The 1,122,911-nt window shown below is 42.6% G+C and overlaps 15 protein-coding genes, 6 long non-coding RNA genes and 1 pseudogene across 97 annotated transcripts; 14 read left to right on the forward strand and 8 right to left on the reverse strand.

The window, feature by feature from the left end:
- The first annotated feature begins 141,942 nt into the window (after positions 1-141,942).
- SYT10 (synaptotagmin 10) lies at positions 141,943-181,543 on the forward strand. Of its 3 annotated transcripts, XM_083572363.1 has the most exons (8): positions 141,943-142,887; positions 143,502-144,700; positions 154,152-154,512; positions 168,393-168,957; positions 171,680-171,800; positions 173,821-173,992; positions 175,900-176,029; positions 177,945-181,543. In XM_083572363.1, exons 2-8 carry the CDS (start codon positions 144,550-144,552, stop codon positions 178,014-178,016), a joined length of 1,572 nt encoding a protein of 523 aa, XP_083428489.1. In that variant the 5' UTR covers positions 141,943-142,887; positions 143,502-144,549; the 3' UTR covers positions 178,017-181,543. The 3 variants fall into 3 exon arrangements, with proteins under 3 accessions (XP_083428489.1, XP_083428488.1, XP_083428490.1); XM_083572362.1 differs by lacking the exon at positions 141,943-142,887 and having other exon boundaries at positions 143,436-144,700; XM_083572364.1 differs by lacking the exon at positions 141,943-142,887 and having other exon boundaries at positions 143,436-144,685.
- A 76,217-nt stretch (positions 181,544-257,760) lies between these two features.
- PKP2 (plakophilin 2) lies at positions 257,761-311,945 on the forward strand. 2 transcript variants are annotated; one of them, XM_083572326.1, is made up of 13 exons: positions 257,761-263,530; positions 276,047-276,153; positions 280,570-281,258; positions 283,321-283,456; positions 291,788-291,995; positions 297,550-297,727; positions 304,527-304,644; positions 305,301-305,462; positions 306,025-306,198; positions 307,606-307,759; positions 308,572-308,761; positions 310,425-310,500; positions 311,108-311,945. In XM_083572326.1, the coding sequence occupies exons 1-13, from the start codon at positions 263,326-263,328 to the stop codon at positions 311,174-311,176; spliced, it is 2,466 nt and encodes an 821-aa protein (XP_083428452.1). In that variant the 5' UTR covers positions 257,761-263,325; the 3' UTR covers positions 311,177-311,945. The 2 variants fall into 2 exon arrangements, with proteins under 2 accessions (XP_083428452.1, XP_083428453.1); XM_083572327.1 differs by having other exon boundaries at positions 263,191-263,530; positions 306,028-306,198.
- Positions 311,946-325,927: 13,982 nt separating this feature from the next.
- Positions 325,928-336,454, forward strand: YARS2 (tyrosyl-tRNA synthetase 2). Of its 2 annotated transcripts, XM_083572371.1 has the most exons (7): positions 325,928-326,747; positions 329,434-329,601; positions 330,995-331,150; positions 331,355-331,525; positions 331,935-332,343; positions 334,449-334,590; positions 335,867-336,454. In XM_083572371.1, exons 1-5 carry the CDS (start codon positions 325,951-325,953, stop codon positions 332,113-332,115), a joined length of 1,473 nt encoding a protein of 490 aa, XP_083428497.1. In that variant the 5' UTR covers positions 325,928-325,950; the 3' UTR covers positions 332,116-332,343; positions 334,449-334,590; positions 335,867-336,454. The 2 variants fall into 2 exon arrangements, with proteins under 2 accessions (XP_083428497.1, XP_083428496.1); XM_083572370.1 differs by having other exon boundaries at positions 334,449-336,454.
- On the reverse strand, positions 333,206-370,563 carry DNM1L (dynamin 1 like). Of its 4 annotated transcripts, XM_083572333.1 has the most exons (20): positions 370,279-370,538; positions 361,428-361,575; positions 354,814-354,852; positions 352,098-352,144; positions 351,612-351,683; positions 350,842-350,928; positions 350,203-350,365; positions 349,268-349,388; positions 348,198-348,329; positions 347,634-347,840; positions 347,333-347,453; positions 346,978-347,133; positions 346,253-346,342; positions 345,262-345,354; positions 344,209-344,265; positions 343,873-343,950; positions 341,595-341,762; positions 339,001-339,110; positions 337,697-337,856; positions 333,206-336,914 (listed from the first exon to the last, which is right to left on the reverse strand). In XM_083572333.1, exons 1-20 carry the CDS (start codon positions 370,378-370,380, stop codon positions 336,858-336,860), a joined length of 2,208 nt encoding a protein of 735 aa, XP_083428459.1. In that variant the 5' UTR covers positions 370,381-370,538; the 3' UTR covers positions 333,206-336,857. The 4 variants fall into 4 exon arrangements, with proteins under 4 accessions (XP_083428459.1, XP_083428456.1, XP_083428457.1 ...); XM_083572330.1 differs by lacking the exon at positions 354,814-354,852 and having other exon boundaries at positions 370,279-370,563; XM_083572331.1 differs by lacking the exon at positions 343,873-343,950.
- On the forward strand, positions 357,704-395,391 carry DHX58 (DExH-box helicase 58). Of its 4 annotated transcripts, none has more exons than XM_083572339.1 (14): positions 357,704-357,833; positions 373,260-373,395; positions 374,300-374,502; positions 374,615-374,816; positions 376,103-376,293; positions 377,233-377,349; positions 377,507-377,633; positions 378,563-378,754; positions 382,278-382,534; positions 383,915-384,064; positions 384,696-384,869; positions 386,922-387,112; positions 388,282-388,378; positions 389,899-395,391. In XM_083572339.1, the coding sequence occupies exons 3-14, from the start codon at positions 374,335-374,337 to the stop codon at positions 390,076-390,078; spliced, it is 2,046 nt and encodes a 681-aa protein (XP_083428465.1). In that variant the 5' UTR covers positions 357,704-357,833; positions 373,260-373,395; positions 374,300-374,334; the 3' UTR covers positions 390,079-395,391. The 4 variants fall into 4 exon arrangements, 3 of the variants coding, with proteins under 3 accessions (XP_083428465.1, XP_083428464.1, XP_083428463.1); XM_083572338.1 differs by lacking the exon at positions 357,704-357,833 and adding an exon at positions 371,646-371,797; XR_014538683.1 differs by lacking the exon at positions 357,704-357,833 and having other exon boundaries at positions 372,019-373,395; positions 386,922-387,122; positions 389,899-389,914.
- LOC310742790 (general transcription factor IIF subunit 1-like) lies at positions 379,169-381,822 on the forward strand (annotated as a pseudogene). Its single transcript has one exon. The product of its transcript is annotated as a general transcription factor IIF subunit 1-like (transcript).
- Positions 390,815-497,051, reverse strand: FGD4 (FYVE, RhoGEF and PH domain containing 4). 9 transcript variants are annotated; one of them, XM_083572315.1, is made up of 18 exons: positions 496,696-497,051; positions 430,889-431,050; positions 424,581-424,761; positions 420,875-421,352; positions 417,751-417,840; positions 415,879-416,024; positions 414,596-414,752; positions 412,935-413,073; positions 411,440-411,498; positions 409,975-410,121; positions 407,110-407,282; positions 404,167-404,197; positions 403,794-403,889; positions 402,907-403,032; positions 401,433-401,573; positions 400,177-400,317; positions 399,324-399,598; positions 390,815-393,670 (listed from the first exon to the last, which is right to left on the reverse strand). In XM_083572315.1, the coding sequence occupies exons 1-17, from the start codon at positions 496,865-496,867 to the stop codon at positions 399,335-399,337; spliced, it is 2,703 nt and encodes a 900-aa protein (XP_083428441.1). In that variant the 5' UTR covers positions 496,868-497,051; the 3' UTR covers positions 390,815-393,670; positions 399,324-399,334. The 9 variants fall into 9 exon arrangements, with proteins under 9 accessions (XP_083428441.1, XP_083428446.1, XP_083428443.1 ...); XM_083572320.1 differs by lacking the exon at positions 496,696-497,051 and adding an exon at positions 484,424-484,522; XM_083572317.1 differs by lacking the exon at positions 496,696-497,051 and adding an exon at positions 453,688-453,892.
- Positions 497,052-497,216: 165 nt separating this feature from the next.
- LOC310742826 lies at positions 497,217-500,744 on the forward strand. Its single transcript, XR_014538701.1, has 2 exons — positions 497,217-497,324; positions 498,987-500,744. It is a non-coding gene; the product is annotated as an uncharacterized lncRNA (long non-coding RNA).
- BICD1 (BICD cargo adaptor 1) lies at positions 500,419-642,158 on the reverse strand. 19 transcript variants are annotated; one of them, XR_014538676.1, is made up of 13 exons: positions 641,702-642,151; positions 640,837-641,590; positions 578,042-578,254; positions 552,487-552,639; positions 549,363-549,800; positions 545,258-546,349; positions 540,825-540,976; positions 538,450-538,657; positions 536,929-537,128; positions 534,125-534,235; positions 527,109-527,463; positions 509,458-509,533; positions 500,419-506,360 (listed from the first exon to the last, which is right to left on the reverse strand). XR_014538676.1 is itself a non-coding variant. In XM_083572286.1 (12 exons), exons 2-12 carry the CDS (start codon positions 641,047-641,049, stop codon positions 506,276-506,278), a joined length of 3,051 nt encoding a protein of 1,016 aa, XP_083428412.1. In that variant the 5' UTR covers positions 641,050-641,590; positions 641,702-642,158; the 3' UTR covers positions 500,419-506,275. The 19 variants fall into 19 exon arrangements, 13 of the variants coding, with proteins under 13 accessions (XP_083428412.1, XP_083428420.1, XP_083428422.1 ...); XR_014538673.1 differs by lacking the exon at positions 509,458-509,533 and having other exon boundaries at positions 538,340-538,657; positions 641,702-642,158; XR_014538675.1 differs by lacking the exon at positions 534,125-534,235 and having other exon boundaries at positions 536,929-537,100; positions 538,340-538,657; positions 641,702-642,153.
- Positions 517,750-693,608, forward strand: LOC310742848. Its single transcript, XR_014538730.1, has 3 exons — positions 517,750-517,805; positions 691,721-692,153; positions 693,349-693,608. It is a non-coding gene; the product is annotated as an uncharacterized lncRNA (long non-coding RNA).
- On the reverse strand, positions 553,553-572,450 carry LOC310742849. The gene is made up of 2 exons (XR_014538731.1): positions 571,778-572,450; positions 553,553-553,892 (listed from the first exon to the last, which is right to left on the reverse strand). It is a non-coding gene; the product is annotated as an uncharacterized lncRNA (long non-coding RNA).
- On the forward strand, positions 600,756-688,596 carry LOC310742836. Its single transcript, XR_014538718.1, has 3 exons — positions 600,756-600,837; positions 606,239-606,318; positions 688,020-688,596. It is a non-coding gene; the product is annotated as an uncharacterized lncRNA (long non-coding RNA).
- RESF1 (retroelement silencing factor 1) lies at positions 661,417-682,569 on the reverse strand. 5 transcript variants are annotated; one of them, XM_083572203.1, is made up of 6 exons: positions 680,612-682,569; positions 679,739-679,922; positions 672,893-672,960; positions 666,066-671,397; positions 663,852-663,929; positions 661,417-663,072 (listed from the first exon to the last, which is right to left on the reverse strand). In XM_083572203.1, exons 4-6 carry the CDS (start codon positions 671,365-671,367, stop codon positions 662,930-662,932), a joined length of 5,523 nt encoding a protein of 1,840 aa, XP_083428329.1. In that variant the 5' UTR covers positions 671,368-671,397; positions 672,893-672,960; positions 679,739-679,922; positions 680,612-682,569; the 3' UTR covers positions 661,417-662,929. The 5 variants fall into 5 exon arrangements, with proteins under 5 accessions (XP_083428329.1, XP_083428326.1, XP_083428330.1 ...); XM_083572200.1 differs by having other exon boundaries at positions 680,297-682,569; XM_083572204.1 differs by having other exon boundaries at positions 679,591-679,922; positions 680,297-682,569.
- On the reverse strand, positions 690,479-692,524 carry LOC310742850. The gene is made up of 2 exons (XR_014538732.1): positions 692,159-692,524; positions 690,479-691,002 (listed from the first exon to the last, which is right to left on the reverse strand). It is a non-coding gene; the product is annotated as an uncharacterized lncRNA (long non-coding RNA).
- Positions 693,609-697,403: 3,795 nt separating the features above from the next.
- Positions 697,404-715,658, forward strand: AMN1 (antagonist of mitotic exit network 1 homolog). The gene is made up of 7 exons (XM_083572422.1): positions 697,404-697,852; positions 702,354-702,486; positions 704,520-704,664; positions 706,202-706,419; positions 710,129-710,185; positions 710,803-710,914; positions 715,094-715,658. The coding sequence occupies exons 1-7, from the start codon at positions 697,803-697,805 to the stop codon at positions 715,165-715,167; spliced, it is 789 nt and encodes a 262-aa protein (XP_083428548.1). The 5' UTR covers positions 697,404-697,802; the 3' UTR covers positions 715,168-715,658.
- A 4,929-nt stretch (positions 715,659-720,587) lies between these two features.
- Positions 720,588-734,069, reverse strand: ETFBKMT (electron transfer flavoprotein subunit beta lysine methyltransferase). Of its 5 annotated transcripts, none has more exons than XM_083572419.1 (4): positions 733,951-734,069; positions 725,957-726,300; positions 724,813-724,943; positions 720,588-721,337 (listed from the first exon to the last, which is right to left on the reverse strand). In XM_083572419.1, exons 2-4 carry the CDS (start codon positions 726,163-726,165, stop codon positions 720,994-720,996), a joined length of 684 nt encoding a protein of 227 aa, XP_083428545.1. In that variant the 5' UTR covers positions 726,166-726,300; positions 733,951-734,069; the 3' UTR covers positions 720,588-720,993. The 5 variants fall into 5 exon arrangements, with proteins under 5 accessions (XP_083428545.1, XP_083428541.1, XP_083428544.1 ...); XM_083572415.1 differs by having other exon boundaries at positions 725,846-726,300; positions 733,951-734,068; XM_083572418.1 differs by lacking the exon at positions 733,951-734,069 and adding an exon at positions 731,132-731,155 and having other exon boundaries at positions 725,846-726,300.
- An 8,351-nt stretch (positions 734,070-742,420) lies between these two features.
- Positions 742,421-840,690, forward strand: DENND5B (DENN domain containing 5B). Of its 8 annotated transcripts, XM_083572205.1 has the most exons (24): positions 742,431-742,845; positions 788,476-788,541; positions 795,912-796,021; positions 800,484-801,150; positions 805,101-805,288; positions 807,473-808,009; positions 809,726-809,957; positions 810,604-810,675; positions 811,213-811,363; positions 814,178-814,271; positions 816,190-816,300; positions 817,808-817,939; positions 818,603-818,755; positions 820,119-820,197; positions 821,462-821,543; positions 824,300-824,428; positions 826,051-826,172; positions 828,073-828,218; positions 829,839-829,957; positions 830,362-830,549; positions 830,690-830,772; positions 832,663-832,789; positions 833,872-834,046; positions 835,861-840,690. In XM_083572205.1, the coding sequence occupies exons 1-24, from the start codon at positions 742,725-742,727 to the stop codon at positions 836,042-836,044; spliced, it is 4,068 nt and encodes a 1,355-aa protein (XP_083428331.1). In that variant the 5' UTR covers positions 742,431-742,724; the 3' UTR covers positions 836,045-840,690. The 8 variants fall into 8 exon arrangements, 7 of the variants coding, with proteins under 7 accessions (XP_083428332.1, XP_083428335.1, XP_083428337.1 ...); XM_083572206.1 differs by lacking the exon at positions 788,476-788,541 and having other exon boundaries at positions 742,428-742,845; XM_083572207.1 differs by lacking the exon at positions 810,604-810,675 and having other exon boundaries at positions 742,432-742,845.
- A 2,705-nt stretch (positions 840,691-843,395) lies between these two features.
- On the forward strand, positions 843,396-870,658 carry SINHCAF (SIN3-HDAC complex associated factor). Of its 4 annotated transcripts, XR_014538686.1 has the most exons (7): positions 843,485-843,661; positions 856,698-856,845; positions 857,015-857,114; positions 857,932-858,058; positions 860,133-860,283; positions 861,443-863,629; positions 870,057-870,658. XR_014538686.1 is itself a non-coding variant. In XM_083572427.1 (6 exons), the coding sequence occupies exons 2-6, from the start codon at positions 856,718-856,720 to the stop codon at positions 861,603-861,605; spliced, it is 669 nt and encodes a 222-aa protein (XP_083428553.1). In that variant the 5' UTR covers positions 843,396-843,661; positions 856,698-856,717; the 3' UTR covers positions 861,606-864,352. The 4 variants fall into 4 exon arrangements, 3 of the variants coding, with proteins under 3 accessions (XP_083428553.1, XP_083428551.1, XP_083428552.1); XM_083572427.1 differs by lacking the exon at positions 870,057-870,658 and having other exon boundaries at positions 843,396-843,661; positions 861,443-864,352; XM_083572425.1 differs by lacking the exons at positions 843,485-843,661; positions 870,057-870,658 and adding an exon at positions 844,523-844,635 and having other exon boundaries at positions 861,443-864,352.
- Positions 870,659-875,101: 4,443 nt separating this feature from the next.
- CAPRIN2 (caprin family member 2) lies at positions 875,102-904,795 on the forward strand. Of its 18 annotated transcripts, none has more exons than XM_083572215.1 (23): positions 875,102-875,262; positions 876,863-877,128; positions 878,405-878,467; positions 879,597-879,653; positions 880,495-880,581; positions 881,051-881,289; positions 882,522-882,604; positions 883,637-883,825; positions 884,290-884,333; positions 885,045-885,704; positions 886,643-886,738; positions 889,935-890,063; positions 890,320-890,395; positions 891,564-891,616; positions 894,149-894,244; positions 895,662-895,775; positions 896,278-896,427; positions 896,984-897,167; positions 898,167-898,289; positions 899,512-899,615; positions 901,712-901,775; positions 902,814-903,013; positions 903,897-904,795. In XM_083572215.1, exons 2-22 carry the CDS (start codon positions 876,877-876,879, stop codon positions 902,984-902,986), a joined length of 3,036 nt encoding a protein of 1,011 aa, XP_083428341.1. In that variant the 5' UTR covers positions 875,102-875,262; positions 876,863-876,876; the 3' UTR covers positions 902,987-903,013; positions 903,897-904,795. The 18 variants fall into 18 exon arrangements, with proteins under 18 accessions (XP_083428341.1, XP_083428349.1, XP_083428352.1 ...); XM_083572223.1 differs by having other exon boundaries at positions 902,814-902,981; XM_083572212.1 differs by lacking the exon at positions 875,102-875,262 and adding an exon at positions 876,106-876,127 and having other exon boundaries at positions 902,814-902,981.
- LOC310742835 lies at positions 899,560-911,534 on the reverse strand. 2 transcript variants are annotated; one of them, XR_014538716.1, is made up of 3 exons: positions 911,448-911,534; positions 900,957-901,113; positions 899,560-899,683 (listed from the first exon to the last, which is right to left on the reverse strand). It is a non-coding gene; the product is annotated as an uncharacterized lncRNA (long non-coding RNA). The 2 variants fall into 2 exon arrangements; XR_014538717.1 differs by lacking the exon at positions 911,448-911,534 and adding an exon at positions 903,872-903,947.
- On the forward strand, positions 911,268-952,333 carry IPO8 (importin 8). Of its 4 annotated transcripts, none has more exons than XM_083572278.1 (25): positions 911,268-912,041; positions 916,918-916,999; positions 917,331-917,487; positions 918,963-919,121; positions 919,694-919,850; positions 921,016-921,105; positions 922,607-922,701; positions 923,762-923,846; positions 924,719-924,853; positions 925,363-925,462; positions 925,981-926,057; positions 926,574-926,690; positions 927,695-927,784; positions 928,360-928,525; positions 929,447-929,607; positions 931,732-931,857; positions 932,053-932,119; positions 932,779-932,904; positions 933,442-933,539; positions 934,783-934,878; positions 937,003-937,223; positions 943,220-943,425; positions 943,874-944,092; positions 945,403-945,519; positions 946,902-952,333. In XM_083572278.1, exons 1-25 carry the CDS (start codon positions 911,958-911,960, stop codon positions 946,994-946,996), a joined length of 3,126 nt encoding a protein of 1,041 aa, XP_083428404.1. In that variant the 5' UTR covers positions 911,268-911,957; the 3' UTR covers positions 946,997-952,333. The 4 variants fall into 4 exon arrangements, with proteins under 4 accessions (XP_083428404.1, XP_083428403.1, XP_083428402.1 ...); XM_083572277.1 differs by having other exon boundaries at positions 911,703-912,041; positions 925,363-925,471; XM_083572276.1 differs by having other exon boundaries at positions 911,716-912,041; positions 932,746-932,904.
- A 29,261-nt stretch (positions 952,334-981,594) lies between these two features.
- TMTC1 (transmembrane O-mannosyltransferase targeting cadherins 1) lies at positions 981,595-1,116,209 on the forward strand. The gene is made up of 20 exons (XM_083572308.1): positions 981,595-982,120; positions 993,753-993,930; positions 999,460-999,533; positions 1,004,699-1,004,875; positions 1,006,307-1,006,513; positions 1,035,700-1,035,781; positions 1,036,280-1,036,383; positions 1,045,847-1,046,036; positions 1,056,066-1,056,187; positions 1,068,798-1,068,962; positions 1,070,681-1,070,794; positions 1,086,811-1,086,954; positions 1,094,291-1,094,399; positions 1,099,354-1,099,456; positions 1,105,970-1,106,105; positions 1,106,547-1,106,691; positions 1,108,084-1,108,221; positions 1,109,173-1,109,295; positions 1,109,994-1,110,071; positions 1,111,169-1,116,209. The coding sequence occupies exons 1-20, from the start codon at positions 981,792-981,794 to the stop codon at positions 1,111,301-1,111,303; spliced, it is 2,853 nt and encodes a 950-aa protein (XP_083428434.1). The 5' UTR covers positions 981,595-981,791; the 3' UTR covers positions 1,111,304-1,116,209.
- Positions 1,116,210-1,122,911: the final 6,702 nt, after the last annotated feature.

Genomic DNA, 1,122,911 nt, shown 5'->3' on the forward strand with positions numbered 1-1,122,911 from the left:
ACTAAAAAGAATCCCATCAGGCATTGAGGAAGGAATTGGGGGGGAGAGGGAAGCATCCATGCAAAAAATGAAATACACGATTCTCTTCTCTTCTAAGAATGAGAAATAAAAACCTCCTCCTTCCACTTCCCTCTTGCCTTCCTTTGTAGTGATCTGGAATCCAATAAGCAGCGGAGGTCTCCTACTTCAAACTGCAGCAGTTTGGTGGGAACGTCTAATGGCAACCAGGAAATTAAGCTGCAAACACACCTCAGCCTTACAATTTCTCATCTGAAAATTTTCTGTAAAGGGCGGGGGGTGGAGGGGGACTGAAGGACCTGGCTGTAGCGCCAAGTGTTACAGCTAAAAGAATCGTGCATGATAAATCAAGAGAAGTTGTTCCAGATGACTAATTCATACAGATACCTGATAGCAGTGAAATGAAGTTTCCGTATGAATTCCTGCTTCCCCAGGGACAACAACTTGATTTGTGCTGGAGATCATCACCTGCCGCCTGAAATAGGTTTTGGATGGCAAAACATTGCTTCTGCCATCCTCGGTTTTCAGTAAACAAAGAGGCAATCAGCCCCACATCTGTCTTGTGATGAGAGTTGGCAATGATTGTGTCTCTGGACGACATGACCGTTTTGATATACTACTGTGTCATGGCAAGTGGAGTTGAATGTTTTCGTCTGGTAATCTAAATGGTGTGATACAGACACCGGCATATCTCCAGTACAGTGGTACCTCTGGTTACGATCTTCATTTGTTCTGGAGGTCCATTCTTAACCTGAAACCATTCTTAACCTGAGATACCACTTTAGCTAATGGGGCCTCCTGCTGCCGCCATGCCACCAGCACACTATTTCTGTTCTCATCCTTAGGTAAAGTTCATAACCTGAGGTACTACTTCCGGGTTAGCGGAGTCTGTAACCCAAAGTGTTTGTAACCCGAGGTGTTTGTAACCCAAGGTACCACTGTATGTGCAATGGGTGCATCTCAGGACGTCTTGCTCCTTGCACATTGCGAAGGGGCCAAAACCCCATGTAGTACAGAATTCTTGGGTCCAAGCTATTTGAGAGACTCTATTCCTTCATAAGAACCTGCCCAGGTTATTCCTCCATTGCAGAGGGTTGGACCCTTGAGGTCCCTTCCAACTCTAAAATTCTATGATTCTATGAGATCTTCAGAGGAGGCCCTTCTCTGGGCCCTGCCACCATCATAGGCATGCTTGGTAGGGACACGGGAGAAAATATGATGGAACACAACATACAAAAACAAAACCAGCAACGATATCCATAAGAACATAGTTTAAAAAACATTGTTGAATTATGACTGGGTTAAAAAGAAAATTCATGGTCCAAAGGCCTGTCCAGACAAGAGACATCCGAAAGAAAGTAGGGATGGTTCTCATTGAACCTCTACAGCTAGGGAGTTCCACAGGGCAGGACCTGTCACACGAAAAGCTTGACCCTAGTGATGATCAGCTGGACTTTGGGGTTACGGGGAACAACCAGAAGTGTCCCATTGGAGGATCTCAGTGATCAAGATGGAGCATAAGGAACCAGCTGGTCCTCAAAGTAATTTGGACCCAAGTTGTCTTGGGCTTTGAACCTGGCTTGGTAGCAAATTGGCAGCCAGTGCAGCTCTCTCAGCTTGTGATGAGCTGATGAATTTTGAAATGTTGGTACTCTTTCCTCCATTAGAGGGCTGTAGCGCTCAAGAACATCTTCTTTGTGTCTTGGTGCTTTTTTACATGCTTTGATTGCTTTTGCCAAGGACTTTTTAATTAGTGTTATGAATGTGATCAGGTCATGTCCAATTGTGTTGCCATCTCACCAAGTGGAAGCAACTGTACTATTCATCGCCAAGACTGGGGCTGCCTATAAACAGGGATTGAACGGGAAACATTGGAGATAGTCTACACTGCTGAACTGTTAGGCTAGGGTTTGGTTGGTTGTTTTTGTTTGTTTTTTAAGATTCTGCTTAGAGATTTCCCCTTGAAGCAAGAATGAGTTTCTCAAATACATGGGTCAACGCTGGCAAACATTGGGGTCCTTCCTCAGGTATGAGGAATTCCAAGTGAAAAGAGTTTTGATATGACTGTGCAAATGCACATTGCACGTATGTGTATTTGTTTCATTTGTAAAAGTTGCATTCATATTTGTTAGAGATTGGGAAGAGAGATTTTTGTGGAAGGGCCTAGGTCAGCTGCAGAGCACATGCATTGCATTCAGAAGTCCTAGATTCAGCACTTGGTGTCTCCAGGTAGAGCTGAGCAAAGACACCGGCCTGAAACCCTGGAGAGCTGCTGTCAGTCAGTGTTGACAATACTGAGCTAGATAGACCACAGATCTGACTCTGTGCAAAGCACCTTATATAGATGTTGGAGAATTGCTTTATCTCTCAGAAGAATGTGTTGCAGTCCTAGGTTGCCACGGTAGGAAGAGCAAAAACTTGCTGTTTGTCCCTGGCACGGCACTATTCTTTGAGTCTTTCCCAGTTGTTGTATTTACTCTGACTCAAGACAAAACGAAAGCAAATGTTTTGCCTTAGCCTTCTTTGTTCATTTTAGTTGGTACTCCAGGGACCTACAGCCCTTCTGAATGAAATGTTTATTGTTTCTGCAAGGGCTACAATGAAAAAAGAACCAAAAACAACACAGTGCCCGGCATGTTCTGTCATTGCTTGTTTTTCTTTCCTGCTTCTTTTATGTCAATTTGCAGAATTCTATTTTTGCTAGTCAACAAGCATAGGGAGTTTTTATTCCTGCTTTTGCTTGCTTGCTTGCTTGCTTGTTTTGTTGCATATTTCTTCCAGCTGACCACAGAATCTTTTTCTTTGTATCAAAGCATAAGCACTGGGCCACGTTTGATGCAATTAGTTCACGCCATTGCAACCCGGGCTCCAAATTCAGTCTACTGTTAGTGATGCATAAGTCTTTGTAGACTGCTTTCCCTCACCATTGAAGTTTGGTCAGTTTTATCATCCCCAAAAGCAGCCAGCAAAGTGGCTTGCTAGTATGAACCACTGGCCAACACTGCAGGGCGTTTGAGGAAGGGGAAATGAATTCCCATCTTTAAAAGAAACCAGGAGGTGGCAGAGTGCTGTCTCAATCAGCTCCATGCAAGTGCACCTTTTCTGGGTAGTGAGGTGCCCCTTGTCGTAGACTGATGACATCAGCAAGAGCAGCTAGACAATTAGTTGCACAGTGCTCCCTGATTGGCCTCCTGCACCAATTGCAATCTCTCTCTCTTTAAAAAATGCCTCTTCCCTCTTTGACCCCTAGACCTCTCTGGCTCTCCAACCTCGACAGGTTCAGAGGAAAGGAGTAGACGTCATTGCAGATTATCCCGGGGAGTGGGGAACATGTAGGCATGTGTATAGCAGCACATGGCATCTACCAATGTGGGATGAGGGTGAGGCAATTACGTTGGGTGAGGCAATTAGTGTTGCGGGGGGGGGGGTCCATTGTAAATAGGAATATTAGAGTGGTCCCAAAAGCAGGGCTACTGCAGGAAAGTTTTAAGGAACATTGTAGGGACTAGGAGGAAGCAAGGACATGGAGAAGCCACCTGTTCCATTGGGGCTTCTGATGCACAAGGGATAAGGCTACATAAGGTAAAGTCTCTTCTGGAATGGTCATGCCAGGTAAAGGTCACATCTACACTACACATGGAAAGCATATGGCTTCCCCCAAAGAGCCCTGGGACCGGTAGTTTGTTGAGGGTCCTGGAAGTTGTAGCACTGTGGGAGGTAAAATACTGCCCTCACGATTCTTTGGGGAAGCCCTGTGCTTTAAATGTCTGGCATGGATGGTGTGGACGTCTCAGCAAGGTCATGTCAGACAATGTCAGATTCTGGAGAGTGTGCCCTGACTTGTAATGCACATTCAGATTCAGCACCATGGAAAGTTCCCAATAAGCACTGCTGGGTGTGTTTTCTCTAGTGCTGCTGTGCCACAAATGTATCCCTCTTCCCCCCTACAACCATCCTCCATCAGTGAATGAGAAAAGCAACTACATTCAAAAACTATCAAAAGGGTAGATAAAATTCCAGTGAAATTCCCACAAGTGTGCTTAGGAGAATCTTTTCAGTTGTTCCTTCTACAACGTCCCATCTACATCTCTCTGTCTCGTTGGCGGTTTGCACTCTGCTGCCTTCCCAGGTGTCCACTCTTCAATGAGACAGTTCCTTCCATGTGGTATTTTCACATCAATAAGCACAGGCAGTTGGGGAGGCTGCAAAGTGCTGGCAGAAACGCTTACTGGGAAGAGAAAAAGAGAGACGATGAAATATTGGTCTTCCTGTTGACAGTTCAGACCCATTGGATTACATCCGATCTAGCCAGCTTCCTAGTTGCAGTCGTGTGTATTAAAGTGTAATGGGCTGAATTCCATATGGTTGACCAGCAATAATAATAATAATAATAATAATAATAATAATAAATTTTATTTATACCCTGTCCTCCCTGGCCAGAGCTGGGCTCAGGGCGGCTAACACCAGAAAAATTACAGTAAAAACATAATAGGGGGGAAAAACCAATTTAAAATACAGGTTAAAATGCAAATTAAAATGCAGCCTCAATTTAAAAGTAGCCCATAGATCAAAACCATAAGGGGAGGGAAACACAAGGTTCAGACTGAGTCCAAACCAAAGACTGGCGGAACAGCTCTGTCTTGCAGGCCCAGCGGAAAGATGTCAAGTCCCGCAGGGCCCTAGTCTCTTGTGACAGAACATTCCACCAAGTCGGGGCCAGTACTGAAAAGGCCCTGGCCCTAGTTGAGACCAATCTAACCACCTTGCAAAATGTCCTCCACGGGGCATGCCAGGAGATGCAATCTGGAGCAATGAAAGCAGGGAGGAAAGGAAAGAGACAGTTGGTTGCCAATTCTGAGTTAAAAGTACTGAGTCAAATTACAAATATGTTTTCTTAGGGCAGGGCAGGGGAGTAGGGTTAGGAGAAACATTACCCTAAAACCCTGGAGAGCCACTGCCAACCAGTGTGATCAATCCTGAGCAAGGTGGATCAATGGTCTGACTCAGTATAAGGCAGGTTCCTATGCACCTTTCTGTAGGAAGTTGTTTTTTTTTTTTGAAAACAGCTGGTCATTATCATTCAAATCACTTTACTCACTGGCTCTCTTTCCTGCAAAAGAAAAAGCATTTGAGAGATGGAATGTCCTGTACTCTTGTTTGATCCACCCAGTTCCTGTGGAGTCTATTAAACCTGGTAGCCTGAACTTATAAAAGGTGTAATTTCCTACTTATCTGTGTGCAGTAAATGCTGGGTGGGTGACCAAGCTTGTTCTTCAAAATCCCTGCTTACTTTCAGATAAAGCAGAGGGGAGGTGTGCATCAGGGAAGATGGATGCCAACTCATGTCTTATAAATGGGAGATCACAACTTTTTTCCAAGAAATGTAAAAGGTCAGCTGTGGAAGGATTTTATTAGATGATGATGATGGGGGACAATTCGAATTTCATTAAAGTGATGGCTTATTGCTTATATTCCTTTTGGGGGAGAATTGGTTGGGATGATGTGAACATCTAGCATACTAAGTTTGCATTGCTGTCCTGCCTTCCTCTAGCAGCAACTTCAGTCTACAGATATTGCGCTTATCGCTCACTATCCTTTGCTGTTTCTGCAATCTAGTCTCGAGTCATGTAAAAGCTTGGGGCGGTACTCACCAAATTGGTATCGAGGCCCTTGCAGAGAATTACACAATCCTTTCATTTGTCAGTGACCTTTGCAGCAAAAGTGGAGCCTGCTGCTTATTTGCCAATAAACTTTTGTTAGCATCAGCTCATGTACTAATGTACAATGTCTTGACAAGAGGTCTCAATTGTTTAGCTACAGTTTTCTCATTACTGGTTTCTTATTTAAACATGCCAAAAGAACTAGCTTGCATTAGTTGACTCAGTCACAATGGTGTAAATTGCCTTTTAGTTCACTGAACTTGTTTTTTTCAGGCATCACATTTTCCATCCTTGAATGGAACTGCTCCAGCAAAAATATAATTCTACAAGTATCTCAGCTAGCACTATTAGCTTGAAAATGATCTGCATTTTATTCCACTGTGGAGTAAGGGACCCAGACATCTTTCTTTATCAAAACAGGGATATCAAAGCATTACGGTGCCATACCCTCCAACATTCCTGTGATGAAAATCGGGACACATGTCGCACTTGCAGGAACCAGATAACTCTCGTGAGAGCGCAACACCACTGCAAATGCCAGCACCAGATACAAGCGCCACCTCATGCTCTTCCCCAAGGTCTTCTTCGAGCTCAGCAGTGGTGGTACTGGAGGGGGAAAACAGGAACATTCCTGGACCAAATCAGAAGCCGGTGTGGCTTCTGTAATTCCATGATGTCCCAGGAAAATCAGGACACTTGAAGGATATGCAGTGCTTCCTGAAAAGAGGTTGAGCCTTTGCGATTGTCATTGGGAACATGCGGTTGTAACTGTGTAGCATGTGATTGTAATCAGGAACATGTGATTGTAACTGCGTACCAAGTGATTGTAATTGGATAGCATATTCAAGAGTCTCTAGGCCACATGTCACCAGTGTGGCACTCACAGGCACTAGCATGCCCTGGTACCTCCTATGGTGCCCATGAAAGCTCTCAATAAATAGCCCTCAAAATCCCCACGGAACAAAAAACTGTTTACTCTTCTTTGCACTGGCTCAGCCTCTCCAACCAGACATGCCCATGTCTCATTGGATGCCAGAATTGGACTCCCAGCCTCCAATTTGTTCTGAATGGAGGAGAGATGCCCATAGCTTCTCTCTGTGAGTGGCTAACATAGGTGCATTTTCCCCCATTGATGGAACAATGGGGTGGTGAGGAGCCATTTCTGAACCATTCTGAGCTCCTGTCTCTTTTTCTGCTCTTTTAGTTGTGGCAGCCATTTTGTTGTTGTTACATCACACCCCATGGCACCTGTTTTCAGCTAGGCCATGCCCCCATGGCTGCCATCCTGTGACCAGTGCCCACAGCACTTTATGAAAATTCCAGACATACCCATTGGCCACAAAGGTTGTCAACCCTGTTCTAGACGCCTCATGTAGAAGGGAGTGTCTTGAAGAGGAGAGTCTGGAGTGCTCTTTGGAACCGAACTCAGTAGACCCCCATGTTAAAGGAGTGGTGCCAGGCTTTTGCCCAGTCCTTGGGCTGAGTGCAACCTCTGCAGGAAGATGTCATACAATTTCCATTGGGGATACGAAAATACTGGGTCTAGTTTAGGGCCGGATATAGGTTTGATGAGGCCCTTTATAGGTAATGGGGCCCTTTATATGTCCAGCTGTCCTTTGTCAACAACAAATTGTCACTGTTTTTTGTGTTGATTATATGCTAAATGGTAATTTATGGACCTAATAGGTATCTAAAGCCATTTGCACATAACAAAATATGTATTTTATCAAAGTAATTGTTTAAATGAAATACAATTAGGAAGAAGTATATTAATAGTGAAATAATTATTAAGCTCTAACTTAAAATGATTGGGGGCCCATTATTTACATCATAGGAGCCTACACAACACAAACCACTATTGCTGTATGTAGGTGTTATTTTATTTGGTTTTTTATCTTATATTTTGGAAATGTACATCCAGTTTTTTTTTCCTTTAAATTTTTTTGGGTCCCCCAAGAGAGTTGGGCCCTAAGCTATAGCTTGTTTAGCTTATAAGTAAATCCGGCACTGGTCCAGTTCATGGCTGCTTCCTGAGGTGTTACAGCTTGAGGGAGAGTGTAACAACAAACAAAAGTTGAGAAGCAGCTGTACCTGGTGAAGGTCTGCCTTGCCAGGCTGTTGCCCTACCCTGGAGTTCCTTCAGAGGTGTTATGGGACAGGACAAGCTGAGTGGCACTCACAGCTTGTTCTGCTCTGTGACCTCAGCACCTGCCACCGGAGGCAGCTGCCTCACTCTGCCTAATGATAAGGCTGGTTCTCAGCTGTGATAGTGGGATCTTCTGAAACTTGTCAAGGTGATCCGTAAACCCACTTCTGTCCACTGGCTTATCTGACTTGTGCCAGCAGTGAAATGTTTGTGCTTTATGCTGCTATTTAATCTGTCCAGGGAGTCAGATGTGTAGCTGTGAATCAACTGGCTTCCACAGCTTCGTGTTGGCAGGCAATAATCACCTTTGCTCATACTTGTGGCCTCCTCCTTTGGTTGCTTTTCGCCAGGGTCAAAAGTGACAGCCTTCGACAATGAAATCAGCAGGTAGTTTAAAGGTATCACTTAAAGAGGAAATAGAGGGCTGGATTAAGCATTGGCACTCAAAATGTGTGCTCCAAATGGAGTAAAAGCACATCAGTAGCATCTTAAAAAGGACAGACATCACCTTGCCAACAAAGGTCCATATAGTTAAAGCTATGGTTTTCCCAGTAGTGATGTATGGAAGTGAGAGCTGGGCCATAAAGAAGGCTGATCGCCGAAGAATTGATGCTTTTGAATTATGGTGCTGGAGGACTCTTGAGAGTCCCATGGACTGCAAGAAGATCAAACCTCTCCATTCTTAAGGAAATCAGCCCTGAGTGCTCACTGGAAGGACAGATCCTGAAGCTGAGGCTCCAATACTTTGGCTACCTCATGAGAAGAGAAGACTCCCTGGGAAAGACCCTGATGCTGGGAGGGCACAAGGAGAAGGGGATGATGGAGGACGAGATGGCTGGACAGTGTTCTTGAAGCTACCAGCATGAGTTTGACCAAACTGCAGGAGGCAGTGGAAGACAGGAGTACCTGGCGTGCTCTGGTCCATGGGGTCATGAAGAGTCGGACACGACTAAACGACTAAACAACAATAATCAGAAACTGCTTAACGTTTCCACAATAAAGCTATTGTGATGCAGGTTATGGAAGACCATATGATAACAGAAAACAACTTGTACAACATAGACCATTCTCGTGGCAACAACAACAGAATAACATTTATAGAAGCCTGAGGTTGTTGGGGAGGGAGGATTTTCCACCAAAGCTCCCATTAGCAGTAAGAAAACAACCCCTTTGGCCAATTGTTCAGAGAAGGGGGCTGAAAACAGCAATTCATTACCCTTTCTCTTGCTTAGCTTTATAACACTGGATGAACGCATGATGTCGCATTCAAAACAAGAGGTAGAAGCAGTGCCTTCACTCTAAATTGGCTTTGTCTGATGGTCACTAAATATGGAGATTTCTCCTGTTCCTTTTTTGTAATGCTTCTACATTATATTCTGTATTGCCTGTCCTCCAAAAATGGAAGGCAAATTTCTATAATTAATTTCTGAAATTAATTGCTCTTGCATCAGCTCACTGTTCCTGAAGCAATTAAAATGATTTTTTCCCCCATGTAGAAGAGCCGCTTACAGTTCTAGCCATACGACTTGGTAATATTTTTAGTCAGTAGAATGGTCCCATCTGAGCATGGATTTGAAAGCATAATATTTACTTCTGTTAAAAATACCAAAAGGGCTGTGTTTTACTTTATTTTTTAACGATATTTTGCTTATGATTAAGCAAACTTATCTCAAAAGGATACATTCAAACCAGCCTAGTGAGTTTATGAGAAAATTGATGTTGTATTTCTTTTAATATATTTTGAAACAAAAAGTTCAACGATAATGTCCAACATTATGCTGCTCTCAAACTCCTGTAATGGTATTTCTTTATGCTCTTTATATTTGGTTTATTAATAAACTGTTTTTTAAAAAAAAATGACAAAGAAACAGATATGCATAAATGATTCCACTTTTTGAAAAAAAAAGGGGCTGTTTGGGAGAGAAGCTACAGAACGGGACCTATAATTGTATTTGAATCTTGACTGGAGTGCACTTTCCATTGCCCATTTAACATCCTCTATGATCTATTTTGGAAACACGCTGCCACCAACCCGTTTCTCACGGGGACACACGGAGATCAGACAGTTGTTAACATTAACAAATAATCAAGTTTATTTTATAGGCATGAACAAGCTTATGGTTTCAGTTAATTTTTCTTGGCAGTTTCTTAATCTTAGTTCCTTAACTGTCCTATTCGTTCCTAACAACTTCAAACTGATTATCCCAACTTTCTATCTATCTGACTCCACCTAACAGTTCCTCTCACTCTCTCACCACACAACTCGACCAACCCACAGACTTATATCCTCCCTCTTCCTTCTTCAACTCCCAACCCTCGACTGACTTTCACACAACCCCCCACTCTCACTCTAACTCCTCCTATCAGTTTCCACTGGCCAATCACATCACACTCATTTTAACCCTTTCCTTATGACCCACCTAGGAGGCAAACACCACAGGGAGAAATGAGGAAGCATCTCTAGATGCCAAGGTCCCATCATATCAGTTATTGTTGGTTGTTGTTGTTTATTGAATTTATATACTGCCCTATACCTGGGGGGTCTCAGGGCGGTTCACAGAATAAAATCATATAAAACGGCAAGATACTCAATGACAATAAAACAACAGATCAATAGCCCCCTCTCCCCCCCCCAAAAAATCACATTTTAAAAGGGCATAGGATGTAAATCAGATCAGCCAAAGGCCTGGTTTAAAAGGAACATTTTTGTCTGGTGCCTAAAGGTGTATAATGAAGGCGCCAGGTGAACTTCCCTGGGGAGAGCATTCCACAGATGGGGAGCCACTGCAGAGAAGGCCCGTTCTTGTGTTGCCACCCTCTGGACCTCTGGAGAAGGGGGCGTATGAAGGAGGGGCTCAGAAGATGATCTCAGGGTCCAGGTAGATTCATATGGAAAAAGGCTGCCCTTGAGGTTAAGAGATTTCTTACTATTTGGGATCACCTGAGAATGAGTTCCAAAGCAGAAACACAGCCTAGGTTGGGGGAAAGGTGTGAAGAAGAGCATAAAAAGTTATGGTTGAGGCTATCTCAGGCCCTCCTTATCCTGAAAATCTTTGCAGGAAAATATTCCACGAAGCACTGTCTAAAAAATGCTATTTGCAGTCCAACTTCAAACCTACTTGAAGCTCAGTTGGAACAAGGAATGCTCAACATAATTATATCACTGACCCAAAGCTTTGGACTTGATGTGTATATTGCCTTCAAGCTGGGTAAACAAGAGCAAATGTACCAATTATCAGACTTCTGTACATTTCGTTTATTTCCCGGAAGGAGCAGAGGCCAGCCATAAACGCGTTGCTGTTTTCTCATAAGACTCTGAATTCACTCCTCTAATTTATTCATGGAGTAAGCTATTGAAGAACTTATAAATAAGTCAGGGTTTGGCACAAAAGGCTAAAAGATTAATGAACTGAAGGAATAAAAATTCTCGAGCTGATAAAATTAACCTCAAAGCAGTGGAAACTGTTGGTGAATAGTACAGTGCTCAACTGTTTAAAAATGCATATTTGATCCTGTATCTGACCTTTGATTTATTAAATGTAAGTGCAATGTGCAAAACCTCAATTTGGGTGCCTCTCTCTCTCTCTCTCTCTCTCGGGGGGAATGCTGAAAAAAGGCTGTTGCGTTAGGAGACCAGAAATAACGAGACGAGATACTGAATATGGTGTAAAACTCAGGCCACTTTATTCTGTGGGTTAAACCACAGAGCCTAGGACTTGCCGATCAGAAGGTCAGCGGTTCGAATCCCCGCGGCAGGGTGAGCTCCTGTTGCTCGGTCCCTGCTCCTGCCAACCTAGCAGTTTGAAAGCACGTCAAAGTGCAAGTAGATAAATAGGTACCGCTCCAGCGGGAAGGTAAACGACGTTTCCGTGTGCTGCTCTGGTTCACCAGAAGCAGCTTAGTCATGCTGGCCACATGACTCAGAAGCTGTACGCCAGCTCCCTCGGCCAATAAAGCGAGATGAGCACCGCAACCCCAGAGTCGGTCACGACTGGACTAATGGTCAGGGGTCCCTTTACCTTTTTTAAAGAACATAATGAATTTATGCAACTGCATGGCGGGGGGGCTGAAACTATGGGGGGGGGGGAATCCCCAAGCTCTGTCAGGCTCCTAAGCATGTTGACTGGCTGAGCCTAGCTTGCAGGGAGTAACGTTTGCCTTGAATTCCAACCCTTTCCCCCTGCTACACCCTTAAGGTGAAGAAGGAGGTCCTCCTGATGCATGCCTCTTTGATGCCACAAAACCCCATGCAAATGGTACAGGTTAACATCAGAAGTGATCCATACCCTGCCCCATGGACCACAGAGCCTGATGTGCAAGTCTCTGATACAACTGTTCAACTTAACCGTGCCTTCAGATACTCAGCCTCTGTTTCAAGGAACACGGGAAACTGCCTTACATTGAGCCAGAATCAACTAGCTCAGTACTGGCAGCAGTCGGTGTTCAGGATTTGGGGCAGGAGTCTCTCCCAACCCTACCTAGAGATGTCAGGGATGGGCAGGGTGTTGTGGATAGAATGAAAGTGAAGGAGGGAGTGAGAGAAGTGGCTTCATGCCGATCTTCTGGTCCCCATGCAAATATACTCCTACCCAGATTGCTTCTGGAGCAAGACACAGGAGCTGTATTGTGGAGCTAATTGGCAGTGCAATATGCTATCACTTGTTGTTAGAAGAAAGATTAACATTGCTCCTGATGCTGGAGGTACCATCTAGCCAACGGTGGCCAGGACCAGTGGCAAACCTGGTTGGAGCAAGGAATGTAGGCTTTATCCAGTAGGCTTGCTTCTCCCTACTCTCACATGCCCCTCTCAATCCTCCAGACAAACAAGAGAGGCATTCACAGAGTTCAAGGAAACATTGCAGCCAGGGAAAACACTCAGGGAGGGTGAAAAAGGAGGGCTGGGGAGGGGTGTGTCACCTGAAGAAAGTCCTGACTTAGAAGGCCTTGTTTGGCCTCAAGGTCTGAGGTTCTCCAACCCTGCTCCCATCTGTCTCTGCATCCCATTCTATCTGGATTTTTCTGTGGCCTATCAGAAACTGCTTAACGTTTCCACAATAAAGCTGTTGTGATGCAGGTTATGGAAGACCATATGATAACAGAAAACAACTTGTACAACGTAGACGATTCTCGTGGCAGTCTTACGGTAACAGGATATACATTCAGCTCTGTGTAGCTGTTTCAGCCTTCAGCCTTTACTCTGTTGAGAACCTTCACAAAGGTACAGCTGCAGAAGAGAATGTTCTGAAAGAGCTATGGAGCACTAAGTGCCTCTGATGAAGATTTTGCGACAATACTGATTTGCTTTGAATGCACACAGCTTTTTTTCCTGATGTGCTCAAAGTGCTTCACTTATTTTAAAAGCAACAATGTGTCTTATAGCACCAGAAAAACAAACCATTATATTGTGGCATAAGCTTTCATGGACTAGAGTCCACTTAATCTGAAGTGTCATCTTCAGTTCGTAGGTATGTATACATGTCAGTGTAGAAATGAGGGTGTTGTAAGCAATATGATCAGAGGGAAATAAAAAGCAGGAAGTATGGAATGTGACAATGACATTTAACATACATTTTAATCACAATTAGGTTAAAGCAGTACTGCTCACATAGTGGTGTCGATGACAAAATAGACTCGCATTAGTAAGCCAGAGGTCGTCACTGACCAAAAGATTTGGTTTGGAACCCAATTTGGCATTGTGGGAAAAAGCAGGATTCAGCCCAAAGCACATCAGAGACAGCCCAATTCAGCTCAGGGTCTAAATTTGCAAAAAGTTAAGATTTGTGCATCCTTGATTCACTGTTAGGGGGGATTTTTTTAAAAAAAGCTGTTGGAAATTTGCAGTGGATTTTGCAATGAAAATGAATTTCTTTGTCTCTCTGTTGATGTTTTTCTCAATGGTTTTATTATGAAAACGCCATACATTGTGGAGGTGCACCTAGGAAAGTAACACGCTGAATTTTAGAAGGGTGGGCACTGAAGTCAAGATCATCAAAACACACACACACACACACACACACACACCAGATTTGGGGTTGTGTTCTCAGTTGAATCATCTTACCCTAATGTGAATACTTGCCTCCTTCAGCCCAGAGCTGGAACTTTTACAAGGGCCATTTAATGTCCATTTCTCACTTGCAAGAAATTAATCTTTCCATGTGACAGCACCTACTTTGCCTATTTATATCAGGCAGGCCCCTTCTCTGTTTTGATTCTGGCAGGCTCTATTGTTTAGCCAAGCCTACCCAGTCATGTAATTTTATTATGTATATTTGTTTTAAAACTGCAAATCACTTCACATATTTCAGGATACTGTTGCATTGGTGGAGTGGGAGTGGGGGTGGGGTGGGGGAGGGAGCTAACCTACAAAACCCTGGAGCTCTTCAGACTACCTATTTTTCGCTTGTGACAGATAACAGTGGTTGCTTTCTGTCAAACAAGTTTTTAACCTTGAACAATCCAGCAGCAATCTATTAGACTACAGTATGTGGAACATGCCTGGCACTCATGGATGTTTGCTGCTGTTCAATTAGCCACAGGACAGCTATTTTATTTACAATTTAAATGATATTAGAATTAAATGATATTCTGCACTGCAATAATTACTGAAGGGGGAGAAAAGCCATGCAGACAGCAGACCTATCACGAGGGTTACTTGGGGACTTTGACTTCAATAGCCATTGTTCACTCTAAAATAATAATAAATGCAAACTGCTAGGTGGCCTGAGGCAAACTGGTCTCTCCATCACATCCTAGATGACTTTTTTTGGGCTTGCATTTTGGGAAATTAGCTGTAATTGCATGAGGGTAGGGAAATCACTTTTTTCTGGCGATTTTTCATGTTGTTGCTCTCAGTCGTGTTCAACAGGGCCGGCCCAAGACATTTTGCTGCCTGAGGCAAAGGAAAGGATGACACCTCTGCCTCCCACCCCATTCCACATGCAAGTGTCAATCAGACTGGCAAATCTCTCTTACTTCAGCACTGTAAAAGGGGACAGCACCTTCCATTGCACCTGAAGGGCAGCAAGCTCGCTCTGAAGGCAGGCAGCATGGCCCCACAAGGCTCTGTCTTCCAAACTGCCTACTCTCATCTGCTGTCTGAGGAGGCTGCCTCATTTGGCCTATTGGTAGAGCCGGCTCTTGTGTTAAGCAGGTTAGGCTATTTTTAAAAACATGTTTAATTTTAAATGTTTTATTGTGAGCCATTTTTTTTCATCTCTGGATAAGCTGCATGTATCAGTACCTATACATGTCTCATCCCTATACAGAAAGATTGTCTCACCCCTTATATACCCAAGTGATAACAGTACAGTGGTACCTCGGGTTAAGTACTTAATTGGTTCCGGAGGTCCGTTCTTAACCTGAAACTGTTCTTAACCTGAAGCACAACTTTAGCTAATGGGGCCTCCTGCTGCCGCCATGCCACCGGAGCACGATTTCTGTTCTTATCCTGAAGCAAAGTTCTTAACCTGAAGCACTATTTCTGGGTTAGCGGAGTCTGTAACCTGAAGCGTATGTAACCTGAAACATATGTAACCCGAGGTACCACTGTACTCTGCTGGAAAGGGAATCCTAAAGCTAAACCTATGACTCTTCACCAGCCTGACTCATCTCTGCTTCTTGGCCTCCTTCCTCCCTCTCTCCTGCTTTGTGTACCTTTGCTTTTCCATACCATAAATATGCATGCCATCCAAATCTATTATCATGACCTTCTAAATCTAAAATATCTGCATTTTTCAATATTATCCATTCCTGGATCCAGCAAATGCAGGACACTTCATAATATAGTTTTAAGTCTGGCAGGGCGAAGCCTCCTCTCTCTTTAACATCTGTTGACAGTTTATATTTTATCCTTAGTTTCTCCCCTGCCAGATAAATCCAGAAATATATATTTGCCATTCCTTGAAGTGTCCTGCACTGCCAGTCACCGGTATCAACTGAAATAAAAACAACATTCTTGGCAATACGTTCATTTTTATCACTGACATTCTTCCCCAAAAAGATAGATTCATTCTATCCCAAATCTCTAAATTTCTCTTTATCTCTTTCCAAATATTTACATAGTTATGTTTGAATATGTTTATATTCTTAGTTGTCAACCAAACCCCCAGGTATTTAACTTTTTATGTATAAATAAGTCTGTAACTGAAGAAGTGTGCATGCACACAAAAGTTCATACCAATAACTAACTTAGTTGTTCTCTAAGGTGCTACTGGAAGGAATTTTTTTATTTTGTTTCGACTATGGCAGACCAGCACGACTACCTACCTGTATCTGTAACTTGTTGTAAGTCCTTTTTATATTGTTCTATTGATTCTGAGCTTCTCTCTGCCACAGGGTCCCCTTACTCACTAATCCCTGTTACCAATTTAGCCTCTGACACCTTCTCCCCCTAGTTTTCTCCCACTTCTCCCTCTGACCACTCATTGTCATCCCACCACCACTTCCTGGGCTCTGAGCCTTTTCCCCCAGCTGGTTCTTCCCACCATTCCTCTGCATCCAACCAGCCAATCACATCAATGGATTTGGTTGATTCAATAATATATGATATCATTCCTCTTTAAGATTCATCCCACGCATGAAAGCAATGAGTTTTGTTTTATTCTGTATTTAAAAGTATACTCGGCCTATTTTTATTGTACCAGCTGTAATATTTGCTGCCATTGTTGTTACCCCAGTAAAGAACAACACAAACCCAGACTTTTAAGTGGATATTTTTTATCACAGTCTGTGCCTGTTTTGGGTTTAAAGTTGTTGTTTCGTTGGGTTTAAAGGAGTTGTTGGAATGGTTTTATATGTGCTTTTATTGTTAAATCTCTTGGAGATGTTAATAGGGAGCAGTTCATAGTTGGCAACAAATAAATGCCTTATATAAACAAGCAGAGAGATACAGCTTCACTCCTTATCTGTACTTTGAGTGTATTTAAGCTACCTCACAAGGTTGTTGTAAGGATTATCGAGATCATGGCATGTGGAGTGCTTTGAAATGTTACATACGAGTTAAAACCAACAGGCATCACTTTCCTAACTGCAAGATAGCTCCTTCCTGCAGGCACTGCTGCTTTTGAGCTGCATCATGGTAGCTTGCACTGTTTGTGATTTTCAAACCATAAGAGGTTACGCAATCAGGCTGGCATCTCTAATCTTACATATGTGGCAGTGCATTATATACCTACCAATAAGAAAGAAATGAAGAGAAATTGCTTGCTTTTCATCTCTTCCTTTCATGAGGTTATGTTTTGCTTCCCGTACTGTCGCCTAGCAACCTTGTGTGCACTTTCCAAAAGGATGGTGTAAACAAATGCTGACCTCCAGAAGGATTTGCATTTTGGAGGGCTATTACATAAACACACTGTTGTTATCAAGGATCTGTCCTTACTTGGGCCCAGTGCTTTTGGCGGGGAGAGGAATGTCGGTACTCACCATGAAGTTGCAGCAGTAAGTGCCACACTTTTAACAGTTTGGGGGGGGGAGGCGGTGCCAGTACTGTGTACATTTGAGTACCCCCAGAAAAAAGTGCTGCTTGGGCCTGGTTTCGGCTCAAAAAGTGAAAATTTGGTAAACTCTCATTAAAATAAAAACCAAATGGTTTGCCTGCTCCAATCCCTATTTCTATCTGCACTCCCTAAACTAAACAAAAAGTCTCACTTCTGGCCTGATAACAGGTGAACACAGACAAGGTTGCAGCATGTAAAACTCAAAAGCATCTGCAAGTTAAGGCATCTCCCATAACTTTATATTTTCAGTCATTTATGACTCAAGCAGGGAACAAGACTTTAATAGCTAATCCACTCGTCTTCTTCTGAACTCCTTATCTGTACCATATATTATTCCTGTAACAGGCCTCAGAAACATAGGCAAAGGCCACATTTGAACAATACGTTGAAAGCGTTATCATACCACTTTAATCAGTCAGTGTCCCTATTCCCCCCCACAGAACTACAATTCTTAGCAATCCTTGTAAAGGGGAATTGATATTTAAACCACATTGGAGTACTTTGTCAAAAGCTTTTTGAAAGTGCATAACGCACAACCGCCAACATTTCTCCTACAAAAATAGGGACGTCTTAAGGGAAAGCGGGACATTCTAGGATCAAATTAGAAACTGGGACGTCTTCTGTAAATCTGGAACTGCCCTGGAAAATTGAGACACTTGGAAAGTCTGCATAATGCCAACTGGATCATTTCTATCTGTAGGGTTGTTGACACTCTCAAAGAGCTCTAATAGGTTTGTGAGTTCTGCTTCAGTAAGGCTTGATCTTCTATATGCTTGGTTATTTTATCTTTAACAATGCTTTCCACCACTTTTCCCGGGACATGTTTTAACCTAACCAGCCTGTAATTTCCAGGGTCCCATTTCTTAATACTGGTGTTGCTGCTACTCACCTAGACAGGGTGACGGTGGGGGTGGCTCCAGAGTTGGGGTTGCATGGGTGCGCCAGCAAGACCACCACCCTAGAAGTTCTGGCAGTGTGCCTGCATGGCCTCAGCCTTTCCACATCTGCTCCAAAGCCCCACCCAGGTAAAGCAGGGGCAGTGCTGGTGTCAGGAGGAAGGTGGATCTGCATCTCTGCATGTGCCATTACTAGCAAGAGCACAAAGGGGGCAAAAATGAGTGCTAATCCATTACGCAGTCAAAATGGCACCACCCATGCACAGGGGAATGCTGAGTTTTTGTGGAAGTACAGAAAAAAACCAAAATTGGGCACAGGCTGCCTCCACCAAGGAGCTGTCGGCCAAAAGAAGAAATTACTGGTCATTTCACCCTGGAGTTTGAAACCTCAATCGTGGCTTTTGCCACCACTTTGCTTTTCTAGTTCTTCATGCACTGTCCCTAAACCTGAGTGTCTGTCTAAAGGCAAAAAAAATAAAATAAAAATGTACTTGGGAAGCACTGAGGAAGCAGCTTTTCTCGTCCCATCAATAATCAATAAATCATTAAATATTATACTGACTTGCCTTCAAGAGATACTGCAAGGTGGGATTCCCAGCAAAAGTTGAGAGACACTCTACCAGTGAAATGTGCTGTAGGAGTAGAAAGGAGGAAAACTCCCGGTCATTTATGTTCATAAAGTTTTCTGCCTGATGTTGCCCGCCCCCCCTCTGCCAAGCTCTTTGACGCTTCAGCGATGGAGGTTGTCATGACAACTTAAGGCATGTTTACAGCTATGACAACGTACCTCCTTGTGAAATCTGTGGCGATAGGCACACCCGTTCCTTGTGGGGAGAGCATTTCACAAAGCGGATGATAATAAACTGGGCTTGCACAGTTTCCATCTGCTTTTGGTTTCGTGAATATACCATGGGAAAGAGATCCTTTCTAAAGCCATGATTATCAGGGTTGGGTTTTTTTTAACGAAATAACCACCAGTCTCTACTCTGCTGTGCCTGTCATCTGTGCAAAGATCTGCTTTGCACTCTGAGCATGCCCCTCAGCTGATAACGCCTCTTGTCTGCCTGGAAGAACAACAAAGAGGGGTCTGTGACATTGTCTAGAAATGGGCCTGCTGCAGAAAAACAGCATTTGCTGCTCTGTCCCCTTTTGCCTCCAACTCTGCTCATGCCTGGCATGTGGCCCCTAGAAAGTTTCCCAGGAAGGAATATGGCCCTTGAGTTGAACAGGGGCATCTCCCTTGCCTGGAGTAGAGGATGTAAGGCATTTCCCAGTGTGGTGTAGTGGTTAAGAGCGATAGACTTGTAATCTGGGGAACCAGGTTCGCGTCTCCACTCCTCCACATGCAGCTGCTTGGTGACCTTAGGCTAGTCACACTTCTCTGAAGTCTCTCAGCCCCACTCACCTCACAGAGTGTTTGTTGTGGGGGAGGAAGGGAAAGGAGAATGCTAGCCGCTTTGAGACTCCCTAGGGTAGTGATAAAGCCGGATATCAAATCCAAACTACTACTACTACTACTCCTCTTCTTCTTCTTCTTCTTCTTCTTCTTCTTCTTCTTCTTCTTCTTCTTCTTCTTCTTCTCCTACCGCCCTGCTCTAAGATGTTGCCATGAATTCGCCTTCAGATCAAAATTTGAAATAGAAGTATTGAATAATGATTGTAAAATATTGTCTAAAATGTATAAATTGCTGCTGGAATGGCATTTGAAAGATGAAGAGGTAAAGTCGGTTATGATACACTGGGCCAAAGATTTTGGGTATAATATACAGTTAAAAGATTGGGAAAAACTTTGGAAAGAAGGATTAAAATTTACAACATGTAATGCTTTGAAAGAAAATGTGGTGGAAATGATGTATAGATGGTATATTACACCAATGAAATTAGCCAAAATGTATAAAATAAGTAACAAATGTTGGAAATGTAAAGAAAAAGAAGGATCTTTTTATGATATGTGGTGGGAATGTAAGAAAGTAAAAAACTTCTGGGGGACGATATATAATGAGATGAAAAAGATGTTGAAATATACATTTATTAAAAAAACTAGAAGCATTTTTACTTGGCATTGTAGGAGATGATATTAATAGACAAGATTGTAAATTGTTTTTATATGCAACAACGGCAGCAAGAATATTATTGGCACAAAACTGGAAACAAGAAGAATTACCAACAAAAGAAGAATGGCAAATGAAATTAATGGACTATGCAGAATTAGACAAATTGACAGGAAGGATTTGAGATGGTTCACCTTCTAAGGCTCATGGCTCCAGGTGTTCACCCAACCAGGCTGCGCCACATCAGGAGATGCTGCACAGCCCGGAGTGACTTACTGTCAGGCCTCCTTGGCCCCGTCAAGATTTGGGGGAGCTGAGCCCCATCCCAGTGGACATTAGGGGGCTGCAGAGGTCTCGGCTCTATGGAGTTGGTGCCCCTGATCTGACTTGGAACTTCCCTGGTGTTGTGTACTAAGCTTGGATCCTAGATCAATAGGCAGGTAGGCTCCTGGAATGCAACAACCTGATTGGCTTTCAGGAGCAGCCCAATCAGACCCCAGGAGGAAGTTCATCAGTGTTATGTACTGAGCTGAATCCTAGAACAATAGGATCCAGAATGCAGCAGTCTGATTGGTCTGCAGGAGCCACCCAATCCAGCTCCAGGTGGAAGTGAATCAGCAACCTGATTGGCCTGCCAGAGCAGCCAATCAGGCTCCTGGATGAAGTGAATCAGCAACCTGATTGGCCTGCCAGAGCAGCCAATCAGGCTTCAGGAGGAAATAAATCCACAACCTGATTGGCCTACAGGAACAGCCCGGAATTAGCCAATCACACGGGGCCCATTGTGTAAATAATGTATATATAGCTTGTCGTTTTGGGGAAAGCTTCATTCATTGCTACTATGAGCTGAATAAAGAGCATGAAATTCACACTCGACTCCGAGTATATTTCAATCAGCCTATTAAGCCGGTAGGATCCTAGAATGCAACAACTGATTGGACTGCATGAGCAGCCCAATCAGGCTCCAGGAGGGAAGCAGAATCAGCCACTCAAATGGAACTCATTGTGTAAATAATGTATATAAAGCTTGAGTTTTTGGGGGGTTCTGTTTTACGAGCTGCAATAAAGAGCATGAAATCACTACGCAACTCCGAATATGTTTCACTGGCGACGTAGGTGGGATTCACACCCATGCATGCAAAGCACCATGCAGACATTTCAGCAGACTTTTGTTCCAGTGAACATTTTCTTTTTTAGCCAGAGCCGGTCACAATCTCTTTCTTAGTCTCCTATCTCAAGCAGGCCCGGCTCTACCATTAGGCAGAGCTAGGAAGCTGGTTGTGGGAGCAGTAGCTGGGGGCAGGGCAGGATGATGCCCTGTGCCTCCTAAGCTAGCCTGTTGCCCTCAGGTACATTGAAGCTTGATGTTGAAGAAAGAGTTAACTTCTGGTATACATGGCGTAATTATGTGGAGCTTAAGGGGAGCATCTGGTTCAATCAGTACTTTGTATATATATCCTGCTAATCATTTTTGGTTTGCACCTTAAAATAACTGCTCCCAGACAGCTGTTCTCAGGAAGCCTTATACTGCTTTAATCATTTTCAGGTTTCTTCCATAGCACTACATAAGTATTATTTCACTGTCAATGTGCCATATCTCTCAGTGGTTCGTCTGATTCACTAGCAGTCAAGCTATGAAATCACAGCAGAGTTCAGTTGTGTGAACAGACTGATGTGTTATGACAGTGGGGCCCTTTTTAAAAGTGAACATAGTTTGATCTCTGCCTTCCTCCTCATCTCTTGCTAAGCATACGGTCTGGGCTGGCTGACTTTACATCTCAATACAGCTCAGTCACATACCCGGAACAGAGCTTATTTTTAACTTCCTCCAAATGCAATAGAGCAGCTTATGGTCGCCCTTCACTTACGAGGTTCATTAGCTGCAATTTTGAGATTGACAGGACAGAGAAATAAGAAAAGCAATTGATTGATTGATTGATTGATTGATTGTCTGTCAATGAGCACATTCCTGCCTCTGTTAGCTCCTCGATACACTAGGCAGGAGACTGTATGAAATTTCACTGATGCTTTATTCGTCACAGAATGAAAGAAAAGCAAAGTTAGATTGTGCAAAGACTGGGATCCCAAAGGAGACTTGTGAATGAGAGAGACACATAGCTGCTTAAGCTTAGCCTTCTGTATTTGCTTCGGCAGTTCCCATTCTTTCTTTAAAAATGGCTTGTCTCTTTGGCAGTGGGACACAAACACATGCATGCATATCAGACTCCAGCAACCTACGTGCATTTGTGCTTTCCCCATGCAAATATGGTGCCTATGTCCAGGGAAGAAATTCATTCAGTTAGGATTTTAATGTGAACCAGCCTAAATCCTGACTCAATATGCTACCCAAAATGCTGTTTCTCCTCCAAATTTGCACTTCTCTGAATTTTTAAAATTCAATTCTCTAACCAAAAAAGGCCTACAAAAATACATTTAAAAAAAAAAAACAGGAGTGTGCTCTATATATATATATGTGTGTGTGTGTGTGTGTGTGTGTGTGTGTGTGTGAAAATAATGCAGAAAAATGCATTGCATTTGGGAACGTTGCTCACAAAAAGTATATATTGGTCAAAATGGAATAAAATGCATATAATAGGAGAAATGTGTGTGAAAATGCACATGAATGTTGATTTGTGTGGGGGGTTTGTTTGTTTTTTAAAGTAAACTGGTGTGGAAATGGGATGAAATGAACTGAACACTGGAAAAATGAGAGAAATCAAAGCTGGCACTTTTGTCCCTCTCCTACTCGTACCATATCTTCCCATCAACCCCTCATAAAGGAATTCCACCCTGTTAGCTATTGAAAACATATTGGACAACAGTAAAGTTGCACCGCAAATGTTAACCAACATAACTGTCATGACTTCCACTAAAGAGATTCAGGAACTGTAGGCTGCCATGGGCGCTGAGCATTTTCTGTTATAATAATAATAATAATAATAATAATAATAATAATAATAATAATAAATTTATTTATACCCCTCCCATCTGGCTGGGTTTCCCCAGCCACTCTGGGCGGCTTCCAACAAAACACTAAAATACAATAGCCTATTAAACATTAAAAGCTTCCCTAAACAGGCCTGCTTTCATATGTCTTCTAAAAGTTTGGTAGTTATTTTGGAAACCAGGAAGGGCCTAGGAGTGAGGGATTCAGTCCTGCCTTTTATCCATTGGGGTTTTTATTTCTCTAGGTCTTTAGCATAATGCCAGGAAAAATCTCCAGGACCATTTTTAAGAGCTAGTCTTTCTAATGAATAACCATATTTACATGCTCATGTAAATATATTGCAGTTTTCCGGAAGATAATTAGAATTCTGTTTTAAAATAAAGGAAAAGAAAAGCAATAACTCTTTTTTTTTTCTCTGACAAAGTTAAAACGGCTCATTAGTGGCATGCAAATAAGAGGGGAATGAGTAAGCTCCATGGAAAGAACCCTCTCAGCTATGAAAGTCAGTATCCCTGTTGCTGATGATGAGTTTGCATGTGTCAGAATTAAAAAGACAGCTGAAGGTTGAAAGCTGTTTGTCAGAAGACTCTCCTGGAAAAGTGTTGATTTTTTGTTTCTTTCGTTACTCAGTTATTTTTTGCTATTAAAAGCCTCATTCATATAATATGAACTTTGCTCCAAAATGCTTCAAAACTTTGAAAATCTTCTTGAAAACTAGGCTGGAGGAAGTTAGAAAAAGGCCAAATCTTCAGTTGGGTTAGGAAATAACAAGCCTCTCATTTAAATTACTCTGATCTTAATTCTTACTATTTTCTAAGTACTGGATTACATTTTCTTTATGTTGCTAACCTTTTTCTTCAACGATCACAATATAATCTTCAGTATGAATATAATACAGTGTGAATTAAGCATTGTTCTCTGAATTAAGCATTGTGTATGAATACTAGTTCATTTTTTATTACAGTGAGTCAGTGGTCGTTACTGCAGGTGATGCTTTAACCTGCTGATCCCGCTGTGTTGCTAAACTGCAAATATGAACCCAGATTAGATTATCAAATTTTAAAAAATTATCCATTCACTAAACTTACACTCATTTTCATTCTCCTTTTTCCCCAGTGAGAGACTTAGTAGCTCTAATGTCTGTGTTTTCCACCCCCTTGGCATGCACTGTTAAGGCATCCATATACCTCTCCAAAGAATAAGACCTGTCAAATTTGAGGCAAGAAAGGGGACTCGTGCAACCATCACATCACATAATGACTTGGTGCTATGGGGCAACCTAAATGATGGTGTGCTCTCCCTCCTTGTCCCTCACCCCCCCTCATCTGCTCCATTTGAACTGCACAAACTATGGTTTGTGCAAATCTATAATGAAAAATTGTATAGTTACATCTGAAATTGCCGGTCTAAAATTTCTGCTATGTTTTTTGGGGTGGTTTTAGTTATGCAAATTCCAGTGGCAATGAGAACCATAGATCAATCATGAAGAAGTACTTCTATTTCTTTAAAACCTGCTACCCAGCTCTTTACATCTTCCTGACATACTGTCTTTCACTCAGGTCCTGTTATGTCCCCAAACTTCAGATAAAACCAAGAATTTGTTTTCATTGTACCAATTAAAAAAGCAATGGGGAAATGACTGCTGTTTCTTCTTTTGCAGCTATATTATTAACACTGGAATTACATTTTCGGGAGTGGAACTCCAGCAGCAGCACAACAGAAAATGATCTCCTACTTGGGTGCTCTATTTGAAGCCCAGCGTGTTCTCGTGACTCTCAAGAATGCCAAATTGCACATAAACACAGAGTTGAAAAGTCCAAGCCTTTCAAAACAACCACTGCAACTGGGCAATTTTTAAATAGCATTGCCATTATGGAAATCAACGAAGGAGTGCAGCAACTGTGAAAAGTCACCATGGCTTGACACCCAACGCTAAGCTTCCATCAAGTGCAAGAAACATACAGTCCTCCAAATATTTGCTAGATTTCAGTTCCCATTATCCCTGCTCATTGGCCACATGGGCTGCAGTTGATGGGAGTTGGTGTCCATGTCAGGGACTGGGCAGAGGAGGAATGGTGGTGACTGCCTCCCCAGCCTGACCCTTCCAGAGAAGAAGACAGTTCAGAATTACAACAGGGGTCTGAGGGAGAGCACAGCTCAGAGGAGGGGGGGGAATGGGAAATAATGGGAGAGGAGGAGGAAGAAGCACCAGAGAGCGGACAACTGATGAACACAGTGTCTTTAGGAAGCATTCCAGACCCCCTCTCTCCCAGAACCCAGCGAGCATTGAAAGTAGGAGAGCAGAGAGGTCAGAGGCAGAAGGCACTTCTCAGAACCCATAATAAGGATGCATGAAGGGAGAGAGGGAGGGGGTGGAGAGTCATTCAGGGCAACGTCATTCTTTCAAGAGGCAGAAGTCCAAGCCTCTCTCTGTGAACACTGAACAAAAAGAAGTTGGTAAGAACTTTTCCTTGTCTTATCTGTTCCTTGCAACCTGCCATGGGGGTTGGATCCACTGCTGCTGTTAGGGATTTATGACTCTCCTCTCACACCAAGACACAGCCAGTCGACAGGTTTATAGTTTCTTGGATTTATTGGGTAATTACACAGTAGCTCAATTGGAGCCCCTCCTTAATCATTCCTCCTCAGATGAGTCAGATAGCCCAAGTGCCACGCCCCCTTCCAACAAAGTAACTTCCGACCCAGACCCCCCTTCCTGCAGAACTAACGTCTATCCTGGAGTTTGCTTCTTCACCTACTGTGAGGAGATCCTGGGAAGACTGGCTCCCCCTCTTCCCCTTCCACGTACCTACAGGACTGCCTCTCCTGGTATGCCCCACAGAGGACCTAAGGTCCACAAATGACAACATTTTGGAGGCCCCAAGTCACAAGGTGGTTAGATTGGTCTCAACTAGGGCAAGGGCCTTTTCAGTACTGGCCCCAACTTGGTGGGACACTCTGTCACAAGAGACTAGGGCCCTGTGAGACTTGATATCTTTCTGCAGGGCCTGCAAGACAGATCTGTTCCGCCTGGCCTTTGGTTTGGACTCAGTCTGACCCTTATGTTTCCCTCCCCTTAAGGTTTTGATCTATGGGCTACTTTTAAAATGAGGCTGCATTTTAAATTGCATTTTAACCTGCATTTTAAATTGGGTCTTATTTTCCTATTATGTTTTTACTGTAATTTTACTGGTGTTAGCCGCCCTGAGCCTGGCTCTGGCCGGGGAGGGTGGGGTATAAATAAAATTTATTATTATTTATTATTATTTCCCCTCTTCGGCCGATCCCAAATCAGACTCAGTCAGCCTCATGCTATACTTAGAATCTGCAGCCAGCATTCCTGAGAGGGGAGGGCTATTGTCACTCTCCCTGTGTAAAGAAGCTCGCCCCCTTTCTCCCTCTGAGGTCTTGCTGGCACTTGAAGGATGCATGCTGGCAGAGGGAGAAGGCATGTTCCTGACAGCCGCCTGACAGTCCAACAACATTGGGAGGATGCCAATTTCTGAACCCCCTTTTCTGAACCCCTGGTTGGGGCTGGGACAGTAGAGCCAGAACTGATACATCTGGGCTCGGTGATATTTATTTCATTTTCAACCACCCTTCATCAAACAAGCTGCCCCAGAGCACAGACCATAATACCACTGTGAGAACAGGATGCTGGACAAGATGGGCTACAGATATGATCCACCAGGCTCTTCTTATAGATCTTTCCACTTTATTCAAAATGAGCAGGTTTTTCTCCAGTTGCCCAGTTACAGCTGCCACTTTTATTATCATCTTATTGAAACGCAAGTTAAAATAAAAACACATACAATTCTCCAGTTTCTCTCCTGTTCAGCAGAAGGCCAAGGCAAGCCCTACATATCACTCTAGCCTTCAAAATACGGGATAAGTGGATTTTGAAGTAGCACTTAGTTCTTGGCTCGGTACAGAAATTACTTTTTAGTTATTTCTATGAATTATCCCCTCGATGCATCTCTGTTGCTGGGGTGCAGGCCTGCAAAATGGTAACAGCTTGTGTGCTCTCTCTCTCTCTCTCTCATCAAAACTCTTACATTAGAAAATGGTGCTTTCAGATAAATTCTCCTCTAGCTTCTTTTATATGTTGTATTGTAACAGTAGGTGAAAGCAGAATCTACCAAGCCTGTGGAGGAAAAGAGACCGATGAAATATAGGGAAATTAACAGAACCTAATTATTAAAATTAAAAAAGCTTTCATAGCCTTCCCTAGAAAACATATCTGATCGGTGTAAGAAGAAAATGCAGCCAAAGCTCCAAAAGGTGAGACCAGCAGAATATTCTCCTCTCTCTGAAGCTGACTATTGTCATATCAGCAACTTTCATCAAGTTTGATGCAAATGGACAGACACTTTGTGTCAAATGTGATTAAAAGGTCTCAAACAACAGGCCTTTGTAATGCTGGACTACTGGCATAGGAACATTAGAAGTTGCCATATGGTTCTTAATTGTAAACTATATGCTGATCTCCATCAGCAATTTCTAGATCAACTCTGTATCCCCAAATGGAAACCAGAGGTCATACATTTTCTGTTAGTGGGGAATGATCAGGAGCTCATCAAGTTAGTGGCTAAATATCTCTATTTGGTTTTTTTGTCGTTGAAATACACTGCAGACATCTGATCTCCCTGGAGACCTAGAGATGTGACGATAGACTGCTCTGCCTCCTTTCTTTTAGCAAATGTTTTGTACCACTGGGGAAGTGGTAATTCTGTATTGATTTGTTTTGGATGTTTGTATGTGATACCAATAAAAGGTTTGATGATGATGATGATGATGATTAGAAGTTGCCTTTAAAGGATACTTGCAAAACCATATTGGAAAATCCTATTAGAATAAACAAGTTCCGTTTTAAATACTGAAATACTAAATAAGATGGATAACAATGTGTAATAGAAAAAGAAGCATGAAATTAGGTTAAAGGTGTGTGAAAGAAAGTAATAGAAGTGGAAAAAAGTTGCAATTGGAAGTCTAACACAAAGGTGGGGTGAGGGGTGGTGGATTGTGATGGGAAAAGGAATTATCTGTGGGACTGAATGTAGGTATGTTTGAATATTTTAAAGGATTGTATGAAATGTATGTTTGTATGCTTGTATAAACAAAAAGATAAAAAGATAAAAAGAAAAGAAGTTGTCTTTTATCAAGGTGGATCACCTTGTTCATTATTTACAATTACTGGCAGTGTCTCTCCAGGATATCAGGCAGGGGACACTCCCAGCCCTATGTAGATATGCTTAGGATTGAACCTGGGACCTTCTCCATGCAAAGCAGATGACCTACCCCTGAGCTGTCATGCAGCCGGTTTAGTTATGAAACACACTCTTAGCTGCTTCTCTGGGGCTACGTGACTGTCACGATTCCTGGCTCAGCAGACGTGAGGTGGTTGCATATGTACCAGTATATTAACCTCAGACGTGGGACTTGTCTACCACTGGTCTTCAGAAGTGCCCAACTTCTTCTGCTTCCCAGTTTCCAGTCATTGGCCTAAGACACGTTTACTTAAGGAAGATCACAGAGGGCAAGTTTTCTGTCCCCTCCTGCTGCCTTCAATCGCAGAAAACTGGTCAAGAGGGATGCAGCCCTCCTGAAGGATGTGAGATGAGACACAGGTTGCTTCTGATGAGATGAAGGTACAGAGATGTCAGGGGCCGGACTGAGGAGGAATGGTGGGAGCCGCCCCCCCCTCACCTGAACCTTCCAAGGGCAGGAGGACAGTATTGATTTAGAACAGTGTTTTGCAGAGGGGCATAGACCAGAGGGGGAAAGCTGGGAAATACTGGGTGAGGAACAGCTAGAAGAGGAAACACCAGGAGAGAGACAGCTGGCAGATTCAGTTTCCTTCTGACCCCCCTTCACCTAAGACTGGATGGACTTTGAGAGTGATAGATCAGAGAGCTCAGCAACAACAAGCTCAGATTACCCAACATAGGAGTGATGTAGATTAATGGGAACGGAGGGGGTAAACCTTTACTGGAAGTAACGCCATTTCTAGAGAGATATGCATTCCTTTGTCTCTCACTGTGATTATTAAAGAACACTCCTTTCATTTGATCTGCTCATTTACTGCCACTGGGGGAGGGATCTGATTCCCCAAAGCCTGACAAAAGGAGACTTTCTTTCCACAAACTTCCTCGGATTGTCTTAGAATCATAGAATCATAGAGTTGGAAGAGACCACAAGGGCCATCGAGTCCAACCCCCTGCCAAGCAGGAAACACCATCAGAGCACTCCTGACATATGGTTGTCAAGCCTCTGCTTAAAGACCTCCAAAGAAGGAGACTCCACCACACTCCTTGGCAGCAAATTCCACTGTCAAACAGCTCTTACTGTCAGGAAGTTCTTCCTAATGTTTAGGTGGAATCTTCTTTCTTGTAGTTTGGATCCATTGCTCCGTGTCCGCTTCTCTGGAGCAGCAGAAAACAACCTTTCTCCCTCCTCTATGTGACATCCTTTTATATATTTGAACATGGCTATCATATCACCCCTTAACCTCCTCTTCTCCAGGCTAAACATGCCCAGCTCCCTTAGCCGTTCCTCATAAGGCATCGTTTCCAGGCCTTTGACCATTTTGGTTGCCCTTCTCTGGACACGTTCCAGTTTGTCAGTGTCCTTCTTGAACTGTGGTGCCCAGAACTGGACACAGTACTCCAGGTGAGGTCTGACCAGAGCAGAATACAGTGGCACTATTACTTCCCTTGATCTAGATGCTATACTCCTATTGATGCAGCCCAGAATTGCATTGGCTTTTTTAGCTGCTGCGTCACACTGTTGGCTCATGTCAAGTTTGTGGTCAACCAAGACTCCTAGATCCTTTTCACATGTAGTGCTCTCAAGCCAGGTGTCACCCATCTTGTATTTGTGCCTCTCATTTTTTTTGCCCAAGTGCAATACTTTACATTTCTCCCTGTTAAAATTCATCTTGTTTGTTTTGGCCCAGTTCTCTAATCTGTCAAGGTTGTTTTGAAGTGTGATCCTGTCCTCTGTCTTAGAATCCAAGCACCTTCCAAACTGGGCAAAATTTCTATATTAGACAGCAGGTTTGAACTCTAGCACTGCTCCTTTATATATTATTAGGCTTTGTTCATACAGAGGTGTGCCAAGATAATTGCACCATGCAATATAGCATGCTTAGGATATGGGTTCATCCAGACCCAATACAGCTCCTTTACATCAGGGATGGGAACTTGTGGCCCTCCAGATGTTGCTGCACTACTACAGCTCCCATCATCCCTGGCCATTAACCAGGCTGGACAGGGGAGATGGGAGTTGTGTCTAACACCACTGTCACTTTAGAACCTGCTCAACAGTACATTGCAGTTCCCTCATCATTCCATCTTCACTGCTGGCTGACTGTTTCCATCAATACCAGGGGTGTAACAGCAGGTGAGACCTGATTATAACTGGAATCCTGCTGTTAAGTTAATCCGTTTTTTCCAGCTGAGATTTCAAGCAACCAATTTAATTTATTTATTTATTTAAAACCCAAGTTAATGTGAGATGTGTGTGTTGCTTACCATTTATTCATTTAAAGCTGTTACCTTTCTATATAGCTTTTTAATATACTCTCAAAAGACTGCCACCAAGGTTTCTGTTCTTACATTCATTCATGTGTGTGTGCGCGTGCTTGGATTTCATTTACTCATCATCTTATTCATGGAATTGTTTCCGAATGATGCTGAGATCCAGAATTTGGTAAATCCATGATCCCTTGATTACAGAAAAGGTGAAAACAGGACATTTGTACTTCATACTTGTGCATTCAAACATAGGGTCTCAAAGTGTTTGCAAAATATTGAAGGTATCTCTGGGCCCAAAAGCTAAGCAAACAGACAAACAAAACCTTATTCAGGCACAGGAGCTCTGAAAGAACAAGTAGATAAAAGTACAGTGGTACCTCGGGTTAAGAACTTAATTCATTCTAGAGGTCCTTTCTTAACCTGAAACTGTTCTTAACCTGAAGCACCACTTTAGCTAATGGGGCCTCCTGCTGCCGCCGCGCCGCCAGAACACAATTTCTGTTCTCATCCTGAAGCAAAGTTCTTAACCCGAGGTACTATTTCTGGGTTAGCGGAATCTGTAACCTGAAGCGTATGTAACCCAAGGTACCACTGTACTGGGACCACCTGGTCACAGCTCAGGATTATAGCTTCTGTATTGTGTGCAGAAGGTCACAGCTTCAATCCCTGGCATCTCCTGGTAGGGCTAGGAATGTCCCCCATCTGAAATTCTGGGCAGCCACTTCCAATAAATGTACTGAGCTAGAGAGAGCAATGATCTGACTGTGCATAAGGCACCTTCTTATGTTCCCCTCCTTATTATCATGCAGGTCCTTCCAGGTCCACCATTTTCGAGTGTAGCCTGCATTTCTAGACTCCCTAATCATAATAGGAGACTTCACAAGTGGAAAAGGTTCCCAAGGTTTGAGGAGGACAGCTGTGTATGTGAGGGGCTTTCTCCATTGGGGCAGGAACCCACGTTGATTCTCAAATCAGGGCTCAATCTGCACTATACACCATGCCAGTTTAAACAGTTGTGGTTTTTTCCCAAAGAACCCCCTACAGGAGCTGTTGTTTGTTAAGAGTGGTGAAAGTTGTCAAGAGACCCCTATTCTCCTCACAATGCTATAATTCCAGAGCATCCGGGTGAAAGCAGCTGATGATTAAACCACTCTGGGTATTGTCGCTTCTACCAGGATTCTTTGGTGGATAACATGACTGCTTTGTGAGGGGTTCTCCTCACAGCCCTCAACCGTCTTAGCAAACTACAGTTCCCAGCATTCTGTTGGGCAGCCCCTCAACATATTACACCATTTGCTGGGCCCACAAGCCTCTTTCTGTCCATAGCTGCAGCATTTCCGCAAAGATTTCTGGAAGCTGTTTCAGATCATGCAGTAGCTGGAACCATTGTTCTTGGCACCTGCAGACTGCCTTAAAAAAGAATAACAACTCTGACCTTGTGCAATGCATTTTTCTTATTGTCCTCTTTCCTCCTGCTGTTCTGGCTGCAGTTTGAGATTTTGACTGCAGTCCTGCACACAAGTGGGCTGCTAATTCCTATTCAAGTTAAAAGGATTTAGGTAGCCTAACTGTGAGCAGGTTTTCCATTATTATCCTCTACCTGCCTCCTAATCTCACAAGGAGTAGCTTGTCCATTGATTCCTCCTTTTCATTGGCTTTGGAGTCCTACATATCACAGTATAATGTTGGCCAAAAGCCAACAGTGCCTCGAACTATTATGAGTTGGGCCCAAATGCTACTACCTGGCTGCTTTATGTAATAATAACATTTAAGGTCTTATATATATAATAAATGTTCATAAATGTACCAACCAAGCACGTACATAGATCAGCAGAGGAAGACCGACCTGAAACCTTTTTGACTCCCAAACTGACCAAATGTTTTCTCTGCAAAGAGGGAGGGGGTCAGGGAGCATTCCCATTGTTACAGGAATTTAGTAATCACCATTTCAAAGGGTGACTGACTATCAGGAAAGGCAATCAGATAAGGCATCATCAGATAACCTGGCAGACAGGAAAAACAACAACATTCAAATTTCTGTTGTAGACCACCTTTTCTGTGATGTAGGTATGATGTTTGTGGGGGGTGGTCTTGGGTATGTATGTATGATGTATGTTTGATGTATGTAGGGGTGGTCTTGAGCTCCCGGGCAGGGAATTTAAAATGTCTGTATAAGGGCAGGCACACCTTTGTTCGGGGTCTTCCTCCTTTCCTCCGTGTGAGGGGAGCACCCTGTTGCAACAGATCAATAAAGATCAGGCTTACTACCTGCTTTGCTTCTCAATATTCTCTGCTTGGCCTCTGTTATTTTCTCCTACCAATAGGGAACCCACGTAAGGACTCTATACGGGCTCTTGGATACCCCATAAGGGAAAAGGGGCAGATTTTGTTTACAACATTTACAAAAGAAACCTGACCAGCTTGAGCAAACCACCTGAGGCTGTTTCCTCCCCCCCCCCCCCCCGCAAAAAAAATATTTTTAACAATAATAAATAATAAAAACACAACAGTAGCTTCAAAGCAAAGCAATGGGGTTTTTTTTTGCTTTTTAAAAAGAAACACTCCCAAATTAATATATACAACTTTAGCATTGATTTTCTTAGTGTGTTGCACCTGGGGTTTCTGGTAAAAAAATAATGGGGCCTTTCATTGATGTGAAAAACTCATTTAAATCAGGATCTGTTCAGTTGCCTTCATTCAATATATTGTAACAATATTGAATATTTCATTGGCACTGTTCATCGTTTCTAAAGAATGTGACTTTCAGTGGAAACAAATTGACACACACAATCCCATAGGACTGTGATGTGCTACAAACCCCGTATGTTTGAGAGCATGTATGCACATTTCTTTCCTTTCTTTTTTAAAAAAACACCTTTCTCTGTATTCAAAGCCAATGAGATTAGGAGCATCTTCAAACACCAACCACTGGGCCAAACCCCTTTGAAGTGAAGTCTGAGGCTTTGATTTCAGGTCACTCCCCATGTGGCTATCTTTAAAGTTCATCAGAATTAACATTTGGTGGTATTTTTTCACCTCCCAACTCTGACAGTTGGCACAATCATTAAGAATGGATCATAATGCAACTAAACCTCAAAGTTCCATTAAATCATTTAATGCCACATTGTTCTGTAATGAGCGTGGCATTTTAGTCCTTCTATAACATCGAATGCTTTCTTTTCAGTGGGTGTTGGGAGGGGGGAATTTTGATTGTGATTGCACCAAAGTGGACAGAGGTGGTCTGATAGCTCTCGACTCAGACTCAGAATTGAGGATTCCTATTTAAATTAAAGATAACAGGTGGGATTAGAGAAGGAACAGTGTTAAAGAAACAACAAAAAGGGAATTTCTAGCTTGGGGTTTATGGAACTTGGTGTTCCAATAGTTGTCATTCATTGCTCATGAATGAATATCAGAATCTCATCTGACCATCTTGAGAAGACAGATGTTTTCAAAGTCATGCAATGGATAATTCCACCTCATTCTGCGGGGAGGGGAAGGACAGGGGCAGTTAGGTATCTAAAAATTATTCTATTCTATTTGTTTTATTTTATTTCGGTTAGAATTATTTATCACATTACCTTGAAAACATTTGTCCTATTCTGTGTATCTCTTTGAAAAATGTCCCCTACTGTGTTCCGTCCAGCAGGTGGTTTTAAATATTAAAACTGAAAGACTTAAAAAGAGATTCTGAAACCCAGAAGGCATAATTTGAGATGGAGCAACATTTATCAGAAGGATATGCAGGGAGTTATTATTGTTACTTCTAAATCCAAGTGGATTCAGTGAATCATCCCCACTCTCTGTGAGCTATTTGCCTCCTCCCCACCACATCTCCCCCTATAACAACTTTAATTCAAACATTTGTATAACATTTTACCTCTTAATCCACTGTGGGTGTTAAACCTGCTATGAATATTATTATTACCGTTAATCGAGATTTGTAATCTCCTGCTAGCTTCAAAGTAGAAAAAAAAGATTTGCTTCTCTGCTTTGTCATCAAAACAACTTATGTGATGTAGACCACTATTATTTTCACAGGACATCTGAGGAACTTCAATTAAGTAGGGCAGAGTGGAAGGCCCCAAACTACACATTACATTAGACCAAAATGCTAGATCTGTGTGTGAACCCTCATACTAAAGAGTAAAGGACTTTGCCCTTTACTCCCCACTGTGATCCTGACCTAGATCCCTCTATCACCACCCCATTGGTAATTTGCATTGGTGGAGAATTTCCATTCTCTTCAATTATCCCCTACAGTGGTACCTTGAGTTAAGAACTTAATTCGTTCTGGAGGTCCGTTCTTAACCTGAAACTGTCCTTAACCTGAGGTACCACTTTAGTTAATGGGTCCTCCCGCTGCTGCACGATTTCTGTTCTCATCCTGAAGCAAAGTTCTTAACCCGAGGTACTATTTCTGGGTTAGCAGAGTCTGTAACCTGAAACGTCTGTAACCTGAGATACCACTGTATTCAAATTTATGGAATAGAAAAGCCTGGCATTGATACATAGGTAAAGTAACACACAGCTTGATTATAGTACAGTATTTGAATGCCATCACACCACACCAAATCCTACCCTCACTCTTACCTGCAAAGCTAGACATTATTTGGGATAAAGGGTGAGCTGCAAGAGAAAAAGATAGAGTTGAAATAACCTAAAAATATACCTACTGGGTCAAGCCAAAGGCCTATCTATTCCACTATCTTGTTCTAATTGTGGCTAACCACAGTGGCTAGCTAACCTAGGGAAAACCCACAAGCAGACCCCAGCTGCAACAGTCAGTGGCATAGCTTGGGTTGCCAGTGCCCGGGCCTCATGGTGAACTGGGGGGAGAGAGGAAAATGGACAGATTACACACGTGCATTCAACTGCCTAAGGCTGGCCATGTCACCCAGGAGACCACAGCTACAGAGATAAGAAAAGAAGAGTTGTTCCGTTGTCTGGAGAGGTCACTTTCAGGTTCCAATGGAGAAACCATTTTTAATGGATCCCAGCAATGGAAGCACACAGCCTTATTGAGGCAGCACCAAGTGTTGAAATTCTGCACCTGGGGAAACCACCCCTGTGGCCCCCACACGACACCACTGGCAACTGTACTCTCCCCATTTGTGTTTTCCGGGAAGGCTGTACAGTAGTACCTCTGGTTACGAACTTAATTCGTTCTGGAGGTCCATTCTTAACCTGAAACCGTTTTTAACCTGAGGTACCACTTTAGCTAATGGGGCCTCATGCTGCTGCCACTCTATTCTCATCCTGAGGTAAAGTTCTTAACCCGAGGTACTACTTCCGGGTTAGTGGAATCTGTAATCCGAGGTACCACTGTAGAACTCTTGAGCAGATGCTTGGAAACTGTTTTGGAATTCTTAAGGGTTAACTAACTGGAACCTGATTTGGACAAGATGGAAGCACTGTGGGTCAGAATATTGTCTGTTCAGGATGGAGTTGCATTCTCTCTCAAAAATTAAGTAGTACAAAAAGTACCTGTAGAATCACAGGTGGTGGTGGTGACTAGGAGCAGCATATATCAGTTTCTGATGGACTGATTCTCCAGCTGTAACCCTATCTAGTCTCCAGAGATTTTATTGCAGCAATCCATGCCTGGAAAATATATCCAGACTGGTCTACTACAATGTACTCTACATGGGACTGCCTTTGAAGATGGTTTGATAGCTTAATTTGGTGCAGTGGCTAAGGGGCCAAACTCTTTGACTATATTACACTTATTTGCACTGGTCCTAAAATCATAGAGTTAGAGGGGAGCTATCAACACCCTCTCCGTATCTATTATTGTAGGACTGTGAAGACATAACTTTCAATGCGACTGCATATCTAGAGCAGTTCTTGAGCACTCCTGAAATCATCTCTAGCTCCAGGTATTTTAGTCCCTTGTGCCAGTGTAAGCAAACATCAACAAGGCCTCTCAAATCTTTGCCAAACAGCAGAGTGTCACAGCAGCTTAATCAAAGAGAGAATGTCCTCTCTGCAATGGAATTTACAAAAGGGCAATGTTACAAAATGCAAAGTGACCTCGGAAATATCAAATTCGCTTGGCTCCAGAGCCTCATGCCACAGAGATATCATTCGAACTGACAGTTTTTAAATGTTTGACCTGATCTGTCACATTGCTACATGTAGCATCAGTTTGCAGAGATGTGACTTTATCCCTTCAGACATTGGAGGATGTGGTAGCGGCAAGCTCTGTAATACATCTGTAGGTGTTTAGCTCATGGTATTTAAAGAGCGTCTCTGAGCAGGGATGCCATTACTTTATGCAGGATGAGAATCAAATTTGGCATTCCTTTGCTGTGGATAAAGAGATGAGATCCAGAGCTCAGCTTCCAGGAACTAACTCCATTAGAGAGGATAAACAAACCCAGCTTGCTGTCCCTGCCCCCCCCCATTCATCTCTTCCACTTTTAGCCTGGAAATTGACTAGATTGTTAAGACTTCTCACCCTAACCGATCATTTCATTCTAAAGCTCTGCACTTTAGAATGCAAGTGCAGAGCTTTTTGTTTATGTTTTAAATGCAAATAGCTGCTGCCAGGTGATTGAAATTGATTGAAATACTTTATTGTCACTTGTACAACTTGTATACAGTGAGATTACACGAGCACCCCCCACTCAGCACTCTTAGTCTTAATTCCCCTCATTTACTGACACTCACCCACCAAACCCGAAAGTCAGTTGCCCTGTTGTTATCTTTTCATTCAGTAGCCTAACAGCCCACGGATAGAAGCTGTTCTTTACCCTGTTAGTGTGACTAATCATGATTCTATATCTTCTGCCTGAGGGCAGGAGATCAAGAAAGTGCCGGCCAGGGTGTGAATCATCCCTGAGAATTTTCCTCACTCTCCTGAGGCAAAGTTCTTCCGCTATTTCGTCCAGCAGATTCATGGGACAGCATATAATATCTTGTGCTGTATTCACCACGCTCTGTAGGTACTTCCTATCAGTTGATGTCAAACCAGTGTACCACACGATGATGCAGTATAAAAGGACAATTTCTATTGTTGACCGTAGAAGGAGATCATCAAATGTTGATTGACATGCTCTGAGGTGGGGAGGCTAAGGAACAGTGGGACCATGGAGAGGAGGAAAGGGGCAGGATGTTTAACTATTTCCTGCTCTGCAGAGTCCTGAAGAAAAAAATAATCTGCCTTCCTGAAGCTGGATATTGTCTCCCCCATGCAGAACATGGGTTGTTGTTGTTTTTTGGAGAGAGCAGTTTTTCAACAGGATGAAGGGCAGGGGGAAATCTCCACATTAATTGCAGAATTATTATTATCAATTACTTTAATTTATATACCGTGCTCTATCCAAGGATCATAGGGCAGCTTACAATAGAAAAACACAATAATACATAACATAGCAACAAACAAAAACACACCCCACCCAATTTAAAAGGCCATAAATTGTTTAATACGCCCAAGGCTTGAGAGAAGAGGAATGTGTTTGCCTGGTGCCTAAAAATATGTAATGAAGGCGTCGGGGGAGCCTCCTTGGGGAGAGCATTTCACAACTGGGGAGCCACTGCAGAAAAGGCCTGTTCTCGTGGTGCTACTCTCCAAACCTCACATGAAGAAGGGGCTCAGATGATGGGCACAGGGTCCAGGTTAGTTCATATGGCGAGAGGCATACACAGACCCTCCAAGTGTCCCTATTTTCCAGGGTTGTCCCTGATTTAGAGAAGCTGTCCCAGTTTTAGAATGTCCCACTTTCCCTTAGGATGTCCCTATTTTCATTGGAGAAATGTTGGAGGGTATGGAGTTTTCCGAACTCCCAAGCCATCTGAAGGTAATCCTGTATAGGAATTTTTAAAAAATAAATTACTGGTTTATTATGTTTTATATATATGTTGGAAGCTGCCCAGAGTGGCTGGGGCAACCCAGTAAGATGTGTGGGGTATAAATAGTAAAGGTATCATTATGGAAAGGGATGTCCCTATTTTCATCGGAGAAATATTGGAGGGTATGCATACATGCAATCAACATCACGCTTAACTCTTTCATTATCAGTGTATACATGCTTAATTTTGTATGGTAGAAATAGTGATGGGTGGAGAAATGAGTTTCAGCTCACATTTCAAAGCAAAGCTGCCAAATTTGCACTTTCTGCATGCGTTTTGGGGGAGGGCACCATCTTTTTTTTCACCTCAGGCAGCAAAATATAACGAGCCAGCCCTGTTTGTATCATGTAAGCCAGACAAATCAGGCTGCACACAGTAACAGTCAAGAATCCAAGGCACCAAAGCAAACATCTCTCTCAAATTAAGATCTAATTACAATAACAACAGCAGTTCAATTAGCCATTCAATTAAGTAAAAATGGGAGGGGGGATCATATTAGTACATTTCACAGAATGTATCCTTTGGCTCCATTCTTAATGAGGGGACGGATTGTTCTCCCTGCCAGAAAACAAAAGCAGGAAAAGAACATAAATGGCATCCGTATTTCTCTGAACATAAAATGTGCACCTGTGTGAGGAAGGTTTATAATGCTGACAAAATACTCAATGGGGAAATAAATGCAATCCGCTTGCAGCACCCAGCATTTTTCTTGCTTATATGGGCACAAGAGAGATCTCTCAAAAACCTTGATAATCAGATTAGCTAACCTTTCTGTATTTGGCAACCTTCCAGAAAACAAAATGAGCACATTTGTAATGCGGTCTTGGCTCACCACCCTGGCAGCAAGATATGGACTAGCAAATGGGTGTCTATATGTTGGCTTGGAAAAAGCTCAGCTGCTTTGCTCTGCAATGAGTGAGGCCTAGGAAAGATGTCTGCTTGGTAAACTCAAATGGAAAACATGCACCTTTTCTTTCAACATTGACTAGGCTTCAGCCAAAGTGCTGGGTTTTCATCTATAAGGTCCTGTGCAGCTCAGGACCCAAATACCTTTTGGAGTGCCTCTTCTGGTAGTAGCCTCCAATTATAGCTAGTCAAATGCTCTTGGGAAGCCCCAAAAGGAGAGCAAGAGAGCTGTCAGGGTTAGCTCCAGATCTAAAGGTGCCCTGGGCCCTGGCAGCAGCAGTAGCCATCAGCCTTGTCTTAGGACCACCTTCCCACAACTAGCGGCAATGTAAAATAACAGGTTGAGCTGCCTGGTGCTGCTCACAGCGTGGAAAATGGGCGAGGGCAGGGATTAGTCTTGACAGAGTTCTGGATCCTGGTAGCAGCCACCAAAAGATGTCAGATGTGGACACCACTCCTGAGTGCCATCACTTTGCACAACCACAGGTGAAGCAGTCCCTCAGCTGTAGCAAAATTAATGTTTGAGGCCGAAGGAAATCTCCACGCAGCGGTGAGAAAACAAAGGGTGTTTATTGCTAGCAATAATGGCTCAGTGGGATCACTCTCCAAAAGCTGAGCCAACCCAAAAAGGGTGGGGTCTTCTTAATATACATAACTGTTATCTATTAAAGCAATACATATGCATAAACTTCCTCCAATCTAAAGTTACAACACAATACATTCCTTTCTACCTGAGGGGGTTAGGACATTTGAGCAGAGCACGTCTCATTGTCAAATGTAGACACTTAGGAATGTTGTTTACAACCTTGGGACTAAAGCTGCTCCTAGCACAAGATAAGGCACTACACTATAAACGCAAGGCCTCTAGCCTGGCTAGTTAGCTGAGCTTATAGGTCTCTATGTTCATCACAACCTTGGAGTGAATCTCTCATACACGCAACCCAAAATGCCCACAACTTGCTCTCTGTGAGTAGGATGGCAAATGGATCAGGACATTTTATTTAGCCCCATCACAAAGACAGCCCCAGGTTTATGATTTGCTTGAGAGATTCCAAGTCTGATCATGTTGTAGGCTGAGGGTTTCTAGGGTACAAACTAGAAGATCTCCCACGAGAGAGTTCAGCATGTGCTTAATTCATTCCCTCCAGAATCGATGGGACCTAAAAGTCTTGAACTTTGACTGGACTATGTCCAAAGTATTTGCCTCTCTTTCTGAGCCCGGGCCTTCAAGGCTTCCCTACTTAGATCTCAAAACTACTTGAAGCTGCAGCTTTGAACTCAGCTATCCAGGAATGCTCTTAGAATCATAGAGTTGGAAGAGACCACAAGGGCCATCGAGTCCAACCCCCTGCCAAGCAGGAAACACCATCAGAGCATTCCTGACATATGGTTGTCAAGCCTCTGCTTAAAGACCTCCAAAGAAGGAGACTCCACCACACTCCTTGGCAGCAAATTCCACTGTCAAACAGCTCTTACTGTCAGGAAGTTCTTCCTAATGTTTAGGTGGAATCTTCTTTCTTGTAGTTTGGATCCATTGCTCCGTGTCCGCTTCTCTGGAGCAGCAGAAAACAACCTTTCTCCCTCCTCTATGTGACATCCTTTTATATATTTGAACATGGCTATCATATCACCCCTTAACTTCCTCTTCTCCAAGCTAAACATGCCCAGCTCCCTTAGCCGTTCCTCATAAGGCATCGTTTCCAGGCCTTTGACCATTTTGGTTGCCCTCCTCTGGACACGTTCCAGCTTGTCAGTGTCCTTCTTGAACTGTGGTGCCCAGAACTGGACAGAGTACTCCAGGTGAGGTCTGACCAGAGCAGAATACAGTGGCACTATTACTTCCCTTGATCTAGATGCTATACTCCTATTGATGCAGCCCAGAATTGCATTGGCTTTTTTAGCTGCTGCGTCACACTGTTGGCTCATGTCAAGTTTGTGGTCAGCCAAGACTCCTAGATCCTTTTCACATGTAGTGCTCTCAAGCCAGGTGTCACCCATCTTGTATTTGTGCCTCTCATTTTTTTTGCCCAAGTGCAATACTTTACATTTCTCCCTGTTAAAATTCATCTTGTTTGTTTTGGCCCAGTTCTCTAATCTGTCAAGGTTGTTTTGAAGTGTGATCCTGTCCTCTGGGGTGTTAGCCACCCCTCCCAGTTTGGTGTCATCTGCAAATTTGATCAGGATGCCCTTGAGTCCATCATCCAAGTCGTTGATAAAGATGTTGAATAAGACCGGCCCCAAGACAGAACCCTGTGGCACCCCACTAGTCACTCTTCTCCAGGATGAAGATGAACCATTGATGAGCACCCTTTGGGTTCGGTCAGTCAGCCAGTTACAAATCCACTGAGTGGTAGCATAGTCAAGACCGCATTTTACCAGCTTCTTTACAAGAATATCATGGGGCACCTTGTCAAATGCCTTGCTGAAATCAAGGTAGGCTACATCCACTGCGTTCCCTTCATCTACCAGGCTTGTAATTCTGTCAAAAAATGAGATCAGGTTAGTCTGACATGACTTATTTTTCAGAAATCCATGCTGACTATTGGTGATCACAGGATTCCTTTCTAGGTGCTCACAGACTGTTTGCTTAATGATCTGCTCCAGAATCTTCCCTGGTATTGATGTCAGACTGACTGGGCGGTAATTATTTGGGTCCTCTCTTTTCCCCTTTTTGAAAATAGGGACAACATTTGCCCTCCTCCAGTCTGCCGGGACTTCGCCTGTTCTCCAGGAATTCTCAAAGATGACTGCCAGTGGTTCTGAGATCACATCTGCCAGTTCTTTTAATACTCTTGGATGCAGTTCATCTGGCCCTGGAGACTTGAATACATCTAGACTAGCCAAGTATTCTTGTACTATCTCCTTAGTTATTCTGGGCTGTGTTTCCTCTGCTGAATCATTTGCTCCAAATTCTTCAGGTCGGGCATTGTTTTCTTTATCGGAGAAGACTGAGGCAAAGAAGGCATTGAGGAGTTCAGCCCTTTCTGTGTCCCCTGTTTGCATTTCACCATCTTCTCCTCTGAGTGACCCCACTGTTTCTTTGTTCTTCCTTTTGCTACGAACATACCCATAAAAGCCTTTTTTGTTGCTTTTAACCTCTCTAGCAAGCCTGAGTTCATTCTGCGCTTTAGCTTTTCTGACTTTGTGTCTACTCTTCTTAACCCAATTGAAATCCAGCATTTTCAGAAGCACCCTTTAATTCCTTGCTCCCACACTTGTTTATTGAAAGCAGGGGGTGGTGTGTGATGGACTGCACACAGAGAGAACACTTGAAAGGAATATGAAAACATTTCAGCGTTTTGCTTTAAGTGCAAATTATTTCCACCCCAATTCAATTTATGCTGCAGAATGAGGTAGAGAAAGAAATTTCAACCATTCCCCTCCACCTTATCAGATGAAAGTCGGTATCTGAATGATGGTTTCCTTAGTTCTTTATTGCAGAATATGTCTTCTGGTTTCTGATTTCTACAGTGTTATTCAAAGGCCCTGGCTGGGTCAGTAGTTGACACAGTGAAACTGCCTCGATTTGAGTCCAGGACTTTCAGTTCTTAACAGCAAAATCTTATGCCTCTGAACTGGGTGGGGGGAGAGAGAGAGAGAGAACTGCTGAGTGATATTCAAGCCTGGGGAAATTAATAGAATTAAGAAAATTGCTAAATAATAATGGCACCATTATAAGTTATAATCAAATTAAAAATATTATGATTAAGAGATGTTTACCAGTATCAGAATACCTGCAGATTAATCACATTACAACCCAGATATTAAGAAAATCTGTTTACTTTGAGATCTTACACCATGCAAGGCATTGCTAACAAATGCAAATCTCAAGGGCTGTTTGACAACATGGCAAACCAACCTCCCCAGGAGAAACATGGAATTGGTGATGGGAAAGGATCTGCATTGTACCTGAAATATGAATCAGAAATATTTTTTAGCATAAATTATTAGCAATGATATCTCATTCCTAAAGGATTAAGTAAAATATAACCATTTTCTTGCAATAATTGTTGGCAATGTCAGTATGCTGATGCAGACATTTACTCCCATCAGATGTCAAAGAGATAAACAACTACCTGACATCTTAAGGCAGCCCTGTTCAGGGAAGTTTTTAATATGTAACGCTGTACGGTTTTTAACACCTGATTGGGAGCCGCCCAGAGTGGCTGGGGAAACTCAGCCAGATGGGCAGAGTATAAATAAATTATTATTATTATTATTATTATTATTATTATTATTATTATTATTACCACATTTAAAAAAAACCTGATCCTAAAATTAAACAACATTGGCAACAAATATTCAAAGAAAATAAAAATATGATAGAATAAGAACTATCAAATGACCCATTAATGGTATTATTTGTATGTATTAAAGTAAAGCCACCCAAGAGGATCAAGAACTTGCTTCCAGCTTGTATTACCATAGTGCAAGCATGGAGAAATTCTGAAACACTTAGATTGGAAGACTGGTTATATAAAATCGGGGATATTGCATCAGTGGTCAAATTAACAAATATTATCAGGGTCAAGACAGGCTAGAAAAAGTGATAATAATTTTATTGAGAAACTGAGTGCATTCATTGCTTACTGCAATGAAAGAATGCAGAATGACATTATGCATATACACTTGAGACTGAAATTTAATATTAAATACATTCTTGGGTGAATTCTAATAACAATAACCTAATAAGAAGAAAAATCAGATGAGTGAAAGAACAATGATTAGTTAAATAAGCAAACAACAATAACTGAATGCACACTTATGTTGCAATTGTATTCCCTTTAGTTGCTAACTGGATTGTTGTTTATTGTCTGAAATATTGTCCAAATAGATTTTCTTGCATTAAATATGCACATAGATATATTTATACTACTTTAAGTTTTAGAAATATGTGTTTATTCTCTTTATACAGTTGAAACACATAAACTGAGAGAGAGAGAGAGAGAGAGAGAGAGAGAGAGAGAGAGAGAGAGAGAGAGTTAGTTATAGTCCTCTCCTCTTGTTGCTCTCCAGCAACTTGACAGAAGTGGTTTCATTCACCTGTGGTGTTGGAGATTCTCTATAACCGTCATGGAAAATAGGAATTGAATCAGTGCCTAGGATCCTGTGTGTGCAGAAATAGAGGGTGTTTGGCACTCTCAAAATACCTGAAGGACTGTCACAAAGGTAAAAGAGGTAAAAGACTTTGCAACCCTAGAGAGCAGAACTGGAGTGAATGGGCTGAAACAGGGATGCCAATTTGAATAAAATATTGGGGGGTCCAAGTAAGCCCCCCCCCCGTGCATAATCGATCACAGGACACAGTGCATGCACACCATTTGAATGACAATGCCCATTAACTTTGCAGGGCGTGGCCCCCTCAAAAAAATAATAATGCTGGGGTTGAAGGGACCTCAGCCCCTAGGACTGAAATTACAGGAGGGTAGATTTTGGTTGAACATTGGGTGGAGCTTCTTAATGCTAGGAGCAGTTCATACCATTTAACTGGAGCTGGAGTGACCTCTCCATCACTGAAGGACCTCAAGCAGATGCTGGGCAGCAACCTGTTGGGCATGTTCTAGTTATGGGTGTCCTGCAATGAGCCATAGGTTGGGCTAACTGGCCCCCAATGTGCCTTCCAGCTACATCATTCCATAAAGAAACACAGGGCTGTTGTTCATATTATAAGTCACTCTCTCTATAAGCCCCAACAATGAATCCCTCAGGAAGCGTGCATTTGAATTAGAGCTGCCAAATGTCCAGATTTTCACTGGCAACCCTAATTTGAATAGATTGCAGAAGTCTCTGAAATGCGCAGGGTTCCATGGTGGAAAAGTTAGGAACATAGCAAGATGCCTAACACAGAGTCAGACTAACAGCCCATCTACTTCAGTATTGTCTACACGGACTGGCAGTGGCTCTCCAGGGTATCAGGCAGAGGTTTATTCCAGCTTTACCTGGAGATGATGAGCTTAGAACCTTCTGCATGCAAAGCAGAGGCTCTAACATTGAGCTGCAGTCTCCCATGTTCCTGCAGAAAAAGTGCTCTCCAAAAGCGAAAGCTATCCCAAGACCAAATCCTTCAGCCACGGTGACTCAGGATCCTTTGGGTTCAGAAGTCCTAATTTGAGGGCTATTTTGAATCCGTGCATAACCTAATAGGTCACACATGCAATATGCAGAGCTCATTCTGGCATTTTGCAGGAAACTGCAATACATAGTTTGAGAACAATCCAGTTGTCATTTAACCGCCGCTCACTCCGGTAATGGTCCTCCAGGAAATCGCAGGTTTAGAAGCATGTTGCTAAATAATTAAATGACCCAGCTGCCACAAATCCAAATAACGGGGGAGGTGGGGGGGTTTCCCCCAAACAAAAACCTTTGCATTTGATTAACTGGCTTTCGTCACAACATTATCTGAAAGCCTGGAAGAAAGTGAGATGGAGGAGAGCTAATTAAAAAGATTGGACGTGACAACACTGATATTTTTGAGGAACAGAGATATCAGAATTAACGCAAACAGCGCTGTGTTTCCAGCATTTGTCACGTGAGGGTTTTAGATTGATAATTAACTTTTTAAAGGAACATCTCTGTGTTGCTTTTCTCACTCATTTGCCCTCATGGTACTCATTACAGATGACATCATACAAGACGGATGCCATATTTCATGTATGCGCACGCCACTCCACACCTGGCCCCTTCATTCTCAGAATTTTAACAAGAACCCAGGGATTGAAATAAAGAGCTTTTTTGAGGATATGCATTGCTTACTAATGATGGAAGCAGCATCCTAATTGGAGCTTTGGAAATGTTAATGCAAAATGCCATAAATCACATGTTAATGTGTTTGGTTCTTCTAATAGCATATAGCTTAATGAAGCCATTTCCCTCCTCTCCTTGATGTGGGTGGTCCTGTGAAACTCTGTTGCACATGATGTTGGATGCATGGCCACATTAGATTCAGCTGGTTGTTACTGTTCCCTTCTTGGGGAAGGTTCTTGAGCAGGTAAGCACTGGCGAGATCCAGGCTTTCTTGGATGAGACCAATTTTCTAGATCCATTTTAGTCAGGTTATAGACTTTGCTTTGGCACAGAAGCTGCCTTTGTTGTATGATTGCCTTTGCCAGAAGAGAAAAACTGAAGTGTGCCCTGTTGATTCTTCTTAATCTCCCAACAGCCTATGTGATACTATTTTGTGGTGGTTGCTCCCCTACATGGATGGCTATTCTCAGAAGATGTTGCTTGTGGTGGTCCTGTAAGAGTCAGTTTTATCCCCCGTGCAATTTAACATCTCCATGAAACCACTGAGTGGAGTCATCTGAAGTTCTGGAGTGCAATGGCAGCAATATGCTCGTGATACACAACACTATTCCTCCGTTACATCTGCAGGTGTGGCAGAGGATGTGCTAGGTCAATGCCAGGCCTTGGTAACAACAGCCAATAAAATGAAGCTTAATCCAGACAGAGTGAGGCACTGTTATTGGGTGGTTCCCTGGAGGTGATGGGCGGAGCTTGACCTTCTCTGAATGGGGTTATACCCCCTCTGAAAGCATAGCTCAATTAAAGGAAATGGCAAAAGAGCAGGAGATCTGAAAGAGAGTAAAACTTTGTCAAAGTCAGTACACTAACACCATTGCATGTTTCACTTCCCATAGGTTCTGTTTTCAAACAGAACTGGCAAGAATATTAATTCTTCATGCATACAAGTACCTGGAGGTGAAATAGAGGAAGGAGGGTCTTCAGCTCTAAGGCTCATTTCAAGGCAAGTTTTTGCTCTATAACCAACCCTCAGTATTTGTTTTTATCCCTCTCCTCCATTTTACTTTTTAACTTTTTTAGTTCTTCCTCTAGTGCTGAGTCCTGTTGTTTTAGCATTGTTTTATCTCGTTATTTTACTGCTCTAACTCTCTCATATTGCGAGGCTGCATGAAGCTGCGCTGGGCTGGGTTGAGCACCTTGCCAGGCACTGCCGAACGAAAGGTCGTGTCAAACTTTATTAGATACAAGCTATAAATTAAGGAAGAGAAACACCCTAATCGTTAGAGTTGCCGGTGAGCCCAAGTGGCAGCTACAGTGAACCCCCAAAGTGTGTGGTTTTTTTCTGCTGGATGGCACTGACTCTGGCCCTGTAAATTCAAGGCCAATGTATTTTGATAATAATTGACTTCAGCAAACCATCGATAACCAACTATATTTACTATGGTACTTACTAGAAAGAACTGCAAAGATCTGGGAATCATGCCAGTCCCGTTAATGAGTTCCCCAGAATCCCAAAAGAGACCAAGTTATTATTTTCTCCAAAAGGAAGAGAGAAAGAGGGACCTGAATGGGTTAATCTTAGATGAGGTTATTGCTCCACCTTCCACTGTGCTGGATTGGTCAACTCAGTTTAAAGACCTCCGACAAGATCCCGAGAATATAAACAACTCAATAAGCCCGGCCCAAGGATTGGCCTTAGCTGAGAATACCTACAAGGCAAATACAACTGATATAACAACACAAATGCTGCCTTCTGAGCTTGGAAATAACCTTCAAAGTCAGCAGGTTACTTCCAAAGGTACCCAAACAGAGGAGAGAGGCGGCTATCTGCAGGACCAGGTCTACTTAATATGCACGGACCTATCCAATGTGAAAAAATTCTTAACGATAACAAATGGGTTACTTCTGACCCTAGTGGGAAATTCTGCACCTCAAGAAAGAGACGCAGAGCCAAAAATGAACAACCTCCCCGAACCAGCTGCTATAAATCATCCAGTACTCAGTAAGAAATCACAAAGACAAAAACCTGAAGCAAAGAAGAAGAAAAGCAAAAATATCATATTTCATGTATGCGCATGCCACTCCACACCTGGGCCCTTCATTCTCAGGATTTTAACAAGAACCCGGGGATACTTCTGGATCTATTACTGTCACCTTGGTGGTTTGGAATGCCTCGAGTGGTTTAACTATCAATCCCCCCTCACTGGGAACTTTGGGAATTGTAGCTTTATGAGATCAGGGGGCTCCTAACATTCTCAGCCCCCTTAACAAACTACAGCTCCCATAATTCTTTGGGAGAAGCTATGCCTGTTTAAAGTGGTATCTTAGTGATGTAAGTTGATGCTTTTGAATTATCTTGGTGATGTAAGTTGATGCTTTTGAATTATGGTGCTGGAGGAGACTCTTGAGAGTCCCATGGACTGCAAGAAGATCAAACGTATTCATTCTTAAGGAAATCAGCCCTGAGTGCTCACTGGAAGGACAGATCGTGAAGCTGAGGCTCCAATACTTTGGCCACCTCATGAGAAGAGAAGACTCCCTGGAAAAGACCCTGATGCTGGGAAAGATGGAGGGCACAAGGAGAAGAGGATGACAGAGGACGAGATGGTTGGACAGTGTTCTCGAAGCTACTAACATGAGTCTGACCAAACTGCGGGAGGCAGTGGAAGACAGGAGTGCCTGGCGTGCTCTGGTCCATGGGGTCACGAAGAGTCGGACACGACTAAACGACTAAACAGCAACAACAGTGATGTGAATGTGCCCTATGTCAGTCAAGAGAAGTTGGAAAGCCACAGGTTCTGCAGCCCAGGACTAGTGGATTGTTCCTCTTGTGTTTTATTTCCCTGTAGAGATCAATCCTTTCCCCCTCCCCCCAGTTCCTTTCCAAGGGGGGTCCGCTAGCTGGTGCCTCCCCCTCCACTCCTCTGCATCCAGCCATTCGATGACAGACAGCTCACTAGTAGAAACAACTTACTCATCCCCTTTTATTTCACAGTTCCCGGCATATCCACTTGGCAACCCAACTTGAATCCACAGAGTTGAAGCTGTGTGTCTATTGCTTTACTGAGAGCTAAAAGGCAGATCTCTTCCCCCAAGGAGCTTACAATCTAAAATTCAGTTCAGGGGAAGGAAGTAGAGACTGGGTAAACAGGGAAGCAGTATCCAGTTGTTTTACTCAGAGCAGATTAATTTGTGAAAATTGTTGTTGTTGTTTAGTTGTTTAGTCGTGTCCGACTCTTCATGACCCCATGGACCAGAGCACACCAGGCATTTTGTGAAAATTAATGAGCCTAATTTAGTCATGTGCATCAATTTCAATAGGTCTACTCTTGAGTAGAACCAACTTTGGATACAACCAAGGCTGGATTAAAGTGGTTGGGGGCCCTGATGGGTTCCCAAAACAGGGGCCCCCTCCCCCCCAAAAAAGGAACACATGAAATAAGTTATCACAAAAATAGTCTTCTGGTTTCTTAAAGACTACCACTTTCATAACAGCATAAAATTTCATGGAAAAAATGAAAACAAACCCCTGAGCACATGCAGTTTCACAGCTCCTAGCAAACTGCAAATGGTTCTTTTTCTTTTGTTGTCAATATTGTTAAACAGAAAGAAAATACTCTGAGCGTGTGCACTTAATGCATTGCTGTTTCCGCTCACTTCCTACCTTGGGCCAGTCACCAGCTTTCAGCCTAACCCACCTCACCTGGCTGTTGCAATGACACTCAGCCATGAATAATGGTTCTTGACTTCTCTCTCTTCCCCTCTTCCTCCCAACTTGCTTTTTTCTTCTTCCTATAAGCAACTTTTTTAAGACAAGCAAGAATTATGCAGTAAAGTACAATGACTCAAGAGTTGGTCCTATTACGTTCTGGTATCTCTGTTTTGTAATCTACCAGAGATGTCTACTTTGGGCTCTTGCACTTACATTCAGACACATCACCCATTGCAGTAGCTTTGGCCTGATGTTTCCATTCTGCCTTCTATTCATTGCATTGCAAATTTGAGGGTTATTTCTTTGCTCGGTTCTTTGATGCATGACCAAATTAGGACTGTTGCCTACAGCTCTTGGAGGCGTTTCTCTTAATGGAGGCTTATGAGTAACAGAATCAAGGATGTCACTCTTCAGAAAGACTCAGCTCTTCCCGTGTGAGTAACAAAGAGGAGGGCTTTGAGTCATCACCCCTTTCAGCAGTTCACTGTGTCAATCATCCAGAGCTCCGGCATGCCTCCAGGTAACCATTATGATTGACAGCTAGGAAAAGGATTGCTGATGGGCCTGTTTATTTTTAGAGCAATTGTGACAGCAAGAAGATTGGGAGAGAGAGAGAGAGAGAGAGAGAGAGAGAGAGGCAGAGAGGCAGGCACCAATATATGGATCTCGGAGCTCATACCAAAAGTGAAATTGTTCTCCGCAAACTTTTCTGTACAGGAGTGCATAAGGATGAACATAATAATGTAAGAATATAAGAAGAGCCTGCTGGATCAGGCCAATGGTGGATCTAGTCCAGCATCATGTTTACACAATGGCCAACCAGACGCCTGTGAGAAGCCCACAAGCAGGATTCGAGCACAAGAACACTCTCCCCTCCTGTGGTTTCCACAAATTGGTATTCAGAATAATCTCAGCCTCCAACTGTGGAGACAGAGCCCAACGCTGATGGCTAGCAGCTCTCTCCTCCATAAATTTCTCTAACCCCTCACAGCTGCTGACAACAGGCCCAACAAGAGCCACAAGCTCAACAAACAAATCAACCAGCCCAACTGGAGCAGGAGCTAGCCTCAGATGGTACTCCCCACAGGGGCAAGTTCCTATAAGTTGTCTCACTTAGAGAGCCAGTATGGTATAGTGGTTAAGAGCAGTAGACTCGTAATCTGGTGAACCGGGTTCACGTCTCTGCTCCTCCACATGCAGCTGCTGGGTGACCTTGGGCTAGTCACACTTCTCTGAAGTCTCTCAGCCCCACTCACCTCACAGAGTGTTTGTTGTGGGAGAGGAAGGGAAAAGGAGAATGTTAGCTGCTTTGAGACTCCTTAGGGTAGTGATAAAGTGGGATATCAAATCCAAACTCTTCGTCTTCTTCTTCACTGTGGGTCAATAAGGGGACAGTCCGACTGGAACCGGCACTGGTGTTCTCTTTGCCTCCCTCCCTCCCTCCCTTAGGGCCTGGATTGTTTTCTAAAATGTAGGGAATAAAAGGTCACTTTCCCATCATCACCATCTTCATTTTATTTGGTTCTAAAGTATGATTAACTTGGGAACCAGGCCCTTTTCCAAGGATCTTCTGATACACTGCAAACACTGCAGGAGCGATTAAAACTAAACATGAAACTTCCAGAAGTTGAACCTTCAAAAAACAAATTAATTTCAAATGAAATGGGGGAAGGATCTGAGCTCGGCAATACCAGAAACTTTCCCGCTTAACAGCCATCAACTCTAAGAGTTTGGCATAATAAATCTTTGGGGACCAGTAATAATATTTGTCATGATTAATTGAAAAAAATAAGAACCCACTTAGTGCTAATGGTTGTTGGGGAATAAAAATATGGAAAACAGTTGAAATGATGAAGCTATCAAATTGAGAAGGGTGAATACAGATAGAAACGTGGAGAGCACCAGGCATTATTTCTTCATTAACAGAATGGGGAACCTAATGGCAATGCTCACTCAGTCTCTTTGTTTTCTTTGTTTTAAATTGTTTTGTTTATATCATGGTGGTTGGAATTTATTAAAACAAAACAACTGGAAATATATGTAGTTCTGTGCTTTTGCTTCAGGCATACAGCCCAAGAGCTTGAGGCTTAAGGAGATCCAACAGCCTGGAGGCAGACCTATAGATGGTTGAATCTGTCCATTGCAATTCCTTTCCGTTTCTCATTTTTCGAAGCTTAAGTTCAATTAGCAAAATTTCCACATCTGTTATTTGTGAGCTTCCTTGATATAATGCGCTTTTGTATGTGATTTAAACTGATATAATACATTTTTATGCACACTTTCCACTAGTAAATGCTGTGGTTTTTTACACCTTTTTCCATTGGGGAACTACATCCCAATATTCAACGAAGTGTGAATTTCAAAGGTTTCACAATAACTGCATCAGACCTGATGAAACCATTCCTTAGTGAAAGATTAGATGGAGAAAGTTAAAATCGGGTTCCTTACATTCGCAGTGGATTAGAAGACATCAGTTGCAATATTAGAAATGTACACCCAATATTTCTGATCTGACAAAATGAATAAGAGGACACATTTGTTACTAATCTCACCAATGATTAGCTACTTGTTTCAGTTTAGGAATAGCCTGGAGAAGGAGGGAGTCTGTAAAGTAGACATAATTCAAACAGAGATAAAACTGTTGAACTTTCTTCCCCCTGTTTCCTTGTCACTGTGACATTATATTGTTGACTGATAAGGGTTTAAGTGATTACACTGGCAATGTAGAACTGAATTGGCACAGATGCTAGCAGTCGTTTTGATTTCTCTGGTGAATTGAGACCTAAGCAGCACATCCAAGGCCATGACATTATATATTGTGTCTTGTTTTACGCTTATTTCCTGTTGTTGTGGGCTTTCAAGAGAGTAAAGAGGGTGTCTGTCTAGAAATGAGGTGGGGGTTATGTTTTAGGGGTGCAATGGTGATCATAATTCCTGTTAATCATTTGTATTGAATTTGGTATAAACCAGCAAGTGATAGAAGTGGTTGATCTTGTATCTTACCTTCAAAACTATTATCATTCTGATCTTAAACATCTTTTCCTCCAATCTTTAGTCCTAATTATTTCATTCGGACTTCCTAGAAAATATACAATTGCAGCCAGCATTGATTAAGGCTGATTAAGGTTGGGAGTAAGGCTTAAATTAACCATACAACTCATACAAAGCTGTCAGTTGTGGAAGACCTACTGGCTTGTTCTTTAATGGTGTGGTTTGCAGGAAAATGCATAATCCCATGATACTATAATGCTGTAAATATCTGACATACACCTTTGCCATACTGTTTTCGACACCTACTAAAAATATTTTTCGACACCTACTAAAAATATTTTTGGTTAGGCAAGCCTACCCAGCAGACATGGAATTTTAGTATGCATGTTTGTTTTAAAACTGTTGATTACTGTGTTAATTGCTTAACCAACACAAGATGTCAAGAAAAAGACTTGTTTTTTCATATGTGGTAGGATTTGGGGGGGGAAACGAAGGCTGAAAAATTGCACATAAGACTTTGTTTCCTGGCACAAAGTAAGCTCTGTCATCATTATTAGACAGTCCACATAGGCCCCATTTGCCCCATACATTCAAACCACTATGGTACCACTTTAAACAGTCACAGCTTCCCCTAAAGAATTATGGGAGCTGTAATTTGTTAAGGGTGCTGGGGGTTGCGAGTAGACCCCTATTCTTCTCACAGAGCTATGATTCCCAGCATTCCTCATGATTGTTAAACCACTCTGTCTCACCAGAGTGGGGGCCATGCACAGCCCCCTCTTCAGGTGATGGATCAGCTGTGAAGTACGGGTTGCATACCTGTGTGTGACTGTCATGTGTGCATTTTGTGTGCCCAAGGGAATAAGTGTGGTGTGTCCACACTCATTTGTGACTATGCCCGCTGCTGACATTTGGTCCCTGAAGAGTACGCCCAAGGGTGATTGCATCTCCCAGACCAAAGAAAAGTGAGCAACCCCTGGTTTAAGTAAATCACATGTTACTCTGTACCAGGATTGAAGAATGTCAATGTGACTTGCTGATTATTATTTTCTTAATCTTAACCTTTTCACATTAATAAATTGAGCTAGATGAGTTCTTTTCTTTGGACCACTCTTGAATTCCACGAGGACACTCTGTATTGAAATGCCAATATTTCTTTCCCTCTAATTATGACTGCCAGGTAATGTCATGGGTGAGCCACAATGTTACATTTAATGAGATGAAATATGACGCACACAGTTCACCACCAAGTCACATATTTCAGGAGCACATTATTAAGAAAAGGGAACTGGACAGGTTTTGGTTTATTTTAAGGAACCAGAAAGTTTTTGACCTTAAATGTATTTACTCAGTTAGAGTAGGAATAATTAGATATCCATATATGTATATAATTTAAAGCAATCTTAGGAATGTTGGAATCTCAGGCTACTGTTCTTTAAAACAACAAAGAGATGAAGTTGTTGCATCCTGATGACAGATCCTGCATTGAGCAGGAGGTTGAACAAGGACTTCTGAAATCCCTTCCAGCTATATAATTGCATTTTTTGCATGGCAGTGTGGTCCATTATTATATGACTGTATTGCAATATTAAGGCTGAAATTCTATACAGCACAGGTGGGGGATGTTTTTGGTATTTACCCTTGACCAACTGTGGGCTGTTTGCCCGTGGTGGACCAACTTACATATATCCTCATGCACATACAACATAGGCCCATACAGAACACACACCCTTTCATCCTCTTTTCTGCTGAAGAAGGGTGAGAGCCAGGAGGGAAAGTTCCCAACACACTCCACAAGTACTCAGCAGATATGGAGCCCAACGGGGCCTTTCCCAATGGGAAGGGCCAGACAAATACATTTTGGCACCTAAGGCAGACACCAAAATGGAAGGAGATGATGGAAGGAGTGAGGGAAGATCTACATTAGGAAGAGATATTGACATTGGAATTTGCTGTCCTGGTGGATCCTGCCTCCTGAGGTGGTCACCTCATCTTGCCTCATGGGGGGCTGACCCTGAATAAAGATCAACATCGGGATCTGCTGCCCCAGGGTTTCCTGCCGCCTGAGGCAGTGGCCTCTCCTTACCTCATGGCAGCGGCGGCTCTACCAAGGGGGATGTTTGGCGTGTTCACTTGCCCCTTCCAGAAACAGCTGAGGGCTTCTTCTTTTTTAAGGGTTCCCTCTCCCAGAGCCAGTCATGTTATCACTGCTGCCAGTGCTGCTACTGTTGTTCACAGGGGCAGAGAAAAGCAGGTTGGGGTGTTATTCCTCTTTCTCACTACCTCTGCTTCCACTGCCACAAAAATTGTAGGGGGTTGTGGGTTGTCCAGAAAGGCTTAGCAGGGCAGGGCCAGCCCACAAGCCAATGGTCTCCCCCACGGGCTATATAAACATACTTGAGACTAAGCCCCATTCAGAAGGGACACGGGTGGCGCTGTGGGTTAAACCACAGAGCCTAGAAGGTTGGCGGTTCGAATCCCCGTGACGGGGTCAGTTCCCGTTGCTCGGTCCCTGCTCCTGCCAACCTAGCAGTTCGAAAGCACAACAAAGTGCAAGTAGATAAATAGGTACCACTCCGGCAGGAAGGTAAACGGCATTTCTGTGCGCTGCTCTGGTTCGCCAGAAGCAGCTTAGTCATGCTGGCCACATGACCCGGACAAATGCCGGCTCCCTTGGCCAGTAAAGCGAGATGAGCTCCGCAACCCTAGAGTCAGTCATTACTGGAACTAATGGTCAGGGGTCCCTTTACCTTTAAGCCCCATTCAGATAAATGGGGCTTCTGAGGAGATGTTCATTGGATTGTGCTGTAAGAGAGTTAAACAGGTATGCATGTAGATAGATGAGAGGCAGGAGACCTTAGCCCAAATGCAGCCCCCCAAGCCTCTATGTCTGGCCCTCAGGACTCTCCCTAGGCCACACCCCTCCCTAACCACACCCATCTACTGAGGCCACCCCCCCCCACATGGGCTCTGCTCAGTGTTTTTGTTTGGCTGGAATGTGTCATTGGGCTCTGGTCATTCATCTTGCTTGTTAGGATGGAGGGGTGGGTAAAAGGTTTTGGGTGTATGTAGACTTTTGCCTGAGTGTAATGTAGCCTTTTGTACAAAGGTAAGATTCCAACCCATTGCTCCGCCCACTTTTGCATCTGGCCCCACCCACCAGCAGCAGGCAGTCCTGAGAAAGTTTGCGCTAGAGATAGTGTTGATCTCAGGCTGGAAAGGAGAAGGTTCCCTGTCTCTAATATAGATCGCTCCCTGGAACCAAGCAAAATGCTCTCCAAAGGACATTTAGCCACTTGGAAATGGGAGTTCAGAGCGACATGAATTACAGTCGCTGTTTTCCTGCTGCCCTGCCAACATTTCTGATGAATGTCTTGGAAGAATACTATGTGATATGAAAGCTTTGTCAAGGAGTGTGTTCTGTGACAACCTTTTGACATCACACTGAGAGCTCCACAGGCGATCCTCTTCAGGCCAAACTGAGAAAGGTGCATTGCCACAGCTAATATAGCACTCTGAGACCCCTCACTGTTTTGGGACTTTGACAATAGAGATGACCCTTGGGCATTTATGGCTTTTTCCAGATTGTGGATTTTCTTATTATTTAATAAGGCTGCATTTTTATTTTTATTTTTGTTATTTCATGGCATTGCGATTTTATGTGCTGGTTGACCATCAGGGTTAGCTTCTTGATGCATTCTTATAGAAGTTGCTGGGGAAATTTATCGTTCATACCTGTTACATTAATAAAATTAAGCCTTAGATTGTTGTAGGGTTTAGGTCACCCTGTGCAGGAGGTATTATCTTAACAAACCTCTGAAGGGTTCTCACACATTGCTTAACATTAGTTATAAACATTAGTTATCACAGGAGCCATCTCTGGGGGGCCCTGAGTGCCTCAGGACCCACAACATTTCCACTGTGGATGCCTGGCTGGGCGACCCAATGTGTCGTGCATGTGACATCACACAGTGTGACACAGGTGCCATCTCCATGGGCCCGTGGGCAGAGGCCTCCTCTGGAAGATGTGCCCTCTGTTGCCCCATCCCCATCGCTGCAGCAGTGACCAGGCCAAGGCCTCCACCGAGAGGCCTCCATTGAGGCCCTCCAAAGCCGCAGACACACACTGGAAGCCAGACATACAGCTGTGATTCCTGCATTGCAGCACTAGATGAGCCTTTGGTTTCTTTCCACCTCTCTTGCAGTGTTGTGGAAAGAAGGAAGGAGCCACAATTTTACTTGTGAGCCTACAATTTGATATCTTTTAAAAACCACTGGGGAAAAAGTTTGTTGGTGGACAGCTCTTTCAGTTTACGAATTCTGAAGTTGTCCCTCCATCAACAACAGTATCCTGTGCTGGCTTTGAAGAAGGAGCTCCTGTGAAGTCCTTGAAAGAGAGGGCTTCTCATATATTGTAAATCACTTAAAGAAGGCTCCCATTGCGCCCATACAGGAACAGCTGTGCAGGAACAGCCAGGAACAGCAAGAATACCCCTTCCCCTTGCTTTGTAGCCTCCAAAAAGGCAACGTGAAAAGAGAGCCATTCTCATTATAGAAATGGTAAACAAAATGGGATCCCGTTACATGGTGTCATTTGTTTTCGAGGGCCATTTCAGAAGATCGGTGAAGGTTCCTGAAAGCAACCTCCTTGGGGAAATCAACTACAGAAATGACTACAGCAGCAGCAACATTTGACATCAGGACTAATACTGCCAGGGAGATAAAGGAGAATTGTTGCCAAACTTCTATGGAGGAAAACCTAGTAGTTTATAAGAAACATGGGCTTTGTAGTAGAATTTTGTGGACTTTGTAGACTTGTTTGTCCTTGCTAGACTCTAGGGCTGAAACAAAATGTCATATAAAATTAAGATTGATAGTGAATTCCAGAATCAGTTCAAGTTTTTTTGAATGTGGAACATTTTTTTTAAAAAAAAGTTTTGAAATTTGAGTCTCCAAGCAGGCAAAGTTGGTGAATTTCAGTACAAACCGATGACCTTCCCGTCTAATGTTCTTATTCAAAATTAGTTATCCAGCAACTTTTACGCATAAATGTTCCAGCATAGTTTTTGACTCAAAAATATAGTACATTTATATTATTTTACTACAGTCAGGCAGAATATAAATTTTATGAAATGAAGAATAAATTGAAAATATGCATTTCAGGAGGATAATTCATTTAGACAGATTTCCACTAAAATAGTGTAAAATAAATATTTAAAGGTGGATTTTTGTGTGGGTATTTTGTTTTTATTTATTTTATAAAACATATGTACGACATGATTGTAAAATAAAAAAGAACTATAAAATTATTGGTAAAAACATTTAAATATTTTTAAAAAATTAAAACCAGCAACAAACTAAAAGCACACCAGCATTCTAGGTATCTGAGTAGGCTTGTCAAAACAAAAATGTTTTTAGCATATGACAAAAAGAGTATTTTGAAGGAGCCTGCCTGATATAAATAGGTGATATCAGGTGATTTTATGGGTGATTTGTGCGCAACAAAATCAACAAGGAAACATTTGCTAAGAATTCAGTAGGAAAGGGCCAGACAGTTCTGTAAATTAGATTTTGATGCAATCCCAAGACATTATTGAGTGTTTATCACCATTTTCTTTCGGTCTTCTTGTTATGGGTAAACTGGCTCAATTGCTAGAGACAAAAAAGCAGACCAAGAGCAGCAGCAGAACATCCAAGAAACAACTGCAGAGAGAACTGGGTACCAATCATTTTTCTTGGTCATCTACCCAGAAGTTCCCAGAATTCCTGTAAGTCTTTGTATCAGTATTTGAGGAATGCACATGAGGTGGACCCCAAAATTATGCCCTCCTACCCACCAGAGAAGAAGGGATGAGTGAAGATCCGCATCAGGAACAAGGAGGTTGAATAAAAAGCTACATCAAGATGTGCTGCCCCTGTGGGCATCACCCAAGGCAGTCACCTCACCTTGCCTCATGGGTGGGCCGGCGCTGGCTGCCATTATACTAATGTTGAACTATGTCTTCTTACATATACTATACAATGGACATATTCCATGGGACATAAATGTCCATCCGGACCCGTTATTTTGCTAACCTGATATTAAATGCAATTCACAGACTAATACAGAAACAGGATAGAACTGATTTATGAATGAACATAGGTGAAACTGGGATGGGCCACATCCACACCACACATTTAAAGCACTATTATGCCACTTCAACAACAATTTATTATTTATATGCCGTCCATCTAACTGGGTTCCCCCAGCCACTCTGAGCAGTTTCCAACAAACTAAAACATTAAGCACAGTAAAACACCAAACATTAAAAACTTCCCCGTACAGGGCTGCCTGCAGATGTGCTTCCCCCAAGGAATTTTGGGAACTGCTGTTTGTTAGGGTTGCTGAGGGCTGTTAGGAACCCCTATTCCATTCCCTGAGCTCTCAAGAGTGGTTCATGTATGATAAGGCTATCAGTGGCTACCAGCCAGGATGGCTATGCTTTTGCCTCCATGGTCTGAGGCAGTGATGCTTCTGAACAGCAGTTGATGGAAGCCACAGGGGTGAAGAATGCTCTTGCGCTCAAGTCCTGCTTGCAGGCTTCCCTTGGGTACCACCTGTGATAACAGGATGGGCTGTTGGCCTCTTGCAGCAGGTTCTTCTTACTCTCTTCCTTCCTTGGACTGTGGGTTGGTTTTAAAACTTCTAAATCCGACATTCACTGCAAAGTTATGGGGTGGGAGAACCCCATAAAATGACAGTAAGTGCACCCTTCGCTTTTCACCCACATCCATAGCATAAAACATGAAGCCATAGTATGTGATTGAATCAATCGCACATCCAGCCCACTGCACAACCTGGGTTTTAAGCAATACTAACAAAGAAAAAACCGTATAGCATTGTTTGAGGGGCCTATAATTAAAGAAGTGATTTAACTGCTTGTTTGTCTGATTTGGCAAATGGCAGATTTTCTTTTTCTTTTTCTTTTGAGCTACCGAAGCTGTAATTACACTGCATCAGGAACTGTACATTCGATAATATTCTGTTGTGCATGCATATGACTGACTGTAACGCTTAACTTTTCTAGAAGAATAATAGCAAAAAGACCAAGGAGGTACAGAAACAATGTGCAGTTCCGCAGTCTCCCCAAACTCTTCATTTAGCTGTCTATGTAAACATGCCAAGTTGCCATAGTAACTGCCACATCAGGATACTATTTTTTTTTTCTACCTCTGAGATACAGAACACTTCCTTTGCCAAAAAAAAAAAAAAACTCCAAAAGAAAAATGGGATGATGAAACACCAGCATTTTGTACAATTTAAGAACATGATGGGCTTTTGAAAGCATATATGAGAAGAAGGCAGGAAATGACCCTATAGCCTTGTTTAAAACATGCAGATTAGCCTGTTGGATCAAACCAATGGCCCATCTCTTCTCATGGCGGCTGTCCAGCCTCTTCATGTGCATCATCTTCTGCTGTGTTGGGTTTCAATATTAAATGGAAAGCAGCAGATAGTTTGCCACAATGCTGCTTCCCTACATACAACATCAGCATTACCTAGTGTGGCGCTCGTACAGAGCCCCCGGTCGTCTCACGGACTATTGACACATACACCACTGTCAGGGAACTGCCATCGGCTCAGGGGCGAGAGGGGAAAAGCCAGATGGATTACAGAGAGCCCCCAAAGATTGTGGGAAGCAGCACCTCCTCAGTGGAGGAGAGTAACCATGCCTCCAGCGGAGAGGAGCTTCAGGGCTCGGTGGAGGCGAGGCGGTGCCAGGACACATTGCCTGAGCAAAGCGGGGAGGAGAGAGGTCCTCCGTTACCCACACCTTCCTTGCGCAGTAGGCTTCCGTGCAGAGAGGGGAAGCGCAGACTGGGCGTCAATAAACTACTCTGCTGGGGAAGGTTTAAGGACTGCCCACTCTCAGATTCTGCCAGTGAATGAGGGAGCCACGGAATAGTGGTGCTCTGCATGGTGAAGGGTTTTTTTTGGCGCCAATAGCAAGGCTTTACAGCCGACCAGGGAGGCATTTCCCTGATTGCTCTCGAGCAACCCCCTGATACCCTTACAACCACTAATCCGCTGCCACCAACCAGGTCCTCCCCGGTAAATCACTTAGTCCCCGTCAGGTTCTTAAGTTAACAATGAAGATTATAGTTTATTGCAAACACAAATAAACTTTAAATGCATTCGAAATGCTGTTACCCTTTACCCTCTTAGCAGTGGCGTAGCGTGGGGGGTGCAGGGGGGGCCGGCCGCACCGGGCGCAACATCTGGGTGGGGCGCGCGCTCGCACTTGCAGCTCTCTGCCCCCTGCTAAAATCCACTGGTTAGGGGGCGCAAATTACTTGCCTTGCCCCGGGTGCTGACAACCCACGCTACGCCACTGCCTCTTAGTCTTATTTTCTTCTGTCTCTAACTCTTCTACCTCCCCTCACACAAGAACCAATTGCACTGTCTATTTCCATCTGTCTGACAACTGCTTTCCCAACTGCCTTTTCCCAACCAACCAACTAACTCACCAACCAACTAACTAAACCTCGGGCTAAGCCCTTTTATAAACAGGTAGGCTCCACCTCTGGCTTTTCGATTGGTCTACCTATTAACCCTTTCTCTCCCCCTGTGCAGACATTTTCAAACAAACAAGCAAACGCCACACCTAGGAAAATAGGAAGGAGCCTTGTACCAAGTCTTATACACTGGAAATGCCCATCTTGGAGACACTTGATATTGAATCTGGGACTTTTTTGTGTGCATGTGCCTTACCATGAATCAATGGCCCTTCTTCAAAGAGTAATTCACATCATTCTGCATTCAGAGCAGGCTGACAGTATCACTTGCACAGCCAGCCTTACAGCAATGCACCATCCCATCTGCTCCTGTTATCTACACAAGTTCTCGCTGCTATTGCCACTTCCTCCTTATCTGGCAGTGGGAGGGCAGGAGGTGCCCACGGTGGACCCAGATTTAGTACAGGACCCTCCACCCCCCCACCCCTCTCCACCAGAGAAGCAAGGAAAAGTAGCTGCAGCGGCAACATTGGCTTCTGGCTTCCGGCAAAATCTGCCCCCCCCACCCACACAAAAGAAGCACTTGGCATGAATCAGAATCTTAGATAGCCTTATTTTATCTATTGATTCTAAAAGTGCAGATTTGAAATGAACACTAAAGACTTGCACTCACTGCCATCAGAGTCAGTAGGAGCTTTTCCTACTGACGCAAATGTGCAAAACAGCAACAGCAACAAAACCCCAAAACTTGCTAAAAATTATCCACAAAAGTTCAGGGTAAAGTGGATTGTGAAGAAGAAGTGCATAATAAGGCAAAACATGTAACGAAATGAAAGTAGTGATGATGTGCAAAGTGGGGGAAATGAATCCTAAATACACTTAGATCCTGCTGCGTTCTGCGTTAGTTTTAGCATGAGAAACAGATTTGGGTGTCATTGTGGAAAATGTCTCGGAGAATCATCGCAGTGGTGTGTTGTTGCAGCCATCGAAAGGTCTGCAGAAATTAGCGAATATGAGGAATGAATACAACAGTCTTGAAAATGGCATGCCCCTGTAGGGGAGACTGGGTTGGCGAAGTGGTTTGAAAGCTATTTTATTATTTCTGTCCCAGTGTCTTACACCAGAGTTAGAAGCTTTCCCCCTTTCCATGGCAATTCCTCAAAGAAAAAAGCAGATTGCGGAACGGCCAGGGCCGGATTTAGAATTGATGAGGCCCTAAGCTACTGAAGGTAATGGGGCCCTTTATATATCCAGCTGTCCTTTGTCAACAACAAATTGTCACTGTTTTTTGTGTTGAATATATGCTATATGGTAATTTATGGATCTAATAGGTATCTAAAGCCATTTGCACATGCAGAATGTAGGCACACTATATATAGAAATGAGCAAACCAGTGATATTTTAGGGAGCAGGCTAGCAGGTGGGGCCCATTGCTTACATCACAACCCAAAACACTGTTGCTGTATGTAGGATTTATTTTATTTGTTTTTTATCTTATATTTTGGAAATGTACATCCAGGTGTTTCTTTCCTTTACAGTTTTTTTTGGGGGGGGCCAAGAAAGTGGGGCCCTAAGCTATAGCTTTTTTAGCTTATATGTAAATCCGGCACTGGGAATGGCCCTTTATCCCAATTACTTCTTTCTTTGGATGTGTTGGATCCTCCTCAGGGAGACACGCCTGGCATCCATGTCAGGCTTCGTATGTTGATGGGAAGTTTAAGCAAAGTCATAACAAATTAAATTTTACTCATGCAAATAGTCTTGAGTGATGGATCACCCCAGATGTGATGATCAATAAGAACCCTTCCTCTCCAATATTTAGGCCATATCAATTAGCAATACTAGGATTAGTCTATGAAAATAGGGCCTGGTTCTCAAGAGATCCCATTCAATTTTATGGAGCAAAACTGGAAAGCTGGCACAAGAGAGTAGTGGACACAGTTCCAAGGCTGAGACAGGGTGCTCCCAGGCAGTGATGGCTCAATGCATGATACTGCCTGGAGTAAGGCATAAATGCATACCCTCCAAATTTTCTCCAATGAAAATGGGGCGTCTTATTCATTCATTTATTAATTCATTTCCCACCCATCTGACTGTGTTGCCCTGTAAATAAATAATCCTGTCTGACAAACCCCTAAGCACCCCTAGCTACTTCCCTAATGAGGCCCTATCTGGCAGTTAAACTGTCAAATTCTACCTTTACCAACCTCACTCTCACTTGATTGGCCATTTCTCCTCTCTGCCCTGATTGGTCAAAGGTCTCAAGGATGACGTCCCAATGGTTGGTCCATCACACAGCCATCCAGTGCCCAGAAGCCTCCAGGTTATTGTACCAGCTGTTGTCTGATTAGACAACTACAGGTAGTTTGGACTGCTATAGTCACATGGAGACCTCTGAATATATGCTGGCTGGTTTATAAGCTGCTGTTTGAAACAGACCTATCATTCTCACATCATTGGATTGTGTGTGTGTTGTTGTTTTTTAAATGTACCATATCTGTAGGAAACAGCACCATTCAATGGAACAGAAGGTCAGCATATTCTTCATTTTCTTTATGGATTATGTACTTAAGAAGAAGAACGACCAAAGAGTAATTCAAAGGACATTTAAAATGTTTTCAACAGACATCACAGAGGATCTTTATCTGAAAATCTCATATATCTAATGCCTACAGTGTTTGCCAGTACAGTGTTTATTTCTATACCTTGGTCACACAGCAGGAGAGCCATAAATAAATATAGCCTCCACTGTTGGTTAAATGGCTTTGGCCAAAAGCTCTGATTAATGTACTTAGATGAGCCAGTTGACATTAGCCCTCCTAGTCTATCGAAAAGTAGAAGTGACTTCCAAGTGTTATAATTGCTATGCTAGTTTTTTGTCTGAGTGGCTAAAGTGGTTCTGAACAAGCCAGAAGCAAATGCTGAATGCAGAGCTTTGCTGTGGTCGAAGCAGATTTGCAGCGGACGCAGCTCTGCAAATATGAAGTAAAAATGGCCAAAAAAAGAAATGGTACCCATAACACCACAAAGCATAACATAGAGATCCTGCCCTAATTTTTGTACTTTGCACTGAATGAAATGTCTCCAGCTTCCCTTGGATTTACTTGGATATGACCCGAGTTCTATTTTTAAAAAATGGAAAGGAACTGAGATCATTGATGTTGACATCAAGACTTGTACAATGATCCTCAACCCCCCAGCACTCACCTGTCTTGCAAAAGGATTCAGGTAGGGAATTAAAGATACACCAAGTTGCCCTTTAACAGGTTTATTTGCTAGACAATAATAAAAAGTACAAAGCATTATAAAGCTATTTGAGTTGCTGGGGAATTCCCTCCTGAACACCAGTGCATCCTACATTGCATTTTCACTTTTTTTGGTTGTTGATTGTGAAAGCTAACATGTATACCTGAAGGAGCATCTCCACCCCATCGTTCAGCCTGGACACTGAGGTCCAGCTCTGAGGGCCTTCTGGCAGTTCCCTCACTGTGAGAAGTGAGGTTACAGGGAACCTGGCAGAGGGTCTTCTCAGTGGAACGCCCTGTGGAATGCCCAATCGAGTGTTTAAAACAATACAGCATTAAATATTAAAAACTTCCCTAAACAGAGCTGCCTTCAGATGTCTTTTAAAAATAGGATAGCTGCTTATTTCCTTGACATCTGATGGGAGGGCATTCCACAGGGCGGGTGCCACTATTTAGAAGGCCCTCTGTCTGGTTCCCTGTATCCTCACTTCTCGCAGTGAGGGAACCGCCAGAAGGCCCTCAGTGCTGGATCTAGAGCGATGGTGGGGCATTAATGGGGGATATTGGAATATCTGCTACAGTGTCCTAGGCATCAGAAACCATGGGAAATTTCAAATACCATAGTAGGGAGGTCAGGAGCTCCAGTACCCTTTGGTTGCTGGGATACTGTTGAGAGCATCTGTTCCTGTTTCTACTTCTGCTTCTGCATAAGTAAGTTCTAGGAGAAGGTGCAGATGGGAAGCTCCCAGGTCCCATCATTGTCCTGGTAACATGATAAGAAGTATTACAGGGCCACATTTATGAATGGACACAGGGAGGAAATGTATTATTTTTCTTGTGTAGAGGATTGGGTTTTTCCTAAGTCCATTCTTAATTGAGCCAGGATTTCTGGAGTGCCTGGAAGCGGGGTGACAATGACACCTGTCCATCACTGTGAAAAGTGTCTTTAAAGATCCTTCCTGCTAAAGACCCATTTTTTAAAGACTTCATTTTCAATTATTCCTATTCAGGGAGGGTGATCATAAAAGTTTCCCTCTCCCCAGCCTGTCCTTTTGTCCTTACCCTTCTGTTCCTCGCCCAATTCATCACAGTTCCTTCTGCAGCACTAAAAGCAATGGAGGGTGTGAAGCAGTGGGATGCCATCCACTCTCCTGATCAGGCTGCCTGCTGAGACCAAGTGATTTCAAAACACAACTAACATTTGAGAGCAGTGAAAACACAGTGGGAGGATGGCATTCGGTAGCAATCACCCCGAAGCTGGTCTGGAACACTCAGTTGGATTACCTCTATTGAAGGAGCAGAACCCTCGGAGCAGCTCAGATCTTTTCCCAGGCATTCTCCTATTGAGAAGGAATGGCAAAGAGGCAGGTAATTGGTTCAAGCCTGCCATGGCCCTCATTGATTTACCTGTCTGCCAGGTGTGCAGAAACACAAAGCTGTGTGGATTCCATGTGTTCCAAGGAGATGCCAAAACTTCACATCTGGCACAGAAGATCTGCTTCCTCCTGAGTTCTGCAAGCTTTCATAGTTTTATTGTTGTGAGGAATGGGGATTTTAGCTACTGGCATTGTGAAGAACAGCTGGATTTGTGTGTGGTTTTGTTTTGTTTTTTTGGAAAAGAGATAAGTTGATCAGCTATCAATCTGACTGAGTGGCCTTGGGCAAAGACACTGTCTCACAGCTGAACCTACTCATAGTGATGTTATGAAACAAAAATACCATTCTGATAGCCAAATTAGACATGATGCTAAACATTGTCACTTGGAATCACATTAGAGGTTGTGTTTTTTTATAAAATAAAATAAGAAGTTATTAGTAGATATGGGAGGCATTTTTACTGGGACCACTATGCATGGGGAGGTCCTAATTAAAATCCACACACATACAATCTGTTATTCGTCCTGGTGGTGGCGGAAAGCATGGTCCTTAGCTTCTTGGAGGAAAGTGTGAGATACAAATGCAAAACTCTTAACCATCTTATGCATATTTGGAAGTTATGTTCTACAAAGATGCCTAGAACCTATTCCCAAGTAACTTTGCACAGTCCTTGAGAGCAACCCTTTTATTGCAGCATCAAGTTTGGCCTGCCAAAATTTGTCAAATCTATTCAGTAGATTAAGAAACTTATTGATTAGGAAGATTAAGAAAAATGAGGTGCGCTGGAGGATAAACCAAGTTAATAAGGTGAAAACTAATAAGCGCAAATACACACACAGAGAGAGAGAACAAAATCCACATATTGACAGCTGGGATGCATATAGTAGAACCTAACCTAAAGAGCTGCATTTTGCACTGAATTAAATGGACAACATATTGTAAGTAGAGTGTGCTCTGGGTGTATTGGAGTTCTGATGCCTGCAGCACTGTCTCAGGGCGAGACAAATGTTACAAAAAATCTATAGTGAATCCATATTTGTAATATTATAATAATACATTTTGCATGGAAGATTTGTTGAATCTCAGGCTTTGATGATAACCCTTCAAATGTTATTCTCAAAAATTCTGAGACCATTGCTGAGGGAAGGAGTACTATGGAAATCATCCAAATGAACATGCCAAAATTAAAGAGATTGGTGGAAACAAACAAACCCCCGCTAGATCCTCAACAATTGAACGTGTTGATTGGTTTAGGGAAGTTTATAAATGACTTGTGATATCATTTCCTGAAAGGAAAGATGAGGCATACTGATCCTCCCCCTCTTACTTTAGGATGGGGGTGGGGTTTGATTTAGTTGGTATTTAAAGACAAAGCAACCTAACTTGCACTTTCCCAAACAATACATAAACCAAAATGCTGCTGTCCTTCAAAATTCACACCTCTCTGAATTTTTCAGTGCAGTTCTCCATTAAAGTAACGTGTGCAAAAATGCATGAAGTGTGCATAAAAATGTATATATTCGTGAAAATAACATAACAAAAATTAAGGGAAATTACATTGCAAAAAATGTGTGTACAAAAATGTGTTTATTAAAAGCAATCCACACTAAGGTTGTTGATTAATTTTCACGAGAACTCTCAAAATAAATAAATCACAAGCTGATGTGGAAATGTGAAGACATGGAGAACTGAACTTAAGATGGAAGAATGACAACTTCTGTGTGACTAGCAGAATGTCTTGGGAGATGGAAATATTCTCCCAATTGCTTCTGAATGTTGCCATTTTCTATGTCAGCAAGCAGCACCAGTGGCAAACCAACAGACTGATATCCATAGTTAGATGCTGATAGTCACTGGTGGTGTTCAAAGCTCTCCTGAAAATGTTGTTACTCTTATCAAAACTCTTTTAATTTATCCCTTATAGATCTCCTATGTTTTGCCCAGGCACAGATTTCCAAATTCACCAGATATCTATATTTATGAGGCTTTGCATCTTTACAGACTGTAAAATGGGAAAACATCCCTTTAACAAAATGCATCTTGTAAATATGATTTACATCATTCACCCAATATCAGCAAGGGATACCAGCAGAGACCTGCAGGCAGTTATGTAAGCGCCAAGCAGATATGTACTCTGCATCTCCAGCCATGTCTGTTTCACAAGACACATCCAGGATCCATTACACCGGCTGGCTGTGTCTTTTCATTGCAGTTGGGACGTGCTTTCTCCATTTGGAGCTACTAGTTCTTAAGTGTGCCTAGTTAAACAAGTTAAAATGTAATAAAACATAGAATAAAACACTGAAGCTAGTGTGTGCTGGTTGTCTGGAACAAGGTCATTGTCTGCATTTATTGTTTATATTTTTTATTTAATGTATTTCTATACAGCCCAATAGCCTACGCTTTCTGGGCCATTCACAAAACAAAAATAAATATCATAAGGCATTGTGGGTGGGGTGTTTTTAATGTATCTATATTTTAATGGGTCTGTGTGGGGTGGTATATTTGGTTGGTTGGTTAGTTGCAAGTACTTTGGGGTTGCCTTGGGCACTATAAAGTGACAAATTAAGAAGAAGAAGAAGAAGAGGAAGAAGAGGAAGAAGAGGAAGAAGAAGAAGAGTGAGACTATAACAATAAAAGGGAGGGGACAAGGGGTTCACTGATACCTCATGACCAAGGGCCACGAGAAACCTGGAGTCGACCCTGAGCATGATCTATGCAATAGCACTTTCCCTGCTTGTGGCAACTAGCAACTAGCATTCAGAAGCATGCCAAAACAGGATGCTGGGTAGGCCTTTAGACTGATTTAACGGGACTTTTCTTATGTTCTTAGAGGAAATGATGCATAGTGACAGGCATGGAGAGTCCTCTCCTCCTCCGGTAGCATCAAAGGCAAGAACTTCATATTTTACAGTGGTACTCAGGTTACATACACTTCAGGTTACATACGCTTCAGGTTAAAGACTCCTCTAACCCAGAAATAGTGCTTCAGGTTAAGAACTTTGCTTCAGGATGAGAACAGAAATTGTACTCCGGTGGCGCAGCGGCAGCAGGAGGCCCCATTAGCTAAAGTGGTGCTTCAGGTTAAGAACAGTTTCAGGTTAAGAAAGGACCTCCGGAACGAATTAAGTACTTAACCTGAGGTACCACTGTATAGTCCTTTTTATTCAGTCATCTGGTTGTAAGACAAGAATCCATGTTTCCACACAAAAAGAGATGTTGGCTGCTCTGAGCCTCTCCTTTTCTGTCCCCATCAACATCCTGAGCACCAACGGGAAGTCCCAGGAGTCCCACCCCTATGCCTTCTCTGTTCTAGAATGTGGAGGGACCGATGGGCCCATGGAGATGGAGGATCCCCCATACTCTCCAGGGAGGTCTCTGCTGGCTGCACTCTCACCTCACCTTCCTCCTCCACTATCTCGTAACTAGGCAATTCTTCCCCTTCCTCCTCTTCTTTGGAGAGAAGCTGATCAGACTGAGTGCACACTTCCCAGTCTTCCTGTTCTGACCATTCCCTGACACATAGTGAACCAGGGTTTCCACATACTCCAAGTATTTGCCAACATAAAATTCTGCCTCTTTGTAATCCATAGCTCAAAATCTATTTAACAGAAGGGCAAGAAACATGTCTGCATTTTAAAGAGATATTCACCCTGAAGCATGTTTTTAGGGAAGCTTTTCTGCATACCTACTGTCAGAGCTGCCCGAGATCCCAGCTCACAAAGGACCAACGCTGCTTCGTTGTTAGGTACAAAGTCTTTATTGAAGTTCAGTTTCACTTCCCCAGCCGCAGCGTGCAGCTCTATGTCTCAAACTCTAGACCGCTGAAGCTCCGTCTGAATCTCCTCCCCCCAGACACCAGTTTAAGACTCTAGCCTTGCTCCACCTCTTCCTCTGCTCTTTCCTCCTCTGGTTCCGCCTGTCCGTCGGGGTCTCGCCCTTTCTAGACTCTTCTGACGCTGAATCCCCTGAGCCTTCCCCCTCCCTCCGGCGGGCTTTAGGAGCTGGTTCCCAATCCGGGTCTCCTGCTGTCCCTCGCGCCTGTACATTTGAACTTGGCGCGCGCGCCCAGCCGGCAACTTTCCTCCTGACCGTTTCACTGCTGCTGTCACTGCTTCCCCCTTCGGGGAGGCTAGCTGCAACTGACCTCCCCTCCGTTCCCCCACTCTCCGATGGAGGCGTGGTCAACCCTGACTCACCTCCTCTGCCGGCTGGAGGGGACACTGGCCCTGACACATGTGACTCTTCCCCCCCCCCCTACGCTCTGGAGGGGAAACTGGTCCTGACCCCCCGCTGCTGCTTTGGGGGTCCCCGCTGGCTCCTTGTTTCTGGTGCGTCCCCCCTGGGGCCCCCCTTACCCTGACCATCAGCGCCCCCTTCTGGGAATCTTCTGATTTGCTGGAGAAGCTCATGGAATCTCTCGGGTCACTGTCATACTCCCCTACGCTGCCCTCGGATTCTTCCCCTTCGCTCTCCATTTCCTCTCTCCCCTGTGCTCCTGCTCCCGAGCCCCTGACACTACCTTTGTGGCAACACTTGTTCCTTTAGATAGAAAGGAAACCATCGCAAGTGTCTCATTTGCTTAAGGTCAGCTTGAAATATTACACTTGCAGCTGCATTTAAAAAAAGTGATACATTTTATCCATTGCGTGGTATATAGAGAATGGCAGGTTGTTCAAGAAAGAGCAAAGCCTTTGATTTCTCACCTTGTGAATGTCGGACTTGATAGCTGTGAACATCAGGCTCCAATTCAGAAGGTTTAGTGGCCTTAGGAGGATGCCAGCTCTCACCTTAATGGCAAAGAAGCTGCAAAAATGGCCCCAGTCATCATCTGAGTGACAGCAGGGCAATTTCAGCAACAGCAGTAGCAGGTGGTTGGCATGGGGACAATAGGCAGTAAGCGATGAGACATCAGCTGCTACAACTCTTTTATCTCCCCATCCCTGGGCTGAATAACACATATGTACATGTACATCATTTCACCGCATTCAGTTACGGCAGGTGCATGTGTGAAATGGTATTGAAGTGCCAAGGTGAAAGTTCTTGTTGGTGTTTGATGTGTCTTAGGCCTTTCCCACATGAAAGCCATCAATTTGGTGCTAGAATAATAAAATAACTGGGCAATCCAATGGGTTCGGTAGAGCTTACTTCCTACTCAGAGCATTTAGGCTTGCAGCCTAAAGCTACAGCCCCAGACTTACTTATCTGGAATTAAGACCAACTGAACACAATGTGACTTGCTTCTGACTAAGTATATTGGGGAATTCTGAAAGAAATTAGAGTGGAAATTGTTCATGTTTATTAATCCATTCCATCTACAGAACAGAAATCAATCCAGCACATATGATCAGTATCTCCTGCTATTGTTTTCAGTCTGCAATTAATTAATTCAGCCTGTAATTAATGAGGTGTGTCCCCACCTTACATTTGCATTGTGTTTTCTTTGTGCTGACGTGAACGGCCTTTGCATCCAAACAAATGGTGCAGAATAATGTAATTAATTGCATAATTAGTTGAATACTAATTATGTAAAATTCCACCTTAGCAGACTGCAAGATGAATAACTAGGGTTTTTGTCAGAGGCCAAACTGCAGAAGAATGGAAACAGCACTGCACGTGATGGACACAGGTCGGAATGCTAATTGATGCCTTCTTACATACCTGCTTCTGAGTAGATATGTATAGGATTGCACTGTTAATCTTGTTGCAAAGCAATTCAGACTGCAGAAGTAAATCCCTTTGAGACTTCAGAATGTACTTCTGAAAAAGCATCCATAGAAATGCACTGGAAATCGCCGGAAGAACTCACTTGTGTGGGGTAGGAGGGAATTCAGGCAAACCCTCTTATGCATTAAAAGCATTGTGAAGGTACTGCAGATTAGCCCCAACCCCCACTGCAAGCACACCCTCCAGATCACATGTTCAGCCACTGTGGGAAGTGACTCTACACTCATACCAGTGTATGTACGTAGAGCTCCCCTAACCTCCATGTGGTAAAAAGGTAAAGGTAAAGGACCCCTGGATGGTTAAATCCAGTCAAAGGCGACTATGGGGTTGCAGCGCTCATCTTGTTTTCAGGCCGAGGGAGCTGGTGTTTGTCAACAGACAGCTTTCTGGGTCATGTGGCCAGCATGGCTAAACCGCTTCTGGTGCAATGGAACACCTTGATAGAAACCAGAGTGCATGGAGGGTATGGCATTATCCAACCCCTGTTTTTATATATGTTGGAAGCTGCCCAGAGTGCTGAGGAAACCCAGTAGGATATGCATGATATAAATAGTAAAATTATCATTATGGAATGGGATGTCCCTATTTTCATTGGAGAAATGTTGGAGAGTATGCCTGCATTTGGGAACCTGGTGAAGGAAAGGAATTAGGCTCAAGGTATCAGTGACATGTATCATTTCTGCTTCTTAACTTTTTGGGATGAATAAAAAAATCGGAGCGGCACAAATGCTCACTTCCTCGAAACGAGTTACAAAAATTCCTGGCAACTGTATTTACAGCTTCATCTGTCACAATAGTTAGACCACAGTTGCCTAGGCATTAAAGTGATGCAATGAGCTATCAAATCACTTTAAGAAGGATTCACAACATCACTGCCTGTCAGTTCATACTTTACTTGCCCAAAACAAAGGTCACCATTGTTTTTAATATGACACGCTACAGCCCAAATCTATGTATGTCTGTGATACAGTGTTCAGTAGGCCTTACTCTGTATTCAATTAACTGTCTTTGTCTACAGTCACACTATACATTTAAAGCACGATGATACCACTTTAAACTGTCATCGCTTCCCCCAAATAATTATGGGGTCTGCAGTTTGTTAAGGGTGCTGGGAGTTGTTAGGAGGTCCCTATTCTCTTCACAGAGCTGCATTTTTCAGAGTGGTTTAAAAATCAATCCTGCTTCTTGGAAGCGAAGCTGTGTGAGGGGTACACAGCTCTCCTAACAACTGCCAGCACTCTTAACAAACTATAGTTCCTAGGATTTTCATAATCAATGTTATTGTATCTATAGTTGTGAATGCATCAGATAGTGATTTATCTTTATATTCTCAAGTTTCTTTTCTCTCCTTACCCCATATTATGTCTTAAAGCTAACCTAAAGCTGATGGAAGTTGTAATGCAAAACATCTGAAGGACACCAGGTTGGTGGATGCTGGCCTACACAGTAGGCAAATGATGCAGAATTCATACAATCCTTGTAAACAGGGGCCTTTTCTTCTGTTAGAGGGGAAACAACTGCCATTCCTCAGTTCAGCTTCCTTGTGTGGAGCACAGATACACAGCTACCAGTGCAGAAATGCCTAGGGAAATACCACTGACAGATACTCAGGGAAGTTGGGCTTAGACAAAGAGCCTGCAATAATTCCTTCAGTTCCCTTTGGGAAAACACTTCCACCCTTTTTGACAGAAAGCGAGCGGAAGAAAAATAGGTGACATTTCCTCTCAGAGTCATCTGGAAAGAGTCCTAAAGTATAGCCAATTGCACTTCTTCATACACCATGGTGTGCTGTCAGACAGCAGCATGAGGAGAAAATGATGAGTTCTGCTGTTTGATCAATCAGTGAGAAATTAAGTTGGCCTACCTTTACCTAAGTGACATGGCTGCTCCTGGCTGCTAGTGACAGTTATTAGATACTTTATTGATGTGAAGTTTGGTAGCCCTACTGGACGGCAACTCTACCAAAGGAAAAGAAAGCAAACTTACTTAAAAGAAAATCTCCTCAGTGTCAGCTGGATGTCTGGGTGTGATACTCATTTTATTTGTTTTTCTTACATTCATATATCCCACCTTCTTTTTGTCATGGAACCCAACTGCAGTGGCAACCAATTCTATGGCCAACTCAAAGTGCTGGTTTTGACCTATAAAGCCTTATGGAGCTCAGGACCACAATGACTATATGTGTGGTTTCTCAGGTAGTTCAATAGGTCTTACTTCCAATGAAGTATGCACAGAATTGCAACCCTCCACTTTTCATCATCATGAACCTATTTTGTCATTAAGAACATCTTCTGAGGCCTCTCTCCATGTTCTCTCATCCAGCAATTGCCTCAAGCAACAGGGGCAGATCTCCTACTTGCTTGCCCCACTGGCCCATTCATCCATCCAGCTGCCAACCAGGCTCTCATCTCCTATATGGTGTTCAAGAGCCATCCTCTGCCCTCCTCCTCTCTACTGTGCCACTTCTTCCCCATCTGAACATCTCTCGTGAGTGAGATGCAGATCTCATCTCATGGTTATCTTCCTATTGATGCAGTCAAGGGTGGCTGTGAGGGGTCCTTCCTATCATCAAACAAATCATCTCACCATTGATCTGCTCTCTGAGCTTATCCAGACACCCATGGAGCCATATAATACAGTGGTACCTTGGGTTACATACGCTTCAGGTTACAGACTCTGCTAACCCAGAAATAGTGCTTCAGGTTAAGAACTTTGCTTCAGGATAAGAACAGAAATCGTGCTCCGGCGGCACAGTGGCAGCAGGAGGCCCCATTAGCTAAAGTGGTGCTTCAGGTTAAGAACAGTTTCAGGTTAAGAACGGACCTATGGAACGAATTAAGTACTTTACCCAAGGTACCACTGTATCAGGAAGCACAGGCAGCCAGGGAGGGTGCAGAGTGGCGGAGAAGTGTTTACTGGAAAAGTAAAAAATTGCACATCACCCTTGACCACTTGAGAAGGCAAGCTCAAAACCCTGCTGCATGCACCGAAATTCTAAAGTAATTCTAAAAATGCCCTGAGACTCAGGGCAGAAAAAATGAAAGCCCCTTCCTCAGGGAGGAAGACCTTTAAGAAATCAGAGGACCGATTGTTTTTCTGAGAATCTAGAGCACATGTTGTGTGTGTGTGTGTGTGTGTGTGTGTGTGTGTGTGTGTAGAGCTGGAACCACCAAGATTCTAATGTGTGTGTGTGAATTAAAAAGAAAAGTTTCTAGTCCTTGTGAATCCTGGAATAAATGTGCACACATGATAGCAAACTGTGATGATGGTGAGCTGTGATGATGACCAAAGACTGAAGTGAAACAGATTAAAAAGCTCAACTCAGCCAGCCTCCAGAAAGGATCGCACGATAATCCCAAGAACAACAGACAGAAATGAACTGTCACTTTCTCTGTGCCACCGCATGGAAGTGAACAGTAAAAGTTAGGCAAGGTTAATTGCTCTGTAGGGATATAATGTTGTTTTCCTTTATCCTTCTTCCTTTCTTTGAGCAAAAGAGATCTGATTGAGAGCACTCACAAAAGGCTTTTGTTTTCTTAAGGTTCATTTTCCCTGTGTTATAATAACTTTCCCCCCCAAAAAAATAAAAGAAATAGTGGCTGTGTTGGTGTGTCATGGAGAGAAAAGGATGGAGCATTCTGGGCTCTGGTCCAGAAATGTCTGTGTGCAGCAGTAGCTGCTTAAGCACAATAAATGGCTGGGGACAAGTTTTGACATCAGCGACAATAACCTATTTTGAAGAGATAAAGGGCCACACAAGGTGATGTCATCTGAAACAGATACAAAGGAGACCATGTACCTACACACACACACAAAATGCTTTAAGTGAAAGTCTCAGAATATTTCAAGCCTTTACTTTACCTTACCTTACCTTACCTTACCTTACCTTACCTTACCTTACCTAGGAAACTGCCTTAGACCAAGTCAGATTATTGGTCCATCCAGCATGGCATTGTCAATGCTGGATCTTTCCCAGCATTACCTGGGGATGCCAGGAATTGAATCTGGGACCTTCTATATGCAAAGCAGATGCTCTACCACTGAGTCCTCCTCATTAAGCTCCATGTTGTCCCTTGTAGAACCCAGCAGGGAAGAAGATGGTGACAACATGACAATCAGTTGGCTCTGCCTGTCATTGGCTCTGGCTCCATCCACTGTTCATTTCCCTGCCTTTCGCCCTACCAGTCCCAATGGGCATGCGGGTGGCACTGTGGTCTAAACCACTGAGCCTCTTGGGCTTTCTGATCAGAAGGTTGGCGGTTTGAGTCCGTGCGATGGGATGAGCTCCCGTTGCTTGGTCCCAGCTCCTGCCAACCTAGCCGTTCGAAAGCACACCAGTGCAAGTAGATAAATAGGTACCACTGTGGCGGGAAGGTAAACGGCGATTCCGTGCGCTCTGGTTTCCATCACAGTGTTCTTTTGTGGCAGATGCGATTGAGTCATGCTGGCCACATGACCTGGAAAGCTGTCTGTGGACAAACGCCGGCTTCCTCTGCCTGAAAGTGAGATGAGTGCCGTAACCCCATACAGTAGTTGCCTTTGACTGGACTTAACCATCCAGGAATCCTTTACCTTTACCTTTTCTTTTACCCAATGGGCCGTCACTGAGTGTAACATGTTGCTATATGCTACAGTGAACTCACCATTAGGCCAGACCTGTTGTCACTATATCTTTATTATATCTTTATATATACTTGCTTGTTTTCCCTAATGGGTCTCAAGATGACTATATTTCTTTGATTTTATATTACACCCCATTTTCCAGCCAAGATTGGCACCCAATACAGCTACCATTAAATATATGCAAAAGATATAGTATCTTAGCAATAGATGCTGGTGCTTGCCAGCTTAGCTGGACTGTGTTGTGTGGTAGATTCTACTCCACCAGCCCCAGCCAGCATGGTCAGTGGCCAGGGATGATGGGATCTGTAGTCCAGCAACATCTGGCAGGCCTCTTGTTCCCCATCTCTGCCTTACAATTGTCTTCATTTTCTAGGTTTTAAAGAGGCTGTGGAGCATCACTCTTGTGGGAAGGAAGTGCTTTGTAAAAGGGAACATGCTCTCGGCTTCTACAAAATTAATGGTAATTAGTCTCAAATGAAAGTACTTGATCTTACTTGTTCCTTGCACAAAAACATAGATGCAGGATTTGTCCATTGAATTCTTGGTGGTTTTCAGTCTTAAGATTACCTTGGTCTTAATTCATTCCCACTTGAAATGAAATGCATTCATTTATTTGGGGAAATATCAAAGACACACAAGGGAAGATCTATGTCATTTCCCCCCTTTAGTTCCTTCTTTTTACCAGGGACTTTTTGTTATGTGAACAAACAGTATATTTGATAAGCTCTTGTAATGTCACAACCAGATTATGCAGGGAGCCAACTGTATCAGTGGCAGATCAAGGGCTCTGGCTTCTTCACTGCTTCTGGAATGACAACCACTCCCTGAACTTGTCATTCCAAGTAGTTGTATGTAGTTTATTTTTAACATCCATGTATAATTTTTTTATTTAGAACATGCTCTTTAGTGGAAAAAAAGCTCCAAGGATGGCTTGTATGCAATCAATTAAAACTGGACAGTTTCTGCTTGCAGGCTTCTAGAAGACATGGCACAAAAGGGGAAATGATCGGGGATGGAAGAGGAAAACAAGCAAACTCAGGCACCAATTATTAAAGTTAAACAGTAGTTCTCATAATGACCTGCTGGAATGGAAACAGTTCAGTGACAAGAGGGGTCTGATGGAGCTGGTCCTTCAACACTGCTGATGGAATGAGTCTTGCTTCTCCTCTCTCCTGCTGCAGAGGGCTAGAGACCAGCTGAACTAGTCCTGACTGCTCTCTCTTTTTTCCAATTGTTTCCCCACCTCCACTTCGTGCCACCGTTGTAAGATGCCTATTTATCTTCAAATGTATTGAGAGAGGAGGAGTCAGCAGAAGATAATGGATGTGTACTTAATGCTTTGTATTTCTTCACAGTTTGCCCTTTTCCTTATATAACCAGAATTATTCATTTCCGTAGTGACTCAGGATTAAGAATGGTTTCTTCAACATGGGGAAGCAGGAGAGTCTAACTCATTCTTTCATGTTGGTGCGATACATTGTAGTCATCATGGTGGTTGTTTATTTTTAGTCAAAACCATGCGCTTAATGGCAGAGTTTCAAAAAAATGACCACATTTCCTTCAATTGAAAACACTCTCCCTGCAGTGAATCCATCACCCCCTGAAACAATAGGCTTAGAGCCCTGCAATTAAGCTGAAGTGAGTTTCCAGGATCCCCCCCCCCCCAAAAAAGAATACCAATTTAGTTTGCTTCTTTTATTAATAGACTGCCCAAAAAAACCCTCCCAGTTTCTATTTAGAGAAAGGCCAGAGCTGCTTTATATATAAATATACAATGGATGATTATGAACCTTTACAATTATTATTCTCCTCAGATATAAAAGTGAAACAAAGCGTTTCAGAGCATTTCCGGGCATAAGTTATGGTTCTCAAAAGGGATATTGTAGACTTGGAAAGGGCTCGGGAAAGGGCAACCAAAATGATCAAGGGGATGGAAGATGCAACATTTGGGACTTTTTAGTTTAGAGAAAAGGTGCGTCAGAGACAGCATGATAAAGGTTTATAAAATTATGCATGGCACAGAGAGAGTAGAGCAAAGTTTTTCTTCCTCTGTATATATCTATCTCAATACAATACAATATATTACAGACTCAGGGTCAGGTTTCCCTGACTTTGTACACTAAGCAAAATCTAACTACTAATTGCAAAACAGTGGGGGAGATGTGACAGCTTCATCAAACCTATGTCAAGACACAAACCAAAAGCAACCATTACTGGAAGAATGGAAGGATTATTGAAAGGAGATGCATTTTCATCATGTTCCCTCCAGATGAGTGTCGTGTTTATGACACTATTTCACTGGTACATGAGCTGACTTTAGCTTAATTTGTTAGAGCTGGAGGTGCAAAAGACAGGGGGGGGAAGCAGTCCAAGAACACAAGGAAGGAAACCTCTGGACAGAGAAAATATGGTTTATTAGACCCGGAGCATTCTGACTGAAGATTACTTAGGGAAAATCAGGAGTGGACCTTCGTGTGGAACGGCTGAGAGCTTAGGTATGGTTAGGCCTGCACATGTGCTCAGAGGTACCCTTTACCCGTTTTTAAGGCTGCCAACCTTTTGGGGACCTGGAAACTGGAGAAACTGGAAACTGGAGAAACTGATGAGTGCACCACATGCACACACAACGAAACCACGCACAAACCACAACTTTCTAAACTGACTACAAACGAACACTTCTTTCAAGTCTAATCTCAGCAGAAGAAGAAGCAACAGGAAGGAAACTGTCATGTGTCGGGGAACCCTTCAGCAGACACATGGACACCCATGGGTGCCACATTAACAACCCCTGGTTTAAGTGTGCATCTGCTCCATTGAGCCACTGTGCAGATATTTGGCCCCAGTGGGTAGATTTCAGGGATCAAGGAAAAGAAAAGAAGAAAAGCAGACCCTACAAGTCTGAAGTCTGCCCACCCCTCCTCAACATGACTCTAGCCAACCCTCTCTCACTTACAGAAGTAGAATAAATTATGCAGCAGAAGCAAATATTTATGTATTATTCAATATTCGTACAGGCTGTTTCAGCACAGGTTTATATGTGTTTAGGTTAGGCTTTTTTTGTAGTGGAGAGTTAGTAGGATCCACACACCAGGAAATTTCAAATCAATCAGAAATGTGTTAGCATTGGAGATTCATTACAGTTTTTAAAGCCATGGCTTAGAGGGAATAAGCAACCTTCAGCATTGTGGGACAATTCCACATCATAGATTCAAGAGGGAATATATCATGTTTCACAAACTCTTTCTCCAAAGGCTGTTCTTGTTACACATATTGTTTGTACGATGCTTAAATTCTGAACGTCAACCCAGCATGAGCACTCAAGGCAGAAATGATACAGTGTACATCAAATTGTAGCTCTTATCTGGATGATAACAGTAGTAAAGAGAGATGTTTATGGTTATTCAGCTGGAGGTAATCCAAAATTCTGATGACACTTAGTACAGTGCTGCTTTCCCTGTTTAATTTCTGTTGACAGATAGTGGCTTCATATGGGGTCTAACTAAACTGGTAATAACTGAGCACAATGAGGAGTGTGGTTTTGTATGTAATGTAATCCTCATTGCTGAATGAAATGAATGAGTCTTCTGTTCAGCCTTCTTCCTCTTCCCTAGAGGTTACCAACATACCACCTCTACGAATAGTCTCGGTTTAATAGGTAAAGGTAAAGGTACCCCTGACCATAAGGTCCAGTCACGGACAACTCTGGGGTTGCACGCTCATCTCGTTCTATAGGCCAAGGGAGCCGGTGTTTGTCTGCAGACAGTTTTTCCGGGTCATGTGGCCAGCATGACTAAGCTGCTTCTGGCGAAACCAGAGCAGCGCACGGAAACACTGTTTACCTTCCCACCGGAGCGGTACCTATTTATCTACTTCCACTTTGATGTGCTTTCGAACTGCTAGGTTGGCAAGAGCTGGGACCAAACAGCGATGGAGCTCACCCCATCGCTGGATTCGAACCTTCTGATCGGCAAGCCCTAGGTTCAATGGTTTAGACCACAGCACCACCAGCATGTTTAATATCCCCTCACAAATCCACAGTGCATGAGAGGCTTTTGCTCTTCCTGCTCAGTTCCTGTTTGCATTGGTTCAGCCTTTCATCCACTGAACATCCCCCACTTAAACATGGTCACATTACATTTGGTGCCTGAATTGGACACCCACTTTCCCATTCATTTTGAACAGAGGAGAGTCACAAACAGCTTTTCTCCATGAGCTAGCACAGTGGTGGCTGATTTAAGTCCCTTTTCCCCGCTGGTGGGAGTGGATAATGGCAGGAAGATAGGGCCCTCTTTTTAGACGCTTCTACCTGTGACAGCCATGATGTCATGCGTATCTCAGCTTCATCTGCCTCTGCTCCAGAAGCACCTGGTGTGATTTCACAAATGCAACAGGAGGAGGAGGAAGGAAAAAAGATGAGGGGCTGGAAAGCAGGCACTCAGGGACGAAGGGGAGAGGTTACAAACCATTAAATCTCCACGTGTCAAAGAGGAGGGAGCAGATCTCTTGGCCTATTCTACTGCCCTTCTTGGGGAGCCCAGAGCCTCATCAGGGAGTCAGGAGGACTTCTTTGTAGCTTAATGGCATCTTTGTAACTGTATAGCAGGCATTGGCAAACTCGGCCCTCCAGATGTTTTGGGACTACAACTCCCATCATCCCTGACCACTGGTCCTGTTAGCTAGGGATGATGGGAGTTGTAGTCCCAAAACATCTGAAGGGCTGAGTTTGCCTATGCCTGCTGTATAGCATCATCAGTTATGTGTCTTGGAATCTTGAATTTTGGTCCTGTACTGCTATTAGCCTGAATAAAGTTTTTCTTTCTTTCAAGCAAGCGTTACTGGCATTGTGTTTTTGAATGGGATCTTGGCACATTTTGTTTTATGCCACACCCCCTCCACTGTCATTTTGTGACTGGTGCCCATAGAAATTCCTCAGTTTTCCAAGTGTGCCCACTGGCCCCAAAGCTGCAATCCTATTTAGACACAATTAGGAGTAAGTCCTAGAAAACACAGCAGAATTTACTTTTGAGCAGGCATGCAGGAGATTGTTCTCTTACTCTGAGTCTATTGAAGAGAAGGCGAGACAAGAAGTGGCAGACTATTGATTTATTTTTAAGGAAAGGGAGCAGGTGGGAAAAGCAAAGCTACAGTAAGAACATGCAATTTCTTCATGGCTTAAAAATGCCCATCTGTTCTTGTTCCCCTGAATACTTAAATGGTGATAGATAGATAATCTGCCTGGTTCCTGAAAGCTCAGGACAGATCACAGTGAGATTTTCCACTCCCTGATTCTGAATTGAGCAGTGGCCCTTTGCAATGCAAATTCATCTGCCAAGTTAAATTCCAACCAGACTCTGTTTTCCTTCCATTCATTTACTGCTTGCTTTATATCTTGGTTCCAGCAGTTTTCCTGCCTACATGTTTCAGTCAAAGTTGTGTTCCTTCATTGGTTTTGGAGTCTGCAGGCTGAATAAACAACTGTCCTTGTAAAGCATCAGGGGTCTTGAAATTGGCACTCAAGCAGCAGGACACAGGTGTCTTACCCTTTCAACAGTGGTGTTAATTTGCTAAAGAAGGAAACTGCCAGCAGCTTTGCCAAGTTATCGCTCTGGAATTATTGTCTCCTCACCTTTGACTCCTCCATTATTGTTCAGAATCCTCATATGGAGTGGAGGAGAAGGTTCAGCTCTCGCCTCCACCTGCACCATCTGCCTGTTTTTCTCAGGCAGCAGCAACACCCAAAGAGGATGGTGGGGTTTTGTGTTGGGAATCTGATATGACATACACATGCAGTGAATAATAATAATAATATAATAATAATAATTTATTATTTATACACTGCCCATCTGGCTGGGTTTCTCCAGCTACTCTGGGCGGCTTTCAACAAAATATTAAAATACACAAATGCAAAGATTAAAAGCTTCCCTAAACAGGGCTGCCTTCAGATGTCTTCTAAAAGTCTGGTAGTTGTTTTTCTCTTTGACATCTGGTGGGAGGGCATTCCACAGGGCGGGTGCCACTACCAAGAAGGCCCTCTGCCTGGTTCCCTGTAGCTTGGCTTCTTGCACTGAGGGAACCGCCAGAAGGCCCTCGGCACTGGACCTCAGTGTCCAGGTAGAACGATGGGGGTGGAGATGTTCCTTCAGGTCTTGACCACAGTACTAGTCACCAGAGAGAAGCAGAGTAAGGTCCAAATTTTTACTGTTGTAGATGATATAGGCTCGGTAAAACAGCTCTGGTGTATTTATATACAGACAAATAAGTTCCAGCTTGTAGGCTCTGGTAGGTACAGAAATGTACAGAGACATACAAATATGAAGTATCTAGGTTGCTCTAAATAACTCAAAAAACCCAAGATATAATGCTGGACAACTAACAGACTCAGACAGACTCAAACAACCATATTAGTTGACATACATTAATCACAGATATAGTTGGGGCACTGGGCTGTTGCCACAGCAACTGGCTCGGTTGACCCTGCGCCTGTGATTAGCTCATACGTGGAGTGATTTATGCTCATGAAGGAAATTAACTCCTTCTCATGTCCAGTTACTCCAACATTTTGTGGGTCTCCCATGTCATCATGGCTGTCTTCTCCCCACACCTGACTTGCTTTGATATGATCTCTTTTTGATTACATCATGTCTCTGGGGTAGGAAGTAGAGTCCAAGAGAACTACTGCTCTGTAGCATCCGAGTGCCCTCCCAATGAATGATGGGAGCTTAACCCAAAAGCCTATGCCATGATACATGGGTTTCTGGGGCAAGATCCAATAAGGAGATATTTGGGACATTATTATTATTATTATTATTATTATTATTATTATTATACGTTAGCCACTGGTTGCTCAAAGGTCTCCAAATGACTTATAACTCATTTAAAAACATCAACATAAATACAATATTTATACCATTAAAATTATTCAAAATATTAACAAATTCACACAAAACACCTACAGTTCATTAATATATATATATATGTGGCTATATAATAAAATTGTAATGATGTCATCATGCTGTAGTCTGAAAGGGGTGGCAGCCCCTAGCATGTATGCACTGAATTGCACTAACCTGGGTCTTAAGGGTTACATACAATGGATTCGGATGATAGTCTTATGTAGCTTAAGTTTCACATATGAGGATTTGAACACATACGTATATGAATCCAGTATTAAAAACCAGAAATAGATGCAATGCTTAAACTTGCTTTTTCAGAGGTGACTTTGCAGGAGTCTTTCTTCTTGACTCATGACTTGTTAAAATGTGTGTTTTGGATGGAATATGCACAGAAGTAATAATGCCACACAGCTGACAAGGATCTATTGTTTAATAGCAAGGAGCTGCGCAGAGAACCTGCACTTGGACCAGAGGTTAATTGATGGAATATTTCCACAAGGCATCTGCTTGCTTAAGCATTCTGTTCATGATGTTAGCCTGTCCTGCATTTGTGATTGCATCTCCCAGAAAGAACAAAATATAGGAATGCACAAAAGTTCAGGAAATTCTTTCCCTAATCTACAGACTTCTCTTGTTATTGCACCTCATGCAGAGAACATTACTATTAACAGTTTGTATCTTCAGATAATGTATTTGTTTTTTACATTTATATGCCACTTTATTTTCCAATGAGTTTGAGGTGGTGTACATGGTTCTCCTCCTCCCTATTTCATCTTCACAACAACCCTGTGAGGGAGGTTACACTGAGAGATGGCGACTGGCCCAAGGCGGCCATTCCAGTGAGCTTCATTGCTGAGTAGGGATTTGAACCCTGCTCTCCTAGGTCATAGCCCAATACTCTAACCATTACGTAAAAGGAACGTTTTCATTTACCCTTTCTACAGCCATCTGCAACATAAACACCCCAAAAGCCATCTTCTATGGGCAAGGGTGCCTCTTGAACTATGTGGGGTCAGGCATAGGGGCTGCTGGGGGAACACTTTCATTCTGTGAACTTCCTTAGAAACCAAACCCAATTTGGGGCAATTCCTCCCCCTGCATCAGTCTCCCTTCTACATTGTTCAGAGGGATCCCTGACCTTCCAGAGAGAGATTTTGGGGGTGCAGCTGGGTTGCCTGAGGAGGAGGGGATGAGACATTTTCACATTAACTTATCATCGGATCCAAGACAAGGCTTAGAAACATCAGTGGAGATTATGAAGTTTCTCATTTTTCCTATCTCACACTCAGTTATTCACATTTTAGCAGCAAGTCATGATTTGTTTGTTTGTTTATAAAATCTTCATGAAAATCAATCAACAGCTCTACCTGAGGGCACTGTTATACAGTGGTTCCGCTCCTTCCTCCTGGGCCATGTTCAGAAAGTGGTGATGGGGCATGAGTGTCCAGACCCCTGGGCTCTCACTTGTGTGATGCCTCAGGGTTCTGTCCTCTCCCCCATGCTTTTCAACATCTACATGCAGCCGCTGGGAGAGATCATCAGGAGGTTTGGGCTGGATGTTCATCAGTATGCGGATGATACCCAGCTCTACCTCTCTTTCAAATCAGAACCAGTGAAGGCGGTGAAGGTCCTGTGAGTGTCTGGAGGTGGTTGGAAGATGGATGGCAGCTAACAGATTGAGGTTGAGATTGAGATTGAGGTTGAGGCTGAATCCTGGCAAGACAGAAGTACTGTTTTTGGAGTACAGGAGGCGGGCAGGTGTGGAGGACTCCCTGGTCCTGAATGGGGTAACTGTGCCCCTGAAGGACCAGGTGCACAGCCTGCAAGACATTTTGGACAAACGGCTGTCCATTGAGGCACAGGTCAATTCTGTGTCCAGGGCAACTGTCTACCAGCTCCATCTGATATGCAGGCTGAGAGCCTATCTAGTTATCTCTCGCTTGGACTACTGCAATGCGCTCTATGTGGGGCTACCTTTGAAGGTGATCTGGAAACTACAACTAATCCAGAATGTGGCAGCTAGACTGGTGACTGGGAGCGGCTGCCAAGACCACATAACACTGGTCTTGAAAGACCTACATTGGCTCCCAGTACATTTCGGAGCGCAATTCAAAGTGTTTGTGCTAACCTTTAAAGCTCTAAACGACCTCGGTCTAGTATACCTGAATGAGTGTCTCCACCCCCATCGTTCTGCCCAGACACTGAGGTCCAGTGCCGAGGGCCTTCTGGCGGTTCCCTCACTGCGAGAAGCCAAGTTACAGGGAACCAGGCAGAGGGCCTTCTTGGTAGTGGCGCCCACCCTGTGGAACGACCTCCCACCAGATGTCAAAGAGAACAACAGCTACCAGACTTTTAGAAGACATCTGAAGGCAGCCCTGTTTAGGGAAGCTTTTAACGTTTAACAGACTATTGTATTTTAATATTTTGTTGGAAGCCGCCCAGAGTGGCTGGGGAAACCCAGCCAGATGGGCGGGGTATAAACAATAAATTATTATTATTATTATTATTATTATTATTATTATTATTATTATACCTGGGGATACTGTTTATTGAACCTGGGCAGATGATCTACCATGGAGCTATGGCCCTTTTCCAATATCAGTGCACAGGTTAGTTAAACTAGATTGTTCAGAAGGAGAAGAGGAGCTGTCACACATAGCTGTAGCTGATCCCCCTGGTTACAGCTGTTTCCAGACCAAACTGTAGATTCAAGGAAACATTTGTGTGGCTCTGCTTAGCTGTCATACAGCAGAGATGCAACTTTTAAAAGTTACCCAAATCTATTAAGCTCAGAACTCTTCCATCAAATTACAGCTGGGCAAGTATAGCAAGAAACTGCAAAAGATACATGGGTTTCATCAAAGCCAGAGAATGCAGCAGGAGAGAATTGTGTATCTGTAAGGGGTTTCGAATCCCTTTGCAAAATGGTAGATAAGATCTGCACATCGATTGATAAAGAAGAAAAAGATGCATGAATAATGGAATAATCAGATTCAATGGAAACCAACAGAATTTAAAAGGGATGCATTGTTACCAGAGGAGATGAAAATGAAGCAAAATTGGAAGAAAAGTTAGTAAATAAGAGAACAAAATCTGAGAGTAGACAGAAAGGAGAAGGAAGTTTGGCATAAAAGACAAAAATAACTAGAAAGGAGGCATTTCTGGAGAAAAGGACAGTGCTCGGGAGACTGGAGAACAGACATAAGAGTGTTAGCATGAGAAAGAGCAACAGAATAATAAATAAATCAACATAATTCCTATGTAAGAGTGTGTATATATTTCTCATTAGTATCTGAATGGGGCTGCTGAAGTGACAGCTACTCATGCTTTAGAATATTATCAATATTTAATATGTGTAAACATCTGATAATTAATGAATAAAATATTGTATATAAGATGCTGGCTCCCAACTCACCCAAAGCCTTATGAAAAATGCATGCCTCCAAAGACTCATTAACCTTTCTGTGCAATGGCTGGTAGGCTTGTGATTCAATCCAGCAGTGGAAGGATTGTAATGATTTCGAGGGCGGGGGGTTGCTTAGGAGGGGTAACTGGATTTCATTGTAAAATGCACTCTGAAGGCCAAAGGAACAGCATGGGATAGGGAAGCACAGCCAGTATTTTTTTAACAATGGACTGAAGGAATGGTCACTTACTATGAACGAGATTCTGAGAAATTCATGAATGGGTTGCAGCATCTCTGAAAGCAGTGGGAGTTGCTCTGTTAGAGTGAACAGATCACAGCTCCACCAACCTCAGTCTTTCATCAACCAACCTGCATCTGCCTGCCTTCTGACTTTCAACCTGCCAGTGACTAACAGTACATTCCTAAGCAAGTCTGCAGAGAAACTACTGCAGAGAAACTGCAGAGATACTAAGCATGTCTGCAGAGATATTTAAAAAGATACTTACTTGGAAATAAGTCCCATTGGAGAAAGAGTGCCTCTCACATCTCAGCAGACATGTTTAGGATTGTAAGCTTTAGGATTGAAGGGACGCGGGTGGTGCTGTGGTCTAAACCACTGAGCCTAGGGCTTGCCAATCGGAAGGTCAGCAGTTCGAATCCCCACAACGGGGTGAGCTCCCATTCCTTAGTCCCTGCTTCTGCCAACCTAGCAGTTCAAAAGCACGCAGTGCAAGTAGATAAATAGGTACCGCTCCGGCGGGACAGTAAATGGCGTTTCTGTGTGCTGCTCTGGTTTCGCTAGAAGCAGCTTAGTCATGCTGGCCACATGACCGGTAAAAACTGTCTGTGGACAAATGTCAGCTAGCCAGTAAAGCGAGATGAGCGCCACAACCCCAGAGTCATCTGCAACTGGACTTAACTGTCAGGGCTCCTTTACCTTTTTTATCTTTAGGATTGAAACATAAATAAAGCCCTCTCCACATTACTTGCATGTAGAGGGAAAGACCATCATCATGAGTTTATTTGTATGCCACTTTTCAATGGTAGAATCATGCTCCGAGTGACCCACAACAACATACAGAACAGAACATTTTAACACAATTCATTAGCAGATGCTTTTAGCTATAACCTGTATTTGGTTGGTTTTTATTTGATTTGCATTATCCATTACAACACAGAACACAATTTAAACAAAAAGTTGCGTTGCTATCAACAGGGCAGACAAACATCTCATGTTAACAAAGAATGAAACAATGCCTAATGATAAAATACAAAACACCCAAATAGCAGCAAAAAGCATACTGCCCCCCAGGCATGGGGTGTAGCAAGGCAGGTGGAAAAGACTGCCCTTCCAGCTGCCTCCATCTTTGTCCTCATCAGGTTAAGGTTAATAAGCCCAACCATCGCTGCAACCTCCCATGATTTTGAAGCCTGACTAATCAGAGCTCTACATCACACAGGGAGCTCCAAATATAGAAAAGTCTCCCTGCTACAGATGTTGACCTCAACATGATGGCAGGAGGATGACAAGCAGGAGAAGCAGTGTGACTTTGGGGGTGGGGGTGGATGCATGGCTCCAAGACCCTGGCCCTCTGCACACGAGTTCAATGGGACTTACTTCTGAGGAGGCATGGTTTAGCCTTGTGCTGTTAGACTGGATCCAACCAGTTGAGTTCGAGGTTGCAATCCTGAGTACTTAGGAGTAAGGCTGACTATACTCCACACCTTTAAAGCACCCCAACAAAGAATCATGGGGAATGCAGGTTGTTAAGGGTGTTGGGAGTTGCCGTTCTGTGAGTGGTAAACTACAGCTCCCAGAATTTTTGGTAGTAGGAATGTGCTTTAAAATTCATGGTGTGCATGGTATTTACTCTGAGTAAACATGCTTAGTAGTGGTACAAGGCTCTACGCTTGCCTAACTCAGCCATGGACTGTGTCGTGTTCTTCACAGCCCTTTTGGAAGTCACTCTTGTCTGTTTCAGCACCATGGAGAGGGAAGAGAAGTTTGGAGGCTTTGCATCTCACTGTGAATTCTGTGCCCTGCATCTTCTGCATGTTCCCCAGCTTAAAAAATATTTTATGATTTTGGGTGTGTGTGTTTTTGCCAACAAACATAATTTGCTGTAATTGCTGTTATATTTTATAGGGCATTCATTCTGGATAACAGTACACAGCATAATGAAACCAATCTAATAGCTATAAGGGCTTTCTCCCCTCTGTCTCCCTCTCTCCCTTTCTTTTACACAGAAGTGAAAACTAGAGGCCCTTACAATTACAATGAACAAAATGTTTTCTCTTTGGGGCTATAATTAATATGTACAGACACATTAGAATGACAAGTATAATATGACAGTTTGCTAACAAGAGTTCAAAAAAATATTATAATGGTCCCCTCATGAGCAACGCAGAGACCCTGCTGTTTTCCTTGTGGCAATATTTACTAATGCCAAACATGGGCAACTGCCAGCCTTAGAGATTCAGAATTAGAGTCCATAAAACAGCACACATACTGGATCTCTCTAGAAACTCTGAGCAGAAGGAAACATCATAGCTCAGTGGTAGAGCCTTGCGTGTAGACGGTCCCAGTCAGGGTACCCAGTCAGGGTAGAAAATACTGAGCTTGACTCAGTTTCATGTAGGTTCCAGACACTCACCCATCTAGACACTGACAAGACCAAGACCTGCTTATCTCTACTTACTTATTACATTTATATCCCATACTTTCCTCTAAGATCAAGATGATGTACATCATACCCTGCAATTGTCCCAAAAGAAACAACACACCCCATTTTCTCCCACAAGAGCACGGCAGCCATTTTGGGTATTGTGATCTTGCCTGAAAAAAAGTGCTTGGGGGGGGCAAGATCTTGGACAGCACTTCAAAGTGCATGTTTTGGGGTGCTGTGTGAGCACGGCCCTGGAAAAGTGTGTCTTTTGGGCTCCACAATCTCACATGACTTGGGCAGGAGCATGGATGGGAATAACCAGCTAAATGCCATCTTCCCAAATTGTCCTCTTCTTTCCTCATCGCAGTGCAATCATTGAACCACAGTACTTCCATAATGTCAGGACTGAGTTTCAGTTTATTGACCATGTCCAGCCCATTTTCTCATTGACCCTCAACTAACCCATTACAAAGCCAGTTCAGCACTTCAGTGGCCTTACCTGATAAGTAGTAGAGCTCAGGGTCATCAACATACTTTTGAGACTTCACTCCTGAATCTCTTGATGATCTAATCCAGAAGCTTCATATAGATCTAAGGAAGACAAGATGGAGCACTGTGGGACCTTATACTGTAGCCTTATTGGAGTTCACCGATTGGGTCTGCGTTGCTCCAGGACAGGAGGAAGGAAGTCAAAACGACACCAAGGTTGGTTCAAAGAAAGAGTTTATTCTGCTCTCCGGATAGCAGAAGGCACTTGCGTGATTAGTCCCCAGCAAGTCTAAAGAAATGACAGGTTTCATGCAGTTTATATATCCTCCAGGCACCCTCTCACTCCTCCCCTAGGAGCCCAACCACGTTGGCCTACGTACACAGGTTGACATCACATATGTTCCTGCTCTGGTACTCTCAACCATAAAAGGATCTTCCTTCCTGTACTTCTGACCATAAAAGGATCTTCCTCTTCCTACTCTTATCTGGGACGCAGAGGTCACCATTTCCGAGAACACACTCTGGCGTTATTCCCAGACGTGGGTCTGCACGTCTTTTGTGGTCAGCACATAAGATAAAGTTCTGATACCTTTTCTTTGTTCCCCTGAAGAGCCAGGGCCATCCCTTGCCTGTCCTGATAAAGGACAGAACTGTTTATGCAGTTGTGTCCTTATTATGGTTTTGCTCAACAGTTCAAGTTTTACGCATTTAAAAGTGAGCTCTTTTGAAAGAACAAAGGGGGGGGGGGTTGAGTCAGCTTTTAAACTTACTACACAGAAACCCATTCCTTCAATACCAGTAGTGCCAAGGGGCCAAGCAGAAGTCCTCCCCACTGCAAGTACCTCAGGGGGGGTTTGAGTCAGTTTTTAAACTTACTACACAGAAACCCATTCCTTCAATACCAGTAGTGCCAAGGGGCCAAGCAGAAATCACTGCAAGTACCTCCTTCTGGAACCTGCTCTGCAACTAGGAAATAAACTGTGGGAAGATTCATATTGGAGTAGGTACTTATTGGAATATCCAGTCTCAGACTATTCTGGATCTAGTGTTGGTTTCAGCTTTCCACTCTGGGGAAGATAAGCAAGGCAGCCACACTGGTTTTGGTTGCCACACCTTCCCAAGTGTTGCTCTTTATGTTCTGAGATCCTAGAGAACCAGAAATAAAATACCCCTCTTCCTCAATGGATTTTTAAAAACATACATACAGAAATATGTGTTCTGAGCAGCATTGGCTCTTGATGTGTTCTATGATTTCAGAATTACCTTTTCATCTCCACATCATGCCCCCAATGCTCTTGCTAATGCTTTCCATTTCACAAAGCAACACACTGAAGTGTTCCTTCAGAACATTAGAGGAGACCTTTTGTTTCACAAACAAAGACGCAGCGCTGCTACAGATTTGACTCGGGTTCCTGGTTTCTCAACATTGTGGATCTGGAACATTTACAAGCTTCCAGTACAAAAGGTTCCCTAGCCTACCTGCAAACAGATCAACACATCTAGAGTCATGTGTGATCAAAGCTGCCATGCCTGTTTTACCATTATTAAGAAACAAAGGAAATCAAGGGGCATTTAACATGCTGCTCAGTCCATGCTTAAAGTGCTGGCAATGGTAGCTCCATGAAGGGGCAACTACATTTCCTGGATTCCTTGGGGGAAGTCTTGTGCTTGAAGCGTGCATTCATTATGCTTTGAATATATCATGTAGAGCTGCCCTCAATATTAGTTCAACTTTAGTAGCATGTCATTCTTTCACAGGCAGGAGTGTTCTGTGTCTTTGTAAACAGAAGCAAGGATTATTTTCCTATCATTCTAGCACTTAACTGTGATTAACTTGTCTCTTATTACCTTCAAATTAAGGATTTGTTCAATGATTACTTAATGTTTGCATATTTAATATCTAAAGTGCTGCTACATTGGATTCACACACCCCCTTCTTTCCATTACAGAAGAGCAGAGTTTCTTCCTGATTATACCATTCCCAGGGCATACCACGAAGGGGAATTGGCTAAGCCCGCCCAGAGTCTGAGAATACGATTTCCTCAATTGTTCCAGGGACAGGTCCAGCTGCTGCTTTGCAAATGCTAATGGGAGGAGAGACCTGCTGCAGAAGCATAATGCTATGATTCGGAAAAACCGCAGCCAGCCTCAAATCCTGGGAGGATTTTGTTTTGTCTTGTTCCACTGAACAAGTGTTAACTAACTTGGCACCCGCTGCTCTGGCATAAAGAAGTCAAGCTGTTGCCGCACAACAAACAGAAACCAACAAGCTGATGTTTCCCCAGAACAGGAATCGCATATCCAAAGCTCACCGGAGATGTAGTCATTTGGCACCGGCAATGTTCCTGGCAAGCAAGCTTCCTTACGTTATAAGAAAGCAGGGGGAATTGCTCACAGATGCACTGGAAGGCCTATAGTTCAGTGATCGAGCATCCACAGCCTGGAGGGGCCAGCCTAGGGACCACTTGCCCATTGCACACTTTGAATAAAGTAGAGCAAGTCCCCCTGGGAGCCATGGGACATGATAATGTTCTGTCACTCTCACAGGGAATTGTGCAGAACAAGCATGGCTGCCCCTATGTAAACACTTCCCCCACACAATTACCTCTGAGAGTGGTGCCTGTAGCACAGTGGTAGAACAGCCACTTTTCATGCAGAAGGTCCCAGCTTCAATCCCTGAGATCTCCAGGTCTTTCAGAGATTCCCAGTCCAGAACTCTGGAGAGCTTCTGCCAGTCAGCGTAAAACAATGTATGTGCTAGATGGCCCAGGATTAAGCAGCTTCCTAGATTCCTCCATCACCAAAAATGAGTGCAGAAACTCTTGAGAATGAAACCTGGCTCAGTTCCAAAGGTAAGCAAATTCCAAAGCAGGTGGGAAACCTTTTTTAGAATGAGGCCCACATTTCCTTCTGGGCAGCCCTCCAGAGGCTACCTTCCAGTGGCTATTCTCTGCTTCCATAGTTGGAGGCAATAATATTTCTGAATACCATTTGCTGGATGCCACAGGAGGAGAGTACGGCCTTGTGCTCAACTCCTGCTTGCAGGTTTCCCACAGGCATCTGGTTGGCTACTGTGAGACCAGGATGCTGAATTAGATGGACCATTGACTGATCCAGCAGGTTCTTATCATGTTCTTATGTCCTTCATGTGGACCAATGAATGTAGAGTTTACCTTTATACAGCAGAAGTGTTTCTACACAGACTCACACACCCCTCCCTTTCCTCCATCTGGTGGCGGTGAGTCTGAAGCATTATCACATTTCAAGGACACCTTCCAGGCAGGTCAAATCGCTCAAGGAGGATGCACAGCAGGTCTCCTTTGCCTGGCAAGAGAGGATGTGGCCAGACAGCGAGGGCTGAGGGTCCACATCCCTGCCCCTTTCCTCTTAAAAATTTACCATGTTCGCAGACTCTTTGAAAAAGAGGCAGACAAAATGAGCACCTATTTCCCACGGAATGAAGATTTCACCAGAAACAGCAGGGTTTGGCACAGGGCTGATTAAAGATGCCTGGGACTGCACAGCTAATCAATCCATTTAAAAGATTTATGTGCCAGCTTTCTGCCTGGCAATGGGCATCTCAGGTGGCTGGCTGGCTGGCTCAGAGAGAAAATTCAAAATGCAATAAATGCATTAAGATAGAATCACAAGGAAAACAAGGAAAACAATGAAGCTGAAAAAGGTCAACAACAACAGTACAATATATGCAAACAGGATATAAATGAAATTGGTAAATAATGCAAACATAGCCCAATCTAGACTCCCCTGAGAGGAATGGTGAGCTATAACAGCAACAACCACCTGTATCCATAAAAGGGCCACAGGGGACAAAATTCAACTCAATCTCTCGTCTCATCTCTTTATTAACTGTTCTACTTGATAGCTTGGGAGCTCACCTGGAAATCCTCTGAAAGAAGTAGGAACCTACTACTGGATTGACTACCAATAACCCTGAAACTATTGAGGGCACAAGCAGAAGGGGACGACAGAGGACGAGATGGTTGGACAGTGCTCTCAAAGCTACTAACATGAGTTTGACCAAACTGCAGGAGGCAGTGGAAGACAGGAGTGCCTGGCATGCTCTGGTCCATGGGGTCACAAAGAGTCAGACACGACTAAACAACAAACCCTGAAATTGCCAGTTTGGCATACTCTCTTTATACCATTTTTTAAATCGTAATAAATCATAAAGCTATGGGGGTACTGTTTTTGTTTGTTACTATGGTATGTATTTTTTGTGTTTTTATATTGTAAGCTGCCCTGTGATTATCAGATGAAGGGCAGTGGAGAAATTTAAATAATAATAATAATAACAATAAATACATGGCTTTGTTTCTGTTGAATTTTCATCCAGTACCTTGGAGTTCCCATCAATGAGACATAAACTGCTGGGTATAAAATGTTTAAGAAATAAAGAAATTAATTATTTCGGAATGACTACCAACAATGCTCATTTCTGTTCATGTGCAGCCATAAAGGGAATTATCTGCAAAGCAGCTACCTCTGATTCAACTTGTCAGGTTGTGAGAATTGCCATAGGAAGTTTCAGGAAGCGTTCCTACCCTTCATAGGAGTTCATGTTTCACATACCACAGCACCCCCAATGTTTCTACTGGCTTTCACTCCCAATTCGGCTAGCCTTTTCATGGATCACCATATGTACTAAAAAGCTATTTTTTTCATTGTTTTCATTTATATCCAAGCTTTCCTACAAGGACCTAAAAGTGGCATACTGATTTGCCAGGTCCTGGGTCAAGAATCTAACAGCTTCACCACATTGGTTCTCAAGTTATCAAGCTGAGAACATGGTGACTTGAGATTAGGGATGCTGTTGGAACAGAGAATACATGGCACATCCTCAATATACACTTTTTAATGTACATGTGCAAAAATCAAACACACTTAAAGGACCTTTTTTTAAAAAAAAAAACTAGAGAAGTTTCAACAGGTAGCAAGAGAATTTCCATTTCTTACGGTTAACGTTTTTCCATCTCCTCTCCCTTCCTCTGTTTCTTATGTATTCTCTTACTTCATCCTGCCCCTCCCCATCGGTGTTTTCAGTTAACTTCAACCATGATTAAAGGTTTTTGTTTTGCCATTTAATTAAGGCACTATAATGCCATAAATGCTTTCATTTGGGAATTACAAAGCATTAAGCATGGATTTTTTTAAAAAAAAGTCCGAGAACTATTATAGTCATTAGCTGTTGCTATAATTTGTCCTTTTAAGTCCCTGTTTATTCAGTCTGAAGGGCATGACATATTTTTATTTTGTGGTATGCATCTCAGTCACAGAGAAAAGCACAGTGAGATAGCCAAATCGGGGATTGGATAAACCGTGGCACAGTGGCTCATATTTCTGTACTTTCCATTGACTTTCATAGGTATCCAACAAGAGGGATATTGATTTGGGATGTGTTGACATAGCTGGCCCCTAGAAAGCAGAGGCCCATGGTATTGTAAGGAACCACAAAAGGGTGTTCTCTTTCCTAATCTGTTGTCATGGGCTGGCTGCATGCAGAGGCGTGGTGAGAGGCGCCAGGTGGGGAACCCAAAAGGAAACCCCAATGGAAGAAGGCTCAAAATTGGGGCGACTTCCGGGTTGGCGCCTCCGGCAATGGCGGAGCTCCTCCGATCGGGAGGAACTTGCTCCGTGGAAAGCAGGGTCTGACCACCACGGCGAAGGCGGAGACCCACTGAAATCACAGGCGGGAGAAGCTTGTGAACCTGGGATTTGGCTGGCACCTTTTGCGCCTCCCCTACTCGCGGGGAAACCCTGTCTTGGGGATCCGGAGCGACGTGGGGTGAGTGGCGCGGTGCTTCGAATTGACTGCTTCTTTCACGGAGTGAAGCCGCATTGCTGTTGCCGGAGAGCGCTGACTTTTTCCTGTGGACAATTGGACTTTAAACAACTACCCGTGAGTAGAACGGAAAACTGGATCTTTAAATACCTTAATTTGGCACCGAAACGGGAAGGTTTTAAACAGGAAGTCCGCCTTCCTCCTTTGTAAATAGATTGAAGCAGAAGGATTGTAAATAGATTGAAGCAAAGACGTTACAAGCTAAAGTCTCGGAAAGCCCTTGGCAAAGGACTAAATTTCCATCGGTTAAAATTATCAAACCCCCCTTGGAAGCAGGAGAAGAGGGGGAAAATTTTGGACCTAGCGAGCCTGCAGGAGAGAGTGAAAAATCAAATTACCACTGCTCTGAACCTGGAAACGGGCTGCCAGAAAGAGTGACGTTTTGGGAGAGTTCATTGACTGTGAACAGAACGTATTTGACAGCTAGCTAAATAAGAGAAAGATACTGTTTCCATTGTCCTCTTCTGCGTTTAAAAAGGAGGAAAAGTAACTGAAAATTGAAACTATCTTTATTGCTTGAGTTGTGTTTGAAAGGATTGATACAAGTGGAGACTGTTTCCCTCTAGAGGGAGCTTTTGAAACTGTTACAGGAGTGTAACTGGGGAATCTCCAGCTGCAAGATAAGAAATTGTGAGAACCAGGGATTGACCTTGGACCATTTAAAAATGTTGACAGGAGAAGCCATAGTAACTGCATTATGTAAGATAAGCTATTCGCTGGAACAGCTTCATAAGAAGACGGATGATATGACTACTAAAATTGACAACTTGGGACAAAAAGTGATTAATTTGAGACAAAAAGTGAGCACCAACACAGAAATTATTCAGGACTTTCTGTGTTGGATAGAACCAAGAGGCACCAGGTGGGGAACCCAAAAGGAAACCCCAACGGAAGAAGGCTCAAAATTGGGAAGGATTGGAGGTGGGATGACAATGCATGGTCAGAGGGAGAAGAGAGAATGTGCTCACTAGGCTTTGGGAAGGAGGTGAGAGGACTCTAGGACCTGTCTGAGCCTCATGGCTCCTTCCCAAAGCCCAGCACCTCACTTACTGGGCTTTGAGATCGTGCCCTCTTGGCTCAGCACCCAGTGTGCAGATAGCTGGACTAAGGAGGTCCTGGGCCACTGTCTGATAGCTCTGGCCCTGACACTTGCACAGTGATGTGGTTCACCTCAAAATCAAAATCAAAGTACCTTTATTTGGGTTTTAAAACAATGGGAAGAAAAACGAAAAGACTTGGAAGTGGGGGGGGGGGGACAACAACAAAGAAAGTGGTTTATTGATCCAGTGCATTTCAGACCCTACTGGCCCTTCTTCAGGTAAATACAAAATCAATTTAAAACATGCATAATTGCAGAACTGAATGATACATTTAAAAAAATCATTCCTGATTAGAAAAGGAGAACAAAATTTGTTTTGAATGTGGGGAGCAAAGTGCTCTTCTTGTGTTGTCTGGGATATATATATATATATATATATATATATATATATATATATATATCCCATTATTATTTATTTTATGTAATGCAGGTTTCAGATCTGAAGTTATGGATATCTTTTGCAATTAGGGCCCAAAACATGCTGGATCAATAATCCACATTGTTGTATCTCTCATTGCCTTTTGTTTTTGTTCCCAGTTACTTTTGTGTGCTCCTCATTTTTGTTGGATTTTACAGCAGTAGGCAACACAAGCAAAAACAGGTCAACTGAAGCAGCCTTGCTGGAAATGTGAGAGAGCAAGCAAAAAAAGTTGTAGCACACACCCAGCACTGAAAAATCAGTTAAACCCCTAGAAAATACATATATATATATATATATATATATATATATATATATATATATATATAAATGCCCTCAAACAGCTCCAGTCTGACTTAAATCCAGCCAAAGCTCTTTGAGAATATGTATTAAGTTATAAGCAATAGATCACAACCTAGGCAACTATCGTGGCCTTTCTGGTGGGCCTGTGTGCAAAATTCAGTTACCAAGCAACTGCTCAGAAGTAGCTTTCACAAATTAACTCTTTCCTGAGTGACCTAGCCTGCCTTTCATAAGCCTTTTACATAATAGAATCATATGGTTTCTTTCTTTCTTTCTTTCTTTCTTTCTTTCTTTCTTTCTTTCTTTAAAAAAATGTATACTGCTATTTACTTTAAAAAATCAAAGCAATTTACAAGCATAAAATAAAAACCACATAAAATTTAATATCAGAGATCATCAATTAACTCTTACTGAAATAGGTTTTCTTAATTGACTGCATTAACTTGGCAGCAGCATAGAAAAGGTTTCAGCAGATATTTAAAGGTTGAAAACAGAAAGCACCTGATGGTTCTCCATTGGCAGAGCATTCCACAGAACTGTCCAGTGACAGTAAAGGCTCAGTTTCATGCTGCTGTCAAATGAGGCTCACCCATTCGGGAGATGACCAGGACACTCTTGTAGAATAATTTAGTGATAAACCTGCAGTATAAGGGCTCAGGTGGTTCCTAAGGTACCCTGGACCTATGTTGTTCAGGGCTTTGTAAATTGATACAGATGTTTTAACGATAGTTACCAGCATGGTGTAGTGGTTAAGAGCAGTGGACTCGTAATCTGGTGAACCAGGTTCACGTCTCCGCTCCTCCACAGGCAGCTGCTGGGTGACCTTAGGCTAGTCACACTTCTCTGAAGTCTCTCAGCCTCACTCACCTCACAGAGTGTTTGTTGTGGGGGAGGAAGGGAAATTAGATTGTTAGCGGCTTTGAGACTCCTTAGGGAAGTGATAAAGCAAGATATCAAATCCAAACTCCTCTTCTTCTTCTTCTTCTTCTTCTTCTTCTTCTTCTTCTTCTTCTTTGTGGCTGCAGCATTCTGCAACAGCTGGTGCTACCAAACCAGGGCAAAGGGCAGCTCCACAAACAGCATGTTGCAGTTATCCATCCTCAAGTCCAGGAATGGTCAAAGCTGGTAAACCAGACAGAGCTAGTAGAAGGAATTCCTGGCACAGAGTACCCTTAGGTCTTACGAGTGACAGAGATGCGTCCAGGAGTATCCCCAAGCTATGGACCTGCTCCTTCAAAGGGAGTCTAGCCTAATTCCAGATGAGCTGTGACCTCCCACAAACCAGTGCTATACCGTCTTCCTCTCTCTCCTCCCTCGAAGGGTTGGGATGGGGAGGCAGTCTCCAACATTCCTCCTCTGCCCAGTCCCTGACACTTAGTGTCCTTTTAAAAAATGTGTTTTTGGGAGGCGGGTTCCTAGACCAGGAGATTTTGTCAGGCATTGGATTACTGCAATGTGGGGTTTACCTCGTGCTGGGAAACTGCAATTAATGCAGAATGCTGCAGCGTGGAAGCTGATAGGAGTGAGATCCTGCCACTACATTACACCGCTACTCAGAGATCTGCACTAATTGCTGATCTGTTATTGGGCCACGTTCCAGCTTGAAATATATTGTTGGTATAGAAAATCCTTAATGGCTTGGAGCCAGTTTACTTGCAGAGGAATGGCTTATCCCATATGTGCCAAATCAACTGTTTCAGTCTGCGGAACTTGCATTGTTACAAGAGCCACACAATACTCCAGACGCACACTGTTGGTGACTGTCTGGATTTTTACCTGTCCTGCTTTGCTTATGAAATTGGTTTGAAATGCTGCATGGGGCTGACCAGAAGGTGGGCAAAGGGACGGAGAAGGCAGGAAATAAAGAGGAATTATTCTGGTAAAAGTACAGCATTGACTCATATTATAAGCAGCACTTGCCACACCTTTGAGAAAACGGATACATTTTCAATTTATGAGCCGTGTCACTCAGCTCAAAAATATTGACTCATTTTTATCACTGTATGGTAGTTTCCCTGAAAGAGGAAGAGTCGGTACCTTAATGGTAGAGCATCTGTTTCACTTGCAGAAGGCCCCAGCATCATTGTTTTGCATGCAGGTCCCACAATCCTTGCAGGGCTGGCCCTCTCATGTGGCAGGGTGAAGCAGCTGCCTCAGATGGCAGAAGCCAAAGACACCTCATGGGTGTCCCACTCACCCTACTACTTCTGCTGCTGGCAAAGAAGTGACTGCTGGGATACTGCCTCTTCAGCTTCCCAGGTAAGGACAGAGAGACAGCATGTTCCTATTTTGCCTTGGGCAGTGAAATGGGCCGCACTGCCGCTGAATCCTTGGCATCTCCTGGCGGGACTGGAGAGGGCACTGTCTGAAATCCTGGAGAGCTGCTGTCAGTCAGTGTAGATCATGGGTAGGCAAACTAAGGCCCAGGGGCCGGATCTGGCCCAATCGCCTTCTATTTTTTTTTTAAATTTATTTAACATAATTATTACAAAATATAAGCAAAATATTGCAAATACATACATATATATTTCAGATAAGCACACATATATAAAAAAGGAACAAAAGAGAAAAAAGAAGAAAAGAAAAAGGAAGAAGAAATAGAGAGAAAGAAGAAGAAAAGTTGGAAGAATTTATTCCAAATTTATTCTACAAATATCTCAATATGAAAATATTAATAAAATTTCATTGCCTTCTAAATCTGGCCCGCAGACGGTCCAGGAATCAGCTTGTTTTTACATGAGTACAATGTGTGCTTTTATTTAAAATGCATCTCTGGGTTATTTGCGGGGCCTGCCTGGTGTTTTTACATGAGTAGAATGTGTGCTTTTATTTAAAATGCATCTCTGGGTTGTTTGTGGGGCATAGGAATTCGTTCATTTTTTCCCCTCCAAAATATAGTCCAGCCCCCCACAAGGTCTGAGGGACAGTGGACCGGCTCCCTGCTGAAAAAGTTTGCTGACCCCTGGTGTAGATAATACTGAGCTAGATGGACCAATGGTTTGACTAAGTGTGAGACACCTTCCTATGGTCCTTTGAAATGGACATTAAAATTCTGCATGCACTCCTCTTTCCACAGAGCTGATGCATCTTTTGGGAAAGAATGTGAATAAATGCTGTGTGCTCTGTGGTCCAGAGTGGGCGCTACTTGCGGTCACTCTAAGGAGGAGGAGGAGAAACAATCTCTTCCAGCAAATGGTGGGTGCCAACTGTTGTTCTATTGAAATAAATAAATAATTTTGTCCAGTAGCACCTTAGAGGCCAACTAAGTTTGTTCTGGGTATAAGCTTTCATGTGCATGCACACTTCTTCAGATACACTGAAACAAAACTCACCAGACCCTGTTCTTCTATTGATTATTTTATTGTATGCTGTGATCTCTCATAAATTCTCAACCGAAGGGCAATATAGAGATGTTTTAAATAAGTTTAAAAGAAGCACATATGTGGTAGAGACATGTACACTTTCTTTCAAGGTGGAAGGCAAAGGTTTGGATGAAACACACTTAATTTAGGCTTTTTAGCTAATGAAGAAAGATTAGCAGGTAGCTAGAAAGTCAGGTATGATGAACGTTTATTCTTGACATCCCTTGCCCTGCTCCAGATTAGCTGGTGGCGACGAGTAATTTTCTTTCACAGGTCTTTCATGTGTCTTCTGAACAACTGGGTGCAAATTAACTACAAAGGGAACCTGATTTCTTTAAATCATTATTCTTGCTTTGATTCAAGTTTTGATTTCAGGCTACTCCATTATGGCACAATTCATTTATCTCCATAGATTTTAAAGAGGATTTTCCCTGATCACTTCACTGATTAATACACCCATTATCTAAGTGCTCCTTTATCTGTGGTTACAGATTTATTGAGCACAGACAAAGAGGCATACTTTAGTTTTTAAACCTTGGGTGCTGCAATCCCAACCCTACTTACCAGGTGAAAAAGAGGACAGGGATCCTAAACATTTGATAGAAGAGGGGATTTCAGCAGGTGAAGCTTGTCATATATTTGACCCCCATCCTCTTTTTCAGTTGCCCCCCCCCCAGTCAGAAGGTTGGCTATAGGGTCTGCAAGGCCATTTGGGGGAAGCTACAGTGCTCATCACCTTGCCAACAAAGGTCCGTATAGTTAAAGCCATGGTTTTCCCAGTAGTGATGTATGGAAGTGAGAGCTGGACCATAAAGAAGGCTGATCGCTGAAGAATTGATGCTTTTGAATTATGGTGCTGGAGGAGACTCTTGAGAGTCCCATGGACTGCAAGAAGATCAAACGCATCCATTCTTAAGGAAATTAGCCCTGAGTGCTCACTGGAAGGACAGATCGTGAAGCTGAGGCTCCAATACTCTGGCCACCTCATGAGAAGAGAAGACTCCCTGGAAAAGACCCTGATGTTGGGAAAGATGGAGGGCACAGGGAGAAGGGGACGACAGAGGACGAGATGGTTGGACAGTGTGCTCGAAGCTACAAACATGAGCCTGACCAAACTGCGGGAGACAGTGGAAGACAGAAGTGCCTGGCGTGCTCTGGTCCATGGGGTCACGAAGAGTCGGACACGACTAAACGACTAAATAACAACAACAACAGTGCTCATTGGTAGGACAGATTCTGAAGCCGAGGCTGCAATACTTGGGCCACCTCATGAGAAGAGAAGGCTCCCTGGAAAAGACCCTGATGTTGGGAAGGATTGAGGGCACAAGGAGAAGGTGACGACAGAGGATGAGATGGTGGGACAGTGTTCTTGAAGCTACTAACATGAGTTTGACCAAACTGCGGGAGGTGGTGGAAGACAGGAGTGCCTGGCGTGCTCTGGTCCATGGGGTCATGAAGAGTCGGACAAGACTAAACGACTAAACAACAACAACATGGACCAAACATCACACAAGACTTTATGTGTGGGGCAAGTAAGGGCAGGGCAGCAAAGGAACGGCTAGGAGCTTAAAGTGGGCTTCCGATTCCTCATTTGTGGAAATAAGGCACACTCCTACTTTTATTTTTATTTTTTTAATATAAATTTTATCAACATATAAAACCCATACATATACATTTACACAGTACACATACATAACACACTACCTTATTTTCATAACATAAAACATACCTACATTACTCTATATAATACCTACCTATACTGTACATATCAACATACCTACACACCTACCCCACACGTGAACACCCGCCAAGGGACTTGACTTCCAGCCATTCTTGTTACACTACTTTATTTTTCCAACTAGCTTAAACGCATTTCATTATTTCTTTAATCTCTTCTTTTATCTTGACTTTACTCTCCTTTCACTCTAATCATTTTCCGGATTCATTCAATATCTGTCAGAAATTCTACTTTTTCCACATAAATCTTGATGTATTCCTTAAAGATAGCCCACTCCTTATTCACTTTTTGTACCATATCTCCTCTTATCCACCCTGTTAGTTCGGCAATATGGATGTAGTCCATCATTTTAGATAACCAGTCTGTTTAGTTGGGATGCTGCTGTTTTTCAGAAATAAGGGACACTCCTAACCACAAATCAGCAAAAGCCTGCATATTAAAAGACTCCCCAACCCATCTCTCGCTTCCTGCAGCAGCAGCAGTGGTGGTGATGGGGAAACAGAAGGGAGAAATAACTGTCTTTCTTTCCTGCTGCTGCTGCTGCTGCTGCTGCTATACCATTGAGATAGAAAATTCTGAATTTTAAGGATCCTGCCGTCCTGCTTCCCGCAGTGGCAGGGGGTGTTTGGGAACCCTAAAAGGGAATTTGATAGGTGGGTGGAGCAACCAACCTGCCAGTCATGTGACATCATAGTGGGGTTTGTTTGTATTTTTGTTATTCTCTTATGTATTTTGTTATTATGTTATCTATTCATGGGTGTTTATATCATGGACCATGATGTATAAATTTTATAAATGATAATAATAATAGGTGGGTGTCCCCCCCCCTGCCTAATTTGGCCCATGAGGCCAACCCTGAAAAGGACCTCGACCGCAGAGCCAAGAAAGTTCCCTACCTTTTGTAAAGGGTCTAGATCTTTCTCACTCCCAAAGTCCTAAAGAGACGAGAACCAATAGATTTGCCTTTAGAACAAGGAAAAATGCACACACATATCGGATCAGGTGGCTGTGTTCTTCGCAGAAAAGTCTAGCAAAGCAGTTAGGAAATGTCAGTGTTGTAGAAACCCATGTTCCATGACATACTTCAACTTTCTTTGATTGCACACATAACAGTCAAACTGCCTAAATCCCACAAAAATGAATGGGGAACAAGCATTCCCTTTAGTGCTAGGCATTGGCCATAGGGGTTTACTATTGTGCATGTAAAAAGAGCTATGTATTAATTTAATTTCTGCAACCTGTTCCTTCTTTCTCAGTGGGGAGGCAACCTGTGAAATGAAGGTACCCAGCTGTTGCTCAGCTCACATTTAACCCCTTACAAACAGCAGGACACTTCTGTTCCCCACACAAAGGCCAGTGAATGTGTGAACTCCCCCAAAATCAGCCCCGCAGAAATGAATGGAACTCAGAAGCACTCAAATTCCTCTGGATTTGGGCCCAGTGTGTTCAGGTATTTGATAAAACAGGTGTGTGTGTGTGTGTGTGTGTGTGTGTGTGTGTGTGTGTGTGTTTCTGTGTGTGTTTTTAAAAAGTGAATTCAATTCAAGGCTTCTTGAATTTCATTATGTAAAACTGATTAATTAAATTGAAAAGCAGCAGGGAGCTACAGAATGATTTTGTGACTAATAAGACATGAGATTCTTCCAGTAAACAAACATTTGTTTTGCCACCAAAGGTAACTTTTACACACACAAGCACCGATACTAGCAGAGAAGTTATTTGAGGATATGCTTGCTTATACAGTATCTACACAAATTCTGTGGAAGGATTTGGGACAGAAGTAGAAGGTCTGTCAGGTAGGGTGCATTTTTATTGAGCAACCATAAGTGATTTCTACTCTACCCATGCATAAATAAATCCATTAAGTTTCTTTTAGTATGAAAGTATAATAGATATAGGGCACAATTCTAATCCAGGTTTAATTAACCCAGTGCCTCTACATGGGATGTTGGGTGGGTGTGAAGACCAGATGGGGTAAGGTTGCGGGGGGAGGATGGAGGAGAGGGAGAGGCATGCTTTAATTCATTGAGGGGGGACAGGAGAGAGAAGAAGAAGAAGAAGAAGAAGAAGAAGAAGAAGAAGAAGAAGAAGACGACGACATAGGAGGAGGGAGGGAGGGAGGGAGGGAGGGAGGGAGGGAGGGAGGAAGGAAGGAAGGAAGGAAGGAAGGAAAGGAAGAAAAATGGAAGATGGGGAGGTGCCTGCATCCCTGCATGAATCTTATGGGGTCCATGGAAATGTTTAGATAAAAAGAGAACATGAGATATGCAATAATTATTCCTTTTTATCTGGTGAGATTTGCATCCCACCCTGTCCTGGAAGCTTGTGAATATTTCATTGCCTTTAGAAAATGTACAGTTGCAAGGTGTATCAAATCAAAATATAGATGAGGGAGGAAAGTTGCTGGGAAAGCCTGCTTGAATGTTTGATGCCGTCCTGAGCAGAAGAAAGTTCTTTGGAAACAATGAAGATCCAGCAAAAGGATTCAGCTAACAATTCCTGCTAGTGAAAGCCTGCACAAGAATTTTGGCTAGGTCAGTGGGGCTCTTCCCCTTCTCCGCCCCTCACTCAGCCCCAGCTTGGCTTGGTGTGTGTGTCAGGGGAACCCCCAGAACAACACATGGGGGGAGGAGAGGGGCAATCATTCCACCCGGCAAGCCAAAATGCTTGCACTGTTTTAAACCAGTTTGCTATAGGGCAATGTTGAATCCCCCCCCCAAAGTTTTGTTTTATATCACTTCTTGGTGCAATGGCCCCCAAACAATACAAAAGAAAGATATATATAGCAAAGCAAAATGACCAAAATGACCACCAATCACATTCATGAGCTGCATCCATGTTCTCACTAGGGATGCAGCCCCGCAGCATTCTGTTATGACCAGGACTGCATGTTAACTCACAAAAATCCCCACCATCACCACTGGCTGGTACCCACAACCAATCGCCCATGAGGGAATTCTCTCACCCTCACCATACCTTGAAAGATAGCCCAATGAAGTGACTTCCCTTTCGTGGTTCCCGTCAGGGCCAGCCTGCCAGTGGCAACCCATAACTAATGATTGCCTCCCAAAAATGGGCTTCCCTCCCTGGAGACCAGTCTGTTTCTAAGAAAGGCAGCCCTGGTGGGCAACAGCACCCACAAATATATATTCCCTTCATGTGCCATGTATGGCTCTCCTCAGTGCTTCTGTCATCTGGAGCCATCTTGTTGCCTGGTCTTTTCTTAGTTTCATTTTGCGTGGCGAGTTCCCGCCTCCCACCAGTAGAAATAAAGACACATGACGCCATTATTTTAGGTTAATGGGCTAAAATTGGCCACAACTTTATTGGTTACAGGTAAAGAGTGGTATTGGCTTAGGCACTGGTCCTATCCAACTATCCAGCTTCAGCCTGTTTGCTTGAAGACCGGGAAGGGTTAACACCGGCAGGGGGAGCCCTGCTGATGCACAACTAGGGACTCCCCCGGGTCACTGCTTGGGGGGGCACTTTAGGCCCTGGCCTCCATAGGATTCGGATGAGGCCACGCCCCCCGGAATCCTTTACCGGACTACCCTTCAATATTTGGGGGAGGTGATGGCGCTCCTCCTCCCCAACACATCTACATAACAATACCCCTACCAATGCCTAACCGCCAAAACCAAAGGAGTTGTGACAATTTGCTACTAGGTAGGCGAAAAACCAAATGGCCGGTGCCAATTTGCCAAGTGGAAAAAATTCCTACCAGGCCCCTTAACGGCGACCAACCAAAGTCCATAGCAAGGTCAGATGGTGAACCTTAAAGGGCAGGTGGGTGGGAAACCTCAGCAGCTAAGCGGTCCAAAGAGGGTGATCCCGGGGCCACGCTTGCCTTAAATGAGGCAAGCCACGCCCCCGAGCTAGCCAATCGGCTGGCTCAGGGGATGACGCGGCCAGAGGATTCCCCTGATCGCATAGGCTGGAAGCCAGCCCCGTACACATGTTGGGGGTGTGAAGCCTGCAACACCACCTCCTCCCGAGGTCGGAAGTGGCTTTGTGCCAAGTTTGCATGTGGATAGCATTGGTGATGTCCACCATGAGCCATAAAATCCACATTTCAGAAATTCCTGACACCTGCAAAGTTGTTGAGCTTCTTTTAGGAAACCACAAAAATTCCCCCCTGACGCCATTTTTACACCTGAATATCAGGACATGTCAGGAATTTCCCTGACGTATGGCAAGCCTAGGTTCACCTCCTTAGCTCGGACACATTGCAGGAAACAGATAAGGCATCTCTTTACCTTCTGGAAAACTTTAAGACTCTAACCATCCCCTTGATAGGCAAGAGAGCTGTGATCTCACAACTGTTCTACGATGTATTAGAAACTTTTACAAAGAAACACTTGGCACATGTGTGTATGCATAATAATGCAAACTCCCTGTGGTGGATTACCATGTCACTCTTCATTGGAACCCATGAAAATTGATACATGAAACCAGGCAATGAAACTGCAGGGAAGATGGGGGGAGTGTTCTAACTAAGAGGCCAAAAGGAGACGATGGTGAATGATCACAATCACACATTTCTTTAGTGGAAATAATATTAAATGTGACTCTTGCGGCTTTGATGTACTTTGAAGAAGATTGCCTCCAAAGAACAATCGCAGATTTGTCCGCTTTCTTCTTCTGACCAAGTCACAGCTTTTGTCTAGAATTCAATCAACTTCCATTGCTTTTATTGCTCATGAAGAAGATTTGAAATAACCTTTCCTTGTCATCTGTTAGAAAAACAATGCCACTCTTCTTTACAGCCGAGTTTCTGCATTAGGAGCAGAGGAAGCTGCCTTATACCAAGTCAGACCGCTGGTGCATCAAGCTCAGTATTATTGACACTGACGAGCAACAACTTAATAGCTGAAGAGGGCTTTTTAAGGCTATATTCAGCTTTCTATGGATTTTTCCCCCAGGCAATATAAAGGCATAGGAACATTGGAAGTTGACTTATACCAAGTCAGACTATTGGCAGAGGCAGATTATGGAGAGGGCAGCTGGTTCTGTTGCACCAGGCACAAAGCCTCAACTGTGATGTAGAAGGGGAGGTGGGGATGTTACGAAAAAGGAGCAATGCTGCTGAGTGCTCCAGATGGCTGGAAAGCCAAACAGGAAGCTGATGTTATTGGATTGTACCGTGGGAACCAGGGACAGTCTGTAAAGTGCTCTGAGAGCCGGATGTTAGCTCAGAGTGTCACATGACCCTGTACTGGAAGTACATGGGTGGAGTTATTCTCTCTCTGCTGTGGCTGTACAGAGAGTGCAGACATGTTGTTCTCTGCACTGAGGAAAGACAGAAATAAAGGCATGTAAATACATTTCTGTCTGTCTCTTTCCCCTCCCTGGGGATGGCAGGGAGTGAGGGAGGAGGAGTGGCTGTGTTCTTCTTTCACGTTTGAAGAAGGATCGGCCGATAAAGACCTCGCCTTGTCTTGCCGGGAGTCGCTGACGGGGGAGGCCAACAAGAAATCAAGCCGGGCACCTGGATAGAGTGCCAAATTCCTCTGACTGACAAGGCTTGATTCAACATATGGTAGCAGAGGATGGTTTCGATCCATGGGAATCAGCATGAGAGGTGAGAGGTTGATGGATCGTGTGCCATCCTCTGCACCAAGGAAAGAAGATAACGTCTGAAATTGCAGCCAGAAGCTGAACAGACGGCTGGCCCCAAGGGGGGGTGTTTTCCAAGCAACGGAGCCCCAAAAAGGTATGCTGAATATCGGGCTAAAAGTGTGAATGCAGATTGATTTATTCTCTGGTTCACGAGAGCTGCGTTTGGAAAAACAGCTCTGAAAGAAAGGCTTGCATACCGGGAATTCCTGTGGTAGATAAGGATTCCCGTCCCGGGGAAGGTTGCTAAGCAACGACAGTCGGCAGTGGAAAACTACTGACACCTGGGGCTGGCTCAGTCAGAGCTAGGAAAGCGAAAGTTGTTTTGACTGTGAGACTGTGGAGATTGCCTGCCTGAGAAAAGAGGCAGAAAAACAGCTCAAAAAGGAGCTTTTGGATTTTAACTAGCTCGAGGGTGAAGAGCTGAGACTTGGATTCAAAATGGATCCCAAGAAGGGGGGAGCCTTGCCTTACCCGCCTCCCCTGACTAATGACGATTATTCATCTTGGTCTGTAAAGATGAAGGCCCTGCTGCAGAATCAGAGGATTTTTGGGGTGATTGAGAACCCCATCCCTCAAGCACCAACCAGAGGTTGGGAATCACAGAATGTGAAGGCCAGGACGGCTATAATTCTGTGTGTCTCGGATGATCAACTTGTGCATATTCAGGATTTGGAATATGCGCGTGAGATTTGGGAAACGCTGCGTAGAACACACCAGAGAGATGCTGGTTCTTCAGCGTTGTTGTATTTTGAGAAGCTGACCAATCTGAGGCTTGCGCCTGATGGAGATGTTCAAGCGCACCTGACGGAAATGAAATATCTGCGCCAACAGATGGTGGAACGCAATTTCCGTCTGCAGGAGGAAGTGTTTTGCTTCATGATGATTAACAGCTTAAATCGGACTTACAAAACCGTTGCCAGTCAGCTGGGTTCCCTCCCCGCGAACGATTTGACCGCGGAAAGGGTGTGTGCCGTTGTTTTGAATGAACACGACAGGCTTGCTGCACTGGAGGTGAAGGACAGGGGGAGGGAAGAACGGAGTTCTAATTCCCCCACTGATGTTGCTACTGGAGAGGATGCTGTAGCTTTGAACGTTGTCCGATGCTACAATTGCGGACAGACTGGGCATCTTCAGCGGAACTGCAAGAAGCCACGCCAGCCGAAAGGAGCGAAGGGCCGCTCAGCAAAGCCTGAGGCAGCAGGCAAAGGTCATACCAAGTCTTCGGTGAAACCTGCAAAGGCCCTGATGGCGAAAGGAACCACGCCAGATGTTGGACACTCTTTTGTAATCGATACGGGCTGTAATTTTCATATGTCCCCGCACAGAGGACTCTTTTCGACGTTTAAGAAGCAAAGCTTCGCTGTGGAACAAGCCAACGGTCAGAAGCTGGAGGCGACCGGGGTTGGATCTGTGTATCTTAAGAGTCTGAACTTGACAATACACAATGTTTACTTGGTTCCTGAACTGAAGTTCAATCTGCTGAGTGTTTCGCAGATTGCAAAGAAAGGACTGAGACTGTCCTATGATGATAAGAGCTGCGAGATCTTCAAAGATGGAGAGTTATATCTTTCTGCCAGACAGAAAGGTGGACTGTATTTGTTGGACTTTGAGAAAAGTGATTACATGGAATGTAATTCTGAGTCTAACATGATTTCTCTTGCAGGTGTGACCAAAACGAGCGCCAAGAAGGTGGCCAGGGTCGACAGAGCATTTCAGCAGGTGTATGCTGATGTGATTGGTCCTCTAGAACCATCTAGAGGCAATGCAAGATATTATCTTGTGTGTGTGGATCATTTCTCTAACTTTGTCTGGGTTTATGTGTTAAAGAGGCCACAGGAAGCCTTGGAAAGGTTTCAAGAGTTTTGTGACAAGGTTGAAAAGATGCATGATGCTAACATTGATTGTCTTTTGACAGATGAGAAGCAGATTTTTCTTTTACAGGATTTCCAGAGGTTCCTGCAGAAGAAGGGGATTAGACACAAGGTTGCTGTTTCAGCGGAAGCGTGGAACAGGGGTGTTTGTGTAAAAGTGAACAAAGAATTGCAAAAGGGAATGAATGCGCAATTGCTTAGTTCACATCTGCCACATGAGTACTGGGCGGAGTCACTCATGTCGTTTTGTCATGCGTGGGTGAGAAAGGTTTCGAAAGAGTTGGGAAGTTCTCCTTTTGAGAAACTGTTCCAGAGAAAACCTTCTGTTGCCCATTTCAAGGTTTTTGGGTCTCATGTGAGGACAGAAGCTCCAGGTGGAGTAAAGAATGCCAGAGGCATTTTTGTGGGATATGAAAAGGGTCTCTACAGAGTAATTTTGTCTGAATCTGGTCAGGTGATTCTTACAAAATTTCTAGAGAGTGCTCCTGAAAAGGAGAGAGTGATAGCACACACATTTCCCACAGAGGACGAGTCAGATGATGATGATGATTTCACAGAGTACAGTGGTACTGAGAGTGACAGTGATAGCTCAGAGAGCTCAGTTGTCACAGTCATTGAGAGGAAATCTCACACAATGGATAGACCTTCACAGGTGAAGGTTGAACCACTGTTTACTGTTGGAACTGGTTCTCCTAAGAGTCCTGAGACAGAACCAGTGAGCAGAGAGGATCAGCACCTCATACGCAGGTCTGAGAGAGTCACAAAGGGTGAACCACCCAAAAGGTACTCAGAAGAGTATGCTAATTTAGCTGTTGCATGTGTTGCTGTTGTACACAACCGAGGACAGGTTGGAGCTGTGTCTAAGTCAGAGACAAAGACACAACAGAGAGTTGCTAGCCAAGGGAATGCAGATGCACTCATTCCTTGGAAGCCAGACAACCAGAGAGGTACACTGGGGAAACCAGTGGCGGGTAGTTCCAAGGGTGGAACTGAAACAACAGGGGAGTGTTATGTGTATAACAACTGTTTGTTTTCTTCTCTGGATCACGCTTTGCTTGCCGCAACATGCATTGATTCTTTTGGGGGAGGTTGTTACGAAAAAGGAGCAATGCTGCTGAGTGCTCCAGATGGCTGGAAAGCCAAACAGGAAGCTGATGTTATTGGATTGTACCGTGGGAACCAGGGACAGTCTGTAAAGTGCTCTGAGAGCCGGATGTTAGCTCAGAGTGTCACATGACCCTGTACTGGAAGTACATGGGTGGAGTTATTCTCTCTCTGCTGTGGCTGTACAGAGAGTGCAGACATGTTGTTCTCTGCACTGAGGAAAGACAGAAATAAAGGCATGTAAATACATTTCTGTCTGTCTCTTTCCCCTCCCTGGGGATGGCAGGGAGTGAGGGAGGAGGAGTGGCTGTGTTCTTCTTTCACGTTTGAAGAAGGATCGGCCGATAAAGACCTCGCCTTGTCTTGCCGGGAGTCGCTGACGGGGGAGGCCAACAAGAAATCAAGCCGGGCACCTGGATAGAGTGCCAAATTCCTCTGACTGACAAGGCTTGATTCAACAGGGGAAGCACCAAATTTTGGCATTGTACAGAACGCCACTAAAATTTGAGACTCCAAGGTCCGCCACTGCCATTGGTCCATCTACCTCAGTATTGTCAACACTGACTTGCAGTGGCTCTCCAAAATTTAATGCAGGAGTCTTCCCCAGTCCTACCTGGGCAATGAACCTTGAGCATTTATCTGCAAAGGCTGTGCTTTACCACTGAGCTGTAGCCTGTTTAGCCAAACCTGTCAGCTCCTCAATGCCAAGACATCAAGTCTGTCGGAACAAAGGTTGATTACAGACAGAGTTTCTTTTTTTGATATATCGGGAAAAGGTCCTGGTGGAAATTACACTGCTGAATTATTGGGTTACAGTAAAGAAGGATATTTAATCAGAGATGATTTAAGTCTCTTGTGTAAGGAAATGACAAAGCTGCCCAGATAATATAATTCTTGTGTCAAGCTCTGCAAGACAATAGCCCAATGAGAATTGCATTCCAATCCAAAGTTTGTAGTAACTTGCTATCCCTCTATGTCCCTTACTTGCCTGCAAAATGTGGGTATGGGTAGTATCCTTGCCTGGTAACAATGCACCAGTGCTTTTTCTCTAAAAAAAATGTTTAGGGATACTCATTTTCCAACTCATATTGAAATACTGCCCCTCAGTGAGGCCAAACTTAGATTCACAAAATTTTTAGGGGTATGCATACCCCTGCGTACCCCCAGGGAAAAAAGTGCTGACAATGCACCAGGAAGTTGGCGTAGCAGACTGGCTAAAACATCCCACATCCCAATCTCATTTTGCCCATTAATCTGTCCTCTAAAAGCTGGTGCTGTAGAAAACAAAAAGTTTCATATTTCCACTTATGTTGGGAGTGTCAGCCCATGGCAGCTTTTGGGGAGATAGTGTTCCTAGATATTAATTTACCGGTAATAACGAAACACGACTTGACTGCAATCCCTTCATTAGCATCACTGGGGATATGGAAGGGGCTAAATGAAGATAGTTTGGATAAGTAATGATTCTATGCTTTTTGTTAGCTGCCAGGATGGTTATCACAAGAAAATGGAAACATGCATGTTAGATACCTTGTCATCAGTTGATCTACTCTAAGTATAAAAGAACATGAGAAGATCCTGCTGGAACAAGTCAACAGTCCCATCTAGTCGAACATCCTGTTCTCACAGTGACCACCCAAATGCCAGCAAGAGACCAGCAAGACGGAATTGAGCAAAAGAGCACTCTCTTCTCCTGTGGTTTCCAGAAACTGATAATTAACATCACTGCCTCCATCACCATCATGGCTAATAGCCTTTGATAGCCCTCTCCTCCATAAATTTGTCTAATCCTCCTTTAAAGCCATCCAAGTTGGTTTCCATAGTTTATCTATGTACTGCGTAAAGAAGTACATTCTTTTATCCATCCTGAATCTTCAGATCATCGTCATCACCATCATCTGACTGGGTCACCCCAGCCACTCTAGGCAGCTCCCAACAAAACAAAAATAGTAAAAACACAATGCATTATCAAACACTAAAAACTGCCCTGAACAGGGCTGCCTTCAGATGCCTTTTAAAAATCACATCGCTGCTCATTGGTTTGATATCTGCTGGGAGGGCGTTCCACAGGGCAGGCATGACTACCGAAAAGCTTCATTGGATGTCTGCAAGTTCCAGTGTTGTGAGCGAGGGAAAACAACTACCAACTGATGGTTGATAGTAGCTTTACTTGGGCATTTGCTCCACACAATTGCAATCATGGCAAATGGGCTGTGAAAATTGCATCCACCATCACAGCTCCACTGTCTTTCCTCCTTGCTGTCTGCATGAAGGGAGAAGAATGTCTGCTGAGGGGAGGCTGCTGTCAGTACATAGATTACCTATGATGTAGACACTTGCACAGTTCCTGACTTTTGCTGTGGTGGTGGTGGTTGTTTTTAAAGAGAATCTTTGGCTCTTTTAGTTTTTATATCTCCTATTTTCATTGATGGATGGATGGATTGAATTTATATTCCCTGCTTCCTCCCAAAGGAGCTGATTGATGGCCACAAGGATGTCAGCTGATCAATACATTTTGTGCTGCTCCCCTTCATTATTGCACAAAAAAAGCCATAAAACTTGGGGATATAAAATGTTCTACTATACAGATGAGATACTTTGCGTGGACAGGCAGCGAACCCCCAAAACCCAGGTGACCCCCGGATGGAATAATACCCAACAATGTGTTATGGGATTAAAATTGGCCACAACTTTATTAAACTTTCAGATGGCTTAAGCACTGGGCATTTATCCCTCCCAGTCCCCAGCCAGGGATCTGGGGAACATCAGGGTTATCCAAAGTGTGTTGGGATTGGGCTGAGTCTGAAGAACGTCTGTTCAAGCAGAGAGCCCACCCCCCATTTTTCTGCATCATAGGGGAGAGCACTGACAACCCATTGGTGTACGGCCAATGCCTTCCCTCAAAATACCCCTTTAACGGGGAACCCTGGGATCGCCACCGCAGGGGGGGGTCACTGCTTCACGCCCCCCCCCCATTGATGGAAGATAGACTAAAGGACTCTGCCCAAGGTCTTAAAACCGCCAAAGTTGTGACGTTTTACTATGGGGAAGGCGAAACCTGCCAATGCAGGAAAATTCCTTCCTGGTCCCTCAACGGCAACCATCAAAGACCGCAGCAGTGCCCGCATAGCTGTAAAGAAGAAGGTTAAACTGCAAAAGAAGGCAGGGGGGCAAGGGGAGTTCTGGAGCCGACTGAGGACTAACAGGTAAGTTACACCCTCTATTGTGAGTGTGGGGCAGTCCTAACTCTATCTGGCCAACCCTCTTGGCAATACCCCCCCCCCCAGCCAGGATTGGCTAATTGTCGAGGCTAGGCGGAAACCTCCAGGTATCCAGCTGGGGGGGGGCCAGCTACCTTGCTGGGAGTTTCATAGTCCCAGGGGGGCTGGGTGCGACCACACAAAAGCCCCCCCCCCAGTTAATGTGGACAGCGGTCATTGGTTTTCAGCTAGCTACTACTAAAAGGACCTTTGACCACTTGCAAAGGAAGAGGAGTGCAGGGGGAGTGCACCGCCCCCAGCAGCGCAATCCCAGCAGGGTGCCATCGCGGCTGGCCCCACCACCCGCACTGGGCACCATGCCCCCAGGACGCGCACCAGCCACGCCCACGCCTGCTCTCTGCCCCCCCCCCCCCCCCCCCGGTGCCGGAGCGTGAAGCTCTGCCACTGCCTTTGACATTTGCTTTTCTCTGCATCACTTTCTGTTTTAAACTATATTCACCTCACAGTTTCCACACGAAGCTCTACTATACCAATTCAGACCACTGGTCCATTTAGCCCAGTTCATCCTGTTCTGACTGGCAGGGACTCAAGAAGGCTTCTTTCCGTGGCTTTGTGTATATATTAAACAGTATATTGGTACCCCGCAATCAAGCTGCCAAAGGAACGGCAATGGTCGCTCAGTTCTAGTCTCTGCAAATGGCCTTGGAGGTAGGAACTGGTCCACTGTAAAACAGTTCCCCCAACACGCATTCTTTGAATTCACTCCAGAAGAATTCCATGGTCAATGGTCTCAAAAGCTGCTGAGAGCTCAAGGAGAATCAACACAGTTGCACTCTTTCTGTCACTCTCCCAATAAAGATCATCTGTCAGCGTGACCAAGTCTGGTTCAGACGAGTACAGCTGGGTAAGACCATATAAAAAGGGGTTCCTAGAGATTCAGCGGCTTCCATTTTGTGACCAAATCCAATTTGAGTGTTAACTTTAACGTACAAAGCTTGTTTGAATGTAGGCTAGAGAGGGGCTGCTAGGAACTAGCATACTGTACAAAGGTAACGTTTGTATCCATTGCTCTGCCCACTTTTGCCTCTGGCCCCACCCACCACTGGCACATGTAGAGCATTCCTTACATTTTTTTCTCCGCATTACATGCAGGGAGCTTTTTACAGAGTATTCAGGAATATGTCACTGCTGCCAGCAGCGCTCAATGGAAGGGGGCAGAAATGGTAGCTATCATTCTGCCTAACATGTAGAATATGGAGGAATCAATGTCCCCTTTGACCCATTAATCACAGCAGCACTGTTGGCAACGTCCCCAAGACTGGCAGTATGGAAGAGGGAAACTTTGGTTGGAAATGTTTAGGAAATATTTGTTCAGTATGTTCAGCCTCTAGCACAAGCAGTATACAGTCATACCTCGGGTTACAGCCGCTTCAGGTTGCGTTTTTTCGGGTTACGGACCACTGAAACCTGGAAGTACTCTGGAACGGGTTACTTCTGGGTTTCGGCAGTCACGCATGCACAGAAGCGCTAAATCGCACTTTGCGCATAAGTGCTGAATCGCAACCCGTGTGCAACACTGCGGGTTGTGAACCTGCATCCCACACAGATCATGTTCGCAACCTGAGCTTCCTCTGTACAGTGGTACCTCCATTCAAGAACAGCCCTTTTACGAACTATTCAGTATACGAACTCCGCAAAACCGGAAGTAGTGTTCCGGTTAGCGAACTTTACCTCGGTCTATGAATGGAAGCCGAATGGTGGAAGGGCACCGGCGGCGGGAGGCCTCATTGGGAAAGCACGCCTCAGTTTAAGAACCGCTTTGGTTTAATATCGGAGTTCCAGAATGGATTAAGTTCCTAAACCAAGGTACCACTGTATTTAGTAGGGCCCACCAGCAACCCAGCACCTATAGATATCTGAGCAGCATCAGAAGCCAAAAAGAAGAAGCATGCAGAACAGTCTCTCCTAGCACTGATGTTCTAAATGCCTGATTGATTGCTTTTTCTCTCTGTGTGGACTTCTTCTCATGCATTGGTAGCTCATTTCAGATTTATGCCGTTTCCTACCTGTCCACATCCATCTTGATTTAGTCATTTGAAAGGTTAGTGGCTGGAGAACAGCTCTGACAAAGCACAATGGCCCGGCTGCCCAGTAACAATACTTGTGGAATATAAAGTGTTGCATTGAGTTACAATGCATTTGTGCTTCTTTGAAAAGGGAGAAGGGGGATGAGGTCAGATAGAAAGATCATAATAACAAAGGTCAGGAACTACCCACATGCTCTCCCAGAAAAGGAAACTGGCAACTGCACCTTTGCATGAGCGTTAATTTAAACAACTGTGCATTTCAAAGGCCCACAGGGAGCAGAAGTAAATGTTACAATACAGTGGTACCTCGGGTTAAGTACTTAATTCCTTCCGGAGGTCCGTTCTTAACCTGAAACTGTTCTTAACCTGAAGCACCATTTAGCTAATGGTGCCTTCCACTGCCACCGCACCACCAGAGTACGATTTCTGTTCTCATTCTGAAGCAAAGTTCTTAATCCGAGGTAATATTTCTGGGTTAGAGGAGTCTGTAACCTGAAGCATATGTAACCTGAAGCGTATGTAACCCAAATTACCACTGTACTCACAAGGTTGTTGCTGAAAATGGCAGCCCTGTCTTGAGTATCCCCCTTCCATTTTGTGTGATCTCGTACAGTGTTAAACAATGGGGTGCCCTCCAGCCAAAATGGCCATTGGTTGGGGATGATGGGAGCTTTGGTTCAACAACATCTGGAGGATGTCATGTTGACTACCTCTGATCAAGTACAATTTTATCCTGCATCCCAATGTTTCTTAAGCGTGCATTTCCCCCACCCAGCCCACCATACGTAATTGGTTGCCATTAGTGGTGATATGAGATGTGTTATACTGTATGTTACAGAGATAGGTGGGGAGCTTATGGCAAGTTCACACATTCAAAGTACCAATATATGTCACTTCTGTGGACAAAGAGACCATGAAATCAAGACAGGCGTGGTGGGTGTGATCCTGCTCCCTGCTCCTTATGTTGATTACTTCCAGTCTCAAACTGCATATTACTCAGCTCAGTTTGGAGGGCAAATATGCATGCCTGGTGAAGGTGATCACATCAAGAGCTGTAGAGCGGAATGGAAGAAAACTTTGGTCAATAAGCTCTCTGGCTCATGATGCAGTAAGCCTCAGAGCCAGTGTGGTGTAGTGGTTAAGAGCGGTAGTCTCGTAATCTGGTGAACTGGGTTCGATTCCCTGCTCCTCCACATGCAGCTGCTGGGTGACCTTGGGCTAGTCCCACTTCTTTGAAGTCTCTCAGCCCCACTCACCTCACAGGGTGTTTGTTGTGGGGGAGGAAGGGAAAGGAGAATGTTAGCGGCTTTGAGACTCCTTCGGGTAGTGATAAAGTGGGATATCAAATCCAAACTCTTCTTCTTCTTCTTCTTCTGTTTGCTTTAAGAGGAGGCTTTGCTGCACAGACTTGTTCACACAACCAAGTATGCCAAAGCTTGGAGAGAGATGGTTAGATCAAAGCAGACTGTGCTTCAGGAATCATGGACTTCAATCCTACAGAACAGCCTTCGCCAACCTGGTGCCCTCCAGAACTCACAGCAACCCCAACCAACATCGCCTGATTGGAATTGTAGCCTAAAACATCTGGACAGTACGTGGTTGGCAAAGACTACTGCAGAATATGATTACAACTTGTGTGGTATAGAAGTAAAGGCAGGTGTCTCTTGCTGCATGAAATCATTTGTTGATGCCTTGACTTTTCTCTCATGCACAAAAAAAGGAGTTGATTCCAGACATGAGCTGGATTTCATTGGCATATTTTGTAATATTTTCTGACAAAAGCATGTTCTTTATTTCCTTCAAAAAGAGGGAGACATAAACACTGTTTTCTTCCTTTGTGCTCTTTCCAAGTGGGTACTCTTCAGATGTGGCACACAGATAACATAATAAGAGTCCCTCCTTTTTTACTCAAGGACAGCAGCATCTTTAAAGACAATACAATGCCTCAATCACCAGGATTGAAAAGAGCCTCCAGCCTATGTTAGAGAGTGATAGAGTGCGGGGGGGGGGGACTTCAAAGGACATTGCACATGACTAGAAGGTGGACAACAAAGGGTTTAAAGCACTTGAGGCTGCAAAACTCCAGGTTCTGTTGCCAGGCTAGGTCACGAATCGGGTCTGACAATCTCCTGCTCTATGAGCCAGTGTCAAAAAACTACTGTCTCTTTCTGTGCTGGCTAGCTGCTCCCTGGAACAATGGCTTGCACATGCAGGAAATATTATTCAAATCAAGGGTGCTGACAAAGAATCACCACCACAGAATCCTTGCAAATTGCAGAAGTTCCTGGGAAATATTCAAGGGCAAGTATTCAATTCACATGGGACACATGTGAATTGTCTGTGGGATCTCCTTATTGTCCTTGGTAAATTTATTTAGAAGCATTTAGCAACCGCTTAGTATTTTTTAAGAAATACTGTGTGTGATATATAAAAACAAACAAAATTATTTAAACAAAAACACAACCTAAACCAAATAAAGCAACATCATAAAAGTGTATACTGTAAAGTTAAATAAATCAGGGATTCAGTGGATTCAAACACATAAAACAGGGTCTGATTATATGGGTCAGGGAAAACCTGGGCAAAAAGACAAGTCCTGTCCAGGTACTGGCAAAGAGCATGATAGAGCAATGAGAGGACAGCTGGTCCAGCACCAAGAACAGCTTCATGTGAGCATCTTGTTCCAACAAAGTCTTTAAGGGCTAGGTAGCCTCTCCCACCCTCTGCCCCTTCAATTTGGAATGGAAGGTTTAAAGGGCCATACTTTTTAGATTGGAGCCTAATGTTCCTCCTCTGTTCTGAGACATGTCTTTCCAAGCGCTTTGCTTACACCAATAGGTAGACATGTTGGGATACTGCCAGGAAGACAGGGGCATCAGGCAGGCATCAGGCAGGCCCCCAGCTGGCTCCAGCCACCTACCAGCAGCCGGTCTCCCTTGGAACAGCATCAGTTAGCGACACGAGCCTCAGATACGTTTAGCGACCCGTGCACACTCTATCATCAGAGTGTGTAAATCTTCACACAGCAGAAGAGGCGGACAGAGAGATGTGTAAGCATAATGTACAGCATTTTATTCAGCATAGTTCAGGTACAAAGAAAAACGTGTCTGCTTCCCTTCATGTCCAGCAAAACAGCAGTATGGCAAAAGCAACATACAACGGAAGTTCCCAGCAAGTGCTGGAAGTAAACAGGCATGTGACATACAATAGTCATGCCTGTTCCCTTTTAAGGAGGAACGGAACTATATCCTAACAAGACATAGGTTCCTGGCATCCAGTGGGGCATTTCTTTGTGGAAGCAGATTTTCTGGGTATAGACTCCTGAGATCCTGACTCAGGGGTCTTATGCTCGAGAGGTCTTGATCAGCAGGACTCAGGCCTGACCGTGATGGCCAGGGACTGGGTTGTTCTCTGGTGCTGATGAATTGGACTCTCTTCTTTAAGTCAAAATTGGAAGCCAGGCTGCAGAGGTCCTAATATCTCCCTCCAGCCCACTCGTCTGATGGAGTTGGCAGGCTTCTCTATGCCAGAACTGAGGTTACTGCTCCAGGGAAGTGTCCTGGCATCCTGGAGCAGGTACAGTGGTGCCGCGCAAGACGAATGCCTCGCAAGACGGAAAACTCGCTAGACGAAAGGGTTTTCCGTTTTATGAGCTGCTTCGCAAGACGAATTTCCCTATGGGCTTGCTTCGCAAGACGAAAACGTCTTGCAAGTTTGTTTCCTTTTTCTTAACACCGTTAATACAGTTGCGACTTGACTTCGAGGAGCAACTCATAGAACACAGTGTACATAGTAGCCTTTTTTGAGGTTTTTAAAGACTTTGGTGATTTTTGAAGCTTTTCCAAAACTTCTTTTGCAGCCATTTGGTAAGTTAAGCTTTTAAAACTTTTTTTGGGGGGGTTGGATTTTGGGTTGGGGTATTTGGAATTCAAGGACTTGGTGTTGGGGAGGGGTTTGCAAGAATCTGGAAGCTTGTGTGTGTTTTTTCTGCATTTTTATGATTTTCTGTGACCATTGGGGCACTCTGCTGTTTTTTTAAAAAAAAACTGGATTTGAATTTCTGTGTGCTGGGTGGGTGGGGGAACAGTTGGGGAGGGGTTTGCAAGAATCTGGAAGCTTGTGTTTTTTTTCTGCATTTTTATGATTTTCTGTGACCATTGGGCCACTCTACTGTTTTTTAAAAAAAATTCTGGGTTTGAATTTTGAAATGCTCTTTACAGTATGTGTGACTTTAAAGAGCACTTAATAAACTCTTGTTGTACCAAATTTGGCTTTGTTTGGACTTTTTTTGACCATAGGAACGCATTAATTGATTTTCAATGCATTCCTATGGGATTTCGTGCTTCGCAAGACGAAAAATTCGCTAGACGAAAAAATTCACAGAACGAATTAATTTCGTCTTGCGAGGCACCACTGTATACTCTACATGATATCCTCCATATAGAAGTCCCATCAGCCCCAGGCCAATGGTCAGTGATGCTTGGAGTTCCAAAACATCTGTAGGGCACCACATTGGCTAGTCTGCACTCCAGATCGCATCCAGTATTCCTCTGTAGTTTTACAAGTGAGTCAAGGGGTTTTCCAGGAAACATTGTCCACCAGTACTGATCACCTATGTAGAAACATAGAAAGCTGCCTTATACCCGAGCAATTTCTCCATCTATCCAATTACTGTCTGCACTGATTGTCAGCTGCTCTCCAGGGTCTCAGAAAAAGGTCTTTTGTATGTGGCGCTGCCTGGTCCTTTTAACTGGAGATGCTGAGAATTGAACCTGGGACCTTTTGCATGCAAAACATGGGCCCTACCAGCTACAATCCCTCCTCAATACTATTAATTTCTATAGCACCATCAATGTGCAGAATGTCTGTTTTCTCACCACTAATGCTGCATGCCACAATTTTGTCAATATTTATACAAGATTGCCCAAGAGATGTATAGCAACAAGTCTACTGTTGCTAGAGAGCCTTCAGTAATTAGTTGCCCAAAATACATTACCGAACTAAAGGGACTTAGCATAATATTGTTTTCTATTTACACCAAGTAGAGATTTAGTCATTCGCAGTAGCATGTATATTTACTATGACAAGCATCTGAGGGGCATGTAAGCCAATTTTTGTGTGTGTGTGTGTGAAGGGCAGTTTGTTCCAGAGCACCCCCTACTAGCCTCTTTATGTAAAGCAATGTGTACTAATACACATAGACCACGATCCAATCACATTTAAGCTCCTTTAATTTCCTTCAGATCACTAGGTTAGAGTTAGGCAAACACAGCACCACCCTTAGTATTTTTACTCTGAAGCAATTCCCTCTAACCTCAGCAGTTTTTTTTCTTCTGGGTAACATTGCTCAGTATCATACTTTAGTAGTGTTTAACTTTGGCTGAACTGTGCATTTGAAAGCTATATATATATATATATATATATATATATATATATATATATATATATATATATAAAAGCCTATAAGCGGCTGACAAAAAATTATAAAATATACAGTGGCACCTCAGGTTACAAATGCTTCAGGTTACAAACACTTTGGGTTACAAACTCCGCTAACCCGGAAGTAGTACCTCAGGTTGAGAACTTTGCCCCAGGATGAGAACTGAAATCACATGGCGGCAGCGGCAGCAGCAGGAGGCCCCATTAGCTAAAGTGGTACCTCAGGTTAAGAACCGTTTCAGGTTAAGAACGGACCTCCTGAACGAATTAAGTTCGTAACCTGAGGTACATTTAACAGAACTTGTATGCTGTTTAACTGCAAAAGCTTCTGAGCAGTTAACATGAAATATAATACACACACACACAAAAACCACACACACACAAACACACACACACCTACATAAAATTAAGGTTAAGAGCAAGTTATTAAAAACAGCAGTTAGAAAGAGCATAGCATATCAAAATTGGCATTCGAATTCAGCAACCTGGGAGGGCTACTTCTGAGCTTCAACAGGCATCTGGGGAGTGGCTGGTGAAACCCAGCCAGATGGGCAGGGTATAAATAATTTATCATCATCATCATCATCATCATCATCTTTGGTTGTCCAATGTGAGAAAGAGATGCCTGACCAGACTGGTCTTTGGTCTCACCTAGCAAGGCTCTTCTTCCATTTTCATATGAATAAGAATCTTCCAGAAATTCATCACTGTCTTGAGATTATTTTGCTCTTCATATTCTGCTATTTACAATCTGCTGCCTTGATCAGATAACGTTAATGTAAAAAGCAACCATATAACATGCATGTTGTAGAAACACTCATTTTCTGAGAATGGTGGTTGTGGCAGAGGAGAGATCTTCACTTGAGAAACTTTGTAGTAAAAACTTTAAAATGCCGACAATAAGAACAACTTGCATTAAACTTACTGGCCATGATCTGTCACTGAGCGAAGTTACAAATAAACAACTAAAGCTTATGGTTCAAAAACACAAAGGTATTAAAACTCGTGTCCAATAATTACCTGAGTGTTTAGAAGGAGCAGCTCCTCCATTATCTTTCCCATCCCAAAAAGTCCACTTCAAAGGTCCGTAATGAATTGGAAGGGGGTGATTGCAGATAATCATAGCATTATCACAATCTGGGTCCAAAGAAAGCAATTATTTCCTGTGTGTGATTTTGAAGGACGCATCAAAGCATTCAGGTTTTAATGAAAAGTGAAATTAGACAATGATGGCTCACTCGGTGTCACGCCAGGTTCCATCTCTTCCTTTGCAGGCTGCTGTGGCTGGAGAATGAGAGACTTTGACAAAAACATGCTATATTGGGAAGTGTTGGATTCTGAGCCAGGCTAGCCAGGCAAGATTAGTAAATGCATTTTCCTTTAAACCTGAGGATCTAAAAATATCTTTTCAAGAGGAGCTATCCATGTGGTTCATACCATCTGAATTGATTCCATAATAAAATTTATTGGTCTTTCAGATGAACAAGACTCCATTTTCATGCAACTAGACTAACATGACACTTTAAAAAAAATGTATTTATTTAGTAAATTTATTTACCACCCTTCTTCATAAGATCTCAGGGCAGTTCACAGAATAAATAATAATAACTGTGGGGTGTGGGGAGTATTGTTTTTATTTGTTAGTATGCTATGCATTTATGTGTTTTTATATTGTAAACTACCCTGTTATCCTTGGAGGAAGGGCAACATAGAAATTTAATAATAATGATGAAGACAAATGCCCTTCCGGAAATTAAGAGAGGACAAATATATCCATTTCAGTTTCTCTTATTTTTCACAACATTTTCACATCACAGTTTGCAATATTTCTTAACACATTCTCATGAATAATAATAATAATTGTTGTTGTTGTTTCTTACTGACCCTTCACCATCAGGTCTCAGTGCAGTTTACTGCAAGGTTAAAATACAATATTACAAAAAGTTTAAAACAAATTGCAATAGGGTACAATTATATATAGTGTCAAAGGTGAGAAGGTGTGTCTCCTTTGAGTGGGGCCAGACTTTGGTAATATGACACCCTGAGTAAGGAAAAAAGTTGGTGTGCCCGCCCCCCAAAAAATATTTATTATTATGCAATAATTCATTTTGGTACAGTTTACCTAAATATAGGTGGTGGTGGTGGTGGTGGTGGTGGTGGTGGTTTGCACTCCTGGCCAATATCATCAACGAGGGCAGTTTCAGATAGCTATTTATAAATGAGCCACGGCTGTTATTGTTTTAAGGAAATAAATATGTGGCACGAATATATTATACAACATTATTTATTATGCTCGTAGAGAGAAAAGCAGGCTGACTTCATTAAAATGTTAAAAATTTTATCAGCCTTAAATAGTTAATCCATGAATGGTACAAACAGCTCTGTTAAAGACTTTCAATAGGTTACTTCCTGTTGTGAAATATCTGCAGAATCTTTTTTTTTTTTTTGCATAGATGGACTCAATAATAATAATTAAAAAAAAACAGAAGGAAACTGAGAGGACTGGGTAACATTGTGATGTAATGGAGGGCAAAAGGGGCAGGAGGACATTAAACATGCACCCCTAATTTCAATACTTAGCTCTGGTAGTAATCAGCCTCTCTAAGGATTTAAAGGAAACCTACTCTGAACTATGTCTGACAACAATTAAAGCTGACAATATTTTGGCAACAAAACAGACATACAGAGCTATTTGTACTGGTATGCAAAGTTTGGCATTTGACATTTACTGATGTATCTCTCAGGGGCGAAACTAGGCTTTATATCACCTGGGTCAAATACCCAGTTTGGCATCCCACACACATGCATTTGTGTGTACAAATGCACACAAAGCCTCTGGAGGCTTCACCCGGGGCAAAACAACCTGACTAGCTTCCCCATCACTAACAGCACTTTGTTAGCTGATAGGCTACTGAAATCTCCTTAATCTTTGCATTGGTTCTGAATATGAAGAGGCAGGGGGAACATGTGGAGGCAAGAAAAAGGATAAAGGGTTCTATTCACCAAAGGTATTGCACTAGGGGGACAACTTTGATTCACACAACGAAAATGCCTCTCTAACTTTCCAACCTCACACACCCTCTGCACCCTCCCAAATCTGTTCTGGGGGTTCCTTAACTTTCCAGAGCAGATTTGGCGGGGGGGATCGGTGTGGGGAAGGACAGCATGTTTTGTTGCAAGAGTGGAAGTTGCTCTGCCCCCACAAAGATTTTGTTGGATACGACCCAAAATACAGAACAGAAACTTTATCTTACAGGCCACCTGCCTGGTGGGCCCCTGTGTCCTTTAATGTGAACCTGGACACAAGGAGACAGCTTTACACTTTGTACGTGTTGTTGTTTTGTCTTAAAGAGTGTCAACACACCTGTGCGTTAAGCTCGTTTACAAGGTGATTCTATACAGTACAATACTATACACTTGGCTTCTTTTATCATATAATTCTGGTCTACCATTTGTACTGAGTGCCCTCTGCTGAAATATAAGATGAAGTTTTTAATTATTTAGTGCCCAAAAGTGCAATCCTTACAAAACATATTAAAGTTGATGCTTAAAGGCTGGTTGTTATTTAAAAGATGAAAGTAGTGATCTGATGACATTTGCAGTTGTTGAAGCAGATTATTATTTTCAAATAACATCTACATTTTATAAGAATTGTTTCAGTGTCCCCCATCCTTATAAATCCATTTATACAAAGGTAACCTGTGTAGCATTTCTGTAACTTTAACATCCTTCTTCTAATACACTGGGGGTTCTCTTCCTACATTACTGGGGCTATGTACCAGCTTGTAAGCAGGGTGATTACACAGTTCATTGTGGGCCTGTGGTTGCTCTTTTTCTCCAGATAGATTACAATGAGGTAGCAAAGGACCATGCGGAGAGTCTGTGGTGTTCTATGAAGAGAGCTTTAATGTAGGCACATAGCAATTGAAAGATTGCCATGGTCATACAATCTCCTGGAATATTGATTAGTATTGGTTCCAGGTTCTAGGTATTGTAAGATAGAAAGATGGTATACAAATTAAAAATGATGATGATGATAGGTTCTAGGATGAAAAGCACCTTTGGCACACACATACAACTTTGCAGTGTTGCCAAGTTGTGTGGCATGTGCAGAATTGCAGTGTAACGGGCTCTGATGCTTCCACAAAATATCCAAAGTACCAAAATGAGCAATGTCTTTCCAAACTTCTGGGTAGCTCTGTGAATTGACACCCTTCATGTTACACTTGTCGGTGGTGAGCAGAGCTTCCCAAAGCTGAAGCTCATCAAAATGTCCTTGCTGTGAGATAAATTAGCCTCATTTAACTAACATGCTCAATTCTAATTAATGCACAAAGGGGTTAAGACCACAGAGTTAGCTGTCCTCCCAGGCTTAGCGAGATCACGCCCCCTCACTTTGGGAGGAAGGGTTACCAAACCCTTTGTTCTTTCTAATTCACCATGTGAGCTCTATCAGTTATACTGCCTGTCTTTTCTTGCTGCTGTGTGGGAAAGCACATGAATCTGACATTTGAAAAGTTCGTAAGCAAACCATTTTTTAACTTACCAAAGGTGTGGTCTCTTTCTATGCTAAGAGAAGCGGGTCACTTTCAAAGCAACTCAGAGGATATTTTAAAGGTCTAGCAGCCTTTAAAAGTCCATGCTTCGCTTTGTTTCATGTTTTGTGATGTTAAATCTCTGCTGGGGTCCTTCCACCAAACTTGCCCCAAACCTGGATCTAGGCATCTAGGGAATTCTCCTTTTATTATACCCAGTATTTTACTTTTACAGAAATGAAACCAACACTTGTGACATGCCATGGCAGATGAGAGGCTGCCAACACTTGCCATTCTATCATCAAGAGCAACATCACTTGATACCTCAAGCTCTCAGCCACTGAGCTACAGTTTACACAAGCAAAGTTTCCCAAAGCCACACTTGGAGCACGCTATTCAATTGCACATCTCTGCAGCTAATAGCATGCATGTGTTTTACTTTTCAGAATCATCCACCACCCACAATTTAATCCTCACTGCCAGCTACTGATGTAAGCCAGAAGCAGGCATTGGTCAACTCACTGGAGAATTCTTCTCTCAATACAGTCAGGTTTTGACGCTTCATAAGGCAATGCATGATCAGGACAACATGGGGCATTTTTGCTGGTCCCAGGCACCCAGACCTTCATATCTAAATTGGTGCCTGAAAGTATAAGGGAAAATATGTAGTAATAAAGCAACATGTGTAACCTCGCCCAACATCACTGCTAATCATGAAGCAAGTCTTTTGTGGCATCAGCCTTATCTTCTGATTTTCTGGATTTGCCGAGCCTGGGCCAGCATGAGGTAGCCATTACTCTGATCTTAAACTAGCAGGTTTTTAAATTAATAATAATAATAATAATAATAATAATAATAATAATAATAATAATAATAATAATAGAATGTGCACTCATTCCATCTATGTAACATAAAACAAACAGGCTGCCCTTTCTGTTTATTGCAATTATTAGCCAGACAATTAGCATGCTCTACAATGCAACATATAAAGTCCAGATGTGAACAGCTGCTTAAATAATTATGCTTGTAGTCATCCATAGCTCCAAGCTAATAACAGTAACCCATAAAGCTTCCCATTTGCCCTACAATGAGAAATGCCATGCCTATAAAATCCAGGCTTCGTGTCAGATCTCCTGTGACCACATAATGTTGTGCTGGGAAAGGCACTGTGCAACATAGTGTGCGTCAGAATGGCAATTCAAGCTCCTACGTTCCTGTTGTCAGGATGGAATGAGCTGTGATGCTCAACATGCAGAAAATGAGAATCCCGTGTCAAGGTGTTCCTCTCATCTTGTAATGCTTAAGTGTCATTTCTCCATGTTTCCTGCAAACCAGTGGCAGCCAATATGATATGGAGCAGAAGCAAGTCAGCATAGCATGTGACATATTATCTGTTTTAACCATTTATATCCCCTTCTCCATTCCAGATGGGCCCAAAGCTGCTTACAAGAATCGGACCAAACATCGACCCCAAAGAACCTGCACAGTAATAAAATCTCTGCAGTCAAAATGGCAGAGAATATCAAAGACCACCAGAGAGTTTTGTGGTACCTTTAACAAGTGCATTAAAGCATAAGCTTGCATGGAATTCAAACCCACTTCATCAGAAGCATGAAGTGAAACCTTAGTTGGCAGGTATTTAAAAAAAAGAGAAAGACCATTTATTTTGCTGGGGTTTGAGTATTATTATTGTTGCTATTGATCTCGTTTGATTTTTATCTTCTTCCTTTATTTGGGTTTGTGCGGACTGTTGTTCATGGTTTAATTTTTAATTTTATATCCTGCCTTGGTTTTGTGTTATGTTGAAGGGTGAGTTAAAATATTGTGAATAAGTGAAATAAATAGTGATTAGACAAGTTCTTCCATAAGACTCCTAGTCTTCTAAGTATAAGATTTGTTCCTGGAGTTCAATGAAAGCCCATTAATCATTCTACATCAATTATTTATTTCCCTCATTCATAAAAGCATGTATCCCCCAGAGAATGCTCGGTGAACATAAGGAATGTAGCATGTAATAAATTAGATTTCTCCATTTTAAAGTTCTTATTGATTAAAATGGCGTACCTGATGAACCAGACAGCAGATTTCCGATGAAGATGATGATGATTTTAAAAACTGTAGATGGCAAGTCCCACCTTCAAATAGGCTTTCCTCACTTTCTCCCATAAAGGAAGAAAGACTGTATTTTTTTTCAATATCCATGCATGCATGCATAAGCCAGAACCAAAGCACACCTCTTTCTTTAGAAACTTTGTTCTTATTTATATGATTATACATGCCATAGATTAATCAACTAAAACTGATACGCTTAATCAACTTAGAATTTTTTACTTGGGTAGCAATCCTAGCAAATATAGGTGCAAACATGTCCTGAAAGCACAGATCCAGCTCTGGTTCCTTATACAGAGCACACCGCAATTTTCCTGAAGGACAAGAAATTGTTTATATTTATATCAATATATGGCTCGAGATTTGTTTGTTTTGAATGGCATCCTTCAGTCATCGTCCTGCGGTATCTGCACTACTGGACCAACCAAGTGAATCCCATTTACTGCACAATCAGAGGAAGGTGCCTTATATTGAGTCAGCACTGACTGGCAGGGACTCAATCCCCGGCCTGTCCAGGGAAGACTGGGAAAGGCCATGCATCCCAGACAGTCCCTGCCAGTCAGCGTTGGCAATGCTGAACTAGATGGACGGATGAGGAAGCTTCCTGAGCTCCTATGACTGTGCAGTAAATGGGAAATGAAAAATCCACCTAGCCTGAAATAGGCAGACCTAACTCCCACCGAAAATACAAAAGGGTTGCTCGATGGGAGCTAGCTATATCTACCTGCTACCTTATGCAGGGTGCCTGACTTGGTGCTAGGAGAGATAATTACAAAATAATGTCAATGGACTAGAACAATGTAGCCGTATAATGGTCTCCTGCTGTTCCATAAATGTTGAAGTGCAGTTCATTTATCAAGAGCAAATGTCAAGGCAAAAAAGAAATGATTTTTAAATATATATGCAGTTTTAATCCTTCTGCCTCCAATTTGTCTCTATATCTCTCATACAGAAACCAAAAAGCTTGATTGTGTAATGTAATGGTTTTATCCAACTGATGCAGCAGAAATACTGTTTTCTGCATCGTATTCGTTTACCTCGTTGTGTACTTGTGGTCTAAACCACTGAGCCTCTTAGGCTTGCTGATCAGAAGGTTCAAATCCCCACAACGGGGTGAGCTCTCATTGCTCTGTCCCAGCTCCTGCCAACCTAGCAGTTCGAAAGCACGCCAGTGCAAGTAGATAAATAGGTACCACTGTGGCGGGAAGGTAAATAGCGTTTCCATGCACTCTGGTTTCCGTCACAGTGTTCTGTTGCACCAGAAGCAGTTTAGTCATGCTGGCCACATGGCCCAGAAAGCTGTCTGTGGACAAACGCTGGCTCCCTCGGCCTGAAAGTGAGATGAGCGCCACAACCCCATAGTCACCTTTGACTGGACTTAACCATCAAGGGGTTCTTTACCTTACCCTCCCTTACTTCAAGAGCTCAAGGTAGGTTACAGTGCTGCACAAATATAAAATAATGCACAAACGTTCCAGTTCTGTGACTGAAAGATTCACAGCCAAAATTAGAGTTAACGCCAGGGATTTTTTTTTGTTTTTTGTTTTAAGCAGAGCAGACATGAGGAAGGGCCATGATTAATCATTAAGAACATAAGAAGAGCCAGTTGGGTCAGGCCAGCGGTCCATTTGATCCAGCATCCTGGTCTCACAGATGCCCAAGGGAGGCCTGAAAGATCTTTCTTTAATAGCTTACCAGTGACCTGTGGGTTTCAGTTTTTTATGTGCTTCTGTTGTATATGTAACTGTTGTCAGCGCTCTGGTATTTTAATGAAATGGTGGAAGGTAAGCCATCCTGCAAATAAATAAACCATCATTTATAAAGGACAAAATGATGGATACGGCACCTACACTTCCCACACTTAAGCAGTTCGTGATTTATTTTTAATCTGTGAATCAACAATTTGGTAGTCAACTGCAGTGATTAATTCGGGCAGCCTAGCCAACCAAATTAACTTGATGCGAGCAAATTAAAATTAACCCATGGAAAACTTTTTACAGGAGGGCAGGGGTGAAAAAGGCAATCAGTTAGAACCCCAAAATGTATACTTACCTTACCCTCCAAAGGAAACCAGCTAACCACACACTGTTATAAAGCAGCCGAGGAGGGTGAGGCATTGTCTCTGTTGAAGGATTCCATGGGAAGAGGTAGAGCCAAGTTAAAAGAAGCACGTCCACTTCCCTTCCTCATTGGATGGCTGTGTGGAGCCTTGCAGCATCACAATATCCCACCCTTGTGCTTTTATTTTATTTTATTTTATTTTATTTTATTTTATTTATTTTATTTATTTATTTTATTTTATTTTTAAAGGGGGCAGACACAAATTTGTCCCAACCTGCATGCAGCAAGTATGACAACAATACATTAAACGCTGTCAAGTAAAATGTATGTATGCATGTGTAAGCCAACTTTCAGTTCAGTATAGCCTCTTGGGCTTGCCGATTGGAAGGTCGGCGGTTTGAATCCTCACAACCGAGTGAGCTCCTGTTGTCCTGTCCCAGCTTCTGCAAACCATAGCAGTTCGAAACACACCAGTGCAAGTAGATAAATAGGTACTGCTGCGACGGGAAGGTAAACGGCGTTTCCATGCGCTCCGGCTTTCATCATGGTGTCCTGTTGCACCAGAAGTGGTTTAGTCATGCTGGCCACATGACCCGGAAAGCTGTCTGAGGACAAATGTCAGCTCCCTCAGCCAGTAAAACGATATGAGCGCCACACCCCATAGTCGCCTTTGACTGGCCTTAACCATCCAGGGGTCCTTTACCTTTTTTTACAATAAAATGCAATGCAACAATGCAACAAAGCATCGTATCGAATCAGTGCAAACCACCAGCGCATCAGCCAAGTACCAGTAAAATCCACAAATCCACAAAACCCAGCAAGTCATTACAAAAACAACTGCCCAGTTATAAAAGATGCAGGAATCCTTGACCATTTATTTTTAAGTCTTCACTAGGTACCATCAAAAAGACATCATGGCTGGCAGTGGTGGCTTGTGCCTATTGGGACTGGCAGTTGACCCTGCCAATGACAGGCAGAGCCAACTAGTGCTAGCTTTGTACCCCTCCTCCTCCATGCCAAGGTCTACAAGGGGAACCGTGAGACCAAGGAGGAGGAAGTTGAGGGTCAGAGCCACCTCCAGGGCAAGTAGGAAGGTAGGCAGGTGGGGAGGATGGATGAGGGCAGATTGAAGTTGATGGGCAGAGCTCCTTTGCTCTTAAGGACCAACCTCCACTGAAGGCTGGTACCAGACAGACTTCTCTGTGAAGGGGGTCCCACAACCAAGGATGTTTCTCTCTCTTTCATTCCCACCTTCCTTTTCGTTGAATTTTTGAAGCCCATGCTTTCTTAGAATCATAGAATCATAGAGTTGGAAGAGACCACAAGGGCCATCGAGTCCAACCCCCTGCCAAGCAGGAAACACCATCAGAGCACTCCTGACATATGGTTGTCAAGCCTCTGCTTAAAGACCTCCAAAGAAGGAGACTCCACCACACTCCTTGGCAGCAAATTCCACTGTCGAACAGCTCTTACTGTCAGGAAGTTCTTCCTAATGTTTAGGTGGAATCTTCTTTCTTGTAGTTTGGATCCATTGCTCCGTGTCCGCTTCTCTGGAGCAGCAGAAAACAACCTTTCTCCCTCCTCTATGTGACATCCTTTTATATATTTGAACATGGCTATCATATCACCCCTTAACCTCCTCTTCTCCAGGCTAAACATGCCCAGCTCCCTTAGCCGTTCCTCATAAGGCATCGTTTCCAGGCCTTTGACCATTTTGGTTGCCCTCCTCTGGACACGTTCCAGTTTGTCAGTGTCCTTCTTGAACTGTGGTGCCCAGAACTGGACACAGTACTCCCGGTGAGGTCTGACCAGAGCAGAATACAGTGGCACTATTACTTCCCTTGATCTAGATGCTATACTCCTATTGATGCAGCCCAGAATTGCATTGGCTTTTTTAGCTGCCGCGTCACACTGTTGGCTCATGTCAAGTTTGTGGTCAACCAAGACTCCTAGATCCTTTTCACATGTACTGCTCTCAAGCCAGGTGTCACCCATCTTGTATTTGTGCCTCTCATTTTTTTTGCCCAAGTGCAATACTTTACATTTCTCCCTGTTAAAATTCATCTTGTTTGTTTTGGCCCAGTTCTCTAATCTGTCAAGGTCGTTTTGAAGTGTGATCCTGTCCTCTGGGGTGTTAGCCACCCCTCCCAGTTTCTTCCTTTACATTCTAGTGAAGGATTGCACCAACAAGGTATTTGTCTTTGTTTGTTTATCATGTGAAAGCATGTCGAATCACAAGTGTTTCCACTATGAAACAATATATTTCAGAGCACCTCTCGTAATACAAATCTCCCTTCACTCTTCACCTGAGACTTTCCTCCAGGAGCCCCATCTGAGGCAAGTTCAGAGGACTGCAACAAAGGAAAGGACCTTTTCAGTTGTGACTTTCTGTTTGTCAAATGCTTTTCCCCAGTGAGGTCCACCTGGTGCCATCAGTAACATCCTTTTGGTGCCAGGTAACAACTTATGCCTTCTCCCTGGCATCTGACGCATTAGGATGATTTTGCTCTCTGTTGATAGCACGTTTCTGCTGCCGGAGTTTTTGCTGCTGCTTTACTGAGTCTGTTTTACGTATGGCTTTTATTGTACAGCTTTTATTGTAATGTATTCTTTTCTGTTTGCCTTGCTCTGCGCTTTTAAGATTTTGTATGTCTCTGGGACACTCCTTATGTGTCGAGTGACTAATAAAATGAAATTATAATGATAATAAATGAGGCAACAGAGGGAGGGGGCAGGGAAGGCAAAGTGAAGAAGAAGGAAAGAGGCAACGTGCATAGCGTGTTGCATTCTATGTGAAGGAACACCTAAAAATGACTTGTGCTGGACGTGCCTGAAGCAATTTACACCATCCTCTCCACCTCCCTTCACTGCTGCTACTCAAGGCAAGAAAACCTCTCAGGAGTGCAAGATAAGGAGTCCAAATGCTAACTAGCTGGCTGAACTTCTCACTGCTCAGCAAAGGGGCCCTGGGGCCGGGGGTGGGAGGTGGGAGGTGGAGTGAGAATCAATTTAAACTTCAAACCTAAATTATTTTGGCACTGTTACTATCCTGCCATTGCAAACAAAAATGAAAATGGTTGTTCTTGTTGTTGTGTTTAATTCCTTTTTGCCTTCTAGATTGTTTTTTAAAACCTGCAGGTAGCCCTGATTCTGGGGATCAGATCTAATTCCAACCCCTACAGTTCATATGTGCAAAATAGTTCAGACCGCATGGAGCCACACAGCTAACAGAAACACAGGCGCCGGGTTACACTGAACATGGGGAGGGGCACATGTGTGTGATGCCATGCAGCAGGAGGAGGTCCAACAGGGCCGTCACAGCTGTGGGAAGGCCTGACAGGGCCTGCTGTGGCTGCAGGTAGGCCCTGCAAGCGTTGCTGCGGCCACAGGCCACAAAATACTGAGGGAGCCCAGCCCTCTCCTTGAAAATTAGGGGCCTTCAACCACTCAGCCACCCCTGGAAAGCACCCCTGCAAGACAATGATGATGATGATGATTTACTAAGGTTGCAGGACGTGTTACAACAATTAAAACACAATGTTAGAAGCAGTGCAGAGCAAATTACAATCACAGAAATAAGATTAGACTCATGAGTTGTTGTTGCTGCTGCCGCCACCATTAATTGCTATTTAGTGGTTTGTTGTAAGTTGTTGCAGTGTTGTTTATAAGGAATGTGTTATTTTATATACTCTTTTTCTCTTATTTGATTTCTGTTGTGCAAAGGGCAGCACCCAAGCCCATCTAAATAAATAAAGCCAACACATTCCCTCCTCCCAAGTCTCTGTCCCCATTTAGCAACAGAATCAGTTCCTGGCAGGTAACTATATAGGTAAGGTACCTAGCAGGGAAGGTGCAGAGAGAGAATTCTGCTCCATGGGATCTGAACTGTGAGTGAGGTGGTATGAGAGCAAGAATGAAGGAATTGTGGACTGAACTGCAGGATTATTGTAAGCAACTATTGTTCAGTCTTTCTATGCTGTCTGCAATATAGGGTAACACCCAATACTTGGATTTTCAAACTTGCTACATATACACTGGTTTGTAATTCCCCATGCATGATCGGCTGGTGCAGGTTGGCTGTATCTGCGGGAAGGCAAAAAATTTAAAACAAATGCTTGTTTAGCAATCTTTTTCAATGGGCTCCTTAATTCCTGAGGCAAGACTGGGTTTATATATGTCCAGACTTGGAAATATTCACGATCTGCATTTGTGAAGGTCACATTTACATGATGAAAGCTCTACCCTTGGGGATTTATGTGAGTTTTTAGAACTTGGAAATTCCCAGGCAAGTTAATTACTTGAGTCAGACTCTGTGAATTCTATGCCCATATAAAAAAGAAAAAAAAAGTTTGTCAATTTCAGTAATCTACAATCTCTGCCAACTGTTCATCATCATAGCAACTTTCTTTTTGAATGCCTACTCTGAGGAACACAAGCAAAATAACCTGCTAGCATTTCTGAGTGCAAATTACAAATTGAAAACCATTTTCAGGGGTAAGGGAGCTTGCCTCTGAATACATTCACATATTGCAAACTAGATAAATTTGCATTGGAAGCCTGATTAGAAAGAAAAAAAGAAGGCATTGGAAGCCTTGCTTATTCCAATACAAGCCACGCAGTAGGTCACACATCAATATTCCAGAAGAGAAAGCTAACAAATGACTTTCCATGTGATACCCGCCCCTCCGCCGCCGCCGTACCTAGCTGGGCATTATGTCAGAGACCAGGCATCAGATTTCTCTTCATCAGGTAAAGGAGGCAAGAGGCCAAAGGACGAGCCCCAGAAACACTGCTAACCAATGAACCTGTGGGATCAGTGCCCCGCCCCATTCAAGGATGTGGCACTAACATCTTCAGACTCAGAGGATTCCCCTGTAAAGACAACAGTCCAGGAGCACCTGAGGCTCCCCTGCTCCATTGCAGCAGGAGATTAATGAAGAAAGTTGGACCTTCTTCATCAAGCAGAAGCTTGCAGCATGGGTGGTGCAAACCATCAGGTTCCACCTGCAGCTGCCGCTATATAAGGGCTCGGTTTCACCTTGGTCCTTGCCGGAGCAACTTCAGAGCTTTTTTTCATGAGATCCTCATCTTGCCTTCCCCCCAGCTGTGCCTCTTCTTGCTGCAGAGCACAACACCTTTCTGCTTTGGCATCAATATTTGGGCTGAACCAAAATGATGCTCCCTTCACCGCCCCATTTATAGCATGCAAATGGGTGGGAATAATCATAATGATAGTCATTTTATAATTTGTATGCCGCCCATCAAATGTCAAACATTTAGTGAAGTGGAGGGCTTACCAGCAGAAATGGTAAAAGAGCTCACCTTGGTGGCTACCAACCATTAGCTGCCATTGATGATGAGCCAACCAAGAGCATGGCTGCTGGACCAGAAGCCTGTGGAAACTGAGCCAGGAAGCTTATGGACAACTTCCCCCAAGCCTGTGCCACCTGGTAAGTCAAGTACTTCCTGCTTCACCATGCCTACCCAATGTCATAGGGACCATGTCAAGTCAACAGAACAGAATACAAGACTTGCCTTTGGGCATAGCTGTCAAGCGTCCCTTATTTGAAGGGACAGTCCCTTATTCCAGCGCCATGTCCCACTGCTGTCCTTTATTGATGGATGTCCCTTAAATGTCCCTTAAATGATGTCCCTTAAATTTCAAAGGAAGCAGCTCCTCTCCCTCCCTCCCTACCGGCCAGGGAGGAGGGAGGCTCCAACTGTGTTGCTTGGCTGTGTTGCTCACCCAATAAGAAGTCTAAGAACGACTGGGGGGTGGCGCTTGCATGCCTTGTGCTGATCAAATCGGCTGCGTTGCCTGGGGACTCGCCTTTGCTCAGCGCTTCCCAGCAGAGAGGTGATGTGGTTTTCCTTGAGGCTTCATTTGGCTACTGGCTGGGCTTTCTGCCTTTGGCTCAGAGGGTCTCAGAAGTTGAACATACCTGTGCTGAGTGCTCGGATCGGGATCGGGTGGATACATCATCGACGGCCCACTCACCCTTGCCGGCAAAAAGGTCTGTCTGGAGCGGGAGCACATGGTGAGGGAAAAGGAAAGGAGATCTCGTGGGAGGGGGGGCTTTTGAATTTGTTTTGGAGGCTCCTTCGATTGACTTATGAGGGAAAAGAAAGGAGCTGGTTGACTAAAATGGTGGGTGACTGGCGATCTCGTGGTGAGGGGGGAGTCTGTGTGTGTGTGGCTAGTTAATGCAAGCTGAGGGGTTTTTTGAATGCTGGATGCCATTTTGTTGCACATGCTGCTGCAAACTTTGCAGTGTAAAGCCAGGCCGGGGAGCCATCTTAAGTTGAGGCTGCATAGGCCTTGTGGTGCATGTGATTCAGATTCTATTCAGTTGAACCTCTGGTTACAAAGTTGGTTGGACAGTGTTCTCGAAGCTACCAGCATGAGTTTGACCAGACTGCAGGAGGACAGGAAGACTGTAGTACCTGGAACAGGTGAGGCTGCAGGTCCCTTATTTTGGCTACTGATCCCTTATTTTCAAATCTGTAAGTTGACAGCTATGCCTTTGGGGGGCAAAGCCTAGTCCTTTAAGGATTAAACAAGGGGATTGGAGTTTGGTAGGCTTACCAGGCATGGCCAAACTTGGCCCTCCACCTGTTTTGGGACTACAATTCCCATCATCCCTGACCACTGGTCCTGTTAGCTAGGGATGATGGGAGTTGTAGTCCCAAAACAGTTGGAGGGCCAAGCTTGGCCATGCCTGGATTAGACTGACTAAAGGGATACACCAGGCTTCAGTTCTCCACTTACAGCTGTCCATGGCCCTGTCTTGCCTCATGATGGACTGGAACACTAGCTGGCAGCTACTGTTTTGGCCCCAAAAGCCATCTGGTGATGCTGCTGCATGATGATGTAGCAATATTCCCAGAAGGCTTTGTAAGAGGAGGAAGAGGAGAGCAGCCCCCCAGAAAAGCAGTCCTTGCTGCCCCTTAACCGCACCCCATTTCAACCATTAATCTAGATTAGCATTTGCTCTTATTTATTTGTCTTGATTTACTTCCTGGCAAATAGCAAGGAGACTTCACATTACCTTCTGATCACATCACAGTAGCAACATGTGCTTCCACACACACACACAAACACCTTTAATTTTGTCTAATTTGGTCATTTTGCCCATCTGTCATTTGTAAAATTGGAGGTGATTTCTGGATTTTAATTTGTGGCCATGTGAGCCTGCTGCTTGGTTACTAACTTCATTGATAATAGGTGGATGAGATCTTATTTTAGGTATGCTACTCCTATTATCCTCAATAATGCTGTGCTGCGCTGCTAAAATTGCTAGACAAGTACAACAATTAGATATCATTCTCCGGCTTGCAGTTTAAAGCTAGAAACAGGAGATGTTGGAGAGGAGAGACAAGGAAGAAAACAAAGGAAGATGCCTTGTGCACTGCCAAATATTGGTTCAGTATTGTCCACAATGACTGACAGTGGCTTACTAGAGTTTCAGGTGGGACAATCTCAGCCCTATCTAAGATGCTCAACCACTGAGAACATAAGGACATACACCACTGTCATGTGCAGTATTTCTCTGAATGTCAGTTCTAATGGGGACAGTGCTGTTGCGCTGTCCAAAAGGATAGTACAGAGCTAGAAAAGATGCAGAAAGGGGGTGACCAAATGACCAGGAGCACCTTCTAATGAAAGACAAATGATTGGGGCATCTTGGGTGCCTTCCAACCTATGTTTATGCAGAGTAGACACATTAATTTTCATGAATCTACTCTGTGTAAAACTTAGTTGATTACCACCCATTGTTTTTAATTGTTGTGATTGGTCAAATTCATCTTATTAATTTTCTCAACTGCGTTTTAGTTTAATTATTTTCCTTGGGGATTGTTGCTATTACAAGCGGGGGTGTAAATCCAATTATAAATATTGTGCTATAAATATCATTTATGGGCTAGGCACAATTAATCTGTATGCCAGGGATGGGGAACGGTGGCTTTCTGGATATTGTTGGACTACAACTTCCACTATGCTTGACACTCACCGTGCTGTCTGGGGCTGATGGGAAGTCCAACAAGACCTTGGGGTGAGTCACTGGCTCCCCATCCCTGCCCTATCCAGTCTTGCTTAAGAAAAGAAGAAATGCCTCACTAGAACAGACCAATACCCATCTTGTTCAATACTTTTTGCAGTAATTTAAGCATCCAGAAGATGTGAGGTGATCCTCCAGTGACCTACTGATGTCCCATTTCCCCACCTACAGAACTGTCAGGATTCATCACCACCAGCTGTGAAGTGATTGTGTGATCTAGAATGCACCTATTACCACCCATCTGTGATCACACATTGCAAGGAAAGGTTAGTAGTGGTAGGAAAACTTTCTTTCCAGGAATTCTGTCCTCCATTGGCTGACCTACCCATTGAGGGGCCCCTGAGTTCCCCAAAAGTCTAGTGCAGGCTTCCTCAACCTCGGCCCTCCAGATGTTTTGAGACTACAATTCCCATCATCCCTGACCACTGGTCCTGCTAGCTAGGGATCATGGGAGTTGTCACCCAAAAAAATCTGGAGGGCCAAGGTTGAGGAAGCCTGGTTTAGTGTAGCAGTTAGAGTGTTGGGCGAGGATTCAAATCCACCCTCGGCTATGAAGTTCACTGTCTGAGCTTGGACCACCACATTTCATCCTAACCTTGGAACAACCACTACATCTCATCCTAACCTATGTCACCTTGGAACAACCACTACATCTCATCCTAACCTATGTCACCTTGGAACAACCACTACATCTCATCCTAACCTATGTGAGGATAAAATGGGGAGGGAAGTGTCAGTCTACACCACCTGGTGCTGCTTAGAGGAAAGGTGGAATCTGGATGCAATACAATTAATAAAATCCAATGGAGCAATGTACAGTATAACGATGGAACTGGTGCACTTTTACACTTAGCTGAAAGTTAAACCACACACTTCTTTGACCTGACTCGGGGAAAGCCAATGTGATACCTCCAATTTGATACCCATCCACTATCACTGACTGAGACTGATGGGAGCTATAGTCCAAAGCATATGGAGGGCACCACGTTGCCTATGCCTGACATAACTTATTCTACTAGGGGTCTTCCACTTAGCAAATGGTTCCAATAGCTTGCAGAAGCAGAGCATTCTGAAGAAGTTGGAGATGGTGGAGAACAGAAGATGGATACTATTTTCTAGGAAAGCATACACAAAATGGAAAATGTAGCATTTCACAAAACAATGGGATTGCAGAGGAGCTGATGGATCCTTGGGAAAAGGCCGAATCTCTGTGACAGAGCGCTTGCTTGGCATGCTGTCCATCTTCAGGCAAGGTTGAGAAAGACACCTCCCTAAAACCCAGGAGAGATGCTGCTCATCAAAGCAGCTACTGAGCTAGATGGACCAATGATCTGACTCAGTATAAAACAGCTTTCCTTCCGAATCTAATCCAAGCCATCACACAGTGATACAGAAAACATATAATTCACATGCAAAAAAAAAAAATTAAGCCCAGGTTTAGTCCCTGACACCTCCTGTTAAATGATCTCAGATAGCAGGACACACACAGGAAAAGAGAGGGAGACCACTGCATATTTATTTATTAAGATATTTATATACCACCTGTTATGCTAACATTTCAAGCCAATGTACAGCAGTATCATAATATACAGTACAAAAATATACAACTACAATTCAGAATTAAGTCCAATCAAGGAATCATTGAGAATTCTTAAAAGTCTTCAAAAGTTAGCATCCACAGCCAGCAAAGGGCATGGTGAGAAGGAATGTTTGCAGCATGTACCAACCCAGTGCTTGCTTGCTTGCTTGCTTGCTTGCTTGCTTGCTTGCTTTCCAGAGCATGGTTACCACCACAGGCCCTCTTTCTTGCTGTTTCCAGAAAGACATCTGCTGGCTGTAGGCCAATCAGCTGATCTCAGTGATCTGGCAGGTGTGTCTGGGAGAAGGATCTCTCTCAGGTAACTTGGTCCCTAAAGTGTCTTGGGCCTGGCAATCTGATGAACTGATTCACCATAAGGCAACCTCTCTGCTCTATTTTTAGTAGCATGGGATGCAAAGCTTCAAGAAGACTTTCAGGTTTCTCAGCAATTTTAGGACACTTCCACCCCAACACTTAAACCATCCTCTCTTCAGCATGGGTGCAAAATTACTAGTCAGTAAAAGAAATTGACAGTTGATCCCAGTGGTGTGCCATTATGTGTAAGAATCCCCTAAGGCTGTTTCATGATTCACTCAGGGAATTGTTCTACACTGCTCTGTGTCATTTTAAACCCAGGGATGGTCTGTGGAATTAACAGCAGTGGACACAGTTCAGGTTCATTCAAAACGATTAGGAGTCTTGACATTTCATTCAGTGTGGGATGAAATGGTAGCCAACTCTGCATTAGACTGAAGGACCATTACAACACAATTAGCTAAACCTTTAATTCCACATATGAAGCAAAAGTTGTTCTTGGGGAGAGAGAGAGAGAGAGAGAGAGAGAGAGAGAGAGAGAGAGAGAGGGAGGGAGGGAGGGAGGGAATCCATGTGGGGGATTTGCACCAAATTTTAACCTTCCTTGTTTTTTAAAGATCCTATAATACATCAGTGGTGGAGAAAAATAGATTCAGAACATGTTGCAAATAGTTTAAGTGGATGAGCTCTGACATTCAGAACAGGTGAAGGGATGGCACCTGACTAGTTATGTCTCAAAAGATGTACTTTTCACTTTAGATTGCTGCCTGCCCTCAACCTTCAAGATTGGAATAGATTACGAACAGTAAAATAGCTGCCCAAAGAAAACGAGAAGAAAAATGATTTCCCATTAAAGTATAAAATTCCACATCAGATTTAAGAAGAGTTTTATTAAGTTGTGCCTTATATGGAGAGAAGGAACAAAAGGGATTTTGATTTTTAACAAAATCCTCTCTCATAATTCCAAAACTTGGGGTCAACCAATGAAACTGATGAGTAAGAGATTCAGGACAAGAAGAAGAAAATACATCTATATGCAACGCTGACGTTTCTGCACCAAGAGATTGTGATGGACACTAGCCAATGGTTTGTCCACACTTCCACTTGCCCCATGCCTAGAAAGCATGGGTCCAAGGTGTTTTGCCTGTACCCTGCCGCTTTCCCCCAGAAAACCCACTCTTTAGCACTAAATCAGAACAAACAGCAATCCATGGAAAACAGAATTACTGTTTGTTCTGATTCAGCGCTAAAGAGTAGTGCTAAAGTGGCAGGGCAAACGAAGATGTGGTTTAGTTCTTAGATGTCCTTAAAAGAGAATTTGTGGAGGCTAAAAGGGATTCACAGAGACTATGTCTATCCTACATATGAACAGCACACTTATTCTCTGAGAGTGGATCCTTATGTAGCCAAAAAAAGGCTTGAAGGAACCCCAACTTCTGTAGAAGTTACCCCCCCAAAAAAATACTTTCCCTAAAAAAATAATCCTAACGGAGGAAAACCAGAAGGTGGGATGGAGTTTTCTGGAAAAGGCTTGGCTGGAACTCTGACTTAGAGAACTCCTTGACATTTTGTTGCAGCCCCCACTAGCTGTGGCTTTTAGGCATGGTGGCGACACGAAACATCCATGTTCAATATGCCTCTGAATGTCAGATACTAAGAGGAAAGAACTTCAAAGTAATGTCCTCTGTCCTTTCCACTGTCTTTTCATGTGAAGAGCTTACCTGTGGTCAAAAGACACTTAAGACTTCATATAGCCCAGGGTGGAACCCTAGTGTTCAAAAGCTTGGAGCTCTATGAAAGTGCTGCTTGACTAGGGAAAACACAAGAATTGCCATGCTGGACTACCCAAGATCCCCATAGTCCATCATTTATTTCCCAGTGGCCTCCAAATAGATGCCTGTGATTAGTCATGCAGATCATGACCTTGCATTATGATTTATCCCCAGTACCCAAGATTCATATCCACACTGCCATTGAGATTCTATGCAGCCCTCATGGCTGAGGGATCCATCCTCTGTGATGTTGTCCAATTGTTTTTTGTTTTGTTATGTTATGCTCAATATCCTGAGTTAATGTTACACGGTCTAAAGAAGTCCTTTCTTTTGTCCATCATGAGCCTACTAGATCCATGCTAAGGAGTCTGCCTGAGCATGCAAACTCTGTTCCTGATGCACTCAGTCCCTACCTTCTGTGTTGAGCAAGTAATGGTTGTAGTGATGAATATTCAAATGCATGTAAGTAGAAGCTTCCTGCAACACAGGGAAGGTCAAAGACTGCAGGGGGGGAGGTGTCAATGCATATCAGGATCTTGGGGTGGGGTTTGTGTGAGTGTCCCTGCCCTCATCCACACTGTGAGAATCCACAAGTTCAGGCAAATCCAAATAATGGAACAGCCTCAATGGGTATCCTTTGCGTTCCAGTGATATGTTAGAGGATTGGAAAAATTCATAGCTGTATCCTGTGTCAGTGCTCACAACATGGTGTGATTTGTCTGGTGACTTCCACATGATGTTGGACTACAACTCCCATCATCCCTGAACATTGGCTGGAACTGATGGAAGGTGTAGGCAAAAACCTCCAGAAGGGCACCAAACTGGGGACAACTGTCCTACATGGAAACTTTTCAAGCTCTTCTGACAACATGCCTATAAAATTCAGGAACACACAAGCATAGCTGTCAACATTTCCCTTCTCTTGCGAGGAATCCTAATCGGAATAAGGGAAACGTTGACAGCTATGCACACAAGCAATTGTTCTGTGATTCAGTACATAACTTACGTATATGTTTGAAACTCTCTACATTGTTTTATTTTACTATTACTATTTTCTTATATTACAAAACAAAAAGGACAACATTAAAGCAACAATGCACCTGCCACCCTTTCTGAAGATGTGAGGTCAGATTACATTGGGGTTTAGATCCCTTAAATTGTTGTATTCCGGTTGTGTGAAGGAAGGAAGGAAGGGAGGAAGGAAGGGGATACAGCAGGAAAAAGAAGGGGGAAAGGAAAAGGATAACAGCACCTGTTGGATTTCCACCTAGTGCAGAGTTCTTAAATGCACAGGCACCATCTCACTCTTACTCTCTTCACATGCGCGCAATCCCCAGACGGAGCTGGGCCTCAGCCCTCCACTCCTGTTGCGAAGTTGCAAAGCGAGGCACCCGAGAGCCTGTGCCACCTAGAGGGTGGACAGACTCCCCTGCTCCTCTTTGCAGGGAACATCAAGGGACTTGCCTGCACACAAGCGCCCAGCCCGGCCCCCGCCCGGCCCTCTGCGGCTCCTCCCTCTCTCTCCCCATCCCCGAAACTCAAGCGAGAGAGCGCAGAAGCCTCCTCGCGGCGCCTGCCCGCCCGGACCCCACCGTCCAGTCCCAGAGCTCGGCGACCCTCGCCTGCACCTCCTCTCCCATTCACCCGCGCTGCGCTGCCATTGGTCCAAATTCCTACCGATCCTCACAAGGCACAAAAAGGCGTTGCTCAATGTGCTTCTTCTTCTGTTGCTTTATATATATATAACAAACCTTCCCCCCCTCCCCTCCACCACCCCAATTATCCATCCTTGTTCTCCTGATGGTGACTCTTCGCTCACTTGCAACGTGTCCTTTAGACTGTTCTCTCCTCTCCCGCGATCCCTCCTCCCTTCTCTTTGCGCTGATGCCTTGAGAGCTGGTACCTTATTTCCCTCTTCCTTCTCTCTCTCTCTCCTCTTTTTGGATGCCTCGCAACAATAATACCGCTGATGACCATCCAAGAGGAAGCAGGTGGAGAATGAAGCATCCTTTGCCCAGGAAAGCCATGGCTTAGCTCAAGAAGGAAAAGGCAAGAGAGGCGCATCGGAAAAGAAAAATAACAAACACCACCGCGCGAAAGAGAGAGAAAGAAAAGGGAGTCAACATGAGTTTCCACAAGGAAGACGGGATGGGCAGCTTGTGCCACAAGGCTCTGCAGATCATCTCCGAGTTGTGCCTGGGAGGGCAAGTGGAGTTGGAGAAATGTTCGGGCATCTTCCCGCTGGACACCACCAACCAAGGTATAAGCAGCGCAGGTAGAGTCAAGCCTCTAGCTCTCCTTGCGCATCCCTCGGCGCGCTCTGCTTGCCGCGTCCTCGGCCGCCGCTTCTCCCCACCTCGGTCTTCCCCATCCCTTGTGTTTTCCTCCCCTGACTCGGTCTCTCCTGTTGATCCTCTGCATCGCATCTCAAGGAAGGAGCGAGAGGACTGGAACCGAGAGGCGTGGGGTGCTGATGGTGGTGCTGATGGTTGGGGGGGCGGACATACGCTTCCTTCCACTAATGGCAGCCGCGGCAGTGGGTTTGAGTGGGCGTCTGGAAAGTTGAACTTTCTCTTTTTTTTACCCTTCTACTTTCTTCCTTCCGCTTCCTTCCTCCTTCCTCTGGCTAGGGAGAGCGAGAGAGAAAGGAAAGGGAGTCCTTTCCAAATTTCGGCAGGACATTTCCGTGTCCTCAAGGGGCTGGTGCGAGACCAAACAGAAACGTATGTTTGGTTGTGGCTGACTAGCTAGATGCACGTCGGAAAGTGGCCATGCAGTGCCCCCCGGGGTGGGGGTTGTGCAGCCTGGCTGCGGTTCAGGCTCCAGCCGATCTAGCACCCCGATTCCCCGGGAGCGCAAACGGCGTGGAAATGCTTCTCAAGAGCCCAGTTGCCGCTGACTCGGTAAAAGTAAGGGAAGGAATAGGGAAAATCATTCAGAAGCCACAGGTACTTCATATGTATGCTTCATTCTCCCTCCGGGAAGGAAAAGGGAAATCTCGTGCTAGTGAATGGGGAGGACCTTTTATGTCTCTTATTTTTAATGGGAACCCCCCTCGCCCTTTGGAAAGGTAAAGTGGAGAAAGATCCGGTTCTCCTAGTGAAGCACATTAAAACACAGGAGCTGATATCCGGTGAATCAGTGATTAATTTCCTTAAAGAGAGGGTCCCTGAACAAAAACCTGCCTGAAAGACTTGTTCCGCTATGAGAGTGGAAAGTTAACATATTTTCCTCCACGGGGATCTTGTTTGTGCTTGCAACAGGCAGAAATGCAACTGGTGCAGCTTTCCCCCAGGGCATAGAAATGCAGAAAGTTGTGCGTGTTGACTTTCAGTTTGGCACACAGCTCCTTAAGAGTGCAGAGCCTCCAGAAAGGGAAGAAGAGGAGATGGTGGCCCCATAAGAGGGAATGTGAGGGAAGGAATGCATTCTGAATGTCCTGAAAGCAGGGCAGTCCTCCTACTTGCTTCACTTGTTGAATGGTTGGACCTTGGGACTCTGATCCAGGACTTCCTGCCCTGCCCTGCTTTGGTTCAGAATTGTTCCATCTTCAAAACAAATGCCATATATCTTGGCCGAGGTAGCAGAAATGCAAGAAGGAGCTGAAGGCATTTCTTATCTACCCAAAATGTTCTCTCCTGCTTGCTTCCATCCATCCCTTGCAAATGAATTCTAATGAGATTCACCAGAGATTTTAAAAGATAATGCCACCTTCTTCTGTTTCAACATTTTCCTTTCTATTAAAAAACATCCGATAATAATTGAAGGGCAGGAGAGAGATAGTTATTCTCTAGTTGTTAGGGATGGGGTGGATGAGCTTAACTTTTGGTTAAAAAACTCTGCTGGAGGATGTATAGATATACCTCAAGCATGCATACCACATATATGAATGATTATGTGATTGATCTCCCTGCCCTGTGGCCCTCTTGACATTCTTATCATTGCTCAAATTGGCACACAGTTTCTGTCAAGCTGGAGAGCAGGGCAACAGGTGGCAGGAAGGAGAAGAGCTTGAAAGTACCTGTTGCTGCAGGAGGAGAGGGATTTTCATGAGAGACAGAGACAGAGAAAGGACTTCTGTCTGTGTATACTGGAGGGACAGGGAATGACTTCTGTTCCTGTGCCTTTCCTAAATAAAATTTCAGTCGGTTTCAAAAAATAATAATCATGCAAACATAAAGCTTATGTGTGGATTAACCATCTAGTCCAGAATTTTGTTTTTGCAGCACTGATCAGCCAAGATACCTCCTTAGTTCACAAGCAAAGGGATCGTAGCTCAGTGGTAGAGGCACATGCCTTGTGTGTGAAAAGTCCCAGGTTCAGTACCCAGCATATCCAGATTATTGCTTTGCTTTTTTAAAAAGGATCAGGTAGCAGATCATGTGAGAGACCTCTGCCTGACACCCCGGAGAGCTGTTGCGAAGTCAGAGCAGTAGACTATAAATGCACAAATAGTCTGACTTTGTATAAGGCTGCTTCCTATGTCCCCTTGCAGGTGATGGACTTTGTATTGGCACTGTATGTACCCAGAACCTGTTGTATAAGAAGTGTATTGTTGCATGTCATGAATCTACGACGGAAAATGCAGGGCAGTGCCACTTGAGGAACAGCAGTGAAGGATCTATATCCTAATAAGCACATAAAGAATATTCTGGCTATACCATAAAAAATTACCACCAGCAAGCATCATTTTGTTAGGGATTTGTGTGCCATTTCAGCTCTGTATTGATGAGACAGTATCTCTTATGCAACAATGTAAAATAGTGATGTAACATTTTGTGGCCATCATGGTTAGGGCAGACGGTGCAGTGGTTAGAATATTGAGTTTGGCTGCAGAAGATCCTCCACTTCATTCTTCTCCACTTCAGCCTTCCACTTGTGAAGATCATTGGTGGGGTGGGGGGATACTTGCTAAGCATGATAGAATGATAGATACCACTAGGTGGGAAAGTAAACAAGCTCTTCTTTTATGCTAGGTTGTTGCCTGTCTGTATACCTGTAGATTAGTCATCTGGATTTGCATTGGGGCTAGGTAAGGGCAATGAAGACTCGCTTGTAACTCTTTAAACAACCCTATATAAGGGTATATTTTATTATTCTCATACAACGTTGCTGGGGATCCTTTGTTAGGGATCCTGGGGCAGCTGTCATTGCTTCTTCCCTGGATGAACCACAACACCCAGATTCTCAGCTTTCTTTTTTTAAAAAAGAGAGTAAATTTCCAGTATTTGTAGAACCCAAGGTATGAGACAAGATGTACAAGTACTGTTCTTCTCTCCTCTACCATTTGCGAGAAATAAGGCTGCTCCCCTCCATTCAGTGTGTTACTTTGCCCCCTGCCCCTGAAGATGCCCATGAGTGAGAAAACACTTAAATGAAGGGCCCACAGTAAAAGTCAATTGGGGGCCACAGCCAACGGTGGATGGAGCCAGAGCGGATGGCAGGCAGGGCTAGATCCAATGTGGGAGGAGGCAGAGACAAAAGAGGGTGGAGTTCACAGCACTGCAGGATGGATGAATGAATGACCAGAAATACAGACATATACAGCGATAGAGAACATGTAAACTATACATAAGTTAAAATTAAACTCTGTAAGCTAGAGCATGGTAAATAATACAGATATAAAACAGTTAAAATATGGAGGTTAATGATTGCATAGCTCTTTCTCTCTGTACTACCCCATACTTTTAGGGTTGTCTGGCAATGTCCATAAAGCCGGATGACATTGAGGGCAGTATGAAATGGGAAGCCCCACACCAGGTGACAGCCATAAAGGTACATGATACAGTCATCACCACAAGTTCTATTCAATGCTAGGCCTACTCAGAATAGATCCGATGAAGCTAACAGACATGATTTGTGTTAATTAATGTTCTGGAATCCCAACTGAAGGAATGTCAGGGCTTGGCTTTGCACAGTGGCCTAGGGGGGAAAAATCAGAAACTGGGAACTGGTATCCAGGACCAAAGAGCAATCAGGTTCAGAAACATCAGGAATCCAAGCAGAAGCCGGGACCAGAGGAAAAAGTCAGAGGCCGCTCCCACAAGATGTAGTGAAGGCCACCAACTTGGATAGTTGGATGGAGGAAGCCAGGGTAGATCTGGAAGGATTTTCAACTGGAGGTTGCAATTATGCAGTTTCTGGATGTTTAGCTTATATTGGCAATGGCACAAATGAGAAGAATGGTCTGAAGGCACACAAGGTTACCTTGCTATAATAGAGATAATAGAGACCTTGCTATGTTTAGCAGGTCTGGGTCTGGTCAGTGCCTTCATGGATATGGAGTGGTTCCCTGGAACCACTTATACACCACCTTGGGTTCTATAATGGAAGAAAGGTGGATTATAAATGCAATGCAATAAAATAAATAATTGAATTCTTTTTAGCATGACCTTCCCCTGGTTATTATAGACATGCATTCTTCTCTTTTGTATAGCAGCATCTGTTATGTGCACTATTATACCTGGTTAGGGATAAGTCCAGTCACTACACATTGCCAATCAATTTTATCCGGTGGGAATATTTTTTTAAACCCGCAGCATGAGTTCGTACTTCAGCGACAAATTGACTTCTAATTATCCTCAAGGAAGAATTTGTATGTATTTACATGCACACATTTCCCCCCACCACACACACACACTTCAATACAGAGCTATCAGATGACAGTTGTCAATGGTGTTTACACTGAGTGGCATTAAAAGTCAAATCCAGTTAATTAAAAGCTGCCTCTCCAAGCTGACACAAGATAAGGAATACCATTTCTAAAACCTTGAATAGGCATCAGCATCTAAAAGTTCTTAAAAATCCAAAACAGTGAGACAACCATAGATGTCCTCACAGCCTCTGAGTACCATAATTGGTGCTGAACGGCAATAATTACAGTGCTTAGTCAGGAGTTACCCTTAACACCAAAGTACATTTCTTGTCCTGGAAGCCAGAGTACATTTGCACTTTTCTTGTCTTGATGATTACATAGTTCCTTTACAATGTTGAGAGCTCACTTACCTGTCAGGAAAACTGAGCACCAATAGGTTCCAGTAAATCCAACAGGAACTCTAAATATACTAGAAAGCTACAGTCACCCTATGCCAGGAGAGACCCCCAACTGAAATCCTGGGCAGCCACTGCTAGAGATTACAGACAGTACTGAACTATGTGGATCAATGGTCTGGCTCAGTGCACAGCAGTCTTTACATGATCTTCTGAGCACTGGCAGGGAGGTGGGTTCACTTGGAGAGAGAGAGAGAGGATTTTGCCCAAGAGAACCCTTGAACATGAGGTTGATTTTATCTTGGTATGATGCCTTGCAAGAACGATCTGCTTGATAGTAGCACAACCAACAGTTTTTCATGAAGATGGTTCAAAATGGTAATGCAGATAAGTTATGGGGAGGTAGGATTCAAAATATAGGTAAAGGTAAAGGGACCCCTGAACATTAGGTCCAGTCGTGGCCGACTCTGGGGTTGTGGCGCTCATCTCGCTTTACTGGCCGAGGAAGCCAGCGTACAGCTTCCGGGTCATGTGGCCAGCATGACTAAGCCGCTTCTGGCGAACCAGAGCAGTGCACAGAAACGCCGTTTACCTTCCCGCCGGAGCGGTACCTATTTATCTACTTGCACTTTGACATGCTTTCGAACTGCTAGGTTGGCAGGAACAGGGACTGAGCAACAGGAGCTTACCCCATCGCGGGGGATTCAAACTGCCGTCCTAGGCTCTGTGGTTTAACCCACAGCGCCACCTGTGTTGCCTCTGAAGTGCACAGTGTCCAGAACGTTTTTAAAGGTACTGAAGTCCTCATTTGACATAAGCAAAAGTGGCTGCCCTTGAAAAAGATAATGGTTGTGTGGGATGTTTTTTCCAAGCACTGTGCCATTGTACAGAAGTTGAAAAGGGAACTGTTGGCTACCCTATTTAGCTGAGAGCAACTGTTGGGATATTCTGAAATTGGCCTCCATCTTTTTCTCAATAAAATCAACAACAACATGCCATCCATGCACAGCTTGAGTCCATGTTACAAAACCATGGCACAGTAGCCCACCAGTTCCTTACAACAGAATAATGAATTGCAAGCGGTGCTTTTCAAATGTGTTTTGTGGTGCATTGGGAGCGGTGGAGCAGGAAAGGTCAACTTGACCCAGTTTGACAATTATTGTTTTTCTGATTCAAAACATAACAAACAAATTATGTCGGACAGGAAAACAGTGACAATCTTGCGTCTGAAGTGGCATGAAGAGAGATGAAAGCTCTTTCTGAGGTTCCCCATACAGAAAGGCAGGTCATCATCATGATATTGCATCCATCAGATGATGAGCACGCATGGATGATATGGTCTCCATAAATGTGAGGAAGCGTGGTACAGTCTCTGGTTAACAACCAGTTATATTCCATATAGGAATATGATGGTCAATGATAATCAACACAGACCATCTTCCAGCCCACTTAGCTCTGTATCAGTATGATGTGGTTTCTCTTCTTCTCTCTAGCTTTACCTAAGAGCAAAAGAACATATATAGAGCCCTGCTGGATCTTGCCAATGGCCCATCTAAGTCCAGCATCCTTTTCTCACATTGGCCAACCAGATCTACCTAGATAATTTAATATTTGTTTATTCTTATTCTTTTCTTCTTCATCATCCACCTATAACAATGTACAAAACAAAACATGGCCTAATTCACAAGCTTACAGGCTTCAACAACCATTTGTTTTGGGCTACAACTCCCATCCATCCCAGCCAGCAATTCCAATGGTTAAAGATGATGAGTGTTGTAGCCCAACAGCTTCTGGAAGGCATTAAGTGGGGTTAGACTGAACCAATATGAGACATGACACAGAAAAAAGAAACAAGAAGAAATGAAGCAAAAGAGAGGGTAAAGGATCTAAAGGAATTCCTGAGGAAGCCTTGGTTGACTACTCAGGTCTGAACTGAGTAGCCCATTCAAAGCAAGTTTCAAATACATTATTTGTTTGTTTTGTTATTAACCTATTAACTCTGTCATATGGGCAGTTTGTAATATATTGTAAGGGCATATCCTCTAACTCAGGCATTGTACCTTCTTGATATCTGAGGTCATCATCTGAGAACTTTCCATGAATGTCCCCATGCAAAGTAGGTGGCAATGAAGGAAAGTGCCTTCTCAACAGTGCCCTCACCCCGGGTGGAATGCCCTCTGCAGAGGCGCCCACCTGGTGCCTACCTTAAATTATGAATGGCATTGAGATCACATCAATGAAGCGAAGAGGGGGGTCTTGTTGTCTAGGCAGCCCAGGACCTCCATATACACTGCCTGGGCTTGTGCTCCAGGGAGGTCATTTCAGTGCTGCTAACACATCGGTTTGACTTCATCCCCAAAGGTGCACTCCATTGTCTCTCGAGACAGATGGATGATGACAACAATTGAGAAAGTGGCCTCTGTCATAACGCTAGAACCAGGGGTCATCCACTGAAGTTAAATGTTGGGAGATTCAGGAGAGACAAAAAGAAATACTTCTTCACACAGTGCATAGTTAAACTATGAAATTCACTCACAAAAGAGGCAGTGATGTCCACCACCTTGGATGGCTTTGAAAGAGGAGTGGATAAATTAAGGGAGAGTAAGGCTATCCTTTCAGGGACGCGGTTGGCGCTGTGGGTTAAACCACAGAGCCTAGGGCTTGCCGATCAGAAGGTTGGCAGTTCATATCCCCGCAATGGGGTGAGCTCCCGTTGCTCGGTCCCAGCTCCTGCCAACCTAGCAGTTCGAAAGCACATCAAAGTACAAGTAGATAAATAGGTACTGCTCCAGTGGGAAGGTAAACAGCGTTTCTGTGCACTGCTCTGGTTCGCCAGAAGTGGCTTAGTCATGCTGGCCACATGACCCGGAAGCTGTACGCCGGCTCCGTTGGCCAATAAAGTGAGATGAGCGCCGCAACCCCAGAGTCGGCCATGACTGGACCTAATGGTCAGGGGTCCCTTTACCTTTACCTTTAAGGCTATCCTTGGTGGATCTGCTGTCCCTACAGAGTTGAAAAAGGTAATACCAGTTGCTGGAAACCACAGGGCAGGAGAGTGCTGTTGCGCCCAGGGCCTGCTTGTGGGTGGTCACTGTGAGAGCAAGATACTGCTCTAGGTGAACCGTTGGCCTGATCCTGCAGGCTCTTCTTGTGTTCTTAATGCTCTTTTGCTGCCAGGAAAATACCTTTTCATTTTCCCTTCCAAGTTATGTTGTGATTCAAACATACATTTAGCGCAATAGATTTTTCCACCTCTGCTTGCTGATTCAAATTGTTTCAAGGCTGTTTTTGTTCTCTGGGCTTTTTTGCATTTTAAAAAAGGAATGCATTTTGATCTATTGCCATTTTTGTTTTGGTTACCTTGTATCATACTTCCTTGTTGTACTTGTTAGAATTTGCTGTTTGTGTTGTAAGCCACCCAGAGAACCTTTGTGGTTTGGCAACATCATCATCATCACCACCACTACCTAAACAAACAAATAAAGGTCCTGGTCCTGATGCTTCAACTGGAAATTTAATTCCTCTACAACCTCAGAAGGGGAAGAAGCAATGGGAACGCCTGTGTAATGTGTTGATGTAAATCAGGGATGGAGAACCTCAGGCCTAGGATCCAAATTTGGCCCTTGGAATCCTCTCCTGGCCACACCTTCACTTGCCTTGCTTTACACCCCATGTTTTTCCCCCGTGGTTAGAACCTAATAGTTAGAACCTGCACTCAATAGTTCCTCTTGCTTGCCTGGATCAAGGATGGGGGGGAGGGGAGAAACTAGCCTACCTTACAAAGGTGAAATTTACATTTGTGGCTCTGCCCAATTTTGCCTCTGGCCCTGCCTATCACTGGCATGTGGCACTCAAAATCTTACCCAGAAGACCCTCCAGCTGAGATAGGTTCCCACACTTCTGGTGTAAATGTTTCCCTGTGTGAATTGGTGTAAGCAGCAGAAGTCCATTTGGGATGCAAAAATCCCCTCCGAGAGAAGTTTGTGCATCATGTTTTCTCTTTAACTTTCTGCTTCTGCTTCCATTTGTTTTCTCTAGCCCTTGTCTTGCTCTTAATGTGCTCTCTGCTGCATATGAAATATGATCAACTCTTTTGTTAGAAACACTGTTTGTGCCATTAATTGTGTCATTATTCATCCCGCATTACATAGAGGCGTGAACTGTTGTGTCCTGGTGTGCGCCAGATGCTGATGCTCCAAGCTGGGTGGTGTAACTGTGGGATAAATCCAAGTTGGATGACGTAGGTATGAGATAAATCAGCCTCATATAACCAACATGCTTAACTCTAATTAATGCATGAAAGGGTTAAGACCATAAAGTAAGCTGTCCTGCCAGGCTTAGCTAGGTCACACCCTCTCAACTTGCATGGATGGCCACACCCACTTTTGGCTCTACCCACCATGGGGTGGTAGCTGGTGAGAACAAGAAGGAGCATCAAGAGGAGGAGTAACTGCTTCCCCACCTTCTGTTGCTGTTGACCCTGGGGGAGGGATCTAGTGGGAGCTCATGGCAGTCATATTGACAGACCTCCATCCTAAAAGCTAGAGCCTTCACTGTCAGAAGGTCACAATCTATGCAAGTTTATGTTGGACTTACTTCTGAGTAAATCAGCAGAGGGTTTGGGCTGCAAAATTAATCAGTCTGCCAATTATATCCATTACATCTTTGACGATTCTTGCAAGCAAACGAATTAAAGCTATCTGGATGATATCACCTTGTCTTCTTGTTCTTTGCAGACATCTCTGTCAGCTTGCTTGCAGTCGTCGTCAGCTTCTGTGGGCTTGCCTTGCTGCTAGTCTCACTTTTTGTCTTCTGGAAGTTGTGCTGGCCATGCTGGAGGAGCAAGCCGATGACATCGAACACGACAAGCATCCCTCAGAGCACCTCCAGCGCTCCCACTGAGTTTTTGGAAGCTAATGAGAAAAAGGAAATGATTAAAGAAAACGGGAAGCCCTCCACGAAAATCCTTGAGGCGGCAATGAAAATTAGCCACACTTCACCTGATATTCCAGCAGAGGTCCAGAATGCTCTGAAGGAACATCTAATCAGGCATGCACGCATGCAAAGGCAGATCACTGAGCCTGCATCCTCATCAAGGTAAGAGAAATAGAAGCTAACACTTAAAAAAAAAAGCACCTAAGAAAGACCATTTGGCTGAGAATTAAGGAACGAAAGCAGATGAACATCACATTCTTAGCCTTGTGCCAAGGATATAATAGACGCAGGAACAATAACCCTAGTAATATACATACTGATTTTTCTGACAATTTCAATCAATTTTGTATGTGTGCGTGTATGTGTGATTGGCAGGTTTACATAGGTCATTTTAAAAGTCTGTATCTCCCGAGCACATATATCCTTATTAAGGAAAGAGACCGTAGCAGTAAATTGCACATTGGAGTTGCTGATATAATTGTACAGTGAGGGGCAAAGCTCTTTCACATCCTAATCCCAACCATGTTTATTTGGTTACATGGCCAATTAAAACAGATGACTGTTTGCCGAAATAATACGTTACCATGGTATGCAACCTGCAGCCGTATGGCAGACCAGTTGACTGTCTTGTCCTGCAAAAAATAATAAATTGATGACTAAGATCTTGCCACACCTCATCAGAAATCTGGGGGAAACAACAAGAGAGTAGTTAAATGTCCCTAACCACTTAGCAAGATGACACATGGTGTATAACTGCCATAACAAGTGTTTCCCCACCCACAACAAAAGAATTTTTCCACTTGGAAAATGTTTGCCTGTGTTCATGCTCTGACATGGTGATTTCAGTGACATTCCTTTCTAAATCAGTGTGACTCAGATTGCAGCATAGATATCAGATACTAGTTGCACAATTCATAAAACATTACAGGTTTCCAACTTATGCTCCAGTCCTAGGCATGTTGCTCGCTATTGCTTGCTTGTTTTATTTGAGACATTTATATTCCAACTCATGCAATTGCAGACTTTTGTGACATCACTAGCAAATATTACATAACGTTTCCAGTCCTCCTTAATTCAAAGTACTTACTTTGAAATATTCCTGAAAGCTCTCATATTTCAAGGATGGGGAGAGTGCATGAAAATATGAACATCAATAAAAGGTGGTGTCATGTTATTGCTGTGAGGGCCCCATAACAGTTGAGGCACAAAATATGTAAAATGAGAGACAATACTGGAGCAATTTCAAACTTAACTGCTCTTAGTGATCAAGTCATATTTGAAAATAACAGCAACTCTTTTAACAGTTAACACTTCCATCCTTAACTGACATCAAGACATCTCTGAGAACAATATCATTGCACTTAGTACCACCTGTAGCCATCAATCAAGGAAAGATTTTATGAATAGAGTGACAGAGGCATCTAATTTTAATGCACAAGGAACATCAAGGCGTGAAATACACATGTCCTCCTCTGCAGATGAAAGAATTTAAGTAACGCTTTTTTCAGACACAGAAAGAGAAAATGACAGCTAGGAAGTGACAAGTGCCATGAGTGAAAAGTGCCATGAGAACAAACAGATAATCATAGATGCTGAATGTAAAAGTTCTGACTTTCTGCTTAGTGAATTATTTACAGTGGTACCTCAGGTTGAATACGCTTCAGGTTACATACACTTCAGGTTACAGACTCCACTAACCCAGAAATAGTACCTCGGGTTAAGAACTTTGCTTCAGGATGACAACAGAAATCGTGCTCTGGCGGCACGGCAGCAGCAGGAGGCCCCATTAGCTAAAGTGGTGCTTCAGGTTAAGAACAGTTTCAGGTTAAGAATGGACCTCCGGAACAAATTAAGTACTTAACCAGAGGTACCACTGTACATTATTGCATTTATGTGCAATAAATGCCTCTTTTATATTTGCACCAGAATAAACCAGTACAAATGTATCCAACAAGTGGGCACCATAATTGTTGAGTTCATGTATGAGTATAGTGCATATGAATAAGTGACCAATGATCTCTAAGATATAAGCTCATAGTATAAACGAAATAAATAGGACACAGCATGGTCTGACAGGCATTAGGGGAAGTCATGTTTGCATGGACTTTGTTTTTCAGCTGTGCAGGCAGCATATTTGTACAAAAGGACCAATTTCATTTTTTCCAATGATGCTTTACCATAAAAAACATGGAAATGCATAACACAGTAACAAACAAAAAGAAAAACTCCCCCCACTGAATTTATTTTTTATATGCACTGAACTATGTATTTCAATTATTTATATAAGTGTTCTAGTATATATAAGCATTCAAGTATATATTTCTTTCATTGTCTGTCTGTCTGTCTGTCTGTCTGTATGTCTGTCTGTCTATTTGTAGGCCCCTTCCAACTCTACAAGTCTATAATTCCATGAAATCTGAGTTAATACAAGTCTGTTTCCATTCACTGAGCACACAACTTTACAACAACCAGAACTTAAATATCATAGCCAGCAATGGTCAATGGTTATGTTTTCCATTCATTGTACAGTGGTACCTTGGGTTAAGAACTTAATTTGTTCTGGAGGTCCGTTCTTGACCTGAAACTGTTTTTAACCACTTTAGCTAATGGGGCCTCCTGCTGCCGCCGCACCGCCAGAGCACAATTTCTGTTCTCATCCTGAAGCAAAGTTCTTAACCCGAGGTACTATTTCTGGGTTAGCGGAGTCTGTAACCTGAAGCATCTGTAACCCGAGGTACCACTGTACACATTAACCCACTGATGCACAGAAATCGTGCTCTGGCAACGCAGTGGCAGCAGGAGACCCCATTCGCTAAAGTGGTGCTTCAGGTTAAGAACAGTTTCAAGTTAAGAACGGACCTCCAGAACAAATTAAGTTCTTAACCCAAAGTACCACTGTATATGATTTTGTTTGTATACAAAACATGCTGGGCTACATTTAGACCAATGGTTCATGCACCCTAAGGTGAAATATCATATGCAGCTTACACTAGACAAATATCTTCCATTTGCTTGTATAAACTCTATACACATGGAATAATACACATCAGTTGGTTAATATTTATTTTAAAAAGCAATTGTTTTAAAGTATGCTCAGTGCGTGGAAATGGACATGTATTAAAAATTTATAGGCTACCATGACTTCTGAATTTACAAAAGCATTTACTTTTGCACTTGTTGACCAGGGAATATGCATTCTTGTTCTACCTTTACCCATCTGAGTTCCATCAGACCCTATTGCTGAGGCGGTCCAACCCCATGCATCTCAGATCTCAAACAGACAGACGTCTGTCAGGATGTCAGGAGCATTGGGACCATAGCAACCCTACATTTCCCAGTGCTGCTGGCATCAGCAGCAGCCGCCACCTCCAGGCACCAAATCTCCATCCATCCATCCTTCCCTCCCTTCTGCAGCTGGTATCAGAGCTTCAGCAAGTTGAGTGGCTGGATGGATTAGACAGAGACAGAAGCTGGTTGAAAGTCCTTGGGTGGGTAGGCAGAGGGAGGGAGGAGGGAGGGAGGAGTTAAACCTCTAATTAAAATCCAAACTGAAGAAGAAGCTCTGTGTGTGTGTGTGTGTGTGTGTGTGTGAGAGAGAGAGAGAGAGAGAGAGAGAGAGAGAGAGAGATGCTTGCCTCAAATTTACAGCTCATATTTGTGGCAAGCATTATGACTAATCAAGATTCCTATCCTGTGCCAAGGAAATCTGAAGCTCAGTGAAGTCTCTGTTGGTAGCTGGTTGGTTTCCCACCATAGCTGCCAGTGCTGTACCATATCTTCTTCTGTTATGTATCCCTGCGTGACAATAATCTTTAGAAGCTGAGGTACTTGCCTGGAAGCTAGTTTCAAGGTGTTGTCAGCAACGTGTTGCACCTTATGTGCTAGGATAACAAACAGTGGTGTGTGCCTAGGCCTATGTAACCCTTTCTCTGCAAATCTTCCAAATTCTCCCTCACATTTTTAATAATAATAATGATTTATTATTTATACCCTGCCCATCTGGCTGGGTTTCCCCAGCCACTCTGGGCGGCTTCCAACAAAATATTAAAAATACAATAAAACATCAGACATTAAAAACTTCCCTAAACAGGGCTGCCTTCAGATGTATTCCGCTGGAATCACTGTGTCACTAGCAAGGATGTCTTTGACTGACTCAATAATAAAACTGACTAATGAACCTAAGTAGTTTCCACTGAAAAGCAGCTTAGATAACCTCACATCATAATTTTTCTAGACACAGTCATCTAATATGGAATTTCACTGGTATAGCTGAGGGGGGCGGAGAGAGTTGAATGTGAGAAATCTTAATTGGAACACTTTACATCCTCTTTATGTTTTATGCTATTAAGGAAGGGGCCTGCTTATGAAAAGAAATCATTTTTCAAGTCTCTGGATCCCCAACAAGCAATAAATGACACCGGAATAAGTATTTCCACTTTGCTGTTGTTTATCTCCGGAGTGCAATTTAGCTTCACTTGAGAGTCCATGGCAGGCTGAAGAATATCCTTGTTGATATGGTGGGGGAGGGGGGACACAGAGAACCAGACATTAATGGCAGGAAAGTGCTTTGGGGGCAATGTATCTTAATCCACTGCACCAAGGCGAGATCAACAGTGTTTTCTCCAAAAATAAAGTGAATTTAGGAGTGGAGTGTTTGAAGGTGAGGAGCAAAAGACTCTCAACCCTTGGTGTGGCCAGCCCAATACATTTTGAGGCCTGAGGCAGAGCATCAAATGTTGTCCCTCCCCAAGTCAAGGGGCATAACCTAAGGGAAGCCAAATGTGACAGACTCCCTCACTGAAAATGGAAGCTCAGTAAAGAGACCAATTTTCTGGGTGTTTAAAACTATCCCTGTGAACAACAGTAGAGAGGCCTGCTCTAACTGTTTGTGGTAGTATTTCTTTATTAAATTGCAGCCAGTGAAGAATGTCTTGTGTTCACTTATTATCCCCCACTCAGAGGTTCAATGTAATGTGGAAGCACTTCTGATGCAAAGCTAGTTCTTTTATTTATTTTCACTCAAGGAAAATTTTAAGCTTGATGGTTTTTCATGTGAGGCACAATGCTTCGTATCAGGCAAACACTCTTCACCAAAAACGTTAAAATCTTAATCAGCACCCTAGTCTCAGGATAGACTATTTCCACCTAGAATGGCTGCTAGTATTCCTATACCAAAACACTCTCACAGCCCCTTCTAGGATTTTAACTTTCCTCTCAGGGAATCAGACTGGGTTGCCCTGCCTAGCTGACCCCTAATCCTTATCAGAACAGGCCCCCCCTCTCCTGCATGCCCCTATCTCTTTAACTGTCAAGTGCTGAATTTTTGACTCACCAGTCCTTCATGATTAACTGACATTCTGACTAGCTCTGATTGGTTGCTGGGTCGCCAGCAGGCTGACTCAGGGCCTGTCTATCACACCAAGGTATTTTGAAAGCCAAGGTAAAAAAAAAAATGCCCTGGGTTCTGGAGAGCGCCTCTCTAAAGTTTCATAGCTTATTGTAAAACATTAAAGCAGAAGGGGCTAACCTATGGGCCTTCAGAAGTTGTTGGACTCCCAGCTTCCAGTACCTCTAATCATTGACCATGCTGATGAGAATTGAAGTCCAACAACATCTAGAGAGCCACCTCTGCTTTAGCCATTGCAATAGCAGTGGTGGTGCAAGAGCTTTCTGAAAAAAGCCTGCCGACAAGGACCTTGTGTACCTCAGAACAAGACATGAGCAAGAAGGTCCCTGAGGTGAGCAACAGAAGGAGGAGGTGCCGCTGCTGGAACACACATAGGGCGACTTCACCTCAGGTGCTGAAATGTCTTGCATTAATCCTCCCAATCTTTCAATAATACAGTGGTACCTCAGGTTAAGTACTTACGTAATTCATTCCAGAGGTCCGTACCTAACCTGAAACTGTTCTTAACCTGAAGCACCACTTTAGCTAATGGGGCCTCCTGCTGCTGCCACGCCGCTGGAGCACGATTTTTGTTCTCATCCTGAAGCAAAGTTCTTAACCTGAGGTACTATTTCTGGGTTAGCGGAGTCTGTAACCTGAAGCGTATGTAACCTGAAGCGTATGTAACCCAAGGTACCACTGTATGTGGCAGTACATGGGCTTTTTGTTCATTTCTTTTGTTCATCATTTTTAGCCACTGTAGCAAACCATGCAGCCTCACAGCCACAATGCCCAGAATGCCTTGCTCTGAGTAAATACTCCCTTGACCTTTCTAAAGGAGGAGGTGGCAGGCCAAGCCAGTGGACCAGGGAGATGCCAGTTTGCCAGGAGTGAGGCACAACTACCTCCTGAGACAATTGCCTCCATTTCCCTAATAATACAACTGTCCCTGGATCTTATGATGTCCAGCCTTAATGTCATTAGGTTTTCTCACAATCTGTGTTTTCCTATTGTACAGACTAATCCATGGAATTTGGAGTGGATCCTAACTCTGGTCTTCCTTGCGCAATGCTGAAATGTGGGTTAGAAGTATGGGGTCCAAGCATAGGCATACACTGAAACTGCTCAACTGAATAATACAATATGCTTTTTGGATGCAAGACTTTCTTAGTACTCTGACCCCAGAGACCCTTCCATGTCAGAATTCAGGTTCAGCCACTTGCAGCCCCAGCCTGACCCAGACGGAAGGAAAATCTCCAGATACAATTACTAGCAGAGGCATTTTTAAAAAAAAGAATGGTAGGGAGGTTAAAATGAGTTTTCGGGCTTTGTGAAAAGCAATAACATGCAAAATATTGCAGCCATAATTAATGGCAAATTGTCTGAACTTCTTTGTCCTTGCTCTTAATAGAACAGCCAGGAAGGATTAAATGAAAATCAGAATGGATGGCAACTATTAGAAAACCAAGATTAAAAACAAATGATACCAAATAATACATATTCTCAAGGGGTGCTGAAGGTTTGCCCAAGGGCTCAGCAAGGCAAATTGAATATGTTCTACTTGTTGGACTCGATTGTTTTAACCAATCAAGGAGATTTCTTCTGGAGTTCCTGAGTGAGAATCTTACCATTTCTATAAGTATAAGAAAGCAGGTTTTGAATTAGGGAAAGAGATGCAGAGGCAACACAGAGACATTCCAGGTCAACGTGTCAGTTACCGTATTTTTTGCTCTATAACGCGAACCCGATCATAACACGCACATAGTTTTTAGAGGAGGAAAAGAAGAAAAAAAAATATTCTAAACAAAACAGTGGATGTATGATTTTTGTGGTTCATGCTGTGGCCACAGACATGTGATCTGACAGTGAGTTTGGGGTAGCCCAATGCAAAAATCCTGAGGATCCATGTGGATCCATGCTTTGTAACCACATTTTTGCACCACTGCGACCCCAGGCAACAGTGGGTGCGTGATTTTTTTGGTGCAAGCTGTAGCCATGGACATGCTATGTGATCTGATGGTGAATTTGGGGTGACCCAGTGCAAAAATCCTGAGGATCCATGTGGATCCGTGCTTTGTAACCACGTTTTAGGTGGGGAGGGAAGGAAAAGCACTCAAGGGACAAGGAGCACACGTGGGGTGTGTGGAGAAGGATGCTGCTAATAATGCAGGAGAGGGGTTTAAGGGGAGAAGGAACACATGTGGGGGGGTGTGGAGAAGGATGCTGCTAATAATGCAGGTGAGGGGTTTTAAGGGGAGAAGGAACACGCATGGGGTGTGTGGAGAAGGATGCTGCTAATAATGCAGGCGAGGGGTTTAAGAGGAGAAGGCTCCTCTCCTCTCCCGCTTTGCACTTTTAAAGCAAGCAGGCTCTGCTTCTCTCCCTCCTCCCCAGCTTGATGAAAAACTTTGCTGCTATTTAGCGAGCTGAGTGGGGAGGAGAGAGGGACAGAGAGCCTGCTTGCTTTAAAGGAGCCAACCGGACAGAAGCCGCTTACACTCGTGTAAGCGGCTCCTCCCCTCTCCCGCTTTGCTCCTTTAAAGCAAGCAGGCTCTCTGTCCCTCTCTCCTCCCCACTCAGCGGCTCTTCTCCCGCTTTGCTGTTTCAAAGCGAGCCATGAAGGAGGGAAGGAAGGGGAACCATGGATCCTCTGCTTACGACTGCAGCAGATCCCCCCACCATCCGTAGGCATTCGCTCCATAACGCGCACAGACATTTCCCCTTACTTTCTAGGAGGAAAAAAGTGAGTGTTATGGAGCAAAAAATACGGTAAATCATCTCTCATTCAAGCATTTCTACACATGTTGAAGCTGAATGGAAATCAATGTAATGCAGAGGTAACCAATGTGCTCTCCAGCTATTGCTGGGCTCAGCTCCCATCATTCCTAACTAATGGTCATGCTGGATGTGGCAGATGGGAGTTGTAGTTCAACAACATCCGAAGGACACTACATGGGCTATCTTTGATCAAATGGAAGCATAGGCAAACTCGGCCCTCCAGATGCTTTGGGACTACAACTCCCATGTTCCCTAGCTAGCAGGACCAGTGGTCAGGGATGATGGGAATTATAGCCCCAAAACATCTGGAGGGCAGAGTTTGCCTATGCCTGACCTAATGCCTGGTTTACACATGCCTGGTTTACACATGCCAACTACTGGTGTCTCATCACTTGGCTAATAGCATGTAGTAACTCATGGACAGACAGAAGTCATCACTTGATGCAGCAGTTAAATAAATAAGCAGCTGCTATCTGCTTTATCTGCTATTTTAAATCGGGGGGGGGGGGTTATGCTGTAATTTATTGATTTGCTTTAACCTGCCTTTGGAGGGTACCTACAAAGGTAAGCTGGAAATCCATGAAAACAGTCCATCAGCAATATACATGCACATGTGAATCAGCCCTGGCACAGGAACAGAGAACTCTATGGGAACATATCTCAAACTGTGAATGGCGCAACTTTCTATATAAGTGAGTGTTTTGAGCTCCCATGCTGGTTCAGAGCACCCAAAACTGAGTCCGTGTGTCTACCTTGCACAACCAACAAATCAGATGAAGCTGAAGGAAAATGCTGTGGGTCGCCTTTGATTCCAAGAAAATGTGGGGTCAAGAAGCACTCCCACCAGGTCCATCCTAAGCAAGCAAACTGAAAACCCATCTACCACAGACATGATTGTCTCTCTGAGACCCTCCGAGTCTCCTAGATCAGATTTGTCAAGTAAATTTTTGGGCAATAGAACTTGCAAGAGCAGGGAGGGGAAATGGGAGCAGGGACAGTTGTGGAACAGTGGAGAGTTGGGAAGAGATTGGAAGTCCCTGGATAAGGGTGGGGGCAGTTTGACTATATTTAGTCTTCTGCGTGCCTCCAAATGTATGTAGAGGGTGACTAGGGATGCACAGAACCTGCTGGAGGAATCCAGCTGGCTGTTTTCTCTTCCGTTACTTCTCTGCAGCCAATTTCCATTTTAAAAAATCCACTGTCTGAATTGAAACTTCGCTGCCATTCTACGAGCTTCCAACCTTAACCAGGTTGCCAGGTGTCTGAAGGCTTTTGTAGTCCAGAATCTAAGTGCTGGCAAAGGTTGCATTTTTTAATTCACCCGGGGAGCCGGAGAGATGAAGCAGTGCCCCGAGCAATACAACAAATCAGAGTGCAGTGCACCAGCCTGGGAAAACAGGGCAGCAGGTGTGAGCCATTAACGTTGCGGCATCCCAGCTACCTAATTGGCCGCGCTTCTGATACTTCGGTGCAGCAGTCACACGGAGGCCCATTGTTCCTGCAGACTCGGAAAAGCATTCCCATGTTGCCATGGGAACGACGACGCATTTAAATAATTAACGCATCAATTAGCCCTATCACTGAAATGTTGTGACTCGGAACCCGTGCAAACTGCCGTGGCATCGGAACATTGGCTTACTAGAGCGAAAGTGCCACTTTACATTACACCCGCCTGGGAATAACAGTTAGTGGTATATATAACATTGCAGCACTTCAAAAGATGGGAGGGTATGGCAGAGGGAGATTGCAATTTAGTGATTACATCATTCTGTATTTTGAAATGGGCGTTTTGAATTTTAACGGAGCATTTGGCAACTTGGAAAAGACATCTCACATTCCTTTGAAAGGAAAAAGCAGGGGGTGAACAGATGTACGGTTACTCTTTCAGAAACAAGGCAGCTGAAAATGACTGTGGCAATATAAAATCATAAAATTGAAGAGTTGGAAGGTGTACCCCAAAGGCCATCTAATCCAACTGCAATGCAGCCACCCACAGTTAAAGACTCCCTGACAGATGGCCGTCTGTTCAGAAACCTCCAGTGAAGGAGTCTGTTCTGAGGGAGTCCATTCCACTGTCAAACAGCTCTGACCATTGGAAAGTTCTTCTTTAATCTTTCTTGTAATTTGAATCCATTGGTCCTGCCCTCCAAAACAGCTCAAAACAAACTTGCTCCATCTGACAACCCTTCAGATATTTGAAGGTGGCAGTTGAATCACCTCCCATATCACCATCAAAGAAAGACAATCGTAAGACCTTTGCTATTTTAATCTATAGTCTGTCCCATTCCAATGGCTCAGACTGAGAGATCACCTTCTTCTTCTTCTTCTTCTTCTTCTTCTGCTGCTGCTGCTGCTACTATTATTATTATTGCAAAATATTCATGATTCCAATGTCCAGACATGAATGCTGTTGCTTCTCAGGGGCACTGACTTGGGCCCCAGATTATGGGTGCCAATGGTGCCCACAAAGTAATGTGACGTCATGATGTCACATTATGTCAGAGTGCCGCAGCAGTGCTTCCGAGGCTTTGCGGGGACTCAGAGCTCATGTCAGAGGTCTCACACATGACTTCATGAATGCTGGAAGTCACATAGGAAGCCTGACATGGCCTCAGACATTGATTCCAAGGCCCCAGGCACCCAGGGCCCTGTAGAGTTGGCACCAGTGTTGCTTATGTCGTGAAAATATAGCACCGTCCATGCACAAAAGGTATCCACAGGCTTTGGGAAACAGTAAGTTTGCAGAAGTCCAAAAATTAGACCCAATGAGGAGAGGGTCTGCTCAGCTGACTGTAAAGGGGGAGGAATGGTAAATCAAGTGGGAGAGGGAATGGGATTGAGTATAACAGACCATGATAGAGAGACTGAAACAGTGAACACGAACACACCACAGTGCACCATGTTAGTGCTGGTCTCATTTGTAAAGAATCCTAATCGGTAAAAGTTAAAAGTGAACAGGCTAAAACAAAGATAACTTAAAACAGCAGAGTGTTAAGTTTTCTACTTGGCTGAAAACGGGAAGAGAATGAGCCTGTTGCATCTCCCAAGATCACGGCTACGAGCCCCACACTGGGGCATTGCAGGGGCTTGGAAGAGATTGCCCTTGTGGTCTCTTCCACCTTCTGTGATTCTATCTCCCCATTCCATCATTTGAGTACCAGCACCCAAAAACCCCTTGTACTTGCCCATCATATTTTCAGCAGAGATGGGACAGAGGGCAGGCCCTCTCGTGCCACTCTCAGGGCTTGGTCAGGGTCACATGGCAAACGGTGGTCCTGGGGGTAACCTGGCCCTGGGCTGTCATGGACTTTTCAAAGGAGCCCTTCAGTATGAGCCTTCAGATTGGTTACTTGAAACAGACAGCAAACATACCTGGCATAGGTTCAACATTCTATGGCCCAGTTCGTGAGCAACATTTTGGACAAGCTGCAGCTTCTGCAGCCACACAGAACATAAGAGCATGAGACGAGCCGGCTGAATCAGGCCAATGGCCTATTTACTCCAGCATCCTGTTCTCACAATGGCCACCCAGATGCCTGTGGGAAATCTTCAAGCAGGACCTGAACACAAGAACATTCTGCCCTCCTGCGGCTACCAGCAAGTGGTATTGCAGTAGTTCAGTATGGATGTAACTAGGGCATGAATGGTAAAGGTCATGTCCAGCTATTCTAAGTAAGGCTACAGCTAGCCAAAGATGCATAAATCCCTCCTAGCTACCTCCACAAGCCTGACTATACAAACAGACATAACTAAACTAATATTATTACATATTTGATTCCAGGATGCTAAATGCGCTCCTTCTCAACCTAAGCTACTTCACAGGGTTGTTGTCGGGGAGAAGAAATGGGATATTCACTGCCTTAATATCCTTGGGGTAGGATACGAATGTAATAAATACATGAAATGGGTGCATAAGCCCAGAGTGCATTTACATATTGATAAACCACAGCTGATTGTTGCATCTGAATGCAGTCAGAGTGCTCAGATGAAATGTGATGAAGAGACAGTGGGAGTAAACAGGCTTACATCTGCGCGGCTTCCACTTAGTTCAGTCTGACATTCCTGTTCAACAAAAGATGGCTACAGTACTTGAGGGTTTTCCATTTAGCAGACACTCTGGGTGTAAATGGAAAGAGTGCTTTTTCATGAAGTACAACACAATAGTTTCCTCATGGACAATTTGTACTCCCGGTATGAAAGAGCGAGTGTCACAGCTGGGTCTCTTCTTTATTTCAGTGCACTCTAAAAATGGAGAACCTGAAGAGTGCTAAACAGGTACAGCTACCTTCCCCATGCATGGATAACAGGGGACATGCAGACAAACTGCCTCTTAATGACAGTACATATATGTCCTTGCAAAAATAAAAAAGTACAGGGTTTTGTTCTTGCAAAAAAAGAAAAGTGGGTTTTTAATAAAAAAACACAATGTTTTAATTAAGCAATGTAATCTCCAGGGCAAAGTACTCAACAGAACACTTGAACATTGTTCCCCCCTGCCTTATTGAATTCAGATCCAGCTAAACAGCAGTGGAATATTTACCTTTGTAACCTGCCCTCTACTGATCATCTCCTGCTTCCATTCTCATCCTTTTCTGCATATTAAAAAAGAAAGGCTTCATCTCTCTTTTAGGTTGTTAACCATCAAGCAACCAGCGGAGCTTTGTGGGGTTTGTGGCACAATCAGGTCTCTGGAAATGCTTCAAATGAATATGGATAACCATCTTATTAATGAATTGGACCCAGAATTCTTAAATGTCACTGAACTGCAACTCTCATCATCCCTGGACATAGGAACCAGCTCCTAGGGGCCAAGGTCTCTTCACACACACACCCCAATAAAATACTTGAGGGGGCTGCCCCCCCTAAAGTCAATGGGCATTGCCATTCAAATGGTGTATGCGTGCCCTGTCATGTGATTGATTATGCAGGGCAGGACTTATCCCACCCACACAATAAAAAATCAGGTTTTTACCCTTGTCCCTGGAGATCTTGTTTGGTTAATTCACTTGTAATGGTTATCATTTGTAGCAGCCAACAATTGCCTGTGAGGTGGGAACAGACTATGTCCAATACATTCTCTCACACATGGGTAGCCAAACTAAGGCCCGGGGGCCGGATCTGGCCCAATCGCCTTCTAAATCCAGCCCACGGACGGTCTGGGAATCAGCATGTTTTTACATGAGTAGAATGTGTCCTTTTATTTAAAATCTCTGGGTTATTTGTGGGGCCTGCCTGGTGTTTTTACATGAGTAGAATGTGTCCTTTTTAAAAAAAATGCATGTCTGGGTTATTCGTGGGGCATAGGAATTCATTCTTCTTTTTTCAAAATATAGTCTGGCCCCCCACAAGGTCTGAGGGACAGTGGACTGGCCCCCTGCTGAAAAAGTTTGCTGATGCCTGCTGTCACATATCAGCATTCCTCGGTGGTCTCTGCCATGGGTCTCAGCTTCTCTTGAGCAACTTGACACTCTCGTTTTTGCCTTTTGCTGCTCTAATACACACTGACCAGAAATAGGGTACCCCTATTTCCATCAAGATTCTTTTTTCTAGGTTAAACATGGCCATTCCCTTCAGTCTACCAAACAGGATTTGCTTTCTAAACCCTTTGTAATTTTTGTAGCTCTCCTCTGTATTTGCTGCTGCTGCTGCTTGTTGTTGTCTTCCAAATTGTCAACATTCTTCTTGAACTGAATCATTGAATTATCTTCCTGGATTACCTAGTGTTGTTAGTAATTGTTCTCTCCAGAGAGTTATAACAATAATGGAAACTTGTTAAATGTGAGTGGTTGATTTACTCCTCTCATTTTTAGCTATATGAAAGTTATTCTCTTTCCCTTTGAGATTATCAGTGTTAATTTCTTTGTCTTTGTGCATGCAGGCACAATTCCTTCAGGAGGCATCTGCCAAGGCAAATGCAGGTGTCCAGCATTGATTTTAACATGGGGACAGATCCTGTTTTACAAAGAGGGGAGACAACTACCAGCATTGGAAGGATAAAACCGGAACTTTATAAACAGAAGTCTGTGGATTCAGAAGGCCAGAAAGAGGATGTGAAAACTTGTGGGAAACTCAACTTTACCCTTAAGTATGATTATGAAAATGAGATGCTTTTGGTTACCATTGTCAAAGCCTTGGAACTACCAGCTAAAGACTTCACTGGTACATCAGATCCCTATGTGAAAATCTACCTTCTTCCAGACAGGAAAAAAAAGTTTCAGACACGGGTTCACAGAAAGACGTTAAACCCTGTCTTCAATGAAACCTTTCAGTTTCCTGTAGCCTATGATCAACTTTGCAACAGGAAACTACATTTCAGTGTATATGATTTTGACAGATTTTCTAGACATGATATGATTGGAGAAGTCATTCTGGATAACTTTTTTGAGGTCTCCGATCTCTCTAGAGAGGCCACAGTATGGAAAGACATCCATTGTGCCACTGCAGTAAGTAGCATATCTCAAAATGTGATACGTGATATAAAGAGATCATGAATTATTATTCGACAGCATTGTACTTTGTATGACAAAGATCATTTCACCAATATACTAAGATTCAGATGCATACTTTCCCCACACCAATAACTGCCAGATAGAAAGATGGTAAATATCCTGCACTTTACAGTTGGGAGCAGAGTGTTCAGACCTGTCCTATCTTAGATAAGACATAAGTGTCCTGCTAGTTCAGATAGCATTCAGTTTTCACATCGGCCAACCAGATACCTTTGAGAAGCTCATGGGCTCCTCTCCTCTCAGCAGATGGTTTTAAAAGGCATACTTTTTCTGATCCTCAAGGTAGTAGTACACAATTATCATAACAGGCAGCCATTGATAGCCCTACCCTCATGATTTTGTCGAATCCCCCTTTAAAGCTGCCCAAGTTGGTGGCCATCACTACAAATTCCACTGCTTTAACTAAACACTGTCTGTTTTACAAGAGAGGGATTAGTTATACCTATCCACTTTCTCCACACCATGAAGAAGTATTGTGTGAAAAAGTACTTTGTTTTGTCTGTCCTGAATCTCCCGACTTTCACTCATTGGATGACCCCCCCAGGTTCTAGTTTTATGACAGAGGGAGAAGTTAGGCCTACCAAATTTCTCCACAATATACATAATTTCATACAACCCTAAAATGGTTCCCTTTATTTTGATCCAGCTGATCAAAATCAGGATGCTTGAATTTTTTGGTCTCAAGTTCTCATGGGAGTTAGCTGACATCCCTCTTGGCAATCACTAACTGATGGCCACCTCCCTCTCCCCTTCACCCTCAAATGCTGAAGGCAGTGTGTCATTTTGGGGGGAGAAAAAGGTGTCCCTCACCACCACCACTTTTTAAAATGACACCACCACACACATATGCCCTGAAACAACGCTGTTCCTGGCACATTCAAGGAGGCGGAGAATGACAAGTGCCAACCAGTAGCCACCAAGAGCTGCTCTTCGGTTATTCTTAAAATAAACTCCAGCAACATTTGGAGAGCCACAGGTTCCCAGCCACTGCTCTAAGCATCTCTGAGATACTACATCAGTGGTTCAATGAACTGAATATGGAGAAAATGGTACACAAAAAGAAGGGAAGAGCTTTGTTATAGATAGAACTCCTCAAATATATAGGGGTGCCACATTGATATGCCTGTTCTAGAACATACAGATAGGTGTAAGCCCAACCTAATGCTGTGAATTTAAGGGTCTACTCAGAAGTAAGTCTCATTTAATTCAGTGGAGCTTACTCATTTAGAGGCTAGGGTTGCAACTTTAATCAATGCCACACTGCAGCTTTCTCCATATCCTTTGATACGCCTGCGACTTAAGTAAATACTGCATCGCATTAAATACTTCAGATTGCAAAGCTTTAAAATTACATCTGATGGTTCTTTAAAAATATCAAAATGGCCCACCAGCATGAAAAAAAGAGTGAGGCCATCATACCCTATACAGAGCCTCAAGGATCATCCAGTGCTTCATTTTGAGCAAGACTTTTGTCCTCTAAAATAGAACACTATCGTTAGAGACCTGCTAATACGCATGCAGCTGAACATTATTGCTGTTCTTGCCTTCTGACATTAGTACAAGTGCCTTCAGCTCTCTGAGACACACAAGGCCAATTATGGTGTGTGGCTTACTGTGGCTGTATCCTGATTTGCTGGTAATGAACTGCTTTTTAGAATTTTAAATAATAACCTTGCCGCTTCGCGGAAAAAGAAGAAGCACGGATTGAGAGCTCCAACCTTTCAGCTGGAAATGAGTTGCTGTGTGCAGCAAGCAAAGCTTTCTCTGTAGATTTAGTAACAAAGGTCAGAGTGGTTATCCAGCTAGCCCAGCCTACTCTGGATGGCACCTGGTCTCCAGGGTCTCGGGTGGAGACCTTTTATTATTTTGCACCACTTCTATATGATCCACTTAATTGGAGATGCCAGGAACCGAACCTGGCCTTTCTACAGGCAAAGCAGGCCCCCACCCCTGATCTAAGGTTTGCAGCCTTCAAACATGTGGGCTCTACCTTGGGATTTTACTAAATCATCAACATCCAGCCCAAACCAGGTGCAAAGTAGTGGTGTAGGGGATGGGATGAGACGTACACTCAGAATTAAGGAGCAGGGTACATCCCAGCACAGCACAGAAATGTTATATTATTTGCCAAAACTGAGCTCAGAGTCATTTCACCCAAATATTCATTTCTGGTTGCCCCCATGAAAACCTTTCTTTCAGCGGTCGAGCACCCCCACCCGCAGGTTCTTTTTGCAGTTGCTATTGTTAAACAACTGGAGGAAGCAGAAAGTCCTGGCCTCCCCCTGGCTAATCTCCTACAAATCACCCAAAATAGTTGACCTGCCCCTGTTCTCCAGTGCCTACCCAAGTTTCTTGTTTCATCAGGAGCAGTTTCCTCCTTTCAGTGGCAACCCCAGGATTTTGGAGGCATTCAGGCTTCTTGCCATCAGTGGAGTCCATGAACTCCTAGCTGATCAACACAAGATCAAGAATCAGGGCATGCTGAGTAGACTCAGCCCTGATGTTCACCACATCTGTTGCCCCTTGCTCCACCCACCACTGGCGTGGAGGTCCCCCCGTCCAGAAGGTTGCCCATGAAGGAATGTGTCCCTCAAGTTGGAAAAGGTGGCCCATTCCGGTTATAACCGATGTTTTTGTTTGTGCTTGTTTTTTTCAGGAAAGCATAGATTTGGGGGAGATCATGTTTTCCCTTTGTTATTTGCCAACAGCAGGGAGGATGACCCTCACAGTCATCAAATGCAGAAATCTTAAAGCTATGGACATCACTGGCTCATCAGGTAAGTGCAATGTTCCTTTTCGCTTAGCTTCACCTGTGGGTGGTGATGACTCTCTGGGGAAGGGCTCTTACCTTCAGGATTTCAGGGCATTTGATCTTGAGTTCACAGACGAGGAGAATTCAACAATACGTGGATCTCTTATGTTTCTTTCCTTCACTTTTGAAAACAAAAAGCAAAACAATAGACAGTTTGAGTGGAAGCAACTGCTTAGCCCTCTCCTTTCCTGTCAGTTCCCAACACCCGCAGCTCAAAATTGCCTCCCCCAAGCTGCTTTTTCTCGAGCAGGGGAAAAGATTCAAGGGAGAGAGAGGAATTCTGTATCTTCCCATGATTGATTGATTGATTGATTGATTGATTGAGGAAGATTACTCTGAGCTGGAAAAGTACTCGGGGACACCCTTCTTCTGCCCAGATGAAACCTTCCCTCTGTTTGGTTTGGGTTTAAACAATATGTGAGACTCTGTGTCATTTTAGCTTCCGGATAACAAACAAAGGAATACCATCATGTGCTTTATTTCCTCATTCCAAGACCTTGACATATTCCTGATAAATGTCACTTAGTGCACTACAAACGCCATTAGCAATGTTCTTAACTTGTGACAGCTTCTGTGCATTTTGCAGCTGCTTTAGGATGCTATTCTATACATACATACATACATACATACATACATACATACATACATAAATACATAGAAGTATGTTCTGTTTAGTTTGCTGAATTAGTTTGCTATCCATGCTTCCATTTGTTCCGTGTTTCTTCCGCTTGTCTTGGTGCAGATTAGTACATGTTTTGTCTGGGATTCTGAGTCCTAATGCCACACCTTGCTCTGCAGTGGCATAGCGTGGGTTGCCATCACCCAGGGTGGGGCAAGTGTTGCGGGGGGGGGGGAGCACACAGAGACCATAAAGGGTGAACAGAGCATGGGAGGCACTTTCTCGCCTTCCTCTTCCTCCCTCCTCAGTGGGTGGCAGTGGTGGCACCTTCCCCCTTCCTTCCTGTCAGACAGGCTGGCTGGCGCACAGGTGGCAGTGGTGAGGCACAGGGGTGGGGCCACACTGGCAGGCACTCAGACTGGCAGAGCTCGGGGCTGCCCTCAGGCAACCCGCTGTTGCCCACCCACCCTGGCCCCCCTTCTGTTGTTGCCATGGTAGCTGCCTGCTGCTGCATCTAAGCCTTCTTCTCCTGGGAGTTGCCCTGCTGGTGCCTCCCACCACTCCTCTGCATCTAGCCAGTCTATGACAGTACCAAGAATTCAGTTTGCTTGGGGGGAGCTTATATGAAGTTGCACCATACAGTCATTATCACACCCATTCCAGTGCATTTTCCCATCACTCTTTATTGCAAAAAAAAGTCCAATTTTTCAAGGAGGTGGTCTCACAAAAGCACCAAATCCACTTTTTATTAAGCCACTGGAACTTGCAGGGATGTGACTGAGTCCCAGCCAAAAACAGTGACAATCTGCACCCCAAATGACATTGCATCTGGTTTGGCATGTTGGGCTTTTCACCACCCTGAATAAATGGGTGTCATTTCTGGATACAAGGACATAAGGCAAGCCTGCTGGATCAGCCAATGATCCTATTCTCACAGTGGCCAACCATATACCTGTGGGAAGCCTGCAAGCCGGACATGAGCACAAGAGCACTCTGCCCACCTGAGATTCCCAGCAACTGGTATCCAGAGGCATAATGTCTCTGACAAGGAAGAGAGAACATAGCTATCATGGCTAGCAGCCACTGTTGAGCACATCATCTAGTGTACATTGGTGATAGGAGACAGGCTTTGCGTGCAGAAGGTACCAGACTTAATTCATGGTGTCTCCTGCTCAGACTGGGAAGGATCCCTGCTTGAAACCCTGGAGAGCCACTACCAGTTGGTGTCAACAGAACTAGATAGACCAATGTCTTGACTTCATATAGGGCAGCTTCCTCTGTATTTGTGGTGGAACCAAACCTTCTACATGAGAACTGTTGATGTCCTCCTACCTGGTTGTGTTGACCTCCGTTCCTGTTATCTCAGATCCATACGTCAAAGTGTCCCTGATGTGTGATGGTCGGCGCCTGAAAAAGAGAAAAACAACTACAAAGAAAAACACTCTCAATCCAGTATACAGTGAGGCCATCGTTTTTGACATCCCTCCAGAGAATGTGGACCAAGTCAGCCTCTCCATCGCTGTTATGGACTATGACCGGTATGCTGCATTTTTCTCTTTTTTGATTTTTTTTGGGGGAGGGAGATTCAAGAAGAGCAGGTGCTATAGTAATCTGTTGTTGTTGTTGTTGTTGTTGTTGTTGTTGTTGTTGTAAGAATAATAATGACAGGTGTTATCTTTATACTGACCCAAAGCAGGGACTTGCTGGGTATACAAGGTATAAGACAGTCTGTCAAGTAAACTGCTCCTGAGCTGTAGACAGTTTTGCATGTACCAAAACCTTGTATTTTGCCCAATAGCAGATAGGTAGCCTAGGCAAGCCCAACAAGCAAGGTGTTATATAGTATGCTGGCAGTAGTTTACCCCCACAAGCAACCTAGTCACCATATTCTGCACCAATCCAGACCCTCCAAGTGCCCCTAGTTCCCAGGGACGTCGCTGATTTAGAGAAGCTGTCTTGGTTTCTGATTTGATCCTGGAATGTCCCACTTTTCCTTAGGATGTCTCTATTTTCATTGGAGAAATGTTGGAGGGTATTTTTTTAAAAAAATGCTTAATGTTCTGTTATGTTTCTATATATGTTAGAAGCTGCCCAGAGTGGCTGGGGCAACCCAGGAAGATGTGTGGGGTATAAATAGTAAAATTATCATCTGGAATAGGATGTCCCTATTTTCATTGGAGAAATGTTGGAGTGTATGCCAGTCTTTGGACTAACCTCAAAGATAGCCCCACAGAGAGTGCATGGCAGCCTTATACATATGATAGGTAAAGAAATAATGGCAAGTAGGTAGACACTTTCACAACAGGTTAAAAACTGAGAAATAAACAACTATCTGGCTTTTAGAAGACATCTGAAGGCAGCCCTCTTTAGGGAAGTTTTAAATGTTTGATGTTTTATCGCATTTTTAATATTCTGTTGGGAGCCACCCAGAGTGGCTGGGGAGGCCCGGCCGGATGGGCAGGGTATAGATATTATTATTATTATTATACCACACTGGCTTAATAGGAAGCCAGCCCTGCTTCCCACCAAACTGCTGCTGTGCAGGCTTGTTTCAGAATCCTGAATATTAAGGATAAATATTAATTATTAATTTCGTTACCTTTCCTTACTAAATGTAAACTAGATTTAGCTGTTTTGCTTTTCACCAAAAATGTTAAAGGGGCACATTTGAAAGTGTGCCGGGCAGTATAGCACAGAAAATCCACTGTTGTCAAGATACCTGCAAAACATAATGGATAGATGGAGATGTGTTCATGCTGACACTTTGCCGAAGCACAACGGGTGGCAGTGGGTGCATCATTACAGCACAATTGGAATGACTGTTTGTTTGGTTGATTAAAATTTAGTATTGTGTCTGCTTTTCACCACCCTCAACATAGAGTGGGATATACATGTATACTCAGAAGTGTGCCCCATAGAATTCAATGGGGCATACTGCAAGGTAAGTGTGTACAAGGTTGTATGCAGTCTTAATCTTCCCAATTTTATACACACACACACACACACAGTGGTACCTCAGGTTCCAGACACTTCAGGTTATAGACACTTCAGGTTACAGACTCCGCTAACCCAGAAATAGTACCTCGGGTTAAGAACTTTGCTTCAGGATGAGAACAGAAATCGTGCTCCAGTGGTGCAGTGGCAGCAGGAGTCCCCATTAGCTAAAGTGTTGTTTCAGGTTAAGAACAGTTTCAGGTTAAGAACGGACCTCCAGAACGAATTAAGTTCTTAACCCGAGGTACCACTCTGTGTGTGTGTGTGTGTGTGTGTGTGTGCGCGCGCGCATGTGTGTGTGTGTGTGTATAATGTTCCTGGTGCTTTGGGGTGTAAATATCTACTTTTCCTGTCGCAGAATGTGGCTCCTCCACCTATCATTTGCCTTATTTGTGGACGCGTGGCATTGTGGATAATCTTTAGACATTCTGTTCTCCACCTTTAATCCTAGAGTGGGACACAATGAGGTGATTGGAGTATGTAGGGCTGGACTTGACGCTGAAGGCCTTGGAAGAGACCACTGGAATGAAATGCTGGCGTACCCCCGCAAGCCAATAACCCACTGGCATCCCTTGGTAGAGGTAAGAGGACTAAAGCATCTCTTCAGCAGCCTACTCCTCATTGTCACTATTTTATGTAATACCTTCTTCACAAATTTGTTGTTGTTTAGTCATTTAGTCGTGTCCGACTCTTTGTGACCCCATGGACCAGAGCACGCCAGGCACTCCTGTCTTCCACTGCCTCCCGCAGTTTGGTCAAACTCATGCTGGTAGCTTCGAGAACACTGTCCAACCATCTCGTCCTCTGTCGTCCCCTTCTCCTTGTGCGCTCCATCTTTCCCAACATCAGGGTCTTTTCCAGGGAGTCTTCTCTTCTCATGAGGTGGCCAAAGTATTGGAGCCTCAGCTTCAGGATCTGTCCTTCCAGTGAGCACTCAGGGCTGATTTCCTTCAGAATGGACAGGTTTGATCTTCTTGCAGTCCATGGGACTCTCAAGAGTCTCCTCCAGCACCATAATTCAAAAGCATCAATTCTTCGGCGATCAGCCTTCTTTATGGCCCAGCTCTCACTTCCATACATCACTACTGGGAAAACCATAGCTTTAACTATATGGACCTTTGTTGGCAAGGTGATGTCTCTGCTTTTTTCTTCACAAATAGGTCTCTCTATTTCATGAGGCAGCATTTTTGTCAAATAGAAATGTGAAGGGAGACACAAAAAAAGAGGTTAAGTGCAGAACAACCTATGAAAGAAGATGCTAAAAATCTTTTCCACCAAACGAAGCTGAGAAGCTCTGTTTTGTATTAGGCATTTCATTAAATTATTTGAAAAAGCCTGTAGAAGAGAATGCAAGTTCAATTTTTCAATGGCTTTCTTTTACATTCTATGCCACCTGTTAACAACATTCATACTGGTGTATTTCAGAAAAAACAAAACCAGAAAATCTGGGACTGAATTCTCTGCTGTTTCTTTTCCCTTCTTTTCTAAAAAAAAATGCTGAATAGGATCAGAATTACAGGAAAGTTTTTGAAAACACTTTATCAATGCAAACACCATTTCCCCCAAATTAAATGCCATTTGCTCTGTTGGGAGAGGCATATGGCAATAACCCCACTGTAGCATGGACTAAAATGAGGACAAAAAATATTACTGGATGCTTCTAAAATATGTGCAGGAGTGAAATCCAACTTTAATCCCAAAAGACAATGTAAACATGTAAAGAGACTATAAATAAAATGGCCAAGATACAATAATATGCACCCACATCTATCCAGGATAATGCCTGCACATCAAACTGATGTGACAAGCAATAAATTGATAATGTTTGAGACCAGACACATTGCAACCCAGTGAGTCTTCTTCATTGGTCAAGACATTTTTAACACACAATTTGCCACACACACAAAAATAGCCACTTGGCTAATCTATATAGATGATGAGGTGAACTAACCACACGTAACTGCAAAATTTCTATGCACACCTGGGGCTCATGAATATAGAAGATGGTACTTTGGTAAAGATGCCCAGGGCATCCTCCAGATCTCCAGTTTTAGATGTCAGCTCCACCACCAGTCTTCTCTGACCCCACGATAATGCACCATTTAATATTCAAATCCAGTAAATATATCTTCTTTTTGGACCAACAGACGCTTCTAGAAGACTCTCCAGTGCTCTCTCATGTTGAACAATTGGCAATAATTCAATCTGGATTAAATCTGGTGCCACAAGATGTGGTGGTGGCCTCTATCTTAGATGACTTTAGAGGGGAATTAGATATCTTCATGGGGTAAGATGGGTCTGTCAATGGCTGTTGATCACAATGGCAAGGTGGAACTAGTAGTCCTTTGAATGCTAGTAGCTGGGGAGAAAAGTGGGGGGAGGGCTCTTGTGGACTTCTGTGAGGAAACTGGTTGGCCATTATAAGAAACAGGATGCTGGACTTGATGGACCTGTGGATGCTACAGGACTCTTCTTAAAATATTTTATTTCTTCTAGTTGCCAGGCCGAGCAACCAGTTTTGACAGTCAAGGATCTTGCTCATCACCAAAACCACCACTTACACCCTAGCTTGAAAAGGATTCTTGATGACCAGCTTCACAACAAGCTCACCATGTCTATACACTACAAAAGGTTTGGGTCTAGCTGATGACCTGCAATCAGATTTTTGCATTTTGATCCATTGTATTTCTACTGCATAATAATACCATTAATTCTCATTCTTAACTTACCTTTCACTTGAATACTTGTTAAAGATGTCATGAAAAGACGTCATTTCTTTCTTTGTTTGAACAAGGCATTCAGAAGGACACAAGTATAGGTGGGTTTAAGGTCTTGAAAGCAACATAATGCTCATGATAGCACAAACTGTGTCAACATAAAGCTTTCTGTTGTACTTTCCTTTCTTGTGAACTCGCCTCTAAGTGGTGACAATTTTATAGATTACATAGAGGCAAAAACAGGTTTGCCACTGGGTGAATCTTGTATTGGGAACTGCAGTCTATCACAGCTCCCTAATGAGTGTGCCAAACATCCATACAGTATTTTTACATGTACACTAGTATTTCTTAAAATCCACCCTCTTTCTGAATGTACTGTACATTCTGTGGTCCCAATACAGAGTGGGATTCAAAGAGCCTCCTCGAGGAAGTTCACATGAGCATCAGCACTTCCAAGAATCACCAATCCGCCCCCCACTGCAGTCTCCTTCCAATTGTGCTCAGGAAGCTGGGGTGCATACCAACACTGAATGGGGGTTGTATCCAATATAGTGCTAAAGTCACTTTGCGGTATATTTGTTCCACTGGTGAAATGTTTGGCACGAAAGAAATGCAGTTGCACCAAAAACTACATAAACAGGTTGCTGGTAACTTCTCTGTAAAATAGATTGTGTAATGTGTTGTGCATTGAGTTTCCTTGAGCTCAACAGCTGGGTTTGATTCCTCTGTTGTGTAATGTGAAAACTCGCCCACCTGCTAGTGCATGAGCCCTTGCCCTAATACACAGAGAACATTGGATGCAGCCCCTGTTCTCCATTGGGTTGTCCCTGTTTGCTGGGTTGAATCTGGGCCTGAGAGCCAGAAGAATGCCAGCCGTGCAACTGAGGTGCAGAGCTGCAAGGGAAGATTTAGTGTAGACAAGAGCTTTTCACCTTCTCTCCCTTATGCAACCCAGCTGGAAAGGTTGGTCTGCTCCCCAGTTAGCCATTCAGCCAAGGAAAACAGGAGCTGCTTAGCCACGGATGGCCATCTGGCAACCCCCATCTGCTCCTGTGATTTCTTACACCCTTTCCCCAAAGTTTAAGAAATGCTGGTGTACGCCAAGATGTCTTATGTGTAAATGTGAAACTGAAATGTGTAAAGTAACTTGTGTTGGGGCCCAATGTGTGCTGTGTTATTAAATGCACCTTTGCATTTAAAGTGTGTAGGCTTGGGGGGGGGCTATTTAAAAAAAATGCAGCCCCTGAGGATGGATCTGATAAGTATTGGGATTGTAGCAACTGGGGAAGAGGAGTTCTATCTCTCTTCCCTACTGTGGTCCTGTCAAAGATTATTTCTCTGGATCTTCTATTTGCATTAGGAAATCCCCAATAATTATCAGCCCAACAATCCCTGCTTGCTTTAACACACACACATACAAAGATGCATTAACCATCACACCAAGTTTGGCCTTTAATTTGGCACTTTAGCCTCTAGGGCTTTGATATAGCTTTGCTTTGCTATATCAAAGGGGCAACTCTTTGACACTTTATTGTATTTCAGCTTAACTTCATTGATGTGATTGACCTGGAAGATTCATAATCAGACATTTGGATGCAACAAGAGCTTAGCATAAGCATTTATGAAGCTACAGTGTGAATTCAGGTCACTAGAAGTTGGGGCACAAAGATGTTCAGGCAACCAGAAATGCAAAGCCTTCAAAGAGTAGCAAATTTGGGAGGGGGGGGGGAGAAAGAAAAGAAAAGAAAGTGGCCATCCATTCAGGAAGGCAAAACGTCTTTCAAAATGGTACCAGGATGCATCTTGTTCTGGGATGCAGATTCAGTGTTGTAAGTTGGAGGGCTAAAATCTGTTTTGCTTCAATGTAGCAGGAAGTCAGCAAGCCAAGCTTTGTTGTCTCCTAAATTTGAAATTAAAAAGTTGAAACTTGTGGAGCTCTGTTCTCCCGTGTTAGTTTATGATGGCTTAAAACATTCTTATGTTGACTGCTGACAGCATTCCACACAAGCACACCAGTCATTGCAATAGATGTGTGGAAAGGTCAGTGTATCCTTATATTCAGGAGAACCATTGAAAGAAACTCCAAAATTAAAACATTTGTGCAGCAGAAACTCACCAGAGCCTGCTGTTTGTGAAACCCTAAACTCTTGAGCCTCGCTTCAGGTGTGATAGAGATTTATCTCCATGCAGGAAAAATGTCAGGCATGAAGCATCCCTCTTTCAGAGCTGCTCCTGCCATGAGATAGAAAGAAGTAGACAAGTGCAGAGCTTGATATAAAGGTGATCGATTGGTGTGAGGACTTCAGGTTGATTCTTCTTTCTGCAAATCAATTGCCTAAATTGATTTGGCCCTTTTGCTGATCACATTTATTTGCCAAATGTCCAATTTAAAATCTATGTATGGGCTTAATTTCCAGCTTCCATTATTTTCAACACCAGTCATGGTACAGTCAACTTGCAACTTATGCACATTTAACTTGGCTAGGAAAAACAAAAATTTAACTGGGGGCGAGGAACTATCACAATCCCACCCACCATTTGCATGCACATTGGGAGAGTATTTGGAGGTGCTGGGAGAGTGTGTTTTGACTATCCATGATTTTGGCTTTACAAGCTATCCCCAGAACATAACCCCTGCATAAGTTGCGAGTCAACTGTATACACAGTGGTTTGGATCCAGGCTGAAGCCCTATTTAGGCGTTAGAAGTGCCCATGTTTGAAGAGTACATGGAGGGGGAGTCCCTGGTCCCAATATCTGCTCTAAGCCTTTGTGCATTTGCAAGGGATATTCCAAATACATTCAGCAATACGTGTTTAGATATTTCTCTGCAGTTGCGACCCTGGATTATGCAGAACCTGAAACTGCCAGGATGATTTTAAGCATGTTTTCATCTCCTTCAGACCTTCATGCTTAATGCACAGAGGTTAGGAGTGATGGTGACATTGGGGGCAGGACCAACATGCGCAGCCTTGCTTCCCAAGCGCCCACCCCCACCCCCAATGTTCTTTGAACACAAAAAGTGACCGTGCCTGAATGGGGCTTCAGTTAGTCACACTTCGGTCCCAACAACATGAAATCAAATGTGGAACATTAGTCATGACTAATGTATAGGACTGAGATCAACAGGACTCCAGATTCTACCCATAGTATGCACAGTTGCACCTTAGATATGTCTGTTATCACTTTAATGAACCAAATTGGCTTTTTTTTAAAGGACATTTGGGTGTTTAAAGTTATACTCTACTGGTGGATATGACTGATAACTAATGGTGGTGGTGGGGAATTCTGTAGAGCAGGTGTGAGGAATTTGTGGTGCACTTGTTGGACTCCCATAGATCCCTGGTGTTTGGGGCCCTAGCCCATGATGACTAGGGCTAATGGGAGTTGGAGTCCAAGGGCCGCAGGTTCCCTATCCCTGCTGCAGTGGTAGCAAATGGTCGAGGTCCAAGTAAGCCTCCTTCCTTGTCTACCCCAACTGTTTCATAAAGTAGGCCACAAGTAAACCTGCCCTCCTGCTCTGCTGTTGCTGCTTCCCTCTCTCCTTCTTTCTATCCTTCTTCGCTGCTTTTAATTTTAGGACAGGAAGTAACACAACTTTGATTGTTTTAGGCAGCATTCACAGGTCATGTGAAGGACAGGCTAAAATAAAGTTGGAGGGAAACAAGGTGGTTTGGTATCATCTCCTTTTGCCGCCATCTCTCCTGTTTCTATCACATGGAGGGGGAAGAACAGGTGGATAAGTTTCTTCAAAACTACCACACATAGACTTTCCAACCAGTAGTAGTAACCCAGATATTATCTAGGGTTTTCTTCAATATCCTGTTCCATTTTTTAAAAATGGGTACTTGTCACAAGTTGATGTTTATGGTACTGAACAACTGTAAGCTGCTTGTGCGTCACCTTATGGAGAAGTACCTCAAACTATCAACGTTATGGTCACAGAAATCTGTATGTGTAGATCGACCCTTGCAGAATTCTTGTGATGTACTCTTTGAATATGTCCTTTTTACTTGCCATCATCACAAATACTTTCCAAATGCTATTTATTTTCACAAGCATCTGCATACTATCTAATAGCTTTTTCAGAGCTATTCTGATTTTTCTCTTCACATACTCTCAATAACAAAAGGGCCTTTCTGCTCTTTCTGCTATGTTTTTGGTGATGAAATACTGTAAGATTGAACTTCAATATACTTTGCACTGTTTTACGCCTACTATCCAAAAACAAAAACCCTATCAAGTTCATGAACAAATGTAGCATTAGTGTTCTGTAAGGAACATATACTTTTTATTGTTTCGTCGGTTTCTACTGCTATGGCATAGCTTTTATTGTAATTTGGAAGAGATTCCAAGGGCCATTGTTTTATATAAATTATTACCATTATTATTATTATTAGGTTGCATCTGTCACAGTCATCACTTTAGCAATAGGATTTCTGCCTGCACAACAATAACCCCTATCCCTGTGTGATTCCCATGCCCCCCCCCAATCTGCTCTGGAGGGCTGGGGCTACACCCAGAACAGATCTAGAGGGGAAGGAAGAAGGAATTCCATTCAGGTGGAAGTCCTTGCATAAATGGGACAACTTCATGGGATCCAACCTATTGTTGCTGTTATTTTTATGCAACACCAAAGGAAAAATATTTAGTTGTGCCCTTCTCCTCAGTGTTGTCCACGTAATGATGCAATCCTATGCACACTTACTTGGGTGTTAGTCTCACTGAACTCAGTGAGCCCCAGTTCAGATGTATGCCCACCCAACAGTCAGTTTGCACGTTGAAGGGGTGGGCAGCTGGGCACCTATCCCATTCTCACTCTTGTAGAATGGCCCGAATTGCAATCTCTCTCATGTACCCTGACCTGTAATATAGTACCAACACTGGGCTCATGTACCCTGACCTGTAATATAGACAGCCCTAGCAAAGAGGATCTATGTGTATAGGTCCCAGTATTCATTACAGGTTATACACACTGAGAAGGAGACTGGACAGTGCCGAGGCTGATTTCTGCACCTAACCATACAGTTGGTCTATATGCCTAAGCTGATTAAGTCAGCATTTCCAGACACCTTAATTAATGTGCATAGGATTGCAACCTGTGCTACTAATAGTGGTTTGCATTCCTTTGTGACAGCTGTGACTTGCATGCTTCTCTAAAACAGTGACGCTGCTTTGTTGGTACCAACTCAAGCTGGAGACATCATTTTTTAGAAGGGATGTTCCTCTTGGTGTGCGCATTCCATCATGCATCGCCAACAAGTCTCGAAGAATTTTGTATTGTTTCAAAAGCCTGCACAACCTGTTTGAGCAGAGGTAAAAATGGGACAAAATAAGTATTACCCCATTGGGAGTAATTCCTCTCCCAAACTAATTATGATCCGATTAAGAAGACTAGTTATCTGTCTTTAGTCATAAAGGCTTAAATCCTTTTCACCCAGTTTTGGGACTAAAATATCAGCTGTCAGTCAACTGCTATTCATTTACCAGTGATGTTTTTCAGTAATGCAAGTATGGGTATTAAAAAAAAATAAATCAGTCTTTGGGCTCAGTCCTAACTGCTCATCTGGTGCATAGAATCTTGCAGGACACATAAATTCTTCCCAAGCTGAAAACTATGGCTAAATTAACATTAATTTCTCATTTTTGAAATCATGAACATGCTGACTATAGAGAGGCTCAAACAAATCCAATAGAATTTCTGATTTCTCTTTCTTTATGTTTTGTTGGGTAACCCACATGTGAACTTCTTTTTAGCTATATTGCAAACGGACAGGTGAATAATTGCAAAAAAAGTTTTTCATCAGATTATTTTAGGGAGCAGTTGCATTTTGAAAAGTACACTTAGATATTTTCAAGAACATACGTTTGTATTTGCACTGAAGAAGTAGAGTTCAGATATACTTTGCTGAATATCAAGGCATTATTACCAACATGGAAAGCAGGGATCTGTGAAGGTTGACCCAGGATTCAGCCAGAATGGGTTGAGGCAGGCCTGGGTCAGATTGGGTCCACTGTCCTAGAGTGACCTGGGGCTTTCAAAATGGGGAGGGAGTCTGACAGTGAGAGGGGAGGAGGAGAATATGTGTGTCTTCTACACAGAAAGAGAGTTTGATTAGAGTTCAGAAATGTGATTGGCACTGCTGAAGACTAGGCTGGGGGGTATATAGCAGGAACACCTAGACTGAGTTTTTTAGGTAAATGTTTAGGCAGTGCCCACATGTTTCTCCTCCTGCTGAGACAAGACAATCATTCTTAGTGTGAACTGAGGCTTTTGCATATATACATTCTTATGTGAATCGTACAGCTATGCATTTGTCCTCCCGACATGATTGGGAGGTCCAATCTGGTGTTTTGGAATAGCTGACCTGACTGGGATACATGGGCTGAACTGATTGGGAGGGTCTTGCACACATCATGTAACCAGGGAGCAGGAGATAGAGGAGGAGATTTGTGCCTCATACTCCCTGCCTCCTGTATGCTTAATAAGGTCTGTTTGGGAGCAGGGAGGGCAAACAGAAAGCTGGATTTCCCCCCTCCATTAACTATATATTTTTCCACTTGGCTGAGAAAAGTTGTGTAGAAGAATTCAGCTGATCAAATTCTGAGATAAGGGCAGGGAAATTCAAAAGCCTCTTCACTGATCAATAGCCAAACTGCACCTGATTTTTATTTAGTTTTTTTTAAAAAAAGACAGAACGCAAATGCTGTAATATGGAATAATGATTTCAACATAGCACAAAATACTCCATTCTGTTTTGCTTTTGAAAAAGACTACACTTTTGAATGATAGCCCAGAGATTTTAATACTTTGCATGCCCTCAGGTCCTGGTTGTGGGCTTCTCAGAGGCGTCTTGCTGTCCACTGGAAATGCAATGCTGGACTAGATAAGCCTTTGGCCTGATCCAGCAGAACTCTTCTTACGTTCTTAAGACCAACAGTATTTCTTATATGTAGAATCTATAATATTGCTTTTAAATCATGACTTTCAAAGTCTGTTTGCTGCTGTGCTTTCTCTATTTGCAGTAACTGTTCTTGTGCTAAATTAAAACAACTTTTTTTTCTTAAAAAAAGAAAAAAGTATATAGTAATAGATTACTTGACATTTCTTTCTATGTATGCAGCAAAAATGAATGTGTGCCGAGTGGCCAAATTATGGGCATTTATGGGGGGCGGGGAGTGTTCAGTGTAACAGTTTGTTGTGTTAACTAAGCTGTTCAAACAGCACTATGTGTTGGATCACTGCAAGAATTTGACAGTACGAGCCAAGGCAACATCACATTGAAATTTACTAGCATGAACTGGGAAGTGTCTCTTGTAAATGTATTTAATGTTGATATGTTCAGATTATAAGCACTGGTCCCTAAGCAGCGCTCATTCATCTAATGGAGCTTTGAGATATTCTGCTCTGTAAAGCACCATTGAAGTGAAAGGGGTTCGCTAAAAAAAATATATATATGCCGCTAACGCTTAATTTCATCTTGAATGCTAGGCATCCCTTTGAATGGAGGGAGCTCATCTGTATGCTTGTTAGAATGTTCATGTGAATCAGCCACCTCCATGGGGATGAATGGGAAGACAGCTCTGGAGCAGAACTACATTGAGGGCAGCAAAAAGAAAACATGGATCTGGGTGTTCTAAATGTTGCTTCTCCATTCCAAGATGGTGAGATGAGGATGGGCAATGAAGTGGAGAAGCAATAGGCTGGAGAGGATATCTCCTGCTTCTCCTACCCAACCAATGCTTTTCTCTCTACCAGCTGCTTTTCCCAATTGAAACCCTTGTTGGGAGAAAAGCAGGTCAGAGCAACTTAGGAACACAGGAGGATAGGAAGCTTCCATATACCAAGTGGTGCATTAGCTCAGTCTTCTCTTTACTTATTATCAAGGCTCTTTTCCAGCTCTACCTAGAGATGCCTAGGAGTGAATCTGGGAACTAGTGCATTAGAAGCATGAGCTATGGTCCCTCTGGAAACAACATAGGGAGCTGACTTAGAGCACGTTGCCCAACCAGCTCAATATTGCCACTCACTGTCTGACAATGACTTTCCACAGTGTCCAGCAGAGGTCTTGCCTGTCATTGGTTAACTAGAGATGCCAGGGATTGGACCAGAGAAAATTTGCACGCAAAGCACTTGCTCTGCCACTTGCTGGGCTCACATGGCAGGCAGAGCCAATTAAACACCCTCTTGAAATATATCCCCATTGTTCTATGCTTAGGGAGGCTGCAAACTCATGAACCACCAAAAGAGAGGATAAAATAAGGTTCAGATTTGCCTAAATTGTGTTATGAATAGATTCGGATTTTGAGATACCGGTAATCACTATAATTTAAATTAGAAATTGGATTGAAGAGAAAGCTGCTTTGGATGGGCTTGCCTAGAAAAGCCATTTTAAAGTACAGTTAAATGAAAATTAAAAGACAGGTATGCAATATGTTTCACCATAGTGGGGGGATAACAGATCAAGTGACTGTTCAGTCAGCTGTCCGGGTGCTAACTATTGAGGGGCACTTCAAGGTTCACCCTTCTGATGGTCATCTTCAACTCTTCAAACAGAGGACTGTCTTCTGACAGCCTTTCAGAGAGCAGGCTGTACTGTGTAAAACACAGCCCATGGCCACCCTTTTTGCAATGGAGAACTGGGGTTCCCCACCCTACGTTTGCTGCTTTCAGTATAGTAACACCTTGCATGGGCACAGGCATTCACAAACCTGAAACAATTTTCCAGATGAAATGCGTGCTTATAATCTTCACCAGGTTTGTATTTCTTCATGTATCTCGTGTAACTCAAGCAAGCCATCAACAAGCGTTTGCCTTGTTGCCCAAAATGATGATTGAAATAACTAGATCAGAGCTTTCCAAACCTTTCATGTTGGTGGCACACTTTTTAAACATGCGTCATTTCGCATCAAAGTAATTCAGGTTTTACTAGCGAAATAGAGTTGGGACGATAACACAACACTACACACCTACGCACTGCAGCCAACACACAGTTTGGAAAGCTCTGAACTCGATTGTCACAGCATAGCCAGAATTCAGATGTGATGTATTCTTTCAAAAAATTGTTTCCTTCTGTAATGGACCGTTGTTTGCATGAAAGGTTGTGAGAGCGTCTGTCTTTACCAGCCCCCTTGCACTTGAAATGTCTATATATTTATATGGGAAATGAAGAAACAAAGTTTACTTTTGATAACAAATAAGAATGAAATTATTTCTCAGTTTAAAATGTATACAAATTCTGCTATTTTCTTCTTCTAAAAATTTTTGCTGCACTTTGTCCACCTCAAACTTCTGTGCCAGTAGGAATTGATGTAGGCTACAGGACATAGCACCAAGAAACCCTCAGGGTCTCTTCCAACTCCACAATTCTATGATTCTACATCAGCAGGGCTCCCCACTGTCAGCTATCAAACTATCCAACATACTCACAAAGGCTTTTCTTCCATTTATCACAATGGAAGCACTGAGGTTCTCAATTCTCCAAAAACACAACCTTCAAGGGCTTTACCATCCCCAGAGTGTTTCTTGCTCACACTACTGGGTTGGTAAGAAAATTTCTGGTCTGGGGAGAAGGATGAGATTTCCTACAGACAATCTACACCATGGGTAGGCAAACTAAGGCCCAGGGCCCGGATGCGGCCCAATCGCCTTCTAAATCCGGCCCACGAACGGTCTGGGAATCAGCGTGTTTTTACATGAGTAGAATGTGCCCTTTTATTTAAAATGCATCTCTGGGTTATTTGTGGGGCATAGGAATTCGTTCATTTTTTTCTCCAAAATATAGTCCGGGCCCCCGCAAGGTCTGAGGGAAAGTGGACCGGCCCCCTACTGAAAAAGTTTGCTGACTCCTGATCTACGCCTTGCCCTGCCCTTTCATTCTGTTGTGCTGTTGTTGCTTTTTTGGAGGGGGGGTGGGATAGGATCAGAACAAAAATGAGTACAGGCACCTCCCCATTTCCGTGCAGTTGGTGTATGTGTGATTGCTGACATGCACACTGTTTTTTGGCACTGCAAGGGACTGGGGCAGGGCAGACGGACTGATGCACATTCTGCTGGCGTGCACAGTGCCTTGGAACATAACCCCCATGTAAAAAGGGAGTTGTCTGTATTTTAAATATACTGCCTGTCCATCAGGAATGAAGAACAGAGGCACTGATTGCCACATTCCAATTTATAATATACTTGCAAGGTGTTAATCATGTGACAGGTAAGAGCCCTTGCTTATCTGAGGGTGCTTCCAGATTACCTGTTTATTGAGTGTGTCCCTTGACTTGATTTAAGGGAGATTAGATGGCATTGGCTGTTCAATGAGCTTTCGTTCTGATTTGTTTGAAATGGCATTGCATTAGAGCAAATGCTATCCCGCAGTTTCCAGGGTATTTCCCTTGCAACTTCCTTATCACAAGCGGTCTGGTCGACTAGAATTGTGCAACTTGGACATGTCAGCATGTGGTTGAATCCCACTAATAATGATACTAATACTAATACTAATACTAATACTAATACTAATACACCCTGCCCATCTGGCTGGGTTTCCCCAGCCACTCTGGGCGGCTCCCAACCAAATATTAAAAACACAATACAGCATTAAATATTTAAAACTTCCCTAAACCCAAAAACAGTGACAGCCTGGAAGCATCCAAAATCTTAATCATGAATGCACCAAAAAAATTGATACACTCTTCATAACTGATGGGCACTGTGTATATTTTGTGCTTGCGTAGCTATATAAAAAGCTCCAGGAGCACAAAATACCCTGGGAAAAGTCAGCCTCCTAAAAGATGAACTGGCAATGACTGGTCAATTTAGGTGACATCTTTCTTCACGTTACTCCTCTTATTTCTTCCTCCTTCTCTTCGCCCAGATCTATTATTCTTTTCAACCAAGAGTAGGAGACATCAAGTGTTAGGGACAATGGTTGTCAAAAGATGAGGGATTTGCCTGCCATCCCATTTTGCACGCTGCAAGATTCTCCAGGGACATTGTGTTCAGTTTCTCTCTGTACGTGGAGTTCACAAACTCTGTCATATACCCCTTTAGAAAAATCATAACCACCTCCATGCTCTTTACAGTCCAGCCAAATAGATTACAGCTCTATGCTGTCATAACAGAAGTTCATCGCCCTCAGGCTACCAAGTATGGAGTCAACAGGTTTGCTTAGCAATCTGCCTTTGTAAGGTTGGTTAGAGATCCAAACAGGACATTGATAATCACTCCATTTCTCCTCCTTTATAATATTGTATTCAGGGAATCTACTCCATGGAAATGAGGTGGACAGAGTCTGGCTTTTGATATATATTTTATCCATCAGAGACTATTTTGGCTTTTACCACAGAGATATATATATATATATAGAACAGACATGCTTATTTTTTAAACAAAGTGATTTTAAGGATTAACTGTCCAAAATGGGACTGTGGGGGGACTCATGCAGGGATAGCTAGCTGCTGGAAATCTTGAAAGCAAAAACTGTAACAGTGCACTTTTTAAAATAAGTTTTTTTAAAAAAAATACATAAAGTTGGTGTGCTACCTACAGCCTGGTGCAATGCCCACTATAGACTACTATCCACACGGTTGATAGATAAGATGCTCCCAATGGATTCACAAGACTGGCCTTTCCCAACCTGGTACCCTCTAGGTGTGGTGGGACTTCCATCATCCCTGCCCAGTGGCCATGCTGACTGAGAATGACAGGAATTGTAGACCAAAACACCTAGAGAGCAGCAGGTTTCAGTAGGCTGTGCTAGGCTTCTGAATCTCCATTTTCCTTCCACCACTAAAGTCAATGGACACCATTTCTAGATATATACTTATGGAACTGCCACGTGTTTTCTCTGGCCTAATGGAAGCTCCTGCGGGGGAAGAAAAATGTAGCACACTTCAATCTGGAATCTAGGGTGCATGCATATGGACACAAACATAACCCATAAAACCTTGCTTTACGGGATAATAGTCCTGTCCCAATAGAGGATACTGGGTTTGCATATGCTTCAAATGTGCTGAATTGTGCATCATTCAGGCATGCCTCCCATGTAATCCTATTTTATTACAATGGAGCTAAGGCAAGGCTAGGAGCAGCCACTATTCCTACGAGCAGTTTTGCCAATTAACTTTGGTATATGCATCAGTTTATCTGGCTCTGAGCAGCCCAAACTCAACTCAACTGAACTGCCTATCTGTGTGGAATATTCTAAGTCACAGGGCCAGGTCAATGTAGCCTATGAAGGACAAATTTGTTCTTCAAACCATCTGCCTAGTCTTTGCTATTTGATGTTGGCTGAATGGGATCTTTTCTGATACCCTTTATGCAGTGTTAATTCTGTGACTTTTTCAAGGCAGTTTGTGGTTTGGTACTTAGCCATTGTTCATGTTGGCATCTTTGGCTTCTGCATTTGATAGACAGAATTTTTTAAAGCACACTTCTCCCACCTCCCAACACATGTTCCTGGCTTTTTGTATGCGCTATAAACCGCCGTTTGTGGAAACTTGAGAGTATATAATTGTTATTAATGATATAGTAACTGTATTTTTGCACTAGCCTTTAAGAGATGTACAACATGTTTCTGTATTTTTACAATGTATCACCTAGAATGTGTGAAAAATCTATTTGTCAACTGAGAGAGAGAGAAATCAAACTATGTAATGACAACACCTCAAATATATGTTAACAAGTGTACAGTTTGTGATAATTTTATATCTTAAAAAAACAATAAACATTTGATATAATTTTATTCTATTTGTTTCATATGTATTTTGAAGAAGAAATAAAGTAATCTAAAATTACCTACTTTGCATTTCTTGAAGTCATTCATGATGGCATGTTTGCTTTTGTGTCAATACAGAGATAACAAATACAGAATATGGCTATGAAAGACCAGCCACTGAAATCTAGAAATTAGGCAAAACACAGATATTAGTATATTAATAAGAATTAATTCATAACTCTAAAGGTCTTGAAACAAAGAATAATAAAATTGCAAATCTCATTAGAAAGCAACATAAACAATCTACCATTTTTCCACTCTTCGTTTTTCCACATTTCCACATTAAAAAAATGCCAAGTTAAGTCCTCATGAAAATTCAATGGAGCTTGTGCATAGAACTTCAACTTAAATTTCAGAGGGTACTTATTTCCCCTGACCTTTCTTGAGTCATCACAGATCAAACATCACAGATAGAACATTAATATGACCTCCCACCACCTCAAACACAAGGAAATGACCGGTGGGAATCAATTCACACACTCATCAGGTGGTATACATGCATTTCTGTTCAAGCCCCAAGAACAGTATAGTGGTTCATGACTTTCAGCTCTATTAAGATTCTTTACTAGTGTTGAATGTAACCACAGCCTAGCATGTATTTCCTAGTATGAGCAAGCTTGGGGCTACGGATTGTGTCTGTGTTAAAAGTGCACTTATTGTTCTGCCTTTGCAAACGTGTGCAAATGGTTTTGTCTTAAAACAAGTGACACAAGATACCAGAATGGATTTTGCAACATACAGAATACTGCAAACCCAAAACACAGTTTAATTACTGCATTTATATCATCTTCCTGTTAAAGCACTCAAGCTAGGTTTATAGTTTATAAAACAGGGGTTGGAAATCTTTTCAGCCCAAGACCCACTTTCCTTCCTGGGAAAACTTTCAGGGGCCACATGAATGGGTACAATGACCATTGCTGGAGGCAGCGCTCAAGGGGGAGGAGTCAAAGGGCAGTTGGGCCCAGCCAGGCCAGTGGAGGGGGTTTGGCACTGTTTTCCCTGCCCCCCGCAATGCAGCCAAGTAAAATGACTACTGATTTACTGCTATTTACTCTTCTGCTGCCAAACAGCCTATGAAATGTTGCAAACAGAAAGCATTCATAATTTGGATGTGATTTGTTTGAACGTAAAATAAATTGCCCCATGCTGTGCTCATTGGATTCCTAAATGGAGAGGCCTGATTTATTGATTTGGATCTCTACTCTAATCATGTTTCTTATCTCCAGTGACATCAAAATTCATCTGCTCCTAGCAAACTGTCCACTTAAGAAACAAAATGCAATTTACCTTGGAGGCCTGTTGTGGGAATTCATGCTTGCAGTGGAGAAACTGATTATTTAAATTCACTGCCAAAGATTTGGGTGCAACTGCTGCTTTGGCTCTTTCCAAGAGAACAAGGACACAGTGCCCATTGGGACAGGGCTGGTGTATAGAGATGAAACAAAATACACCCTTTTTGTCCTTGGCACATTACAAAATGTGCAAATGTACACAAGTGAAAGTGCAGGCAACCAAACAAAATACAGCCATACCTTGGATCCTGAATGCCTTGCAAGTCGAAAGTTTTGGCTCCCAAATGCTGCAAACCCAGAAGTGAGTGTTCTGATTTGTGAATGCTCTTTGGAACCCGAACGTCCAAATTGGCTTACATGGCTTCCAATTGGCTGCAGGAGCTTCCTGCAGCCAATCAGAAGCCACGCCTTGGTTTCCAAACATTTTGGAAGTCAAACAGATTTCAGTAATGGATTCCGTTCAACTTCCAAGGTACCACTGTATGGACAATTGGTAAGAAAACAGCACAAGAATTCTCACCTCCACAAAGGAACCCCCACCTCTTCTTCCAGCTAGATATTGAGCACCAGTCAACTTGCAGTATAGCTGAGCCAGTGTAAGTTTGCAACAGGCTTCACCAACCAGGCAACCTCCAGAAGTTCTCCAGATGTTCCAATCCCCACCATCCCTGATAGTTGGGCATAGTTTCTGGAGCTGATGGGACCTGAGGTCCAGCAACGTGCACCAGGATCATGGGCTGAAGGGCAGGTAACAAATGGCAATAATAGTAACAGCAACAGCAATATCAAGAAGACACCCAGTTGGCTATGGCTTGTCCACAATACTGGAACATAGGAAGCTGTCTTCCACCATTTTATCATGCAAGGGATATATAAATTTAATAATAGCAAGTCAGACCACTGAGCCATCTTGCTCAGTATTTATATAGTGCCTGGCAGGGGCTCTCCAGGGATTCAGACAGGAGTCTTTCTGGAGATACCATGGATGGATCCTGAGACTGAACCTAGGACCTTTTGCACATGAAGCATGTGCTCTACCACTGATCTGAACTACTTCTATCAAGAATTTTGCTCTGTGTTCAAAATAATAATAATAATATAATAATAATAATTTATTATTTATATCCCGCCCATCTGGCTGGGTTTCCCCAGCCACTCTGGGCGGCTTCCAACAGAATATTAAAATACAATAACCTATTAAACATTAAAAGCTTCCCTAAACAGAGCTGCCTTCAGATGTCTTCTAAAAGTCTGCTAGTTTTTCTCTTTGACATCTGGTGGGAGGGCATTCCACAGGGCGGGTGCCACTACTGAGAAGGCCCTCTGCCTGGTTCCCTGTAACTTGGCTTCTCGCAGTGAGGGAACCGCCAGAAGGCCCTCGGCGCTGGACCTCAGTGTCCGGGCAGAACAATGGGGGTGGAGACACTCCTTCAGGTATATTGGACTGAGGCCATTTAGGGCTTTAAAGCATGGTGTAGTGGTTAGCTTGTTGGACTAGGAGCTGGACTAGGAGCTGGAAGACCAGGGTTCTGAGCCCCACACAATCACTGGGTGGTGACCTCGGATCTGTCCCCATCCCTCAGCCTAACCTACCTGATGGAGTTGTCAAGAAATTAAGCAGGATTCAAGCACATGAGCACTCTCGCCTCCTGTGGTTTCCAGCAATTTGTATTTTGAAGCATTGCTGCCACAGAACATGGAGGCAGAGCACAGCCATCATGGCTGGTAGCTATTTATAGCCTTGTCCTCCATGAATTTGCCTAATCCTCTTTTAAAGCCATCCAAATTGGCCATCACTTCCTCTTGCGGGAGGAAATCCCAAAGTTTAACTATGTGCTCTGTGAAGGAGTACTCTGTTTTAATTTTCCCAACATAAATGTATGCAATAATACAAATCTAAATGTATAGATAATCTTTCCACAAAACAACAACACCACAAACGGGCTTATAAGTATAAAACCAAATTTACTAGAATAATAGCTAGAATAGAGATGGACTTGTAACCATTCAAACAACAAACATACTAAGGTGCCATGTGCAAGACAAAGCCTGGAGATACTGTAAACATAGAGTAGATAAATGTACAGTTGTATCTTAACATGTGCAGAACTAGTTACATGTGCAGATAATCTTTCAGTCACAATGCAATACCAGTTATGGCAACAGCCCACACTAAGTTTGTTTTTTGTTTAAAAACTTGTTATGACAGAGCCTGGTCTCCATTCCAGCTGTGACTGCTGCTGATCCACTCCTTCCCAATTATACTAAAAGCTGGTGCCCATCTGCAAGCTTGTCATCACTCGCTGACTTGTTAACACCAGTGATGACTTGTATGCATGAACGAGGTATTAGAGGTGAATTAACCTTTCCCAATGTCAACCCACAGAAATGCATTTTCGGTGGAGGCAGCTCACGCACTTGACTGAAGGTAAGCAAAGACGGAAAGAGCCAGTGATGAGAAGTTACATAAATAAAGGAGTGGTGTGCCCCCCTTGCCTCATTAATGCCAGAAGTGAAGCCAAGGGATGGGAGACAGAACAGACAAAAGCAGTGTCGACCCTACCATTAGACAGAATGAGACAGTTGCCTCAGGCAGCAGATAGTGACAGTTCTCTTTGCTGGAGGAGAAATGTGTGTGTGCCATACAGCCTCCCTTTAGCTTCCTAAACTGTTGCCCTCAGGAGAGGTGGCGGACACTGGCCCATTGCCGGTGTTAAAAACAGAGGGAGGGCGCCATCTTGTCCACCCCAGGCAGCAAAATGTCTCAGACAAAAGGGAGTTCTTCTTCCAAAGTGCTTAGTTAACCTGTGGAATTCACTGCGACAAGGTAGCCTAACCAACTTTAAAAGGGGATTAATCAATGTGGAGAATAAGGCTATCAATGGCTGCTGTCACTGAGGGCGATATGCCAACTCCAAATTGGGAGACAGTGTGTTTCTGAATGGCCAGTTGCTGGAGAACAACAGTGGCAGACGAGAACAGATCCCTTAATTTTCTGCTCATGGTCTTTCCAGAGGCAGAAAGTTGGTCTCTGTGGGTGACAGGATGCTGTTCTAGAGAGGCCTTTGGCCTGACCTAACAGGGCTCTTTTTATATTCATTAATGTAAAAGGTAAAGGTAAAGGTAAAGGTACCCCTGCACGTACGGGCCAGTCTTGACAGACTCTAGGGTTGTGCGCTCATCTCATTCTAGAGGCTGGGAGCCAGCGCTGTCCGCAGACACTTCCAAGTCACGTGGCTAGTGTGACGAAGCTGCTCTAGCGAACCGGCACCACAGCAGCACACGGAAACGCCGTTTACCTTCCCACTATAAAGCGGTACCTATTTATCTACTTGCACTTAAGGGTGCTTTCGAACTGCTAGGTGGGCAGGAGCTGGGACCGAACGACAGAAGCTCACCCCGCCATGGGGATTCGAACCGCTGACCATGAGATCGGCAAGTCCTAGGCGCTGAGGTTTTACCCACAGCGCCACCCACGTCCCTTCATTAATGTAACCCGGTCCAAAATATTTCCAAAAGGGAAACCAGGGGTAAAATTCAGGGCATGAGCCCAGCCTGCCTAGCTATTCTTGCACTGGGTTGTCAGTAGTTAACCTTTTACTTGAGATATATTAGCGGTAACTTGTTTTAATCAAAATAGCATATATATATAATATTTATGTCACCCATAAAAAAGACTACTGAAGGTTCTGGATTGCCTCAGATTCTTCACAGAATCATAGAGTTGGAAGGGACCATGAGGGTCATCTAGTCCAAACCCTGCAATGCAGGAATCTTTTGCCCAATTTGGGGCTCAAACCCATGGCTCTGAGATTAAGAGTTGTATATTGGTTTAGCTCACTTCTTGGGCTGAATGATAGCCCATGGGTAGCAAGGAGTCATGGCTTCATCTAATGCAGGGGTCAGCAAACTTTTTCAGCAGGGAGCCAGTCCACTGTCCCTCAGACCTTGTGGGGGGCTGGACTATATTTTGGAAAAGAAAAAAAATGAACAAATTTCTATGCCCCACAAATAACCCAGAGATGTATTTTAAATAAAAGCACACATTCTACTCATGTAAAAAAACCAGGCAGGCCCATAAATAACCCAGAGATGCATTTAAAATAAAAGGACACATTCTACTCATGTAAAAACATGCTGATTCCTGGACCGTCCACGTGCCAGATTTAGAAGGCGATTGAGCTGGATCCGGCCCCCGGGCCTTAGTTTGCCTACCCATGATCTAATGTGTTGGGTGCCTAATATCATCTGTGGAGGGCCACCTAGTTCCTGAGCAACAATTCCACCTCTGCATGAAACTGCCGCAGAGGAAGGTTCCTGCACTATACGCAGGCAAGCATGAATGAATATCCATATTTGAAATAATTCAAAATTTGATGCACTCCTACACTCACAGCCATCTCCCATCCAAGGGATTGCTTCAGCAATACCTCAGTGTCAGATGGCTCCAGGACCAGCCTCTGGACCTCCACAAACTTGTGACAGTTGTTTTGTCAGAAGAGGGCTCAAAACCCTGTATTGGGCTATGTTTTCTTGGGAGATTTCCTGTCCTGCTCCAGACAGTACCAGTCCTTTGAAATACAACCTCTGATCTTCTCAAATCTCACTCATGTCAGTGGGCATTACAAATGACTGCTAAGTTCCTGGCAATGGCAGTCCTGCCAAGGAGTTTTCCTCATGAAAAATGGTCTGATGCCTCCAGAGTAAGGAGCAAGCTGAAGAAGTCTTAAAACGGAAAAGGAAAGCGACTGGGCTCAGACCTCGCTTAAAGGAAGGTTATGTTCTCATAACAAGCCAAAGTTCCATTTGTTTCTTAAATTTCCTCCACCTCTCAGGGGTCAGCAAAGGTTTCTATGGAGAGCATCTTCAAAGCATTCTGCTGGGTTGTTGAAAGAAAGCCGTCTCCCATGGGAAGCTATAACTAGCCCGATCACTAGAAGGGAAATGAGCCTATCACTTCATCAATGCAAAAGCTCTCAGAGTGGGAGCTGATAGCAAGTTAAATAACATCTCTGACCTTGTATCAGTTGCAGCCAATAAGGCCTAAAATAATGTCTTTTGGCTTTGCGGTACCTAGTGTTTCAGAATTCAATTAGTCACCAGCAGTATGTGATTCCTCTTGTGATTCACTAGCAAAAAGCTTGCTAAGGCCAATATAAATCAGAATGCCCCAGGGTGGGAGCACGAAAGTGCAGCTAGATTTTCAGCAGCTGCTTTGCCCAGGGAGAAGGAAATTCGATGAGTTTTGTCATCCATCTTCTGCAGCAGTGCTTGGAAACAGCAGCAGTCAGAGTCATTCACCATTGCTTCAAAAATCTGTGACCCCTTTAGATTCATTCTCTCTCTCTCTCTCTCCCTCTCTCTCTCTTTCTTTCTCTCAGTGGTCCTAGAATATGGAAAGAAGCATTATTCAAGAAGAGTAAGCGGTTATTTGAAAGACGTTACAGAAAGTAATATCTCCTTCCAAACAATATGTAGCTACATCTTCAGTTGCATTTGGTGTCTGTTCAGAACCCAGGGAAAAGCTTTGAAGTTTCACAGCTGATGATAGTTTGTGGTGTGCAGAAAGGTCCTTCCCTCCATTTCCCCATGCTTTGGGAGCTTCTTTCGGTTCCTGACAGGAAGGATGTGGGAGAAATTGTATTCAGTTTGCATCTGCAGGTGAACCTACCTAATCTGCATTTCCCAAAATAATATGCAAGCCTGACACAGCCAAAATTCAAAATTCACACTTCTTAGAATTTTGTAGTGTAGCTCTCCAGCTATGTAAGCCAAGTAATGCATACAAAAAAATACATACACCTGGGTAATGTTAGTGGAAATAACATATGCAAATAACATTAGGAAAAGATGTTTTGCAATTATGTGTATATTCAGAGAATATTCACACTAAAATGCTGATGGAGTTTCATGATACATTATATATATATTATAGACAGACCGGCTCCCAGCCTTGCAGGCCTTTTCCACCTGGCCTGGGAGTGCAAAGCCCTGATTGACTCCAACTGTAAAAGCTGACCTGCTGAATAGACTCTTGGGTATTGTTTAAGGGGTGGGGGCTGTTGGGAGTGGTGCTATTTCTGTTGTTAATATTTTGTATCTTTATTTTAGAATTTATAATGATTTATGTGGAAATTGATTTGGTTGAGTAGTTTTTGATGTAAGATTTATTGTTTATTACGTTTATTAATTGCATGTTATTTAAGTTATTAATGTTATTTTAGAATTTAAGTTAGGAAAAACCAGAAATTAACAGATTTGCCCATCCCTACTGCTACCCACCCCACCCCACACAGAAATGCCTCCCTTCTCTCTTCCCTCTTACTCTTCAGTAAGCAATGCTTTGAGAATCAAATCAAAAATGATGCTTGAGACCTGCATAGCATGTGAAACTCTCTGGTTCCTTTCTCCACCTATTTGCATGATGACTAATATCCCTTTGCCCATCACATGAGCAATTATAAAGCCAGTTATTGTAATTATTTCCTGGGATGTGCGCTGTAAAATGTGCTTGGCTTGAAACTATTTGTTAAACAACACAGACTGTGGAGCTGGAAGTGGGGGGAGGGGGTTCCCTTTAGGTTCTGTTGTTCTTTCCTGGCAGTTTAATTGCACCACTGTCAGATGGATCACAGTTAACATCACTCATCTCTCATCCGTGCTGTCTGACTGTCTTTCCATTTAATATCCACATTTGCAAAGTATTAAAAAGCAAGCAACGATAAGTGATTAAATGGTGAGGACTTGAAATCACAAGGACTGTGTGGAAGGAAAGGGAGGGAGGAGACTGGGAGATACAATGGGCGATAAACACAGAAGTTGTTGGAAACTAATATGTTGATTGGCATGCACTAAAATTAAGAAGATTTCGCTTTTAAAAGAGTGGGCAAACAAATCTCTACTCTGAAATGAGCTTGCAGCTCCAGTTCAATTAGGAGAAATGAAATGGGTGAAGGGCAACACCCTTAGCCATCAAAAACCTTCCTCCATTTTTCAACCAAGCTCCCTTTGCTTGTGCTAAGCAAACTTTGAGTTTCAGCACACACACCTTTTCTACCCCCATAATCTCAACTGTAATATACATGGTGCAACAGACAAGCTGTTGTCTTCCTGCAAGTTTTGCCTCTTTCCTGTTTTCCAGTCTGGCCTGTGACTCCACTCCCACCCCATCTCTTACACCATCAAGGTCAGTAGAGCCCTAACCTTGCGGGCACCTTGGTTCTCTCTAAGAGGCTACAGGTTGGCACGTTGCAAACACACCAGTAGGATTGCCAGATAGGCCCTGCTGGTGAGTTTGCACCACACTGACCTCTCCACTGCCTTGCCTCTCTCCTTCTTCCTCCCAGGTAGCAACAGCAACCCACATTCTGTGAAGCTAGCACAGAGGCTCCACTGAATCCAACAAGCTGCTTCTTCTTAATAGTTTAATGTGGGGTCTTTGGGGAGGGAGAGTATTCATAACATTTTTTATCCTGACTTCTTTTCTTTTTTCAGAGGGAGTACTTTGCCATGCTGAATTGTCCTGTGTCTCTTGTTTGTTTGTTTGTTTGTTTGTTCATTCTTGTTGTTTTCCAGTCCAAAGTGTGGTTTGCTCATAGTTAACAAGGTCATGTGAGGATGCTTCCAGAGGCTCAGATTTACACTTGGGTGCACCATTGAGTCAAGAAATCAATGGGAAAGCAGCGAAATTTCATAAAGCTCTCCTTAATGCTGCAGAAGCTGTTCTCATAAACTCTAGGAGGAATAAACAGTAAAAGCAGGAGCTATAAATCTGGTTGCCTTCCCAAAGGTTTTGGTGTCATCCAGTGCTTCATCTGTGTGTGGACTTATAGTTGAAAAGAGGTTGATGATTTCAAAAGATGGCTTGTTTTTTAAAATTCTTCTGATAGTATGGCTATGCCTCCAGGGCCTCCTCCTTTAGAGCTGATTTTGGGTTTGTGTTTAGATCATGAAAGACAATTTTTTAAAGTACATCTTGCTTTTAAACACAAAGACCATCTCTACCATAGGGATATAGCCTATAGCAACTGTATAAAAAATGGAAACCTGAACACAAAATCAAAGAAGCTATTGAGACAAACAATTCTTTAATGCACCTGACTAATAAATGCATATTTTTCCAGCTTCTTGCTGCTTAGTTTTTTATTGCTTTGAAGAACAGAGACATGCATGTCCACAAAGTCCTTTTTCCCCTTGACATTCATTTCTATTAGCTATTCCCCTGAAGAAGAGAAATTTGTTCAAAATGCATTGGGAACTCTGGAATTGCTTTCTTTTTTTTCCAAGTGAATTTTTATTGTTTTCCTTACATATTCTTTTCTTTTCTTTTCTGGAATTGCTTTCATAAATCTTTGTACACCCCTTAGGAGTCTGCTGTTAGCTTTGGCAAAGCCTAGTAGAATTGCAGTGATATTTATTTTTCAGCTTTTCTGGATTGCCTTAATACCGAAAGTATCCAACACAGACCAATCTCTCTCGTTCTCTGGTAACGTGAAAGAATCACCCAGTTATTTTTGCTCTTCTTACCACGAGTCAAGCCATCCATAGCTTGCCACACTTTACAAGTGACCCACGGTTGATTTCACATCATAATTGGAATTACCAAATGAATAACATTGCTGCGTGCGCTTTAAGCGGCAAGAGACCCAGGGTTCAGTTTCCTTGGAATGAAGATCAATGGAGACTGTGATGTCTTTAGGATATATAGTTTTATTTACACATTTATATAGCCTGGGCATAAAAAGGAGTCACTCATTAACACCCCAATAGATCTTGCTTCCCTCTTAGGTTTCCAGAGAATTCCCAAGTCATAGCTTTGGGTCCACACAGAACAGTCAGGCCTCCAGCTTCCAACATTAGTCCAAACTCACACAGAGAATTCTGGCTATTGTTCTTCTCCCTAGGATGATACGACATTCAGTCAGATATGGAGGATAGGGAGAAATATAGTTTGTTAAGAGTGCTGAGAATTATAGCTCTGGTTTTAAGCAGAGGAATACTTTTGGATTGAAAGCACTGGAGGAAGCACTTTGAATCCCAACTGCTTCCTCCAGTACCTTGGTTGCACTGGGCAATGCTAATCAACTGATTGGCCCTTTCCAAGCATGGCTCCATATCAGAACCAATCAGAAGCTCCTTGTAAGCTCCTGCTTGTTCTTTTCTAGCAGCGTTCAACCCTTATAGCCCAGACATCTCATACAGGGTCTGGTTCAAGTATTAATTTTCAAGGGCTTAACAATTTGGGAATGGCTTTGAGGGCCAGATTGAGACCTATACTGAGCCCACTTGGCCTAGCATGGCCTAGAATATCCCAGTCCTGCTGTAATGGATGATCACTTTCTTCCAAATAACTCAGCAATGCTCAGTAATTGCAATATAACTACCTTAGAGCTTCTCACAGAAGCTGTATTCTCTATTTTCAGGAAGAAGAAGAAGAAGAAGAAGAAGAAGAAGAAGAAGAAGAAGAAGAAGAAGAAGAAGACGACGACATAATAAAACATTAAACATTAAAAACTCTGCTATACATTGGTACCTCGGGTTAAGTACTTAATTCGTTCCGGAGGTCCGTACTTAACCTGAAACTGTTCTTAACCTGAAGCACCACTTTAGCTAATGGGGCCTCCTGCTGCCGCCGCGCTGCCAGAGCACGATTTCTGTTCTCATCCTGAAGCAAAGTTCTTAACCTGAGGTAATATTTCTGGGTTAGCGGAGTCGGTAACCTGAAGCATATGTAACCTGAAGTGTATGTAACCCGAGGTACCACTGTACAGGACTGCCTTCAGATATCTTCTAAAGGTTCTATCATTATTTATCTCCTCAACATCTGATTAGAGGGCATTCCACAGTGCAGGTGCCACTGCCAAGAAGGCCCTCTGCCTGGTTCCCTGTAACCTCGCAGTGTGGGAACCACCAGAAGGCCCTCAGAGCTGGACCTCAGTGTCCGGGCTAAACAATGGGGTGGATATGCTTCCTTCTGTTGCCGCTTGTTGTATATAATCAAGCCTACACTTTTAATGTCAAGAATTAATGTCTAGAAGAGGCCTCTTTGCTCTTCTTCATCCAATGCCAGCAACTAATAAAACCAAGCAATGGGTGGAATCACAGACGATCACTGTTACCGAAGATGGGGATGAAAAGCTGATATGTACATGCCTTGTTTAAAAAATAATACCCACAAGTGCCAAGCTCCTTCTCCCCCCTGCCACCCTAGAGGTTCCTCTTGTTTTCCTGGAGTAGCTTTAACTATAGGAGGCCTAGAAGCAAAATCTATCAAGTTTATACTTCCCCCGCTAATGTCTGTCTGTCTCTCTCTGCTCTTTCTGCTCATGAAATTGACAATGACATTACAAGCTTTGACATTTTCCTGACCACAAGAAAGACAGCTGCAATAAAAAATACCAATAACTGGTAAACATCAATCAGAAAGATGGAGCACTGAGATTTCAAATTATAGATATTTATATAATTTGAGATATAACAAAATGCTGCAGTGGGGGAGGGTTGCACCTCAGCAGAAGAACATCTGCCTTGCATGCAGAAGGGGCTGGTATCAATCCCTGGCATCTCCAGGTAAGGCTGGGTGAGAACTTAGTCTGAACCCCCAAAGAGTCATTGCCAGCCATTGCAACCAATCCTGAGCTAGATGGACCAATTATCTGATTCAGTGTGAGGCAGCTTCCTATGCTGTTCAGGATTTTGCCCACTCCATTCTGTTCCCCACTCCTCAGATTCCATCCCCCTACAACTTGCTCAGTCCTCACTGGGCTGTTAGGGGCCCCCAAAGGGTTTTCCCCCTAAATATTGGGGGCGGGTTTTGGAAAAAATGGCTGATCTCTATCTCTGGTATGCTGGGGGTAGTAAAGGTAAAGGGACACCTGACCATTAGGTCCATTCGTGACCAACTCTGGGGTTGCAGCACTCATCTCACTTTACTGGCTGAGGGAGCCGGCGTACAGCTTCCGGGTCATGTGGCCAGCATGACTAAGCCGCTTCTGGCGAACCAGAACAGTGCACAGAAACGCCGTTTACCTTCCCGCCGGAGTGGTACCTCTTTATCTACTTGCACCTTGACGTGCTTTCGAAATGCTAGGTTGGCAGGAGCAGGGACCGAGCAATGGGAGCTCACCCCATCATGGGGATTCGAACCGCCGACCTTCTGATCAGCAAGTCCTAGGCTCTGTGGTTTAACCCACAGCACCACCCGCGTGGGGGTATTTTGGCTATAAAAACAATGGGGCAAGCACGCTGAACAGCATTGCAGGAAAGTATCACTACAAACACAGAGAGACTATTTTGAAAAGATCAGCGAAAGCATGCACACAAAAGCCATTCAAATAGGAAATATCAGTGGAGTACAGGCATTTATTTAATTACACTTATATCCTACTTTTCTTCCATCATGGAGCTCAGGGAACTGCATGTAACAAAACTCCTGCCCAGCAACAGACCTGATTGAGACCTGCTTAGTTGTATAAGCAGGTCTTTGTTTGGTTTCAGAGCATTTTGAGCCAGGATGGAGAACTTGTGGCCCTCTAGATGTTGCTGGACTACAACTCCCATCATCGCTGACTATTGGCTATGCTGGCTGTTGCTGATGGGAGCTCCAGAGTCCAATAACATCTGGAGCAGCATCTGCTTGGAGGACATCAAGTGTGAGGATGGAAACGTAGGTAGGGAATTTGTACTATCTTAAAGAGGTGTTTCCTTGTTAGAGTAGGCCAACGCCAACCTAGTTCAACATTGTGTTTCCAATGGAATCACCTTCCTGGTGTTCGTAAACCAAGCTTGGATGTAACAGCCATCCTCCCTTTGTTTATCCCCATCCCAAGTCGGGATGGGCAGATCATTCTGTTTCTGGTCCATGTCAATTTTACATGTATGCATTCAAACATCTGTACCATCCATATTTATCTGTCATTTTCTTAAAAAGCTTGAAACTTCGCACCTAAACGTGTACCAAAGTATGCATCTTATCATATTTTATCTCAGCGCATGTATTTCCAAACACATTTTATCCTAAAATATGCAAAAAAAAAAAAAGCATGCATTTTAGTATGGAGTTTTTGAGCCAAAAACTTTGTCACAAAAATTGGAGAAGTGCAAAATCCAAAGTATAATTATGTTCTGATCTGTGTATGAGATCAAATTAGGAGCAGATTAGGTCAGTTTACTGCAGATGTGGACCAAACAAAATTCTCCCCCATCTCTATCAGGTATACTTCATAAAAACATAGAAATTCCATAGAACCCCAGATGGGCGGGGTAGAAAGAAAAAAAATGTTATTATTATTATTATTATTATTATTATTATTATTATTATAGCAAATCATTGTTAATAAACTGGTGAATTTGCCTACCTGAGGATCCTCTCCATATTATGGTTATGGATTCCATAGGTTAAGATCTATACTGTGGGTCATAGCTGTCAAATTTTCCCTTTTCTTGCGAGGAATCCTATTCGGAATAAGGGAATTTCCCTTAAAAAGGGGAAACATTGACAGCTATGGTTTGGGTCCACTTCATGGATGCATGCAATATGAAGAGATCCTGCATTGGATCATACAAATGGACCACAGCGGCCTCAGATGAGATGTAAAGCCAGCCAGGATGGCGGAGCAATAGTCTATAGCACTCATCTGAGACATTTGAATGAAGTGTCATTTGCTTTCAGATCCAACTGTGAGCAAAGTGCTATGTGACAGGGTGACTCTGCCTCTGTTCCCCTTAAAATAAAGGCGGTAGAAAATGAAGAGGGAGCAATGGCATAGAAATGGGCTGGTACGCGAGCTCTGCAGGAAGTTGTGGATAATTGCATACTGACTTGTATCTAAATTTATCTGACTAATGAACGCTTTTCTTGATAAGTAAGGCTATCCAAGGTCTTTGCCACCCTGAGTCATTGTCACATGTCCCTATAATCCAATGATTTCTTGTTATACCACTGCAAAGACCAAGTATTGCTTCGGCCCTAATTTATCTACATTTAATTGCATTCCTCACTAAGCTGCATTTAGAATGGTTTAGGTATGTATGCATCTCATCTGTGTTGTTTTCAGATGCCCAAATCCAAGCAGGGTCACTGAGGCAGACCTCTACATGTATCTACAAGCTAGGTGAGTATTCCAATCACACGTGCAAAGTGCAATTCATCACAGACCAATTCAGAAACCAGGGAAGAACTTCCACAGCCCTGTCAGGAAGGCAGGGAGAGCACCAGTCAGCTGTTCAGCTGCATTTTAGCCTATCAAATAGCTGTTGTTGTTTGGTAAATAACTTTTATTGTATTTTCAACTGTGCATTGCAGGGGGGTGTTCTAGATTACGGTACCCCTGGGATCACTTCGAACTCTACAATTCTATGATTCTGTGACTGTATACAAAAAAATGACAAGAACGTAGAAAAAGAGAGAAGCAAGGAGGGAGAAAGAAGAAAGGTGTATGGGAAATGCACCCAGAAGACAAAATGTATCGAGGAGTAAGTGGTCTGTCATGGAGCCCTTCCTGCCTCTGTTCCTTCTCCCTCCCTCTCCTGTTCAGTTTTTGATGGAATGAGTTTTGGTTCCTCATCGCTATTTTGCAATATGAATGTTTTGAGAACAGTTTTAAATGTTTTGGGGACATTGGAAGGAGGTGAAGCCTGCCTTATCAGTTTGGGAGGATAGTGCTTGGTGAGGCATTGGGAAGGTGTGGCCAATGGATTATCTGCACATGACCAGTCTTCAAAGCTACACAGGTTGTCTATAAAATCTGACGGTTCGGGTAGAGTTTCTCTGAAGCTTGTGCACAGACTGATCAGCCGCAGGGCTGTGCAAACTGAGGAGACCTGGGAGAGTCACTTTGCCGCTCCTTGAGGGCTTCCAAGTGGCAGGTTGAAGTGTTTGCTTGGTCTGAATGCATTGCTTGCTGTTTTAGAATAAAATCCCAATCTCATCTTAAAAGAACCACCTTGCCTTTGGCAAGACAAAAGGGCAAGGCAGTGGCAAGATCAGCACTCCAGATTGGCTCCACCAGTCAGTATGTTTGCACCAGGCCAGACTCACTGCCACCTCACCTCTCGCCCTCTACTTCCCAGAAAGTAGCAGTGATCAGAGGTCAAGGAAGTGGCAGTCCCCCAGCACACCATAAGCTGCTGCATCCATGAATTAACCTATACTGCATGTGATCAGCTATAGGCTCATGTTTACATAGAGCTATTGACTAGAAGAAATAACGTCTGTGTTCTAACTTATACACTAAGCAGATTAGCTCTGCGCATGATTTATAATATATACAGGCACAATTTACTGGATAGCTGTAGCTACATCCTCTCTGCTCAGGGACACGGTCTCACCTCTGTGTCCCTAAGTAACTCCTGCCACTACTTAGCAACATCACTTGCCTTCCAAGAACAAACTCTCAGCTAGAAATGTTCCAATAGGGGCTCTAATAAAATAGTTATTTGGTGTATACAGTAATTTACCATCATTACCTGACATTAATACAATATCCCAGGGAGATGGGTCATTATTACAAGTGTTAAACAGCGGAGAAACTCATGCAGAAAAGGACAATACTTTGCCGAGAGCTGCCAGGCAAAGGCATGACTCAACAAGGACATGACCCTGGTTGTCAGAGAACTGAGGCCTTCGTTAGAAAATCTGTTCTCTTCGGAGTAGAAAAGGCTGCGTAGGCTACATCAAAATGGCTGTGATCCTAAATGTATTTCTCCAGGACGAAAGGTCCCTTTGCCTGTGGTACATTTCCTACATGGAGTTCTGCAACCATGTGAACTGCATGACTGATTCTGGAATCAATGGAGGCTACTTGTTTTTCCTATGTAGTCTACACACAATCCAGATCTATTGCCCTTGAAAAGTGCTTTCTCAGAAACTGGTTTCATTCCAAAAATAAAAGCTCAGTGAAGATCAATTCCACATTACCCCTCAGTGCATCCACAGCACAGAGGCACACATGTGCATTAAGCTTGGATTGGCCATTGTTTTTCTGGCTAGGTTCCTATTCTTTCAGGCAAAGCAAACCAAAAACCATGGTTTTGTCATCATGGAAAGCTAGTGTAGTGTAGTGGTTAGCATGGAGGACTAGGACTGGGGAGATCTGGGTTTGATCCCTGCTCAGCCATGAGGATTCACTATCTCTTAGCCCAGGCATAGGCAAACTCAGCCCTCCAGATGTTTTGGGACTATAACTCCCATCACCCCTACCTAACAGGACATGTGGTCAGGGATGATGGGAATTGTAGTCCCAAAATATCTGGAGGGCTGAGTTTGCCTTTGCCTGTCTTAGCCTTACCTACTTCATACCAATAGCATGTGACATTAGCTGCAACCCATAAAAGTAGGTTGTAGCTTCCTGGGAAATGCCCCTATTTGACACACTTTTGCTTAAACCCGTGTCCATCCGATTTGAAAACAGAAGCCATGGTTGTACAGTGGTACCTCGGGTTACATACGCTTCAGGTTACAGACTCCGCTAACCCAGAAATAGTACCTCAGGTTAAGAACTTTGCTTCAGGATAAGAACAGAAATCGCATGGCGGCAGCGTGGCATCAGCGGGAGGCCCCATTAGCTAACGTAGTGCTTTAGGTTAAGAGCAGTTTCAGGTTAAGAACGGACCTCCGGAACAAATTAAGTATGTAACCAGAGGTACCACTGTACATTTCAGGCAGCCATAGTGCATGAGCAGATGGCAGCTTCTGTGAATTGGAGTTTGGTATGGGAAAGCAAATCAGATAATGGGCATGAGGTGAAGACATCTCCCCCCTCTGATCTGAACAGCAAGATAAAAAAATTAACTTGCAATGCAGCAGGGTGGTGAGAACCTTGCTGTGTTTCAAACTGCTGGTATATATATAGATCTATATATAGAGAGTGTGTGTCTGTGTTTGATTGTTTTTCATTGACTGTATTTTTCCAAGAGCAAAAGGGAAAGTTTGGTTTTGGACTTCCCACCCCTGAAACATCCTCAACTAGGTAATCCCACAAACGTGAGAATTCCCAGTGTGTTTGTTCTGAGGTAGTCATGATTTCCAGAGAAGTATGGGGAGTAGCTGTGTTGCAAATGAGAGCCACCTGCTGCAGCAGCCCAGAGCACAACTTATAATGCCCTAGGAACAGATCCAGCTCCAGTCTGTGAAAGCAAAGGAACTGGTGTTGTTTTCAATCACTGATTTTAGTGGGCCAACAGTGCAATCCTAACCAAGCCTACTCAGAAGTAAGTACCACTGAATTCAGTAGGGTTTACTGCAAGGTAAATGGAGTTAGGATTGCAGCCTTCGGCTTGACTAAGTTAGCTCATGGCCCACTGATTTCCGCGGGGCCTTTGTGGTTCATTTTCTACCTAAGATTCACATCAGCCTTCTAAACACAGCTATTTGACAATCTCTTGGGAAAAGAGAGGTTGGCAAGCTAGAATCACAAGCTAGAGGAAACTGCAGCTGCCCAGATTTCCTAAACTCAATCCGTCCACAAACATTTGTTGAAAGGAGCAAAGGCTAATGAGAGGACCAGTTGCATGCTGGCAGAATTGTTATAAAGGTCATGACTTATTGTGTGTAACAGGAAGAGATGAGGTGGGGCAGAGACTTAACAAAACACAGCTGAATAAAATAGTTGGAAGCTGTTAACAGCTGTTATTCTTAAGAACTTTTTAAAGCCCTATATTTTTTTGAAAAAATCAGCTCAGCTGCAAATTAAGGTTATAGTAGTGCCAAGATTTTAAGTCAGGTGAATCATGGCTTTAATCTACCCAGCCAACCAGCCAAAGGGGGGGGGGGGAGAGTGGGTTCTACCATCCATATAAAAAGAGAAGGAAGCAACAAGGAAGACTGATTTCACAAGGAGCATTTGGGGAGGCTGCTTTATGAGGGTTTTACAGTAGGGCTGGTGATCCAATTTCCTTTTCTGAATCACTTTTAGTTCCAAGGAGAGACATTATACTGTAAAAGCAGTTTGCAACTTGAAAGGGGAACAGTTTAACAGCTTGATGTTACTGAGGGTTATTTTAACAGCAGAAGTTGAAATATTGAAACCTGCTTTTACTTCTAAGGAGGGACATTGTGCTGTAAAGGTAGAATTTGTTACTAGATAAGGAGCAACAAGTAACAAGGGTTATTTAACAGTAGAAGCTGAACTATTGAAACCTTAAATTTACAAAGCAAATATCTCTCTAGATCTTCTTAACAAACTCTCCAGTTTGGGCAAACCTTTTGTGTGCTTGCTCTTATCTTAGGAAGGTGCAAGGCAAAGATAAAGGACTGGTAGAAAATGACTTTTTTTCTAGATACAATTGTTTTATCTTTTCAAATCCTAGATAAGCTTTGTGAGGTGATAGCAATTAGTTACCAAGGAAACAGTTGCATTATATTAGAACTATATCCAAGAGGTTGTAAGTGTTTGTTTAGAGAAACAATAGAGGCCCATGCTTCAGGCTTCTATATATTGGCAGGAGGGGCAATTTTCAGATATACCTGGGTCAATTCTAATATTCCACTAAGTACAGTACAGTTAATGGTGGAAGCTCAGTTGCTTCAGCAGTAAAGAAAGCAGTGGTCCTTAAGAATAGCACTCCTGCAGCTAAGCAAACCAAATGCCCATGAACTTAGAACAACAAACAAATATCTTAAGATGAGATGCTCAGTGTAATACTTGAGATTTATATACAAATTTATTGAACAATGATAGGTGGTAGAACAGCTTTTTTTTTCTACATTCAAGTTTACATCTGATATGTAGAGGCAGCCAGTGCCCCAAGATGCTGTTAGCTTACAGAGCCCCCAAATTAAACTCTCTCGTCAAGTCTTCCACAAAATGTAGTTTATTCTCTGCTGGTAGCATCCTCCCTCTGGCTGGCATGTCCTCTGACCTCATCACTTTGCCTTAAGTGCATTTAGGAGGTGTTTTCCTAACGAACGAACAAATACCTTGCAGTTTGGTGGATCATAGAGAAACATTTGCAGTCATTCTCTTCCTTCTTCAAACTTAAACCGTATGTTCAAAAAGATACCTGGTAGTATTAAAGGCACACACCTGGTAGCTTTGCCTCCTAAAGAAACATACTCAACTGCTTTTGAATTCATCTTGCACTCTGTATTTGGGGAACTCTCTAGCACTTTTCTTTGCCTTCAAAAACTGTTCTGTTCATTCCACCACCACTACTCCTTTTTTCCCTCTTGAAAGCTTGCATAGTATGGTGGCCAGAACTGAATCAACCAGAAAGCCCCCACTTCAAGTCTCTGGGTGCTCCTCAGCAAGCTATGTCCCCTTGTCTGAAATATGCTGCCCCTTAATGATGACAGAAAATGCATGTGGACAGACCCAAGATGTTCTAGGCTGATATACAAAATGCAAGTTACTGATGCACAAAAGTTTGTAACCTTTTTTTTTTTGGCTTAGACTCCCCTTTTCATAGAGAGTAAAGCCCATGATCTTGTATACAATCTGCCTGAACTGCAAGATTTTTCTAATATACAACACCACTAGGAAGTGTAATAAGAGCTTTTAAAAGATTCTTATTCTTTGGCGATCACTCATAGCTGAGTAAGATTGTCTTCCATGAACATGGGCTTAACAGTGAGTCTGTAAGTGACTGTGGAGGCCAATTCTGGATCCACACGTCCTTCCACAGTGGGGACATAAGTTTCCGGGTGGGAGTTGATCACAGTGAGGGTTTGCCAAATGTGCCTTCCTCTTAGCACCTTTCTCCTTTTTATCCTGAGTTTGTGCTGCTTCAAAGTCCACGACCCCTTTGGTAAAGGCTGTTCTTTGTTGTTGTTGTTGTTTAGTCGTGTCCAACTCTTCGTGACCCCATGGACCAGAGCACGCCAGGCACTCCTGTCTTCCACTGCCTCCCGCAGTCTGGTCAAACTCAGGCTGTTCTTAATAGCTTGTAAAAACAAGCATTGTGTTACTTAACTCTCCTCCACAACTGATCACCCTTTCCAGATTGATTTATTAAATTTGTATCGCACATCTTCTCACAAAAGGAGCCCATCTTTTCTTGGGATATTAATTCTTAAAGGTTAAAAAATGTTAAAGCTAATATGGGGATCACTAAAGAGTTACTTTTGTTATTTATTATTATTAACTTTGTTTTGAACCACCTATGCTCTGCAGATGGTGGTATATATAATTTTAGGAATAAAATTATGAAGTTATGAACAAGTTTACAGCCCAACAAGTTATTATGAATACAACCAGAGCATCTGTAATTCATCAAGAAGCTGTATGGGAGGCAGAAAAACTCTGCCTTGCAGTATCAATAGTTACTGCTGTTGTAAAATGATCTCTCTGCTTATTTTGCATAACTTTAAGCTTTAATTGAATTGTATCTTTTGCGTCCTATTAACGCTTGACCAAACAGTGTTTCCCCCCCTCTCTGCACTCATGTATATAAATCAGACTACATAAAAATAATTAAAAATAGAAACCTGATTGTTTCTTTTTAGTTTTAAATGCAAATACCAAGTTTCTCCTTTTAAAAAATATTTTATTTTATTTCAAGCTTGTTATGGAAATTACGGGGGGGGCACATCTTTAAAGTTAAATATTACAAATATTATGCCTGAATATATCCTTCCAACTTGACAGCTCAGGGAAGTCACCTAGCTTTAAAATTAATATAAAATCATCTCCTTTCCCAGTTCCCCCCATTCCAAAGCTATTTTCCCCTTGCAAAAGGACTCCAGGAAGTTCTCACAGGTGACAATTGCTGGGCTCATTGTTAGCCAAAGGAAGCCAAATCTCATCACCTGACTCACCTCAGGCTCCAGACATGCAAAGGAACTTCTATGGTACTTTTGGGTGGTGGGTACTTAAGACATATTTGTCTATGCTAATCTTATACCTGAGTCTTGCCCTGCCATGTCTGCTTATGCTAATCTTGTACCAAGGACTTGTCTGGACATGTTTGCCAAGGTTAACCCCTCCCCTTTGAACTGTATTCTGGGATGTGGTGGGAAAGTTTTAAAAGTCTTTGTCACCCCATCCTCGGGGTTCAAAATTTGCTCTTTGAACCTATTGCGCAATAAACTTTGGTCTACAGCTATTTGCTCCGGTTGGCTGGACTCCTTCCTTTATTCCGCAGGGACCTGCGGGCTCTGCCCGACGAGCTGGGTGACTGAGCAGCCTCACACCTAGATTTTTCCTTAACAAGCTTAAAAGTTATATCCAGCTCTACAATACTAATGTCTCCGCACTTGCCCACCATCATTGTTTAAAATCCAAATTCCATACATACACATTTTATAATTCCACCAAATTATCATCCTCTTTAATAGGTTTCATAATATGTTCTGGGGGGGGTTTCCCCATTAAATTCAAACTTTGCTGTGGACTTCGCATATGGAAAGTAACATTTAATAGTTGCCTAGAAGAAGGAATGTCAGCAGGTATTTCTTGCAAACATCTGGGAAGCTACACGTGCTAAAAAATCTCTGCTGCACAACTTTTAAAGATGCAGCAACTCTATAGCATTTTTGTTGTTTTGTTTTTGTGAAGGTGCAGCTGGACTTAGGCAAAGTGAAGTAGAAATGAAGAACACCGGGAGGAGATTAAGAGAGAACTGTTGAGTGCAAGCTGTGAGAAGCAGCAGTTTTGGAATGCTAAGCTATTGAAACATAGTTTGAATCCTGTCCATGTGCTTTCCTCCCACCTTGCACAAAAAAAATTAGGTGCTTCCCCTTTTCTGCTATCATTTACCCCCTGCCTTTGCAAAAAGTACTTACACACTTTTGCCAAGAATCATAAAATGGAATGTTCTTGACTGGTCTCATGGTCCTCAGTAGCTAGAGGGGTTAAAATAAAAAAGGCTCTTTGTGACTCAGGGTCAGGACAACAAAGACTGACTTACTGAGTAAAAACCAGACCTGATGCAATTTTGCCTATATAGCATTGCTGAACAGCATTCGCATGAAGCCTGTTTTGGGGACTGGCAGGAGGAAAGTAAACTAAAGTTGTGGTGAAGAGCCAGGCTATAGAGAAAGTGGCAGTCAGCTCCAGGGGAGCCTTAGGAGGTGGTGGTGTCACATAGGAGAAAAATAAATAACACAGCTAGCTCAGTCATCCCCAACCCCAACCCAGGCAATGCACACCAACTTCCTTGGCCCTCTGCTATTGTGAGGTATTGAGGTAATGAAGAACAGGGAAACATACTGAACTGAGGTTTTGGTACAATCTGAACATGCTCGATAATGGTGGTGAAACCTAATACTGTGGTGGAACTTAACCCTGCAATAAAAATCTAGCAGACTACGAGGAATTTCCTTTGTCTAAAGCCAGCTAGTACACATGCTCTCACTGTTTGCAATTCACACGAATCACAAAGAGACAGCTTGTGCATACCAATGAGCTTCGTAAGTGAGAGAGAGAGAAACAAAATGATCTGATTGGGTGACTGAATTTGTAATTACTGTAAATGAATATAAAAACTCTTGGATCCCTTTTGTTCAGGGTCCAGTCTTTGTGGAGCAATCCCACTTACCGCCTTGAGCCCAGCTTCGGCTGGGGAGGGCGGGATATAAATAAAAATCTATTATTATTATTATTATTATTATTATTATTATTATTATTACTACCAGAGGAGGGGAAATGGGAGCATCTATGTAGGTGAGTGGAAGCTCCTGAGAGGCCTTACAAAAACCATGCCCAAGAGCATTACAACAGCTGTGCTGGGCCAATGGAAGCTGAGGCTCCTCCCTTCACGCATGCAGACGTTCATGCCTCTCTCCCAAGGACTGGTGGGAGTTGTAGTCCTAGAAGGGCACCATGTTGGTGGGGCCAGGAATGCCACCACCACTCCAGGAGCTGCTTCTGTGGCTTCTGTCCTCGGACCACAAGAAATTGGGATGCCCTGAGCCAAAGGCAGAGTCCTGGGCACTTCCAAGGAAAGCGGGGATATCCTGCTTAAAATGGGGTGCTTGGAGGGTATGTTACAGTGAACCAACACCACATCATTCTTTAATTTGACTTGCTTAATGAATTCAAAACATTCAGGAAAATAGGAGATAATGTCAGCCTCTGGCAGATCAACAATAGGGATGGTCATATATAGAGAGTCATTGGGGAAGGCATTTGTAACTTCATAGGCTAGGTTTAGAACATGGAAAACCCTATATTTTTGCATTGTCTCCAGGTCATGTGTGGTGGTGGAGGAAGGGCAGAGGTCACTCAGAATCTACCCCAGCATGTTGATAAAACTTTTATGGAGCACACTGGACTCTTTGGTGTGTAATGTTATCTCACCAGAACAAATTGCCAGTTTATTTTCTGTATTCCAAAGTTACATTTAAAAATAATACACCACTTATTGACATTGCTTAACAGCTCAATACTTGTCCGCAATATTGCTTATTCCAAGATACAATGCTGTCATGCTCCTCTTTCTAATACAATTGGGACAATAAACCTATTTGCAACAATTTTTGAAACAGGCCTATGATAAATCCTTGAAATCCAGTTTACTCTTTGGGTTCCAATGGCATATTTGGTTACTAGAAAGGTCATTTATGATGGCAGTATCATATCAAACCATTTTGAGCATCCAACATCATAAACACTTTATATTGTTTATGTCTGTTTAGTGGTTTTGAAAGCCAAATCATAAGAGTTGACTCGTAATCTGTAAATGTCTTCCTTTTTAAAAAGAAAAGGGAAACAAAATGGATGAGAAATTTATTCTAAACTGCTTTCACCTCGTCAGGTTGACTATAACTGTACAGGACACCTGCATAGAGACTACAGATTCTGAGATAGTAGTATTAACTTGCCACATGACAGCTTCGGACAAAATGAAAGAATGCAAGAACTTGAATAGAAAATGGCAGAAGACTTGTTCCCTATACCTGTGACCATTGTACAGTAGGCCAATGTGGAGGCTATGCAGAGTCCGTCAGCAAACTGGATCAAAAAATTAGTCCGCATTAGCATCTGAAAATTTCTTCTGGCTGGGGAACTGGCTTTCTCGACAACAGTAAGCAGATGGCAAAGCTGGCTCTTTTTTAAACTAACATGTTTGCAACTTGCTCTATGAAACTGGCCAAGTTGGTATCCTGCTCCAAGCCTGCAAACTTATGGGTGTTTAAATTTAGGTGAGCCTTGTAGTAGACATTGAACCATAGAAAATGTTGGTCCAATTTTTCTGCCTGTAGAGTTCCTCTGGTCTCGTCCATAAATCCAAAGGACTGGTTGAAGTCCTTGAAGTGAAACTCTTTGTAGAAGCCATTATGGCTAGTAAGGATGACGCCAGTGTCATCTTAAATCCCAGCCCTTTCACCGCCACCCTGAGAAGTATTCTCAGCATGAGAGGATAGCTGTTTGCCCCCCAAGGAATGGATCCCTTCCAAGAGAATGTCTCTACGCCCTCAAAGAAATCTACCCTTTCCTCATGGCTCAACTAACAAAGAGGTTAAGAGGTAACACCAAACAATTATTTTCTCAAAAATGGGAAACGTTTAAGAGATACTAACAAAAAAATAACAGTGACATATTATCTATGGTAGTGTTTGAATGACCCTTGTGTACATAAAATATTAAGAAATAAAGGGAAATCGGTAAGCTAGGTTGTAAGAAAGTATATTAAATGTAAGGTAATAATTATAAGTACATTCAAAATCACAAATGTCAACTATATCAGGAAATGATGGGAAGTCTATATTTTACTTCAGTTGGTTTTGTTGTTTTATTTTATTTTATGTACCATTATATGATTTTAGCTTAGCTGATATCTAAGTGGAATTGCTATCATTTGTTTTCTGTATTTGGTCACTAATGTTGGAGACTTCATTTTGTACAGTCAAAACTTCTGCCTTAGATCTTTGAATTAATAACAGCATCAAATCAAAAGAGCATTTGTTCAATATGGCTATCCATTTGTGTTTTGAAATCCACATCATTTTGAAACAAAGTAGGTGCCCTTTGTAATCTTAAGCCTCTAGGAATTCAACTATTTTTAAGGTAGTTACTTAAAGAAGAGGCATGGAATTCATATCAAACCTTACGTATACGTGCATTAAAAGTTGAGTAAAGTCCATGGGTGGTAAGTTCTTATCAAGATTAAAAGTAGGTATGTCACTCAATATTTCATGAGAATCCAAATCTGAGAAAGCTAAAGTTTGTGCCCATTTAGCCATGGTACAACAATATACAACAAAGGAAATCCCCTGTGTTGCAAAAACAGAAAACTCTGAACAACCACAAGCAACACATGGCTAATAATGTTCTAACAAAATATTTATAACATTATATTGTTTCACAAATAATAAGCAGAAACTATGTAATCCTTGCATCAAGTCACAAATAAAAAGGTAAAGGGACATAATAGAGTCAAATAAATGTTCCATGAATAGAATTAGAAAGCGTAGTCAGTCAGTATCAGAGACCTCTGAGATGAAGGCAAATTGCCTTTCAACAGAAAGGAAAGGACATCAAAAGAGGAAGGGCAAACTTTCTTTATCCAGAGCACTAAGGGGAGAGGCTGCAGCCGCTTGGAGGACAGAACTGGGTTGCCTGAGGGAGGGTTATCTTTTTTTAAAAAAAGAAATTGAATTAATACTGGACTGTCTGAAAAATGTCTGAAAAAAGGCACATCTATTTTCTTCACAAGAGGAGTCAAGGAATGTATGAATGAAAAGAAAAATGGTGTCTTTATTAAAGACAGCAAAGCTTGAATGCTTCTCTTGCATCAAAGATCAGAACAAAAACGATAAATAACTCCTCTCTAATTAAGTTCTCCCTACAACAGAACAACAAAGCATTGGCTTTGACTCTCAATGCTGCAAAGGCAGCCAGTCAAAGACTAACTTATGAGAAGATGCTATTGCAGAAAGAAATGGAGCTGTGTCACTTAGAACAGCTTTTGGTGCAGTGGAGCATTTTCAAAGTGAACAAATATATTAATGAACTACGCAAATATATGAACAGCTACTTGCAAATAGCAATCAAGCAGACCAGACCTCCTGAGAATGGTTCATGCTCTGGGATGCTGGCTGCTGGACTGATATTACAAAAAAAAACAACCCCAAAAAACACCAGAATGCCTACCGGTATATTATGCAAATCTAATTGAAAAAACACGTAAATGTAATAAGCCGTATAGTAACAATTGCAAAGTTATTTACTAGAAACTACTTCTTAAAAAAATAGATACAGCTTCTTATAATGTAAAAATCAACATCGTGGCACAATATATTAAAATGCAGCTTTCCAGTTGACCACCAAATCCGGTATGTACAAAATACAAGTCCTATTGTCAGTGCCGTAGTACATTCTTTTCTAATTTCTTCATCTTCTCTTGTATTTTTCTGTCTGTCGTATTCATTAGAAGAATGGCATGAAATAATCTAATGAAGATGGTTGGGTTGGCAGACAAAAGAACGTGGCACTGATGGATGCTGGCACAGGCAGACAAGACAAGGATTCCTGGGTATTCCTCTGTTTCGTCTGAAGGGTCTTCATCAAACACAGCACAAGGAAAAGAGCACTAGGTCCTGAAAGATTTGACCAGCTCTGGAAGCACCTGCAACACGGCCAAAAAGAAAAAGAAAAGAATTTTCGCGTGCAGAGCCCAAGCTTAACGCCAAACAGAGACGTGGTAACCCACTGACGATATCTTCCTAGAAGCTGACCGGAGGATCTGGGAAGTCCAAGAAAACCTAAAAGAAGTTAATTGAACCAAATTATGAATTCATGGCTTTTCCTTAGGGAACAATTTTGTTACTGTTTTTTTAAAACTTTGGGGTCCCCAGTATTCCTTCTTACCTAGTCCTTTTTATTCTTGTATTTGCATTTCATAAATCATTTTTCCCTGGAAGAAAAAAATAATTTTATTAATCTAGATTTCCAAGATAGCCTACAAAAGAGATCAAAACATCAGGGAAAAAGCAGTTATCATAGCAGCAGTTAAAATACAAAAGGCAGTAGATATAATATCAGTTAAAATCCTGGGCAATTTTTATTTTTTATTTATTTTGCAAATGTCTAAAATGTGGCTCTCCCGAAAAAGGCTAGAGTACCCCCTGCCCAACACAAGTAGTGTGACACCTCCTCCCTCCTTTGTCGTCTCAACTCCTATTTAGCTGAAATTAGGGGCAGAGGCAAATAATGGAGACAAAACTTTGACATGTTTAATTCTGGTTTGTTTGACTGGGGGTTAAGACCACTATCCTAAACACCCAGTGTTCTTTGAAATTAGATAATTTTTCTACCAAATTTCCTTTTTCTTTCTGTGCATAGCTGTCAACCGTCCCTTATTTGGCCGAAAACTCCCTTATCCCAGCGCCGTGTCCCGCTGCTGTCTCTTATTGATGATGTCCCTTATTGATGATGTCCCTTAAATTTCCCAGGTTTCAAAGGAAGCAGCTCCTCTCCCTCCCTCCCTGCCAGCCAGGGAGGAGGGAGGCTCCAACTGTGTTGCTTGGCTGCGTTGCTCACCCAATAAGGAGTCTAAGAATAACTGGGGGGTGGAGCTTGCATGTCTTGCGCCAATCAAATCTCCTTTGCTCAGCGATTCCCAGTGGAGAGGTAACGTGGTTTTCCTTGCTGCATCCCCTTTGCCGGGTTGCTGCACTGTGGGAACCACCGCTTGAGGCTTCGTTTAGCTGCTGGCTGGGCTTTCTGCCTTTGGCTCGGAGGGGCTCAGATGTTGAACATACCTATGCTGGGAAAATCCCTTATTTTGGCTGCTGATCCCTTATTTTCGAGGCTGCTGGTCCCTTATTTTCAAATCTGTAAGTTGACAGCTATGTTTCTGTGCCTGAGACCCCTGCATGTATGCCTTATGCCAGCATTCACCAATCTGGTGCCCTCCAGATATCCAGCCTTGCTCTCACTCTGGATGTACTTGGATTGCATTTTAAAAAGTTCAGGGGGCACCAATACAGCTGCTTGCCAAGGGCGCAAGCAACCCTAGGTACACCTCTGCAGAAAATCTAGTGTATTCGTGCTGAAATGAATAAATCATAAATGAAGTGGTCTTGCTATGAACCTGACTATAATTGCAACTTGTTCTGCACATTGCTGGATACAGTTCAGAGTGTTGCTTCCTTGACCTACTTTTATAGTAATTGTGTATATATCTGCCCATGATAGCAGAGAAAAGGGTTGCACTGTTGTGAATAAAATGCCCTATTCACTCATTTCAATTGCATAGCAACCATCTTTTATCTTTGCAATCATAGAACATGCACAATAGAAACAACCCCATTGTGAGAAGCTCTTTTTAAATACAGTGGACACTCGGGTTGCGAACATGATCTGTGCGGGAGGCACGTTCGCAACCCACAGTGTTCGCAAACGCAAACCGCAGCGCCGCATCTGTGCACACGTGGGTTGTGATTTGGTGCTGCTGCGCATGTACGAGCGCCGAAACCCAGAAGTAACCCATTCCAGTACTTCCAGGTTCAGCGTGGTGCGCAACCCGAAATCGTGTAACCTGAAGCGTATGTAACCCAAGGTACCACTGTATATATAGTAAAATATGTAGCAAAAATCATTATACATCCATCATCCTTGCTTCTCAAGCAAAACAAGAAAGCAAGTGAAATAAAGGGGGGGAAAGGAACAAGAAAATGGTAAATGAAAAGGGGAAATAAACAACCTAACTCAAGTATACGTTCCCACTCAAGTATACGTTCCCACATAACTTTCTGATACAGGAGTAGGTTCTTACAACTCCCTCTTACAACTCATATGTTTTCTACAACCAGAATCAATAATGTAATTCAGAGAATGATTGGTCAGTTTTACAGTCATGGCTCTCTTTTTCACGAAACGTTGCTTCTGCTGCCTCTGATGCTGTCGAGACAACCCTCCAGATACTCCACTCTGCATCTTCCAGCAATCACTTGTGCACTTGCAATGCCTTTGAATTTTCAGTTGCTTGAAAGCTTTGTCCTGTAGCAACTCTCTTTGGGGACTTGTGGGCTTGTTTTGACTCAGTGCTCCCATTCTGCCATTAAACACCCATAAACAATGTCCAGTGATAATTGCACCTCCAGTAGGGATTCCAAATTTGTGATAATAAAATACTGGAGTTTAAAAGTCTAAAACTGGAGAATCTTTACACACAGATTATCCTCAATCTCTTACACTGCAGATTCCTGTGTTTAGGTGTGTTTTTACTTTTAAATCATTGTGAGGGACACAATTTTGCCTGGGGACAGAGCGGAGGCCCAGACCTAAGCCGCTGTCATTATCTGCATGCACCCTCCACCTTTCAAGGTTTATTGAAAGCCTGCCTTTCTCTTCCTGTGGGCCAGTTGCTCACAGAGTAGTTTGGAGGTGGCTGCTCCCTGTTGCTTGACCCTGGCGTTTTGTGCACAGATTCAATAAACACACAAGATGTAACCGGCTGTACTTTTGAATAAATAAGGTATACTATCCATTGTATCGAATTGTAGATTTCAACAGACATCTCAAAGTTCAACAAAAAAGCAGAAGACCCAGTGGATCAGTTCATTCTCTAGTCAGTTCATGCATAAGGTCCATTCATGTAGAAGTGTCTATTCTACCTGTCTGTTCGTAGAGTCCAATAATCCACATGAAGGGTTGTTACAGTTCCACAGAGTCTAAGACAAGGATTTCCAGAATATTAGCCTTGTTTCACCATCCTAGGCTTCATCATTAGTGCAGGCTCTTCTGGGTAATGCAAATAAATACAATATTGTAATCTCACACATTTTTACAGAAAAAATAATATAGAAACCATAAACAACTGTACATACCATATGTAATATTGCAAGATAGTGGATCTTATAGCATAGTAGTGGTTGCAGTAAGCAGCAACTGTTATTGGTTTGAGTAATAGGTGTTGGCAATCCACAGATACAAAATTTCTTTCTTAAAGTGACCCATATGGCACAACAAAGGTAAAAGGTAAAGGGACCCCTGACCATTAGGTCCAGTCATGACCGACTCTGGGGTTGCGCGCTCATCTCGCTCTACAACAGAAGTAAAGCAAACTTAATCCATGCTCAGATGTTATACATGTAGACTCACACATAAATGTAATCAGTTTTCAGATCTAAAGTAATAGCAGTCCAAAATTATAAAATTTGTTTTTCAAAGCAATCCACTCGGCCCACAGAGGTAAAACAGACTTAGCCCATGCTCAGGTGTTCTACATATAGTGCATTGCTATATGTAAACTTGCCAGATTTTCAAGGTGAGAGCATTTTATCTGAGCCACTGCAGTATTTTAATACTCCAGAGAGCATTTCCACAGCTGACAGTGTTGGCTTAGTGGTTGCCTAGAGTAATTATCCAATATTTCTTTTTCTTCTTTTAATTATATCCCAAGGTTGGCTAAGTACAGCTTCATTACAAACAAGCCCATGCAGGGTCCCTGCAAGATTGGGAAGAAGAAAATGTGGGCGTATCAATCACTTTGATGAAAAGGTTGATTGAAATTCATCCTCACATACCACCAAACCTCTAATGTCTCTGGAACACAGCCTATTAATATGGTCTTTTAACTTTATCATTGTGTTAAAAGATAGCAGCAATGTTTCAGTGCAAAGCCTTTTGCAAAAGGAGAATCACTGTGGATGGTATATACATAACTACCTCATACGCTTGATAAAAAAATTATTCAATGTCAAGCTCACCAGTTGATAGTTATGAAGTCCCACTAGATTGCATAGGAATGTTCCACGGGTTCTTTTCCTTCCATGACTGAGGCTCTGTTATGTACCCAGCAACTGCTATGCTCCATACATATTTATACCATAGTTTTATAAGCCTTGCAAGTTCTTTCATTTTTTAAATATACTCTGGCAGTTGCAAGAAACCATGCAAGGTTGTCCTTTGCAGGGGCTATCATACCTCTCTGGGTGCTTCCTGGTTATCAGTGGGGCTGAAAGGGCAATAGCAGCCACTCCCCGAATCCCACCAACATTAACAGAAGGAGGACTTTGTGAGTGTATTGTGCAAGGTCTCTTTGTCCCTTTCTTTCAGATGCAACTTCCTTTCCCAGGCTGGCTTCTGCAGGAAGGCTAGTAAATATTTCAACCATCCTCTGCCTCTAAAATTTCTGCCTTAAGCCAGTTTTCTCCTTCAGAATATTGCCACTCAGCCTGTGCTGTTTCACCTTTTAGTTGAGTCTCAGCCTCAACTCATTGTAAAACTTGAAGACAGTGTTACATTTTGGATATGAATGGGTAGAAAATGTGCAAGAATTCAAGTTCTCCTTTATTTTAAAATGCAGCCTCAGGGCAGGTTTCACAGTACCTCTGAAGATATATATATTCACCTTACTATTTTCACCTTTTTAAAAGTGGCCTCGTTTTGTCTGTGCTTCAAGAAAAAGAAAGAAAAAGAAACAAACACTTTCATTTTGTCAAGTTGCTTCCAATATCTTAGTGTTGTCTCAGCATCACTTTTTTTGTGGGGGGGGGTACATAGTGAAAAGTTGGAAATAAGTGGAGAGAACAATACCACACTTCATTAGACATGATTATCTTGGCAAATCAATTAGAATGTAATAATGTAAATAACTACATGATTGGTAAGAGGACTGTGTGATTTTGTTAGTTTCTCAGTGAGATGTTTTCATTAATTTAAATTAATAAAACAGTATTTTTTGTTATATTTTGCAACTTAGTTGACTATGTCTGTTTTTTTCATGTTGTGAGCTTCCATAAACAGAATTTACTACGGAAAGGTGGCATACAAATAAACGGTAACATGCATTGTCTTTTTGCTTTTAGAACTTTCTTTATTCATATGCAAATTTATGTGGATTTTAATCACAACTCATATGATGGAAGAACCAAGGTTTCTTTAATAGGCTGTCAGCCTTTAGCTGTTTCGTTAAAGTTTTAGTGCATGCATTTTGATGAAAAAGTGAACTCTTATCCTTAAAATCTGGATTCTGACCCCTGGCAATCACTCTCTGGTGCTTATGCCAGTCTGCTGTTCTCTAATTCTGAGAAAGAAAACTTAAGCTTTGAAAGTAGGCTACGAGGCACAACATCCTGATTACCTAGTAAGCATGAGTGGAATAAGATCCACTTCATCTGAACATTACCCACTTGGCTACTGAATTTTCTGCACTAATAACCATGAAAATAGTGTGTGCCGCTTAAGAACAAGACTCTAGAAATCTCCGCAGCTAGCGATGATCTAGGAACTGAACTTCATCTTAAAACTGAATTAACTGTTATGAAGCAACATACATCCAAATTGGGACCCCTGCTGTAAAAGTAATTACATAGGAGCTCTCTGCTGTGGAATGTGCCTAGTAATATGTCAAAAAGGGGGGGGAATGCTTGCTCCCATTTGCTATTGAGGACACATTTATAGGACAGAGTCAAATGCGATAGACAGCACCCACAGTGCTGCCTGGGATGGCTGTACTTAATTTCTGATGGGGACTTTCACCCCATAACCAATGGGACACCACCACCAGTGCTACACCACACAGACAGCTCAGCCCATGACTCTTGCCAAATGCAAACAGGTTCTTTTCCTGATGGATCTTTGATAAACAACAAGCCACTTTGGGGGGGGGGGAGTCTGAGCTTTATTGAACAAAATGGGCCTTTATACCCACATACAACAGTGCAAAACCTTCCCAAACAGAGACAACCAATGAACCCCCTTTTTTCTAAGCACAAACACACAAATAGACAAAACAAAAAAACCACAAAACATTTACCCAAACAACCAATGTAGAGTACCAGATCATTAACCCAAATCCCTCCTCAAAGCTGCAAGGAACCTGAGGAACAGCGGATCTTTTGTCTGGTTTGCAATATGGCAGCTTTGCCCCACATCCAGGCCTCCTCTGGCCCAGTCCTATTATTTATTCCCACCCCGGGTAAGCAAGGCTTCATGCCTCAACAGCCTCCACCTGTAGTGATTTGTGCTGCTTTTACCGCTTCCCAGTCCCATAAGCTGGGCCATCTCCAAGGGCAGAAGTGTTCCTGCAAGGACTTAAATGAAGAATTTCCATGTTTTCACTACAATGGCCACATACTTTTGTCACTGGAAATACAGCCACAGAATCAGCCCAATAAAAAGTGATGGGGAAAGCAAGGTTAAGCAACATGGGATATTTTGTACTCAAAGCAGCACACAAAACTGGGGGGGGGGAGGCACATTGAGAGAAGGAGTCCCCCAAGTGCAATGATCCCTCGATGCCCAAGGCAGCCAGGATGTCCAGTTGCTCTGCTTCCACCGCCACTGTTGCAACTATGATGATGGTGTAGGCAGTGGCGTAGCAAGGTCAGGTGGTACAACTTCATCAACTCCATCCCCCACCCACCCTTCTGACCTTGCCTGAGGAGAAGTTGTGACAATCCTGTATCACACTGCATTTCTTCAATCCTGGCCTTGACCCTGGCTGACTTTAACCAGATCAGCTGTGCTCGGAGCTGGAACAGACCCTTCTGGAGACTTGGAGGCAGAGGAAACAGCCTCGGTCCCCTGGAGAGCACCCTCAAAAGAGATGCCCTCAAAGCTTGAGCACACTTTTCCTACTTCCAGACTGCAGGCTAGAGAACGTCGCTGCACGCTTGCGACCCATTCCCTGGGTGGTGCACTGGGAAGAAGAAACCTCATCCAGAGATGGATTTTCTTGCCCTGGGAGGGAAGCACTTCAGCCATTGCCATAACAGGACATTTTCTGGCTGTAGTCCTGTAAAATACTGCGACCCACATCCATAGATGTGAGCATGAGCACGCTAGGCAGAGTACAGCAAAAACACGGTTGCGTCGGAAATGTCGCATCAGAGTCTTTATTTACAGAAAAATAAACAAAAGTATCATGACGAGTGGTAAGCTGCGTCTTCTCACACAGACAGTCTCTCAGAAGAGAGTGAGAGAACAAAGGGCGGAAGTTCTGACAGACTTACTTCCATTCCCACACATACAGCCGTATGGAATGTAAACAGGATCACATGATCCAGCAATGGAAAATGAAATTCTGACATGCCATTGCGTGATAAGCACTGCCTGAGAGACGGCCATTCTTCAACCTGGGAGGAAGCTCTTTGGTGGATGCCAGAGCATATTACAGCCTCCCTGGGAGCTGCTCTTTCTTGGCTTCTGGTGATGCTGGGGATCAAATGTTGGATGAAACAAAAATACTGGGACCTTTCTTCGGAAAGCTGCTCGGGGACCTGCAATGGAGCACTGCCCAAGGAGGAGGAAGTGTGGGAGACCTGCTGGGAAGGCTGCTGGGACCCCGACTCTTCCTGGCTAAGGGGAGCAGCTCTTCCAATGGTAGCTCTGGGAACAGAGGGTGTCAAAGTGAGTTGGAAATGAGAAGGCTCAGCCAGCTGGGAGCCAGAGGTCTTTGTGATTATACCCAGGGATTCGTTGGGCGAACTTTTCTTCTCCATTCTGTGGTCATGAAGGCAAGTCTTCTGACCACTGTACCAGCTGGTTTCAAGGGCTATTTTTTATGAAAGCTTGAAAAACAAAGAAAACACAATATACAGAAATCAATGTCAGATATCAAGCATTTTTAAAACATAAAAATGGAAAGAAAAGAAACAGAAGAAAAGACTTCTGATTCTTCATTTATCAGCTTTAAAAACTTGTGCAAAACTTACTTCATATTAACATCCAATTCTTCTACTTTCCATAAACCAACCTCCCCCCCCCCAAGGTCTTCGAGCCCAGATTATCACGAGTTCATGTTCCTTCTTGTGCAAAAATGGGTTTCCCATCATTAATAAATGTCAACAGTGATTTTTCTGTAATTAAGCATATCAACTTTGGTTATTGAAATAAATGGATTTGGCTGAGATAGCATTCTTCCACTGTAGGTAATAAGAAGTCCTTCCATCTTCATGAATGCAACAATCTGGCTGCTGTGATCATATACTGCAGGTGCCTTCTTATTCTTTTTCTAGTTAGAATCATAGAATTGGAAAGGACCCTGAGGGTCATCAAGACCAACCCTCTGCAATGCAGGAATCCCAACACACGGTCCCCCATCCAATATGAAACCACACTGGACCCTGCTTAGCTTTGCAAGTGTGCTGGCCAGTGGCGTAGCAAGGTCAGGTAGTACCCGGTGCAGAAAATTTCTTGTCATCCCCCACACACATTGAAATATTATTAATTTTTGCCTGCAAAAATGGTTTGACTTTATTTCATATTTTCTTACAAAGGAATGTGGATTCTGGGCCTCTGATAACAAGTAAGCGACTATGGACAGATATTTAAATCTACAGGATGGATTGCGTTTTGACTTGTGTTATTTTATTTATATTTATTGTTTATTTATTTAATAAAATTTGTTTTTAAAAACCTGCAAAGTGGTTTACCAAACAAACAAACATAGCAGTAAAATTAAGAAAAATTAACAATCCTACTTTAAAACATACAAAAGCTAAAATGTGTCAAAACACTACGGACACCATTGCACAGTCATTGCTGGTTCCATCATGATCACCTGGCCACAACTCCGCTTCCTCTGGGGGAAGGCATATCGTGGCAGCTGAGATAATGCTTCCCCTTTCCAGGCAAGGAATGATCCATGCAGTTGTTTGCCACTTCTGTTCATTTGAAAGCGATATGCATGCTAAAGCAAGCCTGGGGTGGTTTATTGAACAAATAAAGAGTTAAAAAAATTAAATTAAAACTTCTCGCTAATAAATTTGGTCAGGCAATTTTTCTCTCTTTACAGCTTGTAATTTTTCAAAACAATAATTAAACTTGGTTACTTTATTCCATGTCAAAGTGGGAAAGGTGCCAACCGTTTTAATGCAGAAAATGATTTGAGTGTACTTAAAGGAATCAGCTGTGATAAGCAATTAAGCCTGGGGTGTAAAATGTCATTTAAAGAACACTTTTTCAACTAAGGCTAAGAACTTGGAATTGACAAATGGGTAAAATATCTGTCGCATTTAATCTTTCATCTTCTTGCGTCTTCCATTGTATTCTTTGACTTTCTCATCATTTACTTAGATAATATAAATCTGCGTTGGCCCCATCTCAAGGGCTGTTTCACTCAGCGGCATTGGGTTCAATGGCAGGTGGGATTGCCAAAGTGTTTCTTCCCGGATGCCTGCCCCCACCCCCAAAAAAATTAAAACTGCTGAGTACAGGAAGCTGGGTGCACATAAGTTAAATGCACATAAGTTGCAAGTCATCTATAATATCATCTTGCTACGTCTCCCAAAGACTCCCAGACGGAGCTGTAAACACTCTGGATAATATTGCTACCGAAATATCACAATCACATTGTTGTTCCTGTTGCTATGGGAAGAAAGGGGAAGGGGAGAAATGCTGTACTGTTATTACTAGGTTTTTTTTTTACAATTCTGATGTATTCTGCTATATATTTACAATTAAACAACAAAAAATGACATTAGTAGCTGCTTATCTACATCAAATTGCCTTGTGGATAAGCCCTTTGCCGATTTAAAACTATGCCATGGAACCTGAAAATGTTGTGTATTATTTGGTTGTCCCCCTTCTTCTCCCATTGCTCATATTTGCTCTTGAATTTCTTATAAATGTGTGAGCTTGGCTAAGTAGTCACAGAACTGGTTTTTAAAATGGAGGCTTTCCTGAGTGAGATGAACTCAAACTCCAAGTGCCTGCTTGAATTTAGAGAGATGCATAAGAGAATTGCTTGAGAACCTTTGCATGCTGGCCTTTTAAAAGAACTGCAAGTGTGCTCCTGGAAATATGGCCAGGGCTGGCTTTATCCATCATACAGGCCCAAATGAACCTGACTTGGCAAACCTGACTTGCTTCTTAGAGTTGGAGAGCTGGGAGCCAGATCATGATCCCTGGTTGGAAGACTCCAAGCGTACCGGAGACTCTTGTGGGGTTTTGTCCCTTTCTAAGAGTTTTGACAACCCAATAGTTGAAGAATACTATGAACTAGAGATGGAGTTGGTTAGGATTTTTCTTAGCAAAACTGGCCGGAGTGTAATAAATGCCTTTGAGAAAGAAGTGTCTGGCAACCTAAAAGCAACACGACAGGCTAATAATTTGATTACAGCACTTTATATAGCTACTAAATTATATCTACATTCAGAGTCAAGTGGCATACAATATATATACAAGGTACCACCAACTAATGTGACTTCGGAGAATTTCCCAAAGTAGGGGATTTTTTTAATGGTGTATCAAACAGAGAATGATTCAAGCTTGAGGCAACACGCCTTCCAAAATAAGTATAAAGTCCCAAGCACAGCACAGATATGCCTGGTTATATTCACGACATACTCATATTTAGCAGTGAACATGCTGAAAGAAGTTGGTGCTCCAGAGGCAGTAGCAGGACAGTCCTTCCTGGATAACCGACTGTTTCAAACTTTCTTTCTCAGCTAATAAGAATGATGCCAAATAAAATTAATTCAGATACAATCAATGGGATGATATACCAAAACATTCTACATCCAGTTATAAAACATAATAATGATACTTTACCAAATGAGAGGTCCGAGAGGGTACATAGGTTACAAATGGTTCACCTTTCACTAAGTAGTGTAATGAGCTGACACTGTTAGTTAGTACAAAGTTGCATTATTAAGACCTCCAGCAGGTGAATTAGATGACATCCAGATTTAAAGGTACAGCACCTAATACAGGCATCCCCAAACTCTGCCCTCCAGCCTCGCCCCCATCATCCCTAGCTAACAGGACCAGTGGTCAGGGATGATGGGAATTTTAGTCCCAAAACAGCTGCAGGGCCGAGTTTGGAGATGTCTGACCTAATATATACAACACCAGGAATAAGATAACAGCAACACTTACAACTGCAAACCCAAACATGGAATTATACAAAACAATTTAGGTCTAGTTCAGTATTTAAACCTTTAGGGTATAAGGATTTAAAAAGGAAAATCAACCTGGCTTCTTGCTGATGTAACAGTTTGACAATGTCCTTCCTTATCCCAGATTGAAAATAAAAGTGATCTAAAAAACAAAAGTTGTTTTTTCCCCAAAAACTAAATCTAATAAATCTAGCAAAAACTTGGTGGGCGGATGCAGGTCCTGTTTGGATTCCCACAATTGTTGAATGAGATGATGTATTTCTTCCAGAGGAATATTAGTGTATAGTGAAGCCACATCCAAAGAAGCTAAAACAGCAGCCTCAGATACTTGCAGCTGTTCAACCTGTTGGATGAAATGTGCTGTATCTTGAATATATGCAGGGGTGTCTTTAGCATATTTTTGTAAGAACAAGTCTAAGTATTTAGCAACGGGCTCAAACATAGAGCACATTGCAGTAGTCCAAGCGGGAGATAACTAGAGCATGCACCACTCTGGCGAGACAGTCCGTGGGCAGGTAGGGCCCCAGCCTGCATACCAGGTGAAGCTGGTAGACAGCTGCCCCGGACATAGAATTGATCTGCACCTCCATGGACAGCTGAGAGTCCAAAATGACTCCCAGGCTGCGCACCTGGTCCTTCAGAGGCACAGTTGCCCCATTCAGGACCAGGGAGTCCTCCACTCCTGCCCGCCCCCTGTCCCCCCCCCCCAAAAAAAAACAGTACTGCATCATGACCCTCTTCACCATCTGCCTTAGGAAGTAGGTATTTGAAACTGGTCAATAGTTAACCCAAACCAACCAGTTTTTGGCTGGACCAGCTCCTTTTCCAAGGCAACAGGGAACACCCCCTCATGTCACTTCCCAGTTCCCTTTCCAGCATCAAAGTTCCAAGATGGGACCTTCTATGAAGCTGACCAGGCTTGCTCATTCTTGTAAACTTGAATGCCAAGTGTATTGAATAGTTGGGAGGGGGCATAGCTAGGTTTCGTAGCGCCACAGTGCCCAGGTTTATTTTGTATTCTGTTTCTATCTTCTGCCTACTCTCCACCTAACTTTATCCTAATAAAAAAAAAATTAATTTGACTGCTGAGGTGTGTATGTATGCCAACCTGAGTGTTTTAAAATCCCCACATTCCTAGACACTTGGCATTCAGGCTAGTGGGAGTTTAGGATTTGAGTTGTAAGTGACCAGCACATTCTTCTGAGGTCAGGGAGAGACTCAGAGAGAATGTGGATTGCCGCCACACTCTGAGTAAACAACAAAGGCATCAGCTGAACTGATGAGTGCTGGGGCACTGGCTGATAACCCTTTTTAAAAATAGAAATCTTTATTAAATTGTTAAGCACATAAAAAGAAAAAGGGCAACTATTACAGCTGTCAACACAATATTATACACTTCAGAAAAATAAACGGATACAACTTAAGATTGTAATAAAAAAAGTACAGTGGTACCTCGGGTTACATACGCTTCAGGTTACAGACTCCGCCAACGCAGAAATAGTACCTCGGGTTAAGAACTTTGCTTCAGGATGAGAACAGAAATCATGCTCTGGCGGCGCGGCAACAGCAGGAGACCCCATTAGCTAAAGTGGTCCTTCAGGTTAAGAACAGTTTCAGGTTAAGAACGGACCTCCGGAACGAATTAAGTACTTAACCCGAGGTACTACTGTAATTGCTTTTGTGCACCCCAGGCCTGTCCCATGTGGGCTGCAGAAGTAAGTGGGGGTGGCAGAAAGCACTGGAGAGTAAGACCCATGGGCAGCCCCGCAGAGCTGTTGCGTTGCCATTGGCCAACAAAGGGCTGCAAGATGCTTCCTTGAGCATTGCCCCTTTGTCACAGCAAGCACCTTCCCTACATCATCAGCTTGATTCCACAGCACATCGCAGACTGTGAATATAAATACTTTAGAACTGCAGCTAACTGTAGAGTCACACTCACTCCCAAGTCAAGCAAACATATCCTCAAAATATGCAGCATTTACCAGTTGGTCCTAGTGAGACCTCAAATGCCCCAGGGACTCTCCCTGCATCAGCAACCTCCAAAATTGTTATTGAAATTCTACTCAGTATTGATCCAAAGTCGATTCCAATGTACAGTATAGTTAGCAGAGCAAAAACTTAAACATGTTGCAGGATTCCCAAAAAATAGACCAGAGGCAATTGTATTTCATCCAGCAGAGCTTTACTGCTACTGAAGGCAAAGGAGCATAATGGTCACAAATCCAATACATTCAGGATTGGCACTGTCCATAAGAAATCCAGTTGCAGCAGACTTAAGATTTAGACTTATTATAAGTTATTGTAAGTTTAACACTATGTACAGAACACCACACCAGAAGGAAAGGGGATAGAAAGAGAAAGATGAAACCCAGGATCCTTCTGGCCTTACTTTTATAGTCAGCATGGCCTTGACAGAAAAGATAAGAGAACCAGTTTAAGCCATCTGTACTCAGCTTCTCTGAAGGAATAACCCAAACATCAGGAACCTTCTGCTTGTTTCTTTCACACAGAGAAGCTTCCAGAACCCTCTTGAATTAAGTAGAACAGGAAAGATCTCTACACATCAGATCAATATTTTCTGCACTAAGAAATGCAAACTGAAATGCAAATATCTCCACCGGATGCAATGCAGGCTGCGAAATATGCCCCCTTCACTGTCCGCAATGCCACATTGTTTACTCACAGGGTAATCCATGGAGCAAGGTCTCCCAGACAAATCTGGTTACAGCTCTCTATATTGGACAAACAGGCCAAACCTTACGCCAAAGAATAAATGGACATAAATCGGACATCAAGAATCACAAGACAGAGAAACCAGTAGGAGAACACTTCAATCTCCCAGGACATTCTATACAAGATCTCAAAGTAGCTGTATTACTACAAAGGAATTTCAGAAATAGACTGGAAAGAGAAGCTGCTGAATTGCAACTCATTACCAAACTTAAAACCATGGAGAGACCTGGTCTGAACAAAGACATTGGATTCTTATCTCATTATACATGACAAAGCCATTTTTCACCTTCTCACCCCTTGCTTTTTCCTGTAAGACCTATTGCAGTCGTTAAGAGTCATCAACAGGCTCATCTCAGCTATCTGCCAACCACCCATTCCCACCACCCTTCTGAGTAATACCCCTCCCCACCTTCTCACTATATAGAAGGATCTGGCAACTTCTGTTTCAGTGTATCTGAAGAAGTGTGCATGCACACGAAAGCTCATACCAAGAACTAACTTAGTTGGTCTTTAAGGTGCTACTGGCAGGAAAAAAAATTTTTTGTTCAGACAAATCTGAACATCATCATCATCCAATAACCCTATATACAGCAGAAAGATTAGGATCACAAATGATAAACTAGGGACCAATAATAAGTGCATCCCATTCTGCCAGACAGTAACTGGAACTGCACTCCTTAGTCTGCTTCTCACTTGGGGGGGAATCCCGTCAAACCAGACCTCCAGCCACTCACCCATCCAGGCTCTCAACCTGGGTAAAGATCACTGGCCTCTTTCTCCTACAGTGCCTGGCCTGCCACTCCGATCTCACCGTGGGGGAGTTCCTACCAAATGCAGGCTTTAGCCAAACAGAAAAATATGAAGTAAACAGAGAACTAAAAAATCTGACCTACACAATAAGTGACACACATAAAAAAACAGAATCTTAAATCTGAAGGGAGGCCACATAACCTTTTCTGTGTTGAGCAACTTTCCTTGCAAATTTGCAGTATAACATATAATGTATGGTGTCATCTACGTAGAAGCTACTCCATACAAGTGCCAGTCTCTGGGCACTTTCATAAAACTCCCTTCCAATTTAATTGTTAACACAAAAATGAAAACTGCCGTGCCTCCTCAGCATGTGGTGGAAAGCCAAAAGAAAATTCTAGGTGTTCAGAATTTTCCTTAGGAACAACATGAAAGTGTAACAGCTAACATTGCTGTTAACGCCGATGAAAGTTTAATGCCAACCACTCTTGTCTTAATTCTACTTTAGCTGCATCCAATCCCTTCATTTTTCTGTGTCCTTCAAGTTTGACTTAAAGGTTGTTCTATCCTTCTGAATTATTATTTGTTCCCTTGTTATAACTTAGTGGAGCTTGGTGAAATATTTCCTGTTGGCAGCTCTTACCATTTGTAAATTGTCATTTTTTTTTAATATGTCAATAATGGCTACAAAACCTTTATGCCTTAGCAACAGCAAACTCCTTTTTAAACAGGAAGAAGAAGGCAGTCAGGGTTAGTGCCAGCTAGGTTTATTGACAGGAAGAGGGCTGAAAAATTAAATTCTTTTAAAACTTACCTTGGTTTTCTTTTTTTAGCTTAGTACATTCAACATGATCTTCACAAAAAAAGAGAATTTTTCATCCAGATCTTTCCCTTCAAAGAAAATCCTTCCCATGTCAGTGCTTGACAACATAGCACTTGACATACTGAACTGACATAGCTGGAAATAATGACAAGCATCTGAGCATTTCAAAAGCACCTAAAACCGCAGGAGAACAATGAGTGTAGATAACTGTTGGGTTGCAGAGTGCAAATGAAGTCATTAGACACCAATCCCTGGGGATTCTAGGCCATTAGTTCACAGGTCTTTTCAACTCAAAAACAGTCAAAACACAGAAGGTCTACAAAGCAGGGTGATCTCTACAATGTCAGTACTCTGCATGAAGGATTCAAGCAGATCCTGGAAATTTCATATCCTCCAACATTCCTCATGGAATGACATGATACAGAGATGGTAAGGGTAAATAGGGGCTTGATTTTATTCTGCAGATATTCTGATGATTATGATCCCTCTTACTTCCTCGTCTCTTTTTTATTCTTATACCAGATAGTTGCATTGTTGTGTATTGTATTTGTATGTTTGATTTTTTCCCCCCTGTATTATACTCTGGAAAGATTTTCTTTAAGGACTTTTTGCAGATAGAAAAGTGCCAGGTAAATGGATTGAAAAGTGTGGGATGACTAGTCAACAAGGAGATACCCACCTTGCAAGCAGACCAAGATGAATTCAGGATGAAATGCTCATAGTCATATAAACTTCCTGAAAACATATCGGAATGAATCCTCAATAAAGACTGTGCATAGGCTGTGAACGCATTACTACTTACTCCATAGAATCATAGAGTTGGAAGGGACCCCAAAGGCCATCTACTCCAACCCCATGCAGTGCAGGAATCACAGCTAAAGATTTCCTGTCAGGTGGTCATCCAACCTTCAATGAGCTCCAGCTCCTGTGCATTCCCACAGCTGGTGTTTGAAGCAGAGTACACATGGCTTCTTGAGAAACGAAACCATTTGATGTGCTTTCCTTCAAAGCAGCTTTCATCTGATTAGAAAACGGAAGCTGCAGTTACGGTGAGGTGTATACATATCAGACAGGCATTGCACACGCACAGATCATAGCTCAATTGCTGACGACGGCTTCAGTGGATTGGAGTTTGGTGCAAGGAAACAAATCAGGAAATGGGCATCGGATGGAGACATCACTCCTCCCTCTCTCTCTGGCATGACTAGCAACATAAAGAAAACTATTTGAAACACAGCAGGGGGAAAGATTTTGCTGTGTTTCAAGCCAGTAATGCACATAGCCATAGTCTAACCTTCATTGAAGCTTTGTGCAGGCAAGCCAGGATGACTGATCAATAAATAGGTTAGGTAGAGGAGCCCTGAAACAGCAGCAGATGGTCTTCTTCTTCTTCTTTGGTGATCACTCGTAGCCGAGTAAGATTGTCTTCCATAAACACAGTTTTAACAATGAGTCCGTAAGTGACTGTGGAGGCCAATTCTTGAACCACGTGTCCTTCCACAGTGGGGACATTGGTTTCCGGGTGGGAGTTGATCACAGTGTGGATTTGCCAAGCGTGCCGTCCTCTTAGCACATATCTCCCTTGTGTACTGAGTTCAAGCAGAGCAAACATAGTGGGAAGTGCCAGCCATGAATTCTGTCTGCAAGCCTAAATTTAAGGGTATGAGGGGTCTAAGTTGTATGTATGCACTAAGTATCACAAAAGAATTGAAATGAAATACAGTGGACGCTCAGGTTGCGAACGTGATCCATGCGGTATGCAGGTTCGCAACCCGCAGCGGTGCGTCTGCGCACATGTGGGTTGCGATTCGGTGCTTCTACGCATGCACAACCTCCGAAAGCTGGAAGTAACCTGTTCTGGTTCTTCCAGGTTTCAGCAGGTGTAACCCAAAAAAAATGCAACCTGAAGCGGCTGTAACCCAAGGTATGACTATAAATGCTAGTCAAGCAAATGATCAGCTAACAAATATGTTCCAATGAAAGAGAAAATTATCAGACATAAATGAATTCACTACACTAATTTCTCCCCCCAATAATAATAATAATAATAATAACAAATGTATTTAATTTGCTTGGCTTTCCCTGGAAGACAGAAAAAGCAAAGGGATGTTTTGTAGTTCCTGAGATGGGGAACTGATACCACTGTGCACTTCTTCCCCGAACGCAACATGGTATCTGCTGAGAACCTCATTTGGATGTCTGCTACTTGCGGGTCCAGGAAAAGCGAAACCATAAGGGGAGGGAGGCTAAAACACAGTTAAGACAAAAAGTAAGACACAAAACACTGTGCTGAGCTCAAATGATCTGCATCAGCCTCTCCCATCAGTCAAGGAGGATTCAGAAAAGGTATGCCACCTTCTTCAAACTTCTGATGGTTTCCCCACTGCCGTAACATTCCAAAATGTTCTAAAAGCTGGTGGTAGTATTTTAACGCTTTTAACAAAAACGGCATGTTTTATGTTTTACTGAATTTTCACTTGAACGACTGCTAGGCATTAGCAATGACCAAATAAAAATGCATGCATATACAGTACATAAACAGCCTTGGCCCTTATGGCAGCAACCCTGCATTTGTCTTAAAAAAAAACAGTCCCAGCTTCTCTCTTTCTGCACCAGAAAAGGGAACTTGACCACAGGTACATCAAGCTCATTAGGAGCTATGCTGCTGCGCAGAGTTAAACCATGATGCAGAGAGAAAGCAAGCTCTTACCAAAAATACCTTCCTGTAGCTGAGCATGCCCATTTAAAAAATAACAATAATAATGAAAAGGATTGTGGAAGACAGAAGAACTTGTGTGGGACTAAGTGCTTTCTGAGCTGAGCTGCGCCTGTTCACTTAGTGCTAGCACTTTGCCGAATAAATGTAAAAAAATAAAAAAATGGTGCAGCTCATTTCCTGCAGGTTAAGTGCTACATGAGCTGTCCTCTCTGTGGAACATTGCTTTGAATCTCATCCCCAGATCATTAACGGAACTGGAAGTGGGCTCTTTGAAAACACACACAAATTAATGGAGATGGAATGGGAGGGGCTATTTTGTACATCAAAAAAGCCCCTAACTACCCACCACAGCACATTTGGAAGAGAACCCATCCAAAGAGAAAGAGGGTTAGCAAAGTATGTGGAAACTTACTTCCATTGTATTAAAGCTCAGGTGTAGCTAAAAAGTTGCTTTGGTCTCCAATGGCCCTGCCTTCTTCAATGTATGGTTCTCACTGAAAGGGCATTTTGGTAGGGATATCAGAGCAGCAAAAAAACATCTAGACCATACCTGAGTGGTTTTATGGTGGATATTGGTTGTGTATGTGTGTGCGCACACAAGCCGCATTCACACCATACATTTACAGTAAAGCACTATGATATCTCTTTAAATAGCCATGGCTTCTCCTGGCATTTATGGCTGCTCTGTCCTCTACCTTTGTAGCACCCTCCCTTCCTCTCTTTAAGATATGGGTTTCGGCTAGCCACCTTTTCTGAGGCTGAGTAGGAATCTTAGGGGAGGCCCTGGTTGGCACCTGGGACTCCCACTTGTTGACTTCGAATAATTTGGTTGTTTGGGCTGTGCAGGCAGGTAAGGAAAGGCAAGAACTCCGTTCACTGCTACCTTGAGGCATTATGGAGGTAAGGGGTACTCTTGAGTCATCATCACACCTAGCCTGAGCCTTGCACTGCATGATGAACTCTATAGACAGCAGGGCCCAGATGCACAGGGTAGACTTCACTTATCCAAGGCTCATTTAGCAAGGAGGGATATGCTTCTTCCAATCCTTGGTTGAGGAGCAAAAAATGTGTTCGCTTACATCCCCAGGGCGACAAGGGATGCGGCAAGAGTGAAAAGTTTTTGAAGAAAAGCTTCAGGAATGCAAACAGCTAATGCCCTCCGTAACCGTGTGCTTTGTTCACCTACTGTGATGCCATGGATGTTGTCTCTCCATGAGCTGTGTATTACCATAAATAAAGGTACAGCTCATAGAGACAAGATACGGAATTATTGAGTCTCTTTACCCGGAATAAACCCTAGATTTGGTATTTCCAAGCACGTACTCATTTAAACAAGGCATATTTGTATTCATTAGTGCCCTCTGCTGGTAAGAAAAAAAGCCAGTTCTTTGCCTGATCGGTAGATGTATGCTCAAAGCTATTAAGTTTGTTAGAACGGACTTCGTTTCATGAAGCGTGTGTTTCACAAAGTCTGGAAGTTTCTACATTTTGGATTTTGCTTCGAATAAAGCATATTATTTATTTGTTACGGTGGTATCAAGCTAAGTTATATTCACTGCAATCAATACATTTAAAGGTGTTTCAAAGTGATGTTACATAATTAATTAAGACATTGTTGCTCTTTTTATAGCTGGTTTCAAACTAAAATGAAAATATATTATTTCAAGGAACCTAAAGAGGTGCATATACCAATATTTCAAGCAATAAATCTTACCCACTTTAAGGATACAGCAAAAGACATTGACCCGACTAACTACCCTCTCAATTAACACAAAAACCCACTCTTTAAAGCTCAGTTGGAAGAAACATTGATTCAGAGGAAACCCAAATTGCCATTTGCTCCCGTCCAGCTTAAAAGAGCAGTTTTTCACAAGGAAAGCTCAGAGTGCAAAAAAAAAAAAAGCAAAAGCAAGCTTGGATATTGAGCATTGGAGTGTGAACCTCTGCCTGGAAAAAGCAGGCCAAAAGGTGTGGAGAAACTCAAGTTCTACTAAGGGCTCAGGCACACTTTCGTTTGGCCCATGACTTCCAGGCACGAGTTCAAGAGGTTTTTCTTTTATCTCACCGTTTGCTGCTAAATCGAAGCAGGCATCAGTCAGGTTTGCTGCTGATTGATGTTTGTTCCACTTCAGTGGTAAATGGTTGGTTTTTGCAGGGAAAGTGGCAGGACAAAAGAAAAAGCCCTCAGACCCAAGCCTAGAAGAAGAAGAAGAGTTTGAATTTGATATCCTGCTTTATCACTACCCAAAGGAGTCTCAAAGCGGCTAACATTCTCCTTTCCCTTCCTCCCCCACAACAAACACTCTGTGAGGTGAATGGGGCTGAGAGACTTCAGAGAAGTGTGACTAGCCCAAGGTCACCCAGCAGCTGCATGTGGAGGAGCGGGGAATCGAATCCAGTTCACCAGATTACGAGACTACCACTCTTAACCACTACACCACACTGGCTCTGGAAGTCACAGACCAAATGAACCAAGGAAAGTTTGGGTGAGCCCTCAAAGCAGACCCACTGAAATGAATTGATTTGTTAGTCACGTCCATGGATTTCAATGGGTTTACTTGAGTAGAGCAAAATTGACTACTGCCCACATTTGGAAGCCCCCTTCAGACCTTCCTCCTCAATGCAGGAAGTTGTGGGGTGGGGTGGAGTTTTACACATGTCCCTACTCCCCCTCCCCAGTTTAAGCTTTGAATAGGACGGCACACATAAGTAAAGGAAAATATAGGCAAGTGAGCATTAAGGCCAAGTGCAAATGCAGTCTGTATTTGGGAGAAAGAAAAGTTAGGGGAGAAAATGTATGGATAGGACAACTAATTGTTTGTTCCGTGCATTTGTTGTTGATTCTGAGATTATCGCAATTAAGACTCTTGGGGTCTCCAGAGACTCCTGCTGGGAAGCTTTCCACAGAACATCTGTTGACAGCTTAGGCTACCACCTGACTGCTTTAAAAACATACTTACCTTAAATTCAGAAGTTTTCAGGCTGTTGCATGGTGTTTCCAGTTGCAGTCATGAATGGGATACAAATTTGGACCCCTGTGCCATTCAGTCATATTCTCCTAGAGTTGCTATTTTTATAGTGATTAGTATCCTTTACCAGCAGCACAAGAGACGGAGATTTAACTTGTGAAGCTGTTTTTAGCATAGAAAGAAACTGATTGGAGGTGGCGGATGGGAGCTGCAACTACTTAATAGCTAAGACAGGCCCAAGACATTTCACTGCCTGAAATGAAGGTCAAGGTAGTGCCTCTCTTGTACCCATTCAGTGTCCAAAAACCACCCCAAGAGTGTCCTCTTCTCCCCCTAAGTGCAGCAAGGTAACTTAAGGGACATAGGTCAGTCAACGCAGCATGCCCTGTTCTGCCCATTACCCACCCTTCAGCATTTGCCATCTGAGGTGACTGGCTCAATTTGTCTCATAGCAGGACTGGGCCTGTTAATCGTACCATGCTAGGCTCCTGTTGACAGACAGAAACAGTGTGTTAAAAGAAAAGAAGACCATTCATAACCCTTTTTCTCAATATTAAGACAAAAGACTGGCCAGCATAGGAACTTTCTGCCTTCCTGAATTGATGAACTCCATCCATATCCCTGTAGAAGACTACGAAGATACGAAATATCCCACACAAATTAAACACAGCAAACAATGTTTGCCTATAACTTTACACCATTTCAGTGGAGGACAGCCACTTGCAGATGGTTTGTGTGTGTTAATGTGCTCTAGGCATAAGAACTAGCAAAGATGGATCTCTGTCAAATTTATGGGGTGGAGTTAGAATGAATGGGGAGGCAGAGAAAGGGAAGAAAGAACTCATTTTTATTCAATGCCCCCCCTCTTTCTTTCCCCTGAGGCAAAATAATAAAGAAAGCCTTTAGCCCAGGCTTCCTCAACCTTGCCCCTCCAGATGTTTTGGCCTACAACTCCCATGATCCCTAGCTAGCAGGACCAGTGGTCAGGGATGACTGGAATTGTAGTCTCAAAACATCTGGAGGGCCGAGGTTGAGGAAGCCTGCTTTAGCCTCATACCTCGGACCCATGGGTTGTATTCAACAGAAAATAATTGACATGACCAGCTTAGGTCCATTCATTTCAATGAGTCTACTCTGAGTAGGACTTAGTTGGATAAACCCCAATGACTACTGTAGGGACAGAGGGACTGTTGAGAGTGGAGATATGTGAGTTTTGAGATAGTTCCCCAACACTCATGTCTATGAGCCCAAGTTCCCCTTCCCCACAATCACCTAAGAGGGGAAAGGATGGCTCCACTAGTGTGTCTTCTTTGTAACCGTATTCACTGGCACAGAGTACCATCACAATTTCTTTTCTTTTTGCTACCATGGCAGCCGTTTTGTGCTGGCAACCACCACACTTTTTTTTCAAGATAGAAGTACTGGCTCCTCATTTCCTATCCAAAAAGAGAGCACCGGTTTCACCTGCCATCAGTCCCAATGTGACTGATAGCATGCACTCGTAGCTCCTTGTGTGGCTCCGCTATACTAAGGCAACAAAACAGTCTTCCTAGCTCCTTACTCATAGATACAAGTAGGACCCAAAACAAATGTTGCAGTGTGGAAAACTCCTGTTTGGCTCTGCCCATGTCCATGACAGTCCAATCCATTCGCCCTCCCTCCTGGTTTTCTGTCGGTTTTCATTACTGCACAACTTTAAAAAACCAACCCCAAAGACTTTGCGGGGGGGGGAGGAATGTTAGGAAAACTGTATTAAGGACAGGGGAAACCCCAAATGTAGCTCAATTAGGATGAAGAATACTCAGTAGCCACAGAATAGTAACTTTATTTTTATTTATTTATTTTTTTGCTTCTTTTGTACCTAGACTAAATCCATATGGTCCTTGGCATGTTAGCAAACCCCTCCTGAGAGCCAGTGTGGTGTAGTGGTTAAGAGCGGTGGACTCGTAATCTGGTGAGCCGGGTTCGCTTCCCCGCTCCTCCACATGCAGCTGCTGGGTGACCTTGGGCTAGTCACACTTCTTTGAAGTCTCTCAGCCCCACTCACCTCACAGAGTGTTTGTTGTGGGGGAGGAAGGGAAAGGAGAATGTTAGCCGCTTTGAGACTCCTTTGGGTAGTGATAAAGCGGGATATCAAATCCAAACTCCTCTTCTTCTTCTCCTCCTCTTAGAGTTGTTTAGGGCAAAAGAGAGGAAGCATTATGCACATTAAAGGTGGCAGAAATTTTTAAAGACAGCAATGTACATCTCAAAAAGGACAAGTAAGCTGTCAACATCCAAAAGCTTGCTATTAAATGTTTGAGATTTCATTTTGCAAAGTAAACATATTTTCTTCCTGGTAGCACAACCTAAGCAATTGCTGGCACCTTTCTTCCCCACCCTTCTCCCGAGGTACTTTTTTTCTCCTGAGAAGGGGGAGGGTGAGAACAAGTGTGTCATTTTTTAGCCCCTATGTAAACATGACGGTTGCCATAGGAACCAGAACGCAACTATGATTACTGCCTGTAGCTGTCACATTTGCAGGAGCCCAATTACTTTGCCCATTACTTTAACTCCAAGGGAGAACAAGCACAATACGCATTATTAAAGCGACCATTTTTTTCTTGTTGGCAAGCAGAGGGCTGGGCTGGAGATTCTGTGACTGACAGCATGCAGCTGTTCCTGTCCTATTGGGTTTCATAATTGCAAATCATACACAAAGAACCAGTGGGTGCAAAGGGAAAAGGAGTTGAAGGGATGAAGCAAAACTAATGTGCAAGTTTCCAGTGGGCAGCATTTGTCCGCCGTATTTGGGATAGCAAATGCACTCTTCCCCCAGCTTTGATTGGCTAAAAGATCCAAGAAGAAGAGAATTCCATTTTCTTTTGAGTGCGTCCCTTGTCTCACTTGCTTGAATCAGATAATCAACTATCAAGTGTGAAACAGTAATGTAAAATGCAACTTGAAATACGGAAGGGGGGATTTTCAACTGCATTTTCAGCAGCTAAGTTGTTTCTTGCAGAACTCATAGGAATATGATGACAGGAAATATTATACTTTATCGTTTTTAACATGTCACTTTCAATATGTCGAGAAAATGAAGTTATGCTATTGAGAGGAGCTTCTATCATTTCAGTTTTTGAATGTGGATCAAATATAAACAAAGCATACTGTATATCTAGCATTAGTGTGAAATTCCACAAGAGTGCAGGCAAAGAGTCTCACCACATACTGTAGTGGGCCTGCACTATACTTTCTTTCTTCTGGGGCAATCTGGGGGAAACTGGCTTCTTGACCCTAGCCAAAGAAAAGATCAACAGGAACAGAAGACAATCAGTCTGCTGAACCCTCTTAATTTACAGGGTCTTGATTAGAATGATATTACACATTATTTTCCTCTGCATATGGGCCACAAATGGACAGTGAGGCCAAAGGTTTATTACACATTACGAGATTTCTATACCAATAATCAACCCATATTGTTTAGCCAAATAAAATTAACACTTTCAAGCCTTAACACAAACTGGATTTTAATTAAATTCATGGTCCCCAAGTTCAGGGGATTCGGCCATGGATTCAAGTGAAATGTAAAGAGTAAGAAAGGGAATCACCTACAATGCTGACCTCAGGTGACATTGCACCCCCGCCCCAAAGTCTCTCCTGTCCTTGCCTCCCAAGAGGTTAGACTGCCGTATGTCCCATGAACTGGCCTGAAACCCCAGCAGAATGACAGTCTCTTCTACATTGTCCAAGCCAATGGCTGCTGAAGTAGGTGAAGCCACTTTAATGTGAAATGGCTTCTGTCAGCAGAGATGGAGCAAACCATCTATTTAAGAGTAAAGCCCTATTTAGTTCTCAGTCTGGGTTTGTCTATGGCTGAAGCAACGTTTGAATCTGTGCATATGAATAGCAGGACTGTGCTCCACATGGAGCTATCCAGGGTGCTGAATCTTTTTCTTTTTTCTTTTCTTTTTCCCTTTGCCTTATTGGAAACTGAAGTTTCACTGGCTTTGCTTGCCTGGCTGGAATATGAATTCTTGCTTAGGAGCCTCTGCTTGGGCTTGAACCCCCATGTGGCTGAGACCATCACCTAGGACAAAACACTTATAAACAAAACAAAACTACATCTATTAATACCAGGTTTATAAACAAACTTCAGATAAAATAAATCTGGACACTTTATACTCTAATTCAGTTATTTTTTCCCTCCAATAATAGGAAATGGGATGGATTAATCTGATGAGCCACATGAAACACAGCTGAAGCCTTGTTTAATTAAATGAGCAGAGAAGAATTTAAATGAGCAAAGGCTGAGCCGACAATGTGATAGTCTGATGTTGACACCCCTTGACAATTGGAGAAGCTGTGGTAATCTTGTGTAAAAGGCATCTACCTACTTCCACTGGAAACTGGACCTGAACTAGATGGCCAAACTAGATGTGAGGAGGCCAGTTAGGTTTGCTCATATGACTGCCCCATTTTATGTATATGTGTGAGGCCGATCAGAGTTGGTGCCAAGTCTAGGAGGACCCTGGGCAAACTGTCCTTGATGGGCACTTTTCCTTAATCGTGAAGAGTTTGCAAGTGGTTGCAATCCTTTTGCGCCCTCCCATCAGATGTCAGGGAGATAAATTACTATTCATCTGTAAAAAGACATCTGAAGGCAGCCCTGTACAGGGAAGTTTTTAAGGTTTTATGTTTTTATTATGTTTTTATATCTGTTAGAAGCTCCCCAGAGTGGCCGGGGCAACCCAATCAGGGGAAATAATAATAATAATGACTCCAGAACAAAAAATGTTGGAATTGCTATTCTTTGACCAAAACAGGGAATCTGAGGGCAGAATGATTTGCTAAGGTTCTCTCAACTATAGTCAACATGATAGTGTATGGCGCTTCCGACAGAGTTGTAGAGATAAATCACAGAATAGATGTTTTATATGAGTGTATGTAAATATGGACAGTGTGCCCCTACAACTTGAAAGTCTTTCTATGCAGTATTTCTCTGTGGCATACTCCCCAGAGAGAGATTACCACAAAGACCTGTGGGGTTGGAAGTCAATATCTAGCTGCACAACCAACCCAGGGAATGCTGGCTATCCATCTGCTTGTCAGAAGGAAAAAGACTACTTAAATTCCCGGTTTTTTAAAAAAATTCCTGTTGGCATTCTACAGAACACCCGCTGATTCCCAAGGCCATCATGAAATTTCAAAGTAAACAATGCCAACAATGCCTTTCACCCTAGACAACTACAAGTCCTAGACTCTGTGGTCTGTAGCTACCTACCATTGCATAGTTATTCTACAGCAGTGCCGTAATGGCCTAGGGCTTAAACAGGTTCAAGAACTGTATTCTTATTACTTAGAAATAAATGATCCAGGAGGGGAACAAATTGTAAACAAAAAGAAGAGTATGTCCAGACATTTCTCAGATATGTTTCAACCAACACAGAGCTGCGTATCCAGCAGCCGTTTTCATAGCTCTGTTTCCCAAGAAAGCACCCTCTGGGGGATTAAATAATTTTTGTCCTGCTGCTGCTGCTGTTGTTTTCTTTTGAACCTATAAAGCAATCGCATGCAGTCAGTACATTGAGCTAAGGACATTTTTGAAATTTTATTGTTACAGCTGCAGTGGGAAGCAATACACAGCAGAAATATCATAAGCTGATGCAGGCAAGAGCGCAATCTGCCTTTGCAGATCATCTTGGCTGTGAGTCCTGAAAGATGTGTTCCCTGCCTTGCATACCTTTTCCCATCTGGGAGGACAGGGCCCTGACTGACTCCAACTACAATAGCTGGCGCTGCTGGATAGACTCTTGCTCAGCCCTTATTAGATTGGGGAATTTCCCCCCACAGGGTTTTTTTATTTTATTTAAGAACAAGAAGGATTGTATCTCTACAAACCTTAAAGTTCTCCCAAGGCAGCCAATGTATCCCTCTTCTGTATGGTGCTGCTAAGCAATGGCATCGCAGCCTGAACATCAAGAATAGAAATATTGATAGTGAGCTCAGGGCTTGAGTTATGACAGCCGTGTAGCCAAAATGAAGCTGTTGAGGTGCAGAAGGGAATACTCAGGTTTGCAGGAGTGGATAAAAACCAAGGAGAAAAGATATAAAAACTGCAAAGAACATTGGTGATGGAATGGTGGGTGTCTGTTTGGGCTGGAGGACCTGAAAACCAGGCAGGAAAGTGAAGGGAAGGGAATAGAATGGAATGGAGTGTTGTTGGAGAGGGCATGGCTGAATGGCTGAAACACTGAAATACTCTGAGCTGCAGCAACTAGTTGCAGGTCCCATTTACAATTAACTGGTTTCTCAAGTAGTCATCTATCTTGAATCCTATCAGAAAAAAGAGCAGCTCTTCCCCAAGGGGTTGTCATCCTGCATCTGACTTCTAAAGCTTCATATAAAAGTGATACAGGGCTACAAAAAAAGAAACAGAAAAGAAGTCAAACTGCCATTTACACATTTTGCTCTTGCAGTTTGCAACTCAGAATCACTCCTAAAAGTGCCAAGAACAGATGGAAGGAGCCATCTAAGTGCTGCAAAGGGATTTGAGAAAAAGTACAGGAAGAAAAATGGAGATTAAAAAACGAATAGACTCCGATTAAAGGGGAAAGCTACCTTCAAAGAGAGAGGAGATTTTTTAAAAGTGGATTTGCTGGGTCATATTCTTTTGTTCAGAGGGAGAAATGTCTAATGCTGCCCCAACATTCCACCCCTCCGAGAATTGTAGTTCTGTGAGGGGATCAGGGCCTCCTGACAGCTCTCAGCAACCTTAACAAACTAGCATCCTTTGGGGGAAGCCATGGCTGCTTAAAGTGGTATCTTTAAATGTATGGTGTGGATGTGGCCTACATCCCATTCACAGATACCCCATGCTGATGTGGATTTAGCTGAGTAACAGCAAGTTAAGGAGGAACAAGGAACAAGTGCAAGGTTTTAAACAGCGGTGGGGAACCTCAGGCAAACTTCCAGGCCTCTCCATCTGGCCCAGGCTGTGCCCTTCACTGGCCTCACTTTGTCCATCCCCCAAAAGTGTTTTTGCCTTGCTGAAATGCATATTTGAACTCTGCTAATGCTCTATCTAAGGGACGCAGGTGGCACTGTGGGTTAAACCACAGACCCTAGGACTTGCCAATCAGAAGGTCGGCGGTTCAAATCCCCGTGACGGGGTGAGCTCCTGTTGCTCGGTCCCTGCTCCTGCCAACCTAGCAGTTCGAAAGCACGTCAAAGTGCAAGTAGATAAATAGGTACCGCTCTGGCGAGAAGGTAAACGGCGTTTCTGTGCACTGCTCTGGTTTGCCAGAAGCGGCTTAGTCATGCTGGCCACATGACCCGGAAGCTGTACGCCGGCTCCCTTGGCCAATAAAGCGAGATGAGCACCGCAACCCCAGAGTCGGCCACGACTGGACCTAATGGTCAGGGGTCCCTTTACCTTTTGATGCTCTATCTTGTCTAGATGAGGAGAGGGAGAGGTGAGTGAGTGTTTGTAGGAACCAGTCTGCTATATATAGGTAAAACCTGAATTTGTTGCTCACTTTTGCCTCTGGCCCCACTGGCATGTGGCCCTCAAAAGCTTGCCTGGAAGGGAAGATGGCCCTTGTGTCATGGCAGAATACACTCAAGAAGGGTGCAAAGCAACGCCAGTGAGGGGTGTCACCTGAAACAGTGCTGTGGTCTGGGGCGAGGCCCAAGGACCAGATAGGGGCCTGGGTAGGGGTACATTTGGATGCCAGACCTGAGGTTCCCCATTCCTTCTGTAATGTATTCCATTAAATCCTATGTGCAACCCTAATGAAAAATTTGGAAGTAGTTTATCTAGTTGGGTCTGACACTTGTTTGCCTGTCTTTTTTGGTGTCTTCTAGAGGATTTTAATATTATTATTTAGCATTGTAATTTATTAAATTTGTATACCGCCCTTCATCCAAAGATCACAAGGTGGTTCACAACATTAAAAAAAAATAAGAATACAAAATACATATTAAACAAACAAACAAACCAATAACCATGCTCCCAAAAACACATTTAATGGCCAAAGAACATTAATCAGCCAAAGGCCTGGTTATAGAGAAACGTCGTTGCCTGGAGCCTAAAGATATGTAATGAAGGTGCCAGACAAGCCTCCTTGGTATTGCAAAGGTTACTGGTATTTTAAGAAAATAATGAAAAATAGTGACAGTAAATGACATGACATTTCAGTAATCAGCTTCCAGATTTTCACCTCTATGGCTTCATGCTTTGGTGACACAAGTATTTTCTTTTAAGGATTACTTTTGTCTAGTAAATTTCAATTGGAGGTGAAGTGTGACCTTATAAAATATTGCAGATTTCTGCGAACATGGAAAATGTTCCCTAAATACCTTGCATTACATACAGACATATATCTATATATTGTCACAGGTTTGGGGGTACTAAATGCCTGGGCTCAGTAAAAGTTAGAATTTAATTAGAGTTTATGTGTTAAAATGGAGTATCAGGCCTGTCTTAAGATGTGTGTTAGATGCCTTAATCCTTTGATTAGCAAGTGTGCAAGACTAATTACATTAGGCAAACTTCCTAAATTGTGTATTAGGTACTTCTTAATCCTAGGAAATCAACATGAGTTGAAAGGTAATGGATTCAGCCAGGGAGGTACTACCCCTCCTTTAATACCCCTTTTATACCGTATTTTTCGTCCCAGAGGACGCACCGGCCCATAGGACACACGTAGTTTTTTGGGGGGGAAATAAAGGGAAAATTTTTTTCCTTTATTTCCCCCCAAAAACCAGGTCGGGGAATCTAAACCAGGTCGGGGAACAGCGGGATGGCGGCGCTGCACCTCCCCGCTGTCCCCCGAGCTTGTGGGGCTGCCCAATGTCTGCCCGAAGTGCGCGGCGCTCTGCTTCAGCGCTCCCCACGCTCCGTGCAGCAGGCTGCTATCTGCAGCCTAGGGAGCCCTGTGGGAACTCCCGCGGGCTCCCCAGGTTTGCTGATAGCTTCCTGAAGCCTGGAGAGTGAGAGGGGTCGGTGCGCACCGACCCCTCTCGCTCTCCAAGCTTCAGCGAAAGCCTGCATTCGCCCCATAGGACGCACACAGATTTCCCCTTCATTTTTGGAGGGGGAAAAGTGCGTCCTATAGGGCGAAAAATATGGTAACTAATGCAATACACACATGTGGTAGTAACCAAGTAATAACGATGGCTACATAAAATGCTTTGCTGAGTATTGCAATGAACTATAGAAACTTCAGTATCAACAAGTAGCTTGTTAACTACTGAAACATGTGTGCTGTAGAATTTGCCCATATGAATCATTGTTCCTATCTCAATAAAACAAAAAAAATTGACTTTACCTTACAAGTTAGTAGGGCCTCATCTGTCAAAGTTTAAAACAAGTGAACTCCTAATTTAATTGTCACAAAATTAGATTCAGGGATTAGGCTATTGTTAATGTGATTATGTTGATTATTGGTTGTGATCTCATTAGAAAGCATCCTAGATGTCTGCAGGCTTCTTCTTCCAACGTGAGGTTTTTTTTAGCATCAAGTTCTTTGAATCACAGTCTTTAAGAATAATGTTGGTATCGTGACACTGAATTAAAAAATGTTCGTCAATTTCAATCCCAGGTTCTATTGATGGGATTCCAGAGTCTTTTTTGCTTTTGTTCTGTGGTTTATGATCATTTTAAACTATGTAACCTCACATGAAACTGGATTCGTTTAATCCAGGACTGGTCCTACCATTCAGTCTAATTTAAGGAGTTTGGTTTAAGGGCAATAATTTGTCAGTTATTTTATTATCATTTTACCATCGTAGGGAAAATTTAGATTTTCTTTCTCAGGCACCCAAATGTCCACTCACCTTCAAACAGAGACATAGTCACTTCAGATGATTGGCAGGTGGGTGGCTCCAGTGCATGCAAAACAGTGGTCAAGTCATCTCTGTCCAGAAGGGGCTTTAGCTGGTGAACTTTCAAAACTGGAAACAGGCATTTCAAATCATCAAGGCTACCTGTGCCTCCAGTGTCAATGCAGATCCACTATACCTGAAAGCTACTGACCTGCTCCTTCCAGGGGGTACAACCCCATTCAAAACAGGCCACCTTCCTACCCCATGGACACAAGAAGATGGATCACATAGCACCTCTTTCATATCAGAGTTCAGCTTCTATTTATTCAACCACATCCAGCCCATCTCCACCTGCAAGCACTGGTCCAGCATTTGAACTTCCTCTCCTGATTCAGATGGAACAGACAGATAGAGCTGGGTGACGTCCACATATTGATTCCACTTCAATCCAAAACTCCTGTAGATTATTCCCGGCAGCTTCCAAACAATGTTAAATGGCCATGAGGGACAAATGAATCTCTATGGGAAACACCAGTTGCTTCCCCAGAGGGGATAGAGCTAGAAGCTCTGCCTTTTGCCTGTTTAAACCACAGGTAGCTCAATGATAATTATTATTATTATTATTATTATTATTATTATTATTTATTTATACCCCACCCATCTAGCTGGGTTTCCCCAGTCACTCTGGGTGGCTTCCAACAAAGTATTAAAATACAGTAGTCAAACATTAAAAGCTTCCCTAAAGAGGGCTGCCTTCAGATGTCTTCTAAAAGTCTGGTAGTTATTCTTCTCTTTGACATCTGGTGGGAGGGCGTTCCACAGGGTGGGTGCCACAGGGTGGGTGCCACTACCGAGAAGGCCCTCTGCCTGGTTCCCTGTAACTTGGCTTCTCACAGTGAGGGAACCCCCAGAAGGCCCTCTGAGCTGGACCTCAATGTCCGGGCTGAACGATGCGGGTAGAGACGCTCCTTCAGGTATACTGGGTGAGGCCGTTTAGGGCTTTAAAGGTCAGCACCAACACTTTGAATTGTGCTCGGAAACGTACTGGGAGCCAATGTAGGTCTTTCAAGACCAGTGTTATGTGGTCTTGACGGCCGCTCCCAGTCACCAGTCTAGCTGCCACATTCTGGATTAGTTGTAGTTTCCAGGTCACCTTCAAAGGTAGCCCCATGTAGAGCGCATTGCAGTAGTCCAAGCGGGAGATAACTAGAGCTTAAACTAAACACCCTGCTCTTGAGCTTACAGCTGTTTCAGGCTTCACTCAGAACTGTCCATACTCCTGGCTCCTTGCTTGAACTTTTGCCCCATTTTCCTGGTTTCCCCCTGCAACACAAGGGGGGGCATGGCCCTCTGGGTGTTATTGAGCTCCAATTCCCATCATCCCCAACCAGCATGACCAATGGTAAGGCATGATGGGAGTTGTGGTCCAGAAATATCTGGAAGACCATAGTTGTGTCCCATCCCATCCCCACACTTTTGTAAGAAATTGAGAGTAGCAAGTGGCTGTGCTAAGCCCTTAAAGTTCAGGGTGAGTTTATGTAATAGGTTTAGTGAGGAAATGTGCCTTTATCCATTCTCCCCTTTTCATGCCTTCATTTTTTTTATTATTGTGGCAGTTTTTAAAAGGAGGGACAGTGAAGGACTAGTGTCCTCTGACTATAGAAGTCGAGATTTAGGAGAAAATTATTATTTAGTGCTTTGAGGGAAAGGAGTCGCTGATTCCATTTCCTAAGGTCCTTTAATATAAGCCCAAGAACTCATTCTGTCACAAATGCAGATTCCTGGGCTTTAATTTGGCCCTTAATTATATCCAGTTCCATTTCTGAAGAGTAAAATGTGGCCTCCCCCCTCTGCTAACATAAAGAGGCCAGTCTCTGGTTCCAGACTAATGAGGCTACCCTGTGCAATAGTCTCTACAGCTACGATTTATCACTTCTGTAGCTCCATCAGGGAGCAAGTGCTACTTTTATAGAGGAAAAATTAAGCCTCTCTATCAAGCATCCTGATAATGGCTGTCTGAGTAGCTCAAGGTCTCACCCAGGGTCTTTCTAAGCCCTGTATAAAGTGTTGACTATGGGAACATAGCTGGTGCTAAATGTGAAGATACATTAGTTTAAGGTACGTAGTTGAAGAGTTATCACTCGACTTTCTTTTCTCACAAGAAGCATGCTTAAGGATATGGTTGTGACATCTGGGGCCAGGATTTCCTTCTACATTAAGTGTGGGGAACCTTTGGGCCTCCATACATTGCTCCCATCATCCCTGATACATGTCAAGAATCCTAATATCAGAGGTTGTCTTTATAAAAAAAACAAAATTGGCAGGATTCTGCAAAAACATTAAATAAACTCTCAGGTTTTTTTGTTTTTTTATAGCATTCATACTGGGATGCGGGTGGCGCTGTGGGTTAAACCACAGAGCCTAGGGCTTGCTGATCAGAAGGTTGGCAGTTCGAATCCCCGCAATGAGATGAGCTCCCGTTGCTCGGTCCCAGCTCCTGCCAACCTAGCAGTTCGAAAGCACAAAGTGCAAGTAGATAAATAGGTACCGCTCCGGCGCAAAGGTAAATGGTGTTTCCATGCGCTGCTCTGGTTCGCCAGAAGCGGCCTAGTCATGCTGGCCACATGACCCGGAAGCTGTACGCCGGCTCCCTCGGCCAGTAAAGCGAGATGAGCGCCACAACCCCAGAGTCGTCCGCGACTGGACCTAAGGTCAGGGGTCCCTTTACCTTTACCTTATAGCATTCATATCCCATCTTTTCCTCCAATGAGCTCAAGGTGGAATACGTAGTTCTTCCTCTCCTTGTTTAATGTCCACAACAACCCTGCGAGGTAGGTTGTGATGCAAGATAGTGACAGATCCAAGGTCACCCAGTGAGCTTCACAGATGAGTGAGGATTTGAACCCTTGTCTCCCAGGTCCTCTAACCACTGCAACACACTGGCACACACACTTTTTTAAACATTGGTATTTGCTCAGCATTTCCATGGAGAATGTGATGAAAGAAATATTTAACCTGGAAGGCTGCTATCATACATCTCTCTAACGAATATTTTAAAAACCCTTCTCAGTGCCACTTCCATAGTTCCTGCAGCTGCATAGATTTTATTTTTATTTTTAACAGCACTTAAGTTACAGGCAGACAGAGGACAAGTTCTTGACATTTTATCTCACTGTTCGTATCATTCGAAGAAAAAGAAGCAAAGCTCTCCAAATGTCTAGACTCCTCTAATTTCTAATGAGACATTTTATGGCATTTTGAATACAGAGCTCATTTATGTGGTGCCTTCAATAATTTATTCCCCCTCCCCTTTAGGTCTTTGTTTTGTTTTTTTACATTTTTATTACAACCGCTTGGTATTTATATTCACATGTAAATGTGTTTGTACACAATAAACACAGAACATTTCACCAACATCTTTCCTCCGGATGCGCAAAGAGGAGACCAAGGAACCCCACAATGTTAACCTCCCCCTGCTTAATCTGTGCAAATCCCTGAAACCATTTCCATCCTCATTAGAAGTTTCTTCTTCAAATGATCTAAAGCTGCCTGGTTAAAGAGTTTTTGCTTTTCTCCTTGAGGTAGGGACAAGGGGAAATTTTAAAGGCAAATTTGTCTCATTTGACTTTCCAAAGCAATAGGGGAGCCGAAACCCCAGCCATCTTTCGAAATTCTCACTTATCCAAATATTGTGATGCATATATTGGAATTGTGCATAAAAATAAATATATTACTGAAAATGACACACAAAAGACACAGTTTATTAGGGGGAATGGCCTTCAGAAATGTGAACATCAGTCCAAACAGCATACAAAAATGTGTTTATTATTAGGAGAAATTCACACTAACATGCTGGTGAATTTTCATGAGGTTTTTTTAAAAAAAGAAAAAAGAAAAAGAAAGAAAAGCTAATTGCTGCAGAAATGTGGAGAACTAAATTTAAGAGTGGAACAATGAGAGAACAGAAACTGAGAGATCCTTCCATGCCTGTAATCTCTGGTCGCCTGGGAAAGGATAAGGTGGAATGCTGGAAGACAATTGCTATCCTGCCCTTGCAAGGAGATGCCTGCCCAGTGTTCTGGGAGTCAACTGAAGAAAATTAAAAGTAAGGATCAAATGTGCCTTCCATATTTAATCCAGACGGGACACCTAGCCTGTGCCCCAGTTATCAAAATTTAGGAAACAACTGCTATAACCTAACTCTTGAACATCTATTAGGCAGAATCCAAAGAACTGCACAACTATTTCCTTGTGCCCAAAGTGAATTTTGGCTTGTGCTTCTGCACCAGCAGACTAGAGATGGTGAGTAGCCTAGGGAAGGTCCCAAAGGCCAGATAAAGAGTCCTGGGGGCCACATTCATCCCCCACCCTCCTTTAAAGCCATAAATACAACTCATGAAAATGACAAAGTCAAGATATCTAGAGACGGATATAATAGCAACTTGCTATTATATCTATAATGTGTCATCTATATTCAATTTCTTCTCTTCAGATGGATGCACATATATAAGCAATCATTTTGCACTAAGCAGGAATTGTGAGGAACATTTCCCCATCCACAGTTAGCAGCGATATTGGCTGCTATGAATCAGTACATGGCAAGCCTCTCTAAGTCATCATTAAAAGATGCTTTAAGGATGTGCTCTGCCAACACAAATTAGAATGATTCAATATGGGCATCACGGTTCACATTAGGGACTAGTGAATCATCACCATTATCAATGGTGCCACACAAGAGGGATGATGATGGGTCCATAGTTCCAGGAACTGCTTTACAAAATTTCATCCATTGCTTATCAAATGGAAAGAACCTTAGCACCGCGGAGTCCAGATGGGCTAAATAAAAAACGACCTACAGTGTGGAAAAGGGTGCCATAACCAAAAGAGAACTTAGTGTAGTTATTGGAAGATTTTTAAAAATAATTGGCAGTGGAAGGAAGATGTTCCAAGAATCTAGATGAGAGTAAACTGGCTTGAAATTGGTCACCTGGGTAAAAGCAACTCTGGAGAACGTGGGTTAGCGGGGTGAACACCTGGGCTAACAGATGGCAAATGCAAGATGCCCAATGAATAAGCCACACAACAGAGAAAGAAACAGAAGAAATGGGAGGGAGCAGTTTGACCAAGCAGCAGCCAAAGGAACACAGGAAGCCGTCTCATACAGACTCAGTATTGTCTACACTGATGGGCAACAGCTCTCTGGGGTTTCAGGCTGGAAACATCCCCAATCTGGAGTGCCAGGGTACCTGCTGCATGCAAAGCAGATGTTCCAGCACTGAGCTACAGTCCTTCCTGAGCTACTGGGGACCTGGCCTCAGACTTTGGGGGGCCCTGGTAAGACTGCCGTCAGCAGCCACCATACTGACCGATGCTCTCGCTCAAACTTCTTGCTTCTTGTTCTCAATGAACATCTAAGGGAAATACAGTGGTGGAGTAAATATGGGCAGGTAGATGTCTGTGCCATTTGAAGCCCAGTACAATGAAGGATGGGACGCGGGTGGCGCTGTGGGTTAAACCACAGAGCCTAGGACTTGCCGATCAGAAGGTCGGCAGTTTGAATCCCCGCGACGGGGTGAGCTCCCGTTGCTCAGTCCCAGCTCCTGCCAACCTAGCAGTTTGAAAGCACGTCAAAGTGCAAGTAGATAAATAGGTACTGCTCCGGCGGGAAGGTAAACGGCATTTCTGTGCGCTGCTCTCTTTCGCCAGAAGCGGCTTAGTCATGCTGGCCACATGACCCGGAAACTGTACGCCGGCTTCCTCGGCCAACAAAGCGAGATGAGTGCCGCAACCCCAGAGTCGGTCGCGACTGGACCTAATGGTCAGGAGTCCCTTTACCTTTTACCTTACAGTGGAGGATACTTGAAGTAAGTCCCACTAAATTAAATAAGACCTACTTTCATGTAAATTCTATACCCAGCTTACTTAGGCATTATCCCTATTGAGTCTTGTGAGACTTCCAAGTATACATACGCAGCTCTGGGTTGCAAGGGTACAGAATATTTCATGTCCATTTGTTATCCTTCCAGAAATCCCATCATGTAGGCCAACATACTTATTCCCGTGTTCCAGATTGGGGCTTGGCCACCCAATGGATTCATGGAGAAGGCGAGATCTGAACCAGGGATTTGGCATTTTGTAGCACGTGCTGTTAACCAGTAAGTTGAAAACAGTGCATTTGAAACACCACAAGATTGTGTTGAATGTGGATCCAGTACAGTAGTACCTCTGGTTAAGAACTTAATTCGTTCTGGAGGTCCGTTCTTAACCTGAAACTGTTCTTAACCTGAGGTACCACTTTAGCTAATGGGGCCTCCCGCTGCTGCCACGCTGCCAGTGCGTGATTTCTGTTCTCATCATGAGGTAAATTCTTAACCCAAGGTACTACATCCAGGTTAGCGGAGTCTGTAACCTGAAGTGTTTGTAACCCAAAGCATTTGTAGCCCGAGGTACCACTGTACTGATTTTGTCCAGGGGATCCAGTACTGGTTTTGTTCAGGTATCATAGTGGTGGTTCATTTAATAACAGCATCCAGAAGGTTAATCTGTCAAAATGGGGAAAATTCCAAACCACCATCTATGAAGACATGGTTTTCCAAGGTGTGGGAAATGGTTAATCTGACAGGTTTAATAAGAGTAAGAAAAGGTATAGTAAAATACCATAGGTTTGTGAGAAAATGGAGTTTTACCAATTATTGGAATGATAAAATGCATTATTCCATCAACCCATGCATATCATCATATATGAAGTATATATGAAGTGGTTCAAATCTGTGCAATGGGGTGAGCTCCTGTTGCTCTGGCCCAGTTCCTGCCAATGTAGCAGTTCGAAAGCACACCAGTGCAAGTAGATAAATAGGTACTGCTGCGGTGGGAAGGTAAACAGTGTTTCCATGCGCTCTGCATGGTGTCCCGATGCACCAGAAGACTTTTAGTCATGCTGGCCACATGACCCAGAAAGCTGTCTGAGGACTGATGCCGGCTCCCTTGGCCTGAAGCCAGATGAGCACTGCAACCCCATAGTCACCTTTGACTGGACTTAACCATCTAGGGGTCCTTTATCTTTTTACCTTTATATAAAGTGCACAAATAACTGATCATTTGGACTAACCTGGGTATAAAAAATAAATTGTAGTTGGAAAAAGCTGCCAAACATTGTAATAGTGTGTGTAAGAGACAGAGACAGAGAACCAGAGACAAATGTGCATGTTATGCAACGGCTGGGTTTCCCTAATTTTTGCATAAGAACTTAAAGTTAACTCAATAGCCTTTTTGTGATAACTGGCAGACATTTCTTAATGGGTGTTGTTCCTCAAATTAGCCACAAGGTGACACTGCAGCATCTTTTCTGCTATTGAGTTCATTTATATGGGCAAAAAAGAAAAGTTGCTACTAGGTCAGCGGTTCAAATCACAGGCATGTTGGCAAAGTGCGTATTAGTGTTTAATTGCAAAACACTTGAGGTTGTATTCTGCCCAGAATAGAGCCTCTGAAATTACTGAACTTAAGTCAGTCATGCCAATTAGCTTCAGTGGGTCTACGTGGTCCCCGGCATCACCAGGTAGGACAGGGGTTGTCTTGATAGCCAGGAGAGCCAATGAGCCAGAAGGAGCAGTGGCCTGATAAAGCAGCTTCATGTGAGCCTAAGAATTTGCTATCAACATGATTCGTAGGGTGGGGAAACTGATGGCAGACGATCCAGTAAGATAGCCAATGCTCTGCTGGGCTTGCTTTGGCAGAGCAGAAGAAATGAGGAAAGAGCAATCTTTGTTTGCTAGTTTCCCAGGATTTTTTAAAATTCTTATTTGCAATTTCCCTTCCATTGTTTGCAATGGAAGGGAAAATACATTTGATAGTACTGGGGCTGGGATATACAGTGGTACCTCGGGTTAAGTACTTAATTTGTTCCGGAGCTCCATTCTTAACCTGAAACTGTACTTAACCTGAAGCACCACTTTAGTTAACGGGGCCTCCCGCTGCCACCGTGCCGCCGGAGCATGATTTCTGTTCTCATCCTGAAGCAAAGTTCTTAACCTGAAGGACTATTTCTGGGTTAGCGGAGTCTGTAACCTGAAGCGTATGTAACCTGAAGCGTATGTAACCCGAGGTACCACTGTATTACCCTGCTGCCCATTTCAGGGGTGGGTTGGGAGGCTGGGAAATATTGGGTGTCGTTTTCTCTCCCTTGCACCCCCACTTTTCCCTTTTCTGATGTTGGAGCTCAGCCATCAGTAAGCCAAGAGCTATGGAGGTTTCCACAGTGGCAGTGAGGCCTCACAGAGTCATAGCTTCCTCTCCAAGAGAAGACATTCTCCCTCTCTCTCTCTCTCTCTCTCTCCATTCCTTGATAGGGAAATCCAAAACATTCCATGGACCTAGGAAGCTCTCCTAGGGGCCATGGGATTTGTCTTACCTTTAGATTTTAATGATAACTGAATATTTAATATTTTATAATAGAGTCCTGCTATAGATGGGAGGTGTTTTCTATTCCAGTATTCCTGAAAGAGCGTCTCCACCTCCATCGTTCTGCCCGGACGCTGAGGTCCAGCGCCGAGGGCCTTCTGGTGGTTCCCTCATTGCGAGAAGCAAAGCTACAGGGAACCAGGCAAAGGGCCTTCTCGGTAGTGGCGCCTGCCCTGTGGAACGCCCTTCCAGCAGATGTCAAAGCGATAAACAACTACCTGACATTCAGAAGACATCTTAAGGCAGCCCTGTTCAGGGAAGTTTTTAACGTGTGATATTTTACTGTATTTTTGGTTTCTATGGAAGCCGCCCAGAGTGGCTGGGGAGGCCCAGCCAGATGGGCGGGGTATAAATAATAAATTATTATTGTTGTTGTTGTTGTTGTTGTTGTTGTTGTTGTTGCATTTCACAGCTCTTGAAGGTTGTTTGCTTTTCTTTGCTTTGCTTACTGTGGAAAAAAGTTACAGTGAGGAGGGGAAAGTATTTGATCCCCTGCTAAATTTGCCCGTTTGCCCTCTGGCGAAGAAATGACCAGTCCATAATTTTAATGGCAGGTTTATTGTAGCTGTGAGACAGATTAACAACAGGAAAAACCCCAGAAACCCCAGAAGACAAAAGTCAAGAGATTGATGTGCATTATAATGAGTGAAATAAGTATTTGATCCCCTATCAACCAGCCAGATGTCAGGCTACCTGGTATCTTCACTGTATGTAACGAGCTGAGATTAGAAGCACCTGGAACATATACCTGGTTTGAAAAGGTAGGTTTTCTCTCGTGTATGCATGATCACTCGGCTTGTCTGCAAAAGGTGAATCGATAACATATTCCTCCTCACAATTTTTTAAACCCCCATTTCCTGCAAAACATGAAGAACAACTTTGCAACAGGGCAACTACTGCTGCTGTTTGGAGAATGCGTTCCACAAAAAGGTTGTCCCCGCCACCTGTGCAAAATGCCCAAAGGTGCATATTTTACTTAGCTCAGGACGCCAACGTGCTTTGCTCACGTGAGGACCTTACAGGCCTGATGGAGTGCACAAGAAAAGCCTGCCGGATTAGGTCAATGGCCCATCTAGTCCACCATCTTGTTCTCACAGTGGCCAGCCAAATGCCTGCAGGAAACTGGCAAGCAGGGCCCATGCATGAGAGCATGAGAGCACTCTCCTCTCCTGTGGTTTCCAGAAACTGGTATTCAGAAGCATTAGTGCCTCCAGCCATGGAGGCAGAGAGTAACCATTATGGCTCGTATCCATTGACAGCATTATCCTCCATGAATTTGCCAATCCTCTTTTAAAGCTGCCCAAGTATGTCTTTCCCCCAGACATTCTACAGTGGTACCTCCAGATGCAACGGGATCCATTCCGGAGCTCCGGTCAGATTCCGAGGTTTCCGCAACCAGAGGCACCTGTTCTGCGCATTCGCACGGCGGGTGAAGCCAAGGTTCTACTGCAGGGTTCAACAAACTTTTTCATCAGGCGGCTGGTCCACTGTCCCGCAGACTTTGTTGGGGGCCGGACTATATTTTGAAGGGGGGGAAATGAACGAATTCCTATGCCCCACAAATAACTCAGAGATGCATTTTAATTAAAGGACACATTCTACTCATGTAAAAATATGCTGATTCCTGGACCATCCGTGGGCTGGATTTAGAAAGCGATTGGGACGCATCCAGCCCCTGGGCCTTAGTTTGTCTACCCATGTTTCTTATTTTGGTTTTTTAATATGTTTCTATCCTGCCTTTCCTTTCTTCTGTTTAACTAACGGGTTAGGAAGCATTAGAAGCCGCTAACAAGCAAAAAAAAAAAAAAAAAGACTGATGATGATGATGATAAACAATTCTAAAGTGCCTTAAAGGGTTCAAATAATTTCTCATCCTGTTATAACCCTTACATTGGCCCTGTAAAGCAAGGGTAGGGAACCTGCAGGTTGGGGCTGATGGGGATGGCCCATTACTGCTGTCATAAGTCTGTATTATCAAACATGCACACCCCATATTGTAGATGGGATGGGGGTGGACTGAGACTGGCTTGCCAAACCCTACCTTGGTGAAGTGAGCTAAAGTGAGGTGCAGAGGTGAGATTTGAACTGGGGAACCTCCTCATTTGAAGCTGAGTCACTTAGCCACTGCGCAGCACCAAGTAAACCGCAGCAGGAAAACCAAAATATAATAGCCAAAAAAGCGGCAAGCTCTCTTGAAATAAAGTCAGCAAGAAAGACAGAAACTATAGCAAGGTCAGACAAGGCTGATTCTAAAGCAGGCTTCCTCAACCTCGGCCCTCCAGATGTTTTGGGCCTACAACTCCCGTGATCCCTAGCTAGCAGGACCAGTGGTCAGGGATGCTGGGAATTGTAGTCTCAAAACATCTGGGCCGAGGTTGAGGAAGCCTGTTCTAAAGGGTTGACCCACATGCCTTCTGAAACAGAAAGGAAAGCCAAGATTAAGGGGTGGGGTCTGATGAACTTCTTAAGTTAGAGGTTTCAAGAGTCTGGATGCAATGACAATGGATGCTGGTTAGGGAGACAGTTAATGATTAAATCTGTGAGTCAGGAATGGGGCCACCTCTGCCATGAAGCAGGGTAAAGTGACCTGCTTTGAGTGGCACCATGAAGGATGTGGAAGATAAAGGCAGGAGCTGGTGATGTCTGAATGGGGCAGCAAGAGGTTTTGTTGTTTTTTAAAGCCTTAGCCTTCGTGGGCTGGGACATCAATTGGGATCTGCTTCAGGCAGCAAAATGCCACAGGTTTGTGTATTTATTAAATTTATATCCTGCCCTTCCTCCCGAAGGAGCTGAGGGCAGCACACAAGTGATAAAACAAAAAAAAACCATTTTAAAAACAACTCCAATATAGACGGTCTGCAAACCACCATGTGGCCTGATAAAGCTGCCTAATTTATAGTACCCTGAGAATTAAACACTTTCAAGTAGCAACTAGTTTGAGGCTGCCTTAACAGGTCCAGTTTCAACAACTGCTCATAAACCTATTTCTCCTTTGAAGCTTAGTCTTTGCCCCGAAGGTGCTTCAAATTATCCAGTGATAGGTGATCTCCTTGGTTGCCTACAGTAAGTGAAAGACACTTAAAAAACCTGACAGCAATTGCAAGATTCTGACAACACGGTATGCAGAAGCAGAAAACTGTAATGTGGTTTTGCATCTGCTTAGCCAAACGTTTTACTTAATAATATTTTGGCCCTGAATCATGTGCTACCCCTCTCTATATTTAATGTTGTTTAGGTACAAATGAACAGAAAGGCATGCAGCACTTTCCCAAACAGTGAGAAATTCATTCATTCATTCATAGATAATGCCCTCTCATAAAATATCAAGCAGTGTGTGGTAATGTAAAAACTTTTTAATTAAAATAAAACCCATTAAAAGCAGTACAAAACTATCATTAAAACAACTGGCTACTCAATAAGATTTTAAACAACTGTATAGGTCTGTCGGCATAAGAAGGTCTTCAAGAGACACCTAAAAGTCAACATTTTAGGAAACGCATTGCAGAGCAATGTGCCACGTCTATGAGACAGCATTGGAGACACTGGGTATCTTCGTCAAAATATTTCTCAATGTGATGTTACAATTAGAGCATGTTGAAGACACTCCTATTTCTCAAAGGAGAGAGGGTACCCCAAGCTGCTTTATTGTCAGACCGCTGTTCTCTCTTAGTTCAAACAGAAAATTAGGTTCCAAACTGGTTCTTCAGTCCTCCATTTGCCCTGAAGGAGTCACCTCCTGAAAGCTCAATTCAGCCCTCAGGAAAACCATGTGCCCTTTCCTGAAGGTCTTCAAGCAAAGACTGTTGTGGGTGGACTAAGCCCTTGATTTCCTGCACTGATTAGTAATTCTCTGCTTGTATCTTTAAGGATCCTGGTAAGCTTTTGTTCAAGTCTGTGACCACTCATTCACAATTCCATGATAAGGAATCTTCAAGAAAGGTTAGAATCTCAGGCATGGCTAATGGAATGTAGAAGTTAAGTGCTCTTAGAATGCTAACTGGAGAAGATAATAGGGGAGAGCCCTGGCCAATTTCAGCACACATTCCTTCTGGGGTAGGGAAGGGGTGGGGGCTGGGAAAGCAAGCTTTGAAGATTTCCAAACATGGATTGACTTCTACCTGAAATTCCCTGAGACTGACAAAACCAGGATACCAATGTGCAAAGCATTGCATCACAGCTGAAAATAGTAATTCTGTGGAGGAAAAGATAATTTGTTATCTGCACAGACGTTATCTGTCTCTGATATTTAGGAAAGTTTAGGTTTATGTGAAGTTTTCTGAAAGTTTAAGAATGAAATTGGCATGAGACTAAAATGTACATAAAAATGTTCACAAGTCTGTCAATGAACCTATTTTTTTACCTTGTTTATCTAGAAAAAGAATCACCACTTATTCTGTGCTCAACTGACAGAATCAGGTTGGGGGGTGAAGGGAATTGCTATTAAAAGCCACTGAGTTTTGTTTTGTTTTTAATGAGCCTCTTTATACCACCCTTTGATTCAAAAATCCCCAGGGCTTTTTGCTATGAACCAAGGCTGATCGCCAAAGAATTGATGCTTTTGAATTATGGTGCTGGAGGAGACTCCTGAGAGTCCCATGGACTGCAAGAAGATCAAATCTATCCATTCTTAAGGAAATCAGCCCTGAGGGCTCACTGGAAGGACAGATCGTGAAGCTGAGGCTCCAATACTTTGGGCACCTCATGAGAAGAGAAGACTCCCTGGAAAAGACCCTGATGTTGGGAAAGATTGAGGGCACAAGGAGAAGGGGATGAAAGAGGATGAGATGGTTGGACAGTGTTCTCGAAGCTACCAGCATGAGTTTGACCAAACTGCGGGAGGCAGTGGAAGAAAAGATTGCCTGGCGTGCTCTGGTTCATGGGGTCGCGAAGAGTCGGACACGACTAAACAACAGCAGCAATACAAATCCCAGGGGAAATGACTCAGACTGAAATCCTATTCACCTCACTAGAAGTCCCACTTAAATCAATAGGACTTGCTTCTGAGTTGGCATGAGTCAATCACAACCAGCTAAAGCTGATCACCCCTACTTGCGAGCAGAAAAGACGGAATAATCTACTCTTCACAAACTGTTAAAGCAGGAGTGGCTAAAACACTTTGGGCCTCGGGGCCCAAATTCACCATTAGCTCATCCATTTTGTTTCATTTTCATCTTCCACTGCACAGAAATAGAGAGAGCAAAACTTTAGGAAGAACATCTGGCGCACAACCAGCGTTGGATTACAAAAAGTGGCATGCATTGGCAGCACTTAAACCCTGTGCTTTTTTTCTGTGGGGGGACACAGGGGCACGCATACGCCTAAATTTCACTAAAGAGTGAATCTTTTCACTTTTGTCCATTTACTGTATTTGTTTTTCCTGATTTGAACTATAAAATGTGGTTTTCTTGAGTCAAAATGAGAGTACCCCTAAACATTCTTTTAAAGAAAAAAAAGCACTGCTTAAACCTATGAGTTGTCAAAAATTAAACGGTGTCCGTGACCAACGTTACCAGGAAGGCCGCAGGCTTCCCACCACCAGCAGCCGCGTGTAAATGAAACACCAGACGGGGCGGGGCGCGCTTTCCCGCCTGCACCTGTGTGAGGCCTGGCTCTCTGCCCAATAAACATTCAAGCCGATCCCGTCCGCCCCACCCGACGCCGGTTCTTGAATCCGGAGTCAGCCGAGCTGTGCGCCGTCGATTGGGACTTGCTCCCACGGAAGTGCCTGCAAACCGGAGTCACTTGGGTTCGCTTTATTATTCTCGGAGGGAAGTCTAGCTGCTGCTGCTGAACCGCTCACGACGGTTTCAAATTTGGTTAGCGAAACGTTACTGAACCAGGCCGGTTAAAGGTGAAGAGCGGCGCGCCCAGCCCAGGCAGGCAGGCGAGGGAGGGCCGGCAGCTCTGTCCTTTTGGCCCCGTCGGGCGTGGCGCTCCGAGGGGCGGGCGGAGGGAGGGGCCCGAGCTGCGCGGCCTCCTGCTCTCCGCCAGGGGGTGGAGGCTTCGTCGCGGCCGCTGCAAACTGCGCTGGGCAGGTCCCTCAGGCACCGACGGCCGCCCGTCCTCTTGGCCGGCTTTTCCGACCTGCCTGCTCGCCTGCCCCTCTCCAGCCATGGCAGGTCCCGGCGTCGGCGTCGATTCTCCCGGCTACATCCGCACCGTCCTGGGCCAGGAGTTCCTGGGCGGGCTGGACAGCTCCACGCTGGCTTTGCCCCCGCAGCTGTCGGGCGGCCGGGCCGAGGCGCAGAAGTCGCTGCGCATCCAGCGGCAGGTCCAGCAGACCCTGGCGAGGAAAAGCAGAGGCTCCATGGTCAACGGTGAGTGGCCCTTTCCGGCCTCCCTCCAACTTTCTTTTTTTTAAATGAACAAACCCAAACTTTGGACGGTTTCTGTAGTCTCACCCCACCCGCAGTACGCAGCGTCCTTTAACTTCCCCCTCCCGCGGGGAAGTTTGATCTAGCCAAAGTTTTCAGAAATTAAATCTCATGGGTGAGGGCGTGAGAACCGCACTTTCCCCGTTGTAAAGCTGACCTAGAGTCGGAGCGTTGCTTCCGTCAAGCCTAGTATTGTCGGCACTGACCGGCAGCGGCCCTCAAGGGTTTCCAGACAAGAAGCCGGGAGTCATTGAACCCGCGACTTTCTCCGTGTAAATGTTTTCTTTGAGACTTTTTTTTTAAAAGTGCTTAACTTGTGACTTTGTGGTGTGCATGCGTTTGGCCAAGGCACAGTCTAACCCTCTCCTTTGGTAATCATAGAATTTTAGCCCAGTGGTTGCCATTAATTTTATTTTGATTTTAGAATGATATGATTTTAGAATGATGTGTTACTTTAATTGTTGTTAGCGGCTCTGAGCCCGGTTTCGGCTGGGAAGGGCGGGATATAAATAAAATGTTATTATTATTATGTAAACCTGTCTGGATTGCATTCTCTTGTGGATAATGGGGTGCGTGCCTTGGTGAATATTTAGGATTGCAGCTGGCCAGGTACTTTCCGGGTAATGAGGTCTTCCCACCGTTCCTTCTTTGGCACCTTTCTTCAGCTTGTTATCTCTTTTGTCTCTCCTGCCCAATCTTTCTTCTTTCAAATACTTTTGGCTCTCCTCCCTCCCCCCCCCCCCACTCTTATCAGAAACTTGAGAAGGGGAGAGGGGTCTGTTTTGATTTTCCTCCAGATCTAGTACAGACGCTTTAAGATTTATAATCTGCATGGTTTTTACTGTGTAGAGGAGTCGGTAATTCAGATGTTTCTTCCATACCTGGTGGGGTGGGACTTAATGTTGTAAATATTGTAAAAACCGTGAATGAATAGTTGGTGGCAGGTTTGTTTTTAAAAAAACATACCAGATTTTCCCTGGAAAAGGTAAATCTGGATTAAATGGGGCAGAGTGTTTCAATGACAACCATATTGTGTAGATGCTGCCCCCATATTTATAAATGGAGAAGATTTAGAGAGGGAGAGAGAGGTGTTTTTCTCAGAGTAGACTCCCTGAAATGAATTAACCTGACCAAGTTAGGTCCATTAATTTCAGTGACTCTATTCAAAGTAAAACTTGAATACTACCCAGTGATTTTTAATGCATTAAGTACAATAATATGTATTAAATTGCTTATATTTCACACAGAAAGACTTGTGTTACAACAAATTCTGTACCTGAACTCAAACATTTTGTGGCTTAGGTGTGCCATTCCAATATAATATGAAAGGGTTCCAGCCTAGATCATAATGAAGTTGTTGGTAGTATTCACATTTCCTACCTTATTATGTGTAATTGCAGTTATTTCCTCCATAAACATAATGCCCCATGTTTTATAGAGCTAGTAACATAAGGAAGGTAGTTAGTTATGTGCCAGCTTTGCAACAATAAAAATGCCCAATATGGTGGATGCAGTGGGACAACAACAGTGAAATCACAGTACGTAGAATTGTTTCTTTAAAAACAACAACACACAGTTGTCAATTTACAACATTGCAAGAGTGGTGTGGTTGCTGCTGGCATGTGATTCATTCCACGCTGCTTCTTGACTTTAGGATGTTGAGATCATGTGAGAAGAAACTGCAGCTGCTTTTTGCTTCTCTCTGTTTCCCAACCCTCCAAGAAGAGGCAACATTGGTGTGAGAAGTAGTTGCATCATCAGCTCCTCCCATGTGACCTCCAAGTTGAATCATTGCCATAGCATCCTGCAAAGTGACCACAGGGGAATGGGACTGACACTCCAATAGTGTAAGAGCTAGTCATGTGGGACTGGGCTCTACAAATAACCTGCTTTGCACACGGTTGCTGTCTATCCTGTTGTGGCTGTGCAAATTATTTCCGCTCAGTAAATAATCGTCTGTATCTCTGTCCAGAGTTTTATCTCTCAGTGGCGAATCTGCTGCCTTTTGTGCGTAACTCATTCGGCACTTCTTAGTGTGAAATCATGTTGCCACATTACCTCATTCATCAACCCGTGAGCTACATGTTATCTGCTCACTCACATAAAAGTTCATACATTTGGCCTTTCCATTTTAGGTCTTATCTGTTTGGGCTGTGTTTGCATGCAGCCCGTCTTGGCTTTCGTACAATTTCCCCCCTGCCCTGCAGGGCTGGTGACTCAAGGCTGAATGGTTCACCAGATAGTCAGTCTGAATTCTCAACCCAGTGTTTGACTCATGTATTTATTACCCCTTGCCCTGAAGGCACCTTTCCTAAATTGGTCTGCCTTCATCTGACTGCCTGTCCACACATGGTAGGCAGTGTTAAAAACTCGGATATATAACCCAGGTGCCAAATGACTCCTTAAACCAGGGTTACAGTTGCCAAAACAATGCCTAGTTGCCATTATGGTGCCAGGCGGCTCAAAAATCATATTTTTCAATACAGCTTTTTGGTTCCTGAAATACATTCTGCTTGTGCAGATAAAATGTAACAGATAGAATTCTACAGGATTTGTTGCTAGTGTGTGAAACAGTCAAGATCCAAGGAACCCCCAGATGGTGGAGACGCCAGACACCATCCTGGCGCCTCGGCATCTTCACTTGGTCACAAGTGGCTGATAACCACGTGCATAATGCGCCTGGTGAACTTTGAGCACTGACTGTAGGCATGTCATTAGCATTCTGCATTTGGATGCTGTGGACCAAGGGTAGAGAATGCAGTGTCCTGCAGATGTAGTTCAGCTTTTGTCAATCTCAGTTAGCATGACCATTGGTCATGACTGATGGGAGTTGTAGTCCCAACAATACCTGGAGTGCACTATTCTAACACAGGTATATACTACTACAGGAAATTGACAGGATAAGATCAGGTGGCCTTTGGCTATTCTGAGCTTCTGGTACATTGTGTTCTGGATCTGTAGTGCCAATGTTGTTCCGTGGGTGAATGGGTGGTCCAGCCTCACAGCAGTCTAGTAGACCAGATATGGGATGTCCTCAATTCTCTCCTAGCTCTGCTGAACACAGAGTGAGAACAATGTGATGTATTAGTTTGAGTGTCCAGGACTGGGGAGATCCAAGTTGAAATCCATGCTCAGCTATGAAGCTCACCGGGTGACTTGGCATCACTCATACACTCTATCTTTCACACACACACACACACACCCTTGGTCCACATCAGAGGGTTGTTTTGAGAATAAAATGTGGGGCAGAAGGAAAACTTGGGACTCTTCAGAAGAAAGGTGGCCTATCAAGTGAAATAAACGAAACAGGAAAATTTAAGGGCCAGTTCCCACATGATTTAATGACCCACCCAATGTTACTGGAAGCTGCACATAGCTGTTAAATGAATCTGATGTGTGGTTTTGAACTCCTCCTATTCAGTGGGGAAGACTGAACCAAATGCATTTGCTTAAGATCACACGAGTGTATCCCACTGACATCTGACTTGTGTTTGGCTGGGATATGGGGGATGTCATGCCTAGACTGTGGAATTCCCTTCTGAGGACTTCCAACAGCTCACACAAGTTTTCTCTCTTAGCAGGCATTTCACTTGCCAACAGAATAAAAACTCAGTAGTCAAGAGAGTTTGCCTGCTGTTTCCTGATCTTTTAAAAATCCTTTAACAATTCTATTTCCTGATAGATTACTTACCTTGGAACCTAACTCCTCACTCCTTTCTTGGTGCAAAGAAGATAAATCAGGAAACCTTGGCTTTCCATTCTGTCTGAACCTAGGATCATGGTTTGTTGCTCCATAACAAGCCACAGTTAACCTGAAGCCATGGTTTGTTGTTGCATCGCCTATCATGACTGGTTGCAAAGCAACAAACCACGGTCCCACATCCAGATGTACTGGGAAGCCAAGGCTTCATGGTTAGTTTATCCTGTGTGCACCAGAGGAGAGAAGCAGGAACAATCGGGCAGCATCCTGCTCATTCCTGAGAAGCCATAAAAACTTTGGGTCATCCCGGGTGTGTAATTTGTAATTATAAAAAGAGAACTGAGAGAGAAAAGCTTCTGGGTGTTGAACAATGTCTCTGGTTTTACGGTGAATGCCACCCAATTGTTTACTCAGAGTGTATCAAAAGAGCTCTGTAAAATACTTCTTTATCTGAAACCAGCCAATGAGGAGGCAAGGCAAGCTGGAACAATGCCTATGCATGCAAAGCTACCAACATATACCTACAAAAGGGAAAGCTCCAGAAACACTTAACTTTCTTACAAAGCATTTGCACTTGACCAGCTGGGACATTGTTATGTTACTTGGAGTTGTTTTGTTGCTTTTGGCCAACTTTGTTTTTTTCCAATATGCTGGTATTTGGGGCATCTTGCATTTTTGAAATGTCAGGGATTTTGAGAGTATAATGTTCATAAACAAAAGCACGAGATGAAAAACTGAGAGAGCTTGCACACTCATTAACGTAAGCTAGATTTTCTACATAGAAGATTCTTCTGTGTAGGAAAGGATATGTATTGCATGTGGTGACTCTACTTGTGTGCGCTTTGTTGGGTGTATGTCTGCTGGAAAGGCGCAGAGCTGTGGCTACAGAGTTATACCCTGTCTGCATGTTTGCGTGCATGCACTTATCAGATGTGACAGTCTGCACAGCAGACCATTTTAAGAATTTCCCTACATGGAAATGGATTGTCACTCATTCAAAACAAATAAGGACTTTGCACCTGACAGTTTCCTCCGCTGCATTGCTTCCTAGGGCCAACTGTATTCTGTACTTTTGAGCTTTATTATTTTCCGCAAGGTAGAGCAAGAAGAACAAATTGGTCTTGTTTCTGCTTCATGGTAAACTTAGACTTTAATGAATACAAGCAAATACCTGTGTTTGTCAGTCATTTGTAAATACTTTGAGCACACGTCATTGCAATTTGGATATTAATAGTAATCATAAGAACTAGTCAGTTGAGAGCCTAATGACATCAATGGCTTCTCCATTGAGTAATCTCAGGGCCGTGGGTTCAAGCCCCATGTTGTGGGGTGGGGGGATTCCTGCATTGCAGGGGGTGGCCTAGATGACACCCATGGTCCTTTCCAACTCTACAATTCTATGATTCCATGAAATATATCCTAAATGAGGGATTGCTCTGTAAATAAATTATTGCAGTCATGCTTATCTTGGAATACTTGGGGCAGGGCCCAATTTTGCACTGTGGTTTCCCTTTTGCCCTCCCTCAGTTAGACCGTGCTCCGGGAACATAAAACCAGCCGTTTATTCACAATTGCTGCAACGTTTGCCAAACAGTAAACATCACTGAACAAATAGGCGTGTACGCAACAGACTCACATATTTTGAGGGTATCGTTCAGTTTCTTTCCTGCAATACTGTGTATCAGCATAAGGGGAATTATCGCCCTGATTACAAATTAGCCACAACCCCAGGGAGGGAGGAACACGTAAATCTTTTCACTTTGAGGGCCACTTTCCTTTCTGCGCAGCCTTTTGAGGGCCATATGCCAGTGGGTGGGCAGGACCACAGGCAAAAGTGGGCGAAGCAACAGCTGTAAAAGTAACCTTTGTACAGGAAGGTTGTTTCTACACATACTCAGACACACCCCTCTCTATCCTCCGTTCAGACAATCAACAGGCATTATCTGAGTTCAAGGACGAATTCTTGCCAGGCAAAAAAATTGCGGTGCAAATTAGGACAATGAGAGGTTTGGCCTTGGGGGAGAGAGTTTTGAAGGCCAGTGAAAGAGGCTTGGAGATCTGCTTTTTGTCCCTGGAATTGTGGTTTCCTACCCCTGAAATAACAGTGTTTATTTAGGACCACTCTGAAGGCATCCAAAGGCTATTGACAAACCCCATTGTTTATTTACTTCAGATACTTTTATTGTGGTAGGTTCCAAAATGTGTTGCATCTTAATTCTTCAGTGTTATGAGCTACACTTTCTCCTTGTGTGTGCAGCTTAGGGATAGGCCTGCCAACTCTCCACCTTTGAAGAAGAGACATCTAGTGTTAAGGCTGTAAAGCCTCTCTTCCTTCTCGCATTGAAATCTAATCTCCCTGCTTAGCCTTTGTTCTCCATAATTGCTTCTGCTTTGAACAAACCTGGGAGAGTTTTCTGGCACCTTAAAACACCTAAATCATTTATTGTGGCATACACATTCATAGAGTAGAGCCCACCAGCTGGTTAAGCATACTGTAGTCAACAAAATATTAAATCTTAATATATAATAGAATCATAGTTGGAATATTCACAATATTCTCTTCCACATTTGCAGACAGGCATGGAGCTATCTCTCTGAAACTGGTCCGCCAGCCTTCTAGGAAACCTTAAAGATGATGTTCCTGGCAATTAAAGAAAGTTGCCCAAGAGCTCAGCTAGCCTGATAGAATTGCCGGAGCCTGCAAGCTAACCAAAATGAACTTTGTGTAACCCAATTGCTAGATCAGAGAAGAGCCCTTGCAAGCCCAGTTTGCTAATTAAATGAGATAAAGCTGCTGAAGGAAAGCCACTAAATCTATCTCTAGACAGACATGGTATTCATGTATTTCTGGCAAAAAAAATTAGCAGGAGATGCCTAAATTAGATTAGTTACATACCGAATAGAATAATAAGGAATTGTGTTAATGTTTAAAACTCTACTTTAAGGGTTCTGATGCTGTGTTTATCCGTAAAGCAGGGTAAATGTAACACATCTTGATTTTGTGTTAGTTTTTAAGGCTGAAATCTTATTTGAATGACAGAACATTTTAACATCTGGCTTTCTGTAGCTTTATATATTTTTTTTCTTCCTCATAATATGCATTTTACATGTTACAGAAATTTGTTTATTTTATTTAACAAGATTTATATGCTACTCATTTGTAATAAAACCTCTAGGTGTTTTACAAAAATCAAAGCAATTGTCCAGTAGCACATTAGAGACCAACTATATAATAATAATAATAATAATAATAATAATAATAATAATAATAATAATGGAGGAGGGGTATTACTCAGAAGGGTGGTGGGAATGGGTGATTGGCTGATAGGTGTGGTCAACCTGTTGACAACTGTTAACGACTGCAGTTGGTCTTACAGGAAAAAGCAATAGATGAGATGGCCAAAAATAGCTTTATCATGTATAATGAGATAAGAAAGCTCATACCAAGAACAAACTCAGTTGGTCTCTAAGGAGCTACTGGACAATTTTTTAATTTTATATATATATATTTCTACTGCGTCAGACCAACAGAGCTACCTACCTGAACAAAAAACAAAGCATTCAGATTATCAATACAAGACTGTTAAAAACAGGTATTAAAGACATTCAAAAGATAATCAACACAGGCTTTCGGAAATCTGCATGGGTTTTTGAAAACAAAAAAAATCTGCATAGGGCTTTCAAAAACAAAAATGGTTTAAGCATGCCTGACCCACAATATGCTTTTTGCATATTGCTGGCAAGATGCCCAACATCCTGTTAATTTGGGGACCAGGAGGCTGTGTGAAGGAGCTGTATAAGATAAGGGTCCCTGGGGAGGAAACAGAACAGATTGCAGACACTGCAGGATCCCTGTGAATGTGTTGCTGGGCTATTCAGCATCAGTTGTGAAGTGAATCTTTGCACAGCCAGTGTTGCAAATGCATTGGTTCCCTATCCCCACGCAAGTGAATGGCAAGCATTCACTCATGTGAGAGAAAGTCAAAACAGGTGCTCTGTAAGGCACCAGAGATGTGAGCCAATCTACCTTGTCTCTGCTAGCAATTCCTGAACCATGCCTGCTTTAATCTACATTGGAACGGGATGAATGTTGATAACTGGCTTCTGGATGTAAAGGACCTGCAGCAAAATGTTGCAGTGTGTTCTCCTTCCTAACAGGATCCTTTCTGTTCAGGCTTGCGGCCAGCAATTCCCTCCGAACAGGGCGTTCAGCTCCTCCCATTGGACTCCTCTCGCCTCCTCTCCCAATGCTTGAATATCTGCAGGGAGGATTCTAATGGTATTCTGCTGAACAGGGTTAGAGTCTCCAGACTTTCATGCTGAATGTATAAAGGTTGGGACAGGAAAGGGTGGGACTGGTTTGTGCAAAACCAGCACCTGAACACATACACACCCTTACCTGATTTGAGCCGCACAAAGAAGGCTTGTCTTTCTTTTCCAACTGACTTGGCATTCTGTGGTGGCTGAGTGTCCTCTGTACTCATTTGATTATTGGGCTGGTTGTCTGGAAAAAGCGTTATTGTGTCTCTGCAAACATCAGCGTTCGTCTGAGCATGCTAATAATCTCCTCCTTTCACAGTGGCCCTGTTTTAGATCCACTTCTGTCAGCACGCACCACCTGAGTTCAGTATTAGATGTGAATCCCACCCTGCCCAGGTGGAAGAAAAGCATCCATTTCTTAATCCACATCCTTACAGCTTTCCTGTGAGTTAGCTGCAGAGCCGGCCCATCTATTAGACCAGGGACGTCCAGCTCTCAAGAGACTGCGATCTACTCACAGAATAAAAAACTGGCAGTGATCTACCCCTTTTGGGGGTGGGGTTCAGGTCAAAGCTGTTGGCCTTTTTTTAGAGGGGCAGGTCTTTAGGGGGGAAAGGAAAAAGTCGCTCACCAAAAGTTTGCTCAGGAAACAATCAGCCTTTGGCAGAGCAGCCAAGCAAATACAGTGGTACCTCGGGTTACATACGCTTCAGGTTACATACGCTTCAGGTTACAGACTCCGCTAACCCAGAAATATTACCTCAAGTTAAGAACTTTGCTTCAGGATGAGAACAGAAATTGTGCTCCGGCGGCGCAGCAGCAGCAGGAGGCCCCATTAGCTAAAGTGGTACTTCAGGTTAAGAACAGTTTCAGGTTAAGTACGGACCTCCGGAACGAATTAAGTACTTAACCTGAGGTACCACTGTACTTTATGCAACAGAAAATTTAATAAATGATAATACTGGGGGTGGTATTGTCTGTTTGTTATTATGGTATGTATTTTTGTCTTTTTATATTGTAAACTGCCCTGTGATCTTCGGATAAAGGGCAGTACAGAAATTTAATAAATAATAGTAATAGCCAAAAACAAAAAAAGGAAACAATCAACCTCACAGCGAAAACTCCATCTTTCGTTCTAGCGATCATGCGCGAATGAAGGACAGGGCGAGGGGGTGGGGCCGGGTGCTCTTTTTCCCCCCCACAAAGGAAAAGTGTGGGCACTTAGAGAGCCCACAATCGACTGCGATCGACTAAAACCTCCCGGGGATCGACCAGTCGATCACGGTCGACCAGTTGGACATCCCTGTATTAGACGAATGGGTTGAGTATGAATTATATGCAGGCTGTGTTTGTGTGTGATTTATTTGTTTTTGTTACATATTTTGTGTTCTTGTTTTTTATGCTGTGAACCACCCGTGATCTTCAGATGAAGGGTGGTATGCAAATTTAATAAATAAAAATAATAAGCAGTCAGAGACACATGGACACATCTAGGAAGATTTCCAGAAAGGATTGGGAATTTTTCTGGCTTATCTCTCCCCCAGCCTCAAGGGCCACCTTTGGCAGGTGGATGGGGCAACACTTTACGGAGTACCTATGTAAACTACCATTGTATTGTCAGACGATGGCAGGTGATTGACAGGTGGGTTGTCCCACCCATCTGTCAAAGTCCCTTGTGCATCACTTGCCAAGCATCTATAACAGCCAGTTGAGCATCTATAACAGCCAGTTGAACCACAGTGCAAGGAACTTTGCCAGCCCTATGCTTAACACGTGGGGAAATGCTGAGTGAAAGACTTACTGTGGTTCCTGGCTTTCAGGTGTTTAGGAGCCCCCATACATAGTACTTTGCAATCCAGCAAAAAGCAGGATTTATTCCTTCTGCTTGTCAGCTGACAGTGGGACATACAATGTCAGGTGTGGGGCAGGTGGCCATCATTTGAGTAAAACGGCCTCGTGGGTTAGCTCAGTTGGTTAGAGCATGGTGCTGATAATGCCAAAGTCACAGGTTTGATCCCTGTATGGGTCTAGATGGCTAGATGATTCATGGGGTCCCTTCCAACTCTATGATTCTATCATTTGGCCAGGTTTGGCCCAAAGGCTGGTGATTCCCCACCTGTGGTTTTATAGCACCATCACTGGAACTGCAGCCTGCTCCATTGGAGTGGATATCTGTGAAGTTGGTTTACAGTACCAGCCTAGCTGAACGTTGCTTCTGAGGGCACAGCTCTGATTTAGTCCAATTAGAGATAGGGCAGTGGTTGATTTATCGCCCTGATTGAGACGGCAAATGCTTTAAGCCCTAATCTGTAGAAACTTAAATTGAAATCTCGGTTAACAACTGATCATCCACAAAACCGTTCCTTGAGGATTATCACTTTCTAATCTGATGCTGGACGTTGCACGAATGCCATCACAGCAAACGTGCAGTATCTGTGTCAGTGGTGGATATGGACAAGCATCTTCTGTTTGCTGATCTTTGGCTATATGTGAAACAGGCAAGCTATAAACTGTTTCATTTTCCATGTGAAATTTTTCCCATCTCAAGATCATTTGCATCTTTACTCTAACTGATCTTGCACCTTCTCCCTCTGCTCTATTTGCATGACGTTTAGTCTGTTGTTTAGAAGCCAACCCTGAGGCCAGGGCCTGTGTATTCTGAATCGAAATCAAAACAACACTTAATAGAGCACCTATATAAACTATCATAGGACTTGCCTGATCTTCTATGGAGTGACGCACAAGGCATGGGGTCAGTTGAAAAGACAGCATTGCAGTATACGAAACTGGGAAGGGTAGAGGTGTTCTGTGCATTGCCTAGTAACAATCTGAGTGGACCGAGAGGAGTAGGACAAAGGAACAGCAACCCAGGTCACAAACTTCTGTCCACAGGGCTGACTTATCCCATCACATCAGTTCACTGTGGAAGCTACCAAGCACTTCAAAACCACAAGCACTGAGTTTCAGTGCTTATACACACCATACCCTAAGGAGCCAGCTAGGATCGGCTTTCGACAGAGGAGTAGGAGCCCAGTTTGTACACTAGAAGTACCACCACTTTTCGCCTGAACAGGGGGCTAACAGCTGGCACTGTCATTGTACCAACTGACTGCACAGGTTATTATAAGCTTCTGCATTAGGTGCAGGTAGCAGGACCTACAACATATGAACCAGACACTCCTCATCAGTTACAACCGGTCCATCCATCAGCTCTCCTCATCTACCTGTGGGTGGTAGCTAGTGGCTGTGTTTTCAACATGCATTCCCTGTGCTTTGCATAGGAATGTATAAACCAGCCTGGTGCACTCCAGATATTTTGATCTACCGCAGCTCCCATCAGCCCCAGCCAGGACATAAGAGTTGTGGTCCAAACCTTCTGGAGGGCACGAGGCTGGCGAGGGCCGGGATGGAGTGCTACACTAAAAGATGTTTCTCTAGCCTTTTCTCTGAAAATATCCAATGAGGAAAATCCCACAGTGTTCTTGGCTAGGTCTCCTCTTAAGGTTTTGACCAAGGAACCTCTTTCACCACTTTTTAAAACCTGCTGCCATCTAGAGTAATCGCTCCCAGCTTTTCTGACCTCAAAAGAGTCCCGCAGCCCCATCATTGCATAGACAAATAATCCATTTTAATCAGCAGACTTGATTTGCTGGGGGACCGTATGTTGAGAGATACAGCCTGGGAGAATTTTTCGTTTAAAATTAGGACAGAAACCAGATTGTGGCTGAGGAGAGAGAGCAACAGTTCAAATAGCATGACCTCCTCGGATCCTGTGCTCTCTGCCTCTCCCATTTTCAATAGAACTACTTAACCTTCCAGGTATGGATGTGAGAGTTTCATTAACTCTCCATTCTGCACTGCACACCATGTGCCATATGTCTCCTCTCTGGTTGCCCTTAAAGTAATGTGAGGATAGGGATTAGAACAGTATTGCTTGCTGTGGTTTGTAACTGAGTGATTAAAGAGATGTCAAAGCAGGGAGATCAGCTATAGAGGTAGAGGAATGAGAAGAAGCACAGCAGTTTATGGACACACCCACAGCATGAAAATGTGTAGTTGTCATCTTGCATGAACAGTTTCCTCAATTTAAGATCACCTATGGCAAGGATAGACTTGCAAACTGTTATGCACTTCTAAGCTATTGTTGGTATTGTTGCTCTTATTAATACTGACCTCACTAATGTAACACATTTATTTATTTTATTTTATTCATATTCCTTCCATCATGGAAGCCATGATATGTGAGTCGCCCATCCAAACCACTAACCAGACCCAGAGTTGCTGAGCTTCAGCCAGGTAGTTGGCTCAGCATTTTGACCCTCTTAAAATTATCCATCCTTCTTATGCAAAATTTGCAGGGTTCTCTTGAACATGTTGATGCACCTCTCTTAATTTTCAGTGAGTCCTACTTTGACGGTAAAGCCGTCATAACTCAGCACCTGAGTTCACCATTAATGTGCACAATGTGCTGTGAACGTATTTCTCGTGTCTTTGTACAGGGAGTCTGCATCGGACTGCCAGCGTTCCAGAATATGTGTTCATAGCAGATGAAACAGACTTTGCTTCAAGACCTCCTCATGGAACTTCATACTATCCATCATATCAGGTAAGGAACACTGAAGGAATATGCACACACACAGTGGATGTATAAATGAATTCAGATGCCTGTCCTCCTTGCTTTGCTGTGATGGATAATGGCTGGATCACTGTCAGGTTCATCCATTTTATACTCTTGAGAATGCCTGCTGAGTTTTCCTCTCATGCTTGAAGGCCACCCATATCTTAAGCGTTGCTATAATTCCACAAACAAAAGTAATCTCCTAAATAGAAGATTTGCTGAGGAAAATTGGCTTAGTCACACAGTCCCATTGTGTGACAAATGGGCTCCATTTTATCGATGTTATCAATAATGTGATAATCGAAGGACGGAAAGAGAGATTGTTGCTACAAAAGCGATGTGTTTGAGGTTGAGGAAGGAATGGTGTATTTAGTTTTACAAAGCAGGATCAGAAATGTTTAAGGGAGCTAACTATTCTTGCGTACAATATTAGATTCCAGGAAGGAAACTAATCCTCATTTCAGACCACTAGAGCTTTTGATTGTACATGAGCCAAGAGGAATTCTGCCTTTGTTTATATTTGTCAGACAGGTTGTGGACCCTGTGTAGACTAAATCATCTTGTGTGGCTTAACTTAAGTACATCTCCCAGCTTTTAATTACAGTGTCTGAATTTATCTAATTACTTGCTTTCTCCATTATCAATAGTCTCCTTTGCACCTGCATCAGAGTTCTCTGTGTTCTCAGTCTTTGATTCTGTTGCAGTTGCATGTAGTTTTCTTGCTAGATTACAAAAAAAGTAACTGCTCTGGAAAGGAGGTAGAATGGGAAAGTCGTGCAAGCCTTTGAGGAAATACCGAAGTTTTTATATGTTGTATAGGGCAATGGAAATACTTTGGAAACTGCACAACTGTAACTTAACCTCCTGTGAAGGACTCTCATTGCTAAAAACATCCCAGACATCTATTGGACAGATGGGACATTTGGCCCAGGAACTCATAATGCAAAGAATACTGAACAGCTAATAATAATAATAATAATTTATTATTTGTACCCCGCCCATCTGGCTGGGTTTCCCCAGCCACTCTGGGCGGCTTCCATAGAAACCCAAAAACACTAAAATATCATACATTAAAAACTTCCCTGAACAGGGCTGCCTTGAGATGTCTTCTGAATGTCAGGTAGTTGTTTATCGTTTTGACATCTGATGGGAGGGCGTTCCACAGGGCGGGCACCACTACTGAGAAGGCCCTCTGCCTGGTTCCCTGTAGCTTTGCTTCTCGCAATGAGGGAACCGCCAGAAGGCCCTCGGCACTGGACCTCAGTGTCCGGGCAGAACGATGGGAGTGGAGACGCTCCTTCAGGTATACTGGGCCGAGGCCGTTTAGGGCTTTAAAGGTCAACACCAGCACTTTGAATTGTGCTCGGAAACGTACTGGGAGCCAATGTAGGTCTTTCAAGACCGGTGTTATCTGGTCTCGGCGGCCACCCCCAGTCACCAGTCTAGCTGCCGCATTCTGAATTAGTTGTAGTTTCCGAGTCACCTTCAAAGGTAGCCCCACGTAGAGCGCATTGCAGTAGTCCAAGCGGGAGATAACTAGAGCATGCACCACTCTGGCGAGACAGTCCGCAGGCAGGTAGGGTCTCAGCCTGCGTACCAGGTGGAGTTGGTAGACAGCTGCCCTGGATACAGAATTGACCTGCGCCTCCATGGACAGCTGTGAGTCCAAAATGACTCCCAGGCTGCGCACCTGGTCCTTCAGGGGCACAGTTACCCTATTCAGGACCAGGGAGTCCTCCACATCAGCCCGCCCCCTGTCCCCCCAAAACAGTACTTCTGTCTTGTCAGGATTCAACTTCAATCCATTAGCCGCCATCCATCCTCCAACCGCCTCCAGGCACTCACACAGGACCTTCACTGCCTTCACTGCTTCTGATTTGAAAGAGAGGTAGAGCTGGGTATCATCTGCATATTGATGAACACCCAGTCCAAACCCCCTGATGATCTCTCCCAGCGGCTTCATATAGATGTTAAAAAGCATGGGGGAGAGGACGGAACCCTGAGGCACCCCACAAGTGAGGGCCCAAGGGTCTGAACACTCATCCCCCACCACCACTTTCTGAACACGGCCCAGGAGGAAGGAGCGAAACCACTGTATAACAGTGCCTCCAGCTCCCAACCCCTCTAGACGGTCCAGAAGGATGTTAATGGTCGATTGTATCAAAGGCCGCTGAGAGATCCAGCAGAACTAGGAGACAACTCTCACCTTTGTCCCTAGCTCGCCGGAGATCATCAACCAGTGCGACCAAGGCAGTTTCAGTCCCATGATGAGGCCTGAACCCCGATTGGAAGGGATCCAAATGGTCTGCATCCTCCAGGCGTGCCTGGAGTTGTTCAGCAACCACGCGCTCAATCACCTTGCCCAAGAATGGAAGATTTGAGACTGGGCGATAGTTGGCCATACTAGCCGGGTCTAAAGATGGTTTTTTAAGAAGCGGTTTCTGGGAATGTTCCCTCACAGAGGGATCTGGGAATGTTCCCTCACAGAGGGAAGCATTCACCACCCCGCAGAGCCCATCGCCCAGCCCTTCCCGACTTGCTTTTATTAGCCAGGATGGGCAAGGATCAAGGAGACAGGTGGTTGGTTTCACGCGTCCAAGCAGCCTGTCCACATCCTCGGGGGTAACGGATTGAAATTGATTCCATGCAACTTGACCAGACAGGGCTCTAGCACTCTCCCGCCCCAGCCCTGCTCCCACGGTGGTGTCTAGCTCCTTCCGAATATGAGTGATTTTATCTGCAAAAAACTTTGCAAAATCGTTGCAGGAGATCTTGGGGTCTTTACAAGGCCCCGGTGGTAAAGGTGGTTCCGTTAAATTGCAGACCACCTGAAAGAGTCTCCTGCTACTATTTTCTGCAGATGCAATAGAGGCGGTGAAGAAAGTCTTCTTTGCCGTCGCTATCACCACTTGGTAGGCTCGACGTTGAGCTCTAACCTGTGTCCGGTCAGATTCGGAGTGAGTTTTCTGCCACCAATGCTCTAGCCGTCTCAGCAGTTGTTTCATCGCCCTCAGCTCCGAGGACAACCATGGGGCTGTCCGGGCTCCATGCAATCGAAGAGGGCGCTTCAGAGCCAGACAGTCGATAGCCCTGGTTAACTCCACATTCCAACGGGACACCAGGGAATCAGCTGAAAGGCCATCAACATGGGATAAAGCATCCCCTACCACTCTCTGGAAACCATTTGGATCCATTAAGTGGCAGGGGCGGACCATCCGAATTGGTCCCACCTCCCTGCAGAGGGGAAGGGTCGCGGAGAAGTCCAGTTGCACCAGGAAGTGATCTGACCATGGCACTTCTTTTGTTTCACTTTTACTTAGTGTCAGATCACTCACGTCACTAGAGGTGAATACCAGGTCTAAGGCATGTCCATGACTATGAGTTGGGCCCAACTTATTCAGGGACAGCCCCATGGAGGCCATGCTTTCCACGAAGTCCCAAGCAGCCGCTTGTAAGGTCGTGTCGGCGTGGATGTTAAAATCCCCTAGGACAACCAAACTAGGTGTCTCCAGGAGAACATCCGCCACGACCTGAAGCAGCTTAGACAGGGAATCCTTGGTGCAGCGGGGAGGTCGGTACACCAAAAGGAATCCTGTACTGCCCCTATTGCCCAACTTCCAGAACATGCACTCAGAAAACTGAGTCTTCCCAGTAGGACTCCTGATGCAAGCTAATGACTTCCTAAAAATAACTGCAACCCCCCTCCCCGCCCACATGACCTGGGTTGCTGTGCATAAGAGAAACCTGGTGGGCAAGCAGCGGCAAGGACAGGCCCATCTGCTTCCTCCAACCAGGTCTCTGTCACACATGCCAGGTCAAATCCTCCATCCACAATCAGGTCGTGGATGGCAGTGGTTTTATTCATAATTGACTTGGCATTACACAGCAACACCCTCAGGTCATGTGGGTTTCCCCTGTTGATTCCAGTATCCATCCGGTCAAGGCCAGACCCGGAGGCAGGGATAGTCCTCAAACAATGACTAAACCTGCCTCCTAGCTAAGTGCTAGGAAAGAAGGAGCGGGGAATTACGCTAGCCAGGGTGATGAAACAGGTAGAGCATTCTACTTCAGATCCCCACTCATTCAAGAAAATCACCGGGTAATATTGGGCCAACCAATATATCGTAGCCTAACCTGCCTCACAGGCTTATCATGGTGGTAAAATGCAGCTTCCCTGAGCTTCCTGGAGGAATGAGCAGCTGTAAATGTAATAAATACAAAGGGCTCAGGACATATTTCCTCACAAAGTGCATAGCTAAACTACAGGCTCAGTTTCCAGAAGATGTGGCTATGGCCACATATACCAAAGGAATTTCCCCCCAGAAAACGTTCCACCCCATATCACTGCCTTATCATGATGTTCTTTTCATTGACTGTATTGTCCCTTTTTTGTGTGTTTAACAGATAGGATCGCAAAGCAGTTATGAAAATGGCTGGGAGCCTAGAATCCTTTCCTATAGCTCCTACAGGGGCATGGAAGAGACATCTCAAAGGCAGCCCTTGAAGAGATTAGAGGTTTCCCCCAATGGCAGCCCTGGCAAGTTGGCACACTACCCAAACGACTTCCATTACCACAGGGCTCTAACTGTGAGGCATGGCGAAAGCAAGAGATCCGGTGCCGTGCCTCCAAGGTACGCTCGCTCCGAAATCCTTGGCTACGGAGGCCAGAATGCTGCAAGCAGAAGGTATGCTGTGCAGAGGCAGTTCTACATTGGGTCTGGTAACGACACGGAGGTTGACAGCGTCCCAAACAGCCCACGGGTACCAGTCTATCAGCGCATCGGGACCAGTCGGAGCATGAACAACCTTTTGGAGAAAGAGAGTTACCCGACTTCTGGTTATGCCACAGGACAAGTCAGGACTCCTGTCGCTTCCCAAAATTGGTCTCAGAACAGGCAGTCTCAGAACAGGTCCAGCTGGCACCAGACGACGGTCAGGTCGCAGAGCACAAGGGAGGCCTCTCAACCAGCTTCAATCAGCAGCACCACTGCCGAGACAGGAAGGAGGATGGCAATGACAGCAGCTATGGCAGCCGCAGCAGGAAGTGGACACATGCTTCAAGAACGGGCCAGCGCCGTTGGATCTCAAACAGGGTAAGGTTTAACTCCACCCTTTTTTAGACACACCAGGCACCAGTGCTTTACATCTTGCTCTTATCTAGTTTTCATGGACAGTGCACCCAGTTCACGGGACTTTGCAAATCCGGCAAAGATCCTGACAAGGCTTAGCAATGTAAGAAATCATCCGGCTCATCTTGTCTATGCGCATACTCAGCAAACAGGCACTCATGGAGCTTATTTTATTTTAACCTTCCCATGTTGACACAGAGCTTACTGCACATGTATCTTACATAACATAGGCTGCAGTCCACTGCACATTTCCCTCCCATTGAACTAAACGGGGCTTCTGAGCAGACATGCTCAGGATTGTGTTGTTGGAATAAACTATCTTCCAAAGGCAGCAGATCATTTTTATTTCGACTGCTATGTATTGTTTTCATAACGATATCTTGCCTTACTCATTGCTGGAATTCCTACTCCAGTCTACTGAGTTATAAGAACATGATTTTCTGTACTCGGAAAGTAACTTTGCAGCTGTTAAGGTATACAATGTCAGGAGGACAGAAAGGGTTTGTTCAAGATGTCAAGTCAGAACAAGAACTGAACTTCTGGTTAGGATAACAACTGGATTGAACAGAACAGCTGAAATTCCCCAGGTGACTGTGATGTTTGCTGTCGATTCCAGGTTGGCTCAGTAGTGCAGATATAAGCAGCTGACATTTTGATTTCGTCATCACTTGAGAAGTATAGGAGAAAATGGACAGAGCTCAAAACACATTGCTTGAAACAGGCATTGAAAGGGGCAGGGCATAATGAGTTGACTAGAACCATTTAAACATTTTCAGTCAATTAAATTTAATCTGGTTGCTCTTTTCTAATGTTTAATATTACTTAATTTAAGGCTATTTTGAGGGGGGTTAAGTACATGCAAAAATGTGGGTAAAGACTACTCCCTCCTAGAGTCACATGTTGGCTTCGCTGTCATGCTAGTTTGATGCATTAACACAGTGGGGTCAACACAACAGGCTAACTGGGACTGTAGTCCAACATCTAAGGTAGAACCTTGGAAAGGAGGAATCCTGTTGTGTACGGTGATGTACAACAGTAGCGGCAATTTATTTATTTGCAACTGTACTGCAAGTGACATCTGAAGCATGTGATGGTGCCACTCTTACCTATTACATTCTACATAGTGTGCTGAGATCAAGCTGGGCCAGCCCTACCGTTGGGTAAAGCGAGTCGGCCGTCTCAGGCAGCTGATTCTTAGCATCATGAAAGGACAGCCGAACATTGGCTATTTAATTTATTGTTGCATTGTTTCTGTTGAGAAAGAAGAGGAGCTTGCCTGCTCCCAGAGCTACCATTCCCAGAGCGGCTTAATCTCTCTTCCCAAGGACCTCTCTGAGGAGAGTTCTCCTAACAAGTCTCAGCACCTTTAGCCAACTACAGCTCCCAGAATTCTTTGGGGGAAGCCATGACTGCTTAAAATGAGCTCATAGTGCTTTAGATGTAGGGTGTGGGTGTGTGCCTTACTTTAATTTGTGCTTTTCCTCATATTTTATACCCACTGTTTACTTTTCCCTCCTCTGTACCAATCTCTTTACTTACCTCTGCCAACTGCGGTAAGTTCATGTATTTCACAAAACAGGATATGGCCCATAAAAGCTTATAGAAAGCATGTTAATCCAGCCGTCCCCAACCTAACATTCTTCAGCAGTTGATGGGCCACAACGCCCATCAGTCCCAGCCAGCATGGCCAGCAGTCACCATAGGCCAGGCTTCCTCAAACTCGGCCTTCCAGATGTTTTGAGACTACACTTCCCATCATCCCTGACCACTGATCCTGCTAGCTAGGGATCATGGGAGTTGTAGGCCAAAACATCTGGAGGGACAAGTTTGAGGAAGCCTGCCATAGGCGATGGGTGTTGCAGTCTAGCAACATCTGGAGGGCATCAGATCTATTACTTATTTACAGTGTTGCTTTTAAGCAGGCTTGTTGCTTGACATTCACAGCCTGGTGAAGAACATCCATTAGTTCCACTGGTGCTCATTTTGCAGTCTGGGCTTACAAAGTGTTAATGTTTAAATCACCCAGGAATCCAGAAGGAGAGATGACTCTGGAGCGTGCAGTAAATATATTGCAGACTGAGAATGCTTCGTCCCCTCGAGTCCTTCCAGCAGTTGTCTTCATACAGCATGAGAGTTTCCAGAGAGCAGAAGCCAGGAGGAAAGTGAGTAAACAGTTTTCTTACTTATTGTGGTTCTTTACAGAGGCTACTCTTCCATGCAGAGTATTGCATCTGGAGCTGGTATGGGAGAATAATGGAACTAAGAGATACTAGGGTTGGAAGGACCTTCCGGATGAAATTCTCTTTGGATATTAGTGCATTTACCTCTGGATGAACCCCCTCCGTGCACTGAATATGCAGAGGGATCAGACTGGAGACAAACAAATCTACCTTTCAGCTTGAAATCCAATTTTATCTAGACTCCAAATCTTGGAGGAAAGGCTACATAAGTGCCATATTGTTACTTGAAGTTGCCGTGAATAAAATATTTTTTGGAATCTGTAACTTTTAAAAAATCCTTTGGCAGCAGTACTTAGGTGAGATGGAGAAATAATAATCCAGTTGACATTTTCTTTACTTTTACTGTTAAGGCCTTGGTGCTCTCTTATTTCAAATATGCTTTTCAATATTGCATGTGACTGACTGTGTGATTGTGTATATGAGAGAGGTCCAGTGCTCAAGGAGGGCAGGGATGCCATCCCATTGCTTTTCAGTGGATGTAAGAACATAAAAGGAGCCTGCTGGATCAGGCCAATGGCCAATCTAGTCCAACATCCTGTTCTCACCAGATGCTTATAGGAAGCCTTCAAGCAGGACTTGCACCAGGGCCCTCTCCCTTCCTGTGGTTCCCAGCATCTGGTATTCAGAAGCATACTGCCTCTGACCATCCTGGGATGCTACAGAAAGCAAGATTACACTAGTGTCGCAAAAGTCTCTTAACCTAGGCCCACAGTTGTTTCTGGACCTGAGGGAAGCAAATACTGCAGCAACAGGCCCTTGCCCCAACCTTGCTGGGAATTAGGCCTTGGACTGGAAAAAGAAGCTCTCTACTGCAGTGCCACTCCAGCTCCACTGTTTCTGAGTTTTAACAAAGCTCACACAATGATGCAGATGGTCTTTAACTTCACATGTCTTTTAAGTTCTCCGAATTACTAGCTTATCAGCCAACAAACCTTGGTGCCTTCCAAAGAGGGTGGCCAAAAATAAAGGCTATAAGTTTGCATAAAATTTATTTGTGCACTTTTCAGTATAGATGGAGATTTAGAAAGAATGGGATGTGTCCAGTGCTGGCAATACTCTGAGTAGTCCCATTGAAATTTATAGACATGACAAATGGGTTCATGAATTTACATAGGTCTAATTCTGAGTAGAACACAACCCACTTACTGTAACATAGTCTATCTCACCACAGAATGGAAGTTTGTAGGGAAGTCTGTGTGCCTGCCAAGTCTACTGCCCTGGGGCTGCCCGTTGATGTGTAACTTCCAAGCCTGCCCTCCCTTTAAACTGGACTTGGACTAGTGAGCCTTGCAGATAGAGGATGTATAGGATGAAGCATGGTCACCCTTTTCCCAAATGGAGGTTCATAATTTTTTTAAACCATCAGTTAAATCAAGCTTGAGCCCATCATAGCACCAGATATCAGCATCTTGCTCAGTATGGGTGTTAGTCCCTATGAACAAGAATAGAGTTCTCCAAACATTGTGGACACATTTGGAAATTGTAAGAAACTGCCATGGGCACAACAAAATACCCATTTTACTGGGGAGGGGGGGAGAACTTGTGGTACACACACCCCTAGACAAAGTACCAACACACACAACAAAACAAATTATCTGCAGGCAAAAAAGCAGTCAGTATCCCCACCAAAGAAGCAGACCACACAAACAACAACAAAATCTGGTTTTTAAAAAATGAAAGTGGCCTTGGTGAGCATCAAGGGTAGCATCGGAGGGTGCCATGGTGCCATGTTGGAGGCTCCAGAGAAGAGTCCTGTAGACCTGCTTCATGAACTGGGTATCTGGGGGGGAAGGTTCTTGGTGTGTGCAAAGGCATGACTCTTTCTAAATCTGTATTTAGAAGTCTCCAGCCAGAAAAGGAAGAGAGGACCCGGTGTTCCTTTACCAAAGAACATGTCCTCACCCCAGGGGTTTAGACTGGACAATCTTTGAGACACCTCCATCCTCCATAATTCAGTGTCAGTTCCAAGTCTATATTTAATATAGCAGTAGCTGTGAAAGCGTGTTGTGAAGCTGTTTACATAATGGCTCAAAAACTATTCAGACAACAGTATCTAATCTCTGTGGTCCATAACAGAGCAAGAGGAATAGACCAAACAGGAAGGGAGGAGGAGTAGCATCGTATATAAAAGATGTGTACACTTGTGAAGAAATCCATGAAAAGTATGAAAAGCAGATTGAGAGTATATGGATAAAAATTATCGTTGAGAATTCTTGGAGAACAGGTGAGGTCCCTACAGACTGGAGGCAGGCAAATGTTGTCCACATCTTCAAAAAGGGAGGAAAGGAAGACCCAGGTAACTACCGACCAGTGAGCTTGACATCGATACCAGGGAAGCTCCTAGAAGAGATAATTCAATAATTCAGTCTGTGAGCATTTAGAAAAGGATACTGTGATTACTAAGACCCAGCATGGGTTTCTTAAAAATAAGTCATACCAGACCAATTTGATTTCTTTTTTTGATGGAATTACAAACTTGGTGGATCAAGGAAATGCTGTGGACATAGTGTATCTTGATTTCAGTAAGGCTTTTGACAAAGTCCCCCATGATATTCTCACAGTAAGGTAAAGGTAAAGGGACCCCTGACCATTAGGTCCAGTCGTGACCGACTCTGGGGTTGCAGCACTCATCTCACTTTATTGGCCGAGGGAGCCAGCATACAGCTTCCGGGTCATGTGGCCAGCATGACTAAGCTGCTTCTGGTGAACCAGAGCAGCACACAGAAACGCTGTTTACCTTCCCGCAGGAGCGGTACCTATTTATCTACTTGCACTTTGATGTGCTTTCAGACTGCTAGGTTGGCAGGAGCAGGGACCGAGCAATGGGAGCTCACCCCGTCACGGGGATTCGAACCACTGTCCTTCTGATCGGCAAGTCCTAGGCTCTGTGGTTTAACCCACAGCGCCACCTGCATCCCTGATATTCTCACAAGGAAGCTAGTAAAATGTGGGTTGAACCAGGTAACTATTCGGTGGATTGGTAGCTGGTTGTCTGACTGAACTCAAAGAGTACACATTAATGGTTCCTCATCGTCCTGGAAAAAAGTGACAAGTGGGATGCTGCAAGGTTCTGTCCTGGGTCCATTGTTGTTCAATGCCTTTATAAATGACTTGGATGAAGGAATTGAGGGGGTGCTCATCAAATTTGCAGATGACACCAAACTGGGAGGGGTAGCTAATGCCACAGAAGACAGAATCAGAATTCAAAATGACCTTAACAGATTGGAGAACTGGGCGCAAGCCAACAAAATTATTTTCAATTGGGACAAATGTAAGGTTCTGCACTTAGGCAGGAAGAACCGGATGCACAAATGTGGGATGGGGAGCACCTGGCTTACTAGCAGTACATGTGAAAAGCATCTAAGGGTCTTGATGGACCACAAGCTTAACTTGAGTCTACAGTGTGATGCAGCAGCAAAAAGACCTAATGCTATTCTAGGCTGCATCAACAGAAGTATAGTGTCCGGATCAAGGGAAGTAATAGTCCCACTCTATTCTGCCTTAGTCAGACCACACTTGGAATACTGTGTCCAATTCTGGGCACCACAATTTAAGAAGGATGTTGACAAGCTGGAACATGTGAAGAAGAGGGCAAGCAAGATGATCAAGGATCTGGAAACCAAGCATTATGAGGAGCGCTTGAAGGAGCTGGGTATGTTTATCCTGGAGAAGAGGAGATTGGGAGGAGATAGGATAGCCATCTTCAAATACAGAAGACAGAACAAGCTTGTTTTCTCCTGGTCTGGAGGGTAGGACTCCAACCAATGACTTCAAGTTGCAAGAAAGAAGATTCTGACTAAACATGCGGAAAAACTTTCTGACAGCAGGAGCTGTTCAGCAGTGGAACAGACGCCCATGAGGGGTGGTGGACTCTCCTTCCTTGGAGGTTTTTAAACAGAGGTTGGATGGCCATCTGTCATGGATGCTTTAGCTGAGATTCCTGCATTGTAGGGGGTTGGACTAGATGACTCTGGGGGTCCCTTCCAACTCTAAGATTCTACAAAGAGCCGCTTCTGTATCTCAGCCGCTGATTTATAGCAAGTTGTCAAGCATTCCCAGGGTGAGCTCTCCAAGACAAAATATTGTCACTTTATCAGTGCTTTTCCTGGGAACCCTTTGTCCTAATCTGGGAGGGAAAAGATAGCTCTATGCAGACCATTTACTCTTGCCTACTTCTCAGCAAAAGTCTAGTTTACCCAGCATATTTTTTTCCTCATGCACTGAAGTTCACATAAGTCTTCTGCAGCTATATCTATTGCTGGCAAAACTATTTTTAACAGCCATAATTGCCTTTGACTTTCCTGACTAGAGGTGGCAAGTCAGCTATTGATGTGGTCCATCTAAACTTTGTGAATCAATCATATTGCACCAATTAAAGAACAATGCTATAGACACTTCAGCATTTCACATGGAACCATGATAGAATAAAATAGGCATTGGTTTCTTGTTTCTGACTAACTGTGCAAACCTCCAGTTTTGGTATGTGGAGGTTTACACAGTTTAGTCAGTTTAAACACTCTGGTGCAACAGACCCTCTAGTTCTGGTCTGTGAAGGAATCCCTCCCACAAAAGACTGTAATAGTCTAGAAGCAAACAGTCTTGTCTGCAACTGATTCCACCAAAAATAAGGGTATTTTTAAAGGCTTGGAAATGGGTAAGCAAAGCATTTGTAGGAAAGTGTGTGGAACTGACTGAAAGCAAGAGGTGGTGTTCATGGTTCCATGCCAAAGCATGAGGGTAACAGGAGCTTTTGTTGAGTTTCACTTCTGCGTGTTCTCAGCACCTGCCAGCTAAATTCTTCATTCTACCACAAAGCTCCTCATCGCTGCTAAGGATTACGTAACATTTCCATGTTTTCGTACGTGCATTTCTGTCTCCACAAAGAGAGGTTTGTTCACCAGAGAAACCATTGCATTATATAACTTTGGACTAAAAGAATAAACAAGTTACTTCACTATAAACCATTCGATTCTGAAGAAGCTACTTGCAAAACTGATTGTGTCGTTTGACAAATTTCTCAGGAGTTAGAGCCCTAACAATTTCACCAATCTTTCCTATAGATAGGGGTATACCACCCAATGTTGGTACACTATCAATGTTACATTATATTGATGTCACTATGCCAGCACTGCAGGGAAATGTACCCATGCAGATGTTTACAGTGGTACCTCGGGTTAAGTACTTAATTCATTCCAGAGGTCCGTACTTAACCTGAAACTGTTCTTAACCTGAAGCACCACTTTAGCTAATGGGGCCTCCCGCTGTGCCGCCGGAGCACGATTTCTGTTCTCATCCTGAAGCAAAGTTCTTAACCTGAAGCACTATTTCTGGGTTAGCGGAGTCTGTAACCTGAAGCGTATGTAACCTGAAGCGTATGTAACCTGAGGTACCACTGTATTTGAAGAGAAATTAAGCTGTTTGGCTCTCTGGGTTTCACCTATTTATCTGATCCAGGAGTGGGGAAATGTCTGATCAGAGGCCAAATGCCTCTCTGCATCTGGCCCTCTGGACACTCTCTAGACTATAGCTCCTCCTCTGCCACACCCCTGTCTTCTAAGCCACACCCCCTCACTGTCCCTACTTCACAGCTTCCTTGAGTTTTTTTGCCCGGTTGTGTCCTTGAACTCTGATCTTGCTTCTGGTTTGCCTGGATGAAGGGGTGTGCAAGTTTGTGTAAAAACTAGAGCTGGAATGCAGCTCAGCTTGTCTTGAAGACTGGTGGGTCTGCCTGGGGAGAAAGTGAATAGACAGAGAGAAACCTCAAAACATTTCAAGTTTACTGACCTCATTTCCTACTTCATATTTGTATGTCTCCTGCTGAGAACATGCAAGCATGGGTCCTTAGAAAAGATCCTTTATTTCCTTCAATAAACTGAGCTTTCCTCGTTTTCCAAACTCGGAGTGTCAGTGTGCTCCTCCAGTAGGGAGGGATTCAGTGCTCAGTTCTGGCTTCTGCTGATACATTTAAATTTCACATGCCTTCAGCAGGCCTATTATACAAAGGTCAAAAATGGCACCCATTGCTCTGTCCACTTTTGCCTCTGGGCCTTCTCACCGCCAACTTCTAGGCATAAGTCTGCCCAGAATTTGACCCTCAGACTGAAACGGGCTTTCCCACCCCACTTTATATGTTGTTGGACTGCATCTCCCACCATTCCTAGCCAGCATGACCAGTGATTGTGGATGATGGGAGTTGTAACCCAACGTTTGGAGGGCACCAGGTTGGGAAAATTGGTCTAATCCTTAGGAGATAGGATGGAATGACTCTGTAGCCTTCTGCATTCAGACTGACTGGCATGAGAAGAAGCTGCTGCCAAGCCGGCTCCTACCTAAAAACATCAAAGGCCTTCATAAAGATAACATCACACCCCAGGGCCATAGACAGCAGTCTTTGGCCAGCCAGATACCACTGGAAAGTGATAAGTAAATTGTGAAGGTCACGCCCTTTCCCTATTTGCTTCTCATCTCACTTCCAGCGACATGCATGTTCCTGCTAAACTCGGAGGTGTCATTTTAGCCAAAGTATTCAATAGCCTCATAGCTAATAAACATGGAGTTGTTAGAAGCTTTACACAGAATGGACCTAATGAAATTAAAAGACCTGCACTATTCACCTCTATTCTATGTGACTTTATTTGCAAAAGCATTTTCATGCTGCTTTTCAGCCCTAACAGGGCCCCCCCCCCCCATGGTGGTTGACAAGAAAAGAAAAATGCCACAAAACCAGTTGAAACCATAGCAATTAACACTGAGCATGAAAAGCCCCAGAGCAAGAGTTTAAAACCTTCCATCCCAGATTTAAAAGCATCAAAAGCCAAGCAGAATGTTTTTATTTTCCCCACTCCATCAGGGATGGAGCCAGTCTGGCCTCCCTCGAGAGGCAGTTCCAGAACAGGGGGCTGCCACAGAAAATGTCCTGTCCCACGCTCCAACCCACTGAATGCCTTTATCCAATCCTATTTAAAATTACCTTGGGTCTATTATTTGTTTATATATCACTTAATGTCCAGATAAGTTTTAAAGCCATTTACACGTATAAAAATTCCATTTTTATATGCTGCTTGACCAAGTGTCAACTTCCGCCTCCAGATCATTTTCTCTTCCCTTTTTCGTCACATAAATAATTTTGATAAATTATGATGGAATAAATCTGAGTTTCACTTGAAAAAGTACAAAACACTATAAATCACCCTGATAAAGAAAGCAAACCTCCCCACCTCCAGTTGTTTTTTAAAACAGGGTTGGATGTGCATGCACACACGTGCTTTTAAAGATGCATGCAGATGCCATGTGCCCAGATCAAAATGCACACCCCTTTCCGAGGGACAACTTGTGACTTGTAAGATTAAATTATCTAAGAAGCATCTTTATTATGTTGAACAGTAGGGCAAAGGAACTCTGCTCCCTAACTGACCTCTACTCCCATTCATCTGCTGTGCCCAGTAGACATTACCTCCAATGTCAGCCAAAGTTCCTTACAATACAATACCACCCATGCACAAAACCATAAAGAGATATGCCAGGAAGCACAGAGATGAGCCAGATACACAAGAGGCAGTAGAGGGAGAATGCGGCAGGAGGGAGAAAGATACAGATGGGCAATAACAATCATTCCCTCTATTTCTGATGTTCAAGCTGTGAGAGCTGTTGGTTATGCGGCCAAAACAGAACCACCCATGCACAAGAATCATACTTTGGGAAACCTAAGTGTTTGCAGAAGTACAAAAAAGTGGGGTGCATAAGGAAGACCACCACCCCTCAAATAAACCACTAAGGACCCAGTGTGTTCAGTGGTCATCTGAATTAGACCACATGTGGAAAGGCAGATCTAAAACAGTACAGGAGATACCTTTTTTACCAGTAGTATGAAGGTGCAGGTGTACAGCACAATATTTGCAGTATAAAGATACTAAAAATACTAAGGAAGAAAGTATTCTAGTTGTTGGAACTTCGGATGGTATTTTTAATAGCTAGTCCATGTGCATCGGGTAGCAACTGTATCTCATGAGAGCACTAAGAACTGGAAGGTCATAAGTTCTTCCTTATTTCTGTCCCCAGTATTTTCTAAGCTAAACTGCACACACTCCCTGTTTGGGGAGATTGGCTTTGTTTTATCATGTCAAAAAGCAATTATCCTGGCTTAACTCCAGCCCCACCTATTGACTTCCACGCATTTAGACTCCTTAGCATGCTCTGCAGCTGCTATCTTAATGTTTTTCTTCGCTTACACACCTTCCTCTTTCTCCTGAACAGGTTTACTTGTTAGGTGGGATTCCCAAGCTACTAGATCTTCTGAGTGTGCCGAATGAGGATGTGCAGAGGGCAGCATGCGGCGCTTTGAGAAACCTGGTCTTTGAAGACAATGACAATAAGCTGGAAGTGTCAGAGCAGAAAGGGATCACGACCCTGCTGAGATTGTTACGGCAAACCAGAGATGTGGAGACTAAAAAGCAAATTACAGGTAATTAAACAGCGCTGATGCATTGGAGTGCCACCTTCAAAGTGCACAGACCTTTTGTTAACAAATGCTCTTGATTGTTAGAGACATCCAAGGTCCAAATGTAATGCTATGCTTAGTTTGGGGGAGGGGGTTCCTAGTATTTTTATATGCATGTGGGAGCATCATCCCCAACCTGTAAAAGTACATCAGTTGCACATCACGGTAAGCCAGACTGTGGTTTACCAGGACTGCACAAGCTTCCAGAAGGGGTTAGGATTATCTCATGGTTGGTGAAGAGAAAGGTTAACCAAGAGTGGCTTTGCATAACACACTACATATAATCTTGGGTTTGCTCAGTGCATGGCAAGACTAAAAAAACATAAGGGAGGATATGTGTATGATATTCCTCTCTAGGAGTCTGAATGTTCACTCCATCGCAGTAAGCCAAAGCTGGTCACTTCATTCTGCAGGTGGGGCTGCACATTTTGTGTGTTCTTCAGGAGTGGGGACTCCCTTAACTTAGAAAGCCAGCATGTCAGGGTGAAAGGTAGCTCTACCACCCAATTTTGCTGCTGCTGCTGCTGCTGCTGCTAATTATTATTATTATTATTTATTTATTTATTTATTTATTTATTTATACCCCGCCCATCTGGCTGGGCTTCCCCAGCCACTCTGGGCGGCTTCCAAAAAAATATTAAAATACTGTAATACATCAAACATTAAAAGCTTCCCTAAACTCTCTTGCCTAAAGAGAGGCAATTAGGTGAAAAATACTATGGGATTACAGTATTGTGCATGTTACAGTTTTCTAAGGGATTGTTCCTGAGATTGGGACAAAATGTTAGAAAGGGTACAACTTTGCCTTCATTTATCCCAACTTGTGGAATAACTTCCAGTGGTCCAAGAAGCTGTGAATTTCTTCTTCTTAAGCTGATTCAGGGATTGCTGCATGAGCAAAGCCCTGATGTTCTTAACCCATCAATTGCAGACGATTAAATAGAGGCCTGTTACTGTGTAATAATGTAATGGCATTGCACATGATAACAGAGAGTGGAAAGGCTTGGGAACGGAACAGCAAGCCAGAATTTCCCACTCTCTGAAATGCTGACAGCCCCTCTCCAGATTAATCACCACAAATTAGGCTGTTGGGGCTGCGGAAGGGGCGGGGGTGAAGAGTCTTCAGAGAAGTTGATAATGTTAACCTCTGGTAACACCTCTGCTGATTTTGTAGCTAGCATGTCACCGCTCAGGAATGTTTGTGGAGTCGTGCAGCACCTGATATAGCTCTCGTAGGAGTTGTCGAAATCTCTGGTGGGAGGATGGGTGCCTCTTTCTTGGTGCTTTTTTCGAGGTTTGTTTTTTTGAGAAGCCAGCATGAAAAACCTGCAGGATGTCTTGCAGATGTCAGCAGAAATTCCCTGTGTGATGGTGGGGAGGGATAAGGTCTGCTTTTCGTAGCTAGACTTCATTTTTAAGTACTGAGGCGTCTTAGATCTTTCCAGGTGCAAGGTTTGCTTTAATCTCAAGGTTGTATTGCTCTTTCCTTCCCGGAGCTGTGAGCTCCACCTGTCAGAGATAACAAAAGTCCTATTGTTAAAAGCCACAAGGATAAAATATTAGAAAAGTCCTGCTGGAACAGCCAAAAGACCTGCTTAGTCAAGGATCTAGTTTCCTACAGTGGCCAACCAGATACTACCAGGAAGCCTACAAGGAAGGGCTTAAAGGCGACATCCCTCTGTTGCGCCTGTTCCCAACGCCTGGCAGCTTGCCACTCCATATAGCCAGCATGCCGTGGCCTGTTTTGCATGTCACAGCAAGCCAGAGTGGCTGTCCATGGCCGCATGAAGATGCTGGCTGCCAGAGAGGAACTTGCACATGTTTCACTCCTCCCTGGGCTTTTCAGGTCAAAGCCAGAGGGCAACTAAGCAAAGGGTTTGTCTTGGCATGTACTGTAATCTGAACCTGAGATACATCTCCTTAACTGTGACCTGTAACCATAAGGCGAACCTTAGTTACAGATTGCGGTTAAGGAGAAGAAACTTAAACCACAACTGCACAAAACCCTATGCCGAACCTTGACTTAGCTGCAGTGCTGCCCTGACCTAAAAAGCCTAGGGATGATGATGATGATGATGATGCCACCCATCAGACTGGGTTGCCCCAGCCACTCTAGGCATCTCCCAACAAAAAACAGTAAAAGCACAATGCAACATCAAACACTAGGTGTGATATCCTCTTTGGGAATAAGCACGTTCATACTAAGCCATGCTTTTGGTGCTGCAGGATGTGTAAACCTTACCTTCCATGAATTTGCCTAATCCCCCTTGAAAGCCATCTAACCTCCAGTCTTATCAAGAGTTGTTTACTCAGTCCAACTCTTGTTTTGTCCCACTAAGCAAAAGTAAACTAAGGTGAAATCCTCTTGCATGCATTGGCTTTGTCTTTCCAGCATCCGTCTGCTGCCAGGGAGGGAAGAGGTTCCCTCCTATTTGCTCAACCATTGAACATGAAAACACGTGTAAACAGTGGCTCATGAAACTGTAGCACTGGAAGGGACCACAAGGGTCATCTAGTCCAGCCCCCTGCAATGCAGGAATCTTTTGCCCAGTGTGGGGCTTGAACTCACAGCCCTGAACTCAGCTCTAGAAACTGAGCTATGCAAGGAGCTAACAGCATTGCCACAATTCAAAGGCCTTTAAGGCTGCAATCCTGAACATGCTAGGGAGTATTTCACCCTTCTGGTGAAGGCAGGTAATACATTTAGTAGTAATTGTTAATAATAATGTGTACAGTCATACCTCGGGTTGAATGTACTTTGGGATGAGCGCGTTCGAGTTGCGCTCCGCGGCAACCTGGAAGTAATGGAGCGCGTTACTTCCGGGTTTCGTCATTTGCGCATGCACAGACGCTCAAAATGACGTCACGCACATGCGCAGAAGTGGCGAAAAGTGACACGTGCATGCGCAGATGTGCCATCGCTAATTACGTTTGCTTCTAGATGCAAATGGGGCTCCAGAATGGATCCCGTTCGCATCTAGAGGTACCACTGTACTTTATCACTCTGATCTGTAGCTAAGAAGTAGGGCTGGCAGAGATGGATGTGCTGTGGTAAATGAGAAGGGTGTCCATAGTCCTCTGTAATGCCTTTCCCTGTCACACAAGAAAAAGCAGAATAAATTATACAAAATGAGGAAATTATGCACATCTGCATGGTTTAACTTATGCAAATCTGCATGGTTTTAGTATTCAGATCAGATCCTGGTGCACATTCTAAGCAATAGAATTTTGTTTTTGTTTTCTTAAATACTGTGTCATGTACACAACTGTGGCTTCATGAGTCCAAGGGAAATTCTCAAATGTATATAGTACGTGGAAGTTGCTTTCTCTTCCGTCGCTTAGCTGCCAGGACTACTAAAGCGCCTTTCTCAAGGTCATACAGAAAGTCATGAAGCTGTAGCTCCAAGAAACTGGCTTCATTTCCCATTCCATCAGCAGCAAATGCTTTGCAGGGGTTGAAAGGCACTTGGAAGAGGAGCTACGAGCGAGCGAGTGCCAGGGCTGATAGGAACCAAAGCTTTCTTTATTATGGGGTAATCTTGGTAGCGACGGAGAGAGGCAAAGCCGAGGCAGCCAAAACAAGCTTTTGAAGGGGAGCCAGCCAAGCCTTCAGGGAGTGTCTAACCTCTTGATCTTGTCTCATACTGCATACATCTGAGAAATGGAAGAACATTCCTTCTGCAAGGAGGATTATAGCACAGACAGACAGACCTGTCGTGAAATAAAACATGCATAGGAAAGGCAGCCACACCCATCTTGTTCTAAGTCTCTTACCATGGAAAGTCCCAAGGGCTATGGAAGTCACATGCATGCGGTGCAGCTACGTCCCAACGGCCTGGTTCTGCAAGCACCTCTCCCTGCAAGATTTCCTTTAACTCACGTGCCCATCAGAGTACAGTTAATTGAGCTAGTTCATCGACTTCATCTTTCCGACTTCTTTTTGCAATTTTGATCCATCCCACTGTTCTCCACGTCAGGCAATGCTGATAACAATACACAACAACTTAGCACTTAACAGTGGTTTAGGACAGGGATGGGGAATCCGTTGTTGGACTCCAGCTCCCATCAGCCCCAGCCACCATGGTCAGGAATGATGGGCGTTATAGTCCAACAACATATCGAAAGCCACAGATCCCCCACCCCTGCTATCTGAATAGAGCTGCCAACTTTTTAATCTGTCCCTACGTCTGGGCTTTAGACAGCAGCCGCGATATGCAAGAATTAGCCAGTGAAGTCACTTAGTACCTCCACACTTTGAAGAGCTTCAGCTGTTGCTTCCTACATATCATGCCAGAGTTTGCAGGGGCACACTGAAAAGTTGGCAAAACTATTGAGGCACTCTAGTTGCGAAAGTGAGATTTAACCGGGGTCTTTCTGATTCACAGCTCACTCACTTAACCATTGCACTGCACTAGTCCCTGGCATTTGCTTTTAAGTCAGGGGTGGAAAACCTTTGAACCTTCCAAATGTTGTTTGACTCCCAACATCCTAGCTACCATGTCCAGTGGTTGGGGATGATGAGAGTTGTAGTCCAACATCTGGAGTGCCACATGTTCCCAACTCTTTCTTTACCTTTCTTGGCTCCTACTCTATAATACTTCTCAAGTATGCAAATTATTTTACTGTGCTTAGCTCATTCAAGGTTCCCATATTTATTTTCTGATAGGTTTCATGTGAAATAACTGCTGGACATAGCAGATAAGGGAATGGGAGGCCTTCCAGTTTATATCAGTCATATTTTAGTCTAACAAATAGTGAGTTGCTCAGTCAACCACTGAGATGTATGATTAATCCACAATTTGAATCTTTTTCCTCTCATGTCCAGCCCCAAAATTCTATCCACCCCAACACATTGGCCATTACACTACCTTCAGTGGGGTTTATTTACCTTGTTTCTTAGCTTCTGCTGTCATAACATGCACAGGTGTGGCAATAATGCCAAAGTTGTGCATACTGCTATTCCACCTCCCCCACTGAGATGACAGTGCAATTACTGTATCTGCATATTACAAAAGGGCGATTATCCTTGAGCCAAGGGTCAGAGGAGAAGTTTGGTGCTGAGATTGAAATGCCATCTGCCTTGAGCTAAGACTTTAGGAGATGTGTTTTGAAATCTAGAGCAGTTAACTGAACAAACAATAGTTCTCTTTGTAGAGGGGAGCCACTGTGCGTGTGATATATTGCCAGATGATACTTGCAAAATCTATTTCCAAAAAAAACAAAACAGAAAGCACAGCTGTTAAATCTCTTGCATTCACATTTTTTAATATGTGCAGATCTCCAGATCAGACCCAGGTTTCCTTTTCTCCTTGACACCCAACACAATGAAAGTAACAGGTTGCTTTCGGAAAGTTTTGACAACCTGGTAGATCCATGACCAGATTGTCAAAGAAGCTCTTCATGCAATTGGAGCTTGACTTAGTTTTATCAAAGAACCAGGGAAATGCCTGTCACTACCAGATGAAGTCCTGTGAATGGAGAGCCAATGTTGTTTTCTTGTTCCCTATGCTTTTTGCAGGTTTGCTATGGAATCTCTCCTCCAATGACCAGCTGAAGATCTTGCTGATCCGAGAAGCCCTGCAGCCATTGACGGAGACTGTTCTCATCCCTTACTCGGGCTGGCCAGATAGAGATTATACAAAATCAAGCATTGTACCTGACCCAGATATCTTCTACAACGCTACAGGATGCCTGAGGTAAGCTGGGTGCAGGGAAAGGGCCTGTCATTCAGGGGGCAGAAAGTCCCAGGTTCACAGTCTCCAGGCAAGACTCAAGATGTCCTGAACTCAAGAGCCACTGCTAGTCAATGTAGACAATACTAGAGGGACCAATGTTGTCCAACGTGGTCTGGGCAGCTTCCTATGATGTCTTGTGTTTTTGTTCAAACCATAGTAATTTAATTCTTCGTTTGTTTGGTGAAACTGTTCCTATTTTTATGCCATCTTAGACAATCTGGAGGTTTTCCCACAAAGCACTCTAGAATTCATAGAGGATTTGATAGCAGCCTGGTTTTTCATCCTGGGCCAGGTCCCTGAAGGCTATTGGACACCCCTTGGTGGTTGTTTAAGGGAGCTTATGCCCAGGCAACCAAAGTCACCACAAATGGAGATAATGCAGGCAAACATGTTCGCTGGGAGGAAGCATAATTGTCTGCAGCCATCAAGAGCTGCTCTGCAACAGTTTCAGCCAAACACTCAGCGGACAAAAGCAGCACAGCAGAAAGCCTAAGAAGTAACCCAGTTTTACTAAGAAGTAACAAACAAGAAGAAAACATGTGGGCAATATTTGGTCTCATTCATTCTCCCAAAGTATCTAAAACCTGATGACTTTTAATATTGATTATAGTCAAGGCTTCATACACGCTGTGTTGCGCTAAAGTAACTCAAATTCTTTGCAGAGGAATAACAGAAAGCTCTGACAGATGGAGGATAATCTGTTGGGTTGCAAAGAAAAGTGGGGGGGGGGGCACCACAGGAGATTCTGGAAAGAAGTTTTGCTCATTTAAAACATTTTTAGAATAAATACGGTTTTTAAAGGTGTGTAAAAATGGCCGGATATCCCTGCAAGGGAGTGGATCCTGCTGTTTGCAACCTTATATTTTCAGATTTGTAGGTTTTTTTAAAAAAAAAATTGTTAAAACTTGGAAGTGTGACACATGTGTCCCTCTACGTATTGGACTACAACACTCATCATCCCTGGCCATTAACTGTGCTTTCTGGGGCTGATGGGAGATGGAGTCCAGCTTCTGGAGTGTCACACTCCCGGGCCTAAATTTCCTCCCTCCTGCCTTTGATTTCCCTGTCAGCACTTCCTTGCAATTTGATCACTATGGAATCCACTACTCTTAACATTAGGCTGGGCTTAGCGTGGTTTGTGCTGTCAAAGGTTCAACATGCGGGCACAGAATGTTGACTCCACGTTTCTATTTTTCCTCAAGGAAAAGGCAAGGGTCTGCATTTCCTGCCAGGAAAAGCTTTGGGAGCACTTTGGATAATCTAGCAAAAATTGTGGGTGGGTACAGAGGACTTGCCAATCAGAAGGTCGGCAGTTCAAATCCCTGCAATGGGGTGAGCTACCATTGCTCGGTCCCTGCTCCTGCCAACCTAGCAATTCGAAAGCACGTCAAAGTGCAAGTAGATAAATAGGTACCGCTCCGGCGGGAAGGTAAACGGCGTTTCCGTGCGCTGCTCTGGTTCGCCAGAAGCGGCTTAGTCGTGCTGGCCACGTGACCCGGAAGCTGTACGCAGGCTCCCTCGGCCAATAAAGCGAGATGAGCGCCACAACCCCAGAGTCGGTCACGACTGGACCTAATGGTTGGGGTCCTTTTACCTTTACCTTACAGAGGCCAGCTATCAGGATGTCCAGTCATCAGATGGTAGGATTTCCATGGAAAAGGTTGTTGTTGTTTCTCAGGTCCTTGATCCTTGGTTGCACAAGGAAGCAGACAGTGTTTTCTGTTGCACACAGTCATAGCTGAACGGATTCAGTTACGTTCGCCTGGCTGTGGGAGTTCTGCAAGGCCACTGATGTAATTCTGCAAAGAATAATTAACCGGGGGGGGGGGGCGGGGAGAGAGAGAGCATAGGCTCTTCACTTTAGTAAACTGTAATAAAACAGATATATGCTTTATTTCACAATGGGTGAATTTCAGTGTCATAAAAGCTGGCATTCTAATTACTGTGTGGTACGGAATTAAGCTGTAACCTTGACAGTTCTGAACCCTGCCTGTCTTGAAAAGATCTTTCCTACACCTGCTTCTTAAACTTCACAAAGCGGGCAACTAACTACCATTTCCCTTATCCCAGGACCCTCGAAAGCACTGCTGCCTGGATATAACTCAGCTCAGGTTCAAAAGATCTTCCAAGGACAGATTGTCCTACAATGGGGAAATCCCTTCATGCGTTCTCCTGATTTTTTGCTGTTGCAGAGATGAAAACATAAGGCAGGAGTGGGGGGAGGGGTGCTTGGCCCTCCATATGGACTACAGCTCCCATCAGCCTTGACAATTGGCCATGTTGTGGTTGATGGGAGGTATAGCTGAGCAACATAAAGGTTCCCCATTCCTGGCTTAAAGGGATGCTGTCTAAGCTATAGTTTGCCAGCTGCCACCAACTAAGATTTTAAAATACAGGCACGGGTTTGCTGCATTGCCTTGTAGGGAGGGCAATTGTGTTTTCCCTGAAAATGTTCCCTATTTCCTTGCTTATGCACTAAGCATATGCAGAGCTGCGGGCTCCTGGAGCACTAAAAATATCCTTTTTTAATGCCAAATTAACATTCCCAGAGCCATTCTACTTTGTGAAGTTATATATGTTGCGGTGTGTATCTTAAAAGAGATCTGCAAAAGCTGGTGACAGAGCACACAGGGAAACCTGCTAACAAACAATTTATCTAACTACTTGTACATCTGCCAGATTACAAATCCCTAATTAGTTCTTCCTTTTGTAATAGCTGATACACTTGCTGCTCAGGTGTTTTTTAAAACCTATAGCCTGCAGCCTATATTGCATAAAGAAGACTATCTTGTTGATGAAATGGTACATTATGCATAACACACCTGAGCTGCTCTTAATAAAGGTTTTAGACTTGCAGAGATAACAGCTGGGCTAAATTATTTGACCTGCCTTTCCAGCAAAAACAAAATTGTAGTAATTTTCAACGAGGGTAGGATGCTCTTGCTGTTAAGATAAGATGACAGAAGATTTTGAAGTTCTTCTTTTACACAGTTTTGCCAATGCTTTGACCAGTGGTGGATCTATATGGCGAAATTCAAACCTATGAAATGTCTGAGTGAGAGTGACACTGTGCCATGTCACATACTGTCTTTCCAAGGGGAATTGCAGATATTAGTGTAGGGGCAAATTTAGAAGTGCAAGCTCCCACACTAGTGGGCCTGGTGTAGTACAACAGAAGAAGTCACTGGCCAATGTCACTGCTCCCCCACCCTTTCTGCGCATGCATGCTCCTGTTCCTCCATGATTTGCCCATTAAAATGGCAGGAAAGAACAGTTTGCCTGTATACCACCCCTAATCCCATCAGTTCACACCCACAACTTTCTTGGTTAATGGAGTTGCAAGCAAATTTCTGGAGAACAGTTAACACAGAAATGAGTGCAAGACTTCCACCATATTTCCAGAAGTAGGTTTTACATCGTGTGAAGATTCAAATATAATACGGAAAGTAACAGTTAGGGAAACAGAACAAATTGCCATGTGAATGCAGCCATACACGCAGTTTATTGTAGGCAGAATTTGTGTAAGTCTTTGACGAGCTCATTAAATAGTAAAACCAATTTTGTTGGATGGTTAGGCATCAAGCATGTCCCTTTTGATTTCACTCATCTTGCCTACCCAGGACACAATGCCTGTGTGTGTGTGTGTGTGTGTGTGTGTGTTTCTCCCTCAGCTATCAACACAGCTGCTGTTATAGAGGCCCAGTACCTGATTTGCAGGAACACGCCTCTCTGTGTACACAGTTATCATTTCCTCATTTCCTACAACTGATATTGGAGCGAAGTTTGTGAATGGCACAACAAATACCAGTTTCTTAATTATATACTGCTCCTCTCAAGGTACATCAATATGTTTATCCCAGGGGTAGGCAACCTGCAGCCCAATCGCCTTCTCAATCTGGCCCACGGACAATCTGAGAATCAGCGTGTTTTTACATGAGTAGAATGTGTCTTTTTATTTAAAATGCATCTCTGGGTTATTTGTTGGGCATAGGAATTCATTCATTATTTTTTTTCAAAATATAGTCTGGCCCACCACATGGTCTGAGTGCAGTTTTTATTGTTGAGCTTGCTTCACTTTCCAACTGTGGAATAAATTTGGGAAGCAAAGTAAACTTATTTCCTTAGACATTCAAAGGACTAGAAAGACGTTTGACATTTTGCCTTTGTTGTAGTGTTTGTGTTAATTACTGCATAACTGGCATTGTGTCCAACACAAGGCTTTGTTACACTATAAACACTGAAGAATCTGATCTTCTCTTTGGCATGAAATATTCATTCAAATTGGAGGGGTTTAAATTTTTTTGTTAAGGCTTACCTCCTTAAAACGTTCTGCCTCAGCTGTTAAACAAGCTGATTTACACAAAGCATGCCCTGCTTTTTCTCTCATGCTCAGATCTCAACATCTTTGTTCTGTAGCCAAAAAAGCAAAAACAAAAGTACCAGGAGAGGCTGGGAGTTGTATGCCATCTTCCAGCTGCTGAGTTGGGTAACAAATGTAAGCTACTAAAAAAGCACGTAGCGGCTTGTTCACCATAGCACAAGTCCAGTTTTGAAACATGTGTGATAGATATACATACCAGTAAGTCAAACTCCTCCTTTTCAGCCCTATGTCTCACATATCCCCACATCACCAGGTGGTACCATCTGCCTTGTTAAAAAAAAAAGGTGGCATAACACTGTTCCAGGGATTAGAGGAGGGTAGTGTGTTTGTGACGTCACAGATGTTAGCCAATATGTGCTGTTCGTGGCTCAGCATTTCCCATTCAAGCTGAACCACCCAGAAAATCAGCAGAACCATTGTATTTCCAGAGCCATGCCCCCAGAGAGATAAATGCACGTGTTGTAGAGCAGCAGGGCCACTGTCAGTATCTCTCTTCTGTAACTGCAGCTACTCACTTTGTTTTGAAATCCGCCCACTGCACTGCTCTTCAAGCATCAGTGTTGAAAACTCCATCCCTATCGCTTTTGTTTTATTTAGCTCTGGCATACCTACAAAACACTCTCTGTGTGTGCACGAGCAAGGCCACGGCAAACATGCTACTGTCAACAAAGCTTGCAAACTGGCAAAAGGAAGAACATGTTCTTTCCAGCAGGCATCTCTGTGTAAAACAGAGCACAGTGGTGGCTGCTTTTGAGCTAATAATGATCTGGAACTTTATAGAGAGGAGACAAAAAGTCCTCAGGCAGTGTTAGGAAGTACAGTTGTACCTTGGATCCTGGACGCCTTGCGAGTTGAACATTTTGGCTCCCAAACACCGGAAACCCGGAAGTGAGTGTTCCGGTTTGCGAACATTCTTTGGAACCCAATTGCAGGAGCCAATCAGAAGCCACGCTTTGGTTTCCGAATGTTTTGGAAGTTGAACCGACTTCCGGAATGAATTCTCTTCAGCTTCTGAAGCACCACTGTAACTAGGCTAGGGCTGACTGAGAGGGAGAGCTCAGGAACTTCAGTTGGTTCAGAATGCAGTTTTTGCTGGGGCAGGAGATCAGAAGACACTACTCTGAGCCTTTATCAAGGCTCTTGTTAACTGTAATTACACCACACTTTGCCATTTGTTAAAAACTAGTGTTTTAACTTGCTTTAGTGATGTATTTTGCCTTTTTTTATTCATGGATTCACTGATGTGAGATTCTGATTCCCCCCCCCACACACACTTTTTAACCTTTATTTGTAAAGAGGTAAGCCAATCAACAGGAGGCTGAAGAAAAAAGTTTGTTAGTTTCATATTTTCAGCCCAATCCTATGTATATTTACTGATGAATACACTTTGCTGTTTTCAAAAGGGATTGCTCCCCTATAAACATGGATTGAATTCTCAAGAGGACATTTTGCAGATAACATTATACCTGTTAGATACATGCTTGCTTTAATAAAACACAGGAAATAAGTTCAAGTCACCAATTATACACCAGTTAGGTACTTTAGAGTCACAAGGAGGCATAAACAGCTTTCCTAGAGGGGGTGTGGCTTCCAAGGCACACTGTGGCATATGTGGTGACCTAGCCCTATGGTGGAAGCTTTGGGGGATTTAATTATAACTAGAATCAACCTAAGAACTGACTCCTTCATCGAGATGGATCCTAAATTGTGTGTATTTTCTTTGTGCTTAAATAGAAGGCTGCTGTATTGTCTGCTGTATGTTGCATCAATTGTGCTATGCAACTTCCAATGGTACTTGCACATTGACTAGTAAAGAGCTTTTGCATAATAACGGAAAGCAAAAATATGGACCAAATTGCTGAAAACATCCCTGTAGATCCTATGTCTTATGGTAGGAAAATTCTTGCTGTTTCTGGCCTGTTAGAAATTTTAAAGGAGCTTGGGTCAGGTTAACCACCCAAGACACAACAGCATTTGGATGAGTTATAACTTTAACAACCCAATTCTTGGGAAGGTGTGCCTAAGCTCATTGACTCCAGTGGGCTTAGGTATGCCTAAGTCTGCACAGGATCAGACTGCCCATCTAGGGTAAACAACACAGCTCTCATCTTTACAGATTGCATCATCGGTGCAAGCAAAGCACTGCATTGGCGTTCCCTGCTGGCTGTTTGAAGAGCTGATTTCTTCCTGTATAAACCAGAGCATTTTCAGTGCTGAGTTTGCTTTCCTGCCTTTTAAGTGTATTCTTAGGTAGCAACCTGAAGTTGGAGCCCTTCTGCACAGGGACTAGCACCCTCTGCTACAGAAACAGAAACCTGTCATAGAGCTGAAGCTGATTGTACAGCACCCTTGTAACCAGTTTTAATTCCCTTTTTGTAGAAACATGAGCTCTGCTGGCCCTGAAGGGAGGAAAAAGATGAGAGAATGTGAAGGATTGATTGAATCGCTGGTGTATTATATACAAGGCACCACTGCAGACCACCAGCCAGATGATAAGGTAAGCTTTCCAAATGAAGGGATTTTCTGAGTCTCTAGGACAGAAATAACCAAGGTGGTGCCAGATGTTGATGGCCTACAACTCCCATCATCCCTCACCATTGACCATGCCGGCTGGGCTGATGGGGATTGTGGTGCAGCAACATCTGGAAGTCACCAGATGAGGGAAGGCTGCCCTACTCAGGATCCAGAGCTGACCTGAGACATTAAATGTTTGGGGCACTTTTCACCTTGGCTACCACTGGAAAAAATCAAGACAACAGTCCAATGTTCTTGTTAAGTTGTGGGTGAACATATCAGACGGCACTGCGATTCTTCAAACAGCTCTTGTTTATTCACAGGCCAGAACAGAACTGAACTGAAGGGTTCAGCCAGCCTGCTTATATAGAGCTCCACTACAACGCAACTGTAACACTTTCTGTAACTATCCAATCACTGAACGTCACTTTCAATCCCTTATTTGCATATGTGGACCTGAGTGAAAACTATCTACAGTATCCCCCTGCTGGCCCAGGGTGAGAACTTCAGTACATAACAGTTCTGAAATTCTAAGGCCAGACATCTAAGCGCCAGTTACAAAAGTGTATTGCAGGTCTTTAGCGATTGCTTCCAGTTATTTACACAGCCAGAATAATGCACATTTGTTTTCCCTTCCAGGCCACGGAGAACTGTGTGTGCATCCTTCACAATCTCTCCTACCAGCTGGAGTCCGAACTCCCTGGTAGCTATGCACAGAATATCTACATGCAAAGAAGAAATGTTCCTACTAGCGACAGCAGCATTGGATGCTTTGGAACAAGGAGCAGGAAAGCGAAACAGGTAATAGAGGGCTGTTATTTGGGGAAGGAGCTTCAAGCAACTTAGTGTGCAGACGACACGTTTTGTATGCAGAAGGGCCCATTTCCAGGTAGAGTAGGGCTGTGCAAGACCCTGGTCTGAAATCCTTTGAGAGCTGCTGCCAGGCTTCTCCAGAAGCATCTGCTCTGAAGGCAACAACATCCAGATCAGGGGGAGAGGTTCATGGCAGCTCCTGCCACAGCTGACAATGTGTTTCATTGATTCAGCTGCACAGAGCGAGGGGGCTGGCGAATGGACAGCCCCACCTTTCAGTGAGGAAATTAAAATAGACGGTCTTGTGGTCCTTTCTGATGCTGTGATGGACTCACGGACAAAATGGTTCGGCTTAACGTCTAGTTCCTGCTGAGCCTCATCCTGCAAGGATTTTCAGACAGCCTTTCACTCTGATTCAGGGTTACTAATTTAGGATTGGCAGCCCATTGTTGGCACTGGGCTCCTTTTGGTTAGATCCAGAAAGGTGAGCCTTATTGGGGGTGGTTTTAACTGTTTTGTTTCTAGCTGTTTAATGCATCTGCATGTTTAGCAGCAGCAGGACCTGCCGCTCCCTGAGGAAAAGAGCAACCCCCGAGGTGTTGAAACCCTCTGGCATTCCACCCTGATAAGGATATATCTGTCCTTAATAGCAAAAAGCACAAGGAACTTTACCCAGGAAGCATCGCTGGGAGCTTTGCAGAACCTCACAGCGGGAAGTGGACCTGTAAGTAGAAAGAGAGAGGATTCCCTCTTTTATCTTTCTTTCCTTTCAGCCTCTCCCCTGTAGTTCAATATGTTTTTGATGGCCTCGTGAGAGGGATTTACAGTTTCCTGCTGTATTGGCTCTCAATACAGAGAGCCAGTGAGGTGTAGTGGTTACAGCACTGGACTAGGACCTGGGGGAGAACTACGTTTGCCTCCTTGATCTTCCAGTAAATATCATCTGAAGAAATGCTTTTCACATTGTTCAGTAAACGAGATCTGATTCTGAACTTCCAGGGCCAGAGTCAGGGGTGGGAATTGTTGGGCCCCCATCTTAACAGGAAGCTCCACTGCTGATTGCCGGAGCTCCCTGGTGCCAGTGGTGGTCCTCTCTTGCCATGGCGACCTATTCACCCACTTCATCTCTCTGCCTCCAGAGGGATAGGACCAGAGAACAATGGAAGAGAAGAAGTAGAAGGAACAAGCGCTGCCACCAACTCACTTGTCTGCCATTTTCTCCCTAGGCAGCAGTGGAGGATTGTTACTAGAAGCAGAGGCAGAACAGGGTGGCAGTTGCAGGAAGGAAGAGAAGGGGGGCCCTTGCCCAGCAGACATGCACACAAACCTGAGGCCATCACTGTCCCCTGTGCTGTGCATTATATATATATATATATCTTTCAAAGGAGCTTCAGGTGGCATATGTTTTTGTCCTCACAATAACTCTGGTCAGAGAATCTGTGATCCTCCAGATGCTCCCATCAGCCCCAGCCAAGATGGTCAATGCTTATGGAGCTGTAGTCCAGCACAGGTTCCCTATCCCTGTCCTAGTCCGATATACTGCTCCATGCTGGATCTTGCATCATTCTCCTTCTGTGCCTTTGCCACTTAACTCCGCTCTCCAATGTTAGTTGAGCAGCAGCCATCAGTGCTGCTGCATCAACCAAAGAAGTTTCTTCTGAGACCAGCTGCACTGTATCTGACCAGGCTATTCCCTTTCCTTATCTGCTGTGTGTAGGGGGCAGGCAGCAATATTGTTGCGGGAGCATCTTGCAAAGGCTGAAATGGAACTGGGACATCCTATTAGGTGTCTAGCACAGCTCTGGGACTGAATTAGCTCTAATGTCTCTCAGTGGCATGCAATGAAATTATAATTGGTTTAGACCATTTTAGCTGGCATGGCTGCACCCAAAAAGATCCTGGGAACTATAGTTGGATATGGGAGCTGAGAATTCCTGTCGCTTACTATAGAGCAGAAGCTGTCCTTGGGAGAGGGAATGGTTTGTAAACCTGCTAAGTCTATGGTGTAGACACATTTGAACAATGTGGTGTCCTCCAGATGTTGTTGGACTGCAACTCCCATCATCTCTGACAACTGGCCATGCTGGTGGTTTCGCTCTTGCCTGAAGAAGCTGTGTGTGTTTTCTGACAGATGCCATTTGGAGTAGCCCAAGTCATTGTCAAGAAGGCCAACGGCCTCCCAAGTATTCGAAACATGCTGCATGTGAGCTGTCCAAGTGTTAAGAAAACGGCCGTCTCCTTGCTCAGGAACTTGTCTCGCAACACCTCGCTGCAGAATGAAATAGGTAAATAAATGTGCAATGACTGGTCCAAATTACTTCAGTGTCAGATTACTGTTAAATGCATGGTAAGTATATAAAGACAGCTGAGCTTGATGAATCCCCTTCCATTAATAATAGGAACAATAAAGGTTTGCCTTAATAAACAATCACAGCTGCGTGTGTGCACTTCGTTCATCTTAATGTTTTCTGTCTGGGATGATAGGAAGTTCAGGTTGTGGTGTTTCATCTGTGATGGTTGTTTCCATTAGCTCTATAATGGCATTCAAATCCTGTTCACACTAGGGAATCAAGATTGGACTGGCACCACTTCTGCTGTGCCCCACTCCAGAACAAATAACCCCAGCACATTTTAAAGTCCATAGATGGTTTAATCGGTCAGGAGGAACGTTTTCACCTAGCACCTAAATATGTAATGGCAGTGCCAGTGAACGTCTCTGGGGAGGGCATTCTACAAGCAGGGAGCCACCACAGAAAAGGCCCCCTCTCATGTTGCCACCCTCCGGACCTCTCGTGGAGGGGACACATTTAAAAAGTCATCAGATGATCGCAGGGGGGCCTCTTACTCATCCTAGTGAGTGGGGCCCTGGATGCACAGTGGATCACTGGTAAACGGAAGCCAACCTCTGGATAAACCTAATGAAAAAGTGTCATGCCCCATAAAGTTTTTCTGGAGTAAGCATCTTTAAAGAAAACCACATCTAAAGTGTTTTGCAAATTAAATATGCCGAATATTACTTGCTGGGTACCGTTTGAGCAGACAGCTGCAGAGCTCTAAACTTGAGGATTCTAAGGGCACTTCATGTTTCACCTTCCAGCCAGAGAAGTGTTGCCAGATTTGGTCGCCGTGCTTCCAGATGCTGCCCCAACCTCTGACATTGCCAACGAGACCACGGCTTCCGCTTGCTACGCTTTATACAACCTGACTCAGAACAGCTCCCAGAATGCTCGGCTTCTCTTGAACTCTGATGGCATCTCAAAGGTTCTGAACATCAGCTTGAGTGACAGGTGAGCCACTTTCATATATGCCTGCCCTCCCCGCCCCCCCAAAAAGCATAAAATAAGCAGTGTCCCCAGCATTGTCCTGCTGTCCAGAGATCCCTGTGTGGTATCCCTGCAGTGCTAAAGAACTACCTTGTTTCAGGGCAATGCTTGGCATGCTCTGTTCTGAGCAATTATTTGCTTAGGTTGGCATCAGCATGCAATTGAGTTTAGTGAGTGGTTTGATTGATATAAAAACATTTCAATACGTTTCAAGAGGTTGCACTTGAGTGATAACTACATTTCCTTATTACTGTTTCTGCCTGCAGTTATGTGGTCCAGTTACTATATCCCTTTGTTCTCTTATAGAATCGCTGGCATTGTAGACCTAGTTCTCAAACCCATTCCAGTGGTGTGCCATTTCCAACTTTTATATATTCCTAAAATGCGTCCATTTCAATCTCCCTCCACTGGAAATATTTTATACTCTCATTCCTTCTTGTCTTCTCTTTCTGCTTTACCTTTTTCTTAGCCACACTTCTTTACCATGGCATTTGATACTAGAGAGAGACAGATATTAATTCCTTTCCTCTTGAGTAGGGTTATTTGCTTTCAACTGATTTTTAAACTGTATTTTTAAAATTGATGTAATCCACCCTGTGATCTCATGGTGAAGGATGGATAAGAAATTAATTAAATATAAATATAATAATAATAATAATAATAATAATAATAATAATAATAATAATAGGGATTTCATCTAACTAAACCCATTTAAGTTAATGGAATCTAAGTTAATCATGTATATTTAACTTCTCTGTTTTGCATAACTAGCATTGGATACAACCCAATAATAATTGTCCCTCTTTTATTATTTATTCTGCTGGCAGGGAACGAGGGCTTTTCTCTGTCTTATTTTGCCCACATTTCTTCTTTGTTACACTCCCTCTGTTGCTCTCTGTTTGTTTATTGCAGCATGTGCTCCTGCTCTTTTTCTTTTAAATATCTTCACACTTTCTTCTCTAGACTCTCCCATTTGCCTTCTCATCATCTTGATTCTGCCAAAATCCCTTCCTCCTTGCTAAACCTCAGGTTATGATTTGTATTTTGTGCCTGCATCACCCCTTCTCCAACTCCCCTTTCTCTTTGGCAACTCACTACTTCCTGAAATCCACCTTAAAGACCTCCTCCTTCTTCTTCTGTATATACCTACACAGACACTGAGTTCCTCTTCAGGGCTTGGTTCAAGGTGCCCTTGCCAAGTGAAATTAGGTGAGCAAGTACCAAATTGAAGGTCTTCTTGGGGTTGGTACCTCGGCTATACAACAGCCTCCATAGAGAGGCTCACCTGCTGCTTTATCCATGGTCTTTTTAGTGACAGGTGAAGGAAGACCTTTTTATTCACCTGGGCTGTGTTTCAGATCAGCTATCTAACCTATTTTATACCCAGGGAATGGGCAGCTGTTTAAATTTAATGAGTATTAAACTAATAATAATCTACATGTCTCATTCCTTGTGCTTCTTTCCTTTCCTACCTAGATTCCGTCCTTCTTTATTCCCCCTTTCTGTTGTGTACCTTCCTGTGTTTTTTTGAGACTCAATGCCCCATGGGCAAGGTTTGTTCCTTTTAACTTAGCTGAGCTGCTTTGCAAATAATGCTGATTGCTGCTGTTATTATTCTCCTCCTCAGCAAAGCCGGCAGAGCTGCTTCCATCCTCTTGTATTCTTTGTGGTCTCATGCTGATCTCCACAGTGCCTACAAAAAGGTAAGCTGTCAACTAATTCTGGGGCAATAACCTTCCTGTTGGTCACAGTTGTTGTTTTTCAATGGATTTTAAGTATTGCAGGTCTGTTTGCAAAGTCAGTTCTCTAACTGCACAATCCTAACCATGTCTACTCTCAAATAAGTCCTTATTGGATTCAGTGGTACTTACTCCCAGTTAAGTGTGTTAGGATTGTAGCCTTAGTCTTCAAGAGACAAGCCAGTGACACATTTTCTCTAATTTAATACTTCAGTTTAAAAGTATAATCATTAAAGAAAAGTTCAGTGTTTCATAATAAAATGAAGCAGTTTCTTCTCTGAACTTTTAGTCTGCGTTTTGTACCAAAAAGTAATAAAGGTAGTCCACATTTCATTAAAAGTATTAATTTCCTGTCTCCCTTTTCTTACCCAAATATCCTGCAAGTTCTCCAGAAAGCTGTTTGCCTAGTAGTGTTTGCATATCTTCCTCCAAACCACGTGGTCAGCTCTGTAGAGATGTCTGAAACAAACATAGTTTTCTGCATCATGCACAGACCCTGGGTTCTAGTATTGTGAAAGCAGGAGAATTTAAACTCTTTTGGTTTAATCTCTCTTATTTTTTCATTTACAAGGCTAACTTTAAGAAGACTGATTTCATCAATAACAAGACAATAAGAGCCTACAATTCACTGAAAGACTGAAAAGTAGGCAATAAAGACCTTAAGGACCGATGAGACCATGCAGGAAATGGTATTACCATATCTTCAGCATTAACTCACCAGCAAGAGCTGCACGGCATCCTCCAAGAGACTGATTTTATACTTCCCAAAGGATAACCAGAAGAAAGTGCCCCCTCCCTTCCCAGATAATCTCTGCCTTACACCACTGCTTCTTATTCCTTTTGAACTCAAGACTCATTTGCAAATCCTGTGGCCGTTCAAGTTGCATCAAAGTAAATAATTTGAGTACCAACTCTGATATTTACAACCATTCACACATTATATGTTGGCCCGCTTTTGGACAAGGATCAATTCAGTATCCTGGTTTTATATTATGAGAAACTAAATAACCAAAGAAAATGGGATTTCAGAAATTTCTATGAATTTTTTTTTTTGCTTGCTGTTTTTTGCTATGCCTAACTACTAATCAGTGCTTCCTACAAAACTGCCCTAGTCTGCCAGATCTGTTGAAAAATGGAGGCAGATTCTTTATAGACTGCTTTTGAAACATTTTCCTGGGCTGTTGTGGGTTTTTTTTTAGCATAATGCTCCAGTGGCCATTGCTGCATATGTGTGTGTGTGTGTTTGCTAAAACCTAACTTTCTAGCAATGTGGAAGTGAAAGAATGTACCAATGGAGCTATTTTTAAAATGCCTGTGAACTTGGGGATTCCCCTTTTGTATTTCTTTTAGACAGCCACACTTGTGAGTGTCCCAAATCACAAGACTATTCAGTTTGAGGACTCAACCAATTCATGTTTCGTGTGTGATTATTTCTTCCCTTTTCCTTAAGTTTGCCAGCTGGACAGGAAAATGTCCTGACTTGCTGCAGTAGCTTGGTCTGCAAAAAATCAACCAGGGATGTTTATCACAGTATAGAGATAGCATTATCGCTTGCTAAAAGAGGTGCTCAGATGACCTCGCTCACATGCTCAGAGAATGGGCAGGCCAGGAGGGGCACAGGAACTAGCCGTGCTCCCTTCTAGCAAAATGTTTACCAGCCACATCCCTCCAACATGTGAGCATTCAAAGAAGGCCTCTAGGAATGTACCACTGGAGGTGCCTAGAGCCCTTTTGCACGTGTGCTGAATGCAGAGACAGTGGGCAATGGGACTAGCCTCTTATCAAACAGTATTGGAACCAATGGGGGGAAGGTAACCTGAAACCACCTTCGCCATGTCTTCAAGTTGCTGTTAAACAGGAGTAAGAAACCTGTTAGAAACCAATAGGCAACCCTGCTTTTCACCTATGCCTTTAGGAGCAGGCTTGGTCTTCCAGCTTTTCAGCCAGGTTTTGCAGCAGTGCCTTCTAAGAGCCGCTTGATCTGCAGCAGAAAATGGCGGTTGAAGTTTGTCTTCACGCTGTGAAAAGCTTCTCCTGCTCATTCTTTGCAATTGAAGGCGCAAGCGCAGAGGCCAGATGAACATCTTGCAGCCCTACAGGAGCCTGACATTCTGAAACAAAGCAGTCCAACCTTTTCCCCTTGCTTTATCTTCCTGCCAGAATAAGTATGTTCTACCACATTTCTATGTACAGTGGTACCTTAGACACTTCAGGTTACAGACTCCACTAACCCAGAAATAGTACCTCAGGTTAAGAACTTTGCTTCAGGATGAGAACAGAAATCGTGCTCCGGCGGCACAGTGGCAGTGGGAGGCCCCATTAGCTAAAATGGTACCTCAGGTTAAGAACAGTTTCAGGTTAAGAACAGACCTCCAGAACGAATTAAGTTCTTAACCCAAGGTACCACTGTATCACTGCTGCTGTTAAAGGCACAGGAGCAGGGAAGTTGACAAGTTTCTGCTACTGCAACGATTAGCAAAAGTGCAACTCGATGAGCAAAACTTCATCCTCTTCTTGCATGAAAATGCCCGCATTTCCTTGAGTACAGGCAGAAACTGCTTTCTTTTGGCTCATTTCAACCGCTGGGAAAGGTTTCCCCTGCTCATTTTCTGCATGGCATGCAGCTGTTAAAGGCACAGGATCCAGGGCCATAAAATAAGTTGGCGACACAACAGTTGTTTGCTCTTTCCTATACCAAGCAAATGAAAGTATGGATTGTTGGTTTTTCTTTCTTCAAAAAATGAGAAATATAATTACGAATTTTTGAATCGCCCTTGACACTCATCTCAAGTGGTGATTACGAGCATACAATTAAAACTGCTAAAAATGGTTTTGAAAACAGTTCAAAGAAACCTTGAAAGTAGGCGTTCATCTTCTATTGTTTATAAACCTAAGGCAGACACCTTTTCATACAACTGGAAAAGCTTGTTGAAACAAAAATGTCTCAATGATTTACAGAAAGTAAGGAGTGGGCACCTGTCATATCTCAGCAGCGGCGCTGCTCAGCGAAACGGGGGCAGCCACACTGGGATTATCAATCCTTGTGTGTGTGTGTGTGTGTGTGTGTGTGTTCCCTAAAAATGCAATCCTGTATGTGCATACTTGGAACATAGACCTGTTAGGTGATACCTAGCTAGGTTGTACTTGGAGTAGACCGAATGAGATGGATGGACTTGTTATTGTTGATTTTAATGAAGTATGACTAATGCTGGATGTCGCTTGTTGGGTTCAGCAATAGAGTCCCTCTGCATCCATACCCACCCATTGCTGGGTTTGACCCACTGGCATCCAGGTGGAAATGTGGCCCTCGAAAGAAAAATGTCTTCCTCACTCCAGTAAGGAGGACAGCACTCTCTAGGTACATCCAAGGTTGTCCAGGTGACAATCTTGCTGAAGCTAAACTGGCCTGCATCTGTTCAGTGCCTGGGATGGCCAGTGCCTAGCCTCCTTGGGGTCCAGGATGGAAGAAAGGTGGGGTATTAATGGAAGAAATCCCTTGCCAATTGTGCTGTGTGGTGCACCTGGGAATCATGGGTCAGTAGATTCACTGCAATCAAATTTTCACTTGCTTGCTTGTTTATGTGCCTTCATAAATCTTCCTTTTCTGTTGTTGCAATGGTCAGTCTCTTCCCCTTTCATACTAGTTTATTTCTAGCTATCCTGGCCATCTACAATAGCTGTTTTTCTAAGTATGTGCCAGGAGATATTTATTTAGCCTTCCTCACACCCCTCCCAGCAATGCATTCTTTCTCTGAGAAGCCAGGAGAGTCACGCAAGGGTGTGACCTGCTCTATCCTGCTGTGAAATTCTGTTTGTTGTTGCATTGCTGAGCAATTTGCTTTTGAGAGCCAAAGGGAGTGTGTCAAACCCACTGGAGCTGCCAGTATTTTTAGAAATTGTCTTTTGAGTTCCCTCTCCTGTGCTTATGCACACCTAAGTCTGCAGTCCTGTGCTCCACTGAAATCAGTGGGATTGACTGTTGAATACATAGGTGTAGGATTGCACTGTTGTTAGAGCTTCCCATTTTTTTTTTACAAAGCAGCAAATTCAAGTTTGTGCCCATGTATCTCCAATACAGTTTGACACAAACAGCTTACAGGTTTTGATGATTAAGCAGTATAGAAATCCTATTAATTAAATGCAAACATACATGAACAAGGAGCACAGAAAATTACTCTATTGCTTTTCACCATTGCTGCTTTGAGTCTAGCTTTAGTGTAGCCCTAAGGCAGGGCTATGGGACACGGGTGGTGCTGTGGGTTAAACCACAGAGCCTAGGACTTGCCAATCAGAAGGTCGGCAGTTCGAATCCCCGCAAAGGGGTGAGCTTCCATTCCTCGGTCCCTTTGAAAGCACGTCAAAGTGCAAGTAGATAAATAGGTACCACTCCGGCGGGAAGGTAAACGGCGTTTCCATGTGCTGCTCTTGCTCACCAGAAGCAGCTTAGTCATGCTGGCCACATGACCCGGAAGCTGTACTCCGGCTCCCTCGGCCAGTAAAGCGAGATGAGCGCCACAACCCCAGAGTCGGTCATGACTGGACCTAATGGTCAGGGGTCCCTTTACCTTTAAGACAGGGCTGGACAGTGTGATAGCCTTCTAATGTTGGACTACAGCTCTCATAATCCCTGACCGTTGGTCATGATGGCTGAGGCTGATGGGAACTGGAGTCCAGGAACAACTAGAAGGCAGCACATGGGCTAATCCTGCACAAAGGAGAGAACAGCTCATTCAGTTGTTGGCAGGAAGCCCTAATGCCAGTGTTGCTTACATTATTATTATTATGCTTCAGCATGAACCCCAGAGATAAACAACGGGCTTTACCTGCCCTTGTACTACGATACAGTTCTTAACTTTCCCACGCCCAGTCATAATCTGTTTCCAACGGCTCTGCTTTCAGATTGACAGATTGCTTTTGGACTGAAGTCAGAGACAGCTTTAAGCTGAGTGCTGCATATTCCCAAGCAGTAGCTGTTCTTTAAAATGGGTGGCTCACGTGTAGGCATCCAAACTGAACTAAAACTCCCAACAGCTTCAGCCAACGTGGCCAGTGGCCATGGATGATGGCAGCTGCAGTCCAGCAACATTTGGAGAGCCCCAGGTGAACAGCCTCTGCTTTATTTCTTATATTTTGGCCCCGCTTTTCAGAAAAATAGTCCTTCACGTAAAAACTCTCTGAAATTTAAAAGATGCAACCTGCTTTTTGGTTCACAAGCTAAAAAGACAGTAGAAAGTAGGAAAGTGTGGGGCAAAGGCAAGCGAAGGTCAGTCTGACAATACAAGAACTAAGTACTGAATTATATGCAGGCACTCATATCCATTTGTGGCAAGGCTGCTCTTCCCTTCCTCCATTTAAATGTATTCAACTATGATACTGCCTTCTTCCAGCACTGAGCCTAAGCATTAACAACAAAACTAGCTTGGCCAACAAGAAGCAACATCCCCATTTTAAATCTAGCCAGCCATAGCTGTAGGTTCAACATTTGACCGCAAAGCATGGGCCCTTGATCTTCCCTGTTTTGTGATGGGGCTTCTTTGAAGAATCTGGACCTGCCTATCATTCACACACAGTGAGCCTCATTCATGCCTCCTTTGTGTTTGTGCATGCAGAATGTCCCTGTTTCAGTTCCTGAGCCACAACTCCCATCAGACCCAGACAGCATGGTCAATGGGAAAGGTTAAAAGGATCAGGCAGCAGGTGACGAACAAGACCACTTTCTGCCCAAGACCCTTGAAACCAAGTGCCAGGGTAGACTATATTGGACAGTGGACAAATAGTCTGACTTGGTATAATAAGGCAATATCCTATGTTCTTAAGCCATGTTCCAGAAGTCAAAATGCCATTCACTGAGCACATGCTGGGGGTCAAAGATCAGCAGGCTCTACCCTACATGTTTGTTAACTGGACACGGTTTGAACATCTCAAAAGGTCTATGGGGGGAGAAGCATCACTTATCATGCTGACCTGATTATAATGCAATTGACATGCAACACACAACCGTAGGGCTCGTCTACATTTCCACTTGTCCCATGACTAGACAGCATGGGTCCAAGTGATTTTCTGCATTTCCCATGCTTTCCAGACATGGGTCCAAGTAGTTTTGCCTTTGCCCCACTGCTTCCCCCCAGAAAACCTGCTCTTTTGTGCTGAATTGGAGCAAATGTCAATGCGGACAAAACACAATTGACGTTTGTTTCAATTCAGCAGTAAACAGCAGGTTTTCCTGGGTGAAAGCAGCAGGGTAAGTAGAAGCATGAATGAACCATTTGCTATATTTCTGAATTAGTAGTGTTGAATGAGCGCCAGCAAGCATGCAAAAAAAAAAAAAAGACACATGACAGTACCAAAAAGGACTCAAAATACATCTGTATGATTCTCCAGAAAGCAATACAAGTGGCTGTGTACATGCCATATATTTAAAGCAAAGCCCCCCCCCCCCCGAATCCTGGGAATTGCAGTTTTTCCCCTCACAGAGGTACAATTCTTAGCAAACTACAGTTCCCAGGATTCTTGAGAGGGTGCTTTAAATGTATGGTGTGTACCCAGCCTGAGCTTGATTGTTCTTTTTCTTCACTTGCAAGTTGTGCTGTAGATTTCACAGCTCCCAGGCAGAACTTGCTTTGGGCCATATCTAGGAGAGCATTCTTGCATACAACTCTCCCTTCTACTGGACTGCAGATGGGAGTTCCAGTCACCCCCAGACAGTATGCACCAGGAGTGGGGACTGAGCTTAAAGGTCCAGTGTGGTCCTCCAGACCTCTTTTTGTGCCCTCCTCCCCAGGTCACCCCCCCTCTCTCCAGGCCACAACCCTCACCAGCCCTGCCCTGCACGTTCGTGTCTTTGCACTGTAGCAATGCCTTCTGCTTGCTTGAATGAAGGGTAGAGGTGTGTGGGCACAAATCTATGACTCTACTTGTCTGGAAAACAGCCGACTGCACACAGGCAAGAGGCATAAGGGTTGCCCTGCCGACTTTTGGCTCCATCCCTGCCCATCACTGGCATGCAGTCCCTGGAGAGCTGCCCAGGTGGAAATGCAGTCGGTGGGCTGAAAGAGGTGGTCTACCCCTTAACTAACATCCCTGCTTAGAGCCCTTTAGAAGCAGAGTTAGGAACATAGGAAGCTGCCTTATACAGAGAGCATTTGCCCATCTCGCTTCATCTACAATGACTGGCGGCAGCTCTTGAGGGTTTCAGACTGGACTCTCTTCTGGTCCTACCTAGAGATGCCAGGGCTTGGACCTGGGACCTGCATGCAAAGCAGATGGTCTGCCATTGAGCTACAGCACATTTCTATGAAGTGGGATTGCAATGGCGAGAGGGATATTCTCCCGGGGTGGGAGTGTATTTTATAAGTTGAGATACAGTATGCCAAACACAAGCACATCTGGTAAGTACAATTTGCTCTTAAGCAGAAGCCTCTCTTGCCCCATTCTCTTGTTCCACCACCACTGTTGCTAAACAGGTTTTCTGGGGAGAAAGGATAAATCATGGAAATCATGTAATTTATTTTGACAAATGCTGGTCACTCCCTCTGATGTTAAAAAAAAGGTGGGGGAGAAAGCAAGCTAGAGGCTATCTGGAAAAAAATACAAGGCCTGACAACATTCTTCCTGCACATTTAGTATTCTAGTGTCTTCAAACTATGACCAGAATTTCTTTCAAAAGCTGCCTGCCCTCAGGGTTCAGTAATTAGCAGCCCAGTTTGCACGTAGCATGAAGTCAAATGATGGCGTACCATGAGCAAGCAAACACACTGTGGCACAGGGTGGAAAATCATGACCAACTATTTCACCCCTCTCTCACTCCTGCCACACTATGGGAGCTCAGTCATGGTTTACCTTGGGAGTGCATTGCTTGAACCCAAACTCGTTGCTTGCTTTCTCCTAACAAACCATGATTGCTTTGCAAGGGGTTGTACTTGGGGTCCTTTCTAACTCTGCAATTCTGTGAGTGGTAAGCTAAAATGTATGGAGGGAGATGAACTATGAGCACGAGTTTGGAATTAGCACAGTTTAGATCCCAGAGGAAGAGTGAAGTGGCTGTGATTTTTAAGTATTAGTTTGGCTTAGCATTATGTGCGAACCAGGCATTGTAAACCGCTTTGAGGGCTGTTGTTGTTTTACAATCAAGCGGCGTACAATTTTATTAAGAAAGAAAGAAAACTCAAAACATAGCAGTTGCAGAACCTTTGCCCCTTTTAGATGTTATCATATATCATCAGTAAAGGGGGACTGGCAAATCTTCCAGTTTGAGTTTTGCTCAGTTTCACGTTTCCACCTTTCTACATCACTTTATGAACTTTTCAAAGTGCTTGTGAAAATTTACCAGCATCTTAGTGCAAATGTCTTTCAATATGCACATTTTTTTTGCAAGCAATTTCCCCTAATATACTGCATTTCTTTCTGCCCACTCATTCTCTTCCTCTCAAGGGAGGTATATCTGTCATGTCACAAGAATGTACAGGACTCCAGTACAGAAATACACTTTTCTTAGGGCAGTAAAGGTACATTCAAAGTTCTTACATCAATCTTCACCCTAGCTAGGGAGAAGAGAGCAGAAGATATGTTGTGGTGGGGGTGTTTGCTCAGAGATTAGTGCTGGCTTTGTCTTATGAGGTGCTGTGCCTTCATGTACAATGGGTCAGCAGATCTGCACTGGGAGGAACAATTCTAAAGAACAATTTAGCTGTGTTTGATGAACAATAGCTGGTTCCTGCTGGGCGTAAACCTTTGCATGAGGGGCTTCATTGTGATGGCTGGCTGGATTTCACAAAAGGAAAGCTGCACCCATGTGCGGGCTGTGTTTAAACTGGGTCCAGCTGTTTTGCATTAGGTTTCACTGAACTGTTTACATAGAATTCACTGCTGCCATTATTTACTCGTTGGAATGAACAACAGAAAATGGAAGCGATGGGTGGAAAAGGTCTAGTGGCCCTCCTTGTGGGAAAAGTAGAGTACAGAGTATGTGCTATATCGTTTCTCTCAGGTAAAATTAAGATCTTACAGTATTTCCCTTTGGAATTAAACCTTAAAACATAAGTGGAGAAGCTCAAGTTTAGAAAATACTTAAGACCTAGTGCCCAAAGTTATACCATGCATCATGTATCATTTTGCAAATTTTGATGCAGGTGAATATTTTAAAAAGTGCTCTCTTTGTGCTGTGAGACACCTTCTGGTGACTCTGAGAAATCCTGTTTATGCAAGAAGATGCACTAATGTGCTAGATTGTTTTTTATATCCCATCATTCCTAAATACTTCCATCTTCAAGATCTTGCTTTATTCATAGTAATTTAGCAAAGGCTTGTGATTGTGCATAAGCCTATTGCTCAGAAAAGGGGATTACCCAAACATCTCAGTGACAGGAGTCTGCTGAGCAGCCTTTTAGAACTTCTGAGAAGTGAGGGGGTCTGCAACTGCAGAAATGGAATTATTTGGAATCCAGACTTTTATCTGATCTAGATATAACACACAATGCAAAACAAGTTTGCCATGTCATTTTTGTCCTGTAGCACGTTGTGTCAGGCTAGTAGGGGCGACTTCTCAAGATCAGGCTCAAGGTTTCCTCATATATACCGGCTTTACTTCCGACAAGAAGCAGGAACCCTGCATCTCTGAGCTGAAGCACAAAATTTGAAAATATGACGGCAGAGTTTAAAAAGCGGTCATTAAAACTAGTGTGGAGTTTTGGTTAGAGTGTTGGACTAGAACAGGGAGACCCCGTTCAAGTCTCCAATCGGCTGTGACATTGGGCCAGTCACAGTTGTTGAGCCTAACCTACGTCACAGGGTTGTTGTCAGGAGATAACAGGGAAGGGACGAATACGGTGCGTGCCACCTTGGGCTCCTTGGAGGAAATGTGGAGGGAATTTATTATAAATGTAATAAAAATGTGTATAAACAGTTGCATAGGACTGCCTGTGTAAAAAGGTCTTCAAGAGATGCCAGGATGTCTAAAGTAAGGATGCCTACCTAATCTCTGCTGGGAAAGCATTCCATAGTATGGGACCAGCAACACTATCTATTTACATTAATCATATGTTTTAGATATGAATATGAAGATAGGAGGGAGAAACAATATGACTGCCTCCATCACACCTAGCTTGGCCCTCTAACTAAACTGAACCTTACCTATCGGGCCTCTGCTGGGATATTCTTTTCTTTCTAAATAACCTCGGATGTGCAGGGTCTGACTAATCCTAAATAGCCAGAAATGCTACCTTTCATGGAGCTTCCTGTTTAGAGAGCTCCCAAGATGGGTTTGTTCAGCAATATGAGCTTCTGACTAAGCTAGCTGACTTGAGCTAAGATTTCTAAACACTGGCAGTTGTTTACACAGTCGCATCTAGATTCACAGACCCAACCCCAAGAAAATCTTCCAAATACACAACACAGGCCTCAGTTTGGTTTTTAGTTTACTTTATGAAGCAGGAGCTTCACCAGTTTATAGTGTGCAGATACACCAGGCAAGAGGTGGTTTAGATCCAGTCAGGGCCGGATTTAGGTTTGATGAGGCCCTAAGCTACTGAAGGTAATGGGGCCCTTTATATGTCCAGCTGTCCTTTGTCAACAACAAATTGTCAACTGTTTTTTGTGTTGAATATATGCTATAGTAATTTATGGACCTAGTAGGTATCTAAAGCCATTTGCACATAACAAATAGGAGCCTACACAACACAAAACACTGTTGCTGTATGTAGGTTTTATTTGTTTTTTATCTAATATTTTGGAAATGTACATCCAGGTTTTTTTTTCCTTTAATTTTTTTGGGGGGCCCAAGAGAGTGGGGCCCTAAGCTATAACTTGTTTAGCTTATACATAAATCCGGCACTGGATCCAGTGTAAATTCATTTAGCTATAACAACCAACATATGCCCCAAACTCTCAAATAAGTCTCTCCTCTGTCCTGCCTTCATTCATTCATTCATTCATTCATTCATTCATATTCTCTCTCTCTCTCTCTCTCTCTCTCTCTCTCTCTCTCTGTGTGTGTGTGTGTGAGAGAGAGAGAGAGAGAGAGAGAGCGCACACACTATTCATTTTTTAAAAAAATCACGAGTGGTTTACAACAATTTTATGTATACAATAAATACTATATTAAAAGGCTAAAATAAGAAATCACCTGTTACAGAAATATGTATTATTAATTGCCTGTCTAAGCCTGGTGGAATAAAAAGGTTTTTAGCAGTTGTTTAAAAGTTGGCTCAGAAGGTGCCTGTTCCAGATTTATTGGCAGAGTTTTCCACAATAGAAGCGCCATTTCTTGTTGCTGTCAAATGAGTCTCGCCAACTCGGCGCATGACCAATGATGCTCCTGCAGATTATTTCAGTGACTGAGCTGAGACATAAGGGTTTGGGTGGTCCCATAGAAACTTAGGTCCCTGGATCTAAGTTTTCAATACAATACAAAGACCCCGAACCTGCCTCAGTAGCAGATGTAAAACAACATTTCGGTAAGCCTCTCCTTTTGTTCAGTTTCCAAATAATTCTCTTAGCACACCTTCTGATGTGAACAATACATTTAGAGTCGATAATGAATTATATCTAAGACTAATGTTTTGGCAGTTGTGAAGTCCCACCCAAATGTAAACACCGTATAATGTGACTGGCTCTAATCTGTCAACGTAAACTCTAGATAGGGGGAATCCTGGCCCTGAAGGAGCATGAGAACCTGAGAAGTCTACTGGACGTTCTCTTATTTGGCTATCTCTACTACATGGCCTTGGATTGCTCAGCTCTGTTGCAATTTATCAGGAACGCTTTATCTTGCTGTTACCCCTAGTGGAGGCATCATTCTTCTTAAACTCCCTCGGATCTGCAGAAGTTCCAGCTCTGGGCCTTCATGCTGATTCAGAAGGGAATCTCTTGGTTCTGGAGTTAAGATTCAGGAAATGTTAATAGCAAGGACAGATCAGGAGGTATGATAGCAGCAGTTCAGGGTGGGGTGGGAAGAAGTCATTCGTTATCTTTATGTGATTTCTTATCTGCCCTTCTCCATAAGGTCCCAGGGCAGGTTTACAGCAATGTAATATACATTTTTAAAAAGCAACAACCGGAGAAAACAGTTCCATTTTAAAAAAAGAAGTAACACCATTGCAGCTGGAACAGAAGAGTATAAAGTCAATGAAGGACTTGGGAAAAACAAAACAAAGTACCTTAACCGTCAAGGCCAGGACGTATGTGTTCAGCATACAGCAAAAGCTATACGAGAAAAATGTTAGACACACCCACCCCTCTGTGGGAAGGCAGTTCCTCAACTTAGGGCTGTCACAGAGGGGAAAACCCTCCCAGGCTGCCGTTGCCCAGACTTTTGATGATGTCAGAACTACCAAGAGAGCCCCCTCTGCCAGTCTTGAGAAGCGATAGGGATGGAAGCAGTTTTTTGGGTATTTGGGATCTAAGGCTTTAAGGCTTTAAACACCAATGTGAGCACCTTGGATTTGGTATGGGAGCAAACTGGCTGTTTTAAAATCAGGGTTATGTGAGCTTTAAATGGAACCCTGGCCAGTAACCTGGTTGCTGCGTTTTGGACCAGTTGACTCTACCAAATTAAGTCTGGAATGGCAGCCCCATGAGGAGTGCATTGCAATAGTCAGTTCTGGGGGCTGTGTGGAGTTCAGTGGCCAAGTCATCTCTGCCTGGGAGGGACCACAGCTGGAAAAGCAGCTGTAGCTGGAAATCAGCACTCTCAGCCCCTAAAACCACCTGAACCTCCATTGACAGTGTTGGATACAGGAGCATCCCACAAGATGTGGACTTGTTTATTCCAGAGGAGTGCATCCCCATTCAGAATAGGCAGGCTCTGCACCTCCCATACTTGAAAACACAGAACATCTTTTTAGGATTTAGCTTCAATTTATTGACCCGCATTAAAATGTACTAGCCCCCTTGAAATGAGCATCGGAAGCAAGGGAGGTAGTGCATCTAGAAAGCAGAAGAAATACATTTGTGGGGGCAAAGAGATGTGTGGAGTAAACGAGGAAGGACAAGACAACCATTCCCTGGAAATGTATTTCTTCTGGTTAATGTAAGGCTATTCTATTCCCATCGTTATTCATGAGTGCTGACTTGCAGAATTGACTGCCAGCTGTTGACATTGCGTTGTGTTATCTTCCTGGAATGCGTCTGCAGAAATTGAAACACAAAAATGCTAACCAGGCCTCTCCTTATCTTGTGAAATCTGCTACGAGCGCAGACAGAGATCTGCAGGACTGTGATGCGTGCATTTAAAAGATGGAGAGTACAACAACTGAAAGATGGAAACTTTTCTCAGAGGACTTGCCAGTTCTAGTTAGCACATCTGTTAAACTAAGTGTGGTATCTAAGGGATCCACTCTGAGTTCATTTATTTGAATGAGTCTAGCCCAACACCACCAAAAGGATTGGCAAAATGCTGGCAACTCTAATTACAGTACTGGGTTTCAGTGAGCTGCAAATCCCAGCAAAAAAACTTGCTGGGTGACCTTGGGCCAGTAACTGTTTCTCAGCCTAATCTACCTCACAGGGTTGCTGCAAAGATAAATTATGCCATCTTGAGCTCCTTGGAGGAAAAGTGGGATGTAGATGTGTGACAGCCCCTATACTTTAGAACTCCCTGCCTATTGATATCAGGCAAGTGCCTTAGCCGTATGCTTTTTGGCATGTTTTTGTTTAGGCAATCCTATCCAGACGTATATAACTTACTGTCAAATAAGTAAATAAAACACATGTAACACTTGCTGTGTGAGGATTTTGAGCTTTCTCAGTTACTAAAACATTTGAGCAAAATATGTTGAATGGCCCAAAGGTTACAGAGTGGCATCAGCACACCAAGGAGATTATACAATGAAAACTTGTTTGGCACACCAAAATTCCAGGTTGACTCAAAATGCAGCATTTAGCACACTGATTACCAGGGATCACATAGAATGCTGGCGTTACTACGTACAGGTTAAGTGCAATTCTGCCACCCAGTGGAAAGCTGAGATTCCGTAACATTTTAAAATAGTTATCAGTTTCTTTTCAGATTTCTATGAGCAACAACAGGGTATCATGGTTGCACAGAGGTCAGAGCCACAGATTCTTTGATCAAAGAAAACCCTGTTTTTGTTTTGCAGAGTTTTCGTGGGGACGAATATATACCATTGCCCTGCCCCCTCATCTGTTTAGCTTAAATGGTGGCTTTCTGACCATAGGAGATAATTTCTGCTGTGAAATAAGTAGCAGTATGCTGTTTCTGTCCTACTACTCCACTGGTTATACATCTTATAATGAATGTTTGCGTTTATTCATCTTTCCTATTGAGATAGATCTCTGAGCTGTGCATGTTTCCAGGAACTGGTAAAATGCTCCTGTTTCCGTTTTGTTTAATACATGAACCAAAAATGCCCAATTATGGCTCATGTCACAAAGGAATGTGGAATGCCTCACCCTACGTATGATTGGCTGCCCTCTGTACCACTGTTTTTTCATTAACTAGATTCTCAGAATTAAATCAATTTTGAAATTTGGCTTCCTCCCAAGTAAGCATGCATAAGATTCCATTTTACTTTTTCAGAAAATTTGTTGGTATTCCTGCTGATTCAATTGGTTATTTTAGCTATTGCTCTGTAGTTGGATTACTGCTTTTATTGTTGTTTGCCATTTGTATTCATTTTAATATTTCTAGTTGTGCAAGATGTCTTCAGTGTGTCCAAGAAAGGCAGAATGTTTTGGGTTTTTTCCTAGGCAATAAGGCTGTAGTCTGGAAACTACTTACCTTGGGAGTAACCCCCACTAAATTCAGTACTTCTAATTAGGATTATAAAGCAATTAAAGAGCAGTCGCTGCTGCTATTTCTGCCCTTCTTGTTATGCTAATTTAACTCCTAAAGAAAGACAATTACTTTCCATGCTTGATCTTGACTGAAACCGATTCAGTAACATTTAATTGCTCAGATATTCTAGTCCAGTAGTTCCTCCCTGGACCTTTCCTTTGGAAAAATTAAAACATACTGTTTGTACAGGCAGTTTATTTCCCACGCCACTTTAATGATATACCCCCGATTGTGCGTTTAATAATTTAGGTCGGAGCAAGGGATATCCAAGCACACTTCATTGCTTAAATACGTTTGTTTTTTGGGAATTGCTGAACATTAACGAAAACTTCGTGGGGAGGGGGGAGCAAGTTCTGCTTTAATGTCCAGAACAGGCAAAGAAGGCAATTCTTTAAAAAAATCGGTATGTGTTTTTATTATTATTTAAAAACCATATATTCCTTATTCGACGAAATAAGCAAGGAGCCTGGTCAATAACTAATGCCACAAAGACGGCGGCGGCGGACGCCAAAGCTCCCCTCTAAGCGGCCCCATGAGGGCAGAAGGCGGAACGCTTCGACCCCGCCCCCTCCTCCCAGCATGCTCTGCGCCATGTGCGCGGGCACCCCCTTCCGTTAGCTAAGATGGCGGCGCCCGCGCTACGAGCCGGCCACCGTTGGCTTTTCGGCCTGAGGGTCGCTTCGCCCCGGCTCCAGGCGCCTGGCGGACGGCGGCAGTCCCACGACCAGCGGCCGCGGGCTCCGGCCAAGGGTATCTTAGCGGCTCAGCTGGAGCGGGGCCTGTTCCATGAGATTTTCCCTCCCCAGGCCGCCGAGGAGCAGCTCCCCGGGTTGTTGGAGGCGGGCCGCCTTCCCGTCACGGCCTACTGCGGCTTCGACCCGACGGCCGACTCGCTGCACGTCGGGCACCTGCTGGCGGTGCTGGGCCTGCTGCACTTCCAGCGCGCGGGCCACGACGTGGTGGCCTTGGTGGGCGGCGCCACGGCGCGCCTGGGAGACCCCAGCGGCCGCGCGGAGGAGCGCGAGGTCCTCCCGGAGGAGCGCGCGCGGGAAAACGCGGCCTCCCTCCGCCGGGGGCTCCAGAGGCTCTTCGACAACCACCGCGAGCTCTTCTGGAGCGGGGAAGCGACTCGCCTGGGCCGCGCCGCCGTGCTGGACAACGCCAGCTGGCTGGAGCGCGAGTCCGTGGTGGGGTTCCTGTGCGCCGTCGGGGGCCACCTGCGCATGGGGACGATGCTGAGCAGGCAGAGCTGCAAGGCCCGCCTGAGCAGCCCCGGCGGCATGGGGCTGGCCGAGTTCCTGTACCCGGCGCTGCAGGCCTACGACTTCCTGCACCTGCACCGACACCACGGCTGCCGCATCCAGCTGGGAGGAGCGGACCAGATGGGCAACATCATGTCCGGACACGACCTCGTCTCCAAGTACGAGATAAGGGGTGGTGGGGGAGGCCTGCATTTGGAGTGTGCTCACCCCACGCTTAAGCTGGGGTAGCTGGATGGGGGAGAGGTTATTGCGGAGCAGTTGCTTACACAGGTAATCAGTAGCGACAGGTGCGTTGCAAGCGAAGAGGCATGGGGTGGGGCGGGCAGAGGGACAGCAAGTTGTGCACGTAATGGCCAGCTGAAATTGGAGCAGTTAAGAACCTAAGAAGAGCCTGCTGGATCAGGCCAGCAAGCCCCATCTTGTCTGGCATCCTGTTCTCTGTAGTGGCCAACTAGATCCCTGTGGGAAGTTCAGGGGCAAGAGGATCCTGATTGAGCTGGTCTTTTATCAGAGCTGATGAAATGGGCCTGGGTCTTGGAGCTACTCTTAAGCTAAGCTTGAAGGAATTGACTTTGCCTTCCACCTCACCTACTGCAGCAGCCGGATGGAACAGTTGGGAGCCCCTGTTGAGAGTTGATTCATTTTTTCATGTGTAAGCGTTATTTTACAAAAATGTTCATACACTGATTCACTTAGATATAGAAATATGAGAGGCATTTTTTGGAAGTATTTCTTACCATTTTTCAAATTAAAGAATTGGAAATTTGAGGGGATGGAAAACTCTAGTGTACTCCTTTGAAATAACAAGCTCCTCAGAGTAGTTTCTGATATTTATTAATTATATTTATAAACTGTCCATCCAAGGTCTCTGGAGCAATTACATAGACAGAAGCATAATAATTGTAATATGATTTCTGTGTAATATGTAATATGTACAACTTGAATCCAGAGACTGGGTTTTGTTTTCTGGTATTTGATATGCGGTCAGGAGAAGAAACAAGCAGTATTGCCTAAAGTTACTATACAGCAGGATTGCGTCTTACGTGGGGGTTACGTTGGGTTTTTTCGCGGGGGGGGGGGTAGCGTGTAAAGCTGAAATTGCATATAGTCAAAACAACCCCCAGAACTGTCCCTCAATGGGCAATTTTATCTTCCAGAGTCAGTGTCAGATCTCTTGGAACCAGGGTGATGGCCTTCAGAGCCCATGCAAGAGTCTCCCAGAGCCCAGTAAGTGAGACAGAGAGCTTAAAAGCTCTTTTCATGCCCAAAAGCTCTTAAGCTCTCTGCCTTGCATGCATTTAATTTGTGCAGTTGCAGCTGGCTGGCTGTATAGCTGAGATGGAATCCATAAAAGTTGTGGGCCTACTGTAAACTCCCACCCTGCCCTGGTATAGGTGTGTTTGGCACTTCAGCATACAGTAGGCTGCTGCTCCATCACTAGCACTAGATATGTTGATAATTAGTTTTTGAATAACACTTAAGGCATTTCTACCTTTAAAATGAATAAATATGAGAAACAGTGCACTATTATGTTACGTTCCCATGGTGACATCTCTTGCTCAGCAGGTACAGCACACACCCTACTCACAGAAGGTCCCATCATTGGTTCCCTCTACTTCTAGTTAGAAAGCTATTGGGTAACTGTACTTGAAAAAGTTACATGAGACTTTGAAACCTGCTTCTAATCAAAATAGATGAATGGACCAGTGGTCCAACATTATAAAGTAGATTCATATATTTATATTCCTTGGCTGTTCAGCTATCATGAAGGGTTGTGAGTAAATGTGTCAGCTGGCCCTATCTGAAAGATTATTTTTCCATCAGGAAAAGTCACATAAGCTGTACTGCACACACGCAAAATCTGGTCCTAAACAAAACAAAACAAAAAAATTTTTTCCTTCCAGTAGCACCTTAAAGACCAACTAAGTTGGTTCTTGGTATGAGCTTTCGTGTGCATGCACCCTTCTTCAGATACCAGGTATCTGAAGAAGTGTGCATGCACACGAAAGCTCATACCAAGAACTAACTTAGTTGGTCTTTAAGGTGCTACTGGAAGGAAAAAATTTTTTTGTTTTGTTTTGTTTTGACTATGGCAGACCAACACGGCTACCTATCTGTAACTAAAATCTGGTCCTGTTCTTGTTTAAACATAAATTTGACATAGTAGTCATCCATTTTGATTGTTCATTTAAGTAACCTGTGGTTGCATTATAAAACAGCACTGTTTCTCTCCTACAGCAGCATGCACCTGAAAGTACCGTATTTTTCACTCTATAACACGCACCTGACCATAACACGCACGTAGTTTTTAGAGGAGGAAAATCCGTAGGCATGCCACCCGTAGGCATTCCCTCCATAACACACACAGACATTTCCCCTACTTTCTAGGAGGAAAAAAGTGAGTGTTATGGTGCAAAAAATACGGTAATTTATTTAATTTTCCCTTTAGTATCAGCTTTTTACGGCCAGTGCTTGTTTAAAGTATTTCTTGGAGGGAGTCTAACATTCAAGGCCTAGGGTATTAAATGAACTAGTCAACCAAAATATCATATAACTTAGGTCTGAGTAATACTTGTGCCATTACTAGTTCCTTCAAGAGTATGCACATGACATATTGGGGCTCTGGGCTGTCAAGAGCTCTAAAAGAACTGGGCATAAAGAGGCAAGTGACTGATGGGAAAGGAGAGTTCATTGTGTAAGCAGATCAACAGATTTTTGACAGGTAGCTGAAGGCAATAGGGTTGCCTTCTGTTGTAGAAATGTTTGTAGGTCTTGAAATTAAATGTGTACCGTGTTCTGTTGACAAGTAACATAACTTAAGTATTGTAATCTGTTTCCTATTAGGGTGACAGGCGAAGATGTATTTGGAATAACGGTGCCTCTTGTTACAAGTACCACTGGAGATAAGTTGGGGAAATCTGCTGGCAATGCAGTTTGGCTAAACAGAAATAGGACCTCTCCCTTTGAGTTATATCAGTACTTTGTCAGACAGCCAGATAGCACTGTTAAAAGGCAAGTACGTTTCTTATCGATCTATGTGAATTACTGTTCTAGAACAAAATGACTGCTTTGCTAGTGTGTTGTAGTGGTTAGCATCAGATGAAAAATGGGAAAGCTCAGGCTCAAAGCCACACCAAATCATCTTAGGCCAGTCACACACTCACCTAATCTACTTTCCAGGATTGTCATGACTCAAATGGGGGTAAAAACTATGTATGCCATATTGAGTTCCTTTGGCAAGAGGTGGGTCATAAATTAAAATTTAGAATATATATGCAAAAGGGTCCAATCTAGCCCAAGCTAAAAATAACTAATGCAGCACTCAGAATGTGTCCAAGGTTTTTAGATGTTTGTTAGCAAAAAAATGTTATTAACCTTGCATAAACAATAATGTATTATCTGCTTTCCATCAGTGTTAGAAACTGAGATATGAAGGCTAGGAGCTAAATGGCACCTTGCACCTAGGTTATGGGTGCAATAATGGAATGTCTAGGCATGCTTTTTTATAACAAGAATACAAAGCTGAAAATGAACTGTAGCTAAAATATTATGTTCATTTTTCACATGGGCTAGTCCTTCCCCTGCCCACCCCCTAACATTCTTAAGAGGATCCCTTCTCCAGTCTTCGGAGAGTAGCTGGAAGTGGTGAGGCAGAAAAAGGCCATCCTTTCCTTCTACTCCGCAGTTTTAATCCAAAATCTTAGGCACAGTACTGCTCCCAGAGCTCAGAAACTGCTCATACTAATGAAATTCCCTGTCTCAAAAGGTGCCTAGAACAATGGGAGTTTTGAACACTGTGAATTGTATTATAAAACCTGCATATGGTGTTCTTTAACGTTTTTATTAAGTCCCCAAATACTCTGAGGTTCTGCTACATCTTTGACCACATCTGATTTTATGGTGCAGAGGGCTCGTGTTATTGTACTGGTGCAAGAAAGTCTTGTCATATCCTAAGCACATATTGTTACTGTAAAAACAATACAAAGTTACTCTTTAAAATACCACAAGACTTTTGTTGGTTTTGCAAAAACTAGACTGACAGACACCCCTCTGTATATTGTTCAGAAGACCTAGATTCAGTATTTTCAGTTTTAAAAAAGCAAGCATAAAAATGCATTTTTGTTTTTACTCGGTCATTAACAAGATTATGCTACTTCTTTAAAATTTTAAAAATTTACGGAATCTGAAGCATGGATTGGGGGGCTGAAATTAGTGTAGATCTGCATTGTCTGTTACAGAAGCAAAATGTAGCTCTGAAGGCAGTCTTGTATAGGGAAATTTTTAATGTTCAATGTTGTATCATGTTTTAATTTGTTAGACGCCACCCAGAGTGGCTGGGGTAACCCAGTCAGATGGGGGGGGCATATAAACAATAAATGATAATGGTAGCTATTTTCCCTTTAAGGTATCTGAAGCTTTTCACTTTCCTCCCTCTTCCGGAAATCCAACACATTATGGAAATGCATGCTAAAGAGCCTGAGAAGTGGGGGCCCCAGAAACGGCTTGCTGCTGAAGTAACTAAGCTTGTTCATGGGAAAGCAGGTCTGGAATCTGCTAAGAGGTAAAGGAAGACTTAGGCTGTTAATATGTTTATTTTTGGACCAAAATGTTAATGGAAACGCAAACAGGAAATTTCAGCTTTGCAAAGATGCAGAATTTACAGAGGAGTCTTCTAAATTCCTAACATTGATAAAAGCTACTTTTGCAAGTCTTGGTCATAATGTAAATATTGATGAGTACTCTTTTTATGTTTTTTAAAAACCAGGTGCACAAGGGCCCTTTATTACAGTGACGTAGCAGCACTAGAGACCATGTCCGACCAAGAGCTTCAAGAACTCTTCAGGGAAGCACCATATGTTGAGTTGATGCTTGAACCTGGGACAACAGTACTTGATTTGTGTCGGAAGGCGAATGCTATTGTAGATGGACCAAGGGGGTAAGTTAATATTTACATATTCTGCGGCATTAATTCTGTAGCTGCTTAGTCTAGAAACAAGCTTATCTGTTTCTACTTAGTAGGCAGCCTCATTGTGTGAGACAGCCTTCCTGGTGAGGCTCTTACCTGACCTCCCTCTTGCCAAATTGCCACTGGGTACCATGACCAGAGAGGGTGGTAGTACATACCTGATGGAAGATCCAATATGGTACTTCTGCTGCCACCTCCTCTTCCCCTCTCCTGTCACAGTATGCAGCAGGAGTTCAACTGTCTGCTATTTCCTGTATGTCTGTGGCTGAGTGAGTTTCTACCCTAATTTGTCATCACTGACATGTTATTATAACTTTAAACTATTATAAGGTGGTCTAGCTCTAGCCATGTCATTGACTGTACAATTTCTTTTTTCAAGGTATCGTGACATAACAAGTGGTGGAGTTTCTATAAACCACATTAAAGTAACTGATCCCGATGCTGTTCTTGTTCTTGGACAACATATCCTCAATAATGGCTTGTCACTCCTTAGAATTGGAAAAAGAAATTACTATGTTGTGAAATGGCTTCAGTTGTCACACGAAGAACAAAAATGCTGAGGTTCTTTTCAAGTATGTTATGAGTGCATTTTACTTCATGGACTGAGAACACACACCAAACAACTCGCAAGAACTGTGGTGTGAATTGCCTTTTCTCACTGTGTGAGACTCGATATCGTCTAGAAATTGGATGGCATCTTAATTCATACTTAAATCATGAAACGAGGAGGAACTCTATGGTACAATGCAGAGTCTATCCAAAGAATGCAACTGTTGAAATATGTTATCGTAAGTATTGGTTATAAAACGTTTGTCTACAATAAAGATAACTAAATTAATCCTGAAAGTTATTATTACTTGCATTTTTAGTGTGTTAAGGATGTGAATGGTAGTAAATGTGACATAAGAACCCATTTCTGTTTGAAGTAGTGACAAGCCAGGCAGCTAGATCCTGAGCCCACAGATAACCTAATTTTAATTGTTTTTAATGGGTTTTAACTTTTTAAAACCAAGTTATTTTATCAACTATTTTATGTTCTGGAAGCTGGAGGACAGAAGAGTATGGCACTGTAATGCCAACAGCAATTAGGTTTTAATAAGACATAAGAATCCATTTTTTATCCTAAACAATATAGTGCTTGTTTCATTACTCAGTTGAACTTTCTGCTTTGTATTCAAGCTGTTTTTGAGCAAAACATGGGCTGGGGTCAATGCCTTGAGGTTGCTCTACGATGAATGTATATGGAGATTATGCTCCCATGTAGCAGGTATTGGAGTGTGGGATTTGTAACTCAGGGTGTAATTTATATTTCTATGGATAGTACAGATGTCCAGCAAATCTAAAAGCTGTTCTTACAACATGCAGATTGGACTAGATGACCCTCACAGTTCCTTCCAACTCTGCAGTTCTACAATTCCCAGCTAATAGGGAGTGCCTTATGTTTTAAGCAAAGTATAGTTAATGTAGGTCTACTGCCTCAGGGTTACAGTATGTATACCCTGTGAACAGTTGGGCCTCTGATCCAATAGTGGTTTTGTCCAGTGTGCCATAGTAGGTAGAAGCTCCCTATCTCAAAAATAGCATAGTGACCTAGTGTTTACCCCTTACCCATTAGCAACTGTCTCAGCAAGTTAAGTTAAAAACTGACCATACTTTAAAATGCGGTTTATTGATGTAAAACTGTCGTTTCTACACAATCAGCTTTATTTACAAAAGTAACTACATACATTTGGTACTGATGCTGGATAAACTACCCTTCAGTCTGCATAGGTAAATGTTCTTTCAATTCGTTTATGCATTTTCAATTCTGAGTTGGACTAGACAGTGATTTTTTAAAATACGTACAGCTGTGTAGTTCCATTGCCTTAGATACAGAAGCCTAAAAGGCAGGATGAAAATCACTCTAAATGCAGTCACACCCACACCCTGATGACTCAAAGTGCATAATATAGTACATAGCATGCTAACCTTGTAGAAACGTGGTTTGTTCAATCCTGTGCAAGCAATACTGAAAGTGCTAGTACAGCAGTGGCATTAGTAACTGCTATTTTAAATATATTCACAGCTGCTGATATTACTTGAAACTATGTGAGATTGAAATGGTCTATTTGAAAACTTCATGGCAGTATGAAGAGATTTTCTAGTGAAGACTGGCTCTCCCTTTAAAACCTTAGTGATCACAATTCACATGGAGCAAGGCTGGGGAACTTTTTGGTCCCCAAAGCTGCATTTCATTTTGTCTCTCTGGGAGCTACGTGCCACATGTGGCTATGGTGACCCCTGCAAACGTAACACAGTCCTGCACCCCCCCCCCCAAAAAAAAATATCGTTAAAGGAATGTGTGATGTTGGAGAATGTGGGTTACGCTTCCATCAAGAACATCACTCTGCAATAGTCAGCTTTGACAAACACTGTTGGAGTCAGTAGAAAGAGTTTGTGTGGCTTGTGGGCTGGCAGTTCCCCGCTCCTTGTGTAGTTCAGTATTTTTTAGGGCAAGATTGCCTTTAGGAATTCTTTCAGAGGGTAGTAATCCACCGATGATCTATATACTCAGCATTGTGTTGAACATTAGCATGTGCTTCAGAATCCATGGTTATCACAGAAATGTCATAAACTGAAACAACCTTTTTAGCCTCAATATTAAGTTTCCACCATAAGAATTAATTCCCCACGTCTGTACCACCCTGAAATCTGATGAGGAGCAGTAAGGTTATAAATAATAAATAAATAAGCAATATATTAATGTGAGGAACCTTATACTGGCTGAAGGCTGTATCCTGAAGTCCACATGCCAGTGATGAATACAGCAAATGGGGGCAGAGCAACAAATGTAATTATTAATTTTAGTTTTTTACAGTAATTTCTACATATGTCCCCTCTATCCTTCATCCAGGCAACCAAGAGCAATATCAGAATTCAAGGACCCATTCCAGCTATGCAAAAATGTTCAGGGTGCAAAGCCAGTGACCAGTGTGGCTTGGGAAAGAATTAAGAAGGTCACATAAGGGGGCCTAGGCTGAGGTTCACCATACATGGTAACTATTTGCACATTACTGTACCTCTGATATCGAGCAAGCAAGGATATATGTTGAATCCCACTTCCATGGGACAGTGCTCATTGGTTTCACCAGGACGTGTTTTAATGTGCCTGGCAAAATCAATACCTTTTAAAACAGTGGATGAGACAGGCTAAATTAGAACTCAATAGTAATTTGACATCTACTCAGAATTAATTCTTAGTTATCCTTTTTTATCCTTTGACAAATTTATCAGTCAAACATGCTCTAAAGGCCTTTAACCATTGCAGGTCAACAACCTTGTTAATTTATACCAGATGTTGCTGAACTACAACACCCACTGGTCCTAGCAAGCACAGCCAGGGATGGTGAATGTTGTAGCTAGTAACATCTAGTGGACCAAAGGTCCCCACACCTGATAATTACTATCACTGGATTTAAAACTAAATAAATAAATAGTGACTTCTTGAAGTTTTCACCTTTACAGGTTAATTCTTTAGTGAAACATGATCACATCAGTCGAGTGTTCTTGTTTCCTGCCCTAAATTACTTTAGCCCATTCTTCCTGCTAACTAGCATGACACCCTCCCCTCCCCCTCCCCCCACCAGTCAACAGCACTTCATGGGTACTGGGCATCCTTACTCCTCACTGGACTGGTTCCCTCTAGTTAGTCTTACTTTTTGGCTTTCTGCAAGCATAGGGGTTCTCCCACCCATACTGCCCACTCGGGATGGGGTGGTGCCATTTTGGTTACCTAAGTGACAGCATTCTTGCCTGAAGACCAGAAATAGAGAGAATGAGGTGATTCTACGTTAGCGGGCACTAGGTACAGGTTCACTGAACTTAGTAGGAGGTTAAAATACCCTCATGCCACAGATTTGCCAAAGCATCAGAAGCAATCTTAAAGCATGGTTTTATTTTCAATATGCTTGCTGTATGTATGATTTTTGAGGAGAGTTCCAAGTGCCTGCACCCTTAAAGGCACCATCACAGTTGTTTCAATATACTGTAAGGGGAAGAGGAGAGAAATAGCATGTTTTCAAACTGCTACTGAACATTTCCATTTAATGTCCAATACCTTTTGTCTCAAGCGTAAGCTGAGTTTACTCTTTTCAGCCTGTTGTGTAAGGACTGAGTGGATAAAATCCTGTACACAATGTGTGAAGGCCAAGGGTTTATTTTTTTTCCACAAGTACACATGTTGAGGAAGGCAATATCTACTTAGGATATGCACCTCACAGCAATCTAAAAACATAGTTCTTCCAACGTAACACATATTTTCCTTCCATGCAGGAAAAACGTTGTGTGTGAGCAGGTGTACTGTGCGTTAAACATAAACTTACAAAATCTTCAGGAACTAAAGTGTCATTACTGTTGATTTTGGTGACTATGGCAGACAATCAAGCAAGCTACCACACCAACACCTAAGATGAAAGTAGCTCAAAAACAGTAATGGGTTGGGACCATTGAATTACTCTAAAGGCCAGCTGCTTTTACATCAATATTTTCTGAAGTTTCCTTACTTTTCATAATGATTTAGGAGAAACCTGATCTGCCACAATACCTTTTAATATTGCTGTTTTGTTAGTCTGGAACTCTGTAAGTGCATGGTCCATGGGTTTTGGTCCCAGACATTAGGATTCTTCAAATTCTGATTACTTCTTTGTTGATAACGCTTCTTAGCAGAATCTCCACTTACTCCAGATTTATCTAGCTAAAGGACAAAAATAGCCAATGCATTTTGGAAGTTAGCCAGATATTTCTTTTAAGGTTCTAAAACATGAGGGTACACATTACACAGTTATAAGGCAGTATTTCTACTGTGCTGTTTATCTGTTTGAGACTTTAGAGTGCATGCAATTAAATTCATCTTAAAGAAAATATCGTGGTGTCCTTTCTTCATGGTTGAAAAACCTATATTGCAAAACCAGCTTAAAAGGCTACATCACAATACTACACTGTTCATCCTATCCACAGGCAACTCATTTAGCAAGCCAGGCACTGGAATTTTAACATGGTTCTTTCCTTAAGTTCAGTCCAGTCCAATTCCTCACAGGAGAACAGACCTTGGTCTTTGCACCAGGAAACTAGTAAAGAAAATATGTTGATTATATGAGACTTGTTTTGCAAGTACAGCATACGTTTCTGTCCGTAGAAAGCCAAACTGAATTGTCTTTATGTGAGCAGATTTATACATACTGCAGTAAACATAGAAGTTCATAAGTATATATAACGCCTAGCAATTTTCAAGTCATCCATTTCTTCATCCAGCTGGAGAAGCCCTTCACCAAAGGTGTGTCTCTCGAATCTCAGCAATAATATGACTGGCTCGCTGCAAGGCCTAGGACAAGAACAGAAATTGCTGAGTTTTATACTTGTCAAGTCACAGGCAGAGATAAACCACAAAAGTAATACAATAAAAATCATTGGGCAATAATTAAGTGATGGCTGAATATGGTAGCACGAGGGGTGAGGCCAACAAAGCACTGACCTCTGCAAGATGCAAGACCTCACATGGTGCAAGATTCAGGGAAGATGGGTTGGTTTGGTTCATAAACCAAGCCAAAACACTGCTTATTTCTGATCATTTCTATAGCCAATGAACTTTGCATACAGTCCTATCTGGAAAAGGAATGGTAGAAATTCTCATGACTTCAGCCAAAGAGTGCACTAACTAGATCTTAAATTTTGGGTACAGTACAACTGCATCTTGTGCACATTTAACTTGCACAATTTCAACCCTACACAGTTGAAGGCAATCTGGTTGAAATCCCACAAGTTAAAAGTGAAGCCGGCATGCGGAAAGGGCCTTGCTTCCCAAGCAAGGCAGAGAGCTTCAAAGCTCTTTTTGTACCACGTTCTTGCCTCTACGTGCCAGGTCTGGGATGCTCCCACAAGATCTCAGAGGAATTTGGGTGGCCCCATGAGAGCATCCCGGAGCTTGCGCAGAAGTGGTTCCAAGGGTTTGAGTGTGTGTGTTTTTGCATATTATGCAGAACCCTTAGAACCAAACCTCCATGTAAGACACAATTGTGAGGCTCAGGTGGCAGAGTATGAAAATAAACTATACTAGTGTACATAACAAAACTAACTTGGCTTGTTACAGAAAAGGGACTGCAGTACCTGTAACATATCAGCTGCCTCCTTCCTGCGCTGAGCCATGTCCTCTGATTCAGTCAAAAGGTCATCCAGCAATAAGGCTTTGTACAGCTGTCCTACTAGCTCACTCTGAAGAGAGTCTTTCACGTGGTTAACCAGAAAATGCATCACTGCTTTTGGCACACTGCAAGCAAGCAAGCAAATAGATCAAGCACATAACCCACGGAGCCAAGGGTTCTTTCTTAAATTTATATACCCCCCTTCACCCAAAGATCACAGGGCAGATTACAACATAAAAACACAAAATACAGAACAATGATTAATAACCTTCCTCCGAACACTTAAAAGACCATAGACTGTTTAACCATCAAAGGCCTGGTTGAAGAGGAATTATTTTTGTCTGGCACCTAAAAATATGTAATGAGGTGCCGGGTGAGCCTTCCTAGGGAGAACATTCCACAAGCAGGGAGCCACCACGGAAAAGGCCCATTCTCATGTTGCCACCCTTCAGACCTCTCATGGAGGGGGGATATGGAGAATGACCTCAAGTGATGGTTGCAAGGTCCAGGTTAGTTCATATGGAAAGAGTCAGTCCTTGTATTGTGGTCCTGAGACATGTAGTCAAAACCAGCTGTTTGAATAGGGCCCAGAAACCAAGTGGCAGCCAATACAGTTGGGTTAGGGTGAGTGCTATATGCTCAAATTGTTTTTTTCCCGGTGAGCAAGCTGGCTGCTGAATTCTGCAACAGCTGAAGTGCCCAAACCATCTTCAGAGGCAGCCCAACGTATAACACATTGCAGCAATCTAGCCTACAAGTTACGAGTGTAGGTAACAGAAGTTAAGACTACCCCTGTCCAGATAGGTGTGTATCTAGGGCACCAGCCAAAGCTGCTATATGGCATTCCATGCTACTGAGGCCACCTCGGACTACTCTGAGAAGACTCACTTAAATGAATGAACTTGTTACTTACAGTCATTAATTTCAATGGATCTACTCTTGAGATAGACTAACATTGGTATTTATAACACATGGTTTTAGACTATCATTTGGTAATAAATTGGTTGTATGATACGTGTATTTTGTATTTACAGAATTTAGAAATAACCCTGAAGATAACTCACAATATGGCAACACTTGTTTCTGTGCTAAAGCACCAAAACACTAAAACCTCATGGTTATTTTTGTGAAACAGTCCGTTAGAACTGAAGTGCAGGAAAGAAACTACACAGAGCTGCTCAACTGTATATTCTGAACAGTAAAAAATACTATCGGAATTAATAATAAAGCAATGAGAGGGTCAAATCCTGAATAAGGAAGATCGCAAACCTGTCTTGTATATTCTTCCTCACAATCAGGAAGTAGGATTTGATAAGGCGTTCAATCACCTCGCAGTCTCGTTGCTCTCGGGCTGAAAGCTTGCGTGCAACAGGAACAGGCTGATGCAGGAAAAAGCAGAGTCAAAAATATTTCATGAGCCTGCAGTTCCACTGGACTTCAAATAGGACAGTCAGGTTCATACTGAACTACAAGAAGGTGGCAAATACACCTGGATTTTAGAGGTGGTTTCCGTCTGGTGACATAACAATGCTGGCAAGTGTCAAGAGAATCTTTTTTTAAAAAAACATTGTTAATATGAGGCTTTACAGATTAAAACCTTGGAGGTGACACAACATACCTGACTCTTGGGGGAAATGGTGGCATCATTGCTGTCACTTGTGAACAAGTCACAATAGATCCTAGGCCTTAAAAAAAGATGACATGCTGTTCTTTGCTGGAGTGAAAGGACATTGTTCTTGAGAAATATGCCAGGTCTAAGAACAAAGCTCCTCAAATTTGAGCTTTTTATTCTTTGTATTTTTAAGAGCATGTTTCCAGCCCTTAATATTATAGAGTAAAGCTTATGGACATGACGACATCATCACTAACAAAGCCACAAACAGGCTGGGAAAACTCAAGCTACTCCATACTACATATATTTCCTGTATAAACAGTGCATATCCTTGTTTAAAAATACCGTATTTTTCCCTCTATTACACGCAGATTTTTTCTCCTAAAAAGTAAGGGGAAATGTCTGTGCGTGTTATAGAGCGAATGTGTGGTCCCTGGAGCTGACAAGCGTGAGTGAAGGCAAAAATCAGGCAAATATCAAATCGTCCGGAGAAGGGAGGAAAGAGGAAGCTGCTGCTTTCCTGCATTCTGCCTCAGGGTCTTACTGCCCACCCGCTTCTGTTTCCTTACTGTGTTTGCTCAGACGGAACAAAGAGCAGAGAAAACCCCTCCCCTCCAGGCAAGCAGAGTGGAAAACAGATTCCTCTCCGTGCGTCTGGGACTCGAAGGCAACATGCAGGTTGGGGGGGGGGGGAGAGAGAGAGAGCGGGCTGGCTTGTGGGGGGGGGGGGAACTTTTGCCTTCCTTTCCTCCCTCCGGTAAAACCCCTCTCCTGCATTCTTAGCCAGCTGCTTCTCTGCACACCCCTCTCCTTGTCGCTTCTATGTTTTTCCTTCCCTCCCTACTTAAAACGTGGTTCCAATCACGGATCCACATGGATCCTCAGGATCTTTGCATTGAGTCACCCCAAATTCACCATCAGATCACATAGCAATGATCTGATGCAAAAACAGGGCTGCAATGCTGCAAAAACATGGTTACAAAGCACGGATCCACATGGATCCTCAGGATTTTTGCATTGGGTCACCCCAAATTCACCATCAGATCACATAGCATGTCCATGGCTACAGCCTGCACCAAAAAAATCACGCACCCACTGTTTCCTGGGGCTGCAATGGTGCAAAAACATGGTTACAAAGCACGGATCCACATGGATCCTCAGGATCTTTGCATTGGGTCACCCCAAATTCACCATCAGATCACATAGCATGTCCATGGCTACAGCCTGCACCAAAAAAATCACGCACCCACTGTTTCCTGGGGCTGCAATGGTGCAAAAACATGGTTACAAAGCACGGATCCACATGGATCCTCAGGATCTTTGCATTGGGTCACCCCAAATTCACCATCAGATCACATAGCATGTCCATGGCTACAGCCTGCACCAAAAAAATCATGCACCCACTGTTTCCTGGGGCTGCAATGGTGCAAAAACGTGGTTACAAAGCATGGATCCACATGGATCCTCAGGATCTTTGCATTGGGCTACCCCAAACTCACCGTCAAATCACATGTCTGTGGCCGCAGCATGAAGCACAAAAATGATACATCCACTGTTTCATTCAGAATTTTTTTTTCTTGTTTTCCTCCTCTAAAAACTATGTGCGTGTTATGGTCAGGTGCGTGTTATCGAGCGAAAAATACGGTAACCCATGTCTCACCTCTCTCCATCTACCATTTCAACCTCCACTAAAATGACAGTCTGTGCAATCTGCTACAAAAATCACAGTGGCAGGATGGTACAGAATGCACAAGCCAGTAGCATTTTGCTATTAAACTATTAGCTGAATTATTGTACTGTCATTTATAAGCCACTCTGAGAGCCCTTTTAGATAAAGAGTGGGTAATAATGCTCTATTCCTCTCCTACTGCATGAAATCTGAACCACCCTGTCCATTTTGCTAATTTGCACATGATAGTCCAACTGAAAGTATAAATACAGTGGTGCATAATTTGGTAGAGTTAGCATGTAAAATATGCAGCTGATATAAATTAAGTACTTGTCCGCACGAACCAAAAGTACCTTTTAGAATTCATGGTGATCACTAAATTTGTATTTCCCCCACCCCTAAAGAATACCTCTATCCTGGCTACTAGCTACAATATACTTTTGGCTGACAGCCATGTTTAAAAACAGGTGGAGAACATAACTCAGAAGGACCAAATCCTGCCCACTCCTAAGTTCTGTGAGGGACACACCCTGCTCTTCTTGTACCAGCTTGCAAATTTTGTTCCTATGCTGAGAAACTCACCACATCCAGCAAGTTTACAGCATGGCCTCTTTGAGGGCTAGCAGGTAGGACCGTTACTGGTTTTGATTTTTCCTCAGCTAGTATTTCCTCAGCTCTGGAGGTTTTCAGCATGCCTCTCCAGTTGCCTGTTCCGGCTTCCTGAGCTCCATCTCCCACAGCAGAGGATGTCTAATACAAAGAAAATATACAATACCCAAATTCCAATCAGTTATTTGCAAGGAAAATGTCCTGCGTTCCAAATGCTTGATTATTAGTGATTCATTTAATCCCATTCTACATGCAAGAAATTAAATCTTCAATTTAACACACACACCACTGAGGAAGGTTAGACTGAATAGTGCCCTAAATACACACAGAAAGCCATCTCCAGAAAAGCCCAAATGCCACCAACTTTGCCTGGCTCCAAAAAGCCGAAAGACTTTCCAACTTGCCCAGGCATTCCAGCATGGCTTTCAACTGGCATTAGTGTTTGTTTTTATGCTTCTGGTGGATTTTATTGATATTACGACTGCAGTTCCATGATATTTACTGTTTAATGGAGTTTTAACGTGTTCAATATTTTAGTTTGGATGTAGCAGCCTTGGAAGCCACAACATGCTGGACGACAGGGAAGTTTATAAACTGCCTAAATAAATAAAAACAGTGACAAGCTACCCAGTGAGCTTCATAGCTGAAAGGGGATTTGTTCTCCATTGGTTCTGTTTCATCACTCAGGTTGACATGCAAACATACCTAGGTATTCAGCAAGAGAACTACAGGCAAACTTTCTTAAGTACACGAGAAAGATGATAGGCTGTAGCAACTGATTATAATCAAGACTGAGTTTACATCAGAGCACATAAGGATGAGAGGAAGCATCAAAGAGATGGACGGATGTTTTAAAAAATGGTCATTTGGTGTTTTGATATGCCCCAATAATTCAAGAGGTTCAGTTTGAATTATCACTCCTGGATCATAAACCATGAAGCGCAGAAAGAGTGTTGAGGCTGAGCCCCACTTTCAGCTTTCCTTGAGTGCCAGCTTCACTGTATTAAGCCACACAATTGTCTGATCTGGACCAATGTTTCTGTCAGAGGCTAGAGAAACTTACGCTATCATGTTCTTCGACTGGGGGAAGCCTACTAGATTATGTGAACTCTTATCTGCTCCTTTGGTGAGCCTAGGTGGGTTGAATGGCTTTGAACCAGGATAGCTAATCTTTGGCCCTCCAAATGTTGTTGGACTACAGCTCCCACCATCTCCAACATCTGAAGAGCCGCAGGTTCCCCAGCCCAACTAAGAAAATTTCTCATCATTAAGTGGGCTTTTTTCACTGAACAGAACAAATGGCAAAACTCAGAGCATCCCAGTTTTGTTCTAAGCCCTCTTCAGTCATTCATGTGAACACATGAAGGTTAAAATGGTGTTTATGGGATGGGAATGTGTCCAAAGGCCTATCCCCAATCTCTTGCACGTGCAGACTCCTCTTAGACCTTTGATACATATATGGTCTTCACTGGTACAATGGCTTAATACCAAAAATATGAATGATGTTAAATGGGTTATTTCTGCACAGCAGATTCCCTACTTTATCAATCCTCTACTTGCAGCATTTCAGCTGGACACAATCAGGGTGAAGGAGCTGTGGCAGGCAGGCTGGTAAATGTGCAATCTTGTATCCTGATATGCACCAGAATAAACCTAACAGACTTTTTAAATCATCACATTTTCAAGCTTCATACAAAAGACTGGCAGCTCAAATATTTAAGGTTAAAGTGGGTGTTGCAAGAGATTTGGGAATAGGTATCTTATGGCACAAGAGTCAGCTCAAGCAGAACTTCTGATTGTCGCAGATGCAGCTTACAGCTGCAAAATCAGAGCTTTGCCCAGAACAGTGCTATTCAACCTTGCATCTCCAGGTGTTGCAGGGCTACCAACTCCCTTCATCCCTGACCCCTGGCTCTGATGGATGGGAGTGTGGTCCAACAACCTGGTGATCCAACACAGAAGAACAATGCCCTAAGAACACACACCCAACAGCCTCCTGAAGCTGCCCACAACAGGGACAGAGCAGTAGTAGAAAGAAAGCTCCAAGGCTCCCCAAGATATAACCTGAAACCTACTACCTTAACGTAATTAAATTAACTAGCCAACTTTGTCACCTGGCAACACATGATCTGGGACAGGCAAAATCTGGACAAAAATACTTATGCTTATGAGAATCATGTCCAACCACTACCAGAGTGCACCACAAAATGATTTCAGCATGCAGTGCTTAGAGGAAGAAACAAAGACAGACCTTGCCATCAACCTCGGCAGAACCAGCAGTAGAGGTCTCCTGGGTGGGTGGTGCCAAAACACCAGGAGGCTTAGTGGACTAAAGAAGCAAGAAGGGCAGAAAATGACATCAGCATTGCTTGTCTGATTATTTTAACTGAGCCTCCTTGATCCCTCTTGGTGGCTGAAATTTCAGAAGACTGCATGCACTTGAATTTTTGGAACAGAACCGCCCAACAACTCCAGACTCCCATGAATAAATGGAGCTCTTTGTTAATTACTGTGGTAACATTACGACTGACTTGATCTTAAGCACCACTTCCAAATTCCATGAAGTATATCGAGCCAAACAACTCACCTTGTCTCGTGACCCAGCAGAAGGCATCTCTCTGGCTAACCTGTTCCGCCTTTGCTCCTTTGAAAGAAAAAGCATAAAAAACATTCAATATGCTCATGCCACATAAAAAGGAAAGCTGGGGTGTCCTCTCTTTCCAGACACAGCTATTTGGAATTCTTAGCAGAGTGGTTGAGCAGGATCTCCCCTCATTTACACTCACGTAACGACACTGGCAGACACTGGAGAGAATATATACAAAGAGGGGGCAGAAAAAGCTACTGGGTAATGTTCCCCAAGAATAACTCCTATCAGCAAACTTCCAAATGAGACGCAAGCAATGTACAGTGGTACTTCTGGTTGCGAACAGGATCCGTTCGCAACATGAAAAGAATGCAACCCGCAGCGGCGCACACGCAGATTGCGATTCGCCGCTTCTGCGCATGCACATGGCGTCATTTTGTGCGTCTGCACATGCGTGAGCGGCAAAACCCTGAAGTAACCCTTTCCGGTACTTCCGGGTCGCCGTGGGACGTAACCTGAAAGAACGTAACATGAAGCGGACGTAACATGAGGTATGACTGTAAAACCAAGGTAGAAGAAAAAAGGGGAGGGGGAATTCTCTTGCCACACAAGGACAAAGAACCAGCTGACTTTTCATTCAGAATACCACACATCCATAGCTGCACACATCCATTCTGACTGCAGATATAAGAAAACCCTTCTGTTCAAAGCCAGATGACCACTGATTGCTAAATGTTGCAGTCACAGCTGTCCTCTAAGAGACACTGCCATGCTACATGGGTCTGTGGCCCAACCCAGGCAAGATCATTATTTTTATTTTAAGTTGCAATACTCATGGAAGACAGAAGTGCAGGCAATGTCCACTGATTTCAATGGATCTATCTGGAGTCTGACCAATGTTTGATATCACCTTTAGAATCTTTATTCATACAAAGCAGCTGATGGGAAAATCTGGTAATTCCAGTAAGATCAGAGTTTGCAAAATAGAACTAACTATCTGTGCACGCGATGGCAGACCCATTTGTAATTAATGGAGAGACTTTCTTTCCTTACCTCTATGTTGTTGTTTATTAGTCCACAGGCATCTGCAAAATCTGGATGCTTAGTGTTTATATAGGCCAACTCAATGGCTACCAAATTGTGAACCTATGAGAAAGAATATAATTAAAAGTTTAGAATTTTGCTCATTGAAGTGACTGTTAGGGAAGAGTTCATGACAAATAACCTAGAATTGATCTCAGTAGCAAAAACATCCATATAAATGCAGCTCAGTCACACAGCACTAACATAGGATGACCACAAAAAGACAGATCCTAAGATTTGCCAAGGGCAAATCATTTTACACCAGCCTTTGCCAACCTGTTGGCCTATCATGTCATGCTAGCAAGGGTTGATGAGAGTTGCAGACACAAACCTCTGGAAGGTAGCAGGTTGGTGATTGCATTTAACCATGTGTCTCCTGAAGTTACTGCCTTAATGTATCACATCAGCGATGGCTAGTCTTTTTCTGGCCCTCTGGAGGTCACATGTCAAACTGGGTGTAGCCAAACTTTAAAAGTGGGAGTGGCCATTTTTCCTACAATGGAAATCATCTTTGCAGGAGATCACAAAAACCTTTTGGCAGGAGACCCATGGAACGGTCAGGTTAAACAAAAAAAACCAACACTGTTTTTAAATGGATACATTTTGAGGAACCACAAAAAACCTTTTGGCATCACAGTTTCACAGCAGGATACCTCTGAGAGCAGCCAGTAAAAAAACACACGTTTTTGCAACTTCTTGGGACACAGACAAATCCCCCTTTTGTCCCCATGCACAGCAAGGGACCAATAGAAGTAGGAAAAAATAAATTAAAATTAAGACCAGAGGGGAGCTTACAACTTAGCAATGAGGAGTATTCAGCTGCAAATCTATTATTCTAAACCCCAGAATTATTCTTTACGCATCAGTCTAACTAGGCCCACAGTGGAATACAGAATTTTCACCAATACTCTCCATTAAAAGGAACGTGCCACTGCACACAGCAAGCTCCACAATAGATTACCATTTCATTTGTAACTGGTAGCCTTCGACGCAAAAGACTAGTCACAACCTCGACGATGGCATCGTGGAGCTTCGGAAAACGCAACAATTCCTGAATACAAACGAAACAACGAAAGAGTTTGACTTCTGAAAAGCAACGAACTATCTAACTGAATTAATCATAGATCACACAAACCAAGTTCACATGATCACAGTTCAAGGAAACGTTCATTAGATGAGGCTGCATGGCAGGGCAAGTGAGAGGTGTGGCTTGTGCCGCACAGAGAAGCCTGGGGGACCACATTCACTTGCCCACCCCAATATAATACAAGAATGCATATGTATACACACAACCCTATGTGAGTCCACATTAGTACTCTGGCAGTTTTCAGTTTAAAGTTGTCAACTCCATCTTCCAAGCAGAAGAGTTCTCTCAAAAGGCACTGTCCAAATAATGCATCCTAATGGAACACCCTCCCATCAGATGCCAAACAGATAAACAACTATGGCTTTTAGAAGACGTCTGAAGGCAGCCCTGTATAAGGAAGTTTTTAATGTTTTATGTTGATTTTGTATTTTGCTGCAAGCTGCCCAAAGTAGCTGGGGCAACCCAGTCAAATGGGCTGTATGTAAATAATAAAATTATTTATATGCCACCCATATAAATCATCATCATCGTATGTTTCTTCTGGGATATTTTCACATTCTGTGAGACACACACTTTTGCAAATTAGCTCCTTCTTTTACCTGTGTACTGTAATTGCTACAATGCTGGATAATCCTCTGCATTTCCTCGTGAACAAGCTCCACACAACGCAAGCTGGGCTCTTCCAATCGTTTGATTTGCCTCTTTACTAGGAGCTCAAATGAAACTTCAGGCACAAACAGGGCCGGACGGGGACCCTAGCCAAGCCAAAAGGAAACAGATTCATTTTTATTCTGTTGTAATAATTTAGATTCCCCAAGGTGCTGTACCCGTTCCCAAGACAACACTAAGCTGTATGCTCTACAAGCACTGAAACGCCACCCAGTGCATAGAGAGTGCAGGTCAGCAAAGTGATACTGCACCTTATACAGGAAGTTAAAGAAGGATAATACCTACAGTAGCATTTCTAATGGCTGTCAATATGTCGATGGTGTTAAGGCCACCTAGTGGATCAACAGATTCTAAGGTACGCCCAAAGGTTTCATGGAAAATGTAGCAAATCCTAGCTCCACCGCACCTGGAGAATGAAAAAACAGTCACTGAGACAACAGGGAGGAAAATAGGGAAGCCAAATAATATTGCCTATACTTGAGCTCATTGGATTCATAAAAATGTAGCAAATTTCAGTTTAATTGCAATGTTTCTAAACAATCTGCCATCCATGTCAACATCACTCCAAAATAGAAGTTGTGCTTACAGTTCTGAAGTCTCGATGTACTTTGCTGTGCCTTCAATGGTGTTGCAATATTCAGTGGCAAATTTGGTAATCAGCTGCAGTAATGTGGCACTCTTGTCATCTACAGGCTCCCCGTAGCCGTTCAGCAGAGATTGATACTGAGCAGCTAGAACATTGATTCTGGTTTTCAGTTCTGGCAAGCAATCCCTGATGTGATGCATAAGCAACCTAAAAACAGAATTTGAAAATGCAACACTTTAAGGAAAACAGCTCAAAACATACAATCCACTCAGTTTTTCAGGAGCACATTTCAGTTATTAAGCAACCATCATTTTCTTTTAAGCAAGTGGGACATTCTCCCAGTGGTAGCTTACTATGGGTTTAAATGCATAATATTTCACCAGTCTAAAAGCAGTCATGATTCTATGCTACTGCCATTCAACAGAAAACTATACAAAACTAACATACAGATTTTTTTGGGGGGGGGGTCGTCAAACCTTACAGAGTAGGAGGCAAGGCCAGAACAAGTCAAAACAATTCCAACTGGAGAAAAATCTAAACTAGGATCAAAGCAGCTCCTTGTACCTATTGAGTGTCCTAGCAAGGTACTTTGTTCCATTCCGGTTGGCTAGAGAGGGGTACTTCTTCTGGAGAAAACCATACTCATCACGAATTGAATCAGCAACACTCTTCTTATTGTTAATATCTAACTGACTCCTAAAAATGAGACAGAAAATTAATCATGTTTCATTTCATTTAGATAGCATTTCATTTTCTTTTCCTGTTGCCAAAATCTGGTTAACATGTTCTTCTGGCTTAGAAGGAACAGTGACGTTATGCCATGATGCTATCCTAAATCAGTTGGCATCAGATTTTATTTATCTAACAAAATTTATAAACTGTTCACTTTCAAAAAAAAACAAAAAAAAAACCTCTAAGTAATTTACACAAAAATAAAACACTGAAATTATCAACAAAAGACCAAGTTAAAAATAACTTTAAAAACCAAAGTGTAATTGAAACCAATTGTTAAAAAACAAGATCAAAGCCCATGTCAGCTGCTACATGTCTAGATAGGAATGCCTGAACAAAACAGTCGTTGAAAAGAGCACTGCAAAGGCATCTGTGAACGATTTCAATAGGCAGGCAGTTCCAAAGTGTGGGTGATTATCACCCTAGAAGATACATTTCTTACAATGCTATGTTGGCACTTGTACTGCAGATCAAAGCGGTCAAATGGGCAAAGTGGAGTAAGGTAACCCCTCAAATAAACTGGTCCGAAGCTGTTAAGCACTTTATATACTAATAGTAACACCTCAAACTTGGCCAAGCAACAATAAGATTTTGGACAGTGAGCTACGACCAATACACTAAGCATGTTACTGCTACTAATGCAAAAGTTGCATGGATACTGAGGTGGTGCAGGGCCCCAACACTAGGCCTTTCCCAGTTTTACCCCCTGCAACTACTAGTGTAGGAGGCCACAATTCTCCTAGGCCTTCCCATCATACTAGTCTTAGAAACATCCAAGAATGATTTGAGGACCAAAGAGCCCAGTAATTGCAATGGCCTCAACCCTCTCCCCACAGGGCTCAATAACATGGGAATGCAAAAAGCACTGCTTTGTAACGGAAGGACATTCTGATGCTACTCACCTATTCACCACACCAATGATGCCGAGTTTAACAGGGATCACTCTTCCCATAAGTACGTCCATAGCGTCAGTGCCAGCATCCATGAGATCCAGCTTTGTGATCACAGCAAGGGTGCGCCGCCCTAACAGAGCGGCAGGAAAACTGTCATTTTACATTAAGCTGGTCATGGGTTAACTTTGTCAAGCCTAGGAAACAGCTACCCAAAGTAAAAACAAAAGGAAATGTGGAAAGGCACCAGTGAACACGGCTATGCAGGAGAAGAGAAATTCACCATTACTCATTTACTCATTCTCAGATTAATTGCGAGTTTGTGCTATGACTATGGCTGGCTTGCAGTTTCTCCCAGAAGAGCTCATGGCTGCAGACACATCCATGACAAAGGCTAGCAAGGAATCCAGCTTTAGATGAACCAAACTTTGGCTTAGCTCACCATGGGGCAGCAGCAAAAAGAACCAGAAAGGACCAAGGTGCCTGAAAGATCTTCTCTGGGAGCCCATGTAGAATTGTATCTATTTTTAGTCTTACTCGGGGTAGACCCACTGAAATTAATGGACGTGACTTCACTTTGAAAGCCTGAAAGCACTTCAACCAGGAAACTCTTTGAAGGCATCTTGCCATTTCAACTGCACAAATTACAATTGCAAACTACCCCTTCTTCAAATCACATTTGTAAGAACAGGCTGTAGATACAGTAGATTTTAAGGGGTAACAGTTACAGGGATGGTGGAACTGTGGTCCTCCAGATATTGAATTCCAGCTCCCATCCCAGCCAGCATGGCCAACAGTCAGTGATGATGGGAGCTGGACCCAAATAATATCTGGAAGGCCAAAGGTTCCCCATCCGTGAGTTACATCATCAACTGTGTTGTACAAGTTCGTTTCCTAGAAAGAGAAAAAGCAGACATGCTGAAACCTGGTTTTCCCCCTCCACTTACCATCTGGATCCACTTCCCGTGCTATTTTGAGGGCCTCAGAAGTGGCCATGTCCGTGTTGGCAGCAGTGACTGCCAGAATAATTGAATTTGGGTTACTAATGAATCTAAGGATTAGTTCTCGGATCTGAAGTTCAATATCCTTTGGTTGATCACCTACAGGCACCTGTGTGAGAAGAAGAAGAAAGTGGACCTTCCTTCTGTTAACCACATCTATTAAGAGTGATGCATATGCAGACAGGTCTCCTAATGCACAACATCTAAAGGCCACTCCTAGGAGGAGGAGAGAAAGCCAGGAAGGAAACCCCAAAACATGAAATTATATGGAGAGAAAGGTAGCTGACTGACTCTCCTAATTCCAGAAAGGCCTTGTGATGCTGTAGTTAAGATGAGGCAGTCAAGGGACAACAAAGGAGGAAGGCAAAGGGACCTGAGAGAGCCCATTGCAGAGTGTTGTGGTGGGGTTTGCTGGGCATAGTGTGGGGAAGGAAGGGAGATAACTGGGGATCTAGGTGAGAAACATTTTTAAATGTCTGCTACAAGGTATTAATTGATCTCTCACATACATTTCACACTTGGCAAAAAAAAACCCCAACCCAACAACATAGAACTCTACAGCAGCAGCAACAAAAACCTTCTTACCTTTGTCATTCCTGGCAAATCTACAAGAGTCAGATTGACAACATTAGGGGAAAAAATCTTTAGATGAATTGGTTCAGGGCTGATTCCCTAGAAAGCCAAGGAAAAAGGAACAAAGAATAATTTCTCCAGAACATGCTTAATTGTAACCTTCAGAAAACAAGACATCACTGAACCTAAATTAGCCTTTGAATCTAGGTTGTTTTTGTAATTTGGGCACCTGTCTTTATAATCTAGCATATTGCTCAGTTCAGGTGTCCATGTCTGAAATTTTGCTTTGTCTACATGCTTCAGCTATTTGCTCTTAAATGTGCCTGACAAATGTGACTGATTTTTGTACGGAAGACAACATTCATGGGCCACTAACATCTGGCCCTCCAGATGTTGCTGAACTACGGCTCCCACCGGGTCAGGGATGATGGGTATTGTAGATCAGCAACATCCGGAGGGCCTCAAGTTAGCTCCTCTTGGTTCACAGAACAAGCCAATGCTCTTAGGACAATAATGCAAAGCCACCAGGGAAGATTGACAGAAGCTGTATCCTTGGAGATTATAAGCAATGTCAGTAGTAGATTCTGCCTCTTTGGGAACATAGAACTTAGATAAAAGTGACTTTGCTTAAGAAAGCAATAGAATGACTGTTTCTCAATTGTGGGCTCCAGATCCTGCATCAAAATAATTTCAATCTGAAGAATGTACATCATTGTTTCCCAACTGTGGTTTCTGTGTTGAAATTACTTCTTTTAAAAGATGAGCCAACCATAGTCACTCACCTTATTATTTCCTGAAATCCTTTCGGTTTCGCTTTCTATTTCTTGCCTAATTTCATCGAAGTCTGAGTAGAGCTGAAGTTTTAAAAAGGAAAGGGGAAAAAACCCTCAACATCAGCACCCAACATCCTCAGGCAGCTGCCAGGGTCCTAGCCCCCTGACAGGACCCACCACTGATGCCTGCCCCAAACTCCGTTTATTTATTTATTTCTCCTTTGAGCAATACCAGGAGGCCACATCAAGCTGACATTTTAATTTCCCATAATGCTTGTGACACAGTACCACTCTGGGACATTGTAAGAAATTAAAACTGCACCCTTCAGCCATGCAATACTGTTGCTGCCTGCCACTAATGCCAGCTAAACCCACCAATGGAAGAGGGGGCCCACCAGAGTGCATTTTCCTCAGCATATCCCCCCCCTGCCACATATGTACGCACACACCAAAATCCCTATGTGCTTTTGTGGCTTTACAATCAAGAATATGTACCTTGTTTTTGGTGTGCAGAAACTTTCCCCATTCTTCAGTATCAACCCCTGGAAAGAGACCGTCATGGCATGAGAGAAGAAGTGGAGCAACACAACCAACTTTTTCAGCTTCAAGTACATTTTCTCCATTGAGTTTGTCTATGCTCAACCTTTGTGATGGAAAACAAAAACCCCAAGCATTTAAGGAGCATTAGTCAAATGGACCTAGCGTAGGGTTGCCATATTTCAAAAAGGAAAAACCAGGACACCCCGAAAGTTGTGGAGCTTCTTTTAGAAAACCCCAAAAATTATTGAGATTTTATTTTTTTACAAAAATGCCAAAAAACCACATTTTACGACTGACTTGTCTAAGATCCAGGACAAAGTGCCACCTTTCAGAAATCCCCCCGGACATCAATTCCGCCTTTGAAATCTTGGTAATATCTTGGAAAATCCAGACATATGGCAGCCCTAATCTAGTGTCAATTCACCAGAAATCAAATGCCTCAATATTTACTAAGGTCTTCATTTCTGTTTATAATTCGTATACTAATAAGATAAAAACTGGGGCCTAACATATACTCCTTATCATATATTACTATCACTTTGTTGACCAGAGTCCCACACGTGGTGATAAGAGTGATTGAACAAGTGTGTATGTGGCGTACAAGTACAACATGCCATTATCTGCAATGGCCCCTATCTTATCAGACTCCAATAAGAATAAATGGTTTTAAATGGGGCTTTAGCCATGACTAACTGTAGCTTAAGTGGGGCCACTTAGTCATACAAGAACAAGACATTTGGTGGTAAAGTGGGGGGGGGGTGACGGCGGCACTAATTTGTTGTCCGGTATGTTCTGTTCATATCACATACACCAAAACATCTTAAATTTTTGGCAATTTCCTTCAACATGTGCAAAATGAAGCTTTTGTATAAGCTTTCCTGGGGAGAAAAGGTGAAATGAAGAGAGACAAACATTCAAAAAAGAAAACTCTCAAAACAAAAACTAGATATCTAAGAAGGTCCGGTTCATAAACCGGAGGACTTCACACCTTTCAAATCAACTAGTATGTCTAATTCTGCCCACTATGCTAACTTACCCTTGGCTTCCTATGATACTTCACTTCCTAGAATCTTAAGGTAGCAGGTCTCACCATTGCTTGTTGGAGGACATCTCTTTCAGGAAAGAAAGTGCATTGCACATGTGTCCTCTAGAGACACATTCTAGTTGCGGCTACCAGCAACATACATTGTATTACCGTATTTTTTGCTTCATAGGACGCACCTTGCTTTAGAGGGGGAGAACAAGAAAAAAAATTCTCCCCCTCTCTGCTCAGCGCCCCTTTAGCGAAGTGGCAGGAGAAACGGAGCCCCTTCCATTTCTCCTCCCACTTGGCTGGAGGGGTGCTGCGCAGCTCTCCCTCTCTGCTGAAGCCAGGAGTCTTGCTCTCCTGGCTTCAGCGAAAGGAACCTGAAGCCTGCGGAGCGCAGCGGAAACTCGTGCTGCGCTCCAAAGGCTTCAGGTGGCTATCCCTAAAGCCTCTGGAGCGTGGAGGGAGCGCTCCCTCTGCGCTTCGGAGGCTTCGCATTGCTATCGCTGAGACCAAGGAGCCTGCATTTGCTCCATAGGACGCACACACATTTCCCCTTAATTTTTGGAGGGGAAAAAGTGTGTCCTATACAGCAAAAAATACGGTATATGCTCAGGTCAATCTGATTTAAGGGTAAGAACACTGGCAAGATAGGTCTCCAACTCTGGATATGCAACTTTTAAGTTATTTAACCTTAGAGAGACAGCCAGGTTTTGGTCATGGCCTGCAAGTTGGTTCCAAGGCCAAGGACCTGTTTCAGGATCACTGTCGAGTGAAAGGCACCGTTGCAGGTGGGAAGGACTCTCTACTATGTGGTCACAAGGTGCTGAACCCCTTTACCTGCAGACTACAGTAACATGCATCTCTGTACCGGCAGGGAAGAGAACTGGAAGGGAGGAACACAGAGGTACAAGGGCAGGGCACACAATTCCTCCTCTTCTACCATTCTCCTCCCTACCTCTGCTCCCAGTGATTGTGACGTAGAGCCGTTGCTACTACAGCCAGTGGGAAAGCAGGACAGGAGAGCCACCAGACCTCTTATTCCTTACTAAAAACAAGTAGAAAAGTCCTTCTGGGTCCCTTTGATGAGAGGTCCATTGTATTAAACAAGAGACAGATAAGTTATGGCCCTCCAGTGGTTGTTGGACTCTAAATTTCAGAATCTCTGCCCACTGGCCAAGACTGGCAGAAGTCAACATCTGGCGGGCCACAGGCTGCATTTATGCCACCATGCAGTCTTTCACATCCTGTTATTATTTAAGCACTTATTTCAAATCCATCTCTGTTTGTTTTGCTATTCCCAACAGACTTCTTGCTACCACAGATTTAAAAGTACAATCTGGTAACAAAACAAAAAAAAAGAACAGTGATGGTTATTATGACAAAGCACTTTATCACAATTTTCTTTTTTAAAAAATAAGTCAAAATTTCTACATTACATTCTAGTTTGACAGAGGCAGAAAGAAGGAAACAGCAAACTAAGCCAGCGGGCCCAGCAAAACAACAGCTATTCAGCACAGCAGCCAGAGTGTAAATGTGCAAATAAAGGACAGCAGGCAGCAATAAAAGTGGCATGGTATGCACGTGGCTAGAATACAAAAGCATGCAGATTCTGTGTAGGAGGAAAAGAAGTGAATAGGAAACCTTTCGAAAGGTGCCTTGCATGTTTCCAAGTTGCAGGGTCTGCAGTTGAAAAGAAACAGCATCAAAAGTTTGGTTATTTTTCCCTCCCTCCAGACCCTCTGTGATAGCACGTTATCAGTCTTGCAGGAATCACAACATACATTAAGACATATGTGCCACACGAGAAATGCATGCATGCTTAATGCAGAGTTAGAATGTAACATTCTGAAAACCAGTCTTAATTTAGCAGCAGATGTATTTCAAGGTGATCCTAACCGTGCATAATTGCTGCTGTCAGTAACTCCCTCTAATTAGCTAAAATACTGCAAAGTGAAGAACCACCATTTGCCAAATAGATTTTACCTAAGCTAGAAGGGAAAAATGAGCAAGGATGAGTAGTTTAGAAAGGTACCATCACTCACAGGAAATGAAAAACCATCACAGTGGCTCATTTTGGGCAAGGCTTTAACATGTGTAGAAGCTAGTTACTAGTTGTGGGTGTATTGCCTCCAAACCCAGACACTCACATACTGGATATCATATACGCTATTCAATATTCAGTGCAATGAAGGTCATCATACATAGGCCTGAACCACAAAGGTGTTTGCATAAAATCTTGGAACTGCCAGCATATTTCAGGACTAGCTGCACTGGACTTTTCTTTTTCTTTTTTTCTTTCTTTTTTTCTTTTTTGCAAATAGGTCCTGCACAACTTTATACCCAACTAGCGTAAGGAGAGGAACAGCTGCCATCTGGTGGGTGAGCAGATGCTATCCTGCTTCCCATCGCACCCTGTTTTGCACGCTGATCCAAACCAGGTTCTTGAGCCAAAGTGATCTTAAGGATGCACAACCCACAACTGTAGCAAACCAAACTGCCTATTTGTTTCTTTATTGTGAACCTCGCCACCCAAGTTTCTCTCTTTTTTTTTTACATCAAATTTCTCTCGGCCACCTACGTTTCTGGCCAAAAAACAACAAAACTAACATAACAAACCACCACAAATTCTGCAAAAGTATGGCAACATTTGTTATTGCAGTCCATAATTGTGAACTGTGGCCACCATTCATACATTCTGCTAAGAAAGAACTACCTTGGATTTATAAATGTGGCTTATGAATAGGAAAAGATTGTCCAGTATCACTTTATTTATCTCAGACTTTCTTCCAAAAAGCTTGATAACTTTACCTTTCAGAAACTGTATTGTTTATGTAAGACAACAATTTCTACACTCCGCATTCAGCCTGAGTTGTTTAAATTCAGTGAAAGGGTACCCTGACACTACTTCCTTTAATGTCATGTTCCAAATTTAATGCTCCTCTCTCATCTTCAAACTAATTTATTTCCCTAAGAATGACATTTTTGTTTTGAGCCCAAAAGGAGTGACAAGAATATCAATTTCTTGTAGAGCTACTTCTTCTTCCTTCGTCCCCCACACCCAGCCAGAAAAAAGAAAATTATCTATGAGAAGAAATTCTTAGGTGAAAGGCCACTTTAAAAACTTATGAGGCTAGACATTTCACATCCAGACTCTTTCATAGCAGGATTAGCAGGAGGGAAAAGAAAAGAAAAAACTCTGTTAAGTCTCTTTATTATGCTGTTTTAGACCCAAACAAAGCCAAAATTCACAAACATTACAGACAGTCTAGAGTTGCAGGGAAATGAATTAATTACACCAAGCTGATGGGGGGGGGGTGAGAGAGAGAATGGCTTGTTACCACTTTCTCCCCAAACTTACACATTTCTCATCAACAATAAAAGATCCCCTAAGAATCAGGGAGTTATGGTCTGAATGCATTTACAGCAACACAAGATCAGCGATCACTACCGTACTTCATAATTTGCATCTCTGTACAGTGGTACCTCTGGTTATGTACTTAATTCGTTCCAGAGGTCCGTTCTTAACCTGAAACTGTTCTTAACCTGAAGCACCACTTTAGCTAATGGGGCCTCCCGCTGCTTCTGCGCCGCCACCGCATCCTGAAGCAAAGTTCTTAACCCGAGGTAATATTTCTTAGCGGTTAGCGGAGTCTGTAACCTGAAGCGTATATAACCCGAGGTACCACTGTATTAAGATACACTACTGTGTTGTTTGTTACATTTATCCCTTATTTGGCTAGCTCCTTTTAAATACATCTTGCTGTGTTAGCCATATGAGAACATTAAAACTATTTAAAAAGATGTACAAGGTATCACAACTTTCAAAAGTCAATGCTCAGAGTATTCAGTCACCGAGGTCAGGGGAGTCTGAAGTCATATAAGTTATAGACTTATATGGGCTTCTTCCTGTGAGACTGCCTGAGAGCAGAGGTTAAGGAAGAATGGAAATGCGGTGGGTTTGAATGGAATGCAGAAATCCGTATGGCTTGTCTCTTTCCTGGGAAAATCTTATCTGTAAGGGGCATTGCATTCTAACAGGAATGATATGAAGGCCCATGGACTGTAAAAGCAACCTTGAGAGCTCTGAAGAAATCCTGCTTGTTTAAACTGTCTTTTAAAGGGTAGTGTGTAGTGCATGCTAGCATCTGTATTGTGATATTATACACTGTAATGCATCTGATGGGGGAAGCCTTCTGCCTGTTCAGGTGAAAGTCGGTTTAGCTTTCCCTGGGACTCCTTAACTGACACTTGAGGAGGGGTTGGAGACAGAACTCTCAGTATGCAAAGTGATAGAAGACAGGTATGTTCTGGGTGGTGGCTGCAGGTTTAGAATATTTAGTCAGACAGTGTGATTGGCTGGGGCTGGACTAGAGGGGACAGAAGAAGCATATATATGGCCAGGTACTGGTCAGCAGCAGTTAGTTGGGATGGTCTGTCCAGGCTGGTTGGCACTTGGGCTGGACAGCCAGAAGGAGGAGGCAGCAGAGAGCATCAAAGAAGAAGAAAGAAGACCTGAAAGGCAAGCAAATTACTGGGCTTAGGCTGAAGAGATAAGGGGAGAAGGAGAAGTGAGAGGCAGTTAAGAATGCCTGGCTCTGATGTCTGGAGAGACAGAAAAAGATTCCAGGACAGGACAGGGGGAGATATCTGCACTTTAGTAGGTCAGTAGATAATAATAATAATAATTTATTATTTATATCCCGCCCATCTGGCTGGGTTTCCCCAGCCACTCTGGGTGGCTCCCAACAGAATTAAAAGCACAATAAAACATCAAACATTAAAAACCTCCCTGAACAGGGCTGCCTTCGGTAGAGGTTAAATCAGGAGCTTCAGCAAAAGTCATCAGTTATAGCATTGGTGAGGCTTAACTGGGGTGGAGTAAGTACAAGGGCAATTTGGCAAAAGAGCTTCAAGAGGGTACCTAATTGCTTCCTCTTGGTTTAGTAGTGTAAAATAAACTTTTTGGTATTTAACAGTAATGAGTTAGCAAAGTGTATATCCATTTAAAATGTGCTTACATTAAGGTAAGCGCATAAGTTTGTATACCGCACAATACAGTCATAAACAAACACTAATTTATTTGTTAAATACTATAACTGCACTTGGCTGGCTTTTTAATATGATTATAGTTACCAGGGTTATTGGTAAGTTAAGGCTTCATGGGTTATAGGTGATATTAAATTGCGACAGTGGAATGGGTTCAAGAAAACCATTGGAATGGAAGTTGAGCTTTGTTGAAAGGATAAGTAAAGAAATAACGCCCCTTCTCTCCACACAAGCATACTCCCTCTTTTTATTGCATAGACCTGGAAGACCAGAAGAGACAATCCCTTGCTTATTCCCATCTCCTCTACCCAAACCAAGCGAAAGAAAGATGAGCACAAAGAACAGGCTCCTGGTTATCACATCCTTTAAATCCGGGAGCCAACAAGAAGCAGTGACAGAAAATGACATGGTATCATCATGGCAGGCTGTGCATTTGATTCTATGATGTCATTTTGCCATAAACAACTTGGGTCTAGGATGCCTTAAGGACCATCTGGAGGCTATCTGGAGGAATGCTGTAAGTTACAGAGGCCTGGCTGGCCACAACTGGAAATCGAGCATTTAGCGTCACTGGTCCCAAGCTGTGAAACCGGCTTCCAGCAGAGATTCAGCAGGCATCCTCCCTTTTGACTTTCTGGCATCTCTCAAATACAGTTTTATACCAACAGGTATAATGGGCGGCTAGTCAGAAAATGAGCTGGTGTTTGATGCTACTAGGATAAGAAACACAAGCGTTGTTTCATATATTTCCTAGATAAAGGCAACAGCACAGAAGTGTCAACTTTCCTGCTGAAAAAGCTTGCACAGGATATTAAAAAGAACATATAGAAAGGAGAAGATATACGGAAAGTCCCAAACTCTCCTTCACTTGTGGAAAAGGAAAATATTATTATAACCTCATACCAAGGGCCAAAGGTGTGGCTTAAGATACAAACTAGCCAAGAGAACAGGAGCATTTATAAAGCATGAAAAAATGCAACAGATTCTGGTTTATTTTAGCCAACCATTTCATTCAACTGCATTGTACTCTTATTGTGCCAAGACAAGGGAATTTGGGGGATTCCACAAACAAAGAAGGTGATGCTTTCAAAACAAATAATTCCCCAAATCCCAGTTGTTGTTAGAGGCAGCTTAAATGGGGTGTGCGTAATAAACCTGACTACATATCAGCTGGCAGGTGTTAGTAGATTATTTGTGAGGATTCTCCTTTCAAATAATCCAGCACAAATACAGCAAGCAGGCTAAGATTTATTCCAAAGCCTCAAATAGATTTACAGGTATACACAAATCCAACACTGCACTACAAAATGGCTCCTCCAAGCAATGGCAATTATTACATGCAGTTTACAAAGGCTGGCAAAGATTTCAGGTCATTATTTTCAGAATGTAATATTACATGGCAGCATTAAAGATATTTAAATCAGAAACAGGAACTGGAAAAAGCACTTAATCACCTTAACATATTGTCAATGGTTTAGTTGTTGTTCCTATAATTAGAAAAGGTTCCACACAATCTCTTCCCCTCCCTCAATTAAAATCATGGATATTCAAGGGAAGATGAAAGCTTTGGTGATCTCGAAGGCAAATGGACAATATCCTTTAAATAAGCAGGAGGCATCACCAGAGCACAAAGCTTTGAACCTGTTAAGACAAGACACTACCACTCCTTTCCAGGTCAAATAGCTTCTGCTGCAGCTTAAGAAACTGGTTGACAAAAACTCCAAGTGGCTCCAAGTCTCTTTATTCCTTCAGAATTCTTTTGTTTTCATATGAGCTGGTATGGTGTAGCAGCTAGAAGAGAAATATCACCCTGCCCATTATATACCCAGCCTACTGGTGAGGGCCTCCTGCAGATACCATCTTATCAGGAAATCCCATTTTGCACAATACAGGAATCAAGCCTTTAGTGTTGTGGCACCTACCTTTTGGGATTTGTTCCCCTTAAATATTAGACAGGCCTCTATTTAACACCTCCTGCTGCCTTTACAATGCCCACTGAAGGCCTGCGTCTTCCAACAAGACTTTTATGTAGAGATCTTTCCCAGTCTGCATCTATTTTGGAGATGTTTTTCGATGTTTTGATTGATTTATCTCTTGTGTATGTCCCACCCCAGACTGCTTTGGAAAGAAGGGCTGGATACACATTAATAAATAAAGTAGCAACAAGTGAGAGCTGCAATCCATTTACTTATTACAGTTCTCTCCTACCTTTCCTCCAAGAAGCCCAGCGCAGTGCACACAGTTCTCTTCCCACCATCTCCCGCCCTAAAAACATCTGAGGGCTCTCCAACCCATTACAGGAAACAGGCACCAGTTATTCGAAGCCAAAAACAAAGCAATCTCTCTAACAAATGAAGATTATCCAGTTACTGTGAGAATAATTGTCTCCTGTCAAAATGATTATTTTGGCCAAGATGAATGGAAAAAAACCCTGCAATAATGATGGATGGATGTGAATGCAATGATTCTCAGTTCCTATTTTTTATGGCAATCAGAAACACTTGTAAATCTATTGCTAATCATCCAACTGATATGGACCATCTTTCTACCAGGCGGCCTTAGGCAAGCCCCTATTCTCTCCACATTATAATACCACCTTACCTTCCAGCGTTGAGAACTAAAGCAATCTCTGTCAAATGCTTTTAGCACAGGAAAGGGGTATAGCTCAGTCGCAGAGCATCTGCTAAGGCCCTAAATTCGATCCCCAGCATCTCCAGGTAGGACTAGAAGCATCTCCTGTCTGAAACCTTGGAGAGCCGCAGCCAATCAGCGTTGACAACACTGAGCTAGTCAGACCAATGTTCTGGCTCGGTATAAGGCAACTTCCTATGCATTCCATTAAAATGCTAAGTGCAATTGCGATGTAGCCCACTACCCCCAAAATGAGGCAGCTGTAAATAGAAGACACACAACTTCCGTTCTAAAACTGCTGAAAGTTATGAGTGAGTAACAGTAATACCACCCACAAGAATGGCAAGGGCAAAAGCAAGCTTTCCTTGTTGTGCAGGTGGTACAAATCCAAAGCAGCTGTGCCTTGCCCTCAGGATATAAAAAGGGAGAAAAATGTGAAACACACGCAGGCCGTGGAAAGGCGTCGGCGGCTTTTAAAATTAAAATGCTGGCTATTTCTTAACTTGGCATGACTGTATAACAGCAACTGAACAGTAGTTTCCTTTTAAGGATCGCATCCCATTATGAGCAGCCCTTACCGTTCTCGTCTCCAGTTTTTTTCCGAAGATCCTCTGCAGAAACGTTAACCAGCTGCAGGATGAGGGGGCGCCGGGTGACAATCCCTGTGCCTCGTGGGAGCAGGTCTCTCCCCACCAGACTTTCCAGGACAGAACTTTTCCCACTGCTCTGAAAACAGAAAAGGAAACAAAGGACTTGCATATTGCATTCTACTATTCCAATAGCCTTGAACAAATGACAGAATTGGGAGTTTCATAGGTTGTGGACAGGTGTCAATACAAACCTTCCCCCAAAAATCAGGCTTTGAAAAAAAATATGGATCTATCTGTTGCAATAGATCTAGACTGCCCTCTGTTGGCAATTCTGCTTTTATCCCATCATAGCATTTCATGAAAATCTAGAATAGAAGGGAGGGAAACTATAGCTGCCTCCCAGGCATGGGTGTAGGGGGGGCAGCTGCCACCCTAGATCAAGTAAAACAACAGATGGGGTTGGAAAGTGAGAGAGGAAGTGTGCCAGATCAGACTCTGTTCCCAATTCTACAGTGAGTACAACTGGTGAGGGAGAAAAAGCCTCAGAAAGAGCCCCAAGAAAAGCTGGAAAAAATCAACGTTTAAAAGATGGGACACTAATGCAAGTACACCATTACATGCTATTAATCCTTTCTGCAACTATAATTAAATAATTTCATCAATAATTTTGATGAACCTTTGCTGCAGTACTAACAGGCCGACCTATCAGAAGCAGCTAATTACAGATCATAATGCTCTGAAGCATTTGTTCAGAAAACAATCCAAGAACTATCAGAAGCTCAGCCATGATTTTTAAAAGGCACTTACAATGTTATATGCCAAAGAGCTTAGAGTTTACAAAAGCATAAAAAGTCACTGAAAAATATTACAAGGCTAACCGTATTTAGTTACAGTCTAGTCCAACTCAAACTATCCCTCGTCTGACCATGTTGGCATGGGCAAATGGGAGTTTGAATCCAACATCTTAAGGACCAAGGGTTCCCCATCTCTGACGTAATCTACCCTTACATTGATCCTCATTACTCCAAAACGTGTTAACATATACTTCCAATAAACTCTAATAAATCTCCTTCCTCAAACTGAGCATAAATTACACTGACTGCAAATTAGTTTCTGGGCTCAATTCCAGAGACTGATTTTAACCTTTAAAGCCCTAAATGACAACTTGGGCCTGGCCTGGCTTCAAAATCTCCATTTGTATCAATATAAATGGGTCAATTTTTTTCTTTTTAGCTGCTGGTCTTACTGCTTATTGTTGTTTGTTTGGTTTTTTTTTTACTGTAAACACTTCTGCATACATCCATAACCTCAACAGTCTCCTTCAAATGCCGTACTGTATAATTTTTTTCCTCTCTCTTCCGACATATATATATATAGAGAGAGAAAGAGATAATGAATGAACGAATTTTACATAAACCTCCTATAGACACAAAACTGTAAGGCTGCCATTGCACAACCCCCATTGGAGGACTTCTTGCATCTCATTGCAATATTTGAGGAAGTCGTGGCAGGGGAGCGGAGCAATAAAAGAGGCAGGTTTTAAAGGAGTGGTTTTAAACAGCAGCCAAGGTCTGACTCAAACAGGGATGGAGGGACACAGGAGAAGTCTCGAGGATATGGGGGACTTGAAGGAGTTGTGAGGGGATGGAGATCTGGCTGAGGTGTAAGGGGAGGAGGCCGTGAGGCTTGGTGAGCAAGGCAAACAGGGGCGGCAGCCCCAAGACTGTGTGTGTGTGTGGCAGGTGTGGCTAAGCTGTGGTCCTCCAGATGTTATTGGACTACAGCTCCCATCATCCCCAACTATTAGCCATGCTGGCTGCGGTGATGGGAATTGAGAGTCCACTGAGGGGCACAAGTTAGTCACCTCCGCAGCAGAGTGATCAGTATGTTGGGGAGGAGGAATCTACTCCTTTACCACCTTGAGGGTTCTTAAGGAGCAGATCTTGGGGTCCCTTCCAACTCTACAATTCCACTATCAGCTTAATTAAGCATCCGTAGTTACACTGAGGATGCATCAACCTGCCACTTCTTTGGTTACTGACAAAACAGATTTTCAAGAAAAAAGGGGTTTTATTTATAAGTTAAACTATTTACATCCAACCTTTCTGGTGCAAGAACACAATTCAAAGCAGTGGTGTACAACATTTAAAATTACAATTTCATAAAACAAACAAACCAAGTAAACAAGATCAGCAGTTAAAAATCAAGTTTAAAAGCCATTGTCTTCCTCATACAACAAAAGTCTGCTAGAACAGAAGAATCTTTAGTAATAAGATTATACATTTTCATCAAGAATCTTCATCTGGATTTCAGCAACACTCCTCCATACACTGAATGGGGGCAACCTTGGCAGCAAGAAAGGGGGAAATAGCAGCTGTCACACCTTCTTAATGCACCCTAGAATAGAACTGCCGAACTAGTTACAACAGACTAACTGAAGCAGCGTGAATCTGTAGCACACTGTCAACTCACTGTAGCACACAGCTCAACTGGAACCACGCACACTCAAGCTGTGGAGAATTTACAATAAAAACAGATAATTAGTGTCAGTTTCACTTTGCTGCTCTTCCTCGACTTATAGACCAGAACAGGAAAAGCATCATCTTGCAAGGACGTAAAAAGAAGAAACCCAAGCTTCTCAAGGAAATTTACCAGGCCTGTTAAACTGAGATCAGCAATTAGATTTTATTCTGCCAGGCTGAGAAATGCCAGATGAATGGCTGGGGCTGACTGGAGTCGTAATCCAAAATATCTGAAGGGCGCCAGGTTGGGGAAGATTCTTTCCTCACAGTGAGCCCCACATCGTTCAATGGGGCTTACTTCTTAGTCAACACGCACAGAATTACACTGTAATAAAATACTGATTCAAACTGGTATTAAAGATACCTACTTAAATCATTGATTCAAACCAAGTTATCCATTCTGGAATTAACACATTTTCTAAAACACACACATTTTAATTTGTTGCTTTAACAATTAATGCATACTGACTAGCAACATATTTCAAAACCTTTGTAAATGCAACTCACAACAGAATTACATTTGGTTAGTGTTCAGGATGAGAGTGTGAAATTAATGACTTTTTACTGGAAATTCATGAATTTGACTCTCTCTGTATAAATATGGAACTGTATCCTTTGTTTGAAGACTGACTGCCTTCCAGGATTTTATTTTCACATAAAGAAAAGCAGTCTGTGGTCACGTCTGCATATAATGCAAAGTCATGATCTGTTTTAACCATGGTTACTTCAACAAACCACAAGTCACAAGGCAGGCTTGTTTCTCCAAATCTTGGTTAGTTTTCCACAGCTGTTCTTGCCTCATGCTGCCGTAGCATGGACCCTGTGTGAGAACCCATATATATATATATTTGTATTAATGTAACATTCTAATATGTAATTGTACTTTCATAATATTTTAAGTTGTCTGTTGCTGCTTCAGTTTTCGTATACCGTTATACGGTATTAAATAATCAAATCAAATTGAACATAGGATGTTTAAGAAAGGCTGTTGGGTTTTGACACGCAGGCAATTCCCCATTTCTGCGAGGGTTGCATCAGCAGAGCACGCCCTGCCCCCATTCCTCCCTCTTTGGGGTACAAAAGGATCTGCAGGTCAGCAGACACACGTCCACCATACTCGTTTAAAATGGTCACTGCCTGTGATGCCAAATGATAGTTAAAGCACGCCATGGTTCATAAACCAATGAGCCATTGTTTCACACCATAGTTTGGGGCCAAAAAACAAATCATGGTTAGTCTAGTCGGCTCGGCTACAAACCACACTTTGGCTAAATAAACCATGTATTAGCATTATGTGTGAACCGGGCCTTTAGCTTAACGTATTCAATAAATGGATTACATTCAATAGAAATTGGTCAAGTTTATAATATATTGGCATTAAATTTTGATTTTTAGATCTTTTTTTAAAGAGATACTATAGCTGAAATGTGAAAAATCCTCACAATTCAATTTTTTAGAATCATTTATCATCTGCTCTGCATTTCAGCCTTTTAGCATTTTTTTTTACTTTCTACCTCTATTCCTAAACATGCATAGAAATCCCACATAGTGCCTCTACTTCTTGATCCACCTGAAAACATTTTTAAAAGTCTTGTGACAGGAACCACACAGGCCTAAGCCTCAGGCCATTTCAAGCATCTATCTGGCAAGCATGAAAAGAATTAAAGATTCCTCGCCCAGGTAAAGTGATACCTTAGAGGGCTACCAACTTTAACTCTTCCAATTTAGAAGATAAATATCGAAAATGAAGCCTGGTTTTCCCTATCAACGTAGACAGAAATGCTGATGATACGTTTCTAACCACAGAGCCTCGTTTGGGAAGAGGCAGTCTCTCTTGGCTGAAAAACCAATTTCCAGAGTTCCCTGGGAAGAAGTAGCTCTGTGAAAGGAATAGAGGTCTCCTAACAACTCTCAGCATCCTTAAACTACAGTTCCCATTATTTTGGGGAGGAAGCCATGACTGTTTAAAATGGCATAATACTGCTTAAATCCACTGTACAGTGCAGATGGGGTCCCGCCCGACCTGGAAATTGAACCTGGGACGTTCTGCATGCAACACAGACGCTCTACCACTGAGCTACATCCCTTCTCTTCCTGATGTGTGTTCCTCCGACACTTGAAAAAAAATGGGATAGCCTCCACTTGCATGTGTGCATCCAAAGCACAATTCCTCAAAAGCAACCATGAGGGGGAAGACTATGCCAGCCAGATGCTTCATTGCGTTTCCCCAACATACACTGGAAAGAGTCCTAGATCTGTCAACGGCTAAACAGAGTTCACCCAATCTTAAAAAAATGAGTTGTAACATTAATTTTTTATCTGCATAGAATATAGCGAAAAAAGTAAGTCAAGGACCTCTGTGTAATACTGCTCCAATTCCAGCTGGGAAACACTTACTAAGTAGGACTAAACCATGCCTACAGAGAATAAAAATTAGGTCACTTAAGTTCAACAGAGCATATTTCCAAAGAAAAGTAGTATCAGTGAAGCATGAAGCAAGGAGAGGCATGGGGGAAGGAAGGCATGCAGGGGGGAAACAAAAAATGTTTAATGCAAAATGAAGCAACATCCAAGGCTAACGCAAGATTTCATGTTGCAAATGCATTAGAATACAGAAACCCCAGTACAAGAAAAGGAGTATATTGAGATAAAGACGTAAACAAGAGATTCATCTTAAAAAAGAAAGATTATCTGGATTTGAAAGCAAAATACACTACCCGTTAAAGTATCCTACTAAAACTCCAATAAGCTTGTTTTAGAACCTGCAGTTCTGCATGTCTCAACCCTTTGACCAAGTCTAGGAATGCAGAGTTTCAACACACAACCCACCTTGGCCAAGACACACTCTGAGTGATAACCTCGGGTAATTCACCCTCTCCAAGCCCAAACTACCAAACAGGACTGTTAAGTGGGTAAAGGTGAAGAAAGAGAATAAAAGAAAACCCCAATGAGCTCTGTAAAAGGAAGTACAGTGTGCGTGAGTGTAAGTGTGTGACAGAGAGAGCTTTCCTTCCTAGTCATCAGCACACAATTTCTGACTTGCAATTGGCAACTAGAAGTGTGCCTATTTACAAGCCAGATCATCTCTCATCCTACCCACTAATTCCCACTAATTCTTCAAAGATACCAGAGCAACTTTAAGTAGAGGAACACAACTATAAATGCCCACTTAATGCATCCAGAAGCAGACTTAGGAAAACACAAGTCCTGCTTCACGTGCCTGATAGAGTATGTTTTATCTTCCCTCTAGATCAGGCACCCCCAAACTTGGCCCTCCAGATGTTTTGGGACTACAATTCCCATCACCCCTGACCACTGGTCCTGTTAGCTAGGGATGATAGGAGTAGTAGTCCCAGAACAGCTGGAGGGCAGAGTTTGGGGATGCCTGCTCTAGATGAATGGAGTACAGCCAACTTTAAATTAAATTACAATGATAAATAACAAGCATAGGGCACATTTTCCTCTTTTTATCCTATAATGATCTTGATGACAGCAGAGATGTGCTTACCTCTGAGTAAACATGCATAGGATTGCACTGTTAGTTCTACAAATTGAAAACATATTAAAAATGGGGAATTGCTCTCAATGGACAGAATTCAACCAAGTTGCTACATGCACGGAATGAGATCTTCTCACACAAGAGGACTCCTCACCCATCCCCTAAATCTGCTCTGGGGGGTGGGAATGAGAGGGGGAAAGTTTTGCCACGAGTGGACCACATTCCATGCACATATACCCAATTAGCACTACACTAAATTCCTGAATGAGGGAAATTTGCTTTGCACAAGCAAAAGTCTGCTGTGCTGCTGGAAAAGCAGCATTGGATATAACCCCAAGTTCTGTTAACTACATTGTTCTCAATGAAACAATGTCAGTATAAGAAGCTTCAAATGTACCTGCAAAATTATTCCCATGATAGCAGCTTGGATCACGGTGTAGCTATTTTGAGCGCAAGGGAGTTGGCATTTTTTGAAAGGCACACCTATCCACCAAAGAAGGTCAACCAAACCAATTGCACAAAAATCATAAATGAATGGGGAAAATAGTTTGGATAAAAGATAGAACAGCTTATTACACTATTTCCCACATTGTCCTTTTAAAAAGAGCATTCCAAAAATAATAGGGAAGAGAGGCAAGGAACAATGACCTCTGGGGGTGTGGGGTGTGGAGAGATAAATCAGGACAAAAATAAGGGGAATTAAAACTGAGTGTCCCCCGGGCTCTAGTTAAACCTGTCTAGATGGGGGAGCAGATACTAGAAGGTCGAGCGATTGAGGATTCCCATCCCTGGGCAGTAAGGTCACAGAACTCAAGAAAGGCTTACATTTTACAGTCCATATTGGAAACCATATAGCTAAAGTATGTTTATCCAGAAGAGAGTTCCACTGAGCTCAATGGGACCTACATCCCAGCAGAAAAGATATGGAATTTACCAGCAGATGTTCTCCTAGACCTGAATAAAAAAGGCAACATGTATGAAAAGTGTATATATGTATAAATTACATTCCATATTTAATAGGTAAAAGCAGAGTTAGGATCCTTTACTACTCACACAAGTATATGAGCCGATATCTCACAGCTTGTGAGCTGATATATATCAGAAGTCAGATACATGGCTGAGTTTCAGAGAACTGGAGGAAGGGGGAAGATCCTTCAGTATCCTAGCTCCTGCCATGACTATGAAATCTAGAGTTAATTATATCAAAATAGCCCCCAAATTGATATTTTGCCCCCCAAAAAACATGCCAATATATACAGTTCATAGAATTCAGCTTCTCTTGACAATGCAATTACCTGGAAGGAGCTTTTTTAAAAGTATGTTGTACATACAGCCCTGATAATAGTCTGCCACCGATTCCCATTCCCTTCACATTATCACCCTGATAACCCCATGCCTACAAACCTTCTGACTTTTCTTATTCTCAAATCATTATTGTTTTCCTTAATCCCCACCCACACACACCTGATACCTCACATCAATTAAAACACATTGTTTCCAGGTTCTCATCCTTTGTGTATTGATTACTGTTCTTTACACCACGCCCTTCCTTGGAAAAGCTGAGAGAGGCTCATGTATGGTTCTCAGCTCATCATCAAGACAGGCAGATGAAAGGACAAGGCCCTGCTCAGTTTTAGCAGCAGAACCATATCATGTCTCTAAACCATTATCTGGATAGTTTCTTAAACCCTCTAGCTTGCATTATCACCTCTCACCATTCAACCCCAAATAATCAATTCAGTAGTAGACGGTGCAACAGGATTTGGATAGTGTATATGTCTGTGTTCAAAATCAATCTCAACTGAACTGACAAGGTAGTTCCCTGGTTTGTAAAGAAGCAGCATTGTGACCTAATTTTCTGGGTTGTTGTGAGAACACACTTTATGTGGGGTCAGCATACATGAGGCCAGACCAATTCCAAAAACAGTGGGAGTTTGAATATTTCCTCAAATCTACATGATTAAGAACTTTTCTGATTTGTTTTTAATGTTTGATGTTTTGTTGTATTTTTATATGTGCTGTAGGCCATCCAGAGATGTGCAGGATATAAATAATAAAATTATTATTATTATTAAGTTGACACCAAAATTGCTTTCTTCGATCACACCACTTCCCACAATAGCCAGCCAGATAACCCTGGGAAGAAGCTTCACAACGAAGGCACAATCCTGTTCCACTAGTCCCCCGTTATCAGTTTCCTTGTTTGTTTCTTAAGTATTACACGTTCGACTAATTCCAAAGGGGATAGTCTGTTCCAGCTAAGAGCGCGCGCGGGGGCGCGCAAGCACACGCACACAGAGCTATGGCACCATAAATAAGGCTTTAAGCTGCCACGAACCGGCCAGTCTCTTAAGGGGCCACAGGCCACCTTTCCCCCTTCTTTGCATTTGCTACTCGACTAGCGAAGAAGAGAACCGAACCGGTGCTCTGTGGAAGCGTCACGTGCTCTCCCAGCCCCGGGTCTCACGCCCAGGGAGTGACCTTCGCCTGGAAGCTGGGCGCGAGGGGGAGACCCGCCGAGGGGTCGCGAGGCGCCTTTTGCGCGCCACCCCACCGCAAACCATGAGGGAAATACGTGGAACTGCTGCGAGTCATAACATGAGCAGCAAGAAGCGGCGACGTCTATTCCCGCCCAGACACTGCAGGGGAAACCCAACCTCCCCTCAGAATAATCCTAAAACGAAAGCCAGCCCCAGTGGGCGCCTCCACGCCCAGCCCCCCTCGCAAGGGGCAATGAAGGGCGACCCCTCCCTGGGCTGGGCGGACGCGGAGGAGGTCACCCTGGCGCAGGCCCCGCCCGCCCGCCTGCTCGCCTCACCTGCGTCCCGACCACCACGATCTGCGGCAGCTGGATGACATCGGCGCCCACCGTGTTGAAGACGTCCTGCAGCTTGTTGATGACCGGGATCAGCGCCTCCATGGCGGCGGAGGCGGCCGCTCCGGAGGGGGCCGGAGGGAGAGGCAGGCGACGGCAATGAATGGAGGAGGGAGGCGGCGAGGAAGGGCGCCCGCGTTGCCACCTTCCCCCGCGCCGCCGCGGCCGACGACGACCATTGGCGCCGGCCCACTGTCTCCCAGAGGCCTCTGCGCGCGCGCGCCCGCCGCCGCCGCAGGGCACGGCGGGAGTTGTAGTGCTCGGGACGCCCCGCAGCCCCCTCTAGAGGGCGCTTGGAGGAACAGGGAGGGGCGCGTCCTGCCGCAGAACGCGGAGAGATGCCCCTTTTCCCGAGGTGCACGTGTCCCCCTCAAGCGGAACCTTCTGAGCCCGGCGTCTCAGAGCACGTGAGGACGCTGCCCTACGCAGCTTGCTGGCCCACCGCGGGGTGGGAGAAAAGTGCATGGAAATAAAATACATATGCCCTCCCCTGGCCTCCCCAATTCATTTCCCCCGCTCTCCCTGCCCAGAGCTGCCCAGATATACGTATCTTTGGAAAAATGCAACATTTTGAAGGTAGCTGTTTAAAATGAGGCCAGATGAGGCAACCATCTCTAGAGGACAATTTAAATATATAAGAGCTGTTATAAGAATTTTAAGGTCTTAGGTATATAATAAATGTTCATAAATATACCAAGCAAACACGTACATAAATATATAAACCACATGTCCGGAACAGCACAGGAATACAGTCCTGAAACCATTTTGATTCCCAAACTGACCAAATGTTTCTCTGCAAGGAGGGAGAGGGTGAGGGAACCTTCCCATTGTCTCGGGAATTAAGTGATTACCATCTATGATGTAGGTATGATGTTTCTGGGGGTGGTCTTGAGCTCCAGGGCAGGGAATTTCAAAATGTCTATATAAGGGGAGGCACACCTTTGTTCTGGTTCCTCCTCCTGTCCTGCGTGTGAGGGGAGCACCCTGTTGCAACAGCTTTAATAAAGATCAGGCTTGCTAGCTGCTTTGCGTCTCAATATTCTCTGGTTGGCCTCTGTTATTTTCTCCACCGATGGAGAACCTACAAAGGACTCTATAAGGGCTCTTGCGTACCCCGTAAGGGAACAAGACCAGATTTTGTTCACAACAGAGCATTTCCCCATTGTTTGTCTCTATCATCTGGAATTCAGAGAGAGTCCCATTTCTGTTATAACCGCTTTGTTGTTGTCTGTAACTGGAATTCAGAGAGAGTCCCATTTCTGTTATAACCGCTTTGTTGTTGTTGTTTAGTCATACTTAGAGCTTATTAAAAATAGATCTCTCACTCTCTCTTATTCCCCAAGGTTGACTGTTCTGGTCCCATCCCTAAAGCAGATGCTTTCTGGAAAGTCCCCTCTAGTTTCTCAATTATATAATGCACAACGTGTGACTTGACTTTCTTGAGTGAACTGGTGTGCACATGGTGATGGTTTTTTCTCTTTTTTACTTTCCATTTGTGGCACAAATGGCTTTGAGCTGCGGTTGCTGGGTTTCATGTATGGATGATATTGACTAATGAAAGGAGATTTCTAAATTCATGCCGATAGGGAGTACGGGGGGGGGGGGAGTGAGTGAGCAGTGGTGTAGCGTGGGGGGCACCACAGGGGCACTTGCCCCAGGTGCAAAATAGATAGGGGTGCAGAATTTCATTACCCGGTGCTGCCTCCATGCAGCTGCGTGTTTCTGTCTCTGGGCTCCATTGAAAATGGCTTCCCCATGCAAACCAGGAAGTGACCTCTCCAGACAATGGAACACTTCTTTTCCTGATTCTGCAGCTGCAATCTGCTGGGTGACATGATTGCGCATGTGTACTCTGTCCGGTTGCCTCCCTCTGTGTGGCCCTGGGCACTGGCAACCCACGCTATGCCAGTGAGACTGAGAGAGTGTTGGGTGGATGGAGTGAGATTGTGTGAGTGGAAGTAGAGGAAGAGAGAAAGACTGGATGGATGTGCATGTGAATAGGTGTGGGAGAAGAGAGTGAGGGGACTGGGACATATTAGACGTTGGACAAGCCTTTTAAAAGTTTTAATATGTACATAAGCATTCGTTCTTGCCCATCGATTGTGGGTGGGACAGAATGGGCAATCCACATACAGCGGACACAGAAAATCTTATATGCCCTGACAGCAAAAACTAGTGTTTGTTTTTTCCCCTTCTAAAAATTTATCTAAACTTGCATCTTTACATATAAATTAGCACCTGCAAAACATATGCAGATTGGTGTCATGGCCGGGGGGAGGGGAAATTTTGATTAAATTTGCACAGATAGTTGAACCTACCTAATAGTGCTTTCCAAAATAATTTTCAAACAAAACGCAGTCCTTCAAAATGTATACTTCTGTGAATTTGGCAGTGCAGTTCTCTAGCCAAGTGAAGTGTAAAAAAATGCATATACAGAAATGCACACATTAGTAAACATATTTTTATTATTACATTATTATAGCATAATATTGTAACATTATTATTAATAATAATGAAATAATAATACACAGATGCTTTATATTAAGGAAGACTGGAGACAAACAAGTGTGTATTGGGATAAATTTGTACTGTAATACTGATGAATTGAATTTATTGAATTTTCATGAGGACTTTAAAAACAGAACATTCACAAACTAATTAGAGATGTAGAGAACTGAACTGAATACTGGAAAAATAAGAAAAATAAGAAATAAGTGTTCCATATATGTATGAGGAACCAACTTTCGGAACAGTGTTTGGTTCTGTGTAAATAAGTGTGTGTGTTTGTGTATGTTAAGGAATTAAGGGAACCCTACAAGCAGGGTTTCTCAATGATATGCAATCTGAAAAGGCCTGGTTTGTTGCTGTCAAGATACCCCTTGGTTGGGGCTCCGAAAGAGACTGTCTTGCAAAATGCTTTTTAGGTTTCGTTTTCTGGCAAGAAGGAAACTAAAGAAAACACTGGTGGAACCAGGGATTTTCACCAAGCTGGGTTGAAGAAGGAGCTGAACAGTGGCAACAGCAGTGGCATTCTTGTCTAGAAGAACTAAACGGAGACAGGTATGGTGTGTGATGATGAGGGGGAAATAGAGGGGGGTAGAAGCGTCTCGCTTCGGGGAGACCCAAGTGCATTCTGTGTGGGGAGAAGCAGAGTTACGGAGATCTGTTTAGCTCAGTTCTTTGTGAGCGCAAGTTTCGTCTCCCACTAAAGATGATGGCGTTGAATAGAAAAGTCAGGATGCTTCACAGCATTATAAATATTTATAAATATATATATAAATAACATGGCATTCAGTATTACAATACCTTCTATGGTAAATGGGAACCTAGAAGTCCAGCTTTTAGGGAACCCACTGAAGACCCAAATTAAAATTTTATTTGGCATCTGTTTTGTTCTGTGTGCTTAGAGGTAGCCACATCTTGGGGGTGAGCTTCAGTTGTGTCTCCAGACCTACTTAAATCTCCTGGCTGCTACATCCTCCTGGATGCCCTGGGCTGGATTCAGCTACCCAGTTCAAGAAAAACAAGGCTTTCTTCCCCTTTTCTTTCTGCCCATCTTTTCCAACATACTCTTCAATGTTTCCAAGCTTTACACTTTCCAGTCTCATTATCTGCATACCTACCGTAAATTTAAAGCACCCCTCCCCCCCCCCACAGAAATAATAATACTAGGAACTGTCGTTTGTTAAGGGTGCTGGAATTGTAGCACTGTATGGGGTGAACTGCAGTTCCCAGGGTTCTTTGCAGTGGAGGGTGTGCTTTAAATGTATGGTATGTAACGATGAGGCTGGGAGGGGTAAACAGAGATTGTGTTTGAATCTCTTTGCTGTGTGAACTTGACAATGTGGAGTCCTCCTGATAACCATAGAGTTTACCAGCCAGAAAAGTCTTGTCAGCAAGTTATGGAAGGAGTAACTTGTGTCTGAGAGCTATGCTGAATTGACTTGACTCTTGGTCTTCCAAGTTTTTCCATAGACCAGCCCTCAAAACTGTGGCCACATGGAACTTCGGGATTATCAGTGGGAAGTCATTGATCCTGCCTTAGAGGGCAAAAATATCATCATTTGGCTGCCAACGGGTTCCGGAAAGACTCGGGCAGCTGTGTATGTGTGTAAGAGGCACATGGAGAGCGTACAGAAGAGCAAGGTGGCTGTGTTAGTCAACACGGTAAGGACCAGGTGATGTGGGTGGTTGGGAGACAGACAGTCCCTTACCAAAAGACAAGGTTTCAGTCTCATTTCCCGGAAAATGTTTCACTGCTGTATTCTTGCCCTGTCAGGTGCCTCTAGTGGACCAACACCTGAAGAATGAGTTTAGCGTCTTGCAGAATTGCTTCAACATTACAGCCATCAGTGGCGACAGCAACCAGAAGCTGTTCTTCTCAGAAGTGTTGAAGATGAGTGACTTAATAATCTGCACAGCACAGATCCTTCAAAATGCCCTTATCAGCCAAGAGGAGGAGATGCACGTGGACCTGACAGGTGAGCATCTGGTGGGAAAGAGGTGTTATAAGAGCTTGCTGGGCCAAATCAGTGACCCATCTAGTGCAGCATCTTGTTCTCTCAATGGCCCACCAGATGCCCAGGGGAAGCCTGGAAGCAGGTCCTGAGCACAAGAGCTCTCTCCCATCCTGCACTTGGTATTAGAAGCATACTGATTCTGATAGTAGAGGTAGAACATAGCCATCATGGTTAGTAGCCATTGATAGCCTTGTCCTACATGAATTTGTCTAATCCTATTTTAATGTGATCCCAGTTGATGGCCATAACTTCCTCTTGTGGGATGAACATAATAGCCCAGCTGGATCAGATCAGAGCCCTATCTAGTCCAGCATCCTTTTCTCCACAGTGGCCAGCCAGTTGCTTCTGGAATGCCCACAAGGAGGACAGGAAGGAAACGCTGCTCCTCCACTGCTGGATCATAATTCTGGGGCGACAAGCCTCATATAACCAACAAGCTTAAGTCTAATTAATGCGTGAAGGGGTTAATACCATGGAGTACGCTGTCCTGCCAGGTTTAGCTATGACACTTGCTTTACCTGGGGAGGAAATAGGTAATCAAGCCTATTGTCTCCACACCCCTGAGAAGCTCAGCATGTGAAGAGATCTGAACTGGTCATCAGCCATTCTCGAGTTCCTATGCCAGGAACATTCACCACTTTGTAACTAAAATAAGTTTTACTGCTTGCGCAACTTTCTGAAGCCCATGAATCTGACCTCTGAAGTGTTCATAAATAAACCCTTTTTAACTTGTCATGTGTGGGGGTTTTTTCCTATGCTGGAGGAAGAGTCAAAATTTGGAAATGAACTTTTTAATGAGATATTAAAGATCTAACAGCCTATATTTCCATACTTTGCTGTATATTTTGTGACTTTAAATCTCTGCTGGGATTCTATCACCAAAGAGAACTTGCCCGAAACTTGGGTCTTGCCATCCAGAAATTCTTTCTCTACTTGGGTGTGTTTTGTTGTTTGTTTGTTTGTTTGTTTGTCTTTTACCAACAAAAACTGCATCATAAATAATCCAGGAGTTGGTCACTGCCTCTCATCATCTGAGAGTGTGGTGTGGTGGTTAGAAAGTTAGACTAGGGCCTGGGAAACTAGGGTTCAAGTCCCCGCTCAGTGGGAAATGGGTGACTTTGGGCCAGTCACCGCTTCTTAGCCTAACCTACCTCACAAGGTTGTTGTGAGAATAAAATGAGGAGTGGGGAGAGAACTGTTGGAGGAAAGGTGGACTATAAATGTCGTCATCGTCATCATCTGTGCAGATTTCACCTTGTTGGTGATTGACGAGTGCCATCACACCCACAAAGGAACCGCCTACAACAAGATAATGGAGGGCTACCTAGAACGAAAGCTGAAGGGCGAAAAGAATTTACCACAGATCCTGGGGCTTACAGCCTCGCTAGGTACGGGTGGTGCCAGCTCCCTGGAGGGAGCTCGGGAACACATTCTGCAGGTGAGTCCGATGGAAGACATTTGGCCCAAATATTGGAAGCATTGTCATTGTTGCTTTCCCCCTTTTTAACCTTATTTCTATTCAGAGACTGCTTTGGTCTGCAGCTGCAGGCCCGTTTCACACAAACACTAAATACATAGAAGGAGCATAGCTCATGTTCAGGGAAGTTTTTAACGTGTGATATTTTACTGTATTTTTGGTTTTTATGGAAGCCGCCCAGAGTGGCTGGGGAGGCCCAGCCAGATGGGTGGGGTATAAATAATAAATTATTATTATTATTATTATTATTATTATTATTATTATTATTATAGAGTATTAAATCAGGTGATGGGAAAGACCTCTCTGCCTTGGACCCTTAAAACTTGTTGCCGGTCAGAGAAGGCAATACTACTTGGGGAGATTGACAAATAATCTCACCTGGTATAAGGTATCTTGCAATGCTCCAAATGAGGTGGTAACATATAGTACTGTTTCAACTGCAAGTGAGGGAATGCTCCACAAACACACACAGCCACAGCGTATTAAGGAGAAAACCTTTTGCAGATACTTGACATGTCTGCAAGTGACATAGGCATATTTGGGTTCCTCACCCGTTTTCTTCCACTTTCATCACTTGTAGTCAACTCCTACTGGTGTTTTAAGGGCTATAGGTCTGATCGTGGATTTAGCCGATGTCACAAACGCTCACGTGATTGACATAACCACTCCCTACAATTTGCTAGGACCCGGGAGACCAAGGTTCAAACCCCACTCAGCCATGAAGCTCACTGGGTGACCTTGGGCCAGTCACAGTCTCCCATCTCAGTCTAATTTACCTCACAGAGTAGCTGCCAGGATCAAATGGGGAGGGGGAAAGCCGTGGAAGAAGAGCTCCTTGGAAGAAAAGTGGGATATAAATGTAATAATAAATAAGATATATATATATATAACCCTTTCCAGATCTGTGCCAACCTGGACACTGAGAGAATCATGTCTTCTGATAAACACAAGTTCTACGTTGATACTTACGGCCCACAACCCAAGAAGCAGTATAACCTGTCCCAACAAAGGCCTGAGGTAAGGGTCCTCTTGCAACTACAGGGCAACTGTGAAGAGGCACCAGAGGCACCATGATGAGAAGGTGACTCTGGAGCTCTGAGCAAAGTAAAACATGCCCATAGGATTTTGTTTTCCTTGTTTGAATACGAACGCTCCCCTGATCTGTCATCTTCAGGACCCCTTTGCAGAACAACTGATGGAGATAATGGCACAGATATATAGTTACCTGAATGAGCCTGACTTGACTATGGATTTTGGTACCCAGATCTTCGAGCAGCAAATTGTGGTGCTTGAGAAGGAAGGTGAGTGCTCAATAAGAGGCTTTGTTGTACACGAATATGATGGGAGGGACAGGAAACATGTCCACAAGCAGGTTAAGTGGCTTCCTTCCTGGAAATGGCTCCCAGTATGTTTCCGAGCTGACCTTTAAGGCCCTAAATGGCCTCAGTCCTGTACACCTGAAGGAGCATCTCCACCCCCATCGTTCAGCCTAGACACTGAAGTCCAGCACCGAGGGCCTTCTGGCGGTTCCCTCACTGCGAGAAGTGAAGTTACAGGGAACCAGGCAGAGGGCCTTCTCAGTAGTGGCACCCACCCTGTGGAACGCCCTCTCATCAGATGTCAAGGAAATAAGCAACTCTCTTACTTTTAAAAGACATCTGAAGGCAGCCCTGTTCAGGGAAGTTTTTAATGTTTGATGTTTTATTGTGCTTTTAATTCTGTTGGGAGCCGTCCAGAGTGGCTGGGGAAACCATTATTATTATTATTATTCCTGCATCCTAAGATATTTTTATGGAAAGTTTCAGGGATTGAATACAGGGTCTGTTACAAATGATCTTATCATAGAATAATAGAACCATAGAACTGAAGAGGTGGAAGAGAGTCCAAGGGTCATCTAGTCTAACCCCCTGCAGTGCAGGAATCCCGCCCCTCCCCCACACAGTAAGGTTTACCTGGGGTGTTATTTATAGTCTTTCCATTGACAGCTGAAAGCCTTTTTTATTCACCCAGGCTTTTTAATGGCATTATAAATCTGGGGTGTAAAACTATTTCATGCTGCTTTTTTGCAAATAGGGTTTTTGCCATCTTTTATTGTTGTTGTTTTTTTAATCATCATTGCATATTGCTTTTGTTGATAATTCTGTTGTAAGCCACTCAGGGAAAGTTGGTTGATGGGCAGCTATATGATTAATCATAACCATTATCTTATTTGTCTCTTTCACATTGTCAGGAGCAAAACGCTTTTGCCAAAAGACCCGAGTGTGTGCCTTCCACCTACGTAAATACAATGATGCCCTGATGGTCAACGACACTGTGCGCATGATTGACGCCTACAAAATTCTGGATGAGTTTTACCTGCTGGAAAATGCTACTAAGGTGTTGCAGAACCCTGCTGAGCAGTACTTGGTCCGGCTCTTTGACAGTAAGTGTTCTCAGAGGAGGTACACTGAGAAATTTGATTCAGTTTGCATTTATAGGTGAGCCTACCTGATTTGCACTATCCAGAACAATAATTGACCAGAACACCACCATTTTGTTCTGCTTACATTTTAGTGTGAAACTACCTACCGTATTTTTCGCTCTGTAAGACTCACTTTTTCCCTCCTAAAAAGTAAGCGGAAATGTGTGTGCATCTTATAGAGTGAATGCAGGCTGCGCAGCTATCCCAGAAGCCAGAACAGCAAGAGGGATCACTGCTTTCACTGCACAGCGATCCCTCTTGCTGTTCTGGCTTCTGAGATTCAGAATATTTTTTTTCTTGTTTTCCTCCTCCAAAAACTAGGTGCGTCTTGTGGTCTGGTGCATCTTATAGAGCGAAAAATACAGTAATTTGAACTTCTCAAGCCAATACACAAGCTAAAGCAGATATCCTTCAAAATTCACACTTCTCTGAATTTTGCAATGCAGTTCTCCAACCAATGTGTACAGAAATGAATATATTGAGGAAAGTGTGTACCAAAATGCATATATTAGTGAAAATTATGTACAATAATGTATTATATAAGGGGCTTGGGTTTTTTTTGCAAAAACGTGTATATTAGTCAAAACTGCATGCAAATTGTGTTTATTAGAAAAAATTCACACTAAAATGTTTATGAATGAGACCTTGTTAAAAGAAAATGTAGATTGCTGCAGAACTGAAGAGAACCGAATAAAGACTGAAAAAATGAGAAATGGAGAGAAACCAAAACTGACTGATTGGCCCATTCCTTCTCTGAAATGTGGTGGGTGAGTTGGCCAAGAGAAGAGTCCATGTAAACAGAGGCCAGGAACAAGTTCCCAGTTCCATGTGATCAGCTAGGTCAGGACTTAAAACTATTGCTTGAAGAGAGACTCTTGAAGAAAGAGGAAGAAAACAGAACTACATGGAAGTGGAAAGATGAAACTTCAGAAAAAAGAGGAGGAGGTGCTGCCCAGCAGATACGTTCTTTTGGAGAGACTCAGCTGGATGCAGCACATCCAGGAATGACTTCTTTGGGCACCAGTAGTCAGACCGCAACTGGATATGTGGTCCATTTCCCCCCAAACACCTCCAAAAAATATAACATTATGGCATTCAGTGCTGCTGACAAAGTGAACTATGCCACTTGGCACCAAGCAAAGATGGAGCAAGATCTCAGCAGTAAGATCTACCAGGAAGAAGAGATGCCGGAGTTCGGAGCTGGCAGCGAGTTCAACTGCAACCTGCGTGAGGAGGCATGGTGCAAAAAATATGGCATCACATTAAAGGAGTTCAAGCTTGAAAACCAGCCCTGGATCCTGAAAGTCAACGGCAAGACTGGGCGGAAGTTCAAAGGTGTGAAAAAGGGTGGGGTGATAGAAAACACCTCCTACTACATCTTCACTTGGTGTCCAGGTGGCGCCTTTGAAGTCTTCCCAGTCAACAACTGGCATAACTTCACACCCATTGCCAAGTGTCGCACGTTGACTGCAGAGGAAGCTGAGGAGGAGTGGGAGAGGCGGAACAAGGTTCTGAACCACTTTAGCATCATGCAGCAGCAGCGGCTGAAAGACCAAGGTGATGAAGAAGAGCAGAAGGAGAAGAAAGACAACAAAAAAAAAGGGAGCTACCAAAAAATCCATGACCTGGAAGATGAGCTGGAGATGAGCTCGGATGGCAGCGAGTTCAGCGATATGGATGAGAAGAAATACGCCAAGCCCAAGAAGAAAGCCCCTCTGACGAAGAAAAAGAAGGGATCTGACGATGAAGCCTTTGAAGACAGCGATGATGGGGACTTTGAAGGGCAAGAGGTTGACTACATGTCTGGCGGACCCAGCAGCTCTGTGGAAGCAGCAGTAGGCAAGCCCAAAGTGACCAAAGAGGAAGGCATCCCAAAAGGTATAGACGAAGCAAGAGAGAGTAGTGAAGACAGCAAGGAGGAGAAGCCTGTGGAGGAGGAGAAGAGAAAAAGGCCCCGACTCCCCAGGAGAAAGAGACAAAGAAAGACACCAGTGATGAGTCTGAGACGTCTGAGGACAGCGACATTGACAGTGAAGCATCTTTCACACTCTTCATGATGAAAAAGAAAACTCCCAAGAAAGAACACAAGGGCTTGGCTAGCAACTCACAAGGGGATACCCTTGGATGCTGGCACATCATCCACCTTGCGGGCCGCAGCTAACAAAGTGGAGCAAGGAAAGCAATAGGCAGGGGCCAGTGATCTCACTGCAGCAAAGAGGCTGAAGTTGGACACTGGGCCCCAGGCCTCACCATCTCTGGGACATCTACCCCCCAGCCACAGTCGGGCAAGTCAACACCCAGCAGTATTGATGTGCAGCTGACAGAGGATGCCGTGTGCCACTCCTTGACCAGAGGGCCCATGACCACAAAGGATTTTCTGAAGAAACTGCAGATCAAGAAAACGGGGCTGAGCAGTGAGCAGATGGCCAATACGCTGGCCCAGATCCTGAAGCGCCTCAATCCTGGGTTGCAAGAACATTGATGACAAGATGCACTTCTTCCTCAAGGAATGTGGAGGGCAGAGGCTGGGCCAGATACAAACTGTCCTTTGGAATCCACCCTCCTGTTGGGCAGCTCTGATCCCCCTTACATTTGGTTAGTAGCTGGGGGTGGCTACATCCTAGAACCATGTGGATTGGCATTCATACCCTTTGGGGAAAGCAAAAGAGCCATTCTCCTACCTTTGTGCTGGTGGGATTCAGGGGCGGTGAAAGGGGGCAGAAGACTGGGGCAGTCTCATGAGAGGCTCATGATCTATCTGAATTGGCATAGTTTTCTCTTTCATGTGGAGGAGTTCACAAATGAAAAGTTGCCATTTTTAGAATAAACAGGGGCATCCTTTTACATGCCCACAAACCCCACACCCTGTGTGTTCTCAAAAGCTGGAAGACTTGAGAGGTAAACCATTCTCCGCTGCGACTTGTTTTGCAACCAGTTCCACTCTTCTCCCATGGCCTCCCTCAACCAAAATCACAGAGACTCTGAGAAAGCCATTACTGGTACACAGATACTTTTCCTTGTATTTTTTTTTTTAACACATTCTATGGTGTGTGCTTTTCAAACAGAGGAAGACACTGCTGAGCCTGAACCTGCCGTGAGTTGCTTCCTCTAGCAGGATGCATAGAGTTGTTTTCAGTCGGCCCTAAAAAAGTTTTTGGGATTTTTTGGGGTAAAGCTTGGGATTCCAAATTTGACAAGAAATGGGAATAAATTAAGCAAATTGGGAAAAGAAAGAAAAAAAAGAGGAGGAGCTAACGAGTGAAAAGAAACTGTTTATGAGACTGACTGCTCTCCAACGGACACTGTTGCCATATGGTGACCAACATTGTGGGTCATTTGAATTTTTGTGGGTTTTGTTTTTTCACTTACTGTTACATTGTTGATTGGTTGTGTTAACTGTTTTTAATCTGTAAGATAAAGCAATACTCTTCCTAATCATCAGACTCAAGAGCTGAGATCTGTGTGCTGTGCACTTGCCTTGCAGGCTACAAAGCACGCCTGTTGGCCATTGCTCAAGACAAGGGCTTTGAGAATCCCAAACTTGATGAGTTGCAGAAAGTCCTCCAGAATCAATTCCAAGAACTGGCGAGCTCGCGGGGCATTGTGTTCACCCGGACACGTCAGTGCGCTCATTGCCTTCACCAATGGGTACAGGAGAACCAGAACTTGCGTGAACTCGGGATCAAGGCTGCTGTGTTGACCGGGGCTGGCTTCAGCAGTCAGACAAAACACATGACCCAGGTAACATTAACATTTCTCCCACAGATCAAGTGAGGGATGTTGGAGACCCTAAGGGGACCTTAGGGTAGATTCATAGTTGTATGCATATTACTCGATTTCTCTTGGGTTGATATATCCTAGAGGAACATGTCAACTGCCTCCATTGAAAGCCATTGTGTTAGAGGTAACACCAGGTGACGAGAGTTTTGCTTGCGATGGTTGATTCATTCAACTGAGGTTGCAGCTGCCAAGGACTGAATACGCTTGTGTGAACTGACTTCAAGAGAGGGGGCAATGCAGCCCATTAAAACTAAGAAGAAAAATAGGCTACCTAATGCAAAAGAATCCCAGTCTTTGGCACGCTCCACAGCTGTCTTGCAGCCACCAAGATTTTCTCTGAGGACAGATCCTGTATAACATAAAAACGGAGCACACAGGTCACCATCAGCTGCAGGGTGGGCCTGGCTTCGTCCTAGCTTTGAAGCTGAATTGGCTGGTGTACCGATTATTGAATTAGAACAGTAGGTGGTCTATTAGATTTGTGCTTTTCTCCATGTTTCACATAAACACAAAGTTTTTAATTCCAAAATTGGTCCAGGGATATTGGGGGAGGTGCCGGGGAAGCAGATTTATTGACAACTTCTATTGGAATATTCTAGAAGAAACTTGTAAATGGCCTTGAACAAGTTGCTAGGCAATGGAAATTGTTCCCAGCAACAGGTGTCCTTATCAGGGCATGTGATCCACTAAGTCTGGGCCAGCGTAAATGAGTATGTGAATGAGCCAGCATTAAATCTCTGGCCAGATGGTTAAAAAGAAAAATATTATGTTTCTTCATTTGTTTTTATTTTATTATCAATGACCAGTGTAAAGTTTTGTACATAATAAAGACCCTGAGAAACAAAACCAAATGGTGTTTATTCCTGTAATGGGAATTTCACTAAGAGATAGCTGGAATGCTGCTGCTGCTGCTGTAAAGAAGTAAAAGATGCAGCAAAATATTTCTGTAAAAAGAACTCTGCTACAGAAAGGAAAGAAAACCCAAGAGTTTTCTTTTTCTGCTCATGAACCAGCCATTCAACAATGTGCGCAGCTAGTTTTTGTGTCAAAGCTATAATTTTTTCCCCAAATTTAGACCTGGAAAGAGATCATATGCTCAGATAGAATGCAAAGGTGCTTTTAGAGCTACCCAAGTGCTCTAAAAATGTTAGGAGCATCCTTTTGTGCCCTTATTGTCCTGCAAACACACATTTCAAGAGGGCAGTCCCAGTTGCTCTGAAGGCCAGCGTTTATGTGATGTTAACCTCTTGCGCTCTGGGGTTGAGGATGCAAGAGAAGCTTCAGCCCACTGCCTCAACAAGCTCCACATCTTTTCACCCTATCTTGGGTTGTCTCCTCCAGCAACAGCAGAAAGAAGTCATCTATCAATTCCGCAAAGGGACCCTCAATCTGCTCTTCTCCACCAGCGTGGCTGAAGAGGGGCTGGACATCCCCGAGTGTAATATCGTCGTTCGCTATGGACTGATGACGAATGAGATTGCCATGATGCAGGTTAGTCAGCACTACTCTTGGGGGGAACTTCACTCTTGACCTCTGCCATGGGGAGCCTTATAGTGCTCAGTATGTCCTGGGAGGACATGCTACAGAGGCCCAAACCCTGGTTCTTTTATTCCAGGCCCTGGGTCTCCTGCTTCCTTTTAGTTGCTTTTTTATACTCCTCATCACCGTAAAAAAATCAACCTTTGTTATAGGGCAGCTGGGCACACCGCAGAGTGCAGTGCCAGTGAGACCCCTGTCATCCGCCCTCTTCATTTGTCCATATACAGATAAACTCTTATATGGGACAATTTATATCGGGGCAGCGGACTGTGCCCCAAGTCCTTTAAGTAACCAGCAATTCCCCAATATAATATGGCTATCCAGCATCACAGAGGACAATGTGGTTATAATGGGAAATGATGGATGAGTGGACCACGTGGCTATACCTTGTTTGCCTCTACATTGTTCCATCCTTATTTCAGACATCACAATATATTGATATATCACGATGTTTAGCTGGGGATATATCGTGATGTTGAAAGCCAGGTATCGCCCAGCCCTACTTAAGGGGACAGGCAAAAGAGGAGCAGCTGGGCTGGATTTCCAGGGAAGGACGCAAGCACTCTTCTCATTGCCTTTTCAGGCCAGGGGACGTGCCCGTGCCCCAGACAGCACCTGCTGTGTTTTGGCCAAGGCCAACAGCAAGGAAGTCGCCCGTGAGAAGCTCAATGAGACCCTAGAGGTCCTGATGGAGAAAGCGATTGTGTGGGTGCAGCAGCTGCAGCTGCAACAGCCTCAACGAGAATACCGCCTAAAGGTAAAAGGACGTTTTTGGGAAAGGGGGTAGGCGGTGGATGCACAGAGCTGATAGAAGCAAGGGTGGAGGAAGCCATTGGTAAAGGAGTAAAACCATGCATTTTGGGGGGGGGTGGCCTTTTTTGGGAGGTGGGGAGAGAATAACACACTTTGAGGCAAGTAATACATGCAGGAAAATCACATGGTTGAGCTCTTCCTGGACTATCTCTTCCGAATGTGGAGGGGGGAGATGCACATCTGAATGCTCCCTCATGTATAAACATTAAATAATACCTGGAGAAACCAGTGTAGCTAGAGGGGGTTGTTGCTTTTTCAACTCAAGGCCCACATCCCCTAATTGGGAACCTTCGGGGGGCCATACACCAGTGAGGGGGATGGGGAGGCTGGGGGCAAAACAGACCAGACATGACTCTTATTTATCTATACAGTGGTACCTCTGGTTGCGAACGGGATCCATTCCGGAGGCCTGTTCACAACATGAATAGAACACAACCCACAGCGGCGCGTCTGCACACGCGCAGATTGCAATTTGCCACTTCTGCGCATGCGCATGATGTCATTTTGCGCGTCTGCGCATGCGGCAAAACCTGGAAGTAACCCTTTCCAGTACTTCTGGGTTGCCGCAGGATGCAACCTGGAAAAACGTATCATGAAGCAAACGTAACATGAGGTATGACTATATAGTGATTCCATTCCTGCCATACAAAGGTCAGAGGTCAATGCATGCTCGTTCACACTCACACCCCTTTCCGTTTGGGCAAGCGAGACACTACCAGAGTTCAGGGACACTTGGGAGATGCCAGCTGAGGCGGGCACACACTCTGCTTTTCCCCACCAGCATATGGGGTGGAGGAGTGTAGCGGGGGCAGGGAGAGCGAGGCTCGGCACATGACTGAGAACAGCTGGCCTTGAGGGTTGAAAGCAGTAGGATAAACAAGGCAAGTCAGTAATTTACTTAGAAATTAACTCCTAGAATAGAGGAACAGAATTGTAAAGGTTCTGCAATCAGAATAATTGATCAAAAGAGATCTGGGCTTGCTCCTGTGGGAATATAGGACTCACCAGAACCCCTCAGATGGTTAAAGAGCTCTGAGGGCACAATGAGCCTAAGCAAAACCCTTATAACTGAAGGGAAAACAGTGAGTCATCTCGCAGACATGTTCCTGCAAAAACATTCAAGTAAGGTATGGAGCAGGCCTGGGAAAGGGTGTGGCCTTGGAAAAATCCCAAGGGCTGGCTAGAGAGGGCTGCATTTGGCCCCTGTGCCTGAGTGTCCAACTAGGTCTAAGGGGACCCAGTTTCTAATCCTCTCATCCCCATGAAGCTCATTGGGTAGCCTTGGGCTACTCTAACCTACCTCCCAGGGTTGTGAGGATAAAAGGGTGGAGGGAACCAAGCTCTTTGGAGGAGATAGGGATATAAAACTAGTCCATTAGGGAGAAAGTTAGGTTAGGAACCTTCTTTCCAAAGCTCTGGGCTTTCCTTGAGCAGGAAGTTGTGCTGTTCGTTTTTAATTAGGGGGGCATTCTGAAGTGGTATAGCCCTGCAAGACCTTCAACATCCTGAATATGTAGCTTTGCTGTTGGGAAAAGATGTTATTGCTCATTTAAAGCACACAGAGGGCTATTGCAATTTTCATTTGTGACAGTCCTAGGAAGGGAGGAAATTGCTCCCGTTTTGTATAGGGGGAATAGTGGCTAGCCATTACTTTCTCCAGATCTTTCAGGAACAGTTAAGCTGAAGAAGATGTGAAACATGAAATGCTATTTGTTGGACCATGTTGTGTCTGAATAACACTGAAAGAAAGTAGGCTAAAACTTAAGCAATGATTTGCTGTGCAGCTATTTTACATTTTCAGTGGGTAGAATAGAAGAAGCATCGATGGGAGTGCATTGGGAGAGGAATGCTCTCCAGCCTTGCAAACCTGAAGAAATGGAGGGTGGTGGGAGGAGATTCTAGAATGAATTTTTTAGAACCAGATTCTCTGGCTACTTCTCACCTGCAGGCTCTCCCGGCTCAGACCCAATTAGCTAACTCCCTTTGTCCCTCCTAGATTGAAAAGCTTCAGCGTGACGCTGTTGTCAGCCGCAGGGTGCGGGATGCTGAACGCGAGCAACAACGCCGCCTGCACGATCCAGACTCTGTGCTCTTCTACTGCATCAACTGCAATGTGGCAGCCTGCTATGCCAGTGACCTGCGCCTAATAGAGAATATGCACCGCATAAACATCAACCCCGACTTCAGGTGAGTAAAGGTAAGAAGACCAGAAGCTTTTAGAATCTCCATTCTGCTTGCCTCATCCAAACAGGAAGCAATAGGGGAAACAACCCAGAGTGTGGTTGTTGCTCTGCCAACTTTGGCTGAGGTTGACCCAACGTTTTTCTAAGTCAGAGCTGGCCCAACCAACTTATGCTTGTTCACAGAATGGAAGAGCAAGGGACTTGGTCCTCCTCCTCAGTATTTTTGAATAAAAAGAAGGGCCTCAGATGATCCGGGCACAGTTCTAAGAATATGCACAATATATGCCTAGATCATACCAAAAGGCCATCTGTCACCAGATGTTGTTGGACTACAGCTTCCATCATCTCTGACAATTGGCTTTGCTGGGTCTTGTGACTCCAGGAACATCTGGAGTGCCACAGATTGGCCATCCCGGTGGAAGGCACTATGTATGCTGATGGGAAACCATAAATACTGCTGCTGCTGGAGTTGAGGATCAGTCAAGAGCATTGCAATGCAGCAGTAAAGTTTTAGCCTGCAAAGAGCTTTGTACTGTTTCAATGAAACTGTAACAGTAAGAGAATGAGAAGTGCTCTGGGGATGCAAACCTCTTTGAGGTCACGTGTGACAAAAAGTGGTATCTAAACACAGCAAACAATCCAGCATTTTTTTTTAACAGCAGCCAAACAAGCAGAGCATAGATTAGAGCCTTCCCTTTTGTTTCCACCTGGAATTTAATTTTTAAGAGGGATACTGCTACTAAACATGGAAATTCAGTTTTGTTATTATGGCTGCTACCTATTCATAGACCTATCTGTCTTGTAGTTGCACAGTCTTTTTTTTTTTTTTAACACCTTCTAGGTAGTCAAAAGCCATTTCCTGTAGCAAACTCCATAAAGTGAAGAATGCCTTTTCAAAAAAAATAATTGAACCTGTTAGATATGTAAAGTTTTATGTAGTTGTGCATAGGGATGGGCACCTGGATGGAAGAGCTTTTGTATATGTAATGCTTATGGCATGTGGTGCAGTATTTACAACAGAACAAAAAGGAGGCTCTCTGAAAATGACCCTCAAACACATTACCTTTCTACTCAGCAACTGAAATAGGTATCTAGGTTGCAACAGATTTGTGTATTCAGCTGGTCTCACAAGCAAGAAATTAAGTAACCAGTTTGTTGTTGTTCCCTATTTAGTCCGTACTACAGAGCATCACATAGCCATGTGATGATTCCTCGTGAGTTTAGGGACTGGAAGCCAGGCAGCTCCATCAGCTGCAGTAATTGTGGGCAGGTAAGTGCAACCAGGGCTTAGGCATTACTGCCGTAGGGTGCATTTTTGTTAATTCGCCTACTTTTGGGACTTTTTGTTGTATTTGATGATAGAGAATGGGTGGCTAGGTAAAGGATTGTAAGATTCGGGACAAAGGATACGACCAGTCTCATAGCCACTAGATTCATTCTTGTGACAACACCCACCTTCAGCCAGTTTTTAAAACTTCCAAGGTCTGGAAACTTGTACATGTCAGTAAGAGATGCCAGATTCCATATTTGAACATGTAGCCATGTAGATTCCTTGCTCTCCCTAAGGTTTAAATGCTGTGTGTATCTCCCTTTCATGGGAATCTATAATTAGTCTAGGGAGTAGCTACTCTACAGAAGAGGTCTTGGGAGCAAGGGGCGAGGGTGTATGAAGCCTGGCAGTAGGCTACATGTTTCACCATTAATTATGGGTTCTAGCCCCAAGGGAATTGTGCTCACTCTGCCTCCTGCTCTTCACATTACTTCTGTCCAACTGGGCGTGAGGAAACCTGTCGTGTAGCTGAGTCTTCTAACTGGTCCTTGGAGCTAGAATAGAAGGCAGAACATGCATTACAGATCAGTAGGCAAGTGCCAAGAACCCAATCAGCCAAGCTCCAGTAATTAAACCTTTGCAAATATTAGTTGGGCGCAGCTGAAGGTGAAAGATGCAAAAGAGGACAGGTTGCATGACCACCTGCTGGAATTCCCTCTTCCCCCTAACTGGTCTGTATTTTGAAACTCTACACCTCTAGGCCACCCGGGTAGAACAAAGTTACATAGAGTCAAGCTTGCTGAAATCAATTAGCCTCAGGGTGTTTAACTACATTGGATTGAGGAGCTGAACTACATATCTGAACGGCTGTTTAGTAGTAGTAGTAGTAGTAGTAGTAGTAATAATAATAATAATTATTATTATTATTATTATTAATAATAATAATAATAATATTATTATTTATACCCCAACAAAATATTAAAATACAGTAAAGCATCAAACATTAAAAGCTTCCCTAAACAGGGCTGCCTTCAGATGTCTTCTAAAAGTCTGGTAGATGTTGTTCTCTTTGACATCTGGTGGGAGGGCTTTACACAGGGCGGACGCCACTACTGAGAAGGCCCTCTGCCTGGTTCCCTGTAACTTGGATTCTCGCAGTGAGGGAACCGCCAGAAGGCCCTCGCCTTTGGACATCAGTGTCTGGGTAGAACAATGGGGGTGGAGACGCTCCTTCAGATATACTAGACCGAGGCCACTTCATAAATTCAGTATTCTATCAGACAAAACAAAATGCATCCATTTCTCCCTAGAGATTATTGGCTTGATTATGAAACACTGTAGGGTTCTTTCCTAATCGATTAGTCTTAAAATTCCTAGGTCACAGTTCAGTGAAAATGGTTTTGTGTTTTGTCTACTTTTGGCATGGGCTAATGCTTTCCCCAACTAAGTGTGGTGGCACCCCTTTGATACCTGGGTGGGCCTTGCCAATAACCTAACTGACCTGCTTTTTCTCCATACAGGAATGGGGCATGGAAATGATCTACCGGGAAGTCAAACTTCCCATGCTTGCCATCAAGCATTTTGTGGTGGAAACTCCAGACGGCCGAAGGACCTACAAGCAGTGGAGCAAAGTTACCTTTGACATCAAAGAGTTTGACTATTTTGAATACTGTACTACTAATGCTTTGCTGGACAGCTAAGACTTGGGGGAAAAGTGAAAAATGAACTAGTGCCCTCTAATATACCCAGTGTTTTGCATCCATAGGACATAATGTCAATACTCATAATGTCAAATCAATGCATAATGCCTTTGGGAAAACACCAGAGGCTGGAAGATGAAAGTTGGAGAAATTCTCAGGAACATTTCATGAAAAAGCACAGGTGATTAGGGTGGGAAGAGAAACTTCACGGCCACTAACAAGTCTTATCTACCTGAAACGGCTGTCTGGTTCTCTAAAACAAGAGGCTGGTCAGGGAAAATGCCTTATATCAGTGATGTCAAACTTGCAATTAAAATATGTATTTTAGGGAGGGCTGGATTCTATGAAGGAAGTGTGTCTGTCTGTAGGATGTGTTTGTGTGTCTTGCTGTAAAATATTCCACATCCCTCATGCAGTCTGGTGTATAGTGTCACTCTATCAACCACTGCTTGTTGTTTTTTTTAATTGGATCTTACAGGGGCTGATCTATAACCTGGAAGCCCACTAGATTTGTAATTCTACTATGATATAGTCTATAAAATAAACAATATTAACCTACACTATGTAGAACATGTCATTTTATTCCCCTATCTATTCCTTAAGTGTGTTATCCTTGCTTTATAAATCACCTGCATTTAATTCCTCAACATTACCAACAAGACTGACCACACTGGTGATGACAAAAGAATTTTAAGCCTAGTATAACTACACAGAGAAATGCAGAAGAGCACTGAAATCACAGAGAATAATTACTGATTTAATGATGCTTTTAATTTACAGGATACAAATTTTTAAAGTTTTCAACAAGAATTAAAGTGCGCAATTTTACAGTATTCCAGCTCCGACCATTATGGACCAAATATACATATGTTACAGAAATATATACACATATCTGCAAGTATTTTACATTCATGTACATTTTAACGATAACCACTCTCACAATCTTAAATGTTGCTTTTTCTTTTTGCATTTTATTTATGGTAGAGCAAAAAAACAAAGACGTATACCCTTTGAGATTTTACAATTTTTACAGCTTGTTCATCTGATACTATCAACTAGGACTTACCCCAGCTTCCACACAAGAATCATTCGTGACATATTCCATATATTTCAGCTGCGTGACACTCTGAAGACTGTTGTGCAGTTGGTTGTTTTGTTTTGTTTTTTGCCGATTTCCCCCATGCCCTGCCTGCTTGTAACATTTTCCACCTTCTAAACTTCTTGAGACCAAGAGCAGGTGAGCTTCTATGCATTTTTATGTGGAACACTGACTGGTATGTTGCATTTGTCGCAGAAAGGGAAATAGTTTCCCCTTCTTCCTAGAAAAAGGATTTAGATCTCTCATGAGATCTATTCCTTTTCTTTAATTTTTTAATTTAAAATATATTTATGCATTTGCAAGGAGTAACTCCAGACTGAGTAATACTGGAATTACATGTCCGGGGGGCGGGGGGGAGAGTGTTTTTTATATATAAAACAGAACTCTTCTACTTCAGTAGAAAAATCTTGGGGGAAATCAAATCTACATTCACTTTGAGAAAACGGGAAATAACAAAGTAGCCCCCAAACTGGAACATTATTTAATTTTTTCTCTTTAATGCATTTACACAATGGGTACCTCCCAATTAGATTTTAAATTGTTTACAGTGTACTTTGAGTGTAAAATATTGTGGAAACCAAGCCATCCCATAAATAAGATGTGCAAATTATAAAATTGGTTACCTTTTGTTAAACTGGATGAAGAAAGCTTTGAGTAGGGACTGAACTGTCATCAAGAGTTATTTTGCATGGATGAGAACATTCTAGTTTGCCCAGCAAAATTCTATCAAGAAAGAAACACATTTCTTCTTAAAAGATGGTGCTTAAATCCAGGGAAGAGGAGATAACTAACCTATGGGGGGGGGGGATATAATTTACATGACTTGTGCTTAAACTGATCATCTCCTTTCCCATTTAATTTTGCTATGGTTGCTTACATCAGTGCTTCTCAAACTTTCTCATGGGGTGGACTGGCAAATCCCACCCCACCTGATGTGCCAGGAGTTGGTACCATTTTGGGTACCTGAAGCATCCCATCCATCCTGGGCTGTGGTGGAGTCACCACAGACCAGCAGCCGATGGCTCATGAACTGGACCGTCACTGAGTAGCACTGGCTTACATGAATGAAAGCAAGACAATTGTCACCATGGATTTTGTTTGTGCTCCTCAGTGACATAAACTGTAGACACCATCTAGAACCTTAATCCTATTATCCATCACGTTAGCATTGTGGCAGAGGATGGTTACATCATTTTTCAGCAATGCAAAGATTACACCAATAAGGGACTTTTCATTTCAGGTGTGAAAGAATATGTGAAGTGCTAAAGCATGAACTCTTGAGGATGTTTGCTCCAAGGAGCTCTGATTGATCCTGGCTCACTGAGCTGCTTTTGAACACTGTACAAACAAGTGGCAAAAATGTACACTGCTGCTTTTCATGTACAGAAGCGAGTGCATGCTAAATATCTGTACAAACTTATACTGCCCACAGCATGCCCTAAAATTAATGCAAGTCTTTCTAAATGACAGGATCCACTGTCCTGTGGGTACATGCGGTTCCTACTGTAAACCCTGGCTGAGGCAATGGGCAATGATTTATTTGACAATCGTAATAGCCCCACATGCAAAAAGAGCTGCTTTCTACCTTATGTTTGCATTGCGGCAAGAAAGCTCATGTGTGTGCAAGCTTCCCCTCTCAGTTTAACCAACAGGGAGCTCCATGTACACACCCCTTTGCACATGTTTTTCTTCTTCTTCTCTTAATGACATTTTTTAATGCAACAAAATATTTTTGGGAAGAGGGTGGCGTCATAGGCACCAGCCAGTCAGCACTGTGCACATCTGGCATTTGCTGAAACCAGCAGAAAATTTCCCCTCAGCTCAACATGCTCTGAGAAGGAAGCAACTATTGTGCTTCCACACTGCTAACTCCTCTTTTCATGAACAATGTTTACATAGCCCTAGATTTACGAGTGCACTAATCTATAATCATTTGGAAAATACAATGGAGAAAAGTGTTCCTTTTTTATGCCTTCAGGAAAAAAGCAGTTCACGGTTGTGAACCAATACACCAGTTACTTGCCCTGGGACACTGTTAGCACGATGAGTCTTGAGTTAGTCGGGAAAAACGAAGGACTGCAAGAAAAGGGGAAAAGCCACTCCACAACAATTGATTTGCACCTGCACATACAAAATGCCACTGAAGATGGATAAATGCTTTAGAGTTAAAGACTAAGAAGTCAATAGAGCTAATGGTATCAAGATGGCACAGCGCTACAGACTTCTTTCATTATTCAAGTATATTTACATCCAGCAACAATAAAAACAATAGTACACTTAGTCAAAGTACAACTGATAATTACATTTGGTATACCCATGCTTTATCAAACTACTTTAGATTTTCCTATCACTGAAACCATTTCCAGTGACCCAACCAAATTTCACTGTCCCACTGAAAGCAGAGAGACTTACGTTTACTAGCTTTGGCAAGATTATGGCCAATATTCCACACACCCCAAATATGTCAAATTACAGCCAGCTGTAGATTCAAATCTATCAAAGAAAAAAAGGGGGGGTTAAGCCAATAAATTTGCAAGTCCCAAATTCATTCTCAACTGAGCAATTACAAAATTACTGTATTTAAAAATCAACTTGTATCAGAATGCAAGAACGTTTAAATAAGGCAGCAAAGACACTAGCACATAGTATTTCTACACTGTAAGTTTACCTTGCTTATATTGGCAAAGTTGAAGGAGGAAAAATGCAGAAAATGTTCAGTTAAAAAAACAACATTTGACACACAAGCATTGTTTTGGGGTGGCTTATTGTCGGCAATGTGGATATTCCAAGTGGTCAGTCCTTTTGTGCACTACAGTTCATGGAATTTATTCTCTGATGCAGCAGTGGGTGGGTGGGTTTCTCATCACTACCAACCCCATGAGGATCATCCACCAAACACCAAGGTAACATCATGGTTTGAACTGGCAGGCATTTTTAAGCCAAGTGATTTGCTGGCAACCTAAGTGCTGCTCAAGTGGTCAAGCAAGAGAATCATATGAAACACCATCAATGGATCGGTGCAGAAGGAGCACCAGGTCCTTGCTAACCACACTTAGCGAACGGGGATCCAGCTTCAGCAATGCATGCTTGGTCTCTGTCACTTCTACCTGCAGCAAGTTTTCCTTCTTCGGCATAGTTGAGCAGCTCATTGTCATTAACCACAGACCGTTACGGTTTCCCTTCATCTAGCATCAGAAGTAATTGGTAAAAGCACAAGGACATGCAGATTGGGTTACAAAAGCTGTCCCTCTCACTCTACTGAAGCAATTACTTAAATTGGGTTGCAAAGTGTGTACATAAACATAAACACAAAAACACACACTCCTTCCTTATTGCATCTTGCTGCATGCTAACTCCATACAGAACCAGTCAAACAGACAGTAAAATAAAAAAGGAGATGGGGTAACAGTTAAAAGGCCAATACAACATGAAAATTAAGACGATTGAACACAAATTACAGTATTTTCCAATGACACACAGAAGTTCTGCTTAGAATGAGATACAGCTTGAAAATGTTAACTAAGAAGCCAGAACTTTTGTTACCCACATGTGGGATGGCCTTGGGAGAAAACAAATTAAAAGGGCCACTTCTTTGTCCTAGAAATAAAAATGTACCTTAAAAGGTTTTGGAGCCAGAATAGGGTAAGGAAATCAGACTATATATCTTATTTACCTCATCTTTATTACAAAGTAGTCATTAGCTGTGCTTTACGCAGGAGTCTTAAGGACCCCAGCGCTTGAACATCGAAGTAAATCTCATTTCTTTCCATGGAACTTTGCTTCTATGCAAATGTGCTTAGGATATTTAATAGGAAGTGCTCTCTAAGTGCTAGATAGGGGCTATTTATTATTATTATTATTATCATTGATGCTTTCCCTCCCCGCAAGGTTTGCACTACACACCTGCAAACTGGGAGGGGAAAGATGAAGGACATCTGACATTACCTGTGTGCTTGTTTTCCATCCTCCAGCCCCCTCATCTCAAACATTATAGGGATAATTACAGCCCATTTTCATTCCCATATAGCATACCATGTGATCAACTATAAATGGTTACTAGCCCTGGTACAAAAAGTGTGCTTTCAAACAAGGTTCCCAGAACCAAAACCACCATATTCCTATTCACCAGGGAAGGAACATAAGGCCTCTTTCTGAAAATCAACTGCCCATAATTTCATTGTAGTAGAAGTGTAATAGTTGGTTTTCCATTTTTTTTTAAAAAAACCAACGTTTAGGATAACTGCATGTACACAAAAAGGTTCACAGTCAATGATTAACTCTGTGCTGAGAGCCACATCAGAAATATACAATGAGTTAGAAGATTTTGCACCCAACATGCTTATTTTAGGCCTGCTTTGCATATTACACCTTTCCTACCATTAAATATTTCAAATGGGTTTGGGGAATAAAGATACAGCCTGATTGTAGAGTGTCACACATGAAAAACAAAAAATGCACGTTTTGTTGTGCATTCACATGTGCAATTGCCACATAGGGCAACTTACGCCTTGATGCATTCTTTTTCCTTGTTGGCACAACGTGATTGTGAGTAATTAACACAATTTTATGGTAAGAAGCAATGGACATTCTGTATACCAGATGACATCTGGCAGCACTTACTATGTGGTAGTTACAAGAAGAAGAGGAGTTTGGATTTGATATCCCGCCTTTCACTCCCTTTAAGGAGTCTCAAAGCGGCTAACATTCTCCTTTCCCTTCCTCCCCCACAACAAACACTCTGTGAGGTGAGTGGGGCTGAGAGACTTCAAAGAAGTGTGACTGGCCCAAGGTCACACAGCACTGCATGTGGAGGAGCGGAGATGCGAACCCGGTTCACCAGATTACGAGACTACCGCTCTTAACCACTACACCACACTGGCTCAACAACAACAACAACAACAACCCTGCCCTCAAGGATGAAAAGTAAATAGTCTGTTCAAAGTCTAAAATGAAGAGGAAAGATCTGAATTTATGAAAAGGCAAGAGTCCACTCAAAACTGTCCCTGAAATTAAATCCAACCTAAACAAAGGTGGATGCTGCATTACTCAAGAGATTCTGCGTCAGGGTGAATGAATGGAGAGATCTCTCCAATCACTTGGCAAAGGAATCTGGCACATCTCTGTGGATAGGAAGCATTTCCCAGCAGGAGCAATATGGAAAGCTCCAATGAAGACAAGGCAAAGTACTGGAAAATAATTCATTTTCTTTCTTTTGCATTAAGCATTTTTTTAAACTATTTTTAAAAGACACCTCAGCAGCAACATCAGCTAAAAAACCCCAGGAATTGCAAAAGGAACCTCGGGCCTACGGTAGAGGAATAGGATTGGATCAAGGCTCATCCCTAATCTAGTAAGATCACTATTGCTCTAATAAAGAGCCCTGTGCTTCCTCTGGATTCCCAATTTTACTTTTCTCTCTAAAAATCACAAGGTTCTTTCCATCATAGGCATGTTTACTTTTGTACTACATGCAGAAATGCAGACAGAAATCGTCTGCATAGAAACATTAGGAAGAAGGCAGAATGCACAACCAGTGCAGGTCTATTCATTCACCAGAATATTACTGAATGAGTCTAGAATAGGATCTGGTTTGTTGGCTCAGATTGGCAGTACAGCAAACTGACTGTCACCTTGAGCATTCTGTTAGCTCCTTTATCTAGTTATTGGTGAAGCAAGCCCATCCGGAAGGCATTGGGTGGGCACTAATATTTCAATTCCACTGGTATTTCGGAAAGAGTGCTTTGCATATTTAATACTTAGCAAAAGTGAGCAAAGCATGAAAGAAGTATTTAAAATGGGATATATAAAACATCTCTTCAGACCTTCGTATTTTTAACATGAAGGCTTGAAGACAGTTTCCCTGCAATCAGAAGCCTGTCTTGTTGGGGTCATCTATCATACAGAGATTTCAAAGCAGTTTCAACAGAATGTACCGTATTTTTCGCTCTATAAGACGCACCAGACCACAAGACGCACCTAGTTTTTGGAGGAGGAAAACAAGGAAAAAAATATTCTGACTCTCAGAAGCCAGAACAGCAAGAGGGATCGCTGCGCAGTGAAAGCAGCAATCCCTCTTGCTGTTCTGGCTTCTGGGATAGCTGCGAGCCTGCATTCGCTCCATAAGACGCACACACATTTCCCCTTACTTTTTAGGAGGGAAAAAGTGAGTCTTATAGAGCAAAAAATACGGTACTTAGCATTCTCCTCAAACCTTCCTGCTAAATGCATGAATGCCTGAAGAGCCATCGCAGCCAAGGACAATTCTCCTGCCTCTTGCCCATGGTTAAGCCTTTGCGTTCAGGTAAATGCCTGACTATGCCTTTAGTCTCTTACAATTGTGGCTATTTAGCAGAGAAATATAAAAACTGGTGTCTTCCCCCTGGCCAGGTAGATTTGAACTTAAGTAACTGAACACAGACCAATCCGGAGGTGCAAGATAAAATTAGCAAGTTACAACAAAACTGTTACTGTCATTATTGGCTCGATACTGCAAAACGTAATGAAGATATAATTCCCTAAGAATCCTTTTATGCACTAAGTAAGATCCAGGTATTCCGGTTTGTTTGTTTTTTAAAAAGCCATACCCCCTACAAAATCAGATTTCATGTCTATTATGTTATACAATACAGTGTGTAATATTCCATGCAAACAGTGGGTGCAATCACATATTGCAATGGCAGATCTGCCACCCACTCTATAAGTGGGTATGAGTAATATAATACAGTTAATACAGTAGTAATAACTGTTGCAACATGTGCATGGTTAGTGAGAGTTATAACAGCTAAATTCAAATGGGCCAAATCATAGTTTGTGTCAACCGTAATTTAGAATCCAAAGCACAATTTGAGTTTCCAAATCTACAGGAAACCATGGTTTAGGGAAACTTGCAGGCTTTCATATTTTCTGCTCAGCACTGCCGTCTCAATGTGGTTGCCTCTGACTTTTAACTATGATTTGTCCACTACAGTTTGCACAAGGCATGGCTTGATGGTGTTTTTTGCTGTCTCAAATCATGGCTTGTCAATTCAGACATCCTCCTAAGCTATGTATGTTTAATATTTCTTAATCACGATTTGATGTGATGTCTAGATTGATTGATGATAATATTAAGGTCCGGGTGTTAGTGACCAACTATAAAGGCATAATACATGATCACAAGTGATCATTTAAGACCAGGCTGTTATTTAATGAAGCACTTGCTGTAATTTTAAAAAGGTAGCACCACCTTCTAAAGGTTAACAGGCACAGGACTGAGTAGAGGAATTATTATGTTTTTCAAAACACAGCCAGGACCTGCACATCCATTACATGCCATTTGACTTACTACTGCTTTTTAAGCTCTACGTTTATGTATAAAAATATCAATGCCATCAGATATAAACAAGTAACTAGCTGTTTTTAATTTAGAATCCTCTGCTTAAATTTTCAGGAGGATGCATGCTTTATAAATCATAGGCAAACAGCATGAACCTAGTATCATGAGGTCAAATCAAAATTAAGTATATTACATTTTTCTCTCTAATAGCATACCCTGCAAATCTTATATATTGTACTTGTTTAATAATCTTTAAAATGGAAAAAAGAATGAGGGTTTTTAATAGACAATTTAGAAATTTTAGATACTCTGGGTATTGTTCTTTTCTCAAACACAAATTGATAGAATATATGTACAAGTCAGTGTAAATAGTGCTAGAATTTAGATACAATAAACCAAACTGTCTTTACATTCCACTACACATCTATTTTGGCAAAAGTGGAGGTATATCTTAAGACACAGCTACGAGTCCTAGAATGTAGCCAAGATATACCAGTACTGACATCAATATGAAACAAGCCATTTCTTTCTGAATAGCATTCATTTCATATGATGCTATTTTCTTGAGAAGAGTGGTATGGTTATATTGGTCACTCTTTGACAGACATTCATTTAATAAAAAGGAAATGTGGAAGGGTACATTAATTTTATTGACACAACATAAATATAAGAAAAAGTTCCCTAAAAAAAAGGATGAACATTGTTTTTCTTTTCCAACATAAAGTGCTAAGAAACGTGGTTGAGCCAGGAAGGCTGGCTTCTTTCTTGCTGATTTCAGAATTAGTGTCAACCAAAGTTTTGAGTGGAGAGAGAGAAAAATACATTACAGACCATCTGCTACGTCAAGTTTCAGCTTCCAGTTTTGCAGAGCTTTCATGCTGGTCCTCTAAACTCATCCGCAAATCATTGGGGCAGTCCGGTGTTTCGCCTTTGACGGCCAAATGGATGACCTTCAACCACTTCTGTTTTAGTTCCTCATTGTCCGCGGCAAAGCTGTGCACCGACTTGGACTGAGTCAATTTGAAACTGTGTGGAAGGTCAGCACTTCTTGGAGTGTCATCTACTGTGTAGCCCAGCAAAGGGATGGTAGCTAGCGCTTTTACATCCTAAGCAAACAGAAATAATAACCTTTTAAAAAGCTCTAGGTTTGGTAAGGAGGAGAGTAATCGACCAACCGATTACATAACATTCCCCCCCCCCAACTTAACCCAAGACGTTCTAAAGGAAATCAGAGTGCAAGACTTCAGCCCCCCTCACACAAACCTCTCACACCAGCAGGGGCAGACAGATGTTAGGAGGAAAGGAAAAGCTCTATTGTGGTGGCCTTTAGCAAGACAGAAATACGGAGATGGCATATGCACCCGCAGGAGAAGAAAGGTGCAGAAGTGGAGAAATTCTCAACCTACAAGTTGCCTCCTTATCCTCTTATTACCTACCCCTCCACCCCACAATTAATCACAGGATGAGCACCGGGGAAGCAGAATGATGCCATGGTCTCCACAACAATTTATTTCTGTGAAAAACACCTTATTTCTCTGCTGAAGGGAACAGATTAAAAAAATCAGAGGAAGTGGGACAGAGTGCATAGTCGATAATTGCAAAGCTGTTATTGGGAGAAATTGTACCCCACATTTCATGCACCCTATCAGAGGATTTTTTTATCCAACACATTCTCCCTACGTACCTGTGGAGCACCGTACATATATAATACAAGGGCTTCCTGCTTAGGAATCACACACCAAGCCTTCTGCCAAGTCTTAGATTTTTCCAAGTATTGGAGAAAACTACATATCACACTGTTCCCGGATACTTCTGCTGATTCAATCTATAAGCGTGGAAAAGAAATATATTCTTTCAGAGAATTCCAATAGCTTAGTCTAGCTACAGCACAGTTCCTCAGATTATTATAGTTAGAACATAAGATGTTATCCATTTTCTGAGAGTTAAAGTACAGCAAATGTCAGTTGAGTTAAATAGTTAGAAGGAACCAGACAAGATAAATCGCAATCCCTGATACTGAATTCACTATTTTGCTCTTTGTCAAAATAACATGGCATGGAAGCAACGAAGTGTTAGGACACAGAACTGATGCTGGGAGAATGGAGTGCTCTTATGTTTCTATAAGTGCCTGATAAAGATGGGGACTAGCTATTCTGACACTGGGTGCCTCATAAAGGACAAAATGGTGAGTTTAAAGAACAGTTGAAACAGGAAAGAATAGTACTGGAAGCTTCGGCTGAAGTCTCAAGATCATCTGCCAACCTTGGTTGGTTTTTAGTCAATAGTCCCCACTCTCTGCAAATCTCACTTGAGTACAGACACACTTCCCTCTTCTCCCTCTGCCCAAACTTCACCAGCTGTAAATGTCTGTAAGAATCCAGCAACCCTCTAAAATGTGTCATATTCAAAAGGGGGGCGGGAAGTGTGGTCAAGGGATCATGACTTGAGCCAAATCCATCCACCTAAGTCTGTTTTCAAACAAAATGATCTCCATATGCAGGCTACTTTTAAAATGTATGTATACATATAGCGAGAGACAGATAGACAGACACAAAACGTGCTTGGTGGCTGATCCACACAGTTTTCTGGATGCTGCCATAAACTAGTGACATAAAAGGCTTTGCAGAAGCAAAGAGATCCACTACATGACAGAGGCAAAAGCATGTGACTTGGCCTTTTTTTCATGAATGGCTTGCCACACACAGCAGTTGCCATCCTGATGCAGCTCTAAGCAGCCACATCAAGGTGGCTGTTCTGTGAAACGATGGCTTTTGACTGTATCTAAACAAACACAGGATATGAATCCTAGTCTCAGGTCCAATCCAAAAGCTCTGTATATTAGTACCATGTAAACCATCCAAGAAAAATGCATCATCTTCCAATGAAAGGTAAGCCAAAGAGCATATTACACACAACACAATAACTCTTTAAATGTCATACCTCCAAGATTCCTTTCTTCTTCTTTTCTTCGCTATCTGTGCATCCTGTTATAATGTGGTAGCAGTCCTTACAAACCTTGTTCAGCTTACCACCATCATACTCAAGATGAGCTTTGTAATCAGAACATTTCCAGCAAACCACCTTAAGAAGAGGAAGAGGAGGAGGGGAATGAATTATTCTGGAATATTATTTTCCCTCTTCCCCATTCATTCTATATGGTGAGATTTTGCCAAACACGTGCCTCCTGACATTTCCAAAAATGAAAGTCATCCATACTTGTTCCAAGGAAGAAACCTCCCTGAATTAGCTCTGCCACCCAAATCAATGCAATCCAAGACCCACAAACAATTAATTCAGGCTTAGGTTGTGAGATTACAATGCTTTTGTGATTCCCTCCTCTTCCCCAATAGAATTAAACCTGAGATTCTCATTTTATTTTTTATTTTGTTGCATTTATATACCACCTTTTCCCTCCAAGGAATACATGGTTCCACTCCCCCATTTCATCCTCACAAGAACCCTATGAAGTAGGTGAGGCCAAGAAATGGTGGCTGGCCCAAAGGACCCAACCTAGCTAAGGGCTCATTCAGACTTCTGCTTGTCCCGCCACTTTCCCCCAGGGAAATCTGATATTTACTGCTGAATCGGAGCAAACATCCATCAGGTTTACTGTAGATTGACGTCTGCTCTGATTCAGCACTAAACAGAAAACAGGGGCAAATAGGAAACCACACAGACCCGAGCTTCCTAGGCACAGGACGAGCGGAAGTGTGGCCAAGCCGGGTTGTATCCACCACAGACATCCCATTGACACAAGGGCTTCTGCTTGAGCAACAAAACTTCAATAAGCTCTCCTCCCCCAATGCCCCACCACCAAACCTCCTCCATAGGATTGAGGCAAAACCCATAACAAACTGAGGGAGCAAGGAGCAGTTCCACTGCACAAGTGGAAGCCCTTGCACAAATGGGACGACTTCGCTGGATATAGCTCAAAGGAAATAAAATTCTCTCAACTAGTAATGGAACCCTAGTCACCCTGACAAAGCTTCAAATTTAAGGTTAGTTGAATTAGTTGAATTAGGTTAGTTGAATTAGATTATCAGTTGAAAAATCAGGTTAGTTGAATTAGATTATCAGTTGAAAAATCAGATATTAGTGACAGCTTAGAGAATAAAAACAAAGCAAAAACTGTCTTCATCTTAGCTGCTGCATCATCATCGAGGCAGGAAAACAAGACTTAAAAATCACCAACTGCTGAAAGAACAATTTAATTGGAAATTTCCTGAGCTGTCCGCAAAGGGAATCAGTTTGGCTCATACAGTGAAGCCGCCGCCCACATTTTGACCACTGCTCAATGGCTCGCTCAACGGCAACAAAGCAGCATTTAGAAGCCACCAGCAGATGGCGGATCTGAGTAGGTTTTGGGCTGATCCAGCATCTGTTAACCAACTAGTAGACATGGCTTTGTGCTTACATGCCCACATGCTCGGCAATGATGCCTCCTCCTCGTCAGCGCATTGAAGGATTCCTTGCATTTCATGCACATGGTCACTTCATTGTCCCGAATCCATCTTGGTGCTCTCTTGCCAAGCTCAGCAGTCTGAAGGGAGGTGTGGAGAAATTATGAAGTCATTCGCAGCAGCGAAGAAAACAAATCACTTTCTTTCAGTGGGAAAGTAGCAGCACAACACAAGCAGTTTGGGAATATACATGTTTCTCGTTTTCTGTACTCCATAAAGTATTGACACTGTATTTTTTCTGCTCTTTGATCTGGTTTTCATAAATGCATTTTATTGATTATACTATGTTACATTATATATGCAAATAACTTTGGTGATTTGTCATATAAGTGAAAAGCAGCATCTTCTGCATAAAACAGAGCACCGTGCATCTTGATAGCACAATAAACTATGGTAAGCAGCAGCAGCAACAACAGTAATAAACCATATTCTCACATGAGCATCTAACAAGGGTAAAGGACATGCTCATATGGATGCAAATGTGTTTTGTGAATTAATACTAAGAAACCAAGGCTGGATACATATGATGTGTTTATAGTGTATTTGAAGCACATTTTTACACTCAAACAATTCTGGGCACTGTAGTTTGTTAAAGGTTGTTGGAAACTGTAACTCTGTAAGGGACAAACTACAATGTCCAGAATTCTTTGTGGGAAAGAAAGTTGCTTTGAATGTGCTTTAAAGGTACAGCGTGTACGCAGGCCTCAAAGTGGAAACCTAACTGGGACAAGGCTAAGTATGAGGCCTAACTTTCAAAAGCCATTCCCAGCATTTTCAGATGCAATTTTCATGTCAGCAGCTTCAGACATACCCTATCAAAACATTATGGGTGTCCACTTACAGAAACTTCAATAGGTGTGTCTTCATATTCTTTTGCAATAGCAGTTCTGAATGTTTCATTCCTTTGCTGAAAAGCATCTATAGTATTCTGGAGAGCCTGGAATGAATAGCATGGGTCAGAACTACTAAAACTTCAAATCTAACCAATTTAATGACAAAACAAAGGAGGTCACACAGCACGCTTGATTTATAGCTAGCGTATTCGTTAATTTTAAAAAGGAATAAGCATTAAAAGTTTTAGTTTAAAGGAAGCACAAAAATAAGGCAGATTCCAAAGCGGAAGCAGTCTTAGGTTGTTGCAGCAAATACAAAATGCTTTCTAACAACTAGCAAACTTATTGTGGCATAATTTTTTTTTAAAAAATCACATTTACCTTTATCCATTCTTCTTTATCTTGTTCAGAACTACAGGAAACAGTTGGGACATAACAGTTAAAAGCAAGTTCAGGAAACATTAATTAGCTAGAGTCAAATCAATTTCTGTTTATTGAAGGCACCTATTACTTTGACTTGCCTACAATGTAAATCTGAACACAGAAGGCTTAAGTGAGAATACTGTACTGAAAATGCCCCATTAAAAGAAAAGCTTGGCATCCTGTATTCAAACGCTGCGCAGGATTATTTCAAATGAAATTTTAATTATGAATCACGATGGCATTATTAGCAGTAGCCTCCTGTCTCTCCCCCCATCCCATAATACATAGTGGTAAGGAAATGTCAAATGATTGCATCCAGTCGTAATGTATGTATAGAACACACAAACAGAAATTCTTTCCAACATTCACAAATCATTCAATTATAATTAGAGGTGGATTTCTCCCATCTTTCATAATTTCCTTCCCTTCACCCTCCAAAAAGTAAAGAGGAAAACATTCCCAAATAAATCATATCTGTGACTCCACACAAATATTTTACTGCCCAATTTGAAGTCTATCTAAAAATAGTTTTGTGAGCCACCCAAAGAACTGATGTCATGGGGCAGCTACATAAACTTACTTAATAAAAAAAAAATAACATCTAAACACAAAAGTGTGCACACTAGGTGTACAAGATGTATAGGAATAGAGAGTTCTAACAAGCAACGGAGGGTGGCTTCCCCCCCAATATTAAAATTGCCGTTAAAATCATCACCAGGGAAGAAGCTCAGAAGCTTATTTCCCTACTCCTCTGTATCTTTGGGGAGACTGGAGTCATGCAATTCCTTCTACTTACTTAAATCTCTCATGACACACTAGCAGTTCTTTTGGGGCATTCTAATGCGCCCTTGCACAATTTGAAAATTATTGCTCCAGTGGTTTCAAATTCCAGCATTAGGAGAGATCTTGCACTCTTATAATCATGGGTATTTCCTGTCTGATTTAAAGCAAAGTAAGATGGATAAGGGACGCGGGTGGTGCTGTGGGTTAAAGCAGAGCCTAGGACTTGCCGATCAGAAGGTCGGCGGTTTGAATCCCCGCGACGGGGTGAGCTCCCGTTGCTCGGTCCCTGCTCCTGCCAACTTAGCAGTTCGAAAGCACGTCAAAGTGCAAGTAGATAAATAGGTACTGCTCCGGCAGTAAGGTAAACGGCGTTTCTGTGTGCTGCTCTGGTTCGCCAGTAGCGGCTTAGTCATGCTGGCCACATGACCCGGAAGCTCCCTCGGCCAGTGAGATGAGTGCCACAACCCCAGAGTCGGCCACGACTGGACCTAATGGTCAGGGGTCCCTGTACCTTTACCTTAAGATGGAGAAAGGCAGGGGAGTGAGAAGCCTGCTTCCACTTTTTTTGTTCATATAGATAGGGTAATAGTAGAGCAGGTCAAAACACCTGTTTATGAAGAACAGCTGCAACACAGTCTTTGCAGTTTTTCTTCTTGTACAGTGGTACCTCTAGTTATGAACTTAATTCATTCCGGAGGTCCGTTCTTATCCTGAAACCGTTCTTAACCTGAAACTGTTCTTAACTAGAGGCATGCTTTCCTTAATGGGGCCTCTTGCTGCCGCTGCGCCACTGGCACACGATTTCCGTTCTCATCCTGGGGCAAAGTTCTCAACTTGAGGTAACTCTTCCAGGTTAGCAGAGTTTGCAACCTGAAGCGTTTGTAACCTGAGGCGTTTGTAACTCAAGGTACCATTGTATTATATTGTTTTAAGCCTTGTAAAATGCAGCAAGTTGGGAAAATCTAAGAGGTGGAGCTTTTACTGCTTCTTTTGAGACCCACAATACTGATTTACTGTTCACCTTCTCACATCTGCCTGAAAAAATGCGGCTGATCTTACCAAACACTAAATGAACAATAAAGGAAGTATCTGCATCATGAGCGTAACAGGAAGCAACGTTCTATAATGAAGTGAACCTTACTGACCACCAACATAATTGTGCATTCTAGTGGCAATCAGAAAGCATGCACACAGGTTTTTCTGGTAAAGAAAATCCTCTGGGCAAGCTAAGCTTTGCATCAGAGCTAATGCACATTTTATGGGATGGGGAAGATTAATATTATCACTTATTAATATACTGAATATGGAGGGAGGGAAAGCTGGCTAGGCTAATGTGATGAACAGACTATCACATTTTCATTCAAGCGCCTCTAAAAACTGGAAGAGATATGCAATGGGATGGACCCTTAATGGGTCTACTCTGAGTATGGCTTGGTTCAATATTTCCATCAGTCTACAAGGGAACATTTTCTCACAGCTGCTTTTCTATCTCCCAAAGTTAGACAGATTAGACAGTGACCTGAGAGGGGCAGTTTTGCCTTCCCTTAGGTGCTTCAGCTAGTATGCAAGCATAATCAGAACTACTACCCTGGAGGCAGCTTAATAAAATTGCATCTTCCTCTCAGCCTGTGGTTCACCAAGGTTAAGGATATGGTTGATCGAGGAGTTGGAAGAAAATCCATGCATTCCAGGTGCAAAATGATTGTAGCCCAAGTTGTAAATACCTTTCCACGTGGGCCCTACCACTTTAACATGTATCTATTAAGTAAAATGTAGCATAAACACTGACAACTGGGAAACACTGGCCTGTGAGCGCTCCAGTTGGAGAACAGCCTTTACCAAAGGTGTCATGGGCTTTGAAGACACTCGAATGCAGGATGTAAGGGAGAAACGTGCTAAGAGGAAGGCACACTTGGCAAATCCACACCATGATCAACTCCCGCCCGGAAACCAATGTCCCCACTGTGGAAGGATGTGTGGATCCAGAATTGGCCTCCACAGTCACTTACAGACTCATTGTTAAAACCGTGTTTATGGAAGACAATCTTACTCGGCTTACGAGTGATTGCCAAAGATTAAGTACCACTATAATAACCTCAAATTTTCATCTTGCTTTACCTGGCCTGCAATTCCAAAGTTCGCTCTTTCCCAGAGACTTGGAATGTGTGTGGGTATTCTTCATTGTGCGTTTCCACGATTTTCATACCATCAATGCCAACTCTTGTCCGAACTGTGAACTTAGATCCCACCAAGCTGAATTTGGGGACACAGTATAGCAATCTGTTGTTGAACTGCAAAAAGCACAAGCCACACCAACCGATGTTAGCTGCCACAAAGACAAACCTCTCTTGCATAAAAGGATTGAAAAAGGTAGAGAAGCTTAAACAGCATACACAACAAAAAAGGAATGTTCAGAAGTGCGGTATAGAGGAGTTCGGTCACGTTATCAATAATAACGTCAAACATCTCACAATGTTCACCCAACCATATTTCACACAGTAAGCACAACGTTCAATATGCTTTCGGAAAGAAATGCTAAATTTTCCAATGTACTAAATAAGAGAAACTTTTTACAAATTACATCAAACACTCATATTATAGCTGCCACCTTCTGCTATGTCTTTTGCATTTCAAAAACTGCTTACATTTAAAATTGGGGGTGTGGGGAGGAGAGATGTGGGGGTAGGAAGCTAATTTGGAGTTCAGAAAGTGTTGTGCTCTCCCCGCGCCCCACGGCTGCTTCTCTGCTCTCAAGTCACTCCCTCCCAAAGCTGTTTCACTGGTGGGACGAAATGTCCTGAGGCTCTAAGGCACAGATTTGCTTGAAGCATGTAGTCAGCACTCAAGAATGAAGGTAAACACACATTCACACAGATGGGCAACCCCGAAGGAAGGCATGAGGAATGTGCAAAATAGATGAGGTACCCATGGCAGAAAGAAGCCTGCCACGCAGTAACTTTGACCTATTAAGGCCAGCGAAATGCACACTTGGTTGATCACTGTTCCATCAATTAATTTGAAATCTTCATTGTTTGGGACTGAGTTTTTAAGTTGTTATTAAGCTCTCAACATCAATCAGCAGTGGGCAAAAGTGTTTGGAAGAGCTATTGTACAGCTGGGTAAGTGTAGGTGGCTTCCTAAAGCAAAAGGCAGAACAAGATGGCATTTGCTGCTGCTGCTGCCATTATTGCTGCTCTTGCTGGCTGTCTCTGTTCTACAAAATGCCACAACTCCCTGCTACGCACAGCAATTTATCCAGTCAGCTGTGTTTATGAGCAATGTACTTGCCCACATTCACGTTTCACGACATGGCAGCAATTGCCCCACCAGAGCAAGAGAACACAGTAGTAGCAGCAGTTAAGGCAGGAAGCAGCTGGGTAGCAAGGGGGGGGGGGGAGTAAAGCAAACACGATAACATATGTTTCCAGCGTGGCAAAACATTCTAGGGTTAAATTGTTGTATGCAGCACTTCTCCATAAAGGCTTATTGAATCGCCAACTTATTTTTTTTTAGAAGCCTAGCCCATCTACAGTTATAAATTTTAGGGAAGTTTTTAATATTTAATGCTGTATTGTTTTTAACACTCGATTGGAAGCCGCCCAGAGTGGCTGGGGAAACTCAGCCAGATGGGCGGGGTATAAATAATAAATTATCATTATTATTATTATTATTAATGCAATCTTCATATGTATTGTTGAAACCACTGGTAATGAAATCTAACTACTTCCAAGGATTCAAAAGAAAAGCCAAATTATTTGCACCCTACCGTTCCACATGCTTCTTAAAACCAATGCTGCAATGAATGCAAGTTTATTAAGTAGCTGTTTATTAAGTAGCTAGTTTATTAAGTAGCTGGCATGTATTTTAATAGAGGGTAATATTCTGTGCCGACTTGTACTTCCCCAAACGGATGACTTTTTGACAACTACATTGACACTGGGAGAAAGAGAGGGCTATGCCTCACATTTCGGATTTTCTTCATGTTGCATGGATTAACATATAAAACAGGCCTCAGAATTATGCTTGCTTGCTGGAATTAAAACTATTAACATATTCGGTTATTAATGATCAAACAAACCAGCAGGACATTTCATAGATAAATTACTTTAGTGGGTTGCTGTATGTAAGGGGCCTGGGATTCAGTTACACTGACTTGAAGCTCTCTCTTTTTATCTGTTGAGTATACTATAAAATGGCTTGCAAGGAAGGACTCATTATGGATTAGGCTGAGGGCAGATTAAGTATACATAAGGATTCTCCAGGATCACTTTGATGGTTTAATCCACATCTGTGTCATCTAAAGCTTAAATGTGAAGTTTTTTCCTCATGCAGGCTTTAAACATGCATATCCTTCATACCTACTTGAAGCGGAATTAATAAATATGCCCATTAGGAGGAGGAGGACCAGAAAAAAAATGTAAAAATGCATCTCCCCGTTTACAAGGGAGAGGAAAAACCCTGCCCATTTAATAGGTGGAAATGTGTTGCTAGCAGTAACAGAAGGTGCTTGAGCTTAACCAGCAAGGTAAAAAATAATAAATGTATTGTGCCTCCTCAGCCAAATTCACGGAGGCAGCAGAAATACTCCCATCAATCCAGTCTGCAAGTTGGGAGGCTCCTTTCCCAAAAAGAATTCAATCCTTGTGTTTTCAGACTTAATAATGGTTTAGTGCTACAACTGAACCAACACAAGCCATTGTTATGCTTCCTTATAGTTTTGAAGTTTGCTAGAAGTGGTTAAGAGGGAACCTCATTAACATTAATTCAGATGCAACACTAAACAATGGTTAAGACAAATAAAGGGATAAGAGGAGGGAATTTATACAGGATGAAGGCATGCTAGTCTGCAAGCATATTTTTTTTCCAGAGAGCCAGTATTATGTCTGCACCAAAACAACAAAATAGAAGATCCACCAAAAGATCAGATTTAGAAATGTTATGCACAGGCTAAAATTAAGTGGGGTGTAAGAAACAAATACTCACTAAGAAAAGGTATCTTTCTTGGGCAGATGTATTACGAGCAGCAAGTTTAAGTATTTGTCCTTCTTTTATGAGTTCATTTGAAGGATTGACAATGTCTTCTTCTTCTCCTAACATTTCATAAACCTCCAACAACTTCTTTAAGTTTTCCTTTTCCATCAAAACAAAATGCGACAACCGTTAGTACACGCCACTTGTGAATTTTTTAATGAAAAAGGTTAAATCGTTAAGAACAAAAACATGCAACTGTTTTAGCAAGAACTGTCCTCTATGAAAATGATCGGTGGCATTGCTACAATAAAAATTAGGAAACGGCTTGCAATTATGAACATCTCTTGCAACAAAATGACTTTCCCAATAAAATATTTGTACATATATGCTTGCTAAGAGAAAAATCCCATCAATAAACATCCTCAAAAGATACTATATTCAATGAGTGGAAAAGAAAGGAACTTGGGAGCAAGCGTGTAGTGATAGGAGCATCCAGCTAAGATGGGCGGAACCTAGGTTCAAATTCACCAACTCAGCCGTACAAGCTCAATAGGTGACCTTCAGTCAATCATTTTTTCTCAGTCTAACTCATGGCTAGGCAAACAAAGGCCCAGGGGCAGGATCCAGCCCAATCACCTTCTAAATCCGGCCCGTGGACGGTCCGGGAATCAGCGTGTTTTTACATGAGCAAAATGTATCCTTTTATTTAAAATTCATCTCTTGGTAATTTGTGGGGCATAGGAATTTGTTCATTTTTTATTTTATTTTTCAAAATATAGTCCGGCCCCCCACAAGGTCTGAGGGGCAGTGGACTGGCCCCCTGCTGAAAAAGTTTGCTGACCCCTGGTCTAACTTATCTCACAGGGATATTGTGAGGATAAAACGGGAAGGGGAGGACCATGTATGCTGCTCTGAGCTCCTTGGCTGAAAGGTGGGAGATAAATGTAACAAGCTTCATCCAGTAAAACACTTGAACCGCATGATAACAGAGCTGCAATATTTAGCCATTAATTTATTAGAACAATGCATTTTTAAAAACTAATGACAAAAACAGTGACTCCAATTAATTGGCAATGCTTTTAAAAATATTCTAAGGTAAGCCCTTAAAATCTACATATGACAACTGTCATCTTAGAAGTATCCCCCATTGTAAATTGCATCTTATGATATAATACCTGCTGTGAAACATACACATTCCTTGCTTTAAGGTGAGGAATGTACTTTCCCCAAAACTGCATTTATTCATACAGATTTAATCAGAATCTAATACATATAATTGAATAAGGGTTTTTTTTCCAAGCATGTGACAGCCCTACCTTTCCATTTAAGTTACCTTAAAATGGTTGCATGAGACTTTGGAAAAAGCTAATATAAAAGGCTTAATTGCAATCTTTCCTACTTAGACACCTGCCAAATTGCCTGCTTTATCTTCTGATGTGGATTATGCAAAGGAAAAAATCTCACAGAAATCACTCACCATTTTTCGGATGGCGCTATTAGAGTGACTTGCTGCTGTAGATATTATTTCCAAGGATTCTATAAGAGAAAAATGACCCCCCGCCCAAGGTTAATTACTATTACTATGATACACAAACAGCGGCTTCAAATGCTAATTTGCATGTTTCACTTTTTTATTGGCAACAAATTATAATGAATTACAAGATTCAGGCTGTAATCCTTTACATACTTAGTGGGAGCAAGTCCCACAGAACTCAATGAGACTTACTTATGAGTAGACATGTATAGGATTGTGCCCTCAGTCCAATAAGTTTCCTTTGACTTATGTGAACTTAAAGTAGATAAAGTCAAAACTTAGAGAAGTAAAAAAAAATCAGACTTTGTGAAGTTGATATAGGTGCCTTAGTCCCTAGGTATAAAACAGACACAGGTTTGGTAATATATCTTTTGTTGGAATGAAGCATATGAAATAAGTTCTGGGTGGAACAGTGCTTTAGGACTAGAAAATACAAATGAACAATCAGTTCAAATTGCTATCTGCCCCTCCAGCCACCTCAAAACAAAATCCTTATGAGAATGACATCTTTGCTCATCTTCCCACAACTAAAGAAATCTCTAGAACCCAGTAAAAGGCTTTGCTTAAGGTGTATGTATTCCCGCCCCCGTTGCTTGCGTAGTGATGGTGGGATCCTGAGCACCTCTAGCTTTCCTACTATGAAATGTGTATTTTGCATTTATTGCATTTCCAAATGTGCCCCTAGGCCCAAACAGATCAGGGACCCTTGATCTACTTCAACATCCTATTTTCTACAGCAGTGGTGGCCAAACTTGGCCCTCCAGCTGTTGTTGGACTACAACTCCCATCATCCCTAGCTAACAGGACCAGTGGTCAGGGATGATGGGAACTGTAGTCCCAAAACAGCTGGAGGGCCAAGTTTGGCCACCACTGTTCTACAGTAAAGAACCAGATTCCTTTGGGAAGCCAACCCTCTCCTGTTGCCATTCGCCAGTAAAGGCTATGGAGTGGCATGCTGCCTCGGAACCTGGTGCCATGAAGACTAGTAGCCAGTGAGAGATTTGCACTCCATCAATTTTCCTAATCTCGTTTTAAGTCCTCTAAACTAGAGGCCACCACCGCATCTTGTGGCACCAAATTCTACAAATTAATTATGTGCTGTGTCAAGGATTAATTCCTTTTGTCTGTTCCAAATCTCTTGCTAATCAGCTTTGAATTGTGTTGTTTGTGTGTTCAGAATCTGCACTCCTTTTCAGAAAAGAAATTCTGAAAACACAGCATATTTTCATTTGTCCAGAAAGTCTGAACAAAGGGGATATAATAAATTTAGTAATAAATTTAGTAAATAAATAATATAGTATTTAAACAAATTGCTTCTTGTGAAGTGCTGTTCTTTGTTTCCTTTTCTTGGGATAGTTCTGAAATATTAATGGTCCATCCCCCCTTTTACAGATTTACTGTGTGATGCTGAATATATAACCCACACAAATGTATTTACTTTCAGCATCCTTCCAGTCTAGAGAGTCTTGAGGCAATTTTCTTAGATAGTCCTTCAGAAGCATCTCGTATCTTGGAATGCGCTGCACTGGTTCTAGCATGTGATGTTGCAAGGTGAGATTTCCACACACTTTCTGCTTCTAAAAAAACAACATACATGTATTGAAACGGAGGGTCCAGAAATGCATCTCTTGCACTCTGCATCCCTTAAAGATACTTTATTTCAGTAACACTCTCTTAGTGATATTGGCAAATGAAAGCAACACATGTCATCCAGGGATTTTATTTAATAATTCAGAAAGTTGGTTATTAAATGAAATCCTCAGCTAAATGTGTTGCTTTCATTAAATAATTTAAACCATTTATACTATCTGTAAACAGACTTTATACTTCCCACTCTTTGTTATCTATTCTAAACCCAAAGGAATATCAAAAGAAAACATAGTCATATAAACCTAGTTTTAAAATATAGTTTTGATAACAGAATTCAAACATTGGGTGATATGCAATTGAAGCCTCCTGCTTGTGTAACAGAAATTCCAGGTTTTCTTCTCTTTCACACTAGTCCCAGCTCCATGTGTATGATGGGCTGAGGGAAGTGTGATATAATTTTCTCATTCTTCGAGAAAAAGAATACTATGCTTTCTGAAGTCCGTCCGTGTGTGTGTGTGTGTGTGTGTGTGTATACAAACTTCCATTGTGCTGCCCCAGACTAGTTTACTACCTCAAACCTGACTGTCTTTGCCATGGGGCAGGATGAGAGGCTAGATTCAAATCAAACAACTGCAAAATATTCTTCAACAGAGAACTATTGCTGAGACATTAGCTGACCCTTGGAAGAATTTCAGATAATTGCACTTTGATTACAGGAATGTGAAGCCATTCTTCAGATAGTAAGACCACTCATCAAAAACTGTGATTATATGTTGGTGTTAAGATGAATGTTACAGAAATAAGAGTGAATGGGTTGAAAACTGTCCATAAGGTACACTTGTTGGCATTATTTCATATTGTTTTACCAGCAAGGCATTGTAAATGTCCTCTTTTATCCAGAAAAATGAAAGTCACGTCGTTTACCAGACAAATGTAAAAAGCTTTCTGACATTCCCCATTTGTTTCCTAAAGTTCAAAGGATAAAATGCTGAATAGATATGTACTGAATTTTGGACACCGCCATCAGCACACACAGACAGAAGCCAGAGGTACGCTCCTTCTCCCTCCTCTCAACTTCATATACAACTATGAAGTTGTATACGACAAATACATGATAAGTATTCCAATATAAATACTTATTTGGTACACCATGTAGGTATAAGAGACAAGCAGAGTAAACCAAACGGTGCATAATACTATTTCCTTAAACAAGCCTGGGGTGGGTTCCAATTCACACATGGAATATCACACAGGTAAGCACATGCTCATTATCCACTGACAGGTTGCTCTCACTCGGGTACGAAAGTTCACCATTACATGCATGGATAACTCACATAAATAAAAGGGTAAGAGTGCAAGCCTCTCACATCTAGAACTCCATGTGCCCTCAAAGCACCCGTTTTGTTCACCCAATACACTATTATCAAGCAATGAAACAGAAGTGCCGCAGTCACAATCTTGACTGCCAATAAATTTAGCATGTCACACATACAAACACGCGCACACTACCTGAATTTCTTGAATAATACATTTGAAGACAGGTGATCGCTCAGTCCACGTTTTCACCAATTCCATTGCGTTGTCAAAATTCTTCACATACTCCCCATACATTTTGAGGAAAGGAGCTAGCTTCTGTAGGATGTCACTGATCCTGGGGTTTGTGTCCCTGGACAGGCAAAAGAAAGCAGTTATAGAGATAAACATGGGAGGTCGGACAATATGTACTATGGGCACCTCAATTCTGTCAAATATGTATCTTTTGGTATATAGTGGTGCGTCGGGTTACATACTTAATTCGTTCCGGAGGTCCATTCTTAACCTGAAACTGTTCTTAACCTGAAGCACCACTTTAGCTAATGGGGCCTCCTGCTGCTGCTGCGCCATCGGAGCATGATTTCTGTTCTCATCCTGAAGCAAAGTTCTTAACCCGAGGTACTATTTCTGGGTTAGAGGAGTCTGTAACCTGAAATGTATGTAACCTGAAGCATATGTAACCCGAGGTACCACTGTATTCTGCTTGATTACTACCTTGTGATTCTTTTTTTAAAAAAAGAGAGAATTCCATAAACTAAACAAACAAATTATGTCTCTAACTCACAGCTTCGACAAGTAACCCTAAGAAAAAACATGAGTGAAGCACCTCTAATAACCCTACCAAATAAACACTGCAGCTCACCTATTAATATAAAATCCTCCTCCAATAATTTATTCCAGCACTGGAACTTTCACTTTCAGAGTTGACAAACAATGAGAAAGGAAAATATTCTTTCCCTCCCAAGGCAGGCTGCAAAAGCTGGAACTGTATTACTTAGATCATGTATAGCTTCCAGTTTTCTACATACATGCATTGTTCATCTCTCTTGATGCTCCTCTGGCTTGTGACACCCAGTATTTTTGAATAAATGTTAAGTGTGGTTGTGTATTTAAAATACCTGTTTTAAGGAAGAGGTTAAATATATCTTACACCTGGCATAGGCAAACTTGGCCCTCCAGATGTTTTGGGACTACAACTCCCATCATCCCTAGCTAACAGGACCAGTGGTCAGGGATGATGGGAATTGTAGTCCCAAAACATCTGGAGGGCCAAGTTTGCCTATGCCTGCCTTATAAATTTCTGGACATCTCATGGGGAATCATTCTGTGTTCTCTGACATTTCAAGACTATTATGGATCCCAATACTACAAAAACAACTTGCCAATTTATAATAGAATCATAGAACCTCCTACAGGCACAGATAACATTCACATGGTCTTTCACAGAGTACTATCTCCCAATAATCTGCACTGCTTACCATTCTTGCATTCTTTTCTCAAGCTCTGGCAGCAAGAATTGACTGTGAAACTGATTAATGGATGAAATATTGGAAAATATTTTATTAACAACTTCAGCAGGAAATGAGCCCCTGTTAGCTTCATCCATCAATTTACAATAAAACTCCTGCAATGGATAAGAAGGGGAAAGAGAGTCAGCCACAAAACACGCATTCCTGGGCAAATAAAGCAGGCACAAGGCAATCAAAAGTTTTCAGCCAATTTGCAGCTAATTAAAAACGTCCATTTATTATAACGACCTCCTTCCTCTTTCATAATACCACCAGAACTACCTTGCCGTTAATCACACTTCCTGCAAAAAAAGAAGCAGCAGCAAAATGAAGCAAACAGAATGATCCGCAAGTCAACATTTTACTAGTTAAGATTCTAGGCAGTCCGCTGCATCTCATTTGTTTCTCCTTTTCTGCTGCCAAGGGGCAAAGGGCTTGAGGGGGTAAGGCTCATTATGCCGACTTGAACCTGCCAGCTGAATCTTTGGCTGTAGGATTCTAGCATGAATTTTAATTAAAGGTCTGTTTGCTTCCTATACCTTTTAATCATATTATTTGCTTAACTTGTTAGCAAAGTCGTTTCTCAGAAAACTGAAGGCAGTTGCGCATGCATTAGTGCAGCCAACAGATGTAGTAAGATGTTAGCAGTCAACAGAACCTGAGCAGCAAACAATTCAAAGCTAATAAGAGGTGTCAAGCTTCTTCTCCAAGAAAGGTAGCTATGTAGAGCTTCCTCTGTTTCATATTCAAATGGGAAATTCAGGATAAGCCAACACACTTAAGAAAAATGGGCCTCTTTGAACAAAGCTGAAGCTATGATCCAATGAAAGGGAGGTAAATTTACCATGCAGTGAGTGAAGATGAGGAACATTCTCAGCAGACAGGCAATATATGATGAAAAATGTGGAGGCATTGGGAACAGAAGTGTTTTATTGCAAGATTGGGGGGGGGACCCAGTACAGTACACTGAATCAGAAGAGCAGAATCAGAGCTCGTGGGTTGTATGACATTTACATGGCAAACAGAATATTTTTCTGTGCCACCTCCACAGAGTCCATAATTCCAACAGAGGTATGAGTAATTCCTAGTCATTTCAATTAAGTCATAATTTAAATGGATTTTTTTTTTCATTTGTAATTTGTAAATGTCAAGTAGTGACCAATGCCATATACTTTTCCTGGCCAAACTGCAGGGTGGGCGAAGAACCAAGCCTTTATTGAGCAAAGGAAAGAATTGATTTTGCATGTCTTAATGGCAATAGATCTAAAACATAGCAATAGGTTCAGGATTTTCTAAAGGTGTTGGTGGTGCTTTCTGAGATTGCTAAAAGATAGTGGGGTGGAGAAGGGCCAAAGCTCAATAGAGGAGCATTCGTTCTGCATGCAATGATCCCATGTTCATCTCCAGGGAGGTCTGGAAATGTTACCTATCTGAAATGTTAAGAGAGCCACTACCAGTCACTGGGGGCAATACTGAACGAGATGGACTCGTGATCTGACTCCTATGTTCCTACATCACTGCTGCAGTCCCAGTTACCATGGTCTGCGGGCAAGAGAAGATACACAGAAAGAAATTGTGTAGAATATGTGTGTGACGGTAGGAGATACATGCAAATTCATAAAGACAAAGGATGGAACTACAACTACAAGCAAGCAAACATGCAAACATTATTTTGAAGCCATCCACTGGTTGATTTAATAAGTTGATTTAGTGGTCAAAGCAGGTTTCCCATGCTAATATAAGAGTTTCCTCTTATATTAGCTAGAAACAGCATGAAAGAAAGAAAGAAAGAAAGAAAGAAAGAAAGAAAGAAAGAAAGAAAGAAAGAAATCCCACTCTTACCTGATCCAAGAGAGCAAGTCGGCAGACGTAAGCTCTTTCTGTGTGCAAAAGCTCATTGGCAATATTGTAACATTTCTGTTCATTTGTCTCCTGGAAATGCAGACCATTTTCAGAATGAAGAAATTGCAATATAATTACTGAATTTTTGCTGCAGTTGCAGCTTTTGCATTTATCAAACAAGGGTTCTCTCCCCCTTCACCCAATTCAAGTCGTAGAAAATTGGGAGGACCAAAGTGCGAGAAACCAAGAACCTCTGCCTCCACATTGGTAAACTAAAGACAGCTGCATTGGCTTAGATATTAACCAGGCATGAGGGGCCTTCAAAATTCTTCTAATTATTGCACTTTCTATGAATACTTTTTCTTTCAAGCACATTAGATGCAACGTTGGGTGTGCTGCTGTATCCTGCTTTCAAGCATTAAGACAGGAGTGGCTAATCAATGGCCTTACAGGTGTTGCTAGACTACAGCTCCCACAATCCACTGGCCAGCCTAGCTTTGGCTAATGTAGTTGTGGCACAACATCTTGGAGTCCAGCCCTTCCTTAGGGGCTCGGCACACATGGTCTTTGCCTGTGAATCCAGGAAGGCCTGCTTCCTGCCCTGCAGGCCTTTCCCCACCTGGCCTGGGAGGGTTGGGCCCTGACTAACTGAGGCTGCTGAACAGATTCTTGGGTTGGGGAATTGCTTAAGTGTGTGTGTGTGTGTGTGTGTGTGTGTGTGTGTGTGTGTGTGTTTTGGGGGGGTGTTGCTTCTGTTCCCGATATTAACTTTTTGTATCTTTATTTTAGATCTTATTATGAGTCATGTGGAAATTGTTTAATTTGGTTGTGATTTTTTCTATGTTTTATATGACTTCTTTTGTTATGTTTGTAATTATGTATTTTTTCATGTTGTAAACAGCCTTGAGCATGGTTTTAACTATGGAAAGATGGCATACAAATAAAATTATGTACGTATGTATGTATGTACTCTGCTGTGCAAGGAAACTAGCCAGTTGCATAAGATTATGAGATTCCAGAGCACATAGGTTTAAATAACACTGCACTTAGCAGCATAAGCCTGTTCTACCCATGGTAGAAGGGTAGGATATCTAAAAGCCATGAATTCTGTTTTTTCTTTCTTTCTACACAAGTTATGTAATACTTTAATTGTGAGGTGGTCTATAGGAAAAACAGTATTCTCTAAACTCTCCCTAATTCTAATAGTGCCTTAAAAATAATGGCTTGTTGTGTAAGGAAACTTTTAAAAAGGGAACAATCAAGTGAAAGCAGAACATTAAGTCTAAAATTAGTCCTGGCATTTCACTAAACAAAAACAGGGAGCATGGATTCTATATGCAGAACACTGGAAGAGGGGTCATCGGGGATACATTTCAGGCAGGAAAAAACACAATAAGGGAGTGAAGCCAGCCAGTGAGAGATGCTGCCTAGGAAGAGTCCAGACACTTCAGGGCTGCATCCCCCCACCAAAAAAAATCCTGAGGTTCTAGTTCTTTCCAAAGCACTCTTCCCTATGTTTCTAGTCCATTTTGAAATCTGGATTTGATTGATCTGCAACTGGCCAGAAACTCAAGAGTGCTGACCAGGATTAGGGAATGCTCAACTCCAAGGAGAAGCCCACCTTATTATGATTTTTTAAAAAATACTCTGTACAAATCACAGTGGAATGCGGGTGGCGCTGTGGGTTAAACCACAGAGCCTAGGACTTGCTGATCAGAAGGTTGGCGGTTCGAATCCCCGCGACGGGGTGAGCTCCCGTTGCTCAGTCCCTGCTCCTGCCAACCTAGCAGTTCGAAAGCACGTCAAAGTGCAAGTAGATAAATAGGTACCGCTCCGGCGGGAAGGTAAACGGCGTTTCCGTGCGCTGCTCTGGTTTGCCAGAAGCGGCTTAGTCATGCTGGCCACATGACCCGGAAGCTGGCCAATAAAGCCAGATGAGCGCCGCAACCCCAGAGTCGGTCACGACTGGACCTAATGGTCAGGGGTCCCTTTACCTTTACCTTACAAATCACAGCAGGATATCACAGCATGGAATAATGAATATCACAGCAGCTGCCATTCTTCTGCTTTACTCTTTTTGTATTACGGAATGTCTAAACACTCCTTGCTGCTTACGTCTGTTGGGTGCCCTTTACCCACTGTAGCCCCTCTGAGGGAGACCATGGGTGTGTCATTTCCCAGTGCGCTGAGAATTCCAGCGAAAGGACCCATAGGAACGACCCTGTCCATAAGGTCACAGTCTATTAAACGAAATGTTACAGCTGAACTATGGCAATAACCCACAGAAAAACTGCTCCCACTGGGGTGTTACAACATGTAAAGGCCACATATCATAACATTAGTTCATCATCCAGAAGGTGAGGAGGCTCATACTGAATGGCTTCCTTCCGTTACCTTCTCCAGGTGTGTGCCAATTTACTTCCTGTATGTTCTTGTACTACCACCCTGTTGTCTCTGCCTTTTCCTGTAAATTACTGTCAACACCCTTTTCATAACTGGGATGTCCTTCCTGCAATCATTGGCATTTGGCTCGTTTTACTAATGAGGACACTGATAAAGAGGAAAAGAACTGTTCCAGCTATTCTGCTAAATGAAAAAGCCCTTCAGTGTCCGAGACCACACTGTGTAGACTGAAGTGGCCACACAATCAGGAAGTCTGTGTTCAGAGCCAGAACCTTCCTTTGCAGGAAAGCCCTCCAGGCAATCTCCCTCAACAGCTTCCATATCCAAGAGATACCACTGGTATTGCCTCTCTGATCTACATCTACAATATTGATTCCTTCACAGCTTTTGCCTTGTATAAATGGAATGTGGTCTCCAACAGGAACTGACAAAAGATACATAGATTTTGTGTTGGTGTGTGTATATTGTATCTATGTTAAAAAGGGGAAGATACTTAAAATTTCAGTCGTTTCAAGGCAGTCTAGTTAAGTGTATTGTTGAATTTCTTCGTTCCTTTGATATACTGTTCAAGCTGTAGAGTGGTCTAAAAAGCATTAGGGATACAGATTTGAATGCAAATACAAATGGTCTGTATGGCCTTCAGAGGCCTATATATTTCAATAATGCAGAAGGTACATTTTGTTTTTATAGCCTACATTTCTTTATAAACTGCTTGCCTTACCTTTGTCTCCACATGCGAGTCTTGCTTATTGTGCTCCTCAATCTGCTTGTTCTTTGTATTGGTAATCATTTCTACACTTTCTTTTCCCGATGGAAATAACGTGTTCACACTTGGAGTCTGGCAACAGCTATTGATTGTTTGCCCTTTGCAGGCTGCTGTAGTTTGCAATGCGTCTGTACTAATGTTCTCTCGTTCTCCATTTACCAAGCTGCTGTCAAATGATGCATTTTGAATGGCCCTACTCGCATTATGAACCGGCAATGTGCTGTCCCTGCAGTCCAACTGGTTCTGTGCTACTTCTCCATTGGCTGTGCGATTCTGTACATCCTGAGAGTGATCTGTACTATATCCCTGCTTCTGTAGTGGGTGTTGGGTGAGGAATTTTGGCTGAGGTGCTGGTGCTGGCCCATGCTTTCCTTGAGATTTAGCAACATTTAGAACAGAGGATTCTTTCTTCAGCTCGCTAGGAATGGATGGGCTAAAGGGAATAAAAGACAGTGAAAACTAATTCATATTACATGAACCATTTATGTGAATAGAACACCCTTCCTAGCCCCTTTGCAAAAAAACAAAAAAAAGCAGTATCAGTAGAGCAATGTTAAACAAAGTTGAGTCAAAAATTTGCACAGAGAATGGTGAGCATCGTTTCAGAGGCCAAGAATGGCTACAATCCTATTCACGCTTACTTAGGACTTGCTTGGTAAAACTTGTGGCTAAACCCCATTAAAGTCAACATACTACAGTCAGTGCTGTTTGCTGCTTACTAAGGCTTACATCACATGCGTTTTTTAAGACTGGGTGCAGCCAAAGCAAACACAAAGTGGCCGGGATTTCTAGAACTAATAAAGGTAAAGGTGAGAGAATCTGAACTTTTCCTGCGTCCACTGCTCTTCTCCCAGCCAACTGATTCTCCATATCAGAGCTCAGGTTGGAGAAAATGATATTGGGAATGAAGCCAAGCATCATCCCACCCTCTACTTTGCTATATCACATACAAATATGACTATTAAAAACACAACATTCTTCAACATGAAATGCAGCCTTACTGCACTTCTTCCCACTGTGCACTTCAATGTTTCCTTGCTACCTACATTAAACAAACATCAATAGATCTTGCTGAAGCACTGAATTACTTTTCTTGGATTTTTCTATATGGATTATTATGAACACATTGAAAAAGAACACAAAGCCTTGCATTGTTTACTCTGTCAGGCAGCGACTCTCCAAAGTCTCAAGCTGATGTCTTTCCTAGCACCTGTTACCTAACCCTTTTAATGGGAGAGGACAAGGACTGAACCTTGAACCTTCTGCATACAAAGTGTGTGCTCTTCCACTGTGTACTGGCCTCTCCCCATATAAGTGTTTGTTTACCTTACATTGTTATTCTGTATTTTTTCATCAGGGTCAGAAATTGGAGAGGTGGGGTGAAGGGAGGCGATAGTTACAAAACAAACATCATAAAGTCTACTTTTTCAAATTCAGGGTTAGAGAAGCAGATGTTGCTCAACTACAACTCACATCAACTCTGATCGCTGGCCGTGATAGCTGGGACTGATGGGAGTTGGAGTTCAACAGCACCTGGAGCACTGAAGTTTCCTAGCCCTACATTACACAAACTGCCAATGTAGCAATGCCCCAACCTTTGCCCTAATGTTTGCCCAAGCTTTGTTATTTTCTTTTGGCATGTGTCTTCACCATTCCTCCAAACTCCACTTTATTTATTCCATTGCGATTGTTCAGAGTGAGAGTATACGACCACTGATGTTCTATTTCCCACCTTTTCGAACATGTAAACTATTTTAAGTGATCATTGTGAAAGGATCATCTTTCCCCTTTCCACCAAAGTATTTTGAGTGTTATCTCTTCCCACACCAGCCATGTTCCATCTCCTTGCACCTGGGCTCACTCCCTCACTGCAGCTCTCTTCCTTGAAATCCTACCACCTCGCATAAAAGCCCACGCTTACCTCTCATTTTTCCTCCTTCAACATACCACTTCCGCTGGATTTTTTTAAAAAACGAAATGTTTTTGCTGTGTACTTTGGCAGCTCTCTGAACACTTCTATGCTTTGCTTTCTTCCTTGGTTCATTTTTAGCACCTGGTGTATCCACTCAAAGATTATCCACCAAGGTGCATAATCCGCCTCTCTTCTTTTTTTAGCATAACCTAGCAACACTCCATACTTCAGAACAGAGCCCAGTTCCACAGGTACACCATCTTCTTCTCACAGCCAGCTTTTTTGTGTGTGGCATGCATAAGGCACAGTCACTAGTACCTGCAGCCATTCTGCTCCAAGCAAGCCAGTACCTGGGTGAGAGACCACCTGGGAAGCTTGGATGCTGCAGGCAAGGCATGTCACCTTTTCATCCCCTGCCAGCTGCCTAAGCAAGCTGGCTAGGGATAAAATGGCTTAGAAGCTAAGGGTCCAAAGGGCTACTGGTCCTGTTGGGAGGATACTGGTCCGAATGACTCATATTCACACTAGTTTTAAGAATTCTAACTAAGAACTGGTGCCTGGGAGTGGATTCCCAGTAAAATTTGAAAGTCTATTCCGGGTTATTGAAGCAGTATATTATAAAAGCAATTCTGTTATGGTTACTTTTTGAATACTTTTTTTACACTAGTTTACAAATTAAGATTTACAATCTGATACAAATCGTACTGCATCCTGTTTCTGAATCTTTCTATAATAATATGCAGTGGTACCTCGGTTTACGAACTTAATCCGTTCCGGAAGTCCGTTCTTAAACCAAAACTGTTCTTAAGCCAAGGCGCACTTCCCCTAATGAGGCCTCCCGCTGCCGATGCCCTTCCACCGTTCGGCTTACATTCTTAGACCGAGGTAAAGTTCACAAACTGGGACACTACTTCCGGTTTTGCGGAGTTCGTAAACCAAATCGTTCGTAAACAGGGTTGTTCTTAAACCAAGGTACCAGTGTACAGTAAACACACAACTGATACACATTTAACTTGTGCGCATTCAGCTTTACGAGCTTGACAAAAAAATATATATAAAGGGGGTGGGCATCCAGGGGGAAAGACTTTGGCAATTCCACCTTCCACTGTACCCAATGTGTTTTGACTATACATAATTTTGGCTTTAGGCGCAATCCTCAGAACATAACCCACATCTAAGTTGTGAAATCCCTCTTCACAAATATTGGTAACTGTTCCGGTATTTTAAATATGGTTATGGGTGCCATAACTGATATGGGTGTTGTTTATATAATAATCGATCCTCATTGTCATGGGAAATCAAATCTGGACAACTGTTTGAGTGTGAGTGTTTAATGGAGCAGAAGCATGAGTGACAGCAGCCAAGTGTGGTGGCATGGTGGACGGAATCAGAGTGAGTGACAGATGGAGAGTGTGAAGAAAGACTGTTAAGAGAGTTAGACTGCCCTATCTAAAGGAACGGAATGCAAGCCTTTGACATCCATAACCAATATATAGACCCATTTATTTGACTAGCAAGAAGATACTTGGTGTGCAGAATGAACAAGTTGGCCCAATATAAAGGAGAGACTAAGGAATAATATATAGCCTTTAGAAAAATATCAGCTTCCCAATTTTGCATTTCACTAGATTGAACGCAACCATCCATCTATGCTGTAAAAGTGGAGCACACACCAGTTCCTCATTCATTGTCACTTATGCTTCTTTTAACCTGTACCCTTTTGAATAAAAATGAAACAAACTTGTTTACCTGCCTCCTTCAAAATGACTGATGAGATCAGACACTTTACTAGTTTTTTCTTTAGATACGCAAGAAGAGGTAGGTGTAACTTCCTCCATTCTTGGCTTCGTAGAATGTAAAGCTTTATGCCTGGGGGTTTGGTGGGCAATGGATGACTGTGAATTCTGCAGATGTAATGGCTTTGGAGGCACTGTGAAGAAAAAGGAACATACTATACTGTATTTTGCATTCGGAGGCATTTCATATATCAAAGCTGTTCAACACTGTGACTCCCGGAAAGGCCTATGGGATTGTAAAAACCCTTTCCAAAACCACCAGATTTCCCAGATTACGGTTTTTTGATTTTCAGGAAAGCTCTGCTATTATTATAAACACAAAAACTGTACTCTGTACTCCCTGCCAAACTCTACTCTTTTCAGTGCCTGCCCAGATATGTAGAAGGTTTACATGTGTTTTAAGACATTTTTAGCTGATCACTGATTTTAATTATTATTTAAATGTTTTTAATAGCTCTTTTTACTGGTAATTTTATTGTTTCATTCTTTCTGTAAACCGGTTTGTGGGTGTTTTTGTTGTTTTATGTATCAAGTGATATATAAATTGTATGTAAATAAATATAGGCAACTCCTCACTTGTGCGTGATCAGCACGTGCGCTCCCATTGACACACATGCTGTTTTCAGCACCGAAAGGGGATGGGGTGGAACAGGGAGATCCCAGTGATGCATGGGGTGGCCAGAACCCCTGTACAAGTGGGGAGACACATGTAAATAAATGCTGTACTTTCTCTCTCTCTCTCTCTCTCTCTCTCTCTCACACACACACACACACACACACACACACACACAACATCTTCTTAGGTACTTGAGCAAGATCTGCCTCACGTCCAGTCTCCACAACTTCATCAAGAGATGTGTAACTAATGAGCACAGCAGCAAGGCTAATTCACAAAGCCCACAGATGATTTGATACTGTAAAACAATGTTCTGGAACTTCCTACAGCTAAAGCAGCTCCAGCTTTTTGCGAGCCTTTGGGCAAGAGGTCATCGATGGACCCTCTTTGGCCCCTCCTCTTCTAGCCACAACTCTTTCCTCTTTGACTTCTCTGCCTTTGTACTAAAATGTGCCTTGTCCAACAATTTCTTTCAAAATTATCTCAATGCCATGTACAAAACTCTCCCTGGCCTGCGATCCAAAATTCGCCAGAGAGCAACTCCTTCTGTACATAGTCTTGCATAAGGCGATGTGAATGAATGAAGAAGACCCCACCTCAGAGCCCATCTCTGCTATGAAATGGGAACATAGGAAGCTGTCATACAAAAACCAGACCATTGGTCTATCTAGCTCAGCATTAACTACACTGACTGGCAGTGACACTCCAGAATTTCGGGCAAGGGACATATCCAGCCCTAGCTGCAGGTGCCAGTCCACTGAACCTGGGAATTTCTGCATACAAGGCAGATGCTCTACAGCCCTTTCCAATTTACTAGGTGACCTTAGAAAAGCCATCCTCTCAGCCTCTGCATTCTCTCAAACATTTGCAATATGAGAATTATAATAATGGCCTTACAGGACTGTTGCAAGGATAATTGAGATAATATATGCAAAACACTCTAAACATTCAATAATGGCTTTATGAATACAGTATTTATTCAACAGCAAGGAAAAGCACTCTGCGTATGCTCAGAGGTAATTTCTAGCCTAATAAGCTCTTTCCAGGGCTGAGCAATAACTCAAAACAGACCACTCCCTTTATTTTAAACCACTTTGAGGTTATATTACAATCAAATGGTATATAAATGTAAACCTATAGTCACTACAGAAGAAAATACCACCAATGGACACATTGATGGGGCATGGATTTGAAGCTAAACACACACACCCAAGCACCAAGGCTCAAACCTGAATCAGGGAGAGGAACAAGCAAAGCATATTCCACAATCCAAGTAAGTCATGGACAAGTCTCTGTTTGTCTGTCTCTCGGTGTTAGAAACTGAGATATAAAATCTAGGAGCCAAATAGCACCTTAAATCTAGGCTATAGTGACCACAATGATATGCCTAGGTGCATTTTTTGTGTGTGCAAGATTACGAAGCAAATGGTCTGTGGGGAAGTGTGGCACCAAAAGACACACGTCTCTTGGTGCCGCGCTGCCACATGAATTAGCTGATTTGCGGGGCAGCGCAACACCAAAAGAGGCATATCTTATGGTGCTGTGCTGCCCAACAGACCAGCTGAGTGGTGTGGCATCGCAGCCACACAAGCTAGCCAGATGGAGAAGTTAAGGGCCAAACCTGGCAACCAGATATCTCTACTTCATCACAAAAGGCCGGCTGCCTGTCGCAAAACACAACTGGCGCCCAGCTAATTTCGAATGCTGCTGCTATCCCTCTCTCTCTTTCACACACACAGGGGGAGATAGTGCTTCTCAACACATCAGAGGTTATGGAATACAGCTTGTAGGCTACATACGCAGCTGCCAGAAGAAGAAGAAAGGAATTTCCCAGCTGAAGCCGCTGTCTCTCTCCAGTTTATTTATTGCACTTACTGCATCACACCTTTTCTTCAAGGAGTGCAAGGTGGCATACATGGTTTTCTTCCTCCTCATTTAATCCCAACAGCAAACCTGTGAGGTGGTTAGGCTAAGAGGCAGCAATTGGCCCAGGGTTACTCAGTAAGCTTCATGGCTCAGTGGGGTTTTGAACCGTGGTCTACCAGGTCCCTGAATTCCAAACCCAATCAAAGAGTCAAAACGTTAAAATAAAAAAAAAAAAAACCTCAAAACTTTGGCAAGCCAAAGGTGGTCAGTCACATGCCTTGTGTGGCAATCTCTGCAAAGTACAACTATAACCTGTGAATCTGGAACAAATGGGTATTTTCTGAGGACCAAGTTACCTGTAAGCTCATGAAAAAGTTTACGTATGCACACACAAGCACATGCTCAGGACTCACAATAGCTCAAGAAAATCAGTCCAGCATGGAGAGCAAATGAACAGGATGCTAAAAAATAATTGTAACAAAAATCACAATTCCCTACAAGCATCCCAGCAGGATCAAAACCAAGTGTTTCTTTCTGTAATGAAGCATCTGTAACTGACCCATCAACTCCTCCTACTCCCCATGTTAATGGAAGTCTTCTGAAAACTTAAGAAAATATTATGGAGGGACAGCCATCGCCACCCTGTTTTTCTTTGAACTGTTGTAATTGCTCATTATAGCTGTTTTATCTGTCAGTGTTCTTTGAATCTGCTTTGACATCCACCTGCATGCTGTTAAGAGACTGAGCTGTTTCCTACTCTGTGTTTTCTCTAGAAATGACAGGCAGATCTAGGCCAGTGAACATCAGCTAATTGCCATGAAATCGAACAGCTAGCTAACTGAGAGAGATGATAAAACGTAAGAGGGTTGGAGGAGAACTCAAAACCACCAACATGGCTGAGAAACAAGGAGGCCACAGAACAATCCTAGGAAATAAGTCTGAATGGAAGTAGCAGCAGCTTAGATGGTGTTAATGATAACAAAGCTGTATCATACAGAAAGCATCTTGAGCAGAGTGAAGAATGTTAAAAGCAACCTTCTATTAAGCACCTAAGAGCAGCCCTGTTGAATTATACCAAGGGCCCATCTGGTCTAGTATCCAGTTTTCATGGTGGCCAACAACTTACTTTATTTAATAAACTGTTTCACAGCCTGAAACCATTGATAAATTCAAGATAAGATAATTTATTACGGTCAAAGACCAGCTCATATAACACAATAATGACAGTGTTCATAAAGACAAAATATACAATTGGAGCAGATTGCAGCAGTAGCTCATGAATTAAAATTGAGATATTGTGATAGGAATTTTGAGGTCTTAGACCTAGTATCTGAAGACAGTCATCCTTGAGTAATAGCCACAGAAGGCTTTATACTCCAGTAATCTGCCTGATCTTTTAAAAGCAGTCTGTACTAGTGTTCATCACTATATAAAGGTAAAGGTAAAGGTACCCCTGACAACTCTATGATTGCACACTCATCTCGCTCTATAGGCCGAGGGAGCCGGCGTTTGTCCGCAGACAGCTTTCGGGTCATGTAGCCAGCATGACTAAGCTGCTTCTGGTAAACCAAAGCAGCGCACGGAAACACCGTTTACCTTCCCGCCGGAGTGGGGATTCAAACCGCCGACCTTCTGATCAGCAAGCCCTAGGCTCTGTGGTTTAGACCACAGCGCCATCCGCATCCCTCAATCATCACTATATATTTGCTAGCAAATTCCATAGTTTATCAATGATATATATATATATAGCTTTTGTCTGTCCTGAACATTGTACCATTCAGCTTCATTAGATGACTTCAGGTTCTAGTATTTTATGGGAGAGAGAAAACTTCTAATCTATTTCATCATATACACTTCTGTCATGTCCCTCCTAACTCACTGTTTGTCTAAACAAAAATTCTGACTGAACACTTAAATATTAAACATATCCCATCCCATTGTTCCAAGAATTGTTAGAACAGATAGTACAGGACTGGGACGGCCATTGCTTTGGAATCTACACAAGTCCATTATTTTGTGCCATTGTATTCCAAAACACCAAAGTAATAGACATACAGCAGACTGCCTATCCTAATGTTTCTTTGTTTACATGATTATGAAAGTGCACGCTGTTCCAGGAATTTGGTTAGACAAACCATTTAGTTTTGGACCAAAAAACCCTGTGTCACTTACTTTGAGGTCATGCTGAGCAGTATGCGCGTGCTATTTCACCTTAGCAAACACTGTAAACACACACACTGTGCCTTGTTTTAAAGGCTAAACAAATGCTGAAATAAGTTGGCCTACAGCCACCTACCCCTAAAAACCTCTCTCTGGAGATAACATGTGATCTAGGATGATTAGGCCTACACAGCTATGGACAGCTTCCCATCCATACCATCCCACATGGTTCCGAAGGGAACCAGGGTGAGGCATTTTCAAGGGGCACAATTGGCTACAGAGTGAAGAGAAAAGAAGCTTTCATTCTGTGAACCTCATTCACTTATCCATGGATCCAAACCTTAACTCTGGTAAAGAACTAGGAAACTTGCTCCAAAAACTCTTCCTCTTTTCTAATGCCCTATTTGCACCCCTGGATATTAATAACTAACATTTTCCAGGCTAAATTTATGTAGTTGTTTGCTTCAGATAACAGCAACATAATGTTTTAAAAAAAGAGTTAAAGCAAGTATAAACATTGCACACATTTTTTTTTCTGGATTTGTTTTCCCATGCTGGGTGGGGACTCAATAGTTATATAAAATGATACAATTGGTTTCCAGAGATTTAAAGCTGCTTTTCAGAAAGAAACCAAGTACCAACTAGCACTCTACAAAACCAGGTCAGGGCCTGTTGTCTGTTGGCAGAACATATCTGGAATAGCAAAGACACCCTTTGAACATTTCCCACTCTATTCAGGGCAGACCTTTGACTGAACAAACATACGGAATAAAGAAAATGTCCTCAATTAGCAAGTTGGAGGAATTGTCTTTACAGCAAATAGGCCTGCAGTGCCATCTGAAGATGGTTCAGAAACTTCAGCTGGTGCAGAATTCTGAGGCCAGGTTGCTCACCAGAGCAAGACTGTTTGAGCATATTACACCGATCCTGGTCTGACTGCACTGGCTACCAATTAGTTTCTGCGCCCAATTTAAAGTGCTGGTTTTGACCTATAAAGCCTTAAATTGCTTAGGACCGCAATACCTCAAGGACCATCTCTTTGCATATGAACCTATCCAGACCCTGAGATCATCTTCTGAGGCCCTCCTTCGTGTGCCTCCTCTTCAAGAGGTCCAGAAGGTGGCAACACGTGAACGGACCATCTCTGCAATAGCTCCCCATCTGTGAAATGCTCTCCGCAGGGAAGTTCACCTGGTGCCTTCATTATACACCTTTAGGCGCCAGACAAAAACGTTCCTTTTTAACCAGGCCTTTGGTTGATTTGATTGACATCCTATGCCCTTTTAAAATGTGGTGGGGGTTTGAGGGGGGCATTATTGGGTTGTTTTTATTTTTATTTTGTATTTTGTGATTTTATATTTTGATTTTATTCTGTGAACTGCCCTGAGACTTCCGGGTATAGGGCGGTATATAAATAATAAATAAATAATGACAAGAATTGTATCCATCCCTTGCTATTTTCACCACAATGCATCCACAATCTCACAAAACCTGATCAGTTAGTGTGTGTGAGTGAGCCATTTTATTTGTGTCACAAAATACTGCATATTTGGTAAAGGTACTTGACTTGGTGGCCTCCGAGAGTCAACAGCTGGTCACAGATATGATCTGGTACTGACCTTGTGGTTTTGGAATTGAAACTGGCTGTGGAGATGGCTTCTCTGGTACGATTCCATTTATTTTCTGAGCCACCTCATTGCCAATGTTTGGCTCATACAGTCTAGTTGTGCTGCTTGTCGTGCACAGTGGAGTTATGAAGATCTTTGGACATGTGCTGCCACCTGGAAGGAGAAAAGGCAACTGTGAACATGACTGAACATATGGACTTCTTTGCTAGCTCATATGAAGAAGAAGAAGAAGAAGAAGAAGAAGAAGAAGAAGAAGAAGAAGAAGAAGAGAAGAGTTTGGATTTGATATCCCGCCTTTCACTCCCTTTAAGGAGTCTCAAAGCGGCTAACATTCTCCTTTCCCTTCCTCCCCCACAACAAACACCCTGTGAGGTGAGTGGGGCTGAGAGACTTCAGAGAAGTGTGACTGGCCCAAGGTCACCCAGCAGCTGCATGTGGAGGAGCGGGGAATCGAACCTGGTTCCCCAGATAACAAGTCCACTGCTCTTAACCACTACACCACACTGGCTCTCTGGAAGATGGGAAGAAATTCTGTTCTGTGTTAATAACCGAGTTCAGAGTGGTTTATCTCCTCTTACAATATGGAGCAACAACTTGGAAAACCTGGGTAAGCCTAACTTCTGCATGCACTTTTAGGAGAGTGCCCTTCAGTGGAATTTGAAACTATGCATGGTATTGGAGAGCCCAATGCTCAAAGAGGCTGGTGATTTCTCATTTTTACAGCAAGCTGCGAAAACGTTCAACATTTCCAGTTGTGGCTGTAATGTGTTTGTTATAATTATGCAAGAGCAAATTAATCTCAGCTTCTACTACATCAAAAAAGTGTGTTAAAAGACAGCCTTGGGAATTGGGCTGCTAGTTTATCCTTCTGTCCACTACCTAATAGTCACATTGCCCAGTGGTTTTAAAGACCGTAAGTATGATTGCCAGACAAGTCTCAATTTCCACTGACTCTGAAGACCTTTTCTTGAAGGCAACTTTCACAGTAAAAGCTCTGCATTAAGTTTTAGGTTATCGTGGAAAAAGTGGCTTGGGAATGATTCTCCACAGCCATGAAAATGTTTAATCAGAATTGGCCAGCCATAGAGGAATCATGGCATTCTTTCACAGTAAATAAGTTAAATATAAAACCCTGTTTTATATTAATTTCTCTTAAGTGGTCCTTCAACATCTTACCATTGGTCATTTGGGCGAATTTTGTATCTGCTACCCTTTACCCACAAATTGTATTTTTTTCTTTCTTCATAAAGTACTAAACACCGTATCAGTAATGAGAGACATTTTTCTGCATTATTTTTTTCAGCAGTAGTTTTTGAAAAGATGAGGCTGTTTGCCTTGATTTAGACTTTTGAATAAGGGGGTGGGTGGCACTGTGGTCTAAATCAGTGAACCTCTTGGGCTTGCCATTTGGAAGGTTGGCAGTTCGAGTCCGCATGATTGGGTGAGCTCCCATAGCTCTCTCCCACCTCCTGTCAACCTAGCAGTTCGAAAGCATACCAGAGTGACTAGATAAATAGGTACCACTGTGGCGGGAAGGTAAATGGCATTTCTGTGCACTCTGCTACTCGCCATGGTGTCCCGTTGCACCAGAAGCGGTTTAGTCATGCTAGCCACATAACCCAGAAAGCTGTCTGCGGACAAATGCCAGCTCCCTTGGCTTGAAAGCAAGATGAGCGCCGCACCCCATAGCCAAGTTTGACTGGACTTAACCATCCAGGGGTCCTTTACTTTACCTTTACCCTTGAATAATTATTTCTTGATGCCCACTGCTAAAAGAATAGAATATCTTTTACAGAGTCACTCCAGATTTTTGAATAGTTTATTGTTCTTTCCATTTGACTGGGCCATTTGACTTCACATGGGGTTAGCAATTTAGGTCAACCTTTTGCTGCTCCATCTATGCATTTGTCATCTCAACAGAATACTTTAACTACATTTAGGAATTATACAAATTAGATTTTGGTCCTGCTATTCTTGAAAACTGTGTAAATATTTAATCATCTTTTTAAAAACAAACAAACAAACAAATATGCTAGTAGAACAGGTTAGAATTTTGTGTTATTTTGTTGTACTGCCGAGGAAGATCATTTGGACAGAAACATTTCCAGTTTTATATGTATTTTCATTAATTTCTTATTTTAATATTTCAGTTTTTGATTCATAACTAATATTTGATATATGCCAGTGCTGTGCATATTCTGTTATGCTTAGCTGATTCACATTACATATTTTAATTTTTGTTTTAAAACTGTTTTTGTCTCTGTTTGCAGTATTAGACTTCAACAGGGATTTTTCCTACGGGGAATAATAATAATAATAATTAGATAGATTTATTTATTTATTTATACATACATACTGTCAGGGAGAGGCAAACGGGAAAAGATGAAAGGACAGAAACCAGCAGTTATAGGGAGCCTAGAGAGATTATCAGCAGCGTGTCGTCAGACAGTCAGTCTGACGAAGAGGAGGAGGAGTGTGAACCTGGGACTAGTCATGCTGTACACAGAGGAAATAAGGGGAGGAGTTTTCGCAGATTTGCCTGCTGGATAAAGAAAAGAAGGAAGTAACATTAGTGGGAGCAACTGCGCACAAGGGGAAGGAGGTTAATGGAAACGCTGGAGATGTACGTTTGAACTTTGTCAAATAAATCAAGTGTTTGGAACTGGCTGGGAGCCCGGAGTCTTATCTATGGCCAACTGGACAGCACTAAGCCTCTGACACATACATACATACATACATACATACCCCGCCCATCTGGCTGGGCTTCCCCAGCCGCTCTGGGTGGCTTCCAACCAAATATTAAAATACAGTAATGCCTCAAACATTGAATCCTTCCCTAAACAGGAAGGAAATGTACTGCATCTATTCCAAACATGAACATTTATTTTCAGAACTGAACCATGATAATTGGTTCTTTATATATTTTAAATGTATAAGAAAATGAAGCTTCTGTTGTATAAAATGGGGAGAAATATTTTGGCAAAATGCAGAAAATTCATTTGAGATTTCACCTTGTGACTTTACATAACCACAAAGTCATCAGGTCTAAGTTCACACAATTTCAAGTATCTCAGCATTTTCTACCTCTTTAAATCTGTGCTGCCTTAAAATGCTAAAATGAGCAGAAATGTTCAAGGTTAGTACATAGAAGGCTGCATTTGTTTGCTATGATTTAATAGACAAGGCAGAATTTATGGCACTATAGCTACCAACTAATTTAGAAGTCACCAATAAGAATTACACTTCTTATTACACCATCAATAGTCACTGTCAATTCAGAGGACAAATTACAGATTTAAATACCCCCTTTGTAAACCCTTTGCACATCTTTAGCTTTGTGTATTTTCCAAGACACACCAATTCATATTTTGACTACTTTAGCCAAAAACTTTCTACTGTCTCTGTTCCACCCCAGGGCTGCACATGACAATTTTGCTTAGGCTTTACACTGCAAGACAGAAAACAATTACATCAGTTCAGCTAAGGTAATGTCTTTGGCTAGATGAACAATATTAAGGAGAACTTCATTTAAAAGAAAAGTGTTCCAAAATTCTGTCAGATATTAGGAAAAATATGACACAAATGCAGCTGTAAAAACAATAGATGGGCACTGTCATGTGATGCTCTGAGAGAACAGCTGCAGAATTTGGCTACCTGTACTCAACAAGAGACCAGCACAATATGTAGAATGAATTTCCTAATAGTGACATCAGGAAATGTGATATAGAGGACAACCTCACAGAGTGTTTGTTGTGGGGGAGGAAGGGAAAGGAGAATGTTAGCTGCTTTGAGACTCCTTAAAGGGAGTGAAAGGCAGGATATCAAATCCAGTATGGGTTGGAACCTTAAGCTATGTTAGGCAGCAGTAGCTACTAAAAGTTAATGGACTGGATTGTGTCATTTATAACTTAAGACACAATTTAAAAAAAAAACCCTTATACCAACATTAGAAAGACATGCGCAAGGAAAACGAAATGTTGAATAAACCATTGTGAGAATGGAAATCCTGCACTGATGTAGTCACAAGTAAGACACCATTGTTAATAGCTCCTTTTTGGAAAGGAAGAGAGGAAAGGATAAATTTCAGTGACAAAACTGTGGTGTACATCCTCTGTATTAATGCAAACTCTCTCATTTAGGGTTTGTATTTACAATGCCAATTTTGCAGTATAAGGATGGACATTACTCCAAGTGCCACTTCCCAAACTAAAACAGTATACCATAAACCCTTCCCTTCAGTGCTTCAAACACATTTTGCAATTTAACAGGTTTCTGCTGAAGCAACCAACACAAAAACGCTTAATTGCATGTATGGATCTTCCTGTACTGTATAGGTTTGTAAATCACTCTATCTGCAGAGGACCACTTCAAACTTCAAAGTGCTCTTGTTAGAAAGTACAATATGACAAAAAGAGATTTCTTTTGGGCATTTTGCTTTACTGAGGCCACCTCAACTAAAGTTTGTGAACTTGCTCAGGAGGGAATGTGGGGCAGGTCAAGGGAGTGCAAAGAAAGCTGAAGGATTTCCAGTGGAAGTGAAAGTTTAATACTGAGGAACTCTGAATGCAAATCAGCAGGAACTAGTTTCCTAATGTATAATTTTTATCCCAAACACTAAGTAATAACAACAACAAAAAATTCCTTCCAGTGCACAAAAGCTCATACCAATAACAAACTTATTTGGTCTCTAAGGTGCTACTGGAAGGAATTGTTTTTGGGGTTTTTTTGTTTCAACTATGGCAGACCAACACAGCTACCTACCTGTAACTATAACTAAGTAATAAGAACAAGTTTTCCCAGAATATTCTAAATGGTGGGGGGGGGGGGAAGAATTGTTACAAAATGTGGAACAAACTGCACTTACTTTAGAAAGTATTGTTTCCTTCCAAATTTGCATACCAATCTTGCCACAGAAATTATCTGGGCCTCCAGTGCCCCTGAACTACCATGTACTTGTTAATTCAGAAGGAAGTGCAATCTTATTCAAAATCTGTGAACTTCCCAACCCCCTGATCTAGGAACTGCTCGCCTACAGAGTTTCCATCTCATCTTTGCAAAATAATTGATAAAAGTGAGAACTGTGAAGGAGATCAATAGGAAAGGCATGGGACAGGACTTTGAATGGATAGCAAAGACACTCAGAAGTCAACTGTTATTAAAGTGCTATATAAATAATAAATAAATAAATAAATAAATGGTTTTGTTATAAAGTATGACTTCTATCTGCAGAAAAATTATAATTACTGTAACCTTTAACTGATTCGGAAAAGTGAGATGGTTTGAGATGATAAAAATGTTACTATTAAAAGGGTCAGTCTTTAAACTTCTAGTGTGTGTGTGAGCTTTCTGTGGCATCCTGTTTCTAAAAATACTGACCTAGTGGCTTTACTCGATTTCCTCACAATAAAGAGCATTTGCTTTCTTCATTCTTGAAAAACTTTTTTAAAAATATAGACTTGTGCACAATCTTTAATGTATGATCTTTAGTATGCAGTACTGGAAATTTATGTAATAATTCAATGGAATTTAACAACCCTGAACTATGATCCCCATCCTATGGCTCCTATTTCTTCTGAAGGAGGAGTGCCTGGAACTCAATCTCAGTCACATAACTATTTTTGGCTGGTGTTTTTCTACAGAAGAATCATGGTAGTTAATTTTAAACATGAATGTTAGCCCTAAAGCTGAATAGCGAATTCATTTTCTGGTTTGGTTAAAGAGCAAGGTCCAGGAATGCTTTAATAACAGAGCAGCAATTTCACTGTACTTATGTGACAATCTCTTTATGCAGTATTGCTTATTTCACAGCACACTTGCCAAGCTTAACAGCCACTAGCTTATACAATACAGAAGGAAAATGAACAGCCAGTCCTTCTTGCGTGTTCACATGGAGAATCTACCTGGATGTCTCATCAGCACTCCTGCACTTCCTGTTTCTGCCTTGAAAATAATAATATTTTTTATTATTTATACCCTGTCCATCTGGCTGGGTTTCCCAGTTCCCTTGATTGGGATAGATAGATGGATGGATGGATGGATGGATTTCTACACTGCTTAATATATTTAAAATATCTTTAAGCAGTGTGCAGAAAACTGAAGCAACAACAGACAACTTAAACAGAATATTACAAAAATGCACAGTTATACCTTCCCTGTCACCCACAAAAGTCTCACTCTAGACTTGCTTTTTATGGGCAGGCCCAAAGTAGACAGTACTTCCTCAGGCTGTCCACAATTCCAGGTACAGCAGGTTTGTTGAGTTTCCCAGGGGGTCCAAAGAATGGGAAGATGGGGGCCCTCCATCTCTCAGCTCTTTCTTCACCCTCTGCCCTCTCCTCCTCCTCCAGCTGCTCTTCACGGACAAAGTTCAAGCCAAGAGAGTCCTGCTCTATGAAGTCGTTCACCTGCAACTTTTCTTTATATCTACTAAACCCACCACTACAGGCCTCAGTATTATAGTAACTCAGAAAGCTCTCCGATATAAATTTGATGTTAAAAACATTCATTTATATTCATTAACTGAATGAAAAGCTTGAGCTAATCTTACAGGTCAGTGCTCTGAGCAGTTGAACTTAGCTATGTATTAGTTGCATCAAAATAATTGGATTATTTTTGTCTGCAACTGAGATAAATAAAACACAACATGGCTGAAGAAGTTAGGAAACAACAGTGACCACAAAGACTCCCAAATGTAACCATTAGTTTTGGGAAAGTTGGGCAAGTACAATGCACACAAAGACTTTCTGTAATCTATACATGATCAGGTATCCCCAAGTTATTTAGACAGTGCGCGTTCTTTTAACAGTGGAGTTAGAAGGGACCCAACTCCTTGCTCTGATTAAAGTTATCCCAGCAGATAATTATAAACGAAAACACAATAACAACAAATTACTTTTGGCCTTCGAAAATAGATTGTACATTGCCTTTAGATGTGAAGTCTCTCCAAATTTTAGGCTTAAAAAACCAAGTCTCCACCTATCTAATTGCTATCTGGAGGCCCATGTGCTGGTTCTGAAGATACTTTGTTTTTATTCTTTCAGCACTTTCTCTCTTTTAAAAATTCTTTGCACGCGGTGATTCCTTTCCAGGATGCATTACAAACAACCTGAAGATTGTGAGGCAAGGGCTTCCCCAAGGTAACTGTGAGAAGCTCCTTTCCCCCCCTTCCCCTCACATTTTGGAAACCAGAGCAGACCAGCAAGGAATTACCAAATGGGGATGGGAGTCTACTGAACTGGTTCTGAATATTGATCCCCCAGAGCAGTGAGCTAGACTTGAACTAGTCACAACAGCAGGGATTTCACAGATTGTGAGGGCAGAAAGAAAAACCCTATCTTCTGCTATTTCTGCAAGAAGACTGGAAATGCTAGGTGCATCTACAAGCCTTGGCTGGCATGTCAATGATGTTCCTGAGACATTTTTTCAATGACCATTCAATTCATGACTCAGAAGTCAAATTTATGTTCTGCAAATTGCCTCCCCACTTTAAAGGTTTTAGTAAATTTCAGCCATGACGATTTCGTCAAGAATAAGGGAGTAGTAGAAAAGCAAAAGGAACCAGGAAAAGTATGGAAGGAAAGTCATATGGTATATGTATACATGCTGGATTGGCAAGGAAGTTGTAAGTGGGACGGGGGGGGGAGGTTAAATATGCTCTCTGTTCCTGTTTTTGAAAATGCAAATAATTTAATAAATAAATAAATAGATAAATAAACAAGGGATTAAAGTAACTTCAGAAAATGGCCAACAATGGCAGTTGGTTTTCAGTGTCAAATTTGATGAATGTAGACTCTTGCATGAATAATAATGTGATATAACGTTTCCTTTAAAAAAGTTTTATGTCTAATTGTAAGCACCAGAAGAATTTTAGGGCAAGGAAGATCTTCTCCAAATATATCCGGGCAACCAATCTATTATTTCCAGACCTTGATGACATCATTACTTTTAGCAACATTATATTTAAGTGTCTTCTTGCACTGATTTCTGCAGACTCTTCATTTCCACAAAGCCAAAATAATTTTGACACCACTATTTATACACTGCGTAAAAAAGGTAAACAGTGAACCAAGAGCCCCTAAAATTGTCCAGACTTTTAATCCCTTCAACACCCATCTGCCCCTAAAAAGCATAAATGTACACAAGTGAAGATATAATATTAAGTGCTCAAAGGAAATCAGCATTTCTGGGGGAGTTGTAACAAACCAAACATGCATTTTAATTCACACTAGCACCACAAAATTCATAGATAACTGTTGCTGCATCAAACTATACATATTAAAGGGAAAGCTGTTTCTTAACATTCCAGGAAGGACAGCTATTTTACAAATGAGAGAGGTAATGGATCTCTCAGTACTATCACTAATGATTTATAGGAACAGGAACTAGGAATGATTTGACTGTAAACAGAGAATTCCCAACCGGAAATAGAAATCACTTAACAATGCATTTAGTTGCTCAAGAAAACTTCCAAGCACGTTAAAACAACAGAAGAGAGCCAAAACACAGTTTTTGTGCATGCTATACTAACTGGACATTGTGTTTTCCTAACTAATAATACCAACCGAAACTAAGAAAGGGCGGGGGCGAGAGAGAGAAAAGGCATTCCGCAAGTATTACACACAAGCAACATTTGTGAAAGTTTAGATTTTCAAACATACAGCTACGTTTTTCCTGAATCTGGGTATGCTTAAAACTATCAGAAGTGCATGCACACAGGAAGGAAGAATGTGGATTAGGGCAACTTTGGTTAACACACAAAAATAACAGCAGCAGCAACAAAACCAGAATGAAACCCTTTACCTGGATCAGATGCCATGGCAGTCATATATGCAGATACACACACGTCAATCTAGTGCCGTTAAGCGTGCAGAGACTCGGTTTCGCAATGAGCAAGGATCATATGATAGGTTCACATACTCCTTAGCTGCGAGCTTTGCTGACCACATCTAGGAGGAGTTCTAAAATCATTACACACTGGAAGTTTACACTTCAGCGGGCGAGAGTCATGACCAGACCCACTGTCCCTTGAGGCACAGCTGTTTTTGCACTGCAGAGTGTGTATCGGCAAACATGCAAACGAGCAAGAAGTGTGGGGGGGGGGAGCACAAGGTTTCATTCCAGCTAAAAGAGTTAACAGGGAAGTTCAACTTATGTAACTTTCAAACTGCTGGAGAAAAGCACTCTGTAAAACTACAAAGGCTGTTTTCATCCAGTGCCTCAGCTGCTTAAAAACTCTGAACTCTGTCACAGTTTAAATGCAATAACAGCTCTTTCCACAAGCTGGCCAGCAGTTTCTTTTTTGCCTTCTAAACTTGTGGTTATTTTGCCTTCAGCAACTTCCCTGAATGAGCAAACATTTCAGCTGCTTATTGGAGGTGAACTGGGGGGAACTTTTTTTTTTTTAACCAAATCAAAAGGAAACTAAGAGTTGTGGTTATATACTAATTATTAAGAAATCCACTGATGTATAAATTGTGGTGAACAGAAAGGAAAACCCTCTTGCACACTACATTTAGATAAAAACAGAGTAGCATTTAGATACACATTAGCAAAGATAAAACTACTCACAAAACAGCCAAACCACTGGCCCACAAATAATTTTGGTCTTGGAACATCTCTAGGCTCAGCAAGTTTCATTTTTTAAAAAATGAAAACGCAAATTTTCTAGTTTCAGTTTTGCCAAAACAACACCTAGCAAGTTTGATACTGCAAAGCCCAAATTATTGCCCTGTGCTGTTTGATTTAACATGGATATTCATAGCTGTCTACTTCTTGCTAGAAATAATAGAAACTGAGTTGGAAGAGATCTCATGGAATCATAGAATTGTAAAGTCGGAAGAGGCCACAGGGGTCATCCAGTCCAACCCCCTGCAATGAAGGATTTTTTTTTGCCCAAGGTGGGGCTCAAACCCATGACGCTGAGATTAAGAGTCTCATGTTATAGCAACTCAGGTCCCTGATAAGCAGCCATATAGGCTCCACTTTAAGTGGTTTCACTTTTTTTAAAAGGGGGGGAAGTCTACCCTCTTTCCAAGAGGCCTACTTTAGGAGTATGAATATAGCACCATTTCTGCTGTGCAAGCCTACTGATTACATTCTCCAGAATAAATATTGGCTATAGGTCATAGTTTGTTCGAAGCAAGACAAACCACAGACCTTGGTTCGGATGTAACAAACCACAAGCCTGGTTTGGGATGCAATGCTAAGCTAAAGGTGGGGTACCTTTTTCAATCTGAGGGCCACATTCACTTCCAGGCACATCACCATGGTCCATCATGGCAGCCATAAAGTTCTGATCCAATCGCCTTGGCATGAATGTTGAATTCTCCTCAAATCAACTGTCTGGGAGCCCTCAACACTGCCTCCAAGACCAGCTCAGGCAGGGAGACTGCTGGGCAATGTGGTAGGTGCTCTTGCATGCATGCTCAGGAGTCCCACTGCCAGGGCTGGATTTAGATGAAGAAAGGCCCTAGGCTACTCTCCTTGTGAGGCCCCTCCCAATCCCCCACCCTCATGACTAGAAGAAAATGAAAGAGTGTTATAAACAAAATTGAATGACGCCAAGGATGATGATGGGTATTTAAAATTCTGCCATTTCCAATTTCTCCTCTAAAGGACATCAGAAAACGTCATCAAAATTTGTTTACAAACTTGCACAAGAACTCAGTAACAGGTCTGATTTCTGAAGGACTTTGCTGACCTTGTGACAATGACCTAGCACACAGATTTATATCTCTAAGATTCTGCCCCATAGAGCCCCACAAAAAAAATTCAGATTGGGCCCTAGAGTTTCAAATTGGGACCCACTGGCTGGCCCCGGGTCTCATAGTTGCTGGGCCCAAGTTGTCCTGCCCTCGCATGAAGTCTTGGGTTTGCAATTTTGGGAGAGGGGAGACTACCCGCTGGGGGGAAAGTGGGCTGGGGAGGCCCCCTAGATTTAAAGGCCCTAGGCTTCAGCCTACTTAGCCTATACATAAATCCGGCACTGCCCACTGCAAAGCAGGCACCTGGCTCCTCATCCAATGTACCTGGTGTCCTCCCCCTCTCACAAAGGGGTGCTGTGCAACCATGCCAATGTGTTTCAAGTGTTCTGAGCATTTGAATTACATTAAACAGGGGTCTTCAAAATTTCCACCACAGGGTATACCTGCAACAACTAAAAACTATGGAGCTTTATGTATGATAAGAGGCAATAAAAACTGTGTTGTTGTTTTTTTTAATGAGAAAAGGACCGACTGAGAGGCATAGAAAGTAGATTGGGGGTTCTGTAAACTACCATAGCCCCAAATCAGCTTGCTGTCTCTTCAAGGCTAATGTACAAGTGCTGAACTCAGGGTGTCTGTTTAAGGCCAGGGGTCAGCAAGGTTTATCTTGCCTGGGTCAGATTGGTCTTGTGGAGATCCCTTTGTGGGCCGGACTGCGCATGGGTGTGAGCGCGCGTGCCTGCGATTTCTGGCACCGCGGAAGTGAATCCCTGTGCCGCATTGCACCGGTTTAGTGCAGTGCGCAAGCGAGCAGCTCGGTTCAGGGGTGGCTCGTTGGCCGGTCAAACGACCTCCACGGGCTGCTTCCAGCCCATGGGTCTTAGATTGCTGACCCCTGGTTTAAGCTATGCCTTTTCCTTGCACTCAAACTTTATATGTACAAATAAATATTGTAAAATACTGTAAGCTACCAGAGACGTCCTTCCAAAGGAAACTAAACCCAGGTAAGCAAGCACATCTCTGAAACTTGTCAACACTGGAAGTGGGCTGGGCATAACAATGGGGTAATTTTGAAATCAAAGACCAAATTTTTCAAATAAAAATAAAGTCTACATATTGGCATTTTTAGGTTGAAGCAACAAGGTGAAATTAAGGGGCACAGCCATACCATATGAAACACATTTCAGATATGCTATTACAAACCCATGCCATAGTTAGGGAAAATAAAAGTCTTCAGTATAAAAGACGGCACAGGCTTATGTGAAAACAATTTGACTCTCAATTAAAAGCTTGGTCTATCATTCCTAGAAACCTCAGTTTTCTAAAAGGAAAGTTAAGAGATCAACTGCTTTATCCGTGGATGATTAAAAAGATAAGGGGATACATGAGAGATTAAGGGAGATACAGTGCTGACCATCTCATTAATCTAATCCAAAAAGTCTACAACTGATTTTGTACTTAGCAGTGCTTAGACTAACCAAGGTCAATGAAATAAAGCTGTTCAAGCGCCTAGGAGGTAAAGCTCAGATCCCTCCACTTTGAAATGGTAATAGTAAATTCACACATTCCTATTGTAAAGATGTCAATGTGGTGATCAGAGATCAAACTACAATAATTTTTGTTGTGCCCATTAAGATAAGAAAGCTCATTGTTGGTGCAGTGGTTACTCCTACACTCCTTTCTATTAACAGAATTTTAAAAGCTCAAGAATCAATGTATTTGCAACCTAAGGCCCAGGGGCCGGATGCGGCCCAATTGCTTTCTCAATCATGCTGGCCACATGACCCGGAAGCTGTACGCCGGCCCCCTCGGCCCATAAAACGAGATGAGCGCCGCAACCCCAGAGTCGGCCACGACTGGACCTAATGGTCGGGGGTCCCTTTACCTTTACCTAAAGGTAAAGGACCCCTGACAGGTAAGTCCAGTCGCGAACAACACATTTTCCGGGTCATGTGGCCAGCATGACTAAGCCGTTTCTGGCGAAACCAGAGCAGCGCACAGAAACGCCATTTACCTATTTATCTATTTGCAATTTGACGTGCTTTCGAACTGCTAGGTTGGTAGAAGCTGGGACCAAACAATGGGAGCTCACCCCATCACGGGGATTCGAACCGCCGACCTTCCGATCAGCAAGCTCAAGGTTCAGTGGTTTACACCACAGCGCCACCCGCGTCCCATTTTCATTGATAAAATAACACTGAATCACTGAGGCCTCAATCTAAAGGGCATACCGGGCGGGGGGGTGTGGGTGTGGGTGACTAGCTCCTATTTTTAAGAGGAAGGCATCCTACAGATCTTTTAAACAATCTGAAACAAAGAGCTTAATAGTTCTCCATTTTAAAGGTTATGTGTTCCATTTAAATTGCTCTCCACATTAACATTTCTTTTGGTATCTCTGATGCAACACCAGTTTTAATTAAAAGAAGCAGAAGAACATTGCATGCAGCAGGTTCCAGATTCAATCCCTCAGAGCCCAGGTGGCCCCTGGAACGTCTTGCAATTTTTCTTTAGAACACCCCTCGGAAACAAAAACATACACACATAGAACTGTATAATGGTTTCTGATGTTTTCACTATTAGTTATTGGCAGCAAACGCTATACTAGTCAATAAATGGTGTGTAATGAAGTTCCTTCTCAGCAGAAGTGGTTAGATAAAGCTTGTGATGAATAGAATTTATTGACCCACCAAAGGTTAGCAAGTTTAGGCGAGTTTAAGTCAGAGGTGCTTGGGACTTTTCTTCCAGTTCATCACTATATAGATAAATGGGGATAAGTTTTTCCTTTATCTCTGGGTAAGTACAGACTCCCTACCCAATCTCAAAAAATATGAACACTTGTCCAGTATGTTATGTACTGAAGTTCTCACCCTGGGCCAGCAGGGGGATACTGTAGATAGTTCATATGCAAATAAGGGATCGAAAGTGACGTTCAGCGATTGGATAGTTACAGAAAATGGTTACTGTTGTGCTCTAGTGAAGCTCTATTTAAGCAGGCTGGCTGAACCCTTCAGTTCAGTTCTGGCCTGTGAATAAACAAGAGCTGTTTGAAGAATCACTGTGTCGTCTGATATGTTCACCCACAACTTAACACAGAAGAGAAGAGTTGTCAAGAAATACAGAGAACCTAACTGGCAAACAGTTGTAGCATACAGGCGGCAGCCATCTTAGGCACGTCCAATTGATGTGTGGGACCTTTTGGACCTGGAAGGCGGCAAAACAGGGATGGAACAGGGTGGGGTGTGCTTATATGCGCTCAGCCTACGCACTCGGGGACCGGGAACAAAAACACCGTGCAAAATGGCCGTCGCCTGTACAGCAGAAAGCATGTTCCATTTACAAAAGCATCTGTATATAGGCAGATGGAGGGTTTTATGGCAAGGCTCCAGCATTTTCAGACCAAATGAGGGCAAAGCAATGCTTATTTCATACAAGCGGTCAGTCTGTAGGGAAAACAGACTTGCGAGATATGCAACGGCTCTATTCCGGATCAAAACAAAAAGGGCTTTCTGTAAGTAGCAGCAAAGCATTGCTCGCAAGGGCCATGTAGGAATAGTGGCTTCTATTATCAGATGGCCTGGATAAATCTTCTGGCTCCCACTAGGGATAGGGAAGGCCTCATTGCGACCACAATTTTCAAACTTTTATGTTGTATGTATGTTGTAGTAGTTTCCAAGATAAAGAAGCCTCTGTCCAAACTAGATACCAACTTCCCGCCACAATGCGTCTGAAAGAGGAACACCAGCCTGTCATGGAACGTATTGGCAGCTTGCCAAGAAAAGTCTCTGTACTGTATGAAATGCCCCTTGCATAAAAAGTCTATCTCAAAAGAGCTCCTTGAATTCCCATCAATCTCAAAATTTGTTATTTATTTAAAACATTTCTGTCCAACTCTTCAGCCGAACAAGGATCCCAAAGCAGCTTACAAGTTATCGATGCCCCTCAGGGTCACAATCAAAATATATGATCAAGGGTTGTGACAGAGGCAAAGCAAAAAGCCTTTGGATAAAAGCAGATGATGTTGTCTTCAAAATTAAACAGAAAATAATCTGACAGTGAAACAATTCAAAGGCAATTCATGGTGACTCAATGGCCATCAAAGATCATATACAAAAAACAGGTGGTTATCCTGTGGCACACCAGGTGTTTCTGGAATACAACTCACATAATTTGCAGCGACTGGTCATGCTGGCTGGGTCTGATTGGAGTTAGTATTCAATGACATCTGCAGGGCCAGAGATAACCCCCCCCCGGCCTTAGCACTTCTAAATGGTGAACCCACAGCCTAAAGGCCAGATCAGGCCCACCACCAGAAAAATCAGTGGCACCTCTCATACCATTATTGCTAGGAGGTCTTAGCACTCCTAGGTCCCTCCTAAAAGACAAGTAAAGCTGAAAGAGCTTGCATTTGAAGTCATAAGATAAGGTAAAACCATAACTTGGTATTTCTTCTCTCCAATTCTGTTAAAGGAGAACAGCTGAGCAAGAACACTAGATACTAAAATGTAACATCCCACCAGTGGACACCATCCCTCTGTGGTCATCACTCCCTCTCAGTGCAACCCCAAGACAATACCACTTGTACCCCATCTTTCCTTGACTGTCATTAAAGAGCTTTTACATTTCCAAACCATTTGAGTCTGGCTGCTTTTCAAATGGCAAGTGGACAAACAGTCTCATTCATAAACCCCATTGGCCACCCAATTGCCTAATCATGCACTTTGGCAATATAATTTTGGAACTCTTCACAATCTGTATGGGACAGCACACTATTTTCAGGTCATCTGCAACCTGGGTTACCTTGCCCCTGACACTAGTAAATTTCTGAACAAGTTGTACGGCAATAGTCCACATGCAGATAGCTTGAGGGACTCCACTATTTACTTCCCTCCATTATGAAAACTGTCTGTTGATTCCTTTCCTGTTTTTCAGCCAATTTTGATGGAGACTGGGTTTATATTATGAACAAGAGAAAGAGAAACACTGTGATTAGGTTCAGGTCAAACAGAAGGAAATATTGCTTCACACTCCATGTAAGTAATGTATGCAATTGATACAAAATATGATGACTAGACAAATTCAGAATGTATTGGTAATGGGCTGTCCTATAGTTTGTAACAGTGAATGTGAACTCAGTTCTCCTAGTGTATATCTGTACATAGACAAAATGATTCCGTAAGTTAAAAATCCTAAGGGCGAGGAGAAACTCCAACATAGCCTAATGAGGATTGAGTATGCTAAGTGGAAGGAATGCAATATCCTAAAAGATAACACGGTTGGGCTGGAACACTGAACAAGAGCTGTCCATACTGCAATATTTTGTTGCACTAACCACTTGTTAGCTATAATAAATAAAATATAACTTGAAATGGATAGAGGTAAAAATATCATTTCCAGCTTTTGGAGACAACAAGTAGGGAGAGGTCACCTTCATCATGCCCTGGGCCGATGTGTTCAAATGAAATGTTAGATTCTGATGCAGCATTGCATTTCCCCAGCAACAACAAAAAACTGGCATCTGACTGCTGTGAACATGTTCTCACATATTATAGAATTAAATCATCTGGACAAATGAAAAACAGATCAATATGCAGATAATAGCTTTCACATAAAAGGCTAGAATAAGCTACAGGTTTAAAGTCAAGCCATGTTGAATATTACACACACACACACATATCCATTTGTGGGACCTTTCTGTCCCCCTTAAAGTGGGAAGGGAAACAGAAGAGTTTGCAGATGCAGGTAGCCTTAACATTTTAAGGAGGAGGTGGCCAAGGCGTTTTACCAAAGGGAAAAAATTGTCACTGCTTCAGGTGGTAGGTTAGCTGCCCTCAGCAACCTACCGGTGTTCATTTGAGACAGAATGCCCCATAGGAACCATGGCTATATCATAATGTAGTACAACCTTCACCAATGTGGTATCTGCTAGGTTGGTGAAGTCTTTGGTCCCCACTCAGCTCTCACCTGTGGCTCCTAGAAGCTGTCAGCATGCAACAGCAGCCACATCCTGCAAAATGGCTTCGACTAGCTGGCAAAAGCAGGTGAGGGTTAAGATGAGTCTTAAACCCTCAGTGAGATAGGGACTTCCCCTTCATGAGAAGGCAGGCTCTGGCGGATTGAGCAGACAAGACCAATAGTAGGTCCAATGATCAAGAAGGTGGTTTCTGCATGTGCTGCGAAGTGAGGGATAGATGGCTAATAAGGATAGTCCTAAGAATTCTATGTCATGATGTAGCACTGTTCCCCTGTCCCAACTTTCAAAGGGAATGCCACTGGGATGCTGACCAGATGTTAACCAAGCCACCTCATATTTAGCCTACCCGACTCAAAGCTTTGATTTCACCCATCCCAAAAGTTAAACCAATGTGGAGAGTGCCTATTTTTTTTGCCCAACTCCCTGGAAACACTGAAAATCCATGGGCTGGATAATATGCAATATATGTTTAGATTCAATAGGAAGAAAAGGCTATAGAATTCAGTAATGAAACACTTCCTAAAAGTGCTGCAGAATTTCCTTCGGGGGTGGGGGTGGATCTCTGTAATATATGAGGCATAATATATGAGGCATGCTATAAAGCATCCTTCAGATACAATACATTCCTGTCTTAGCATGGCAAACGAGGCTCACGCAGCCCTTCCAGCTAGGATTCTAAGGTCATTACATTATATTTGCTGTTAGCACCATGTGGAAGCATGGCCTGTTTTGTGAAATATGAAACAGACTCTTATTGCACACACAAAAACTAAAGACACAGCACAGGAAACAAGCAGAAGAGGTCACTTGATGCACTCTAGAGGACAGAACATTGATTTTTTTGTTAGTAACAGCCAGCTGCATCCAGGCAGACAAGATTAGCAGCTTCCAACATGGGGGAGGATCCTTTTAAAAATCTAAGCCTAAACTGAAAATGCAGGTATTAATTGGTAAAAAAATATGACCAATGATTATTTATTTAATTCAGGCTATTAAACTGTGGCTTTAATAATGACCAATGGAAGGATTCCCCCCCCATATATACCCATCTTAATTGAGGTAGTCATTCAGAGGGGGATAAGAAGCCTGCATCCATATCAGACTTCCTCACCCACTGTCATTACAGGGAGGATGAGAAATATCACTTTCCTGCTTACTCCTGTTTCCCTGAATGCTGCACAACTTGCTTTGATTGTCTGTGCTTTGATTGTGTGGAAGCAAAGGCTTTTTGAGTGAATATAGCTGAATGGTCTACTGAAACCAGGAAGGGAATGTGGACACATCCAGTTCAGGATTGTTGTGCCTTGATTCGGGGTCCACGTAAACCTGGAGCTGGTCCATGCCGAATTCATTCTTAGTTGCATAGTTACATTTTATTGCCAAAGACAAAAGGAAGAAGAAAGAAATTCAGTTTTTACAATCTGACCATATTTATTTTTTAAAGGAACACAAAGCGAACAGCAGCTTCATCCTGTCATGTGTGATTATGTTGATCAAAAAAGCAAAATCCTGGCTAACAGCAGAATATAACTGAAACAACTAGCTGTGAAGAAATCAGAAGCAACTAATATATCACTTTGCTGGATTAGCTGAATTTTTCCACAAACAGAAATGTGCAGTGCTTATTTCTAAAGTTGGGTGTGAACTGATTTGCCCAGGAACAAAGCAGCTCTAGAAAACTTAAGCTAACAAGGAAAACTCAAGTGTATACAATATCAAGGTACAGTGGTACCTCAGAAATTGAACGGAATCCGTTCCAGAAGTCCGTTCAACTTCCAAAGTGTTCAGAAACCAAGGTGCGGCTTCCAATTGGCTGCAGGAAGCTCCTGCAGCCAATCGGAAGCCATGGAAGCAGCGTCGGATTCCAAAGAAAGTTCGCAAACCAGAACACTCACTGCCGGGTTTGTGGCCTTCGGGTGCCAAAACGTTCAACTCGCAAGGTGTTTGGGATCCAAGGTATGACTGTACACAGAACTGCGGAGCACTAGCTTTCTGCCTTTAGGAACTTTTTCCACATTAGCTTGTGTGCCAAGGAACTTTTTTGCATGTGGCATGGATTTCTTGAATATTGTGGATCATGTTCTAGGTCAAGTGTGTGAATACTGTACTCCCTACCTCAATTGTGCATTACAGAGGAAGCTCTGCAGTAGACAAGCAGTCTTTTACAGAACATTGGAGGCTGCCTTATACAGAGTCAAACCATTGGTCCATCTGCTTGAGAGGCACCTTAAAACTACACCCAGAAATAGGATATTACACCTCCCTGAAAAACTGATTCCTTCACCATTTTGCAGGCAATTTTATTGGGTTTTTTCCTGGTTTAGCCACTGATTGTGCAAAATATCATCTTACCATTTTCACACTTCTAAAAGAAAATAGGATTCATCTAATGGTGGCACTGCAGTAGGTGGAAAGTACATAAACTAGAACAAGTTTTGGGCAGGCAAAACACATTGCCCCAACTTGAATGTAAGCACTTTCTACTAGTGCTAAGTCACCACAATTCCCAGTTTGCGAGGAATTGAAGAAAAGGGGAGAAACATCAGAATTTTACCTTAGCTTGCAAAAGTACAAATCATTTTATATCTCAAGGATTTTTTAGATTGCCCAGAAATGGCAAAAACCATGTCAGCTCATTTCCCCTCCAACATGGAATGCTGTTCTCACTCCCTCACTGCTCAGAAGTTGAAGGCATGGTTTGTAAGCAGGGCCCATGTCTTTCTTCTTTCTTTCTTTTTCTTTCTCTCTTTCTTTCTTTCTTTCTTTCTTTCTTTCTTTCTTCAAGTCATGCCTTTTCAAACTGACTAATAGCTTTAACCTTGAGTCAGAGAGGCTCCATTGAAAACAAAATCCCACAAGCTTTTAGCAATATGTTTTAAATTAAAACCTTGAAAATGTAACAAAAAAATTAAACTCTGCAGGGCAAGAGCCTGAATGCAGTAGATGAATCTAAGTCATGCCCAACAGCATTCCAGAATAATGTGTCAAAGGGAAAAGCAGAAAGCCTTCTCTGTTTCTGGGAAACAATTGGGTCAGTTTTATTTGCCATTCATTTCGACTCTATACATTTAGTCAAACTCAATTACTCGATGTCAGACTTCCTTTCGACCAACTACTCCTTCCATATGTGAGCAAGAACACACATTAAGCATGTTATGTTGTGTGGCCACATTTCTGATATGACAAAAGAAAATAGGACAGTGCTTCTGCTTCTATAGAAAGAAAATCAGGATTCATTTTTGACGTCTTTTGTAACCTTGTAGAACAGCATTAATAAAGACTCTTGTTCCAAATCGCCAGAGGGAAAGATGAATTTCCTAAAGTGAGTTGCCTGAATGGCACATGTAAAGGCTATGACCAGCAACCAGCTGGGCCACCTATCATACAAGTATAAACCTTACTACTTGGAAAATGAGTTCCATTAGAACAAAGTTCATCAAGCTAGAAAAATATAAAACTTAGGACCAACAGCATTTCAGAATGCAGCATACAGACTTTTGAGCTATACAGGTTAAACCTCCAGGATTTTTTTCTTTTTAACAACTGGATTTTTAAAGTGATGGCATAGCATTAATTCCTGCTCATCCTAGGTTCATGTTTCTTGCTGGACGCTCAGCATGAGAATAGCTGGAGCAAGCAGATCATGCACCCAAGTTATCAACTAGGAAAAGCCTACATTAAATGGGCACGGGCATCTCCATAAGGGTTCTGCACCACAATCACTACAATTTGTGTAACAGTGGTACCAAGAAAAGGGACTACCACAAGTGTGCAAATTACAGCTGCCTTGTGTACAACCCTGCAGATGTGGCAGCACAGGTAGAGTTTCATAAAAACAAATGCCAGAATCAAATTAGCTAGATACCAATCACATGTGAAATCAACACGCTATCACAGAACAGAACATCTTCAGGGTTTCAGGCCAGAGAGTCTTTCCCAGGGCCCAGCTCTACCAGGAGATGCCAGGGATTGAACCTGGGGTCTTCTGTGTGCAAAGCAGATACTCTGCCACTGAGCCACAACTCTTCTCCAGCTTACTTCTGAGTAACTGAGGGACTTACTTCTGAGTCAACATGTATTTGTGAGCCATATACCACTACATAAACCCATAGCATCTAACATATTGAATTAATTGGTTATCATAGCCCTATCAACGTGCACAGTTGCTCTGTAGAAAACCACAGGCCAGGTCCCAGGCCTAAGGAGGTTACCGTCAAAAACTCAATAGAGGAGAAACAGCAGAGGTGATAAAGTAACATGAAAGCAGTATGTGATTGTTTCAGTTCAGTGCTTCAGATTAATTATAGGTCAAGTTATATGGGAATATAGGAGCTGGTGGCAAAGGTTTCATGGAAAAAGTGAGCCGGGCTAAGAATCTGAAAGAAGTGGCGCCACACAGGTGTTCTTGGAGGCAGTTCCAAGCATAATATGGACAAGGGAGGATGCTGAGAGTCTTTTGAGAAAGCAATAGACCATTAGACGGCGATGGGTGTATGGATGGGAGAAGCAAAGTTCACAAGTCATATCAGGAAAGCCACAGAGAGTTCTGGAGGTAAGGGCAATGAGCTCCTGCTGCATTTGGGAACAGAAATTTAAGGAAGCGCATCATGAGGTCACAGCAATGAGGGAAGCCCAATTTCAGTAGAAAATGCTGCATATAAAAATGTGAAATATAATGCAATGCACCTTAAAAATCAACGTATCCCATGAGAACTAAACTCAGAACTCCTGCTCATACGTATTCACTGCATTAGAAGATGTGTGTTGCTCCTGAGCTTGGGCTCTGCTGAACCTCTCTGGGGAGGGATTTCTGTGGCTGTTACTCAGAGAGCTTTATGAAAAAGGCCACCCTTGACTACCTACAGATTGAAAGGGGGGCCTATCAAGGGGGCAGTCTCTAAACTAAGTCAGACTCACATCACTTTCATACAAGACTAGGATTTGCTGCCACTGTGAAATGCAGATACTCTTTTTTAGCAAATGGAACAAAAATCTAACGATGAAACATCTGATACCTCCCCCATTTCTGCTTCCCAGCCTGGTGATTCATGAACCATTTTCCTGTTCCTCCCAGACACTGACCTACTAACATGTGAAGCACACGAACAGACAGATGTATTGGTTGAATTAAAAGACAGGCAGAGCTTAATTAAAAGGTGGCTAAGCTATTCCATCCTCACATATAAAATGAATATTGTAGTCCATGACTGTAGCATATGAGCTCCAAAGTGGTGGAGGGGCGCAGGTACCCTAACACAAGCAATGCTGCCCTCAGTATTTTTTTGGTACAATAATGCTTGTACCCTTGTTCAATCAAAGAATATATCTTATTTGTGCACAAAAACAATAACCATGCATTTGACATAAACCACACACCCAAAAATAATTATAATAAAAACCATCACCAACCATACCATTTTTCTTAAAAAAAGCATTAGGAAATGAATGACACTTTCCCGTGTTGCCCCAGCTTTTGCTTTTACTAAAACACAGTGCATTGTTTCCTACATGCACACACCCCCTGAAAACTTGTTCAAAAAAAGTCTCTAGACAATAATGTCTAATGGGGCGAGTCCATGATGTTTGAAGAGAAATGAGCCTCCCTCCTGTCCAGTCATTGCTATTTCCTGCATCATCTGCACAAATACCTAACACCAAAACCACATTATCTATTCTGTTCCGTAACAGTACCACAGAAATTAGCAGACACCTAAAAGACATAAATCTTTAAATAGCAATCATGTTGATATCATTATTCAATGAAACGCAGCATGCCTATCTACCATGTCCCTCAGAATGCTATTGCAGAAACGCAATGTAATGTACATTAGGAAACAGTATCTAAAAGCAAATTCAAGTGAAGTCTGTTGAGACTTTCTCCTTTAAAAAAAATAAAGCCATAAAATAAAGCCACTGAAAAATAAGACAATAGAGCCTTGCCCCCTCCCCCATTTTCTTGCTCCGCCATACAGAAACAAACACACACATACACACACCCTCTTGCTGATCAGCATCTATAGAAAGAATGGCTGACAATAAGAGCTCATTGATAAATATCAATATCATAAGCCACATTGGCATCAATGAAACAATAGCACCGTGCATTTAGTGCTTACCTTTTATGAACTGAATTCGCTTCTCTTGGTGAGAAATCGCTTATGCTTTCGATTTTTTTTTAAACATCTCTTCTTGCGTCGTTCTCTGGCACACTAATCCAAGCCTTCCATTAACACACTCCATTGCAGATAATTGCAGGCAGCACACACTACCCTGCTTTCCCCAGTTCCCAACACAGCAAGGATAATCACATTCCAGTGGGGAGCGAACAGATGGTGGATTCCATGGTAACCAACCCTCCTAAGGCTATTGGTAGAACTGTGTGACTACAGCTTATTTGGTAACAATCACTCTTTGTGCTTCAGCTTTGCAAATCCCCAACGATGGGACCATACAGCGTTTAGCACATATTGGGCAAGGCTAGCAGGTGCTTTGCCATGTCAAACAACACTGCAGCATAAACAAAACCGGGTTTAACCTTGATGATATGTTCACCCCGGGCAGGCTTCGTGTTCCAACAGAGCAATCATTTCATTTATTTTAAATTGCTTGCCTACCCCACCGCAAGGGCTTGAGGCAGTTAACAACAAAGGGCAAGCATATACAGAAGTCCAATTAAAATCAGATTAGAATAAAAATAATGCAAAGTACATACCAAAGCCTATCTAAAAGTGAGCTTCCAACTGCTTACATGTATTTACTATCTTACTCCAGGATTTATTATTTAGGTTAGAGGTTTCCAGATGGTGTGGTAGTGCGCTCATTCAACCTTACTTTTCAATTAATTAATGTTATTGCAATGCATGCAATTTATACTTCATAAGCAAAAGCAAAAAAGGCTATGATTGATCACCACAGGAAAACAAAAAAACCAGGTTCCTAATGTAGCGTTAAAATATCTATTAGTGTCCTGTAGCAACAAATATAGGAATAAACAAAACACCGACTTCTCAAGTGTGTTAATGAAAAGATGTACAACAAAGATTGCTTCCATATTGATTTGCTAGAAAAAGTGGTTTATACTACTTGGCAGCCTTTGTTGCATGCTGTTGTTTTCTGTATTTTCAAGTGGCCTTACCAAGGAATGCTGCAATATTCTAATATATGAATTTATTAAGCAATTATATTGCAAGTCCTTGAATTTGGCCTTAGAGCTTCTGCTGGATTCATCTGCCTCAGTATCCACCAAGCCTAGAGCTGACTGAGCAGCCAAAAGTTCTCTCTGTTGCTTATATTTAGACTTTGGGCAAGAGGGAATGTTCTGAAAAGCCGCTGTGGATCACTGCTATGCCTGCAGCAACTCATCTCACCTAACGTTCTCTTATACCACAAGTATGTCTTATAGTAATGCAGCATAATAGCTCACTGAAGCATGCTTAGCAAAATCCCCAATGTCATTACCTTGAGGGATAGATGATGGGAAAACATTATTTTTACAATCTTGCCTGAAGAGGAAAAAATGAAGCTTTCTGATGGTAACACATCCAGAGATGCTAATAATGGTTGCTGCCACATATCAAAAAGAGCAGGTTGACCATACATTTCTTTTTGACTGCATAAATATAGCCTCTTGCTCCTTCTGTTTCATACACACAATACTGCTGTGGCTGGCAAATACATCAACTGATGAGAAGGGCCGTCTTAAGCACTTCTGGCGCCATGGTGCAAAGATCCCTCCGGCGCCCTCTTCTTTTCCCAGAATTTAGAACTCAGGGTCCAACTTGCGGACCACTTCGTAGCCTCGGGAGCCGCCACTGATGTGGTGGCCGCGGTGCGGCTGGCCAGACCGCCAGAACCCCGCGCTCGCTTGCGAGGTTCCAGGGCACCTACCCTTTCTCCACTGCCTGACAACGACAGCCTGCTGCCGGCGCTCTCGCTGCTGCCCAGCGGCCCGAGGAGCAGGAGGCAGTTGCCACATCGCCACCTGTGCCCCGTGGTGGTGGTGGGGCGGCGGGCACCAGTGACGCAGAGGAGACCCTGTTATGTACTGAAGTTCTCACCCTGGGCCAGCAGGGGAATGCTGTAGATAGTTATGCAAATAAGGGATCGAAAGTGACGTTCAGTGATTGGATAGTTTTAGAAAATTGTTACAGTTACGTTGTACTGGAGCTCTATATAAGCAGGCTGACTGAACCCTTCAGTTCAGTTCTGTTCTGGCCTGTGAATAAACAAGAGCTGTTTGAAGAATCGCTGTGTCGTCTGATATGTTCACCCACAACTTAACAGACCCCTCGGGAGCTGCTCCCTCAGATGACAGTAGCTAGGCGGGCGGCGGCTGAGGGGATTCCCGCGGCCGAGGGAGAGGAGGCAGCGGCCCATCCTTGGCCAATGCCTCAGTGTCGAGGAGTGGCTCCTCGTCCGCCGCCGCCCGCCGCCACAGAGCACTTGTGGGAGCAGCACAAGCAGCACCAGCACCAATGCACACGCCTGCAGAGGGGGACGACCCGAGGCGGGTACGAAGGAAAGATGGTTGGCGGGGCGCAGCTGGGGAGGCTGCCGGCAAAGCCGTGCAGCTCCCCCACTCGCTGGGGCGCCCCTGAGAGGTCGGCACCCTGGCACAACAAGCCACTAAGCCCTATGGGAAAGACACCTCTGCTGATGGGCAATCAAGAACAGGTCTACACAACCTAGAATGGGTGCACAGGCCAGCTGGCTGCAGCACCTTCCCTAGCGGAAGCTATCTGGGCAAATTCCCACTACCCCTTATTTCCAGCAATGGTTGCCATGAGTTGCAACATGGATCCTTCCACATGGGCTAGCCCTTGTCATATCTCCTATACAGCAAAGCACAGCATAAGAAAGGGAGCTCAGACAGTACCCACACTCATGAAAAGGGGGGATAGCAGAAAGCCCGCATTGCTTTGCTTTCCCCCGATTGTTTTCAAATTCCTCCTAAAAGTGAATAATGATGGACACAGCCACACCTCACTAGGAGGGCATTCCATAACCAGGGAACCACCACTGAAAAGGCCCTATCATGGGTCAGTGCCAACCAAGCAAACCCTGGTGGTGGCACCACTTACAAGGCCTCAGCTGCTGATCATAGCTTCTGAGATGGTTCATACTAGGGAAGGCACTCTTTAAGGTAGTTGGTGCATGGTCCATTGTGTCAAAAACTGATGAGAGGTCAAGGAGAACCAACAGGGTTCCATCCTCCCTGTCTCTCTCCCAATAGAGGTCATCAATCAGGGAAACCAAGGCTGTTTCAATGTTAAAACCAGATCTGAAACCCGACTGGAATGGATCTAGAATGCTTTCTCCAGGCAAACCTGCAGCTGGCTGGCCACTGCCCTCTCAACCACTTTGCCCAGGAAAGAAATATTAGAGACTCAGCCTGGGAGAGGGCATTCACTGTGGCAGCCCCTAAGTTGTGGAACTTCCTCCCCACAGAGATGTACCAGGTGCCTTCATTATACAGCTTTTGATGAAAGTTGAATATACCTCTTGACTCAGGCTTTCAACAACTGAAATGCACATTTTTAGGACCCACCTTGCTTCTGTTATTGTAAGTTGTTTTTAACTAACAAACAAAAATGGAACGAATTCTATTGGTTTTTAGTGGCGCTCTTAAAATACTGAAAAGGATCTTACTCCTTTAATTCTCCCCAGATGAAATGAAAAGCTACAAACCCTTTCTAGACCTAAGCTACTTAATACCAACTAGTGAACTGCACAGAGTACTTCAGCAACACTGAATTAATTGGCCACTAAGAGCCTTCTGTTATTAATAAGCCCCATTAAGACACCAAGCTTGTCAGACTGATCAGAAAACACCGCTCTCAAGCACTGCTCCTTTCCTGCTGAAGAATATATTTGCCATAGGAAGCAAGAGATCTCTGTTCCAGGAAGTTAATAGGACTCACGTATATTTATCTTGAACAAGCACTATGCTTATTACTGTTCTAGATGCAAGTTATACAAATCCTCAAACAAACAGCATTGATAGGCCCCTACTAGGAATGGATAGCAAAGGAAATATTTATAGACTTTTGCATGAAATACATCTCAATCTGACACCTGTGCACTGAAGCCAAACTACTTTTGACAGCTACAGCTACCCTTTTGACAGCTACAGCTACCCACAGTTGTCTTCAACTTTAATTAGAGGTATCCTTTTAAAAACAAGGTTTTAATATCTGCGGAATTAATTTCCATGCACATTAACCACCTGCTGAGAAGAAAATGTTCATTCTTCATAGCATAGGTGGTGTGGATGTAGAGTCACACACCAACAAGGAAGGGACCTAATATTCTTGAAGAATTAACAACATGGAGATTTTAGAGAATACAGTTTTGCTCCTTGAGGCCTCCGCTAATAGGAAACCTCTGAGGTCTGTCTCGACATGCATGGGCTGATGACAGAAAGCAGTAAGAGCAGAAGCAGAATACTAGGGGGCAGTATGAAGGAAGATGTCAGATAAAAGCGAGTCTTAAATCAAAGACAATATTGGATCTCCCAGATCAAGGACAAACCTTTAAAGAATCTTACAAGCTATACCATGGGGTCACCAACCTTTTTGGACCAGCAGAGACAAGTGCTGTGGGTGCCAGCCATAAAACAGCTGCCAGCTGCCATATGGGGCACCATCATGCAATACTGATTACACACACACACACACACGATGGCCACACCACCATACCCTCCAACACAACATGGCCGAAATATGAGACACCATCTTCCAGGTCTCCACCCGTGTGTGAGTCGCATGACCTGCACGAGATCATGGACCCGAAAAAGCGCGTTTTGACATGCTGCATGAGATCACAGACCTGAAGAAAACACTTTTTGAGGGGTTAGATCTTGGCCCCAAATCACGTAAGAGCAAGGTGCCCAAAATGGCTGCCATTGTCTCACAGGAAAGAACAGGATGTCCCAGTTTTTCTGGGGCAGTTGGGTATGCACCACACTCAATCTTTTACACACTCACATTGCTTTCTCACCTGTTCTCACACTCTCCCACCTTCTCACAGATTGCACATACAAAACAGACCACACATACAGAGTTCCCCACCTGTTTCCCCTCCACACACCATACATTTCTTCCTCTCCTACCTGTGCATCTCTCCACTCCCTCCCTCCCTTTCACTGGGCTGGTGATCCACCTCTGATACAGGAGTAACTCCTGATTGTCCTTGTCCTGTAGCTCTATACAGAGTGAACAAATATTAAAAGATACAAAGCAGAGCCCCTAAGAAACATTTGTCATGCTTTTGGTAAGGCTCAACAAAGGTAGAGTCTTAGCAAGCAAGTAGGTTACCTGGAGGGCTCATACTGCTCAGTAATAACAATAATAAGCTAGATTTCTATAGCACCCTTCATCCAAGAATCACAAGGTAGTTTACAATACAAAAACACAAAAATATATAGTGGTACCTCAGGTTACATACACTTCAGGTTACATACGCTTCAGGTTACACACTACGCTAACCAAGAAATAGTGCTTCAGGTTAAGAACTTTGCTTCAGGGTGAGAACAGAAATTGTGCTCCGGCGGCGCGGCGGCAGCAGAAGGCCCCATTAGCTAAAGTGGTGCTTCAGGTTAAGAACAGTTTCAGGTTAAGAACGGACCTCCGGAACGAATTAAGTACTTATCCCGAGGTACCACTGTATAGCATAGTAACAAATAAAATAATCCACCCATCCCACTCACAGTTTAAAAGACTATAGATTGTTTAATTAGCCAAAGGCATGGGAGAAGAGAAATCTTTTCGTCTGGTGCCTAAAGATATAATGTGATGGGTGTTGCTGAGTTTCAAGTCTGGGGCTTCTTCTGCTGAGATTTTGATGGCCTGTTCTTTCTTCTTCTTTTTTGGGACGACTTTACTATGTTCAGATGCTGCTACCAAGTTTCCCGACATCGCAGTTTGGTGAATTTACAGCATTTCTTGACTTCTTAACTATATGGAACAACTGTTCTCCAGTTCATGTGCTCCATCTCTCCACCCTTAAGACTCTCACTAGCTGTTCTGATTGCCTCTTGGAGGTTTCATATCATCTTCCACCTCCATCCTATGATATTCCACACTATCAGGCTATTAAGATACTGGAGATACTTCACCCCCTTTCTATAAGGGAGCTCTAAATTCTAAGGCCTATACCAAGTACATTGCTATTAAATATTTATGGAATGGTAGTATCCAGAGGTCAGCAATTATGAACCTATTGTGCTGAGTGTGCACGGAACATGATAAGCTCTGTTGCAAAGTTATTACAATATGAGAGAAGGAAGCTGCTGAACATATCTGAGTGTCTGATATCCAATTGCAGTGCTTGCAGCATGCCTAACAATTATCCATAATAAGTGACATTTCAGAGTACACGATATTTTGTCAGCAATTCAGGCTGCATCACTCCTACTCTCTCTTCTGTAGCTGGAATTTAATGGAATTAAACCTTGCCATCCTCTGTGAAGAATCAGAATTCCTCTCCTAGGTTACTGCATATCTTTCTCCAAATACTACTGAGAAATTAGGCCTCGCATATTAATTTTCTGAGAAGCTGGCATGAGGCTCCATTTTATAAGCAGTTTAAGCTCAAATCTAGTGGCCTGAGGCAGGTCCTAGGTCAAGGCAGCAGCTCAGCTCACTAACATGCCAGGTCTTGGCATTTGATCATGAAATCACAGCATCTAATCCATCTGTGACCACAGCTGTGTGCCTTAGCGTCAGTCCAGGAGAATCAAGCAGAAGAGCGAAGGAAAACAGCACTATCCTCAATATCTGGTACCTAAATAATGAGTCAGTCTGCATGGTTAACAGGTTTTCCTCTAATTAACAGTAATGTTAGTCAACAATTAAAATGACTTTTGCTTCTGAGTTTCAAGCCAGAAACTTTGGTATATGTTGAAGTCTCTTCCTCCTACCTCAACTGTCATCAATTCTCTTATGAAAAGAGGAACAAAAAAAGTTCCTATATTAAAAAAAACAAAAGCCCACAGCTTAACAAAACTAAAAGTGCACCAAGACACATAACAGACCTCAACAAGATATTTCTTTTCAAAACTGACAGCATTTTTTAGATTTTGACCAATTAGCTTTCTGCAGAAATTTCTTACTACTATGCCAGAACTTGGGATCTGGTCATTAATTTCCCATATCTAGCTCATCTATGGCCTGTGCTATCATGCACAGGATAGGAGAAAGGGGGAAAGAAAAGGAGATAAAGAGGAAAGGAAAGCAGATAAAAGAGAAGCATTCCATCAACAAATAAGTCTTCGCCAGCTAATCATAACGAAGGAGGAACAAGATAACAAACTAGATATTTGTAGACTAGGAAGCCAAATGAAAGAATAACATAGCTTGAAACTTTAAAACACTGAACTACTCAGTCATTTGAAATGGGTCAAGGTTATCAGTGACATTGTCAGGGGAGTGCTTTGCACATGGAGAAAAGCTCATCTCGGGAACAAGAACCCTTTTGACCCGTGACTGATAGGACAATACCTTTGGTTATCCCTGTATAGCCTCTTGTGGGCATTTTTGCCTCACCAAAGCCAGCCATCTCAAATACATCCTGATCCAACATGAGTACCACCACCAGAAATCTCTTTGCAATCGAGAAATGAAAAGGATTGGATTCTAGCTGCAACTGCATGAGCCACTATATACACCACAGTTGGTTGATCTGCAGGACTGAGCTTCCTTATTCATAGTATAAGAGAATGTTTTGTGAGTAATAGCAAAACATAAAGCACTGGTTTTTTCTTTTGTTTTTTTAATCATCTCCAGACTGCACATGACCAGTCTTTTGTCTCTCAGCAAGCATTTTCTTCTCCCAAACTAATCTGTGGACTTGGGAGGAAGAGTCAACATGAATGGTTGGGAACATCGGAGAAAACTGGCTACTTAAAACTGCTGGGAAATCTGTGCTATACTGGGGTCTCCAAAGGACTTCTGAAGGGAAGGGTCACATGAAAAAACAGACTGAATAGTTTGGATGAGCTGTAATAATAAACTCACATATACAAAGACAAAAGAAGTTCACCAAGGCGAAGTATCAAAATTATTGTAATACAGTGGTACCTCAGGTTAAGTACTTAATTCGTTCCAGAGGTCCGTTCTTAACCTGAAACTGTTCTTAACCTGAAGCACCACTTTAGCTAATGGGGCCTCCCGCTGCTGCCGCGCCGCCGGAGCACGATTTCTGTTCTCATCCTGAAGCAAAGTTCTTAACCTGAGGTGATATTTCTGGGTTAGCGGAGTCTGTAACCTGAAGCATATGTAACCTGAAGCATATGTAACCCGAGATACCACTGTAGAAAACTCCAAGCACTAAAGCATTTAGACCCCAGACACTTTTCATCAGGGAGTATAAAGCACATTAGTAGACCCCTCAGTAGTTAGGCTTCAAAACTTCAGTTTAGAAGTAACTAAGCAAAGAACACATATTAAACACCTACTCCAACAAGACTAGGAAGATCAGACAAATATCTGAAGCAGTAATTGGCAAGTAGATTTACTTACAGATCCCCATGAACATATACATCAAGCAAGGTGTCAACTACACTTCTTAGTTGTAAACGTTTCCTTCAAGGAGCTTAATGTACTGGGAAGCTCAGAATATTTCAAAAAAGGAAGTACTGAATTTCATCACAGTTCCCCCCTGTGATGTGTGCCAGGAAACACGCAATAATGATTTAAAATAGAGCAACAGCCGTTTGCAGAGAAAAATGCTAAAAATCAATTTTCAAAGAGTTTTTCAAAGTTTTAAAACAAACTGTTAATGTATTAGGCACAAATCTAAGCACTTCTGGGTCCTATTGACTTCACTAGGTTTAAGCACATGCTTCACTCTTCCAGGGAAATCAAAAAACAGTGTTAGGTTAAACTCTTGGCTGCTTTATCCCCGCTCCCCCTGCCCTATTGCACAGGTGAAATTTGTGTTTACTTACTGCATCCCATTTTACTTAAGGCTGTTCTGCTACTTCAGCTGGAGGAATAAACATTCTTTTGATCAGAAAACAGAAGTGCTACGCAGCAACATCAAAGAGAGAATACATCGCACACACAAAGAGAGATGTTTCAAATTGTGGGTTAATTATGATTCTTCTTCTTTTATTATGTTCTACTGGGGCGGGGAAGATGTTCTCTTGCAGCTGCTGCTTACAGCCACATAAAGGTGTAAGATCCTACCAAAAAATGTTGGAATTATTTATTACCTTGATATCCCACCTTTGATCCAAAGAGCTTGAGAATGAAACCAGTTTCTAAATACATGGTTCTTCTACATACAGGCATGGACAAACCTGGCCTTCCAGATGTTTTGGGACTACAATTCCCATCATCCCTGACCACTGGTCCTGTTAGCTAAGGATTATGGGAGTTGTAGTCCCAAAAACATCTGGAGGGCCAAGTTTGGCCATGCCTGAATACACAAAGACTTTGTCATCATAAGAATCCTGCTAGGCTTCAAGTTAGTGACTGGCCCAAGGTCACAGCTTCATGGCTGTGTGGAGATTTGAATCTGTGTTACCCTTCAATCCTTGTCTAACACTAACCACTGCATCACAATGATTTAACGAAAATTAGGTATCATTTCTCAAGATGGTGCTCCATATTACAGGCAACAAGGGGATGCTCCAGAAAAGGGCACCCCAATTATTTTCACCCTCATGTATAAAACCACTTATCCCATACTACGGGTTTCCTTCCCTCCCCACCAGCAGCAGACAGTTATGGGGACTGTGGGTGGGGAAAAGCACAATGAAGGGTAAGCTTTCCTATCTGCGGAGGGACAACTTAGGTTGCATCAGTGGCGTAGCGTGGGTTGTCAGCACCCGGGGCAAGGCAAGTAATTTGCGCCCCCTAACCCGTGGATTTGCGCCCCCTAACCCTAACCCCCAAATGTTGCGCCCGGTGCAGCCGGCCCCCCCTGCACCCCCCACACTACGCCACTGGGTTGCATACACACAACATTTTACACTAGAATCAATGGAGGGTGGGTACTTGTTTTCTGTATATATAGTAGTCTACACACGCTCACACACTATTGCCCTTGAAAAGTGCTTATTTATAAACTGGTTTCATTCCAAAAATAAAAGATCATTGCATTGACTTTTTGATTGATTGATTGAGCATTATCCTGCTAGACACAGATGGAAACTGATGTAGACATTCCCAGCAATTGGGTGGGGAGGTACCAAGATTGCAGTCAGCACTTCCTCCTCCTTTCACTTGGGGCACAAGCAGGGAAGAAAGGCCTGAATAACCTAATCAAGGGGAGGGTTTTCAGATGTATATCAGTTAACCACACTCAGCCTTGTGGATGGCAGGATCTAGAATCAAACTTGACTGAAAGCAGCATGTTGAAGATGAGCATGAATTATTCTGGACTGAGAAAAACTACAATCCTACAGAAGGGTGTGTACACAGACTTGATGTTGGGATGCAATTTTTAGTGGCATCCCTGCATTGTTAGTAACATGAGGTCCCGGCATAACTTTTCAAAGAACTGTACACTGTCTTACAACAATTACCTGAAGACCAACATTGTTGCTGATTGGTTACAGCACTACTTGTACTCACATAAAATATGCTTACAGAATTAGGACAGTCCTGCAAAGTTGTTTATTTTATTTACTTTATTCAACAAAACTTACACACTGCTTGATTGTAAGAAAATCTTCAGCAGCAGTTTACAAAAATAGAAAACAACACATTAAAATTATCAATAAAAAAAGAGAAACAGGTTTTTAAGAACAACGAAAGGATTATTAAAAAGGAAATAAAACACAAGCAACCTTTACATGTCTGGGTAGGTTTGCCTACACAAATGCTTTTTAAGCAATATTGACTTTTACTAAGATTTCAGCCACGTGCCCTTTCCAATTTCTGACGTTTTCAGTTGCATCACTATCTCCTTCCTATGAGCAATGTGATTGCTGACATTTGAATTCTGCACTGTCTTCAAATAGCTTTTCCCAGATCATCTCCCACTTAGGTATTCGCCAGACAACTCTGGGCAACCCAGAATTCCAAGACTTGCTTTCTGTTTTTCCCATAAATTGTTATCCCTAATGTTCAAGGAGTAGCTTTTTTTATATCCCTCCTTACCTAGCTATGATAGAGAATAGTTCCCAAGGTATGATCTTCCAGTAAGACAGGGCTTGTACCACTTGGTATCCATCGAGTCAAGTACTATGACTTGCCGGGTTTTTGACAGCCTTATGGCTTTTGCTAACATAGGCGGGAGAAAGCATATATTTTTAACTAAAGCACCCTAAGCCATGTAAACTGATTTAGAAGTACTTTGGAATTTAAAAGTCAGAACTTGACATTATCTTGCGCCTGCCACATGGGCTGAAATGCAGACAAGCTAATCAAACATTCCGCACGTTGACATTACTGAGAACAAAGGTTTCTCGACTGCTGAATGCATGGCATTTGCTAACATTAAAACTGTTTCATATACTTCCTATAACCAGGGAGCGTTATCTTATCATAAAATAATTACTTCTACTCCCACTCTCTGAAGCAGAAGCCTCATTAGACTATCAAAATACTAGCTTTCCCAATTAAAGCTACTTTTATGGTTGGTACTCTTAACACAGTTCCTCTATTGATTCCCTCCTCATTATTAAAATGAAAAAGAAATCCAAGGTCTTGTGCTGCTTTCCCCCCTATTACATTTTTTTTCTAAGCAAAAACACCCCAGCTATTTAGTTTTTCTTCAATGCTTTGATCAGTTTAAAAGTCTTCCAGATCAATAATGTCTCATTTGAATTCATTAGGAACTCCCAACTGAATACCATACTATACTCCTTATAATATACTTCTTGAGACTCATTAACCAAAAAACAATGGCTCAGATGTACTGTAACACCTCTGGCAGTGAAAAATTATTTTTATTTATGTGATTTATTATCCCATCTTTCCTCCAAGGAGCACAATAATGATGTGAAGAATTCATTTACCTTCTCTGAAATTTCTTCACTATCATTTTGACATTGTCATCTATGGTTAAGATCCTTCTGCCTCTTAGCTGATATGCTTCTAGAAATATTTGTAGTTTGTAAATATTTTTTTTTTTTTACCAAATTACTCTTCAATTTCCTTCACTGCTTTATACTGTTATTTTGGAATAGAATTTATTGCTCTTTCAGAAGCGATCTTCTGGCATTTAAAAATCCATGACTTTGCTATTCAGCCGTGCTGGCATCCTTTTGCACCTAGTGCTTCTTCTAACCTGTGGAATAGGTTTCGTTTTAATACAGGAAGGTATCAAATGCAGGATAATGGGGAAAGTCCCCCAGAAGCTTTTTGCATCCATGTTTTAGAGATCGAAGACTCACATTCCACCATATAAATTTAGAACTTAAATGAGATTTTAGCATGTGTGAATTTGCAAAGATTAAGAAATAGTGATTATTGGAGACCAGACAAAAATGACAGCTCATAAAGGCGATATGTTGTATCCATGGCAACTGAAAGAACTTCCTTTGTATTTGAACTGTTGTTCCACTTAAAATTTAGCATAAAATAATTACAATCCACTTCAGCAATGCATTCTTTGCAATTCAGTGACAAGAGGACAAAATACAACATGTGCTTAAACTTGCAACTCTGCAGTGAAATCAGTCTGTTCTTCCCACGACACGTTTCTTTCTTGTACTGTATTACACTAAACCACCCTCATATGGGAATCCAAGAATGATTTCAGGAACGCTTGCCTCGCAAAGAGATTCTGGAGGAAGTCTGCAGAACTTGTGATCCAGCAAGCCACACACAGCCCAAGAGACACATATCATACGTTGCCAATAGATATTTGACACTCTTGCAGAGCTGGGCAGATAGCAAAAGCAGGAAGCTTCACAGCCCTTGATGAGTTGCCGTACATTGATTTACAGTGGTACCTCAGGTTAAGTACTTAATTCGTTCCGGAGGTCCGTTCTTAACCTGAAACTGTTCTTAACCTGAAGCACCACTTTAGCTAATGGGGCCTCCTGCTGCCGCCGCGCCGCCAGAGCGCAATTTCTGTTCTCATCCTGAAGCAAAGTTCTGAACCCGAGGTACTATTTCTGGGTTAGCGGAGTCTGTAACCTGAAGCATATGTAACCTGAAGCGTACGTAACCCGAGGTACCACTGTATTGTCTTTCTGTGCCACTTTCCATGAATGCCAAAGCTGCTTACAAACAACAAATAACATAAGAGCATCACGAGTACAGCACAAATCATATAATGTAATTAACAAAACATCAGTAAAAGAATTACAATCTACCCAGACCTTAAGATCATCCTCTGAGATCCTTCTTCATGTGTCTCTAACACAAGAGGTCCAGAGGATGACAACACGAGAACAGGCCTTTTCTGCAGTGGCTCCTCATTTGTGGAATGCTCTCCACAGGGAGATTCAGCTGGCATCTTCATTCCACACCTTCAGGCACCAAGTGAAAACATCCCTCTTCAACCAGGCCTTTGGCTGATTAAAATCAGCAGAGCGGAGGAGGGGTTATTGGTTTGTGGTTTTTCCTCACCTCTTGTTTTAATCATGAATTTTGTGTTTTTATATTGTACTTTTACGTTGTGAACTGCCCTGAGGCCAACGGATGAAGGGTGGCATACAAAATAAATAAATAAATAAATAAATGCAACTAAAATTAAGTTCATACATGCATACTTCTCCCCAATGACTAATGATCTTTTACTCTCGTCAGTTCACTTAAATACACATACACATCCATCACAGAGGAGGACCCTGATCTAATAGAAATACCCCCAGATATGTTTCTGCAGGGGAGCTTTCTCGCCACCCATGCAAATAACTGGTGTGGGGCCCTGATCCAGATGGGGGCTGTAGAAAAGCCAAAGGGCTACAATTCTCTCTCTCACCCACACCCCCAAGGTCCCATTCCAGTTTGGGGAGATCACACTGGAAATTGTTTTAGAAAGATGCACACTGAATACAACGCAGAAGATGCATTTATTTATTTCTCTCTCTCTCTCTCTCTCTCTCTCTCTCTCTCTCTCTCTCACACACACACACACACAGAGAGAGAGAGAGAGAGAGAGAGAGAGACAGAGAGACAGAGAGAGACAGAGAGGACTGAATACCTCTTCTGAGATGGCTTATGAGGTGGGCCAAGGTTCATTTTCCCAGGTGGCTTGTTCCCAAGGGCTCCTGGATAGAATTGAATCCCTCTACCAACACTTTATGCGTGGGGTGGATACATGAGTGACAAAGTGTACCTGCTCCCATCTTGTTTAGTTTTGACTTTAGCTAGAACACTAGAAGGATCAACATTAGAGCCAATCTTTAGTGTGCTTGAGAGATGCTACCTTACCAGAATAATCCAGTATGCATAATTCTTTTCCACCAAAATGCATTGAAATGTTTACTGTATATAAATTCAATAAATAAAAATGTTGTTAAAGTTCATTACATTTTTCAATACCATTTTTGAGAGTACACCCCTCCCCCCCATCCTTGTCTTTTAAATGCAACATCAGTGTTGCAAAATCCAGAACTCACTTCTAATAGGGATAGTTTGCTCATCTTCTTCTTCAACTGCCTGCGCTCTCTTCCCCTTACATGCTCTGCTCCCCCTTCCTCTTTTCACACACCACCTACCCTCTGCTTCTACAGCTCATCGTGAGTAAGGGCCAAATTACATAATTGGAACTGCTAACTATTTTCCTTAAAAGAAGAACAAGAACAGGTGCTTAAAGCTGCAGTTAGCCAAAGGTGGGGAGATGTGCGGAGAAAGCTTGATTTATGAATGACAGTAAGCTTGCCTGATTGAAGCAAGGGAACCCAATGATAAAGTGCTTTTTAAATGCATGTGTGATTTTGGTCCAAGTTAGTGGCTCAGAGATTGCAAAATGAGTCAAGAATCCATTCCATGGCCAAAGTGAAGCAGACTACATTTCTGTCAATGGTTTCCTTCCTACTGTTAAGTTTGTATAACACAGAGGCTGCATTGGACAGAGCACATCCCTCGTACAGAACCTGGAGAGATTCAGTGTGGAAAGATTCACTTCTAGAAACAGGGTTCTGAAAGTGCAAGGAAGAGGAAGTGCCCATTATGGTTTTGGGTTTTTTTTAATAAAAAAAAAAAGGATTTGCTACTGAAGCTGTGTGTGCTGGGTTCTCCCATTCCTTTCTAATCTTAAAAGAGTCAATAGCATTTCAAATTCAATGTGAATGTAAAAGTCGTGCAACCCTAGTCCAGCAGTACATGAGACTCACCCACTAGCTGTTTTCATTCTCAACAGGTGACTGGAGTAAACGTCTTTACCTTTTACCTGGAGTAAAAGTCTCTATTACAGCCCATATTTAAAAATTTACAAACTTCAGTCTGTGGATCACTGAATGTCACTGGTTTTAGCATAAAGGAAAAAAAGGAGGGCGGTGGGGAGAAAAGCCCTGTGTGCTGACATGCCAGTAGCATTTCTTTTTACAATTCAAATGTGTTTACACACATTTCTTCTTAAGACAAATTGCTCTGGCAATTCAGTTTTAAACACTAAAATGCACAAGTACATATAAACCCAGTGAAACAACCAGCAGCACCTCTTCTGTTCAGAGACACCAAGAGTGCCTCCAGATGGCCCTCTGTGCTATGCAACGGTTGTTTTTCCTACACCAGGTATGGTAGGAAAAGCAAATGTTTCTCTTATATATCATCTGCTGCAGAGGTTTTCAACCTTTCAGAGTCCATGGCTCCCTTGACCAAGTACATTCTTTCTGCGGCTCCCCTGTGGGGAAACGTGCTCAAAGCCTCACAAGCCCAGTTATGTCACCCCTTGTCTGCAAAGCCGGCAGCCCCTTCACCTCTTTTCAAACACCCTCTCTTGTAGAGTGTTCCATCAGCCTCCTCTCCCCTGGCCAGCCCCAGAGGCACCATTCACCTGGGGAGCTTGTAGCCAGGGCTGCTGCAACAAACAGCAGCAGAAGCCTTTGGAAGGCGGAGACACAAGAGGGCATCAGTTGGAGAGAGGGAAGGAAAGAGGGACAGTGTCTGGTGTCGCCTGTAGCAGCCCTGACCATCATTCAAGGGACCCCAGGGTGCCACAGCACACTGGTTGAAAACCAAATGGTCTACAGTGGGCAGGCAGTTTCCAATTCCTATGTTGCCAGTAAAGATCTCTTTGTAAAGCGGCACCTTAACTAATAATTTCCTGAGGTTCACTCCACTTCCCTTTTTCAAAATCCGCTTTGCCTCCTGATATGTAACCCTCCTCTTTTGTGCCACCTCTAAGGGAAACAGAAGGCGAGGGCTTTGCTTTTGTTTCCACTGATGAAATTTGGGGATTTATGGGAGATCACCCACCATTATCTTTCTCTACCTAGTTTCTTTTTTTCTATATCCTCGCCCACCCCCTGCACAGTGACTTGTGCATACTTTCACTTTCACCCCTCATCACCCCTGGCTGTTTTGCCATCAATATAAAGGTAAAGGGACCCCTGACCATTAGGTCCAGTCGTGACTGACTCTGGGGTTGCGGCGCTCATCTCGCTTTATTGGCCGAGGGAGCCGGCGTACAGCTTCTGGGTCATGTGGCCAGCATGACGAAGCCGCTTCTGGCGAACCAGAGCAGCGCACGGAAATGCCGTTTACCTTCCTGCCGGAGTGGTACCTATTTATCTACTTGCACTTGGATGTGCTTTCGAACTGCTAGGTTGGCAGGAGCAGGGACCGAGCAACAGGAGCTCACCCTGTCGCGGGGATTCGAACCGCCGACCTTCTGATTGGCAAGTCCTGGGCTCTGTGGTTTAACCCACAGTGCCACCCGCGTCCCAACGCCATCAATATAGCCCCTACCTAAATGTTGCTAAAAATGCAAGTGAAAATGGGCATGTTGTGGCTGCCTCCAGTTGTGGTTCCAGGCTGGCACTCATTTCCTAAGAAATGTTCGCCTGCCTTTCTTGGGAGCCTGTGTGGTGTAGTGGTTAGAGTGCTGGACTAAGACCTGGTAGACTGGGGGTCCCAGACCCACTCCATCAGGAGGTTCACTGGGTCATTCACTGTCTCTCAGCCTAACCCATCTCACATGGGTCTTGTGAGGATAAAATGTGGCGAGAGAGAACCATGTATGCCTTCTTAGCTCTTTGGTGGAAAGGTGGTATATTAATATAATGTTTCTTTGAAAATCCTATGTTTCATGAAATTTTATTTATTATGCAAATAAGAAATCAAGTCAGATGAGGGAGCTTTCTTAGCACCCAAGAGGAAATAGGAGCCTTCCATCAGGTTGGGGACTACAACTGCTTTCAGGGAATGCAACGTCTTCCTGCATTGCAGGGGGTTGGACTAGATGACCCTCATGGTCCCTTCCAACTCTACTATTCTGTGATTCCATGCTATAGCATGATTCCCTCAATGAGCTTCGTTTCAGCAAGGCCCCTCATCCTCTCCTCCCATATGGCTGGGGCAGAAACAAAAGAAGTAGCCGGAGGGTACAGGCAGGCACCAGGGTCAAAGGACAAGTAACTGCTGCTGCGGCAAGGGGTGTGGGAGAAAGGGGAAGGGGAGGGGAAAGAGGGAAGCAGCCAACTTTCTGGATTGAAACTATAAAAAATAAAAAGTAAACACGTTTCAGTACATTGCTCTGGCAGGGCAGGTGTTTCCCAACTGGGCAAGCAGGGGAAAAATCGATGTGAGGAGGAACAATGGAGGGGGAGGGGAAGAGGAAAAGAGGATGTAAAGAGGCACAGCACTCAGCCAATGAAATACAACAGCGCACATCAAAGCCACTTCTTAAAACATGGGGCTTCTTTTAGGAAAGGGGAGGGAATAGCACTAAAAGCCGTGCACGCCTGTGAAGATTGCGAGAACAAAAGAGAAGTGCAAACATTGGGTTTGGAGAGCTTCCAGGACATTTGAGTAAGATCAGTGCAGGCAACAAAAATATCGACCTTGCGAAGATGAGGAAACTAGGGGTTCCTACTAAATGAGTTTTAGTTCACTCGGTACATTTTCTGTACCAAAGAGCAGCCCTGGCCACTATCAGAAACACATTCAAGGTATGCTAACTAATACCTATAAAGCCCTAAATGATGTAGGAACTATCTTTTTAAAGGTCACTTCTCCCTATAAGCAGGCTTCCTGGGTCGCTAGAGCTGCAGGAGAAGCCATTCTGAAGGGATTGCCACAAAATATAGCTCATTGAGTCAGGGTAGGGTCTTCTCTGTAGTGGCACCTGGCTATGGAATTCCATCATTGTATGATTTTCTGCACCTTCTGCAAGCATCTCTTCACTAAGGTTTTTAGGGCTGACTGATTTGGTTTTGGTCAGCTTTAACTAAGGAATGCCCATACATATGATTGGGTTTGACAAATAAACTGCAAACCTTACTACAAAATGGTCTCAATCTAGCAAACATGGCCTGAAGATTACTTGCCTCCGTCACACATTCTTCAGATGCTCCTGTGTGGAGCCAAATTCATTTGCGATGTTAATTCATGAATGCAATGTACAAAGAATTTGATGACAAAAATAAGTCTAGTGGAATCCTCCTTCAAAGCAGGATTTTATTCTGATTATTTGGATGCCTGAAACACCAAGAATGGGAAAAAGCCTAGCTGCATGCTCAAAAGACCTCCAATGTGTCTCAGATAATTTCCAGTTCTCTTGGAAAGCAAGATTATTTACTGCAGTAATAAGGCCGCCAGTAAATCTTCAGCTGAGCTATGCTACTGGACAGCTGGTACTGAAACATGTCAACAAGCAGGGTACTATAGTAAACACAGCTTTTCTTTGTTTTGCTTTAAAGGGCAGGGGAAGTATCACAAATATCTGCCCAGTTTATCCCTTTTTAATTTCTTGTCTGCAACTGAACTCTGCACCGCAAGCATACCAATCAACTTGCCTGAGAGATAATTTTGCTTCCTGAAATAAAGACTAAGCAAAAATCCACAGACAAACATCTGTACAGTGGACACTTCAAATGCAACCATATGGTGGCTGCTCCACATTTCAGCTTTTGTGTGCAACAACCTGCCACCACAAAATCTCACACACGGCCACATGTTCCTCAGGTGGCACAAAGAAAGAGTCCTGGATCTTTGTGGTTAGCTGCTGCACATGAATGAACACAGCTGCCTCCATATGGCTGCTTTTCAAGCAAACACCAGCACTCCCTTCTTCATATTCCTCCTTTAGATAAGGGAAGCGGGGGATTTGTAAGCGCTTGTGACTGTTTACTTTGCTACAAAGCTGGAAGGATTTTTTGTTCTTTCAGAAGTAGCTAACACAGTGCCCTCCAGATGCTGCCGTAGTATCATCATCCCTGAACAATGGTTTAACTGGCTGTGGCAGTTGTAGTTCCCAACACTTCTGGAAGGTACCACGTTGGTTCTCTTCGCCCTGTGAACTCATTCCAGAGCAAGGCAGTCACATACATGCTTAACAATACTGAGCAATATTTCAAAGGAAATAATGTATAGTACACTGGAAAATAAATTATTTGGTCTGCTTTATATGTTACAGTTTAGCTTAACAAAGCCAGCATATAATTTGAGGAGAAACAAACAGGTAGGTTCTCTCTCTCTTACTTCAGGCTTAGTACATAGCAGGAAGACATTCAACCAAACATAGAGAGGAAAAAAGCCCTCAGGGCTATACAGCCAATCAGAGTACAGGGCTACTTCAGCAAACATCCCACCACTCTGCCTGGTTGCTAACATACACCTCCAGTTGTCCCCTTCTTGGTTAGTTGGCCTTAACAGAATTTACCCTTTAGTTGCACACAGTAAGATATCTGTTGCTGCACCCCAATGCATTTTCCACAGGGAATTCCCAACGGTCAAAGCTTACTGCTGAATGCTCCTGTGTAGATTTTACCTTTGTAAATTATGAAAGGAGATGACCTTTGTGGAAGAAGAGTTGCTTTTGAAACATGGCACCATTATTTATTTTGTCACAAGAACACTGGTCAGGAATCCACTGCATAGGTTATACAACATGAATACATTAGCAGAAGAAACGTATTATGCTACACTTGAAGGATATGTTTCTGTGTATCAGATTCCTATGTATAATGTGGTCTATATAGACTACTAAGCAAAGAAATCATTTCAGCAAACTACATGGAATTTATTTTCAAGTAATGCATTTACACTGGAGAGTTAATGAAGTGCCCAGATATAGATTTCCTACTCAGAGACTGTCACAGCATCCAGTACAATAATCTTAGCAGCACATTGGAGTTATACGCTACACAACTTGCATTTTTCTTTTCTTTTTTTGTCAAGAGTTTTACTAACAAGGAACATTTGCAGAACCCAAGCATATAAAATAAGAGAAAGATTAACATTTGGAAAGCAATGATAAAGTCTAGTCATTGCAATAGATTAAACTCACCAGAGAAGCCATCATCTCAGAAAATTTGCTCAGAAAAGAATGTGTTAATGTTTAACCTCAGTTCTTTCCCCTTAGCCAACTTCCTGTTCGTATCTTAAATGCTAACACATCTATCTAGTGCAGGGGATGAAAAGTTTAAAAATTAAAGACCTAGCAGTGTCTCACTTCCTTTGTGGCTTTTAAGGCTAAAAGAAATGAGTAACAGTATTGTCTATCAAAAAAATATTCCTTTGAAACTTCAAGTGTTATTTATAAAACTGTTTAAACCTAATCTTAAAGGTAAAGAGACCTCTGACCATTAGGTCCAGTCGCAGACGACTCTGGGGTTGTGTCGCTCATCTCGCTTTACTGGCTGAGGGAGCCGGCGTACAGCTTCCGGGTCATGTGGCGAACCAGAGCAGTGCACAGAAACTCCATTTACCTTCCCACCGGAGTGGTACCTATTTATCTACTTGCACTTTGACGTGTTTTCAAACTGCTAGTTGGCAAGAGCAGGGACCAAGCAACGGGAGCTTACCCTGTTGCGGGGATTCGAACTGCCGACCTTCTGATCGGCAAGCCCTAGGCTCTGTGGTTTAGACCACAGCACCACCTGTGGCCCTAATATTAGGGGCAAACAAAGTTTAAGATCTGTGTGCTACAACCAGGATAGTGGAGTATTAATTAAATTCAGCCATTCCCTCTTCCATGCCCAAACAGTAGTAGACTAGCACCATGAGAGCCTTCATATTGCCAGTCAGCAGTGTGGCAGGAAGATGCTCAGGGAGGGGTACACACACACACACACACACAAAATGAAAGGCTATTTTCAAGGACTGGAAAAGGCAAGCAGACCTAACAAGTAATAGGTAATGACTACTTTGCAGAGCATGAATATTTATCCCATAGCTCAAGCACTAGACTTCTATCATAATGTCCATTTTTCTTGGTGTTGTTAGACCAGGCAAAGACGATTTTTATTATGTATTGCTTTCTCCAATTAGATACAGCCAATTCTAACACTGGATACTAGAAAACTGAAGGAAATGAAAGCTTTTGACTACAGTCATTTCACGCAGTGGAGGCATAGAACAGTCAGTAATGACCCTACTACAGATTTCCTCCACTGACCTCTATTGGTTGAAAAGATTTAGTGCAAGTTAAAGAGGAGCATATTCCTACATTGTTTCAGTAAATAATACAACACAGTAAGACGCAGAATAACATGTTTCTTCAGTAGTTCTAAACCTCCTGGCTAGGTGCTCTCTTCTTTCGTATACTTTTTCAAGAAAGCTATACAGTATAGGCATATCATTTATGAATCGCTTCCCATGAAGCATGTTGAAGAGATTTCACAACACACTAAGATATTTACCATGCTTCATAATTCTGTGTTCCACTACTGGTTTTTGCATCTTTCATATAAAACTATCCGGTACAACAGCAGCAGCAGCAACAGCACAGAAGTGACAATAATACCCATTTTCTGTGGCAGCCATCCTACTTGAAGTCTTAATGATTCATCTATTGTGAGAGTGGCATGCAATTAAATCATTTGTTTTGCACATATCTGCATACCACGTAAACACTAGAGCAGTTTCTACGCAGTTAACAAAACCATAACCAAGAACAAGTAATGAGAATTAAGAGAGGGGTTTTTTTGCTGATAATAATTGAATGTTAATAGACCTTTGGAATTGTTAATTTAAAAACAAAACCCATTTTGCTGAAAACTATGGTGTTTTCTTTTCTTTCTTTTTTTTGGTAGTAGCAAAATATAACATTTTCCTGCTGTCACAACATGTATTGGAAATTGTTAGTTCTGTGACTACAGGCTGCATTAGCTAACAGCACTCAACAAACACTGCTTGATAATACTGATAGAATTTTTGATCAATAACATGGATAGAACCATAGGATGACATTACTGAGTACTGCCACCGTCCTACATAATTTGTGACAAATAAAACTCACTGAGAACATGCACTAGACAAGGTAGAACTGAATCAAAGACATTAATTAGAAATCCTCCCCGCACCCTATTAAGATAAGCAGCCAGCAGCACAGAATGGCTTTAAATATGTTAAATTTCCAGATCACTAAAGAAGCACACTGACCCAACAAGCCACTACTTGCTGAGATTCAACAGCACACTAACATGAAGCAACGGAAGTACTGATCAATCCAAAAGATATGCAACTGTATTTTTCAAGCTCGTATTTTAAGATTTTTCAAGTTCAGGTGGTTTCTATCTAAAACATGAGGAAGGATAGCATTTGCCTTCAAACGCTTAGGTATTTTATTTTTATTTTTTTAAAATAACATTAACAAATCTGCAGGGATATGAATATTATGAGCTAAATTGCCAGACATTTCACAAATTAAGTTCTATTTGATACAGAGTCAATATCTCATCCTCGTGGAGGATAAAGCTATCAAGGGCAGGGGTCTGCAACCCGCGGCTCCGGAGCCACATGTGGCTCTTTTACACCTTTGCCGTGGCTCCGGGGCGGATACTAGCGAGGGGAGGAGGCGCACTGTGCGCCCCGACACTCCCCACTGTGGCGGGCGCTGTACTGGCTGTGACGTCGCATGGGGGCAGTGCGTGCGTTAGTCACGCACCGTCCCAGCGTCACCTTCCCGGTTTTGCGGCTCCCAGTTGTTTTTTCTTTGGAAACGGGACCAAGTGGCTCTTTTTGTCTTAAAGGTTGCAGACCCCTGATCAAGGGCTACTAGCTATAGCAGCTATGCTCTGCCTCCACAGTCTGAGACAACAATGCTCCTGAATACAAGTTGCTGGAAATCAACAGGAGGCGAGAGTGCTCTTGTGCTAAGGTACCGCTTGTGGGTTTCCCACAAGCTTCTGGCTGGCGTTGGCCACTGTGAGAACAGGATGCCGGACTAGGTAGGCTATTGGCCTGATCCAGCAGGCTCTTATGGTGTTCCACCTGCTTTGTTAAAAGGCAAGAATGCAGAATTTATCTTAAAGGTTTGGGGCCACATGGGAAGAATCACATTCATGCAAGCCTTCTCTGCTCCCCAATCCTGGGTTTAGTTCTTTCCATTCAATTCTACTCCTGTACTCGTGGGTTCTGAATTCTTCCTTTATGAGAGCACCATGGAACGGAACCAAAGAAGAAAAGAGGCCACTCCCGCTATAAATAATAAATAAATATCTAAAAAATAGATCTCAAAGGTAAAGGTAAAGGACCCCGACAGTTAAGTCCAGTCACAAACGACTCTGGGGTTGCGGCGCTCATCTCACTTTACTGGCCGAGGGAGCCGGCATTTGTCCACAGACAGTTTTTCTGGGTCATGTGGCCAGCATGACTAAGCCGCTTCTGGCGAAACCAGAGCAGCACACAGAAACGCCATTTACCTTCCTGCCAGAGTGGTACCCACTTGCACTTTGATGTGCTTTCAAACTGCTAGGTTGGCAAGAGCTGGGACCGAGCAACGGGAGCTCACCCTGTCGCAGGGATTCGAACCACTGACCTTCTGATCGGCAAGCCCAAGCAAATCAATCAATGCATCAAAGTTTCATGAATTTTGTCACCTTAAACATATGGCCACTTGAGACCTGAAGAGTAGTAGAGTTCTTCTACTCACCCCTAAAATTCATTTAATATACAGATGATAGGAAACTAAGATGGGCCTTGAATTGTTAAAATGATTAAGAATACCCTAGAGTTCAAACCCTGTACATAAGCCACTTAGCTATACACAAATATATTAGCTGTATTCAGTCTAAACCGATGTATGCAAAAATTTGACTCTTTGCCATTTTGAAATGAATTTTCATTTGAACAGATGAGCTCCAAAGTAAAAATTAATTGGGTATGGTGCAACAAATTTATCAGTTATTTCAAATCCCTTTGCTACTGCACTTAAGCAGGCTTTTGTTAGAAAGCAGAAAGCTGCCTAGCAACCTCATATTAGTAACATTGTTCAAAGTATATTTGAGATGAAACCACCTACTCACAAATTACATACTTTAGCCATGAGGGAAGAAAATCAATGGACACTCGTTAAATAAACTCAGCAATCATCTTTTGGGAATGTTGCTGAAGAGTCTATGAGTAAATTGTTTTCTTAGAAACGATCAGCTGCTGAAGAAAATTGATTCAACACTGTAGAGGACAGTCTTGCGGCATCTTAAAGACTAACATATTGTGGTATGTGCTTTCGTAGACTAGAGTTCAGTTCATCATGATACGGAAGGGGGGGCATGTCTTCTTCACCTTCTTCTTCGCTACAATATATCAATTTATTTCCAATTGTCAATGTCAAAAGGGACTAAAATCTATAAAATTCATAGAAAATCAACGTGCCAATTTGCTCAATTTCTCTAGGACTCCATCACACCTCCCCTGTCCTCCATAATCCCTCAAGCAAGGTGTCAAGACCCTAATCCTGTCAAATCACTCTGCCAAGCCTTTCCTCCAGGAAATGCCAGTACATGGACCATTGTCTTCTCATCAGGATGTGCTTATCTGCGCATATCTCCAGCTCTGCATATTCCCCCCTCCCTCCTCCATATGTTAATCCTGTGTAACCCAACCTCTTCTTAATGTATTCATGATGTAATCTGTGTAACCCAACCTCTCTTTAATGTATTCATGATGTAACTGGGATGTATTTTGCACTGTATTCTGGGACATGGAGGGAAGTTTCAAAAGTTTATGTCACCCCTTTCTCGCTGTTCAATCTCGCCTTGAACCTGTTGCGCAATAAACTTGGGTCTTCTGCAGCTTGCTCCTGTCTCCGGCTGAGCTCATTTTTCTCCGCAGGGACCCGCGGACTTAGTCCGACGAGCTGGGTGGCTGAGCAGCCTCGCACCCAGATTTTTACCGTAACAATCAGATGTTAGACTCCTTCTGTTTTATCAGGAGGAGACCAACATGATTACAGTAGTACCTCGGGTTAAGAACTTAATTTGTTCTGGAGGTCCGTTCTTAACCTGAAACTGTTCTTAACCTGAAGCACCACTTTAGCTAATGTGGCATCCTGCTGCTGCCACCACGTGATTTCTGTTCTCATCCTGCAGCAAAGTTCTTAACCTGAGGTACTATTTCTGGGTTTGTGGTGTCTGTAACCTGAAGCGTCTGTAACCTGAGGTACCACTGTGTTTATCTTTTGGACAGTTTCCAGGTGATTTGAGGGACAAAACAAAAGACGCTGAATCACTATTGGAATTTAGAAGAAGAGTTTGGATTTGATACCCCGCCTTTCACTCCCTTTAAGGAGTCTCAAAGCGGCTAACAATCTCCTTTCCCTTCCTTCCCCACAACAAACACTCTGTGAGGTGAGTGGGGCTGAGAGACTTCAAAGAAGTGTGACTGGCCCAAGGTCACCCAGCAGCTGCATGTGGAGAAGCGGAGACGCGAACCCGGTTCCCCAGATTACAAGACTACTGCTCTTAACCACTACACCACACTGGCTCTGTATCTCCTTCTAAGGCTTATAGGCAAGAAAGCAGAATCCAAATTCATCCCAATGTGATAATTTAGCAGAGCAATATATATGGAATGTCACTACAGTGGTACCTCAGGTTACATACGCTTCAGGTTACATACGCTTCAGGTTACAGACTCCGCTAACCCAGAAATATTACCTCAGGTTAAGAACTTTGTTTCAGGATGAGAACAGAAATCGTGCTCCGGCAGCGCTGCGGGAGCTGGAGGCCCCATTAGCTAAAGTGGTGCTTCAGGTTAAGAACAGTTTCAGGTTAAGAACGGACCTCCAGTACTTAACCCGAGGTACCAGTATATTGGCTCAGCCCCCAATAAACTGGGGAAATCGCGTCTGTGCAGATGCAGATGCTGGAAATCGTGCATGCGCGATGTGGCCCACGGAGGGATCTCTGCTGAAGTGAACCGGCCCAGGCAAGGTAAACCTTGTCAACCCCTGGTTTATTCCATCCAACTCTACAATTCTATGATTCTATGTTCTTGTTCAGATCAAGAATGTAGATTTGCGCCCCAACAGTTAGATTTGGTACATAGGCCTTTTTTCTTGCCTTTCAGAATCTTAACAAATGAAGGGGGGTGGGGGGTGAGAACACACTTGCAGAAGGGTAGTCATATCCTTTATTTTTTATTTCATGCTAAACTTCTTCCCTTCCCATGGAAATAAAACTATCAGCATAACTGACAGAGGGGGTTCTCTCTAATCCAAGCAAATTTTATTCACTCAAACAGCAAGAAGAAGAAGAAGAAGGAGGAGGAGGAGGAGGAGGAGGAGGAGGAGGAGGAGGAGGAGGGAAACGACAACAACAACAGAGAAATGGGAATATCTTCAAGGGTTAGAGAACAATTATGTGTATGGCTACTTAGGAGCAACACAAGTTCAATGGGACTTACTCCTGGATACATGTATAGTACTGCAGCTCAATAACTGTGAAATCCTCCACAAAAAAAGCTCAAGAACTCTGGGCAATCTCCCCCCATTTATTTTTAGTCCCCCAAAATAGGGGGGTGTCTTATACATGGGGGCGTGTTATACATGGAAAAGTACGGTAATTTGAATTTGCATTCAATAGTTCCTTGTTGGCAGTCACTAACGACACACAATTACAAGTCACCAGAGCAGTTCATTTACAGGTATCTATCATACACTGAGAAATAAATATTTTTTAAAGCCAATAATTTAGAAGGGAAAAAATCCCCACCTTCTACCTGAGGAATTCATTTTACATAAGCCTATCAGGATATCTTCAGAAAAAACAGAACTAGCTTTGCAAGTTTTGTAGTAACTACCAGCTATCTGATATGCAGTGAAACTTTTACAAGCTATACCTAAACAAGTAATGCCAACTTTCACTTTACAAAGAGATGTAAACTGCAAGTACCAATGATGGCTTATTAGGGGAGAAATTAAAAACATTCTCGCAGCAGAGAAATTAGGATCAACTAAAAAAAAAAAAGGTTGAGTGAGCCAACATTCGAATTCATTATAATTATTCATAGGGCATAGAAGAGAGAGGGAATCAAGATGATGATTCAGGGCACAATGACAAAATATTACTCTGCAGTTTGCAATAGCATGCGGGAGAGCTATTATGCAGTCGCATGCACACTTAGCGTGGGAGTTGAGCTCCACTGAAACAGAGTAGAACTAACTTCCGAAGCCAACATGCATAGAATTCAGCTATTAATTACGTTAGGGCAATGCTTGGAGAAAGACCTCAAGTTTCCACAAGGTTACTCGCACAAAGACAATGATAACAAAGATATCCCCTTAAGTATCTTTGATAAGGTTTAAACAGGAAGGTGAGGTAATAAATGATAAAGCATCTGCTCAACAGGAGATATACGGTATATTAATCCTACTTTCCTATTTCTGGTGGAATTTAATTTTCTTTCTGCTGCTTAGGTCATTTTTAGTTGAAAGTGAATTTATTTTTAAATGTGCGCTTGCCTGCACTGCAAGATATGAAGCAACCAGGTATTCAGAGACTCTCCTCCGAAGCTGCTCCGGGCACCTACTGCAGCCATGAAGCCTCCTCAAGGTCAGAGAGAGGCGACAGGTAAGATGGGAGAGAGCTTGAGTCAGGGGACAGCGGCAAGAAATAACCTATAATTCACTATGAGATTTCACAGATTTACCTACTAAATTCCGTATCAGAATCTAGACACAGAATTCCATTATTTCACATTCATGTGGATTTTAGACTTTTCTACACTGCAGATTATTACTCACACTTAAAAGCAACAGCACAGCTTTGCACTGTAAGGCAAGAATCAAACATGTAAATATTGAATCCTAGCATTTAGTTAAAGCAGGTACAATCTTCACTATGACTAATTTTTTAATCTGGCACTTCCCAAGATATCATCCACCAGGAGTAGTTTTACAAATGCAGCAATGGTTTGTGAAAACTGGTAAACAAGTAAGGTGAGTTTGTAGTGAGTGGGGTAATATTATAAATATATAGTATTTAATATTATAAATATATAATACTAATATATAATATTGGTAGTGGGTGGCTCCACACAGCACAGAATTACTTATAGTACTCAGGTACAAAAACAAATGCCATCAGCTTTCAGTATAATATACCCCTATTAAATACATTTATTACTAAGCAGAAATTTGTTGTTGTTGTTGTTGTTTAGTCGTGTCCAACTCTTCGTGACCCCATGGACCAGAGCACGCCAGGCACTCCTGTCTTCCACTGCCTCCCACAGTTTGGTCAAACTCATGCTGGTAGCTTCGAGAACACTGTCCAACCATCTCGTCCTCTGTCATCCCCTTCTCCTTGTGCCCTCAGTCTTTCCCAACATCAGGGTCTTTTCCAGAGTGTCTTCTCTTCTCATGAGGTGGCCAAAGTATTGGAGCCTCAGCTTCAGGATCTGTCCTTCCAGTGAGCACTCAGGACTGATTTCCTTAAGAATGAATAGGTTTGATCTTCTTGCAGTCCATGGGACTCTCAAGAGTCTCCTCCAGCACCATAATTCAAGAGCATCAATTCTTCGGCGATCAGCCTTCTTTATGGTCCAGCTCTCACTTCCATACATCACTACTGGGAAAACCATAGCTTTAAATATATGGACCTTTGTCAGCAAGGTGATGTCTCTGCTTTTTAAGATGCTGTCTAGGTTTGTCATTGCTTTTCTCCCAAGAAGCAGGCATCTTTTAATTTTGTGACTGCTGTCACCATTTGCAGTGATCATGGAGCCCAAGAAAGTAAAATCTCTCACTGCCTCATTTCTTCCCCTTCTATTTGCCAGGAGGTTATGGGACCAGTGGCCATGATCTTAGTTTTTTTGATGTTGAGCTTCAGACCATATTTTGCGCTCTCCTCTTTCACCCTCATTAAAAGGTTCTTTAATTCCTCTTCACTTTCTGCCATCAAGGCTGTGTCATCTGCATATCTGAGGTTGTTGATATTTCTTCTAGCAATCTTAATTCCGGCTTGGGATTCATCCAGTCTAGCCTTTCAAATGATAAATTCTGCATATAAGTTAAATAAGCAGGGAGACAATATACAGCCTTGTCGTACTCCTTTCCCAATTTTGAACCCATCAGTTGTTCCATATCCAGTTCTAACTGTAGTTTCTTGTCCCACATAGAGATTTCTCAGGAGACAAATGAGGTAATCAGACACTCCCATTTCTTTAAGAACTTGCCATAGTTTGCTGTGGTCGACACAGTCAAAGGTTTGCACTTCTGGGAGTTCTCAGTCCACATACTGCTTAAGCCTGCCTTGTAGAATTTTAAGCATAACCTTGGTAGCATGTGAAATGAGCACAGTTGTGCAGTAGTTGGAGCATTCTACATGGAATAAATTTACATAAACCTGAATATATTATCCACTTACATGTGTGCAGAACAACCCTGAAGACCAGAGTTGAAGTTCTGTCCTTCTACCAAAGCAGAGAGTGCGCTGAAAGTATGTTTTAACACCATCAATTTCTAAAATAAATATAGAAAATACAGAACTTTTAAAAAGTAAACAAGAGCACATTATTTCTATCCAATTTAGTTTATCCTTTCAGAAACTAGAGATGCCAGGAAAAGCAGCTTCTTAGCATTAGCACAAAAGTAGCACTTCACAGGCTAACAGGAAGAACATACCGTAATTTGTTTTGGCAGTCAGTTGTATCTGTATAACACTATTGGAGCAATTTGCTTGATTCCTAGAAATCTGTAATCTCTCAAACAAATCTGTATACAACCCTAAGAGGAAAAGCATACATTAATGCTTTGGGAGACTGCTGTTTCATTTCTAACAACCTGTATACTAAAAAAGTGATTTTCAGGGATGTGAACTGTATGGACCTATTCTTAATCTCTCTCTCTGACCTTGCTTATCTTTGCAACACCCTTGGATTTGTTATTACTGTGTGTTTCTGTTCTCCGTCTGTTTGCAGTTACTCAGGGCTAGAGGCTACCATAATACCGTGCTCAGTGACAATAAACATTCAAACACCAAACTCAAACACATAATATGGATCAGAAATGTTTTGCAATATCAAAACAATTTTTTTCCATAACGTTTCCATAGTTCCATAGTTAGTAGCCATCAATAGCCCTTTCATTCATTAATTTGTCCAGTCCTCTTTTAAAGCTATCTAGGTCAGCAGCCATCAGAAACTTCTCCATGGTCTCAAGGGCTAGAATCTGCCATCTCATGAAAAATAAGCCTGCTGAAATGCTCAGGAGTTCAGAGACTATTCCTTATATCAGGGGTCAGCAAACTTTTTCAGCAGGGGGCCAGTCCACTGTCCCTCAGACCTTGTGGGGGGCCGGACTATTTTTTTTGGGGGGGGAATGAATTCCTATGCCCCACAAATAACCCAGAGATGCATTTTAAATAAAAGGGCACATTCTACTCATGTAAAAACACGCTGATTCCTGGATCGTCTCTGGGATTTAGAAGGATCTGGCCCCTGGGCCTTAAGTTTGCCTACCCATGCCTTATATCAAGCTAGAAAGGCAAATAGCACTCCCCACAGTCTTAAATCACAGCTGTGCATGCTAGCATAGTGGCACAAGTTAAGGAAATCATACCTTTCGTAGGCTCAGCTGTAGTGGAAGTAGGTTCTTCATTTGCACACCTCTTTGCTGCATGTAGCAGGCAGATACTGGTCCTTTGCTCCAAGGTGAAGGCTAACTGCCTGCCCTTTACTGTTACATTCAACAAAGGGGAAATGCACACCCGGAACACACAAATCACATGTTCCTCAGATAACTAATCTAAATAGTACTTGGATTACGTAGCAGATGGAGGGGGTGTAACGAACTTAATTTATTACAAACAAGCAATAAAAAGTCTGACAAAGGGCTGTTTAACAAAGACTGATGATGGAGAAAGCAGGAAGTGACTTTAGAATCTATGGGGGACTTCTGAGCTCTCTGTTACCCATTACTTGGAACTATCACTTTTAAAATCATTCCCTCTTTTATCAAGTGGTGTGTCCACAAGTGGACAGTCTTAAATGGAAAGGGAGCTCTACCAATGATAGATGTTCCTACATTTGCAGGGAAGTTGTAGTGGTGAGAATGATCAACTCCAGGAATGTTTTATATGGCTTTTCTATCCAAGTTATGTATTTCTTACATATCAAAACTTTGTTATTTTTGCTACCAAAATCTCTGCATGTGTTTGCAACAGGTAATGACTACTCTTTAGCCATTTCACAAGTCATGCTCTGGCATAACAAAGGTCAATAAATCTGAAGATAAATTGTTTCTATTGGATTTCTCTTGAAATGTTTGACTTGTACCCACAGATGGGCAGCCAAATATCATCAGTCAAATCTTGATCTAATTATCTGCTAAGATCGTTCTCACGTTACTTCATATTGACAAAACCCGTAAAGTACTGCATCACAAGGTCCATTTACTTCAGACCTTTAAAAATGCCACATGCTGCAGCATAAATAATTATGTGGTTTTTTAAGCATTCAGACAAGTTAGACAGGTTATCCTCATCGGAGAAATGCTAATGAATCTCTGTTAATATGGAGCCTAAAGGAAATACAAGCATGATTGAGCTTGAAGCCTGATTTATATACAACAGAATGCCACAACCTTGTTCACTTCAACTAAACCGAAAATACTCCACAAGCATAAACTGTATAGTGTTTTTTTAAAAGATATGTATTTTTAAAAGTTAATACTAACATAATTATATCTTACTATCTCTCATGCAATACACATGAGGCATCTGATCAAGGCCTGTATTTTAAAAATGAGCTTAAAGATGTTTTTATGCCAGGCAGAAGACCAGCTGGCTTTGGCAGATGTTTATCCTCCTGGACAAAGGCCCCCCTGATTTATTTATAGCAGGAGCCAAAATTCTCAAAGTTGTAAAAAGGGAATTACAGGCTGGGAGCAAAGGTTACTAGGTTACTGACCCTACAGAATACAATCAAGCTGCAAAAGCACTAATTAAGAGTTGGTAAATAGTAGGATTCATTGTTTAACAAAATATAATACCATGTGTCTCCCATTAGAGACTTGAGCCACAGGTTAAAGGGCAAGAGCTAATGGGAAAAGCAGCTGGCCAGGAAAGGGGGGTGTAGAAAATTGGCTTCCAGGTGGAGAGGTCAAAATTAGAAACAGAGCTTTTGGAACCCAGTACTAAAAATTTGTCAAGAATGTATAACTTGCTGTTGAAATGGAATACACAGGATGAGACGGTTAAATCAGCTATGATTAAATGGGCACAAGATATCGGTCATGACATTATGTTTGCTGACTGGGAACAGTTATGGACCACCGGTATAAAGTTTACGGCATGTAATGCCTTAAGAGAAAACATTATGAAAATGATCTATAGGTGGTACATGACCCCAGTCAAGCTTGCAAAAATTTACCACACGCCCAATAATAAATGTTGGAAATGTAAGGAAACTGAAGGCACCTTTTACCACCTTTGGTGGACGTGCCCAAGGATTAAGGTCTTCTGGGAAATGATTTATAATGAAATGAAGAAGGTGCTTAAATGCACATTTGTGAAGAAACCAGAAGCCTTTCTCCTGGGCATGGTGGGCCAATTGGTATCAAGGAAAGATAGGATGTTTTTTATGTATGCTACAACAGCAGCAAGAGTACTTCTAGCAAAGTACTGGAAGACACAAGAACTACCCACACTGGAAGAATGGCAGACCAAGGTGATTGACTACATGGGATTGGCGGAGATGACTGGCAGAATCCGTGACCAAGGGAGAGAGACGGTGGAAGAAGATTGGAAGAAATTTAAAGTTTATCTCAAGAACTGTTGCAAAATTAATGAGTGCTAAAATGTTTTGGGTCAGGTAAAACAGAATTGCGGGGAAAAATAAATGGATATGAGAAAAAGGATTTAAAGGGGAAAAAAGTGTTATAAGTTGACATTGGGGCTTGCTGGAAAACTTCAAAACAGGGATGCAGAAAGGGGAGGTATGAGGAAGTCGATGAAAGAAGGTTTAGGAAAAAAATGTGAAGAAATTATATGTGTTTATATGTTTGTTTGTTTTTGTATTGTTTTGTATTGTCTATTATTAAGTGTTAAAAAACCAATAAAAATTCTATAAAAAAAAAGGAAAGGGGGGTGTAAACTGAAGAAGTTTTACTCTGAAAAGGCCTTTGCTTCTAAAAATCTATATATGTTATGTATGAAATATATTGGCTTAAATGTAATTATGCAAAGGATTTAGAAAGTAAGAAATGTTAGATTCTTATGTTAGATTCTTATTTCATTGATGGTGTGTGAGAATGTGAACCCAAGATCTCTGATCTCTGTTTAAGATAAAAATTTAAAACCATTAAGCATCGGTTTTGGAGGGCAATAGGGCAAGAAGGGCAAGAGGTGATCTGGTAATTAAGGTGCCTTGTTGAGGCAAATGTAAGATATATGGCTACTTGTTTGCCATTTATAGATAGAAGGAAATATAGCTCTTTGTCTCCCATAAAAGGTAATAGGAAATGGGTGTATCTTTTATGATTGGTTCTAGCAAACAGCCAATAGGAATTTCAACCAGGCTGATTGGACAGAGGCAGCCAAAGGAGGAGCAAGGGGGCTGGGCTGAGGAAATATAAGTGCTGGCCATCAGGGCTGGAGTGGGCAGAGCTTTGGTAACCATATACCACTGTGTCTCTCATTTATTTGTCTGACAAATAAATTATTATTTTAATTTCTCTATTGCTGCGTTGAATATTTCATTCCAGCTAAGCGTTAACCATAAGCAAGGTGCTACACACATACAAGACTCATTTGATAATTGAGGTTAATTGTACTAAATTCAGGAGAAAATACTTGGGTGAGGCTCTCTCAAAATGACACCTGCAAGAAGCAGGGTTGAACATTTTCTTGATTATAATTAGCACATGTTATTGAAGGGAACCAAGTGACTGGACATTTGTACTGTTTATAGTTTCTCCCCTGTCTAATCCACTTTGCTGTGTTGATTTCTCAGAAGACCTGTTTGCCCAGATCCTGCTACAACACAACAATATGGGGAAAAACCTCCTTTACTCTTCTAGAAGTGTGCTGTCATACTTCTGGCAATAAGGGGCATCATATTATATTTCTACTCTATCCGGAATGTATTTCTCTCTCATGGAATGAGTTGGTTCAGGTACAAAAAAACAACAGTAAATTTAGAATACCAGAACAGCGGATGGTTTCATACAGCTTAGCAGCCAATTACAGCAACATTTAGTTCTTTGTTCCATTGGAGTGGTAAGATTTCCAATCTCCGCTCAACCTTTCTTGCCTTTTCCATTGCTCTTGTTTGACAGTTTTATTTCTGTGCCCTTTTCTCTACTTGCTTCCAACCGTAATCCACTTAATGCTCTATTTCTCTCAGCCTTTGTGCTGTTTGTAGCACCAGACCACAAAGCCTGAAACAGTTCTTTTAAATGCCTCTTTGGTGTATCCCTCTCTCTCTTAGTCCCAGCTTTCCCCTTTTTACTTGTGGCATGTAACTTCTCACTATACTCTCATGCTTTTCCGCCTTCCTGGAATCCCCATCTCACCCTCTCAACTTATCTTTAAAATGAAATAAAACAATGTTATCAACCACCCTTCTCTGAAGGGCATGGTTTCCCCATTTCCAACACCACACACACACACACCAGGCTGAGAGAACATGACTGGAACAAGGTCTACACCACACAGGTTCCAACTAGCATCTACATATAGGAATAGCAAATTTCTTAAACCAAAAAGCTGCAACCCGCCCCCCCAAAAAAACTCATGCTCAAGGACTAGCTTTATCAACCTCCACTACCATTGGTGCACCATCCACCAAGTTTAATGGAGCAACATTCCTAACATATGCAAAAATACTGGGCAATTTCCCAACCTATACTAATTGAAATTGCCCTGTGTCGTTAATTGTTATGAAACTCTTGCCATAATTCTTGGAGCAACAGACAAAGCCCCTGAAGCGCAGTTACCAAAACAAACCCCCCACAACCTACCCATCTTTGCTGTACTTTTCCATCCTTAAAAAAGAAAGGAGGGGGAAACTGGAGAGGGAGGGCACTTTACCCTGATTAAATGCACACTAGAACCCCTGCTGCAGCAGGTACTGTGTTTATTTCGTTAATAAAATTCAGATTCCAACTGATTGTAAAAGCAGCAACAACCTCAAAAGCGATTTGCCATGGTTCACAACTTAAAAGAAAAACTGCCCACAACATGGAAAAACTCCAAGCAGTGTGCTGTCTCTCCCCAGGAGTCTGCAATAGCTCAGCTGGTAGAGCATAAGACTCTTAATCTCAGGGTTGTGGGTTTGAGCCCCACACTGGGCAAAAGATTCCTTCATTGCAGGGGGCTGGGCTAGATGACCCTTGTGTTCCCTTCCAACTCTACTATTGATTCTATGAGCCAAGTTCTGCCCAACATGCTAATTTTGTACATGCAAAAACTTGTGTGTAGAGAAGCATTCACTTATGCAAATTTCCATCTGAAGCATGAACTGGTGTAGCTCAGAGACAGATTTCCATCTCAGATAGATGCAGGATCCAGATCTATAACTGGTCAGGATGTTCACAGCTCTGCCTCTCCAGGCAGCTAAGGACAGATAAACCAGGAATGCACTGCACTGAATATAAAGGAGCTGCTGGGAGCACTAACAAATCTAGTGAGTCACTGTTCCATTGTTCTCAGTACTGACAGAGGCCTGTTTCTGCAATGCCAGGAAAAAGCTTCTGAATGAGAGGTGAGCTTGCCTAGCTGCTGGGCATCAATGCTTTGCATTTGTTCAGTGGAGACACAGTTCATTCCTGTCAGAAGACCTCAGCATGTTTTGCAAGGCACAGAGGAATGAGAATCACACACTTGTCACTGAAAGTTGACAATTCTGACAAATATACCTATCCCACTGCCTAGAATGCACCCTTACCAAGAAGACTGAAGCCACTGATTTGGAGTAGAGCACCAGGCTGCTGGGAGATCAACATTCATGCTGTGGCCCCTCTGGTTGCAGCAGCTCAGTGTTTCAGAGTCACCAAGATAACTGAAGAGGCTGCCCCAATATACCAAAGGACCCATACATGGACAGGCCATGCATTAGATTTGGCGTTTCTTCCCCAGGACTGGTGAGCAGTGGAGGAGTTTAAAGCTCCACTGCTAGAAAGAACATTAACTGGGTAACATTCAATATTCTGGTGGCTTCTGGTCCATGCAGAAATGTGTGCCAATTTACGTGGTCTGCTACCCCAAAATGGGATGAAGCCAATTGATTTTAATCAGTAATATGGTAGCTGATGTCATCAGTTGCCTTGCTGGAGCTGCAATGGGTCGCTGGAAGTCAACACCTTCCTGGACAGTTGTGACCACAGCTCTCAAATACTTGTCACTGCTTTCTAAAAATCATGGTAGCAGGAACTCATGAAGCAATTTGATTATACTGTATTGGTGTCTATACCAACTCTGGAATGGCCATTCCTTCTGCAACTGCAAATGCCAGTAATTGATGTTCAGTGGAACAGACTGCCACAAGAGGTGGTGGACTCTCCTTCCTTGGAGGTTTCTAAGCAGAGTTTGGATGGCTAGCTGTCACATATGATCTGAGATTCCTGCATTGCAGGGAGTTGGACTAGATGACCCTCGGAGTCCCTTCCAAATAAGGATGCTTATCCCTATGAACAACAAAAAGATGCATCCAATTCAATGTGGTTGGGTGAATAGTAAAAAGATGGAGATGATCATCTAAATATGCAGGATGCTTTTGTACAACAATCTCCCTTTCTGAAATAAGGCAAATTCCTTTAAAGCCAAAGGTTACAAGAGGTCTGGATTCAAGCCATATGTCACAATTCTGCCAATATTAACCATAAGCCCTGTTCATTTAAAGAGATGTTTAAGTGCATGATCCCACACCAAAATCCATACAATATACATTGGCAGAATCCTATGAACGTGATAATCCAAATCTACAGAAATTTGCTTTAAATGACTTTTCAGTCTCTATTTGGACAGTAATTTACTTCCAGCTCCACAGAATATTTTTACAGAGCTTACTGGACACCACAACATTGATTGATTGATTGATTGATTGATTGATTGATCTTCTGACCAGTGCAAAAGCACCACTCAGTATGTTATAGGACTATTGAATGGTCAGCTCTTCCTGGTAGGTATTATATGAACTTGTCAATTTAGTAGTTGTTTGGGTAAATGTTAATAGCTCAAATTATAAAAGCAGAAAATTAAAACTTCTCCAAAAACACAAAATCGGAAGTAAGAAACTAGAACTTTTAGCTGTATGAGCGGAAATAGACTCTAGAAAACATGGAGAAGCTGCAACCTTTGAAGAGAGTCTTTTTCATAGTTGTTTATAACGCATAAGTTCCTTATAAGATACCGTATTTTTCCCTCTATTACACGCAGATTTTTTCTCCTAAAAAGTAAGGGGAAATGTCTGTGCGTGTTATAGAGCGAATGTGTGGTCCCTGGAGCTGAGAAGCGTGAGTGAAGGCAAAAATCAGGCAAATATCAAATCGTCCGGAGAAGGGAGGAAAGAGGAAGCTGCGGCTTTCCTGCATTCTGCCTCAGGGTCTTACTGCCCACCCGCTTCTGTTTCCTTACTGTGTTTGCTCAGACGGAACAAAGAGCAGAGAAAACCCCTCCCCTCCAGGCAAGCAGAGTGGAAAACAGATTCCTCTCCGTGCGTCTGGGACTCGAAGGCAACATGCAGGTTGGAGGGGGGGGGAGAGAGAGAGCTGGTTGGCTTGGGGGGGGGGGACTTTTGCCTTCCTTTCCTCCCTCCGGTAAAACCCCTCTCCTGCATTCTTAGCCAGCTGCTTCTCTGCACACCCCTCTCCTTGTCGCTTCTATGTTTTTCCTTCCCTCCCTACTTAAAACGTGGTTCCAATCACGGATCCACATGGATCCTCAGGATCTTTGCATTGAGTCACCCCAAATTCACCATCAGATCACATAGCAATGATCTGATGCAAAAACAGGGCTGCAATGCTGCAAAAACATGGTTACAAAGCACGGATCCACATGGATCCTCAGGATCTTTGCATTGGGTCACCCCAAATTCACCATCAGATCACATAGTATGTCCATGGCTACAGCCTGCACCAAAAAAATCATGCACCCACTGTTTCCTGGGGCTGCAATGGTGCAAAAACGTGGTTACAAAGCATGGATCCAGATGGATCCTCAGGATCTTTGCATTGAGTCACCCCAAATTCACCATCAGATCACATAGCATGTCCATGGCTACAGCCTGCACCAAAAAAATCACACACCCACTGTTGCCTGGGGCTGCAATGGTGCAAAAACGTGGTTACAAAGCATGGATCCACATGGATCCTCAGGATCTTTGCATTGGGCTACCTCAAACTCACCGTCAAATCACATGTCTGTGGCCGCAGCATGAAGCACAAAAATGATACATCCACTGTTTCATTCAGAATTTTTTTTTCTTGTTTTCCTCCTCTAAAAACTATGTGCGTGTTATGGTCAGGTGCGTGTTATCGAGCGAAAAATACGGTATATTAACTCCATGCTGCAATGTTCTGTTTCACTTCAGGCAGCAATCTGAAGAACTGTGCAAAGGAGGATACAGTATTTTTCTTATAACTTATCCTGCTTGGGTTAACTCAGCTGGCAGAGCTCGAGACTGTTAATCTAGGGTTGTGTGTCCAAGTCCCATGTTGGGCAAAAAATTCCTGCATTGCAGGGGGTTGAGCCTCGTGGTCCCCTTCCAACTCTACAATTCTATGATATATTGCATGTTACTATAGAATATATGTATTTCTTTCTGTTGCATGATGCTTTTTATTATAAAATTTTATCAAGGACTATCTTTTGGAAAATGTATTTTACACATACACCACATTCAGCTCAGTCATTCTTTGCATTAACCAATACAAGAACAAAATTACTCATCAATGTGTTTCAGTCAAGAGCACAGCAGTGAGTAGCAAATCATTCCCAGCAGGACAGCTTGTGCCCAAAGGTATTTATTCTCGTCACTGCAGTGGTGGAGAGGGATGGAGGGGGAGGTTAATTCACACCAGTTTATGTACTTACTTTAGAGCTTCCAATTTCATATCATAAAACATGAACAAGCTCAACACTGTATTACTGAAGTAACAAATTAGTCTACGGAAAGCTTTCACAAATAGATAGCAACAACAATAAGAAACATTAGATAAACACAGCAACAAATGAAGAACAAATGCAGCTTTTCTTGCCGCTTTTTCCCATGCTGCAGGAAGCACTGAACTGAATACAGATAGTCTTCTGGTTCCCTTTGCAGAGGGGTATCACTGCAGTAGCTGATGCTTATAGGCAATAGAGAGAATCCACTGCAGACAGGGGAAACAGCATTTCAGGCAAATCTGCTCCACTGAGCTGTGGTCCCTATTGTTTAAAAGTCCTACTAGCAATTTTGTTTATAACAGGAATTGGTATTGCTACTTTTGTACTTTGAAACTGGTTTTCTGTGCGCAGCCCATTAATGGTAGTGATTAACCAAAATGCTCTACCCTACTGCATTTGCAGTATGTTTCCTCATGTTCCACACCTCCAATACTTGCAAGTTCCTAGCAGAGAGCAGCCATCATGGCTAGTAACTATCACCACCCCTCTCCTCCAGGAATTTGCCCAGTCCTCTTTTAAAGCCATCAAAGTTCCCCAATTTAACTATGCAGTACATGAAGAAGTACTTTCTTTTACCTTTCCTGAATCTTCCAACATTCAGCTTCACTGGATGTTCACGGGCCCTAGGGTTATAGAATCCTTTTTCTATTGCTCAGCACCCCAGCAAATAAGGAAATCACTACCAAGCATGTAGTTTCATAGATATTACCAGAAGTTACCCATGTTTGTGAAGTGAGGAAGAATTCTCCGTAAGCACAAAGGCTACGTTTTTCTTAGAAAACGATGATTTTTTTCCTTTCTTTTGGAAAATATGTTCGGTTTTCTTCTGAAATGACTATTAATTTAAACATCATGTGGCTGTCTTGACTGGAGGGCCTGACAGTGGAAGTATCACATTGAAGGTAAGCAGCGTCTTGAAGATATGCAGTTTTATATAATCTGAACTCGTCTTATCCCCCTACATACATCCCAAATGTACCTCGACCCATGATACAAAAGAGCATTTAATCTAATTTGCACTCACTTCTTTAAGACAATACCTTTTTACCATGAGAAATCAGAACGAACTTCCTTCTCCTTGTATCCTGCTTTGGTACTAGGCAACTAGTGGGCAGGCAAAAAGGACTGGCCAGTGTGATATGGCTTTGCTGCTACTCATGCTGGCTCACAAGTGCCTCCATCCATATACTTTCTACCTCAAACTCTGAACCAGTTTGGGCACTGACCAAAAGCTAAGTAGATTACCTGGAAACCTATGGATTCTCACACATCATGGCAACTATTCACATGAGGTTAACCTGACATAGGAATTTCCAGGACCACTTATCCATCAATGTGCAACCAATTCTGATTTTTGTTCACTGTGATCTCCATTCCCAATTCAATGTTTCTCTCAAACTTGAGCAACTTTCTTTGTGTTGGTAAAGTTGGTAAAGGACCCCTGGATGGTTAAGTCCAGTCAAAGGCGACTATGGGGTGTGGCGCTCATCTCACTTTTCAGTCCGAGCAGTACCTATTTTTCTATTTGCACCAGTATGCTTTCAAATTGGTAGGTTGGCAAGAGCTGGGACAGAGCAACGGGAGCTCACCCCATTGCGGGGATTCTTTGTGTTACAGATGTATGTATTATGCTCCCTTTCTCTCAATATATACATATTTGCCATTCCCATTTTTACAGCTCTTTACTAGGCAAAAACAAAGCAGCAACCCACAAATAGGATGCTGTAAATAAAAATCTATAAATCAGCATTACCATCTGTTTAAACAGGAAATACACAAACAGAATAGTTCCCCACGCTCTAAGCTATCCAGCACTCTGCTGCTTTCGTGAAAATTCTCTGCCCCCTAGCAATAACCTAAATAGTTGACATATTTCCAAACGCCTTACATGAGACAAATATTTGCACTCATGCCCATTTTGTTTATTTTCATCCAACATGGAACTGATGTCATGCAGTTAAATTGAGTGATTTTTTTAAAAGTCTAGTTTACCTTTCACAAGTAGATAAAAAGAAGCTACTCAGCAAGTATCTTATCCTTAATGGGCACAGTGCTTCTTCCTTTAACACGCATACACAAAAACCACTTCCAGCAGCTGTTCACCAAAGCTTTTGCCAGCACTCTACAAGATTAGCACCTCCCCAGAAGGAAAGCTTTCTGTAGAGCAATACCTTTTCACTGTACAGTGGTACCTCGGGTTAAGTACTTAATTCGTTCTGGAGGTCTGTTCTTAACCTGTAACTGTTCTTAACCTGAAGCACCACTTTAACTAATGGGGCCTCCTGCTGCTGCCGCGCCGCTGGAGCACGATTTCTGTTCTCATCCTGAAGCAAAGTTCTTAACCCGAGGTACTATTTCTGGGTTAGCGGAGTCTGTAACCTGAAGCGTATGTAACCTGAAGCATATGTAACCCGAGGTACCACTGTACAGCGACCGTGGCTCACCGGTGGCCCTCCAAATATTGTTGGATTCTAGCTCCCATCAGTGTCAGCCAGCATGGCCAATGGTGGAAGAAGATGGGAATTGTAGTCCACAGCATCTGGAGGTCATCATGTTGGCTACCCTGGCATAGAAACCTATGATTGTTCAGAGGATCTCTGCATCCATGGTGTTCATTTACCTAGAGTGCAGAAAGTATCTTCCACTGAGATCTTTGTTGGTTCTAGATGGTTTGCTCACTGAAAACAAGCAGGTTTGCTCAAGTGTGAGAGAGATGGGGAATTTTTATTTCAAATAAGTCTTCCTTAACAGGAAAGAAAGCAGAACTTTAAAGTTTACATGCATAGGACTAAGAATGCAAAATTGAATCTTGTAGACAATAACACATTTTCACACTATTTTGATAGAAAAAAGTGTTCCACACGAGTTAGAAAAAGTAAGCACTTTAAATTAAAAACTTGCAATTGGCATAAGAGACTTCTTTCATCTTTCAGTGGGGGAGACTTAAAACCACCTTAACTTTAGGGCGAGAATTTTAAAAGTATACTTGCACAAAACTTCATCCCAAACATGCAATGGCACCAATATCAGACAAAAACAAAACGTGCAGCTCCCTCCTCTTTTTCCATACCTAAAGTGGGGAGGACACAGAACACGATCGTAAACAAGTTTACTTAAGAATTCAGCCAAGTTTATACAAAGAGAGAGAGTGTGTTTGGGAACACTGTATCGGCAAGGGATTCTGCAGTAAAATGCAGCTGGTCCTTCAAAAAAATATATATAGCAAGAGCCTGCTGGATCAGGCCAATGCTGGTCTACTCCAGCATCCTGTTCTCACAGTGGCCGACCAGATGCCTGTGGGAAGCCTGCAAGAGAGATCTATTCCCTCCTGCAGTTTCCAACGACTATTATTCAGAAGCATTTCTGCCTCTGGCCAGGGACACCACACCTTACAACATATTGAAGTCTAAACTTTATGTTGATCTATGAGTGCATGTATATTTGCAATAGTACAATACTACCGTCGATTTTGCTGCAGCAACTTCTGGAAGTTTGGCCGCAGGGTCTCTCCCGGTGTGTGTGTGTGGGGAGACAGCCCAGCTGCAGTTTTGCAGAGTACGCCTTTCCAACTCCTGCTGCACTTTACTTTTCCCTCGGCGCGACCTTAGACCCGAAGCTGCTGGGCGGAACGGGCCACGCCAGGACAGCCAACAAACCGCAGGAAGGAAAGGAGAGGGAAGGGAAGGGAGGTCCGGCTCAGAGCCCAAAGGTGAAGCCGGAGTTGTACCTGCTGTTGGCGCCGCTTCCCTGGCAACGTCTCTCCTCCTCTCCGGGTGGGAAAGAGGCGAAGCGGCGGCGGCGGCGGCCTGGGAGAAGACCAAGGCGCTGCTGCTGAGGCTGGGGCTGGATTTCCTCCGGATGGCCACCCGCCTGAAGCCCATGCTCTCGGGTCCCTCCATCTTCCCCTCTCGCCGCCGGCTGCGCAAGTGAGGAAAGGGGGCAGAGGGAGACCAGACGCCAGGCAGCGGGCAGAGAGCCGCCCTTCCTCAGCCCCTGACAGGAATGGCCACGGCCATTTCCCACGCCCCCTACAGGTTCGGCTGAGGGAGGTCGGCGGCGGCTGCCACTTGCTCCTCCGGCTGCTCTGTGGGGCGCTTTGCAAAGCGGGAAGGGGCGTCGGGAGATAGGGAGGCGGAGAAAACCACCGCCTGCCTCTTTGCCCCGCCTGGTGTCGCAACTCTGCCCGAGCGCCAGACGCCGCCCGCGAGGAGGAAAGAGAGGCGCGCGGAGATTTGCGGCCGCCTCGAAATTCCCGCTCAAATCTGGCCGGGCGCCAAAAGCGCGCGCCTGGCCGGCGTTGCCTTGCCTCCGCCTCAGGCGCGCGCACTCTCGGCTCTGAGCTCCTTCACCTGCCAGGTGAGACAGGGGAGGAGAGCCCGCCCTTCCTCCTCAGGCGGGGCAGCCGCGCGCTGCTGTTACGAAAGTTCTGCTCGAGTTGCAGCCCCGGAGAGCCTGTCGGCCGCGGGCGGATTTCACGCGACCTTTTTTAAGCGGGCTCTTATGTCAGGGTTGTTGCAGCTCGACTCGGTTTACTCTGCGGTAAATCCCGGCTGAGCTCCGTTGGATTGACTCCCGCGAGTGCCTAGGACGGGGGCGCCTACTTAATATGATGCTTTCCACTTGATATCATAGAATCGAGAATATAGATGCCTAAGGGGCATCTAGTCTAACCCACTGCAGCGCAGGACTCCGGCCCACAGCCGACCAGCTTACCTTCTGATTAACAGCCAGACATTGCACCGTGCTTCTCTGTCCTTTCGTTCCCATTTCGGCCCACTTTTTAGTCCAAGGAAATGGTGGAAATAATGAAGCTGTTTCCAATCTTCTGTTTCTTCTTCTTCTTCTTCAGGTTTTTGGTCCTTACACTGCTGTTTTTACTGCTGTCTGCAGTACCTATTCCTCCACTGTCTAGGCAAATATGCCTCTGAATAAGAGTTGCTGAGAACTGCAGGTGGGGACAGTTGCTGTTGCACTCAAGTTCATAGCTGTCAACCTTCCCTTTTTTGGCGGGAAATTCCCTTATTCCAGCGCCGTTTCCCGCTGCTATCCCGGATTGTTAGATATCCCGTAGACTGTCTGCGGGACAGGTGAGGCTGCTGATCCCTTATTTTCAAATCTGAAAGTTGACAGCTATGCTCAAGTTCTCCCTGCAGGCATCTATTTGGCCACTGTGAGAACAAGATGCTGGGCTAGATGGGCCTTTGGTCTGACCCAGCAGGTCTCTTCTGCTGTTTTTAATTGCTTATTCTATTCTTGTGACTGCCCTTGGCTCCCCCTTTGGGTATGAAGGGCTGGTTAGAAATGTGAAATAAATAATAGGTGGTTTCTATTTTTCGGGCCCCTCTAGTCCAGCCTCCTGGTCTCACAATGGCCAACTGGGATATAAGCAAGTATCTAGTTCCAAAACAATTCAAAATTATTTGCAAAGCTGTGACCGTCCTGCCTAGGTCTCTGTTGCAAAATTGGCTAGAAGACAGCGCTTTGAGTGCTGGTGTCGGGGGCACAGCAGGACGTGAAGCACAGGTTATAAGTGTGTGCAACACCACCTGTCCCTGCCCAAAGTGAGGAAGCTACAGAGAAGTCAGGCACAGTAGATAACCAACAGAGGACCACAGCATGTCAGGTGACACTCCCTCACCCCTGTTATAAAGACTGGGCCAGGCTTCCTCAAAGTGATCTAAGCAATGAAGAGAACTGTTCTTACTGATTTCACCATCCTAGGGTTGGTAGCTCTTCAGAGAGCATGCCCTAGCCTCTGCACTCTGACAGGTGACATTTCAGAAGCCAGAATGGTGACTAAGCAGGATTTCCAGAGGGTTATGTTTCAGCGTTCTGCTGCTGCTTAGATCTCCTGTGCCTAGCAGAGCAGGACTGCAATTTAAGGAAAGTACTTAATATGCATAATTTATACATATTTCACAAGTCAGATTGTTGTACGTGGAGGGGAGCATTATACACAATTTTAGTTACCTTGATGCTGAATTTTGATTATTTGCTTTTTGAAAATGTTTTGAACAGGCAGCCCTTGCTTCCTGAGGCAAAGGACAAGATCTTACTCCCCATCTTCAATTTAAAGTACAGAAGCTGACTGGATTTTACTTGAACACTGGCAGCATGATAGTGTTTCCCAGTGCACCTGAGACTGCATGACAGGCCAGTGGCATGCATAGCTCTGATCCCCATCACAGGAATTATTGTGACCCCTGAATCTAGCAGTGAGTGGGGCACTGAGTTGGAGGCTGCAGGGGCACCTGTTGGTATCCCTATATTCAGCAGCCAGCTCCATGCCCTGAATCTGAATATAGGGATACCATTGCACCTGAGGCTGTTAGACAGAAGACCCCAGATAAACTTCCCATATCACCAGGGCCTATAGCAGGGGTCAGCAACCTAAGGCCCATGGGCCAGAAGCGGCCCACAGAGGTCGTGGCCCACAAGCTGCATTGCGTGCGGCGATAAACCGGCGTGGTGCAGGGACTCGCTTCCGCGGTGCCAAAAATCACGTCTGTGCATGCGCAGATGCCGAAAATTGCGGGCACACACACAATCTGGCCCACGGAGAGATCTTCATGGGACCAATCTGGCCCAAGCAAGATAAACCTTGCTGATCCCTGGCCTATAGGGCCAAACCCTCAGGGCACCTTCTCCTGAGCCTGAAGAGCTGAAGGTTTTCCACTGCACATCACCAGTCCATGGGTGCAGGCAGCTATGGAACAGAGTAGGAGTGCCTATTTTCAGACCAGGGGGGTTGTCCTTTAAGATGCTTAAGTTATCTCAAGGGGATGGATCTATGCTCCAGTAACCTCCCAGCTGGATTACTGTCAGGCACTGTACGTGAGGCTGCCCTTGAATACAACTTAGAAACTCCAATTATTGAAGAATTTATCTGCCACAATTCAACTACAACAGCCAGGTTTATTCATATTACACACAAAATTCGCTATGTATTCATTTCCAGAGCGATTTCAAGGTGCTGGTACTTACCTTAAAATATCTAAATGGCTTGGGATCCAGATGTCAGAAGGAGTGCCTCTTCCCTGTGGACTTATGTCAAGGTCCTCTTCCAAAAGCCTTCCAAGTGCTTTTTCACTGGTAGTGTCCTGGCACCACCAATAAAGAGGCGTGCCTTTTGCCTACTTTACAAATTTCAGGCACCAAATCAATACTTTTTTTAAAAAAACCAGGCATTCTAAGATGCATACAATAATTCAGTGTGCTGTGTGGTTTTATTGCCTGAAACTTTAATAACTGTCACACAAGAGAGAAATCTAAAAAGGTTTGCTGCTCTCTCACCAGGGTGATGCAAAATTTGATATCCTGGATAATTCTGCCATCTGATGATTTTACAGAGTCCTGTTTCCTTCCTTTCTTCAGAGAATCGGAGGTGTGGGCACACACAGACCACAGCAACACACAGTGACATACTAAAAAATACAGATGCAGCACAAAGTTCAAGGAACAAAAAATGGCCAGTTTATTTACTGGGATAGTTATGCATTACACCATAATTTTAATCGGAACATAATTATATAAGAATCAGTATATTAGCTTCTAATTTAGTTTCTTCAGTTCTGGAGCGTCTTATTTTCCCAACCGTTCAACCCGCATGATAATACCACACATGTACAAGCACATGATTCCCTCACGAAGCAATGTATCTAGGATTGTCTACAGTATCAAGACTGGGATGGGAGAGAGTTTGACATGGCAATAATTCAAAGCCTTCAAAACAAGTTGTTATGGAATCCAGAATTGGTCAATATTCTTGTCTTAAAATCAGAATTGCAACACAATAAAAGTTTCTGACATTTATCCTTTAAGTCAATTAGCACATCTATCTGTATCCTCCACCATCTAGAAATACTTCATTCAACCTCAAAAAGGCTTTACAACAGAATTTCAATTTAGTTTAGGAACAGCCGACTTTTACAGCAGTATACAAATTGTATTTTAATGCAAACTGCACCATTATTTAAAACCATTTGGAATACATTATAACACAGTATGTCCTTTCGTGTGGTTAATTAGATAAGGATATTCATGCAAAGGGGAACATTCATAGATTACAAAATCACAAAACATCAGGATTTTAAGGTTCTCTCTCTTTACTTATAAAGGATTGATTTAATCAACCCTTTAACAGTCAAACCACAGGGTTTGAAGCACTAGGTCTATAACTAGTGAGGTGTACTTAGGTCTATTCAAAGATATGGTGCACAAAGCCATACCCCTGAAGAAATAGTAAGTTTTCAAAGCTAGATTACTCTTCTTTCTCTCCCCACCCCCCACCCTCCAGAGCTGGTTAGCAAGATTGTTCACCTAACATTTGTACCAAACACTTCTGACAAATCTCCAAAACAGATATAATAATAAAGTCAAAGTTGCAATAAAAACAAAATCTGTTTATGCTGCAAAAAATCAAAACAATCAGTGCATAATAATAATAATAATGAGCAGCACATGTACCTTCATATCAAGACACTAATTGAAACACAAGGCCCCCATCCCTCCAGAGTCTGACAGCAAATTATCTCCACTCGCAGCAACATATTTTTTCCTTTGTGTCTTGTCAATTTATCACTTTGTTACCTTCAGATTTAATAGAGGGGATTATCAAGAGCTCTGCAGGAGAGAGATTAAAATGCAATGAGGATTTAAGCCGTGCGTCTCTTGATGAAAGTTATATTGGACGTGCATTTCCAATATGCAGTAAGCGGGAAAGACTATCTCATGAAATAAGAATTATTCAGCTTCATCATCAGGGTTATGGGAAAGGGTACATGAAATCACATCATGCAAGCTTTTAAATATATTGCATATTTAGATGCATTTCTGCCTTAAGGCTGAATGCAATTAATTGCTTTTCTTTTTTTTCTTTTATGCAGAATATGAACCAAAAAAATTAAATATATGGAATAAAAAATCTGAATGCTGTATGTCCCTTTTAGGTGCAGAAATGAACAACTGAAAGAAACCTTGAAGGAAGAAAAAAGGCTATTTTTAAAGCAAGAAATAAATAAGGAAATGGCTGTGCTTCTAATGTACCTGGATTCTAACGTACCTCAGTACCTGGAATTTTGAAATAAAGAACACCTTTATAAACAAAGGAAATAACATAATTTAAAGTCAAACAGTCACCAGATGAAAAGAACCAACCAAGAAAGGGATCATTTTTAATCTCGTTGAATTAGATATCAGGTTGAACCCTTTCTGGCTTCAGTAGTACAGGATTACTCAATAGTTATTTTTTGTCCCACTCCTCTGCCATAGTTAAGTTTAAGGTCCAATGTTACTAATACCAGTAATATACAGGTAAGCAAGTTTTGTTAGCAAAGTGTTGACTTGTTTTGAAACCACTCCACTCATAGACTTGTAGGTTCTCGTGACTAAACCTTACCCTTTGGGTTATATATAGCTTTGAGGGGGCCTTCTGAGAACTATTGGTAGGTATTCTACCATTTGTGCACTCAGATCTTGAGTTTCTAGTAATTAATCTTGACATAATTATGACCCAGCCATTACTGCAGGCATAATGCAGCAGCCTTCCTACATCCAGAAACGTGTGGTGCATACTAACCTGCACTGCACACAGAGAAGAAAGTGCAGGTCTATATATTTGCCTTCCATGAATGAAGGTCAGCACTGGATATTTTCATGTCCAGATAAAACAGGGTACGTGTATGGAGGTGGGTGCAAATCCCCCACCTCTCATTTGCATCTGCACAGTGTGGGTGAACAAGTGCATTCTCATCTTCTGATATAGATAGGAACGTGTAACCTCATCGCTTTGCGGGGTACTCATGACCATCTCTGCATTGGAGCTCTATTCTTTGCATTCAATTTTTAATTATTTCCCTAAAACTCTCCAAATATAATTATTTGATACAACCCGAAATTATAATTTTCAGTACTTTGAATGCTCTGGAAATAAACATTTCAAAAGAATAACCTGCCTACCCCCAACTGCAATATATATTAGAAAGAAAAACTGAAATTCTCAACACAATTACTTGGAAGTATGTTCCCTGGAGTTCAGTGGAACTTAGGTCAGAGCAAATGTGCTTAGGGCAGAAGCTTAACAGTGCAGTCCTATGCATTTTTTACTTTCAAGTCTCTCTTTGTTCAGTAGGGTTTATTTCCTGTTAAGTATGCATAGGATTGCAGCCATTAATGTACTTCATTGGAATAATTTTAATAAGAATATCTTTGTAGTTCTAAAAGATGTTTGGTAAGAATAAGAGGCAGTTGCAGTAGTGCTGCTTAAACAGCAATGCTCATGTTTTCATATCTGAACAAGCCCCAGTATTCTGAGGGGTACATTGGCCTAGCTGAAACATATCCTTAATAAAATAAATTAGATATAAAGAGCATGTTCCAACCAATTTTAAGCATTTTTAAGGCATATCGATTTCAGTGAATGAGATTTAAGCATGTGCTTAGCTCTCTCTTTCTGTCTGAAATCATCATGCATAATTTAGAGTAGACCATACCCAATTTAAAAACAAAACAAACTCCACGTAAGGGCTCATTTCAGTGTTTGCCAAAATTATGCCAACAAGGTTGCCACCTCTACCCCTCAACGGGATTCCCGTGTCAGTAGACTAGTAGGTACATAGTAGTAGGTACTTAGTTTAATCACAGACCCCTGTGCAATAGCTTTAAGAAGGTTAGCTGTGTTAAGTCCATGTTGCAGCAAAACAACAGAAAGTCGCATAGAACCTTAAAGGCAAGCACGTTCATTGTGGTGCAACATTTGGTGTAAGCTTTCACCAAAATAAATGTGTTGGGTCTCTTAAGTTGTCACAAGGCTCCTTGTTTCCCTTCACCCCACTTACTAGGTTTTTAAATTTTATTTGATGAAAGAACCCCATCTAAAGCTAGAGGTGGCAGCCCTAGATGCTGTTTACATGAAAGAATTGAAGACATTCACTTGTTACATAAGAATATGAGGATAAGATACAGCATTAAAATGTTAAACATCTCACAAGATAAGGAACATGGAAACAAAAAGGATAAACGAGTACAAAGCACTGTTAGGTTTCTAACAGCAGACTTACACACGAGTTTGACTATCAGTCACAAGCCATTTAAAGCCAATGTATTTCTATTTAATCAAGTCCCCACAGTACCACATATTTGCCCTTAAGGATCAAAATATGTTGCTTTCAAGTGGCTTGTAGATTCCACTGCTAAATTACTTTTTACCTCTGACTCTGAATCTCTAATCCATTACAAAAGCTCAGCTGTTCTGTTGTGATTCTATAACAGGAATTGCTGTTTAGGACTATTCTGTTTTTTAGCACCTTGGTTACTGGTTTTGTAATGATTGTTAGGCACAATGATTGGCCATCTAGACTATCCTTGGCTTAAAGTCCTCCCTTTATTTTTCTTTTTGGTAATAAATGTATCATTTTCTTTCTCTCAAATTCAGATGGCTTAGGCCAAATTATCCCAGCTGCCTTTGATTTATGTCAAGGCTGCCGCATGGTTCAGGACATCTTCACATTTCGGCCTTGTGGATCATATGAACACTGCACAAGTAGGAAAGACAAAGAGACGTGAATCTGCCCAGGCCTTATTTAAAATGTATTAAGGCTACCTGTTTGAGAGCAAGAATTCTGCTAATTAGCACGGATGGGTAGAATTGTATCTGGGGAATGCAACAGACGGATAAAAGTGATGACTCTAAGCCTAGTCAGCAGTCTGACTCGCTGCCAGGCAATGTGCAAAATAAATCTGAATATTCTTGGTTTTCTTCTATACTCGCTGCTCCTCAAAACATTTGTTAAAGGAGAGATTCTTAGAGTGGGAACGCTGTGCAGTGCAGGAACAGAATCTGCTTCCTGTGTGTCACCTGAGTATTTGTCATCAAACTGACAATGAGATAGATCTTTATAGTAGCTGGGGGTTTTGGCAAGGAAAAAAAATGCACTAGAGCAATAATTTAAAACAATTATCTTCAGTCCAAGACATCAATCCCACCTGCACAGCTAAATTCACCACCCAGTGCAGCTGGAAATGTACTATTTTTTGTTACATTTAGTTACCTCTTCTTTTTTCCTTTTCTTTTGCCAAGGGAAGGCTTTAACCTGGTTAACACTGAACTTGGGAGCAGCAAGTGAAGAACATCCTGAACATTTCAGTTATAATATAACACAGCATGTTTACTTCAAGTTCATTTCCATTTTTCTTTTTTTCTTTTGTCCAGATACCAAACAGAAAAATGAGCAGCACCAAGTCATCAGCTTATCTGAAATGCAAAAAAGGAGGGAGGGAAGTCCCTAAAACAAAACAAGCACCTCCCCAAAACGCAAAAGTTAACCACAGGGAAACAATTATTAAATGCACTGTTCACTAAAACCCATTTTCGGCTTAATCAGATCCTAGTGAAATATTAAAACAACAACCAGCAGCTAATATCATATTAGTTATAAAATAAGTGCGTAAACAATACCAGTGCAGCAGAAAAGTACAAGTCAATGGGCACAATACAGGAAAAGTTAGACGTGCCTGAATTCTGCTGATGTTGGTGGTTTTCAAGTGCTTCACCGTGTGCCTATTTATTTCAACGGGATTTAGGCACATCCAGCTTTTTCTGCAATGCCCCCAAAGTTCACATTCCAATTCAACACACTTTCAACATTTTTTGTGCAATTAAGAAAAAGAGAACACCAGGCCACACACTTTGGCCACGTGAACAATCCTCAGTTACAAAACAAAAACCCTAACTGGGGGGAATCATTCCCTAGGTAAACTATTTCTGCGTCACTTAAAAAAAAAAAAAAAACCAGAAGAAAAACATTCACACGGCATGGACTGTATTTCTAATAAACTCATGGTGCAAATATGATAAAATGAAAACAAAGATATTTAACACCCTTTAATCCACATTAAAGAAAAACTAGAGTTGTGGCTGTGGCTCAACTGTCAAAATCAGGTTTTGTAACACATTTTCTTTGTTTTGTTTCAGTAGTTTTAACTTCCCAGCATATTAGCAGTACAAGCCAAATGTCTGGGACAAACATATTTTGACATCCAAACTGTAGCCGTGATTATCTGGATGTAACCAGAGGAACCTTAAATGATCTTCTTGAACAGTTCGGGCACTGTACTTTGTGCTCTTCCATACATCCTCAGTTGTTTTAAGACCATAGATATGTGTCCGGACTCATCAATGCAGCAAAAAGGCAGCAATGCCTAATGGTTCCTTCGGCGCAAACTGTACCTTTGCTGTGAGAACCCCGACTCAGTTTCTTTGTGGGGGCTTCCCTGCCCCCCGACTCTTAGGTTGCATATGAAGATTAGGCTTAAGGAGGAGGCTTAGGTAGACAGCTGATGGGAGCACACTGAGAGCTGGAATGTGGCTGTTCTTCTGGAAGAGCTACATCAGGACTGAAAATAAAAAAGGGGGGAAATGATTAATATATCACCAAGTCTCTGTGCACTCTTGCTATGCCGATTATCATCAGCATCATCATCTGTTACCAGCAGGTGCCAGGTGGGTTACAACAATTTAAAATTCAACATTAAAAGCAGTTAAGATAAATTGCAGCCACAGGATGGATCCTGAAAACACATTATCGTAAGTTTTAAAAGTCAGAGTATTACTATTATTATTTATTACATTTATATACCACTCTTCATGCAAGGCTCACAGGATAGCTTACAATATAAAAACACAAAAATACATAACATAGTACCAAACAAAAACAATAACTGCCCCCCCCCCCAGTTTAAAAGGCCATAGATTGTTTACTTAGCCAAAGGCCTGGAAGAAAAATAATATTTTTGTCCTGGCACCTAATGGTATGTAATGGAAGGTGCCAGGCAAGCCTCCCTGGGGAGAGTATTTCACAAACAGGAAGCCTTCCCAACTGAAACTGCTCCAACGTAACAGAACTAGACAGGGCTCTGGACACCTCTAAACAGGTGAAGTTAATGTCCCAGTAGGTGCAAGCAATTTTATCCTCTAAATGCTTTACAAACAAGTCACAGCAAGTTACTGTTCATTCTGTCACCTCTTTGGGGCCAGAATGTAAAAGACCCCATGCCCCATGCCACCTCCATCGTTCTGCCCGGACACTGAGGTCCAGCGCCGAAGGCCTTCTGGCGGTTCCCTCGCTGCGAGAAGCTAAGTTACAGGGAACCAGGCAAAGGGCCTTCTTGGTAGTGGCGCCCGCCCTGTGGAACACCCTCCCACTAGATGTCAAAGAGAAAAATAACTACCAAGCTTTTAAAAGACATCTAAAGGCAGCCCTGTTTAGAGCAGCTTTTAATGTTTAATAGGTTATTGTATTTTAGTGTTTTGTGGGAAGCTACCCAGAGTGGTTGGGGGGACCCAGCCAGATGGGCAGGGTATAAATAAATAAATAAATAAATATAATTATTATTATTATTACCACCACCCCCCCACAGAAAAGCTCTGCTGGACAACACAAAGATGCAATGCATGACTTCTATGCTGCTTTTACTGCCACGAGGAAGGCTTGATGATGAGCCCTCAGCATTGCATTTGACTGGAGTTTTTCTCCACTCATATGTTCAGACCATCTCCCAGCTTGTTTCCTCACGCTAAGCTCTGGAGTATATTAAGGAGCCAAGCAGGCTCAGCAAAGTGGGACAGGTCGTTCAGGGGTGATCATATCGACGGCCCTAGCCATTTGGATGTTCCAGAGGTCGGTCAGGGCTTCAACAGGAGTGACAGTCATAGCAGCCAGAAAACTCCCCAGAGCCACCTGGAAGCCCATGAATTCATCAGCCTCCAGCGGCAGACTATCCTTATAGGTCCCCCGCCTCAGCAGTGGGAAGAAGGTGCTAAAACCATAAATCTCAACAGCAAGTGATCTGATTATGACAAGAGATTGATGTAAATATTCTCTACTTTCTGATCACCCTCTTCCTGTCCAGTTGTGAAAACAAGGTTCAGAGTGTGGCCTGCCACGTGCATTGGGATGATAACATGCTGGGACAGCCCCATGGTCATCATGGCAGTCATGAAGTCCTGAGCCACCCCAGAGCCAGTTGCCTCAGCATGGATGTTGAAGTCCCCCCAAAACAGCAGTCTGGGAGTCCTCAACACTGCCTCTGAGACCAGCTCTGTCAGCGAAACTGCTGGGCAGTGAGGCTGGCAGTGAGGCTGGACAGAGAGCCTAAAGAGAAAGAGAATTTCTATAGACCACAGCAACTCCCCCTCCCTGATCCTCAGGTCTGCCTTGATGGTGCACTGAGTACCTAGGTGGGCACAGTTGGATGAGACCAACTCCCCCCTGCTCATCCATCCAGGTTTCAGTGAAACAGACCAAATTGGCCTCCACAATCAGATCATGGATGAAGGAGCTCTTACTCTGAGCCGACCAACTACGGATTGTAGATTCAATGAACCAATTAACACTAAAAAATGAATTAGCTAAGCTTTCTAGCAGCAGTTCTAGTGTTTTTATAAGAGTGCATCCATTTTTCTTAATTTCACTACATCCATTTCCCAACTGACTGAAGCCTGTGATGTTAGTTTTTGGTTGGTGGTTCCAGAGAAGGGCACAAGGCTGTCCTTACAGATTACACAATTTTACTTGATGAGAAAGGTGAAATCAAGTTACATTGTTTTCTGAACATTTCAGAAGTTGTGGGTCTTAAATTGTAACCACTGAAAAGAGGTCTTGTGAGAGGCCAGGCAACTGCAAAACAGTACCTATAATTTGGCCAGTAATCTCCCATTGTGACTGAAATGGCGCCCAATGAGCAAACATACACACCCAGCTTTAATTAATTATTTTGCAATTCATAAGAAATCCAAACCCTAGCCCATCATAGCAAGGCAGGAGCACATTACTCATGGACTGTGTTAACAAAATAAAAAATAATCTATTTCTCAAAGATTTTAGATTGTAACACCATTTTCTCAGCAAAGAAACAGAACTTTGCTGAGTGGCCAAAAGATGCCTCATGGCCGGGTTGTCATTTAATAAAATTAAGTCAGGCTGTCTCAGGAACTTCTCTTTCCATGTTTTTGTCATTAACTGTTACTCAGTAACAAGCCCAGACTCTCTCTGAAAGGTTGCTTATGAAATGAATGATGTCAATCAAGAGCTTTTAGTGTAACTGAGTGCATGAGACATCCCTGAATTGTTCTGCTTTGAGGGACATTTCAAGGATGCTGATAATTTGTCCTAAAACACATTGTCCTTGCTGCGGACCACAACAGCAGTCTTCTTGCTTTCCTCTGCTAGGCTTCAGCTAGACTCTCAGTTGGTATTCACACATACTAATGCAAAAAATCAAATATATATTTGATTTTTCTTTTCTTTTCTTTTTTTAAAAAACAAGCCATGTAGAAACGAAGAAGTGGAAGGATGGAATGGAGGGGGGGTCAGGAGTGACAGCTGCATAGAAAAGAAGTGGGGTGGGAAGCTTGGCTGTTGTCCGTGGCAGACTGACCACAGCATGCAGTGAAGAGCAAGAGGAGAAGAGAGAAGAGTTAGCCAAGTATTACCTGACAGTCTGGCAGTCTTGCCTCCTGGCTAGTTGTGAGCCGTGTGGCGGTATGGAGGCAGCAGGCTGCTGACAATCTACAAGAAACTGATAAATTAGACATATATACAAAGAGATGACACAAGGGGTTAGTAAGCTATAAACAGACAAGGCAGGTGGTGGAAGAGATTTAGTGAGGAATTTGTGCTGTTTAAGAGCTGGTCGGAATAAACTGTGAAGATCATTACAGGTTCTTTCACAAATGCCAATTTACCGCTTGGTAAAAGGTTACTGGTATCCCTGCAAAATCTGACAGGAACACTACTGCCTGTTAATAATATGATGAACAACAGCAGTTCTTCATATTGCTGAGGGGAGCAGGGGCTAAGTCTGAACCCATATAATTAAATATTTTGTTAATAGTGTTGTGTTATGAAGCAGGTCCCTATTACGGAAATACACATAAAAACAACATGAGAATGTGTTGTGCAAGTCTATTTTTTGGATTCTATACACTTATCAGGAAAGTGTATGCACATGGCCATAATTATGTCTTTTAAAATATTCAAATATGAATTTCCAAGTACTGTACAAAAATTAAACGCAAGAGTCACGTAGCCTATGACTTATAGATTATCTCCCTTTATTCTCACTAGGTGCTATAAAGAGGCTGAAAATCCTTGAGAACCTACCCAAATAAAAAAATAGTAACATTCTCAATATGCCCCTAGGAGCTCCCTTCAAAATAGAAGGTGCTTCTAGACTACCATGTGTGGTGAACCTATGGCCATTCAGATGTTGCTGAACTACCAACTCCATCCCTGGCTACTGGCCATGCTTGCTGGGGCTGATGGGAGTTGCCATTAAGCAACATTGGGAAGGCGAAAGGTTCCCCACTCATATTCCAGACAGAGACTTAATAATTATGGTGAGTTATTGACAACAGATTAAAAAAACAGCAGCAATGGGGTTTTCTGTAGAAAGGGTAAATACATATGAAATGTGGATTTTTAAAATTTATTTTGTGATGCCAACAACAATGGTGCATGAAACTTCCATGCCTGAGGAGCGCTGATCCCACAATAAACATGGAAGCATTGTCACAGATATATTATTTTTGGATGTGATTAAAACACTACTAAGGCACAGAAGATAGTGAAACTCTTTTTCCGTCCCTGGTCAAGTTACTGAGCGCTGATTCATGTCAGCCTTAAAATGCATGGCTGACTGTTTTCTTCTCTCAGATGAGATTTCAAATGTGACAAAACCGTAAGATGCTATTCAGCATGTCATTCCTCAGCTCATTTCAGGGTTGACTGCATGCAAAAATCCCAGCTTGTGGCAAAGCACTCATTACATCTATTTCACACAACTGTAACTTGAAATCGGGATGTCAGCAAAGATATGCCTGCTGCATACCTAATGGCCCAGGATTACTATAGGTTCCAGTGACTCTGAGTGTGCTTTCCTTTCCTTTCCTTTTTCCTTTTCTTTTCTTTCCTTCCCATCTTATTTCATACCCAGGCTGCCTCCAATTCCTTACTCTTCCTAGAGATCCACACTGCCCTCCAGTGGCACATAGATATAAGCAAATTTTGTATTTGGACCAGAGAATGGCAGTATATTTATGACCTTGAGAAAAATTACCTTCAGCAGGAGGGTTATTACATGTCACAATGTGTGGAGTTATTTTACTGACACAGTTGAATTGCAGAATGCTCTGAAATGCTGGGCAGAGCTTGGGAGTTATTCTTTGAGTAATTAATATATAATTAAGAAGCTGTATTATTATAGAATTATTAGCCACCTTGAATACTGTGCAGAAAGGTAGGGTAGAAAAAATAAAGATTAAGATCTTTTTATCAAGTGAACTCAGTGCTGAACTAATGAAGTCATAATGGGGAGAAAGCATGTTTCCAAAGACAAGATTTATTTTTGGGGGGTGACTTTAAAGGGGAACTATTCTAGTCATGATCATGATTCCAAAAAGTTATATACCCCCTGGATTTTTCATACTGAGCTTTACAGTGTTTTTTGACCCAACAAAGGAGAGTTGGTCAGTGTACTTTATTGCTAGGGGAAAAAATCAAGGTTGAAATCCTATACAAGCTCCAGTATTTTTAGAAAAAGTTATGAATTTGGGAAGTTTATAAATTTAATATTCTAGATAAATGATGAATGTTAATAATAACTATTATATAAGAAATGTTTTTTTAAAAAAATCCTGTTCCATGTGGGAAGAAATTATTTTATACATCTTAGCTATATTAAATGAGAGCAAAAGTAAGAGAAGGTGGGGTTCCTGCATTATACCAAGTTAGCAGACACCACCCCTAATATTATTTAGTTCTACATATATTATCATCCTCTCATTTCAATCTTTTAAATAGAGCTCAAGTCATTTCAAAACTCCTTGCCCTTTGAAATATTCTGTCCTATGTTAAATGGGTTTGAGTCTAGTATAGGAAAATAAAACTCAGCAAAGATGCATCTGTTAACATTAGGTCTTAATTTAACCCTGTCACCTATTAATGGCTTCAGAATGTTTTCCTTCTTTTTATTTCTGGCTCCAGCAATGTAACCGTTAATTTCCTGGTTATCACAAGGTGTTCTCTGCCCTTATGACCATAAGGCACAAAAGCATTAAAGCCGCCTATACAAATAATGTGTATTATCTGAGAAATGGATAAGCTTTCATTTTGCTGTCAGCAAAATATTAAATTTTAAAATGCTATATGCTTCTCTGAGGCATCTGATCAAGACTTGTATTTTAAAATGAGCTTAATATATATATATATATTTGCAGATGCTTGTGTGTTTTAATGCCAGGCAGAAGACCAGCTGTCTAAAAGACTGGCAGATGTTTATCTTCCTGTTCAAGGGCCCCATTGATCTATAGCAGTATTTCAGGGTTGTAAAAGGAAATTACAGGCTGGGAGCAAAAGGTCACACTGACCATACAAATTACAGAATAAAATCAAGCTACAAAAACACAATTAAGAGTTGGTAAATAGTAAGAATTATTGTGCCTCCCATTAAACTTGAGCCACATTTTCATAAGGTTAAAAAGGCAAGAGCTAATAGAAACAGCAGCTGGCTAGGGAAAGAGGCTTCTCTCTGAAGCTGCTTTGAAGCTTCAGAAAACTTAGAGAACTTAGCTTTTACTAAGTTCCTTTTTACTTTGAAAAGGCCTTTGCTTCTAAAAATCTATATATGTTATGTATGAAATATATTGGCTTAAATGTAATTATGCAAAAGATTTAGAAAGTAAGAAATGTTAGATTCTTATGTTAGATTCTTATTTCATAGATGGTGCGTGAGAAGGTGAACCCAAGATCTCTTTAAGATAAAAATTAAAAAACCATGCACCATCTGTTTTAGCCATCTGTTTTGCAGTGAATAGGGCAATAGGGCAAGAGGTGAGCTGTTAATTAAGGTGCCTTGTAGAGGCAAATGTAAGATATATGACTACTTATTTGCCATTTATAGATAGAAGGAAATATAGCTCTTTGTCTCCCATAAAAGGCAATAGGAAATGGGTGTATCTTTTATGATTGGTTCTAGCAAACAGCCAACAGGAATTTCAACCAGGCTGATTGGACAGAGGCAGCCAAAGGAGGAGCAAGGGGGCTGGGCTGAGGAAATATAAGTGCTGGCCATCAGGGCTGGAGTGGGCAGAGCTTTGGTAACCATATACCACTGTGCCTCTCATTTATTTGTCTGACAAATAAATTATTATTTTAATTTCTCTATTGCTGCGTTGAATATTTCATTCCAGCTAAGCGTTAACCACAAGCAGGGTGCTACATCTCTATCTACCCCATATGGAGCCATATTATAGTGTTGGTTTTGTAGGGTGCAAGCCTCATATAGCTCTAGCATGTCTTAATCTAATTAGTGCATGAAGGGGTTAAAAACATAGAGTAAACTGTCCTGCCAGGCTTAGCCTATGTCATCAGGTTCAGCTTGAGAAGAACTGGATTACCAAACCTTTGTTCTCTCTCTCTCTCTCTCTCTCTCTCTCTCTCTCTCTCTCTCTGTCTCTGTCTCTCTCTCTCTCTCTCCCTCCCCCCCCCCCAAAATGTGGATTTCACTATGAGAGGAGTTCTGAGCAAGGTTTTAAAAAGCGTTATTTTGTTTAAGACCAGCTTGGATTCTGAAACTAGTATGTAGCATAGCTTGGAAAGAGCTTTTAAAATGGATATTTTGGGACTCACTGGAAGGGCACATTTTAAAGGGTTTACAGCCTATATTTCCAGGATTATCCTTGCTGTGTGTTTTGTGATATTAAGTCTCTACTTGGGTTCACTCCAGATGTTTTGAGACTACAATTCCCATCATCCCTGACCGCTGGTCATGCTAGCTAGGGATCATGGGAGTAGTAGGCCAAAAACATCTGGAGGGCCGAGGTTGAGGAAGCCTGTCCTAGAGGCTACTAAGCATGCTCAGACTGCACTGGGCCGTTTTGCGAGGAGCATTCCCTTTGTGAGGTTTAACAAACATTTTGTATTTCTGTGTACTTTCGGAGTTCACTACAGCATCCAGAGACCTAGCATTTGTTTTTCAGTGGCCCTATTTTGGCTAATATCCCATCTGCACTCAACCACCTATGTTTGTTATTAGAGAGAGTGGTGCTCGATCAAAGGTCCATCTGGTCTAGCATTCTGGACAATATCTCTGGGCGCTACAAGGAGGTCATGAAAGGTATATCCTTCATCCCTTGTTTGTCCCCTGCATCTTACATTCTTACACACACACACAGTCTCCATACATTGAGGTTCTATTGACAAATCACAGCTCATAGCTGTTTCATCTTTCCCCCAAGACCCAACCTTGTGACCATCAACACATCTTGCAGATGTGAGTGCAAGCTTATTCATCTGGACAAATCTCTGTTGTTTGGATATATGCCTGACCACTTGTCACACTTCTTTGTTTTTTTTAAAAATACTCAAAGCACGTAACAATATAAACCTTATCAACAATAGAACAATTACAAATATTAAAACAAACAATTTAGGAGCCATCACCAATAAATCAGGAATTCAAAAAATAAAAAATAGCCTCCAGCAGACTGTTATTAAAATGTACCACATAAAGAGATATGTGTTTTTACTATCTACCCAAAAGCAAACATAACTTCTCTGGAAGGGCATTCCGTAAGCTTGGTGCAACAACAGAGAAGTACCGTGACATACTGAGTGCCTCAGAAGCTGACCTCATTGCTCAGGAACTGTTTGTTACACTGCTGATAACACTATGTTAACGCAGCAGTATTTGCTACTAGCGTGAATTAAACTGTTCTTGCTCCCCCAAAATAAATTACAGTATGCAGGAACAGAAAATGCCTTTTTCAATATTCCTGTAGGAAGCTGGAGTCCTCTTGTAAATTACTTTCGCTCTTCTCTCATAGTGCAAACTGTATTGATTTGAACCATGCTGATTGCATTAAAATCTGTATAGAATATTACTTGGAAGGGGGAGGGAAGATATTAATGCAAAACCATGGTCACAAAGGCAGCACTCAGCAGAAATGGTGCTGGAGAACCAGGCTGTCACTGCATAGTTGTATTAAGACTGAGGGTGTATTCTTTAATGTAACATCAGACGATGAACGCAAGCCTCCAGTTAGTGAAAAGTATTTCTCATGTTACACTTCAAAGACATGGGAAAGTGCTTATGTGTCAGTCTTAATGTGTTGACTCCCAAACTGACCTATGATCTTCAGAGTTCTGTACTTTATAAGTGAATCTAGGAGAAGCAAGCCATGTGCATCACTCATTCAGCAAGGTATCTGCAGGTGCTAGAATTACTGCTTATTTTTGAAGCTCAGAAGAAGCAGAAGTCATTGGACAATTCTATAAAAGCAATTTGTTCATTGCAAAATGGAAGGAATATTTCCCCAAGGTCAGAATTTCCAATTATGCTGGGTGGGGGGATACTCCCTGTAGGGTATATTGGTCTCCTTGCTTTAATTATCTGTTTCGTAGGCTCCTTAAATTATCTGCCTTTCTAGACACTAGACTAGACCTCTGCTTATTGCTGATTGAGGCTGGCAGCACTAAAATTATATTTGCTTCTGCCCTGCTTCTGCTCCATGCATGTAAAATCTTTCTTCCCCGATGATTTTATAATGCCCTTTGTTCAAGACTCAGGATGTATTTTCACACAAAATTAAGTAAACATTTCAGGCTCAGATAATCCACTATGCATTTTTTCCTCCCCAAATTTCAGGTTTTTCCTCTTTTTTTTCTTGCCAGAAATAGATGTTTCAATAATATACATAAAGTATACCTGAAGGAGAGTCTCCACCCCCATTATTCAGCCCAGACACTGTGGTTCAGTTCCAAGCCCTTCTGGAGGTTCCCTCACTGTGGGAAGTGAAGTTACGGGGAACCAGGCAGAGGGTCTTCTCCGTAGTGGCACCTGCCCTGTGGAACAACCTCCCACCGGACATCAAACAAATAAACAACTACACAACCTTCCAAAGACATCTGAAGGCAGTCCTATATTGGCAAATTTTTAATGTTTGAGGTTTTACTGTGTTTTTATTACATTGGAAGCCACCCAGAGTGCCTGGGGCAACCCAGTCAGATGGGTAGGGTATAAGTAAGTTGTTGTCATTGTTGACAGAAGGTGATAGAGAACAGGAGGGCTTCACTGTTTCCTCAGCAGTTCAGAAAACCAATTGTTCATAAAGAATGAAGTTCTCTCAGAACTAGTTACTAACATTTCATGATTTCTCTGTTAGTTTAAACTTTAGTTTATTGGAACAAGCCAGGTTCAGAAATCATACTTTGATATAGGTTTATTTCAATAAACCATAGTTCAGGCTAACCACAATTTTCCTTGTTGGGATGTATTAACAAATCAGTCACTTTAGATCTAGAAGCAAATGGTTCCCATTTCTTCTGCTTGCACACTCAAGACAACACAAGAGAATGTGACTTCAAAACTGGACAATGTTTCTTTGAACTCTGGTGAATGATCATGTGAATAGATTTAACAAAATATGAGTAGCCTGAAAATCAAAAGTGGTGCAGAAAATCTCTCTTAAACTATCAAATGTATCTTAGTCTACAGTTGCACTATAATCTTAAATGAGATTCAGAGCAAAACATGGCTTCATTTCAGGAAGTCAAGATGGTGGTTATTGAAAACCACTATGACAAATGCTCAGATAAAATATGAACCAAAAATTGTGAAAGATGCAAACAGTTCTAATAGGATGTCTGTGTGTGGGCTAACAGGATAAAGGAAGCTATTAAAGATAAGAAAGCTTCCTTTAAAAAGAGAAAGTCTTGCCCCAATTAAGTGATAGGAAGAGGAAAACCTCTGGCGTAAAGCTTGCGTAACTAGGTACCCATCTAAACCGGTTTACCTTGGGTTCCATAATAGCCAGAGAGACAAGGATCCTGCAGACTCTAGAAGCATCTCCAACTAAGAGAATGAACTTAACTTACCATGTTGCTGCTCAAAATAAGTTGTATAAGAACAGTAATGCATTTTGGGAGTAAACGATCCTGTTACACAAAATTGGGGTACATGTAGATAAATGTGCCTTGAAATAGTTGTACAGATAAAACATAAACCAGGCAAATACACAGAGCAAGAGTGAGCCTCCAGTTTAACTCTGAGACCCCTCCTGAGGCATCTGATCATAGCCTGCATTTTAATCAAGGCTTATATTTTGATCAGATTCCTGTATTCTAAAAATGAGCTTAAATTCACAAATGTTTCTTTCGAGGCAGGAAACCAGCAGGCAAGGTCTTTGTCAGAGGCCCCTTTGGTTTATTGCGGTCATAAAAAAAAAAAGCTGAGAGCAAAAGGTCACTGACCCTACATATTACAGAATATAATTAAGCTGTAATAAAGCGGCTAAATTAAGAATTAGTAAATAGTAAAAGGTTTTGCCATTTGGCCTCTCATCATACAAAGAGTCATTTGCCTAAAGGTCAAAAAGGTCAAAGCATCTGGCTGGCAAGAGGGGGAGTAAAGAGCCGTTTTTTAAGCTGTTCCTTGTTCCTTTTAAATTGAGATCCTTTTACTCTGCAAAGATTTCTTTTCCTCTTAAAAGGTTATTTATGTTATGTATAATATGATATTCTGTTGCCTGAATGCAGTAAGCATCTAGAAAGTAATAAATGTTAGATTCTTATTTCATAGAATCATAGAAGAGTTGGAATAGACCACAAGGGCCATTGAGTCCAAACCCCTGCCAAGCAGGAAACACCATCAGAGCACTCCTGACATATGACCTCCAAAGAAGGAGCTCTTTCATAGATGGTGTGTGAGAAGGTGAACAAAAGATCTGTTCAGATAAAATTAGCCACCATCTGTTTTGGAGTGAATAGGGCAATAGGGCAAAAGGTGAAATGTTAGTTAAGGCGCCTAGTTAAGGCGCAAAAGGTTATCTGGTAATTAAGGTGCCTTGTAGAGGTTAATGGCTACTTGTTTGCCAATTATAAATAGAAGGAAATATAGCTCTTTGTCTCCCATAAAAGGTAATAGGAAATGGGTGTATCTTTTATGATTGGTTCTAGCAAACAGCCAATAGGAATTTCAACCAGGCTGATTGGACAGAGGCAGCCAAAGGAGGAGCAAGGGGGCTGGGCTGAGGGAATATAAGTGCTGGCCATAATGGCAGGAGGCCAGGCCAGAGCTTGGTAACCATATACCACTGTGCCTCTCATTTATTTGTCTGACAAATAAATTATTATTTTAATTTCTCTATTGCTGCGTTGAATATTTCATTCCAGCTAAGCATTAACCACAAGCAGGTAGCAGGAAGTTCTTGATAACATCATTCCTCCACAACAAAGCTTTACACTTGCAAATCACTCAGGAAGACCCGTCAAAAGTGAATAATGTATTTGAATAAGGGCCAATCTTTGTCAACTAGCTCTGATCCCAAGGTGTTCACCAATTCAACAGAAGGCTCCAGCAAGCCTGGGAAAGCAATTAGCATGCCTTATTCAAATTTCTGAGTGACAGACTTGTAAATATGTTGCAGAAACATAATGGAGCATTTCCATGTACAACCCATTTCCATGTATTACATTTTGGGTGTTCTTTGGGTAAGGGGCTGGACTATTTCTAAAGTCTTTAGAAGTTGTTCCCTATTTTTGTTCTGGGGTCCCTCACTTCCCTTGCATGGTGGGGGCAGGAAGGACTCTTTGCAAATAGACCCCTAAAGAAAAAGTCAGCCTTGTTTTCTACTACCTGGCCTTGCTTCTGTTTTCCTATTTCTCTGACCTACAAGATGATCCTTTGAGGGAGGGAAGGCTGTTTGAGGTCATATGTTGACTATGCCTAAAGAGTGCTTACTAATGGTTCCTGATAATCATGGGGAAAAGTGGCAAGTGGGGTGCCACAGGGTTTTGTCCTGGGCCCATTGTTGTTCAACATCTTTATAAGTGACTTGCATAAAGGAATTGAGGAGATGCTCATCAAACTTGCACATGACACTGTTGTGGGAAAACTCCACACTGCCAAGTTCATTTTTAGATGCAACTGTTACAAATAGACTGAGACCAATCCATAAAGGAAGAGCACCCAGGAGGGTAATATTTATTACTGCTGCAGCAGGATCCCCAGTCCACCAAAAAATGGTGGGACTCAAGAGATAACTTATGGTGCAGCACACTGTGATTGGTTACATTCTGCTGCAGTATCGCGCCTGCAGTTTTCATTCATTCTTTCTTATCAGCTGTTGCATTACCAATGTACCATTTCAGCAGATACCACCATGCCTACGTGACAAGCTCCACTCTGCTATGGTTATCAACTTACACAATTGTCAGTCTACATAAAATATCAGGCATACTTGGAACATTCCATATGTCAGGCCTAGGATAGGTAGCTAATGTCATAGAAGGCAGAAACGGGGTTCAAGATGACCTTAACAGATTGCAGCACTGGGCCCAAGCTAACAATAAGAGTTTAAATAGGGGCAAATGTGAGGTTCTGAACTTAGGCAGGGAGAAACAGCTACACAAATATAAGATGGGGAACACCTTGCTTACTGGTAGTACAGGTGAAAAGGATCTAGGGGTCTTAGTGGACCACAAGCTTATCATGAGTCAATGGTGTAATGCAGCAGCAAAAAAAGCTAATGCTATTTTAGGCTGCATCAACAGAAGCATCGTGTCCAGATCAAGGGAACTCAATGATTCTATGATATCAAAAAGACTTTGAAAAGGTACATAAAATAGCTGCCAAAATGGAGGTAGGGGTTGGAGCACCCTCCCTGTCAGAGCAAGCATTTAGAGCTTTTTACTTTTTTAAAAATGAGTTTTGAAAAGAAACTTATAGACTGCCTAATTTTCCAAGGAAACTGAAGGTGACAGACAAAACAAATGATAGAGCAATATAAAACAAACAACAAACTCCAAGCTGAACCTAAGCCTAAGCACAAATTCAAGTTGATTAACCAAAAAACTTAACAATTCCATAGGAGTCATCAAAATAAAAACCAAAATAAACTGGGGGGGGGGGTCAGCTGAAGGCCCATTAAAAAAGTTGTTTCTTTACTAGTCATATAAAACAGAATAGTGATGGTGCCTACAACCCATCTGGCAAGACATTCCTTACCAGGGGGAGCATCACTACAGAAAAAACCCTCCACTCTGATGTCACCAGCCTCTCCTCATGAGGTTGAGAGACCTGGAGTGAGGCCATAGATGACTCTCAGAGCACGCAGGGAGCAACACACAGAAGAAGCCAGTCTTTAAGGTACCCATGCCTTAAACAAGTAAAGCTTTAAAAGTTAACACTAGTGCTTTGAATTGAGACTGGAAACAAATCAACTATCACTGTGGAATATGCAGACAGAAGCAGATTTAGGGCAACTCAACCAGTCTGTCCCCCCGCCTAGCCTTCCCGTCTCTTTTCTAAAACCTAGTAAGCATTTGCTTCCAGAAGGAGGCGTGGGGGCTCTGGCAGGGTCCTAGAGCCCTCACACCTCCTTCCCAAAGTCCTCGCCGACCTGGCTTTGGGAAGGGAGCACAAGGGCTGGGGTGGGACACCATATTACCAAGGTCTGGGCCTGATGCAGAACCAGGTTGATGGAATCAAATTGCCTAGTACTGATTCCAGCATTTCCTACTCACTGCAATTTCCAAACAGTTTTTCAAGGGTGGCCTCACATACAAAGCATTATACTGTAATAGACCAATCTGAAGTCCCATGGGCTCACTAGGGAATGACCATGGCAAGATCTGACTTTCTCAGGCAATGGTCGTGTTTGACCAACCAGCCAAACCTGGGAAAAGGCACCCCTTGCCACCTGCACATCTGGCAAGAGCGGTGGATCAAGGAGCATCCCCAAACTACACACCTAATCATAGGGAATCCAACTCCCTTCCAATCAGGCTGTATAAGACATATTGTCTACTCACTAGCAGTACTTCTGTTTTGCCAGGTTTAAGTTTCAACTTGTTCTGCCCCTCCAGTCCATCACAGCTATCAAGCAGCAGTTCAGCCTTTTAACTGTCTCCCTAAGATCAAATGTCTAGCTTTGATGAAGGGCCTGTGGTCCTTTCTCAGAGCCAAGGTACCAGAGAATCATCACCATGGTGTTGGAGAGGAGGAAAAGGAATGTGGGCAGTGGCTTCCATGCTGTGATCTTCAGATGAACGGCTGTATATAAATCTATCTATCTATCCATCTAATAATGAAAGGGATTTAACCACAATTGCCGCTACCAAAAGTTCATCATGGTTCCCACTTATCAAAATGCAGCACATCCAAGCTAGATATCTGACAAAGCTTCCACTTGCTGCACTAAGAATCGCTTTCACAGAATTACGATTCCAATTGATGCACTCAATGGTCGGTATGGCAAAGTACAGTACAAGGAGAGACTTTGTCTGTGTGGGCAACCTTGTGTAGAGGGCCTGTTGTTGTTTAGTCATTTAGTCATGTCCGACTCTTTGTGACCCCATGGACCAGAGCACGCCAGGCACTCCTGTCTTCCACTGCCTCCCGCAGTTTGGTCAAACTCATGCTGGTAGCTTCGAGAACACTGTCCAACCATCTCGTCCTCTGCCGTCTCCTTCTCTTTGTGCCCTCAATCTTTCCCAACATCAGGGTCTTTTCCAGGGAGTCTTCTCTTCTCATGAGGTGGCCAAAGTATTGGAGCCTCGGCTTCAGGATCTGTACCATTATTTATTGCAATGCCCACTATATATAGAACCAAGAGACCAATTTATAAAACCCCTGTTTACGAACAGAACACACTCAAACAGGGTGGAAAGGGTGAAATGGCTGCTGAGTGATACTGATTACTTCGTAACTTATAAAGTAGCACTATATGCGTTGGCAGCTAAGAAGATCAGGAGAAAAGAACTAGATAAAATAGTGGTCAGTTGCAAAGGTGATTCGGACATTTAAGCTGGCACATTCTACCTGAGAGCCCCCTGCTATTCAATCGTATGCAACAAATAATTTTTAGGAGACGCGACCGTGGTTTATCATATTTGCAGTGCCCGATGTTTTATGGTTTTTATGGTTTATGTTATTTAATAATGGGTCGAGACGAGGGTGCTGCTGTCCACAGCTAGGAGGAGCAAGGGAGCAACAGCCAGATTATGCTCCCACAGTCTGGTACTGGCCCTGTCATGCATATTTAACTTATGAAATTCTCTGCCCCAAGATATGGAGATGGAGATACAGAGCTCTACTTCAGGGATGGGAAAGCTGTGGCCCTCAAGATGATGTCCTCCAGCTCCCAACATCCCTGACATCTGGCCATGTTGGATGGAATTTGAAGTCAAACAATATCTGGAGGGCTATAGATTTCATATGCCCCTAGGGATGAAAGAATTTGTCAATTTCATTTCTCTAAGTTTCTCATTTTTCTAGTCTTAAATATACTGCTGCACATTTCCACACAGGTTCCCCCCCCCTAATTTTCTTGGGGGGAAATCTGCCTTTTCGTGTAAATTTATCCTACTAAACACATGTTCGTATGCATTGTTGACTGATATACACATTTTTACAAGCAATTTCCCCATATATAAAGCGTTTTGGGATATTCTTCCCCTAATATATGCAAAATTTATGCAGATTTCCCCCAATACATTTATATTGGTTGGATAACTTCACTGTAGAATTTGGGTGTGTGCAAATGTAATTTTGGTTTGGGGAATGGTTTGAGTAGTGTGAATTAGTTTCTCATTAAAATGCAAAACAAAATCAAATATGTCCTCAATTTCTACTCTTTACAACAGATAAGGCTTCTATTAGAGATTTATAGCTCACTTACAGAACTGACAGAACGCCTTGCTCAAAAGCAAGTGACAGTTAAAAGTAGTCTATCTGTAGTGTATTCGTGCATTTCTATTACACTTCTGCAAAATGTAACAAATACATGTATACAAAGAATAATTGTGAAACTCTGTAGTTAAAATATAATCATGATATATTTTTAAGAATTTGAAAAAAGTCAGATAAAATATACTGTTTTAATCATTCCTCACTAAATCTACTGACAGTCTAGCCAGCAGGTCAACAGGTTAGTGAAGTAACAGACAGAGAATATTTTTTTAAAAAATGATTTTTTCATTGCCTTATACAGTACACAGCAAAAAACATTTAGCACTAGGAGTGCACATGCTCATATTAAAAATGTGGCATATAATTTCCATACTTCAGTAGGAAAAGATCTTGTAAGCATCTTGATTTTGATATCATTCCACATGGCATCAGTCTGAAGTGAAACATAATCTGCTGGGCACATTCAATTTAAAATATCAATGGGCACTGGATCAAGAGTTTAAAGGCACAACCAAAAGGCATTCCTGGAATATATTACGTACTGCATAACAGTACAGAGATTCCATTAATCTTGATGTTATTATTAGCTGGTCATATTAGGAGAGGCAGTTATGTTGTAAATAATATTATGCAACAGCTAATAAACCCAGGATCCATTGGATCCCAAGCTGCTTAATAATAATAATAATAATAATAATAATAATAATAATAATAATATATTTATACCCCGCCCATCTGTCTGAGTTTCCCCAGCCACTCTGGGCGGCTCCCAATCAAGTGTTAAAAACAATACAGCATTTAAAAACAATACAGCATCAGACCCAGATCCTCCCCAACCTTCCAAAATGCTCATTGTGAGCAGTACAGCTGTGGATGCAGAAGTGGCCCTGTTGCTCCTCAAAGCCCCATCAGCATGGGGAATAGTTGTGATTGGGAAACAGTTAAGCTGAATTCTGTGGTGCACATTAAATTCATGCAGGGCTATCAGTAAGCTCCACAAACCACACTAGTTCCCCACAAATGCACCCCAAAATCCTCTGCAAAATGCAGGCAGACATACTCCTGGGTGAAAAGGCTCGCATGAAATTTCAATACAATTGGCTTGCACAACGAGCTTGGCACATGCACTCTGCAATCCGGGATGCAAAAGAAAAGGGGGCAGCCATTCACCAAGTCAACTTGTGTGAATCAGCCATCATTACTGATTGATACGCCTGCCTTCTTAAATGTCCAGCACAATGCAGTGTGCTCACATGGAATGGAAAAAGTAGGTTACACACAAAAAAATCTCATCAAACCATTCTGGGGGCAGCAGGAACCTAAATATATCAAGGGTTTGTGCTAAGAATTCCTAAAAGATGCCAACAAGTGTTGTAAACAACAGTACAACAGTACAACAACATGCCAAAGATTGCTGTAGTATGGCTGAAACTGGTGCCTCCTTGTGGAGAGCTGATTGACACAGCTTGCAACTATACCCACAGTACTCGGATTGAAGCTATATCCACGTGGGTTCATTTTTAAGAGGCAACCACATTACTGATAAACTAGGCTAAGCTTGGAACCTGTAAAGACCAACTTCGAGAAGAATGCATTTTTTAATTTATTTTAGCTATGGTCTACTCTATCTGTTAGTGTGCTCACAATTGCTAATAGAAAATTATGATATATAATTATGATATATTTATGCATGTATTCTGCTTCAATACTTTCCAGCTGTTTTATTTAGCGAGCTTTGGCAGAAGGTACACATGGCTTGCTTGCCAGTAAAAGAAATGGTTTTAATAAGGTGATCCTGTTGTATAAAACTCAAGATGAAAATTTGGGAGAGAAAGTAATAAGCAAAGCACAGCAGTGAATTTGTGTCATCACAACTATTAAATCATATTGCTCAGCATGAAATGTATGCCTTCAGTCTTGTCTGTAGTGCTTGGAAACATAACCAGACCAGAGTAAAAAGCACAAAGCAGTGGCACCAAGAGGTAAAAGTATGTTTTGCTGGGTTGATAAGAAGTTAAAACCAAGAAAGGCCCTTAGCAAACCCCCCACCACCATTTTGAATTAGCTTTCACAAGGACTTGTACCACAGCTGGAATGAATATATATGCACATGTAATGCTTATTGGTTTGATTCAATGAGCATCTCAAATATGGCAGATCTAAAATAATAATGAGACAAACACAGGATAAGACATGATATGTGAAAAGTGCAGAGAAAAATTAAGTTATTATTATACTAGATGCTATAACAGGGCTGGGAAGCCTGTACCCTCCAGATGTTGTTAGATTCCATCTTGGATCTGCCCTGGTCAACACAGCCAGTGGTCACTGTAGTCCAGTCATCTGCAGGGCAACAGTTTTCCCCATCCCTGTTCTATAAGAAGCATCTGTTTTCATTTCAGAGCAGCATAGAATGAATTGGTTGGATGTAGAATACAAAAGGGTTGCAATCTGCCTGATAATAATTTTCATCCATCTGCATCGGTACGCATTTGGTTGCTCCAATGTTCAAACAGAATTGCTTGCAATTCATTTCAAAATGATGTGTGGGAGAGATGGGATCATACCTAGGAAATATCAGACTACAAGAATCTGAAGAAGTGTGCATGCACACGAAAGCTCATACCAATGACAAACTTTGTTGGTCTCTAAGGTACTACTGGAAGGATTTTTCTTCTTCTTCTTCTTCTTCTTCTTCTTCTTCTTTTTTTTTTGCTACAAGAATCAAGTTACTATTTGCATATTAAACCATACTCTACAGAAAGCCAAAGCCTGGTAGTGTTCCCCACCCCCTTCATTTGGCCATTATTGTTTTCAGAATAATTACTGAATTTTTAAATATAGATATTTTTTTAAAATGGGATCTGTGGTTTATCACCACAATTATCCTTCATTTATTGACCAGAATCCAAGAGGATTTGAATACACAGCACCTGGAGGGACTTTTAAACTTTTCTTTCTTGACTTACACACACATCCATGCCATGTCACAAACAACTGTGGAACATTTCCTTAATTTCCTCAGCAGCCGTTAGCTATTGTTATGACAAATGTCCATAGAGGGAACTGCAATAAAAGCTTCCTTTGGTTTGTACAAGAAGGGATTAGATATGCTAATCCAAGTTTGTAGGTCAGAGAACCAATGGATCTTGAGCAATGGTTCAGCAACCTGCCTATGCCAACACACTCTAAAACACGAGTCATTTTTGTATGAGTCATTGAACTCTCTTGAATAATCAGAAAAATATTAAAACAGCAATTATGTAGCATGGGACTATTGTTTCACAGTTGGACATGTGGAAGTTATTGTGCAGTTCTTTAGATTCTGGAGCAGTTACATGGAGCAGTCCATGGAGCTGGTCCCTTATGAAAGGCCAACAAGCCAATTGGATAACTGAAAATGTACCACCACAATCTTGCAACGTTCCGTAAATTAAGAACCAAACACATAGATCGTACTTCTGCAGAAGACATCATACTTCCGCTTGTTCCACTGGGAGAGTTTGCACTAAGCCAATTGTTGGGAATCTCAGAACTCTATGTGAATGTGGTCCACCAAGCTTATCTCTTTGGCAGTGGCGTAGCGTGGGTTGTCAGCACCCGGGGCAAGGCAAGTAATTTGCGCCCCCTAACCCGTGGATTTGCGCCCCCTAACCCGTGGATTTGCCCTAACCCCAGATGTTGCGCCCGGTGCGGCCGGCCCCCCCTGCACCCCCCACGCTACGCCACTGCTCTTTGGTCCTAGGATTCTCTGCAGCCTGTTCCGCCTCCCAAGCCACACACCTCTACTACCTCTGCTTCAAACCAAGTGTTTCTGCCTCCGATAATGTCTCTTTCTTGCATAAATGGAAGACAGATAAGTGTTTGGGTAGAAACTAGCCTACTGCACAAAAGTAAATTTGCATGCATTTCTCCTCCCACTTTTGTATCTGGCCCCATCAGATACTGGTACTTGTCCCCTGCAACATTGCCCAAAAGTGAGCGTGGACCTCAGGCTGAAAAAGGTTCCCCATTCCTGCATTGAACTATGATTTAGTGTAAGTGACAAGATCTCGCTACTGTGAGCCTGAGCTTTGCGTGCTCCTATGTGATGCCTCTTTTCTGATGCTCCACCAACCCAGCTGTGCCCAAAGCCTGCTGCTCCCTTTGACCATGGCACTAATCCTTGTTTAAGGGTTGAGGAACGTGACCCTCCATATGATGCAAGTCCTATGTCAATTCCAGCTGGCTTCTAATCATAGATTCTTAGTAGGCCTGTATATTTTCCCCACTGGCCATTGACTTTATACTCCCCCCTGGGCTTTTCTCTTCCTCTAGTATGCCCTCTCCCCTTTTCAATAGGCTCGGATCTCTCCCCTCCCTCAGTCTTTTTTCTCCCAGTTCCTTTGACCCTACCTCCTTCCTGGAGCTGTCCTCTCTGACCTTGCCTGGCTCTTTCCAAAGCTTCTGCAGTCTCTCCCTTTTCGGTGCAACTCTCTCTCCTTCGTGATGTGTCTTTTGCTCTATCCTGTCCGGACAGCCTCTCTTCCCCTGTTCCCTCTCTTGATTCTGGCCTTTTCAACTGGCTGCTTCTTGGTGAATCTGTCTCCCCGTTCACACCAGTCTGCTGTTCCTCATCTCTTCGCCAGTCTTCAGGTTGGTCTCTGAGTCCTTGGCCTCCACATCTGACATCAGCAGCAGGTGCCAAAACATATAGCTGCTCCAGATCAGCCCCACTACGGTATTTCAGGGAAGAAGTGACTGCGCTGAGCTGAAACAGTGGTCGACACTTGCCCATAAATTTAAAGTATAGGATTTAACCCTTTCATCTTTGCATAGATTATTGATAAACAATGGAAATGCATTCAAAACAACATTTTAGGAATAGTCATTTAAATAATCTCAGGAACTAAACCTGAGCTAAATACAATACCAGTCTGAATCTCTCCCCGCTCCCCTGAACTGGAACAGATTCCAATCTGAATTGATAACAGCTAGATCAGCTGCAATAAGAAATATGGGATGGAATTCACCTAACGCACCCCACCAGTGGCATTTTGGTGCAAGGCCTTCAGCTGTAAGCCACCCAGAGTTGCTGGGGAAACTCAGTCAGATGGGTGGGGTATAAATAATAAAATTAGTATTTTTATTATTAATGTGGCTTTACCCTCCTACCCCTCTGCTCTCCTACCCCTTGAAATAGGCGGGGGGGGGGGATTCAGAAGAACCCCAGAGCAACAAGCAGGGGAAGGAGACAGGCAATTATTCCACCTGGCAAGCTGAAATGCTTGTGCAGATGGAAGGTTAATAAGAGTGCAACACTGAATTCCATCTAGTATTCTACCAACTATTGTAGCACAGCAGTTGTGCTGTATGGTTTTTGAGCCCTAGATATGCATGGGGTTCTCAGGGGGGCTAAGTTGGACCAGAGAGGAGAGGAGCACAGAATTCTGTATGTGCTGTGAATAAATAAAGCCCTTGATTCTAGATGGGAACTTCTCCTGCATGAGCTCTATTGGAAGAAATGCTATGTTTTTGTACAGGTTGCATTCATTCCAGTGGCGTTTGTGCAAGTTAACTATCAGGTGGATTGTGATATTAGGTGGGAACATAAAATTACTTCCATGCTTTGTTCTGTTGTATTCTCCTCACTTTAAAAAAATGAGTAATTTGGAATATGCACAGGAAATATGTGCTTTTTATTTATTTCTTTGGAAGTGAAACTCATAAATAACTCATAAATAAGTAGGGCTCATAAATAAGTAGGGATGTGGATACTTTTTAAGAACATAAGGCTAAGAAACTGAAGACCTGTCCTGATGGAAAAAAGGTTATTCTCTGACTAGCAGAAGTCCTAGCTGTGCAGCCTCTGGTTTTGAAAACATCAGCACAAACTGTCAAACTCTCATGTGGATAGAAAGGTTCTAAAATGGAGCTGTTTTCCACATACAAAAAATGTCACAGATGAAACAGATCTTTAAAGCATACAGTTGCACCCCAGATTACCATCACTGGGTGTAAGGATGGGGAGAAGAAGAAACCTACTCACTAAAGCCATCTTGTTTTGGAACACTTCCCAAATTTATTGTTAAATGAAAGGAAGGAACAATAGGTTTTCACCTTCTTTCCCAATGATGCCTTTAGAACATTTGGAGCACACACAAGTATTACTAAGTCAGTCCCAGCAGATAAATATGAAATATTTGTTAAGTACAGCACTTCACAGTGTGCTAGTGAGGCATCTGATCATAGCCTGCATTTTTATCAAGGCTTATATTTTGATCAGATTCCTGTATTCCAAAAAATGAGCTTAAATTCACATGTTTCTTTCGAGACAGGACACCAGCAGGCAAGGTCTTTGTCAGAGGCCCCTTTGGTTTATTGCGGTCATAAAACAGGCTGGGAGCAAAAGGTCACACTGACCATACAAATGATAGAATACAATCAAGGTTGCAAAAACAATTAATTATTCTGCCTCCCATTAAACTTGAGCCACATCTTCCTAAGGTTAAAAGGGCAAGAGCTAATACAAACAGCAGCTGGCTAGGGAAGAGGCCTCTCTCTCTCTCTGAAGCTGCTTTGAAGCTTCAGAGAATTTAGAGAACTTATAGAACTTAGCTTTTATAAAGTTCCTTTTTTACTTAAGACAAGATCTTTGCTTCTAAAAATCTATATATGTTATGTATGAAATATTGGCTTAAATGTAATTATGCAAAGGATTTAGAAAGTAAGAAATTATAGAATCACAGAAGAAGTTGGAATAGACCACGAGGGCCATTGGGTCCGGACCCCTGCCAGACAGAGAGACGCCATCGGAGCACTCCTGACATATGGTTGTCAAGCCTCTGCTTAATGACCTCCAAAGAAGGAGATCTTTCATTGATAATGTGTGGAAAGATGAAATGTTAGTTAAGGCGCCTAGTCTAGGGCAAAAGGTTATCTGGTAATTAAGGTGCCTTGTAGAGGTTAATGGCTGTTTGCCAATTATAAATAGAAGGAAATATAGCTCTTTGTCTCCCATAAAAGGTAATAGGAAATGGGTGTATCTTTTATGATTGGTTCTAGCAAACAGCCAATAGGAATTTTAACCAGGCTGATTGGACAGAGGCAGCCAAAGGAGGAGCAAGGGGGCTGAGCTGAGGGAATATAAGTGCTGGCCATAATGGCAGGAGGCCAGGCCAGAGCTTGGTAACCATATACCACTGTGCCTCACATTTATTTGTCTGACAAATAAATTATTATTTTAATTTCTCTATTGCTGCGTTGAATATTTCATTCCAGCTAAGCGTTAACCACAAGCAGGGTGCTACACTAGGAATGATCAATGCTTATTTAGTGTCATCTTCTTTGGAGCATCTCTTCCAGTGACAACTGAACTCCAGCATAAACATCCATAGAAAAGGATATTAGCTTATATCAAGCTAGCTCTCAGATCTGGAGCACTTTCAAAAAAACATTTTATTTTTAAATGTCCTCTTAAGTATTTTTTTTTAGCTTTTAAAATATCACATGATTTAAATCTGATCCATCTAAAGCTGATTTTTCAACCGAAAGAAGAAATGTAATCAAGTTCAGTGAAAACACAGGGAGGCCGAAGAATGCAACAGACAATATTATACAATTCCCCAACGTACAAAACAACCAGGACTATGGTATTTTCCGATGAAGCTTCAAGAGTGCAATCTGGTACTCAACATCCTCTGGCTAAGCAGCTTTATGATTTGGCAAAACCCCACTATGCTAATAGAACACACGATGTGTCTCTGCCATGGAAAAGTATACCGATGGAAACCCCCCCCCCCAGATACATATGTGGGTCTGTTAGCACTGGAGTTTCCTGTCTATTCCAAAACCCAAGCTTATGGAACTCCATCTTGCTTGGGCAGTCGCCCTCTCTTGGGCACGGGTCTCACAATGGATCAGGACATATGTTTTTCTGTGTGCCAAAGGTAAGTGTGCTGTAACCACCTGCCCTTATGCAGCAATGTGTACATTTGGCTCCACATCCTATGCTTCACTCCCCTGAAACCCATTGGTGGAAGGGAAAGGAAGCATGCTCCTGTGTGGTTCCTAGCTTAGGCGGAGCACTTCCTTGGCAAAATGCTCATGAGGTGAATGCTCGTTGCCCACTTGCCCACCTGCCTCCCTCTATGCTATCCTGGACCTTCCCACCAATATGGTGTGTGTAAGCTGTCTGTAAATGTATTTTCATTGGGGTATTGAGCTACTGCCCCAGGAAGCAAGTGAACCTTTGTTGGTGTGTCTACGCAATTGTACTGGCCATCACATTTTCACTAAATGATGCCCACCAGGAACAAGGGGTGGCGGAAATCTGTGTGGATTTGAATTAGAGCATGCTTGTTCCAACTTTGCAGAATACCAAGCACAAAAACAGGAAAGCACCACTGGCAGGCAAAGGCAAAACAAAACAAAGAGGAAACCAAGGGCTTGCAATTAAGTTTAGTCCAAGCCTTACACTTTTTGCTCTATTTTGGCAGCAATTATTACCAAGTTCATGAAATGCTATAGCAAATCCTGCTCTTGAGAAATAATTTATTTCAATATGTGTCACACCTACAACATATTTCATTTCAAGGATTTGGAGTCTGGTAGTTTTATTTCTTTCCTCCACTTGGGATGAGGATGGGGTGAAGTTAATGATTTGCTCTTTGTGTGGAATTAAACCAGTGAACTCCTGGGTGTGTTTCTGTCTGCTTTGAGGACCACAGCACAGAATTTCTCTGGCTGTATCTGTGGACACTACCTTATTCTCTGTGCTTCTTCCATGTTGGGGCCATGGCAACATGGCTTTGTTCCCTTCATGCATGGAAAACATATTGCCATTGTTGCTGGCTCACCTCTTCCTGGTCGACACTGGTCATGTTTCTAGGAGCACTGGGGATATGTCTGTTGTTTTTGTACCATTTTTGTATTTTGTGTGTTTTCCCCTCCCCTCCCAGAGTTAGCATGCTTAGGATATGGCAGCTGTTCCACCCATGCAGCAGCAGCATATCCTCTTTCCTGGCATAGCAAGCATATAGGATTGCACTTTCAGTTACTTTGATGTGCCACTGCACCTCTAGCACTTGAAATAAAACAAAAATCTAATTCCATGCAGTACCAAACATTTTAAATGTTGTTTTTTTAAATGTGTGAAATGGTATTTCAAAACGTAGCACCAAGCAAGTCAGCACCTGCTGCCTAAGAATATATTACAAAAATATGCATCAGATGGATTCCGCCAACTGTATCTGATGCACCAGACCTAAAAGATGCAGCATTTTTAAGAAACTGCACATAGTTTAAAAAGGACTTTCAATTTTTTAAAAAGACCTTTCAGTAAAATTCATAAATGGAAGAAAGAAGAGTAACTAAACACTAATACTAGACCCTTTTCCTTTTCTTGTAGTTATATTAACTCTTCTTCCAGTTATATTTTTAAGTTTGAGACATTATTTGGTTAAAAATCATTGTAAAAAATAAAATTAAACTGAATTATGGACTATAGTTCTGCAGTACTATAGTTCTGCATGGTGTGAATTATGATATTCAATTTTAACTCATTCCCGTGACACATTGGTGGTTGGTTGTTGTTGAAAGGTCTAGAAATGCATTTTCTCAAAAAATGAAGGCTGAACCTACAAGGCAGTAAGCCTCACAGAACACGGTAGGATGTACTTCTAAGTACATATAATAGGATTGTGCATAGGTCAGCATACAGCACCTTTGGGGTCAAATGGCAGCTGGGATGGGAGAAGATTGAATTAGTATTTTTTTTGAACCAGGGGGCAAGAGCTGACCTGAAAGAACGTAACATGTAGCTTGGCCCTAATACATGTGACTGGCACTGTACAGAGACACATCCCATAAACTGGTATGTCTATAGTGTGTTAATTCATTTTTTATATCTAAGTTGGAAGCCGGCCAGAGTGGCTGGGGCAAGCCAGTCAGCGGGGTATAAATAATAAAATTAGTAGTAGCAGCAGCCGCGTGTACTGTATACTGTGAAACATGGCAGGAAATTTCCAAGAAGTTGAAGAACGGCCTACCAGGTTAGGAGCTGTAATGGAGGTGTATCATGGGACTATATTTGTGGCTCAGTCACAAGGTGTTTAGCTTACAGTCACATGAAAGAGATCACAGTCACATGAAAGGATTTCAGATCTATGCATATGCTAATCTGGTAGGCATCCATGTTGGGTGCGGTGTCTTTTTGTTCTAAGCTACTGAAGAGAACAGATGTGTTTTCTCTCCGTTTCCAGCAAACAGCCTGAGGCTGCATTGGAGAAGAGACAGAGCTTTGATTTTAGCACAGAAAACAAGTTATTTGTAATCTATTATGCCTTATGCTGAGACCAGTATAAGAAATACGGAACTAACTGAATGTAATTTTTATTGTTTAAAGTTATTTTGAAATTAAGTCCTGTGTGTAAAGCTTTTGAACCATATTTTTAGACTGGATAATTTTTATTTCAATACAAGAGTCAGTTTTTGTCCATCCAGCGGCTTCCACATGCACAATATTAATAATCTCAATAAGAAAAGCTTTCTGAATTGCACTTCACATGTTTAAAACTCTCTGACTGACTGTTGGCTCCAACAGATACTAGAAGCACCTGTGACTGCACACCTTTCAGTCTCATACTGCTCTGCACTCTACACAATGAGAGAACTGCTGTTGCTTACAAGCACATTTTCTGACACGAAGGAACAAGGATGTCACTCCTGCTGCTTTCATTCACTTTTCTATCAGCTCTTGACTGCTCTTACATGTAACTAGGAAAAGAGCAGGAAAAACCTGCCAGTATCGGAAGTTACCTTGTATATTTCTAATTCACAACATAAAGAACTTAAGGAAGGTATTTTCAGTGGAAGCTCTCAAAAGAGTTCCCCAGAAGCCTGTCTGAGCCTGAGCCTACATTTTAGAAGCAAACTTATTTTTGTTTGGTGATAACAAAAAGTCTGGGTATGTTGCCTTTACTTTTAGTTAAGTGTCTACTGGTTTTATTAGAAAATTTATATTTCTGTTTTTACAATGGGTTGTATTCAAGTAATTTTTCCTTACAGTAGACCCATTGAAATTAATAGATCTAAGTTAGTCATGACCATTAATGTAAATGAGCCTACTCTAAGTCAGGCTCTTTTGGAGTTGCAGTTAAAAGACAAATAAAAAAAGATAAACATTTATTCTAATAGATGATAATGAAGTATCTAAGTCAAAAGGCAGAGTGCAAGTTCGTATTATTGGAAGGGCAATGGGCCTGGAAAGAGGAACTTTTTAATTTAAAAGAACTCTTCCGTTTAAAAGAATTAAAAATACATCAGATAATTTCCACCAAAAGCATGTCAGATTTGGATCAACTTTAGCACATTCCAACAGCGTAATTATCAGTGGTGGAGGAACTACGCATAATGACCAAAAGTACCCCCACCTTGTATTTGGTAACATGTACTGGGCCTAGATGCAAAATCCATGAAAATTCCTCTCAAGTGCTCCTCATGAAGGATGTCCTGCCTTTTGCAACGTTCCACTGGTGCCAGAACTTTTGAGAGGTAGAAAAGAGGCGATTATAAGTAATAAGCAGGGTACAGGGGAGACATGAAGGCAAGAATGGAAATGACTTTATTCTGATTGCCTCTCACAATTCGTTACTGTGATATCCTGGCCTGCCATTTTTGCGACATGCCTAAATCCAGTGTATAGCTGAATTAATCAATCTGACATAATTTGCCATATATAACACTGCCCTAGGCAACCAGAACCAACAACTAGTTTTCTAGCAGAATTTAGATGGTGAGCTGTACCCTAAAAAGGAGGTCTCTGCTCAATCTATTGTATCTTAAGGTGTGTTCAGGCAACCTGGGAACAGGGGCAGGGTGTGCACAAAAGCCCCACCCCCAGCATCCATATGCACATCACCCCATCCCCACTGCTTGGTCTCCCACTTACATGGGACTTCTATCTGTGAATGTTTGAACGCAAACAGAATAACTCTGTGCAGTTCAGGTCCCTGCTTCATCAGAGTCCCCAGTCACACAGAGGGTTCTACTTGCAGTCAACTAAAATTGAGTAGCAGCTCCATTTAGACTAGAGGGGGGAGCGAGGGTGTTAGGGGCAGGTCTTGGGTGAACGCCCCTGTCCTCAGCCACACCTACACTGGTTATCAATATGCTTTGTTTTTATAGTTAATCAGATGCTTCCTAAATCTTTCTGGTGAAAATTTGGTTTGGCTTGTAGAAAAAACTGCTTCAAGATTTACAAATATCTTGCTGTCTTTTACACATTATTACCACATAAATCACAAGCACTGGGTCAGGGAGCTGACCTAAAATGTTTTTGAAATTTCTGACAAATACATTTGCTTTATTTAAGTCTATGATTTTGTTACAGTGGAAACTACTGTACTCCTCCTCTAAAAATAAAGCCTTTGCTTCTCTGAAGCTTTGGAGGCTATTCTTCCATGCTTCTGAGCTTAGAGATGATTTTGTAGAAGCAGGCAAGGGTGATCAGAAGCCACATTATAAGAAGAGTTTTGCACCCCAGAATGTATATCAACAGGCCAAAGGGCTTCTCCCCACTACAGCTGGTTTCAGACTGAAAAACAAAGCTACTCTCCTTTTACTAATAGGAGGCATGGCATTGCTTTATGTATTTCCCCCCTCAACTTTCACATAATGATTCTAAGTAATCATTATGGTTCTCCAGGAAACAGACTTCAATTCCACAGGATACTATTTCAAATACTTTCTTTGTGAAAAATGCCATTTCCTACAGTATATGTAAACAAGCTATTCCATCTACAACAGTAGCACAAGGTTGCAGATGAAGGGCACTATCCAGCTATGTATTTCTGCTACTACAAGGACTTTTGGCTGTGCAATGGAACTTATCCCTCTCCTCTCCTTTCCCTGCATGCCCCATTCTGCTCTGGGAGTTCCCCCAGACCTCCTGAGCAGATCTGGAGAGGGGGCAAGATCTGGGGAGAAAAGAAGGAAGGGAAGTTCCATATTGCAAGAAGAAATCCTTGCACTAACAGAACTACTTTGTTGGATACCACCGAGAGCTTTTAACCTGCAAGTGCCTCTCATTACACAGCGCTGTGTAGGCTTAATGTTTCCATGTTGTTTCCATGTTGTTTCCAGTTGGCCAAACTGTCAGTAAGCAACATACAAGGGCATGAAAGGAACACTAGTGGTAAATCCAGGGTAAATGTTCAAGTCCTGGCCTCAACCCAACACAGTTAAGCAGTTAAACCACTGAAATTACCTCTGTTAGGTTGTGCACATTGTGTCAAAACTCAATAATGTTTTATCTTTCTTCTAACTTTTCCTAAAATTTCACACCATTCAGAAGTTCCCCTGCACTTGGAAGGTTTCTTTGAATTATGTTATCAGTATCTTGCAGGGTAAACACAACTGGCACATGGTAAGAAAAAGGCAACATGTTAGCTCTGAATATATGCATCTATCTGTTGAGAGATACATTATAATATACTGTTCAACCAAGTCATCATAGCTGTTTCATTTCACCAGTTTATTATTTCATCAAATGGCTTCAAATGAAACACTGGATCAAACTCAACCAAGGCACTAACAGAACTCCAGTTGAAATTATCATCTTGACTACAGTAACATGACCCAATTCAGGCAATCATTCAAGGCTCCATAATCTATGCATTATGAAGCTGTGAATGACCATTGGGTCCCAGCACTGCTCCCCTTGCTTCTCTTCTCCCACCTTATAGTAAGTCTGAGTTCCCTGCTACATCCAACCATGGGAATTCTGGCTTAACAAACAGGAGTGGTTAGTTAGTTAACATACCAGAATTTCCTTGCTCAGGTATAAGAGGAGCTCTGGCTTAATACAAGCCAGGATCTTTGCACCCAAGTCAGTGCACAAAGGGGAGGGGGCAAGGGAAGCCTTCCTGGCTTCATAAAGCATTGCTTCTGAAGCCTTGATTGACTATCTGACCTGGGCCAGAGGGAAATGTGACCCACTGAGAATTTTGCTTGAAATGAGCAGAGGGCACTTCGGATGAAATCGTCCAATCACATACTCCAGAACAGTTTCACTGATTATCATGTAGGAGTAGTCTGGGGCAGACTAAAGATGCAAATCTATAAAAGACGGAAGAATGTGCCCTAATTAAAAATGCATGTGCAGTGTTTGGCGGGGATTCCCCCTATACTCAGCTAATCATTTTGCACTACATGCACCCAAGGAAAAAATGTTTACCTGGGATGGCCACGGTTAACCTTTTTTCCTTGCTGAGACGGTGCCCATAGAAGAATTCATTCATGGAGGCCATGGAAGGGGGGCCCCTCAGAAGAAATGATTCTGTGGAGGTGTGATCAGGGGGGGTTCTTAATAAAGGCAGTAGGTGGGTCCCTGAAGTCCTGGGATGGCTCTGATCACAAGGGGAAGGTGAGAATAGTCTTGCAGGAGATCCAAGAAAAAATACATACGAAAACAAAAGAGTTTTTACTTTAATTACTGAGCCATGGCTCCTTGAATGACATTATCACATTCCTTTCCCCACCACCACCACCCTCCACAAAGCAAACCAGCATGTTGTCACCACCCCTATCATTGCTGCCACCCCACAGGAAAACGTATTTCCTATAAAGGGAAGCTTCACTTAATAAAATTTAGAAGGAGAAAATACAAGCTGCTCAACATGACCCATCAAGCTGAGCATAGATCACCTGCCATGTACAATGGCCCACCATAGGGTCAATAAAATCTCGTTTTGCTGCTTGCTTGGAGCTCTTCTTCAGTGTTGTCAAGAATCTGAGGCCATAATACATGGTGGTGGTGTGGCTTGGTGGGTCACATCTTGTGCAGGCCCCCTCATCCAATTCTCATCCCCCAATTTAGGTTTTTAATTATTATTTAGGCATCATGCATATTTTCCACTTCATTTATAATATCTGCATTTAACATTTATGCTGAACATGTAGTACACAGACAATGAAAGTTTGCCCTAAAAGTCTCTGAATGGGGGGAATCTTGTTTAGATACTGTTTGTGGAAGTTGTTCCCACAAAGTGGGGGGACCTTTTGTCCACCATCTTCTCCTTGACCTCCCTCCCCCTGTTGGTGGGACAGCCACAGAACTATATGCAACTCTGCAAACCACTAGCGTTTGTTTCTGGGTTTGAATAAAAGTCATCTGCTATTGAACATTTATTCATTTTAACACAGGTGTTGAGAAGCACATCAGGGTAATCACATTCCTTGCCCACATTTCAATAACGAAGAGAAAAGGGAAAGTTTATAGGCACCTTAGTTTATCAGAGGATCATTTCCCTCTGGATGTGGATATGCCTCTTAGACATGCCCCTCCACTTCACCCCGCCCCATCAAGAGGTATATTTTTGCTATATATTAAGCAGATACATTCAAAACATACAGAATATGCTGAAATGCTGACAGAATATGATCTATGACTATATCAAAAGGAAGAAAAAAATATTATGGGCAGATGGAATTACTAGCCAGGCTTCACATTTTGAAAAGTCGCTTCTTCACACAGCCCCATATCTCAATGACCCCAGCCAAAATATATTCGTTATTTGCAATTCAGTGAATGACCTTAATTCAAGTCAGGCCACTGCACTGTACTATAAAGACGACTGCATGCATACCTTTTCCTCTGAGTGCCACTGCTGACCAGTATGTTTGGTTGCTGTGGGCCCTGACTATGCAGGAGGAAAGTGTCTATGGTTGGCACGGTGGCTGATGCCTCCTCACTTACTTTAGGGCTGCCGATCTTGCTCTTTCCAAGTTTGCCTTTGCTCCGCCGGGACTGCTCGTGATCAAACTCTAAGTCTTCCAGACGCTGGGTGAGGGCGAGCTTTTGCTGGATAGCCATCCGCAGCAAAGAGTTTAAGGTCTTCTTCTCATCCTCTGCAGCCGCCAATTGCCTCTGCATCTCATCCAACTGTGTTACGTATTCATCACACCTGGGGGGAGAGACAGAGGGAGGGAGAAGTGTCTTCCAGATTATGTGGATGTCCCTCATGGAGAAATGTCAGCAAGAACCAGCTACATATAAAGAATGTACGCATTACCTGTTATCATGGCAGGTGGAAAAACTATGTCTAAAGTAACCGATGTTGCTGCCTGCTGGTTATATTTATGTGCAGTCTGGGCCAATTTAATGCTTTTCCATGACAGAAAAAGGTACTAAATTTGCCTGAGTCAATGGGCCATAAGACATTTCTAACATGGACCTGCCCTGAATTATTCTCAATTCAATGAGAGAGAAAAACAAAACAATATGCAATCAAAAATGGTCAGCCAAGCAAAAGGCTTCAAGAAACCCACTGAACAAAACCAATTTGAGTGAAAAACCCTCTCAGTCCCACGGCTTGAAATCATGCAACAAGCACAAGTGTGGATAGGCCTAAGACATTGAAGAAAACTATTTCCTCAGTTTCCCATCTCTTACTTGCTCTGAAACTTATGTATGGTGCTACTAACATTTATCTGATCTGCTGGAAAGGTGGAAGGTGTGGCGGAACTTGCTTAAGGAAATTAAATTAAATTAATGTAATGTACAAGTAGTAATATTCCTAACAGAGCCAAGACATTATGTCATAGTATTAATAATCAGCTGGAGGGAAGCATATTTAATTATACTGAAAGCAGAGCTTCTTTGCTTACAGGAACTCTCATTTCAGTACAAGCCAAGTACTCAAAAAGTCACAATGTTCTGCACTTAAGTGGACTTTGATGCTTATCAATAACTGATTTTTTTGTTTGTTCCCAACTGTCTAAATGCTTTATTAATGGCAAATTTGTTAATATAAAAGAACCACTGCTTTATATATTAACTGCTACATGGACTGCATTTGAAAAGAACTGAAACCCTCCAGTGAAGCTCAGAAAGAAAGAACAATCAAACTAAGTAACTCCCAAATTTTACTAAAGTATCAAGCTCACCAGAAATTCTGCAGTAAAAATAGGAAAGTTTTAGGGAATTTGAAAACTTTTATTATTTATATGCCTAATACCTCTCCATACTAAAGTATCAATTTTTCCTCTTAATTTAATTCAAAGTACTGTTAAGTATGCCCTAATCTCTTTTGACATTACTGCTTCATAAGCCTGTTTCTCCCCCTTTTTAAGATTATAAGTTTGAATTTTGTGCCTTTTTTGTTGTTGTTTCCTTTAAAAGTAATTCAAATGCATTATAAAAAGAATCTTGGGCATATTCAGCTCGTAATAACTGATAACCTCATATCCCAACTGAAATGAACCTGTGCCCTTATGACATAAATAACTACGTTTTTGTCTTAGTTTCTCTTGGGAAAGAAGGCCATATTTCTGAAAGAGTGTGATCGCTGGACGCACAAGACGTCATAACAGGGATCTGCACTTTATCACAGTTGATAATAGAGATTGCTGTAGAGACTGATGGGGGAATGGACTTGTGAAGTTGGGGTGTTTGACTTGGGCTGCAATCCTAACCCCACTTACCTGAAAGTACCGGTAAGCCCTATTTAAGTCAGCTGGGCTGCACTGCACTGTAAGATAGTAAGCATTAACTATCTGCCTGCTAAGCAAGAATGAACTTTGAGAACTCTTAATGAGAAAAGGGAATAAATGGACTATAGTGGTACTTCAGTTCTTGAAAGAAATCCGTTCTGGAAGTTTGTTCGGCTTCCAAAATGTTTGAAAACCGAGGCGCGGCTTCCCATTGGTTGCAAGAGCATGTTCGGGTTCCGCAAAATGTTCGAAAATGGAAGCATTTACCGTATAACACCCCCCCCCCCCCCGTGTATAAGTTGTTGGGCTTTTTGGGGGGATGGAACCAAACACCCATCACCCATACCCACTACCCGTGTATAAGACGCCCCCAGTTTTAAAACATTATTATAAAGTAAACAGAGCTCGTCTTATATACAGAAAAGTACGGTACTACTGGGGTTTTGGCGTTTGGGAGCCAAAATGTACAATAACAGGTATTCGGGAAACAAGGTTCCACTGTATTCTTTAAAATCACTTGCATTATCCCAATGTACTATCTTTCTTTATTATTTATTTATTATTTAAATTGCTTTATGTCAAGGTATATACGATAACGAAATTGAATTTATTTATTTATTTAAAAAAGTATTTCGGTACCTGGTTGCGAACATGGCTCTCAAGGATGAGAAGGTTGCTGCATCTTCTTTCAAAGCCTTTAACTCATTACGTAGTTTAGTCATGGTTTCTGTCACCATGGCCTTCTCATTCTCATACTTATTCTTCAGATTAGCCAGGGCCACTTCAGCTGTCTGAAGCAAAGACACAGCCATTATATATGTATGTATATTTAAGAACACAAAATAAGAAGTCTGCTGAATCAGGCCCGTGGCCCACCCAGTCCAGCATCCTGTTCTCACAGTGGCCAACCAGAAGCCTGTGGGAAACCAGTAAGCAGGACCTGAGCACATCAGCACTGTCCCCTCCTGTGGTTTCCAGCAAACGAGATTGAGAAGCATACTGATTGTGACAGTAAAGGTAGGCTGGATGGAACAGAAACTACAAGAAAGATGCTATGTTTAGCTCAACAACTGTAATATTTAACCAGCTGAGACAATATACTCACATTTACATAGCATGTAATTAGTGCAAATTTATTTCTGTCTGGCTTATACAATACAACTGGAATACACTGCATTTCAAACATATGAGGCAAAAGTTTTCTTTGGCTGAAAAAAGGTGAAAGCAGTCTGAAGGATACTTCATCCCGATGGTGCAGTGGTACCTCTGGTTATGAACTTAATTCTTTCCGGAGGTCTGTTCTTAACCTAAAACTGTTCTTAAGCGGAGGTACCACCTTAGCTAATGGGGCCTCCCGCTGCCACGCAATTTCTGTTCTCATCCTGGGGCAAAGTTCTTAACCCAAGGTACTACTCCCGGGTTAGCAGGGTCTGTAACCTGCAGTGTTTGTAGGCCGAGGTACCACTGTATAATGTTTTTCTGCCCCACTGTCAACTCCAGTCAAATGTTGTGAAACAATACAAATATCTGCAAACCCCATTTACTGGAGGCCAAGTGGGATGAGTGTACACATGACACTCTTTCAAACTGCCTTCAGATCTCTGAAATACTAGTGCCTACATCCAATCTCAATTCTTTAGAAGAATGCTATCAAAACAGTTTGAATCGTAGACTTGGAAGGGGCCTCCAATGTCAACTATGAGCCAATACCTGCTGATGCTAGAAATAACACTATTACAACATCCTTTATCGGTGTCCAACTAATGTCTCATTGCCACCGTAGTAGCAAATACATGGGGTGATTGTTCCAGTGCCTCAGTTATAAAAGAAAAGGTAAGAGGGCCTTCAATAACTAAAACACATCTCCCACAGCCTTCTAAAAACTGGAACCAAGGCAGCTATCACAACAGATAAAGGACCCGGGCCTCTTTTGAACATCTTTAATCCTAGCACAAAATTCCAGCCCTATCACCTGGAAAAGCTAGATTTTAACCTGCTGTATGTGCATTCCCTGTAACTGTCACTGAATGTGGCAGCTTGCAACAGCAAAATGAAACGATCCTGTTGGAATAAGTTATGCTTGCAAACAAAGGTCAAGACAGGGTTAATCTGAATATACTGTTCTTGTACCTGCAGCTTGTTAGGTGTGAATCAAGGAACATGTGTTGTGGTTCTGGACAGTTAATGTAGCACCCTGCTTGTGGTTAATGCTTAGCTGGAATGAAATATTCAACGCACCAATAGAGAAATTAAAATAATAATTTATTTGTCAGAAAAATAAATGAGAGACACAGTGGTATATGGTTACCAAAGCTCTGCCCACTCCAGCCCTGATGGCCAGCACTTATATTTCCTCAGCCCAGCCCCCTAGCTCCTCCTTTGGCTGCCTCTGTCCAATCAGCCTGGTTGAAATTCCTATTGGCTGTTTGCTAGAACCAATCATAAAAGATACACCCATTTCCTATTGCCTTTTATGGGAGACAAAGAGCTATATTTCCTTCTATCTATAAATGGCAAACAAGTAGCCATATATCTTACATTTGCCTCAACAAGGTACCTTAATTACCAGATCACCTTTTGCCCTTCTTGCCCTATTGCCCTCCAAAACAGATGGTTAAAACAAATGCTCATTCTGTCTTAAACAGAGATCAGAGATCTTGGGTTCACATTCTCACACACCATCAGTGAAATAAGAATCTAACATAAGAATCTAACATTTCTTACTTTCTAAATCCTTTGCATAATTACATTTAAGCCAACATATCTTAAACATTAACATAGATCCTTTTCAAAGTAAAACTTCTTCAGTTTACACCCCCCTTTCCTGGCCAGCTGCTTTTCCCATTAGCTCTTGCCCTTTAACCTGTGGCTCAAGTCTCTAATGGGAGACACATTGTATTATATTTTGTTAAACAATGAATCCTACTATTTACCAACTCTTAATTAGTGCTTTTGCAGCTTGATTGTATTCTGTAGGGTCAGTAACCTAGTAACCTTTGCTCCCAGCCTGTAATTCCCTTTTTACAACTTTGAGAATTTTGGCTCCTGCTATAAATAAATCAGGGGGGCCTTTGTCCAGGAGGATAAACATCTGCCAAAGTCTTTTAGCCAGCTGGTCTTCTGCCTGGCATAAAAACACACAAGCATCTGCAAATATATATATATTTTTAAGCTCATTTTAAAATACAAGTCTTGATCAGATGCCTCATTAAGAGTTAACACTTCAGAAGTGTTCTTATTAGCTGGGTGCACTGCCCACATGACCCGGCCATTTTCCTTTGATCTGTGCTCTGTGGGGGCTGAGCTCTCTCTGGAGAGCAGTCTGTCTGAGAATGTGAGCAAGGTAGTTTCATTTTTGTTAGAGGCAGAAAGCTGCAAGCATGCAGCTAGATTCTGTAGGTTTTTCTTTTCTGTTTGCTATGCTTCTAAATAAAGAGTTATAGATTAGAAGCACTGGTGTCGAGCTGAGTTATTGAAGACACCACATCGACACAGACAAGCCATTTTACACTGTGTGTGAACTCTGCTATTATCCGGCAACTGAGAAGAGTGGCAGTGTGCGGAGTGGAAGCATGTGGGCGCCATTGGAGTTTGTGGGAGTGGCAATAAATCAAATTTATTGCAGGGCCGTTGCAGCAGACTCAATGGGTCAAAGGATTTATGACCCACAAACTTTAACAACATGTAAGGCATGAGTCAGAGCCATGCCAATGATTCAGCACAAAGTAGAGTATAAGTAGCCCTGAATTTGTAACAAGGTGTTGGTAGTGTGGCTGGCTGGAAATCAACTGTGTTGAATTTCTGCTGGGAGAACATTTGCTGGCACACCTTCTATGTGTAAGATGTCTGCCTAGAACAAGAGGCAGTCAGAGGTAGGAACTGTGTTGTACTTTTTTAGTGAACTACCTGTCAGTAAATATACTGACTGTACTGAGCTGTCTAGTGTTGCTATATATAGGAAAGGTAAAAAGTTAAGGTAAATGACCCCAGGACAATTAAGTCCAGTCAAAGGCGACTGTGGGTTGCGGCGCTCATCTTGCTTCTGGCTGAGAAAGCCGGTGTTTGTCCACAGACAGCTTTCTGGGTCATGTGACCAGCATAACTAAACCACTTCTGGAGAAACAGAACACCATGATGGAAACCAGAGTGTATGGAAACACCGTTTACCTTCCCGCTGCAGTGGTACCAATTTATCTACTTGCACTGGTGTGCTTTCAAACTGCTAGGTTGGCAGAAGCTGGGACAGAGCAATGGGAGCTCACCCCATCACAAGGACCACCAACCTTCTGATCGGAAAGCCCAAGGGGCTCAGTGGTTTAGACAGGGTCACCCACATCCCTTTAAAGGAAAACCGGGGGTGGGTGACAGAGTTGGATCAATGACTAAAGTTTTGGCAATTAGAGCATTTGCCTTTGTTGTTGCTGTATTTAGGATTGATCGTGTTGCCTATAGCCAGCAATCTGTATATGCAATGCAGCAATCTAAATATTAAAGCATTTTGAAATAATTCTTCTTCGAGTTTTCATTCTTCAGCAACTAGAAGCCAAAACACCACTCTAGAGATGTGAGAACTCTTGGGCACACAGAAGTTATTGGTTCAGGAACAACACTCAGTTAAAACACATTCCTGTACTAGTGTGGCAAGGCCATCTGGAAGAGTTTTACCTTTATGCCTTATGTATAACCATGTATCCTAATAATGCTTAATTGTTAACGCTAAACATGTAAAAGCAAAATATGATTGGTTCCCTAGGCCTCTGGAATTCAATGCAATCTTGAGTGTATGCCACATTTATTATTTTGTAGAATGCTCAAATTTGTTCAATAAAAACTAAGTGAACTAAGTTCACTGTTGCAGTAAATTAATTTAACTGTTTTTTTAAAGTAATTTTGGGTTAAGAGTACCTAAAATAAAATAAATTATGTGAGAGAGAGCATGAGTTTGACCAACTGCGGGAGGCAGTGGAAGACAGGAGTGCCTGGCGTGCATGGAGTGCATGGGGTCACGAAGAGTTGGACACTACTAAACAACAACCACCTTTCTAATGGCAGATGGGCAGTTAACAGCTTACCTGTTTGTTGGCTTTCAACACAGCCCTTAGGGTCGCTATCTGCTCTCGTTTCGTACTCAGCAGGGACTTCAATTTCAGTATTTCTTCCATTAAGGCCTCCTTGTCCTTATCAATCATAGGTACTAGTTCACGGGCTGCTGCACGCTGCCGTGACAGCTGCAGCGACCGATCTACAGCCTTCTGCAAGTGCTTGATTTGGTCCCTTATTATGGCATTCAGGTTGTAAATATTCATCGGTTCTTTGCGAATGTCACTAGTGTCGGAAACTGGGGAGGAAGGAGGGGCTGTGATGACTGGAGAAATTGTGGGTGTCTTTGTTGGACTTTGCTCTTTGTTGGCTTCTGCACTCTCCCTTGAAATCTGCTCAGTCGGTGTCCTCACTTCTATTGGAGATGCCATCCCTCTCCTAGCCAGCCGTGGGGACAGAAGCCCCCTTGGATCATCAGGTCCCTTGAGGCTCCCACTTCTAGTAACTCTGCTTTGCCTGTAATAATCTAGCATAACCCTATTAGGAGTTTCGTTGTTACACAAACACACATGGTGATAGAGCTGAGCCAGCTCCTCACTGAAAGTCACCAGCTCATCCTGGGCTGTGTTGAGTGTATTGTGGTTCTCATTTGCAACACCTGTAATTCTTTGCAAGTCTTTTTCCATCTGCATCATTTTCTCATGGCTATCCTTAGTTGACTTTTCCAGGTTTGTCACCTGCTCATCATATATCTGGATCCTGCTCTCATACTTCGCCTTTTCTTCGGTGTAGTTTTCAACACATTTATTGTATTTCTCCTTCAAGGCCTTTATTTCAGCTTTGAGGTCAATCACCTCTGTGACAGCTACTTTGTATTTGCACTCCAGAATCTCCAAGCCATTGATGTCCACTTCATAGTCATGGGTTTCTTCCCCAGAATCCCGGCCTTTCTCAAAATCTAGCTCCTTCAATTCTTTGTTGCTTTGTAAACCCCTCATAGCGTTGACATGCTCAGTGAGCCTGTGGACCCGTTCATGTTGCTCAGTAAGTGCCCCCTTTGTGTGTTCCAGCTGGGTCTGTGACTCCTGAAGATTAGCCAGGAGAATAGCTTTCTCGCGCTCCACCTGCAATAACCCAGGGAGAAAAATATTAATGTCTCAAAAAAGAACCTGGGTGCAAAACTAACTGCTCAGTACCCATCGGTATCTTAAAAAGACTGAGCCCTAGGAACCGGGACCTCAGCTACTGCTGAGGTCAGAAAGTTCTTCCTCCTAAGCAATCACACAGTATCTTAAATTTTGCAAGAAAGTGGCATTTTATTTATTTAAGGCATTTGTATGATGCCCTTCATAAAAATACATCCTAGGTCAGTTCACAATAAAAAAATACACTAAAATAATAGCACAACAAAAAAGCACAAGTTAAAAAACAAGAAAAGCACCTTCCAGATACATCACAACTTCAAAGTCAATTGAGACAGCAAAATGGATGACTTCGCTTCAGTGCTTAAAATATAGCTTCCTTGTCCATCAGACCTAAAAAATAATTTCATTTAAAATGCCAGAGAAACAATGTCTTAACCTGTACCTTTGTTGGTTATTATGGTGGTGATGGTGGTTGTTCTCATTCCTGTTATATATAAAGCAATTGGTATTGTGCTAGCAAAAGTAAATAAACAATTCCTTCTCATGTTCTGTGTTCATGGGCCCAGTTAAGGCATCATATTAAACTATAGCTACGTGAGCAAGCAGCACTGCTGGCGTACACTACTCAAAAGCTGCCACAATGCTCCTCTCTCACTATTGCTGCAGTTGCACCATGGACAAAATAAGCAAGAATCTGGCTTATGTTGTCTGAATCCAGGCTTGTGGTTTGTATGCTCCTTATTAACTGCTTCCAGTTTCTTGAGCCCAGATTCGGATGACACAACATGTTGGCCTACAGCTTGCTTTGTCCACCAGAAATGGAACAACATGAGACCCTTTCTGGGCAGTGTGCATTTGCATGCTGCTCATTCATGTGAAACCATAGTTTGTTTTCAGTTATGGTTTAACGTGGCATGCAAATAAGCCAATATTTGTGTCACCAGTCATAGGCAACAATATTTTCCACCAAACCTGGAAAATTTTAGTTGAGATATGCACACCATTCCAAATACTTTAGATATATTTTAATAGCAATTTGAGGGAGAAATGGCATTAGACTAGCAGTGTATTATTATTTTTTTTAAAGAAAAGAACAGCAGCAAATGAGCTCTATCAAGTGTGAGTGGTGCAACTTGTTTGATGAGATGTAATAAAACCAAACCTAATTAGTTTAGTAGATGGTGGCCATTATTATTTCAAACCCCATGACACATAAAGGATAGTAATTTATGGGAATGTTAGGTGAATATATAGTTAGGAAGAGAGATAATTAGGAACAGTGTTCCTGGCTCTAGGCAATAATCTTGATAGGTAATACATCTGTATTACTGTTGTCATACACAAGCTATATAGGCCTTGTACTGACAAACAATCTACTATAAAATAGTAATCTATCTTGTTCCACGCCACCCCAATCTCAAAGTTCTTTGGATGCTCTGTTGGCTTCTTAACGGCCCATCCACAGGCTATCACCTTATGAGGAAGTTAAAGGTAAAGGTAAGATACCCCTGACCATTAGGTTCATTCACGGATGACTCTGGGGTTGCGGCACTCATCTCGCTCTATAGGCCGAGGGATCCGCCATTTGTCTGCAGACAGCTTCCGGGTCATGTGGCCAGCATAACTAAGCCACTTCTGGCAAACCAGAGCAGCGCACGGAAACGCCGTTTACCTTCCCGCCGGAGCGGTACCTATTTTATCTACTTGCACTTTGACATGCTTTCGAACTGCTAGGTGGGCAGGAGCTGGGACCGAACAACGGGAGCTAACCCCACCGTGGGGATTCGAACCACCAACCTTCTGATCGGCAAGCCCTAGGCTCTGTGGTTTAGACCATAGCGCCACCCGCGTCCCTTGAGGAAGTTAGCCTTGCTTAATTAGCTAATTCCAGAGGAATTAAGTCTAGCTTGATTAGCTATTATGGGACGCGGGTGGCGCTGTGGGTAAAACCTCAATGCCTAGGACTTGCCGATCGTATGGTCGGCGGTTCAAATCCCCACGGCGGGGTGAGCTCCCATCGTTCGGTCCCAGCTCCTGCCCACCTAGCAGTTCGAAAGCACCCCTAAGTGCAAGTAGATAAATAGGTACCGCTTTATAGCAGGAAGGTAAACGGCGTTTCCGTGCGCTGCACTGGTGCTGGCTCACCAGAGCAGCTTCGTCACGCTGGCCACGTGACCCGGAAGTGTCTGCGGACAGCGCTGGCTCCCGGCCTCGTAAGCGAGATGAGCACGCAACCCCAGAGTCGGTCACGACTGGCCCTGACGGGCAGGGGTACCTTTACCTTTACCTAATTAGCTATTACAGGATTTAGGTGTCCAACACACAGCTTAATACAAATCCTAATACAAATACCGGTAACTCTAATACACACTGGTCTGGCTGGTCTAGCTATTTCCCAGTTGTAACACTGGGAATTTAAGAGTGTGTAGCACCCATAAACCTATACCTATACATGGTGAAACTTGAAACTCATCTGCTTCTATGGAAAAATAATTTAAACTGTACGTAAAAAAGCAAACTTTATCCTAACTCTATAAATATATGTATCTGCAATGTTGGGCTATAAGTAGGTGGAATGGAGGGACAGGATTGCACAGGAGAAGAATCCAGGGAGGCTGCCTGAGGGTCAGGATAGTTAAAGGAAGTAAGGAATTGTATGCACATAGGAGGAAACAGTAGATGCAGAGGTATATATAGTATATATAGTTGAAGAAAACTTAGGCACAGGGCACAGGAGAGGAGAATAAAAAGGAAGGCAAGATAAAACAGGGAGGCATATGCTTGTCAAAGCAGCACAGAACATAAAATTCTGCATCTGCCATTTTTTTCTGTCACTATAATGGGAAAAACCACATCTGGTGGAATTCTTTCTCCTATGCAGTTACCAGAACTACAAAGCACCCTCCCACCGGATGGATGCAAAATGTAGTTGGGCCCAATATCTAGTACATTATATGAAACTCCCCTTTTAACGGTACATGTCAAATGTTACCTGCATGAGCTGCTGTTTCAGTTTTTGCATTTCCGAGATGTTGAGCTCACTGAAGAGATCTGAGACTGGGTGCAGTGATTCTGCTTTCCTAACTGTGGGAGTCCGAAAGTCACCATTCATTTTCATGTGGGGTCCATGAATGTGTCCATTCATTTTGTCATCATTATTAGGTTCGTTCCCATCCTCTCCAAACTTTAATCCATCTACCGAGATATTAATATGGTTATTATACATGCTATCATTTAGATTGATATACTGGGAGAGTTCCTTCCTCAGATTGTTCTTTTGCTCTCTCTCATTCTTTAACGTCTCCAGGGCTTCCTCTAGCTGATGCTCCGCAATCTCCTTTAACCGGATGGCATCTTCTAGCTGGCTATTAAGCAATACAGTTTCTTCCTCAAATCGTTTTATCTCGTGTTTCAGGCCTTCATATTCAACCTGAATTAGGTAAGATAAAGAACATTCAAAATACTAAAAGTTGGATTTACAAACAACCTGCCATTTGCTGCATCTGTTAAACTAAGGTACCAAAAGAGAGAGAGAGAGAGAGAGAGAGAGAGAGAGAGAAGAAAGACTGAACATACGTACTTAAAATTGTTGGATGGAGAAAGGACTTAGATTCTACTTACTATATAAACTGGTCAGTAGAGAGATGTCCTGAAACCATTGTAATTCTATCGTAAGTTTGCTATATGTTACATCTTTCATAATGATGATTATGTAGTGCAAACCAAATCAGGGGGAGGTTAACAGTTTTTCAGAATAAATATTATCAGGTATATTTCATGAAATTTACCTCTTAACTAAAATGTATTGATTTTGTACCATCAAATGTGACAAAATATTTTTTGTAATTTAATAGAAAATCCAAGATGTTTCAGGTGCTTATACATACTGCTTATACATACTGTAAGCCCAAGGCTTACAGACACATATGGAAAAATGTATTAACTCAAATCTGTAGAGCATGAGACTCTTAATCTCAGATTTGTGGGTTTCAGCCCAACGTTGAGCAAAACGATTGCTGCATTGCTGGGGGTTGGCCTGGATGACCGTCATAGTCCCTTCCATCTCTACAATTCTATGATTCTATGACTCTATAACCATTTTTTAAAAATTTAAAGACACAAATATATGTTCACTACATAAAAACATGAATTCAGGGAACACTGCAAGAGAATATTGCTCAAAAACACATCAGGTAAGTTTTTTGTTGTTTTTTTTTAAAGGAAAATGATGTAACAAGAGCAACTAAGCAAAAGGTTTTAATGAAAATACTAATTGAGACATACATATGACTTATTTTGTCAATCATCTTTTTGTGTATGTTATGTTGGGTTGAAATAAACGACAGACGAATGACAAGTGTCATATGGGAGGCATCTCTCGAGCATGTCTCGGGGAGTTCCTTTTATTGAATATTACAGCATTGCCACATATGTGCTTGTTGCTGATTGGTTAACACAAATACAATGCAAGGGTTGCATATAGGCATTAATCATCAACAGATTAAAGGTTGGGAAAGGGAACACAGAATTGGACAGGTATGAAAACCTCCTTATTAAACTATTACTAGTGATTGATATAGCAAAACTTAAAAGAACATATCTATCACATTCCGTAGATGTGGTCAACCATGCATTAAGAACAGGTCAGGGTACGATGTTTCATGAACTCATTGTGAACTAAACATTCTAGGGTGGGTGAGGAAGGAATGCTTCAGCTTAGAGCGGTTTGCCAGAGTCATGTGCAGAAGCAAAATTTCCCATCAATGTTAAGAATGGTTAAATTAAAAAATTGGTTAAATAAAATGTTATGAATAAAAGCAGACACAGCAAAATAAAATTGTGAGAAGGTAAAGGTTTGAAAGATTGCATAGAAATATATAAATGTTCCCTGGAAACTACATGTCCAAAATCCCTAGTCAAGCTGATCAATATTCATTTATAATGAGAGACAGTTGGCTCTTTGCAAGCAGCAGAAACATAAATTAATTCCTTTGTTAAAGATACAGCATATATTTATATACTATTCAAGTAACACAATTACTATATAATGAGTAATCTCAGAAGTTAATCAGCTCTTTATCTATGGTATAATTAGCAGTGATTTTTTATTTTTTTGCTGAAAATGGGAGCTATTTTCTGCGTAACAAAAAAACAAAAGAAAGAAAGAAAATGAAACACAGCCTATGCTTACAATCTGCTATTTGTGTTTATAGGGTAGAATAATGTTGGATAGCAATTACTTCTAAATTTAGTCTGGGTTCCAAAGAGCTATTTTAGGCAAGTGTAAGTGCTTGCGAGTCCCCAATGGAATTTTGACTTTATTGCTTTGAACATCAGACCCACAAGCATGCAATATCACAGATTGCTTCTGAGACTCCCTTCAGTTTTGGAAATGTTCTCTCACAAACAACTGCTTCCTTCTTTGGACCCTGCATAAGCTTCTGGCCCAATTGGCTTGGCAGCCAATTCCCCACCCATGTTCAGAGCCTGACCCTAAGGCTTAATAATGCTTCACAAAGGGGGTGGGCTGGAGCTAGCAACTGCTAAATTGACATCAAGCCAAATGCCCCACTATACACCCAGCTCACAACTCATGGCATTTTAAAATCTCTTAATAGAGCAGAAATGTCACATGATAGACTGCAATCTAACCATGTGGAGTAATCAGATTAATATTTTCTGTGGGTTCAGCACCCACCACTTACAGTACATTATATTCCATATTTTAAACCATTAACATGATTTTGTGGCACTGGTCAACTAAGTTACTGGTCTTCAGCTGGTGGGTCAGAACTTACCGCTGAGTTGCAAGCTGGCCAAATGTGGGTTGCAGCAGCACTATGACCATACAAATGTATGGTAATAAAATTAAGAAATAAAGCTGCTTCCAGCCCAACTATATAAATGCCCTTTCAAACCAAGAGATGCCAGGCACTGAACTTTGAACCCTCTACATGCAAAGCATGTTTTCTGGCAACCCTCCTTCAACAGTGTCTTCTGTTGCTTGCTCCCATTATCTGGTAATGAATGTATACTGTATTCAAAAAATGGTATGTAATTCAGATCTTGGTATTGTTCCTTTTGCAACCTGTTTTGAAAATCCAGTTAGTGCTCACCTGGTTCTGTTTCAGTGTGGAAACCAACTTTTGCAATGTAATGTTTTCTTCTTCAAGTTCTGTATAGTCCTGAAGGAGTCTTGCCTCTCTGAACTTGTATTCTCTTATCTCATCTTTCATCCGAATTCTCTGCAGCTCTGCCATTTCATTGCTCTGAAAAGGAGAAAGAAACGAAATATATTCTCATTGTTTCATTTCCAGTGTTACAGGAATTTTAAGGTCTTATATATATAAAATAAATATTCATAACTGTTCAAGGCAAACACATACATAAACATATAAACCACATGTCTGGAAACAGTACAGGAAAACAGTCCTAAAGCCATTTTGACTCTTTCAGTCACCTCAAATATTTCTCTGCAAGGAAGGAAATGGAAAAGCCTCCCCATTGTCTTTGTTCACAAATCCTGTCTTAAGGGTGTGTCTGTGTATGAATAGGGTGAGCCTGTGACCTGGATTCAGTAATTAAGTAGTTATCATCACAGAAAAGTGGCCAAATGGTCCAGGTAATGCAATCAGTGATCCATTATCAGGTATCTTGGCAGACAGGAGAAAAACAACACACTCAGATTTCTGCTGTAGACTGCCCCTTCTGTGGTGTATGCATGATGTATTGGGGGTGGTCTTGAGCTACAGGGGAGGCAATTTCAAATGTCTATATAAGAGTTTGCACACCAATGTTTGGGGTTCCTCCTGCATCCTGCATGTGGCTGTGAGCACCCTGTTGCAACAGTTAATAAAGATCAGGCTTACTAGCTGCTTTGCTTCTCAGTATTCTCTGGTTGGCCTGTTATTTTCTCCTACTGATATAGAACCTACAAAAGGACTTTATATGGGCTCTTGGGTACCCCATAAGGGAAAAGGAGCAGTTTTTTCTTACAACACCAGCAAAACCGTAATGGTAAACTTAACATATACATAAAAATCTGTTCAACCAGACATGCCTGCTATTTATAATGCCACTCAAACTCCACAAATAAGTAAACGTGGAAGGAAAAACAAGCAATACTGTAGCACCCTGCTTGTGGTTAACGCTTAGCTGGAATGAAAATTCAACGCAGCAATAGAGAAATTAAAATAATAATTTATTTGTCAGACAAATAAATGATAGGCACAGTGGTATATGGTTACCAAAGCTCTGCCCCCTCCAGCCCTGATGTCCAGCACTTATATTTCCTCAGCCCAGCCCCCTTGCTCCTCCTTTGGCTGCCTCTGTCCAATCAGCCTGGTTGAAATTCCTATTGGCTGTTTACTAGAACCAATCATAAAAGATACACCCATTTCCTATTACCTTTTATGGGAGACAAAGAGCTATATTTCCTTCTATCCAGAAATGGCAGACAAGTAGCCATATATCTTACATTTGCCTCGACAAGGCACCTTAATTACCAGATCACCTTTTGCCCCTGTTGCGCCTGCATTCCAAAACAAATGGCTAAAACAAATGGCTCGTGGTATTCTAACATTTCTTACTTTCTAAATCCTTTGCCTAATTACATTAAGCCAACAAATCTCATACATAACATAGATAGCTTTTTAGAAGAAAAGGCCTTTGCAAAGTAAAAAGGAACTCAGTAAAAAACAGCTTCAAAAGAAGCCTCTTCAGTTTACACCCCCCTTTCCCAGCCGGCTGCTTTTCCCATTAGCTCTTCCCAAAATTTATTGCCCTTTAACTCTCTTAGACCTTAGGAAAATATGGCTAGAGTCTGATGGGAGGCACATGGTATTATTTTCTGTTAAACAATAAATCTTACTATTTACCAACTCTTAATTAGTATTTTTGCAGCTTGATTGTATTCTGTAATATGTAGGGTCAGTGTAACATTTGCTCCCAGCCTGTAATTCCCTTTTACAACTTTGAGAAACTTGTCTCCTGCTACTGCTATAAATCAGGGGGGCCCTTGTTCAGGAGAGCAGGAAGATAAACAACTGCCAAAGTACTTAGCCAGCTGGTTTCTGCCTGGCATGAAACATACAAACATTTGCAAATATATCTTTAAGCTCATTTTAAAATACAGGCCTTGATCAGATGCCTCAATATAGCCCTGATTAAACTTTTCTCTTGAGCTGAAAAAATCACCTCCTCCCCCTTCTCATAGTTTTTAGAATCTCATTATTTTCATTTACTGAATAAAGGGTGGAATCAAATACAATTACTACGTGTTCTTTCACTCCGCTAAGGGTTTAAAGCAGAACAATGAGCAATGTCCTGCAAATATAACTACTAACAACCTTGACAAAGGAATGCAAGTTCCAGAGCCCAGCAATTTGTGTCTCAGTGTAAAAGTAAAATCCTCTTGCAAAATATCAAGCATAAACACTGGAAGAAAACTTACTTCTTTTCTAATGATATATATATGGGCTAATGATATATATATGTGGGCTTATTTCTCAACACAAAAATGCATTCTTGCTTCATGCAAACAGCCAACAACATCAAGTAGGACACTGTCCAGGGAAGACTACAAGAAGACTCCAAAGACAGCATGGGCATAAACTATTTTTCAAAGGCCAGAATATTGCTGCTCCAAAGTATCACCAATGCTGTCCAGAGTGATGTAAGCATGACAGGACATTGCACCCTTTTCTTTTGTTCACAACTGGATTTGGGAGTGTAGCACAGTGGGATCAAGCTCTCTTTGGCTTACTCTTCTTTGTGACATGAATTTAAATATCAGACTTCCTGACTCTTGGGCTGCAATAATTGATAGTGATTGGCATTACAGAGGTTAACCCTTCCATGAAAACTTAACTTGCCCTAAAGTAGCAGATTTCCTTCTGTCAGACAGAGATGTTATTGTGGTGTAAATTAAGCTAGGGATTTATGACACTTCTAACCTGTTTACCCCAGGTTTCTGGATAAACAAGAAAGGTAACATCAAGCACACCTTGTAAAAAGAATGGTAATCTGATGGTCCATCCTGATTGAATGTCTAAGCTTTTAAAACAATATATCTTTAAATCTTTTTAACTTTGTGACCCCAATATTTTTAGTCTTTAAAGGATGTGAATGAATTAAGGATTGGTTCTCAGTTAGCTAAACACTGTGGACGCTATTTTTCAAATGTCAAGCCATGGACCCCCTACTTTTGAAAATCTCTATAGTAGTTTTTGTTATGTGACTAGAACCTTGTGTGACTGGTGCCACAGACCACCCATTGGGAACTACTGAATTAGGTCGTTAGGATTAAGCATGTTCATGGTTTCATGCTGATAAATCATTATCACATTAATTGCTTCAAATCTGAATGTTTCCTCTACCCTGCAGTAATTACATTATTGTTTCAGACTGAATTTTATGGATGTGGATTTCTGGGCTCAAAGTAACTTAGATACATCATCAAGGCAGTGCACAGATGACTCATATAAATAGCAACATGTTTTAAGTGTCATGTGTGACGTCCATACACACGGAGGCTCTTAGAGTGTAACAGAAAGGACCCTGCCCCAATGAGTTTACAAACTAAAATTAGACAGCAGGCGGACACCAAAAGCTGCTGCCAGTTTGCACAATTTCTAATCAGTTGAAACACCAGTGCTGGATCAGTTTGGTCTTAAACAGATTTAAATACTTGCTAAAATCTCACCCATCAGTCTGACATTCTCAAACTCTCATCTCTTATTCATATATTCATAATAATATGATTTATTAACCACCCTTCACCATAAGGTCTCAGGGCACATTACAGCAATTTAAAATATAATATTAAAACAATTTACATTTCCCCCTCTCTACTCCCTTGCCTTGCATGTCTCATCCCTGAGGACAGAGCTATTCTCCTGTTTTGATTTATGCAATTATTATTACGGTATTATGAAAAGAAAAAAATGATACAAAATAATAGTGAAATAAATAAATTAAGGTCTTATCTATATAATAAAGGTTCATAAATGTACCAAGCAAACGCGTACATAGATATATAGGCCACATGTCTGAAGCTGCACAGGAGAGCAGCCATGGAACCATTTTGACTCCCAGGCTGACCAGGTGTTTTCTCTGCAAGGTCAAATGGAGGAGCCTCCCCATTGTCTTTTCCTTCACAAATCCTGTCTTAAGGGTTAGTCTGTGTATGAATAGGGTGAGCCTGTGACTTGGCTCAGGAACTAAGTACTTATCATTACAAAAGACTGGCTAGGCTCCCCAGGGTATCAATCCAGTAAACATTAACAGGTAACTTGCCAGACAGGAGGTAAACAACCCACTCAGATTTCTGCTTTAGCCCACCCTTTCTGTGATGTAGGTATGATGTTTCTGGGGGTGGTCTTGGACTCCAAGGTGGGCAATTTAAAATGTCTATATAAGGGCAGACACACCTTGGTTCTGGGTCCTCCTCCTTCTCCTGCGTGTGAAGGGGGCACCCTGTTGCAACAGTTCCATAAAGATCAGGCTTACAAGCTGCTTTGCTTCTCAATATTCTCTGGTTGGCCTCTGTTTTTTCCTGCCACCGATGGAGAACCTACAAAGGACTCTATAAGGGCTTTTGTGTCCCCCATAAGGGAATAAGGGCAGATTTTCGTTTATTACAATAGTATTAAACACTTTACATGGATTTTTAATTTCACCCATGTCATGCTTTCAGGGTGCAGTTGGGAACAAGTAAAATTTTCCTTTATTTCTTTAAAAAAAAAGATTAATGCAATCATTGGTCTGCATCTCTGCTGTTTTCACAGTTCTAAACCAGCAACATAAATCTGCTATGACTGCTGCCAGAGGTTTGGTTCACTTTAAATATTAATATGACATAGAAACAAAAATACTCCGTGCAAAAACATTTCTACAAAAAATGTATAAATATTGTCTGAGAAACTGGTCAGTGCTTGCTGGCTATATTCTGGCCACAGAGAATACCTGCATTGTGCTGCAAGAGATTCAACACCAGCTCCACAACATTCCAGTTGTCATCATTATCATAATTTTAAAAAATCAACTAGCTTGCATGTATCAGATAAGATGCTTCCTGTGTCTCAAGGCATGTGATGGGTTCAGTTTTATTGATGCACACAAGTATGCAGCCACCAGGCAAGATCAAGGCATATAAGGTTATGGCCAATTAAGTTCTACTCATAATAGACCCAATGTAACTACTAGACCTTTGTGAAAGAAAAACCAAGCTTTCGCATTAGGAATAGGGTAAAAGACTGTTCAAGACTCTGTTTATTAAGACAAGGCAATTGCATTGAAGAAGACCCCATTAACTTACTTACAGAGGTTAACTACTTTTATAGGGATGGCAGTGTTATCACTTAGCTGTCAAAGAAAAACACAGGAAATCAACATTGCTGGTCAAAACCCTCAATCATTTTTCTATACTCCTTTCACCATTTCAATTTCTCACCCCCTTCATGCTGACTCTGCTTTTTTACACTTCAAGGGAGATAAGGCCTTAAGATCCAAACAGGCTCAAATGTTGCAGACCCCAGATGCATACATTCTGCTCCAACGCCTCTATCAGTCAGTTCCCTGTGGGAGATATGTTGCCTTTTCATTATCTCCCTTGTCTCCCTAAAGATTAAGGATACCTTTATTAATGCTTTTTATTAAGACATGCTTACTTTAATGTATTGCTTGGCAATTTTTATGATTCTAAGCAATTATCTGATAGAACTAGAAATTGCTTCTCTTTGCCTTTCCATTGCTTCTTCATTTAAATGAAGCTTTTATTTGCTTTTTCATAAAAGTCGAAAGGTCTAAAAGAGCAGCAGCCTACTAGGATATCATTGAGCATAGAATTTGATAGTTTATAGCTGATAAGCTTACCACAAGGGCTAGCCTAGACATGAAAGCAGCTCACACCTATAGCTAGTGAGGCATCTGATCAAGGCCTGTATTTTAAAAATAAGCTTAAAGATGTTTTTATGCCAGGCAGAAGACCAGCTGGCTTTGGCTGGACAAAGGCCCCCCTGATTTATAGCAGGAGCCAAAATTCTCAAAGTTGTAAAAAGGGAATTACAGGCTGAGAGCAAAGGTTACTAGGTTACTGACCCTACAGAATACAATCAAGTCTGACAAATAAATTATTATTTTAATTTCTCTATTGCTGCGTTGAATATTTCATTCCAGCTAAGCGTTAACCACAAGCAGGGTGCTACACTAGGACATTTGGTGGTTGAATTGGAGTTTGTCTTTTTAGCTTTGTCAGATAAGAAACTAGCTTATGCTCGCATTGGGAACAAATAATGGTTAACACTTTGTAACTAGGACCACTGGCAGAGGAAGGGGGTGTGGGGGGTGCAGTCTGCCCCAGGTGTCATCACTGAGGGGGGTGCTATTGCCACACCGCCCCCCGGGACACTCGTCGCGGGCGTAAGCATAGTATGTACGCGCTCTGGGTGCCAGAGCAGCTAGCTGCTAGAAAAACCTGCAGTCAACATATATGTAATTAAAGGTAAAAAGGTAAAGGCAAAGGACCCCTGGACGGTTAAGTCCAGTCAAAGGGTTGCGGCGCTCATCTCACGGGCAAGAGAGCCGGCGTTTGTCCACAAACAGCTTTCCGGGTCATGTGGCCAGCATGACTAAAGCAGGGCACTGAAATGCCATTTACCTTCCCACCACAGTGGTACCTATTTATCTGCTTGCACTGGCATGCTTTCAAACTGCTAAGTTGGCAAGAGCTGGGACAGAGCAGCGGGAGCTAAGCCCATCACTGAGATTCAAACCTCTGACCTTCTGATCAGCAAGCCCAAGAGGCTCAGTGGTATAGACCACAGTGCCACCCCCATCACTTCGTATGTAATTAGGACAATCTTGCAATAAAAATATACTGATTATACATCAATAAATTTATATAAGGGGGCTTTTTACCATATTTGTACAATGATTAACATAGGAATTGGGATGATAATACTGTATGTTAATAAGGCAGAAACGATATGCTGTAAACTCTGCATGCCTTTTCCCGTGGCTGTGTCAAGGAAGGACTTTCGTCCGGACAAGGGACTTTATAAACTGTATTTTTCCTGATCCAGGAGTGCCTGCTCTTTGGTCACCCCACTTGCAAGTGTGTATAAATAACATTTTAATATTTCACCAATTTTGCCCAGATCATTTTATTTAAAGGATCCTAGGACTTTAAGTCTTAAGGAACCAGGGTGTTTTTATCTCCCACAGTCCCTTAATTTCAATAAGTCTATTTCCAGTAGAACTTAGTTGGCTACAACTCATAGGGTAACTGTATGTAATTTTCGTTTCTGGAACAATATGTACATACACACGAACACACACAGTATTTTCCCCTTACAGGACTCAATACAGCTTATAGATAAAAACAAGAATCTCTAAAAACATGGAAAGAACAATCATTAATCATTAAATTAAACATTAGTAGAATTAAAACTATATACATTTATAAAATATGTTTAAAATAATTACAATAATACCAGCACAGCACCAACTCTTTTATTAAAAGCAGTCAATTCCCCAAAGCCAGCAGAGGGACAACAAGAAGGGAGCCAGTCTAATTCTTCAAGGAGGGAGGTACAGAGTCTGGAAGCGGCCACTGAGAAGGTCCCCACCAAGCTTGTCTGTGAAGGTTTTAGGACTGAAAGAAGGGCCTCCTCTGAAGATCTCAGAGTCTGGGCAGGTTTGTATGAGGTCTTTCAGATACCTTGCACCTGAGTCATGTAGGGCTTCATAGGTCATAACCAACATTGAATTGTGCCTGGAAATAGACCAGTAGCCAGTGGAGCCTATAACCAGCCCTGGTCAGCAAACTGGCTGCAACTCTCTGAGCCTGTTGAAGTTTCTGAGCAGTTTTCAAAGGCGGCCCCCACTTAGAGCAGGTTACAGTAATGAAAACAGGATGTAATTAAGGTGTGTGTTGCTGTGGCCAAATCAGACATCTCAAGGAACGGGTGCAGCTGGCACACTAGCAACAAACATAATGTGTACAGATTCTTTCAAGTTTTCTAAAGAACATGCTGACATTTGATATCCTCATGTGAAAGCAACTTACATTCCCCAAACACAAGCAACTGTGACAGCCTTGAGGAATTCAGTTTTGCTATTTAGCCCTTTAAATGTTTAAACGTTTTGACCAGACTAGTGTCGAAAATGTCATATTCTCTTGCAGCACTAGTAGTAACAATATTGTATGTTGCGCTCCTATGCAGACTTACATGGGAGTAAGTCCCACTGGATTCACTGAGCCTTCCTTCCAAAAAAACATACACAGAATCAGGCTATGAACTTCCAATCACAAGTGTCTTAAAAATGAAAACAGGGAATATGGCTTCTAGCTGCTAGGCAAGATATCATTAGGGAGCGTGGAGATGTACATGTTAGAATCTCACTGCCAAGATGAAGGACAAAGACTGTCCTGCATATACCTGCATTTCAGGGATTCCTGCAGCTAAAGAAGTAGCTCCACAAGAATAATAGAAGCAGGGATAGAGCATTGTTGGCCATAGTACAAGAAGGGAAAATGGAAAGGACTAGATTCAGTTGACCAGTCATTTTTTTTAATCCAAGAGGAACTGCATTTCCAGAGTGTTAGTGAGCTTAATTTCTCATATCCAACAGCCAGACATTTTTCAAAATACATTGGCAAAACATTTTTTAGATATTACAGTGGAGAATGTCTGTGTCTGTCAACACCAACATAACCCATTAGGTGGAGCTAAAATTATACAAGTATTTATTTTGATGCCTTGAGTATTTTGCAATTCCAATCACCAGGAGAGAGAGAGAGTTGGAATGGTTATAATTAAACCAATTACATAGTGACACTGAGAAAGACACTACACAAGATAGGGGTGGGTTTTTTGAAAGGGTTGGAAGGTTTGTTTTGTTTCTGCTGGATTTTGCATTTAATCATAAACTGTGCACATCAATCTACAGTGCTGAAGAAATGCTCAAGTTAAATTGCTATTATCAAAATATTTAGAGTGTGCATCTATGGTATGTAGCTATTCAGACTACTACAAATTAGCTTTCCTTATATTCCAAATACAAGTGCTTTGCATTTGTTGCCCCTTGCTTTTCATTTCTCAGACTGAATACTGGTTCAGCCATGCATGTTCATAACTGATTGGCTGTGGCATCAAATGATGGACTGCATATGTGAAGGAGAGCTGGACCATAAAGAAGGCTGATTGCTGAAGAATTGATGCTTTTGAATTATGGTGCTGGAGGAGACTCTTGAGAGTCCCATGGACTGCAAGAAGATCAAACCTATCCATTCTTAAGGAAATCAGCCCTGGGTGCTCACTGGAAGGACAGATCCTAAAGCTGAGGCTCCAATACTTTGGCCACCTCATGAGAAGAGAAGACTCCCTGGAAAAGACCCTGATGTTGGGAAAGATTGAGGGCACAAGGAGAAGGGGACGACAGAGGATGAGATGGTTGGACAGTGTTTTTGAAGCTACCAGCATGAGTTTGACCAAACTGCAGGAGGCAGTGGAAGACAGGAGTTCCTGGCGTGCTCTGGTCCATGGGGTCACGAAGAGTCAGACACGACTAAACGACTAAACAACAACAACAATAAAAGAGGGAGCACCCCTTTGTTCAGGGCTTCTTCCTGCTTCTTCTACGGGGTGGATGGAAGACCTGTTGCAACAGTCTTTGAACAAAGATCAGGCCTACAGGCTGCTGTTTTGCTCCTATACTCCTGGCTGGTGTCTTTGTTTGGCAATCCAAGTGAGCCCAAGGATTTTCCTATAACAAGACCAACATATGGTGAATTAGCCAAGCCATGAGTGACACTCGCTGTAAAGGATTCTCCTGAACCTGTTTCATGAAACAAAGAGGCTGAAACAGCTTTCAAGGCTCTTAAAATTGCTCTTTCCACAGCCCCTAGTTGGGGCCTACCATTTTTTCCTAAAATATTCACTCTCTTTGTCCTTGAAAGACAGGAGAGCAGGGTCTGATATATTAACTCAATCCCTGGATCCTTCAAAATAGCCTATATAGCATATTTTCCTGCCCAAATGGACCCAGAAGCAAAAGGAGCAGGGGGCTGCCTGCGAGCTGTAGTGGCCACTGTCTAGTTGGTGGAAATGGCAAACAAACTAAGTTTTGGGCCATCCATTTAAAGTGTCCCACATTGTAATAGCCTTCTTGTTACAAAACCACACTCATGGTTTTTCAGCAAAAAGACTGAAGAAATGTGGATCCATTTTGTTAGCTGCCTAAAATTTATCTATTTAATGATGCACAAGCCTTAATCCCACAACTTTGTTTCCCTCTCTTTAGGATGGAAGGGCGCGGGGGGGGGGGGGGGGGAAATCCAGATAGAACAATTACAGGACAAACCCAGACAAGATCTACTGATGCAGTCCTACATAGCCCAAAACTAATCCTTTTGTCAATGGGTCCTCCAGAATTATGGATGGAATGAGAAAATCTTGATATACTGTGGCCAATTCATTTAAAGTTCTAAAAGCTGAACCACAGGACCTTGGGTGTAGTGCACAGATAGCTGAACCAATCTCCCTAACAAAGGCATGCCACCTAGCTGCAAAGACATTAACATTTACACCGATAGCAAATATGCCTTCAGAATTTGGCAGGCTACTGGTCAACTGTGGAAACGAGGCTTCATTATCACTTTTGGGGCAAAAATAGCAAATGGACCCAAAGTATTGAACTTGTTAGACACTATCCAGTTAAAAATCAAGATGAAATTTCAAAAGACTCTTGTGTGGACAAAGATGGAAAGACATATTATTGTTTAATTCGAAGGAATGGTTGCTGAAGTTGTTGGAGACAAAGTTGTTATGTTTGAGAAAAATTATTACTGACATTATTATTATTATTATTATTATTATTAATAATAATAATAATAATAATAATTAGAGAACCCCTTTTGTAGTTTTAGTGGAAACAGGAATTAATCTATTTGGGTCAGAAGATTGGGAAGATATTGCCTAACAGAAAGCAGGTGATATCCAACATTAGACAGAATACACCCATTTAAATCAATTATTTCAAAGAGTCTATTCTAGCTAATATTGGATGCCATCCATCTAAAGAAGAAGTTGGTGCACCATACTAAAATATGATAAACAATAATTTAACAGTGTCAATGACAACATTGTCACCTTGGTTTTTCTATAAAAAACAACCCAGCAAATAGGGAAGCTGTGAAAGGCAGCTATATATATCTGAAGCATTCGTCACCCAAAACCTCATTGAATCCTGAAGCTTAACAGTGGATTTGACCATTACAATGAAAGAGTGAGACCACTGTCTGACCTCTGAATGACCCTGTGTCCTCTTCCTGGATGCTGACTGGATTTGGCTGTTGAGAATGGCTAAAAGTAAACAGCTTGCCTGGCACAGAATCATACATTTAAAAAGTCATTAAAGTGGAGTGCATGGGTTTCTCACTATTCACCTTCCTGCCATTTTCATCACTCATTTCTTTTTCACTTAGGGGTACTGAGAGAAATCACAGAACAAACTATTAGATTGGATGATGAGAGCCAAGAACCTATTTGCAGTATCATGAAAGTGCCAAATTGATAAAGAGTTTTAGGGTTTCGGTCAAAGAGAGAATTAAGGTATAAAGCATAATCTTCATGGAGAATGGAATCCAAGCACACATTGTAATGCATAGCATTGTCTCTTTTGCCTTTATCACTAGGACATCATTTTCTTTTTGGTATAATGTCATAACTGTCCCAGAAAACAGGCAAAGTCTTTATTTTTATTTCTATTTCATGAAAAACTATGCGAGTTGTATAGTAGTAACAAACTAGAAGCCAAAGTGGTGTTTGTTCAGTGGGAACCAACACAAAGGATGTTTTTCATGGGTGCCATTCACAGAAATGGTTTAAGAAGAAGGTCTCATTTTAGGGGACACTATAAGAAAAGGAAACTATGTAAGAGCTGCTGTAAGAGGTGTAAAGTGCTGAAGTAAAACACTGATTTTCACCATCCTCTATTCTTGTTGTGCATACTTTTGCAGAGGTTGCAGCAATGAATGCTTCACTTGCTTTGTTGGTAATTGGTAAAAACCTGTTTTCACTCTAATGTACCAAATAAGATAAAGTAAGAAATTGCATTATGATAAAGAAAATTGCATTATGATAAAGAAAGAATGAAAGCTTGTTCTCACAGTGTTTGTTAGCCACGCAGGAAAACACTTTGTCTGAGTAAGCTCACCTCGTAGCGAGTCAGTTATGTGTTCTTGCAGTCATGCACAGCATGTGGATTTTGTCTCATCTATACAAATGTAACTTTTTCAGCAGATGCATAAAGCCAGCTCACAACATGGGCAAAGCTTTTCCGCCGCTGCTGTACACTGAAGTTGCTATGGGAGGGGGTTGGTGCAGGGGGTGCTCTGTGTCAAATGCATAACAAACAAAAGAGGGATAAAACCCTGATGAGTACTTATCTTTCAGTACATTCCTTTCTCACCACACTGGCACCAGCCTATAATGTTCAGTTCGTATTAAGTTCAGTTTACATGTCCTGACCTGCTCTTATGTATCTGTATACATTCTTTTCTTATCACCCTGGAATGTTAAGTGCACATTTAGTTCCTGATCTGTACCTATCTGTACGTTCTCTAAGTCTCGCTATATCAATCATTATAGGCCTTTATGCCTAACTCTGTGTTCCTTTTATCCATTGATGATTAATGTCTTATATGCAATCCTTGTAATGCATTTGTGTTAACCAATCAGCAACAAGCACATATGTGGCAATGCTGTAATATTCAATAAAAGGGACTCCCCGACACATGTTCGGGAGATGCCTCCCAGATGACACTTGCTACTCGTCTGCCGTTTATTTCAACCCAACAAAACCCCCAGCAAAACACAGGAACAGTGGGGACTTTAGAAGCCATCCAGATTTGTGAAGCATGGTAGACAATGCGTTAAAACTTATCTGATCTGGGCAGATAACTGTACAACAGCTGCTGGGCTTGCAAAAAATAAAAAAAGAGCAGCCACTGGAGATTCTGGTGTGAGGCATCTGATCAAGGCCTGTATTTTAAAATGAGCTTAAAGATTTGCAAATGTTTCATGCCAGGCAGAAAACCAGCTGGCTAAGTACTTTTTTTTCAGTTGTTTATCTTTCTGCTCTCCTGGACAAGGACCCCCTGATTTATAGCAGTAGCAGGAGACAGATTTCTCAAAGTTGTAAAAGGGAAATACATGCTGGGAGCAAAGGTTACACTGACCCTACATATTACAGAATACAATCAAGCTGCAAAAACACTAATTAAGAGTTGGTAAATAGTAAGATTTATTGTTTAACAGAAAATAAGACCATGAGCCATCTGTTTTAGCCATTTGTTCTGGAATGTAGGGGCAACAGGGGCAAAAGGTGATCTGGTAATTAAGGTGCCTTGTCGAGGCAAATGTAAGATATATGGCTACTTTTCTGCCATTTGTGGATAGAAGGAAATATAGCCCTTTGTCTCCCATAAAAGGTAATAGGAAATGGGTGTATCTTTTATGATTGGTTCTAGCAAACAGCCAATAGGAATTTCAACCAGGCTGATTGGACAGAGGCAGCCAAAGGAGGAGCAAGGGGGCTGGGCTGAGGAAATATAAGTGCTGGCCATCAGGGCTGGAGGGGGCAGAGCTTTGGTAACCATATACCACTGTGCCTATCATTTATTTGTCTGACAAATAAATTATTATTTTAATTTCTCTATTGCTGCGTTGAATATTTCATTCCAGCAAAGCGTTAACCACAAGCAGGTTGCTACAGTGTGCCTGCAGGTTAGAAGACAGAATTAATGAACAGAAAATCTTCCATGATAGGAATGTTAATTAGTTCAACTAACACTATACACCTGGTTTTCAAGATATAAGATTGAAGGGGAAGGAGGTCAGAGGATCTGTCTTCTACACAGTATGTGTTTTGCCCTTCTATAAGACCTTATTCAGCAACAATTATGGGATAGTTGAGCAACTGGGCTTACTGTAGCTCCAAACAGGAAGTGGAAGAATGGGTATTTCACACGAGGAAAGAGATTCCAAGTAGAATGGATATCTCTTTGCATAGTTCAAAATCTACTTTGCTCTTTCACAGCTAATTTTGGCCATCTGAACTGATCTGTTGTATGGGCAAAATGGGCCACCAATAATCTTCTGCTTTTAGAATGGAATCTGTGCCCATTTCCCAGAAATAAGACCAATTTAGCCATTTAACAACTTTACTGAAACTTCAAAGCATGCAAGTAACAAATCAAAGATAAACTAAAGAAAGATAATTGATTACATAAACAATAGTTTAAAAATCATAGTTATAAAGTTATTTTTCTCTACTACTGTTCAAGAAAGAAAGATATAATGATATTACAAGGAGGGAAATGAACATAACCCTCCAAAGGCTACCAGTCATCCAAACCTAAATTAATAATTCTGTGGTTAAAATATTCCTACCAATGTTATAGCAATTAAAATAAAGGTTACATCAAAATAAGCTAGCAACTGAATTAGAAGATTAACATACTTTCCTCTTAATTTGGTGTAAATTATTCAGTTACCAGGGTGCAGCTTTTAGTCTTACTCTAGAGTAGTCAAGACCACTCAAGTGCAACTTTGAGGCAAAGTTCAGTTGGAAAACTGGTGCAGGGCGAAAGAGTTATCCTACTTCGCCCAGTAGTGTAGCGTGATTCCAAACTACTCCCTCCTTTAGTTACCATTTTTTGTTTTTTGTTTTTAAAAAAGCGATTCTATTCTATTCATAGATCTCCTGTCCCACATCTAGTTTGGCTCCCAAATGTTAGGCAACATTTCACTCCTTCATTTGGAACATTTTATTAAAACAGTACTGTAACATAATTATTATTCTGCTCTGGTAAAAAAAAACTAGCACCCCCCCCATCACATTAGATGTAAAAGCATTCGGTAATGAAGGGACAGGTTACCCAAACCTAAAGTGCAGCCACCCGAGCAGGGGCCCAAACTGTTGGGATACTGCCAGGGAGACACAGGCCATCACTGCCTCCACGTCGACTCCGGACGTCCACCGATCTCCCGTAGATACAGTATCAGCAATTAGCGACACGAGCTCGCAGAAAATAGCTTCCCACATTCCTGGGCTCATGCACACTCTGTCAGCAGATATTGCACAGCAAAAGTCGCACTCAGGAGAGCATTATTTTACAAGTTTTAATTCAGCGTTGATCAAAACAAAAAACATGACTGCCTGCTTCAGTGTCTTCGACACCAAGAAAGAAAACGAAAGCAACAGAAAACATAAACATCCTGTGAACAGGAAATGCGCAGGCTGTGACACAAACATCCTGCTCCCTTTTAAGGTGGAACGGAAATATCCTAACACAAACTTCCCAAATTCTTTCTTCCAAGGATTCATGGCAGATCTTATAGACTGTAAATATCCTGACCCCGCTGACGCAAAGACCTTGCAAGACAGGCTGTCAGGCCACGTGCCGAGATGGCACCAGGAGTATTCCTATAGTGGGGTGACCTTTCTACCCCAAGATAAGAGTGCAGAAACAGGAATATCTGTTCGTGCTCAAGGATGTAAGCTTACGTATACAAACTTACGACACGGGATTCGTAACCTGTCCCTTCAGTGTTGTTGTTGTTGTTTAGTCGTTTAGTCGTGTCCGACTCTTCGTGACTCCATGGACCAGAGCACGCCAGGCACTTCTGTCTTCCACTGCCTCCCGCAGTTTGGTCAGACTCATGTTTGTAGCTTCGAAGACACTATCCAACCATCTCGTCCTCTGTCGTCCCCTTCTCCTTGTGCCCTCCATCTTTCCCAACATCAGGGTCTTTTCCAGGGAGTCTTCTCTTCTCATGAGGTGGCCAAAGTATTGGAGCCTCAGCTTCACGATCTGTCCTTCCAGTGAGCACTCAGGGCTGATTTCCTTCAGAATGGAGAGGTTTGATCTTCTTGCAGTCCATGGGACTCTCAAGAGTCTCCTCCAGCACCATAATTCAAAAGCATCAATTCTTCGGCGATCAGCCTTCTTTATGGTCCAGCTCTCACTTCCATACATCACTACTGGGAAAACCATTGCTTTTACTATACGGACCTTTGTTGGCAAGGTGATGTCTCTAGTTTTTAAGATGCTGTCTAGGTTGGTCATTGCTTTCCTCCCAAGAAGCAGGCGTCTCTTAATTTCGTGGCTGCTGTCACCATCTGCAGTGATCATGGAGCCCAAGAAAGTAAAATCTCTCACTGCCTCCATTTCTTCTCCTTCTATTTGCCAGGAGGTGATGGGACCAGTGGTCATGATCTTCGTTTTTTTGATGTTGAGCTTCAGACCATATTTTGCGCTCTCCTCTTTCACCCTCAATAAAAGGTTCTTTAATTCCTCCTCACTTTCTGCCATCAAGGTTGTGTCATCTGCATATCTGAGGTTGTTGATATTTCTTCCAGCAATCTTAATTCCGGCTAGGGATTCATCCAGCCCAGCCTTTCGCATGATGAATTCTGCATATAAGTTAAATAACCAGGGAGACAATATACAGCCTTGTCGTACTCCTTTCCCAATTTTGAACCAATCAGTTGTTCCATATCCAGTTCTAACTGTAGCTTCTTGTCCCACATAGAGATTTCTCAGGAGACAGATGAGGTGATCAGGCACTCCCATTTCTTTAAGAACTTGCCATAGTTTGCTGTGGTCAACACAGTCAAAGGCTTTTGCATAGTCAATGAAGCAGAAGTAGATGTCTTTCTGGAACTCTCTAGCTTTCTCCATAATCCAGCGCATGTTTGCAATTTGGTCTCTGGTTCCTCTGCCTCTTCTAAATCCAGCTTGCACTTCTGGGAGTTCTCGGTCCACATACTGCTTGAGCCTTCCTTGTAGAATTTTAAGCATAACCTTGCTAGCGTGTGAAATGAGTGCAATTGTGCAGTAGTTGGAGCATTCTTTAGCACTGCCCTTCTTTGGGATTGGGATGTAGACTGATCTTCTCCAATCCTCTGGCCACTGCTGAGTTTTCCAAACTTGCTGGCATATTGAGTGTAGCACCTTAACAGCATCATCTTTTAAAATTTTAAATAGTTCAGCTGGAATACCATCACTTCCACTGGCCTTGTTATTTGCAGTGCTTTCTAAGGCCCATTTGACTTCACTCTCCAGGATGTCTGGCTCAAGCTCAGCAACCCCACTACCTGGGGTGTACGAGACATCCATATCTTTCTGGTATAATTCCTCTGTGTAGTCTTGCCACCTCTTCTTGATGTCTTCTGCTTCTGTTAGGTCCTTACCACTTTTGTCCTTTATTATGGCTACCTTTGAACGAAATGTTCCTTTCATATCTCCAATTTTCTTGAACAGATCTCTGGTTCTTCCCATTCTGCTGTTTTCCTCTATTTCTTTGCATTGCTCGTTTAAGTAGGCCTTCTTGTCTCTCCTTGCTATTTTTTGGAAATCTGCATTCAATTTCCTGTATCTTTCTCTATCTCCCTCGAATTTTGCTTGCCTTCTCTCCCCCGCTATTTGTAAGGCCTCATTGGACAGCCACTTTGCTTTCTTGCATTTCCTTTTCATTGGGATGGTTTTCGTTGCTGCCTCCTGTATAATGTTGCGAGCCTCCATCCATAGTTCTTCAGGCATTCTGTCTAGCAAATCTAAATCCTTAAACCTGTTCCTCACTTCCACTGTGTATTCATAAGGGATACAATTTAGATTGTATCTTACCGGCCCAGTGGTTTTTCCTACTTTCTTCAGTTTAAGCTTGAATTTTGCTATAAGAAGCTGATGATCTAAGCCACAGTCAGCTCCAGGTCTTGTTTTTGCTGACTGTATTGAGCTTCTCCATCTTTGGCTGCAGAGAATATAATCAATCTGATTTCGATGCTGCCCATCTGGTGATGTCCACGTGTAGAGTCGTCTCTTGTGTTGTTGGAAAAGCGTGTTTGTGATAACCAGCTTGTTCTCTTGACAGAACTCTATTAGCCTTTGCCCTGCTTCATTTTGCTCTCCAAGGCCAAACTTGCCAGTTGTTCCTTTTATCTCTTGATTCCCTACTTTAGCATTCCAATCCCCTATAATGAGAAGAACATCCTTCTTTGGTGTCACTTCTATAAGGTCTTGTAAGTCCTCATAGAATTGGTCAATTTCAGTTTCTTCAGCACCAGTAGTTGGTGCATAAACTTGGATTACTGTTATGTTCAAAGGTCTGCCTTGGATTCGTATCGAGATCATTCTATCATTTTTGAGATTGCATCCCAGTACTGCTTTCGCCACTCTTTTGTTGACTATGAGGGCCACTCCATTTCTTTTGCAGGTTTCTTGCCCACAGTAGTAGATATGATGGTCATTCGAACTGAATTCGCCCATTCCCGTCCATTTTAGTTCACTGGTGCCCAGGATGTCAATATTTATTCTTGCCATCTCATTTTTGACCACATCCAACTTACCCAGGTTCATGGTTCTTACATTCCAGGTTCCTATGCAATATTTTTCTTTACAGCATTGGACTTTCCTTTCGCTTCCAGGCATATCCGCAACTGAACGTCCTTTCGGCTTTAGCCCAGCCGCTTCATCAGCTCTGGATCTACTTGTACTTGTCCTCCGCTCTTCCCCAGTAGCATGTTGGACGCCTTCCGACCTGAGGGGCTCATCTTCCAGCGTCATAACTTTTATATGCTTGTTGTCTTTGTCCATGGAGTTTTCTTGGCAGGGATACTGGAGTGGCTTGCCGGTTCCTCCTCCAGGTGGATCACGTTTGGTCAAAACTCTCCACTATGACCTGTTCATCTTGGGTGCCCTGCTCGGCATAGTTCATAGCTTCTTTGAGTTCTTCAAGCCCCTTCGCCACGGCAAGGCAGTGATCCATGAAGGGGGTCCCTTCAGTAGTTTGCCTCAAATTGTAATTATTCCCAAAACATAAACACAATGACATCTGGATGTTTGCAAATCAACATTTCAGATTAACAACAGCCAGCTGTTCATCTTCCATCCTTATCATATTTCAATGAATGCATTACCTCCTCAAGCTCTAAATCTTAACAAAACAGCTGTAGCACCCTGCTTGTGGTTAACGCTTAGCTGGAATGAAATATTCATCGCAGCAATAGAGAAATTAAAATAATAATTTATTTGTCAGACAAATAAATGATAGGCACAGTGGTATATGGTTACCAAAGCTCTGCCCACTCCAGCCCTGATGGCCAGCACTTATATTTCCTCAGCCCAGCCCCCTTGCTCCTCCTTTGGCTGCCTCTGTCCAATCAGCCTGGTTGAAATTCCTATTGGCTGTTTGCTAGAACCAATCATAAAAGATACACCCATTTCCTATTACCTTTTATGGGAGACAAAGAGCTATATTTCCTTCTATCCACAAATGGCAGACAAGTAGCCATATATCTTACATTTGCCTCGACAAGGTACCTTAATTACCAGATCACCTTTTGCCCCTGTTGCCCCTACATTCCAAAACAAATGGCTAAAACAAATGGCTCGTGGTATTAAATTCTATCTAAACAGAGATCTTGGGTTCACATTCTCACACACCATCAATGAAATAAGAAGCTAACATAAGAATCTAACATTTCTTACTTTCTAAATCCTTTGCCTAATTACATTAAGCCAACAAATTTCATACATAACATAAATAGCTTTTTAGAAGAAAAGGCCTTTGCAAAGTAAAAAGGAATTCAGTAAAAAAACAGCTTTAAAAAAAAGCCTCTTCAAATTACACCCCCCTTTCCCAGCCAGCTGCTTTTCCCATTAGCTCTCCCCAAAATTTATTGCCTTAAACCTTAGGAAAATATGGCTAGGGTCTGATGGGAGGCACATGGTATTATTTTCTGTTAAACAATAAATCTTACTATTTACCAACTCTTAATTAGTGTTTTTGCAGCTTGATTGTATTCTGTAATATGTAGGGTCAGTGTAACATTTGCTCCCAGCCTGTAATTCCCTTTTACAGGCTACTGCTATAAATCAGGGGGGCCCTTGTCCAGGAGAGCAGGAAGATAAACAACTGAAAAAAGTACTTAGCCAGCTGGTTTCTGCCTGGCATGAAACATTTGCAAATATATCTTTAAGCTCATTTTAAAATACAGGCCTTGATCAGATGCCTCACAGCAACATCTAAATTGCTCATTAATCTGTTCCTCACTTCTATCACAAGCCAGAAATGGGGGACCAACTAATCAAGAAATAAAGGATTCAAAAGAACCTCTAGGGATCAAACAGTCCAATTAGCTTCTCTGAGACAAGTTATATTTCTGAGGTCTGCAATCCAACAGGATATTTGCTCTACACCAAAACAAATGAAATCAAACAAGGGAGTGAAGAAAAAGGAACAAGAGTCTTAGCACTATATACTATATCACAAGCTCAAAACAGCTTTTTAAAACACCAAGAAATACAGACAATTGGACATGTTTTATATTGTCATTGTTATGGGAATTCTAAGGCCTTATATATATAAAATGAATGTTCATAAATGTACAAGGCAAACACATACATAAGCATACAAACAACGTTTCTGAAATAGTACAGAAGGACAATCCTGAAGCCATTTTGACTCTCCCAAATTGATCTCAAATATTTATCTGAGAGGAGGAAGGAAATGGGGAAAGCTTTCAATTTGTCTTTGGACTATAGGGGTTTACACCTCCCTGTAAATACATTCTGGCAAGTATCTGTTAAGCTGAGTGTTATGTATTGAAGTTCTCACCCTGGCCACCAGGAGTATTGTGTATATAGTTTTCACTCAGGTGCATGTCAGTTAATTTAGGTGGGAAACCCTGGGTTGTTGTTGTTACAATGTTGACAGCCGGATGCCTATAAAAGCAGGCCGGCTGAGCTGTTTGCTGTTCAGTTCAGTTCAGTTCCAGCTTACAAATAAAGAGCTGCTTTGGAGAAATCGCTGCGTCGTCTGATATGTTCACCCACAACTTAACACTGAGCACACTATCAATATGCGTAAGAGATTCAGGAACTAAGTATTTACCATCTCAAAGGAATGGCCAGGCTACCCAGAAAAGGCAATCAGATAAGGCATTATCAGGTATCCTGGCAGACAGGAGGGAAGCAACACACTCAAATTTCTGCTGGGGACCACCTCTTTCTGTGATGTATGTATGATGTTTTTGGGGGTGGTCGTGAACTACAGGGTAGGCAATTTCAAAAGTCTATATAAGAGCTTGCACACCGATGTTCTGGGTTCCTCTCCTCCCTTCCTGCGTGGGAGGAGTGGGGGACCCTGTTGCAATAGTTTAATAAAAATCATGCTTACTAGCTGCTTTGCTTCTCAATACTCTCTGGTTGGCCTCTGTTATTTTCTCCTGATAGAGAACCTACAGAGGGACTCTATATGGGCTCTTGGATATCCCATAAGGGAAAAAGGAGCAGTTTTTTTCTTATAACAGTCACAATTTTTAAAAAAATAATAAGAAGACAGATTTATTAAAGATGCATGTCAAAAACAATGGACCAATTCAACAAATAAATGAAAAAAACCAAGATATAATAATGTCATAACTTAAAATTAGGTGCTCTACCCCACTTATGGTTTATACTATATGCTCTTAGTATGTGATTGGTGTGGCAAGTTGCTCAATCAAAAATAGCTTTATGGGTGGAGATTCAGTCAAATGAGAGAAATCCTTCACAATTTATGTCTTGCTTGTGCTTCCAATGTTGCTTTGAGCACAGAATAATTTACCTAACTTCACAGCACACTCCAACTCACAAACTTTCATCTTAAAGTTACTAGAATTCACCCAATGTAATAACTAATGACTGAACCATCTAAATTTATACAGATGAGAGAGCACTACTGAGAAACATGAGTGCTGATCCGCCTTTTTGTGTATTGATTTTCTGGTTAAAAATAACTTATGTCAATTCCAGACTGCTCAAACACTGAAGTGGATAAGTCAATTACTGGCAGCTTTTGTACTTGCTTTAACAGCTGAAGAGACACTTTTTGCAAACTTTGCTGCCTGATGTAGGTTCTTGATAAACAGCAGGGCAGGCTTGGCTCTGATTTACAGCCCATGATTTATCAGCATTTGCTGCAGGTCTCCTACTACTGCAACTTTGCAACAAAAATTATCCTGCAATTACTATATCACAAAAACACTAAAGTAACTTACTTGCCGGCAAATATGATTACGGCAAACTCTAAGGATTAGAGGATGATGATGATGGTGATGATTATTATTTTATTTGTACCTTGCCCATCTGACTGGGTTGCCCCAGCCTCTCTCGGTGGCTTCCAGCATACACAAAAACAAAAATAAATATTAAACATTAAAAACATAAAGAAAAATAAACAACTTTCTACCAATATAGAAAAATTTTCTTGCCTGGTCACCTGGAAGTGATTTATACTCACACTAGGCAACTGGGCAAGGATTTATGAACAAAAGATGGTTGTCAAGTGGGGGAGCAGAAAGCTGGAGGAGATGTAAATGGTCCATTTTCCCATTGGGGGGTCTTTGAGAGAACCTTAAGTATCAAATCACACTGGTTCTAACTATTGTTATAAGAATTTTAAGGTCTTAGATATGTAACAAATGTTCATAAATGTACCAAGCAAACACGTACATAAATATATAAACCACATTTCTGGAGCAGCAAAGGAATACAGTCCTGAAAGCATTTTGACTCCCAAACTGACCAAATGTTCCTCTGCAAGGAGGGAGAGGGTGAGGGAACCTTCCCATTGTCTCGGGAATTAAGTGATTACCATCTCAAAGGAATGGCCAGACTACCAGGAAAGGCAATCAGATAAGGCATTATCAAATAACCTGGCAGACAGGAGATAAACAAAGCACTCAGATTTCTGTTGTGGACCGCCTTTTCTATGATGTAGGGATGATGTATCTGGGGGGTGGTCTTGGGCTACACCTCTTCTGTGATGTATGTATGATGCTTCTGGGGGTGGTCTTGAGCTCCAGGGCAGGGAATTTCAAAATGTCTATATAAGGGGAGGCACACCTTTGTTCTGGGTCCTCCTCCTGTCCTGCGTGTGAGGGGAGCACCCTGTTGCAAAAGTTCAATAAAAATCAGGCTTATGAGATGCTTTGCTTCTCAATATTCTCTGGTTGTCCTCTGTTATTTTTTCCGACCGATGGAGAACCTACAAAGGACTCTATAAGGGCTTGTGTATACCCCATAAGGGAATAAGGGCAGATTTTGTTTACAACACTATTCTAGGTGGCTATGAGGGAATATTGCTAGGTCACCACATGCTCTGGTAAGTAACATGTTATTGGGGCTGGGTATAAAACCTTAAAAAAGGGATTCCAAACACAGACCAGGAGCAGTGGGCTATACACCTTGGCATTGTTCTACCATGCCGCCAGTGAGTACAAGGTATGTGTGAGAACTGCAATCAGCATGCCCTTGGAGTGCCAATGTGTCCATGTGCATTTGTTTACAGTGTTGCACTGGGATATGCTTGCTGTGCATGTGTATGTTGGCAACTGGCCAGTGAGGCAGGGTGTATGAGCATGGTAGATGGTGTGTTGGCATGTGTTTGTGGCCACAGGTGATTTTTACCTGCATAAGCCCCTGCCACCTGTCTCCAAACAGGGTTTGGATGCAGTGGTTTTTGCACCAGCATATCCCTGGTATCCGCACAAAATGGCAGATTTCCATAGTTTATCTATAATGAGAATGGAAAGTCTGAATTACTCAGAATGCCCATTTAATTTACTTTCTGCAGTGTGCCCTGCATTCACAATATTTACAAACAGCAGAAATAGAGCAAAAACACTAAAAGACACTTTCTTTAGGATCTCATGTGAAAACAGTGTAAGCTCTTGAGATACAGAGCCCCCAGTGTGTGCCATGATGAAAATATGCACCCTCTTTGCTAAGCATACATAGGCAATCTCAAATCACCAATCTACAGAAAATCCCAAGGATTACTTCTGGCAATAAAGAGCCAATAAACAAAGGATCATTCATTAAAAGCAAGTAGGCAGGAAGGCTTCCAGCTAAGTTAATTGACCTTTGAGGGAGAAAATGCAGCTTCCTAAACTGCAAGAAATGATGCAACCAATATGTTAAACAACTAACTGCTTAAGGCACTTTGAGAAACAGTGAAAAACACTCAATGCAGATGAGGCACTGAATTTTCTGGTGAAAACAATATTTCTGAAGAAAATAAACGTTTGACTATAGAAGAATTCTGATCTGAGAAAGAACAGGGGCTAGCATAACCGACCAACCAATCTATTGGTATAAAAAAGTACATCGTATACATGGATCAGAAAACAGCACAGTTAACAAAACAATAGTAGGAGATACTTTAGGATAAAACTGGCCAGACATCATGAGGAAATTTCATAGCATCGCTCAAAAATCTTGCCACATTCTCTACAATGTCATTACTACAATTGTTCAGCAGATAAGACACTCTGGAAGAGTCAGTGCAATAAATCCCATCCTTCAATAAGGGGCCAAATACTTGCCATATATTTTTGCATAAAATGGACAATAAAATAAAACGTGCGTGACGGTTTTGACCTGTTTTGTGCCACAAGGGCAGTATCTTTCAGATTATGGGATTTTCAAGAATCTACCTCGCAAAACTGCAGATGGTAAAACATTAAATATTGTGAGGGAAAGAGCTCTGTGTAGGTGGGAATCGTAAAGCTGGTGTAAATATGGAGTGTCCTGGCCAAACCAGGGTGGAATTCCCAACCCCAATAGGGAACAGGTTTTGTTGGCTGCACTGCATAGGGTTTGGAATTCAATATCTAGGATTCTGTGCTTGATTGTCTGAAATGCTTCCAATTGTGGGAGCATAAGCGGTGACTCGAGTGATAGGCCACTGGAGCCAGATCAGAGCACCAAGGAAGTGGACAAGCACACACAGAAAGCATAATGAAAACCTGCAAGTACCGCCATGAGTATTTGACTCTGCTCTCTGCAAAACCAAACAGCAGACATGGCCTTGATTGTCTGGAGACTTGATTCATCTTTGTTCTCTTCTACTGGGGTAAAGGGACTGACCACCTGTCTAAACCAGAGGGACAGCACATGACCAACATAGGAAAGGGGGGGAAATCCTCTGTGTGCACTTTTATTATCTGCTTATTAACAGGGACACAGGTGGCACTGTGGTCTAAACCACTAAGCCTCTTGGGCTTGCTGATCAGAAGGTTGGTAGTTTGAATCCGCTCAATGGTGGTGAGCTCCCATTGCTCTGTCCCAGCTTCTGCCAACCCAGCAGTTTGAAAGCACTCCAGTGCAAGTAGATAAATAGGTACTGCTGCGGCGGAAAGGTAAAACGATGTTTCTGTGCGCTCTGCCACTCGTCACAGTGTCCCGTTTTGCCAGAAGCAGTTTAGTCATGCTGGCCACATGACCCAGAAAGCTGTCTGTGGACAAATGCCGGCTCCCTCAGCCTGAAAAGTGAGATGAGCGCTGCACCTCATACTCGCCTTTGACTGGACTTAACCATCCAAGGGTCCTTTACCTTTACCTATCTGCTTATTGTTAAAATGTTGTGGTATTCTGCTTAAAGATATTAATTCATAAATTGATCTAGTTTGGCATAGCGTTGTCTTCATTCAGATGGAATCTAAACAAACCTGTGACTACTTTTAATTGGCCTAAAAATGGAAATACAATGCTACATTTTAAACAAACTGTAATTAGAATCCAGTCTACATCTCACACCACTTTTAAACCAGATTTACCTCTTTTAAGTCGTGCACAATCGCCGTCAGTCGTTCATTCTCTGCCTGAACGTTGGTAACAACAGCCCTACTTTGTTTCAATTCATTCTGCATTTCCAAAATCTTCCCTAGGTAATAGGCTTCCTTTGATGCAGACTCCTGGAGGAGTGTCTCCTCACGTGTCTCACCATCTTCAGCTACTTTGCGGTGTACTGAGAATGACTGTCCAAATGCCTGCAAGAGTAAAAAAAAGGACTATTGAAATGAAAAAATATAAATATGTCATTAGGGATGTGCTGTATAATTTGAGAGACTAACTATCACTATATAAAATGCTACTGTCATTAGAAATAAGGGGGGGAAATCTGAATATTAGTAGAGGTTAGAATGCTGGATTAGTGCTGGTCTGACTCAGGTTCAAATTTGCACTCAGCTATGAAGCTCACTTGATAACACTGGCCTAGTCACTATCTCTTAGCAAAAATCAGGTCAATTCTCTTTGAAACATGCCCCTCTACAACATTTAGACAAGCGTCATATGGTTTGAACACACACACACACACACACATATTCATAAATATGTTTTTCACCTACATATGTGATGGGTGGAAAGCAATGTTGTAATAGTAGTAGTAAACATTAAACATTTAAAAAACTTCCCTATACAGGATTGCTTTCAGACAGCTCAAGGGTTGGATTAACTCCATAATCTCCAACACTTCTCCAATGAAAATAGGAACATCCTAAGGAAAAGCGGGACATTCTGGGATCAAATCAGAAACTGCGACTGCTTCTCTAAATTAGGGGTGTCCCTGGAAAATAGGGACACTTAGTGGGTCTGCTGTTGGTATTTCCAGAAGACACTTGAGTGTTAAAACCAACTTACTAAGATTGTTAAATTTCAACACAACTGGGACTTTTAATGTTGATTTCAATACTCCAAGTTGTTCATCCATAGCAGTGACCAGAGGAGGAATGTGTAGTGCCAGGGAAGAGGCACCAGATGGTGGTGATCCTATTTAAATTTAACTGTTGCAGGGGTCCCTTTACATCAACACAAGACCTTTTATGATCTATGCATAGCCAGCATAAAGTAATGGCTTAGCCAGCGGCAGAGCTAAGAAGCATGAGAACAAAGGAACTAGCTCACTTCAAAGACAGCCTTTGGCTGAACTCTGCATGACATCATTAACATCTGTATCAAAGACTATGTAATCTTGCCAGAGGGCCTCTGCAGACACTATATAAGGCCCCAGCTCCAGCAGTTCAATGGTACTTCGGCCATGGGCTTTCCAGGAGCGCCTAGCACCTCACACTGGCCTGATAAGGGGTGCCATCAGCCGTTGTAGTTGGGGTCCCCCATGGCAGGAATGACAGATGGCTGAGCTAGCTTTGCAACTTTATCTTTAAGTATTCCGTTATATCCTTTAATTATCTTTACTTTGTATATCAGCACCTGTTCCTGTGCTTATTATTTTAGTAATTAATAAAGTTTGCTTCTGCTATTTGTTGTCCTCCATTTACTGAGAATCGAAAGAACCTGATGCTTAGTGGTTGCTCCTGACCGGGGTAATTATTGAGCAGGCAGGACATAATGATCGCTAAGAGAATACCTTCATCAGCTCCAGCTGAGGCATCTGATCAAGATCTGTATTTTAAAATGAGCTTAAAAAATATATTTGCAAATGTTTGTATCTCTCATGCCAGGCATAAAGCAGCTGGCTGAATACTCTGGCAGCTGTTTATCTTCCTGTTCAAGGGCCCCACTGATCTATAGCAGTATTTCAGGGTTGTAAAAGGAAATTACAGGCTGGGAGCAAAAGGTCACACTGACCATACAAATTACAGAATACAATCAAGCTGCAAAAACACAATTCAATTCAAAATCCTTTATTAGGCATAGCACACCACACATTATCAAACAAACATCATATACAGACTGTATAAAATACGGGCTCAGCGAACACAATTTCTCCCAGTCCTATTCTTAACTCCAAAAAATAAATCAATGTACATAGATAATATAATACAACACAGCAACATCACCTACCATTAAGAACCACTAAGTCTCTCTATCATGGCCCATTCTTTCTTCATGGACAGCACTCAAAAATTCAGCCACTATAACAGTAATTTGATCATCGCTGTCCGCCAGCAGGTCCTGAACAGTTGGTTGTGTAAAAATCTGTCTATTAAATTTTAGGGCCTCAAACAATTGTCTTCTGGCATAACTGCCAAAATCACAGGAAAAGAACACATGCTCCAGAGTATTGAGTTCCTGTTTTCCGCATTTGCAGAGACGCTCTGATTCTGGGATAGCTAAGTATCTTCCTCTCACTACCACCGAGGGAAACATGTTAAATCTGGCCAACATAAACAGCCTACACGATTCATGTTTCTTCAGATTTGTCATGTATCCCTTTTGGAAATCTCTACACAAAGGGAGATTTAAGTGGGTAGGAGAGCAGGTGCTGTGCTTTGCAACCTCAAGCATGGCGAGGACACTTTTTTCTGTAAGAGTCTTCCTGATAATTTCCCATGTATCTTTGGGATCAGAAATTTCAAAATCAGTTAGAGTGAGCCCTATCGAATCCAATTTTCTCCTGCAAGTCAATGATAGATTGTGAATTGCACTATCACTTAAAAGATCGTAAAGTAGAGAATTAGGGGATAGGGCTCTATAATGGAGGAAGATCCAATATTTCAAGGTCCTCAGCCATGCTCTTACTGATAAAGGCAATATTCCCAGCTCACAACATATTGTTTCATATTTTACAGAGTTTGCAAGTCCTAATAATGACCTCAGAAGGGATGCGTGAAATTTATCCAACCTCTTGAGGTCACCTGAAATCCACACTGGTGTGCCGTATAGAAGTTGGGCACAAAGTTTCATGTCAATCACTTGCAATACAGCTGGAATAAATCTGTTTCCTACTGGAGAAAAAAAATAGGATTTACCGTATTTTTCCCTCTATAACACGCAGATTTTTTCTCCTAAAAAGGAAGGGGAAATGTCTGTGCGTGTTATTGAGCGAATGTGTGGTCCCTGGAGCCAAATGGCAAAAAAAATCAGGCAAAAATCAAATCGCGCGTCTCGGAGAAGGGAAACCTGAAAAGAGGAAGTGGCTGCTTTCCTGCATTCTGCCTCAGGGTCTTACTGCCCACCCTCCTCTGTTTCCTTGCTGTGTTTGCTCAAACGGAACAAAGAGCAGGGAAAGCCCCTCCCCTCCAGGCAAGCAGAGGGGAAGTCTCTGTGCTCCGGTGCTGCTGAAAACATGCAGGAGGGAGAGAGAGAGAGAGAGAGAGAGCTGGCTGGCTTGGGTGGGTAGGTGAGGGAAAACTTTTGCCTTCCTTTCCTCCCTCCCGTTATACCCCTCTCCTGCATTCTTAGCCAGCTGCTTCTCTGCACACCCCTCTCGTGCTCCTTGTCCATTCTGTATTTTTCCTTCCTTCCCCACTTAAAATGTGGTTAAAAAGCATGGATCCACATGGATCCTCAGGATCTTTGCATTGGGTCACCCCAAATTCACCATCAGATCACATAGCATGTCCATGGCTACAGCCTGCCCCCCCCCCAAATCACGCACCCACTGTTGCCTGGGGCTGCAATGGTGCAAAAACGTGGTTACAAAACATGGATCCTCAGGATCTTTGCATTGGGTCACCCCAAATTCACCATCAGAGCACATAGCATGTCCATGGCTACAGCCTGCCCCCCCCCCAAATCACACACCCACTGTTGCCTGGGGCTGCAATGGTGCAAAAACGTGGTTACAAAGCATGGATCCACAGGGATTCTCAGGATTTTTGCATTGGGTCACCCCAAATTCACCATCAGATCACATGTCTGTGGCCACAGCATGAAGCACAAAAATGATACATCCACTGTTTCATTCAGAATGTTTTTTCCCTTGTTTTCCTCCTCTAAAAACGATGTGCGTGTTATGGTCAGGTGCGTGTTATCGAGCGAAAAATACGGTAATATGGTGGGCTGTCACTTTGGCCTTAACTATTGCAGCACATATATGTGTATTCCAATTCATATTATTTTTGAATGTGATTCCCAGATAATTGAAGTGCTTAACTTCCTGTATTAGATGTCCATTAATTATATAGCCTTTTGGGTTCCCTCTCTTTCTGAATTGCATAATCTTTGTCTTATCATAATTAATTTTGAGATTATTGAGAGAGCAATAGTTTGAAAAACTCTTAAATAATTTTTTAAAACCCAAAACAGAGAGTGAAATAATTACAGCATCATCTGCATAAAGTAATAGAAAGAGTGGGCTATTGTTTAAATAAGGAGTATGAGTGGTTGCGTTTTGAAGAAATAATGGTAGGTCAGATAAAAATAGATTAAATAGGGTAGGGGCCAAGATACAGCCTTGCCTAACTCCTCGATTATTCAGAATAGGACCTGCTAGTCTACCATCTTTTGATACTTTAACATATATTTGGTTATTAGAATGTAAACTTTGAATCAGTGTAAGTAGATATGGGTCGATACCAAGGTGTTCTAGTTTAGTCCATAGTTTATGGCGGTCGACCGAATCAAAGGCACTTTTTAAATCTACAAATGCCACAAAGAGTTTTCGTTTATTTCTCATGACATATTTATCCACAAGATGACTTAACACTAGACACTGGTTAAGAGTTGACGAGCCTGCCTTAAAACCAGCCTGCTCTTTACCAGGTAGACCTTTTGTCAGCATCCATTCTTCCAATTTAATAAGCAGAGATTTGGCATATATTTTACTTATGCATGGTAACAAACTTATAGGCCTGTAATTCTCTTGGCAATTCCTATCACCTTTTTTAAAGATCGGTACCACTATTGAGTTGATCCACGACTTAGGTACAGAGGCTGAGTGATCGATAGAATTAAAAAGCGGCACAAGTTTAATGGCCCACCATTCTACATCTAATCTCAACAGGTCTATTGGAATGCCATCCATACCAGGTGATTTCCCTTGCTTAAACGAAACAATTATCCTTTTCATCTCCTCAACAGTAATTTGAAATTGTGTGGTTTTTGCCAGAGAAAATTTAAAATTTTCCTTTTTACGTACTTGGTGATCATAAAAAACAGCAGTAAAATGTGAAATCCAAGCCTCATCGCTTATATTAGGGAAATCAGTGATATCTTTTATTGAGAGAAGTGACCAAAAAGTTTTAGTATCTTTAATTTCTAATGCAGTAATAATTTTAGACCATTTGGCTAGTGCGAACTCAGATTTTTTTTTCCATGAGCATGTTCTTAAAAGCATTTTTCATTTCAAAATAAGTCTTCCAGAGACCTTGGGAGTTGTTAATAGAGGCTTCTTTTAGACAAGTTCTAAGTTCTTTCTTATAGTTAATACAATCTTTATCAAACCAGTTATACTTATTTAAAGGTTTGTTACTGAACTGAGGGTTTAAAAAAGAAGAAAATAATTCCTGGATAGTCTTATAATAACAATCATTGTTCTCCAAGGGCATCAAATTTTGGTTAGCCACAGGTTCGAGAATAACTGGGTTATTTTCAAATACTGCTAATAGATCCTCCCTATTTTTATCACTTATATAAATTCTTTTGGCATAAATAGTCTTATCAATACTATTAAGAGGACAAATATCATTATTTCTAGGATTCCTGTACATCTCTAAAACTATTGGGAAGTGGTCACTCTCTGAGCGAGGTACAACTGTAAAAGAGGCAACTTCATTTAACATTTCAACGGAAACTAGAGAATAGTCGATTACGCTCCTACCCCTTTTGGAGCTGAAGGTAAAATTTCCTGGAATATCTGGCCACATTGAGCCATTCAAAAATGAAAGATTAAATTCTAAAACCAATTGTAAAAGTTTTCCTCCCGCTTTGTTAATAATGATGTCCTTTGAATTCCTCCCTATTCTCAATGGAAGTGGGGCATCTTCAGCTAGATTTGAGACATAGCGTTTATAGAGAGCTGTATTATCTGATCCAATTCGAGCATTGGTGTCTCCCATTACAATCAGGGGGATGTTTGGGGATTTACTGCGTATTAAATACAACTCTTCAGAGACTATATTCCAACCATAATCTGGTCTAATTTCCAACTCTATGGGAGGAAAGTATATATTTAAAAGAAGAATTTCCCTGTAAACAATGGAAAATGATAACAATTGTGCATACTGTCCAATATTTCTGATATAATTAATTTTAAGGTTAGAAGACTGTTTAATACCACAAATCAAACCGGCTTTAGGGCGTCCTTTTGTTGACATTTTAGTAGCAGGTAAATTATAAGTAATAAAATTAGGAATATTTAAAGGTTTAAGAGACCAGGTTTCCTGCAAAAGTATTATATCATAAGACACAAGAAAATTTATAAAATCAGAATCAGCTAATTTACATGAGAGTCCAGCTACATTCCAGGACATAATAGAAAGAGTTTGGAGAGATCTTTGATTTAAGGGTGCTAGTGAGGTATGCGTGGTGCATTCCGGATGTCACACCAAGTTCCTCTGGTTCTTACTATTAGCCCTTTCAGTGGGTTCAGATAGTTCAGATGCTAATTCAATGATGTTTAAAGATGTATTCAGTATGCTCACATTTGAGGAGGGGGGAATGCTAGGGTTGCAACCTGGCGCACCCATGCTGGGCACTTTATTTGGGGAGCCCAATTCAGTCTCATTTAATTCTCTCATTTTATCCCATGCTAATGTAGTGATCAGGTTTGCCTCTGGGATGGATTGCATACGAGCTGGGTTATAGGAGGGGCGTTTCAGCTCCAAGATCTGAGAGGATGGATTCATCTCCGCAGCAACCAATTGGCCTGGGGTAACGGAGGGTTTCCTGACCCATAAATCCAGCTCGTGACGATAGAAGCATGAAGCTTGATCTGGGACATAATCAGATATGTTTTGGTTGTGTGGTCCTGGTTGGTCCTTCATCAGATTCGTCAGACAAGAACGAAGGTTATTCAGTCTATAAAGTATTTTGTTCTGAGTTTCTTGGGGGAGAGCGCAGTAGGAGTGAACTAAGTTATTTTCAAAACTTTCGAACCCGTTACCTTGGCTCGCCTCATATAAAGTCCTGGGAGAGTCTGGTCTTTGTAGATCATTATTAAGTAACTCTGGGTGGTGATTAGGCGAGTCCTCAGTGGATTTTATATCAATTAAAGTGTGGTATTCAGCCTTTTGATGAGGTGCTGCAGTCGAAGTTGCAGAACTGGGGAATAGTGGGATAGGAGAGGCCTCATTTTTAAAGTACCTTGATATTTTTACACCACTTGTCTTTAGGTGTTCTCTGTGTTTATATATCAGTTTTGCCAATCTCCGATCATGGAATGTAGCCACCGCCCTGGCAAGCAAGCCATCAAAATATAGATATTCCACTCGGTCCAACTCCGAGGATTAACCAACAATTAAGAGTTGGTAAATAGTAATAATTATTGTGCCTCCCATTAAACTTGAGCCACATTTTCATAAGGTTAAAAGGGCAAGAGCTAATAGAAACAGCAGCTGGCTAGGGAAAGAGGCTTCTCTCTGAAGCTGCTTTGAAGCTTCAGAGAACTTAGAGAACTTAGTTTTTACTAAGTTCCTTTTTACTTTGAAAAGGCATTTCCTTTCCTTCTAAAAAGCTATATATGTTAATGTATGAAATATATTGGCTTAAATGTAATTATGCAAAGGATTTAGAAAGTAAGAAATGTTAGATTCTTATGTTACATTCTTATTTCATAGATGGTGTGTGAGAAGGTGAACCCAAGATCTCTTTAAGATAAAAATTAAAAAACCATGCACCATCTGTTTTAGCCATCTGTTTTGCAGTGAATAGGGCAATAGGGCAAAAGGTGAAATGTTAATTAAGGTGCCTTGTCGAGGTAAATGTAAGATATATGGCTACTTGTCTGCCATTTATGGATAGAAGGAAATATAGCTCTTTGTCTCCCATAAAAGGTAATAGGAAATGGGTGTATCTTTTATGATTGGTTCTAGCAAACAGCCAATAGGAATTTCAACCAGGCTGATTGGACAGAGGCAGCCAAAGGAGGAGCAAGGGGGCTGGGCTGAGGAAATATAAGTGCTGGCCATCAGGGCTGGAGTGGGCAGAGCTTTGGTAACCATAACCACTGTGCCTATCATTTATTTGTCTGACAAATAAATTATTATTTTAATTTCTCTAATGCTGCGTTGAATATTTCATTCCAGCTAAGCGTTAACCACAAGCAGGGTGCTACACAGCTACAACAGTATCTCCCATATTGGTCTCTACAACCACAGCAGGCACTGTATCCTTCCAACTGTTTGACTTCACCTCCAAAGGCGAACTCCTCCATTGTCTCCCAGACAGATGGATGTCAACAAGCTATGATTTTTTGTAACTGGGCACCTTAATATCAGGTACAGAGCTGGGTCTTTATTGACCGAAACACTGTTAAGATGCACCTCAGTTAATTAATCCCTAGACACACTGTGGTGACATCCCAGTTCTGTATCGTCTGATAGCTTTGCATGATGCCAGTCTGCCAGCAATAGTAGCTGTCACTTCTGTAGCAGTGCCAACACAAGTGCAAAGTCCTAATATGGCTTGTGACACAAGTAAGACACCGCAGAACACCACCACAGCATCTTACCCTACATTTATTTAATGGTGCAGTAGCTCATATGAATATGCTTACAGTCAATAATTTCTCTTAATTTTAACCAATATAATTAAGCTACTATATCTACCTCCCAGGCTCCTGGGTTGTCCCTGCAATGGTGCTGTTGCAGCATGTTCTCCAGCAATGTGCTGGTACCATAGTCACCAGCCTTCTAGCCCAAGTACAACAACTGAGTGACTGGATGGATTTAACTGGTTGACAGCTATGAATAATAAATGATTTTACTGTTTCACAAAAAAAAAAATACATTCAAGTCACAACTTAGTGAGTTCCTGTTACACATGCTTAAAAAAATATCCCTGTACTTTTTCCTGCTGCTTAATATATAGCATAATGAAAACTGTACCAAGGATGAGTTAAAGAGAAATGAAAGTGAATATATCATTTTCCCTTTAAACACTAGTTTTAATGCATATTGCCTTTTGAATATGTAACTACTAGAGTACCACTGAACTGCTGGAGTGGCTTTTTCTTAGTGTCTGCCAAATACCTCTCAATAATGCTAGAGATTATGCATGCACACATATCAAGGGTATAAGAAATAGCCATATTCTGAGAGCATAACAATATTCATGCAAAAGAGCTGGATTTTTGCCAAACAGTTAAACCATTAACTATTAGCATGCAAAGGTTTAATGGGGAAACATGTCCTTACATTTATGATCAAATCGTTAAAGGAAGTTTTATGTGAAAGTTAGAAAGAGAATTGGCAGAGGAAAGAAGGCTACAAAAATAACATTAATGTTTCTAAATATTATGAATAAAGTAAAATTGTTCTTTTTTTGAAAGTCCAACGTATAAATCTTCACTGTTCACATTTCAGTATTGTCTCAAAGTAGACCTCCGTTCAAAATGTCACATTGTCATGGATCACACAACATGCTAGACCATGGTTTGTTTATCCAAAGTGTATACCACCATATCATAAAACAGCAAGGCAGTACAGAACAATAAGTATACAATAAAACATAATACACTATTAAAACACAGTACAAAATCTTTAAAATAAATGGACAGGCCTTTTGGCATAAAAATTAATTCAAAGGACATGTGAATGTCAAAAGCGAGCATGTCTGATGGAAGAGTACGCCACAGTATGGGACCATTGACATAGTTGGCCTCTAACATGGGGGAAAACTAGCACTAGTGCTCTGGGTGACCTCAGTGACTAAGTTAGGATACTAGGACTCAGGCAATCCTTAAAGTATACTGGATCCAAATTGTTTGGGGCTTTTCATATCAACACAAGAGCTTTAAACTTGGTCCAGCAGCATATGGGCAGCAAAGGTGTCACAAGCTGTCAGTCATCTGCCCCCCATCAGAAGTCTACTCTCTGAATACAGCACAATCTGGAATGCCCAGAGCAGCCCCAAGGCAAGTGTCACATAGAGAGCATAGCAGTATTCCATTCTGGAGCTTACCAATGCAGGTTACCAAAACTATAACAGATAACTCTATCTGGGATTCATGCCAATATATTCTAAAAGGCATGGGAAGCATTTGAATGACATATCTGGCTTCCCAGAACGGCTGTTATTAAGGAAAAGAAAGTACAGTCATACCTTGGATTACAAATGCTTCGGGTTGCGTGATTTCGGGTTGCGCACCGCACCAAACCCGGAAGTACCGGAATGGGTTACTTCCAGGTTTCGGCGCTTGTGCATGCGCAGAAGTGCTGAATCATGACCCGTGTGTGCGCAGACGCGGTGCTGCGGGTTGCGGACGCTGCGGGTTGCGAACGTGCTTCCCACACAGATCACGTTCGCAATCCAAGCGTCCACTTTATCTACCTTTGTGACACACAGAAATTCTCATATTCTACTGGAAACAAATCTATTAGTCCAAGATAAGTTATAGATTTTCTTTTCATAGCAAAATATCCTCCTAGTATGTAAGAGAAATAGATGGTTGGACTACAAATACAACATAACATGATAAATGCAAACTTTAACAAAGCACAGAAAAGCCATTCAAGCTGCTCACCAGATAATGCTCATATCCAACAATGAGCTTCTCAATGACCTGGTTTGTATGTAACAATAGGTCAAATCATGGCTTATTGCAGAAGTAGGAAATATGATCTAGCCAGCAGGTCAGGTCATTATCTCCCATGAACCAAATTTGACAGGAAGTGGGGCTTTGACACAATGATGTCAAATCTGCATCACACGCAGCTTGCAAGATTCCCTTGTGGTGCTTTTAAGTGCCACTTGTTGTCAAACCCTGGCTCCTGGCTTGTCTTCCTTCAGACTGCAAGCTCTAGCCAAGCTTTGTTCTATAACTTCGCAAAAAGTAGTAGGCAAATCATGAGCCCATTTATTATGGCATAGGCTTTTGCAAATGGGACAGTCCACTTCATCAGTTGCTTCTTGTTGTTGTTGGCATCTGTTTGTCTTGAGAGACAATGCAGTGTGCCTCTGAGGATGAAGTCAAATTGCTGCATTAGCAGCACCAAAGTGACCTTCCAGGGTACAAGCCCAGTGTATCCTGAGTTGCCCAGATGCCCTTGGCCTCGCTGATGTGGTCCAAAGGAAAGCAGAGCAAAACAGCTTGGCTGCAGGAGTTGCTGGAAGGAGACGTACAAGGCGCCATCCAACCATCTTAGGGACTCCACTCTGGATTTGTGTAGGATTTACTCCTTAGTCTTTTCTTTTCCCAAAAATACTCTGCAAGGTAGTGGAGGTTTCAGATCAGAGTTTTTCTTCTCCTAGATGGGCTGCCTTCCCAGCTTGATGAACCCCATCTGCTCCTCATCATTAAATGCATACATTAAATATTCTCATGTACAAGTGTATATTTTAGGGAAGAGGGAGTCTTTTCCTGAAAAATTCTAACATGGTTACCCCTTTAGGAATCTATATAATTCCTATTAAAAAAAACAAACCAAACAAACACTGAAACCATCGTGACTATTCTATAAATTAGGGGGGAAATGTTTTTTCTTTCTTCTGTTTCAGCACAGCAATACAGACAGATGCCAGACCATAGGCAGAGAGACTACTTTCTCCCTGCTCAGCTTGCTCACTTTCCTCCTGTGCTGGGCAGGGGAAAAAGAGGTTTATGCCAGGTGTTATATGGGTCCTCTTCCCACCTGTCAATCTGACGAGCATTTTGCATATAAAAATCAGCAGCTCTGAATACAAATTTAATTTTAACAAGCTTATTTGTAATAGTTGCCACATAACTACACAATCTTGGATGTCTCCCGCCCATGGCAGCAGTCCATTTATTCAAAGCAGCTGTGGTATATTGGGTGGGTGGAGCGGAATTCTAAATACTATTTTCAAGTGCATAAAATTAGTAATGGAAAAATGCTACTTAAAATATTCCTTATCTTCAAAAAAGCTTATTTGAAGCTGGCACCACTACAAACATGAAGCACACTCTCTCACACTTACTGATTAGCTGCATATGTTGATTAGCTGCATTTTCATTTTAACCTTTTTTTTACTTTGGAAAAAATGATGCATAAAACACTGTCTTCTTGATATAGCAAGAAAATATAGCAAGAAAATTTATTTTAGAAAATAATTGAACTGGAAAGTTGAAATGGTAGTAGACACTGGCCATGTTCACACATCACTTAATGTGCATAAGAGTATCAAGTTTTACTGAAATCAGGATACACTATGTCCACATCATTTCCCTGATCCACCAAGTTTGTCATTCCATCAAAAAAAGAAATCAGATTATTCTGACATGACTTATTTTTGAGAAACCCATGCTGGATCTTAGTAATTATAGCATCCTTTCTTATATGCTCACAGACCAACTGTTGAATTATCTGTTCTAGGACCTTCCCTGATAACGATATTAAGTTCATCGGTCAGTAGTTACCTGGGTCTTCCTTTTCCCCACTTTTGGGACAACATTTGCCCAATGTTAGCTGTATACCACTGATATGTATACATGCAGCACTTATTGGGCTTTACTCTCCTGGTAAAAGTATTCAAGCTTTCAAATTATTTTTGAAATATTTTTGATTCGTCCCAATCCCCCCAAAAAATTATGGGAGTGAATCCCTGCCCATTATCCCTCAGATGACCAGCAAGTAAAATGGAAGAGATGGTACATGCAAAATCCAGTCCATGTACATTTTGGAATCCATCTGAAGCTCATGCAAATTTGCTACATAGGCTTTATTTTGAAAACAGCCCACCAAGCAATGCTCTTTTATTAAAAACTAAAGTGCTAACATAGCAACATATGCTGCGCACCTAGAAAACACATTTTTCTGCTTACCATTGGTTTTCTGCTTCTGTAAGAACTGTGCAATTAATTTAGAATCTCCACTACTAAATTGTCTATGTTCCAGACAATTTTAGAAATGGAAGCACTAATTTTGTGCTTCTCGCTCTGTGCATGCTTTTCTATCATCAGTATGTATCAAAACCATTTTTATTACTTATTTTTCCTAATGCAATACTCATTCCTGATTGATAAATAAAATCAAGCTAAATGGTATCAAGCTAAGGTACATGCTATTTAAAGAAGAGTGATGTGGCAATTAGAAGAAAGACAAAAAACAGATCTTCTTCCTTCCTCACTTTCCTTGTCATAACACATCCTACCTTCATGTTTCGTTTTTTATTTATTACTGCATGTAACAAGCTTTGTGTTTAATTATTTATAAAATTTAATAGTCTCATATGTCATATCTAGCATTACATATGCCAGCAGTCTTTCATTACCAGTTTCCGGAAACCTGGCCAGAAGGTTATTTGTGAGTTCCTTAATCCTGGGGTCTTTTAATAAGAGCATGCATTATAGAAAACAAAAGGAGAAAAGAAAAACAAATCCAAGCTACTGTGGGCTTTTAAAATCAATATTAGGTTTCTTGAAGACTTGCCAGAAAACTACAGATAGCCAATACAATTGTTTTATCCAATTCCTGCAAGGCAGCAAAGGCTTTCCTTCTCCTAGATGAGCTACCTTCCCAGGTTGACAAGTCCCATCTGTGCCACACTTCCCTCTACAGCACATGCCAAAACTGCCTACTTGACCGTTGGATCCACTATTGGTCTCATCTGCTCAATCTGCCAGAGCCGGTCTTCGCATGCAGGGAAAGTTCCTAACTCAAGGACGGTTTGATACCCATCAGCTGTAAATTAGACCTGTAAACAACAGTTATTTAAGGTGACTAAATCTGCTATAAAACAATAGGCTCTTCACACATTATATGCTTTACACATGAACTCAAATACCTGTTCATTGTGTGCATTACAAATGTTCATTGCTGGCCCTATATATCACCAGATGCAACTACAAAGGATCTGTGTTGGGTCATACCTCCCTACTGGTCACATGACCCAGAAAGCTGTCTGTGGAGAAATGCCGGCTCCCTCAGCCTGAAGCGAGATGAACACTGCACCCCAGTCACCTTTGACTGGACTCAACTGTCCAGGGATCATTTACCTTTATTTTATCTTACTCAAGGCAGCCAGTGCACATTTACTGACACCTCTGTGAAGTTTTTTTATAATCTTGATTGTTCTACTTTTGTAATCACAACTAGAAATAAAAAGCTGATAGAAAGGCTTAGCATTTCAATTATCTTCGGGTGAGAATTAAAGCACCCAACTAGTAGCCTCAATCTTAAGTGCTTCCTCTGCTAAATTGCTTAATGAGCTGGAGTCTATGCAGATTCTTCGGTACCTTTCCACAGTCAAACATGACAGAGAACAGCATTCACTACAAGCCCTTACAGCCTATACAGATCACATTCTTTATAAGTGACACTTTAATGTATGATAACATCAGTATTAACCTATCATTTATGAACAGCTAGAGTTGACAGCATGATGGACAAAGCCAAACAGCTGACAAGAGAAGCACAATTTCACCACTTTCTCTACCTCTGAGGCAGATAATCCTACTACTACGAATTCACATCAGAAGTGAATGAACGATCCAATCGCAGCTGATACAGAGATGTGGCAGGACAATTTGCTGATAGAATTATTATTATTTTTAGAAAAAGCCAACAGGAACAGCTTTGATGAATGTTGACTATCAATAATTAAACTTATTTCATCTTGTCCAGTATCAGTCTTCCCATAGCGCACTAGTGTGCCCCGCATACAGTTTGGAAATTCCTGCTCTAGGCTAAGCATGTCCATTATCTGGGACCCCATCGCTCACTCTGAACTGCACAATAACTAGAATAAACAACTTGCACAAACCTTCCCCAGTGTACATAAAAAGCAGTCTTATATCAAGCCAGACTATTGGTATTGCCTACGCTGACTGGCACCATCTTCCCAGGATTTCATATAGGAGTCTTTACCAGCCTTACCTGGAGATGGCAAGGAATGAATTTGAGACCTTCTGCATGCAAAGCAGATGCTCTACCACTCACTGAGCTACAGCCCTTCCCTGATATTTGTATATACTGAACCCTCCCTGCCACCTACTAATGCCAGTGCAACTCTGGCTTACCAGAAACACAATATACCAGCACGAAAGCTTCCGGTTATTTTACTCAAAGAAGCAAGAGACACCTTCCCACTCTCAACAGAGCTGTCAACAGCCATTCTGTGGCATCAGATGTGCCAGACAGGGATGAGGGGAGAGGAATTACCAGCAGCAAAGCATTAAAAGAATGTGGACTTGTCCCAGCTCAAGGGAACACTTGGAGACCCATCAGCTCCCCCAGTTCAGGGGGAGGCATTTGTTGTATTTCAAGACACTCAGAACAATTTGGTTCTCGACAAAGGGGCTTCTGTTTTAATCTACTGCGCAAATAAAAAGCTTTCCCTCACTGCTTCAGCCAACAGACATTTGTCAGGATTAGTCTAAGAACAGACAACCAGCATCCTTTATGTAGTGGTGCTTAGGATTTATCTATTTCAGCTTCTTGGGGCGTAGAAATGAATTATTATGTTTTAATTCCATGGGCAGAGATAATCTTCATTGCTTTACAATGCCTTTTACCACTTCCCAAAGCCTTGTAAACAGGTCAGATGTGATCCTCTAATATTCCTGAACAAATTAATTTTCAGTCTCATTTTAGCCTTAATCATAGAACCAAGAATATACTGTAGACCAGGGGTAGTCAACCTTTTTATACCTACCACCCACTAATGCATCTTTCTTGATGGTAAAATTTCCTAACCGCCCACCAGTGCTCGACAGGTTGACAACCCCTGCTGTAGACACTTGGGCAGTCACTCCATTGACAGAATAATTCAGACATTGGTTTATATAGTTTACTTTTGCTAAAGCTACAACTTATCCATACTTCCTCTTCCCCACTGCTTTACCCCAGGAAAAACTGCTCTTCAGCACTCAATCAGAGCAAACAGCAATTCTGGTTTTCTGTGGACTGTGATTTGTTCCAATTTAGAGCTAAAGAGCGGGTTTTCCCTGAGAAAGGAGCAGAGCAAGGGCAAAACCGCATGGATCAAGCCTAGAAAGTACAGGTCAAGGGGAAAACTGCTCAGACCCATGCTTTCTAGGCATGGGACTGTAACCAGCTGAACTACCTGCCACTGTACACTGACTAACAAAGAACATCACACCAAAGCAGCTTTTTGTTTGTCAGTGAAAAACTGAGGGCAGTATTTAATTATTTTTTGTGGTAGCACAAGGGGATTCATCCCCACCTCCTCCCCCAAAGTGAGCCTTGCATACTTCTGGGGAAAGCCCCAGAACAGACCAGGAAGGCACAGAGGGAGATGAGGAGAATGTTCTGCTGTGAGAAATCCATGTTCTGATGGAATGCTCAACGTAGTGCTATGCTGAAAACAACTCTGACTTTTTAGGAGCTGGATTTTCTTGTAAATGATTTACACTATAACTTCTTTAACAAGTATCTTGGGAGAAAATGCTATCATGACTACAAGTTTTAATCAATAAGTAAGTGTGATCAATTTAAAAAAATGTAAGTTAAAACTAGCTAACAGGGAAACTCAACAGCCTCATGCAACAGATATTGTTGGGCTCCTAAAAGTAACAGTACTCAAGTAAGGGAGTTTGGACCTCAAAGGAAATTCTCCCCCTGCCGCCATCTCATCAGTACCTGATGAAAGAGTGCTAGCAGTGAACCAGCTATTCAACTTATGAATATTATATCTTATTTATTAATAGTAGTTAATTATGTTTTTCTCACATGTTATGTTTTTCTCTAAAAGTTAGCTAGCTACATGCTGAAATGGTACAGCTTGTGTCTCATGGTGTCACCTGGTAGAGGATATTTGGATAGTTTTAGAAGTTATCTGTGTTGGCCACTTGCCATATATAAAGCAATCCTTCACACTTGCAAGAATGTTGCAAGAATGTTTGAACATGGTATGTCAGGGTCACTGAAGTATAATGTGAGCATAATAGTATATAAGACAGAACCTTATCACAGACCAAAGGTGTTGCGTATCAGTGAGCTCCATCTTTAAGGGTCTGTCTGTTGTCATTCTCTGAGGGGTTCTCAAAAAAACAGAAGGGACATAAGCATAATTAATCTTGCTCTACAGTTTCTCTTAGCTGTTGCATAAAATCTTTATCCTTCACCACATCAGTGTTAATTGTGTACGGATCTGGAAAATAAACCCTACTTTTGGCAGAACACTTCTAATGTGCGTTCAAAAGATTTCTGATCTGAAGAGCTTCCTCGCAGAAATAAGGGATGGGTTCCAACCACATATACTTAAAAATAGAATCTACTCCAAATATAGCAAGAGATGACGTAAAAAAGTAGAACATTTAAATAAAGATGCTGTCCCTCTAGCTCTCTTGTTCTTGATCTCTCTTTCTCTATATATATATCCACAAAAATAATTTGTAAATGTATGAATAAATAAAAAATGTATCCCTGCATCACTAGGTGTAAAAGCAAAAAAGAAGGCAGGCTTGTGGTGCCGACAGCCATGGCAAAGGCAGGAGCCCCTTCTTAGGCCAACTCAGGAGACAGACAGCCGCTGCAGCATTGGGGAAGGGGAGTGAGGGGGGAAGCTTGGAGAGGATGTATTTTAGAAGATTAGGGTAAACTGATTTCTTGGTGCCTTAGATTGTGATTATAAAAGATGTATTACATGAATTTAGGATATTATTTTCCCTTTTCTTCCCTTCCCTCTTATCCATTCTATCCCGTCCCCCCCTTGTAACAGCATCTTTCATGTTGTTCACATTTTGTCCTTATTTCAAAAATTAATGAAGTTTCTTCTTTTATGAAAATGGCAAAACAGGATGCACTGCCCCTGGCCATGCACAACAGATTGTTATTCTTGTTTTTATTCTTAAAGAAATTAATATACTGAGGCATCTGATCAAGGCCTGTATTTTAAAATGTTTCATGCCAGGTAGAAAACCAGCTGGCTAAGTACTTTGGCAGATGTTTATCCTCCTGGACAAGGCCCCCCCCCCCCTGGTTTATAGCAGGAGACAAATTTCTCAAAGTTGTAAAAGGGAATTACAGGCTGGGAGCAAAGGTTATACTGACCCTACATATTACAGAATACAACCAAGCTGCAAAAACACTAATTAAGTTGGTAAATAGTAAGATTTATTGTTTAACCGAAAATAATACCATGAGCCATCTGTTTTAGCCATCTGTTTTGGAATGGAGGGGAAAAGGGGCAAAAGGTGATCTGGTAATTAAGGTGCCTTGTCGAGGCAAATGTAAGATATATGGCTACTTGCCATTTATAGATAGAAGGAAATATAGCTCTTTGTCTCCCATAAAAGGTAATAGGAAATGGGTTATCTTTTATGATTGGTTCTAGCAAACAGCCAATAGGAATTTCAACCAGGCTGATTGGACAGAGGCAGCCAAAGGAGGAGCAAGGGGGCTGGGCTGAGGAAATATAAGTGCTGACCATCAGGGCTGGAGGGGGCAGAGCTTTGGTAACCATATACCACTGTGTCTCTCATTTATTTGTCTGACAAATAAATTATTATTTTAATTTCTCTATTGCTGCGTTGAATATTTCATTCCAGCTAAGCGTTAACCACAAGCGGGGTGCTACAATACCACTTTTCACTTCAAGGAGAAATGCCATGATGTTTCTTCTATGTAACTTCTAAAATATACAGGAGACATTGGCTTAACCAGGACTTTTGTTAGGGGGACAGAACCAACGTGATTGGTCAGTTAGTTAAGTATTTTTATTGTTTTACTTGTTCTGGGGAGTCAGCTGCCTCCCTCTGCTCCACCCATGACAGAAGCCCCTTTTGTCTCTAGGCTCTAATATATACATGTACCGGTAAGTTTAAAACAGTAAAAGTAGTCCCATGTTACATGCTGTAATTGGAAGTGCATTCTGCTTCTACAAAGGTTGAATATTACTGGATAGATTGTTCGTATAGCTGAATTATTGCTGTATGTCCTGTATTTGAAAGATAGAAAAATATCAAGACTGATGTGGGAAATTGCTCCACATGAATCATAACATGTGTATTGCCACATAGCAATTACCATTTTTAAAGGTCATATAATACGCAGGGAGCAATGACTTTTATACAGAAATACATGTTACATATGTAAACATTTTGGGTTTTTTTCCTTTTGTTAAATTTTGGTAAATAGCATATGTAAACGTTTCATTAACTTACATCATAGTTTTGAAAACAAAATAAATCTCCAAAACAAGCCAGATAAAGGCCAAACCTCAGCAAGAAATGCAACTTTAGACCTCTTATATAGGAAACAATCTTGAAAACAATGTTAAATTTCAGTTGGGAAAGGGTTAAGATTGTTCTGCTGAATTGCTAAAACTGGTGACACTGTACTGCACTGGGATATACAGGCAAGGGCAATTGCTCTCTATGGAAATGCAGTATCTGGGCAGTAGACAGAGCAGTCCTAAGGGAGGAATTTGATGAGAATTATGGCAGAACCAAGGAGTCTGAACTTAGTGCTTATTGCTTGTTTTATTAACAAAGCAAATCAACACAAATGGGATGAATTAATGAGCTGAATCCCAGTGAGAAGGTTAGAAAAGCCATCTGTCTATATGTAAGCAAACAGATAAAATGGAACAGCTTGAGACCAAATGGCGAAAAAGAAGTGGGTTGTGCATCTGCAAGTACATCATGGGTTGACATTATGCATCACGCTAACATATATGTTCATTTTTCTAATCTTTATATTTTGGCAAATGGTTTGTCTGTCTTTCTATCTGCTGTCTTTGCATTCAGATCCCTCTCTTATCATCACTAAACTTGGCATGAAAGTTCCTGAGGTGGAGGCAGTAGTTTCATCAATGATGTGATGCCGGCTGCCATTTTGAATAAAGATGGCAGTTCAAAATGTGACTTTGGCATGACTTTGCCCAATTTTTGACATGGTAGGTCCAACTTGGATGCCTCTGAAGATATCATCACCTCATTTGGTGGGACTGGGCCAAATTTGTTGTGACGGAACCAAATTGTACCAATTTGTACGGCTCTAAAGAACCATCTCAATCTGGCATGATGGTTCCAACCTGTGCCAGCACAAGGGCTCCCAAAGGTGATGTGGCAATCTTCATCTACATTTGGATACCAGGTGCCATTTTGAATCAAGATGGTGGACTGAAACATGACTTCAGTGTGACTTCATCCAAGTTGGTGTTAAGCATCCAAACAGCACTGATTAGGATACATCTGCAGATATCATCACCCAGTTTGACATAGCTATGCCAAAATTGGGGAAACGATTACAATCAGTTCCAATTTAGGTGCTCTGAAGATATTGTCAACCAACTCAGAATGAAGGTTCCTGAGGTGGACGAAGCAGTTTTTGTGCATGTTTGGATGTCAGACACTATGTTGAATTAAGATGGTGGACCAAATAAACCGTAATTTAACTTTAACAGCCTCCCTCCCAAATTGATTCAGAACAAGATCAGGTGTCCCACAGGTCAGGTTGGAGCCCTCAGTTTGTGTGTGTGTACATGCAGAGCCCTAAAACTCACACATTACAACAGCCATATAAAATCCATATAAAAATTACCCCCCCCCTTTTTTTTTTATTCCCAGGCAGCACCTGGTACTTCCTGCCAGTGACAATTTTTAAGTTGAAGAAGAATCCATTTTATTGTGAATTGCTCTTTAGCTTGTTTTCGCTGAGACAGTATGTATGAAGAAAGTAACAGGAAAAGGCCGTGGTTTGTGGTAAAACTGTCTGATTGCTAAAGGAAGAGCTTTGCTTTTTATTTCTTAATATTGTTTTTATTCAGGATCCCTACCAGAGAAACAAACTGCTTGACTGGATTCTCTTGACGTAAGGATTAATATACCGTTGTCCATGCTTACCCCACAAAGATTAGGCTGAAGACTGCCTGAAGACAATACACATGCCCAAGAAGTTGGGTGATGTAATGTGCCATAAAAGGCCGTGTATGCCATGGAAAGCCATGATTCGTTGTTTTAAATCTTTCTGTGTGAGTATGTGAATCTGTAACTGTACTTCCTCTGCTCCTTCAGAGTATGGTGTGGTATAACTTGCAGGGCATTCCTCTTTGTGTGCAGAAATAAGCTAAATATTTGTGCGCACAGATCAATAAAAGTGCTGCATCAAGCAGCACTTTTGCACAGTAGTCTATGTGCTACTTGGCTCCCATCCGGAGCAGACAACATTGTATTGTGTGGAATCAAGAACGGCAACATGGATGTGAGCTGAGTGTTGAGTAACACATTTAGCACAGGGAAGTGACTGGTCATGGCAGCGTTGTCTGGTTGTGGTGAGTGGGGGCCTGATGACAGTGGGGGGGGGGAGAGCAGTGTGATCATGTAAGAAAGCTTCTGTTTCTTTCAGTAAAGAGAAGATAGGTCTCTGTCTTATTCCAGGTCCGACTATGGTCTGGTTCACATATCACACTATGCCAAACCATGGGATAGAGTGAGCATGTGAATGTATTTCACCCACTTTGTTTGTGAGCATATTGTAGCGAGTTTTGTTGCTGCACTGCACTGCACTAACTTATGGTTTGGCTTAGTGTGTTGTTCAAATCAAAGGTCATGGTTTATTCATAAGAGTTAAACAATAAACTACCAAGCATTTCATCTTCCTCCCATGGCTCTTCAGAGAGAGGGGGAAAGCTAAAATGAGAGTGGTGTGTGTATGTAAGTGAGTGAGAGAACTATTTCTGCATGTGTGGTGAGTGTGTAGACGGCATGTGTGGGTTTGTTTCCATTGGGAGTGTATTGGCCATTCCCACCTCTGGAATTTAACCCTTGGAAGGTGGTTGACTTTCAGAACAGCCCTCAGACTGAAAAAGATTAAGTATCCATGGAATGCATAGTGCACCTCTCCAAGAGACACCATAATAACAGGTCTAAGTGAAGGGAACAGTTATCTCATGGAGATCCAGGAAAATGTATATAGGACTGTGATGTCAGCATTGATGGAAAATAATCTGTCATATTGACATACTGTTAATGGACTCTGCATCTCTAATGGAATATTGATTTCACTAATGTCCTTTCATCCTGTCATCTGAGAGTATAATATCCTTGTTTGTTATGCAGTACTTCAGTTCACACAAGGTAACACTCAACGTAACTGTTCGTTGTAATTCAGTAAGAAAATTTGTTCTCAGTTTTGTATCCAGAAGTACTTACTAATATTGTGAAAGGCATATATCCCAGAAGGGAAAAGCAATCCATATCTACTCTTAACAGCTGCTCAATGCTGGAAAGGACATTATTATTTTGTCACTGTTAATTTTTATTACTGCACCATCAATGCACATGACACTGCATAGAGTAGCATAAAAGATATCCAGGCCCTGCCCTAAGAAGCTGCCCCAAAGTTCAACAGAGAAGGATATAACAGGGAGAGAGGAGGGAATGCCAGATATGCGGAAATGCAGTTGCAGAGACTAAGGCTTAATTTCAGCTGGAAATAAGGGATAAGGGGCTGAACCAAGGACTTTGTGGAAGAGGTAGGAGGCATCAGAAGGATGAGAGGAAGGCCACATTGGTCAGATGTGGCTAACATTCGGGTGTTACTAAAATACAATCCCCATTACCCCTAACTATGCTGGCTGGGACTGATGGGAGCTGGCGTCTAACAACATTTGAAGGCCAACAGGCTTGACAACCCAACACAGGCATATTAGGTATAAGAGGCAACAAAAGAGGATGGCCAGAGTCGTCCATTGGAGGAACTCTTTGGACAGTTTAGGGTGGTAATGAGGCATCTGATCAAGATCTGTATTTTAAAATGAGCTTAAAAAATATATTTGCAAATGTTTGTATCTCTCATGCCAGGCATAAAAGACTGGCAGGTGTTTATCTTCCTGTTCAAAGGCCCCACTGATCTATAGCAATATTTCAGGGTTGTAAAAGGAAATTACAGGCTGGGAGCAAAAGGTCACACTGACCATACAAATTACAGAATATAATCAAGTTGCAAAAACACAATTAAATAGTAATAATTATTGTGCCTCCCATTAAACTTGAGCCACATTTTCATAAGGTTAAAAGGGCAAGAGCTAATAGAAACAGCAGCTGGCTTGAAAGGGGGGTGTAGATCTAAGGGATTGCTTTCAAAACTGTTTTTATTAAGTTCCTTTTTTTTTTACTTTGAAAAGGCCTTTCCTTTCCTTCTAAAAATCTATATATGTTATGTATGAAATATATTGGCTTAAATGTAATTATGCAAAGGATTTAGAAAGTAAGAAATGTTAGATTCTTATGTTAGATTCTTATTTCATAGATGGTGTGTGAGAACCCAAGATCTCTTTAAGATAAAATTAAAAAACCATTAGCCATCTGTTTTGCAGTGAATAGGGCAATAGGGCAAAAGGTGAAATGTTAATTAAGGTGCCTTGTCAAGGTAAATGTATCTTTTACTACTTATTTGTCATTTATAGATAGAAGGAAATATAGCTCTTTGTCTCCCATAAAAGGCAATAGGAAATGGGTGTATCTTTTATGATTGGTTCTAGCAAACAGCCAATAGGAATTTCAACCAGGCTGATTGGACAGAGGCAGCCAAAGGAGGAGCAAGGGGGCTGAGCTGAGGAAATATAAGTGCTGACCATCAGGGCTGGAGTGGGCAGAGCTTTGGTAACCATATACCACTGTGCCTATCATTTATTTGTCTGACAAATAAATTATTATTTTAATTTCTCTATTGCTGCGTTGAATATTTCATTCCAGCTAAGCGTTAACCACAAGCAGGGTGCTACAGTAGGTCTGCAAGAGCAAAAGCTTGGATAAACTGGAATTTGACAGAAACAGATATGGTGGTAAAGATCAGTAATAAGAACAATAAGTTTGTGCTAGATATTAGAGTGGACAAGATTAAAGGTAGGGGTGGGCAGACTTCAAACTTGCAATATCTACCAACCAGAGCCAGCTGGAAAATAGTGGCAGAGAAGAAGCACAAAGTACAGTTGTACCTCAGAAATCGAACAGAATCCATTCTGGAAATCCGTTCGACTTCCAAAACGTTTGACTTCCAAATCGCGGCTTCTGATTGGCTGCAGGAAGTCCCATCAAACGTTCAGCTTCCAAAAGAACGTTTGAAAACTGGAACACTCACTTCCAGTTTTTGATCATTTGAGAACTGGAACGTTCAACTCCCAAGGCATTCGGGAGCCAAGTTACGGCTGTACTCATAGAATTATGTTCTCAATGCTAGAATGGAGCTCACAGTCATGTCACACAAATCCATTCCTGATTCTTCATCCCATGCTTTCATCCTCTCAGATGCCTAATTTAGAAGCAGGGAGATTAGAACCAGGGAGATGTTATTATTAAACAGTTATTATTAAACAATTGGTAGTCAGAACCCTTGTTGACCTATTCCGGATAACTCAAAGATCTAACAGTAGATACCTATCAACCTTCCTTCCACCCCCTTATTTTAAAAACAGAATCACATGGTCTGAACGACGAGTTAGCTTATCTTACTGCAGAGTTCTGAATAAGTGAAAACACAAAATGGAGGTGAGAGGAAAATGTTTTTATACCATTTACCAATTGTTTAATAGAATAGTTATATCCTGTCTTCCTATCACTTACATATCTAATTTCCGGAGTGAATAGCCATGTTAATCTTTTTGGCATCTTAAAGGAATAATTATAATGGCGTAAGTTTTCATGGACTTCTATTTCATCAAATACATGAAATGCAAGAGAAACCCGCTCTGGATTCTGCCTGATAGAATGAGGACAACAAGTGCAGGAAGAAGAAAAATCCAGGAGATAATTTATTTGCAGAGGGAAAAGACCATAGGCTCCTCCCCTGTACTAGAAAGTCTGATTCTACATATGTGAGAAAGCCAGAGACTGCTGCGGTTATTTGGTGTTGAGGGAAAGTCGCTCTGCACTGGAACTGAGAACAGAAAATAGGTGCTGCTTGAGAGACAGGGAGAGAGTTTATATGAATAGTTGCTGAAAGAAAAATGAGGGAGGAGCCACAGAAAGAGATAGGTGGTGGGATTTTAATCTGTATGGAAGATGTGCAACCACTTTGTAGTCACTAGTGGAGGCCAGAGAGGTCCTCCAAATGTTGCTGGAGTCAAACTCCCATCAGCCCCAGCCAGCATGTACACTGGTCAAGAATGATGCAAATTGTAGTCCAGCAACTTCCAGGGAGACACAGATTCCCCAACCATACAGTAGGTCCTGCTTCTTAATCATAAGGCGGGGGAAGAGAGAAAGGGAGAGGCTTCAGTTGCTCAGAGGGGAGGGGGAACACTCAGCATATACTCAGAGGCACTCTCTTTATTCCTTAGCAGTTATTTATATGTAAGAATCTGTGTAATGGATTCACTAAATGATCTGTGGCCAGCTACTTATTGCTGTACCTCAGTGTTCCGCACCCATAAAAGGGAAGTAATAGCATTTTAAATGGTAGAAATGTAACATAGTACACAGATGTACTGTGTATTTTGTGTGTTCAACTTGCTTTGGAAACTTGCTTTTCCATGTTTGTCGTTTGTTGTTCGCATGTACTTTCAGTTTTGGCACATTTGAGACTAGATTATGCTGGCCCTGATACTGCTTGCCAGACTTTGCTGCTAGACCAACCATGATGACCTCTCCATTCATCCTTTACTTTGGCATTCTGTTGGCTTTTATGTTCAGCATGTTGTTGTGTTTCTGAAATACAGCAATGATGCCAAGCAAGTCATTGAGAAAAGTCATTGGAGGTTCCAGCTTTCAGGTCACTAGCAATAATGAGCTGTAATGTTTCAAGAACTTAGTGTATTTCAAACCTGAAGAAGTAGAGGAAAAGAGAAGGTTGGAGCCTGGTGGGCTAGTGAGCTATGAATACAATTAAAATTTTCCAGCACCAAGAAAGAGTCTGATATGGTCACATGGCAGCTTAACTTTTAAACTAGTTCCTACACAGAGACAAAACAAATACTCAAAATCAATCATACTATGCACTACTGGCAAACAGAGTATCTTGAAGCCCCAGCTACCATTTCTTTAAACAATTTGGGTGCCCAAATATTGTTATCATTCTTTGTATTGTTACACACCACCCCAATTTCTAGAAGTGCAAGATTCCAGGGGTTGCAGGTGCATTTACCAGGGTCTGTGTTCCCTTTAGGATATATGGTTTACTTATACATATATACAACCTGTGTTGTATATTAACACCCCAAGAGGGTCTTGTTCCTCTCATTGCCGCAGTCTTGGCTTCCAAGAGACCCGAAACATAACATCTGACCCTCTCTGCAGACTAAAACAGACGGATCACTTTGTATTCTGCCCACCCCTCCCAGCTTGCAAAAGGGATACTTTATCCTGTTCACTTACCTAAAGGGAACACAGACCCACTGCAATTCTACTCCTTCCTCCTAAAACTCTGATCTTCTGTATCTGCTATCTCTTAATGGGTTGTTGGCTCAGCCATCATCACCCTTTGTTATTCCAACTAGCTCTAAGAAGCTGGTCTTGATAAATTCCAACTTTTACTAAATCTAGGAATTATTGGGAGGATCTGACACCCAAGAGTTTAGGGGACTCTTGCCCACCACCAAAACAGTATATTTCTGTACAACTGTACCTACAACAGACATCAGGTTCCCTGGCATGGAATGGCAACCTTTTCCAGAAGATTAATTGTGATTTCGAGGAAATAGTGATGTGACATGGTCATCTCTTCCAGGCTTCTGTTTATTTATCTCTTCCAGGCCTCTGTTTACTTCTTCTCTATCCCTTGTAAAAATTCTTTTTTGGCTGCCTTTGATGTATGGTCTGGTGGAGGGCCTTTTTACCGTCTTTGATGTAGAGCAGAGTGCCTAATAGCTAAACCTGCACTGCCACTGCCAGTATCTGCACGTAACAAGGCACAGCCATCTATAAATTAGATGGTTTTTGGACATAGCTGAGAGAAGCTTGTGAAACCTGAGACTAACTGGGGTTCACCTCGCCACTTCTTCAGGGCTTCCCAGTGGTAGGTCGAAGTGCTGCTTGGTAATGTATATATTGCTTGCTGTTTGGAATAAAATCTGTAATCTTCTCACTCACTTGTGTTTGTATTGCTTCTGAACCTAATTTTGAAAGAACCATCTTGCATTTGGCAGGACAGAATGAGAAACACATTTTTTAAAAATCCTACTATCCTTGGAATCTAAGAGGTTTCTGTTATTTTTCTTCATTATATGCTTGTGTGAAGCTATGAGCATGTATCTTTCAAATAAAGCTCCAGTTAATTCATAACCTCATTAGATTACTTTGCATTCATGGGTTAAATTCTGAGGTCACTGCCTCTAAATACTGCATGGACATGTTGAGTTTTCAGTGAAATACTCTGTACACATATCCTGCTTCCAGAAAATCCTATAAGCATCAGTCATCTTCTGTTCACAAATGTATTGCCTTATTAGTAAATTTTGTGGGTCTCTCTCTCACAAGTATACACACATCAAAATTACTTCAGGAATAATCTAACATTTCCCAATTACCTACTTGGATTGGAAATGAGCCTCTTTGAAATGAATGGGGCTGTGCTGCATATTGTGCAAGTTTCTATATAGCTTCTTATTTCATTCATCCTCACAACAGCTCCATTAGCCAGAATACTATTTCTTGCTGAGAGAGCAGAAGACTTGCACAGAAACAGGAAGGGCTACAGAATCAAAGTTCTCAGATCCTAGTCCAAAACTGTGTTGTGAACTACACCAGCTCTCAAACTGTTATGTTCCATACTGATAAAGAAAGGTGTTTGCTATAAAAATAAAACCATGAAAGCCCTCGCACAGGGAACCGTTGCCATGGAGAAGCAACATTAAACGCACCCATTGCTCATCAGGAACTGAAATGACAAAGGGCAACCCCCAGAGAACGGAATTACCTCATGCAGCACAATCATCACACCAGCTAATTAAGAAGTGTTGGTAGGTTACCAACATGGTTGGGGTTTTTTAACACAAGATTCATTTTCCGGAGGGATGGAGTTAAAGCTTTATCAGGTTCCCAGCAACGCTACAAATGCAGCTGGCAGAGTATAATGGGATAAATATGGGCAATAGAGGTAGAATTTATGAGGAACATGCATATCCTTAGTGGGTTTGTTGTCTTTTTAAGAAAAAAAGGTGCCTGTGCTCACCATGAAGTTGTTATAGTAGTGAGGCATCTGATCAAGGCCTGTATTTTAAAATGAGCTTAAAGATATATTTGCAAATGTTTGTATGTTTCATGCCAGGCAGAAACCAGCTGGCTAAGTACTTTGGCAGTTGTTTATCTTCCTGCTCTCCTGGACAAGGGCCCCCCTGATTTATAGCAGTAGCAGGAGACAAGTTTCTCAAAGTCGTAAAAGGGAATTACAGGCTGGGAGCAAATGTTACACTGACCCTACATATTACAGAATACAATCAAGCTGCAAAAACACTAATTAAGAGTTGGTAAATAGTAAGATTTATTGTTTAACAGAAAATAATACCATGTGCCTCCCATCAGACTCTAGCCATATTTTCCTAAGGTTTAAGGTATACTGAGAGAGTTAAAGGGCAATAAATTTTGGGAAGAGCTAATGGGAAAAGCAGCTGGCCATCAGGGCTGGAGGGGGCAGAGCTTTGGTAACCATATACCACTGTGCCTATCATTTATTTGTCTGACAAATAAATTATTATTTTAATTTCTCTATTGCTGCATTGAATATTTCATTCCAGCTAAGCGTTAACCACAAGCAGGGTGCTACAGTAGGTGCCACACTTTTAACATTTGGGGAGTGGGGGGAAGATGCTAGTACTGCGTACCCTTGAGTACTCCCAGAAAAAAGCACTGTCCTTACTAAGGAGGGAGCTGCCTAGATTCTGATCCTCCATTCCCACAATCCTTTGTGATACGCTGTGGCATGGACAATGGACAGGGCCCAATCCTCCTGTTGAAGGACTATAAGCTGTGCCACAAGTTTGTATAAGACTATACAATCAGTTTGTATAAGACTATAAGTGATCCCTTCCTTCCTCACATTCCATCCAGTGCTTATGGTTAAAAATAGCTCCTGCACCACAACTACTATTATCTAATAGCATTTTTAGAGCCAGGTTTGTACACAACAGTTTTGTTCTTTGATTCTCTACGAGGGACTGGAAAAAAGTTCTGGATTCAGATCAAAAGCATGATATGAAAAAGTTAATAGGACAACTGAAGTTACAAAGAAAGGGTCTACTTTTGCGCTTGGACATGTTATTTTCCCATGCAGGATTTACAGTCTTCTTTCATGTTGGATTCACAGCCCTTTTTTAGATGGCAAAACTTAGCTGGCTGGAAGGTGTCATCTACGAACAATTTGTCAGCAGTATTCAGCACGCAAAACAACTGAGATTATTAAAAAATTATATTTCACATCTAGTATGCCTAGTACTGTATTCGTCCTGCTTGTCCTCAAAACAAACCTGTGAAACAAATCGTCTACTATTATTCCTATTTTGCATTAAGGAAGTAGATTAGGAATGACTTATTTCTCTATCAGAATATATATTAACTGAGGCATAGAATGTAGAATTGGGCCCCACACTCTGCACACAATGGCAATGCATATTTCCATCTTGAATATTGCTGTTGTGTAAATGGTGCATAATTAATTCATTTTCTTATGCAACATATAAGTAAATGCTATTTCTCTAGTGTTATAGCCCCACACCCTAAAAAAGTATCTTCTCAACATTTAGGTAGGTATCATATTAGGGTTGGCTGCACCAGCTCCACACAGTAGGAGATCATGCCTAGTCTAGTCAAACAAATGCAGTGGCATGCTGGATAGAGAGTAAATACTTTTTCTGCTTTTAATTACTTATTTAGGCATGCTTTAGTCTGCCCTTCCTTGACAATGAGCTCAGAGCAGGGTACATTAAAACAGAGTAGAATATAAAACAATCCAACCATCTAAATACAAAGGCATATGAAACACCAGGACAGAAATAATACAGGAATAAAACTAACCCAACAAAACTAACCATCACCATGTTCCTGAGAAAATATGTTTTTCAGTTGGTGCCCAAAAAGAAAAAAAAAAGCAGTAGAGTCAAAACCAGATGTTCCTTGGAGAAGAGGGCATTCCACAGTTGAGGTGCCACAGCAAAGAAGGCCCTTTGACTGATAACAGCATAAGTTATTTCATTCTACTGCGGGACAAGCAAAAGCACTTCACCTGCAGATTGTAATTTCTGGGCAGCTTGATATAGGAGAAGGCACTCTTCCATGTATTCAGTTCCCAAGTTATTTAGGGCTTTAAAAACCATTAAAAATACCTGGAATCTTGTCCTGCAGAATAAAAGCAGCTGGTGCAATTCTTTCAGGACTGGTGTTATGTGGTCCAAATATGCAGATCCACTCAACAACAAAGTGGCCATATTTTATATGAGCTGCAACTTCTAGACAGTCTTCAAAAGCAGCCAATCTAGAGTACAAGGGCACAATGCCTAGGCTTTTTCTGTCCAAAAGCTATAGCTGGTGAATGAGCCAAAGCAGATGAAAAACACTCCTGCTCATCAAGACAACTTGTGCCTCCAGTGACAGTGATGGATCTGTTAGCACCCCAAAGCCACAAACATGCTCTTCCAAAGGGCATGTGACCCCCTGTAGAACAATTTCTGTCCATTTCTCAGGTTTGGCAACTACCCACCCACAAGGTCTCCATTTTGTTGACATTCAGCCTCTGCTTTGTTTCACTTCGCATCAACTTTTTATCCATCCAGAGTCTTGCACATGCCTTTATTTCTCTCACCAGTGTCTACTCCTGGCTTGGACCCAGCTAGCTTCAACCATGGCACTCCTCAAAAAGTCCCATTCCATGGTGTGAGGAAAATATCTTTCTTTTCTTACTCAACCTTCCTCTCCCTCCTGCTACCTCACCAACACCTTCCTATTTTTCTTCCACCCCTTTCACAGAATCTTTTTTTCCTTATATCATGGGGTAAAGGATCCCAACTCTTTCTGTCACCCCTCCCTCTATTAATTTTCCTTGCTCCACCAGAGTTTCTTCCTTCCTGCCTGCCTGCCATTGTCCAACCCTTCAGGGTCTGGCTGACCCCTTAGGTCAGCTTTTCTCAACCTGTGGGTCCCCAGATGTTGTTGGATTACAACTCCCATCACCCCTAGCTAGCAAGGCCAGAGCTCAGGGTGTTGGGTTGAAATAAACGGCAGACGAGTAGCAAGTGTCATCTGGGAGGCATCTCCCGAACATGTGTTGGGGAGTCCCTTTTATTGAATATTACAGCATTGCCACATATGTGCTTGTTGCTGATTGGTTAACACAAATGCATTACAAGGATTGCATATAAGACATTAATCATCAATGGATAAAAGGAACACAGAGTTAGACAGGCATAAAGGCCTCCTATAATGATTGATATAGCGAGACTTAGAGAACGTACAGATAGGTACAGATCAGGAACTAAATGTGCACTTAACATTCCAGGGTGATAAGAAAAGAATGTATACAGATAGATAAGAACACGTCAGGACATGTAAACTGAACTTAATACGAACTGAACATTACAGGCTGGTGCCAGGGTGGTGAGAAAGGAATGTACTGAAAGATAAGTACTCATCATCAGGGATGATGGGAGTTGTAGTCCAACAACATCTGGGGACCCACAGGTTGAGAACCACTGCTTTAGGTGCTGCTGTTAATAGCAAATCAGGTAAAGCCTGGGTCAGTCCCCAAGGAGTTCACTCATTTCCTGTTATAGCAAGAAATAGTACATCCATCATTAGTATGCAATGCTGTAAGATCATTGCTATAATTTGTGTGAGCATGCACAGAATGTTTACCATTCTGAGTTCTTATTAACAGGATAAATCAATTATAATTATAGCTGTCAAATGAAAGATTCTGTCATTAAACAAATACCATGGAGAACCTACAGAATCCCATGTATTATACCATCATGTAGTACATATTTTTTAATGAACAAAAGATAACATTGCATCTCAATTGCATGAATTTTTCAGCATTTAAGTTATTTGAAAATGATTATCAAATTAGTGGCCCCCCTTCATTTGAATGAAAAGTAACATCCAACAATGAAGAAACTTAATTGATGGATTATTGCTAAGCCCATTTGAAAGAGCATTAGGTTTTCTATAATCTTTTTTCTTAGCAAAACTAAGATTGATTTCTAAATTCAAGTCCTGAAATAATCATCCAATTCCCCACATCAATACAGTTGCAATCCTAAACAAAATGAATGCGAGCAGTCCATAGGCCAGATCTGGCCTGCCAGGGTCCTGAACCCGGCCCACCTGGGCAGAGCCAGCGCCACCGCCTTATTCCCAAGGGAACGAGGCGCAGGATCACCGCTGCCCCATTTCCCCATTACAAGCTCTGAAACGCGCTTGCAACCAGGGTAACCTCTGAGGGGCTTGCTCATGAACAAACAAGGCGGGCGTTCATCTGATCCGGCCCTGTCACAGTGCCCCTACCTTGGCAGCCGCCCCCGCCACTTGCGGGTCTCCTCAGAGGCATACCTAAAGGTCCTCCCCACATCAATCTGCAAAATTCAATAGCAACCATATTTGGGGATGTTAAAAAAACTGAATTAAGATAATATAAATTAGAAGTTTTATAAGCAAATTGTAGTTAGGAGAACTTACTTAATAATTTATTTTCAATCTTTCTAATGCAGGGCCCTCAAACTTTTTAAAGAGGGGGCCAGTTCACTGTCCCTCACACACTGTTGGGGGCCGGACTATAGTTTTAAAAACATATGAACAAATTCCTATGCACACTGCACATATTTTATTTGTAGTGCACAAAAAGATCCCTATCTGAAACTGATCCCAGTCCGTGTAGGCAATACTGAGCTAGGTAGAACAATGGTTGGAAACTTGCTTAGGGCAAAAGAGTAGGAGGCTGAGGACATCTGGAGAGTGCTGCAGCTGGATCCAGCCAAAGGCTCACTTAGCCTGGAGCTAAGCTGGGCAATGTCAAAAGTCTTTAAAGGTTCTTACCCACTTTTGTTCAGGGCCTCTCCCTCCTCGGAAGGAGGAGAGGGAACTCTGTTGCAACAGAAAAATAAGTATCTGCCTTGCTTTCCACTGGACCCTGCCTCCATCCATTCTTCTGTGACCAATCATAGACTTAGGGGACTCAGGAGTTCCATGGGGAGTTGGGCAGCAAAAGCCAAACCCCAATTTTTACATCAGGGTTACATTCCAGAGATAAAACCTAACACCAAAATCATGTATAGTCAAAACACACTGGGTGCAATGGTGGGTGAGATTGTCCAAGTATTTTTTGCCTGGATGCCTGCCCTCTTTTTAATGCTAAGTAATTCCTTCTCCCATTCGCCTTTCACATTCCGCTTGTACCTTATGCCTAGCCCCAACAGCCAGTTTATTTCTTTCCTCCTACCAAATTCTGTCAGAGTCACTTCCAAAGCAACTTTCATCTCTCATCCTCTTCCTTTCTATTCCCCCCCTTTTTTTGTATCATCATCATCTTATTTTCTTGTTTCCTTCACTACCTCTCTTACCACTTTCTCCTAAACACCTCTCCTTCAACACATCCCCTGCCCCTTTCCAGCATGCAAGGAGTTACTGGTGCTGGCATGAGGCCAGCCAAATTCTATGGCATGGCTAGGTGAGAAGGCAGAGAAGTCTGCCTTAATATGGTCCAGAGCCAACTGCAGTAGATGTATGTAATGCTGAGTTAATCTGATTACTCTTTCCTTTCAGCCGCTGTGCTAATGTACAGTAGCTGAGTCACCGACTCCAGCAACCAATCAAACATATTTAGTAGTGATGTGTTACACTCTGGGGAGAGTATTTGTTGACTGCACTTCTCATCGCCTAAAGCTGACACATACCTCTGTGATAGGAAATCATAGGTAGCTAGAAGAGAATGTTTTTATCACTACCAGCTGATGAACACCCTTCCTAAAAGCATGCCCTCCAAGGACAGATGATCGTCATTTGCTTGTGCTATTGTGACACCATGAACACACTCATACAAATTACAGTGAAAAGTTACCAGCAAGCCTGGGAAATGTTCGTTCAATCTTTCATGAAGCAGCAGAAGTTGACTTTAGACACCATGCTTTGCAGACACTGGAGTCATGGAATACCAAAGTGCATAAAAACAAAAGTCAGAATTGGACTTCACTCTGTGGTGTATGAAGCCACTGGAGTCTTACACAAATCCTTTTTAATTTTTTTCCACAAGATAGAAGATCTGTTGGCAGGGACAGTTTCAAGGCACTTACCAAAGGAAGCTCAAACTAAATAAAGAAATATATGCATCTAAAATGAATGTAAGCAAGGAATGAGTGTGGAGGAGGGAGGCGAGTTTGACAGATTCCAGAAGAGGACCAATTTACTCTGAAACATTACAAACCTTAAATTCATATTTAAAGTTTAGGTTCCTTAGGATAAATGTATAGCAATATCATTTGACAGTCTATGGTCTTCAAAGAAAGGAACAGCAGGTCATAAAAGAAATATAGGTGGTCTGTATAGCTAAACACTAACTTTCCCACAAATATAAGTAATAATATTTAAGCTTAAGCCAATCTAGCTGGCAATTGCCAGCAATCTACTGCAATGGTAGTAGTAGTAGTAGTAGTAATAGTATTTGGTGATAACCAAACAGTTCACAATTTGATTTCTCTATTATTAATTTGATGAATGTGATTTCTCCATTTCTTATGTTTTTGCCTTTTCAGTGTCAGTAATTTTAAATAAATAAATAAATATTGATTTAACACATATTAAAAATCATAGTTAATATATTACTATACAGTTACAATAAAGCTTTTCTGAAAATCTCCCATGTGTATTTAAGATACTAAAAATAACTTAATTTTAATTCCTTATCCCACAACTGTATAATATTCTTAAGTCCTCTTACCTTCTGTATGGTACTCTTATATGATGTTTTGCAAGACAGCAATATAAAATAGAAACCTCACTTGTAAAATCTGAACTTTTGATTACGCTGCCATAACAGATGTATGTGTGGGATGAAAAAATCCTATTTCAATTACACCAAACTAATTCCATTAAAAATCCACAGGGTGGCAGCAATTTGAATAAGCAATGTTTGAGTCGGTTCTAAACAATGCATTATTTAAAACATTTATATCCCACCTCTTCAATGTTTGAGGTGGCTTCCAAAAGAAAACAAACAATAAAAACAATTAAAATGGTCAGAAAAACAAATTACATTCTACTATGCATTTTAGGAAAGTTGTTTGTCTGTTTGCTATGCATTTGAACACCTCTTAAGATATCATGACCAGATTTTGCATGATAGCTCCTGAGATCAAGGAGCAGGTTTTTGTCAGTGTTTGGATACAACTGGACACCATTCAAGATGCCAGACTGAACCCTTTGAAACTGCACTGATTTTTGGGTTTCTCAGAATTCCCAAGCAATGCTGGGTACAAGGCTGTTAGTAAGCTATAAATAAAATATAACCCACAGTTTGCAAAAGACAGGGATACAATACCCACACTTTCGGAAAAGATAGTTTTGCATCCTTTCTGAAATGCAGCAAGACCAGAGCAATTAAGGAATTTATCAGACAGATGGTTTCACAGTCTTGAAGCAAATGCAGCCTTATGTGCCCCTTGCCACATATTTATGTATTATTATTAATTCATTTATATCCAATATTTCTTCCATAGGATTCCATGGTGGAATACGTTATGAGGCATCTGATCAAGGCCTGTATTTTAAAATGAGCTTAAAAATATATTTGCAAATGTTTGTATGTTTCATGCCAGGCAGAAAAGCAGCTGGCTAAGTACTTTGGCAGATGTTTATCCTCCTGGAAAAGGCCCCCCCCCCTGATTTATAGCAGGAGACAAATTTCTCAAAGTTTTAAAAGGGAAATACAGGCTGGGAGCAAAGGTTACACTGACCCTACATATTACAGAATACAATCAAGCTGCTAAAACACTAATTAAGAGTTGGTAAATAGTAAGATTTATTGTTTAACAGAAAATAATACCATGAGCCATCTGTTTTAGCCATTTGTTTTGGAATGCAGGGGCAAAAGGTGATCTGGTAATTAAGGTGCCTTGTTGAGGCAAATGTAAGATGTATGGCTACTTGTCTGCCATTTATGGATAGAAGGAAATATAGCTCTTTGTCTCCCATAAAAGGTAACAGGAAATGGGTGTATCTTTTATGATTGGTTCTAGCAAACAGCCAATAGGAATTTCAACCAGGCTGATTGGACAGAGGCAGCCAAAGGAGGAGCAAGGGGGCTGGGCTGAGGAAATATAAGTGCTGGCCATCAGGGCTGGAGTGGGCAGAGTTTTGGTAACCATATACCACTGTGCCTATCATTTATTTGTCTGACAAATAAATTATTATTTTAATTTCTCTATTGCTGCGTTGAATATTTCATTCCAGCTAAGCGTTAACCACAAGCAGGGTGCTACAGTTTAAACAAATATTGATTTGCAGTGCTTCTCATCCCAGCCATTATACCACTTTCCTCTTTATATTCTCCTTTCCTAAAAAATGTGATGTCCAACCACTTTCCAAGAGATATTTTTGTTCATCTCTCTTGGTCTGGGGGATGATATAATTACTGACCTTGCCAAGTTTGTATACTGTACTTTGAAATTCAGGTATGTCTAAGGTAGGGTTGCCATATCTTGAAGAGCAAAAAGAGGACAGCCCAAGATGCTGCCAGTCTGAGCTGCGGAAAGAGGGGCCACCACATCCACACACCTCTTTCCCTGGTTCAGGCTGGCAGCAGCTGCAGTTTGTATGCAGAGCAGCCTGAGCCCAAGCTCAACCCCCCCAAACCTGGACATTTTCTTTAAAATGTAAAAATCTTAAAAAACCCAAGCCCCGGACTTTGGGATAAATAAGTTGCAAACTCTCACATCAAGTTTAAAGACCCCCGCTCAATTTTATTGAGGGGAGGAGGGGTGAAAAATCAGCTTTTTCCTGCCGATTCTTTGAACTTTGGGACTGGAAAATATTGAATCCCTGGTTACTGAGCTGCCAGGGTCTGGAATTTGAAGGCTACTTTGGAACTGTTACTTAATATCTCACACTTTGTTGAGACAACTCATCTTTGTTAAAGAGTAACTCTGTGGAAATTTAAGGGATTTAAGAGGAGTCTGAAGGTCTTTTACAAATTGGACACTGTTTAACGTCTAGAGGGAACTTTTTAACTTTTATGAACTGCGACATCTCTGAGCCTTCCTGATTACAGTATCCCTCTAGTGGAACAACTTAGTTTGGCAACCTACTGGGGGAATTTTCCATCTGTTGATTCGGGGATTTCCATGAGAAAGACAGACTGTGAGACTGACCTTGACGCATAGATAAGAGGGGTATGAGCGGAAGGACAAGATCAGCTAAAGCAAAAACACTGCAAACTACTTTAACTTCTCAGCTGCGCAGATCATCTGTCCCCACAATCTCTGTGGCACAAGTGGAAGATATAGAACAACCTGGGCCGGAAGGAATGGCCTCAGGTGGGGACTTTACTTCAGTGCTAAATAAAATATTTGAAAAGTTGGAAGGTTTAAGCAAACAAGTCACTGACCAGTCAGCTAAGATAGACCAAAACACTGCAAGCATCAACAACTTGACTCAACAAGTAAACTTAAATGCACAAACTATTGGAAAGCTGGTGGAAGACACTACTGTAAACCGTAAAATTGCTGAAGAGGCAAAGCAGAAAGTTGAAGAAGTCCAGGGAGAAATTAAACCTATGCGCAAACAGATAGGGGAACACCAGGCACTGCTGTCTATGATCGAATTGAAAAATAAGGAAAATAATTTAAGAATCAGATCTGTACCGGAAATTGATAATGAAAATCTAATTGAGTACCTTACGAAAGAATTTACACAATTTTGGCCCTTGGAAGAAGAAAAGGACTTTAAAATTGTAAGTGCATTCAGACTGGGAAAGGGAGGGAGGAAGATTAAGTCGAGAGACTGTCTAATCTCCCTCAGAACGAGGGAAGAAAGAGACAAAATCCTGAGTGCGCACTTCAAGACGCCTTTAGAGATCCAAGAATCAAGGTTGGAAATTTATAAGGATATTCCTAAGCATTTGTTGGAGCTCAGAGTGAATTACGGTGATCTGGTGCAACTTTTGAGGAGCAATAGGATTATCTTCAGATGGGAATTCCCCCAAGGGATTTCCTTTACCTTCAGAGGGAAAAAAGTCAAAATTAAATCGGTGGAAGATAAAGACAAATTTTTGAACGACTACGGAGAAGACCTTCAGAAAGGGATTGAAGAGCCAAGCGATCCAGGACCGGGATCATCAAGCCTAACACCTGCACCTGGGGAATTGAAAGATCCTGAGAAAGACACGCCACTTTTGGGAGCAACAGGAGGAAAATAACACCATCTCAACATGTCTCTGCAACTACTAAGCTGGAATATTCACGGTCTAAACTCCCCGGAAAAGAGGAGGAAGGTTTTTCATTTATTAAAAAAGGAACAATTGGACATAATTTGCTTGCAGGAAACACATGTGATTAGGCTGCACAGAAAAGTGCTAATTAATAAAAAATTAGGCCAAGAATTTATCTCATCAGACAAGGTTAAAAAGAGAGGTGTGGCAATTTATGCAAAAGAAAGCCTATCACCAAAGTTTCTTTTTAAAGATGAACAAGGAAGAATTTTGGCAATAGAAATCCAAACACAAGGAGAGAAATTTCTGATTTTAGGAATTTATGCACCAAATGAGGGGAAATCAGAGTTTTACAAGAAACTGCATGAGACATTGATGGACTTTATGGACTATAACAATATTATTATGATGGGAGACATGAATGGAGTGGTGTCTACGAATATGGATAAAGCACAAAGACAGACCATAACGAAAGAGGGCAGACTACCAAAAACTTTTTTTGAACTGACTGACAATATGGATTTGATTGATATTTGGAGGACCAAAAATCCCCTAGGTAGAGAGGGAACATTTTTTTCTGAAGCCAAAATGACATGGACAAGGATTGACCAAATTTGGACAACTAGAGGTCTGGCACCTAAAATAAAAAAGGTGGAAATCTGCCCAAAAACCTGCTCCGACCATAATGCGGTAAAGATGGAAATGAAACTAACACCTATCGGTTCCTTCAGATGGAGGATGAATGACACTTTACTAAGAAACCAAGATATCGTAAGGAAGGCCCAAAAGACTCTGAAAGACTATTTCGAAATAAACATGAGAACTACGGTTGAAAAAAGAACAGTTTGGGACGCAAGTAAAGCGGTCATGAGAGGGTTCCTGATTCAACAGAATGCAATAAAAAAGAGATCTCAAAATGAGAAGAAAGGGAAAATTCTGGAAAAAATAAAACAAGGGGAGAAGAAGTTAAGAGCTAAACCAAACTCAAAAGAGATTTTAAGAGAGATTAAGTTATATCAGGTGCAATATATGAAATTGATTAATGAAGAAATAGAGTGGAAAATTAAACAAATGAGACAAAAGACTTTTGAGTCAGCTAATAAATGTGGGAAATTATTGGCGTGGCAATTGAAAAAAAGACAGAAGTTAAATACGATTACAAATCTTGAGATCGATGGAAAAAGCATACAGAACCCGGAGGAGATTAGAAGGTGCTTTCAGAGATATTTTAAACAACTTTACACGCAAGGGCCGCAGAAAGAAACTGAGATAGACCAATTTTTAAGAACCAATGGATTGCAAAAAATATCTTCAGAAAACAAATTAGTATTGAATCAGCAAATTACAGAACAAGAAATTGAAGGTGCCATTCAGAATATGCAACTGGGCAAATCTCCAGGACCGGATGGACTAACCTCCAAATATTACAGAACTTTGAAAGACCTCTTAATTCAACCATTAAAGGAGGTGTGCAATGAGATTTTGGAAGGGAAAAAGGCGCCTGAATCGTGGAAAGAAGCATACATCACATTGATACCCAAGACAGAAGCTGAAAAGACACAACTAAAGAACTACCGTCCCATCTCCCTTTTGAATGTGGATTATAAAATCTTCGCAGACATTCTAGCTAGCAGACTTAAAAAAGTATTAATGGAAGTAATACATAAGGACCAGGCAGGCTTTCTCCCAGGCAGACATTTATCTGATAATACAAGGAATATAATTGATATTCTGGAGTTGTTGCAAAGGAATATTAATACGAAAGCTGTTTTAGTTTTTATTGATGCGGAGAAAGCCTTTGATAACATCTCTTGGAGTTTTATGAAGAAAAATTTGAAAGGGATGGGAGTGGGTCAGGGGTTCGAAAATGGTATAGGAGCAATATATTCAGAACAAAAAGCGAAATTGATTGTAAACAATGTGGTGACTGAAGATTTTAGGATAGAAAAAGGAACACGTCAGGGCTGCCCTATCTCTCCATTATTATTTATCTCGGTCCTGGAGGTGTTGCTAAACATGATAAGAGGGGACCGGTTTGTAAAAGGCATTCAGGTCGGAGCCAAACAATATAATTTGAAAGCTTTTGCAGATGACTTGGTTCTAACTTTACAGGAGCCGGAATCCAGTATGAAAAGAGCTTTGGAATTGATTAAAGAATTTGGTCATGTGGCGGGATTTAGATTAAACAGGGTAAAAACTAAAGTATTAGAGAAAAATTTAACTCCAATGGAAAAGGATAGGTTTCAGAATGAAACAGGTTTAACGGTGGTTAAGAAAGTGAAATACCTAGGGATTAATATGACGGCGAAAAATTTGAACTTATTTAAAGAGAACTATGAGAAATGTTGGTCAGAAGTTAAAAAAGACTTAGAAATCTGGTCTAACTTGAAGCTTTCCTTGTTGGGTCGAATTGCAGCTATAAAAATGAATGTATTGCCAAAAATGTTATTTTTGTTTCAATCCCTGCAAATCTTGGACAAGATGGACTGTTTCAAGAAGTGGCAGAGAGACATCTCTAGATTTGTCTGGCAGGGCAAGAAACCTAGAATTAAGTTTAAAATTTTAACTGATGTAAAAAAAAGAGGTGGATTTGCCCTGCCAGACCTTAAATTGTATTATGAATCAGCAGCTTTCTGCTGGCTGAAAGACTGGCTGCTTCTTGAGAATACAGACATTTTGGATTTAGAAGGTTTCAATAACGTCTTTGGGTGGCATGCATATCTTTGGTATGACAAGGTTAAAGCTCATAAGGCATTTAAAAACCATATTGTCAGAAAATCTTTGTTTAACGTCTGGATAAGATATAAAGACCTGCTGGAAAGCAAAACCCCAAGGTGGTTGTCACCTATGGAAGCTAAGGCTCAGAAAAAACTCAATATGGAGGCTAAATGGCCAAAATATTGGGAAATTTTGGAACAAGAAGGTGACAGATTGAAACTGCAGAGTTTTGAAAAATTAAAAGACAAAGTGCGAGATTGGCTTCATTATTATCAAATAAGAGAGGCCTATAATTTGGATAGGAAAATTGGCTTCCAGGTGGATAAATCAAAATTGGAAACAGAACTGTTAGAACCAAAAACTAAGATTTTGTCAAAGATGTATAACTTGCTGTTGAAATGGAACACGCAGGATGAAACGGTCAAATCAGCAATGATTAAATGGGCGCAGGATTTAGGTCATAATATTATGTTTGCTGATTGGGAGCAGTTGTGGACCACCGGTATGAAATTTACGGCATGTATTGCCTTAAAGGAGAATATTATGAAAATGATTTATAGGTGGTACATGACCCCAGTCAAGCTTGCAAAAATTTATCACCTGCCTGACAATAAATGTTGGAAATGTAAAGAAGCTGAGGGAACATTCTTTCACCTTTGGTGGACATGCCCAAGAGTTAAGGCTTACTGGGAAATGATATATAATGAACTCAAGAAAGTATTTAAAAGTACCTTTTCTAAGAAACCAGAGGCCTTTCTTTTGGGCATAGTTGGCCAATGGGTGCCAAAGAAAGATAGAACATTCTTTATGTATGCAACAACAGCAGCAAGAATACTTTTAGCCAAATATTGGAAGACACAAGATCTACCCACCGTGGAGGAATGGCAGACGCAAGTGATAGACTACATGGAGATGGCTGAAATGACTGGCAGAATCCGTGACCAGGGAGAAGAACTGATGGAACAGGACTGGAAAAAGTTTAAGGACTATTTACAAAAATACTGTAAAATCTTTGAGTGTTAATAGGATGTGGGAAGTGAAGGCAACAGGGTTTGTGTGACTTTGGTTAAACATGTATGAAAAGAAGAATGTAAAAAAAAGGATAGGGGCCTATGAACAGAACATTATTATGTCATACTATATAAGATGAGGTACGGACTAAAATAATGGAAAATGGGGACATAATAATTAGAATATAAAATTAAGTATGGTTTAAACAAGGTTTTGAACTTGCTGAATTTGATTGGAATAAAGTGGAACACAAAAAAGGGGGATGTGAGGAGGTCAAGACAGAGGGGCATGGAACTTTATAAATCTAAGAAAGTGTGTATTTCTTTTTTCTTTTTTTCTATTTTTTTTTCTGTCATATATTTTTGTGTTTTTTTTGAGCTTTATGTATGGAAATGATACATTTTGAAATGATGAATTCTTTGTTTTGTAAAACCTTAATAAATATTTATTAAAAAAAAAAATGTAAAAATCCGCCCAGGTGGGAAAGTTGGTCCCCCAAAAGAGGACATGTCCAGGTTTCCTCAGACATATGGTAGCCCTAGGGTCCTTTTTCTTTCCTCTTTTCCCACCCCTGCCCACCACAGCAATGTTTGATGACTGCACAAAGAAGAAAGTAGTTGTCTGTGAGCATATACAGTAATACCTCCATGAACATCCGCCTCATCTAGCGTCCGTTCCGGAGAATGTCCACGGCAAACCTGGAAGTACCAGAACGGGTTACTTCCGGGTTTGCCGCTCGTGCATGCGCAGAAGTGCTAAATCATGCTCCGCGCATGTGCAGAAGCACAAGCCACTCTGCACGTGTGCGCAGATGCGGCACTTTGCCCTGCGTCCTTTTCGGCTAGCGGTCAGGGCTCTGGAACAAATCCCGGTCACAAAACAAGGTACGACTATACTGTGTTATCTTTAAAAATAAGCGCATAACCTGGGTCCACAGTCCATAGCCCGGAAGACTACATATATGGCAAATGCTAGAATAATAGTATGTGACTAAAGAATGGAGAAAATAGGACACACATTCTAGACACAAAGTGAAAAAGCAGAATTGTAGCACCCTGCTTGTGGTTAACGCTTAGCTGGAATGAAATATTCAACGCAGCAATAGAGAAATTAAAATAATAATTTATTTGTCAGACAAATAAATGAGAGACACAGTGGTATATGGTTACCAAAGCTCTGCCCACTCCAGCCCTGATGGTCAGCACTTATATTTCCTCAGCTCAGCCCCCTTGCTCCTCCTTTGGCTGCCTCTGTCCAATCAGCCTGGTTGAAATTCCTATTGGCTGTTTGCTAGAACCAATCATAAAAGATACACCCATTTCCTGTTACCTTTTATGGGAGACAAAGAGCTATATTTCCTTCTATCCATAAATGGCAGACAAGTAGCCATACATCTTACATTTGCCTCAACAAGGCACCTTAATTACCAGATCACCTTTTGCCCTTCTTGCCCTATTGCCCTCCAAAACAGATGGTTAAAACAGATGCTCATTCTGTCTTAAACAGAGATCAGAGATCTTGGGTTCACATTCTCACACACCATCAATGAAATAAGAATCTAACATAAGAATCTAACATTTCTTACTTTCTAAATCCTTTGCATAATTACATTTAAGCCAACAAATCTTATACATTAACATAGATCCTTTTCAAAGTAAAACTTCTTCAGTTTACACCCCCCTTTCCTGGCCAGCTGCTTTTCCCATTAGCTCTTGCCCTTTAACCTTAGGAAAATGTGGCTCAAGTCTCTAATGGGAGGCACATGGTATTATATTTTGTTAAACAATGAATCCTACTATTTACCAACTCTTAATTAGTGCTTTTGCAGCTTGATTGTATTCTGTAGGGTCAGTAACCTAGTAACCTTTGCTCCCAGCCTGTAATTCCCTTTTTACAACTTTGAGAATTTTGGCTCCTGCTATAAATAAATCAGGGGGGCCTTTGTCCAGGAGGATAAACATCTGCCAAAGTCTTTTAGCCAGCTGGTCTTCTGCCTGGCATAAAAACACACAAGCATCTGCAAATATATATTTTTTTAAGCTCATTTTAAAATACAAGTCTTGATCAGATGCCTCAGAATCACAGTGACAAGTCCCTCTTGCATACATGCAGGGATCTTGTTTTTGCAGCTGTAGGTATACAAGCACATTGCAGTTGTGTAAGGAAACAATCCTGTTTCCTCCTGCACTATTCAACATATGTAAATTAAGTTACGTGAGCAAATTAAGTTATGTGAATGTAGCTAACATTTGGTAATAGCCAATGAAGTGGTAAGACTTTCATCCTTTTATCCAGTGGACCTAGCAGAGAATTTCTGGCATAAGCCAGGCTAATTTGAAGAATGACCTCAGTTTTTATGACCTCATATAAAACTGAGTTTCATATTTTGTCAGGAAACTGAAACATGTTTTGATTTTCAACAAGGGTTCTTTACAAAAAAAAACATTTCTAAGAACTGTAACCCTGTCTAGGCACAGGCAACTCACTTCCAGCTCCCTGGTTCCTGTGCTCTCAGACCACCTCTTTCATGGAGCAGAGCTCTGTACCCAGTTACTCATAAGCAACAGTATATCTAAGGACACAATAAGAAGTAATGTGGCAGGACTCCATTTGAGTCCTGTTAATTTCTTATAAATCAGGAGGTAAAGGCCAGCAAAGAAAAAGGCCTCTTTAAATACGAATATTATGGCTCTCAGTAACCCACGAAATGAACAGTCAACATAATAACACTTGTTTTCTATGCATCCTTTCTTTCCTTTATTTCTCCCAGATGGTCCTTTGTCTTTTTCACACTTCTCAGTCATATGTTTTCATCACACTGCTTGGTATTGATTGCTCTGTGTTCAGTCAGCCGTGACAGAGAGGCCTTGATGCTCAGTTCACAGCAATATGTGAAAGGGAAGGGTACCTTGAGGAAAATATACTAAGTTGCAAGCATGGGCACAGCTCAAAGCCCCGTGGCCATGCTCCCTAATGCGCTCTTTTCCCAAACGCATTAATTTTGTCTGCAAGCCAGACAACAATGGGATTTCTTCCCATTTACCCTCCCCTCCAGCTTCCTGTCCTCCCTCTGCTGCCTCCACATTTCCCCACCTTGGGGTAGGGACCTGTTTTTATTACTCTGTATAGCTCCACTGATATTTATGATTAATTGGAATAAACTCCATGTTGGATAGTTTACATACATGTGCAAAATATCTGTTCATCTTTCTTTCCCCTCCTCAGTTACCAGGCTCCGCTGTGAAGACTTCAATTTTACACTAATAGTGTCACAAAAAAAAAACCTGGTTTGTTTGCTTAGTATTTCCACATATAAGTTACCTAATTAAAAAAATAGTCTATGGATAACATACAGCAGCAAAAAGAACAAAGAAAACAGTAACAACTAAACCAGCCTAGCAATAGTTCAACAATACAGTGGTACCTCGGTTTACGAACTTAATCCGTTCCGGAAGTCCGTTCTTAAACCGAAACAGTTCTTAAACTGAGGCGCGCTTTCTCTAATGAGGTCTCCCGCCACCGGTGCCCTTCCACCATTCTTACACCAAGGTAAAATTCACAAACAGGGACACTACTTCCTGTTTTGCGGAGTTCGTAAACCGAATACTTCATAAACAGGGCTGTTCTTAAACCGAGGTACCACTGTAATATCCCACTACAAGGTGTAACACAGAATAAAACAGATGCAAATGAACCACTGGTAACCACTTTAAGGGCTCACAGACTAAGAAACTCCCTTGAATAAGAGGGAGGTTGCCCAGGTTTTTGCATGACAAAAATTCATATTTGTTCAAGAAATATCAGACTTGAATAAACCCTAGCTTGGAACCAGACTTCATTTTACAGCTACGAAACCCAGGAGCTAACCTAGCAGCCTAATAAAGGTTCTTATACTGGCCACCAGTCATCACTTCAAGCCATCTTCAAACTGTCATCAGCAACAAAGGCCTAGGACTGCCAATGACAGTATTTTGTTTTCTCAACAGCCACAAAAATAACAGCACTTGGAAAGTTCCAGTTGACATAAAGGACATCATATGCCACTGCAAATGAGGCAAATCACGCTTTCAAAATTAGCATAAGTATAAAAGCACTTCATTAGAAAAATATTGTTTTTGCTGTTTATATATATATATATATATATATATATATATATATGTCAATTGACTCTTTTTTTAACGAGTCAAATGCTCAGCCCTGCTTTAAGAGCTAGTATGGCATATTGTGTGAAAAGGTTAGACTTGGATTGGTTCATAAGAAAATAAGAAGAGCCTGTTGGATCAGGTCAATGGCCCATCTAGTCCAACATCCTGTTTTCACAGTGGCCAACCGGGATTTGAGCACAAGAGCACTCTCTCTCTCTTTATTTTCCAGCAACTGGTATGTGAAGCATTGCTGGTCACAACTGTAGAGGCAGAAAATGAAGGGGAAATCTGGGTGCGTCCTATGGGGCGAATGCAGGCTTTTGCTGAAGCTTGGAGAGCGAGAGGGGTCGGTGCACACCGACCCCTCTCGCTCTCCAGGCTTCAGGAAGACATCCGCAGCCTAGGCAGCCCTGCGGGAGTTCCCGCAGGGCTGTCTAGGCTGCAAATAGCAGCTTGCTTCCCGGAGCGCCGGGCGCGCTGAAAGCAGAGCGCCCGGCGCTTCGGGAACACATCCGCAACCTAGGCAGCCCTGCGGGAGTTCCCCGCAGGGCTCCCCACGCTGCGGATAGCAGCCTGCCACCCGGCACGAGGGGCGCCCTAAAGCAGAGCGCCCCTCGCACCAGGCAGACATCCGCAGCGTGGGGAGCCTTGCAGGAGTTCCCCGCAGGGCTCCCCACGCTGCGGATAGCAGCCTGCCACCCGGCACGAGGGGCGCCCTAAAGCAGAGCGCCCCTCGCACCAGGCAGACATCCGCAGCGTGGGGAGCCCTGCAGGAGTTCCCCGCAGGGCTCCCCACGCTGCGGATAGCAGCCTGCCGCCCAGTGCGAGGGGCGCCCTGAAGCAGAGAGCCCCTCGCGCCGGGCAGACATCGGCCAGCCCCACAAGCTCGGGGGACAGCAGGGAAGCGCAGCGCCGCCATCCCGCTGTTCCTCGACCTGGTTCGGTTTCCCCGACCTGGTTTTGGGGGGGAAATAAATGAAAAAATTTTTTCCTTTATTTCCCCCCAAAAAAACTAGGTGCGTCCTATGGGACGGAGCGTCCTATGGGACGAAAAATATGGTAGTTATACTATTGTGTTGTTAGAATTGAATAAAAATTATTTAAAACTAAAATGAGAAGAGCCTGCTAGATCAGATGAATGGTCAATCTAGCCCAGCATCCTGCTCTCATTGTGGCCAACCAGATATCTGCGGGAAATTCATATGTAGGATCTGAGCAGAACAGCAGTCTACCCTCCTGTGGTTTCTCAACCTACCTTGCAGAGCTGTTATAAGGTTAACATGGGATAATCCCATGTATAATGTCTTAAGCTTGCTGGTGGGATGCAAATGTAATAATAAAAATATGGAAAAACTGTGTACTACATTTCATGATCATAGTTTCTCAAGAATGTCCTCACAGGCCATGTCCTCACAGTCTACAGCCAAGAGCTGCTTCCTTAATTTTTCTAAAACTCTCTCTATAATGGTCATTTCAGTGAATATGCATACATTTAAAAGGAAAATCCTGATTTGCAGTTGGAAGGAGAAAGGAAAGGTGTTTCAATATTTAGACTACGGCAGTTAATAATTTATGAAATACTCTGTGACTTCCTTAAACTAAGATAATTAATCGTACAAAATTATCCTGACTACACTAAGCAGAAAATAATATTTAAACAGAACTTCTCTTGTTAATGCTGCAGAAATTTAATAGCTCTTTTCCTGACTACAGAAATCAAGCACTCTATTGATGCTATAACATATTATAGGTCACTTGAACTTTAGTGAAGTATTTTTAAGCAGTGCACATCTGCTTGTGTTGTTGATTAAAATAAATGCAGGGGGAAAATTGGACAATGATAATGTACACCAGCAGAGGACCTGTCTTTTGCGCTACAAGTGCCAAATGATTATCAATAATTTTAGATTTTTACAGCAGAATCATATGCATGTCTATTCAGAAGCAAGTTCATCTGGCTCACTCCAAGGTATAGGATATATATAGGATTGCAGAATGGGCAACTCCCCATTTGCATGCGATCAGCACCTGTGCGACCTCTGACACATGCACTGTTTTCAGCACTGCAAGGGGGCGAAAAGAGGCAGAACATGGTGGACTTATGCGCATCCTGCTGACACGCATGGTGCCTCAGAACACAACCCCTGCATAAATTGGGAGTTGCCTTTATATAAACAAGACCCAAACCCTGAGGCAAAGATGGATTCCTTGAGGGAATTTTTTTATTATCATTGGTAAAGGGTGATCTGCACCAGTAGCAGAGTAGTCCCAACACTAGCATCTCTGCTATTTACCTGGACAGGTAACTGCAAGGTTGGGGCCATGTGGGTATTCACCCATATAACCCCGCCCTTGCCACAACCTCATATGCAGATATGCAGTAGTGGTACCAGTGTCAGGAGGGAAATTCCACCACACCACACATAGTTACTTGATCTGTAAAAGGACCCCAGATGTATTTCATGGCATCTCTACAATCAAAATATCAAAAGAATGCTGCAGAGAAGTGTCTGCCGAAAGCTAAAATAACGTCTCTAAACTTGTCATAATGCTGTAACACCAGGGTAGTTGATAGGGGAAGGAGAGCTTCACTGTTACCAGAGGGAGTTATTTTAACCATAAATTGAATCCCATTTGCTTCCCACTCCAAAATCTACTAAGTTGACTGTTCTGCCATGTCTATTACTGACTGTGCGATTGAGTGTTTTTAATAGGAAAAGTTTTATACCATTATATGCCTTTCCTGTCTGAGATCCCTACTGATGTCATCCATTGTTCAGGCTGCATGCATTAGCCCCTGCTTTGGCAAGAGCCAAGGTGATGCTGACTCACTTCCCTGGCTCTCTCCCAGCCTCCTCTGCTGCAGCTCCCCATCCTCATTCCCCAAGATGTTCTCAAATTCATAATCTTCCTGTCACTTGCAAAGCTGCACTACCTCTCTTTACAAATGGCATGAGGTGGAGGGCAGAATCAATTGCAGTTATTTAAAGCATTTCACACTATCTCGTTTCTGGTTCCTGCATGCATTGCAGATGAACAGCACACTGCTATTTAAGTGTGCTATTTATCCTGAGGAACCTAAACATCAAAGGCAGCATAACCAGCCTTAAATGTAGTCACTGTATCCCTAAAATTCCAGGAACATCCCTGGAACATGGGATTAGGACACTTAACATTTGGGTTAAATACCAGAAATCTACAGGACACAGGTGGCGCTGTGGGTTAAACCACAGAGCCTAGGACTTGCCGATCAGATGAGCTCCCATTGCTCGGTCCCTGCTCCTGCCCACCTAGCAGTTCAAAAGCACATCAAAGTGCAAGTAGATAAATAGGTACCGCTCCGGCGCGAAGGTAAACGGCGTTTCCGTGCGCTGCTCTGGTTTGCCAGAAGTGGCTTAGTCATGCTGCCCACATGACCCGGAAGATGTACGTTGGCTCCCTCGGCTAATAAAGTGAGATAAGCGCCGTGACCCCAGGGTCGGCCACGACTGGACCTAATGGTCAGGGGTCCCTTTACCTTTACCAGAAATCTCGGGTAGCTTCACATGGGGCGTGGGGTTTTACCATGGGTTGACCACATATTTTCTGCTGCATTTGAAAAGTCTCTGCATTTCTGGAAAAATGGGGTAAGCACGTACCTTAGACAATCACAGCAAAAAATGAATAGATCAAGTTTGTGCAGCTACAGTCATGGGAAAAAGAGTCATCTGTTACTTAAGTGGTCTTAAAATTAAGTAAATATAACTTCATATTACACCATGTCATGATTTATTTAACAGAAAGAAAGGCAACATGGAGAAGCTACAGCTATTGACCAGGATAAAAATCTGAAGTGTGACTGATTCAAGGAGTTTAAAAATTGTGCCCCTTTTGCAGAATTATGGAATAAAGGAAACTCACTTTTTAGTTATGACAGCTCCTGAAAACTGATGCACACTAAGAAATGATTTCATCCCTAGCCACACAAAAAAGTAAGAGAATCAAACACATTATCTGTCACAAACTGTTATACCCCAATTAAGCCAAGTCAGTTGAAGCTTTTAATTCCCCAATGTCTTCTCTGGCAGTTTTTTAGATTCTTGAATCCCATTCAAATCGCATAGATGTTATCCCCGATTAAGGCAATTTCCATCCGAATTGGCTGTCAAAGACCTATTTAAATACTCTTTCTCCCATTCTAATAAGGTGATCTCTCCAAGGATGCCAATGTCATCAATACATTTGGAAATAAATAAAATTAAAGATGGTACCCTCTCACTTTCTCACTTGCATTCATACAAGGCATAAATACAGTACCATGAGAAAGGTTTAAAATTGCATTTAGTATCATATATAAAAGTGCCCTATACTGATTTTTGTGTAACTTTTCAAAAATGTTTTTTCCCTTGCCTTCCTTCTATGCAACCCAACTTGCGAACATAGCTTTGAAAATATCACACAGAGGCGGTTCACAATGGGGCCATTTCATCTGACTGAAATTGGCAGAATAACTGCATTATTTTGCTCTCACTCATAAGTCTCCCGGTTTTTTGTGTGCCTACTGAAGTTTTGCTCCTAAAAAGCTATGAATCTCAGCCTTTTTTGCTAAAACAAAAAAGTTATTAACTCTTAGAGCTACAGATATCTGCCTCAAAATACCAACTGTATCACCCCAAATGTACAGAAGGCTTTATTACAAAGAAAGCTAAAATAGTTGCATTTTTTTTAATTTTTTAAATACTGTGGCTACCAGTTCAAAGGCTTTGGTTCACATATATTGAATTCCTTTACAAGCCAGGTTCTCTCCATTCACTTCAATGGCAAAAACAATTCTGTTCTCTGGGCAGTTTGTTATACTGCTGAACTGCTTCTATAACTAGGAATAAATGTGGGGAAACTGCTTTTGAAGTTGCTAGGAAATATATTTGTGTTAGTCCCAAGATTGAGCTACTTGCTGCATATACATAGCTAGGTATTTATTCCTTGGCCTCACAACCAGATCTGGCTGCAAGTAATAATATTTTCCAGGTCTGTGTGTGTTTTTAATTACATTTCTCCCATTTGGGAAGAAGGAAATGGGGAAGTGAGAACACAGCAGAAATATGAAGGAGTAATTATATACCAGATTGTGGAAGACATAGCAACTCATTTTCTAAATATAATATGAGATATAAAGGGAAAGGGTCAGATTTATCCTTGATGGAATTATGGGTTTTAAAAGGATTAAAGGGCCAAACTGAACTTGACATTAATTGTGCGAATGCAATTAATGCCATTATAAGACATAATACATAAATCACATTAATTGCATTCACACAATTAATGTAATTTTTTTAATATAAAAATGTAAATAGCAGGTGCACAAGGAGCAATTGGATTGAAGTGGTGGAGAAGTATAGTTTAAAGCTTCCCTGCCATGCCATGGTCTGAGTAAAATTCTCATCCCTGAAGATGTTTTTTTTTGGAGACAAGCCTCAATTGCTGCTATTTATTCCTGTGACTACGATTTACATTTTATTTTAAAATGTGCATGTTAATTGCCCCACCCTTACATCAATGCAATGTCAAAAGATGTGATGTTAAATCAGTGCAATAAAACACTCAAGACATTGAACACAGGCCAGTGGAAGTGAAATGACATGTGAACATTGACACAACTGAGGCATCTGATCAAGGCCTGTATTTTAAAAATGAGCTTAAAGATGTTTTAATGCCAGGCAGAAGACCAGCTGGCTAAAAGACTGGCATATGTTTATCCTCCTGAACAAAGGCCCCCCTGATTTATTTATAGCAGGAGCCAAAATTCTCAAAGTTGTAAAAAGGGAATTACAGGCTGAGAGCAAAGGTTACTAGGTTACTGACCCTACAGAATACAATCAAGCTGCAAAAGCACTAATTAAGAGTTGGTAAATAGTAGGATTCATTGTTTAACAAAATATAATACCATGTGTCTCCCATTAGAGACTTGAGCCACATTTTCCTAAGGTTAAAGGGCAAGAGCTAATGGGAAAAGCAGCTGGCCAGGAAAGGGGGGTTGCTTTTGGAAAGTGTTTTTTACTAAGTTCCTTTTTTACTTTGAAAAGGCCTTTGCTTCTAAAAATCTATATATGTCATGTATGAAATATATTGGCTTAAATGTAATTATGCAAAGGATTTAGAAAATAAGAAATGTTAGATTCTTATGTTAGATTCTTATTTCATAGAATCATAGAGTTGGAAGAGACCACAAGGGCCATCGAGTCCAACCCCCTGCCAAGCAGGAAACACCATCAGAGCACTCCTGACATATGGTTGTCAAGCCTCTGCTTAAAGACCTCCAAAGAAGGAGATCTTTCATTGATGGTGTGTGAGAATGTGAACCCAAGATCTCTGACCTCTATTTAAGATAAAAATTTAAAACCATTAGCCACCTGTTTTGGAGGGCAAAAGGGCAAGAAGCGTTAACCACAAGCAGGGTGCTACACAACTAAATATGTTGGTAGAAAGGTGGATATAAAGTTAACAGAATCCAGGATCTTTCTTCTATTGAGTTAATTCTGCCTCCATTAGAAAACAGTAAGATGGTGCACACCTTTGCATAGATGAACCTGTCTGAATCCTCAAGACACTGGTTCTCTGGTCCATCCCTAGTGGATGATCAGCTGGTGGATACCAGCAATATGACATTCTCAGTGGTAGCACCCCAGTTATGGATCCCCTCCTCCGTGAATTTGAAGGAGCTTCCTCACTTCTAACCTTTAGATAATCTTTGGAAACCTTTTAGTATTTGACTTCTGTTGCTTAAATGCTCTGTAGTTTCAAATAATTTAATGCTGGTGTTAGTGATGTCAGGATTTTTTAAATTGCCAGTAATTTTGAGTAGTGTTAATTAAAAAGGTAAAAGGACCCCTGACCGTTAGGTCCAGTCGCAGATGACTCTGGGGTTGTGGCGCTCATCTTGCTCTATGGGTTGAGGGAGCCAGTGTTTGTCTGCAGACAGCTTCCGGGTCATGTGGCCAGCATGACTAAGCCGCTTCTGGCGAACCAGAGCAGCGCACGGAAACGCCGTTTACCTTCCTGCCAGAGCGGTACCTATTTATCTACTTGCACTTTGATGTGCTTTCGAACTGCTAAGTTGGCAGGAGCTGGGACCGAGCAACGGGAGCTCACCCCGTCGCAGGGATTCGAACCGCCAACCTTCTGATTGGCAAGCCCTAGGCTCTGTGGTTAGTGATGTCAAGTTTTTTTTAATTGCCAGTAATTTTGAGTAGTGTTAATTACATGTGTCCAATTTACTGTGTTAATATATTAATATATTAATTTATATATATATATTGTATGTCTGTATGTAGGATAGAAATAAATAGAACAGTAAAAGAAATTACTTATCTTTGTCACTGTAATCTGCGTATTTCATTTTTTATATATATATATATAAACTCCATTTTGGTCTCCCATATAGCTCCAGTTCACTGAAACCCTACTCTGCACAATGCTCTTCCATACAGCATGCAGATATGGTTACACTGGAGACGAAACACTGAGACTGGGCTTCCCTTTTCTCTGGGTTGCTCTTAACCTTTTAACCTTGCCATGCTGCAGTTTTTACTGTCAGAACAATGCTACATGCTTCTTTTGGAAGCAAATGTACAAAAACTGATCGGTGTCAAAATACATTCGGGGTAGGAAAAAAATTATGGTTCACAGCCACTTGCCATTATGACAGTAGATAGTACATACAAACCTAGAAAAATACAATCATGTCTCTCTAATCCATCTACAATCAGTTTGTCCTAATTATCATTATTTTAAGAGGGTTTTTTAAAAATAAAAATAAAAAGTAGAAACATCTGTTTTGTTTTAAAATGCTTGCTCCACCCCAACACATGCACAATTTACATTTTCCCAATTCATTTAATAGAGGATGATACCCATACCTACAACTGTGAATCAGAAGGATTACGAAAACATGCATGACTCCCTGCCACAAACCTATAAACTGCAGATCTTTAAAAGCAGTTCTTCTGTTGACTGATCTACAATGAAGCCAATGGAAATTACTATGGGATTCACATAGAATTCACATAATTTTGCTGCTGGAGCAGCATCTTACTGGAATCACAATGATGAGGCTATAGCCCTGTGGTTAACAAGAAAATGAATGGAGAAAGAGAGGGGAACAGTGATCCATGCATAGAAGACAATTAATCCAATATTGCATTTTTAAAAGCTCAAGGGTACAGTACATTTCCACTGAAACCAACATGGCTTCCAATAGAATTCAGGGAAATGTAGATTTTGCTACTTGTATACTCTTGAACCTCCCTAGGAAATATTTATTTATTTATTCATTCATTCATTCATTCATTCCCCGCCCATCTGGCTGGGTTTCCCCAGCCACTCTGGGTGGCTTCCAACAAAATATTACAAATACATTAAAACAAATTCTTTTGTAATAAAGACAGCTTGTAATAAGACTGGTCTTGTGAAAAACCAGTAGGAGAACATTTCAGTCTCCCAGGACATTCTATACAAGATCTCAAAGTAGCTATCTTATTACAAAAGAATTTCAGAAATAGACTGGAAAGAGAAGTTGCTGAATTGCAACTTATTACCAAACTTAAAACCATGGAGAGACCTGGTCTGAATAAAGACATTGGATTCTTATCTCATTATACATGATAAAGCTATTTTTAACCATCTCACCCCTTGCTTTTTCCTGTAAGACCAATTGAAGTTGTTAACAGTTGTCAACAGGTTTACCACACCTATCAGCCAATCACCCATTCCCACCACCTTTCTGAGTAATTCCCCTCTATATATAAAGGTCTGGTGACTTCTGTTTCAGTGTATCTGAAGAAGCGTGCATGCACACGAAAGCTCATACCAATAACAAACTTAGTTGGTCTCTAAGGTGCTACTGGAAGGGGGGGGGGAATTATTTTGTTTCGACTACGGCAGACCAACACGGCTACCTACCTGTAACTGGAGCAGGGGAGACACTGATGTGGACAATAGGTCCAGCGCTAGAGAAGCCACCCTGACAGGGTGACAATTGAGTTGCCCCTTCAAGGTTGCCACTCAAGCAAAGGTTAAAACCCTGAATACTTTGTTGAGCAATGGTAAATAGTATGAGGTGGAAGGATATAAAAGTTGCTCAAAACTACACTCAAAACTACACAGGGCGACAGCCTGTGAAAGATAGGGTGGGATGGTATGTACTACCCCATGTGGGAAATGGAGTAGAACCGGTGCAAATTTTAATCTGGGTATGACTGATAGGATACCAGCTGCTCTGGTGTCTGCTTTTTGGAGTTACTGCCTGCCTGTGAATGATACTGTATTTGACTGCTTAGTGGGTCTCATAGAATGTCTGTGTGCAAGGTTAGTTTTGGGCAACAAGTGGGAGGGGTCCCCATTTCGGTGCTATCAGGCAGAGGGAAATAGGTTAAGGATGGAGGGATGATCATCATACACTGTCATGCTCTCCATCCCTTCCCAATCTGCAGATACCTGGATTCTCTTCCCCCTTGCCCCTAGCCTGGTGGTACTGTTTCTAAACTCCAGACTGCTTCATAATAAGACCTCATATATCCATGACTTAGGTGGAATCAACAAACATATAAAAACCATTTTGAAAATGCTTTTTTAAAAGCGTTTTTAAAAATACATTGAATTTTCCATAAGGCTCACCATTGCTATACAGTGTCACATTGTGTATCACACTTAAAACACATCATGGTTCATAAGAATTTACTTCTTCTTCAACTTATGGTGGAGCACTTATGGTGGCCTGCATCTGATGTTAGGCCAGAGACAGATTTGGGATACTGGCGGTGTACTACCTGTCTTGCTACCCAATAACCTCCCTGGCAGAGGCAATCTCAATAGTAATATTCAAGGACCACAGAAAGGTGAATTTCCCCCTGTATAACTGCCCATTTGCTGCAGTCATTGGGGGGGGGGGGGCGGTCCTCTGTGATGCCACAAGAGCTGGAGGCTCATTCCACGGGGTTTTGGACTAGGACTTTCAGTACAGCAGAATCCAACATGGAATATACTGCACATTGAAGTTAGGCTCCAACACTGTATACAGTCTGTGAGGTGCTAAAAACATTTTTATTTTTGCAGCTTTCACAGAAGAATGAGTTGGCTTGTGGGCAGGATCAGATTTCTTTCACCCTCTCTTTTACAACTGTTTTACTTACTTTTACTTGTATGTTTGTGTTATTGTTCTGTTCCTCTATGTAATTTTGTAACATTTAGCAGTCTACATGTCGTCAAAAGAAATATAAATAAACTTCATTGGTAGCAACAGATAATTTTTGAACTTGAATCCTGCAGTTAAGCATTCAATTTGTATGCAACACAATAAACAATGAATTCAGAAATCACATTTTAGCTGCATGACAAATAAAATAGTTTAGTTTTAAATATGTTTCAATAAGCAACATGTTTGTACCCAGTTAATGAAAACTTTATTCTGACATACAACCTCACACCAGTCACGATTAGAATGACCTTGAATAATTTTCCTTTCAAATGCAACATAGTTAATATCTGAATATGGACTCTCCCCCACACACAACAGTTTTGAACTATTTGGGATATTATTATTATTATTATTATTATTATTATTATTATTATTATTATTACTATTACTATTACTACTACTACTACTACCTTGCCCATCTGGCTGGGTTGTCTTCTCAAGCAGGATTTTTGTCTCTTGATCACAGGATTGCCACTGAGTTTGTATGTCATTCTCTAAAACATAATCTCTAAACTACCTTATTAACAAGAACAGAAATTTTACACAGTACTGAGCACTTTTTGAGTAGAATCTGAGCTATCATTATAGCAACCTTAAAGATTAGTCAGCATTCTTAGCCCCATATTTGAGAGCATGTCTCAGCTTCCCAGACTCTTGCATTGTCATTCAAGTTTGGTTCAGACAATAGCTGTTGTTTTTGAGGCTTGTTAGTATAACAATGTTTTTGCCTTTCCTTAGTATGCAGAAGAAAGTGTATTGGTTGCTAGTCATGGAACTACAATTCACATTATTTCTGACCATTGGCCATACTAGCTGGGGGTAACAGGAGTTTTGATTCCAGCAACTTCTAAAGGTCCACTGGTACCCCAATAGTGTCATGGCTCAGACAGTCCTGAGATGGAAAAGGGTGTTTCCTTCCAGAGTAAAGGTTGCAGGTGACCCAAACATATCACATTATAGCCCAATCCTTCTCAGCTTTCAGACAGAATCATAGTTTCATAGAATTGTAGAGTTGGAAGGGATCCCAAGGGTCATCTGGTCCAAGTCCCTGCAATGTAGGAATTTCAACACGTGGTCTCTCATACAATTTGAAACCATACTGGAGCCTGCATAGGTTTGTAAATGTGCTAACAGTTTTATTGCTGCATCACTAGTAGTACACATCCCACTCATTCCAGCAAAGTGTTCCAAGGGGACAGGGCGAATGGACAGACTTGAAAGATATGGGACAATAACATTCCTCTTTAAGGACGTCATTCCTCACATACTATTATCAGCTTCTAAAGACTTGCATTCCTTTTAACATTTCATTCAGTCTTCCCTAAAGCTGTAAGACTGCCTTACTGCATGCACATTGCAACCTTGAAAGCTGTATAGTCAGCAAAACAGTATCTGTCTTTTCACCCTCTTACTAATTGGTCCAGTTCTTTGAAAACCTAAATGCAATAGAATGATTCCTCACTCTTCAAAGAATGCTCTTAGATCAAGGTAGCAGACATTATGCCTGCCTAGCTTACTGGAATTCATATTCCTTATTAGATCATTGATTACCATATTCCTTTTTCTCTACCACATATCACATCAGGTCCACAAAACACAAAACTAATACTAACACAAACAACCCAAACTAATACAGTGGTACCTCAGGTTAAGTACTTAATTCGTTCCGGAGGTCTGTGCTTAACCTGAAACTGTTCTTAACCTGAAGCACCACTTTAGCTAATGGGGCCTCCTGCTGCTGCCGCGCAGAGCACGATTTCTGTTCTCATCCTGAAGCAAAGTTCTTAACCCGAGGTACTATTTCTGGGTTAGCGGAGTCTGTAACCTGAAGCGTATGTAACCTGAGGTACCACTGTATACCAATATACCAACATAATGTATTGGCGTGCACAATCTGCATCAAGCAGAGCATGGTCTAAAATGATTAGTAGGGAAATAAATATTTAGGGCAATAATGTCCTAAATTACATTACATTTTTACTTTCCTAGCTCAGTATTATGTATATTTTAATGCACTGTGCTTGTGGCGGTGACAATAATACTGAACCAGGAAACAAGATGAAGGATTTGTGGATTGTCATTGGGTGTACTACTCTGGCCCCTGGTTGCTATTGACAGTGCTCCTTTGACCCTAGGGAGATTCAGTGCAAGGAAAAGAGTCTTGTGGCTATTCAAAAGGAAGTCCCTCTGAGTTCAATAGGGGCTGCTCCCAGGTATAGGATATAATACAGGTATGGGATTACAGCCTCAAGAAATCACAGGGAGTAAGTCACAGGGAGGTGGACTCAAAAGGAAAAAAGCATGAGCCTGAGATTGCAGGCCAAAGAAAGAAAGTCTGGGAAAAGAAAATTAAGGAAGTAATCCAGAGTAATAAGGGGAAAGGAAGACCAAAGACAGAAGCCTGGGAGAGGAAAGAAAAGTGGTCTACAAATATTGTTAAATAAAAAATAGCTGGAATTAACAGAGCATGAAGGATGTACAGTACTTGTAAGCTGGCAGGACAGTAATGATATTTTCTAGTATTGTAAATAAGTTACAATAAGCTGGATGAATACAATTATATGCATCCTGTAATAAATATGGCATAATGTCCACTGTTGGGACACGGGCGGTGCTGTGGTCTAAACCACAGAGCCTAGGGCTTGCCGACAGGAAGGTGGCGGTTCGAATCCCCGCAACAGGGTGAGCTCCCGTTGCTTGGTCCCTGCTCCTGCCAACCTAGCAGTTCAAAAGCACATCAAAGTGCAAGTAGATAAATAGGTACCGCTCTGGCAGGAAGGTAAACAGTGTTTCTGTGCGCTGCTCTGGTCTGCCAGAAGTGGCTTAGTCATGCTGGCCACATGACCCGGAAGCTGTCTGCAGACAAACACTGGCTCCCTCGGCCTACAGAGTGAGATGAGCGCCGCAACCCCAGAGTCATCTGCGACTGGACCTAACAGTCAGGGGTACCTTTACCTTTACCTAATGTCCACTGTAGCATATGAAGTAATCCTCATTCATTAATTTTGACTGGATTGCACCATAATCCAGTAAATACTATGCCATACTGTAAGTACTATAAGAACTACCTAAGACCACTTGCTGGTTGTATCTCATCTACTGTAAACACAAGGTCTACATGAGGTTCCATTCCAGAAGAGGGGAGTTGCCCAGGCAATGTCATTATCTATTTAGAGAGACTTAGAGCTGCAATAATGTACTGGTATTTGCATTTTTTTGCAAACTGGTTTTACAAAAAAGAAAAAAATATTCATTGCTCATCAGTATGACAGTTATATGCTGTACATTTATCTGTACAGTGGTACCTCTGGTTACGAACTTAATTCGTTCCAGAGGTCCGTTCTTAACCTGGAACCGTACTTAACCTAAGGTACCACTTTAGCTACTGGGGCCTCCCGCTGCCACCGTGGAATTTCTGTTCTCATCCTGGGGCAAAGTTCTTAACCCGAGGTACTATTTCTGGGTTAGCAGAGTCTGTAACCTGAAGCGTATGAAACCTGAAGCGTATGTAACCCGAGGTACTACTGTATAGGGAACAGATGCTGAAAATGGATTTCCATCCGCTACTTAGAAGATGAGCTGAAAACTAGTTTGAAACTGTGGCTTGGCAAAGGTTTCAAAAAATGTATGAGATACCTGGAATAGAATACTGTAAATTATATTAAATTATATATATATTCTATTACAAAAATGATTCACACTGAGGAACCAAAAAGAAATAACAATACCTGGAACTTGTATATAATACGTATTCTCTCCACTGTAGATATGTTAAGAACTCCAAAAATGAACCACCACTTTTAAATTGTTTCACTATCCATTACCACCTTTTTCTCACAAGGCTTCTTTGCTATGAATAGCTGCATATCAGGCAGAAATTCAATATGTAAAGGTTTACACGTCACTATATTTTCATGCTTGCAAAAACTGCTGTTCTTGAATTTCTAGCTGTCACATGGCTCTTTTTAAGTGACACTAAAAAGTTGACAAATCTAATATTGGAAGTCAACATAGAGTCATGGGATTCTATCAAAATAAAAGCTATGCAAGATTTCTATATAGCATTAATTTCATTTTCTTAAGGGGGTTTAAACAATGTCCTTCCAATGAAGACAGAACTACAAGTTAATTTTCCAATTCTGATGAGGCTTCTCAAGACTTAATTCAGTACTGTTTTAAATTGACCAAGATCCAAACCCATCTATTGGAGAATCCTTTGGAGGGAAGCAATTACAGTTTAGATAAGAATATAATTCAGGCAGAATATTTCTGTCAGGGCCCAATATATTTAGCAGCTTCTTTATGATATCTCATTACTGGTGCATCAAGCTATACACACTTAAATTCTGTTACTAATCTTCAAAACACTTGCTAGTTGTAACTGGGCAAGATCTTAAATAGTTCCTCGCTCAATTTCCTGCTTGATGGAAAGTATCAGCCATCTTCATGACAATCCTGTCTAGTTGTTTCTCCTGTTGAACTCTTTATGACTGTATCCCAAATATATTACTTGAACATTTACATTCATCAGCAACAGTTCCATCTCAAATATTAAGACTATTACTTCAAGTGACTATTGCTTAAATTGAGAAAAGTTAAATTTATTATGCATTGAAATTTGTATGTCAAACTTTTGAAAATTTAATTAAAAATTATTACAAATAAATACTATTGCTTTAGGCATTACACTAAGTCTCTAAGCAATAACTTGTACCTCCCTGATATGTTTAGGGCAGAGGGGTTATGTTGATTTTTATGCAGTATTTGTTATAAAAATAAAAATCTTTTTTAAAAAAAGTAATACCTGTCTCACTCAATTTTTCTCACATACTGAGATTCAGAAAGTTTTGGGGAACAAGATCAAGTCAAGCTTTCATTATAGTTGACACAGAATACCAGTTGTTGTGGTTCAGGAAAATCTCTGGGAATTTTTTGTACCAAGAAAGTTGAAATTTACTGTGGAGATTTTGATCATATTGTGGCACATATATTTACAGAAAAAAACAAAAAAGTAATAGTTTATATACTCAGGTGTCCCAAGCAAATGCAAACTGCATTTACAAAATCTTACTAAAAAGAGTGAGATGTCTCAGGAACTTTTGAAAAAAGCAAAAAGCAACATGAAGTTTAATTTATAGTATGACATATGTAGCAATATAGCTTTATAAAATAAATAAAACAGTGATTCCTCATGTCTACAGAATTCATCTCAAACATAATCCAGCATAATAGAAACACTTTTAAGTTACACTGATTGCAGTGGAAGATTTAAAGCATTAAGTGCTGCATCTTACTAGATCTTGCCCATTATACTTTACCTTTTATATAAATATGTTGTCTATATGCCATGTGATCCTATGAATATTTATGTGGAAGCAGGTCATATGGCATGCAATCAGGCTTACTCCTATATAGGAGTTCACCCCTTGACACCTATTATCATGTGTAAGTGAAATATCATGATTCCTGGACACAAAAAATGAACATACGGTATATCAGAATTCTGAACTTGATCAACTTAATAGAACTTAACAGAATTCAGAACCCTCTGGAAATAGTTAAATGCACTAAATATAAACCTTTGTTGCATCTCTTCTCAAAACACACAAATAGGAAAAAATATAAATAACCCAATGAAACACAAAAATTAGCTATACATGTATGTGATTGTCTACCTATGTTAGACAAGCTTGGTTGCTTAAGATCAAGCAAAGCTTTCTGTGCTGGTACAGAAACAGATTTTGAATGAAAGATGGTGGATGCCACTGACAGGTGAAACTACAGCAAACATATACATAACCTCAAAGTCTGTCAACACATAAAGTCAGCATACACAGTTTGTTGTAGCTTATATTGTTATAAAAATATGTGGGTTTTTTTTTAAAAGGTTCATACCATTTTTCTGAATAAGAGCCAAGCCACCCACTTACAGCAATAAATCAAAATGCTTGCATAAAAATATCAGAAAGCCATAAGTTTTTTCTATGCAAGTTTAAGCAATGCTGGGATTTTAGTCAGTAGTAGGTTTAAAATATCACATCCATAATCCATTCTTAAGCATCTTCTATGATCAGGGCTGATCCTTGAGTCCTATGATAAATCACACCTTGCAATTTCAGTCTCAAGCAAACATAGCTCCAGGATAACTATAATCATCTGGCCTACAATACAAAGCCTTATCAGACGCAGCAGTTCAGAGGACAATTCTAAGCAGAAGAGATACTGAGCTGCTTTTCCATCCTTTTTTAAAAAAAATGTAGTGAGGGATGGAGTGGAAAAGGGGAGGATGGGGGGGAACCCAGCACACTGGGGTGGAGGGTAGGGAAACACACCACAAATCTTCAAAGCCAACTCACCTCTCTCAGCTGCTCCAGCTCCTGCTTAAGGACATCATATTCCGCTTCCAGCTCATCATATTGCTGCTTGAGGGTGAGTTTTTCTTCCAAGACCACCAGCCCATATTCCGCAGCCTGGATCTTCTCATGGGTTGTTTCCGTGAGCTCTTTGGTCAGCCTCTCGATCTCGGACTTGTAGTGATCCAACGTCTCCAACACCTCTTCCGCAGCCATAGCCTTGGAGGTTGGAAGGGTGGGGGAGGCAAAGAGAAGGATGGATGGCGAGAGTGAGATGCAAGGGGAAAGGGAGGAGGAGGGGAAGAGGAGGAGGGACGGGCGGACAGATGGAGGGATGGAAAGATGCAGGAGGCACAGGGCAGCCGGCGATTCTCCCCGGGAGGCTCCTCCTGAGAAGCAGCCAGCTACATCGGCTTAAGGCTAAGGGAGGGGATGCGGCGCACCATGAAGGAGCGGAAAGGAGGAATTCAAAGCCCCCCCCGAGGCTGCTGCACCATTTGTCCTTCGGCTCCTCGGCTTCGTTTTGCTACCTCAACCCGGCATCATAACTGGCCCTGGAGACCGAGGAGGAGAAGGGAGAGGGAGGCAGAGGGGGATTTATTTGTTTATTTTAACCCCCCTTTTCCCCTTCCTTTTTTTTTGCTTATTCAGAGGCATTGGTCCGCCATGTCTCCAGGGTAGCTTCACTGCAGTCTCTCAACTCTCCACCTGCTCCCCCTCTCCCGGCCGCCGCCGCCGCCGCCGTTACTGCTGCAGCCTGTGGGGGGGGGTTGGAAAAAACAAGTAAATATATCAATAAAACAGACCTGGCCGTATCGGTCACCTGGCCCCCCAGGAAACAAATAATGGGAAGCGATGAATTTATTACCATAGCAGAGCAGCCAGAAAGGCTACCGACAGACACGTCCTGAGGCCGCCTCGCCTCGCCTGCCTCTCTCTCTCCCGCTTAACCGCCTCTCCTCCCTCCACTCCCCTCCCAGCCGCCGGGAAAAAGGGACAGATGGGGAGATGACAGCGCCGCCCCCGCCGCCGTCGCCGCCTCTTCCTTCTCCTCCTCACGGCGGCATCTCTCTTCCCGCGCTCTTGGACGACGACGGGGCGGAGGCTGCGTGTCTACCGCACAGTCCCCCCCCCCTTTCACGCTTCCCACAGCTCTCCTCGAAAGAACCAACACACAACTCACACACAGTCCCCTCTCTTCACTGCCAGTGCTGAGGTGGTGCTTGTGCACACACTTCTGAGCTTTGCCATATATTTCCCTCAGGTTTGCTACTGAGGTTTCTAGAGGCATCCTGCAAAGGCCTTGTTCTAGACCACACCATTGCCTTTTAATAACGTTCAGGGCCGGCCCTACCCTTGGGCAAGGCAGGGGTGCCGACTTGAAGATATTGGGCGGGCAGGTAAGCCCCACCCAATGAAATATCTCACAAGACGTACATGCACACCATACGAAGGGCAATTCCCATCAACTTGGGGGGAGCCTGGCCTCAAATGTTTAATTGGTTGGCTCCTATGAGGCAGAGTGAGGAAACCCCTCTCCAGGCGGCAGGTGCTGGGCTAGCAGCTGAGGGCGCCCGGGAGGCATGAGTCTTTTTTAAGCCTCCAGGTGTTCCACTTGGTTGCTGTGCCACCTTTCCTGGACCCCCTCTCCTCACAAATGTGTCTTGCTGCCTCAGGAGCAGTGGAGGACTCTATCTCCCGTCCCTAGTGTAAGATTCAGTTGTCAGTCTGGATACCACCTGTACATGATGAGAAGTGGGCAACATATAGTGCTTTGCCTCAGGGAACAAAATGTCTTGGGACAGCCTTATGGAGCATCATCGGTGTCCCGTGAGAACACAAGGATCATCCAGCTGAATCAGGTCTGGCCCATCGAGTCCATCATCCTGCTCTCCCAGTGGCCAATCGGGTGCCCATGGAAAGGCTTTTGTTGTCCCCCTTCACACGTGGGTCCACAGAGATTCATATATTTAATTGCCCCATGCTGACAAATGTTGTTGCCATCATAATTAGTGTCTATTGTAACCATCACTATTATTATTTGAATACAATGGTGGTGTGGAAGTGGTCTGCTGTGAGTTGAGCCCCAAATGACCTGCATCATATCTCACCTCAGCTATTAACTCATGAGATGCCCCGCATTTCACCTCAATCAGTCCACCAATATATAAGGGAATAATAAATACCATACTGACCTATGCAGGGCTGTTGTAAGGATTTATGAGATAATGTGAAAGCTCTATGAATGTACAGTATTTCATTTTTTCAGTCTCATGCCTGATGTTGGGGATCTGGCGATGGCACAAATATTTCAAGATAATAAATCATGGTGGGGTGACTGTGGCACAGGCATTTCAATTTCATTTTGTTTCCTATCTTTAGGCACCAGGCAAAAACATTCCTCTTTTCCCAGGCCTTTGGCTAACTAAACAATCTATGACCTTTAAAACTGGGGAGAGAGTTATTGTTTTCATTTTTTACTATGTTGGGTACAGTATTTTTGTTTTTATATTGTAAACTGCCTCGTAATCCTCAGATGAAGGGCAGTATAGAATTAATAATACACACATATATATATATATACACACACACCTTTCTGCCTGCGGGTGCTAATTTATAAATTTTTCTTTCTGTGGTTGCTCTGCTCAGTTGCTTCTTGTCAGTCAATCTTTAGGATTCACAGCAGAAACTTATGCATGGTTACTCAGATGTCAGTTTCACTAAGTTCGGTTGGCCTTACAGGTGAGTGTGCATAGGGTTGCAGACTTAGCCTCCTTCCTAGGGTCTCTAAAATTAATCTCATGATTGGTATTGATGCATCTTATCTCTGGGTGCATATGTCGATGTGTGCACACTACAATAATACACCATGCATTGCAAAGGTGATGTCCTGTAACCCTGGCCTACCTGGCAGCAAGTCAGTATGGCAAGTCCCTAGTATAGGGTCAATCCACATGTCCAGAGTCCAAATCAAAGCACAGTCCTGCAGAGATCCTCAAGCATTCAAGTTAAGGTCCTTCAACATGGACATCTGAGCAGACACAGCACCTCAGCTCTGCCGCCCTTTTATACTATGCCTGCTGATTGAAGCATCTGGGCTTGATGAGGCTTGCGACCCTAACCTGAGTTTACTCCAGCTGAGGAATCACACACCTTCTTCCAGAGCTAGCAAGCCCTACCTGGCCAGCTAGGGAGCTGGGCTGTGGGCCCTTGTCTGCCTCAGCCTCCTAGAGCGCTGCTCCCTTTGCCTCAGAGCCTGCCATGTTTGTGGAGACAGGGGCCCCTCTGGCTCTGGTGAAGGGTCCTGCTGCTCTGGTTCCTGTGCACTGATCCCTGTCCCCTCGTCACCCTCTGTTACCCCATGAGTACTTTCTACACCAACCTCTCCTTCCCCTTCCCCAGCTTGCCCCAGTGTGTCCCAGTTCCAGCTACACCCATCACCAGGATCCTCCTTCCTCCTCCCCATTGTCCTGCCAGTTCTTGACAGGTGGTGCATAGAATGGCTTGTGCTGAACTGTGCACTGTAAGACAAAGATGTTCTTTCCAACTATATCTATTTTAAATTTTATTTCATTCCATTTATCAGTTGGAATTAAAGGTACATGGTCCCGTCCCCCGCACATTTTCTGCTCACAACAATCCTATTAGATTAGGTTGAGAGGTTGGAATTGGCTCAAGGTGGCCATGTGAGCTTTATGGGGAAGTTGGGATTTGAACCTGATATCTGAGTGTGTTACTATGTGCATTGGGTAGGCAGGGTGGGGACAACGAAGAGCTCACACAATAATCCTTAGTATCAAAATTGGAATGCTAGAAGTATATAACCTGGAAAGTTCCAGAGAGTACAAAACACTACAAATTGATTTTTGTATGCTTCATTGTGTGGGGACTACAGAGTGGTATGTGCTGGAGTTGTGTTCAGAAGTCTGGTTTTGTACTTTTTCCAGATAAAGTAAAATATATTCCACACGATCACTTCCATCTCACTATGCTGCCAGCAGCAGGGGAGAGACGCCATTGTGTGGTTTGCTTCAGGTGACTAAATGTATTGGGCCAGCCCCAAGCTTTCCTAATTTTCAGACAAGGAACAGTCCCAGGTCATAAAACAATATGAAACCTGCAAAACAGATTACCCAGTGCATAAGTGATCAATAAGCAGCGATACCTTTTTCAAACTGCCTTCAATTATGCAGGGGGTGGGGAACAAACAAACAAAACCATCGACAATCTGTCTTCAGCCTTTGATTACTTCCATCTGGGCTCCGAAAATACCATAGCAACCTCTTCATAAGATTCTACATCACATCTAATATTTCTTTCCGAGGGATGCTACCCAGAAGCCATTCTTCATTATGTCCACTGATAAATTATGTGTATGTCTTAAACTTGGTTTTGTAAATTAAACAACAAAACCTAAATCATATCTCTAGCACATACTTACTCTTTTGACAGTGAAGTAAAGCTGATAAATTACTATGGTGCCTTAAACCTTTTGGGGGGTTTTCCCCCTATTCATGTAATAATAGCAGTGGGTACAATACTGACTGTGCTATTCTAAATAGGAAGCTGAAATTCATTCCATCATTTGGCTCAGTGGCTTTGAGAAGAACACAGCCTATAGAGTTCACTTGCTATTCCGCATGCTGGTTGCTATGGAATAATTGCCTGGTCCAATCACAGAGGAAACATTTTAGAATATATGATTTCCATAAAGTCAGGCTGGGAAATATCACTCAGTTGAAATAACATACAGTTTTGGCATTGACACAACACTTTATATTTCAAGTTCTTCAAACCTTGTCTGCAAAGGTAAATAGCACAGGGCTCAGAAAGAAATAGGTCTTTGCAGCCAAATGATATTTTGTCCAGTGGATGAGGACAGTAAATGGCTCCTTAAAGGAAAGTAGAGTTTCATTTGGCCTTCAGAAGGGCATGATAAGACCTTAAGCTACAATAAAGGCTTAAAGATTTGTGGTAGTTTAAGATCTTACAATACCCTTCTTAAAGACTAAGGTGCCTTTGTTGGTATTGTCACCAAACAGTTTATGTAAAAAACAGTCTGCACTTGTCATTCCAAACATTCCAAAATGATATCTTTATCAATAAATCAGTTCTAACAATTAGTTCCCATAAAGAGGCATTCATTGCACAGCCTGGCAATGCACAGCTCCACTTGTACTTCCACCAATAGTGTTTCAAGCTGAGTACACATAACATTAGGCACAATCCATATGTATCCCAGAGTTTATTGAGGGAGGGGGCAGGCATTTCCCTTCAAACCACCTTCCAACTGATTTGAAAACACAAGTTTCAGTTAAACAGAAGCTGCTTTTTTTTTTGCATGTTAAATTTTTATTGATATTATACATATATACATATAGACGTATACAAAATCCAATATATAGATTACACATAATATATCCACTCCATAAATCGTAAGTACAGTTTTAGGCTCTGCCGAGCCTTGGACTTCCCTCCACTCCTTTGGTAAGTATCAGATAATAACCCGTTACTGTTAGAGTTATTCCAGTCCCGCCAGTGTCTTTTATAATTTGGTTCCAATATACATCCAATATTTAACCCAATTGTCATGAAATTTCTGTTCATCTTGATCTCTTATTCTTCCCGTTATTCTAGCGAGCTCAGCATAATTTGTCAGTTTAACCTGCTAGTCACTTATATTAGGTATAGCCTCCGTTTTCCAATTTTGTGCTAACATGATTCTTGCGGCTGTTGTGGCATATAGGAATAGTACCTTATCTTCTTTTTTAATTTCTTTACCCATCATTCCTAGCAGAAAAGCTTCAGGTTTTTTGGGAAACGTGTATTTAAAAATGTTTTTAAGTTCGTTGTAAATCGATTCCCAGAATCCTTTCACTTTGCTGCATAACCATCACATATGGTAGAAATCACCATCTACCTCTCCACATTTCCAACATCTTTTATTCTTTAACCTGTAGATCTTGGCCAGTTTCACTGGCGTGTGGTACCACCTATATATCATTTTCCAGATATTTTCCCTTAATGCCGTACACGCCGTGAACTTCATATTAATATTCCATAATTCCTGCCACCTCTCAAATTCGATGTTATAACCAATATCTATTTCCCATTTAGTCATGACCTCCTTCACCTCCTCATCTTTTGTGTACCACTCCAATAAAATATCATAGATTCTAGACAGTGTTTTGTTCTTACCTTCCACAACTTCCACATTGAATTTAGATTTTTTTATCTTCAAATCCTGATTTCTTTTTATCTTCTTTCAACAGATCATTTACCTGGTGGTATTGCAACCACCCGGTAAGTAAGCTTTTAATCTCTTCATATGATCTAAGTTTTATACCTTGATCCGTTTTTCTTGTAATTTCTTCATAAGTGGCATTCTTCCCTTCCATATTAATTTTTTTAACCGTTAACACCTCTATTGGTGAAATCCACCAGGGTGTCTTCCTTTCCAGTAAATTTTTATTTCTTTCCCATACTTGGAATAATGGTCCTCTAAAAATATGATTTAGAAAGCCTCTATGCACTTTCACCTTTTCATACCACAGGTACGAGTGCCACCCGTACCTGTTGTCGAAGCCTTCCAAATCCAAGATGTCTCTATTTTCTAGCCTTATCCAATCTTTCAACCACAATAGACACGCCGCCTCATAATATAGACTTAAGTCCGGTAGGGAGAAGCCCCCTCTTTCTTTTCTATCTACCAATATTTTCATTTTTATTCGTGGTCTTTTTCCCTGCCAGATGTATCTCGCCAAGGCTCTTTGCCATTCTTTACACTGCTTTAGACCTTTAAGTACCGGGATGGTTTGAAATAAAAATAGCATCCTAGGCAGAACATTCAATTTGATAACTGCAATCCTCCCCAAGAAGGATAATCTCATTCTCTCCCAAATTTCTAGATCTTTCTTGATGTTCTTCCAGGTGACCTCATAGTTATCCTTATATAAGTTAATATTTTTAGCCGTAATCCACACTCCGAGGTACTTCACCTTCTTTGCTGTCATGATTCCTGTCTTTTGTTCTAGATCTGCGATATCTTCTTTAGTTAAGTTTTTAGTCAGCATTTTAGTCTTATTCTTATTAACCTTAAGGCCTGACACAGCACCAAACTCTTCAAATTTTTGTAGGGCTTCTTTTACACTATGCTTTGGATTTTCTAATGTTAATACAATGTCATCTGCAAAAGCTTTAATTTTGTGTTCCTTAGTTCCAACCTTAACTCCATTAACCTCTGCTGTTTCCCTCAGCCTCTTAGTGAGTACTTCCAATACTGAAATAAATAATAGGGGGGACAAGGGACAACCTTGTCTGGTCCCTTTAGATATATCAAAAAATTCTGATGTGGTATTATTAATTACAAGTTTTGCCCTTTGCTCGTGGTAAATGGCCTCTATGCCTTTTCTAAATCTTTCTCCCATCCCCATCCTTTTCAAGTTTTCCATCAGAAAGCACCAAGAGACATTATCGAATGCCTTCTCAGCATCTATAAATATCAAGGCCGCCTGTTTATCTATTCTGGTTTCCAAATATTCAATGATATCTATCACATTTCTTACATTATCCTTTAATTGTCTCCCTGGAAGGAAGCCCGTTTGATCTTTATGAATTCTGTTGTTTAATACTCTTTTTAATCTTTCTGCCATTATGTCCGCAAATAGTTTATAATCATTATTTAATAACGAAATCGGCCTATAGTTCTTCACTTCTAAGGCGTCCACATCTTTTTTAGGGATTAATGTAATGTAGGCTTCCTTCCAGGTGTTCGGAATCCTCCCTTCTTTTAAAACATTATTCATCACTTCACATAGAATTGGATATAGTTGGTCACTTAATGTTTTATAATATTTGGCCGGTAAGCCATCCGGCCCCGGCGCTTTCCCAATTTTCATCTTTTTTATTGCTTTCTTTATCTCATCTTCTGTGATCATCTGGTCTAATAACTCTTTTTCTTCAGTGGCAATCTGTTGTAAATGATATTCTTCCAGATAGCGCTCTATTTCATAATCTGTTTCCTTTCCTCTTTTATATAAATCCTTATAATACTTCTGAAATATCCTCTTTATCTCTTTTGGCTCTTCTACTATCCTTTCTCCATCCCTTATCTTGCAGATCGTATTTTGTTTTTTCCTTTCTCTTATTTGCCATGCCAAGTATTTTCCTATTTTATTAGCTGATTCAAAATCCTTTTGCTTCATCCTTTTGATTTTCCACTCAATCTCCTGGTTAACTATCATAGAAAATTGGGCTTGTAGTATCTTTAAGTTTTGCTGTATTGTCACCTCACCTGGTTTGATAGCTAATTGTCTTTCGTTCTCCATAAGCTGTATTAGAATCTCCTCTTTCTTTTTCTCTTTTTCTTTTCTTAAATGGCAATTTTTCTGGATTAGAAAGCCCCTCATAACGGCTTTTCCTGCGTCCCAAACCGTTTCTAAGGCTGTCTCTTTGTCAAGGTTCCACTTGAAGTATTCTTCAATTGTTTCTTTTGCCTCACTTACTATCTTTTGATTGTTAAATATATATTCATTCATTCTCCATCTAACTACTCTAACATCTTTACCCTTTATCTCTATAAATACCGGATTGTGATCAGATAAAGTTTGTGGGAGAATTTCAGATTTAGTTAAACTCTGTATCAACTCCTTCGAGATCCAAATGTTATCTATTCTCCCCCAACTCTTATTTGGATTTGAGAAAAGGGTATATTGTTTTGTAGTGGGGTTTTTAAACCTCCAAGCGTCAATTAGCCCCATATTATCAACCAAATCAAAAAACGTTCGAGGTAACTTGCCTTCCTTTGTCTCTTGCTTTTTTGTTGACCTATCCAAGTTTGGAGACACCACTCCGTTAAAATCGCCCATCAGTATCATTTTTTGGTCCATCCACTCTAATAACTTATTACCTAATTCAGAGAAGAAAGCCGATTTTTTATCATTAGGTGCATATATTCCGGCGACAATTATTTTTATTCCTTGAAATACAATCTGTACTACTATCATTCTCCCTTGTTCATCTTTATACAACAATTTTGGGTCGAATTTTTCCTTTATGTATAATACCACACCTCGTTTCTTAACCTTATAAGGTAAAGAACAGAAGCTTCAGTTAAACTGAGGTATGTAGTTCAGACAGCCTTTGCACATGTGCAGATGACAGTGTGTGCACAGACAGCAACTTCACTGAACAGGAGTTCAGGGCGGTTGCAGGCGCAGGATAAACAAAACTGGCCCTATGTCTTGGGTGAAGACACCCCAGCCACCTCTCTGGCGTGCAGCCTTCAGGGTTTTCTTACAATCGAGCTATAACAGGAAGCTGGACAAACTCAGTACACACATGGAAGCACATGAGTGCACGCTCAGGTTGCTTGATCCAAGCCATAAACAAGTAGGATATTATCCTTCCGACTCCTTTTTTCTAGGGTCCTAATTTATGGTCTTATCTCGCTTTTCCAGTTCAAAAGTTTGGTATGCACAACCCAACTTTCTCCCATTATTAGATGATTTATGTTTTTGTTCTGCTCCAACAATCTTGATTGGTTGGGAAAGGCAAGGACTTTTACAAGACTTTGGGAGGGGATTCTCTGATCCTTCAAAGTTTCTTGTGCCATTAACTGTTCTGTCACCTTCTCTTTATACCACTAATTTATTTTCTTTGTCCAGATAAATGTGAAGTTTGCCTTTGTAGATCAGGCCAAAAATCCATGTAGTTTGACATACCAAACACATCTAAAAAGCCTTTACTGCAGCCAGCACAAAGCTGCTGGTGGTGAACGTTACTTGCAGCTGGAAAGGGTGCTAGTGCTCAGTGTGCACCTCTGAGGGTGGACATGGAGCTGTGTGGCTCCAGGGTGAGATCACTTCAAGGGTGGGACTCAGGTAGCGAAGCTATGACACTGTTAGAACTCTCATCCTGGTGGCTTACCCAATACAGCTCAATTAAGTCTATTCGCATAGTCTGCGGAGTGTTGCTTTTCTAAGAGCCAATATAAATAGTTTAATAAAAATTAACATTGTTCAATGACAGTTTAAAATACCAAAACCAACCAAACAAAATCTATTTTGAACACAGCTCTCTTAGCCGTTGTTGGAGGTCTCTTCAGGAGGTCATGGTGCAAGTTCAATGGTTTGGGCTTCTCTCTTTTCTTCTCAGTACATGCAGGTTTTTAAATAGTTCTTGAAACAGATGGGAAAGAGCTGCTTCATTTGAATTCTCTGAGGCCAATCATGGTCTGTACTTAACGTTTCTTTCGAGGCAGAACACATACAGAAAACACCATCTTATTCCCTGTAGCTTAATGCATGGAATATGTACATCAAGAACAAACCAGGGTACATAAATATAGAATTCTTACCACTTTTGGCTCAAGATCTCAGAAAGCAAAAGGGAAAGGCAAGATGTTACATCTAGATATTAGCCTACTTACCAAAGCATGGCCAGAGTCTGAGGTTGGGCTAATTTGCAAGCATGTCACACAGCCACATTAAGAAGCCTGTCAAAGCAGGTACATGTCTTGAAACTGAATGATTTCGACGTGGGAATTATTCAGAATTGGGAATGGAGAAGAAGGCATGTCAGATTTCTGATCTTCCATGGCAGCTGGTTTGCTATTCTTTGAGGTCAGCACCCAGCAAGATGGAACATGAGGTACTCAAAAGTAGGAAAGATTTGTGCTGTATATATTTATATACTAGAATTTGTATTCAGCCCTATTCTGCTGCCTCAAGGGTAACAAAACAGGATTATGTCAGGAAGATGAGTTGCACTTTGGACTTCTGCCTCTCTGGACTGATAAAACTAGCACGGAGGGGACAGCTGGCTGGACCAAGGAGGTGATTAATGCCTCCTTGCAAGAGGGGGTGGTCCCTGCCTGCCTGAAGGAAGCAGTGCTAAAACTACTCCTCAAGAAACCCTCCATGGATTTGGAAAATCTAAGTAGATTTGTTTATTTTTTATTTTTTTGTGAACCACCTTGTGATCTTCAGATGAAGGACAGTATTTTTTAAATAATAATGATGATGATGTCCATCAAAAATCTAACTACATATAAAACTGGCCTGCAACACCCCCATAAGGAAAGAAAATTAAAAGTTGGAGGCCTTATGCAGAGCAATTAGTGAGACAGACTGAAATTGAAATACAGCTCTGTATTTCAAAACAACCATACTAGATAAAGGGAGTAAGTAGAAAGGGCAAACATGACTAGTGGGATCATGCAAAGTTACTTCTGGAAGGGACTATGTATTCATGCACTGGAGGAAAAGGGATCTGGTCCTTAATAGCTTATGCCACAATAAAACGGTTGGTCATCCAAGTGCCAGAATTCTCTTGGTGGGTTTTAGCTGAACAGATTAACCTAGCCACCCCCTGACATTTGCCTCAAGGATTCCTCTTATTCCAAAATGATAAACAATGAAATGAAAAGGACGTTTAAAATAATGTTTATTTTTTTAAAAAAACCTGAAGGTTTTCTTTTGGGAATTATAGGGACACAACTACCTAAACGGTGCAGAAACTTATTCATGTATACTACTACAGCGGCAAAAGTGTTACTTGCCCCAAAATGGAAAGAAGCAGAAGTCCCAGCAAAAGAAGAATGGATACAAAAACTTTTGGAATATGCAGAAATGGCAAAACTTAAAGGAAGAATAAGAAATAAAAATAACAAACTTTTTAATAAAAGAATGGAAATAGTTTATTGAATATTTACAGATAAATTGTAAACAGATAAGAACATTGGCAGGATTATTGTAATTACTTGCAGCTTCATAAGAGTATATATTTGATGAGTAAATGAGCAAATTAAGTTAATTTGGATATGCATAAGATATTAAAAATAAATTTAAGGAACCATAGAAAGGGGGGGGAGGAAGTCAAGTTTTGAAATGTCAAAAGGATTGTAAAATCGGTGAAATGTATAAACCTGAAAAGTATAATTTTTTTATATAAAAAAGGCTCCCTCTGATTCCAGAAGTTCTTATGAAAGATGGGAGCCCACTGAAGTATGATTGATTCAGGGTAAAGACAGAAGCTCAGTGGTAGAGCAGATGCTAGCATGCAAAAGGTCCCAGGTTCAGTCCTGGAGTGTCTAGATAGGGCTGGGAAGGAATGACCATCTGAAATCCTGGAAAGATGCTGCCCGTGTCAATGATACTAAGCCATATGGACAATTGGTCTAACTCGGTATAATGTTCCTTCTGAGTTAAACATGCTTAGAATTGTGCCACGTGTCACTTAAATGAGCATTAGGTTGCACCCACTATAAAAGGCACATGCTACGTAAAAGGACCATGCAGCACAATTCAGAGTGAAGGGAGAGAGTGCATTGGGTGAATGGTGAGATCAGAAGTGGCAGCAGCAATGACTGCTGCTCTTGTTTGCCAGTTTGTTGGGCCCAGATAAAGAGGAAGCAACTAGCCAACCAACCAACCAACCAACCAAAGAAGAAGCTGGTGGTCAAGGTGATAGAGAAGAAGAGATGGAACATCAGCAGCTATAGGCATTTAGCAGGTCCCCAGCAAAGACAATCTTCAATACTGGGCCTGAACTGAATTATTTTGATACAAGAGGGGTTGGCACAAATATACATACTGTTTTTGTCATGTTAACAGGTTTGCTCTTTACTAAGCCAACCAGGTTGGTTTGCATAAGGTAGCCCAGGAATTCTGTCTGGCACAGCTCTGCAGTTTGTACTTTTATCCATATCTCAATTAATCAAAATCCTAGTATTTATTCATTTCTAGAGTTTAGAGGCCCCCTCCTTAAATTTATAGCAATATGAAATTTGTCACAGGAAGGAAGGAAATAATTTATTTCTATACCACCTGTTTGTTACCCAGGTGAGGGAACAGCTTTTCAATAAAATATGGAACCAAGAGAACTAGAGGCATCAGCAGATCCAGTTAGGGACCCAGTTTATTAACTATTGCAACAGGATGGTCTTGCCATCCAGTTGCTCAGCAGACCTAGTTAGAAAAGACTGCCTAGAGCAAATTTGTAACAAAGCTTACATAGGCTTTCAATTTCAAATACAGCACACAAAGAGTCATAAAACATAAAACATTCTTCTACATACATCAATAAAGGTTACAGGTCATGAGAAGCAAAACATGCATGGCTCCATACTGGTAACTCCACCCCCACAATTACCTTGGGATGCCCCTAACTGCCTCAGGCCATTGGGGTCTCAAATGTCTTTTTTATCACTGTTTCCTTAGCAACCAGGCCTTTGACAGGGTTGCTGACATTCCAGATGTCCCTATCTGCTCCTTGGAACCTCTGGAGATAACAGATTTCACCCTGGTGCGAACTCAAAACAGACATAGCAAACTATCCTGAATGACCATTTATGCCATTTTCAGGGTCAGATAGGAAAGCAATACCGAATAAGAGTTGTAAAATCCAGGCACACAAATGCAAGCCTAATACATTCTAGCCAAAGGTTCATTACAATTAATATTGGAACATTTTTAAGATAAAAAAATATACACCCTGGAGCTCTAATTCTTATATCGGAAGGAAGGAAGGGACAACTGTAGAAAAAAGTTTTTGTTGTTGTTTAGTCATTTAGTTGTGTCTGACTCTTCATGACCCCATGGACCAGAGCACGCCAGGCACTCCTGCGTTTCACTCCTCCCACACTTTGGTCAAACTCATTTGGTAGCTTCGAGAACACTGTCCAACCATCTCGTCCTCTGTCGTCCCCTTCTCCTTGTGCCCTCAATCTTTCCCAACACTAGTGTAATAAACGAAAATCTGCCCTTATTCCCTTATGAGGGACACAAGAGCCCTTATAGAGTCCTTTGTAGGTTCTCCATCGGTCAGAGGAAAGAACAGAGACCAACCAGAGAATACTGAGAAGCAAAGCAGCTCGTAAGCCTGATCTTTATTGAACTGTTGCAACAGGGTGCCCCCTTCACACACAGGAGAAAGAGGACCCAGAACCAAGGTGTGTCCGCCCTTATATAGACATTTTAAATTGCCAGCCCTGGAGTCCAAGCCCATCCCCAGAAACATCATACATACATCACAGAAGGGGTGTAGCTTAAGACCACCCCCCAGACACATCATACCTACATCACACAAAGGGCAGGCTAAAGCAGAAATCTGAGTGGGTTGTTTACCTCATAATCTGAGTAGGTTGTTTACCTCCTGTCTGGCAAGTTACCTGTTAATGCTTACTGGATTGATATAGCTGGGGAGCCTGGCCAGTCTTTTGTAATGATAAATACTTAGCTCCTGAGCCAAGTCACAGGCTCACCCTATCCATACAGAGACATACCCTTAAGACAGGATTTGTGAAGGAAAAGACAATGGGGAGGCTTTTCCATTTGACTTTGCAAAGAAAACACCTGGTCAGTTTGGGAGTCAAAATGGCTTCATGGCTGTTCTCCTGTGCAGCTTCAGACATGTGGTTTATATATTTATGTATGTGTTTGCTTGGTACATTTATGAACCTTTATTATATACATAAGACCTTTTAAAAAAAATTTCACTAACTTAATATCAGTTACCAATTTTAATACTTTAAAAAAAAATGTTACTCAGTAGTAATTTGAAGAAGAGGAGCATCTGAGTCCCCAATAGGTTTTTATTTGTTGAATGTGGGGTGGGTGTTTTTTATAAAAACACTTAGACAACTGTTCTCAAGCCACTTTGACCTCTTATTCACAGTACAAAAGAGCCATTTGTTTGTTTTTGAAAGGCCCTAGGCTTTTTCTTGTATCCCATCTGGGCAAATGGCAAAATGACATCATACTTTCCTATTTCGTTTTCTCAGGGTTTCCCTGGCATACACCAGGCTAGATGAAAAAATCCAGCTCTTCAAGCAGCCCCCAAAGGGGCCTCATGAAACCAGTGGCATTCGTCTCTGATACCCTATCAAAATGACTAAATTTTTGTAGGCATTCTTTCAAGTGGAATGTAATTGTGTAATTCTAGCTGGATATTACCAGTATTTTAAAGATTTACCGTATTTTTCGTCCCATAAGACGCTCCGTCCCATAGGACGCACCTAGTTTTTTTTGGGGGGGGGGAATAAAGGAAAAAATGTTTTCCTTTATTTGTCCCTCAAAACCAGGTCGGGGAACAGCGGGATGGCGGCGCTGCGCCTCCCCGCTGTCCCCCGAGCTTGTGGGGCTGGCCGATGTCTGCCCGGTGCGAGGGGCGCTCTGCTTCAGGGCGCGCCAGGCACCAGGCTGCTATCCGCAACATGGGGAGCCCTGCGGGAACTCCCGCAGGGCTCCCCACGCTGCAGATGTCTGCCCGGCGCAAGGGGCGCTCTGCTTCAGGGTGCCCCGCGCGCCGGGCGGCAGGCTGCTATCCACAGCCTAGACAGCTCTGCGGGAACTCCCGCAGGGCTGCCTAGGCTGCGGATGTGTTCCCGAAGCACCGGGCGCTCTGCTTTCAGCGCGCCCGGCGCTCTGGGAAGCAGGCTGCTATCCGCAGCCTAGACAGCCCTGCGGATGTCTTCCTGAAGCCTGGAGAGCGAGAGGGGTCGGTGCACACTGACCCCTCTCGCTCTCCAAGCTTCAGCGAAAGCCTGCATTCGCCCCATAGGACGCACCCAGATTTCCCCTTCATTTTTGGAGGGGGAAAAAATACGGTACTGCATCCCCTCCTTCACAGTATTGCCAGTCTGCATCAATTCCAGGCTGACTGCACTGGGGAAAAATGAAGCTTCATGCCCCTTTCCCCTAGTGTTAAGGCTAAGCTACAGGCAGCTGGATCATCCAGGAGCTAGGAGACCGTATTCAACATGTGTTAAGTTGTGGGTGAACATATCAGACGACACAGTGATTCTTCAAACAGCTCTTTTTTATTCAGAGGCCAGAACAGAACTGAACTGAAGGGCTCAGTCAGCCTGCTTATATAGAGCTCCAGTACACATAAATGTAACAACTTTCTAAAACTATCCAATCACTGAACGTCACTTTCGATCCCTTATTTGCATAACTATCTACAGTATCCCCCTGCTGGCCCAGGGTGAGAACTTCAGTACATAATAACATGGGCAATCAGAGCTGAGAAAAATCAGGTGTCAGAGTTGAGAAAGAGAAATTGGAACTAAAGGGCAAGCTGAAAATCAGAGCTGAGGGCAAGACCCAGGAGTCAGCAGACAGGATTGAAAAGCAAAGCCTTACATCAGGATTGGTGAGCAAAGGTGAATAACCCTTTTTGGTTTGCAGGTATAGGAGGCAGCTGCTGGCCTCTAACCATATATTGTGGTCAAGTTGCTCACCTTTTGACATCCACCATCACTTCCATTTCTTAGGGATTCCCTTTGTTGCTGCAGAAAAGCCATTTAGATTGCTTGAGAGCAAATGAGAAAGAACAGTAAGGCAACCAGGCTTACTGTAGTTTGTATGTGTATATTGTGTGCTGGCACCCCTCTGTCTTACGCCTTTGAGGGTGAAGTCAAACCGTTGAAGAATTACAGTGCCTGCTGTGGCTGTAGACAGATGCAGGAGAGATGGAGGTGTCTGATTGTGCGGTGCAGGTGTACCACGGTGCTGCTTCTTTCTGCGCTCCTCCCAGAAGCCATTCTTCTTCTGGTCATTGCTGTAGATATACAACCTGTCTCCAGGAATATATACAGTACATGTGAAAAAACATATGTATGTATCATGTGTTGTTTTTGTCAACTGCTTAGAGATTGTCTTGAGGTATATAAATACATTGTTGTGAGTTTGGTAGGGTAGTCTGCATAATGCATGTCCCTTCTGATTCCTAGGGTACACGATCCATCAAGGGTTGACATCTAATGGAGGATTCCATTGTTGAATTAGCCTCAAGCTTAGTTACCATCTAAGCATGGTAATTGGTATAACAAAGAAAGCTGCTCTGTGCCTGAGGGTGGGCTCCTGTCGCTCACCTGGCTGGTAAGTGGAAGAAGACAAAAGCCAGAGTGTGTGAGAGCTAAGAGGTGGGCCAGGAGCAGGCAGAAGCTGGAGGGTGAGAGCCATACTTGATTTCTGCTTGATTCCAATGCTGTGACTGTGGGAGAGACAAGACCATCTGGGGTGTTGATGCTGTGAGCCTCTCCATCATAGACCAAGGTTGTATATATGTGTAAATAAACCATAAATGTAAAGGTAAAAGGTAAAGGACCCCTGGACCATTAATTCCAGTCAAGGCTGACTATGGGGTTGCGGCGCTCATCTTGCTTTCAGACTGAGGGAGCTGGCGTTTGTCCACAGACAGCTTTCCAGGTCATGTGGCCAGCAGGACTAAACTGCTTCTGGTGCAATGGAAACACTGTGATGGAAACCAGAGCACACAGAAAAACCATTTACCTTCCCGCCGCAGCAGCACCTACTTATCTACCGGTACTTGCACTGGCATGCTTTCGAACTGCTAGGTTGGCAGGATCAGAAAGTCGGCAGTTCGAATCCATGCAATGGGGTGAGCTCCTGTTGCTCTGTCCCAGCTCCTGCCAACTAAATAAACTATACGTCATAAAGACACCACGGTCTCCACAGTCCTTCATTCCAAGAACCTCTGGAATCTCGCAATGCTTGGAGACTGGGGCAGTGTGCGACAATATGAAACAAATATATAAATCCCTGCCTTCCACTTATGATTGATACTTCTCATAGCTGCCATCTTTGCCACTCTGATGATCCCTGCTGTTTTCTTCTGCTGCTGTCTGCTCCTGCTGTTTATACAACCACGGGGAGAGCATTACACCGCCAGCTGCCACTACACAACCTGCTTACAGCCTGCTCACTTCTACTTCTGAGAGGCATGGGGAGCTGGAGATAGCTGCACTGGGCTCCTCACTCCCACATTCCTTTGTGCTTTTCAAAATTGTTTGTAAACTAATAATGATACATAAGCAAAAGCTTAAGTTTTATCCACTAAACTTTGCTGAAATGTAAGAATTCCCTTAAGTGTCTCTGCATTACAAACCACTCTGCATGAGTTCATTCTTTCATCATTAATGTTTCAATTGCAAGGTCTCGTAAAAATACCATTACCCGTCTGATGCAGATATTTTATGACATTTGACTTCAACACTGATGCAGCGACTAGCCACTGTTATCAAATCTTCAAAATATGAAATTTTGCTGCAAACTAATCAATTAAACTACAATATGGTCCAATATATTGTCCACAAGAAATATGGCTTTAATTGTGGTTTAATTTCATAACATATGCCAGTATTCCAGAAACTAAACATTCCCCCACCTAAAACAGTATTTGGTTCAATCTGATTGATCTTAATTTAAATTTAAAATAAATTATTATCTTCACTTTGAACCCCTCTCCCACATTATCAATAGATCAACACCTTATATTGGGAAAAGACACATAATGGCTCTTTTCCAACAAATTAAACTATTAAGGTAAGATTTAACCAATGATTGGGTGAATGCCCTAAAGCTACTTGAAACCCTTATGAAATAGTAAGATATCTGACACAGCAGAGGCAGATAATGAGGCTTTGGATCTCAGCCTGAAACACTTAAGTCTTGGGTAAAAAGAGAAGATTTTAGGCATCTAAAACCAATAAGAATTTTGCGCATGGGTATAACACATCCATAAACTTGCTAGAATATTTTTAAACCAAACCAATTAATTTATGCTTAGTTGTAATTTGCTTTGACATCTGACTCATTGCTGCAGGTTTTTTTAATGCAGAATATTTGCCTTTATTATAATGTAAATTGTGATTTTGTTCTAAAAGGGGTTTTCTATAGTCCCCCCCTTTGATTTCTATCAGCTTAAAACAGATCAAGTAATGCGGGTATAATTTTTAATTGTTTTCATTATTTACAAAGTTCAAATTATCACTTTGAGATTACTATAAATACAGCTAAAATGATCTATTTTAAATCCAATAAAATATTAAAGGTATTTTCATGGGTTCTGTGACCTTTCATTTTATAAGCAATTGGAATGGTACAGAGTGGCCGTCATGTAAGGTACTTGAAGATTCTTAGTTTAATTCTGTTTTTGCAATAACCTTATTTCCCCCCCTTAATTCTTTTGAGTTGTGCATGTATTGAGTCCAGTTAAAGCTGAAAGTAGAGAAAAGTATTCATCTAATAAATAAAAACTGTTGGGGAGGGGAAATATTGAATGCATCCATTTGTACATGATTTACATGCTGTGTATGCTTTGTAAACCTTTTACTGTTTGTTTAAAATTGTGTTTCAACGAGGATGTAGTTGCCCTTAAGCCAACGACAGTCATCAACTGGCTTTGTGTAAAATTCATGGTATTTTTCTGTAGCACACTTGAGTGTAGATCCATGTACACTCTTCCATGTACACTCTTGTAACCTGGTGCCTATAGCCAGCTTTCCGGGTCATTTTGTTCTTCGTGTATCTGATTTTGGGGGGAGGGGGGCAGTGGGGTGGGGCTAGATTGCACAATATATTTTATTTATTCATTAGATTTTAGCCTTGTAAGTTAAAGTATTCTAAATGATGATGTTAACAAGTATTTGTCCCTACTGGTGTTTTTTGGAGGAGTTATTTAAAAGCTAGGGAATGAAGAATGCAAAATGGTTTACTGTTCAGACTGTCTGCTCTGGTCCAATCCTGTACTGATAGTACCTTCCCAATATATTGTGATGTTTCATACAATAACAGTGAACATAACCAACTTGTTATCTTCAGTAAAGGATTGCTAAAACAGTGAGAAGCACAATTTTGTGGGAAAGGAATTAGCGACAAAACAATTATTTGCTTCTGTGATTGTAAATCCAGTTTTTTGGTATATGATCTACATGCTGTTGATTTATAAGGATTCCAGACTTTACTGTGATATTTGGTTCCAAAGAACAATTGCATTATCCACAATGCACAAGTCTGTATAAGCACCTAGTTCATCACTGCTTGAAATTTGGTCCAGGAGGTTAGAAATGAATTAAACTGTAAGTGAAACAAAACAAAACAAAATCGAAAGGAAAGGAAAGGAAAGGAAAGGAAAGGAAAGGAAAGGAAAGGAAAGGAAAGGAAAGGAAAGGAAGTGGTCAGGGCACTGCAAATTCCGCTAGAAGATTCTCAGGATCATTATAGCCACCAGCATATTCAAAAGGGAAGGAAAGGATATGGTGGCTTTTGTAGTGAACTGGTTAATGGGTTTGGACAAATATCAGATGATCTAGCAAGGGCTACATTGGGTGCTTGGGCAGTAAAGAAAGATTGCAGTCCCTTAAGCGATCTCATTGTATGGTTTGAATATGGTTTGAATATTACAGAAAAAATAGGTCAGGTTTACACTGCCCTCCAGAGCCTGTACTTTTACCATCCTATCGGGAGATCTATTCCATACAATATAGGAATTGAGTCTTAATGTGGTGGCACCTACCTATTGTATTTCTGTCCCATTAAATATTAGACAGGTGCTCGATGATAGTCGTATATGAGAGCTTTTGTTTTAAATTGCTTCAGCAGTTTGACTCTAGACCCACTCACCTCCATTGACATTATACGAGCTCACAGAATAGGTGGACCCCAAACAAGGGCCTTGGACGTACCTAGGGATATGGTTGTATGTTTGGAAAGATTACTTCAACCACTCAGATTAAAATTCAAGCAAGTATTCTTTCAAATACACAAAAAACAACCATTGCCAAAATAAGTATGCTTTTAATTGCTTTAAGAAACAGTAGCACCGAGTTCATGTAACTTTTTTTATAAAAAACCACAATCAATAAGTGACAATGTTATAAAGTATCATCAAATATACCAAATAATACAAAAGGCACTTAAAAATGAATATTCAACATCAGAATAGTTTCTAGGGCATATATTTGGAAACCTACTTGGTTGTATTCCCAGAGTGTTGTTCAACTGACAATAAGGCTTTTAGCAGTGGAACGGGGAAGGAAACAATTTCAGAGTGGGTGCTCCACCCCCTGAAGCACCCACCCTGAAATTTGCTCCGGATGGTTGGGGATCTTCCAGAGAAGATTCAGTGGGGCATAAGAGCTGCTGGAGGAGGGGGAAATCATTTTTGTTTCCCTTCGGCTGAAAGAAGCCTTAAAGTCAGCTGAGTAATACAGTTAAGTACAACCCTTAGCTAATATAGCTTATAGAGGATTTGTTTAAATAACTAGCTGGTGAATCCTGATAATATTTTGACTCACAAAGTTTTGGTCAAAATGCAAACTGGGTTTTCAAATACAATTACATTTCAATCAAAGGAGACATTCAACAGAGGTATTTGCAAGTTTTCCTTTTAAAAAAACACATCTGAAAATCAACAAGTCTCAAATAACAGAAAATTATAAATAAAGTAAAAAGAAACTTTCTGAAAAGTTTGTAAAGTTCAGCAAAACTGGATAGCAGCACACAGTTTCCAGTGCTCCCTGGTGCATACCCAAGGCTTATCTGCTTTTGTTCATGTTTTTAACTATCTCTCCGAAGTTCAGACAAAACAAAATTGCTCTCTCTCTTAAAAATGCTATGATTGTTACAGATACAGGACAGTTGACAACAATATAACAATATAAGTTAACAACATCACAATGAGGACCATCAAACTGGAAAAAGAAACAAGTATTTACATGGCATGTTACAATTTTATTGATTACGCAGAATCTATTGAACATTGCTTCTGTCCATCAACTGCTCATGGGACACTGTGGAATGACACTTTGGTCTATTCTCATTAGGTCTTGATTCTAATGTATTATTCTTTAACACTATCTCTGCTCTTCAGAGAGGGGGGGTGAGTTGAAAATATTGTTATTGTTTTCTTAGTTTTTATAGGAAACCGATAAACCAATAAACTATATTTTCATTACATGTCTTTTTAAAAAGAAGGATAAAAATCCACTGGCTTCTTTCTGCAATTACAGTGCTATCATCCTCGTTTTTTAGACAAAATGATGGAATTAAACAGACAGGGGAATTTATTAATTGCAAAATGTGAGACATTCAATTGTTAAAATTATTTGTAAATTCTATGGGAAAACAATTTTTGAATCTTTTCTTGAACATAAAACATCTCAGTGTGTGCAATAATCATTTTTACAGTGCCCACCCCTGTCAGTCACTTTTTACTTTATGGCCCAATTCCATCAAATACATGCACCATAAACAAGACATGCCCATGATATTACTCACATTTGTGACATTTAGTTTAAGGGAGTGCTATCTAGGCTTCGGCTTCTTTTTTCCAGATGCATTTTCTTGTAGGTCTGAAATGTAGCTTTAGAATCCTTCACAGGCATTCCATCCAATAATTTTATTGCAGTATCAAGAGGAATGCCATCATTAACTGCAGAATAGTGACAAACAATTGCACTGTTAATTTGGAGGATTTATAGAGATAGACAGACTTGCAAAATTCAGCTTTTCCTGCCAAAACTCCAAAGCTATATATAAAAAACAATACTGGGAGTAAGTCCCATTGAATCTGCTAAAACTTACTTTTGAGTAGGCAAGTATAGAAGTGCATCATTACTATTCAACCATGATATTCAGCTAGCCAATAAGTTTGGTTTAACACGCTATGCCGTGTTAAGGCTTTCCAAGTTCACTCAAGCTTCAAAATACTAGACAAGTCACAACCTTAACAGACATGTTATTGAGGCAATATAGGTATGGCATGGTATCCTGTGCTGTGGCTAGTTCCACCATTATCTTGGAGCTGCCAGGACAGAGTGGTACACCTAAGACGGTAGTTACATCTGTTCTCTGCAATAGACATATATGTTGTCCATAACTAGACCACCTTGGACAATATTAATGTGGAGAGTTGGTTGAAGTCTGGACTTTGGCACTTAGGGAAGCTTTTGACACCAACTATTCTTCTGAGAATGAAGGGTCCTCCCTCCATCAAGTGCCAAGTCAGTTTCAAGCTAGCATTCAACCTCACAAAATCAAGTTTATTGATTTATAACAGGAAATCAAAAAGTTACCTTACTTTTTGCTGCCTCCCATTTATTTCATTTGCAAATTTTCTGATGAGGAATTCTGCAGAACTTCTGCACTATTTTGCGATATTCTGGTTGGCCCTAATTTTGGCATTATCCTTATATGGATTTTAGAAGTTACCTTGAGCTTCACATTCTTCAGTTTTTCTTCTCTTAACAGGGTTGTAATTTAACCAGTCTTCTCTTTTACTTTTGACAGCTGCAAGTGATAATTGCAAGTTATGAGTAAACGGTCAGTTGTCTATGAAATTCAGACTAATATACTTGGGTCAGGGACAACCACAAACACCCCACGGTCGATGTAGTACAATGATCTGAAGCAACCCATGTATTCATAGATCACAAAATATACAAAGTTGTTCTCTCACTGGCTATTTCTCAACTATTAACTTCCTTTACTTGGAAACCCTCTAGAGCCAAGTATTGGTGAAACACATTGCAAAAAATGCCCGCCTTGTCAATACTCAAGGGAATTTACCTGGAGGCTGTTGCACCTAAAAGCCTGAGCTACATGAAACTTTGGTCTGTTTCAGCGGGGTTTTCAGAATGTTCAAGAAAATGAAGTGACATTTTATCATGCTTGATTGATGTGTAAAAAAGCTTTAAAATATTACATGCAAGTACATAAACTGATACTGAGGGTTTTGAAGGTCAATTTTCAACTGAAACCAAAACTCTTCCAATGTATGTTGAAATTACCGGACTTAAGAGATGGTGAAACGAGTGTTTCAAGCAGAAAAAAATCAGTGTCAAGATTTACTAACGATGGGAAACTTCTTAATAGACTTTTTGAATAAAAATATGAACTTATGACATCTGGGTGTGAGGACTGAAGAGAATATTGGTCTATAGAAGATGGATTGTTCAGTGTTACCTTGGAGTGGATGTGTTGAATAATTATCTATATAGCTAGCAGATGAAGAATGGGATGTTCTTTCTTTATTTCCCCTCCTCCTCCTTCCATTTTTATTTATTCTATGTAACCAGAATGGCACCATCCACAACAGGTTTCTCCCAATGTTAGAAGCCAATAAAAACCTTTAGACAAAAAACCTAAGGCAGATCTCTAAAAGTTTGAATAAGTCAAATAATTATGGTAGATTTCTCTGAAAGACCCTCCAAAACCAGCTCAATTGTGAAATACTGACGGACAGGGAGGAAAACTAATATTTTGCTCCACCGTTCCTCTGGCTTGGTTTCCAGAACCTTGATATCTTGGTCACTCTCCTCTGCATACATTCTAGCATGCATCAATATCCTTCTTAAATTGTGGTGCCCAGAACTGGACCCAGCATTCCAGGTGAGGTCTGAACAAGGCAGAATAGAGCAGTACTGTTATTTCCCTTGATCTGGCCATTATAAGTCTGTTGATGTAGCCAATACCATTACCTTTTTTGCTGCTGCATCTCCCTATTGACTCATGTTAAGCTTGTGGTTCACTAAGCCCTCTATATCCTTTTCACATGTAGTATTGGAAAGCCAGGTGTTCCCCCATCTTCTCCACGCAGAGGACCTACTACTTGCTCTAGGAAGGCACAATCCAACTATTCAGTCTAGCTTAGCAGTCTATAGCAGACATCCACAGTAAGGTCACTGTTGTTTCTCTGTCTTCTGTGCTTCAGATGCTGGATCTCTTCACCAGTGAACACATCCTTTACATATAATTCTACTCCTCCTCCCTTCCTGTTTGTTCTATTCATTTTGAGCAAGCTATACCCCCCAATTCCTACATTCCTGTCATGAGTCTCATCCCACCAAGTTTCAGCAATGCCCACTAGGTCATATTTGCCATCCTGTATTATGAGCTCCAATTCATCTTGCTTGAATCCCATACTCTGTGCATTAGTATAGAGACAACATAAACCATGATTCATTCCCTCCAGCTATTTCCTTCTCATAGTTTCTTGTCCTTTAGCAGGTTTCTGGATGCTTAAGTATTAATTAATCATATCATTCATGTTAACCCTAAAAAGAAATGTACTCAAGCTCACCACTGTTACGTATATGCATTTTAATCATCTAAGTTATCTAAGTACCTCTAAGATTACTTCACTGGTTACCTGCTAAGACAGTCTTTGTGAAGCTAGTGAGGAACTCTGCTATGCTGTTACTTTCTGTTAATAAAAGTTAAAAGCATCTTGTGTCTCAAGTTTCCTGCCTTGTGGATGAGCTGTGCTCGACTGACAGCTCCTTGACACCAACACACACACACAAAACACATTTTAAAATGTAAACATAAGCAGGGGAAATACTAAAACTAATACCAGTCTGCATTTACAACTTCCTATTTAACAGGAGTTGTATTACAGGTTGGCTTGATCATATCATACCGTACCTGTGATAGGGGTTTTGTCTTTTTCAGAAAGATTCTTTCCATCTAAAAGTTGTTCTTCCGAGACTGATTTTCCAAACAATATCTCTGGGCACATTTTGAACTCAAGCATTTTCGGTTTCTCCATTTCTGGATGCTGAGAGGATGCGCTGCTGTTCTTTTGATCCTCACGCAATGCTGAAACACTACTGGATTTCACATGCCATACTGGTTTGGAATGTGAATCTAAGTTTGTCAAACAAATGGTTTTCTGTGCAATCCTTTTGAATGCAACTTGGTTCAAATATTTTTTCTTTTGTTCTCTTTGTAGAGAAATTGACAGTATACCAGTTCTTCTGCTGAAACATGTTTTTTTATCAGAAAGAGATCTCTCAAGTCGCTTGTCTCTATTACGAGTATCTAGCACAGCCTCTTTAACTGAGAAGGGAGTTTTAAGTATATTGGAAGCATGGCTCATGTGTTTTGGTGATGCATCTAAATGACTTCTGTAATTGCCTACATTTTTCTTCTCTTTCGAATACGCAAATTTTTCCAAATTTATCTTCAGACTTTTCCTTTGAATACTTTCTTCATTGTGTTCAATATGCTCAGTCCTACTTGGTTCATTGTTTATCCTCGTGTGCCCCAAATTTTTTTTGTATCCGTAGTTTTTCTCAAAATCTAATTTCTTCCTTACATTTAAATGTTCTGGTGAAAGCATGGTAGATTTATGCTGAGGGCTCTTAATTTTAATACTGTTTATATTTGGGGACTTTATGGCATCATTATTCTGGTTTACCAAAGCCTTATGCTTTTTTCCTATTGCCATTTTTCTCTTCAAACCCTTACTCAAAGTTGGTCCCTTAATAATGCGTGTTTCATTGGAGTCCCGTTTAATTTTATATCTTTCTTGGTATGTGTTGCGCTTTATTTCTATTCTCCTTCGATGGTCTGTCTTTGATCTTACAACAAGTTTTTCTTTTGATGTTCTCTGTTTAACCGAGGTTTCAATCTTGGAGAGAGTTCTAGCAGCAACCGCTTTTAAATCTTTTGTGCTTGAATGACACTGTGTTTTATCTGCAGAGACATTATCTCTTTCACGTGTGTGGTTCTGTATTTTAATTTCAATTGTTTCAGTCGTCAAAGTAGGAGAAGATGTATGGAGTGGCAATTCTTCCATTTCCTGCTTGACAGGTATATTAAGTTCTTGAGAGCCTAGTTTTTCTAGAGATGAAAGTGGAACAATTTCAGGATCTATTTTAGATTCATTTTCTTGAAGACCAGTTTTTGCATCAGCTTCTGGTTTGACTTTAGATATAGTTTTAGACTGTGGACAAATGTCCACCTTCTGCTTTGAGGCAACTTTTTCAGGCAGTATGCATTTACACGGCTCCACTCCCATTGTTGAAGCTAGCCAACCCTGGAGGCAGCAATATTTATGCTTACTGGGTTTTGCAGCTGTTGTTTCTGCTGAGATATTTCGGCTGTCATAAGGTACAGCTTGATCAGTTTGACTATGCCTTTTATTCTCTTCCATCAAGTCATCTTTAAATTTTGTTGAAAACTGGTCAACTTCACAGTTTTTTGGTATGTTAGAGGAAGATTGACTCCGTTCAGGAAACATTTCTTTCATCTGTTCAGAAGTTAATACTGTTATTTGTATTTGTGAGGGAGTTTCCACAGAACTTTGAGGCTTTTCTTCATCTTCTTTCTCACTTAGTTTAGTCACAAAATCGTTATTCTCTGGGGTTTTTAAAGCCTTTGGAAAACTGATTCCATAAGGAAATTCTTTCAAGAGTTCAGTCAGCTGATCGTTTAGTACTATTTTAGGAGCTTCAGTGTCGATTCCAGAATCTGGTTGATTTTCTTCACATAGCGCATTTTTTGTGGCATCCTCTTTTGCAGTAGCGTTCGTTCCATCTGCAATACTACTGCTGAATATGTTTCCCTTATTTACAGGTAAAACCTCATTATCACTGCTGAAGTCTGCACTATGATTACAATCATAGAGTGTATCCTGCTTAAGTTTCTCTCCTGAAAGAGTACTTTGGGGCATGGAACTGCTTTTTCCTTCCTCAGAATCAATGACATTCCCCTCATTTGAAGCTTTCCCACTTTGAGGAATCTCTAAATTCGACAATTCGTCTAACAGCTTTTCTGTAGTGGCATCTGATAAGCGGTCTTGGGATGGCAAAAAGGTATCTCCTTCTGAGACACTCGTGATAATTTCAGATTCACTTTTCAAAAGGCCAGAATGCTGGTCACTATGATGCAAATATGGCATATATTCTTCTGAAGTGTCATTTTTCTTACTAGACTTCAAAGGGCTACTATTAAAAATACAAGCTATTTGTGAATTGTAAAACTCATCACCTTGTACAAGAGTACACACACTGGATATCTCGAACACAGTGTCATTCAGCACAACTTCAACAGCATCTCCTGGTTCTTGCAAATCTGAACTACTTTTGAAAGATTTTACATCTTTCTGAGGAACTTGATGAATTAAGCAATCCTTGTTCATTTCAGCTTTCACTATAAAGGTTTCTTCACTGGATTTGGTGGTTTTTTCATGCATATCTATATCTTCTTTCTTAACAGTAATACCTGTGTTTGAAGATGAACGAAGAGTTCCTCCTGCCCCTTCATCAGCAGCTGGTACTAAGGAACTAAGCTCTTGTAAACTACATACACTGTTTTCTTCAATAATTGGATACATTTCTTCCAACAGAGATGAATGAGTTTTTTTCTGCACTTCATGTTGAATACTCTCTTTTGACATTATCAATGGAGTAACAATGGCAACTTGGAGTTCAGAACCCTTCAGTAAATTGGAATTTACGACATCAAGTTTTTTTCCAAGAGAGGAAGGTGCAGAAGACGTAGTCGTTTCATTTGATCCAACTGTAACTTTAGTTTGGTCTTTCTGAGTTAATGAACTGGGAAGATTTCCCAAAATCTGCTGTGTTTTTCCCCCATCTACTCCAACTTCTGATAAGGACAAAGACACAGTTGAATCTTTATTTTTACATACGTGTTTCAAAGTTCCTGGCAAATTTTTGGTCCATAAAGCAAGACCTTTTTTTACTACCTCCCAACTAACGTCTGTCATTACAGAAGGATTTCCAGTAACTGAGGACTTCTGCATTACACCTGCTTCTTGAACAGTTGCTTTCTGAAGAGAAGCTGAATTAAATGTATCACAAATATTTTCATTGCTCCCAGCTACAGTTTTTCTTTCAATTTTTTGCAGACAAGTGTTACTCTGCTCAATGCACTCTCTGTCTTCTTTTTTTGATAAGGATGATCCATTTGAGGCAGGTGGGTTCTGATTTGAACTCGGAACATTGTCAGTAACATACTGGCCGGGGATTTCCATTTTACTCTTACACCAACTCCCCAATTGATCGATGGCAGATCTTGTAGTCAGTTCATAACCAGGACCATTTTTTGTGCACGTCAAAGGCACTTGGGTAGAATCCATTGTAATGTTTGACCTCAGTTTAGAAGCATCATCAATATTATTCACACGAGTTTCAGATACATCACTGCTAGAAAGCATAGGAGCACTAGATGAATGATCTTTGATGGCCAAATGATGGGACCCTCCTTTTTCAACATAATCGTTAAATAACATATTTTCATCAGTAGTACCTTTAAGCATATGCCTTAGAATTGGCTCTAAGTGATTATTGGTTTTCACTGATAAAGGAGCATATTTGACTTCACCAGAACTGTAGGACATAGGAGGAAATGATTGAGTGGTATCATGTGGAAGAGGCTGAATTGCTTGATTGGAATCCTTTGGCAGTGGCAAAGACAGATTGAGATTGGTATTGTAAGAAGCAAGTGAGGTGGCAGCATTTTGACTCTGAACAGTATTTTGATTGTGAACGGAAGTGTCAGCAGCCTGACCATTCTGTACTGAAGATAGGTACATTTTACATCTCATTTTATAGTCCATATCTAATTTTGACAATGCCTTCTTTAATTCATGCAGTTTTTTTCCATCCAGTGCTAGTCTCTCTTTTGTTATTTTATCCTTCAAGTTCTCAGGAAAATGTCTTGAGCCATTAGCTAGATTCTTTTCTTGTTCCAAAGTCCTACCCGTTTGTGGTGTTAAAGCGACATCAGAAGGAACTGTTCCAACAACTCGCACACTGTTACAAAGGCTTGCTCCAACTTCAACTGATGACTTGGCCAGTTCATTAGGAAGCTGATTTGAAGTCCTATATCCACTTGCACTATATGGAGTGTTGCTTACTGCATTAGTTTCTTGGGTGAATGGTACAGATTGATGTTTTTCACTAAGCTGAGTTGAATACAGATTACTACTTTGATCCAACCTAGGACTGTGGTAGTTCTGTACATTTTTATGGGATATATTTGCAACTGCCTGTCGAAGTACAAACTGTCCATGGTTTCTTTGTGCAGGAGGAACTGGGTATGGTGGTGGATTTCGATCTTGAGGGAAGGTCTGTGCTGCATTCTTAGAATTATGATGGGCTGGTACTCCATACTGTATAGGACTTACAGTATTAGGGGCATAGTATTGTGAATGCAAAGCTGCTTTCAGGCTTGAACTTGGGACAATGATTTGGTTTTGAGTATTTTGCTGTAAAGGGAAAACAAGGCATGAAAGGTTCTGCTGAGAATTTGAGTACTGACTTGATGCCTGGTTAAAAGGCACTGCAGTATCTATTTGGGAGGTAGCAGGTCCATTAACATGATAGTAGTGCATCGGCGTTGGCAGTCCTTTTGAACATGTATTACTTTGGCTCTTTTGCCAATATACTGAAGTAGTCATAGAAGTAGAATGATTCTGTAATGGTCGATTATTGTAGCTATCCAAGGCAATAGGCAGATTAACTGTTTTCTGAGGTATATTTTGCATAGGATTTTCAGTACTACCTTGTACGACTACAGGGGAGGAAATATGCACATTCTTTGTCAAACTCGAATTCTGAGTCATGCCAGCAGCCATCTGGACATTCTCAGAGGAAACATGTCCAAGTGAATTGGGATGTAGCGTAAGAACAAGGTGGGCTGGCTGAACGTCATTATGTACAGATGTTTTAGGCAGAATAGGACGTAAAGTATTGGAGCCTCCAGGATTTTGAAAAGGCAAGTTATTTGCAAGGGTATTCATTCTATTAGAGAGTATTTTTATGGTTTGATCATTTCCAGAGTAAGTTCCAGAATTTTGAACAGATGCATTTGCTTGAAAATCTGCTGCAGTAAATTGTTGTGACTGATGTTGTTCCTTAATTTGAACATTGTTTGTCTGAAAGTTGGAGGTCAGGGTAGATCTTGTGCTCCAATCCATTGTGCTGATAGTTCTTTTCTTTTCAGGAATCTGACAAGTGAGGGAGAAAATAAAAGATTTTAAACAAATATACTTTCATGTATGCAGTAATATTTAAAAAGTAGGAACTGCAGAATAATTCCTTGTGGGTTGGGCTGACAACACACCAATAAAAAAAGTTCACTGTAAGTTCAGGGAGGAAATACATATAGTTTTGTGAATTCTCAGACATATAGCAATCCTATGCACATGTATGTGGGAGCAAGTAACAAATTTACTTCCAAATAAACCAGCACAGGAACAGGCTGCCAATAATAATAATTCAATGCAAGGAGATAATGCAAAGCTAGGGACAACAAGACAACAGCACAGCACTATCATGCCTTTAATGTGTGGAACTGGCTGTTCTGTAAACAGCTGGCTTGGGGGCAATTCCAGTTGGGAATGCAGCAGGGCCAGGGGTTAAAGTCCTCCCCCCATACACCATGGTCTCAGTCAAGATCAGGTTAACTAGGCAAGGGGTAACTGGTGTGACTATTCAACTAGGGCTGGGCAATACCTGGTTTTCAACATATTAGCAGCTAAATGCCGCAACATGCTAATGTATCACAATGCATGGGATTTATCTCAGCTGCTTCTTCCCACCTCAGGGAAGGAAGAAGCAATCAAGATACACTGACCAGCCCTAAATGGTGAGCAAGCCCTGGTGTCTCTCAGTCTCACATACAAGTAAGGAGTGTGCGGGCTTTGTTGAACCACTCCGCTCAGCTGGGGAGGAGCCTCCCACTGCTAGCTGAGTTAGTAAGCTGGAGGTAGAGCTTCATTAAAGTGCTCTGCTGAGGCGCAGGCGGCCACGCACCCCTCAGTGTAGAGCAGCGTAGAACAATTTAAAGAAGCCCCCTACCACTGCCTGAGCCAGTGGCAGGTCGAGGGCTTTGTTAAACTACTCCACTGAGGTGTGGGCAGCCAAGGGAGGAACAAGCTGCATCGGCCCCAGGCCTTGCTGATGCAGCTTGTTCCTTCCTCTGCAGTTTGAGGGCCAGAGAACAATAGCAGCTTCACCTAATGGTATGCCGCAAGTGAAATCAGCGCTGCTCCCAAGTCCCTCCACCGCCAGGTAAAGGTGCCATCGTACTCTGGCCCTCAAACTGGTCCTGGTAGATGTGTTGATACATTGCCCAAGCTTACCACCAACCCCCCAGCTCAACTTTCTGGTCACTGAAGGCAGGTGGGTGGGACAGACATGGTCTGCCGAGAGAGCTGCTTCCCAGCCCCTCTCAACCGCACCCTTCCCACTTTACCCGATTTCAAGTATACACACAGGATCCGGAAACATAACTCCAGCATAAGTGTGTGTGGGGGGGAACAATGATGACAGCTGCATTAAAAACAGGTTGTGTATCTTTCTGCTTCATAAACTCATGGAAGGTGTGATTAGCCATGACAGGGCACTGTAATGCAGCACATTAAAATATACATATCCCCTAGTTTCTATGATCTGCAAAAAATGAACAGCAACTGAATTAAGTAACAAATCAATACTTACGACTGGTTATTTCTGAATTTCTCCAAGTTTATTTAATCTTCAGTAGTATCAGTATTCTCATAAGGTTTCTGAAAAACAAACAAAAATAATGCATGGTTCCCATACATCTATACTTTTTCAATACATATGGAATTGCTACACAGAAAGATAATACAGACGATATTCAAAGTGACAAATTTTGGTTAAGATTGATCTGCCACTTAAAAGCATAACATCCCTCAATACACAAGTATCCTTCACAAAAAGATGCACGAAAATATCTTAAGGGACGGGGGTGGGGGGAGAAAACAAAGGTTTAAAATTAGCTTAGGTCACAGTGCCCAAAATAAGGAAATGTAAACTTTTGCTCTAGCAGCAAACATTAGCTCTAGTACAACATGAGACAATAAAATAATTAAAATCTCTACAAAACTGAAAGGATATCTATTTAATTGTGCTAAGAAACTGAGGGGAAAGGATTGCAATTTTTTTTAAAAAAATGACTTATAAGATTGGTTGCTGGTTAGTTACTGGTTATTATATATACACTAGTGGCCAAAACTGTGGAAACCCTTTGGAAAAAAGTATTTCAGAGGCTTGATGGTTCATAACACCACTTTTTTGGGGGTAATACTATAAAATTATATCAATAGAAAGATAATTTTATGAAGAATGTAATGCAATAACATTTATGAAGGATTATTTATTACACCACCAGTCAAAGAAGAAATGTGAAACACAGAAAAAATGATATATACTAAGATTCTCAGAGTGTCAGTTACCGTATTTTTCGCTCTATTGGACGCAGTTTTTCCCCTCCAAAAATTGAGGGGAAATGTGTGTGCGTCCTATGGAGCGAATGCAGGCTTGTGCCATAGCCGCGCGCAACCCCTCCGGCAGGGAGAGGCTGCACGGGGCTATGGCTTCTTTAGCCCTGCACAGCGTCTCCCGGCAAGGAGAGGCTGCACGGAGCTAAAGGGGAAGCCAAAACAGCTAGCGGGATCCATCCCGCTCGCTGCCTTGGCTTGTTCCATAGCTGCGCGCAACCCCTCTAGCAGGGAGAGGTTGTGTGCAGCCTGTACGCTGCTCTTTGGGGCTGGGGGGGGAAATATTTTTTTTCTTGATTCCCCCCCCCTAAAAACTGGGTGCGCCCTATGGTGCGAAAAATACGGTAATACTTAGTTGGGTAACCTTTAGCTTTAATTACAACCTAACAACACCTTCCCATGGAATGAACCAATTTTTTTAGTTCTGCAGCTGTAATAATGTGAAACCAAGATTGAATTATTGTCTCTATTAATTTGGTTTTATTGCTGCATAGCTTCTGACATAACCAGTTTTTTTAGTTGGATCCATTCCATAGATTTTTAATTGGGTTAGGGTCTGGGCTATGTATATTTGGGCATTTACATTCCCATTAATGATGCAATTCTGCCCACACATTTTGTTGTCATACAACTCCAGATCATAACTAGGTGTTTCATGTTAGGTGTAGTACAAGTAGGATGTAAATCTCCGATTCTTCTCCTCACGTATTTCATGCCATCACTACCAAGTAAGGAGATTTGGGTCTCATCATTCAAAGTAACTGTCCCATTGTTCCGCTGTTCAATTAACATGGGTTTTAGCCCAGTTTAATCTTTTCAAACAGAGGTATCAATGGCTTTTTCCTTGGAATTTAGACCATATTCCTGCAGTCTGCGCCGAATAGTCCTTGCAGTCAACTTCACATTACACTGCGCCATGTCATCTTGAATACATCCAGATGATTTTCTTCTGTCACGTAGGCAGTCTCTTAATTCTTCTATCATCACTTGCTGTTGTGCACCTCTTCTTGCCTTTATCAGTCTGATTTTCTAGTAACAGTCTCCTTAGGTAAAGGTAAAAGGACCCCTGACCATTAGGTCCAGTCGTGACTGACTCTGGGGTTGAGGCGCTCATCTCACTTTATTGGCCGAGGGAGCCAGCGTATAGCTTCTGGGTCATGTGGCCAGCATGACTATGCCACTTCTGGCGAACCAGAGGAGCACACGGAAACGCTGTTTACCTTCCCGCCAGAGCGGTACCTATTTATCTACTTGCACTTTGACGTGCTTTTGAACTGCTAGGTTGGCAGGAGCAGGGACCGAGCAACGGGAGCTCACCCCGTCATAGGATTCGAACCGCCGATCTTCTCATCGACAAGTCCTAGGCTCTGTGGTTTAACCCACAGTGCCACCCGTGTCCGAGTCTCCTTACACCTCTTCAAAATTTAGAAATGCCACCTTTGGTTTAGTTTCCACCAATTTTTCTTCTAATTTCTTCATAATTGTAGCCTTGTTCACTTAATAGTACTATTTTACATTGTTTTCTGGGTGACCAGTCCTCTTTGCACCATTTCTTTAATTTTATAATATTATTTTTTTATTTATACCCTGCCCATCTGGCTGGCTTTCCCCAGCCACTCTGGGCGGCCTCCAACAGAATAAAAACACAGTAAGAGACCAAACATTAAAAACTTCCCTAAAAGGGCTGCTTCAGGTGTCTTCTAAAAGTCAGACAGCTGTTTGTTTATTTCTTTGACATCTGGTGGGAGGGCATTTATTACAAGCTCACTAAATGAAAGGGGAAAAAACCTCAACCAACTAGATAGCAATCATATAACATGCTGACAAACATCCTCCTCTCAGCTCCAGTACATAACATCGATAGCTGAATCCTACTGTGACCTGATTGGATCATTGCCATAACAAGATGACACCTGATTGGCTCTTTAAACACTCATGCTCATTGACTACTTTCAAATGAAGGAAAGCCACTGCATATCAACCTAAGCAAGCTGTGCTTCTATTTCTATTTGACTATAACTTTTGATAGAATACAGATAATTAAACAAACTGTTGCATTACATTCTCCATTAAATTATATTTCCACTGATAACTGCAACCTTAATATTTCAGTGTTGATTAGGGCTGGGCAATATCTGGTTGTTCAACACTGCACGAGCTAAACATTGAGATTTCGATATATCACAGTATCTGAAATAAGGCTGAAGCTATCTAGAGGTGAACAAGGTAATATCCTGGCAACAGCTACTACTTATGGGTCTAACTCTGTAAAACTGATAATTTTTTACTTACAGTTAACATATTGTTACAACTGTTATAGTACTATTGTACCAATAATGTTTAAATTAGCACAATTTCTCTAAAATTAATCAGTAGCATAGATATCAAAAGGTAAGAGAATGTCCCCTAAAAAATTTAAGTCAGTGTAACACTTTAGGATATGCAAATATAAATCACTATTGAATCTGATTGTTAATTTTCTTTTCTAAACCAAGCCAAAAAAGAATGGTACAGATACATTTTAACAGAAAATATAAACAAAAATTATATTTTTATTGCCAGGAAAATTTGCATTTCTTTTATAAACCAAGCCAAATTAGAAAGAACAGATAAAATTTTACAGAACAAAAATTATTAAATTAAATTTCTGTTTTTTTCAAGGGTAATTTGCACTTTGGCAATCTCTGGCAATAGAGATGCCTTTTGTATTTGAAGAACATTGCCAGCTGTGCTGAACACACTTTCTCTCCCCCTTTTATTCTGAAGCAACTTACAAGCCAAGCATGGTACTGGGGGAGGGGAGAGTTCCTTCCAACTTGCAGCAGGGTAGTGCCACAGAGGAGCTCCTCTCTGGCTTCACAAAACCAAGCACACCAACAAGGGAGGGGAGAGATAGAATATCACACATACACAGGGGAGGAGGGAGAGGGAGAGGGAGAGGGAGAGAGAGAAGCAGGGGAGGAGAATAGGGGCTGGATCACCAGAGCAAGGAAGGAAGCAACTTAGAACTGGAATGGAAAGTTAACAGAGAGAGGAGAGGCTGGGGACAGTGTTAGAAACTGGGATAGCAAAGCTAGCAGCCAAAGCACTTCTAGGAACTGAGTTGTGGGAGCCAAAACAAAATGTCTAGGCGCAACTTGGGGCGGGGGGGGGGGCAACAGTTTATTATTTTGATAAGCATGAATTAATATGAAAGTCAGATAAGTGACACATTTTTAGCAGATATTGTTAATACAGTGGTACCTCGGGTTACGTACGCTTCAGGTCACACACACTGCTAACCTAGAAATAGTGCTTCAGGTTAAGAACAGAAATCGTGCTCCAGCGGCGCGGTAGCAGCAGGGGGCCCCATTAGCTAAAGTGGTGCTTCAGGTTAAGAACAGTTTCAGGTTAAGTATGGACCTCCAGAACAAATTAAGTACTTAACCCGAGGTACCACTGTACATGTTTAATTTGATGTTCACATTAAAAATATAGGTACCATAGTTCAGTTTTCAAAACACTCTACTCTTTATCATTTAACTCCTTAACACATTGTCTATCCTTAAAATATACTCTGAAGCTTCAGAGCACATACATTTCAGTAATCCTTGAATATCAGCCAGGGACAAAAAAATGGCACCCAGACTTTTGGAAGCACTCTCAAATGGAGAATGTTTAGGCACAAAAATGTGCCTGGTGCCCTGCTAATTCCAAATCCTGGCTGGGAAGAAGTTTCTCAAAGCTCTGTTTCGCGATATCTGCTTGGTGATATTGGTGTCAGCCTGCTGCAGCGATTTCTTGCCGTTGTGGGAGGCAGGGAACAACTGAGGTGGAGTTGGCAAGAGCTGCACACACAGAAGGAAGTTGGCTTCCCTGTTTTCCCAATATTATGCTTTTTGTATACCACACACACATTTGCGATAAATTGCAATGTCAACAGTTATCACGATTTGATGTAAAACCCAGTATCAAACGATATATCGATTTATAGCACAGTCCTAGTGTTGCTTTGCAGTGAAAACTAGTCAGGGCTTTAGTTTTAGTTTATTTAGTTGCCTTTTAAAAGAGCTGTAAAATGGCAAGGTGCTGCAAACAAAAAAAAACCTTTTTGTTTTGGAAGTACAACTATATATTGCTTCAGCAGGGGAAACACTGTTTCCCTACACACACAAAAGGCTACAGCACCCATCAAAGAGCCAATATTGGGTCCTAAGGGTGATGGACATTCCCCGAATTTATTTTCTGTATATCTGATTGTCATCACCAGGAGATGGCACAAACTGTTTTGCAGACTTTATTCTCCAAACAGATAGCACACCAAAGAGTCAAACAGCAGGCCCAGGAGTTTGTGTTCCCTCAGGGAGGCCAAGCCAGCAAAATACTCATAGCAACTGGGGGGTGGGGGGAAATCTGGCAAACCAGCCAACCGAGTGACGTGTTGAACGGCTCAATTAAAAACAGCTGCTCTGCTGAACAATCAATTCATGATATCCCTTTTTTTCTTAGATGAAATTTCTAGATGCTAGAATTTCATCTTAAGTAGGCCACAAATACAGTATATTTACTATAACATGCCCGTATCTCAATACTAAAACCAGTTCTACACAGAAATAGTAACAGCATAAAGAAGTTATAAAATCATAATACCAAATAAAACACAGAGATTAAAATAGCTCTAATCCTCATGATCCACATTGTTCATCTAGAACCTATCAGCATCAAATTAGAGAATAGGGAACATACATCACCCAGGAATAAAACATTAAATAACTTAAGCAACTGTTATCAAAATCAAAATCCTGGAGTGTAAAGCTCCACCTTAAAAGCTTTGGAGTTTCTTCACTCTATCTAGCCAACACCAGATTTAACTTGTGGCATTAAGCCAATAATATCCCAGAGGAAACTGACTCGTGTTTTCACAGGACTAGTGTTTTCACAGGACTAAACAAACAAACAAACAAATATCCTACCAATTCACAAACTTCATCAGGTTGATTTACATTTCTACTGAAAGACCATTAACTGACTAGGTTATTTACAGAAAGTTAACTCTTCAGGGTCAGAACACAGCTCTTTTTGCTGCTAAACCAAATATTGTCTAAAGGCGAGATCACTGCCTATCACGCAAGATGTAAAAGCATCATCTTCATGTATCAAAACAGGTAAGGACCCTTTAAAATATTTATATTCAGAATCCACCAGAGCCAGATTAGTTTTTATAAACCTTGCGACTGAAAATCGCCACTTGGTCACAAGCGGGTGTTCCTGAGTCGCAAAAAAACAAACATGACTAGGACTGAGCTGAAGATACACAAGTAGAAAATAGATTATATTTATTTCAATTCAGAGTTTTTCACTTTTATCCACTGAATTTCCCAGTACTGTACTGTTTTAAGAATATGTATTCTTAAAACAGAATACATATATACATAGAAATAATTACTCAAGGGGAATTTGTTCTGGTACAGCGAAAGTCAGCTAAAGATAATCTTTGAAAAACAACAAGATTCAATCCCGGCCTGATTTTTAAAAATACATATTTAGCTTTTTACCAAAAAAAAGTGTAGTAACGGACTTTGCTTTGGATTCAGATAATATTTTACCATTGGGAAATAGCACCTTGTGAAGATCACCCAGTCACATCTGTGAGGGAGGAATAAAATCAAGTCTCCAGAGTAACAGCACTACCGACTCAACACAAGCTAGGAAATTTCAGTGTTTCTTTTATGGGGGGGGGGGCTCTGAGAAGAAGGGATATCAGATCAGAGCCCTAGCAGCGCAGTCACACTGTTACAGAACCCTAAAAAGGCGATAAGGGGGTCGGAGAGAAACGAACTGTGCTTATCTCCCCCCAACACTATAACAAAATATGAAACAATCTCCCCCCGCCCTCAGAGATCAACAACTTACCTCTGACCAGGGGGGATGCAAGTCCTCTCTCCACACTTTATGGACTCTTTAAATGGAAAAAGTAGATGGTGCGGTGGGTGGGGCCGCGTCGGGACGGGACGACGGACTATAAAAATGCATCTAATGACAAAATAAACGTGACACTTACGGCGGGCCCATTTATCCTCGCCAAGTGTGGAGCCGTTTCGACATCGTTTCCCTCCACGGGGCGGCAGCGGTCCTCGGGATCCTCGCGGGAAGCGGATTTTCACGCCTCGCAAAGCAGCAGCGACGGCGCCAGCCACCTCCTCGGCCAGGTTTGCGATGCCCGGAATCGAGTCTCTCTCTCTCTGCTGCGCGAGGGAGGCGGTCGTAGTGGGGAGCAGGAAAAGAGAAAGGGAGAAAGCCATTAGGATTCGGTGTTACCTGACATCACAGGGGTGAGGAGAGAAACGCGGAGGGGAAGCCGGAAGCTAAGAGAGCGGCGCTCGCCTTCGCCCGACCAGCGCGCGCGCGCAATTCTCCCCTCAGACGCCGGGAGGCTTGGGAAATAATCCACAGCGGCGCGAAGGAAGAGGAGGATACCTCAGCGCCGCAGCCTCAGCCGCCAACCCCCTCTGCAATTAGCTGCGTTAATTGGGGCGGCGTTTTTATTCCCCCCCTCTTCCCGCTCGCCATTTTGAACCCACTCACGTCCTTTCCCTCCCAAGCCTTCCCCCCCCCGTACCCGTTTTGTCTCTACGCCGCCCGCGGGATAGCGATCCTCCGCCGTGGCCGAAGAGGAAGAGAGAGAGAGGCAGGCGACGCCCCGATGGGCCTCAGGCGACAACTCTCCGGGAAGCAGCGGAAGCGACTCTCCAGAAGCGCTTTCCGCCCCTCGCTCTCGAAGCAACAGGAGAGAAAAAGACTCCTCAAAGTGCCAGCTTTTAGAAGGCGGATAAGCCTCGCCGCCGGGCAAAACGGAGTCGGGAGTCCCGAGAAGAGAAGAGGAGAGCCTGAGCAGCGCTCTCTAGTCTCTCCCTTTCTGAAAAGCCGCTGACACATTTTCCTCAGCTCTGAATGAGGAGGATCGACCAGCCGCTGCTTTCCCCTCCCTAAATCCACCTGGCCCCGCCCACGAAGGTGCGGGGGAGGCAGGAACAAGTCGCCTTCCCTGAGGAGGCAAAAGATTCCTGGAGTTTGCAGGCGGTTCTTGGGTCGGCGCCGACCTCTGTAGGCGAGGAACTGTAACCGCCGCGCTCTCTGCGGTTGTGAGACCTAAAAATGACCTCATGGTATAATTGAATACAGTGGTACCTAGGGTTAAGTACTTAATTCGTTCTGGAGGTTCGTACTTAACCTGAAACTGTTCTTAACCTGAAGCACCACTTTAGCTAATGGGGCCTCCTGCTGCTGCCGTGCCGCCGGAGCACGATTTCTGTTCTCATCCTGAAGCAAAGTTCTTAACGTGAAGCACTATTTCTGGGTTAGCGGAGTCTGTAACCTGAAGCGTATGTAACCACTGTATATGTTTAGTATGTGAGGTCTAAAAAGAGATCTCATGGTATAATTGAAGATATTCAGTACGGTATGAATGGAGATATGTCTGAAGTGTGAGCAGAACCAGATGCTACGTGACTCTGAAGACAAAAGATAAAGAAATTATGGAATTAAAGATTAAGAACTACTGAGCCAGTTTGTGGACTGGGCAAAACAGGAGATAAGCAGCCAGGATATTCTGTTAAAATGTGGGTTGAACGAGGTAACGGTTAGGTGAATTTGTACCTGGATAGCTGAATGATTTGGACGCGGGTGGCATTGTGGGTTAAACCACAGAGCCTAGGACTTGCCAGTCAGAAGGTTGGCAGTTCGAATCCCCACAACGGAGTGAGCTCCCGTTGCTCGGTCCCAGCTCCTGCCAACCTAGCAGTTCAAAAGCACGTCAAAGTGCAAGTAGATAAATAGGTACCGCTCCAGCGGGAAGGTAAACGGTGTTTCCGTGCACTGCTCTGGTTCGCCAGAAGCGGCTTAGTCATGCTGGCCACATGACCCGGAAGCTGTACGCTGGCTCCCTCGGCCAATAAAGCGAGATGAGCGCTGCAACCCCAGAGTCTGTCACGACTGGACCTAATGGTCAGGGGTCTTTACTAGCTGAATGATTGAGGAGTTGTGTTTTCACCAAAATGCTGCAATGGTTATATAACTGCAGGCAGCACAAACTTGCTTATATTTATATTTAGAACTGCTTGTGGTTAGGATGCTCGTAAGTGGGGCAGCTTGCAGATGAGAAACGGTTTATTTGTACGCCTCAGCAAGTATAGAACTCGCTTGCACCTGCTAGGGGTCCGGATGTGGTTGTAATAAGTAGACAAGCATCAGCGGTCCAGAACGACTCACACTTGTTAACTGGGGGTGGTAGAGCTTGTGATCAGAAGGCAGTATCTTTGTTTGGCTTAGCAAGTAATTGCATAGACCAAATAGGGGAATTTTAGTAGGGAAATCAGGCAGTCGTGATAGGCTGTAACCCTTGCAGTACCCAGCCAATGAGGAGACAAGGGAGGGAACCTTCAGGTATAGTGAATATAAGCTTATGTTTTGCCAGTTTTTGGATGTGCCTACTTTGGACACCTGCTCTTGCAAAGAATGTATTGTATTCAATAAATTATTTGCTGCTTCACCAGTTTTGTTCTGATTGTATTTTAAGGAGCAGGATTAAGGGTCTTAGGACCCACTTTTTACTTCTCACACTGACCCAACCCAAAGAGTGTTACATGCTTCGGTGAAGTAAAGGAACATAGCTTTATTGCTAAAACAGTATGTAAGGGCACAGAGGCTTGATCAAATAAGGGCTTTGGGGAACTGGAAAAATTAACCAAATACTAAGGGGCTTTGGGGGATGAAAGAGGGAGTGGGGGTTGGATTTTACATTGCAATAGGTGGACGTGATAGGTGTGAACTTTGAACACCCCTTCCTAGTGGGCGGCGAAGGAGGGTGTGCTGGGCCCGGGGGTAACCCGTGAAACGCAGTTCAGGACTGGTCCAGAATCCGGAGCTTCTGCTAGGAATCAATCCGACAGAGCCAAGGCAGGAAACCAGGCAAGGACAGGTACAGGATCTCAGGCAGGATCTGGCTTACAGCAATGTTGCTCCCGCAACCTGGGGCGAGGTCTGACAGCCTTTTATCTTTGTTGGGGTAGCGACCGGTCCTGATTCCCCGGTGACTCACCTCCCTGTTTTGCCTGAAGGTGAGCACTCCTCCTGCAAGTACTCAGGTCTCTCCTCTCAGATCTGTGTCGATGGGTTACTAGACCCAGGGGCCGCCTCAGCCTCCCCTGACCAAACAGGCAGTGGAGCAGCTGTAAGTGATGGCCCAGCTGAAGGCAACCAAGTAATCCCCGCATCTGGCGCCAGGGCAGGCTCAGGCCCCTGACTTGGCCCAGCTGGTGTTTGTTGCAGGGGAACCTGTGCAGACTGGGACTCTTCAGGATCAGGCCCCAGACTTGGTTCAGGTGATGCCTGAGGCAAAGGATCTGGTGCAGACTGAGTCTTCTCTGTTTCCGAGCCCGAGTCCCAGGCCATCACATAGGGACTTGTGCTCTGGAAAAGGGTTTATATAGTCATGTTTTTGATAAGGAAGTGTGTGCCTGTTTTTTCAGGACACCCACTTACAAGTGTTTAATTTCAATAAAATATTGCTGCATCATCAACTTTGCCCAGACTTGATTACTTCAAAGAGGTCCAGGACCTAAGTCCTGGGGACCAGTGTTTATGTCTCACAATGCTGAGCTGCACTGATTTTGTTTTATTATGATACAAACTGCTTCTCCTCCAGAGCAAAGTAGAGTGTGAAGGTGGTGCTAGCAACATCAACCTTTATATGCCAAGTTGAGAGGATACTGCCTTTTTAAAAGACAGACCATTAGTCCATCTAGCTCAGAATTGTCTGCACTAAGTGGCAGTAGCTTCCCATGAGTTCAGATAGGAAACAATCCCAGCCTGATCTGAAGATGCCAGGAATTGAACCTCAGATCTTCTGCATACAAAGCAGATGCTCTGCCACTGAGCTACAGTCCTTCCCCAATAGCTTGTTAGGTCAGCTCCCCATTAGGGAGGGGCTGCTTTGCAGGCAGGAACCAGGTCTCCATAGTGACCCTAGAGTGGGCGGAGATAAGCTGCCCATGTCAGCAGGTTCCCCGGCCGTGTCACCTTCAGCCTGTCCAATTGAAGCTTGCCTGGGGGCATGGGTACCCTGTTAAATGTTGGGGCCAGGGGATGCTGCCTCTTTTGCTTCCAGTTGTTGGATCTCCCTGCCCACCCACCCTCTTTTACGTGGTTCAACACCCTCGGTCGCCTGGTTGTTGGGACCGGGTAGGAATTTTTCCCACTTGGCATACTTGGCTCTAGCCACTTGATTTTCACCTACCTAGTAGCAATCGTCACAACTTTGTGTGGTTCGGCATTGGGTAAGCCTTTTATGGGAGAGGAGATTGTTGCCTCCGCCTGCCCCTCCACGGTAAGGGTATCCCGTTAAAGGGATCCTGGGGTGTGGTTCCTGTCCGAAGCCTGGGCGTGGGCTAGGGCCAAGACACATCCCCAACGGTGACCCTTGAGGGGGGCCTCATTTGATGTACATCAGAGGGCTCTTCCCTTCCGGTGGTGAACCCTTCAAAGAGACTTCCTGCAAGTGTGCAGGAGTCAGGTTATAGTCTTGCTTCACCAATTGCCTAAGCCAATACCGCTCACATCTGTAACCAATAAAGTTGTGGGCTTATTTATCCCATTAACCCAATATACTTGCGTTCGTGTGTTTTATTCCGGGGAAGCTTGGGGTCCAGGTCCTTGCCAGACAAGAAGTTATTAGCTGGCACTAGTAAATAGGATGGTTTTCCCAGCAGTGATATATGGAAGTGAGAGCTGGACCATAAGGAAGGCTGATCGCCGAAGAATTGATGCTTTTGAATTATGGTGCTGGAGGAGACTCTTGAGAGTCCCATGGACTGCAAGAAGATCAAACCTATCCATTCTTAAGGAAATCAGCCCTGAGTGCTCACTGGAAGGACAGATCGTGAAGCTGAGGCTCCAATACTTTGGCCACCTCATGAGAAGAGAAGACTCCCTGGAAAAGACCCTGATGTTGGGAAAGATGGAGGGCACAAGGAGAAGGGGACGACAGAGGACGAGATGGTTGGACATGTTCGATGGTTGTTCTCGAAGCTACGAACATGAGTTTGACCAAACTGCGGGAGGCAGTGAAAGACAGGAGTGCCTGGCGTGCCCTGGTCCATGGGGTCACGAAGAGTCTGACACGACTAAACAACAACAACAACAGTAAATAGGATGAGGCAGTGCTAAGACTGCTGGAGACATTTCCTTGAACATTCACTCTTTTGAAATGCAAACTGGTCAAATGACTCATTTTTGTAATGCAAACTTTTATTCCTTCCTGGTTTTATCTGATGCTTGGGAACTTGTTGTGAATGTAATTGTGCCATTTAGGGCAGACAAATTGTTAGCTGCTTTAGAAAATAAAATAAGAAATAGCTATTTGCCTTCTTTTCTTTAATTTTCTTTTAAAATAATTTTCAAATCAATTTTACAGCTAGTGCTGAAATCTGTAATGTAAGCATATTCACTGTTGAAACTCTGTGTTCATCATGTCTATATTTGGAATGTTACACAAGCATTTTGTATTTGCAGTGGTAACCTGCTGTATTTTAAGGAGGCATAATTGGTCCTTCATGGCTCCGCTATATGAGGCTTGTCAAAGAAGCAGACTTTCACTGCTCTTCTAAGCCTAAGAGGGGTTAACATTATTGCTGAATCATGATGACTTGTATGCTTGCTAAACATGGGTGTGGCCTAGTTTTATGTTATCTGCGACACAATTGGTCGGTTAAGAATTTATTTTATTTTTATTTATTTACTTGATTTAGAGGGGGGCAGCTGCGCCCATGTTGCTAAGCCTGGATTTCTAATTCACAGGAGTATCCCTTGTTTAGGAATAACACAGCTACAGTACATTGGGAGGAGCCAAGAACAATAGCCAGAGTAGTTGTGTGTGAACTCAAAATAGGTGGTAGGTTAAGAAGCTGAGAAACAGAGACCTATTTGATTTGTGCTGGAAAAAGCTGTGCCTGATGGAGAAGCAAGATCTTATGGGAGTGTTAATGCTGTGAGCCCCTCCATCTTAAGCTCAGGCTATATATATATGTGTGTGTAAATAAACTACTGTATATATCCTAAAGACACCACAGTCTCAGCTGACCCTCATTCCAAGGAAACTCAACCCTGAGTAAGCATGTGGAACCCCTATAATTTCTCAGCCCTTGGAGACTGGGATGGCATGTGATAATATGAATAATGTTCTCACTGTTAGGGCTGCACTTTTGCATTCTTGTGAGGTCTTCTCAAGAAAGCCTTAGGAATCTAGAAAGCCCCAGTGGAGCTCCATTCCATTCAAAACAATAGGTTCACACCAAATTCTACTTGTAGGGAAGGTTAACAGCATTTCAAACCTAAAGCATCCTTTTGTCTCCAGTGATATCACTGCTTAGGCACATTCTAGGTGAAAAGATAGGGAACTCCTGGCTCTCCATTTATGACTGGTCTCCCAAGTCACATCAGCCCCTGCCAGCATAGTTCAAGGTCAGAGCTTAGTCAAGGAACATCTGGAGAGCTGAAGGTTCTGAGTGCATTAAATCTCTTCATCTGTAATTGCATAAATCAACTTGGGTGGTTTTTGGGCTACATCTCCCAACATTCCTAGCTAGCATGATCAGTTGTCAGGAATGATGGGAGTTATAGTCTTAACAGCTGTGGACCCAAGTTTGAGAAACACTGGATTAATCATTCTAAACATAAAACCTCATCAACCATATTCAGTAAAGAAAGTGAAACCAATATCTCTATTTCCTGATAGAAATTCCTTTGTTATGAGTGCAACAATTTCCTGATTGGTCACTTACACCCGACTCATTAGTTTGATTTATCATTCAACTAGTGTGGTTTTGGTTTGTGCTGAGATAGCATTATACTGATTATCTGCTAGATTTATAGAGTTAGGACTTAGGTTTCATAAACCTACACTTATTTGTGTATGTTGTACTATTTTAAAGAATATTTTTCTGTTGGGTTAACTGGGAAATTTCCATTTTCCTTTGGGCTGTCTAAAAATAACTAGAGCCAAGTAGATGTGGTCATAACAAATATGATGCAGTGACTAAGATTCCACTCAAAGGATTTGGACATTTTCTGTGATCTTATGCTGGTAGCCGGTTTTAGTCAAATATTACATTGTTTGAAGAAATGAATAAAGACAGATCCATGCTCTGTAATAAAAGTTCCATCTAAATCTACAAGGGAAGTATTCAGGCTCACTGAGAAATTCCAGTATAAACCTTGTAACAGTGCACAGCGTACAAATCCTTCCATTACTGTGATGGACAAATTTGTAAGGGATCCATTGTCCGGAGGTCCTTCTGTATAGCCCTAATTTTCTCATTCATTTAAGAGTAAGTATAGCCATTCTTCAACACCTTAATTCATCCATTTCTGATTAATTACAGTCATTCTCCATGGCTGATTCCATTCTCCTGTATTAGTGTTATTGGATTAGTAAAAAACCTATTTAGCATTTAATAAAATTTATGTTTATAGTCCTTACACATATTCTCTATATAATTATGTAAATGTATGCTTTGATTTCTATAATATCATGATTCCTAAGCAGTACTATGTGAACTTCTCAACCCCTTTCTAATATTTCTAAGTGCTGTTTGCGTAGTTTAGGAGCAAAGTGTTTGTGAAAGGCTGTTCTTACCTTGAGTCTTCCCAGGAGTAGGAAGCTATAGGAATTTTGCGTTATGGACTGTTTTTGATGGTTTGGTTGTCAAGAAGACAAACCAGGGTGAAATGAAAGTCCTGAGGCTCCAGAATATCCTGAGATAATGGAGGAAATAATATAACAGAGCAGAGCAAGACAGTTTTTAACTCCTTTACCTGTGACCTCCCTTTATGTATGCATTCTATGAGTTGATGCTTGTACAGTATTTGAAAACCCTATAAAAGCTATGTTTAAATGTGCCTTTTGGGTAGTTCTCCAGAACAACTGTCGCTATTGCTATAACTTCTTTGAATAAACTGGGTCCCTACCGGAAGCTCAACTTAAATATCTCTCTTGGTTGTAGATTCAGGTAGGTAGCCATGTTGGTCTGATGCAGTCAAAGTAAATAAATAAAAATTGTCCAGTAGCACCTTAGAGACCAGCTAAGTTTGTTCTGGGTATCAGCTTTCGTGTGCATGCAGAAGTTGAGGCATCTGATCAAGGCCTGTATTTTAAAATGAGCTTAAAGATTTGCAAATTTTTCATGCCAGGCAGAAAACCAGCTGGCTAAGTACTTTTTTTTCAGTTGTTTATCTTTCTGCTCTCCTGGACAAGGGCCCCCCTGATTTATAGCAGTAGCAGGAGACAGGTTTCTCAAAGTTGTAAAAGGGAAATATAGGCTGGGAGCAAAGGTTACACTGACCCTACATATTACAGAATACAATCAAGCTGCAAAAACACTAATTAAGAGTTGGTAAATAGTAAGATTTATTGTTTAACAGAAAATAAGACCATGAGCCATCTGTTTTAGCCATTTGTTTTGGAATGTAGGGGCAACAGGGGCAAAAGGTGATCTGGTAATTAAGGTGCCTTGTCGAGGCAAATGTAAGATGTATGGCTACTTGTCTGCCATTTATGGATAGAAGGAAATATAGCTCTTTGTCTCTCATAAAAGGTAATAGGAAATGGATGTATCTTTTATGATTGGTTCTAGCAAACAGCCAATAGGAATTTCAACCAGGCTGATTGGACAGAGGCAGCCAAAGGAGGAGCAAGGGGCCTGGGTTGAGGAAATATAACTGCTGGCCATCAGGGCTGGAGGGCGGGCAGAGCTTTGGTAACCATATACCACTGTGCCTATCATTTATTTGTCTGACAAATAAATTATTATTTTAATTTCTCTATTGCTGCGTTGAATATTTCATTCAAGCTAAGCGTTAACCACAAGCAGGGTGCTACAAAGTGTGCATGCACACAGAAGCTTATACCAAGAACAAACTTAGTTGGTCTCTAAGGTGCTACTGGACAATTTTTTTATTTCTGTTTATTGTGTCTTTCTCTGAGTTTTTATTCCCTCACCTGGGCAAATTCTTGCCACAACATGATTACATACAATTGCTTCCCATTGCTGATTCTCTGTGAGGGAGGGTCCGAATGGAATCTATCTCCCCCAACAGCCCCCACTGTGGAGATGAGCCGAAAGTGCTATGTAATCCAATCTATGCCAGAAAGTCAGTCACAAGAAAATAAGCTAAAGGGTGTCTGTTTGGAGTTTGGAGTTTGAGCAAGAAATCTGCACATGCTCGCAGTTTGAGGCAGACAAGATGAAGCAAGGAGGCCAAATAAAGTTCTGTTTCTTCGCCTGCTGGAGTAAAGTTCTGCTTTTCTGCCTGTGTAGTGAAGTTGGGAAATCTTGGTATGCCAAATGCTGGTTCACGCAGGAGTGAGGCTGGCCTTCTGAGGAATGGGTGTTTCGTCTCTTTAAACTAAAACTCCCTGTCTCTAGAAGTGTGAGTCAATTACATCTTGAATCTAGGCAGGATGAGATGTTATCTGATTTGCAGACCCTGGCACAGCTGGGGGCCTGAGTGTGGACTGGGTTGTAAAAAGGCACAGGAGGCTATCAAGCAATTTACAATTTAGGAGCCTGGTATGTGTAAGAGAGGTCTGGGAAGGAAGGAAGAGCCTTTTGATCTTAAGGTCTCTGAGTCTAAACAAAGTTCAGCTGTGCTGGTCTCCTGACAATCAGGAGATATATTCTCATCATACAGCCATTGGTAAATTGGTAATTAACCTAAAGAAATGATTGGTCCCTAACCTGTCCTCCACATGGGTTTTAAAGGATAAAGGATTAGGAAATTCAGATGCAAAAGACAGAATAAGCTTTTAATGTTTGATGTATCATGGCATTTTAATATTTTGTTGGACGCCGCCCAGAGTGGCTGGGGAAGCCCAGCCAGATGGACGGGGTATAAATAATATATTTTTATTGTTATTAACTTGCCCTGGTACTTCGCCTCGGAGCATTTGACCAGTAAAAGGGTTCTTGACTATTCGCTGTATTTTGAACTATTGTTGCTGTGTGAGTATGGTTTTAGCTAGTTATATTTTACAATGTTTTTATTTTTTGTTTGTAACCTTCTAAGAAACGTGCAACTTTTTGAGTGGCTTGTTCAATAAACTTGGAAAAGGACTTTTTGACTTCTTGTATTCTGTGCCTTTGCTCGGGGAAACTTAACTGGTGCCTTACCATTTGGGCACCTACCTCTTGAATTTCTGCCTGCGTCACAATAAAGTGACTCAGGGCTGGGCAAACCAGGTAAATATCGAAGGGGGGTTCTCCTCCTTGAACCCCTTTCGAGGGTGGTCCAGGAAAGGAGGTGGTGGCAGCTTTACAGTTTGGCTTGTGATATGCAGCAAGTAGCAATCTCTCCCCTTTCCTGGCCAAGTCCTGTCGGTGTCTAGGAGGAATGGTCAGGGGGGTGGATAGTCCTGCTCACTACAGCCTGTTTGAGTAATATGGCGAAAGCTGTTCGTTGCTCACTATAAGAAGAGCCCCTGAAACTGACTTGGGGCGCAGCCTTTGAGAAATATTCTTGCTGTAGCCCCTGCGCAGGTGAATAAATTTGACTTTCCTCAGAAAGAACCCTTGTCTGTCTTTATTGACTGGGAATACCTGCAACACCTGCATTCCTTTACTATGCTGTAATATTGGTACTGTAGGTACTGTCTGTAAACATTGTTCTACTGGATATTGGGCATTGAAACATGCCACAGAGTGCGTGCAGAGTAGACCACACAGATGGAAACACTGAATAGACACAAAAATATCTTTGCATGGTTTAATAACAAAACTCCTTTTTACATAGTGTCTATGATCATCACCCATCCATCCACCAGGACAGAGTAAGGTACATACTGGACATTATATATCATTCACAATTGCTGACACAGCTAATTACAGTGACTTATCAGCACCTGCTACACAGCTGTAAAAACTAGATTAGGATATGCACCCTAGCTTTTAAAGTGGTACACATCCTGTGAAACAATAATGAATCCTAACATTTTAAACAAACTATTCAGCACTGGAAAGAGGTTATCTAAATTTCATACACTTATGCTAGGCTACAAAAGGGATATGATGGATAGCTGCATCAAGAATCCTCCTTACCTCATCAGTGTGAACCAGGTAACAGTTCCTGTCCTATTTCAAGATGCTATGGGGTGGAGAGTAGGTGGGGAAACCTGCTTAAAATATAACTCCTGTAACAGGCTTCCTGTCCTCCCAGGTAAGAGTGCTGTTGCTGGTTCACGCTGCTCAGAAATAGCCTCTGGAGAGCATGAGGCATCTGATCATAGCCTGCATTTTAATCAAGGCTTATATTTTGATCAGATTCCTGTATTCTAAAAATGAGCTTAAATTCACAAATGTTTCTTTCGAGGCAGGAAACCAGCAGGCAAGGTCTTTGTCAGAGGCCCCTTTGGTTTATTGCGGTCATAAAAAAAAAAAAAGCTGAGAGCAAAAGGTCACTGACCCTACATATTACAGAATATAATTAAGCTGTAATAAAGCGGCTAAATTAATAATTAGTAAATAGTAAAAGGTTTTGCCATTTGGCCTCTCATCATACAAAGAGTCATTTGCCTAAAGGTCAAGAAGGTCAAAGCATCTGGCTGGCAAGAGGGGGAGTAAAGAGCCGTTTTTTAAGCTGTTCCTTGTTCCTTTTAAATTGAGATCCTTTTACTCTGCAAAGATTTCTTTTCCTCTTAAAAGGTTATTTATGTTATGTATAATATGATATTCTGTTGCCTGAATGCAGTAAGCATCTAGAAAGTAATAAATGTTAGATTCTTATTTCATAGAATCATAGAATCATAGAAGAGTTGGAATAGACCACAAGGGCCATTGAGTCCAAACCCCTGCCAAGCAGGAAACACCATCAGAGCACTCCTGACATATGACCTCCAAAGAAGGAGCTCTTTCATAGATGGTGTGTGAGAAGGTGAACAAAAGATCTGTTCAGATAAAATTAGCCACCATCTGTTTTAGAGTGAATAGGGCAATAGGGCAAAAGGTGAAATGTTAGTTAAGGCGCCTAGTCTAGGGCAAAAGGTTATCTGGTAATTAATGTGCCTTGTAGAGGTTAATGGCTACTTGTTTGCCAATTATAAATAGAAGGAAGTATAGCTCTTTGTCTCCCATAAAAGGTAATAGGAAATGGGTGTATCTTTTATGATTGGTTCTAGCAAACAGCCAATAGGAATTTCAACCAGGCTGATTGGACAGAGGCAGCCAAAGGAGGAGCAAGGGGGCTGGGCTGAGGGAATATAAGTGCTGGCCATAATGGCAGGAGGCCAGGCCAGAGCTTGGTAACCATATACCACTGTGTCTCTCATTTATTTGTCTGACAAATAAATTATTATTTTAATTTCTCTATTGCTGCGTTGAATATTTCATTCCAGCTAAGCGTTAACCACAAGCAGGGTGCTACAAGCAGGGGTAACAGATCTGGGCAGGTAAGAAGCGAGTCTTGAGGGTCCCTTTGTGAAGGAGAGAAAACTGAAGGGCTGAGCTGGTCTTATGGATAATGTTTCATTTAGGGCAGTGGCAAGGAGAAGATGGCAAGCGTGGCAGGAAGATTCAAGGACAATCGAAGAAACATTTAAACATTTCAGTTTAGTGTAGTATCATATAGTATAGGAAAAATATATTTATTATTTGCAAAATATATAGATATCTTTTGAAAAGGATAGCAAGAGCATCAAGTGATACTGAGGCCAATCCTAGCTCTGATCCAACTAGTTTGAACAAACAGAGTGCTAGAGAAGACTCATTTAATTCGACACCAGTAGCAGACCCAAGCAAACCTCAAAAAAATGTGGATAGCTATAATAATAATAATTTATTATTTATACCCCGCCCATGTGGCTGAGTTTCCTCAGCCATTCTGGGCGGCTCTCAATCGAGTTAAAAACAATACAGCATTAATATTAAAAACTTCCCTAAACAGGGCTGCCTTCAGATGTCTTTTAAAAATAGGATAGCTGCTTATTTCCTTGACATCTGATGGGAGGGCATTCCACAGGGCGGGCGCCACTCCTGAGAAGGCCCTCTGTCTGGTTCCCTGTAACCTCACTTCTCGCAATGTGGGAACCGCCAGAAGGCCCTCGGCACTGAGTCTCGGTTTCACATGGACTGGAGATGAAAACGTCCCTCAGTCTACGTGTTTGATCTGTGGTGAGACACTTTCCAGTTGCAATATGGCCCCAAACAAGACGAAAAGGAGGAGTGCCAGAGAGTTGGTATTATGTATATGTAACAAACCTTAATCCATAGTTAAGAATAGGTACTTGCTGAGTGGATGGTAAGGCTGTTCATCTAACAACTGATTAAATGACAGCACAGCTGTAATGGCTTTCGTGAAAGCTGTTGGTTCATAATACTCTTGGCCAAATAATATGTTATTGGCACGGACTATGCTGATATAGACAAAGTCCACTGCACATATTCCTGGCAGAGCATGTTATGTCCAGTGTACAGTGGCAGGAAATAAAACTGTGGTGTTCTTGGCAAATAGCCAGGTTTTTTTCTAATAACCTTGGGATAGTTACCGTATTTTTCGCTCCATAAGACACACTTTTTCCATCCTAAAAAGTAAGGGAAAATGTGTGTGCCTCTTATGGAGCAAATGCAGGGGGGAGGCAGGCAGGAAAAGACCCAAAGAGCCGCACACAAGCTCCGCATGGCTCTTGTGGGCTTTTCCCCAGGAGGGAGAAGGGACTGACGTGGCCTGTCAGTCCCTTCTCCCTCCTCGTAGAAAAGCCCGCAGGAGTCCTTAAAGGGTGCACGGCTCCTGTGGACTTTCACAGGAGGTGGGGGAATTGCCATAGCCATGCGCAGCTTCTCCCGGCCGGAGAGGCTGCGCGTGGCTAAAGAAGCCAAGACAGCGAGTGGGATGGATCCCGCTTATATTCCAGTGTTTTCTGCAGACATTCATTCATTGTTTTTACCTATAGCCCACCCTTCACGGAATGGTCCCATGTTGTTGTTGTTGTTGTTGTTTTGTAGCACCCTGCTTGTGGTTAACGCTTAGCTGGAATGAAATATTCAACGCAGCAATACAGAAATTAAAATAATAATTTATTTGTCAGACAAATAAATGAGAGACACAGTGGTATATGGTTACCAAAGCTCTGCCCGCCCTCCAGCCCTGATGGCCAGCACTTATATTTCCTCAACCCAGCCCCCTTGCTCCTCCTTTGGCTGCCTCTGTCCAATCAGCCTGGTTGAAATTCCTATTGGCTGTTTGCTCAAACCAATCATAAAAGATACACCCATTTCGTATTGCCTTTTATGGGAGACAAAGAGCTATATTTCCTTCTATCTATAAATGGCAAATAAGTAGTCATATATCTTAGATTAACACTTCACCTTTTGCCCTATTGCCCTATTCACTGCAAAACAGATGGCTAAAACAGATGGTGCATGGTTTTTTAATTTTTATCTTAAAAGGATCTTGGGTTCTCCTCTCACACATTATCAATGAAAGATCTCCTTCTTTGGAGGTCTTTAAGCAGAGGCTTGACAACCATATGTCAGGAGTGCTCTGATGGTGTTTCCTGTTTGGCAGGGGGTTGGACTCGATGGCCCTTGTGGTCTCTTCCAACTCTATGATTCTATGATTCTATGAAATAAGAATCTAACATTTCTTACTTTCTAAATCTTTTGCATAATTACATTTAAGCCAATATATTTCACACATTAACATATATAGCTTTTTAGAAGGAAAGGAAAGGCCTTTTCAAAGTAAAAAAGGAACTTAATAAAAACAGTTTTGAAAGCAACCCCTTAGATCTACACCCCCCCTTTCAAGCCAGCTGCTGTTTCTATTAGCTCTTTTCCGTTTAACCTTAGGAAGATGTGGCTCAAGTTTAATGGGAGGCACAATAATTCTTACTATTTACCAATTCTTAATTGTGTTTTTGTAGCTTGATTGTATTCTGTAATTTGTATGGTCAGTGTGACCTTTTGCTCCCAGCCTGTAATTTCCTTTTACAACCCTGAAATACTGCTATAGATCAATGGGGCCCTTGAACAGGAAGATAAACAGCTGCCAGAGTATTCAGCCACCTGCTTTATGCCTGGCATGAGAGATACAAACATTTGCAAATATATTTTTTAAGCTCATTTTAAAATACAGATCTTGATCAGATGCCTCAGTTTAGTCGTTTAGTCGTGTCCGACTCTTTGTGACCCCATGGACCAGAGCACGCCAGGCACTCCTGTCTTCCACTGCCTCCCGCGGTTTGGTCAAACTCATGTTAGTAGCTTCGAAAACACTGTCCAACCATCTCGTCCTCTGTCGTCCCCTTCTCCTTGTGCCCTCCATCTTTCCCAACATCAGGGTCTTTTCCAGGGAGTCTTCTCTTCTCTTGGGTGGCCAAAGTATTGGAGCCTCAGCTTTAGGATCTGTCCTTCCAGTGAGCACTCAGGGCTGATTTCCTTAAGAATGGATAGGTTTGATCTTCTTGCAGTCCATGGGACTCTCAAGAGTCTCCCCCAGCACCATAATTCAAAAGCATCAATTCTTCGGTGATCAGCCTTCTTTATGGTCCAGCTCTCACTTTCCTGTGTTTATATAAACCCTAATTTGTGATGTGGCACTACATATATTCCAGTGGGGGCCAAGTAATGACCTCCTTATATTTTTTATTATATATTGAGAAAGTCCTATACTGGGATCTCCTTGGCCCTAAGCATAGAACCACAGAGGGTGGTGAATGGTCCTGCAAACACACCCTTTCCTGACTTACCAGCTCTTGGAAGCATATGGTGACATAAGAGGCCACACCTGCTGAAATTCCTTCTGCTACAAGCTATTAAGAATTATTTTTTTTTAATAAATTTTTTATTGGTTTTTCAACACATATTAAAAGACAAAACAACACAATACATTAACAAACAGACAAACATATAAACACATATAATTTCTTAACCTTTCTTTCCTAAAACCTTCTTTCACCGACTTCCCCATACCTCCCCTTTCTGCATCCCTATTTTAAATCCTTCCAGCAACCCCTAATTTCAATTTCTCATAAACACTTTCTTTAACTCTTTTTTCTTTTTCGTATCCAATTGTTTGTCACTGCAATTCTATTTTACATTACCCAAGACATTTTAACATTCATTAATTTTGCAACAATTCTTAAGATAAACTTTAAATTTCTTCCAGTCTTCTTCCACCGTCTCTTTCCCTTGGTCACGGATTCTGCCAGTCATCTCCGCCAGTCCCATGTAGTCGATCACCTTGGTCTGCCATTCTTCCAGTGTGGGTAGTTCTTGTGACTTCCAATACTTTGCTAAAAGTACTCTTGCTGCTGTTGTAGCATACATAAAAAACGTCCTGTCTTTCCTTGACACCAATTGGCCTACCATGCCCAGGAGGAAAGCTTCTGGTTTCTTCACAAATGTGCATTTAAGCACCTTTTTCATTTCATTATAAATCATTTCCCAGAAGACCTTAATCCTAGGGCACATCCACCAAAGGTGGTAAAAGGTACCTTCAGTTTCCTTACATTTCCAACATTTGTTATTGGGCATGTGGTAAATTTTTGCCAGCTTGACTGGGGTCATGTACCACCTATATATCATTTTCATAATGTTCTCTCTTAAGGCATTACATGCCGTAAACTTTATACCGGTGGTCCACAACTGTTCCCAGTCAGCAAACATAATGTTATGACCAATGTCTTGTGCCCATTTAATCATAGCTGATTTAACCGTCTCATCCTGTGTATTCCATTTCAACAGCAAGTTATACATTCTTGACAGATTCTTAGTATTGGGTTCCAGTAACTCTCTCTCTAATTTTGACCTCTCCACCTGGAAGCCAATTTTCCTGTCCCAAGCTATTAAGAATTCACTTCCTCTTTTCAATCTTGCTTAACTGATTACACTTCAAGTCATTTAATTGCGAGCCTGACTATTTGCAACTGCCTTTTTGCCAAGTAACAATACTATTGCATTTAATATTATTGTTTTTAAAGATCTTATGATGATTTATGTAGAAACTGAAGCCTTATATTTAAAGGTCCGGGGGTCCAGCGGTCCCTCAACCCCAAGACCCGAGGGGGAAGAAACGATTCCAGAGACTTCTTGGTCGAAGAAAAGAGATTTATTCAGTAGCTCTGCAAGCAGGGGCTACTGCAACCAGCAGAATAACTTCTGCAAAACTGACTGCGCCACATAGTTTCAAAACAATGATATTTATACCTTTACTTCCCTTTAGCTACGTACCCCTCCCCAGCTCTGTGCGATGCGTGATCGGCTCGTGTGCAATACATTCATTGGTTAAATGTTACATACCTGGGCTCGTGATTACTACACTTCCTTGCTAGCTGCCTGGAACATCTTATCTTGTTTCCCTCTTTCACATCCTCTGAACATTCCTTTCCCTTATATAGTCATTTTCAGCCAAAACTAGTTGGTTAGCTAATGCAGCTGCCTGTTCCCTAATTCAGTATCTGTTCCCTACAAAACGATTCAAATTTGGTTGCACTTCTTGATGTGTTTTATTTATTGCTTATGGTTGCATTGCAGGGGGTTAAACTACATGGTCCTTGGGCTCCATTCCAACTCTACAATTCTCCAATTGCACGCAAATTGTTTCCATGTTGTAAGCCTCCTTGCGCATGGCTTTAACTATGCAACGGACAGCATACGAATAAAATTAAAAGTGAAACGAAATGAGATGAGATGATGATGAAGAAGAAGTAGATATTACTGTATAGGATTATTTTGGTTTATTTTGACGTTGCTTCAGCTCCGCTGGGCTTGAGGGCGGGAGACTGAGCTAAACCCCCGTTTAGAACCTACGACGACCCCTTCCCCTTCGACGCCAAACTACCTCCGAAGGCCTCAGTACCGCACGCCGAAGACTACGTTTCCCAAAGTGCTCCGCTCTCAGCTTAGGGTCGCTCTACCAATTCCGAACTCCCCTTTCGCTCATTCGAGTTCCGTCGCCGAGGAAAGGCCTGAGTCATAGAGGGCGCTGCGTCCGTGAATTGCGAGGAATTGAAGGACGGTCCCTGACGCCGCACATCCCCCGGCCTGAGAGGAAAAGCGAGAGCGAGCTGCCGGGGCCTAGCGATGAGTTACCTCAGCGAAAGCGGCGGGGCCGTTAGGTCCCTCCTCGACTTGTGAGTGGCCGGCGGGGCGAGCGGGGTCTTCACTCGTGCGTCCCCCCACCCACCATGAACCTCTCCCGGCACCAGGAAAACCACCTTATTTCACCTCCATCTCCAACGTTACCCTTATTATGTCCTCCCCGCCTCTTCGTTAACCTCTTTGCTGCCCTTTGTCCGGATTCTGCCCCTGGGATGTGCCAACAAATCAACGAGGAGAAGCGTGCCCCTGAGCGTGTGCAGAGAGCAGTTTTAAGTAGCTGCGCGGAAGAGGCCGTTTCAGCAGGTGCGGCTTGGTCGACAAGCAAGCCTGCTGAAATTCCACCTTGCCTTGAGTAGTGGTTAGAGCCCTTGGGCTAGGGAGCAGCCCGATACAAATTCCATGAGGAGGGAGGGAGAGCCATGTACGGCACCTTGAGCCCCTTGGAGGAAAGGGGGGATAGAAAAATATAATAAATAAACAAACCTGGCTGTTCTTCTATTGAGAAGTGTGACCAACTTCGCCCTGGGACCATTATAGCTGTGCTTTTAATAATACTGTAATATAATAATAATAATATCATTGAGCTGCAAGACTTTCTCGGGTGACCCTGCATTTATCTCATACCTGGAAAAACTTCACCTGTTGGTTTTCCAGCTGTTAGAGATACAAAAAAAAAAAACCTGGTTCCTAAGACTTTGGTCTCAAAATCCTTTAAATAATAAGATCTGAACAAAAATTGGTGAAGTAGTAGAATTTTATTGAAGGAAAAGCATGGTTGAACAAGGATGGGTGACCAATGCAGGCACACCCTAATGAGGAAAAACACAGTTTATATAATCTGCCCCCCCAACCGCCAAAAAGTCCCTACTTTACATGCCCACCATGGAGGAGCATGCAACGTTTACAACATATCGCGTCCGCCTTAACATTTTACCATCCCACTTCCCCATGTTAATCATTGCACAAATATTGTCAAAGCATCTTTACATTTTATATTTTGATGCAAGCAACCCCTTTATTCTTATCTCAAATTGTCCTATTTTGATGTGTTAACCACTCTTTGTTCCATATGCAGGCGTAAGCTAGTTTGTTATCTGATAAGGCTAAGAGGACAAACCCCAAGTTGACCACCAAATATCCTAGCTACAGGTGCGAGCTGCTCTTGAGTCTAGGTTCTTAACAGTGAGCTGCATGACTTTTGCTAAATCTGCATTCCTTATTCGGTGGAATCCCTTGTGGTTACCCTATCAGCTATAAACTATCAAATTCTATGCTCACTATTATCTTAGCAGGCAGCTGCTCTTTAGACCTTTAGACTTTTATGAAAAAGCAAAAATATAGCATCATTAAAAATTGAGAAGTAATGGAAAGGCAAAGAGATGCTTAGAAACATCCTATTCAAAAAATGGCCAAGCTATATATTGTGGTAGGTGTGTCTTAATAGGATCCACTAATAAAAGCATTCTTATAATAAGAAGCATTAATAAAAGCATCCTTATCCTAGGGAAACAATGAAAAAGCAACGTATTTCCCACACCAGCCTCATGTGTCTGTTGACAGCACAAGCAGTTTAACAGAAGCTTAAGAAGTCTGTATGGGGAATAAATTGGGCATAAGTTCTTAAACTGAAACTGTTCTTAACCTGAAGCACCACTTTAGCTAATGGGGCCTCCCGCTGCCACTGCACTGCCACCACATGATTTCTGTTCTCATCCTGAAGCAAAGTTCTTAACCCGAGGTACTATTTCTGGGTTAGCGGAGTCTGTAACCTGAAGCATCTGTAACCCGAGGTACCACTGTACGTGATAAAAATTGTACTGGAAGCAGTTTTGACCTCCCATGTTACTTGTATTCTGAACAATAAAATTTACAGTTGCTTACATAAAAATATTCTGTAATGGATCTGAATAGTGATCCAGCTTTGCAGACAACAGTGGACAGAGAGATGCCTCTAAGAAACTCACAGGCAGAGCAAATTGGAAATAACCATCACAGTTTCTAAATAGGAGATTTCTTTCAACTGGCTACTAGCTATTGGGAGACATTTCTATAAATTTGTCTGATCTCAGGAATCCTTGACACACTGAGTAGCCCCTGAATTCATTTTCATTGTTTGTTTGCTTATATGCTCTTCAAATGTTTTTTCCAGGACGGTTTTCATAATGTTAAAAACACAAAATTTATAAAAAATACGAAGTACAATAATCAAATAATCAAATCCTACAGCATACTTATTTTATTTACAGTATATAGAGATTTCCAAACACTTTTCAAGTGCCTATATAGCATTACTGAGAGTGACTTCCAGCAGAACCTGGGCACAGAGCAGAGGATTCTGGGGGCGTGCTGAAGGGTACCCATTCGTTCATCCAGGGCACTGAGACTCTATAGCACACCCAATACTGATGTGGAAATCGAACTACAGGACAACTTTTGTTTCATGCCTAATGCTCCTCTTCATTCCAAGTGGCTGAAAGAGGTCTTAGCATACGTTTACCAGAGTGTCCTCTGAATATGATACAAAGTGCATAGTAGTTATACAGTAAATGTCATGCACAGTACAGAGATTCACTTCTTCAAATACAGTGGAATATTACCAAGAGTTCAAAGCAGTATTTTAATATGTTGCATAAATAGTTGTTTGCCCTAAGATTTATTTTACATAGCTGAAGGGAAGCCTTGCTTCTGCACATGACTGTGGCATGATGGGAAGCTCTGCTTCTGCACATGACTGTGGCATGATGGGAAGTTTTTGCTTATAAGCTTTGCTTCTGCACATGCTGCACAAACCGTTATAATACTAAGACATTCCCTCATCACCTTAGAATGTTCAGTTCACATTGAGTTCAGGAAAACATACTCTGACCTGTTCTTAATGCATAGTTGACCACATCTATCGGAACGTAATTGTTTAAGTCTTGCTATATCAATCACTAGTTATAATTTAATTAGGAGGTTTTCATGCCTGTATAGTTCTGTGCTCCCTTTCCCAGCCTTTAATCTATTGGTGATTAATGCCTATATGCAACCTTTGCTTTGTACTTGTGTTAACCAATCAGCAATAAGCACATATGTGGCAATGCTGTAATATTCAATAAAAAGGACTCCCCAAGATTTACTCGGGAGATGCCTCCCATATGACACTCCTCACTCGTCTGTTGTTTATTTCAACCCAACACATAGCAATAATTTTGCTTATTGGCAGTCTGCAGTGTTACAACATTTTTGCGCGACTTTGTTCTTGTGACTAAAGCAGTATGTGAATCAGCAATGTCACCCTCACCCTTATTCCATGTCACCTTCACTCTTATTGTTGATCAGAGCAAAGTTCATTATCCTTAATCCTGAAGTCATAATTTATTGATTTCTCTAACTCTGGCTACACGTTGTAGGGGAATTCAGTCACATTGAGCAAACTGCCTTTCAGCCAATGATCATTTTCACTCAGAAGCCCTTGATGAGGAACCTTAACGTTCCCAAAGTGCAGTTTAAAACTATATGTCTCAATAATAATTAAGCTTAATGTGGGGAACCTTAGAACCTTTGATCTTCCAGATGTTGCTTAACTTCAACTACCATCAGCCCTTGCCATGGGCCATGCTTCCTGTAGCTGGTGGGCGCTGTAGTTCAGCAACAAAGGTTCTGCACACTTGCTCCAAGCCATTCAGAACTGAATATACATATATTTGTGATTAGAACTCATTTAAAGTTGTGTTAAATGTTTTTTGATATGAGTAAACTTTGTGAATATCTTTTCCACTTGTTTGTGTATGTCAGGTGGACTTCAACATGTTGGATTCCCACCAGCCCCAACCATCACAGTCAATAGACAGGAGTGATGGGAATACAACAATACCTGGAAGGACATAGGTCCCCTGCCTCTGGTGTATGTTGGGTTGAAATAACGACAGACAGGTAGCGAGTGTCATCTGGGAGGCATCTCCTGAGCAAGTCTCAAGGAGCCTCTTTTATTGAGTATTACAGCATTGCCACATATGTGCTTATTGCTGATTGGTTAACACAAGTACAAAGCAAAGGTTACATTAATCACCAATGGATTAAAGGGTGGGAAAGGGAACACAGAATTGGACAGGCATGAAAACCTCCTTATTAAACTTTTACTAGTGATTGATATAGCATTCATCCGTAGATGTGGTCAACTATGCATTAAGAACAGGCACGTTACGGTGTTTCATGAACTCAATGTGGACTGAACATTCTGGGGTGGTGAGTGTCTTAGTATTAGAATGATTTGTGCAGAACGATTTATGCAGCATGTACAGAGACGAAACTTAAGAGCAAGACTTTCCCAAACATGTCACAGTCATGTGCAGAATCAAGACTTTCCTTCAGGTGTACATCTTTTTTTTTCCATTACCTAATTTTGTACTAGGTGCTAGATACCCCCGCCCCCCAAGAGAAGTCCCTGTTGTTACAGTCTAAGAAATCGTGCTTACATAATTGTTTCCCAAGTTGCCAAGAAAGTGTGTCATCTTATGACTACTTTTTGTTCTTTCCCCTCCTCCCCTCCAGAAGCCTTCATTGCTTAACGAGGAACATATCCAGATATGCGGAAGATATTAAGCCTTTGCCTCCCAACATCAAAGATAAACTGATCAAATCACTGAGTGTCCAAGGGTGGATAAGTGATTCAAATATTAATACGGTAAGGTGGCACTTTGAGCACAACTCTCCACGTTGTCATCATTGGGACTTACAAACAATACATATTTATATTTGCATTTATTCCTGCTGTCTTTTCCATAGTCAAAGCCAAGGCTGTGTATTTGATAGAGCGTTGATTTAGGACCTGGGAAAACAGGGTTCTAATCCAGACTCAGCCATGTAGTTCATTAGTGACAGTGTCCTTTATGAGATGACCTCCAGGAAAGTGTTGGGCTGGATGCAATTCAATGCCATATTTCCTGGCTGTGTGATTTGTGGTGGGGCATTATTTTGGAGTGTAGTGCCCCAGTTCATTATTCATTTCTGCATATTTTAACAATATGACAGTGTATTGTGCCCCAATAAAGTGGTGGAGTTGATGTGATTTAATGTCAGTTCCCAGAGGATGCTGTCCTGGATGTATGGGTCTGTGATTTGTGATGTCCCAAAGCTTATTGATCGTACACCCCTAGTTCTTCATTTGCTGTTGTCATTTGAGGTCACCATGTTCTCATGAGTATTGAACAAACACAAATAATTTGATTGCAGAAAAGTAGTGTGCATCTTGAAAGGGACATTCTTCAGGTCATTGGGATAATATGGGGCATTCTAAAATTTACTTTGGAGTTCAGTGACATGTCAAGTTTTGTTTTGTTTTTTAGTTTTCTGATTGAGCTATATTTCAAATTCCTACACAGATAAGGAGCTAGGAACAAGTAACAAACTTAAGCATCAGAAGAGTTAATTATTATTTCTCTTTCAACAAAACTTGCATTTTTTCTTTAAAAAACAAAACAAAAAACTTGCATTTTCTCATTTGCATTTACCCACACCTGCACCATTCTGCCATTTAGGCTAGTTCCTCTTCTCTTTGGTGCTGAATTTGATTATCTCATATTACCTTGAAGAATGTTCAGATACAGTATATGAAGGAATCTGGATTTGATAGGGACAATCTATCATGAAGTAGAGTTGCATCTAGCAACATTTGCCATCAGCGTAGTATACTCCTCTTCTAAATTGTTACATTAGCCTCAAATGGGAACCATGGCTGAAACCTTTGCCTGAGTTTAAAGTTCTGTTCCAAACATGACTCATCTTCCATATACAGGCCAGTTTCTAATGGCAAAGCTATTAAAATCCGTAAGCTTAAATAAACTGGCAAAATGATCAACCGCTTGCCTAAGGAAAGAGGGCACAGTAATTTTATTATCCATAGAAGAATTCTATTTGCTGACCCCTTGACAAGCTTGGGATACCTGCTAGATCTTCCAGGAGGGAATAAATTAGATGTAATACTGATCTGTTGCTGACAAGGCATATCTGCTATTGTTTTAAATAAATTTGAGGTGATAGAGCAAAAGTTAAAGCTGTGGTAACAAACATGCATTTTGCAGATAGTACTTCAGGGTCTTTTGTGAGTAAGGACAGAAAAGCTCATTAAAATCTTAATGAATATTAAATGAATTTATTATTTATTGGTAGAGTCCCAAGGGCCATGTCAGGGGACTGCCATCGGGGCTGGGGAGAGAAGCAGAGGGATACAGAGAGCCTCCAAGGCTTCTGAGGAGCAGCCCCTCATCGAGCGGTGGGGAAAGCCACGCCTGCAGTGGAGCGGAGGGGGAAGGAGATAGCCAGGCGAGGGGAGGGCTCAAAGATGCTACCAGCTGGCCAGGAGACAGACACGCCATTTCTGTCACCCAGCTTACGCAGAGGGGTGAAACGTAAGGAGGGGAGGCAGAGATTTGGGGTGTCTAAGTTCTTATGTTGGGGAGAAACCGGAAGGGGCCACTCCCGGAACCTGCAAGCGACTAGGACGGACATGAACTTTGTGTTTCTGCACTGTATTTGGTTGGACCAATAAAACCTGTAAAAGACAGGTCGGAGTCCTGCCTGGTTACTCGCGAGCAACCACCACCAGCCCCTGACAGGCCAGATAAAGAAGAATGGAAGATTACATTTGGCCCTCAGGCCTAAGGTTCCCCATTCCTGTGCCGCGCCATGTAGAGCTTGACAAAAATATTTTCATTTTAGGTTTTGCACCCTGCAGTAGAGGCACTCGACCTTCGGGACTGTGATGTTTCAGATAATGCCTTGCAACAGCTTTGTAACTGCAAACAGCTTAAGAAAATCAACTTGAACATTTGGAAAGGCAACAGACTAACAGTCACTTCAGAAGGTTTGTTTTCTATGTGATATTTATTTCAAAGGACAGTGAGAGAAATTAAGTTTCATTCAGGCTTTCTTCTTCTTCTTCCCCAAATAGGATTCTCATTATCATTTTTAGTAAATAAATACCCAGAGGATTGGATTTCCTCCCATACGTCTGCTCTGAAGGCTGTACACATGCTCTTTCTTTGTAGTTTTGAGCTTTTTCATGACTCAGGAAGCTGCCTTATGCTAAGTCAGAGCATTGATCCATCTAGCCCAGAGCACCATCTGCTCTTACTGGCTGCAGCTAACCACGTCATCCCAGCAAATAGCAACCCTGCTTTGTGAGGTGCTTTTAACTGAAGAGGCAAGAGACTGAACATAAGAAGAGTCTTGCTGCTTCAGGCCAAGGGCACATCTTGCCTGGCATCTTGTTCTCCCAGGGGCCAGCCAGGTGCTTATGTGAAGCCCACAAGTAGATGGTTTTGGGCTAGAACATTAGGCAGTTAGAAAGGGAGCTTCAAAAGAAGTCAGAGCTATGGAACAAGCTGCCCTCTGGAGCTGGAGGTATTTAAGCAGAAGCTGAATGTCCATCTCTCAGGGGTGTTGCAGTTGCATCCTCCATTGTGGATCCTGCACTGAGCAAGGGGTTGGATTAGATTGCCTTCAAGGTATCTTACAAGGTTGCAGGGTGTGCTGTAAAGCAAGGGTAAGGAACATCTGGCTCTCCAGATGTTTTTGGACTGCAAACCCCATCATCCCTGACCATTGGCTAGGATGAGGGGGCTTTTGGGAGCTGGAGTCTAATAAGCATCTGAAAGGCTACAAGTTCCCCACCCTGGCCTAAAGGCACATGATACATCAACCTTGCTGAAGTCCAAGTCTGGGAGACCATTTCAGAATCCTATGTGTATCACTTTGAGTTCTACTATAGTAGAAAGGTGGGATATGAATGTAAATAAAGCAAATGAATGTCATTTTAGGTACCGGTCATACAAATAGAAAAGGAAGGATTAGATGAGAACACTTATGCCCATTCACATCAATGGTCATAAGGACACTTAACTCTACAGCGGTACCTCGGTTTACGAACCACCCTGTTAACGAACTATTTGGTTTACCAACTCCACAAAACTGGAAGTAGTGTTCCGGTTTGCAAACTTTACCTTGTCTACAAACGGAAGCCGAATGGTGGAAGGGCACTGGCAGCAGGAGGCCTCATTAGGGAAAGCGCACCTCGGTTTAAGAACGGATTTGGTTTAAGAACGGACTTCAGGAACAGATTAAGTTCATAAACCAAGGTACCACTGTGTACTGAATTGCAACCATTATTAGTAGAGCACAATGAATATACTAATATGATGCCCAAAGTGGCCAGCGTTCAAAAGTTATAAGCCGAATTGATATTTGAGGTTAGTATCCCTCAGGTTTGACTGTAATTTGTAATATTAATGCCCAAAGTGTTTTGATATGTTGCTCTTAAAGTAATAATTTCTTCTAATATGCTGTTCTATTCGAACTTCTGGAGATGAACATGAGAATGATGTGCTTTGTTTATCCAACAGGGGTTGCAGCACTGGCCTTGTCATGCCCTTATTTACGTGAAGTCTCTTTTAAAAGATGTAGCAACATTACAGATAGTGGCGTCCTTGCCCTTGCACTCCACTGCCCGCTTTTGCAAATAGTTAACATAGGTGGATGTTCCAGCATCACAGATACATCACTGCAAGCTCTTGGACAGAACTGCCAATCTTTACATAGTGTGGATTTTTCATCTACCCAAGTAAGATTGTTGGCAAATATATATCTTGTTGGCATAGATATCTTGCAAAATGGCATGATTAAAATGATACTCTTGAGAACTGACTCTTACTTCACTAAATTGCTATTGGTATTTTGAGATACTGTCTTGATAAAAGTGCATTTGGCCTCTTTTGCTTTCACAGTTACCTTAATTTTGCCTAGTGTGGTTGCATTAGATAAAATGAGTGTTTTGAGCCTACCACAGGAAATGTGGACTCTTATCTATAAATTGCAGTGAAGTTTGTTGCCAAAATTGTCATCTGGCTTGTAAATCTAGTGTTTCCCATTTCCCTTCCCCTCCCACCCATTTTACACTTGTAGCTTACGTTATCAGAGTGCAGGTTTTAACTTAATGTAGCTTACATTATCAGAGTGCACTATTAAAATAAATTCAGCAGAGTAAATAATATTTGATTGATATAAAAGTGGAAAACTGATTTGAATAGTTATAGTAAAATTATGCAGGAAACTGTAATATGTAATATGAACCATGGAAGGAGAAGAAGGGAAGACAGTGAGAGCCAACTATTGACGACTGTGGAGAAGAGCCAGAGGATGATGGGTTTACCTGGTGCCTAGATGTTCCTGGAACCTGGTTGTCCATGGTGGTTCTGGTCCGCTCCCTGGTTTTTGAAGGAGGAATGCCCCGGAGGCCCTTCTTAGGGCAGGCAGTGCCTCCTTCCAGGCTCCTGCCTGGGCATCCAACCATGCAGCAGTTGGTAGGCGCATGGTCTGTCTGCTAATATGGGGACAGGGAGGCCTGGCAAGACCGGGTTTCTGCCTGTTTTGGAGGCATGTTGAACTAGATAAGGGCTGGTAAGACAAGGATTCTGCAGTATCACGTAGGATGAGTTTGGGCTTGTTGTGATTATTTGTAGCAGAAACACTACTGCTAAGGCTGCTGGAGGTTAAGGGCTGCTGCATGCACAGCTAATGCAGAGCTAACAGGAGATAATGGGGTTGAGTAGTGCTACTGAATAGTAATGTAATAATAAGAATAATAAGAATAATGTATAGATACAAAATTAAAATAAAAAAAGGAAGTGAAAGGAAAAGAAATGAAAAGATAAGATGAAAGAGGAAACTAGAAGAGGAACTGCAGATAAGTCAGGCTAGGGGAAACCCCGCCAAAACTAGTCAGAATTGACCAGTAAACCAGGCGCTGTGTGGCTGCACTAAGCAAGGTTAATATTTAACAATATGTGAATCTGTGAAAGAAAAGAAAGCACCCAAGATTTATAAGTTGATATATTGGAAGCAATCACACGACATACAATCTGCAGGTCTGAGGCTCAGTCAACTACTGTGTTTTTGGCTCTATAAGACTCACTTTTTCCCTCCTAAAAAGTAAGGGGAAATGTGTGTGCGTCTTATGGAGCGAATGCAGGCTGCACAGCTATCCCAGAAGCCAGAACAGCAAGAGGGATTGCTGCTTTCACTGCGCAGTGATCCCTCTTACTGTTCTGGCTTCTGAGATTCAGGATATTTTTTTTATTGTTTTCCTCCTCCAAAAGCTAGGTGCGTCTTGTGGTCTGGTGTGTCATATAGAGTGAAAAATACGGTAATTCTGTCAGGAGGGGGAGCAATTCATTTATTCAGATGGGGGGAGCGATTCATTGGAGGGAGTAATCAATGCGGCAAAGGCATGGCATAATTAAAATCCAGAAACGTAATTAAGTATAGGTGCAATCAGTGATGCAAGTGCATTAATATAAAGCATAATCAGAGGGAGCAATTCATCACATAACATTAGTGCAGAAAACCAATTAAATAGCCGGTGTCCTTCACGCCATGCTTGGAGGTCTCTTCCATATTGATCCTCTCCATTTTCTGATCAGAACCACTCTTCCTGTTCCTCTCTTTGCTTGTTTGTTTCTTCTCTTTTGACTCTTGCTGCTCTTCAACATACATACATACATATATGAATGAGACATATATATTCCCCATAATTCAGTGCGAAAGTTATTTTTCTAGCTAATTACAGATCAGGAATGTGACTTTTCCAAGGAAGCTCCCTTTTGCTTGGAACTGTCTGCTATTCTTGAATCTTTGTGGGTCTCCAGTTTGAAAGGTAATAAATGGGTGTCTAATGGCAGAAAGGTTAAAAGCAGTTATAAACACAGCAAACCTTCATACAGAGTATCACAGCTTTTGGCTAAATTTAAAAGCGGTTCCTAGACTGGAGTATCCCTTCCAGAAACTCAGAAGAAATGGACGCAGGCTTTAAGTGAAAAGATAGAAAGACTGAAATACAAATGCATAGCCTAAAAAATGAGGAGGCTTCCAAGAACCCCATAAAAATGTCGGAACTCCGCTCGGCCAAGCCGATAAGGCCTCATCTTCCTCCGAGCTGAGCCATTGAAATCGCCTCCGATGTGTTTAATGACCTGAGCCTCAAGCACATTCTATCCAGCAGGGTTACCAGCACAGGGAAGAGACGAGAGGTTTGGCTACATTGTAAAGAGTTTTATTTCTAAACTACGCAGAACAGAAAAGACATCCTCTCTCTATGAAGCAGAGAGCAACTGAACAAAGGAACAAAGGAAACAGGAAACCACTAACGTCACATCCCGTCTCCCTTTCCCATGAGACTGCAAGGTCTCTGGAATGTAAACAGAGTCCTGTGACTCCATGCAGCTGCACAGAAACTAACAGCAAAGCCATGTTTCTTATACACTTTCAGATTACACAAATGATTTCTGAGTAGCCAATCAAATGATTACAACAACTTCCCCATAGGAATTACAACCTATGGTCATAATTCTAAATCAAATCGAAACCCTTATACAGTACTCTTTTTACTAGCCCACTCCAGCCTTCTCATTATAATAATATGTGATCATACATTGTCATCCTTCAAGGTCTACTTTAATTAATATCTAATTAATTAATTATTTACCTGTCTACAAACATCTATTCTTAATCATCCATGATTAATATATTCATTCTCTACATTAACATAAATTCAGTGATACTGTTCCGCCTGGCCGATCTCCTTTCATGTATTTTCAACTTTTAATTCTTTCACATTAGAATACAGGATGTACGTGAAGCAATCTGGTTTTTTCCTTGCTAGAAGGGATTGGTGAGAGTTCATACATGGATTGCTAAGCAGCACCGCTAATATAAAATACTGAGTTTTAACAAACAAAAGAGTGTCCTAACAGAGAGATAAATGGAGATAGGAAATTCTGCATCTGCTTTGCATGCAGAAGGTGTCAGGTTCAACCCCTGACCTCTCCAGGTAGACTTGAGAGAGACTTCTGCCTGAAACCCTGAAGATCCATGGAGATCTCCTACAGTTGTTGGAGAGCCAGTCAGGAGAGAGAATACTGAGCTAGATGGACCAATGGTCTGAGCTGGTATAAGGAAGCTTCCTCTGTTTCTGTTGCTAAGCCATGCTTTGGCTTAGTGTGATGTTTGTACTAAGTCAGAGAAAGGGCTGAAAAAGTGGCATTCTTGCACATATATAATATTTTTCTGTCATTTAAAGAGAATATATTAATTTGGCTTCCATTTGTGTAAAATTCAAGTTTATAAGACATACAAATTGAAGAAAACCAAACTGAAGTTGCTATGGTTGTTGTTGTTTTTTACAGGATTGCTTTAATGTTTTGGTTTTTTGAAGTGGACAGTTACTATAGTTTTATTCAGTGTACCAACAAAAATTCTGATTTTGTCCCATCCAGGTTACTGATGACGGTGTAATAGCACTTGTTAGTGGAATGTGTTCAAAGAATTTAAAGGTAATTTTTCAACATGTTTAGTACAAATCATTATCATTAGTAAATTTAAATATACTATTTAAATTTCTTTATAGAATTAAGGAATTAAATCAGTGGCTATTAGTCAAAGATGACCAGATGCCCTGCTTGTGAGTTTCCCATAGGCATCTGACTGGCCACTGTAGAAACAGAATGCTGCTGGACAAGATGGGACTTTGGTCTGATACAGCAGGGTGGCTCTTACTCATATGGTTTTTTTCCATTATTGCAGGGGTCAGCAAGGCTGGATCACTCCCGCGGAGATCCTCCGTGGGCTGGACCAGTGCATGTCCGTGACCTGGAAATCGCTTCTGCACATGCCCAGACACCAAAAATTGCACCTGCGCAGAAGTGATTTTCAGCATCTGGGCATGCACAGAAGCTATTTCCGGAGCCGTGGAAGAGAGTCCCTGCGCCATGCTGCGCTGGTTTAATGCAGCGCGTAGGGACTCGCCGAGCGGGCGTCTTGGTTCGGGGGCGGCTCGTGGACTGGTTAAATTGCCTCCTTGGGCCGCTTCCGGCCCATAGGCTGCAGGTTGGGGACCCCTGCATTATTGTCTGTAACAGTTGCTGATGCTAGTATTCATTATCCCAAATAGGAGATCCATATGGAACGGTGTGTGAATCTGACTGACATTGCTGTGGAAGCTGTTCTCACTTGCTGTCCAAGGATATACATTTTTCTGTTCCATGGATGCCCACTGATAACAGGTGATTAAAGTGCTGCTTACTAGCTAAGATCAACAATAGATTTTGTCAACCTGTCTGAGCCTTAAGATCAGTCTCAAAGGCACTGCTCACAGACCCACCAGCAGGATCCATCTCACTGGTGGGCACGAGAGACAGGGTATTTTCAGCAGTGGCCCCATATTTTCTTTTAAATGAGTTTAAAGATGTTTTTTATGTTGGTTGGTATTGTGAGTGGACTGGATTTTAAATTAGCTTTGCTCTTTTAAATGGTTTTAAAATATTGCAGTACATGTAATTGTGCATTGGTTTGCTGGTTTGATATATTGTTGCTGCTCTTTTAGCTGTTATATTTCAAATATGTTTTTCATTGCAAGCTGAAGGATAAATCTCTCTTTTCCTTCTAGTTTGAATCCATTTTGAGCAGTTAGAACTCCATATTCTGTATTCACTGTCCCCTCCTAGTAGATAAAAACTACCGTATTTTTCCCTCTATTACACGCAGATTTTTTCTCCTAAAAAGTAAGGGGAAATGTCTGTGCGTGTTATAGAGCGAATGTGTGGTCCCTGGAGCTGACAAGCGCGAGTGAAGGCAAAAATCAGGCAAATATCAAAACGTCCGGAGAAGGGAGGAAAGAGGAAGCTGCTGCTTTCCTGCATTCTGCCTCAGGGTCTTACTGCCCACCCGCTTCTGTTTCCTTACTGTGTTTGCTCAGACGGAACAAAGAGCAGAGAAAACCCCTCCCCTCCAGGCAAGCAGAGTGGAAAACAGATTCCTCTCCGTGCGTCTGGGACTCGAAGGCAACATGCAGGTTGGGGGGGGGGGGGAGAGAGAGAGCTGGTTGGCTTGTGGGGGGGGACGGGACTTTTGCCTTCCTTTCCTCCCTCCGGTAAAACCCCTCTCCTACATTCTTAGCCAGCTGCTTCTCTGCACACCCCTCTCCTTGTCGCTTCTATGTTTTTCCTTCCCTCCCTACTTAAAACGTGGTTCCAATCACGGATCCACATGGATCCTCAGGATCTTTGCATTGAGTCACCCCAAATTCACCATCAGATCACATAGCAATGATCTGATGCAAAAACAGGGCTGCAATGCTGCAAAAACATGGTTACAAAGCACGGATCCACATGGATCCTCAGGATCTTTGCATTGGGTCACCCCAAATTCACCATCAGATCACATAGCATGTCCATGGCTACAGCCTGCACCAAAAAAATCATGCACCCACTGTTTCCTGGGGCTGCAATGGTGCAAAAACGTGGTTACAAAGCATGGATCCACATGGATCCTCAGGATCTTTGCATTGGGTCACCCCAAATTCACCATCAGATCACATAGCATGTCCATGGCTACAGCCTGCACCAAAAAAATCACGCACCCACTGTTTCCTGGGGCTGCAATGGTGCAAAAACATGGTTACAAAGCACGGATCCACATGGATCCTCAGGATCTTTGCATTGGGTCACCCCAAATTCACCATCAGATCACATAGCATGTCCATGGCTACAGCCTGCACCAAAAAAATCATGCACCCACTGTTTCCTGGGGCTGCAATGGTGCAAAAACGTGGTTACAAAGCATGGATCCACATGGATCCTCAGGATCTTTGCATTGGGTCACCCCAAATTCACCATCAGATCACATAGCATGTCCATGGCTACAGCCTGCACCAAAAAAATCACGCACCCACTGTTTCCTGGGGCTGCAATGGTGCAAAAACGTGGTTACAAAGCATGGATCCACATGGATCCTCAGGATCTTTGCATTGGGCTACCCCAAACTCACCGTCAAATCACATGTCTGTGGCTGCAGCATGAAGCACAAAAATGATACATCCACTGTTTCATTCAGATTTTTTTTTCTTGTTTTCCTCCTCTAAAAACTATGTGCGTGTTATGGTCAGGTGCGTGTTATCGAGCGAAAAATACGGTAACTGTTTTAATCAGGACATGTCCTTGTACACTGAAAGAATGCAACAGATAATGGTGAAATGAATGCTAGGCATGGGAATTTCATTTAACCTTAGGTCAGTAGGAGGGCTGATATCATAGTCAAAAGCAGATGTTGGTAGACAAGAAGTAATAGAGCAGTAAATAATAAATATATAGGTAAATGTTCCCTTACCACAATGCAACACAATTAAACTTGTTAAAATGGGAATAAGAGGCATGTTTCTATTTTTCTAACAGTCTTCAGAGACAGAATGGTACACCACTACTCCCTGCTACATATCTTGAAACAATATGCTTATCTCTCCTGTTCTAAAAAAAAAGCCTTAAATTGTCCTGACTCAATCAGTCCACCTTCACAACTTAGCCAAACAAATTACATTCACAGCAAATGCAATTTTAAACAGTTGCTCTTTGTATGCTTGGATATGAGCCAAATACATTCTTGTATAACTTAGGTTTTGACAGTATGCCTGTGTGGCTTCTGGCCAGATACGCTTGTTTATCAGAGCAATTGTTTAATTCAGCTGCATCAGAGACAATCAGTGCTTTTTTTCAAGAAGTTGTTACAGTAAGCGCTACACTTTTTAGCAACAAAAAGAGGTGCCAGTACTGTGTATCCTTGAGTACTCCCTGGGGAAGAAAAAGGGTACTGGATACAATGTTGCTAAAATTATTTTGCCTTGATGCTAGTACATTTTGTTCAATCAAAATTGGGTGTTTTCCACCCCAAAAAGGTGGTTTAAAACAGATGAGAATAAGAACAACAGTTTCAAAGCAACTTAAGTAAAACCCAGAAATAATAGCAAAACAACCACATTGACCTGCTCTAGTGTTAAGATCAGCAGGGGAGGCCCCCTTGGCAGTTCTGCTGCCTGTTGGGTTGAAATAAACGACAGATGAATGGCAAGTGTCATGTGGGAGGCATCTCTCGAGCATGTCTCAGGGAGTCCCTTTTATTGAATATTATAGCATTGCCACATATGTGCTTGTTGCTGATTGGTTAACACAAATACAATACAAGGGTTGCATATAGGCATCAATCATCAATAGATTAAAGGCTGGGAAAGGGAACACAGAACTAGACAGGCATGAAAACCTCCTTATTAAACTATAACTAATGATTGATATAGCATTCATCCATAGATGTGGTCAACTATGCATTAAGAACAGGTCAGGGTACAATGTTTTCATGAACTCAATGTGAACTGAACATTCTAGGAATGTTTCAGCTTAGACCGGTTTGCCAGAATCATGTGCAGAAGCAAAGCTTCCCTTCAGCTGCCCTATGCAGTCTAATAGGCAGTGGTGTGTGAGAGTTGCTTCTCTGTGTTGGCTCTCTGTTTGTGGAATAACCTGCCCTCCTTGTGCTGCATTGCTGTTCTGTGCTGCTGTTTTGTTAGTTTGGTCATTTTATTTTATGTTTTTAATACAGTGTGCTGTTTTATTGTGAGGTTTTTGTAACTCAGTATGGGACCATTCAGTGAAGGGTAAAGTAGGTAAAAACAATGAATGAATGTCTGCAGAAAACACTGGAATACAGTGGTGCCCCACAAGACGAATGCCTCGCAAGACGGAAAACCCGCTAGACGAAAGGGTTTTCCGTTTTGGAGGTGCTTCGCAAAACGAATTTCCTATGGGCTTGCTTCGCAAGACGAAAATGTCTTGCGAGTTCCTGCAGGGTTTTTTTCCTCCCCCCCCCCTTTTTCCCAAGCCGCTAAGCCGCTTATCAGCTGATCCGCTAAGTCGCTTAACAGCTGATCCGCTAAGCCTCTAAGCCGCTTAACAGCTGATCGCTAAGCCGCTTATCAGCTGATCCGCTAAGCCGCTTATCAGCTGATCCACTAAGCCCGCTAAGCCGCTAATAGCGCTAATCCGCTAAGCCGCTAATGGGCTTGCTTCGCAAGATGAAAAAACCGCAAGACGAAGAGACTCGCGGAACGGATTCTTTTCGTCTTGCGAGGCACCACTGTATAAACAACTGAAAACATGTTGAAACAAACATGTCTTAACCTGCTTAACCAGAAGAGAAGAATAAGCTTATTACAAGAGCCTGCAAAGCATTTGTGCAGCAAATAGCAGCATCAATTTACTGATCTGGAGGCCCATTTCTTGTAGAAAGATCTCTGAAAGTCATTCCTTCTTCCCCCTAAATTATTCGTTTGCATTACCCTTCCTACCTAGCATTTTCTTACCCTAGAGAAAATTGAATTGTCCAATGTATTTTATCATCCTTGTTTCCTTGTTTTGCAGATCGTTCTCGAGAAGCCCTGGAACAGCTGGTTGGACCAAATAAGTTTAAGCAGGTTTCATGGACTGTTTATTGATTTTTCTTTAGTTGTTGATGGCATCTCTTTTTCAAGAAATAACCATTCCTGGAACGGCATGTCTCTGGTGTTGTAGAGTGTACTGTCTCCCACTGACATGCCTCGTTTCTGTTTCAACTGCCGTGTTGATTTTCTTGATTAACGAGAATGTTTCTCTTTTTTCCACTCCACATGATGAATTACGAATAGGAAGTTGTTAGTGTTCATATAAGAGCAACAGGTCAGAACTGTAATTCAGGAATCATTATGTTCAAATGTTAAGTTCTGTGGCAGGAGTTAAGTTCTAACAGGAAAATGTGATGTGACAGGTGGTGAGCCAGCAAGACTTGACAGCCACTTTTGCATCTAAGCATTTTGTAAGGTCACTTGCGCAGCAATCACTTTGGGGAGGGTCAGTTATGTTTCTAGGTAGCCAATATAATTGGAGGCATGAGGTTTTGTTTCCTGCATGCTGGTTCTTGTTTTGAAATAAATGCTCCTACCATCTTCAAGTTGTGAATGTATTTTCTTTCATTCCAAAGAATTAATGCATGAGTTTATAGTACTCATTGCTTCTGGTTTTGGGTGAAAAGGTTAACATATGGCTTTGTGCTAATGTCTCCTAGCCAGGATACCACGTTCTGGCCCAGTGAGGAACGTAGTAGTGAAAACAAGAAGGTATACTGCTATCTAGGAATTTGGATTTCTTCCTAAACCCTGTATAAGAGTTGTTTGATCATGTACAGCCCATGCTTTGCCAGAGAAAAATGAGTATTCAAATGAAAGGTTTCAATAGGATTTGATTGTCTTGTCCATCTGCAGCATAGTATACTATAGAACGTTAAAAACCTCTGTTTTTATCTCATTTTGTATCATTTTATATTATATACCTGTATAACACTAAATATTAAATAGAAATATCTATGGTTGTTAGTAACAGCCTCATTAAAGTTACTAATATATCTGCCCCACTGCATCTTGCTTCAAGGCTGCTAGGCTTTCATGACCAAGGAAGAATACAAGCTTAAAATATTCAGAGAACACTTCCACTAGTTGTGCTGGATAATCAAAGGAATAAATGAACATGTTCAGGGCAGAAGGTGGACTTCCCAATATCTGAATGAAGAAAGGTTTTGTGTTTCTATTTAGTGTGCTCTGAGTTGCTTCTTTTGCAGAAAACAGTTTTGATTAGAGCCTGATTAAAGCACGAAGGTCAGATCTGTGTTAACAGCTTTAATTGACTCAACAGTACAATGTTTTCAGCCTTAGTGAAAACCACACAGCTTTAATTCATCTACCCACACCTGCTGTCTTTTATTTAACCTAATTTTCACTGTGGCTGTTAGCAACACAGTATGAATATTTTTGAACTTGAAAATTGCTTACTAATAGCAATAGAATGCATTTAAGGGAATGCATAACAAGGTTGGCTTAAGTAATTACTCTTATAAATTTATTTTGAATTGTAGACCGACTTTGTACATGTTTAATCGGATTTACTCTCTGGTAGGTGTACTTAGGACTGAGGAGGGGTTGTACCTCTGGTGGGGGACATATCATGCTCCTTTTGTCCACCTTTGGTCCCCACCCTGCACTCACTCTCACCTGTGGCTCCTAGAAGGTGTCAGCATGCGACAGTGGCCGTACCCTGAGAATGGCTTTGACCGGCCAGCTAAACCAGGTGAGGGTCTTACATTTTATGTTTTCTACTTATACGTGATCAGCACGAGCACTTCTGCTGACAAGTGCACCATTTTCGTCTCCAAAAGGGGACAGGGGCAGAATCGGGGAATCCACTCTCACATGCATCCCAGTAATGTGTGTGGCGACTGCAACAGTACATCTGCTTAAGTGGGGACCCCCTTGTATGTTCTTACTCTTGAAATGACTGCTGTTCTGTTCAAAGCTTATATACCAGAGGCTGGATTCCCCCCCTGCCCCCCCCAAAAAAATAGAATTAGCAGAAGAGCCCCTAGACAGCATCCTGTTCCCCATAATGTTCAGCTAGATGTATCTGGGAACCCCCCATCTGTTGCTTCCTTCCTTCCCTCCCTCCCAAACTGGATTTCAGAGATATGCTGTCTCTGAATCTGGAGATCCCATTTAGCTATATTATTAATAAAAGCACCTAGTATTTTTTAAATGACTTGGACAGCTGGTTGCAAACTGGACATATACTACTCAAAGATGGGACTTTATTCTCTGACGAAACACTCCAAGTGCTAAGTAAAACTACCCAATTTGACTTCTTTTTGCTTTTTTACCTAGCATGCCACCTAAAATTAACATCTAGCTTTGTTAATATAAAAGCTACCTACTTTCTCTTGATTCCTTGTTTTCTGCCTACGAAGGAACCTGTGTGTTTCACCTAAGGAGCGAGACAGATCTAGGTAACTGCTTGATTTTATATTTTCAAAAATTGGGAAGGGAAAATGATGGGAAGTTTTGCTTCTGCACATGACTCTGGCAAACCGCTCTAAGCTGAAGCGTTCCTTCCTCACCCTAGAATGTTCATTTCGCATTGAGTTCATGAAACATCGTACCCTGACCTGTTCTTACTGCATGGTTGACCACATCTACTTTTGCTATATCAATCACTAGTAACAGTTTAATAAGGAGGTTTTCACGCCTGTCCAATTCTGTGTTCCCTTTCCCAACCTTTAATCTATTGATGATTAATGCCTATATGCAACCTTTGCATTGTATTTGTGTTAACCGATCAGCAACAAGCACATATGTGGCAATGCTGTAATATTCAATAAAAGGGACTCCCCGAGACATGCTCGAGAGATGCCTCCCATATGACACTTGTCATTCGTCTGTCGTTTATTTCAACCCAACATCTGGTGACCCCGACGTGATGCTAACCTTTATACATTTTTCCATCTCAGCTGCCCTACGTGCAACTTTAAACCTGCAGAGCACATAGTGGGAGTCTGGTTTGAATGTCTGATATATCTTGCCACATTTTCTTGAGATTGTGAGAAGATATACATCCTTGTGGCTTTGACAGCAACCCACTCTATCCTACACCCCCTCCTCTGATAAAACATTCTGTAGAAGTCAAAGACTGCATGCTATTTTATGGCAGTTTGGTTGTCCTGGTTATTGCCCTGATGTAGATTTTACATTTTTTATGAGATGATTTTTATTCAGAATAACATGAAATAATGGGTATTGAAAATACAGGCATTATGTGTATTAGGCAGTTAATAATAGCATGTTGTTAAATAACCAAAGCCAAAAAGATATATGAGTTACAGTGGTACCTCAGGTTACATATGCTTCAGGTTACATACGCTTCAGGTTACAGACTCCGCTAAGCCAGAAATAGTACCTCGGGTTAACAACTTTGCTTCAGGATGAGAACAGAAATTGTGTGGCGGTGGCAGTGGGAGGCCCCATTAGCTAAAGTGGTCATCAAGTTAAGAACAGTTTCAGGTTAAGAACGGACCTCTGGAACGAATTAAGTACGTAACCAGAGGTACCACTGTATAGTGGGTCTGGGTTCCTCTGGGTGACAGTTAATAAAAGAAACAGATGTAAACCAATCAGCATCGAAAATATCCATTTGTTTCACCATGCATCACTCAGCAGTGTTGTGTAAATTTAGCAGTCACTGCCAAGTACCATATGTGTAAAGCCATCTTGGTGGTCAGTATAACCCTGAAACTAACTGGTACTTGCTTCAGAGCCATCCCACATATGCTTACCTGCTTGCTTTGGGAGCTTGGCTGCTGGCCTAGGGAGTTGGGAGTTATTCGTGCAACCTAGTGGACGTGTCCCACTCATTTCCCCATCTGACAGATGGGTGGATGGGAGGTTCAGTTTGCAAGTTTATTATTCTAGCCAAAGTCCATGGCAGACTTGTAGCAATAGCATTAACAAAATAATAAAGAACATATGTCCATAATATTAGCCAACATCTATGATAAAAGAGTTACCAGAGACACCTACAAACTTAAATTCAACTTGGATTTCAAGATTAAAGCTGCAAATCACAACAATTTATAGTGATTTTATCGGACTCATTTTTCCTGATTTTCCTCTCTCCAGCTAATGCGTAGAGGGTCACTCTGTGTTACTAAGCTATTACTGACATTCAAAAGAAACCGAATCGTTTCTGTCGGGGCCTACCTGCTTGCTTGTGAGAACAAAGGTTTCAGAAAGTGACCTCTATATAAGGGGCAACTAGAAGATAATGAGTAATGTCTTCCACAAATACAAAGTCTGACTGAGAATGGGACCTTGTGCAGTGTCCATCCAAGACTGAATCAGGACACATCAAAGAAGCGTTTCAGTTACACGAGTTGTAAATTTAAACAGGGAAAACGGGTACAGAAAAACAGGACTCCATAGTGCTATCTGGTGGCACAATGTTATATCACATATACAACACATATAAATTGCTTTTTCTTTACAAATCTAGCCGAGTCCCAAGACTGCAGAGGGCATCACTTGGAACTGCAGCTCAATTAAGGCATTTCTTAAACAAACTGATGAGAGTTTGGTCTGATAACTTTCTGTTGTTCCATTACTGATAACCCTCTGGTCCATTACTCCTATTCCTGCCACTGGGTTTTAATATATTCAGCTTTCCTGTTTTCGAGCAGACTCTTGTATTTCAATCTACATTTGATCAAATTTTCTGAGGATTCTTCTTACAGATTCGTACACAAATCCTGAATTGCCCTAGCCCAGGCTTCCTCAACCTCGGCCCTCCAGATGTTTTGAGACTACAATTCCCATCATCTCCGACCACTGGTCCTGCTAACTAGATCATGGGAGTTGTAGGCCAAAAACATCTGGAGGGCCGAGGTTGAGGAAGCCTGCCCTAGCTAGAACTTGTATTAGCTGCCTTGCACTCACTGTCAAACCAGCCAAGGTGTGTTGATTGTGTGTATTTATTAATTGTAGAAGTTATCAAATAGGGCCCGAGTTCTGTGACAATTTGCTGGAAGACATGAACAAGATTTGGAGATTTGCTCATAAAATGTTGATGCAAGTTTGTCACATGATGACTAAATAGTGCCTCTTGGATATTGCTGCCCAATCTGAGAGACCATTTCAGTCTTTTCATGCCTTATAATTCTCCACGCACTGTTGCAGATTTGGTTGTTGATATGCATTCTGTTAAAGGACATTGGGTCACTGATATTGGAAACTGGTTGCTATCCGCTCCTTCCAACACTTCAAAAGTGTTCACAAAAGTAAATACTGAAAGAGTGACTACAATAAAGCTTTACAACCGATCATTTGGAATCCCTGCAACTGGGTCTTTCAAGGTCTCAGTAAACCGCTCAACCAAGATCTGCATTTAGGCCTGTGGGACACAACACATACCACTTGCAGATAGTACATCTGTTTGCAGTTTCCAGTGTAACCAAAGCTCCATGTGAGCTGCCACAAAGAGGTGGTTTATCAAATTTTTACAAGGGAGATAGGATTTTACATTTTTAATCAACATCAGCAACTACTGATACACCCATCCTCTGCAAGTAAAAGACTTCACTGAAAACAGTTTTTTTCTTTATGTTTCTAAAGAATAAAACTCAGCCACATACTGGCATGCACACATAATTTCCATTGAATAAAGTGGGAATTATACAGCAAAGTGCTTTCTTTTATTACACCTGTCCCAGTCTGCACAAATGCCACCTTCAGCTGGTACAAACCATGCTGTGTCATTGAAATATATAGAATGTATGCATGCTGATAGAATGCATATAGGCAGTATAGTATGTATTGGCACCAGTCAGAATTTGAACTGCCACAAAATGGGGCTTTTAGTGGTTCAAGTGACATGCAATATAGTCCAGTATTTCTGCACTTGAGGTCCATGGAGAGTCAAGGCTGGTAGTGCCAAACCACAGTACTGGTGGACCCATTGTTTTCTTGCTGCGTTGATTTGGTGAGGTCATACTCACTGACTTTGAGAAGCTGCTTCTGAATTTTGTGGCACACAAAATAGGGCCTGCCGGGGTCTCCAATTAACACTTTAGTCCTATGAGTCTGGATGTGGTTTTTCAGCCACTGATGAAGGCTGTCTGCAAGAGCTTCACTGTAAAACATGTCCCCTAGGATAATAAGATCCCAGTTGTCTACTTCTGTACCAATGAGGTTCTCTGTGAGAACATGGAAAGGATTCAGGTTGTTCAGTTCACAGTTCAGCAGCATGGCAGCTCCTGCAACTGAGAAATAAGGAAACAAACAAGAAAAGATCAGTGCCCAAATTTTTGAGTTGGTAATGCCACCTGGACTGGTCAACTTTCTAGTCTTTTGGATCCTTTGTTGGGCAATACTTTCCTTGCCAGAATTGTTTTTAACAAGCTATCTTATAGTCTCTGTGGGCAGAGTATTGCTAGGGACACAATTCATGGGCTGATCACATTCAAGTCCCTGGTGCCTCCCTTATATTTTGTACTCTGTCTGGGAATGATGGGAGTTGTAGTCCAAAACATCTGAAGGGTACCAGATTGGTGAAGGCTGCTCAAGTCGCATCATTTACATCACTGAGTGTATTGACTGACCCAACCCTACACCAAAGTCGGCATGGACCGCTTATGCAGGGAGGCCTTTCTCCATCAGACCAGAGTTCATGCCACTGAGAACAGTAACATCTACATCCCTGACTCTGGGTAAGACCCTCATCCATTAGCTAGCTTGAGCACCAATCTAGAGTGGCTTCAGCTTGTGTGGGATAGTTGATATAGTCAGTTAGGTGTTAGGATACATGTTTAAGTTCTAGACCTATACTAATGTGTGCCCTCTATTACTCAGGGAATATGTGAGAAGAAATAGCACCCACTGCTTCAGCAGCATCTGGGTGGCTCGGCACTAACTGCTGGACAGGCATCAAAGGACTAGGAACTGTGTGGGTGGAATTAGAATGCCAGATGTTTCATTAGCTATGGGATAAGAATGTGATATGTGAAAGAGGAAGGGGTCCCCAACAGAGAGCAGAAATAGTGTTTTGCAGGGTAAACAATTGAGGTATGTGTTCTGTGTAAGATTTCAATATGATATATTGCAATTATGATGCATTTTCATATTTTTCAATTTTTGTGCTTCTTAGTTGTTTTAAGCACAATGTTTTGAGAATTCTCTTTAATTATGTTATTTTAAATGTGGAATAATGATGATTATGATGACGATTAGCCATAGTAGTATTGTTTGGTTTCAATTGTGGAATTTGTGCTGTATTTCTTATATTGGATCCTAAACTGGGTAACAGGCTGGTTATTCATTCTGTAAGGCGGGTTTAATGGCCCCAAGTTGGGGCTGATGGTTGGGGGAAAGTTCAAATCTCTTTAGTGTTTTGAATGGACCAAAACAGCTGCCTTTCGTTGTCCTTTGAATATGCTCTGGTGAGTAGCTTATCTAGCTGTTCAGGGTGGAATCTACAACCCATTGAAGATCATTTTCTACTTCCTGAAGTGTGTTCATATTGAGGACTACCGTATTTTTCGCTCTATAACACGCATCTGACCATAACACGCATGTAGTTTTTAGAGGAGGAAAACAAGGAAAAAATATTCTAAACGAAACAGTGGATGTATGATTTTTATGGTTCATGCTGTGGCCACAGACATGTGATCTGACAGTGAGTTTGGGGTAGCCCAATGCAAAAATCCTGAGGATCCATGTGGATCCATGCTTTGTAACGTTTTTGCGCCATTGCGGCCCCATGAAACAGTGGGTGCGTGTGTGTTTTTTGGTGCAGGCTATAGCCATGGAAATGCTATGTGATCTGATGGTGAATTTGGGGTGACCCAGTGCAAAAATCCTGAGGATCCATGTGGATCCATGCTTTGTAACCACGTTTTAAGTGGGGAGGGAAGGAAAAGAACTCAAGGGACAAGGAGCACGCGTGGGGTGTGTGGAGAAGGAGCTTTTCTGCGAGCTGAGCGGGGGGGGGGGAAGAGCACTGTTGCTTTAAAGGTATACTTAAGGTATTTGCCCTGTGCCTGGGTTTTTTTTCCATTTAACAGTTTGCAGCCTTTTCCTTCCGCTCCTTGTTTTGAGGCAGAATAGATTTGAGCAAGTGAGGAGGACTTGGATTGCAGGGGATTCGCCATTAGCTGTGTAAAAGCGCTCCTCCTTGCAGCCTGAATGATAAGCAGCCACCAGCAGCAATAGAATGGAGCACAAAAAAGCGGTAGGGGCACTAGGACCCAGACAATGCTCAAATCTATCCTGCCTGAAAATAAGCTGCTCCGTCCCGCGGATCAGCTGAGACGCGGGGGGGGGGGATTTGCGAAGTTTCCCCCTCTCCCTCATGCCCTCCCCAGCCTTTTTTTTTACTTCCTGGTTTTCACTGCGCTGGCTCAGAGCTCGAGGTTGGTTTTATTTTGCTGCTGGTTGCTTAAATTTTATCTTTCCTGCCATCCCTCTGCAGCCTCACTGCTCTGTTTAGAGAGCGCACGGACTTTTGCTAGCTCCGTCCCTCCTCCCGTGTAAGCGGCTGCTGCCGGCTTTGCTGCCATGACTCTCCTTCCCTCCCTCCTCCCCGGCTCCAGGTCGCTTTAAAGCAAGCAAAGCGAGAGCCTCGTAGAGTGTGTAAGCGGCTCCCGCTTTGCTTGACTGATGGCAGCCATGGCTCCGATCCGTGCATTCGCTCCATAACACGCACAGGCATTTTCCCTTACTTTCTAGGAGCAAAAAAGTGCGTGTTTTGGAGCGAAATTTACGGTATGTGCCCTCCAACCACTAGACAACACTATGAGATTTGGCTTCAATTGTGGCTCAGCCCCAAACCAATCTCTGACTTTGCTCATATAAAAAGACTACTATGTTTCTCTTTACATTTGCTTTCTGCCTTGCAAGAACACTGTGTGTTTTGCTTTTTCCACACTGGTTTTTCTCCCCTCACCAAAGTTGGCAAGCTTAGCATGAGTGAGTCATGTGACTTCTCTAAATCTAGGGCAACATTTTCCAGTGAGTAAAGGAAAGGAAGTGAAGACAAAGTAAATAACTTGCCAGATGTTGTGGTGGTTAGAACCAGACAGTTTGTGGTTGGAACAAATAGTGAAAAACAAGCAGATTTCCTGATCTAGGAGGTACAGAAACACAAAAACACGTGCACTCTGGTTTCTGTCATGGTGTTCGGTTGCGCCAGAAGCGGTTTAGTCATGCTGGTCACATGACCCAGAAAGCTGTCTGTGGACAAACACCGGCTCCCTCAGCCTGAAAGCGAGATGAGCATCGCAACCCCATAGTCACTTTTGACTGGACTTAATCATCTGGGGGGGGCGGGTCTTACCTTTTTTACCTTTTATCTTGAGGAGTTATAAAAGAACGCCAGCTACTTTGGGGAAGTCAGCCAAAATGTCAGTGTAGGGTTCTTTATCCTTCAGACAGACAAGGGGAAACTGCTCATCCTGGATGTCTTTAATAGAGGGCGAATTAACACCTGTTCTACACCATTTCTCTTCTGCAAAACGGGTATCTCATTTAAACAAAGCTGGAAGATCATCACCGATGTGTTGACTGTTTCACTATCAAGTAGCCCTGCCTCCAAATCAATGGCTATGGGACATGCTCAGTTCTTTCAAAGGCTTCCTTGTCTATCATGTTACCTTGTAACATGCTGGAGCCGCATTTGGTCCTCCCTTCTTCCCAATGCACCGAGACTGACTGCACTGCACGTGCAATGGAGCATCTTACCAGGATCAATGTCGTTGGCAACAACGTGCGATGCGCCGCTCATCATAGCTGCTATGGCTGTTGCTCCACAACCACTTCCAAGATCGAGGACTCTCTTCTCTCTGACAACCTCGGGGTTATCAAGAAGGTATCTGAGTATATTTTGAAAAACAAAAAAGTAAAAAAAAAGTAAAGCAAAGTCTATTGCATTAGCCTAGCACTGAATATGAATTAGCTAGTGGTATAAGGAATGCATACGTCGCAAATCAAGCAGAAGATGGATGTAAGGAAAAGGGCATTGAGAAATGCAGAAGGTGCGAGTTAAAAGGAAAACAACTAAGAACACAATAAAAGAGCCATGGAAGACATGAAACATTTATAGAAAGCTAACTGTCTGAACAGATAAGGCAATTCTGCAGACTAACTGAAAGACTAACATACAGCTGATGATGTTTTAGGAGTTGTTTACTTCAATGCATAAAAGACTTTGTGTTATATGTGTTTGGGGTCTGCCTCTGCGACCAATAGGTGCAGGGCACACCCTTCCTGTTCAGGAATAAAGAGTTTCTTAGCTGATTCTTGTCTGGTTGATTGACCTCCCACTTAAAGGTAAAGGTACCCCTGACCATTAAGCCCAGTTGCGGCCGACTCTGTGGTTGCGGCACTCATCTCGCTTTACTGGCCCGAGGGAGCCTGTGTTTGTCCCCAGACAGCTTCCGGTCATGTGGCCAGCATGACTAAGCCACTTCTAGCGAACCAGAGCAGCGCACGGAAACGCTGTTTACCTTCCCGCCGGAGCAGTACCTATTTATCTACTTGCACTTTTGGTGTGCTTTCGAACTGCTAGGTTGGCAGGAGCTGGAACCGAGCAACAGGAGCTCACTCCGTCGCAGAGATTCAAACCGCCGACCTTCTGATCGGCAAGCCCTAGGCTCTGTGGTTTAGACCACAGCACCACCCGCGTTAGCGAACCCTATTTCCATAACACTAGTAAACCTAAGTCAGGGTGAACATGTGGCATGTACGCCTTCTAGAACTGATAAGTGTTTTATACCTGGCTAGTCCTTGGCCTCCTGGCCAATAGATTGCCCAGTATGGGTCCCCATATGGCCATAAGGCAGCCTTGTCATGCCAAAATCGACAGCGAGGAGTCAGAAGTCTTAACCTTATTTCTGGTGTCAGGTTCCCACTGCTGATGACTTCTGTGTTCTTCTCCAAAAACAGTCTCATCTCTGGATCCAGGAGACTCCCTGAAGTCTTCTGGTGGTAGCACTTCCAAAGTGAACAGCTGCTTCCATCCTTTTGCTTTAGACTTGTACTGAAGATGTCTCTGCTGCATAAGCGTATCAGCCGCCTCCAGCCTATGAAAATCATGTCCTCTACTGCTCTCAGCAAGCTCCTCCCCAGCTTAAGTTCACATCAGGAATGCTTCCTTGGAGCAGAAAGTGTCAAGACAGTGGTAAGAAAAACTCATCAGCTATAGCTTTCAGACTCAATGGGAAGTCATTCCTAAAAAAACAAAAAAACAGATATTTCCACTGTATATATGCCATTAGTTGAGTGTATCAATTAGTACTAAGGATGACAGAACCCATATATTAGGGCTGTATCCAGCTAAGTTATACTCAAGAGTAGACCCACTGAAATTAATGGACCAAAGTTACTCATGTCCACAGATTTCTATAGTTGCTATTATTATTACTTTCAGTATTTTGCATTAGGAGCCCTCTTTGAATTATTCTAGAAATGTATAACTCTGCCTTATATTAAGACTATTGTCCAGCCAGTCTTGCTTATTCTGGCTGGTGGCAGCTCATGGGAGATCCTTTTAACAGGAGATGCCAAAGACTGGATCTTGGATATATTATGTATGCAACCCATGTGCTCTACCACTGAGCTTCTTCCTTATTCTGCAATAGTTTGTATGCCCTGTACAATAAATACTTGGCTCGCTCCTTCCCAACTATTATATTTCCATTTCTCCAGTCACGTCACCCCTTCTCAGTTTTATACCTCTATAAATAACCATAACTTCCACCTATCTTGGGCCCTTTCTGCACTATATGTTTATAGCAGTATCACACCACTTTCAAGTCATGGCTTCCCCATAGGAAGAGCAGTTTGTTAAGGGGGCTGAGAATTGTTGCGAGAACCGTTTCCCTCACAGAGCTACAATTCCCAGAGTTCCCTGGCAAGAGGTATTGGCTGTTAAGCCATTCTGAGAACTGCAGCTCTGTGGAAAACATGGGTCTCCTAACAACTCTCAACACCCTTAACAAACTACAGTTCCCAGGATCCTTTCTGGTGTAGGGGTCCGAGGGGCCCTCTTGGCACAAGATTGCTTCTCAGTCATACTGTGCTTGCAAGCTACATGGGCTGTTTAGCTGACAGCTGCTCTTAGAGGAAATTACACTGTTAACCTGACAGACTTTTGGGGGTGGAAACTTCCTGTTGTTGTCGTCTGAAAAATAGAGTTCAGAAGCGAGGGGGTAGAAACAGAGACCACATAGACCACATAGACATAAACAGAGACCTGCTTAAAGAGCAACTGATTCCACAGGACTCATGGGAGACCAATCACAAGGTCTTCCTTTGATAACCTTGTTTAAGCTTGGATGTGTTTGTTTATTTTATTACATGTACATCCTGCCCCTTTTCCTCCATGGAGCCACAGAAAACATACTCACAAACACCCCCCCCATTCAGGCAATGCCCAGCTCCAGTTGTTTCAGCAAAAGAGTGGCTTCATATGTCTTTTTACGACCATATCCTAGAACCAGAGCTTTAAGGGCTCCCAACTGCAGCTCTCCCTGTTGTTGGACAGGCAGAAATTCAACAGCTGCACCTTCCTTTAACATACTCCATGAAAGCTTATGTCATTATTAACTTTGTTCCTTGTTAATGTGCTACAGGAGTCTTTGTCTTTTTGGTAGGAACAAACTAAGGTTAAACACATTTACTACTGAGTAAACTCCACTGAACATAGTGAGGCTTACTTCTGAGCAAACATGCATAGCATCATCTCATAATTTGGCAATATCTCTGGAAACTGTGTTAGGAGAAGTCTAATTACATTCAATTTTGAATGAACTGCATTTTTGTCGTGTCGTATCATGAATTCTTTCAGCAGTTTTTTTTTAGTGAAAATGCGGTCTTTACATTACAATCTACTCTAGAATGTCAAACGTGAACACCAGGGGGATATCATATATGCTACTTTATCAAGAAGCTTTCGTTTATTTTGTTAACTCCTAGCTTAAGAAAATGGCTTGTGTTTATATACAGATGCTTTACAACCTGATAGCAGAGAAACCTAGGGCTGTAGCCAACCTTAAGCTACTCAGAGTAGACCCACTGAAATTCATGTACAGTACATGAAAACTTAGGTTCACTCATTTGTAGGGGTCTAACGCAAGATAAAACCAACCCGTTAATTCCACTGGGAAGCAGGTCATCGCTCCCAGTGATTTTTCCTCTCTGACAATCCCAGTAGGAAATAAGGTAGCCACGACTAAGCACTGAGAGAGAAACGAGGGACCGCTTGAGAGTGGCCTTTGTTTGCAAAATCTCTCGCGTTCATCAACAATTTGCACTCACAGAAACAAAGCGGCCCCCCGCTTTTGCTAAAGCCTTTCCCGGTTGTACCCGCAGCTACGCTACCCTGCGCCTTGGCCAGAGGAATCGAAGAAGAAAACGTGATAATAACAATCCTCATTTCCGGATTCCATTTGAACACCCTCACCCGCGGGCTGGAGCACAACGGGCATCCCGGAACCGCTCCGTCACCGAAACCTCTATGGTGCCTCGTCCTATTCCTTTACCCGCATGGGATGCCCCTCGCGTTCGATTAACAACCGGAAGTGTTATTGCTTTGTTTAGCTGCTGCACCGGGAACGTGGAACATTCTGGACTACAACTCCCATCAAGCCTCATCTGTGGTCGTGGTGGTAGGGGCTGATGGGAGTTGGAGTCCAATAACGCCTTAAGAGAGCCGCCGCTTCAATTTCCCTGTGTTAACAGCTTCTGAGAACGCTTTCAGATTGTGTTTGTCGTTCCTCCTGCGTTTGTGAGCCAAGCCTTTTCTGCTAGTATTTTTTTTTTTTTGCTTTTTAAACTATCCTTGCCCTGTATATTTAACTGCAGCCTGGCATACAGAAGCTCAACAGGTGAAGCTTCTCTTGGCATGGAGATAATCTTTGCCTATTCCATCTCAGCGTCCCATTCTGCAGTTAAAGGCAGAGAAGTGGAGCCAGTGTTTAAAAAACTGATAACCCCAGTCTTTCCTTCTCTCGTCTTCTCTTCTGTAATAGTTCAACAATGCAAATACAATGCAAATGTTACAAAGGATTCTTTGTGCTACACCAGTATGGTGTAATCCAGAGTGGGGGAACTTTTTCAGTTCAAAGCTTGCATTCTCTTCTGGACCATTTTATGGGGGACACGTGCTAGTGCTGACAAAAATGGACAGAGCGACAAATGGAAATGATATCTTTGTAGAGTGGGCTGGCTAGTTTGTACACACATGCATACCTTTCTGTCACCACCCAGGCAACCCAGAGGCATATCAGAGCCCAAGGACACTTCTAGGTAGACAAAAACACCGAAGAAGATTGTGAAACAAGATTTGTGAGGGGTGCAGCCTGGGCAGAGTCCCAAGGGCCAGAGATAAGGCTTGGAGGGCCACATTTAGCCCTCCCACAGCTGTAATTAGTGGGTAAACAAGCTGTAACTAGAACCAGGACAACATGGGTTCAAATCCCCACCTTGGGCCAGTCAGTATTCCTCAGTCAAACCTACCTTGCAGGGTAATTGTGCATAGAAAGATAGGGAGGGGAAAGAACCTTATGCTCCTTGGGAAAAGGGTGGAATAAAAATAAAATAATAAAGTCAAATGCAGCACAATTTCTCAAGCACTAAGCTTGGTAGGGTCAAAAATTGTTTTTGCATATGCTTTTGGTTTGTGTATTGATGGCATTTATACACAGCTCTTAAGTTTAAAAAGGGCTCCCATAGCAGTTTACATAAAGACAGGACACACAAGGAAAAAGGAATGGAAGGGAGGAGGGGAAATAAGCTCAAATGCAAATTCTTAAATGGACTGCTATATACAATGCTCTTTTTTTTCAGGGGGTACTCAATGGTACACAGTACTGGCATCTCTTTTGTGTGTGTAGCTAAAAAGTGTGACACACACTGTAACAACTTCATGGTGAATACCGGTACCTATTTTTCTATTTAAAAAAAGGACTGGATATATAATTCTGTCTGTGCAGACGCTGGCTGTCTAGAAGAGTAGCAACTCCTCACCAATGCAATGAGTGGAAAGGTTCAAGTCTTTATTGCTATAGTGAGACATCTGATCAAGGCCTGTATTTTAAAATGAGCTTAAATATATATTTGCAAATGTTTGTATGTTTCATGCCAGGCAGAAACCAGCTGGCTAAGTACTTTGGCAGTTGTTTATCTTCCTGCTCTCCTGAACAAGGGCCCCCCCTGATTTATAGCAGTAGCCTGTAAAAGGGAATTACAGGCTGGGAGCAAATGTTACATTGACCCTACATATTACAGAATACAATCAAGCTGCAAAAACACTAATTAAGAGTTGGTAAATAGGAAGATTTATTGTTTAACAGAAAATAATACCATGTGCCTCCCATCAGACTCTAGTCATATTTTCCTAAGGTTTAAGGTATACTGAGAGAGTTAAAGGGCAATAAATTTTGGGAAGAGCTAATGGGAAAAGCAGCTGGCCATCAGGGCTGGAGGGGGCAGAGCTTTGGTAACCATATACCACTGTGCCTATCATTTATTTGTCTGACAAGTAAATTAGTATTTTAATTTCTCTATTGCTGCGTTGAATATTTCATTCCAGCTAAGCGTTAACCACAAGCAGGGTGTTACAATAGCAATAGTGGCTCAGTATTCATTTCTCTCCAAAAAGACTGAGCACACTCAAAACAGAGCATGCCCATTTCCTCCCACCGCTCCCTAACATACATAGTCAATTTTATAGTATATAGCCAAAGACTTTTACAATTGTTATAAAAAATTCTAAGGTCTCAAATATAAAATAAATGTTCATAAATGTACAAGGCCAACACATACAGAAGTATATAAACCACATCTTAAATAGTACAGGAGAACAATCCTAAAGCCATTTTGACTCTCCCAAATTGACCTCAAATATTTCACTGCAAGGAGGAAGGAAATGGGAAAAGCTTTCCAATTGTCTTTTGACTGTAGGGGCTTATACCTCTGTTTGCAAATACAGTCTGGCAAGTATCTGTTAAGCTGAGCACACTATCAATATGCATAAAAGATTCAGGAACTAAGTATTTACCATCTTGAAGGAATGGTCAGGCTTCCCAGAAAATGCAATCAAGTAAGGCTTTATCAGGTATCCTGGCAGACAGGAGAGAAGCAACACTCTCAAATTTCTGCTGGAGACCACCTCCTTCTGTGATATATGTATAATGTTTTGGGGGGTGCTTTTGTGGTAGTGGGTGTCAGGTAAAGGTAATAGACCCAGCATGACCCCCTGTATACTTGTAATATTAAAGCGCAAGCAGCTTTCATCTCCCACATGTAATGCTAAAGATACGAAGATCCGGTTGACAAGATTATCTACAAATATACCACAGACAGTCTTGTTGGCAAGGCTCCTGCAAGCATGAGGTCAAAAGTGTAAAAGTGAGAAAGTGCATGCATAGCATTTTAAAGCAGACGCACATTTCCTGCTAAGGAGCTTCCAATTGCCAATGAGCCATTGTCCCCGTCTACAATACTGTATTAGCAAAGAGCAGTATTAAGGCTATGGGATGCGGAGGCGCAGTAAATAAGCTGAAGTAAACAAATTAAATGAGATGTCAGCAGAACTGAAGGGTTGCAGTCACAGCCACAGCCACGCACGTATAAGTTTTGAACAGTATCAGGGTGCTTGCTTCGCTTCCAAATAAAGCAATGAGGGATTTGTGATTGGTTTTATATTGTAGTTTATGTAAAGGTTGGGGGGGTGTTGCCCCTCCAGCAGATACCATACACACACACCCCAACTACCAAAATCAGGGGTCGGCGAACCAAGCTGCCCACTCGGCGAGTCCCTGTGCGCTGCACTAAACTGGTGCAGCACGGAGCGGGGACTTGCTTCCGTGGCGCTGAAAATTGCATCTGTGCCCACGGAGCGATCTCTGCGGGAGTGAACTGGCCCAGGCGAGGTAAACCTTGCCAACCCCTGACCAAAATCAACACAATCACTTTGGCAAATGTCGCCACAAAACACTTTCTGGCAATGGGTGTCAGACAGGCAGTCATTCCATGGACAATGGCAAACCATCCAGGAATGGATTAGGTTCTTGGTTGGGACAAAGAGGTGTGATTAACTTGGCCTGGGAAACCAGGAACTTGTAAATATTTATTTTGTCTTACTTGATGGGTGTGAGGTGGAGGTCAAGGGAAGGATGGGGACAAACCCGATGCTCAGTTTGTGATGCATTTGTGACGTATGCATGATGTAAATTTAGGTGTGTTGTAGGTATCTTTGTAAAACTTATAAAAGTGGGAGCAATCCTTTGTTCTGTGCTTTTCCCATGTGGTGGGTGGAAGTCCTCTTGTAACAGTCCTTTAAAATAAAGACCAGGCCTACAGACTGCTGTTTTGCTCCTATATTCCTGGCTGGTGTCTTTGTTTGGTAATCCAAGTGAGACCAAGGATTTTCCTATGTTTTCCATTGTTTCTGAAACTTATAAAAGACTCCTAAGGGTGACACCCCAGGGTCCAGACTGAGAGCGATCTCAGCTGGAACACTTTGCTGTGCAGCAAAATAAAGGAACTTTGGATTCTCTCCTCTCCGCTCCTGTGTGTCTGATTAGTGGGACCCAGGAAGGCAGGTGTGTTACCTGCAACAGTCTTGGGCTACAGGGTGGGCAATTTCAAAAGTCTACTGTATATAGGGGCTTGAACAGCATTGTTCTCCCTCCTGCGTGTGGTGAGTGGGGACCTTGTTGCAACAGTTTATTTCCTTTAATAAAGATCAGGCTTCCTAGCTGCATTGCTTCTAGTAAATTCATTGGTGAATTAACAGATTAGGTAGTACAAAACAAAAACTTGGTCTGTAGTGCACCAGCCCTTCTTAAATCCTGCTTGTTCTTCAGGGATGATGGCTTGTTTGCCGTCCCAGTCCAGAATTTTATTTAATAGATATTGTGAGTATAATTTGGAAGCCACATCTAGGAGACTTATGAGTCTATAGTTACTGGGATCCAATAGGTCTCATTTGGGGGGGGATTGGTACAACTATGCTGGTGTGCCACTCTGAGGGGATGTCGCCAGTCATGTTTATGTGAGTAAATAGTTTGGCCAAAATTGGGGCCCACCAATTTACATCTGAGGAGAATATCTCTGGAGGGACCATATCTTCCACCCAGTGCTTTACCAGGACACAGCAACACAATAAGTTCTCCAATCTCTTTAGTTGAGACAGGTGGCCAGCCAGGGAGGATCAGAGTTTTCTGGTGTATAGGTGAATAAGTTCATTTCACTGCCATAGGTAAAAGTACCCCTGACCATTAGGTCCAGTCGTGACCGACTCTGGGGTTGGGGCGCTCATCTCGCTTTACTGGCCGAGGGAGCCGGCGTACAGCTTCCGGGTCATGTGGCCAGCATGACTAAGCCGCTTCTGGCGAACCAGAGCAGTGCACGGAAACGCCGTTTACCTTCCCGCCGAAGCGGTACCTATTTATCTACTTGCACTTTGACATGCCATAGACGTCACTAAAGTGGGTCGCCCATGTTTCAGGTGTTATGAGGGGTAGAAACCTGCTAGGTTTGCCTGATAGGCCTCCTTGACTTAGACTCCAAAACTTAACTCCATTCCCCTTGATGAGAGCAAGGCTGAGAGATTTCCAGCTATTTTCATATTATGTCATTTCCCCCTCCCTTATCAGAGTATTGTACTCTCATCGTCTCCGTTGTAAGCAAGTACAAAAGTGTGCAGACTTAGCTTTTCCTCTCACTTTTCCTCCGTGCCAGAAAAAGGCTCACTGGCTACATTTCTGTGTGCCAGGCTCCTATTAAATGCTCAGGCATGGGGCAGATTAAAAGAAGTTGGCAACCCTAGTGGAAACAGTGGCAAACATTGTCAAGTGTATCAACTCTTCTTACCTTAAAGCTACCTTAACTTGTATTCCATGAGGTGTCAATGCACCCAACTGGTAAGGAAGGAAATGCCGGCCTACTTTGTTGTAATGACATCTCCGTTACCAAGGCAACAAGAGGCCTATGTTCTGGAACCTTGTACTGTGATATATGTTCAGGGGCAACCTTAAAATAAATAAATAGATCTCTGCCATCCTTGTGTGGTGCATGAGGGAACAGCAGAGTCCTGTCAGAGTAAACCTTTCAGATTTAATGCCACTCACACAGTAGGGACATTATGCCTAGATTTCCCTAAATTTATTAGGTTATGAGGCCATCTAGTGATCACAGATTTTAGTACAATAGATATGTGCTGCAATTAGTATTTTTTCAGAACAAAGATTTGACATCATAGCGCCCCCTACCCTTGCAAAGCCTTCATGTGTTATCATTTACCATTAAAAATCCTTTATTATATTTATTCAGCATTCCCTTTCTGTTACATCAGCTGCCTTGGAGGAGGCCTGTTGTCAGATAACAGGGTAGGGGAATTCAGGCCCAGGAGGCAAATGTGACCCCCAGAACTCTCCGTACTCGTGTGGTCTGTGGTGGTGCAAGAGTTTGGGCCAGAGTCCTGCACAGCAGAACGAGCAGGAGAACCTGCAAACTAAGTAGAGCTGACTTACTACGATGTAAGGTAAGTGAACAAATACATATTGCCATCAAAAGGAGGGAGCGACCATTAAGTCCTGAGTCTAAAAGTTACCTAACTGCATGGCTGGTCACAGATTTACATTATTAAAAGCTGGACCATTTCATACTGAGGTCCTTCTTCACATGAGACCCAGCGGGCCTTTTTTGCAGTGGCTCCCCATTTGTGGAATGCTCTCCCCAAGGAGGTTCGCCTGGTTCCTTCACTATATATTTTTAGGTGCCAGGCGAAAACATTCCTCTTCAACAAGGATTTTGGCTGATTCATATCATATTTTAAATGTATCTGTGGGAAGGGGTGTGTGGTATTGTTTTGCTGTTTCGGTTTAATTATTTACTTGTGTTTTATCTTGTATTTTATTTTGTGAGCTGCCCTGGGCCTCTTGATGAAGGGTGGTATATAAATTTAATTAATTAATTATAATAACAATGGATTTCATTCGCCTTCCTATCTCAGCCTGTGCGTAATGAGTTACGGTGGCTTTGCATTAGCAGAAAGTTGTGCAAGGCAGAGCTCCAGATTGTTGTTGATTTCTCCCTCCATGCCTCCCACCCTAAAAAGCTGCTCCTGAGAGTGATGATTAACACCTAGCTTGATTATTTGGGGTGTCATGGGAGGGGCAGCACCTCAGGTGGGGGCAGTTTGTTCACCTTTGGTCCCCGCCCTGCACTCAGCTCTCACCTGTGGCTCCTAGAAGCTGTCCGCATGCAACAGCGGCCACACCCCAAGAATGGCTTCAACTGGCTGGCTAAAGCGGGTGAAGATAACCTTAGGAGGGATTTCCCCTGCATGCAGAAACAGGCTCCAGCAATGGAGTGGACCAATAGTGGGTCCAATGGTCAATAAGCCAGTTTTCTGCATGTTCTGTAGAGGGAAGTGAGGGGCAGATGGGGCTTGTCAACAGATGGATGCCAACAATTTGGCTTGTCTGCATTTACATGACAATTGCAGGATTTACTTGAGTCAGGAGGCTTTGCATTTCCATAGCCTTCCAGCCCTTTACAGAGGTGGGAAGAGTTGGTCTTTGTTGAGAAAAGATGTTGTTGGAAGATGTAGGACACATAAAGCACTTCTTCAAGCAGTGCATAGTCAGTCAAACTGTGGAACTCTCCCAGGAGGCAGTGGGGCCCCCTGACTTGGATGGCTTTAAAAGATTCACAGTTGGAGGCAGCAATATTCTGAATACCAGTTGCTGGAATGGGAGGGGAAAGTGCTGTTGTGCTTATGTTCTGCTCCCTGGTTTCCCTCCCATAGGCATCTGTCGGCCATTGTGAGAACAGGATGCTGGACTAGATGGGCCAGTGGCCTGATCCAGCAGACTATTCTTATGTTGTTAGTTGCGAGGGTTGGAACTTTTCTGTGCTTCTGGAAAAACAGGCTGCACATTCTATGCAGACTTGCACAACCCGATAGTGACGTTGTTCAACGTAAAATAAGAGCTTATGAGGCCTGCCTTGTCTACGAGCCTGCTGCTAAGCGTCTATCTGTATCTGTCTCGGAAAAGCCTAAAATAACGAAAAGCAAAACAACTTTGGGCAAAACTTTAAAAAACTCAACAACTTTTGAGTCCGGATTTTCACTTTTTGAAATATGTGGACCTTATCATAAGGAATTGTTATAGGGCAAGGGTGGAGGACTCGTGTCCAGCCATATGTTGCTGAACTACAACTACAGTGGTACCTCGGGTTATGTACTTAATTCGTTCCGGAAGTCTGTTCTTAACCTGAAACTGTTCTTAACCTGAAGCACCACTTTTAGCTAATGGGGCCTCCTGCTGCTGCCACGCCACTGCTGCACGATTTCTGTTCTCATCCTGAAGCAAAGTTCTTAACCTGAAGCACTATTTTTGGGTTAGTGGAGTCTGTAACCTGAAGCATATGTAAGGTGAAGCGTATGTAACCCGAGGTACCACTGTACAACTCTTTCCTGGTCTTACGTCCTGCTGGCTGAGTCTGATGGGAGTCCAGCAGCATTTGAACGACCTCGCACTCATCCTTGTTCCCTAGGGTAATAGCAGGTGCTGCTGCTGCAGCTCTAAACCGCTCATTGTTCCGATTACAAACTGGTGTCTATATTTCAGTTTGAACTTTGGTAACAGCTATTTAAATTTCCATTTTTTCCAGCATCACAGTGTCAAAGGTGGCTGGTTTATGCATCTAGCTGCGCATCGTTTTAAGCTCTACAACTAAGGTCATGTCTACACTACACATTAAAAGTGCATGGGTCACTCCTTCACAAGAATCTTGGGAACTGTAGTTTGTTAAGTGTGCTGGGCATCTGTGTAAGGGGAAACTGCAGTTCCCAGGATTCTTTGGGGAAAACCATGTGTTAAATGTATGGTATGGATGTGACCAATCACAACTGCTTTCATAATGTATTTTGTACTGATTTTGTGTTGTGGCTAAAACGAATTCAAATTGGCTACATTTAGCAGTTTTTCAACAGAGGCTTCTAGAGAAGCTTGCATTAGTCCTATCATTAGCATGCCTTCTACATTTCAACAAATTAAGCATTGTGGCTGCAGGCAAAAGTTTTGCTCCTTAAGAGTTGGGTGTCGGCCACCTTGGGTGCTCTCCTTGGTTTATAGGGTCAAATATAAAGTGAATTGCTTGGGTACAACTTTAATCTTAAAGATTAAGGGGTGGGGCAGTCTTGACTTGTCAGATATATTTGTTCCTGGCTGACACCAAGGGACAGGGTCCTCATTACTGGAAAACTAATGAATAAGTAAGTTTAGAATTGCTTTCAGAATTTATCAGTGAGTAAGGCTTGGTGAACATAGAAAGATTTACTCCCAGTTGTATGGCATTACAATTAAAAATGGGTTTTTAAAAAACTATTTCTAGGGTGCATGAGATAGGGCTTGATTGACAAATGGTCTGATCCTTTATGGCAAAACCAAAAAGACTTTAATATATGTGTCAGCTGTTGACCCAATTTAGGCTGGCAGCTTCTGAAAGGTAAAGGCTTCAGAGGAGATTAAGGAAAAATGCTATTATTAATGCAGGAAGCTAGAACTGAAAATTCAAAGGGGGAAATAAGTCACTGCAATAAAAAAGGCAATTAATTGGGTTAAAAAATGTCTCTATAGCTGAACCTTCTTATTCCATCTGTCCAAGAACTGGCCATGAATCAAAGATGAGTGTTTGAATGGAGCTGATAATTACTGCAGGCAAAAGGTTAATCCAGGAGTGGATGTTAATTTATAATACAAAAGATGATGCTGCCAAAATAGAGTTGAGCAGTAAGTAACTATGCTATTATTTTCTAGTTCCAGAGGTGCAATCCAAAAACTAGGCTGCAATCCTAAACAGATGTGATGGGAAGCAAACCGCTTTGGACATAGTGTAACTTACTCCAAAGTAAACATGCATTTTTGTGTGTGTTAGTTAAATGAGCACATTCCCTTTCCTGTTTGCAAAATTATCTATACCCCATTATTACTATTATTATTTTCAAAAGAAAAATATATACAGTATATTGCAATTATGGCAAGAATAACACCGACTTTAAAATACATCAGTCTCCAGCCAAGCCCCTGCTCTCTTCCTTCAGCATGGTCATAGCACCATGAAAGAATACATCCTTTGCATAGGAAAGATGGTGGGAAACATCTCTGTAGAAACTTTGGCAGCAACCTCCAGCTGGAGCAAACAATACTGAGCTAAATGGACAATAGGATGTCCTGGTATAAAGCAGCTTCATATTCATCAGCAACATTAAAACCAAAGGAGACAGCATAAAACAGTGCAAAACTGATAGGGTTTTTTTTAGCAGGGAGAGATGGCAGTGCCATTACAGGAAAGGCTGAGTGCTTGATACCTGGCAAAGGTGCAAGAGCCTCTGATGTTGATCTTCATGAATCTGAAAATGCCCCAGACCAGTGATGTAGCTAGCCGCTCGGGTGCCTGGTGCGGGGGCGTGTCTTGCAGTCAGGGGCAGGGCGAGCCTCCCATGGGGGCAAGCCTCTCGGATGCTTAGAGTCTCTTCGCTGCCTCCCCCTCAGCTGTAAAGTGGCTGAGGGAGAGGCAGTAGGCAGACGCAGGTCCCATGCTGCCATTTTAGGCAGTGTGGAACCTGCAGGCGCCTAAGCTACCACGTCACTCCTAAAAAGTTTCATGAGCCCATTTTTAAAAAAAAAACTCATTTTGTCACCCCATCCCCCAGTGATGACATCTGGGACACCCCGCACGCTCTTTCCTCTGCCACTGCCCAAAACCCTTGGAAATAAACTTTTTTTTCAGGGGCAATATTCTTGCTGAGAAAAACTCATATTTAAAAATTAAATACAGTGGTACCTCGGGTTACGTATGCTTCAGGTTACATACGCTTCAGGTTACAGACTCCGCTAACCCAGAAATATTACCTTGGGTTAAGAACTTTGCTTCAGGTTGAGAACAGAAATCGTGCTCCGGCGGCGCGGCGGCAGCTTCAGGTTAAGAACAGTTTCAGGTTAAGAACAGACCACCAGAACAAATTAAGTTCTTAACCAGAGGTACCACTGTACTTCCTCTCTTGCTATGAAGAACACCCAACTCTAATTATGTTGCAGTCTGAAATACCTGTAAAGATGGTGACTAGATTCAGACAAGAGGCCCTGCTTAACTTGGCTTGTTCAGAGGGGCCAGGGTGCAAAGAGCTGTGTGACTAACACAGCTAAGAGAGCTTTGCATATTTACTCAAAATACAACCCACCTAAGTAAGACAACAGGCCAACCTAAGTGTGCAAATGATTGACCCAGTGGTTTACTTAGAATTGATTGAGCCATTCAGTGCACACCTGAGGTTTACTTAGAATTAAATTCAACATTATCACTCTTAGATAAGTGTGCATTGGATTTTAGCCTAATCCTATGCATGCTTATTCAAATCTAAGTCCCAATATGTTCAATACTGTAGTGCTCACTTCTCCTTAAGTGGGTTTACTTTTTTTTTACACCTGGAAGTAAATTCAGACAGAATCAAATGGAAAGTCAATCTAATTCAGGACCTGTCTGCCTGGTCTAGCAGCTGCTCCCCAGCATCTTTTAACTCCACTGCTCCTACTTGTTTCTCTCTCTCTCTCTCTCTCTTTCCCCCCTCTCTCCCTCTTCTCCCCCCTCCTACTTGTTGCTGAATCCAGCTTCTGCTTATGGGCTTTCCATAGGCATCTGGTTGGCCACCATAAGAACAATATGTTGGATTATATGAACCCTTGGCCTGATCTAGTAAAGCTCTTCTTATGTCTCAGACAGAGGTGTTTTCTAGGTGTGCTCCTTTTAGACATTCAAATATGTTTCTTGCCATTAAATGTAGCTTGAGGTTGCGTTCAGAGCTCCACTCCCATATTTGACATACCTAAGGTCTTCCTGACCACACACCAGACCTGTTTCCCTCTTCCACGTTCACCATTCTCTTTTCAGTTTTGGAACATGTTATGTACTGAAGTTCTTACCCTGGGCCAGCAGGGGGATACTGTAGATAGTTTTCACTCAGGTCCACTATGCAAATAAGGGATTGAAAGTGACGTTCGGTGATTGGATAGTTACAGAAAGTAGTTACTGTTGCATTGTAGTGGAGCTCTATATAAGCAGGCTGGCTGAACCTTTCAGTTCAGTTCTGTTCTGGCCAGTGAATAAACAAGAGCTGTTTGAAGAATTGCTGTGTCGTCTGATATGTTCACCTACAACTTAACAGAACACATGTGCCCATGAGCCAGTTCCCAGAGACTGCTCTCAACTTGCATGCATTTAGTCCTAAACTGTGAATTAATACATAGCAGAGAATCTAATTCACACAGCTGTAGGCAATAACAAGGGTGTAGATGTTCAGCAACTTGTGATAGCCTTTAAAGGAGTCCTATAAATACATCACACTACACATAGGAAGGGAACTGCCACACACAGCCGCAGAACAGACTACCAACCAATCCAGTATGAGGAGGTGCATTCTTCCCTGACCTCAATGGCAGCCCTATTGCAAAAGGGCTTACAGAGCAAAGCAAAAACAAGCAAAGAGCCTTGCAGTGCTTTAAGAGACTAACAAATTCAACCTCACTTCATCAGATGCATTACGTGAAATCTTAGCAGCCATGCATATAAAGGGAAAATTGTAAGGTGGGATTTGAATGGCAATGGGATACAAAAGTTACAGTCAGTGATAATTAAAGCTTAAATTTATATATGTTGAATATGTGCCTTTAATATTTTACAGTAACCTTCTAAATGGGTAACAAATGCTGAGATGATTGTATTAACAGTAGGGCAGGGAACCATTTGCAAAAAAGAAGACAGCACAGACAACCTGGCACTGGTAAGTTGATTAACATATGCAGTATGAAAACAAATCTTTTGTCTTGATTGTATAAAATCACTTAACTTGATAATTGCGGAGATTAAGTGATCAAATCAAGACAAAAGATTGGCCATAGAAAGCAGAGATATTCTGGCATTGCTAAGGTTACTTAAGTAGCATGATTTAAAATCTTTTGCTAGCCAGCTACCAAATAATGCCCTTAGAGCAGGGGTCAGCAACCTTTATCAGCCGTGGCCAGTCCACCATCCCTCAGACCATGTGGTAGGCAGGACTATATTTTGAAAAATAAAATAAAATAATGAATTCCTATGCCCCACAAATAACCCATAGGTGCATTTTAAATAAAAGGAAACATTCTACTTATGTAAAAAGACGCTGATACCTGGACCGTCCGTGGGCTGGATTGAGAAGGCAATTGGGCTGCATCTGGCCCCCGGGCCTTAGGTTGCCTACCCCTGCCTTAGAATTAAGAAACAGTGCCTTTTCCTGTGGTATCACCAAACATCTTCCAACATCTAGAAGGGAAAGTGGCCTTCAGGCTGAAAAAAGGTTTCCGACTCTTGTACTAGGATGTACAGAAATGTAATTGGGAGTGACCCAAGGTTATTTTGGAATGTAAAACCCTTAGTTTATTATTCCTAAGTGTGATCATCGTTAAAATCATGTTGCACCTAAACAACACTTTGGGCTGTACCAGGTGTGCTCAGGGGGTGTGCCAAGTGTGCCCAAACATACTCTAATTTTATATATTTATTGAAGGGGATCAAGTGGATCAAGTGAGCTGCAGGCAGAAAAAAAGGCTGGAATGGATCCAGGGATGGCAGTTTTCTGCAGGCAAAAGCTGCAGATCCATTCCAGCCTTTTTATCTTGCCTGCCTGCCTCTCTCTCGTGTCTCTGCATTTGTCTGAGCGTCACTTGCCACTTTTGGTGGACAGATGTGTCGGGTAAGGGACAGCTTTTGTGCTGCACAAGCAATGTTGGGAAGGAGCCATCCTGCCCTCGGCCTTCCGGATTTGCCCTGCCTCTGGTCAGCTTAGCAGGAGTCATTTTCTCTGCTTTGGCTTCTTGACCACTCTTGTTGTTTTGTTAGCTCCGTGCCTCTTCACCTCTTCCTTGTGCATACCATATTTGCTTCACTCAGATGATCCATGGCAAGCCTGTAGTAAATATTCTTCATGATTTAAAATTGTATTCTGATTCCATCTTATACCTTGTATTCTATGGGATTCAAATGGTAATGCAACAAACAGGAGAGGCACTAAAAATACAATTAAAAACCATACAGCGTCTAGCACAGCGCATTGCAATTCAGGTGGTCCGTCAAGCAAAATTTCACGCGTTTCGGGAGGCGGCTGGGAACCAAACCAATCCCGGCCTTGGGTTGCCGAGCCTCGCTTCGTGCGCCAAGCGTGGTTTAAATGTCCCGCCGAGGAGGCGGGGCGGAAGCGGGCCGGTGCGCTCCTTCTCCCTCCCGCGGCGCGGCTTAGCGTCTGACCGGCAGGGGGAGGCGGCAGAGGCGACGGCGGGACGGTGCCTAGCGGGGCTCGAGCGCCGGCTGCAGCCTCAGCTGACCGAGGGGCGCCGCCGCCGCCGCTGCCACTGCCGTTGCCACTACCGCCAGCGCCGCGTCCTCGTCTTCCTCCCGCTCGGCCGTGCGCCCCTCGGCGAAGGAGGCCGCCACCCGGGCGGACTTGCGCCATGGAAGGAGCGCGGCTGCTGGTGCTGATGCGTTAGCGGCGCTGCCCTTGCTGCTTGGGATCCTGCCCGAGAGAGATCGCGGACGCCGGCGGAGGGATGAGCGGCAGCGCGGCGCCCCCCGGGCCCGGCTCGGGCTCGGCGCCCTGCCGCTTTGCGCACTACTTCGTGCTGTGCGGGATCGATGCCGACAGCGGGCTGGAGCCGGACGAGCTGGCGGGTAAGCCGAGGAGGGAAAGGGAGACAAAGACGGGGGCTGGGGGGGGGGTTCTGACCCTGTCCCCGTTTCTCCTTGCGAGGCACACAGTCCCTGCTCGGCCCCGGTCCGCCGCTGTCTTGCTCCTTCTCTCCCTAGCGCCTCCCCACGGAGCCTGCTCGCATCCCCTCCCCTCCATAGCTGTGCGCTGCTCCTGAGGATCGGGCTGCTGCTCCGCTTGCGCTGCGCCCACCCCGGCGGAGAGAGCAAAAGACGACTCGGTGGCCGCGTGCGCGCGGTCTCCATCTGCGCCCGGGTTGGAGCGCGGGGGTCTGCGCTTTGCGCCGGCCAGGCCCCGCGCACACGCCGCCCGAGGCTCCATTGCTGGAGACTTTACTTATTGTGTTCGCAGCTCCCTTTTTGTTTTTATTTCCCTCGCCCGCTCCCGCAACAGCTGAGGAGGAGCCCTCCTCCAAACACCCCGATGGTGCTCCTTTCCACAAGCGCCTTCCGCATTGCTTTTCCATGCACGGATCTTCAGGTCTGAGTAGCCAGCCTGGCTCTCCCTGCCCCTTTCTCCTTCTTCTTCGTCCTCCACCCGCTTCCCAAAATCGTGATGCTTCCAGACTGCAGTGGCCAGGTTCGGTTATGTCACTGCCAGGAGGACCCACGTTTCAGTGCAGTCCTCCTCCTCGCGGCTCAGGCTTTATTCCCTGTTCCCCACCCCCCGGTGCCCTGTGCTGCCACCAGGCCTTAGATAATGTGCGCTTGCGAAGGTCTTGAATGTTGCAATCGCCTCCCCTTCGAATGACCGCTATCTTGGGTCCAAAGAGCAGGGAAAGCTACCTTTGTAACTACTTTGGGAGACTGCAGTGCTTTCTTCTGTTCTCTGGAGGGCTGGGAAAGGGTTGCTTTAAGCCACTCTGCGCTGGGATTAGATAGCCAAGTTAAAACTCCTTGTTGCCAGCAGACGGAATGATGCTAATTAATATTTCAGTTTTGTATTTTGGCTGGCTAGATAGTTACAAATGGAAAAACATATCTTAAGAGGTTTTGTTTTATTTTTTGTACCATAGCTTTAGGTTTCTTTAAAATATATTATTATTTTTGGAAGGGCAGTAAGAGGTATTTATTTACACGTTTTGTTACATTTTAATTCCACCTTTTATCCAAGGAACTCAAGGTGTTTGAACCCTGGTCTCCCAGGCCCTAGTCCCAACTCTTTAACCATTACACCACGCTAGTTCTTTACATAACAGTGTGAATTATGCATTACAAATTGCAGGTAAGCTTGTGATATTGTTTGGGCCCATGCTGAGGTTCATCACTGCTAATATTACTCATTCTGTGCTAGTCATTGTATCAGGCAACCTACAAAAGTTAAGAGACACGGCTATGTACGCAAGCTTAATCTAGAAAATTCCGGTGAGGAAATGTGTTTAAGAGACGTCTAGTGAAAAATCCACTCTCCCCCCCCATAGGCTGTCATCCTACAATCCAGTGAAATCAATAGTTCCTAGTAAAAATCATTATTTTGCATTAGCTACCAATTTGACGAAGCCCCCCAATGTTTTTATCTATCCAAATACTTACAGACAGCAGACCAGTCTCCCTCCCCCTCATCAGATATCTGGGTATATTGTCCTTTTAGCTGGAATAGTTTGCTTGAGAATGATTAAAAAAACGAGTCTCTCCATCATCCCCAATCCTGAAAGTGTTTGTTGCATTCTGCTAAAAATACTGCTCATATGATTTAGAGTGATTTCAATAGGATTTGTCAAAAATAAATTGTAACTGGTTTAAAGCTGGAGAGATGCCAGAGGCTTTTCTCCGCATAGCTAGCTGTGGAAGTAGGAGAAAGTCTATCAAAATATAGAAAGGGGGTTGTAAGAAACTACAAAGACACCTTTTAAAAACGACCTGTGCTGGATACATGGCACTTGCATCTCTGAAAATAAAGTAGGTTAAAATTAAATTGTGCATCTCGTTCAGAAAACTCTCCAGATTCTGCAGTATGATGATTAGCCAATAAAGAAAAAGGGAGAGCTGTATTCAAACTTAATCGGGATCCATTTGTATGTGAAATAAAAGTAGCTGACTATTGTTGCTAAAGTGGTAATTCAGGTATAGAGAATCTGTGGTCCTCCAGGTATTGTTGGACTCGAACTTCCATCAGCCCCAGCCAGCATGGCCAGTGGTCAGGAATGATGGGAGTTGTAGTCCAGCAGCATCTGGAAGTAAACAGGTCTCCCCACTCCTGAGCTATTTACCTGCTTACCTTTTGCATGAGCATTGTGGCCAATTCTGAAGCTGAATTTAATAATTTTAGTAAAGTTTTTGGAATGAAAATAGCTTCTGCTCTGTACTTGCCTTAATTCAGGGTTATTAACTTGACACAAGGAAATTCTGAAATGCTTTTTATGATATTTGTCTTGACTAGGCCTACTCATGATGGTGAACTGTTCTTAAATTTTCAAAAGCAATGGATATAAAGAATTCTTCAGCTTTTGCTTGAAGTTGAGATCAGCCTCATTTAAATTCTTTGCATGCTCTTTAAAAAAACTAATTTGCCACTTATTGAGTGAGCTGGTGGCGAGTTTTCATTTAAAGTCTTAATTGTACACTTGCTGTGTGGATGACATTTTTGACTTGAAACAGGATGGTTTCAGAGTACTAATACCTGGTAAGCAATCAAATGATTAGGGCCATAATCTTTAACATGTAGCCCCTGATTCCATTGAGAGGATCCATGCATAAACAGGAATCCTTACCTGAATATAGATTTCATCTGTGTTCATTGCATTCAGTTGGATTTGATATGGGATAAGGGGTGATTGTGTTAATGTACCAGCACAGAAATTGCTTCCCCATAGTCTTCATTAGAAAAAGTTAGAAGTTCTTTGTGTTTTGGTGCAATTAAGTTGCATGTAACTTTGCTTTTAAAGCACTGCTGGAGCTGAATCTGGGTTATGTACTTGAAGTCTCATTGAGTTGTTGTTGTTTTTTTAAAGCAGTAATTAGCAAATTGTTTCTATACAATTTTTGAACTTTACAATTGATTTGACATTGCCATTTTGTATATGTTGCACATTGTAACTTTTAGTAATTTGATGCCCATTTATGTGATGAAATGATCTAATGTAATGTATACATCTGTGATGGAATCAAAGCTATTGTAATAAGGTTTTGGTTTCCCACCTGGAGCCTGAGTGTGCGTGTTGGTCTCAATCTCAAATATGGCTTCCGTTTACATAGATGCTTGTTTCAGAAATAGAACCCTGCTGGTTCCTCTAGCATTGAAGGTGCACCAGGGTTGATTTGCATAGTATGACCTTTGGGAGTTTTAACTAGAGTAATTTCCAATTCCTCTTTCTGAAAATAGGGGCATTTACATGGTGGTGTTGATTAGGAAGTTCTCACTGCTTGTAAGTGTGAATAGTCTTGTTGCTGTTTCCTGAACTGCAAAAGAAGATTTGCAGTATCCTGAAGGCTAAATGCAAAGAAGCACAGCAGGTGTCTTAAGTTGGAGAACCATTGATCTAAAGTTACCTTTTATATGCTAACTTGCTTTCAAACTGATGAGTAGTAAAGATGCTGTTAGATTCCCCCCCTTGCTGATCGTCTTTGCCAGGTTGGCTTATCAAGTTGGATATTACAGTTTTGCAGAATGTGTACAGATGTCATTAAGTTCATTACATTCCAAAACTTTATAAGAGTAGGCCTTCTGAAGTCAAGTCAAAGGCCACGATTCTATCACCAGCTGCTTTTGAAGTTCAGTAAATGGTTTGTGCGTCTGACTGCTGCTCAAGATTTCTTTCCATCATTTGCCCACTTAACCTGGCAGTAAGCTCCATTGAACTCAATAGGACAAAAAAAAAAAGAACTCAATAGGACTGACACCTTAGTAGACTTGTACAGGATTGCACAGTTAGTTAATAAAGTGTGTGGTTGGTTAAGTGAGAACCAGAAAAAACTTCTCTTGAGCCCCGAGAATTTGGGGGAATCTCCCATTAGTCAGAATAGGAAGAACTGGGCTGCCTTGACCAGTGGTTTGACCCTTTATGAGACAACTTCATGTATTCATGTCTTTGGTCCTCCCACCAAAACATCAGTTGCTTACAATTGGGCTGCAAGCTTTAATTGACTTAATTGGTAGATTAATCAACTAAATGGTTGCCTTTCAAGGAAGCTGTAGACGAGCTTGGTGTTTGCTTAAAAGTACAGTTTTAAAAATATTGTTTAGCTATAAATGCTTTTAATGTATTGATAGCCACCATGAGAGCCATTCCTAGCTGGTTGGCAGGATGTCAATTTCAGAATGAATGGATGAATAAATAAATAATAAAGCTCTAGTTGATTAATTGGCCTGGCAAATTTAATTGGCGGGGTTGAGATTCAAGGGCACACTTGGGTTTGTTTGTTTTTGCAAGCTATTTTTGATTTATTATCGTTTAATGGGGGAATCAAAAGGGAAATATTGAAAACTCGCTTCCAGAAGAAACATCCATATTAACGTGTTCTTTATTGCATATCTTCCTCAATGTGCACGGTGCTTTGCAAGCCCTAATGGACAGGTTCCTACATGAGAGGGCTTGCAGAGCAGAATCTGACATGGGAGGCAGTGGAGGAGAAGGAAGGGAAGGGAAGACAGTATAAACAAGAATAGGTAGTTATTTCAGCTACTGATGAGCACAAGGTTCCATCTGAGTGAATCCTTGAAACAACTGCCACATCCAAATCCCTGAGAGCTACTGGTGGCCAGGGTGGGAGGTGGAGTCTTCTCTTCCCTACCCTTTCATTGTTCATTCAACTGCAGTGGTTGGCATAGTTTCAGGGCATGTTTGGCATCATGCTTGGGGAAGAGGAAGCTGGGTCTGGATTTGGGCCTTCACCGCCTGCAGATCATGGATGGTGGGACTGTGGCGGAGAGCTGTGCTTTGTGCCAGGGTCCCTCTGGTGGCCCTTCTGCTGAATCCTATAGACTCTCAGCTGCCTGCCCCCGAGCATAGGATTGGCCTCATTTATCATTTACATCCTTTCTGGTGATGGCGGCTATTCTAGATAATAAATAAAACAACAATGAGACAATTAAAAAGCACCAAGGGGTTAGTCTCAAAGCAGGATATGGGGACTTAAGGGGTTAGAATATTAAAACAGATCTATTTTAATCTATTTTTGTTGGCCAGATGAAACAAAAATCTTGCTCTAATTCTAATAGACCTTGCACAACTTTGGGGGACTGTGTTATAACGTGCTTGGAAAGGAGTCGTGCTTTGACACTTCAGTTGCTGACAGGCAAAGTGAGTCAGCATTCCAGCGTCGTCTTGAACCAGGTGACCTCTGCCCTCCATGACTGAGGCAGTGAATGGAAGTTCATGTTCTTCTAGCATTGTCATTTGTATATGGGAAAACAGAAATTAGCACTTAACTTTTGGAGGAGACCGAACGCCTTGTTTGAATAAGAAATCCAAGGTCCATTTTGCAGTTAATGTTTTATGAACCTACAAAGCTGAATCACTGGAGAGGCAGCCAGCATGAAAGGCAGCCAGCATGGTGCCCTCAAATATTGTTGGATTACAGTTCTGATCATCCCATACCATTGGACGTGTTGGCTAGTTGGGTACTCCCACTGGGGTCTCTTTCTTATACCAGGAAGAATACCTGAGAATATTTCAGTAGGGGATTAGAATTGGGAACTTAAGCATGGAAAGTATATATTCCCCTACTGAGCTGTAGTCCTTCCTCCCGAAATCTGGTTGGAAACCTGAAGAAAGAATTACAAAAGATTATAGTGTCAGTCAGTTCTGGCAAAAACAAAATTAAATTAAAAAGTGTTCTAGAAACTTTAGTGATAATAGTTGTGCACCCATGTATTCTTCAAATAACTTTTTGCGATTTTCTGTTGATTTCCCATCCAGGGTCGGTTAGCTTAACTTCAGCAGTAGAATGGCATCATGTTCCTTCAGCCTCTTCACTGAGCCAATCTTAAAATGATTTACTGTGACATGAGCTTTTGTAGTCAGCAGTTTGCATCATCAGATGCATTAAGTGGACTGTGGACTTCTGGGCTGCAGCACCCTGGAGTATAAACGGGGGGGGGGGGGGAGAAGAGCAAAGGAAGTACATAACGAGAATGAAAATACTGCATCCTTATGGTTCAAGTGTCAAATGTGGTTATTTATCTGACTTCCCTACTGCCTCTCAATCCATAAGGATCCACCAAATAGCTTTCCTAAAATAAAACAATACTGTACAGTAACAATGGAACTGCTTCTGTTCCTTCCAACATGTGGCATGGCTTTCGTGTAGCATATTCTACACCCCTCCACACCACTTTTTTTTTATGTCCAAGGGCAGAGAAGGAGGAGCCTTTGGCAGTTGCCTTGGATAGATTGCTGAGTGATTGTTAATTTATTACAATGCTTGCAAGGTGTGAGGAGGGACAAAGTCTTGCAGCATTTTAAAGACTGAAGACATTTTATAATTAATGCCTTGCTTCTTTTATTTAAAAGGCTTATACGCTACTTTTCAGAACTGTCGTCTGACAAAACTGTCTGCAATCACTAAGATACATCTATAAAAATGATTTAAATACAAAAACTATTGTATCTAATTACAATAAGACCAAATAACCACAGGCTAAAACTAGCATCGGGTGCATGGTCCAACCATTCTAACTGAACTGTCGACCTTGCATTTTCATCCCCAAAGACCGTTCAAAAAAAGTACCTTATTTTTTGCTCTATAAGACTCACTTTTTCCCTCCTAAAAAGTAAGTGGAGATGTGTGTGCGTCTTATGGAGCGAATGCAGGCTGCGCAGCTATCACAGAAGCCAGAACAGCAAGAGGGATTGCTGCTTTCACTGCGCAGCGATCCCTCTTGCTGTTCTGGCTTCTGAGATTCAGAATATATTTTTTTTCCTCCTCCAAAAACTAGGTGCGTCTTGTGGTCTGGTACGTCTTATAGAGCGGAAAATACGGTATGTCTTTAGAATTCAGAGATGGGGGTGGAGGGCAGATGTTTTCCAGAAACCTCTCCCCAATCCCAGAGGTGTCCATGGTGCCACTACATATGAACTCAGTATATGCTTTGTATGATAGAGCACCAGAGCTTTATTAGTAGACAACTATTATAGAGCACTTCTTGGACAGATGCTTTTGACTCATTTTTTTGAAATGTGGGAGGCAAGGTGGGAACTTGTTAATGAAGCACCCCTTTTCGTTGTCCTTAATTTATTTTTAAAGTGGTACTCTCTCCAAATGATGCATATATCTTTCAGCCTGGTTGCCAACTAATTTTTTTGGTTGAGGGCCATCTCTAGCTGCAGTCTCCTGGAAGATCACCCCTGTTCCTCACTTTATATGCCTTTCCAGATGCATAGTATCTTCTGGTGGGAGATAATTTCCTTGATTATGTGCTTTGTGTTCTTTTTTCTGCACTTTTCGTGTATGTGTTGCTGTGAGTCCTTTGATGTATTAACTAGCAACAATGCTTTGCCTTGGTTATCACTTAATGATTTTCAAAAAATGACCTACAGGTTGCTCAGAGATGAGGACCTGAACATATGTTCTTATGTTCTTAAAACCTTATGTTCTTAGGACCTTGTGGCCCTCCAGATGTTGTTGGACTCCTGTCAGTCCCAACCAGCATGGTCAATGCTTTGGGGTGGTGGGAATTGCTGTCCCACAACATCTGGTGGGCAACATGTTTCCCTCCCCAGGTAGCTCATGCTTGTCACCAGAAGGGATGGAAAATGGATGGCTAATATCATAATAGCATGGGGAAAACTGTTTTGCAAATATATATGTTGTTTGAATATCAGAAATGCAGTTTGTGCAGTATTCTGAGTTGCAGGCCCCTTTTAGTTGAAGTTTGCTTGAAGGAAAAGTTAGGATTAGAGCTGAAAGAGGAAGTGGGAAAGAGCACCACTTTTCCAACTTCCTCCTTAAGTTCTAGGAATTTTTCAGGAGACCAAAAAGTAACCACCATTGCCAACTCATAACCAAGATGGAAGTCATTTTTAAGGGAAGGAGGAACAGGGGCCTTGTGGGCACAAGAGTTCCATAATGGGAAACTCTGCCATAGATGCTGGGTATTGAACTTGGATGCCTTGAAGTAATTGCAGGTTTCTGGAGACTATTTGTCTAGTACCCAGTTGCTTGCTTCTGTGCTTGGTGCTTGTCATACAAACATGATGTCAGTGGTACTTTATGCTGTCAGCACAGAGAGCATCACTTATTGGAGGCAGTTGCTATTCAGGCTGTCTTACAACAAAATTACTTGACCCACATATAAAGCGGCATCTCTTGTTCAGAAAGCTATAAATTGCTACGACCAGACTGGGAGGAATGACTGCACCTCTTGCTGTTCCATTTTCATCAATAGGATGTTGATTCTTGGAGCTCTTAGCAGAATCAATAAAGATGCTGATAGAATCAGACAGTGTAATACATTTCTTCACGCTTGACATGTTGTAATTTAAGATTGAAATGCCTGTACCTGCAGTCTGCTGTGTTCTTATTTTGAGGAATTCATTTTACCTTCTGAGTCTGAATTTGGAACTGAGTTCAAAATTTGGAGTAGCAGTACTGCTTTCATTGAACTCTTCTTACTTGCATCTGGGTCATCACCAGGACAATTGTTCTGTCCTGAATTAGGGTGAACTTATACAAATACCCTTCTAAACTGGGTGTCCTTAGTAGTCTGGTATGTGTGACTTGTATGAACTCGCATGATCAGAGCCATGTGAATGAAAATGTGGACAAGCACATACAGAATAATTTTTGGTTCCTTTCTCTCCTCTCTTATCCCTAGCCTCTTCCTCCCCTCTTGCTGGCTTATTTAAAATAAGTGCAGTGAATTCCCATAATACTACAGAAGTTCCTAGTCTGGTCTCCAAGCCAATAGAACAGGGATGGAGAACCAGTGGCTATCCAAATGGTGTTGGACTCAGTAACTCCCATGATCCCTGAGTTGTTAACCTTGTGGGCTGAAGCTGATGGGAGTTGGAGTTCAACACTAGTTGGAGAGCCACAGATTTAAGAGACTGGCTAAAGGCTACTGGAATCTATGTCACACTTAGGAAATCTGAGCTCTCCCTGTCTGATCATATTAAGAAAGCGTCCATGTCAAAGTCACAGTGAATTTAGCGGGTCTTGCTCCTAAGCATTAAAGTTCCATGGGGTTGTCTTCATCTGGAAAAATGACCCTGCTGAAACTCCATTCAATCCCTTGACTCAGCTCATAAATAGGCATGGAATGAACTTCTATCTTTTTAGCTTTCTTCTAAAATTCGCAATTGAGGTTAGACGTGTACGAAGGGTTAACCACCTAGAATGACCTCAGGTAAAGGCACTTGAGGGGATTCTTTTGCACTGGCCACAAAAACTATACTTTGCCATTGTTGGTTGCTGCAAGTGTTAGGATGGCTGCAGTCTTTCCCAACTTTGGGTCTCCAGCTGATTTTGGACTACAACTCCCATCATCCCTAGCTAGCAAGGTCAGTGGTTAGGGTTGATGGGAATTGTAGTCCAAATACAGCTGGAGACCCAAGGTTGGGAAACACTGGGTTAGAGTGTGGTGCTGAAAGCACCAAGGTTGCAAGTTTGATCCCTGTATGCGACAGCTGCATATTCCTGCATTGCAGAGGGTTGAACTAGATGATCCTCCGAGTCCCTTCCGACTCTGATTCTGTGACCAGCAATATACATTTGCTTTAACAGCCATACCTGAGGTGGAGTCTAGCTTATAGTTACTGAGAAACACTTTGCTAGGGCACATTGACATTGCTACCACTGTTCAATAACAGGTTCTCCTTGACGCTTCAAGCAGGTGATTGGGGTGGGGGAGTGTGGAGTTGCTTCTTCAAGATTTTTTCATAGTTCAGTTGTTCTGTTCCCAGCGGTGTTTGCTCTGCATACCAAGTACGTGGCGATTAGTTTGAAATGGGCACCTTCCTTTTCTTGTGCATCCTAAAGACATCACTTTTGATGCTCTTTTAAATCTCTCTTCAAACTAATTCCCCGATTAATAATGTCGGGAACCTGTTAACACAATGACACATCTGAAGAGTGAGCTTGAAAGGTATTTTCTTGCCAGTACTCCTGCTATGTAATATAAACATCAAGGATAACCTCAGTATAAATGCCCCTGCTTTGAAAGAGTTTTTGAAGTTTCATTTGTCACTGAGGCGGGATGCTTGTTCTTGGAAATTCCTGAGAAGAAATAGTGTCTCTGGCTATATAGAACTTTTTTCAGTGCTCGTGAAATATTGCTGGAAGGGAAAAATGTCATTTAGAAAGAAGAATTCTTAGGAAGGTAGAAGCCTAGTTTCAATTATAAAAGGGTCTGGAGAGTTATCATAAAGATTCCTTTTTGTAGAAAACATAACAAGCTGTGACATGTTGGCCAATTTATGGTGGGATTCTTGGGTAGTAGAATCCCCTTTTCTTAGGCTTTTCGTGAGTTGTGTGTTCATAGCTTTTGTGGGCTTTTCACGTAACAGGGAAACTTGAGACCATGTTGTATTGATGGAAGATGAGAAATAGGTGGCCAGGGGAGCTGCAATCTTTATCTGGATTTTTTTGAGGATTATCAAGACTGAGATTTTAAGCTGACAACGGCTCCTGTTGCAAAAGTGTTTTAGTTGCATCTTAGGTCGTCAGGTGCCATCTTAGGTTATCTACAGATACTTTCATTGGCAGCGCAAGGCCTGCCCACTAGGAATGTGAGAACTTTGCTGTTGATAAATTATTATTATGCAATGATGAGATAGATGCTGTGCATCTAAAGGCCATTGGAACACACAATTTGAACATCCAGCTTCTGGGAAATGGAGGTCTGGATAGAAAGCAAAAGAAGAGACCATCTGTAGTCAGCAGGGACTTGTTACCTTAACTGGTTGCTCTCACTTGTGAGCTGACCTCACCTGGAATCTTTACATGTCTTTACTAAATAAATGAAATGTATGGGCTTGTGGAGTCACCTGGGAAACTCTGACTTGTTGGTGTAATGAGAGTTCTGTAGTTAATATGATTGACATCTGTTCTTCTAGCTGGTGAAATCCCTGCCTGGTATCCCTCAGACCGTCAGTTTAAGACTTTGTATGGGTTAATCCCAGCTGTCAGTTTTGGTGGGTGCAGCCACAGACTAACCATGAGTCACTACTGCAACGTGGTGGCTGAAATGCCTAATGCAATCCTAGACTGCATCAGCAGAAGTATAGTGTCAACAGAAGTAACAATACCGCTGCCCAATCCTCATAACCCCCATGAAATTGCAACAAAGGTCTACATTCAGCCCTGTCGCTGCAGGTTGCCCATCTGTGGTCATCTAGAAGAACATCTGGGTGAGTTCAATAGAATTTTAGTAACTATCTGCCTAAAATAAAAGGTTGTGTAGATGGCAGATCAAAAGTTATATTAAAAGGGATTGAAGATTTCCTTCTGGGACTTTTGAAGATAAATATTTAACAACATAAATGGAAATCAATTTAAATGGTGCACTTGGCAGATAGTGGGTTTTTGTTTTTTTTATGTTGCTTTTTGGAAACTGTTTATCCAGAACACTCAATATTCAGTTTCTTTGTAGACCAGGCATAGGCAAACCCAGCCCTCCAGATGTTTTGGGACTACAACTCCCATCATCCCTGACCACTGGTCCTGTTAGCTATGGATGATGGGAGTTGTAGTCCCAAAACATCTGGAGGGCCGAGTTTGCCTATGCCTGGTGTAGACATTTGATATTTCCACAAAAGTACTACATTAGTAGCTTCTGCACAATTGCCACTCATCTTGATGAAGGACACAAAGCACAGATTTCCATCAGATTGTTCTCAAAATACCTTCCTAACATATCTGAGTTTGTTTAGCTTCCCTTTTTCGTTTTTCAGACTTTCACAGGTCTGTCACAGTGCAATGAATGTTATCATTCAGTAAGGGACATTTGACTCTTTTGTTACATGGAGGAATTATTTTAGGACAGCTATAACCTGCTGTTTAAGTAAATGTTAGCAAAACAGCTGTTCTGTTTTGAAATTGATTTAGTTTAGGTGCGGGGGACCTTTGGCCCTCCAGATGTTGCTGAACTGCAGTTCCCATCAGCCCCAGCAAGGATGGCTAACAGCCAGGAATGATGGGAGTTGTATTTCAGCAACATCTGGAGGGCCAAAGTTTCCCTGCACCAGCCTTAGTGAAATCAAAATATATCCATTGTACGTCAAAAACACACTGTCCTTTCAAATGCACATGTTTGTAGACATGACCTATATGGCATTAAAAGTCTGAATATTGGAAATAAAATGTGCTGCCTTTTTCCTCTTGGGTGTGTTTAAGTCTTAAAACATTTTCATCCACTTCTCCAGACATTAGAGGTAGCTTATTAATATTGCTAAAACAAATACAATGATAAGTAAATGGCACGATCCATAAGAGATCAGGCCCCCATCCCCCTATCATCCTACTATGTCTCTCTATCTGCCTGGGTGAAACTCCAGTGCCTTGTAAAAGGCATAATTACCACTTTATGGCAACACAAGCAAACCTACTTATTAGCTTGTGATTATGATGATGTGCATACTCTGCTGCAAGGGGGGCAGGAAGCGTACTTTAGTGCTTTTCTATGGTGACAGCCTGTTTATAGCCCTATGTACAATGTACAGTTAAAGTAGCATCATGCCACTTTAAATAGCCATGGCTTCCCTCCCCAAAATCATGGGAGCTGTAGTTTGTTAAGGGTTACGCGAGTTGTTTGGAGTACCCTACTCCCCTCACAGAGCTACAGTTCCCAGAGTGGCTTAACAGGCCATCCTTCTTCCAAAGCTACAGTTCCAGGACTCATTGGGGGAAGTCCTGAATGTTTAAAGTGGCGGTTGTTGGCATCCATTTGTCTCAAGAGACAATGGAGTTCGCCTCCAGGGGTGAAATCAAACTGCTCCTTAGCAGCACCAAAGTGAGCTCCCTGGGGCACAAGCCTGGGCAGTGTGTCTGGAGGTCATGGGCTGCCCAGACGACAAGACCCCCCTCTCGGCATCACTGATGTGGTCCAAAGGAAAACGGCAATACCTTTGGCACCAGCATGGCTGCAGGAGTTGCCAGAATGAGGGGTACAAGGCACCATCCAACCATCCTAGGGACTCCACTTCGGATTTGTGTAGGGTTTACTCCTTCGCCTTTTCATTTCCCAAAGGTATCCTGCAAGGCAGCGGAGGTTTAGGATCAGAGTTTTCCTTCTCCTAGATGGGCTACCTTCCCATATCGTTGATGGGCTACCTTCCCATCTGCCCCTCACTTCTTCTACAGCCTGTGCAGAAACCACCTTCTTGACCATTGGGCTCACGATTGGTCTTGTCCACTCATTCTGCTGGAGCTTGTCTTTGCATGCATAGGAAGTCCCTAACTCACCGAGTGTTTCTGACCAATCAGCTACCCAGTTGGTTTATCGGGCCATTCAAAGCCGTTCCTGGGGTGTGTGCTGCTTAAAGGAGACACAGGTGAGAGCTGAGTGCAGGGTGCGGACCAAAGGTGGACAAACTACCCCAGAAGAAGCATGACGTGTCCCCCACCAGAGATACAACCCATCCCCTAACACCCCATACAAAGAGGTATGATACTGCTTTAAATGTATAGTGCAGATGGGGCCTAACTAGAGAGAATTTCCTTGTCTTCTCTGTGGTCTTTTTGGTGCCTAATAAAGACTTTTTTGTTGTTTATCCAGGCTTTTAAATTATATTAAATCTAGGATGTGTTATGCTTTCTTGGTAATATATATTGCTGCCTTTATTAGTTGGTTTTTAATCAAATGACACTGCATTTTTAGCATGTTTTGTTTTAAAGCCACTCAGGGGAGACCCAGGGACAGTGTGTATCTCCAAGACAAACTGATTTTTTAAAAAATAAAAACAAACTTGGAATAGAATTGCCATTCCTTTAAAGATTCAGTTTGAGGACGGGATGTGTATTCCCCCCACCTGTTTCTTTTGAATGTGGGGAATCCTGGCTGACATGTTCTTAAGCATGGAAGTAACCTTTTCAGGACAGATGTCTTGGGTGTACAAATACATAAAGCCAGCTGAGTCTCTTGCTCTGCCCTTAACAGCAGGTGCAATGCTTGTGAGAGAGGTTGTCCTCACCATGACCGCAAAAAATGTAGTGCCCTGATTAATTCGGCTGTTCTGCCCTCCAGGAGGAACAAATGTCTTTGTAATGTTTTGTGTATTCTTGGTAGATTCAAGACCACATCAGAACTAGTACAACAGGGAGCTGTTTTTTTTTATTAAAAAAAAAGTCTTTGAAGCAGATGGGGAAGGAGAAATGTTTCCTTCTGATTTCCCCACCCCCCACCCCGCCTCCCCGAAGGAGAAGTCTTTTTGGAGGTTGCCAGGTCCTTTGTCTCATTGTCACTACATTATGAATATTCATAGTAGCACTTCATTGCCTAAAAGGATGCTGCCCACAGTATTTCAGGAGTTTGCAGGAAGTGGCAGTAATTAGTAATCTTTCCTATATTTCAAATATTACATCATTATTTTTTTAGTAGATGTGACTTAGGGATGCAGTCGTGCAACTAGGTTTGTTTCAGAATCCGTGCAGTTGCATAGCGGAAAGGATTTTGAATGTGCCCTTTTACAACAGTTTTATGCATGTTTACTCAGAAGTAAGTCCCCAGGAGTAAATGGTAAATAACTCATTTGAGGTCTTTTATAATAAAGCAGTGTAAAATTTTATGAAATAAGTAGGTAGATAGTCGCAATGTGCCATCATTAGTCCCCTGTAAGTGCTCTCTGAAGCAATATCCTGTTCATGATTCTCATGTGTGGCTACACTTCTTAAGTTGATGATCTTGTGTACAGGACCATGTTTAGGAGACTGAGAAGTGCATTGTTTGTACTGGCCTTTAGAATTAAACCTGGTGATATAATCTGGGCAGAAATTTATCTTTCTGCTTGCATTACTCTGCAATGTGCAAGTCGTATTGTTTGCCCTCATATGGTGTTCTTCAATATTTGTTCCCAGATGTGGTTGCACTATAATTTCCATCATCCTTTTCTGTTGGTTGGCAGGTTGGTTGCATTAGAGCAGGCATAGGCAAACTCTGACCCTCCAGATGTTTGGGACTACAATTCCCATCACCCCTGACCACTGGTCCTGTTAGCTAGGGATGATGGGAATTGTAGTCCCAAACATCTGGAGGGTCAGAGTTTGCCTATGCCTGCATTAGAGTTGTAATGCAACATACATATGAAGGATACTACTCTGATATAAACTCTTACTGAAACTGAGTGAAGTTAACACCCGGTAAATTACTCCTCCCTGTTATCCCCCTGCTTCCCCCCCATCAGAGTGCTTTTTCTGACTAAATATATTCTATTTGAACTAATGACTTTCTGCTACTTGGCAACATACTCGTCAGTCTCTGATCATTGTGCAGACGTTACACTTAGCCATGGTTTGCACTAATCATAGTTTGCTGTCATATCTTTGGTTAAGATCTTCTAAGATACAACTAGGTTTTAACTTGTTAAGCCAGTCTTTCCCCTGAAGGGTATTATAGAGTGAAACCAAGGCTTGTGCCTTTGCAGGCAGAGAACCAGGGAAACTCTCTTAATCATGTACTGAATAACCATGGCTTGCAAACCATGGTTCTGCATTCTAAATTGCAGCTAATCCTTAACCATAATTTTATGTACAGTGGTACCTTGGTTTACAACCATAATCCGTTCCGGAGGTCCATTTGTAAACCAAAACAGGTTGTAACCCAAGGCGTGCGTTTGCCAATGGGGCCTCCAAAAATTTTTTGTTCGTAATCCAAAAAAACCCCCGGGTTGTAATCCAAAAAAAGGTTGCAAACTGGAACACACACTTCCGGGTTTGATGTGTTTGTAATCCAAAACGTATGCAAACCAAGACGTATGCACACCAAGGTACCACTGTATTTGGATGGAATTTTTAACCATGGTGAAGACAAAAATTAACTATGACTTATTGTTTATGTCTGCTTTGGGTCTGCTTGTTTATTTCATGCAGGACTGAGTTTGCCTCTAAAGAACCAACTTTCAGAAACAAATGCTCTTAACCACTAGTCGCAGCGTCTCATGAATTGTGTTTAGCCTATTACCCATGATGTCATGAGTTCAGCTGTGCTGTTTAAGATGGAAACTCAATCTGTCAGTGTCTGCAGCTGCTGTTCTAAATAGAACGTCGTTGTCATGTGATGAGCAGCATGGCTGTCAAAACATGTCGAGAGAAACGGGTAACACAAATAGTCCTTGTACATAAAATATTTATGGAGGGAAATGCAAACTTTTGAGCAACCTGGCAGGCAATTGGCATTGTGGGGATTAAAGCGTTGCAGCATGAAGGTTAAGGAGAATGTAGTGTGTAATTTTGTTCAGTTCTGCTCCGGAAGAATGGGTGTGTGGGAAGGGGAGGAATCTGCATGCTGATTTCTGTTGGGCCTTGACTCACTCAGTTTCAACGTACAGCCATTGCCTTCCACCATTGTTTTCCCGCTGGAGTCTTTGTTTTCGAGTTGATCACGTTGCCTTCTGTGAGTCCCTGGACACGTCTGTATTTAAGGCAACAAACTGACCAGGCTGCCAAAGTGGTGAATCATTCTATGCATAATGGTAAACAGGGATGCCATACCATTGATTTATTTCTTTACATTCACCCTTCAAATTGCTAGTTCAGTGGCAACAGCTGTGTATTTTTGGGGGGGATGGGAAGGCATCAAAAACCCGAAAAGGAATCTCCTTTAGCCAACAAACTTGGAAGTCAGATTTTTAAATCTTACCACAGACAGACAAAGGTTTATTAACTCCATGCTTATATAATCACAAAGAACTTAAAAATGCATTTTACAGGTATAACACTGGGCCAAATACATTGGGTGCTCAAATTTAATAGAGCGTGATTCATGGTTGGGGATAATGGGGGTTTGTAATCTAGCAACATTTGGAGAGCACCACATTGACTACACCTGGCTAAGGCCACTTTTGAAAGTTCCATGGAAGTGAAAGGGATGGCCAGTTATCCACCAGCCATTTGCCTTTCGGCGAATTTTTCTTGGTCACCGTTACATCAGCTGCTGTTCCCTTCAGAAATGGCTCCCCCTCATTTCTTGTGTGGCTGCATTTCCAAGTGGGATTGTACCACTGAGATGATAGCCATGGAACTTCTGTTTCATCTAGGAATGGTGGTATTTATTGCTTCTTACACTTCATAGTAAGGACATAACCAGTATATAGGATGCTTACAACAGAGCAGAAGGCAGTAGAGGATGCTCATTACTGCATCCTCAACACATACCTCTCTGATGTTCACACATGGAATATTTTGTGGTGAACAAGATGTTGTAGTAGAGGACTTCCAAAGTCTGTATGAACCTTGGATCTATTAAAAAAGCCTGCTTGCTTCCAGCCTTATCAAGTAAGGATTGACAACTGCAGATCCCTGAGCCAAATCCAGACCTCTTAGAAGAGCTTTGTGACCCAAGATACTACCTCTGCATTCTCTCACCCACCAGCCCTGGGACCGGGGGAGAGAATGATGCACAGGAAGAGAGGACATTTAGCACGCAGGGCTAAGCTAAGACAACCATGGCTTAGCCCAGAGTAGTGTTGCAGCATCAGGACTGATGGAGGTGCGCTGTGGCTGCAGTCTTCACTCCAGGAACTCTCGTTTGCTTGCCATGAGGATTGAGAGGCCGGAACTGTTCTTCTATGAGGAACGGTTACAGCATTTTGGAGCAGCGCAACTCTAGAAGAATATAAGTGCATCAGTCCAGTGGCTGTTAAACTGGGTTTGAAGATTGGTAATGGTGAATAAGCTTCACTGAAAGATTGTTTTCTTGCTGCTTTTGATTCCACCACCACCCTGCAATGTATAGCTGCCAGGAGAGTGTCTGGGTGTTTTCTCTAGGTTGCAGTCTGTCTGTGCAGAACAGTCCTGAGGCCAAATGGTCCCTGTCCAGTGCTGCTAATGAGGCAACACATAGATAACATCTTCCAGCAAACATCTTTTAAAGCCCTTACAGCATTCTGAGTTTTTAAATTGATAACTAAGCTGTTGACGAAACTAATTGAGCATTCCACAAGCTGAAAAATGTAGGAGCTTGATTTTAAAGCTCTTGCAATGTCCCGTGGGCCATGGATAACTTGCAGACCATTTTCTTCTTATGCACTGAGTGAGATTTGCAAGCACATTCTGCATTTTGCAGCTTGCAGGAGTTTTAAAGGTTTTTCTTAGTCTCCGCACTTGTTATGCCAGATTCATTTGTCTGGTTCAGCATAGTGACAGAAAGAAACAAAATGAATTTGTTAGGGTCAGTGCTTCACAATGTGAAGCTTGACTTTGATAGGCAATGCGGCCGAGTTTGCACTCCAAACAAAGCATCTGTAGGACTTTACAGGCTGCCATCTGCTTCTGAAAACCTTTGTTAGCAAGGAGCGATAAAGCAATCTGCACACAATTCTTTTCTTTCTCCCCCCCATCCCGCTTGAATGTGGGGAGAATTATTACTTGCGAGTCTTTGTCTGTATGAAGTAAATCTTAACTGAAGACTATGCCAAGGGGGGAAAACTCTCAGAATAAAAGAGAGGGAGATTTGTATTTGGTCAGTTTTGCTTGTAGTTCATTGAGTTAGATACTCAGTTTACCCTCGTCCTTTTTTTTTTTAAGCAACAGTATATAGCATGCTCTAAAATAGTCATTTGAAAGCTGCTCAGTTAATATATGGGGGGAAACGATCCTATTTCCAGGCCACACCCGAGATGTCTTCCCAAGTAACCTTCACACAGGTCTACTTTGCACATAACATGAAGCCAAACCATGGTTTAGCAGGAACAAGTCAGTGTGTGGGTACCCAGAAGGAAGATTGCCTCCATTTTGCTCCTTCCTGGGTGCTGCTGCGTTAAGCCGTAATTCAGCTCAGTGTTGCTTGCAAAACTGGGCTCGTAGTTTTTCTCATACAAATTCGGGGAGGATAAGGTTGTCAGCGCAGCTAGTCATGATGGTTCTATGCTGCATCTGGGATCAGACAGGATGCCTTTGAATACCACTTCTCTGGGTAGAGGGTAGGGGCAGTGGAGGGCTAGGGCAAGTGTGGGAAACATTAGCCTGCTGGCCGAATGTGGCTTTCTAAGCTTCTCTGCTTGGCAGTTGAGACTCTCTCTAGGCCACACATCCTGCTTGGCCCTGCTTCTCACCCTCCATGAGTGTTTTTGACTGTCTGGAATGTGGACAGCAACAATCTACCATCTAAGAAGGAAACCATCCCTATGACAATCACAACGCGCTCTTGGACCAGCATGAGATACCTGGATGAGGATGAACTTGGTACCAGTCAAATAGAACACCTCAAGGTAGATTCGCCAAAAAAAGGAGTACTGATCACTAATGTTAGCACGCTGCACCCTTCAATTGATTCCATTGAGTACCTGGGCGACAATACATCTATGGACATTGCCAAAATGAATGAAATCCAATTAACAGATAAAAAGATAGGCCCAAAAAATCTTTTAAAGGCAAATTGACTAAGATCAATGTTTGGCAAGACAGCGTGCAACCTTGCCTTGCTAACTTGGAATATTGCAGGTTGGCAAAAGAGGGTTTCTGACCAATCCTTTGCTAAATACATCCAGAGACATGACATTGTGTTCCTCCAGGAGACCTGGAGCACAAGTGAAGTGGAGCTAAATGGTTTTTCTGCGTTCTCCCTCCCAGGTCTTTTAAGTACTAGAGGGGGGCGAGTTAAAGGTGGGTTAGTTACCCTAATTTCAACAAGGCTAAGGGCCATATTTAAAGAACTAGACCCACTAGACCATCTGGCCACAGCTGTGCATGTACAGTGGAGAACCCACAGCTTGCTGCTGATTAACGTATACCTACCCCCACAAAGAGAGAAAAGATTGATAAGAAACACTTGGGCTCAGTTAGAACAGTATCTTGACAAACTATCAAATCAATTTCCTGATGCCTCTGTAGTGGTGGCAGGCGACCTAAATGCCAGAACTGGACAATCTGATGAGGCTTTGTATGCCCATTTCCACGAAACAGTCCCCATTATAGAGGAAACCCACCCAATACCAGCTAGAGTCTCAAAGGATAAAGGCTGCAATTATGCCGGCTTATGCCTACTACACTTGGTCAACAACTTGGACTTGGTTATACTAAATGGCCGTACAGAGGGGGAGAAGGTTGGAGAATTCACATTTATATCTAACAATGGCGCCTCCACAATTGACTATATAATCGTGTCGTATGATTTTCAAAACAAAGTTCTGGAATGTAAAGTGGAGGAGCGCTTAGACAGTGACCATCTGCCATTAAGTGCTCTCGTAGCTGCGGGAAAGGATTTATCCTGCGCTGAGAAAATCGAGCATTCGAGCCCTACAGCTCTGGAGCTCAGATATTCGCGTATCAGATGGACAGATGAACTGCATAAGGAAATTTCAAGTAGGCTATGCTCAAAGGAATTCCTCACTAAGAGAGAAAACCTTATAACTTCCTCTAGACATGAACTAAAGATAAATTTATTTCAGGAGTTAATTTCACTCCTTCAAGATTCCCTGAAGGAAAAAAGGAACAGGCCAAGTAAGCAATCTTCAGCATATAAAAACTCCAAACCCTGGTTTGATCAAGAATGTCAGGACATGAAGCTAAACTTACTGAAAAAATACAAGAATTATAGATCTGCCAATTTACCCCAACTCCCCACGGGCTGGTTTGAAGATAAACGAAACTATAAAATTCTGATCAAAAACAAAAAACTCCTGGCACAGAAAAGAGAATGGAAATGCCTAATAGATGCATCCAGAGAGAGAGATTCAGCCACCTTCTGGAGACTGGTAGCAAATGGAGTGCGATCTACTTCCTCAGAAGTGGAGTATACAATACCTGCAGGGACTTGGGAGGCATTTTTTCAATCTTTATATTCAGCTCTGCCTTTGACACAGCCACTAATACAGTGTGCGGCAGGTGATGAGTGGCCTCCGGTGTCGGTTGCGGAGATTAGGAGGCTTATTCAGGCACTCAAACATAGAAAAGCCCCGGGAGCAGACAATATCTCTCCTGAGCTTCTCAAAGCCAATATTGACTGGTGGGCCCCAGTCCTTGCCACCCTTTTCACCAGCATAGATCAAACAGCAATAATACCAGAGGACTGGGGACTGGCAATCATCGTTCCCATATTCAAGAAAGGCTGTAAACTTGATCCAGCCAATTACAGACCAATCAGTCTCTTAAGCATCATTAGCAAACTTTATGCAACTCACTTACGTGAAAAGTTTGCGGACTGGCTGGAACAGGAGCACATCCTAAAGGAAGCCCAGGCTGGTTTCAGGGCACATAGATCAACTCTAGACCAAGGACTGGTATTGCAACATCTAGTGGAGAAATACACCTCAAAGAAAGGAGGCTCTCTCTATGTAGCCTTTATAGATTTCAAATCAGCTTTCGATTCGATACCCCGGCATAGACTTTGGGAAAAATTAAATGCCACAAACATCGATAGACGTCTTTTGCTTCTTATCCGTAGACTACATGAAAATACTCGGATCCGTGTTAGATGCGACCGTTATGGGAACCTATCAAAGGAAATCCAAAGTTTCCATGGTGTCAAGCAAGGCTGTGTCCTTGCCCCTATTCTATTCAACTTCTATATAAACTCCTTAGTCGGAAAGATGGAGGAAGCAAGTACTCACTCCCCAAACCTAAACAATATACCAATCCCAGTCCTTTTGTACGCAGATGATGCGGCACTTATTTCCTTCTCTTGTGTGGGTCTAAGAAAACTTTTACGAGCTCTTACAGAGTATTGCGAAGCTGAACACCTAATAATAAATTACACTAAATCAAAAATTATGGTGTTCCCCAAGAGAAAACTCCGACATAAATGGAAAATCAATAACCAACCTATTGAGCAAGTAACATCTTTTAGATATCTTGGAATAATTTTTGATGAGAAGGGATCTTGGTGCCATCAGATTAAGAATTCCATTGCAAATGCGCAAAGATCTTTTAGAGCTATCATAAGATTCTTTTACAGAAAAGGAGGTCAATATGTTCCTGCCGCCTCCCAGGTCTTTGTTGCAAAAATACTTCCACAACTGATGTATGGCACCCAGATATTTAACTGCCAAAAACTTAAGTCCCTGGAATCTGTACAAACTAAATTTTACCGCTCCCTACTAGGGTTACCTACCTGTGTCTCCAACACTGCCATTAGGCTGGAGGTAGGTCAACTCCCTATTAATGCCAGGATATGGATCCTGAAGATTCACTTCTGGCTAAAACTCATATTTTTCCCAGTGGGAGTGGCTCCATTGACTTTATTAGACCCGTTTCAGTCTAAATGGAGATTGTCGCTTTATGAAAAATTGAAGGGCCTGGGGCTTTCCCTACAAGAACTTATAGCCGCAGGTTTTGAAAAGGCTAAAATGATGGTGAGCCAGCGAATAGGAGATGTAGAGCTTCAGGACCATATGAGCAAGATAGATAAATACCCAGCTATCCAAGATTATGGGAAAGGGTTTAATTTAACCCCATATTTGCTGGATCTACAAATCGCAAAATATAGGCGGGCGTTTACCCTTACCAGATTTGATGTACTGCCATCTGCCTTACTAAAGGGCAGATACGAGGGCACACCCTATGCCGAACGAGTTTGCCCATGTGGTCTGAAGGAGGTGGAAACGGCTTCACATGTGTTGTTACACTGCGACCTCTACGGGGATATCAGGTCACTGTTTATCTCTCCTATCGTTCAGAAATTTCCAGGTCGATCTGAATCTCAGCGGCTGAAAATCCTACTAGGAGATAAAAACCCAGAAGTAACACTGAAAGTGGCCAAGTTTTCTGCGGCCGCGATCAAGCGGAGGGCATTAGTTGTAAAAAAGTAAAAGATCTGACCCTTGGACAAGCCCCCCCCCTTTTTTTTTTTTTTTTTGTGTGTGGGTGTGAGTGCATATGTGTATTGTTTTTATGTATAATTTTACAACTTTTAATTGACACCATCATTCCCTCGTAAACTACTGTTGTCTTTATGTTTTTTCCTTCTGGTCTATGACCGTAATAAACTTATTCATTCATTGTCTGGAATGTGCCCTTCAATTCTGATAATGCAGCTTGCATTATCAGTGTGCCAGTGTTACAAACTGGGATATAAAAGCTAGGAGCCAAATGGCTTCTGCCACCTGGGTTGTGGGCACCAAAACAGAATGTCTAGTCGCCACTTTGGGGGTGGGGAGATCAGCAACATTTTTTATTTATTATTTTGATAAGCGTGAATGAATACATAATTCACATCAGTAACACATTATTAATATCACATTTTTAGCAGAAATGGTTAATGCATGTTTAATTTGCTGTTTACAATAAAAATATTGATACGATACTTCAGTTTTCGAAACACTCTACTCTTTATTGTTAAACTCCTTAACATATTGTCAGGAATCTTGAGTGTCAGCCAGGTGCAAAAAAATGGCACCCAGACTTTTTGAGGTGCTCGCAATATGAATAATCTTTAGGCACAAAATGTGCCTGGCGCCCTGCTAATTTCGAACCCTGGTGTGTGCAGAAGCTAGCCTGCCGTACAGAGGTAATGTTTACATCCATTGCTCCACCTCCTTTTGTCTCTGGCCCTGCCCACCATAGGCATGTGACCACCGGAAGGCAATGGGACCTTTGGGGTTAAAAAAAGATTTCTCAGTTCCTGGGCTAGGGCATCCATGCCTTCCTTTTTATGCCTTCCCTGGGCCTTTTGTCTGCTCTGGGAAGTCCGAGTTCTGGTCTGATCTAGCAGGGCTGCTCCTAGGTCCTTAAAGAAGGGCCATTTCTTATTTCAGTTATACACAGATATTTAAGGATGCTTCCATCCAAAAGAGGTGGGCATTATGTTTTACCATGCAATACGGGTAATGATTCTTAAAATGAAATGCTATGCCTTGCCTAATAATATACTGTACATTATTTTTGTCACACAAACTGGCTTAGCTCCAGACATGGGAGGCTGTTGCAAAGAAAAGTTTCCATCATTTGCTGTGGAAATGCACAGTCTTGGATTTAAAGGCTCCCTGGGGAATGGGAGTTTCTATTCCCAACATTTACACAAATGTGCAGGGCGGACACACTTGCCCCCCTCCAAGGCACGGGAGACCTTTTGTGCAATTACACAAAAGGTCTCCCATATTTTGTGCAATTACACTGCTTCTATCACACAGTTCATTGCTCCAAATGCTGAAGCAATCTAATAATTACTCAGTTATTAAATCATTGTTGGTTTACCACAAATACGTTTGAAGGTAAGGGAAGTTGCATCTTGTAGCTGATGCCCAATAATTGCGTCCTCAAGATGATAATTTGAAATATTTCCTTCCTTCAGTCAAAATCTCTGTATCTCATGGATGAGAAAGTAAGTGATGTGGCTCTCGCTAAATGTCTAAGCGGATTTGTCTAGATATGTGCCGTGGAGGGATTAGCCCATATATTAATTCTTCTGTGCTTAGATAGTCCAGTGCTAAATCTTTGTGAAGGTTGAAATCATTCTTCAATGGGCAGGAGGGAGGAATTCCTTTTTCTGTAGTGTGGCAGGTGTGCGTGTGTGTGTGTGAAGGGCCACAGGTTCCCAACTCCTGAGCATTACAATATGTTGCTCGTTCAGACAGAAGAGACTAGGAATCCAGTTTGCCTACCTTTTCACCAGCTGATCTGTGAATTCTCATATCAGAATCAAAACGGCACAGTAAATGGGAACACATAGAGAAAAGAGGAAACTGACAGGTGTTGCATTAGAGTCAGGAGCTTGGAATTTCCAAGGTCCTATTTCCCAGAGCATATTGTTATTGGTGAATAGTAACATGGTGCTTTTTTAAAAAAACCTTGGGTATCAGTTATCCTATCTCAAGGAAAGATTTAGGCTAGATAAGGGCTCTTAGACTTTCTATCCCAAGGGCCCACTTGAAGTTGGTTAGAAAAAGCAGAGGCCTACCTGTCACAAAATGGTGGTGCAGAGATAAAGCCGGTCACAAAATGGTGGCAAATGGAGGCAGAATTTGGCACAATCAACTGGCAATTTATTGCTATCTAACCCTTCTTTGGAAACAGCTTTTTTTTTTTTTTTGGCCACAGTCTTTTCCGTGTGGCAAGGAGTTTCATGGCTTAGCCTTCCTCAAGCTAAGAACAGACCTTTGTTCTGGAGGTATTTTGACTCAGCCTTCCCAGTTTAGGCAGAATTTGCTGATTTAAGACTCTTAAGTGGATATGGCTTTTTCTTCCCACCCTACATGCCTCTCAAAAATATTGGCACAACTGGGGGCAGGGCAGGCCAGTGATGAGGCCACTGGGCAGGCTGTGGCACTGAAGCCCACCAGATAGTGGCTCAAGGCCCACCGGTGACTCCAGGTTCACAGTTTGAGAAACACAGGGCTAGATTATGGGGTGTGTTTGAACCCTATTCTGCACTTTCACAGCTGGCACTTGAAAATCTGACATGCTACTGCTCTGCACCGACACATCAAATGCCTCTCTTAGGCTACTGTCCACTGTGGTAGCTGGATGAGGACTCTCGGATGTAATTCGATCTTCTCTAGCCCAAGGTAAAGCTGCAGCCCCATGGAATTCAGATATGGATCAATGCATTGCTTGCAGCATGACAGGGGAAAATGAAGTCATGGTTTCTTTCTGTATTTCTTGTGTACCTTTTTAGCACGGCAAAATCTGGCCACAATAAGAGGTTTTAAATCAGCTTAGTGAAAGCAAGGCTGTAAATGCATGGGGGAAAAACTATGGATTGTAGCTTTTTCACATATCGTCAATAAGGGACAGGAAGGCTGGCGACATGGATCATCTCCATCACTTAGCTAAAGCAGAAATGCAATTACAAGAATGTTACCCATGGGAGCATCATATGGCTTTGACAGTCCTTGGAGGGCATGAGTTCGGAAAAGAAAGGATGGATTACTTTGTTCCATAAATCTAGCTTCTGAAGTGTGTTATTGATCCTTCACTTAACCTTTTTTTCCAGAACTCCCATATCTATTGGAAAACAAATGTGGCAGAATGGAAATTACTCATAGAAATCAGCAGGCAGTCGCTGTGACGTCTTGGTGGGGTGGGCTTTAAGTCTTCTGTAATATATGGCTTAAAGCATCTTGTCTGCCTTTTATCTCTCTTGTTCTGATGGCTCTAATTTAAGGGGTGAAACACACTGTCAAGTTTCTTTTTTTGGTTTTCAAATAGGCGCTTGCGATCTGAGCTAGCGTGGTACATTAGCTAGAGAGTGTCAAGCTACAGAATGAGGACACCTGGGTGAAAATTCCTGCTCATCTGCAAAGCTTAACTGGAATCTTGGCCCAGTCACTGTGTCTCACAACTCTTTGTTGCTGTGAGGATAAGATGGAGGGCAATGACCATGTGTACCCATTTATTTGGGTTTTCTGGAAAATTTTGAATGAGCTTTCCACAGCCCTAAATCCAATGATGTTCTACTTTGACTCATTTTCTTAGTTCTGTCTACTAAATGTATATGATGTTAATTGCACATACTGTGTAAATCAGGGGTCGGCAAGGTTTGCCGGCCATGGGCTGGATCACTCCTACAGAGATCGTCCGTGGGCCGGGCTGGCGCAGCGTGATGCCGGAAATCGCATCTGTGCATGTCTGCAGTGCCGGAAATCGCTTCTGCGCAGGGCATGCGCAGAAGCGATTTTTGGCATCTGGACATGCGCAGACGTGATTTCTGGTATCTGTGCATGTGCAGACGCCATTTCATAGAAAGTAGAACATTGTCCAAAATGTGTCCCTTTTCCCATCACAGTCTTGTCGTGATTGGAACAGTGATAGCCAACATGGTGCTCTCCAGATGTTGTGAACTGCAGCTTCCATCATCCTTCACCATTGATTGTGTTTGCTGGGACTGATGGGAGCTGAAATTCACAAACATCTTCAGAGCACAACTCCTGGGTGTATAATTCTTAAGGGAACAGATTCCTTCTTGGGAACCGGACCTGCATACTCAGCATCCAGTTCTTTGCCAAGAAAACCATGGATCACATGAGTGACTCTCATATTTTCAAAGTTCTGGAATTTCCGCCTGTGGCTGGGGAAGATCCCGTCACAGAACAGACACCCCTTTTTCCTGATCTGATGACCAGGAAACCAAGATCACCATACACTGAAGTTCAGTCCCCTCCCTTCACTGTGAGGTAAGCTCAGAGTGTTTAAATATTTTGGCTCCAGGGCCGTCTTAAGTACACCTGGTTCTGTGGTGCAAACATCCCTCTGGCGGCCCTCCCCCCCCCCCATTTCTCAGAGTTGCCAACCTTTTTACGGCCCTGCTGACAGCTTTGCCGGGGCTGGAGGAGGCGGGCAGCGGCTGGAGGGCTGCTTCTCCGGCGGGGAAGAGGCGGAGGCTCTGGGCGCGGTGCTGCTTCAGCGAGGTGGGCAAGGGCAGCGAGCTGATGCCAGGAGGCGCCGTGTCCAGCCTCCACCTCTTCCCTGGCGCTCTCCAGAACTTGGCGCCTCTATGGGCAAGACGCCCCTGCTTGGCTCTACTGTAGAACCAGGTTTGGCCCCTTTACTCCCTCACTCCTTGGCATTGGGGCCTATATATGTGTGTCATCCTCCTTCTTGTTGCATCACTGTGTGCTAGAAGGCAAGGTTCAGAAAGGCAAGTATCTGGTAACCGAACTGGTACTGCAGCTGTTCCTTGGACAGCCATGGTCATTCTCACCACTGTTAACAGACCAGAAATGCTATGCCTGCACCGGGCTGCTGTTAAAACGGCAGTGTTTCTCCTTATGGGGGATGTTTAATCGTAATTAGTATAATATATGCCAAGCTTTCCTCCCCCCCCCCAAAAGCATGTTTTGATACAGATGCACAGATCTAGATATTAATGCAAAGCTGTTATATCTCTGCATGCACTAGAAATGTTGACAGCCAATTTTCACTCTTCCCAGATTGACAAATAAATGTCAATGAGCAGCTTCCCCCTCTTCCACCCTGCTCCATAGAGGTTTAGCTTGTCAGTTTGTACATGACAACCAGGAATGTAAAAGCTGCAATCAGCATAAATGTAGTTTAGCTTTGGAATTAAAAGAAGTACAGTACAACATTTTTAAAGCGTAACATTCTACCTCTCAAACATACTAAATGTTGTTGGTCACATCTAGGTAATGTAAGTTCCTTCTAATTTGTAAGGAAATGTTTTTGCTTTCAGAAGATTCTGTTTCTAAAGTAGCTTGTGTTTCTTGTTCCCGTTAACTTTTAATTTTATGAAAATTTAAAGCCTCAACCATTTCAGTTAGTCCCTTTAAGTTCTGTTTTTGTAGTGTATTACAATTGGCACTTTGAAAAACATGGTTGATATAAAAGTGTTAAGTTGTTCTAATAAGGAAGTTTAACTTATCCATTGCAATTGCTTTTCAGATTTTAACTTAATGTGCAGCATCTTTTCACCCACTAAAGGGAGATGGGGGGCAAGAGAGAAAAGCGCTTTAGACAGGAAGTTATCAGACCCTGCCAGGATGTCCCAGGATCGTGAGTGATGGGAGACGGAGCCTAACAACATTTGAAGAACCATGGGTTCCTCATCCCTGACATAAGGCAATAGCTTTGTGATCTAGTCCTTGCAGGGCTAACTTTCTAGAGACTATGAATCTTGAGCAGTTGTCTGGTGAAACTGTGGCTGAGTCGCCACAGCAGTTAATACATGCGTATAACAGATGCAAGAGTTGCTTGTGCCTACTCACTAACTATTACGGTTTCAATATTTAGTTGGGTAATTCATTAGACTGCTCAGTTGAAAGCATAGCAACTGTTGAAAAAGGTGCCCCATATTAATTGCTCAGCAGATAAAAACACAATACAGTGGTGCCTCGGGTTACAGACGCTTCAGGTTACAGATGCTTCAGGTTACAGACTCTGCTAACCCAGAACTAGTACCTCTGGTTAAGAACTTTGCTTCAGGATGAGAACAGAAATCGCGCGGTGGCAGCAGGAGGCCCCATTAGCTACAGTGGTACCTCAGGTTAAGAACAGTTTCAGGTTAAGAATGGACCTCCAGAACGAATTATGTTCTTAACCCGAGGTACCACTGTACAAGCACAAAGTGTGTATTGGTAAACACAGATAGCCAGTGTCATCTTAAGAGAGGTTTGGAGTCCTTGTAAAACAGGAAATCTGTATTGGTCTCTAAGATGCTTCAGTGCCATTTGTTGAATAACATAAAGACTTTATTATTTATTCCATTTTGATGGAAATTTCCTTTTCATACACCAGCAACTTGCTGTTTGTTTGAATGACAATCATTTGCTGTTTCTATCTCTGAGAATTTGCCTCTATCAAACTTGGGAAGATTTGCCCTTCAGTTAATCCTGACCTTTCTATACTTCAGTCTGGTTTAAATGCACAGAGAATTGTAAATCTGGCTTCTATTGCTGTTTCTATGACAACTTTGGGAGGTTTCTAAACATGTCAGGAGTGCCCCAAAATTGCATCTGTATTGTGACTTGATATTCGTTCTTTTTAAATTTGAGTGTTTAAGGTGTCTTTTTGATTTCTGACAATAAAATGAGTACTCTTTTTATAGAAGCCTCCATCTAGCATTCCATATATGTTGCACTGAAGTAAACATAAATAATTGTGTAGGGCTTGTTTCATGCATTTTCTCCATATGGGGCTGTTTCTACATACAACCCTTGTGCATAGTTGAGTTCTGCACACGTCTTCAGCTCTATGGGTAATTACATTCCCCCACTTCTAGCCTGTGTCATTCACACATACATGGAGAAGCATCCAAATACATTAGGGAAAGCTGGCATCTTGAGAAGAACAGACCTTTTCTCATAGGTGGAGAATGCAAATATTCCACACCTGTCCCTGCTTCTATCAGTTTGAATGGATGTAGCTCAGCAAGAGTGCATCACATGGTTCCCCTGATAATGTTATCAGCTTGGATATAATTGGAATTTTTTCCCATGCACCATGTAAGCTGTCTGCAGACAGGTTTAGTTTCCCCAAAATTTTAATAAAATGTGTGCTGCGTTTATCTTTTTTTTTTTTAAGCCATCATCAATTGGTGCCTAATTTACTTCTTCACTAACTAGCTCAAAGTTGCGCTGTGGGCATATTGTAGTCCTGCACAACGGATAGCTTTGCACGCATGCACCCCCACTTTTTAATCCATACTTATTGCTGACAAGCAGGGTGGGGAGTGGCAATGAAATTCCATGTTTTGATGAGAACATATTGGTACCGACTGTGATGCTGCCTGCATGGGCTTCCCTGAAGTAGTAGTAATTGGAATGCTTTGCGCCTGCATTTTCAAAGTGAACATATGTGAACTCTGTAGGGTTAGGAATCTTTCCAAATCTAAATCATGGAAAGCAGCTTGGCTTGATGTGAACTAATCTGTTATGTATGTGGGATTTTTTTGTCACATTGGAGTAAAAAAATGCCATTTCTAGGTAATTTAGATTTGGAGAAATGTGATGTGCATACCCACCCACCCACACCCAAACCAAGGGTCCATCTTATTCGTTATTCTGCTCCCCCAGTGGCCAACCAGATGCCTGTGCGAAACTCTCCCTGTAGCAGCAATACAGGTGTGAAATTATGGGAAGAGCTTTCTGCTTTGCATGCAGAAAGTCCCAGGTTCAATCCCCAGCATCTCCAGGCAGGGCTTGGAATGTCCCCTCCCTTTAAAAAGCTGCTGCCAGTCAGTGTAGACGGTACTGAGCTAGATGGACCAATCGTCTGATTCTCTTTAGGGCAGCTCCCTGTGTTCCCAAGTTCTGCAAGTACATGGACTGAGTTGGTGGTATTTATCATTCCTGCCTGCTGGGTATCTTCTCTCCTAGCAGAATCTCAGTGTGGTCTGTAGTTAGGGAGAGAGGGCTGGAACAACATGCCTCCACCCTCCCAAATTTGGGGTGGCACAGTGTGGAAGCAGCTCCCCATACATACATGTGGAGAACTGCATGGAGAGGTCTTGCGCTGGCAGTACTTCCATTTGAAGGGCCAAAGGAGGGGTGTACAATAATGACATGCCTGTTGTGACAAGGCTGGGAAGACAGCTTTCTAGATTTTTCCTTCCCTGAAGGAAAATCAGTTCATCTGTGTGTATGAGCTGTTCCGCTGCCGGATGTGTACTACTCTGCAAAATCTATATATTTGCTCAATTCGTTTGAGGGCTTAAATGTGATTCGACGACTTCTGCTGTCAGATACTTGGGTTTTATTGTGTTTTATTTGCACACCACTGCTAGCTGAAAATTCAGTCTCTTGGATTTCATCTGTCTGCTTTTTAAGATGTGCCTTCACTTGCTTGTGCAGGCTTTGGTTAGAGAAGTAACACCATCATAAAATCAGTCTGCCTTGCCCTTGACTACTGCTTGAAAAATTTACTCAAATCTAGGGAATTCTCCACACCCCAGACTACTGCAAAAACTATATGCTTTGGTCTCTGCAGTAATGAAAGTTGTAGAACAAGGTATATGTTGCTGGGTACCAGACAATGGCATTGATATGCAACAGGTAAAGTTCTGAAAATTACTAAGCATTCACTACCCACTTGGTGAGGGCAGCTACTGTATTTTTCATGCTATAAGACGCACCAGACCATAAGACGCACCTAGTTTTTGGAGGAGGAAAACATGAAAAGAAAAATTCTGAAGCTCAGAAGCCAGAACAGCAAGAGGGATTGCTGCGCAGTGAAAGCAGCGATCCCTCTTGCTGTTCTGGCTTCTGGGATAGCTGCGCAGCCTGCATTCGCTCCATAAGACGCACACACATTTCCGCTTACTTTTTAGGAGGGAAAAAGTGAGTCTTATCGAGCAAAAAATACGGTATCTTTTTCTCCCTTGAAAAATACCTAGAGCTGAAATAGAAAGTTGGAAGCATGATGCACTTTCCTACTTCCTCTTTCAGCTCTATGTGCTTTTTAAGGCTCAGATTAAGTTCTATTGGAGCCAACTTTTTCCTTGGAGAAGAGAAGTGCCCGTTTCCCTTTTCTGTCTCAGGGTGGAGTAGGGCTGATGTGGCAGATTACAAGTTTCTTTTATTTAATGAAAATATTAGACTTAAACATCAAGATATCTAAGCAGTGTGCAAAAAAAAAGTTGGTATAAAGCAATAAAATACTGTATGTAGATACTGTACAGCACATGGCTTCCCTCAAAGAATCCTGGGAACTGCAGGTTGTTAAGCTTTGTGATGAGGAAACTACAATTCCCAGGTTGCTTTGAGGGAAGTCATGTGCAATGGATGTGCTTTAAATGCATGGTGTGGATCTGCCCTAAGTAGAAGTGTGCTACAGCCGATTTTTTCTTTCATCCTTTTCTGTTTTATAAGTTTATAGTGTTGTGGCTGCCAACTCTTTGTAGGCCGATGACTACACAGTTGCAGCCAGCTAAAGGAGTGTGTGTCTGTCCTCTTTTGGAAGGCTTTTTAGGCATGCTTGTTGGGGGCTCATGAGCGTTTGCCTCCTGCGTGGTCAGTGACAGTGATGGGGACCTTCTGCCTAATAAGTTGCATTGTTCTTATGTATTTGATGGGCAGCTTTCCAGAAGACCAGTGGCAGTTCTGCTTGTTGCTGTCTTGGTAGATTCCAGTGGCTTCTCTCTCTGTATTCCTTCTGAATATCTTCGCTTTCCTTACTGAGCTTTCCCTCCTTTCCTTTCTTAAATGTACACATTTTTGAACCACTCATTAAACTTTTCTTTGGCCCCAGTCATCTGATCCATATTAGTATCCTTATTAATTTATTAATTTTCAACTTTAATTTATAAATAAACAAGATGGGGTATCCCCTGAGGGGACAAGCTTTCTTTCCCCCATCCCTTCCCCACGACATAACTCTGCATGATGCTTGCAGCCATGAAATTTCAGAGAACCATGTTGTGTTTGTAAATAGTTGCTGAATAACTGCCATTCATTCTAACACTGTTCCCACTGGATTAAAACCAATGGACGTTACTTTGTGACTGCGCTCTTATTATGAGTTGTGCTCTCTACACTTAATGGGTTAGTTTATTTAATGCATTTTTTATTTTTTATTGCTAAAGGGTATACTGTAAATACAGGACGTGGGTGGCGCTGTGGGTTAAACCACAGAGCCTAGGACTTGCCGATCAGAAGGTCGGCGGTTCAAATCCCTGAGACGGGGTGAGCTCCCGTTGCTCAGTCCCTGCTCCTGCCCACCTAGCAGTTTGAAAGCACGTCAAAGTGCAAGTAGATAAATAGGTACCGCTCCGGCGGGAAGGTAAACGGCGTTTCCTTGCACTGCTCTGGTTCACCAGAAGCGGCTTAGTCATGCTGGCGACATGACCCGGAAGCTGTACGCTGGCTTTCTCAGCCAATAAAGCGAGATGAGCGCCACAACCCCAGAGTCGTCCGTGACTAGACCTAATGGTCAGGGGTCCCTTTACCTTTACACTGTAAATACATTAAATAAATTAACTCATCAAGTGTAAAGAGCACAACTCATAAGAAGAGCGCTGTCACCAAAGGCCTCTTGGAGCACCGACCAGAAATGAGTCGCAAGATGGCCCCTACCCTCAGGTTCACAATCTTAAGAGACGCAGCACACAAGGAAAAAAGAATGGGAGGAGAGGGGAAAGCAAGCTCAAGCAGAAATTCTTCCAAGTTCCTGTTCTTTTAACAGTTATATGGGCTCTGGGTGTCTTTCCCTTGATGAAGAGTGGTTCTTCCATGGAAGCACTCTTCTCTCCCAGGTCAGATCCAGGAGCAGGGCAAGTGACCGTGTCCGACCCTGAAGAACAAGGCAGCTCCTGCCACACAGTTCTTCCTCAGGCAGCTGCTTTGATTTAAACAGCCTGTGCCCTAAGTATCAGTAGCACAAGCCTCTTGGTGCTATGGGAACTAGCAGCGAGCTGCTGCCTTACCCAACAGCTGGCTCTGCAGAGGGGGGAAGCTTATCCTTGACACGGATCACATGCTTCAGGGCTTTCTTGTTTAGATAGACGATGGCGCAGAGCCCACGTCTGTGTTTTTAGACTTCTTATTTGCAGGTCTCTTTAGAAAACAAACAAACCATCAAATAAAAGATTTTCTATTCTGAGCGAGCACTTCCAAGGTGTGCAGTGAAATGCCTTCTCTGCCCCTCACCCCCAAGGTTTGCTTTTAACTTCTGCCGATTATCTCTCGCCCCAGCGACCTGACTCCTAGCACTTTTCAGCTAGGAGTCCTAGCTCCTAACTACTACAGCATTTCCCACGTTTTTTGCCGTCCTTTTGTCTCTAATTTTAGCCCAGGGTTCTCATGCGTGGAGGGCGGGGTGACGGCAGCTGTCGGTCTGGCCCCCCAACTTGCTCATTCTCCTTCCTGGCAGGGACCCTACGCCCAAATGGTTTCGGGATTAACTTGGCATTAGGCCAGATCCGGAGGCTTGCAGTTGCACGGCGTCACCAGCAAAGGCGGGGGAGAGACAATCACATGCATGAATAACGGCACTGCCTTGGATGCAGCTCTTGTGCATCAGCTGGAGGAAGGAAGGCCGGGTGGGGGGGCGCTGCTGGAAGTATTTTACTCTGCCTGCCTGCTCTTGAGTTGAGTTGACCTCTGCGGCTCCCCAGTGGGCTGACTCATAAACAAATATAGCCTGATCTGTGGGGCACGGCAAATGGCAGCACCTTCCACAAAAGGCAGCTTTCTGTTTGGAGAATGTTGGCCTCTTCCACTTTAGCTTAGCCTCTTGTTTGGTGTGTGCCAAGGGATGGCACTTTCGGAATGTAAATTCTAGCCTTGCACTTCCTTTTAGTGCGCCAGTGGAGCTGGCCGTGCCAACCGAGACAAGGATCTGGGCACAGAAGGAATGTTGCGGCTGGGGATAGACTATTAGTACGGATGTTTCATGGAGGGATTAAGAGGACATACTAGCCAGGAAACCATATACAGTAATGATGCTGTAACTAAACCAGATGCCTCTTCATATTTTAAGCTTGTTCTTTTGAAGAGCATGAGTTCCCCCCATGGTATTTTTGCGGAGAAGCTGGTAAATTGTGGGCTGGATGATGTAACTGTTGGGTGGATTTGTAGCTGGTTGGCTGACCTAATCCAAAGAGGGCTCACTGATGGTTCCTTGTCGTCCTGGGGAAAAGTGACAAGTGGGATGCCGCAGGATTCTTTCCTGGGCCCGTTGTTGTTCAGTGTCTCTATAAACGACTGGACAAAGGCATTGAGGGGATGCTCGTCCAATTTGCAGATGACACCAAACTGGGAGGGGTAGCTAATGTCACGGAAGACAGAATTGGGATTAAGCATTGGAGGACTGAACCCAGACTAACAAAATGAATTTCAATAGGGACAAATGTCAGGTTCTACTCTTAGGAAGGAAGAACCAGCTGCACTGGCTTCTGTTCATTGCTCTTTTTGTTTCTTCCACAAGCACCCATATTTTTATGGTTTTCATGTGAAGCAGCGTTTGCCAACCTGGCACCCTCCAGATGTTTGGACCACGGCTCCCAGCAGCTGATGGGAGTTGTGGTTTAAAACATCTGGAGGATGCCAGGTTGATATAGCTGCCTTATAGCACTGACTTATTATCATCCATCTTGACTTCTTTTTTGCTTTCACTTCTAGACTTTTACACTCTTCTTAGGATTATTCATTCTATAATGCTCTTTTAAAAACGTACAGCCAAAATCTGCATGTTGCAGTGCGTTTATTTTTTCTACTCAGACTGCACAAAATGTTTGAAGGTTGGCAGCTGTTCTACAGCCTACCACATTAGCTTATCTGGACATTAAATCAGCATGTACCCAGGAAGATGAAACTTGACACAAAGCTAGACGTTTTAAATAATACTGTACTTAACTGGAAGCAAATCTGACTGTAAACTGGTCCGGGCCTGGTGTTCACGGACCCAGAACCAAGCTATTGACATTCACTTCCTTTCCTTTTGAAAGAGCAATTTAGCGAAAGGAAGGGAGATGCTCCAGCAACAGGGGTGTCTGGTGACAGGAAGGGATTGATTTGTTTAAAAGGAGAGGTGCATTTGGTCACACAAAGCACAGAGATGCCTCCCCGTTGGAACCCTGAAGCCTTCTGCAAACAATGGTATTTGCAGCAGATTTACAGTTATGATATGAGATTGCATAATTTGTAGATGCTTTGGGATTCTTTGTACATTATTCCGCCCCCCTACAATCCGTGAAATATATCACCAAGCTACAGCATGTTGCTCTTGTAAAAGCCTGGTGTTTTATGGCTGCATGTAATCTACGTTTTGATAGAATCTAGCCTTCATAGCTAAGTTCAGCATTGCCCTTCAACTTACCAGCCTGAGTCTTCTTCAAACTTGGGCTTTTGGGGTTGCTGGATTCCAGTTCCCATCATCTCTGATAAGTGGCTAAGCTGCCTGAGCATGACACAAGGGGACCTAAGGCAGAACAACTCTGTGATACATAGAATCATAGAGCTGTAGAGTTGGAAGGGTCCATGAGGGTCATCTAGCCCAACCCCCTGCAGTACAGGAATCTTGTTGCCCAATGTGGGTCTCGAACCCACGGCCCCGAGATTATGCGTCTCATGCTATACCAGCTGAACTATCCACATGTTCTTTTAATTTTTTGAAGACTCCTCTCAAGTTCCAAACATGAGCAGATCAGCGCAAACTTTTCCAGCCTGCTGTATTTGTTTGCACAACCTGATTATTGAGTGCAGACCCTTTAAGTGTGTTTTTGTTTTAGCTGTGGCACAGCACCACTACGTAATGGTACGCCTGACAACCAGCTGTGTGCACCGGTTACCTGACCATAAGTAGCTACTGTAGCTATCAACCATTATTTATAAGCACACTGATTATAGTCATTACCTTGAAACACAAATGAAACACTGTAATAGAAAGCTGGTGCAACACAGTGGCTAAGAAAGAGTGAAGGAATCCCCATCTCCTGACGAATGGGAGATCTGAACTTGCCCTGTGACTGTAGGAAAGCTCGCTCTGTTCTCAAGGTTGAATCCCTGTCTCCCGCAGTACAAGGTTGGTAAAGTGTGCCTACCTTACAAGATAGTTTGTAAGGATTGGGGTAATCGTAGAATTTTTGGAGTTGGAATGGGAGCGTTCAGCCCTGCAGTGATAATGCAGTTCTCCTTTAATCTAGCTTTTAGTAACTCTGCATTTTGCTGTTGCTTGTGGTTGAGCGACTGTTTGTTTATCAGGGACTGTTTGTGTTCTAACTCAAGACTTTGTTTAGGCCCTTTACAGATTTCAAGTTGCTTCATAAACATTTATTGCAGTGGTCCATGTGTCTTAGGAGTTTTGGGGGTCATTTCACCAATATTTCAAATATGTGCTGTCCTAGTGATGTGCCATTCTGTGCTCCTTGGGGAAGGCACAACATATTGTGTTGTGCCCCTGACTTGGGAGTAACGTGTCATTTTATAGGGCAGCTACTACTGTTTTGGCTTTAATTGTCAGGAGACAGCCAAAGGATGGGCAGATGGCTCACAGTGTCTGTATTTAGGTTTCTTGGCAGCGAGCCAAACTTGACAGCTCAGTTTGTATTAAAAATACACAAAGAGTTTCAGATCTGGGGAAAAAAATATCTCACAGCTGCAAAGTCTGGGGCAGTTGTTGGAACTGATAAATATTTACAGTGCTTTAGAGGCTTCCCCCATGTGTATTGTGCGTGCACATAAATGCGTTCAGGGAACAAACAGGCAAATCCCTGCAGTCAGTTCTATACCCAGACAGTTTAAACCCAGAACTGTCATCTTTCAGAAGACGGTGTTTAGATTTCCATCAGTCTTCCCCTTCAAGCTCCCTGTTGTGCAGAATCTAAGACCCTTCTCCAGTAGGCTTGGAGGAGAATGACAAGGGAGGGGGCAATTTTGAATTGTGGCTGAACGCTGTAGCCCCCGGTGAGGTCTGCCTCATGCCTATGCTGGCATGTTTTCAGTGCCAGGTAAAAACTCACCTTTTTTATTCTCAGGTTCTTGACTGAATAGAACAATGTTATTTGCTGCTAGTTGTGCTGCCCAAGATTTTGTTGTGCTGCTGTTGGGTGGATTTTTATGACCTGCATGTGTTGTTAAAATACATTATAATAAAAAACATTCTTAAGAGCAAGCAGATATGTTGCTTAGAGACCTTGTTTGGGTAAGAAGTGGCAGGTTCACTAAAAAATAATAATAATGATAATAATCACATGTATATATGTGGTAACCTTTTTTAAAAAAACAACCACTTGCCTATGCAGAGTTCTTTGTGATCCAGCATGTTGTCGAAAGGGTTCTTAACCCCAGTGCTAGCCCCTTTGTTGTCCGCCTGTCAGCAGTCTTTGTCCTAAAGAGAAGCTGTGCTGGATCAAGCCAAAGGCCAGTCTAGGCTGCATCCTGTTTTCTCAGTGGCCATGCAGGGCCTAATGCAGTTGCCCTCTCTCTGCTTCTGATTCTGAACAACTAGTGTCTCTGGCAGTGGAGGTATCTAAACCAGGGTTCCCAAACTTGGGTCTCCAGCTGTTTTTGGACTATGATTCCCATCATCCCTGACCACAGGTCATGCTAGCTAGGGATGATGGGAGTTGTAGTCCAACAACAGCTGGAGACCCAAGGTTGGGAAACCCTGAATTCTAAACGAAAGGTCCCGAAATAATCTGATACTAGGTTATATTAAAGATTACAGGTTCTGCTGCACGTCCCAATTGCAGGACATCATATGGCTTAGGGCAGGGGTAGGCAACTTAAGGCCCATGGGCTAGATGCGGCCCAATCGCCTTCTCAATCCGGCCTGCGGACGGTCTGGGAATCAGCATGTTTTTACATGAATAGAATGTGTCCTTTTATTTAAAATGCATCTCTGGGTTATTTGTGGGGCCTGCCTGGTGTTTTTACATGAGTAGAATGTGTGCTTTTATTTAAAATGCATCTCTGGATTATTTCTGGGGCATAGGAATTCATTCATTTCTTCCCCCCAAAATATAGTCCAGCCCCCCAGAAGGTCTGAGGGCCGGTGGACCGGCCCACGGCTGGAAAAGGTTGCTGACCCCTGGCTTAGGGCCACTTTGGTCATGGTCCCTCCGTGCTGTAGAATGCCCTCTTCAGAGAGACCTGCCAGGCCCCTTCCCCTTTGCTATGCTGAAAAGGCATGGCTATTTTTTTATAGAGTATTTTGTGGAGGCACTCCATAACAGTGGTTTGCTGTTCCTGGTGGTTTTTAATGTATATGTTGGTTTGCTTTATTGAGAGACGTGTTGTTGCTTTCCAAAAACAGCAAGGCACGATACAAACATCATTGAAAAACAAACGTATTTTTAATCTGTCTGGCACTTTGTAAATTGGTTGTTTCACGTTCTCTTTTTATGTGAGGCTCCTTTGGAAGAGTTTGGTATTTAAAAGCAGGATAAAAGTGCCTTAAATAACTAACTAAATGATATAAATAAATAAGTAGGTAGTCTTGCTGCAAACACTTCACTTCTGCTACCTACTCATTAACCATGAATAAGCCACCCTAAAAACATCCCAGGCAGTTCATGATATCCCATTGTGATATGTCAGGTGAAGGTGCGAATGGGCTTTGTGGGAAGTAACCTCTGAAGTAACCTGGTTTCTTGTTTCTTGTATCCTACTACATTGGTGGTTTTTAAAATATATTTTTTATTAATTATTTGAAGAAGAAAAAATTATCACATACATAACTCCAAACATATTGCACCCCACTACATTGTTGACATCTCCTAGGATTTTGCTTTTAAAGAGAATTTTTTCCTAGATGAATTGAAAGGCTGCTGCAATAAGCAGTGACTGCCTTGGAAAAATGGTTCTTGAAATGTAGACTTAAGAAACAGGGTGTGTTGGTGTTTGAGGGGGGGGTCATCTCTAGGCTGTAAGCCTTTTGCAATCCTGCTTGATTGTTCCACACAGAGATTGGATAGCATTTGGGGAAGGGCTGTAGCTCAGCAGTTACATAGCTGTCAACTTACAGATTTGAAAATAAGGGACCAGCAGCCTTGAAAATAAGGGACCAGCAGCCAAAATAAGGGATTTTAGTCAGCCAGCTCCTGAGCCAAAGGCAGAAAGCCCAGCCAGCCCAGCACCCAGAAAGCCTCAAGTGGTGGTTCCCACAGTGCAGCAAACTGGCAAAGGGGGTGCAGCAAGGAAAACCACCGTCACCTCTCTGCTGGGAAGCGCTGAGCAAAGGCGAGTCCCCAGGCAATGTGGCCGATTTGATTGGCACAAGACATGCAAGCTCCACCCCCCTGTCGTTCTTAGACTCCTTATTGGGTGAGCAACGCAGCCAAGCAACACAGTTGGAGCCTCCCTCCTCCCTGGCCGGCAGGGAGGGAGGGAGAGGAGCTGCTTCCTTTGAAACCCGGGAAATTTAAGGGAAATTATCAATAAGGGACAACAGCAGGACACGGCTCTGGGATAAGGGAGTTTCCCGCCAAATAAGGGACGGTTGACAGCTATGAGCAGTTAGCATCTGCTTTGCATTTGGAGAGTCCCAGGTTTGATTCCCAGCATCTTGGGAATGTCCTCTGCTTGAAATGCCGGTCAGAATAGACAATGCTGAGCTAGATGGACTCTGTGTTAGGTAGCTTCCTTTGTTCCTCATGCTAGGGTTATTTCTGCTTTATTCCCATATTTTATAACCAGCTTTGTGCCCTCTAACTGGAGCCCCCAGACATGTTTATGAAACCACAAACGTATTTTCTGAATATTGAATGCATTCACTAACACGTTGGGCTGAAAAAGTGGCTTTATTCAGAGGTACGCATTGCATCTTGCTTGCAGCCTGTGGTTTGGAGCTGACCAGGGCTATCAAACTCAGCAATGCAGACCATGGTTAGCTGTGAAAATGAAAGGTGGGAGAAGAGGGGGAAGAGGAAGGAGCATGTCAGTCCACAGAGCACTCCATGGTTAGCTTTGACAATGCTACAGCTGCACAGTGCCTCCGTAACTATAACTTCCCTCCTCAAATATAGATTGGAGGACATTTTAGCATATTTAACATGTTTCTGTAGTAGAATTTTAAGCAGCAAACCATTTCATTTTCAGGAGTGTTGTACATTATGTACCTGAACTGCTCATGTAGGTGCTAGGATTACTAATGGTGATAGATAGCATCTTTTGTCTCCCACTTCCATATTTCCTCTGTGGTTTTTGTCTAGTCATAAATGGAAAACAGAATGCATGGCTAGATTGTGTGTGACAATATAAGCAAGGTTCTTTAGCCTGTTATATTAGGGTTGGGGGGTGGGCGGTGTTGTGAAACTGTGCTGGACCTGGACTTCAGATCCTTGCATTTATGTTTGAGATCTGTTTACAGATCCATTCTCTGCTACGAAGCTCATTAGGTCGCCTCGGGCAGAGTTGGGCTCCTTCTCAGCCTCAAGCTACCTCTTGCCTTACTGTGAAGATAACGAGGGGAACCAGATGTGATCACGCTGAGCCCCCCAGGAGGAAAGGCAGAATCAGGCTTTGGGGGATTAGGTCATAGGTCAGCCAGAGGAGATGTGTTGATGGCAGCCTCATAAAAGCTAGTGTCATTCCTGGATTGGAAAAATCTCCACGTGGAGGTGGCGGTGATAAAAACCCCACCGCTGTGAGCATTAACAGTCTGGAAACATTTTGAATGGATTTATGGCAGCCGTCCAGAAATGGCCTGTGCTGCAATTTTATGGTTCATGTCAACAAAGACAATCAGTTAAATGAAATTAAACCCTGCTGTTGACTCATAGCTGTATAGTTCTGCTGAATTAACTGTGCATGCGAAAGATTGCAGGTTCATTACTTGGCAATTCTAGGTAGGGGTGGGGGAGGGCTGTAGCTTGGGGGGGGCATCTGCTTTGCATGCAGAAGGCTGCAAGTTCAACCCCCAGTATCTCCAGGCAGGGCTGGCAGAGATTGTGCCTGAAACCCTGGAGCGCTGCTGCCAGTCAGTGTAGACAATATTGCGCTAAATGGACCAACAGTTTGGTCTGGTTTAAGGCAGCCTGCCTATGTCCATTCCTTGTTTCCTATGATACAAGATAATAAGATTAACTTCGGGTTGTTCCAGGTGATCATCCCTCACGAACTTGCCTTCTTGCAAGGGTGACAGTGCCGTCTCTTTTAATGGGTATGTGTGCTGTATCGAAGCTTCACTCCGTGGGTGTGCCTTAAATAAAACGTTAGCAATCCTATGCTTAGAATGCTAGGACAGAGAGGCAACAGAAAGGAAATGTCTCAATTCCATGCGTGTTTGGCGTGGAGAAAAGAGAGGCTGGGGGCGAAAAGAAAATTGCTCTCTCCCATGCTTAGAATTCTGAAAATGCCAGTTCTGCACCTGCTTACTGGTGCCTTTTGGTATAAGCCCTGCGTGTGCCAAGAGTATTATAAAATAGCTTGCAGCTAGCAGTCGAAATGCAGTGGGGGGTGGGGCGTTGAAGCCGATATATGCATGAAGTGGAAGTGATCGTAGCTCTGAAAATTATGCATATGATACGAACTGTAATTGAGCTTTTAGTTCCTCAAGGCAAAGCACAGTTTATGTATGTTGGGTCTCTATTCTGCAAGCAGCCGTGTTGTTTGTGCTTGTGTGTGGCTTTCACTTGAATATTGTTCAGCTGGAATCTTAAGGTTTGGTCTACCTTTCAGATTGCAACACCGCCCCCCCCCCCTTGAATGTCTTTGTTATTCTGCTGGCATTTGGATGTGTAGCTATATTAAGAAACCAAAGCTCATGGTTGGTATAATGTTACTCTCCAGGCAGACAGTGGAGATCCTTCAATTGAGGTCAGAAGGTGGAGGATGGGAAGGAAGTCTAGAATAAAACGCTCTTCTCAGATTGTATTTTTGAAAAGCTGTTGTTTAAAGCAGTCAAATTATTCTCTGCTGGAGACAAAACACACACACGGAGAGTAATTTGAAAAGGATTTCATGTGCTCTGTGAATTGTGTTATAGACCCAGCGAATCAAAATATGAAGAGTTTTATTGTACTCCGTGAATTAATATTCATTTTAATGGGTCTTGCTGATCAGTTTACTTCAGGGATTTGCATAACTTGTAGACTCAAGCAATCACAGCGAACTCCTTGCGTTAAGTGCATGAATACTTCATAGCAAAATGGGGCAGCCCCTTATTTATAAGCCCAGTAGACCAACATTTGATATAACTGAGCTCTTGGGGAATGAATGGAGGAGCTTTATTTGAAAATATTTGGGTGTCTTGTTCCTAAGTGTATTTGTAGGTCTTGCCTGTGCGTGCCTCAGTTCTGTGTAGAAGCTAATCAAAGAGGAATGGCTTGCGGTAATGAGATCTCGGAGGCCATATAAACACAACCATTTTTGTCTGTCGTTATAGCACCATTAGTATACTGCTCGTGTATTCATTTCTGTCAGCAGTGCAGGTTGACACTTCTAAGTGTTCAACCTGTTCTGTCTGTCTCCCACTTTTCTGTCTTTTTTGCAGAGCAGATGATCTCTAGTTTGAAAAACATGAAATGAATTAAAAAGGGCTGCCCAAATTATTAGTCTGGCTTTAGCCAATAAACTTGACCTTTAGATTTTAAGTGTTCATATTACAAAATCAAATCAAGGAGTATTTTTTTATAATTCTGAAGGAAAGGGACAATCTATTTAAAAAGGGGGTGCCTATTTGCCCACTAAGTACCACTGAAACAAAAGGTCTCTGTAAGCATCATCTCAAAAAATCTGGAACGCACAAGAGACTGTTTACGTTGGCTCAGCCTCTCCTACACTGAACGTGCCCCCTTCAACAAGCCCACATTTCATTGGATGCGAGAATCAGGCACCCACCCTCCCATCCATTCTAAGCAGGTGGTTTCAGGTTGCTGCAAAGATGTGCAAATCTCATGGGCTGTATAAATTTCTGTCAGAACTTAGCACCATAGTAAACCCAAATCGTATAGCAAAGAGAGGTGGAGTTTGCAATGTGTCTAAAATTATGCATATTTCTCCCAGCTTAACCCACATCTTTAGTACAGGTAGTGCGTTCCATTTCTGCCAGTTGTGGCGAGGAGCAAAATGCTGCAGTAGGTGCTGAAGCTCTGTCCCTGACCACGGAAAATATAATGCTCTGTTTTCTCAGGTTTGACTGGGCTTTGCCCTCAAATTTTCATGGCTACGTCTTTTTGCTGCTGTTGCGAACTAGAAACTTTTTTTCCAAATGGAAACCTCAGGTTCTCAGATTACTCAATTTTCATTAAAGCTGGCCTGTATGGAATCGTGCAACTGGTCCAACTAGCCTAACACTGTATATGACGGGGATGAGAAATCAGTAGCCCAACTCCCATAATCCCTGCCTGTCAGCCATGTGATTATGTTTTGTGTTTTCTTTGGTTTCTTGTTATTGAAAAATTGAATAAATACTGAAAAGGGGGAGAGAGAATGGCATTACGTGTAGAAGCTTTCCTTGTTCTAAAATACTAATTCCTTTTCATTGCTGATTTTAACATCTCATATTTTGTTTGTAGATGGGGCAGTTCAGGTGTTGGCATTGCCCATGGTGGCAACCCATTCATGTTGAGAGTGTTGCTTTTAATACTTACTTCCAAGCACCATCCAGTCGCCAGCTTCCAGAACAATAGTCAGGCATCCTCCTTGCAGTTTTGAGATCGCCCAGTTAATGCTGCCTCCTGGTATCCAGCCCTTCTGTTTAACCCTGTCATTCAGGGCCCAGGGAATGGAGAACCGTATCCCACCCTCCACACATTTGGGGCTGCAGGGAATGCTGCCTTGGGGAATCCTTGCACTTCCTTATTTTCTCACAAGGTCAGGGAACCCTTAGATTTCCAGACTCCCACCAGGTCTAGCCAGCATGGGAAATATTCATGGGTGATTAGAATTGTGCTCCAACAACACCTGGACACTCAATCCTGAAATGGCTTTCCCATGTGCTGGCCAAATGCTGTACGTAAGTAAATATTCCCAGGGTATTTTTGGCCGCTACATGGTAGTTTGATCGCCATAGTACCTTTCTCATAGTAGGTGTTCCTTTAGTCCAGGCATAGAGAGCGTGCAGCCCGCCACATGTTGTTGGACTACATCTCCCATCATCCTCAGCCAGCAGGGCCAGTGGTGATGGGAATTGTAGTCCGGCAACATTTGGAGGACCGCAGGCTTCCTATCCCTGCTGTAGATGATGTCACTGTTCCGTACATTGGTAGGGACGGAGAATCAGTGCCTCATGGGTGGCTTCTGACATACTTCTAGCATTAACTTCTAAACTGTACTGTACTGCCCTGTAGCCTCTTAGAACACAGATTAAGGATCACTTGCTTAAACTTTATAGAATGCTTCCCCTTCATTGATGCTCGTGTGGAGGCAGCGATATCTGAACTACCCTCTAGTGTGTTCCATTGCTGTTTACTATCACAGACAATGCACAGCCCATTGGGAAAAGCAGCACAAATTTGAAATGATTGAGCACATTAAAAAAACACCTATTGTTTGTCTCAGTTGGGTTCCTGCAGGAGACTTTCCTGGTGGGCTGAGCTTTGTGTGGATATGTGTGTGTGTGTCTGTCCATCTTAACATGCATTGTTCCATTCTTTTGCTTCCTGTCAGAAGCAGTGGAAGGAAATATTGCTACTTCATGGTGCATGTCTCCTTTTCTTAACCATGTTTTTGTGTGTGTCTGCACTTTCTATTCATTTTGTTCATACGTGCTTTTTGTTTCTGTTGTGTTATGTAGTCTTATACCAGTGGCTAGAAGCCGATCGTCATGGCAGGAGCTCAGATACTGCAAACAGAACATCAGGTAAAAAAAAAAAAAAAAAGATGGCGGATGCTTACTAATTTAATCTCCAGATTTCCTGTAATCACATCCATCTTGCACTTTAAATTCAATTGAATACTCTTCCTTTGATTGGTTTGATCTTGATTGATTCCTTGTAATCAATAATCAATAAATCTATTATTTCCTCTCCCACCACCCTGTATGGCAGATGTGGTTATATGCCAGAAGAAGGCAATCTTTTTCTTCGGTCTGGAAATGTCCCCTACAGCTACCCTGAATAATTTTTAGGATTTCCTGTGAAAGGTCATAACAAGTTTGTTTTGCTTTAATCCTGTCCTCCTACCTTCAACCCAAGTTCCCAGAGCGGCTCTCAGTGCAAAAAAACCTGAAAACAGCATTGAATTAAGAGCAGCATCAGTTCTAGCAAAACATCAGTTGCCTGACTAGACAGAAATTGAATCAAGATTCCCTACCCCCCAAAATTCTGGTACCAAAAAGATTACAGATTTTGATACCAGGTGTACCTCTCCAGGCGAAGAGTTGCAAAACTTTGGCCACCATCAAAGGAAAGGTCACACCTCCAGTTGCCACCTGAATCGCTGACAGTAGTGGAATCTGGAAAAGAGCCCTTTAGGCAAGCATCTGAGTTTATAGGGAAGTTCTTGTGGGAGGATGTAAGGTGCATAATGTTTTATCTTCTGGAACAGAGATGGCATGCTTTGGCATGCCAGCTACTGGGGGGAAACCGCGGGAGAAGGAAATTGCTCTCACGTTCAAACAGTTCCTAAGGAATGGTCTGCAGTAATAACTTTAGACTCCAGACTTGATGGTCTTCCACCTGCCCCCTTTTGGTGGTCTTGTCTATTACTGCACTAAGCCAGCCCTGTTGTGTTTGAGTAACCTCTTGCCCATTCTGCCAAGTGGGACCCTAGAAGTCTCCCCAACCCCATCCCAAAGTCCTGCGCTGATGACATCTATAAAACAGTACTGTTTCCAAGGCAGCAAACAATGCAAAATTATATGCTGTATTAAAAAAACTTGCCGTATTTCCTTTTTAAAAAAATTGTAAATACTAATTAGCAATAACCAGACTAGACCGTAGGTCAGATATGTGGTCTGCTTCAGAATCAACACATCTGCCAAATACCATGTGAGCAGGTCTGAGGGCAAACATGGAAACATGGCTGCCCCATGGTTCTCTGGAGGCAGCCATGTTCCCCCCGTAGAATCATCCTAAAACTGGCAGCATGTCATCATAGCCTATCACTTCCAGGCAGATTTGCAGAGCCACATTTTCAGTGTGTGTGATAAGAGTCATGCTTTCTAGCTGTTTCAGCTGTTAGTATGGGGGGGGGGAGGGAGGAATGGAGCTAGTCAGATGTTTCTGATCTCCACTTATTGTAAGTGAAAGAGGAAAGGATGCGAGAGCTGTGTTTCATTCTCATAACAGCAAATCATGATTTGTTCCTTTTCTTCTTCCTTGTTTAAATCTTATTTTAATTTTATCCATGTAACCCAAATAACAAAATAGAACTTCCGTAAAACAAACGCATGGAAAACTAAACTAAGCCAAACTAAGGTTGGCATATAATGTTACACTCACAAGAAGAAACGATAAAGCTGGTTATCCAGATATTTGCAATAAGATACAGACAAAGTGAGTGGAGAGCACTGTCATGAAAAAAATGAGAGAACTTGGTTTGTCTAGGCCTCCACTGAATACTCTTTTCTGTGCTTTTATGTAGCCCAAAAGTTTAGGGTAGTGAAAGGGTAAATCCATTGAGAGAAAGTACAGTGGTACCTCAGGTTACATACGCTTCAGGTTACATATGCTTCAGATTACAGACTCCGCTAACCCGGAAATATTACCGCAGGTTAAGAACTTTGCTTCAGGATGAGAACAGAAATCGGGCTCCAGCGGAGCGGCAACAGCAGGAGGCCCCATTAGCTAAAGTGGTGCTTCAGGATAAGAACAGTTTCAGGTTAAGAACGGACATCCAGAACAAATTAAGTTCTTAACTTAAAGTTCTTAAATTGCTGAACCAATTTAATTAGAATTGTCAGCTGACAGAGATGGCTGACATGACATACAAGTCCTGTAGAATCTCCCTAAGGCAGGCAGAGATATAAAAACATCTTATATGTGGCAAAGGTACTTCAACAGAATTCGTAACTAGCTATAACTGAGAGTGTTGGAGTCTGATAAGTGGACTAGAAGGGTTTGCTGCTTTTAATCGGCATCCTATTCCTGCACTGATTATGCATTTCAAATACTCCCAATGTCCAGGTTCCCAGTAGATTTTCAAACCCATTTGTTTTTGGGAAAAGTGAAATATTTTAATGTTAAGCATATTTTAATCCTGATAAATATATTGTCTGCAATATTCTTGAAGCACTGTTGGCTACTTATCTAAGAACACTATATGATGCAACTTTAATTTACAGCTTAATGGAGACCACTTAGCTCTCCATATAAAACAGAAAGGTGCTAATTTAACAGCAGCATCCATAACATTTAGTTACACATTTGTAAGCCTAAATTGCCCTAGATTTTGCAGGCAGACAAGAGAAAGGAGTTAGCTAATTATAAAGGTTTATTTTGTTCATTCTTGCATTTACATCCTGTCTTTCCTCTAAGGAGCTTGAGGTAGTATACCTGGTTCTCTCCCTTCTCATTTTATCCTCAAAACAACCCTGTGAGGTAGCTTAGGCTAGAAGACAATGGCTGGCCCAAAAGACAGGGTCTTGGGGAATGCTCACTATGCACAAAAGAGGAGCCTGATGTGCACATAGGACATATTGTTCTTTTCATACCCCCTGTACATACAAAACTTTCATATTGGCATCAGAGTCTCTAAATAAATGATGATCTTGCAGTAGTTTGCACAAAGTTGCTGCCCACCAGCCCCCTGAATACAGTATATGCACTTTCAGCTGAAAGCAAAGAGGTTCTTCCACGTTGGTTCCTGAGCACACAGAGAAGCCTATGTTTGTGTGCTCAGGCAAACATGGGTCAGTTTCCCCTTCAGACCTTTTGCTTAGCATGTGATGGTCAGGGTGGGTCCCACGAGGACACTGGAGCCAGGACATGAAGGCTCCCCGCTCCATGTGTCCTTAATGCATGGAAGAATAACTTCAGAAGGTGGATACTGACTAACAGTAACAAGTATGTTGCATTTAAGAAAGTCTTAACTTTAACAATGAAATCTGACTTGAAAGCCAGTGTAGCATAGTGCCTAAAAGTGTTGGACTTGGACCATAGTAATGTGTGCAAATCTCCATTCATCCTTGATGAAACTTTAAAGGACACTCAAAAAATGAAACATTACACTAGTAAGACAGTATTTACCCTTATTGTTAGTCTAATTTTACAACATTTGAAACTTCTAAATCGGAGAATCCACAACACTGAGAGCTTGTAATAAAACATACTGTTTTATATATATTGTCAGACACTCACAGTTCTGTTTTCTGGAGTCTCCTTTTTAGTAGAGTTTTCCCTTCAGCTTTATCTTCATATATTCACAAGAGGAAAAAATGGCAGATTAATAAAATACAACTTTATTGCATCACACGCATTATTATTTCTTCAATAATTTCTAGCCCTGTTGCAGGTCTGCATTGGGTGAAATCCTCTTATTGTTTTATGCTGTGCAGTTCCCATTAGTTTGCATATCACTCATAGAGTGCCACTGCAATGGTAATTTATTATAGTAGTTCTCTCTTGGATTAGGACGTAAAGGCTTACTGCCATAAAACTGCCTATTATAGGATTTTAGAATGAGTGTGAGTGGGACACAGCAATATTTACAAAGGCTTAAAAGCAAATAAATCGCACCATTTTCTGTATTTCAGAACATGAGTTTGAGTGCATGGCTGCAATCCTGTGCACAGTTATCTAGCCAGGCAGTCCCAATAAGTGCATTCAGACTTACTTTTGACAAATAGTTTTGCATTTCCCGCATCTTGCCAAATGTGAATTAAAATATGTTACTGAGCCAGTGCAATTTATAAGTTAATATTATAATTATTAACTTATGACACCCCCAAGACATGCATTCCTCACCTTTGCAGGTGCTTGAAAATGTCTTTATTTTTGCAGTCCGATGTAAGCAAAAGTAGAACTACTGGAACTCTTCTCAGTGTTTGGCTTTGTGGATTATAATTTTTCCAGCTGAGAAAGTAATTCATTCCAGTGATATAGTTATCCAGCAAAATGATTTTTTTTCATCTTTAAAATTTCAAAATATGCATGTCTCAAATACCTAGAAAAACCTACAATTATATATTAGACACCAAGATCCACATTTATTGCTATGAAGGTGGTGGAGCAATGCTTGCTCCAATTCTCATATGAGTTTTCCAAACTTCAAAGCACTGGCTGCCCTACACCACAACATATGCACCAAGCAGATAAGTCTACATAACTATACAATGTTGCTCTACAACAAGCAGTAATCTGCACCATTCGTTGCAGTGTTTTCAGTCCTTTGATTGGCAGCCTGTATACACATGTGTATTTCTCTGTGTTGTGTTGTGTTGTATTTAGTCCTCCTTTGCAATTGCTTTTCCAAACTGGGCCTTACTACACATTGCATCTTTTTGTGTTAGTAGCTATTATTTTTTCTAAAAAGCAAAAAATGAGCAGGACATTTTTGTCCAATTTAAAGCAGAGACAGGAAAATGTATTTAAATGCGTTGAGGTGTATATGTTCTGGGAAAATAACAAACTGAGAATGGCTTTTATGAGTCTTAAAATATGTTTACTTTTAGGTGTATATTCTAAACAGATATATTTCTGAAAAAATGAAAGTGGTGAATTTGATGAGACTCATAGCTGGAGATGTGTTTATTGTACATCTTTGCTTGATGGGAAGCTGTTTTATCGTGTTTTTAATATTCTGTTGGGAGCTGCCCAGAGTGGCTGGGGAAACCCAGCCGGATGGGCGGGGTTTAAATAATAAATTATTATAATATATTATATTACAGCCTTCCCCTGGCACAAGTGTATTACAAGATAAACATTGGCTTCCTTCTGTGTAAAGTTTCAAAATGATCCTAACCAGCAGATTGTACCTTGCTGAGTTGAGTGAGAAGTTCAGCAGTTAACGACAAGCCATTTTCTAAGGGCAGGTATGGTTTACTAGAAGTTGCTAGACTACAGTTCCCATCTTCCCTTCCCATTGGCCATATTGGCTGGGGCTGATGGGAGATGGAGTGATAACAGCTTCTGGGGAGCTGAAGTTTAGCCACATGAGCTATGGGGCTTGAGTATGCCTTATGTCTAAGGTACATTTTTTATGTAGTTTTTATGATGCATGAGGATTCTGAGATAGACTTAGGTACTCCTGAAGAAATGTGGAACTACCCCAACAGAACCTACTGTAGTATCTTTCTTGTAGGTGATAACAAGTATTCATTGTTTTCTATCTAGTGTTTTATAGTAGGGATGGGGAACCAGCAGCTCTTGGAGATGGGGAACCTGCAGACGTTGTGGGACTCCCAATTCCCATCAGCCCCAGGCAGCTGGGACTGGGCACAGAAGTTAATTTAGGGTCTTGCCATCAACCCAACCCTTTAAAGCAGAGGAAGGGTAAGCTCCGTTGCACAGTAGAAATCTGTTCCACCAGCAGAGAGGGGGGATCCACCGGGACCATATAACACCGGTCCTGAAGGATCTTCACTGGCTCCCAGTACGTTTCTGAACACAATTCAAAGTGTTGGTGCTGACCTTTAAAGCCGTCAATGGCCTCTGTCCAGTATACCTGAAGGAGCATCTCCACCCCCATCACTCAGCCCGGACACGGAGGTCCTCCTCCGAGGGTCTTCTGCTGGTTCCCTCACTGAGAGAAGCGAAGTTACAGGGAATCAGGCAGAGGGTCTTCTTGGTAGTGGTACCCTCCCTGTGGAACACCCTTATTTCAGATGTCAAGGAGATAAAGAATTACACAACTTTTAGAAGACATCTGAAGGCAGTCCTGTATTGGGAAGTTTTTAATGTTTGATGTTTTACTATGTTTTTATATATGTTGTAAGCCCCTAGAGTGGCTGGGGAAACCAAGCCAGATTGGCAAGGTATAAACATTATTATTATTATTATTATTATTATTATTATTATTATTATTATCACTACTACTACTACTGCTGCTGCTACTACTACTACCACTACTACTACTGCTACTACTACTGCTGGATATTGTGCTATACTTTTGGGGTGGGTGGGTAATGAGGGGCCAGCATTGAAACTGATAGTGCTTAATTGAATGCCCTTTACCTTGTTTCTCAACCAAGAAGAACGTAGTGGGTTCACTTTTCCTTTCTGAAGTTCCCATCTCCTGAGGTTTGGTGCTATCACTGTCTAGGGCCAGCCTGAGATATTTTGCCACGTGAAGCAGGTGGCATAAAGCACACCACCATAGGCAAGTCTCCTGCGCAAGCCCAGTTGAGATGAGCTGTGGTCTTCTTATGCAACTTCTATTCAGTTGCACTTTCTGCTAGAGAACTCTGGTGACGCCATACCTGTTAGGCATTACAGTGTTCAACATGGAGGTTTTCAGAAGTGCAAATAGCATCTGCTTGTGGTGGGCTGATAATTATCACAATCCTACCAAGTGGCTAGAGAGAATTCAATGCTTTCCTCCCTAATGGTGCCAATGGGGCATTTCCTGGGTTTAAATCACCTGGGCTGCTTGTTAGGATCCTACTACTTTTCAACCCCTTTCCCTGATACTTTTCTGCATTAAAAACAACAGTGCTGCATGGTCAGTGCATAGATGCAGTTAACATGGTGTCTGTTTTGGCCCTTTGTAGAGATGCTGAAACTTCTAGGTCTCATTGAGCAGGAGTTTTTTGGAGTGCCTCTGTGGACCTTTCTACCAGCTTGTTCTTAAGTAGACAAACATGAGCATTCCTCCCTTGGTGATGGGGAGCTGATCCCTGGATCACATTTTTCCACATTTGTTTCTTATTGCAGACACTGTCGTATACCATGCAAGTTCATGTGTCACCCTTCTTCCGCTGATCTTTTCGCCACTATGCCGGAGATTAGACTGAATACATTAAACTTGGGCAAGAGTATTAAGTTGCCAGTTTGGCTCACAGCCATTCTACAGCAGCCCCTAATGATGATTGTGAGTTTTCAGCACTGCTTTTAGTAGCTTTAAAATGCACCCACATCAGTTCAAATTACAGAACCAAGTTAACTGAAGGAAGAAACGGCTGAATGCATCTTGTGCACGTCCTTTAGACCTTCCTTTTCTAAAAGCCAATGAAGTAAAAACATACATGTCCTTTCTCTCTGTATTTTCTTCTTTGATCAGATGTTGAGCGGGCCAGATGTATTGCAAACCAGTTGTTGTAACTATTGTGGCTTTTTTTTTTATTTGTTACAGGAGAAAACTTTGACCAGAGCCCCTTAAGAAGAACTTTCAAGTCCAAAGTCTTGGCTCACTATCCCCAGAACATAGAGTGGAACCCCTTTGATCAAGATGCAGTCAACATGGTATGTAGAGAAGACTCCTTCCAAAGAGAGGGCTCCTCCTTCCATTATTTTCCCCATCTCTGTTGGAAGGCTGGTTTCTCTTGCAAGCTTCAGCCTTACTCTCTTCCTATCTCCTTCAGCCACAGTGTGAAAAGTAGACTGGGGAGGCTGGGGGAAAGTAGCAGCATAGGATTTTGGTGTGGTGACTGTTTAAGGCTGCATATCAACTTGCAGTCCTCCCCACTTTTTTTTTAATGCGCCGAGACCCACTGAGTTCCATGAGGCCTAATTTCCAAGTAAACGTAGGATTGCCCCCTAAATTTAAGCAGAGAAGCTTTGGGTTAGTTTTCCCTTCTGTTTCCTTGTTGGCTTTTAGGCTGTCACACTGAACCGGTTTTCTGCTTGAAAGTATTCCTTTCAAAAAGAGTACGATTTTCAGATTATCCTTTGTCAACTGTTATTGGTGGAACACTAGTTTTGCCAGTGAATATTACTATTGTGTAAAGCAGTATTGGGCAGAATTCAGGCTTGGCAGAACCTACTCTTTTGCTTTGTTTACTAGATCCCAAATTTAGAGCTAGGTACAAAATAGTGGCAAGGGATTTATTATTGGAATTACGGAGCAATCTGTCTGTGAAGCTTCCTCCCTTACTTCTTTGTGGTCCCAAATGCATTCAGAAATTCAGCATGCCTCTTGTGTTCAGAGCCACCTGGTGATCCCATCTACATTTCAAGGTTAAGGCTCCTCTTATCAGCAAGCACAGCCATAGAATCATAGAATTGTAGAGTTAGGAGGAACCCAAGGGTTATCTAGTCCAACCCCCTGCAATGCAGGAAAGCACCCATGACAGATGATGCCCAACCTCTGCTTAAAAACCTCCAGGGTTTGTTTATTTATGCCCCTGACTCTTAAGCAGTCTACTGCCTCAGACTTTACAAGCCTCCTTCCCTCTTCCCTGTTTTCTCTTCCTCCCGTTGTCCCCTTATGTAAGCTCTCAGTTCACCACGTTCATGCTCATTTCCCCTATTCTTGCTTCAGTCAGTAATACCCATGTAAACACAGAAGTTCACTGTGTAGTTTTTATTCTGTGTAGAATGGTCCACAGCAGGGGTCTGCAAACTTTTTCAGCAGGGGGCCGGTCCACTGTCCCTCAAAGTTTGTGGTGGGCTATAAATAACCCAGGGATGCATTTTAAATAAAAGGACACATTCTACTCATGTAAAAACATGCTGATTCCCAGACCATCCGCTGGCAGGAATGAGAAGGCGATTGGGCCAGATCCAGCCTCCAGGCCTTAGTTTGCCTACCCATGGTCTACAGCAGGGGTCAGCAACCTTTTTCAGCCGTGGGCCGGTTCACCGTCCCTCAGACCATGTGGTGGGCCAGACTATATTTTGGAGAGAAAAAATGAACGAATTCCTATGCCCTACAAATAAACCAGAGATGCATTTTAAATAAAAGGACACATTCTACTCATTTAAAAACATGCTGATTCTCAGACCATCCGCGGGCTGGATTTAGAAGGCGATTGGGTTGCATCTGGCCCCCAGGCCTTAGGTTGCCTACCCCTGGTCTACAGTCCTCATCAGAACCAAGTCGAAAACAGAACAGGCTACTTTAGGCCTTCTTCACTTCCTGACCTATTAATGACACCATTCTATATGATGATGGGGTGAAAACAATGTGCTAAGATAAATAATCCTTATGGAGCTGCTTCTGCCCCAAATCTTGTTTGTTGTCATTTTAAGGGCTGGGGAATAAAAGCCTCACTTAAGAGAGCATTTCTCTCTCCCCCGCTAACAATAACCATGGGCGGTTGCTAGCTTTTGTTGCTCTTTTTCTTTCAGTATTAGTTTTGTCATTGCCTTGCTTTTCTGCCTGCCTTTTATATAAATAGCAATTGGTGGTCTTCCTTGGAGGCAAATGCATGAGCTTTTTTGAAGGTTAGCCCATGGGGGAAATTTCTGGGACTGCTGGATGCTAAACGGATTGCAAATGGCTTCTGAGAAATCTAGTTCATGGAAAAGGAGATAGGAAGGGGGAATCCTTTTACTAAACTGCAGCTCTCCATTTGTACTGAACCATGCAGGATGTCACACACATTGAAAACTCTGTTTTCTCACATACAGCAATGGCTGCTTTTCGTCCTGCACTTAAGTTGTGGGGAAAATCCTAGGTGACTCATGTCCTTATCCATTGGCAAATGTAAATGTTCCCAAGCTGTTGGTTCTTATCCTTTCTTGTGTATTCCCCACCCCCACCCTAGGAATTAGTATTAAGTCCTTTCTATATGACTATTTTAGGATCTATGAGCCTGGAAACGTAAGGGTGAGTAAGTCATAGCCCTGAAAAATGGTAAATCCTGCCGCAATCACTACCCTTGCTTGATCTACTCCCTACTGGCAGAATATTATTGGCTAGAATTGCAGCTGCCAAACAGTCTAATGAATATATGTTCATTTAATGTATTATTTCTTGGTTTGATTCCATTTGTGAATCACATCCCATATAATATCTCAAAGCATTTTCACAGGAAAAAAAACATCAATGAAAATGTGTGTTTATGAATAGACATGCATTTTCCTAACTTGTAAGTGTACTTTTGACAAGAAAGAGTTGATTCCTCACTCTGGACAGTGACAAGACCCTTCTGCAAGTCCCTCTCACCACAAATCCTCAGGAGGACCACAAACAGAATGCCTTCCCCATCATTAGGATTGTGTTCTCTGGCACTAGAGGAGGTGGACCTGCAAGAACTTGTGCCCTCAAGCTCTTTAGGGCTTTATAAATGATTGTGGCCACAAGCTTAAAGGCAGTCCTTGCTTTGCAGTTACTAAATGCCCAACAAGACTCCGCCTCAAGGTTGTGGGTTCAAGCCCCATGTTGGACAAAAGATTACTGCATTGCAGGAGGTGGGACTAGATGATCCTCGTAGTCCCTCCAAACTCTACAGTTCTGTGATTTTGTATGTGTGTTTACTGTGGATGTACACATCCCACAGGGGCTTGTGTTACACATGATCTCTCTCTCTCACATACATACACCCAGGCACATGCAAATTATATATAAATATTTTGAATCTGCTGTTAAGTGGCAGACAAGCCCACATCATATACCTCAGTGAGGCATTTCCAAATTTATGCTTCCTTCCATAGATGTTGTCCAATATACCCCAAATATGTTTTGTTGTTGTTGAATCAATCTCAGTTTTAAATCTCTGATTGCAGGATGTGGTGGTAAAAATGCTGCCCTGTGAGCATTAACAATCTGGAAACATTTTGAATGAATGCGTGGCTGCCATCCAGAAATAGCCTTTGTTGACATGAACCATAAAATTGTAACACAGGCTATCAGTTAAATGAAATTAAACCCTGCTACTGAGTCATAGTCATACTGTTCTATGCATTAACTGTAAGAGGGATTTTGAGGACCCAGTGTGGATGACTCACGGTGATGACAGTACTAGATCTACACTTGTACGTCTCACTGTTCTGCTTCCAGTACCAACGGTTGAGTTGCATTTCACATCTGGTAAATCAGTAATTTTAGTGTTCTCTGTAGCTAGCGGCATTGAGTGAAAATAATGGGATTTTACCTTGTTGGCTGCTAAATACAGTTATGCTTTGCCTTTACCTTTACAGTCAGTGGTGTCCAAACTTTTTTCGAAGAGGGCCAGATTTGATGAAGTGAAGGGCTTTTTTTAGGATTGAAGTTGTTGAGGTTTTTTAGGATTTTACCCCAGGAAATAAACTGCCACAGAGGCTGGATTAAACCGACCGGCGGGCCGTATTCAGCCCCCAAAACGGACATTGGACATGCTTGCTTTACACCTATGCTTCCACTACCAAAATTAATAAGAACATACATTTCTTTGTAACTTGTATAAAGTTGCTGCAGCTATTTGTTCCGCGGGGAATCCTGGTTGGGTTTTCCTTTCTTCCTTTTTTCTGATTCCAAGTTTCCTTGAACAATTCAGCTTTTGCTTGCTTAATTTTTTTACCAGTAAATTTTGCTCCCTTTTAAGAATTATGTGTACTCCACATTACTGACAAAGGAAACAGAGGAGCTCTTGTTCGCTGCTTTATTGAGATACTCACATTTAACTCATGAGGCTGTAAATGAATTTATGAACGGTGGCAAATGGGTGTTGCAGTATAATTGTGCAAAGTCATTCCATTTGCTTCATAAAAAATACAAATTAAAGGCAATGTCCTTTTGTGCTTGAGGCTGGGAATCTTATTTTCAAGAGTGCAGATTTTTTTTTAATTAACTGGTTTAACAAGATAGCTTTCTCCAACTTCTTCTGCCAGAAGCATCTCCTGTGCAAAAACCCTCTTGAACCAAACAGGAATTATACAAATGGCGTGAGCTCCTGGGCATTGCGTTGGGGCCTGCACAAGAGAAACACCCATGTGGGTTATACCAGGTGAAATTAGATGAGCTACTGATGTGTTGTGTTCCCCCTCCCCACTCTTCTTGCAGTTATGTATGCCCAAAGGGCTATCCTTCAGGACTCAAACCGATAACAGAGACCCCCAGTTCCACTCGTTCATCATTACCCGGGAAGACGGTTCCCGCACTTACGGGTTCGTACTCACCTTTTACGAGGAGGTCACCAGCAAGCAGATTTGCACAGCTATGCAGACGCTTTATCAAATGCACAACGCAGAGCAATGCAACAGCGTCTGCGCCTCGTCGTCGTGCAGCATGGACTCCCTGGCAAGCAGCCTCGACGAAGGGGACTCCACGTCGCTGGCCAAGATGCAGCGCTACAACTCCTACGATATCAACAGGGACACTCTCTACGTCTCCAAGTGCATTTGCCTCATTGCTCCCCTTCCTTTCATGCAAGCCTGCAAGAAATTCCTCATTCAGCTTTACAAGGCAGTCACCTCCCAGCAACCTCCACCTTTACCCCTGGAGAGCTACATCCATAACATTCTTTATGAAGTGCCCCTTCCGCCTCCAGGAAGGTCTCTCAAATTGTACGGAGTCTATGAGCCTATCTTTTGCCAGAGGCCTGGGCCTAATGAACTCCCGCTATCCGACTACCCTCTCCGGGAGGCCTTTGAACTATTGGGTTTGGAGAACCTCATCCAGGTTTTTACGTGTGTTCTCCTAGAAATGCAGATCCTTCTTTATTCTCAAGGTAAGCTGACTTAACTTTAGTTCAATCAGGTTGCTGAGTTTTCGTCTAACTTGCCCACACGAATGGTAATAGCGGGTGGTGTTTTTTTCAGTGTGTTTTAAAAGAACTAACGTGAAACAGCCAAAGAATATCTTTTAGAGCCAAATGCATATATCTTAACAGAGTGCTCTGAATTCTCCTACAAGTTTAGTCTAAGCACCAACTGAAGATTCACCATCGTTGCAAAGGCTGTGAGTGTCTTCCAAGAAAATTATAACCTTCAGGAGTACAGCAGTTTCTGTGGAAAGACATTGTTTATTTTTGTGTGTTAACCCTTTTAACTGCTTAGCTCAGAGCATTTCACACCAATATTTTTCTTAACATATTTTAAATAGTTTGCAGGGTCTTTTGGACTGACTTTTAAAAGCAATTACCTCGCTTTTTAATTTTTCTTCTGTATCTGAATTTTTGTGCTGCCCCTTTGAAGGTGTGTGTGTGTGTGTGTGTGTGTGTGTGCGTGCATGTATTTTATTTACTTATATATCATGTGTGTGTCATGAATATTGTGGGAAAGTGTGTGTTCCAACATTTTCAAACTTACCCTGTTCTGAGGCTGTTAATAAGCTTCCGGAGGATAAGTGACAAATGCTACCAGCACAAGATTGCTACCAGAGAGGGGTGAATTAAATTGTTAACTCTGCAGAAAGGAGGAAATCTGTTTCGGATGTGTGCCTGCAAGCAATTTAAAGAAGAGTTTGAATTCTCCTGGCCTTGCAATTTAAGCCTTTTTCTGTTCATAGGCATTTATTTGTTGATACTTAATTTAAAGATTCATATTCTTCCAGGGCAGTTTACAAAAACAAGATACTACATAAAATTAAAACATAACTAAGAACTAGGGGGGAGGGGAGAGGATTTTTTAATTATAGAGGGGAAAGTTTTAAAATTGTAAAAAAAAGGTGGAAGAATAAACATATCTTTGCCTGCACTGAAAGGACAGCAATGTTGGTGCCAGATAGATGAATTCAAGTACGCTTATCCCTCCAGATGTGGGGCTGCCCTCCAGATATGGGGCTACAGCCCCCATAATCCCTGACTATTGGCCATGCGGACTGGGGACACTGCATTGGCTACCCCCTAATTTATTTATTTTGCGTATTAAATGTGTAGCCCATTATTCCTCCCAAAGGAGCCCGGAACTGCAACCACCAGAAAGTTAAGATAGAATTAAAAATAAAACAACAACAAAATAACTATGTTTTTAAATAACATTTAAGAAGCAAAACATCTGAAACAGTTTTTAAACAAAATAAGGTAATATATACATTTTTTTAAAAAATTAAAGAAACTAAACTTTTTCCATCTTACATACTGGAACATTTTTGTTTTATGAAATTGGTGATATGTGTTCAGGATATGTGTGGAAGAGTGTGCATGATTGTTGCTTCCCAGACCTTATGGGAGGAGCCACATTTTCACATTCCGCCACTGGGGAAAACTCACTTTGTGGTTTTGTAAGACAGAGCTTTCTCTGTGGTGGCACCCTGTCTTTGGAAGGCCAGTATTGTCATCCTTCTGGTGCCTGGCTAATTCTTTTTAAATTTTCTGAGGCTTTTGAAGTTTTGGTATGTATTAATACATTTAGATCCTGCCTTTCCTCCCAGGAGCTCAAGATGGCATATGCAGACCTCACAACCACCCTGTGAGGTAGATCAGGCTGAGAGACAGTGCTGGGCCCAAAGTCACCCAGTGAGCTTTGGGGCTGAGTGGCGATTTGAACCCTGGTCTCCCAGGTTCTGGTCCAGCGCTCTTAACCACTACACCACCTTGTCCCTTGATTAATGTTTAGCTGATTAGTAGTTCAGCCTTCTCAGCTATTTTTAGGCGGCTGTATTTGTTCTGATGTTGAATTTTATTATGTGTTATTTGTATTATTTGGTTGTTTTATAACCTGTATAGCTGGATTTATTTTCAACAAATAATTAAATTGTTTATTTGCTGTTCCCTTTCAAAAAGTACATTTTCCTAAGCTTCCGCCCTCCTGAAAAGGATTCATTGTGCCAGAGATAAAGAGGGAGTCTGGCCTGCCAGTGCCGCCCCCTAGCAATTTTAAATTCCTGGGTGAATACTGATCAAATTGTTTTTCTGTGCTGAAAGCCTGGCAATATACTCTGATGTAGATAAGGCATAAAAAGAGATAATATACTTGAGAGGCAGTGGTTTTTATTTTGCTCATTAACGCTCCTCCAGCAGAGAGGTAATAAATAGGAAGCTATTCAGCTAATGGGAGGCAGTATAAAAGTGTAGACATGGCGCACATGCATTTAGAATGGATTTGACCTGTGCTTTCCAAGCTAATACTTCTAGAGGCCATTCGAAATGTAGTTTACAATGGTAGCCTCCCTCTTCTAAAGCCATATTTACAGCTGTGTAAAGTTTGGACGTGGGTGGCGCTGTGGGTTAAACCACAGAGCCCTAGGGCTTGTCGATCAGAGGGTCGGCAGTTTGAATCCCCACAACGGGGTGAGCTCCCATTGCTCGGTCGCTGCTCCTGCCAACCTAGCAGTTCGAAAGCACATCAAAGTGCAAGTAGATAAATAGGTACCGCTCCGGCGGGAAGGTTAACAGCATTTCCGTGCGCTGCTCTGGTTCGCCAGAAGCGGCTTAGTCATGCTGGCCACATGACCTGGAAGTTGTACACCGGCCCCCTCGGCCAATAAAGCGAGATGAGTGCCCCAACCCAGAGTCGTCCGCGACTGGACCTAATGGTCAGGGGTCCTTTTACCTTTACCTGAAAGTTTGGGAACGGAATACTTGAGAAGAGGGTGCATTTCCTTCCATATGGCACCCTGGTGGAGTGCTCTTAGTAAACATTTCAGTATTTATTTTGACCCATTTGGACCATGTGCTTGTAAGTCAGAGGACTTGATCTGTTGTGGGCAAAGGCATAAGACCTGTCCTTGTTAATCTGACTGTGTGTGTGTGTCTGTGTGTGTGTGTGCACGCACACGTGTGGGCGCGCACACACACACAAAATTAATAGATGTGAAGGAGTCTAAACTGTGGGAATCCATTCTTAATTAACCAACTAGAGTTAATATGAATACAACTGTTCCGACTCAAGAAGAGAAATTTAATCACTGAGCCACTTGACCATTTTCAGTTGGGATACATTTTACATTCATGTTAAACCTTCACTGAGAGCCCACTCCCCTTCAGAATCATTTGCACTTTCTAATACGGAAGAAGTAGTCGAAGATCAGGTTGGAATTGTTGGAACAGTATCGGGCAGCATCAAAAGAGGAACACTTTATATCAGTTATTGTACAAACATCCTTTCTGGCTAGAAACTTAATAGAATACACAGGAATAAAATGCTGACAGGGTACTGTTGAGTTTGAGAGTACTGGCTTGAAATCTTGTTTTAAAAATAAGTCCCAGGGTGCATTTCACGTTTGTGTAGTTAGTTCTGATTTTCCGTCAAGGTGGATTTGCAGGCTGCCTCGCTTCCTGGAGCCTGCTAACACGTGAGCTGAAAATTCAGCCTAATGAACAATTATGAGCAAAAACGGGCATGACAGCCGTTGCTCCCCTTGCTGTTGGTTCCTTTCTTGTCCCATCTGCATATTGCTCTTCCTCTGGCAATTCAGCAGAGCAATGTACATAATTCCGCTTTGCCGTTCTCCTGGTGTTCATCTTAAATTCACTTTTTAAATTTTGTATCATAGCTGGATGTGTCTATTAAAATTTCATAGCTTTCTTTGTGTAATGGTTCTGGAGTTAATATTTCAATCCGTTTTAAACAAGCAGCGAGCTCGTGCCGCACACTTAAATCAAGCTGACGAATAGCTGCAAAACGTGCTCTGTGGGTTTAAGAATTGCTCTGCACTTGCCGTCTGTCTAATGCTGATGTGTTGATGGCTTTTTAAGAGGAGCGATATAGTAATTCTGTCTTGGTTTTCTCTGTTTAGACTACCAGAGACTGATGACGGTTGCAGAAGGGATCACCACGCTGCTGTTCCCATTTCAGTGGCAACATGTCTACGTCCCCATCCTCCCAGCCTCTCTCCTGCATTTCCTCGATGCTCCTGTACCTTACTTGATGGGCCTGCAGTCGAAGGAGGGAACAGACCGTTCCAAACTGGAGCTTCCCCAAGAGGTGACTATTGCACACTGCTGAACCTTAGGGCTGTGTGCGGAGCTGAATATTGGCGACCTGAGTTCAGGATGCCTTCTTCTGTTGTTAAAACTTGCCGTGAGCTATATATAATTCCACATGGGTATTCCTGGTTTTTCTGTGCATTTGTAGCAAAACCATGGGCTCTGTATTTGGACATGGATCCTCTCTGGATAGGAACATCAGAGTAAGGCTTTAGGAATGCAATCTAAATATTGTATTTTTACTCAGTCCAAGAACAAGATTTCTTTAGGTGCAGCTGTGGCACGAAAACATTTTTACACTTGTCATTGTTTACATGTCCTGGCACTTCAGAAGTTTTTTTTTTTAATGGTCTTTCTGACTATTGGGCTATGAAGAAGCATATTCCCTGACCAGTTTTGTACCATTTGTTGTATGGAAGTAGCTCCATCTACCCAGCCAAGCCCCAGTAGCATTGAATTGCCTTTTTCCAGTTTGTGTGTGTGTCCCATTTATTAGTGCTGCTGGCCGTCACCAGTCATTTGATTTAGTTTATTACTGTTGACAGCTGTTTCCCTGCATCTTTTCCTGTTTCTAGCAAGGTGGTTCAAATATATATTCATTCCACTTGTTAGGATTTTATCTCAAGTGCACAAAGGTTTTATTTTTAGCCCCAAGAGTGTGGAGCTTGGCCTGAACAATGAAAGGAACACTGAAATGAACCTTTGTTCACTAGTATTCGTGTGTCAGAAGACCGAATGGTTTTACCATCTTGTGGAAAGCACTGTTTCAAAATGCCACCATTAAATGCAGCCCCTCAGCTCCTCCCCTTCTCTGTTACCTAGAGTCATTTTTCAGTGGATGTAGGAGTAGAAAGAAAAGACTAAAAATCAGATACCATTAACAGTTTCAGTCTGCCTTGCATAAAAGACGACTTCACCTCCCTAGTGTATGGGAATGTGCAACATGGAGTTGAGCTTATCTTGTAGATCCTCCTTGTACACTCAATTTATTTTGGCATTTTATCTCACCCTTGTTATTATTGACACAAGGGTCGACTATAAAATAATAAATGCAGGTCCTCATCCTCACAATATAATATGTAAAACGAACAGATAAAGCTAACGCTCAAATAAACTAGAATGTAGTTTTATAAAATCTCAACACCTAATGCTTGGGAAAGTAATTAAGCTGACGCCGAAAAGATAACACCGTAGATGCCAGTTGAACTTCTGAACCTTGCAATCCTTCCCTGCTTCATGTCCTGTTTTTAAAATATATCTCTAAGCATATGAGGCAGCTAATTAATGTAATTTGGGGATTTAGTTCAGATTCCTGCCTTTTCCTTCCTGTGAGAAGCGCGTTGCAAGCGGACTTCTTCAACACACCCTAGAGAAAACAACCGAGTGCTGGTACCAATTAAATATCAGTTCAAAGACTGACTAGAATGAGTTGCCGTTGCCCTTGTGAATATCTAGGTCTCCTGTTATGCTACTTTGTCATGGTTGGTACATCTGAGGCCTCAGCTCCCTTGCGGGGAAACAAGCTGGATTCAGCACAGCAAATTCATGAGCAATGAATTTCAGACTCAAGCTGAGTCGTGGGGGTGGGGAATAGTAATCTCTTCCAAGGCACCACTCTTTATTTTGAGGGTTTAGTGGTTTATGTAAAAGTTGGGTTACTTTATATTTCCAAACAAAAGATCCCCGTGTATGTGGTGGAACCATTGTGTATATTTTTGAAGGCAGCCTCACCATTGGACAGGCGACAAACATTTGGGCACTACTAGAGGGGAGCCAATGGCTCATTCTTGGGTTTTCTATATTAGTACTTTAGTGGGAGAGAATATTTGGATTAAGCTGCCTCTGGCATGAATATTTTGCCCATACCCCAATCAGTTGGAAAGGTTTGTTTTGTTTTGTTTGTTTGTTTAAAGTCTTCCCAAGGATTTCCCTGTAAAGGCATCCCTGCCTGTTCAAAGTGACTTCTGAATATTTTATGTGAGCTGATGGGTTATCATTACCTATGTATTTCTTATGTTGCCGTTGTTGATGTGATACCTGAAGTTGCATTTTTTAGTGTTGATGATAGTATATTTCAAACACTTTGTCTCCAAGAGACTATTTCACCCCCCCCCCAAGAGACTATTTCTGTATTAGGCAACTAATTCATTTAATAATAATATTTGGCTTTCCCCCCCTCCAGGCTAACCTCTGCTTCGTGGATATCGATAACCACTTTATTGAGTTACCAGAGGAACTTCCTCAGTTTCCCAACAAGCCGGATTTCATCCAGGAAATCTCCGAAGTTCTGCTTCAGTTTGGAATTCCCCTTGAGGGCACCCTCCATTGTAGCGAGAGTGCCACCAAGTTTAAGAACCTAGTCCTCAATGACTTGGCCAATGACAAAAAAAATGGGAACGTACCAAGCAACACCATCAACATGTATGAGTTGCTCAAGGGCAATGAGACTATTGCCCGCCTCCACGCTTTGGCAAAGAGAACAGGGGTGACAGTGGATAAAATGAGCATCAACATTCCTCTGGAAGAGAAGGAAAGGAATGTTAAGCTCCAGTGTGAAGACGGGGAGCTGAGAGACTACAAACTGAACGTTCAGCTACGAGAGGTCTTCGCCAACCGCTTCACGCAGATGTTTTCTGACTATGATGCTTTCGTCATTCAAGCGGCGCAAGACAGGGAATCGTGGCTGACCAACAGGGAACAGATGCAAAATTTTGACAAAGTAAAAGCAGCCAAATATTTTCCTTGTAACAATCAATTCGGTTGCCTTGCCTTTTGAAGGCTCGGTGCTCAGTGGTAGAGCACATGATCTCATTTGCAGCGTCCTAAGTTCAGTCCCCTATCTCTGGTTTAAAGGATCCCCAAATACTTTTGAATTAGAGAATACTGAGTTAGATCAGCCAAACGGTTTGGCATTAAGGCAGCTTCATGTCGATAGTTATATTACCGTATTTTTCGCCCTATAGGGCGCACTGGCCCATAGGGCGCACCTCGTTTTTTGGGGGGGAAATGAATTAAAAAAAATTATTCCCCCCCAGCCCCCAGAACAGTCTGCTATCCACAAGCCTTGCGAGCCCGGCAGCAACTCCCGCCGGGCTTGCAAGGCTTGCGGACACCTGCGCGAAGCACAGGTCGCCCTCCGGAGGACGCCCCGTGCTTCGGGCTGCAGGCTGCTGCCCGCAAGCCTTGCAAGCCCGCGGGAACTCCCCCCGGGCTTCCAAGGCTTGCAGATAGCTTCCTGAAGCCTGGAGAGCGAGAGGGGTCGGTGCGCACCGATCCCTCTCGCTCTCCAGGCTTCAGCGAAAGCCTGCATTCGCCCCATAGGACGCACACACATTTCCCCTTCATTTTTGGAGGGGAAAAAGTGTGTTCTAAAGGGCGAAAAATACGGTATATATTTAGATTCTCTTTTCCCATTCAAATAGCAAAAGCTCTTTTCAAATTTTGGCACCCGAAATTGCTTAGCAAGTGTAAATGGGGATGACTGTTATTTAGGTCAGGGGTGGGAAACCTATGGCTTTCCAGATGTTGTTGGGCTCTGTTAACATCCACACTCCCATCCATTCCCACATGGCCAGTTGTCAGGGGTGATGGGAGCTGTGGTAAAGCAGATCCCCTCACCCATGATTTAGATGCAGCCTGGTTTTGTCTAGGCCTTGTTAGGTGACTGGTTTATTTTTCTTACTAGAAAATACTTCAGTTGCATGTTGAGTAAGAGGAGGAGTACTTGAGGAGGCAGCTGATGAAATAACTTCTCAAATTGATCCAAAATGATGCTGACATGGATTTTTCTCTTTTTTGAACCATAGATTTGGTATGGAAAATTTATCAGAATCTTGTGGGATTTCTTTATTGCCAGTAATGGCAATTTGGATTGGAGATCTTGGTGCAATCATGTTTTTTATTTTCTTATCTCTGACACTGTCGTGTTACATTAAACCATAGTTTAAAACTAACTATGGTTAAATGTGAACAAGTTCCCATGATGCTCCTCTCTTTCCTGTTCAGGCTGCTGCACTGCAGACAAACAGACCATGGTCTGGCTTGTGTCCTCTGAACTTGGTCTTATGAATTGTTTCCTCCAAAGAATCTTGAGTATTTAGACGAGAACAGATCTTGGTTACTGCTTGTAGCTTTATGGGAGGAAACAAAACACAAGTCTGGGTTTGGATGATGTAAGCCAGACTGCAGGCTCTTTCATTCGTAGTGCAGCTTGAGCAGGGGAGGAGTGCTACAGAACTGCCTGAGCTCATTGGCATTAAACCATAGTTTCTTTTCAATTTGGTTTAGTGTGACGTGCCAACTAGGTCACTGTTGGCTATTGGGCTATGCATGCTCCCTGTGAAAGTATGCTTAGGACAGAATCGGACAATTACTGAAATGGAAAACGAGTGTACTGCAAGGTGTAACTTTTTCTTTTGGGTTCCCTCAACTCTAGGCTTCATTTCTCTCTGACCAACCTGAGCCTTACCTCCCATTCCTCTCACACTTCATTGAAACTCAAATGTTTGCAACATTCATCGACAATAAAATTATGTCCCATTGGGAAGAAAAAGACCCATTTTTGCGAGTGTTTGATTCCCGAATCGAGAAGATAAGGCTGTATAATGTCCGGGTTCCTTCGCTAAGAACGTCTACATATCAGAAGTGCAACACACTGAAAGAAGCAGGTATGTACAGGTCTATCAGTTGTCAGTGTACAAGCTTCAAAAGAGAGAGAGAAAAAGAGAGGTAGAGAGAGGGAGGGAGGGAGAAAGAAAGAAAGAAAGAAAGAAAGAAAGAAAGAAAGAAAGAAAGAAAGAAAGAAAGATACTAGCTACTCAGAAGTTGTATTTTACCCTATTTGGTTTAGTTAATTCATTTGCTTTAATTTACATCCCTCCTTTGAGTCCCCTTCACCACCTTTGAGGCACCTTACAGTGCAGTAAAACAAAAAGGAGCAATGCAAAACACCTCAAGAAAAACAAAGCATTAAATTGGGTTAGTACAATCTGAGAGTTCATGGAAACCAGCAGGAGAATCGGAATTAAAAATCTAACTTGCCAGCCCACCCCCTAAAACCTTCTACAATAAAAAATGTTGACTGGATCCATTTAGAATGTAAAAGTCCCCGTGGAGGGATTTAGCTGTGCAATTCCTTTTTACCTGTGAAAGCTATTCTACTGTCACTGAAGGTATTTATTGCAGCTGGCTAGATATGATCTGTCAAACTGTGTTGTTTTTCCATTTTCTTTTATGTTTAGAAATGAAACAATGGGATTTAAATAGCCAAACAAAAAAGTTTAATTTGTGTTTGAAACCATTTTAAATTTTCAGGTCTGCTTTTTCTTCGGAGGCTAGTTTCGGTTGATATGGTGGCACCAGAACCTCATGCGCTTCAAGTTGATAGTAGTATCAAGTTTCCTTCTGATCTCTTAACCCCACAGATCTGAATCCAACACCCAATGTTTGTTTGACTAACACACAGGCATGGAATCTTGTGTTCCTTCACCTCCAGCGTTTTGCTCCAATTGTTCACCAAGGAACAGAGTTGGTTTTGAATATGGACATACTGATATGCCCGCGTTTTGAGAAGCAGCTTCCCTCATTCCCATTTAGCAATGATGACTCAAGCGATATGCTGTTGGTGAACATTTTTTTTAGGAGTCCCTAATAGTAAGCATGGTCCTGTCTACTAATGGCCTCTGTTCTTGCCATAGCTGTCAACTTTTCCCTTTACTTGCGAGGAATCCTATTCGGAATAAGGGAATTTCCCTTAAAAAAGGGAAAAGTTGACAGCTATGGTTCTTGCCTCACCTATATAGACTGACCACAACTTACCTCAGGTGTGCTGGCTCCAGAGATAGCTCCTGACTGTGGAAGAAAAGTTCCTTGGTTTCAGTTAACTAAAAAAGAAATTGTTTGTGTGTTAATTGCTATTTTCAGCTCAGGCCATTGAACAGCGGCTGACGAAGATTGATCACACTGCAATCCATCCTCATTTGCTTGATATGAAGATAGGCCAAGGCAAATATGAACAGGGCTTCTTCCCTAAGCTTCAGTCAGACGTGCTGGCAGCTGGGCCTACCAACAACAAGTAAGCTTTTGCAGCAGTAATAACCCCTTGGAATGCATGGGAATAGTTCTTTCAGTGTAGTCTCTAGGCTGCATTGCCACTTTAGGATTCCGTTCCCTCAGTCACTGAAAAAAAACCCAGCGATACCTAGATATGAGCTTGTCCCTTCCCTTTGGCAGTATTACTCCAGGTGTTTTGGGCCTACAATTCCCATCATCCCTGACCACTGGTCCTGTTAGCTAGGGATGATGGGAGTTGTAGTGCCAAAACAGCTGGAGGGCCAAGTTTGGCCATCACTGCGTAGCGTACCTTCTATGAGGCTTTCCCGTGAAGAGTATCCAGTAGCTTCAGGTGCTGCAGCCTGTGCCAAATCACTTTGAGGATATATTGCAGAAGCCTTGTGTTAAACACACTGGTTAGCTACAGGTGACCAGAGATTTCATGTAGCTAAGTTCTATATGGGTGAGTGAGTAGACTGGCTGCAGTGGAAGAGAAACTCCTCCAGCCGCAGCCTGAATGGAAATGCAGGCTAGCTGTAAAAACCGCCTTTTAACCAAGTAGGCTAGCAGAAGAGGGACAAAGTTCAGGTATGGGGCTTCTCTTCCTCTGTGGAAACACAAGCTTTTATAGCATCTTAGCACACTAGAAAAAAAATTACAATTTACATGCTAGTTGCTATGGGCTTATTTACAAGGCTATATTATTCCAGTACTTTATCATCTGCACTGACGCTTCCTGTTATCCCCTGGACATTGTATTTTGTTCTTGCCAGTTACAAGCTTTGTATTTGGAGCTGAACTATAAGCACTTAACCTGTTATGAAATGTTGATTTTTCGAGTTCCAATCAGAGTCTCCAGATTCTCTTTTTCTGGTAACAAAAGGAGTTATAATCAAGCAGGAGCAGACATCTTCATTGGGTTTTCTTTGATTGATTTTAAACTGCAGGTTAACTTAGAGGGAATCGGAACACGTATGCTGCGAAATCAAAGTAATTAAATAAGCTCTCTAATACACTAATCTCCACTGATTATCCTGTAATTCTTTGTAATTACTTACAAAGGAGCATAATGCGTCACATGTATTGGTTTGGTAGAGCAACCAGCAAAATGAGCACAAGAGCCATTTACATCTCTGAACGTTTTTGCAGATGGAGTAAAAAACCCTGGATTTTTATCTTTAGCAGTGTCCTCTATACTGTACATGAGGGGAAATGATTTTGATACTGGCACCCCAATTGTGGAGCACCCTTCCCTTGCAGGTTTAATGGGCACTGATCCTGTTGGGCCTCAGCACCAGTTAAAAACGTGCTTGTTTGCCCAGGCCTTTTGCTGAATTATTACTGATGAAAATGCCCTGACTGATTTGTTGTATTAAGGTTATATTAGTATTTTTATATAGCATGGTTTTATTGGGTGGTATTCAACCAGGTTTTATGTTGAGTAGACCCTCAACATAATGGACCTAACTTAGTCATGTTCATTAATTTCAGTGGTCTGCTCTGAGAAAAACCTAATTGAATTCCACCCATTATGTCTTATGCCTCCTGTTTATTATATTGTATCCTGCCTTGGACTTGGATTTAATGAAGAGTGTGATGTTTGGTGTATTAATTCCAGTGTAGGAAAGCGTGGGGAAGGGGGAGTTAATGCAGGGAGAAGTTCCTGCCCTCTTTTTCTTTTAAGGAAACCAGTAAGGGGCACATTCCAGTATGAAGATTTGGTAGTACTGACTGGAAGAAAACTTGTTTCTCCTTACCAGGCATCTATAACAACGTCAGAGCACTAGTATTTGTAACACTTATGATCTCAACTGACTTTGGCTTTTGTAAATGTGTTTAAATGTAGACATTCTCTAAGAAAGCCCTTAGAAGAGCTGAGAGCCAGTGTGGCCCGGTGGGTCTTTGAGCTTAGGTATTCTCCTGCAGCTGGACAGGGGAATACCTAAGACAAACCCTTTCCCACCCAGATGGCCTGTGGAAGTCTATTCCAGTTGGAATTCATTTAATTGTTCAGAAACAGATGGGAGCGGGGGTGTCCAATGCTGGCATCCAGCGAAATGTGGGCATGAACAAGTGGGTGTGTTCAGGGTAGGAGAGGCTGAGTCAGCGCAAAGAGAAAATGAGCAGGAAGACCAAAGAGTCTCCCATGTGCTGTGGATTTTTGAGAGGATATTTAGTGAGACTTCCCACGGGCATCATAGGAGACTCTGGTTGGGCACACTATTGTTTGTAAATGCCCCATTGGCAACCTCTGACCTAGCCAGTGAAGAGTAACTTGGAATGTCTCCATGGCATCCTCTCTTCTCCTCATTTTCTTTCTGTCACCATCTGTCTAGTTCATGGGTTGGCAAACTAAGGCCTAGGGGCCAGATCCGGCCCAGTCGCCTTCTAAATCCGGCCTGCGGACGGTCCAGGAATCAGCGTGTTTTTACATGAGTAGAATGTGTCCTTTTATTTAAAATGCATCTCTGGGTTATTTGTGGGGCATAGGAATTCATTCATTTCCCCTCCAAAATATAGTCTGCCCCCCCACAAGGTCTGAGGGACAGTGGACCAGCCCCCTGCTGAAAAAGTTTGCTGACCCCTGCTCCAGTTTGTAATGGGCCCTTTTGGAGTCATGAGGCTTGTATTAGAATATTAAAAAATAAATGGGTCTAAGTTAATCATGTCCATTACATTCAATGAGTCTGCTCTTGAGCTAGTACCTGTGCTAACCCTTTCCCCCTCCAGAGTTGGCATGTAATGGTTTCTTACAACTCTTTCTTTCTTTCTCTTTCTTCCTTCCTTCCTTCCTTCCTTCCTTCCTTCCTTCCTTCCTTCTTTCTAATAACCTCAGTCGGTGGGTGAGTCGAAGCGCTACAGCACAGCGCAGGAAAGATCGCCTCCGGCAACATTCAGAACACATTGGTTTGGACAATGACTTACGAGAGGTAAGTGCTGTGGTTAATAGCGGAGACACCCAATACTTGTTATCCATTTAGGGTTTGGCTGCATTAGCCTTGTCAAAACTTAAGAGCAAGATCTCCTCCGCATATAGCATGTACGTCTCCCCACACCAAAGAAAAAAATCTGGGATAGGAGCAGATAACAGGGTCCAGGTTCCTGGAAAAAAGAATTATAGGGCCTCCTTAGTGGATGGTTCAGTTCAAAAGCTGAGATCCCATCTTCCAACCATCTCTGTCTAGAAAGAATTGTCCTCTCCCTGCAAGCCTAACATGTAGACTGGCTTCCTTTCTTGCTTCCCCAAGGGTCTGTTCTCTCAAATCAGAAATCATTGCTCTCAGCCGGTTGTATTTTGAGATAATTGTTAGCCTCTTCCTATGGTTGCACTCACTTGCTCTTCCAAAATGCATCAGTATGGCTTCAGGGAAGAAGAAGGAATGCTTCTGGGAATGGGAGATGATAGGGATTTAATTCCCAGGAGGAACTTGCTTTAATGTCCTCCCTTATCCCATAAGATCGCTAAATCCATTCAATTTAACAAAAGGCTCAGTTTTCAGAAAGGATTACAGACCCCCGCTGATCCGCTTGTCCAGTGTGCTGAACATCAAAGCAACTCCTGAATTATGCATTTAAATGAATGCTAAGCTAAGCTTCCATCAACTTAATTATGGCTTCTAGTTGTACTGAGGGCTCCGTGTGCATATAAGGCTCCTCAAGCTGCCTCTAGTTGGCAGAGCCCCATAAACGCATGGAAGTCTTCTTCTCATCCATAACAGTCCTTGGGTAAGTTGTCCTTGGGCATGCAAGGCAGTCTTACGGGACCTTGAGGGGTCTCTCCTTTTGAGCTGTGCATGATGAGCTTCTGATTCCACATCCAATTCTGTAGACAGGAGGAATGCTTGACATGAAAGGGCACTCCCTTCCTGTGCAGAGTTATAAACGCGTAGAACTCTATATCAGGGTGGGAGTAAGTTATGGGCAAAGGGGGGGGGGTGCCATCAAAAGTGTCAAACTGCATTATATGTACTGATTGTGACATTGCGGCTGTGTGTGTTTTTCCCCAACCATGTTCCGCATCATTGGCTGGTGGTGGTGTGGAAACACACAGCCTGGTGACATGACAGTGTAGGAAAAATCTTCCTGCAAGTTGTGGGTGAGACCTAGCAGGCCAAGGTTGCCGGCAATGAGTGGCTCTGCCCTCAGAGCTCCAGATTGCAGTTCTTCTCTGCCTTATACTTAGCAGTTGACTTACAACCAGTCTTTCCTGGAGATTAAGTGCTTGAGCAATACAAGCACGTTTTGCTTTGGTTTCATCCCAGCAACCTGTGTGCGAGTGGCGTGCTGCTTAGCCTTTTAAATGGGAGCGTGCTAGATTTATAGCTGCACCTGAAGGTTAGGGATTCCTGCGTGGCTTGTTAAAACACCATACGTCTTTGTCTTATTCCTATTTACCTTTTTTTTTGCCCATTTGAAACAAGCAGGAACAACGCAGGGTTTTCACGAGGACGAAAGTCATTGTGCTTCTTTCTTTTTAGTTACCCTTTTATTCTTAAGGCCATTTGGTCCTTGCGACATTGCTGAATTCTGCATCCAGTTCAGTGAGTGCAGTTTTAGGGAGGGCGAGAAACCCTGCATTTTATACATACCCAAATGTGAAAGCTTATTCTGCTGAAGCAAAAGGAATGTGTTATTTGTGAGCGTTGATGCTATCGAATGTGATGGCTCAGAAGCATTTCCTTGTGACGTTTTATATGAATTGCTTCCATGCTTTTTGATTTCTTCATCCCTTTACTGTATTTACTCTTTCTTTCTGTTTTTGCTTTGACTCTTATGCATGCATGTTCTGCCGCCTCCTTTTTCTCCATCTGCTGCTTCTGCCATTCGTTACATCCACCTTCCTCTTAGCCATTGGAGGAGTTCTTGATCCGTCAGAACTCACTGGCATTCTGGGAGTGGGATCAGGGCCCACCTCCTCCTGCACGACCACCTAAAAAATCATTCTCTGAATGTTGTCTGGTATGTTTTATTTAATTTTGCCCAGAGCTGCTTTCCTTCTCACGCTAACCCCTGCTTTTTTGGGTAGAATTCTATGCACCCCTCTATAGCAGTCCATAAAGCGTGGTTCTGATCAGGCAGATGATTCTCACAGTGCTACAGGGCCCTGCCTTGTGTTGGTTTTACAACAGGAGGCCTAAGAAAGATGTTCAAGTTCAGCCTCTCATTTTCCAGAACAGCTTGTTGGGCAGGCAAAAAAATTGAGATGCGTGGCCAGTCAAGTCCCAGCAAACGCAGAGCTAGTTCTTTATCCTGATTGCAAGCCACCTTGACAGTATTAATATGGGAAAGACCAAAGCCATATAGGTGGTCATTTTCTGCTACTTATCTGGCTAGAACCACACTTTAAAAGATGGCTACCACCTTTCCTCGTCCTAATCCTCACCCTTTTCTCTAGCTTGTCGCTACGTTCTCTCCACTGTTATTTTTCCAAAGCAGTTGCTGTTTGATCCTTGCACAGTCACTTTATTTTGAAAAAAATAAATACTTAAAATGGTTCTTGCAGAACCTTGCTCAGGGTTGTGAGCATTCTGATCTTCTCTCTTTGCATTTCTCCTTTGCATCTCTGCCATCAGGGATGCAAATGAAGAGGGGCAGAGGATCATCAAGAGCTTTTTCAAAGCCATCCTGCTCTTCTTCTTTGTGCCTCCAACGCAGGCATCCCCAAACTCAGCCCTCCAGATGTTTTGGGACTACAACTCCCATCACCCCTAGCTAACAGTGGTCAGGGATGATGGGAATTGTAGTCCCAAAACAGCTGGAGGGCCGAGTTTGGGGATGCCTGCTCCAATGTCATAGGTGCAAGGTAGAAGTGTGGAGAGGATCGCAAATCCCTTTCCCCCAAAAGGATTCAGGCAGAAGCCTTACTGTGCTCCCCCTTTCATCCTCCAATGATCAGGGGTGTCAGATGGGTCTCAAGAATATGAGGGTGCATCTCTCCCACCCCCCAGTATGGCCAGCCCTGCATTTCATCAGGCTGAAGCAGTGCATTTTAGCAGATCTGGGGGTACAGTTGAACAGCAGTAATATCTAGGATATCTTGTAATATCTTGTGTGTGTGAAGATGTGGGCTTTCTGCCTCAGGCACCAAAATATATTTGGTAGTCTGTTGCATTCGACTCCACTAACAGGCAGAAAACAGATGCGAGCTGTGTAGCCAGTTTGACAGCCCATGCAGTTCAACTTCAGGCTATCTTTCTCTCCCTACCTGTGTATTTATAAGGCTGATGCCTACTGAAAACTATCTACACAAAACTTACTGTTTGTGCAGGTATTATTTCCACCTCTCTGACCTCTCACTTCCACCTTCTTGACGTTTGAGGGGGTGGGGGGGATGACCTTGGCCCCACATATTATTTTTTGTTTTATTTTTTAGTGCAGAGTTACTTTGTCGATTATGGAGGGAAGAGGTGTTTGTGCTGTGTTTTTTGTGTTCATACTAGTTGTTTTTTAATTATCATTGGATTAGAAGTACATGCAAGAAGCAAGGACCTTGGGGAAAAATCTGAGGCAGCCCAAACTCTCCGATCTTTCTCCTGCTGTCATTGCTCAAACAAACTGGAAATTCGTAGAAGGTTTACTCAAAGAATGTCGAATGAAGGTAAGTATTTTGAGCGTGTGTGTGTGGTAAAAATGTGGTTTGCTGAAAAAAAGACATCTGTGTTGCGAGGCGTGGTTCCACTCCCCTCATTCAAACCCTTCACTGTGGAGTGGCAGCATTGCCCTAAAAGAATGCCCAAATTCTTGCGAGTATACTATAGTTTCCTGTCAAAATGTGTGGGACTATGGCTGTTTTTTATGGTTTACTTACTATGAATGGGATAGGAAGTGGTTTGCATGTAGAGGACTAGTATTTTCCCCTCTTGTGTTAGACTGCAGAGGATTATCCCTTGGGAGAGTCTACAAATCTGATCATCTCACTGGTTCTGCACATACTAAGAGGGAGTCCTGCTTTGTAGCTTATTTCACATAACGATTCAACCAGCCTCAGTGAGGTTCACATCACTAGAAATTAAAGCAAAGCATGATAGATTATCCAGTTGCTGTTTCGCTGCTTTTTGTTTACTAAGATGATTCTAAAGCACCTTTTGCCAAATTTGGGCCACTTGCAAAACCTGAAAATAGATCACAGGAAGAAAGGCAATAAAGCAACAGACAGCAATTAAAATCAGCATAAAAATCAGCTCAGTGGATTCCTTGGGATACTGTTCTGAGTTTCCTTGCTTTGTGTAATGATGTTTGTAAATCCCTTGCTTGTTTGCAGACTAAACGTATGCTGGTAGAGAAGATGGGCCATGAAGCTGTTGAGCTTGGACATGGAGAGGCCAACATTACGGGTCTGGAAGAGAATACGCTCATCGCTAGCCTTTGTGACTTGCTGGAAAGAATTTGGAGTCATGGGCTACTGGTCAAACAGGTCAGTGACTTGGAAGACACAAAGACCCTCAGCCGCTATACTATTTCATACCCCCTTTTAGGACTAAGCTGTCACTCATCTTAGAGTGCTTCTGGGAACGTATGATGTTCACCTTACACTGCTAGACAATTGATTCACCTAGCCCAGGACTGTTGTCTGTTCTGTCCGTGGGTTGCCGGTGCCTCAAGCAGTTACCTGCTTTAGCCCTGATACCTCATGACCGGATGAAACCATGCATGTTGTTGCATGGAACCATCTCAGTAAAGGAGTCTTGAATCCTGAGTCAGACCACTGGTCCATCTAGGTCCATATTGTCTACTCAATTGACAGTATATTTCATCCTCTCGATCGGAAATGGTTGACCTGCACCTATCAATAAAATATAACATCTTTGGAGGCAGCTGTAAGGTGTTTGTTAGTGCTAGTGCTGTTTTTATACCCACAGCAAGCTTATTAAAACATTTTGGTCTTTAGTATCTAATGGAATTCAGGCATTTTATTTATTTGCCAAGGTTTCAGGTAGATGCCTTTCCCAGCCCCTGCTACCTAAGATCATTTTAAATGCAGATACTGAGAGCTGAACATAGAATCTCTTTTTATGCAAAAATGCGCTTACCCACTGAGAGCTATGTTTCTTTTGGTATGGGTTTGGGGCTTTTTGCTACATGGGAGTGCACTCTTTAGGAAAAGCATCATGAGCAAAGCAGCCCTTGCACCTTTGTAGCATGGGTATCAGTGAGTTTGTGATGCAATATAAGGAATATAAGTACTTACACATGCAGCTCTAACTTTGTGGATTGGATGAATGGGTTGAAGTACCTAGAACCATAGAACTGTAGAGTTGGAAGGGGCCCTGAGAGTCATCTAGTGCAACCCCCTACAATGCAGGAATCTCAACTAGATCATACATATAGAATCATAATCAGTCAAGTCAATCAGTCAAAGTGTTATAGGTTAGCTGAATGCCGTGGTGGTGATTGGTTCTGATGCTGGAGTCCAGATATGCAGGGCTCCAAGCCCCATATAAATCTACAGGATAGAAAGCTGCAATTCAGAGTGTGGCCTGCATAGTTCTTCTATTCATAGTTTCACTTGCTGCATGGCAAGAGCCATTGTGGTGTAGCAGTAAAACTGTTGGACTCTGATACAAGACTCTCAGGTTCAAACTTCTGCTGTGAAGCTTATCAGGTGGCCCCGGGGGAAGCCACTCTCTTTAAACCTAACCTGCCTCTCAGACTAAAATGCAGTGTTTTGCTCTGCAGGGAAATATAAAAGTGACACCATAAAACTGATTTAGGTATATCTGCACTGTGCAGCAGGAAAAAGCTGCAAATGGTTTCTAAAAATCTGTTTTGTTTTTAAGGGGAAATCTGCATTGTGGTCCCATTTAATTCAGTACCAGGAGAGGGAAGAGAAACAGGAGCAGCTTGCAGAATCCCCAAGTGAGTACAGAATACTTTGGTCAAGTGGTTTTCTGCAGCATCAATAGCTGAACCTTATAAAGGAAATTTTAACTCAACTACAGGTGATGGCCAAAGAAGGAAGAGAAATAAATGTACTCCTAAAATTTGCTAAGCACCTGCAGAGATTTTGTCTTGGTGTGTTTTGCAGTAATTTCTTCTAGAACTTGATCCTTTGGATCAAAAACTGCTGAGTTGCCCTTATCAGTAAAATATTACAGAAGCAGTTGCATTATTGTTTGTGGGTTGGGTGGTCTTGTATACCCACAGCAAGCTTATATGAGAAGGTTAACTTGTTCTGAAGTATTTAATGGCATTTAAATAGGCTGTTTATTCCCACAATTTTGAAGATGAGTTTTTGCTTCTGGTACAGCTGGAATCAGTTGACAAACACAGACTGTCCACACTGGCTGGTGCTGATGAAAGTTGGGAGTCCTAACAACCTCTTGGAAGGCCACACATTCCTTCTCTAGTCTCTTCCATCCTTGATGCTCTTCCTCTCTCCCCGACCAGGAAGATGGGAAGGAGTTGTCCATATTGGCTGGGAGAGGGACAATAGCATGGAAAGATGGCAAATTGGAGGGGGATAAGAGTGGAGGAGAGAAGGGGTTGCGGGATGGGAGGCGATGATTAAAAAAAAAGACCTAAGGAGGAAGGATTGGAATGAGAAGTAGAGTGTTCCCTTTACTCCAGCTCTAGCCTGTAAAACTTCAATGACATATTTCTGCTTCTAATATATAAAATTTTGTGATGTGTAGCTATTTAATGCTTGGAGCTGGCCAGACTGTTAGGGAGGGATCTGTGTGTTGTTCATGATAATGAAAAGGCTGAAGAGTAGGCACTGAAATTAGACTACACAATTGGGCATAATATGCCTTTTACATGATGGTAATAACTTGCATAATTCCAAACACTTTATCATTTGCATTTCTCATGTGTAAAAAAACACACAACGACGACGTTTGCACGGACGGGCTTGTGTAGCTTTTACAATTATAAAAGTGGAAGCATTTTTTTCTGATTCTTCTTAAATCTACAGAGTCCAGCTCTGGATTAACTAAAGGGAAAAGTAACCAGTAAGCTGCCATGATGTAAAACTGTGGCAGACAAGTAGAAATGTCTTTGCATGACATCCTTCTGCTCCTGGTGGAGTTCTGAAAGAGGCTTAGGATTATTTCTGCAGCTTCCTGATAATGTGTCGCTAACAAATTAATGCAGCTTTCCTCCCCACCCCCCCACTCCACAGTTGCCGTAGGGCCAGAACGAAGGAAGTCTGACACAGGGCTTATGTTACCTACTCTGAGAGTCTCGCTTATCAGTGATATGAGGTATGAGATTCAATATGTAAAATGTTGGCTTAAAATGTTGATACCACAGCCTAAAACTGAATCCTGATGCATATTACAGCTCTATGGCCATCAAATATATTTTGCCTTGGGGTTGTTGTTTTTTGCAATACTTGAGAGCATGGAAAGAATGAGTCAGGGAGAGGAATCTTTTCCCGCACAGCTTCAGGGATGTGATGTGATATGTCAGTATGGTGTAGTGTTAGATTAGACCCAGGGGATATAGGTTCTGATCCCCACTCATCCATGAAGCTCACTCAACAAGTCACAATTCCCTCACTTACTGGGGAAGCCAATCTGTGGTTCCATGTGGGGTGGGGGCAGCAGGCACCCTTTTCTGTGACCATGGGGTATTTGTGCATGCTAGGTAAAAAAAAAGGTAAAGGACCCCTGGATGGTTAAGTCCCGTCAAAGGCGCCTATGGGGTTGCGGCGCTCATCTAGCTTTCAGGCCGAGGGAGCCAGTATTTGTTCACAGACAGCTTTCCAGGTCATGTGGCCAGGATGACTAAACCGCTTCTGGCACAACGGAACACCGTGACAGAAACCAGAGCGCACAGAAACACCGTTTACCTTCCTGCCACAGCAGTACCTATTTATCTACTTGCACTGGCGTGCTTTTGAACTGCTAGGTTGGCAGGAGCTGGGACAGAGCAACGGGAGCTCACCCCATTGGGGGGATTCGAACTGCCGACCTTCCGATCGGCAAGCCCAAGAGGCTCAGTGGTTTAGACCACAGCGCCACCCATGTCCTACAGCCAGCTGGGCAGGAGAGCAAGGGCAGGACTGGTCTCTAGGGAGCCAACCAGAATCTATTCTTGGGCTTCTGTGGGCAGGGCCTGGAAGTGACAGAAGACATTTGTCAACCTAGTCTACTCCTAGGGCTTAAAAGGAGAGCCCCATCTTGTTCTCCTCACCTCAGTCCATTCCAGATAAATAGTCTCCCTCCCACACCAGAACTACTCAGTCTTTCAGAAAAAGAAATGTCCTCTTTGAAAACAGAAGTCCTTGAGCTAACAGAATGACTTTGCTGGGATAACCCATTGTGTCTTCGTACTGAATATTTAAAGTATCCTTGCCAAGAGTCTGAATGTTACCATCAGCCCCAGAGCATAAGGTGGCTGTAATACGTTTCAGTTTTGTGTTATCATCTGTTGTGTCTAATCTGCTTCCCTGAGCATATCTTTGCATGCAGAGGAGAGCATGCTGGGAACAAAGTTTCCACCCTTTGGGTCTGAGTGGAAACAGCCGTCAATGTCCACCTCCATTTTCTTTGGCAAGGTTAGGGAAATTATTTATCTGCCTGTAGTGTTTTGGTACTTTTAAATGGAGCTCATGATCAAAGATGGGAACAGGGAGGCAACCGCTTTGATATAGTCCCCTATCAGAAGGCTTTAAATAGCTAAGCTGAATGTTTCAGCACGATGCGGGTGAATAATGTGTGTGCATCGCATTTCTCAAGGACTTCTGATCACATGCCCAGTTGTGTTGTGCTGGGAAGGCTAAGAGCTGCCTGTCAGAGACTGAGCCAAAAAATGAGGGGGCTGCTTTGCAGCAAGTGTTGGGAGCGCCAGAAGCAAGGCTCTTTTGTAGTTATTTGGATGGTTGCAGTGAGTCACTGCTCAAGGAAGGGGAGGCTGTGGGAGTTGTTAACAAAGGACAAAGGGAGCTGTAGGGGATTATCTCACTGCTTTGAAACAGCCTGCCGGAGTTTCAAGGGCTCGCTTTAGGTCTTAATTGTGTGAAGAGTTGGGAACCACAATAAATTTGTGTCATCTCAGGCAAAACTATTAACTGAGGTCAGGGATGTATGCGGAGCAAATCCTGGCAGGCACTTTGTTTTTGAAAAGCTGCAGGAAGCAATGCAGTGTTTGGGGCTGTGCAAATATATTGTAGCGTATTGCAGTTCTGGCATGTGATATAAGCAGCCTTCTCTTCTTAACTGTTGCAGCTCAGCTGCTGCTGCAGCAGCAACAACAACAACACAACTCCTACCCATGCCAGCATGTATCCCTTCTGGAACTGGGGTAGTGATGGCAGAGGGAGCAGCCATGGTGTGTAGGCTCCTAGTGTGTAGCCAGTGTGGTGTAGTGGTTAGAGCAGTAGACTCGTAATCTGGGGAACTGGGTTCGCGTCTCCGCTCCTCCAGCCTTGGGCTAGTCACACTTCTCTGAAGTCTCTCAGACCCACTCACTTCACAGAGTGTTTGTTGTGCAGGAGGAAGGGAAAGGAGAATGTTAGCCGCTTTGAGACTCCTTCGGGTAGTGATAAAGCGGGATATCAAATCCAAACTCTTCTTCTTCTTCTGTGTGACCCAAAGCTTCTCACATAGTTATGTTATTCCCAGCAGGCCTTGGTGCAGTCTGGTACCTGCACAGCAACTAAGAAGTCTCATTCAGAGGTCTGCTACCTCCTCCCCTATTAAGTCTTTCTAAGAACTGGGAGGAAGCATGATCTGTAGTAACATAGATGAAAATATGTAAGTGTACATGCAGGTCATTCTAGCACGGGTTTATGGGATGGAGAAGGTAATTGGCTCAGTCTCTGAACTATCATTTTGCATCTGTCTCTGATTGACCAACTTTGGTTCCAAAAAAAGAAGGAAAGTATCTCTCTCAAGCTTAAAGTCTTCTCACACCAGTCTCAGTTACTTAGCTGAAAATCCTGCAACATATAAAAAGTGTGTTTCTTTCTTTCTTTCTTTCTTTTTAACTTGTGGGTTTCTTCATTTTCCTTCAGGCACATTCAGAACATGAGTGAAATTAAGACTGATGTTGGCCGAGCCCGAGCCTGGATACGGCTGTCCCTTGAAAAGAAACTTTTGTCTCAGCACCTCAAGCAGCTGCTTTCCAACCAAGCCCTGGCAAAGTAAGCAATGTGGTTGTCACGGATCAGTCCTTTTTAGGGCCCTCATCTGAGGCAAAAAAATTCTGGGTACATTAAACTCAATATATAGGCTTGCTTCTGGATAAACGCATTTTGGAATGTGTTGCAGAGCTCTTTGGTTTCACCTGGGTACTGAAAGCTTCTGTTTTGGTGCTTGAGGTAGCATGGTTTCATGAGAGTTGGATGTCCCTGTTCTAGATCATCAGCTCCAGCAAGCATACCCAATGACAATGGGACTTGTAGTTCAGCAATACCCAGAGGGCCAAAAGTTACTCATACCTGCTCTAGATGCTTAACGCTAGCCCAACATTGACCAACCCACTGTCTTCCATGTGTCTTCAAGTCTCCAATTCCACAGCCATAGTAGGAGTTGTAGTCTGAAACATCTGGAGGTCACTAATGTGACAAAACATGTTTTGGTCACTCCACCACCCTGAACCATTGGACATGGATAGCAACCAACTATGGGGAGACAAAGAACTCTGCATTTTAACAGATGTGGGTACAAGGCTAACAAATGGCTGCTTTACACACACACACACACACACACACACACACACACACATGCCACATATGGCTTTGGATTAGGGTACCTTAAAAACCTCTTGTTATTGTTGTTGTCGTCATTGTCCTTAAGAGTTCTGTAGACAACATGCTGTTTAATCAATAAAATCACTTATGAAGCATAAAGACAAACGATTTCTCCGATACAATCTGCTGTGCGTTGTAACATAATTCAAACCCCCCACCCCACCACTTTATATGCCCTTTTGAAAACAAGTTAGGTGGCTACAAGACTGTACCTAGTATCAACAGAAAGACAGAGAAAGCCATATATCAAGAACTGAATCATCCTTAAAAGTACTTGATTTAGAGCGGTCAGTAGCCCAGCTTGGTATAAGCCCATTTTAGCCCTGGCTGTGCAAACATTTGCTTTTTTCCTAACAAGCTCGCAAAACTTACCGTATTTTTCGCCCTATGGGACACACTTTTTCCCCTCCAAAAATGAAGGGGAAATGTGTGTGCGTCCTATGGGGCAAATACAGGCTTTCGCTGAAGCCTGGAGAGCGAGAGGAGTCGGTGCGCACCGACCCCTCTCGCTCTCCAGGCTTCAGGAAGCTATCCGCAAGCCGTGGGAGAGCCTCCCATGGCTTGTGGAGAGCTGCCTGCACCCCAAAGCCTGGGGCGCGCTGAGCTCTCCCACAGCTTGCGGATAGCAGCCTGTTCTGGGGGCTGGGGTCGGGGGAAATTTGGGCTTCCCCCACCCCAGCCCCGCGCCTGGGGGGGAAATATTTTTTTTCCCTTTATTTCCACCCCAAAAAAACTAGGTGTGCCCTATGGAGCGAAAAATACGGTACCTAAATTATTGCATGCTTCCTATACTGGCATATGAAAGAAATGAAATAAAAACCAGAACTATTGCATTTTTTCATTATGTCTAAGAATTAACAGAAGAAGGAAAAACATAGACAGGTGGTTTTGTTTAGATGGTGCAAGGGCAATTAATCTACTTTTGCCTTTAGTTCTTTCCCCTCATCCAGCACTTCCCTGATATAGTTCTGTTGTTCTCAGGGGCATCTAAACATCTTCCCTGTTATTTGCAGGAAATTGTACAAGCGTTATGCCTTTCTGCGCTGCGAAGAGGAGCGGGAACAGTTCCTGTACCACCTCCTCTCGCTCAACGCTGTGAATTACTTCTGCTTCACAAGTGTCTTCACCACCATCGGTGAGTAGGGTGGAGTCTCATCCTCAGCTTGAGCTGCTCCTGTGTGATAAAAGAATAACTGTGGTCGTCTAACAAAGCCTGAAGTCATGGCTATTGCAATCAGCACTGCTCCCCATCTGGTGTCAAGTTGCTATCTCTTTGCACAAACTGTAGGCGTTCACCTCCTTTGCATGCACAACCCTCCAGATCGTGATAGAATTCAACTCCGATCAGCACAGCCAGCGTGGCCAAAGGTCAGGAAAGATGGGAGTTGTGGTCCAGCAACATCTGGAGCGAGCCAGGTTTTGCGTCCCCATTCAGGGTCCTCTTCCTCTGTTGTTCCCACATTATTCGTGGAAATATATGAAAACTTTTGACCCATATTGTTTGCCTTTCCTGCATGTTTACACAATATATAAGCGAAAGAGGCATTGGTTGCCTTTGACATAGTGAACTGCCCTGACACCTCCAGGTATAGGGCGGTGTATAAGTTGAATTAATAATAATAATAGTAATAGTAATAATAATGGTGATCAGTTCTGTAGTTATGGCTTATATCGGGGCAGAGAACTTGTGACACTCCATATGTTTTTAGACCACATCTCCCATCAGGCCCAATGGCATGGCCAGTGGACAGGGATGATGGAATTTGTATTCAAACAGTTATCTGGAGGACAGTATTATTAGCAACCCCTGCCCATGAAAGATGCTATATTTGAGGCATTGTGAGAAATTTAAATGGCAGTCCCTTGACCCATCTGCCTAATTGGAGCATCAGGAAAAAAATGTACTGAAAGGCAGTTCAGGTTTGATAGCAGGATAGATTGATAGGCACATGGGGGGGGCAGGTGCCATATACGTCTCAAAACTGCACCAGTTTTATGACAGTTCGTTCAATTTTGCCAGAGAGGTGGAGGCGCCAAACTTGCATCTTTACACTAATGGCAATGTGTACAGCAAAGCTCCGTGGAAATAGAACAGCAAGTATGATTTTTTGCCTCCTGACATCCACCCTACCTTCTAAAAATAGCAGCTAATTCCTAAATTTGCTTGTTCTTTTAATTTTGGTTGTGCAGTAATAGCAACACCTAGTGGCTTCTTGCATTATTACATGATAAAAGCTGAACATATACATAGCTAGTTCTATGCTGAAATCGGCAAGGTAAGAAGCACAACCTATTGACTGTCCCTGGGAGGGGGAAATAACCATGCAGAAAACTTTGTCACATTTTTATTTATTTATTTATTACCAAAACTTGGCACTTTCCCAAAATACTGTAAAAGAAGATCCCTGCATTTTAAACCCCACCCCCCAAATTGAGCAGTAAGGAAAGCTCAAATCAGAAATGATGCTGATTGCAAGAATGCAATTAACATGCATGTTTCTTTGTTATGTAAAGAGCAGCTGCGGGGAAGCCTGAGCAGCCTCCAGGAGTGGAAGTTTCTCCTCCTCTCTCCTTCCCCACCTCCCTGCCAAAGTTTGCATTTCAAAGGAGGCTCCATTGTTGCCAGTGGGGGCTTCCCTTTAAAATGCAAAAAGCAGCTGCAGAGAGAGAAGCAAGGGAAGAGGATTAAACCTGCAGGAGCCAAGGGCAAAGTGTTGGCTTACAAAGAAGAGCAGAGATACAGGGCGCTTCCAAGTGCTTCTGAACCCAGGAATGTGTTTTCATTTAAAAAGTTGTTGCTTAACAACAGGGAGTTGGAATTCCCTGCTGATCTACTGCAAATCCCAGAGATTTACCTGGAGATCCCAGTCAGCCTTTCTCTGCAAGTGACACTGTTCTCTTAAAAAAAACAACAACCTTGATGTATGCATCCTGCTACATATTTAGTAGCAACGGTGTTGTTCCTAGTGGGCCTGCAGTACTGAATTTATAATATGAAGCCACCCTTTAAAATGTTCTTTCTTTGCTATTTGCAGTGATTCCATATAGGACGGTGATAATCCCCATTAAAAAACTCAGCAATGCAATCACCACGTCAAACCCATGGATTTGTGTTTCGGGAGAACTGGGAGATACTGGAATAATGCAGATCCCAAAGAACCTTTTAGAAATGACATTTGAGGTGAGTTTTGTGCAGCAGTAGACATCCTAAGGCCCGGGGGCCGGATGCAGCCCAATCGCCTTCTCAATCCGGCCCACGGATGGTCCGGGAATCAGCGTGTTTTTACATGAGTAGAATGTGTGCTTTTATTTAAAATGCATCTCTGGATTATTTGTGGGGCCTGCCTGGTGTTTTTACATGAGTAGAATGTGTGCTTTTATTTAAAATGCACCTCTGGGTTATTTGTGAGGCATAGGAACTGGTTCATTCCCCCCCCCCCAAAAAAAATAGTCTGGCCCACCACATGGTCTGAGGGACGGTGGACCAGCCCATGGCTGAAAAAGGTTGCTGACCCCTGGTTTAGTGCACTGCACTTCCGCCCTGTTTTCAGATGTTGGTTGCTGCCGCTGTCAGGAAACCCTTGTTTAAAATTGTGACACGGGTAGAATTTTAAGCAGCTCCCAGTGGTGCTTTTTAAAAACCTGCAGAAATAACTTGATGACCAGCAAAAGCATGAAGCTTTTTGCTGCAAAAAGGAGCCTGCTTTGCTCTCTGATAGACAACCACAATATATTCTGGTCTCTCGGGGAACAGGGAAGCTTTATAGCTCCTTGTCACTTTCCTTTTTAAAAGCTCGGTAAGGATCATGCTGGCGAAGAGATCTGCCGTTTCTCTGCATTGCTCATAAGATGGCACTCTCTCGTGATTCTTTGGGGACCCATTATGTTTTCATTGAGAGTTATAAACACTGGAAATGATTACGGGCTCACACCAAGCTTCCTTTTGTGATGGTGGCTGGTATTGTATTGCGGCACCAATTTTCATAATAAAAGAGGCGGAGTTCCCTGAGAGTACAGGGAGTTTTCCCCCCATCACAACTGACAGTGCGTGATCCCTGCTTGGCGCATGGCATTTGGTCATGGCCAGAAGTGCCTCACCAGGTACATTTGTCCCGTGCTGGCCTCCCCTCTCCCTCCTGAGAAGCAACAGCAATCTGTCTTCTAGAAATCTAGCAGAGCAGCTATGGCTCATGTGGCGAGTTGCCTTTTGACTCAGCCCACATTTATCACACTCATTTTGATATGTCCTTGTTTACCAGAGGTGTGTAGGGCCCCCCAAATTAGATGGTGATTACTTGGCTATGAAACACACTAGCCTATTACTTGGCTATGAAACGCACTAGCTAGCCTAACCTAGCTCACAAAGGTTGTTATGAGGATAAAATGAGTGGGGGACAGAATTATGTATGTTGCTTTAGAGTCTTTGGGTTTATATGCTTGATAAATAAACTGACTCCATTGCAAAGCATAGTGTTTGACATACATAAGGCTGAAATGAGCAGTGTATCTGTGCTGTTAGATCAGTAGTGGTTCATTCACACACTTATAGGTCATTGCTTGATATTGCAGTCTTTTAAGTTAAGATTCATATGTGGACCAGATCGCACTTGGTCTGATTATAACATTTAGTCATGCTTGGATCATCTGCAATGTACATCCAGGGACTTTGAAATATAGAGACCGCTCCGAGGGAGCAAAGGCTGCCATATTTTGCTGCCTGATTTGAGAAATGAAATAAAATGGGGTGATTTTGGTTGTGTTTATACTAAAAGTAATTAAGCTTGTCCTTTTCTCTTTTCAGTGTCAGAACTTGGGGAAGCTAACTACTGTTCAGATAGGTCATGACAACTCAGGACTGTTAGCCAAATGGCTGGTGGATTGTGTCATGGTCAGGAATGAAATCACAGGGCACACTTACAAGTAAGTCTGGAAGAGTGAAGGAAAACATTATATTAAAGGCAAGCAAGGCTAAACTCCTCTATCTTATTTAAAGTTGAGATGCTAAATATATGAATACGATCACTTTCACTTACTGCTTTGCGGATACATGTCTACTCAAAAGTACAGCAAGTCCCATTGAATTCTATGGGGCTTACTCCCAGGTAAGTGGGTATAAGACTGCAGTCTTAATCATACTTGCAAATTAGTTCATAAGTTTTTTTTAATGTGGGATTACCCTAGCCCTACAGTGACCCCATTCATGTGAACTGATGCAACAAGAAATCCCAAAACTTGTGGTTTAACTGTACGTTAGAGCTTGTGTGGTTATACCTTTCTGACTAGAACACTGAAGCCAGTTCCAACTCCATTTTGTGACCCCTTAGGTTCCCATGTGGAAGATGGTTGGGGAAGGGTGTTGATGATGGTAGCCTGGAGAGGATTCTCATAGGAGAGTTGCTTTCAACAGCATCGGATGAAGATCTCGGGAAGCAGTGCCGAACCCCACCTCAACAGAAATCCCCAACAACAGCCCGGAGATTGAGTATCACTTCTCTCACCGGGAGAAATACAAGTAAGACATAACTTCTTGCGGTAACACCATCAATGATGACATTTTTAACAATTCCCTTTTATCATTTGAACCTTCGAATCTCTTGAGACTGAATTCTGCCCTCCTTTCTTTCCCCCCCCCCCCGCTCCTTTTTTCTGCAGAACCCAATGCAGGACAGATCCAGGAGGGGATCGGGGAGGCTGTGAACAATATTGTGAAGCATTTCCACAAACCTGAAAAAGAGGTACCTTCTCAAACAATTGCAATTATATTAACGTTTCCAAAGGGATGTTAGCAAACCTCTTCCACTGGCTGCTGGGGTGACAAGAGGGTTATGTGGAAGAGGCACAGAATCTTGATCAAATTATAACGTTATGAAATTTCTGGATTCAGATTCATCATTGTGGCAAGCTATGGAGTTCACTACCTAACTGCTCATTGTTGCTGCTCATATGATCCTGCTCTTGAAGCAGACATTCAGCAAATGCCATTACCACCCCACTCTTTTTTATAAATGTATCCAGAGTTTCCTGGTGGAAAGCATGAAATTATGATGGTATCTGTCTTTCAAGCAGTTCAGAACCACATTGTTTTTGCCCACAGTATTTGCAGTGGATGCAAAGGGTTTCTGAATCCATTCAAAGTTTTTAAAACAGGCCAACTAGCTTACAGAAAAGGAAAAGATTAAATATTTTTCTGAGACCAATCTAATATTTTGTTAATTTAGTTGCTGTTTTGCGTAAAATCTTTTACTGTTTTGGTAAGAAGCAAGTTGCACTTAAAACATCCTAACTCAGTTCCCGTCTGGCCAGTTAGGCCAGTTGTGCTCCATTAAATGTTTAAAATTTATTAGATGGCTAAAAAAATGGAATCAGAAAATACAGAAAAGGAAAAGCAGAATTTAACAACCCCAGCATTTGACATGATGTTCAGATATTTGTTCCCATGTGAGCAAATGGGATGTAGATTTCATAAAGCAACTTCTGCAGCACAGAGATGAACAGGCAGGGACTTGGCCATAGCTCACTGCTGTAGCAAATCTCTACCCAACTCTAGATCCTTCTTTCTCAATTAGAAGAACATGCAAGTAGCTCCTGCAACAAAACGTTGGAAGTGTGGATTGCATCTGCTCACTGTTTTCATTCAACCAGCCATGCCTTCCTCCGTATCTCCGGGCAGATCAACACCACATGTTTAAAACACATCCAGTGCACTTTAAAACCCCATGGATTCCCCCAAGGAATCCTGGGAGCTGTAGTTTGTAAAGAGGGGTGTTTTTTGTGTACTTCTGCAAGCTCAAGGTTCCCCCAAGTCCACTGAGATCTCTCTCCTGTGATTGGGTGGTGTAATTTTGGCTAAATAGGGACCAGTACTCAGAATACTAGGGACACGGGTGGCACTGTAGGTTAAACCACAGAGCCTAGGACTTGCCAATCAGAAGGTTGGTGGTTTGAATCCCCGCAACGGGGTGAGCTCCTGTTGCTTGGTCCCTTCCTCCTGCCAACCTAGCAGTTTGAAAGCATGTCAAAGTGCAAGTAGATAAATAGGTACTGCTCCGGCGGGAAGGTAAACAGCGTTTCTGTGCGGTGCTCTGGTTCACCAGAAGTGGCTTAGTCATGCTGGCACCATGACCCGGAAGCTGTACACTGGCTCCCTCGGCCAGTAAAGCGAGATGAGTGCCGCAACCCCAGAGTCTGTCACGACTGGACCAAATGGTCAGGGGTCCCTTTACCTTTACCTTACTCAGAATACTGAGGTTGCTATATATGAGGAATAAAGAATCTGGGGCAATGTCAATTGTTCTTGGCTGCCATTATCTTCTTAGCCCTTGCACCAGAGTAAATCTTGCAAGTATCCAGAAAGGGAGCTGCATCAGCAACAACGCTCTCCCTCACCCTGGTATCTGCTGGCTCCAAAACTGACTCATGAAATGCAGCTTTTGCAGTTCACAAGCGCCCCATCTCTGAACCCAGATCACATTTCCGCTTAAGGTGCAGACATGGAAAACCAAGTTACACTCATCATAACAAGTGTTGAAAGCTGATTAAAAAGCATCCATAGCTAAGGGGGGGAAAATCAGAAGTAGCTTGTGTTGGTATGCCAGTGTTCACAACCATTATTTCTCTTTCTGTAGAGGGGAAGCCTCACTGTTCTCTTGTGTGGAGAAAATGGTCTGGTTGCAGCACTGGAGCAGGTCTTCCACCATGGTTTCAAGTCTGCTCGTATTTTCCATAAGAATGTCTTCATCTGGGACTTCATAGGTAATTGGCACATTCAGTTCAATTGGGGTTTATGGGCCCAATTTCCTGAAGCCCACACGTTTGGACTTCCATGTCATTCTGGTGAAATTGAATGCCGCCATCTCTAACTGGTGGCTACTTGCTGAGAGAACCATTCGGCCAGCCCTACTGTTAGACCATTGGACAATGTGGAATAGTCCACCTTGGTCAACAAGTGGGGGAGCTACTTACAGACCAGCAGCTCAGAAAGAGGGGGGAAGCCTTGTACCATCTCTTGCCTTATTCTCACATTGCTTTCATAGTGTGGGTCATGCTTCTTGATGGATAGGTATCTTGCTACACTGGTAAGATTTTAAATGGGAAGGGAAATGGCACACATAGTTGACTTGGCTACTTCCCACACCACAGCTGCCACTCCCTGAAATTCACAAAGACATTCCATATGCAGTGAAAATTGGATTTTTCTAGGCAGGTCCATATCTTCCTTTGTTTGAACAGGCCTGTATTTGCCAAGTGACCCTTAACTTGCAAGACAGTGTAAAGCAACAGAATGAGCAAAATGCCTTCAAGGCAGTCATTACCTCTGAATTCATGGATACTGTGTGTTAATGTGTTAGGAATGCACTCTGAGGCAATAAATTAGCTGTGATTCTGGAACTGCCTAGGCCAAATTGTCACTCAGGAAATCACTTCAGACATAATGACAAAATGGTTACTTTAACTGTTCCTCATATAATAGTAATTTCAAAGTCCTAATTGCTATGAATCTGTGGCTTCTAGACGCTTAGTTACTGAAGAAGTTGTGCAATCACACCCAACTTGCACAACTGATACAGAATTGTTTTTCATGGTGCAGGTTTTGGATCAAGCTGGGCGTGCTTAAAAGTTTAATACTTTTTTTTTAGCACAAATACAGCCCTGTCTTTAGTTGCATAGCTTCAGTGCTATGTGTTATTTGCACTTGTGAATCCTAGCTAGCTTCTGAAGGGTGTCACTCAACAAAATGGCAGGTTGAAAGGGCTGAGAGATTATTTGCATTTTACATTCAGTGAGCTTTTGTTCTCTCTCTCTCTCTCTCCTCCTACCCCACCATCCACCTTCAGAAAAGGCGGTTGCCTACTTTGAGACCACTGACCAGCTTGGGGACAATGAAGAGGACGTTCTTCTTCAAAAATCCTCCTGCAAAACATTTTGCCACTATGTAAATGCCATCAATACGGCACCACGGAACATAGGGAAGGACGGCAAATTCCAAATTCTAGTTTGCCTTGGAACTCGGTACGTATGTCGTTTGCTCACAAATGTCTTCTAAGATGCAAAAGTCTCCAAAGCTGTTCTCTTCCTTAGCAACACTCTGAGGTCATGTAGACCATTTCCAGCCCCTCAAAATGGGCAACTGAGACTGCGAGTGGCTTGCCCAAAATCACGGTGGCATCATTTGAAGCTGGCTTTTGGAGCCAGGATTTTTTCCAGTAATACCTGTAATATTTTTGACTGGAATCTATTTTTAAGCTCCTCCTCTGTATACGTTTGTTAGATCTCTTTTGAGTTCTTTAGTCTGGATTTTTGAGCAGATTTGAACAGATTTCTGGCAGCTACCAGAAGCTGCTATAGCACTTATTGTAAACTAGCAGTAAAATAGCTTGTTGCTTTCAGCAATCTTGCCTTTTATATGATGTGCACAGATTATTAGGAAATGTATGTTAGCGGACAACCATTTCTCTCAGTCCATACAACAGATACATTATTTTATTTTATTTATTAAATTTATATTAAATTTATATTTATATTTAATATTTATATTTATATTTAAATTTATACAGCCAAGAATCACAGAGCAGTTTACAGTCTATGTCTCAGGGGCTTCTGATTCATCCAAATGTACCCACCCACCTACCCAGTTCACAAAAGATGATGATTTCTCTTGTTGCCAGCTTCAGCCACTTTGCATGAGCAAGATAAGAGTCCTCAACAAACAGTTTCATTACACTGGGAGAATCAGCAGTTAAACACTCTGATTTCTTGGAGATGAGTCTTTCTGACACTGACACAAATAACTTGTTCCTTGCTTCTCCGTGGCATTTGATTTCTTTTTGAAACAGGCCATCTGTTTTCAGGCAACAATAATGCAAGTGAAATGGGTCTGCAACTCAACAATTGAGCCCTTCAGATCCCATCCATTGTTTGGCCACATTCAACGTAATTTTCAGAGGCTGAATCAAACATCAAATATTATCCTCTGATTTGGAAAAATGTGCAAGTGCTCTTAACAGCCGCTGCTGCGTGATTACTTTCAGTTTTGCTTTTCTGCTGTTCTTTCCTCATGATCTCTTTTCTAGCCCGATGTTTCCAGGTGCTACTTTTGGGAACTCTTAGCGCAAGTTTGGGGAACCTGTGGCCTTTCAGATGCTTCTGGCCTCCAGCTCCCATAATCCTGTATTCCTGGCTGTTCTGAGACTGATGGGAGCTGCAATCCAACAACTGAAAGGCCACAGCTTCGCCATTCCGGTCTTAGTGGGATAGGATACAATGATTTTAAATGCTTCTTCAAAAAGATTCCTGCATTGTAAGGAATTGAACTAGATAACCCTTGTGGTTCCTTCCAACTCTACAATTCCATGATTCTGTGATTCACTGATATTACCCTGTAGCTTCCAACAAAACCAACATTCTGCAAGTAATTACCTAGCAAAGCATCTTTAAAAGTACCGCTGCTCACATCTGTGTTGGTTGCTGTAACCCTGGTTTAATATGCCAGTGTGCTGTGAAAGCATTGTTTGGCTTCTCAAGTTAAACTTTTTGGGAGATACCAAGAAGGCTTGCTTTTCACCTTGCACAAAGACTCGAGAGGTTGGGGAAAGTGCCTGAACAGTGGTTTGCAATGGAGATGTAAGCTTACCATGGTTAATGAAAACGGTTGTTGGAAGCACTGCATCAAACCATGGCTTTGGGCCCTGTTTGGCTGCCCATCTGTAATAATGGTTGAGGGATTTGCAGTGGAAGAAAGGAAGGAAACCCTTAATTAAATGTTATGTCTGCATAAAGTATATGGATGTACCATAAATTGGTTGATAATACAATTTCTTCTGCAGGGATCACTTCATCCCACAGTGGATTCCCTTACTGGCGGAGTGCCCAGCCATCACTCGGATGTACGAAGAGAACGCTCTCCTGCGTGACCGCATGATGGTGAATTCTCTCATCAGAGTCCTACAGACATTGCAGGACTTCAGCATTGTCTTGGAAGGGTCACTCGTCAAAGGGGTGGATGTGTAGTGTATGGCTTTGCAGACCCGCTCTGCCTCTCTCTTCTCCCAGGCAAATGTTGAATTTGGGAGAGGATGGATCTGTTAAAATGGAAATGCTGCTGGTATTGCCCCACTGTGTGTTTCAAAAAACAGCTTGTTGATAGGTGAGAGTAGGGGTTGTGGGCAGATTCTTTGCTTGTGTAGTTTCCTTACTGGTCTGCCCCAAAGCCGCAAACAAGCTACGCTGCAGTATTGTAGTTTTCAAACCAGAGGTTTAGTATAAAATAGAGTATTTTCGTGTGTTCAATGTGTGTAAATAGGCTACCTTACTTCAGAAATATTACCAATATGGAACTTTTCTTAGAATCAGTGTTTTTGGGGTTGGGGAGGGAAGGAAATGTAGCCTAAAACAACTTTATAGGGTTGGGTGAAGGAGGGAAGCATTTCTTGCAAGTATGGGAAAAAGCCACTCCATCTGTAAATATTGTACAAACGTAGCACGGGGGGCTTTTTTGCATATTGCAGAGGAACAACTGAAGACTCTCTGGGGTAGCCACTGCTGTATTCTTCTTGTGAATGTATATTGTTTGCTCTGTTCCCTGTATGTGTCGGGGGGTCTCGTTATTCCGTTTAGATCCAAACCTTTGTTTGTGTGCATCCAATAAGCTGTGAATCATAGGATTCTGGATCCCCTCCCTGACTTTCGTCAGTCAGTGCAAGTGGTGCAAAGGAAAGTCTTCACACTGGACATGAGAAGTTCTTGAGCTTTGAACAGGGATCCACTGGATTACAAAAAGAGGAGAAAAGCTGTACTAGAGCGTTGAGTGGTTAACTGGCCTTTCAACTATCTCTCTCTCTCTCTCTCTCTCTCTCTCTCTCTCTCTCTCTCTCTCTCTCCTTTCCCCTCACTCCCCATTTGGAGTTTGGAGTTCTGTTGCAACACCTGCTTCAGGAGACATATTTGAAAGGGGAGAGGAAGGCAATCTCTTATCACAAACATTTTCTGCATGATTGTTTTGGAAGGTTTTAAATGTCAGCAGCCTCCCTGCCCTGCAACTGTCTTACTCCAATGGGAGGCTGCTTATAACCTTTTAATGCTACAACTCTTCCCATGTAAACAGAAAGGGTCCGTATATAGCAAGGTGCTCTAGGCAAGGCGACCAGGATGTGTGGAGTAGCCATGTAGAAATAACCTCCCATGCAGTTAGGTAAAGGCTCCCCTAAGGGATGATGCTTACATTGCCTTAGTGGTCCGGTAGCTACTTCAGCATTTCTCCTTTCCATGGCACTCGGGTAACAGAGGAAGCCAGTAGGTGCATGGGAGGGCTTGGCAATGGTACCAGCGTAGCCCTACCTGGGAGCAATGGTGGCACAGGGAAGTAGCTGCATGTCGGCTCCTCCTGTGTGAACTCAGCATTGCTATGATGCCACAGTGGCATGTGAAAGCATCCCACTGGAACAGCGGTTTGTGCACCTCGTAATGTAAGGCATCCCTTGGTTTTGTGCAGAGGCAACAGATACCCAAATCTAGAGGCTATCCTGACAAGTGGATAGATGCAATATTTTGAGAAGCAAAACAAGTTGCTTTAAGCAGACCAATTTAAGTAATATTCTGCAAACTTTAGTACTGGATAGTGGGACAGCACGGATAGCAAATGTATCGTATAATATTCTATTCCCCCACCCTCAATTGAGATGACATTTGGGGCTGAATGAGCTCTCTCTGTCAGTTCCTTGTTAACCTGTAAAGTGCTGTGGGGCATGGGCAGTCACACTATTCATCATGCCTGATTCCGTAGTCCTTCTGAGAGAAGTGATGGATACCTTTCATCTTAAGCTATAGCACATATACACCCTGCTCCATTGGTGCTTCCTCCACTTTCTAATACTGTTATAGAGTCCAAGAGAGAGAGGGCTCCTTAAGGCTGAAGCAGGTGGAAAACCCTGAAAGCAAAATACACAGTATTTGGGAAAGAAAGCAGCCAAGAGTGTAGTGTGCAAAGCCTCTATTTATTTCATTTAACAGATTATATTCCTAAATAGTACGCTGACAGGGAATTCTCTTAGGGCGTGATATTAAGGGTGAGACAGTATGTTCAGTGACAGACACAGGGCTCCCAACGCTGGGGTTTGCCATCAGTGTGCAAAGTGGCAGAGGGAGAGGGGCATTTGCAAGGGAGAAATGGCAGAGAGTTGCTTCTACTTGCATCCTGCACACAAGTCGAGGAAAAATGGCAGGGAAGGGATTTGTGGGAGAACATGGTGGATGGAAGAACTGCTGCCAATTTGTACTTCAGCAGCAGCCCTGACTTTCAGAACCCTGTATTTTGATGTGCAATGTGTCTTTCCACCCTTTTTCTGGTAATGATACCTGGGACCTCCAAAGGCCCTTCACCTGTGAATTTGTTATCCAAAAAAGAGCAGAAAGCTGGGAATGTTAACCATAAACCGTAAGAAGATTCTGAGCCAACAAGTGGCTTGCACGCATCAAGATATTTCACCAATACCTCTGCTCCCTTGAAAAGTTAGGTGGTACCTTTGGCCACAACATTTGCTGAAATAGCACATGAATCCCAATGCATGAAATTTGCCCTGGCAACATGACTATGAAACATGAATGCATTTGAAAACATTCACCAAAATTTCAGAGCACATATTTGGGGGTGGGGAGAAATTTCCAGATAATCCTCAAGCAAAACCAGCTTCCTTTTTACCCTAACCATGTATTTACCTCACCAAGTAACCCCAGTCCGATGTTGATGGAAGACATGTTCCTGCAATCTCGGACATTTTAAATATTTCCAGAGCTAACTGTTTTGTGGAGTAACATGCAACCCCATTAAAAACTGGAGAAGTTATTTGATCTTTCATTCCTTTTCATTTACTCTGCTCTAGTTAGAAGAGAAATGGTTATTGCATTGGAAATCCAAGTATGTACAGTTACTAGATATATTTGATCCTTCCTCGTTTTCCTGTAATTTCCAGATATCCAATACAATTTGGCCTTCACTCCTGTTTTTCTCAAGAAACAAACGGTGGATTGTTTGTAGTTTTATCTATATTTTGCCTGTTGATATTTCTGAAAAATTCCTTTGTACTAGAGCTAAGAAGACTGAGCTAAGAAAAATGAGGATCTGGTACAGAACCGAACAGGAGAATAAAGGAATTGTCCAGATATCAATGTGCTTTGCTTTTACATGTCTCAAAACTGGCCCCAGTCATGGATGAAGTCCCACGTCTTGTTTTACTAAATGACAGTAAATAAAAAGCAATATGTTACTTGGATGGCTGCATTCATTCCAGAAGAATCTGAGTCAAATTGGAGACCTGGATTCCTTAACTGACTACCATCTTGCATCTACTGGTTTTCTGTACTATCCCCTTTCTGCTTTGACATTCATTTCATGACATGGGGAAAATAACCACTGATGCAGATAAAGAGGGACACCCGATAAAAGGTTTTTTGCCTGAAATTCACAGCGGGTCTCTATCCACCTCTAGCATGTGGTTCTGGACGTCTTGCTTCACAATATAATTTCTTTCTGTAAAGCATTTCATTGGAACTGGTGTGAAAGGGACTCTCTGGGTGTCAAGTTTCCTTTTAGGCAATAAAGCACTGTATAAATGTGTAGTATTATAACAACCTTAAGGTATTTCTGAAGCATGAGATTGATCTCTGGTAGATTAATTCTATTTGACATCTTCAGGAGTGCAGTTCTTCCGTTACATTTGTTTTATTCCTGTTGTGTGCAACTTTTTTGTTTAAGAAACAATTTTGATCACTTGAAACAGGTTCCCCACCCCTGTTGCAGTTTTAAGAAACTGTCCCGGTTTCTTTAAAAGAGTGAGGAAGACTTTAGTAGTCGTGGTTCTCTGGAATTTAATGTACCTTTTGAACATCAGTATTAATGAGCTTTTGTTGATTTTGAGAAACCCAACTTTTTAAGGCAACTAAGGCTTTCTGGTAACTTACCAAGAAAAAATTCTGTGTTGAAGAATAGCAGCTCTCAAAGCACTGTATGTTCTTTATAGCATTGCTAAGCTAACATAGTAAGAACATTTGAAGCTGTGAAGTAGAATTGCAAAGTAGATCAATAATGTAACACAGTTTATAGGTCTTTGAGGCAAACCAGAATGTGGTTGTCTCAGAGCAGAGGAAACCCCACCACTTCATCTTTCTAATTAACACTTTAGCAGCCCATTTACTTGGAGGTAAATGCCATTATTTTTTAACTGGGATTGATCTCTGAGTAAAGATGTTTGGGATGGGGCTGTTAGCTGCTTTTTCTGTTTAGAGCAAGTTTTAAGAGGTGGTGCAGTGTCATAATTAACATTGATTTTCCTCTTCCCAATCAAGTGAAGGTGCATTTCTCATAAGGAGACGTCGTATGTTACACTTGAAATGTATAAATATACCTGACAGAGTTTATTAAAGAACTTCTTCTGCCCCCCACCCTTAAATATCTTCAGAATATGTTGCTGTTTTATCTTCACGTTATTCATAAATTAATCAGGACTGGGTAATGTTCAGGAAGTGAATATCAGTAAAAGTTATTTCAAGCACTTTAGCATACATATCACAAACTGACGTGGGTGTTTTTTTCCAGGGTTTGGATTACTATTAAATGCAGCTTTTCATGCAATGGTATTTACAAATAAAATTGAGAACAACAATGTGTCATGTGATGCTTCATTTGGGGGGGGGGGGTTATTTGGCTGTTTCCGTTTATATTTTGATTATGTATTTTGTGTTTTTATATTGTAATTTTATCTTGTGAACCACCTTGAGACCTGCGGGTATAGGACGGTATGGAAATTATTATTATTATACTGTATTTTAATTAAGGCCAATAAAATAAAAATACTTTGTAGAATTTAATAGGCTGAACTGCGGAGGTATAGCATCAACACTATTTTTAAGGATTGGGGTATGCTGTCAATATTTATTTTTCTCGTTTAGGCCCATTAAGTTCATTTCCTACTGTCCAGAGTCTCAATGATGTGTTCTCCCAAGTCCATATGCCTAGCATCTTTGCACTCCTGTCACAACGACATCTACGCTGGCTTTGTCATGTACACAAAATGGAAGATGCCAGCATATGAAACAATAGGCAGGTATATTTAGAGGGTGGAGGGGTGAAAATGGCAGATGCAGACAATCCATTTGGGCATGAATAGAGACAGTAATTTCCTTCCCATTACAGTTGTTAATTGACATAGTGCAAGTTTGGTTGTGGCGTTACCAATTACTACTTTTGTGAAGTAGTCTGCCCCAGACCAGAGTGGAAAATATTGCAGAAGTAATACCAGCTGAACAAAAGGCGTCTTGTACCCTAGCTTTGCTGTTACTTCTCACTTTGAATTTTATTTGCAAGTCTTTAGGGTTGGCACTCTTGTAATATTTGACTGGTCGATTGACCAAAAAACTGCCTAATATTTAAACACAGTCTTACTATTGTCAAATTTTCCATTAAGCTGATGATGCTTGTAGAATTGGTCTGCTACCTACTAAGTGCAATTGCCTTTAAAAAGTGGTGTTTAGATTTTAATGGTTGCATTAAATTTGCTTTTTCTGCCCAAATTTCTAACATAATGTAATTAGGCTGAACTCCATGTTCCAGAATAAAAGCCAACAGGAAAATCTCTGCAGTTAATTGTTCACAATTTATGTAAACCCTACCTATCCATGTTATAGTTACAATAATACCGTAGTTTTCTGTAACTAGCATGCATTCCAAACCTCGTCTGTCAGGGACTGCCAACCTTTTTGGACCAGTGGGCATGTTTGGAAATTTGAGAGACTGCAATCCTTTATCTACTCAGAAGTATACTCCACTGCATTCACTGGGATTTACTCCTTACCTCTTGCCCACAAGTCTCCTTGTCCTTGCCTTCCAAAGTAATCACACTTTCCCCACCCACATGATGGCTGTGATAAACTAACCAGGTTGACTTCTCCCACCACTGAAACACAACAGCAGTTCTTGGTAGTGGACATGAAAGTACTTGTTGGAAAGGGACCCCGAGGGTCATCTAGTCCAACCCCCTGCAATGCAGAAGTATGCAGGTGGCCCATACGAGGATTGAACCTGCAACCTTGGCATTATCAGTGCCACACTCTAACCAACTGAGTTGTTAAAGGAAACACACACATTAGAAGCACAAGTGATAATAAAGCATCAACCATCTCAGTTTGTTTGGTATGACTTCAGCCCTAGATAGTTTTGGTAGAATTAGAAGTCCGTATGCAACGCTTTTGATGGCCAGACTGGGCAGGTAGTTCTTTGTGCCCCAAGGGGCTTTTAAACTCCTGTTTGGCAAACGTGTTTCACAAATGTACCTGCTGCAGAACAGGTGAAGCGACACTGTGTATGATAAAAGGTAAATGGACCCCTGACCGTCAGGTCCAGTCGTGACCGACTCTGGGGTTGCAGCGCTCATCTCACTTTATTGGCCGAGGGAGCCGGCGTACAGCTTCCGGGTCGTGTGGCCAGCATGACTAAGCCGCTTCTGGAGAACCAGAGCAGCGCACGGAAACGCCGTTTACCTTCCCGCCGGAGCGGTACCTATTTATCTACTTGCACTTGGATGTGCTTTTGAACTGCTAGGTTGGCAGGAGCAGGGTAAGAGACTTGAAATAGCTAGCTAGATATTTAGCACATTTAGAAATGGTTTCTCCTTGATATTAAAATTAAGAGACCGTGAATCAGGACTGGGTGACCGATGTCACAGACTGGCAGCTATTAATTAGATATCCAAAATCTGTGCTCCAACACTACTTGCCTACACGCACAGTTATGTATTTTATTACATTTGCATCCTGCCTTTCCTCCCAAGGAGCTCAAGGTGACACATGGTCTGCCCCTTGTCCCCTGTGCAGTAGGCTGGTCCGAGAGATTGACGTGTCCCAAGGTCATCCAGTGAGCTTCATTGGCTGAGCCGGAATCCCAGGTTCTAGGCGCCACGCCACACCTAAGTGAGAAGGCTGGGAGCCTGTGACACTTATGAAACTAAGGCAAAATGGACCTCATCATTGACTGAATGGGAGGCTACAGGAGAATCAGTGATGGCCGGTGTGTATCCGGGAGGAAATCCTACACAGGAAGCGTTGGTGCTCTCACATTCCAAACCAAACCTTGAAGCCTCGCATCTGTGCATGAAGAATAGAAAATGGGCTGAGAAAGGGAAGCGAGCTCATTCATTCATTCATTGCCCTACAAGATGATTTATGTCCTTTTACCCGAAGAAAATCCTGGATGGGCAGCGAGAGCATGAGCAACTGCGGCAAGAGACGTTCCTTCCTTAGCTTCGCTTAGAATCTCCCTCCCACAAATCTGGCCCCGCGTGCGTGCAACGTCACTTCTGGCGTCACAATGACCGGGACCTCCCCCGTGCTTTTCCTTCCCATGCTTTTCGCTCGGCCCTTTTCTCCCTTAAAAGGACAATGGTACGCGCATGCAAAAGAGCTCGATTGAGGAGTACGGAGTCGTGGGAACCGCGCATGCGCACACCGCCTGGAAGTTAAGCCAATGACTCCAGAGCTTGCATCTCTCCAGACGCAGGAGCGAGACAACGAGACCGCGCAGAGGAGGAGGGGGGAGGAAGATCGCTCCGCACAACCCAGCACGCTATTGATTCGTTGGAGGTAAATCCTTTTAAATGTTCGTCGTTTCCAGTTGGGAAAATATAGATTTAAAATAGTAGCCGTACATCTGAAAGACGGGGAGCGGGGTCGGACAAGTTTTGTGCTCTTTTATTTGTGTGTTTTAAATTTTTTAATTAACCTGCCTTTCTGCAAGCAAACTAGTTATCAAGAGGATGTCGTATATATGCAAGGGGGGTGTTTGTAGGTGAGACGGTGTGTAGCTGGCGTTATTCTCTGGAATGCTTTGCATTTTGGAGGGGTATCCTGTGGCGGAAGAAACGGGGGCAGCGGAACGCTGCTTGTATTGTTGTAGGTCGAGCATGTGGCGGAGTGAGGACTCCAGCCCCCCATGAAGGAAAACAGTTGTAGGATGAGTTTCTCTATCTGTTCCACTACCCCTCCCAATTGAATCCGGTTTGTTCGGCACGACCGTAAAGAGAACTTGGAAATCGCTGGGTGTTTTAATGCAGTTAGTGCTTTGGACCGCGGTCGGGCCCCGGAGCGGGGAGTTCCCAGTTTAAAAAAGTTGTTTGTTCGCTCCTTTCTCGTAACAGAAAGGAAGCGAGGTGATTGCTGCAATCCCGGCTACCCTTCACAGTGGAATGAAAGTTAATGGGTTTCTACTTCCGAGTAATAACATGTGGGATTTGGGGCAGCAATTTGCTGTGCACGGCGTGTTGGCGGCGGTCAGATTTGTGTTGTCCGTTACAGCTATGGACGCGGGACCGGCGACAATGGGAAGCAAAAGGGAGGGGGAGGGGGAATAAGGTTTGCAACAAATCCCTCGAGGTCGGCTAAACCGGCTTAGGATTCGAGGCGAGGTTTGGAATGTTGGCGACGCGGGCGTTCCATTTCCGAACGTTCCCCGGGGTCCGCGTTCCTTTCTGCGAGTGATACACCTGTAGATCGATTCCGCGAGGGGAAAGTTGCACCGCGTTGCATGGCAAGCGGGTAACAGCCATGGCGGTGTCGGGGTATGTTTCCTCGGAGGAATGGGAAAGACAGCAGGACAGAGGCGGGGCGGGTTACCCTTGGGGTGGTTTGCCCATGCCTTTTAGAGGCGACTCCAGTTTCAGCCGCAACTGCGTTGCTTGAAACGAAGGGATCTTTTGTTTTTGTGCAATCTGTCAGGACACGTGCTCCAAGCTACGCAAGTCGTTTAAAATTGCAATCCTAAAGCTACTTACCAGGGGGTAATCCTTATTGAACAAAACTGGACTTCTTTCTGAGTTGACATGGTTAGGATTGTGGTGTTAATCTCGGGTTTTTTTAATATAAAAAATTAAACAGCTTTTTATCAGACTACCATGTCATTAACCATCTGAGTTGGGTGGGTGGTAATGCGGCCTGCCACTTTGAAAGCAGACACTCTTTAAAGTACTGTACTGTATACAACTTTGATCGGAACTTTTGTTTTTTAACAGTCGCCTCGCTGCACATCCGCCCCTCCCCGCCCGCGCCGCCGTGCAATACGAGTCTTGTTTTCCTTTAAAGTCGACCTGGAACCTTTCCTCCCTTTCCCGTGCGTCTCATAAGTGTAATCTTTTGTTTTCGAATTCCACTCCGCGGAAGCAAACAGCCCCGGCTACTACCTTGTTTGCCGCATGTAGGCAAAACAAAGGGCTTATATAGAGCATGTGGCTGCTGGGCTTTGCAAACGGCGCGGCGCGCGAGAGGCGGGGCGGGGGGGGGGAGGCGGCTCGGCCGCAGCAGCAGCGCTGCTTTCTATCCCTTCGACACAGAAACACGCACGAACCGTGTTGCATCCGAAATCGGAGCAGAGAAATACGCACGAGGTCGCATCTGCTTCTTGAGGACTTTAAAAAATTTTATTTTGATGTTAAGATACTGCGCGCGCCCCCAGTGCAAGGTACCAAGCCGCGTGCAGGGAAGCGGCGGCGGAGGAGGCGTGTTTAGGTGGCTCAGGCAGGACCCAGCGGAGTGTTGGAGCAAACACATGCTCTGGTTGCTGCTGCCTGTCCCGGGCTGTAATGTCGCTCGGTCATTAATTAACTGGGAAAGTGAGAGAGCTGGAAGGAATAAATGTCACGTTTGCCTTGTTGGTACACGCTTTTGTGCCTCTGTGCGGGGTTAAAGCGCGTTTCGCTCTCCCCTCGTGGCGCGTGTTTATGGGAGGTCTCGCCGATCCCGCTTTGAAGTCGGAACTGTTGCCATGTTTGAATTACGTCAGGGCAAAGCCATGAGGAGGAACCAGTTCCTACCATCGCGGGCAGATCGCGCGCTCACACCCACCCGATGTGCAGGCAGGAGCTTAGCGGGGCGCCGGTGGGGGGCGGGCGGCATTAGTGAGCAGGAAGTGCTGCTGGTCGCGGCGGCGATGGGATGGAGGGGGCGGGTGGGAACCTTTATCGTCTCTTTTGTTCTGCGAGAATGCGAAGGAGTAAAACTTTCCCTGGTTACTTAATGAGGGTCCATTCCTTTGCTTTCCATCTCCCACCGTTTGTGTGTGTGCGCGCAGACACACACACACACACACAAATTTGGTGAGAGCGCCAGCGCAACCTGCTGTTTCTCATTATAGTTTTAATAAAAAAGCGTTCGAAACTCAAGTCACTTCGCCTGGGATGCCACTTTCCCTCTTTCTGCGTGGGAGGCGTGCTCGTGGGAGGGTGGAAAGCTGTGCTCTCGCACATTTTATATATATATATATATATATATATATATATTGTGTGTGTGTGTGTAAAATCCGTGCCAGTGGCAATGATGACCCCGATCTCTCGCTCGCTCTCTTCCAGCCCCCAGCCCCGCCCCCCCCCCCGCGCTCGAGCAGAGACTACCACCAGTAGCACTGGAGATTAGTCGGCCTCTGGAGGGGGGGGGGATGTTATGACGCTTCCTTCCATGGCAGCCCCTTACTGCAAAGCTAGTCCAAAGCGGAACAGGAAATGTGGACAGCTTTTGATTGCCTTTTATTTGTTTTGTGTGTGTGTGTGTGTGTGTAATGATTTGCAATGCCTATGCATGAGTGAGTCCCTTCTCCCACCTCCCTCCATTGTTGGCTTCTTTTAGCCATCAGATCCTATGAGTAAACAACAACAATATCCTCTCTCTTGTCCAGTTGCACGTTTGGGCATTACATGGAGAGACCTCATGGCAGTGGCTGAGCTTGGCAGGTAGATTGGCACATTCTCCTCTTGCATAAGCATAGCTGTGAATGTCGTTGCTGCTGCTGCGTCTTCTTTGCTGCTTCTAGAGAGTGTGTATACATATTTTGTTCCTGGGCAAGCAGAGTTCCTTGCACCTGTGCCTAAGAGAGATCTCAGAGCTTGGTGTCTCTCTGATCATTATGGCCTGTTTTGAAAAGTAGGTCGTCCTTGGCTGAGGTGGATGTGGGTGGGTGGTCTTTGCTGGAGGCAAGGCTTGCCTCTCCGCGGTGAGTGGTGTGGTGATCTTCTTTTGCACAGGGTTTCGTTTAAAAATGGCTTAAATGCTTGGAAACTCTTTCCTACTTTAATCACTTTATATATGCACGCTCGTAGCTTTCAGTGTATGGACGGAGACAGTTGAGGGTCTTTTAAAACATGATTCTCAAAGTCCCTTTGTATTTTCCCACCTCTTTTGGTGCTCATTTACAATACAGTATTTGAAAATGTATAGAGGGGTCCTTAAGAAGCTCTCATCTAGTTTTCTCCCTGGCACAGAGAGGAGCATTCACATGCGACTTTCTATACTACAACAGAAACTCAAATGTCATTTTGAGTGTTGTGTGGAAAGTGCTGTTATTCTTATTCAGGTATTAGCAGCAAAGTAGGCATCATGGGCAGAAATTAAAGGACCTCTTTGGTAAAAGAAAGTACAGTCATACCTCAGGTTACAGATGCTTCAGGATGTGTGCTTTCGGGTTGCGCACCGCGCCAAACCTGGAAGTACTGGAATGGGTTACTTCTGGGTTTCGCCGCTCGCACGTGTGCAGAAGCGCTAAATCGTGCTTTGCACATGCACAGACACGGTGCTGTGGGTTGTGAACGTGCCTCCCGCACGGATCACGTTCGCAATCTGAGCATCCACTGTATTTATTCATACAGTGTGTAGTTAAAACTATGGAACTCCCGAAGGGGTAGTGATTCTCACCAACTTGGATGGCTTTAAAGTAGGATTGGGCAAGTTCATGGGGGCTAAGGCTATGCTGTCAGAGGCAGTAGGCCTCTCGATACCAGTTGCTGGGATTTGCAGATGGGCAAGATGCTCTTTCACTCAGATCCTGCTTGAGGGTTTCCTACAGGCATCTTGTTGGCTACTGTGAGAACAGGATGCAGGGCTATGTGGTCCAATAGGCTCTTCTAAGTTTGGGATTAAGGCTCTTTGAACACACTGGAGTTTCATCTCAAGTAAACACATACAGAATTGGGCTCTATCTATCTCCTCATCTCCAAGTACTTGGAACGGTGTTTGCTTAGGTTCATCCCTTTTATAATCTTTGGATTGCATCCAACAAAGTTGTCCCATTAGTGCAAGGACTTCCACCAGCGTGGTGGGACTTCCTTGCCCGGTACGCTCCCAGAATCTGCTCTGGAGGGTGTGTGGGGAGGCACCACTGAGAGGGAGAAGAAGCCCCATTATGCAGACAGAAGACCTTGCTCCAGGAGGACAGTGTCATTGGATGCAACCCTTTCTGTTCTCTAGCATCAGAAATTAAATTGTCAGCACCTCAGCAGAGACCTGGCTTGCTTTGCATTTCTGTTACTCCATGGAGATAAAGTGTGGGTAACTTGCAACTCATTTCAACAGCCTTCTGCAGGCAAACAGTTCAGACCTCTGACAAGAGCAGTCTGTCTCCTGATGGTCCACCAGGGAAGGAGGGAAGAGAAGGGGGCACTGGAAAGAGGAGAGGGAGAGAAACAGGGAGTGGACCCACCCATTTTTTTCCACTTTTGTCCCTTTGAGCTCCTGCCCCACCCCTCGCAGATTACTCCCAAAGGAATGCAGGAGAAAAGTGGCCCACCCTGTGTTTTATAGGCCACACCAATACATTGCAAGGAAGTATTGCTCAAGCAATCACAGACAATCATTCTACACCCATTTAAACTTCATTGAATAAGCGAGAGAGAGGCGGTTATCTTTAACAAACTGTGTGAGTCCAGAGTTTTAAGAAATTGTTCTTGCTACTAATAGCATTACCTAGCCGTGGAGTCCATGCTTAATTCCCACAGGATCAACCTTGTGAAGTAACTTGCTGTTGATTGAAAGGCTGAGAGAGAGAGGCTTTCCTGTGACCACCCAGGGAGTTTTCGATAATGAAGCTTGGTAATCTGGTGATCTTTCGCAACTGAAAGAGCAAACTTGGGCCAGTGAGGAACCTGGTGAGAGTTTTAGCACATGGGTTTCTGGATCTGCAATGGCGCATTCTCTCCTTGGGATGGATGCTCCTTTTAAAGCAGGGCTAGTCTGAATTGATCATTTATTTTTTCTACTAGAACCCCATTGATCCACCTTGGAGGTCTCTTGAAGTTAAAACACGGCTGTGTTGTATGGTCCTGAGTGTGCACCCTTGGTGAAGGATGTAAGCGTCTTGCTGGATCAGGCCACGATCCACCTAGTGGCAGAGCATGGGTAGGGCCCCATATTTGATCCCTGGTATCTCCCATCTGTGATGGTCTGGGAATCCTAGAAAGCTTTTGCACCGGTTGGTGTGGACTCTTAAGCAGCAAACCCACAGCATAGGATCAGAATCCTGCTGAAATAGAAGTGACTTGAAGGGAAGGCAGAGTCAGGTGTGCAATCTGTCTTAGTCCTAGAATAGTAAGCCATCTATATATTACAGGATTTTACCCCACCCACTAGTATGGTGACATTGCTAATTTGAGGGATGGGAAAAAACAATACAGTAATAGTCATTGATAAGGGGGCACGGGTGGCGCTGTGGGTTAAACCACAGAGCCTAGGACTTGCTGATCAGAAGGTCACGGTTTGAATCCCCGTGACGGGGTGAGCTCCTGTTGCTCGGTCCCTGCTCCTGCCAACCTAGCAGTTCGAAAGCACGTCAAAGTGCAAGTAGATAAATAGGTATCGCTCCAGTGGGAAGGTAAACGGCGTTTCCATGCGCTGCTCTGGTTCACCAGAAGCGGCTTCGTCATGCTGGCCACATGACCCGGAAGCTGTATGCTGGCTCCCTCGGCCAATAAAGCAAGATGAGCGCCACAACCCCAGAGTCGGCCACGACTGGACCTAATGGTCAGGGGTCCCTTTACCTTTTAATAGTCATTGATGGAATTGGGAGAATCACAATCCCATATTGAGATGGACTGTGTGTGTTTAAGAAGCATTGCTTAACATAGTTTTACAAGTATTGCATAGAGAGCATTTAGATTTGCATCGGGCATAGTAAAATATTGTTTTATTGGACAGTTAGTGAATACGATTGCATGTATCCAACCCAGATGGTCATGGGGATGAAGCAATTCCCCTGTCAAGAAAGGTTGCAGCATCTGAGTCTTTGTAGTTTAAAGAAAAGCAAAGAAAATAAAATTATGGATAGAGAAGCCAAATGAATTATACATTCTTGTATAATGTATATTATGCAAGAAATAGCAGGGTGCAATATAACTAGGAATTCCTGCAAATACCTTCCTTTGTGCTATTTGGATAAAAGTAAAACAAAACAAAAAACCCTGACACTCTACTATTGCAAGTCTACTAATCTATGCAAGAATAGTCAGAACTGGAAAAAGGACAAAACACCTCCTGTAAAGAAATAGCTAAAGAAAGTATGTGATGCTACTTAACTGAATTATCAAAGATGAGAAATGATTAACTTCCAAGAAGATAAGTTTACAAAAAGATGGGTCTCACACTTCTGGAACAAACTTAATTTGTGCTAATATCCCCCCCTACAATTACTACTTTTTAAAAACAGGTTGGAAATACTGGTTTAAAAGAATATATAAGCCTGTACAGATGCATATCTTTTGTAAACTTCCTTCTGTTGGAGGACAATGAAGTAAATAATTTCCGTGCCTGGAGCCAAGGAATTCTCTGTCAAATGGGAGGTTTGTACTGTGGCTTGAAGATTAGTAAAAGGTTGGTGGGAGGGAAGGAAATTCCTGAGCCCAAGGCTGTCCATGATATTAGCTGCAAGGGCTCTGCTCCTTTTATCCACTTGCAGATCGTTTTGAGAAATTAAAAGGGAAGGTGAGAGACTGGTTGCATTATCATCAAATAAATGAAGCGTTTAAACTGGACAGTAAAATTGGCTTCCAGGTGGAAAAATCAAAATTGGAGACAGAACTGTTAGAACCCAGTACTAAGAATTTGTCCAAAATGTACAATTTACTGCTGAAATGGAATACACAAGATGAAACGGTTAAATCGGTCATGATTAAATGGGCTCAGGACATTGGTCATAATATTTTGTTTGCTGATTGGGAAAAGTTGTGGACCACCAGGATGAAATTTACGGCATGTAATGCCTTAAGAGAAAACATTATGAAAATGATATATAGGTGGTACATAACCCCAGTCAAGCTTGCAAAGATTTACCATGTGCCTGACAATAAATGTTGGAAATGTAAAGAAACTGAAGGTACATTTTTTCATCTTTGGTGGACTTGCCCGAAGATTAAGGCATTCTGGGAAATGATCTATAATGAACTTAAAAAGGTATTTAAATGTACTTTCCCCAAGAAGCCAGAGGCCTTTCTCTTGGGTATTGTCGGCCAAGGGGTGTTAAAGACGGATATAACTTTCTTTATGTATGCTACAACAGCAGCTAGAATACTCATTGCGAAGTACTGGAAGACGCAAGAGCTACCCACACTGGAAGAATGGCAGATGAAGGTGATAGACTACATGGGCTTGGCAGAAATGACGAGCAGAATCCGAAACCAGGGAAGAGAGGCAGCGCAAGAAGAATGGAAAAAATTCAAGGACTATTTAAAGAAATATTACAAAGTTAATGAAAGTTAGAATGATGTTGGACTGGAAAGTAAATGGTTACTATTAGCAATGGTTAGGACAAGGAGAATAAGGAAGAATAGTCTAAATTTAAATTAAAATAAGGGAAGATTTGCTGAACAATCGATAAGAATTTGGAATACAGAAAGGGGAGGCATGAGGAAGTCGGGGAAGAAAGGTATATGAAATTAGGATATGAAATGATACATGTTTTTTGTTCTGTTTTTGTCTTTGTATGTTTATGTTTGTTGTGTTGTGTTTATATGGAAAAAATAAAAATATTATAAAAAAAAAAATATCCACTTGCAGATCTTACGTCCAGCAGTTTGGGGCTGTGCTTGGTATCATCCAGTTTTGAGGGAGAAATGGGAATAAAAGTGCAGGTAGATAAATGACAGGCAGCTCTATGTCCTGCCTAGTATGATTTGAAGTTTGGTGGAGAGTTGCCTTGCATAGCGTAGGCTTAAGTTAAAAATAGTCATCTGCCAAAGGAAGAAGGGCCATCACTTGCCAGTGGGAAGCAGCAGATTCTGTTTCCGTGGTCTCCAGTTGTGGTTCAGTTTGTTCATTGTTGCCCTTCGTTCTCAAAATAAAGGCTCCAGGTGTTTCCACACATGGGTGTTTTTCTCCCAGGCAAACTGTATCAAGGCTTATCATCTCCCACGGTTGCATTGCAGAAGGGTTTTGGCAGATGAATTGGCCTTGTGAGAAAGCAGATTATCAGAAGGGGGTGGGATATAAGGCTCTTTCATGTAAGCGTGACTCTTGCAGACAGGCCGGCATGAAAACAATACAGTGGTACCTCAGGTTACATACGCTTCAGGTTACAGACTCCACTAACCCAGAAATATTACCTCAGGTTAAGAACTTTGCTTCAGGATGAGAACAGAAATCGTGCTCCAGCGGCGGCAGCAGGAGGCCCCATTAGCTAAAGTGGTGCTTCAGGTTAAGAACAGACCTCCGGAACGAATTAAGTACTTAACCCGAGGCACCGCTGTAGTCAGTTTTGGAATTGCCCCTAAACAGCTGGATCTGGATTTGGAAATGGGCACCAGCCTTCAGCCCAAATTCCTAGTTATGGTTTGTTTTTGTTGCCTGTAGATCACTTTGAAATCTAAACTTGGCATTACTCATGTGTGTGCAATCATAAAAAAATAGAATGGGCCACGACTGGGCTATTATGAATGAGAGAAGGATTATAAAGCACTTTGGGAGACTAAACATTCCACCGTAATACCACCATAGAAACCAAATATTTATTTTATTACCTTTTCTGTTTTGAAGTCCATTGGCTTTTAGTTGCAATGCTTAATAGCTTCCCAAGATGATCCACCCTTACTTTCCAGAGATAAATGCCCTTAATGTACATCGGCATATTTGTTTCTTGTCCTTTGTAGTACACACAGGTGTGAAAAAAAAAATCATAGAATTGTGGAGTTGGAAGGGTCCCAAGGGTCATCTAGTCCAACCCCCTGCGGTGTAGGAATCTCAGCTAAAGCATCCCTGACAGATGACCATCCAGCCTCTGCTTAAAAACCTCCAAGGAAGGAGAGTCCACAACCTCTTGTTTCAGGCTGAAAGAAGCCTGAGAATCTGTTCTGACCATTTGCAAAAGGTTGTAGGATGATTCCGGGCATTGGGGAGCTTAAGAAGCTTGCCTTGTACTGAGGCAAATGCTTTGCCCATCCAGTTCAGTATTTTCTACACTGACTGGCAGCAGTTCTCTGGGATTTTTGACAGTAGTCTTTCCCAGCCCTTCGTGAAGATGCTACAGGCTGATTTTGGGCAGAGCCTGTGCTTCAACTACAACCCTTCTCCATAACTGGGTGGACAAGAGAGTTTAAGGATTTTGGAAGTAGTTGTTTTGTCAAGAAACCGCAGAAAAGTACTGGTGGCTGGTGGATCACTCTGGGACTCCTGTTTGCCCTCTAGTAGTCCTGTCATTAAAAGGTATGAGTTAAATTCCCTTGCAAAAGTGTGCCCAGAGCTCAGTAGAGCAACACTCACTAGAAGTTTTAGCAACTGAGGCATGGTATCTTAAATCAATTTCAGCCTTCAGTATTAGCTATTAATTTAAAGTGCAAGGTCTTCAAGTGCTGGCCCGACTTTTTCTTTTGCCTTTTAAACTCCTGTAAAATGCTGTGTTCATTGATGGCTCTGTTTTATTAATAAGAACAGTAGCAACAGAACTGGCTGGCAGTGAGATTATTAGAAAACAAGTGATGTGGTGTATTTTCCTCTGCATTCCGTCCCCCCCCCCAAAAAAAATTTCTGACACTTGCACTCTTAAGTGTGTTTGTTTCGTTCTGTACAGCTGGATAATTGTAGCTTCCTCTTGTCTGAAGCAGCACAGGGCATCAAACTTGATTTGAGATTCCTTTTTGAGTGAAAGTGCTGATTTCTCTTGTGAGAAGCTAATAAGGTTTTTAAAAAATAATTTTAACATTTGAAACTTACACTCCTATTTCTTGCTCTGCTCCAACCTGTTCTGTCTAGCCCAGCTCCTGTGCAACAAAGCAAGCCTATGGCTGCCTATGCCCCAAAGAATCCCGGGAACTATAGTTTACCTCTCACAGGGCTGCAGTTCCCAGGCAGTCTTGCAGGTAAAGTGGTTCCAGGCTGTTAAGGGCTTTATATACTTGAACTTGGCCCAGTAGCAAGTCGGCAAGCAGGGCAGACCTCTGAGTAAAGGGCTTACATGCTGACAGGGTCTCAGTCCTGGCAGCGATTGTGCAGCAGCATTCTGCTGTATCTGCAGCTTCCGCTTCCTAAATACGCTTAGTTGGAAACAAGTCCTCCTGACTTCAGTGGGACTTGCTTCTTGATCAAAGCATGCTTGGAATTGCTGCCCCGGGGCAGCAGCTGTGCAGATTCACTGTGGACAGCAGCACCTGATTCAGCTCCCAGTCTTTGCCAAACCATCCCCTCCGAAAACAAAGCGCAGAGCGTAGGTATAAAATGAAGTGGGGACTTTTCCCCCAGCCCAGGTGGTTGCTTTGCCTCCTTCACAAATTGGGAGTGGATGGGACCAGATGTAAACATGAGCTGAGCAAGAAATGCTAATGTTGTTTTTTGCGCAGTAGGCTGGTTTCTTCGCTCTCCTGTGTTCCTCTTTATCCTCCTCCTCCCAGATAAGCAAGAGGCATATCAAGAGTTCAGGGTCACCTCGCAGCTGGGCAGAAACACTGGAAAGGGGGAGGTAAAGCAGGGCTGCCAAGGGCTGTGACTTGGGAGGGGGTGTGGGATGGGGAGAGCTACAAGGGCCAGGCAGAGACCTGGACCACATTCAGCCCCTGGCCCTGAAATTCCACATCTCTGATACAACTGGCCATAAATTCCAGGAGGAGTCAGCCATCACATAGGGCTTAATTTCATGCAAGGAGGGGGAGTCCGGACTCCAGAGGGACGGTAGGATAAGAGGCCCCTTGCAAATGAACAGGGTGGACTTCTGCCCCTCCCTAGTAGCCTGCTGGGTGGGGAAGAAGTGTGAAATGGGGCTCCAGGAGAGGAAAAGGGGTGGCACCATCCACCACTGGCTTTGCCCCTGCTCCAGCAGTTGACACGCGGCACCCTTGGCACAAAAGGGATTCTTTGCCTGTGGAGTAGTTGCTGGTGAAAGCGAGAGAGCTCCTTGGAAGAAAAGGGGGTATATAAATTAAAGAAGTAAATAAAGGCCACACCCACAGGCTGCTTTCTGGTTTAGATTCTGGTGTGAACTGCAGGCTCATTCCTGGCCAGATGAAAACTCAGCCTTGTGAAACTGGATGGAAGCTTTTCTTACAGGTGCACAGAAATTAGACCTGTCAACAACAGAAAGCCTTGCCAACTTTTTCCTTGGCATCTGTGTCTCTTCCTCGGTGGCCCCCACCCTCTTGCCAGTCCTCTGTGTGACCAGGCCCAGTCCTTGGATGAGATGCTATAGCTTAGTCGTGAGGCACATTCCTTGCATGTTCAAGGCACGAGAGGCGATGGCTGGGCTTCCCAGTTGATGGAACTGTGAGGTCAGTGTCCCTTCAGTTGAGATGGTACATGTCAAGGAATGTGCCTCTGGCAAATAACTGTGCTTCTGTATTCTTATTTAATATTGCACTTCTGTGAAATCTGCCGCACAGTGGCAAGAAGGATGATACTCCCCAACATGTTTGGCAGGAGATACGTAGAGGCTAAGAGGTTGGATTTACTGTTTGCGACAGAAAAGGGTTGGAGGTAGTAGAGCCTGAAAAGACTTATTGTTTTATATTTATTTTATTGAGTCATTTTTGTACTGCTTCCCACTTCAGTCTTGAGGCAGTGCACAAAAATTAAAGTCTGATACATTGCATTGTATTATTATGGCTATAAAACATGCACAGCTGAAATGGGCCAAGAATTAAAGACCCATGTAAGCACCAGCCAAGGCCAGGGGCTATAGAAGTATGGTTTGGATATACAGTCCTGATGTTTGGAGGCCCCAAAAGGTCATCAGAGATGGGCACTTGTGCAGGTCCTGAGGGAAGTATACCTACCGGTATTTGGGGCCACCCTGTACTTTTCTAGCACAATAGCAATAATAGCACGGAAATGTAGTTTTGGGGTTTTTGTCTTAAAAAATCAGGAACGCTATTGGTGGGCATAGATTCCCATTCTGATTGGTTTTCTTTTGAGTGGTGTATGCCTGTTTTTCTCCCTTCCACATTTGAAGCCAACGAATCTACCTGAAATAACTTTTGAGACAGACTTGGTGACTTAGAATGCACCTTTTTATGGGGCAACTTCCCCCTTTTTTCCTGCATTAACCGCAGCCGCTTGGGTCACCTTGTTACATGCCTGGCTGAATATCCTGTGGTGTCCTCTGCATTGAACGAGGGGGCGACACAAACGCACGTGCTGCTGGTGATCGAGAGAAACGGAAATGTGTCTGAGACACCTGTCCTTATGGGAAATGGTGTGGGACAGGGATCATGAATAATGGATCATCTCCCACTGGGCATTTCTGACTGCGATGCGGTGTCGGTTTGCAGAGTTGTACATGGCAGATGCGGGGGGTAGAGACCACAGCTGCCTTTTAAATGTTGCCTACCCTTGTTCCTTTTTGAAGCTTGATCACCTCCTTTCTTTTCCTTCCTAACCTCCCTCATCCCAACAGGCTAAAGAAGGGAAGAGAAGATGTTTGGCTTCCACAAACCGAAGATGTACCGGAGTTTAGAAGGTTGCTGCATTTGCAGAGCAAAGTCTTCCAGTTCTCGCTTCACTGACAGCAAGCGTTATGAAAAGGACTTCCAGAACTGCTTTGGGTAAGGGCTGGTGCCATTCCAGCACTGTGTTGGGTTTTCTGAGCCGAAGGCTGTTACAAAATTCAGTGAAGCCTGAGAACCAAAGGGGTGCCAAGTTGTGTGCCTTTCTCTCTGTTGATCTCCTTCTAGTATAACCAAGCAATTGAACTATTTTGTGTTCTTCTCACAGTCTGCATGAGGCCCGATCAGGAGATATTTGCAACGCTTGTGTGCTTCTGGTGAAAAGATGGAAAAAACTGCCAGCAGGATCAAAAAAGAACTGGAATCATGTGAGTTTTCCATCTCTCATCCTGTATCATGGTAGGAGTAGCCAGCCTGGTGCCCTCAAAATCTTGCTGGACTAGACCTTCCATGATCACTGATCACGATGGCTTGGGTTGGTGGAAGTTGTCGTCCTGAGCGTTTCCTTCTTAATAGCCATTGTGTGTACAACATGTGTAGAACAGCTGGTATTATGGTTCTGCCATTGCCTGCCTTAATGTATGTTATGACTCATAAGGCATTAATATATTAGATAAATAGGACTGGGAGGGAGAGTTGCATAAGCCACAACAGGCCCAGATACAGTTGGACTACAACTCCTCTGATCCCCAGTGAGCTTAGCCACTGGTCAGGAATTGATGGGAGTTGTAGTCCAGCAACATCTGGAGGGCATCAGGTTGAAGGACACTGGTTAGCTATTCCTTCTGACTAGAGGTATGCTGCACATTAGATAAGAAGCAAGGGGCAGAAGCATCATCTCCCAGTGCACTGGAACAATTCAAAGGGCGGGTGCGGATTTCTGGGTTGCAATTTAGTCAAATTTTGCTCCATTTGCATAATGTATACAGTTCAGAGCATCCAGCTTTACTTGACACTGAACCTGAAAGGTCTTGGGTGCTGAGTTTCAATTATTATTCTTTTATTATTTATTTTAAAGCACAGTAGAGCCTGAGCAATGTAAAGCAAACTCTTGCGTGCAAATCAGAACACAGCTGCTTTCCCCATTTAAAAAAAGGTTTTGCAGTTTTTACACCATTGCTTATTGCTACAATTCATCAGATGAGAGTCGATGAAACAAACTTTTTTCTTGCTGTCCTTTTCCAGGTGGTGGATGCAAGAGCTGGACCGAGTCTTAAGACGACATTGAAGCCAAAGAAGATGAAAACCCTTTCTGGCAGCAGGATGAAGAGCAATCAGATAAGCAAGCTGCAGAAAGAGTTGAAGAGACACAGTATGTTAATCCTATCTGCTTTTTCCATTAATGGGCTTGATTTGGTGCAGCGGGCCTTGACTCTGAATGGCTGTACTATATATCACAGGAGAGGGCCTTTGGTGTATAGAGGCAGTATTAAATTCAAAAAATCCACCATGTTGGCTACCCTGGAATACTCCCTCCTAAATCTCTCTAAGAGGCTGGCTTTAAATCTTGCTAGTTTCACAGCCTTACTGTATTTTTTTACAGTATGTGTCTTGCTTATTCTTGGACCTGAGCAAAGGAACATTACTGGAGGACTTTGAAAGTATCGTTTCTGCAGTTCCAGTGGCTTAGTTGCAGCGTAAAATTGGAAATTCAGTCAAGCTGAAAATCCCTCCCAAACCTGGCTGAATTTGAGACCTCGGGGATAGACATATATCTATTTTAAACCATTTTTATCACAAATGGGTCAAAACACGTGACTCCCATTTGGCTGGTCACTATCTCCCACCCTGTCTGTATGTACACAATCTTATCCCAAAGGAATAATTCATATTGCAGTTGTTTTGGGGATGGAAATGGGATGACACCACCCTTAGCAATCCAGAGAAGAGCAAGATAAGACATTATTTTAAAAAATAGCAGCAACATCTTTACTTATTTAAGTTATTTATATACCACTTAATTACCAAAGTTTCTAAGCCAGCCTGGTGCACTCAAGATGTTTTGGACACCAGCTTAGCAAAGGCTGTTCTAGGCGGTGTACATAAAAATTAAAAGCATACAATGCATAAGTTTAAATTAATAATCAGACACATTTTAAAATCCCTGCTGAACTGGAAAAGTCTTTGTCGAGCATCTGACATTCAACAGGAAGTAGGCAGGAGCCGTCTAATCTCAGCCAAGAGGGAGTTCCACCAAATTGCCCTCAAAGCACTGAATGCAGGGCTCCTGGTGGATATGAGCCATGCGTCTTCAGTCAATGGGGACCACTGGCAGGGATTCCAGATCTCAGTGATCCAGGCAGGTCTATAAGAGACCAGGAGGTCCTGAACCCAAGTTAAGGGCATTGTAAATCAATAAAAAAACCTGAATTTGAACAGCCAACCTTTCGTGGGCAGGTGTTAACTGCTGGCAGTAGTCTGTCTAGCAGCAGCATTTTGCACCAGCCAGAGCTTCGAGGCCAGGCCCAAGGGTAGCCCTACATAGAACTCGTTGCTGCAATCAAGTCCCGAGTTACCTTTGGCCAGCTGTCCTTGTCTGAGAGTGCTGGTAGTTAGTGCACTAGCTGTAGCTGGTAAAAAGCATTCTGAGCCATCGGAAGTGACAAGGGTGGATCCAGGAGCTTCCTCACCCACAATAAGTAAATGGCATGTTCCAAACTTCTAAAAGTTTTATCAAATGGTTCTCTGCAAGATTTGGGGTAATAAGTACATGGGGGATTAAATACCAACAACCCTGAAGAGAACCTAGGAGAAGTGTAAGCATGACTCAGGGGTGGAAAACCTTTTCTGGCTGCCGGGCCAGATCTTTCTCACTCTGACCCCTAATGGGGTACATTTTCAGAGATACAAAGAGCATCACAGGGCTGTTTACGGGGTGGGGCATTCAAACAGCTCTATGCAGCTCTTTGAACCTTGCTGCAGGAGGGGGAAGTGGTTTCCATTGAAACAGCTGTTAAAATGGAGGGGGAGATGTCAATGGAAACCACTTCCCCCTCCCAAAACAAGATGTGCCCTCTCTGTCTTGTTTAAACAAAGGGAGAATCGGGAGCTCAACTTTAAGCTCCCAAATGTTTCTTTGGAGCCATGTCAGTGCCTGCTGCACATCTGAGGTCACATATCGTGTCATGGGCCGGGTGGATGGGTGTGGTTTGGGGAAAAGAGCCTTGTGAGCCAAATTGGGACACCTGGTGTGCCACATGTTTCCCCACCCCGGACACTGAGAGTAGGTGAACACTTGGGTAGTCTCAGTAGTCCGTGGAAATGTTCTGTACGTTTTCTTCATCATATGGACCAGAAACTTTGAGATTTTGAAAGTTGAGATTCTAAAGAAATAAAAGACGTATGCAAAACTAGTTTAAATACACTGTTTTCCCTCTTCCTTACAGACTCTGATGCCCACAGCACTACTTCAAGTGCGTCTCCAGCCCAGTCTCCCTGCTATAGCAATCAGTCTGATGATGGCTCAGACACTGAGATGACTGCTGGCTCCAGCCGCCCTCATGTCTTCTCCTTCTTAGATCCCATTTACTGGAAAAGGTAAAAACAAAAGGAAGCCTGAAACAGAATCAGCACACTCCTTTAATTCATGGTAGAAATCTGCACTATTTCCGAAGCACAACTAGCTACACAAACATGACTCTTTATAAAACTTTTTAAAACAATGCTTACAGCAAGACCCTGCTTGAAGGCGGCTCACAGTCTTAGATTTAGACAACGGGGAAAGTAGACAGCGGGAGGAAAACACAGGAAGAGGCAGAGGTTAAAAATGCACATAATTGCAATAAATGTAATCTTAATTACAAGGCTCTTTTGCTTCCGTTCGGTTTAGCAATTAGGGAGCACTTGCAGACAGCTGATGACTCAACATGGTGTTTAGGGATGTAAATAAAGTAACTGGATAGCATGCAGAGCATGAAGTGGGTCACAAGGCATCTTGTTGTTCTCTTGAAAGCAAAGCCAGAGTCCTGGGGCTGTTTCTCCCCCCCCCCCCGCTCCCCCCCATTAATCCTCTCTTAGAGGGAAATGATGGATGCCGTGACAGTAGCCAGCAGTTGTATTGATCTCCAAGTATCCCTCTTGCTTTAGGATTAGCTAGTTGCTGCATATATGGTGTAGGCTTGTATTGCCTAGCAAAGATATGTATAACAATCTGTGATCGAGAAGTCTGGGTAGTGCACCATTGATTTATGGCTTTTGCTGCTGCAGGGTGTGGTGATAGCCATTATCTTGGATGGCTTTGAAGGGGGATTAGACAGATTCACAGAGGGCAAGGCTATTTGTGGCTATCAGGCATGCTTGCTAGCTTGTGTAACACTCAAACTTGTTGACATCCATTGAATCTGAATTGGAAGATTCAGGACTGAGAAAAGAATGTACTTCTTCATGCAGTGCATATGGAACTCACTTCCACTGGAGGCAGTGATGGTCAGCTGTGAAACCTTTCATTGTTCAGACAAGAATTTTAGGAGTAACTTTTTTCTGATTTTCTTGTTAAACTGCTTTGATCCTTTGTAATCTCATTGAACACCACTTAGATTTAATGCTGCTTTACCTTGCAGTGATGGTTTCATTCTAATCTGTTAGCTGATTTTGATTATTATTACTTATATTTTTGTATGCCACATCAAGTCCATCTTTTGTCAAAATTGAGACATGTATGAAATGAAATCCAAATTTATCTTCTTTTCTCTTGAAGGCAAAAAATTTGCTGTGGAATTATTTACACAGGCCGCTTTGGAGAAGTTGTTATAGATGCTCACCTCTTCAAACCCTGCTGTAGCAATAAGAAGTCCACAACTGAGAAGCCAGAGCCACAAGGTCCCCAGTCTCCAACCATCTCCAACCAGGAAGAGTGGTGACTTCCACAGCAGTTGGTGTAAAAAAGAACCTCTTTTTCTCTCTGGAAAGGCTTGAAAGTGACTTTCTCTTCACTTTAGAAGCCTGCTATGCTGCCAAAAGACTCCCCCCCCCCCCGCGACCTTGAACGGTTTGAGGATTCCATTTTTTTACTGCCTCAGTTCCACTAATTCAGAAACCTGTTCATATCTCTCCCCCCACCCCCAAATGACTGTAAATAATATTTAAAAGGCTCTAAAATCCATAATTGAGCTGAATGCTGCTGCAAGTAATCTTGGTTCAGCCTCTTTCCCCACACAACTCTTCTTCAGATGAAAGGCCATAAAAGAGAATTAAAATATGTAGTGTTTTTCTGAAAGAGAAGTAGTGCTCACATTTTGGCATGCTAAAACTTTAACCAGTAACCTTTTCTCCCTGTGAGGAAAATACTTATTACTCTTAGGCATGGACCTGGGTTTGCTGAAGTTTGTACAAGACTTCCCTGCTCTGTATATGTTGTAAAGGTGGGGAGCTCTTAATTTTTACTACTGATGCTTTAACAGGGATAAAAAGTTTTGCCTGTCCTGAACCCCAAGGCCAAGGGCTCATCTTTCTGGCCTAGTAAAAGTCTGTATGTGAAGGGACTGAGCATGCAATCAGTCTTTGGCAAACAATAAAGTTTTGAGACTGGCCCATTCATTACCTTGGTACTGGAACAAGTTAACTTTTTTCTCTCCCCTGCCTGTTCCAGTGTGCAGTCCATGTATGATTTATGCGTTAATATTACAGACAACGTTCAGGGAGATGAGGGGCTCCTTCATGGTATTGAAGGGACACCCTTTACAAATGTTGGCCAGTTGTGTAGGGCTGTGATGATAACACAGTATATATACTAAGTCCTTCTTTTCAGTACCTTGGTATGGGACCAATTAAGTGTATATTATAATTTGTGATTGCTATCTTTACCTGTCTAGTTCCACACCTTGATAAGGACGGAGTAAAAATCTGTCAAAAACTAGTAAATTGCAACTGGGAACAGCAGTCAGTTTGTGCCTGGCAAGGTAAGAAGAGGTTTTATAATCCCAATCCAACAGCAGAATGCAAACAATGCGGTAATCACTCTTCATTTTATACAAATTTTATTATTATTATTAATAATAATTTTGAAGGCCAGTCACAAACAAAAGCAAGCCCATTCTAGCACAAGCTCAGGTTTAAGATTCCTCTTCTGTGTTTCTGCACTGTTTGATTAGCTTGGTTACGCACCCAAGGAAGGAAAATTGCAATAATAAGAAACCCACCCACATCCTTATTGTAAAGTATTATCTAAAGAGAGAGAGGTCTAGGCATGCACGGCATTTGTTGGCAAATAAGAGAAAGCGTTTTTATTTCAGATATATACTCTGTAAATGTGTGCGTAAATTACTGTGACTTCTCTTTTTTAAAACAACCACAACCACCTAGTATTGTCTAGTTAGAGCTATTTCCCAAGTTCACGACACTAAATGCGCATAATAGCCTTCATGTACGAAGAGCCGTCACAGGCTGTAGTCAGTGTCAGTCCTTGTCTTATGATCTTCTGGTCCCGGCTGCAAGTCCTTCCTGTTACCCCTCCTTCCCTCCTAATCTCCCAGAAGTGCCTTCAGTCCTTGTTCCTACTTCTCTTGTCCCCAGCCTTCAACACAGAACTGCACAGTTAATTCCCCCCACTGCCTGCTTGTCCCCTATTTTGGATTTGCTTCTTCCTAAATTCTGCCCTAGCACCTATGGGCAAGCGGGTGTCTCCTATAACTCCCATGTTTCCCCCCATGCTTTCTCAGTCTGTACTGTGAGAGGAGAAAAGGGTTTCTTAAGCATTGTCACTGTAGTGTATTAACCGTAGGACAAGGCACTTGGCTGAATTCAGTTTTTCCCTGAAATCTCAGCCAGCATAAGAATTAGAATATTATTTGCTTTGTTTTAAGATGAGATTCCCAAGATTCTGATAAAATACGCCAATTGACCAAGGAAAGAGTTCTATCAGCTTTGGCAAATAATGGCTTCCGCAGTAAGTATGCTGCTGTATTTAGCTCATACGGATTTCTCCATTTATTTGAATAGCATGAGAATTTTGACTTGTTTTGTGCAGTGCACTACTACAAACATAACTTTGTCCTTTTATACTTTTTATTAAACAAAAAAATCCTAAGCTGATGCATTAGGAAAACAAAATCTGAGCTATTGTCGTCCTACCTTGTTTTTAGGGTTCCCTTAATTGTGTCCCCCCCCCCCATTTGTAAATAGGAGAAATATTCTAAAGGGAGGATAAGATAGGTCTTTATTTGTAACTGACTAGCTACTTGGCAGTTTTGCTGGGTTGGTAATCTCTGAAGGATTCATGTAGGAGTCCCATATATTTTCCCCCTCATCAATTACACGTTTAAGGTTTTATTTTTTTGTTCTTTTCTGGGTTGTTGTTTTTAGTAAGCGTCAATGGTTCTGTGCATTTACAGCTACAGTATGAAACAATGTACTATGATATGGATCATCTCGTCTACTTCTGTATTTATTTATTTATTACTACAACAGCAGACTGCTTTTCCCTCAGCCTCCTTACTCCTTCCTATGTAGTAATGCAATATGAATTGTATGTAGTTATGCACTTTGTATTAATGTAGTAGAAATCTATGGAACCTGTTTTTATACTTTTTATATTGTTCATACACTTGTAATCCAAACTTTTTTTTTACACTAGGGTAATTAATAAAAAAATAGACTTTATTTAGAAAAATAAGCATTTTTCTTCCTGACTTAAAAAACACACACTTTGATTTATTGATTTCACCATTAAAGTGGGTAGGAATTGCAGGAGAATAGGGGCTGTATAGATTCAGGGGCAGATCAAATACTAATGCTGCTTTAAGAAGTTGTTCATTTTCAAGGATGGATGGAATAAGGAAGAACATCCCGATTCTTCATTGGTAGCCATGGGAAGTTAAGAGAGAACTTACTATGTAACATCATAAACCTTTATGGGTGAATATTCCTGGTATGAAAAGGATTTATAAATCTCAGAATGTTTTCCACACACAGTCCAACCAAACGTTGTCTTTTGAAAAAAAAATGCAGTGTCCCTCCTGTTCACTGTCACACTTGACAGCTACTTTTACATTTTTAAAGAGTTTGTTTTGTGATTCAGCTAATCGAATAAAGTAGCTAGTTTGATGGCTGCATGACACCATGATGTCAATCAGATTTGGATGTGTGATGATGTCATGGGCTGAATAAGGAGAATATCCCCCCCCCTTTTTTTTGCAGGGATCTTTCTCTCATATTTCTGCAGAAATGAGGATGAGGTATTTCACAGAGAAACACTTCCTTGAATTTTTATCTCCGCAGTAAAATAGTTCAATACAGTCATACCTTGGAAGTTGAACGGAATCCGTTCCGGAAGTCTGTTCAACTTCCAAAACATTCAGAAACCAAAGCACGGCTTCTGATTGGCTGCAGGAAGCTCTTGCAGCCAATCGGAAGCCCTGTCAGACGTTCGGCTTCCAAAAATAGTTCGCAAAACTCACTTCTGGGTTTGCGGCGTTCAGGAGCCAAAACATTCGAGAACTAAGCTGTTCAAAAACCAAGATACGACTGTATTCATTTTGCACCCTGACCACGGCTTTACCAGCATAGTGTAAGACAGAGTTACTCTGGCATTAATTGGTTGCTAGAAGTTGCACTGAGAATTCTCTGTGCCACAGCTTGAGTTATTGTGGAATTAATTTCACATGTATGAATATATTTGCTGCCAGCCAATTAGCATCTTTGATGTGTTTTCTTTGTGACCATAGTGAGCAAGTAACTCCCTAAGCAGAATAATAATGATTTCTATAATTTCCAATTATGATTTGTGTGGGAATTAAACAAGTTCAAAGTGTCACAGGAAAAAATTGTTGATCCCAATACTTAGCTGCTGGCAAGAATTTCTGCAAAGCCTGTGAGACTTGAAATCCCCTCATGTCTCAATATTGTTGCTGCTTCTTAGAATTGCTTTCAATAGTATTTTGTACTTAATGTACATCTAAAACAGTTAAGAGGAGATCTTGTCATTGGTTCATGTGGGATGTTGTTTAATGTACCCAGAAGTGTTTCTCGAGTCTAAATAGAGGTGAAATTTTTATGTGATATAAATCAAGTTCTGCATCCAAAAACCAGATGGCTATATTGATATATTGACTTCGGCACAGCAGTTGTTCTAAGCAACAACCAGTATGCCTCCCATGGGGATCTCAGTCATGACCTCTATTGGTGACCTTCAGGAAAGCTACACTATCTCCCCTCCATCTGGGGAGGGGTTAATGCAGATCTACTTTACAAGATTGGTGCAAAGATGAACAGGGTAATGTATGTGAAATGTTCTTGAGTACTGTAATTAGGGAAAGCATTGAGCATTAATTATTATTACTCCGCTGACCCCACATTATATTTTGACAATATTACTGTGCACATTTATGCACTCTTATCTAAGAGTAAGCCACATCAAACATAGTGGGCTTACATTTCTCTTTAAAATGTTTGTATTGATTTTTGCATGTAAGAAAAGGAAAACAAGACAAAACAAGTTCAACAATACGAACAAAAAAAGAAACACCGCAACAAATGAAAGGTGCTGAAGTTCAAGAACAAAATGCATGTCACAAGCTTAATTGAGCTTTCATCACCCAAGAAAAATCATATAATATATATGATGAAACAGTACACCATTGGTGGGTTAATGGTGGTATTTACGAATTCAATACAGATAAAGAAGCAGATTTGATATAAGAAATAAAACACTCACAAGACTGCCTGAAACTTGTCCATCTTTGCAGATCTACTGATAATTGTGATCTTCCAAGTAATGGGGCTTACTTTTGAGTAGACTTGGACTTAATAGCGCAAACTACAAGTATGATCTCTTAGTACAGTGGTACCTTGGTAGTCGAACGGCTTGGCTCCCAAACAAATCAGTTTCCGAACGCTGCAAACCCGGAAGTGAGTGTTCTGATTTACGAACGTTTTTTGGAAGCCAAATGTCTGACGTTGCTTCCACGGCTTCTGATTGAGTGCAGGAAGCTCCTGCAGCCAATCAGAAGCCACGCCTTGGCTTTTGAACGGTTTCAGGAGTCGAATGGACTCCCAGAACGGATTAAGTTTGAGAACTAATGTACCACTGTATATGCACATGATTGCTGTGAGCCACAAGATGGAGTTGTTTGCTTAAGAAATCCTCAAGGTCTCAAGTGTGTCTGGGGGTCAGTTCTTGTGTGAGTTTGGATATTAACAGGACTGAGGATCGAGTCTCTGTGAGCAGATGCACCCAAATATGTATGTGCTTACTCTCAGCTAGCCAAGCTGTATTTATTTAGGCTTTAACGGGTTCCCAAATAATATAATCCATTTTAAGGCCCATCTTTGACCCCAACTAATTTTGGGGCCTAGGGCAGTTCACGGGCCTCCATGGACGCTGACCCTAGGCCTAGATATTATTTTTAAAGACTTGTTCAGAATAAAATGCTATGGCTTCATTGAGGTTCATGGAATGGATTGAGGCAGATCTAAACTTCTCCTTATATAACAGTAAACAGACATCAGAAAAATTAAGGGCTGAAAATACTCTAATAAAAAGTTGCATGCTGCTATATTAAGCGCAAATTGTTTACGGGTAGGGAATGTAATGACCTGTGAGTGCACGTTTATCCTTTCTATGATCCATTTGCTCTTAAGGTTCTAGGAAAAAAGCTCCTCCTCCCCCTGACTGAATAGTCAAGTGTCCTGGATTCTGCTTTCAGTAGATGCTTCTTCATTTGAGCCAAGAGGAAATAAAACATGCCTATGTTTCTCCATCTTTGCTTGTTCCTACACAGCACACAGAAAAAGCTTGACACATTGAATAATCATGTGAAACCTCAGAGATCACAAGTGAATGACACACATACTGAACCAAGAAAATGCTGGAGGCTTTTTGAAATATAAAAAGTGGATTCTAGTTACCTAACAGTTATATTGAACTTGCAGAAAGGCAGTTGCATAGACGAAATAAGCTGAATTTCAGAGTCCTCAAAAAACCCTCCCAAATGCTAGCTTCAGGTAGAGGAAAGTTTATGACGTGTCCATTAGGACGTGGGTGGCGCTGTGGTCTAAATTGGCGGTTCGAATCCCTGTGACATGGTGAGCTGTTGCTCGGTCCCAGCTCCTGCCAACCTAGCAATTCGAAAGCATGTCAAAGTCCAAGTAGATAAATAGGTACCACTCCGGTGGGAAGGTAAACGGTGTTTCCGTGCCCTGCTCTGGTTTGCCAGAAGCGGCTTAGTCATGCTGGCCACATGACCCAGAAAAACTGCGGACAAACATCGGCTCCCTCAGCCAGTAAAGCGGGATGAGCGCTGCAACCCCAGAGTCATCCACGAATGGACTTAACTGTCAGGGGTCCTTTACCTTTTATTAGGGCTTGATTCTGCTCTTAGAGAACCAAGTGCAACAGCTCTTTGGTAATTTGGATCAGTTTTGAAATAGTTACAGAAATCTCATTGCGCTGTGCAGTTGCTAACTCCCTCCCTGTTCCCCAGGTAGGACTGCTTGCATGCTTATTTATAACAGTCATAACCTGCCTTTTGACAAATGACCTCAATAAGGGTTATAAAAGAAAATCCATTTAAAAAGTATAATAAACACATTGAACTCTACAATTGATGCAACAATAAATGAGCAATAACAGCAGCTTAACTCAGTAAAAGACCACAAGAATTGGGCAGATTTCTCTGCCACCTATAAAGTAGCAATGAAGGTACGAGGCAAACATGCCAGCAGATGAAATTAATAGCACTGGAGCACCACCCACAGGAAAGGTCCTACTTTTGATAGCCCTCAAACTTTCACAATTGCAACTGGATGAGTAAGAAATCAATCCTTTAGTATAGCAGCATCTACACTTGGGAACTCCCCGTTGACATCTGGCAGGTGCCTTCACTGTACTCTTCGGCACCTGCTTAAAATATTTTTGTTCAGGCAAGCCTATCCAGATATGTAGATGCTGATAGGACCTAATCCTTTTTACTGTTCATTTTCATTATTTTTAACAGTTTTAAAGTGTTTTTATTACCATATTAGCCTGAATATAAACTGCACTCCCCCCCCCCCAAATTCCAACCATGAAAAGTTAAAGTGCGGCTTAAATTCGCAACCTTACAAAAATTGGCTTACTCTCCCCCAGATGGTTTGCTGGGAGGCTGTTGACCGATGTTGGAGGGTCAGGGGGTGCTAAGTGCCAGCAATGGCCGCACCCCCCTGTTCATTGCAGAAGCATTGGGGAGGCTGGCACGTGGCACACTTGGGGGTCCAGCACCAGCGCCTGCTTGTGGAGCGGGGCGCCGAGCACCATCCTGCCCCCTATCCCCTGTTGAGGGTGGTAGTGCTAGGAGGCGGGCATGCAGCATGCTCGGAAAAAAGTGTCGGGCCGGGGCGCGGGGTGCTAAGCGCTGCCAATGCCCCCCAACCCACTGGTTGGTTTGAGCGTCAGGGCGATTAGGGTGCCAGAAAAGCATCAGTGCAGGCCAACCACTGTGACTTTTTCTCTCCAATTTTAAGGGAGCAGGTTATATTCAGGTATTGTCTTTTTTTCTTTCCCCCCCCTTAAAGGTGTGGCTTATTTGTGGGTGTGGCTTATATTTGGGCCAATACAGTATTTAGGGGAGAAGGTTTGGGAACCACTAGTATACAATATTCATTAAAAACTGCAATAAAAAACTTAAAATGATAGCCGTGAAATTCTCAAAATATAGATAAGATCAAGCTTTAAAAGCAAATACTGTATACAAACGGGTATTTGGGTAGGTATTTCTTTCTAAGTAAGCACCCAAAGCTGTGCAATGAGGGCACCTGCGTAACATCAATAGGCAGGGAGTTCCACGGTACAGGTGCTACCACACTTAAAGGTTGATATCTTATAGGTGTGGAACAAACATTAGGTGTCACATCTAAATAAAGGTAAAGGTAAAGGGATCCCTGACCATTAGGTCCAGTTGTGGCCGACTCTGGGGTTGTGGCGCTCATCTCGCTTTATTGGCCGAGGGAGCCGGCATACAGCTTCCGGGTCATGTGGCCAGCATGACTAAGCCGCTTCTGGCGAACCAGAGCAGCGCACGGAAACGCTGTTTACCTTCCCGCTGGAGCAGTACCTATTTATCTACTTGCACTTTGACGTGCTTTTGAACTGCTAGGTGGGCAGGAGCTGGGACTGAGCAACGGGAGCTCACCCCGTCGCAGGGATTTGAACCACCGACCTTCTGATTGGCAAGTCCTAGGCTCTGTGGTTTAACCCACAGCGCCACCTGCGTCCCTCACATCTAAATGTACGGTAATTAATCCTGCACAAAGCAAATGGTAAATCATTGTTTAGTAAGAGCAGCAGTAGTGTGGGGCAGGGGAGGGGAGGGGTAATAACTCTCTCTGTTCTTTTATAGGAGTGTCTGAGTTGAACCAGGGCTGCTGAAGTGCTCCAACCATCTCTCAGAGGATCTATCCATTGATGGGTGGCCACCCTACTAGAGCAATATTAAGTGGAATCATTTTTGATACCACAGTACTGAGCTAATTCTCTTATTGGTGCAAACAGAAATGGCATCTAAAAGATCTTCCCATGTAATGAGATGCCAACTGAGAACCAAGGGCTTGGCCTCATGCGCCCAGTTAGAGATGCTGGCATGGACATGATTGGCAGCAGGAACTTTTGTAAGGCAAAGGCAAAGATTAGCAAGGGGACACTCATGGTTGCATTTTCTAATTCCTCTTGGAAAGCTCTGCAATGATGTAAGAGCTGTTCTTTGTGCTCCTGACAATACGGGCCTCTGTCACTTTTGTTCCAAGTAAGTGGCTGCTGGACAGTTTTGCGAACACAGCAGCATTCCATTTTGGCAGGCCTCCATTATAGAGCAAAATAGGAAATGGTCACAAAAGCACCTACAAACATTGTGCATGCAGGACAACTTTCTTACTATGTTGGCACATCCACGTCATACCCTCATTCCTGCTGCCAACTCTGCCCTCTGATATTTCATTCATAAAGCAACATGTAGTATTTATTTCTATTTGTATTGGGATTGTAGAACTTAAAACTGGAAATACAATTCTTTGATAAAACCAAGGAGTGTTAAACGTAAGCCCAGGAAGGGCTGAACTAAATTTAATTTCTGAATTTATTCTTTGCAAAGAAATGCTCAAAGGTTATGTTTGACTTTGTGCTGAAATTGAAAGGAATCCAGTAAAGAGCTTTCCCAGTGATCTAAGGCAGGGGTGACCAACGTCCGAGAGACTGCGATATACTCACAGAGTTTAAAACTCCCTTCTGGGGGGTTCTGTTCAAAGAAGTTGTTGAGCTTTTTTTAGGAAGGAAAGCCGTGTTTTGTGGTTTAGGTCATTTTAGGGGTGCAGGGCAAACATGTTGAGGTTTTTTTTTAGGGGAGCCAAAGTTTTTTAGCTTCTTTGGAGGGAGCCAGTGATCTACCGGTAGACGATCTACCTGTTGGACATGCCTGATCTAAGGGATAACTGAGGCTAGCTAGCAATAAGAGCACAGTTATTGTGTACATAAATAAAATATTAGAGATCTGTGATACAAATACTCTGGAAGCTAAATAACTTGTAGTTTTAGCAGATCCCTGAAATGTAAAGTAGGCAATATCTCTGAAATTTCATGCAGGTCCTTTCATTCCTTTAAAACAGTGGTGGCCAAACTCGGCCCTCCAGATGTTTTGAGACTACAACTCCCATCATCCCTAGCTAACAGAACCAGTGGTCAGGGATGATGGGAACTGTAGTTCCAAAACACCTGGAGGGCCAAGTTTGGCCACCACTGCTCTAAAACAAATATGAATGACACGGTTCATTAAGATCATTGAAATGTGATGCAGAACATGACTCTTCAAAGAAGAATCTTTCAGAGAATCTTCAGCCACCAAATTCAGTTCAAAGCCTTACAGTAGTTTAACAATAGATGTCATAAGCCTCAAACTCTGTATTACCAATTCCATAAAGCTGATTGCCCATTCCATAAAGCTGTATTGGTCACATTACAGTTTCCTAACATTTATCCCAGGAGTATATCAGTGTAGAATACAGTGGTACCTCGGGTTACATACTCTTCAGGTTACATACGCTTCAGGTTACAGACTCCACTAACCCAGAAATAGTGCTTCAGGTTAAGAACTTTGCTTCAGGATAAGAACATAAATTGTGCTCTGGCGGCGCAGCAGCAGCAGGAGGCCCCATTAGCTAAAGTGGTGCTTCAGGTTAAGAACAGTTTCAGGTTAAGTACGGACGTCCGGAACGAATTAAGTACTTAACCTGAGGTACCACTGTACATTAGAATTCTCCTTCTCAGGTTGTGTAATAGATAAATCTTTTAAAATTTATTTGAACCCTAGAGAATAAAAATATATGGCTTTATTAAGGCTTCAGCTTGGGAGGGTGGTAAAAACCTGCACTTTTGCTTAAGTCTGATTTACACATGTAGCTGAATGAAGCTATAGAAGTGGTGTACCATGTCAGGCAGCGGGCAAATCTGATGATCCTATGTCGGGGGTCACTAGCCTTTTGGGACCCAGTGCACACATTTTTATTTTTTAGGGAATGCCATGGGAGGCACAGCATAACAAAAAATTAGAGACAGCACAGTCATGGTTAAGCTTTTCCCATACTATGCTCCTATACTTAAAAAAGTCTTAACCTCTTGAATTTCTGCCAGCCATACAGCTGTTAAAGGTACAAGAACCCTGATTTTCACCAAAGCCAGTCCTAATCCAAAAGCTAATCTGCATCAGTATGCATGCATACAATTGTACTGTAAGTTAACTATACAGTAAATTCTTACTGAGTGTCTGGTCTTTAGCTCCTACACAGCAATAAACATGGCTAAGCCTCTGGAAAGTTTTCACATTTGTCTTATGGGAGTTGGGGGCAATTCCTTAACATCCACCCATGTTTATAGAGCAGTAGTATTTGCAGAACAAAACTTCCAGGAACTACCTGATATCCAGTGAACCCACCACAGGAAAGATGCATTTTGGTTGCTAAGGAAAGATGAAAAGCCAAACCACAGAGATTCCAAGGATTACTATAAAATAAGGTAGAAAAAGCAAACGTCCTCTAAAGTGGAAAGGACTACAGCCACGCCCAGGGATTCCTATTGCCTGGTGTTCTAACAACTCATGTATCAATTTCAGCTGGCTTTGCTCATTGGCTAAAAACCGTGACAGGTGAGAGCAGTCAGCCTAGCTCATTTCACAGAAATCACTCAGCAGTACGTTTTGCTTCATAACTTACTTTCTAGGAGAGATATAGGTTTACTTTTTTCTAATGAAACCTTAGAATTTGAGGCCCCTCAAGTGTTTCATTAGTGTCATAGCACCCATGGGCATTAAGTTGGCATCCCCCATCCTTTTTATTATTATTACATTTGTATCCCAGTTTTTCTCCAAAGAGCTAAAGGTGGCATACACACTTCATCACCTTTCCATTTTATCCTCACAACAACACTCTGAGGTAGGTTGGCTGAGAGAGAGAGACTGGCTCAAAGTCACCAATGAGCTTTGCTGATGGGAGACATCATTTAGCAACATCTTGAGAGCACCAGGTTGACAAAGACTACTTTAGATAGAAATGTTTTACCTGCCTCAGCAGAGGGTTGGACTAGATGACCTTTGAGGTACTTTACGATTCTGTGATTCTACTTCAAAATATTATAAGCCGGCCCAGTTGCACTGAAGTGCTGTTCTGCTCTTACAGCTGAATGGGACCCTGGGCATCTGCCCACAAAGCCCTGCCCTAATGGCACCACTGTGTGCTTCTGCAGTTGCAACAATGGATCCATCACTGTTTTCCAAGGGTAGTCCATTTGTTGGAACAGGGTTACCTGTTCGTTAGTGTGGCTCTTCATATTTAAATGACACTGACTTCTTACATTATTTTAGACCTGAATATTCAACATAATGGTGATAACTATTCAGAGGTCAAACTGTTCCTAAAAGCTGCCAGTATTAAAAGTGACCGTCCATACAAATTAGCAATTTGTCTACTGCTTATTAAGGATGGTATGCATGCAAGTCAGCAGAGGGTTCTCTATAATACAAAGCTTTGAAAACAACAGTTATCACTTTATTCATGTATGATACAGAAAATAAACGTACAGTCATTTTAATCTGATCAATGTCATTGGTATTGCATTCAAGCTTGCCGCTCTTATCCAAAACAATAAAATGTTTGCTGTTCGTAAAAAGACTTAGGGCACATTCACACAATGCATTTAAAGCATTATGATACCACTTTAACAAAACAAAAAAAAAAGAACCATCCATGGCTTCTCCTAAAGAATTATGGGAGCTGTCAATAAACTACGTGCATTGCCAAGGCTAATACTAAAAAAAGCATTAGCAGCATTATATCTTACCTACAATAACATCAGTGAAATAAAACGGGGGGGGGGACAGGAGGGGGAAGTTCCTACTGAATGCGTTGGAAAGCCTCAGCCTTTAAAACTCAACTGTTTTTAAAAAGAAGTGCAGCATGTTCTAATTCAATTTATTGTGCATGTCTACTCAGAAGCAAGTTCTGTAACCCAACTGGAACTTAGTCCCAGAAATGTGCTACATAGAATAATAGAACTGAAGAGTTGGAAGGCAGAAATCTCAACTAAAACATACATGACAACTGGCCACCCAACCTCAACATCTGTTGTTTTGTGTTGCTACTACTGTTGTTTGTGTTATGCTTTGTTTTAAAAATGCTATCTTACCTGCTGCCCAGCATCTACCTACCTACCTAAGAGCATCTCAGCAGAACTTCCTTCTGAGTAGACAAACATCCTGAGTTTGCATAACACCTCAGCTCCATTTTCCAAATTGCAGACTGGAGTTTTTTCCTCTCCTTGAGGCAGCACCTCCCCAGCAGGTGTGTATCTCTGTTTAGCATTCAGACAATGTGAAACTTCAAAGCTTGCTCACTACTTTGTGGCATTCCTTAATTAAAGCACCAGTTTTGCCTGCTGCTTTCATCTTTATCTGTGCATTTATGTCTCTCTCGCTGCATATATACCTATAGTGTGTGGATGCGTGTGCTATATAATGCACGCATTGCAAATATGTCTGATCGACTGAGGCGGGGTGGAACCAACCAACCCAGACACCAAATCACTTTGATCTGGTTTGGTGTTGGTTTTTAAAAAAGAAACCGTAATAAGCATATGTTTTCAGTGGTTTTAGTGCATTTTAAAGTATTCTGGAGTGTTGCTTGATGCTTTAAAACACCGTATGGGAGGGACTGTATGTGTGTCTGAACGTGTAGATCATCCTGGTCAGGACTGGAACCTTTGACTGAGACATACAAACACATCACCTTCCTTGAGGACGCCCGGACACCTCACAACCTTCTTTTCTCCTCACCAGTTAACGGTCCGGCATGTCACGCGGGGGCGGGGCCGAACGCGCGAGCGGCAGTAGGCCACGCGGTTGCCGCGGCGGCTGATTGGGCAGCTTGTGGCCGGCTGGCGATTGGGAAGCCGGCGTGTGACTTTTCCGCGGAGGCTCCGCCCCCTTATCTCCCCGCTGCCGGGGCGGGTTTATAAGGCGGGAGGCCAGCCGGCCGGCGGGTGGGCTTGAGCGAGTTTAGGCTGCTGAGGTGAGTTGGCGAAGGGCGGGGTCCGGCGGGCGGGAGGCAGCGGTTGCTCGTGCAGCGCGGGAACAGATGCCGCCCCCGCCTCCTCCGCGTGGGTGAGGCGGCGATGTGAGGGAGGGAAGGAAGGCAGTACATGGGACGGCGTATCCCGGGGGCTGGTGGCGTTTGTGGTCGGGAACGCTGCGGGGAAAGGAACGACCGACTACCTTCGCCGTTATCCCGCCTCCGTGAGCGGAGAAGATAACTCGACGTCGCTTATTACCCCCCCTCCTTTTATCCATAGTTGGATGTAGCCCATAATTACAGCCACCCTCCCTTCCCGACAGCGGACAGAATCCCCCGGTGTCTTTCCTCTCGTGGAACAAAACGCCGTACAAAACCCCTCCAGTGGTGCAGGTTGTGTGGCCGCCCTGCTTGCTCCCTTTTCCTGCCAGGCAAGCTGCGCCTTGTTCTCTGGACGCCCTTTCAGGGGAGGGAGCTTTGAGGCCTCGGCCCTGCACGCACTTGCCTGCCTGGGAATAAGCGCACGTGTGAATGTGGTATTAGCTGCCCTAGTGAGCGGGCGGGCGGGGGGCGGCGGTGCTGCGCTGTGAGGCTGCAACATGGTGCGCCTTTCACTGGGAGGAGGAGCACCGCTGAAAGTAGCGAGACGGGCTTGGAACAGAACGGCGACGTGCCGCCAAATTGTTTCATTCGCTGCTCTGTGTGATGCCCTCGAACCTTCTGACGAAGGACGACTTAAGCAGAGTGCCTCGACATGGCTGGGGTTTTTTTTTACCTTGGACGCTCAGCTGCCCTTGGATTTTCAGTAAGGAATGAGGAAATGTCTTGCTCACCTGCTTCCCAACTGCTAATTTGTTGGTAATGGGTAACCTAGCATCTTTCTCAAATTGTGTTTGATGCTGGTGTGAACTCTATACACACACACACACACACACACACACACAGCAACTGACCCACAGGGCTTCCTCTCTGGAAGTAATTTTTTTCTGCTGGTACATAGGTGAATTAACCAATTAGAGATACATAATGAAAGTCTTGTGTTCTTCCTGAAAAGATGTTTAGGCACTCCTCTGCTAGCTTCGGTCTCCAGCATGAGGAATTGCTGATGCCTTATTTGTGACCCTGTTTCTAGTGCAGGTGGGGAGGGCTAAAGCCTCCAGTAGGTTGGTTTGTTTGTTTGCCTGTATAGGAAAGTGGCATATAGATTTGATGTTCTAGTTGGTACATGCATGCAAAGAGTTTAGGATAGTGATTAGTATTAGCTGGCATCTTACTGGAATGGGGAATAAGGGAAAGAAAGGAGAGACTCCCCTTCTTCAGGAATCTTATTGACCCAAATGCTGGTAGGTCTGCAGCTGTTTAAATCAGTCCCCGCCCCCATCTAGAATAGATTATGGATGAGGATGTTAAAGTGCTCTCAATTGTAAAGTTATCTGAACAGAGAAATACTGGTTTCTGGATGCCTCTCCTGTTCCGTAATGGTGCATGTTCCACAAAAGGCACATTCGATGCTCACTGTGTAGATGACAAACCTAATAGTAACTGGATGCTGAAGTTGCAGCTGTGAGGGAAAAACTAAACAGTACCAGTTTCTTTGCAGCCCTAGCTGTTTCAATGGTGCAGCTTTCACAGTCCCCGCTTTGCCACACTTCGCCTTCATGCCCCTCTGAGGAAACGGAGGAGAAGAGCATGAAACCCGCCAAGCAGCAGGTGACTCAGGGCCCACATGGGGACAATCAGCCTCCCTTGAGCCCCCTGCAGGCAGCTTTGAGTTCTGCTGCAACGGCTTCCCAGGCGTATGAGACTTACATTGATAATGGACTTATCTGCATGAAACACAAGATCAGGAACATTGAGAAAAAGAAGGTATGTATCTCTCCTAGATTAGAGAAATGGTACCAAAGGAAACTGCCCAAACTACTGTGTTTGTTCATTCACTCTTTCTTGCCGTTGTCTATTGGATTGAAAGCTCTTTGAGGTGAAAGGCCTGTATTTATTGCTTATGAAAGTGTGAAATGCTGTGTAACTATAAACTGATTTCACTTAAGATACTTGCCAGCCTTCAAAATTAGATTAATAAAACATAGTGGCTAGAGTTTATGACTAGAGAGAAATAAGAACTTTATGCTTTGGCCTGTAATTTGCATGAGCCGTCAGTATTGAGTTGGTTCAGGTGTCATGAAAAACTATTGTTACTGTGATGAGAACAAGCTTTAGGTTCATGTGTTCCCTGTGTGGCTACAATGGCAAAATCCCACATCTTTTACTTCCATTTTTCAATTACAATTTTGCCAGTATGGTATTCTGGCTTCCAAACTGGCCCACTAAGTCCTAAAGGGTGGGTGCTGCTGTGTGTGTAGTGTAGAGTGCATGCCAATATTAAACTGTCTACTGAATTTTGATGCAGTCTGTCAGTGCTGTCAGTATATAAAGATAGTTACAAGTAGGTAGCCGTGTTTGTCTGCCGTAGTCGAAACAAAATAAAAAAAAAATCCTTCCAGTAGCACCTTGGAGACCAACTAAGTTTGTTATTGGTATGAGCTTTCATGTGCATGCACACTTCTTCAGAGTGTACATGCACACGAAAGCTCATACCAATAACAAACTTAGCTGGTCTCTAAGGTGCTACTGGAAGTATATAAAGAAACCTACATGACTAGAAGTAGTTTCATGCTTAATTAGCCAGTCTTAATTCAGCAGGAAGGTGGCTTTGCCATCCAGCTGCAGTAGTTACCAGAGTTTGAATGTCATAGAAAGGCTGTTATGAACCTAACATTCACCTTATGCAACTGTAACTAGATATATTGCCAGTGGTAATATCTTAACAGTGGTTCCAGTATTATGAAATTCTTGTATTGCCATCATCTTTATAGAACTTGATGCTGAGCTGCAGCAACCTTTGCCATTCATATGAATATATTGTGTACCTCTTGCTTAAACTAACTGCCAAAATCTAATGTTAAATGTCTGCCAAAGAGGTCTAATTTATTGTTGTTTTGATGTGCATGTTATTGTATTTAAGGCTATAAATGCATGGTAGCATGTGTAGGCATCCATGTTATTCAAGTCTGGTCTATGTTTAAAGTCTTAAGAAGTTGGTTATACATGGTCTAATCCTGCACTTCTCAATACATGTTTTCAGCTCAAACTAGAAGACTACAGAGATCGTCTGAAAAAGGGGGAACCCCTCAATCAGGATCAGTTGGTAAGCTTTCTGTTCTTCTGATTGCTGCAAACATTTGCAGCAATGAATTCAGCAGCTCATGTCAGACTTCTGAGATGCTCCTTCATGCCTAGGCAAAATACACTGGCCTAAATCTTAACAATTTGACCAAACTGCGGGAGGCAGTGGAAGAAAGGAGTGCCTGGCGTGCTCAGGTGCATGGGGTCATGAAGAGTCGGACATGACTAAACGAATAGACAACAACAAATCTTAACAAAGAGTTATTGCTCATTGATTTCAGTGGTGCCAGTCAAACTGAGGTCTTGTGTTGTGTTTAGGCCCTATTGAAGCTATGGGAATAGAGCTACCTACCTTCAAGCAGTCCTCTGGGCCAAACATGGCTGGGAAAGTATGTAGAAAATAGATAGGAAAGCAAACTACTAAAATCTTAAAATAGTTCTCAGCTAAGGTCTGTAAGCTGCTCCAGAATGATCAAACATAATTAACTTTTTGCTGAGAATAGCATATCTATCTTCATCCTGACTCATGCTGTTGGCTCCTTTTGACTCAGGCTCTTGGCTCTTTTTACAGTGTTTGGATAGAAAATGTATTTTAAGTTCCAGTAATAGTAACTGTGATGCTGCATTATCCCATTCTTATACAGGATTGGTTATGAATTGAGGTAGCAGGAAAGCCATGAACTTTGAATTTTACATGTTTGAGTATTGTGTGTGAGCATTAACAAAAATATTATAATACTGCACAGAGAAACAATAACTTTTATTCTTTTATGGAGGATGGCTTGGGCTTTACACACAAAATCTCTTCAATAGTTCTCTTTGCCGGCCCCTCCTCTCCCCCCACTGCCATTTCCAGATTATTCTGATACAGCAAGATACAGTTTATTGGTTCACAGCTAGTAGACTTTTTGGATTAGAATTCTAAGGTATATGAGCAAATGTTGTTAAATGTCATCATCTTCATGACACCATAGTGGATGAATTGGTTGGGAAATTGATGCTACGAAGGGGCTATTGGTACACCAAGAGTTCAAATTGGTTCCATCATTTTGATGGAGATAGAAGATAGTGCTGCTTATGGCATGTGATATCTGATATTACTGCTTTGGTAGGGGAAGTGCTGTCTAATTGCCATTTACCAAATTGTATAGATGCAGTTTGGGCCACAGCTTGTTAGAGATCAAATAACTGCCGGATCTGTGGTCAAGGTAAGCACTGAGCATCTTGAGTTGGAGATGTGGCCTTTGTTAACCCATTTTCCATGGTGTAACCCTGAATGATGAATAACTGCTGAAGGGAAGTATAGCTACTTAAACACTCCAGCCATAATTGTTGAGCAAGAAATTTGCGAACTTTATGATGGTGATTTCCTCCTGGCTTAGTGAGCCGAGTCCTTCACATGTAAGCATGATAATTGTTAGCATAGCACTACTCAGTTTGCTCAAGATCAGAGATGGGGAACCTCATCCCTGACTATTAGCCATGCTAGCTGGGGTTGATGGGAGTTGCTGCAACATCATCTGGAAGAGCAACTAGTCCTTTATATAAGAAGAGATAGAAGAGTATGTAAGAAGAGAGGCATAACTATTTTTAATGTTGTATTTTACATTGTTGTGACCTGCCTTGGGGCCTCATGGTGTGAGACGGGTTAATAATAATAATAATAATAATAATAATAATAATAATAATAATATAGCATTCTGTAAATTATAGCTGCTTTTGTAAGTAGTAAAATAATATAATAATGACAGATCTATAGCAGCCTTCATTGTATGTATCTTCTAAAAAATCCATCATTGGTTTTAACTGTATAACCAGTACATGGCAGAAAACTTCATAATTAAAATTCTTTTTAAGTCACCTTATAATTTAGTCATAGTGGCTGTTGCTCACACTGCTCCTCAGGTTTAGCACCTTATGACTATCAGAAGTTGAGATGTTACTGGAAGCTTTGTGTACATTAAAGGACAGTCTTCTTAAAACATTGGTGCTTCATAATTCTAGGCACTTTATACATGATGAATAATAATAATGTGTGGCTGATTACAGGAAGCTGTTGAAAAATATGATGAAGTGATCCATAACTTGGAGTTTGCTAAAGACCTTCAGAAGACATTTTCTGGGCTTAGTCAAGATGTAAGTAGATTGAATTATTGACTAGAAATGGGTTGGTGTGGCTTAGGATCCACTTTGTGAGGGGAGGCAGGCTTTGTTCAGGTTCTCTTTATCCTTCCCCCATCCCCACTTGTCTGAGAATCTGGAGTTGGGTCTCTACTCTTGTATGTCCGGTGCCTTCTTGCATATCAGCGCCAAAAATGTTGATATGGAGTACTCCTCTTCCATCCCACCCCTGTCATTCCATCCTACCCTGATATGAAACACTACCCAGAAACTTAAGCTTTGAACATTTGTTGTATGATAAGTGGAATGATTGTAGAAGTTGAAAGGTGTTGTTAGAGACTTGAGGAAAAATCTTTAGCACCTTCATTAAGAAGATGACTTAGGTAAGACTTTGGATTGACTTCTCTGAGCTACAGTCCAGCTGCTGGTCGGATCTGTCAGGAACTTGTGTAATTATGCCTGTTTTGTTTTTATATTAATACAGCTTCTAAAAGCACAGAGGAAAGCACAGAGAAGGGAGAGTATAATGAAGCTTGAAGCAGAGAAGAAGAAACTCCGCACAGTACTGCAGGTCCAGTATGTGTTGCAGAGTTTCACTCAAGAGCACGTGCAGAAAGACTTCAGATGTGGCTTGAATGGCGCAATATTTTTGTCTTCTAAAGAACTAGACTACCTCATTAATTTTGCAAAATTGACCTGCTCAGGAAGAAATGAAGGCGTGAGGTAAGTAAATGTGTCCTTACTTAAATTGCAAAGCGAATCTGTGCTAGCATTTGGACATTTAGCTTTATTAGAAGTGTAGTTTTGAAACCTTATGGGTTTTCCGCATAGGAGGCCCTTTCAGGATAGCTCTTTGGATGAGCTGCCTCCAGCCTCCTTGCTGCTGGTGCTTTCTTTCCTCCTTGCCACAGTTATTTTCTCACTGCAGAGAGAGCGAGGTTAGCAGGTTTTTGCCTGCAAAGTGAGGGGGCACCCACTGTTAAGGGAGCAATTGTTTGTCGCTTAAGATAGTGGTGCGAATTGGATCTATCAGTGACAGGCAGTTCCTTCTTTTTTTCCTGCTGTTGCTTCATTGTTCCTTTACGTATGATGGAGCAAGAATGGCAGGAGCCAGTCAACTCCTGGTAGTGGATCCCTTCTAAGTCACAGCATGTCAACAATTGCCCAGCCATCCTGGTGCTCAGTGCTTGGCATAGTTTGTTTTACAGAACTTTGTGTTTAGAAATATATATATTATTTCTTTGGGCAGCCTTTTTAAACCTGGAGTGGTTGTAGTCTACCAGGTGGTGGTAGTCTACAGTTCTCATCAGCCCCAGTCAACATGATTGATGATGAGAGTTGTAGTCTAGCAAGGGCACCAGGTTGGGGAAAGCTGCCTTAGGGTTACAAGGCTGATAGAGCTGGCTTTGTGGCTTTCACCTGTTTGTTTATCCCCAAAAAAGACTGGGGTAAACATAAAACTCTTCAAGCAAATACTATTCAGGGGACAACTTACAGAATTGTCTGAACAACTAATGGAGCACCGTAATATGTATTCTGAGGACTGAACTGAGATGTTGTGGCTTAGTTCTCTGAACGAGGAGACTTCATATGCAACACTAAATGAAATCATATTGCATATGCAACACAGACTACTGGCTAATCTTGGGGATACCAGTGGTATCAACTTCTAATTTGCACATTTGGGTTTTTAATTGAAAAGCCATGCTGGGCAAATCCAGGCTGATGTGCTTATTGTTCCCAGAAACCTTAGTGTTGCTGTCATCAAGAGAGACCCTATTGGCATCTCCTAAGACCTCCTGCTGCTCAAATTGTTGTTCTAAAATTTGAGTGTTTTGGTTTAGTTGGAGAATTGCCTGTTTTCCACTCCACCCCCCCCCCCCCACATTTTATTTCTTTTGAGAATTGTGTATGTGATCTGGCACTGACACTTATTTTCCCCCTCTGGCATGAAGTGTTGAAGACCAAATGGAGCAATCATCACGCTACTTCTGGGATCTGCTAGAAGGCAGTGAAAAAACAGTAGCTGGGACAACTTGTGAGTACCCTTTAGATATTTTTGCATCTAACGTCTACCGTCTCCAGGCAAAATACTTCATAGCAAGATTGGGATTAGAACATTTATTCCAGTTCAGAAACATACTTATATTGTTCCTTCCCTTGCTCGAAAGAATTATTTTCTAGGCCAGTAACTGTTGTTGCTTGGTTAGGTCAACATAAATGCAGATTGTTTATAACTGTTTAGAGATCCCCAGTATGGCCTGTAGTTCCCCACTGCACAGTTTGGGCAATATCCAATATGGCATGAACAAACATGACAGAACCTCCTCTTCCTTTCCTCTCCCTGCACCCACAATCTGCTCCAGAAGACTCCCAACTCTCCAGAACAGACCTTGAGTGTGTGCAAGGAATGCAAAGAGGAAGTACTGCTAGATGCATTGTGCTCAGTCTGTTATCATGGGTGGGAAGTCATTTTACTTAATAAGCAAGCCACAATATTATGTAGATGTACTGTACATGGGATTGCATTTATGTGTTAAGTGTTTAATAACAGGTGAGTTCCCACAGCTGTAGGAACCATGTTTTATCTTGGTATATAATTAAGGTAGACCAGCACATTTATGGGTGTGACTCCAGGAGATTTGCTAGATAGGGAAATTGGTCTTTTAACCAGTTGTGAGTTCAGCATCCCTGTGCTTAAGGCATATATTCTTCAGAGTATATCTCAGGATAACTTCCCAAGGCTGCATTATTTTTTTTTAATGTTTGAGGATATGACAGTCTTTTACCAATAAGCCAATTAGTTCTTGAAATCAAGGGTGTTCTGTGGATGTTCTCAGTGTTCACAACTGTAATTTTTTGGGGTCTTTTGGTTAACTTAAATGCCTGAATTACATTGCCCTTTCAAAATCCTCTTAAGTATTTACTTAAAAACATTTCCAAGAATATATTGTGCCAAGAAAAAACGTTTGATCTTTATTTGTTAAGATGAGATGGTGTCATATCCCAAAACTGAAAACTCATTTTGTGATCTTTTAATCTGCTTAACATTCAACTCTCTGTCCTCTAGATAAATACCTGAAGGATTTGATATCTAAACTGTTAAATTCTGGTTATTTTGAAAAAACTCCTGCTCCTTCCAACCTACCACTAAAAGAGGAATCAAAAGAACTGTCTACAAGACCTGAGTTGTGTGAAGAAATGCAAAGACCTGAAAGAACAAGACAACCCTCAGATTCAGAGCATGTCAGTGAATCAGGTAATATATTTGTAGAAATCTTAAATTCTTAACTGCTGATACAGTACAGATGTATGTCTTAAATTTACATGTCAATTTATATAGCTTAAATTTTTAGCTAAATAAGTTATGTATATTCTGCTCTTCACCTTCTTTAGGCTTTATTGGTGGTTAAAATCAATTGTACCACAATAATAAAACAACCCTAGCTGTTTGGGATTAATTTTAAACTTTCCTACTAAATGTATTTAGTAAGAAATACAGAAGAAGTTGTGTGACTTCGTACTATAATACTGGACATTAGCAAATTCTCAGAGGTGGTTGCTAGACTAGCCTGAATTGTAAGTCATTTTGTTTGGTCTCCCCCCCCCCCCCCGCCCACCCGGCAAAAATGAATGTGCTATGGATGCTTAGAGAAGCAAACTGTTTTCTATCATTTGGCTTTGTGAGAACTTGAATCTAAATTATGCAATCCTTCTTCCTAGCACCTCAAATGGAGCCCATTCAGTCTGAGATACAGCCTCAAGAGGTAAGTTATTAAATGATATGCTACAGTAGAAGAAATTAGTGTTAAACTGCAGAATAGCTTGCTATATCAGTGCAGTGATGCTAGAACTAAAAACTGGAGATAATACAGGAATTTCTCAGAAAGCTCCACTTGAAGAAATTTGTAGCAAGGCAATTGCCAAATGGGAGTCCATAAATCCTTTGACTTTGAGACAGGGTGCAGTGAGGTAGAATTAACAATCAGCTGCCTGTTTAGCTTTGAGGGTTTATGGGCATAGTCTCTAGCACAATGTGGATTTTCTGTGCTATCACTGTGGTTTTTTGAACCAAGCCAACTACCTTGCTGTGGTCTTAAACCAGGCATATTTCTCTCTTTCAAGAATCCTGGATATAAACTAGCCAGGAAGCTGCAGCAGATGTTCTCAATAAGAGAACCATATAATGAGTATTCAGGATGGCACAGTAGCATTTTGTAAATCTGAAAGCAAGTGTTTTGTCTTTATGTCTGAAGATCTCGACATTTATTTATTAAATTTATATACTGCCCTTCATCATAAGATCTTAGGACGGTTCACTATCACACAGCTTTACAAACATTTTTGGAAAATGTACAATTCAGTCCAGTTGGATGACTCTTGTACAGCAACTTTCTGGAATGATTTCACATGAGCCTTAATTGTGCTAGCAATAAGATGAGTACTGGTAAAATGCTACGTTTCTTTGGTTTGTATAGTTTCTTAATAGGCACTATTTGCCTGAAGCTGACTCCCCTATTAAGAAGCCTGAGGAATCCAAACCTTGGGAAGTGGAACATGTTAAAACAAATGAACCTCCAAAGTCCTGGGAAATGCTTGTTGACATGGAAGAGCAGGAGCAGAAGCAGAAACAAGATTATGTTAAAACTCTGGAATCTGTAAGGCAGCAGGGAAAGAAACTGGAACTTTCAAAGCCTTGGGAAGCTCATCTTAAGGAAGGTGGTGATGATGATCACAAGGAGGAAGTTCTGAAGCCATGGGGAACTCAGGTTAGAGAACAGCGGGCCTCCCCTAAACACTGGATGAGCAAAGCTAAGGAAGAGCAGGAACAAAAGCCACAATGTCCAAAAACATGGGTTGCTCAAATAAGGGTGGAAAAACCGGAACCTGCGAAGCTTTGGAGTGCATGTGTTGGAGAGGAGGAGCAAAAGAAACACGAACCTGCAAAGCAATGGGTAGCACACATCAAGCAAGAGAGGGAACAAAAAACCCAACCCCCAAAGGTTTGGGAAACATCTGAGGGACCACGGCAAGCACTTCAGAAGCCATTACAGAACCCTCCAAAGATATGGGGAGCTGAAAACCTTACCTCAAAGGAAGAATCTGGGCCAAAGAAGCCTGATTTGGGACCCAGTGAAGTGAGTTGGTATAAACAATAGTATTGCCTGTACAATATTTTTATACTAAAACTGCAGTTTAGGGTGGTGATGTATCTAAAAGTTCAAAGTTTGGGCTTTGTCAATGACCAGCTTATTTTTTGCCACAGTATAACTCTACATGAAACAGTGTTCTCAGCAAATATTTGGACATGGAAATAAACTAAACCTAAAGGGGTGTAAATAGTTTGCTGTTCAGTGAATTTTTGCCAAGTTCATATTTGGAATGGCAAGGGGGAGAGAACTTAGCATTGCTGATCACAAAGCTTGAAGATTCTAGATGTTCAAAAAGGGGGAGTAATATATAATAGAGGAATAGAGCAGGGGGGAATATAGACATAGACCTCCAAGTTTGGATCAGTTTTGGATTTCTATAATAAAAAAAATGAGGGAAGGATAATGAATCTGGAAGGCTTTTTTTAACCTACATGACAGGGTTGCTAGGATTAAAGGAGAAGGTGAGGGTAGCCAATGGGTCTCAACCCCTTGGTGAGTTAGGGACTTCCCTGCATGTGAAGACAGTCTCTGCAGATTGAACAAACAAGACTAATAGTGGGTCCAACAGTCAGTGGTTTCTGCTTGTGCTGGAGAGGGAAGTGAGTGGCAGATAGGGCTCATCAACCTTATCAATCAGCTGAGATTAGATCCTTCTGTATGACTGATCTCTACTTAAACAATCAATTTGTCAAAACATATTTCTAAATGCTTTTTAATATAGAAATGAGAGCTCAGACTGAAGTTTGATTCTGACATGAAACAAGTGGTTACAGTAAAATGCCATTAGGTAATGGGGCTTTCAAAAGTTAGCTAATCTGATACTTTGTGTATAACACTGAGTCTGTGGTGTATTTATGTAAAAGGTGTACATTGCTAAGTCATATTATAATAAATCTAATACATGGAATTCTTATTTTACATAGGATGAAAAGACAGATGGAGTGAATGAAGGAGGCATTGATGCTACGTCTGTTGGAGAACCTTGTAAACTACCTAGGAGCTTTGAAAACAGCCTTCAGGTTTGCTTTTTTGGTCATACTGATCATAGGAAATGCTTCAAAATGCTTAAACTTAGAATCCTGAGAACAGCTGGAATACTTCCTGTGTGAAGTATCCACTTTGAATCTTTCCAGGGAAAGGAGAATTTAAAGCCAAAGAAAAACTGTTCAAGTTGTTACATAGGGCTGAGTGGTAGAGCATCTGCTTTGCATGCAGGAGGCCACAGGTTCAATTCCTGGCACCTCCAGGTTGGACTGGGAAAAGACCCTTGTCTGAATTCCTGGTGAGCTGCTGCCAGTCAGTAGCAGACAGTACTGAGCTAGACAGACCAGTGGTCTGCCCTCTGTAAGGCAGCTTCCTAAGTTGAGTGTCTCAGGAATCAATTCATAACCTTAGTAGTAGTAGTAATAATAATAATAATAATAATAATAATAATTTTTTATTTATACCCCGCCCTCCCCAGCCAAGGCCGGGCTCAGAGCGGCTTACAAGCAATAATAAAAACAAGATGAATGATTACAACTTAAAAACAAAAATAAAAAACAACATTAAAATAATGGAATATTAAAATGTAGCCTCATCACAGGAGGAGAAGGAAAAGAAAAAAGAAAGAGGAGGAGGGAATCAAATTGGCTCCAAGCCAAAGGCCAGGCGGAACAACTCTGTCTTACAGGCCCTGCGGAAAGAAATCAGGTCCTGTAGTGCCCTGGTCTCATGAGGCAGAGCGTTCCACCAGGCCGGAGCCAGAGTTGAAAAGGCCCTGGCTCTGGTTGAAGCCAATCTAACTTCCTTAGGGCCTGGGACCACTAGGGTGTTGTTATTTATGGACCTTGAGGCTCTCCGTGGGGCATACCAGGAGAGGCGGTCCCGTAGGTACAAGGGTCCTAGGCCGTGAAGGGCTTTAAAGGTCAAAAGCAGCACCTTAAATCTGACCCTGTACTCCACCGGGAGCCAGTGTAGCTTGAAAAGCACTGGGTGAATATGCTCCCATGGCAGAGACCCCGTGAGGAGCCTCGCTGCAGCATTCTGTACCCGCTTGAGTTTCTGGGACAGCTTCAAGGGCAGCCCCGCGTAGAGCGAATTACAGTAGTCAAGCCTGGAGATGACCGTCGCATGGATCACTGTGGCCAGGTCGGGGTGGGAAAGGTAAGGGACCAACTGCTTGATGCGGCGAAGGTGGAAAAATGTCGCCTTGGCTGTTGCTGTAACTTGCGCCTCCATGGAAAGTGAGGCGTCAAGGATTACACCCAAACTCTTAATGGAAGGCAATGGCACTAATTGGGCCCCCGCAAGAGAAGGGAGTTGGTCCCTCATCCCCATGCCATCCTGACCTAGCCATAGGACCTCTGTGAAGGATTTAGTTTCAATCGGCTCCCACGAAACCATCCAGCTACAGCTTCCAAGCATCTGGTCAGTGTGTTTGGGGCCGAGTCGGTGTGACCATCCATCAGCAGATAGAGCTGAGTGTCATCAGCATATTGATGACAGCCCAGCCCAAAGCTCTGGATAATCTGGGCAAGGGGGCGCATAAAGATGTTAAAAAGCATCGGGGAGAGAATTGCGCCCTGCGGCACTCCACACACCAAGGAGTGGCACAACGACATTTCCCTCCCTAGTGCCACCCTCTGTCCCCGACCAGAGATAAAAGAGCACAACCAGTTACGGGCTATGCCCTGTATCCCCACGTCTGCGAGGCGGTGGTCCAGAAGATCATGATTGACCATGTCAAAGGCTGCTGACAAATCTAAAAGGATTAGCAGTCCTCAAGGCTTGTCGGAATCTATCAGGATCCATCAGTTTTTGCGGACGAGCCCAAATAGGTTCGCCACCCGAGCTGGGGAGGTGTGGGAAGTCAATCTTGGCTTTCAGAGCGTAGTGATCAGACCATGGCACTTCCACAGCGGGGAGCATGATCACATCTATGCCAGCCCCAAAGATCAGATCCAGCGTGTGGCTTACTTGATGAGTGGGGCCCAAAACAAACTGGGAGAGCCCTAGTGTTGCCATGGAAGTCACTAGGTCCAGAGCCTGTGAGGAGGGAGCGGCATCGGCATGGACGTTGTAGTAGTAGATCAATGTTTAAAAATCCGGAAGTTTTTAATTTTAATATCAGGAAGAGGTCTACTTCAGGAAAGGTATGAATGGACCTCCTGTTAAAATAGTAATTTGAAAAGGAGCTCATATTCTGAAAATGCCACTTTCAGGACTTGGTTCTAGGATCCTCCCTTTTGACTTGAAATTGTGTACCTGCAGCACAGACCCTACTTTGTTCACTGAGGGCTTTCTCCATTGTAACAATGTTTAGAATTTAAGCCTGAAGTAAAATGTAAGATGTACATTGGGAGAATATTATTGATTAGAGGGGTAACCACCATGGTGCTCTCCAGATGTTGTAGACTACAGCTTGCATTGCTCTTGACCTCTGGCCCTGTTGGCTGATGGGAGTTGGATTCCAACATCTAGAGGGTACCATGTTGGCTACTCGTGTTTTGCAAGTTGACTTCAGCAACAACAAAGCCTTTAATCCAGGGGTCAGCAAACTTTTTCAGCAGGGGGATGTTGGTTTCTGTTTCCCTCACTGAGCAGCAGCTGCAAGTCATGGGACTATGTTTTCATTCCACAGTTCAGTTACTGTTGGGTTCCCACGGGAAAGGGAGACTGGATGTGACGGTCACTGGTTTCCTGTTTCTTTGTTGGCAGTTGCTCTCTGCTCTCACAGAGGCAAGATGTGTATTTGTATGCTCTCAGCATAGTTTAGAAATAAAGCTTAGCAATGTAGCACCATACCTGCTTCATCCTTTCGTTTACGGACTATGGGATTATGCTCTGCTGGGCTCAAGGCAAGATGAGCCGTATCAGCTCGAGGGCCGGAGCTGAATAAACTAACACGGTCCACTGTCCCTCAGACCTTGTGGGGGGCTGGACTATATTTTGGGGGGGAAATGAATGAATTCCTATGCCCCACAAATAACCCAGAGATGCATTTTAAATAAAAGCACACTTTCTACTTGTGCAAAAACACGCTGATTCCCGGACCGTCCGTGGGCTGGATTTAGAAGGCGATTGGGCCGGATCCGGCCCCCGGACCTTAGTTTGCCTATCCATGCTTTAACCCATACAGTAGCATACCGGAAAAAGCACTCTGGGAATCTTGGCTACTCTGAATAGTTCAACTAAGATTTTCCTCAGCGATTTTTATTATTATTATTTTATTAGGCACCTAAACCTGTTCATCAACCAGTTGCAGAGTTTTGCTCTACTAGTCTTCCAAAGGATCCAGTATTAAGAAGGGAAAGACTACAAGACCTGATGACTCAAATACAAGGGACCTATAATTTCATGCAAGTAAGTTGTCCTGGATAACATGGAGTTTGGGGGAGCATGATAGGTACCTAACGGATGGTGAGCGCAAGGAAAAAATGAAAAGGAGGGCATCAGTTGGTGTTAAGGTCTCAGATATTTTAATGGCACATGTTTGCAATTGCTGAAGGCAATTTTCAGAGGTTAAAATGCACCACAAAACATGTAAACTTTTATTCATCTCTGAATAGATTCTTGTTTTTTTCAATTGTGCAAGACTTGTAACTTTTTTGTTTTTAAGGAGTCTTTACTGGATTTTGATAAACCTTCACAACGTGCCATTTGTTCATCACAAGCACCTTCAGTTGATTCCACAGGTAATCATAATTGTGGTTAATGGTGAACAAGGAAGACCCTATTTTGTTTCATGTTCTAGGAATCTCTTATCACTTTCATAAAGCAGAAAAGACTGGCATAGCAACAAATTATTAAATCTATGTGAAAAAGATGTTTGATAGGTGAGATTAATACTTCATGGTATATCTTAGAAGTATTGTATGCAAACTTTAATTTAAATTCAATTTTTTGTTGTTGTTACAACCATTATGGTCACTTCAACCACCACCAGAAATAAATAGACACACTATACAGATTGTGCAGAGATATACTCTTAAAAAAGAGATAAACTTTAATAGGGTTCATTATTTTCCTAAAGCCTCTATTTCTGTTAAGCAGTAAATTTTCTTAAATTACATTGCATCCAAAATGTTGCTTGATACTGGAGCAGAACTTAATTCTTCCTGTTAGAAATTTCTTCAAAAGTTTTATCTTTGAATTTCAATTTTTAAAACTTTGAAACTTGGTCCTTGATCTTGACATAAATAGTCACTAAATGAGAACTAATTCTCTTAAATGTAAAACCTCAAGTGAGATTTTCTGTTGGTCCTACACATACTGGATGGTTAGAAAGTGTATGGGAAATTGTATTGTCTGAACTTACCACTGCAGATATTTTGAAATAGTATAGTTTCTATTTACAACTTTAATAACCAACAATAATGTATTGTACAAAACGCCAATGACTCATACATCACTATAGAGGGAATATTTACCTCCCTTCCTCCCAGCAGACTCTTTGGTTGGCCTAGACATGTCTCGGACTGTCCCCTTTCTCAGCTGATGTTTTGTTGTTGTTGATGGCTTGTGATTTGATTTCATTCAGATGTCAACTCTGGACAGTTGCTCCATATTTATTACTTAATATAAAGATGAACATAATGTAAACAACCTCTGTACTCCACTCAGTCACAGTTATTATGGTTTTTATTTTATTTTGATTTGTACATCTTGCTGACTTTTTACAACTCCATTTTCAAGTATCAGTAAACATACATATATATTTAAATAAAACCTTATATGTTAGCATTGTCTTAATAGATTATCTAGCATCAGGCATACATTGTTATGGTGGTAGTTCAACTCTGATATTTGAAGAGCAGTTTCATGTGTAGAAAGGGCATAACCAAATGTTCCCATATTTTGTAGCACCTAATGAACAACTTTCAAGCCAAAATGATTTCCCTGAGGAACCGGTTCAGGTAAGAGTGATAAGCCATTTGTCACAATGCATGTCAAACATGCATTGATTATTTGGAATGTATTTTTGTATTTGACTGCATAAACTGCCTTGAGCAGGCATCTCCATCTGGAGCCCCTCCAGATGTTTTGGACTACAATTCCCATCATCCCTGGCCACTGGTCCTGTTAGCTAGGGATCATGGGAGTTGTAGGCCAAAACATCTGGAGGGCTGCAGGTTGGGGATGCCTGGCCTTGAGTAACCTTCTAAAAAGATAGGGGTATAAATGTGGCTTGCCATTTTGGCTTAAACAGATTTTAGGAGGCACAGTGGCTGGGACCTAAAGAACCAGGCAACTTGTTCCAAGAGAGTAGTGGGGCTTTTGATGTGTGTGCCATGCAACTTGGATGGAGCTGCTTCTAGAGAAGAAACTTCTCAAACTTGAGGGATTCACACATGCAGTTTTTATTTCAGCTCAATGCCATATCAAAGTCTTATTGGGTGAGGGCTCAGATAGTAGGGCTTTCCTAACATAGCGCTTTCTAGTTCTTCAGAGTCTGGTCACTATTAATTCAGTACATTTTGTTTTGTATCACTCCTAGATCCTCTACAAATGTTGAGTCAATCGATATGTTCTTTTCTTTACATATCAGTGTTGTGGGGAAAAGCTGCTAAGTCCATGTGTTAAGCATCATTCCACAGCCTTTGTGACTCTATGTGCATGTTGTGGTTGTTCTAACAGTGAGGCCTAATACAGACATCACAGAAAAATTGTAACATGGCTGTCAAACAGGCTTTCAAACCCTTGCCACATACTCGCATTCTGTCTCAATTTTACATTAACCATAATTTGGCATGAAGTCTAAACAGTGGTTTGGAGTATGCTGCCTTCTTATTACAATTTGCCTGATTTGGGCATCATGACATATAAGTTCAAAGCCAGTTCTCAACAGCATTTGGCTGTTGCATCAGAACTGGGGCTGAGACTAACATCAGGAAACAGTAGCCAGTCCACTTTTGAATAGTTCTATTCAAGTATTCTAGCTTGCATTCCCTTTTGGTATTAAAGGAATAAAATGTTGCAGGACTACCTGGAGCAAAGGCTCTTGCCTCATTGTTGAATGTAAGTAATCTTAATTCAAGTCAGTTCAACGTAAGGTGCAGCAGTACTCTTCAAAATCAGTCTGTCTTAGGTATGCCTACATAATATGAAGGGGCACCTAGCAGTAAAATTTTTATTTGGCATAGGCAATTTTCATGATACTGAAATAAGTTCTTTTAATAATTAATTTTTCATTAATAACAATCCAGTATAGACCATATTAATACAATACTAAATCATAATTCAATTAAAAAAGCCAATTATCAGATTCCAAATTAAACATTTTGGTTCACTTCCCATGTTCTGATTTTAGGAGATTTTTAGGAGATGTTGATTCCTTGTTCCTGCTCCAATCCGCTTATTTAATCCAAATAATACAGTTCCATTGTTGATCCTTTATTTTAACAACCAATGATGTGCTGACTTTCGTCCATATTTAACTGTTCCATATCCTTTAATTTGCAAGAGGAGTTTATATCTGGTAACTTTGTGTGGAATACTTCCCCCCCCAACCTTCCTTTTTTGTTGCAATCAGTCATTTTTTGCATTCCCTGCCCCCCTCCATGGACTCAATTTTACTGCATACCTTTCGCCATCTTGCTTTTCTCAAAAGTGAAAGTGATCCAGCATCTGGCGTCTGGCCATTACTCCGGGCAGCCTTCCAGCGTTTTCTTTGAATACTCTCCCATCCAATAACAAGCTGATATCTCGCCAACACCATAATAAATCAAAGTAAGAGTCCTCGGGGGGGGGGGGCATTGCCACACAGCATCCCAATATTTTCCACATAGTTCCGTTCTTTCAGTTAATCCATAAGCATTATAAAGTTCTTGTTGATTCCCTATTGCAGTCCATTAATAATTGCAATCCATTAATAATTACAATCCAGTTCGGTGAAGAGCTGCCAAATCATAAAACAGCATAGTGAATATATAAAGAGAAAACAAAGACTTCTCTCCACCACATAACAATCCAATTACGACGAAAATCTGTTCCAGATCGAGACTTTGACACTTAGTGACTGATTCATTGAGCAGGTTAACTTGTCTCCTTCTTCCAGAACATGCCTGTTTCTTAAGTCCGAATTCTGATATATCTTAAAAAACAGAAGAATCTCCGCTCATGGTAACCGCGTTGGAGAGTTTTCAATGCTATGCACTCAGCGACCCCTCCCCCCTGCATTCCGTAGGAGTGGGAGGCAGGTACTGGATGATCTGCGAGTGAGAGCTCTCCCCCTCCTACCCAAGGGGGGGGGGGTTTGCAAGGATAATTACTCTCAAATTATCCTTAATTGGCTGCATGCCCCGGGTCTGCTATTGTGGGAACAGCTGTTTACCATGGCAGCAAAAACCGGAAGTCCTAAATAATATTTTCAAGAATTTTTTCAGACTATATATGAAGTCTACCGTACATTACATTATATATTACATTGTATATCCCTCTATTGACAGGTTGCTGCTTCTCCCATAGCCTTGCACGGCTCAATCACCTCCTTAACTTCTGACAATACACTGTCTGAATCAGAAACTGAACTTGCGACACCACAGGTTACTGATTGTTCTTTAGAGTTTGCCCTTGATCCTGATTAACATGTTGCCCTCTAATGAGGAGGTGCCTATTTCTGACCTTCCTTCGTTTGGTATTTCTGAGAAATGGGGCAGGCACACATTGGGAGCATCTTATGCCAGGTGATACTGAATGTGACAGGTTGGTGTGCAGCAAATGCTGGTGTGCCTTTGAGAAAAGCCCCTACTGGGAGAAGGCATATCAAATGAAGCCAACTCCCCCCCCCCCCGCTGTTGTACTGTTAAGGAGGAGCAAAGCAGGGTCTTGAGTAGTATGAACCAACATGCCGTTTATTCACATTAAGGCATAGTTTAAAGTTAACAGCGGTTTTATGTGATGTGTGAACCAGGCTTGGAATTTACCCTTATGTATTCCTATAACAGAGTTTTTACATTTACAAGATAACACTTCAGCAAATTGAAGTTCTGATAATATAACCTTGAACAGTTTTCAGTAAGGCAAATTATTCAATGAAACTGAGCTGTCTATCAAAAAATAGGTGGGTTAGCCCTGGGACTCTTTGAAGCATTCTTCTCAAATAGATATATTTGCTTAATTATAATATAGTTAGATATACAGTGGTACCTCGGGTTACATACGCTTCAGGTTACATACGCTTTAGGTTAGACTCCGCTAACCCAGAAATAGTACCTCGGGTTAAGAACTTTGCTTCAAGATGAGAACAGAAATTGTGTTCCGGCGGCAGCAGGAGGCCCCATTAGCTAAAGTGGTGCTTCAGGTTAAGAACAGTTTCAGGTTAAGAACGGACCTCTGGAACGAATTAAGTACTTAATCCGAGGTACCACTGTAGCTTGGAAGTTAAATGATTGTAGTAGCTGAAGATGTAGCTTAATCTTGCAACTGGTACTTTGCCAATTAAGATACAGCTCTAGTTGTGTTATACTACAAGGGAAACTGAAAACCAGAATATGTCAATTTACAGTGCTAAAGCTACTGATAGCTATTGAATAAGGAAGTGACTATTATCATTTTTTGCACACGATATGAATACTTAACAGCTTGCTTGTAGTTGGAACAACAGGGAATTCACTTCTAGTGAATTTGCACTAACTTCATTCCTCTTAGGTGATATTTGGTGGGGAAGGAAATTAAGTGAAATACAACAGTTATTTGATGCATGCAGTATTGACTGAGAAGGAAATGTATTTTTGCCAATTGGTCATTATGGTGGAATGATGTAAGGGTTGCAGCCTTGGATTCATTTCAGAGTTTACCTAACTTGAATATTGATATCTAGGCATGTAGTAAGAGGATATACTTTCCGTAATAACTGAGTCTCAGCATCTTCCAAAATACCATGTGTAATCTGGGCACACTTTCTTGCAAGCATTTTTTCCCCATTTTAAGTAACTAATAACTATCTGGTTATGTCTCTAGACATCTGTTACAAATTCTCAAGAATCTGAGAACTTCAGTCCACCTCAGTCCTTTTATCAGATAAGCAAAGAGATTGCTGAAGTATTAAAGCCTAAAAAATCTGAAATTTCTCAGGTGAGTTTGACACATACTGTAAGAATTTGACTGATAAAAAAGTGTGCCGTTATTGCAGGGGTGGCAAATATTGTTCCCTTGATATGTTGGCCCCAGCTGGCATGGCTGGTCAAGGATGATGAGAGTTGTAGTCCAACAACAACTGGAGGGGGACCATGTTTGCTATCCCTTTGCTATATAATGTTGATCTCTGAAAATGAAAACTAGTAAGTTTTAAAATGCGAGTTCATTGCCATAAGGATCTCCATCATGTTAAACTTCTGTATGTAAATGTTTGAAGTGGTAACACATCTAGCTCAAACATGTTTGACATAGTCAGCAGAGACTAATGGAAATCCCAAATGCACAGCAAGAACAAATGAAGTAGAAGCTATTCTGTTCTTTGACATGCCCAACCATTGGCTTGCAAGAAACTGCTGGTGTTTTGACAGCATAGGGTTTAATAGTGTGAATGGCTTTCCCATTGGCATGACAATAGAATATTACTATTTTTTCCTTCAAGGTTCCTATTCCTCTTTCAAGTGAATCACAGACATCATTGACTCCATCAAGAACTACCATGTCACCAGAACCCCAAGAGAAGGGTTTCCAGTCTCCTTCCCCAAGTAGTAGCATTAGCATGAAAGCAGCTCCCTTTCAGGCTGTGCAGATTGTAAGTACGTTGGCTGTCTAGGTGAATGCAATTAGATGGGAGGGCAAAAGCTAGACATAAACAAGGAGCTGCTAAATCCAGGGTCTCCTCAGAAACAGCAGAGCACCCTGTATAATAGAGGATACGTGTTTAGTAGGAACTATTATTTTTAAGCAGATGCAGATGTATTTACTACAAGTTTACAAGAGAAGCATTCCCTGAAGGGATCCCTTTATTTTTATTTTTTGCATGCTTACAGCTGCATTTAGACCTAATAATACAATTGCTGTTTTACAGTTCCTACTTGAAGTTTTGCAGCTTTGAGACTAGAACCCCTGTGAATAAGGAGTACCAATCTTAATACTTAGTTGAAATTAATTGCAAATTCCTGGTAGAATGTGATATGGCCATAGCACCGGACCCCCCCCCCCCCACTCCAGCGTAAATGGAAAATACTTAAATTTCTACTCTGTGTAGACTACACAGCACAAGATGGGGCAGACTTGATAATGCATGTGGCCTATAGAAACACTGTAAAAATAGCCCCTTTTTTGCATAATTGTGTGTTGTGTTGCAGGTGTTCAAAGTGAACGCGCCTTTACCACCTCGCAGGGAGCGGGATATAAAAGAGAACTCTTTGCATCCTACAGGATATAATCAGAATTTTTGTACAGCAAGTACACAGACTCCACCCCAGTGCAAACCACAGTCTACTCAAAATGTTGAACAAAGTGCTTTTTCTCAAGATGCTTTGCCAAATGGTAAGGAAAACCTCAGTGCAAGAATGGTAATGGGGACATCAGAGTACAACTTGATTGATTCCTCAGCAATGGGGGTGCCTTACAATATTTAACCCAAATGATTTCAAGGCACTCTGCTAGTGGCTATAAAAGCAGAAGTAGAAAAGGACTGAAGAGTGATGACTTGGCAGTATCCAACTGCCCATCTCCAAGGAAACATGAACTTATCTGACACGTAGTGAAAAAATTGTGGCTGGGTTGGGACTGTTTCTTTAACAAAACCCTACGGAGGATAAAGCCATCAATAGTCAATAGCCACAATGGTTGTTTCCTGCCCCCACTGTCATAGCATGCCTCTGAATACCAGAGTAGTTGCTGGAAATCTCAGGTGGAGAGAGCACTATCATTCACATGCCCTGCTAGGACAATAGGTAGGCATCTAGTTGGCCACTGTGAGAACACAATGTTGAACCAAAAGGGCCTTTGGCCTGATTCAGCAGCGATCTTACATCCTTAAATCTTCCTGGGCCAGGTGAAGATTTTCTTAGGCTTTCAACTTTTGTTGCTCTTTAACTTTGGCTACTTATGTTTTCTACTGCAATCTGTCCTGTATTTGAGGGGTGGAGTATAGATTTAAATTGTAAAAATAAGTCCTAATTATTGATGTGACAGCCTTTGATGAAGTAAAGCATTGTTGGAAATAACTGCATTAACTACTTGTTATGATAAACATGATTAGATTTTCAAGGAGGCAGGTGGATAACTTATCTGTAAAACTTTTACTTTGTTAAAGCTCTAGAAATGGTTTGGTTAATTGTAACTGCCAGTAATAGGGGAGATGATTCTAGCTGTTCAAAATAAAGACTTGCAAACTATCTTAAGTCTTTAGCTGCTAAAGGTTGGGTGAAGCAATAAGGTAAACTCCTCCTGCATTTAGGCTGAAAATTATAAGGCTATTTTTGAAGTACCTGGTTGAGGGAGCTGTTCCTGTAAGCAATGGTATTCTCGCCTTTTATGCAGCACAGACGCCCACTTTCCCTAGACCACCTCAACCTTTTGTCACAAGCCGTGGATCGGTCAGAGGCACCGTTCGAGGTGGAAGGTCAGCAACCAATTCATATCGCTCTCCTGGTGGCTATAAAGGTATGTATGGTTTCTGTGGAAATACCTACCAGTGGATATATCTTAACATTGTACAAGTAGAATATAGTTGGCCAATACAAAAAAACACATAGTAAAGGGCAACATTCAAACTGCTGAACTTTAAAACCTTATTTGCTCATGGTTGTTGTTTTTTAATAGTAAGACACATTGGGTTGGATCAAAGCTGTGTCAGCAGTTGGTTGCTTGAACAACAGGGTTTCCCAGGCTCTCCTCTGCTGTAACGCCGTGTCCCCTGAAGTCTCTCAGTTGGGACCTTTCATTAAAGTGTGGCTGCAGCACAGAGGCTGAGGTTAGAATGGAGTCAAATGCTAAAATTGGTAAGCGCACCATGCACAAATAGAAGGAGGGAAGTCCCATTTCATGAGCAGCCATCTGCCTGTGCAGCTGTGCATCAAACCCTTTTGTGGTTCTCTGTTGTAAGCTGCTTGATAGCTTAAGGTTGAAAAGGCAGGCACTCAACGGGCAACTTTCAAGTGCCTAAATAAGATATCTATGAAGCTGATCCATTACTTTAAGCAAAAGCAAGGGGTTGTTTTTTAAGCTGTTTTTTTAAAAAGAATTCTATTTCTTTGAGAAGAATTGTTTATTGCATATGTAACAATATAACTCCGTACATATCAACCACAATATTAGTCTTGTTTTTTAAAGTGACTTTCACCAAATAGTAGTAGCATGTGAAAAGGAAGAAACTTAAGCCAAAAGATCAAATGCAGCATTTGATGTCCATATCTAGTTGGATTTTGACCTCAACAAGAAACACTCATGTATTTGGTTGGTGGTAATTCCGGGATGCTATTTGGTATTGCAAACTAGGTGAATATGAATTTAAGTGTCAATGACCCTAAATAACTTTGGTTGTAAGCATGTGCTCAAACTGAAGTCAGATACATAGTTACTGAGCATTTCTCCTTTGCCTGAAAATGCTGGCTGCCAAAGTGAGTCATAAACTCCTTAATTTTCTAACACAGGAAGAGTTTTCTAACACTGTAATTACTGGATAAACTTCCTAGTTACTCTTTACCCGTAAAACAAAGTTATGTCATAAGAGTCGGAACCTCTCGGTACTCAGCAACGTATTGGGTATTTGACCTTCCCCTAGGAGGGAACTACCAGAGTTCTCCAATGCGTTACTGGGTGACACGGAGATCAATCTGTCAAATCATTCTAGTTCTTAAAGCAAATGATTTCATATTTTGTTCAGCAGGTTTTGAAGTTTACAGAGGATCACCTTCTGTTCCTAATGGCCTTTATAGCCAAATGCATCTTCCTGGCAGAGATTATCCTTCGGTGCAGTATCCTCACAGGGTAATTTTTTTGGAAGACTTTTGGCTTTGCAAAAGTATACATGACCCTTGGTGGTGGTGTCCTGGATCCTGCTTGGGAATAAAGAACAAATACAGTACTTATTTGCACATAGTCAGGTTAATGGTGCTTTGCAAATTTGACTTACCAGATTGAGAGGAGTATTGTAATGTATCATTTAGTAGGGACTAATTTTAATTGAAATGCCATCTAGAAAGGGCTGAATATATTCAGTGTTCATGCTTCCCATCCTAACTCTGAGAACATGACTTAAGTTTATATCGCTCAAGTCTATTGGGTTAATGCAGGCATTGCCAAACTGGGCCCTCCAGCTATTTTAGGACTACAACTCACAGAATCCCTGACTAACAGGACCAGTGGTCAGGGATGATGGGAATTGTAGTCCCAAAACAGCTGGAGGGCCAAGTTTGGCCATGCCTGGGTTAATGTGTATGTCATGGAGCTATCTTTCTGAGTTCCCAGTATGCTGATGGATAGCTACAATGGTATTACATTTTGCTCCACTTTCAAGGAATATACACTCATCTCAATTTAATAAAGCACATTCAGTCAGCTGTAGTGATACTGGAGCAAGGGTTGGCCATGTGAGGTGTCCAAGTGGATTATGACCCCTCCCACTGCTTTGAAGGCAGGAAAGATTTGATCATATTCTTTCTCCAGGAGTCTTCTCCCAATACTACTCAGGAGTGGGTGCCCCTGGAGCACTGCTCCTGACTGGAGCTGTTCTCCCAAAGGATGGAGATGCATAGTTGAGGTGTGCATCAAAGTGACATGCAGCCACACCACCCTAAAACATATACCTGAGGCCACTGGTTTCCCCACCTGGAAGTATCCACAAAGGCATCAGTGCACTATAAAAACTGCCTTTTGAGCTCCCCTGGTCAGTCAACTAGTGTGCTTTTTCTCATGGCCATCACAAAAGTGTGGAGAATCTTGGAACTCAGTGCTGTTGCCAGCAATGACCACCGGTGTGTGTAACCGGTTCTCCTCATCCAACCCTTAAACCATCTCACCTCTCTGAGTGGGCCTGGCAGAAGCTGAATGTCTGGGTCCTCAAGATCAACATTCCCACATAATTGCCTTTACACAAAACAGTATCTTATGTCCTTCTGCCTAACTACAGTAGGGGAAAGGCTTTAATTCAATCCTAGTGGATAAGGAGTTGCAATCTGTATTCTATGAGTCATTACACCTGCCAACACCATGACACACTGCACATTGGCAGCCTTGTCTATAAATGCACCAGATTTGCCATGTTAACTAGGCCACATTTCATACACCATTGCAAGTTGGACATACATGCTTCAGAATATATTTTTTTACCTTCTAGCTATCCTTTTTTTCTTGAAAGTTCAGCTTTGGAAACCAGTAGGTCCAGGCCACACTGCTTTATTCTTTTCCTCCTCTTCTTCGTTTTTCGGTGCACACTCTGTCTCTCATGCTGTCTCATATTACTAAGTTGTTTCGGCATCACCTCTGCCTTGGAATAGAACCTCACCAGTAGAGAAAGGGGGAAAATCTGATCATGTTTCCTTCCTTCTGAGCAATAGGAGGAATCATAACCCACTTGGACACCTCCCACACCCAATAAGAAGTAACATTCATGGCGTGTACTGCACCAACATTCTAATTTAAAAGTGTAGGTGCTTAATATGCATCCTGTTGATGCTGGTAGAAATTAAGTATGTTGGACTAACTACTTCTGATGTCTACTAAGCAGCAATAAACTTCAATGCTGGTACAATGGTACCTCAGTTTTCGAATGTCTCAGAAGTCGAATGTTTCGGTTTTCGAATGCCGAAAACCCGAAAGTAACTGCTTTGGTTTTCAAATGCTTTTTGGAAGTCGAACATGCCACACAGCTTCCATATTGAGTTTTCTTGAAGTAAATGCTTTAGTTTTTGAACGTTTCAGAACTCGAATGGTCTTCTGGAACTGATTACGTTCGAAAACCGAGGTACCACTGTGTAGTAATTTTCTTTTCTCCCTCCCCTTCCCCATGAAGTAGATGTTATATGGCTGTAAATATTGTCTGGAGGTGCTTGACTAAACAGGAACAAATATTTGTGATCTCCTAGGATTTGAATTACCAGCAGAACTATAAGCGAGGCGGTATTAGTAGTGGCCGGGCAACCTCAAGAGGTAAGTTTACTTCGAACATTGCTTAAAATGCAGTTCTGTCCTAGATACTATGTAATACCTGAAATAAAACAATATAGGGCTGCATACAATAGTGACTGGATAATCGGATGTGCTTTCACCGCATAAGTTTTTGGGCTGGAATCAACTGTCTTATGCAACATATGGGCTCCATTGCTGCTCACAAGATGAATCTAATTCTTTCTGGCCCAGGAACATGATTTGTAGAGCTATTAAAAATTGATGATGGGGAAGGGGAGAGTTGTCATTTCAGTTGAGTTCTTAGCCTGCTCTCCTTGATGGAGGAGAGATGATCATGTCTCATCTCTTCAATCATTTGCCAAAGCAAGGAGGATCGGTCAAATACCCCGGCTTTCTAGGAGATGCTGGGATTTGTTCTTGTCTTATTTTTATTTAATAATTGGCTTTTAACTGTGAAAGGTTTTCTCAGCTGTGGTACTTTCACCATGAGAAATCTCCCTCTGCCTTCTCTGGTGGATGGGGAGTTGCCCATCACTGGGTGTCCTGTTCCATCTGTAAAGGAAACTTTACGGAAAGGCAGTGTTCCTGCTCTGCCTTCGCCATACCTCAGAGTCATATGAGCAAAAAGAACCAGAAAATATTCTCTAGAGCAGGGGTAGTCAGCCTTTTTATACCTACCGCCCACTAATGCATCTTTCTTGATGGTAAAATTTCCTTACCGCCCACCAGTGCTCAATGCAAGGAGGATTCATTTAGTGCCGTAGAATCCCCTACCACCCACCTAGAATCCTGACATGCACACTAGTTGGCATTCGGGACCAGGTTGTCAACCTCTGCTTGAGAGAATCCAAGACTAGCTTAAATAAACAGTTCAGAGCAGCCATTTCACTGTAACTATTGTCTCAAGCCAGTAGTAAGCCCACTTTATACACAGGTGATTTAAAGTAGGCCTAATGGTTTGTTCAGATTATCAAGGAGAAGTACTGAAGTTGCTCCAGTCTAGCCATATTAGCAGCTTGGTGCAGAGTTTATAAAATCCTTAAAGCTTCTGTATTTTAGGTTACAGACAAGAAAACAGACAGGAAGAGATTTGCTCATCAGGTAGAGCTCGAGGTAGAACTCGTGTTAGAGAATACTTCAGAAGAAGGGAATTGAGGAAAACTGAGAGAAATGTGAAGGAAGCAGAGTCTGAAAGCAGTCTTGTGACCACGAGGATGCATCAGTTCAGTTAGTGTTGATTAACAGTTCAGTTGATATTGGTAACTTGGTTTTCTATACTAAATAAACACACATTTATAAGATATGTCCTTTCTTGGTAGTAAGAATATTGCACCCTCCAAAATGTGTTTTCTGTTAACTAGATATTTAAGTATTTGTCTTGATTTCCAAGGTGAGCATGTAGCCACTGCTTATTCACCATAAACATAATAGTAGAACTATTGCATTGTCATCTTAACCTCTGCTACTCTTTCTGGGTGAAGAGAAGCTTGAATCAATTCAACGCTAAGCTTGCTGTGGAAGTGCACTTGTTACATATCTGACACACACATTGTTTTCAGAGTAAGGAGGTGGGAACGCTGTTTGAGTTAAGAGGAAATCTGGACTTGCAGCGTGCTGATAGACTGGCCCTTGTGTTTGCCATGAAGCAGCTCTGCTTTTTTTCAGAGCACAGCACCAACTGCTGTCAGTCAGGGAGCCACTGTGTGTTTTGGAGGTTATCTTGCCATTAGTGGAGAAGATTTTTAAAATACTGAACAGATACTGGAGCAGATGAGCATGGGGTGGGGAGAATGAATAAAGCACAGCAACCAAAGCATGGCTGGCTTGCAGCAGCATGAGGAACACACTCAATCCAGAGGCTGTATATTTGTTGGTTGAGTAAAGCTGGAGTTGCTTTGCAGCTGAGAAACCCACACCCAAGCCTCTCTAACATTATATCCATCTCCACACTCACTTTGAAGAAAAATGATTAAAAACTTGTAAGAACTAGGTACAAGTCTAACTGGGATCTGTCTAGTCACTAATACACAAGGTCTTTTTTAACGACTGCTTGAAACATGCAAGCTTGAACAAACGAGTGCTAGAAATACTGAATTTAAGGTTACGTCAGAACTAACCATTGCTCATAATCTTCAACAACAGGATGGAGCGATTCTTCTCAGGTGAGCAGCCCAGAACGTGACAGTGAGACTTTTGACAGTGGGGACTCTGGGCAGGGTGACTCACGCAGCATTACTCCTGTTGATATGCCAGTGACGAGCCAAGCAACCACCTTTGTACCTGTGCACATCTATGCCTTCCCACAGCAAGTCAGAGCTGCCTTTTCGGCTAGTAGAACTTCTAACTTTACTCCTGGAACTCTAGACCAACCTATTACATTTGACTCCCTGTTACACAATCTTGGTGAAGCCTTTAATATCCATCTTGGTAGGTTTAGCTGTCCTGTGAATGGTACTTATGTGTTCCTCTTCAATATGCTGAAGTTGGCTGTGAATGTTCCTCTGTATGTGAACCTGATGAAAAATGAAGAGATTCTAGTATCTGCATATGCCAATGATGGTGCTCCAGATCATGAGACTGCTAGTAATCATGCAGTCCTCCAGCTTTTTCAGGGAGACCAGATTTGGTTACGCCTCCATAGAGGAGCTATTTATGGAAGTAGCTGGAAGTACTCTACATTCTCAGGATTTGTTCTGTATCAAGACTGAATACTAATGTTTACAATAGATCTGCTCTAAACAATTTGGTGAAGGAAGGTGAAAACTGGGAAGACTCGTTTTGCACTGCACATTAACTGCTTGAAACACACCCACATAATTCTGATATGGTGATATGGTGAACTGTCTTGCTATGAGATGGAGTTGGGTCAGCACAAATGTGGCACTTTATCAGTTTTGATGTAGTCTTGATGGTAAAGCTGTGAATGTATGTTTGCTTTTCTCCCTGAACTGTAATTATCAGCTTACTACACTGCTCAAAATTTGCCTCAAGTCTAGGCTATTCACAATGCCTTGTGCCTCAATAAAAAATATGCCTTAGTATCAATGTCTGTACTGCTGGGTGCACATGATCTCCTTTATAAGGGGGGCACATTCTATGGTAGAGTATATGCGTTGCATGCAGGAGATCCCAGACTCAGTCCTCATAACTCCCACCTAAAAGGATGCGGCTGCTGCTTGTCAAAGTAGACTTATAAAACTAGATGACCTGTCAAGGGTCCAACTCGGTATAAGGCAGCTTCATATGTTCTTACTTTCCCTTATAAAAATATGCAATCTAAGACTTGGAGTAGACCAACTGAAATGAATTGCCCTTGACTGAATTGGGTCCATTAATTTAAAAGGGTCAGCTCTACGTAGAAATTGGTTGGATACAACCCAAAGCAAGAAGTTGGGAGATGACTTTCAAAGTTACCTTTCCCCATTACTTTATAGAGTTTATACAGCTGTAGTCAGCTTGTGCTGATGTGAATTTAAGACATGGGTAAGCTTCAAAGTTATTGTCATTCTTTCTTGCAGTGGGTGGGTGGGAGAACTCCACATCTACTGGGAAATGTAACAGTAAATGTAATCCCAAAAATATTTCAAGTGATATTTTACTAGTCCTAATTGTTTCCTGGCAGTTCCTTGTCTACTGATAATGCTGCCTCCTTGATACCTACCAGTGCTGCTACTTGGAAAGAAGTCCTCCTATATCTGGGGCAATACTCTAAACCAGTTCTCATTTTTTCTTGCTGCTGTTTAACTAATTGAAAGTTCCTCAGGTCAATGTCTACATTGACTAGTTTTTGCACACATGGATGTATGGGCCTCTGTAGTACGGGGTAGTTGTCTTTAGTCCTTTGCTGAAAAACTTGTTAAAATTAAGAGCTGCTGTTAGCACTTAGTTGCATCTGACATGTTAGCAAGAATACTGTTTTCAACAGCAAGAGCTATATATGCCAGTATAGCTGCCCACGGTGCACACATGTGTGGGTGGGTGGGGGCATAGAATCTGACTTGCATCTTAAAGGATAAAACTTTTACCTGCTAATTCTGCCACCCATGAAACAGTCTTCAGAACTCCTCTGTTGTATTAGTGTTCAGCTTCTCACTAACACAAAAACTAGCTCATGCATAGCCTTTTAAATAGATTTAATTAAGTGACACTTATGGTAGTGTCTTCCTTTGCTCACTTGAAACAAAGTCCTGCCCTTTTAAGACTTTTGGTGTAGGATGTCCTACATTCATTTTTCTAGAGCTGATTGTGTGGCTGTATACTGGCAGTTGTCCCAGCCACTCGTTTCATAGCATAAAAGGCAAGGTTTTCATCTATAAGGCTTAAATCTTGCAAGCTTTCCAATGCTGCATATGTGAATATTGGTACAAAGAGCTAAGCTGAGCCTTAAAACACCCTTAATGTTTTCTTCAATCACCAAAGTTACTATAGCTTTTAATGCATCCTAAAACTAATTGTTTTCTATCAGCTGTTTCAGGTGATGAACTCTTTAACTTCTCTTGAGTTCAAACTATCTGAAGTAAGCGTCACACACATGTGGTTAGGCTTCTTGCTCTAATATTGGGCAAACTATTCAAATAGTATTTGTTGTTTAGACTGTATTTTTCAACCACATTTCTTGAAGCAGTATGCAAATTAGGCAGATTACATTGCTAATACCTTCGAGTACATTCTAGATCAGGGCAGCTCAACTTTCCATACTAAGTGGGCCACAAGAGTACTTCAACATGGAGCCCACAGGCCACACACTGCCTTGTGTGTGTGTGTACGAGGAAGCAAGGCCAAAATTTGGGACACACATCACAGCTACTTGGCTTTGGGAAGGAGGTGCAAGGCTCTGGCAGGGTTCTAGAGCCCTCCACCTCCTTCCTAAAGCTGGGAAAGCACTAATTAAGCTTTGGGAAGGGTATGCGAGGGCTGCAGGTGAGGGTAGCATCAAATGTTGCTGAGGACTCTCAGAAAAGGCCTTGGTAGCGGCATGTAGCCCTTAAGCCGCACATTGGACTAGATTGTAAGAACCCCCCCAAAAAACCCCACCTTGCAAGGTTCTGCATCAGGCATCCGCAACCTTCAGCCCTCCAGATGTTTTGGACTACAATTCCCATCATCCCTGACCACTGGTCCTGTTAGCTAGGGATCATGGGAGTTGTAGGCCAAAACATCTGGAGGGCTGCAGGTTGGGGATGCCTGTTCTACATTCAAAGTGCTCAAAGTACATAGAATTGGATTTGTAACTAAAGTAAAAAGTGAATTGAAGGATTGCTTTGTATAAACTAAAAGGTTTTTCAGATGTCAGAATGGAATATTAAAACTGGTCAATGGGATGGAAGCTTTAGTGCAGCTGGAGCTCTGCTTGGATAGTTTGCGAGTAAGCATATGGAACCTTGTACAGTGGTACCTCGCAAGATGAATGCCTCGTAAGACGAAAAACTCGCAAGACAAAAGAGTTTTTCGTTTTTTGACGTGCTTCGCAAGACAAATTTCCCTGTGGGCTTGCTTCGCAAGACGAAAACGTCTTGCAAGTTTGTTTTTCAATGCATTCCTATGGGAATCCGTGCTTCACAAGACGAAAAAACTCACAGAACGAATTAATTTCGTCTTGCGAGGTACCACTGTACTTCAGTCTTCTTTGTGGGTGGGTATCAAGAGACGCGGGTGGCACTGTGATCTAAACCATTGAGCCTAGGACTTGCCAATTGGAAGGTTGGTGGTTCAAATCCCCGCGATGGGGTGAGCTCCCGTTGCTCAGTCCCAGCACCTGCCAACCTAGCATTTTGAAAGCATGTCAAAGTGCAAGTAGTAAATAGGTACTGCTCCGGCAGGAAAGTAAACTGCGCTTCTGTGCACTGCTCTGATTTCGCCAGAAGTGGCCTAGTCATGCTGGCCACATGACCCAGAAAAACTGTCTGCAGACAAACGTCAGCTCCCTCAGCCAGTAAAGCCCAGAGTTGCTCACGACTGGACTTAACTGTCAGGGGTCCTTTACCTTTACCCAGGATTAACGGGGCCATAAGCGATTTTATTGTCCCAGGGTGTAAAATGAAATCAATTTTAGACTTATATCTGCATATTTGTCTTGAAGTATGTGTGCGTTGCACTGCCATGCCACATTAGCTGCAGATTTTTTGGATATGGTTTCTTAACCTGTTTATCATGTGGAGGCACACCCTGAATTGAGCTATTTCCACTCTCCATAGGCAGGATTATGCAAATACATTTCAGGTTCCACTCCTGCTTGCTCTCCCACTGTAAGTCTTCTACAGTGACCCTGTATGTTTATTTGATCTTCAGCTTCAGACGGGACAGCTTGCTACTTCCCTCCCTTACTTTCCCAAAGGGAGGTGGAGGGAATCTGCTTTCAACCTGTACAATTACTGCGATTTTACCCTCACAACAGCACTTCTGATTTAAGAAAGCTTCCTTGTACAGGGACAACTTGGAGGGGGGGGAAACCTGGGCAGTCTCAGCTGCAAAAAGGGGACCTCAGCTCCCAAGTTGTTCTGGGAGTGTTGCCTTTTACTTGACAGCTAATGAGCTCCCTCTCCCTAAGTCAGGGAGAGGGACCCTGTGGCCTTACAGGTGGTGGACTATAATGCCTATCACCCATTGCCAAAGCACAGCTGAGGAGGGTAGACATTTTGGAGCTATGCAAAGCCAACAAACAGGCAGTGCATCTGAAACTCATTTGCACAGCTTTGCTTACAGTAACCCACACTCAGATTCACTCCATTCTCCCAAAGAGAATGGACATTGATGGTTAGTTCTTTCACCCCGTTTTTAAATTTTATTTATACTTTTCAGATATATGCATTTCACTGATTTTACAATCATTTTGACATTTTAAAACTTGACTTCCTTCCCCTTCTCTGCAATTCATTAAATTTATTTTTAATATCTTCTGCATATCCAAACTTATTTATTTATCTTCTTTTAATATATACTCTTGCGTAGCTGCAGGTTATTACAGTAATCCTGCCCGTGTTTTTATCTGTTAACTATTTATCTGTAAATATTCAATAAACCATTTCCATTCTTTTATAAAAAGTTTGTTATCTTGATTTCTTATTCTTCCAGTAAGTTTCGCCATTTTTGCATATTCCATAAGTTTTTGTATCTATTCTTCCTTTGCTGGGACTACTTCTTTCCATTTTGGGGCAAGTAACATTCTTGCCTGGTGGTAAATTCTAACATTTCCTTCCTTTGTGCACTCTTGTTTATTGTAACTCTTTTTTCTATGTCCCCTCCTCCTACCCCACTGAACACCTTCACTGGGTCAGGGTGGAATTCCTTATAGTTAGCATTCTGTTCCTGACTGTAGCTTGGCGCTTTTGGGAAGCCCTTGAAGTTGGGAGCAGAACGGCAGCACCTAATATTCATAGCGTGTAAATATTTTTCTTCCTATTTAACTTTTATTATGCCTCTTATGCTCATTCTTTAGTTTTTCTATAATGTAAAGCCCCAAACTTCACATTTCCTTGCATATGAGGCGCTACTGAATACAGCAAAAAGAGATAAGGGATAGGTCCTTATCTTTACACATACCCCACGTTTTGTGATGGGGATGACCAGTATGCATGTGAAAGAATGTTTGTAATGATCAGGTTACCTGAAAGAATGTCTTCTCCCATATAGATTTGCACAACAGAGGTCTTTCTGGTTGTGCCACAGCCTTGGATTTAGCATTAACTAGGAAGAGGACCTTTTTTGCAGTGGCACCCACTCCATGGAATGGCCTCCCCATTGGAAAAGGCATGATTCAAATGGTGTAATTCTGGTGCATGCTGAAAACTTTTGTTTCATCATGTTTTTTGCAGGCTTCTGATGCCATTATGCAAAAAGGGTGTTAAATGCAGTATTCACTATAGAACACAATTCTATAGTGCATTCAAAACTGCATTAAAAAAAAGGTAAAGTCTTGACTTGTTTGCTTCCTTGTTTATCTGCAAGTGCAGGGTGCACTATTTCATGGAGCAAGGGGAAGTTGTGAAGTGACACACCCCACACCTGCAAATAAACAAGGAATCAAACAAGCCAAGACCACATTAAAAATTGTAAAGAGTTAGACATAAAAAACTTCCCTATACAGGGCTGCCTTCAGATGTCTTCTAAAAGTTGGATAGTAGTTTGTTTCCTTGACATTTGATGGGAGGGCGTTCCACAGGGTGGGTGCCACTACCTAGAAGGCCCTCTGCCTGGTTCTCTGTAACCTCACTTCTCGCACTGAGGGAACCCCCATAAGGCCCTCGGAGCTGGACCTCAGTGTCTGGGCGCATTTATAAATTTTAAATTTATTTTTGTACATTGTTTTAATTGTTTGTTTTCCTTCTGGGACCATTCCCCCAAGTGTGTTTTATAAGCTGGTCTCCGACCGTAATAAATTATCTATCTCTAATAATTTTATTTTTTTAAAGCTAGTGTGCATTTGCCTTTTTTTAGTAGTTGCTGTGTTGAAGATCAAACACTATACGCAATATTCTTATCCTCTGCTACACTTTCATTGTTGAGATTCCTGCATTGCAAGGGATTGGAATACTAGATGTCCCTTGAGATTCCAACTCTACAATTCTATGATTAACTGGCTCACACATACAGCACTATGTGAACTCCTGGATCTGAAATGGACTATGTTATGCTTACACTGTCACCAAAGCTGCTGGAGACTGCTTCACATATAGTTAAGAAATCCTTACCTGCCACTCAAAGTGTATATGCCCTTTATTCATACATACAACAAGGAGAGTGCTTCTCTTGCCAGCATAAATTTTATCTAATTGTGTGTCAATATTGTAGTGATGAGTACAAGATTTCTAGGTGGACTTCTTTTGGACCAATGTTCTAGTACTCGGCATACACACAATATCTTTTGAAGTACATTTTTATCACAAAGAATCCTGTAACTATGTGAGGGGGAAATTACAGTTCCCAGGATTTTTTTTGGCGGGGGATGACAACAATGGGTGTGGCTGTGTACACACCACCTTAAATGTTTGGCGGGTCAGACTAAACAAGCAGTAGCATCACGTTCCCCCCCCCCACAGTCTGTAGCAAAAAAGAAATATTCTGGGTAAAAAGCAGGCTTGTGCGACCTTGGAAACCAACAAATTAAGGTGCTACTTATAACTTTTTTTTACTATGAACCTAATGCACCTATATTACTTTGTAAGATAACATGGACTGATTACCTCCCCCACCCTCAGTATTTGTAAGCTTCCCTTTATTATTATTATTATTATTAATTGAATTTATATACCGCCCTATACCCGGAGATCTCAGGGCGGTTTTCCCCTCAAAGTTGCTCGCAACTGAAGATCATAGAATGGGATATGACATATTAGAAGCTGCAAGTTGCAGCTTTTATTTTTGGGAGGGTGGCTGGGCGGGCATTGCCCAAACCCCAGCGGGGCGGCAGAAAGGCGAAAGGCTGGGAGGAATCCCTAAGCACTCACGTAAGAGCCTTCGCCTTTTTGAGCATCCACTTTGCGCATGTGGTCTCTTGTCACACCCCTTTAAAACCCACGTCAAGTTCAACCTGTGAGGACCAGCTTGCTCCCTCTAGCTAGTACCCAAAAATAAGGAAGGGCCTCTGCCTATTTCAGCCTGGGACTGAGGGAATCGCTGCCCAAAGCAGCTGGAGGGCTGCGCGCCACTCCCCTGTCCAGCAGGTGAGACACTTTCGGAGAGCCGAAGCGCCACAACCTGCCGGGCCAATGGATCCTCCAGCGAAGTCCCGGCAACAGGTCCTCGTAGCACCGGCCTCCCTGCTTTCCCATATCAGCTGGAAGCCAACAAGGGAAAGGAAGGAGAGAAGCCCCCGTTTGCTCCAACTACAGCGGATGCTCTCCGTAACAAACCATGGCCGCCCCCATCTTTAAAAAGTCCACAGCCGGGGGAGGGCGGGAGCGGCTGCTCTAGACCGCCCCCTCTCTCTTTCTCGGCTCGGCAATGTGTGTTTCGCTTCCGTACAACAACATGGCGCCTGCCATTCGGGCACCGCGAGAGAGTCGGGGAGGCGGAGAGACGAGAAGGAAAGCGCCCGGGGCGCAAAGCATCTTCTCCTTCGCGACAGCCGCGCTGTCGTAAACCGGTGAATGGCTCCCGTGTGGCGAAGGGGGAGAGGCGAGCTGGGGATTGTGTGCGGCGGCGGCGGCCCTTCTCTCTGAGGCGCCTGTGCTTCTCCCCCCACCCGCCCGCCGCCATCGGAGAGACATGGATCCCAACCGGATCATCCAGGCGCTCAAGGGCACTATCGACCCTAAGCTGCGCCTCGCGGCCGAGAGCGAGCTGAACCAGGTGAGAGCGCAGCCTCCGGCGCCCTTCGCCGCCCCCGACCCGCCCAGGGCATCGCGGCGGAGGCACTTCGGGGATCAGCTGCTTCCCCTCCCGCCAGGCCTCGGCGGAAGACGGGGCTTTGTTTCCCCCTCAGGGGGCGGCCTCCCTCCTCGCCTCCCCCTCTTGCCTCGCCATGGTGGGCGCGCTCTTTCCATCTCTGAGGAGAATCCTGTCACTGCACCTCAGGCGCGCAGCGCTCACCTCCCCACCCGAAAACAGCCTAGCGGTTTCCTTAACGGATTTACACGGCTATTCGCCTACATTCCTGTCCCGCCTCCTCCTCCTCCTCCCGACGTGCGCTCTTCCCGTGTTTTATCCCTCACGGTATAGGTGCCGGATCCCTGGGGGCCCAAGCGCCCACAAAATTCCCCATGAAGGGGCCGGGCACCCACAAATCCCGGCGCCAGGGCCATGCACGATGCACGGCACCCATGGCCCCCGGCACCCAAGCTGGCGCTGCTGCCTCACAGCCATCCTGTGAGGTGGTTCAGGCAAAGAATCCTTGGAACTTTAGCTCTCACACAGCTATAATTCCCAGCACACTTAAATGTATGGCTTGTACACGGTCATAGTATACAGCTGCTGTAGCAGGGGCAGAGCTCTCCCTCTTCCTCTGCCAGCCCCCAGAAAGCAAAGAGGGTGGCTGGCTCTGGAATCACGCAGCCAGCTTTCATGGGTTGAGTGCGGGATTTGAACCCAGGTTTCACCCAGCCAGGACCTCGGGTGGTCTCTCAGCCACAAAAGCTGACCCCTCCTCTCTGTGAAGCACCCTTTGGTCTTTTCAGCACCAGAGGACTCTGTCCAGAAAGGAGCCTGTGTTCGCCTGTGGGAGCGGGAAGAGGCACTTTGCAGACTTCCTTATTTACTACTGTGCATGTTTTCATGGACTGGAGCCCACACAAATCTAATGAGAGATCTCTAACCTTGGGAAGCTTACCACCGGCCTTGTAAATAATCCCACAGAGTTTGCTTGCCTGCAAAAGATGTTTACTTGCTTGCTGGGGGCTGGCAGAGGAGGGAGGGAGAGCTCTATCCCTGCTACAGCAGCTCTATACTATGACCGTGTACAAGCCATACATTTAAAGCACATCCTCCCCCGTAAACTAGTTTAATTGTGCTGGGAATTATAGCTGTGTGAGGGATAAACTTACAGTTCCAAGGATTCTTTAGGGGAAAGCATTGTGCTTTGCATGTGCTTTAAATGGGGTGTATGCAGCCCAAGTTGCTATGCTGGGTTGGTACAAGGGGGCTTCCCTCTGGCAAAGCGCTTGATTTCTGTGCTGGGCATATTCTGTGACCACTTGTATCCAAAATGGTTTTCCAATAGAACACCAGATGTGAGACCTGTAAATACTATGTGGTGTTTATTTGTTCCTTTGGGGAAAAAAATACATCTAAAAAGAAAAGAAAATGAAAAGAAGGGACAAGCCTTTCACTTGCCTGCATGTCATCTATGACTATTAGGCTAGTTCTTACATACAAGACTAGTTTGGACCTTAAAGATATGTCAATCTACAGGGGGCCAGAAGACGCTGCTGTTTTAAGAGAAAAGTGTGTTTGTGTGTGTGTGTGTTTGCTGTAACAGACTGACATGGCAACCTCACTGAAAGTTCTGTTCACTTTTGTTTGGCTTTTAAGCAGACATCTCAAGTTTTGAAGGCTGACAACAGGTTTTGGAATTTTGGGCTCCCTGGTTGGTATTGTAGGTACTCTACAGGTCTTAGACTTGTGGCTTTTAATTTCGCAACTTTTTTTAACCATCCTAACCATTTTTTGGTGGTGAAATTCCTTCATGCTACAACCTATGGTAGTTCCTATGATTCTTCAGCATAGTTATTTTTTGACAAGTTGACTTCTTCATCACCATCCCTCCGGAATTTTGATACTTTGAAATTAGATTGTGAACTTTCCCAACTTTTTTAAAGGTTGCCAAATTAATTACAAATCAGCAAGCAGTAAACTTCTGCTGCAAGCCCCACTGAACTCAGTGGGACTTCCTTCTGAGTAGGCATGTATAGGATTGCTTTACATGTCAAAGTAAAATGCCTCACTTTATGGAATCATTATATGTGTACATTGAAGGTTAGTTCACAGTCCGTTAATGATCAAAACTACTGCTAAGCAACCACATGAGTGACAGTCGTATTAGATTACGATAGAAGATCCCAAATCATTCACAAGTCAGTGGCAAGATTCTGTGGTAACTGGATTGTTCAAAAAGAGTCATGTCAAAAAACATCAAAGCTATGATACGTGAGAGAGAGCAGAAGGTTGTTGAATTTCAGCTTGGAATCAACATGCTTCCCGTGACCCAAGAATTCTTAGCTGCTTGTATACATATCTACTTTAGATAAAAAAGACCCAGGAACTCATCAGAATGCCAACTTGTAGCTTTATTTGTATAAAACTTTTTTTGTAATTTTCATAATGTAAAAAGATATCAGCACAAAGCAGTATATTACTCAAGTCAACTTTGACAGGACATACAGACTGCAATCCCCCGGCACATCTTTACATCCAAACTAGCTCTAAAAGTTTTCAGTTCCTGCATATAAATACACATAACATGTTCATTTGGTTGTGATTCTGACAATGGAAATGAAGGTAAAAATGGTCGGATGGGGGTGGTGTCAATGAAAGCTTAATTTCCTAGCTCTTGTTTGCTTCCATACTTTTTCTAAAAAGAAGAAGAGCAGAATGCGTTCTTCTACATTATGTTGTTTGAAGTATATGTTACCTTTGGCCTTCATTGGCCTTCAAGTATATGTTACCTTTGGCCGTTCATAAAAGAACGGTCAGCAACTGACACCTTCTAAGTCAGGGGTCGCCAACCTGATGGGTACATTTGCAATCTGGACAACAGTTGTGGGCATCCCACACATGCCCTATTCTAGTTGCTACAACAGAATGCTTCTTTTTAGCCTAATTTCAGCAGAGGGAGAGGACATATTTGCATGATTCAGAAGCTTCAAATATCAAGTTTCTAAATGGGGGGGGGCTATCTGAGTTATTATTATTTCTATTATTATTTCTATCGTTATGCATCATCTATGTTTAATGTTATGGGGCCATAGCTCTGTGGTAGAGCAATTGCTTTGCATACAGAAGGTCTCAGGTTCAGTCCCTGGCATCTGCAGGTAGGATTGGGAAAGTCTCTCATCTGAAGCTCTGGAAAGCTGCTGCCAGTCAGTATAGACAATATTGAGATGGATGGACCAATGGTCTGATATAAGGCAGCTTCTTATTTTCACTGCTTGTTTTGAAAGAAGCCAAAGGAGAGCCTTAATGACCCAGATGGAATTCTGCCCTTTATCCATAATTCTCTCTTGCTTTAGTTTCTGATACCCAGATTTAGGCTTTCTTTTTTAAAAAAGTATCCAACATATATTGTGGCATTCATCCTGGATGAACAGCAAAGGAGGTATTCATTTTTAAAGAGGATCAGATCGGTTACAGTTTTACTTTTGTCCTTGACATGCTGACACATTTAGCTGCCAACTGCTGAATGAGGTCTTCGAAACCTTCTAGCAGATTTTAGTAGATCAATGCCACAGTGATGCTAATGCAGTTCCCATTTGGGAGAGTTAAGTATAGTGAAATGTCGTCAAAAGAATGCAACAGCTACAGACTTCTTAGGATGTACTCCATTAGTGACTGGTGCTGATCCATCAGTACCTGGTCTTGCATTTCCTTTGTGCTTGTGCTATTGCAGAGTGCCTGGTGCAGTGGAATCTGGCAGAAAATAGAGGGTCTGGGAAACTAGAGAGTTCTTGGTTGAACCAAGAGGGGATGTGAAGGCAACCCAGTCAGTCATATCAAGTCAAAGGCCATCCACCTACTGCAAATAAAATATATTTCAAGTTGGTGGAGTTAGGTGAATGTAGGAGTGATATGAGCAGTACAGTATACAGCTACTCTCCTGCCCCAGTGGCTAAAGTTCAAATAAAATATGAGCGACGGGAGAGAAACAATTTAAGAAACTTTGGAAATCGTTAGAGGGTTTTAATGTTGTGTGATTTCATATCCAGCAGTCTTTTTTCACTTAGAAGCTCAATCACTCAGAATAATTTTCCTGAGTGTTCTAGTTGAGTTGATTTTTTGTGATATCGGAAAATGCCTTTTCCAGTGATAACTGGAAACTTCCATCAGAATGACTGTGGCTAGGCTGACACCTTTTTTTCCTTCTTCCAGTTATTTTAATTTATTTCCTGATCCTCAAAAAAGTATGTAAAAGTCAGCACAGAAAACTACCTTAAAAATATGTTGCATAAAATTAATATAGGAAACTAATACTTTGAATGTACTATGTACTTCTCAACTGTTTATGAAGGTAATAGTGTTTTATTAGAAGCTTTGCTGTTGCAAGAAGCAGCAGCAGCAGCAGCTTTGCTGTTGCTTATAGTTTGGAGGTGGAAATAGTATTATTATTTTCCAATTTTATTAAAGAAAAAAATGGTCAAAACCACAACTGGATTTAAGAGCAGAACAAAACCCATTGTGTCTTAGCCAGCTTTTCATTTGGAGTGTGTCCACCGCATGCTCAGCCCTTCAAACCGGTACTTCAAACTGCTTAACTTTGCAGGAGAACATCTGATTTGGAAGCAAATAATATTTTCCTTATTCATGGCAATAAAGAATCATAGAATTGTATAGTTGGAAGGGACTCCTAGCATAATCTAGCCCAACCCCCTGCATTGCAGGAATTTCAGCTAGATCATACATGACAGGTGGCTATCTAACCTCTGCTAAAAAAAACCCTCCAAGGAAGGAGAGTACTACAGGTTAACTTGTTTTACAATATATGGTGCTTTTCTGATTGACTTTCTATGCATTTCAGTCCTACAAGATCATCAACTTTGCTCCCAGCCTGCTACAAATAATAGTTTCTGATCAAGTGGAATTCCCAGTCCGACAGGCGGGTGAGCAGAAATTATTTCTATGTGTTATGTTTAGAATTTGGTTTGATAGTCATACATATCCAGATAGAATTTGGTTTGATAGTCATAAATATCCAAATTCAGCTACCGTTTCTTACTTTGATGGTTTGCTTGCCTTGGCTACTGAGACCTAAAGTTCAGAATATGTTCCAGCAAAACAAGGAGGGTGCAGTAAAGAGCCTGTGAGGAGAGTCCCAAGGGCTCTATAAGGGCTGCATTCGGACCTTGGTTTTTTTTTTTTTTTTTAATATTCAGCAGTCTTCCACGTGCTAGGACACTAGGACTTAGGCATGTTTTTCTTCTTTCACTTCAGCTGCTATTTACTTGAAGAACATGGTGACGCAATACTGGCCAGACCGAGAGCCACCACCTGGAGAAGTGATATTTCCATTCAACATTCATGAAAATGATCGGCAACAGATACGGGATAACATTGTGGAAGGAATTATTCGTTCTCCAGACTTAGTGAGGTATGTCAGGCTTGGGGACATGCATCAGAAATCCCTGAATTGTGTTCCAGGGAGAACTAATGCTTCCATTAGGTATGAATTATGCAGATCATGCTACTTTACGTCAATTTTTACTCTGTATAATTCTTTTTAGAAAATTGTGGTTTTCCAGGAGGTGATGGGTTAGGAAGGGTAATGGAAGGTAAGCTAAAGGACTTGGAGTCACTTCTGTAATAATTCTTAAGTGGAGGCTTCCCAGAGAGCTGTTTCTAAAGAAGATGATTTGGATATTTCATGTTAAGGTCTAAATGAGAATTGTAGAGAGGCAGGCTAATCAACAAAGGGCAATTAAAGCTAAATTATTATATCCTTTTGTCACACCAAGGAAGTTTTGTTTCCCAGATGAAGATAAAGAAAACTCTTTATAATCCATTTTTGACCCAGTCTAGATGATAAAGAAAGATCTGTTCTCACCCTGCCTGCCAGCTGTTCCACATAAGCGTGTAATGGGGAAAGGCTGTAGTTCCTTGGTAGAGCACATGCTTTGCAGGCAGAAGGATCCAGGTTCAATCTCTGATGTTTCCAGATAGTCTGGGAAAGACTCCCACCTGCAGCACTGGAAAGCCACTGCCATTCAGTGTGGACACTACTGAGTTAGATGGACCAATGGCCTGGCTTGATATAAGGCAGCCTCCTGTGTACATGTGCAGGCCTGATTGATACCAACGCAGAATCCAGAAATGGGCTGTGCAATTTGGTCTGAGTGTGTGGATATAATGCACATGGGCCCTCTGCAGACATTAGGTCTATTCATGGATATCGGGTGGCCCAGTGGATGATACCATCTCGCTGTCTCACTGTATATAGCCTCTAGGTCACCCAAGATTGACCCTGGGTTAATCATAGAGACTGATGGTCTGCAAGTTTGCAAATCTTGTGTGCTTTAGTTTCTAGTAGTCATTAATTTGTGTGTATGTTGTTTATTTTGTTACTCCATTGGTCTCTGATAACTCAAGGAGGAAGGAGAAGACACCAGCAATATGGTTTCATTACACAGTATCCAACTAAACAGTTCCGCTAGTGCAATGACTTCTAGGTGTTTTATGGAACTGCCCTGCCCTGCCCTCTCCTCTCCCTGTATGACCCCTAAATCTGTTCTTGGGTTTTCCCTAACCCTTCAGAGAAGATTTATAGGGCACGCAGGGCATGTGCAGGGAAGTTCCAATCCATAGCTAAAAGGCCTTGCACTAATGGAACTTTGTGGTTGGATACTGCCCATAGTTACACTGAATGTGATTTCACATATATCCCCTCATCCTGTCTTTGTCATTTGAAAGGTTTCTGATACTCTCCTTTTGTGGAGGATTGCCTGCTAGCATTTATTACAGAATAAAGTTTGCTCTGGGTTTCTGATATGCTTAAAGAATTTGCTTCTCAAACTGTTTACCAGAATGTGTTACTTGCTGACACTCTCTTCTTCTTCCCCAACCTTTCAGGGCCCAGCTGACAATGTGCCTCCGCACTATTATCAAGCATGACTTCCCAGGTCACTGGACTGCAGTGGTGGACAAAATAGGCTATTACTTGCAGTCTCCCAATAGTGGGAGCTGGCTTGGAAGTCTGCTGTGCCTGTACCAACTCGTGAAGACCTATGAGTAAGTGGATCTTCTTCTGGGAAAGCCCCTTGCCCAGTAGCCTTGCTCATACAGATGGCAGTGTCTGGAGAGCACATCCAAGTACATGCATGTACCCCTCCTTTTGCCTTGACTGGTTCCTTGGAGAAATAGCTTCTCAATTCTCAAAGTAGAATGTATGTGTGGAGAGGGAGAAAAACAGGAGTCCACCCATGTGCTCAGGAGAAGGCAGCTCTAGTGAATGGGAAGCAATACTTGCATTCATCAAGGTTAGGGCAGAGTAACATGAGAAGAGAGACTCATGCTTTTTTCCAGATGAAAGTAGATAGAGCTTGATTGCTGTGTGCAATATGTGAGTCAACACGAAGGTTCAAGTAATTATCAGATTACTTGATAATGCTGTACAACTGTGTAAGTTATAGCATATTTGCCAATATGTCTCTGATTTGCTGTGCTGAAAAATAGATTAAAATGGTCAGGCAGGGGTGGAAGGATGGCAAGCAATACTGAATCTTTTCCTTAAAATGTAGAAGAATTAGGACAAGTGTAAAAGTTTGCTCCCTAATTGTTTCTGGGTCTGGCTGCTTCTTCAGATACAAGAAGGCCGAGGAGAGAGAGCCCCTCATCGCTGCAATGCAGATATTCTTGCCTCGGATTCAGCAGCAGACAATCCAGCTCCTTCCTGACAACTCCCATTACTCTGTGCTCCTTCAGAAACAGATCTTAAAGATTTTCTATGCACTTGTTCAGGTATGAGCCTCTGCACGTAAAGCAATCAGATTATAGAGAGTTCTGGGGTGGGGGTGGGGGACCCTCTGCATCATTTCCCTTAAGAGGCATACTTCAGAGTGTTTCATTCACTTCAAGCTTGCTTACTTACACATTTGGATGTTTAAGATTACAGTCTTAGGCCTGGACTTCACAGTATTTCAGAAAAGAAAGAATGCTAGTGAGAGATTGTAACGCCTTACAATAAGCCTGCAACTTGCACGCGGGTTACGTCCTGAGGATTGTGCCTAAAGCCAAAATCATGTAGAGTCAAAACACATTGGGTGTACAGTGGTACCTCGGGTTAAGTACTTAATTCATTCCGGAGGTCTGTTCTTAACCTGAAACTGTTCTTAACCTGAAGCACCACTTTAGCTAATGGGGCCTCCTGCTGCCGCCATGCCACCGGAGCCCGATTTCTGTTCTTATCCTGAAGCAAAGTTCTTAACCTGAAGCACTATTTCTGGGTTAGCGGAGTGTGTAACCTGAAGCATATGTAACCTGAAGCATATGTAACCCGAGGTACCACTGTACAGTAATGGCATTTGGAATTACATAGTCCTTAACTATGTAAGCATAAACAGTTTGACTGTGTAAAGTGGGGATCTCTTTGTACTTAAGAAGGCTTCTTGGACATTGTAGAAACCAAGATTTCCCTTCAAATGAATGGGGACCTTCTTTTCTAAGTCTAATTGCTGGGCAGGGAGGGAAACTGATGAGGAGAGGCAATTTGCAGCCCTGACAGAACACCTTTTCTGCATTCCCTTTCTGTTACTTCTGTGTATCACAATACCTCCACACTTCCCCCCATGCTTCTTCTGTATTTCTCTGTGACACTCCTGATGCACTCCTCTTAAATAAATCCTTGAAAGTCATTGCTACCCATGGATGACCAGGTGACTATCACATAACATACACTCCCAGGGCATTAAGAAAGGTAGTCCTACCCTGTCTCTTGGAGCAAAAATAAATAAATAAATAATCCAGCTGCATTGGGTGTTGTATCAGTAGTATAATAAATTGTTTTCTTTAATAAAAACAAGGTGTAATCTCTGGATAATATAGTCTGGAAACACAGCAATACCTTTACTCTTTGTGTGTGACACCCCGCCCCACTCCGTCTTTTTCTTCCTTTCTTTAATTCCAGTATGCACTGCCACTTCAGCTGGTGAATAACCAAACTATGACTCAGTGGATGGAGATTTTCCGGACTATCATCGACAGAAGTGTGCCTCCTGTAAGGATTATATTACTGGGCAACACTAACGCCTTTGGGGAATAGGAAAGGGGAAGTGTAGCTTAAGGGGCATATTAACTTAACACCCCCCCCCAGTTTGCAGTGTTATTAGAGGCTTATCCTCTAGATGTGTTCCAGTATTTTAAAAAAGGAGGCAGAAAGAAGGACAGGAGCAATTGCTCACACTTTCCACTGCCTTGGCAAGAATATAGTGTTTCTGAAATACAAGGAAGAAGATACGTAGGAAAATCTGACTTCAGGTGCCTTCCACAAACCTGCTGCCCCCCCCCCAGCCCTCTTGGCCTCTGTAAGCACCGAGTGATGTCATCACAACATGTGACCATTGGCTGCCTTGCTCATGGTACCCTGTTACAAACTGAGCACTGTTGCAGCCTCCCAACTACAGTAGTGCCTCTGGCTGTTGCACGGTCTCTGGGCCCTGTTGGGTTTCAGTGCCCATGTATACCCAGGACTTGCAAGGGACCCATTGCCTGTGCATCTCTGTGTGGGTCGTGTTCTATAAAAGCAGATCAGCACAGGAGTGTGCTGCCAAGTGTGGTTGCGGAATCTCCCTCTTTGAAGGTTTGCATGGAAAGCTTAGCCAGATTCCTTTTGACCAGGCTGGGCTTGGGGCCATTGGCTGCCTTGACATGGGGAGAAGGAAACAAGCTTGCTCTGGAGTGGAGCAGGCAGAAGGTACTGCTCAGTTGACTCAGTTGTAGAAGCTGATATTGCCCGTTCCCTTACATGCTTGAAGATTGCTCCAAGACCTAAGTATGTACAGTGATGTGGCTTAGACAGAACCTAACCTTAGTCCATGAGGATTGAGACTCAAGCTGTGGAGTTCGTGACATATGCAAGTTAGTTTTGCACGATATATTATACAAGCTTTAAAGATGCACAGTTTTGGCTTGATGTTCTGTGCATGCTATGACATGCCAGGGCAGGGTCTGAAGGCACCTGATGCTGCAGCTTTGCTGAAGCCAAGCAGGTCTGAATCTAGTCAGTGCCAGGATGGCAGATGCTTACGAATCCTATGTATCTTGCATTGAGTTTTACCATGAATAGAAAATAAGCCGGATATAATTCATAATGTATCGAAAGGTATGGGGTAGACACTACAGCCTGCATAATCTGTGTAGTCTGCAGAGTATGAACCATGTGGAATTTGCCTCAGTAACAAATTCTGAGGGTTTTGTATTGCTGGTTTCAGAGAACAGTCTCAAAAGAAGTAATTTTCAGTCTTTTTACAGTGCTATCCTAAGCATGTTTGTTCAGAAGTAAATATCACTGTGTTCAGTGGGGCTCTTTTGATTATTAATCTTCATATTTTAATGTTTGTGTTAACTGGTCTTTATACAATGTAAACCACTTCAAAGCCAATTTTGGTGCTAGGTGGTGTGTGTGTGTGTGTGTGTGTGTGTGTGTGTATATATAAGTTTCGTTAATGTTCAATGTTAATTTGTGTACACATTGGCTGATAGTTACTTCCTTTCATTAGGAGACTCTGCAGATTGATGAAGATGATAGGCCAGAACTAGTATGGTGGAAATGTAAGAAATGGGCCTTGCGGATTGTTGCTCGCCTTTTTGAAAGGTAAAATGCTAATTAGAGCAGATTTTCTGAACACTGTTTTTCTCAACACTATACTTCAGTCATTTGTCTATATATGTTGCATGAATACTCCCTGCACCCCTCCAGGGGCTGGAAAGGGGTTAGTTTAACCTCTGGTTTGCTAGTAAAACTGAATTACTGCGTCGCGAAGTGAGGCATGTCTAAAAAGTGTGTCACCAACATTAAAAGTTTGGAAAGCTCTGATTTAATGTAAAAAAGTATCCTTACAAATCTAAAACAGGAGCAGAAACTTCCAAACTTCTTATGGCTGCACCAGAGGGGTGTGTGTATGAGAGAGTCATAGTCACTTGTGCCTGTAACGGTAAACCAAGGTTTAGCATTGTGTCTGAACAAGCTCTGTATGTTCTTTCACACTTTTGTTCACATCTTTTGAAAAAGTTTTACCAATTTTACTGAAGGTCTCCATTGAATATTTTCTTTTGCTCATTTTCTGTTTCTCATCTTGCAACTATTTATTGAATTTGTATATCATCCTTCATCCAAAGATCACAAGGTATAAATGAGAACATAAATTACATAACAGAAAACCCAAAAACAAACTAGAGCTATTTTGAATATATCTAGAGCGTGCCAAATCAAGCCATGCCCCATTAGCCATCTTACTGCTTGCCTGGAGTCAGGAAGTCGGGCAAGCCACAATGCATGGTGGGTGGACTGTGTTTGGCTTCGTACATAAGAAGTGCAAGTCACAAGATATGAAGGCCTTCTTTAGTAGGGTGATACCTTTACATCTTTGTCACATCATTCTTTCAGCGCTTAAGAGAAGACCAGTTTGCTTAATGTGAAATCTGTCTTTTACTATAGGTGGGGTATAACACCTGCATGTAGTTAGCCAAGGGGAGTCACAGTGAGCGTATGCATCCTTGTTGCCTTGAATGGTCCTAGATTTTGCTTCCCTGCTTTTCTTCTTCCTTTGGTCTCCAGGATTATTCTGAGCACTCTTTTATACATGATCAACTTTAGTGGCATGTGTACACGTTAACCTTCAGTTTACGTACTTGCTTTGGATTCTTTCTTTAAGGTATGGCAGTCCTGGGAATGTAACAAAAGAATATTTTGAATTTTCTGAGTTCTTCTTGAAAACCTACGCTGTAGGAATCCAACAGGTAAACATCCGCCATTTATTTTATTAGTATGATAGTTCCACAGCAGGAAATTTTCACTTGTCCTTTATGTATCATTTCTTTAACGCAGGGATGGGAAACTTGTGGCCTATAAGATGTTGTTGGACTGCAAATCCCATTATCTCTAGCCATTGGCCTTGCTGTCGGGGGCTGATGAAAGATGAAGTCCAACAGCATCTGGAAGACCACAGCTTTCCCATCCCCGCTTTAAGGCATTTATTCCCTTGCTTGAGTTATTGGCTGTTGCACAACAGAAGGAATAGCAGATGTACCCCAGGAACCTGGGTAAAGAGGGGAGGGCACTCATAGTGAAACTGTTCGCAAGGCCATTTTAGGATAATCACAGATGGTTAGTGCTCTCTAGGTAGAAGCCTCATACCATCTAATATTTAGATCCCCCTTGTCAGGAACTTGTTAGGAATCTGCTTCACACTGAGTCAGACCACTGCCTTGATTGACAGGCAGCAGCTCTCCAGGGTTTCAGACAGGGTTATCTTCCAGCCCTGGTTGAGCTTGTGACCTTCTGCACACAAAACGTCTGCTCTATCACTGAGCTATAGCCCTTAGTTTTCCAGGGTGCCCCTTTTCCCAAAATGAACTGCTGATTATTTTTTTAATTATTGTAGCTGCCACCTGCACCTCTCTTGCCTCCATTTTGGCCAGTAGGTCCTCCTCAGGTGATCAGATTTGACCATTGGGCTTCCAGTTGCTGCTCCCTGTTGTATGTTGTTACAGCAAATCTTTCCCATGGCTACCATGTTCAGGGATGATGGTGGTAATGGAAACAATCACAATGTTCTAATTTTAAGGACAGATTTTCAAATGCAACCTGATATATGTTGTTTTTCCTTTAGGTGCTCCTAAAAATCTTGGACCAATATAGGAAGAAAGAGTATGTTGCACCACGTGTCCTTCAGCAAACATTAAACTATCTGAACCAAGGGGTCAATCACTGTATAACCTGGAAGCAGATGAAACCACATATGCAGGTCAATACAAAAATAGTGATTGGTGTCCCTGCACAAATACTGAGGATTTGAGCTAGAGCTTTTCATGTAGTGTTGGAGCTTGAAAAATTAATTACAATAATTAACATTGCAATTACTATAATGGGAATGCAGTCACTTGGACAGAAATAGCCAGTCAATAGCATATTTATTTCATTTATCTGTATTTTATTCCACACCATCTGTAGGATTTGGAGTGGGCTCTCTCTCTCTCTCTCTCTCTCTCTCTCTCTCTCTCTCTCTCTCTCTCTCTGTGTGTGTGTGTGTGTGTGTGTGTCTATCTCCCACCCCTGCCTGATAACATTTAGTAATGTAAAGTGTGTGATGTGACATCATTGCACTAGCTGCTGGATTTGGTGGGTCCAGTATGCAGCACACTGTACTGTTGCAGGATTCATAATGATGATTTGTTGGGGTGAGGACTTGTGTTTGAATGATTAATAATGCGATTTTGCTCTGTTGAACATTCTCTTTGCTTTTTTTCTTATTAGACTGTGTGTGAAGAAGTAATCTTTTCCCTGATGTGTTATAAAGATGAGGATGAAGAGCTCTGGCAAGAGGACCCCTATGAGTACATCCGCATGAAATTTGGTAAATTTGGTAAATATGTATTATGCATCAGCTAGATGATTTCCTTGCTATCAATGGTATTATTTCCCAGTAGCACCCAATGTTTGAACAGATTACTATACATTCAGATGTATACAGTGAGAAGTTTTGTTTGTTTGCACCTGTAATTTTGTTAGTATTTAGGCAATATAACAAAAGGAGATAAAACAAAAAAGATGGCAAAGTAGACATCCCCCTGTTTAACCTGTCCATTGCACTCCATCCCTAAATAACAGTTTGCTTAAGCCCCCATAAACTATGGTTGTGGTGAGGTGTCTGTTAAAAACACAAAATGAGGGAGAGACAGCAGGATATTGGCTGAAAGCTGTTTACTTCCATTAGTGATTGCTCATTTAAGAAATAAAAAGAGCCTTGTTGGGTTGTCCTTGTTCTGTCAATTTCAGAATGATTTGTCAAAATGTTCTTGTTAAAGATTGTGCAGTAACACTTGATGTGGTTTTCTGTTCTTGTTCTTTTTGTTGTTGTTGAAAACTTGAAAGATGTCTTTGAAGATTATGCATCCCCTACAACAGCTGCTCAGATACTTCTGTACACTGCAGCAAAAAAGCGAAAAGAGGTACTTATAATACAACTCTATGACATTATAAAGGCTTGTACTGCTTCCTCCATTCTTCATTGGCTGTGATGGGAAGCCTGTGGCCCTCCAGATGTTGTTGGGGATGGCAACTGGAATCCAGCAACACCTGGAGGGCCAAGATTTCCTGTCCCTGCTTAAAGGCTATTTGTCTCCCTTAAAAAAAAAAATCTTTATTACATTTTTATCCTCTTTGCTAGCGAAGTTGCTCAGCAGCGGTGTACAAGGTATGTCCCTGCCTGAAAATCCAATGTTACCCTTGCCACGACCATCTGAGCTGGTTCAGGCTACAGTGACCCCTCCCATTCCTCCAGTCTGGACTGATGCTGCACTGAGTAGCCAGGCAGACAAATCTTGAGTGTGGCCTCTCCCCACTCCGCATGGGTCATCTACCATTCATCAACAGCACCACCAGTGTCTTCTTGGTTTAAACAGAATGACTCCAGCATTTTTGACTTTCTAGTTCTTAATTTTCTGCATTTTGTTCCATCTGTTTAGGTGTTACCCAAAATGATGGCATTTTGCTATCAGATACTTACTGGGCCCAATGTTGACCCTAGGAAAAAAGATGGGGCATTACATGTGATAGGATCTCTAGCAGAGATTTTGCTGAAGGTAAGCGGATGAAGACTTGTAAGATACATGTAGTTTTGCCACCAAATACGTAGTCTTCAGTGTGATTCATGAAAACCTTAATGCAGGGATCAGAATGCACATGTATATCTCTGACAGAAGGTCTGTGTAGAGCAGGAGTTGATAAGGGATTCTAAGAGAGATGAATGAAAATGGAATGAACCAAGATTTGTAAAGTATATTTTAATTAGTATTCTGGGACTACTTGGCAAGTCCTGTTGTACACAGGTATTTCATCAGAGACACGCATGGAAATGAAATTGATCTGTGGACAGTAAGGCATGGTAAGTAGCTCTAGAATGTTCATTAAAACAGATGTATCCTAGTTGTTCTGTTCAATTTAAATACCATCTTGAAAAGCAGGTGTGCGTCAGAGGGCACTTTGGTCCTCAAAACGTAACTTGAAATAATCCCATGGTATGCTATAGGCCCGTAATCCACTTGAACACGAGGACAGTCAAGCTAGACAGGGATTTAGCCTGTGCATCAACAGCCAGGTCTAACCAAAGGAGAGAGCTGCAAGGAAGCCTCTTAACAAACGAGGCAATATCTCTGGTCTATATCAAAACTCCCAGGTTTTGTTTTTCACCTGGTCTTAGAAAGATATTCTTCTCCTTTCTGCAGTCTTACTTAAGCACACGAGAAGAGCCTTGCTGAATCAGACAAAAGGCCCATCTGGTCCAGTATCTCTTAATTCATAGCAAGTCCGCATTTCTGGATACATGTACCTTCATAGGGACACATTCCCACCTGTGGCTGTAATTGGCCTGGACAGCATAACATATTTAACAGTTGGGCATTTCTGCATTTTATTGGACTTATATAATGCCAGAATATTTTCTGAAAGTGAACTTGAAGCTGGAAGCTGATTTTGGTTTATATTTGTGCAATTACTCTAGGGCAGTTAAATTTTGGGACATAGTTGAATGTTGTCACATATCAAAGTGGAGACTAACCTTTTTTGTGGCTACTGTTAATTCCATCAGAAGAGTGTCTTCAAGGATCAAATGGAGCTGATGCTACAGAATCACATCTTTCCACTGTTCATGTCGAACCTGGGGTATTTGAGAGCAAGAGTAAGTGACCAGAGCAAGTGTATCGTTCTGCAGTAACTTGCTCTTCTTAGCATCATTTAGAGAGCGTGCCCCCTCTTACAGCTTCTGGGAGGCTGATTTAAACTTGTTTGCTTTCCCAAGGGGCAATGGGGTGAGATGGCATTGGGGATGTTGTTTTGTACATTGTTGCTCTTTGCTTTTTTGTTTGCTCTTTTATTGCTGACATTCTTGCTTGCTGCCTCAGTGTCTCTCCTGAAGGTTGAGTAACTGACTGGAGCAACATTTTCATGTGGCACAAAGGACTGTTGCCTGTGCAAAACTGCCTTAGTTATACACAAGTGTCTCTTTGGAACTTGGCCTAGAATTTTAATGGTTGTTGTTGGTAGTGGTGGTGGTTTTAATCAGGGGTGGTTGCATGCACACACACACACACACACACACACACACACACGTTTAGTTGTCTAATGTAAGCCTCTTCAAACCATAAGATGGGGTACAAGTCTAATCAGCTGAGAACTACCAGCACACAACTAGATTCCTTAGAGAACAACAGAACTCAGTAGTGTCTGTTTTGCTTTCTCCCTCTTATGCTGCAGTCCTGTTGGACTCTTCATTCGTTCAGTACTTTGGAATTCCACAATGAACTCAACCTAAGGAATGCTGTTGAGCTAACAAAGAAGAGCCTGATTGACGACAAAGAGATGCCTGTCAAAGTGGAAGCTGCCATAGCACTTCAATCCTTAATAAGCCATCAGGAACGAGGTTTGATTTTGATTTTCTTTCTTTCTTTCTTTCTTTCTTTCTTTCTTTCTTTCTTTCTTTCCTCTGCATGGACTCTGCATGAACATCCCCAGTTCAATTAAAATGCCTCGTTGCTAAACTTCAGATTCCTTCTGTCAAAATAAATAAATATTATGATAATTCTCCTCTCTGTAATGACAGACACTAGAATATAGAATATGTACCAGCCAGGAAGGGTGCATTCTCTGGAAATATTTGATTTTCCAATTAAAATAGAGTTTTAACCATGAAAACATTGTTCTTGCCCTACTGTGTATTGTTGCATGTATTGAGTATCCATGCTCCAATAACATCAATGCATCATTTGCTGCTCTATCAAGCATCCTACCATGTGGTTGTTACTGACTGAATAAATGCCCACGTAGTTCATTATTGGCCATTCTTTTCCCATTCTTTGAACCTTTATTTAAGTGTCAGGTATTTTGACTGCTAATTATGCAAATAGGTCTGAGATGAAGGTTAGGATTGGTGTAATAGCTGCAGATGTTACAGAACCCTGCTTTAGCAAGTCATCATATACTATCTTCTGCAGTTTTTTTGGAGAAAGGGAGCAGGGTGGACCTGAGTGTATCTTCAAGGAAAAAGGTGCAAATTTCCCAAATGGTCTGTTTAGTTTTCTCCCTTTTTCAGCTTTCCAACATAACTCTTTCCTGCACCAGTGAAATAGTTCAGGAATAGAAAGCAGACAGATATGTGTACCTAAGAAGCACTGATAAATAGATAGATAAATAGATAGACAGATAGATATCTATATTTTATCTTTCTATCATTTTATCTTATCTATCTAAGGGGTTTAGTCCTAATCCAGAGCTCCTTGCATCTACATTTAGCAAATGACCCCTTCTATCTTTTTCTGTGTTGTTTTTCTGTGTGCCTTTTTAGCAAAGGAATACATTAAGCCCTACATCAGGCCAGTTATGCAGGAGCTGCTGCTTGTTGTTCGGGAGACTGAGAACGATGATCTCACCAATGTAATCCAGAAGCTGATTTGTGAATACAGTCAGGAAGTAGCAACAATTGCTGTTGAAATGACACAGCACCTGGTAAGAGATAGCAGTGCTCTCATACAGAGGAAAACTTCTGATGTTTCTGGTTCCAGGTGATATTGTTGGAATCAAGAATTTATTAAGGGATGTGTAGCTTCCAGCTTTGGCATTGTAAAGACCATTCTGCATGTCTATAAAAATAAGTTTTAAACGACTTGAAAAAATTAATTGAATGCATTTCTCATTTTAACTCAATACAAGGCAGTACATCCTGGAAACTTCCCATGTGTTTTTTCCCATACCACATTAACCCTAAATATTGAAACATTTGTTATACAAATTTTTAAACTGTTTTTTAAAATTATATCCTGGTTTTCAAAAACACTCAACCTGGATTGCTCTATTTTCCCCACCTCACATTCTCAGCTGTTTCCATGCATTTCAGGCAGGTTTATAGTCTGTGGAACTAAGTTCATACATCAAGAGTGGAGAACCTGTGAACCTCCAGGTGTTGTTGGACTCTGTCTCCCTTCACCTCCAGTAAATAGGGCTCATGGTTGAGGATGATGGGAGTCAGAGTCAAACAACACCTGGAGACTCTCAGGTCTTACGCTTAACATGTACACCTCGTCTTCATCCAAAACTGCAACTAGGTCTGAGTACAGTGGTACCTCAGATTACAGATGCTTCAGGTTACAGACTCCGCTAACCCAGAAATAGTACCTCGGGTTAAGAACTTTGCTTCAGGATGAGAACAGAAATCGTGCGGCGGCAGCGGGAGGCCCCATTAGCTAAAGTGGTACCTCAGGTTAAGAACAGTTTCAGGTTAAGAACGGACTTCCAGAACGAATTAAGTTCTTAACCTGAGGTACCACTGTAATTGTCTTTTCTCACATCCCACCTCTCCTCTTTTCTCTCTCTATTGCTAAATATTACTTTGTAAGCTGCTTGGAGCAAGAAACAATCTAGGACACGACAGTGGTACCTTGGTTCTCGAACTTAATCCATTCCAGGAGTCCATTCAACTCCCAAAACTGTTTGAAAACCAAGGTGCGGCTTCCGATTGGCTGCAGGAGCTTCCTGCACTCAAGCGGAAGCTGCGTCAGACATTTGGCTTCCGAAAAACATTCGCAAACCAGAACACTTCCGGGTTTGTGGTGTTCAGGTGCCGATTTGTTCGATAACTAAGCTGTTCAAAAACCAATGTACCACTGTATAAGGTTTAGTTTAGTTTAGTTTAGGTATATGTCACTTTTCCACTGTGAATTGTGCTCCAAGTGCCTCACAACAAGCAACTCGGTGTATCTCAGTGGTAGAGCATCTGCTTTGCATGCTGAAGGTCCCGGGTTCGATCCCTGTCATCTCTAGGTAGTGCCCTGCCTGCAACCCTGGAGAGCTGCTGCCAGTCAGTGTAGATAATACTGAGCTGGATGGGCTACTGGTCTGACTTGGTATAAGACAGCTTCCTATGCTTATTATCAGCATACCAAACATTTGAAACGATATGTATAATTTGTTACAAAACATGTCAATCAATTCACATAAGACCTTATAAGATCAGATAAATAGGATAAGTTCAACAGTACAAAGAAATAATCTATATACAGTGGTACCTCGGGTTACATACGCTTCAGGTTACAGACTCCGCTAACCCAGAAATAGTGCTTCAGGTTAAGAACTTTGCTTTAGGATGAGAACAGAAATCGTGCTCCGGCGGTCCGGCAGCAGCAGGAGGCCCCATTAGCTAAAGTGGTGCTTCAGGTTAAGAACAGTTTCAGGTTAAGAACAGACCTCTGGAACGAATTAAGTACTTAACCCGAGGTACCACTGTACAGAGAAAACTCAAAGTTCGGGATGGGGGCAGGCACAGGGAAGGCTACAAGTTCTAGTCTAGCATTCCAAGGGCAAAGCAGCCTGGCTAAAATGCAGTTTGGGAACTAGATAGTTCACAGCTGGCTCACTCACTAGAGGAGGCCAACACAGCCAGTGGGAAGAGCTGTGGAGGGCAATGATGGTAAGCCCTCTTCCCCAGGCTTCCAGGTGTTCTAACCGCTAGTGCAGGACTTACTGCAAGGTGCTGTGCTCATTGATGGCTTTAATGCATAATAATAATTCATAGTCTCCAAGGATGACCTAATCAGCAGGCTGCTTCTCCATTGTTTTGTGTCTTGATTTCTTTAGGCAGAGATATTTGGGAAAGTTCTCCAAAGTGAAGAATATGAAGAACTGGAGGATAAAACTGTCATGGCTATGGGGATTCTTCACACAATTGATACAATCCTTACTGTCGTGCAAGACCACAAGGAGGTGAGCCTTCTTCATCACTTGTCAACAGGTGGCGCTGTGGGCCTATTCTCCCCCGAAAACTTTGCCTACAGCTTTCAGCCAGTCATAATTTTAAAACAGTTTTAAGTTTAGCTTTTTGTTTTAGGGCAACTGTTCATTTAAACAAAAGCATCCAGTTGTTACTTTCATGCTATAAACAGTCTCTGTCTCTTCTAGATAACTCAACAGTTGGAGAGCATTTGCTTACAGATCATTGGCCTCGTCTTGCAGAAGCACGTAATAGGTAAATTTAAAAAGCTGACCTTCTAGAAAATATTGCCAGATTATTTGTTTGTGCTTGTATTGCAGAGAACTAAAAGCCAGTCTTGAATTAGGTATTAGAATATAGTACATCCTCTTATTCCAGCCAGCCTTTGCCAATCAGGTGCCCTCCAGATGTTTTGGCCTGGATTGGTGAAGGCTGCCTTAACAACTTTTTTTCTCTGCTATCCACTTCAGTTTAGGCATAAATAAGTCACCTGTTATGAATTTACTTTTGTTGCACATTAGATATATAGATTGCTTTCTGTAGTGCGAATTGGAAGGCCAATGGAACAACATTCAATTCAGTTCTAGACATACCTGGGGAATTGACAGTGGGGCACACAATGGGAGGATAGTATTGTAATGCCCAGGTTCAAATTGCACTAAATGTGCAGTTTTGTTTAAGCCCTGAATCAAGTCTATGTAGTGCTGGTTGATAGATTCCTTACCGTCACACCTTCAGGTGAACTGGCAAGCTTGCTGTCAGTATACCGCAAGGAAGACATGATTGCAAAACATGTTTTCTGGTTAAATTTGCTGTATAAAGGATTGATAATGGTGTGAATCTTTGCAGTTTGTGTGGGATTTGCAAACTTTTATTTTCAGACCTCATCAGATCTGCGGGGGTTTCCCTTTCAGAGTTCTATGAAGAAATCCTCTCTCTAGCATACAGCTTGACGTGCCATCTTATTTCACCTCAAATGTGGCAGCTTCTGGGTGTCTTATATGAAGTATTTCAACAGGATTGCTTTGAGTACTTTGCAGGTAATGAGCTCTGTAGTGTGTTCTGAAAGGGGATTGACTGATGTTATAATAACCTGAGAGACTGGAGCAGTAGATCTGTTCAAGTAACTCGATTTGAAGTATTATGTTGGCTAGCAGTAGTTCAGGAAGCTATGATGGAGTGTATCAATTGTCAATTTGTCTCAGCTGAGTGAAAACAAGCTTGCATTGTTCCTCAGTGCTATAGATTCAGAGCTGCATGTGCACAGGATAGCCTTATGCAGAGTGGTGTGCACTTAAATTGGGCTGTGGCAATCCAGTTTCTGAGACCTATATAAACTCTGCATATTGAGTAAATTTGCACATTTCCTCCTTCCGCCGTGCAGCTGGCTTCAGGGATTGCCAACACACTTCTGGCATTTCTTTGGAGCCCTAGGAACTTTGTTTCCCACCCACCCCCCTTTAACTTATGTATGTGTTTATAGTGCTTGTTAACATGTACTATGCAAGGAAAACAACTCTACAATGCTAACCTTACTTTTGCTCTCAAGCTTAACTGTTTTGCTTGCCTCTGTTTAGATATGATGCCTCTCTTGCACAACTATGTCACTGTTGATACCGATACGTTACTGTCAAATCCCAAAAATTTAGAGATAATTTACACCATGTGTAAAAAGGTAAGTATTGCCATTGTTCATACCTTTACCAACTAAGTATCAAAAATGACTATGGAAAAGTGACCGAAAAATGTAGCACTGGGTGAAATGTAAAGGTCACAAGTAGTCCTGTTTAGACCCGCATTTAAAATACATTATTGGCTTGCTTCCCTTCAGCAGACTTCAAATTCAGGGTCTGAGGGTCATGCCTGCATGTTACTCTGACAGGATGAGTGTAGTTACTTATACCCACTGATTTTGGACATGGTATGACTTTCTAAAAAAACAGGATTTTTCTGCCCATGCCATATGTTGGATCCTCTTCCAATTCTGTTATTTCTTTCACTTAGGTTCATAGCACATCAGCATGCAAGACACCCGCTTTACAACTAGAAACGATGTATACCCTACACAAAAACATATGCTAGAATACTGTAAATGTGTTTGTCTTTTAAATACATGAGCTGTACCAGCAAACAGGGCAAACACTTATTCTGTTCTTGAATATTTAGTTTCGGTTGCTCTTCCTAATGTGCTTGTTCTGGGAAAAGTCCTGCAGAGGATTAGTAGAATTGCCTTTCTCTAGTAGAGGGCCATGCTTTGGCTCAGTTTGCTTGAGCAACACGGAGCTTTTTGCTCTGCCATGCATCCACTTTGCTTTTAGCATGCCGAGGTCTGAACACTTGAGGTAGATCTGCTGGGATTGACAGCTGTGTGTTGCGTGCAGGCTTTGTACTAAATGGCCTTTTGGCCTATTCTAGCTCTATGAATCTGACAGTGAGACTTGAAAACAGAATAACAGATGTGAGCTCTCTTGCTTTTTGCTCACTGAGCCTGTTGAGCATAATGTTTTGAGAACTCTTAATTCACATACGGATTCAGACCACAATGTTCAAGATTCTACCCTGTTTTTGAAGGCTGGGGATCAATTTCAGTTAGTGCCACTTAACTCCACGGAAAGGAATAAAAGTGCCAATACTAAGACTCCCATTATGGGAACACCTAAAAATCGTTACCGTTCAGATTTATTCTTTATCCCTTATTTCTATGTAAGCTCGTATGATTAGCACCTCTGTTTTTTTGTCTGCTCTTCTCTTGTTATCCAGTTATGTTGGATGCCTTGCTGATTATTCAGATAAGAGGTCATACTGTATTGGAAAATACGTTTCTCAGTTTCCATTTACACCCTGAGCAAACATGTCCTGTTTGGGCATGTTTAGTGTCAACTGTCTTCTCAGTAATTTGTTCATGGTTTTGTTGCTAGGTATTAACTGGTGATGCAGGAGAAGATGCCGAATGCCATGCAGCCAAGCTCTTAGAGGTCATTATTCTGCAGTGCAAAGGGAGGGGTATTGACCAGGTAATCATAGAATCATAGAGTGGCATACAGTTTTTCCTTTGCTGATGATCATTAGATGGAACTAGCTTGAGACAGGTCTAGTCTGTGCTTGGAGGAATGGTCTGTTTGGCCTAGGTAATTTTTATACTGTAGTGCTGGGCTAGGTGTCACTTTGATTCAGCATGACAGATGGGGCAAAACATGGCTACCTTGGCAAGGAATTCTACAGTCTAGACATAATCACTGAGAAGGCCCCCTCTCCAGTCCCAAGAGGGCCTCCACGGAATACCTTAGTAAGCAAGCATGTCTTAGTAAGCAAGCTTGAATTCTTGCAGTATTGATCCAGAGCAGTATTCCAACTAATAGTTAGCAGAGTAAAAATTTAAACATGTTGCAGGATTCCCAAACAATAGACCAGAGGCCATTAATATTTCATACAGCAGAGCTTTACTGCTGCTGAAGGCAAATGAGCATAATGGTCACAAATCCAATACATTCAGGACTGGCACTGTCCATAAGAAATCCAGTTGCACCAGACTTAGATAACTTAAACTTACAATAACTTATAATAAGACTAAACCTTAACACTAAGCATACTATATACAGAACACCACACCAGAAAGAAAGAGAGTTAGAATAGAGTGAAACCCAGGCCCCTTCTGGCCTTATTATTTTAGTCAGCATGACCTTGACAGGAAGAGATAACAGGACTTGTTTAAGCCAGCTGTACTCAGCTTCCCAAACATCAGAAACCTTCTGCTTGTTTCTTTCACACAGAGAGGCTTCCAGAACCCTCTTGAACTAATTAGAATAGGAAAGATCTCTACACATCAGATCAATACTTTCTGTACCAAGAAACTGACAGGCAGTCCTTTAGATATACCAGTCCCAAACCATAAAGGCTTTTCAAGGTCACCACCAGCCCTTTTGCCAGTCTGTTCCTTCAGTCAGACGGCCACCTGCTGCCCACTGCTCTGGGTAGGGAGGGTGAAAGGGGTGTGAGCTGCATGGGAACCTTGTGCATTGCCACCTTTCCCTGTTGGCAGCTGACAAAATTGGGCAAGAGGAGAATAGCGGGGATGTTGAGGGGGTGAAGTGGGGTCATGGTGGGATGCCAAAGGAGAAGAGAAAAAAGGAGGAAATCTGGGGAAGCAGATAAAGGAAAAGGTTGAACAAGGGGTTGGGGGAGGTTGGAGGCTTCCCCTCCAAAGCACCCTTCATCTATCATAGGATCATACCTTTGACCGCCAGGTGTAGCTGAACTCCATAGCCCCCACAAGCATGGCCAATGGGTGTTCCCCACACCTACTCTATCAAATTGAGAAGTTACAATCTGATGGTGAGAATTTAACCACCAGATGGCGCTCCGGGTGCTTAAAAATATTTCAATAAAAAATTGCCTCTGCTTCTCTGGCCTTCTGCTTCCAAAATTGATTGCCAACGTTCTGGCAGTAGCTCTTCTGCTTTGTACATTGCACAAGTATTTGATGGTATCATTCAGCTGGTGGTTAGGTGGGACATATATATTATGGGCTACAAGCTATCTCAAGAGAAGTGACCGGTATAAATTATGCATATTTAGCAGAGTTGCATATTTTTTCTTATTTTGCATACTCCCAGGGAACAACAAAGAGCTTCATAGGGTAGCGAAGCTTTGCTTCCTGACAACTGGAAATTTTGTTCAGCAGTTTCTTTAGCTTCCTGAGATTTCATCAGGCATAGTTCCCATTTCTTCAGTAATCGCTGGACTGAAAAAAAGAAAGAGCCGACTTTAAAAAGAAAGAGCCGAGATTCTTAGGAAGCAGTATTCTAGAGCCAGTATCTCATTATATAGTTTTATAACATAATTTCCCCTTCGTTGCATGCTTGTGAGGGAGCAATGGGGAAACCTGTGGCCCTCCAGGTGTTGCTGGGATCCAGTTCTCATCAGCTGCAGCCAGCATGATCAATGGTCAGAGGTGATGGGAACTGTGGTCCAGCATAACCAGGAGGGCCACAGGTTCCCTGACCCTTATTCTAAGGAAAGGTAATTCTAATTGTAAGTTAAAGCCTTTTAATGCCTGGAACTTTCTCTGAACATATTTCATTTCTCCACTTTCCCTTTGCTTCCTCTACCCCATGTCTCTCCTGTTTTTCTATCCTCAGTGCATCCCGCTCTTTGTAGAAGCTGTCCTAGAGCGCTTAACGCGAGGGGTTAAAACCAGCGAGCTCCGCACCATGTGTCTCCAGGTGGCTATTGCGGCCCTTTACTACAACCCTGATCTCCTTTTGCACACTTTAGAGAACATCAGATTTCCTCACAACCCAGAGCCCATCACTGCACAGTTCATAAACCAGTGGATGAATGATACAGATTGTTTCCTTGGGTAGGTGTCCGGTGGTTTTTCTTTTTTCTTTTTTAAAAGCTTAGGGCTTCTTGGAAAGTGACTTTTTATTTTGGTTTGCGTAGAGGGTCCAGGAAAGTATCAAAACCTGTGTGGAGGGAGGATTTTCCTTGACCTTCCCCACCAACTGCAGCTCCAAATTGTACATTGATATATTTTTCACAACAAAGAAAATCTATTTGGCTTATTTTTTTTAAATATCATATCCTCCAATCGTTTTGTTTTATACACACACACACTTTATCTCCGTTATGTTAAGAAGACTCCACGTCAGCCATAGAAATCCTCAGAAATTACTAACTGGCAAGAAGAAATAATACTAGCCATGCTATGTTTGCTTGGTATAGATGATATAGATATAGATATCTAAGATTGGTTCCCAAAGCAGCTTACAATGAAAATCCATACCAAATTGCAATTATAATTAGGGATATGTTACAGGTAGGTAGCCGTGTTGGTCTGCCGTAGTCGAAACAAAATAAAATTCCTTCCAGTAGCACCTTAGAGACCAACTAAGTTTGTCACTTCTTCTGAAGAAGTGTGCATGCACATGAAAGCTCATACCAATGACAAACTTAGTTGGTCTCTAAGGTGCTACTGGAAGGAATTTTTTTATTTTGTTTCAATTAGGGATATGTCACTGTGCAGAAGAGGGAAGATGCTTTTAGCCTCTGGCTGTTGGTGGTATCATCTTGATTCCAGGCTGTTCTTTCCAGGGGACATACAGGCAGGCTTGGTTGCTGGCTGATAGTAAAGGTGATCACACACCCCCTGCAACGTCTTCTAATAGTGCCTGAATGGGTGGGGTGGGGGTATTTCAGACAAACCTCCTAAATGAGAAAGGCAAAATTATATTGTGGAAATGATCAGAGGGGGCAATTGCAGTGGAAGTTTTACTGTTCTTTAAAATTGGCAGCTTTTTAAAGAAAAAGAGAGAGATGTCCCATCCCCATAGTTGAAAGCCGATTCCTTCTAAAACCATTTTGGATACCCCCCCCCCACAACAAACAGCTTCCATACCCCAATTCCCCACTTGCGAATGAGGTGGCAAATTATAAGTCCCCTTCCCTCATCCCAAAATCATTTTTGGGGTTGAATCTCACCCCTGAAGTGAAAGTGAAACAGCAGCCTCCAATTCACCATTTGCAAATGGCTTTTTGACCCCCCCCCAAAAAAAATCATAGGCTTTAAGAAGCTCATGTTTTCCCTCTCAGTGCATGTAGCATGTGCCTCCCAATTCTGTCTTAATGGGTGTATAGAAGTCATTTGCTGTATATAGAGTCCGGAGTTTTAAAATGTTGTGCTCCCCACATGCAGCATCTGTGTGAGTAAGGGATTTTTCACAACCTGTGCGTGGCAACATTTATACTGAGCTGTAGATTTCTTAACAATAAGGAATTTCAGATCATACTTGAATCTGTTGTGTTGCTGAATTTTGTTGTGTTTGGAAGTCATTTTCTGTGGACAATTAGGATGAACAGTAACAGACAGTTGTCCTTTAAGGCTGAGGAGGAAACATTTAACAAGAACCGGAAGCCATTTACTGTGGCTGTCTTGACATCTTGTAATATTCGTTCTTTTTTTTTTTAAAATAATATTTATTGAAGTTTCCAAAATACAGAAAGAGAAGAAAAGAAATTATGAAGATACATTCAGAACCTTATTTTCAAACATCCACTTTCTGGGACTCCCCCCTTCCCCCACCCCTACCGTATTCCCCTTTCATATTGTTGTTTCCACAAGTTCTATTTCTGATTTAAAGCACAATTTATATACCCCATTGTTCAAATTTAAATTTATACAAACCTTATGCAACACCCTTGATAAAAAAAAAAGCAAAAGATCTCTCCCCATAGCCCACCCCCTTTTCTTTCCACAATGTCCCCCTTTTTTCCCATTAAAGTAAAAGCACACAGAATAAAAGTATAAAAAAATAAAAAATATATTAGAAAAAAGAAAACCAATTCAGAAAATAGTTGCAAGCCTTTGGATTCTAATTCTCCCTCCCCTTCCCCGGTTTAATTTCCCTTATCCTCCAATCTATGTTTCCAGCCTGGAAATCTTAAGTCCATCAATCCCATTTTTCCCCCAACTCCTTGCAGAATTATTTCCCATTTCTAGGATTACTTTCTTTAAAAATTAATTCCTAAATCTTTAAAAATGTCAAATTATAAAATTCCCCCCATTGTTCTTTCAAGGTTATAGTCCAGCTTCCTCTTGTTCCGCTGCTAAAACTTTCTTATTCAGAAGTTTAGTAACTCTACATGGGTTGTTGTTATTCAGGAACAAAAACTTGCGTTCAGTCCCTTCCTTCTTCAGTAAGGTATTCTGTTGTCTCCTTTTAGTCTAAACACCCTGTAGACAAGATTCAGTTTCCGTTTTGCAGCTTTCCCAGGAGATAACCAGTTCTGTGAAATTCCGGAGTGTTGTATTTTTCCCGGCTTACGCCCATCTTTGTAATGTCCCGAAACTCCTCTAGGGGGGTTGTTGTAACTTTGTTTCCAAAAATCCGATTGTTCTCCGTATTTTCGCCATTTTGTATTCAAGTCTTAACAAATTATATCAAGTTGTAACAAATTTGACCAGCAAGGTCCTTGTAATAAAATCCTCTTTAATATTCCGACTTTGACAGCTACTTTGACAGCTGTCAAAATCACCGGCTCTTTTCACCAGGCTCACTCCTCAATCGCCCCGGTTCCCAGGGAGGGGGGTGCATTTTCCTTCTCCTTCAATTCTTCCTCCAGCACAATTCTTGTACTTTCCCATCATGGAATTCTTAATTTAGCAAAGATACCGTTCTTTTTGGGCCTTGGCTTCCCAATCCTTGTTTTAAAATGTCTACAATAGGGAGGGGGACTGACTTCCTTTTTAGATCCCCCCCCGCTCGTCTCAAATCCCAAAAATTTTTCTTCTTTTAAACCCGATTTCCAATTTACTCACGGGTTGTTGTTAAAAGTCCAAATTCTCAATGGAAGAAGTCAGCGCTCTCCGCCGGATGGCATGCGGCTTCGCTCGGCAGGGATGGCAGAGGACTCAAAGCACCACGCTTCTCCCCGGCACCCGATCCGTAGCCTTTAAAAAGGCTCCTTCACGAGTCGGGAGGGCGCTAGCGGTGCTAGCCGAGTCTCCAAGTCCACGGCCCCCGTGGCCGTGGTTTCTAAGGGTCCCCGCATCGCCGGTGCGGTAAAACCCAGCCCCTGCCGAGCCGGCTCCCTCCGGAGCTCGGAGGGAGTCCGCCATTCGGCGATGGCGCCAACCCGGAAGTCCTCTGTAATATTCGTTCTTGTCTTGGAGTCGATGTTATGTAACTGCAAAGAATTACAGTGTCTCATAAATGCAGTTTTAACATGACATTTACAGCTCTAGTGAGTGCGTTGTAAAAGGGCTTTATTACATTCTGTGGTTAGGGGAGCTATCCAGCTTTCAAAGGTGCATCAGCGGCAGAATGTAACTCTTTAGTATATATTTTAAAATAAAAAGGCTTTTTGTCCTGTTGTGCCAATTAAAAAACAGAAGACTCTTCATTCAGTTTTTTGCTTCTAAGACTTTCCCCCTTAGGCAATGGTTACATCATGACCAATTTATCTAAGGCTAAGGGGCAAGAGTGGACAACTTATTTGGCACTAAGGGCCTAGTTTTTGCCATCATATTCTTCATCTCATTATTAAGATTAGAAACTTGTTTTAAAATTTAAAACTGAGATTTTCCGGAATTCAACAAACATCCAAGAGCAGAAGACCTTGGCTTAGCTAGCAAATGCAGACAGTGGCTAATTCTGCATTTGAACCTCATGTACTTTCTGCATTCTATACTGCTGCCACCTTGTGTGTAGGAAGGAAGCTATGTTCCTGCACTGCATGGGGCTGGACTAGATGACCCTCGTGTTCCCTTCCAACTCCACAATTCTATGATTCTAAGAACTTACACTGTGTCTGTTGGTCCATCTAGCTCAGTACTGTCTACACTGACAGTCAGCATAAACATTACTGAGCTAGATGGAGCAATGGTCTAAGCATCTCCCTGTGTTCCTGTTTTATTTTAAATATTATTGTTTTAGCGCTTTGGTGTTTGTCCCCTTTGGTTCCTTTGGTAGACTGGGTGGGACATAAATTTAATAAATAATACAAATAACGATGATGGGGATTTTCTAGTCCAGCCACATCTATCCTTATTCCCTATCCTTCCTCTATAGAAATGTCTCCTAAAGAAGGGAGACCAAAGACATGGATATTTCATGCTATGCTCATTCAAACCTTGCAAGCTTGAAGCTCTCTTGGTTCCTGTTCTGTGATCTCCCTCTCACTAAAGGCCCATTTTGAGTTACCCTCATGGTCTTGAAAATATATTTTCCCCTTCACAGTGAATCCTCTTGTGAGTTACTTGAAGGATATTCTTAACAATTTTGTTTCTTAAAAAATATGTTGAGCCCAGTTGGAACATTAATTTAAGGTAGAGGCACATGCTTTGAATACTGATAACACTTTTCAATAAAAGGAGCATCCCAAGTCTTTGAGGTAAAAAAATCTCCCTTCCCTCCCCCCGCCCTCTCCCTTCTCCCCTCCAAATATTTCACTGTTTATTGCTCCTATTTGCAGTGGTCCGTCTGCCAATTTTCATTCTGTACGAGAGTGCTCTTCAGCCCAATTGAGATTAATTTTTCTGTCAGATTTATAGTTGGTCCCACGTCATTATAATTCTCCAGAGGGCAGGGCATCTGCTTCATTAGTAATCGCATGTGTTTGTTTAGCAGCGGACTCTTTGCAAATTATTATTCTTGGGCGGGGGGAAACTTTGGATAATAACTGGCTATGCCGTTTTACAGGGATGTAACAGCACTTCTGTGCCCAGGAAAGACTCTAAAATCTGTGCCACGTTTTTTCATTCCATTTTGTGTGTGTACAGCCTTTTCAGTTCTTTTCAAATCGTATTATTTTGTATTATTTCAAACCATAAATGGTCTCTTTTGTTAGTGTCAGGGGCCACATGATAGGACCACCTTGGACACCTTTGGATACAAGGTGGAGTATGCACTTACTAAAATGTTTAAATGATGAGCAGGGTCGGCCCACCCATGAGGCAAGGTGAGGCGACCGCCTCAGGTGGAAGGATCCGCAGGGGCAGCAGATCCAGTCTCCAAGGAACACATCACCCTGCTGCTGCCGCCCCTGCCCCAGTGGCAGCAACAGTTGTGGTGAGCTCCTTGGAGATGGGAATTGCTGTCTCCTCAGCATCCGTACTCCAGTGCCAGCTCTACAGTGACTTCTTGGCAAATATAAGGCACTGCTGGTCTCCTCCCACCCTTGTTCCCATTGTAGAACTTCACTTACCCCTTCTTCCCTGGAGGGGGCAGCATTTTGTGGTTTGCCTCAGGTGTCAAAATGTCTTGGGCCGGCCCTGATAATGAATTTCCCACACAGTCAAAAGAGCAAACAACTCTTCTTTTTCCTCAAACCCTGCTCCGCCCTCCTACTCCAAACAGGTGACTGCACATTGTCACCCTCCTCTGACTGTTTGCTTGTTTCTGTGTGGTGACCAATACGTAGACCCCCCTGTCATGCCGTTCTGCAGCATGAAAATTTAAATGCATGATGTAAATGAGAAACTTAATTGGAGTTCTACTATGGCTGCCACTTCGAATCTTTTGGCTGATGTTTGGGATTTTCTTCTTCTAGCTCCCGTCTGAATTTTGCTTCAGGAATTCCTGCATCTGGTGAATTTTTAAATACATAATTTAAAGTTATGTTCATTCCCGTTAAACAGTGTCTATAAAAAAAAGAAAGGAAAAGCAGTATTGGGCCTATGTAAGGGAAGCATCCTCGTAAGGGTTGTCCTCATCTACTACCCAAGATCTGGTTTTAAATTGTGCGACTATAAATTGTTGTAATGTGGTCTGAGATCTCACCGTAAAGGGCGTTTAAATCAGCCTATAATAAATAAAAATGGGAGATTCTCACTCATTTGTGTGTATGTGTGTTTAGCCTCCATGACAGGAAGATGTGCATCATAGGGCTGAGCATTTTGATGGGGCTGCCCAACCGACCTCCCGCAGTAGATGCCGTGGCTGCTCAGATTGTTCCGTCGGTCCTCCTTCTGTTCCTGGGACTGAAACAACTGTGTGCCACCAGGCAGCATACGGAACATGAAGAACATGCTAAATCTGAAAAGAATGAGGCAGAAGATAATGGTAAAATAATTAATATACATGTCTGCATTTCAGTGGAGAGGGCAGGGGAGAGATGGTTGCTATAGCAATACTGTTTCATCAGCTATCATTTTTCTATTTGTTACTAGCAAAAATACCTGTCATAATGTCTTTCAGCTTCCTTGAGAGGGAGGGACTGCATATTTCAAAAAATTCAGAAGTACTTTACATTCCCATATTGTGTTGCAGAATAACCCTCTCTGAGAATTGGGCCACCTCCTAGAAGGATGATGGTCAGCAGTTAAATGTTTGCCTGAGTGTAGTTCTTTCCTTATTCTACATAGGTGAATTGCAATCGCTCATTTATGGGACAGCACTGGGGCCAGTTGTTCAGGAAATTTAGAATATTTTTTGCCTCCCCCCCCAAGTGCCCCATTAAATCCTGAATATATTGTGACATGCCTTCTATTAAAAATAAACTTTTTAACAGAAGAGATTCCAAGTGATGAAGAGGAGGCCAATGAAGTCAGCCAGGAGATGCAGGAAAACCATACAGGTGGTGGCGGTGATGCAGGAGATGAAGATGAAGATGATGACGATGACTGGGATGATGATGCACTGGAAGAAACTGCTTTAGAAGGTTTCAGCACCCCTATTGACCTGGATGATGGTGTGGATGAATACCAGTTCTTTACACAGGCACTACTAGGTACACACATCTGAAACCTAGAGCAATAGCAACAAAATCCACAAATGTCTTCTGTCTTCTCGTAGGCTGCAAAGTCTTTGTCAGATTCATTGTTATCTTTGGAGCACAACATTCGGTTAGCTTATTGGCCAACTTTCAGTCCAAAACATGCACTCTGTATCCTACAAGAAACACTAGTTGAACAGAAGATAGTGGAACCCTGCTAAGCTGGAAAACTCTTTGTTTTCTTCTTGCATTTCAGAAAGAGAATCGCAATCTCAAGCTGTTTTTCTGGGAAGGGTTAGCATAGCCTAACCCTGATTTTATTAGCATAGCCTAACTCATAACTTTCTCCCATCATCAGAAGGATCATAGTCAAGTGGTAAAAAAAACATATTTTTATGCCAAATGTCCCAGATTCAGATGTACACAAGTCTATTTTATTCAGGCAGATTGTAATGTTGGCTTTGGCAGTCAGAACTCTGGTTCAAATCCTCTTTGGCCATGACATTCAGATGCTGGCTTTAGGCAACTCTCTCTCAGCCTAACTTACCTCCCTGGATTACAATGGTACCTTGTTTCTCAAATGGCTTACTTGTCGAACAAATTGGCTCCCGAATGCCGCAAACCCAGAAGTAAGTGTTCTAGTGTGCAAATGTTTTTTTGGAAGCTGAACGTTTGACGCAGCTTCCGCTTGAGTGCAGGAAGCTCCTCCAGCCAATCGGAAGCCACACCTTGGTTTTTGAACGGTTTTGGGAGTCAAACAGACTATCGGAACGGATTAAGTTTGAGAGCCAAGGTACAACTGTACTTTGAAAACAAAATGAGTTATCGCTTCATCAGGCGTCCTTGAGATTCTCAGAGCAAGGGCAGGATACAAAGATGATGCTTATTGGGGTGGGATGATTAAAACCAACAAGCTTAGGGAAAGGGCTGTAGCTGAGTGATAGAGCAAGTGTTTTGAAAACAGAAGGTCCCAGACTCAATCTCTGGTATCTCCAGGTAAGGTTAGGAAAAGATCCTTGCCTAAAACCCTGGACAGCCACTGCCAGTCAGCATAGATAATACTGAGCTAGATGGACCAATGGCTTAATATAAGGCAGCTACTTGTCTTCCTAGTTTGTCATCAGAGATAAGTTGCCAAGTATGTCAGTACAGTCTTTGCTCACTGGAACAGGTATTTCAGCTCAATATACTGAAGCCAAAGATAGATTTCTACTTGTGAAAAGGATTGTTTTAATGATAATGGAGGAAGGTTGTGGTGGGTTGTGTATCTGCCTTTTCGTTCTGAAACTTTCTTAAAAGAGAGACCATTATTTCTGTGTTGATAGCGATACAGAGCCGAGATGCAGCCTGGTACCACTTGCTGACAGCACCACTCAGCAATGATCAGAAGACTCAACTGCAGGGCATCTGTGCATTAGCTGAACACCGGAGGAGTTCAGCAGGTGAGTCTGTTTATTTACTCTTTTGCAAGGATGTCTGTAGAAGCATGAATTGTACACTGCACAAATAAGAATTTTAATATTTGCAACCGTGTCAAGTAATTCAAGCTTCCTCAAGTTTAAAACAAAACAAAAACAAGTCTTAATGTTTGTATTATTCTGATTGCACAAAGAGAGAAGCGCATTCAATAGATTTTCTTTGCTTTTGCTCATTGTAAGCAGCCTTTGCGTACTGGATACTCTTTGGAGGAGGGGAGGTATCTTCAGTTCACAAGGGCTTCTATGCTTTTAAGAGAGACAGATAAGTCTTCAGATCTAAAGAGAGAATTCTCACTGGTCTTTATCTTCCCTGTAGAGAAGACGAAGATAGAGAAGTGCCAGGGAACATTTGGTGAGAGAGAAATAGGAGGCAATAAATATGTAACGGACACCGCAGACAGCAGCAGTATGTATAGGATGGAGAAGCGCAACTCAGAGGAAACTGGGCAAGCATAGCTCTTCTTCTGCCCTCCCAACTTTCTCTGTTTCAGTAAGAAAGGACAAAGAAACTTTGGTGAGAGAAGTAGAAATGGAGTTATGCAGCGAGTTTTAAAAGTCCACTGAGATTAAATTACAAAAAAGCATTTGTTGCTTTCTATATATTGCCACTATAAATAAGCTATCAACATAGTTCTTGGAACCATAGCTCAGTGACACAGCACATGCTTCAAATTTAGGCTCTCTGTTTTGTCCCTGGCATCTCCAGTTCAAAGGATTAGATTGGTAGGTAATGATAGGAACCTCTGCTTGCCACTCTAGAGAGCTGCTAGACAAAGTAGATGGCACAGCGCTAGAAGGACCAATGTCCTGACTCAGCATAAAGTAGCTGTCTATGTTCCTTTGTTAGGCCTTGTTAGAGGTCCACTTTACATGGTTAACAATTGTCACTTGGTATGTAGGACCAGTGATCTCTACAGAGAATTAGTTGCACACAAATTGAGTTTAGAGACTCCTTAAACAGTCTCTGCATTACCCATCGTTATTAGGACAGGAAGTTTAACCAAATGAATTATACAGGAATAGATTATTTCTACTTGTATGATACACCTATATATTACCTACTTGTCCGTACAAGCAAACTGTGGAAATTGCAGAGTGGGTGTTTTTCTATTGGGCTCAGTAGTTTTCCCTTTCCACTACAGAATATTACCCATCTCCAGTAGTGGAGGGACAATATAGAGGTATATAAATCTGCAAGATTATTTTGTTCCCCCCGCCTTGGTAGTACTTCAGAAATTTCAATCTTTTAAGAAAATAAATGCATGCATTTTGAAGGAGGTTCATTAGTGCTTTTTAAAAAACATACTTTCTATCTGTCTCTTACACTTATTTCTTTTTAATTCTAGAATCAAAGAGGATAGAGCAGCAAACGGGCTTCACATTTGATAACAAAGGACTGGTCTCTTCATTTAACTTTGGCAATCCTCCAGGGAGCAACTGAAGGAGGAAAAGACGAAAGCTTAAGGGACTCTGCAGAATATTTCATTATTGCATTTTATTAAAACAGCAACACACATTTGTGACTTGTGAGCAGACAAGGGAAGGTAATGGAGTGCTCTGGAAGATGATTTCCCTTTGGGAAAGGCAGTGGTCAACCCTCTTTCCTCTCATTAGGACACTCTTTCTAACCAGCTACTGTAATGTATAAATTCTTGTGGTATTTTTCTAAGTTGTTGGACTGAAGAACGTCTCTGTTCCTGCTCTTCCCAATGAAATGGGGAAGCAGCTGTATGGAATTGGATTGAGTTGCACTTCTCAGGTCTTTGCCATGTGAAATTGAAGGGGTCCTATGGATAACAGTGCCTTCTGTTGTATATGGATTGCCTGAACAAATAATTTTGGAGTGCATAGTGCATTTTTTTATTTTATTTTAAGGAAGGACATTTAATAGGCACACTTCAAATCTTGCTTTCCTCTAGTGAAATCATGGCTGTATTTTGTCAGTCACAAACTTCACACCGTTGGCTACGCAAACCTTTCAGCTTTCCTGAGTTCATCTGTATGTGTCCAGGGTAATAATTTCTCTTGGAGTTATCAAGAATAACCTTTATGTTCACAGCTGTTACCAGAAAGCAGACCTTCCCATGGAAAATATTTCTTTAGATTTCTACTTGGGGTTCATTAATGCCGTGGTTTTCAAACTATCTGCCTTGAGGGAATCCTTTCTGTGTTGCCCTGTCTACCAAGGAACCCATTGTGCATTGCAGTAGGTCCTGGATCATAGCCCTTCTGACTTTTTGAGCCTGGACCTGACATGTTGGGTCTCACTGTTCTCTCTTTCAGGGAAGCTGGTTTGTCAGGCTCAATCTTATTATGAGCCCAAGGTGTCTCCAGAACAGTTTGGAAGCTATTGCTTTTAATGGAGGCATTGTAATTATTTGGGGGGACGTTGGGGGGACGGGACAGTTTGTAGATGTAGCAATGATGTGCCTGGCCTGGCATATTCAGATCTACAACTATCCCATTGCTCTTGTGGATTTATTGATGTATTGGTAATCAAACAGTGGCCTTTGCAAGCAGTGGTTCTTTATATTGTCATCTGTCTTTCACAAGAATGAGGTTTTCCAGCCATGCCTGTGCTGAAAACCTACGCTTTAAATAACTGTTTTTATTGGCTGCATCACTCAGGTTGTATCCAGCAACTGAGTGATCACAAAAATAAATAAATCTTAGGTTTAAAAGGCCAGCCTCCCATAACATCAGAAATGAATCGGAACCAGGCATTGGTGAGCAGAATGTGAGAAAAATGGTCAGGTGGACAGGAGTGGACCAGAACAATGAGCCTATGTTCATATAGCTTACCTTGCATAAAGGGAAGAAGTGTCTAAGAAACCAGGCATCTGATGGAGGCTGGATTGAGTCTCTGGACTACCACTTTCCTATCCCTGGTACTCATTTTCCTTCATCTCCCACTGCCCATTGTTGTAGCATATGTTTCCCATGCCATAATACTGGGTGTTCGTGTCTTTCTCCAGATGTTTGTTACTGAGGGAACTTGGTGTTTGAGCCTTACCAGTTCTCGAGCCACACTTGATGGCTGTATCTAGTGAGAAATTTTCTGTTTGCGTGTTACCAATTAATACAAAATACATGTATGCCAAGTTGATTGTGAAAGACATGTGCAGTGCATATTTCAAGTACAGCTTTCCCTTTTTAAAATACACAAAAGTGACATGTGGGCAAGAACCAAACCACCTTGCTGGTTTGTTTACAAGGGGAAAGCCACATTTGAAGCATGCACGCAACCTTCATAACTGATGCATTGGTACCCAGGCACAAAATATATTGTGAGATGTGGTTTTCAGTGTTCAGGAAAAATGTTGATTCTCTTTCCCAGAACTGTTTCACATAGGTATACCTTGAGGAACACAGGGTTAAGCACTAAGCAAAGATAATGAGTTTTGTATCTTTAGGAAGAAGCATCAAAAATCTGGTTTGAGGGACGAACAACCTGAAGGTGAGGAAAGAGCTTCCTTATGAGATAGCAATGTACTGGGTATTTTTCAAAAACAGCCCCAGCTCTTCATGCCTGTCACATTTAATCACCTAAAGCCATTCATCACTTAAGAAACTGTTAAGGGTTTGAATTAAGACACACATTTCCTTGATTCCCTTGTTCAGTTTGTTCTTAACCTTCCCCTCAACTCTATGTGGCTAGAAGACTAAATTTGTCTACAAATATTGATCGTCTGATGAAAATACAAAATTTGGGATCATTGATAGGTTTGCAGTAAAGGGCTTGGCTTTTTGTGATGGACCACAAGAAGGAACTGGGGTTCTTTCTCTAATTGAAACAGTGAAGACTATTCTGCACAGAGGCAAAGCAGGGTTTGCCACAAAGTGTGCACCAAACAAGGAACTATATCCAGTCGTGGCTTCCTGAACAGCTGACCAGGCCAACAGCCTCTGTCAGTATCAATCAGATTTTACATTACTAAGTGTACATTTAAAACATTTGGTGTGCCTCTAAAAATTCTAAGTTGGCCTAGAGACTCTGAGGAGCTAGAATGCAAATGTCATCTAACTTCTTAACTAATATGCTGAATGTGTGCCTCCTTTTATATTTGTTTTGATTCTTTGATAATTCCGCCCCTTTTCTCCCAAAGTCATTTCCTGTAAATGCTTTAGCCCATTACAGTCAATTTCCTTTGTCTGTTCTGGAATGTGTTGTTATGCAGTTGATCAGGAGACATCTTGCTGGGCAGTATTGGTGTGAGGAGGGGGCAGAGCAAGAGAGATTGAGAGTTTGTTGCTCTTCCCCCCTTTCACAACAGATCTTTGTGCAAATATGTCGGCAAAATAAGCATAATTTCACACATGCAGGAAGGGGATCCACATAGAGCTGACTTTGCTTTCTTTTGAAACATTCATTTAAATATGATTATCTTGGATAAAATATTTGAAGTGTCTTCCAGGATTGTGAGCAGCTCACTGATGACGTGTTTCCTCCCCATATATATGTCTGTCATATTTTTGTATGTTATACAGTGTTATGACAGGCATGACTCAAGAGAGCAGTTCCTTGATCTGAAAGCTTCATGTTGAGGGTGACCATTGGAAATTCTGAAATTTAATGATAAGTTCACATGTACCTGTTCAGTGCTGACTGCATTAACAAGTTCTGGCTTACATTCATGTATCAGAGATAAAACACCACAGATAAAAGCTTCCATATTGGCTTATATCACCCAAAACACAGTGCTGTTCTTCAGCTGAGTCAGTTCACTCTGTGAACTGCTGGTTACCAACCACAATCAAGTGTAGAAAAACCAAGTGATGTACATGTGCATGTGTGAACCAATCTTTGAGGGAATAGAAGTCCTCAAACTGACTCGACAACTGGTGCCAACTTTTACTTGACCTGACAGATCTGTGGATATTCTAGGAAATAAGGGTTTGTACTGTCTAATCTTCTGGAACTGTAAATGTTCTAGGTAAACCTGTTGTTACATTTCGACTCCCCCACCCTGAACAGAAAATAGTTGCCAGCTACCACAACCTCCCCTTTCCCCCTTTCCACTTTTTGAAGGTTGAAACAACTAGCATGACTATCACAACCAAATTAACTCATTAAAACAATGAGGACCATTAAAACCAGGACCATTTTATGCTAAATTTTGAATCGGACTTGTTTTTTTCTTTAGTAGAGCTTTGGTTACTGATAAGGGGGTTGAAATCACCAGCAGAGGGTCTTTCATTGACATATGAGTGTGACCACCCCCTCCCCTTGCTTTTTCTTGTGTAAAAGACCATATGTCATGTTACCTGCATGACCCTTTTCCATCTTTAAATGTTTATTTACCTTTGACTGTTCTTGTAAAAACTTGGAAGTGTTACCCAATATTGTCTTCCCACTACCTCAGGTAACATCAGATGGAATCTGTCACATGGGAGGAGCCCACCACCAGTGTTTTCCTCTTAGAAACTGGGATTGTTCTTCATGGCCACTGTGTAGTCACACACATGGGTTCTGCACTTGTGCACAGCAACATAAGGGATTTTTATTTTTATTTTTGGAGATCTTAAGAAAGCAGGGATGGATGTGATGCTGTTGCTCAAGGGGCAGACAAGTTCCTTCCCACCCTGATCTTTTTCAGTCACATGGCCTCGATTTTTTGGGTATTATCTGAATACTACAAAGGAAGGAGCTATCACAAGGGCTCCCCAGGAAACATGAGAAGGGCCCTGAGATTTGCTGCCGTATAATTTGAATTGATAAGCTTTCTTTAGAATTCTCTCACAAGGACTCAGGTGGGTTATGGCAATAGTGCTTTACCTTTTTTAAACATACACACACATTGTGATTGCAAGTGACACTGAAATGAATATTTATTCAAGACTACTTATAGAGTTTTGGGCCCAAACTAAGGTGTTAGATCTCAGTCCTCCCAAGTCTGCTGAACACTCTAGCTACTGTGCCTAGCTGACTCTTGACTGAAGTTGGGTTGTTTCTGTCCAATGCTGAGCAATACAGAAAGCTGTGTTGAAAGACTTAATCATTCTTGTGCCATTCTGGGCAAGTTCTACATTAGATTTTGTAGCCATTAAATTGTAAGTGGTCAGTGTAACTACTTACAATTAAAGACTGTCTTTCTGAATGGGTCATCCATATAATTCACTCCTTTTTTGCCACTGTCCAGGAGTCTTCTATAGTTAACCATCAAGCCTCAAAGGGTTCGCCCAGGTAACCTATTTATTGAGCATTGATCTTCATTTTGCTTGCAGAAAGGTTATTTGATGTTCACTCTTTATTGAATATTCATTCTGGTTTGTTTGTGGGGACAATCAGTTCACCTCCCTATCACTTTCCTAACTGCAGAAAGTCTTTATTTAAAAGTGGATTGGTTGCACCAGAGCACTTTAATTGCATAAACCTAAATTTCTAATATGTGATTGAATCCTGCCTGCAAAATAGTGGCAGTCCTGGTGGTGACCTACGTAAGTTGTATACAATGACCATTTTCATTATATTCTCCCATGTATGCCATTTACAGCAATTCCTGTAAGAGTCATTCCATGGAAGCAATATTTTTCTCTTGGCAATACCACTCCATTATGAGCCTAAGGACCATCCTTTCTGTGTGTGCTTGTTTACAGGATGACTTGTACTCCCAAGTTCCTCTTTGTCTGAGCGTTGCACTTCAGAGTTTGTTAGACTGTCTTGATTTTGTTCCCCTTTACCTCTGAATGCTGCTTTTAGACTCCAGCTGTACCTGTGTGGTAGTTCATTGCATACAGAGAGCTAAATAAAATTATGGAGCTCTTCATAACGAACAAAGGTGCTGCACCTTGTTCTAGAACTGGTAGAATGTGCTACAGGCTCCCCAGTATTTGAAATCTTCCAAACTGTTTGTTTCAATACAGTGAGAAGTGTTTGGGGAGCCCTTCTTTTGCTTTCTGGGCTTAAGAACTGTCTCATGGGATCAGACCAAAGCCCCATCTACTCTAGTGGGTAGTCATATGCCTCTGAAGTTCATAAGCAAGGCACAAAGGTTTTTTTTTTAAAAGAGATTTCTGTCCTGCTGTTCTACTGCCGATGCAATGTTCAGGGCAGCTCAAAAGCAATTTAAGATCAGAGTGTCATGAAATACAACAAAGGCAGAGACCACATAAAACAGCATATATTTACCAGCCTATGGGGACAAGCAAGCATCCTTAAATAAAGGCCTGCTTTATCACACACTCCAGATTCTGAAAATAACTACAGGCAAATGAAAATAAATGCACAGGCAGGTTTTTGCTAAAAGTTTGTTTTTTAAAAAGCAGGGTCCATTCAGCTTGGATCCATGATCACAGGAAGGAACGCTCCAGGACTTTTTGTTGACAGAACTGATACTTGCTATAACAGCCAAGGGGGAGAAGGGGGTGAGGACCTGATGCTGATGTGAGGAATTATTCAAAGCATCTTTTTGATGCCAGGGATCATTCCTACAATTAAGTTTGTTACACCTAGATTTTGCTTACCATTACAAAAAGTCCCAAAGCAATTTACAACCAAAGTAAAAATGCAATAATAAAAATCACATAAGCATTTCGAAAACTTTTGTCATCAAGAGCTGTGGGTGCGTTTTTGGTGCCAGACACTCCAGATTCTCTACCATATATTTTGCAAAGTTGTTTGTTAGCTCTGCATGTGGACACCTTTTAAGATATCGTAACCAAATGTTGCATGGTGGTTTCTGAGATCAAGGAACAGATTTTCATCCATGTTTGGATACAACTGGATGCCATTTTGAATCAATATGACAGTCTGAACCTTTCCAAGTTGCACTAATTTCAACCACCGATTTCAAAATTGCACTGATTATTTTGGTTCTTTAGAAACTTCACACACACACAGCCCTGCCCTTCAGTATGTGAAGCAGCAATAAGAAGTGTCTTTGGGATTGTTTAGGATGCTGTCTCTTCACTGAGTAACCCAAAGCAGCTGCTTTGGGAGGCATCCTGTGGCAGATGTAATGGAAGCTCTGCTTATCAGTAGGCAAGTATCATAGCTGCACTGTGCATGTAATACCATTCTGACTCTTCCCTGGTTTCGTTAAAAAAACATTTACTCCCCATCCTCTTGCTTCTCTCAACCCAGAGCATGCTCTATTTGAGCATTCTTCCAACCTTGGGTCCCTGGTTGATGTAAGACTACAATTCCCATCACCCCTAACTATAGACTAAGCTGTCTGAGGATGATGGGAGTTGTTGTCCAACAACATCCGGGACCTAAATAAAAAGAGCACCATTATATTCAACGCAGCTGCTGCCCCTGCTTCAGCTCCCTATAACACTGCATCTGGCACTGCTGTGTACAGTAAGGAGCTGGCAAGAGGCTACCACATTTTATGGCTTGTCTCGCTGCTGCTGCATCAAAAAGCAACTCTATTTTTGCCCCCTCTTGCTGATTTAGAACCTGACCCATTTTGTTATTATTGCTGTTATTAAACACTTAAAAGTATCCCAGAGCTGGCCAGGATCTTGCTAATGTGGTTACTGTACAAACATTCAAGGCTGCATTAGCTCTTTTATGCTGATTACTAAGGCTCAGCCACACTTTCTTCCATTTTGGTTTTCTGGTCGAAAACTTACGATTCTGTGGGATATATATATTTCCTTGAAACTTTGTGTGAATACTTATCTCTCCCCCCCCCCCCAATTCTCTTCACTTGGAGCCATCATTTTCCTTCCTGGATTAATTGCCTGGGTGATCCCACTCTATCGGAATATGGAGTGAATGGGATGATGTCAACGAGGCTGCATAAACAATCAGATCTGGCTATGTAATGATGTCTCTGAGGGCAAGTGAAGTCAATTAAGAATGAAAGAACATGTCATTGCAATCTAAATAAATAGGCCGTTGGATTTTGCTTTTATATAAAAAACGAATGCCAAAAAAATTAACTGAGAAAATGGGGGGGGGGGGGGGTAAACATACTGCGAAAACATCTGAAAAACTGGGTAGTTTTTGCCTCAGTCCTGTTTAAGTACTTTTCAGATTAGAATATAAGCTAAGTGGTTTGATTTTAGGAAGGCTCGTCCCTTCCTCTTGTATGAAGAGCTTTTATGCCAAGTCAGACCACTGGTGTGTAGGTCTGTCCGGCCTGACAGCTCCGATGATCCTTAGCATTCCAGGCAACCAAGCTCTACAGATAAATTTGTATTTCAGGGACACACATTTCAGGTCATAGATCACTGGGTGAATATAGAGACTTGCATACAAAGGAACCCAGGTTCAATCCTCAGTTTGTAAGCTGAGCAAAAACGCAAGTGCAGACCCTCCAAGTGTCCCTATTTTCCAGGGACAGTCCCAGATTTACAGAAGCCATCCCAGTTTCTGATATGATCACAGAATGTCCCACTTTTCCTTAAGACCTCCCTATTTTCATCAGAGGGTATAGAGTTATGCAACTCCCGAACCAAGGAGATAAGTAACTATACGACCTTTAGAATACATCTGCAGGCATTCTGTTTTTATATATGTTGGAAGCCACCTAGAGTGGCTGGGACAATCCAGTCAGATGGCTGGGGTTTAAATAATAAATTATGATTATGATTATGATTTACTAGGATGTCCCTATTTTCACCAGAGAAATGCTGGAGGGTATGCAAGTGAAACCAGAGACCTACTGCCAGCCAGTGTAAAACGTGCAGGTCTAGGCAAAGTAATGGTCTGATTTTATGAAAGGCAACTTCCTGTGTTTCATGGAAAATCTTCCCCACTACACATTAGATGAAATTCAAAGGCCTGTTTTTGAAGACACTCTGGATCTAACTTTGATAAGTTCACTGTCTAATTCACTGCAATAGTTAATTGTCCTTTGAGGGTTACTGAGGCCTCCGATATAAAGTGGTATAAAAATTCAAAATATAATATTCTGACACCACAAAAGAAGTTGGTTTCTGCCCAGCCTACAGGAGGGCTAGGGAAACTTCAACCCGAGGGCTGTGTTGGCTTCCAGTGAACACAAGCAATTTGTGGGTGGGGACAGAGGCAAAAGTGGGTGGAGCAATGAATGCAAGTACAGTATTTATTTTAGTACAATAGGCTAGTTTCTACAAATATTCCCACACTTCCCTCTCTTTAATCCAGACAGGCAAGAGGCATTTTCAGAAGAATAAACCCTCAAGGAGGGTGCAAAGAAGAACCTGTTGGGAGTGTGGCTTGGCAGAAGTCCCAAGTGCCAGACAGAAAGGCTTGTGGGGCCGCATTTGGCTCCAAGGCATGAGGTTTCAGCAGGTAATTGGACCTATCCTAATACGTCAGCATTCCACTTTGTCCCAGAGTCTCTTGTGGCTTCTTATGCCCAGCTTGGGTTGATTCAATAGCTATGGTCATTTTATGGATTGGGATAGTCTGGCCACAGTTGTCCATGTTCTGGTGACCTCCCATCTGGACTACTGCAATATGAACCAGACATCATCATCATCATCATCATTTTTATTATTTATACCCTGCACATCTGGCTGGGTTTCCCCAGCCACTCTGGGCTGCTTACAGCATACTGTATAAAAAAAACTGTAGAACATCAGACAATAATTTTTTTCCTAATACAGAGCTGCCTTCAGATGTCTTCTAAAAGTCAGATAGTTGTTTGTCCTTGCAAATAGAGGGCTGCCCTTTGTGAAAAAAGACACATGTGAGGCCACTGTGAGAACAAGATGTTGGAGTAGATGGACCTTTTGCCTGATCCAGCAGGACTTTTTGTATGTTCTTATTAGCTGAGCATGCGTGCACCCTCAGGCATGTCCCAGATTCCATGTGCAATGGCTGAGAAGCGTGGATCCCTCAACAATGTAGAAATGGTTTCACAGACAGAAATGTTGAATGCTGCTGCTGTAAAAGAAAGTAATTACTATGGTTGGTTTCCATTCTGGTTACATTATTAGAAGCAGACAGCACTGACCACATTAATAGACAGCCCCACAAAATTATGATTAACATCCAGCTCATTACTGTGGGAAATAAATGCTTGCATGAATCTAGACTATGGTTACAAAATCCCTTTTCTGACCCAGAAGGCTTTTGCTGGCTTAAGGATAGTCCTTTGTTTCTTAACCCTTTTCAAGCTGGATTTGGCATTAATGTATGCTTAAAAGAAAAAAAAATCAAAGAGGAAGTGCCTGATGAAATTGGAGGAAGTTTCTTTTCAGATTTGCAGCGCTGGAAGTAATTTAAAATAAGCAGTGCTATAATTTGCACAAATGTAATCGAGATCTTTACAACGGAGACAATCTTGAAGGGCCACCTTATTCCACATGTGCCTTCCTGCTCAGGTCAACAATGGGGGCCTTGCTCCATTTCCCCAGGCCCTTAGAGGAAGGGATGAGAAATCTTTATTGCCTCACAGGCAACCTTCTGTGGGACATGGTGTGCGAGTGTCCGGCAGAGGAAGAGAATGGGCAGATTTGTGCTCCCATGCCCCCCATCTCCCCCTTTAAAATACACACTTCCTTCTATGGGGGTCAGGACGGAGAATGACGTCTCTTCCTTCCCCTCCATTTTGCCAGTGGTGGCAGCAACAGGGAGGATCTTGGGACTGGAGGTGGCTGTGAGGCAATGGGAGAGTTTGGGGGTGAACTGTGAGGGGTGGGGTTTGGCAGGTAGGGGTTTGGCAAGGAGGTTGGAGGAGCTGTGGGAGGTTGTTGTTGATGATGATAATAATAATAATAATAATCATCATCATCATCATCATCATCATCATCATCACCATAACCCATCTAACATGGTTGCCCCAGCCACTCTCAATTATGAGACTGCAGGAAAACAATAAACATTAAAAACTTCCCTATGCAGGGAAGTTAATATATAAATATGTGTTGCCTGTTGTCTTTGTCCATGGAGTTTTCTTGGCAGGGATACTGGAGTGGCTTGCCGGTTCCTGCTCCAGGTGGATCACGTTTGGTCAAAACTCTCCACTATGACCTGTCCATCTTGGGTGGCCCTGCACGGCATAGCTCATAGCTTCTCTGAGTTATTCAAGCCCCTTCGCCACGGCAAGGCAGTGATCCATGAAGGGGTCTATGAATATATAAAAATATATATATATAAACACTGAATATGTGTTTTTGGGCATATTTTCTCACAAAATTACTGAAGCGTATTCCATCTCAAAAAGATCATACTCAAAATGCATTTTGATCCTTTCTTTCGCACCCCAAAATGCAGAGAAGTGCAAAATCCAAAGGTGACTGGGAGCAGATCAGGCCAACTCGTTGAAATTCAGTACTGCTGAATTCCTAACGCGTTCCTGCTTCACAGTGGTGTAGGCAAGGCCTGCAAGGCAGGGTCTTATCTGCCCCAGCACCAAAACTCTGGAAAAGGCAGGGAAAGATTGACGCGGGTGCCGCTTCCCTCTCAGTCAGTCCCTTTTGGTTGTTTTTTTAAGGCTGTTAGGGAAAGCATAAATCGATACTATGGCGCTGCTAGACATTTTCAAAGTGTTATTCCCCTTTCCCCCTGCGGTTGTTTTATTTTTTGAAGCAGCTGCTGTGTGTGTGAATTAGTTCCCTCAGAACAGTTTCCCTCAGCAACAGTTCACTGGGAGCAATGGCCGTTTGCCTCCTGCCTTCTCTTCTCCTGGAACTGCCTCCTCAGTGGCCATTTCAAATGTTCATTCGAAGGCCAAATGTGTGCATCTTTTGTGATTTTAATAATTGGCACTTGAATCTGCTTGCTTATGTTTTAATATGCTTATTATCCAAGGCATATTGTCAGGCTGGAAGGCGACATATAAATATTTTATGTAAGTACCTGACAGTTCCAGTTTTTCTCAGCTTTTTGTTTCAGTTTGCTTACGTTTCTTTCAGCAGTTTTCATGAAATAAAAATCCTCACAAAAATTATCCAGTGTTTTAATATACTGTATATACATTTTGCCTAATATGCGAAGTAATGATCACTAAGTAATGCATTTCTGTATGTTATTTTCATGAATCTATTTTTATATTGTAGCCTTATGAGGCTTTGCCCTCTGGTGGGAAAAATATTGCGCCCGGGAAAGGGAAGTGGGAGTCAACAGACACTCAAGGAATAGTTTCAGAGAAAAAGCTTTTATTTCTACCATCCATGAACTGGTAGAAGGAGCAAGTGTGATAACTCACAAAAAGCATGCACGGGTTCACAGTCATGTGCACAGAGCATATATACCCCTTCTAGTTCCCTCCCCCTTTCTCCTCCTTCTTCCAGAGTCCTGCCCATGAGTTCCTCTGAGCATGAACAGAAAGCTGTCTTGGGACTATTGGACTCTTGGCACCCTTCCCAGGAAACGGGGAATGAGAAGCCGAGGGGGTGGGTCGAGGAGCCCTGGTGGTTCAGCATGTCCAAGATGTTGCAACTAGAGTGAGATAAGATTCGTTTCTCAGGCCTGCTTAGAACATAGTCTATTCATTAGCTTTTTGAAGCCTTCTTGTACTGATAAAAAGTAACGGTTTGCCCTTCCCACAGCATCTTGTGAGAAAAGCAGAGAAGAGCTGTTCTGGATTTTTAGAAGACAAAAGGAATTTTGGATAGTTTTGAGGCCTGGGGTGATTTCACAGACAGGATTTGGGTATCCTGTCCCTTCAATATGTACTTTCTCCCAACATACGCATTTTTTTTTACTTTTCTTTGTAATTGCAAAATTGAGTGGCATGCAAATCTCAAAAGATAGCTGTATTTTAGTTTTGGGGTAGGTTTGCATTAAAGCATGAAGTGAACTGAATTTCTCCCCCATTCCTAGGTGCAATGATGTCAGGACATTTCACATTTATATTGGGTTCCACAAGGAGAAGAGCAAAAAGAGCGCACCAGTCTCCCTGTCTCTCTTAATGGCTAGTTTGGCCCTTGGCGTACAGAGGAATAAGCATCATCCAAAGGGCTGGGATATCTTTACGTTTACAAGGGTATGTAAATATCTTTACATTTCCAAGACTAAATTGAAAGAGACAGGAGCTGGCCTGCTGCAATCAGCATGCGCCAGTGCAAGTTAAGCTATGAACCACCCAGCTCGAAATGCTGCCAGCCTCGCTACAGATGTCCTCAGTTCCACTTGGAATGCCTTGGCCTCAAATCGCATGTGTGCTTGTTGAGTGTGCGCACAAACACACACACTCAAAAAATAACCTTGTGGGTGGCATAACTGCCGTCTTTTTCTTTTCGTTTACTCCCCTCCCCAACCGAGCATGCTGCTTTTAAGCAATCAGTCCCTTGTAAATTCTGGCTGGATGCTTCCCAGATTAGCTTTGGTTCGCTCACAGAGGATTTTGAAGCAGGCTGGCTGTGCTCCAGGGCTATCATCTTGCCTTTGTTGCTGTCCGTGGGTCTTAGTGGCACATAAAATATGGCTGTGTACACACAGCTGCTGGGAGGAAAACGCAGGGGTTCACATGCAGAAATCATTAAGTGCACTTACTTAGACCTGGTTCTTACAGTACTGTCGCCACATGGAAGGCATTGGAAATGCTCCTTCTTTGGCAGCAGCTCTTTGCAGAAGTCACCATGACGTGAGGGCCAGTTGCAGCGTGTATTGTCACCATCGCATGGAACTTTTATGTACCAGAGCTGCAAATATTCTCGTTGCAGCTGACACACCTTGGTGCTACTGGGAATGTAATGGATTGGGGATGCAGGCGGGTGCAGCTCTGGGACTTTTCAAAGGGGGGAAACAATGATGTGATCTGCCAGAGTGCCGCTGCAATTGTCACTTGAATGAAGTGGTAAGAAGTCTTTCAAGTTTGCGGCAGATTAACATAGATGAATCCAGAAAATGAGGTAAATTATCCAGCAGAGGCTGAATAATGGTTTTTTTTTTTAATGGAGGAATCCTACTTCATGCAGTCAGTTTAAATGATAGCACTTCTTTGCAAAATCGTTTGTGTTTCTGATGAGAAGCAGAAGGTTGCTTTTCAGTTTACAGAAGGCCTTTTAATTATTTACTTAATATCTATATCTATCTATCTATCTATCTATCTATCTATCTATCTATCTATCTATCTATATATCTCACACACTATAAAATCACAAGGTTAGAATACAAACGAAACAGAAGTTTATGCAGTCAATAAAAATCCAGAACCAAAATACTAATGCAAAATATCAAGTGGCAGAATCTAAAAGTCAACAGGCAGGAAATAAATGCCTGAACAAATAAAGATGTGTTAAATCATTGTCTTTTGTTAAAGCTTAGTGGGTTTTTACAAGCTAAAATTATGCAATCAAAAGTGAACACCCCTCAGTTCAATGGAGCTCGCTGTCAGGAAATTATGTATTTGGTTACAGTCATATGTGCCTAACAAATTGGTTATTATGCCGTGTACACTAACCCTTGATTTCCTGACCAGTAACACCTGAGGCAGCTCTGGGAGGGCTCCTGCTTGCATTTGAGTAAGAGATAAAATGAATGCTTTCCTAGCTTCAGGAGCAGCAACTCTGACAATCACTAGCAGAAGTTGTAACACCTGAGCCAGGCGGCAGACTGTTTTATTGTTGTTTCCTGTCTGCACCTGGAACATCCAACTGCTGAGAACTTAGTGGCACATCAAGTCCACTGGGAACTTTTCTGGCAACTCAAGAAAAGTGTGGATGAAGGGAGGTGGCACTAGCCCTTGATTTCCTGACCAGCAACACCTGAGCCATCTTTAGGTACCTCCCTGGAAAGGTTGGTGCCTTCCTCAACAGATAAAAGGCTGCAGAGTGCCCCCTCCAATAGGGGGCCATTTCCTTGAGTCATTCCTAGTGGGAGGGGTGTTGTAGTGTAGAGCTTCTGGGTAAGAGCCAGGGATGGGTGTTGGGTGGGCTCCCCCCATGGGAGAGGAAGGTTGGTTTTATATATATGTCCAAAGCTTTTACCGTTATTTGGTGGGAATCTGGGATGAGGGGTTGGAGTGAAGGAAATGATTGACGTCATCTGTTGTCAACAGAGGGGCAGCTTCCCGCAAAGATTAACGAGATGCTTTTTCTTGAGGACTTTGTAGTATATGATCAAGCTACTAGGAACTGTGTGCGCTTTTGTTTCTAGCCTTCAAGAAGAAATTTCATACACTTTCTTAGCTTTTTATACCATTTGACATAGTAAAACTGTGCAGTTTTTGTTGGATTTTTTATGCATTGCTAGCATGTGATTGTACTTGAAATGCTTCTGATATTTAATATTACTTGATACGTTTCAGAGATTGCTAATTTATATTATAAATATTTAAAATGTTACTCTGCAAGTAAACTGGTCCCAAACCATTAAGGGCTTTATAGAGTAATAGTGACACTTTGAACTTTGCCCAGTAGCAAATGCGCAATCAGTGAAGGGCTCTGAGCAGACAATGAGGTATTGATTTGTATTTTTGCTGTGTTTTGAGCTGCTTTAGGCATATTTATATGGGAAAGCAGCATACCAGGTAAAATAATGCATGATAATAATACTCCTTGGTGTGTATGTGTAATAACAGGTAAGTGCAGCTGTCTATATTTTTGGACTCTCTTTGGGGTGTGTGTGATGTCATAATGAGCTCTTGCACTCCAGATTTTAGGGTGAAGGGTGGGTAATGTAATAATAATACACTACTGGAAGCCACTCCCAGACAGAAGCTCCTCAGATGTGGAATAATTCCCATCAGCTTTCCCACGGTGACCTCCTGCCCGAAGAAGTGGCCTTGAAAGTTGACAACAACAGAGTCATCTTTCTCTTCATACATTATCACATGCAAACCGTAAATGTTACTTCTATGGATAGCATTGAGCGATACCCTTAATAATCAAAGGGAATGTTGGTGACTGCTCCTTCAGGAGCTCTGGCTTGGGGATGGGCAGAAACATCTGCAAATTGGGAGCGTATGAAGATTTTTCACCGTAGGCAGGTATGCTGTCATCAATTAGCTCTGTTCAAGAATCTGCATCTGCCAAGATCTAATCACTTGATTAATTGCATGCTTCTTTTGTTTTTACTTTGATGTTGCTTTAGCATGACTATTATTTTACACCCACTCCCTCTGTGGCACACTGTGTACACACGCAGAGGAAGCCTGGCATAGCTAAAAGGGAAGGTGAGGAGAGCCAGTGAAGCGTGATACCAAAAAGATGAGTAGTGGCTGCTGAAGGGCACCCCTGTCTTCCCCAAACTTTTAAGGCACCAAGCCACTATGGGAACAAGGCGTGCTGGGGTGAGGATGTGTATGTGTGGTAGGAGATGGGTGTATGTGTGCCTCTTATCACATGTCCTGTTCCCCCAAACTATGGTACCTGTTGTCCCAGTGCCAGATTTACCTGCCAATTTATCTGCACCTTTGAGGCTGTATTCTGGCTATGCACAAGCTTTGGGGGGGGGGTCCCGCATACCAGCAGTGGGCGGGGCCAGAGGCAAAAGGTAGGAAAGGCTGCCAGATGCACATTCCCTCCCCACAAAAATTCTGGGAACTGTAGTTTACCTCTTGCAGGGCTACAGTTCCCAGCACCCTTAACAAACCACCATTCCCAGGTTTCCTTGAGGGGCTGAATGTGCTTTAATCTCGTAATCTGGCTCCACATCTGCTCTAACAGGATCTGCTTCTGAGTTTGCAGCCTCGATCTGTGTGGGTGCGCAAGCTGCCTTTCAGAGATGTTTGTTTGCCATTATTTTTGCAAGGAGCCCTCCCGTTCAGCTTCCAAGGAATCCCAGTTTGAAATCTGCTGCTGAACACAATTAAATATATTAACTTGTGGGCCTTGCCTAATATAAGCGGCAGTGCATTGTAAGCACCTATCTCAAAGTACAAATAGAAATATAAGGACACAGAGTACAGTATGTGTCTTGTTATGCCAGACATTGAAGAGAGCATTAGTTCAAAGGGTTGTGTTGAAATGAGAAAAACAAGTGGCATCTGCCCAAGGTCAGAAATGCCTTCCATTCTGTGGCTAATATTTTCCAGACAACCAGAACCTTGCTGAGAGATTTGTCATCAGCTCTTGTCATTCTTTATCATGCAACTGCAGCACAGAGGAGAAATCTCACCAGCTCTGGGGGTCTGGCAATGTATGTTACATGAGGATCACTTCTATTATATTCAGATGTTAGCTATGTTTGTGATGAGAGCCCTCAGAAAATGGGCTTGGCTAGCATTTCCTGGAGATGTTCAGTCAGTCAGCAATTGAGATCATATTTCCAGTTTGGATTTCACTCTCATTCAGGGTCAACTGATCCTATCTTCACTGTACCTAGGTAGATTTTCTTCCCCTATCTGACGCTATAAGGTTTTATTCAGGCTCACATTCCTTTGTACAGTATCAGCTCAGTTTGAGGTTCTTTTAAAACATCCTAGAGACCCCGGGAGACTTTCCAGAAGACACAGTAAGCACAAGTCTATTTATAGATGCTTCTAATAGAACACAGCAACCTTAATAACAAACTGTTAATCAAGTGCTTTTGTGATTCAGTTGAGAGCAGGTTAGCCCTGGGAGTCTGTCTTGTCTGAAGCAGGTTGACATACATACATATCTACATCTATAATTGTAGAGTTGGAAGGGACCCTGAGGATCATCTAGTCCAACCCTCTGCAATGCAGAAATAGGCAGCTGTCCCATATGGAGATCAGATCTGCAACCTTGGCGTTTTCAGCTCCACACGCTAACCAACTCAGCTATCCAGGTGGATGAATAGTTTCCTTAAAACACATTTCAATTCCTAATCATTTTAAATCTTTCTCATCAACCCTACAGTAGGGCACATATCTTTACCCATTCTCAGAGAAGGGCCATAACTCAGTGGTTAGAGCATCTGCTTTGCATGAAGGTTCAATCCTCAATGTCTCCAGGTAGGGCTGGGAAAGGCTCTTTAATAGAAAACCTGCAGAGCAAGTCAGGGTAACAACATAAGAAAAACCTGCTGGATCAGGCCAATTGCCCCATCTAGTCCAGCAACCTGTTCACCCAGTTGCTGACCCGAGGACAAGAATACTCTGCCCACCTTTGGTTTCCAGCAACTGGTATTCAGAAACGTTACTGCCTTTGACCGTGGATGCAGAGCATACCTGTAGTCTGACAAAATCTGGACAGCTCTTGGTTCCTCATCTCTGTCCTATAGCATTTTGTTGGTGACGCTATCTACCAGTGAAGCTTCTCTACCATCCATACACTTCTCACTGTGGTCTTCTCCTTAGTGATTTCCTCACTGATAAGCTTACAGGGCCTCCTCGCAACTGCTTGAAAACTCATTAGGTAGCGGAAAGCCTGGTCAGGTAAGCGAGCCAGGTACCATAATGACTGCACAAAGAGGTTAATAAATGGACAACATGGAATTCATTGCAGGGATGTGCTATGGTAATAGGGCTTAATTACCAAGATGGCAATTACGACGACAACTTACTAAAAAGATCTGGGAAGAATCCCATTTCAGGGCGGCTTTTCCATTACAAATGACATGCCTTGCATATTGTCTGTCTAATTAGCGAAGAGAAATTTGAAGGCACGCAGTCGGAGCCTCTTGGCAGGTTGTTCAGTGGTGAGTGCGCTGCGTGTGTAAATGGGAGCGTTGGCAAGCGGAGGAGGAGGAGGAAGCTGCTTTGGCTTTTCTCTGCGGCTCCACCTGGTTTTCGATTTTACAAATGAGCTGGAAATGAAGTGTTTCTCCCGCCCTCCCACCCGCCGACCTCTGCTGCAGCAGATGCCCTGCTCTGGTGTCTCTGTGCACAGGAGCCCGTCATCAATATTCATAAGCAGGCTGGAGTCGGCAGGCACTACCAGTAAACAGAGGCAGCTGGATGGCTCCAAGTCAAGGCGAGTGTTGGCAGCAGGACCATCTCTTTTGGCACATGGAATTGCCCTTGAGAATGTGGCAGGAAGTCTTCATTTTCACTTGTGTACCTAAAGGCAGCCCTAGGCTAGGCGAAGACACCGGGGTGCTAGCATTTGGGGAGATGGGATTAAGCCATGGGAAGGGAGTGTTGTTCAACCCAAGCACTTCATTCCCATCTGGACAACTTTCTGAGGGCCACATGCCAGTTGTGGGTAGGGCCAGAGACAAAAGTGGGAGGAGCGATGAATGTAAATGTTACCTTTGCACAGTATTCCACACACCACTCTTTGCATCCAGTTAGGCAAGGGGCCTCAGAGATTAAGGACAAATTCCAGTCAGGCCGAAATACTCAAGGAATGTGCAAAGTAAGGCCAGTGAAGGGTGTGGCCTGGAGAGTGTTCCAAGGGCCAGGTAGAGAGGCTTGGAGGGCCACATTTGGCCACTTGGTCTGCGGGTACCCACCAATGAACAAAGGGATGAGTTTACGAGTGTAAGCCTAACCACTACATGCCCGGCTGCCCACATCACTGTCCTTCAGATCCCTCCTTCTTGCCTCACCCAGGCCACTACCCTAGACTTCCCGACTGTTGTCAGTCTGTGTCTCCATCTTCTGGTTCCCTCCTCACCTCACCTGGGTCCGAATCTCCATGCTCTTGATTCATCCTCCTCTCCTCTTCTCTGCTCTCCTGGGTCAGCTGCCCGATCACCAGTTCATCAGCTTGTCACACTGTAGTTCACAGTGGCACCTGTCTGTGGCCAAAGGAACTGCAGTGTGACAACATCCTTACAATTTTATATATTAGAGACAGATATAGTTTGCGGAGGATAAAACTACAGTAGCAGAGCCAGTAACAAATATTTCCATTTCATTCCATGAATTGTACATTACATTGAGGAGGTGAGGAAAGTAATTAACCTGTGTAACTAATTTACACAAGGCTGATGGGAGAGAAAAGGAGTGTCACTCTTTAAAAACAAACAAACCATAAAATATTATTGCTTGAAGTGCATCCGTCAAGTGCATTTAGTCCCAATATTAACAGCATACCTGATGTCTCTGCTTTCAGCAAGAATGTTTTATTAGTCGCTTAAAATGCTATATTAATGAATGCAAATGGGGGTTCCAGTTAATTTTTGTGTGCCTGACCTAATTCATACCCTGCTTTTTGTTGCCTGCAGCTTAAGTTCTCTCTTTGCCCCCCTTGGTAGATGTTTTTTGTGTTGCTAAAAATATTGTTTATAACCAATGGCAGTCAAGGGGGTGAATGGCAGCTGTGTGAGAGTGAGTCTTTTTTTTACAGAGACTGCATTTAAACTCAAAGCAGAAGGAGTCCAGTTACGCTTTTAATAGCACTTGTAAATAAGAAACCCAGCACCGAATAACCTGGAGTCATTAAAGGTGGGCCTGTTGTACACATGGTTACACTTTTCCCTCCTTTGCTTTCTACCACTGCAGCTCTGTAAAGTCTGTTCTTCATTTGGAGTGCTCACAGACCAATGTTTCCTAATTGTCGGTGTTTATACAATATTTTAAAAGATTTGCCTTGAGAGAGTCTTTAAACCTCTTTTGTTGACCACCAGCATTACGCGTTCCATTTTTAAGTTTGGAATAGATTAGTTGATTTGCAAGACGATAATCAGGCATCCAAACAACATGACCAGTCCGACAAAGTTGATGTTGAAGAATCATTGCTTCGACACTGGTGATCTTTGCTTCTTCCAGTATATCTGTCTTAGTTCATCTGTCTTCTCAAATGATATGTAAAAATTTTCAGAGACACCGTTGATGGAATCTTTTGAGGAGTTGGAGATGGTCCATGTTTCACAAGCATACATTAATGTTGGTAGTACAATAGCTTTGTAAACAAGCATTTTGCTTTCCCTGCAGATGTCCCAATCCTCAGACACCCTGCACTTCAATCCAGAGAAAGCTGCACTCGCAGAGCTCAGACGATGCTGGAATTCGGCATCAATGTCAGCCCTTGTGGAAAGATAACTGCCCAGGTAGGAGAAGTGATCGACAAAAACTTGAATATAAGTTCCTCCTGTATATGTGAATTCTCCAACACGTGTAGATGAGGTCACAGAGTAGCATCAGGTCCAGTGATGGTTGGTGCCCATAGGACAGAAGGCCACCAGTAGGTGGCTCCACTGTCAGTGACAAGCACAGCCAACTAACTACCGGTAGACTCGTCCCGGCTAAGTTGTACAAGGGCAAAACTGAGACTTGGAGGAGGAAGCAGGCAGCCAGGATCACCCCTGGAATAGTAAATAAGAAGAAGAGTCAATATGTAATTTGGTGGAGTAGTGCTACATTTTCCCGAATGGGCCAGCCTTCCCAACCAGGTCAGACCAGCTCTTATTATTTTTCTGAAGCAAAGGCTCTAGTAGCTATTGTTATTAATTCAGGATCAGTTCCTTCTTATAAACCCCAATTCCAAAGGATTAATGGAAGTGAGAAGATCACTTCCCCATTCCTTGGAAGTCTTAGAATAGACTGTTGACTTTAGGCTTAATGGTATTTGAGCAGCACTTCACACATTACGTGTGGCAACTGAGTACATAGCAGTGAAGAGGCCAGGATCTTCTGCCTGGACTATATTTACCTACAGGAGTCATGTGAATGGCGTATTGTGCTGCACTATTCAGTCTGGGCCTAACCACTTCATGTCTCCAGGTCAAGGATGTTGCCCTTGAGCAAGCAGATTTGAAGCATTCCCCTCTTCACCAATAAGCACTCATAATGGCTTTCCTCTGTTTTATTATTAGCAAAACGTAACACACCAAGCAAAAGAGGCACAGTTTTCTACAGTCAGCTGTATAGCTTTTAGTATTAAGCAGGACTCTGCAGTTTTGCAAGAGTAATAAGGAGGGCCCTAATGATACACTTTAAATGCGAGTGCGTGGTGGGAATGAAATGTACTGTGAAAAGCAGACCCAAAGCGATCATTAATCTTTCAGTAAATAGCCAGATAGGTACATAGATCACATGCATACAATTGAGTATACAATTCTTCTTTATTAACCGCGGGTCGACACGTGCAATTTTGTGCTCTCTCAGTGCATTTGAGTTGTCCGATGATGGTGAGCTATGCAGAATGAATGTTGCGCTCCTTCCTCTGCAGTCACATTGCTGATAACCTTAAACCTTACAACGCACAGGCAAATGCAAGCTCTGCATGGTGCTATTAGTCACTGATTTCACATGTGCTTACTGAGACTGAAGTCTTACGCACAATTACTAGGGGATAAGTCCCATTGGACTCAGTGAAACAGCGCCCAGCTACATATTACACTTTAATGATTATGTTTGCTTCCAGCTGTGGCAGAGCAAACTTAGCTAATTCTTCTCAAACCGTGCCATGCTTGCTAATTTTCTATATCATGAAAGTGCCACCTTCCAGTAACTCATTTTGACTCACCAGTTTTGTGACCAGTGGAAGTGTTGGAAGTGAAACAGCAATGATTATACAGAGTGTAACTTAAAGGTTAATTTTGTAAATCAGCTAGCCAAGGGGGTGGTGGTAGTGAAAGTGTCACTTAGCGACCAGGCAGAGTGGCATAATCTTCACTGAGGGTAGCCTGTGCTCAGATTGGCTGTGTAGTTCTGAGGGCATTTTCGTCTGTATGTTTGGTTGAAATCTCCCTGTTGTGTACAAAGCTTGAACTATGAAAGACAAAGCCTCTCTGTTTATATCTCCTGAAATGATATACTGTTTTTGTTCAATTTGCTTAGTGAAGTATTTCCAGGATTTTTCTTTCTGGACTCTTGCTTGCATTATTTAAGTTAATTTGATAAGAGGAAGAACTGCTTTGTCTGCTTGGCAGTTCTACAAACGGCCGCTTAGATCCAGTACAACACTTTGTAAAGGGCAGCACTTTTTTCTGCAGCAGGTGATGGGTGAGGCTTTCCCTCTTCTCCATACCACCATAATTCACCTGCTTCTCTTGTTCAAATACAGCCAGAGGGCAAAGTACCATACCAGGAAATTCAGATTTTGCAGTTAACACTCTTGCACAACAAACCCAAAGCTGACTTTTGCAGAAAGGGAAGTGATGGGGAAATGCGCTAGAAAATGTGGCGTAATGCTTGATGCAACATTACATAACCGCCCCACAAACAAATCAGAATGAATGTTTAATAAATAGCAAACACTGACTAACCTCTTCACAAACTTTGAGTGAGCAAATCAGGATGAATGTGCAATAAACTGGTCATTCAGAAACAACCCATGGAAGAGCCAGAAGTGTCCTGTCCCCCCATTGCCCTGGTTACATTTACAAGAGTTTTATGATCATACCTTTTCCTTCTTACATAATGGAGACCCACCAATAGTGGAGGAAACAAATGTTTGCATCAATGGTTAAATCCCTCTTAACCAAAGTGCCCCAGGCTGCCAATTGCCAGCTTTGTTTCTAGGTTCAGTTTTAGTGTGGTGGTCTCCCCAAGGCATCACTGCTTGTATCAATTTTACCTGGAAAGTCAGAGGGGAGGAAATAATTATTTTATTGTATATTTTGCTCACAGCAGAGCACAGTGGGTAAACTTAATGTCGCACCACTGTACTTGGACCGCAACAGACAGCCCCATTGATTTTTGATAGGACTACTCTGGAGAAAATGGATTGCGAATTGGCTTCCTAATGTGACAATCATAGTTGAAAGCAAAACCGTAATAGCAAGGTTTGAATTGTTCTCTTCAAACGAGCCCTTGGAGAACATATCAGAGATGAAAAACAGAGGTAAAACAGCATCCAGCTGGGAACAGCTCAAGCCAACTCTCAAACAATGGAGGGGAACTGGCTAAGCCTTTGCCTGGAGATGCTGTTCCTCCATTGGTCCACTACAGCCCATACTGTGTTGCTTCCCTCTTGTTTTCAAGCCACATGTGGGAGAGGATCAGCTTAAGGGAGCAGCTAAGTGCAGGAAAGGGGGGAGGCATTAAATTCTGTTTGCAATTAAATTCTTAATTCACACCTTCCAAAACAATATGCCAACTGAAACAGAGTATGCAGGAACTTTCATAATTAAAACGTATGTGCCATATTTTCTGTATGTTAAACGCAACACAGGTGGCAGAACCGATGGTAGCTTGCTGTGGCTTGTCTGCAAAACATTTTGAGGATAAAAGCGCTTGCATCCATTGGAATCTCGACTCTGCTGTTATTCCAGATGAATCTCAAGGGGTGTCCAGAGCACTGTCTAGTCCCACTGTGTTGGATTTCAGTTGGCAAGGCTCGAGGATGCAGACAAGGTTCTTGGATCAGTCAGGGCAATTACATGCGCTCTGGACTGCTGCTCTTCTTGGCTGATAAAAAGTAGCAGGGAAGGGAGAACTGGCTGGGACACAGAGGCAATTAATGTCTCCTTGCAAAAAGGAGTCGTCCCTGCCTGCTTGAAGGAGGATGTGGCAAAGCCACTCCTCAATAAACCCTCTCTGGGTTAAGTATTTACTGGCCAGAATAAGGAGAAGAAGCTAGAGGGTGGTTGCATTAATAAAAGCTCTGTTTTGAGAAGGACAAAGATGAACCTTGGTGGTAGAGTATCTGCTTTCCATGGACAAGGTCCCATGTTCAGTCCCTAGCATCTCTAGGTAGGGCTGGGAGAGAACTTTGCCTGAAGTCCTGCCAGTTACTGTAGACAGTGCTGGGCTGGGAGGACCCAGTGGTCTGATTCAATATAAAGCAGCTTCCTATGTTCCTGTGATGGGGACCACTTTGTGCTAACTCCAGTACAGGAATTGCCATCCCTAGAGAAGTGGGATTAGCTTGTTGGGCCCCTGGCAGCTGTCCAAGGATGCAGCGTCTTAACACCCAGCCTAACTGTGGCTTTAACAGCAGCTCTGCCTGCAGAAATTAGCTGTCAATGCTTCCCACAGGATAGACGATAACATAACTACCTGCTTACATCTGCAGATTTAATGCTGTTAAGGGCACAGTAGTGGCGATGGTGCCCTTAACAGCACTTAGGTGTGAAGATGTAAGCAGGTGGTTATTTAGGGAACCCGACAGAAGCTTAGGTAAATCTAGAAAACAATATAGAACTTTCTTACTTGCACAGCTTCTTAGATGGAAAGATTCATCTTGCATTCCAAAACTGTGCCAGCCATACTGTGCAAGGTGGTTTTTAACATTTTTGCTCCTGTTGCTGTTAATAAATGATATTGTATTAAAATGTATTAATGTAGGGGGAGGTGTGAATAACCTTTTTATACAGTTCTGGATACATTTGGTGCTAATTAGACCAGTTAAGGTACAATTTATAGCCAGAGTCTGTTTTTCTTCCTTTCTTCCCCATTGTAATTCAAGCGGTTTTAGAATAATAATAATATTTATTATTATTATTTATTTGCCGCCCATCAGACTGGGCAGCTTCCAACCAAATATAAAAACACAGTAAAACATTATACATTAAAAACTTCTCTATACATGGCTGCTTTCAGATGTCTTCTAAAAATCATATAAAGTGGTACCTTGGGTTAAGTACTTGATTCGTTCCGGAGGTCCGTTCTTAACCTGTAACTGTTCTTAACCTGAAGCACCACTTTCGCTAATGGGGCCTCCTGCTGCCACTGTGCCGCCGGAGCACGATTTCTGTTCTCATCCTGAAGCAAAGTTCTTAACCCGAGGTACTATTTCTGGGTTAGCAGAGTCTGTAACCTGAAGCGTATGTAACCTGAAGCGTATGTAACCCGAGGTACAACTGTAGTTGTTTATCTGTTTGATATCTAATGGGAGGGCATTCTACAGGGCAGGTGCCACTACCAAGAAGGCCCTCTCCCTGGTTCCCTCTAGCTTCACTTCTCACAGTGAGGGAACTGCCAGAAGGGCCTCGGAGCTGGACTTATATGTCAGGGCTGGATGATGGAGGTGGACAGGCTCCTTCAGGTTTACAGGGTTGAGGCTTTGAATTGTGCTTGGAAATGTACCGGGGGCCAATGTAGATCCTTTAGGATCCTTTAGTGTTATATGGTCCCAGTGGTTGCTCCCAGTCACCAGTCTAGCTGCTGCATTCTGGATTAGTTGTAGTTTCCAAGTCACTTTCAAAGGTAGTCCCACGTAGAGTACACTGCAGCAATCCTAGGATACAGTTGAGTCTCTTTAGCATTTTAAGCCAGTTCTACACATTTCATGAAATGACACTGAGAAATGGATGACCAGTGTCAAAGTCTGAATCCTATGCAAAAGCACGTGGCAGTTCAAGTGAGGTTTCTGGACTACCAAAGAAAGTGAAGAGAAATGAAGCATCATTTTAATCCTGACTCCATTTTAGATAGGAGTAGACCAATCAGTCAATCATGTTCTTCTGATGGACAGAACTACCAAATTATGGGCTGTGCTGAAATGCTGAACAAATGGCAGTTCAGAGAGATGGTTGTCATGAATCTTTTGTTGTTGTTGTTTCTCTGCAGGCAACAATTTCAAATGAGTTAATGTGTGTTCATCTCAGTTTTTAAGGCCTTGCCAGGCCAGACATGCGTATCTCTGTGTGCTGATCTCTGCATTGAACCCTGTCCTAGGGCTCAACAGCCTTGCCTCCTAAACCACTAGTTTTCTCCAACTGGCATTTATGTACAAGAAATATTAGCATGGTTTGGGAAGTGGGTGGCCTAAGAATTAAAATGTAACGGGGGTGGGCAAATGCTCCTGTGATACTATCAGTTTCCAGTGATAAATTACTCTTCTTTGCCGTTAAAGGATTTTTTTCAGTAAAATCTGTACATTGGAGGGGGAAGGTGGGCGTTAGCAAAAAGAGGAGGATGACAGTTTTTTAAATAATAAATAATAAATTCCTTGTGTCTCTTGCTGCTTGGTGGAGAAAGTCAGAGCAGCATCTTTTAGCCCAGTTGTTCCTATAAAGCCAGTGTGGTATAGTGGTTAGAGTATCGGACTAGGACCTGGGAGACAAGGGTTCAAATCCCTGCTTGGCCATGAAGCTCATTGGGCGGCCTTGGGCTAGTCACTGCCTCTCAGCCTAACCTACCTTATTGTTGTGGGGATTAAATGAGGAGGGGAAAGCCATGTATGCCACCTTGATCCCTTTTGGGGGGGAAAGGTAGGGATATAAATGCAATCAATCAATAGTTCAGTCCAGCCCTTACACTTTCTCTTTTAAGCATGTTTTATTATTTATTTGGAATGCTTCAACAAAAAGCAATATCAGAGCAGTTTTTTTTTTAAATAGCATAGGATAACAAGACATTTTGAAGGTTGCAGTCCTGTACAGAGTTACCTGGGGGATCAGTGGAGCTTACATCTGAGGAGACCAGTGTAGGATTGCACTATTAACCTCTTCACTCTAACATTTCAGCCTGGTTTCAACTTCCATTTTCTACGTGTCTTCTGGGCCTTATCAAGGAATGGAGAAAAAAAATTGATTCCGTTCACAGTAAAGGCAAACCCCTCCCTAACCCATGGTTTCTGAAACAATGTGCAAAAGGATACACAGCCATCCTTTTAAATTCACACTTCTTGAATATTACAATACAGTTCTCCAGTCACGTAACATGTACATGTATATACTGAAACAAAATGTGCATGAAAATGAGTATATTAATGTAGATAGCATACAAAGATAAATTATATATGGGGGAATTACTTTGAATAGATGGGTATATTGTGGGGGGGGGGGAAATGCATACAAATGTGGGAGAAATTTGCACTAAAGTGCTGATGAAGTTTCATGAGGACTTTAAAAAAAAGTGAACTGATGTGGAAATGTGGAGAATTGAATTTAAGATGGGGAAAAAGAGAGAAACAGACAGAAACCAAAGTGGGCAGATTTGCCCATCACCAGCCTCTGCTTTATGCTGGGTCAGACAATTGATCCACTTAGTTCAGTTATTGTCTACATTGACTGGCAGTAGCTCTGCTAGTCACACTCGCTTTACGGGTTGCGTTTCCTTTGAAGGAGAGGGAACTGGAGACTTAAGATTAGCAGCTGTCAGCCTGGAGATTGTACTTCAGATGGTGAGCTTTCACACCAATCCCCCGTCACTTCCTTTAGTGGCAGTTTGATCTTCAGCAATTAGCAGATGTCGCTCATAGGAAAGATCCTAGTTCTGTCTAACTAGGGTGGAGATGCAAAGAACAATGCTTGATCTTTGTCATCAGCAGGAGACACACACAAAGATGTCTCCTCTCCTAAGGTAAAGGAGGAGTGGGGTCAGCAGCCCTGAGAGTATCAGGGAAAGTCAGCACAGGTTAAAGGACAGTCTAGGAAGTTTGGGGGTTCCTCTCTTTTTCTACCCTTTCCCATGCAAAGCCACAAGTCTTGCTGAGATGCATTCTAACACTCCCAACAATCTGGACCCAATCCAGCCACTGCTAAGGACTTTTAAGGCATAGGATTGCACTGTAACTTCCCCTTGATTTCAGTAGGAGCGTTAGCATCAACTTAAAAAAATTGCATCTTGCATTTTTTTAAATTAAAAAAATGGCTGAGTAAGAAGAGCGTACTGGGCATATCTGAAAAACTGGGGAGCATTTATATGCCTTTAAATCACCCAGTGTTTCAGGAGACAAAGCAGAAATGACTTTTGCAGCATAGTCTTTCCCCATCACTGTAATTCACCTCTCTCCTGAACCTGCCGTAAACTGTTGTGTTTTGGGTGTGCCATACAGCAAAAGGGAGGTGGAGAGGCAACACGACTGTGGTGGGAATGGGCTGCCTTATCTCATTTTGCATTGGAAGATTTACATTATTCCACATAAAGAGGCTCTGTGCAATTAGAGGGTAGCAGGTCTGGGTCACCGGCCACATCCAGCACCTGGCACCACCCTTCAACCTCCACCCATTGAGAGAATGCCTGACCGCAACTCATGGCCACACTCACAGACCATTAATTCAGGAGCCCTGTGCAACTGGAGCTCTTGACCTCAGTGGGAACCCAAAGAGCAAGGAAGCCAAAGTCTCAGCACCTTGGATAGCTCCATGTGCGCAACTTGCTCCAGAGAAAGATGGAAGTTGACAAGGCACCACCACCCCTGCCTGAGGTGTGTGGCTTCTTAAAGTCTGGTTTGAAGCTGAGCGTTTCTCCTCTTCCCCATGGCTTCTGCCCATGCACTGTTGGACTGGCATTGTGGAATAGGAGGGGGTTGACTCTTTGATTAACTGAGCTCAGCTGGGGGGCGGGCGGTGATAGCTCTGTGAAGATCAGGGCTTAGGCCACATGTTAAGAAAATAAGAGCAGCTGTGCTGGATCAAGCCAAAGACCCACCTTGCCTTCCCAGTGGCCAAACATATGCTGTTGGGAAAGCCTGAAAGTATGGCATGAGAACATCAGCACTCACCCCAGCAGCTGGTATTGAGTCTGGCATTTGAGGTAGTACACAGCCATCATGGAAGCAAGAACCTAAGATTCATAGTCGTCCACTTAAATTCAGTATCAGGAACCTGGTTCTGTTCTCCAGCTGGTGGTGAATCAGCCCTTGACTGATCCTCCTCTGTCTCTGAGCCTTGGATATCATTCAAAGCCATCACACCTCCACAAGGATAACTAAATCCCCCTTTCAGATCTTATCGCAACATGCTGAGGCTGCAGGTGATGCCAGGTGGGGGCCTTCCCCAAGCCTTTAAACATATATACGGATCACTTTTGTGCAGAATGCATTTTGAACGCATGGAGAGGGTTAAGGTCTATATGCATCTCTCCAGCACTGAAATGGGCAGCTTCAGCCAGTGTTCCCATGTATGAGTGGTGGGAAATGTTTTCCAGTCCAAGGACTCCATTTCCTTCCATGAAACTTTCTGGGGGCCACTTGCCAGTGGTGAGCAGGACCAGAGGCAGTGCAATGAAAGTGAGGTGCAGTAGGCTGGTTTCTACATTCATTTGTATACTTCTCTACCCTCCATCCATACAAGCAAGAGGCTAAAACCCTCAGTGCAAAGTGGGGCCAGCAAGGGGGTGTGACCTAAGGAGTTTTCTGAAGGCCATTTTTGGCTCTTGGGCCTTTGGTTCCCCACCTCTGCTGTATATAAAAGCCAGCTCCCAATACCTGCTATACTTTGTCACATTCTGTAGCGCTTAGCGACAGACACCAATTCCCTTGAGGATGAACCAGGCATAAGCATATTTATCTTACGTGTTTTGTGTACAGTGGTACCTCGGGTTACATACACTTCAGGTTACAGATTCCGCTAACCCACAAATAGTGCTTCAGGTTAAGAACTTTGCTTCAGGATGAGAACAGAAATTGTGCTCTGGCGGTGCGGCAGCAGCAGGAGGCCCTATTAGCTAAAGTGGTGCTTCAGGTTAAGAACAGTTTCAGGTTAAGTACGGGCCTCCGGAACGAATTACCGTAAGTACTTAACCTGAGGTACCACTGTATACGTTGAGCTATCCAGTTTATAATATCCGAAGTGTTGGTGCACAATTTTTCATACTAACTTTTTTATAATGAGTATTTTTATAATGAGCAACACAGACACACTTTAAGTATGCTTTCACATTCTTTCCAATGCTGTAAACTCCTCTAAGCCAGAGCAAGGTATAAAATTTAAATATAATTGTCATGATCATAAATGCCCTAGGGCTGCTGTTTTTCTTTCTTTTTGTTGACTCTGCTGACTGGATTTTCTTATTCTTATTGCTTGCTTTTTTTGGTGGGGGTTGCTTTGAGGCCAAATTTGATTGCCTCATTTACCAGGTGTTTCCAAATGAACCGATTATAAGATGAAATCCTGACGGACCAGCCTCCAGCATATTTCCCACTTTGCCTCCTTCCCACCCACTTTCCACTCCCAAGTCAAGTTCTATAAACTTTATTTAAATACTAGACACATTATATTTTAAAGGAATGAAAGCTTAAGTAGGTCCATATGTGAACTGAATCAGGTTTCTTTGCCAGCCGGTGTTGCTGTGGAAATCCTGACCTGTCTCCATAATGCTAGCAACACATCATTGGTTGATACGCTGTAAGCATTTTTGCCCAGAATTGCATAAAAAAACGGGGTCATGGAAATACAACAAAGGACAGACACATGTTTACTGAGTTGGTTTTTGAAAGTGAGACACTTGAATATGGCTGAACAAGCTTAGTGTTCAGGGGAATGTTGATTTCTACAGATTCTACAGATTTCTGGTGCAAATCTGACTTGGAATTAAAGCCTTGCACTAATCACATTCATTTGAGCAAGGGCTTGTAGCTCAGCGATAGAGCAGATGATTTACACGCGGAAGGTCGCAGGTTCAATCCTTGGCATCTCCAGATAGGATTGGGAAAGACTCTATCTGAAACCCTGGAGAGCTGCTGATAGTCAGTGCAGGCAGTACTGCGCTAGATGGGCTAGTATCTGATTCAGTGTTCCCGGGTTCCTGTTTTGAAAGCAAAGACCAGCTCATGTCATTACATGGTGTGGATTCGAAGCTGAAATATAAAAATTGATCTCATGACTGATATTGCGGTGGTCTGAATGGTTCACCACATGTCCTCACTAGAAGAAAAAGGCACAAGTGATTTTGGTTTAACTATTTTTCTAAATATAATACTGCAGAATACAAGGTTATATAGGGTTGCCATACATCCAGAATTTCCTGGACATACCCGGAAAACTGCAGCCGGAATCAGTGTCTGGGTGGAAATCGTCCAAACAGCCTGGAAAATCTGGACATATGGCAAAAAAGAGCTTTTGTATCCAGATTTTCACTTTTTGAAATATGACGATCTTAAGGTTATGCATATAATCAGCCCAAAAAAGCACATCTAGCTTTAGAATGTTGACTCACTATTAGTACAGGTACAATTTTCCCTGCACAAAGGGGCTTCCTTTCCCACTGTTCCGTTCCTAAATCTGTTCCAAGGTGTCCCCCACCCCCGCAACCCTGGAGAGTCTCTATCAATTGGTGTACAGTACAGTATTAGGCTAGATGGAACAATGGCCAGGTTAGCACAAAACCTAAATGAGTTAAATACCACCTGACAAGTGTTTTTTGTTTTTTTTTAAATGACTTCGGCCACACAAATAAATACTATTTGTAATTTTTAATTTGTACACTTTGTACAACTTGATTGGGCATTTCTTGGCCCGATAGAAGATTTGTTTGTTTATGCTTTCAAGTTAGTTTGAAATGTTATGATCTGGTAACTATGAATTACATGCTTTGATGAATAGTTGAGTGGGTTGTTGTTCACTAATATTTTAATATTTCCATCTTGTCTTATTTATGAATTTGTGTTAGCTACTGAGATGTCATAGGCTAATTGCTTTATGATGTTTGGACTATTTTTGTCACTTTGATGTAAACCACCACGGGCCTATATGGAAACATAGGATGTAAATAAAATTCACACCGAAAGTAAACATTAGGTGAATAGACCATTTCTGTGCTGGGCTCATCCAAAAGTCACTGAATTCCCCCCTGCATCAGTCAGTTACCAGAATTTTGTATTTCCATAGGTGAAAGCCTTAGCTCCTAACACATGATTAGATTGAAAACAACATAATTTACAGCCTCTGGACATGTGACAAACTACCCAGGATGACTGGCTCAGATTCTATCACCACACTGAAATTACTGTGTGAAGCATCTTCCAAGATAAAATCCAGATTTTCCATTGCTTAACCTTATGAAAAACAGCATGTCGTGTGCATTAGTACTTAATCTTCTTCCTGTTTTGATTCTCTTGACAGTGGTTACCTGTTCTATCCTTTGTTGCAGCCATTTTCTGCCTCTGAAATAACCTCATACTCCTGCCCTCCCTGCTGTGTTTCAGTCTTGTCCTCTCCTTGTTTTGCAGTTCATTCTCTTTTGCTTCTGTGCAGGTTCTCTTTCACCTATCCTTCCATTTATAATTCTTTACCTCTTGATATGCATCATGTCGTAGTGCTCACCTTTTCTAAGAAAACTCTTTAATACCTATCTTCCACCCCCCCTTCTTCCTAGGTTTTTCTTTACAGCAACCTCTATATATGCCAATTTATAAGAGCTGCAATTGAAGTTCTCTCGCACTCTTTAAAAACTTTTTAAAAAGAAGCATTTGTGTTATTCCTTTCTCTTCCAGTCTTTTATTCTTTTTTAGGTGCGTAGGGGTACGCCTCTGTGAACATACTGTATGAGAAACTACATGCCAAAATGGGTTCTGTGTACATAAGCTGAATAATCTCTCTAAACAGGACTGAAACAGCACTCTCTAAACAGCACTCTTCAGAGTCAAAATGGGTTTATTTACTTATGGTGTTTCTATCCCTCCTTTCCTTCCAAGGAGCGCAAGGTGCTGTACATGGTTCTCCCCTTCTTCATTTAATTCCCGCAATGACCCTGTGAGGTAGGATAGGCTGAGAGGCAGTGACTGGCCCAAGATCACCCAGTGAGTTTCATGACCAAGCAGGGATTTGAACCCAGGTCTCCCAGGCCCTAGTCACTACACCACACTGGCAAGCCACTTGGCATGCAACTTTTGGAATCGATGTGTTTCAGGACTTTGGACCAACAATGCTTTGGTTCATGTGAGATAACACACTGTGTTTGCATAGAAATGGCATAAGCCCACACGAGATTAACTCAGCTATTATTGCATATCCTATTGGCTATCAGCCATAGATTGTGTTTTGATATAGGTTTATATTCTTGCATTCATACTTTACAGAGCAATATTATGGTTATCTAGACCTCGACTTCATTCATTTATTTGTATTTTGTGCTTTCTCAGGGATTGCGTTCTCCAGATTTGGTTTTCTGGCAGTACATAAGCCCCTTTGGAGCAAGATCATGGTTCTATGGTAAAAGCACATGCTGGACATGTAAAAGCATCAGGATAGCAGCTGATAGGAAAGAGCTTTCTGCCCATGGCCCTGGAGAGCTGCTGCCATCAATCTACACCACCTTCCCATACCTGGTGATGTTTAGAAACTTTGGACTATTATTAGGGGAAGGGTGAAAGCTCAGTGGTAGAGCATCTGCCTTGCCTTGGTCTGCGACATCTCCAGGTTTGACTAGGGAAGTCCCCAGTTGGAAATCCTGCAAAGCTGCTGCCGTTCAGTGTAGGAAAAAACTGGGCTAGATGGACCAATGGTCTGACTCAGTATAAGGCAGCTTCCTATATTTGCCTGTCAGTATGGCTTTGGCAGTCCCTACAAGAGCACAATCCTCAAGTACTCTTGGGCCCCTAAGAGGGGGTTGGGGTCCCTTCCAACTCTATAATTCTATGATTCTCTAAAAAGTCAATGGAGTCTTGTCCATTTTGACTGTAAGCAGAATGAACAGGGAATGAAGCTGAATGTTGGAAGAATCAGGGCAGCCCAAAATTATGGACAGGGCGTAATTTATGGAATTCACCCCCACAAGAAACAGTGAAAAAGAAAGCCATCTTTGGATGGCTTTAAAAGAGGAGGAAATAAATTTATCCATGGCTATTAACCCTGATGGCTATGATCTACCTCAGTCATAGGCAAACTCAGCCCTCCATATGTTTTGGGACTACAACTCCCATGATCCCTAGCTAACAGGACCAGTAGTCATGGATGATGGGAGTTGTAGTCTCAAAACATCTGGAGGGCTGAGTTTGCCTTTGCCTGCTCTCCCGCCACTGTGGGAAGCACTATGCTTCTGAATCCTAGTTGCAGGAGGGGCGAGCGCTCTTGCCCTGGGGTCCTGCTTGCCTCCTTCCCAGAGGCATCTGGTTGGCGGCTGCGAGAAAAGGATGCTGGACCAGTTAGGCGACTGGCCCAACCTAGCAGAACTCTTCAATGTTCTTTTAGAGTGCACTGTCATCCCTTTCATTAGAGGGGGGCGGGGGAAACCAAAAGTCAACAAGAAAAGCTGACATTTGGGAATCAGCATCCTGGAACATCCCATTCATTTCCTTGAGAAAACAATTACTTACAAACTAATGCGGATTTCATTATTATTATTGCTTGCATTGCCCTGTTTGAGCTCAATCACCGGCGAAGGAACGCTTGATGGAAAGAAATTGGGGCGGGGAGCGCGCCGCAAACCCTGGGCTTGAGCGGGAGGGGGTGCATGTGGCTATACAGGGCGCACGGGAGCCAAAGTGCCAGCTTGGCACGGCAACCGTGGGTGCCCGGGGCTGTGGGTGCCCTGCAGCGTGCATGGCCCTGGCGGCGAGATTTGTGGGTGCCCGGCCCCTTGATGGGGAATTTTGCGGGTGCTGCTCGGCCCCCCAGGGAGCCTGCACCTATGCACGGGAGGGAGAGGATTGTTCCCCGCCCCTTCCACCCCCGCAGGAGAACCCAGCTTCTGGGCGGGCGGGGGAGGGAAGCCTCCCCGGCTGGAGGGAGCATGCGTGCTGCGGGGGAGGGACGGAGGGAGGGATGGCGAGGGGAGGCGGCGGCTGTTTATTTGCAGCTGGGCCGGCGGAGCAGCGGCAGAACGCGAGCGGGCAGCCTCCGAAGCAGCAGCAGCGCCGACGCCGCCTGCTCCGGCTCGCGGCTGCTCTCCTCTGGCGCCATGCCGGCGTGGAGGGAAGGCGAGGAGGCGCTGAGCTGGGGATGCCTCGACGCCGCCGACGTCGCTGCCGCTGCGCAGGAAGAAGGCAGCTAGCCCGGCCGCGGGATGGGGGCGGCAGCGGCGGCGGGAGGCGGCGGCCGGAGCAGCAGGGAGTCACGAGCGCCTCTGCGCCAGCCGCAGCCGCCTCCGCGCCGGGCTGCCCGGGCCGGGCGCTGGGGAGCCGGGGCGGGCGCGGCGCTGCTGGCGGCTCTCTGCTACCTGAACTCCCTGCGCGGCGAGTTCGTGCACGACGACGTGTGGGCGATCGTCAACAACCCGGACGCGCGGGCGGCGGCCCCCGTGGCGGCCGCCTTCGGGAACGACTTCTGGGGCAAGGGCATGGCCGAGAACACCAGCCACAAGTCCTACCGCCCGCTCTGCGTCCTCACCTTCAAGTAAGTGGGCGCCGAGCGGGTGCCCTTCTTCCATAAAACCGCGCAGCGCCCAGGAGACAGGAGCCGCGAACCTGGCCTCCCGGGGGATGCAAAAGCACTCTGCACATGCCTAGGGGAGCGGGCGCGCTTCTCGCCAAAACCAGCCCTGTCTACGTCTCAGGAGTTCCATTGCGCCCCAGACTGTGGAAGGCAGTTGGAGAGAAGTGAAAGCGCTCTGCACATGCCTGGGGGAGAGGAAGCTAGTTTTGAAAGTCGGGTGGGGAGTAGTCCTAACTCCGTAGCGGTTGACAGTTTCGCAGGAAAGGATATGGCTGCTTAACTCTTACCTTACATCACAGGGCAGGCAATGCTGAATGGACTTTACCGGGAGCGGGGAAATGAGTCCCTTCCCTGAGGAACTTAGATTTAAAAAATGTTGACAGTGGGTGAGAATATAGGGAGGGAGGGGAGTTGAAGAACACTGATGAATTCTCTCTTCTGTTTTGGGATAGAGCAAAGAGCCACAGGGATGCTGTGCGTGCATGTAGTTTTTTGCTCAGGTGGTAAATGTTCCTGTGCCCATCTTCCCACCTCTGGTTGGACCAGATGACCCTTGGGGTCCTTTCCATCTCTGTGGTTGTCTTGATTCTGTGATTCACCTCCTCAAGTTCTTCTTTCCCCCAGGCTCATTTGAGCACAGTCTTTGCCCCCTGGCGCAGCAGTCATTCCCACGGCTAGTCCTGGCAACTTTCCTAGCTGAATCCTGGGCCATAAAGTCTGCTGGAAAGTTGATTGTGCTCTGCCTTTCCAAGCGTTTCCTGTGGTGCTGGCCAGGGTTTGTATCCAGTGCTAGCCCGACGCAGAGCAGATTCACTGAAAATAATGAATCCAAGTTGGCCCTTTCCAGGAACACAGGTAGGCCTACTCTGAGTAGGATTAGTATTGGAGACATCCCTGTGGCTGGTATTCCTTCTGAGCCAGTTCTTTGCTCCTCTTTGCCTCCACTGGAGCAGGCTTGGTACGTGGTTCAGCCTTTCCCTGTGGGAATAAGATGCTTTCTTGGTTGCTGGGTGAACTTTAGCTATGCAAAGCTACAAATTCCAGCCTTATTCCTGAGCCAAGAAGGGTTTCCTAACTGGCTGCAAATATGCTGATGTTTTTCCTGCTTTTACCCCCAGGCTTTTTTCCTTTGGGGTGGCTCCCCCTCTGGAGTTTAATGCCAGAGGTTTATGCAGCCTTTGTGCTCCTCCCCCCTTTCCACTGATCTATATGGCTGTATGCCTGGGATGAAAAACGTCTCAAGCTAACTGATTTGCCTTTCTTTCGTCTTCTTTCTTCTTGGCCTCTGAGTCTCTTTTCTTCAGCTTTAGTACCTCCCTGTGGTTGACGCTTGGTCTGTAAGGAACATAGGAAGCTGCCCTTATACCATGTGAGATCATTGGTCCATCTAGCTCAATACTGTCTACACTGACTGGCAGCACTTCCCAGTTCTACCTGGAGATCCCAGGGATTGAACTTGCATGCAAAGCAAATGTTCTGCCACTGAGCCACAGTCAAAAGGTGGGATGTTAACTGGAATCTGACATAAGCTAGATCAGACTGTTTTTCCATATTTATTAATGTAAAAAACAACAACATTTAGATGCATAAACTACAACAAATGGCCTATACATATTTGAATACATAAGTGAATAATTCATCAGTGCAAGTCACACATAGGATTATTAGCACTCTTTTAACTTCCATTTTTGCCTGCTGCCTCCATCCTTGACTGCACTTGCAAATTATTTTGGTGAGCGGTAAGTTTAGACTCTAGGTAGCATTTGAGAGACAGAAAACTGCCTTATACCAGGCTAGGTCTGCGTATTGGTCTAGCCCCGTATTGTCTACTTTGGCTGGCAGTGACTCTCTAGGGTAGGGCAGCCCAACTTTTCATACCAAGAAGGCTGCACGAATGCTTTGACACGGAACCTGTAGGCTGCACACTGCCTTGTTGCACGTTGGGTGGGGTGGAGGGGAGCGAGGCCAAAATTTGACACACGTCCCAGCCCTCCCACCTCCATCCCAAAGCTGTGAAAGCCCTAACTGGGCCTTGGGAAGGAGACAGGGCAACTCTAGGACCCTGTCAGAACCCTCACGCCTCCTTCTAAAAGCCCAGTGCCTCACTTACCCAACTTTGGGAAGGCAGTGTAAGGGCTGAAGGGGTGTCAGATGTTGCTGAGGGCTACCAAAAAAGGCCTCAAGGGCCTGCTCTAGGGTCAAAGGCAGAGGTTTACCTGTTACTTTTTAAAAACTGATGCTGAGGATTCATTCCACCTGCACCGGGAGCTCTAGTGTCCTTACAGCAGGAAGGGAGGACCTCCCACTCCCCAGATGTCGTTGGATGCCAACTCCCATCAGACTCATTCAGCCTGGCCAATGGTATCGTTGTAGCCTGCTGTGGACTTGGCTGGGGTCATGCCTTGTTTGCTGGATCACTCTTTTTGTTTGACGCTTTGGGTCTCTGAGCCAGTGTGGTGTAGTGGTTAAGAGCGGTAGTCTCGCAATCTGGGGAACCGGGTTCACGTCTCCGTTCCTCCACATGCAGCTGCTGGGTGACCTTGGGCCAGTCACACTTCTCTGAAGTCTCTCAGCCCCACTCACCTCACAGAGTGTTTGTTGTGGGGGAGGAAGGGAAAAGGAGAATGTTAGCCGCTTTGAGACTCCTGAAGGGGAGTGAAAGGCGGGATATCAAATCCAAACTCTTCTTCTTCACCTGGCTATGTAGCCTAGTTTGGGAGGGACAATGGGAAAGAGACACCAGCTCTGTAGGACAGCATTGGGTTTGCATGCTGAAGCTTCTGGATTTATGCCTTGCTACCTCCAGCTTGACTTGTTATACGGCAGCTTCCTCTTCGTGGACACAATTGGCACTTGATTTGGATTCCTGCATAGGAACTTGCCTTATACTGAGTTGTACCACTGGTCCACTGACTGGCAATGGTTCTCCAGAGCTTCAGACAAGAGACCTTCCTAGCCTCACATGGAGAAGCTGAGGATTGATCCTGGGACCTTCTGCAGGCAAAGCAGGTGCTCTGGAGCTGCAGCCCTTCCCCTTCTTAGCTGCTGAGTGTGCTGCATGGGCCATGAGGCATATGGGGAGAAGGAGGGGCTTCAGCATCTGGCTTCCCACCCTGGAAGTGTTAACTTCATTGTATGTCATTCTGGGGGAGAGTTGTGCTCTGGAAGGGTGGCTTATTAAATTTTAAAATTTAATAAAGCCTGCTTTGGGTTGGTTATTGAGGTGGGTGTCCCAGGGCTGGTTTTTCTTTTCCATTGGAATTCTGTCTTGCTGTTTACGTAAGTTGCTCAGAAATGCGTTCTGGGCTTTCTGCATCCTGCATTCCTCATTGCCCTAGGGAGAGTGACACAGCTGCATCACTTAAGGTAATGGTTGATACAGTGGGTGACAGCATCACATGGCGTCTTCCAACTGCTCAGTGGTTCAGTGCTGCGGCAATAGCTCTGCTTTGCTGTCTCCTTGATGCTTGTCAGAAGACCTGCTTCACTCCTGGGAGCACAAGATGGGTGCTTGCATGCTATTAGAAAGTCTTGGCAGGGTGCAAGTTAATTGGTAGAACCTACTGGATTATGGATGAAGGAGACGTGAATGGTCTTTCCCCCCTGGCAACCAGCACAGCCTTGTGACTCTATCCCTGTGGTTCTCCAGATGTTGGTGGGCCACAAGTCCCATCATCACTGATGATTTGCCATGCTGGTTGAGGCTGATTGGAGAGTGCCACAGGCTCCCCATCCCTGATCTACAACCAAGTTTAGCCTGTGCTCCTTTTCTCTTTCTCTCACTGGATGTGTGCTCACCTGGTCTGTCTCCCATGCAGTTCCCCTTTCCAGATACATAGTTTGCCTTTTAGAAGAGAGAATATCAGGGATAGCTGATATCTAGGTATAGCTCAGTTGGTAGAGAATGAGAATCGATTTCAGGGTTGTGGGTTCCGGTCCCATGTTGGACAAATGATTGCAGGGGTTGGACTAGATGGCTCTTGGTGTCCCTTCCAACTCTACAGTTCTATGATCAGATGTCCCATACTTTCTCTTTTTTCATGTTGCTTGGGCCCAGGTTACTCAAAGGATCCTAAACTTGCTTGAATCTTGAGATTGTCATCAGAAGCCCTTTTATCTAGTGACGTTAGATGAGTGGTTAGTAGGGAGAGGGCCTTTTATGTGGTGGCACCCCACTTCTAGAACGCCTTCCCCAGTGAGGCTTACCTGCCCTTCTCTGCACCAGGTGAATGCCTTTTCATCGCAGTGGGTACATCTATCCCACCTTACTAAGATTTCTGCTGGTTTTAAATTGTTTTGGCTGCGTGATTATGCTGCTTTTAGATGGGTTTTGCGGCTGAGATTTATTTCATAGCAGGTCTAAGTATTTTTGTTGTCGATTGGATTGCCTTTTCCATTTTTAATGTCTCTATAAACACCCTAGAAATCTTAGCTATGTGGGTGGTATACAAATGTAGTAAATAAATATGGGTGGCATAGAACTGTGGTAAGTAAATAAATGCGACTCCCTTTTCTATTGCTTGGCTCATCTGCTTGCTTTGTGATTCAGAAATGGTTGATACAGGAGTCTTCAGCAATCTGTGTCTATGGATCGAGTGCTTAGTGCTCTCTCTCGTATTCATTGTATTTGTGATGAGTTGTGCTTGGCTGTATGGGGCCCCTACAAAGTTCTCCAGCCAGATGTTGTTGGATTGTAACTCCCATCATCCTTGACCATTGGCTGTGCTGTCTGGGACTGAGCCCAAAACACCTGGAAGGCACAAGGTTGGGCAAAGCTTCTCTATGATTGCTCACTGTGTTTTGCCTTTGATATACTGGTGATTATTTGCTGCTATGCTTTGAATTGGCGCTTGTGCAGTCTGGGGCTGCGCCATCATCTGCTCCAGAAATGGGTGTGGCCTTTTATGAAAAACAAGGGTCTAGTTGTGATCCGCCTCTCCAACCTGTCGAGTTGCAGTTTGTTCCTACAGTTGTAGTGGTAGGGAACATGTGATCTGTGAGTGAACCTTGACCCTTCTTGGATCCTCAGTGTTTTTCCATAGGCTATTCTTGTTCTTGGTCTATCTCATATTGAGTAGTTTTGTCATGCTGTTGGCTTGGGTGCAATTGTGGAGCGTCTGCGCCAAACATTGGCAATGGGTGCCTTCCAGATGTTCTGGACAACAGCTCCCACCAGCCTCAGACAGTATGATGAATGGTCAATAATTATGGGAATTGTAGTCAGGAACATATTGAGGGCACCAGGTTCCGTTCTCCAGCTCTATGCTATTGTTCCCATAGTACTGGGTTTGGAGTATGGTGTTTTAGGCTAATACATGTTCTCTGGGAGCACAGTGTTGGCTGATGCAGTGAGTGGGTCCCTCACCCCTCCAATGCCAGATCGCTACCCATATGCATTGCACTGCATGACTGCTAGATGCGGCTGTGCAATCTGCCAGAGGTGTGCTGGTGCAAGGCAGTGGGATGCCGTGTACTGCAGGGGCACTTAGATGTAAGCAGCATGTGATCATGGAGCGCCTAACTCTTTTCTGCAACCTGATACCCTCCCTCCTGGTGTTGTGGACTACAACTCCCATTGGCCCTCATGCTGGCTGGGGCTGATGGGAGTTGTAGTCGAAAACACCTGGGGTGTCACCAGGTTGGAGAAAACCTGCCCAGCTTCTGCCTTGGTTTGGTTGGCATCTTGGATTTGATGGAAGTCAGTAGCAGGGACTTTCCAGTAGTTGGCAGCCGTTCCAAGGATACACTGAGGAGCAGAGGGAGATAACTGAGTGAGAGCGAAGAGGGAACTGGGACTTTCTGTTGCTGCTTCCTTGGTTCTTTCTGTGTTTAGGGAATTGTCTGATTATTTGGGTTGCAGTACACAGTGCAAGGAGAAATATAAATAATCCCCTTGCACTATGTAGCTGGTTTCTCTCTCTCTTTTTAAAAAATGTACCAGATTGATTCTCTATTTCTGGCATCCCTCCAGACCTCTTAATCCTGCCAAAAATGTGTTAGGATTTTTTTTTAAGTACATGGTGTACTTCTTTTTGTTCCTGTGACCGTCTTCCTTTTTTTATCTTTGAGAAAGCCCCTGTACTGTCAGAGGAACACCTCTGTAGTTCTGGTTAGCAGCATGATGCAGCATTTGCACAAAGTTCCTTGTCTGCAATCAATAAAATAAAAGAAGCACACAAATGCCACAGTAGCATTGTAAATGAATTGGGGCAAAGTTGGGGGAGCTTGCCTTATCTCTGGAAGGATTTGGTTGACCTTCTATCATTTACAGTGGTACCTCGGGTTAAGAACTTAATTCGTTCTGGTGGTCCGTTCTTAACCTGAAATTGTTCCTGACCTAAGGTACCAGTTTAGCTAATGGGGCCTCCTGCCGCCGCCGCACCGCTGCTGCGTGATTTCTGTTCTCATCCTGAAGCAAAGTTCTTAACCTGAGGTACTATTTCTGGGTTAGTGGAGTCTGTAACCTGAAGCGTCTGTAACCCGAGGTACCACTGTACACATTCATCATCTCTTTCAGTGGTTGATGATAGTCTGTTTCAATGAGCCCTTTAAAAAAAGAAGATTGGTTTTTATACATAACAGATACATTACATAACAACTCCCCCATCTCCATAATAGGTATCAAATTTTACATTGACATAAAAGATTATTACTAAGTCATACAAATTATACAAATGTCCAGCATATAAAGTTCTGGAGACAGCATAAAAGTTTTTTGTTTGTTTGTATGTTTTAAATCTATTACAGATAAATCATTTCGGGGGGCAGGAATAGTTCAAGCTGTGCTGTTCAGAATAGCTGTATCTGCAAAGATGCTTTGGGTAATTTATCTTTAAGACCAGTTTCATTTGTGTATTACAAAAATGGCAACAGTATTATGTGTATTTGGCCCTTTCTGAACATTTCAGGCCTGGGAGGGATCATGGAAGAAAGAATGGCTTTCTTGAGATGAGTCACGGTGTGATGAAAGCTTTTGGGGTGTTTATATGTCTCCCTATTAATCATTGGTTCACACACACTATGCACACACTATTCAAAGCAATTCCCCGTCACTTTCCTAACCGCAAAGACTCAGTTTCTTTTAAAAAGTGGATTTGTTGTGCTAGGGTGGGTAGCAGAGCACTTTAATCCCTTTTAATTGCTCAAAACTAAATGTCTTGGTATGAGTTTGAATCCCTCTGGCAAAGCACTGGCAGTTTGGAAGCGCCTGCAATCAGCCTGTTTATAGTCTTAATCCATTTTGGGTTGCTTCCTCCTGTATCCTCCCACTTGGAGCCTCTGCTTTTGCATTGGCAGGCCGTCCAGAGAAGCATCTTTACCAGGCTGCACATTATCCATCATTTTGCACCTTTTCTCCATAAAAGCAGACTTTGCCAACTGGTTGAGAAAAGAATCAACAATCTGGGACATGGGAACTAGACATTAGTTACATCCGTTGAATATCCAAGAGAAGCAGCTGCATATGGTTTCGAGTAATAAGCTTTGAACTGTGCATTAATATAATTGGGATAATGTGTAATTTGCCCATTAGGCGGCTTAATAGATGGGATTATTTTTTTCCTGTTTTTTTAAACTTGTTTCTACAAGCAAAGCAGCACCTCGCCTTTCCTACCCGTTCTCAGTACTGTTGACAAATGTAGTGTAGATAGAATTTGGTTTTGTAAGATTGCAAAACACGTCTCTCTCGTTTTTTACTTCACCTCCAAACACTCTTTTTGAAACTGAGATGTATTAGAACAGGAATGGAAAACCTGTTCACCGCCCCCCATCATCCCTGACCACTGGCCATGCAGTGAAATCCCACAACATCTAGAGGACCATAGGTTCCCCATCTCTGCATTAGACAGTTCATTTTAAGGGATCTAGCAAAAGGCAGAAATCTCTTACAGTGAGGGTCTTTAATCTTACTTTTTTGTCTAGTTAGGTGTTTAACCATATATTTGGAGCCTTGAAAGAGGACATTGAATAATAGAATTGTAGAGTTGGAAGGGACCATGAGAGTCATCTAGTCCAACCCCCCTGCAATGTGGGTATCTTTTGCACAGTGTGGGGGTCAAACCCATGACTCTGAGATGAAAAGTCTCATGCTCTACCAACTGAGCTATCCCAGATGGACATGTGGTTATGGAGGATGGAAAACAGGGGGGTGTATTTCAATTTCTATAGCAAAGTGCCTGTATCAGCCTAGAAACTCTGAGATTTTGCCTCCAAATACTGGATACAGTTCAAAAGCACGTCAATGTGCAAGTAGATAAATAGGTACCGCTCCAGCGGGAAGGTAAACGGTGTTTCCGTGCGCTGCTCTGGTTCGCCAGAAGCGGCTTTGTCATGCTGGCCACATGACCCGGAAGCTGTACGCCGGCTCCCTCGGCCAATAAAGCGAGATGAGCGCCGCAACCCCAGAGTCGGTCACAACTGGACCTAATGGTCAGGGGTCCCTTTACCTTTTTACTGGATGCTTGAAACAAACATTCCCCCCCCCCCATTCCAAACAAACAAACAAACCCCACACAGAACCTGGATGAGAGATAGACATCCGTACTTCCCAAGAATATTCCCTGTAGCAGAGGGAAATGTGCAGATGTTAGTCTTGTGCGTATGGTTTTTGTGTGTGTGGCAATTTGCATTGTAAGGAGTTGCTGGTTGACTCTGTGGAGGCCCAACACTACATTACAATTGCGGGGGCTTCTGCATTAGAGTGAATGGGGCATTGGCTCACCATTCATAACCTACCCACTACCAGGGCACATCTGGCTTCTTCCTTCCAACTAGTCCAGAGGGTAGCTCTGCCTGTCAGCTTTCTCCTCCTTTAGTCTCAGGGTTGCTCTTGAAGAAGCAAAGGCACATAAGCAAGCTGCGGTTAATGGACATTTGGAACACCCTCCCTGGGGAAGCTAGACTGGCTTTCTCCTTGTCCTTCTGCCAACAGGTGAAGACTTTTTTGTTCCAACAGGCTTTTGGGAAATGACTGCTTTTAACGAAAGGGCTGGTGCCGTGCTGTTTTTATTTGGATGGTTTTAATAGATAGATAGATAGTTTTACCTCTGACGACGTTTAATTGTTTTTAATGATTTTTTCCCTTTGTTTTTATCCGTTTTCATTTTTATGTGTAAGCCGCTTTGAGCCCCATTAGGGGAAAAGATGGGGTATAAATATTTGGGGTGCATTGGCCCTGTCTCCTGGGCACCATGAAGCTGTCCCTTTATCCGGTACAGATTCTCAAGCATAACGATAGGAGTGCCATACTCCCCCCCCCAAATACCAGATGTTCTAGGGAACTTTATTGTTATTTCAGAGTTTTTAATTAAGGACTGCAGGTGCGCAGCCATAAATTAACTGTGTGTGTGTGTTTGCATGTGCGCGCGCGCACATTGCATATTATATTGTAATGATTCCTGTTTTCAGTAGAGACAAGTAGCACAAATGAAATTCTTGCAGCAAAATGCCACTGCTGTTTAAGGTAAGTGCTACAATGCTGTGGAGTAAAAAGTCCGTCATTGTCAATGATCCATATACTGGCAATTACCTGCTGAGCAGGATTAGGTGACTTCTGCCTCTTCCTGCATCTTTACTGATGTTGGCGTTGTGTATCTAACCAGGGATGAAATCCTACTATACAGTTCTGCATAGCAGAAAATAACCTTCCCAACAGGTGCGATCGGAAAATGGTTTTGGAATTGATAGGTGAACCCAGTGGCTATACCCCTCTTATATTGCAGTGACTCCCAGGGTGGATTCTCATTCTTAGCAGGCATGTGAAATGTTGCCATACTAGGACACGGTGGACTGTAGACTCCCACCACTTGATCAGAAGACCAGCATTATTACCGTTCTGAGAAGCCGTAGCAGCGTGGGGATAACACTATACTTATATTATTAATTAATTAGTGAATATATCCTTTACAGTGGAACCTTGTGTTACGTACCGTCCTCCTTGAGAACGCTGCGGGTTACGAGCTCTGCTAATCTGGAAGTAGATGCCCTTTGTTGCGAACTTTGCCCTGGGATGCGAGTGGAAGTCGCGCGCCGGCAGCAGTGGGGGGCGCCATTAGTGAAAGCGCGCCTCATGTTACGAGTGGTTTTGGGTTACAAACAGACCTCTGGAACGGATTAAGTTTGTAACCGGAGGTACCACTGTAATGCCAGAATAGGTTTCTAAGTGGTTTAAAGGTATAAAAACATTTGAAATATTATCTGCTATAATTAAAACATGCAGTTTTTAAATTGGATCTGTGACCATGTAATAAAAAATATTGTTATTGCAAAATATACAAGACAATAATCTCATTTAAAGAACACAGTGATTAAAGTGGGGGACTCGTGTTGAGAGATCAAGTGAACATCCCTGGAATGCCAGTAACAGATGGAGCCTCTTGTATCTCAGCAGGGAGTGCCACTTGCGGAAAGGTCCACCTCTATAACACCAAGTCTATGCTTGGATACCATTGGACGCCACCTTGAATCAAGATGGCGGACTGAACCTCTCAAAACAGCACTGATATTAACCACTGGTTTCAAAATTGCACTGATTTTCTGGTTTCTTAGAATTCCTGATACATTCTGTGTACAAGGCTGTTAGTAATCACGTTATTGGAATTGCCTAACCTCAGCCTACCTCATGGATATATTTTAATTGATAGACCAATGCCTTTTTGGAGCAGGGCAGACATGACTCATCTTCTCTGTTAATCATGGTTAACGGTAGGAAGCCAGCCCTTGAACACGTCGTCCTGCATTGCAAAACCCCTTTCCTGATGAAAATCCCATCACTGCTCCTGAGAGCAGGTACCATCCTTGGGTCTTTCCAGAGCTGGCTGGAGATTTTTTTTTATTTTTCCAGCACTTTAAACCTCTGCTGGCTCTCTTAGCTTTCATTCTGCCATGATTCCTCCCTCCCCCTTTTGTTTAATTGCCCTCCTGTTTTAATCACAAACAAAATTCTGTTTGAAGCCTGTGTTTAATTGTTACACCAACTGGCTTGCTGCCCTGGCAGCAGCGGTACTGAAGTGCAGCTACTATAGAAATAGTAACCAATGAATAAGGATGTGGGGAAATCAGATGGTGGTTCTTAAAAATCTGCAAAGCAGCCAGTAAGGGGAAATAACTGCTTTTTGACTTTTGTCTTAACTTTTCTGGCAACTGGATGGAGAGAGTGAATTGCCAGCCCTTAAGCCCTAGGCTCTTGTACTTGCTCTCAGCTTCCCCCCACCCTGTCCTACCCCCACCCAGCATTGACCACCATCTTCTGACTAAATTTGCAAAGCCTTGCCTGCTGTGATCTGGATTCTCAAGTGGACTGGTACATTGATGAGCTCTTTCCTTCCACTTCCATCTATGCAGAAACCAAAGGGGATGAGAAACCAACGTAGCATGTGCAACCTGCAGCCAGGCTTGCAAATAGCTCCTGCCCTGTCCCAGAGGCATGGTGTATGTGTGACCACCAGGCAGTAAAATATTTATACGGCGGTAACTTCTGTGGACTTCATTTGAAGCCGTCTTTAATATGTGTCAATTGATATTCTGTCTTCCCCAAAACTCCTGCTCGGTATCTTATTACTGTTCTGGTTTTGCTTTCTTTCTTTTTTGAAAACAGGCTGAACATATTGCTGGCTGGGATGAACCCCTTCTATTTCCACGCCGTAAATGTAGTCCTCCACTGCCTGGTGACCCTTGTGCTGATGTACACTTGTGACAAAGCCGTCTTCAAGGACAGCCGCCTGGCTTTCGTCACGGCCCTCTTCTTCGCTGTCCACCCCATTCACACTGAGGCCGTACGTATACAGGAGAAGCAGCTAAAGGGGCAAGGGGCTTGTAATCCAGCTTTGTGGAAGCACAGACCTCCCCAGTAATTGGAAATCTACCCTTTTTCCACGATAAGAGCTGTGCTGACTCAGTAGAAAGCAGCTTAGTAATGATAACTGTGGCACGCTTGCGTCAAAAGATGAGCGAGAATTGCACCACCGTATTTAGAGAAAAGGACTGGTGTGGCAGGGGAGGGGAAGAATTAATTTTCTCTCTCCATGATAATTCCTAGTCCTGAGAAGGTTTGCTTAGTTGTAAGTACACATGCCTTTGTGCTAGAATTATGATCCTGATTAAGTGACTAACGCAGTGTTGCTAGGAATGAATACCAAGGGCTTTTCGCTGAAGGATAATGAGACGCTTAGCAGTTGCACAATACATATATATTTTTTAAAAATTCCTTCTGAGATGTCTGTCCTGCTGAGACATTGTTTGGCTTCCATTTCTTCCTCTAGCATTCTCTCTCTTAACACAAAGAAGTAACCCAGCATTCAACAAGCTCTCCAAGTTTTATTACGTCTTGAGAGAATAATGAATGTTGCAACATGCCCACAGATTGCATCGTGCGTATGGTTACAAATTGGAAGAGCTGAAAACATTGATCAGTTAATCATTGTGATTCATTTATAAGTGACTAGAGCGCTGATTTCTAAAACAAGCTGGCAACAGCATGTCACAGCTAATATTAAGCCCTGCTCCCCTAATATATCTTATGTACTGATTTTTTAAAGATTTCATTCCTTTCCTGGGAGTAAGTATCAGTGAACTCAATGGAACTTATTTCTACATATTTCTAGCGTACTAGGGTATTTTTGCCAGAGTGTTCAGGGCACTTAGATATTACATTGTAATCTCTAAAACTTCCCTGTAAAGAAGGTCAGTATAATTATTCTCATATTGCAAATGAAGAGCTGAGGTTGTCTGAACTATATGGTGAATATAGGAACATATAGACATGCCTTTATGTTTCAGTGATCAGACCTTTGGTCCATCAAGCTCAGTATGGTCTGGCAGAAACTCTCCAGGGTTTCAGACTAGTGTCTCTCCCAGTCCTACCTGGAGATTCCTGATTTATAGTCTTTTAGCCATTACACTGCAGTTCATTGACTGAAGTTTGCCAAGAGTGCAATATTCTATTTTATTTTTCGAGGGGTGGATAAAATATTTCCGATTTGACATAAATCTGATGCAGTTTCAGGAACTGGAGTCAGAATTCTAAAAGCCGGGATAACTAGGAACACTGGGACTGTTGCTTTAAGGGTGTAACTCCATTGGAAGATCTCATTTCAAGGCCTGTCAGGAGGGGAGAGGGCTCCTGTGCTTGGATCCTGCTTGTGAGTTTCCCATGGGCATCTCATTGGCCACTGGATTAGAGGGCCATTGGTCTGATCCAGTGGGCTCCTCCTGTGTTCTTAAATGTTTAGTGCCTTTGGGGGCCTGAGAGTCCACACAACCCTCTCAGCATTCCATGTGGCAGAGGAACAGAACTTGAAGAAGATTTCATGGAAAGAGAAGTCTTAACAGGTATCAGAGGCTCCTGGAACTTCCCCATTCTGTCAAAAGCCGTAGGCTTTTAGCTAGTTTTAAGATGCTTAGGAAATATCCCTCACAATTCAGAAGTGAAGTTTGTCATCGCCAGCGTTATTTACAAAACATTTCCCTCCGAACCGGTACTTCGTTGGAGGCCTGGCCAATGTGGAATATTTTAAGATGGGGAAGAGTGAAATGGCTTTCTTTGCTGAGTTCCTTTCAGGAAAGATTAGCTCTTTAATAACAAAGGAGCCTTGAGCTTTCTAGATGCCTCCGAAGCGTTTCAGGCCTTAATCAGCCAGTCTTTAAATAATGTACCATTTTAGTATGTGTGGGATCATTAAAGTTAGAAAGGGAGGGGGGTGGAGAACTCGTTCTTTGAAATTTTATTTTAAGGTAAGAATTAGCAGAGAACAAAGCAAATGCCTGGATTCTTAAGATGAATGAACTCGTGATATGAGCCAGGTTTCATGGAATCACAGAATCTTAGAGCTGGAAGGGACCCCTAGGGTCATCTAGTCCAGCCCCCTGCAATGCAGGAATCTCAGCTAAAGCATCCGTGACAGATGGCCATCCAACCTCTGCTTAAAAACCTCCAAGGAAGGAGAGTCCACCACTTCTCGTAGGAGTCTGTTCCACTGCTGAACAGCTCTTACTGTCAGAAAGTTTTTCTGAATATTTAGTCATAATCTTCTTTCTTGCAACTTGAAGTCATTGGTTCAAGTCCTACCCTTGTTCCGTCTTCTATATTTGAAGATGGCTATCCTATCTCCTTCCAGTCTCCTCCAGGATAAACATACCCAGCTCCTTCAAGCACTCCTCATAATGCTTGGTTTCCAGATCCTTGATCATCTTGCTTGCCCTCTTCTGCACATGATCCACCTTGTCAACATCCTTCTTAAATTGTGGTGCCCAGAACTGGACACAGTATTCCAAGTGTGGTCTGACTAAGGCAGAATAGAGTGGTACTAATCTGGACATTATACTTCTGTTGATGCTGCCTAGAATAGCATTAGCTTTTTTTGCTCCATCACACTGTAGACTCATGTTAAGCTTGTGGTCCACCAAGACACCTAGATCCATTTTGCATGTACTGCTAGTAAGCCAGGTGTCCCCCATCCCACATTTGTACAACTGGTTCTTCCTGCCTAAGTGCAGAACCTTACATTTGTCCCTATTGAAATTCATTTTGTTAGCTTGTGCCCAGGTCTCCAATCTGTTAAGGTCATTTTGTATTCTGATTCTGTCTTCTGAGGCATTAACTACCCCTCCCAGTTTGGTGTCATCTGCAAATTTGATGAGCATCACCTCAATTCCTTCATCCAAGTCATTTATAAAGACGTTGAACAACAATGGGCTCAGGACAGAACTCTGCGGCACCCCGCTTGCCTCTTTTTCCCCCAGGATGACGAGGAACAATTAATGTGTACTCTTTGTGTTTGCTCAGTCAACCAGCTACCAATCCACCTAACAGTTACTTCGCTTAACCCACATTTTTCCAGTTTCGTCGCGAGACTATCGTGGGGGACTTTGTCAAAAGCCTTACTGAATCAAGATACACTATGTCCACAGCATTTCCTTGATCCACCAAGTTTGTAATTCCATCAAAAAAAGAAATCAGATTGGTCTGGCATGACTTATTTTTGAGAAACCCATGCTGGGTCTTAGTAATCGCAGCATCCTTTTCTAAATGCTCACAGACCAACTGTTGACTTATCTGTTCTAGGACCTTCCCCAGTATCAATGTCAAGCTCACTGGTTGGTAGTTACCTGGGTCTTCCTTTCCCCTCCCTTTTGAAGATGAGGACAACATTTGCCCACCTCCAGTCTGTAGGGAACTCACCTGTTCTCCAAGAATTCTCAAAGATAATAGACAAAGGCTATGAAATTACACCCGCAAGCTTCCTTAGGAGCCTTGGATGCAGCTCATCAGGCCCTGGAGATTTGAATTCATTTAAAGTAGCTAGATGTTCCCTTACTACCTCTTTTCCTATCTTGGGCTTCAGCTCTCTCCTTACATCATTTATTCTGTTATCACCAGGTTGGGCATCACTTTCCTTTTGGGTGAAGACAGAGGCAAAGTAGGTGTTAAGTAGTTCCGCCTTTTCTCTGTCACCCAATAGCATTTCTCCGTGTTCCCCACACAGAGGACCTACCACTTTCATGTTGTTCTTACTTCGGACATAGCCGAAGAGAGGTGCTTTTAATTTCTTGATTTTTGAGAGGGGATAACATATTGAAATAACACAAATAAATTCATTAAGGAATTTGCCAGGTTTTGAGACTCGGGAAATGGCAGTAGTTCATAACAGTCAAAATTTATGTACGAACTGAGAATTGCCTAACCTTTTGTTGGTGAACTTTATCATAGTTAGGAATTACTGTGCTAGCGTACAGGGGAGGGCTTTATTTTTTAAAGACAATGTCTCCCTCTCTCTCTCTCTCTCTCTCTCTCTCTCTCTCTCTCTCTCTCCATCTCTCCATATAGAGAGAGCGTTGTAGACTTGTACTGGATGAATCCACAGCATACATTCGAAGCACATGGCTTCCCACAGAGAACCCTGGGAACTGTAGTTTACCCCTCACTGAGCCACAACTCCCAGCACCATTAGCAAACTGTGGTTCCCAAGATTCACTGTTGGGGGTGGGGACTTGTGTTAAATGTGCTTTAAATGTATGATGTGGATGTGTCCTTGTAGAGTTATGTCCATCTCTGGAGCGTTTGCATCTTTGCAAACTGCCCCTCAAGTTATTTTTAATCCCTTGCCCTTCTTCCTCCTTCAGCTGACCTGAAGTAGCCTCAGGCCCAAACCACATCTTACATGTCTAGGAGTGCATTGGTAGCCTAGCAGCCTTTCTCCTTGGCTAAGGAAAAGCTGTTTCCAGTGGATATGACTGTGGGCAGAGAAGGGGTGATGAAGGGGAACTGTGCCCAATATTTCCCCATTCCACCCACTGGCTTCCTGGATGCCTTACAGATGTTGCTAGTCTGCATCTCCCATCATCCCTGGCCATGTTCCAATCAACATCTGGAGGGCCACAGATTCCATGTGGAAGAAAAGGCCAAACTGAAGGGCACTTTGACCTGGGAAAAGAGGTTGTGGGCCTTCTTAGCACACTTCTCTGCTCAAAATAACAGCCCCTTCCAAAGCTGTATTCCTTAACAGCAACAGCAAACTGTCAGGTTATCGGTGCACACATTTGCACGTTGTGTGTGCTTTCCCTCCCTTACACACGTGTGTTCGCCTTCCGTTTCAGCATGGATTAAGAGTTTACCACATGCTGGGGATAAATTGGAGCTGAAATCGAGCCTCCGTATTTGAAAGCTTATACCTCTGGTTACTTACAATGTGATGGGCAAGCAACAGGATGGATATTGCTGCTATGGCCTGCATACGAATTTCCAAGGGGTGTCTTGCTGATCGCTGCTGGAGACAGAATGATGGAATGGATTGATCTTAGATCCAGAAATGCAATTCTTATCCACCACACACACACACCTCCCTAGGGTGGGGTGGATCAGCCCTTTTAAGGAATGTTTGTGAGTCTGTTTCTAATGTAAATCCAATATATTTCTCAGTCTGAACTCACATTTTCCCTAAAACTCCTCTTGAAATAACTCACGTATTTTATTCATGTGTGCCATTTCTAGAAACACTTCATTCATCCTTCAGGGCCTCATTGGGCTAATTTGCATGCCATGGTAGCCAGGGCTAGGCAGTTTGCTGCCCTCCAGATGTTTTGGGCTGCAGCTTATCTTATGGCAAAGTTGAGGGGAGAGGAGAGGATACAGAAAATGAACCCATAGTTAAAACTAAGGCTGCAATTCTCACCACGCGCTTTTGGCAGTATGTCCTACTGCAGTCCTATGCAACAACATTAGTCATTGCTGCAGCTTTGAAATACTGTATAGTTTCCTTATTTAATTACAATTCTAACAATGTTTCTCTTTTCCCATCCCTTCTTAGGTAACGGGTATAGTAGGCAGAGCAGATGTCTTGGCCTGTCTACTATTTCTTTTGGCTTTTCTCTCCTATAATAGGTATGGCTCTTTTTGTTTTATGGGGTTCTTAAAAAAATAAAATGTCCCACCTTTTTCTCCCAAGGAGCTTGAAGCAGCTTGTGCACCCCTCCTCATTTAATCCCTACAACAACCCTGTGAGGTAGGTTAGGCTGAGAGGCAGTGACTGGCCCAAGGTCACTTACTGAGCTTCATGGTTGGGGTTTGGGGAGGAGCAAGCTGGATCTCTCAAGGAAAGGGTCAAGCCATCTTGCTGCTTCTGTGCTCTATATTATCCCCCTCCACTGAGCTGCTTTTTCTTTAATTAAAACAAAGGAAGAGGGTGGGAAGCACCTGCTTTTTCCAGAGATGTTAACTGCTGTCCTGCTTATATGGTATGGTACCATTTTGGGGGTGTGGAAAACTGCCCTGTATCAGTGCCTGTGGAGCAGAGAGAGGAAAACCCCATTTAGAGTTTCTTAAGCACTGTGAAGCACAGGCAGGCTTCCCTCTTCATTCCAGCTGTGGGGGAAGACCTGTGCAAGCATCCCTTTGCACATACAGAGCCTTCTGCCTCAGTGAATCTGGGAAGGCCTTTGGGTCACTCAGGCACCAGATGTGGCCTGGAATTCTAGCAGTGAGAGAGACAGGAAGCAGAGCCTGCTCCCAGGGGGAATGGTGGGACGACGACAACAACAAAAACCTCTCCTTGGAACTGTGTCTACAAATCACGGCACAGACAAAAGTGTGGATGAACTCTCAGCTAGGCTCCTCCTTTCCTTAAATTGTTTCCATTCCAACCAATTATTATAAGAACTGCTATTTAACTTTTTTTAAAATGGGTGCCTTCTTGGTTTCCCCATCCCACCCCTCTTCCCTCAGCATCCTTTTTTTCCTTTTGCTCTCTGTCTTTCAGATTGTAATGCCTGCGGGTCTTGGTTCCTGATTATATGCAAGCCACTTTGTGAGCCTTTATGGCTGGGCAGTGGGGCTACACATATTTAAACAAGTTAGATAAACAAATTCCACGTCGGCATGGAACTGTTGTGTAGAATCACGCCACTCGCCTGAGACCCTTGAGTCTGTGGCTGAATTGGCTACATGATGAAATATCTAATAATCCCACTGAAGTGAAGGGTATTACATAGTTAAATAAATGAGTCCTGTAATTACTGCGAATGCTTCACAGAGTCTCTGCTGTAAGCAACGAATCACAATTTGCATGCTCTTAAAACTATTTGTTTGCTGGCACTTAACAACAATGAAGACAAACGGCTTGCAGAGTGCTTACTCCCTTTTAAAAGCGTTTTTACTTTTAACATCAAACACGATTGTGGTCAAGTTTCTAAATCTTTCCAGCGTATAGAGAGAGACTCAGTGTCTCTGATGGGGATTCAGTTACTCTGTTAAAGTCTCAAGCAAAACGTGCATTGTCTTAAGAGTTTAGAGAAGCTGAGCTGAAATCGGATGGGGATGAGTTCACTGAACATTTTCACATCCTTTGAAAAGTCTCCCCACTTTCAGCAATTGAGAGTAGCTTTAAAAGGGCTTCAAAGGCTCCTTCAGTAATGGTTTGTGTGGGCTCAAAATGTCATTCCAAGACCTCGGCAAATAGGCCAGTCTTCTGTTGATAGGAGCATTCAGATGTATGTTCGGTTACTCTTTAAAAAACTCTCGAGCACAACAGGTAAGCTATTTGTCTTCATAGTTTATAGAAATGAGCTGAAATCAGGTGTACATGTGAATGTGGCAGGAAGGCAGGGGGAGGGAGTGCAGGGACATGGGAAGTTGCCTTATACTGAGTCAGACCCTTGGGCCCATCTAACTCAGTATTGTCTGCACTGACTAGCAGCAAATCTCCCATTTCAGGAAGGACATCTCTCCCAGTCCTACCTGGAGATGCTTGGGGAGTGAATCTGTGAACTTCTGCATGCAGAGCAGATGCTCTCCTGCTGAGCTGTTGTTCCTTCCCTGACTGGGACTGCAGCACATCTGCTCACCCCCGCCGGGATTTCCAGATGTCTCCTGTCTTCTGGAATTGGATTGTGAGAGTGGTGGTTCTGTTACCACACCAGGGGTACAACAGGACCAGGAATGTTTGCATGGTGCCCAAACAACCAGGCAAAGCTCATTCTGTTGCTGCATTGTGCTGGGAGCATAACAAGCAATAAAACTGCCTCTGTAGCACAGTGCAAGAAGACAGGTAGCCTTGTCTGGTTGTCTTGGCAATGCAGGGAGGAGTTCCTTCACAGTGAAGCAGCCTTGCTTCGTGTACCCTTTGCTGGTGATACTAGGTCGCCAAATCCAATTGGCTACATAGCCCTTTGAATTGTGCTGTCATCTCCCCTCCTCACTACGTGATCCCTGATTTTGTCCTTAACCCTTCCATCTCATGATGTCACCTGTATCGTTCCATCTATTTCCAGTGTTGAGAGGTGAGTGCTGATCCACATGTAACCAGAGTAGTACCACCCATGTACAAGAAGGGTGGATTAGCAGGCTTGGGAGAATGCCAGGGTCTGCAGAAACACAAAACACTATTAAAAACTCCCTCCCTGCCATGGAAGGGCTGTACCTCAGTGATAGAGCATCTGCAGAACGCCCCAGGTTTAATCCTTGGCATCTCCAGGTGGAGCTGAGAATTTCTCCAGCCTGAAACCCCAGAGAGCCGCTGATAGTTATTGTAGAAAATACTAAGCTAGATGAACAAATGGCTTGACTTGGTATAAGGCAGCTTCCTATGTTGTTCATGTGTTCTTGGGAAATCCCAAGGCAGCCTAATGATGACTGAGCATATTTGGTGAGTGCAGAATGTTGACTGACTAATGGAGGAGACAAAAGAATGGGAAATGGTGGTGGAGAAAGAATGGAGCAGAATATGCCTGGAATAGGGTGGCTGTGGCTAAAATGCTGAAGTGGGACAGTCTACGCTGCAACATTATGCTGATGGTCCCTTTTGTTTTGTACTAAAAACTTAAATGTATAGGGCGGGATTCACCTAACCAGCCCCAGCAGCGGAAGGATTTGCATAATGGGGTCTCTCCCTATGCTCCCCCATAAAAATGGCTCTGGTGGGGTTGGGAGAACCCCCAGAATAGCAGGCGGAGGAGGAGAGGGGGATTGCTCCATCTCACAAGCTGCAATGCTTGTGCAAATGAAACAATTGGAAGAGTATAGTATTAAATCCCACGCTTTGTTTCTGACCACCCCTAGATGTTCACATTGCTAAAGGTAAAGGGACCCCTGACCATTAGGTCTAATCGTGGCCGACTCTGGGGTTGCGGCGCTCATCTCGCTTTATTGGCTGAGGGAGCCGGCGTACAGCTTCCAGGTCATGTGGCCAGCATGACTAAGCCGCTTCTGGCGAACCAGAGCAGCGCCCGGAAACGCCGTTTACCTTCCCGCCGGAGCGGTACCTATTTATCTACTTGCACTTTGACGTGCTTTCGAACTGCTAGGTTGGCAGGAGTTCACATTGCTAACTCCATCCTAAATAGACCACAGAAGTTTCTATAAATGAAAGAAGCTGTTGCAAACTCTTATTGTCCTTTGTTCCAGGAAATGTCATTGGAATAAAGTTAGTGGTGGTCAGTTTATATTCTATTCCTGTCAGGAAATGCTTCCACTGGGTGGGGGCTCCCTAAGGAAAGGCTACATGGACACGCTGGATTTCTGAAACGGAATTGAAAAGCTGTCATAAGCCATGGATTTCTCTGAATGCAAATAGGGGCATCGTTCTACCCTTAACATCTCTATGGTGAAAGCCCCATAGACCTGCCAGTTCGGCATTTGTAGTGACAACCAATTTAGGTTAAGTATAGGAAGTGACAATAAAGATTATACTGGGACATAGAAATCTGCCTTATTAAATCAAGTCAGACAGTTTGTCCCTCTTGCCCAGTATTGTCCTCTCTGAATTGGCAGAAACTATTTAGTTCTCAGACAGAGATATCTCCCAGTACCTGTTCCCTGGTGCTTTTTAACTGAGGATGCTATGGATTGAAGCCTTAAACTTGGACCCTGATGGCTGTGTTCTACCTCCACGGTTCTGAGTACCACTTGGGAGGGAACTGCAGGTGGAGAGAGTGCTGTTGTGTTAAGGTCTGGATTTTGGGATTGGGTTGGTCACTGCAAGAACAGGCTGCTAAACGAGATGGGCCAGTGGCCTGATGCTGTAGGCTCTTCTTATGTTCTGATGACCTTCTGCATGCAAAGCATGTGTCCCACCACTGAACTGTGGTGCCCATAGGTGTCCACATGGGAGAGGGCAAAAGGGATGTGGTCTCCCACTTCCCCTTGATGAACCATACTCTTTGGATCCTCCAAGTTTCTATCATTTGTGGAACATGAGATGTGAGGCTAAGTAGCCTTATTCATGCATTCAAATAACATATGTAGTCATACTATCTGGAGGGGCAGGGGACTGCACATACAAGCCACACCCCCACTGCCCCTACTGGTTGTACTTTACCCTTAGGTCAGGGGAAGATGATCACTTCCCAAGAATGAATATCCCCCTGCTTCCTTTTTGGACCAAATACAGTTTGGAAGCTCAAATGGCCTTAATTGTACAGTACCTGTATTCCAACAACAGGAAGGATTGGGCTGGAGAGCAATTCCTAGCTCACATGTACACAGCTGTTTGGTGCCAAGGTATATCTTGGGTAGGCACCAATTCATGGGCATCCATAGGCAAAGTAAAACACTGAAAAGGGAAACAGGCTAGTTTCTCATGAAAAATGGGATGAATAGTGCCTGTACAATAGTAGTGGAGGGGGAAATACGCGGGAAAATGTAATTACACAATAGGACTATTGTGTAGTTGCATTTGCCCAATGTGTGATTGCATTTGCCCATATTCTTCCCACCTATTGTCCGTTGTTGATTGTATGCTCCTTGGGGGAGGAAAGACACGTGCATGCTGTCTGTGTAACTCTATAAGGAGCCATATGTCGTCTCCTCCTTTTACGATAACTCCCTTTTTTGCCCATTCTTCTTTTTGCCTTATCGCTCTGCTTATTTAACAGAAGCACGTTGTTGTTTTTCGACTTTGCTGATGCAGACAGTCTTGTTTATTAACAGTGTACTAGGGAGGGGGTTTTATAACTTAAGGGAATGAAATCTGCTTAATGGACAAATAGGAAGCAAAATGCATTTGCCGTTTGGTTTTTTGAAGTAATTTCTCCCATTTCCATTCTGCCTTGCAGGAGTGTGGATCAGCTTTATGTTGGGGAACATTTCCCCCCCACTGCCTCCCCCTCCTTTTTGCTGCTTAGTTTATTTCTTGGGACCTGTGCAATGCTGGTGAAGGAAACTGGGATCACCGTGTTTGGTGTTTGCCTGGTGTATGATGGCTTCTTGCTTTCTCAAAATAGACTCAGAATGTAAGTAAACATAACTTGCATGTTTAAGTGTTTTGGCTATATCTATCTTGCATAGAAGCACACAAAATGTACCAGCTCATAAATACGTTCAGTACATGGGTGTCCACAGTGGGGTGACGTGGGGCAGTTGCCCTCGCTGGATCAGCCAGAATTTCCAGATTCCCAGCTTTCATTTTTTTAAAACAGGAAGTTGCTAGTATTTGTAAAACTTGAGATATGAGGCAAGTGCTTCCACCAGTGCAATGGGTCTTCCCCCATTCTCCCTTTGTGCACTCCCCCCATGTCTCTCCCCAGTTGGTTCTAGGGGATGTCGAGAGAACCCCTAGAACAACACAGGATGGGGGGAGGAAGTAGAGAAATGGTTAGTGTTGAACTGGGTCCAAATAAATTTGGGTTCAAATCCCCACCTAACCACACATAGTTACTGAGTCACCTTGGTCAGTCACTGTCTCACTGCCATACCTACCTCACTAGGTTGTTGTGAGAATAAAGGTTTTGGGTGGCTGGGGAGAAAACCATCTATGCTGTCCCAAGCTGCCTGGAGGAAAATATTAGCTAGTTTCCATTTGGACAGAATCATCCCTAAAAACCTTAGAACTTGGTTGTCTGATATGTATTTAGGACTGTTCAGTGAAAATCTTTCTTTCCTTCAACTGCTTTCCTAGATGGGCTCCTTGCATTGACAGATGCTAACTATTGTGTTTTATTGCTTCGATAACATTATATAGCTGCCACATCTGTATTGTAGAGCTTCCAGGAATTAGGCTGTGTGGCCCAGGTGTGGCACAACTTTATATCCGCGCTAACGTTATCCAGCATGAGTGCTGCAGTTTATAGTGCTCAGTGTTTTATGTCTATACTTCTTCCCTGGCACTCTTTATTGAGATGGATTTCTCCATCCAAATAAAATAACCTAGTTACACTGATAACAACACTTAAGATCGATAATGGAAACAGCACCAACAGCTGCAACAGACACCAAGCCATTAGAGCAGCAGCAAATGTACAAGCTACAGTGAATAATAAAGTATATAATTGTATACATACACATTTGTAAATTTATATTAAAGTGAATTAAATTTTTGCTGGGTTGTGGTCAGCTAAGCTCCACTCAGACCCACTGGAATTAATGGGCACTCGTTAGTAGCACTGACATTGAACCCAAGCCTGTTTCATAGAACTGCCAATTATTTATCCCAGGTGTGGGGAATGTTCATGTATTTGATGCCTTTCTGCGATTCATTTTCAGCCCTAGAGAATGACTCAGAGGAGCACTCTTGTCACGCCGTCTGAGAAATGATATTGGGTGTGGGATCATCCTAACACCGCTTTTCACACAGGTGGAACCAAATAAATGCTGTAGGTATCCCCCGCTCGATGTACGTGGAAACCTGTCTGTTAATAAAAAGCTTCGATTCCTCTTTCAATTAGGAAAAACGGAGGGGTGCACCAGAAGATTCCTCGGCCTCCTTCAGCTTCCCTACACGCTTCGTTACAATTTCCGTCATCCAGCAGGGAAAACGGGAAGCACCGCGTGGCTCACAAGGGGACATGGAACTCCTGCCACCCAGCATCGCCTGAAGAACAGCAGCACAACGGCCTTTCTGTCTTGAGCAAAGTTGTGAGGGCTGTGCTAAGGTACTATATTCAAATAAATGTTCGGAACTTGGAAGTGCACCCAGCTGCTTTTATCAGAATAGCAGGTGAACTATGGGTTTGTGTGAACCTGCCCCATACCTTGCCTTTTGTTCATTTGGCCTAGTCTTCGCCAGCCTGATGTTGGTGGACTCCCAACTCTCCTCATCCCCAGGCAGCATGGCCCAATGGTTTGGGGAGGGATGAATCTTGTCAACTTTGCTTTCTCTCTGCTTCCCATTTTTCCAGTCTTAAGTTTAGCTCTCCTCACTTTTGCACCAGTTTACAATTTTGTTTAAAAGTCTGAATAAAAATTCATATACATTTTCTTGCGCATTTAATCTAAAATACACATTTTTGTATAGTGTTTTGCCTAACACACACATTTTTGCAAGCAATATACAGTGGTACCTCGGGTTAAGTACTTAATTCGTTCTGGAGGTCCGTTCTTAACCTGAAACTGTTCTTAACCTGAAGCACCACTATAGCTAATGGGGCCTCCCGCTGCCCCCACGCCGCTGGAGCACAGTTTCTGTTCTCATCCTGAAGCAAAGTTCTTAACCCGAGGTATTATTTCTGGCATAGCACAGTCTGTAACCTGAAGCGTATGTAACCGGAGGTATCACTGTAATGCGTTTTTGTACCTCATTTTCACCAATGTAGGAAATTTTGTGTGTGCTTACCCCTAATAATATGCTTTTTGTGCACATTTATTGTTTTCAAAGCTGCAATGCAAAATTTGAAGAAGTGCAAATTTTGAAGGGGAGCTGCGTTTTGGTTCATGTGTTGGTTTGAGAAGTGCCAATTAGATTTGCATTAAAATGAGCCAGACTGATTTATCCCCCATCGTTAATCAGGGATGAAGGGAGTCTCAAGGGTGCCTGGTTGGAGAAACCTGCTCTTAGGTCATTTGGGTCTATTCTGACTGGCAGTGGCTGTCTAGGGTCATAGGCAGAGGTCTCTCCCATTGCCTCCTGCCTAAGCCTTGGTACCTGGAGATGCCAGGCACTGAATTGTGGCTCTCCTACACAGCATAACTTAGTTTCCTTTCTCCCCTCTGTTTTGGGGAGCCAACATGTCCCAGTGCAGTTTCACCAGCATACCTAGCTTTCAAGCGAATGTGGTATTTTGGGTGAGGACCATTTAGCAGGTTGCGCTTTAAGGGTAGCACAACTGGTTCAGCCGCACCGGGTGCCGTGCTGCAGGGGGTGCCACAACAATGCTGTAGAATGGAGCCAAGAGGCCAGGGGATGCCAAATTTTAGTGTCGCATGGGGCACCTCTGAAATTTGAGAGTCCACTGCACTTAGGGCCCTATCCTGCAGAGATGAGTAAAGCAACTTCCCCTAGGTTGTGTCACTAAATGGCAACTTTCAAATGTGAACAGGAAATAAGGGCTTTGTGTCACTTCTGTTTTTTCTCTCTGGGTGGAGCACAGCTTCCTTCTACTAAGGATTTATGTGTATTGCTTGCTAAGTTTCCTTACCCATCTGCTGGTAATTGAGTTGTGAATAAGTCTTATTAGCCATTATCCCTTTTTAATCCCTCCTTAATAGGGCACAGTGCTGTTAATTGGATATGCTTGTTTCCTGGTGTTGTGTTTCATTTGCCAGGTGATCTTTTCCTCGAAACGCTGGACTTGTTGATTAGGGTAGTGACTCCTGCGGTATAACCATGGGGCCAGACCATGTGTGGAGAGTTTGGCTAAGCAGTCATAGCAAAATAAAGCAAGGGTTTGTGCTACAAGTGTACAGCCAGGCAGACACTTCTCAAAGGAGTAATGTGACAAATTTCCAGGCCACAGGGATGCAAACAGCCCTATAGATGCACTGATTTTACAGCGCATCTGTAGTGTGTCTCTCTACAGCAGCCTTTCCCAGTCTGAAGTTTTGGCCCACAGCTCTTATCAGCCCCAGAGAAGCCAGGTGAAGATCTTTTTTACCCTGCCATACTTTTATGTTTTATGTTTCAGTGCATTCAGATCTGATTACAAATAGTTTTCCCATTTGCTGGGTTTTTTGTTAATTTTTATTATGGTCACTTTTTAGGCTTCTTTTTGGTACTGTCTTATGTTGACCTGTGAATTTTTATATCATTTTTGTATTGTGATTGTTTTACTGATTGAATTGGATTTGATTTTTTTTTCTACATTGCCCAGTGGTCTTTGGTTGCTGGGCAGTTCAGAAATGTATTCTTATTCTCATTACAGACATAATGTACATTATAGGCATAACATTTTCTTATGTCCATGTGTTGACAAGCCAGTCATAGAAAGGAGTTAGCAGTTGGACTCTCGATATACTGTAATCAGATTTCAGCATTTGTTCTGAAAGAGTTTCTGCATTCAGAAGTGGTACAGCTAATTTTGCTGATAAAACTTCTGCCCATGTAGTTCTACTGTATGCTTATGCAAGATATCAGCAATATCTGTTACCTTGGGTCTTTGTGTTCTGGAGCAGTTAAGAAACAACTAGAAAAGTGTTAGGAACCATAACGTTCCAGGTGATCTATAATGTAGTTTTTGGCATTTACTCACTATTTTGTAAAACAGACAAACAAAAAACCCAAATGGTCCAATGCAAGTGTTTGTTTTTAATTACAAACTTGGTTGAATTTTGTTTTTAATTGCCAAACACAAAGTGTTGTCTTCCAAAGAGAAATAAATGCACATATGTTAAGACTTTTATGCAGTCATCCACATGGCATCAAAACAAACTTGGAAAATCTTTTACATTACATTTTCAGCTCACACCCGCAGGGTATACTTAAGTCTAAGGTGTTAAGATAATTTCTCCATAGTGGCTGCTGTGACTGAGACAGAACGGAGATTACTGTACTATTGTTAATAAACAATATAAACTGAGACCATACAGAGCCAAACCCAGCTTTCTTTGTTCATCCTCTTATCACCCAACGAACATTCAAAAAATCAAAACCAGCAATAAACTAAAAACACATCGGCAGTCTAAATATCTCAGTAGGCTTGTCTAAACAAAAATGTTTTTAGCAGGCCCTGAAAAGAATACAGTGAAGGTGTCTGCCTGATATCAATAGGCAGGGAGTTCCAAAGTGTCAATGGCACTACAATAATAGGTTGGTTTATTACAGGTATTATGTGGCACTTGTAACAGTGCCAGTTGTGCAGGATCAATCCCATCAGGAACTCCAGTCTTTGCCTAGCATGAGATACTGTGTTCTGCTATGCAAGGGAGTATGGTTAGGTTATTAATGTCTTCTTAGCTCTTTTATGAAGCCTTTTAAACTTGGTTGAGCACCTTTTTGAAACATTTGCCTTTATAAAAAATAAAAGAAAACTATTCACCACCCTTTGAAAGACTGACAGCTTTATGGAGGACTGCTCATAGTTAAATGTTGTATGGAAACATGGTTTTCTAATGAGAACTAAAACGGAGAGCGAGGTAGGTTTAACTACCATTTTGTGATTTTATAAATCTCCCCTGTACAGTCCTCCAATTATCAATTTGTAGTTAAGTTCTGCAAAGCCATGGTGAGTGCACTTGATATCCTCAACGTTTAATTTAACACGAAGCTAATAACCTGCTCTTGTCTTTTCTGTCTTGTAAGAAGTTAAGTTATATCTATTTATTACAACAGGGAGTTTGGGTTATGTGCAACTATGGAAGAGAGATGAAATTATCAAACTTGGAAAAATACTTTAAAAATTGCCATCAAATAAAAAAAAATGTGAATCAAAGATGGTTCAGATATTTGCAGTATCTCCATGTCAAATGGATTGTTTACTCAGATGTTAAAAATAACAGCTTGTTATTTGCAAGGCCCTAAAGTAAACTTAAGGTCCGTATAGTTAAATTAAAGCTATGGTTTTCCCAGTAGTGATATATGGAAGTGAGAGCTGGACCATAAAGAAGGCTGATCGCCTAAGAATTGATGCTTTTGAATTATGGTGCTGGAGGAGACTCTTGAGAGTCCCATGAACTGCAAGAAGATCAAACCTATCCATTCTGAAGGAAATCAGCCCTGAGTGCCCACTGGAAGGACAGATCCTGAAGCTGAGGCTCCAATACTTTGGCCACCTCATGAGAAGAGAAGATTCCCTCGAAAAGACCCTGATGTTGGGAAAGATGGAGGGCGCAAGGAGAAGGGGACGACAGAGGACGAGATGGTTGGACAGTGTTCTCGAAGCTACAAACATGAGTCTGACCAAACTGTGGGAGGCAGTGGAAGACAGGAGTGCCTGGTGTGCGCTGGTCCATGGGGTCACGAAGAGTCGGACATGACTAAACTATTAAGCAGCAACAAAGTAAACTTGCAAATAAATCTACAAAAATTAGTAGTCCATAAAAAAATTATAACTCACCTGCTCTCACATACCTGTGTTAGTCATTTAAAGGGGAAAACCCACCTTGGCTTTTGAAAACCTTCCCCTACATAGCCACCTGGAGCCTATTCTTGCCAAGTGAATTTACAAACTTCTGCTAATGAGATACGTGTGGTGGATTTTTTTGGGGGGGTAGCCTGTAATGTTTAATTTTTTAATCTATTAGACTTCATTGTAATCTTTACAGAAAGGCAGCATTCAGATGCAGTGAATGTAATTATTGGCAAATCCTTTAATGAGCTAAAAAGATATCTCTGATTAATTGGGCAGCAGATTAAAAAGAAACTAACATAATAACTTATTAAAATTGTAGATTTTCAAGAACTATATTAAGAAAGGCACTTAATCTTCTTTTTCTCTCATACACATTGTCTCTCCCCCTGCACCCCCCCAGCCCACACACAAAAGAAGAATGTCTTTTCTGAGATGGTGCCTAAAACAAAACATGTATACGTGACCTACAGGCAAATTATACTTCTTGCTTCAGGTCTAGCTGTTCCCAGGCTTTCTTCAAAGTGCTAGTCGTTATTTTGAAAGCTTTTAAAGTGGTTTAGGACCAAGATACTTAAAGAACAATCCCACCCCAGATAGGAATCTGCTTGTCAGCTAAGACAGGGGTGAGTAACCTGCAGCCTGACACCCTTTCATGTGTGTAGAAAGGAGGAAAACAGGGGGAAAGGGGGTGACAGAGATAAAGGGATAAATAGGCACCACTGTGGTGGGAAGGTAAACGGCGTTTCCATGCGCTCTGGCACTTGTCACAGTGTTCCATTGCTCCAGAAGCTGTTTAGCCATGCTGGCCACATGACCTGGAAAAGCTGTCTGCGGACAAACGCCGGCTCCCTCGGCCTGAAAGCAGAGATGAGTGCTGCACCCCATAGTCGAATTTGACTGGACTTAACCCTCCAGGGGTCCTTTAGAGCCAGTGTGGTGTAGTGGTTAAGAGTGGTAGTCTCGTAGTCTGGGGAACCGGGTTCACGTCTCCGCTCCTCCACATGCAGCTGCTGGCTAGTCACACTTCTCTGAGGTCTCTCAGCCCCACTCTCCTCACAGAGTGTTTGTTGTGGGGGAGGAAGGGAAAGGAGAATGTTAGCCGCTTTGAGACTTCTTTGGGTAGTGATAAAGTGGGATATCAAATCCAAACTCTTCCTCTTCTTCTTTGCCTTTACCTGTGTTGGAAGCAGCTTTCTACAGAGTTTGTCCATTGGTCCATCTCACTTAGTACTGTCCATCTTGACAGCTTTTTTGGGAAGATACCAGGGATTGAACCTAGGATTTTCTGCTTGCAAAGCATTTGCTCTCCAATTGAAATACAGCCCCTTTCCATGGCATGCTGTGCTTGTTTTTAGAAGAGAACCTAATACAATCTTGTTGCTGTTCAGGGATTGTTGTGTCATCTGGGGCAGAAAGTGTTTCATTGTTTCCTAGATTTTATTTTATTTGGTGGGAATATCTCTACCTCACCCCCCCATCTCAATCCTCCCAAAAGAACGGGAAATTTATCTTGGGAATTTGTGGCTTGCGCTAACATCATTGAATTCTTTCCTTGTTATAAAGTGCAGATTTATAGCAGGGAGTGGCTATTTTATTTTAAACGTAACCAGCAGACTGCATAATAGGCCTTGCTGATCTATGAGGAGAGGGTTTTTACAAGCTCCGGTCAGGAAGTTAAATGTTGGAGGGCTCAAAGACAGCTGTCTCTATTTCATCGTTATTCCCTGCATTTGCAATTCAGCTGCGTTTGATGGATGCTGTGTGCGCTTCCAAGGTCAATAGGACCAGATTGTTTACACTGGAGTTTTTTTGTATGGGTGCCAACACACACACACACAAGATGCTCTGATTCTTGCTCCTCTACTATTACCAGCCCCAGCAAAAAAATAGCAGGAGAAAGAGATATTGAAATGTTGGAGGAAGCAACACAGCTGTGAGCCGTTTTGCAATTAAAATTTCAAGACCCGCGATTTTCGCCACCAGATATTGCTGGCCAGAAATAAAATAGCAAGGAGGGCTCCACAGAGCACAGAGCATCTAACTCATCATCTGAATATATTATTTGAAGCATAGGGGGCGGGAAATCTGTGGCCTTCCAGATGTTTTGGATGCCAACTCCCATCAGCCCCAGCCAGCGTGGCCAGTGATCCCTCAGTATCTGGGAAGCTGCAGGTTTCTCACTCCTAGTCTGACAGAAATTTGTCACAGGAACTTCTCTACGTTTTTTCAAAAAGTGAGTTGCGTCTCCTCGGTTGTCGTCTTCTTTGGCAATCACTTATAGCTGAGTAAGATTGTCTTCCATGAACACGGTTTTAACAGTGAGTCTGTAAGTGACTGCGGAGGCCCATTCTGGATCCGCACGTCCTTCCACAGTGGGGATGTAGGTTTCCAGGTGGGAGTTGATCATGGTGAGGGGTTGCCAAGCGTGCCTTCCTCTTAGCACTTTTCTCCCTTTCGTCCTGAGTTCGAGCGTCTTCAAAGCCCATGACACCTTTGGTAAAGGCTGTTCTCCAATTGAAGCGCTCCCAGGCCAGTGTTTCCTAGTGTTTAGAGTTGACAAAAATGTTTCTTGTGTTTGTGTTACAGGTTCTTGGTACAGTCCTCTCATGGACCATCTAAAACTGTAGCTGCTTAAATAGTGAGGTGATGAGTTGGAGGCACATTTTTGTTCTGTTTTTGAGGATATGTTGGTGTTCCCTATCATAGGGAAGGGGGGAAATAGCAATAATGGGCATTCCCTCTTACAATGGAAGCTAGACATTTGCTTATTAAATTTATTAATTCCTTCAATATTTCAAAAACATTTCAATATTTCTAAAAGGCTTCTGTGTCAAAGTTTAGATTTTTTAAAAACATAATAGATTCATAGGTTAAAAGGCTGAGGATCAAAGCCTTTTTAGTTGATTAATTAGTGGAGGCTGCTGTTCTAAATGCAGTTGCAAGGGTATAAGTAGAACACAGGTGAAATCTAGACACATATAAAAAACAATGTGAATTTTTTTTTTGGAAAAATATATATTGAATTTGCCATAGCGCATCATCACCACTTGTTGTCACATTTGTGTTAATGCACTTTACAACACATTGAAAATGTTTTATTTGTAGCTGTATTGTTGAGTCCGCAGTGAGTCTTGTACAGTACACAAGCACAAGCTTGCACTGAGTGAATCTGGCTCTTTTGACTGTAAAAGTGGTCTAAATAGTTAGAAAACATTTTCAGCTGTGGCTAAATTTGATCTTGGCCCCTAAACATTTAAATAACTGGATATATTTTCAAAGTCCTGATGTTCCAGTTATCATTGTGTGCCCTCTGTTCTTCATGCCAGATAATGGAACAGAAGCAATTTCAATTGTATAGAAAAAGACCACCCACCAAGGGCATTTCCCTCTGTCCTTAATCCTGTCTTCTTCCACTTCATAATGTAGCCATCTTTGGATCCCATTTGTGTTCACTGGCTTAATTAAACCTCTTTCCCAGTGGCTTATTTCAGATACATATTAAATTTACATAAACACTTTCCAAAGTGCAAGTCTCAAGATTGTTTCAAGGCATAGAAACTAAGTTTTGGATCTGGTGGGAGGAAGAATTGACTCATAACATATAGAGAATACATAAGCCTATTATAGCTAGTAGGCAACTCAGTCGGAAGCATTTCATTTATTTTATTATAGGTATCTTTAATACAGTCTCCCAATCATATTTCTATGGCAATTAAACGGCATTACATGCAAATTTTGTATGCAATTCCAATCTTGCAAGATAGGACTATTACAAGAAAAGGCAATCAGGGGGATTGGACATCTTAAGCAAGAAGGAGTACTTCAGCACTTCGGGATTAAACTAATATCACAGGCATTTAAGAGTGCTTAACCTAGCCTGGGCTGTGCTTTCTCCATGCAAACAAACAAAGTAATGTTGGACCAGGACTTTCAAGACCCAGTTCAAATCCCCACTCAGCTATGACGCTCACAGAGTGACCGTGGACTCCTCACTGTTTCTCACCCTCACTTCCCTCAGAGGGTAGTTGTGAGGATAAAATAGGGGGGAGGAGACCCATGCAGAACACCCTGAACCCACTGAAATCAATTAGTAGCGGATTTAAGACCTAAGAAATTATCGTTCTTTGCACAACATGCAGTCTGTGGAATTCATGGCCTCTACGAAACAACTTCGATGGAGTCTAGCATAAAAGAAGCTTAGAAGAATGAAAATCACAACAAAGCTTGATTTTGTACAGTAAGTCCTCAACTTGCACTCATTTAACTTGTGCACATTCATCTTTCTGCACCTGGCATTTTTTAAAAAGGGGGTGGTTGTCAAGGAAAAAGAACTTTGGCAATCTCACCTGCCATTGAACCCAGTGTGTTTTGACTATTCGTGTGATCCCTGGAACGTAACCCCTACGTACGTTGCAGGCTTATTGTGTGTGTGTGCATGCGCATGCCATCACTGTGCATAACACTTTACTGTAGTGCAATATGGCAGGTCTCTGCCCGAAGGAGTTTACAGTTTAATATACAATATACAAAGCAATGGAAGTAACCGAGGAAGAGGAAGAGTGATTATTTCACTGATACATGCTGTTGCTTTGTTTTAGTTGAATATGGGAATTAAGGGATTGTACCAAAGGATTCAGAGAAAAAGATCTCGATAATTTTTTGATAATTTGAAGACAGGGGCTGTGAGTTTGTGCATATGTCTCACGTGAACCTCTCCATATTTGGTTTGATCTGCCTGCACTTCTCACCATTGTGTTAAAACTTTCACAACACAGTTCTTCTTAAGACCTCATATGGGATAGTTTATAGATAGTCTCTGAAGGTTCCCCATTGATCAGTTATGAGGTAATGCTTTCCTTTAGCTTGATGCCTCACTGGGAGTCAATTCTGAAAGCACTGACTTGGAGGAAAAAATGTTGTGTTGGAACCAGCTGTATATAGTGCTGGGCAAAATCTTCAAGACATTTTGCAGATTTGGCAGGTGATAGGGGTTTGGGACTCAGAAGTTTAACCCAACAACAGGATGGGGATTTTTCTGTGTAATGAGCTTGGGTAGAAAGGCTAAGGGAGCTGGCCATGTTCTGCCTACAACCACAAATAAAGGAAGGAAACCATAACATTAGCCAATGGGCACTTGCAGACTGTCCCCCCCCCCTTGCAGGTATGTTCTACAGCGCCATTGGTCCATTGGTGGACCATTGGCTCATCTGGCTCAGTATTATCTACACAGACTGCCAGTGGCTTTCTGGGATTTCAGAAATGATCCCCAGGTCTCTCTGGGTATGCCATTCTACAGCCTGTCATCAACCGAAAAGGCCTTTTCCCCAGTAGCCACTTCCCAGTATTCACTCAGGGAGAAGGGCATCTAAAGATGATCTCAAGGTCTAATTAGGCATGTTTGCGAGGAAGTGAACCTTAAGGAAGCAGGTTGTAAGCCTTACAGGTTTGGGAACATTTGGCTTTCCAGATGTTGGTGAACTACAGCTCCCATCATCCCTGATCCATTGGCCATGCTTGCTAGGGTTGGTGGTAGTTGAAGGACCAAACCCCACCACTCCTGTTCTAACACATTTAGGTCTTTGAAGGTCAAACAGCGGATGTCCAACCCCAGTATAAAGACTGGCTTGTTAAGTCTCTTTTGTGATTCTTTGCCTGTTGGTTTGCTCTGTGCTGTGCAATCCAGATGTTGCAGCATGAAGGTTAATGGCCTCTGGAGATTAAGCTGCATCCTTTGGGGCTATTGCAGGATGATCACAGAAACCAGAAGGATGTTGCTAATCTCTTCAGCGGTGCCTTTGAGACAGGCTGGCACAATAGCATGACATGGAATGTTTGAGATTTGGGAACAAGCAAAGTATATCAGTGTTATGCACTAACATGGTTCACAAGTGTGTGTCTTTGGGTCTTTTCATTAGTCATTCCACAGTTGTTTTGAGTTTCAGGTCTGTCCCTTCAAAATGCAAGTCACTGTTACGTTCATGGGTCTGCTGAGCCATTCTGCTGTTTTGGTTCCACTCCTGGGATTTTATAATGTGGATCAATGTGACCCCAGTCATCTCTCCTTTCTTTTGACCTGCTTGCTAAGGATAACGATGAGCACTGCTGCTTGCGTCATTGCTATTCTTATATCTTAGAGCACATCTGCCTTCCAAATTGTAAACCACTTTTAAACTGGCTTACTGCTAATGACACTTGAGTGCTCCACTATTGATTTGTTTTTCAGAGGGACTTGACAGAAGTTGAGGTCCCTGGTGGCTAAGGAAGAATTCTTGTTTCTTCCTTTTGTTTGTTGAGAAAAAGAAACTTCCAACCCAGGACGCATTCAGACTTGGGGACTATTGTGATAGTCTTCCTGACCATAATGCTAGTGCATTATGTTTTCTAATGTTCCATTCACATTGCAGTATCTGTGGTATTATGGAACTGTGGCTTTTCAACTGATAGACAGGCATGCTGCACTGAATTTCATTCACAGCAGTGGGTGTGGTGTGACACAACAGCAAACATCATTGGACAACGTCCCTACTTCCCCTCTCTTTCCACACATACATGCTTCTGTTTCCCCATGAAAACAACAGGAAAGAAATGTATGCTGGAAACGTGCCCCAAATGTCTTCACTTTACTCCCAAGATTTTCCAGGTTATGGCATCTGCAAACCTATTTCTTCTGGAATCAAATAATATGAAAATGAGTGCTAAACATGCATTATATTCCATTAGTTTTCTGGAAGTGGCTTTTATGTCATAGGAAAGCTCTAGTATAATGTGGAAATTAACAGGGGAATAGAACAAACTGCCATGTGAATGCAGCCTCGGAGTGGCTTACCACGTGACTGCCTTATGTCCCATTGAGCAACAAACATTTGACAGACTATCGCTGAAATATTTTTGTTGCTAAAGTAGTCTGAAGGCAGTCTGGTATCTCTCTCCGCCCCTCCCCCCTCTTGGAAATCCATTTGTCATTTTAATGGCTCTGGAATGTTACATGCTGGGAGATTGGAAATGTCAGAATCCAACAAGAGGCCTCAACGACATTCTTAATAATGAAAGAATATATCTGTGCTGCTAAGGCATCTTGGTTCCTTTGGGTAGTTCAGTTAATTTCAAGGTGTGAATAAGATAAAAATTAAAAACCATCTCAGTGCTGAGGCGATTCTTCTAAACCTGCTCATCTGTAAATAAACAGATTCCTCAATTGTCTGAATCTGTCACTGCGCCATAATGATGCTCAGCTGCCTGCTAAATAATGATACTTTCCTTCTACCGGGATGAGAGCAAAAGCTTTTGATTGTAGGCGTAGAACTCTTTCTGGAGTTCATTATGTGTCAAAGCAGCTCACCCTTTACATCTCGCCCTCTCTCTAAAGAACTCAAAGTAGTATAAACAGCTCCCTACTTACTTTTTTTTGCACTAAACAGTACTGTGAGGTAGAATATAAGGTCACACAGGGAGCTTTATGGCTGGGCAGAGATGTGAACAGGGGTCTTCCCTATTCTAGTCTAACCAAGACCTGCTTATAGATTTGCACATGGAGAGATTTTTAGTCTTCATGGTGACGGTCTTCAAAACATGTGGGCTTTACTTGTAAGTACAACTCAGAATAAAGGAAAGAAGAACAAAGGAAGGGGGATTTGTGAGGATAGCAGTGCTCACAAGGCAAGACTTTCTGAACGCTTCAAAAATGCAAATAATAATACATTAGTATGCTGGATCAGATGAAAGGTCCAGCCTTTTGACATATATATGTGCGTATATATTAAATTGGTCGCCATTAAGTTAATCTCTGCTTATTAGCTTGTGTCTAGAATTAAGTGGCAATTATATCATTAGCTTAGCACCCTGCATGATTAACTTACTGAATTCACTGGTGCATGGCTTTCACTTTAGATGGATTTTTTAAAAGAAGGCTGGACCAGTTCATGAAGGAAGATAGGTCTTTCAACAGCTGTTAGCTATGTCAGGTGAGATAACCCTCCTGTTCAGGGTTCCAATCAGGAGGGAGGAGATTCAGCTCCCTACTGAACTCCTTTGCACAGCTTCCTCTTGGTCAGCTCTTGGTCCAGTTCTTGCTCCAGAACATGGAGGGTTGGTTAAGGATGGATATGGAGAAGCTAAGTGACATAGCATCTGCTTTGCATGCAGAAGGTCCCAGGTTCAATCCCTGGCATCTTCAAGTAGAGCTAGGAAAGACTCCCTGTCTGCAAGCCCAAGAACAGCTGCCAGTCATAGTCAACAGTATATAATCTGGGGTTTTGCTGGCATATCTGTTGTACTGGTAGCATATAATATCTGTAACATTTTATGATACTTGTAAAACACTGAAGATTCCTGCCCCCCCCCAAAAAAGTAAGCAGTATATACATTATCTACATGTTTGCTCACCTTTGGTTCCCACCATGCACTCACCTCTCACTTGTGACTCCTAGAAGCTGTCTACATGTGACAGCAGCCACACCCCAGGAAACAGCTTTGACAGGCCAGCTAAACCAGGTGAGGGGAGCCGATGGGTCTCAAAGTCCATCTAGGAGCAAGAAAACTCTGATCCTAAACCTCTACTGCCTTGTGGGATATCTTCGGGAGAAGAAAAGGCTAAGGCGTAAACCCTACACAAGTCTGGAGTGGAATTGCTAAGATGGTTGGATGGCACCTTGTACTCCTCCTTCTGACAACTCCTATAGCCAAGCTGGTGTGAAACGTATTGCTCTGCTTTCGAACACATCAGCAAAGCTGAGAGGTGGGTCTTATCGTCTGGGTAGTCCAGGATCTCCATACACACTGTCCAGGCGTGCACCTCGGATAGGTCATTTCAGCGTTGCTAACTCAGTGGTTTGACTTCACCCTTGGAGGTGCACTCCATTGTCCTGGGCAACCTTTTGCTGCTGAAGTTTGAATTTTGCCACAATTTGTTTTCCAGCCTGATGCAAAAGTCTATTTTTAAGGCAGAGAAATTTTTTTCAACTGATTTCAAGATTATTGATATGTAGAAAGACCATATTGCTCAGAGCACATGAAGAGCTCTATGATCTCCTTCCTTTTTAGGTTTCCCTTGATTTTAATGGGAAATAATGCTGCGGGCAGAAATAATTACCATAGGATAAATCAAAGGCACACAGATGGAACACCCTGATAATGAGATACAGCAATTAGTAACAACTTTGTTTTAGAACCGTACTAGTGGTATGCTTTGGAATTTCTTTGATGTGGTCACTGATTTATAGATAATATTGGGGAGGGAATACGAGGCACATACAGGCAAGCTCAGGGTTTTTTTTGCTTTTGGCTCAAGGTGTTTGTTTCTTAATGCTATGAGCCCAAGAAAATTTGATGATGAATTGCCTCAAGCTCAGTAGTGTTCATCTTAGGATCAGGCTGCAAAAATGAAAAATGTATTTGGTGTAAGGATGGTATTTGTATAGTACCGAGGCTTTCAAAAATGATTTCCTGAAGAATCCTCAGGTTCCCTAGAAGCTTACCAGGAGTCCCTCAGTTCAGTAATGGTTGGCAAGTTTCTCTGAAAGTTGTTTTATTTATTATATTTCTATCCATTCAAGGAGCTCAGGGCTGCATGTATGGTGTTATCCCTCCCCCTTTTAGTCTGACAGTAACCTTATGTGGTAGGTTAGGCTGACAGTGGCTAGTTTGTGGTCACCCATTGAGCCTCATGGCTCAATGGGGATTTGACCTTGGCTCTCCCCAGACCTAGTCAAACACTCTAATTACACCACAATGGTTAAAAGACAGCTGGTCCTCCACTATTACTCACCTGAAATGCACCATTGCAGGGATGTGTTGTATGTACTCTTTCACTTTGTCCTGGGAACCATAAAAGACCCCTGAAAAAATCTCTACAGTTTAATGGCTGAATTCAGAAATCCCACCAAAGCACGGTTTGATTGCATGACTGAATTTTTGTCACTTTACAAACCATGGTTTGCAAGGAACTGAACTTGGATATCAAAGCATGGTTCAGAGTTGGTTTGCAAACCACAGTTTGTGCTGCTATATCTGAATTCACAAACTACAATTTTGGCTTCATAAGGCTGCTGCAACACTGAGAAGGGAGGAACGTTATGGAGCTCGATGCCGAGCAGATACAAAATGAAAGCAGACGAGTAGCTTCAAAACAAGGTTTGTCTTCTGTACATTTGAAAGTTCTGACTATGGTGTCAATTCATAACTAGGATTACCAGAAACCATGGCTTGGCACAATGTCTGAATTGTGCTGTTTAGTTTTTTTTCTTTGCTCTCTCACTTTCATTCCTATTATAGAGAAGCTGTTGCATTTGTTATATCTAAATGCCTGGTTGTGTGTGTGTGTGTGTGTGTGTGTGTGTGCGCGCATCTATTAAAGAATTGCTTGCCTAAGCCTGTGCAGTATCTCTTTCAGTGAAAGCCAGAATCAACCCATTTTCTGCAAAGGATATTGTTGTTGTTGAATGGCAGTATACAATGTACATTTTGCATTCCTTCCAATAAATGCCGGAAACGGTTGGCGGTATGCTCTGTGCCAACACCTTTTGTGAAGTTTATTATTGGGCTGTCGTTAAGAACAGGAACTATGGTATTGCTGTCTTTGCATTTATCCATCCTGATAAACTGTGGAAGTTTTCAGTGCTTATGCGGTTTTTTCTAAGTTCTTTTCTAAATAAAAGGAAATGTATCTGTTGGGTGTAGAATCATCCTCTTATTACAGTGGCCAACTTTTTTAAAAAACAAGGAATGCTTATAATGAAGACTCTTAGCTATTTGCTAAAGCTGTACACATTAGGTAGGGCTTTGGTCAGTAGTGGTAGGCTCAGAGGGTTGCCATATATCCTCTTTTTCCAGGACATGTCCTCTTTTTCATGGGTAGAGTCATCATAGCGATCTATAGTTAAAAGTAGAAGTCGGCAAATGTGTCCTCTTTTTTTGCTGTTCAAAATATGCAACCCTAGAACTTCAAATGATGAAATGTTCTTTTGAATGAAGAGCTGTGTGTACAGGGGTTACTACATTGATGTCTTTAGACATCATCAACCACCAATTCTCTGAATTAGGATCTTTCCATTCCCATACAGAACAGGGATAACCCAATAGGTTGGAGCAAAGGACAATGCAGAAAACCTGAACTGCCGTTTGTTGTGTTTCAGCTTTAAAGAGCGGGTGTTTGGACTTGGACATAGAGCTTTAAAGTGTGGATATGTGTCTGGAAAGAGCAGGGCAAACGATAAGTGTAAGTAAAGGGACCCCTGACCGTTAGGTCCAGTCGTGGCCGACTCTGGGGTTGCGGCGCTCATCTTGCTTTATTGGCCGAGGGAGCCGGTGTACAGCTTCCGGGTCATGTGGCCAGCATGATTCTGGCGAACCAGAGCAGCGCACGGAAATGCCGTTTACTTTCCCACCGGAGTGGTACCTATTTATCTACTTGCACTTTGACGTGCTTTCGAACTGCTAGGTTGGCAGGAGCAGGGACCGAGCAACGGGAGCTCACCCCGTCACAGGGATTCGAACTGCCGGCCTTCTGATCGGCAAGTCCTAGGCTCTGTGGATAAGTGCTATGTCTTTCTCGTTTCCAAGTTTGCCTGTTTTGGGTGTGTCCTTTTTCTGTGCCTTCCATTGGAACTTTCCTGTTGTCTGACGTGTTCCAGTACAGCGGTTCTCTTGAAGGGACATGTAATGGACAGGCTGGTCAGAGCATGGCCCAGTGCCACTCCAATTCTCTTTTGACAGCAATATTAAGAGGGAGATAAGGAGGAGTTCTGTAGAACTCAGTAATTTGTACCGGTTCAAGGGATTCTGCAGACCTCTCGAAGCAGCTCATCCACATCAAATATAGAAACAGAGGGATGCTAATGATGCTTCTGGTATATACACTGTTCTCAGTTGCGGTGTTTATATTGCAATGGATAACATTGATTTTTATCTGAGAAGTGTCTTGTAAGCAGGCAACAGATGGCTCAATATCCAGGCAGGTTGTGCTAGAGTTTAGAAGCACATTTACCACCTGGAGTCGCTCAGGTGGACAGCTCTGTTTGGACAACAAGGGGATGGACAAGGGGAAAAAAGACTTTGTTCATTGATAGTTTGAAAATGGGCATTTCATTGTGCTTGTATATATTTGATTCAAGTTTTGTGCGCCTACAGTCTCCACTTGCGTTTTAATGCTTCCAGTTTCCCTGCAAATGAAGGTAGAAACATTGCAGGGGGGGAAAACACCTAGGAGAATTTTGGAAACCACTAGACCATTAAACAGAACTGATCTGCTACCTCTACAGAAATTCTGAGTGGCAACTGTGTAAGTCCAACCAGATCACAGTCTGCCAGTAACAAGAGTATTAGAGACCCCTCCATTTCCAGATTCCCTGAACCAAATGAAAGCCTGCTGGATCAGGCCAGAGGCTCATCTAGTCCAGATTCCTGCTCTTGGAGTCACCAGTCATGTATCCCGATGAGAAGCCTGCAAGCAGAACATAGATGCAACAACACTCTCCCCACTTATGATTCCTAGCAACTGGCATTCAGAAGCAGACTGTCTCTGACAGCGGAAGGTAGACCATAACCATTGATAGCCTTACTCTCCACAAATATGCCTAATCCTCTTTTAAAGGCCATCTTGGAGGCCATCACTACTTTTGTGAGAGCAAAACCCACGTGTCCAAACCTAGCATGTATTTCAAATAGCCCTGAAAGACAATGGAACAGCACCATGGTAGTTAGGAGGAGCAGGGAATCCTGAACCGCACAGTGTAAGAATGCCGTGCTCACCTATCACATTTAGGCAAACTATGTTTTTTTGTGACTGTATGAACCTGCTGATCGCCGAAGAATTGATACTTTTGAATTATGGTGCTGGAGGAGACTCTTGAGAGACCCATGGACTGCAAGAAGATCAAACCTCTCCGTTCTTAAGGAAATTAGCCCTGAGTGCTCACTGGAAGGACAGATCGTGAAGCTGAGGCTCCAATACTTTGGCCACCTCATGAGAAGAGAAGACTCCTTGGAAAAGACCCTGATGTTGGGAAAGATGGAGGGCACAAGGAGAAGGGGACGACAGAGGATGAGATGGTTGGACAGTGTTCGCGAAGCTACCAGCATGAGTTTGACCAAACTGCGGGAGGCAGTGGAAGACAGAAGTGTCTGGCGTGCTCTGGTCCATGGGGTCACGAAGAGTCGGACACGACTAAATGTCTAAACAACAACAACAATGAACCTGCTGGCTCCCAGGGAGGAGCTTGCATCTACATTGTCCAAACCCAGGGTCACGGTTAAGGTCTACAGACAGAGTTATAAGGATTTTGACCAATAATTAGCAAAGCCATTGTCCCAACACTAGACACAGACCTCCTGCCCTACTTCTAAAGAGTAGGGCAGGACCAGTCATTCATGTGATTCTTATCCCAAGTAAGAAAACCTTGGTTGCAAGTGTGTGCCCCTACAGGGCAGATCAGTTTGCACCAGTGCATATGGTGGTGTGTCCTTGGTGATGGTACCTGAGTCCAACCTTCTGACTCACTGCCTTCTTCTAATTTGGCTGGCCCTGCCAGTTCACTGGCCACCTCCTCAGCTACCATGAGAACTTCATTCTCAGGGGACGAAGTGGAGAGTTGCTCCAGCGGCTCCCCCTCCCCTTCTGTGATGTCCAGCAACAATGGGGTGAAACCCTTTCCTTGCTTGAGCACTCACTATCTCCAGCCTCTGGATCCTACTTCTCCTCTGACAGATCTTGTCATCTAGTCCCATCCTAGCTGGCACCACAGGTTCCATGACACAGCCTGAAGTCACACAGTATATTCTGCCACCTCAGCTCTTGAACACCTAATAAATGGGCAGTTAACCTGGCTCTCCAGATGTTGGAGAACAACTTCAAAAGGGCTGTTTTCCACAACCAATTTTCTTTATCAAGCCAATATCCACTCTTAATATCCAATCAGCATGGCCAATAACCATGGATGATTGAAGTTGTAGTCCAACATCTGGTTAGCCACCTATGACTCAATTCTTACTAATTCTGTGGAATGTATAAATTAGGTGTCACCGGTGTTAGAATATGGTGATAAAATCAATCCACCTTGTAAGACATGAATCCTAAGAGCATAAAGGATGCCGAGGAGAATGAATAAATGGAAAAGGTGCAGTTGAGAAGGAACTATCTGGCTTGTCATGTCAGATGTCAAAACAACCATAAACTAGTCATCGTGGCAGTGCTGGTATGTCGGAGTTTGAGATGCTTTCTTTGGACTTTATATTTTATTGCAAAAATAGAAAACATGGGGGGGGGGGAATAAAATCTCCTGCCCCCAAATGAATCATTTTTATCTCTTCCAAGATTGTGAATGGAATTGCATCTGTCTTTTTAAAAGGGAGGAAATCAGTCTGAAAACTGTTTATAAAAATAGCAGAGCTTTTCCAAATAAGAAAAAAGGAGGGAAACTTGTTACCAGATCTATTTAGGGTGTGTTCATTGCTGTGGAATGAATACAGCCTCCTTTATTTCATCTGACTTGAGCAAGGGAGCTTGACAGATCAGAATGTCAGATTAGACCCTTTTCTGCACAGGAAGGGCCTGTTTTCCTGATGGCTTTGGAACTGGCCTCCATTTAACTGATATAGAGTAGATATTGGCTTGATAAAGGAAATTGCTTGTGGAAAATAGGCAGGGTCTTCATTTGAACAATACTTAAGGAAATAGCTCATGCTTTGCACCAGCCCTTTTGGAGGACAAAGAGCCAAGTTCCTAGCTGATGACAATTCAGTCTAGAGGTAGTTATTGCCCTCTAACTACTAAGTAGTGCTGCCAGATCTGGCTTCTGTTGGCTCTGTACCTATTTTATTCATTCATTTGATTAAACCTAAGTCTCACTTAAGACAGCATCTTAAAAAGTAGAGACATTACCTTGCCAACAAAGGTCCGTATAGTAAAAGCTATGGTTTTCCCAGTAGTGATGTATGGAAGTGAAAGCTGGACCATAAAGAAGGCTGATCGCCAAAGAATTGATGCTTTTGAATTATGGTGCTGGAGGAGACTCTTGAGAGTCCCATGGACTGCAAGAAGATCAAACCTCTCCATTCTTAAGGAAGTCAGCCCTGAGTGCTCACTGGAAGGACAGATCGTGAAGCTGAGGCTCCAATACTTTGGCCACCTCATGAGAAGAGAAGACTCCCTGGAAAAGACCCTGATGTTGGGAAAGATGGAGGGCACAAGGAGAAGGGGACGACAGAGGATGAGATGGTTGGATAGCATTCTCGAAGCTACCAGCATGAGTTTGACCAAACTGCGGGAGGCAGTGGAAGACAGGAGTGCCTGGCGTGCTCTGGTCCAGGGGGTCACGAAGAGTCGGACACGACTAAACGACTAAACAACAACAACAAAGTCTCACTTTGGTGTGTTGCTTCCTGAATCCGTGTCCTCTCTCATGCTGTGTTCAAGAGACCTAAGTCGAATTAAACTTACATGGTAATGGAGTTGGTACCCAGCTCTTGTTGTTCCAGACTTGAATTGTAGAGCAATATCTACGGAATAACTCTCCTGCTATGTCATGAGGAAGTTGTTGGGAGTGCGGCTGTGGTAGGGCAAAGTGAGGCAGGGCAAGAGCTGAACCTAGGAGACCAAGCAGAGGAAAAGTGAGGCAGATCTGTGGCAAGGACTGTTAGCAGCAGGGCACCCTTAATATAAGCAGAGAGTGTGCTGGTGTGGAGTATTCCTCCTGACACGCTGCTGCTTACCCTGAGAAGGTGGAGGGGTGAAGCTCAGAGCTACTTGGTTGCACTGGCAAGACCATAGCAGCCAATGCCATGCATCCACAGAGCCTTGAAGTGTTCCCACCATCTGGGTAAAAAGTAAAAATGCTGGTGTCATGAGGACAGTTCCAGCCCCTCACATGTGCCGTTACTGGCCTTTAATGTTCAGTCTCAGGAGTAAGTTTGGTCTGGAATGGCCTATTCTGAGCTATTGGCTTTTAAGGTGGCCTGGCTTTCTACTCTGTAGTTCACTTCCAGAGTTTAGAGGATGGCAGACAGGCTGAACACCTGCTGAGCAAACCTCAGGTTTCAGGTCTTGCTTCAAGCTGTAATTGTGACAGCAAGAGCAGAGAGGCAAGTTGCATGCACTCTCTGCCATTGTCAGGAACCTTGCCCTATGTACTGCAGTGGATCTTTGTCTGGGTGTGTCCACCTTCTGTGCATGCCCTTGATGCCCACTCTAGGGTTAGAGAGACCGTGCATAGGATTAGTTGCTAGTGGTGATGCACAGATGGTGCCATTTAAGAATAGGTGCGATTCAGTTTAGAGCTTGCTTCATTTTAGAAACATTCCATAAGGATGCCACCAGCCTAGACATCCTCAGCGCTGCTTATCTTGTCAGTAAATATTTAATAATATTGGATAGCTCAGCCCACATAATTCCTGTCTTGCAAGTGAAGGCTATTTTCATTGGTGTTGAGTGTGTGGGGGAGGTATAAGGATGCTTAGGAGACCAGAAAGCTAGTTCTTAACAACTCCTTCCTATCTGCTCCTTAGCCATCCTTTTCAGTCTTTTTCTAGAAAAGCTGTTCTGTGAATTCAGAGTAGCATAAATGAATTGATCCCAAAACTCGTGTGGGAAGGCAGTATTGTGTTTATAAAGCTCTTCTTCTGCCCAGTAGCTATGTGTAAGCATTTATTAGCTGTTTTAGGATTAAAACTTGCAAACATAGGTCTGTAAGATTTTTTATGTAAGCACTTTTATCAGGTGTGGTGCAAGTGAAAATCGTTTTGACCACTCTCTGACAGCAAGAGCATGCAAGTTTCCAAGCTCGATGGAATTCTTCGTTCATGTGCTACTCAGAATTCACAGAACAGCTTGTCTAGGAAAGGCCTAACAACATACAGACCCAATGTTACTGCTACAACAACAACAGTATCAAAGGAGGAAATATCAGGTATGAATCCAGAGACAAGCAGCTAACCACTAAAACACTGTTTTAAGAAAACAGACCAGAAATGGAAAAACTACTATCTCATACCACAGCTTCAATGGAATACTCCTCCTAGCCTATCATCTGCTGAAGACACAACATAGTGGAAAATGTTTAAATTGATTCTGCTGCTGGAGACAGAAGGAATTTTCACAATTGGAGGAGGCTAAGCAGTAAAAACTCTCCCTCCAAGGACAAGCCAGCCGAAGGGCTTCTCAGTGAAAGGTCAGGAAACATGCTTTAGTAGGAGCAAATGGAGTGAGGTTCCCTCCCCATTTTTTATTTTATGACAAATTCATTTCTTTTGCAAGTGCCCTCAGGGTGCCCGTGGATGAAACAGAGAAGAAAAGCATAAGAGAAACGTATGTATAATATGCCAATACTTGCACAGAAATGCATCTGTACAGAACAGGAGAGGAGGTGGAAAATATTTCCTCTCGTGCCAAGCATTCCATCGACTGTCTGCCAGCTGATCAAACAAGGCCAAGCAGGGTTATAAGCCCTCAGCCGTGCAATCACAGCTTCTCCTACTTGTACAAAACCAGGTGCAGTAATTGCCAACCATGACTTCATTGATTTCAATCACCTCCCTTCCTTTCCAAGAGCCAGACACCTATTCCTCCAGAGAAGTGACAAAGCTTTATTTGTAAGCCCTTCTTGAGCTGGTAGTTGATCTCTTCTACTATATATATATATATGTGTGTGTGTGTGTATCCCTCATGGGAAATATTTTCTTTCTGTATTACACATTTTAAAAAGTTAGAAGGATTCACAATTCTTCTGTACTAACAGTTTAACATTTTAGTATCCAAGCACGTGAATTATATCCAGGTAGCCATAATTAGAAGGAACAAGCATGGTGTTTACTTTAATGTGAATCTTAAGAGCTCGGGAGCTTGCAGAAACTTGTAGGCAATTGAATTTACCCCAAGTACTAAAGGACTGCCTTTCTCAAATACCTGCCAAATAACCTTGTATGCATGAGCAGCACTGAGTTCACTTCTATATAGAAGCACCCTCTGTGTGCACTGCAATAGCGAGAAGTCTCCTCATGTACTGCTTTGGGTGTTGTGTAGTGGCAAAGAACATAAGCGGGACCTACTGGGTCAGGCTGAAGGGTCATCTAGTTTACAGCATTCTGTTTTCACAGTGGTTGGTGTCTGAAGTCATCAGGAGGGATGTGAAGATCTCTGCAAGAGTGGTTTCTTACCAGCGGCTTTATGAAATGATACAGGAAGATCTCTATTTGTCTTTTTATCCTTGGTGTTCCAGGATCTTTCTACCTCCAAAGCAGAGGTGGCAAAGTTCAACTTATGGGTCAGTTGGGAGCTGTGATGCTTAAGTGGAAACTGTCCAAGGGAAAAACATGTCATAAATCCCAGCCCCGGTGCAGCTGCTCAGTTGCACGTTCCAGAGAGCCTGCTATGCAAACCACATCGTTGGCCCTGGACTGGAACAACCTGTACACATTGTTTATAGTAACCAGAAGTAACCACACATGGCATTCTTGTTTTCTAAAATTATGGCCACTTGAGCATAACCCAGATGGTTTTCTACCCAAATACCTTAAGCTGTCATTTAGAAGAAGCTTGAATGCATCTGTAATTTTATGCATTCGAAAACTAAAGATGCAGAATAAAAAGATGCAGAATATGAAGAGAGAGAAAACTTTTTGAAGGAGACATATATTACTGGTGGGGAACTTCGAGGGTGGAGCAGGTAGAAATGTGGCTGCATCAGCTGTATGACCAAGTTCCTTATGGGGAACTCAGCTGTGTTGCTTATCCCTGCAAAAAGCAGGGTTGAAGTCACTGCACATCAGCTGATGCCCTATATGACATCAAAAATTGCCCTAAGCTCAAGAGCAGCTTACAAATAAAGCATTGCCTCTTTTTCTGGATCTTGGGATGAAATGGATAATGATGGGAATCCATGAATTCTGAGGCTGTGTGCATGCTTCCATTTATTCTGCATCCCATGTACTCCCACCACTGGTTTGGGAAGTGGTGTACACGCAACATTTGCCACAATCTGTATCTATCCTGTTGCTTTCTTATGAAATACTGTGTTTCATAACCCCCCCCAAACCAGCGTCAGTCCAGGAAAAAGAGCAACCTACTTGTGTTTTAAGTCAGAAATGTATAGGCAGCCATAGATACCAACGACTGCAGCTGATTTTGAACTAGTGAGAGAAGCTGTCAGTGGACGGCCGAGAGCTTGTAACCTTGTTTGGTCAGCTAGCAGACAGCTGATTGGACGCTTGGCATGAGGGAATTCTCCCCTTCCTCGTTTCTATACAAGTATTGGCACATTGTGGGTATGTTTCTGTTACACTTTTCATCTATGTTTTATCTAGGTGGACAACAGTAGGTCACTTTGAATAAAACATACATTGTGAAGCATGTCATAGAATGAAAGGGGATGGGGGGAAATAATCTCCTTCCATTTGTTCTTACTGCAGCGTACTTTCTGACCTTTCACGAAGTAGCCCTTTTGCTGTCTTGCCTTTTGTGTATGCGAACTGTTAGCAGTGGAGAATCCTCTGACTTTAATGCACAGTTTGTGGGGAGCTGAAGGAGGAGGAAGCCTTTAGCAAGTTACAGTTCCTGTAAAAGGTCATTGTTGAATAGTTTTGGCAGTGATGGGACAGAACCCAGAGCTTTTGAGCAGCTGATAAGACCAGTATGAGCTCCTACACATTTAAACAGCCCTGCCTCTCCTGCAGCTTGAGGTGGTTAAATTACCTTGTTCAGGCAACAGCCATAAAATCAAGTAATCCTCAAATATCACGATAGCCCAATTTTTAACATTAAAATCTGGCTTAAACCATTGGGCTTTGTAGCCTCTTGAACCTCAGCAAAGAATAAATGCAGCCCAGGACTGGAGGAGGATGCCACAGGTACCAAGGCAATGATACCAGTTTTCAAAAATAAAATGATATATTAATTTCATTTGTTAAAGAGCTCTCAGTCATAACAACATATTTATAGATGCTCTGCAGGCATACAGTTGCTCTGTTTAACTAGGAGGCTGGTCTAGTAGGGAAGTGGTGGACTGACTGAAGATTCCTATTGCTCCTTTGAGTGCTGCAGAGGTCTTTACCCAATTTAGGTCTATTAATTTCAGTGGGTCTACTCTTAATAAAAGTTAGGTGAATACAAGCCTATGGCTCCAAAATTCTTACATGCTCTCTTTGCTCGGCCTTTTATATTGGTGTGTTGATTGTAGAGGTTCCTTTTGGATTGCAAGGACTTCAGTCGACTTGTTGAGCGCACACAGATTACAAGGTTTTTCATAATGTTTGGCCATGTCAGGGTGCCTCTAAGTAAATGGGTGCAACTGTCCTGAAAGGTGTCGTTCTGTCTAAGGAACATTGTTTTCCTTCACCTGATATTTTAAAGTCCTGTTTGTTTCAGATCACCATCAGCAATGGTAATATTCCCTGCAACAGCCGCCTGTATTTCAAATGTTCATTCATTCAAAATGACAATGTTACGTGAGTCCAAAGGTTTTGTGATTTGCAAAATAATATCTGATTTAACAAGGTGTGTGAAAAGAGTTTCACTGTCTCAGGAAGCTGAGTTCCATTCCAGAGCCTCTTTTCTACTGTGGGAAAAAAGACTCCGCTCCTTCTGGCTGATGACACAATCTCCCTAAGCGGTGGTGAGTTGAACAGAGCTCTCTTCCTAACTGGCAGGAGTTTCTATAGATGGAAGTGCTCTGTGAAGAAGGTAGGCCCCAGGCTGTCATCTTCTTCAGACAAATGACTGGCTGTGTGGAGCAGGCCTCAAGTAGCTCTTTGCTTAAATGAATTAGGCATCTGAGTTCTTCACCTTAACAAAGACAATCTGTCTGGCCTTAGAAGGGGTTTGTTTTGATCCACACAACTCCCATCTTGTACCAGCAACTTTTAACACTGCTGTAAACCCACATGGTTGTGAGTTTTATTGGGCCACCTGTCCTGCTGTCTTCAGGTTATAAAAAAAAGGTCTCAGTGCAGTGATGATGTCATTGGCTTTTTGTGATGAATTCTCCTTTTCAGGAAATCACAGCTGCCAGATCTCTGTCTTGGCCTCCCGTTGAACTATATGGGTGTGTGCATATGAATTTGCTTTTTTAAGCAGTTCTGTGTTGTTTATTGTTGTTCTGATTATGTTTTATTCCTAAAAGGCATTTTAGAAAAGGAAGCAGCCAAGTAATTACACAGTGACTTATGGAGAAGTTGGCTTGGAAGCAAGGTTTTGTTTTAAAAAAAGCACACGCACACACACAAAAAACCACACAAAAAACCTCTGTACAACAAATAGGTCCCCTCCTTCACCTCTGCCATTTGAGTAGAGCTGGTTTTCTTCACCATCTAGTTCTTTGTTTTGTTTTGTTTAAATGATCCTCCATGAAAGATGCATTTGTGACATGTTTAGCATGTAGTTATGGTGAGCAACTGAATATTTTTGCAGCACTGATATTGGCATTTGCACTGAGACGTTCTGGAATCAGAGGTGCTATGAGCCCTCCAGCCTGTCAGCTTCTACTACAGACTGAAGCATGAAGTACAGCAGACAGAAAATACTGCTCTGATGACTGGTGCCATGTTCTTAGTATTTATGGCGAGCCTGCTCCATAATGCCTGCCAGTGTTGTATGGCTTGTCCCCCCCCTTCTTTTGTGCATTTCTTTCTGTTCTAAGGCCTGAGATAAGAGGTAAAAAGGTAAAGGACCCCTGGGCGGTTCACAGCACACTTAACGAACTGCATCCTTAGTAAACAACTCCTGTTGTGCAGCTTCTCCCATCATTGCTGTGTTGGGAAATACCTTCCAAGAAAGTGAGCTTTGTGAGTACAGTCTGTCTGCAATTAGGGTTTTAACTTTGGTAGAGAGCCTTCATGTGTACAGAAAGATATTTCCTTCAGAAATTATGCTTCAGCATCAGGACAAAGATTGTGGGGTGGGTGGGGAGCAGCAGCATGACTTTGGGGCCACTTGTCAAATAGAGGATATCCCTTTATATTAGAGGCCTTCCTCTGTACATTAGGACACATGGCCACCTTACACAGATCTGGCAAAGAGATAGAAACTGCACCACTAAGAAAAAAACCTATGCCAACGCTAGGGCTGAGGTTCAAAGAACCAGAAAACTAAAGAACACCTGGTGGATAATAAAAGCTCAAGAGATCCAGCGCTTAGCCAACATCCATGATGCACAGAATTTCTTTAAAGCCACAATGACCATCTGTGGGCCAATAAATCGTGGTATATGTCCTCTATACTCAACAGACGGTACCACACTTCTAAAAGATAAAGAAGCTGTTGCATTGTGCTGAAAAGAACATTACCAACATCTCCTTAACTGCAACTCTCCCGTAGTTGCCGAGGTCCTCTCACAAATTCTGCAAAAACAAATTAGAGATGAGCTTGCAGTATCTCCAAATTTGGGAGAGTTGTGTACAGCTATTAACCAAATGAAAGACAGCAAAGCCATTGGACCTGATGGGATTCAAAGTGGACGGAATTGAACTTACACAACAACTTAACAAGCTCATCGAAAAAATATGGGAGAGAGAGGAGATCCCAGCAGAAATGTTGGAAAATGTCGATCACTTTTCCTACCTGGGTTGACATTGATGCCGAAATCCAGCATCGTGTGAGCTCTGTGGTGCTCTGTGACTCCGATAGAAATGCAGAATGTTTTAGGACCGGGACATTTGCAGGGAAACCAAAATGCTTGTTTACAAAGCTATTGTACTATCAACCTTACTGTACGCTTGTGAAAGATGGACCACTTATAAACACCATCTCCAACTCCTCAAAAGATTCCATCAACGGTGTCTCCACAAAATTTTACATATCACTTGGGAAGATAGGTGAACTAATGTTAGTGTACTGGAAGAAGCAAAGATCACCAGTGTCGAAGCAATGATTCTTCAACATCAACTTCGTTGAGACTAGTCGTGTTGATGGGATGCCTGATTATCGTCTTCCAAAGCAACTATTCTATTCTGAACTTAAAAATGGAAAGCGTAAGGCTGGTGGTCAACAAAAGAGGTTTAAAGACTCTCTCAAGGCAAATCTTAAAAAATGTAGTATAAACACTGACAATTGGGAAACATTGGCTTGTGAGTGCTCCAATTGGAGAACAGCCTTTACCAAAGGTGCAATGGACTTTGAAGACACTCACACTCAGGACACAAGGGAGAAATGTGCTAAGAGGAAAGCATGTTTGGCAAACCCCTACCATGATCAGTTCCCGCCCAGAAACTTATGTCCCCACTGTGGAAGGACATGCGGATCCAGAACTGGCCTCCACAGTCACCTAGGGACACACTGCTAAGACCATGCTTACTCGGCTATGAGTGATCGCCAAAGAAGAAGAAGACACAGTGGTATCCTGAATGTGATTATGAGTTAAGAAACTCCAGTTAGGATGTATGATTTTTATATGTAGCTACTGGGGTCATGAGTAGTTTAACAGTGTGGTTTTGAGTTGCTTGAATGCTGCATTGGGGTTGGCTACATAGGGCCAGCGTTCTGCTGCTGACTGAATTGAGACATTTCCGATGGTTTGCTGGCATTGTAAGTATTCTTTTTATTGCCAAATTCCGTTAAAGTCAAAGAGGGTTTATAGAAACCTCTTCTACTGCTTTCTTAGATAAGCAGGCAAACAGGAGGTGTTAAGGGCCTGCTCTCAGGTTAATTAAATCAACTGCTTGTTCCCTCCAGCGACTTCACATCAAGGCCAAGGTGAAATATGGAGAGTAATTGGGAGTTGCCTTTTAAAGTGAGGAGTTGTTGCCTGTCTGAAATCAGTGGAGGTTTGGGAAACTTAAGACCTTGTAAGATTAGTCCCTTTTTAGTCTAGCTTGACATTTACCTCAGATACCAAGATCAAATGCTGACATTTATTAATAAATAGACATAAAATGTCTGAGACAATTTAGCTTTTCTCTGTGGAATGTGGCTCATTTTATTATTACTTCTTTTGACATGGCATTCATCAGACTGCTTTGATTAGACAGTGTGTTTTCTAGAGCACACCCAGATCCCCCCATGTTTTCTTTTCCTCTTTAAATTTTAAACCCATCTCATGTGGGCTTTATCTCTCTTACTTTGTTGGTGTGCAGAGCTTTTCCTTACATTTTAAGGGTTGTTAAGGTTACTTGCTGTTTGCTGTAAAGACATAGATCAAAAGACTGCTTTTGACATTTTTCTTTTAAACTGGGAAATACTGTAATCTGTGCACTTTTTTATTTGTTTTTTTGGCTGAAACCTTTAAGCCGAAGTTTTCCTTGAACCAGACTAGATGGGTGAGTGTAATAGATGCTTAGTGCGATAGAGACGCCTTGTTCCTTTTTGCCTGAGAAACTGTACAACAGGGACCAAAGACCTTTACTTTTTGCAACCTAAAGGAACATGTTTTTATTTATGGATCAGTGGAATGCAGGCAGCGGAGAAATAATGGCTTGGATCCTAAGCTTCCCTCCAAGCATGGAAGGAGTTTGCACTCCTTTCATGAGTACAGTTTTCCTCAGAACTTAGGATCCCAGGAACCCCATGTGATTTACACACCCAAAAACAATAGATCTTACCTAAATGTGGTGATTGTGCCTAAATATGTGGAATGTGCTGTGTATCAGCTGGAGAAATGGGGCAGCAAAGTCACCTCCCTGCCCCCCCCCCCGCCCCGGTCTATCTGCTTATTTTTTCTCTTCCATCCATGTCCCTTCTCCCTTTGCATATTGTGTTTATTAATTTGGAAACCTTGTTTTAAACCGTGAATGCCTTAAATGCATTGGTGGAAAGACAGTTTATAATTGTAATAACACACCCCCACCCCCACCCCACAACATTCCAGTTCTAAAAGATTGGTGTCTACTGATAATCACTTTCATAAATGTTTTCTTTTTTACAGTTACCTGACCGTAAGCAACAAACAGAAGTTCTTATACATCACAAGTCCTTTTTTAAAAAGGGCTGGCTTGGTACTTACCTATGTAAGTATTACTTTAGACTATATTCTTAATTAACTTTAATTTCTTCAGATGAATCCCATTGTAGCTCCTTAGTCTCGAGAGCAGGCCTTATATAGAAGTATCTTACTCTGTTAGTCCATAGGAACAAACATAAAAATTTGTATGTTGGGCAGTGGCAGATTTCAGTTGGTGGGGACAGTTTTCCTGCACAGGGCACCAGGCTGAGGGGTGCAAAACAACCACCTGCTGGGTACCTACTGAGAAGATCCATAAAAAAGCAACTGCATCAAAAGGAATTGCTGTGAAAATTAGAAGAAAAAAGGGGCCACCAAATTTTGTCCTTTCTCAAGGCACCATATTAACAAAGTCCGCCCCTATGCTGAGTTAGAACAGTTTATCTCAGTTAACCTGAAAATGTTTGTGAGTCTCAAGTATATTAAGATAGGTTCTGGTTTCCTGGTCCTAATGAATTGTATGCCTTTTTGTAGTAATAACCGAAATATCTACTCTTTTCTGAAGGTGATCCTACTTTTGTATTTTCGCTTCTGGATAATGGGAGGTTCTATGCCAGCGTTTTCAGAACAGGACAATCCAGCTTCATTCTCACCTTATCTTCTAACAAGGTATGGTACCAGGAGCCACATATGTTTGGGTTGATCCTATCTTTCCATTTAATGTGAACTAATCAAGGTCTTAATCTTTGTTGTTGTTTCCTGAAAATTACAGTTATAAAAATGCTTGGGAATCACATAATATTTGTGGGATTAGATTAACTCAAATGCATAAAATAATTCCAGTGGATATGTTGCAATGATTGTCCAAAATGTGGTGGTTGTTGACAGTCACGTGTGAATGTGCACTTTTCCAGATTTTACGATGGAGTTGCCCAACCAAGGAATGTGTGCAACAATATGTATTCTAGTGCAGAGTACATGCAAAAATGCATATTTTAGTGAAAGTAACATATACAACTGCATTCTGTTATGGCACATTTGCTTGCAAAAATGCTTCTATGAGCAAAATTGTACATACAGTGGTACCTCTGGATACCCACACCTCCGGTTGCGTATCCTTCAGGATGCGAACACGGCAAACCTGGAAGCGGACCCTCTGGTTGCGGAAACTTCAGGATCCGACTGGAGCTCCAGAACGGATCCTGTCCGCAACCGGAGGTACCACTGTATTAGGGAAAGCTAGCACAAAAATGAATACTACTTTTTATGCTGCATTAAAAAATTTCAGACGTGTATGTAGAAATGGGCAAACCAAATTTTAAGGCTGTAAAAGTGAGAAACTTAGAGAAACCAAAATAGACAGATTTGTCCAAACCTAGCATTAATGTGAATATTGGCCGTGCTCAAATTTTTGAAATTCACCCTGATATAGATAAGTGATTCTAAGGAGGTATTTGGGGTCCGGACACCTAAACATTTCGTTTATATTGTTATATAGAAGGTCTATACGTACTTAGTCCAGGGCAGAAATTTGGAACCTTAACACAGGAAACACTTATGTCAAACGACACATAGAACATAGAAATTATGCCTGTGGAAGAAAGTAAGAAAAAATTGGGGTTTCATTTCTTGACTACATTCCTTGCCATGTTGTTTAGCTAGGTACTGCCAGTTGCTCATGAACCATTACTAAGAGTAAGAGCTCTCCCAGGATAATCACCACAGCATTAAAAGCTTGGATAAATGCTTAGACTGATTATTTCAAATGCCCTCAGGGTACTTTCTCAAGAGAGCAGCAGTACAAAGGAGACTCCTAGTCCCAATGAAGTCTCATTTAAATTTGGGCAGTCTCTTTGAAAGGGTAGGGAAGCCAGTGAAGGACTAGTGAAAGCAAGCACCACATTTTCAGTTTGCTTTCTGTGGAAGCTTTTCATGGGTTGTACTTAATTCCCGAATATCACTCTGTCTAATCCCTTGATTAGGGGAAACTGCATCACCACCATATAAGCCTTTAAGGCTCTTGGTTTTCTGGCTTGGCAAGCCTAATGCCTCAACATCCATGGTTTATCCCTAAGACTTCAGTGCAAGGGGAAGAAAAAGCCAGGAGGAGAAGCTGTAACATGGAAGGTACCGGAAGAGACAAACAGCTCATTGTCTCTCTGGCTACTATAGATTGAACTGTGAGACTCTGGAAAAGAAAATACAAATGTTCTCATGGGTCATGTAAGAGGGCGGAATGGAAAAGAACAGCATGGGGTAGGTTTTGTAGCCCATTAACTTTTCCTTTTAAAAACCTTGTGGGCTTCCTCAGATAACGAACAGAATTTTAACTCTTCCTAAATGCCGAGAGGAAATGTTATTAATGCCTTTCATTAGGCGTAACAATTTTTCACTTCGGTATTTACAGCTGAAGCTATTTTAGCTTGGGGCTCTTTCCATCTTTTTCACAGCTCTAAATCAAATGCGCTTGACAAGGCACTTCATAATAATGTTGTAAAACATATGTGGCTGCAATTATAACCAGGTGCTGTTATTTATGGGCTCCCTATCTCTGCCGTATTTGGTTTGTTTACTCTGAGGCACTCCTATCAGGGAGCCCATCCATGCGGCAAAACCTTCCGCTTTCTATATAGCTTGGCATACTTGTCTCTTTGTCAGCCAAATCATTTTTTGAAAAGATAACAGCTTTTTTTTTTGAGTGTGTGTGTGTGTGTGTGTGTGTGTGTGTGTGTCTGTCTGTCTGTCTCCACTCCCCATATAAAACTGGTGGACATCATACTTCTACCAGGTTGCTCTGTGTATGGGAGGGCCTGCAGAAGGTGGTTGTATAGCATTGTAGTACAGTAGTACCTCAGGTTACAGATGCTTCAGGTTACATACGCTTCAGGTTACAGACTCCGCTAACCCAGAAATAGTACCTCAGGTTAAGAACTTTGCTTCAGGAGGAGAACAGAAATTGTGCACCGGTGGCGCGGCGGCAGCGGGAGGCCCCATTAGTTAAAGTGGTGCTTCGGGTTAAGAACAGTTTCAGGTTAAGAACAGACCTCCAGAACGAATTAAGTACTTAACCCAAGGTACCACTGTAGTGGGATCCTGTCCCACACCAGTGAGACAGCCTGACCCAGAAGCTTTTAATAGAGGTCAAGCAGAACAATATGATCTGTTGTCTTGTCTTCCTGTTAAGAGGCTTCATTGCTGGTCCAGTTGGTTTCTCTGTAGCCCCTCCTTCAGCCACAGGTGATAGTTGTTGGTGGCACAGACTGAATTCCCACCCAACTTCCCTCAGGCTCAGGGCCTGCTATAGGGCCAAGTTCTGTTGGTAGGTTGCAACCCAAGAGAGGGTTGTGTATGTATGTATGTGTGGGTTTGTTTGTTTTAAGATTGGTTCTATCAGCAATGCCACAACAACAATGCAGAAGAGAGACGCTGGTAACCAGAGGGGAAAGAAAAAGGACAGAGAGGGACAGGCAGATGCACACATATAGTAAAGGTACATATATAATACAGTGGTGCCTCGCAATACGAAATTAATTCGTTCCGCGAGTCTTTTCGTCTTGCGATGTTTTTCGTCTTGCGAAGCACGGTCCGTCGCAACTGCGCCTCTTCAAGCGGCTTTAAGAAAAAAGCGAACAAACTTGCAAGACGTTTTCGTCTTGCGAAGCAAGCCCATAGGGAAAATCGTCTAGCGAAGCAACGCAAAAACCAAAAAACCCTTTCGTCTTGCGCGTTTTTCATTTTGCGAGGCATTCGTCTTGCGGGGCACCACTGTATACAGTACAGTGGTACCTCGGGTTAAGTACTTAATTCGTTCTGGAGGTTCGTTCTTAACCTGAAACTGTTCTTAACCTGAAGCACCACTTTAGCTAATGGGGCCTCCTGCTGCTGCTGCGCCGCCGCTGCACGATTTCTGTTCTCATCCTGAAGCAAAGTTCTTAACCCAAGGTAATATTTCTGGGCTAGCGGAGTCTGTACCCCGAAGCGTATGTAACCTGAAGCATATGTAACCTGAGGTACCACTGTATTAGATTACCAGTTGGGTCCCATGTAGAGGGAAGAAGTGAATGCTGAGTTTGGATAGGATAAAGGACACTGGTCTGTCCAGCGTATTCCAGGTATAGAATTGCTACAGCCATGATACTTGGTCCCAGGCAATTTTAGCCTCTGGTGGTATTAAAAGAGTTTCAGCTCTTTTAAATAGTCATATGTATTGTGTCAGAATGGAGTGAGTCAACCGTCCTGCATCCGAGGGCCTCCCTGCTCATTATGTTGCAGGAGTGGGCAACCTCACAGGCCGAGCTTGGCCCACCAAGGGAAGCCACTGTTATATGGGGGAGGTAAAGGTAAAGAGACCCCTGACCATTAGGTCCAGTCGTGACCGACTGGGGTTGCGGCGCTCATCTCGCTTTACTGGCTGAGGGAGCCGGCATACAGCTTCCGGGTCATGTGGCCAGCATGACTAAGCCGCTTCTGAAGAACTAGAGCAGCGCACGGAAACGCCGTTTACCTTCCCGCCAGAGTGGTACCTATTTATCTACTTGCACTTTGACATGCTTTCGAACTGCTAGGTTGGCAGGAGCAGGGACCGAGCAACGGGAGCTCACCCCGTCACGGGGATTCGAACCACCGACCTTCTGATTGGCAAGTCCTAGGCTCTGTGGTTTAACCCACACGCCACCCGCATCCCTGTTATATGGGGTAGTATATTTTAAAAATACCTATACATCTGCTGCAGCCAATTAAGAGTTCATGGTCTTGGGACTACTCACATTGTTTGCTTCTTGACTAAGAGTAAAATCCTAGTAGGGACGTGAGTGGTGCTGTGGTTTAAACCACTGAACCTCTTGGGCTTCCCAAGCGGAAGGTCAGCAGTTTGAGTCCACGCGATGGGGTGAGCTCCTGTTGCTCTGCCCCAGCTTCTGCCAGCCTAGCAGAAAGCATACCAGAGTGAGTAGATAAAAAATGCCTGCTGTGGTGGGAAGGTAAATGGCATTTCCATGCACTCTGCCACTCGTCACGGTTCTCTGTGTGCCAGTAGTGGTATAGTCATGCTGGTCATGTGACCCGGAATGCTGTCTATGAACAAACACCAGCTCCCTTGGCCTGAAAAGCGAGCTGAGAGCCTCACCCCATAGTCGCCTTTGAGTGGACTTAACCATCCATGGGTCCTTTACCTTTACCATACTTTACAATCCTATGCAAAATCCTATGCAGGTCCCATTGACTTCAAGGCTGCAATTCTAAACAGATTAAACTATTGAGAGCCTCATTAAATACAGTGAAAATTAGTTTGGGGGGGAAATTGCATAGGACTAGGCAGTAATGTGAGTGTGATTCAGTTTCTCAACTGTGCCATGTGATAAATGGACTCTAAAGTAGGATCCTCTGCTTTCTTGCCAGGCTGTAAAGAGTTAACTTTGCTTCAACTTTCATGCTTTTCGTTGTTTGAATCTAGGGCTAGAAGTGCAGATGCCTTGGCACCAGAAATAAAAACAAGCAGTTTCTCCACATATTAGCAATAAAAAAATATTTCTTTTACATGAAGTCTGCAAAATTAATTTTTTAAAAATGCAAACGCTCTTTGGCCATCTGACTTAATCTGCACTGTTCGTCTCAGTTATTCAAAGAGCAAATGTTAATTGGAAGAAATGCAATGCATACTGAAAATTAGTAGACAAATTAACTCAAATGATTAGGGAACATTCTCCAGTGCTGCATAAACTATAGATTGGGGTAAAATAATAAACAACCTAGATTGCAGTTAGGGAAGCAAGCAAGTCCCCGGTGTTTATGTTCAAGCTGTCACTTTCCTCAGAGCTGTGTTTTGGAAGGGTGGTTGTTTTATGTTCTTGAGAGAGATCTGGTTGCACAAGCAGTATTTATAATTAGTTTTAAAGCATTAGATTAAATGCATTCAAGCATCCAGTATGCCACAGTAACAGTTGCTGCCTAGGTTCTTTTTTATAAAATCATGCAAACTTTGGGAATAAACTCAGGCCTTGCTTTAACATGGAGAATGGCAGAAGCCTGTAACTGGGAAGTTCATCTTTCAAGTTCTCCTTTTAGTTTTAGGGTTCTTTTCTTTTTAATGCTGAATTCTTGCAACTCTGGACCAAGCACCCCATTGAACCCAAGGGAACTTACTTTTGAGCAAATTGCATTATAAGTAATTATATACTGTCATGAAAATCTGTATATACATGAGGCGAAACAGCTTCACTTTCCTTTTTAAAATCTGATGAGATTAACAGGGGGCTCATTAGTTTCATTTGATTTATAGCCTTCCCTATGCCAAGAGCTCAAGAGGGGTAACATTATGCTATTGTAATTAATTAGAGTTTAATTATCATCATCTTACTCTTTCTTTGGTCACCCAAAGGTAACTTGAATAAAAATATCACTATGAGAAGCACAATCTCAGGGTTTGGCAAGTCTGGTAAGAGGGAGCAAATTCCACAGTTGAGTGGCAGCCAGCAAGAATGCCTTTGTGCTCTTATTTCTTGACTTCCCATGTAGATAGTAAATTTAGGAGAGTGTTCTTAGTGAAACTTAAAAGGTCAGGCTGGAAGAGAAGGAATGCTGTTTTCTAACTACCCAATAACAGAGGCCGCTGGAATATTTTTTGGCATTGCTGTGCTGGCCGAAAAGAGGCAAGGAAGTAGCTAATCTGGATTAATTTTGTGGTGCCTGGAAATCTTACTTTCAGCATTGCCTTAGTAAAACTTACCAGGGAAGAAGTCGGGGACAAAACTAGAATTAGTTGGCTCTGCATGTCAGTGGATCTAACTCCCCAAATCCTTAGCCTCCTTGTTTTCTGCCCTACCAGTCCAAATGGGCACCAGGCACCACAACCACTGGTCTGAGGTTTAATCTCCAGCTAAAAGAATGAGGTAGCAGATGATGGGAAAGTTCTCTGCCTGAGAACCCTGAAGGCTGCTGCCAGTGAGAGGAGACCAGTGGCCCTTCTGATGTTGGACTTCAGCTTCCAGCAGTCTTGGTCCGCATGGCCAATGGAAAGGGATTATGGGAGTTGTAGTCCACCAATATCTGGAATCCCAGTGGTTCTGCACCTCTGGAGTACATTGTACTGGGCTAGATGGACAAATAATCTGACCAGTTGTAAGGTAGCTTCCTGTGCTCCAGTGCATGACCTTTGACAAATCAGGAGCTTAACCTCCTACAGAAGGTTTTGGGGAGGGTAAATGGCAATGTACTACTTCATAGAAATAACAAGTGTATCTTACTGCTTTTGTGAAAGCTGATTAATAGCATTAGCTATTTTAGTGTTTGCAGGTCCTTTATACTTTTTGCAAAGCATTTTGAGAGCTACTGATGAAAGGTACTATATGACGTTGTTGATTACTTAAAAATAAATGCTGCCGTTTATTCTTTGGCCACACACTTACTGCCCGCTGTCACAGCCACTCTTAGCTTTGTGGTATACACAAACGGCAAGCTATTATTCAAGGCTATTAAAACGGGAAGGCGATCCAAATTGTTACGCTTTAAAAACTGTCACAGATGGAATCCTTGCATTTTCAAAAGAGGCTTGCGGCGAATCAATAAGTGCTCTCTTTAGTCCCACCGCCATGTTTGGCGAATGCTTCCTAAACCGTGCAAATTTAATGAGAGCTTTCAGCATTTGACATGAGCAAAACAGCCAAGAGATTTTCTGTTGTGATAAGCTGAGATGTGAACCAGCCAACTATGCACAGCATGTGACGAGTGTTTTAGGATTTGGAAAACAATATGTGGCTGTGCTGGCAGAATGTTTGGAAGGATCATAAGTGGTGCCAAGACAGAACAGAGCAATTTTCAAGCCACTTGGTTGGTGTTTCTGTCGTTTGTTGTTACGTATCATTTCTGCTGAAAGTGCTGTACAAATAGGTCTTATCATTCGTCTTTGTTAATGTTCTCACATGGTATGGGGAGGGGACTTCTGTTTCCTTTGCCTGCTCATAATAGTTCACAAGAACAGTTGCAGGGTCAGCAGCTAAGCTGTCCGCATCCTTGTGGGCTGCTTACATGTTGCCTGGGTTATGTTGGAAGCTCTGCTCCTCAAGGGAATCTCTCATTATGTTGTTTTCCACATCAGCCGGGTGTGATGCTGAGATTAACAGTCTGATATTGACTTCTCAGGAGTCTTGGCTTCTAAATGCTACCAGATTGCAGAAAAGCAGTTTTCATCAGATCACTGCCCCAGAAACAAAAAGGTGTTTTTCCGTTATATGACCAACCTTTCTTATACCTCACAAGGTTATCAGACACTAAATTACTTATATATATATTTATATCCTGCTGTTCCTTCAAGGAGCTCAAAGTGGTGTACAAAATTGTGCAGATGCCCGTGTGCATGTGCGCACACTCACACACATTTTAGCTGCACAACAAACCTAGGAGATCTGCTAGGCTGGGAAATGGTCACTGGCTCCATGGCTGAGCAGGGATTTCAACTCCTAGCCCAATATTGTAACCCAGCTTTGCCAACCTGATACCTTTCAGATGTTGACTGCAGCTCATGGGTGTTGTAGTCCAAAACATCTGGAAGGCACTGGGATGGCAAAAGCTGCTGTAACTGCTGCACTATGTCGGCTTTTATTGCACAAGTGAATTTTCAGACTGTGGGTCTTCTGGGAGCTTTGCTGGGACACGGCAGCCTTGTGCAACACCGTAAGTCTTCTTAGGTCCAATTAACTTTACTGGCTCCTTGCCTTGCTGCACTATGCTTTTTCTCTGGCCTTTCTTGTCCTTCTTTCTGTTGATGGGCTGTGTTAAGAAAAAAGCAGCATGGATTCTGCTCCTGCTCTGCACCTGCCTATTCCTACTTAGGTACAGGATCCTGCAAGCCTTTTCTACAGCCCTGCCAACTCCCACTACCTTCTTGTCTGTCCACACTTGTCTTACCTGACTGTACTACCTTTTGGGAGCCGAGCTTACATATCTGAGCTTGTATCGTGAATCTGCGGTTTTGCCTTGATCAGTTGGCTTGGCCCAACCGGCTCATTAGAACAGCCCATCGTATCTCACTGAGTTTATAGAGGGCCTGCTGCTGCCACTGCTGCATGGGATCTTCTTCTTCTTCTTCTTCTTCTTCTTCTTCTTCTTCTTCTTCTTCTTCTTCTTCCACCCTGCCCATCTGCCTGGGTTTCTCCAGTGCTTGCCATTAGGAATGTACCGTATTTTGCGCCCCATAGGACGCACCGGCCCATAGGATGCACCTAGGTTTTTTTGGGGGGGGGGAATAAAGAAAAAAAATTATTTCCCCCCCAGGTGCGGGGCTGGAAGAACCAGGTCGGGGAACCAGCTCCGCCTCCCCGCTGTCCCCCGAGCTTGTGGGGCTGGCGATGGGGAGAAGTGCGCTGAGCCCGGGACTGGAGGCAGCTCTGCGCAGCCATTGGGAGCCGGACGGGACTTCGCGCCCCGCTCCCGATGGCCGTGCAGAGCTGCGCTGAGCCCGGGACTGCAGGCAGCTCTGCGCAACCCTCGGAGCCGGTCTCCCGAGGGTTGCGCAGAGCTTTCTGAAGCCTGGAGAGCGAGAGGGGTCGGTGCGCACCGACCCTTCTCGCTCTCCAGGCTTCAGCGAAAGCCTGCATTCGCCCCATAGGACGCCCACACATTTCCTCTTCATTTTTGGAGGGGAAAATGTGCGTCCTATAGGGCGAAAAATATGGTACATAAGAAGCAAAGGCATCTGTAATGGTACCTTCAAAAATCACGTTTGGATAACACCTTTATTAGGACCAACCAGGATGCCAAATAATAGCAGGGCAACTTTTCAGTTCTCCTGAACTCTTTCTTAGGCCTAGATGCTTCACAAAGCAGGGTTGTGTAACAGTCGACATGATGAAGTGTTCTGGAGAACTCAAAAAGCTTTACTCACTATTCTGTGGCATTTTGATTAGTCCTAGTAAAGATATTGCCCATCTCTGCTCATCTAATGTGATATGGTACTGCCGAACGGATATGAGTGTGGAAATTAATGCAGAGTTGTGAATGTTCTTTCACTGTTCTTTCGTCTCACAAATTAAACTTGGCTCTGATTTGCACCAGTGTCCTTACCACCTACTGGTGACAATCCTGCCTTCCCCCCTACGAGCAGCATGCTAGTAACTGAACTTCACCTTTCATTTTGTAGGTTTCTTACTTATTCCTACCTCCTGGCCTTCAATGCCTGGCTTCTACTGGCTCCCATTACTCTGTGCTATGACTGGCAGGTTGGGAGTATCCCTTTGGTTGAATCGATCTGGGACATGAGGAATTTTGCCACACTTCTGATGGCAGCGGTGATGCTGCTGCTGGGTCTGCACTGCATAGTAGCATTCAAGGTAAACAAATGTTTCTCTACTTATTTGTTTGTGTACTGATTATGTAGAAACAATTCTGTCCTGAAAGAACGGAGGAGGCAGTGTTCCTGAATATGCTAAAGATAAGAATTCTGTTTCTGTTTCTACATACCCATCTGGGCCTGGTCAGATGTTATTTACCAAGGAATAATCTCAGTTTTGGTTGTTCCACCACCCTCAGAAACTTGGTGTTGGGTGTATCACCCAGGAGAGAGGATTCACGGCAGCACCTCCTAAGTTGTGGAACTCCTTCCCCACAGTGGTGCGTCTGGCAAATGCTGAAGATGTATCTCTTTACCGTGGCTTTTGACATGAGAGATGTATATTTTTAGGAGCCACGTTATTTCTGTTATTTTATGTTGTTTTGAACTGTTTTTAATATTGTTCTTTAATTGCTATAACCTGCCCTGGAACCTTAGGTTGAAGGGAACATGAAATAATAAGTGATATGGGCTACTTTAAAGGCTGTACCATATTGGTTTGAATGTAACAACTCTCTGATGCTGTAGTTGAAAATCCTGTTCTACCTGTGCGTGAATCAAGGTTTAGTGGGAGGGAGAGGAGGAATCAAGCACTCTTGTCTCCCTTTGTGCCCCCACAACCTTGGGGAAGGTATTTAGACTATTGTGAACCATTGAGTTGGTAGCAGTTTTAAAAGAGAAATTTCTGGTGAGTAGAGGATCCATGCACTGCTCTGGTTCACCAGAAGCGGCTTAGTCATGCTGGCCACATGACCCGGAAGCTGTCTGCGGACAAACGCTGGCTCCTTCGGCCTATAGAGCGAGATGAGCGCACAACCACAGAGTCGTCCGCGACTGGACCTAATGGTCAGGGGTACCTTTACCTTTACCTAGAAGATCAAGAGGTCTGGGTGTTCTTCCTTGAACATACTGAGTGTGGGCTGTCTATCCCATTTATTTTAATGGAACAAGTGGATCAGCACAAACAAAGGAATGAAGTTTTGGCTTCATACAGGTGAGGCAGGTTTTGTGAGCAGGAGAGCTAGTATGCATATTGGAGCTGCACCTGTAAGAAAACATTTGTTTGAGGCGAGTGAATATGATCCCAAGTTCCACGCATACAACCCGGGCTCATCCGCAGTTACCTTTTGCCCCATGTTTTCTAGGAACAAGCCTGTGATTTAAAGTGCTGCGTCTGAGCACATTTTTGAGAGTCCGGCCCTTTCCCCATGACAACCCGCTCCGATTCATGCACACCCCTTCCACTCCTTACCCCACCACAGTTTACCTGTGTAATGTGTGAACTGGCAAAATATCAGGTGGCTCTTGTACCTGGGATCTCTTTGTAGCAGAATGGAAAGAGGGGAGATAGAGAGGGATTTGGGAATGGGGAGCAGGGCAGGGAGAAGAGGTGAGGGTGAGTATTGTGACATGAATGAACTTAAGGTTTGCTTCTCTTGTATACTGGGAAACCTTGGATTCATTGTGTCTCCATCGGCTCCTGATTACTTCCACCTCTTTTCCTTGCTCCTCTTGCCTCTTCTATCTTAATCAGATTTCCTATGGCTTTGGTCATGGGTCACTTTGAACTTGTCCATCATGACTCAAATCAGTACATGAAGCAAAAAGTCATCAAGTGTTCTGCTTTTAATATATATAATTTAGGGGGGGAATATTGGTACAGAGCTGACGATTTAGGGTTGGTTATCCACTTTTCCACAAACAGGCTGAGAGTCGTGTGTTGGTAATGAACCTGGGGAGAAAGATGAGCTGTGTGAGAATTTAATCGTGAATGCTTTGTAACACTCTAGAGACGCAGAATAGGTGAAGTAATACCAGCTAGCAGTCAGAAATATTGCACGCTGCTGCTCTGAGAACAAAGGACCTACTTGTTCTCTGGACTGCTTTTTGCCATTAAAACAAAATACCCAGACAGCACTTGTCAACCTGGAAAAGGTAAGAGAATGGATTTTATTTCTTTCTCTACGCTAAATGATGATTACGACACTTTTGAACCACTGATAGATCAAAAACAAAGCAAAAGCCCCCAATGAAACATTGCTTCATCTCTCTTAACCAATGTGTCTCATTCTGTCAACCTTGCAGAGATATAACCTCCCTTCCTCTGCCCCACAAAATCAAAGCAGCAGATCTGATGAAGCTTATATCCACTTTTCCAGCCAGTGTACAGAGGCCCATAGAATGAGAGACTTGGTTAAGAGAGATGATATAATGTTACCTTTGGAGCATGTGTTTTGTTTCTGAACAACTAGCTTTCCAAAAGTAGTACAGCCATCATTAGGTGTAATAGCCATTCAGAGCAAGAAATAGAATACATTTTCTTACATTCCCAGGTTTGCAATTGCTTTCTAGGCCAGGGATGTGGTGGGCATGTACAGAGAGAGGCGCTGTTTGTGTCATACGGTTGGACCATATCCCACCAGTAGTTGGAGTATGCCAACTACTCAGGATAGCCTCACATTTTATGTCAGTTTAGTGGGTACAGTGGCCTTGGTTCAGCTCTAGTAATGAACCACTAGCTGCACAGAAAAGGCAGGGCTCAAGCTGGAAATGCGTACCCCTACATTCACTTAAAGATGCACCCAGTCATTCAGTGCTGTACAAAATTATTTAGAACAGCTCTACACCCCCACACCCATTAAATCTTTCATTATCTACCCACAGACTTTGCAAATTTTTTACCCTTGCTAGACCCGGACAAAGTTGCACCTGCATTATATCCCAATGTTTGTGTGTGCGTCTATAAAGTGTTTATTGCCCCAAGCATGCATAGAGGGTATATGCTGTGTACCTCCAGTAAAATTCACGCAACAGGGTTATATGCATCTGGTTGCTGGGGCAGCTGGTGTTGTGTCTGGGTCCCCAACAGCAACCAGATGCTATCCCCTTCCTCAGGTTTGCACAAACCGCAGAGCACCAGAGGGAGATGGTGCCTTGTGTCATACTGAGTCGGAAGACAGGTTACATTGAATATAATTACAGAATATGTCTAAGGGATTGATTATTTTGTTATCATTGAATTTTTAAGTGAGACTAATTTGTTGTCAGCTCTTGTGATTTGGGTAATTGCATTGTTGGAATGTGTGTGCCTTGCTGATAAACTACCAAGGCAGGCAGCTCAGTTTTGTTTGCCGAATACTTCTATATTTATAATGTAGAATGAATATAGGTTTATCGCCTTGTGGCTCTTCCAGGTCTTGCTTTTGCTTACGGTACTCTTGGAATAGGGCCATGTGCCGTTTCGCTGGAGAGAAGGTTGCCTAGAATGCAAGAGCAGCTCTCCAGTATTATCAGCTTATTTGTTTCAGGAAATTAGCAGTGCTCCTGCTCTTTAGCTTTCCCTTGGTATCCTTCTGATGTATCCTTTCTCGTAAGAAGGAAGGAATTACAATTTTCATTTCCCAATATCCAGCAAAGTCTAATTAAACCAGTTCCCATAAGTTCTTTTGTTTCCTGCTTGTGGGTCATAGTCCTTGCCAGAGGGTATATCATTTCTTTTCCGTTCAGAAGCAAAGAGATATTTCAAGAATAATCATTCTTTGTGCTTTCAAAAATATTCATATTTAATTAGGTAAAAAGTTAGGAATAATCTATGATAAAATATATGTGTTTCTTTCGTTCTTTGTTTATGTAGGGCAGATTTTTGTGCTTGAGCCAACTTTCTCAGGATGGAAACAGGGAAATACAGGAGCTGCAACCATTTTGAGTGCGTCCAATTGATGCGCAACCGCTGATGGGCGGGTCCTTTTGGACCCGGAAGAAGGCAGAATGGGGGAGCAACATGCTTATGTGCACTCTGCTGATGTGCGTGGGGGCCAGGAATGGAACCCCTGCGCAAAATGGTCATTGCCTGCAGTAGTGACAAGCGACAAAGTTCTAGGCATTGCTGGCAAATTAGAAAGTGGCAAATATCCAGGTACAACTGAGCATTCTTAAAGAGATGTTAAATTGTTGATCTTCTAACAAAAATGTGTAACTTGTCCCTAAAACCAGCCCCCATACCCAAGGACTGGAAAAAGACCAGTGCAACACCAATTTCTTAAAAAGCGATTCAGAAGAGATCCAAGCTGGCTAGCGTAACATTTGTTTTGGGGAAGCTGGTGGAAAGCATTAAAGATAGAATCATAGAAGGGACCACAAGGATCATCTAGAATGGCCAATCCTTCAGGTCTTGCTGAAAGAAAACCAGCATGGCTTCTGTAAGGATAACTCCTGTTTCACTAAACTTAGAGCTCTTGGAGAGTGTCTGCAAGCACCTGCATAGTGGTGATCCAGTCAACATTATGTACTTAGGCTTTCAAAAAGCTTTTTATAAAGTCCCGCACTAAAGGCTCCTGGGTAGGCTAAGCATTCATGGGAGTAGATGGAACTCATTTCAGCCTGTTAGCCTGCAATACATCGTTTCCTCCAGTTTCCATGAATTCTTCCAGCATCAGAGACAGAACAGAAGAGCTATTCTTATGTCCCTCACTTCACCCCAATCCACACCTGTGCAGTTCTCTCCCTTGAGCGTAGAGGTGTGGTATCTGGCTGTTCCACTACACTGCATTTTACAACTGTTTTCTGGCCTGGTCTTGGAGACATGTAGAAGAAGCATGTTTATTTTGCCTAGCATTTGGAAATAGTGCTTTTTTAGTTGTTTTTTGTAGTCTAACTGGTTTATATTAAGTGTCTAATCAAATTGGTTTGCATTAAGTTTTAATCAAATTGCTTTCTATTAAGTTGTTCTACATCTGTATGTGAACTGAACATCTGCGTCGGAAGGTGACCTAGCAGCAAATGAATTAGCGCCTGTTACAAAAGCAGCTAAGGATGCTGTTCACCATTTTAAGTCTGTGTGAATAAAGACCTTACATACCTTGCTACAGTTGGCTTTTCATCTACAAATGGCTGTCTACGGTTCCTTGACGGCAAGGGCGCTTCCTAGAGGCCAAAATGGACAAGGTTTTGGAAGCACATATCTCTCTCTCTCTCCCTTCCCAAACAATTCTTATCCCCCCATGCACCAAAGACATACAAGGTGAGCAGGGGTGTTTATTGACTTCTTGCATTTTACTCTCTGGAAAATGCCTTCATTTTCATAAAAGACCCATTTTGAATCAATCCTTCCTTGATTTTCCTCAGGGCCTGCTGAATTTCCTGACACCCCTGCTAAGGTCACTATTGATGTTCCTGGTGCTTTGGCAATGAGGTTTTCTATGACTATTGCATTAGCATTTGCTTCAGGAAGAGAAAGCAATAAGTCAAGAGACCCTGGGGCTGGCTAAAAGAATATCTCTCTCCCGCCTTCCCTGCATAAACTGCGCGCCTGCCCTGTTAACTGACTTACAGGAGCACAGGAAACACTAAGGAGATTAACTGAGCTTTTAAAATTGTGAATTTTAACTCCTTAAGGAGTAGCAAATGTTGAAGCAGCTACAGGCTCATCTCCTCATATGATTCTAGATCAACAGACCCACAGGATTGGATTAAAATACTTTTTCTTTTTGGAAGGGAGGGCATGAAAGGATGTGTTTAAAGTTAAACCATTACTTAAAGGTAAAGGGACCCCTGACTGTTAGGCCCAGTCACGGAGAACTCTGGGGTTGCGGCGCTCATCTCGCTTTACTGAACGAGGGAGCTGGTGTACAGCTTCTTTGTCATGTGGCCAGCATGACTAAGCCGCTTCTGGTGAACCAGAGCAGCGCACGGAAACGCCGTTTACCTTCCCGCCGGAGTAGTACCTATTTATCTACTTGCACTTTGACATGCTTTCGAACTGCTAGGCTGGCAGGAGCTGAGACTGAACAACGGGAGCTCACCCCATTGCGGGGATTTGAACCACCAACCTTTGGATCGGCAAGCCCTAGGCTCGGTGGTTTAACCCACAGCGCCACCCGCATCTTACTTAGGGCTCCATATAGAAGCAGTCCTATATGCCACTGCTTCTCATCTGCCAAAATTTGCAAAGATGGACACAAATGCAAACACATTCCACAACTGTTGTCTGTCATGTTTGGTCCTTAATAACTTCTATAGAATCTATATATCTATTTACAAAATCAAAGCTAGTGCTGGGTATTCTTCTTTTATAAGTATAGGCTGGCACTATGTTAATGTGGTTTTGCCAACTTGTTCCCTGAATAAGATAAAGCAAAAGATGGGGGAGGGGATCCAATACACATATAGCTTGAACATTGCCTGCTGACATTAACAATAACTTAAATGTATAAATTAATATACACTTTCCATATGCCAAATCAGATATCTAAGCTATTATAAGCCAAGTGTTAAAATGTAGAAAAGCAATGAGATCTCCAGACCACTGAGTAGTGCATAACTTTATAGCTATTTAATTAGATTGCTGCTTGGGCTGCATTTGGACAGCACGTTATTGCATTTCCCCGACATTTTCTTACCTGTTAATTTCCATGTGACCTTTCACACAGCATAAAAGCCACTTCTGGAAATCTAATGGAAGTTCAGGGCTCATTTCTGTGTTGTTTCCAGAAAAAAAAAATCTTTTGCAACCTGGTTAACTTGGAAGATTGTGGGCATATTGTGTTCTAATTTCATGTAATGAAATTTGGGGTGGGTTCCTGACATGCAGTTCTTTCCCACTGTTTAAAATTTTGTGTGACACGGCAACTTATTGATAAAAAAGCCATGGTTCCATAATGCAACAGGTACTGCAGCAAAAAAGGAACGTCAGGAATCGAGACAAAAGCACTAGCATTGTAACCAGTAAAACGAACACAATAAGCCCCACATCTTGATAGGCAGAATACCATCTGCATGTGATTTCTTCTATTTCCACAAATAAAAGAGCTAGAAAAGTATCTGTGTTAACAATTTGTATGGTAAAAGCATTTTAATCCCTGTCCTCCTTCCTAGTTTGACTTTCCCTTTTTATTTGCTATTTGTAATCTGTAAAAAAAGAAAAGAAAAGAGGGGGTGAGCATGTTCTTGCATCAATTTTTTTCTGCACACGGGAGCAATCTAGTGTCTTCGAAAGAAAAAGGCTATAAAGGCCAATTCCTCTTTTTTTTTAAAGACTCAGTTTGTCTTTAGAGTTTTATTTCTGAATATATCTTATGTCATTGTCTGCATTTGTTCAGCAAAAATCTTCAAGTACCATTAGAGCTTGTAGGATTAAGTGGATAGAATCAAACCAATTCTTCACAGACTTGCTAGGAACAAAAGGGAGAAGGAGGAGGGGAAAAGCCTATATCCAAAAATGAAGATTAGGCTCTGATTAACACACAGTCAGTCCCATCTGTGTCTTAAAAAGGATGAAAAGGTTGATGAAAGGCCATTGTTGAAAAATTTCCTGTTAAAATTTCACTTCTGCCTTGTAGTTTGAATACTGAATGGATAAGGAACTGCCTTGTAGCGGGTAAGACTGAAGGCTTCTCTATCCCATTATTGTCAGCCATGCCTGACAACAGATCTCAAGAGTTGCAGCCATTCATATTGCCATTCAGAGCCTTTGTAACTGGAGATGCCAGGACTGCAGCTGGGATCTTGTGCATGGAAAGACCGTGCTCTGCCACTGATATAATTCGAAATGGCGTGGAGAGCATAGGCAAGATTGTGGCCCGCCCCCCATGATAACACTAGAATTTAGGATTTCTCAATGAAGTTGAGTGGCGAAAGGTGAAAATAGTCTGGCTGGTGTCATTTTTAGATGGCCATAACATGGAGTGCGCCTTTTCTGTTCTGGAATCCTTGAAAGCAGTTGTTGGGCCTGGGAGCTAGAGATGCAAACTGCTTTGACCATTTCAGACCCCCATCTTGTAGCTGCAAAACCACAGCCTGGGTTGGTAGCCACGAGCGTCATCCAAATCAATCCCCCAATCCTATAACAATAGTGTAGCATAGTGTAGTATAGTATAGTATAGTATAGTATAGTATAGTATAGTATAGTATAGTATAACGGTTAGTATAGTATAGTATAGTATAGTATAGTCAGTTCTGCGAATTAAAAATATTTTAAATTGATTTTAGATTTCCGCAAGGGACCAGAAGGGTCTAAAATGCGTTAGATTAATATATATTCTCTCTTGTCTATTCCCATTGCTCCCCCCACCCCCATTTCCAATTATTGTACATGCCTAAGCGATCACAAAGTGTGCTGAAAGTTAGCCATCTCACACATAAGTGGTTGTGTAAAAATTGCCCCGAATTGTTTTTGGAAACAGGGTGAAGGTGAGAGTTTGGGGTTCAGTAAGAGCATGTTTACACGACATACTTAAATTTGCTGCTCTGCGAACCAACCATAGTCCGAGAAGCGAGCTAAGAATGCAGTGCCTAGGACAACCAGATTTCAGCAAGGTAGAGGAACTTTACTGTGCCGTGTTGTTTTGCCTTTTCATGCAATGTTAGCATACCAGAGATCCCTGACCCAGACAGTTTGCTGCACTAGTGTGCCAATATTGCATGCATGGCATGTAAGGGTTACTTGAAATGAGATGCAATAGGTAAGTTCTTGCCTACATGCCATCATGTTGAAATGGGGCCTTGCAGAGAGTTCTTAGTTCCTATCCTGAACTACAGTTCCCACGATTCTTTAAGAAATTGCATGGTCATTTTGCCGGCTGAAAGTGAATGGGGCCTCAATGTAATTGTGTAGGGTAGTTTGGGTAGTGAGGCACTGGTGCTGCCACTATTGTGTATGTGCATGCTCACATGTGTATTTAATATGAGTGTGTGCGTGCCTGTGAGGCAATATTTCTTAGAATTTGAGTGCTATAAAATGCTCCGGTGCACTATAGACTGAAAAGTGGCCATAAAAATAACACTGTGCATTTTTCATGTTTCTAGCCTCTTAGCGGTTCCTTGTTACATCTACTTAGTTTTATTAGGCATCAAATATGGATGTTTGCTGCTGTGGGTGGAATGGAGTTCTCAGAGGAAAAGCCTAAATGTTGCAAGAAATGGCTGTTGGGTAGGAACTGCTGAACAAATGACCTATTTCAGCAGGCTTTGAAATTCCTAAGGAAGCTTGCTGCTGGAACATCTCAGCGCTTTTGGCTTAGTGAGAAGGTGGTCACTAGCTGTGATCATTAAGCAGTTAGCCGAGATCATTAAGCAGCTGACTGTACTTAAGAGAATTGCTAAATGTTCTAGCCCAGTTCTGGACAGGGCAATTAGATTTCTTCTTTCAGTACCTCAGATTTTCCCTCCCATTGTAGAATATCATGGTACATGTTATTTCCTAGCCTTTAGTCTTCCCTTGAGAAACTTAGGGTTGGAGCAAAATGTTGGCCTAGTTTGGACAATATTCTTACCCAGGCTTCCTCAACCTCTGCCCTCCAGATGTTTTTGGCCTACAACTCCCATTATCCCTAGCTAGCAGGACCAGTGGTCAGGGATGATGGGAATTGTAGTCTCAAAACATCTGGAGGGCCGAGGTTGAGGAAGCCTGTTCTTACTGTTGCTTGTGAATGGGGCCAGTAGCACACTTAGATCTGGTAGCTCCATGTTCCAATCTCAGCTCAGCCACGGAAACGCTGATAAACCTTATGCAAACTGTAATCCCTCTGCTTCATTTTTCCATCTGTAAAATTGGAATGACAATAATCCACTGGCTTAAGATGAACATATACAAGATAAGTAAAAACAAGCTGGTATAGTTTAGTGACACATTATACATCGGGGGAAATTCTTGGACATCACCAACTTTGCCTTCTCTCACTTCTCCCCAATAACGTGTAGTAGGAAAATACTCATAATATGATATTATCATTTCCTAGTCCTTTTGCCATTTGCAAAATGTGTGTGGAAGGCTAATACTGTATAAAGAGGTCATTTAACATTTAGCTTGAACCTAAAGGTTTTAGCTGTGAACCAGTGCTTGGATGCTATACAGTGCAATACAATCTCTTAAATTTTGCTGTTGTTGTTAAAGCACATAGCTTAAGTGCCATAATAAGATGAAATGATGAAAAATATGAGTATGAATATTGTTACATTAGAATTCGAACTATGATCTCCCCTGAACTTGGCATTCTTTTTCACTCATTTGTCTCTAATTATTGTTTCGTTGCAGAAACTGGAACACAGAGAAGTTCTAGTTGGCCTGTTGTTCCTGGTTTTCCCCTTCGTACCGGCTAGCAACCTCTTCTTCAGGGTGGGATTTGTTGTGGCCGAGCGCGTCCTGTATATGCCTAGGTAATTTTCACACATTTAATTCTTTTGAAATGACACTCTCAATTATGATATTTAAAAACTAAGGTCTTCAGCCCATATTTATTCCCACAAGTAAATATGTACAAGTATTTAGAACTCTTGCTTCAGAAATTCTGCAGAATTTGTCGAGGAACATGTACCAGGCAGTGGTAGATAGAATTGTTCAACTAGCTGTACGCAGTGATGCCGTGTAATCCCATTCATTTGTAACTACTTTGCTGATATTCGTGGTCTGCTGCTCATCAAGTGCTAAAGTAAATCTGTAAAAATGAGATTTGGATGGTTCAATACTTAGATCTACTCAAGGGCTTTACTGAAAGAGTTGCTATGCTGGCAGTGATTTTCAAACAGCTTGACTGTGACTGTTAGTGACTTCATGTAAGGATTGTATATGTGGTCCTTGTTGCTTGTACAGTAACAACAGCCCTTTCTCAAGGTGCCACAATTACACCAATCACAGTGATGTATAGGCCCAGTGTGGATACTGCTGTGACCATGAGCTGACCCAAAGTCTGGTCAAAATGGTATCTTCCTAGATACTACTATAGAGGTGAATTGTTGTCTTCTTTATTTGTAAACATTAGATAGAACTGGGAAAGAAAGAAAAATATTGGATTTCTATCTAGATCTGTTACTTCAGCCTGTATTGGGTCTATTATTCTTAGAAAAACTGACTGTAGTTTAGAGTGAAATTTGAGGTGGGAGAAATGAGCTTTGGTAAACAATGGCATTCCGTTTCAAAATGTACTAGATGTGATACCTAGTCCATTGTCTTACTGTAATTTGGATTCCTGGGAATTTCAGCTATTTTGTTTGGATATAAAGCATTTGAGTCACAAGTTCTTCTTAGTTCAAAATAAAAAAAAGGAGGATACTGTAAATGTCAGATTAAGCCACAGAATGAGATCTAGCCTGACATTTTAATGAATGAAGACAGGCGTTTTGTTGGGTAGACATCTAGAGAGATACTGTTAAAGAACAAACAAAATGCACACCATTCTGGGAAAGTGGAAAATGTGGCCTATTATCTCTTAGAGCGGTGTCTTTCAACATTTTTAGCTTTAGGGAACATTTTAATTTGCCAAGGAATTCTTGAACTTCTTTTCATGGAAAGCCAGAGGATTCTGGACTTGTTTTCTGGTGTGCACACAGAGCCAAAGCAGATGACATGCCAATCACACAATTAGCAATTGCATGAATGACTTTAAAAAAATAAATTACAGGCACAGTCTCCCCATTTGCAGTGGGATCCTGGAATTGGAGGGGTAGGTAGGGGGGGGGATTTACCCCTTTGTCCTCTTATGGTCCCAGTCTGGATTGGGGACGTTGCATCGACATTAAAAAACGTTCCCAGTGGGGTAAACTGACGCTCCCCCCCTCGACAATGCAAATTGCAGGGGTAGTGCTGTTGCAATGTATAACTTTGCAGAGAACACTCAATAAAAACCCAATTTCAGGGTCTTGATTTAGATTGGGGTCTTTGCACCTGCAATTTACTTTTTAAAACAATTATCACACAGTTGTTTGATTTGTGTCTCATCTGGTTTGGCTTTCAGTTCATGTGAGGTACTGACTAAGATGGCTGAAAATGACAGTGAGGCACATCCAACGCTCTCATTGTTGGGGTGATCTGTAGCTTTGGACTCTGGCAAAGCTCCCTTTGAGAGGAAACTTGTCTGCCATTATTGATTTTTTTAAAAACCGGGGAACCCATTATAAGCTTTCAGGGCATCTACAGTTCCCCAGAGTGCATATTGAAAACCACTGTCTTGATCAGGAGAAATTGGGCGATGTTGATTGCTCCCTAGTGTGTACAAAATAATGTTATGCTTATCTCACAAATTCGAATTGATTTAATCAGTAGATGAGTTGCTAAATTGGTGTGACTGAAGTTGAAGGGCTAGTTTGTTTTTTTAAAAAACTTAGGCTCATTTGTGTTTCTGTAATATGGAATGAGAACAGAACACGTTGTCTCAGCAGCGGTATGAAGACGTGTCAGATGAAAAAACAGAGATGTATACAAAAATGAGAGAGAAAGAGTGATACTAAAACCTCATTAATGTTGATATTGCATATACTAATAGTGTACTTTGTGCTGGTATTTATGTATCCAAAACCACACCGCCCATTCACAGGAGGGAGGTAACAAGAGTGGTGGAATGTGAAGGAAATCGCTGTTTGTAGCATGCACTTGTGGGCTGCCACCAACCCTTTGTTGCTGCCTCATCTCTGACCCAGAGTGTCATATCACGGCCGATGACAGGAGGATGGCACTGCTGCTCCACCCTCCCCCTCATCTCATGTACCACTGCTGACCAAGAGGCTCAGAGCAGTGCAAGGTTTGCAGAAGTACAAAAGACTTGGCAGTAGTTGGGGTGGACACCCACCAGAACAGTCCAGTGAGGAATTGGCATGCGAAGTAGGCATGGAATGTGAACTGACTATTGGGGAGGGGGATAATTGAAAACTGGGAAGAGAGGATAGCACAGAGTAAGTACCCTGGAAAAGGACCCTGAATATCCACACTGCAGTATTTTGTTGCAGACCCCTATACTGAAGAGAGCACTAAGCTTCCATTTGGGGTTAGATCTGTAATATTTTCCTTTTCATGGTCTATTGCACTAACATGCTATTTGTTAATGAGCACGAGTGCCTTTAACTTGCTTCAAATGGGTTAATCAATTAAATCTTTAGATGTTCAATCTATCGATTTAAAGCTTGCCTCCCCAGTTTTTAAAGAGTACACTTCAGATCATTTCCATATTGTATCGTGAGGCTTGGTGATTAGCTTGTATGGTTAGTTGCCACCAGAAAGAAGATTCATGCCCATGGAAGGGAGAAGACCCTGCAGGAAAAGAACAGTGTTGGACAGCAAGAGTATTGATCCACAACAGCATCACTGCATTGGGCAACCGTCACTGTCTGTTCTTAGTTTCCATTGTGACGGTCCACCTAGGACACCTGATCTCACCTGTCAGGGATGCTGTGGCAGTGGATTTCCTGCATTGACAGAGAGTTGGACGAGGTGACATTTGAGATCCCTCGTAACTGTATGATTACACAAGAAAGTTTGGCCTAGAGGGACAGGGGCACATTCCTTCACACTCTTTGGGAAAGAATCTGCTCCCTTCCCGTCCCCGCTCCTCAGAGCTTACTATGCCTCTGGGAGGCAGGAGCTCTTACTTTCAGCTCTTGATTGCTGGGTCCTGAATTTCCTTGGGAGAAAATGGTGCGTGCCTCAGATTGACAGAGAACTGGGACTTAAATCTAAAATGAAAAATGTGCATGGCAGCCAATTCCTATGTTATGTTTAAAATGGATAGATCTTGTTTGTTGTTCCAAGGTTCCCCCAGGAAAAGGGAGGTGTGCTCTGCTCCGAAAACTGATACCAGGCCTAGAGTATTGAGGGGGCTAAATATGACTGCTCACAAAATGACTGAATAGCAAGCAATGATCTCTTTTGTTTTATTTCGAACACAGTCTTGCAGCACTCTCCTCAAACAAGAATTTGTAGCCACTGCAAAGCAAGAAAGATTCCTCCCACCCCCTCTTTATAATTTTGCTCCAAGGGAGAGCCTGGCAATAAAATGGTTGAGCAAATAATGAGAGCAGGGACGTATAACATTATTGAGAACTTTCTTTAGCAGCAGTTTCGTCTCTTGCCAAGCACAATATTCATTTCTTGGATTTTGTTTCCACCTCTGCTCTTAAGTGTCAGTTATTGAATTAGAATAAGACAAGGATATCTAACCAGTGTGGTTGGGGGCAATGTACCCATAGGTATGTAGTGGTCCTTTAAAGCTTTCTTTGGCCTTCTTTTCCGAATGAAACATCTTTTAATAAAAAATTCTGTTCATGTAAATGCAGAGGACAGTGTAACAGTCTCTGCCAAATTCTAGAAGCCTTTACATAGCAGTTGGATGTTGTTAGACCTGAGTTTCAGGGCCAAGTTACATGTTGTGTGGAAGATCTGTGACTGTCTCCCAAATTTACAAATTCTCATATTTTAAATTATACTATTGTGCTTTTGAAAACAAAAATCTTGTATAAAAGCTTGCATTGCATCCCTCTGGTATTCAATAAAAGGTTTTGATTTCTTTTTTTAATTAAATGCTGATTGGGAAGTTTGACTTGGGAGGGGCTGCTTAACCCTTACTCTCATGATGGTTTGCCAAACAAATTCACTTTGCCCTAGGCTACAGGTACTCCTATTCTCCCCACTCTCACCTGGAAGACAACAACCTCAAGCGAGGGAGTTTTGACTGGGAGGGATTTGGTATGTGATTTTTTTATTATTAAAAAAACTAGCTGGGGGGGTGGAGAGGGAAGGCTTAAACGCACACACACATGCTGGCACTGCTACTCCAATCAAACTGACAGCCCCCATGGCTGTATTTAATTAAAACAGGAGGAGGAGAAACGAAAATGTCATGAGGTCCCATCATGGATCTCTTGAGTTAAGTTTAGCTGGCAGAGCAGAGGCTCATTGGGTAACCCCTAGGTTACTTGTGACCTCACACCCTGTCAGGAATTGCTGACCACTGCCCTCTGTGGTAAGCTATGCCATTACAGAACCTTCTATCTAGACTAACTCTATCCAGCCTGGCCATTGGTTCCTCCTGTGCAGGAAAGTGTATAAAGGTCTGTGAGGAGAACCTGAGCTTACAGGGTCAAACAGCTCAGAGTGTACGCCCTGCCTACAATTTGGGAGGAGGGGGGAGACTATGCGTCATTTCCAAGAGTCTCCAGCCTTTGTTCTCTCTCTCTACTTTCGCTTTTGAGGAGAGAGGACGTGTTTTCATGATGCTGTTCGCTGTGATAGACAATGGATAGTCTGCTGTAAATAAAAACTGCTTTTAGCTGCTAAGATCCTGAGTGGACTTTATTTAAGCACACTGAAGAAAGTGCTTGAGTTTACAGCTTTCTCTTGCCGCTGCTTAATCTCTGCGACTGCTCAGAGCCTTTGGAATGTGGCCTTTGAAGTCCGGAGGCCTAGCAGAACTGCGCAGCCGAAGCGGGCTGGACGCCAAGGCTTATCTGAGCAATAAACATTTTTCAAGGTCTTCTACAGGAACATAGGAAAAACCCGCTTCACACTGAGTCAATTAATGCAGCTCAGTATTGTCTGCACTGACCAACAGTGCTTCTCCAAGGTTTCAGAAAGAAGTCTCTCCCAGTCTTAGCTTGGTATGTTGGGTATTGGACCTGCAATCTTCTGCATGCATAGCACAGCCTCCTGAGCCCAGATGATGCAAATTTCTTTACCATAAAACCAGGGTACATATTGGCACCTGGTTGCATTTCAATGTCCATGATTCTCCTTGATCTCTGCAAACTATCCACTGTTGTCTTGCAATTATTTGGAAAGCCAGTAAACGTGGGTGTCCTGGAATGGAGTAAGGAGCGATTAATAATTAAAATTTAAAACGTTTCCTCAATTATTCTTCTAGGTTTTGCAGGTTAACCAGGCAACATCCTGAAATCTTAAAGTCATAGCAAGCAATACCCTCCATTAAAGTCAGTAAGATTTTAAAGTGCTTAGCTTTGATTAGATTAGCCTTCCCCAACCCGGTGCTCTCCAGATGTTGTTGGACTACAGCAGGGGTCGGCAACCTAAGGCCCCTTGGGCTGGAAGCGGCCCCTGGAGGTCGTTTGACCGGCCCATGAGCCAGCCCCGAACCAAGCTGCCCGCTCACGTGCTGCGCTAAACCGGCGCAACGCAGTGCAGGGACTCGCTTCTGAGGCGTAGGAAATCGCGTCTGTGCAGATGCCGAAAATCACGTGCATGTGCCCTAACACGGGTACAATCCAGCCCATGGAGGGATCTCTGTGGGACCGATCCGGCCTAGGCAAGATAAATCTTGCTGACTGCTGGACTACAGCTCCCATCACTCTTGATTGCTGGCTACACTGGCTTGTTGTAGTCCAACAACATGTAAAGGGAACTAAGTTGGAGAAGTCTGGACTAGAGCATGATCAAATTGCCGGTTCTGCCATATTCCTTAGCATTGATGAGCATGAAAACAAACTCACATTAACACAATAGCTGCAGTACACTAAACAAACTTTCACTGGTTTCAGAAGGATTTGCTTCCAAATAAACAGGTTCAGACTTGCATTACATCTGCCTTAGAACTAAAATAGTTTTATATCTCCCTAGCTGCTAAGATTCTGCTTAAATAACAATACAGTAGCTGTATCACATATTGGTGAATGTTCAGGAGAAGGTAGTTCAGAGCTAGATGCATTGCCTTGACACTCAAGGCTGGTGTTCTGCCTTTTTAGAAGAGTTCTTGTCTCCTAACTCTGAAAGAACTTGTTTCTCAGAAAACTCCCCTGCTGAAAACAATAGTGGGTTTCTTCGGTATTGCTAGTGTGGTTTCAGAATTTCCCCATTAAATGCCCATATCACAATGAGCAAATTACAGAAGCGCTCAGTTATTGTTTCCTGGTTAATGTGCTTAAGTCATTTCCCCCCTTATTTTTTATCAGTCCTGGGAACTTTCCCTCTTGGACGGGATCCATGGATTTTGCAACTGTGATTGTCGTAAGAAGGCACACATTTATATGGTAGCAGCTACTTAATCCTAACATTGCAACTTGCATGTTAGCCAGCAGTGCTAGAAAACTGCTTGCTTATTTAGCTATCACAGTTTTGTCCCATGAGCACACAAAGGAATGAGGTTACGTAATAATCTCTATAAGTATTCATGCCTGTGACATGTTTGGTTCTGTGTTTATTTACAAGAACGTCAGTGGTGCCACAGATAGTTGTAGTATCTGGCGCTTCCTGATGGCGTGCTTGGGGTTATCAAATCCGTCCTCATAAGTGCTTCGTGGGTGTCAGGTCCCTGTAGTGGATTCAGATTGACTTTATGGTTCATCTGACAACATTTAGGCAGGCTGGTACTATAGCCTAGATCACACAATTGACCCACAGAGTTTAGTCTGCTGAACTTGTTTGAGAAACTAGAACCAACTTGTTTGGGCAGACCATGCCACACCACTTTTTCGTCCCAAGAGGTGGTGCTCTGCCTCTTGGGACTTCATTGGCATTCTGCAGAATTTGATCTTCCACTGCCTATGACCAGCAGTGGAGGGTCAAACATTTGCTGTTAATATGGTACGCTCTGCTAAAGGAAAGCAGCTATGGCTCTGCTGTACATGTTGTATGATGATGATGATCTTGGGAGCCTGTATGTGTGTGCGCTTAATATTCACAAGGCATTTTGTCAAGGTCTGCGAGAGATCAGTTTATCTAAATAGTGCATATTAGTGAATGTGAAGTTTTGTGGTGGTTATGGAATATTCAGGTCACCATGGAATGTTTTGAGATGGCTTGGGGTCTAGCACTCGGCATTAAATGATACTTACCTATTATTTTTCAAAAGCACATATTTGTATTCACCATGTCCTCCTTAAAAAGGAAATTGCTTACATTGTAATGGGCCAAAAGATGATTTGATGCTTTTGAGGGGGGTGGGGGGGGGAGGAACTGGAAGTAAAAAGAGAAATGGATTTTGTAGCCATTTTACTTCACCTCTTTTAATAGCATTTTGTTCGATAGCAATTAAAATTCATAGTGTGATGAGGATGTGAGAATAGAGTTAAAATTTTTATGAGGTTGTGACCCTTTAAAATCACAAAAGAGCTCTCTCCCTTTTTCTCCAGCCAAGTATTCATTTGAAGAGAATATATTATTATTCACTTGCTTCTAGGGGATATTTTCCTCCTAACTTCCTATTACGAATGCTTATTTGGTGTGCTGTTGGCCCAATCTAGTCTTTTTCCATTTTATTTTTTTCAATTTACTCCTGGAAATCTGAATTTCTCCATGCCTCTGGCAAATCATTGGTAATGCTGTGAACATGACAAAACCTCTACTTCGATGAAAGCCTTGTGTGTCGTTCCCCCTGCAATTGAAGTCAAATGCAATCCCTCTACTTTTATACAACGTACGTTTTCTGTAGATAACTGCTTAAGAGCACCCCCATCCCAAAAAAAACCTTACACAAAAGGATTAACTACGTCATCAGTTGAAAACATATGCAAATTTTATTTGTAAATGGCCAGAATTTGATCCTTAGATCATATTCCTTTAAGTCTCACCAGTGGTTGCAGATTGCAACCTCACTTGAATATGAGAGAATAGGGATTGGCACATCGCTCTGTCATGAATTACCACTGGCAAGGTGTGAACACTTACTCTCAGTTCTCTGAACATAAAATGGGGAAAGTTGTGACTTACCTCAAAGGGTTGTGGTGAGGTAGGCAAAGGATTGTGACATTCTTGTGGCTTAAAAGAGCTGTCAAAAGTATTGTTAGATAAAAGTTCTTTCTAAATAGAAAGGGCACGATCCAGCCTGCATTGTGCACCTTTAAACCCTGTAGATTCCATTGGGATAGCATGCTTAAGGGTATCTCCTGTTGAAATTAATGACACTTGTAGCTGCCCTGCTGCATTTATTAACAACATTTATCAATGAATACCGAGGGTACTGCAATCCGGAGGTATTGCAGGCTGAGGTTAATTGTAGTCAGGCTTGTTTTTACCTAAACAGATCTTATAACAGTGATTTTCAGTTGGCTGCATGAATTTTAATGGGTCATTTGCAGCCTAGTCTGACGGGCAGCAGCTCTTCTGGGTCTCAGACTGAAATCTTTCCCATTACCTGCTCCCCTATTCTTTTTTAAAACTGGCGATGCCAGAGTCTGTGTCTTTCTACGTGCAGAGCATGAGCTTTACTCCTGAGCTGTGATCCCTCCTGTATAACACTTCCATTCTCTGTGCTGCATCAGCAGCCTTGAGGTGGTAAATTTCCATTATCCATTTTTGCTCTGTGCGAAAAGCTGCTTCTTTTTGTCGCTCCTGCATCTACTGCCAATCAGCTTAATTAGGTGACCCTGAATTCTAGTACGATGCAAGGGGGAGAAATGATGTCTTTCTATTCAGCCTCCTATGCCGTCCATAATTCTGTATTTCATATTCCACACATTCACACACACACACACTGTCCTAAGTAGCTATTTATTTTCTAAGCTGACAAGTCCGAACACCTTCAGCCTTTCATTCTAAAGAAAGTGCTTCAATCCCTTGATCATTTGGGGAATTTGGTGTACTCACATAATATATCCAGTTTCTTCAATTCATGTGTTCTAAGAACTTTGGGCTGAACTTCCTGAGCAGTTGACTTCCCACCACTTGGTACCAAGGCAGCATCTGAAAAAATGCCACACACTAATCCATGCTCCAAGTATTTGCATTTTGGTTGATAGCCTTGTAGGCAGAGTGGTCATGTTTCCTACTTTACAGAGGATAGTCCACTGTTTGAAGGAGTTATCTGGTTGTCGGTCAGTCCAGTCCAAGTCCATTTGAAACTTGATGGAAACTAGAACCCTAAGAAGGGAGAGCAGTAGGGGCACTGAAGTTGTCCATCAGCACTCAGGCCACCAGGTTACAGTCTTCCCCATTATTGTGAGATGTGTTTCTGCTTAAATTTGCATCCATACCTATAAATCAGCACATGGAAATTCTTTGAACATCTGTTATCTTGTTTTTTGGTGGCACATTTCCTTTTGTTGTTGTTGTTGATGATGATGATGTGCAAGTGCTCTTACGTAGTCTCCTGCAGAAACACATCCAAGAGCAAATATATGCAGCCTTGCAGGAATCAAGTGTGAAACAGTCTCAATTCCCACATATGTTTAATAATGGAGGAAAGAAATAATGCCATTTTAGCATTTGGGGTTAGTTCCTGTTTCTCTAGCTCTCTGATCAGATAAAACATAATTAAGTTACTAAGCATTGCAAACATCCTTTCTTTGAGATTATTCTTATCCAGAGTCAGACTTCAAACGTTTAGCTGTTTGCCCATTAATATCAAACACTCTGAAGAGAAATCAAATAGCAATTTTGATTCCATAAAAAGTCAAGATACTTGGATGCTGTTGCTTTATAATAAACACACTGGAATAAAAGCAAAGGAATGTTAGACAACAAAAGCAGATTAGCTTCTGGTGCTACCTGCAGGGACTGTAGATTTAGCAGGGACTGTAGATTTAGCAAATAGCTCTTCGGGCAGAAAATTATATTTTGGCAATATGTAAGATAGAGTCAATATATACGGATAGTTTTGTAAGGAAAATAACCTTGCATGTTAGTTTAAATGGAGCAGTGTTGGTTGTTATTTTAAATATGGAATGGTTTAAGGAAACACATGAAAATTGTATAAAAACTATATTTGTAATTAAAAAAACTGAACCAGAAGTTCAGTGTGAATGTTTTTTTTAAAAAAAATCTATTGAGCGTATTACGAGACTTTTGATTCATAAGATCATATTAACTTGGTGAATTTAACAAATTAAGAGTTCACTATTAAGGCAGATTATTGTAGATTCCCCCCCTTCCTTTATAAGCCACAAACAGCTTATATTAAAAAGAAAATGCTCCAGACAAAATGCTCCAGTTAAACAACAATACATTAAAAAGCTAATACATAATTATAATAACAATGATGCTAAAAATTATATTAAAACATGTTAAAAACCAATTCAGTTTAGCATGGGAGAGAGGCAGTAAAAACCAAAACAGGGCAAAAGAAATGGCCTGGTTCAAGATTATGTTAAACCATATGTCAGCATTAGGCAAATAAGTGTGCAGAAGACAAGAGCAAGCAATAGCAAAAAAGACAGAGCTATATCTTATAATTACTAACAGAATGTAGTGTACTTAACATATTTTCCCCTCATTATGTGGCATGTGGGAACAGAGCTTTCCTCCCATTGTGAATAGCAAGCTTGTGGGGTGATACCCAGCTCTGAATTGGAACATTACTGACAAAAGGTTAACCTCCTCCAAAAAATATATATCCCATGACCTTGCTCTCTCTCCCCTCATCCGCACCCTGGCTATTTAGTTGTTCTTTTAAAAGCTGTGGCACCAAATGGATAGTCAGAAAAGGCTAAAGTCTTAGAAGTGTCCTATATTGTTCTGAGTTTCCCAGCCAGTATGAGGTAGACCAAAGTTGAGGATCTTAGTTGAAGGAGCATTTTCTTCCAGATTTAAAAACTTTGCCAAGGACAATAGTTGAAAACCTTGACCTTGGACAATCTCCCCAGGAACTATGACTTGGGATCACACCCATGGGGAGCTGCTTCCCTCATTATTTTTTCCAACACGGAAGTTCTGTGATGGGGAGAGCATGTATTTTATAATATCTGAAGGACAGAGTATATGTGCTTGTTTGTGTTCTTTTGTCCCAGGTACACTGACTACCTGGCTTCTTTTTTTTTATAATAAATTTTTATTGGTTTTACAACATATATTAACAGACAAGAACTGACAATTCACAACATAACACATTAACAAACAAACATATAAACACGTATAATTTCATCACCTTTTTTTCTTAAACCTTATTTCAACGACTTCCCCATACCTCCCTTTTCTGCATCCCTGTTTTAAACTTTTTCAGCAACCCCTAATTTCAGATACTTATGATTCAATTTCTTTAATCCTTTTTCTCTAACCCAATCGTTTATCGTTGCAATTCTGTTTTACATTACCCATGACATTTTAGCACTCATTAATTTTACAACAGTTCTTAAGGTAAACTTTAAATTTCTTCCAATCTTCTTCCACCGTCTCTTTCCCTTGGTCACGGATTCTGCCAGTCATCTCGGCCAGTCCCATATAGTCAATCACCTTCGTCTGCCACTCTTCCAGCGTGGGTAGTTCTTGGCTTCTATAGCCATGGTGGAAGCTACTCTCATACAACTTTATGTATTGCAGAATTACAATTCCTGCCCCCGACAGTTAAAACCAAGGGTAGCCACCATTAGCTGTTGCTAAACTAAAACTCCCTGTAGAGTTGATGAGAATTGTGGTCCAGCAACACTTGAAAGGCACTACTTTGGCTACCCCAATTTAATATTTGTATCATAAAATTGAACTTCTGGAGTTGCCTAATATGTTCTACAGGTTTTTGAGAACCAAAGTGCAACTAGATGTTGCCAAGAGAGAAGGAGCAGGAACCACACTGAGTGTCTTGGCACTTTCTCCCTTATAACATTCAACTAAGGGATGAAGACCCCAGGATGAGGAGACTCTACCTCCCATCAGATCCAGCCAAGCTGGCCAATTATGATGGCAGTTGCAACATATGGAGAGCCAGGACTCTAATCTTCCTTCACCACTGAGCTAGGCTGGTTGGAGTTGATGGGAGTTGGGGTTCAGTAACATCCAGAGGGCCAAAGGTTCCTCATCCCTGGTCTAGCTTAACAAAACATCTGACAGGATGTCACCTCACCGTGTGTTACCCTACCTCACATCATTGACTTAGGCAGTGGAAGCTGGGCAAGATGTAGTGAAATTGCAGCATGCAATGTGTTAAGTTATGTTGAAGAATGAACAAAGAGACGCAGAGGAGCAATGACTCCATCTAGCAATATCTTGCTCCACTGTGAGAGAAGACCAGATAATGCAAGGGACCTGCTCTCTTGCTGGTTATGCTAACCTCTGTGAAAGAACCTCAACCGTTGCATCTTGCTATAATTTTTTCTCTCCCTCCTCCTTCCCTGATTGCTTTTTCAGTATGGGGTACTGCATCCTCTTGGTCCACGGCTTAAACAAGCTTTGTATGTGGCTAAATAAATGGGGAGCCACTGCAGCGACCCTCTCGGCTTTGCTGCTGTTGCTGTTCTCATGGAAAACAGTGAAGCAGAATGAAATCTGGCTGTCAAGAGAGTCCCTTTTCAGGTAAGATTGATCTAAGGTGAGGCGCGGGCAGCAAGGCTGGGGAAACATTTTGGCTTTCTTGGGGTTCTCCAAGGCCCACCAGTAATATTTTTCATACCTTACCTGAAGAATACATATTACTTGGAATGTGAACAATACAATATGTGTTTTAGCCACCCTATGAGCAGGTGATAGTGTGGGACAGAGAGAGAATGGATCGCTAGGCAATGCCTCTCCTCCACTGGGGATTAAACCTTTAAAATGGTGCTCTTTACCTGTCTAAAAATAGCTTATCCTTAATCAGTAAAGCTGCTCCGTGAGCCAAATGTGCTGACTAGGAATGATTTCCCTCTGCACCCCTGAAAAGACACTTTTGCTTCTTTTTATTTATGCACGTTAACTCTGCAGAACTAGCAGCGTGATGCATGTAGTCCCACTTGTTTTTTGTGCTTTGCAAACAGAATTATGTAATAGGTTCCAAACACATACACTTGGGAAAGATCAATGGACAGCAATTTAACAGGAGGTTGCACAGCAAACGGTTTATCATGGTGGAACACTTTATTACTGGCGGTGATGATTTACAGAACGGAGGGGTGATAATGTCACGCTCAGTATGGATGCTTCCACATGGGTATTTATTGGGGGATTGGTGCTGTTGATGTATGCAAGGTTTTATATTGTGTGCACATGACATCATCAGCATCAAAATACCGGTTTATATTTCCCCCCTTTTTAATTCCTCTTTTTTTTTTGCAGAAAATATGCAAAAACCTGTCACCAAAAACCCATTTGAGATACTAAGCCTCCCAGCTGGAAGCACCTTAAATTTTTCCAGTGGTACCCAGTTTTAATTGGTTTAAATTGTATGCCACATCTCTCAGCACTGGGAATTGTAGTTTTGTGAGAGTGCTGAGAATTCTGTTTTTGGCAACCTCTTTTATGATCACATGTGCCCTAAAATGTTTTTTTTAAATCACCTGTGTTGGCTTTATTAACATGATTGTAGTTTATGCCAACGCACTATATTGCAGGTTGGTCTGTGAGAAACTCCATAGCAATCAGTGCGGAAGGAAACCACACTGGGACATTGTTCTCAAATCTGTGGTATGTGTTTTTTCCTCCCTCACCCCCAGCCAGTTCAATTGCTATGTATTTTCTGGAGCAACAATATTAGAGTTTAGGAATTCACGTTGGGCAAATGTGCATGGAAAATATTAGTCGCAAGATTGAAGGAAATAGAAATGGGAAAAACATTTTGTGTTGCCTTGTAATTTGTTCCCCACCTTTCCCTACTTGGCTGGGGGGTATGAATATTTATTATTTCCTCTTTTAATTAGAGAATAATTTCCAAAGTGGGTCAGGAACCAGGTTTCAGGCTATGAAGTGTGTGCATACAGTATGATTTTGGCAGTGATGGCTTGGTGGTATATTTCTAGTTGAGGCATTCATAGGAGGATGGGGGAGACTGAAGAAGTGTGCATGCACATGAAAGTTAATACCAAGAACAAACTTAGTTGGTCTCTAAGGTGCTATTGGACATTTATTATTTATATATATATATATTTCAACAAAACTACAGTTTGGTTTGAGAGGTACACCCTGTTTCTTCCAAGTACGTGGTTTCCAGTATGCCTCATTTTTAGTACCTTTTACGGCAAGCTATCAAGAGGCGCAATCCCAATAATAAAAAGCAAAACTGTGTTTGTTACTGTTCCTATGTGGTTTCTCGTTCATAGGTCAGGCATCCAGACTCTGCCCCATAATGCCAAGGTGCACTACAACTATGCCAATTTTTTGAAAGACCAAGGTCGGGACAGTGAAGCCATCTACCACTACAAAACAGCCCTCAAGTAAGTTCTTAGGAAGGTTCTGTTTGCTTTCATTCTTGCCTTTTTTGATCAATGACCAAACATGACAGATGTTTTCAAATGAAGTATTTCCCCCTCTGCAGACAAAGCGGCTGGGACTCAGAGCACTTCGTGGAGGGGGAAGCGCTTTGAAACGGAAGCGCTTCCTCCAAAAGGACTTCAAAGAGGCTCCCTGTAACTGCTGGTCATCTGGTTGGAAGTTACAGTGAACCTCTTTGAAGGGCATGCTCTCAAGTATCATTAGGACACCAAGGGGTAGACAGGTGGGCAGTCCCACCCACCTGTGGGGATTGAGGGAATTATGGATCTGGCCCACAGGCCGGTTCCAACGCCCTACCTCTGATGTATTTTGTGGCTGTTATTCTTCACTCTCACATGCTGTACCTTCTCACAAACTGGCTGGTCCAGGAGGTCTATAAGCATCTTTATTACTAGGAAGCATGTTTATTACCAGTGATTCTGGAACTTTGGGTATATGCCTTGTTTTTATTCTGTACAGGCCTGGGGCATGTGCTGTTTTCTTCAGGGACCTTTTCTAGATGGTGTTCTTTGCCTCAGGTACATCAGAGAATGTCTTAACAGAGAGTTAGGCTCTTGCACTTGAAGCCACTACAATCTATGGAACTCTCTCTCTCTCTCTCTCTCTCTCTCTCTCTCTCTGTGTGTGTGTGTGTGTGTTTCAAATGGGACTCCTAGCATGAGGCTCTAGTACCTTACCTCCAAATGCTCTGTTTCCACTGCAAGCCTGGGAGACTGAGCTATTTCTGTGAGTGTCAGGCACACAGAATCACCCTACTTGATATATGTAAGGCACTGTGCAGTTCCCCTTACTGATTACAGAATGCAGACAGAATCCAAGCAGACATGATCAATGCAAACAGCAAAGAAGTCCCACACTGAACTAACTTATTCTGCCCTAAACCTTCATGTTAGTTCAATGGGACTGACTTCCTCATAAATGTGTTTGGGAAATGCTCATAGCTTGTGCCCAGCTCCTTGTTATGCCTCCTGCGGAGTGTCTTTCTTTATATTCAGAACCTAAGTATGCAGGCAGTGTATCTTGCCTCGGACAGGATGCTCTGGGGAATCAGCAGTGAATGCTCACTCCTCTTAAAGCTTTATCTGCATAAATTCATACGACAGGCACAAGAGTTTTTCATTTACATAGACAACAGGTTGGTATGAATTAATGTTTCTCATTGCAAATTAGTCTGTTGGCAAATTAATTCCCAGAAAGAGATAACTGCAACTCTGTGGGTTTTCTGGAATTCATAACATCACATAAACCCCCTCAGAGAGTGCTTATGTTTAAATATAGTGTCTTGATAAAATATCTTCCTGGACATTTCAAGTTTACAAGCGTACTCACAGAGGATTCTTAAGTTTAAATGCAGTCTCTTTAATTACACAAATATAGCTGCTCTGGTTCGCCAGAAGTGGCTTAGTCATGCTGGCCACATGACCCGGAAGCTGTACGCCGGCTCCCTCAGCCAATAAAGCAAGATGAGTGCCGCAACCCCAGAGTCATCCGCAACTGGACCTAATGGTCAGGGGTCCCTTTACCTTTACTTAGTTTCCAAGTAGAGCTATTGGGACACAGGTGGCGCTGTAGGTTAAACCACAGAGCCTAGGACTTGCCAATCAGATGGTCGGCAGTTCGAATCCCTGTGACGGGGTGAGCTCCCGTTGCTCAGTCCCTGCTCCTGCCAACCTAGCAGTTCGAAAGCACGTCAAAGTGCAAGTAGATAAATAGGTACCGCTCCAGCGGGAAGGTAAACGGCGTTTCCGTGCGCTGCTCTGGTTCGCCAGAAGCAGCTTAGTCATGCTGGCCACATGACCCGGAAGCTGTACACTGGCTCCCTCGGCCAATAAAGCGAGATGAGCGCTGCAACCCCAGAGTCGGCCACGACTGGACCTAATGGTCAGGGGTCCCTTTACCTTTTAGAGCTATTAGCAGATACTGCTAATTGTGTGTCATATCACACTAATGGATTTTTTTTGGTCTTTTTTATAATATGCTATGTTGACCAACCAAACATAGTTGAAATGTTTAGTTTAGTTTAGTTTTAATTTAAACCCACTGAAACAAAGTATTGGTAGCCGTGATTAGAAGTAGAAAAGCATCTCTGTATTGCTCCTCTCCAAGCTGCTTTTAGAACCCTTGGGAGTTTTGTGGGGTTGGGGGTACTCATTAAGGATGTTGATTGTGAGCATACAAATAGCAGAAGGGGAATGGGTTAAGCAACCCCTCCTGCCTCTCCTTCCTCTGCTCAGACTGGCAGCCTCCCACAGCTGCTTTTCATTCAAAAAATAAATAAATAAAAGCTAAGGAACTGTTCACGCATCTCCTGTGTAACTCTAGTTTGGCTCTGGGCCAAATGCCTTTAAGGTCACATGGAAAGCTTTTCCATACAGCAGGATGCTGCTAAGAAATTTGCACAGCCAACTATTTGCATTTCATTACCAGACATTTAAAAAATGTTGAATGTGGAGCCCAAATGAGTCTATCTGCTTTTCCTCCTGGATTTTTGTCCTTGCTTGTGGCCAAAGTACAAAGAATTAGGAAGGCTAGCTACCCTAATGAGCTGTGCATAAGAACAAGGCAAAGCAGGCATTTCAGAACAGAATTTCTCCTGGCTTGACTGATCAGTTCCCCTTCATTCTAGTGGCTGAGCAGAAAATGTTGAAGCTTTGAAAAATCACTGAGGACAAAACAAGCTGTGCGCTTCTGAAAATGCTTTAGAAGAATGTGAGCTGGCCAGTTTCACACCTCCCAGACTAATGCATGACTAATGCTACTATCCTTCATATTTTGCAGTTATCTGAAATTTGCAATACACCTCTCTGCTCAAAAACCATACTAATGTGCATTACAAAATGCACATTTTAGGATAAAATACTTTTAGAATTGTGTGCACTGAGAAAAAAATGTATGTATTTTCATTCATTTTTTAAAGGAAACTCACAAATTAATGCAGAAAGAGGGCAGAGCTGATTTAGGAATGAGCATATACAGAATTGGCCAGGGCTGGTAATAGACTCATCCATCTATCCATAGCACTGAGTTATTGTGATTACACCCTTCTGTTGCAAAGCACCTTGCAAATCTGAAGTGCCGCGTAAACTGGCAGGTAATATTTATTAAACACAAGTATGTATTAATTATAGTTCTGTAATTAAGTCTGTCAGCCTCACATTCTGGAGAATGAACCTGGATGTTGACAGCTGACAGAAGCAGCTACACAAGTGCCTTCGCCTCCTCTTCTCTCCCCCATAACATCTAGCAATTTGAAATGTGGCATCACCACAGCCTCATTTATCCCACAAGGAGCAGCCAATCTCACTTGGGAGTTAATTGGTGTGGTTGTGTGTGTGTGTGTGTGTGTGTGTGTGTGTGAGAGAGAGAGAGAGAGAGAGAGAGAGAGAGGAGATATTGAAGCAGTGATACCCCTTCATAGTGAAGTCCCTTTTCATTTCTGTTCAGTGGCTTCCCCATACCCTTCCATATCCTGCAATGATTCCCATGTCTTTTCCTTTAAAGCTTTCCATAGCTTTTCCTCAGCTCTCTTAAACGGCTACTCCCATCCCTCCTTGCTGATGCCCCCTTATAGGAAAGATTCTTCCATAATGTGTTTGTTTCCTTCTTTCGAATCTCTCCTCAAAAACCATTGTTTCTGCCTGTACTGCGGCTTATCCTCATGTGAGGAAGAAGCTGCTGGACCAGCCATTTGCTCACAAGTAGCTTTTCCAGTGATTTTCCCAGAGGGGCTGCGGGTGGGTAAGGGGCAGTGGAGAGCTAGCGGCAACCTTCCAAAATCTTCCTCATGGCTTACCAGCCTCAGAGGGAATCAGGGGAGGGGAGCAATACCACATTTAAAGCGATATCACTTCAAACAGCCATGGCTTCCCCAGACGAATTCTGGGAACAGTGGTTTGTTAAGACTGCTGAGAGTTGCTAGGAGACCCCTATTCCTCCCCACAAACTACAGTTCTCAAAGGTTGCCTGTGAAGAGGGATTGATGGTTAAACCACTCCGGGAACTGTCCTTCTTTGAGGGGGACAGGGGTCTTCTAACAACTTTCGGAACCCTTAACAAGCTACATTTCCCACAATTCTTTGGGGTGAAGCCATGACAGTCTAAAGTGGTTCCACGGTGCTCCTTTGGAATCAGTGACTTACCTGTTTAGCTTGTAAGGGACTCATGAATGCTGATGGCAGAGTATGAATAGTAAGTAATAATGGTTTTCGCCTGCCCCAGGCTTCTCTGATGGAAAGCTAGCCACTGCTCGACACAGCCTCTCTATTCATCCTGCTGACAGTAACACGCAGTTCTCCTTCACTGGTGCTTAAGTGCAACCATCTGCTTGTGAATTAGTCTAAGCACACAATAATTGCTGTCAAGAGTCCCCCCTCCCCCCGTTTCTTTTTCCTCCCCTAATTCAGCAAGCATCAAGTTGCCATAGCTCCGGTGCTGTCTCCTCCTTGGCAGAGTTTTAATTATGAAGGAGGCTGTTTTTAGGATTGATTTGCCAGGAGTGTTAATTAAGCATCATTAGATATATAGCCCACAACGATCTTGTTTACAGAGCATTGTGAGCATCATCCAGCTCGGTGCTTTATGGCCCCATGAAGGGCCAGAAGCGCCGCTTTCCAAAGTTGCTGGTAGCGCCGTCTGAAAGTACTTCACTGGCGGATGTGCGGTTGCCTGGCAACTTGGAATTAAGCCGTGGTTGCCGGCTCTGATCTGTTACCTTTTCAACTCAAGCAACTAAGTTATGTGGGCAAAATAAACATAGCTTCATGCTACTATGTCGGTTTCCTTGCAGCTGGAAGATTGGTGCAGCTAGCTGGGAAGCAAGTAGCCTTGGCCAGAATGTCAGCAGACGTAAATCAGGGATTCAGCACCAGGAGTTTAGCAAGCAGCAGTCAGTGTTTTAGGAAGCGGATTTGCCACTGAAGGGTAGATTGTGAAGCCTGGCCATAGTTCGGTCCTGTCTTGGGCAGGAACATGGGAATAGGTCATGGAAGAGCACACAGAGGCTTCAAGTACCATTTAGGTTGCATGATTCGGAACAGGAGTTCCCCTAGAGCAGAGGTAGCTAAAGCAGTACCCTCCATGTGTACAGGCATGTGTGCTGGACTACTGCCCACGCCATCCCTTATGATTGGGCCTGCTGGCTGGGACTGATGGGGATTGTAGTCCAGCAGCATCTGAAGGGCATCACACTAGCCCTGTGCTAGAGATGTCAGGCATTTGAGGCACAAACCAAGGAAACTGGCAGCAGGGGCCCGGCATTTTAGCTTACGGATATTTGCTGTGCTGCAGCACCACCCAGATAATGGTTGGAAATCGCTATTGCAGCTCATGCAGGCAATATGATACTGGAAAGCTAAAAGGTTACCTGGCTGGCCATATATAACTATTGATTCTTGATTTCTTCCCCAAACAAAGTCACTTCTCCAGAGACTCCGCCCCCTCTAACTAACTGCTTCCAGGCCTCCACGGGGCCCAGACAGAAACAGGAGTTGAGAAAGGATGCGGTTCATGTTCCTACCACCTTGCCAAACTCGAAACTTCATTGGGATGACTTTTTGAGACATGTCAGTGCAGTTGATGATACTTAGGAGCTTAAGCAGGGTAGCTATCTCTACCCTTTTCGTTTCTGTCTGACATCTAGAAACAGAGGCGGGGGCTTCTCCCCTCTATTCCTGGGTGTCTGTTTTCTGGCACCTGATCTTCTCCTCCTCTTGCATCTGGGGTTGGCAAATTTCCATGAATGATTTATTATTTTATTAATTTTTAAATTTATAAACTGCCCTTCAGTTTAGGCTCACAGGGTCGTTTGCAGTATAAAAACACAGAAATACCTAACAGCAAACAAAACAGTACTGCCCCAACAATTTACAAGGCCGCAGATTGTTTAATTAGCCAAGGGCCTGAGAGAAGAGGAATGTTTTTGCCTGGTGCTTAAAGATATGCAATGAAGGCTGCAGGCAAGCCTCCCTGGAGAGAGCATTCCACTGCAGAAAAAGCCTGTTCTCATGCTCCCATCCTCCAGGCCTCTTGTGGTTGGAGCACATGAAAGAAGAGCCTCAGATGATGATCACAGAGTCTGGGTCAGGTCATATAGGGAGAGGCAGTCCTTGAGGTATTGCAGTCCTGAGCCATTTAAGGCTTTATAGGTCAATTTTGGGCTTGGAAACGAATTGGCAGCCAGTGCTCTTGGGCCAGAGTTGGTGCTATTATAAATGGCATTTCCGTGTGCTCTAGCTTCTGTGGACAAATGCCACAAATGGCCTGAAGAGAGATGAGCGCCACACCCCATAGTCGCCCTTGACTGGACTTAACCATTCAGTCAATCCAGAGGTCCTTTACCTTTACCTGGTGCTATATGCTCAAAAGCACCTTGCCCCTGTGAGCAACCTGGCCGGTGAATTCAGCACCAATTGAAGTGTCTAAACTGTCTTCAGAGGCAGCCCCATGTGTAACACATTGCAGTAAACTAACCTAGAGGTTAGGTTATGATGTGTTGTGTGAAGAAGTAATGCCCTTTGGCTGTCCTAAATTTCTGGCCAGTTGGTTTCATTAGATTCTCATATTATGGGAAACAGTGAGAAAATTTATATCTGCTTTCTCAGGACCATGCACAATTTTATGTATCTCAGTCATGACCCCCCTTAGACACTTCCCCCCTCTGCCCATGTAAAAATGGTCCCAACGCTGTGGAAGGTGCTCCAATATCCACTTTCTGACATGATCTCTTCCTCAAAGATTGTGACACGAGACAGAACACAATGTTCACATTCCAAACACAAATCCATATTTCTGCTGCAAAGGCCAGCTTCACACTGGCATCTGTTTTCAAAGGAGAGGGACAGGCTTTAAATTAAATTGTAGTGCTTACATATTAAGCAAGGCTTCTAGAACATTGTTTTCTACTAGTGTAGCTAAGTCTAATTAGGAAATGCATGTGCTGGCCATGGTGACAGTCTGCTTTTTAGAAAAGGCATAATGTGGAGACATGGTAGGCCAAAAAGTTGTTCTACAATATATAACACCAAAGACGATTGCAAAAATTGTTGTGGGGGTCTCAGAAATGGAACCGCATGGGAGGGAGCCATAATTAAGGTAAAGCAAACTTCTACATGCAAATTTATTGGTCTGGACAAAAACTCTTTTCTTGTGTGCCCAGCACAGACGGTGGAAATTAAGTGTAACTTGAAAGGCTCATTCTTTTGGGGAATGCAAACTGAGCTGTGTCTAAATCAGAGTTCACGAGCGGTTGATATTCTGGAATGGTGATAATGGTTATAAACCTTTAAGCTTACTTGCAGTGAAGCAATAAAGAGAAATCATTGCAATAGAGCTCTCTGGTCGTTTGCCAGGTGTGCTGTAGTTGGCCCCAGAAAAGAAGAGAATCATGCTATTTGGCAGAACTATTTTTTAAAAAAATAAAAGAAAAGAAACTGAGAGAGAGGCTGCAAAAAAAGAAAAGTGCAGATTGTTGGAAGGTGAAGGTTATCCCCTAAGGTTAATTTTAAAATACTTGCCACTATAGCGGGTTTTCTGCTGCCAGCTCTGCAGGAGACGCCTGCTGCAAGGAGATCAAAGAGTATTCATCTGAGATGAAACAAAGTACGACTAATCATCGCAGTGTGTGCATATTAATGTGTGTAAGATTGAATAGGAATATTGGGATGCTCAATTTCTAGTGCTGCGCTGAATGTTTAATGTGTCATTGAAGCCTTTCTTATTAAAATGTGTGCAGGCTCTCCCTCTTCATTAAAACGCAGCATTGCTGATAAGCAGCGCTGCACACTCCTTGCTTTCTAGCTGCAGTGCTTGGTGCTGCTATCTCTGCCTGCTGTGGCTCACTGCTGTGCTGCCATTCCTACGTGTTGGGCAAGGGCCACAGCTCAGAAGCAGAGCACACACTTTGCTTACAGAAGAGTCCTAACGTCCATTCCTAATTCCCTGATTTAACTTGGGCTGCGGGATTTCTCAGCTTGATATCCTGGGGAAAGACTGGGAAGGGGCATAGCTCAGAGGTAGAGCATCTGCTTTTCATGCTGAAGGTCCCAGGTTCAATCCCCGGCATCTTCAGGTAGGGCTGGGAGAGTCACCAGGCTGAAACCCTGGACAGCCACTGTCTGCCTGTGTAGGCAATACAGAAGTAGATGGGCCAAGTGTCGGATTTGGCACAAAGAAGCTTCCTGTTCAGGGTAGACAGTACTGGACAACATAGGCACCAACTCTATGGCACCCTGGTCCCCCCCATAAAATATTTAACCCCCCCTTGGGCAGCCACCTCCCCCCCCAAGCTGGGTGCTACACTCTTTTCCCAACTTGGCTCTCAGCTTTCGGCGCCATTCCCGAGCGTGTCTGAGCTGGGCAGAGGCAAGTGGGTTAGCAGGCTGGTAGGAGAAGCAAACAGGTTTGGGGCAGGTGAGTAGGCAGAAACTTCTTGTGGGGGACTGGGGGAAGGGGAGATTTGTGCCTAGTTGCATGTGGAGGAGGAAAGTGCTCTCCAGAGAAGTGTGGGGAGAAGGGAGGGTGGGCAGGTGCCCCCCATATTTTGTTTAAGTTGGCACCTGTGCTGAGCTTTATGGAGTGGTGGTTGAAATGCAATTTATGGCATCTTCCGTATGATTAAATAGTCCTTCAGCTGCAGGATTTGGGCTAGGTACTTGGGCTAGGACAGCATGTTATGTGGGGAAGGTTTAAAACATGGTTGTTGTTGTTGTTGTTTTAAAAAAAACCCTCTCAATATGGTCCTGGTGAAAATGGCCTTATGCTGTTCTTATTAGGAGGGATTTTTCATTGGGATCAATGGATATTTCCCTCTCAGAAAAAATAGCAGCTGGGTGACAAGGGCTTTTCGTGGAGACTGCAGCAGGAAGGGAGGTGTTTGTTTTTAAAAAAAAAAATCCCACTTTTCCTGCACACCACAGTCACAATACTGTTCCCTGGGCAGCTTTTCAAAGACGGAAAATGCTAGACGTATTAGCTGCAATGATACAATTAACACCACCTCTTATTGGGCCTAAAGGGAAGTGGGAAAAGCACACCAGAGTTTCTAGACAACCCTAAAATGTAATCTCCAGCCCCCCTACTGCAAGTAGAGAAGGAAGTTGTCTTTCATCTCCCTGAGTTCTGGCTGCAGTTGCCTGTCAGCAGCAAAAGGCTGCTTCTTACCAAGTGATCTAACGCAAACGGTCTCGTTTTAACCGTGATGAAATTCAAAACACAGTGGGCACTGCTGAAACAAAATGAATTCATTAAATTCATTTCACTCATTTGCCCAGACTTGGAGTTGAGTCACATTGTGTCACAGGCATTCCTCCCTGAAGTGTTGAAAATTTCAAATGTAAACACTTCTTCTGTTGGGAAGAATGGTGAACAAGGAAATGCCGACCATTTCTATTGCTTATTTTAAAGATTATTTTAGCTAGGAGTAACCTACACTGAACACAGCAAGACTTACTTCTGAGTAAACATGCATAGGATTGCACAGCACAGGAACTTTTTCTAGACTGCAGATTTGGAGTGCTCATAAAAATAGGAGAAACAGTAGCTTAAGCCCAAATGTTGGGACCTAGATTTACCCATACAATTTTCATACATTTTCCTTGCTCCAATATATAAAGTCCTGCTCCACACCATTGAGGTACTTAACATCTCTTATAATATAGCTTTTACTTAAGGAAGAGCTACTGCAATGTAATGCCTCTTAAACATTATTATAAGCATCGGTGCAAGGACACCAGCTTTCTGTATGTCTTCAGTTGCACAGCAAATTAGTGAACTTTTTAACATTTGGCTCAGGTTGTCTGCCATCTGCGCTCTCTGTTCATCCTTGTTATTGGTGTTTTGGTAGACCAATGAGCCAATTGCCCCTGAAGCTGGGTTGGAAGACATTAGGATGATTCTCATGGGTAACCACAGTCACCTCTCTATCCCACATTTTGACCAAAGTGAAGTAGTGACTATGATGATGGTGGTGATTTCCTGGCAACTATTCATAAAGCATTCTGGATGCTGAGCAACTCCAGATCATCTTGATGTCCCCTCCCCTGAAATCTGTGCTAGTGACTAGTGGACTGGGAAATCCACACGTTGGGATAAAGCTAGATATGAAGATCTTCTTCACAGAAATCTGTGAAGGAGCAGAAATTGCTGAAATTCATTGGAGGTCAGGAACAGAAATCGACTTTATAGTTCTCAAATGTTATGTAAACAAGGGCATTATTTTCTGCATTGTTTTCAATGTTTCCCTTCCATTGAAATTGATTATGTAATAAATTATGTTAGCTTTGGTCATAGTGATGCGAACAATGTTGGTTTTAGCAGAAGCCAGTCTGTAGCAGAATAGAAACAGCGCTGTTGTGATGAACACAGGATGGGACAGAAATGTATACACAGAGCTCAGCATTGTCCCATTCTCTTTTGACATGAGAGACAGAGATGGCACACACATTTTTTCCAATGCTGAAAATGAGGAAATGTTCACTTGGAGTTTAGGAGTTCCATGAAGCTTTCAATGAGATTCTAGGCTTAGACAGGATTACTTTTTTCCATCTTAATCTTCAAAGTACTACAGCAGTGTAGGGATACTTCTGAAATAGCCAATTTATTATTTGATTTTGGAATTCCAAATCACCCAAAAAGGGCCGATGCTCATTGGCAGAGCAATTTCAAGACCTGGCATCCCTGATAGGGCTTGGATGTCTCCCTCTGAAACACTGGAGAGATGCTCTTAAGTCTTAATACTCAGCTAGATGGACCAGATGAATCAACTGCCTGATTCAGTATAAAGCAGCTTCCAGTGTCTCTGAAGTGGAACTTGTGCATCAGAATTCTCCCATTTTTAAGGTTTGGTTTAGTTTCTGAATTTTGTACAGACTGCTGTGTATATGTGGGTGTGTCACTGGTAGAAAGCATTCCTAATGTGATCATACACATGATTGCATTAAGATTCTTACGTGGGTGTTTCACTGATATATAGCACAAAAAGAAAAGAGGAAACCTTGATATAATTCTGCATAGGTTGTGTCTGGATTCTTTCTATGTGCTTATTTACCAATGCACAGGGACAGTTCAGTAAAACATGGCACAAAAGGAATATTGGTGCAGTCCCACGTAAAATCAAACCAAGGCCAAACGCCAATAAATGATTCCAAAAGACTGATCCAGGTCCCATAATAGTACTTAATGCATTAGGAACAAGGATGGCTATGGCTCTCGTAAATGAAGCTGCGGAGAACATTTTGAGTTCTTGTAAAAAAAAAGGAACAACAAAAACAGAAGTTGACTAAAGGTGTTGGCACTTTAATTCTTTGCAGAAATAAATCCCAGATGGTGTCCAAGGTCACCTGCAGCCCTTTGCTGAAACGCATTCAGAGTGTAAAGGCAGAGAGAGATTTAATGAAGTTTAAATGAACCCAGACACGCTGGTTTCAAATATAAATTTTTAAAAACTCATGGAGAAGCTTTGAAGGAAACTGGATCCTCTGCTGTTTTTGTGTGGGTGTTATTTTAAAGAACGGGAAGGTGTAGTCTGGTGTTAAATGGTATTTTTTTAATTTAGTAATCCTATGGCTCAGCTCACCGCTTTCCTCCCCCGCCCAAATTACATGGCTGCTTTCTCTCCTACCTCATCATACCTACCATGGGATGTCAATTTAGAAACTGCTGTAAAGTTGGGAGGGGATGTGAAGGCTGTGGATATGGTTCAGATTACCTGAATATGGGGGCAAAAACAGAGGGCCATTAAAAAAAAGCTAGGGACTCTGTTCATCATCAATGCCAGAGGAGAAGAGGCTGCTGGAATTCTGTCTTATTGCAAAGGCATCCACAACAGACTGGGGCCTGTTATTCATGAATGTATATTGTGTTGGGGAATCAAGGCAGGCTGGACATTATAGTGCTGCCTAAGAGAACCCCAAGGGACGCGGGTGGCGCTGTGGGTTAAACCACAGAGCTTAGGGCTTGCCGATCAGAAGGTCGGCGGTTCGAATCCCCGCGACAGGGTGAGCTCCCGTTGCTCGGTCCCTGCTCCTGCCCACCTAGCAGTTCAAAAGCACGTCAAAAGTGTGCAAGTAGATAAATAGGTACCGCTCCAGCGGGAAGGTAAACGGCATTTCTGTGTGCTGCTCTGGTTCGCCAGAAGCGGCTTAGACCCGGAAGCTGTACGCCAACTCCCTCGGCCAATAAAGCGAGATGAGTGCCGCAGCCCCAGAGTCGGTCACGACTGGACCTAATGGTCAGGGGTCCCTTTACCTTCACTTTAAGAGAACCCCAACTGAGCTGACGGAGATAGTTACATACTGCACTTGGTGTTGAAAACCCCCAACTTGATTGTACAGGGAGGAATCAACCACTCCACCCTTTGAAGAGTCCTTGATTGACACAACTCAGGATGCCAAGACAAGGATGGGGTTGTCGCGCAGTATTTCAGGTCCTACATAAGTAGGACGACACAGTGAATATGTTGTTGTGTTCCTTGTAATGTTATAAAGAGAGATGTGATGTTCCGTCCTTTACCTATGGGTGAAAGGAGGCAGTAATTTAAACACCTACGTGAGTTCAGAGAGCTGTTAAATAGAAGGGCTGAGTCATTCACACTTGGGGATGGCCCCAGTGCAATCACTTCAGCTTATAACTGGGCTGGACTCACATGGGGAAACACACATACAAACACCCCCCCCCCCCATGCACAGGTTCATACAAACCAGCCTTGACATGGTCCAGTATAAATAAACTACTTTTTCCATGAAAGCCCTACCCAGTTCTTTTTCTGATTAGCTTTTAAACAGACTCCCCCACCCCCCAATCCAAACACCTGCCTATTTTTTAACATAAAGAGTGCTTTCAGGTGGGTGTTCATTGTGGGATGGATGTTCCTCATGCATAAATTTTTCTTCTTGCAGCATTCATCCAACACTGTTGGCATAAAAATGTCAGCTTGTGTCTCCCTCTGTTTAATCCATCATATTCCTCTTTGGGGGAAATCCGATGTTTAAAAAACGTCTTCTACCAATGTCTCGTTTGCAATATCTGAACAAGCTGTTTACAATATCAAACCCCTGTCTGGAAGCATCTGAAAGTGAATGAATGGGTTTCTTATTCTTGCGCTTGCTTTCTTCCTTGTTGGTTTTCTTTTCTAAAAAGTGCTAGTATGAAAACAGGATTGCAATATCTGGCATGCTACTGCTACATTTCTGAATCCCTGTCATTACACAAAAAGGATGGGGGAGGGGTTCAGGATGGAGTAAAGAAGGCTACTCTACTCCCTTTTCATGCTTGCCCTCGTGAGCAACCAGGCCACTGGATTCTGCACCAGCTGAAGTTTCCGAACAGTCTTCAGAGGCAGCCCCACGTATAACATGTTGCAGTAATCTAACCTAGAGGTTACCAGAGCATAGACTGCAGCAGTTAGGTTATCCCTGTCCAGATAGGGGAGCAGCTGGGTCACCCAAGCTGATGGAAAGTGCTTCGTGCCATTAGCCTCAAGTGACAGCAATGAATCTAGAAGTATCACCAAGCTGCATAACTGCTGCTTCAGTAACCCCAACAATAGCAGGCAGTCCTCCCATCCATCCAAACTAGGGAACCACCCATTAACAGTGCCTCAATCCTTATCTGGATTGAGCTTCGGTTTGTCGGCTCTCATTCAGTCCATTAGAGAGGCAGGGCACTGGTCCAGCACTTCGGCTGCCTCACCAGCAGATGTAAAGGAGAAGTAGAGCTGTGTGTCATCAGCATATTGCTGACAACGTACTCCAAAGCCCCAGATGACCCCACTAAATGACCCTTGGGAATCCCTTCCATTCTTACAGTTCTGTTATTCTTATTCTTCTTGCCTAACATTGCAAAACCAGTTAATTGTTTTGCTCCACTGCATGCTTATCTGTGTTCCTGCCCTTTTCTGCAGACCAGCTCTGGATACTGCCCGTTGCCTGAGTTCCAGTCTAAACTACTTGTTCACCATTGAAAACTGACAGCCTCATAAGCATTCGTTTTTAACTTTAGCCCTGGCTTTTGACCTAAATTCAGAGCTCCTTTAAACTTTGGCCAGTTCCACAGCCCGTTCTCACTGCAGCGCTTCCTAAGCTGCTTCCTGACACAAACGAAAGATGAATTAATACAGTATATTTGCTTGATTGTCGATGGTATCCATGGCAACAAGTTCCTCCTTTCTCCCTTCCACCCTGGTTGAGTTTGGCATTGCCTTGCCACCACCAGTTTAACTGAGATGTCAAACAGCAATGGGAAAAAAAAAACTTTTAAGTGTCTCAGATAGAAGAACAGTTAACATTTCTCTAAAAAATTAAAATCCATTTCTATTTGACATCTTTTTTGTGTTGAAGCTACATTTCGCCATTCTTTGGCAGCCAAAGAGACTTCTTTTCTCCAGCAACAATGGTTGCTACAAAGGACTGCGACAATAATTGATACTGGAAGTTTTGTGCAGTGTATGTGGTACCTCTAATAGTTCAAGGCCAGGCTGCCTAAATTTATCCTGACAATTGCAGTGGCACCATTGAAGGAGTCTTCTGAATAATTCATTTTGCCCCCCCCCCCCCCCGCCACATCCTGCTTTTCTTGTGTACAGAAATCAAAGCTGAACCTGATTTAAAGTATTACTTCCATTTCTTTTTCTAGTGGCATAATGAATTGCACTGTTTTGAGCCTTTTGCTATAATTGTGAAGGAGATGGAAGTTTTTAACGCAAATGCCTAGGATTTCAGAAAGATGGGGAAATTGATTGGGGTTTTTTAAAAAATAAAATAAAAATAAAACAAAAAAACTGGATGCCCCAGTGAGAGTGTTAATGAAATTCAGCTTTCTTTCATAAATAATGCAGCACTTGGCACTTGATTAGGTGAAGCAAAGAGGAGTTTGTGCCTAATGAGATACATAGCAAGAGAGATATTGCTTGCAGATGGTTGCCATTACCGGTGACATATATACCGTTGTGCATGTGCCCGCGCATGTGTGTTTTCAGAGAGACTCCAAATGGGAAAGCTGTACGTATTTTGTAATAAAGCCGACAGGATTAAATGTAAACAGGCTGTCTCTCCTTTCAGGCACCGGAGCTGTAGATTAGAATGAAGGCTGTATCCTGTCCCATAATCGGGATGCAAGATCATGTCAGGCAGATTCTACCCTTAAAAAAAAGGCAGAGTAGGAATGCAGCCCCAGTAATCCCCTGGCAAACTCTATTGAAATGTAATGTTTTCGGCAGCTTCCCCCAACCTTGTGCCTTCCAGATGTATTGGACTGCGACCTCCAATCAGCATGTCCAGTGGTCAAGGACCTAACCCTGCACCATAATGGGAGAAGCTTAGGTTTGGCTTGCCATCATTGCTGCCAACCCTGGAGCTTCCTGGCCTTGCTGTGCCTTCTCTTTCTGTTGTCTTGCTCTTGCTAAATTCCAGTTGCTAGCCCATCCTCTCTGAGCACGTGATCACGGAGGAGAGCGACAAGATGGAACAGAGTCCTCCACCTGCCTTCTCTGGGTGGCTGCCTAGATCAAGCACAGAGGGAGAGGGCATACTGAGGGCCTCACTGACAGGCAATGGTGGCAGAGGAGGAGCAGACATTCTGATGCCATAAAAACTTAAAAAGAGCCCTCTTGCATCTGGACAAAGGCCAACCTTGTCTTGCATTCTGCTTTGCACAGTAGCCAGTGACCATCAAGATACCCATGAGAAGCCCACGAGCAGGACATGACAGTCAATAGCAGTCTTCTGTTGCATCCAAGCAACTAGTGTTATTCACTTTCATATACTTGCATAAAAGGGCTGATGTCCTATGCTCAGTTACCTGAGACTAAGCCCCATTGAACACATTTACTTCTAAGTAACAATGTATGGGATTGCACACTGAAGCAGGGTATTAACTGTGTTGAAATGGGTTTGAGGCTGTGTTGAAACGGGTTTGATGGCCTCCTTTGTTTACAACAAGATAATCAACTTCCTTCTTGTACCCTCAGGTTGTACCCACGTCATGCAAGTGCCCTGAACAACCTTGGGACATTGACCAAAGACTTGGCAGAGGCAAAGGAATACTACAGCAGAGCCCTCCAGCTGAATCCACAGCACAACCGGGCCCTCTTCAATCTTGGAAATCTGCTCAAGTAGGTTATGGTCTCATTCAGTCATTCAATTGGAAAATTGTTCTTGCAAATCAAAGCCAGGTCTGACTGCCTTGGGAGGATGTTTGAGTCCTCAGAACCTTTCCATCTTCAGCCCCAGGTAAGTCTTAATTATTCAAATGCATATTGTTATAACTTTTAGTCAACCACTTCTAAGTACACCGCTGGGGAACCTCTGAGCCCTCCAGATGTTGCTGGACTCCAGTTCCCATCAGACCCAGATAGCATAGGGATGGTGGGAGTTGGTGTCCAGAAACATCTGGAGCTCTGCAGGTTCCATGTTGCATCTGAGGGCATGCCCAAACTGTTTTGTAAGCATATCACTAACTTCCACCATCAGTATGGAGCTTAGATGACTTGGAATTTCAAAACTGAGGGAGTTGTGTTTATGATTAACTTTTGGATACTTGGCTCCCATGTGCGTTCTGATAACCATCAGTCGTAATGATCTGTGTTTCCAGAGAGAGTTACCCTGTAACCAGTACATTTGTTTCAGATAAAATATTTCTGGCTAGCTGCATTTTCCCTTTTGCAGTGAAAACAAAACCACTTCCAGTTTTCCAGTTTTGCCTTAGGGCCCATCTGTGGACTAGATACTGCATTTAGATCGGAAGCATGTTATGAATCCTTGGCTTTGTTTCCATCTATCTTCTTAAAAAAACTTGTGATGTCATTTTCTTTTCCTCCCTATGTGATAGTGAAGAGGAAGAGAATCAGTGCAGAAGGTTATCCTGGTGTAAAAAAAAAAAAAGTGCTCTCTGTTCTGTTGGATTTTGAGATAGGATGCCCTGGAGGAGGGGGGCACCTTATGTGTGAATATTCAGCAAAGTTTGAGCAGCTTTGAAAAGAGTAAAGGAACACTAGTTGTCATTCTCTCTCCTTACCTTTGGCCAGAGCAGTGCATTAAGCAGAATGTGATAGAATGGACTGTATCACCTGAGAGTCCAGGTAGGGGGATACTAGTTTTGAGTGCTGCATAGTCCCCCCCCCCAAATGATAACTTCATAAGAAGAAAACTGAGACATAATGAAGGGAAAGAGGTTGTAGACCAGGCATTCCCAACCTTTGGCCCTCCAGATGTTTTGGACTACAATTCGCATCATCCCTGACCACTGGTCCTGTTAGCTAGGGATCATGGGAGTTGTAGGCCAAAACATCTGGAGGGCCGAAGGTTGCCTGTTGTAGACCAGCATTCTCCTAGCTGTGCTGGTTTTCTACTTGCAGGAAACTTTTCATAGTTTGAACATCTCTTTTTAAAAAATAAAAATCTTCCACCTGCAACCTAAAGTACTACAGTTAATTTTGCCATCTTATTCCACATCACTTAGTTTTAGTAGCTTAGTCCTAGCAATCACAGCTTCCCATTCTCCCCAGCAAGACTATTAATTTCCTGCTTTCTCAGAGTCCCCTTTCATGCCTCCCTTTCTTTTCTCTGATTAAACTGCTGCTTCTGTTTCCTCTGCCTTCTCCAATTTCAGCATTTCTTACTGGAGCTCCCAGACAGCTCCAGTCTGGATGGGAGGTGAGGTGGGCAGGTGTCTGTAGTGCACCTAGCATGCACCTGCACACTAGGAGCTCCTTGTTATGACTGCAGTGTCAGTAGCAGAATGGAGAGGAAGTGAGAGAGATACCTCCCTCTTTCTGTCTCCCCGCAGCTGGAGAGCTACTGCCCTAACTGGGCATGTGTTATGGGGAGAAGTGGGGATTTGGGGGATCAAGGGTTTCTGTGACTCAAATTCAGCATGGCTTAGAAATAAACCATACTCTTTCACACAGAGAAAATAGCCCAGCTTGTTTCCAGTCCAGAGGAGATGATGCCCTTCTCTTATTTTGATGTGATTGTCCATTGCATGCCCTTAGGGGAGCCGGGTCTAACAGCCAGTCAGTAGGAGACTTTAGAAGCCCTAGTAGGTCAGGGAAATCCAACAGACAGGATGGGCTGAGTGAACTGTGAAAAGGTACCATAGCCCAGGGAACTGTTTATAGGGCAGCAGAGCACAGCTCTGGAGGTTCCTGGTTCTGCCCCAGCAGCCCGTATGGGCTCACTCAGTGAATTCAGAGAAGGTAGGAAGTATAGCCAGCCAGGTTCTTTGTTTTCCTGCAATATACGTCTTGCCCCCAGGAAACAAGCACATACGCCGAGTGATTCCCCCCCCCCCCCTTGCAGCAGATCCCTTGGTCACAGGCAGGAAGAGCTTCATAGCCCATAATTCTTCAGACTACTGCTAAATAATGTTTATATGCTGTTTGACTTTGCAGTGTGTTGTGCAATCATGTGCTTGTGTTTCACCCTCAACTCTTTCATATGGTGGACCAAGCAGATGGGAAACTTAACACTGAAAGACAGTTGCCCTATTCAGCAGAACCGATAGCCTGCACTAGTAGGCCTCGGGGGCCACATGGAAATGCCAGCAGGCTCAAAAGCCCGGAAAAATTCCATGGAGATACTAGTTGTATTTGTCAGCAGCTGCACACTGTGGAAATGTATGTGTGTAAGTGGGAACAAGACAGACTGGCACCATTGTGTGAGGTGTGACAGCCCTGTTTCCCATGTGAAAGAGACTGCTAATACCATCATTGCCTTCACAGAACCCTCACTGGGTTGTGAGCCAGGCAACAGCCTAGAATGTTCCCAGAGGTGGAGGGCAACAGGGGGAAACTGTGGTTGCTTTAAACCATGCTTTATTGAAACAAGCTAAGAACAAGCTACACTTTATGATTCTGGCTTGTTTCAACAAACCATAATTTAAACTAACCAGAATTCCCAGTTCAGATGTAACAAGAAAATCTGGTTAGTTGAAACCAGGCAGTGGCAACTTCTAATTTCTTCCTTGTGACCACACCAGAGGGGTGGGGGTGTCACTCTAAGGCTTGTTCCTGTGTGGCTAAACTATGTTTTATCATTACATCTGAAATGGGCCAGTGTTTGTTCTTGAGTAAGCTACTGCACCAGCATGTAAGCCCAAGGCTCATGCCCATACACTAATTTAGTGTTAGGTCCAAACAAGCCAATGTAGCAGAGGCAGACTTCCGAATCTAAATCCAACTTCCTGTCTACTGGACCACATTTATCTAGTCTTGATTGTAATGACTGATTGTGTGTAATTGTATGTCAGCTGCTTCTCTGCCTAAAACGGAGCCTCTGTCTGGAATGGGGCCAGAACAACATATGTAATTCAGGCTGCCACATAAGGGATGCTATAATCTTTTTATTATCTCTTTTAAAAATGCACATTGTTCTCTGTTCAAATAAAAAAAAAAGCCATTAACAGAAAAAAGAGGATAATTGAGAAGACTACATGGTGCTCAAGAAGCATGCCTGTGGGTAATAAAGATTTTTTTACTGCTGCTGAGTGGGTTTCTTAATCCTTTAACTTCTGATACTGGCATTTCCTTCACTCTTGCCAAATCTTTTGCCAGAGCAGTCATCAATTTTCCATGTCACTGAAATGTTCCACAGATACTCAAGCCGGTGACCTCAGATGCTTTAATTTGAATTTTTATTCACTTATTACATTTGTGTAGCGCCCTGCATCCAAGGATCACAGGGTGGTTTGCACTATGAAAACAGAAAAATACATAACATGGTGACAAACAAAAACAATAACCCCCCCAAACAGTTTAAAAGGCCATAGATTGTTTAATTAGCCAGAGACCTGGGATAAGAGGGATATTTTTGCCTGGCGCCTAAATATATGTAATGAAGGCACAAGGCGAGCTTCCCGGAGGAGTGCATTCCACAAGCGGGGGGCCACCACAGAAAAGGCCCGTTCTCCTATTGCCACCCTCTCGTGGAGGAGGCGCATGAGGAAGGGCCTCAGTTGATGATCTATAAATTGACAAGTTAGCTGACCTTTCATTATTCAGCAGGATAGGGGAAGGTGCATAGGCCTTCATTTGACAGGGCTTCAATAAGTTAGTTTCAATATTGTACTGTGGCATTCCTTCCCCAAAGCAACTGTTGTCCACCAGAGATGCCTAACCTATGGTCCTTCCTATATTGCTAGACTTCAACTGCCATCACATCTAGTTAGTGACCATTATTACTGGGGCTGATGGAAGTTGGAGTTGCACAACTTCTGGAGAGCAGTAGGTTAGCTATCTGCTGCTTTATAAAGAAAGAAATGTCCCTGCTGTAAAACTGAGTGGTGCTGGTGGTGGGGCAATATATAATATTTGCAAAGCCACAGATATGATCTTCTAAATTTCCCAGCTTATTAAAAAAAAGAGAGACGATAGCTTGTCTGTGTTGTTGAGTGCACCCCTGATTTTATGCATCATGAAAATGTATGCAGCAGACATAACTGTTCTGGGTAGTCTATCATGAAAATGTAGATGACATACCAAGTGTTAAACAACCAGGTATCTGCACCTGCTTGAGCCATGGGTGTTTAAAGATGCAGGTGTATTGTCTGTACTTTAGTGTGCCATTAATTTTCTGATAACAGTTATTTTGTAAGTGTAAAGTAGGGGATATAGGCTGATGGAAGTTGTAGTTCAGTAACATCTGGAGGGCCACAGGTTACTTGCAAAGCTGCTTACCCAGAAAAAGGATTATTCTGTATTCCCATCCCTTGTACATACAATGTATTACAAGCAAAGAGTAGTACATTGAAGAGAACCTGCAGAGCAAGTGAGTTGTTTCAAAGCCTTGTACCTTCTGCATTTGTGCATCCAGCTCGGTATTGTCCGTTCTGACAAAGAGTGGCTCCCCAGGTTCTCTAGCAAAAGTCGTTCCTCTCACTTGCTACTGGATCCTTTTAACTGGAGGTGCCAGGGCCTGAACATGGGACCATTTTCAGGAGAAGAATATGCTCTATTACTGTGCTGTGGCCTCTTCCCATGTTCTACATTGGAAGCAGGAGATGAAGGGACACGTTCTGGCATAGTTGTCTCTTTTTTGGAAGTAGGTATGGGAAGGGTCTTTGCACACAGGCCAACTTCTAAGAAAGAAAATGTTTTGCTGAAGCATCTGTGTATATAGTTTTTCTTGAAGCAGCACACACACAAACCATTCCCTCGTTGCATTTTTAAATGTGGGAGTTGCTTGTGAGCCTGCTCCAGCTGGTTTAAAATACGCTCTGGGAAATGGCCCTCAAGGAGTAAAATCCCTGGCTTTGGAAGTCTGAGAGGAAGACTGCTCATTACACAGAAATGTATGCCATAAAGCTAAGACAGCTGAGATGGAGGGGAAATGGCTGAACAGAAGGGCACTTCAACACTCAAAATGATTCCCTCAGCCATTTTCCTTTACATGCCTGTTAGTGCTTTGTTTGCACATGTTCGCATCTAACTTTAGAAAGCCTTCCTCACAGACAGACTGGGAGACAACCGGTATGGAGTCCAATGTCATATTATGCTCTTCATTCGTGAGCGGCCAAGATGGCGGCATGGGCAGGCAGTGACAGAAGCAGTGTCATTTCCCTCTCATTATTTCCTCAATTACTGTTGAGCTTCATCATGCTCCTCTCTTCACTTTTATATCCCTGCCTTTCCCTATGGCAACCTCAGACATGAAAAAATGGGGCCTGTTTGAGCTTACCATGCCCTGTGCTGATTTTATAGATATGGGAGTCAGAAGTAGAGAGGGAGAGAGAGAGACTACCAGTAAATGACTTTAGTCCAAGATATTAAAGCTAATGGCTCCCAGAGGGCAAGTGTGCTCCTTAATCAGTGCTTCTGGGGAACTTTTCATTTGTCGAGCCGTCTCCTGCTGATTCACGGGAGGCCCAGGTCTCACTAAGCAATTTGTAGTTTGCCCTTCTCAGGGACTTCAATTCTGAAGGCAAATATTGCAGCTGATTTTTTAAAAGGTGGACCACAGTGGAATTTATGGACAGTAATAACTTGGAACAGGTGGAAAGCCAAAAGAAGGTAGGCATCCTACACCGGATCCTTGTAGAGTTAGCGTTTATCAAAATGGCACTAGCTGCATTTAATCGTAACAATAAACTATGGTTTGTCATTACTGAACGTGCTTTGGGCCTGCCAGCTCCTTTTTCCACAGTACATCAATATTCCGCCAGCATCTGGAGCTGTTAGCTAAGGCTGGCATGAGCATCTGAAAGAAACCGCAAACTTTCCCCTCCCAGGTTATACATTTGCACTTGGCAGTGTATGACTTTCAATGTGTTTTCCTTTGCTGTCAGATTTACATGCAGTAGGCTCTGATGTATATAAGTTGACCTATTTGCATAGCTGGGCACAATGTTTTCTGTTTCAGTTTTACTCCTTTTAAACAGGAAATGGCGGCTGCAGGTGTACTGAGGCTAGGACACAAGAGAGGCCTGTCTGCTTCTGAAAGCAGCTGCCCAGTGTCTCCCCTGCAGTAATGTCTATAGTAATACAAAACACGTGAAGCATGATGAAGTCACATTCTCAGAATAATACTGTATTCTTTATTAATAAAATGTTACAGAGAAGAGAGAGGAGGTGGCACAGAGCTGTCATTTTCAACTTCGGCCACATATATGTCATAAAGTCTAGCTTTAACCCCAGATACTCAAAGAAACCTGAGAACTGTAGCCTGTGGTGGGTGCTGGGAATTGTAGCTCTGTGGCAGGTGAACTACAGTTCTCAGGATTCTTTGGGAGAAGCCATATAAATTTGCTTTAAATGCACGATGTGCGATTTGACTAGCTATATGTTTTAACGACACCAACCCAGCTCACTGCGGTCCTCTTCCTCTCAGCATGACGCTGGAACACATATGGAGAACCAGCATGTAAAATTAGACTGCTAAGCATCTCTAGTTTATGTGGAGTTTCAGAAGTAGAGAAAAACAATTCCCTCTGCCTCCTTCCTGGAGTACCGGTCAGAAACTGGGAAGATTGGGTTGCACGATTCACAGTGAGAACCACAAAGTTCCTTATACAGATCCTCATCTTCCCCCACCTCCAGTATTTTGAGTTTTCCATCAGCCTGGTTTGCTTCACTCAGGTTCCCTGGGAGATTTGTGTTGCCCCAATACAATAGCAAATGGAAAGAAGTGCTGACAAGGGAGGGAAGGGGCTTTTGTAGGGATTGCATGTGCTGCCCAGCAGGCTACAGAAAATGTTGCCAGCAGGTGCCAAGGCACCACAACGTAGCTCATATCCAGTGGCTGCTCCCACTCCTCTTTGTGCTGTCAGGCTGTGCAATATGATATTGCCCCAGGAGACGCTCGATAGAAGAAAATTTAATTATCTAGCCCTTTCTGAAAAGGAGAAGACAGGCACTTTCGAGTCTGTTAACGGTATTTTTAATCAATTGGTGAGCTGAGAAAGTTGTTAAGAGAACTGCCTTCTCTCTCCCCTATCCAAATTCCTATGACTTGCAGGTCCCGGGGGAAGAAGGAAGAAGCTGTTCTCTTACTGAGAGATTCCATTCAGTATGGACCAGATTTTGCAGATGCTTACTCCAGCCTCGCTTCACTGTTGGCTGAACAGGTAACCAGTTCCATTCCAGTTCACCACCTATGCTTTGTACTGTATACTAATGCTAATTTTCAGCTCTGTTGGACACATGCCTGTGATAAGAGATGTCTACTTTCCATGCAGGAAAAAAACCATGAAATTGTTAAAAATGAAGGCAATTCTATACCAACCTAGCCCCAGTTGTGTGTCAGTTTCTGTACCTGAATTATACCACCTGTATAAATGATGCATTTTATATTGTGGTGGTCCCCCCCTCCATATTCTATAATTTTTTTCTATTCTGTTGCTCAGGAGAGGCATGGAGCTGTGGAGGCAACAGCTGCTAAACTTGCATAATCGCCCACCAAAAGTCTCATGCACGCCAAGGGATGTTAGGCACATTCATGTGTTCCTTGCTGCACGTACAACATGGGAAGCTGTCATTTGTGGCTCATGTATCTCAGTACTATTTACACAGACTTGCAATATACGGCAAGAGAATATTTCCCAGCCCTAGTTAGATAATACCTGGGACTGAATGTGGACTTTGTGCATGCAAAGTGTTATAGGGTTAGTGTTAGGGTTAGCAAACAGCAATTTTTGAAGATGTACCTCTTGCCTTTCCCAATGAGGCAGGTGCCTCATTTTGCAAATATGTAAAACATGTCAGAAGCATCTCTGAAATGTTTTCATTTATTTGTGTTTACTTATGGAAAATGAATGCTTATGTCAGTAAAAGCACTGTTGTAGGCTGGCATCCTTTCTCTCATTCACTGTAGGTATACTGTTACATCTACGTAGGTTGATAAGGCCATATGGAAAATAGTGCAAGGATAAGGAAACCAGGGCTTTGCCTTTGGGATTCTGATGCTGGGTTGCTTTATCATCGCATGCAGAGTTGGGAGCCAGTGCCGCATACTGATTTTTCCTCTTTGCAGGTGGGGCATGAGTAAGGCTGTCTTCATTTTGAACCACCTCCAGAGAATAAACGAAATTAATTGCTCTCAGTGACAACAGACTTAAAGAGTATGGATTTTCAATACTGTGGAGCACCGGTCATAAGGCCATTAGAACAATAACTAATATTGAGTCAAAGAGGTTGCGAGTCAAAAACAGTTGTCCCCTAGCAGCAGTAAACTTCTTGTCTGCAACAACGATAGAAAAGGTAATAGGAGAGGCTCATTCTCAATCTGCCTGTTCCCTCAAGACATTATCTCATCTGAGGAGGTAATAACATGAAGCATCCGTAAAGAATAGTTTGGTGAACTGTTAGAATCATAGGTTTGGGTCACTTGTGAACCACCCTGTGATCCTTGGATGAAAGGAGATATAGAAATTTAATCAATAAATAAAATATACGGGTCTTCACTGACTCATCAACTTTTAATTTTAAAAATGGTCCAGGGCAATAGATGTGCTGCAAGTGGATAGCTCAGTCGGTAGAGCACGAGACTATTAATCTCAGGGTTTTGCGGGTTGAACTGGATGACCCTCATGGTTGGGGTTGCCATTGCTCCCAGAACCATTGAAAGGTCCTTCCCCACAACTTTGTAGCATGTGAACATGGTGTCCACATTGTGGGAGGAGCAGCATTGGCTCAGTTGTAAATAGATGAGGAAAGTATCTTCTCTCAGTAGCTACAGGGAAGCCCCAATGTCTTATTAGATCCCTACCCACTGGGATGGGAGTCACTGATGCACTTCTTCTCCTTCCACCATGGTAACATTCCCCAACGTGGTGCCCTCCAGATATTTTTTTTACACTGCAGCTCCCACCATCCCTGACCATTGGCCATGCTGGCTGGGGCTGATGGGAGTTGTAGTCCAGGAGGGAACCAGGTTTGGGGAGGCTGCACTCTAGCAACGTGTGCAGCTCTGACTCCTCCCTATTGCCAGTGCCATCCCTTGGTAGACTGGGTTAGTTTTGGGAGTGCACAGAAGCTGCAGCAAAGGCTCCTTCTGCATGGTGTGGGGCTTGGCAAGTTACCTGAGGGCGCATGAAGCAGCAGCGCTACTAGCGCTCCCACGCTGCCAGACTAACAGGAGGATCAGGTCAAGCGGTAGAAGTCACACTCTCTGCAGCTACTATGAAGTAAGCAGACTGATTAATTGTGGGTTCTGGATTTATTTTTATTATAATCTGGGAAAGGGAGGAGGAGGGAGCTTTCTGATTGATTCAGTTGATCCTGCACGGCACGTTTCCCCTTGCAATGTAAGAATCTAAAATGAGCCTTGACGTTCCTTTGCTCCAGTAGTTGTAAAAAGGGGCACTTAAGATTAATGTTCCATGCTCAAGGGAGTTGGGCTGTAAGTCAGCGTAATTACCCTGTCCTCCCCTCGAAAGGTGATTTTCAAATGAGAGCAGACTTGCAAAGGGAGGACGATTACACAAGCCAGTGTTGTAGTGAGCCCCAAACTTAACTGCGAGCACTTCGCTGCTTTTGAAGATTCTGTACCTTTAAGAAAAGCCGCTTCTCTGTGATGCTTGTGAAATTCAAAGCATTATAGTGATAGCTCAGAGATAGCATAGAATCATAGAGTTGGAAGAGCCTCTGAGGATCATTTAGTCCAATCCCCTGTAATGCAGGAATATGCAGCTCCCCCTTACGGGGATCGAACCTGCAACCTTGGCATTATCAGCACCAAACTCTAGCCAACTGAGCTATCCAGCATGAGTCTCTTAATCTCAGGGTTGTGGGTTCAAGCTCTGCGTTGGGCAAAAGACCCCTTTATTGGACCAAATGATTATCGTCCTTTCCAACTCTACAATTCTGTTTTTCTTCTGGGTCCCCCAACCCCCCGAAACTTGTTCCCATTGGAATGCTTAAGACATCGGAAGTTCAGAAGGTGGTGCTTGATTTGGTTGTATACTGGCATTGGGCAGCTGATCTTGTGTCTCTGGTTGATCTAGAACAGGGGTACGCAACCTAAGGCCCGTGGGCCGGATGCGGCCCAATCGCCTTCTCAATCCAGCCCACAGACGGTCCAGGAATCAGCGTGTTTTTACATGAATAGAATGTGTGCTTTTATTTAAAATGTATCTCTGGGTTATTTGTGGGACCTGCTTGTTGTTTTTACATGAGTAGAATGTGTGCTTTTATTTAAAATGCATCTCTGGGTTATTTGTGGGGCATAGGAATTCGTTCATTTTCCCCCTCCAAAATATAGTCCAGCCCACCACATGGTCTGAGGGACGGTGGACCAGCCCACGGCTGAAAAAGGTTGCTGACCCCTGATCTAGAATCAAATGAGGTTTTGCTTTGCTTTTTAATGAAGCCAAAATGGATGCCTTGGGCAGGAATCCTCCTTCAGAAGCATATCGTATTATTGAGGATTGAAAACTACAAGATTATGATTCAGGGGAACTTAAGCGTTGGTGGCGGAGACTTGGGGGGCTTCAATATTTGCAGTCCGTGCAGATTTCTTCCTCCAGAAAACACCTTCTGGAGTCAAAGGGGCATTAGACGCTGCCTTCCAGCTGTTATCCATCTAGCCCAGTATTATCTACTGCTGCCAGTCCCAACTAGAGGACTCTACCACAACTTGATAGCTGGTCCTTTAACTGGAGATGCCAGGGATTGAACCTGGGACTTCTGCTTGCAAAGCAGGGGCTCGGAGCTGTGTCATCTCAAGCTTCCCTGCTGCAACCATGGCAAAGCAAAGATGGAAGGCTCATGTAGTGGATTTTAAAGGGCCACAAGAGCTGTGAGGTGTGGGTGCTTTAAAAATTCCTGAGGGGGAGGAACGTAACAAAAAGCATGCAGGAAACAGCTGCAAGAGGCCAATGCAGCTTCCGCACTGGAAATTAGGAAACATGTTGTAGCCAACACCAGTATCTGGGGCCTAAACCAGGAACGTTTTGATCTATGTCTGGGTCCTTCTCTGATGAGCAACTTAGAAAACTATCTTGGGAAGACTTGCCTTTTCGTCCAGGCTTTCCCTGGCCTGTAAGACTGGACCCTGTTTGACATGTCTGCAATGCCTCTATATGCTTTTATGTGTTTTTCTATTGCTGTTTTAGTTGCATTTTTGTTTTAATTGTATATTGTTTAAACTGTACACTGCTTAGAAGTTTTTGAAATACTAAGCTGCATGTAAATGCCTTTAAATAAAACAAATATATTTGCTTGGGATGAGTGAACCCACCCAGTTCCATTCTGCCGAGTTTTCATGGATTGTGAAATGAATAATTATTTTCTGCCAAAACTCCAGAGTGGTACACTTACACCAACAGCCAATTTTCCTTGTGTCCTGAAGACCTTTGTGCCTTGTTAGGACCTAGCAGCTCCCAAAGCTTTTGTCCCTCCTGAAGATTAACAGAAGGAGAATAAATGCTGTAAAATCCTTAAATGTACAGATATGCTCAGTTTGCATAATTCAGATTCAAAAATCTGAACACAATTAAATACAAAAGATTTTCGCACATCATATGCCCCCATCTAGAATATATGCAGCTTATCTGTGAAAATCTCTCCTGTGGCCTCAGATTATTCTCAAGCTCACCATGTGTGATGATGATATCTCACACAGCACCTGCCTGTCTACTTCTTGACCCCGATGAGTGCAGACCCTTTCATGGATATGATTCAGCGTTATGCCTCACAGCGCACTGTTCTTTGAAGTGCAGGCGCAGCTGCCATGCAAGCAGAAAGCGTTTCCCTCTGTTCTTGAGCCTATCTGGGGCAGCGGCAGCATCATGCTCACCTTCAAGCATATCACAGGAGCTTCTGTTCTCATGGGAACATTATGTTTCCATCAGTGCTATTAATGTACTTCAGTCTCTTATATGGCAGTCTCTTTCTCCAAGGAGCTCAGAATGGCTTGCATAACATTCTCAAGCAGTCTCCTATGCATTCAGAAGGAAATATTCGGAACCCTTCCCCAATAAGCCCATAAGCATTTCCAGGAAAGAAATGTACAAGTAGCCATGAGTAGCAAGGCTGATAGCCCTCTGGGTAACCATGTTTGCTAACTCTTTTTGTGTTAAGGACCAATTAAAAGAAGCAGAGGAAGTCTACCGGGCTGGAATAGAGAACTGTCCTGAGAGCTCCGATCTGCACAATAACTATGGGGTTTTCTTAGTAGACACAGGTAAGTACACACTGCACTGGGGTTATTAGATATATTCTGGTTGAACCAAGAGGACAATTAGTTTAATCTGTGTAATTCAAAGTGCCCGAAAGCGAATGTGCCCATTCTTGTAGCCATCTGTGAAAATCAACCAAAACGTCTCAATTTGTCTTTAGTTAACTTTCATATGTGTTGAAAAGTTATTCCCATTTTTGGCAGTTTTGATACCTGCTGCAACCATACCCGAATTACTTCAAAATTGTTCAGCAGCCTTTTGGTCCCCGGTTCAGCTGCTGCTCCTTTTCTGCATTTTCCTTCTTTTCCCTCTTGCCCTCATCTGCCCTCACCTCCCGCTGATTAACTGCAGTGATCAGTCCGGTTTTGTCTATGATGTTGCAGTGTTACATGTGACTTGGTGATGTCACGGACATTTGTAAATTAAACCACATGGTTCACCACAACCAGAGAGATTAAATGTCAGGGAGGGTAAATGAGGCCAAGCATAATGAAAGGAGAAGAATTGTAACAGTACAATCCTACACCCCACCCTCCAACCTTAACAATGGTTTGTGTATGTGTGTTAGCATAGTCCCTCCCACCTGCAGAAAGATGCATAGCTGGTTATCAGGGCAGGTGTGCAGTGAGCACTAGACATTAAGGTCCTTAAAACCCTAGGTAACTGGCAGTGTAAACCTGTGCATGTTTTTTAGAAGAAAGCACCATTGAGTTCAAGAGGGCTTACTCCCAGCCAAGCAATCACATGCACACTTTCCCGGGAGTAAGTTCCATTGAACTCAGTGGGGGCATATTTCTGATCGGCGTGTATAGGATCACACTGCAAATGAATAAATTCATGAGACAGCATCCACATCGGGTGGTCATTGGAAGTGCGCTTGGAAGGGTTTGCAATTAGCAGTGATGTCCAGCTGGCAACCTTCCTGGTACATGCTTGTCTTTTCAAGCCAGCAGAGTGTTGTCCTGCTTTCTGTCTGGGCCACCAAAGGGTTGCCTACCATATCCTGATGGTGATGCACTATGACCACTTTGAAACCATGTATGCTTCGGCCACTTCCTAGGCTTTCCTGCTGCAGCTCAGTGGTGGCTCAGAATTGCACATCAGCTCCTAGAGGAAGAGTACAGCTGCTACAGAAGAAAACCAGGCTTTGCAGTGGACTTGTTTTGTGCAAACACAAATGCTGTGACTTGGAAAAGGAGGCACGTATGTTTTCTCAGCAAAGGACTCATGACAGAATGCGGAGTCTTTCAGATCCAGCTTCTGTAGCTTTGGTTCCCTCCTTGGCACAAACATAATAGAAGTAGTCACTGCAAATGGCACGTCTTACATTGACTTGAATTTGAATAGTGGACCAAGAAAGTAAGCCACTCCTTTTGGCTCTCAGGTTGCCCATTCCAAAACAGACTTCAGACAATTGGCTGAGCTGTTGACAGGGAAGGTTACATAACTATCTGGGCTTCCAACTGCTGCAGCAAGCATTTCTCAGACATAAAATAAGGGGGAAGGTGCATATTAACACTTCTGAAAGCCACAGTAGGAAAAGTAAATTTTGGTGATCCTCCTCCCTTTGTATTGTGGTGACAGGCACCCTGTGGTAGAAGAACTATCAAATCTTGAGTCCAGCCAGTTTTCCACCAACCAGAGAATATGCTAGTGATGGGGTAGCCAGAGGGAAAAGAAATATGCCAGCTTTAACGCTGCTGTACTTCCCCACCCTCAAACCTATTCCTGGGTGGGTTTTGGGGGTAGGATTTGAGGGAATGGAAGAACGTTAGATCCAGCAGATCCAAAACCTCCCCAATTCATCCTGGCACACATACACTTTGGAATAATACCGCTTCTCTGTCTTCCACCCTTATTGTGTTAAAATAAAATAAAAAATTCAGCCAGTCTGAAATCTAACTCTCCCCTCTTTTTTTTACTGCAATGAAATGAGCTGTGTTCTATATTTTGCTAGATAGAAATGTAGGGTAGATGTTTTCTATATATGTATTTTTAATATCCCTACTTTATTGGGGTTCGTTCCATTCTCCTCCTCTTAAGCAGCTTATTGTAGCCTCAGAATAGCCCCTGGACACCAAGCAGTGCCAGAGTTGCTTTTCTGTGCTGGGAGAAACTCTTCCTCTTTGCCTTGATCTGCATTCTGCATGAGAGGGCAGGCACCTGCTCCTTAGGCTGCAAGTCTGTTTTCTTCTGCAAAGGTCTTGGATGAGGTCAGGGTAGAGAATCTCAGCGCTTTAAATTTAGAAAAATAAAAAGTAGTTTTCTGAAAAGCCCGTTGCATGCACAGCCTTGCCTCAAGAAGCCTGGATAGGTGATGAAAGGGGCCATTTTTATTCCTTTCACGGACTGTGATTATTAGCATCGTCTCCAAAGTCAGAGGCATAAGAAACACACGGACGGTTTGAGGAATATGTCTCTCACTCAATTTTGCCCTCATACTGTCATATATCTCCTTGCTCCCACGCTCCCCAAAGACGCTTTTGACAGCACAGGGGGAAAGCGCAGCAATTAAAAGTGCTGGGGATTGTGACAAATCTTTCTGTTGCCATCTGAGCTTTTACTGCCAGCGGAGGTGACTGAGAGGCCTGTCACTGTCAACCCCGACTCTTCCGAAACCGCAAGTTAAGGCATTGGGATAAAATGCTTACAATAATATGAAGCTTTAACTAGCTTAACTGTGGCTCAGCCAGGAACATTTTAATTTGCTTTCAGAAGCTGCTCAGGTTTAACCTGCTCCTTGAACTCCAAACACTTGGTAATTCTTTTGTACATTCCTCTTGTTACATGGATTCAGTATTCAGATGGATCGTATAAGAGATACTCTTAATGAGTCCACACTTAACTTTGCTCTGCATTTCTTGGCATTTCCCGGTCAGTGTCCAAGTGCTTTTGTTTGTTTTGCTTTGCCCCTTAGCTTTCCCCCAGGTAAGGCCACTCTTTAATGCAGAATCGGAACAAACAGCCTAACCCTACCTTGCAGGGTTGTTGTTGTGATTAAATGAGGATGGGGGAATAACCATGTACTCCACTTTGAGCTCCTTTGAGATAAAGGTGGAATATAAGCACAATGAATAAATAAAAATAAAATAAGTAAAGTCAAAGTGGCTTGCAAAGACAGTGGTTTTCTACCAGTGTGCCGTGGCACCCTTGGGTGCCTTGAGTGATAGTCAGGGGTGCCGTGGGCAACACTGGCCTCTGTCCCTCTTTCCTTCCCTCCCTCTTCTGATTCCCTCTCGCGTCTCTGCCTCCCAAATGCTTGCACAACTGATTGCTGCAGCAGCCCTGGCTACAAGCTTCCCAGGCGAATGGTGCCTCTGGCGCTGGCCAGGGGGTGCTTCCCTGGCCCCTGTGGGGCAATGTGAAGAAGCACCTCTTTTGGGGGAGGGGGCAGCTCAGAGACCAGGGGCGGCAGCGGCGGCTTCCCAGAGAAGTCCCAAGGAGAGGGGATAAGAGAGGAGGCTGAGGGAGCACACCAGAAGGGAGAGAGCTTGGAAAGGGGTGAGGGGCTGCTGGCTCTGCAGGCAAAGGGTGACATAATTGGGCTCCTCAGCCCCACAGGGGTGCCACAGAAAGAATGTAGTTGGTCAAGGGAGCTGTGGACTCAAAAAGGATGAAAATTTCTGGGCTAAGACATTTAGAGGTTTATAATCAAAACCAGAATCACAGTTCATATCCTGAAAGCTACAGAACACCAACACAGGTACAATAGGCACAGACGGCATTTCTTCCTAGCACTCTTGCCAAGAGGCAAGACACTTCATTCTGTAGCCATTGCAGCTTCAGAGTGGTATTCAGTGCTACCCCTACTCAGAGTCGACCCATTGATGTTAATGAACATGACTAGCTTAAGATAATTAATTTCAGTAGGTCTGCTCTGTACAGGACTAGCATTGAAGGTAAGCACAAAGGGGAGCCCAAGGTAGAGTTCATTACAGTCATCTAGATTGGCCTGGATAGTTCCCTTAATTAGAGTGCTGATAACGCCAAGGTTGAGATTTCATACCCATATGGGACAGCTGCATATTCTTGTGTAGCAGAGTGTTGGACTAGATCAGTGTTTCCCAAACTTGAGTCTCCAGTTGTTCTTAGACTACAACTCCCATCATCCCTAGCTAGCAGGACCAGCAGTCAAGTATGATGGGAGTTGTGGTCCAACAACAGCTGGAGACTCGAGTTTGGGAAACACTAGATTAGATGGTCCTTCGGGGTCCCTTCCAACTTTACAATTCTGTGATTCTATTGCTGTGAGAGATGGGAGTTTGCCGTGAATAAAACAGCTGAAGGGTCTTGAATCACTGTAAATATGCTTTGGCCTTGAGGGCATGACTGAAAGTTTCAAATAAAGTGAAATTAACAAGAGGGCCCTCCCTTTTATTTTACAATTCTTAAACATTGGTTATTTTTAACCTTGACGTATTTATTTGCATTTCACATGCAGATTATGTATGCATACTGCTGTGGAAGATGTTTCCATGTGACAGGCAGTGGATTCATGTACAAAATTTATCTTAAATAGCTGTTTGCTTCCCAAGGCTAGCAATCTGTCACTTTTCTGCAGGATGAAATTAACATCAACACATCGGTTGTGGGTTGTTGGCTTTTTTTTAAGCATAAGACACTGATGAATGATACTACTTAATCAGTTTACACACAGCTTGAGCGCTCTCTTGCTCTCTTCTTCTCTGCTGTAATGGATTTCTCCAAAATTTCATCTGTCACGTCTGTCCATGAAAAATACAGTCAAGCAGCTCCATCCTGTGGCGATGCATAAATACAGTCTTAGGTTTTGCCACGGAAGGACACTTTAAACCAAACCAATCTATTTATTGATAGAAGGAATAAAATACCTGTAACTGTGCTGTTTTGTTTTTCCTATTTAATGTTAGTGTCTTTAAAAAAATGTTAGTGTCTTTTTTAAAAAAAGCTTTTCTTGCAAGCTGCTTTAAAGCCTCATTAGAGGAGTATGTTATGGTTTTATTTACATCATAAATAAAGACTACCTCTGTCAAGTGCAGATGGTTACCTTGAGCAAGTAATCTCCACACCCACTAACTTCCATGAACAATGCATTCCCCCCCCCCCCACATCAGTCCTATGGGGTCAGTTAGGCTGGCCTGTGTGGTATAGTGATTAGGGATGCTGCACTTAAATGTCAGGTTCAAATCCCCACTCTTCTATGACAGCTCTTCTCTTTTCATGGAGGAGAGGGCTATCAGTGGCTACTAGCCATGAAGGCCTTGGCCTACCTCCACGGTTGGAGGCAGCAATGCTTCTGAATACCAGTTGCTGGAAGCCACAGGAGGGGAGAGGTCTCTTGTGCTCATGTTCTGTTGGCTGGTTTCCCATAGGCATCTGGTTGGCCACTTGAGAACGGGATGCTGGACTATTGGCCTTCTCCAGCAGGCTTTTCTGAAGGTTCTTAAGTTGAACTGGGTAACCTTGGACTAATCAGCATCTCTCCGCCTAACCTCTCTCACATAGTTTTTGTGAGGATAAATATGTTTGTGTGTATTTGGAGAATCTTTGTATATGAGTACTCTTTGGGTTTGGTCAGTCAACCAGCTACAAATCCACCTAACAGTTACCTCGTTCAACCCACATTTTACCAGCTTCCTCATGGGGGACTTTGTCAAATGCCTTACTGAAATCAAGATACACTATGTCCACAGCATTTCCCTGATCCACCAAGTTTGTAATTCCATCAAAAAAAGAAATCAGATTGGTCTGGCGTGATTTATTTTTGAGAAACCCATGCTGGATCTTAGTAATCACAGCATCCTTTTCTAAATGCTCACAGACCAACTGTTGAATTATCTGTTCTAGGACCTTCCCTAGTATTGATGTCAAGCTCACTGGTCGGTAGTTGTCCTTTTTCATCTTTTTGAAGATGGAGACAACATTTGCCCACCTCCAGTCTGTAGCGACCTTGCCTGTTCTCCAAGAATTCTCAAAGATAATAGACAAAGGCTGTGAAATTACACCCGGAAGTTCCTTTAGTACCCTTGGATGCAGCTCATCAGGCCCTGGAGATTTGAATTCATTTAAAGTAGCTAGATGTTCCCTTACTACCTCTTTTCCTATCTTGGGCTTCAGCTCTCTCCTTACATCATTTATTCTGTTATCACCAGGCTGGGCATCACTTTCCTTTTGGGTGAAGACAGAGGCGAAGTAGGTGTTGAGTAGTTCCGCCTTTTCTCTGTCACCCAATAGCATTTCTCCATGTTCTCCACGCAGCTCTTCAGCTCCCTGCCCAGTGTCTCATAGTCCCTTGCTATGTGTTGAAGGCTATGTGTGGCATCCTGGTTGCCTTGGAGGAAAGGTGGGTTTAAAACGTTCTACAAATAATGCAAGAGATGCAGGTGACCTAGGGTTGAAGAACACAGTTTTTCAGACTCTTCTTGAAGGTGTGGTTGGTTTTCATATGCATTCCCAAATATATGAGCACGAACAGAATCCATAATAGCTTTGCAAGATATGTAAAGAGAAGCCGTAACCAAACCCTCTTTATTTCCTAGGATCTCCAGAGACTGCAGTTTCCCACTACCAGAAGGCCATTCAGCTTAGCCCCAATCATCATGTGGCCATGGTGAACCTCGGCAGGCTGTATCGCTCCTTGGGGCAGAACAAAGATGCTGAAACTTGGTACAAACGGTAAGGCAAGGCAGGATGGGGGAGTGCCACTTTATAGTGTCAAATTCCTTTCTTGGGGTTCAAGGCGTCTAATTCCTTTCTTGGGGTTCAAGGCATCAATAGGTGAGGGGAGTAGAGATTATGATGACAGAAGGAGGGGCAGGGGGAAGGCTGGATGAAATATCCTCCCTGCCCCCGATTGCAGAAAGCCTTGTTGTGAACCTTAGGAAGGGCTGTAGCTCAGTAGGAGAACATCTGCCTTGCATGCAGAAGGTCTCAAGCTCAATCCTAATGGTATAGACAATACTGAGCTAGGAGAACCAATTGTCTGACTCTGTATGAGGCAGCATCCTATATAACTGCTCGTGTATTGTTTTGGAGCCTAACAGCAGGCACATTTCAATCCATGCTATTTGCTTCCTTGTTTCCACCGCTCCCCTCCTTTTGGTTGCCAACATTTAGGGCACTGAAAGTAGCACGGAAGGCTGAAATATTGTCTCCTCTTGGAGCTCTGTATTATAACACAGGGAGATATGAAGACGCCTTAAAGGTGTACAGGGAAGCTGCAGCACTTCAACCATCCAACAAGGAGACTCGACTCGCTCTGGTGAGTGTGTGTGTGTGTGTGTGTGTGTGTGTGGCAGAGGAGGGGGAGTTATATCATACCGACCACTGGAACCATAGCAAGGGCAACTGACCTTCCATGTCAAAGGAACAGTTCCTCTACTCCTGACTCTGTGAAGGTCAGTGGATTTCAGCTTTGCAGTTGCTTCTGCTTGCAGTTAGGTCTGGGAGAGGAAGTGGACTGTTTGGATGTACCGCTAAACCATGGTTTTGCATTATGAGAATGAGCCATCCCCAAGCCTTGGGTTTGCACACTCCCACTTTTCTTCCAGCATGACTATGAAGAAGAGTTTGGAGACTCCTGCTTCTGTTTTCAGTTAAGCACAGCTTGCTGTGTCGTTCAAACCCCACAGACTGTCGCTAATAGTCACTATGGTTTGTTGAAACAAGGCAACTTCAAACTATAGCTTAAGAAGTTGGCTTGTTTCAACAAACCATAGTTAAAATTAACCACAGCTTATGGTTTGGATGTAATATTAAACTGTGGTCATTCTAAGAAAAAAATGCAAGCTTCTGATTTCTTCCTTGCAGCCATGCTGGAAGAGGAATATGGAAGGAGTATATGAGTCCAAGTTTCCCAAAGCTGATGTTGAGAAGTGATCTGACTATCAATGCCCTGGCAGCAGCTAGTCTAAACAACTGTAATGCTGGTACTTAGAGATATTGACTGGCTGTCAGCTTGCTTCTGGGCTCAATTCAAAGTGCTGAGATTAGCCTTATAAAGTTCTAAATGGGCTAAGACCAGAGCATTTGAAAAATGGCCTGCTCCCATATAAACCAGCCAGGGGTTCAGATTATTATCATCCAGCTCTGGTGCCCACTCCCTGAGTTGAGGTGTGTGGCTTTCTCCATGGTAACATCTCATCCAGTGAGCTTCCAGTGTTGCAATGCTCACTCACTGAAAAGTCATCCCCCTTTTTCAAAAAAGATTTTTTAAAATTAAAGTAAACATTTATTCAAAAGTTGCAATGCAGCTTTGTCCGCTGCCATAATACCACAAAATGACCACTCCACTCCTCAATCCCACATCACTGTCACGTTGGCTTGCCAAATATCCTCAGTAGGAACCCAGCTACCAATCTGGTTGGCTGGACATTTTGAATAAATATATCCCCTCCACAGACACCCCTCTGTGGTGATGATAGCATTAAAATATCCTGTTCTTCTTCAGTAAAAGAGAAAAAGGGAGACAGATCATGTCAGAGGTATCGTTTTGGGAGATGCCTTTGATTAGTTGCCATTGGTCTGTGAGGCGTTCTGATAGAATTGGAAAGTCATCCTATAAACTCCTGTGATGACACAGAATGCTTGTAAATATGAGGTCCTCCAATCAGAACACATTTTAGGGTTTGTTTATTTTGGGTTTTTTTTGTAGGCTCAAGTTTTAGCAATGATGGGGCAAACCAAGGAAGCGGAACAAATGACCAATCATATTGTGACTGAGGAGGCAGAATGCCTGGAGTGCTACCGCCTTTTGTCAGCCATCTACAGCAAGCAAGAGAACTACAACAAGGTAGGAATGCTGCTCTGGTGGGAAATCTTCCAGTCAAAGCACTTGGTTAGGAGATCAGTCTTTATCCACCCATCAGGTGGAGTTAGTCCTAAAATGATGGATAGCAATAACCCTTAAGCCAACCCAGACATCATGTGGCTTTGTGCATGTATTGTCACTGAGTGTTAAGATCTCAGCTTGGGTCTAAGAACCGTTTGCAGAAGAAAGCTGCTGGAATGAGTTTTCTCATCCCCTCCTTCCTTCAGCAATCTCAAGAAGCCTCTCCAGATGTTCAGGAAACCATCCTCAACTCTGCCTAGTTTGATGTAATTCCATCCTCTCCCATCAACCTCCCATCAACCACCAATCTTATCCAGTAGGGTTCCCTGATTCTCAGAAGAGACTTTTCTGGAGAAGTAGAGGAGAGACTCCATTTTCCAACTTCCTTCAGCAAGTGGTACTGAGGATCCAACTGCTGGTGAAATGTTACTTTTCTTGCCAGAAAAAAATGGCACCAATTAGCTACACAAATTGCCTGATCAGTAGTGCAGCAAAGGGAAGGGTTGTATGTCCAAGAACAAAAATATTGGTGCTTTCAGTATGAAGTAGGGATGTTTTCCTCAGTGTTAAAAGGGGACAGGAACATCAAGGTACAGACTACTGACAAAATATTATGAAGTCTGCAAAAGCATTTTCACCCTTGTTCACCTCTGACTTTGGATCTGTTCCACACATTGTGGAGAAGCAAAACCAAGTTTGTGACCGGCTGGACACTTGTCAGAAAACCACAGCCAGTTCTGGTTCTGTGATGAGAATACCTGTATGATACAAATGTGTCTCATTCACACATTACATGTGTTTATGTGTACACCTAAAAACACGTGTGAATCAGCACTTAAGAGTAAATATCAAAATATTATAGGAGTTCTGCTCAAATGACGCATATTTATCATTGTTTGTGTGTTTGTTCAGGCGCTTGAAGCCATAGACAAAGCTCTACAGCTGAAACCAAAGGACCCCAAAGTCATATCAGAACTCTTTTTCACTAAAGGAAACCAGCTAAGAGAACAAAATCACCTGGACAAAGCTTTTGAGGTAAATATAATAATAATAATAATTAAAAACCACATGGCTGTCTTAACTCACCAGCCACCTGTTTCATTTAATGTAGCACACAGCTCTTCAGATTGGTTGGTATACATACAAGTGGGCCCCCACACAGCTGAGGATGATGAGGCAAATGTGGTGCCCCATGAAGAAGGCACTTTAGCAATCCTGTATCCCTGCTCCCCCAGTTGGGTGCCCTGAAACTGCTGCTCGATTTATGTGGCAAAGGGGTGAAGCCAGAGATGCAGGCAGACATCCTGTAAATCTGGTCTGTTTAAGATTCAGCACTGTGTGTCCTCGTTCCTATGATCAAGCACGTGTTTTATTACCCAGTCTTCTGGAGGAATGTTGCTGACACTCCTTTCTGAAATCTCTATGATTCATAATACTCTCCTCCAATTCAGTGCAAGCATTATAACCTCCTGAGGTTCTGGTTTGCAATCTGTGCCCCTGCCTCCCCCACCTGCTCTCCCAAGAAATAGCTTTTCAGAGCCTTAACGGAATGGTACCATCCTATTGTAAGCACCTAAGACTGTGAAGCAGTTTTTGAAATCACTTGTAGCTCTGAGGAGATTTCAGAAAGGCATGTTAGTGACATTCCTTTACTGGCCTCTCTTGAGATTTCCACACTGTGGGCAGGACTGTTCCAACATTTGGGCTTTGTTTTGTTTTTCATGTTAATTTAGAGCTATAAAGTTGCTGTAGACTTCAACCCGGAACAAGCACAAGCCTGGATGAACATGGGAGGGATTGAGCATATCAAGGTAAGAAGATTTGCAAGCTCTGCCAATGGATGTGGTCCTTTGCTGAGGAACAAAGAAGGGAAGAAAGTGATTCAGAGATAACTAGGTAGGGTTAAGAAAGGAGTCGGAGGTCCATCAAATCACTCATTTTGGCATATATATATTAGAATATTTTATTCAGAGTGTACTTTGATGGTGTAAGGCTCAGAAGGGGTTGAGTAAAAAGGTAAAGGGACCCCTGACCATTAGGTCCAGTCGTGACTGACTCTGGGGTTGCGGCGCTCATCTCGCTTTATTGGCCGAGGGAGCTGGCATACAGCTTCCGGGTCATGTGGCCAGCATGACCAAGCCACTTCTAGCGAACCAGAGCAGCACACGGAAATGCCGTTTACCTTCCCGCCGGAGCGGTACCTATTTATCTACTTGCACTCTGACGTGCTTTAGAACTGCTAGGTTGGCAGGAGCTGGGACAGAGCAACGGGAGCTCACCCCGTCACGGGGATTCGAACCGATGAACTTCTGATCAGCAAGCCCTAGGCTCTGTGGTTTAACCCACAGCGCCGCCCATGTCCCCTAGGGGTTGAGTAAGTCCCTGCAAAAAGGATGTGGTGTGGAGGGGGGCAAGCCAGCAGTGGGGGACTTATCCCTATTCCAAACTCCTTTCAGTTTGGTCATAGGACCTAGAAACTCAACAGAAGTTAACCTGGCAAAAATGAATTATTTTAAAGGCTTGTATTCCATCTTCCAGGCTCAGGCTGGCTTGGTTGACAGTAGCCCTGCTCCTGAAAGGCGTTTGGAATTGGGGGAAATTACACTTGCATAATTTACCCCGGTGTAAATTACACTGGCTTTCTATAGCGCAGATTCCTTTGTCCAACAACCACCTGAGACATAGGTCTGCGTAGTTCCTACTTTGTCAATCTGAACCAGGGACAAAGTTTGGTGTTCTGGCCACTAGGCTACACCCCTTCACTATTGCACAATTCCATGCTGGTTCTGTCAGCACATTTGTAGCTATGGGGTGTGAGACTAGGACAGGGCTGTTAGGAATGGCATTTCAGCAACAGGAGCTTTGCAACGGGTGCTATGATTTCCTCCTTCCCCCTTTCCTTCTGCAGGGCAACTACATCATGGCACGTGGCTATTATAAGAAAGCTTTGCAGCTGGTTCCAAACAGCAAGCTTCTGAAAGAGAATCTGGCTAAACTGGATCGCTTGGAGAAACGGCTGCAGGAAGTTCAAGAGAGGGGATAAAAATGGGGGACAGCCAGTGGAGTGCAATGTCTCCTGGAGATGAGCAGAAACTGTGGAAGCCCCGAAGCCCACACAAAACAGAAGTGAACTTCCCCCTAGCGGGGAGGCAGTGGTGACCCAGACTAAGAAGGGTGCACATGGGAATCATGCTGGAGTCGCCAGAAAGCTATGGGGAGTCCTGCTGCTTCTCTCTGGATGAGCTGAAGGATGGGCGCAAAGCTCATCATAATCCAGAATTATATTTGGGTTTGCCTCATGCTACTTTCCATTAGTGCTGACAGTAGGAAATGCTTATATAACGTCCATGTCTCTCACTTGTTAAAAATCATCATCATCATCATCATCAAGCACTGGGATGATTATGAGAAGTGAAACAGTGGCCTGATTCAGCAAGGAACGGAGGAGGCAGCCCCCACCATTCAGTCTTGATATAAAGAATATTTTACCATAGAGGCCTACCAAAGCCAGGCACCTGATTGGCCAAGAAGATAGTGGGCAGCAGCCAAAGAGGTAAAGAAATAGCAGCCCCCTTCTAGGCCCCAATAGGGATTTTGGTTGCATTTCCCGGAAAGCAATTCTCCATCACCCAAAGAGGAGGTGGGTGCAACTAGCTCTCAGCTGAATATTTCGATCATGAGGGCAGTTCCAGAAGAAGTCACTCATATGAAAAGTCTTTTTCATTGCAGTTTGTACTGAAGGTCTCACACAGTGTTAGAAGTTTAGTAGCTCTGCTTTTCTTCGATCCAAATAACAGGGTGGTTGCTGTTTTTGTAGAGAACGGAAGCGCCAGATCGGGGAACGGAGGGAAACAGCTCTGGAAAACCCCTGTCATATGGCTTATTCCCATATCAATGATATTAGGGTCCCAAGTTGCACTTGAACCCATGCACACTGGGTCCCCCCCCAAATCATAGACCCTTGTTTTGCCTCAGAGGCTGACCTCAGGAGCAATCCTAAGTTTTCAGGACAGCTTGTAAGGTAGTGGCACAATAGGTTGTTGGGAGTATATGGGAAGCTGCCTTATACTGAGTCGGACCAGTATTGTCTACACTGACTGGCAGCAGCTCTCCATGGTTTCAGACGGGACATTCCCAGTCCTACCTGGAGATGGTGAGGGTTGAACCTGTCTGTGTGCAAAGCCAATGAACTGAATTTCCTCCAAAGGAGGAAGGAAGGAAGGCCTTAGAAGGTCCACTAAGCACACACCAGTGGCTCTTTGGATCTCAGCTGAAGACAGAGATGATGGGATCATTTTCCAATGGTCTGTGGACTTGATTTGTGCACGAGGCACAGGGGAGTGAGTGAAGAAAGGGATTTTGAGGCCTATTCTGCCCATCTCCATATGGAGATTCTCTTTCTCCCACTGAATAAAAAATGAGATAAAAGATAAATATGGTAGAGAAGAAGGAAGCTCACAGGGATTTGGTGTTTATTTTTGAGCGTTATTTATTTAACTTTTCTCTGCAGCATAAGTGATATCTTTCACTACTGGGAATGTAGCTAAACTTGTGGATGTTGCTCTTATTTTTATGAAGCCAGAGAAGGTAGCAACCACAGAGGGGGAATGTATGTGAATAGTTGTTAATATTTCTAGCTTATAAAGGGTGGCCGACATGGTGCTCTCCAGATTTTGCTGGACTGCAGCTCCCGTTGGGTCCACCCAGTATGGCCATTGGTCGGAGATGACAGGATTTGTAGCCCAACAGCGTCTGAAGGGCACCACATTGGTGACCCCCTCTTCAGAGCATATTTCAGATGCCTCAGACCTCTAAAGATTCTTGTCTTCTCAATGTTTGCTCCATTGATTGAATAAAGTTAAATCCTACTAAAACGAGGATTCCGCATGCTCGATAAAGAGCTCAGACGTCGTGTGCATTGACGGGGTTCATGACGTCACGTAAAGAGGCCCTCCGTCAGCAAGACCTCTGCTATGCGAACAAGTCTGCAGCCGAGAAACAGGCAGCGAACGCTTTACTAAAACACAAAGCGCTGTAGTCCAACTTGTTCCTACCTCTTGCTAGACATTGGCCTCAACGAGGATTGTGTCTGTTTTGTTTTAGAGTTTCTGTCAAACGAATACTGATGACTGTTTACCAGTTAATAATTTAATCGCGATATGCATGTAACTACTTTCTGTGCCCTTTGTTTGGTAATTTACCACACTTTAAGGAATCTGGAGAATGGCAGATGCTCATCATTTGGCAGGGCAATACCTTCCCCCCACATATGCACTATTTGGTGGCTGCTGGTTGCCAGTACTTAATCACTGTTGTCTGCAAAAGGGCAGCTTAGGAAACTTTGGCAGAAATTGTTAAATGCCTCAAGGCATTCTAGAGTGGCAAAGGAAGTGGACCTCAATATCTTTATTGAAAAAAATATCATTACTCTGAGTGGCCTTAATAATTAGATAGTGTGCCCCAGTGGGTTGAGAGTTTGGAGGCCTGGGTTCAAGTCCCACTTCTGCTGTGGACTTGGGCAAGTCATTGTGTGTTAGCTCCCATTCCCCATCTGTGAAATGTGTATAGCGCTTACTTATTACATGTGGTTGTTGTGACGGCAAATGCAGCAAGACACTTCACAAGTTAAGAATGCGGAAAAGAGTAGATATGATGGGGCATCAAGAGATGCAGAAATATGTTTAAAGATTTACTGGTAAATGTCCCTTTGCTTGCTTAAATTCTTTGCACCACCCTGAGCTTTCAGGGTGGGGCAAAAACCTAGAGGGGTTTGGGGGTGGGAATAGTTTTCCAGCAGTTAATTTTTGGCCTCAAGGCAGCTGAAGTTGGTTAACTTTTATCTAAGGTCCATTTTATCACCTGCATTTCTTTTAGCATGCCTTTAAATGTTGTTGTTCTTGGCAAAGCGTGTAAGCCCAATGATTATAGATATTCCCAGTAAAACTATTGTGGGAGACATGATACAATCCAGCATGAAGTTCTGTTGAACAAACCCCATTGATATAACTCATTGGTAGATTGTGCACCTAGGCTCTGATCCAACTTGTGCTGGACAGATTTCACATCCATCCGCATGAACTTTACTCCCATTGCTGCGATGCCTGGGGGAGACAGGAATACAATTTTTAAATGTCCTTGTATCAGTCATTTAAATTGATTGACAACCATGGAGAAATATGGATTTACAATCACCTTCCAACCTTCCTGGGGTTTTTTTTTTTATCACCTGTGAACTGATGCATTCTAGTTGACATGCATTTTTAATCCTCCACCTACCTTTTTCTGTCTCTCTCGAATTAAACACATTTGGGATGCGTTTTTCACATTCTCATCTCTCCTCCCTGCACCAAAGCGCGGGAGAAGCGTTGTCAGTTTCATCCATAAATATTTATTGCACTACCCCCACCTGTGTTCTACGGAGAAATTGATACTGGGGTGGGGGGTGGTGAATGCTTATCAATCTCATGAATGCATATTTTCTTCACTGTCCCTGCCCTCTCTGCTTTCCAGTGAAACTGACATAATTGTGGACTTATTTTTCTCTAATGCTGGCCCTTTCCCCTGTCTCCAGGCTACTGCTGAAGAGAGGGGAAGTTTCTGATTTTCCTTTAGGAAAGCATATACAGTGGTACCTCGAGTTAAGTACTTAATTTGTTCTGAGGGTCCGTTCTTAACCTGAAAATGTTCTTAACCTGAAGCACCACTTTAGCTATTGGGGCCTCCTGCTGCCGCCGCGCTGCCAGAGCACAATTCCTGTTCTCATCCTGAAGCAAAGTTCTTAACCTGAAGCACTATTTCTGGGTTAGCGGAGTCTGTAACCTGAAGTGTATGTAACCTGAAGCGTATGTAACCTGAGGTACCACTGTACGTACATGCAGCACACACTAATTACTTCAGTAAGGGAGAAGGAAAGAAAAACTGGCAAGGCAACTTTACAGTTTCACTGGAGAATGGGTGGCAGAAAGTATGGTAAAAAAAAAAAAAGTGGTATATGGAAAGCAACAAGAATTTGTGTATGATGATATCCCAGTCTAGTTGCAGGGCAATCTACATAGATTTGCAACTAGAGTAGCTGGTCGGGGAAGGGTTGCAGTGACATTTAAAAACCAGCGGAGCATAACTTTTGAAAGGTAAGATTTGCATTAGCTGGAGTGAGAGAAAAATCCAGAGTGAAAATTAAAATCTCTTTCCGCAGTGATAATTAAAATGCACTTGTGATTTTGGCATAAGGTGTGACTACAGCCCACTGAAAACAACGGAACAAGTTGTGCCTAACTTATGATTTGCTCACTGCAGCTGGATCTGTACCATAGTCTTTGGAGACCTACAGTGCCACAAATGTATATTTCATTTTCAAGCATCCATACTCTACAGTGCAATCCTATACATTTCTACTCTGTAGTTAGTCTCACTGAGCAGACCCAGGTGAGTGAGTATGGGATTGCAGCCCCTATAGCTTTCCCTGTAAGCCAATACTTCTTGATAATACTTAGAAACCTAATTGTAACATATCTGAGAACTGAAAGACAAGAAGAAATTAGATTTGTAAAACAAGATAAGCAGTGCTTTTTTTCCTGGGGGGACGCAGGGGGACACATACCCCTAAACATTTTGTGAATCTTCATACTTTTGTCCATTTACTGTATTTATTTCCCCCCGATTTGAACTATAAAATGGTGATTTTCTTGAGTCAAAATGAGAGTACCCCTAAACATTTTTTTAAGAAAAAAAAAGCACTGAATATAAGTATCATTATTTATCATTCTACATATCAGCTGCATAGATCCAGAATGTACACATTGCGTTTATTTTTATAACTTAAGGAAAACACATTATTTTTTTAAGGAATGGCGTCCTGAAAATCTGTCTCCTTGATCTGAGATAATACAAGTTTTTTTGTTTTTGTTTTGCTAGTTTAATGATAATGATTAAGTAAAGCTTTCCTGTCTTAGTATGGTTACCACTTTTTAATCTAGTTACCTTTGCCAGGTGTTGACACTGGGGACTTAGGGTTGTATTTGGTTACGTAACTGTGCAAGTGGAACGACTTCTGCTTGTGCAATGCTACTTTCTCCTTCTCCTGGCACCCTCCCCCAAGTATGCTCTGGGGGTTACCCCCACCCCTCCAGAGTAGATTTGGGGAATGGCACAGGGTGTGCACAGAGAAGGAGAGGAAGAAAAGTTCCGTAAGTGGAATCATTCAACTCACACAATATCACCCTGAATCTCAAAAGGAGGCAGAGAGAGCTGATGAAGGGAAGGCTTTAGATTTGGGCAGATTTGTACATGTAATCAGAAACCATCCCAAATCCATTGTGGCTGCAGAAAAGATAGCGGTCCCTCTGTACATTAGACCTGAAATAGTATTAAAATAAAGGGTTGTAGTCCATGGACTTTTACTCAGAGGTAGATGCATTGAAATCATGGTTATTACTAGCTTAGCCCCGTTAATTTCAGTGGATCTACTCTAGAGTAACAATTGAATACAACCCAAGGATGTCCATCAGAGCCGTCATATGAGTTTGTCTTGACTAAAAGGCATCCATGTCACAATCTTTTCCTGTCAGCCTTTCTGTCTTCACTTTTACATGTTTTGGCTTGCAAGTCTGATGGGGAAAATTACTTTTAATCCAGCTTGCTCACAGCTGCTTTTCCCAGGGGTTAAAACCAACCCCTCCTAAAACAAAGCAAGCCACTTTCAAGCCGTGTACATTCCTCAATATGTTAAGATTTTGCAGTCAATAAGCAGAAGTGGATGCTGTCTTCTTCCATGCCCCCCAACCCAGAATAAACTTCCTTTTGCATCTGCTACCCAGCCACAATTATGGCATGGGCCAGCCACTCACTCTCAGTTTAACTTACCTCTCAGGGCTGTTGTTAGGATAAAATCGGGAGGAGGACAAAATCGGGAGAACTATGTATGCCACCTCGAGCTCCTTGGAGGAAGGCAGGATATAAATGCAATATATAAAAAATAGTCAATGCAGTTGACATGTTTTGGAAATGCAGCTGGGATCAGACAAGTTGTAGTATTTCTGGAGAAAAGAGATGAACACTCTTTAGGATTATACTTCTTGTTCTGCTGCACCTTTCCTGCAGTAACAGTTTATAGGCTTAAAACCTCATGCCAACTAACGCAGCAATTCATTTAATTGTGTATTGTCTCCCAATGCCGTGACTGCAGTTTTACCAAACTCTATATACACAAGAGAATCACGTGTGTTATTTTTTTAATAACAGGAATGGTTCCATTGATGGTCTGATTCGGGCCCCTTTGGTAGGTGAATCAGGAAAGTCTTAGTGAAAGGCTCACTTTTAAATAAGGATTCATATTTGTCTAATTACATTACAATGGATTTCTCTCCCACTTCTGCTGAACTAATAGAGCAGGTTAATTGGTAATAAAATTGATCTTGTTCTCATAAATACAAGGCAGCTCTTCCTCTCTGTTTTTTTCTCATAGCTCACCGACGTAATGCAGCTATAAATATTCTGGCTCCTTTCCTGCTACTGCCATATACTTAGCCTGCACAGCATGTATTATGGACACCTTTTTTGCATTACAGATAATAATAATGTTGCTTGGCAGTTTTCTTCTTATATTGCTTAAGTACTGTTTTCAAAGCAGACCTGTACAGACAGATGTTGGCCAAATCCAAAAGGAAGGGATGGCTCTGAGGGAATAGGATAAAATTTAGGGTATGGAGATTATATATATTTCAATATCATATCAAGTGGCAAAGTCATTGAAAAGGGAGCTCCTGCTTCTCTATGTCACTGTGAAGACTAGGATTATATTTTATTTAAAAAGGAAAGCAAGCTATTGAGGGGGAAATTCTATTGCTCCAGTCTACAAACAACATACGCACAGGTCCTGCTATCCGAATGCAGTGTGCTCTCAGGAAAACATTTGTTAGGTGAGCATTTGCATAACGAGCAGATTTCTCATGCCTATTGATCCTGCTTTGCAGAACACAGGGAAGTGCTAGGAATTTCTAGGTCTTTCTCCTAAGTGGCTATGGCAACAAAAGATTTGACAGTAAGCTCCAGGGCCTGCTGAGAGATGGAATACATGTGTTTTTTCCCCCTATATAGAAGGTCCCAGGATCTATCTGTGGCATCTTGAATTTAAAATGTCAGTACTGCACCAGGTACAGGGTACGGGTGAAAAATGTCTTACATTTTATGGACACCATTCATACGAACATAAGAAACTGTCTTCAGACCATTGTTCCATCTAGCCCAGTATGTCCGTTCTGATGGACAGCAGCTGCCTGGGGGTCTCATGCAGGGATGGAGGAATCTATTAATTTCTGTTCTTTGCTCTTCTTATTTGTCAAATCTTGAATTTAGTTCTTCACTTTCTGCAGCAATTTCCTAATTTCATTTTTTAAAAAAGAATCCTCACAAAAATTATTTTAGTGTGTATCTCTCCTGATAAACACAAATTTGCATGCAGTTTTGACTAAAATACACATTTTTGCAAGCAATTTCTTATAATTTCTTATACACATTTTTGCAAGCAATTTCATTTGTTTTGTTTTTTACTTATATATTGATTTTTTTATGCACACTTCCCCCTAATACATGCATCTCTGTAAACATTTGTTTGGAGAACTGCATTGCATCACTTATGTGCAAGTTTAGAGAGATACCTGCATTTCAGCTCTCATAGCAACCTGGTCCTTTTTTTAAAACTAGAGGTGCCCAGGACTGAAATGGAGACCTTTTGCATGCAAGATGTGCCCTATCACCGAGCTAAAGTCTCCTACCAATAGGTGCCCATGACAACTGCAACAAGATGAACATGTGCCTAGTGCATCAGCACTTTCTTATGCTTTTGTTGGTGGGTGGGGCCTAGTTGTGGCAAAGGTATGGGCTGGAATTCAATGTAGTGCTAAGAAGATGGTTCGCATCAGCACAAGCATTTCTGCTTGCCTGAAGGAATGATCTCACATTTGGGGGTGCACTGATCTGAGGGTTCTCACGAACCTCCAGAGCAGATTCAGGGGAGATGCATGGGTGGGAATGTTCTATTGCGCTTCTGGGAGTCCTTTCACTACTGGAATGGGGTAGCTGAATCCGTCCCTTAGCACTGAGTGGTATGAAAATCGCAAAATCAATTTGACAAGCAACCTTGGTGGGACTCAGAACAAACATAATGTTGTAGGCCATGTGAGTTTTCCTAACACCACCTCTGGGAAGCTATAAGTTGATTGATTCATTGATTCACAGCCTATAAGTTGATTGATTCATTTAAGAACCTGCCAAGGTCCTTCTGTATCTTGGTTCTTGTTTGCAGTCGCACTGCACTTCGGCTTATTGCTCACCTGCTTTTTCATCTGTGAAAATTTAGTCCTAAAGGGCTTTTTGCCTTAAGGGGGATGTGCAATAGTTTTATCAAGTAAGCAGCCTGCTTCTATGTACACTTAATAACAAGCAGCAACAAGAAAACCTGCTTTGGCTGTTAATGGTGTTTGAAAAGTGTCACCATTGATGATGGTAATCTCTGAAAATATGTGCTGAACTTCCTTGTGATGTTTATATGAATTTGTTTGAAAATTATTTTTTTCTGAAAAGTCTCTGGGTCACTGCTGTGGCTTCTATGAAAATATAGAAATCTCTCTGCTGAAACTGGATGCCGTTAATCTACTTCAACAAGCAGAAGTTAATTTTGCATAGCTGTGGTGTTTCTGTGTCTTTTGTCTCCATCACTTTTGCCTTTCTGAACTATCAGTTGTTTTTGTTCCATCAATTAAATGCACAATTTAGCAGTGGGATGTATGTCAGTGATAACAGGATTTTGAAAGGTCCTTTATTTTCATTGTCAAATTATGAATTTTGCCTACAGAGGTTATGATCAAAGAAGTCTTTGAACAAAGCAAATGTATATAGATGTCTATTTTATATAAAAACAATATAAACGTGTCTGAGTTCCTTCTGCCAGACTGCTTTTCAATTAGCCTGGTGCAGTTGAATCTTTCATTGTGTGCTTTCATGTGTGTGATTGAGAGGGCTGCAGTGTATTTAAAGAAATCACCAAATAGAAGCAAACACAAAGATTCCAATGAAAAGGAAATATCTAAAAGTCGCCTTAACTCCTAGTAACTCACAGTGCAGAAAAGTTCTTTTTCATGGTCATTCTAAAGGGCCAGTGGAGCATATCTGGTGTATCTTCCATCAGAGAATTCCATTTACAAGAGGCTACCACAGAAAAAGCCCTGTTTCTCATACAGGCCAATCATCATGAACATATGCATTATGGGGAGTAGCACAAATGTAGCAATTCTTCACTATTAATGCAGCATACCAGCTTTCCCCAACCTGATGCTCTGGACTACAGTTCCCATCACCCCCCACCATTAGATATGCTGCCTGGGGTAGATGGGAGTTGGGAGCCAGCTAGTACGTACACCTACTTAAGGGTACAAGATGCCCTGCACAGAGAATACCCAGAAATCCATATTACCAGAAGTTGCAGGGCTTCAGCGAAAATGTCATTCTATAATGAAAAAGTTGGGGCTTTGCATTTCATGGTGTCCATTTAATTTTCAACTTTGGGGCAACAGTTACAGAGAAAACAGAGAAAATGACCCCATGTGAGTGGAAGTAATTATTTAAATAACAGTGGGGCATGGCAGTGATTGAAAGGACCTTACCTTAGCCTCCCCAAACTGAGAACTTGAGAACTATTGAAAACCTCATATTTCTTACAGAACCGAATCCTGTTGCTCCAAGTTGTCTGCCAGTTTTCTACACATGCAGCCCATTTTACACTAATTTTTCACGTGTCTCCTTGAACACATTTGCATGGGGGAAGTTCAATATGAACCAGTCTGAGTGTGGTGGATCTATAGCTCATCAGCAGGACCAGAGAAGGGGTAAACCAGCTGCAATCACTCTGGGAACCCATTTGGGTGCACTAAACCATGATTTGGCCAGGATTGCATAGTGGTCATCAGTGGCTTCCATTTGGAAAGGGCAAAACACCCACTTTGGGGAGCCAGCCAAGTGTATCACCCTTTTTAACTTGGTGACTTTCAACTTGCCAACGAAACTTAATTTTTCTCCATCCTTCTCCATCCATTTCCCGAAATTTCTTGGGAAGAAGGGTTGATTGTTAAACCACTCTGGGAACGGTAGCTCTGTGAGGGGAATAGGGGTGACCCTTAGCAGACTACATTTCCCAGGATTCTTTGGGGAGGAAGTCATGTATAAAGTGATTAGAATGATACTGCTTTAAACATATAAGTTTATCCAAGCGTATATATCAGTGAAAAACTCATCTGAAATACATTAAATTGGTGGAAATAGCTTGCAGAAATGTGTGTATCGGGCAAAATTGCATTAAAATGTGTATATTAGGAGAAATATGCATTAAAATGCATATTTGTAAACGGATGCGGAAGTGTGGAGAACTGAAGACTGAGAAAATGAGAAACTGAAAGAAAGTTGACAGATCTATCCATCCCTTGCCCCAACTCACCAGTTGAAGACGAGTACCTCATACCATATTATTTTTATTCATCACGGTCCTAATATATAATGATCTCTCTCATACTGTCTTCTGCCTTCAAGAGCAAATACATCTCCAAATACTTCTATTAATATTTATTAATTGGCTATGAATATTTATTCTTAACTTCTTATAGACTCATTTGCAGTCCCAGGGCACACAGCCCTGCAAGGAAATCTACTCAGTTGTAAAAATAAAAGTTTTTTTGTTTAAAGCATTAGCAATGCAGGTCACTAAGCAATTGAGCTAGAATTAGATTACTTTTGCTGCCTTGTGGTTTTTCGGAAGGGGGGAACAATCAGGTCGATAGGATTGTGCTTTGAATAAGTAAAGAGACTGTAGATTAGAAGTCAACTGTGCCTCCCAGATTTCAGGTTTGCCGCTAATTGGAATATGTACATGTCCAGTCTTGCCTCGTTGGCAAAGCTTCCTTAGCAAATAAGTGGTGACACTTCATTGTGCCTTGGTTTGGACCATTCTTATAATTTGAAATTATCTGGATGAGACCTGAGATATTGTATACGCAAAGCACACGTTGGGGGACGGCACACAAAGAGATGGACAAATCCATCAACTTCAGCTCCTCTTCGTTTTCCTTTCTTTTTCAGTCTTAAATTCAGTTATTCCACATCCTCATGGAAATTTGCCATTGTTTTGGTGTGAATTTCTCCTAACACACATTTTTGTATGCTGTTTTGACTAATGTGCACAATTTGCGAGCGCTTCCCCAATGGATCCAAACTACAAGAAAGAAGATTCCACCTAAACATTAGGAAGAACTTCCTGGCAGTAAGAGCTGTTCGACAGTGGAATTTGCTGCCAAGGAGTGTGGTGGAGTCTCCTTCTTTGGAGGTCTTTAAGCAGAGGCTTGACAACCATATGTCAGGAGTGCTCTGATGGTGTTTCCTGCTTGGCAGGAGGTTGGACTCGATGGCCCTTGTGGTCTCTTCCAACTCTATGATTCTATGATTCTATGATATAGTTCACCCTGAATGTTATTTTCACTAACAAATGCATCTTTTGTTTTGGTTCAAGCATTTGTTCAAGACGTGCTAATTAGATAGTTTCCCATTAAAATGCAAACAAAATTGGATTTCTCTCTGAACCCTAAACACACAGCTTGTGACTTGGATGT

Source organism: Podarcis filfolensis (genome assembly GCF_964270895.1).
Source record: "Podarcis filfolensis genome assembly, chromosome: 10".
Taxonomy (NCBI): domain Eukaryota; kingdom Metazoa; phylum Chordata; class Lepidosauria; order Squamata; family Lacertidae; genus Podarcis; species Podarcis filfolensis.

Excerpts from the sequence above, each read along its gene's own strand:
- SYT10 (XM_083572363.1), top strand. The coding sequence starts at position 144,550 with ATGAGTTTCCACAAGGAAGACGGGATGGGCAGCTTGTGCCACAAGGCT. Across the intron at positions 171,801-173,820 it reads GGACATCACTGGCTCATCAG|ATCCATACGTCAAAGTGTCC; the intron begins GTAAGTGCAATG and ends CTGTTATCTCAG. Across the intron at positions 176,030-177,944 it reads ACTGGCATCCCTTGGTAGAG|TTGCCAGGCCGAGCAACCAG; the intron begins GTAAGAGGACTA and ends TATTTCTTCTAG.
- PKP2 (XM_083572326.1), top strand. The coding sequence starts at position 263,326 with ATGGCAGGTCCCGGCGTCGGCGTCGATTCTCCCGGCTACATCCGCACC. Across the intron at positions 263,531-276,046 it reads CAGAGGCTCCATGGTCAACG|GGAGTCTGCATCGGACTGCC; the intron begins GTGAGTGGCCCT and ends GTCTTTGTACAG. Across the intron at positions 276,154-280,569 it reads CATACTATCCATCATATCAG|ATAGGATCGCAAAGCAGTTA; the intron begins GTAAGGAACACT and ends TGTGTTTAACAG.
- YARS2 (XM_083572370.1), top strand. The coding sequence starts at position 325,951 with ATGGCGGCGCCCGCGCTACGAGCCGGCCACCGTTGGCTTTTCGGCCTG. Across the intron at positions 329,602-330,994 it reads CCAGATAGCACTGTTAAAAG|GTATCTGAAGCTTTTCACTT; the intron begins GCAAGTACGTTT and ends TTTCCCTTTAAG. Across the intron at positions 331,151-331,354 it reads GGTCTGGAATCTGCTAAGAG|GTGCACAAGGGCCCTTTATT; the intron begins GTAAAGGAAGAC and ends TTTAAAAACCAG.
- DNM1L (XM_083572333.1), bottom strand. The coding sequence starts at position 370,380 with ATGGAGGCGCTGATCCCGGTCATCAACAAGCTGCAGGACGTCTTCAAC. Across the intron at positions 347,454-347,633 it reads TACATCGAGACTTCAGAACT|GTGCGGTGGAGCTAGGATTT; the intron begins GTAAGCACAACT and ends TTCATTCTCCAG. Across the intron at positions 345,355-346,252 it reads TACCAGTTACAAATGAAATG|GTTCACAATTTGGTAGCCAT; the intron begins GTAATCTATTGT and ends TCTTTCTCATAG.
- DHX58 (XM_083572339.1), top strand. The coding sequence starts at position 374,335 with ATGGAACTTCGGGATTATCAGTGGGAAGTCATTGATCCTGCCTTAGAG. Across the intron at positions 376,294-377,232 it reads CTCGGGAACACATTCTGCAG|ATCTGTGCCAACCTGGACAC; the intron begins GTGAGTCCGATG and ends AACCCTTTCCAG. Across the intron at positions 387,113-388,281 it reads AACATCAACCCCGACTTCAG|TCCGTACTACAGAGCATCAC; the intron begins GTGAGTAAAGGT and ends TTCCCTATTTAG.
- FGD4 (XM_083572315.1), bottom strand. The coding sequence starts at position 496,867 with ATGGAGGGACCCGAGAGCATGGGCTTCAGGCGGGTGGCCATCCGGAGG. Across the intron at positions 421,353-424,580 it reads AGTCATTTTGAAGGAGGCAG|CCCATCCATTCCTAGCGAGC; the intron begins GTAAACAAGTTT and ends TATTCCCTTTAG. Across the intron at positions 411,499-412,934 it reads AGACTGGAAGGATGCTGAAA|AATCCTTGGAAATAATATCT; the intron begins GTAAATACATTT and ends TTTCTCTTATAG.
- BICD1 (XM_083572286.1), bottom strand. The coding sequence starts at position 641,049 with ATGGCTGCGGAAGAGGTGTTGGAGACGTTGGATCACTACAAGTCCGAG. Across the intron at positions 552,640-578,041 it reads TTGTGCACGACTTAAAAGAG|AGCAATGAAATGGCAGAGCT; the intron begins GTAAATCTGGTT and ends TCTCCTTTTCAG. Across the intron at positions 506,361-509,457 it reads CAAGACTGCCAGACTGTCAG|TCCTGATGTAGCTCTTCCAG; the intron begins GTAATACTTGGC and ends TTTTATTTTCAG.
- RESF1 (XM_083572203.1), bottom strand. The coding sequence starts at position 671,367 with ATGGATTGGAGCACAAGATCTACCCTGACCTCCAACTTTCAGACAAAC. Across the intron at positions 663,930-666,065 it reads AGACAAAACCCCTATCACAG|CTGTCAAAAGTAAAAGAGAA; the intron begins GTACGGTATGAT and ends TATCACTTGCAG. Across the intron at positions 663,073-663,851 it reads TGAAGAATGTGAAGCTCAAG|TTAATGATGGCATTCCTCTT; the intron begins GTAACTTCTAAA and ends ACTATTCTGCAG.
- AMN1 (XM_083572422.1), top strand. The coding sequence starts at position 697,803 with ATGAGTTACCTCAGCGAAAGCGGCGGGGCCGTTAGGTCCCTCCTCGAC. Across the intron at positions 702,487-704,519 it reads GTGATTCAAATATTAATACG|GTTTTGCACCCTGCAGTAGA; the intron begins GTAAGGTGGCAC and ends TTTTCATTTTAG. Across the intron at positions 706,420-710,128 it reads TGGATTTTTCATCTACCCAA|GTTACTGATGACGGTGTAAT; the intron begins GTAAGATTGTTG and ends TGTCCCATCCAG.
- ETFBKMT (XM_083572415.1), bottom strand. The coding sequence starts at position 726,165 with ATGATTTTCATAGGCTGGAGGCGGCTGATACGCTTATGCAGCAGAGAC. Across the intron at positions 724,944-725,845 it reads GGAGGCCAAGGACTAGCCAG|ATACCTTCTTGATAACCCCG; the intron begins GTATAAAACACT and ends AAATATACTCAG. Across the intron at positions 721,338-724,812 it reads TGCCAACGACATTGATCCTG|TTGCAGGAGCTGCCATGCTG; the intron begins GTAAGATGCTCC and ends CTTATTTCTCAG.
- DENND5B (XM_083572205.1), top strand. The coding sequence starts at position 742,725 with ATGAGCGGCAGCGCGGCGCCCCCCGGGCCCGGCTCGGGCTCGGCGCCC. Across the intron at positions 805,289-807,472 it reads AACTGGAGCTTCCCCAAGAG|GCTAACCTCTGCTTCGTGGA; the intron begins GTGACTATTGCA and ends CCCCCCCTCCAG. Across the intron at positions 816,301-817,807 it reads CATTCTCTGAATGTTGTCTG|AAGTACATGCAAGAAGCAAG; the intron begins GTATGTTTTATT and ends TCATTGGATTAG.
- SINHCAF (XM_083572427.1), top strand. The coding sequence starts at position 856,718 with ATGTTTGGCTTCCACAAACCGAAGATGTACCGGAGTTTAGAAGGTTGC. Across the intron at positions 857,115-857,931 it reads CAAAAAAGAACTGGAATCAT|GTGGTGGATGCAAGAGCTGG; the intron begins GTGAGTTTTCCA and ends GTCCTTTTCCAG. Across the intron at positions 858,059-860,132 it reads GAAAGAGTTGAAGAGACACA|ACTCTGATGCCCACAGCACT; the intron begins GTATGTTAATCC and ends TCTTCCTTACAG.
- CAPRIN2 (XM_083572212.1), top strand. Across the intron at positions 884,334-885,044 it reads CTGAGATACAGCCTCAAGAG|TTTCTTAATAGGCACTATTT; the intron begins GTAAGTTATTAA and ends TGGTTTGTATAG. Across the intron at positions 885,705-886,642 it reads CTGATTTGGGACCCAGTGAA|GATGAAAAGACAGATGGAGT; the intron begins GTGAGTTGGTAT and ends TATTTTACATAG.
- IPO8 (XM_083572275.1), top strand. The coding sequence starts at position 911,958 with ATGGATCCCAACCGGATCATCCAGGCGCTCAAGGGCACTATCGACCCT. Across the intron at positions 923,847-924,718 it reads ACGCTGTAGGAATCCAACAG|GTGCTCCTAAAAATCTTGGA; the intron begins GTAAACATCCGC and ends TTTTTCCTTTAG. Across the intron at positions 929,608-931,731 it reads TTGAAATGACACAGCACCTG|GCAGAGATATTTGGGAAAGT; the intron begins GTAAGAGATAGC and ends TGATTTCTTTAG.
- TMTC1 (XM_083572308.1), top strand. The coding sequence starts at position 981,792 with ATGGGGGCGGCAGCGGCGGCGGGAGGCGGCGGCCGGAGCAGCAGGGAG. Across the intron at positions 993,931-999,459 it reads ACCCCATTCACACTGAGGCC|GTAACGGGTATAGTAGGCAG; the intron begins GTACGTATACAG and ends ATCCCTTCTTAG. Across the intron at positions 1,109,296-1,109,993 it reads ACCTGGACAAAGCTTTTGAG|AGCTATAAAGTTGCTGTAGA; the intron begins GTAAATATAATA and ends ATGTTAATTTAG.